At 47.0% G+C, this 1,153,433-nt stretch overlaps 1 protein-coding gene and 2 pseudogenes across 6 annotated transcripts; 2 read left to right on the forward strand and 1 right to left on the reverse strand.

Annotated features, from left to right (window-relative positions):
- Window positions 1-22,159: 22,159 nt before the first annotated feature.
- Window positions 22,160-861,350, reverse strand: KIRREL3 (kirre like nephrin family adhesion molecule 3). Of its 6 annotated transcripts, none has more exons than XM_090027372.1 (17): window positions 861,013-861,350; window positions 381,488-381,565; window positions 316,393-316,542; window positions 310,915-311,064; window positions 231,932-232,089; window positions 222,767-222,917; window positions 204,314-204,419; window positions 120,869-121,017; window positions 119,081-119,208; window positions 97,558-97,684; window positions 75,203-75,303; window positions 73,876-74,074; window positions 71,961-71,996; window positions 63,422-63,529; window positions 49,360-49,469; window positions 27,473-27,559; window positions 22,160-22,715 (listed from the first exon to the last, which is right to left on the reverse strand). In XM_090027372.1, exons 2-17 carry the CDS (start codon window positions 381,519-381,521, stop codon window positions 22,272-22,274), a joined length of 2,238 nt encoding a protein of 745 aa, XP_089883498.1. In that variant the 5' UTR covers window positions 381,522-381,565; window positions 861,013-861,350; the 3' UTR covers window positions 22,160-22,271. The 6 variants fall into 6 exon arrangements, with proteins under 6 accessions (XP_089883498.1, XP_089883494.1, XP_089883495.1 ...); XM_090027368.1 differs by lacking the exon at window positions 861,013-861,350 and adding an exon at window positions 859,274-859,513; XM_090027369.1 differs by lacking the exons at window positions 71,961-71,996; window positions 861,013-861,350 and adding an exon at window positions 859,274-859,513.
- LOC149853407 (uncharacterized) lies at window positions 672,926-722,125 on the forward strand (annotated as a pseudogene).
- A 150,386-nt stretch (window positions 861,351-1,011,736) lies between the features above and the next one.
- Window positions 1,011,737-1,036,791, forward strand: LOC149853408 (major facilitator superfamily domain-containing protein 8 pseudogene; annotated as a pseudogene).
- Window positions 1,036,792-1,153,433: the final 116,642 nt, after the last annotated feature.

Consider the following 1,153,433-nt stretch of genomic DNA (forward strand, 5'->3'; position numbering starts at 1 on the left):
TACAAACATCTGACCATAGCCTGATCCTATAAGCCTTACCACAGGGACATCCCCTACTTTTACAGGGACTGTATATCCTCTTGTATCTGGGCTCTCCCACTTTGCCTCTGAGACAGGCATGGGAGTACCCACAATCCATCTGGTGGCCTTTCTCTCCAAATTGGAAGCATGTCATTTAAGCCCCTCTTCCTCTGCTTGGGCTGTAGGGATGCCCCAGGTGGCTTTCTTCTCTGGTGGGCCTGCTTAAGGGCTCTCCTCCTGCCTGGGGCCTTAGAGGAGATGGAGGTAAAGCACCTACTTGAGGCTTGCCTAGAAACCCAGCCTGTTTGCCCTGGAGCCCCAGCTTCCCCAAGGATCCCAGCAGTTTAACCCCACCCCATGAAGTCCCCTGTCTTCTATGTGGCTTCCTCCAGGCTGGCCACCTAGTGGTGGTACACCCACCTCCAGGCTTTTAGGGGGAGGCTGATGCAGAACTGTTCTGAAGTCACTAGTTCCATCTGTTCAGCTGACCCAGAGTTCAGATTTAGCCAGAAAATGCACAAGCCCTTTGGCTTCTGGGTCATGGCACGGGGCCATGCATTTGGGTGCCAAGTCTCCTCTCAAAACTTGCAGATAGTCCTGTTCTGTGAAACCCAGGCAGTCCAGTATGGCTGCTTTAAGTAACTTGTAATCCTGGGCTGAATCTGGTCCCAGGGCCCGGTAAGGTGCCTGTGCTTCCCTAGTTAACAGAGGGCCCTCTTTCACAGCCTACGTGTCTCATGGCGGCTGAGATCTCTGTCACCTGCCGCTCAAAAGTTGTGAGGAAAGCCTCTGGGACATCTGCAGGTCCCATATTGGTGAGGACTGCACTCTCCAGCCTTGGGGAATCCAGTGACTCACCCACGGGTGTGACTCCATCTTGCCGCTCTATCTTGCTGCACTGGTCCATTGCAGTTTCAAGAATTCCTGCTGCTGCTTTCTTTGGAACTGTTGTTGTTGAAGCTGTTGAAACAGCTGCTGCCATTGGTGCTGCACCCTCTCCAGCCATTTTAGCAGAGTTTTGGTCTTCATGGCTGGTAATGGTTTTAAAATGCCCACATTCTCCACCACAAGTAGTGGGTTGTCACTGAGCTTTGATTTTCCTTGGGGCAAACTTGTCCCCACAGGAAACAACATCAATAATAAAAACAAAAATGCAAACAACAAAGGGTTAACTCAAAACCTGCCATCCTTCCATGGACCTGGAGAGGGCACCCTTGGCTTTGTGCTGCTGCCTCAGCTCCCCTCCCTGGGAGCTTTAACTTCCTCTGTGGCCAGGCAGTCATCCTGTCAACTGGCCGTGTGCCCCTGAGCAGGCAGACTATTGCTTGTTAACACCCCGCAACTGGACTACTGTCCCTGAGCCATGCACCTGGTTACAGAGGGCCTTTTTCCAGGTAAATCTATATTAAAAGCAGGTTACACAAAACCAGACCAAGACTGTCTTGTTCTAAAATAGACATGTATACAGCTATGATTATTCAGGACTAGCTGTTGCACTTTAAATTCACTCTCCAGTTTAATCTGAATTAACTCAGTGTGGACAAGTGTCTTCAAAGTTGCTGTCCAGATGCTGATCAAACTTTGCAGCTCTCTTGTTGGCTACCATGGGATAATCAGTGTCATTACTTAAGCAACTGAAACTGAGGTTCTGATGCTGTTTCTTGCTGCTGAGTTTGCTGGGGCCAGGGCTGGCAGAGGAATCCTTACTGCCAGCCTGTTCCTCAGTTCCCTGGACCATGCTATCTGTAGGTAGAGTTCCAGATGGCTGTGGTGGGAAGCACAATGGGAGGCAGAACTAGCTGGGTTGGGGGAAGCCAGATGAGATGAGAGAAGTCCCTTAGGCTGCAAAACGTAGTTACATGAGAGCCATGGGAAGAGTTAGGGTTGAATGTGCTGCCATGACATGTGAAGCCAGGTACCCAAGGCAGAGCTGGGTCTCATGTGGATTATGGCATGGTTCCTTGGGCTGCTGAAGGGGTGTGAAAATGCAGGTTCTATCTGTGACTTGCCCAGGGAAGATTGAGTTGGTAGAGCTTGCTCTTACCCCAACTGGCCCCAAGACATCATGCATCGAGAAGGGTGCCAGGACAGAGCTCTGCTTTGCGGAGTCTTAGCTCTTGGCTGGGCTGCTGGAGCATCCATGTAAAGTTACAGCAACACCTAGGCTTCCCCAGTTTCTGCCAGAGGAGCTTCAGACTGGCCTTCAGCATCAAGAAGAATTTTAACCAGTTCCCTGCCGCCTCTTCCCCTGCCCTATCCCCATGTTCCCCTGCACCAAGTAGAACTTTACTGCAGGGGAGGATCTGCCTCAAGACTTGCACAGGACCTAGGGCCAGCGTAGCCAGTGAATCAGAACAACTCTCAATGGTGGAAACCCAGAAATTGACTTCTGCAGCTGCACTTTCTTTCCGGGAAAGGGATAAGGAAGCTCCAGTGACTAGGCCTGCGCGAAGCAGCTAGTATTTGCTTCGGATTCAGATTCAGCTGATTTAGTGACTCGAATCACTGTCCCAAATCAATTTGGCTAAATCTAATTTGGAGATTTGGCCACTGCTAAATCAGCCAAATCTCTGAATCTGACAGGCCCCATCCCCTGCCCATTCTCCCAGCCCCATCAATGGCTGCTGCCACACCTGCCCCAGCCCCTGGCTCTTTGAAAAAAGGAAAAAAACAAGCCCCAAACTCACTGGATGCTGCTGGGGAGGCGGGGTGATTCTTGTTGTCCCATGCCATGTGGGGAGGCTCTACCATTAGCCTCCCAACCCCCACCCACTCTCCCAGTCCTGTCCTGCCCCTCCCCCCACATACACAGCTGCCCCATCCCACCCAGCTCCTGGTTCTTTCAACAACAAAAAAAAGACCAGATTCACTGGGTCCTGCCAGGTCGGGGGTGGGGACTGACCCATGCTGCATGGGGGCTCTGTTATGAACCCCCAGAAGCCTCAAGGCTGCTGCAGCAGATGATGAGTAGGGGCTCTTTTTTTTTTTTTTTTTTTTTTTTTTTTTAAAGAGCAGGGATCAGGGGCTGGGCAGGGCAGCCATGGGGGAGGGGGCTGGCAGCCCCACGTGGGCTGGGCAGGTGGTGGGGCTTGTGCTAGAGCCCTCCATGCAGTATGGAGCAGTGGGGGGCAGCATGGATTGCCTCCCCTGTCTGGCAGTAGCCAGTGAGTAGGGCTTTTAAAGAGCTGGGAGCTGGGGCCAGCTGAGGCAGCCATGAGGGGGGCTGGGAGAGTGGGCAGTGGTTGGGGACACTCGGGGGCTGGGGAAGCAGGCAGGGGATGGTGCCTGACAGGGGTCCCCCATGGTCCCCTTCTCCAGCCGGGTCTTCTACTTACCGGCACGGAGTCTGGGTCCAGCTCCCTGTAGCAGCGAGCGAGGACTGCCCAAATCATCGAAGCTCTCTGAATCTTTTCCGAATCGATTCGGAGAGTTTTGAATTGATTTAGACCTTTTTATTGATCTCCTGATTCTGTTAGGATTCAGAGATTCGGCTGCCAAATCAGGCCGAATCTCCTCTGATCAAGTAGGCACCCAAATCTTTGCACAGCCCTACCAGTGACTGCTGAGTGAGTGTGGAGGAAGTGTTTAGGTCTTTTCCATTTCAAGACAGCTTGGTGCTCCTGAGTGCAGTGACACTCTGACTTACATAGACCAGGGTGGGCAAAATACATTTGGTGTCTGTTCCCCAGCTCCCTCCTTTTCCCAGTCTAGAGGGTAATTTGAGACATTTCAGCAGCTTCAGGCATTGCCCCAGGCTGTCTGTTCTGTTCCTACCAACATGGCACAGCCACATGTTATGTGTTGGCAGTGGTAGAGCCCCTTTGGAGCTGCTTGTTCTGAAGTCTCTTGAGCAGCACATGGCCTAGGATGCCCAGATGACTAGCTGGCACTATTAGGTGGAGGGAAGTTGTACATATCCACTCCTGCTAATTCAGAGTCAGTTGAATCTTGTGGGTCCTGCTGACTGCTCTGTTAGCAGTGCTGGTTCCAGCATTGCATGTGTCCACTGCAGTGACACAAGTGCCAACTAATGTTTTTGACCTGCTCAGAGTCCTGGATTCAGCAGGTGTGAAGTGGATTAGAGTGCCACTGGTGTCTCTCAGATCCACTTCCTCTGAATCAGAGGCAGGCTTGGGGCTATGGCCAAAGCAACCTATTTCAAGACAGTATGGTGCTCCTGAGTGCAGTGACACTCTGAATTATATAGAGCAGGGGTGGGCAAAATCCAGCCTGTGGGCTGAATGTGGCCTGCAAGGCCATTGTATCCAGCCCGTGGGTCGCCTAAAACATTTAGAAAATTAATATTTATCTGCCCTTGGTTCCTGTAAAAATGACAGGAACCAAGGGCAGTATGACCCAGGGGAAGCCCAGCGGGCTCCCACAACCGCAGGGCCCATCTGCCCCACCCCCCAGCCGGAAGCCCCAGTTGGGGCTTCTAGCTTGGGAGCACGTGGCTGCCGCACACTGGAACCGCAGGTAAGGGGGAAGGAGGAGGGGAGGACCCTGGGCAGGGAAGGAGCCCAGGGAAAAGCTGTGTGGGGGGTGGAGGAAAGCAGCTCCTAGCCCACCCCATGGCTGGCGCCCCATGCTGCAGCTGCTTGCAGCCCATGTGGGGCTGCCTGTGCCTGCTCCAGACCACTCCACCCAGGCTGCGAGCAGCTGCAGCAGGGAATGCCGGTCATGGGGAGGATGAGGGGCTGCTTCTCCCCACCCCATACCCAGCTTTTGCCCAGGCTCCTTCCCACTGTGGAGGAAAGCGGCTCCTCCCCTGCCCCGTGGCTGGTGCACTGTGCTGCAGCCACTCGCAGCCCACGCAGGGCTGTCCTGAGCAGGCACAGGCAGTCCCAGGTGGGCTGCGAGTGGCTGCAGCGTGTGGCACCAGCTACGGGGTGGGCAAGTGGCCGCTTTTCCCCCCCTGTGCTCAGCATCACCTCGTAACCTGGCCCCGCTGCCAGCCTGGGCCCTGCACCAGCTCTGGACTCTCCTGTTGGGGCTGTGCGTGGCGACAGCAGCTTTGGGCGCCTCACCAATGTTGGCCCTGGGAAATTGGTCCCAAAATATTGGGACATTGGCCGCAGATAGTGCCCAGGGGGCAGGGCACCTGTCAAGGGGTGGGGCTACCCATGTAGCCTTCAACAGCCTGCCAAAACTGGGTAAGCGGCCCTCTGCCGGAAATAATTGCCCGCCCCGATATAGACATTCCTGAATGTGCGACAGCCCCACTGCCTGTGTGGAGCAGGCAGGGAAGATCTAGTCCATGACCTGCAGACCTGTGCCCTCCCACACCAAGGAGATCACTCTCTGTGAGAGTTCATGCACTGCTTAAGAGGCATTACAAAATTACATGTCCCAAGTTGCCCTCTTGGCTTTCCATTTCAAGAGCCTCCACTAGCTGCTGGGTCACGGGAGACCTAAGTTCATGGCACCAATGCATTGCTGTCCCCAGCTACAGCATTTTTTGCAGACTGAAGCATGTCTGGCTTTGCTGGAAGACCAAGGAGTACCCACCAAGCAGTTAATCCAATTAAGAGTAAGCAGCCTGCAAAGCCCAGGCCAAGCTTTAGGTTGACTGGGGACCGGTTTGCAAGAGCAGCTCTGATAGCAACCAGCACTCTATGGTCCCACTGCACTCCTGTCAGCAAGAGCATCCCTGAGGAAGGCAGTGGCAGCTGCAGGTGGTGTATGTGGCTGTGTCACTCTTAGTCATGTTTCTGAAACCAGCTTCCAAAGCCTGGAGCACAGTGGCCCCCGGGATATATGGGAAGCAGGGCTGGAGAAATGCCATATCTGTCTGGGAGCCACCAAAAAGCCCTGTTGTGGCTGGGGCACAGGAAAGTTGTTTCAGTGATTTTTGCTCCCAGTTCCACCTCGGGATCGTCAGCTCTTTCTCACTCACACCCAGCAGGACTGTGGACACTGAGCTCATTTTAAAACTACTGAGATGCCCCTGGGGGCCTGGCAGGGGAGGAGAAGGGATCATGTAATCTTAGATCTTCCCCATTTTGCTGTTTGTAAACATGACCCAACACCACTAGTCCTCCTGATGTCATGTCATTTCACAGCAGCTCACACTCAACTCACTGATGGTGGTGCTGGATTTCCATGGTGTCGCATTGACACGCATTTTGGGGTACAGACAAGTGTGGAAGGGGGTACCACAATGGGGTCTTTTGTCCCTACTTTCCCAGATGCACGCTGCCTGGTCAAAGGGACCCTGCCTGGATAAGGTGGAGCTGCTCTCAAGCACCAGCAAGACAGGCCACCCCTTTATGGCCATATCTGGTCCTTTGGCAGGAAACATGAGGATCTACTGTACGGCACCTGTCAACTCCAAACTCAGGCACGCTTACTAACACTTGGAGCTCCAGCAGTGTGAATATCCCTGTGCCCCCTGCAGGTGACTGCAGCATATTTCTATCGTAAAGAGTTTTATAAATTATTGGTGTTTTTTATTGTTTTGTTTTGTTTGGGGTTTTTTTTAATACAAAGAATTCTTGCTCCAAAGATTGTAAATATGTAAATGTGGAGGATGGACTAATTTTCCCATGTGATCTAGATTGTAAATACTGTAAATCTAGATGGTGGATTTTAAATAGACTGAAAAATGTGTAAGGAAAAAGCTGTTTACTAAAAGATAAGTAACACATGTAATGCGTGGATAAAGTTATTTTCCAAAAAGCGTTGTCTGGCTTGGGGCCTTTTTCATGGAAGTTTTTTGTACATACAGATGAGAGCAGTAGGTCACTGTTTCTCTCTGCACTGCTTTCAAGTCAGATACCAGTCGTGGGGTGTGTCTCCTGCTAACTGACAGGCCTTGCATGCAGCAGGGTAAACAGCTGAGCTGTCCTCTGCTTAAAATATATCCAGTGGGTTTTTTAATTGTACAGATGAATCAAGTGGCAAAAAGGTGGTTGTGCCATTACTTTCTAGGGCAGCATGCATGTTCCCTGCCTTCCTCGGGCAGGCAGGGGTAGGAATCGCCCCAGGAAGGAGCCAGCATTATGTCAAATGTAACTTCCCAAAATGTCATGGCACAAATTTATCACACAGCCGAAGTTGTTTAAATCTAATGATGCCTGGAAGGGAGGTGCTGCTTCATCTGGGACCTGGTTGGGGCTGGGGCCACCTTTGTTCTGAGTTTTAAGGCACGGACCAGACTGGGGCTCTTAGGAGTGACTACAATAATGACGTCCCAGCTGGAGGCTGAACTGACTCCCAGTGTTGTGCTCCAACACTGGGTGACTCCTCTCTGGTACCTCACTGAGCTGGACTTAAATGACCGGTGCAGGCGTTTAACTGCCTGACAGAAGGAGGTTGTGTGGTTATTGTGCAAGGTCTGTTGCATGGCGTTTCTGAGCATGCAGCAGGTGCTGGTGGGGATGTCCCAGCTTGTGCTCTGTGGCAGGGTGAGATTGCTGAGAGTTGCATAGCACTGGCTTTTCTTCTGACTTCCAGCCGCAAAGTGGACATGAACATAAAAGGAAAAGTCACATGGGCTAAGCTTCCAAATCCAGAACCAAGACCCAACGGTTCCTGATTCCTCCGAGGTGCTGCCCTTGCCAGGTAGTTGTGTGCATGTATAGTAGGACTTCTCCACAAGCAAGTCCCATGGTAAGGCAGGGTGCTGGTGGGTACTTGGGGGGGGAGGTCAGGGTTGGGTGCTGGAGCTGGGAGGGTGGGCCCAACGTGAATGCAAGTGCAGGTGTAACAGGGTGGTAGCCCCAGGCCAATCCCTCTATGGTGATTCTTTCTACAGTGGGCAAAAAAGAGACCCCTGAACTCACTGAAAATGTGTGTGGTTTTAACCTGCTTAGCCCTCAACTGCATGGAAGTGCATTTGTGTGAGTGCTGACAGCTGCTCCCGTGCCTCAGATTGGTTCAGCATATGCAGGTCAGTACCCAAAGTCTCTTCTAAACCAACTGCAGCTGAATTTTTTAAGTGAAAACAGCTGTTATAAGCTGCCTTCAGTTAACGTAATCTACTGTCCTCTAGAACCAATATGACTGTCCATATGGATTTGTGCCAATTTAAATAAATCAGGTTAAGATCACACCTTCAGTTGAATTGAGCAGGCAGAGCAGTAATTCAAATGTGTCGAGGAAAGCGAATTGCACAAAAGGATGCGATTCCTTGTGTCCCTTTGTGGTCTGTATTTCCTGAGGGTCTGGGGTGGGAAAACCCATCTTTACTGTAAGGGGAATTCAGCAGTAGGGCCATTTCTCCCTGTGCAGACATCTCTGACTACATTTCATAGTTTCATAGTTTCTAGGGTCAGAAGGGACCTGAGCAGATCATCGAGTCTGACCCCCTGCCATGGCAGGAAAGAGTACTGGGGTCAAACGACCCCAGCAAGGTGTACATCCAGCCTCCTCTTAAAGACCTCCAGGGTAGGAGCCAGCACCACTTCCCTTGGAAGTTGGTTCCAGATCCTAGATGCCCTTACCATGAAGTGGCACTTCCCAATGTCTAGCCTTAATCTAGCCTCTGCCAACTTGTGACTCTTATTCCTGGTCACTCCTGGCAGTGCCTGCTTGTCCCCTCTGACTAGTTTGTAACAGGCCACTAGATCCCCCTCAGCCTTCTCTTGTGGAGGCTGAACAGGTTCTTGTCCCTTAGCCTCTCTTTGTAGGGCCTGCCCTACTGCCCCCGGTCATGCGAGTGGCCTCCTCTGGACCCTCTCCATGCTGTCCACATCCCTCCTGAAGTGCGGTGCCCAGAACTGGACGCAGTGCTCCAGCTGTGGCCTGACCGGTGCCGCATAGAGGGGGAGGATCACCCCCTTGGACCTGCTCGAGATGCATCTGTGGATGCATGACAGGGTGCGGTTGGCCTTCCTGACTGCATCCCCGCACTGCCAGCCCATGTTCATCTTGGCATCAACGATGACTCCAAGATCCTTTTCTGCCTCTGCCCTGATGAGAAGGGAGTTCCCCAGCCTGTAGGTATGGTGCTGGTTCTTCCTCCCCAGGTGCATCACTTTGCACTTGTCGGTGTTGAATCCCATCCTATTCTCATCCGCCCACCCCTGTAACCTGTCTAGGTCTGATTGCAGCCTATTGCTCCCTTCTAGAGTGCCCACATCCCCCCACATCTTAGTGTCATCAGCAAATTTGAACAGGGTGCTTTTTACCCCCTCGTCCAAGTCGCTGATGAAAATGTTGAACAGTGCAGGCCCGAGGACAGAGCCCTGGGGGACCCCACTGGCCACATCCCTCTAGGTCAAAAATGACCCATCCACCACCACTCTCTGGGTGCGGCCCTCCAGCCAGTTGGGGACTGTGTGTCGACACCACAGCCCCCAGTTTCTTAATGAGAACAGTATGAGAGACCGTGTCGAAGGCCTTCTGAAAGTCCAGGAAGACTATGTCCACTGCTACCCCTGCGTCTTAAGGATTTGGTGACCTGGTCGTAGAAGGCCACCAGGTTGGTCTGACAGGACCTGCCTCTAATGAACCCGTGTTGGTTGCCCCTAAGCATAATCTCCCCTGTTGGCTCCTCATGCACATGCGCCAGGATAACTCTCTCAAAAAGCTTGCCCAGGATCACGGTAAGACTAACTGACCTATAGTTTCCCGGGTCCTCCTTCCTCACCTTTTTGAAGATGGGAACCACATTGGCCCTCTTCCAGTCCTCTGGCACCACACCAGAGCATGAGTGCTCGTACAGCCATGCCAGGGGTCCCACAATGACCTCAGCTAATTTCTTCAGTACTCGGGGGTGGAGATCATCCAGACCAGCTGATTTAAATACATCCAGTCCTTCCAGACGTTCCCTGACTAGATCCTCCCTGACCCTTGGCCTAGGTGCGCCTCCCCTGGGGCCTGAAGGGGCCTGGTGTGGGGGCTGATCTGGTCCCTGCTCAGGAAAATGGAGGCAAAGAAGTCATTAAATATGTTGGCTTTGCCATCTGGTATGATGACCAGATTTCCTAGCGTGTCTTGCAGGGGCCCCACGTTACCCGGTACCTTCTTGTTGCCCCCGACGTATTTAAAAAAGGACTTTTTGCTGTCCTCAACCCGGGTAGCTAGTCCCAGTCCCATCTCCGCCTTGGCCTTCCTGACTGCCCCCCTGCATCCCCGAGCAACCGCATTGTAGTCCTCCCTGGTGATGGTCCCTCCCTGCCACTGGGTGTGCGCCTCCCTTTTAGCTAGGAGACATTCCCGGATGCTTTTGGTGAGCCATGGGGGCTTGTGTGCCCTCCTGCCCCCTTTGATCCTTGTTGGGATTACCTCCCTTTGGGCTTGGAGCATCGTCTCCTTGAGGAGCAACCACTCTTGGACACCTGGCTCCCCTCCCTTCCCCTCCGGGACCTCAGTGCTTCCCTGACTATTCTCCTTAGCTCATTGAAGTCCGCCCTCCCGAAATCTAGGGCTGCTGTCTTGCTGCAGGCCTTTGCCACCTTGCGCTGGATGGTGAATCCCAGCAGGCGATGATCGCTGTCGCCCAGGTGGTCGAGCACCCGCGGCCCCCTCACCAGGAGAGGCTGCGGGTGCTCAAGTTCTAAGGCTGCTCTCTACTTTCTGCAGCTTCTGGAGTGGAAAATATTTGTGGGTATAAATATTTTCTGGGAAATTATCTTTGATTCAGAAACAAGGTCATTTTTCCCATAGTGCAGGCCTGGGAAAGGATTCCAGTGAGTGTCACTGCAGAATTCTCACGTACTCTGAGAGGACTGGAGACTTAATGTGGTCCAGCACAATCAGCACGTGATTTATTAGCCAGAGAGCAAGACTACTTAGCTTTCCCTGTCTACAGCGCAAAGGGTATTTGCATATTGCACAGAAATAATATGCTTTTGGGGAGTAGAATTAGGAAGGAGGCTTTAAGCAGCCGCCTCTAGGGCTGGGCTGAGAGCTTGCAAGAATCATCCCCTTGTCTGGGAAAGCAAAATCTCACCCCATTGATTGGGACCCCCCTCTACTATCTAGCCCTTCTGAGTTTCCTGATTATTTTTAACTGCTCTGTGTCTATTTGAGGCACTGTGGCTCTCCAGCTGCTCTCAGGGGTTTCCTTCTGCCAATTGAAAATATGCCTCCTCAAACTCTGAGGGGAGGGACCAGGGCAAAGCCCTTGGTCTCCCCTGAAGTCCTGCAGAGCTGTGGAGCTGCCACTGCGGGTGGCCCAGAGACACCGGCAATGCCCCAAAGGGAAGAGCCCGGCCCTGTTTCCGTCCAGCATTAGATCAGTGTTAGCAGAGTTGGGCCCTTGCTGTTCTCCCACTATCCTGTAGGCTTTTTCATTTGTTCCCTTTCTCTCTGCTTCCAGAAGAAACGAATAGAAAGTGACAGGTCCATGGCTGCTTCTCAGCGCAAGGCAAAGTGAGGAGAGCAGCTCATCCCTGTCATCCTCAAGGTTTTTGCTGCTGGGGGTTGGACCTTCTTTCTATCTGCTGTTCCAGCTCTATCTTCCTGGGACGTGTACGTGTGCAGGTCTCTCCCTCTCGGGCAGCGACAGAATGAACATTTCAGCATGAAACAAAAAGTTAACTTGGCGAAATCCTGCAAATTCATTTTTAGAGGCTCAGATCCTGCATTTCTCCACCATAGCTGCATCTGTCACTTCCAGCAGGCTGTGCAATGCATTGCCAAGACTCTGGTCTGGAACGGTGTGCCGTTCCTCCCTGCCGCTCTCTGGGTTGTTAGGAAGCTCTTTGGCTCATTAATCCAAATGATCAAACAAAGTTTGCTTTGCTGGTGCAGTGGGTGAAACCATCCCTGGCTTTGCTACAAGTTGCTGTTCAGAAGTGAGCCTGGCCCAGCCTCTCCCCTGCCTGCTTGTGGCGCAGAAGGTGGATGGACAAAGCTGGCTGAGGCCAGCTGGCTGGGCCCGGACATCCATGGCTGTGTTGGGACATCCGGGCTCAGCCATGGATGTCCCAGCACAGACATCTCCATCTTTGAAGGATGTGGAGCTTAGCCGTTGCAAAGGGGTGTCGGGTCTACCGGGTTAGCAGGATGCCACGATTGTCTCACTGAGGAAAATCCCCGTTGTTTTGTTCATGTGCATGGTACTTCCAGCAGTGGCTTTTTTTAATCAGTGCATGTTAAGTAGCACTATGGGCTGTTGGCCTTGCCTGGGGCTATATTGGCCCTTTATCAGAATAGGAATAAACATTTTGCAAGAGCTGGGGATGGGGCTTGTAAAACCTGGATGCCTTCCTGACTCCATCCTTGCCCCAGGACCTTCCTGGGCCCTGTCCTGGTGAGGAGCTGCTTTCTCCTGGGTACCAAGCTAAGAGAAGCTGGGGCTGGGCCTAATCCTTCCAGCATGCCTCCTGGCGCCATGGTTCCTCAGGTTCCTGAAGAATTTAAGGTTTAATGAAACAAACAAGCACTCAAAAGGCAGCTCCCCCAGCAAATTGGTTAATTTGCAGCCAGTTTAATTGCTTATCACTGTTGCTTGTTACATATTAATGAACAGATGGTTAGAAAAGCTCCTGCCATAGATGGTAGACTTGAAAATACACTGGAAGGCAGCTGCGTCTCTGAACAATTCATTAACTGCTCACAAGGGGCAATCAGCTGCCAACTATTTGCATATTAATCAAACTCCATGACTTATGTGTGAGACAGGGAAACAGGCTCCCACCACCCTCAGCACTTGGTCAGTCAGGCTATGGGATGGAAAGGGCATGGGAGTTTTCCCTGCAGTTTTAGCCCACAGCCAGGAGGTGGCAGCAATGACATTTGCTTGGAAGAAGGAGCTGCATTAAATGGTGCTTGCCCTTATTTCATAAAAAAAAAATCTCAGCTCTCCATGCTAAAGCTCTGCTAATGAGGCTGGGTTGCTGGTAGAGAAGGCCGTAAGCACCTGCAAAGCTCTACTGGGGAGGCGCCCTCCTTTCCTCCTAATTTTGCAAACTCTAATTGGAGTCTGGGGCCAGGGACAGCTTTTCATCTCAGGGACCCAGCATTGCCAACTTCAGGGAAACTCTGGTTTCTGGCTGGCACAGGCGAGAGGCACTTCTAACTCCCTGAGTGGAAATCAGGCCATTCTGCAGCCCAGACATCTTGTGTCAGTACTTGTCCCACCTCTGTTTGAACCCTTCTTGGCCATTCACATCGCCAGGTCATTTCTAATAGGGTGGGAGACAAGATAAGCAGGACTGTGTTTGGTGAGGAGAGGTGACATGGGGGGACATGATGGACCCCGGGGATTGTTGAGTGGTGCAGAAGGGAGGGAGAGGTTCATGGAGATGGATAAGGTGAACTGCAGGAAGAGGGAGCCTCAACTGGTTTAAGTGGCCATGTCTGTGGGGAGTCCGTGGATGTTTCCCTCAGGGGACCTGTGGAGTCCCCATTATGGAGGTTTTTGGGACGAGAAGTTGCTGGATACCACCATAGACCAGGAATGATCCTGCCCTGCCCCAGGGCTGGACTGGCTGGGCCCAGACCAGTGTTTAAGGTGCACTGCTCTTCTCTCATGCTACACGCATGTGACCAAGGCCATGTCTGCCAGTCTCCAAGTAGATGACATGTGGTTCAGCTTGACCTCCCAGGCAAATGGGCAGGTGGCCAGGTTTCATGGTTTGTAGGGTTGGAAGGGACCTGAGCAGATCATCAAGTCCGACCCCCTGCCATGGCAGGAAAGAGTACTGGGGTCAAACGACACCAGCAAGGTGCTCATCTAGCCTCCTCTTAAACACCCCCAGGGTAGGATCCAGCACCACTTCTCCTGGAAGTTGGTTCCAGATCCTAGCCGCCCTGACCGTGAAGTCGCGCCTCCTGATATCTAATCTGAATCTATCCTCTGCCAGATTGTGACTGTTATTTCTTGTCACTCCTGGTAGGTTAAAGACATGGAAAGCCTAGATGTCCTTAAGTCAGTTAGGAGGGAGTAAAAGGAAGGCCCAGGGAGGAATAGGACCCCTGCTAAATGGGCAGAAACAATTGGTGACGGACAGAGGGGACAAGGCTGAACTCCTCAACGAGTTCTTCGCCTCAGTGTTCCTAAGCGAGAGGCACGACAAGTCTCTCCCTGGGAGTGTAGGGAGGCAGCAGCAAGGCACCAGACTTCCATGCGTGCACCCTGAGGTGGTGCAGGGTCACTTGGAAGAACTGGATGCCTTTAAGTCGGCAGGCCCGGATGAGCTCCATCCGAGGGTACTGAAGGCACTGGCCGACATCACTGCAGAGCCACTGGCGGGAATATTTGAACGCTCGTGGCGCACGGCTCAAGTCCCGGAGGACTGGAAAAGGGCCATTGTGGTTCCCATTTTCAAGAAGGGGAGGAAGGAGGACCCGGGTAACTATAGGCCAGTCAGTCTCACCTCCATCCTTGGCAAAATCTTTGAGAAAATCATCAAGGCTCACATTTGTGAGAGCCTGGCAGGACAAATTATGCTGAGGGGAAACCAGCACGGGTTCGTGGCAGGTAGATCGTGCCTGACCAATCTAGTCTCTTTTTATGACCAGGTCACAAAACGCCTCGACGCAGGAGGAGGGGTGGATGTCGTATACTTGGACTTCAGGAAGGCCTTTGACACGGTATCCCACCCCATACTGGTGAACAAGTTAAGGGGCTGTGACTTGGATGACTGCACAGTCCGGTGGGTGGAGAATTGGCTGGAGGGTCGCACCCAGAGAGTCGTGGTGGAGGGGTCGGTTTCGACCTGGAAGAGTGTGGGCAGTGGGGTCCCGCAGGGCTCGGTGCTTGGACCGATACTCTTTAATGTCTTCATCAGCGACTTGGACGAGGGGGTGAAATGTACTCTGTCCAAGTTTGCAGATGACACTAAGCTATGGGGCGAAGTGGACACGCCGGAGGGCAGGGAACAGCTGCAAGCAGACCTGGACAGGTTAGACAAGTGGGCAGAAAACAACAGAATGCAGTTCAACAAGGAGAAATGCAAAGTGCTGCATCTAGGGAGGAAAAATGTCCAGCACACCTACAGCCTAGGAAATGACCTGCTGGGTGGCACGGAAGTGGAAAGGGATCTTGGAGTCCTAGTAGACTCCAAGATGAACATGAGTCGGCAGTGTGATGAAACCATCAGAAAAGCCAATGGCACTTTATCGTGCATCAGCAGATGCATGACAAATAAGTCCAAGGAGGTGATACTTCCCCTCTATCGGGCGCTGGTCAGACCGCAGCTGGAGTACTGCGTGCAATTCTGGGCGCCGCACTTCAAGAAAGATGCGGATAACCTGGAGAGGGTCCAGAGAAGGGCCACTCGTATGGTTAAGGGCCTGCAGGCCAAGCCCTATGAGGAGAGATTAGAGAAACTGGACCTTTTCAGCCTCCGCAAGAGAAGGTTGAGAGGCGACCTGGTGGCTGCCTATAAGTTCGTCAGGGGGGCACAGAAGGGAATTGGTGAGTATTTATTCACCAAGGCGCCCCCGGGGGTTACAAGAAATAATGGCCACAAGCTGGAGGAGAGCAGATTTAGATTAGATATTAGGAGGAACTTCTTCACAGTTCGAGTGGCCAAGCTCTGGAACGGGCTCCCAAGGGAGGTGGTGCTCTCCCCTACCCTGGGGGTATTCAAGAGAAGGTTGGATGTGTATCTAGCTGGGGTAATGTAGGCCCAGCACTCTTTCCTGCTTATGCAGGGGGTCGGACTCGATGATCTATTGAGGTCCCTTCCGACCCTAGCATCTATGAATCTATGAGGACATGGGAATGCTGAATTTGGGATTCAGAGTAAGATCCTCTCTCTGCAGAATGGGCCAAACTGATATGTAGAGCCCAAGAGCCCCAGTCTGGCAGGAGTTGCAGGCTGGATCTTGGTATACATGACTGTTGCAGCAGATCCCTATCATTAGGTGTTGATTTATCAGGCTGCAGGAATCAGACTGAAACAATTTCTTGGCTTACCTGCATACAGGGCATGTGTGCATGTAGCTGCATACCTGCTCAGTTTATGCATAGCCAATGGGCAGGTGCACTATTCATAGATTTCATAGACATTAGGGCTGGAAGGGACCTCGGGAGATCATCGAGTCCAGCCCCCTGCCCAAGGGGCAGGAGGTCAGCTGAGGTCATAGGATCCCAGCAAGATAAGCATCCAATTTGCTCTTGAAGGTGTTCAATGTAGGTGCTTGAACCACCTCCGCTGGCAGACTGTTCCAGACCTTGGGGGCTCGGACAGTAAAGAAATTCTTCCTTATGTCCAGCCTGAAATGGTCTTGCAGGAGTTTGTGACCGTTTGACCTCGTCATCCCTTGGGGCGCTCTGGTGAACAGACGTTCCCCCAGATCCTGGTGGTCACCCCTGATAAACTTATAGGTGGCCATCAGATCACCCCTGAGCCTACGCTTTTCCAGGCTAAAGAGCCCCATGGCTCTCAGCCTGTCGTCATGCATGTGGCTCTCCTCTGGACTCTCTCAAGCTTCTCCACATCCTTTTGAATTGTGGAGCCCAAAACTGGATGCAGTACTCCAGCTGCAGCCTCACCAAGGCCGAGTACAAGGGGAGAATGACATCTCGGGATTTGCTCGAGAAGCATCTATGGATGCAAGCTAGCGTTTTGGTTGCCTTACTAGCCGCAGCATCACATTGCAGGCTCATGTTCATCTTGTGGTCAATGATGACCCCCAAGTCTCTTTCTTCCACAGTGCTAGCCAGCGTAGCACTGCCGAGCCTATAAGGATGCTGCAGGTTTTCCTCCCAGGGTGGAGAAACTTGCTTTTTTCAGCCCATCAGGTTCTCGTCTGCCCATTTGCTGAGCCTGTCCAGGTCAGCCTGGATCACCCGCCTGTCTTCTGGTGTGGATGCTTTGCCCCAAAGTTTGGTGTCATCGGCGAACTTGGCCAGTCCACTCCTGACTCCAATGTCCACATCATTAATGAAGATGTTGAACAATATGGGTCCAAGGACAGAGCCTTGAGGGACCCCACTGGTCACAGGGCACCACGACGATTGACTTCCATCAATTACCACCCTCTGGGTCTGACCATGGAGCCAATTTCCCAGTCAGCGGATCATGGTGGACCCAAGGCCACAACTGGCCAGTTTTGCCAAGAGGTGATCATGGGATACCAGATCGAAGGCTTTTTTGAAGTCAAGATATATGACATCAATCTTTTCTCCCTTGTCCAGGTGATAGGTCACCTGCTTGTAGAAGGAAATGAGATTGGTCAAGCAAGACCTACCCGCAACAAACCCTGGCTAGCTATCCTTCAGGATGTTGGCGTTGGACCGTCCATTAAGGGTGGCCTCTTTAATAGACTTTTCTAAGATCTTCCCCGGGATAGAAGTCAGGCTGATGGGCCTATAGTTAGCTGGATTCACATGTATACTTACATGTCTGACCTGACAGCTAATAGAAGTGCAACCCGGGTATAAGTTCCAGAAAGACCACCTCTGGGGCTCAAACTGCCATTTAGGTGCACAAGGAGTAAGAGAATTTTACCTTTAACATCTATGCTCCCAAGTCCAGCTATTCTCCTGGGTTATGAGGAACAACACCTGGTCCACATACCTGTCTATTCTTGGCCTCTGATCATGTCTTCCCATACTCTAATCTACCAAGCACGCCCAGTCCTGCCTGCCGTATACCAGCTGGGAGCAGTCACGGGAGGGTGGGCTGGGTGCAGGCAGGGCACTCACTCCAGCTTTATGTTGTGGAAGGACTGTCCTGAGGCTGGCGCCTGTGTATAAGTCTTCTCAGAGAGAGCCCTGTGCACACAGTCGTGCACAGCTCTAAGCCAGCCTCAGCTCCACCCCAGGCTTTGTGTCATCCCCTCTATAAAGGGGGGTAACCCCCACTTAGTATCCCCCTGAAGTAACTAGAGTTGGAAGCTCCTAGAGAACAGCAAAGACAAGGCATCTGGCACGTGTTTAGCCATGAGTCAGACAGGAAAGCAAAGCTTTGCCGCATTGTCCAGGGCACTGCACACAGGCTGGTGTTTCCTAGCAGGCAGGGCCTGCCTGCTGGGGATCAATTGCACCCTGTTTGTTGTCCATGTGTTCGTGTGACACGGTACCTGTTCCGGTAGTTTACAGCTATAAACAGTGAGATCTCCTTGGTCCAGGCTAAGCTTGAGCTGATGCGCAGTGCCCTCTGGTTTTTCTGTTCCTTATTGGCACTTTTATCCTTTAAATGTTTTGGCCTGTCTTTGCTCTCCATCCACGTGTTTCAGGTCTCCCCTGGAATGGGCTGGAAAGCAGGTGGTGGGGAGAAGCACTGAAGCTTTAAGGACAGTGCCCCACTGCACACTTATCCATGCAACCTAACACAGCCAGTCAAAGCTCAGTCCCACCAGCTCTGCCACCTTACCCAAGGTGAGGGCAGAAGGAGCAAAATAGTGGCTGCAGCTTAAAGCTGGCATCCATTGCATTGTCTCAGAAAAGTACCAGAACCCTTGTCTGTGTTGGGCTGGTTGGTGTTTGAAGCCAAAATTGTTCCCTCTGTGACACTACTGGAAGTCAGGAGCAGCTCCAGGGAAGTCAAAGGCAGGCTTTGCCCTGCGGGGAATGAGAGCTGTGTTTAGCCTTTCTGAAACCCCATAGAGGAAACTCCCCTGGGTTGTACTAAGTTTGCAATCTGCATTGTTGCAGGGGTTGACAGGCTTGCTAAGAACCTACTACAGCTACACTGAAGTTCTTGAGTATTTTTTTAAATTTTTCCCTAGTTCCACTGAACATAAGGTTATGGGGAGTGTAAAAATCCTCTGTTGAGCTTAGTCATTGATGTGGGACCCTGCCAATGAACAGCAGAGTGACACTGAGGGCAATGTTTGCAGAAGCACCTACGAGTTTTGGGCTAAATCACTTTTCTAAAGTGGCCTTAGGTTCCTCCTGTTTATAGTCATTGAGGGTGCAGACAGATGTGCAGCTCTCTGTTGTAACTATGGGCAACTGGTGCCTCCTGAGTCAGGGGTGCACTTGCTCCCCCCCAGTGGCCAGTCAGCAACTGGGTTAAAGGGGGTCCCCCCATGACTGATTGTGTCAACTGGGAGGGGGTCCCCCCACGGCCAAACGCGCCAACCTGGAAGGGCCAGCTGTGTGCCCGGAAGGGCCAGCGGCGCTTCTCCTGGCGCCCCCCACTCCCCAGTCGGTGCTCTCAGGGAGGGCATCAGCACTCCTGCCTGCCCCGCTGCCTCTCACCTAAGCGGGGAATGCTGGAGCATCCCCTGCGCGTTGCCACTGGCTATAACTGGGAGCCCTTTGCAGGAAGCGTTCAGAATTACAATGAACCCCCGGACCAAACAGAAGTTCACTGCTGGCTCCAGGGGGAAGAAGGGAATCTAGCTGCTGGCTGCCAGCTTGCTGCTGGCTTCCCCTAGCAATGGCCCCTTCTCCCTGAACGCCTGTGCTGTTTTCAGAATGGGAGAGGAGAAAGAGAGCAGAGGGAGGGAGCTCATTTTAGCGGTTCCCCGGCTGGCGCGGGAGGGTAGGGAGCATGAGTTGGAGCCCTCCACCCCGACTCAGGGAAGCTCCAATACACATGACCCACCTTCCAGCTGGGCCTGAGAAAACCCCAGACCAAACTCCCTCTGCTCCCCTTGCCCCCTCCCATTCTGAAAACAGCTCGAGGCTGCGGGCAGCGCAGACAGAAGTTACAGAAGATGCTCTGTTTTGAAACTTCTCCATCTGACCCCTCATGCAATGAGGGTTACGATTTTCACCCAATCAGCCCTTCTTTGTGGCTGTCTACAGCCATGCACTTGTGTCTGGTTATGGCTATAGTCTGCTTTCTATGGCCATATTGGGCAAAAATTGGCACTTCCGTCTGTGCCCTGAGTGTCCAAGCTCCTACACAAAACAGGGGGATTAGGTGCTTTTAAAAAATCCAGCCTTTAAGCTCACGTTTAATGGGAGTTTGCTGCCTAAATTAAAGAGCTGGGCCCTAGAGTTGTATTTTTTTAAAAGGTCTTTAGGTACCTGAAAGTACACATAAGCAGTGAGCAGAGTCTTCAGAAGTATCTGGGTATGTCACTTCCACTGAAATGAATGCAGGTCTTGGATTGGCAAAAAGATTTAGGCTTCAAAATACCTAAGTCTCTTTTACAAATGGGACTAGGGTTCCTAAATTCCTAAAGGAGCTTTTCAGAATCTAGCTAAATCTATTTAGGTGAACCTAAGTGGTGAAGTGCAAAGACCAAATGCAAATAAGTGGTGAAAAGACTTTTCCCATAGCTTTTCTTCGCTTGTGTGCTCAGAGCTCTTGTGTTGATTGTATGACAAGAAACTGTTTCTATTTTAGATTGCAGGCTTTTAAAGATGGGAACAGCTCCAGAATCATGGGGTCCATTATGGGCATACCATGACCAAGCGGGTCCTGCTCAATTATACAAATGTGTCATGGTCTGCCCTGGTATCACCTAAGGGACCCACGGTTGTTTCTGTAGAAGTATTTGGCCCTTCAAAAGTTTCATATTGTTTCCTCACTGTTTTATCCCATGGATGTCAACAGTCTCAGAAATCAGGATGGGAATCCTGGTTTGTGAAGGGAACCAGGTCTATGCCTAAATAGTATGCCGGTGTCCCAGATCAAACCCTGGCTTTGAGGTCTACCTACAAACCCTTTATTATGTGTTTGTGCATGTCCTCACACAATGAGGCCCAAATCTGTGCACTGGACAGGTGATGTCTTATATTGGGTCAGACCAAAAAGCACCCCCTGCCCAAGCCAAAACTGACCTGTTGGTGTGAGGTTCTCGAGCAGGATGCCGCTTTGTCCTCTCCCCGTCTCCAGCTCCGGGGAATGACTGTAGGGCATGCACCCCAAGGCTTGCCCCAAGGGGACTCAATTTGTAAGCACAGTGAAAGGGTGGCATTGCCCTCCCCGAATGGATACGTTTTATTTCATAGCTTTTAAATAACTGACAGGGACCAAGTGTAAATGAGCTTGTCACACCTCTTGTATTTATCTTCCAGTTGTGCTATTGGGGTAATATACAAGCAGCAGTAAGAGATTGCTCTGTGCTGGCCCACCCCCACTTCGAGAAGGTCCTCTCTGTGATTGTCACACTTTACACGGATAAAGACAGTCCCCTGTCGATTGATGTCCATCAACAGTTCCTGGCTTGTTGCAGAGCTGCCTGCTCTGTGTGAGCTGCTGTGGAGTAGCCGTGACTTCCCCCCTCTCTTGTTTTAGTCCAAAGACTTACTGTAATATTATGGACACTGAACACCAAACAAAAGAAAGAAACCAGAAGTAGCAAAGTCAGTGCACATATGTTACACCAACGCCTGTTTTGTTGCCGTTGAGCTGTCTCAAATGGAGCTGCACCCTCTCATGTTTGGGAAACGCAGCTTGGGGTCGAGGGATTGCAGACAGGAATAAGCGGCAGGAGGGGGCTTGGCGGTGGCCTGGGGACGCGCTGTGGCTGGAACATCCTTCTTCGGTGATGCCGCGGGAGTTGGAGGATGGTGGCTGGGAGAGTGGCTCTGATCTGGTTTCCTCATTGGCTTCCTGGAGTGGAAGCAGCTGCTGCATGAGGGCTTGCAGGAGAGGGGGTTCACCTAGGGGAGCCAAAGACAGGTGGCAGGTGTGGCTCTGTCGGTGGGGAAAAAAAGGGAGCAAGCTACTCTGCCTCCGGGGGAGGCTGCACCCAGTGGCCAGACAGGTGCAGAAGGTTATTTCCAAAGCAAAATAAATGCTGGAAAGACTGAAGGAGGAGGCCAATAATGGTGGCAGGGAGAGGTGAGGGGTGGGGTAGGTTCCTCTTAGCCTCACACACAGTCTTCTGGAGAGTTGCCCTAAGCACCATGGGTCCCCAGGGGAGTCCCATCAGGACCACTTGTCCTCAAGCAGGGCATGAGTTAAACACCCTGGAGAAGGTTTCCAGTGCATAATAGTGACTTGGGACTGTCCGCCTGGATCCCAAAGCAAGGCTCATCCCTTCATTTCCCCACAGTCCAAGCCTCCAGGTCCGGCCTTCTCCATGAAGCAAACAGGTTTGTGCTTGAATTGATTTGGTCTTGGCTTCCGCAGTCTCTGCAGTACCTCCTGCTCCCCTCTCCAGTGGCCTGGGGGTAGGCATTGCCAGCTGGGCCAGGGAGGAGTTTAGAAGTCATTCAGGTTGGGACAGAGTTGCCAGTGACACAGATCCACCCTCCCCCCCATCCCGTACAGGGCATAGTCTATACTGGGAGCAAAAATGCTTTGGAAAGTATTATAATTAGAAACAGAATAAAACCATTGAACAGCCCCCCCCACCCCCCACGCGCCCCTCCCCCCCAGCCCAATCAGGCCAAGTCAGCTTTGTCTGCTTCCCAGCTGCTGCAGGCACCAAAATGTCCCCAGCCTCATGCCCTGCATCACCCTGCTGCTGCCTGTCACCAGTTGTCTCCCAGCCATTCAAACGTGTGTCTGCATTCTCCTCTGCAGCGGCCGAGTGGGGTCTGAGTTTTGGGACGAGGACTGGGAATGGTGGGATGAAGATGCCGAGGCCTTGCTGGCTTTGTCGAACTGTACGTAGCCATCCTGCTTGCCACTGCTGCTGACGCTGCTGTCACACTGTGTGTCAAGGAAGGAGCTGCTGTCGCTCATGGAGCCGCGCTGGAACTCCCGCTCGCACAGCTCGATGGAGCTGCTGCCCATGCCCAGGACGAAGCGCTGGCTGTAGTCGTAGAGCCGGTTCTGCCCACTCAAGGTGGTGTAGATGTTGGTGAAGGACATGCCGGTGGGCACGCGCTGTTTGTTGGCAGGCCGCAGGTCTGGCTGGCAGCCCGAGAGGGAGATGGTGGGGGTGGAGTGGTGGTCCTTGAAGGTATTCACGCTGTAGTAGCCATTGGTAGGGTCCTTTAGGGAGAGACAGGCGGGTGCATTACTCATAAGGTATGAAGCACATCCTCACCATTGGCCCTCAGGGCACAGGGCACCTTCCAAACAAGGGCCAGAAGGAGCTCGAGCCCTGTGAATCCTCTCTGACAGCAGACACCTAACATCTCTCCCTCCCCCTCTTCCTCTCACCCATTTGATTATCCTATTTCACAGGTAAAAATAAGCTCTTTCAGGGCTCCTGCTGAGTTGACTTACAGGCAGTCCCAGAGGACACAGACTGAAAGCCACAGACAAATCCTGGGGCACAAGTGAACAAGGGGTTGATGCATTTTCTTCACCCCCTGCCTGAGTGACATAAGGCAACGCTGTGGATTTATGTTCAGGTAAGATGCAATCAGAAACGATTAAGGACACTTTAGACAAGTCCACACATCGCAGTGACTTGGGTATATGTGTACAGCCCTTATGCTGTGCTCATCACTATGGCATCTAAGTGCCGCCTAGTAATGTGGCTAACATCTATCATGTGTTTGTTCTCTCAGCCTGAGCCCAGGGTGAGAAGTGTAGCTGGTCAGACATCTCACTTTGTTTTGTTTTGTTTTTTCTTTAAATTTTACACAGACCGAGACCCCCCCCATATGTATCTTGTCAAATTATAACGTTCTATTTTTAAGGGTGGATGGGACCACATGTAGGTTCATGAACTGGGCCTCACGCATCCTTAGCACATCTACAGTACAAAGTCCCACCTACAGTACAAAGCGGGCCAGGTCAAGAGACAACTGCATTGCAAATGGGTTCCTGGGCAAAACCTGACTGCTGGCACAGACTGGCTCTCTGGCAAGCCAGTACCAATGCAATAGGACCAGCAGTCTGCTCTGAACAGTGCTCCTGGTCATTTGCTTAGACTAAGCTTTTTGGGGTAGGGACCAATTTTTTGTTTGGCGTTTGTACAGCACCAAGCACCAGGGTGTCCTGTTCCGCAGCTAGGACTTTAAAGTTCTGCCACATAATGAACATTTATGTTAATAATGATCAGGAAAAACTTGATCCCCAAACAAAAGTGGCCTCTTCCCTAGCTTCTCTTACTCTGGTACCTCCACCCTGAGTCATGAGATTGTGCGGGCTGCCTGATATCCTGGTCTTGCTCACTGTGAGAGCCGCAGAGGGTCCTCAGTGCTAGTTGCCCTTCGTATGGCGTGGTGGTGGTACTGCTCCGAGACCTGCCGGACACATCTCATATGGGCCAGGGAACATCTGCAGGCAGCGGCGTCTCCAAGTCCCTGCTGACCTGGATTGGTTTTGGGCAAGGGATCTTGAGCTGGCTGCTCTATCGTGTGCCCTTGGAGTCACCCAGAAAGCCTAAATGAATCCAGTGATTGCGAGGACGGGGCTGGGAGGCAGTGCTTAGCAGTGCTGCTCCCCGTTTCTTCCATGGCTACGTGCGCCCCTAGGAAGTGGTACCTCACTTGGCCTTTGTAACCCCAAACCTTCCTGCTCCAGGCGCCTTCGCTGCAGCCTTTCCTCCCTGTCCACAGACCCCACCAGTTCCTTGTTGCTGCCTCCATCCTGGCTGGAGCCACGTTCCCCTTCAGCAGCCAGAGAGCGAGAGCCTGGGGAACTGGGGAGGGCTGATACAGCCACACACCAGAGATGAAGATTTCTCTGTCGCTATGGAAACGGCTCAGCTAAATATGACACCATATTTATGTATATTCCCCACCCTTGCAAAGGAAGGACAATGGTCTCTCTGAAGCTGGCCTAAAGCCCATAGGGAAGGTGAAGGCGAGGAGCCTCTGGTTCTCTGCTGGGCCAAGAGGGACCTGGGCTGGAGGATGAGAGCTGAGGTGGGAAGGCTGGAGCAGGCTGTCGGAGGGGTTGTGCCCATGCCCCTCACCCGCTGCAGAGGGAGCTGGGCGCAGTCGACATCCAGCCTCTTCGGGTCCACGCAGGCACTTTTACATGTGCCCTGAGAGCCGCTCTAATTAACGCACCGCAACATCTTACTTATTGGCATCCCTGCACTTCAAAATGGTGGTAGCGGTGCTTGAACTAAAGCTTGCTCGACAAGCTAAGTGCCCCTGCCAAAATTGGAAGCACGGGGGTGCTGATGCACGAGACGTGATGGTTAATACCATGCTCCAGCAGACTCCATTAACTGAGTCTGCTCCAACGTGTTGTAATTAGTGCATCAGAGCAAGCTCCACACTTGTGTACAGGCACCCTGAGAGACCAGGCATTGCGATCAGCAGGACGTGGGTTGCTGGGGCAGAGGAAACTAGGGGGCACTGTAGCCCCCAAATAAAGCGTTGGGGGAAAGTTTTGACCCACTTGGCAGGTCTCGGGTCTGCTCTGGGTTATGACCAACTCTATGGACATGGAAACAGCCCTCTCCCCGTAGGTCCTAACAAACAGTGTTTCTAAGCTGTCTCCAGTGGCTGTTCTTTCCTTGGGGCCTTAACATTTGTGCTTCCAGGCAGGGTGGGAGGGGTATGTCCGTGCCAGTGGTTCTCAACCCTCTTTAGACTCAAGGCCCTCTCTGCAACACTTTAAAATTCAGTGGCATCCCATTAAAAGAAAAAGAATAGAAATCTATTATATTTTAAGTGTATTTGCATAGTTAATTATCAATTATTATTTGATTAGATCCTTATCATTACATTGTACTCGCCCCACTGCCAGCGCCGCTGCAGCCAGGCGGATCTGTGCCACATGCCTCCTGTAAAGCCAGATCAGGAAGCAGCTGTGGCAGGAGCATACGCGCTTACCACTGACCTGCCCATCCAACCCTGCATGGTGTCTCCTGGAGACAGAGGCACGTCAGAGTTGGACTGAGAATGAGCCGCAGCAGAAAGGTGGGCTGCCTGCATGACATTATATATTATACGGGCAGGCACCACGTCTGCTTCAGCCCTTCTGGGATCAACTTACGCTTTAACAGGGCTCTAGGGGCTTCCTGATGAAGGGCTGAAGCAGAAGTGGTCCGCTTGCATACTACTTCTGCCGCTCTGCTGCAGCTTCTTCTCAGCTGGACTCCATGTGCCTCCGGAAAAGCAAGGCATGCAGAGCAATTTCATCTTGTGGCAGAGGCATGACTTCCCTTGCAGGTTCTCATGGCATCCTGGCTGAAAACCACTGGTCTGGCTGCTCTCAAAGGGTGCTGCCCCTTCCACTCCTGCTCACACACCAGACTCAGGAATTAGGTTGGGGAGCTGCCCTGGGGGTGCCCCCTGACACCACTTTTGGATGTGGGCATACTTGAGTGGGGGAGGCACACTCAGGAAGGCCTCAGTGCCCCATTTCTGGGTTTGATATCTGTGGAGCAAGAGAAAATAGATGCGGCCTGCTCACCAATACACTTAGCAACACCATGGTGGTGGTATGGACATACACAGCGGGTGGTCTACACAAGATGCTATGTGATGTGCTGCAGTGCCATAGCGTTTGTTGGCAAAAACTGTGATGCTGCTGCTGCATTGCCATAGCAATGCACTCCCTTGTTATAGCACATTGCTACAGCAACATAGTGGCCAAAATAACTGCGCGCTGCTGGCATGGCGCAGTATGGGCTGTTACTGCACCGTCTTTTAATACTTCCAAAAGTACTTCTTTCTGGAAGTACTAAAAGATGGCACAGTAACAAGCCATGTGTAGATGCACCCAGTGAGACTGAGCCCCTAAGTCTTAAACAGTGGTAGGCAACCCCTGGCACGAGTGCCAGACTGTGGCACATGAAGGCATTTTGCTTGGTGCACCCACCTTGGAGCTGATGGCAGGGAAGGGGCTGGGGCTGCGCTGCCACGAGAAGGATTAGCCCCCTTGTGGCTGCCCTGCTATCTGCCCCTGGCATGCCAACATCTTACAGGTCGTTTGTGGGTGCTTTTAGCACTTTGCCCAAAAACATTGCTGACCCCTATTTTAAACTCTTCCTCCTAAGCATCTTGTCTGGGTCTACTCCAAGTATATTTACAGCTGCCCTCTTTGAAGACCTGGGCATGGGGAAGAGGAAGAGATATCTTGGTGCCTGTGCCAACATCTGGACTTTGTGCCTGTGCCAACAGCAAAGAGAGGAATGGGACCTCCATGAAATTCACTGTGGCCAACTGTGGTACAGGCCGCCAGAGCTTAGTACTTGCCACCCCTTCAGGTCTGGACTAAGCCATCGTTCCAGTTAAGGATGTGGCCTGTCAAAGCTGCTGGAATCAGTCACCACCTGTTTGGGAGACGAAATCCTTTGGTTTGTGAGAAGGAGCTAATAGGGCAGTTCCTCCTTGCTGCCATTGCTGTGAATCCACATATTTATTTCGATCTACATCCCAGCCTACCTCGATAAGCTCTAATTGTGGGCAGCAGAGACTGGAAATAGGCTACAGAAGGGCCAGAAGTGAGATGTTGGTGGATGTCCTGAGTATGCAGCCTTCAGCTGGATAAATTCTGAATGTGCCGCAAGGAGACAGTAAAGTAGGTGGAAACCCAACCTTGGTCTTTCATGAGCAAGGGATTTGCCAGGGAGCAAACTATGGGATTTGAAATGTGGGTGGTCAGTGGCTCTAGGTATGGCTATAGGTACTAGTACAGACATACTGTTCAAGTCTCTCTCCTTTATCTATCTCGACTCTTTTCAGGGCTGGGACATGCACTCTGTCTGTGCTAGCAGAGCGCCCACCAGTGGGGCCCCGACTCAGTGCGTGTCTCTTGGGGATCTGCAAGTCATAACTAGTGGTAAGAGGCTTTGGGGCTTGAGGCTGGAGCCGTGTCCTCCTGACGCCGCTCACCTTCAGGTTCTGGAACTCCTTCTCCTCCTCCTTCAGCACCTCGAGCTGCTTGAGGACAGAGTCCTGCTGGAACTCGCCCCGGTCCATCTGCAAGACAAAGTGGCCATGAGCTGGAGGGGGTATAGGTCCACTCATCTGTCAGCTCACTTTGAACCTGGCCTGTCCCCTGGCCACTTTCCTCTTTCACCTATGGGAACCCCAGTCACCTGCTTTGAACGAGTTTCCTGTCGCACCCCCAGCCTCCTAGCCCATTCAGCTGGCAGTACACTGAGCTCAGGGGAAGCAGAGGTATGCTCCTCACTGTGGCTATGCTACCCTGGCTGTCACATCCAGGAGGAGGAAGCCTCTGCTACCCTGCTGCAGCCTTTTCTTCCAGACAGGATTGGGGTGATCCTAGTTCTGGCTGGTCCCATGCAGTGTTTGGGATCTGACTCTGCCCTTGACTTCCCTTAGCAGCAGCACTGGAAAGAGGGACCCTTTGGCTTTCAGGGCAAGGCAGCAGCATTCTGAATGGTGATGGCTGTCCCAGCCCCCGTGGGTGACCCCCCCATTATGAGGTACTGTAGGATCTGAGCTCTTCTTACCCACTCCTGGATTTATGAACACCCTGGTGATGTAGTGAAGCCTGATCCCCACACAGACCTACAGCTCTGACTCCACATCTCAAGCAATTCAGTGACCTAACCACCAGGCTGGCCTCCCTCCCCGCAATGACCTACAGGCACATTGCTGACACAGTCCATGCTGCTGAGGGCCCGAGCTTGCAGTGCTGAAAGTACTGGCATCTGCTAGCTGAGCTGGAACAGCAGCTCCTGTGGCTACATCAGCTCTGGGGGTTCAATGCTCTGGTCAGGGTTTCATTCGGAAGGGGGAAATCAGGCACATACCACCCCAGCCCTATTGCACATGTTAGCACTGCCTATTAGCCCCTACCAGTGTCCCACACCAGTCATGACTGTTCTCCACGGTGCCTCGTGAATCTGCCTAACTCACTCTTGCCACTGCCACAGGCCCATAGGATTGGGGAACTCACATACATGGCCTTAAACCTCATTAAGGAGTGACTTCTGAGTAAGGCACCCCAGTGTGGCTGGAGCAGCAAGGGGAAGAAGTTAGTTATCAGAGTTTATTCCAGTCACACCCACAGAGCCAATAATTCCCCTTTGTGTGCAGGTGTTTCAGTAGTGCAAGAGCAGCCGAGCAAAGAACAGACTGAAGAGGGAGATGAAGAGATGTCTAACAGCTGGATCCTTGCAGAGCTTATGCAGAACTGTAACAGCTGGGGGCTGTAGATAACTAGCTGCACTGCCCCAAGCTGGCCAGGAAAGGCAGCCCCAGAGCTGTATTCTCTGGCTCAGTGTTTAGGCCCATGCTGTAAATCTGACCTCAGACCTATTTCTCCCCTCTTTCCCCCCAGCCCTGGTCCGGTGCATGATCAAGCTGTGTGGTCTGTCAAGCTGGCAATGCAGATCCATTCAAAATGGGGGCTTTGACACTAGTATTTTGAAAGGAGAAAGCAGTGTGCACCTCCCAGCAGGACCCTGCAATAACAAATTAGCATATACAGACCTGGCAATCGCAAGTAAGGCTACAAGTGTGAACTAAGGGTATGGAAGGAAAACTGAGGCACAGAGAAGGAGGGTGACTTGCCACATCTGCACAGCTGGTTCCTGGCAGAGCTGAGCCCAGAACCCAAATTCTCCTGCTCTGCAATTAGGGCAAGAAAACACATTGTTTTCCTCAAGTGACAATAAATGGTTCCTTGGTTTACATGCCTTCTCCATATAGAGCCAAGAGGAAAGACTGATGGGCCATGTAATTGTGACACGACACTACTGCGCAGTCAGCATCACAAAAAAGCTGTTTGTTGGCGCGACTGTGCAGTAATGCAGGTGATCGCAGAGTTACTTAGCACTTGTTTGTACAGGCACGAGACAACCGCACAGTAATGACTGCACAGTCAGCGACTTGTGTAGACACGGCCGTGGAGAGTTAAATTATTTACATTTCCCTGTGGCTGACTATGCTTTCACAAAATGCTGAATTCAATGCACCTCCCTGATAAATAGAGGGAAATCTCCTTTTTCTCCCCTTCCCCTAATCTGAAATTGGCTGCCAATGACTTTTCAAACTTCCAGATAGGTTTTGGCATTTTCTTAATGCTGTAATTAACTCAAAAGCCTGTGATTTTTTTCTGACTCTGGCTCCTCTCAAAGGTTTGAGTCCCCGAGGTTTTAATGAACTTGTCTTTGACAGTGCAGATCTGACTTCTGAAAGCACTGCAGGGAGAAGGAAGGAAGAGGGGCTGGAGTATAATTTTTTTTTTTAAACATCCCCTTTGCTTGCTTCTTCCTAGCCCTAGTCTAAGTCCCTAGTTCCTCCCTGCACCACTCCCCAGCCCCAGCACCCTGGGTACCTCTTTCTGAGAGAGACAGATTCATTGAGGGCTGCAAAGCCATTCTGACTGCCTCATTAGGTTTTCTTTGAAGGATAGCTTGGACTGGGGGCAAGGTACACATTAATTAGAATATGGCTTTAATTACCCTTCCTTCAGAAAGGTGGGTCCGTGCAGGATCTGAATAATTATCAGCCAATTTCTCAGCTGCCTTTTATCTTGGCAGATATTGATCTAGTCTCTACAGTCTTCACATTTTCTCTTTGCTACTGGAGTCCAAGCCATGTGTTGGAATTACTGCCACTGAATGCCTTATCTAATCACAATTCTAAATCTACAATAAAGTGCTGATTACTGCCTGACTCCTTTTCCCCCTACTTTTTTAAAATGGCAAGTGGTAGTGGAAATTTACCCTACAGCACTTTCTGTTGATCTTCTGAAAGCCTTTGATATAGCAATTTAATGCAATAAATTAAAGTACCTGATTTTTTTTTCTGGAAAAAGTCTGTAACATCCATTGATTTACCAGGGTAAATACATGTGTCACAAAGTATTAAATTCAGGGCAGATAAAATACCAGAAGGTGGACTGCTTTCTCTCTTGGCTGCATGTCCGCTTTAGTGCTGTCTTAAATTCTTACGTTAAATTAAAGGGATGCTGTTAAGAAATTTAGAATCCACATTCATGGTGTGTATGTGCGCATGCACGCATTCATTTGTGGCTTTATAATACCTACTAAAAATGTTTCATGCTGTCTGTAAATTTGAGAGAAAGTAAGAGGGGTTTTTTTGAGTTTGCTGTGCTTAAACCATTCTTCTCCAGTGTTCATAAGCCCAGGCTGCAGCTTGGGTTAGTGCATCAGGGACAGAAAGCAAAAAAGGACCGCTCTATTTTCACACCCCAAGCTGAATGCAATAAAGAAAAACTAATGAGCTGCCCATGTGGTGACCTATAAGTGAGATATCCACATATCTGCATGGCTATTAGAAATACTGGTGTAGAGTTTCTTTTAAATAGATGAACCATTCTAACCTGGTTCCTGCACTATCCACACTGAAGTTGCTGCTGAGACTACAATGTTACACGGGCATACATGAGCTGGCTTCACACTACCTAAAGTAGGTGTTGTGCAGGCTGCAGGACTCACCTGAGCTAAAATCTGGGCCATGCTGCTACTAGTACCAAGCCAGCCATCTTCCAAGTAGCTTGGTTATGTCTCTATTATGCTGCCCCTACAGTGGCTGGGGCACAGAGAGAGGGTAATGGGCCGCCTCCTAGGGGGATACTCCTTTAGCTCATGGGGCGCAGGAGGAGGTGTTTTTGGAACTGAAGGGCACAGGCTCTGGCCCCAGCTTATGTGTGTGGGTAAGGTAGTACCTGTGCTACCTGCATTGCCTCTACCTCCCACAGAGCCCCTTCCTTCTGCGGGAGGCAATGGGCTGAGAACATGTATCATGGTGAGGGATCAGGGGAGCTGACGTGATTTCTTCCCCATGAAGCAGCTGGCAGAGCATACAGGGTAGATCACTGCTGCTACTGGAGAGTAACCTTGCCTTCGATCACACGCATAGTGCCAAAGTGCCATGTGGAGCATAAGGATGCAAGGTAGCTTCCAGCATATTCTGCTTTCTCAGCAGCTGAAGGCCGATCTAGAAGATGCCCTGTAGGAGTTAACCCTGGCTTTCTCTGCTTGTGCCTGGGGAGCTCAGTGGCAGAGGCTGCTGGGGCAGAAGTGGAGGAATGTGGGTTTGGCATTGCTACATGAGCTTCCCCTGCTGGCTGATCTGAGAGAGGTGGCACATCTGCATGCCTCTGCTAGCCGAGCCTAGCCCATATGGGTGATGAGAGCAGTGAAGGTGTGGTGACATGTGCCTCAGCAGTATGACCTCCTTGGGGACACTGGCCATGGACTCTAATTGCTAGCCTATGCCATTGGGCCTTCATCTTGCTGTGCAGATGGGCCCTGAATTCTGTCATTGGCCCTGGCTCTCCTGAACGTCACCACCATCCTGATCAGGGGAGTTAGCAGGAACATCCCAAGCTACCCAAATGCAGAAGAATACGTCCCAAGCTGTGTGTGGGGAGTCAGCGCATATTCACAGGCCCTGTGATGTGAGCACAGTGGACCTGTCCATGGCTGGAGTAAGCAGGGAAAAACTTGGCTTCAGGGCAGTTATGCTTGTTGATGCCACAGATTGGAGTAGACCACTGTTTTTTCCCACCCTGACTGCTCTGATAAGAAGACTGATCACCCAGATGAGGTCCTGGGAGGGTACTAATTGGGGAAGGAAAAGAATGGAAAGTAATTCATGTTTCCTTGCAGAGCATTGGGAGCAAGAGACAATTATATAAAAAAAAAAAGCCAACAGCCCTTGCCCAAATTGTGCTAAGTAGGACCAGTTCAAATAATGTGGGCCTGAGGCACTCAACTTTGGCGTGAATTGGGCCGACAATATTACACAGATAGGGAAAGTGAGGTACAGGAGTGGGAGGGTGACTTGTCAGGGTCCATCTGAGTCTGTGGAAGAGTTGGAAGTAGGTCTCAAGTCTCTAATATGCAGCTCCTGGCTTCCAGCCATGTCTTTTCTTGTAAGACCACCCCCTACATCTTGTTGCTGGGTCCCAGGGGGATGGAAGCAGCGGATGCAAGAACGGACACAAGAAGTGTTCTGGGGGTCCAGGGCTGAGAAAGCTGCAATGCATGCGTTGTGCCGCGAGAGGGCACTGCCTCCCCACCAGCCTGGCCCCGCCGGCCCCAGGAGGGGAGTGTGGGGTTAGAGCCAAACCCAGCAGTTCATAAAGCAAAATCGCATCAGTTAATTTCTAATTCTTGAATTAAGCCATTCATTAGTGCGACCTTTATTAAAGTTTACACTGTGGCTTAGGCCAATGCAATCTCCCTTCATCAATTAGCAAGCTGGGAAATTCATTTGCTTTCCTCTTTTTTTGTTCCGCTGGACAGTAAATACACAGTTCAGCCATCCCTGACTGGGCCCGGTGCAAAGCCCCATGCCCTGGTGCAAGGCAAGACTCTCTGCCACCAACCTGGCCCAGACTGCAGCCGGGCCTGCTCCCACCCGAGGCAGGGCTTTACGTACCAAACAGTACAGGCTGACAGAAGGGGCCAGCTTGGCACCTCTGGGGCGTGGAGGCCTCTTTTCTGCCAAAGGAGTCCAGGGAGTGCTGGCACCCTTGCCCTGAGGGGATGGGTCAAGGACACTGCCCTCCCCATCCTGCCCCCGCTCCTCCCAGGCAGTACTGGCACGCGTCGGCAGGGGAGGAGGGGAGCAGCGCCTGCACTGTGCCTCATGCAGTCGTGAATAGATGACGCCAGTCCCAGGGGCTGTCAATAGGGCACCATTCACTCCCAGATAAGCAGCTTTTTTGTTGTTCTTCCTGAATAGTTTCTATTTCTTTTCTGTCTGTTGCAGCACAAAAGGACAGCGAGCTGCAGAGCCAGCGCGAGCAGCACCGGATCGCTGCATGAATATCAAACGCCAGCCTGAGCTACCGCATAGAAATAGCATGTTAATGAGGAGGCCCTTAATTTAGCCAGGTGGAGACGTGTGTCAGTGCACAGAGCGGGGGACAGAAGTGAGTTCCCTAGGCATGGTTAATGGGTGCACACAGATGGGAGGAAGCTGGGTTGGGGAAGGGTAAGCAGAGAGCTTGGGGTGGTCTGAGCACAGGCCTGAGGGCCAGGACTGTGGTGTTGACTCCTGGTGGGAGTGGGGGTCTGGTGGCAGCTTCAGGGCTCTTGCCTGTAAAGGCTGAACGTGATGTTCACCTACCTGCTGAGTGGGGGTGGGGGGGACAGGAAGGACCATGGCTTATAAATCTCTCGGAAGGTGTGAGTGCAGGGACTGGAGTATAGACTGGGTGGGATGGCAGGGTCTGTGCTAGGCTCAGTGACGGATCTGCTATGAGACTCTGGGCAGGTGATGTAACCTCTCTTTGCTTCTGTTTCCCCCTCTATTAAAGGGAGGGGCAATGCCTTCCTATCTCAGTGACAGGAAATGTTGGGACAGCACCCCTGGCTAAGGGCCCTTTGCAAATACAGGGGCTTCTTCTTCCATGGTTGAAAAGCTCTAGCTGAGTGCTGAGGTACTGCCATATTCCTAAGGGGTGATTTGGCTGAGGGATGTGGGGGCCAGGGACAGATGTGTCACTGCACTCCGTGGATGCAGAAGCACTGGATTTAGCATGTATATTGAAGGAATGCAGCAAGAAGCCTGAAAGACGGTAAGTGGCAGGTGTTCCCGTGGGAAGCCACTCCCTGCTGGAGCACCACTCACCAAGCTCACCCCCGCTGCCCCCAACAGTGTTACACCTCTGGGGGGTTGGCCCCATATACTGTGATATAAACCATATGAAGCTGATGGAGGCGGGATATCAGGAAGACGCTGGTGCGGCTCAGGCCTTGCCTGTGCTGGGGGACTGCCCTGATGCTGGAGCTCAGCCAGCACTAACCCCAAGCAGGTGCAACTGCAGCTTGAGTTGGTACCCACTGTGCTAGCTGGGGGTTACTGCCCCCACGCTTGGCTCTGCAGTGCTCTCGCTGTCCCTTCATGGGCTCTCTCAGCTGAGGAGTGGGTGGGCTGTGCAGACAGAGCTCTTGCAAACCAATAGGGCTGCTAAGCCGGCACCTCACATCTGTCCAGGACTCCCACCCAGCATCATCTTGCTTGTTCAAGTCACTGAAACCACTTCCTGCCCAGCATCATGTGGCTCCCAGTGGGACCCAAGCTGCACCCCAGCCCTGCCCGAGATCTGCCAGTCTTGGCAAGGTGACCCAGAAGAGCTGGGACACTGTGGGATGGAGCAGCAAGGTGGAGTGTGGTTGTACAGGAATATTTTCTCTCCGGCACTCTCCTTGCTGGCCATGAGGAGCAGCTTTGGCAGAGTGGTACGGGGAGGAACAATGCCCTAGCTGGGACCCACAGCCCTGCTGTTACCATGACCTTCCACTGAGAGCTGGTGAGCAGGGGTTTAGCGCTGCTCATTAACTACACACTTTATATGTATTCTAGCTCCCTGGCCCTGCTTGGCCCTGTGTTACTGGCCACCATATGGATGAAGATACCAATATGCTTTTGTACTTTGGTCATGCTGTTGTCACGCAGATGGCTGGTGATAAAACTACCCATAGACCTGTTAAAACTGAGTAGCTGCCATTAACTTATTGCCAGGACTGTTGAATTCAAGGGCACATCCAGATCCCGGGCACATTACGATGGTCCCTGATTCTGCCTGGCATCGCTGTCTGCCAGCAGCTGCTGTTTGCAGTCCTCGGCAGCGGTCGTGGCTGCGCAGGGCGCCGTCCTGAGATCCATCCCTCGGCTTGGATTCCTAGAGCCAAGGGGACAGTGGCAGTTTATGGCTGGTGGTGTTTGTCCCCATGGAGCTCCACTGCCTCTACTGCTCCTTTGATCTGTCGCACTAGAATAGTTTACAACTGCTGGCACCAGTGGGGCCTAACACAGCCTCATACTTCAGGGTGAAAGACTTTAGCTTGCAGAGTGCTGGGGGGAGCAACTGGCCAGGTGCACTGTGAGAGAGGTTTTACTTTCAGGGCGTGGAACCAGAATGCCTGGCAAAATGGCTGGGCTAAGGTGAAGGCGTGCATGTCATGGCCATTACCGAGAGAAGCCTGTACAGGCCCCAGCTGTTTCTGGCTCTGTGCAGGGACAGGGGAAGAAGGTATAAGATCCTCTCCCAGTGGATCTCTGTACTGATGCCAGCCACAAGCAAGGTGGATAGCACAGATGGGATGGGAAGGAATGAATTTCCTCTTCAGCTGTCCAATTGGATCAGCACTTGCTGGGAGCTTATGGAAAGACCAAAACAAAACCAGATGTTTCCAGAGTGCAACTATCAACAGTCTGGTGGTTCTACCAACCCCATACACAGCATTATGTATTTTCTCATCTAATGACTTCCTTTTAATTTGCTTAACTACTGACATGCAAGACACACAAAAACCATATTCAAAGAACATTTTTGAGGGTGCAAAGGCAAGCACTTCAAAGCTTGGAAGCACCAGAATCATGTTGCCAGTACAGCATATATGTGGTCTCTAAGTGCATGACCACATGCTCTATTTTTTCATAAGACCCCTGCCTCTTTTAGCACACGGGGTGAACAGCTCTAGCCCTTGCCCTGTACATTAAGATGCAGGATCTTCCTCTTCCACCATGCTTGGGTCCAGCAGGAGCAGCAACTGAGACTACAGGAGAGAGTTTTGTAGTAGTAAACCAGGGCAATACTGGGAAACCTTGTGTCTGAGCATGTTCAGCATGGACAGAAGGTCCAGAGATTTAGCTTGAAGTGCTACCAAGAACATGTGCAAAATGAGATTTTTTTAAGTGTTTGTAACCTGACCAAATTTGTGCAGGTTTTCCTAGGGGGGACAAAGAGAGTTTGACACAAAAGCCACTACCTGTCCGATTTCCAGTCCTTCCTGCCAAGCGTGGGAGCGCTAGAACCATCCCAAGGAAAGCTCGCCAGACTGGATGAAACAACATGTTCTCCATCTATAATCACTTTCAAAGGGACATGGATGTCCCATTCGAGGGGGCTGCTCTAGGAGGATTCTTACAGGCCCAGCCAGTAACCCGTCAGAGGTATTGGTACTGACCTTCATCAAGTGTTTATTGCCCGTGGGAAGAGCTAGGTATTATTGCTACTTCCACTGTTAGAGCTGGGAAACTGGACCATCAAGATAGTCATCAAGTGACTTTCTCAAGGTCGAGAGAAAGCCTGTGGTGGAACAAGGCACTGAATCCAGGTCTTCCAATCTCACCCTGTTACCTTTGCCACCGGACTGCTCTGCTCTCTCTTAGTATGCCTGGCTCGGTAGCTGCGTGAGCAGTGTGCGTTCTAATCCTCTGCATGCTGAAGGACTTGCTCATTTAACTCTGCAAAATGAAGCAGCTTTCATCTGGGATGTTGAATTCAACCAACCGGATATTAAATTCTTTGGTTTCATTATCGGAGACAATATGTTTTTAAAATGGTTCTCCCTCTGGATTCCCGTGCTGGGTCCCTACCCAATAGCGAGTGATGAATTCGTCCAGATTGGCACATTCAAAGTTACAAACCTGCTGAGACCTGATATGTATTTTTTCCCTGAGTTTAATTATAATGTTTCCTGCTTGTAGTATAATTGGATGACACTTCTTGGTGCTTTTAAGCTTATGCAGGTCAAAACCTAACAGAGCTGGATGGATGTTGGTTAATAGATTCCAAAGACTGCAGAACTGTCTGTTCCCAGTAGAGACCCGGCTTTGGGAACGCGCGTGCTAGAAACAAACAAACAAACACAAAGCCCCAGTTGAGATTTTAAAAGCTGGCTAGAGATTTATCATCCCTTGCAGGCTCTTAAAATGTCAACTCCTGGCCAACGGTGCCAGCCCTCATCACCTACTTATTACAGTTTTAAACAAGCACAAAGCACATTCATGCTTTCCTTGTGCAGCCACTCCCATTTGGGAACACTTCTCTGCACATTACTGCAGAACCATGTCACCGGCCTCGAAGCCCTGTGGAAAACTCTCCTTTGCCATGACGCCTACGATAAGGGAAAGACAACTGCTGTGCTGAGCCCACTGCCCATCAGTACTGTCTGAGGGGCTTCCTTGTGCTTCCCCATCTGTCTGTATCCATCTGTTTTCTTTATACTTGCCAGTATACAGTGTTTTAAACTGTAAGCTCTTTGGGCAGAGACTCCATTTCTGTTGTGTTTGTACAGCACCTAGCACAGGGGCAAGCAATCATTTCAGGCACAGGGCCGCTTACTGAGTTTTGGCAAGCCATTGAGGGCCGCATGACATGCAGCCAGGGGCAGATAAATATTAATTTTCTAAATGTTTTAGGGGTCCCATGGGCCGGAGAGAATGGCTTGGCAGGCTGCATCCAGCCCACAGGCCACATTTTGCCCACCCCGACCTAGCACAATGGTTTTCTGGCCCATTGACTAGAACTCTTAGAAGCGACAGCAGTAGTATTGCTCCTGCTTTAACCAAACAGCTCCCAGTACCCTTAATGGCTAAATCGTCTAGTTGGTTTTGAACATCCAAACTTCTACGGAGTTCCTGTGTTAGCAGTTGAGACAAAAGGTGGTGATTCTGGTCTCTCTAGCTTTTGTTGCCTGCCTTTCTGTAACCCCCAGGGATTGAGGCTTGAAAGATGACCTTGAGAGAGAGATCTGGATTTAAATGTGTTCACTACTGTTACCTTTATTGTCTACACTGTAATCAGTGTGGAACATACAGGTGCATCCTAGCTGGTTTTGCTCTATTCAGTCTGAATACCAAGAGCAGTGAAGCTGCAGTGGCATGTGCTTCAGCATCGTCTAGATACTCAAGTAAACAGGTAGGCTTCCTTGCATGGATTGTGCATTGTATTGTTACCTCTGCTAGCCAGATTCAAGCTACCTTGGGTAAGCCCATACATACTGCAGTCACATTTCTCTATTGCAGTGGAGACACAGTTAAAAAGGATATTGCACACTGACATGTTTGGAGAAGTGCAGTCACAATGAAAAAAGTTTTAGATAATTGCTTACATGAAGGGGGAATAAAAACACTGGGGCTGTCTCTATGCTGAGGAGACAAACAAGAAGGCAAATAATAGAAGCCCTATAGCATGATGAATGGTTTAGAGAAGGGAGATTGGGAGCTTCACTTCTCCCTGTCTTGTAACAAGAAAACAGGGGCAAAGCCAATGGAACTGGAAAGTAGGGGATTCAAAACTGAGAATAGCAAAGGCTTCTCTAAACAATGCATACATAGGAGTTAATTAACACAGCATGTTGCTGAGGCCAGAATTTAGAAAGGAATTAGCCTGTGAGTGGATAACAAGAATGTAGTGAATTAACTGGCAAATAATAGGGAAAGCTTTAAGGAGGATGTATGTCTTACTTCAGGGCTTGAGCAAATGTCTCCCTTTTAGGGTTCAGAGGGAGTTTTCCACAAAGTGGGGCAGATTACCCCAGTTCTGCCAACCTGGGAGTTTCCTTCCCATTCTTCTGAAACAACAGTTGCTGTTGGAGATAGGATATCAGACTACTGACATGCTGGATTCAGACAGACTGGCAAGGATGAACACAGAGATAGGGGAGCAGTATCCAGGTGAGACAAACCGGAGCTGCAACAGCTCTTTTTGAGGTGAGTATTTTTTCCCATTTTGGATCTATGGAATAAACTTCTTTATTATCTGAATAAAGCAATTAACAGTCCATTATCATTATTACTGCTAGGATTTGTATTGCTTCAACTACGATGTCTCTCTTTGAGAAGAGTCACCTCTCTGAACCTCTCTGGGTATGTATAAAACAGCTTCACTAGGGACAGATATTCAAAAAGCCTGAGCCTGAATTGATTGAATCTTTGCAGGTTAGTGTAACCTGCAAAGCTTGAACCAATTTGGAGGTGGATAAACATTCCCTTTTTATTCCAGAAATGCAGGCACATGCCTGCAGTGACTCAGCCTAGAAGCCAGGGGCCACTAGAGCAGCCCTCCCTTCCCTTCTACAGTGCTGAGCTGAGTGGGGCGTGGCCAGGCCCAGGCAGGATGCTCTTATTAGGGAGGGGTCCCCACCCCCAGTAGCCCAGCAGGGAATTGGTAACATGCTGTTTATCCCCCCTAACTCAGTGTTTATCCACCCATTAAGAAAACAAAAGCTTCTCTCATTAGTTCTTCTTAAACAACTTTTTTCCAAGGAAGGAACAGAGGGACTTACCAGCTATCTGTTGATTAGTTTCAAAAAGCCCTAAGCTCCCACAGGATGGACCATAGCCAGGATGTGGTCTGCTAGCTAATGTTGAAAGGTGTCTGTCTAAGGCAGAGGGGATGGGGGGTATCTCTGCTTCAGCAGGGAGTGGTGAGCGGGGGGCAGGAAACAAGAGGAAGCCAGGCAGACCCAACTGTGCCTGCAATCTCTGCTGGAGCTGCAGCCAGGGAGCAGAGGGGAGGGACCAGCCCAACTCTCTGGAGCAGAGAGCCCTGCCCAGTCCAGAGAGCATGCTGGGGTGTGGGGGGACGCTGATTTAACTTAAACTAGGAAGGGGTCTGGGACAGAGATTGCATAAATTGGTTTGACCCAAAACAGTTCAGTCTGATGCTACATTCAACCAGGTTTATCTCAAACTGGTTCCAGCCATTTTCAAATTGGTTTATGTGCACTGAACATCTCTTCTGTTATGGGTTTAAACCAGTTTCTGATCACTTAAACCAGTTTATGTGTAATGTCTGTTTCTAGCTGCAAGGATTGACAAACTTAAGCTGTCTCTTGAGGTTACCATGGGGGAGACAAAACTTATTCAGGAAGCAGGATAAATCACCTGCACTGAGGTGTGTGGGCGTTGACAGATGTGGGGGGGAAACCCCAGTGCTTTACCAGAAGACGAATCATGTCAGTTTGACCTGGCTCACCTAGTGTCCGTATAGCTCATGCACTGCAGGGTTTTTTTGGCACTTTTATCTATTAGATATAACTATTAGATAAAAGCACAACTATAAAGACGCTGGGTGAGCTGTGTCAAACTAACACAATTATTCTTCTAGGCAGGCGCTACACTCGGTGTGGGGGTGCACCAAGCTGAAAGTAAAGCACTCTCCCCCCCCCCACATCTGTAAGCAGCTTGTGTGCCTATACTGCTACTGGTACTTGATCCAGCTGCTACTGAGCTAACACAGGTCTGCCTACGTGTCACTGCAGTTACTGTGACTTCAGAGTACATATACTCCTCGGGAAGTGGCTGAATTCAGTTTTAAGAGGGAATCACTAGTTCAAAGACTTAAGAAAATAAAACTGCCCTAGATACAGAGGTGACCAACAGTCAAGCCCAGTGCTTCTGCACCTCTTTTCTGTCACTGACCTCAGAGCCCTTTATAATAATTATTCTGATTTACAGATGGGTAAACTGAGGCATAAGGAGGCAAATAACTTTCCCATGGTCACTCAGCAAGCCAGCAGCACAGCCACAGACCCTAGCAGTAACCCTTGTCTCCTGGTTACTGCTAGGTTACAAGCTCTCAGGATCACATGTCCAGATGTGTATGTGTTCAGCCCTCACAACTGGATGCGTCTCTTCTGTTTGAATCAGAAGGTCTTGGCTCCTGTTTAGGTACCTAAAGAAGGGTGGGATTTTCAACAGGCCTCAGGCAACACTTACCAGGTCCCCCTTCGTTTGAACTCTTGGGAAATCTGGTCCATAAGGCCAACAGGCTCCTCTTAGCCAAGCAGTACATGTTTATCGCCTATGGTGAATGCTTGCTGAAGGCGAGGAATCAGAGAGAGAGCAGGCTTGTAAAGGATGATTGAGCCTGGATCCTAAAACCTCCTAGGTCCTGAACCCCAGACTCCACAATGTATTTTTAACAAACAAGAAGTTTGATTGCTGGGGAATGGGCCGAGCCTCCGTCCCTGTGCACATACAAATAGATGTACAAGAAGTGTGTACGGATCAAATACTTATGACAGTTACAACAGCACTGGAGCGATGTTGTAGCCATGAAGGTCCAGGGATTATGTGAGAAGCAAGGGTGTTTGTGGCTGATATCTTTTAATGGACCAACTGCATGACTGGGATAGATTTTAACAAGGTTTTGGGTATCACATTACCTTTCCTGAAGTGCTGTGATATCTGAAAGCTTGTCAAAGTCTTTCCCAATCATGTAATTGGTCTTTAGATATTACCCAGAAAAATCCTTGTTTATAATACACCGTCCCACTGGAAACACTGGCAAGGTAATGTCTCAGGAATTAAGTTATACATGTGTATACGTTTCTCAGATTCAGGCTTTTAAACCAAATACATCCCTTTCTTAAGTTCAGGCTTTTTAACTGGGTCTCTCCCTTTCCTCATCCTTTGCCTGTCACTCATCCTCTAAGTCTGCGCATTTGGGGGCAAGGGCTCCCTTCCTGTCTCTTAGATGGGGACTTGAACAATGTACGTGATTCTGGAAAAATAGATAAAATATAACAAAGGGGCTGAGGCAGTGTTTAGACAATGTGAACATATGCAAATCAAACAGCATGAGTGTATCCTAAGGTGTTAATGAATTTATAGATGCATGAGTAATTATTTGTGAAAAGCATAGCTTATTGTGGAGGTCACAGATGGCTGGAGAATAACAAATGTGAGAGCAATTTTCAGAAAAGGGAAAAAGAGTAATTCTGCCAGTTGCTGGCCAGAAAGAATTCAGCAGCAGAAAGCACAGTAAGGGAAAGCTAGAGGACAAAGGAGCCATTAGCAATACACAGCAATGGTGCTGTAAGGAGCAGATCACACCAGACAAACTTGATTGCTTTTCTGATGGAATTACAAAATTAGTGGCAAGCGGGGATGTGGTAGCAGAGATACATTTGGATCTTAGCATTTGACACAATGTCTCACAAAACCTCACAGAAGTCATTCAGCCTGACTTGGATGCCAGCCCTATCACATGGACTGAAAATGAAAGGACAGTAAAAAGGCTACTGATAAACAGCAGTCGAGTGAGTGGAGGGAAGATGCCATCTAGAGGGGCACTGTTGCTGTGGCTGACGTTAGGTCTGTTTTTATTTAACATCTGCATTAATGATCTCTATGTGATACTACACAGCATGTTAATGAAATTCACAGTTGATATTAAATTTTGAGGTGTTGTGAACATCAGCGAGGGCAGCGTGATAATTCAAAAGGATGGGGAGAGGTTAGGAGTATGGGCAGGATATAACACAATGAGACTGTATTTAGAAAAGGTGATCTAAGGAGAGGCAGAGAAAATTATCTGGACTATAATTGTATTCAGTGGGAGGGTGAGACCTGGGCAGCAGGAATATTAAGAGAGTGGAAAGCAGGAATATTAAGAGAGTGGGGTGAGAGTGGAAAGCAAATATGGCAGTAGTCAGCCAGGATAGATATCTGAAATAAGGTCAATGCAATTTTGGACCAGTCTGCAGGGGCATCAGGTCACAGTGCTCCCATGTGTATTGCTCTGGTGAAATCTCAAGTGCAGAACGTGACTCAGTGCCCAGCCTCCCACTCCCGGAGAGCACTGACACCCTGGGTGCTCAGATGGCATTTAGAAAGGACAACACAAGCTGGCTGAGGATAGGGCAGGCTGGAGGTGCAGACTTAGGAAGAGGAAGGATGAAGGAGGTCAACAAATGTGTATCGCTTGGCTAGGAGACAAGAGACACCACCAGGCCCAGAGGGCTGAACTGAGATGGTCCATGAAGACCAGGTCTCGTCTAGGGGACTACTGTCCAGGGGACAAAGAACAGAGGGAGCCAGGATGCCTGCTCCTGGTTGCAGCACTGTGTGTCCTAGGATAAATGTTGTTCTCTCTGCGTACTTCAGCCTTCTGAGTGGCAGCCACAGTAGTTTTGCTTTGGAGCTGTACAGTGCAAGAGCCAGGCTGCTTTGCTTAATGCTTCTAATCCACAGGTGTCTCATCAGCCCTCATAGGTGGATTCTGGCCATGGTATCTGCCTTATTAAAGATCTTCCTTAGTTACGGAGAAGGCTGCTGATGCTGCCAGATTTTATGCTTGCTATGCAGGCTGCCTGCACCCATCTCGCTCTTTAGCAAATCCCACCTGAGCTGAAAACACCAACTGCAGGACAGCTGGATTCAGCCTCCCAGCTTGTGGGACTCATGAATATTCTGCGGTGGTGGCACTGGCATGAGGAGCAGTGAAAGCAATTGTTCTGCAATGGGCTGGGGTGTTTTATTGTGCCCTTGGCAGCGCTCAACTTGAGTGGGACTGTTAGGATTCATGCCATCAGCTCTCCAGTCTGGCGGTCCCAGGAACTCCCACAGGAGTGCAGGAACAGACACACACAGGAGTCAGTCTGGGAGGATTTCATCACTATTTCCCAGAGGCTGAATAACCAATGGCTTCACTCTCTAATGAAGTGAAAACCAATATGTTGCGGTGCCATCTGCAGGTGATGTAGTAAGGAGCCTCTCAGAGCTGCCTTGGGGTCCACCAGGTTGGGCACTGGGGTGGGAATCAGGCAGCAAGGGCTTGAACCCTTGCTCCGCATGTGAAGTTTGACAAAATATTATCTCCATTGGGTGCCTTTCTATTTAGTTCAGATGCTGATGGGGACAGGGATTAACCATTTTGCTTGCAGGCATGAGGTGATTTTACAGCAATAATAACATCTGTTTATTTGTATTATCCTACCCAGTCACAAAGCCAGTAAATCACCCCCGCAGTGTGGGTGCACTTAATATAGTGTATAGGGGTGTTTATGCTGTTATAGCACAGTGCTGGTAAGATTGTACCCACAACAGCAGATATATTAGGATAACTAATATATGGGTTTTAGACTGATAGTGGTACAAAAAACGTGCACAGACCAGTTATCCCTGTGTGTGTGTGTGTGTGTGTGTGTACAGTACAGGGGTATCTGATCAGATTGATCCTTCATGTAGGTGGACTTGTTCATCAATGAACTGGTTTCATTTTTTTTGCAGACCCCCAAGAGTCAAAGTACAATTCAAACTCTTGTTATAATGAAGGAGAAGTGGGCAGTCATCACAGCTACCCAATTTGCCGTGGCCTCCCTTTCAAGGGCCTTGCAAGGTGTAGGAACAGTGGCTGGTTTCCCTCTCTCTGTCTTAGCAGCTGCTCATGTCCCTACCACAGGCATGTCACCATTGCTTGTTAGCAAAGATGAATTCTTTAACTTGATCTGTCATTTCACTGGCAAACCTGGAGTCTCTTATTAGGAATCTATTTAGCATCCTTAGACTGGGTATTTAATAGCTCGAGGTAGAGCTTATGCCAGCTGTTGTCAACAGCCAGGAGGGGGAAGAATTATATTGGGTGGCCCAAGGGGCTCTGAGTAACAGGAGGGAAGCGAGCAAAGAAGGTTCAGGAATGCCTGCCAACAGGGAGGGCCTTTTTCTGGGGTATGGCCTGGCCAAACCACAGTGCTGCAGTGCTGGATGTGTCCAGTGCTGGACACACCTGTGGAAAGGCTGCAACCTGCACTCTCTAGGTGAAGCGCATTGTCTTACTTTGTATCCAAGGAGGGCAATGGGATCTAGTGTGGCCATGATCAGGGCTTGGAAATTGGGGTTTGCCTCCTGGTTATGCCTCTCACCTGGAGTGCATTATTTCATTCTCCTCCCCTCCCACCCTTTACATTTGTATGGTTTATTCAGACACAGACAAACTCTCACTAGCTTTGGGGAGCTGACAGCCTTGGGTCATGCACCAGCACCAAAGTCACCAGCTGGTTTCTGCAGAGCCCCTGTGGCTGCTGCCGACGAATGCTGCCAGGTTCTCCCGGGGCGTGTTGTTCTAGTACAGTGGTTCCCACATTAGGGACTGTGACCCTAAATGAGGTGACAGCACTTACAGCTGGGGTTGTCTGCCCCATGGAGTCAGAAGAATGAGAGTGGGCTCTCGCTGGAGCTCGACTTGCAACCGGGGTTGGGGTTCGCACCCAGAATGACTGGGAATGGCTGCTGTAGGATCTTCCATCCATAAGTCCCCAAATGTTTGGTCAGTGGCAGACTGAGGGATAGTTGGGCTAGATGTGATGATGAGATCCTCTGAGTAACACAAGCCATCCATGTTCTCCTGTACTGAATCTGATCAGCTGTGTTTGACTGGCATTGCCCAGAAAGTCACCCTGACTTGAGTGAAAAACACTGAGAGATGTAACACTGAGAGGGTGGCTTCCAGCTCCCTCTTAAAAATGTGTGCTTCGTGTCTAACTTGAATCTATCTGGTTTCAGCTTCCAGCTATTGGTGTGTGCTCTGCTTTTCTTTGCTAAATTGAAATTCCTCAACTATTTGGTAATTTTCCATGTAAAGATGCTTATATGGCATAATCAAGACTCCTCTCAATCTTCTTTTTGATAAGCTAAACAGATTGTACCCCATAAGCCTCTCTCTGTGAGGCATGTTTTCCAGCTCAATTTTTTTTTATGGCTCTTTTCTGCAAATTGTCAAGATCCGCTTTAAAACATTAGACCACAATTGCCCATTGTGTCCCAGTACTGGTCTCACCAATGTTGTGTCTACACCCCTCTGTGTTGCTCGACACCATTCCCCTGTTCGCATATCACACTCTCCCATTGTGTCACAGCCTCACACCGGCAGCTCATATTTGCCTGTTTGTACGTTATGACCACTAAATCCTCATAAGGGCCTCTGCTTTCCAGGCTCCGGTCCCCAACCTGTAGGGATGGCTGGCAGCTTTTGCTCCCAAAGGGATGAGCTTGCACTTGGCTGTGTTAAAACACATTTGGTTTAAATGGGCCCAGCTTACCAAGCAATACAGATGGCTCTGGGGATTACCCTGCCCTCAGGGTTATTTACTGCCCTGCCAATCTTTCTGTCAGCCAGAAATTTTATCTGCCATTATTCTATATTTATTTCCTGATCACTGATAAAGATGTGTTGAACAGCTTCATAGCAGAACCCCACTAAAACCACCCCATTCAAGGATGACTGATATCTGTCAACCTGTCCTTGTGCCACTTAAAATGTGCTTTATTGATGATTGATCATTATTTCCTCTCCACATCTGGGATGATTGAATCATACAGTAGGGAAATGGCTTTTCTCACAACACAGCAGCACCAGAGCCCAGAATAACATTCGTGCTTCCTGACCCCCTGTTGTATGCCTGTGCCCCTCAACAAAGCTGTTTTGCTGACCTCAGACTCATCATTTTGGATCACTAAGCTCCTTGGGACTGGGTATAAGTATTTCTCTCTGTTTGCAGAGCACAGCATGGGCAGTGCTAGGCATAAGTAAATAATGAACAACTTGAGCTTAACCTGAGAAGAGCCCCACAACCACAGTTCACCTCCCTTTATGATCTTTGAGATCTGGGACAGCTGTTTCTTCTGATGTAGCTCAGATTTTCTGTGTTTGATCTTAGCTCTCCCCTCCTGTGCTTCTGAACAGGGGAAAGTGTGTTAACACCTTAGAGAATTGAGACCTAAACAAAAAAATCTCCACTCAGGTAGCAAGACATGGCACTGGGATAATAAGCAGTATCCAAGTCTGTATCCATCCTTTCTCAAGCCAACTGTAAGGCTTCCTGGCTATACGTATAGACCACCTAAAATCCATCCTGCCCACCCCACTAAGCTGCCTCCGTCTCGTGTTTACATTGATCATTCACAGAGCATCTTTTGCAGCCTGAATGAACTAACGTTGACAAGTGCTGCCTGCGAATTTAAACTGGTACGGAAGAAAACCCATAATCCAGCAAACATGCTGAGATCTGTCTGCTTCCCTGTGTATTGAGGCTCTAGACTTTCTCCTTCTATGGCTGGATGGTTTTTTATGGTTCAGCTTTCTCCCCATTTGCTTTGCTTATATTACTCATTTACCGCATGACATGAGCTAGCAACAGCAAATGCAAAGCAGCTCTTGGATGCAGAGTGCAGTGGTGACAAGAGCTAGCAGTGGGGCTCCTTCTGTCCCTGGACAGGAAGACCCCAGGATACCGACTCAAGGGAAACCCCTGGATTGCTCCACTGGGAGTGGGGGTTGCCATCCTGCAGGAGAAATGCTGCATCTGCGCCATGAACCCCCAGCACCTCCTGGGATTCATCTCAGGAGTCCTAGGGGCCTCCTCATCTTATCCTGCTTGTTTTGCCTGCCCCTATTCTTCCCCTACCCCTTCCCACGGTGGGAGGCTTCCCCATTGTGTATGCTGCCTCACATGAACGCATAATCCACCCTCCAGCTTGGTTAGCTCAGCCCTGGTCTTGCACTTAGCATGGGGCTGGGGCTTCAGGTATGTCTCCCCAGCCTTATTGTCTCTCCCTACGTACATCCCCACACAGAGTGGGGAGGAGTAGATGCTGCTGCACAACCATGCTCCCCACCCCCTCTTCCATTCTGTGAATGGAAGCTTCAGCCAGCCTTCAGCCCACCCTTAGGTCATCGTATTGCTCTCCTGAGTGCTAGCTGCAAAGGAGCACAGTTCATGACCTAGTGCTGGCGAAGGCAGGCAGACTAGCAGGCTGTGCTAGTCCCTGGGACTGGGACAGCACAACCCGTGGCATACAGCACTGTGCTGTGCCTCCCCTGTCAGTATGGTCCAGGCAGTCCCTATCCGGAGTGAAGGGAGAACTGAGTCCCCAGAACCAACTCTGCGCTGGACCTGTGCCCATACTGGCGATTCTTCCTCCTCACCAGAGCTGAGCACTTCCACCCCTCCAGCTCTTGCACAAAGGCCATCCGGGAGCCTTCAGAGGGTCAGGAAGGTCAGTTCCAAGTGACTCAGATGGGTTTTCCACCCATGATGCCCAGATTCCCTTATGAGGAAAGGCTGAGGGATCTGGGCTTATTTAGTCTGGAAAAGAGAAGATTGAGGGCTGATTTAATAGCAGCCTTCAACTCCCTGCAGGGCGGTTCCAAAGAGGTTGGGGCTGGACTGTTCTCAGTGGGGGCAGATGACAGGACAAGGTACAATGGTCTCAAGTTGCAGCGAGGGAAGTTTAGGTTAGATATTGGGGAAAACTTTCTCACTAGGAAGGTAGTAAAACACTGGAACAGGCTACCTAGAGAGGTGCTGGAATCTCCATCCTTGGAGGTTTTTGAGAGCTGGCCAGACAAAGCCTTTGCTAGGATGATATAGTTGGGGCTGGGACCCCCTGAGGTCCTTTCCAACCCTCATTTTCTATTATTCTATGAAATTATTACATTCCAGTGGACATGGGCTCAAGGAGAAGAAGTTGTTTTTCCCAGCCAGTATCAGGCCAAGGTCTTTGGTAGAATGAAGCATCTTTACTAACTTGGTGGACCCAGATTTACATCTCCACAGAAAGGTGTCACCTCTGGCTGCATAGGGCTTTCTAGCACCCGTCTGGGGTGTTGCGTCAGTGATAACTCACATTTAGGCTTGTACACTGCATCAGGCATTGCCTTTAACTTTTGCTGGGGATCTCCCAACTGGAGAGATAACCAGCCCCCCATAGGAGGGCTTGGCTGTTCAAGTCTAACAAGGCAAGAATCTGACTTTATTACAGCTTCAGGTCATGACAGGACCAGAGGCCTGCTGGGATGGCAGGACACTAGTGAAGTTAACAACCTCTACGGCAAATGGCTCCATGCACATATACTTTTTTGCATGCATAAATCTCTGAAGCTTCCTTAGACCCGCACAGTTATTGCTCTCTAATTAGTTTATTATTACATATTGCTCAACCTACTGCGTGTCCATTTGCAATTTGCAGCAATTTCCCTACTGAGGTAGCAAACTTGCTTTACAATTAGCCCTGTGGGCTGCTCAGCCACAATAATAAAACTCTCCCAGCTCTTTTTCTTCATTAGCAAAGTTGCACTCAAGGAGCTTTTATGGCAGTGAAACATACAACTCCGAGTGACAGGCAAGATTTTGGAAGAGCATCCCTTGCTTTCAGCGGGCATTAGTGCATTGAACTGCATGTGCTGGCACTCATTATTGTCAAAGGTTGTACAGAGTAATGAAGTCAAGGGAAAAGGAATAAATTCTTACCATCAGCTGCTTGATGGTGGGGTGTTCTTCTGTCTCTCTGCCTGAGGCAGGCTCCTTATGCACGATCTCCACACGGATATCATTCTTGGCGGATACCACACCTTTCAGATCTGAGCAAAGAGCAAGACAGTAAAAGAGAGAGAGAAGAGTTGTTACTCGCAAGCTATCATGATCTCAGAGATTTGGCTCATTTACTGAGAATTAGGTCCCCATCAACGTGAAATAACCTACCATAAAGAAATCCACTTTCTCATTGAGATGTTCTTTGTTATTTGCACCCAGGGAGTCTCACAGCACTTTGTAAACATTCATTAATCAAGCTTTGCAACAATTGGCAAGGTAGATAAAGGGGAGGTAGAAACTGTTTAATACACCACCGAAATGCAGTCACCTCCAGGGAGCTCAGCAGTAGCTCCTGAACAACACAGCAGTTTATGACCAGGAGTGAAAATGAGAGTGTGTCCAGTTGAATGCAGTCCTTTAGCTTAAGTGTCAGAATCCGTGATTTAGAATAAAGAACTTGTTGATGACACACTCGAGAAGTACATGTGATACTATCACTTTTCAAATGGTAGACTCATAAAGATGGCTGTAACAGGGAAAAAGTACCTGGAAGCCAGGCAGGGCAATACCATCTTTATAAGCTTCCATGTTGGCCTTAGGGATCAAACTGCGAATACTACAGTAAGTGCAGGAAATGGGAGGCAAAAGATCCCTGGAACCTTCTCAGGTAACAGGCTTGATGCAGGGATTACCAAGTAATGTCCTCCTAGCCTATGTTAGCCAAATCAAACAAGGTGATCTAATGGGCCCCTTCTGCTCTTAATATTCACAAACATCCAGAGGAATTCATTCAGGAAGAAAGCGATCCCTAATGGTCACCAGCAGGCCAAGCCTTGATTTTTATTGTGTTTCTCTAGTACAGTATTTGCATGTACCCTGTGGCCACATCTACATGAGTGGCAGACTACACAGTTATTACTATGCAGTCATTTAGTACTTGCATAGTACTGGCGTTACTGTGCAATACCATACCCACACGCGTTTTTTTCCGATGCTACCATGCAGTAGCAATGAGCTAATGCACAGTAGCATCGTGTCACAGTTAGTGCCCAGAAACACTACTGCACAGTGGCACCCAACTCATCCAAGCCTACAAACCAGGTAAGTGGTGCAGTGTCAGTCTTCTGGTCAAATCCAGAGCCCAGGGACTGTCCACAAGCTGGATCCAGAGCATGGAGCTGTGTCATCGGGCCTGCGGGGTTGGAATTTGGGAGTGGCAACATTAATTGCTGCATCTCTTGGAGTCATGCTGGCCACTGCTCTTCCCACCATCACATTTTTGACCCTTCAGGCAACCCCACAAGCAAGATAACTCCAGATGTGGCCTGAGGAGGTCCCCAGGGATCCTGAGATTCAGCCATGTGATGAGTGGTAGCGGCACTAATGGTTGCGACTCTGGGAGCCATGGCAATTAATGCTGCCACTGGACCCCTGAGGAGCCCCATGGGCTGGAAGACACACTCTGTGAGCTAGATCCAGCCCGTGGGCCAGATCTTGATCAACCTGGTCTAATACATTCTCAGTAGTGGATACTGGAGGGACAGGAACTCTATTCACCAACCCCAAGGTTTTAAATAAGCATCACTGAGTAGATCCCCAGGATTGAACCTTTGGTTTGGCTAAATGCCTGATCATTGGGATCTTCAGCTGAACCAGTGGAAAGAAATTGTAACATTGAAATAAGGGTTAACAAAAGAGGTTCTGGTGAGACTTCCCTGTTCCCTTTTTTCAGCTGGGTTGAGGCTCTCACAGGAAGAGCCTTCCAAATTGCTCTTTAAGTCTGAGAGGCAACTAGGGATTGCAGAAGCCCTTGTGAAAAGGGGGCTTGCAAAAATTAATGAGCAAAGAATTAGCTAGTGTCTGCGATCCCAATCTAAAGCCTGCTCAATCAGCAGCAGCTGTTGCTGAACTCTAAAGAAATAGCTTGCTTTTTTGTGCAGTAGGAAAGCAATAGGAGGGGAAATGGGACTAAGAGACTGGGATGTTTCTGGAGTGAATGTTTCTTGGTTTCCCAGGAGGGGTCAGCAGCTTTTTGAAAAAATCGCTTTTGAAAAATTAAACCAAAGACACCAAACACTAGGTTTTAAAGGAGAAGAAATATCCGAATGAGTCTAAGATGAAAAGCAGAGAAGGCTGTGGTTCCAAACAGCCAGCTCTAAGCACAGCCCAAACTTTGAAGTTATGCTCCAAGTTGAGAATTGAATCCACCTATCATGATGGGTTCTTGCCTCTTAAAGGGTTTGACCCAAGCCCTGGATTCAAATACTTCCAAATCGCTGGGCTTTTCAGATCTGCCTCCAAGTTTTGTATCTAACATCCCTCTCCAGAAGTGATGCACTCAGCAACTATGGTATTTTGACAGGCTTCCAAAGAGGCCAGTTTATTTAAATGGTCTATGCCGGTGGCTCCTGGACAGTTGGCTGAGGAGCTGCAGCACTTGCTGTGGGCTACAGAGAGCTGGCTGCTCACAGTGGGCTGGCTTCTCTTCCTTGCCAGCTGCTAAATCTCCCTGAAAGCAAAAAAATCCATCCGCTGCTTTGCCACAGGACCAGCTACGCTGACATGGGCACATTATGCAACTGGGAGGAGTGGTGGGTGCATGACCATATAATGTTCATCATGTAGTGTATGGCACTGCTACTTTCCTATAATGTGGACCACATCTTAGCCAAGTCTTGGTGCCTCATTGACCCCCTCCGTAGCATGGCATAAGAGTATCATGAGGTGCTCTGTAACTTTATAACCTGATCCATCACTTTACTGGAGGAGCTTAGGTCCCTCAACAGTTCGCAAGTTTACACCCTAGAGAGTAAGAAAGACCAAGGTATAAAAGATACCTGAAAGCTCCTGTTGCTTTACAGGTGAAGGAGCAGCAGGGAGAGCCTCAGGCAGGGAAAGCTGCTCATTATGCGCTGCGAGGAACAGGTACCCAGGGATTTACCTGCTACAAGTACTTACTGCAGAACTAGCTGCACTGCAGTAGCCTAATGGGCTACAGCCCTGCATGGAAGACAAGATATTATTATGGCAGAGGTCAGCAGCAGTAAACCACCCTGGGGCTGAGCCGGCAGCTAAATCAGGAAACGCAGGTGGCAGCTCAGGGAGTTACCTGACCAAAAGGGGCCAGGGAGATATGTATAAACACAGGCCCTGAGCCAGGAGATGTGGTCTGGCCTTGGGGGACTACAGATGCAAGAGCTCCAGAGCATGGGGAAATGCAGGTGAGTGCCTAGCTAGCACTGGGGCTACCTGGAAGAAGGTAAATAGAGGGCTGCTGTTCTACAGAGGAATATTACTTAGGGTTAGGCAGCCAGCCATTGTTTATGCTTGGACCAAGAGGGGGTTTAGTTTGTTTTATAGCCAAGCTTGTTCCTTGGTTACAGCTTCAACTGGTGGTTTGGGCAGCTGGCAGGGGAGTATGTGGAGGCTATAGGGGAGTGCGCAAGGGGTGCATGGTGGTTTAATCTATGGCAGGTGCCAGGGAATGCCGGTGTTTAGAGCCCTGTTAGGGCCTTGATTCAGGGCATACTGCAGGCATAGGATTGAGGGGGAGGTTAAAGCCTAGAAAGAGAGAGGCTGAAGCCTAGCTTGGGCAGGAGCTGGACAAGGCCCCAGGGACCAGGAAGGGCAGAGCCAGGCCCAGGGGGTCCTATGCATGAAAGGGACAGTGACAAGGGCCAGGGGACTTAGGAGCCAAAGCAGGCTCAGCAAGTATATTGCCTAGGACAGGGTAAAGACAAAGCTGGATTAGGTGGTGAAGGGCTGTAACACAGAAGCCAGATCAGGCGGTGGGCCTAGGCCAAGGGAAGTGGCTGAGGCCCTGACAAGGGTGTAAAGACCACAGGTGCCCTGGTAGTGGGTTGGGACCAAGTGCCCACTGGAATTAAGTGGTAACACCTGAGGCGTGGGTACAGCTGTAGGGCGGGTTGGAGGCCATGATTAGCTTTTAAAGCTAACAGGTGCCCTGGGGAAAGGTGCCAATGGACCATCAAAGCCCACTTAGAGGGCAGTGCGGAGACCAGTAGGAGCCAGGAAGAACTAGCCGGTATCTAGAGGAATTGGGGCTTGCTCTAGGACCCACTGGGCAGCCTTCCTTCCCATCAGACAATTGCATCAGGGCATGGCGGGTGAGTAACAGGGGGGAGGCACTCTAGAGCTGGAGCAGGGCAAGGGTTGCGTGGTCACCAGTGGGTATCACAGCTACCCTGGAGCCTGAACATTGTTACACAAGGTAATAGTTAAGAGTTAATTGTTAGAGCACCTCGCAGTTCTGCAGTACTGTACTTTTTTCCCATGGATCTCAGAGCTGTACATGGGTGGGACTTGAAGGGTCCTCTTGTATCACTATGTCCATTCCCCTTCTATCACTGGCAACCTCATCAGAGAAACTTTTTGATAAACTGACCAGGGTGGGGTAGGGGACAAGGTAGGGGTTTGGTACAGTGTTCCTATTAGGCGGCTCTTTCTAGAAACCTTCTAATATCCAGCCTAAACTTATTCATGGTCAGTTTTATATTTGGCTTTTGTATTGTTATTGATCATCATTGTATCGTCACTGGCTTTTTTATCATCATTGACCTTTAGCATAAATAACCCTTCTTCCTCCTTGGTGTTCCTATTGCTCCTATTAGACAAATACCATCTATATTCAGATGGGAAAACAAAGGCACAGAGGCAAGAGATGACTTGGCCAAGGTACTACAGTAGAGGTGGGTAACTGCAGTGTAGTGATATGCTAGTGTTGGCACTGCAACTAAACCCCAGGTCTCTGGGCTACCAGCCCCTATTTGCTGAACTGTACTGTCTTCAAAATTGGTACAGTAACCTGCATAACTATGTATTCCTGGTTAGCTAATAATGCTGCATTTCTTACTTCAGCTGAGAATCTGGTTTTAAAGATTCTTTTTCTCAAGAAAAAAAAAAATCAATCCTTCACAAACTCTGCTAGGCTTTCACCCCCATTTCTGCAGGATCTGGCAGATCATTGGGCATTCCAAGATGTACAGAACAAGTCACTTTGTAACCTCATCTGAAGACTCACTCGAGCAGAAGTAGTTTTGAAATGCCCATAAATAATGCATGGTTGCAACTTTGTGGATGTGAAACAAGTCGTCTGAGTTTCAAGGGATGTCATGATATGCAGGAGAGAGCAGCTTTGGCTCACTCTACTTCTGTCTATGCAGGAGAGAGCCCTGGGCCTCAGGAGCCCAGTGTCGCATGTGGAGCAGACGGGGAGAGTACGACCGTCCCTTTCCTGTTCTGCGAAAGGAGCAGCTCCTGGCATCCATGGGGGCGAAACAGGAATCACTGAGTTATGGTAGGAAGACGATGCCCCAGAGCTATAATGACTCTTCTGTATGATACCCCACAGTATGTGATAATAGCATCAATGTCTAATGTCACAACTCCATGACAAAGATACTTGCCTATCTTCAGCCAGCAGGCCACCGTGACACATAGGACAGATGACTCCAGAATAGATGGTGGGGTCATATGGTCAGGAATGCAGTCTCCAGCACTGGCCAGTGTTTGCGGTTCCTGAGAACGGTGGTTCTCGGACCTCCACGAATCGGCTGACCATTGATTATATCAATGAAGAAGTTCTTCGTTACCTCTGTGGTCCATCAGTGCATGTTCTGAAGCACGAGGTTTAATTAATTTGTGCCACATCCTGCTGTCTTGCCTTAGCTGAGACTTCAGGAGATGGTAAGTAGTCAGTCTTCATCATTAGCTGAGACTGCTGCAGTTGCTTGTGACATTGGCACAATCACATCCATCCTTTGTCTAGTTTACCTTCTGTGCCTACAGCCATGGTGGAAGTGTGAAGGAATCAAACTAGAATTGAATGATCTCCTGTCATGGTGATTTCCAGAGGCTGGCAGGCTCTTGCAGAACGGGTCCCTTGACCCTACTGGTTCTAAACTTCCTACCAATTTTATATTCCCTTTCCACGGTATACGCTGGGAGAAGGGCTCATCACTGTGCCGTGCTCTTCATCATTTGAGAAGACTCAGTTGTGAGTACAAAGGACTATGTGTGGGCCAGAAGGCTCCCTTATTCCATAGCTGTTTGCAGGTTCTCCTTCATAAAGCTAAGACACTGGAGATGGACCATATAGCTGTATAGTCCTTGTATTTTCCTTCTACTCCATGTTTTGCTTCAGGACTGGTCCCATTGGACCAGAAAGCTCTAGAAATGGGCAAAAATTGCCCCTCCAAGTTACTCGAGATGGAAAATTGAGTTTCTGGTCATACTTCATTTTCACAGAAAATACCTGATTTCTGCAGAGAATTTTAATTTTTTTTTTCCTAATAAAAAACAAGAACATCCCCCCCCCCCAAAAAACAAAACAAAACAAAACAAATCAAACCCCAAGTACCCCAAGCCATTTCCATTTGGAAATGCTACTATGATGCCTCCTGGGACATGCAATTCAGTTTCCACATATCCCTGTCTCCCCCATGGTAAGGAGTCCAAGATGAAGCTGGACTTGTGGTGGACCACAGCAAAAGACTCCATAAGTCCTCTTGTGATGGGTATCAAGGAGGAACCAGGGAAGCTTATCATTCAAGCAAGGAGCCTGGCCCATAAAGAAGAATGGAGGCATAAGGGCCATGTCCAGACGTGCATGGACATTTGGTTCCCCAGGGACAAGCTTTATCTGGAGTCCTGGGGGGCTCCCGGGGCTACAGCTCTGGTGATTCTGCTGCGTGGAGCCTGGCTGGCAGCACAGTGTGGCTCTGGGTGCCCCAGCTCACTTTTCAGGAGCATGTGGCCAAGTGTATGCTGCACCTGTTTTTTTTGTTGTTGTTTTTTTGACCCCTGGATATAATGTGTTTGCAGCACCACATACTGGATGACCGTGCTCGTCTGGATGCGCTCAAGGAGTCTGAGCAACAACTCCCTTTATCCAAGATGCACCGTGGCAGTATTTCTGACTAGAAACATTTATTTTTTTAGTTGTTGGAAAGTTAATCCTTAACACCAAAAATTGGTGATTTCATTTTATTTATATTGACACTATCCACAGAAAAACACAATCCAGCCAAACCTCCCCAACGGACTTGGCATACAAAAGAACACCTTACTCTGCATATTGCCATGCTATGACTGTATAACAGGAGAAGAGTTTCATCCCAGTGAAATGAAATGCTACAACCCTTGCAGACAGGGCAGGCTCACTCATCACACTAGGCAGTCCCTCCATATTTATTCATTGTTTGTTAATTTTAGCAGTGGCAAAAATGTGCTGGGATGGGAATCGGGCACAGCAGTGCTAGTCTACCCCTCCCCCCAAAGAACAAGTGGGTCTTGACATCTTTGCTAATTAACCTTTCTGCTGCCTCACTGAGACTGTCAACGAGCTGCTAGTTATGGCATTGACTTACCATCAACAACTGGATTGAAAACTAGTAGTTGAACTGAATACCTAGTAGCTAGAAAAACTAAAAACTCTTGACCATTCCTAAACCAGGTTTGATTTGAACCTATAGGTAAAAGGCTCCTTAACTAAGTACCTTCTTTTTGTACCTACTCGGTTCTCCTAATTATGTTTCCCTTTTATCTTCCTATGATTAAATCATTCTTGGAAGACCAAGCTCACCACTACCCACCATGACCATCTCATCCATGAATTCAATAGCATGGGACTTTTCAGGTCTTAGGATGCAACAGGCATGAGTTCTTTCTGATTTTTTCCATTGTTGCTACTTGTATCTTTATCACTATCTTGGAGTAGAAATAATGTTTATGGTGCTGGAGTCTCTGAATTTAATCACAAGTAAAAGCTAATTACTGCCTTGTAAAGTCCTCTCTCAGAGCTGTTACCCCTTAAATAACTTGTGGGCCGTTATGTCATCGAAGATGCAATGACAGATGTGTATTAAAGCAGTTTTTAAAAAATTGCCCCCGGGATTCTCTCAGTTTACTGTCTGTAACTTGGGATGCATTTTGCTGCTGCTTTTTAAAGCAGTTACAGGAATTGCCTTTCACAATGGCTGCTCTGCAGTCCATTAACTATCATTAGCTACATCAGGCATTTTCTGATAGCTAGAAAAGAATATGGGTTCTACAAGCAACCAGATTATGAGAGCATCTCAGTTCTGAGATAGGGAAGCTGTGTTGCCAGGATGATTACTGGGTCACTAATGCCTTCCATGGGGAACAGCGTGCAGTATGGTTTTGTTCCCAGGCTATTGTTTTAAGTGATTCAACCAATGATCCAATATTTCCCTTAGGAGATTAAAAGCACAGTCTTACTGTTAGGATATTATTCCCACTGTTCTGCCCAAATTTGCATGTCTACTCAGCTGTCATGAACCATTCACCATGGGATCTGTGCTACTTGCATTCCATTACCCAAAATGATACCCCTTGGTCCACCCCAAAACAGTTTCTTTTCTTCTCCTGCCAATTTGCTGTTTCCACTCTTCAAATCCTTCCAAATGGTCGTATGCAATGCATCATGCCATATTCACAGACGGACAGTCATAAGATGCAGTTACCTTCAGATTCTGAGAGATCCAGTTGCGAGTACATCTTGGCTTTACACAAGCAAACACTTTTTACAAAGCAGTTCTGCCTCATAAAAAGGACGTGTTACAAGGAGAGGGATGCCATGGTCAGTGTCTTTCACTGACTCCAATTGTGTCCAGTGCTCCCCACCACCAAGACCTGACAGTCAAGCTGTTTTCTTTTCACCATCATTACTAAAGGCTCTGTGGGCCAAATTCTGTCCTTGCTGACCCTGGTGGAAGTGGTATTGCTGTTCCTAGGTTTGCATAGATGCAACCGACTGGAACATAGCAGTCCGTTCTGTTGATAATGCCAGTTCCTTCTCCTAGGCAGTGGATGGGGCAGCAGACATTCAGACCAGTCCTCAGGCTAGGAGTTAGCTAGTTTGACTGGGCTCACACGGGCTCTAAAGGGTGACTTAGAACCAGAACTGGCAGTGAAAAAGCTGCATCTGGAAGAGCCAGATTTAGTCCTGCTGGGATAACAGGACTAAGACGCAGTAAACATGTGCTGGTAAAGTCAGCAGATGGGATTCTTGGTGCAAGCCATACAGACCCATTGAGTGGGAAGGTGCTCTTTTCATACAGGCTCTTTCGAGGGCAGAACTAGTATTCTATAGTACACTCCCATGGAGGAGCTCTGTGATGAGGCTTCAAGCAGTAATTTGGGGCCTAAATACCAAGGTATGTTCTCAAGAGCTCACCATCCTTAGCTGTGGCCAGGCTGTCAGATGGCCAGTCCCTGGCAGATCCTGCTGTCAGTCATGGGTCCAGACTTTCAAAAGGCCTCGGAGCCCAATGTTCACGCAGAGCTTCTGCAAATCTGATGATGCATGATGGCACTGGGCTTTTGCAAATCTGGCCCTTATAGAGGCAGCTCTTTCACAGTCAATTTTGGCTTTAAATCACCTTTTGGAGTCCCCGTGAGTCTGGTCAGCCTAGCTAACTCTTAGCCAGAGGACTGCTCCGGGTGTCTGCTGCCCCATCCACTGTCAAGAAGCACAGAAGTTTCTCTTCCACTCTCAGTAGAGCGTCTCATTAGTACAACCACAGCTTGGCAGCCCTGTTTCCTAAGCAGCAGCCCCACTGTGTCCTCATGCAGTGCTGCTCCAGTGCCAACATCTGCTGCCCAAGCAGGCTTTGCCCCACCATGCTACTCAGGCTGGAGAGCTCATTTCCTTTGAGCAGAACTGAATGGTTTGAACAGGTTCCCAAAGGAAAAGCAGTGTGAGTGACAGATGGCTTTGCAGGAACAATTACCATGCACGAAGTTGGGGAGTTTGATCTGTTTTCCTCTTTCTACTTTTTTTATTTATTTGCTCTTTTAGAACAGGGGCTTGACAGCTTTTGCTTTCCACCCTTTAAAAAACACATTATTGAACAGACATCAGGCTTCTGGGCAAGTCACAGCTGCATTTGGTGTGGTATCCGTCAGAGGACTCTTTCCCACATCTGCAAGGGGTCAGGCTGAGTGCTCTGACAGGTCTGTTCCACTTCTACTGCTCATGTGCTCAGATTCAACATCTAAGCAGCTAATCCCAGTAAACAGCATGGGTAGCCCAGCTCAATCTTGATTCTGTTGGAAGCCTGCCTACGTGTCGATATTGCTCTAAGGAAAGACTATTGCCCTGCACTGCATGTATAGTCATTTATGCCAGTGTACATGCACTGTGCATTGTGACCACTCCGGTATGGTAGCATCATATCTCTTGGATCGGTGCGATGGGAGCACGAGATAAAGCAATGGAAAATCAAGGCCAGGGAGAGACATGGCCATATCATTTTACAGGAGGGGGAGCTGAGAGACAGATAAGTGAAGTGATGTGCCCATGCTAAACAGTGATGTGGTGGCAGTGTTACTAATGAACCCCAGATCTTCTGAGTCAGGAATCGGCCCTGTCTGTCCTTCGATGACCAGCTGTACACTCTATCCATTAGGCAGATGGGAAGACCTGTGCCCCAGAAGGCTCCCATCACTAAGACTTCCTCTTGCTTTCTGCTTTTCAGTTCATGTCCTAGGAAACGCAGCCCAGGCCATGACACACAATGTGAATTTAAACCTGCTTCATGCTTGCTCGTTTTCTGTCCCTGCTGGGGCCAGAACGTGCTCTCAGCTATGGCCTACCCACCCACTGATGTCAGTGAGGCTGAGCATGCTTAGCCCCACTGGCCATTGGGTCAGTTATTCTGGTGTCTCATCAGAAGCTTTAAATGACTTCAGGCCCAGCATCACTGCAGACTGGTGTCCTAATGCTTAGCCAATATGCCTCAGTGCCCTAAGGAGTGGCTGCCCCTGGAGGTCAGAGCAAATACAGCCCAGACATGCCAATTAATGACAAGGGGATGGTGGGGCCTAGGCTTCTCTAGTGAGTGCAGCGCTGAGACCCATCCACTCGCTGCATACAGGGGACTAAACAGCCATCCACAGGTGCGGGCTTCAGTCGTTACAATTCTACAAACACTTTCATTACAGCTCAGTCAGTGTTTGTGCAGCTCCAGGTCACCACTATGTCAGTCCCTGGCGCTCTTTGTCCTCACAACATCACTGGGTGGGAAGAAAAGGGCTATTTTTACTATTTCACGAACAGGGAACTGGTCCAAAGACAGAAGCTCGCCCCAGGTCACGGAACAGAAATTATTGCAGATTTGAGGAATGAATGGGCCTTGCATGCATCAGTCATAGCTTGAGCCCTGCACCCTCCTTCCTCCCAGTGGGTAAGTCTAAGCCCCATCCTTTCTGCTGCCAGATGCCTGGTTTTCAGATAGCCACACACCTGCAGTATGCACACCCCATGCCAGCTTGCATGGGCCAGACCCAGAAAGGCAGCAGTGACGCTGCCCCAGAAGCATCCCCAGCAGTCGCTTTCTCACATGCCAGTGACAGGGATCTTGAAAGTTGCTGTGGAGGACTGTCCTTAAAGTGGTGTCGGTGCCACATTTCTGGGCTTGGAAAGTGCGAGTGGGCTGTGTCTGAAATCATACATTGTAGCAGCAGCAACACAAACCCAACCTAACAACACCAGGCTAAGCCACTGAGCCACTCGGCAGTACCGTAACACGTGGTGTGCGACTGCTGCATCAGGCCCAGGTGCCCACCTAGAGGGGGTGCTGCTCCCCCTGTCACTGCAGCCACCCCGGGCACAGCCCCTGCCCATTGTACCTTGGCCACACAATACCCTGTTTGCCCTGTTGGGAACTTCTAGCGTGTAACATGGAGATCCTGGGGAGCGAAGAGCCATTCTCTTGTTGCAGGCAATGAGGAATCTTTAATGGATTGCTACTGTTTTGAGAAAAGGAGGAGAGCCCCCCAAGAGGACTGTGAGCTGGCCAGCCAGTTGGACGGCAGGTGGCCACTGAATTCCCCCCCAAGGTTTAGAGAGCTGTCAGCAGCATGCCCAGTACCATTTCAATGCTGCTCAGCCTGTGAGTGATCAACACTTTGAATCTCTGGCTTTGCTTTCAGCTCTAAAACTTGGCGTTTCCATTGCATATTTGATCTATCACCGCCACATTAATGTTAAATTGTATGTCCTGTAAAGAACCCTGTACCATCTGGTTACATGAAATAAGATGGATATAATGAACCACATGCTCTCTCCTCCTCTGAATGATGCAGTGCATGCATGTCTATCGAAAAACCACGGGGAAAGCACGACTGATTATGTCTGACCATTGACATGGTAACAACAGTTTGGCCCATTTTCTATTGGGCTGCTTGAATCACACATCATTGCTGAATGATTCTAGCTAAATTGAATTGGCCTGTTCTCAGGTCTTAGCGCTGCACCCATCCATCAGTAATACTTACTAAAATGCAAGATTAATGACTGCCTGAGATTTAATTTGCTAATACCTGCAAGAGCTGCTAATGGGGTTTCGGAGAGTTCAAAAAAAAAAAAAAGAAAAAGGCATTATTATTGCCCTTAAAATTAAACACTTTTCTGCTGTGCGAGACCAGCCACTCGGGAGGAGTTGGGGATCTTTGATTTCTTTGCAAACAATCAAAAAAGAAAACTGACTGTGTTTTTCTGGCAACTAAACATAGAGATTACGTACGGCACTTGGCTTAGTTGTTTCTATCGCAGTGTCCCCATAGTTCGGAAGTATTGTCAAATATTGCTTGTTCCCTGACGCAGTCTTAGAAGCTCAAAACAATCACGCTCCTTTCCCGGATGGGTTGATTCCTTTTCATATAGCCAACAATCACACTTTAATTTCTCTGTGTTTTTTTTTAATGAGGCAACATGATCCTGCTCTGTTTACCTCTTCTTTCCTTTACCTGTGCCTTTGATGTGGTTTTAACTTGTGTTCCCTCGGCAGCAAATCATATCGTATACCACAGGCCCTATGTAACTGCCACTGACTGTAATTCCTTATGAAAATTCATATCTTACAGTGACAAAGAGGATTTGAAAAACAAAGAATGAACAGAGTCAGAAATATGCTCTTCCCCAGTGCCTAATTTTGAGGTGCTAAATGATAGCTGTATTTTTTCCTGCCTGTGCGATGCAACTTTGTTATAAATTGCGTATTCAGAGCACAGCACCGGGTGCTAGGACTCTGGAAGTCTGCTCCCGTTCTGCCATTGATTCTCTGTATGATCTTGAACATCTCCTTCAGCTTCAAGATCTTCATCTGTAAAGCAAGGTGTTGTGTTGCATGAAACATTACAGTGAGATCTGACTCGGCTATGCCCAAAGGAAGCCCGGATTTCACATGGGTGTACTGAAGATTAGAGCGTGGCCCGTCTTGTTACCAAAGTGCTTTGAAATCCTCCCATGGGAGGTGCTGGGAGAGTGCAAAGTAGCATTAAACATTCTGCAGATGCATATGACAGCCAGATTGCTACAGCGTCCTGTCGGCAAACTCAGTATCTAAATCTGCATGAACTATTATTCTCCTCCTACACCACCCCCCACGCTCTCACACAGCATGTTGTCCTTCTCGCCTCTGCCTACGCTCGTCATGCCTTTGCTGATTTTGCTCAGGCCAGAAGCACGCGTGGATATTGATATTTCAGGCTGCATTCCCTGCAATACAAAATGGCCTCAAGCACCAGAGACTGCATCGTCAGAGAGCTCTGACTAGAGAGCTGGATGAAGCCATCATCTGGATTGCTCTCTGAGCAGGTTGGACTGGCCATTCGTTAGGATGCTAATGTAGTTTGGGACAATTTCCACACAGCCTAGCTCTTATCTCTGCATAGCATTTCACCATAGCCCCAACCCAACAGGCAGTTTGCTTAGGGGAGAGCTGATCTTGCTGCTGCTACAAACTAGGGACTTTGAGACCGTGGGTTGATTGCTTCAGCAGGCAGGAACCCCTTTGTGGCTGCGATATGGAAGGCTCAACTCCGAGTCAGGGGACGTCATATGGCCCTACCCTGTGCCGTTGCTCTTCTGCAGTCACACAGGACCTCAGTCTCCAGGACTCTCCGTTTGGCCCCAGCACTTGCTTTTTAAATGACAGAAAAGAACAGCACTTACTTCTCTGTGAGCGTGCACAGCAGAACGCCACGATGGTGGCCATCAGCACCAGGAATGCCACTCCTGCCCCCACAGCCACGCCTATGATCACCGCCATGGGCACCGACTCTGCAAAGGGAACAAGAGTGCAAATGAAGTGCAGAAGTGTGCTTCCCCTGCCCCCTCTAGCTGTACCAGCTGCCAAAACGCTCACTTGTAGGTGAGGACGATGAATCCTGGTGGAGTTTCGCTGGGGCAGTTAGATGGCTCGGCAGACTTCCTAGGCCTCGTACCCATAGCCAGTAAAAACCTCCCCACCCAACCAAGCACAGTTCATTATGAACTCTGTGGGGACGATGCATAGGGCACACAGATGAAGTTGATGGTAACTTGAGTGTCCTGGGAGGACAGGGTGTCAGAAAGGACACGCATGAACAGGAATGGTTTGCTTTACTGGTACCTGGATAATTCTGCTGTGCTAGCCTAGGGCGAGGACTGACATGGCAGGGCTTCCTCTGGAACCTGTACGGTGCTCCTGCCTGAAGGGTCGCTGGAGCGGGGTCCGAAACCCACAGATCCTTGGCTCTAGCCCAACTCTGCCACTGATTCCTCTGTGCAAGTGTGAGTGGACCCATTTGTCTCTCTGTGCCTCAGTTTCCCTGTCTGCCATCTGGGGGCTAATATCTACCTACAAAAAGTGTTGTGCAGTCTAATGACTGGACTGTGTCCAAAGGGCTTGGGATGAAAAGTGCAGTGGAAGGGCAGAGCGTTAATATTATTAAGAAAAGAGAAATGGAATCAGGGCTGGCTAAGGAAAAGGTTACAGAGCCAGGCTGGGTAGTATACAGGAGAATTGTAGACTTATTATTGGGCCATGCTGGCTAAGGTAATAGCTCAGCTGTGAGGGAATGTGCTGGAAAAGGTGGCTGTAAATCATATGTAAATGAATGAACCCAGCAGCCATCCTTCACTGCCTCTACCTGTTTTACATCCAGATAGTTTCTCCTGCCTTTTCCCACTGCTCATCAAGCCTGTCATCCTTCGCAGGAGCCCTTGAGGCGTGTGTTATAATTCCTACAGAAGTCAACAGGAGTCATATGGCAGCTGTGGAGGGGAGAGGTCTCCAAGGATGGAGAAAATGAAGCCAGATGAGCAGCAAAGGGAGATAAGACAGGTAGCTTCATACAGGACCACAATCCTGAGTATGAAGCACTTGGGGGGGCTGGAGTAACAAGGTCGGGGGGCAGGAGAGAACAGCATGTACGTACATGGATAGAAGAGCATGACGGTCTTGGATGGGAATGCAGGATGAAAGAACTGCCATATAGAGTCAGACCGAAAGTCCACCTAGCCCAGTGTCCTGTCTCCGACAGGACTTTCAGATGCTTTGAAAGAAGAGCGTGAGAAACAAGGTAGAAAGAGTCCTCCTTTGCCGTACCCTCGCCGTCACCAAGCAGTAGGTGACATCCCAGATGGACCCGTCCTGCATGCGTTTGTCTAATCTCTTTTGAGTCTGGTTCTCCTAATGGCCTCCACAACCTTCTCTTCCCCATCTTAACTGTACTTTTGTTTGGTTTAAAGCTGATGCCTGCTCATTTCACTGGGTGCAACCTACTTCTGTATTATACTTTATACGCTATTGGAGCTGGAATTACCGCGGCTGCTGGCACCAGACTTGCCCTCCAATGGATCCTCGTTAAAGGATTTAAAGTGTACTCATTCCAATTACAGGGCCTCGAAAGAGTCCTGTATTGTTATTTTTCGTCACTATCTCCCCGGGTCGGGAGTGGGTAATTTGCGCGCCTGCTGCCTTCCTTGGATGTGGTAGCCGTTTCTCAGGCTCCCTCTCCGGAATCGAACCCTGATTCCCCGTTACCCGTGGTCACCATACTTTTTCCACATCATTCATTGCTTTTATGAGCATCTATAACATTCCCCCCTCAGCTGTCTCTTTTCCGGCTAAAGAGACTTTTCGGTTTCTCTTTGATGGAAGCTGTTTGATCTCCAAGACCATCTTTTCTGCCCTTTTCTGCACCTTTCTAGTTCCAGTTCCAGATGGGATGACTAGAACTGCACACCATATTCAGGTTGCAGGCACGTTTTGGTGTGATAGAAAGGCATAATGTGCTTTCTTTTGTTTTCAGTTCCTTTCTTAGTCATTTCTAACATTCTTTTTGGCTTTTTGACACTGCTACGTGTCCTAGACAAATGCCCATGGGTATTATATAGAAGAAAAATACCAGCATATCCCCTCCCCAGGACTGCTGTGTTTTGTAAGAGGCTCAATGCTCCCAGGGTGTGTAGGGCACGCTCTGAGCATGCCTACCCGACCAGGGGATGTAGGTAGGGGATGTGCCAAGCCTGGACTTCACCAGCATGTCTAGAGGAGAGGCAGACATCAACATGCTCAGCTTAGTGAAGACAGGCAACTCTGGGCCTGCTCAGTACCAGGACTTGAGGCACCTAAGTACATCCTTACTAAAACACATAGCTGTCTCCAGCTTCCCAGGCACTTAGGCAGTAGGAAGGATCCCTGCAGATTTCTCACTTAGCTTTAGGCAGCTCCATTTTGCCTAAGTCCCTTTTTTGGAACTGATCTTAAGTGATTTGCCCACAGCCACACACGAAGTCTGGCAGAGTAGAAGCTAGATCTCCCAGGCCTAAATTGCCCACCAGCCATTGGCCCCTGTCTCTGCTTGGTCTAGGGCAGTGGTGCTCATAGTTGAATGGCATAAGACTGGTCTGCAGGCTAGGCCAGGCCCTGCACTGACTCTACACCATTGGGATTGGACCCTGTTCTGCTGCCCTCCCTCTGGAAGCCCTGAGTCGGTCACAGTGCCATGGTGAAGCACCCCTACCTGCCCCATGCTGTCTCTGCCCAGCCCCTGTGTGCTGGATTCAGGGTTCAGGGGCCTCATGCCACCCCTGCCTGGCCAGGATAAGGCTCTGGGAGCCCCAAGCTGGCTGTACCACCATGGTGAGGCACCCCCTGGCCACCCCACGCTGTCTCTGCCCAGCCCCTGTGTGCCGGGTTTGGGCTCCAGGGGTCCCATACTGCCCCTGCCTGGCTGGGGTAAGGCTCTCGGGGACCCTACACTGCTTCTGCCTGGCCTTATGTGCTGGGCTTGGGACCTGTGCTGCCCTGCATACAGGACCATGGCCATGCCTGAGGCAGGGTAGAGTCCAGATCTGCGCAGAGTCCTGTGGCTTGGACTGTGTGGAACCAGGTGCTAGATCTTGCTTGTGGGCCATGGCTGAGCACCCCTCGTCTAGGGCATGGAGTGATACGGACCAGAGTCGAGCTAGGGAATCTCCTCCTAGCTACTGTTCCCTAGGGGTACTCACAATGACTCTACTGCGGTTCAGGGCAGAGGCCATGACATCTGTTGGCTATGTAGGAGCTGATTTGTCTACCAGAAACTGAGCTGGGCTCTATCCTGCCTCGGGCATCTTCAGCAAACTTCCCAGCTCCATGCTAAATGTGGGGTTGTTATTATTGCTGGACACTCACAGGAGCTGAAGAGCTGGCATTTAGGAAAACAAACGTCCCTTTGACTTATAACACCCCATCGGATGTGGAATCAGTACAGGAGAATGAATATATGAAACGCCACAATGTCATTGGGACAGCCCCTTCTCTGAGCCCACCTGGACCCCTTTGGTGCCTGCTCTACGGCTACTCTCCCCACTCAAGGACTGCGCATAGTTATCACAGGACAAAGTGAAGATGCTGCATTGAAATTTTCTACTGTCTATGTTTGAAGCAGTTGCATCACAGAGGCTGATGCTGTGTGACGGGGGCGGACCGGTTTGGGAACCCAGCTTGGGGCCTGGGTCCAGAAACCATTTTCTTTTGTCATCTACGCCCAGAGCATTTGGTTCTCCCAGAACTGATTGAAAGTTTAACTAGACTCAAGGCAGATGCAACCTCCCCAAGAACAGGCGGCTGGTAAGAGAAATGCAGACTAATGTAAACCACATAGCTGAACTAATTCAGATGAACCAGTGATTCTCAACCAGGGGTGCCCTGAGATACTTTCAGGGGTGCTGTGCAGTGCTGCACAATGTTAGTACCATTAAGGGTGCAAGCATGATTCACAAGATCAAACCAGAGTTTTCAAGCAGGAATCCATAGTGTTAAAAACATTCTGACCTTTGGGGGTCTTTTTGAGTTCTTTGCAACAGAAGAGTTGCTCTACTATTTTTCTGTGGTTAAAAAAGGAGTGAAAACTAAGAGCAGACATTTTTGAGGGAGGCTTTGAGTCTATTGATAGGTGCCGCAAATCTAAAAAAGGTTGAAAACCACCTAGATAAGCCACTGTAATCTATGCCGTGATTTTGGCTCCAGGGCAGCTCACTTTGGTTTAAGTAAAGCTTATTCCTAACAGACTTCATCTAAAGCAATATGAGCGGCTCTGACACCCAAATTAGAACGCCTGATTTGGGTTTGCACTAAATAGAGTTAATTAACTACATCATTCGCTGGTTTAAATATACACTGGACCTAACTACTGCCACCTTCTCATGTGGACAAGCACTAAACCACCTGCAAGTAGTGAAGCCCTCTGGTGCCATCACTATGGATCCTGGCAGATGTGTAAGTAAAGGCGTGGTGGGATCATGCTTCTTGCCACACCACTTGTGCATGGCAGGAGGCATGATCGTGGGACTGAGCATCAAATCCCATTGTGGGCACTGTTCCCAGAGTCTGTGCATGTGTCCCTGGGCACTGAGACTGTGTGGCAGTAGGGGCTACAGAACTGCCCAGAGAGAAAAAAATTCTGGTACCTTGGTAAATGTGATACTCATTCTGTGCCCCAGTCTGATGGGTGACCACCCTTCACAGTAAGAGTGGCCAAAATCTGCAATGGGCTTCCAAGGGAGGTGGTGCTCTCCCCTTATCTTGGGGGTCTTTAAGAGAAGGCTGATCAGGCATCTGGCCGGGGTCATCTGACCCAGTGCTCTTTCCTGCCTAGGCAGGGGGTCGGACCTGATGATCTGTTGGGGTCCCTTCTGACCCAAACATCTATGAATCTATGAAAGTCCTCAAAGATCTCTCACAGTGGTCATGTGAACATATTTTGCAGGTATCCTCATCTTGATGCGCATTCATACAAGTGCTCAGAGCACTGCTGACAGATGGTTTTGCCTATGAAATTTTAGCATCATAGGAGCACAGGAAAGTAAGGCTGGAACGGACCTCACAAGGTCACTTCAGTCCATCCCCCTGCTCAAGGCAGGATCACCCTTTACTAACCCATCCTGGCCAAGCGTCTGTCCAACAAGCTCTTGAAAATTTCCCGGGTTGGAGATTGCACAGCTTCTCTGGGCAGCCTGTTCCAATGCCTGATCACCCTCATATTCAGGAAGTTCTTCCGAATTTACAATCTAAATTTCCTCTGGTGCAGCTTGAGGCCATTGCTCCTAATCCTGTCCCTTACAGCCACAGAGAAAAGCCCATCTCCATTCTCCTCATAACTATGCCTCAGGTATTGAAAGACTGTTGCCAGATCTCACCTTGGTCTTCTCCAGATGAAATAACCCTAGTTCTTTTAGCCTTTCCTCATAAGGCAAGCTTCCCAGCCTCTAATCATGTTTGTCACTCTCTGCTGGATTCTTTCTAACCTGTCCACATCCTTCTTAAAGTGTGGGGCTCAAAACTGGACACAGTGCTCTAAGGAAGGCCTCACGAACGGTGAACAGAGTGGAACAATCACCTCTCTTGATCTGCAAGTAACATTCTCATTAATACAACCTCTTCAATATAAATTTTGGTCAAATTTCATTGAAAAGTGAGTAGAAAGGGGCAATAAAAACAATCCACATATGTACATTTGCTGTCAGTATTTGAATAGATGTTTGTTAACATCTTCAGCCAACTCTAGGCCATGGTGCTGTGTTCCAGATCTTCGCTAGGAGTTGGGAGTGACCAGAAATTAAGATCAGTTAGCAGCATTATCAAATATTTCTGGTAGGGTTCACTGTCTATATCTGAGTTAATGGAATATAAGCATTGCCTCGAACGAGTCGTCATTATGGTCCAAGCTAGGGCCTTTCACCGCCATCCTTGACTGTATGAGCTGAAACCACTAAACCTCTGTTAGCTGGTATCTCTCCTGAATCACTCTTTAGAAGGTACCATGCCAGGGTGTTACATGTACCTTATCGTGTACCTTTTCCAGTCTCCTGAATTTAGTGCACAACTGTAGGTAACTAGTTTTGGAGCTGACTTGATTGCTGGTTGCTCTGAAATCCTGGCCCAGAACACTGAGCAGAGGCTTGTGGACATCAAGACACGTAGCTTTGACACCACGGACTGTAGCTTTCTGCCATGAAGTGTCATAGTCAGTTCAGATCCAAAGGGCTACATCCCCAGGCTCAGAGCCACATTGCCAAGTGCTTATCTCTAATTTCTCTATAGCTTGTCTCAGATGCCCAGTGTTGCAGCATCTCAGTGTCAGCAGATCTCACTGCCTGGATTTACACTGCCTCTTCCAAGTACCTTGCCTCATCAGGTGCTCCAGATTGCTTCCAGCAGGGCTGTGAGTGGCACTCTGCCCCCTCAGTGCCTGCTGGTTTTTCCTGGGCCAGTATCTGCATCCTGCTGTAGTCAGGCAAATATCTTTTGTGAGCCTTCCCTCTAGCTGTGCCGACTTCTCCCAGGCTCTGCTCCTTTCTTTTGTTTACAGCAAGTCCCTCATCCATCTGTGAAGGCCTCCGCCTTCTCTTCTGCCACTTCTCAAGCACGCTGGGACAGGTCCCATCTGCTCTGTGACAATGGATGCCAGGTTGACCTGCTGGCAGCTAGTACAGAGCAAACCCATTAGGAACAGCCGCCTCCAGCTCCTCAAACACACCAGGCATGCAGCCCTGAATGTTGCTACGGCCTGGCACTCTGACAACCTGGGCCCAGCAGCAGCTTTGGAGAGTGAGCCAGAGTGGGGCCTCCTCGAGAGCTCTTGGAAACTTATCTCGGTTGGTGGTTGGCATTTGCCTCTTGCACAAAGTTTGCAGCAGAGCCTGTCAAATATGACAGACATGTTTGTTGCATTCTCCTGTGCACACTGTCCCCTTTTCTGCCCCTATGCAGGCTTTGCTGCTCGCTGTGTCCACTTGGTAAACTGACTGGCCAGGAAGTGGCACCCCCAAGCATATGGCAGTGTTTTGGATAGGCTGCCTCCCAAGTTGGAAGCAGTGTAGCCACACCTGTATGGCTGCAGGGGCAGGTACTTAGTCTGAGGCAGACACATTGGTGTTGTTACTCCACTGTGCTAATTAGCTCACCCCAACTGCTGAGCAAAGGTGGCTGTGCTGCTTCCAGTTGAGGTGGCTGTTCATTTGCAGCATGCTTGGGTGTGCAATTAATGAAGATGGCAGGTTGACTGGACAGACACAGCCATGGGTTGAAGAGATGGATTGATATAATTATAATGAAGGAGCCACAGTCATCCAGTGGGAATTAGAAGAAAGGTTTGGTTGCCCACTTCTGTGAGCAATCTGAATGGGAATGTCTTATGTTAGGCAAAGCTCATGCAGAATGTGCAAATCGCTGCACAGAGCAGCCATCATGAAGACTGCAATTGCTTGTTCCTTCAAGAGAAACAAGAAACATGTGGTCAGTGGACAGGTGGGAATGGGCATCATTGCCAATGCCTGATAGTTCAAAGCATCAAGAGAGCAGGGAGCAAGGTCCAGAGGCAAGTCAGGGGCTGTTGATGGTGGTGTTTTGGTTCTAGATGGGTGACGTGACCAGCAGCTGGAGAAGTACTTGAGGAATGTATTGCAGACAATGACAAGGGCTCACCTGGGATGGCAGACACAGTCACTTACAATGGGAAGGGCTGGATGAGATGGTTGGGCAGCTGGGTACAGCAATGGTTGGCTCAGCAGTCACTGAGCTGACAAAGGTCTCTGCATTGCAGTTTGACAAGTCAGCAACTCCAGTTCCCCAGGAAACCTAGTTCAGGCTTTATGGAAGATGCTGTAGCTTGGGGAGATGAAGCATGCAGTTACCAATGCCTGATCCCAGGATGGGGCCAACTTCACATCCACTCCTGCTTCATCTAAGCCTTCTCTCCCAGTCAGGTGAAAAACAGCTATGGCTGGGAGTGACTTTTCCTTCTGAAAATTCACTGTTCCTTCCTCTGGGGTGGTTTTCTCATGATAATCCTAGCACTTATCAGAGCTGGTCATCTGTCCCTCCCCACTGCATTTTGAAACTAAACCTGTGTCACTTCACTGCTCAGTTTTGGACATTTTATCAAAGTGGCCAAGTATTATTGCCCCATTTGACAGATGGGGCAACTGAAGCCCTGAGAGGCAGTAGGATTTGGCCAGGTTTGCACAGCAGGTCAGCAGCAGAATTGGGACCAGAATCTAGGGTTCCTGACTCCCAGCCCACCCCTGTCCACTGCCCCCTGCTGCTGGTCAGAGCCTTCTGGACTTTGCCCTGCCCTCCCCCTGGCTCTCCTTCAGTGATGGGGAAGCTGCTGCCGAGTGCTGAAGAGTGGTGGCAGCTGGGGGCAATTCACATATTCACCTTCAGCTCATGATTCCATACCTGCTTCCATACCAGCTCCTGATTTCATTTCCGTACCTGTTTGAAAACAAACAAGTGTCCACAGCCTTGCCGAGCCCAAGTGCACATGTCAGTATTTCTTTGCTGAGTTCAGATGCAATGGTGCACGAAAGTCCCCTCAAACAGGTGTCCTCTGCCACCCTACAGAGGCATCTGTTGGGGCTCCAGTACAGGGGGACAGACATACAGTCCAGGACTGTACTGCGGTTTGCTGCCAGAGCATTACTTTGATGTAGTGTAGAGACACCTGATCGGTTCACCTCCATTGTCTAGTAGGGACAGTCACTAGGTCTACTTTCCTATTGGCTCTGCCCCTGGGAGTCGCTGCCAGTGGGCCACTGTTAGGAACTAGCTCCAATGTCATACCAGCTGCGAGAGCCCCAGAGCCCTTGTGAGACCCAGCATGGTCACCCACAGCCACTAGGGTCCAGCTCCATTTCCCTGCTGTGTTATGAGTTGAGGAACCCAGAGCAAGAGGCCTGTAGCACTGCCTACTGGGAATCGTTTAATTGGCTCCATCAACCCATCCCCTGGGACCCAATCTCGCTGCTATGTGTTAGCTCTGACTGGCAGAAGACCCAGGAAAAAACCACTGATTGTTTGTATTGGAAGAAGCCCAAGGCTAATTTTAAGGGGTTCATTTAGCTCTGATTTAATCTGGATGGCAGCCTTGCCTATAAATCAGAGCTTAATGAGAACAATCCACCTGCCTGCCCTGGCATTTAATAAAATAGAATAGGACTGGAGTCCCTCCAGGAGAAAAACATTTTTTACAGAGACATCTCCTGCCTCCTGCACTGTGATCATCCTGCAGGGAAGTGCCGGATCTGCCCCAGGATGTCTTAGGTTGCTGCTTAGCTTCTTTCAGGTGCGGCCGTGCCCTTTGCTGCTGCAATGGGTTCTCTCAGTTGAGCCCTTCCAGCGTGCAGCATGCCACCCCATGGGCACTCTGCTTCAAAGACTAGCTTGGCATGCTTAGACCGATGCCCTATTTCATTGGGTGGCACAACAGTGTAGCATAATGAGATACAATGGCAGTCACTCCAAAGCCCCCTGGACAGGATAGCTGTTGTCAGCTTGTATTACGCAGACCCAGCCAGAATCACTGACCACGTCACATCAACAGGTCCTGGTGCCTCAGATCCCATCTACTCTGGGGATGATTACTGGAGCTCACCACCTCCCCCAGCACTTGGCAACAACAGCTTTTTGTGCTGTGGAGCAAGGGGTCCTGAGCAGCTCACACATCAATTAGCTCTCAATGCCCTCCTGCCTCTGCCCCACATGGATGGGCTCAGTCTTGCTGGGTGCTTAGTCAACTCCCATTGTTGTCAATGATAATTGAGGTCGTATCCAGGATCGACCTTAGTGTGAGCCACACAAGATCCCATTGACATCAGGCAGCCTTGGCTCTGTAGAGCATTTCCCATCTACCTATTCCTCTCCCAGGCCCCTGGGCCCTCAGGGACTGAGCCCAAAGCTGGGACATTTGGCAGAGAGGGACACCTCATCAACCTTCCCAAGCATCCCCATTGCCCTTCTAATTGGGAGTGTCTACATGAGACACAAACTGCACAGTAGCTGAATAATACTGCACAGTAGCATGTCACAGCACAAACAGTGCTAATATGCTACTGCACAGGATTATTACGCTACTGCGCAGTGGCATCAGTAAAAAGGCATTCGCTGGTGCTACTAAGCAGTAACCCCAGTTACTGTGCATTTATTTAGTACTTGATTATACAAGTACTAAATAAATGTGCAGTAACCACTTGTTGATGTGCCCAGTGTCTCCTGTGTCTCAAATAACTCCCCCTGCTGCTACCGACTAGCCAGATGCAAGCTACCAGTGCTTGATAGTCCCTTCTGGTGTCTAAGTGCTGTTTGCAGCTCCCACCTTGTTCTTTCAGCCGGATGATCTCAGTGTCTGAGCCAAAGCTATTCCACGCGGTGCAGTTGTAAATGGTCTGGAAATCAGCTCGGACAATATTGCTGATGGTCAGTGTTGAGATGACGCCTTCGTCTGTGCTGACGGTTTCCACTGTGTAGCGCCCAGATGTTCCTGACTCTAGCACATTCTCCTTCCAGGACCAGGCCTGCAAATCAATACGAGAAATTAGTCCTGCTCAAATAATCCTGTCCGAAAGAGCCTCCATTTGGCTTTGTTTCTGCACTCCAAGTACCTGAGGGCACATGTTGTAGCCATCAGATAGCTAATTGACAAGTTCATCCAGTAAGAGACATGGGAGCAAAGTTCCCATTGAAAGCTACTGGGACTTGCGCTCCTAAGTCACTTAGATGCTTTTGAAAATCCTCCCCTCAAGGTTTGAGAGGCAGTGTAAAATGCTATTTGCACCAGCTGCAGTTGTGTCTAGGCACAGAGGGCAGGATTGTCCAACAAGAGACCCAGATCCACCTTACACTCAACGTCCACTTCCAGTCAGGTTTAGAGGATTTTACATTGGAACCCATGATTGCTACAACAGGGGAATGGATCAGACATCACCGCAGGGTTAAACAATTCTTTCACGTTCTCTGTGGGAGCCAGGGATGGAGCTGTTTGCCTTGTCCACCATCAACCTGATTCTCAGCTCACTTCCAAGGACAGACTCTTTCTTGGGTCAGCAGCAGACGGGACCCAGCTAAACTTCCTGACACCCTGGTGCATTTGTAGCACTAGCCCTTAGGAAATGCTTCTGGCTGGTGATCTCAGTTCATGTGATTTGAGACAGGCATGTACAGCCCTGTGCCACTGTCTCTGACTGCTGTTCTGACTGCAACTGCACTTTGCACATGTGTCAAACTAGGACGCTGCTCTGTGCTTGCGTGGGTGTGAGGCAAAGAGCCAAACAAAATCAACTGGCCATTGCAAAGCAATTGTCTAGAAGCACTTAAAATAGCTGCTGGTATCTGAGCACCTCTCAGCACCTGGGAGGGAGAGCAATGCTTTTGGCTTCATTCAGCAAGGAGTGGAGGCCCAGCAGAGACAGTCTAGGGCTCAGAGGCTTCCTGCTTATTACCCAGGTGATTAAAAGCCACTGGGATTTCTCCCTTTCCCTTTAATGAGTTTCTGCAGGTTTAGGATGCTCCACAGTGGCTCAAGCCTGACCTTTTTATCTAGCAGGGGCCTGGCAAGGCCCTGTGGGGTGGGGGTGTTAGACAGTGGCAGCTGCCTCTTCCTGCACATAACCTTCAGACTGGAGACACGGGAAGGGGGTACTCACGATTCTGTCTGGCGGAGGGGTGCTGCGGATGAAGCACTTGATCTGTCCCTTCTCCCCGTGCAGGGCATGCTGAGTCTGTGTGCTGGAGATGATAGGAGGCCCTGAAGGAGGACAGAGAGGTATTCAGTACACAGGTGAAGTCCCACGGCAGGCGGTATAGTGTAAGGCTGGTGAAAGGCATCACAGCATTTCCACTGGGGTGGGGGGGTGTTGAGAAGTGTCTGAGGGCTGAAGAAGATCTGTGTTAGGGCTGTGTTTCTCCAGGAAGAGAGGTCCCAGAGAGCTGCATTCTGGACACAGTGTAGTATCAAAAGCTGGCAGGGGGACAGCCTGGGCTGTGACACCAGCAACCAATGCTTCCTTGTGACAGGGAACCTTATAGACCTTATAAAAACCTGTGCTAGGGCTGCACCGGCCTCAGCCAGCTGGGGATTTGGACTGCGTGTACAGTGCTCCTCAGTGGTCTCGGATGCTGCAATGGAATAGCTGATGCAAACTTATGAGAGGCCCGGAGTTTGCATTTCCCCCTTTGTTTGTGAATTGTTTCCCATCTTGGTTGAGCCATGGGTGTCCGGCAGAGGGACCCCTTGCGCTATGCATGATGCACTCAGCTGCCCGCTGGTCCCAGAGGCTAAAGCCCTGCAGGTTGCTCTGGGTCTCTGCTTACTTTTGCTCTCAGACGGGCCTCTGCTCTGCAAACCCTGGCCTATAATAAGGCCTGGCAATGGGTTTGCTCAGGCAGGAAAGTGGAAGCTCCTCCTGACCAGGTATTCCTACAACTTAGCTGCTGGATTCATTAGGCAACTGTTACAGTTGACCTGTGGAGCAGAGTTTGAATGAGTCACAGAGAAACTGGCAGTAGCTGCTGTTGGCAAGAGCAAGTCTGTGACATGCAGGAGTGGCACCTGCAGCACCCTGCCACCAGCTCAGCTTAGCCCTTCGTGCCATACCACGAGCCTGCTCTCTGGGCTCCTCAGGTACCGCTGAACACAGCTTGACTGTACTATGTACAGCACCACAGTTAGCCATATGTTAGTCTGATGCTGAACACAATGCAGGGTAGATCGACACCTCTGTGTGTGTGTGTGTGTGTGTGTGTGTGTGTACTACAAGCTTGCATGAGCTGAAGCTCACTTCATCAGCTGCAGTGAAAGAGCATGTAGGTACCATATATGCGCAGCTTCAGACCCATGCAGTGCAGAGCACAAAGTGGCCCCAATATCATTTAGGTATAGAAGGCCCATGTTACAGATTGCCCCATGCAAGCTAGGCACCTAGCACCACTGAAATTAAATGAAAAGTCTAACCTGCATAGTTGTTTTTCTAAGTGTCACTAGGTGTTTGTCTTTATTTTTAAGACCTTAAGGGTGTGGACACATGACACATTTAGTCTGCAATCTTTTGACTTTACTTGGGAGTTATAGTGGAGTGTATAGGAGCCCTATGTCCATACACCTATACGTGTGCAGTGAGGCTGCTCTACCGTGCTGTAATTACAGTGTGTAGGAGCAGACTTGATTAACTGAGTCTGCTGGAGCATGATAATTACTGCGCTCCAGCAAACTCCAGCGTCACATGTATCAGCCTCCCTATACTGAAAAATGGCAGCAGGGGCACTGAAACTAAAGTGTCGGACGAGCTGTAGTTAAAGCGCCCTGCACTGCCATTTTTCAGCGCAGGGACACTGACACACGATGCTCTGGGCACTTTAAGTAGAGCGGCTGTTGGACCGGCTTTAAATCAAGTCCCCCACCCTACCCCTGAACTCCCAAAGCACGTGTATCAACACCCATAAGGTACAACCTTACACAGATGTAAGTCACTCCATTCTAGGACAGGTGTTCCTCAGAAAGTGAAGAGAAGCTATGAACTGGAATGGGTTACATCACTGTGGACATAACTAGACATGCAATTAATGCACAGAAAGCATTAATTTTCCTGACAGTGTGTCTACACATGTGCCCATTGGGAGCAAAATTGGGTCTGAAGCTACTCCTGCTCTGCTCCCATATAGCATCCAGGGAAAGCTCTAGGCTCCCCAGGGTGGCAGCGGGCACTGGAGTCAGGCCTGAGCTTGGGACAGGGATGCAGGGGGGGAAGAAGGAGCTCTCCTGCCTCTGGAGGAGCTGCCGCACACCCCACACCCCTGCCCCCGGCAGTTGCTGACTGTCCAACCCTGATCCGATCTCAGAGCTGGGGCTAGGACAATGCCTCCTGCCCCCATAGCAGGCAGCTGCCTGGCACAGGGGCAGTGTCCCAGCCAGTCTCAGAGCCGGGGCCAGCAGCTGCCTGCTGCGGGGCAGGGAACATTGTCCCAGCCTCCTCTCTGATTTGCTGATTGGAGCAGGGGCTGGGAAGCAGGCAACTTGGAGCAGGGGAAGGGACAGTTCTCCTGCCCCTGCTGCCTGGGCTGACCGGGATCCATTTGCTGTCGGTCACCTACGTAACCATGAGCTACTGCACATTAGCTAAAGTCCAGTAAATCTACTACTTCTATTTCCAGGTAACCATGCATTTCCAGAAAACCATGTATTAGCCTATTTTTATGCTCCATAGCTACTGTGCATGGTTACATAGTGACCCTTTACTGTGCAGTAGATTAGTTTACTGCACAGTAAAGCGTCTCGTGTAGACACACTCACTACAGCTGTATGTCTGGGGTAGCTGTTTGCTCAATGCAATCTGACTCCTCAGCCACCTAGTGGCCACGTGCTGTTGTGGCTGCTTCAGGCAGATTTGTTTTTCTCTCTCCTTTTTTTTAGTGTGTGCGCTGCCAAAGTGAGCACATTGCCTTTCTCAGCAGCGTCCCTGCCTTTTTCCTCCCCCATTCCCTACCCTTTGTATTCTAACCACTGCTTTCCATTTAGCAGCTCTGTTTCCTGCAGTCCTTTCACAGCTTGATGAAGTAAACCTTCTGCTTATGAAAGCTTATGCCTTACAGCTCTGATTTAGTCAGTCTATAAAGGCATTTATACATGCGTGGGGGGGCACTTTAATTAAAGGACCTCTGATAGCTGCTCTAATTAAGCTGCCCAGAGAATCTTGTGTATCAGCATCCCCATGCTTCGAAATGGCAGCGGGGGTACTTTAAATAAGTTTTTTTCAATGAGCTTTAGCTAAAGCACCCCCATTTTAAAGCACAGGGGTGCTGATACACAAGATGCTGGAGTCTGGTGGAGTGTGTGAATTACCATACTCCAGCAGATTCGATTAATTGAGCCTGCTCTGACATGCTGTAATTACAGTGCATTGAAACAGCCTCACTGCTCATGTACAGGCACCCCAAAGTTGCAAATCTACTCTGCCTTCTGCCCGACTTCAGTCCAGCATAGCTAAAGACCTCTTTCTGCAGTGGGCAGCCAAGTCAGGGGAGCTGGTTACGTATTCACTCTTTACACCTGAGTAAATTTACTATAGAGTAAAATTACTGAATTACAGAATACATTACTTCATAATGATCAGGTTGTGTGCCAGTACCACAAGTACCTTTGCAAATCTGACTCACAGTTTATTAAGTCCCTAGGGCATGTAAGGACATGTAATTAGGCCACAGCTAGACAGATTCTTTCCCACAGAAAGAAGTCCCTTGAGTCTGATTCTTTGAAATCCTTTAATTTTCACACTTTTCCTCCCTTGGCTAAAGTTGACCCCAAAAACTGAGAGGGGGGATACATGATCTAGCCAGGGCCCTGGAAGATTTGGGTTCAAGTCCTTGCTCTGCTGCAGTTTTTCTATGCATCTGTGGACAAATTACGTAGACTGTTTAGCTCTGATCTCCAAGGCTAGGGAGAGAAGATATACATAAACCAATTTAAGTAATCAGAAACTGATTTAAACCTGTAACAGAACAGAAGTTCAGTGCACATAAACCAGTTTCAAAATGGCTGAGACTGGTTTAAGATAAACCTGGTTGAATGTAGTATCAGACTTAACTGATTGATGTCAAACCGGTTTATGAAACTTCTGTCCTAGACCCTTTCCTGGTTCAAGTCTAATCAGAGTCCCCCAGCATGCTTTGCAGCCCTGGGTTGGGCTATATTGTCTGCTTCAAAGAGCATGGCTGGCCCTGCCCCTCAGCAATCTAGCTAGCTCACTGTCCCCTGAGGCAAACTTAGGCTGAGGTCCAGGGCCAGGAAGGTGGGGTTAAACACCCCTTCCCCCCTACTCAAATGTACTGCTAGCTGCAACTTGGAGTAAAAATCCCAGAGGCACCTGGAAACAGGAAGAGGAAGTGATGAACAACCCTGTAGAGTCCTGCTGTTGTGATTCTGGACTACCAATCCCAGAGACCTCAGGGACAGCAGGAAGAGGAAGTGAACACACATCCCATGCTAGCTATGTGCTAGAGAGCTCTTCTCTAGCACCTACCAGCTCCTGGCCTGAGCCACTGCAGGTATGTGGCTTCATTTCCTGACTCAAAGATAAATGTCGGTCCAGTTGTTTTTCAGTTTAATCTCTGCAATTTAGACTAACCTGCAGACACTGAATTGATCCAGCCTTGGGCTTTTGGACTGTCTGTACTTAGCCCAAGGGTATTTAAGTCTACTAAAATCAGTGCATGTTAGATATCTAAATACTTGTGAGGATCAAGGCCTCAGCATCTGATCTGTATAAGGGTTCTAATAGTGCTGTTCTACCTCATGCAAGTGATTAGGGCAAAGATTGAGAGCTGCTTGTCTTCAGTGTGAATGGGAACCATGGGAGTCCATGAAAGGCTGATACCAAGGCCTTCTGTCCACTGTGATTTTTCAGGGTTCTGGTCTCTGCCTCTCTTGCAAACTCAGTTGGGATGAAAACTTGACTGGAAGAAGTAATTTTCATTCTGGCTGAATCCTTTTGAAGTCCCAAATCACCTGTTGCCACAGAGCTTCTCTTTGTGTTTATAGCTGCTTGTTACTTGATGACAGATGGAAACTGCCTGTATGTAGAACAGAGGCTTGGGCGCCTGGAAATGGGGGTGGAGGGGGGTGTAATTTAATTTTGCCGCCAACTCTGGGTAAATCATCCCTTTGCTGTGGCTCAGTTTCCTCATCTGGGGGGAACAATACAAGGAGAATGGACTGTTTGCCTAGGACTTTGGGATCCTCCCAGGAGAGGTACTGCTGATGTGCAGTTTATTATTTAATGCTGCACATGTTTATGATACAGACAGAACTAGAAAAGACCACTGAGTTTGTCTACACCATCCTTAGTCAGTGCAGGATTGTTCCCTGGGGCATGTTTTTCTAGTGCACTCATATTTATAGCATATTGTCTCTTGAGTACATCAGCAACATTCAGAGCTCATTGGATGAAGCTGTGTCCCACTCAGCCCATTTGTTCTATGTAGCTGCGGTAGCTGTAAAGGGGACCCAGGGGGGACCCATCAGCCTGACAACTTTCATAGGAAGCTAGTGGTTTTCACGCATTTGATCAGAGCCAGGGAGATTTCAATCGAGGGATCACATTAAAAATAGAGTGATTTGCTCCTGAGGTCTCATGCAGCCTGGCAGCCTCTGCAGTGCCTTGCTTTTCCTTTGTCAGTGCAGAGGGGGTGAATGGGTGATCCTGTTCTGGGAGAGACTACAAGCAGGATGGAAAGCTTGGGCTAATGAGCATGTAGCAGCCACCTCTGGGATGGCGTCTGGTACGGGCAGGGGGTTAGCAGCTTCTCTTGGAGAGAGTCTGGGCAAAGGTGCACAGCACCGGCTGGCTCATTGTGCTCCCATGAAAAACACAGCGGAGCATTTTGTCCTCTTCCCCTTCTGCAACTGTGCCATAGCAAAAGCGCGGGTGACTCCACCAGCACTTTTCAGGCTGGGGAGGTACAGGGAGGGGAAAGGTGAGGCCTCCTGCCACTCTTAGAGTTAGTCTGTCAGTGTAGGGGAGGCGAATGCAAAAGAGGAACAGCTACCAGCTTAACTCCAGGGCAGTGGAGCATCATCAGCTGCCCATCCTGGAAATACCTGCTGTGAATGTAGAAGAAAGGGGCCTGTCACCTGCACAGGGCATGGTTTGGAGCAGAACCCCAGCTCTTCCAGACCCAGACACAGAAAGCACTGAGTGGGCCTGGAAATGAATGGGGACTGAAGGGGCATTATTCCAGGGGAACAGAAAAATAGCTGGAATCATAATTGCTGTTTATTAGCCCCCTTAATTAAAACAGATTTGCATTTCTATGAACTGTTGCTGCTGCTGCTGGCAAAAGGGAAAACAACAAGCCAGGATCCAGGGATGTTCTGTGCAGCACGGTGAAGGCAATTAGCTCCCTGCACGGTGGAGGAGGTAAAGGGCCTGTGGCTGCAAGCTGCCCTGAAACCAGACATTTTGCATACTCTCTTCTTTTGGTGCTGTGCAGACAGGTCTGCGCTGAGCACCCCAGATTCACCCAGCAAGGCAGGATGGCTCTGCGCAGCTTTGCTCCTAATGAATAATCTTGCTGCTGACCTTTGTTTTTAATTCGTTTTGGCCTGAGCGCACAGCTGCTCCTGTACACACACACACACACACACACACACACACACCTCCCCACCCCTACTTGTGTACTCATGTGTATGCACATGGTCATGCCTATACATGCGTATGCATGCAAGAAGCCCTGCAAATGCGCCAAGGCAGATGCTTTATGCATGTACACATATATACTTGTATGCATACTTATGTTGAGATCTGCGTGTATACATGCAAATATCCACATTTGCACACTGGTATTGATCCTGCAAACACACTCTGGCTCTTAAGTAGTCACATTTGCAGCCATCACCCACTCAAATACACCCCGTTTACTCTTAGACATACTGTCTCTCTTTCCCCTCGCAGACACAGGGCTCACTTTCAAACAGAACTCCTCACCCCCATCCCCTGCTTTTGCGTAAAGGTAGCTGCATATTGCAAAGCAATGGGCAAGCAGCTTTTCTTGGCAAACGTGCTTAGATTGTGAGAACACACACAGGCTGAATCTTAACACGTGAGCTTCCAGGCAGGAACATGGTGGGCAGGACTGAGACATTTGGGCAGAGCATGAACACTGCGTGCCCCCAGAGGTTGGGGGGGCATGGCGAGCTCCCAGAGGCGGTGGTGGCGCTGTCGGCAGCAGGAGCGTGGCGAAGGCAAGTGGGAAGCTGCCACAGGCAGCTGCAGTTGGTAGGGGACAGGTGGCGAGTGCCAACCAGTGTTCGGCAACCACCCAGCGGTGACCACAGACTGCCCGCAGATGCCACCGGCGGTGAGGGGGGAGGGGTGGCGAGCGACGACTGCCCGCAGGCGCTGCCAATGCCTTTTCATGGGGGGTGCACCACCACACTCGGGGTGCAGAGTATGGTATTTATAACTTGGGACAACATTTCTATTGCACAATCTCGCACAGCTGCTTGAGATTTCCAGAAGCTTTTCTTTTTGTAGAGAGACCCATGTTTGGGGCAGGGATCTGTGATATGGGAAACCCGAGGTCAAGTCCCCTCTCTTCAAGAGGTGTTAAGCCTGGCTTTCTTATCTCACAAGCAAGAGTAGCTTCACGGTTGTGGCAATAAATTGGCATAGAGTAAATCCAGTATCAGATCCCTGATCTGCTACTGTTTCACATTTCCAGCAAGTGTACTAACCCCAGGGCTAGAAAGCCCCTCTCCTTGGATGAACACAAATGTAATTAGTTGTATAAAGTGAACAGCTGCAACAGGAGAGGCTGAGAGAGACTGTACCAGAGCCACTACAGGTTGGAGGTTGCCCAAAGCACTCTACAGTCCTCCTCTTGACACTTACCCACAGAGCCGCCGAGAGAGGGAGATGTGTGGGGCCAGAAGGAAAACAGCAAGCATGAAGACTTGTGGCTCAGTGAGATGCAGACTGCCCAGGGAAGGGGGCCCGAACTTCCAGCCTGGACCCTTGCTTAAAATGAGGTGAGAACATTTCTAGGGCTATTTACCTATTTTATCCTGTGACTATTCAATGCAAGGAACAGTGGGTCAACCTCAAGAAAAAGGCTGGAAATGTCTAGCCTGTGGCCTGGTGGTTAGAGCACATTGCTGGGAAGCAAGAAAAGCAGATTCAAACCTACTCTAAGTTTGGGAGGCCTAAAACTTGGACTTTCTATTTTCTGGGCAATTGTCCTAGTCACTAGGCTATTGAGCTAAAAGATAGGTGGGCCCTCACCTCCTCCGTTTCACTCCCCACAGGGTGATCTTATTTAGCCATAGTGAGAAACAATTCCAAACTGTAAAGCTAGGGACAGACATTACACACAAACTGGTTTAAGTGACCAGAAACTGGTTTAAACCTGCAACAGAACAGATGTTCAGTGCACATAAACTGGTTTAAAAGTGGCTGAAACTGGTTTGAGTTAAACCTGGTTGAATGTAGTATCAAACTTAACTGATTTGGGCCAAACTGGTTTATGCAATGTTTATCCCAGGCCCCTTCCTGGTTTAAATTAAATCAGAATCGCCCAGCATCCTGACATGCTCTCTGGGCTGGGTGGGGCTCTCTGGTCCACAGCAGGGCTGGCCCTTTCTCTCTGTCTCTGGCTGCCCTGAGCCTGCAGGTACAGGGCATCTGTCTGGCTTCCTTCTGCTCCTCCCCTCCCTTCACTCCCTGCTAAGCAGGGAATCCCAGTCCCCTCTGCCTTACACAGACACCTCTCAGCATTAGTTAGCATACCACATGCTGTCTATGGTCTGTGCTGTGGCAGACAGGACAAAGGCAGAGAGGCCTGTGCTGCTTAGGGCTCTGGAGCTAATCAACAGGTAGCTGGTAACATCCCTCCTTTCCTTCTTTGGAACAAGTTGTTTAAGAAGAGCTTGAACTAATGAGAGAGCCTTTTGTTTTGATGCCCTGTAACTAAATGCTGTGTAAATCTCAGCTGGCTCCCTCACTGACGAGCAAAGTGGTGGGACTCCTCCCTAATCAGAGCATCCTGCCAGGGCCTGTCCCCCCCACAACCCCTCTCAGTTCAGCACAGTAAAAAGGAAGGGAGGGCTGCTCTATCATCCCCTGGCTTCTAGCCTGAGCCACTGCAGGCATGTGCCAGCATTTCCTGAGTCCAGAGGGGATGTCTGTACAGTTACAAACTGATTCAACCTAGCCAGACTGCAAAGACTGAACCAATTCAGGCTCAGGCTTTTTGAATGTCTGTCCTTAGCTTAAGTGTCCAAAACTGCAGAGAGATGGCTATGGCTGCATACCAGACATTTAGCATGTGAAGGATAACTAGGCTCTGGCCCCATGTCACTAGGCTGTCCAATCAAAACAACTTGGTAACTGACTATTTATAAGAAATGGCTTGCAAGCAAAACCAGTTCACGGGAATTATTTGGTGAATAATTTTAAATAAAGAATGTGCTGGATGAAGTCATGATGTGATGTGTTTGTTTCTAATTACAAAAGAGGTGAGTGTCATGGAATATGTCATTGGCTATGAATGGATCAGGTGAGGCAATGAAGGGCAACATCTTGCAAAATGTTATCGACAACTTCTGCTCAGGTGTAATTGCCGAGTCTTCTCCCAGCTGTTTTCGCATCCCTGAAGACTCAGCTATGGGGTCCCATTGGTGTGTCTGCTTTGCCACCCTCACTCTCACATGTATGTTTTCATACATACACTTTCACCTACTACTTATAAGTCTGCACAGGACAGCCTTTATTTGTGCTGGACAGGGCTTCTGGAGATCTGGGTTTTATTTGCTGTGGACTTTGAGCCTTAGGACTTTTAAACAATGACCAGTGAGTTTGGGTCCCTCAGCATTTGGGTACTGGGCTTGAAGTACCTGCAAGGGGCCTGATTTTCAGGAATATGATGGACACTCAAACTCTGATAATCACTCAGTCCCCTTGAAATTGTAGGGACTGGGCATGCAAACATCACTGGTTAGTCATGAAAGTGCTGGCCTTAATCTCTCCAGGTTTCAGGGCACTTCTACGTGTGCTCCAGGAGTGGGGAATGGGAGGGGGTGGCGCTTTAAGTAGAGCGGCTCCGAGAGCCACTCTAATTCAAACGCCACGGTGTCTCCTATATCAGTGTCTCTACACTTAAAAATGGTAGCGGGGGTGCTTCAACTAAAGCTCGTTCAAGGACCTTTAGTTCAAGTGCCCCTGCCACCATTTTTAAGCATGGGGAAGCTGATACATGAGACGCAGGGGGCTGCTGGAGCATGGCAATTGCTACACTCCAGCAGACTCAACTGAAGCACTGGCATTTCAGGATGTTGGCACAGCCTTGGCACTCCTGTATAGGTGCCCTCAGTTTCCCCATTAGTCAAGTAAAGGTTATGATAGTCCCTTACCCTACAGAGGCGATCTGAGGGTAAATTCATCACAGTATGTGAGGTGCTCACACACACTGTAGTGTTGGGAACCCTAGATGTGCTTCTTAAGGAGTATGCTTGACCTGGCTGCAACAGGATGGATTGTGTCTTCTCTTTTTCAGAGTCGGTAGAATCCAAAATGAAGGCAGTGGAGGGGGAAGGGAGTTTTTCCTTCTAAATTGAACAGTTTTGTCAAAGTAGAATAGCCATCTCTAACCCTAGAAAGGGTTTGCTGATACCACTATAGCAGCAAAGCCTCCTGCTATAGATGTAGCTTATCAGAGCAAAAGACCTCTGTGGCCTGTACAGCTTTTATCACCTCCCCAAGGAAAATAAACCATACAGGCAGAAACAAGGCACTTAGTCCCCGAAGGCTTCCAGCAGGCCCAGGTAAAATTAGGAAATGCAGAAGGATGGGTTGATGTTATCAGAGGGTTTACTTAATCCGTGCAACATTCATTCATCCTTTATTCCCCCACCTCTCTTTTTTCCTCCTGTATGTGTTCAAAATGATATTTGATTGCTTTACCGTTTAAGTATCCCAGTTAAGCCTTAGATCTTGAGCATGTTCCGCTTCCATATTCTAGCAACAGCTTTAATCACTGTTTGCTCCCTGAGGAGAATCAGGAGCATAGGAAGAAATGCAGGTAGGACAAAGACTTGTGGATTCCCTACAGAAGTCTACAATCTGTTCAACTTATTTCCCTTATAAATGTATTATTAGATTGGCTGTGTGTGACTGTAGGTGATTGTAAGTGCAATTTCAGTGCTGGTGAAAGGCACATGTTTTAACATAAAACTTATTCCAGATCTCCCACCTGATTTTCCTGCCACACCTGGCTGTTCTGTCCCTGGGCAGAGAGAGCCCTTTTGCCCAAGTGTAGCACCTCTCACAATTGAGACCCCCAAGGTCTCCTGGGGCAAGGTCTCTTTACACCTCGTCCTCCATTCTGTAATTTTGTAGTCTGTGGGCATGTCTATACAAGATGCTAACTGTGCGGTAGCCTAGTTCTACTATGCGGTAGTGTGCAGGGCAAAAACCATGCTAATATTGTACTGTCCAGTAGTATCAGGCTACTGTGCAGTTAGCATCATTAAAAGGTCGTGCACCGGTGCTACTGTGCAGTAGCACCAGTTGCTACGCATTGATTTAATACTTGGTTATAGAAGTACTTAATGCACACTAATTACAGCACATTAATGAATGTGTAGACATGCCCTGTTTTATCCATCCTGATAACTTACCTGTGTTAGCTTTTGTATCCTGCTCTTTTAGGAGATCTGTCCACCTCCCCCAGCAAAACCCTTCCACTTGCTTAATGCTGAGACCCTTCCCTTATATCCCTCTAAAGGGTGGGACCTCGGCCTGTTCTCATTCTTCTCAAAGGGGCCTTCCCCTTCTTACTCAGAATGGGAACTGAAGGGACTCTTGTTACACTGCTCCAGGGAGCTGATAGTTCACCAGAGGACCTGGTAGGATGTATTAGATGTTGAAATGCTTTTGAACTGGACACATCTATTATTATGCTTGGTTTATACCCACTTACAGTTTCAAGGAAGGGGAGCAAGATGTGAGGGTTTAAATGTACTGTCTTTGAGATGCAATGCAGGCACTTTGCCCACAGCTTTGTATAGTCTCCTGGTAAGGTGAGGGAAATTGAGGAAAATTATTTTAATAACAAGATCCTATGTGCTATAGCAATCCTAGGTCTCAGCACAGTGAGGAATCTAACTCACTTAGAGTATCACTTCCCAGCCTTCCCTCCAAGAAGACAGATGTGGCCTCAGCTGCCGTGTGTGGAATGGTCAATGTCCTCATCCACTAGTGCAGGGGTTTTCAACCTTTTTGGGTCAGTATACCCCCGGCAGCCAGTCAGGAAGGCAAGAAACCCCTGGCAGCCAGATGAGCAGGGGTGTGTGGGGGAAGAAAGATCCCCCGTGGCTGACTGGTGACCATGCTGGCAGTCCAGTGGTAGTGGAAGTGCCAGCAGCAGTGCCCGCTGCCAAGTACCCCCTGAGGGCATCCCAAGCACCCCAGGGGTATGCATACCCCCAGTTGAAAACTCCTGCATAGTGTTGCAGTCACCAGTCTTGTCCGTCTGGCTTCCCCTATCAGGGCTAAATCCATACACACACGTTCAAAACCACTCCAAGCATACACAAAGCAAAAAAACCCCACTAATAACCACTACCACAAAATGTAAGCGGAAGGGGAAAAATTAGCTTCTAAGAGATGTCAGGTTGGTTTGCAGGGGGACTTATCTTCCTAAGTATTTTAGGGGCTTCTCTAGCTCTCCATGCCCAACTATGCCAACAGACTCTGAAGTGTTCCCATTGCACAGTTACCAACTCCAGCTGAAGTCCTGGAGAAAGAGTGCTCAACCCTTCTGCAAAATCAGCTCCCAGGTGCCTTCCTTTGGGATGCAAATATTGGAGACCCCCAATTCAGTGGCCACTTGGGTAAAGTGGCGTAAGTGGTATGCCTGTTGAAGTGCAAAGAGAGGAACTGGATGAGGATGGTCAAGATGAGGCCCCACGGTTTCCAGAATACAAGGGGCATGGTGGCCACAGCCTGTGATGTCCACCTCAGCAAGCTTAATAAAGATCTGTTTCTGACGACTCTGCCTACCTGCCTATCTGAAACAGCCCAAACCATCCAGCAAGACCCAGGACCAAGAGCAGATTTTTTGGCAGGGACTTAACTACAAGATCTGGCTTCTTTTATATCAACTTCTGTACGTTAGGTACAAATTCGAGGTACTTTGCAAGACTGGGCAACACTAAAGAAGGTTTTATGTAAGAAAAATAGCTTTATAATAATACAAGCATCATTTTCCCCAAGGAAAGTGGATTTTAAATGACACAAATACCAGTGGCTTTGGTGCTGCTATTGCTTTAGGAGTTTAGAGTCTAAGGTTTATGATCATGATAACAGCATATGACTAAAGACTATTTTGTGAAATGAACATGCTCAGAAATAACAGTATGAAGTTGCAGTCTTTGTGCATTCAGGACTGGAGTTTGAGTTTCCAACCGGAGGTGGCAGCTCATGAAGGCTGCCAATCTCCTGACTTGGCATTCAGCACTAAGTGTTAGACAGCCCACAGGCAGTAAAAGGCTTTAAACAGTGTTGCTATGGATATAAATGGCGGCGCTATCGGTTGCGGTTATTTTTAGCACCGCAGTGCCAATTTATTTGTGCAGCCCCGGAGGCTCACACAAAAGAGAAGCAGATTGCTGACTTTGGAGCCTTTGAGGAATCAAAGGAAGGTCCGAACTTCCCCAGGGCATCTGAGTCGATATCAGCCTTTCCTTTGAGGTCTTTGCAGCATTATAAACTTTGTGGCGGGGGCAGGATACGGTTTCATTTAACTCCTTGTTTTTGACATAAAAGATTCTAGACAATGGGGAAATAAATAGGAGTTCCCGTTCCAAAGGGCTGAATGGGTCCTTGATATGCAAAACAAGGAACACACGAAATACCAGGTTTATTTCAGACCAGGTTTCTTTGGGTAAACTTGATATCTTTTATTAGATCAACTAAGAGTTGGTTTAATAGAAGATATTGGATTTGCCCAAAGAACCTCATTTGCCTATGTGCTTGGACCAACATGGCTACAACCTACACCCCTGAAACAGGCTCATTTCAATGTCATAAGACAGGATGCAGGTCCTGAGTAGACAAACCATTTAGTTCAGCTTCTTTTCTTTTCTTTTTTTCCTTTGGCATCCTTTCGTCTATGGGAGACGGTGGATATTGCAGCCTGTGACGTAGATGGTCTGCAATGTCTCATGTGACCGACTGGTCCAAAACGAGACTTGCACATTCTGCGGCAGTGGTTACAAATGTATACATCATGGTTGGGTGTTTTGGGAGCTGCTTGCTTCCTACAGGCTCTTTTCAAGCTGTTGGAGCCAATTTCTGTTGTGGACAATATGTCTACAGGCCCTGTTACATTAGTACCTGAGTACTTCACAAGCTATAATTTAGCCTAGCAACACCCCAGCGTGATAGGAAGTGCTGTTGCCCCTACTAGACACCCAGGGAACTGAAACACAGAGAAAATAAAGGGCTGTTCCTACAACTGAAGTTGAAGACAAAACTCTTTTGGCTTGCTTAATTCAAGAACATGCTATAAGTGAGGACGGCAACGTAACGCAAAAAATGGAGAAAGAAACAGAAGCCAAGTCCTTCTAATGGCTTAGCCACTGAGCCATCCTACAGCTGCTCCTCGGTGGAATTTTGTTGCAGGTGGAACGATAATTAGGTATCTCAGACAGTAGAAGTCACCAATTTGGGTGCTATCCCCAAGGAACGTCTGTGGAAACTGGGGCACAGCAACAAAGTAACTTGTTTAAAGCCACCCAGCGAGTGATCTCGGGGATGCCTGCCTCTCACCCCCAATGCTGGGTCTCCCACACGGTCACAATGGTCTTGTCCAAAAAGGGCCTTGAACCCACGACCCTGAGGTTAAAAAACCACAGATGCGCTGCAAAAAGAATGATCCCATAGCAAGATTTTCAACTGACTTTCCATTGCCAATCACTGTCTGTGAGGCTAACAGTGTCTCTTCTGTCTCTGTGAGTCTCTAAGACCTGGAAAATCATGACAATACCTAGCTCTTATCTGGTGCTTCTCATCAGTACATCATAAATAACTTTAGCAAAGAAGGCGGCATCATTATCCTCATTCCACAAATGAGGAAGCAAAGGGACAGACTGGGGATGTGACTTGGCCCAGGTGACCCAGCAGGCCAGCAGCAGAGCCAGCAGAGGAGACCTCAGAACCATGGGTACCACAATCTCTTGATCCCAGGCTGTGCCCAGGAAATTACAGCCCCCAGTGCCACCACTGCCTATTGTGGAGAAGGCAGGCATGTTTTCCAGGAGCTCAGCCCACTAGACCCTGCTGGTAAACCACAAGGTGATATTTTGAGTCCAGCTTCCTGCAGGAGAAGGAGCGCTGCAGGCTCCCGCTCACTTCTCAGGGCAATCATAGAACCACTCAGTAGCGCATAACTGTCTGGGGAATGGAAAGAAGAAGAAAACCAGGAACCTATGTTGAAGGGATGCTTGACAAGATCGCCACCTGCTCACTCCAGCTGCAGAGAGGCTCTCACCATAGCTCCCCTTCCAGCCAATCATTCATTTTTCCTTACTATTACAAGGGCTTGCTCCCTGATGAAACTGCCCTGCATGTTGCTTCACAGGACAGGAGAGTTGTTCTACTAGGGGCTGGCAACAGGCAGAGCAGAAATTGTTCTCTTGATGCTGCTGCTCGGGAGAGGATTTACAGCATGTACTTTATCCTTGGGTAGATGGGCTTGGTCAGTCTGAACCTGTCTGTGCTTTGATTTCCCCAGATATATCTGTCTGCAACTTCATACTATTATTTCTGAGCATGTGCGTTTCCCAAATAGCCTTTGGTCATATGCTGCAAGTTTAAAGCTAGCTCAGGAATCTCTAGATGAGATGACAGTAGCTTCTGCATGTTAGCCCATAGGTTTATACAAAAATATGGCTGGAAGGGACCTCATGAGGTTATCTAGTCCAGCCCCTTAGATCACCCCTGGTTCAACCATCCCAGTCAAGCACTCATTTAACCTGCTCTTGAGAATATCCAGGGATGGGATTTTAAGCATGCTGCAAAACTGGGGGATGCTAAAAAGCAGATATTGTGTAAAGAAAAATGACTTAATAAAAGGATCATCTTCCCCAGGGAGCATGAATTTTAAATGATGCAAGAACCAGTGGCCTTGGATATTATTATTGCTTTAGTTCAGAGTCCAAAGCTACAGTGTAGATGCATCCTCCGGGTTTTAACTCAAGCTAGCAGCTGCAGTTCATCCAAGGCTTCTCTTTAGGCTTGAACTGCTAACATGCTTAAATACACCACTTGCCATGTCACTGATATTGTAAGCCAAGTTAGCTAATTCAAGCTAGCCAATCCAAGTTAAAAACTTACCCTTTTATGGTGTGGACACCTTTCCTGGATAGAGCTATGCCCCTCACTCATGGCTTTTGTTATTCTCTGCCCTAACACTTCCAAGTGCACAGTATTTTTATTACATATTTTTAGTACTCCTGTGGTGCCTTGTTGCTTCATGCACAGACCAGATCCTTGTTGTGTTTGGTGCAGTAGAAACACAGAACAAAACCATGGCCCCTGCTCAAGAGAATGAATGTTTTCCCTTTGTTTCAGCGTTTCCCTTGACTAGGATAAAAGGTGACACGTCAGCAGCTGGTCACCAACCCATTCTAGCTCTGTAGTGTAGGAAAGATGGTGTAACCCCAGCACGTGCACACTGACATAAGTGAAGGTAAGTGGCGCTAGGAGGGGATTTTGACACGTTTAAAATTAAGCACGTGATCAAGGTACTTCGTGAACAGCAGTGTTGGGGTTATCAGGTTTCAGAAAAGACACCTAAGCCTCATAATCTCCTGCATGGTAGGCGGGCTATCTGCATTTTAGATGGGGCAACCAAAGCACAGACAGGTTCAGTGACTTACCACAGGTCACCCAAGAAGCCAGAATTGGACCCCGTCAATACCAAGATCATTTCATGTTACCCCTCTGTTTTCCTAGTTTCTTTTTATGCATGAGGGTTGGGGACCATTGGTAACCATGTGCATGGGCAAGCAAAAAACCCCCAAAAAATCCTGGGAAGGAAAAACAGAAAAGTGCCTCGTGGTGGTGGCACATCCACGATGGCATTTTGCTGTGGGTCTAGCACGGCTGTTATTGCCACTGGCCAACCCTTGGAAACACCGAGACTAGTGGCAAGCTGAAAGAGCTTCATGCAGGAAGCTCAGGAGGCCTTTGCCCACATAGACTAGACTCTGGCTGCTGCTGATTTATAACAGCAGTGCTTTTTTTCCCAATGCTTTTTTTCAGCAAACCGTGAAACCTTCCTAGAATCCTTCGTGCTTCCAAGCACCCAACCCTGCCAAAAGCCACTAATCTGCATAATCCTCCCTTCTACTCACAGACGCTTTGAATCCTATCTGCCTAACTTCAGACTTTTGGCCTGAGATTCTGGCTTCCAAAACTGATGGGCTGCTCACCACACTGTGGTCAGAGGCATAGGCGACTGGTAGGGGGTGCACAGGGGTGCATGTGCCCCCCCGAAGGGGCTGGTGCCCCCCGACGGCCGACACTAATGCTGTTGGTAGGGCTGGTGCACCCCTGACAGGGCTGTCACTGTTGGTGGCTTCTGCGGGTGCCCCCCCCAGACTCAGGAGGCACCAGTCACTCGTGGTCCGAGGACTAGAAGGGAGCGCTGGGTACTACAGAGGGAGAAGGGTCCATAACTGCCAGCAGTCACCTGAAGTCGGACAAGAACATTTCAATGAAATGAACAAGACAACAGAAAAATGACAGATGTGGGAGAACAAGACAATAATGTGAAAATTGCCTCCCCTTCCTGAATTAAAAAGAGATGTCAACTTCTCTCCTAAAATAAGAGTAGGGCAGATTTTCCAGAGAGCTCAGCAGATAGACAGACAGACAAGATTTTGTCACAGACCTAAGATCCAGATTATAGGTAACTCCAATGCTTATGGGTTGTGGGGCTGCATATTCTTTTTGGGATTTGGGTCTTTCCATCATGATGCTCACTGTGGCATTGGAACACTGTATAAAGGCTGCAGGCACTTGCAGCCTTCAGAGTCAGGTTCTGTGGACCACCTTTTGGGGCATTTAGATTAGACATTTTCTTTCACCCTTCCTTTCCCTATGCTATACACCTGCCATATAGCTCAACTAGCATCTTCTTCTTCTTCTGTCAAGCCCATTCATTATTAAAGACCAGATCACAAAGAGGTTAAACAGAGTGGACTTGCCATGAATTGTGTATATTTGTGCCAGAGCACGTGTTAGGGAACTGAGTCCCTAGACTTCTGCTGGAGAGGAATTGTTCCCAAATGGCACAAACTTTATTTGCTCCCTTGTCAGATCCGCAGTGTAAATCAAAGGTGGCCAAAGTTCCAAGAGACTTTGGGGAAGCATTTCCCAAGTCACTGTCAGTGAATGCTGCTTTGGCATATTATGCACTGAATTCAGTGGGGGGGGACTGGTGGGGGGGGGACTGGAGCAGGCTCCTTGGTTCTTCCCCCCTCTAAATTTATTGCTTTGTTTTCTGCAAAGTATTAATTATAATTAAATCCAGCTGCCAGTAGGTAAGAAGCATGCAAAAGTCCTGTGCTGAGTTGAAGTCAAAGGAGTGGTTGGTTTTCAGTGGCCCTTCTTTGTTGCCCTTGGCTTCCCTGCTTAGCATTATTGGCATTTAAAATGAAACTGTACTGCTGCCTGGGCTGCTTTCCCACTTGCTTTCATCTCCTCATGACAGTGAATTGAGCCGGAAGCGTGCCGTTTGTCACAGGTGAGAAACTATACAAAATGCATGTTCTATTTTATACTGTTCCCAGCTTGGCATTCAGCTTCCGTACAGTATGGTCTGGCACAGGACACTAGACTGGGAGTCAGGAGACCTGGATTGTTACTGAACTGCACTGTGACTTCGATCAAAGCATTTCTCCCCTATGTGTCCCTGTTTCCTCATCTACATAAAAGGATGCTCTTTCCTTTGGAAGCTGGCTCCCCCAGACAGCAAAGAGTGGGAGATGTGTGGGACTAGGAAAAAGCAAGTAAGCTTGAGGCTGTATGGCTTGCTGAGATCACTGCTGCTCTGAAAAGGGATGGGTCCTGGATACTAGCCTGGATCTTTGCTTCCTGATGGAGTGGAAGTTTCCTTATTATTCTTTAGCCAACAGATATTAAATGCAAGGTGCAGTGGCTCAGGTCTAAGAAAAGGGCTAATGAGGAGTCTGCTGGCTAACGCTTAATTTGTGGCTTGTCCTTCTGTGCTGGGATGTTACAGAGAAGTGGGTTCAAACTGTGCAGCTGGGTTACTGCTACTTGGGCATATGAAGTGAAATGGGATCCTGACCTGAGCTTGTGGCCTGGACAAGGCTTTGATTTTTCACTTGTACAATGGGGATAATAGCACTGCTCTCCCTCATCATGGAGGTTTGCATATCAGCACATTAAAGAATAATCATCTAGATACCATCATGATGCGTGGCATAGATAGGACAAAAATGACCCTCCAACTAAAATCTCTCTGTGATCAATTAACCATGGTATTTTTGCAGTAATGTAGAGACTTTTACTCCAGGATCTTTTAATTTTACTTCAGTCCACAACATGATCGTCAGTATTGATGATATGGGATGTGGAGCCTTCTGCTTCCAGGTAACGGGCTGAAACCAAGTCCTCATTGGTAGGGACAGAAAACTATTAACAATGCATGGCTGGCTGGTGGCCTTTGTGAAAGGTTTGCCAACTTCTCAGCCTAGATTCTCCAGGCCAGCTGTCCCTGTAACCACTGTTACAGTTAGCACCACTGCTGGCAGGCTTAGGCAGGCCCTGGGGTCTGAGCCCTGTTCATTTGTTAGTGGGAGGATAGTGGAAGGTGCATTGGCAGGAGAATGGCGATGGGACACTGCCTGGATTTTGGTTCCTCAAGAGATTTCTATTCAAAGGGTAAATAGAGGTTGGGATGTTCAAAGGTGTCCAAATCCCACTGGATTTCAGGTCACCAAATGGCAAGTTGGCACCTTATTCAACACTGAATTCCCATGGAAGTGCTTGCCACATTCATAATGTTCTGACTGAGCTCAACTGCTCTGGGCTGGCAAAGACTGGAAACAGAGCCACAATGGGCATGGGCTGCAGCAGAGGCAGGCAATTATTTTGGGCAGAGAGCTGCTTAACGAGGTTTGGTGAGCTTTCAAGGGCAGCATGGGTAGCCCTGCCCTTTGGCAGTTTCCCCACCTCCTGGTGGACGTCTTGGGACTGGAAGTCCTGCCTCTAACCCCCTGACATTTGCCACCAGAGCTGCTCCCTGTTGCCCCCCGGAAATACTCCTTTTGGGAGTGGGGTTTGCCATCATAGAACCAGAAAAAACCCCACACAAATCATACACTAAAAGCCAAACACCTACTACAACATAATTTAATTTTATTACAAAAAATATTTTTGCCGTCTTTTGTTTTTTGCATACTATATATAGATGTGATTGCATAATGACTCATAAATAAATTCTTAGTCTTGTATATTGGAGGGAGGAGGGGGTTGGGGGTTTATGTGTATGGTGGGGTGTGAGTGTGTATATGGTGGGGATGTGGGGGGTATGGCTTTGTATGTGGGAGGCATAGGGTTATGTTGGGGATTGTGTATATGTGGGGATAAGGTGTGGGTGTGTGGCATTTGTGGGGTGTGAGGGAGGGTGTGTGTGTGTGTGTGTGTGTGTGTGTGTGTGTGTGTGTGGGTACAACCCCCCCCCCCACTCCTCCCATGGTGCAGTAGCAGGTGGGGACACTCAGGGCGCTTGTGCCCAGCACAGGTGCTGGTGCCTGGCAGGGTGCGGCTCTGACCAGCGCTGCACATGGCAGTGAGGAGAGCAGCCCCTGCCAGGCTATCTTTATTGCAGGCACTCCCTGCCATGCATGTGCAGCCCCCACACTTGCATGGCACGGGAGGGAAACCCTATGCACTGGAGCCAGCTGCCTTCAGCATGTGGGGCTTCCCTCCCGTGCTGCACAAGTGTGGGGGCTGCACGTGCGTGGTGTGGAGCACTGGTGATAGAGAAGGCCCCATGGCAGCTGTGCTTCTTGCTGCCATGTGCAGTGCTAGCTGGGGCCATGCCCCACTGGGCATCAGTGCCTGCGCCAGGCACAAGTACTCTGAGCACCTCCACCTACTGCTGCTGCTGCCTGCCAGGGCTGTGCACCATGGGGGTAGTGTGAGGGGGTCACCCCCCCTTCCCTCATACCCACGGCCTGCCCACCCGAGCTCCGTGCTGCTTGCCAGCCCCATGGTCTGTGCTCCTACCCAGCTGCAGCTCCACCCCTGCCCCCACCACTTCCCTATCTGCTGCCCGGAGCGAGCGGGAAGCCAAGCAGGTCCCTGATGGCTGCAGCTGTGGCAGCAACAGCTCTGTCTGGAAGCTGTTTGCTGGCCAGGGCAGAAACTACCACTCACAAGGTGAGGCACAATAGGATATGTTGGAGTTGGAGAAGGGCTGGGTGGGGTACAGTTAGTTGGTGGGCAGCATGGGCTGGATGAAAGTGCCTGACAGGCTGGGTTCGGCCTGTGGGCTGTATCTTGCCTGCCTTGGGAGACAATCTCTGCACTTAAAATACCCTGCTTAATACTGGCAGCCATTAATATATCAGGCAGATAGGGCTTGCCATCTGAAATTCGCATATATACCAACAACAAAGTTATCGTTTATATCGTGCTAAGGATGCTGGCACTTTCGGCAGACTCAGCCAGTCTAATCTCATTATGGAGCAACACATTAAATAGTGGTTTGAGTAGTCACTGTAATTGGTCCTTAACAAGGTGTGAACGACTGATTGATTGAGTCTGTCAGGGTATTTACCACTAAGTTTAACTACTGTGAAGTGCTGACATGGAGAAATACAGCCCAAATCAGGAGCAAGCTGCTTAAATAAAGATGATTAAGCTATGTACACGTTTGAGATGGGCTACATGGTTTTATCATCTGCTACTTAAAGTGGGCAGGTTGCGTTATCCCAGCCTGCCTGTTATATGTAGTGAAGACTGAATTCATTATGCTGTTGTATTGGCTGATGTGAGCTGTAGTTGTGGGGGCAGCTACCAAACCAAGAAGCACAAGGAAGGTGATGACTCCATGAAGGATGTGAATCGAAGTGTTTCAAACATCAGTAAAAAAGTTCAGTTGGATCTCAGAGTGAAAGTCCATGGTGAGTTTTATTTCACTTGGGATGTATTAACCCATCTATAATCAGGAACTTGATAATGGTCCCCTAATTTTGTGACTCTATTTGTCCCTTAGAGGAACAACCAGTGCATTGTCCAAAGGAGGTGAGGTGGCTGCAAAAGATCTAGATAGGAACCACTTAAGTCCATCTGAAGATAGGAATTGCCTCCAGAATAATTATCTACTGCTAAATAGATAAATCAGCACTTCCCCATCATGAGCTGTCTGTACAACAGAGCCAAACCAAAAACTAAAGAAAAATATGAGGTACCGTTGACAGTCAGAGTCACCTCCCGTTCTCCTGCGCCCACCCGTGGAACCACTGCTCGGCAGACATATTTCCCAGCATCCTCCTGACGGACAGACTTTAGTGTCAATGTGTTCTCGTTGCTCAGGACCTGGAAGAGAGGATAGGTGTGCTTTAAAAAAGGGTAATATAAAGCCATCCAGAATATGCATGTATTTTGAAAAGCCAGAAGGACACTTCTAACTCAGTGCTCAGGATTCACTGGGAGGATGAAACCAGACTTGAGATAAATGGAAGCATTGGTACTGCAAGAAAACTTCTTACAATGTTCTAGTGACTAGACCTTGTATAGAGGTCCTTGAACCTCTCTTATTGGCTCCCAGTACAGTTCGGTAGTTGTTCATTTGTTTGTGCATTCATTCACAGAATAACGCTAAAGAAAATGCTATTTTTTAAAATTATGCAAGCTCAACATCTTCTCTGTGCCTCACAGAAATGATAAGTGAGGCCTCTTACCTAAAAAGGGAACATAGAGAGAGAGGGATTTTGGAGAACATATTTTTTCATTATTCAAGTTTTGCAAATATTTCCTTTTGATCACATTTTGCAAATATTTTGTTGACAAGTCTCGCCTCTTATTTTAAAACGGAATCTTTCAAAATCTTAACAAAATTTGAAACATTTCAACCAGTTCTAGCAACTAGCAAACCTAGAAACATCTTCAAAGACAAACAAAGCTCCAGTGCCCAATCAAAGTGACACCGAAAAGCTTTGTAAGTAGTCATCCACTCACAGTACATGATCCCTACAAAATACAAATTCACAAAGGAATGGAAAGGTTTGTAGTGTTGCTCAGAAAGGTGTTATCCATAATTTTTGATGAATGTGAAGCTGGCTGGTCCTTAGATGTGAATGGCCATCCTCCCACTCCACGGAGAATAGCTCTGGACAACATTTTTTCAGATGCATATTTTATTTGCTGGAATTTTGGATCAACTGGCACTGTTCATGAATTCAGTGAGTCATTTTAGTTGAAAAAAAATGTGAGAAAACATTGAAAAAAAGCCAAAGTCAAAACATGTTTTTAAGGCAATTTCAGAATAAAATTTAAAAATGACTAAAAAGCTCGATATTTCATTTAGAAATTCAACTTTAGAAAAAAAAGATAACATGATCAAGTTCCAAACATTTTGTTCAGCTACAAATGATCTTTTTTCCACACTTTTTAATTTAGCCAATAGCAGACCAAATGAATTTGCTTGCTTTTATTTTAACACTTCCAGATTGTTCACCAAATGGGAAAGAAACAGAAACAGTGAGTAAACAAGTGTCCCTATAGGGTGCTTGTACATGTGACAGGGGTTTAGCCCTCGGGGTTTTATTCTATTCTATGGCTTTTCATTGAAACCCACCGTCTCAATGTAGAGGCTTCCGTTACTGTTGTTACAGTGAGGGGCCTGATCCTTTTTTTTTCCGGTGGAGACTGCCTGCAGCTGTGGGTGAGTTGACGGCAGGCCAAGTGGCCCCTGAACTGCAGGGGGTCCTAGTCCTTCCCTTTGCAGTGGCAGTGCACCCTGGGGTCACCCGGGTGGGCTGCTAGAGGGCCGGGTGCTGCCCCAGCTCAGAAGCAGCCCCTGGTGCATCCAACTCTTTTCTGAGCCCGCTGGGACTTCCAGCGCCCCCTGCACTGGACCCACCACTTTCCTGCTGCCTGGGATCACCTGGGAACAGGCTGGCTTGCCCCTGGGGCAGCACGGGTAGGTGGTAGGAGGGTAGCTGGGTGTGCTGGCAGCTGGGTGCCAGGGATGTGCATGGGGGGCTGGAAGCCTGGGCAGACTTGGGGAAGCTCGGGCTTGGTGGGCTTCCAGAGCCCTGTGCACTGTCCCTGCCATCTTCTCCACCCATCAGCACACCCAGCCGCCCTCCTGCCACCTCCCTGAACTGCCCCAGGGGCAAGTCAGCCCCTTTCTGGGTGGTCCCAAGCAGCGGGAAGGTGGTGGGGACAGTGCACGGGAAACTGGAAGCCCCGGTGGGCATGGGGAAGGGTTGGATTTGGTTGGGTGCTGCCTGCAAGCTGAGGCAGCATCCTGTCTGCGAGCAGTCTACCTGGATGTCCCTAGGGGACTCCAGCACCACAGAGGGAAGGACCGGGGTGCCCTGCAGCTCAGAGGCTGCTTGGCCTGCTGGGCGGGCAGGCTCAGGGGCAGGGGGGGAAAGGATCAAGCCCCTCGCCACTTCTGCCTTCAGTAGGTGCCTGTGGCTGCCAGGCACCTGCTAAATGGAGAAGTGGCAAGGGTCCCAATGCTTTTTTTCAGCAAAGCCTGCCCACCTCTCCCACGGCTGGAGGGCGGGACCAGAACGGGATGTGAGCTGTCAGATAACAGGCTGCAACCTTACAAATAGCAACATTGCAAACAAAACTACATGGGGCTGTGGTTTAATTTGCAACATTGCAAACTCATTTGAAACCCCCAAACCTTGCACACGTGTAATGTGTGATGCTGTTAATCCAGACAAAGGAAACTTTTGTCACATGTACACGGTGACAATCATAATGTGTAAAAATGCCCTTAGCTTTCAAGTGTTAGGAGAGAATTGAGAGCAGCAGATGGTCTTGCTGGTACCTTATCTAAAGAGTATACAAAGAGTGAGATAAATGTAATTAATGCCAGTACCGTGTGCCCCTGCATAGCTCTTACAGGTGTGTCAATACACCTTCTGTGTGAGACTGGGCACATAGCTCAGAAGTAGGTTCACACCTCACCCCATAAGGAAGGCTTGGGAGAGCCTGCACACAGTGTCGGGGCCTGGGTTCAGGGCTTCACTGAGTTGTCTGTTCCACAAATGTGTGGGCCCAGCCGAGTGCAAGAGGGCAGGGTTTGTCTTGGCATACCCAGTCCCACTCTGGGGGCAGTGTTGACCTATGCTGAATAAATAGATCATGTAAGCCATTGCCTCCTCATGAAGTCAGAAATTTTCTCTCAGATACCAGGCTAGTTTTTCAGCTTCAGCAGTATCAGCTTCTGTATTCAAGATCCCTTGGATTTGGAGTCATTTCTGATAAATGACCCTAGCAAGTATGCCATTGACAAAACTTTAAGATATTTGTGGGTACATATGGAGGTTTATGTATCCACAAGTTATCTTAAAGTTTTGTTAATGGCAGTCCCCGACCAACAGGCTAATATGTGACAGCTGATGTATAACCCCAGTGAGCTCCAACAAGCCCAAGGCTATTCTTGTGCTGGCTGATAGTAGCAGAGCGCTACCGTGAGACACCAGGGATTGCTGGTGGCTTAGCTGGGGTAGCCTTGCATCAGGAATGCCAATCTGAGTTCATGGTTTGCACCATTATCTTGCCTCAAAATGTGCACAAGGCATATACTGCCCCATCTCTGCGCCCACTCAAGCTGGGAACAAATAAGAATTAGACGTGAATACAGGAGGCTTCGACTGCTCAGAGACTCTGCCACCTTGTTACATGATTGCAAATGTTTATTGCTTGAGGTCAAAATGTTACTGTGTGAACTGCACCCTTGGGAAGCTTAGCCCCCCACACATTTAAAGGAGGGGGGTCTATTCCCTCCCTTTGCAGCCAAGGCAGTAGATGTAATTATGCTTTTTATTTTCTATATCATCCTATCAGTGCTAATGAAAGTGAATCTGGTGGGCTGAGAAGAAAGCCAACCTTGGTGTGAGTTGTTCATGCTCTGCTGGTCACGCTAATGACCTCAGAACATGCCCCCTTGTATCGTATCATAGCACAGGGGATCTTTAATATTCTTATAGCGAAGAGCCGGACAGCAGAGAAATCAAGCAAGTTCCTTACTGCATTTGCTGAGCTGCAGTCTCAGACCTTTTGCCCAGCGATCTCAAAGCTGGTGACAAACCATGAAGTTAGCCTGATGGCATCCTGCCAGGGATGGATTATTATCTCATCTTTGCAAATCAGGGGACTGTGATGCAGACAGACAACAGCATTAGTAGCACAGCTGGGACTAGAAGTCATGAGCCTTGATTCTCAGAGCTTGACTTCACTAACAGCTTGAGTTGTGCCTCTGACTAAACTGGGTGGCTGAGGGCTGGAGCAGGGCTAGGCACATACCATAAAAGATGGTAGGTGGATACCAATGAGCCAGCTATTCTGAACCCTGGGGCAGTGGCCCAGTAAAATTATGTGCCATCTGTCTGGTGAGAGCTAGTGTTTTGATGCCTTTTTCCCTGGCAACTCGGGGGTCTCCATCAGCTGAGGTTTACTGCTGCTCTCTGCATCTTTGAATCTATCTTATAAACCTGCTGAAATGTGGACTGCTAGACGTGCTGCCCTACTGGCCCGTCGGTACAATTAGCAGGTTTATTAAAACTCGAAAAGTGCTGAAGCAAAGAAGTCTGATCGAGGCAGTCAGCAAAACCCCAGCACCTATGGTATTTAGAATGTGATGAGTCTAAAGCAAATATCGGCTTTTGGAGTATTTTTAATTACCTGTGAAAGAAGCTCATGCCGGTGGCTAATTTCCCATTTATACAACTATATGTCAGAGTGAACATGTTGCTAACTTGGATTTGCATCAACTTTCTATGGTGGCTTTTGCATGCTGGCCAGGACCATGCTTTCCCCTCCCTCCCTCTGACAAAGTGATGGGGGGAGGCTGTCGTTCTCCTAATGACAATTGGTGTCCCTTTGGATTTGTTCCCTTTTGCCATTTTGGCATGTTTGCATTGTAAACATATCCCGTACATTAGTTATTGCCATTGCTGCATGTCTGATCTTGCAGCCAATTCCTTCAGTCGTTCTGGGATTTAAGCTGATGCTTAGCAAAACACTAAATGCCCTTAGCAGTAGTTATACACACAGTAAAGGCATCTTATTTTCAACTGGTGCAGTATGGGGAAATGCTGAGATCAGACTACTTGCGTTTAGAATTCTGGTCTGGATTTGAGTTTTCTAAAAGTTATAGCGGCACTTTCAAAACCATTGCAATGCTGCTATCCTGAATGGCATATACGCTGGCTGTATATACCCATATCTATCTTACTGCTTGGGTGGGGCAGGATTAATCTGGGGAGTGATTCTTCTTGTGTGGAAAGTATTTCCTATGATCAGTGGGAAATTGTGATCCCAAAGAATACAGGAATTGCATGGATTCATAGCAGGCAGATCCTGCCTGACTCACCTTGTTTCTTTTTATGACCAGGTCACAAAATGCTTAGATGTAGGAGTTGAGGTAGATGTCATTTACTTGGATTTTAAAAAGGCCTTTGATACAGTGTCTCATCCCATTCTTATAAATAAACTAAGTGGTTTTGATGTAGGTGATTACACGTTATGTGGGTGGCAAATTGGCTTATGGGATGCACTCAGGGTGGTGGTGGACGGGTCGGTATCGACCTGGAAAGATGTGGGCAGTAGGATCCCCTAAGATTCGGTTCTTGGACCTGCATCATTCAATATCTTCATTAGTGACTTGGATGAGGGTGTGGAAAGCACTCTGTCCAATTCTGCGGACAACACCAAATTATGGGGCAAAGTAAACACACGGGTATCACAGTGGCAGAATGGGATTTCCGAGTCATAGTAGACTCCAAGATGAACATGAGTCGTCAATGTGATGCTAACATGAGTCGTCAAGTAAAGCTAGCCCCACTCGATCATGCATTAGCAGGTGCCTCACAAACAGGTCTTGGGAGGTGATGCTTCCCCTCTATGCGGCATTGGTCAGGCTACAGTTGGAGTACTGCATCCAGTTTTGGGTGCCACGCTTCAAGAACAATGTGGATAACCTTGAGAGCACCCAGAGGAACGTCCACATGGTTAAGGGCTTGCAGGCCAAGCCCTATGAGGAGAGACTAAGGGACGTGGATTTCTTCAGCTTCTGCAAGAGAAGGCTGAGAGGTGATCTTGTGCCTGCCTACAAATTCATCAGGGGAGGGCAGCAGGGAATAGGAGATGCTCTGTTTACTATGGTACCCCCTGGAGTAACTAGGAACAATGGCCACAAATTGATGGAGGGCAGATTTAGTTTGGACGTTAGAAAGAACTTCTTTACGGTAAGGGTGGCCAGAATCTGGAGTGGGCTTCCAAGGGAGGTGGTGCTCTCCCCTACCGTGACTGGACAAGCACCAGGCTGGGGTCATCTGACCCCAGTGCTCTTTCCTGCCTAGGGCAGGGGGTCAGACTCAATCTCTCGAGGGCCCTTGAGACCCTAAAAATCTATGAAACCCCTGTATTTAATCCACCAGTGTCACTGCTCATTGCTAAACCCATCACTTCCCCCATAGGTTCCTTCTGTTTTACCCTTTCCAGCTTCCCCCTTTTCTCTTTCCTATATGTTGATCTCAACCTCTCCTTAAGTTCTCACCCTTTCCATGAAGCACCCCAATTCCTTGAGCTTTGGGTGCGGTGGGGGTTTCTCACAAGGCGATGGGAGCCAGAAGATATTTTCCCACCCTCTCCCTTGCCCTCAGCCTTGCTGTGGAATGAAGCTATTTTTATGCTGCTTCTCTTATGGCCCAGATGCCTAAAAGACGCATCTTGTTCAGTGGGTTGTATGGTTCCACTGAGGGAATGGGATACAGGGAGGCAATGACGGGTGCTGCTGCCTTCCCTTCCCCCATCCTGCACTACAGTGCAGAGAGTTTGAGGTTAGGGAGGAGACACTGTCTCCCCTGCCTGCAGGTTGATGGGGAGAAATGCCACCCCATCCTAGCTTGCCTGTATTCAAACACAAGCTCACGAGTCACGGTTGTAGAGAAGTGCTTGACTGACACCCTTGGTATCCTAGAGTCCTCTTTCACAGAACAGGCAAGGCCATGGTAGCACCAGTGAAAACTTCCTTGTCCTGCTCCACCAACCCCATCAGCCTCAGCCCTGAGTGACCTAACTCCTCACCTAGTTTCCTACATACTTACCCCCGCATGCCATTGCTATGGTCCACCACAGGTAGCCCCAGCCTGATGGACCCAGTTTATGCCTGTCCTTAGTGATGGCAACACCTCTGCTCCTTGGACAGCTCGGCCTGCTGGCTTCCACCCTTTCTGACTGGGATTGCTTTGCTCCTGTTCAGCATGTAGCACACATGGGTGGCTCAATGGGGGATGGAAGACTGCAGGGAAGCAGAATTGGCTTCATGAGGGGGGCAAGATGTCTGTTGAAGACCAAACTTACCTTATTGGAATGAATCCCCACGTGACTAAATCCATTTACTTTTATCTTAAAAGATCCACTGAAGGCTGGAGGCGTGGGTGAAAGTCTTAGTGAAGGCAAAGCCAGGGGGAATAGGTCAGTGTGACAGGGGGGTTGACTGGGAACAGGAGACATGGAGTACAGCAAGCTGCAGTGCCTGATTCCATAATTCACTGCCTGTGCTGGGAGCTGGTCAGCTTTACGGAGAAGCATTAACTGTCAGCTTCCCTTGAAGTAAATGGAAGCCATTGTGATGAACAATGCTAATGTCTTTATTAGTTTAAACCATCTTGAGATTTAGTCTTGAGCAGTGCAGGCTCCAAAGAAGCCATTCATCAGCTAGAGGGAGCCAAAGAAAAGGCGAGACCACGTCTGCATTTGTAGGCCAAGTCATTTTTTAACTCCTGACTCCTAATGCACTGAACAGATTTACCGCTACATTTCTCAGCCTTAAACCTAAGTGTTGTAAACTGATAGGAAAAGGATTGAATCTCCACAATTGCTGCAAATCTCAGAGCAACCTCAGCTGTGGCTTCATGACCAAGATCTTCGTTAAGACTGACAAATATCAATGCTGAGTGCTGAAAATGTTCTTTGGGCTGTACAATGTGGAACAGAAAGTGCCTGCCCAAAGAGGATTATCAGATGGCACCTGCACCCAGGACCATAATATAAAAAGAAAGCATGTTGGGTTCTGAGCAGAAGTGAAAATCTGCCCATCAGTCCCGGACCTAGATTTGAACAGAGTTCTTTCCAAAATCAAGTCCTAATGGTACGTGCTGAGCACTTCATAATCTGGTCCTGAAAAAGCCTTTTATTTATAGACAGTCACTGCTTTAATTAAGGCTGCATAATAGTTTTAATTTTAACTTCTTTTGCATTGCTTATTACTTCCTGAAATTATCACCTCACTGGATTATGTTTCCCCTGTTTGGTGGCTGTCTATCTATCCAGTTAGCTGACTAGATGCTTCTTCTATACAGCTGGTTTTCTAAATGCCTTGCATGCTCCAGTGGAAAGCAGCATTACATGTAAAACAACAAACAATTCCAGAATGCTAGGCTGTTTTATATAATGATGATGATGACAATAACAATAATAATAGCTGCAAATTCACATCAGGACAATGGCTAGGGGATTGCTGACCAAGAGAGGTTCTTCAGCTGTGATTTAGGTCATCAGTTCCTCCAAGGCTGTCATTACCTGTTGGTAATGGCCTTTGTCAAAGTCATTGTGGCTTGACTAAATAAGGTGCAAATCTACCCTGCTTTCTGCTTGACTTCAGACTAACAGGGCTAACCATACAGCTCTTGACTAAATACTCAAAGATATACTAAGTGTAGACCTTAACCTGATGGCAAACGCCCTGCAGAGACACAGCTGTCCTCAGCTCGCTGAATCCATGCTGTTCTTTCTCGCACTCTGGCTGCCTGGGAACGGGATGGAGACGAAGTGTGTGACTCAGCCTCTCTAACAATGTGCCTTTATTGGGGCAGTTGAATTTACCCAGCAATCTTTATACATGGGGCCACAATTTTAGCTGGTGTAAACCAGTGCACATCACTGACTTCAGCTGAATACAGCCCACATTACACCAGCTCAGTAACTTGTGCATAGATTTCGTGTGCTTTCAGAACAGCTTTCTGAGCACATGGCACTTCTCCTTTGCAGAACGGGGACAGAGAAGCACAGGCATTACCAGACAGGATTGTACTCATGGGCCTTCCGCCCAGTATTCAGTCTCTGATAGCAGCCAGGAACAGATGCCTCAGAGGAAAGTGTAAAAATCCTGCAGTACTGGCAGGGGGATAACCAACTCCCTTCTCCACAGCCCTTACCTCTCCTCATCTCAGCTTGGTCTCTAATAGCAATTGGTTTAATCGTGTCCAGAATTTGTCCTCATTAACTGCTTGACTTCAGACTAATGGGGACAACTCTGGGTATTTTTGAAATCCATATAGTGGAATCAGGCCTCTAGCTTGCATGGCAAGCAGTGCTATTGACTGATCAACTTTGCTTTAAATTTGTGCAGCTGTATTTACAAACTAGATATATGGCTTTGGGTGTCACTTTGCAGATGGCAAGATCAACCCTTTTTGGGCTTCAGTTTCAAAGGGGCGTACCTAAAGTTACTATCCATGCCTGGAAGTATGGTTTAAACTTCTTGGGACTTCTTTAGAATTTAGCATAACATCACTTAGTTTTCTCATCAGCAAGGCAGGAATAACAATATCTACTGCCTCCCAGGGCTGGATCAGCCTTGATTAATATTTGTAAAGCATATTAAACTTTCTTCAGTTGAATTTGAAATGTAAATTCTATGACTCTTGGGCCAGATCTGGGCTTCCACATCCTAACAAAACTCCAGCCCCTTTAGGGAAGATAAGGAATTTGGTATACAGCCCTTCATTTTCAATCTCCCTCTTCTCATCACAGAAAAAAAAAAAGGCTGGAAGCCCTAGGAGTTCATTTAGGTAGGACCGTCCCTGTCTAAGTCATTCCAGACAAATATTTGTCTGACCTGCCTTTCCTGCACCTAAAGCATCCAATGACTTCCACAGCCTCTCTAGACAATGGGTGTGTCTACATGAGACACTTTACTCCACATTAGACTAATGTAATCTGCAGTAAAGCATCACCATCTACATGTGCGCCATTTGCTAGTACCAATACATACAGGTACAAGAAAAACAGCATATTGACTAATGTGCGAAAGCATGCGTACACCCTGATGAGGAGTGAACTGCTCCCAGTCAGTCCAGGTAGAAGAGGGTAACAGTTGCTGCCTGATGGAGCCCTGATCTCTGCAGGGTGGGGGGGAGCTGTCCTGGCTCCCCTCTAGAGCTGAGACAGCTACACCCCTACACCTGGAAATCTGGGATTGGTACCCAGGAGAGTCTGGAGCTCTCTCTGGCTGTTTAAGGGGGGCAGAGTAGGGTAGGGGGAGCCCATATTTGTTCCCAACAGGTGCATGCTCAGATGTGTGCCTGGGTACAGTTTAATGTGCCTGAATTTTCTGCGTAAAAAATTCAGATGCATTAATTGCACATGTAGATGCACCCATTCAGTTCAAGTACTCAACTACCCTTGTACTTAGAAAGTTTTTTCTTGTATTCAGACTAAATTCCCTTTCTTGCAATTTAAGCCTATTATTTCTTGTCCTTGCCCCTATGGATACAGGGAATAGTTAATCACCATTCTCTTTATAGCAACCACGTTTGTATTTGAAAGCTTTTATCAACTCACCCTTCAGTCTTTTCTTCTCCAGACTAAATAATCCTAGTTCATCAAATCTTTTCTCATGTGGCACGGTTTCTAGACCTTAAATCATTTTTGTTGGTCTCCTCAGGACTCTTGCCAATTTTTCCTTATGTTTCTTGAAGTGCTGTGCCAGAAACTGCACATAGGCAAGGCCTTACCAGTGCTGAACACAGTAGAAAAGGAGTCTATCTAGGTAGGAACATCCTTATCCAAGCCATCCCTGTCACTTTTGCATCAAATATTTTTTCCTAGGAATCTTTGCACTAACAATGTTAAATAACTCTTAAAAAGGTGTGTAGGTTATAGCTGTGCTGGTCTAAGGACATAGGCAGGCAAGGTTCTTTGGGTGAATCTGATCTCTTTTATTAGACCAACCTAAACTTCCAATTATTTAAGTCGGTCTAATAAAAGAGATCAGATTCACCCAAAGAACCTTGTCTGCCTCTTAAATAGGTGAACACCCTTCTCCCTTTAAAGACTAGGTTTGAAGACTCCACTGCCATTGACTTCAACAGGCTTTAGAGCTCATGTCTTGGAAGGGTAAAGTTTGCTAAGAGGCTCTGGGATGGTATGTTGGGGTCAGGAGTGGATGTCTATATGTTGACCAGCAGTGGGACAACAGAATGCTTATTCAGCTTTTCTAGCTATCTTGTGTGAATGCTCAGATTGACCATACTGGAAACTTTTTAAGATGCTCTACAATCCATGAGCTATCTCTGGGATACAGCACTGTCTATATGCCCACGGCAGTGTTGAGTAAATAGCGGGTACTGAGGTTTTAATGATGTGTCAGTGGAGCAGCAGGAGACACAGAACTCACACTACATTGGGAGGGTGAGTGGTTGTTCTGGAAGCTAAATCATGATTGTCTGGAACATTGCTAATTTGCAGGCTGAGCTGCTAACGGGGGGATGGGAGGGTGTCAGCAAATATACAGCCTGCCTAGATGTCTCTTCCATTTGGAGGTTCTCAGCATCTCTCCAGCCAAGTTGGCACTTCCCTGCTTACTGTTTGGTTTGTGGGAGTGCCCCCTCCAATATGGTTAATGGCTCAGAGAGTTGTGGGGAAGCAATTTTTAGTGGAGTCATCGTTCTAAACTGGCATGACCTTGGAGTCTTTGCAGCCACTTCTTATTTACATGTTATTAGGCAAGATGAATGTTGAAAGATTCAGAGGCCAGGAGGGTTCACGATGGCCATCCAGCCTAACCCCTGCATAGCAGGCAATAAAATTTCAGTTAAGGGTTTCTACATTCACTTTATATGGCTGACCAAACCAGAGTAGCCAACTGAAAGAGCAGTCCTCAAATGCTGTCCCACTATCTTGTGAGTCTGATGGCATTCTCAGAAGCATGATACCTAGGAGCAGACAAGGGATTTTGTGCAGGGCTGGATTAACCTTTTAGTGGGCCCTAGGCAAACAAACTCATGGGCCCCGGGCTGGCTGAGACCCCCCTCCAGACCCCGGTGCTGTTACCCACAGGGGGTGGGGCTCAGAGCCGCTGTTAGGAAGCAAACATGGCAGTAAGGCTGGCAGAGGGGAGGGAAAGGGAAGGGAAGGGAGGTGTATGGGGCCATCTGTGCCGCTGCCGTGAAGGGAAGGACTGGGGTGCCCCACAGCTCAGGGCCCTAGGCATGTGCCTAGTTTGCCTATGTGTTAATTCAGCCTTGCTTTTCTGAACACAATAAAGTTCACTAAACTTCCGTGGGTTCCTGCCTGGAGACATTCCCCATGTGGAACCACACAGCTGGACAGTAACAATTTCTACACCTGGCACACTGCAGTGCTGTTTGGGACTTGCAGGCAAGGTTAGATGAGGGAGTTCCCAGTCACTGGACAAGAGGGAGAGAAAGGAAAAAAGGTATTTCTAATCCATAGATAACAGCTGCACTGATGCTTCTTCTGAAGCCTGTTGTTACCTTACTTTAGGGTGCAGGTAGCCAGAGGGCAGGATAACAACCCATTGGTGGGAACAAAGGCGTTTTGGATGTGCTCACTACAATGCAGCCAAGGGAACCTAGTGCTTCTCCAGGCTCCTTTCACAGATCTCAGGAACTACCTCACCTTTGGGCTCCACAATCTCCTCCATTATCCAGTCTCCATTTACTGCTTTGTCTGGGGTCTCAGGCACAGGAATTCCTTTGCAGCCTGGCAGTGTCAAGCCTAGAGGTTTAACCATGGCTTTACATGTTTTGGTAGGAGCAATCACATTGTTTAACAAACAGACAATTTATAAGGTACTACCTGCCAGAAAGAGATTAAATGAAGCTTTGGACTTCACTAAATCAATTCAGCTTCTGTTACGTCTACTGTATGAAGATCTCCTGTAGGCAAGAGAACATCGAAGTGCTGTGTGCTATAGAAACCAGTGTTGCAGCTTCTGGGTATGCTCTCTCAGATTTGCTTGGATCTGTTGTATAAACCTGTGGCTTCTCTTCCTTCCATCCTTCCTAGTATATTGACTTCCCTTGTGCCTCCTTCAAAATTGGAATAGAACAGGTAGATATTGGGCACAAAAGCCAGTACAGCAGGTAGGTCCTGAGGCAGGAGTGGTCTGGACTCTTACACTCTATAGTCACAGAAAACTTCCTGCAACCCATCACTCCAGACTCTAATGACAGATGTTCCTTGTATTCTTGTGAAGCCTGTCTAGAGAACTTCCTATCCTACAGTACAGTTTGACCAGCTGAGCTATGGAGGGCTGAGCATGCTTATGGGCACATCTACATCTTCATTAATGAACTGTAATTATGGTGCATTAAGTTTAGTACCTGCATGATGGGGTGCTTGTACACGTGACAGTCGTCCAGATGTACGCATGATGAAAATGCAATTTGTGTGGCTTAATGGCATCACGCATTATACATGCACCAGTTTTAAATGACTTCTCATTGTGGCAAACTAAACTACATCTTGATGTAGTTCAGTTTGCAATGTTGCAAATTGCAACGATGCATTTGTCAGCTTGCCTCCCCCTGGCCATGGGGGAAAGGGGCAGGCTCCATAGAAAAAGACTTCTTACTGCCTTCAGTAGGTACCTGGTTGAAGGCAGAAGTGGTGAGGGGCCCGATCCTTTTTTTCCCCCCGGTGGATCCTGCCCACCTCTTTCATGGCTGGGAGGTCAAGCTGCCAGTGGGCTGAGCAGCACAGCAGCAGTGCCCCTGGGGGCAGCAGTGCCTGTGGGGCAGCCTGGGCAGGCTGCTAGTGGGCCAGGACTGCCCCAGCTCAGAGTCAGCACCCAGCAGATCCAAATCTTTCCTGAGCCTGCTGGGGTTTCCAGCACCCTGTGCACCCTGTCCCTGCCACCTTCCTACTGTTGGGACCACCCAGGAACAGGTTGGCTTGCCCCTTGGGCAGTGCAGGGAGGTGTCAGGAAGGTGGCTAGGTGTGCTGTCAGGCAGAGGAGGTGGTGGGGACAGTGCACGGGGCCCTGGAAGCCTGGGCAGGATCGGGGAAGCTTGGGCTCTGAAGAAAAAAAGGACTGGTCTCCTTCTTGCCACTTCTGAAGGCATAAGCAGCAAGGGGCCAGATCCTTTTTTTCCCGTCGAATGTAAACTTGCTGAGCTCAAGCTTCCCTGATCCCCCTGGGCTTCCAGTGCCCTCTGCACTGTCCCTGCTGCCTTCACTGGCCACCAGAACACCTAGCCACACTCCTTCCACCTCCCTGCACTGCCCCAGGGGCAAGCCAGCCCATTCCCAGGTGGTCCCAGGTAGCAGAAAGGTAATGGGGACTGTGTGCAGGGCACTGCTCCCCAGGTGGGCTCAGGGAAGAGTTGGATCTGGTGGGTGCTGCTTCTAAGCTGGGGCAGCACCCAGCCCACTAGCAGCCCACCTGGGTGGCCCTGGAGGGCACTGCTACTGAGGAAGAAAGGACCAGGGCCCTCCGTAGCTCAGGGGCAGATTGACCTGCTGGCAGCTGGAAGAGAGGAGGGCAGGCTGCGCTGGGAAAAAAAAAAAAAAAGGATCGGCCCCTTCACCACTTCTGCCTTCAGCCAGGTGCCTGATGAAGGCAGTCAGGGGCCTCTGAGGTGGGGCAGCACACAGCCCATTAGCAGCCCACCTGCGCAGCTCTGGGGGTGTACAACTGCAGAGGGAAGGACTGGGTCCCCTCGCAGCTCAGGGGCCACTCTGCCCACCAGCAGCTTGCCCCCTGGCTGCGGGCAGGCTCTGGCTCAAAAAAAAAAAAATATATAAAAGATTGGGCCCCTTGCTGAAACGTAACAGAAAAATTGAAATGGTGGGTTTCAATTAAAAACCTACCATTTCAATTTAGGGGGCATAAAAAAACCCTTCAAGATTAAACCCCCAACACATGTACAAGCACCTATATAGGTACTAAATGTGCAATAATCGGTGCTACCATGCAAACGAACAGTCTTTTGTGATGTTAATGCACGGTAGACTAAATCTACTGTGCATTACTATGGGTTTTCCTACTGTGCTAATACACAATAGAATTAGTCTACTGTGCTTGAAGCATCTTGTGTAGACATGCCCTGCAGATACACACAGTAAGACAATGCTTCATGTAGTCTCCTCAGTTAGGGACATGGTCCAACATGAGTCTTGGGAACAGCAAAGGAGCATTTCAATGCATCTCTTTTCTTCCTAAAATGGTACTGGCTAGCCTCTTCCCCTCTATATTCAGAGACATATAGAAAGTTAGAGGGGGTGGGCAGAAGTCATGAAGGAAATGGTGTGTGAGAGAGGAAGAATCCTAGAGACCACTTGGATCAGCCTTCAGAAGTGGTACTGAAGGAGGGAACTCATGCCTAAGAGGTGACATCGTTCCCTATAAACATTTGTTAGCATTTCTCTTGCTGATGGGTGCCTACTGCTCACATTGCTCCACAGGAGCTCCTGGGAATGCAGCTAGCGGGAAAGTGAGCATTAGGGTGAGGCCAGTGGAGATCTGAGGAGGGATGTGGAGAGAGCTGGGGGTGTGCAGTGGTGCTTGGCAGTGTAGTTGGTATCATTTCCCCTGCTGAGCTGTATGAATTGTCTATCCCTGGATAGGCAGCTTAATGAGGAAGTAGAAAATATGCAAATAGATTTTGGATAATCCTGTTTGCTAATAATGTAGCTCTTTGATCAGCATAAAGCATGTGTTGCATAGCACTTCACTCTATTAGCTCTTAGAAAAAGAGCCTCAGTCTAATTAAACACTCCAGGAAAGCACAGGGTGAGGTTCACAGGAGAGGTCGATCTGCTCTGCCTCTCTATCCACCTGACTTTTGCTTTCATGCAAACCTGAAGAAATCAAGAGGCCTCATCAGTGTAGGGGAGAAAAGATTGGGTAGTGTGTAGAGCACTTAGATCCATAGCAAATTAGAGATGGAAGGGACCTCCGGAGGTCATCTACTCCAACTCCCTGCTCAAAGCAGGACCATCCCCAACTATCTCATCCCAGCCAAGGCTTTGACTATTCATGTCTTAAAAACCTCCAAGGATGGAGATTCCACAACTGTTCTGGGTAGACTGTTCCAGTGTTTTATTACTGTCCTTGTGAGAATTTTTTCTAATATCTAACCTAATCTTCCCTTGCAGCAAATTGAGACTATTGCTCCTTGTTCTGTCATCTGCTGCCACTGACAGCAATCCAACTCCATCCTTTTTGGAATGTCCCTTCAGGTAGCTGAAGGCTGCTATTAAATCCCACCCCCCAATCTTCTCTTTTCCAGACCAAATAAGTCCATTTTCCTCAGCATCTCCTCAGAAGTCATGTGCCCCAGCCCCTTAACTATTTTTGCTGCCCTCTGCTGGACTCTCTCCAATTTGTCCACATCCTTTCTGTAGTGGGGGTCCCAAAACTGGGCACAGCACTCAGGATGTGGTCTCAGCAGTGCTGAATAGAGGGGAATAATCACTTCCCTTGATCTGCTGGCAATGCTCTGAGTAACGCAGTCCAGTATGCTGTTAGCCTTCTTGGCAACAAATGCATAGTGTTGGCTCATATACCACTTATTGTCCAATGTAACCCCCAAGCCCTTTTCCACAGAGCTGCTGCCCAGCCAGTCAGCCCCCAGCCTGTACTGGTGCATGGGATTCTTCCATCCTAAGTACAGGACTTTGCAATTGTCCTTATTGAACCTTATTTCTTTTGGTCTACTCTTTCAATTTGTTGAGGTCACTCTGATCCTAGCCCTACCCTCTTGTGTATCTACTACTCCCCCCCCCCTCCCCCCCAGCTTGGTATCATCTGCAAACTTGCTGAGGGTGCACTCTATGCCATCTTCCACATAGTCGATGAAGATATTGAACAAAACTGGCCCCAGGACCAACACCTGGGGCACTCTACTTAATACCAGGGCATTGATTACTACCCTTTGAGCCTGAAGATCCAGCCAGTTTTCTATCCACCTTACAGTCCACTCATCCAGCGGGTACCTCCTTAGCTTGCTTACAAGAATGTTGTGGGAGACTGTATCAAACGCCTTGCTAATGTCAAGGTATATAATATCTATTTCTCTTCTCATGTCCACAGAGCCGGTCATCTCATCATAGAAGGCAATCAAGGTGATCAGACATGCCTTGCCCTTGGTGAATCTATGCTGACTGTTCCTAATCACCTTCTTCTAGGAATATGTAGATGTGGATTCAGTTCTTTATTCTGCCACACACCTCCTGTGCATAAATAGGATTTAGGTAAGATTTAGGGCCTTAAGCTGCAAGAAGTGATTCTGAAGACAGCTGTTCCATTAGCCACATAATCCTCCAGGTGCCTAAATCCATTTGGTGCCTATGTTCAGGACTGCAGAGAGCCTCACATGCCTAAATTTAGGCTCCAGACACATACAGAACTGTGGCATCTTGAGCAGTAGGATGCCTCACTCTGCTGAAGCTCCACTGCCAGCTGAAATGGTCTGAGGCAGTGCTACAGCTCTGTCTAAGGCCATGCAGTGACAAATCTGGTAGATGGGGATTATTTGTATTTTTATCTAATGTCTGGTTAAAATGCATAACAGTCCAGAGAACAGGACCAGGGCTTTCCTACCAAGTCAAGTGCATGAACCACCGGGCTAGAGAAGCAGGCTCCCTCTTGCTTGCTCTTCACTGGCCTCAGGACTCTTGTAGTCTTATCTGCTCTGTGGCCTAACTTCAATAGGAGTGGAGGGTGGTGGGCAGTGGCAGATGTGGGTTTGAATCCTTTCTGGTTGAAGACAGCGCTATAACTTAGGTCTCCTACATGTAATAGGCTGTTATGAAAAAGGTGGGTACCACCATCAGGTCCCCTAAGAAGAGGCTCAGAGCTCTTGATCTCAAATGAACAGATACACCAAAGCTCCAGAGAGGGGTTTAGAGTCACCTGTGTGCTTAGTTTTTGCTCTTGGCTAGCTCTAGCCAACTTCTTGCTTATAGCCTGTGCTTTCTGAATCATCTTCTCATCTTTGCCTGCACAGGGAGCCAAGGCACTTAACCTCATTTCTTTGACTCAGCCTCCCAGGGCCTAGCTCCTAATTTAAGTGTGCCAATGCTTAAAATGGAGGCATCTAAGTAACTAGTCTGCATTTGCCTTTAGCCCCTCTGTTCCTCAGTACTATAGTGGTGACAATAGCACTGCCCTGCCATGCATGCACGTTATAAACATAAACTTATTCCTGACTGGGATGTGCTCAGACATTATAGTGATGGGGAGCATGTATATTCCAAGGATACAGCTTCCAGCACTTCCTCTGGCCTCCTTGTTGCTGGCCCTCCTGTCAAACCTGTCCTCTGCCTGCTACCCTGGTTTCCCAGTGCCTATCGTGAGGAAGGCCTTGGCCCTTATCTTTAAAATGGTCAGCAGCCAAGGCTTAGTGAATCCCTGGGATAGTCTGTAGCTTCAGGGTGAGGGCTGTGATCAACGACTCTACTCTTCAGGCACAATGAAGCTTTGAAATGAGGGTATGTCTTCTTCTGTGCCAGGGTCAGAGCCATCTTGGGGGGCAGTCTGGTGCTCCGGCACAAACCATTGCAGGAACTATAAAGAGCATCACAAACCTTCTGCTCTAAGTAAGAAATGTGCTGCCTGCCTGCCTGCTTGAACATCAACACAGAGCAATGCTGACACTAAAAAGTGAGTAAAACCCTATCAAAACTACCTATTCCACTGCACACACGATTCTTCCCTTCAGGACAGAAAGAGAGATGGAGGTCATTTACTTTGCTTAATGCATATGTGAAAGGGCTTCAGATATTGTGATGAGAACATACAAAAACTTACACAGAACCTTAGTTCACCTCCACAGTGCCCAGCCCCCATCTCTTTATTACTGCATTACTGACATGACACAATGACAACTGGCAGAGGAACAGAGGAACAATTGTATTTGTGATACAGGAGGGAATCCCTCCTGCAGATGGAGTGCCTGGCATCGGTATTTTCATGGTGTCCCACATTAGCAGATCTGTTTCACACAGAAAGAGATGATTCTTTATGACACTTGTTTCACAGAGGGCTTGTTTCTCATGCAGCAGCAAACAGCATGGTCTGTAGAAATGGCTTTGCAGAGTCATACATTATAATGCCAGAAGGGACCATTGTGAACATCCAGTCTGACCTCCTGTATAACAAAGGCCAGAGGCCTTCCCTGAATTCATTGTGGTTTGAATTAATCTGTCGTTTACATCTCAGTTTTAAAATGGTCAGTTGTGGTGACTCCCTGGAAAGCTTTAGGAAGTTATTGTAATGGTTAATTGCACTCTTTATTAAACATGGGTATCCTATGCCTAGGACCAGGGTCACCCTTCATACAGGAGCGGGCAATTATTTTGGGTGGAGGGCCCACTTGCTGAGTTTTGGCAAGCTGTCGAGGGCTGCATGGATAGTCCTACCCCGTGACAGGTGCCCCGCCCCTAGTCGCCATCTTGTGACTGGAAGTCCTGCCCCCTTACCCCTGACCTTTGCCACCAGAAGTCCCTCCCCTTGCACCCGAAAGTACTCCTTTCAGCAAGGGGTTTTGCCATCTCTGAACCAGAAAAATACCAAATTATTTTCTAATAATCAAACATGTACTACAATATTCATTAATTTAATGAATTAATGGGGGAGGGTGGCTGGGGTGTCTGAGCGGTGTGGGGGTCGGTGTGTATGTCAGAGCAAAGGGGGTGTGGGTATATGTGTAGGGTGAGTAGTGCATGTGGGACTCACCCTATAACACACACACACACACACACACACACACACACACACACACACACACACACACCCCCATCCCAGGTTACCAGTGTGGCCTGTGCTCCCTGGTCTGGCAATGCAGCCATGTGGTGCTGGAGCAGTGTGTGGCAGCAAGGCAGGGAAAGGGCTGCAGGTGAGGTGGGGCTGGGCTTCTGGGTCCTGCTGCCCACCCTGGGTCCTACTGCCCCTGACTCCTGTCATCTTTGACAGGCAGCCAGGAGCAGATAAATGCTAACTTTCTTCATTTTTTAGGGGCCCCACAGGCTGGATAGTATGGCTGGCAGGCTGTAGTTTGCTTGCCTCTGCCTTGAACGTTTACTGCTTCCTCCCCCTCTCCCTCTCCCTCTTGATATACCTTTGGGTGCCTGACTGAAGACCTCATTAGCACAGCTTTGTTCCCTGTGGAAGTACAGGTGGACTGTGATCAACTTACCACCCTTCTGGGGGACTCATTTCATTGCTAGATTTGTTTGCCAATCCTTTCATCATTCAAGCTGCTCTTCTCCAATCCCTCTCCAGGTAACCAACATTCTTTCTGAATGATGGTCACCAGAACCGGATGCAGTATTCCAGTAGCTGTTGTACCACTTCCTGATACCTAGATAATGGAACCTATCTTCTTAGCAGAGAACACTTTACTTATACATCCAAGGATTGCATTAGCTTTTTGGCTAATGCAGTTGGAAACTCAACTTCTGTTGATTATTTACCAAGACTCTCTGGTCTCAGGACAGTCTCCAATCCTGTATTGACATTCTTTGTATGTCTAATTTTACATTTGGCTCTAAAACACATATTATTTGCTTCTTCCCTGATTATCAACCAAGCTAGATTGGCCCATATCCATGACCATCTTTTCGGTATTTACCACATTGCAATCTTTGTCATCTTCAAGTAATGACTTTGACCCCTGGCTACAGGACAGGCACAGATCCCAGCCTCCAGGTCCTGCCACAGCACCTTACTGCCCAGCTCTGATGTCAATGTGGGCAAAGCCCCCCACTGGCAACATGCTACTAGATTCCCCTAGTTCCATGGGCCTGATCCAGTAATTCTGCAAACCATATGTTGCCAACCCTTGTCTTGTAAGATTAGGTCAGGTATACAAGAGCCAGAGGAGGTCTCAATCTTTGAGTCCTCAACTCTCAGTTTGGTCACTGGAAGCAGAGCAAGCTTAACATCCTCAAGACAGAGGTGGCTAGCCAAGTTAGTCTGAAGTCAGGCAGAAGACAGAGCAGGCTGCCACCTGAGAAACTAACTGGTTCAGAATGACATGAGCTTTTCCAGGAAGCAACCTACTTTGTCAGAGCAGCTGATGAAGTATCTTGTTGCCTTGTAATTACAGTGCATCGGTGCAGACTCGATTAATTGAGTCTGCTGGAGTGTGCTAATTACAAGGCAACAAGTTGCTTTAATTAAAGTGTCCCCCCTACTCCCAGAGCACATGTATAAATGCCCTAAGATGCTGTCCTGCCTTGCCTTCTACTTAACATCCTCAAGAGACTCTTTGATTGACAAGATTGAGCCATAAATGAATACTGAGCAGTGGGTGCTTGGCCTGATTTCAATGGAAGTTTTTTTCCCCCCATAAAATTGCAGTTTATTATTTGTATTACAATAGCTCCAGTGTCTGTTGGGGCTTTGGTTTACAAGGCAACACACACACACACACACACACACACACACACACACACACACACACACACACATACACACTAAGAAGCAGCCCACCTTCAAAGAAGCTATGGAGCAAATGGAAAAAGTTTTGAGAGATAATATGCTCAGAGAAGCAAAATGACACAGCAAATCAGTAGCAGAGGCAGACCTCAATGCCAGCTTGTCTGAACTTGAATGCTGTGACAAACCCATTCCCCTGCATTGCCTCTTGGGCTCTAGCCCCTGATCTCAAATGTGTGCGGTGTTTCTCCTGTGACTGTAGTTCTTACCACGCCTGAGCCCCGCTTCATCCAGACAATGGTCAGAGATGGATTTCCAGTCCAAGCGCAGTTGAATACTGCATCTGACCCCAGGTCAACGAGGAGCGACTGTGGTTCTGTTGCCATCCTGGGCCCAACTGTGCAAAGGAGATAGGAAGAGAAGGTGACTGTCTGGAGAAACAGGGGCAGACACTCTCACAGTTCAGCATAATGCCAAGCATGCTGAGTTTCACCATCTCCCCCCATCCTCTCCTTAAGAGCAAGCTACATTTTGCTCTGCTTTAGATCAAAATTAACTTTAATCCACCCATCAATATGACCAGATACAGAGCAGACATACAGCTGTGCCTGAGCTCTGCTTGGTGCATCCTAACCAGATGGCAAGCACAGGTAGCTTTTAGGGCTGTGCGAAGCTTTGGCCCCTGATTCGATTCACTGGAGATTTGGCCCAATTCGGTGGCCAAATCCCTGAATCTGGATTGAATCATAGGACCCTTTAATCTCTCTGAATTGTATCGGAACCCTCCAAATCAATTTGGAGAGATTCAGAAAAATTCAGAGATTCGGACATAGACAGCTTGAAATGTTTTTTCTATGTACCTCTAAGTAGCAGGCAGCTCATGATTGCTGCAAGGTTGGGGCACGTGGAGTGTCCCACAGAAGCGAGAGGGGCTCCCCAGCATGCTCAGCAGCAGACCCAGAAGTGGACCAGAAATACACTTCAGAGTCCACTGGGGAGCACACGGGTGGTCCCCTGTGCACCCCCCCCAACTTAGTGACTGGTGCCTCCTGGGTCTGGGGGGCACCTGGGGTCCCCCTGCGGCCAATCGTCAAGCTGGGGGGAGTCTGGGAGTCCCCCCCCCCCCACAGGCTCCCAGGCAGACCACCGCCCCCCCCCCCCCCCGCACTGCTGTGGGATGCTCCATTCACCACACCATTTCAGGGATCACAAGCTGCACTGGTACTTCAAGGTATGTAGAAAAAACTTTGAAAGCTGTGCCTATGTCTGAATCGGTGATTCTCCGAATCAGCATCAAATCTTCAGATTTGGATTCGGCTGAATTGAATCAGGGACAGTGATCCGAATTGATGAATGAAGTCACTGCCCTGATTCGGGCCGAATCCAAGTCCAAATCGCGTAGGGCCTGCTTTGCATACCACTAGTAACTTTCTACCACCTTGCAACTCCCAGATCTTGGGTGCAACCAGCAGCCACTGGAACTTGTACCATTTGGCATAATCTCAAAAGACCACACTGCTGAGGTAGGATTGCAGAAGCAGAATGTATTTCAGCCATGCCACCTCTCAGCTCCACTAAGCTCCTTATACCATGAGGTGCAGAAGTAGGTAGCACAGAGCTGATGATGTCACCTGGAGATGCCTGGTGATGAGCATACAAGCTATACCAACAAACATAATTATTAGGCATGTCTCTTACCGCAGCCAAAGATAAAAACATGGATTATCAACCTCAGACTGTGCCTGGTTCCCCGTATAACAAGTCATTGGGTCCATGAATCCCATCACACTGGCTTGGAATGGATATGCCAGGAAGTGAATTTGTACTGTATTATGCCTTGGGTTAATGAAACCTTAGTAACTAAATTATGCAGGAAGCCCTGTTCCCTCTGACTCCATGCTGAGATTGTCAGAGCCATCCAAGGGATCTGTTTCCACTCATTAATTTATGCAGCTTTGCTAAGTGCAGCCCTTTAAAATCAGTTAACGGCACAGTAGACAAGAGTCAACCCAAGGCAGTCATATTCCAGAGGGTGTGGAGGTGAAGAGATTACTTACAGTAGACATCTACAGTCCTGCTGATGTTAGTACTGCCCAAAGCATTGGTCACCTCACAGGATACAGGCTCGAAGAAAAACGTGTGGTCCACAACGGTTTCATAGAAGTCACCTGATGCTTCCTTTATAACTTGGCCTTTTTTTGCCCACCTGCAGAATAAAAAATAGCAGGGCTGCATCATTCTGGCAGATCTCATACAGGAAGAACCAATTCTTTGGAGGCATCTCCTGCTGCCATGTAAAACACATTTTCCATTTAAAAAAATGTCAGGACAAGCTTTGCATACTGAGACTGTGTATCTTGCCACCAAAATGTAGCAGTCTCTCTGCTGGAAGGCAGCAGATCCACACCACCATGATGCAATAGGTTAGGAAGAGAAGTTCTGAAGTATGCTATATTGAGTAGGTAGCAGGAAGGATTTCAGGAAAGCGCTAAGCTGTATCTGGTGTCAGTTCCTGCAGGGATATCACAAGGGATTTGGGATTCAAATGACCCAAGTGATAGTGTTTGAAAAGCCTTAAAGCAAGGGTTGTCAACTGGGGGTACATGAACTCTTGGGGGTACTTGGAATGGTCCTAGGGGGTACATATGGGCAGGTGGGGATGGAGTGCCACCACCCACAACCTTGCACGGCTATTCCCCAGGAGCAGGGCCAGGGCAGAAGTGGGGTGGGGACAGCCAGGTGTGGTGGGGGGAAGGCAGAGCTCACACATGGCCACTGCAACCCACCGCCCCATGCCACCACGTGTGAGCCTCCACTCCATGTCTGGCTGCCATCCCCAGAAGGGGTAAAGTTCTTAAAAAAGGTTGAAAACTCCTGCCTTAAAGTGACAAAGAACCTTGAGTAGCCTCAAGTGCCCAGGACCTGGGCTGTAGGTATGTGGAAGAGGAAACCTGCAAAAGCAGAAGAGGAAACTTCCACCCTCTTGCATCACACCAAGGTTCTGATTCTGGACTAAAGGAGGACACTGCACTAGTTGCTGAGACACCAGCTCCTGCACTCACTGTAGATGCTCCAGCTTTTTTCCTGGGCGTTCCTTGGAGGCCTCCCATACAAAGGATTCTCTTTGACTCAGTCTATCAGGCTTTCAGGGTTTGAAGCAACAACAGCTAGTGGCACTATATAATGGACAGATGGAAGCATGCTTTGCACCTGACTACCCAAAGGACTGCTCTAAAGCCCATTAAAGACAGTGGAAAGATTCCCATTGACTTCATCAATCTCGAAATCAAGTCTTGGTGTAGCTCTGCTGGGTGACAAAAGCCAGGCTGGCTCTGAATACCAGATGAAGAACAACAGAGGACACAGTAGGCACTGCACAGGGGACAGCTGTTTATTGAGTACATTTTCTTTGATGTCACTGATGTTATAGGAAACCAAGTAGCAACAAGCAGGATTAATGAAGATCCCCTCCATCCCTCCACAAACCTATTCAAAATGAAATGCACGTTCAGGTCAGAGTCCTGGCTCTTCTGTTACAGGGGTCAAGGCAGGGGTTAAGCCAGGGGCAGGCAATTATTTCAGGCAGAGGGCCGCTTACCGAGTTTTGGCAAGCTATTGAGGGCTGCATAGGTAGCCCTGCACCTTGACAGGTGCCCCACCCCCTGGTCGCCATCTTGGGCCAGAAGTCCCACCCCCTAGTCCCTGACTTTTGGCACCAGAAGTCCCTCCCCTTGCCCTGCAGAATTACTCCTTTGAGCAAGGGGTTTTGCCATCTCTGAATCAGAAAAATACCAAATTATATTCTAAAAATGAAACATACTACAACATTCATTAATTTCATTTAAAAAAATAATTTTGTCCTGATTTACATGTGTTTGTGTAGTGTACATAGAGGTAATAGTATTCTAGCTTAAAATGAAGTCTTACTCTTGTATATTGTGGGAGGGTGTGTCTGTGTGTTTGGGCTTTGTGGGGGGTGGATAGGTGTGTGTGTGTGTGTGTGTGGTGTGGGTGGGTATGGGTTTTGTGGGAGGCTGTGAGTTTGTGAGGGGAGGGTGGCTGGGGAGGGTTGTGGCTTGCATGGAGGGGGAGGGTTTTCCCACAGCTTGCCGGTCCCCCTACCCTGTGGCAGGCAGAGCTCCCACCAGTGTTCCTGGGCTCTGCACTTCTGCTGCTCCTGGCCCCAGGGAACTGGCACGGGCCTCATGCTTCAGCTCAATGCCACTTGCCCCCCTGCCTGCCACACCTGCCCTTCTCCTGCCACTTCCTCATCTCTCCACCGACCTTCAGCCACTGCACCCTACATCTCAGCTGCTCCTGCAGTCCTGGTGTTGCAGCTGGGAACCATGTGATGCTGGAGCATGGCGGGTGGGGGGGAGCAGGGAAATTGCTGTGGCAGGGGGTGGGAAGGGGCAGCAAGCAAGTGCACAGAGCACAGTGACAGGTGGGTGGGAGTGCGAGGCCCTCACCGATGCTCCGGGGCCAGTACCCGTGGGGGACAGAGCAGGGCAGCAGGAGTGCAGGGCCATGCTGGCAGGGGCTCTATGGAGCCAGGCTGTGCTGCTCAAGCAGGGAGAGGAGGGAGGCAGCCCAGCTCCACAGAGCCCCTGGCAGTCCAGCCCCATGCTCCTGCCACCCTTCTCTGGGCCCCACCAGTGCTGGCCTTGGGGCACTGGCATGGGCCCTGCATTCACATGGGCTGTTGCTGCTCTCTGCACACCTGCTCGCTGCCCCTTCCCCCTGCCTGATGCAACCATTTCTCCGCTCCCCCCTCCACCCATCATGCTTTGGTACTACATGGTTCCTAGCTGCAGCACCAGGACCTCATGAGCTGGCCCGGTCAGCCCTGAGGACTGGGGCGATTGCCCACAGTCATCCCCTGCCCTGCCCCCCCCACCTGTTCTTATCTGTATTTCCCTTGGCACAGTAACAGTCCCAGGCCAGAAGCCTCTAGAAGCCCTTGCTAGGCAGAGGCTTCTGGCTGGGACTTGGGGTGGAGGGGCCACAGCGGGGTGGGGCCAGGTTGGACTTGCTGCTGCAGTTGCTTGGTTCTGCTGCTAGCTCCCCCTGGGTCTTACTGCCCCTGGCTCCTCTACTCTTTGACAGGCAGCCATGGGCAGATAAATATTCATTTTCTAAATTTTTTAGGGGCCCTGTGGGCCAGATGAAATGGCCTGGTGGACCAAGTCCAGCATGCAGGCCTTATTTTCCCTGCCCCTCGGTTAAACCCTGGCCTCAAAGCAATTAACAGAGGCAGGAGAACCCAGCCAGGCTCTTCTTCCACTTTCTGGAGTTAGGTAGTGTTTAGGAGTACTAGTCCCTGTCTGTGTGGTTCCTGATACTGGTGCCATGTGCAGGGGGAAGCTAATCAAGGGGATGGGAACTTCCTAGGTGGAAACAAGCGATTTTGGGATGTTCTACTATTGTGAGAACAGCCCATCCTGGGATGAGTCCCAGGACACCAGGGAGAAACTGGATCCCCATGAAAAATTCCCATTTCCCATCTCAGTTGGGGCTAATGGCAGTGGCAGGATTGGACAAGCTCTGCAGATCAAACTCCTCCTCCCTCCTCCTGCTGGCTGTGTTTGAGGCCCATTGGCAACACACTGGGAAGGCCTGAATTGCTGTTGTGCCACTCCTGGAAATACAGGACTTTGGCCATCAGGCTGGGCACTTTGGACCTTTCCATGATGTCTGAACTAGATTCACAGAATGAGAGCCAAGAGCTCTGCAGCGCTGGGCTTGCCCAAGAACCAGGTGTGTAGGAATGAGCCTTCAAGGCTAGAGACAGACATTACACATAAACCAATTTAAGTGATCAGAAACTAGTTTTAACCTGTAACAGAACAGATTTCCAGTGCACATAAACCAGTTTGAGAAAAACTTGGTTGAATGTAGTTTCAGACTCAACTGAACCAGTTTATGCAATGTTTGTCCCAGACCCCTTGATGGTTTAAATTAAATCAGACTTTCCCAGCATCCCAGCATGCTCTCTGGGCTGGCTGGGGCTCTCTGCTCCACAGCAGGGCTGGCCCCTCCCCTCTGCTCCCTGGCTGCAACTTCGGCAGTCTCTGCAGGTGTCTGCTTGGCTTCTGCTCCTCCCACTCCACTCTCTGCTAAGCAGGCATTCCCCCATCCCTCACAGACTCCTCTTAGCATTAGCTAGCATACCACATGCTGGCTACCTCCAAGCTGTGGCACATGGGACAAAGGCAGAATCAACAGATAGTTGGTAATGTCCCTCTGTTTTCTTAATGGGGTGATAAACACTGAGTTAGGGGTGATAAACATTTCCTTCTAGACTGCTCAGGTGGGGAAGGAACCCCCCCTAATCACAGCATTCTGCTGGAGCCTGGCCACACCCCCTCAGCTCAGCTCTGTGCCGGGGAACGGAGGGCTACTCTAGTGCCCCCTAGCTTCTAGCCTGAGCCACTTCAGGCATGTGCCTAAATTTCCTCAGTCCAGAGGGATGGCTGTGTGGTTACAAACTCCTTCAGCCTAGCCAGGTTAGACTAACCTGCAAATATCAAATCAATTCAGGCAGAGGCTTTTTGAATGTCTGAGAGACCTTTCTGATTACTAAGCCTTGTGGTGACAGGCCCAGCATAAGACTCTGAACAGGCAGTGTAGTTCTTCAATGCATTCTCCCCACTATGGAAGTCGATGCCTTTCTGGTTCACAGGTCCTGGTGACAGTGCAGCAGGACAGCCCATCCCTTCCCAGCTCTCTGCCCCAGCTGCAGGGAGCTGCTGGGCCAGGCCTGCTGCAGGTAAGGAGTCAGCAGGGAGACAGTGCCAGAAATGCCAACGTGCTGAGGAGCAAGACAGGTTCAAGTGCTTCACAGCAGGTTGGGCTGACAGCTCCCAAGTTGGAACAACTGCAGGACCTATCTGAAGCAATCACCTGGACAGTGCTTGCCCAGATGTTTTTGTCATGATTAAACAGGCTTCCAAATCTGTGGCTTACAGAGAAGCGGGAGTTAGAAGATGAACTGGCCCTGCAAGCTCTGGAGCATGTGTTATTTGAGTGCACTGAACCAGAATGAGCAATTAATACCTGATGTGGCACTGGTGCTTCCTGTAGGTGCCAGCCACAGGCTGTCCCAACCTCCAAGCTCAAGAGAAGCTGAGATCCAGATGCATGCTTTGTACTTCCTGCTTCTTTAGGCAAGAGGTCTAGAAAGCCAAATCTAGCTCCCACCTCCTCTACATTTTCAGCTTTGGAGCCGAGTGCTTGCACCCATGCAGCTGCATCAACACGCTTACAGCCCTAACATGAAAATGCCATGGCACTGGTAGAAAGCAGAACTTGCAATTAGCTGTTGTTTCACATTACTGCTGAGCAACAGAGCATAATAGAGCCATGTGCGACTAATGAAGCAGCCTCACAGCTTGGGAAGAAAGTCCAGAGGGTACTGTCGTAGAAGGAGCTTGGATACAGCATGCTTGCTGCCTGCACCTTGCTGCAGCTCTGAAGGCCAAGCTCTGAGCCACTCAGCTGGGTTTTGCTGTGGCCATGCTCATCACATAAGACACCGTGCTCAGCACAGAGCAGTGTTCGATATGATGGTATTGGCTTTGCTTTTCTGAGCCCTGTATCAAAGTCATAGTTTGGGCACACCTGGGATCATGAATTTGAGGAATTCAACCTATTCCGTAACAGCCTGTTTTTACATCATACAACATCAGCATAACTTCAGCGTAAGCCACCTGACAACCGCCAAGTGCTCAGGGCTGCAGGGCAGAGAGTTGCCTTGTTATGTCTAAAGACGTGAGTTTGAGCCCCTCTTCTGGACTTGTGCTCAACCATCCCTGCTGCAACTGGGCACTGGGTTGTTTGGCTGGGAAGCCAATGATGGCTGCACGCAGATGTGCCATTAGCTACTGAAGCTGGATGGACACGCGAAAACACAGCTGGAAGGTGTGAGTAGCACTTCTGACTGTTTTGACTCAACTCCAGGTCAGGACTGAAGGACGCTGCTAGGCCGGGGGGCAGGACAAGGTATGGCAAGGGGATTGCAGGTCAAGAGTGAGGCATCTTGGCAAGCATAGGCGCGTGTAGGAAACTTGTTTAAAGACCTGCCTGAATCACAGAAGGCCTCAGCCTCTCCTGTCATCAGCACCACATTGATACTTTATCCTTTCCAAAATGAATGCTTCCCAGTCCATCCCCTTAACTATTATTAAGCAGGACTCATCATCATTGTCATCATTATTATTAATGACCCTTATTAACTACGCAACCCACAGTTTCCTGCCTGCCACACACACTCTTTTAAACCAACTGCAATTTGTGCTACATCCCAGTAAACATCTATGTGCTTCTTCGCTGGGGCAAGCTCCTGTGGGTAAGTTCTGCAGTGAGAAATGCCTTTCATTCGGATGCAGATGGCCTCAAACTTGCAAACCCTGAATGATCGGAAGGTGTCAGTGGAGGAGGAAGCTGCTAACCAACCTCCTGAGGTTGAGACCATCTGTGACGCTGGCTCCTGCAAAGTCATCCTGTAAGATTTGCCCCCCTGGTAACAGAATCCAGTTTAGGTTAGCTGAATCTTTTTGCCTCCTAGCCTAATTTAATCTAGCCAGGTTTTCCTTATATTCCCAGCACTGTTGCATGTAAGAACCCACTGGGTTTGTTATACAATGGTTCTGGGTGGACCACAGATGTAACTTTTTGTGTCTTTACAGCTTTGGGTTTACTAAAATTCATAATTCAAAAGCCATCAGGGCCGCAGCTGAACTGAGTTTGGAGGTCTCAGCCTTCTCTCCCCAGTATTTGCTCATGCTGCAGTAGCAAAGCAGAGTTGTCAGTCTGTGGCTGTGTCTACATGAGATGCTGATCGCACAGTAGCATCACGTGGCAGAAACCATGATGTGACACTACTGTGCAGTAGTCTTGGGCTGCTGCATAGTAGGCATCACAAAAAAGCCATTTGTTGGTGCTGCTGCACAGTAACTTGGGTTACTGTGCTGTCATTTAGTACTTGTTTATACCATACCAGTACTAAAAAACTGTGCAGTAATGATGGCACAGTTAGCATCTTGTGTAGCCTATTATGTACAGGTCAGGATCAAAGCTTGTACTAGGGCTGGAAAAACAGAGGCTGGCATGTGGGTTTGGATTACAGTAGTCCAGGAGATGGCTTCCCTGTACTGCAGAAGTTGGAGGTTTCGTCTTCAGGATTTGAACGAGCCCCAGCATTTTTCATGGACTAATGAGGGACATTGTATAAAACTAGCCTGGTGTCTTCTGCCTGAGGCACCTAACTGGGGTGCAGGAGACAAGGGTTCAGATCCTTAGTGTGAATCAGAAAGAGCAGGGACTTGAACCTCACTCTCCTCCATCCAACTGAAAGCCCTCTCCCTTGGCCGACTGGCTGTTTTGGAGGGCGCAAGGCTGTACTCTCCTCGTTCAGACTAGACATTCTGGTCTGATGGACTATGGCACAGACATTGCAAGGGAAAGTGTTGGCTTCAATAAATCACTTGCTGATTAAAACCATGTGGACAGAAAACCTCGACCCAGCTTTGACCCTCCTTGGACTCTGGTGGGTCATCGTCAGCCCTGCCTGATGACTCTGGTCTTGGACTAGTAAAACAGCAAGAGTTACTGCAAGACAGGAACAAGGAGCTTTGACTGATCTGTGTGTACAGCGCCTGCCAATCAATTCTATCAGTCTTTCAGTATCAAAAAACATCTAAAAACCTCCCCACCTCCCCACTTTTTCAATCAAAGGGAACTTTATCCCTTTAAGGCAGTTGAAATAACATTACACTGAAAAGCAAAGCTGGCATTTGCAACACTGCAACTTGCAAACTGTCTTTGAGGACAAGCTGTCAACTCAGCACTTGAATTAAGCTGCTGTTTGCCAAACAATGAGCAAATGTGACCTAATGGGGCACCATCTGGCAACCTGCCACTCTGGGGCTGTTGGAAAATTGGCATGGGAGACAGTGATGAGGTGGTGGGGGGAGGGAGAGAGGCTATCCAAGCGTGTGAAATTCCAACAGCTCTTCAATGGAAAGCAAAAGTAACAGACAGCAACCAGCAAAGACCTCCTGTGAAATCATAGGAGATGAGAATCCTCTCTGATGAATCCCACTGCTTATGATTTGCAGGGGATGTGAGCAACTCACTGGCTTGTGTCTGCAGCACTCAGGTGTGGGAGGTGTGTTTACAGATGCCCCAAGGGCTTGGGAAAAGCTCATGGCCTTGGAAAGCTGATTGTGGCCTTGTTTGGGAGCAAGGCAGTAGTAACAGAGTGAGGATGATTTCTACATCTTGGTACATGTAGCTGCTGGGGCAAGGAAGATGCTTAATATTCAGGCAATATTCTGACCAGCCCAGGAGCCCCAGGGAAGAAAGGGCTTCTACATTCCCAGGGCAAGGAGGCAGAGTCAAATTTTCATGAGTAATACTTATCAATCTAGATTATTAAACAGCTCTGTAAGGACTGGGAAAGGATGTGTGCCACTGTCCTCTTCTGGGTAGAAACAGAATTGCAGGCAGCACAGCGAGCAGGGATCCTGCAGGAGTTTGAGCATTCCCGGGCCATCGTTTTGGGATAGCGAATGGAGCCTGACAACTTCCAAACTGCTCATCTACCCTCCCAGGCCCTCTCCCATGTCAGGCAGTGCTGCCAATCTCAAGAGATCAGAACTCCTGAGCCAGATCTCCCAAACCACGAGCTTTATCTTTAAAGTCAAAGAATACATTTTATCTGCTTTGGGTGTTTTGACTGCCCCTGCTCACCTGTGTGTGTGTGTGTCCGTGTGTGTGTGTGAGGATGAAAACTCAGCCACAGGGCCCATTCAAATGCAAGCCACTCCTTGGCTGCCCATGGGAAAATCCCTTTGCCTAGGGCTCAGCAATGTTTTTGGGCAGAGTGCTAAAAACACCCACAACCTGGACTTGTAAGACGTTGGTGTGCCAGGGATGGATGGTGAGGGAGCCATGAGGGGCCCAATCCTTGTTGTGGCAGTGCAGCCCCAGCCCCAGCTCCAGACTCTTTCTCACCATCCACCCTGAGGCACACGTGCACCCACTCCCAGCAGTGAGCTGGGCCAGGGCTACGTAGACCCCAGTGCAGCTTCTTGCAGCCTTCTAGCTGCCTGCCACAGGTGGCCTGGGCTCTGGGCAGGCCCCTGCCACCCACCATGGAGCCTGGGTTGCTCACAGCAGGTGGTAGGGAGGCTGCAAGAAGGTGGGGTGTATGCATGCTTCAAGGCACATGGCACGGAAAGGGCCAGGGCTGCACTGACACAACAAGGCAGAGAAAGTGTAATGCCTAACCAAAGCACAGGCAGTCATGCCTAGCAGTTCACGCCAGGACCAATGAGGGGTTTATCATAGTGCAAGTAGCCAAGATCAAAGCCAGGTCCAGGTTCCAGAATATCAAACTGAGGGTCAAGAAAAGATCATGGTCAGAACAAATCAGTCAATCAGGGCCAGGGGGTCTAAGACAGGAGCAAGAACAATTAGGATGAAGCAAGAAGGTCTAAGGCAGCAGCACCCAGTAGGGCTGTCCCTGATTCGATCTGGCAGGGATTCAACCCAATTCAGTGGCCGAATCTCTGAATCTGAAATGAATCAGGAGACCCTTTAATCTCTCCGAATCGAATTGGAACCCTCCGAATCGATTCAGAGAGATTCGGAAAGATTTGGCAATTTGGACGTAGACGCAGCTTTAAATGTTTTTTTCTACATGCCTCTAGGTAGCAGGGGGCTCATGAGCATTGGGGTGCATAGAGTGTCTCCCAGGAGCATGGGGGTGGTCCCCAGTGTGCTCGGCAGCAGACCCAGAAGTGGACCAGAAGCAGTTCCTGTCTGCTTCCGGGTCTACAGGGGATTGCGCGGGGCACGCCCCCCCATGGCTCCACGGCTCAGTGACTGGTGTTTGCTGGGTCGGGGGGGCACCCGGGGTACCTCTGTGGCTGATCATCTAGCCAGAGAGGCATGGGGCGGGGGGCAGCGTGCTCCCTGGCAGACCTGAAAGTGGAGTGGAAGTTACTTCTAGTCTGCTTCCAGGTCCCCCCACCCCACACACACACACTCCCGTGGGATGCTCCATGCGCCCCAGCATCGCAGCAATCACGAGCCGCACCCTACCTTAAGGTATGTAGGAAAAACATTTAAAGCTATGTCTATGCCTGAATCACTGGTTCTCCAAACCAGCATTGAATCTTCAGATTCGGATTCAGCCAAATCTAATCAGGGACAGTGATCGAAACCAGCAAATCAAATCACTGTCCCCAATTTGGGTTGAATCTGAATCGAATAGGGTCCGTTTCACACACCCCTAGCACCCAGCAATGCTTTCGTCAGGACAAAGCCCTACAGGAAGTACCCAAGCTTTGGGACTTGAGATATATCCTCCAGGAACATTGTATGACTGACTCTTGGCAAGGAGGACCCTGCAGTCCCATTGCCTAGATCTCGAAAATCTCCCACCTCTGCTGAAGCTGCCAAACCCCTGATCTCTTATAGAGATCCAAAATCCTTTTTCACCCCTCTTCTGCCCAGTCTTGTCATCTGGGTATGGTCTCTCTGTGCTCATGCATACACAAAATCCCTTCTGCTTACAAGCAGCTTTGGTCATGAGTCCCCATCGTTAGACCTGGCCAAGCCACATTCTCCTGCAAAACCCCTTTTGTCTCACAGAGGAGTCCTGAACTAGATGGGGGACATTAACAAGTCTACACTCTTTCCAGGAAGTCACTGGTATCCACTAGGACAGGGGTGGGCAAGATGTGGCCCGCCAGGCCGTTCTATCTGTCCCTGGCTGCCTGTCATGTGGCCCCCGATGGCTTGCCAAAACTCAGTAAGCGGCCCTTCACCTGAAATAACTGCCCACCCCTGCACTAGGGGAAGGTTACTGAGTTACTGATGTTCCTTAATGTTTTTCCTACTGAGGAACAAAGACCCAGTTGCCCATCTCTGTCCCTTTAGCACCAAGACACGTGTGCAAGTAAGCAGTGGCAGACAACCATAAGGGTACCAATGTGTGGTGAGGTCCCACAACCAATGTGGAATTCCTGAGTTCACCTAGACAAATTCCCAGGCTGCCCCCTTGGGTTGGGGTTTGTATCACTCCAGCAGTCTCGTGCAGCAGAGAGGGGATGTCACATGGGGCCTGAAGCTGAGTAGGAGCTTTTACTGGCTGCATATGGGAGGTGCTCTGGTACTGTAAGAATTTTCCCCTGAGCACATTTAAGTGAACCTAACAGATGACCTGTGAGATTTCACACACCATCTGATGACACGAGCATTTTGAAAGAGATGTATTAACACTACAGATGTGAGCCTATTCATATGCATTTATCTGCTCTCTTACCTCATTTATCTTTGCGTCTCTAACAGATGCTGACTGGCCACTTCAACCGCTCTGCTCTGCTAGGTTGGGGCTTTGAATCAGCTTCCCTCCTCTCCCACTCCTTCAATAATTAATCAAGTGACTTCGCTTTTCTCTCTGGTGCTGCCTTTGGTGTGTTAAGGAGAGAGGGAGGACTGTCACACCCTTAGAAGGAAGTCAGCTCTTCAGTAGATACCAGAGGATACAGACAGCTCTTTGACTCTCTACATGACCCCATCTCTCTGAGAACCTCATGGGCTGGACAGTCATTAGTTAGTACAGATCAATATTAGTCTCCTTTTGCACAGGTGAGGAAATTGAAGTCCTGGTCATGGGATTTGCAAGAAGTTAGAGCTGAGAGTGGAACTTGCAAGCCCTGATTCCCAGGCCCCTGCTCTAAGCAACACGTAGCATTGCTGCTGGACGCCTGACGGGGATTCAGAGTGCTCAGGCCTCGGTGACTCACCTCACCCCATACTGCCGCCCCAGCTGTTGCACATCTTCCCTCCCCGTTTGTTCGGAAGCTCTTGAGGGGTCCTATCCAGTCTTGTTATCTTGACACCCTCTCCCTTCTCTCCTGGATACTCTGCAACCACAGCTTCTGCCCTCCTCAAGACGGCTGATGACTTCTCCAAGGTTCTTCCTTCCTTTCTCACCTTCCAGTTCTGCACAATCAGCTACTCCATGCTTCTTCACTCTGTTCCCTGAGATCTTCAGGTCCATGCTGGACAGGGTCTTTTTCAGCGGTTGTCCTTCTTAGCTGATTTTACATTTTCTTCTCTGTCTCAGGATATTTTTGCCTTGGTGTGTGTTAGGGAATACAGGCTGGAGAGGATGGGTAGAGGAGAAGCATGATATTGAATCCAAGCAGTAATACTTGGGTGGAAGAAGCTTGTGGTGACTCTTTGAAGTGCATCTGTGACCATTTAAGCCCTCTGTTTTAGTACAGCTTATACATTCTGGGTGAAGCCATGATGCCATTGTTATGAACTTGTTATAACCTGGATTGCTGTGGTGGCTAGTGTGAAGAAATCAGGCGCAATATGGAGGGGTCCTATTTCATTATGAGACCTGCTAAGATCAGATTTACCTGATCTGAGGGAGAGAGGGAAATGGTAGAACCTATGGGCGCATCCAGATGATCATTCACATGCATTTCCCTGGGTACAAATAGCAGCAGCACATAGTTGTGCAGCTGCTATTTGTCCCCAGGGAATGCCCATCTATGCATGCTCTGGTACATGGAAAGTTGCCCTGGGTGGGTTAGGGGAGGCTGGGGCTGGCCCCAGCAGCCTTCCCTAGGGTCCTGGGGGCCTCCTGGGACTCCAGCAGCAGCAATCTGGGCACACAGAGCCTGGCTGGCAGCTGGAGCATGGCTCTGGCCAGCCAGACTCTTCTTTTGGCAGCACACGCTGCTGCTATGTATGCCACCCCACTTTGTTTTGCCACAGGTTTTTTGACACTGGGATCTCTGGGTGTCAAAAACCCCCTTGGCACTGCAAGTTACCAGTGTGGTGAATGCCTGCATGTGTGGCACATGCAGCTTGTGATGGTGCAGATGGGTCTGCAGTGCCACCGACCACGTGCTCATCTGGATGTGCCCTATGATTCAGAGTCTTTTAGTTTATAAGGTACCACTCTGCCCTACCTTGTATCTGACTTTAGACTAATGCAGCTAGCCACTTCTCTATGATTTGCATATCAAACTATGAGCTGCTGGAGACGGATCCTTGATCCACTTGAGGATCCTGACTTAAAACCAGAGAATGTTTCAGAATGGAGAAAACAATTAGAAAGTGGTAATAGCTGTTATTATTTTGCTCTGGATTTTTGAAATTTCACTGCTGGTCAGTAAAGAGTAACTATGTTTAGAAACCCACTGCAAAGCACTGTGTGCTACATACACCTAATACATGTGGCTAAAGCATTACATTGTAAAATCAGAGCAGCCACCTGCTTGGAGTTCTAGGAGTGGGAATGATAAAAGTACCAGGATGCAGTTCTGGGCATCTAAGGCAGTTGGGCTGTGAAGCCTTATGGTTCATGAAAGCCTGTGCCCAGAACATTTAACAGAGAGGCCAAGGTGAGTCCCTTATACGGCATCTCTGCTAATCTAGGTAGACAAGCCCATTTTATACAGCCAGCAACCACATTATATCATATAACTATACTCTAATGTGCCATCATACTTATCATCACCAAGGGAATGTGCACGGGAAGATTTTCTCTGAGTATGAAGGGTTTAACAGTGTTTTGCAGGTTCAAGGAGTTTACATATAAAGTATTGCAAAAAGAAATTCTAAGGTGGCATTCGTGCATTACTGCAGGGACTGGTGGCATGTCAAACAAGCAATCATCTGTCTTCTATCTGTCTGCTTGCCTGGTAGTGCAGTACCATGAAGAGATCTTAGCTGGGCTTATTTGCCCAGATAAAGCACTGTGCTTATGCACCTCCAGTGCCTGAGCTAGCTTGTTCAGAACTAGCTCAGGTATCACTACATGGCACTGCCTTGTGACACAAAGCCACACTGTGAGCACCTCCCATGTAAAATCAATAGGAAAGTCCCTAGTGGACTGTCTGTTAGGATCAGTTTGCAGGCCTGAAGTGAGACTGGTTGACTCACATTCTCGGCCTTCTATTCAAATACGTGGAAACCTCTAGCTGTTGTCTATAGCACCCCTGTCCTTAACCTAAATGGTCTTGAGCTCCTCTGAAGCTAGCCTTTGATAGTAGGTTTATCTTAGTCCTTTCTCCCAAATTCTTATGTATACAAAGACCTGCGTATATATTTCATGCTGATGACCTTTCCTGTATTGTCCTGTAGCCATAGAAGAGGATATCCTGGGAACATTTCTGAACCAGAGGTAAACAGAGTCCCTAGAGCAGGGGTGGGCAAAATGGCGGATCTGGTTGACAGCCGCCATCCTCTGCCTGTGCGCCCCTGTCCGGAGCATGCAGGCTAAAGATTGCAGCTCTGCTCTGGCTTTGAAGCAAGCTGCCCCCATCGCAAGATCCCAGTGGCTCCTGAGCAGCCCCCTGCCCTGCTCTGGTGTGCGCCCTGCCAGCATGGCTGGGGCTGGTCTCCATGACAACCCCAGCCTTGAGCTTTCGCACGCAGCTGTGGATGGGGTCTGCCTGGAGACCAGCCCCAGCCACGCACATGGGCGGCTGAGAAATGGAGTCTGCTGCTGACCGGATCCAGCCTGCAAGCCGGACTGGGCCCGTCCCTGCCTTAGAGGCAGAATGATTCCTTCAGGGTTGCAGGCCAAAGAGACGCAGACAAATTTGGATAAACAGGATCCATAAAAGAAGCTTGCTTGAACGAAGAGAAGCCACCAGACCTCGTGAGGTCCTTCCATCACTGATCTTTCCCCTCAGATTTCCTCTGTGTTCCCCACATATGGGTCATGCAAACCAACCCATCCTTTAACTCTGGTGTGTGCCTAGCAGCTTCCCTTGCAGAGCTGTCAGCGTAACTCGTCAGCTGCCTGCTAGATCCTGTCTCTTCTTTTTATTACTGGTTCATCGTTGTCCATATAGGAGAACATCTGCTGGCAATCCCACACCAGCTGTTTTCTTGGGGCTCTTCTTCCTCTAGAGACTGTTCTAGGGGAGACTGGTGTTTATTGGTGATGTCTTCTTTGATTTCCCACAGAAGCTTTTCACAGTTTGCCATGTTTGGGTGGGAGATGTCTCTATTCCCCCCCCGTTGAACCTGCTGTTCAAAAAACGTGAAACCGCTATACAACAAAACTGACATAAAAAGAAACAGTTTTGTGAAAGTGGAAACAACCTGTGCTTTTGCCTCAAGTCTTCCTGTTCTCTGAGGTGCTTTTATGACTCTTATCGCTATGCAGTCTCACAACAGCGAGCAGATTTTTATCCCCAGACCACTCTAGCAAGGTAATGATGGATTACCCATTTCAAACTTGCAGAACTGAGGCAACAGGTAAAATTAACTGATTTGCCCAAATGGAGGCATGACTAAGCACCGTATGGAACCCAGTTTTCCTGGATCCTACATCCGTGTCTCACCCTTCAGACCTTGTGCTCTGGGAATTTCCAATGGAGGTGAAGGTCAAGTTTTCACTCAGGTCCATAACTGTTTTGCTTGGTTAATGAGAACTTCCAATTTTGCAAAAGCAGGGTCCTGCTTTTAATAGTAAGAACAGAAATGAGGCATAGACTCTGAAGCAATGGCCATCTTTTTCTTTTGTGTTGGATAGCACCCAGCATATTGGTATCTTATGCACCATAATAACTGTAGTAGTAATACTGACGCAATGCCCCATGAAGTCAAATTGACTCTGGTGGATTCTGGGTTCGCTCTGGGTCTTTTTCAGTTAAAAAGATTAGAAGGCAATTTTTTTGAAATACAAGCAGAGAAATCATCCCCAATATGCCAGTATATTTGGGGAAATGATTGAAACATACTTAATTAATAGTGTTAAGATTGGCAAATATCTCATTCTTTGTTTCATGGATTCCTTGGTGCAGAAATACCGTCCACGGGTACACTGTCCAGATTCATCCTTCTTCTTGAAGGCTTTTTAGAACTCTTATGTTCCCACATACAGGTCTTGAATAACATGTTAAGAGTAAGAGATAAACTACGAAAACCACAGACCGCAAGTTTGCTTCCAGTAAGCAGATATGTTGAGAAGTTTGCTCAAAATGTTTTATGGTTGCAGACTGAGACTGGCTGAGAGCAGAGGTACACAAGAGAGTCAGTGTATTTGCTTTGAACTATCTAAGTTATTAAGGTCACATTCTCTACTACAATTCCATTTATAAAGAGCTTATTGAGGTTTCACACATTACTAATAGGTATTTAAAATAAATGGTAAATCAACTGCTATAGCTTGATGGAAGGCTCAACAGGTTGCTCATACCATGGCTCATAACCATCTGTAACACCTTCTGGCGATGTGCTTAGAACCCTTTCTACCACATCCTACTCCTGTGCACTACAAAACCTACTCATCACCTTGTAACCTTTTATTCACAATCTGTAATAAGAAGTAATAACATATGACCTAGATGATGTGAGAGTTGAGTTCAAGTTTTGGTCAATGGTCCTTTTTGTGACCTCAAGTCTGTTCACCTTCTGCTTTTAATTTTTCTTTACTATGTATGAATGCATCTCATGAGATGATGCTAGTTCATCTGAAAATTCTTCCCCCCATCCATTGCTCAAGTTTTGTTGTCCAGGTTATTGTCCAGAGCAGAAGAGAGACAGAGACTAATTTCAGGGGGTTTTCTTCTTTTTTCTCTCATTTTTACATTGTATGCCGCATTGATCTGTTTACTTGTCTATCACCACGAACACCGACTTATACCTACCTTCCTAGCTTAGACAAAGCTGCTTGACCCCTTCAACTCAGCTCCCTCCTTTTTGCAAGACTTGCTCACTTCGAGTCCTGCCGGTACCTTCTGTACCCTGCTTGTGAATCTCTGCAGTGGTAAAGTCTCAGACACTTCCCTTGGGAGTCTATCCCACTACCTCAACTGCTTTTGTTGTTAAGAACCTCTTCCTAATATCTAGCCAGCCTCATTATTTCCTCCCTTGGCTTCAGGTCATTACTCCTTGTCCAACCATCTGTTGAGATTGTGGACAAATCCCTTCTTTCATTTATATTGTTTCCCTGAAGGTATTTATAGATTGTGATCATGTCGCCCAAGGTCTTTTCTAACTATATACATTTACTTCCCTTAGTTACTCCTCATACAACTTACCCTCTAATCCCTGTGTCATTTTTTGCTGCTAGTTTTTCTATATTCTTCTTAAACTGAAGAATATTCCAGGAGCACTTGTGGCTGGACCCTTCATAGGCACTTTGGTTTCTCTGGTTTTATGTTAGTATATGAGTGATGTTGTAGTCCTGATGGTCTAGAAATTATGTGGATTTCTTACAGTGATATCTTGTATTCAAGCTATTATGTTGTTGGGATAGAGTTAGACAACCTTTTGAATGCAAGGCATTATCCTTAGGGCTGATCACAAGAAGCCAGTCACCCTAAAAAATCTTTGCCTTTCGTTTTATGGGATAGAGATAGTCTCTCTCACATGCACTAAAGATTTTTGGCTTTTATCCACATCATGAGATGGGGCTATGAGTTCTGGCATTTCAGTATCCTAGTGAAGTTTTCCACTGGCCTCTCTTTTGTAGTAAATTCCTGCTCTGCTGTAGACATCTCTGGAATCGAATGCACACTCTCACTCATGTAACATGGGGGAGTTAGCTCAACAGAGGGGTCTCGGACCATTTCACAGCCCAGAGTCTTACTTCTAGTGATAGAAATAGATTCTTCACAGTCTTTATGTCTCAGGATCTCAGCATTTGGGCTTTGGGCTGTGCCTCTGATGGCCTAGCTCAGTTCTACCTCAAATTATCAACCTAAAAATACCCCTCCCCCAAACTGCTGCTATTATTACATGCAAAACATATTATAAGACTCTTCCTCATTTCTGCTGCTCTTTATTCAGTGCTCAGTGTCATCCCAGAGACAGCAGCATTTCACTGAAAGTGCACTGAAAGATCACTTTTATAGCAGTTAAGTTGACGTGAATTCGGTGAATTATCCATGTCCTCAGCCAGGATGGAACAGCGGTGACCACAGACGCTAGAAAGCATGCAGAGTGAAGGAGCGAAGTTGTGCCCAGGCCATATAACAAGGCTGCTTGCCTGAGTTTGTGAAGATGGTGTGTGGGATTCTCAGTGCTCCTTGAAGCCTCTAACTACCGGTGAAGGAAAGGAGGCAGTGGGTGCATCTACATGTGCCATTAGTGCACTGCAGTTATTGCTTATTGCTCTGCAGTTTATTGCTCTTGGGAAATCCCTGGGTGCACCATTTACACAGACCAGAGCACACTGAGCTGGGTCACATCAGCCCCAGCTGGCAGGGGGCTCGGGGCCTAGGGTTGCTCCGACCAGTCTCAATGTGCTGCGGAGGGGCTGGCTGGGGCACAAGGGTGTTTCATCATGGGGCTAGCTGGCAGTACCTTTGTGCCCCAACCAGCCAGGTCAGCATCTACAAGCGTGCTGTTGTACAGAAAAAACCCTCCACAGCAGGGTAGTGCTTTGTATATACAAGTACAAGCTACGGGTTTGTTAGTTTTGTGCACCCTAATGGGGCACACGTGTAAATGCTGAGATGTTTACTGGTCAGTTATTTAGCTAGCTGTGCAGTAAATGTCATATGTAGATGCACCCAGTGTGTCCTTTATGAACACGGAGCTCACTCAATTTACCCATGCCACCGTTACCCCTAGGCTACTGCAAACTTGAGCTCTCCAGTAGTAGACATCTGCCTGATACTGAAGCACCAGGGGCCACAGGCAGTGATGTTATCCCCGTGGTGTCACAGGGAGAAGAGTCTATGCCGTAAAGGTTCTCAGTGGATGTGGCCCCAACGTACACTAACTTGTCCTCTTAACTCCCACATGCCAGTACAACGTCGGATCTCATTTTCTGTCTGTTATTACCCCAGCTCTCTGTGGGCATCTCTGCTTTTCAAGTATTTCCTTCTCATTGAAAATCACTGCTTGGCCTAGCTTTCTGCAGATGTGCAATGTTTATTTCCTATCAGGTTGCTTCTCATTTTGTTATTTTCCTGCCCATATTTCTAACCTCTCAGTCCCTCTATATTTATTTCCTCTGTTCTCCCAGGTGCATGTGACATCTCCCAGTTCAGCATCTTCTGCAAATTTAATTGGCATGCATGATGGAGGAAAACAAATTCTAACCAGGATACCAATTTTTATTTCTAAACTTCAAAGAGGTTATTAAAAACAACAGTGAGGAAGGGGTGACTAAAAAAATATGAAAAATACACTGGCTGGGTCATTTTAAGTATGAACCATTTAAAACAAGGGGGAAGCCTCTTATAAGGAGACAGGCCCCAGAGAAAGAGCATGTTTGTGAGTTCATTGACCTCTTCCCAGCTAACAGTGAGAGGAAATAAATAAAATATAAAAAAGAAATAGTAAATAAATAAGAGTATTCGGGGAGATACCTGTTCACCGATCGTTTGGCTTTTTAAACAAGTCAGTTCTGCTTCTGCTCTTTTTCTTGCTATTTGAAGGCAAGGTAGCTTAAGACGTGGACATCACAAAGGACTGATGCTCAGGCTCACTAGGGTACAGTACTATGGCCTAAACACAACATCTGAACCCTTTGCTTTCTTGACTGTGTTTTATTTAAAGCTGCTTGGAAAGCTTGTCCAGAACCCATTTTTCATTAGAAAATGCAATGTTGACAAACCTGAGGGGGTTGGAGTGGGGGGAGCTGTATTCATGTTAATGGCATTCATTTCATTGCAATGTGGAAAAAGATGATTGGAAAAAAAGTCAAAATATTCTGTTGAGACTTGGACAGGTCCTTCTCAGCATCAGCTTTTAGAGGCCTGGTTCAGGGCTTTAATGAGTGTTGGGACCAGGCCGATGCAGCCCAAGGAACGATCCACTGACCTGGGTAGACCATGGAGAACACGCTCACATTCATTATGGAGCTGTTCTACTGAGGGTATGTAGCCCTGTACTACCCACTGCTATTTCTTAACTCTGTGGGTAGGCCATTTGGAGTGAATTTATACACCAAATGCTGATCCTTCATGGACTAACTTGTCTTCAGCACTGAGTAGCCTAGGAAATCTCCAGTGATAAGACACCAACAGAGTCACCATAGCCCATTTTGTCCTTGTCATCTCTTCTGAGGCAGGGGGAAGTCACAGCAATACTGTGAGGTGGATACGTATCTGCATCACACTTCAAACATGCCACCCCCAGAAGCCACCATGCAGCAGCATCTTTGAGTTGTTGCAAACATCTTTACATTTATCTATATCCAGAGGACAAAACCCTTTGGGCCAGATTCTCAGTGGGAATGAACAGGCACAGATCCACTGACTGCAATGGAGCTACACTGATATTATCCCAGCCAAGACTCTATTCTCATTCTAGCACTTTTTGGTTTAGCTTACTTTAATTTCATACTCAAGGAAGAATACAAGCAAAGTAAAAGCAACTGCAAAGTGTCCATAACCCATCAGCATAGATACAAAATGGCAGCCACTCCATTCAGTCAGGAGGGAGATTTAGGGGGTGAAGTATGCAAAAAAAATGGAATAGTGTCTTTTCGCTTTCAGCCACATACTCCCACATCTTGAGCTAATTCTTCTCTCAGTTATATTGGTTTGAGACCTGGGTAAATCTAGTGATGTTAATTGAGTCAGTTTTGACTTATGCCATTGCCAGGCAGAGGGAAATGAGACCCCCACCTCAAGCTTTATGTGAATCAGCATCTTGGCAAAGAGAGACCTTGTACATGACCTTTTCTAACAAAGCAAGACAAAGCAAAGCACTGAGCAAAGCACGGCCTTAATGTTGATGAATAAGAAAAGCAAACGTATTTATTTGGACTTGTCACACAAAGGTAGACAGACAGACAGATATATTGCCTCTACCTCATGCTCTAGGCGCCTTTGGGATAAATTATAAATACAATCAGATTAAAAAAAACCCCAAACAAACCAGACCATTTTAATCCTCGTCCGCAATCCAGCATTGCATCGCCAGCAAACCTTCGGGCTAGAGGAGCCTGGAGCTGCTTCTAGAGGGGGATGCATCCACAGTTTCCAGTCATCAATCCTAACTCCTCTTAATGCACCACTGTTGAGAGACCATGACCCTATTCTTTCAGAAAACCTCTGGTTAAACTGACCTAAGTCTGTCTGGACTGAACCTATTTGTATCTACAAATGATCTTTAAATTTTTCATGGCTGCATCTATTATTCAGCTTAATAGATTTTAGACAGACACTTGTTTTTATCTGAGAGCTGTGATCAGTGTGCCTGGCAGCTCTGCCCGCTGGACTGAGTGGCTGAGAGAACATGGCATGGGCATGTCAGAGCTCCATAGGATGATTCTGGGGATCCTAGCAAGCAGAGAGGGGGTAAGACCTGGAAAGCCAGGCAGTTTAAAGATCCAGGAGTTCACTATGGAGTGAAAGATTGTTGTCAGACCAGTCAGGGCCTGGAGCATATGACTAAGATCCTAATCAACATTAAAGGGTCCTTAAGGATAGCTGAAGAGGAGATGCAGTGATGTAGCAAAGAAACTGATCTTGGTTTAATCCCTGAGGACCTTCATGCAATCCCCAAAGACAACATGCAAGAGTTGCTGTGTGTAACTGGGTGAGGCGAGGCTCAGGGGTGAGAGTGCAGCTGCAGGCTGTTAAAAGTGACAGCCTGCCTAGTCAGCAGGGACCAGCTGACAGCAATCAGTGCCTGGCCCAGAGGAAGTTAAAAGCTCCCAGGAAGGGGAGCTGTGAGGAGAGAGGGAGGAGGGTGGTGCAAAGAAGGCAGCACTGAGCTGCTGGGCTCTTCTCTCCAGGTCTGAGAAATGACGGTCACTAAGTTAACCCTTTGTAGACTGTATTTTTTGTTTATTATTGAAGTTGTATCTTGTAGGGCAAGGCTGCCCAGGCATAATAAAATGTGAGTGAGAACCCATTACACTGCTCTTCGAACTGAAGGGCTCAATGCAGGATTTGGAAACTGAAAGCAGTATGCTGTGGTTGAGGTGTGGAGCAGGGGAATGGAGAGATGCTTTACACACACTGATGAGAGGGTTACATCATAATGTAGAGGAGCATGGGTAAAAGCACGAAGCCCAAATTCACCATGAAGCCACAGCGTTGCCTTGCAGACATGCCAGATAGGAAATAGGCTAGAGAAGGGCATGGAGAGGCACAGGAGCTGGAGGTTCTCAGAGCCAGATAATTAATCTGCTTCAACTATTTGCTTTGCTGATGTCACAGCTAAGAAAAAGCATTGCCTTGCCTCAGAAAACACTTCACACCAGCCTCCTGAGCACATACCTACTTTCATGCTCCTTAGATGCATTTGTTTTCTTCAAGCAAATACCTGGATTTCCTTTAAAAGTAAAATTGAGATAAATGTAAATCAAGGAGCATTAGCTTTACAAGCATACCAGGAGGCAGACCCAGCAGTCTAAAATCTAATTCTACTCCAATTTACATTCCCATGATATCCAATAATGCAAATGGAGTTCAGAGGGCACAAGACAGGGCAGAGTACACTCTCGAAGAGGCCCTGAAATAGCAAGACTGTGGTATCAAGCGGGCAGGCGAGGAAGAGATGAGAAGGATGAAGGTGGGGAGAGGACAAAGTGGTTTTTCGGCAGTAGTTTCTCTTTGTCTTCTTTCTTACTGAGTTTTTGTTGTTTAGGGGCCAATAGCAAACTCTAGGCTAAGACCTCTCATTGTTCTCAGCGAATGAGTGTGGATGTGAACTCACTACTGTCCTGAGCCAACTCCTGTTGCCTTCAGTGGCTGTCAGACCAGGTTTGTTAGAAGAAGTTAAAGAAACATTATTGTAAGGAGTGAAAGAGGGGGCATATCCTGGTAGTAGAGAGGGGCATCCTTTCTGTCCAGGAAAATGTGTAGCTTTTTGTCTGTATTTGTGACATATGGGGGAAAAATTAAACTTCAGCAAAACCCAAAGCAATGAGCTTGTTTTTGGAGCATTTCTGAAAGTCGGGGGGAAGGGAAAGGCACAATGGAAATGGTTTTAATACACTTCTGACCAAATCAGACAAGAGTAGAGTAGGTACTACTGAAAAGTCTGGGGGCTTCAGAGCCATCCACCCAGCTGGCTAAGCCAATTCTCTTGGAGCCATTGAACAATTGTGGTGGCTCAACAGCAATAAGAACATTACATGTTTAATAGAGCACAGTTATGCAGAGCAACATCTCTAGGATAGCACTATATCTGTCTCAGAGTGGGCTGAGCTATGACCAACAAATCCATTCTCCTGTCTGTAATAAAAGTGTGCAATCCTCCAACAGACAACTTCAGCAAACAAATGGCAGCCAAACTATTCACTTGATTGACTAATGATCCTATGCAGGACATGCCATAAGCCCCCTGTGTAACATGATGTTCTCTCTGATGCCTAACTGAATGAATGAAACTTTTCAAAACAGAAAGCTAAACTAATAGTAAATGAAAAACTGTCTTGTTTTTGCACTGCATACCTTGTTTGTATTGCAGCCATTCCTCAGAGCAAAAATCCACCTGAATGTCCACAATCAGTGAATGAGAAAAAGGCATGAACAATTTTGCAAATGGGATCAGAACGTGCACATTTTTTGTATGTAGTTATCTAGCAAGGATATTACAAAGCATTTTTAATTCCTGGTATATGGTGAATTTTCACAGATGTTGCTCCCATCTTTTTCTGAAGCTTCCTTCTATGTATGTGCAGTTTAGCAAAGCCATTCCCTTTCCTCCTGTTTTAAACAATGAGCCTCTGAGTCATCCATCTCTATGGGTGCAGACAGAAGTGACAATTTTCACCCAATCTGGCCACAGAAAGCACTTTTATAGCCATGATCAAACACAAGCGCATAGCTGCAGACAGCTTAAAAAATGGCCAATTGGGTGAAAACCTGAAAAACACTGAGTGAGGGGTCAGATGAAGATGTTTCAAAATAGAGCATCTTCTGTAACTTCTGTCTGCGTTGCCTGCCAGCCTCAAGCTGTTTTCAGAATGGGAGGGGGGAAAGGGGGAGGAGGGAGCTTGGTCTGGGGGTTGTTCATCCTCCACTGAAGGGTTGGGGGGTGTACAGGTTTCTCTCACTTTATCTGTGTTCTGTATGTGTGAATTTGCTCTTATGTGATGACCCTTTTTACACCAAAAATGCGTTGTATGTGAGGTAAATTCACTCTTTACACGACAGGTGTGGTGGAAGCCCACAGCCAGCTGCTTTGTGCAGTGCATTGTGGGAGTGACATGCACCAAATTATAGTCTCCTGCTTGAATCTTTGCTCCTTGCTCATTGTCTGCAACACATGTTTCTGTAGTTGCCATCCCCATTATGACAGTGCCCTGTGCTTGTGCATTCTGTCTGCTGTTTGTGAGTACCAAAATTGTCTTGTAAAAGTGGTAGAAATGGGTCTGGAGGTCAGTACAGTCAAGGTCTTGGAACGTGTCCTTATTTGTTACATTGCCAAGTGGGTTCCCTTTATATGAATTCAAGTTATGCACTGTTTTTCTGGAACTTATGTACAGCATAAACCTGTATTGGAGCTTCCCCGAGCTGCGGGAGCTTGAATTCACCCACCCCACCCTCCAGTGCCAGCTGGGGAATCCCTACAATGAGCTCCCTCTGCACCCTTTTCCCTGCTCCCATTCTGAAACAGGGACAGGCTGGGAGAGAGGAGGGGTCATTGCTGGAGGAAACTCAGGGATCGTCGTAACTCAGAATGCTTCCTGCAAAGTGCTGAGTTACAGCGGGGAGCTGCACTTCTGCCTGCACCCGGCATTCACAGATTACTTGAAACCAAACACTTTAAAACTCTGGCTTCACTTAAAACATGGTCCTGGGTATAACTGTAAGCTGCATCTGACTGGAGAGCTTTGTGGCAATGTTGTAGGGCTACTTGTGGCGGAGTAGCTCCTATTAAATACCACAATATTGCAGCTTCCAGAGCAAGGTGAATTTAGAGTGTCAAAACCATAGCCCTCGCTAGCTTGTGTGTATTCATAGACTCATAGAAAATGAGGGTTGGAAGGGATCTCAGGAAGTCACTTAGTCTGACTCCCTGCTCGAAGTAGGACCATCCCCAGCTAGGTCGTTCCAGCCAGGGCTTGGTTAGGCCGGGCCTTAAAAACCTCCACCACCTCTCTGGGTAACTCGTTCAGTGCTTCACCACCTTCCTAGTGAAGGTGTTCACTAGGAAGGTGGTGAAGATAATAAAGTATTTCCTAATATCCAGCCTAAACCTCCCTTGCTGCAACTTGAGACCATTGCTGTCATCTGCTACCACTGAGAACAAGTCTAGCCCATCTTCTTCGGTATCACCCTTCAGGTAGTGAAAGACTGGTATAAAATCCTCCCTCAGGCCATGTCCCCATGAACAGGAATGTGCGTTTCCCCAGGGACAAGTAGCGGCAGCACATTTTGTGCCATTGCTACTTGTCCACAGGGAAGGCCTTTGCCATGCACACTCCAGTGCGTGGCAGGTTACCCCAGGTGGGGTAGGCAAAGCTGGGGCCAGCAACTGTACTGGCCCCAGCAGCCTTACCTGGGGTCCTGGGGGCTTTGGCGAGCTGCAGTCATGGTGTTCTTGCAGCTGGGAGTCCGGCTGGCAGTGCTGGCCAGGCTCCAGTTTTGGGCAGCGTGTACTGACATACTTGAAGAAACCCTTCTTGTTACCCTGCATGTCCCTTGCTAGCTGCAACTCCAATTGCACTTTGGCCTTCCTGACTTCATCCCTGCATGCCCGAGCAATATTCTTATATTCCTGCCCAGTCATCTGTCCAATCTTCCACTTCTTGTAAGCTTCCTTTTCGTGTTTAAGCTCACTGAAGAGTTCTCTGCTAAGTCAAGCTAGTTACCTGCCATATTTGCTAGTCTTCCTGCACGTTGGGATCTTTTGTTCCTGTGCCTTCAGTAAAATTTCTTTAAAATACAACCAACTCTCCTGGACTCCTTTCCCCCTTACACTGGTTACCCAGGGGATCCTGCCCATCAGTTCCCCGAGGAAGTCAAAGTCTGCTTTTCTGAAATCCAGGGTCCATACTCTGCTGCTCTTTCTTCCTTTTCTCAGGATCCTGAATTCAATTCCTTGGTTGGAAAAAGACTACAGGACAACACCTGAACAGAAATGCACCCTTGGTGAGGTGTTACATCAGGGGTGGGCTGGAGGGTCACTTTGGGAGTTTTTATGAGCTGTTGCAGGCAGGTGGGGGAGGCGGGTGCTGACCTGATGTGGCAGGGCTGTGGCCTGCAACAGCTCACTAAAACTCCTGAAGTAGTTCCTGCACTCAGCAGGGCAGATGGGATGGGGCTGCAGGGGCGGGGGGTGGGGGGGAAGGGCATCTAGGAGTGGGCCAGGTGGGTGAACACAGGGATTGTGGGGCAGTGACAGTGCAGGCCAAGGGCAAAGCCAAAATCTGCTCCCCACATACCTCTGTGATGAGTGTTGGTTCTGCAGGCAGGGACGTGCGGACATGGAGTGGATCGTGGTTATGGCCCTGCACTGTCACCGTTTAGCGATCCTGGGGTCTCCATGGAGGCTGGTTGGCACTTGCACAGGCAGGGCGTGTGGCCAGGCAGATGGGATGGGGCTGTGAGGGTGTGTGTGTGTGTGGGGGGGCGGCATCTAGGAACAGAATGGGCAGCTGGGGCCGGGGATTGGGATCACCAGGCAGTGACAGCATGGGACCATGGCGCATGGCAAAGCTGTAATCCTTTCCTTGCACATTCATGCGCATGGAACTGGCACCCATTGCAGGGACCTGCAGGTGGCAGATCGCAGCTCTGTCCTGGGACTGGACCCCAGCCCAGCACTTGCACTGCTCCATGATCCCAGCTTATGATCCCGCCACAGCTGGCCATCCCGCTCCCAGATGCTGCTTTCCTCCTGCCCGTGACCCCATCTCATCCACCTGCCCGTGTGGCTCCCACGCTTACCCGCTTCATGAGACACCCCAGCAATGAGTGCAAAGCAGATGGGCTGGGGTGCCTGGGCAGCAGAGCCAGTTCCAGTGATGGTGGTGGAGACTGGCAGTGGCAGCTGGAAGCAGATGCTGCCACTGGGGCTGCCAGGAAGCAGAGTCTGGCCACTGTGCTGCCCCAGCCCTGCTGTCCACCCAGGGGAAACAGGACTGGCTGCACATGCCATGGCCCGTACTGCCTCTTGCACCTGGGCCAAGTAGGGGTGAGGGACCTGCCACGGTCTGGACAAAATCTCTTGGCAGGCCAGACCCATCTTGCAGGCTTTATTTTTCCCACCCCTGTATTAGGCTGTCAGCAACAGCTTTAATCTGTTGTTCTCTGGCAGAGGCTATAACCACCGAGGCACTGAACATCTGGACTCTGGTAGGTCTAGGGCAGCCTCCACTTCTCTGTACTCTTGCTCAGGTGTATGTGCTGAAGGTCTTGGTGTAATCTATACTGGCCAAAATAATAAAGTAACTCGCATAATAGAACATTAGGACTCTGACCCCTCGGTTCAATTCAGACACTGATTTATGAAAAATGGCACTACTAAATTATGACTTAGTTAGGCTCAGAATTGAGACTGCTGCATTATCAGAGACTCAGTTCTCTGGTACAGAGTCCATCCAAGGGAATGATTATACCATATTCTGCCATGGGAAGCCAACAGGAGAAAGGAGAGAACAGGCAGTAAGCTTTGCTTTTAGAAACAAAGATTATTGTCTTTTTGTGAAAGCCCCCTTGCTGTATCTATTCAACTCAAGATGCTCAGAGTCTATACACAGAATGGCTTCATCACACTGTTCAGTGTCTATGCAGCTAGCCTTCAAACTAATGATGAAGACAAGAACATTTTCTACCAACAACTTGAAAAAGAGGTTGAGGAAACTCACAGAAATGAGACTATTATAATACTTGGCAACTTCAATGCAAGAGTTGGAATGAAATTATAAAGACTGGCCTGGTATTCTGGGCAAGCACAGAACTGGTAATATGAAAGAAAATGGCAAGCAAGTGGTAGAACTTTAAGCAAATCAAAATTTGTTACCGACACCTACTTTGCTGGGAAAAAATCACAAGAAAGACATTGTGGAAACATCTAAGATAAGGACACTGGCACCAATTAAATCTAGTACTGACCAAGTATAATCACCTGTTTATGACATCTTATCAAAGTCCGGACTCTAAAACTGACAGTACCTTAGTCTACTGCAAAGTCAGAATCAACATCAAAAGGATCCACTGTAACGAAACTACCAGTTATTCTCAGAAAGACATCAGTGTAACTAAACACATAGAAAAATGCAGACTCTTCAATGAAGAAGTCGTGAAAGCACCTTTACCTAACAACTCAGCCACTGAGACTTGGGAAAGGTGAAAAACTAACATGTACAATGCTGCTGTAACAGCATTTAGCAAAAAATGCAAGAAAAAATGCAGACTGTTTTAAAGAGCACTCTGAAACCCTTCTACCAACTGGTTGAGAACAAAATTACACCACTACCCAATAAAAAATCTCCCAACACCATAACCCAAGGAAAATCTGAGAAAGGCTCAAAGAGAAATGCAAAAGGAGCCAAAGAGATGTGTCCAAGATTTTTGACTAAAAGTCTGTGATGATATTTGGAAAGCAGCTGACACAGGTGATAGCCATAGAATATACGGAGGCATCAAATGAGCAATTAGTTCAGGTAAGAAGAAAACAGCTCTACTGAAAGACTTAAATGGAAACGTAATTACTGATGAACAAAAACAACTCAAGCATCGGACTGAACACTATGGACTTTTATACTCCAATGAGTCTGAAATCAAACATGAAGAGCTCAAAGGAAGTTATCAACAGTTTGAAGTTATGATGGATTTGGACCATGAGTCTACATTAGGAGACTTGGAGAAAGCTAAGAAATTGATTCCTAGGACCAAGGCATCCAGCAACAACTGTCTGCCTGATGAAATCTACAAATGTGCCAACAACAAATTGCTTCAAAAGTTAAATGAAGTTTATATTGCTCTGTCGGAAAGAGGAAGCGGTACCACAAGACTTCAAAGATGCTTGGTTTCTACACTTACATAAAAACAAAGGAGAAAGAAACAACTGTGACAATTATAGCAGTATCTCCCTGTTAAACATAATCGGAAAAATTATCACTCGTATCATGCTCCCTAGGTTGCAATCTCTAGGTGCAAGAATCTATCCTGAAAGTCGATGCAGTTTTTGCTTAGAATGCTCCATCATTGATGTGATAGTTTTGGTCAAGCAACTGCAAGAGAAGTGTAGAGCAAAATGAATACCACCATATATAGCCTTTACAGACAGGGCCTTTTTACTGTTCTGAAGAAACTGGGTTGTCCCCTGAATCGCAGAACATCATTCACTCATTACATCAAGGTATGAAGGCAACTGTATGTATAAAAACAAAGAATCAAACACCTTTGACACCAACAACTGGGTAAAACAGGGGTGTGTTTTGGTCCCCATGCTTTTTAACATCTACTTTTCATTCCTCCTTCTTCAAGCATTCAAGAGCAGCAATGATAGCATTTATCATTGAACCAGACTAGATGGAGGCTTGTTCAACATTGCAAGGTTTAGAGTTAAAACCAAGGTGAGAGAACTGGTTCTAAGAGATTTTCTGTTTGTGGATGATGTGACCTTGATTGCCCACAGTGAATCTTCCCTGCAAAATCTCTTGGGTAGTTTTTTGGAGTCATGCAAGAGCTTCTGGATGGCAGTTAGTCTCAAGACTGTGATCAGAAAAGATGGAATAACCAATACCTGACATCCCTCTGGAGGATAAATCTCTTGGTGTTGTTGACAGTTTTTGCTACTTGGGTTCTACAATCAGCATGTATCTTGACCTTCAGGCTGGACTAACAGAATTGGAAAAGCAGCTAAGAACTTTGGGCTCTTATAGAAACATGCATGGAATAACAGCAACTATCAGCTAAAGTGACGATGCAAATCTATAAGACTTGTATGCTGTCAATACCAAACACAGGGGTACTGACACGCTTAGAAACCACTATTAAGAGGAGAAGGTTGTGATGGATTGGCCATGTCAGTAGAATGGGAGGACACTGTATCCCCGAGAATATTTTGTACGGTTTTGTATTTTGAGACAGCTCTATGATGGTACCATGATGTGTACAAAAATTACATGCAATCATTCAACACCAACATAAAAAGCTGGGAAGAGTGTAAAGAATCCCATCCAATCTGGAGGAAACATCTGGTACAGGTCAACATAAAATGGCTTTGATCCAGAGGTTGGAAGCAAAGCGAGAAACAAGAAAGCAGCATGCTGCAAACTTGGACTTCAACGCAGACATCTGAAACTTGCATATGAAACTTGTAAAGAGCTGTGTGGCTCTCAAATTGGATTTTTCAGCCACAAATTAGGCATCTGACTGACAAGACCTCTTACATGTACACCATGATCCAGAGGATCGATGGTTGCCTATATTACTCAAAATCTACAGAGTTGGGGGAGGGGGTGGTTGTGAAGGGCACTTCATCCACGATGTCTGTTTTCTGTTTCCAAATTGTGGCACCAGAGCTCACCTTCCCTCCAAGTCCAGCTCTAGCTCCTCCCTCACCCCCAGCCAGTGATCCCTAAAGAAAATGAGTTCTAACTGGTCCTGTTTTGTAATTGCTCCTTCTAGAGGCACACACTCCATCAACTCCTACCTGGCAATTGTATCAATTATATTGATTCCAGTTTGCAACCATCAATACCCAACCACAGATACATGCAAAAATAGTCCAGGCTGTCTCTCTCATTGGATCAAATTACTTAAGAAGTATCTAAAGTCATTTTAGTACTAAGTATCTCCATTTTCAGGCACAAACTGTTACTTTAACAGTTTAATGCTGATCAGAGCAAACAAGAACGGTTCAATAAGAATTTCTGAAATCAAGAAATAAAGTGTGGTTTGGACTCACTCAAGCAAATAATGAACACAAGTACCTAAGACCTGGGCCCAAGCTCACAGAAGCTAATAGGAAAGCTCCCATTGACTTCCAGGACTTGTGAATCAGGCCCTTGGTTCAGCATAATCTGCTAATCCGGGACAGTCATGGAGAATGTATGATCCTGATTAGGTGATCCCAAGGATAAGGATTATAGCTGGGGACTGGGCACTAGGATTCTGCCTCTACCCCCAGTTCTGCCCTTGATTCATCCCCATAGAGAGGGCAATGAAATCACATTCCTGGGACTATGGGGTGCTTCACACTGGTGCTGGGTCCATGCTCCACAATGCTTGGGCTAGCACAATTCACTGACTCTCCCTGTCTCAGTTTACCTGCCATAAGATGAGGAGATAACGTCCCTGTTTTACAGTTTGACTGATTAATGTGTGTGAAGTGCTATAGATTTTCAAACCTCCTGGCTTTTGAATTGCATACCTGCTTCTCACCACAAACCCTGACTCCTTGGTGGCCTTCAGCCCAACACTATTTGGTGTGCTCTTACCCTCCACCTCTTTCTCCACTTCCTTGCCTAGTATTGACATGAAATAGCTCCTGCAAGAGCAGGGGAGTTATGATGAGCAATGGGCAGCTGCTGTGCAACAGGGAGAGAACTTGCATTATGAATCACCAGAAGTATCAACAGCTGAACGAGAAGGACACCAGTAGAGGAGACCACTGCTGGACAAATACTGCTCTTAGCAAAAATGACCCTTGCTATATTCCATCTTTGCTACTTCTGGGGGTTTTTACAGAGTTTATCACACAACTGCTACTACATGCCACTTGTGTAACAACTTTCTATTCCTTATACTGTACCTAAAGTCTAGGTGGCAACTTCCTCATAAAGACTTTGGAGCTCAGAATTTCAGACTTTTGCAATGCCTGGTCAACCATCACTTAACGGCTTGGCACTGGGATGGCTCAATGTGTTTTGTTAGGCAGAACTTTTGTTTAATACTTCCTTAAGGAAGCAGCTGGCATTGTTATCCATTGTCCTTATACTGAGATGTCCCAACAGAATGGCCATTCAGTTGAAGCATATTCCAGTTAAGCAGAGTATGTTGTAATTTTTAATTAATGATGCAAAATAAAGTGGTTGCTTGCTATACAAATTGTGTTTACTAAGAACAACTTAAAATGGATAAATATTTTCTTGGATGCATTTTAATTGCTTAATAAAAGAGCAGAGAACACCCACAAATACCTTAAATAGATGCATGACTCAGGAAACAAATTAATTAGCATTTTGTTCCTGAGAATGGCTATTAATTGCAACAAGTTGCTTGGAGAATGGATTTTTTGTTTTATTACCAGCAGTACCTTCAATTAGTGTTGTTATAATGTAGTAGTCCCTTCCCTCTGTATGCGGAGATGAGAGTTTGAAGTGTCATGATTGCTACCAGAAGCCATTCAGCAGGAAGCCCCTGCCCTTGCAGTATGCTATATGGCCCCAGCAACACATGACTATGTAGACTAGCAACTAGGAGACATAATACACTCATTTTACAACTGGTCATCTGCCTCAGAAGCCTTGGGTGCTAGTCAACTGGGGTTTGCCAGTGCTTCTTCTGGCACGTAAACTTTGCAATTCCTGGCCAGCAGGACTTGCTCCTCCACTCAGGGTCTGACCAGCTGCCACATTTGGGAGCAGGAAGGAATTTTACCTCATGGTCAGTTTGGCATGGACTATGGTGGTTATGCCTTCCTCTGTAGCAGGTATCATGGTCCTCTTCCTTGGATCTCTCAAGGGTATTTTAACCAACTAATTCCTGTCCTTGCAGTAGCAGGGCACTGTCCTCCTGTTTCACCTGTGGTAAGTAAGGGTGTCCTTGATATTGTTGGACATTGTGCACCATAGCTGTGCAAGAGGGTTGTTCATGCAGCTTTGTTTGGAAGAGGCTGGATGGACACTTATCTAGGATGGTTTAGAGAGGGATGATGGCATCCTGCACAGGGGAATGGACTAGATGACTTCCTGAGGTTCCTTCCAGCCCTACCTTCCTACAATCCTATGATATGCATCAAGGCTGAAACATCTAGACTATAATTTACATGCTAGATTAATTTTTGTAGGAGGAATTCAGGCTTAAGTTCCACTGGGTACCGTGTCATTTGCATCTCTATGGGAAGAATAGTTTGCAGAGGCCTTAAAAACTGCACAGTTCAAGAAAGTGCAAGGTGCTGCACCTGGGGAGGAAGAACCAGCACCATACCTACAGGCTGGGGAACTCCCTTCTCGTCAGCATGGAGGCAGAAAAGGATCTTGGAGTCATCATTGATGCCAAGATGAACATGGGCCGGCAGTGTGGGGAGGCAGTCAGGAAGGCCAACCACACCTTGGCATGCATCCACAGATGCATCTCGAGCAGGTCCAAGGAGGTGATCCTCCCTCTCTATGCGGCACTGGTCAGGCCGCAACTGGAGCACTGCGTCCAGTTCTGGGCGCCCGACTTCAAGAGGGATGTGCACAACATGGAGAGGGTCCAGAGGAGGCCACTCGCATGATCGGGGGCGGCAGGGCAGGCCCTATGAGAAGAGGCTACGGGACCTGAACCTGTTCAGTCTCCACAAGAGAAGGCTGAGGGGGATCTAGTGGCCTGTTACAAACTAGTCAGAGGGGACCAGCAGGCATTGGGGGAGTCCCTGTTCCCCCAAGCCCCTCCAGGAGTGACCAGAAATAACGGTCACAAGCTGGCAGAGGGTAAATTCAGACTACATGTCAGGAGGCACTACTTCACTGTCAGCGCGGCTGGGATCTGGAACCAATTTCCAAGCGAAGTGGTGCTGGCTCCTACCCTGGGGGTCTTTAAGACAAGGCTAGACAATCACCTTGCTGGGGTCATTTGACCCCAGTACTCTTTCCTGCCATGGCAGGGGGTCGGACTTGATGATCTGCTCAGGTCCCTTCTGACCCTACTAACTATGAAACTATACATTTGTTTAAGCCAACACCCCCTGCCTCCCCAAATCTAGCACCTGTTGCTTTTGGTTTAAAGTGGAATCACTATGAGCCATAGCAGGTCTTGAACTCGAGACTACTGCCACTGGAGCTGATGGAACAACTCTGTTAGCAAGCTGCAGCAGTAGACAGTTATCTCTGTAGACTAGGCACTAAAGAGAGACAGAACACATAATTTTCAAGAGGCTTGTCCTGAGCCCTTGGGGGCGAGACATTTAATATTGGGTATGTTGCAAGGTGCTCAGTCCCTGGGAATTCTGCACTGAACTAGCTGGAAAATCATTTCTAGGACAAGGTCCTTCCAAAAAACAAGAATAATAGAATAATGGATGTCTTTTATCCCTAAGATCCAAAAGCCTTTACAGTGTAGCCATTTCTGGAGTAGAGGGCAGCAGCCAAGAAGCATATCACCCTGCACAATGGACAAGAGTACAGGATAAACCCCAGTTCTCGTAAGTTGTGCTAAGGACCATTTAACATCCCACAGAGTGTCCATGTACACCGGTTTCATTAGAAGGGCTCCAGGTATCACATCAGCAGCTGCTGCAAGGGCTGAGGTGATTCAGCTATGATTCAAACACGTGGTGGCAGGGCATCCAGGATCCTGATTCTCTAAGCTGTTCTACTCCAGGTCAAAGCCAGTGCCAAGTGCTATGACAGGGAAGCATATTATTTACTTAGCCCGTGGGCATATCCCCCTCGCTCTGTACATGGGCGAGTGACCACACCAAGCTCAAGGCAGCCAGGGTGTCAGCAGGATGCCACTGCTATGCAGCAGTGTGGGATAGTGCTCTCCTCTCTGCAGGGCTGCTTCCCTTGCAGAAGGAAATGTCGCTGGCAAAGAGTAGGGGCCAGCCCTGGGCCAACAACAGGCCCTGCGGAGGATGGGGCTGCCCTGCTACTGAGCGCGTGTTAGCTGTCACGCACCCCTCTGGGCTGTGCAAAGGGGCTGTCCAGTGGAGCTTGAACTGAACCTAGTAAAGCTGTTCTTCTCCTGTCAGTCCCTTCCTTCTCCACTCATTTGCCTTGTGCCTCTTTCCTTTCTCTTCTTCCCTCTCACAATGGAGGCCCCTGGGATCTCAGCCTCACACACACAGCTCCAGCTGAACAGCACAGAAGAGGCTGCTTGTGCGCCTTCTTGCTAACACCAGCTACGGTAGTTGGATGTGTTCTCGCCCAGGTGCCTTCAGTGCATGACATGCTACCAAGAGATGATTGACTAAGCATCCTGGGCCAAGCTGTGTCATACTTCCCCCTGCCTGCACCCAGCATGATGTATTACACAAATTATTTCTTTATTAAGAGTAAATTTCCATAATGGTGATATATGTTGTGTTATTCCTCTTCACCTGCCTGCCTCCTTCCTAATGAAGACATGTGGTCCTTGGTAGAGTCCTCTGCTATTCCCTAGCTGCATGTCAGACTTGTTCCCACAGTGCTGATGTGGCCGGGCTCATTTATCAGCTGGCACAGGCGATAAGTAATCTCCCTGCCATCTAAATTACATGCCTGGGCCTCCTAGATTGCATCATCAGAGCTTTAATCAAGTCCAGGAGGGCAAGGCCCTGAACAAGACCCTTACATTGCAACCTGCCAATTTGCTGGCTCTGGGCATGAGGGTGTTGGAGAGCTGGGAAGAATGAGAGGGAGGCTTGATGGGCGATATCAGAGCTCGATTCTACATACAGGATCGGAACAGCAACAAAAATGCTACATCTGCCTACCCTCCACCTTCTGTAGGTCTGCATAGCCACTTTCCAGAGTCTAAAAGAAGGCAATGGCTTTTATTCTTGCAACCCACAGCATGGGAAGGGAGTTCAGAATTGCTCAGCCAGTAAAGCCAGCTGCAGAAGTTAATGCTAAAACTTTCACTGACCTCAGTGGAAGCAGTTAGCTCAGTGCTGAGTGCCCCTGGAAATCCTATTTGAGTTGATCTTATAAAAGGTATTGGATTTACCCAAAGACCCTTATCTGGAACTCCTGCCCTTTCTGTATACTTTGAGGATGGGAGAGACACCACAGGAGCTTCTGAAGGGTCCCCTGTCCCATTGCTGCCATGTAGGAGATCGGAGCTTCTCTTTGTATACAAGAGGGCTGTAGGCAAAATAAGGCAGCATGGCAAATTGGCACGAGCTGAAGGATGCAGCAGTTTGTAGCCTCATGCAGCCTGGAAGCTGCTGGCACCAAGGGCAAGGACACAGTAGTTTGCAAGGCTGGGTTCTGCCAGGGGCCTCTGGTACTTCCCTGCTTTCCTGGCTATTACTTCTCACATACCAGTCTGAGTTTCCTCTAGACATCAAACATGCAGTGTCAATTAGGGAACATCCTAGTAATCAAGGAGCTATTAATGACCCACAGCCAGCCTAGCATGACTGGAAAGCTCCCCATCACATCATTACACAGCACTCACCAAGATCTGCTCGTCTTTGTTAGGATTAGGGCTAGTGATATGCAAGACTTCTGGGAAAAATTCTGGTGCTAAATTGAGATGCAGGCTACCGGCTCAGGTGAATCTCTAACAAACATGAGCATACGAAAGGCCTGCAGCTTCCTACCACTTACCTGGCTGACTCATTCAGAGCCCCAGGAATCACATAGGCAAGTCTCTCATTTAAGCAAGGACTTGACTCACTTTCTTCTCTTGGGAAAAAGGGGAGCTGGAAATGCCTCTTAACAAAAACTTTTCCTCTGCCACGAAGGCCTGTGGCCTGATTTTGCAGAGGCACCGAGCAACTACAGCTTCTGCCAACTCCGGGGAGACCAGCGGGTGCTCAGCGACTCTCAGATTCAGGCCACTGGTTCCCAGCAGACTCCCTTCATACACTGATCTGGAGCAGGGAATCTCTCAGGACTTTGCAGGTCAAGTGTGGGTCTCTTGCTTTTTTCCAGGGTTGCAAAGCCAGCTGCATCCCAGGCCTGATTAGCAATTAGCACCTTTGATAAAGGGCTTCAGAGACATTTCTGAGTTTTAATTAAGAAGCAGGTAACTGAGGAGCAAGGCAAACAGAACTCTTATTTCAGAGCTTTGCTAGCGAGATGCTATCTTGCTTGTTAGCTGCAGCAATGGGAATTTATTGTGCTCATTTTCTGTTGGTTAGAACTTCACAGGCCAAGTTCTTAAGTAATTGGATTATTAGTGTAGGTGGCTGGAGCCTGAATTCTGTAGCCTGGTTGAATGGTTCAGGAAAACAACTCCTCCCCAGGAGACTTGCCTGAAACAGCAAGCCAGTGCTTTCAGCTAGCCCCTCCAGGGAAAGTGGTTTGTGTATGGTTGTCAGCGAGCAGGGAGTTGGGGATCTCCTGCTGTTCTGCCCACAAGACACTATGTACTTGGCATGATTGGAAGATTTTGTGCGTAGAACCTGACTCTAACTTCATGTATATCTGTTAGAGGTGGGGTCTAAGGCTATGTGTCCCTGAAGAGTCAAGATTTGGATTATATACAAATCCAAACATCTCAGTTTAGGCTCTCCTCAGCTTTCCATTTCCCCATCTATAAAATGGGGATGGTGATGGAGAGGCCACACACTCACTGCCCGGAAAGCTGTGTCTATGTTTTGGTCATCATTTCAAGTCCCTAGTGGAGACAAGGCTTGGGAGCTTTCACCTCGGTGTAGACCCCAGCCATGGGGTTAGCACTGACCTTGCTAGGCTTCACTGAGTTACAAACTAGTGGGACTTTGTTTCTTTTAGAACTGTAAAATATAGCTCTGTTGGGGCTACTCCCACAGCATAAAGGGGTTAAATAGGCTCAGTCTATTTATTAGTGAACCATTTTGAGAGCTTTGCCTCAAAAATGGTTGCTTTGGTGTCCTCCACCGTGGCTGATGGACATCAAATACCACAGAAGGCATGTTCTTAGCTGAGCAGCCCTGGAGCACTGCCTTCATCTGCAGACTTTTATAGTCATCTCCTGTGTCCTTGTGTGATGACAGCAGGTATTCCATGAAATCCCCAGGGTTCGCACGAAGCCCAATGTTTCATGTCTAGGCTGAGGAGGACTGTCAGAGAAAAATAGAGGTGCTACATCTCATGAGAGGGGGACTGTGAAGAAGTTTGCCTTGCCCAGGCTTTAGCCCACTCTGTCAGTCTTTTCCTTTCCAAGTTTCCTTCCATGAAAACAAGCAAATACAAAGAAGAAATTGCAGGCTTTCCAGAATTTCAAGAGTTCAGGATGTCAGGCTATTATCATGGACATGTTGGGGGTTTGATTGGCCCCAATGTGAGATGTCAACCACCTCCAATGCTTGATTGTTTTTAAACACACTCAGGTTCTGATGATAATAACTCCTTGCTATGCAGAAGAGACCTCCGTCTTGATTTCCCATGTAATCTAAGTGTGATAATTCCTACGTCTGTGAGTCCAGGAGGTCTCACATGCCTTTGATTGCTCATCAGGCTGCAGAATCTTAAAGGGGCAAAATAATGAACTATGTGGGGTCTGATCCTCTTCCTCACTGTCACGATGCTTGGACCTTCCTTCATAAGGGCTCAGGGGAAGAATTGGTCCCCTGTCTCTGAAACTCCTCCAGCATAATTTTCACTAGGTCAGACTGGAAAGCAATGTTGAAGGAGGTGGGGATTGCCCCCTTCAGTAGCATAAGCAACAGTCCATGTTTTAGGATCATCTGAGCATAATCTACATAACAGACCAGGGCGAGCCTCCCCCGCTGTCCTCCTATGGCCCACTGTAGGGCTTTTGTTTGCTAGTGGGAAGCACGTGGCCAGGACACGTGGGAGGGACCAGACTGGATGTTTTGAGGAGTCTTTTGGACAAGTGTTTATTACATGGATACCTGCAATCACAGAGTTCCTGTATCTTAGAGCTCTTCAGGATCCTCTTTATGTATACTGACACTAATCCCCAAAGGACTTCCTACCATTTGAGAATGGGTGGAGCAGAAGTGAGCTGTGTTCCACCTTCAAGATGGGTGGGGAAGGACACAATGTAGTAACCAGCTACTAGTAGTGGTCCAGGAACTAGTTCTACTGGTCCCATTGCATTACATCAACTAAGCATAACACTAGGTCAAGGGAGTTTTTGAAGGGCTAGGTAGGAACAGAGCCCTTAGCAACATCTGAATGCCTGGAACAGAAATAGAGAATTTAGCCCATGCTGCATGTATGCGTGTTTGTACATGAACACTCCCCCAGTAGTTGACTACTGCCTGCACTGATAAACATGCACTGCACAGAGAGCAATGTACATCTAAAAATAACAGGAGAAGTCCTGAGTCCTCACAGAGGTTATAGTGGATCAGACTCCTAGGAATCGAGTTATACGGGAGACTTTGGTACCTAAGTCCAACATCTAGGTGCCAATGGCATTCACAAGCCCTCTGCTCAGCCACCACCTAAAAGTGCCCTGCTGCTTAGGTTTCCACTAGTAAAGTTAATAGATTTCATAGACATTAGGGCTGAATCTCATAAGATCATTGGGTCCAGTCCCCTGCCCAAAGGGCAGGAAGTCAGCTAGGGTCAAAGGATCCCAGCAAGATAAGCATCCAAATGTTTCTTAAAAGTGCCCAGCGTAGGTGTTTGCACCTTGGGGGCTCGGACAGTAAAGAAGTTTTTCCTTATGTCCAGACTAAAATGGTCTTGCAGGAGTTTGTAACTGTTGGACCTTGTCATCCCTTGGTGTGCTCTGGTGAACAGATGTTCCCCCAGGTCCTGATGCACACCCCTGGTGTACTTATAGGCTGCCACCAAGTCACCCTTGAGCCTGCGCTTTTCCAGGCTGAACAGTCCCATGGCTCTCAGCCTCTCATCATAAGGCCTGTTCTCCTGCCCTCTGGTCATGCATGTGGCTCTCTTCTGCAATCTCTCACGCTTCTTCACATCCTTTCTGAACTGTGGAACCCAGAATCGGACGCAGTACTCCAGCTGCAGCCTCACCAATGCCAAGTACAGCAGGAGGATGACATCCTGGGTCTTGTTTGAGATGCATCGGTAGATGCAAGCCAGAGTTTTATTCGCTTTGCCAGCTGTGATATCGCATTGGTGGCTCATGTTCATCTTGTGCTCAATCATGGCTCCCAAGTCTCTTTCAGTCATAGTGCTAGTGAGTGTTGCATTGCCAAGCCTATAAGTGTGATGTGGGGTCCCCCCCCAACCCCGTGAGGTGGAGCATCTTGCATTTCTCCATATTGAATGCCATCAGGTTTTCATTTGTCCACCTTGCAAGCCTATCAAGGTCGGCCTGGATCACCAGCCTATCCTCAAGCGTGGATATACTTCCCCAAAGCTTGGTGTCATCAGCGAACTTAGCCAATCTGCTTTTCAGCTACATTCCTGCCAAGTGTCCTGAACAGAACCACCTAAGTCTTGACAACACCAAGTTGCCTTATGCCTTTCTCACACCTGAGGAGCAGGGGATATGCAAAGCAGTCGTGTGTTCCCTTTTTGAAGCCAGTCCAATAGTGATTATTTAGATCCAGTTCTAAATAAGGCAGAGGAAGAAGGACTTGGCTCTGGATCTGCGAATCCCAAGTAGAGAGAGGTGCCTCTTTCTAGTTCAGAAGAAGGCATCTAAGTCTCCACTGGGCTTTTCTATTGGCTGGCATGGGTGGCTTCCTGCTCACTATGCTGACATCTGTGACTTCCCTTCTGAGGCACCTCTCTCTCCCTCAGATTGTGTAGGAAATCTGGGGACTTGCAGTTTTCAATTCTGCTAAGAAGCAGAACACCCTTCGTCAGGCTGAGGAGAGGTCAAAGATTGTAAAAGGTCTCCCAGGTAGAAAATAAATCTTTGACTTTGCAGCCTGAAGAAGGACGTTTGGACCCAAAAGCCTGCAAAGAAAAATATTTTTTTTGCTGCTATTTAGTTGGTCTAATAAAAGATATTGCCTCTAACCCAAGGCTTTTGTTTATCTATAATTCTTAGACCAACGTGGCTACAACATATATGCATCTGCTTCTTAGCAGTATATGTGTTAGATGTAACAACACTGAATTCCCCTTCCAAACATAGTCCCCAGCAGTAAAAGTTGACAAGACTGTGGCCAATAGTTTACATTTCCACAACATCTGTCTTCCCAAGTGCTTTGCAACCCATTACATACTCCAGTGGCTCCCAGACATTTTGGGTCAACCCTCCAAATTTCTCAAAGACACCATGCAGCCTTATGATCAAACTTGTAATAGGAGTGAGTGGGGGAGTATGATTCATGGACCATCTATCAAGGCCACAGACGCAACCTATGGTTCATGAATTATACCCTGGAACCTCTCATGTCCCACAAAAATCACTTGCCTCGCTGTTAAATGCAGCCCACTCTGCAACCAAAGCTATTTAAGAGCCCACTGGAACATCCTGAGCCCGATTAAGCCAAGAACTGAAGAGGAAGCGGGAACTAGGTTCTTAGTTGTGCTCTGGCACATTTGCATATTCTGAATGGCACAAAGGAACTGGTGAGCAGCGGGATTGTGTAGCTAGGAGCTCCCCTGGCAGACGGGAGCTATCAGCTGGTGCAGAGTTGGACCAGGTAGCCCTTGAGGCAGCTCCCTACTCTGTCTCAGGGTAGTGGGTGAGGAGTGGGCAATATGCACAGCTGTGTAGAGTCCCTGATGGAGAGTAGTCAATTGATGTAGGTCACAGCAGCCTGTAGGATGTTCTAAGCTATGTCGGGGATTAGCATGGTACAAATCCGCCCAGAAAAATCAGGCAGCTGTAACCAATTCTCTGACAGTCTCTTGTCTTTGCTGTGCCGGGCAGATGCTCAGCACAGCAGGGAATCTGAGGCATTGGATCCAAAACTGAAATAAGAAACCTGCACGTAGGTGTGAAATCTCCTGGGATGTCTCTTTCTGCTGCAGAAGCACGTGTCCCTCAAGAAGTCTTCCCTCTTTCCAGAGAGTTTACTTAAGCTGTAAATTGGGAGAAATAGCACAATTTAATTGCAAAGGATTTTGATCTTTGGTTGAAACAGTGCAGGTCTGTGCTTAAATACAGATCACTTCGAACACAGAAAGGCTCTGTTAGGGAGTTGCTCTGGCCTGCGGGACACAGCACTGGGCTGGAACTCGGGGGACCCTACTTCTGTTCTTGGCTCTGCCACTGGCCTCATGAGTGACTGTGGGCAAGTCACCCACCTATGCTCTGGTTTCCTCCCTGCAAAAGAGGAAAATGATGCTGGCCTCCTCTGTAAAGTCAGCTAAGACCCGATGAAAGGCCTGGTGTGGGAGCTGAGTATTTTTTTTTCTAAAGGAGAAACTCACACCACTTCACAAGCTGTGTTTTGCTTTTCGAGATCAAACAAAAATGCAAAAGCCTCAGATCTGAAAGTCTTTTCATTTTACTGTTTAATATTCCCCCCCACCATCACCTCTTTATAGGAGATATGTAATGTACCAGGTCTGTGCACTACTTATGGCCCATTTAACCCCTCTAACTAGGGTTTAAATACTGCACAGGCCTTTGATAGGAATCTTATGCATAATACCTAGCGCACACCCAAAAAGTGCTGTATACTACAGCACCTGCTGCCCCTCCCTTTGGTACTGCTCTTCCTACGTACTGAGGAAACAGGGTTTTTTTTCTCTTCTATCATAGTGTAGTACCTCCTGCAGTAACTTCTGTTTTTCTTAAAGCTTTAGCTTCTGGAGTCAGTGGATCACGCAAAGACTTTGGTTTTCACCCTGTCCCCCAAAGTGAGTTTCTAGTCCTTGCTGGTATGGAAAAAAAGCTGGATGTGTGACTTCAGGCCAGAAACAGGAGGCAAAGAAAGCAGATACCAATATTTATTTAATTGATCTCACCACAGCCTGCTCCCAGGGGGGTGGGAAGAGCTGATGAATGATTTCTGAAGGAGAGGTTCTGGCTGCAGAGCTGTGAGCAATAATTGCAGGTTCCCTATCTTATGGCCCTTCATCAAGGCAGCTTGACACATTGGTCCCTGACAGCAGGCCCAAAGTGTGAGGTTTATTGCCATGTAGCTGGGATGCTGTCCAGTCCTGCCTCATTTTCAGACTGTTGTCCTTCTCAGCGGCTGACTTTTACTGATCAAGTAACATGTTGCGGGTCTCCTCCCATCCCATCCCTGAGAAGCAGCCATGAGAGGGATTTCACTCCTTCCTGCCTCCATTGACTTGCCCTGCCACACAACAGGCTGACGTAATAAGTTTATTTATTTATTTTTCTTAAACAAATTGGGTAATCCAATTTTGTCACATGATTCATGTTTTCTCAAATCATTTAATGGGATTATTCCAAAGTAAGTTTCCTCCCAGCCCCCCCCTTAACTGAATTTATTTAGGTGGATTTATTGTGACTGGCATGTAAGCCCACTAATTCTGGTAATGTGTTTATTATTGTGCTCAGTGCATAGGTAAGTGAACTCCTCGGGGAGGGGGAGAATTGAGTTCAAAACTACTGGGGGGAAGACAACCCAAAAGGGTGCTTGCTTTCAGGGTCCTTCTGAGGGCCCAGTTGGTCTCTGCTTTCCTCTTCAGCTTCTCCGTTTCTAGGAGCACGGGAATCGTCCTAATGGATCACACAGCGGTGTCCAGTACACTGTATCGGGCAGTGCCCTGTAACAGCAGCAGCAGCAGCAGCAACTATGGGATAATTTGCCCTGGGGATAATCTTTCTGGCCAGTTAGTGAGAGGCTGGCTGTGTCTTGAAGCAGGAAGGTTTTTATCCCTTCTGATTTCTTTGAGTGTTTTTCACCCTTGCTGTAACAACTCTGGATTCTCAATTGTTTCACACATCCTGCTACGATCAATAGTGTTTTGGGACAGTGTGTGCCATGGATTAACAGTGTGGCATGACAACAAATATTCCCTATTATCGTTTGGAATACGCTGCCTCCAGTTTCAGTGCGCATCCCCTTCCTCCTAATGAAACAGGGAGACTGGAGGCCCTCAATCTACCTTTTCCATGCAGGTCCGCACTTCAGTCGTCTCTAGCAGATTCATAGATGCTAGGGTCGGAAGGGACCTCAACAGATCATCAAGTCCGCCCCCCCTGCCTGGGCAGGAAAGAGTGCTGTGGTCAGATGACCTTGGCCAGATGTCTACTCAGCCTTCTCTTAAAGACCCCCAAAGTAGAGGCGAGTACCTCTCAAGGCTCTCCACATCCTACTCTAAAGTACGATGCCCAAAACTGGATGCAGTACTCCAGCTGTGGCCTGACTAATGCCTTACAGAGGGGAAGTATCACCTCCTTGGATCTACTTGTCATGCATGTGCTGATGCACGATAAAGTGCAGTTAGCTTTGCCGATGATTTCGTCACACTGACGACTCATGTTCATCTTGGAGTCCATTATGACTCCGAGATCCCTTTCCGCTTCTCTGCTGCTGAGAGGGTCACTTCCCAGTCAGTAGATGTGCTGGATATTTTTGCACCCTAGGTGCCGCGCTCTGCACTTGTCCTTCCTGAACTGCATCCTGTTGTGTACTGCCCACTTTTCCAACCTGTCCCGGTCTGCCTCTAATCGTTCCCTACCCTCCAGAGTGTGCATTTCACCCCACAATTTAGTACCGTCCACAGACTTGGACAGAGTAAACTTCACACCCACTTCCAAGTCACTGATGAAGACATTGAAGAGTACAGGTCCAAGGACTGACTCCACTACCCACATCCTTCCAGGTCGATACCGATCCATCTACTACCACTCTCTGGGTGCGACCCCAAGCCAATTTGCCACCCACCAGCCTGTGTAAACAACTAAGTCACAGCCTCTTAATTTATTTATGAGAATGGGATGAAATACTGTATTGAAGGCCTTCCTAAAATGCAGGAAAACGGCATCCACCTCTACTCCTGCGTCTACGCATTTTGTGACTTGGTCATAAAATGAAACCAGATTATTCAGGCATGATCTATCTGCTACAAATCCATGCTGGTTTCCCTGCTGCATTATTTTTCCCGCTGGACTCCCACAAATATGATCCTTAATAATCTTTTCAAAGACTTTTCCAAGGATGGAAGTGAGACTGACTGGCCTATAATTACTCAGATCCTCCTTCGTCCCCTTCTTGAAAATAGGGACCACACTGGCCCTTTCCCAGTCCTCTGGGACCTGACCCAAGTGCCACAAGCACTCAAACAGCCGTGCCAGTTCTGCCATGACAGCAGCCAATTCCTTCAGTGCTTTCAGGTGCAGCTCATCTGGGCCTGCCGACTTGAACACACCCAGTCCATCCAAGTGACTCTGCACCAAGTCAGCATCAACAGTTGGTGGGCTGGGGTTCCTCTGATGCCCATCTAAGAACCTGTTAGGAGACTTATCTTGAGCCCTGTTCAGGAACACAGAGGCAAAAAACTCACTGAAGCCTTGTCCCCCTGTCTGTCACTAATTGCTCCTCCTCATTCAGTAGGGGTCCTATGCTGTCCTGCACCTTCCTTTTACTCCCTACATACCTAAAAAAGACTTTTAGTTGTCTTTAATTTGTGTTGCCAGCCGCAGCTCTGTAGTTGCTTTGGCCTTTCTGACTGCCTCCCTGCAAGTGTGTGCCAAGTAGGTATACTCCTCCTTGGTAGCTTCCTCCTGCTTCCACCACCTATGTGCCTCCTTTTTTGCCCTTAGGCTCCCCTGGATTTCTCTGTTTAGCCAAGGAAGTTTTTTGGCCTCTTTCCCTCCTTTCTCTCACACTGGGATTGTCTCCCTTTGCGCCCGAAGAATCACTTCCTTTAGGAACGACCACGCTGCCTGGACTCCTATCTCACCAATACTCCTATCCTGCACTGCATCATTATGATGATCCTCCCGGATCCCTTCCAGCCCAAATGTCTATGAAATCTATGAAATTAAGTAGACTCCTGAGCACACTGAAGTTAGCCTTCCTAAAATTAAGCACTTCCACCCTACTAGTTTTCTTACCCACTGTATGCCGTATGGTGAATTTGTTTATTTGGTGGTCACTGTCCTCAAGGTGACCACGAAGCTGCAGCTCTCCTACCAGGTCATCCCCCGTAGCCGACACTAAGTCCAGTAAGGCATTCCGCCTAGTGGGACCGTATCCCTCCTGTGTTAGATGAAGGTCCTGTATGCAGGTTACGAACCTATGTTGAACAGTTCAATTTGGCTGATTGCTCCTCCCAGCAGATGTCAGATCTCCTTGTATTTATCTTGTAATATATTTCTTCCATGTTTCTGACCTTCCATGAGATTATCTGGGCTCTTGCCCCTCCTGCACCCCCTCTGGGATTTGTTGAAAGGGCAGTTATTTGAGAAGATGATGCTTTGTCAGCCTGTGGAATCCATTTCAGTGAGGGGTCAGGGAGCCATGGCCTAGATTTAGTTAAAAGCTCCATTTCTATACATGCTACACCTCATGCTTCAGAGTAGAAACTGATGGCCCCGGGGGTCAGGAATGAACCATTCCTCTCTCCCATAGGCAGGGATGCATGGACAGACACATACTTGGGGGAGGGGAGAAGTTCTGGCTCCCTTTGAGCTATCTATTACTGTCCAGTGCCAAATGTAGGAGAGCAGAACTGCTGGACCAATTCTGGGGAAACCTTCTGTTGGCTGTGAACCTATTAGGCTGGTAAAGAGTCACAGCTGCTTAGCACTCTTCTACCACTCATTTGGCTGCTTGCCCTCTCTGAGCACATCCCAATGAGCGCACACGTATGGTTTGCGGCACCTCAGACCCATTTGTAGCACTCCAAACTCATTTACCGTGCAACTAATTTTCAGTGTGGTGGGCTTTTATGACACCAGGAGATCCCAGTGCCAAAAAAAACTGCTGCTAAAAAAAGCAGGGTAGTGCACACAGCAGCAGTGTGTGTCACCAGCAGTGGAGTCTGGCATGCTCTGGCTCCTGGCTAGGCTCCAAGCACCCAGATGACCACTGCTGCTGCCCCAGGAGCCCCCAGGACCCCAGGTAAGGCTGCTGGGGCCGGCACCTTACACCACCCATGACCCCCCCTACACCACCCATGACAAATTGCCCCACATTGACCCTATTTTGGCATGGCAACTGCACACCCTTGCATGTGAAGCCTTCTAGTTGCAGATAGCTCCCTTGGCTGGGGAGGGTTTTGAAGAAGAGTGACTTTGCAACTCTGTGCTGTAGGGTCCCAGGTGGGGGCTGAAAGGGACTTTGGAGTGAGAGGGTGTCACAATTTATATCAGCAGGACACAAATATAGCCTTATGAAGGGTGCTGCAAGCTCCTTATACTAACAGTCTGTGACAATGACAAGCAGATCATGAAAAGATATCAGAGGGATGAGCCCCGGTTAGAAGCAATTTAGTCAGTGACTGGCTAGACTCTCCAACAATCTCTAACAATGGATTTATTTATTTTTTATTAAAGGACCTATTCATAATTTGCTAACCCTGCATAGGCTTCTTAAACTGACCTTTAAAAAAATAGTCTCAGGAATCAAGAACACCAAGGTTATTTTATCTTTGCTGCTGTGGCTCTCCTTAGTGCTGTAGCTCTGGTCTGAGGGAAGGCAAACAGAGTCTCCCTCAGTACTGGCTTTGACTAAATAGCTACAAAACCGGCTGTTGTCCACACTATGCCTGGGTCCCCTGAGCCACCTTTTTGGCTTTTGTCATATTTGCCTGGACATCGGCTCATCCTCATTTTGGACGAGACCCAGCTTCTCCGTTGGCAAGACATTAGTCAAGTCCTTCCAGATCAGTAATTATTCAGAGCTAAATCGTGCCTAGATCAAGTTGCACACATTAGGAATATCAACATATGTAACTGTGTTATAAAGTCTGCTGCCCCATGGTATTATGGGGCAATACTAATTATTTGGGAATCTTCTTTCAGCTGATGCCAAGAGAAGAGATTTATAATAATCCAAGACGGCATCCTTTCAGGAGACTTGGTGGCAACTTGGAGATTTGGCAACTCATGAGCTGGCGTTAGAATTTATTTTCACACAGTAGCTGCCCCAACACGCATGAAAAAACTCAAGCAACAAAAAGAGAGAGAAATGTCACTGCAGAAGCCAGGTTTCACTGAAAAATTCTAAAGAAATTTTAAATTGCTACTGGTAATTCTTAATTCCCTTTTTTTGATATTTAGTTTGGTTATCTTCTCTTCTTGCACGCATAATTTTAATCTTCAAGTCAAAGCTTCTTTCTCCCCAATAAATCTTTGTTATTCACATTAAAACACCCTCATAGGCTTATGTTGGAATGTAACAGGTTAACGAGAAGGGCTAGACCTCCACCTACAGATTTACTGCATAATGTTCGGCTCCTACATTGTTAATTAAGCCCTTAAAGTAAGTAACTGATTTTAGATTTGCCCCAAGACATTCTTCAGCTCCTGCTGAAGTCAAGGAAAATCAGGAAGGCCCTTGGACCACATTTCTATTTCCCTTTGTGCTTCTGTATGGCAGTTTGCTAGCTACTTAAGTGGTTGTTTTACCACTTAGAGGCAGATTTCAAATCTATTCCCCTGCAGGCTGGACGCACAAGCATACACACATAGACTGGGCATACATTGCAGACTATGTGCTGGTCAAGTAGGTATGTAGCTATTAGGCCTGTGTGAGTCGGCGGCGATCCGATCCAGGTTCGGATCCGGCCGCTTTGGATGGCGGTGATCCAATCCGGAGCTTGGGACCGGGTTTCCACCTTGATCCGGCAGAAGCTTCGGAGCCGCCTTGGAGATCCGGCCATTGGGTATAATGGGGGAATCAATGAAGTATCTATAACGTTGTTGTTTTTTGTCCAATTTGGATGAAAGTTGCAGAAATTGTAGCCTCTGCTAAGAGCATGAAGCCTGCCAAGTGTCAAGAACATCGGTGCAGGAGTTTGGAGGGAACTGTACCCCACATTCTTGAAAGCCAAACTCATGTCACAGCTGTGTGTCACAGCACGGGGGGCGGTCAAAGCTGCAGGGCTGGTAGCTCTTACAGAGGCCACAAAGCCTGCCAAGTTTCAAGGAGATCGGTGCAGGAGTTTGGGGGGAACTGCCTCTCAAGCTGCAGACAAGCAACACTGGTGCCATGGGTGACACTGCGTGTGCTAGGGCGCAGCGGGGTGACAGCCGCAGGGGTGGTGGCCCCTGCTGTGACGCTGCCAGCCATGGAGGAGATCGGTGCAGGGGGCTCTGGGGCCCTGCACCCCGGGCTGCTGACGGGCAAAACTGGTGGCAAGACTGTGGCAGTCTTGGGGCAGCTGATTGTCTGTCTTGAGTCTTTCCTCTCCTTAGCCTGGTTTTGTAGGTGCTAATTGCTGCTCCTTAAGTCGTTGTGTTGTAGCTGGGTCCTGTGTATTGAGCTGAGTCCCTGGTCCCTGAGTGGATCATGAGTGATTGATCAGTAACTGGGAAGACAGCGGTGTAGCAGCCAGGCCTGCCGCAGTGTCCCCCTCCCGCCCCAGGACAGACACAGTCAGTCCCGCAGCACCCATGGCACCAGTTTTGCTTGTCTGCAGCTTGCAGGGCAGCTCCCTCCAGACCCCTGCACTGATCTTGAAACTTGACAGGCTTTGTGGCCTCAGTAGGAGTTACCACCCCTGCAGTTTTGACCCCCCTGTGTTGTAACACATAGACGTGACAGGAGTTTTGCTTTCAAGAATTTGGGGTGCTGTTCCCCCAAAACTCCTGCACCGATCTTCTTGAAACTTGGCAGGCTTCATCCTCTCTGCAGAGCCTACCACCCCTGAAAATGTCATCCAAATCAGACAAAAAACAACAAAGTTATAGATATTTTATTGTTTCCCCATGATACCCTATGGCCGGATCTCAGAGGCAGCTCTGAACCGCTTCGGGAAGTCGAACGAGGCGGCACTTCGACTGGACGTGCTGCCTTGGACTCTGAAGCATCCGAAACTTCTCCGGATTTGAAGCTCTGTCCAAAGCCTCACACAGCCCTAGTAGCTATGCATGTGTTCCCATTTTGGGGGCCTAAGTCTCAAAAACATATCTGGGCACACCCCCATGACAAGCCATCATGCTAGATGAAGAAAAGTGCTGCTCCCATGCTTTAGCTGTAACAGCTGAGCAGCTGGAGCTTTCACGCAGGAAGACCCTAGTTCTTGGTCTTCATCAATGAAGGGGGAATTGAACCTGTACCTCTTCCATTTCCTAGCACAGCGCACTATCCATCACATTACATTAGGCATTACCCAATGGCTTTTCTAGCACTCCTTTTGAAGATGCCTCCCTGGATAACCAAAAGCTAGTGATATGTGAGACCAGGTTAAACAACAAGCTAGAGGGTGTGTAGCTCAGTGAGATGCCTGCTACTGCTCTTCTAGAAGTGAGCAATCCCTGGCTTCAAGGGGGCAGAAACTTCCCTATTGCACTGCTGTCCATTTTATCCAATGTCTGTTAAAATACAAGAGGCAGTGGCTCAGCCTTAAAAGTAGCCCTAGAGGGATAGTGCCTAGCCTGTGGCCTGAGTGTCAAAGCACCTTACTGGGAAGTCAGAGATGCAGGTTCAGACTCTCTTGGGGCAAGGGGGTACTTCAAACATTGCTCTCCCACTTCCTTGGTGAGCACCGCAACCACTCAGTTTCTGATGCCAAAATACGGGAGGATTGTTCTCCTTTATCTAGGCCTTATGCTTAGATATTCACATATGTAGCTGGTATTAAGGGTCAAAAATGACCAAATACATAACCACAAAAAGGTCATGCAGGTGCCAAAGGGGAAACAGAATTCCACCCTTAAGAAACCTGCCCTAAAACAGGTTTTAGAGCCTAATGTTAGCCTACCAGTTTTGAAAACTGTGGACATAGTTGTATAGAGTTGTTGAACCATCCTACAATGTTCAGTGGATGGAGTTTAAAAGGACTTGCTTCAATGTCTATAGAACCCTGCTAACCTCCATCTGGAAACGCTCATGGGGTGCAGCATAAAGCATTAGCCCCCCCCAACCCGACCAAGTCTCCAGCAGCCCTAACCTGGTTGGGATTCCCTCTACGGCGTGAGGAGCTCAGTACGCACAGCTCATTCATACATTGGCTTCTCTACTGGAACTGCTCCCAAGGACTCATTAGAGCCCCTTGTGTGGTGGATTTTAAATGATGAGGGCCCTCTTACAGTAGGTGCTGGTCTGGGATCATCCATCTGATTTCACACGCCACCCAGCAGCCACCATGTGGTAACTGCTTACTGTCAGTTATTGCTCCAGGCAAGATGCAGTTGGAGCAACCCTGGGAAGGGGCTGGCAGTAATGTCACTGTTCACCAGCCCACTTAAGCCCCATCCTGTTCCAGGGCTTGGCTTTTCAAGAGTGATGGCTGAGCCTTGGTCTGCCCTGGTGGAGCTACTTTGAAGGTTGCTCCTTCTAAGTGTTCCTTATGGCAGAGAAGAGAAAAGTTTGATAATGTTTTTGTCTGAACACCCCCCCACCACCACCACCACTGGCTCCTCCAAATACATATCATAGAGTCAGACAAGCAGGTCTGGAAGGGACCTCCAGAGGTCATCCAGCCCAACCCCCTGCCTGAGGCAGGATCACCCCTATCCAACCCATCCCATACAAGCCATAATCTAAACTCTACATAAGACTACCATCAGCCCTAACACAACACAGCTCTAACACCCTGACCTACCACAGGGAAAGCAGGGGAGCCATGACAACCCGTGTCCTGCTTCTATGTTGTCAATATATGCCCAAGAGATCCTGGGTAGAAAAAAGGTGCTTTCCCTTTTCTTTAGGGCAGCTCTTCAAGTATTTGAAGACTGCTATCATGTCCCCTCTTCAGCACCTCCATCTGAACATGCCTAGCTCCTTCAGTCTCTCTTCGTATGACTTGCCTTCCAAGTCCTTTGTTATCTTTGTTGCCTGCCTCTGGACCCTCTCTAACTTCTCCGCATCCTTTTCAAAATGTGGAGCCCAGAACTGCACACACTACTTCAAATGAGGCCTAATCAGTGCTGTGTAGGGAGGCACAATCATCTCCTGTGTCTTGTACCTAATGCTTCTATGGATGCATCCCAAAACCACATTCACCTTTTGCATAGCTGTGTCACACTGTAGACTCATATTGAGTCTATCATCTACCAAGAATATCAAGTCCTTTTCTGTGGAGCTGCCATCCAGCCAGGTGCCCCCATTTTATATTTGTGTTTTTGATTATTCCTCCCAAGGTGCACCAGATTGCAGATGTCCGCACTAAACTTCATCCTGTTAGCTCTAGTCCAACTTTCCAAGCTGTCAGATTCCTTCTGAATTGCACTCACATCCTTCACCATGTTCACAATCCATCCCAGTTTTGTGTCACCTGCAACTTTGCTCAAGAAGCTTTCTATGCCAGCATCCTCTCAAAATCTTCTGCCATTCTGACATGGACCCGTTAATCGTTACCCTTTGCGTGTGGCCACTGAGCCAGTTATCTATCCACCTTGTTGTAGTTTTATCTAGGCCACATTTCTCCAATTTGTTTATGAGAAGGTTGTGAGAGACTTTGTCACAATCCTTGCTGAAGTCTAGATACACTGTATCCACAGCATTCACTTAATCTATCCAAGTAGTTACTTTGTCAAAGGAGGTCAGGTTTGTTTGGCAGGGTTTGTATCTAGTAAATCCACATTGGTTGCTTGCCACAAGCTTTTCCTCCTCCAGATACTTGCAAATAGCCTCCCTAATGATATGCTGCAACAACTTCCCAGGTATTCAGGTGAGATGAACCCGTCCATAGTTCCCCAGTTTTGCCTTTTTTAAAGAGAGGCATTACGTTGGTACTTTCCTAATCATCTGGTACCTGCCCCGTCTCCCATGACTTCATGAAGATCATTGTTTAGGACTCTTGAATCTGGGCTGAAGCTTATCTGGCCCTGCTGACTTGCGTTCATTCAGGCCCAACAGCAGCTCTGATTGTCTCTTCTGTTATCTCCTCCCTCAGCTTGCCCCCTTCCTTATCCAGGTAATCTCTATTAGGTGTCTGGCTGGAGCATGATTTTTGTGAAGACTGAAGCAAAGGAGCTGTTGAGTAGCTCCACCCTCTTTGCATCTTTGGTTAGGAGTTCCCCCAGCTTGTTAACAGAGGACCCACAGCTCCCTCAGTCCTTCTTTTCTGGCCAGCATACTTATAAACCCTCTTCTTGTTGTCTTGAACCTCCTTTGCCAGGTGCAGCTTATTTTTTGTCTTTGTCTTCCTGATTTTGTTGCTGCCGGCTCTTGCTATTTCCTGGTATGAATCCTTGGTGACCTGCCCATTCTTCCATTGCCTGTATGCTTTCTTTTTCCATTTGAGGCTATTTAAAAGCTCCTTGTGTAGCTACATTGGTCTCTTGCCATTCTTCTTGTGCTTCTATTGTGTCAGGAAAGTTTCTTGTCGGGCTTCCAATACCATGCCCTTTGGAAGCTCCCAGTCCTCCTGGGCACTTTTATCCTTCAGTCTATCCTCCCATGACACCGTGCCTATTAACTCCTTCAGTCAGACGAAATCTGTCTTTTTGAAATCTAGTGTCCCGAGTTTGCTGATCTCATGCTTTCCCTTTTTTCTCCCACTTGTCATTTTTATGGGTATCTCCTCAGGTCCTAGATCTCTGAATCTGTCACCAAGCTTGCTGTAGAATCACTAGAGCTATTATTTTTCACTTTATCACTGATATCCCAAACAAGTACCTCTTCTAGGAGACTGCTGTTTGCTATGAGATCTTGCATTTGGGGCCTTTTCCGCACACAGGCTGAATCTTACAGAGCAAACCTGAAATGCTGTTGACAGCTGCAAACAGGAGCTCCTCCTATCCAAGAATGGAGAGCTTTGCCTCTGTAGTGCTTCTGTTATCAACAAGCATAGGAAGACCTTACATTCAGACATGGGTCTCTGTGATCAATTTGGACCCAATTAGAGATGCTACTTCTTAGATGAGCCTGGATCCTTACTGGGGGCAAATGAAACATTTGGATAGCATAATCAGACCTTGGACAGATTAATACTTTTCTTTTCTTGGACTATTATTTCTTTTTCCTGTTGACCTGCCTGGTGCTTAAAAGCAAATAAGAGGTCCCCACCCCTCTGACTCAAAAATGCAAATATGACATTTTGAATTATTTTGTCTTTATGCTTGTCACTGTCTTTGATAGATAGTTGCCAGAGTACAATCAACAGAGTGAAAGCTGAGAGAGGATCTTAGGGCCTGAAGACCTCCTGTTATAAGGTAAGAATCCAGCCCACAGAATTTCAGGATCTGCACAGCAGCGCCAGAGCATCATTTGGTGTAAACTGATGTAGTGAAGCCATGTCACTTTACATCAGCTGAGGATATTGCCCGGGAAAGCCTTATTTTTGGTCACCAGCTCGCTGACCCATTTCAGAACATGATGGCTGCAGAGAAATTCTGTTTGCAAGCAGAAGGTCCATCTGCTGTGTAAGCCTTTTTCTTTTTCTTTTTTATAGGATTCATTATTTACAAAGTGTTTCGAGACTGACCCAAGTTAGAGCAGGGCAGTGTGATATTTGCCCAAACAGAGAGCTAGATCCACAAGTCAACAGCATGCATATGGCAAGCTGAGCCCTCTCATCTGTCTCTAACAACAGTCACACACAGAGGATGTTAGTGATGCTTGTGTGCTCCACTTAGCAACTGGGTGAGCGGAAGCTAATGGAGTTACTCCAGGTTTATCTCGGTATCGGTGAGATTAGGATCCAGTCAGCAGTGTTCGCTTACTGCTGTTCCATGATGCTTCAAAACAGTCCAAAATATTGTAGGAATTTTATTAGCTTATGTTGCATCATGAACATTTCAATGGGTTTGTCTGTAGAATGGTTATACAGAATCTTATATGAAGGGAAGGGTCAAATTCTCCGCCAGCAGTCAACAAGGCTCCACTGATTTACATCAACAGAGACAGTGGCCCAGAAATACTTGTGCTGAGAAAAGCAATAGATTGAAACAAAAAGGAACAGATGAAAACAAATGTTTTCTTTCATTCAAACTTAGTCTTGAAATGATGGAAGCCTAGACGCAACAATGTTGTGGGCGCATCTACAAGAGCGCCCGACTGCGCAGTTGTTACTGCTCAGTCATTTAGTACTTGCTTTAGCAAGTATTATACGACTGTGCAATAACCGCTGGTACTGCGCAGTCCTGGCGCTGCATGGCATGTTTCTGACCCGACTGTGCAGTAGCAATGAGCTACTGTGCACTACTGGTAGTGTCACGGTTCGTGCCCGCCACTGTAGCTGTAGCATCTCATGTACACACGCTCACAGGGAACCAAGAAGTAAAGCTCATCAGAGAGACACCATAGCCAGGAGCGTCTCCTAAAACAGCATGCATCTGTTTCTGCTCCATTTTGGAGCAGGCAGGGTTTTGATACCGTGTGACTGTTAGTGTGTTGGAGACAGCTCAATGGTGAAAAACTCTACTGCTCTGATCCCCATCTCCTTCCATCTCCTCCTTCTTTCTCATTCTGCACCCCCATTGTAACACATACTGTGATTTGGAGCCATCTCAAACTGAACTCTAATTTCAACTCAGCAGCTGTGAGGGGATTAAATATTTATACCACAGAAACAAAAAAGCTTAGCATATTTGAAGCTGTCTGAATACAACCTTGTTCAATCTTTTCTTTTACAAAACACACTGAGTTGTCTCGTGATTGAGAACGAGGAGGAAACCTCATAGAAAGAGCAAGCAAAATGTAGTGAGAGAAAATTCAATTTTTTTTAGGGCTTTATATGACTGGCCATGACTGTATAAAATCAATAGCAGTTGTGACGTCCCTAGTTTGACGCTTTTCCTCTTTCCCCTGCCTGTCACCATTTTTCCCCTGTACTGGAATCTCCTCTCTGACCCAGGACTCTCCTACTTCTGCCAAGTCTGATACCAAGGCAGTAACTACACCTGTGTTGTACAGTGGAAATGCAATAGAAGTGATCTGGCATAGGGCAGTAGGCAAGTAGCCATAATGCCAGTAGTGCCTGAGGGCCAACCAGGAGACACCTCCATGAGTTTGTCGCCTATCTTGCTAACTGAAATGTAATCTTGGTTTTAATATAGGGGTTCATACATTTTGTCTCACAAACTATGAGTGTGACTCCTGGACACCTTTTGGAAGCTGTATGATAACCCTGAACAGCAGCTTAGTGATGCTGGGACATGTGTGTGTGTGGGGGTGGGGGGTAGGGGGAGGTTGTGCAATGGTTGGACATCTCATCCTAAATGTCATGGCATCATCCCCCATTGTGAACTTTTACAGGTACTGGAGAAAACTCCCGAGGCAAATAATCTTTGACCTCATTCTGTAACTCTTACTTATGCTGTACTTACTCATAGGAGTAACTCCATTGAGTTTAACGGGACTAATCATTGTTTATCCTGAGTAACAGCCAAATGTGTCAATGTGTCGCACACAGATTCACAGATGTTAGGGGCTGGGAGGGACCTTGCAGATCATCAGGTCCAGCCCCGCCACTCTAGGCAGGAAGACAACTGGGGTTAGGTGACCCCAGTGAGGTGACTGTCCAGTCTCCTCTTGAAAACCTCCAGGGTTTCCTGCACCACCTCTGGAGGGAGTTTATTTCACAGTCTGGACACCCTGACTGAAGGAGGTTTTCCTGCTATTAAGCATGAAGCAGCCTTCCAGGAGTTTGTATCCATTGGTCCTGGTCTTCCCCGGGGCGCCCTGGTGAACAGTTGTTCACCAAGTTCCTCTGATATAGCAGTAAGCTGCTATCAAGTCCCCTCTCAGACTCCTCTTTTGGCTAAAGAGGCCCAGGAACCTCAGCCTTTCCTCATATGGCTTGTCTTGCAAGTCCCTGATCATACGGGTGGCTCTTTTCTGGACCCCTTCAAGGTTTTCCACGTCCTTGCTGAAGTGCGGTGCCCAGAACTGGACGCAGTACTCCAGCTGCGCTCTCACCAGTGCGGAGTACAGTGGGAGTATCACTTCCTTAGTTTTACACGAGATGCACCGGTTGATGCATGCCAGCGTGTTATTTGCCCTGCTGGCCACTGCCTCTCACTGACTGACATAACTCTATTGGAGCTGCACATATTCGCATGTGGGCTTGTCTCACCCAGCACTATATACCTAGGGCATGCCGTCAGGGTAGAATTGGCTCTACCATCCCCTTTTGGGGAACATAGTTGGCACAGATAGTCATGACCTTATTTTAAAAGGTATTATTATTATTACCATCATCTTCACCATCATTATCATCTTGGTGTAATGCCTGGAGACCCCAGCCATTGGGCTAGGCCTGTATATAAACGGTAAGAGACGGACAACAGGAACGTAGAGAAACGAGAAATGGTGAAAAGAGAAGGGACTTGTCCAGAGCAATTCTCTGTTTGACAGACAAGCCAAGAACAGGACCCATGTCTTATGGGTCTTCACCGCTGGACCACGCTGCTCCTGCTAATGACATCACTAGGGTTTGGACCCTATGACTCGGGCTGTTTCTGTGGAGTTCTGAGATCACTTCCTGCCAGAGTCCCTGGGGTAGCGGGCAATGGGCAGATGTGTTACAGCAGGAGATTACAGGATTTGTTCTTGATACTTCACAATACAAATGTATAGGGCGGTGCCAAGCAGAGGAAGGTGAAGGGAGTAGAGGGATTGAAAGGGGTGTGTTTTTTCCCCCCTTTTACATTTTCAACTTAGACACATTATCTCTAATTTCTTTAGGTCTGAAACTGCCTCGTGAGACTGTAAGGGAACGATATAGAAGAAAGAGGAGGAGGAAAAAGCAGTAATCTTGTAAAAGTCAGTTTGAAAAATCAATTTTCTTGTGTGACAAGATTTGCTTAAGGCTTTTCCTTCTGTGAAATCAGGCCATCATCCTTTGGGAGCACATGAAGGAAGTGACAAGCGTGGTTTGGAATAAGTTAGATTAAAGACTGCTAAATTAGGTCTTTGCATCTCCCACTTTCTCTTACACAGAAAGGAAAACAAGAAAGACTGGTCAAGAAGTCTTCCCTTCAACCCTCCATGCAGGGAAGCTGAGGACTGTCCTAACTGAGAGCTTTGTCCTCAGCTCAAAGACGGTACCGTTGAAGGGCCTATTGACTCAAAAAAATGGCTGCTTCCTTAAAAAAAAATCTTCCGTTTTTAAAAGACAAATTGCCCATGTCATATTTACTCAGATCTCTCTTATTTTTAAGAAAGCTTAAAAGGAATGTTAGAAGTTTCTGTTCAGTATCCATCATTAACACCCATCTTTTTGATAGCAGTACAAAGCATGGAAAAATAGGCACCAAAGATGTTTTGGAAGTTGGGTTCACTTAAGTGCTGGGAAAGCCTGGAAGCTAGGACCGAATCATTTATCTGAGAAAGATGAGTGAAAGTCTTCTGAGGCCCCTGATTCCAGCCCATTTATAAATATGGTATTTGGCAACATTCGAGATATGAGATTTGGTATTTCTGGTGGAAGCCATATATTAGGAGTCCACCTAGATGTGCCATCAACTGCTCAAAATCACAGGGAAGCCTGATTTGTATTGCACGCGAACTGCATATCAATGCAGTTCCACAGCTGCCAGCAGAAGTGCTCCTGGTCTGAAGCTATACAAGGCCAGGGCCAAATTCTGTACCTGTTGTCAGTGAATTTATTTGTCTTTTGGATTAATAAGCCAAAGCCCACTTAGCCTGATCTTGTGGATTCCTTACTGGAAAGGCCCTGGCTTTACAATATACTCACCCAAGCATCAGACTCATTCAAGCACCATTGTGAGCTTATAGGAGCAGCTGTTATGCAGCAAGTGGAGTTTTTGGCTGATTCTTTCTTGCCCCTCCTTTTATCACAAGCAAATTAAACTGGATGTTGTTTCTCAATGCCACTGTTTCTCCTGCTATAAAAGGTCAGTTTTCCATTTTAATCCTGTTCAATCCCTCTGACCTTTGTCCGAGGAGCATCCACTGCTGATTTCAGTAGCCCAATGAAAGGCAAAACAAGTGCTCTGCAAATGCTCTGGCATGCCACACGCTTAGCTGTAAAAATGTAGCACGGTCTGCAGCTCAGTCCTCAACAGCCCAAGTGACAGGGAAACCGGGGTTGCTCGGTTGAGTGGCCACAGCTGGGGCTTCCATGTGTGATCTGGAGACAGGCAGAAGTCCTGAATGGGAGGTGAACAGTTGGACACACTGGCTGATCCAGATGAGCAGGGGTGTGCGCTTGCAGCAGCATGAATTTGTGCCGCTATTTTGTACCACAGCACATGTGCCCTTTGTTGACCACCATGCCCAGTTCCTCCTGGCTCCAATTCAGGCTCCGTGTGCTGCAGGGGGTAGGGAGGAAATAGCTGGGTATAGTGGGCAGGCAGCCCTTGTGCTGAGGCACCCTGTGCCCAGCTGGGGAGCAACACGTGGAGATGGGGGAATAGGTAGCCCAGGGCCCATGCTGAGGCACATAGAGATGGGGGAATCCCTGAGCTGAGGCACACTGTGCCCCCCACACATGGAGCCAGGGATGCACCAGCCCAGGGCAGTCTTGGGCTTCGCCATGTGCAGACATGCTTCCCTGTCTCCGCATTTGTCCTGGCACGTTATTTTCACATGCTTTGTGCTGCTTTTTTTCCGGGGGTTTTTTTTTTTTGCCCCCATGCTGCAAATTAGCAGTGCTGCGCACAGTTTAACATGCAACACATGTGGTTTGTGGCATCACAAAGAAGCTTATGATGCCACAAATTGCACATACTGAGTCTAGGGGTAAGAGGCTGATCCAATATACCAAGGCAAGTTTAGGAGTCTAATGCCAGGCTCTCAGGCACAGGCTGGAAGCCTAATTCCTGCCTAATCACCAGGCTACAACTAGGGACCAGGAGGCAAGAGTCAAAATCCAGGGGACTAGGAAGCAGCAATCAGGATAGGTACAGGAGAGAAGCTTGCATGAGCAACTTCAAGCCCAGAGCAAAGTTCAGGTGCTAGGACACTCTCTGCCTGAGGAACTGGAGGCAGTCAAGTGACTGAGCCATGGCTGCCCAGGTTCCAGCTGGGACAGGTGTTGTAGCTCATGATGGGATAGGCAGGTGAGCTTTTAGATTTGCACAAAGCTATGAGCCCTCTCCATAGCTTGGGAATGCAAGGGTCCCAGCTAGGGCAACCAGCGTATTAAGTTAGGGGGACAAGAATTTAACCCATGCACAGAGAATCAGCCCTGTTCTGAGGCAGGCACTCTGCTCAGGTGCTAGTAAGAAGGCATGAGAGGAGCTGGAGGTGACTTTCAGCACACAACCCAGAGGCAACGCGGAGTTCATGCAGTGTGCCCTCCTGCGCAGCACCTAACAGAGGCTTCTCCAATCGTGGTTCTAGCCTTGAGCTCATCACTCCTAGCTTAGCTGGGACAGGTCTTTTAGGATGAAACAAGAGGCCTGAGGGTGTAGGTTCAACAAGCATGGGTGAGAAGCCCTGGTCATTCACTGTAGACAGTGCAGGAGAAGTGGGGCTGGAAAGGAAAGGGATTTTTAACTACTGTCATCTGTTACCACAACCAGCACCTCACAGGTCTTTTACACCATCCATCTCGCACATCTGACGTGCGGAGTAACATCATCGCAAACTCTGTGTAAGTGCCAGAAATGCCATGTGCACAGCTAGAAGGCTGCCTATTGAGCATGTAAGGGAAGCAGGATACTGCCCAGACAGTCTCTGGGCCTCTCCATCTAACATCATGCTCTGGTGTTTCCTATCAGTGGGAAAGCCTCTGCCAGACAAACAGATATTTTACTCCTACCCTGCCAAGAGTTTGATTTTGTACCATTAATATGTTTTTTTGCAGGGGAAGGCATTCAGAAGAATAGAGCGGTTTCCTCCCCTGACCTCTCTGCCTTGCCCTACCTCCTAATTAGCTTGACCTGCATCTGAGCATCTCCTGCATGCTTGCTCCCATTCCCCTGACACACCAAGTAAAGCGAAGACAAATCTCTGACTGCTGGAGGCTGCTGCTCTCCACCCCCTTTTCCCCAGAGGGACCTGGAGCCGTGCGCCCAGACAGAGTGCATCCAGCAGCCCAGCCTCATTTCCCAGCGGTGTAGAAACTCACTCTTCTTTTTGTAAAACTTGCCTTAACCTCACTTCTGCCACCCACCCACGCTCAACTCCCTGTCAGAGGGAACTGGCAGATGGGGCCGATGCATCGTGAAGGAGATCTGAAGAATTCATTTCCAGCTATTTTTTTATTTCCCCAGCTTTCATTTTCACTTCAGAGCAAAGGTCCAGTTGTCTGGGAAAGCTACAAAGACAAAAACAGGCAGGGAAAGTGCGAGATAGTCACGGAAATGTTACCGCGCTGATAACTTGAGACCTCAGTGTGGTTTGCATTTATTTTAACTCCAAGTTTAGTTTTATCTGCATTTGCCTATGTCAATAAAATAGATTTTTTCTGTTGCTTCCATGAAAGGCCTGAGGGCCCTTTCTCTGCTATTTTCACTCTTCATGGCTGGCCAGCGATACAGTGGAATAGGCAGCACAGCCATGCAGAGGAGGGATAGCATATGGCATCATGGCATCCTGGCACTATGGATGCTGCGGATACTGTACATAAGGCAAATTTAGCTTTTAGAGGAGGCAAAACCAGGTGGGATGGCACCGTTCTGTAGGCACTGAGGAAAGCATTGAAAATAAAGAGCACAAGGGCCACAGCCTGAGCACTCGTACGCTGGTGTAAATCTGAAAGTGGTGGGCAGAATTCAGACCGGGATCTGGTCCCAAGTGCTAAGGTAAGTCACACCAAGATGGTATGAATATGCCACAGCTAACCACCAGTAACTGCTGGGCAGAACTTGAGCTTCTGCCATGGGCTCCTCCATGAAAACCTAACAGATGATGCTAAGCCATGTGCCTCGGGCGATAGTACTGGGGTGCCAATTGTGCTGCTCTTCAACTGGCACGAATCCCTTCTACATGGCCACTTACACCTATTCATCACTCAGGAAGGCCAGACAGTGGCATTTCTGCCCCCACCCAAATCCCAGCTACAGAACTTCTCTCAAAGGGGCAGACATTACTGGCTCTGCAATGCTTCAGAGCCCTTTTTCTCTCCTCACACCTCCCCTCTAGATAGAGCAGGATAAAGTCTCATCTACACTGGCATCCTTAATTCCTGCTTTGACTTTCCAGTGACTGAAAGCCATCGGAGTGCTGGGAGGAGGCTGCACATGACAATCAACCCCAACTAGCTTTCCTCAGTTTCACCAAGCAATGCCCAGAGCCCCACAGTTGATTTCTCATCTGCAGCAGTCTCCCTAACCAGCTTGGCTGAGGCACCCATCCTGTGTGGCTTTAGGTATCTAGGCTATCTGTGCCTCCTCCCCCCACCCCCTCTTATGGGTGGTAGGGTCTTAAAGATGAAGGTGGGGTTGGCACGTTGTATTTTGAGTTACTGCCCAGCTTGGTTGCATTGTGCCTTGCCATTCTGTTATGATGTGGTGCCTGTGCTACTAGGCCACCCAGCCACAAACCCTCCCCACTACCCTCCCTGATGCAGGAGTTGAGATGCTTGTCCAGGATGCAGGGGTTGAAATGCAATTATCCATGATTCAGGTCTGGACAGCTCCAGGATTCATCTCCCTTTGGCTTCCAGATCCTCAGGAGACCCTGTATCTCAGTTTTGATTTCTCTCCCCCCTCCATGTCTCTTGGTGGTGCTCTCAGTGCTCAGATTTCTGTCGTTGTCTTTTCATCTCGCAAAAACACACATATAAAAAAAGCAACCCAAGCCCACCCCAAGCGAATCCAATTCTAAGGCCTCTTCCCTTGGTGGAAATCAGAGCTAACCCCAGCAAATCTATCTGTGTGGCCAGACGGAAAAATGGTGTCAGCAAGGGCAGAATCTGACACCATGTCTCTAAAAGCATGGCGCCCAAAGCCAGGTCCACCTTCAAACTAGGATGCCTTATAACTGCTGGGAATAAATTCACAGATCCATAGATTTTTAAGGCTAGAGGGGACCCTTATATCATCTATAGGTGATGAACAGAATCAATATGATGTATACAGGTGGGAAGCAGCAGCTTTGGCATCCTGGGGGCTGGATCTGCCGTGCCAGGTGCCAGCTCCCTTGCTGTTCCAGGTGGCTCCATTTGGGTACTTTCCCTTTGTGATCCTCATGGGTGCCCTGATCCATAAAGCCTGCTGTTCTGATGACTACATTTTTAAGTCTCAAGCTGGGAGTTTGCATCTTGGCTACATGCTCTAAAGAGTCAGCAGTTAAATGGATACAACCACCTTTGAAGTTTACACACTACTGAGACAAATGGGCGTGTGTGAGTGTGAGTGCAGTTTGCACCTCTCCTGTTTCTCATCTCCCTTTGCTTTTCTGCACATTTCAAACCTGTGACAGCCCTTTTAAAATATTAATACAGATGTGATTGTTATTTAAAAAGAGCCTAATATAGCAGATCCCTTTTAATTGGCACAGACTGCTGGAGAGACAAAAAAAAAGTGCCAATTAAGAACTGGTCCCAGCTATCAGCAGCTCTAGGGAACATGCTACTCTGAGAAATGTTTGTTTTTATTTCCTGAGTGTCTTGAAAAAAAAGCATATAGGCACAACTCATTCAGGCAGGGATGCTGCCTAATGGTTCTGAACACCAAAATCTCAGCCTTAAAATCCAACATTAAATTACATCCTGTTCCTTTAGCAGCTGAATCAGGGGGGCATCATAGCAAATACTGCCTAATTCCAGTTGACTGCAGTGGTTTGGCTGCAGGTAACGCTAGGAGTGCCCAATGAATGGACCATTTGACGCTCATCCATCAGAAAGTGTCATTGGAATACATCATATTAATTCTATTCATCATCTGTAGATGATATAAGGGTTCCCTCTAGCCTTAAAAATCTATGGATCTGTGAATTTATTCCCAGCAGTTATAAGGCAGAAGATGAAATGTGTTTAGTGTCAGGGAAGAGCATTCCATTTCTTTTTAACATCAAGTCAAAGTAGGTGGATTGACGGCATGGAGAGCTTGATTGAGAACTCCTTTGAAACAATGGGGAGGGGATCCCTGTCCCACTGAAGTCAGTGAGAATTTTGCCATAGACCTCAATGAGGACCGCAGTTTTATCCTAGGATCCCTTCCATTGACTCTAATGAGGCATGGATCAGATACAAAGAGAGTTCAGGACTGGAACTAAAGTGAGATTTGGAAGGAAAGGAACAACAAACTGGAGCTAGGACGAAGCCTGTGTCTGTCTAAGGACTGAGAGCACCAAACACCAGGCAGGATATGGCACGGTAGGGAATAAGCAGCTGTGCCCTATATCAAGCACTGCAGTTTGGATTAGTACTGCAGCCGTTCTGGGAACCCATGGGACACTTGAAATCAATGGGACTCATCACACAAGTGAGACCTTAAGGGCCTGGCCACTAAGAAGCAAATGTGAGAAGGATGGGAATGACAATACCAGAGGATATTTTCCAGGCTCTCAGTGATTTATAAGAGCATCCCAGAAGAGCTCACTGACCTTCACATTAGGAGGCACCTCTCTGTTAGGAGATTGGTAATAACTAGAAATCCATGCTTTCCAAAGGAGGGTACATGGCTCATCTCTTTATCCAGGCCTTGGGGATGTTTGATTGGGGCAGTTTTTTCAGTTGACTTTCTCTAACTTTTTGTTACACTTATTGAACCCATGATTGATGCTACAGCTGCACTTTTATCTATCGATCAGTCTAGCAAGTCCAATCCCCAGCTGGCAGTAATTGGCATTGAAGTCAATGGCGCTATGTTGATTTACACTGGCCACAGTCAGGATTTTTGTCCACTTCCACCATGATTCACTACCAATTCCCTCTTGACAAGGATCTGACATTGCTTTTCCACAGCCCAGTTTCACTCAGCAGCACACAGGTTCTTATTTACTGGCTGTTTTCTCATGGTCTTTCACCAGTGCTATGTGGGAGGTGGTTCAAGCATCTGAGTGAATTTCCAAGTCAGTGCCATGATGCTGCCAGTGTGACAAGGGGCACCTGGTCTCTGAGAGCCTGACCTCTCTGAGACAACTTGAAGTGTGTTGTTAATAATTCTTCCTGTGAGGTTCCAAAAGAACTATGCAAAAGGATTCAGACAAAAAGAAAAAGGGCAAAACTCTGGCATATTACTGAAAATGTCCTCTGGGGTTGGAAAAACAGGAGGTAGGAACAATGTGGAAACAAAATCCTGCAGTACGAACGCATTTTATATAGTACAAAATGGGGCAAATCATGTCAAAACCTTACTGACCTCTATTTTTACTTATATTTTTACAATTATCTCCCCTGCCCCCATGAAATATATTGTCTTGGTTTTCCACCAAAGCTGCCAGCCAAAATGCACATAGCTTAGTCTGTGGGTATGGTCCTGCAATAAATGTTCAGTGGCCCTGAATGATGCTACCATAACAAAGCAGCATGCATAGCCCATAAGCAAACCTACAGTAAGAAAACGAACACGAAGTTGTTCTCTAATTTTGGGTTGCACAACTTGTCACACCTTGGGCCTGATTTTCAGAGGTGTTGAGCACTCCCACCTCTACCTAAATCAATAGGATGTCTGGACACTCTTCGCACATGAAAATCAGGCGGAAGGCATCTCAACATGGGCACCTAACAACTGATACACAAAATCACAAGTCCCTTTTTCAAAATGTGGGTAAAAGACCCTGATTTTCAGGGGAAATTAGTTGCCATAGTGGCCACTGACTTCATTTGAGAAACTGGGTGCTCAGCAACAGTGAATATCCCCCAGAAATGAAGGCACCACAAATTAAAGTCCAATTAGAATCCAGAGGGGACTGAAGACAGTCTTGTCAGGAAACTTGTTGCAGACTCAAATAAGGTTTTAATTAAAAAAAAAAAAAAAAAAAAAAAAAAAAAGTAATAGCGTAGGGGACAACAAAGGCATACAGCAGTTCAGGCCCCTGCTTCCAGGAAGATGCCTGTTTGGGTCATCTACAAGGGACGTGTGGTTCTAAGAATATACGTCTTCATTGCTTGAGCTGGGACTGGGACCATTACCTTCGATATGGCAGTGCTCTCGTCACTACTCAGGCACAGAGAAATGGCCTGCTGCAACCCGGACTAAGCAACCAGAACAGATTAATACCGCAAAAAAATGTTAAGGAGACAGGCGGTTACAGTCCCAAGGTTTAGATACATATTCCACCACATTTTTCCCCAATTCTCTCCTTTTCTCACTTTCCCCAAACTTTGCTGTCTGGTGGCATTTGTCAGGTGTTTTTCAGTGGCACCCCTCCAGCCAGCCTTGGTGGATGGGTACTGTTCTGCATGGAATACTTCAGGATTGAGAGTTGCTATGTTCTGGACCATTGCTTTTAGCCTCCAGGCCTGCTAGTCCAAACCATCTCCTTGGGGTTAGGCCACGACATCCTGTCCCTGCCCCAGCAGCCTTGAAGTGTGTATTGCAAAGAGAAGGGAACATGCTACAGAAGACGGAGATGGGCCCCCCCGCCCCCGTCCCCCACACTTGCTCTCCCCCAATACTCTTTGTTAACAGCTGCCAATAATGTTTCTTTGTTGTCCCCTAAGCAGGTTAGGATAGGAGGAAGGCAGGGATCCTGTCTCATATTAGAGGCACATTCAAGCCCCACGACTTGAAAGAAAACCTCTTAAGAAGTGGTTGAGTTTTTATTAATATTTGATGAGCCAACCATTCTGTAGGTTCAGAGATAAAACAGTGTTTTCAAGACGGTGTCTTGGAAGAAGGCCCTTTTGCAGAATGTAGTCCCCTAAGCAAACAAACAAGCTGAGCCCCACTCCCGTCTGCTTCCAGCTGGGAAAGGCAATGGATCGTGTACATACAATGCAGCAAGGCAGCTTGTGATGAAACAGAGAGCCCAGTGAAGGCCTCGCTGATGGGGTGAGGAGCCTTTGACTGGCTCCTGTGATGTTTGGTCTGATTATCCAGGTCAGCGCCATGTAGAATCCACTGACATGTCACATGAGCCAGAGAGGCACTTGCATGTTGCAGGGGTGTTTCCTTTAATGGAAAGTCTGACTCCGCAAAGAGAAACTGATTGCTTCAATAGTTTGAGGAGCTGGAGCCCCTTTGACCTCACTCCAACAAGAGCCCAGCGGCGATGCACATTGTAGCAGTTCACTGCCAAATCTAAGGAATGCACCATGCCCAGGTAGCCATGGGGTGGGGGGCACACCTGGCACAGCCACGTTGGGTTTTGATTGAACAAACAAAGCCAGGCTGGAAGAGACCCTTGGTGCTGCTAACTATCCAGGCCTGCATATCAGTCATGTGCCAGTGCAGGATGAAGGGGGGGAATTCTGCAGCCATTGTTGGGACCATCTCTGGAGTCCTGAAATTTTCTAGCCATTATACAAACAGCTTCTGAATTCTTCTCAGTCTAGTTATTTCATTCTCTGGGCCTAAATCCCTACTGTAGTATCAACTTTTTCATTTACACTCCAGTTCTAACTTTTGCCTGGTGTTAGACAGCTGTTGTCCCCAACTCCAGAGCCCGATGGGGTAAGAGAGAGCTATGGTCGTACTCTGTCTATCCCCCTGGCTGTCTCTCTTCCCATCATTACGCTCGCTCGCTGTCCATCCCCAGAGCTTTTGGTTTCTCTCACCCTATTTTCAGAGGTGCTGAGCACCCAGGACTCCAGCTGCGATTGATGGGAGCTGTGAGTGGGTGCTGCTGCCTCCCACTGTGGAGAAAGATAATGTCATTCATACAGGCCTTTGGTAGCCTTGGGGATGCGAAGCACTGTATCAGTGTGAGAGCGTGAGATATTTATTACTGCCCTGCCTGCACCAACTCCCCATCCCTTCACAGAAATAATCATCATCATAACAACCCATAAGGCTGAGGGACTCTGCCTTTTGCAATATTAAACCTTCCCATTTTATTCTGCCACTTTAAAGATTCTTTTTCTTACTGCGAGTGATAAATAATAACTGCTAAAAACACCCCACAGTCACACAACAGACATCAAAAGCCAGGAGAAGATTGGCAAATAGAGAGATCTGAAGTGAGCAAAGAGGCGGCCTGGTTGTGAGGCAGTTCACGTAGCTCTGACTTCTGTTGTTTCCCATTAATTTTACCCACCATCACAGGTGGTGGAACAATGATGGCAACTAATTACTCTCTCTCTTTTCTCTTCTCGCTTTCTTTTATTTGCTTGGAGCAGATGAGAGCTAAATTTCCAGTCCCTCCTCCCTTCCTGGATTTGTCCATTGAGACTGCAGCACGTGGCAGGTGCATTATTAGAGGATGATTGGTTAATGCAATTTGCAGACACATATGCTTGCTGCCTGGCCTTGGAGTAGCTGTCTCCCATCAGCTCTCTATGCTGCTGCTTCTTGCTAGTCAGTCCTGGGCACAGCAGCTCATCACTTGCCACTTACCTTTGAAATGGCTTTCTGCTGATGTTTTACCATCACACACGTCAGGCTAGAAGGGAATGACTTTGAGTTGGTGCAGGACCAGAAGAAAAGGCAATTGTTAAGCCCATTTGGAGGGCCAGAGGGGCATGGATGAAAGGAGAAAGCTGGAAAGTGTGCCATTATTTGTGGGCCCCTGGGAATCAGCCAGAGACCCTCTTCCCCACACAAAGAGAATTAAAGCCTAAGAATGAAGTGCTACAAACCAGTGCCTACAGCTCCCATCACCTTCCCTGTCCACAGCTCTGAAGGAATCATGCTCGCAGTGAGGATGGATTAGGGCCTCAGCTCAAGAACACAAGTTTTCTGAAGGCAGCAGCATGCAGAGCTACAACTAGCAGTCCGAGGAGAGCTAACACCAGGATTCAAGCAGGTTTGTCCACAGCCAAAGGAGGAGTGGTCAAAATATGGCCTGAATTTGGCCCACCAAGTGATTCTACCTGGCCCATGGTGGGACCACATGCAACTCCTGGGTGCACTGGGAGCTGTAGTCCATGGGGCTCAGCAGCACAGCAGTGTGGCAGCTGGACTGGGCTTCCCAGCAGCCCCTGCAGCAGTGCCCACACATTTCCAGTGGCTGCTGCCAGTGTCTCCCACCCCCACCAGACCCAGTCCCACTGCCTAGCCACCCTGGCCCACCCACACTGCACCTACTGCAGGGATGCTGGACTGAGTGGGTGGGCAGGCTGGGTCTGCATGGAGAATGGCCTGAGACCCCTATGGGCAGGGTGCGTTCGGCCAGGCCGATGGGATGGGGCTATGGGTGGGGGGAAAGTGGTGTCTGGGATTGGGACAGGTGGGGCTGGGGCCGGGATCATTGGGCAGTGACAAGCACAGGACCCAGGGCAGAGCCATGTTCCACTCCCTGCACTCCCCTGCTGTGGGCACTGGTTCTGTGGGCACCGGCCGGACCCTGCCCATGGAACTGGTGCCCATCACAGGGATGTGCAGGGAGTGGAACATGGTTCTGCCTGGGCTCCAGCTCTGCCCTGTGACTCAGTATTACTGCACCTTACCACAAAGCAACAGAGTGGGGATGGGGGGAAGATAGGTTACAGCCTGTTTCTCATAAGCAAAGAGTTGTATCAGGATTGGCATGGGCAGATGAAAGCTAAACCTGTATAACTTATGCCAGTAGACTGCTGACCCGGGTTCATTCAGGGCCATTATCCCTGGATTGGGTGAAACTGCCTCTGTCTAGGGTTGGCACTGTATGTCCAGGACTGTTTTCACTGGTGTAACGATGATTCTGCAAGTGTTACAGTATTGTCTGCTAAGGCCTTAAGCCTACCCCGTGCTTATCCTGGCTGAAGCCCACGGATCGTTTCCACTCCCACTGGGACCAACGAGCAGTTGCCTCACCCACACTGCTGGACCTGCCCTCAAGCAAGGCCAGCTGCATCCTATTTGAATCCATTCCTTTGGAAGCTGCTGGGCTGTGGGGGGAAGTGTGTGAGCTTTCTTTCCACTCCAGCTTCAGGAATACAGGACCTTTTCTGCAGGCCAGCTCCTTCCTCTCTGCAGAGGGCATTTGTCTCTGTTAGCCAAGCTGGACTTCCCATAAAGTCTTAATGGCTGTGTTCTGTGGCAGGCCAGCAGGTCAGAGCTGGCTCCTTCTAGGGAGTCCCTCTTTGTCCCTTCAACACGGTGCCAAGGAAGATGCATGAACCTATTAAATGCTCAGTCCTTTTTGCTTTGCTCAAGCCAATGGGGTTGAAAGGTCCAGATTAGTTTAATTTGGCCTCGCTTTCTGGGCTTTTGCAGCAACTCTCCATCATTGTGAGGAGAACACAAGCAAAGGACATGCTCGGGAGGCTGCTGGCTAGGGGGAATCCTGGCCCTTGACAGGCTCCGGGGCATATTCTGAGACCAGCAATCCTGCCCATGAAATTTAGCATCCCTTTAAAGTTTAAACCATCCAGTCAGCTGCAGTGAAAGGGGATGGACTGGCAGCCCTGCAGAAAGGGCCTTAAGTCACAGAACAGAGCCAACATATGCAGCACAACAAGGCTGTGCTTGGATACCCCATCCCTTGCCAGAGGGCACTTCCAGTGACGGCTCTTCTAGTGTTTGGGTGGTATCATCAGGGGGTGGGCAGTCCTGCTGTGAAGGCATTAACCTGGCATTAAGGAGGTCCAAATTCTAGGTTGGCCACCCAGCAGGACCTTCAATGGCACACTTCACATTTCCTATCTATCCTGCCTCATTCACCTAGAAGCTATTCAGGAGAGTGCCTGCCTTTTACTAAGTAAATTATAGCATGTAGTACAAAGGGGTATTGACCTTCACTGCATGCATCCTACTTCAGTATGGACCTGACCACTGTTAATGGAGGATCTAAAGATCTCACTCTTCTGTGCTGCTCTACTCACTCACTCTTCTAATCCCACCTGGGCTGTAGGGCTGTGCTTCGGAGTGGATGGGGGGTTCTAGCACAAATGCTGTTTCTTTTTGTGCATCAAATGTCCTGAGCTCTAGGCCACCCCTCACCCGGAGAGGCTGTGAACCTGTAACTCTGGCTTCCCAAGCAGCGGGGGGAGGTCTAACCACTGTATTATAGGCTATTCACTGCCCACATGCTGCTCCACTGCTCCTTTTGAGGCCAAGCCACTGCCCTTTGTATTTAATAGTCAGGGGATAAAATAGACAAAGAGCAGCCCTGGGGAGATTTCTGCCCCCTGGGTATAAAAGACTCAGGATGGAACTCAGGGTTGCTCCCTTTCAGAGCAATAGTATCTCAATGAACTATATGAATGGTACATAGCCCCTCTTGCTTTCTCCCCTGCCCTCTCTTGGGTCCATGTAAAAGAAAGCAGTCACTTAAAGGAACGGAGAGTGGCCATGCATTCCCCCAGCTTTGAAGCTACTTCAGATCATCTTTCTTTGGTGCTATGTCACAGCCATCCTCCATGCCTTTAAGTCAGGGCTATCCCAATGGTGGCCTGTGGGCCACATGTGGCCTCGAGGGGTTACCCACCCAGGCTCCCCATCCAGACACCATGTGACTCCTCTCATTGCTCTCTTGATGCTGTTGCCTCTGGGCTTGCATCCCTCCTCCAGCTTTGGCTTCCTGCCTCTGCCTCTGAGGACACGGCAGGGCAGACAGGGCAGGGCGGTGTAGCCTGCAGGGTTAAGGGACCCCTTGGTGGGGCACTGAGAGCAACCCATGTGGCACAGCGAGGCTTCTATGCTGTGAGAGTGTGGGTGCACAGTGCAGCGTGTGGCCCAAGGGATGTGTGGGCCCTGGCCACTCAGAAGTTGGACAGCCTTGCTTTAAGTGACTGTTTTCACTTACACATTAAACATAAGCCATTGTTTTTTCTGTTCTTTGGTTTAGCCTGTAGCTGCTTCTCTCCAAGACCTGAAGACAGGCACTTTGTAGCTGGTAGTTTGTCCACCAGCTCTCCCAACTAGACAGGGGGTCCAAAAACAGATATCACAAGCTTGGCTTGTTTAGCCTAGCAAGCTTGAGGCGGGTGTATTTACCCTTTACAAATACATTCAGTGTAAATACAAGGAAGGGAGAAAAGCTATTTAGGCATTAGATCTGGTATTAGTTCAAGCATGTATAAACTGCTCATGAATAATTTTAAAGGAGATGCCAAGAGAAGGTTTCTGGTTATTAAAGCAACGAAATGTTGGAATATCCTTCTGAGCAGGGTAGGACTGTTGGACAGGGTTAGGGCTAGTCCTGGAGTCGGCAGTTTAAGACTCTGATGGGAGGCTTTGAGTGTTCCCTTTGTCGGCCACCCCATGCAGGGGCTGAACAGTGACTTGATCACTAAAGACTGAATCCTACTTCACCTTTACATGCCTAAGTGGTGCTTAGGCAGCTTTTATTTTCCCCGTGGTGAAACAGGATCATCCATGCACATACTTGCCCAGTGCAAAATTGGAGGAGAAAAGCCCCTGTACTTTAGTGGCTAGAGTTTGAGCCTGCACCTCCTTATATCCCAGCAGAGTGCTCTAATCGCTGAGCGAAGGGCTAGGCATTGCCTATGGCTCTCTCCAACTCTCCTTTTGAATCTGCCTACTAGGTAGATGAGAGAGGAAGATACGTAGAGCCAGAAGGAGGACAGCCAGCAGGATGGAGTGTAGTTCAATGTCAATGAGAGGGATAATGCCCTGGAAAGGCGGAGACCCTGTATTCTGACTCCTGGCTCTGCTAACGTTACTACATAGTTTTCATGGAGTAACTTCACTTAGATTTGAGTTATTTCCTTTGTGGCAGGGCTGTGGGTGATGAATTTGCTTCACAAATGATGCACCTAGCATAGGTATGCACAAGAAGGTATGTGTCTAGGGGCACAAATAGACGCACTGAGGCTGCCAGTGGGGACATCTGCATAGTGCACAAGCAAGATTTGTGCACATGGAGGCACCCAGTATGCTCTCGTGAACAAACGCACTTTGCCAGCCTTATGGCCTCTGCTGTTATGCCTGGAGAATACAGGCACCAGTTTTGCAAAGCAGTGGTGTAGTGTGAAAAGAGGTGACAGATTGTACTGGCTCTTCCTGGCAGTGGATGCATGCCCAGAAAAGGGGATTTATATTGTTTAGCCATTTCCTCTGTACTCAGAATTGTTTACTGACAAACACATAGGGAGGTATTAAAAATAAATGTCGGCGGAAGACCAAGACCTGATATTTCTATTGGAGAGTGAGAGAAACCACATAAAATAAATCAGAGCAGCTCAGTTGCTTAAGGAAAAAAAAACCCAAAAGACATCTCTTTTTTTTCCTGATCCTAGTTTCATTTATATATTTATTTCCTTGCAAGTTGACAGTGTTCATTCTCTCTAGTCTCAGATCTCATAAGATCACCTAACTGAAGTCTTCCTTTACAACCAGAGGCTCATCTCTGGAGAGATTGAGTTGTATGAGATGCATGACCCTAGGGATGCCAGGACTTAAACCAAGAGCTGATTTCATATTCATCTGCTCTCTGATGCCTCTGAGACCCATGCCTGCATCCTGTGGGTTTATGTATGTTCCATTCCTCAATATGGTTTCCTTCCCAGGGCAGAGATGAGGCTCAGAAGCCTGGTCTGTGAATGTTTTCCAGGCTTACAACTCCAAAAGCGTGAACTGCTTAGATAAAATGTGTTGATTTTTATAAGAAAATGTCATTCTCTTGCACTCTTCTTATTGAGAGCCCTAGAGAACCACCACATCCTTTACCCTGTGTTGTGCTGAGTCACGTGACACTCCTTTTTCAATGTCCTCAATGATGAACTGTACAAAGGGACATTTTCACCCACAGCCAGAAATCTGAGCCAAGACCAGTGGAGGTAGCCTTGGGGCTTGGGGCCTGCAGTGGTGTTGGGATTGTCTGGTCACTAGTCATTTTGGGCATCCAATTTGAGTCATATAGCTTTGGAAAATCTTGTCAACCACTGCTTGGATAAGACAAGGTCCTGCCTGCTAACAGTCACTAAGGAACTCAAACACCATTAACCCCTAGGTCCCGATGGTATACCAGCTGGGGAAGTTACATCCTGCCCGCCTACTTGCCACTGCAGTTTCAAGGGGATCTACTGTTCTTCTTCACTTGCTATCTTAAATTGCTGGCTTTTGTCTGGGAGCTGCTGTGTTCTCCATCAGAGGCAGCGGCATTTTAGTGACCCACCATTTGTCACATGCTTCGTGTTGTGATCCTTTAACATAAAACCAAACAGACTTAATCAAAGCTCTTCTATGAAAGGAAACTATAAAAACCCCTTTAGTTTGTTCCGGTGTCCAGGAAAAAAGTGTTGCATGATGATAATATGTTAATGGAACTTAAGAAATCTAAAAAACCCCCAAAGAACCTGCATTTTTTAAGCTTTTAAAAAAAACACATTTTTTTTTACAAGAAAAATCTAATTCATAAAAATGTGCAATTATTTTTTATATAAAGTTCATCACTCAATATATCATTAAATAGGGATATTTAATAGAGATATCTGGTTCAATGCTTTCCCCCTATAGCATCCATTTCTGCCACTGTCAGGCACAGAATATTGGGCTAGATAGACTATTGGTCTGCATTTCTTACGGTCTTATAAAATACTGTGAAAGCAAGGAGAGTACTTTATGGAACTGAGGACAGACAACCAGGAAGCATGCCTTGAGAGGGCAGAGAAGGGAAGAAAAGAGAGATGAGCTGGGGAAAAAAAAGCCAGTGCTACAGCAGGGAGGCAGGCATGGATTAGGGGACAATGAACCCCTGTGGTATTTCCACACACCAGGGCAAATGAAGACTACAGGGCTACACCTGTGTTGTTAGTGGACCAGTTACCCTAAAACCTCAGCACATGAGGAAGCCCTTTCAGGGTAGGGGAACCTCAGGTGGCAGAGGACTTATCTCTTCCATGGAGATGGTGGGCCCTGGCACTAGCTTCCCCCAACCTGCATGCTCTGAGCCTCCGTGTACACCAGTGCCAACGCTGAGTTTGTCCTTAGCGGATACTCTCAGACAACTCAGAGACTGAGGCCAAACTGATGTATTTCATGTTTGGAGTATGCTTGAAGATACAGGTGGGTGGGGTGCGCTTGGCCCTATCCTTGCCAGGACCTGCCACTGCCACAATGTCGGTAAGTCCATAGGATGCTATGCCACAGGCCTCCCTGCTGTCAGCGCATGGGGCATGGTGGGAGGGAAGAGGGCAGGCTGAACTTCCCTTGGTTGGGTGATATTCAGAGATGGGACCACTAATATGCAGTACAAATTAGAGCAGCCTTGAGGCTGCTCTAACATGTCTCAGTAGTAAATAGGGTCTAAAACTGCACAGAGTTACTGGGGCAGTGGGAGATACAAAGGTCACATAAGGCTATTTAAGCTGATGGAAGAAAAGCAGCTTAATACAGGAGTTTTGTCAGGCTGCGGCTAACACCTCATTACTCAGGCCAGAGGAGCTGCTTCCCCTTGGAGTGTGTGAATGAATCAATGCTGGGGTGACACTTGCTGGGAAAGTTCACCCAGCCCAGCTCTTCATGTGCCTCTTTGCTGGCTTTTTTTTTAAACCATAAATATGGAAACTCAGCGATTTGTATCTTTGACATTAATTGACTTCTTAAATTAATAACTCTTCTGTGTAAGTAGGAATGCAATTATTGCTTTATTGCACTGATAGCTGTATTTCCAGCCAGCAGGAATAGCTGCTACCAGTGCACTTGATTGTACTAATTAAGCTGTAAAAGCCTAACAGGCGGTAGGTCATGGTAACCTGTCCCCAGAGGTGTCTGCTCTGTTATTATTAACTTTTTGTTGTAAAAACATAAATGCATGTTTGTGTGTGTGTGTGCGCACAGAACATCAAGTCCGGCACACCGAACAGCTGATTACAGCTGTGAATAGGAGAGCTCTTGGTCCCTCTGGAATGCATTAGGGCTGAGACTACCGAGTGTCATGGTCCATGGGGTAGAAGATGTGGGGTCTATTCCTGCCTCTCCTATTACATCCTTTTGTGTTCCCCCATTTTTGTTTGGACTGGAGCCTTTGGGGGACAAGGACGTTTAATTATGGATCTGAATAGTTGACCTCACCTCAGTGGAGGCTTCAGTGTGTTGTGGTGGGACCATGACTGAGTGTATGCAGAGGGCTCAGCTCCAAGAAAAGGGCCATTTCCAATGCTCACCACTCATCTGGTGCACAAAAGCAGCACATTCAAAACTGATGAAGGGAATGTGTTTGCAGGGATGTGTGATGAACTCTGTGCCCCATAGTATGACAGGGCTTGTAAACTATAAGCTTCCATGAGATCAAGCTCACTTTATCAGATGCTGTGAAAGAACATGCTATATATATCTGATTTAGTTAGTCTATAAAGAGGCAAATCTACCCTGCTAGCTGCCTAACTTCAGACTAACACAGCTAACTACCTCTCTGTCTGCTAAAAGAAATCGAGCCAGCATGCCTAGCACTGCCGATGCCCTCAGACCCACCCTCTACCCCAGTGCCATCAGCAGCTAGGCACCCTGAAAAAGAACCGACTCCTGCTAGGAGCTCACCTCTGCCTGCAGTGGAGCATTTGTCAAAGACCCGGCGCTAACACAGGGAACAGCTCTACCTGCCCCGTCTCCCTCCCATTCTCATTCACACGCTGCTCTGTGCTACAACAATACCAGCTCATTATTGATATTCCTCCAGCATGAAGCATATGGCACTTTGTAGATAAATCATATAAAAGATCCCTGTCTGCTGTTGCTTAGCCCTAACACAATGTCTGTGCTGGACAGACGGATGAGAGCTACAGCAGGGAGACATTGTGAACTGGGCTTAACATTACATTCACATCCTATGAGTTCCTCTGGACTTAATACAATAAGGGCAAGATCTTCAACTGGTGGAATTTGCCAGAGCTCTGTTGAAGTCGGCGGAGCCGTGCTGGGGGTCTCTCAGACTCCATAGATCAACTGGCGTTTGCAGGCTGCTGCACTGACAACAGCCGGGGTGGCAATCAGACATGGAGTGGAAGGAATAATAAGCGCTAGGCTTGCTTGGTGGGTGTGGGCTGCTGCAGCACAGGGGGTCATGACTTCGCTGTGTGTTTGCGTGAGCGTGCGGGCTCCGCTCCAAGGTCACCAGGAAGAGGTCACCACCTTCCAGGGAAGAGGTCACCACCTTCCAGGATAGGATCCATGATGTCCTTGGCGCTGAGGCTGTAGCAAGTCCGAGGGCTTGAGAGTTTCCTTTGCTGCTCTCCGGAGCTGCAACAGCAAGATGTAAATGGGGCAGCGTGCGGCTGCGGTTTCTAACAAGCCCCAACCTTTGAAGCGAATGCTTGGATGCGCTTGAATAAGCTCAAATTAAGAGCTTGGGCCCTGACACAAACACAGGAGCTCTCTGGAGAGGTGGCGCTGCATGGCAAACACCACATTGCAGAGGCAAAGCTACAGCCAGCTCCACTTCTCCCCCAAGGGAGTATCATGCTGCAAATGCCTCAGCTTGGGCAGCAGGCAGGGGGAAGCCATTCAGCTAATGCTAGATAAGTGGCCACAGGCTTCATCTTCATGCCAGCCTGAACCAACTGGACACGAGATATCCCCCAGAGACATGGGGGGAGCAGGCAACTGGGCCTATCCAGCAACACTATCCCCGGCGGGTGGGAGAAGGGGAAAGCCTGAGTTTGGAGCTCTTGCTGTCAGGACTATGCTGATCTAGCAGGGAAAGAAGGAAAGGATGCCCTCCTTTTGGCAAATGTTAGGAATAGCTGGGATAGAAAAGAGGCCTCAGCGGTGGTGACTGCAAATAGGTTTCTCCACTGAGGCTGCTGGACAGACAAACAGAGCCAGTGATTCTCTCTGATGCTCTGTCTCCCAGCCAAGAAGCATGGAAGGGGCTGATTAGTACAGCTCAGCCATACGGACACGTGCTGGAAGGAAATGCTGGTAGTTGGAGGTAGGGGGGTGAGAAGCTGTGTGGTCCGTGGAAAGGGAGGGGAAGACCTGAATCTGGGCAGGGGCTGGCAGGTAAATACCCATTGGCTGGAACCAGGAGGTTTTTGTCCATCACAGCCAGAAGCAGTAGGACAAACGACCTGAATGGGTTAAAGGCAGAGCTTGATGGTTTCTGAACAGAATTAGATGACGGAGCGTCTGCGATAGCAGACGACTGGACTCAAGGACACCGCAGGCCTGTGCCAGCCCTCAGTCCTGTTTTCCTAGGATATCAAAAGGAGAAGGTAGTAGGATAGTAGCTTGACCATGTGGGAAATGCTTGTTGCTAAACCTGATGCTGCAGTGTGCTGTTTCTAAGAATCCTCCTCTCGGGACAATTAGGGGATCATAGGTAAGAACAGAGATGTAACCAACTTCTCTTCTTTGCTATTTTTCACGGCTATGCTAGATCTGCCAGGACTGCAGGATAGGTGGGGTGCATACAACAGCTTTGCATTCAGGATAAGCCATGTCAATCAGAGCCGAGGAAACAGTTCAAAGCATGTATAATCGGATTCCACTTGAATCTGTGTTTCTTTTTCATCACACTTGTCTACCCAGTCACAGTCCCTGCTGCAGGAGTGGAGAGCACCATCTGCCAGAGACTGCATTGTCCCAGCATCCCTGAGCATAGTGGCAGGATACTGCTCACAGGCTATCCAGTCCTTTCTCCTCCTTCTCATGCTGGTGCTTGGGTGGATGTTACAAGGGAGGTAACACCTGAGGGGAGCTCTCTGCCCAGTGGCTACTCTTCCTGTGGGTGTTGCTGTGTCCTTAGTCACAAGGAGCAACACTGATCATGTCAGAGCTATGACTGTGGGTTTTACTGATCAGCTTTGCACGCTATATTGACTATACTACTTAAGTCCTGGTCCAGCCTGCTCAGGATGTGATGGGTTCTCTGCATGTTGTTGCAATCCCGCAATATGAAGATGAGTCCTCCACTAGACAGGGGAGTCCAGAGATGACTGAAGAGGCCAATTTGAGATCTGCACGTTCGACTGCAGACGTGGCATACAGTTCCAGGAGGAAGGAGTGGATCCCACTGATGTTGGATCACAGCTCTTTCCCTTTCTCTCTCTTGCCTATTTGCCTCCATAGTGAGCTGAGTTTGCTCAAAATAGTCAATGCCTTGTAGAACTTCACAGCACCACTGGGAACAATTCAGAACGTGAGTCTCCCAGATATTGATGTTAGTATTGCATTTCTTCAGATTGGCCTTCAAGGTGTCCTTGAACCTCTTCTTTTGCCCACCTCTAGAGCAGTGACCATTGGGAACACAGGACCTGTTTTGGGAGCTGGTTGTCAGGCATCCTTATGACATGGTGTATCCAACAGAGTTGGTGCTGTATAAACATTACTTTGATGCTAGTGGTGTTTGTTTGAGCCAGAACTCTTGAATTTGTTCTAATTGATATAGAGCAGTAATCTCCAACCTTTTTAAGATGAAGATCACTTTTTGAAGTAAGGGGCAACCCAGGATCTACCATGCTCCCTCCCCCCCCCGCCCTGCCCAACCAGCAGGTCAGTCTGGGGGATGGGGCAGATCAAGGACCACACAGTGAGGGAGGGAGTGGAGCAGGGGTGAGTGGCACCCTGGCTGGGCCAGGCTGGGGAAAGGTCAGAGTCCAGGTGGCTTGTCCAGGTGCATGGACCCGGTGAAGGCCCAGGGGCATAGGTGGAGGAAGAAAAAATTATTTGGGGAGGCTGAGCCCCCCCAAATGAGGCACAGGACAGAGCAGCGAGTGGCTTGTCAGGGGGGCAGCTGGCGCATACTCCAGGAGGGCATGGGGGTGTGTACCCCCTGGTCTGCATGGGGGAAGGAGGGCTGCAGCTGCAGCCTGGGGTCAGGGCTAAGCTGGCCTTGTTCCAGCAGGGGTGGCGCTGGGCTGGGCTGGGCTGGGCTGGGCTGCTCTTGGGGCTAGCGGCGGTGGCACTGGGAGGAAGGTCAGGGAGGGGGCTACAGTGAATTTTGGAGTAGCTGCAGCCCCCACCCACCCTGTACCCCCGCTCCCAACACCACTGCCACCCGCCCTGAGTGCAGCCTGGCCCAGTGTCCCACACCAGGAAGAGCCTGACTTAGCCCCGGCCCCTGACCCCAGCTGCAGCTTGCCTTCCCCCATGCCGATCCGGGGGCACATGCCCACTATGCCTCCCTCCCCACCCCTGCTGCAGCCACCAGAAGCCTGCAGGTGCGTTGCCTTGTGGCCCTACTGCTGCCTCATGTTTGGGTGGGCTGAACCCTGTTAGCCCACTCCTTCTGCCATCTATGCTTGGGGGGCACATGCCCCCCCAATCTATGTGCAGGGTGAAGCAGCTGCTGCTGTGCACTGGGCTTTGCATTCTGAGTGGCTGCAGGGGGGCTCAGGACGCAAAGCCCAGTATGCAGCAGCAGCTGCCTCACCCTGAACACAGACCAGGGGGCACGTGCCCCTTGGGCCTCCACTGGGGTACATGCAGCAGCAGGAGCCCTACTGCATGACTCTCCCCTGACCCAGCCTGGCCTGGGCCCCACTCACCTAGTGGCAGGGGGCATGGAGAGGGATCATCCCACTCACCTGGCCCGGTCCTGGCAGCAGGGGGCACAGTTTAGCCCAGCCACATGCGTCTTGCCACTCCCGGACTGTGTCCTGGCCACTCCCCATGTACGTCCTGCTGCTCCTGACTGCAGAGCCTCTGACAGTCGATATCAGTCTTGGGGGGCTCAGCCAGTCAATCGACCAGTCCATCGCGATCATCTGGTTGGTGACCACTGATACACCGATATAGAGGATTTTCCAAAGACGTTGATAGTAACATTCCAAGGTTTTCAGGTGTTGCAGATATAGTTTCATAGTTTCTAGGGTCGGAAGGGACCTGAGCAGATCATCTAGTCCGACCCCCTGCCATGGCAGGAAAGAGTACAGGGGTCAAACGACCCTAGCAAGATGTTCATCTAACCTCCTCTTAAACACCTCCAGGGTAGGAGCCTGCACCACTTCTCTTGGAAGCTGGTTCCAGACCCTAGCCGCCCTGACAGTGAAGTCGCACCTCCTGATATCTAACCTAAACCTTCCCTCTGTCAGCTTGTGACCGTTATTCCTGGTCACTCCTGGCGGTGCTCGGGAGAACAGGGACTCCCCCAATGCCTGCTGATCCCCCCTGACTAGTTTATAACAGGCCACAAGATCCCCCCTCAGCCTTCTCTTGTGGAGGCTGAACAGGTTCAGGTCCCGTAGCCTCTCCTCATATGTCCAGGTTTCACACTCAAACAGCAGGGTAGGGATGACAACACCCTGGTAGACAAGCTGTTTGGTTTGGGTCCTGATATCATGATTACTGAAGACATGATTTCAGAGATGTCCTAAGTTAAGACTGGCAGATTTATTCAGTGGGGAAATTCATCCTTTATGTTTACTTTTTTGGGCATTGTGACTACCCAGGTAGGGAAAATGCTCAACATTCTCCAAGGACTCTCTTCTAATTGTAATATGTGGGGAAGCGGCTGGTTGGCTTGGGGTAGGCTGGTAATGTATCTTGGTTTTCATGAAGCTGAAAGTGAATCCAAGCATTTCATATGCTTCATGGATGCAGCCTCTTCCTCTGTTGCTCCAGTGTCCTGGCCAGGAAACTGCAAGACAGATCCTGCAGGCTACCATGCCTGCCATACTGGCCACTGTCCCAAGAGCTCCAACTGGGGAAAGCCATTGTTTGTGAGCAGCAGGGGAGTACAAAGGACATCTCTGCACCACCTCTGCGCTGTACCCAGAAGCTCACTTTGAGGCACACTGCATCTACTTGTTCCCACTCAGTGCTTTCCAAATCCCAGGAATGAGGCAATGTAACCACCTTAGAGTGGCTCTAAGCAAATCCGAGACTGAGGACCTTGGAGCGGAGCCAGGCACATGCTCAGTGCCACTCCAGTGTGACTACATGGGCTCAACTGAGAGTGTTAGCATGCACACAACAGGCAGGTTCACAGCCTGCCAGGGACCAGGTAGACATGCCTGAAGAAATCACAGGGTCCTGCACTGGAATAGCTTCAGCTGGGAATCTGATCTGGCTGAGGTTACATGGAAATCAAACCCAAAGTCCTAAATATGACCTCCTTGGAGGGGGAATAGCTGAGCTCAGTTTTCCTGGGCTGGGTTAGAGAAGCTCATGCAGAGACTGGTGATAATTAATGAAGTCCACCGTTCCTCAGAGTCTCTAGCTCCAGGATCAGAGCTCCATTCTTCTCGTCTCTGCTCACAGCCCCAGGTGGGGTCCTGCTACCAAAAGCATCTGCCCTGAGAAGATGGTGCAGAGGCCTCTTTCCTTTCTTACATACTACAAGCAGCAATGAAACAATAAAAGATCTCACTAATACTGAATGTTTACATAGTGCACAGCATATGGAAAGACCACAGGCCCAATGCGTCCATCTCATGTCATGCATGAGGAGCCGGGGGTGGGGGAAAGTGTAGACAGGGGACAAACAGACTTGAGATGAAATAACCCAGAAGAGCTGGGTAAGAACTCTGAGCCTGCTGACACCCCCAGCACTGCTCCACATGATACCTCTCAACCCCTTTGACATTTAGGATCCAGCACCAGTAGGATTCAGCATCCTCACCTCCTGCGGGTAAATGGGCCTTTTTCAGCTCTGTTGTTTCAGGCTGCTTGCAGACTCAGGCAGACTCTGCATACCAATTTCACATACAGACTCATAAGGGCTTGAAGACTTAGAGGGGCAGGTTTAAAAGCAAAATGTTTAGATCCTGGGGCAAAAGACACCTCTCACCCACTCTTGGACCATATGACCCTTGATTTTACAAGCATTAATTAACTACCCAATACAGGCCCTTTGGGAGGAAGGGAGGATCTGTATTCCACAGATGGAAAAACTGACAAACAGTCAGATTAACTGACTTGCCCAAGGCCAATTTCAAATTTAAGACCAGAATTCATGTGTTCCCAGTCCTTTTTCACCTCTGACCTCTACGCCATAGGCAATGCATAGGTGGAAGGGAGGCACAGGGGGCATGTGCCCCTCCCCTCCCCCTGATTTCTGCACCAATGGAGGGGCATAGGGCAAATTTCTGCACTGACAGCAGGGCATAGGGCTGCAACCTGGCTGGAGCCAGGACCTGGCAGCTGTGCAAGCGGCAGTGGTAGCATGATGTTGTGCTCCCCCACTGCCAACACTTACACATAGTTTATGATCTACACGAAAAGGCCCTCAACCTTTTCTGTATTGTGACCTACCACCTACAACCTTCCTTTGTGTAGCCTCATGATCAGGCCAAGATCTTCCTCCCCAACTTAGGGCAATGCTGCAGTGAGGATCCCCTGACAGCTACCCTGGAATCAAGCCCTAAAAATCCATGCTCTAGGCCATACGGTCTTCTCCTGATCTGGAGTCTCTGCTGAGTGCCTGAGGTTTGCTCTGCGCTGATCCGATTAAGTGGGCTGAGAGGCGGGTGCCAGGCGCGTGATCGTTAGGAGATACACAGAGATGCTAATGAAGTTGTATCTTTCAAAATGTAAAAGATTATGCAAAAAAATATAATAAACCAAACTTCCCCATAATAGAGCATTCATTCGGTGCCTATGTTTTGCTAGTTGCATCCCCAAACAGATGGTTCCGCTAGCTCAGTGCCAGGACTGTAATCCTCTTGAAAGTGCCAGTGAACCTCTGACTGAGGAGATGCTGTATGCAACAAAATGCACCAGCCGGCCCGATGGAGAGACAATGGAAGCCTATTAGCAACAACATCAGAGACGCAAGGGATTGCTGCTGGAGTGTCAAACAGCGCTGGCCCATTGCTGGGCAGTGCAGCTCTGCCAGGAGGGGGAGCCCGTGTTGGTCTGGTGCATTTCAGTAGACAATGGTGGTAGCTCTCTGCTCCAGCTAGAGCTTTGCCTGGCCATCCCAGATAGGGCTCATCACAGCTGGGAGGGGAGACCAGAACCTGTTTCCAGAGCTAGTGCTGGCCTGTAGCCAGCCAGGGACCTGTTCAAAGAGAAGCAGCACTCCAGGAGGGGGCTTTGTTGCCCACAAAGAACAGCTGACAACCGAGGCAGTCTTACCTGTACTGGGTTACTGCAGGATTGGCCTTTGCAGAGCAGTGAAACTTCACCGTGTTGTCCTCCAGGACAGGCTGGGGCTCTACTGAGAGGTTCACGAGAGGTGGGTCTGCAGAGAGACAGTGAAAACCCATGAGTGTTCACACAGGTAAGTGTAGGCTACTGCAGCGTCACACAGCTGCCCTATCACTTGCACAGCCAGGCTGTCTACTGTGTATGCTAATTGGCAGGTAGGTAAGCAATGCGATGGCTTTACCCTTTAGTGCCAGAAGCCCAGAATTCCCAAAACAAAAATTTAGTGAAGGCATGTGGTTTTTTGGGCTTGAGACCCAAGAGTTGGAGCCCTGTTTCTGCCTTTCCTGATGGACCTGCTGCATGACCTTGGTCAGGTCACTTTGCTTCACTGTGATACTGTTCCCAACACAGACAGTGGCTTTGAGCCCATGGTACTTCCTTTGCTCCAGGAAGCAGAGGACCTAGTAACCTCTACGAAGTCTCAGGCCTGCTGTTGGGTGGTCAGCCCGGTATGTGCCTCTGAGAAGGACACTGCCTTTGGAAGAGCAATGGGGCAATGACAGTGCTCCATGTGGAGCAAGCACCAGCCATCTGGAGGCCTTCCAACACCTGCTGTGTCACCTGCTGATCTAAGGTAAAGCAGTGCAAGAGCAATGGGAGGGCTCACTTGCAGCACTTGGTTAGATCTCATGCACACTCTGTTTCCTTCAGTGTGCCATGGGGAGCTCCATTGTGCTCGGGGTTGTGCAAACCTGCTCCAGACACGGTTCTTCCACCAATAAGACAAAGAGGGGAAACAAAACCATGAAGATGGAAAGTGGCTTATTCACAGTGCAAGTGTCCTAAGTCCCCAGCTGCTGTTTTTGGCACTGGATGACACTTCAGCCCTGATCTCGGCTCTGGCACCTTCATCAGCTGCTGCTCTGGAGCTGGGTTTCTCTTCCCAGCTCCAGAGGCTGAGACTGCGCATCAGGAATCGTGCCAAAAAGAGCAGCTTGTACTGTTCACGCACACTGTAACATCCAGCCATTTCCTTCTTCTCCCACCCTGCCACTGTGGAAAGCAGCTGTTAGCAAAAGAGCCTGAGATAGTTGTACCTCTTAAATACCTGCACTCAGACCATCACCCACCAATCTGTCTATTCATGGCAGCTGTGAATGGCGAGTAAGTCACCATGGTTGTGGTCTCCCTGTGAGGTGCGCTACAAGTCACTGGATCATTCAGGCAGCCACAGTTCAGCTTAGACCCATGGATTTTTCTCTTTCCTCCCATATTTCCACTTGCTTTCTCCCTGCCTTCTTTGTTTTCCTGTCCACAATCTGTGCTAAAACCAGGCAGAGGCAGTAGCAGAGGGGCTGAGTGCCAATACTTGGGAGGTTAGAAAATCAGGGATTGTCTCTGCTGGAAACAATACAAGCTAAAGGGCTGAAAGATGTGGAAGAAACGGGAAGTACACAGCTCTGCACAAAATAGTGATCACATATTTTAGGGGCTGGGGGGAAAGGAAAACTCTTTAGGCACACATACACTCAGTGATGGTATGCATCATCTTCATAGAGATGGCTCACACACACAAATGCATCAGAACTCACAAAGACTTGCACAAATACCAGATGCACTGCACCCAGGGTATACCAGACACATGCACACACGCACACACGTATTAGTACCTCCCTCTCCTATACAGACACACAATGTGAATATAAATGCAGAAGCTCAACACGCAAGCACACAGACACACACAATGCCTACATACACTGTGCACAGACATGCACATACTCAGACACACACACACAAAGCGAGAAGCTGGATTCTGCAGAGGGTGATGAGAGAGGCTTGCTCTTCTCCGAGCCACAAAGCTCTGGTTTATGTATGATGACTTCCTGACCCACTAAGCACTCCCAACTCTCGGTGCCCTTGGGAGCTGCCTCAAGAAGACGATGTCAATTCCTTCTTGGATTTGTGCTCTGCAGTGAGAGAACCTGTAGTCAGGCTGCACTCCAGAAGGCACAGAGTATCTCTATGGCCCTGCTGTTCATGTATTACCCCCTCACTGTCCTCTGTTCTCCTGTAGCCTGCCCTGCAAGTGTCTGGGAGCTTTAACTACAGTTGTGGATGCCCAAGACCCCTGTGAATTGAGCAACAGGTCTGTTTGAGCCATGTGTGTGTGTGTGTGTGTGGGGGGGGGGCATTTCCAAATGAAACTTTCAGCAGCTTCATGGGTTGTGACACAATGCTCCTCACTGTCAATGGAAGCAGTGTGCTTAATGCAGTATACTGGGAATGATTCAAGGGTATGATGGGATACTCTTTAAATTGCTTTCCTTTCTACAGGGAATGAAAGTACCCTGTTCTTCCAACAACCTCAAAGTATGGCAGGGCTCCCTTCAGAAGACATCATTGGTTTTGGTCAGGGAGGGAGACCAGGGCACACTGGTTCTCGGTGACAGCTGTGCTCACAGCTCTCTGTTACCATCAGGACAACCTGCTGCAACCTCCATTGCCAGGACTGCAAGCTTTGAACCTTGAAGACCTCTCTTTATCTGTAGAAAGGTGGGAGCATACGCCAAGGTATCCTCCCTTCCAGCACAGGTGGAGGTAGAGGGTGCTCTCAGCCCCCTGGCTTGGCTCACCGCAGTCTGGTGGTTAGGGGACATTGCTGACCCACGGGGAGAAGAAGGTTCAAGCCCCCTTTAGCCAAAGGGATGAGGGACCTGGGTCTCCTACTCCACAGACCAGTGTCCAAACCACTAGGCTAAGAGGTGAGAGGGCCTTCCTCCCCCCCTCACTATTTTCTCCAGCTACAGTTTCAGATACTTGCATGGTGTTACACATTTTTCCAGGCAGTATATAGCATTGCACCAAGACGTACATGACTAGAGTGGATCCCTTTTGAGTAGGCTCAGAAGGATAAGTTGTAGCACATCAGGGTCCCAGGGGTAGCCACGACACTCCCTGGTGGATCCCTGACGATGCTCCGCTCTGCCCCTAGGGTGCCTTGCCTTCTCGCCTGCTACACCTTGATGGAATACTAGTAATAAGAGGGGGGTTGCCCACAGCCCGGGGCCTCTCTAATCCCATGCCCCTCACTGGGTATTTCTAGTTAACTGTGCCCTGCTGGGCATGTGAAGCCTTAAAGGCTCCAATCTTACCCTACAGCACACCCCAAGCCTCATCGGTATCAATGCAGTACTAGCCAAATGCCCGGGCTAGGCGGGGCTCTTTGCAGGGATGACCCAGGGTGGGGGTGCCAGGGGCTCCATCCCCTCCAGCCCGTCAGTGCAGCCAAGGCTGGCCTTGCTCCAGCTCCCAGCTCCGGCCTGCCCTGGGCGTTGTGGGGCTGGATCCATTGCAGGGCTGGGGGGCAGTGGTTTCGTGGGGGCCACGAGCTCTGGGCAACAACCTTGGGCATGGGGAAAGGGCGGCCACACAGGTGCGTCCAGCCCCGCTCCTCTCCCCTCCCCGCAGATCCATGTCTGCCTGGCCCTTGTCTGCCTGCCTCCCCTCCCCTCTCCTCTCTGGCGGCTGTTCTGGGGGGCATCAGGGCTGGGTGGGTGCCGCCACTGTGATCACAGGCAGGGAGGCAGGGGGCGTGTGTTCCCTGCCACCAAACTTCCCTGGCAGCAGGGCAAACTTGGGTCCCCGCAGTCCAGGTGGGCAGCCAATTGCCGCCTCCCTCTCCCGCTTTTCCTGAGCTGCCCCGCCAGGGGTGGGAAAGTGGCTGAGGGAGCTGCTGTGGGGAGGCTGGAGGAGGCTGTTAAATTGCGATTCCCAATGGACTTATTTCTAATTATTTATTTCTGATATGCGGAGGTGGGGTGGGGGAGCCCCTGCATGGGAGGCTGCAAGAAGAGGTGGTGTGGCAGAGGGGCTCCTGTTTTAACTCAGCCGGGCCCGCCTTCACCCGCTTGGCCAGCACAGCAGGTTGGTGCATGCGCAGCTGGGCAAAAGTGTTATGGACAGACAGATTAAGGCTTTTATTATATTACAGTTGTTCACTTGCTGGGGCTTTGGCCTCCACCCTTTTATTCTCTCTCAGCCTTTTATCCTGGGCCTGCTGTGTTGAACCTGGCCTTGAGGCACTAGATCTGGTCTAGCCCTTCCAGGCGCCAGGTCCCTGGCCCCTGTCTGGCTGTGGCCTCAGTCGCTGCGTGCTCCAGGCTCCACAGTCACTTGAGCCTGCCCCTGGCAGGGCTTAAGGTGACTACATGCTCCCCTGGGCACTAATGGGACCTCCATACGCCACCTGTACAATCCCACTCTAAACCACCTGTTTAGTTATAATATAAACCTAAGACTGGGCCTTAACATAAACATAAAGGGAGAGCAGCCCTCTGCCTTTTAAGAGGGAAAACTTTCCCTCACCGCTTAGCTAGGATAGCCCCCAGCCCCGGGGTACATCCTAGTGAGCTCCTCGAGCCTCATCGGGGATCCACAGGCAGCACCACAGCCCCTTCAGGAGCCCTGCTACCAGAAGCCCTTCACCCTGGGGCAGCCAGCCCCAGGGCCCTGCCCCTTTCCTGTCTGCAGACTCCCTGGGCTGCCTGGAGGTGCCCGCCAGTTGGCCTAATTGTCCTGCTGCACCTGCCTGGCCTGCAGTGCCCCCTTGGTAGCCTGTTTCTTCCTTAAAGGAACACAAAGCCCCTGTCTCTCTGTTACGTTCGTCTAGTCGTGCAGAGGGAAATAGGATCTGAAGTTAGCATAAGGGGTCCTCGTCCATCTACCTGTCGAATGCTAAGTAGGACTTAGACACCTAACGATGCAACAGAAAGTGACCCTTGTTCTCTAGCAGCTTCCTGGCTGTGACCAAGTGGCCAAACAGCTGATGGACCGTAACAACTGCTGGCCACAGCTGACCTGAGCCAGGTTTGTTCTGGGAGTGGGTGCTCTTCTACCTATCAGGCATTCACTCTGAGGCCCTCCCCAGAGGATGAAGGGTAACACTGGCCCAGGATAGCAAAATGAAGTCCCACAGTAATCAAGGATCATCATGACTTCAAGTACAAGGGCCATTTCTGTGGTCTGATCTTCTTGTCTTCCATACTACAAACATGAATCCACATGTGTGTGCATGTGAGGAAACCTGCAGGAGGGCTGCAGATCTCATGGGAAATGAATGAGAGAAACTACGATTTTTATCTCTGGTCCAAATCAGGTCATATTCAAATCACAAAAAAGGAGAAAACAACTCAAAAGCAGTGGTCAGTGCTTCAGTGTGTAGATCAGTCTGACTCCATTAGTGGCAAGGAAACTGCAGATTCAATAATTGGCTGAGGATCTGGGGCCAGATTGTCATCTAAATTATATGCTTGGGTGTTTGTGGATACATAGCCAGTGAAGGTGCTGTCTATCAATCTGTCTGTCTGTCCATCCATCCTTCCAAGACAACACCTTTTCTGGTGTATGCTTCTCCCCCTGGGGGGAAGATACACAAACAAATACGTGACAGGTGTTAGTCACAGTTGCTTAATGCCCTCCAATGATGACCACAGTATAAGAACAGAAAAATTAATCTCCCTATTCATTATATGGGTTTGCTCTTATAATGGTGTCATCTTGCATACCTAAAGGATCTAAAAACTCCTTCCAAGCCAGGCACTCCCCCACTGCATGGGCCCTGATAATGTTCCCACACTGAGTGGGAGTTTTTTCAATCTACCAGGCTTTAATGCGTGCACATGCTTAGGCATAATATTTCACATCAGAATAATAAAGGGAGACTCTGATTCCCATTTAAGGAAATAATTTTTTTGTTTTGAAATGTTTCCATTTAATATCACACTGTGTAATGATGATTTTTTTTTGTGCATCTGTTAACTTGAAAGTGGCATTTATGCTCTTTCATCAGTCTAATCATTGCTGCCAAGTCCATATTGGTGTCACAGGCCTTTCGGCTTTTGAGAAGGGTGCTCTTTTTCTTTTTTTCCTTTTACATGATAAGCATCTAAAATACTCAGTGCCAACTACAATTTGGAGGAGACCGAAAGAAAAGAGAAAACGAGGAAGAAAGGCAGAAGGAAGGTTCAAAAGGGACTGGATATATATACAGACATCAAGAATATCCATAGTTACCACTATTAATGAGAACAAATTTTGGAAGGGAAAATGAATCTCCTCTTTAGTTTTAAGCTGATCTCAGACTTTTAGAGAGCAGAACGAGACCTTATAAGAAAGATAGATTATCCTATGTCTGTTATTCTTAGGTTCTGAGACCTTCCTTAAAATATCTGGTATTGATCAGTAGTAGAAGACACTGGACTAGATCCGTCTGGTTCATTCCATCTGATTCAGTTTAACAAATCCTATGTTCATATGCCGTTTAGTTAAAAAAAAAAATGTAGAGCGTGACTGTCAATAAGTTGAGGAAGTCAAGATTATGCCTGACTAGACTTTATATAACTACCTAGTTCTCTCTCGCTCTCATTCTGTGATATTCCCAGACAGTGTCTGCCCCATATTGAGGACATGGGATCTGCTACTTGTAGACCCCATGAAAAGAGCTCTCTTTAAGGTCATGTGCTGGAAGCCTGACTTGTGGTATGCAAGCTTGTGCAGTGATTTTGTCTGCAAAATTGGATACGGTATCCTGCTACAAAAGCTTCATTTTGAAATCCAAAAGAAGCACCTGTTTCTGACTCAAATACCCGCAGGAGTAGGTTCAAGACTTGAAGGCACTTTGCGAAGAGAGTGTTCACAAAGGACAGGTCAGGACACAGGGCTACAGTATGACCAGGAAGGCATTTACTGTGCATGTTTCGTAGACTTCTCTGGGGCAGAAATTGGTCTTTTCCAAAGCCAACTTTTTGTGCCAGGATTACGGGTGAGTCATGTGACAGAATCAACATAGATGCCTTATTCTCTATTACTGGCTTGCTTTCTCATAAGACCTCAAGCCACACACATTTTGACAACAGAGCTTCTCTTAGGCTGTCCTTTAGAAACCTGCTGACAGGAGGCCCTGTGTACTCGTGTTCATATGGGGCAATACGAGTGATGCTGCCAAAAGAGGAGACCACGTTTGGTCTTGCAGTACGGTGGGTGGCAATGGCAGCTGAGGTTCTACAAGCTTGGACAGGGGCTTAGAGAGAAAGGGACGAGTTTTGCATTTCCACTGGATGGGAGATAGGCAGTAGAGTCTGTCTCACTACAACTCCTGAAGTGGACTGCTGCTCGTTAACGCTAATCAGATGAGCAGGCAGAGCTGGGGCTCCTGTATAGTGTGGGGTCTGTCCCTAATGAAGTTTCAGATTTCCAGGAGGTGGGAGCAGAGCCTAGATGCTCAGCGCTTTCCTGCTCATCATCTGACTGACAATCATTTATGCATGAGACACCTGCCTCCTTTGCAAAGGCAAATGAAAAGCAAACCCTGTCGACGGGACCCGAATGGGGCTGATTCATGCCATGTGCTATGCAGAGGACATCCATGTGGATCTTGATTAGTGCTGCCATTTGGAAAGGTACCTCTCAGACCCTCTGCTGAGCATGACTGCACGCCGCATGGACACTTAATGAGAACATTTTGGATTTTTATCTGTGAAACAAACTGGGCCCAATCTGAGTCACAGAGAATGAGATAAGTGGAAAGCATGGGCCAAATCCTGAGCAGATGGCTCTGTATGAGTCTGCTTGTGTCAAGGAAGCTATAATGATTTACACCAAGGGAAGACCTGGCTCTTGCAGATTTCCCCCTGAACTGTGCATGTCTGAGAGTGCTGTGCTGATGAAAGGTGCTATTTTCATTGCCCTGGACATTGCACTATGTTTATTCACAAGATATATGGCTGTACTAAAGGCAGCAGAAATTTAGCCATGGAGTTTACTGGAGCCAGGTTTTCATTTGTCAGAACTGAGCTCATGCTTTCATGCAGGACATGGTATCAGGGTGGGGTAGGAGGGAACGTTAGCTGATGCTGCACCTCTCTGCGCTCACCCTCCTAGGATCTAGCGCCTTCTGCAGCCACGGGTTCATTGGACAGGACAACGTATTGGTCCTGTTAAATCAGTATGGCCTTGTGCACCCGGCAACTGTAAAATGGTCCCTTATAAAGAACTGGAGAAAGCCTGTTTTATTCTCCACATACCATAAACAGTCTTCTCCCCCGTCTGCCCCACTCCTGCATAGACGCTGAGTTATGGGCGGTTCTAATTTGAACAATAACCCAAGCACACATCTCTCATGACCAAGACTGTCTATGTGAACTGCACAACAGAACAGATGGCAATGCGACTGATTTCAAGGCTTGGTATCCCACCATTGACGCTTTCTGGCAATGTCAGCAAATACAAGACAGATGCTCCCCAGCGTGGCTCCCCCATTAGAAATTTGAAGATGAAGAATGGGATGTCTCGCAGCACTCACGGCACTGCTTCCTCAGTTCATCTCCTTTAAATGAAGGCAGGCCCTACAAGGAGAGGTGACGGGACCTGAACCTGTTCAGCCTCCACAAGAGAAGGCTGAGGGGGGACCTAGTGGCCTGTTACAGACTAGTCCGAGGGGACCAGCAGGCACTGGGGGAGTCCCTGTTCCCCCGAGCACCGCCAGGAGTGACCAGGAATAACGGTCACAAGCTGGCAGAGGATAGATTAAGGCTAGACATGAGGAGGCGCTACTTCACGGTCAGGGCGGCTAGCGTCTGGAACCAACTTCCAAGAGAAGTGGTGCTGGCTCCTACCCTGGGGGTCTTGAAGAGGAGGCTGGATGAACACCTTGCTGGGGTCGTTTGACCCCGATACTCTTTCCTGCCAAGGCAGGGGGTCGGACTAGATGATCTGCTCAGGTCCCTTCTGACGCTACCAAGTATGAAACTATGAAATCCAGCTTTTTCAGTGATGGAAAGGTTAACAGCCTTGGAAGACATCAGCCTCCATGTATTCCTATTGCACGGGCACATTTCTCTATCACCCACCTGCCCTGCCTCTCACTGTGAACTGGAAAGAAACCCCCCCTAGGTTACAACAGGGGCTTTATGCATTCTCAGGCTGGAGAGGACTATTCTGACCATCTTTGCTTGAGTTTCTGTGCAACAACTAGGACACAGAACATTGTCCTGCGTTCCTCAGGCAATACGCATTCTTCACAGACTGCCCCGTGCAGACATCTGTCCTCCTCTCATGGTGGGCTGAGCCGTACGGCGTCATTTGTGACTTATTAGCTCTGGCCGTAAGCTCATGCTTTTAGAACCAGAAGGCACAGATGGGCACGGTGTTACAAGAATAACAGGCGCCAATGTCATCCAAACCACAGAGTGGTCACCCAGTGACTCTCCTCTTCTGCAGAGGAGATGGCTGTTACCTCCTCTGTGTGGAAGAGCAGAGAAGAGGCTGGTGCTAAAGTAAGGGTGAGCCTGAGGAGCAGTGGATGGGATGGTGACAGTCCATCTGCAGTTACAGGAATGATAGCCCTCAGTGCCCTGCAGGGTGGGAGCAAGTAACCTAGATACTACTATAGCCTCCTCTTCCCCTGCAGTGGTTCCTTAGGAGGCACTAATGAGAAATAGCTGACCTGAGTTCACCTCAATAGGAAGGCAGGGGGCCTGCCACGCGACCCATACCAAAGAAATGCATGAGTTGTCCCCTGGGAGTGACCTTAGCTGGTCTCTAAGAGGAGTGAAGAGAAGTGCCAGCAGCTGTCAACAGCACTAGGCTCCGAAAGACAGAAGGGAGAAGTAGTAAGCAACAGCAATCTGGACAGTGAGGCTGGATACTGCAATCCCTTCTCCTTCACCATGTTCCCACCTCATTAGGCCGTGTGATATTTACACAGCCAGAACCCGGCTTTGTTGAAAGTGAAGCCACCTGCCTTTTGGATGGGAAATTATGACGGGAAATTATAGGTATTTTCAATTTACCCTAATCTCATTTTAAAATGTGCAATTCAAATTACAATAAAGATGGGCGCAGTTGGGAATATAAATGAGACACACTAACATAACAGCCCAGAGATATATAGCATGCTTCTAATTCATTTGCAGGCATCCTGACACTTCCCATTGTTATACAACAACGGCTAATCACCTTCCTTTGTTAAGTATGAATCACACTTCTTTTTAGTAGCTTCCCCATTGTTTGATGGTTTAGTAGCTGTGCCTAGGATTTACAGAGGAGTCTCTTTGTATTAAAATGAGCAGCGCTCCCTCCTGCACTTAAAAATGTTGATAAAAAAGCAAGAAGGAAATGAATTAAAGTCTTTGATCTTTCCTTTCACAAGTGAAATTGTGCTTGCTAGTACTTCAGTAAGGCTTCTGCGACTCCCCACCAGAAACCAAGATGCTGGGGATATTTTTTTAAGAAGAAATTTGCATAAATGATAACTCATCATGCTGTAAATCCACTTGGCTACAATAATAATTCCTGCCTGGGTTCTTGTAATTAATTTGCATTATTGAATCAGTTTGCTTCAGCCTGCAGCCAATGGGGAGGAGGGTACACATGCACGACACATGCGCATGCACGCGCGCGCACACACACATACACACACACTTCTTATCTGTCTGGTATTCATTAGAATGATCAGAATCAAGACTACCACCTGGGCCCTGATTAAGCAAGATCGGTATCTCTCTTTAAACATCCGAGTACCTCCATTAGCATCAATGACTTAAAATTAGGCTTATGCTAAAGTACTTTTGAGAATTGGGGCCATGATCTCCATTTACCTCATTCCAGTTTGGCAGGGAGAATCCAAACTATCAAATTCAAGGCATGCTTGGAATTGGGGCTAAGGGAAATAATCTCTCTCCTGCTTCCACATAAACAACAACTACAGCCTGAGCAAAACACGGGGCAGATTCATATACCCTTTTTCACATCAAGTAGTACTTTGCAAGGAGTTATGAAGCTGACCAAGTAAGAGAGACGAGCTGAGGCCCTCTGCAGTGCCATTCAAGTAGCTCTACACTACTCATAGCAAAAGCTCAGAGTGCGATCTTCCTTCCCTACGCAGGGATGCCAGCTGCTGAGGAAGTGAGTGCATGGACACTATTGACCATGTCTGTGTTTGTGGATGTGAGAGGGCAGGGGGGATGGAAACTTCCTGTTGAGTAATAGGAGGGAACCTGTGCTGGACTCCCCTACTTTAGTCTGAAAAGAAGATAATCCCATCCTGAGTCACTATGGACACGCAACAGAGTACAATATAGCTCCCACTCCATCCAAAGGCTCATATGAGCACCTTAGTCTGCTTGGGATGGGGTCTCTCATATTCAGGGTGCCCCCTGACAGCACCGTCTGGAAGAACCCCAGCATTAACACCTGCACCGAGTGGAGCTGATAGAAGAGCAACAAGCCAGGACCACTTTTTGCAAGGTCTCCTGACTGTCTTTGGGAAGAAGCCGCTATGATGAATAGGAGACACTCAGTATCTACTTCCTCTGTTGAAACATCCTTTACGGACCAAGTCCATAGGGGTACACTCACAGCAGAATGGGGATAATTACAAGACAAAGGGGTTGTGAAGGTGAATACACTAATGCCCATAAAATACTTGGGGAATTTCTGCACAAAAAGCACCCAATATTAATTGTAAGGGCTGACCAAGGCATAGGGAATCATGCCTAGTGGTTCAGACTAGGACCAGAATCAGAGGTTTACCAGAGCATAAATGGCCAAAGTCAAAGCCAGGTACCCATCCAGGCTTCCAGATGTTAAGCCAATGTCATAGTCAGGGCAGGCAGCTGATCAAGACAGAAACAAGTGTAAAACACATCTACAACAGCAACCCCAACAACACTAATGCTGGGACAAGTCCTGCAGAAATTCGGAGGTTTTTATAGCCCTCCAATCAGGAGCTTGTGGCCCCCATTGGTCCATACAGGTCATCCGACCCCCCCACTGAGGACCTCATGGGAAGGCGCTGGCTGAGCTGGGCCAGGTGCTCGGCCCCCATAGACTGGTGGTGCCAGAGCTTTGGCTTTTTACCTGCAAAGTATAAGAGGTCCAGGGGCAAACCCCACAGGCCCTAACAGCTATGGCCACTTTGGGGCCCACCATCACCAGCTCTCACTTCCATGCCAACCTGCCCCAGCCAAAGATGGTTCAGCAGTTAGGATGATAAGTCAGGAAGGAGTAGAACCAGGGCTATTTCCTTGACTTACTCTCTATGAATACAGATGTCTGAATTTGGTCCAGATCTGAAAGGCATTTTGGTACATAGCTCCTACTGATAAGGGTAGGAACCTGGGCCCTAGTTTTGGCCTTGATTTACAAATCTTTGGCCTTGTTTTGCAAATACACATAGCCTCCTAATCCTACCTTTGTTGAAAGCAGAGAGGATTAGGTGCCTAAAGAGGAGTTGGGCACTTAAATATCTCTGTGGGGTTGGCCTTTGCGCCTCATTTTCCCAGTGGAAACTATAAAATGTGGTTGGCACCAGTGCCCTACCTTACATTGGTTGTGGGGATAAACATATTGGGAGGTCTTAAAATATTATGGCACGCTGAGGCTATATGACAACCTCAGTTAGAGTGTTCTCACCCCAAACTGGGTGTCACTGATCCCCTACTCTCATCCTTTTCCTTCCACTGCCTGTTCTTTTGCCTAAGAAAGAATAAAAAGTAAAACCCTTTAGGCCCATAAAGAAAGGTGTTAAAATGAGCAGCCACACGTGAGAAAGCTTTGGGTTTGGATAAGCAATAACTCTGCTAGTCTCCCTTACAGGATGTGAATTTCCATACAGCCACTAGTCTCTGGCAATATAAATAGTTTATGGCATATCAAACTATTAAACATGATTTTAATCCCACTTGTGATGTTCAGCGCATAACTCACTGGAGGCCAGCTTTGATGTGGCTGGTGAAACGGAAATCACATTGAACAGATGTTCCAGCTGGAGTCACTTAACGTTTCCATTACAAACTCTGGGTTGGTTTTTTTTTTAAAGGGGGCATATGACTCAGCTATTTTACTGCAGTTCATGGTTAAACTCATACCAATCCTGAGCCCTGATGAGATTTCTTGAAGGCAAACCCTCCGCTCCAGCAAATGAAATAAGATATTTTTCCCTTCCAATTTTAGACAGGGAGAGATGAGGAGGAACCCTCCCCCCAACTTTTTTACTGTGAAGAATTTTTAGGATGTTTTTTAACTGGAAAAGAAAATAACTTTTTTGCTGAGTGAGTATTTGGGTGGTGGATTCATGGGATGGCCTCCTTCACTGCGGTGATTATTTGGAAAAACTGGGTCTGTTGGTCTGGGCAGTGACTTCTGTGCAGCTGCATTGAAACTGATACTGGGCACGGTACACGTAGGGCAGGCTGGACTATTCAGAGCCCATGCCAAATCCCTTGGGCTACATAAAGGTCATGGCAGGTCTGGGTGTGAGCAGGGAAGAAAAGAGGATGCTTGCACATGCTCTCCACGGCCTTCACTGGCCATGGTATCAAGGAGTAGCCAGCATCAGGGATGGGGCACAGGAGGTACAGAGCTTTGGATATGCAACAAAATACACTTGCTGGTCAAACTACTGCGCTGCTGTGGAGGGTGGAGGGCTGTGCAGAGCAGGGAGAGATTTGTGGCCCGCCACACTGGCACCTAGCTCTCATCAGCTTTATGAGGGCCTGGCTTTGCTGAAGCTGCAACCCCTGATGATCCCTCCCCTGCCTGCAGAACTGCTCAGCACTCTCACACCTCACTGGCTTTCGTGGCATCACCGCAGATATTGCAAAAAGGGGCAGCACTATACTATTGTACCCACTCGGGCCTGCCACTGCCCAGGTTCCTGCCTCCACCCTGGGACTGTTTACATTTGAGTGCTGTCCATCTCAAAAAGTATTTCAAAGGAGTTTTCTTCCCGTCTGTGGTTACTATTAAATTAATCCTGCTAGCCTTGGATATAAGGGCAAAGTTTTACGCTGAGGTTTCCTGAGGTCTTAGCCTCACGTCTATGGGGTCCACTCCCTCTGCCTCCTGTCTAGTAGATGACATGTGCAAACTCTCCATCTCTTAAAATGGTTCTTCTTTCTGCTTTCTCCATGGCTCTTGTCATGTAACAACATGTGGAGCCATGGTGTGATGTTGGGAGTGGGCAGGAGCTGGATTTTCCATTGAACAAGACATCCCAAGATTTATAATTTTTTCTTGTTCTAAAATAAACCATCCCCAATAAATCCGGTATTTTCCCATTTAATGAGGTCCTGGGAGCAAAACATCCAAGCCCTTCTCAATTAAAAAAAAATCTAATATAAAATAATAAATATTGAAATCAAAAGGCATTTCAAAATGGGAAACTGAAATGTTCCATTCTGAAAAGGTCAAAATATAACATTTCAACCTTCTCAGAGCACTCCTGTCCATTTTTTCCTCATATAAAACTCCATCACAATTGACATACTGAGGCAAAACATTTTTCTTCTGACAAACTGGCATTGCCAAAAGAAAAATGTTCATCAGGAAATCCCTGCCCATCACTGCTGCTTTTGCACAGTGCTGTGCAGAAATCAGGGCAACCAGGCAATACCTACAGTCTCCCAGTGGAGCCCACATGAGAAGCAGAGCTACGGCTGTATGAGCAGCATGCAATGGGGACATTTTCTGACATAAAGGTGCTTAAGTCTGTCCCTTTACATTTTTCTAGGGTTAAAAAAGATCCTCTGTAAGCCAGAAGGATTTATCTAGACTCCTGGAATATTTTGTCCCTCACTGGGGGCGAGATGCTCACCTCTGCATTAAGGGGCCACGAAAGTCCAATATCTGTTGGAGGAAAGACTCCTCTGGTGCAGGTACTATAAAACACTCGATAAGGCTGTCCTCCAAGGAACCCCTTGCATGGCCGGCCGTGCTGAAAGCAGGGCTGAGGGAGGGAAAGGTGGGCTGTAGAAGGATTCTGGGCAGTGCAAGGATGACAGGGCTGTCTGGGCAGGTCACTGGAAGGTACATAGGCTCCCAGGACTGTCTTTATTTTGGAAAGCTGGCTCCCTTTCCAGCCCCCAGAGCAGCCCAGGATCTGGAGAGTGCAAAGACGACTTTAAGTCACCTTGGCCCCTTGGTTCCAGAGCTGCAGGTTCTGATAAGGACACCGCACAGACCCTCACCCAGGATGGCAGCGAATGGAGCAAGGGCTTGCTTGCAGCTCGTCTCAGGCTGAAGAATGCAGCAGGACCATCATGCATGATACACGCCAATGCCCACAGCATCAGATAGCACGAGTCTAATCTCTCAAGTGGCTGCATGCTCTGATCCTGGTGTCATCACAGTCAATGGGCTGCTTACCTATGAAAGTGCTTTTCTGCATCAGGGCCAGCGTGACAGTGCAGCATGGGCTCAGACTCGGGTGGGACAGGCTGACTAGCTCCTGCTTCTCAGCGGCACTAAGCTTCCTCCTCCCCCGCCAGTGCAAAGAATCCTTAAGGAAGGTGAAATTAGACTTGTGGAAAGGGCTCTTTACGCTGTCCATGGGGTGTAAGTGAGCTGCTCTGTAACTGGGAATAAGGCCCAGCCTGTTATCTTCAAATGAAGAGCTGTGTCTTTGGGATCCCTCATCATCCTTCTCTTTAGTGCAGCTTCTCTCCAAGCCCGATTTTAGCTGTTGAGCCCCAGGCATTTGGGTTTGCTGAAGCAGCTCCAAGAAAGCCTTCTCTACATTCCCTTGTTCCTGAAGTGGGGGTTGTGAATGCTCTCTACTACCTCCTCGCTCCAAAAAGGGCACCATCTCTTTTGCTCAAGCTGCCGGGGCGGGGAAAAGAAGATCACCATCTGGCAGAGACCTGGAAAATTTCAGCTTAGAGATAAAAGGCTGATGACTGAAACCTGAGCTATTGTTGGAAGTAGAGCCTCATACGTTCATCCCCCATCGGGTGAAAGTTGCCCCCTAAGGAAGTCCTGCTCCTCAGGTTAGGCCTCATGCTGATTGTCTGCACTCACTCCATCTCAATACAGAATCCTGTGCAGAGCCCCATGCACCATGCAACCAGCCCTGTACTGTCAGGCTTGACTCCATGCTGTCATGCTTCATCCTGTGTCTCCACTTCTGCTAGTGCAAAGCAGCTGTGTGGAGCACTACCTTCCTGTTTGGGCAGCATTTCATACCTGCTTTGTGCATGAGCTGCCAGGACATGGGCCATGTGAGCATGTGGACAGAAGATGAGATACAGGCAGATGGGTGGAGGGATGGCAGTGACAACACAGACTCTGCTACACCTGAGAGGACAGTGGTGACTGTGGCGACCCAGCTGTGATTGCAGGAGCCTGGTCACTTGCCCCTAGCAGTCAGGGGCCCAGAGGTAATTCCACATGGGAACAGGCACAGCTGAGTTTGGCTACACCCTCTTCTCCTGCTCAGGCCATGAGGACAGCAGGGATTAGATTGGTTATGCTGCCTTCCCCAGCTGCATAATAGTAGAGATGTCCCCTCCAAAGGGGTAGTTATTGCAGGGTGATCTGTGGGTGATTCATGATCGATGCAGAATGAATTTAGCTGATCAGAAAATCCATCCCTCATGCTGCAAGGCAGTGCAGACTTAGGCTCTGTGTGTGATGCCTGAGACATGCACAGACCCTGGATCCCGGTCTCCTTTTAGGGGTAAATTCAGCCCAGTACAGGCTGATTAATATATCATGGTATTATTATATCCCTCCATCATCCATCCAGCACTGGTAAATTGATATCCTCATTACAGCCTATTAAGAACAACACTCTTTTAATAGCTGGATGGGATATTATTATTATTACTTTCACAGCATGGTGTATTTAATGGCTCAGAGTAGAAATTGGTCTTCTTTATTGGGTCTTTCTCCTTTGAAACAGACTCCACCAATGATTCAGCGATTCAGCTCACGTTGTCTTCCTGGTACTGTACAGTGCAGTATAATGATGTCTCTTGCTTTGTGTTGTTCTGTGTGTGTGTGTGTGTGTATGTCCGTAGCTGTTGTAACTGTTTGCCGGCTGTGAAATAACCCGTGCCATTATCTCATTTTATCTTGCTGGTTCTGTCAGGACACACTACAGAGAGACCTGGGAGCCTGTTAATCCTCTGGCAGAAAAGCTGGAAGTCTTAAATGCAGAATTTTATGCTGTGCTCAAGTTTGCTCAGCCAGTCTTAATTGGACTCAGGAAAGCAGCTGGCATGCTAATATTTAACACCCTGCAATTGCAAATTGTTGGTAAATACAGCTGCAGGAATTGTGTGCGCAGATGAAGTGGGGCTGGAGAAGGGGCAGGAGAGGCCCTATGGCAACAGATATTGAAAAGGAACAAGTGTGGGATTCAAGATGTATCTCAATTTCCAGGGAAGGAAAGTTTTGCTTAGTGGCTCTCTGGGAAAGTCTAGGCAGCCTTGTTCTCTTAAGGCACCTGGAAAACTTGAGCTCTAAACAGACTGTGTTAAACTGGACTGTCACCGGGAGCCTGAATGCAAGAACTAATAAGTCTACAAAAGTTCTGTATTGTGGGTTAGGTCATGTGCTGGCAGGGAATATCACACCTCCCTTTAAAACATTTTCCTGAGCCCTGAAATTTTCTCCCTAACTAACAGAATCTCAACAGCAGGTGATGACAAATCTGATGCTGCTTTGAAGTCCCTTTAAACTCAGACACAGAGCTCTAGGTAGCTGATTCAAATCCTGCCCATACTGTGCTACATAAGAATGAACTGGTTTGTAAGGGGGTGGCCTCAGACAAGCCCTTGCTTGGTAGACACCATCCTAACAGGCCGGCTTGGTACCAGCATACCATTGGTGGCCAATGATAGCCAAATGCTGCCATAAGAGGACTGGTTAAGCACAGGCATGCGGATATCTAAGCACCCCCGCAATCACCTGCCAGTATGGAAGAGATGTTGAATCTGAGAAGGTACAACAGAAGGCTTGGTTTGGCTCCTCCTGTATGCCACAACACAAAGCACCCTCACAGTCTGTATCAAACTAGGATGTTTGTTACAAAAAACAGAAAGCCTCAAAACTCCAGTGTCCTGCAGGAGAGACCAGTGGCCCCATCCATGCCTTGAGCTAGTGAAGTGGCAGGGGATTTGTTAGGTGAAATACACCCAGAAGAGCCTAGGAAATGGACCACGCTCCACATTAAATAGGCAGGCAAAACATCTCCAGTGGTCCCTGCCTATTTGCCAGGGGGCAAAATTTCTTCCTGGCTCCAAAGCTGGTGGTTTGAATAAGTCCAGGAACATTCCCAGCCTTGGTTGAGTCAAGTCACACTGGCCACATCTACAGGAGATGCTGACTGCAAAGTAGCCCAAGACTACTGCGCAGTAGTGTCACGTGGCAGCAACCATGACGAGACGTTACTGCACAGCCAGCGTCACAGAAACACTATTCTTTGGTGCTGCTGAGCAATAACTCAGATTACTGCATGGTCATTTAGTACTTATTTGTACAAGTACTAAAAGACAGCGCAGGAATGACTGTGCAGTCAGCATCTTGTGTGGACGTGGCCACTGAGTGGATATTCGCGTGCCACTGCAATGTTAATAGTAGGCAGAGATCACATTTACTCACGCTGTATGTCGATGGTGACAGAGGTCTCTTTTCCAGTAGGAATGGCCTTGTTAGTGGCGCGACAGACAATGCTTTCTCCAGTCTCAATGTCAGATGGCGCAATAAAGAGCGTGCTCACAATGCTTTCTCTTTTGCCATCACGGAGGAGAGTCTGTGGGGGGGAAGAAGTAGGGATGGAAGAAAGTAAGAGTCAATTAACACTCCTTGAAAGAGGCATTCTCTTCCATACTATTTACTAATCATGCTTACTACAGTTGTGCCTAGGGATCCACCAAAATAGTGGTTTTGTACTAGACTGTACAAACACAGAGGCAATCAGTCCAAGCCCTCACGAGCTTGCAAACGCAATAATAGCCTATCGAACTGCACTTCTCATGGTTCACAAAGTAGCCGTGTGGGAGTTAGATGCAAATTCCAGTGAATTTCAGTGGGATTTGGCTACTTGACTCTTATCTGCTTCTCTAAAACTCTGCTGTGCTGCGCACCTGAGGATCTCAATTCTGTGGAGATTGATTTCACTCGCCAACCCAAGAAGGGGGTGCTGGTGTTTTCCTGTGAGCAGGCCATGAGAGGGCTAGCAGGGAATCAAGCACTGTCTTGTTTTTTGCACCTTGTGCTGCCTTTTACACCTGTGGAAAATGAGTGTGAAAAGCTGCCATGCTGATATAGTTGCATTCCTCATCTGCTCTGCATAGAAGCCAGCAATAACACAAGGATAAGACACATCTCAGTGCTATGAGGAGTAACAAGATTCCCCCCAAAATTTGCAGCACCTGGGAGACTGGGAAGAAGCATAAAGTCACCCATTCTTGCCATGCATTTCCCTGTTTGCTCAGAGTGAAGGTGAGGAGGAATATTTGTGGTTTGCTGCTTATAGCAGAGAACTGAGCAGAGAAGCCAAATCCACCGTGGGCATGAAATCACTTGTCAGAATCAGGCCTGAAGTCTCCCGGCTTCTGCTTCTGGGTTTCCCAGTGACTCACTTTGTAACCTTTGGAGAATTAGCCCTTTGTGAACCCACCTCTTGAACTCTCCATGGGGGATTGAGCTGCCCTGCAGTAACTACCTCACCAGACATAATGAGAATTAATATTTGTGTTAATTAATTATTATTATTGAGTTTGCTTTCATTCTGCACATTTACTTTAGGTCAATCAGACAGGGAGTGCATGCTAATGAGAGGGAATATTAAAGATATCACTGAGGAGCAGTATAAAGAGTTCTGCAAGGGCTAATGTGAAAGGATGGGGTTGAGGCCACCAGCTTCCACGGCATGACAGCACCATGTCCCAGAGCTACCATATGTCTAGGACTTGCCTTGCCAAAGGTTGTCAAATGCTAGCTGTGCAGACGTTTGCACCAGTGTATGATAGGTGTTAATTGTAACCACTCAGATTTGTTAGTGTTTCACACCCACTGTGCACTGGTGCAAATGCTGACATGATCTGCAGGTCAGTGAAGAATCAAAGTGTTCAGTTTAGCTTTTTGTCCTAGAATACCAAGTGCAGGGCAGCAGCTATGGTGTTATTTGCCCTCTGATTCATAGTTCAATAGATCATGAAGCCAGACGGGAGTACTGTGATCATGCACTCTGACCTCTGGCATAATGCAGGCCATTATGAAGTAATTCATAAGAAGTAATTCTTATTTGAACCAGAGCCAGGAAAACATCCACTCTTGATTTTATCATTGCTAGCAGTGGAGAATCTACCCCAACCCTTGGCCTTGGGCATCTAATAGTTAAATGCCCTAAAATTTGTCCCTAATTTCTTGTCTGAATTTGCCTAGTTTTACCCAGTGATTGGATTTTGGTCTCCTTGACTGAAGATCCAAGTTGGGGCTTACAAATCATGATCAAATCATATCTCAACCTTTTTGTTGATAATGGAACATCCTTTGTGAATGGTAGACACCAGAAGTGGACAGAGTATTTCAGGTCATTGACAAAACATGAGTGCAGGATCAAAAACTGGTCCATCACTAGAATCACACGTATGTGGTCATAATACCCTATTTACAATGTCAATTAATGCATTTAATGTCTGGCAGGTTAATTTTGTATCTTTCTGTTTTCCTTAATCAAAATATCATGTAGTCCCAAGTCAAATACCTTAAAAAATTGTAAATATATTACACCAAGAGTATTATCTTATGAACTGAACTTGTAGTGTTAATTAAAAGATCTGTAGTGCAGCCTAATACTAATGAATAACCACCACCTAGAACACCCCAAAGGACACCTGAGGCCACAAGAAGAGCAAATGAGCCTGGATGGGGGTGTACTTTGTATGTAATTAGAGCTTGATGAGATATTAATATCCATGTTGGTGATTTAAGAGTTGTGGAAAACAAATCAGTTCAAAACTTTCCAACAAATCATAATCTGACAACAATTTCATTTTGGGTTGATCAAGAGACTTTGTTTAGATTTCAGGTTTTTAACCACGTAAGAATGTTTAAAAATCAAATGAAAAGATATTTCAAAATGGAAAGGTGCTTCAAGCTGAAAAAACAAAACGCCTCATGTTGAAAATGTTACAACTGGCCACATCAAACTTTCCAGAATGCATTTTGGAATTGTTTTAAATAGAAAGGCAACAAACTCAGTTCCTATTCTCAAATGTTTTACTGCTGATGCATGTGTATTTTTAATTGAAAAAAGTTTTGGGAAAAAATGTTTACTGCTTGGATGCTGATGATTCTCGCCTCAAAAAGCCCAATGCTGTCATTACACAAAGGAAGGAATTTATGAAAGGGACTTGTGTTTTTGAGTAAAAATCTTCTGCAAGGCAGGGCAGATTTATGCCCCTCCAGTAGCTCTGCAAACCCAACAACAGCACAAGTCAGACCTGTTCTGCTGGGCTTCTGACTCCAAGAACTGGGGCTTACACAGAAGATGGAACATGAATTCTCATGAGAGCTGTGATTAAATTAAGATAATTGAAGACACTGCCCTGTTCCTACTGGCCCTGAGTAGTATGAAACCATCCTTTCTGAATGCACTGTGGATGGGACAAAGCCTCCTCCTCTGAGACCTTTCCACATCACCTACTTAAGATGCACAGGAAGTCTCAGCATCTCATTTGGGATGGATCTGCAGTCTGTATGCAGTGTGAGTGCTTGGCTTTGGAATTAATACAAACACAAACACAGATATTAAAAAAAAGAGATTGTTATTCTTCCTCTCCAACAGCTATTGGCTGGTTGGAAATGGAGAGGGCTTAACCCTTGATTCCCCAGGGAAAGGACCAACCTAGCTCACAGAAGACAGAAGGGTTTGGAGAGATTGGAGTTAGCAACAAAAGATTACATGTGAATGGCCTAGATTTTAATTAATTTCACCCGAACTGGTATAGGGAGAGGTCAGTCTTTTTCAGTTTTAATTAGTGCTGTCTGTTGCACTGCATGCTGGGAGATGAGGGCATGCAAGGGTAGTTTGACTTCATATTTCTATCCTCCACATGGCTTGTTGCAATACAGAGACCGTGTTCACGCTAATAGGGGAGGTGATATTGCAGGGGCTGGGAGAGCAGGGTGTGAAAAGGGAACGTGGGTGGTGGATTTGTTCTTGCCAAAACAGACTTGCTCCTGGCAGGTAGGGCATTTAAACTCACCCACAGTGTTCAGCAACACATTGGCTAAGAACCTGCTGATAGCAGGAGACATGAAATGTCTTTGAGCTTGGGCGCAATCAAAGCAGGAATTAACTGCAGAGCAGACAGTGACAAGGGAAAGGGCATGTGGCCTATGAAAACTGGATCTGGGACTCTGAGACAGCAGCCAGAAGGCCTGCAGGACAAGGCTGGTTACTTGGTGTGAGAAGCCAGGTGGATGGAAAAGAGTTCGGGGGCAGCACTAACTCCAGGGCTGAAATCAAGTTAGGTTTTGTGTGTCATGCCCTGTAAGGGAGATCAGTGCGTTTCCAATCCCTTGCGATATCCACTGGGGATAGAGCTGTCCAAGGTTGCCCTCACCTTGCCATTCTCTGCTTAAATGGGTACATCTCTCCCCTACTCCTCTGAGGCTGGTCCTGCTTCTCCCCTTCTCACTTCGGTTTATGGACTGCATTCCCCTGTGGCACCGAAGCCCTGCTTTCATCAGCTGTTGTGGATCCCTCTCCACATTTCATCTTTACCCCACTAGCTTCTGGACCTCCTCAGCTTGCAGACCAGACTTCTTCTCTCCCACAGACTCCAGGCAGCATGTTCCCCCTGGTCCATCCTCTGCTGCCTTCCTGCATGTCTTGGACTCTCCACTTATATCAGGCAAGAGCATCCACCACCTTCCCTGCAGTCTGTGCCCCAGTAGTCACCCCGGTCTTGGGTCATGGCTCCCTAGCCTCACTGGCTGAGAGACTTCACTAAGATCCTTCCTCTGGTCTCATTTGGGTTGTCCTGGGCCCTTGTGAGCTGTGCTGGAGAACATCAGACACCCAAGGAAGTTTATCCTCCTTCCCTCTCTGGAGGGCATAGATCTCTTCAGGGCTCTTTCTTACCCACTGTAGGACCCAGTGGGCATGCCTACAGGAGAAGTTACTGTGCAGTGGCTACTGTGCATTTATTTAGTACTTGTATAATCAAGTAATAAATACATTTGCAATAAACAGAGTTACTGCACAGTAGCGCTGGCACACACCTTTTAAGTGACACTACTGCACAGCAGCCTATAATACTGCCCAACAGCATATTAGTATTGTTGGTGCTGTGATGCGCTACTGTGCAGTATTATTCAGCTACTGCACAGTTAGCATCTTGTGTTGCCGTACCTCGGGTCTCAGACAGGGCTGGGAGCTATCACTTTTGGTGAGATGGCAGCTACTGCAGTGGTAGAAGGAAGGAACTGGCAATAGTGCTGAGGTGGGACAGAGCTACCTGCCTGGGTACCATGGCATGTTTTTCATTTGGATGAGTGCTCCAGCTGTCTCCCATCATGCACAACAGTGACATCTTGGTTTCTGGGCACCAAGGTCCATTTTGGAATGCTCTCCTTGCTCTAGATCTCACCATCTGGAGATCTTCAGTGTCCCAACGTGACAGTACTGCAGGCCCAGCTCATGCCAGGGAACTGGACATAGCATAAAAGTAAGGGAGTGGGTAAGTGTGCAAGAACTATACTCACATGTTTGAATGCAGAAGCCTGATATCTAGCCCAATCAGGACTAATGCCAGACCCGAAGTCTCTTCTGGCACAATTAGCAACATGTGCTTCAGGTCAGGACTGGGCTGAACTATCATAGAATCAAAGAATTGTAGAAAATTAGGTTTGGAAGGGATCTCAGGAGGTCATCTAGTCCAACTCCCTACTCAAAGCAGGACCATCTCCAACTAGATCATCCCAGCCAAAGCTTTGCTGAGCTATGTTTTGAAAACCTCCAAGGATGGAGTTTCCATCCATGGGTAACCATGGGTATGTTACTACCCTCCTACTGAGAAAATTCTTCCTAATATCTAACCTAAACTCCCCTTGCTGCAACTTGAGACCATTGCTCCTTGTTCTGTCATCTGCCACCACTGAGATCAGACCAGCTCCATCCCCTTTTGAACCCCTTTCATGTAGTTGAAGGCTGCTATTAAATCCCCTCTTAGTCTTCTCTGCTCTAGACTAAACAAGACCAGTTCTCTTAGCCTTTGTTCATAAGCCATGTGCCTCAGCGCCCTCACCATTTTTGTTGACTTCCACTGGACTATCTTTAATTTGTCCATATCCTTTCTGTACTGGGGGGCCCAAAACTGAACACAGTGCGGAATAGAGGGGAATAATCACTTCCCTTGACTTACTGGCAACACACCTACCAATGCAGCCTAGGATATCTTGGCAACAAGGGCACACTGCTGGGTCATTATCAGTTTATTGTCCACTGTCACCCCCAGGGCCTTTCCTGCAGAGCTGCTGCCCAGCCAGTCAGCTCCAGCCTCTACCAGAGCATGGGATTGTTCCATACTTTGTTAAACCTCATGAGATTCCTTTTGGCCCAATCCTCCAATTTGTCTAGGTCACTCTAAATCCTAGCCCTACCTTCCAGAGTATCTACTACTACCCCACAGCTTGCTGTCATCTGCAAATTTGCTGATGGTGCACTTTATGCCATATAGAGAAGCAGCAGAGCATCCTAGTGTCCCAGTATGCTGGCAGAGCTGGATCAAGGCTCATGACAGGAACAGCAGCAGGTGCTCCAAGACAGGCTGGGAAGGCCCTGCCAGGACTGAGGATGCAGGGTGGGTAGGATGGGCCAACAAGAGGCATGGGCCAGAGGGTATCTGTATAGGGGGCTGTCACCAGGGTATCTAAGCACCACACTGTGCCCTCTGCTTCTATGAGAACTAAGCTCCTTTCCAACAAATACACAGTGAACACATCTACACATGTGCTTTAATGTGCAGTAGCCTATTCAAAAATCATTCTAATATGCTAATGCACAGTAGATTAGGCCACTGTCCATTAAGCATAACCTAAAAAGTATGCACTTGTGCTACTGTGCATTAGTGCAGCCTAATGCACATTTATTTAGTACCTCATATTGGAGGTACTATAGTTAATGTGCATTAGTAAAAGCACATTAATGCATGTGTAGATACTCCCAGTAAAGGAGACGGTGCTCATGTTTATGTTATAGCTTTGCCTGAAAACCCTGGTTAAATGCCATTTAGGGGACAGAATGATCTCTGTGGTGTAGTCTTTCCTCAAATGCGAAACCTCCCTGCAAGACAGTCTGGCAGCATTTGTAGCTGTTTTCTAAGAGAAACGATCTATATCAGACAGTAATAGCACCACCCACCAGGGAGAGATGCTGCTGAGAAGTTACAGCCTGCACCACACACAGAACATAGCAACATCAGGGGGCAGTGCGAGGCCACGCAGCTCATGTGGGCCCATCCACCTGCCTGCTGAATGTCTGTTTGCTGGAGTAGTTATTCCTTCCCAGTGCCTGTCTGATGCCTTTAAAATTCTGTTCCTGGGAGCTGCCACCTCTGCTGCCTGGAACAGGCTTCTCCATGTCTGCAAACCTGCCTATTGTTCCCTGGCCAGCACTGTCCATGCACCCTTCTGCCCTGTATCCACCTCTCCTGAAATGCTCTCACAGGCCTCTCACTGACTAATGAAACTGCTAGTCCCTGTTTTCCAGCTGCCAACATGAGCAGATGCTGCTGCCTGACTTCTCACACAGACACACACAGTGTAATCACATCGCCCCATGTCCAACCCCGATCCCTCATCCCTATGGGATCCAGTTTACATTGCTCCTTACAAACCTGAGTGCAGTGACTCCAGGTTTACTTTGGCATGGCTAAGCATAGTCCAGTACTTTGTTTTAAAGCCTACTGTGGACAAGTTCCAGATGATCCAAAGTCTTTTGGCCTTGATTCTCATGCGTATTTAGGTACCTCACTATGATTTAGGCACCTATATCTAGCAGAGGTCATTGCTCACTCTGGACTGGGAATATCAACCAAGGGAACAAGCAGCCCTTTCTGCCCTCTGCCTGACATGTGTTACACTTGGGGAGGCAGCACTTTTTCCTCATCCACCTCCTTGACTGGAGCTCCATCTTTCAGGTTGCTGTGAAACTCTCCATCATCTCTAGACAGGGCAGTGTGACCTTCAGGTAGATGCCTGAGGCTTTGTAGCCGTAGTCTTCCTGGTTGGTTATTCCTGTTCACATTGAGTCATATTTAATGGAACAACCAATACCTAGATGGGGGGTGAAGGGCAAGGCTCAACTGATTCCCATATCATCTACTCCCAGAGACAAGCCCAGGAAAGAGTCAGAGGAGAAAATCATTTTAATAAAGGACCTGGTTCTCCCTGCTGCAGGGGTTATGATGCTCAGTGGTTCTTTGGGAACATCTGTCACTAGGATGGATCAACACAGGGCTAACTCACATTAGGCCAATTTTTATAATGCCACAATCCTGTATGCCCAGAACTTGTAACAGAGTTACATCAGTAGCAGTGGAGACTGCTTCAGACAGTAAGAGGTTATCTGCTGTCCCAAGCTAATTGGGCTCTTGCCTGAGGGGTAACCGGAAGGGAAGACTTCGAGGGTGAAACTAGTTGTTTTTTTTTTTTTAAAAAGCTACTTTTGCAAAAAAAAGAAAAAGGAACTCAAATGTGTAAAGTCACTTTCATTTCAAAGGGGCTGAAACCAACCCAACTTTTGCCTTTTGAATTTTTTGCAAATATTTATTTTTTTGGGTAAATTTTTATTGAAAATATCAAGTGATTATAGATTTTTTTTTTCAGTTTACCAAGCCCTAGATTTTTAGTTAACAACACAAAACAAAAAATGTTGATATCTGTTTTGCTAACACTTTTGATCATTTTCTAAAAATAAGCCCAACAAAGGCACCACATTGCAAATTACAAATGCGGAGAATGTCAACACATTTTCATGGAAAATTTCCATTTAAAAAGGGTGTTCTTCAGCATAAAAGCTGTTTGTCATTCTGGCCAATCTTTGTCAGGGAGATGCTGGAAAGATGCACTGATGATTTCCTGTCTCAAGTCAATACTGAGCCAGTATCTCGGGGTGATTTGAGGCACATTGTGCTTTCAGGTAAGACGTAGGGAGTTCACAGAAGGTACAAATAGATGCTTAGATAACAGCTCCCTGAGCTGAAGAACTAAGAGCCGGAGGCAGGCAGACAGTCAAATTCAGACCCTTCTTACTTCTTCATGGTAGTTGCTTTTCTTGCCATATACCTTACTCAACTTTGTTCAGAGTCATGTTCAGAAGTCACAACTAATGGACACAGATTCCACAACGCCAAATGGGTATGAGCGTAAGGGACTCTAAGGGCTTGTCTACACCATGCTGACAGCTGGTCCTGGTGAGGATGAGGATGAGGATGAGCAGGACTCACCTACTTGCACCCGCAGGCACGCTCCAAACCTGGAAACATGTCAGTGAACAGTGCAGTCTTCTTTCTCTGTACGCACTCTCAAGCCCCCAGTTTCTGGTAGGCCTGCAAATGCTTGAGGACAAACCCAGAGAAACCTCCAGGTCTGGAGCGTGCCTGTGGACCCGGGCAGAGCCTGGGTGGGACATGCTGGCCTTTGCCCTCGCTGGATATACTGCTAAGAGCAGTGCCGAGTTAGGCTACCTTTGTGAAATGAGTCAAAGAGCCCCTGAATTATGCTCCAATTTCAACCCCCTGCATTTCTGACCTTGGAGTAGGTAGCTCCGTTGACAACTTCTCCCTTCCGCATCCAGATGATGGAGGCTGCTGGCTTGGCATTGTCTGCATGGCAGGTCAGGTTCAAGGGATCACCTGCTCTCATGCTAATGACCGGTCCCCCAATGATAACTGGGTCATCTGGTGGAACTGCAAAGAAAGCACACAAGGAGAGGATGTGGTTTACAAGCTAAAGCGGAGATGTCCAATGCTGTCAAGTTCTATGCCTCTAACTGGTATTTAGCTGGGTGCATGCAAAGACACTAGTAACCACAGGCCAAACTGTGCTGTCAGGCATATCCATGCAACTTCCAATGTAGTTACAGTGGACCTGTGGCTGACAGCAGAATATGGCCCAATTTAGTACACTACTACTTGATTTTCTGTTGTTGCTTACATATAGACCGTGTCCCAGAGTCAAATCAAACATGGCAGCAGAGCCTGGTGAATATTCAAGAAGTTTAGAGAGAGGAGATAAGGGATAGTTTTTCAGCTGAGCTCTAAAATGAGATGAAAAGTCGATTGTACAGGGAAACGTGTGCAGTAGAGAAGAAATCTCTCCTCAGAGGAGCCAGAGGGAAAGGGGCTGGAATGGATCAATGCATTGAGGGTAGTCAGAGATTAAACAAAAGAAAATGAGGCCTAATCTGCGAGGTTGCTAGGGCAAATCCACAACACTGTGTTACCATGTACAAAGCAGAGCATATACATTTTCAGAGTGAAAGGAGTTTTCTGTGCGGTTATGGGGAGAACAGCATGTGCTGCTCCTCTGTAAGAGTCTGCAGCAAAGATGAGAACAACGGCAGTCGCAGAACTGGGCATGTAGGGACGATCCTTAGGCAGCGGAAGTAGGGCACATGGAAATCCCACTCCCGAAACTGCACGCTCCACTGCAGATGGACTGCAATGCAGGAAGGGTGTTTTAATACTATGCACTAGACTGGAGGAGAGGAGAAACTGGAAAGATTGGTGGGTGGAGAGTCAATATGGGGTTGGCTTCACTCACCTGTAAAGACCTGATTATGTCGCAGCTTGCAAGGGATTTGTCCCTGAGTTGGGGGATGCTCTGAGGAGCTGTGGCTTAGTGAGTCTGTTCTGTAGGGGCGACTCATATCTATTTTAATGTGTCGGTGAGTTTGGTACTGGAAGCCCGAGGGCTCCACCATCCACCAGAGAGAGGGGCACATGTGTTGTCGAACCACTGCTGGGAAATGATTCAAACTGAAATGAAGAGGTTCATCCACCTGCAATTTGTGTCCGTAGTTTGTGGGGTCAAGATAAGGGGAGGGGATATTCCTGCCTGACATTTATTTGCTGGTTCCCAGGGAGCTCAGATGGCTGAGGAGGCAGTAAATATTGGTGGAGAATTTTGTGTTGAAACCTTTATTACGACCATGGCTGAAATGGCTCAGAACATTAGACCCAACCACAGCACATTTCCCCCATTCATTTATTTATAATGTTGCTGACTGGGCTCACCTACCAAAATACACACGTCGAATTTTATTGAGGGCCCCAGGGGGAGAACTGTCAGGCAATCTACTCTTCTCCGTTCAAGAGCGATATGAGCAAAGCAAAGCAAGGTGCTCAGTCTAATAGAACAGACAACAGCAGAGAGCCAGCACAATTTCAGTCCATTTTACACAGTGACAAGGAGAGATGACTTTGTACAACCGGACTATGGGGCAAATTCATCCCTAGCAGAAAAGTGACTGAATTCAGTGGAACTACACCAGAAACGAATCTGGCCCAGGATTTCTGGCTGATCCAGTGGGAAAAGGCACAACATTCTCCGTAATGCGAATGGAAATCAATAGAACTACACTGATTTACACCAGTTGGAGTTGCTGGTACCAGCTGTCTCAGACTGGAGGCCTCATTGCCAGCTTCCCAAAGTGATTTTCCTCATGACACAAAATTAAGATGCAATCTAACCCTCTGTTCCCGTGGGCATTTGACACAACGTCATGCCGTCTGAGCTGGATCGGGATTTGGAACAGTGTGTGTGTGCATGTGTGTGTGTGGGGGGGGGGGGCGGAGGGGGGAGAGGTGTGTGTGTGTGTGTGTGTGTGTGTATGCAAAGTCATGTCTCTGGATTCAAATTTCAAACCCACCCTGGTGTGGGAGTGCTAGAACAGGGGAAGGGCCTAGTTACAGAAAAAAGACATGCTCAACATACAGGACCTCAGTTGTATGACAACACCAATACTGGCTCATGATTTTTTCCTCACAGTTCCCCTGTGAAGAACCAACTGAGAAATGGTATTTTACCCACATTTAAGAGATGGCAGAAACTCAAAGTGATTTGAATAAGGCCATACAGGCAGCTTGCTGCAGAACAGGCCCTTGAATGAATAATGTTCTCTAGCTTTAGGCAGGCATCCTGAGTGCTGGGCCACAACTGATGTGCAGGCTGGTGTGTGTACATGTAAAGTAATTTGCTCCGGCTCACCCCAAACCAGAACCGTGACAAAAAAAGCCTCCATGCAGATCCCACACTGGAGGCACATGACATGTCAATCCCATGGACGAGTGCAGTGCCTTTGGGCACCTTAGCTTCTGTGCCACCATGAAGGTTTCTACCCATATGCAGGGAGTTTCTAAGCAATGGTGGTAGTTCATAGCGCAGGTTTGGAATAATCCTAATTCATACTAGCAAATGAAGCCATGGACCCAAAACAGACTTAGTCACGAGGAAGGAAATTTTTTTTTTTTTTTTGGTTCCACTGCTGCTTTAATATATCAAAGGCACTGTACTTCCTCCCTCTCATTACACATAGGGTCCTACTCATCTGGATGGCGACGCCCTCATTCTGCATTCATTTGAAGGAAGTTTTTCTAGTATCTCCCTCTCTGAAGAGGGATTTTGCTTTGGGTGTCGGAGAGATGCCTAAGATCTCAGCCTTCCTTTGAATGCTACATCAGCCAAGCTGTCTTAGTCTGACAGCCTACTACAAGCGGGTGTCCCTCATTACTGGCTGCAGCCTAGCTCAGTTTTTCACCGACCTGGAATTCTTCCATTTGTAGGCCCATGAACTGTTTTTCAGCAAAGCTTCAGAGTGAGAAAAATGGGGCAAAGGCAGGTTGAGGGTGACATGACTTGTGCAGCTCACAGTCAGGTTTCTCGGGACTCAGGGGAGGAAGGCTGCATCTCCAAACAGTATCAACATAGTTGATGCTAACTATAATTTGCAGCCTAAAAGCTGAGGACTCAAGGGGATCTGGAGTCTTAACAGCCCTTTCATCCCATGGAGGGATGTCTTGCAGCTCACAGGAAGGCCACGTGAAACCACTGGCCTCAGTGGTTTCACGTGGATGGCCACAGGAAGGCATCATGACTGTGGCTGCTCTGTCTTGTACTTGGCTTGGGGATTATCCAGAGCCTCTTGGTCTGCCAGTCCAGCACCTTTCCCCAGCACCAAAGCTGGCTACTGAGAGGGTGAGGCATGCTCCAGAGAGAAGTGAATCCCACCTTACCACAAATAGACATTTCAGACTGCATGTGCCTCTCAGAGTCAGCTTGCACAGTCCTTATGACAGACAGATGAGGTGGGAGATGGTGTAGACAGACATTGCCAGAAGGCAAGAGGGAATGGTGGAATAGGCTGGAGGGAACGGTGCTCAGATGACCTGGTGATGTGCATGGGCTAGACAGGAAGGAGAGGGAGTCATCACCGCCCACGAGTACATGGTTCAGTACAAGGTAAGACTTTGTTCTCCACCAGAGAGAGGACAGAGCAGGTGGAGCATGTTTCTCCATCCTTATCCTAGGGGACTTGGCTAGAGGGAATTTAAATATTAGTGAAGCCCTGCTTTTGTGAGTAATGCTATGTTCCACTCTGGGAGGATCTGAGTCTTGGATCCCAAAATATTTCTCTGCTTCTGGTTCATTTCAGCAGGCCAAAGATGCTTGTGAACATCATTCCTGGCTTCATCACTGCAAGGTTAAGTTTAAGAGAAGAGAGTAATCAAGCTCGCTAATAACCCAAAATTGGCAAAACACACCTGTTACAACTGTATGAATAGTGGAGCTTCTGGTGCAGTGGTGGAACCAAAAATATGGAAAACAGTAAATGATATCACATTGAACTGAGGCAGGCCTCTCTCCCTGCTAAATCAAAACCTTGAAAATGAATCCAAAACAAAATTTGACCTGAAACATGATGTTTTGATTTGTTTCTAAATTACTTAATCCATCCACCTGTGCAAATTCTGAAAAAGAAAATGGTGTTTCAGAACAAAAATTAGAAATTTAGACATTTGAAAAATATTCTTCCCTATTCTATTTTGTGCTAAAATTACTCCCTGAATTTGGTTTTACTTTGAAGAGAGTTTTGATCTCCCCCAAACTGCTTTTTCAGCAAATTTACTACATCTTCACAAAGATACTATGCCCAGTTCCAATAAATGCTATTCGTCCATGGCTCTGTGTACGTAAAATATGCATCTGTTTATATACACTGAACACACAACATGTTTGTCACAAAGAGCTTAGTGGTAATTTTTCAATGAAACTCTCTTTATCAAGAAAGTGTCACGTAATCAAGACCAATGTTTTCACAGAAACAAAGACTTATACGGCCAGTAGCTCAACTATTAGGCAATTCATGTGAGATCCAGGACACTCATGCTAAGCAAGTCCTTGTTCTGGTTAATAATGACAAGAGACTTGAACCTGGGTTTCCCACATCCCAGGTAATTGCTTTGATCATGGGACAACTGCAGGACTTACTAGCTTGCTTGTTTGTGATACATTTCAATAGGTCTTGGGTTCACGCTGCTGAAGAAGAGAAACATTTTGAATTCTTGATAATATTCAGGAGAAAAAGGCCTTTTCCTGTTCTGCTGTGGAAACACACAGGCCATATGCCTAGAGATGTGACCGGATCTTCAGGACCTTTTATCTAAATTTTCCCAGATTTTCCCAGAGCAGATTGGGTTTTGGTGACTTTTGGCAGGGTTTTGAGCTGGATGTGCGCCCCAATATACACAAAGGCTGGCATCTCTAGGCCTTTGGGCTGTACATCTCTAGTTTTATGCAGGGGAGATTCCAAGATTGTGCACAGCCAAATAACAGGTAGATACAGTATCTAACCTAAACAACCCATGTAGGGTCACTTCCATTCTGAAAGAATCACAGTACAAGTGTGTTCACTCTATCAAGAATCCTGCTAAACTTCATGGGACACATAATGATCAGAAGACAATTATGCTGCCAGAAGATGGAAATAAGCACTTACCACTTACCAGCAATCTGAATTACAGCAATACATTTCTCCCCATTGGGGGCATCTACACATACTATTAATTCAAAGTAGGCTACCACACAGTATTTGCAGTAAGAATACTGCACAGTAGGCTTACTGACAGAGCACATCTGGCTGTGCTCCCTCTCGGGAGCAGATTTGCTCCCACCCTGCTCTGTCCCGCTGCAGCAGCCAGGGGGAGCTCCAGACTCTCCCTGAGTTCTAGCCTAGGGACTCGCCAGGAGACAGCTGCCTTCTGGCCCCGTACACATCAGGAGGGGTCCTGATGTGCATGGAGCAGCGGAGCTGCTGCTGCAGAGCTCCCCTGCCCCGTGCACATGGGGACAAGCCCTGTGCCCAGCAAGGCTTCTTTGTGCCTGAGGACTGGTTGTGACCTGTTGTACGTTGGGACAGCCCAGGGCTGTGCAGGGAACTCTCCTGGTGCAGGGAGCTCCTGGCCCCGGCTCTATGGTTGGAGCAGGGGCCGGGAACTGCCTGTTGCTGAGGCAGGGGGACATTGTCCGAGCCAGGCTCTGAGCTTGGAACCCACCCCAGCACCAGGCAGCTCCTGGGGGAGGAGATTGTGCTCCCACCCCCTGCTGCCCAGGCTCGCCGGCAGCAAATTTGCTCCTGGTCGGCCATCTACATGTGGGCTACTGTGCAGTCACTACCGCATGGTTAATTTACTACCTGCATTTGCAGGTACCAAATTAACCCTGAAGTTGACTAATTGACTGTAGTGAAAAAGGGAAGCTTTCCCTTGATAGCTCAGGAAGAACAGGAGACTGGCACCACTTGTGTCCAGGTATGAAGCAGATGATACCAGAGCAGTGAGTGGAGTCACTGCCATATTTGATCTCTACCTGCTCTATGTGGGTCAGGCAGCATGCTAGGAGTGATGCCATACTCCCACAACCTGACACAAACTGAGAAGGGGGAGCAGAGCTGCCAGGAGGGGAAGAGCAGAGTCCCACCAAGGAGAAACCCTGGGAGGCTCCAAACCAGGAGAGCACTGCTGTCTTCTAAGCCTGAAGACCTGGAGGAGTTCCCAGATAACCACCAACCTTGGCCACATATTGAGAGGTGCCACAAGGTCAGGAGCACCAGGATGCCAGGAACACTGCACATGAGTCACGCACTTGCGGAGCCTGGGGACCCGGGCACGGCAAAGCCATGCTGTTTTATTTTTCTGTAAGAGTTAAATGCTATTTTTGCTTAGGACTTTACAGCTCATAAAGGGGCAGACTTAAAGTCCCCAGCTCAGAAGAAATGCTCAAGAACTGATTAAGCGAGGGAAATTGATGGACATTTGCTTTCTTTTCATTGCTGTTAATTGATCGTTGAGGGAGGGGTCTAACCCCATGCCTGAGTCGCGGCCAGGTTGACTCGAAAGAGGCCATAGTTAATTAACCAGTGTAAGCCCAGAGTGGGGTAAGAACTTTATTGATGTTGGATAAGGCAAGAGAACTGATTTATTCCTCCTGAGAGGCAGACCTGGGCACCTGGCTTACTGATGGACCTGGTCTTAAGGAGCAGCACAAGAGAGCCAGCTGGCCTCAGGGTCCACATGCACTAGTGGTCCACCTATTCCCAACTGGTTCATGTATGGATGGGGTAAAGGAGAGGCAGGAGCCCTGTGAAGAAAACCAACTGGATGAATCCTAGAACAAACACTCAGTGGACAGACCACCTCCCGACAGTAAGATTTTCAACATCAAGTTATGGCAGGTGAGAATCGGGCAGCATTAGTCAAGTGCTTGGATCTGGGAAGCTCTGTCCCTCACAGCAGAGTCCTGCCAAGCCTTGAGTCACCGAGGGCCTCGACCCTATCCAGCACTGTGGCAACACTGACTGCACAGTAAGCATCAGCATGTGTAAATGGTGACGCTTTATTTGTCAGTCAATTAGTCAACTGCACATGTAGATGCACCCAGTAGGAACAATAATTATAGTAGTAGCGGTAATACTAATAATTTGGCATAAATGAAGGATACCATCAGGGCTGGAAGATGATGAAACCAAAATGTATTGGTATAGACTAACCATTGCAAGTGAGACCATGCAACACAATCAACCAGACCTCATGGCTGTGGAAAAGAAGCTAAAGCAGCATATTCCTGGATATTGCCATCCTTCTAAACCAGTGATTCTCAACCAGGGTGCCAGGGCACCTTGGGGTGCCACCAGATCCTTTGAAAGGTGTTGTTAGGAGACAAGTGACTGTGTGAGGCCATAAGCAGATAAGCTAAGCAGATAAACCAGGCTCAGGTTCAACCCTACCTGGATGATCCCCAACAGCTTCTGCCCATCCCTTGTGTAAAGAGGCAAGCACCGTAATATACAAATTAGTTTTTGAAATGAGGTGCCATTCAACTCGCAAACATTATGTAGGGATGCCTTGAGCCTGATGAAGGGTGCCTTGAATCCAGTGAGAGGCACCTCAAGTCCAAACTGTACTAAACAATAAGTGGAGCACCACTGGAGGGAAGACAAGAAGTTCCTATAATTCGGAGACAGAAGTGAAGGTAATCTGGTCCCTTCAAAAAGTGAATGTGGTGCTGGAAGTGCTGTCTGCAACTGGAATTATGCCACAGCTGAATGTAAAAGTCATAGGGACCTTAGTAACGGAGCACGTCATCCTACTCATTCAAAACTTGCGCTCCTATACGTAGTAAAGATTACACAAAAGGCTCTTTCCTGGTGAGTAAGCAGATATGCCTTGGCTGTTCGTGGCCCCGTGATCTTCTACACATGCACTGGCACACACTGTGAACCAGGGGCATGCTGCTATGAATAAATAATTGGCCCTTTCACCTGAGGATCTCAAGAGATCTGGCATGCTTTAGTGATTTTAGCCCTATAACCATATGGAGGTCATGGTCCATTTGCAATAGATAGACAGGTAGACAGACACGACAGACAGACACCACCTCCTGTCGGAACTGATAAAGAATGATCTTTCTGTGTAGCTGCTTCTTCTGTGGCTCCTATCAACCCGAGAGCTATGAACTGATGGAGACACCTAAGGCATTTTTAAGCAATGACATTTCCACTAAATCTGTTCTTCTGTAGCAGAACCCCCTTCTCCTCCCCCACCTTCCTCACAGGAAACTCTCAGGACTAGACGGAGGAGCTTTCATATGGGGACACTTAATATTCCCTGTTGACATCTGTAAAATGCCAATCTTGCTAAATGAAATCTAAACTTTTCAGCAGCTGCCTGTCCTAATAATATTTCTTCCAAGCTGCCCAATCTGTCTCTGCACTGCCAAAGACCTGAGTTGTTAGAGGGGAAAACACACGCTGGAGCATGGGACTACTTTTCTTTCACATACTGTAAATACCTTGTTTTCTAATGTATTGTTCTGCTTCTGCTTCTGTCTATTGGATTAGCAGCAAGTCAGAAGGAGCTGATAAGGCGATAAAAAGCACAAAGTGAGGGAGAGAGAGAGAATAGGTCCTGATTACATCTTCCCAAATAAGTGGTTATCATCCCCTGGTTATTCATGTAGCCATGAATTATTGATTGGCTCCTGGCTCATTAACCAGAAGATCTGGTTGGGGAGGGGAGAGTCTGATGAATAGAAATCAACAGTGGCTCTCAGCATCTGTAACTTTTACCAGATGAAGGAGGACTCATTACTTCGCCATTCAAACTCTGGCATAGAAAAGAGAGACAGAGAGAGAAGAGGAAAGAAAAAAAGGGAAAAAAGAAAGAGGGACTGCTAGAACAGAGCCGTGATCCATTATTCATTGGTCTCGTTCTCCAGATTGGTTATTATTATAAAATGCCGCCACTATCGAATTTGGTCTCCTAATTTTTAATCATGTAGAGGGAAGAAGTGTTAGCCTTTTGATTAATTCAGAGATATAAATAGGAAGTGTTGGGGTTTTTTTGGAGGGAGGGGTTGGCAGCAAGGGCACTGGAGTTAACCATTAAGTGGCTGGAAAAGTTAAAATAAAAAAAGAAAACAATGTCTCTAGCAAAGTGCTATTTTGTTGTTGATCTATTAAGCTGGATTACTCTGCAGGCACAAGTGTATGCATAATCACACAGATATATGCATACCTACGGACACATGTGCACACATGCAAACACATATACACACAAACAAGTGCATCCACACCTGCTTCCAATGTACACAGCTATACATGGCAAACCTGTAAACATATATGCATACAAATGCACATAGACTCTTACCAACACATCTGAAATAGATCCCCAGCTTCAGTGCAGTCATAGAGCCCAAAAGCCCACCAGTCCTCTCAGCGGTGGTTCTAATGAATGATACCTAGTTCCTGTTAAATTCAGCACTTGCTTTGTGTAGGGTACATGACTTTCAAAGCTCTGGTTTACCCAGGGTCACCAGCACCTGACATTGGTTACATTTGTGGCATGGGATGAGGCTCACTTCTTTCTAACAAGGCTTGTTCCAGAGGTGCGGGAGAGGAAGACGTTTAGACTCTAATGCTGGGTCCTAGTCACAAGTTCTGAAGGTTATTCTGAGTGGTTCAAAGGAGCTGTATTGTTCTGACCTTCAAGGAATCCCACAATGTGCATCTTTTTTCCCTAGAGGTCACTGAAGATGATAAACTCATTTGGAAATAGTAAGGGAGAAGAGCATTGGAGACGTGTAGGCAGTGGCTGCAGATGCACATGCAACCCCCGAGATTGGCCAGCAGAAGTGCACTTGTGGTTTCGCCACTGGCTCAGCTATTGGCTGTGGGGGAATCTCCCCGTCAGCAATCTGGTGCCCCCCAGACTTGGGAAGCACCAGTCGCCCATGGAGAGGAAAGTTCAGGTTTTTTTGACAAAAAATCCAACACAAAATTTCAATTCCAATTTCATTTCTGAAACACTTATTCTCCTCTAAGGGCTCCCTGGCTGGCTTTCATCTCCCATGATGTACCACAGCTACCCTACTTGTGGAGGTAGCAGGGCAATACATCAGGATCCCACGTTTAGGATATGAGCTGAAAACTAACAAGTTTGGAGGGGCTGGGGCATTCCCTTTTTCAGCAAAAAAATTGAATTTTCTATGGAAAGCAAAGATTCATCACAATACATTTCATTTCAGCAAAGCTCAGGTTTCTCTGATGAAATAGAGTTTGTTCAGCATTTGTCAGCCTAGTGTGGGAGGTGGATGTGTTGGGCATGTTACATGTTGGGTGGGCTGCCTGAGAAGCCAGGTGGGCAGGGGTCTTCTTCAGTTTTTGCTTTTTCTCCTTGGTGGGTGCGAGGTCACACTTTGGGGAAAGGCACATTTTAAAGCGTGCCTGAATTAAAAAAAAAAAAGAATAACGGTTTGGGTATGCTGCATCTTTGTAAGTTAGCTGGGCAGCTCAAGGTTTTCCTGCTTATCCCTCAGCCCTGTAAACCTTTACATATGTGAGTCAGAGGGACTGTGCAGAATTACTCAGTGCACAGCTGTGTTTAGGACTGAACTAATACTCCAGCTTAGTGGAAGGGGACACCTGGCTGCTGTCAGTTGAATAAGAAATAAAATAGATGTGCCTGAATATTCCTGGCTATCAGATAGTTGGTCATCTGGGCATCACTGCTGTAATCAGAGATGGCCTTAATTATTATCTATATTCCTTTGCATATCAGAGTTCCCTGGGGAGTGCCCAGCTTTTGGAAGCAGAGAGGGGGGAAAAACAACAACCAGCACCACTACTTCTCCCTAATTAATTCTGATTGCCATTTTTTTTGCATCACATTATTTATCAATTTGTGCAACATGCCTTTTCTTTTTAAAAAAGTATTAACAGAATCATCACAGATGCTCACTAATGGGAAGTGGCCACATGGCTGCCAGAGTGGAAATGTATGAATCTATCAGCCTCTGCGGACTGCAGGGGGTAATACAGAAAGAAGCACCGTACAGATGAAGGGAGGCTCTGAACAAATGTCTCCAAAAGCTCTGTCTGGGAAGGAAGGGTTGAGTTATGTCCCCCGAGGCAAAGAATCATTGCTGTGTTATTTATCCAGAGGGGAGCAGTGCTTTAGGAACTGGCAGCTCATAATATCTGTTGTAGCTGGAGGCTCTAATGCAGCTCTGTGCTTCAATGAACTAGGTGCTGGGTGGACATATACAGAGAGACAGCCCACGTCCCAAAGAGCTGCCAGTCTCAGGAGACTGGAGAGACAAGGACCTGCCCAAGGTCACACAGCAGGTCAGTGGCAGAGCCAAGAATAGCACTCTATCCCCTGGGCCCCAGTCTCCTGTCCCAGCCACTGGATCACTGCGACTCCTCTGAGCAGAGCTGACCCCTGGCTATACAGCAAAAATGCTCGCAAACCCTGAAAGCTCCATGCTTTTAATGTGACCGCAAAAATGCTTGCTTCCTAGTCTCCTGTTTCAAGCAGTTTACAGAGGGTCAGTCATGGAGCAGAAACCTTGTGAATTAGGTGATCTGTTGCATGCAAAGAGAGGTGGAAAGGGCAGCACTCCTTAGACAACACATATGCTCAGAATGATCCATCTTTTCTTCGATAAGGCCTTATGAGCAGCCCATGAATCAGGACTGGTCCACAACTTATTTGTTAATGCTGGGCCAGACTACTTCGAGTGCATGCTTTCTGGCCCAAGAACTATTGTTATTTTTGGGGAATGTAAATGCCCAGCCCATCAGGCTCCTAGGCACTAGCCACTGTCCTAGTATAGACAATCAGATAATAACAGAACCTCCATACACATCTTCCTGATTCCTTTACTGGGGTAATGGTGTAGTAATTCACACCTGGTGTGAATACAGGAACTGGTAGATTAGATCAGCCCTGTTCAGTCCAGAATCTTGTCTTCAAGAATGACCACTACTAGATGCTTAAACAATGGGCAAGAAACCCCAGGGCTGTAACTAAAAAGGGTTAAACTTGAATGATTCTTGCCAGTTCAGCCAACACTCAACAAATATCAACAGTGTCCCTGTGCAGAGTCAGGCTGTAGAAGCTTGCTCTGGCCAAAGCAATGTGTTTGTGTATTCATGCATCACGTTGCGGCCTTGTCAAAGAGGCATGTTTGTCTCCTGCTGACGAGTCAAGCTTATGAGGGCATCATAGTACACTTGCTCCGGGTGATTGTTCTCAGATGCTGCCCTCATCTGCATACAGACACCGGCTGTGCTGAAGTCTATGTGATACAATCTGTGCAAGGAAACCTTTTTTAGTACAGGATCAATCTAATTCTATTCCGTGTGTCCCAGTGCATTTTGGGACCAGGTTTGTTGCTGTCAAATTACTTTTGAAATGTTGGGATTTTAAATCACAGGCTACACAATATCCTCTATAGGAAGGTATTGCATAGCTCTGAAGGAAACAGGCACCTGTTTGCTTCCAGGGCTCTGGTGTAAACAAAACTGTTGGGGTGAATTCAGGAACAAGCTCAGTGTTAATGACAAGTTTAGTGGAACAAAGAATTAATTAGCTACTGTACCTTTTCCTGTGATCCACTCACACATATACACAGCATGAAGCTGGCACATCCTATACTCTGCCTCCTAATTGCAGAGGACTGATTTCCCTTTGAAGCTAACACCTGTTATTCCCATTAGCATTACCAGGTAGCACATGGATACATTACTGCCAGGAGAAGGGTTAGCCAGGATGATCTTTCCCTGAACACCACTGCCACAGGATTCAAATGATGGTTACATATGATCTATAGGAATGGCAGCCCCTCAGCTGACATCAGCCCCTCAGACTCCATCCTGCGGGGCACTGAGGGGGCAATCTGCTGCCCTGACCCCTTAGCCTCGGGGGCCCGCATCCGAGACATTGCGGAGAGGATCCCGCAGCTCCTCCGGCCCACAGACCTCTACCCCATGGTCCTTATTCATGTGGGCACCAATGACACGGCTCGGAGCACCCCCAGCCAGGTCATGAGGCACTACAGGGAGTTGGGAGCGGGGCTTAGGGGTCTGGGAGCTCAGGTGGTGTTTTCGTCGATCCTCCCAGTCTCGGGCTATGGGCTGAGGAGGGAGAGGAGGATCCACGCGGTGAACCAAAGACTGCGGCGCTGGTGTCATCGGGAAGGCTTTGGCTTCCATGACCACAGCCCGCTCTTTGGAGAGAGAGGCAGCGAGCTGCTGGGAAGAGATGGCCTCCACCTCTCTCCCCTGGGGAGGAGGCTCTTCTCAGCCAGGCTGGCTGACCTGCTCCATCGGGCTTTAAACTAAGCCCGCTGGGGGATGGGGGGACTACTGCCACTGCTGGCCCGCTGAGCGACCCTTGCAAAGCCAGTGGACCAAGGCACTTAAGGGGGCACTTAAGGGAGCCCACCCCTGCCCCAGCCCTGGCACAATCTGTGGGCAAGGCAAGAGCCCCCAAGGGCACACTTGCCTGCCTGTACACTAATGCCAGGAGCCTGGGCAACAAGCAGGAGGAGCTCGTCCTCCTGCTCAGTGCAAAGAAATATGATGTCATTGGGATAATGGAGACCTGGTGGGACTCCACCCATGACTGGACCACGGGTATAGAGGGCTATACCCTGTACAGGAGGGATCGTGTTGACAAAAGGGGCGGGGGTGTAGCTCTCTATGTGAAGGAAAGCTACATGTCCCTGCAAGCTGATGTTGGCGACCGGCATGGACAGCTACAGACCCTCTGGGTAAAAATTCGTGGGGAATTCGGCACAGGGGACACAACGGTGGGAGTCTACTACAGACCTCCCACTCACAGTCCTGAGCTTGACCAGGAGTTCGCCCGGGAACTGACTGAGGCCGCTTGCTCCAGGACCTTGGTTGTCATGGGTGACTTCAATTACCCGGACATCTCGTGGGAAGATCACTCAGCTAAATCTGAGCGGGCACAAAGCTTTCTCTCATGCGTGGATGACCTCTACCTGACTCAAGAAGTCTATGGGCCGACGAGAGGCAAAGCACTGCTCGGCCTGGTACTGGCTACGGGGGACGACCTAATCAGCGACCTAGTGATCGATGGGAAGCTGGGTGACAGCGACCACGAGCTGATCACCTTCACCATCCGCCGTAAAGCTGGCAAGTCAGTCAGCAACACAGAAGTCCTTGACTTCAGAAAAGCCAACTTTGACAAGCTCAAGAGGCTTGTCGGTCGGGCCCTCAGGGACCATGACCCCAGGGAGCTGGGAGTTCAAGAAGAGTGGTTGCTTCTCAAGGAAGTGATCCTCAATGCACAAGCTAAATCTATTCCAACACGAAGGAAAGGCAGCAAGAAGGCACAGCAGCCCCCCCTGGCTCTCCAGAGACCTAGCGGACCTACTGTGGCTAAAAAGGAAAGCCTACAAAGGATGGAGTACGGGATTCACCTCCAAGGAGGATTACTCCGCACTGGTCCGGTCCTGCAGGGAGCAAGCCAGGAAAGCCAAGGCTGCAACTGAACTCCAACTAGCTTCAGGCATCAAGGACAACAAAAAGTCCTTTTTCAGATATGTGGGGAGCCGGAGGAAAAGCAAGGGCAACGTTGGACCCCTGCTAAACCAGATGGGGCAACTGACAACTGACGCCCAGGAAAAAGCCAACCTATTAAATAGGTACTTTGCGTCAGTCTTTCATCAGTCACATGGGATGCCCATGCCTGATATGGGACAGGGAAATCTGGGTGAGGGGGATCCCCTACCCTCCATAAATCCTGACCTCGTGAAGCTGGATACCTTCAAGTCAGCTGGCCCTGACAATCTGCACCCCAGGGTACTCAAGGAGCTGGCGAGCGTCATAGCCCAGCCCCTGGCATGGATCTTTGAAAACTCCTGGTGCTCTGGTGTAGTGCCCGAAGACTGGAAGAAGGCCAATGTGGTGCCGATCTTCAAGAAAGGGAGGAGAGTGGATCCGGCTAACTACAGGCCCATTAGCCTGACTTCTATCCTGGGGAAGATCTTAGAAAAGTTTATTAAGGAGGCCATCCTTGAGGGACTGGCCCAGGCTAACATCCTAAGGGATAGCCAGCATGGGTTTGTTGCGGGTAGGTCTTGTTTGACCAATCTCATTTCCTTCTATGACCAGGTGACCTATCACCTGGACAAGGGAGAAGAGATTGATGTCATATATCTTGACTTCAAAAAAGCTTTTGATCTGGTATCCCATGATCACCTCTTGGCCAAACTGCCCAGTTGTGACCTTGGCTCCACCATGATCCGCTGGCTGGGAAATTGGCTTCATGGTTGGACCCAGAGGGTTGTGATTGATGGCAGTCACTCATTGTGGTGCCCTGTGACCAGTGGGGTCCCTCAAGGCTCTGTCCTGGGACCCATACTGTTCAACATCTTCATTAAAGATGTGGACATTGGAGTCAGGAGTGGACTGGCCAAGTTCGCCGATGACACCAAACTTTGGGGCAAAGCATCCACGCCAGAAGATAGGCGGGTGATCCAGGCTGACCTGGACAAGCTCAGCAAATGGGCAGACGAGAACCTGATGGTGTTTAACACCGATAAATGCAAGGTTGTCCACCTTGGAAGGAAAAACCTGCAGCACCTTTATAGGCTCGGCAGTGCTACGTTGGAAAGCACTACAGAAGAAAGAGACTTGGGGGTCATCATTGACCACAAGATGAACATGAGCCTGCAATGCAATGCTGCGGCTAGTAAAGCGACTAAAATGCTGGCTTGCATCCATAGATGCTTCTCGAACAAATCCCGGGATGTCATTCTCCCCTTGTACTCGGCCTTGGTGAGGCCGCAGCTGGAGTACTGCGTCCAGTTTTGGGCTCCACAATTCAAAAAGGATGTGGAGAAGCTTGAGAGAGTCCAGAGGAGAGCCACGCACATGATCAGAGGTCAGGAAAACAGATCTTACGATGACAGGCTGAGAGCCATGGGACTCTTTAGCCTGGAAAAGCGCAGGCTCAGGGGTGATCTGATGGCCACCTATAAGTTTATCAGGGGTGACCACCAGGATCTGGGGGAACATTTGTTCACCAGAGCGCCCCAAGGGATGACTAGGTCAAACGGTCACAAACTCCTGCAAGACCGTTTCAGGCTGGACATAAGGAAGAATTTCTTTACTGTCCGAGGCCCCAAGGTCTGGAACAGTCTGCCAGCGGAGGTGGTTCAAGCACCTACATTGAACACCTGCAAGAGTAAATTGGATGCTTATCTTGCTGGGATCCTATGAACCCAGCTGACTTCCTGCCCTTTGGGCAGGGGGCTGGACTCGATGATCTCCTGAGGTCCCTTCCAGCCCTAATGTCTATGAAATCTATGAAATCTATGAAATCAGCACACAGTGGGGAAAGGGAAATGCAGGAGGGGCTCCCAGCTTAGAAAAGAGATGCCCCTGCGCCCAACTTCTCTTTGTGACTTCATTTAGTCCAGCTGTTCCCTACTTGTATAAACAAGTACTAAATGTCTGCACAATACCACGACTTACTGAGCAGTAGCATTGCCACACGGCTTTTTTGTGACGGTTACTGCACAGTAGCCCAAGACTACGGTGCAGTAGTGTCGTGTCACGGTTTCTGCGATGTGATGCTACTGCACAGTCGTCTCAGGCTACTGCGAAGTCAGCGTCTCATGTAGACCTGGCCAGTACGAAGGGTGGCTTGGAACCTCACAGGATTGCCAGTCGCAAGGGTCAGAACTCAGACACCAGGACCCAAGCAGTTATGAGACTGGCTTTACCACAGCTGAAAGTCTTTTTTACTTCCTTTCTGGAGTTTGAACTTCAGGGTTCATTAGTGCAATGTCCCCAGTCACACAAGAGATAGAAATGATAGCTGTGTGTTTAACCCCCTTGCCCCCCCCAATATAAGACATGACAAAATCATGAGAGTCACACTCATTCAGAACACGAGCTAATAAAAGGTTGTAGTTCCTTCTGTCTCAGCATCTTGATTAACATCAATTAACTTCACCCCTTATGGTCAAGCATGCTCATTCACCTGCTAAAGTTAACTGTTTTGTGCTCAGGATTTGAGAGCCCCATAATGCTGACATATCAGAAGGGCTCACAGAAAACAAGAGATGAGAGAGGCAGCTTTCTTCTTTAAAAAGAGGCATTTCCTACTACAAATAAACGAGTACGGATGTTACAGGGTAAGGCAAGGGGTTTTGAGGCTACAACACGCCACCCCTCTGTTCCACTGCAGAAGGCCCAAGGCTCATGGCCTCATCTTTTCTATTCTTCCCAGCAGATGGCAGCAGCACACACGAGTCAGATCACTGCAATACCTCTGACTTTCCCCCTGAAAGGGCATCTTGCTTCAGGTAAGCAGAATAAAGCCCAGCAAGGAGCAGATCATAATCACCCTATGGACCCTTCTTGGGCAATCTCCAGAATGTCACCCTGCACAAGTTGCCTGGCAATAAAAGCCTGAATTGAAAGAGCCTTATGCCCTTCTCCGGGATAAAACTGCTGCCATGTAACACATATCTGCTTGCCTGGTACTATGTACTTTTCCTGTGGCTGCCAAACGCTGGCATGGCTCAACACTGTGCAGCCAGCTATCTCTGCACATCTCACGTTCCCTGCCAGTGTTGAAACAGGTGTTAGATTTACTCCTGCATGTTGGGAACTCCCTCTTAGAGATACCATGAAGGTTGTTCTTCTGGAAGATCTCTGGGGGACTATAAAACATAACACACACAGCAAAAACAGATCCATTAATCCTCTCCAACTTCCTCAAGCTATAACTGGTTTTGTGTACCAGATCCTAATGTGATGCCACCTTATGCAAACAAAACCTGGATTTCCGTATGAATGAACCTCACCTACATAACTCCCCTCCACTCCCAGTTAATACTGGAGTCTCCAGAGGAGTATTTAAAGTATTTGATACAGGATCCTGGAAGCTCTGAGCATTACACATTTAGAAGCATGGTACAGAGATGCAAGGACAGCAGGCACAGGGAAAAGTAGTATATAAGCACTTTCATTTTACATGGGAAGTGCATAGGGTTCTCCTAAGGGATGAGTAACTGCACAGGAATTGCACAATCCTGGCAATACAGGCAATAAATAATAGGTGAGTACTCAAGTTATCGGTCTCCTGCCAATAAATAGTGCTGCCTATGAGGCCAGTCAATGTCAGCAGACACTTTGAGTGAATGAGGACATCAAGATGAAGCCCAGCATCAATACCCTAGCACCCCCTAGCATTCTCCATGCAATCAGGGCAGCTGGACGCAGCACAGCCACACCTTACCTCCCTTGGAGGAGCTAGGCTGAAACTGGGCATGGCCTGAGCAATACAGGGCAGTGGACAATGCCCTCTAAAAGCCACATGCCTGCTGCTAAACCAAGAAAGGAGAGGAAACAGGTGCAAGGGAACACACTGCCTGGGGAAAACATGTTAAAAATAAATCAAAAGGAAAAGGAGAGAGCTGAGAAAAATAGTGATGAAAGTTTCAGTAGGGCATCTTTTTCTCAGCCCTGTTTGTCTTGTGGTGTTTGTGTGTGAGTTGGTGAGGGAGATCGCATGTGGGTGGGTTGGCAGGGATGAGCCCTCCCTTCTACCACTAGAGAGAGTAAGAAAACATCCTCCACAGCATCAGAAACACTGCTTTTCAGCTTGCCTGTTTTCTGATAGTTAGAAGCCCCCAGGGAACCTAGATCGATCCACCAACCTATCTCTGATCTATCTGTCCATCTATGTATCTAGTTGAGAAATTTATTTTTTTTTCCAAACGAAACATTTCAGCCAAACTAGAACTTCATGGGAACTCTCTGAAGAAGTGTTTTGCCGGTGGACAGTGCAGTGTCTTCAAAGTTGAAACAATTCCCGGGGGTGAGTCAATGGCAGTGAAGGTCCAGAGGCATGCAGGCAGGCTTCCTGCCACCGGGATGGCCAGCTCTGCAGCTGCCTGAGGCTCTGAGGCAGCTGCTCCTCAGCAGTCCTAAATCCCGATCCAAACCTCTGGTGGGTATTCCATTTTGAGATGATCACCATGATTGATTTTCCGATGGTTTTTCCTTTTTGTGGACCTTTTTAGTTTTCATTCTGGGTTGGAATGAAATCATATTGCAAAACTTCAAAGTCCTCCGTGAAAAGTAAACACTGTTTCTTTCCCAGATTTGGGTTTCTGACAAATGCCAACTTTTTTTTTTTTTCAACAAATGGTGTGTGCGCTTGTATGCACATGTGTGAACCTTCCTATTTCCCTGATAACCCTTTTTTTCACCGAGAAAAAGTTTAGTAACAATTTCTTGTAGGTCTGTTGATAAACAGCTTACATGCATGCAGATAGACTGATTGATTAACCTACTAAAAGATCTCTTATTCAGAATATTATCTTTGCAAAGAAAGGATTAAGAAACTTATTATTTTCTCCCCCTCGAATGAAAATGTAACCTCAGAAAAAAAAATGCTGGAGTGGCCAATTACTGATTGATGTGCCCCTAATCAGATTGCTGTTAGATGGATTGGAAAAACAGCTACCCTGACGTCTGCCTCAGGTCCCGAAAACCTTCTGAGGCAGCTCTGAGCCTCTCTCTAGCATAGGGATTTTTGTCTGATTGTTTTGTTTTGTCTTTCAGATAGGTCGTCCATGCCGTCAGACTGGGCCCCTTTAAACTGTAGAGCACTGCCAACTATTATAGAGAGAAGTAAATGTCTGACCCCTGGTGACTGTAACTAATGGCTCCAATTCTGGCTGTCAAGAAATGGAAGAAGGTCGGGATAGGACTTACCATATGTGGCAGGAATGGAGGGACAGCGAGCAAGGAAAAGCAGTGGGATCTGTCCTGTGACGTGGCTCAACACAGCAGTTACAGGGAGGGCACCTCACAGTCATTAAGGATGTCCCCTTGGCCAAGATAGGGAGGCATGAATAAATACTCCCACCTGGGACACTGAGGTACAAGGAAACAAAGTGACCACCTGAGGGCGCCCAGAGGATGTGTGGCAGAGCTGGACTCTAAAATGAAGTCCCGAGCCTCAGGCCAGTACCTTAGAGCAGGCTGGTGTACTCCATATTTGCCCTACTCTTATTACTGAGCCTGAGCTGGGGAATTGGGACTCAGCTCCAGATTGAAGAAGGCAAGTCAGAGCTAGAACTGAGGTTCAGGTGCATTACGGAAACCATAAAGTTTAGATCTAGGGCTGGGCCTCCCACATGTTCATAGTATATTTTCCCATCCCTCCCCAGACTTTCTATAGCTTGCCAGGGTTTCAAGAGATCCTATGGCGAGATATGGAAACTACACAGCTGCTAAGTGGAAGTTAGCAGGCACCACTGACTTTGTGTGTCCAGGAGCTTCATACATCAGAAGTCAGTCCTGTCTCTTCTGTTACAAGGTGTGCTATAATCCTTGGATCCAGACTTACAGCTTGGGACAAAGCATGCTCCACATGATTAGATTTGAATGAAGCACTCAGTAGGGCAAAAAGCAAGACTCCATATTGTACAAACACTTCCCTTATTCACCTAGTGTGATCTGCTTTCTAAGAGGAGGTGATATGTAACATCGTTATCTATTGAATCTCAGGCCATCCCCACCCCACTCTTGATAACCAAAGCTGTTGGCTGAAGATTGACAGATCAGAGAATGCAAAAGAAAACTAGAATTCATTATTTTTCCATATGTCAAACATTTCTAAGTTGTTAAAAAAGTGGAGCATTAGGGGTTTTTTTTATTCAAATAAAAAGGGGAACAAAGATCTCAGCTGAATCCTCCTACCAGCTGCTGCTTGCGGGAAGCACTTTCTTATCTCTCCGAGGGAGAAATTCTGGGGAGACTCAAAGGACTGAGCCTGCTATTAAAATCATGTCAGTCCCATTGCCTGCCTCTCCTTGTCCTGCAGGGTGCTCATAGATGGTTGCAGTACAGTAAGTCTCATCAGCAACTTGTTGGGATGCTGCTAATTTGCATGTAACTGAAATAAAATCAGAAACAAATGCCTCCATGCCGTAATACTGGTGTGTTCTTCTTGGGGAGCAGCTGTAGCTAGTGTGTATGGATGTGCGCACCTCCTGTGATTCTCCTTTTTGGGAGGCGGGGGTCTCGTGTGCAGTGTGTGACAATTCTAGACAGACAGCAGTTGTTACAGTCGAGCTCCTGCTGCTTTGATGCAGGAAAAGAACAGAGGGGATGGTATGGCGGTATGGCACAGGGGCTTGAGAGTCGGCATGGGGGTGAGCAATAGTCCTGATTCGTACACTCTTGCGCTGAGTGACCTGCACTCAGGCAAGTCACTCGATCTGTTCCTCACTGTCCTGGCCCAAAGGTAGTGCTACGTGTCCACCCTGTAAGGAATTTGAGAGTTCAGTGTTATTGGTGTGACAAACACCAGAAACTGAGGTCCCAGTTAACAAAGGTATTTAATTCCATAACTCTTCCGCTGAAACCGATAGGATTTGGGTTCCTAACAGGATTAGAAACCTAATGGCCTTTGTTAGGGGTGCTCAGCCCCTGGTCTGCAGGCCAGATTCAGCCCATGGCACCATGTTAAACAATCTGGGGGGTTCTACACAGGTCTGGAAATTTGGTGGCACTGCCCCCCATCTGCCAAATCTCCAAATGCATGGAGAGCCCTGGGCCCTGCACGATGGATCTGGTACCTGAACCCAGCGCACAGGGCTCAGTGGGGGCAGTGCCAGGCCCTCTGGGCCCAGTCCCAGCATGTGGGGGGCAGGGGAGGGCAGTGTTGGGCCCCGGGGACCCAACCATGGCATACAGAGGGTGGGTGGGGCAGTGCCAGACCCCCGGGGACCCCACTGTGGCATGCAGGAAATGGGAGGGGGCAGTCTCAGGCCCTAAGGCCCAGTCCTGGCATACAGGGGATTGGGCCCTGCACGATGGCCTGCAGAGAGACCCCATGCCACTCATCTGGCCTGACAGGACCAAAGGTTGAGCAATACCGACCTGGATCTGGGCATAAGCTTCCACTGCACCTTATGTATCACCTGTTAACCCACATGCAACTGCAGAGCTGTCCTGGAACAGAGTGCCAAGTGCTCTTGAACACAGGATACCTGGCCAGTTTCTGGTCCTGGGAATCCTATATTCTGTCTTCAGAAAGGGCTTTCTGCAAGACCTCATGTCTTAACCCACAACAGTAGCTGTATGCCGGATGGGAGAGGGCAACGGAGAGGGCAAAGGATCCTTCTGCTAAAGCACAGCTCTGGCCACAGTGGACAGTCAAGTTATGAGACTGGCTTGCAGTCATAGTGGCTAGGTGTGAGGAATGGGCTTCCCGAAAGGATGGAGATTCATGTTAGAACAGCAGCGCTAGCTCATGCGGCTATATTCCAGTCCCTGGGGCACGCTGCATGGAGTGGCTGCTCCCCCTGATGCTACTTCCCAGCTCGTCTCCCCCTGATGCGACTTGTGTCCTCCAAGCCCACAGAAAGGGGTGCTGGCTGGGTAACAGGGCAACACCAGCATATGCAGTGTGAGCTGCATGCTGAACTTCTGTGCATCATCCCCTGGCCTCATTTTGCATGGTTACTGCTGTTTCACTTTGCAGGGAACAAAAGGTGCCCACAGTTCTAATTCTGTAGATCCTTTTCATTGCTGTTTTCCATCTCACAGCTCTAGCTCTTTACTGCTTCTGGCACTGATACATTAACACACTCCCAGTGGCTCGACTGCTTTCTCCCTCCCCCAGCCCTCAGACCAGCTCTTCTTCCCAGACACTACTTTTCAGCTGTGCCTGGTTGGGATTTGCAGCCAGCTGATCTGGCCTCAGATGAGAGGGAGGAGGGCCTGTGTGCTCTGATGGATATTGGGTACTCTGTCACTTACTACTGAGATTGAGAAATCACAGACGCGCCGTGTCATGCCTAGGCTTCAATTTGAAGATAAGTTTCTTCTATTTTGGAGCTGGGAGGATTGATTTTTTTAAAAGGTGAAGGGATGCTTTTCTTTTTTTCTCCTCTTTCTTAAAGGCCAAATCTTTATCTGAAAAACAAGCACAGGAGCTGCACGTTCCTCAGTAAATCACATTCATGCCCCTGGAACGGATAGTTTTTACTGCTCTTTTCTTTGTAGCTCACTTTTTCACTCTCAACTGCAGCCCAGGAAAAATCAGGAAGTCCAAATCTTGCTAGCGGGGTTTGCCATGGAAAAGGTAGAGGACAATGGGAACATGGGATGAGGGAGATGGACTCAGCATTAGAACCAGGCTTTAGAGAATAATTCACCAGACCTTACTCATTCCACGAATGCTGGCTCATGTTCTGCACAGCAATCACATTCACTCATTTTAAATTATTTGCCCAGTTGCTGCTGCTAGACTTGCACCCAAAGCTTCTTGTGCCTTTCCCAGCCCCACATGTAGTAGATCAATTAGATTCAAAAGAAGGCATGAATCTTGGAGGCCAAGCCATTTTCTACAGATGTTCTGGCAGTGCCCTATGGACTGCACAGGGACACAAGCACTGTTGTGGAAGAACAGGTGCCCGCACTTCAAGGGAATTGTTTTCTGTGCAATGATAAAGGAGAAAGAGCCTAAAAGAAGAGACGGGCATCATTTGCTAACCGTGGCTGCAGATACCAGGTCAATCAAAACAGTTACTAAACACTAGGAAAGTTGTGATCTGAACTTTACAGCTCAGCCTAATATCTGGCTTTAGCAGCAATCACCAGTAGGCTGGGCTGGAAACCCCGGTCCAGCTCTGCCCACCATGCGAGGTGTGGCATGGTCTTCTGGAGTGTTGAGTGTCCTCATTTTTCATTGAGTTTAGTGCGGGTTGTGGGCCCCTGGCAGGAGGTGGCAATGCTCACCACTTTGAGCACTGATCCAGGGAAGCCCGTGATAGAGAGGAATTTGTGCCATGGTGTTTGTTTTCAGATCAAGACAGCCACCAATTTTGGGGTGCTAAGACCTGGGATTTTGCTGGGGGTTCAGTACTAGTTTGCAGCTCTCAAAAGCTGAATATAATCACTTCTGATCTATCTATCCACAGTAGCTACCAGCCTGGCCATTGTCCAATCTTGGTGCAGACAACGGTCCTGCTTATAGTTTAGTTACAAGCCTTGGGAAACTCTCTCCTAAGTGTCCGTGGACAGAAGTCTTGTTGGGTCATTCTTTTTCCGGCCTCAGGATGTGACATTTTTATGCATCTAACACTGATGCCATGAATCACTTCTCTTCTCCACAACCCATCTAGGTGTTCGCCTTTTCAGGTTGCTGTTTTATCGAGCCTCTTGGAAAAGCCTCTGTGCACGAAGGAAGCGCTATAAAAATAACTGTATTTGTGTTAAGCTGGGTTTATAGTGACACGGGGTGCGTCTACACATGACGCTACATCGCTGTCACAATGCACTAGGGCGACATAGCCTCGGCGGGCAAAAACCATGATGCTGCAGCTACATTGCTATAGCGATCCTCTCCCTCGTTATAGTGCATTGATACTGTGATGTAGTGGCTAAAAATGACTGTGTGCCACAGGATGGGGCAGCACAGGCTGTTACTGTGGCATCATTTAGTGCCTCCAAAAGGAAGTACTAAACGATGGTGCAGTAACAACAGTGCTGTAGGGGCACGTGCAGATGTGCCCACTGTGTCTTGGTCTGGACAGGGCAATTCTGGTTCAAACATATATCTTTGTCACCACTCGGGAGTGTAAGGTAACTGTTTGTATTGGTTAAATGAAAATGTGTTGATTTACACTTGTTTATTGCCTGTATTGAGAAACACATATGGGCTGGTTGGAAGTGAAATGCTTTGGCTTAGATGCCAGCTGTGCCCTCCCAGTTGCCAGAGGCAAATTACATATTAGTTCTCTGACTGGGGCCAGCCACTATCAGAGCACAGTGCAAGTACTTAGAAACACAGTAATGTCCTGCACACTCCAGAAACATTGGCCAGCCAAGCAGATCTGATGGAAGTAAACAGTATGGCTGCAATGGATAATAGGATTGGCTGTGTTCTTAACCAGCCTTGCCCTCTTCTTGCAGCCACTCAAAGCATTCAGGCTTGGACTCTCAGTTGCATCCAACTGAGGGAGGCTGCAGTTGGCAAAAGAGTGAGTGGCAGCTCCGTGATTCCTGGAGGATGTTCTCTGCTGACATGCAGCATCCTTGAGCTCTAAAGTGCACCGGCTGCTATTGTCCCCAGTGGCTCATGCGGCAGCTGAGAAGAGCTGGAATTCGATCAATAGACCTGTAGCTCTGTCATCTTGTCTCATGCAAGCCACCAATATAGCCTGGATTTGGGCAATTCTGGCTGAATAGGAATTCCTTTATGCTGGAGAACCCTTAGCTGAGAAGATACACTGGCATAGATGCAGACCAGACTCTAGCTCCCCAGTCTATATTGACTGTAGTTTGCTTAACTACCATCCTCTTTTGCCATCTAGCACATGCAGGCCAGCAGGAATCCTGCACTGCTCTGTGTTAATATGCTTCTGTGCAAGTCCTATTGATATGCCATTGCACAAAAGTACAATTATAATCTGTCATAAAGCTGTAATAAAATGGAGGAAGAAAAGCAGTATTTTAGGTGTCCTACATAGATTTATGCTTTAAGAGAAAAGCAAAGAAAACCACAATTTTATCCTAATAATGGACCCAAACTAGAATCTGGAATTCAAACCACCTGTACTTCAGGGACTTGCACCCTTAAGCTATAGACCACCTGGATTTATATTGCTTTTCAAATTCACACACAACACTCTGCAACTATATCTGCATCTGATTTTGGCCATGGTTGGATAGAAAGATGGATTTGGGGATCTAATTCAGAAATTTTCTAAGACGATGAAAATCTCATGAGACTGCTGATCATACAAGTGTCCGTCATCTTGGATTGACATATCATGGATTGGGAGCTTCGAAATGAATTACCCTAGATGGTAAGGACAGATGGGATCATTATAATAGTAACATAGGAAGTTCAAGATAGGAACAGGTCAGTGCTCCATAGTGCAATATCTCTTCTCTGCCACTAGCCAGAACCAGATACTTCAGAAGAAAGCCTAAGAACTCAACAGTCCCAAATATGTGATGATCTACCTTTCACATATGTCTTATCTTGCTATCTAATAGTAATTGGGTCAAACACTGCAACAGGAGGTTTAGTACCCTTCCCAGATGGCTACTGTCATTATGCGTGAGGACTTTGGCTATTCTTGATGCCCACATACATGTCCAGTCCATTTTGAACCTTGCTAAGTTCTTGGACTGCGGTGGCAATGAATGCCACAGCTTAATCACTTTGTGAATACATACTTCTGCTTTCAATTTCAGGTTCTCAAACTTTTAATTTCTTTGACTCTCCATTTCTACTGGTGCTACAAAACAGATGGTCCTGATCTCCCTTCTCTAAACTGTTCATTAATTTATGGACTTTTATCAGATTCCCTTTTATTCATCTCCTTTTTAATCTCTTTCTCTATAGGAGGTTTCTTCTAGACTAGCTGTTCTCAACTTTTTTAGAATCAAGGCACCCCTCAACAGACCTGGGGCACCCCTTGGAAAATGCCAGCTCTTAGTTTTCACTCTTTTCTTTTATTACAGAAAAATAATGGGGTAGTTTTTCCATTGCAAAGTACTCAGAAAGATCACACCAGGCCAGTGTGTTTTTAACATTATGGATTTCTATTTGAAAACTCTGGGTTTATCTTGTGAATCACTTTTGCACATCTTAAGGTGCTATTGTGTGGTACCCTGCAGCACACTTGAGAGGATTTAAGGGCACCCCAGGGTGCCATGTCTTACTGGATGAGAATCACTGTTCTAGGCCTTTGATCATTCACAGTGCTCTTCTCTAAATCCTGAACAAGGCACACCTCCATATAGCCAGAGCCATCTTATTTTCAGCTTGTGATGGTAAACTGCTTGATGGAAAAAAGGCCACATGGCTGGATTTCTTTCTAATTTCTGTATTGAAGGCCCTGGCTACCCGTTACATATATGACATAATTAACCCAATACATTTAGATCAGCCACACATGCAAAGTAAGACTAGCCAAAAGTGCAAAGTAATTATCACAGAATTAGTTGGTTAATCATGCAATAAATTTAGACCAGGCACACATGCAAAGTAATTATCACACCATAAAATGACTATGCGGCTACAAAAAGAGCCAACCAGCTACAAAGTTAGTGCTTGAAAATGTGTAATGACTTTATAGATGGTTTCTATCAAGCTTTAATATGAACATGCACTAGGGGCCAAAGTTTCAGACTCCTGTGTTTTCATAGGATTTACTTTGAAATGGGAAATCTGAGAAAGAAAGAAATAGAACAGTATGCACTTTGGGGCAATGTCTTATAGAACATCTACTACAGTTGGGTCCATGACTGAGGATTTTAGGCTCTCCTATAATAACAGTAATAATGACAACAATGATAATAATAGAAGAAAAATGGAAAATTGGGAAAAAGTGGCAGTCACAGAAAGAGAATGAGTGAGAGAAGTGGGAAGGGACAGAGTGACTGAAAAAGGTAAAGCAAACAAGTGAGATAAAGCAATCCAGGGAGAGAGAATGGTTGTGCTAATTGCAGCCTCTCAGCAGCACACAATCTCCTCCCAGCAGATCTCTGCCAGCCGGACCCTGATACTCGACAGGAGAAAATAGCATGTTATGGTTTCCTACCAACCTCTGATAAATTGATTCTGAAAGGTGCTTTCCTTACAAGCAGTTTACAGCTCAACAACTGTTAATAGTAAAATATCAAGATGCTGAAGGTGTTCCTGGGCTCGCTGAGGAGAGGGCAGATAATTTATTAACTATTGGAGTTCTCTGCCAGCAGCAGGAGATGGCATTTCTGCTATTTGCAATTAAAATGATTTGCTTTAACATGTGCCCCCCTATGAATTGGGAAGGGCAGGCACTGTATCTCTTTATGGCAAGAACTTTGGTTTTGCTTACTAAGCTACAGTGTATGCATGGTCAACAATTTTCCAGTGATACCATTTTTGACCACAATTGGGTTTTTTGGCCAAATCAAATTTCACATGAAAAGTGACTGTTTTCAATTAAAAGTGTTTTTCATCAATATATACAAAAAACAGGCAAACAGATATACTCCCAAACCATGCTATTTCCATTTGGAAATACCATAGTCAGGCCCGCTGATTGCTCACTCTCCCCAGGAGTGTAGGCCATGGCACATTGTAGGAGATGCAGTTTGTGTGACTACATTCCCAAGTAGAAATAGTTTAGTCTTTACTTGGAAATTCCCGGCATTCAAATTTCTGTCAAACAGAAGTTTTATTGATGTGTCTTTTCACAGTCCTGTGCCTCTGAATCCTTCCTCTGCTCCAAGCAGCAATACCCTGAATCCTCATGTGGGCATGTGGTACTCACCCAGCCCGGTGATATCACTGCTCATGATACAATTTATTTATCTTCTGCAAGCAGCATACTCAAAAGTGATGTTAAACAAGACATGACTCCTTCCTTTCCTCAATGTCCCCAAGACGTGCAGCATCTTGTGCAGGTGAGATGCTCAGAAGGTTAGGATATTTCCCCCTTCCTCTGCAGATTATGCCCATAAAACCAGGTCCACTAGACCAGGGCTGTTCAGTCCCACAGGAACAACAAGCTTAAATAGGATGCTATTTGTGTTTATGATTTCTTGGCTTTTTGTTTCCCTGGGGAAGCCATTTGGAGGTCAAAATAAGCCTAGGTCTGGTCTTTTCATACTATTTCCACTACTGAGGAACAGAGGGTACAAGAGGAGAGCAGAGCTCATTTAGTTTGGACCCTAAATCACTCTCTACAGAATTAAAAAAGCTGGTAAAAACAAAAATAATACTAATTTGTTAACAAAAATATACACTAATACTGGAGTCCCAGCCAATGCCCAAGTCCCTTCAGCCTGGATGTGAGTCACCTGGGATACTAAGATGCTCGGTGAACTCACGGCAGCAGAGTTGGCTTGGAGCACTGATTCCTCATAGGATCAATACAACTGTAATACAATTGTAGGGCTGGAGGCCCCCTGCTCAAGGCAGTCCCCTCCTCTGTCTATTTGGCATGCTTCCTAATATGGTGAAGATGGCTTCTGCGTCTGCGGAGCCTCTGAGCATTATTTGTTGTGACAGTGAAATGGTGAATGAGCTGACATTTCTTCCCAGCGAAGGTGCCAGCCTCAGCCCAGATGCAGAACCCTTTGGTTCTCCCATCGAAGCCTCTTTTTAAGATGCTTGACTTGGATTTGCCAGACATGCTAAGAACCCACAATCCAGCAGCCACTGTTCTTTGGTAATTCCTGATGTGCTTCAAATTGGAGGCATCCCAAATCAATGGTCACAGCTGAAAAGTTTGCCTGCTGGGGCTTGTAGAGGCTCAGGATGGTGTCTTATGTGAGACCTGTGTATTTGGGGGCTTTGAAAAGACAGGCCATGACCCTGTGGGGTGCCTGAGATGAGGGTAACTGCCCCTACCTGATCGAGAGAGATGATGCTCATTGCAGTACTACCTCTGAGAAGCTTGGAGATGCTCAGGAGAAAGGATGTAGCCAAATGAAAAACTAAAAATGGGAGGAAGAGCAGCAGGACTCTGAAAAGAGTTAAGCGGGAAGGTACTAACAGTTAAGCAGGGCACTAGCTCGGGCACCTGCTTAGAGGGGCACAAGAATGGCAGCTGTCACAACCGCCAGCCCAGCTACCGCTGCTGTTGCAGCCAGCCTGGTTCCTGCTGCTGCCACTGCTACTCAGGGCACAAACCTTGATAGATACACCTCTGACAGGAAGGGAGGGGGTGTTACTGGTGTGGACCGTGAAGAACTAGGAATTTGCATGTGTGAAAGCTGCCCATGGACATGGCACGTGTATTTGCTTGGAACGCTCTCTCTTTGTAAAACTTTGCTTGACATTTTCCTCTCCTTTTATTGCCCAAACACATGTCAGGTCCCAAAGTGCTTTTCAGAACAGCTTAACTCTGACGAGCACTTGCAAGGGATGGCAAGAGCCATCTTGGCACGTCCCTTTGCCGCAAGACCATCTTCTCATTCAGCAGATGGTCTGCTCTCCTGCTTGGCTCCACCCTGCTGCCCCATGCACAGACAGGCACAGGGAAGCAACTTGAACTTCTCTGCATGTCCTGTCATTCCTTGGCAGGTGCTAACCCTTTCACTTGGCTCACACTGAGGGTTGCCAGGAACTCCTGCATTACACTGCACTACCTCTCACACAGCAAGAAGATGGATTTCCTTGGTAGGTTGTATAGATAGAGATGCTACCGGCATTACCAAAAGCATCGATCAAACTCCCCCTCCTGACTCCTAAGGTTTTAATCACACTGGCCAGTCATCCCTAGCATGAGTCAGGCTGCAAAAAGAAATAAAGGGACAGAGAAGGGGAGGAAGGACATTAAGGAGAATTAAGTCAGCTTTGGCGCTCAGAATTGCTGACCACAAGGCCAGACAACACCTTAGGGTAACTTAGGGAGCGGTATGGTTGGGATAAAATTAGACAAGAGACCTGAGGAAGAATGTCTTGCATTCAAAAGCTGGTATAACTTTATCCGAACCATACAGCTGGTCCAATAACAGACATCATCCTCAGAAATCCTTGCCTCTCACAAAAAAATTAAATTCATTTTACGTTAAGCCCAAACAGGTCATCCAACACAAACTGTTTTTGTTTTGTTTAGTTTTGAGCTTTTTAACCCTTCTTAAAACCTCCTTTCATTTTATATGCCTGCCAGTTGAGAAACAAAATGTGCCCTGTCACAATGAAAGGTTTCACTTAGAAAAGGTAAAACAAAATATTTGAACACTTCTGAAACAAAACACACCATTTTAAAAACATTTCAACATTTAAAACATGTTCTTCTCCCTTTTATTCCAACCAAAACTATTCTGCAAAGGTGACTTTAATTTGCAAATAACTTCAGACCTCTAGAAATTCCATTTTCCAGCAAATTTACTATTTGTTGAAAAATGTTTGCCCAGCTCTGCTTGCAAAGGTGTGGAAGGATGTCTCTGAAAGCATTGATGGCCATAGGTTTAGTGGCTCTGTTTACAGTACTGCAACCTCTCCAGGTAAAGAAATGCTTTGCTTTCATGGGGAAAGAGATGGGGTGGTTGGGTAGGTATGTGGACAGACAAGTGAGACTGGTGAGAATATGACGATGAAAGAGGTTGAGTGCAGGGGACTGACAAGTTGGCTGGTAAAGAGATGGGCAAGTTGTTTGAGGGAACAAGGGCCAGCATTTTCTTGGGAAAGCCAGTCTGGTGTAGAGAGGGAGGCCCAGTGTAGGAGATGGACCTAAGTGTGATGGGGAGTCTGGCTTTCACTGGAGTCTGGCTCAATGTGTCTGGTGTTGTGTGTTTGTGTATGGGTGTGAGGGAGCCTCCAGTCCAGCGTGGGATGGGCAGCATGGCCGGGCACCCGTGGGGTAGTACAGCCCAGGAAATGATAGTGGGTTGTGTGGAACAGTTTGAAAACCACTGTCCTAGACCACCACCTCTCATCTCTCCTCTAGCACATCTTCTCCTTATGGTCAGCAGCCGGGATAATGAACCTGTTCCCTGGATGAACTGAATTCCACCCCGAGACAAACTTGCAGTTGTTAACTTCTTCCCTTTCTCCCCTTCTTGAGGAAGACCGCTACAGTGAACACCCTTGTCCCCTTATGAAGTCCAATGCACACACTTCAGTTTCCCTCATCGGGACCCTCCTGGCCCACACCAGACACTTTTCAGATGGATCCAGAACTTTATGAGCCAGTAGGAAGTGAACAGCAGGGCTGGTTTCAGGGCTATTATACTTGAATCACCACTACTGAACCATTTCCATTGCTGTTGAACATCCCAACTCAAGGGGCGTGTTACAGCAACACAGCACTCAGTTTGGTGTCAGTTCTTGGTCTGCCAGAGTTTTCTTTCTCTCTCTCTCTCAAGGTGCCAGGGGACAAGAAGGCATTTCGGTACCCCATCCACGATGCATCAGGCAGTCATTGCTGAGTCAGGCTGGCTAATTATTTTTATTCTGTGTGAGCTACACGGCATGCAGGGGGCGCAGAAAATGGGACATTCTCTCTATTCCTCCCTGCCTCTGTCTCCAGCGTGGGCTAACGATGCCTGCAAATTACAGCTCTGTGTCAGGGGATCACCATCAGTAATGAGGCCGTGTGTCAGAGAGGCTGTGATTTTCTGATGGGCTGCACCACTTTTATGATTGTTCCTCCCACTCCCAGCTCCTTTGGGAATGTTTGGATATTTTTTCCAGCGACTGCTGATTTCCCAACTGCCATTCCCCATCCCATTATTTTGTCGCCAGGGAAGATGATGGGGCAGCAGTACCACATGAGTGGCAGTGAAGTGAGGAAACACCGGTGATCACGAATGTACGCCGAAGGCATGTTTGTGTGTCTAAGCACAGCCCTTTTCTGTAGCTTGTGGACTGGAGCCAGCATCTGGAAAGCAGCTTAGCGGGGTCTAGAGGGTTTGGACCTTGGGTTTGCAACTTCTCCCACGTAGCTATAAAGAAAGGAAAACGGGCTATGACCACGTAAAGTGTGTTAGTGACTTCCTCACTGATCTGGAAACATTACAGAGCTCCTCAAGGCATATGGAGTTTCCCTCTCTTGATTGTTAGTCCCATGCTAGAGGAAGTTGACAAGCAGTCATTTACTCTGGATAGCTGGTTATTCAGTGGCTTATGTGAGATAAGACTTATTTAATGATCCTGCCTTGAGCAGGTGGCTAGACTAGATAACCTTGCAATGTCTCTTCTAGACGTACTTTCCTATAATAATGTGTAACTACTGTAATCAGAGGAGTTTCCCATCATCATCATGATCATCATTACTATTGTATTGCCTAGGAGCTCCAATTACAGACCCTGACCACACTGTGCTAGGTGCTGCACAGACACAGAACCACTATCTAGTGGTTTTACCTGTCGTTCAGAATGTGTAGAGATTCATGAATTGGCTCCCTTTTCTAAACTAGTGTATCTGGTCCTTTAACTTAAACAGCAGAGACTCACAGTCTTAGATCCAGAGATCATAAATTCTGTACTCGGTCTAACTACAAGTAAGAGAAAGATGCACAGAGTTACCGCAGGTTACAATATTTTGCACCTCTCCATGGGGTCTAAGTACCTCCAAAATGATATTACGTCCAAAAGTTTCACCCACAGAACTGAATGATATATTTGACCATGGAAAAATCCATACCAAAAATGCACGAGGACCGATCCCACGCTAGACCAGGCAGTTAGTATAGCATTGTCAGACCGGTCATGAACAAATCAGCAGTTCCATTTTTGAATATTTGCACCCCACTCGTGGATTAAAGCTTTCCAAATTAGTTTTGCTTTATTTAAATAAGTAATGAAGTCAAGGGAAATGTGAAGCTGAACCTGTCAAACAAATTTGTTATTGTTAATTGTTCTTTTCCAATTAGTATTTCATTTTGTTGAAATTTTAAAAATTCTATCAGGTGTAAAATGACTCTCTCTTAAAATAGCTTGTAGGTGTTGAAAAGACAGTAAACAGTTTATGATTTTCTTCTTCTTCAACTTCCCACGTCTCAGACCAGGACAGGATTATTGCTAATTTTTGTTCGATCTAGGTTCTTAAGAGACAAACAATGGGTCTCCTACATGTACAAAGCCATCCCAAAGCCTGAGAGTAGCACTCACTAGGGACACTTTCACCTGAGAACCATCAAACATTTTAGAACGTGTATCATTACCTTTCCCTTTATTTTACAAGTGGGGAATCTGCAAGGGTCGGGGCGTGGGGGTGTCTCATTCAAGGGATGGAACCCAGGAGTCCTGACTTTCAGTTCCTCACCCTTGACAATATCTCTCCACCTCCCTCCCCCGGCTCAAAAAAGATCTCTTCATTATGATGTATTTCCCTTTGCTCAGCCGTCTACCTCTTAGCAACCCCCTCTCTTTCCTCTGGCTGTTCACACCTTTCAGCTCTTGATGTATGATACTGGAATCCGCCCCTCTTAGCTGGTTACATTACTACTTTTCATTTTCAAGCAAGGAGAAGATCATAATTAAGTGAACCAGAAGGCTCATGCTTCCAGGGGGACGTGAACCTTGCTTAGGACTTCAGGGCAGCACAGCAAACTTACTTCACCGAAGCTCAGCTGTTTGCTGCTGAAACTCTTTCAGTATCCTGGGGAAACTGGATATGCTTGGGAACCATTCCACCATAGAGCAGCTTTCTAACCCTGACTGCAGCTGTGTGCATACTCAAAAGCATTTGCTTCATCACAGCTGGATGTAAAATACCATTTGCATTAGGTTAAAGTCTTGAGTAAACTGAAATGAAAGGAACAGCTGTTGATTTTTTTCACTGAGTTCATACCAATGCTAGAGGGGGAAGGGAGAAATCTAGGATGGGAAGATGGGAGGGAATGGACCGTGGAAGGGGAGCCTGGATTATAGCTGCATGAGATCTTGATGCTTAACCCAAGCCAGCTGGTACTTAAGTCATTTGTTTCCATGAGGCTTCATACTAGTCCTTGTGACAAGTGCCTGGGAAATCCTGGGATCGTGGAGGTTGGCATTCTGGCTATAGAGTGGCATCCAGATGCCCAGAGCTGAGCCACAGTCACACAACAGTAGTCTGTTTGCTCAACCTAGAGATTAGAGCCACAGCTACATTTATCTATCTTTTGCTTTGCTCTTGGAAAGATGGTGTACCCTGCCTCCTCTTTCCATACAACAGCCAGGGAGTCTCAACCTCATCTTTGGCTACTGTGCTACTACACACCAAAGTTCTTCCATGGCCCTCGTCAGGGCAGTACTTGAACATTTTATTACTTGGTACAATATAAGCACCCCACAGGGCCTTCTCTAAGAATAAGGGGGGCACAGGGAGGTGCTACACAAGAGGTGGTCAAAATCCAGCCAGTCTATCCGGCCTGCAGGGCCCCTAAAATTTTAGAAAATTAATATTTATCTGCCCCTGGCTGCCTGTCAAAGATGACAGGAGCCAGCAGCAGTAGGATCCAGGGGGAGTTGGCGGCAGGACTAAGCAGTTCCCCCCTCCAAGCTGGAAGCCCGTGCCTAGCAGAGGGTTCTGGCCTGGGACCCTGAGGCTGCTCCTGCCTCCCTGCACTGGAGGGAAGTTCAGATAAGAAGGAAGGGTGGAGGAAAGCAGGGGAGGACTGTGGGCGGTCACCTCAGTCCTCAGGGCGGGGCCAGCTCCTGTGGTCCTGGTGCTGCAGCCAGGAATCACGTGGTATGGGAATGACTAGTGGGAGGGTGTGGGGGGAGCAGGGGAATGGATGATAAAGGTTGGGGGAAGGGAGCACAGGGCCTGCACCAGTGTCCTGGGGCCAGTGCTGGTAGTGCTCCAAGGCGGGGCGGCAGGAGCATAGGGCCTGGGCTGGCAGCAGCTCTATGGAGCCAGGCTGGCTTGCCCAGCTCCATAGAGCCCCTGCCGGCCCACATCCCACCCTGGAACCCCACTGGTGCTGGCCCTGGCAGACTGGTGTGGGCCCTGTGCTCATGCCCAGTTGTCGCTCTGCTCCACGTGCCCGCTTGCCGCCACTCCCCTGTCAACTGCCACAGCCATTTCCCTGCTTTTCTGCCTGCAGCTGCCACTGCTCCAGCACCACGTGCTTCCTGGCTGCAGAACTCAGCAGGAACCGCCCTGGCCCCCACGATTCTCAGTTGGCCCTGCACAGTGCTGGCTGGGCCAGTCTGTTTCCTGCTGTGTCCTGTCATCTTGGTCGTGCAGCTGAGATGTGGTGCCAGAGTGGTGAGTGAGGGGGCAGGGGGACAGGATGGGGAAGGGGCATGAGAAGGGTAGCAGTGGCAGATGGGAAGGGGAAGTGGTGGTAAGCAGGAGCACAGGGCCCATGCTGGTGCCTCGGGCCAGGAGCAGCAGAAGCATGGAGCCCAGGCTTGGAGGAGTGCTGGTGGGGGCCCTGCCTGCTGTGGGGGGGAGGGTTGGGCTGTAGGCAAACTCTCCCCCTCCATACATGCCCCAACCCTCCTCAGCCACCCTCCCCCTACACACTTGCCAAAAATCGGGAAGCGGTCCTCCAGCCAAAATAAATTCCTGCTCCTGTACTATACCATGTCATCAGCAAGTATGTCCCTCCCAGACATAAGAACAGAGAATATTCCCTGCCATTCAGGCTCTTCATCTTCTGTGTATGCATCCTACCTACTACCACAGCCAGGATGCCTGTGAACCTTAAAAGTAGCAGCACCAGGTAAGCCAAAATGTGGCATATCCCTGCTGGAGCCACGCTGATATTCCAAGGTTTATCTCAGGTCACCCTTGATGAGCCATCAGAAGCTGGATTACTGGGGTTTTTGGTTGGCTTGGACAGAGGAAACATCCACTATATAACCAGGGTTAGCTCAGCTTCACCAGGGTTACTAGGCAAGATGCTACAGTGAAGAGTGAGATACAAATGCTCAGAGACACTGATAAATAAGTTGAATAGAGGCAACGTCCAGCTATCTATCTCAATGTTGTCAATGTCAGTGATTTTATTGCTAGTTTTGCAATATTTCTTGCTTTCCTTAAAGCCCCAGATCCCCAATTAATGTGATGACTTGAGAATCTGAACTGTCATTGGAAAAAAAACATTTCTAGCTTTCATTGCAGAGAAAGGCTGGAGAGCATGACCTCTAAATATTTCAGTCCAAGAAGCCAAATACAAAGAAGCTTCTAAAAAACCTTCATGGTTTTCAAAACAGTTGTAGTCATGATTTCTGAATTCTTGGGGATGACCGGCGTGATATTTATAAGCTTCGCTCTCATGTTCTCCATCATCGCATTTCAGAAGCTGCTGCTCTAAATTGCTCTGGCCTGGAAATCTGCAGGAATATTTGGAAGCAGACATGGCAGTGTGTGTTTGTAGAAAGGTTTTTGCTGGGTGTGCCTAGGCAGCCACCTTGGAAACCCTTTAGTTTCTGTCCTTTCGTTTCAACATGCAACCTGAGTTTTATCTTCCGCAAAGGGCCAGTTTAAGAGTCATGTAGGTCTCAAACATCAAGGAATGTTTCATATCAGTTTTGCACTGTACAGGAATGATTTTCACCCTATGCAGCCAGTTCAAAAATAAGCCCTAGATAGAAATGTGTTCAGAGTAAGTGCTGAGCAGTTCCACAAACCCCCATATTTGCACCAGTACTCTGTCTGGTGAGGTTGCTCTTACTCAGACATAATCATCATCTCCTTTCCTGAACAGAAAAGGCCCAACACATCTTTTCGATACAGGGACCCTTATATTCTGGATGCTGTACCATTCTGGTTTGTTTGAAAGGAACGGCCGAACATCAATGGACCCTGTATCTGTGCCTGGCACTGTGTGTATTGCAGTCTGGGATTAATACATTGACTCCCACGCCCTTCTTTTCTCTAGTCATGCAGTCTTGCTGTACCATACATGGTACAGTACTATGCAGAAAGCAACTAAGGCTGACAATGTGTTATAAAGATTGGCTGGGGATCCTAACTGGGAACAGGGTGTTAAGCAACTCTGAGGGGTCAAGGCAGTTGCAAAAGGACCAGGCAAACATCTGACTTTTTACAACAGGAAAAGGTTTGTGCTACCTTGACTTGCGAGTACTTATAATATGTCAGTTAACTCCTTGATACCTGCCTAATGCTTTCACTAACAGCAGGCTGGAAAAAAAAGAGAAAATGATTTCATGAAAAAATATTATAAGGGTTTGTTTTGCTTAGCTCAAAATGGGCCCATTTTTCACAATCTTTTGAGTGATATTTTATATTGCAATCATTCCTTAAATGACCACAAGTCTTTAGGAATGGGGATTAAAATGATTCTCATTTTCCAAGAAACATGCCTTCTCACTGAGACAGTGCTTTGGGTAAATGGAAAATGTTGATATGATTCCAAAGCTGATTTTATGCTTAAAAACCCTCGATAAAAATGTCACTACAGTAATATAAATGGATACATTTCCATTGATTTCAAGGAGGTTACTCAAGCCAGCAGCTTGGATTCAGTGTGAGTTAAGGTACCACAATCTGGCCCTCTATATGGTCAACATATTTTTACTCTTTCTCAGCATTGATTCTATCATGCTCCTTTTCCATATCGGACCCATTTCCTCCCAGGACTGCTCTGTGCATGCTGGGAGCTGGCTATGGAATTACAAGCTACATTCTATTCAAGACATTGTCTGGCACACATAGAAGACTTTTGTTTGAAAGATGGTCAACTTTATTTTGGTACAGAGGTCTTTGGTGCTATTGGATTTGTGTGGGAGCAGGAACAGGTTCCTACTTTGGTCCTTTGGTACCTCTTATGTAACAAGGGAACAGTGTTAATTTGGACAGAGGCAGGACATTAGGAATCTGATCAGGCCTCTTCTAGGCAGGGACTACGGGCCAGATTTGTAAAGGAATTATTTAGGTGCCTAACTCCTACTGATTTCACAAAATACCTTTACAAACCTGGCTCCAAGTCCGTTTGTACTTTGTATTACACAAGCACCTACAGGCTCCAACCAAGAGCAGGGCAGTGATTCTAGGTGTTTTATACATATACTATGGTGAATATCTCACACTGGGAACAGGGAGGACATATAAGGGGTGGAGGGTATGCATGGTGGGTAAATAGATATAGTGAGGAAGGGTGATTTGCCCAAGGTCATAAAGCTGGTAGCACATACTAGATCTTAGCCTGGGTTCAGTCTACTACTTGTCCCATCCTTGCCACACCTGCAGTCTGAGACAGGGGCCAACAACCTTGAAGTGTAGCAGTTTCCAAAGTCTAACCTTTAGCAGGGCTGGGCTTTACAGGGCCCGCTCATTCAGAAACAACTCGGCTAAGTACAGGCAGTCTAAAAGCTGGAGGCTGAATTGATTCAGTCTTTGCAGGTTAGTCTAAGCTGCAAACATTGAACCAATAAGCAAATGAACAAACATTCACTTCTGATTCAGGATATGCAGCCACATGTCTGCACCGCCTTAAGACAGAAGTCGGGGGATGCTAGAGCACAGCTTTCTGGCATGTAGCCTGTGTGGGCTCTGTGTTTGCTTCCTATTCCTGCTGCCCCTGAGGTCTCTGGGATTTGCAGTCCACAATCACAGCACCAGGACTCTGCAGGGTTGCTTCCTCTTCCTGCTTCCAGGTGCTTCTGGGATTTGTAGTCCACAGTAGCAGCCAGAACTAGGTGAGCCAGCAAGGCAGGGCAGCGCCATTCTTGAAGGGAAGTTTAACCCCCATTCCTGGCCCCAGACCCCAGGCAGGGTTTGCCGGAGGGGAGGGGCTGTCAGCCAGCCCTCACTACTCCAGCTGGGGAACAGAGGGGTGGGGCCAGCCCTGCTCTCTGGAGCAGACAGCCCAGCCCAGGGCTGCAAAATGCTAGAGGGACTGTGATTTAACTTGAACCAGGAAGGGATCTGGGAAAGAAGTTTCATAAACCAGTTTGACCTAAATCAGTTAAATATGATACTACATTCAACCAGTTTATCTTAGACCAGTCGCAGCCATTTTGAAACTGTTTTATGTGTACTGAGCTTCTGCTCTGTTACAGGTTTAAAGCAGTTTCTGATTACTTAAACTGGTTCATGTGTAACTTCTGTCCTTACCCCTTCAGTCTGAGGGGTGATGAGATAAGCAATCAGGTCACTGGGCGGCTGCATTAACTCTTTTGATGCCATGGAAAATTTTATTTTGTCTTAAGAGTTATTTTTCCCAAAAGCAAAAATTAATTTCCAAGAGCATTTCAGTGTGGTTCTTGACATGAATTCTTATGTGCATGTAGCTATCTGTCCCTGACACAGCAGAAATTTCTTAGTATACACTTTTTTCTGATTCTCTCTCATTTAAAATTGGTGAAACTGGCCTCCCTTGAAATCAATAGGATGTTTTACCTTTGATACCAGTGGGACCAGGGTTTTTTGCCTTGACTTTAAAGGTCTTCACAGTGGAGCTGGTCAAAGGATGGTGCATATTCATGTGAAAACTAAATTAAACAAACACTTTCATTTCATTTCATTTTGCAGGCACAGGTACTTTGACAAGGTGCATAGTGAGTCCCTTGTAGAGCCAGCAACAGCATTCAAATCTCCTTAGTGCCTGTGTGCACCTGCACCCAGGGAATCCCTTCCTCCCCCAGCCCTTTGCCTTAAATCTCTTTGCTGGTCATTCTCTGAGAATAACCTTTTCTCTGCCTGTGAGGTGACTTTCCTTGGTACCAACAAACAGAAGTTGGTATGAAATCTCTGACTCACCAGATTACAAAGGGTCACTCTGGGAGAAGCTTTCAGACACAAGGACATCTTTGTTCAATGTTTGGGAGGAGTAATATTCCAGGGAAACTGGGTTTGGGACACATGGCCAGGGAGAGAGCAAGAACCCTCAGCAATACATCAATAGGCAGAGCATTCAGTTTGGCTCCTTAGTTTGCAGAATGAGGCTGGGGCCAGAGTGTGGGGAGGGCATTGATTAGGAAGAGAGGAAGGGATGGTGAATCTCTAATGAGTCACTGTATGCAAATCCAGTAAAATTCACAAATTTTTACAGGAATGATTATTCATCCAACAATGTGCACAAGAAACTGTATTATTCATTATTTGCTATTCAACCTTTGCTATTCCATTATTCAACATTTCCAGTCACCCATTCTGAGAGCAGGTGGCCTATCACACATTGCAGAGATAACATGAAAAGTTTATGAATGCCCTGAGAACAGAGGCTTGTTTGCATAAACTATTTGTTGGCTATTTACACATCATGTCAACATCCCGCAGAATCCAGGTCTGGTCACCAGCGGCTCAGGAACTAGAACAAAGCCTCAGTTCACCCAGTCATTGCCTTGTAACAGGTACTTTGACTATTGCTGGTATGAAATCTTTGCCTAGCATCTAGTGTGTTCCATCTTTGTCGTGGGAAATTAATTTGTATCCCAGAACTGATGTCCAGCAGTTATCCTATACTGGTGTGATTGTAGGTACTGTTCTTAGAGAGTGACGTTCATCTCTGTGCAGAATGTGAATACAAGAGCCATGCACTATTTAAACATTAAACAGGAATTAAAAGGTGCAAACTCACTGAGCTTGCCTTTTTTTCCAAGCAAATTGCAGGCAGGGAGTTATTAAAGTTGGAGATAGACAAAACTTGGATTTACATAAAGGTTGAATACAGAATAAGTGGGATATACGGTGGATGTTTTCCAATAGCTTTGTGTTTCTGGATTTAATAGCTAGTGGGCTGGCTGAATAAAACCAATAAGAGAGCAAACTAGGAGTGAAAGGTGAATGTTAATTAGTTTAGCTAAACAGAGGTGAATCAAAACTGAGAAGTGATTTGCCACTGCTTCTGTACCTCTCATCTCCAGTAAACTAAAGCAATCAACACAGAGTACTCAGAAGAAACCCAGAGGTAACATCTTGGAAGAAAAGAAAGGAAACAGATGAGAAAAATTGCTCTTCTTAATTTACTCTAGTTAATTTTAGCCTAATTTGATCACAATGTTCTTCTGTAAATATCAGCCCTTCTTTAATAAGTCAGAATTTGCCATTGAGGCTGCAATTGCAATCTAATCACCCAGTGTATCATAAAAGACTTTCCTTGTTAATTGTTAGGAGGGACTGGAGCTATTCTGTGTGTCAGGTATGGGATTGCAAAGAGAGATAATTATAATCAGATCTAATTAGTAATTATAACAGATCTCTCCTAGAAATTGTTTTTAGTTAAATATTCCCATAGTTCTTCTAATAGTCTTCTGTTGTCGTTGTCAGGAGCATGCTGGATTTGTACACTGTAGCACGATGTGACTCACTAAGGTGTCTGTGGGGCTGCACCCAGTCTTCAAGTACTTTTTGTGCATATTCTATTTACTTCCATAGAGTTTTCAGTTTTCATTCGCTGGAAAGGCCTAACTTAAAGGTCAGTAAAGTTAGGAGGCCAACCTGCCATTAATTCCTGTGAGGTTCACATTAGGGAATTCTGTACCAAACTATGCAGAGTCATTTGTAGGCAGCAGGGTGCACATGGGTCCCAAAACAGGCAGAGTAAGGGCCCTGTGGATGAGTGCGTGGGGGTCAGGCCACACACAAGGGCAGGTGGGAAGAGCAGCAAGGTGCTTGTGGGCTAAGTAAGAGAGCAGGAGAAAGCAGGGGGAAACAAGGATAGAGCAGAGATGAATGGGGAGGAGCAGATTTAAGTCTTCAGTAGTGAAGGACCCCACTGGCATTTTTAAGAACCTAATATTTCTTGTGGGCTGATGGCTGTGGTGATATCTGTGCGCTCTCACCTGGGGCCACAGACTCACTCAGCAGTGAAGAATGGGAGCCCTAAACTGCAGGTGGTAAGCACACTAAGCCCTAGCTTTCATCCCACAGCAGGGACTGATCTCATGTAGCTTGAAGGCAGAAGCAGTGTTTTCATCTCATCACCTGAGCAGGAGGAGACTCACGGGGACACACTGCCAATCCACTGGACCGCATCATGGGATTCCTACCCCCAGAGAAAGACAACAGTTCTTCCTAGGAGACATCACTCAGCCAAAGAGCTGGGTCCACAGAAGTATGGGGGACCTGGAGTGACACCCCAAACATATTTTAAAGAACTATAATTGCCCACCTGTCCACATCTAATGATCACCCCTCTACCCCACTCCCCCCGGGAGACCGCAGCCAGTTCTGCTAGCCCCGACTGCTGGCATTGCTTGCTCCCTGCTTGGGGCAAGTGGTGGAATATGCCCTGCCTCCTGCCTAAGGGGCCCTACCGGGCAGCATCTGGCCATGCCCCTATCCCACCACTGCAGCAGTGAGGGGGCAGGGCCCTTGATGGGGGCAGCAGCCCCTGTCATGGTGCTGGTGAGTGTGAGCCCCTTCCTGGCGAGGGGCCCCACTGTGGGGCGGGCAGAGCTCCAGCGGACTGTGTGAGAAGCCCCCCACCAGCACCACCACCTCTGCGGTCTGCAGCAGCTTCACCCGCCTTGCAGTGTGCCCCCCCCCCCGCCGGCAAGGGGTTTGCGCTCACGAAAACCATGACAGGGGCTGCTGCCGCCGTCATGGTCAATGTCCCCTCACTGCTCCAGTGGCCAGGCGGGGGGCAGAGAGCGGGGTTATTCCCCCTTCTACCCTAGGGCACCGCAGCAGGGTGCGCCCGCCTGTGCCGCCAACACCCCTCACACTGTGCCTGGGGCAAGCAGCAGAATCAGCCCCCTCTGCCGGATGCTGGGGGAGGTGGGCAGGAGGGGGCTTATTCTGTTGCTTGCCCTGGGCACAGAGTAAGCAGCAGCAGCTGGGGCAGGCAGACCCCACTGCGATTTATTTCAAACCGGTTTCAGCCATTTTGAAACTGGTTTGTGTGCACTGAACATTTGTTCTGTTACAGGTTTAAACCAGTTTCTGATCACTTAAGCCAGTTTATGTGTAGTGTCTGTCCCTAGCCAGCGAGCCCAGTGTGTTTTGGACATTCTCTGTATGGGCCGTTCGGCTGTGGAGGCAGCTCCCAGAGCCATAAGCAACCGTGAAATCCCTGGGAGCAGACTTGAAGCCTGAGGGTAGTATACAGCTGTGAGTACTTATGTCCACAGGGGAAACTGAGGACATAAGTACTCACACATTATACTTAGCATGTGTTAAACACATTTAAAGCACAAGTATCTGTACATTCAAGTAGGGAAATACGTGTTAAGTGGGCTCATATTGTAGCAAAGTTATAACTTTCTCACAAGGAGTATCTTCAGATTGTATTATTTTCAGTGCCTGTCAGACTGCCTCACAGAGATCATACAAGCAATTTGCAGTCCTCATCCAGCCTTGACATCAGCCAGGTACCCTTCTGCTCTACCAGGCTTCCAGGTGGGACAAGGAAAGCCACATGTGTCAGCAGAGATGACCATAGCGGGGTGTGGGGCCTGGGGCAAATCAGCCTGTGTGGGACCCAGATGTGGTGGCCGTGGTGGGGGGGCTGGTGAGTGGCTGGATGCAAAGCCAGCTGAGCTACAACCCCCCCCACCCCGTAGTGCAGGGCCCAGGGCAGTCGCCCTGATTCGCCCCTCCCTCCCCCCCGGCTGGCCCTGCGTGTCAGGAGGAAGAATCCTGGATCTTTCACTTGTCAGGTTCCTCCGCGATGAAAGCCTGGTGTCTGCAGCCCCGGAAGCTCACAGAGCTAGGACAGACAATCAGTTGAAGCCAATTCAAAACTTGTGTGGTCCCAGGGCTGGCACCAACAATCAGAGAGCTTTGCATGTTTGAGACGGTAGTAAACATTACTGGGCGACCTACAACAAGTTGTAACAGTCATACTGCACAGATTTGACATGCACTAATTACCATGCTCCAGCAGACTCCAGCATCATGTGTATCAGCACTCCTGCACTGAAAAATGGTGTCGGGGTGCTTTAACTAGAGTTTGTTTGATGATCTTCAGTTAAAGCGCCCCCATCATCTTTTTTCAGCATGGGGACACTGATACACATAACGCTCCGGGCACTTTAATTAAGGTGACTCTCAAAGTGACCCTAATTAAAGGGCCTTGCACCACTTCCCACTTCTGCAGCATGTGTATAAATGCCCTACGGTTCCAGGCAAGCCTGTTGCCAGCTGGGCAGAGAGGTCAGTTGGCCCACTGCTCGACACAGACCTGTTTTAGTGGTGTCTCTGAAACCAGCTAGGTATTGATAAACCCGTGAAGGTTCAGACAAGAGCTACAAAGTATTGTCAGAGGACTGCAGGAATAGACTGATGAGGACAGAGGAAAAGTGTTAAATATATCTAAAGTGGCAAAGGGGAGACTGAGGTGGATGCAGTAACTACACTTACAGATGCCTGCAAGGAGGGAGCAGCAAGACAGGGAAGCTGAAGTGTGACTCAGTGGGCAGAGCCAAGTGAGGGATGGGGTGAAGTTAACACAGGGGAGAATTTAAAATGATCTTCACGAAAAAGCAGTTGACTGACAAGGAGCAAAGGTGTGGGCTTGCCTTCAGAAGAAAGTGATGAGGACTGTGTATGTCTGTGTGGGCTAAAAAGTGGCTGAAGGGAGGTGTGGAGACACGCATGCTGCCTAGGGCTGGTTGTAGTCAGGTGTGGTGGCATGGAGCTCAGTGCAGGTGGGAAAACCCACCCACTACGCTGGGTAAATTAACTCACACACAGCGCCGCACCATGTTGTTGGGTTTGACTCAGCCAGCACTTGAGCTTACTAGTATAAGGCTAATTCAAGGATGTCTGCTATATTGCAGCCACAGCAGTGACCACAGTGGAGATGTTCCCTCTATTACATGCAGCATTTAGAGAAGACAAAAGAATAGGATCATGCAGATGATAGAGAAATTCTGTACCTGAGGTTATCAGCTCAGGGACAGACTGTGGGATCTGAAAGTTCCCTCCTCGCCCTAATTTCTACGTCCTAGCCATGGAAAAGCCCCCATCAGGTCCATGGAGAACCTTGATTTCAGTTTCACAGAGTTCCTAGATTTTACGGTTGGAAGGGACCTATTAGATCGAAAGGGACCTATTAGAGCATCGAGCCTTGCCCCCCTGCCCTGGGCAGGAAAGAGCGCTGGGTCAGATGACCCCAGCCAGGTGTTTGTCCAATCTCCTCTTAAATACCTCCAAGGAAGGGGACAGCATCACCTCCCTTGGAAACCTATTCCATATTTTGGCAACCCTCACAGTGAAGAATTTGCTCTCCTTCAGTCTGTGGCCGTTGCTTCTAGTTACCCCGATGGGCACCCTGGTAAACATAGTATCCCCTATTTCCTGCTGCCCCCCACAATAAGTCTGTAGATGGCCACAAGATCACCTCTCAGCCTTCTCTTGTGGAGACTGAAGAGATTCAGGTCCCTCAGTCGGTCCTTGTAGGGTTTTTCCTGTAGGCCTTTAACCAGACAGGTGGTCCTCCTCTGAACCCTTTCCAGGTTATCTACGTTCCTCTTGAAGTGCAGTGCCCAAAACTGGACGCAGTACTCCAGCTGCGGCTTGACCAATGCTGCATAGAGGGGAAGTATCACCTCCCTAGACCTGTTTGTGACGCAACTACTTATGCAAGAAAGAGTGTGATTAGCTTTACTTATTGCTTCATCACATTGGTGACTCATGTTCATTTTGGAGTTGACTATGATGCCGAGATCCCTCTCCGCTCTTGTGCTATTCAGTATGGTACGTCCCAGGCTATAGGTGTGTTGATGATTCTTCCTCCCTAAGTGCAACACTTAGGCACTTATCTTAGGCACTTATCCCTGTTAAACTGCATCCTATTCTGTTCCACCCACTTCCCCAACCTATCCAAATCCTCCTGGATTCCCTCCCTGCCCTCTAGTAAGTTTACCTGCCCCCACAGTTTGGTGTCATCTGCAAAGTTGGACAGAGTGCTTTCCGTTCCCTCATCCAAGCCACTAATGAAGATAATGAACATACCGGTCCCAGCAGAGAGTCTTGGGGGACTCCACTGCCCACATTTCTCCATGTAGAAACCAACCCAGCTACCATCACTCTCTGGGTGAGTCCAATAAGCTAATTTTCCACCCACTAGACTGTGTATTTATCTACATTGAAACTGTTTAATTTGTTTATAAGAATTGGGTGCGACACTGTGTCAAAGGCCTTTTAAAAATCTAAGTAAGTAACATCTACCTCTATTCCTTCAAGCATTTTGTAACCTGGTTGTAAAAAGAAACCATGTTAGTCAGGCAGAATCTATGCTGGTTGCCCCTCAGCATTATTTTACCCACTGGCCCCCAACAAATGTGCTCCTTAACAATTTTCTCAGAGGTTTTGCCACAGATAGAGGTAAGGTTGACTGGCCTATAGTTACCTGGTTCCTCCTTCCTCCCCTTCTTGAAAGTAGGGACCATATTGGCTCTTTTCCAGCCCTCCAGGACCTGTCCTGAGCACCACAAGTGCTCAAACAGTCACACCAGTGGTTCCGCTATGACTCCAGCTAATTCATTAAGTACCCTAGGATGACGATCATCAGGGCCTGTTGACTTCATGAACTCATAGATTCATAGATGTTAGTGTCAGAAGGGCCCTCAATAGATCATCGAGTCCGACCCCCTGCATAGGCAGGAAAGAGTGCTGGGGTCAGATGACCCCAGCCAAATGTCTATGTAACTTCCTCTTGGAGACCCCCAGGGTAGGGGAGAGCACCACCTCCCTTGAGAGCCCATTCCAGATTTTGGCCACTCTAACTGTGAAGAAGTTCCTCCTAATGTCCAATCTAAATCTGCTCTCTGCTAGCTTATGGCCATTACTTCTTGTGACCCCAGGGGTGCCTTGGTGAGTAGAGCCTCACCAATTCCCTTCTTGCACCCCCATGATGAATTTATAGGCAGCCACAAGTTCGCCTCTCAACCTTCTCTTGCAGAGGCTGAAGAGGTCCAGGTGCCCTAGTCTCTCCTCGTAGGGCTTGCTTGGCCTGCAAGCCCTTAACCATACGAGTGGCCCTTCTCTGGACCCTCTCCAGTTATCCACATCCCTCTTGAAGCGTGGCACCCAAAACTGGACACAGTACTCCAACTGCAGTCTGACCAGCACCTGATAGAGGGGAAATATCACCTTGTTGGTTATGTTTGTCATGCATCTGCTGATGCACGATAAAGTGCAGTTAGCTTTGCTGATGACTGTGTCACACTGATGACTCATGTTCATCTTGGAGTCCACTAGGACTCTGAGATCCCTTTCTGCTTCCATGCTACTGAGCAGGTCATTTCCTAGGCAGTAGGTGTGCTGGACGTTTTTCCTCCCTAGGTGTAACACTTTGCATTTCTCCTTGTTCAGTCGCATTCTGTTGTTTTCTGCCCATTTCTCCAACCTGTCCAGGTCTGCCTGTAGTTGTTCCCTGCCCTCCGGTGTGTCCACTTCTCCCTACAGTTTTATATCATCCGCAAACTTGGACAGAGTACACTTCACTCCCTCATCCAAGTCACTGATGAAGACATTGAAGAGTATCGGTCCAAGGACTGAGCCCCGCGGGACCCCACTGCCCACGTCCTTCCAGGTCGATACCGAGCCATCCACCACCACTCTCTGGGTACGACCCTCTAGCCAATTTGCCACCCACCGGATTGTGTAATCATCCAGGTCACAGCCTCTTAATTTGTTCACCAGTATGGGATGGGATACCGTATCAAAGGCCTTCCTGAAGTCTAAGTAAACGATATCAACCCCTACTCCTGCATCCAGGTGTTTTGTAACCTGGTCATAAAAAGAGACCAGATTAGTCAGGCATGATCTACCTGCTATGAACCCATGCTGGTTTTCCCTTAGCATGATTTTTCCTGCTGGGCTCTCACATATATGAGCCTTAATAATCTTAAATACATCCAACCCCTCCAAGTGCCCCTATACTAGGTTGGTGCCTACACTTGGTGGCTTGGTACCTATCTCGCGCTTACCTAAAGTCCCATTGGGGCACATGCTTGTATCCGTGTCCAGGAACACAGATGCAAAGAAATCATTTAGGAGCTCCACTTTGGCCATCCTATCTGTTACCAGTTGCCCTAGTCCATCTTGAAGTGGCCCTATGTTACCCTGCACTTTCTTTTTGCTTCCTATGTATTTAAAGAAAGACTTTTTGTTATCCTTAACTTTTGCTACCAGCCTATGCTCCATTTCTGCTTTGGCCCTCCTCACTGCTTCCCTGCAAGCTCAAGCCAAGCAGATATAGTCCTCCTTGGTGGCTGCCCGCTGCTTCCACAGCCTGTAGGCCTCTCTTTGCCCCTCCAGGCTCTCCTGGATTTCCCTGCTCAACCAAGAGGGTTTCTTTGCGCTTTTGTCCCCCTTTATGTGTACTGGGATGGTCCCTTTCTGTGCTTGCAGAATCAGTCCCTTGAGAAAAGCCCACCCTTCCTGGCCTCACATTGCTCTGATGCTTTTGCCCATCAGTCCCTCCCTAACTAATCTCCTGAGCTTGTTGAAGTTGGCCTTCCTGAAGTCTAGTACTTCAGCCCTACTAGTTATCTTTCCCACCTTTTGCTGGATAGTGAACTCTATCAATAGGTGTTCACTATCCCCTAGGTTATGTTATACCTGCAGACCCCCCACCAGGTCATCCCCTGTGGCCAGCACTAAGTCTAGTAAGGCATTTCCCCCAGTGGGAACATTTACCTCCTGTGTTAGGGGAGGTAAATGTTTCCATTCACTTAGTCTATGCTGTCATTGTTCCCATTGCCCCCACTAGTTTTTAATGCAGGTTGCTAGTATGCACTCTGCACAGACAAAGCATGTCTGCACTCTCAAAGGACTATGCTAAGGAGTGTCACAATTTAGGAGAACATGTCTGCTCCAGGCATTTTACACCCTGGTATGGACATAAGGTAGCTGCCTTAGTGTGGGACTCTGCACTTGCTAACAAGCTTGCGGTACATACCCAGCCCTTCATTAAGGGACCTCTTCTGCATATGTTTCAGGATGTAGCAGGCATGGAATGGGCCTGCAGGGTTAGGGTTCCCTAACATAGTCCTTTGGTGATGGACACCTACCCTGGCACTCACTTGGGTCTTACTCTCATCTTACAATTTAATCAGGGAAATCCCACTAGTGCCAGTCCTGTTCATGGAACCACTGGCCGGGAAGCCCTGCCTCAGCTGCTCCAACTGGGTAATGCTCTCCTTCCTTCCCCTCCTTTCAGTGCAACCTTGTCTCATTCAAGTATGTTCGTGGCTCAGTTACTGTGCTAATATTTTCCAAAATAAATCACATATAGGCATAGAAATAACACCATACAACTCACTGTTCCCCTCTAGTGGTAAGACCAGGTATAGGTGTGAAGAAGTCCACTACTGGCTTTGTTGAAAGTTTTGGGTCTTTTGGCTCAAGTAGTAAAGATTCAAGCATTGCTCTTTAGAGGCCTACAGTTCAGTCTTTCCAGTCAAGCTCTCTTACCTGCATCATACCACTGATTTAACTGCATACCACTACAGAATAACCAGTGAAATGAAGATTGGCACACCAATGTAAAGAGACCTGTCAAACTCATTTCACTGGTGGCCTAGATTAAAATACATCTTCTCAAGAAGAAGGAGTTATTTCTAGTGCATCATAGCTCTAACCTCACCAGTAAGGGCATCTATCACTTAGGGGATACTGACCTTGATATCCTCCAATTTGAAGCCCCTCTGAGGCAGAATGATTCAATTAAGCCTTGGTTCACACAGAGTGCTAAAAAAAATAAATACCAAAAAAAAGTGCCCTCTTGGGAATAATTTTCTTCTATGGATTTTTAAAACCAGCGGCTGGAGAATCACTTTCTAGTTTTTGTGCCGTCTCTCCAGTCAATAAATAAGAGGGAAATAAAGGATTTCAGAGAAAATAGAATGCAGTCAAAAGGTAAATTGTGGTCTTAAAAGCCCCTAAGAGACTGTCACAGACTTTGAAATGTTTCCTAGTTTGAGACCATTTCTTCCTGACTACATCGTTTCCGCTCCCCAATTTGCATCTCTTGGAGGTAATCTTTAAAACTGATTTCCCCCTGGTTGCATTTCATCGGCAGAGAAACTAAACAGGCTGTTGCATTACTGTAATAACATCAACATTTCAACCACCTTCGCCTTAATTATTTCTCTGTCTTGCCAACAGAACCAGTTAAACAAGATTTATTTAGAGTCTGAAATGGCTCAGGTTGTGTGTGGATGTATGTGTGTTTGTGTGTGTGTGTGTGATAGAGAGAGAGAGAGAGAGATAAAAGCTGATTTCTCTCTTGTTGTGTGTCACCAGCATTAAAAAATATATAAGATAAAAGGTACAGGACATTTAAGTAATACTAATGTCAGCACTTCACCTGTCTCTTTCTTAATTATGTTTCTCTCTCAGCCTTGCCACCTGGATTGGTTTAGATAAGATTTCAGTATGGATAAGATACAAGGGCCTCTATTTTCGTAAGCAGATAAGCACCTTTTCTATGTAAAGGAAGAGAATATAGCACTTAAGCTATTCTTAGATCTCGTCCAGACTTCCCAACAGCTTCTCAGCAATGGACTTAAGATCTCGTTAAGTCTTGTAAAATATCAAAGAAAACAGAAAATTAAAAGCAGCATAATTTGAGTTCAAAGTGTTGAGTGATAATGTGTGTGTGGCAGTGTTTGGTTAAAATGTCTTCATCTTACCAACAAAAAATCTTGCGAATGGAAAAATGGGCTTTGTCTTATTGCTTACGTCAATAGAGTGTCTTACGGCTTCTGCTGTGTTGGACTTTCTGATTTACGCTAAACTGATCTCAGAAAGACTAATAGTCTCATCCCTCCCCTTAGCCTTCTCTTTCCTCAGACACACTCAGCGTTTTCTCCTGGTTTGAAGTGAGAGTAACGAGCCCCATCTATTCTGGTCGTTAGGGTGAGTCAGCACAACAGCTCGGCCGTTCCATACGCGCCTCCAAGGCAGTGATTTTCTACTCGGGTGCTGGGAGACCCTTCAAAGGGTGAGGAGATAAGCAGATAAGGGCAGGCTCAAACTCTCCCTACCTGACTACTCCCCTACTCCTACTGCCTCCTAGAACTAAAGGTTGACACCAGATCACAGACCCATATACAGAAATAAAACATTGAACTCAGGGCCAGGCTTTCTCAAAGGCAGGTGGAGGAGGAGGGTGCTTATATCTGAGGTTTGGGCCTGTTAAAGATGCTATGGTCATTCGTCGAATTTGAATCCAGGTTCAGATTTCAGCAGAGGTCAAGGACCTTGTGGTCCTGGTACTCGGCAGGTGCTACATGGCTCACTGAGAGCTTTGCTGTTCCCTGCAGCCGCTCCAGCAGCATCCCTGCCAAAGTGAGTGTTCTCAGCTGCCAATGCTTGCCTGACACACTGCATATGGGAAGCCTGTTTATGTACAAACATTTGCAAACACCTTGATCGGCCTGTGAAAACACAACAGTTTTTTGGAAGCCAGCCATGGGAGGGGACATGGGGGGAGCCTACTTTCTTATTTATCTCTATTTTGCATTCATGAGTTTCCCATTAAAACGTAAAAACATTAATCGACTCATCCAGGATAATCCACCAGCCCGAAGCAGATGGGAGTCAAGTGAATGGTCAATCCCCTGGCTGAGACTTCATGCAATGCAAAATGGATCCGTTTGGGCTTGGGACACTGGTGCAAGGGGGAGGGAAGGGTGTCTGAGCTGGTACTAGATTGGCAGAAGCCTTGCAATCCTGCCCCACATACTGTTGCCATAACACAGCTCAGGTAAATATTTCACAAGCAAATTAGGAAAATCTTTAGAGGAAAAGTATGGAGGTTGTCTCACCATCTCATCACATGTATTGCACAAAGCCTGTACAACGATCAGATTTCCAGCACTCAGTGGCTAGAGGGCATATATGTTTCTCACTGCAGACCTGCAGGCCACTGCTCCCCCGATGTTTGTTCTCCTTTGCATATACATTCAAGAGGGGAAGAAAAGCCTTCCTTCCTAAGTGACTGATGTGAAGATGTGCAGTTGATTGGGTGCTGTTAGGTGGTCATGCTGATGTATTTCTATGCATGATGCAGGATGCTGTGTATTACAAAGTACAGCAGTACCTAAATATTTGTAGCGGGAGAAAAAAGTGTGTGTGAGAGCAGAAAGATGCTTGTGTGTGCACATACCTGGTTAGAGATGAGTGTAGAAGTGTGAGGGCGAGGGAAGATGAAAGTATGTGTGTATCCGTGGGAGAGGCAGTGGGAAGGATATACACATACGAACTATCTAATGCCCTTAAGATCCTCCTGTATAAAAGAATGGAAAGAATGAAATATCTTACTGTGTGAGACAGAAACTAAGAAATACAGCTGCAAAGTACAACTTTTCAGAAAAAGCTACTTACAGAATTAGTATCAAACCCCATTACCCCTCCCTGTGGCGTGTACCTTACACAAGGACCTGTCTGGCCTGAAACCTGTGGGTAGCTAATAACAGTAACCCAGACATGAATGGGGCAGGATTTAACCCCGCCAATCAGTTACATTTTTAACACACTTCCAGCTCCCTCTTTTCATGGCCTCACCTCCCTGTCTTGGAAAGACTCTGATAATACAGGGGCTGTGTGTGTAAGTACAACCTCCAGCAAGTCTAATCATCTAAAGTGGCTATTTGAATAACAGTTTTGGTGGCTGTAGTTTCCTGTAATTTCCAAAAGGAAACAAATCTGTGCAGACTACAATTTTGTGCCTATGAATTTTGAATGAATATCGCTAAGTGCCTTTTGTAAGGACTCATTTTCTTTCTCTCTTTCTCTTGCCTCCCTTCTTCAGCCTAGCAGATCCAAGCTGAAAAAGACACCAAATGCATTAGATGCCTAGTAGGGAACTTCCTTCCAGCAGGCAACTCGGCCATTGGTTTCAGAGTAAGAATTAGTGCTGGGCTTTGTGTAAAACCTTGGCATTTATCTCATGTGTCCTTCAATCCATATTGAGGATTTTTGGATCAGACCAAACTGGACTTTAAATCCAGCACGCTCTCTCTGGCAGTGCTAGACGCCTTCTGCACCAGAGAAAAGCAATGCCCCCCTGAACCAACCCACAAAGCATCTGCCCCGTTGTGCAGTCAGTTAGTCAAATAGTGCAGGGCTGAGGGCCACCACCAAGGACCTCATCTCATTGGGAGCCCCACTAATGGCCAATAGGTTGATGAAGACTTTGCTGCAGTGGGACCCAAGGTGTGGTGGCACTTTATCCTCTGCTATCCAGCTCCTTCCTACCCTACTTCTGAGCAACTCTAGGTAAAGAAGCTTTAGTCTCCAAGGTTGAGGGTTACAATAACGACAGCACCCCTTCTATTGAGAACCTTCTTTCTTTTTGATCCCCCCACTTCCAGGATGCATAATTTAACAACGGTGAGGGGTTTTTATTGCATTGTTCTTTTAAAAGTGTTTTTACAACTTGATTTTATTATCAAATTCCCGTATGGCACCCTAAGTGCTATGACAGTGAAGAGGGATGGGAGTTTTATAAATGCCATTAAGATGTGCTCTTGAACAGCTTGCCATCTCACTGTAGAGGTGGTTGCAATTCAGTTGTGGATCCAGCGGTTGCCTTACAGTATAGTTTTATCTATAGATACATAGAGCATTTTCCGATCCCAGTGGATAGAAGACACTATATAAATGTAAATCATCATCATTATCATTAAATGCCTTCTGTATCTTTTAAACCTACCAGTTGGAATACAGCACAAGTGGGGCAGCTGCTCTCTGGTACTGAGTCACTGAACCAAATGAAGAAGGTGCAATATATTGCAAAGAAATGTGATATCATAAAAAGCACAACTTTTCCTTTGCAATTTTTCATGCTGTCTCTGGTTTGAAAGTCATTCTTCATTCACTACCAGATGTTCATGGGTGATTCTCCAGAGGCACACAGAGCTGGGGGCAGCAAGAATTGGCCATCTAAGGGACTTCTGGGACCCTGTCTCTACAGTGTCCAAGCACCTCATGATTTCAAATGTATTAGGCCCTCCCCACCTCTTGGAAGTAGGGCAGTGTTACTAGTTCCATTATGCAGCAGGGGAGTCAAGAAGTCCCAGAAACGCTAAGGAACAGATCCAGGAAAAGACCTGGGCACTTAACAAGGTCTACATGGAAATTAAGCACATACCTCCAAACTCATGATCCTAAAACCTCCATTCAGCTGCTGCTTTGCCCTGGAGCTACCCAGGCTCCATCTGTTCTTTATTTTTTTATTTCAAAGTTCCCCAGGTGCTTGGAGCTGCATTTCTGAGCATAACCAAAACAGCCTCCATCCCATCACGGCTGAGCAGCTTCACATCCAGCTCATGACTACATCCAAAAATTAGACTAGTCTCCACTTCGGTCTGATAAAGGATTCAGTCCACCTGGAGGTCTCAGAGCATCCCGACAGATGCTAACAGGATCAGGCTTGTCACAGAACACAGCAGCTGTTACCACTGTCTTCTTAAACCCAGATAAAGACGAGCTTCTCTTTGTACAAAAGCTGAGTGGTTAGACCGCTCACCCAGGACGTGGAAGACCTAACGTCCCTTTCATTCCTCTGGCTGAAAGGAATCAAAACCCACATTTCCCACTACCCCTGGCATTAGGCTACAGGCTGTTCATGGGAGGAGATGCTCTCTAACCCATCCTGGTTATGCTGTACTAGTGGGAGAAGAATTCCAGATGGGTGTCCAAGAGAGAGGAGCAAGAATGGGCGCAGCGCAGGGCCATCGGCTGGAGGGGTGAGACGTGGGTTCTGGTCTGGGTTCCCAGGACTGGTCCATAATTTATCCAATGAAAATGAGAAGAAACAGTCCAAATCCCCTCAGGCAGAGGAGGCAACTGAGCTTTGGTCTCCTACATCCAGGTCAGGTGCTCTACACACTAGAGGGCTGTATGCAAGGGGGAGCAGTGGCACACCACCCTCAGTGGTGTTTTAAATTTCATAGATTTCATAGACATTAGGGCTGGAAGGGACCTCGGGAGATCACTGAGTCCAGCCCCCTGCCCAAAGGGCAGGAAGTCAGCTGAGGTCATAGGATCCCAGCAAGAAAAGCATCCAGTTTACTCTTGAAGGTGTTCAATGTAGGTGCTTGAACCACCTCTGCTGGCAGACTGTTCCAGACCTTGGGGGCTCGGACAGTAAAGAAATTCTTCCTTATGTCCAGCCTGAAACGGTCTTGCAGGAGTTTGTGACTGTTCGACCTCGTCATCCCTTGGGGCGCTCTGGTGAACAAACGTTCCCCCAGATCCTGGTGGTCACCCCTGATAAACTTATAGGTGGCCATCAGATCACCCCTGAGCCTGCGCTTTTCCAGGCTAAAGAGTCCCATGGCTCTCAGCCTGTCATCGTAAAATCTGTTTTCCTGACCTCTGATCATGCGCGTGGCTCTCCTCTGGACTCTCTCAAGCTTCTCCACATCCTTTTTGAATTGTGGAGCCCAAAACTGGACGCAGTACTCCAGCTGCGGCCTCACCAAGGCCAAGTACAAGGGGAGAATGACGTCCCGGGATTTGCTCAAGAAGCATCTATGGATGCAAGCCAGCATTTTGGTCGCTTTACTAGCCGCAGCATTGCATTGCAGGCTCATGTTCATCTTGTGGTCAATGATGACCCCCAAGTCTCTTTCTTCTGTAGTGCTATCCAACGTAGCACTGCCGAGCCTATAAGGGTGCTTGAGGTTTTTCCTCCCAAGGTGGAGAACCTTGCATTTTTCAGTGTTAAACACCATGAGGTTCTCGTCTGCCCATTTGCTGAGCTTGTGGGGCAAGCATAAAGGACAAGCATATTCCTGTCTTAGGCCTTTAAGGCATGGATAGAAGTGCCTGCCTTCAGGGCAAGGTTCAAGGTCCGAAGCGGCTGGAGGCACCTCCCTGCAGACTTGAGCAAGGGGCTTAGGTTGCACTCTGCAGGGATTCCCATGCAGGGTGCTCTGGAGCAGCACTCTTGAGGTGCCCAACTCTTTCCAGGCATGGGATCCAGAGCCTGGACACCTAACTCAAGGTCAGGGATTCCAATCCAAAGCCGAATGCCTAAAAGTTAAGCATAGACATGCCTAAGTCTTTTTTCTGGATTTGACGCTAAGAAATTTCCTATGGTCCTGCAGAGATTTCTTTGGAAGGGCAAGGAATTGAGACAGGTCCCTAGAGGCCAGCTCCAACCACTGGATCATTTTTCCTCCCAGCGGTCATGGAAGCCATGGAATTCATGGTGCTTGGTACATCTCCATTTTTCCTTTCATGCTAAACTTTTTTCCATCGGTAAGCCCATTTTCTCTTTTCCTCTCCAAGCTGGTGCTGATCGCTAGCAAAACGACAGAAGGCTTTCCACAAGTTTGCACTGGACACTGCTGATCTGCTTCAGTGAGAAGGCATTTCAAACACTGCAGATCAAACTACAGGCCACAGTACCCCAAGCGTGATGCTTTCACTTCAGACTCTGCTTCCACTTCCAGCACACAGCTCAATAGAAGCCATAGAAATATCAATAGGCTCCCGGGTCATCTCTACCACTGGAGAGCCTGCTTCATCGACTACTTGCGAAAGGAATTAACCCAATCGAAGTCTGCATCTTTGCAGCCATCAGACTGGAATGTGGGCAGCGAAAGCAGCAGCGGGCAGATCGCACATCAGGAGGGGACAGGATGAGTCAGATTTGTTTCCTTGCCTGTGAGTAACTGGATCAAATCCACGACTAGTTGGTAGCTACTGAAAGGCAGGGCAATTTCCACAGGATGGCTGGGAAGTGGTCTCTTTGAAGTGACTTAGAGGAGCAGGGAAGAAAGGTATTTCAGACTGGTGCTTAATGAACAGGGGTCTGTATTAGGAAAGCTACCACGGCAAATGAAATCAACTGGCATTTGTGCACAGAAAAAAGGATGGCTTTGCACTTGAGGGACAGTCCTGAGTGTTAACACAGCTGGGTTCTAGTCCAGCTCTGCCCCAATTTCAAAATGATGTTGGGTGAATCACCTGATTTCTCTCTCTTCTTCAGCTCTGCATCTGTGAAACAGAGGTAATGACCCTTGGGGAGAAGGCTCCGCCGGAGGTCAGATTAGATGATTGTAAGTGCCAGAGGTGCCAAGTATGTGGGGGCCAGAGGGCCTTGGTCCCTCTCGGAAGAGGGCTGTCACCTGAAATCCGTAAAACTTTCCACATGTCCATCATCTTGGGCACCCCCTGGCAAAAATAAAAGTTGGCACTTACGATAAGAGCCTCTTCTGGCTTGAAAATCTCTGGTATGCTCACCATTTGGATCAAAGACTCAATGGGCCATGAAGCAAGCATTACCCCTTCACCCCAAAGAGGCTTTCGGGTTTGGACTGATGAGGCACACTGAAGTGTCGGTAGAAAAATATGTGTTTTTTCCTTATGAGTCTTTGGCAATAGATTGGCCCTGCATTGGCATGGTCTGGACTATCATGCCGATGCCTTTCACAGGAAGGCAGCCTACTTACACTGGCAAGGATTATTATCTTCCAGCTGCCTACACACAATAATGAGGTCTTGAAGAGCAGTTGTGATTAAAGTAAGTGAACAGGGCTCTGCAGGGGTGGGACTCAGAGACTTGGGTTTCTATTCCTGGTCTTTCCACATGACCTAGGCATCTCTCTGCTTTCTCTCTGGGTGCCTCTGTTCCCACCCATACTTTTCGTGTCCTGTGTATTAAGATCCTCTTTACTACCTTTTACTGTGTGTCTATATGCTTGGCATAGTGCCGCTGTGATGTCAGCAGCACTCTCTAGTCAGGTCTATAGTCAGATATGGGTGAAGAATGGATTTTTCCTTTTTAGTGACTGAACCAAAAAGAAAAAAAATACAGGAAAAAGTATTTTGTTTTGGTCATATCAAAACAGAACATTTTTTTAGGTTTTTCAGCCAAAAAGAGGAATAAAAAACCACCAAACTCATTCTGCATCAGTCTGAAACGTTCTGACTTGAAATGGAACGGTTTTTTAATTTTCATATTATTTTACCCTTTTAAAAACCTTTTTCCTTTTACTTAATCTAGGTCAACTTTTAAACATTTCATTATGAAAATGTCAAAAAGAAATGTTTGGCATTTCTGAAACAAAACATTTCACTTCTAAAATGTCAAAACAAAGTGAGATGTCTTGACAGTTTTAAAATATTTCCCCCCATTTTTTCTGGCCAAAAATGTTAACTGAATTTGATCCCAATCCAAGAGTAATTTTGTTCCCCCTCCCTCCTCCAACCAAACCTCTGCATTTTTGGTGAATTTATTATTTGTTGTGCAAATTTCAACCAACAGATTCCCCCAAATGCTACCACTGCTGCTAACTGGCTTCAAAATGGAAGGGGTGTGTTAGAGGGCAAGGACATTTCTCTTGGGATAGCTTGTTTCCTATTCCATTGGTTAGCTAGTTAACTAGTCCTCTCTTATCTGCACTGCCCAACCAACAGGTGACCCTCCCCTTCAAGGCAAAACTGCAGGGGATGGGAAATCTGAACCAGGTACAAGTGACAGAAACGTTTTCCTGCTTTCAGCTGGGCCTGGTTATATTTGTGCAGCTATGGGTATGGGACCACACTCAGAGCAGTGACCCCAGACTACACCAGGTAATACTTTTCATCCTAGGTAATTCCCATGCTGCAATTCTACAAACCTGATGTGGGGCCATGTCCCAGGTGAACAGCTCAGGGTACCTGTCTTACCAGGACAAGCAGTCTAGGATGCATAGCCATGGGCAGTTCAAAAAGCATTGAACCAATTATGTTTTTGGCTCATGTGATGGGGATGTCACATATTGTGGGGCGGGGGCTGCCGTGCTGTGGGTCATCCTATGTTCTGTATAGCCCAGGGGTTCTGGGCCCTTTAATTCAGGGCTGTCCAACTTCCAAGCAACTGGGGACTGTAAGTCCTGTCCTGCAGCAGTAGGGGTCACAGGTCCCCAAGGCTACATACCACATGGATGTCCCCACACCCTGCTGCAGCATGCACCTCTGCGGGTCACCCCCCTTACTGCTGCAAGAGCCTTGAGTGGATGCTCCCCCTTCCCCACCAGAGCACTGTACGGCCTCAGCCTCACTCTGAGTGCCCTGTGCTGTGCCATGCCATGCCACGCTGCTGAACCCCTTGGGGCAGGTACAGAATGCAAAAGCTGATGAAGGAAAGGTCAGTCTAGAGACTCGCTGCTCTTGCAGATGGAGGGATAGGGGAAATGGCATCTGCGTGGGAGCCCAGGGGGCACACACAACTTAACCCCTGGAGAGCCGCCAGTTGGACAGCCCTTCTTTAATCTACCATATTTCACTTTTAACTGGCAAACAGAGTCCCCTGCCCCTGCCTGCTAAAATTCAGCACTATTTAGTTAAAGGAAACGAGCCTCTTCCTATTTTTCTCTAGGATTTCAGCGCACTGCTGCCCAAGGGAGGTCTTCCATTTAGCTGTGTTTTCTTTTCTCATTTCATGCTATAATGAAGATTCATCACAGGGTTTCAATCCATAATTTGCCATGAATCCCTTGTCTCTCTCTCTGTTGAGGTCAGAGTTGAGTGCATTAAGGAAATCTGATATATTCGGCTCATGCCTCACTGAGGTGGGAAAAGTCTGAATTGAAACATTACAACAGGGAAGGAGCATGGCTTGGTGGAGATGGGGCTGGTGTGGAAACTAGGAGACATATCCAGGCTAGCTTTGAACTAGCTAGCTCAGGTGCTGATAGCAGTGTAGCCACAGCGCCACAAATCTCAAACTGGGCCACATACCTGACTATTTATGTGGATGGGTTTTGCAGCCTGAAGCATATACACAGTGAAGCTGACTTCTCCTACCTTGAACCTTGTCTTGTCATTTATACCTGTGCAAAGTGAGTGCCAGATGCTCCCAGATCAGAACTGTTGTGCATCACATTCACCCTGTGCTTGCTTTGCACAGATGTGAATAATAATGTAAAGAACAGTGTAACTTAAACTAAATGAAGAGTCTAGGCCCATCTTCCAGATGTAAAATCATATAGGCCAGGGCTGTCTTCAGATTTGGACTTCATATAACACAGAGTGAGTGAATGGTACCAAAGAAGGATACCCCTCTCTTGTTTGGCACTGCCACTAACTTCATTAGCAGTTCAACCAACACACAAGCAAAGACCAAAAGTGCGGGGGCTGATTATTCATACAAAAATAAATCTAATAAGCACCCTAGCAGCTCCCAGCTCAAGCAGCTGCTCAGGAGATAAAGGATCACATGAGGTGAGCAATTCACCTATCTTGGCATTGAGTATCCAGAAGAAAATGCAGCACAGTCTGGAAGGGGGCAGGTACATTTGCAAGCTTAAGCAAGATTCAGGAATCAGAATCCCATAGCGCCAAGCATGGGCAGATCTGGACATGTGAAAAGTGTGGTGCAGATGGTGTAGTGTACAATCACATATAATACATTTTCCTCCTGTCTAAGAGAAACTAGAATCTGTACTAAAATGCTAGGGGCTAGCACTATATTATTCTGTGTAGGGTCAAAGCAAACAAATATAAATATTGGAATGTGTACTAATGTGCTAGATTATATACAAAATTTAAGAAAGCACAACAAACTAAGCCAACAATTGTCAAAAGTCAAAAGATATTGTATCATTAGTCCTAAAGTCATTATAGTTAAATGTACATCTCTTATTCAGATTCATAACACAAAATCTATCCTTCTTGAACACCTCTACAGTGCTTCCCATACTTCACTGTCAGTCATTTCTACACCGGAGTTAATATTACCACAATTGAGTTAAGGTTTTTAGCTAGATCTAAAAACAGTCTGCAGGGCTGGGAAATAGGAGAGAGACATTACTAGGAATGACTAACAGAGAGCAAAATTGCAGAAGGATAATTTGAATAGTGGAACATCAGAAAGATAGAGGGTCATTAACACCTGTGGAGTGGAGAGGGATTAGCAGGAAACCAGGAGACCATAATGAGCCATGAATTCAATTGACTCTCTAAGCATTGCCTGAATAGAAATGTTGCTGTTCCTTCCAGCTAGTTGGTTTTGAAGTTTGGATGAAGCAGGAATCAAAGCAGAGGTGCAATCATGCCCCTGCACCTCCCTTGGATTTGCCTCTGGCTCCAAGACCAAACTATGAATCCTCAACACCAGTGTTGCTTCCACTTTAGCATCCAGACATGTAAGGTGGAAATCTACCAGATTTCAAACACTGAAATGCCTTCAAAAGCAGAATATCTCCAGAAAATATTAGATATTAAATGGAATGAATTGATAAAAATGCTGAGATTCATCAGAGGCTTATCAACTCCAGAAGCTCTTGCAAAGCACTAGTACTGGTACCAGTGCGCAGTCCCAGTGAGAATCTAGGGATTGCAGCAATGACTGCAGAATACTGCAGTGTACTTTTCATTGTACTGTAATGTCTACTGTAATGCCTTTCAAATAGGTGGGAAAGAGGGAAAAGGATTGGGGAGCACTGGCAGAGCTGCAGTTGGAAGAGCAGGGCTAATTTAGTAGGTAACGATCACCGATGTGCACTGGCCGAGCCGTGTGCATGTGCACATACGTGTGTGGGCATGTGTATGTGTGCGTGTACATATATTTAGGCCTAAGGGACCACATGCAGCATAGGAGAAGGCTGCAAACCTGGACTGAGCTGCACTGCTAATGCAAATGAGCAGTACAACTGGAACAGAAGAGGGTGGTGGGGGCAGGATTGGAGGCTGAATGGAAAGCTTGGGTCCACAATAATGGCTGTGAATCCAGATAGGGCTATTGGCAGAGTTGGAAGGAGAAGTTTGCCCAGAGCCAGTCCTCATCTGTTTGACCAGTTTGCTATTCGTCTGTTAACTTCATAAACACTAAATTCTCCCCTCTGCAAAAGCCAGGAGCAGAGATCAGGAATGAGATGTGGCTGCCAAAATGGCTTTCAGGGGAGAACTACCTGAGTGATGGCTTTGCCACGTCCTCTCCCTTTACATTTTCGTTATTTCCATGGCTGCTCCTGCCCCTTTCAAGCCTTAGTTTCATTTTTCATTAGGCAGGATCAATAGGAGAGCGGGGGCTGTCGCTCAGGTGATGTCACGCTTCGAGGGCTTCATTCTTCTCTGTCACCTGACAAGGGTAGAGCGAGTCAATACTTTTGTCAGGTCACTAACAACCCACCAAGTTCTTAGCAGTGACTGATTCCTGCCCGCAGCGCTCAAGGAGCTCAGCAACGTTGGATTCCACGTGGTCAAGGGAAGGAAGGCAGTGTGTGCACATATATGCGTGCATGTATATGTGTGCTAAAGGGGAATGTGTGTGTGCATGTATTGTGGAGAGAGATGCATGTGTATGTGTGGTGCTGTCCAGGGTGGGGGTCCGCACACACAGCTCCGAAGCAGGGCTAAGTTTGTGTGCAATGAACAAAACTGGGGATTTTGGTGATTTCCATATACAGCAGGAAGCCCCTGCTGTTCTTGTCTTTTGCTTTTCCAGGCAGACTGGTAAGCTATTATCTCTTGCTAAAGCCTTACAAAATTGAAAGTGCTGGAGACCTTATTTATGTTTGCAGATCCTGTACATCTGAGCTCACATCGGGGGCCCCACTCACGCTCCGCCTTCACCCGTGCAGCCTCGCTGGGCCCAGACATGATGAAATGTCAGCACTGGTCATGGCTGTTTAAGGAAAAACAGTCTCATTAATGATTTGACAGCCTGTCCAGTGGTGAAGTGGGTAAGAGGTAAGCAAGTCTCTCACTGCCAATCACAGACAACTCAGGATCTATGCACCAGTGGCAGCCAGGCTGATTGTCTCCTCCTTCGGCTGTGTGCAGTGCCTGCGATTAGACAGATGGCAGCATGGCAGCCCAGTGCAGTTTAGGCTGGCGCAGGCTGATATAGATGTGTCCAGATCCACATGCAAAGGGGGTGACGCGACTTAATTACAGAACCACTGCATCATTTCATGGCAACTTCACAGCCATTGTTGCTGGAAACATTGGGCCTGAAGCTTCTCTTTGAATGACCCAGGAGCTAGATGCCTGCCATTTGGGTAACTGGCTGCGTAAGCAGGCATGGAAGAGGTTAAAGGGACATGATTTATTGCTACTGCTACGTCCTAGGGAGCTGTTGAAAAGGGAATCTGGAAAGCTCTTTGTCCTTCTCATTGATTCTCCCAACTGCCTGTGAAGTGCCAAGCATGTTTGCTCCATACAAACAAGAACATCATCATAAAGAAAGCCCTGCCAACTGCAGCAATTCAGAAACTATGATTTGGGCTCCACAAAAGGAGATTTTTTCCCCCCCCCAAATGTGGCATTCTTCTGCATTTTTGTTTATCAGGCTCCGGCACTCATGTCTCCAGGCCTTTCGCCTCAATGATCATGGTTAGCAATCTACTTACTTTTAAAACAAAAGATGAGATTTTATTCTATCACTTGACTCCAGGGCCTGGAGCTTTAAGTTACCCCAATAAAACGAGGAGACCTGGCCTCACAGTCTCCAAGCTCAAACCATTTAGGTTCTTGCTGGTTTGCCACTACATTTGGCATATCCTTCACTGCTGGAGATCTAGGCATTTGAATGTGCATGTGATCAGTTGCTTGATGTGTTTTAAGATACAGACCTGACAGTCTTGCAAGGCATTTATTTTTAATATGCTTGACAAATATCTTAGGAGGCCATATTTAAGTTCTAGCTACATTATGGCAGATTAGCTGTGGCTGATTTGCGTTCTGTTAGACCAGAACAATCTTTATCCCCCTGTCATGGTGCTGTGGGAAGCAGACCCTAGGCTGGGCTCTATCTGAAAAGGCTCCAGACTTCCCTGGCTAACGCTGGGAATGTCCCTCTAGGGTCCTTTAAGGAGGAGCTTTTTTGGTATTTTCACAGCAAATAGATGCATTGTGCTATTTGCTGTCTCACCAGCTCTGTAACCACACACACAGTAAGTAGGATGGTGAAAGAAGCAGCCCTGAAGAAACCAAGAGTGGGTCTTTAATGTTAAATAAAAGCGGACTGACTCAGAACAGAACTTGAATGGCCCTGCCTCGTGGTTCACTCCAGACTCCTCTACACTCCCCTTTTTTGCTTCCTCTCCGCACCTCATGCAAAGCATTACTGGAGAGTTACGAATTTAGCTGGGAACAGGACAACCAGATAAATGAAATTTGGCATTCAAACTTGTACCACATGCCTGGCTACGACGCACTTAATAGGGATATAAATGAATCAGTTTTGCCTGTCTCCTCTAAAAAGGAAGAGCAGAGCACGTCTGAGCATGGGGTTTACTTCACATTTTCCTTGCTGGGAAGGAAAAGAAGGGAGCGCGTTTCCCATGAAGTCCCAGCAGCCCTGAAAGCAAACCCTCGTAGGGAAGGGTGCCACAAGAAAGGCATTGCTGACAGAGGGTCACTTCCAACCGTCTGTTGTGCGGTGCTTTGAACACGCCGACCCATATCCTCATTGTCACCCTAAGCTTCCTCTACCTCTTGTATCCACTCAGGTACCTCTTTTCTTTTATGCTGACCTTTGCTACTGTGTTTCTGCAAGGGGTCCTGGTTTGGGACTGAGGCTCCTAGGCCCAGCCTCCATCCAATAAATTATCTTCTGAACCTGTGGTTGGGGTGCTAGTGCTGCATACTACCTCATGGTGAGGCACAGCAGCAGCAACTCTGCCTCAGTTTCTCCAAAAGCATTTTCAACCTACTTCAGTGATGGCTGTGCTCGAGAGGGTTCATCCACTTTTAGGGCAAGGCTGTCCTCAAGTCAAAGTCTAACAGAAACACGAACTAAAAGACCCTTCAGCTCTGTTGGGATTCCCCTCTTGCCCCCTTTCTTTCAGATGCATGCCCAGCTGCTGCAGCTTGCCTTCATGTCCACCAGTGGCTTCCTTGCAACTGGTTAACTTAGCAGCCTGTGCCAGACCTACCCCGAATCGAGACTAAAACAAGTGTTGTAAGACAGGCCTTTCCAAGCAATGGACATTCTGTTTCTGATCACCTCTCAGGAGCTCCATTAAACGGACAGGAAGGCGATTTATTACTAAGTATAAGGCAGGTGTCTAATGTCACTCTCTGTCTACCTCTGATCACCCCCGGGGAGCTCTCATACAGCATTACATCCAGGTGCTAAAAAAGGCCATCATTGAACCTGAAACCACTTGACCACCCTAGCAACCCTCTTTTTCTTTTTCTGCTTCTGGTTAGCTGTCACATTAAAAGACAGAAGCTCTGTATTTAAATTAACTTAATCTGCGGTATTAAATAATTCACATTGATTTAGGAAAGCTTTATTTCTAATGGGACTTTCAAGAAGGCAGAGTTAATATTAGACTAGGCCTTGGAGGGGGAACAGGCAGAGAAATGGACAGCAAAAGGTGAATGTAGAAATTAATTGTGTATCAATTATTAACACTACATTTATGGAACTGGTTCCTTTTTCTCCATCACAGACCTCTCTTCACTCACCCACCAGCCTCTGCCTTGGTATTAGCCAAGTTTCTTAACACCACTGCACCCAGATGAAACCTCTTTCTGTGCCAAGCTGCAAAAACGTGTTGCAAATAGGGCTGCAAGGCTCTTCCTGGAGCAGAGCTGGAGGCACCAGGTCCCAGTACGGAGACTCTTGGAAGCCCTGCTCCTGCCCCTCAACTGCGCAGATCCTTTCGTACGTGTGTGCATCATACGTGTCCTTTCAGAGACACTGAGGAGGCTATGGTTTTATGCTTTGCCTTCTAATCACTGTAGTGTCATTAATCAGGGAGAAAAGGCCCTTGGAGACCAAGGGAATGGGACCTCAGAGTTGTCTGATGCGCACGGCTGCTCGTTAATTGTAACACTGCAGCTGAACATCAGCTGCTTCGCACCGGAAGCTCTCTCTGTCAGAGTGCCCTTCTGTTCAGCAGAGGGACCCAGCTCTGGCTTGTCTCCTCTTTAACCCAGAAAGCTCATCCCTTTCCTGAGTACCACTCCCATTTCTCCCAAAATGAGCATCAGACCTGCTCAGTCCCCCATCCTGAGCCCAGCCCTTCTGCAAACATGAACCTCCTACAGCCCTCCCAACCTGCTCCCCCATACAGGCACTAATCCCTAGAAGAGGTCTTCAACACCCTGGCCTTCTTCCTCAGGGAGAAATCCTACATTCACCGCTTCTAAGGTTACCATAGGAAGCCTCTATCCCAGCAATTCATGAGCTAGTGAGCGGAACAGAAAAGAGTGTTACAATGACAGGTCATCGCTAGGCTAGCAGCCAAGGACAGATCCAGGATTCTGGGTCACTTTGGGAGGATAAGTACCAGCACCTACTGGTTGTTTTCCTGTTCAGCTATGGCTGAGATGCCTGCTCTTCTCCTCTGGCACCAGGGCCCATGACTAGGTGCCATCCCAACAGCAAAGGTGTTCCTCAGGAAAAGGACATTTCACACCCATCACTAGAAAGGAAATAGACAGCCATTTCCAGAGGAGATCTGCAGAGTAGGATGGAGCAAGTGTCCTGTTTGTTGGCCCCACATTGGAGGGAATATAATCTACTCTGTGCGTATGTGTGTGTGTGTGTGAGAGAGAGAGAGAGACAGAGAGACAGAGAGATTGTGCTCTCCAGAGACCAAAGGACCCATCGTTATAACACTTTTGTCAGAGATTCAGAGCTGAGCAGAACAAAGGTTAAGAGAAAATATAGGTAATATGCTCTATAAACATGGCAGGGTGGTGGGGAACAAAAGAGAGGAAGAAACATTTAAGCAGGAGGGCCATGTTGGCACAGGAAAGAAGAGGTATAAACTGGTTGTGAATAAATGTGGGCTGAAAAATGGAGGTTCCTACCCATCAGAGTAGGAATAGCCTCCCCACAAGAGCAGTAGGAACAAGAAACAGAAATGCTTTTAAGATGGAGGCTGATAAGTTTATGAAAAGGATTATATGTCATGTGTGAGGGCTCATATGACAACAAAAAAAGCTGGTAGATCTGATTTCAGGCCTGCCCATCTCAGTGGGGCCCCGTTAAGAGAGTTTCTCCTAATAACCAGGAAGATGAAGTGAAGCTTAGCCTTGCTCGCTGCAGCCGTCACATTGGTGCAGTGTTACAGTTCAATGTGATCTGGCTGTTATAGTCTGATGCTGTCAGACATCATCTGTTGTCAGAAGGAAAAGAATGCAGTTGTTTTCTTGCAGCCTGATTCTTCTCAGACTTTGATGTGAGCAGGGGGCAGGGGGACAGGACTTTTGGACTCCACTGCTGGAACGCCTGCTTAACCTGGGTTAAGTAACTTCCTAAGGCAGGGGTGGGCAAAATATGGCCCCATGGGCCTCATCCAGCCTGCCAGGCCATTCTATACAGCCCATGGGGTCCCTAAAAATTTTAGAAAATTAATTTTTATCTGCCCCTGGCTGCCTGTCAAAGTTGACAGGCGTCAGTGGCAGCAGAACCCAGGGGGAGTTGGCAGCAGGACCCAACAACTGGATAGTAAGGCCCACTAGGCTTCCCCCCCACCCCACACTCCCACTTCCAGCCTCCAACCTGAAGCCTCTGAGGCTTCTGGCCTGGCGACCCTTTGACTGTTCCCCACCCACCCTCCATCTGAGTGTAAAGTCAGATAAAACCAGATGGAGAGGTGGGGAGGTAGGGGTGGGGAACCACTGCAATCCGCCCAGCAGCCAGGAACCACATGGTGCTTGTCATGCCGGGCTGGAGCCAGAGCAGGAAGCAGCGGGTTGGGGGCCACGGAAAGTGCTGGAGGCATGGGGAGCAGTATGCAGAGCAGCTGGGGGCGCTGCTGGATGTGGCAGTGGTGCGGGGACCAGCAGGGGGGTCACAGAAAGCAGCAGCAGCAGTATGGGGAGTGGAAGTGGTGATAGCTGGAAAGAGATGGCAGCAGTGGTGGGCAGGCGTGTGGGAGGGAAACCAGGGAATCAGCAGGCGAGTGGCAGCAATGGGCAGGAGAGTGGAGCTCGTGCCAGTGCCCAGGTGCCAACAGGGACCCAGGGTGGGTTGGCAGGAGCATGGAACCTGGGCGCAGGGTCTGCCTGGCTGCACTGCATGCGGCTTACACGCAGTCCGCAAGAGCCACACGTGATGGAGCCGGCATGTGGCCCTGTCTCTCTCCCCATTCCCCATCCCCCCATCATAACCCCACACCCTCCCACAGTCCCCACCCCAACCACATAACCCACACCCATCAACACCCTCCCACCATACCCACACCCCACCACACACACACACACCCCTACATACCTACTCTTACTGTCCACACACAATATTCAGTAGGACTGTATTTTGAGCTATTATGCAAACACCTCTAGATACATGTCGCAAACACATAAATAAGTACAAAAATATTTTAACATAAAATTAAAATAAGTTATAGTAGATGGGGTTTTTCTGTATATGATTTGGGTTTTTTTCTGGTTTCCAGATTACAGCACCTTTTCTCCCAAAAGGAGTACTTCCGGCGGCAAGGGGGGGGACTTGCAGTGGCAAAAGTCATGCATTAGGGGGGTGGGATTTCCAATCCCAATATGCTGACAGGGTGGACGGGGCAATTGTCAAGGGGCAGGGCTACCCATGCAAACCTTGACTGCTTACCAAAACTCAGTAAGCAGCCCTCCGGTCAAAATAATTGCCCATCTCTGTCCTAATGCCTCAATTTACATCTTTGCAGAGTGAGAAAGGTAATATTTGTTTTGGTGAGGTCTAAGTAAAATTTGCAAAGTGATCCTCTGACACAAGGGGAACGGTTCTCATTGTGGCCAACCGCAGTGTAGGACTCCTTTTTCTGATTCCCCATGCCTAGAGGATCAGCCCCACTCTTTGGGAAATTGAGTTACCTCTAGATGTGCTCTGAGTGGGGACTCAGGCTCACATAAAGCAGTGATCGTGCAAAAGCCCACCTAGCCTGGAATATACCTGTGACGATGCCAGCAGAGGGAGAAAGCACTAACATCAGGATTCCCTGCAGCCTTGTCACTCACTTGGAAACATGCTTTGCCTGACCTTAATTCCTCTGCCTATCTGCCATGGGTTTTGGGCATGCCCCCTGGCCAGCATAGGCTAACGCTTCATCACTTCTTTGCTAGATCAGCGGAGCAGGCGGAGGTTCACCTCTTCCCCTCCCTTCCTCTCCCTCCTGGGGAAGCAACTGCTCCGTTCAAAGTTTCTCCTCGCCTGGTTGCATTCAAGAGCTGGAAACTCAACACTAATTAACGTGTCTGCAAATCCCACTTCGACTGGCAGGGCCTGAAATTCATTCACGGTCCCCTGAGTACAGTCGGATCTACAAGCTAGCCCTCTGGCTCCTTAAACCGTGCGGTTGGCAGATGCATATTTTAACAACACACATCTGTTGGCTATATAATCTCTTGTATTTGCCCTCCCTGCTTTGTGCTTTGATGAAAGACCGGAGGGAACTCTCCAGCGGTTACAGCCAAAGTGTTTGCTTTGCAATTTTGCTCGATTGCCGTCTGATTTTATTTTTAAATTTCTCTGAGTCCTAATCAAGCTTTTACTTTATTTAATTAATGCCCCATCTTAGTTAAATAGATCATAAATTAGGAAGCTCTTCCATTAAAAATGTGCCAGGTAGCAAATGGTCCTCCAGTGGCTCACACGATTCTGCCCTGCTCAAGTCCTGCTACCAAATGGATAGATTGGTATATTTAACCTGGGGAGTATAAAGCTGCCTTTGCCCCCTGTTCCAGCTTGTGCCTCCCCCCCTATCTTTACTGCCTCCAGCCTGTTCCAGTCCATCAGCGGTGCTTGAGGTTTACAGAGAAGAGCTTGGGAAAAGGATAAGAATAGTATTAGGACATTTGTGCATGAAAGGACTCCGTGGAAAAGCAGGACAGGCACAACAATGGACTTTTTTGCCTTATCCTGACATTGGGCTGCTCTGCGAGTGGGGAAGCAGTGTGGCCACTGGCTTAAGTTAGAATAGTTAGAAGCTGCTCTGATTTGTAGCAGGGACCTAAGGGCTATAGATTGAAGTGGAGCTCAGCTGGGCTGTGGTACTGTGTGCTATGAGCCTCTCTTGGCATGCCCATGAAGCCAAGAATCACATGTGTCTCATTCTTGCACCAGGGAAATTCCCCCCAGTATCCAATGGTGCCAGAGCAGGGTACAGTGATTACAGCGGGGGCCTGAATTAGCTCCATGTGCTCTATGTGCAATGCTGTGGGCCCTTGTCCCTCAACACAGCTCAAGGGTAGGGATGTGGATGGCTGTGACACACTGCATCCTACTACCTCCAGCTCCAGCTGCTGAAAAACAATCTTGTGGGTCCTAGGGGGTGTTACCCTGGGGCTCTAGCAAGGCGTCTTCTCTTCTCAATATCCCCTGAAGGGGGAGTGGCCTGACTTTGGTCTCTGTTACCCAGCTCTGAGTCAGTGGACCTCGTCGAGGCGCTCCAAGAACGACCCTATCACGAAGCTAATAAGCTAGGCCCAGGCCAGTGCATTCTCTATTATCCATGCCAGTGGGATCAAGAAACCCAGGATGTAGTCAGGGCCTCCCAGCTTGCCTGGGGCCTCACTTCATCACTTTGAGGTAAAGCTGGGGTTTCAAATAATGCAAAAGAAAATTTCCCTCCAGCCTTTACTTACACAAGAGCCTGACACTATTTGCTTCCCTATTCCATGTCAATCCAGTGGCATCTCTAGCACCATCTAGTGGAGGAAGCTGCCACTTTTCATCATTTAGCTCAATGGGTGCATCTACATGTGCTATCAATGCGCTGGAATAAACTTTGGTGCAGTTCATAGTAGAGTTGATTGCTCCTGGACACACTGTTTACATGTGTGCCCAGGACTGCAGCCTGTTGAGCTGGGGTAGAGCAGCCCTGGCTGGCAGAGGGCCCCAGAGGTCAGTCCACTAGCCCAGAGGTGCTCCGGCCTGGCTCAACGTGCTTCAAAGGGGCTGGCTGTGGCACAAGGGTGCTAGAGCGTGAGGCTAGACAGCAGGCCCCTAGCCAGCAGGTCCATGTCCACATGTGTGTTTCAGTGAATTAAATAACTGCTCTGTAGGATAGTATTTGTCCTGACAGTACTATCCTATAGCAGAGTTAATCAGTTTACTGCAGCCTAATAGCACTGGATGTGTAGACAGTGATGGTTTACTGTGGAGCTAATTAGACAAGACTGCAGCAGTAAAGCATGCATGTAGATGCACCCAACATGTGCTTCCAGATGTATCAGATCCAAGTTCACTCTCCAGAGATAAGCCAATACTGTTCACTTCCCCAAATGTTAGAGGGATCAAGTTTTGCTGCCATTTCTTCATGGGGAAGACTAACACACCACATGACTTATCTGGCCTACTCCCATCAACTGATGCAGCTCAGACAATGAACTCCAAATGATAGAATCATAGACAATAGGGATGGTAGGGTTCTCAAGAGGCCCTCCAGTCTATCCCCTGCCCCAGGGCAGGATCAACAATAGCTGAACCATTCCTGACAGATGTCTGTCAAACCTGTTCCTAAAAAAACCTCTAGCAATGGAGATTCAACAGCCTTCTTCAGTAATATCTTCTCCAATTTATCAAGATCATTTTGAATTTCAATCCTGTCCTCCAGACTACATGCAGCCTCTCTTTGTGTTGTATCATCTGCAAATGAATAAGGGTGCTCTCTACTCCACCATCCAAGTCACTAGTGAACCTATAGAATAGTAGGAGATCCAGGACAGCCCCTTGGAGAATCCAGCTTGATACTTTCTTCCCTTTGACAGCCAATCACTGATAACTTTTCATGACTGATAATTATACCGGCAACTAAAAGCTCACAAAGAGAGGCTCACAATCTACAGAATTAATCAAAAAGTGCAAACTTTTGAATGATTTTGTTTGTCAAATAAAACAAAAGGAATAACATTCTGTTCATGGACATATCAAAAGGAGAAGAAGGGGGAAAATAAAGAGGCTGTTTTTTGTTGGCTCAATTATAAAGTACTAGCTACTCACTCTGCTGCGGGTGTTTCAAATGTGAGTCTCTTTTGGTGGCTTCTCTTGTAGACTGACTGAAGCCCTGCATGCTTAATTTGCTTGACAGCATTGGGGGTAGGGAGTAGTATGATGGTCTGACAGAGCATATCCTTCTGCTTGTAAGTCTATGTATTAACAATCACCCTATGCCCCCAGAAGTACCGCCGGACTGCAACACAGCATGCACCTATGATTCAAAAGGCGTTGCTCTCCCATGCCTGTCACTATGGACCCAGTGAGCACCCAAGGTGCTAGGACCCTGTAACTGGAGGTGCTACAAAGCCCTGATGATCTAGGGTCATGAAAGACCCCAAGACCTGTTTTTGCAGGAATAGCAGACTGTTGTCCTGGTATGCATTCAATTAGGGGTGTTACATTGTGTCACCATAAACTGAGTGGCTCCTGTTGGATAAAAGACTTGACTTCTAGTCCTAACCTGCATGTTGTGTGATGTGCACCGTTAAACAGCTTTTGTGCTCCGCCTCAGAATTGGACGTATTTAGACAGGAATTAAGTGATTCACACATGGGTAAAGTTTGGAAAGACTTTGAGAAGCGCTGGGGTGAAAGATGCTATATGTGTACATTATTACTCAATGCATGGATGCAGAAGTCCTGTGATATGTGCCTGTCAGTAATACACGTGTATGTTACTGGCAGGGGAAGGGAGAGGTAACATACCTCACAAATAGATATTTCAGTGGAATGACAAAGAAATACTTTCCTTCACCCTCTCTGGGAATAAAGCTTTTACCCCAGAAGTGAACAGGCATAAATGATACTAACAGACTCCCCTGGCTGAGTGCTTGGACTTCCAAAGTTATGGAAGGCTCCATTCCACTACATTTAACCGTGTAGATTTAAAAACTATGTGACAAAATCTTAAATAATTAAAATATGGTGTAGCTCTTCATCTGAGCTGGGGAACTAGAGACATCAGACCTAGGAAGCTGTGTCAGACACGAGGGACAGTCGCTATAAAAAATGACAGTATTTGGGGATTTTCTTGGAGTGGTCCATGCATAGCCTGAGTGCAGACCAAGATGGCACAAGCCATCTGAGGCAGCAGCACCAGGCTGAGGTTGGGGAGGGTGTAGGCAGAGGCATTTTCAGGGGGCAGAATGGTTCACAAAGCAGGAAGCTAGAGTTGAAACAGAAGCCAACGAAAAAGATTTACTGTTGAACTCTGCCAATGATTGCCAACCTCATCCCTACCAGCAATCAGAGGAAAGGCTGGCCAGTACCACATGACATAGGTTCGGGGTCATCAGACACTCAGAGCTAAGATGCGGTGTTGACAAATGGTTTCCCTGAATATTGTGAGCCTTGTACACACAGCTGGAGATGAGTTATGGTTCCTCCCCCTGCATGTGTGGAACCTGCAGTCTCAGCATGAGACGGGGGGCAGCTGACATGCTGGACTCAATATAACATAATAACTCAGGCTTCAATTAAGCCTCAGCACCATGCCAGAATGGATGGAAGACAAAGAAAATGTTTGGACACATCATCTCCCAGAAGCAAAGCCAGAGAGCCAAGTAGCTCTCGCTGGTGGCACAAAATACCTTTGAAAATTATCTTCTCTTCCTCCCTTATTTAGGGATTTAATTTACTTCCAGTGACTTGTGTGCTTTGTAGGGTTAAGACCTCTATTAGCGAGGCACACAGAACATCAAAGAACAAGGCCCTACAGCTTTAGAGCAACGTCATGCCTTATTTACAGGAGCTGCTCAGAGGAGAATCAAAGATGCAAGGTGAAGTGTCATTTACTCACCTAAGAGGCCTTCAAGCAAACTGTGGCTCTCCACTGGCTGTCAGCAACTGAGGGCCTGGGACATCCAGACTGATTCCACCCCCCAGGGGACACTACTGTAGTAGCCAGCTGATTACAGGTGATGTGGAAACCTTTCCACTGCAGAAAATGCAAGGATCATTAGGGTTCATGGGCATTTCATTGCAAAGTAGGGTCCCCACATAATAGGGAAGGTGGCTGGAAGAGTTCTGGAGCAGACCCATGGCTCTTTGTCATTGTACAGAGTTATATATAGTTTGTGGACACAGGCTGCTGGTTATTTGTACAGCGGTATAGTTTTATAGTGGCCATGTGCACTGTTTTATTGGATTGCATCCCTGAGAAACAGCCGCAGCAGAATTGCCACCTTCTATAAATGCAGCAAAAGCCCCTGTAAATACAGAGAAATCATTGCCCCTGAAGGGAATTGCTTGGCCTCATTACCAGTCCCTACACGGTGCTGGGGTTGGTATCAATGCCACCAGCAGTGAGACATACAATTGCTTCTCTGGCTCCAATGCCTGCACTCTACCCGCAGACAGCATGCTATGCTTTGTTTTGTTTGGTTTTTCTTAATCAGAGTCACACGATATACCCGTGCCCTGCTGGTTTTGTATGAATGTACTAATGGCTCCTTCCTTAGGCAAGTCCAAGCAATAAAGCCCCTTGGAGTGCAACATGAACTCTGAAGCAAAATGCACAGCAATAAACTTTCTGGGCAACCTTCTCACCCCGAACCTTAGGGTAACTTTCTCCCAGCTTTTAGAGACTGCTGGGTTAAAACTTATTATTAATATACTCCCAGGCTCCAGCTCCAATCTTTTATAATCTCATTATGATTATTCATCTCTTGGATCAGAGAAAAGGGGATCTGAAGGGAAATGCATATCTGGAGGCTAGCAGAGTGAATCTGCTAGGTCGGCAGTGGATGAAATGTGTGTGTGTGTGTGTGTGTGTGTACTGATATATGTAGGTGGCAATGTGGGCGCACACACACGGTCTGAGTCAGCACTTGCACTGCTCAAATATTTATTCTGGAGGGTTAGGGAACAGGAAGCCCTGCAAGGCACTAAAACCATGTTATATGGCTGGAGCTGTCAGTCTGGAATCAGAGAACTTCCACCCCGGAGTGGAGCTGTGGGTGTAAGAGCCTGGCTTTCTTGAGGCTAAACTAGTCTTGGATTTTCACCTGTCAAGCACCTGGCTGGTCTTGTCTGGCTTCCTGTATTCTCTCTGGGAGCACAACCAGCTTCAGAGCCTAGTACTGTATCAGTACTTTGTGCACCTGTATTAAGCTGGAGAAAGAGAGCTACTTTGCGTCTCTGACCCCAGATTTTAGGCTATTATGGATGCAGAGAGAAGGGAAAACCATCCCCAGTAAGTATCTGCCTACACTAAAGTATGCCAAGGAGATAAGGCAAGCAGCTTGTTTCCACTAAAATTTACCTCTCTCTACCGTATGAACTTTAAATGCTGTGTTGCACTATATGAAATCATAGATCTTAAAACAAGCATTTTTTAAAAACAGCAACAGCATATTATAGAGATTAACAAATAACCTTCTGCACAGATCAAGTCCCAACTTTGCTTCTCTTGTTTATCAGAGACGGCACCCTTTACTAGCACGCTGAGACATCTAATGGCTGAGTACTATACTGCAAGCTAACAGACTGTAACCCTAGGGTGTCAATGGGGCTGGGCCAATCCCATTTAGATGTCTGGTATTCACTGCACCATACCTAATGAACAATATTTTAGGGCTTTTTTTTCCTGAAAAATTCAACCATTTTTTTCCCCCTGTAAAAATATGGGGAAGTAGGATGGAAAGGGGTGGGGGGGAACCAAATAGTTTTCCTTTCCACCAAAAAAGCCAAACCAAAACAGAAAGTCTTGTAAAAATAAATGACACAAAAAATCATTTCACTTACATTTTTCTGCAGAAATCCTCATGCACAGGTCCTCAGAAGTTAAAGCAGAAGTTCCTATTCCTAACCCAAGGGGCAGTCTAGGATCAGGTATGCAGACTCAGGCTGTTTGCTCTTGTTCTGCTTCTACCACTAGCCTGTGGCTAGCAGCTAGAGTAGGCTGCTTTCCTGCCTGGCTTTCAATCACAGCTGTCAAGCTGCCCAGTTTTCTCTTTCCAACCAACCAGTGCCTTAGCTGTTGCATCCAGCCTGATGCCCTGATAACATGCATTCTCTGGCTCTTCCCCAGCCCCACGTCTCCCAACCTGGGATACTACTTTTTTCCTGCTTGTTATGTGGCCCTCTACAGGCTGGTTGTTAATCAATAAGGAGCCTCAGAGCAAGTTTTCCTGCAATATTGTTACACTCTCTATCAATCAAATCAGCATCATTTACACTGCCCTTAACACTTGGCATTTCTATAGGGTTCGCTATGTCAGGAACTCTCAGTACAACTCTGACACTGCCCAGTGCTATTACACATATTCTACAAAGGAGTAAGTTTTGATACTTAGATTTTGCCCTGGCTTTCAGCTGTGTAACCCCACTGTATCTGGCCCAGAGAAGTTATATCCAATATTTTCAAACTGGAACTAAGTGCCTTTTTCTATATTTCAGCACCTACGTGAGCGGTCTGGTTTTCAGAGATTATGATCACCAACTGCTCCTGGTAATTGCACCGGAGTTTGAAATTTCTGTCCTTAGTGAGTTGCCCAAGAGCATCTGTCAGTGCAAAATTTGACTCCTGACCTGTGCTCTAAGCTTCAGCTCCAGTGACTGAGGTAACCTGTCACATTCCCTCCACTCACTGAACTGTCATTCAGGGAAACTATATCTGTCTCATCATGGAGCAGCCTGCAGAGCCCACTTAGTTCAGAAATAAAGCAGGCCAGCTGAGTCTGCATGACGATTTAAAAACCAGAAACATCTGCACAGCTGGTGGCATTACACTTTGGTAACTACTTGAAGTTTCTATCCATTTCCCAGTACAAATATGCTCTTTGTTTCCCTAATGTACAGTATATTGTACCTATAGCTCAATGTGCTGAATAGTGTAACTGGCTGTTAAGAACCAGATCTCCCTCTGAATATAAGGGACTGCCAGAGACATCTGCTCATTATATACCTACCAATTCCCCCTACCAAGAGCTGGACAAAACGCAGCCTGCAGAATCTCTATGTATAGCCCATGGCTACCTTCACTGTCATTCCCGGGTGATAACACAATGAAGGATGTGTGGTATCTTAATACAAAGATGCTTGAACTCTGGTCCACGGGCCACTAATGATTCATCCTTCTGAGGAGTGAAATACCCATCATTCTTCCCCAGTCAACCTCAAATTCCCCAAGAACATCTGCCTTAGTACATGTAAATCCCATGCTGTTTCTGAAAGGAGTTTGTTTCTACTGTGCTATAACTTTAATTTATTTAAAAAAAAAAAAACACGCTGCAAAATGCAAGTTGCTGAACATCCTAGGTAAATGTACCAATTAGCAAGTACCATGTATATTCACATAAACATTAACCACCCTCTATTCCATAACCCCAAAGATAATAATGATTTCCCTTTGATCCATAAAAACATCTTCCTGCTCAATCAACATTTCACAGTAGCTCAGAGTTCTGGCATATGCCCGTGCACCCTGGGACTGAATTAGTTTTGGCATCTTTATGTCTAATTAAATAACATATTATTTCTTTTGTATGTCTTCAGCAACATATTATTATTTTACAACACAAGAAGGAGGTGTAGATTAGGGAGGGGAAGGCGATGTAGCTTGCACAGAGTGACAGTAAGCAGAGCAGGAGGATGGGACTTGAATGACATGGCTGTGTTACTTTCCCCATTCATCTGCAGATTTCTTTCATGTCGAAGCGTATGCCAGAACTCCAAGCTAATGCACAATGTTGACTGAGCAGGAAGATGTTTTTATGGATCAAAGGGAAATCATTATTATCCTTGGGGTTACCCAATGTGTGGAATAGATGCTGGCTGCTGTTTATGTGAAAATATATGGTACTCAGTGGTTTCTATTTATGGCAGAAGATGTGTTTTATGGGAATTATAATCTACGAAACAGAGCTCAGTTTTTCTGCATAGACAGACTCCGCTGACCCACACGTTCAGCAATAACTGTTTGTTTTGTTGATAATTGTTTTTCTGCTGTTCAGTTATAGCAGGTGCAAATAAAAACATTTACCAACCCCCTTTTTTGAATGAAAAACCACCTTTCCTATTTCAAAGCTAAAAACACACATTCAAAAAGGCTGGTGTTTTGAAAACTGAAACTATTTACCAAACACCAAATGTGAAAATCTCTACAAGTTTTAGAAAAGGAAAAATGTTGTTCCTTTAAAAAAGTTTTAGAGGAATTACTCTAAGGCCTGGTTCACACTAGACAGTTTTATGAGGAGCCTGCCTTTTGTTGGTCCATTCTGGCAAGCATCTATACTTAATCTTGAAACCTGCCAATAAAACTGCCACTTTTACCAGCACAGTTATTCCCCTTTCCAGCGCAAGATACACCCCCTGTATACAGTGCACTGGCACAATTCCAGGGTGAATGCATAAGACTGTACCAGTAAGAAGTCTTTTAGCTACAATCTCTCAATACAGCTTTCCCTCCTGTCTTTCTGTGGGAGCATGTGTGAAAAAAATATTAACTTGGTGGGGAGGGCCCAAGGAAAAAGAACACCTGGAGTCAGCCCTGAGAAATTTTTTTCTTGCTTCAAATGGTTGAAAGCTTATAACCCCGATCCAGCAGCATAAACAAACGGTTTACCAAAAAACCTCCCAAAAAACAAAACAAAAAAAATCTATCTAAAGAGCCACAAAGTATATCTCAAGGAAGAAAACACAATAACCTCCCCAGTGTGCTCATGCTAGAGGAGAGGAAGACATACCGAGAACAGTCAACCGGGCTGGTCTGGATCGGATGGCCGCTTGAATAGCTTGGCACTCATACATGGCGTCATCTTGGAGATCCGCTCTGAGGATTTTCAGGTGATGCTCCCCAGATAAATGGTCTCCGACAACCAAATAGCGTGGATAGCCTGTAGGAAAATATAAGCAGAGCTGCAATTACACACTAACAGACAGAAAATGAGGAGTTTAAAGTGAAGAACTGGGTTTCCAGGCTTCATTCAGCAAGCTGACCATGGCCAGGTATCACGTTCTATGATTTTCCTGAATCACCCTGCCAGCCAGATCAGGTGTGTGTTATTAGCCCCATCCCAAGAGTATAATGGATTGAAAATCAGTCTGTCCTGAGTCCACTATTGCTCAACATCATGAGTGATTTGGATAATGGGATTGAGTGCACATGTAGCAAGTGTGTGGATGATGCCAAGTTGGGTAGAGCTGCAGACACTCTGGAAGACATGAATAGGAACAAGAATGACCTGCATAGACTGGAAAAATGGACTGGCCCTTAGTCAATCAGATGAGTTTCAACAAGAAAAAATGTAAAGTCTTGCATTGGGATGGAATAATTGCCTGCACAAATACGGACTGGGGAATGATTGGTTTGGCTGCAGTACTGCAGAGAAGGACCTGGGGGATACAGCACACCAGGGGTGTCAAGCTCATTTAGCCTCATGGGTCAGATGAAGGTTGCTGAACCAAGTTGTGGGTCAGACTGGGCTGTGCTGGAGCCAGCGTGTAGGATCAGGCTGGCAGAACACCATGTGCAGTGAACGCCCTGTGCAGGCCCCATGTCCTGGGTGCAGCTCCTGTGGCACCATGTCCAGCCCCGCACACTGCTTCAACATAAACCCAGGAATGGGGCTGGTGCATGCTATATGTGGCATGTAGGCTGAACTGGCCACATGGGCTGCACATGATCCAGGGGCTGGCATCGGGCACATGCTACATGCGGTGGTCCTGTGCACTGGCTCTGGCATAGCCCATCCAAACCAGCCCCTAAAGCAACACAAAGAGCCGGTCTGGCACGGGTGCAGCATGTAGGACATGCCTTGTGCTAGCCCTTTGGACCACATGCAGCACTCATGATGCTGGATCCAGCCTGCACACCAGTCTAGGGTTTGTCTGAGACCCATGAGCTGGATCACATGGCTCCCCAGGCTGCTTCCAGCTTGTTGGCCAGATGTTTGACCATGACCCTTTCAGTGGGCCATAAGGTGAATAGGAGCCAACAGTGTCCTCGTGTTGCAAAAAAAAGCCAATAGCACCCTGCGTTGTCACTTGCAAATCAAGGGAAATTACTCATCCACTCTATTCAGCACTGATGAGGCCTCACTCTGGGTATTATGTCCAGTTTTGGGCTCCACACTTCAAGAAAGATGTGAACAGGTTGGAAAGAGAACAGCAAAAATCATTAGGGGCCTGGGAAGCATGATTCATGAGGAAGAGCTGAAAGAACTAGGGTTATTTAGTCTGGAAAAGAATAGACTGAGGGGAGATTTGATAACAGCTTTCAAATACCTGAAGGTTGATGATAGAGAGGATAGAGATGAGCTTTTCTCTGGGGTTGTAGGCAACGTTCCCTCTAAAGAGCAGTGGTCCGTGAGCGCACTGCCTCGGTCCGGCGTGGGACACTTACTGAAAGGGGCTGAGGGCTGGGCCTGGGGGCTGGCACAGGCTCTGCTGGCTCTGGGGAACTGCTCCGCTCCCCCGATTTGCCTCGGGGAGCGAGAAGGCACGTGGCGTCATGGCTTGGGAGTGGAGCACTTCCCCGGAGCTGGCGGAGCCCACGCCAGCCCCCAGCAAATGTCCCTGCCTTGCCTCACCTCGGGGAAGAGGACACTGCTCTGCCGGCTCCACCAGCTCCGGGGAAGTGCTCCAGTCTCCAGCCCTGACACCATGTGCCTCCTCGCTCCCCGAGGTGATGAAGGGGAGTGGAGCAGTTCCCTGGACCCGGCAGAGCCCGCGCCAGGCCCCTGCCCCACCTAGCCTTGCCTCGCCTCGGAGCTTACCTTCAGCTCCTCTCCCAGTACGTGACCTTGAAAAGGCTGTGCGCGGCCAGACTTTTAGTTGTGCGTAGCTGCGCACACGCACCTGAGAGGGAACCTTGGCTGTAAGGGACAGGATTGAGAGTGATGGCCTCAAGTGCAACAGAGGACAGTTAGGTTGGAGAGCATGAGGGTGGTCAAGCATTGTAATAGGTGAACTAGAGAAGTTGTGAAATCTCCATTCTTGGAAATTTTCAAAAGCAGGTTGGACAGACACTTGGCTGGGATGATTTAGTCTGGGACAATATTTTCTTGAGCATATGCTGAACTAGAGGACCTTGTCCAGCACCTCCTTTCCAGCTCTACTTTCCTATGATCCTAAGATTTAGGAGAACCAGAGAAAGATGTCTTACGGGATCCTGAAAGTTCAAGAAGGAATGCAGACTAAGGAATATAAAGGAAACCCCAGTAAAGGGGTGAAAGCTAAGAAATAATGGATTGCTTCAGTTGTGTTGTCAGAGTACTGTATACAAAGTCTCACTGGCAGATTATCAGCTTTTCAAAGATCACACCTAACATGTCTCTGACCCCAAAGGTCAGTGCTGTGAAGTGAAACAGTGCATGCTGAAGCCTGTAGCCACATTCCTATAATAAAGATGCAGGTGATCTCACGCACTCTGGCCTCTGTGTTTAGTTAGATAGATGGAACTTGATTTTGCCTCACAAAGTTTCTGTAAACCTGAAATGAAACTCTACATGTGAATGACTATGAACGGTTCAGACCTGGAGCCTCCTGTGTCTGTAACAGGCAGTCCTGTTCCATGGTACTTCCCATTTGCTGCTTTTGCCACAACTTTTGCATTGGTTTGAAAACTCACATTACTACCTGCTTTCAAAATAAGCAATGCTGCTAGAAAACCTACTATTCCATGTTCTGCCACTGACCTGTTATGTGACTTAGTTCATTAACGTAGCTAATGAGCTCAGACAGTAGGCAATGAAAGTATAAAGCAGTGAATTAAACCTATAAACCTGATTCAATACAGCTCTCACATCTTCAGTTTAAGCCCATGAATAGCCTGGCTATTTTCAATAGAACTATCCATGTGCCTAGAAGCCTTGCTGGATAAAGACCTGCTAGGGTCTTAGGAGTATCAGTTGCCCACATCATTTTGTAAGCCACCTGAATGGTGATGTAGAAAAGGATGCCATCACCCTGCCTTTCCCCTAGCCTGGTGATTAATGCACTGTGTAGCACAGGCAACTTGGCACTCTCGCATGTTTTTGTTGTTTTGCAAGCTATCAACAGCAGGATTTGCTCTCCTGAACCGCAAGAAATACAAATGATGGGTTTGTTTGTGTTTAGCTAATTAGATGACTAGCTGAGCTGGTATCACGCAAGCTGGCAGTTTCTCTTACTAAAGCAGACCCAGCTCTGTTAATTGTTCAAGTCGTTCACATGAGCCACATACTTCAATGGGCTTGTTGTTACCAGTTCGTCTTGCAAGATCTCGTAGGTAAAGATGGATTCTTCATCGTATGTAGTAATGTATGGAATACAGCTTTCACATCCTGTACTTTTAAAGAGTGGATTGCTTACTGAAGCAAAGCTGAGAGAAGAATAGCAATCCCAAAAAGGAATCCACTTTTAGAGGGTACCACAGAGCATCCGCGAAACCTGGAGTCTGTTCCTCTAACTCTGGGCAGATTTTTCAGACATAATCACTGATTTTGCATGCTCTAGTGGAGACATCTAGGGTCTGATTTTCAGAGGTGTTTAGCACTGATAACTTCCCTTGGCGGCAGTGAATAGTGTGGGTCCTCAGGCCTTCTGAGAATCAGATCTTAAGTTGCCTCATAAAAAAGCGTTGCTCAAAATCACCAGGTGCTTTTATTGTGTTCTCTAGAGTGAAATGATTTCAACCTTATCATATGGATCAGGGTTCATAATACAATGATGGCAATGGCAAGCACAACGTATTTCAATAGGCAATAGCTGAACCTGCCTTCTACATTTCATCAATGCTAGCCAGTTTTTTAAAATTTGCATGTCTATTTCTGATAACATTTGTACAACAGCCAAAGCTGGTGAATTATATCTTTATTTTTATTCAGTAGTGGCTTACAAAGGTGCAGTGAATTACAACAGCACGTCAGGAAAATTATTTCCTTCCCATAGCCAAGCCAAGTAAGTTCGCTTTGGGGTGTGAGGAATGGACAAAGCATTATGTCCAAAATTAAAAAGCACTTAGTTTTGTGCTTAATTTTTAAGTTGTACATAATGTCACTGGTAGTTCAACAGTTCAACATGTATTTAAAGTTAAACATTTGTTGAAGCGCTATGCTGAACTGGAGTCTCACATGCTGAACTGTCAGAGGTAGAAGCAAACAATAGGTGAAAAGTGCATTACATGTTTTTGCTAAAACAATAAAATGTCCATATTCATGGAAGAAGGGAAGCATTTTGGTTAATTTTTTGGGGGGGAGGGCAGGGAGGCAGGCTCTCTATTATTATTTTTTTCAGTTTGGTGTATACAATAGAAACCCCCACAAGTCTGTGAAACATTTCACCAAACAGCAAATCTGTTTCATTTTCAGCAAAACATCCAAAATAAAGTACAATTCTTGGCAAGCTCTTGTCTGCTGTCAGGAAACTCAATCATCTGTGTGTGATTAAATAATAGGGGTAAGTGAAATTATTTTCATCAGATAATACATATGTAAGAAAATGCAGTTTAGGGGAACCAAAATAATTTGTGAGCTTGAACTGAATTCAGCATTTAAAAGAAATATTTGGAAAATATTTGGAAAAAATATTTGGAAAATGTTTCATTTCAACATTTTCATAATATTTCATTTTTTTGACCTAAACTTAAAAGGGGGAGGGAGGAAAAAGGCTGAATAATCAAAAAAATTAAAAATAAATGTTTTGTTTTGTTTGAAAACAAACTTTTTTGCGGGGGGGAGGGAGGGTTGAACCCATGTTTTCAGTTCAGACCCTAATCAAGCCTTTATTTTGCTGTTCTGATTCAGCTCTAGTCTCACACATCTATAAATGATACCAGTCGATGAGTAACTGGATGCATCTATAGGAGATGCTAACTGTGCAGTAGCCTAATAACACTGGACAGTCGCGTGTTGGGCAAAACCCATGCTAATACGCCACTGCACAGTAGTATTAGGCTACTGATCAATCGGTTAGAGTCTGAAAAAACCTGTGCGCTGAATTACTGCACATTAATTTAGTACTTGCTTATCCAAGTACTAAACGTAATGTGCAGTAATTATGGTGCATAAATGAATGTACAGGCGCACCCACTGAATAGCACAGAAAAGAACTTGTCTATCCAGTGTGCTTTCCCCATTCTGGAACCCCCCTCCCTTTTCTGTCTGCGGAGTTTGCAGAGTTACCCATCTCTGTGCTGTCACCCAGTTGAATAAAACAAGCTCGAGGAATCTCAAAAGACTTACTCGAGAGATCCCGGCCTACTCCTAGGGCAAGTCCATCTTTAATCCACAGCACGATGCCGTTGTACTCAGGGATCGCACACAGCAGGGTCACAGGCTGCCCAGCTATTACCACCTGATCTTGAGGCTGCTGAGTAAAGGAAGACGCTTGACCTGGAGAAAGGGAAAGAGATACAAGAAACAGGGAGAGGGTTACATGCTGCACCTGAAACACTACAAGAAAATGTTATGTTTATAATGCAGTGCGGAGAATCATGAACCAATATTCTGAGGTGCTGCTGTATAGACCTTTCCACCACCCGGAGCTACAGTCTGTGCGTCTTACCTGGGTGATTACTAATTCTCCCCTGAAACCCCAGGCAGAGTTCAGCAAGGTTCAATTCTTTATTGAGGGAAAAATCTATGAAATAGGTGCCCAGTGTTTCCTCCTAGCCTGTTTTATTTGTGCACATCCTGTACACTCTGAACAGAGCTAGCAGGTGCAGTACAAAGGAGTTGCACGGGTATTGCCATTCCCTCAACTCCAGCCCTGATGCATTTTCTCTAGTCATTCTAGCAATATGACCCATCAGCTCTGGCCTGCAAAGCCCCAGTCAAAGACCTGTGTACCACTTACATGTCATATCAACCCTATTTTGAAGAATTCAATGGTATGCTTTGTACTGGCAATGTGCACAGGGGAGAATTTTGCCTCATCCTGACATAGTTTAGTCAACACATGGTGCTTATCAAAACAGATGCTCTTACCTACTTGAGCATTCAGAGTTCTTGCTGAAAGTGTTTTCAACAGCCAGCTCACTCTAGATACTGTGAAGTTTCTTTTGTTTTTACTATAGCTGAATGCATTTAGCTCTACATTTTAAGATGTTCCCACTACTTATAAGTGTTTTTCTCAAGACACTTGAGCATGGTTTTATAAGCTGCCACGCATCTAACATCCAACTACAGTGTATAGGATCTGAGGGTCATTGAGTGCCCAGCGTCTCTGAAGATTACTCGTTTGGACACCCCAAAAATGGAGGCAGCCAAAATAATGGTGAATTAAAAAATCTGGACCTTCACCAGTTTGACTGTGCTCATCTCCCAATGAATCAGTAATGTGCATTTCCATACTACTGTTGCCATAATAATCCCAGAGATTTTACAACAGTGAAGGCTGTCATCATTATGTTGAGACATCCGCTACCTTTTGCACATTTGTGGATTGTTGCTGAAGTTCTTCTAATGGGATTTAGTAATTCAAGTAGAGATGTTATTTGAATTAAAAACTGAAAAATCCCTTCAGTTCTTTATGACTTAAGGGAAAAAACTTTTGAACCAAACAGAGAAAAAACAAACCCAGTAACCATGCCCATGCACATTTTTCAGCATAATGGTACAATGCCTAAATTTGTGCTGGGAAATAACTCACAGAAGGTTGAATTGAAATAATCCACCAGCAGGCAGCATGTGGCTAGTTCTGGTTGAGCAGGGCTGGGCAAAATATGACACGTGTAGGCCAGATCCAGCCTGCCAAGTGATTGTTTCTAGCTCACAGCAGGTTCCTCAGCCCCTCCTGGATCAGGCATGGGGGGCAGCCTGGGCTGTGGCATGTGTGGCCAGTTCCAGTGCCCCTGGGCACACAGCGGGGCTGGGGCAGTGCAGCAGATGGACTCAGCCTCCTGGCAACCCCAGCAGTGGCAGCTCCTTCTGGCTGCCACTGCTAGTGTCACCGCCACCTCCAGACCCTGTTCACCCTGCACCCACTGCTGGGGGCACAGGATGGAGTAGGCGGGCAGGTGGGGTCTCCATGAAGACTGGCCAGGAACCCTGTGGGCAGGGCGTGCTCTGCTGGGAGGATGGGATGGAGCTGCGGGCGGGCGGGAGCAGTCTGGGAGCAGAAGCGGGTGTAGGATGGGCGGGTTGGGACCGGGTCTGGGATGGGGATCAAGAGGTGGTGACAGTGAAAGGCCATGTGGGGAACACACTGCTGCTCTGACCCAGGTCCTGGCCCCATGCTATCAGTACCCGGAGATCCTGGCCCTGGCCCCCCCTGCCCATCCCACTCCTGGGCGCTGCTCCCCACTCATCCGTGGCCCCATCCTATCTGCCCGGCTGAGTGCGCCCTGTCTTCAGAGGTGTTGGCTGGTCTGGAAACCCTGCTTGCCCACCCACCTGCTCTGTCCAGTGCCCCTAGCCATGGATGCGGGCAGCTGGGCCTGGGTCAGATAGGATCTACTGCCTCCCCACCCCCTTCCGCTGTGCTGTGGTGGGTCAGCACTATGCCAGCTCCCACAGCCTGCAACAGCTCACCAAAACTCCTGAAGTGGCCCTCCAGCCCAAATAATTGCCTACCCCTGTGCTTGAGGAACAGCGCTTCAGCTGAAATTAGTGGGATGAGTGGGAGAGAAAAAGCTAATTACCAATTCACAAGTTAAACACAACTGAAACATTTCTTCTGAACATGCACCATTGGCATCTGCTCAGATTTCAGCTGTCTAATGAGGCCTTGCCCAGTTTGTGGCATCACCAGGAGGCAGAGAAAACTGCACTTATTCTCCCTACTCAGCCTGACGAGAGCTGCGGATGCTGCTGGGATAATATACACATGGGAAACTATAAGTGCATCATTAGAGAACTTGACAGTGTCCCTTCATATTTGCAGATAAAAGCAAAACTGCTCAATTATCATGGCGGTGTTGGCTACCCTTTTGCCTAATATTAGGGGACCCTTATCCTCTTTGCTGCTGAGACCTCTAGAGCTAAAAGCATAGGAAGTCCTATCCAGAGACACATCTTCCTTTTCCTTTTCCTCCCCCTTGCTTTCCTTGGAGGCGCAATAGAAGTTGAAATGAAAATGGCAACCAGGGGAGACAATCTGTTTCCACTTGGTCGTCTAAGTGGTCCTTAGGTCTAATAGCTTAGACAACCAAATAAAAGTAAGATCTAGAGCACCAAATGGTAATAGAATATCACCCTTTGTTTTGACATTTTCTAAGCTCAAGTTGTTAGAATTTCTTGTTCCTATTTCAAAAGTGTATGGTCTTGTCCTGATTAAAACCAAATTTTCTCTATTTTTCCAAAAGAGAAACTGTGTTTTTCAATTAACTCTATTGCTAAATGCAGGATCAGATTTGGAGTAACCTTGCAGTTCAGTTGTCTGCATCAGAACGCACTTGATTCTAGTTCCATCTATACTAGAAAGGTAAGAATTAGAAAACAGTTCTGAAAAAAATGACTCTAACCCAAAATATCCATACATATTTTTGATCCATTACTGAAAGGATCTTTTGTATGCTAGGTGTGTGTTCATGTGGGTGTGCATGGGTTTGTTTGAGTGCATATGCATTAGGGCTATGCAAAGCTTTGGGTGGTGATTCGATTTGGAGGAGATTCGCATCAATTCTGATGCTGAATCTCTGAATTGGAATTGAATCAGGGGACCAATTAAAAGGTCCGAATCAATTCAAAGCTCTACGAATCTTCAGAAAAGATTCAGAGAGCTTTGATGATTCGGGCAGTCCCTGGTGGCTGCAGCAGGGAGCTGGACCTGGACTCGGAGCTGGTAAGTACTAGAGGCAGGGGAGGGGGAGGCTGGAGGAGTGGGGAGGGGACCATGGGGGGACCCTTGCCAGGCACCATCCCCTGCCTGCTCCCCTAGTCCCCCCTGAACCCTGCCCACTCCCCAAGCCCCCCTCCCCCATGGCTGCCCTGCTTACCCCAGCTCCCAGCCCTTTAAAGAAAAGCCCCAGTGCTCACCGGGTGCCACTGGGAGTGTGTGTGTGTGTGTTTGGAGGGGGCAATCCCTGCTGCCCCCACTGCACCACGCTGCATGGGGAGCTCTGCATGAGCCCCGCAATTCCCGCCCCCACTCCCCTAGCCCCACCACGGGTGCCTTGCCTGCCCCAGAACTGGCCCTTTAAGAAAAAAAACAGAGAAAAGCCCCAGGACTCAGCACTCCTGCAGCGGCCTCAGGGCTTCAGGGGACTCATACAGAGCCCTCCACATGGTGCAGGGCAGTGTGGGGCAGTGGGGATTGCCCTCTGCCAGCAGGAATGATGAGTCCAGGAGGTTTTCTCGGGTTTTGTTTTTCTTAAAAGGCTGAAGCAGTCATGGGGCGGCCGGGGGGGCGGTCAGGGAGCTCGTGCAGAGCCCCCATGCAGTGTGGGGCAGTGGGGGGCAGTGGAGATCACCTCCCACCCAGCAGCACCAACTGGAGCAGTCATGGGGTGGCTTGGGGGGGGTGTCAGGGGGCTCATGCAGAGCCCCCATGCAGCATGGGGCAGTGGGGGGCAGTGGAGATCACCTCCCACCCAGCAGCACCCACTGAGACAGGGATTTTTTTTCACCCAAGTGCTGGGAGCTGGGGTGGGTGGGCTGGCCATTGCTGGGCTGGGAGAGTGGGTGGGGGGTGGGCCTGGCTGATTCAGAGATTTGGCCGAATCGATTTGGGATAGTGATTTGAATCACTGAATCAAATCACTGTCCCCAAATTGGCCGAATCCAAATCCAAAGTGAATACTAGCCGCTTCGCACAGACCTAACACGCATCCCTCCCTTAAGGAGCTAAAAGGTCTACAAAAAAGGGGAAAAGCTTTTATTCTGATTTTCAAATCATCCAGACACCTTGTGAACTCTGTTTTTTGTGTTACTTATTTGTACAGAACCTAGTGCAATAGGCCCCTGAGCCTCATGGGATTCATTCTGCAGTGGTCTGTCTTTTCAAAGGCCAAGGTCCTGGGTTCTAATCCTGTGTGTGTTTGGGCTGCTGCCTGGGATGTCACTGCTGGTAGCTACAGCGACTCCCTAAAACAGTTTAACACTGTAAATCATTATGGTGTTATAACAGGAAGACATTAGCTCTCGGGGACAGTGAGGCTTGGCTGGTGTGCAGCACTGGAAAAGGTGAGACAAGGGAATTCTTTAGGAGTATCTTGAAGTTCAAGGAGGGGATTTAGAGCCTTTGAAACAAATTTCTTTAACCAGATCTACCCCCCTCCCTCAGATAGGCAGAGGAGGATGTGTTGCGGAGTGCTATCACATTTCCATGACCTGATGAGATTCCAGTTCAGTCTCTGAGGAGTCTCATTAAAAATCAGATTGGCCTTGAATACTGGTAGAAACACTGTTTATTCTGATTTAAGTTTTACAAATGTGATTTCATAGGAAATTTTAATCAGCTCTCTGGCTCATTTATTTATTTATTTATTTCTATTATCTTCTTTCATGAGATTTTGAACTATAATAGAGAAAGCACTGCCAGCACTGATCGGGAAAAGGGTGGGGGGAGGAAAAAAGAAGGAGAAAAATGATCATTTTGCAATGTTTTATATTTTCCATCCACTAACAAGGATTTTACGGCTCGCTCCTTAATCTCACCAATTCTCAAGGCAACTCAGTCAAACAGGGACAGCACTGGAGAGCAGCAATAACGAAATGAGATTGTTTTATTGGCAAGAATTATCAGGTTGTCAGCTGGGAGCTGCTAGAGTTGTAATGAGAAAGCAGAAATACAAAGTGGTGTCCGTGCCCTCTGAAAATATCCATTAAGCCAGGGGTTCTCAACTTTTTTTGTACCAGGACCCATTTGTAAACATCAATGGCCAGTCCTGCCCCAGTGGTCCCCACCCCAGACCCCAGCGCCCCAGTGCGTGGGGCAGGGAGTGGGTGTGTGGGGCATGGGAGGTCTCAAGCAGCCCCTCGCAGGCTGGAGCTCTGCCAACCTGTGGGGGAAAAGCTGTGGTTTCCCACATTTTTCTCCTTTAAAAGAGAATCCATTTTTAAAGCTTGTTGATCTGTTTTTAAAGTTTGTCCACAATGTCTTCATATAGCCTTGTGACCCACTTTTGGGTCATGGCCCACAGATTGAGAAACACTGTAATAAGCAGAGATTTAATTTAGTAATTGCTGTAGGAAATGATACCTCCCCCCCCTTCTCTTTTGTTTCTTGATTTGCAACTCCCTCCTTCTCTTTTGTTTCTTGATTTGCAACTAGCAGCCCTGGCAAATCCAGGAGAAAAGACAGAATGTGTCTCCTTTCCTTCTCTTCTCTCCATATGTTTAATGTGAAAAACTGTGACATGAAGCCGGCATCTGTCCACAGCCACATCTACATCACAAATATTATCAATACATGAGTTAATTTACAACATGGATAAAAAGTGTAGTGTAGACAAGATGTAACTGCTTCCTTCTAACCAGGATAAAGCCAGGGGTTCAACTGGATTATGGAGACACAGTTAGACCCCATTAATTTTCTGCCTGTGTTGGCTTTACACATGGGTCAATATTTTAGGTGAATTCTACATTTGGCCCAAGGTGCAGTGTGGGAGTGGGGAGGACGAGGAGGAGGCACAGATAAACTATTCATGAATTCAGGTCAAATTCAGTAAAAAGAGTGGATTAGCCACTGAACCAAAATAAATCTATTATTCACACAGCTCTACTTGTATGGGAAGGTGTTTAAGGGGATTGTGTATCTGGCATTTAATACGACAGACAAGTACTTGCTATTTCCCAGCACCCATTATTTTAACAGGGGTGTCTCTGCTCACAACGCAAGCACAGGAACAAACTGTCACTTGGCCAGTAGGCTCCAGAGTTAACACCCTGCTGAAATGAAGAGGACAGTTCACATAGCAGCTCTTGCCTCTATGTGTGTGCAAAGTGACTTCCCTAGGCTATGCGCTGTGCCAGAGACAGCAGCTGTGGAAGCTGTGATGCAGATGGTGCAGAAACAGAGAGAACAGACTGAGACATCATGGGCTGTAGCATGCCCTTATGCCTGGTCATCCCTCAGACACGGCATGAGTGATTTTCTCATCTAGACCTCGCTAGGAAATGGAGAAATAGATTCTCTCAATTCAAGTTACGGTTCTCTGATGAGCCGTCACCATTATGGGGATGCAAAGTGGGTATCAAGCAGTGCAGTACTATTTGGTGGACATTGGTGACTCATGTTGGACAGGTGCAAGAGACAACACTTGGAAGCAAAGCGGGAAGAAGTCCCAGGAGTTTAAATCAATCCCACATTCCCCATTTAGCATTTGAAGCCTTTCCCCAGGGGATGGATACAGAGGGAGAATTTCAAAGGCCCAGAGGGCAGTGAGGAGCCCAGTTCTCAGGTGAAGTCAGCAGGACTTTGAACAGCAACAGCTCCAGATAACAGTCCCATTTCAGCTGGACCTGCTGTTTTCTTTCAGAACAGCCCACAATTTACAGAGAGTTGAGTTGTTTGAGAACCAGACCCACAGCTGGTGTAAAGCAATGTAGCTAGAACAGTTTACACCAGCTGTGGCCCATGGCTTTCAGGAGGAACGATCAGCTTTCTAGCTTCCATATGCAGGAGAGCAGTTCACTTCTAGAGCTTGTAGGAGTTCTTCCCCAACTCCACCCCGATCATGAAAGTCATGAGGCTGACGGGGCATTGGCATTTTTACCACCATAACCTGGAAAGGCACAGATATTCCACTTCCACACACAGAAGTTTGTCAACACAATCACAAGGACTAGGCAACGGTTACATAAATAACTAAATGAAAGCTAAAATATGACAGGCACTGTTGGGAGTCATTATGAGCTGACTCTGACCCCTGAGAGAATTCAAACAAGCATCCGTTTCCATTCATCTGGAAGGAAACATACAAGCAGCAGAAGCAAATATTAGGATTTTGTGCACTTGTTGATTTTTTAAAAGTATATATGTAAATCAACATGTAAATGAGATTCGAACTACAGTGCTTGGCAAGTTTCCAAAGCAACACCAGGACCTATCTAGACTTGCAAGCTGCCCTTTTGCTGAATGCGACTGTCAGCAATGGGTCGATTTGCCATTATAGACAGGGCTTTGGTGTCACAGAAAGCTGAAGAGGCTCTTGATCTAAGAGTCTCATCTTCTCCTCTGAGTTGGCTGTGCGCGGTTCGGAGCGGAGCTATTTATATAGTCAGCCCAGCCTAAGGACTGCCTTCCTTCTGGTTCGGCACTCCTGTCGCTCCTCAAAGAAAATCTCTCTGAAGCAAAACCAGCAGCACTTTCCACAGCTATTGAAATCCATTTGTTTCCAAAATGGGAAAATAACATATTGTACTAAGTACGCTAATGTTACCAACCCCCAGGCACTCAAGAATGATGAGTCAGACTCCCCAAAATCATGAGATTGGCTTAAAAATGAGATTTAAAACATAGTACATTTGGAATTATTTGTATTTGTCTTCTGAATTTTTCACATTTATTTTAATAATTGATTCCATCATAACCAGAAGTGTTAGAAAATTGGTTTATTTTTAAATGGAAGCTGAGATTCTGATGACTCATATGACTTCAGGGTCCAAAACTTTAAGAAAGGCACTAAATATTATGAGATTCATGACAAAATCGTGAGAGCTGGCAGTGCCATCGTATTATTACTATTTTCTTTCTTGCTTCTGGTGTGCAGTTTATTATGGAGTAGAGTTGTCTGGTGGAAGATGATTCAACCCTTGTAGTAGAGAAAACAAAAATTCTTCTGGAAGTCTGCCAAGCCACACTGTCCTGTTGCTTGAATCAAGGCAATAACATTTATGGACATCTCAGTAAAGGGCAAACAATTCTGATTCACCATCTTCCCACCCACTTTTGCACTAGGTTTACAAAAACATTTCTGTAAGTGAGATGTGATTTCTGCAGCTGTGTCTAAGGAACAAATTACAAGCTCGCAGGCCAACTTTGCCCTGTGACAAAACTCAACTAGATTCGTAGCACGGTGGAAGAAGCAAGGCAGCTATCTTGGGAGCAGGGAGCATCAGGAGGCAGTCGAGGGAAAGGAGTGAAAGGAAAAGGAAACAGAGGAGGAGAAAGCAGATTTGAGAGGTGAAGTATAGTTTTGTAGAAAGAGTGCTGACTGGGGCCTTTCTAACCTCAGCTTTGCTACTGACCTGTTGTTTGACCATAGGCAAGTAGGTTTGCCTTGCTATATGCTTTTGGGGAGAAGGACTATCTCTTGCTATGCACTGGCATAGTGCCTACTCTGAGCTCTGTGATAACCTTTAAGTGCTGTAGGAAAGGTATCAGAGAAGCTGCCAGGGACACGGTCTCTGCTATGGGTGGCAGGTACGGTGGCCATCAGAGAGGACAGTCTGGTTATCCTCTGTCCTCTATTGATACAAAACCGGACGCCTTTATGTCCTCTATTTTTCTCTTGAAGAGAAAAATAGAGGACATAAAGGAGCTGTGTTTTGTATCAATAAAGAACAGAGGATAGAGTAGCAGAAAACCAGAATGTCCTCTATGATGGCCACTAGGGCTGAGTGCAGCTTCAGTCCCTGATTCATTTCGGCGGAGATTTGGTCCGATTCGGTGGCCGACTCTCCAAATCGAATTGAATCAGAGGACCCTTGAATCTCTCTGAATTGATTCGGAGAGATTCAGAAAGATTTGGCAATTCAGACATAGACACAGCTTTAAATGTTTTTTCTACATACCGCTAGGTAACAGGGGGTCGTGAGTGCTGCGATGCCAGGGCGCATGGAGCATCTCACAGAAGCACAGGGGGCTCACCAGCGCACTTGGCAGCAGACCTGGAAGTGGACCAGAAGCACTTCCAGTCCACTTCTGGGTCCGCCAGGGAACATGCAGTGGGGCCCGCTGCAACTGGTGCGTCCTGGCTCTGGGGGGTCTCCTGGGGTCCCCCCATGGCTGATTGCCAAGCCGGGAGGTGCAGGGGGGGCCTCCCAGAATGCTCCCCAGTCCACTTCCAGGCTCACCGCCAAGCATGTGGCCCCTACCCCATGCTCCTGTGGCACACTCCATCTGCCCCAGCATCGCAGCATTCACAACCCATGCTGGTACCTCAAGGTATCTAGAAAAAACATTTAAAGCTGTGTCTATGTTCAAATCGCTGATTCTCTGAATCAGCATCGAATCTTCAGATTCGGATTTGGCTGACTTGAATCAGGGACAGTGATCTGAACCAACAAATCGAATCGCTGTCCCCGATTTAGGCCAAATCTGAATCCAAATTGAATAGGGCCTGCTTCGCACACCCCTAATGGCCACCCTAGTGGCAGGAGAGCTGCACACTGCTGATGAGAAGCAGCAGGCAGGGCCTCACTTACAAAACAGCTCCCAATCCCCCTCAGAAGCAGAAGCAATAAAATGCAGGGACCCATTCACAGGAACCTGTACCTATGGCGCGGACAATGGTTAAAGTAGGGCTGCCAACAGGAATCTGGAGCAGAAGCAAAATGCAAAAAAAAAAAATGAGCTGAGGTTCAGGAACCAAAGATCCACACCAGAGTCAGGGCTGGAGACAAGGTTGCACAGGACCTACAGTAGGAGCTGGAGACAAGGCTAAGCAGGAAGAAGGGCAAGAGCTGGAAGCCAGGCTAGACCTAAGCAAGGCACTCAGGGTCACTATGCCTTGGGCAGAGCTGCCAGGGGATGGTGGGGCAGGGAAAAAGCACTGGACAGTTTTATCTTTTGCTGCTCCTACCCCTCTAAATTGGAACTCAGGGCTGGTGCCCTGCTCATCCACCTCTAGTCACACTACTGCTAGAAGCAGTCAGCTCAATTTTTTATGGCCGATGTTGAGGAGGGTATATGGTCACACTGTAGCAGGGTGTCCTGTAGGGCCTGGCCTTGCCAATTACCACACGGGAGAACCTGGTTAGAAACACAGTCGCATGATAGGGACTTCCTTCCCTGGGGCCTCCTGGGCACTCCTTCATTCACTATTGACTGCAGAAGAGGACGACAGGGCCCAGGTGAGGAATAGGAAGGGAGGGGGAAACTCCCTGAAAGAAACAGCCCCTTCTTTTGGAATGAGAGGGGAGGGATCTCCTTTCTCAAGCCATGTGCTCCTCGGTGCCTGTGATTCAATCACATCTGTACCAGCCCAGGCAGCACATATCCAGGCCTTTGCAGCCACTAAGGGACAAAAGCAGTATGGGGCAGGAAGTGCTGAACACTTCTTTTCTAAAAGTCAGGCACTCCTTTCAGGCATCTCCAGTTGGGCACCCAGAATCACAGCCAGGAACCTTTAGTGCTTTTATGTGCTTATTTTCAGAGCTTCTGTGGCCCAAAGTAATGTAATATGTGATCATTCTAAATTTTTAACATACGGGTGTTAAGCTGGGAGGCCATATTGCCTGTCAGCAGCCAGGGGGTAAGCCATAGCCGGGGGTGGGTGGATGATGACCCACCTTCAGATCCAGGCCATGAGGCTTCTCACCATAGTTGCCAGACCCACTGTGTCAGAGTGGCCAGCATCCAGAAGGCTAATGCCCTGCTGCTGTCTGCTCCCCCTCTACCTCTTTTCCCATTGCTGACTGACACTGATTTTATCACCAATGCCAAACCAAAAAAGGAAATTTAGCAGCAGATGGGATGGTGGGGTGCAAGCAGTGGAGGAGTAAAGCCCTGGGTCAGCTGGCCAGCGCTCAAAAGCCCCATGGGACAAATCCAGGGGTTTCTTGTTCAGCTCTCAGGCTAGCCATCTGATATTCCGGCTTTAATATATTAATCCTCTTAACTCCCTTGGAGGTAGGTCAGTACTATTAGCTTCATTTTACAAATGGGGTAAACTGAGGTATAAAGCGTGAGACTACACATTACAATTAGATCATGTTAAGAACACAACATTTGAATGATCACACATTAAGGCTCATTAACAAGTGCTAGGTGTCCTTTAGGCATTCTAAAGTTACACCACTTTGGGCAAGGATTATGTTTGAGCTGGGGTATCTACCCTGAATTGAGTTAACTTCTCGGGGTTCCCCAGATCACCAATTTGCAGTCCTCCAGTATCCCAGGAGGCACTGCTTCAAGGTGAACTAGCTATCATCCAGGACTCTATGGCCCGAGACTGACAGCTGGGAACAGCTGTGCAACAGATAGGTGGGGATGGGGTAAGTGGTAAAGGAGGGAAAAGAGATAAAGGTGAGCACGGGAACCATGGGGTGGGGGTATGGGGAAGAGGTGAGTACAACTGGAGAGGGTCAAAGGGAGGGTGTCTGAGGAAGGGGGGAATTGGTGTGTGGGTGGGGAGATGCAAAGATACTGACCCTTCTGCCTGCCAAATTCCACCCCCGACCTCCAAATCACCTCCTCCACCTCCAGAATGCTCCCCTGCCACCTCAATTTCCCTTCTGCCCCCATTAGCTCCTCCACCCTCAGATCAGTGCCCTTCCACCCAGATCAGCCCAAGAGTGGCAGAGGTGCCCGTGAGGGGGTTTCACCCTCTGTGCCTGCTCCTGGGGTCCCTGCAGACCATGCCACCCTACTCTGCCCTGATCCAACCCCCACAAGGGCCTGAAACTGAAGAGAAGGCAAGGAGCTGTTTGGCAGATGTGGGGGGCCCAGTGGAGGCTAGATCTGGGTGCATGGGGGGGCACACATCAAGGTGCCTGAGACTAGTCAGGGAGGTGAAACCTACCCACACTGGTGGTGCAGCTGCTGCTCTCAGGCTGATCAGGGTGGCAGGTCAGCAGTTCTGGGATGGAGGGGCCAATTGGGAAAAGGTGGGGGGAAGATCTGGTGGTTGATGGAGGGCAGCAGGGGTATTTGGGGGGTGGAGGGAGTGATCCAAGTGGCTCCAGAGGGTATCAACCCTGAACATGTGACTGATCACTAGTACTAGTTAACCTTAACACATAATAACATTCCTTAGAATTAGCACCTCTTAACTCTAACATGAGCTCATGCAAAGTGACTCTCCCAGCTCCTAGACTAATGCCCAGATCACTGAGCCACCCTTCTTTCCTGAAGGCTGAAATATGTTTGCATGAGAGCTTGGTGCAGTAACTTTGACTACCACAGAAACTTGTAAAGAAATAGCCTGACAGCAGAAATTTAACAAACGGAAAGAGGAGGAAGTTGGCTGAATCTCCGATTCATGATAGGTAGGGTGACAGTATGGGACAACGTGACTTCTGGGACAATGTGAGATTCGAACGCTGTCTCCCACTTCAAGTCAGTGATGTCACTGCAGGCATAGGCAAGGTGGAGAGCCATGGCACAGCTCTGGTATTACTATTCTGGCAGCTAAGGAAGTCAATGGCCCGTTAACGACCTATTGTTCTTTACTTCACAGGTGTTAACAATAATCTCCCCTTTTTAATGGTCATTCCAGTCATCAAACTAACCTATTTTAGGGAAATTTTGCTGCCTGCTATGGCTTCCTATTTCATAGCTCATGCCTCTCTGCCTCCCTGCCTCACATCCCATGACCAGGACACTCATTTTAATTTTCACCAGCCAGTTGGAACTGGCCTCCAAAATCTGCGACTGTCCTAGCCAAACTGGGACATATGGCCACTGTAAAGATAGGTATCTTGCCTAACTCCTTCTGCTGCAAGGAGAGAACAGCCAGGCACTTGGGAATGGCAAACGGTTAAATTTCATTACCCATGAGGCATGAGTATTGTAATAAGGAGCAAGTGGCTTACAGAAGGAACCATGTTTCATTAGATACTGAGCCAATATGGTCCGTTTTACATGAGTGGAACGCTGAATTTACATTGTGATCTGAAAAGTATCAATTCTTTGGTGAGAGAGGGTGTAGAAGTACTGGGGGAAGAGGAGTGGTCACAGGACAGTGGTTCTCCTTATTAATTATTACAATTTAGAAACAGCAACATAATTGATTAGGGACCCAAATCAGTGGTGATGTGAAGGGGGTGCATGGGGGTGCACGTGTACCCCCTGAGAGCACCAGTGCACCCCCTGACTGAGTTGTCTGCTTAGGTGATGAGCAGGGGGGGCAGGCAGGACCGCTGGTGCCTCCCCTGCAAGTGCCGGCCGATCACTGCAGCCACTCCCAGAAGCAGCCACAGGATTGGCCATGCGGGACCCCCTCACCCCCCCCGGGCAGTGAGGTCAGCTATGGGGGGACTCCCCTCCAAGTCGGCAGGACTGGTTGCAAGGAGGGCATGTTTCCCCCCCCCCCGACTAAGGTGGCACCAGTCGCCCATGATCCAAATGACTCATTTTTCTTCCCAAAAACCATTTTTGAGCTGCAAACCTTTGCTCCACAGAAAAAGGCTGGCCTTATCCTTGACATGTTGGTGGGAGTTGAAGAATTGCACCCCAGATGCTTGGCTCTCTGGAGAGCTGAGAGGAAATCCTGACCCTGCATCCAACTGCTAGCTGTACTCCAATGAGAGGATAAGGACACCACTGAAGAAGGGGCTGAGGGCATGTGTTGCTGCTAGAGGGACATGACAGGTTGAGGGCCTGAGCTCAGAGCTGAGGAAAAGGCTCAGAAGACAGTCAGTGCAACTGGCCCCTAAGTCACATGGGAGAATTGGCCAAAGTCGGCAATATAGAGGGAAGGAGGCTGATGGCTAGAAAATTATATTTAGAGATTTGCTTTTAGGAACTGGCTTATAGGTAAAATAGATATTGCATTAGAACAATAGTCCAGGGAAATGGCAAGGGTGAACTGGTTTCTAAAAGCCTGTTTGTGACAAAGTTTCCTTCAAGGCTCACTGTGTCTGAAGCCAGCAGAGAAGCAGGCTAGGAAATTAAAGACATGCAACAGACTGTTGCCTGAAAACCCATAAAAGAGATAAAGGATGCTGCAGCATTGGTCAGGTCACAGTGCCCAGCTGTAAAACCCCTGGGATTTCTGGTTTTAGTGAAATAACTAAATTAGGAGGCTGGGCAAACTCCAATTAAGACACTGGAAAGTGATCAAATTAAGAAGTACGCATATGATGGGTTTGTTGGAACACAGGAATATGCTGACAGAAAAGCATGTGGACAGCATGACGACCACAGGGAAACCAATCAATGGTACCTGGAAATGAAAAGTCATCAGAGAAGAAAAAATACAAAAAGAAGGATTTCAGAGCAGCAAAATGTCCCCAAGGGGGGTATCTAGAGTCCACCATGGACAGAGAGCACACCACCACCCCATCTTAACCACCCCAGTGGGGGAGGAAAGTGAACCTCTGCCCTCAATCTCCAAGGCTGCTGACATATGACATTCAAGAACCACCAGGTGAAGCTCACATACTGGCTAGGCATACCTTTCCCCTGTGAACCCTGGAACTGGTGCAGAAATGAGCTTATTTTGTTTGCTTTGCCTGCATTACTTTTATCTGATATCACTGTGTATCAATACAATTTCTCTATTATTGGATGGAATAAGTTGTGGTCAGTCTGAGGATTTGGGTCTGCCCAGAACAAGATACCTTGGTCATAAATTCAGTGCCAACAGAGGCCTTTGACCAGTGACTAAGGAACTGCTGCCAGAGGTACGGGCCTGTGTGGTTACTGAACAATGTGACTGTTGCTGATTAAATTTGGGTTTTCTTGCTGAGAGCAGGGATGGGGTGATTTCTGGTGGAATTTCTGCCTCTGTAATGCCACAACTAAATAAAATAATCCCTACCCACCACTCCATATGAAGGAACAATTTTTGATGATCCTACTAACCTGTGAACAGCCTTGGGCCCTGTTTCCTGGATCCAGCACTTGATCCTAGGATGCAGGGCTGGGATGAGTGGTTCCAGGCCCCAGAACCCAAATCTGGCATGTGGAGGATAGGAAGGGGCAGTGCCAGGACCCCAGGACCCAATCTCAGATTGTGGGGTGGAGGGTGGGGGCTCTTGGCCTCCAGGAAACAATCCTGGCACACAGGGTTAGGAGCAGGCAGTGCTGTCCCCTGAGACCCAATCCTGGCACGGATGGAGTGAGAGAAGATGGTGCCAGGTCCCTGGGACCCAATCTTCATGTGAAGGTGATGCTTTCAGGCACCAAGGAACTAATCCCAATATACAGGGTGCAGAAAGGGGTGGTGCCAGGCCCTGGGACCCAATTCTGATGGTAGGGAGTACTGTTGAGCCCCCGGGACCCAATTCTAGCATTTGGAGGGTGATGCCAGGGCCTAAGGCCTGATCCAGCTTGCTGACAGGCACCACGCCACTCATCTGCCCACAGGGTCAAAAGGTTGAGCATCCCTGGTATACGCTGATATTATGATTACTCTTAATCCCACCCTCCAGTCCAAGCCATGTGAGCATCCCCTCCACATCTATACCTTGATGCACCAAAGCTGTCTACAGTGTTTCCTGTTCTTTGAGGAACAAGAAATTGTGGGAATGCTGCTGCCATACCTTCTGTGCTGGAGGCCAACAATATCTGGGTGAATTCCAAACACGTTTCTGGCCCTGAAATTCAGCATGGCTTCTGAGTTCAGGCTACACTGCCACAGTAGGTCAAGGTAAGGGACTTTCAGTGTGGATGATAGCAGGCAGGAACCTGAGGGCAGTACTGACATTAATCCTAATTATATGTATGGACATAACCTGAGTTCCATTAATTCTGAGCACCATCTAGTGGCACTGTGCAAAACAACTATACACATATACCATATTTACTTGCATACCATGTGCACCTCCCCCTCAAAATTAACCTTTCAATCTTGGGGTGTTTGTCCTAAGAGCGAAAGCTGATATTTCTTCTGCTCTGAATAGAAGCATGGAGAAGCTATAAGATGGTGCTGCTTCTTTTCCTTCTCTTCCATGCAGAAGCTGCATGGAGAGTTCAGCAAGGGCAGATCCAGGGGTGGGAGAGTGGTGTCAGTGCACTCTGCTTTGATTGCTGCTTTCTGGCATCAGAAATGGCATTTCTATTCAGGCATATTCTATTTGACTTCCTGGCTTAGTATAGCATAGTCTACCTGATTCCTGCTAATTATCATCCATTCCACAGATATTAATAAACCTCTCTCTCTTTTAATGGTCTTGATGTCCCACTAATTAAGCTATCCTTCCTCTGGCAACCTTGCAGTCTGTTAGCTGGTGCTAGTCTCTCTCCTTCTATTTCACAGACTTTCAGACTGTTTTTAGCTCTTTTTAAACTCCTACAGCTGCCCAGGGAGTCCACTTCTCAGCAGCAGCTACAGTTGCAGCTGTTGGCTGACAGAACTGCTGACAATTCAGCTGTGAAAGGGTTAAAATTGTAGTTTTTGGCTTGAGAGGGAAAGGGAGGGTGAGTGAGCTGAAGATTAGGCTCTAGAGGTGCACCAATACATCCGTCCGATATCAAAATGATACCCATATAAAGAAAATTGGCTGTATCAGAAATTGGCCCAATAGGGCTGATAATTTGGCTGATAAATGCTCAGGTGAGCATGTAGCCACAGCACAGCATGCAGGCAGTGAGGAGTTCAGCCTGGCAGCTCAGAGAGCTGCCTTCAGCTGGTAAGTCTGTTATGGTAGAAGAGGAGGGGGGAAGGAAGGAGTGGTGAGAGGGGAAGATCAACCCTCTCCCCATGATGAGGGAGGGGGCAGGGCCAGGTGCTGCCCAGCCAGGCTGAGGTAAGTCCCACTGCTGCTTGCACCCTGAGAGGGCATGGGGGATGGGGGTGGGACATGTGTCCCTGGATCTGCACAGGGCAGGGTGGGTGTGCTGCAGCTGTAGGCTGGAGCTGCACTGGGCTCTTCTTGCCAGGTGCTGGGCTTGGGGCGGGGGCTGCAGCTACCCCAAATTTCACCATAGCTCCCTCCCAGTGCTGCCACCTGTTTCTAAGCTCTTCACGTGGGCAATTGTGCACAAGTAAAAATCTTGCTGCGCACAAACTTTTTAAGCCTGTGCACCTGCCCAGAGAGGAACTGGATGCAGAGTGCAGCGGAGGCACTGGGGCTGGCGTGGGATACTTATTGAAGGTAAGATCCTTACTCCTCATGCAGGGCACACAGCAGCTCCTCCCCAAGGCAGGAGTAGGGGATGGGGACAGGGACTGGGGCTGGCGCGGGCTCTGCTGGCTTCAGGGTACTGGTCTGCGGGCCCCACCGGCTCTGGGGAACTGCTCTGCTCCCCCGCATCACCTCAGGAGTGAGGAGGCACATGGCATCAGGGCTGGGGAGTGGAGCAGTTCCCTGGAGCTGGCAGAGCCTCACACGGGGCAGGCAGCGGCTCTTCCCTGAAGTCAGGCAAGGTGGGGACAGAGGCTGGGGGCTGGCATGGGCTCTGCTGGCTCTGGGAAACTGCTCCTCTCCTCAGCCCTGACGCCACGTGCCTCCTCGCTCCCTGAGGTGATGAGGGGGAGTGTAGCAGTTCCCAGGAGCTGGCGGAGCCCGCAGAGCAGTTCCCGGGAGCCGGCAGAGCCTGTGCCAGCCCCAGCCCCATCCCTGTCCCTGTCCCCACCCCTGCCTCGCCACACCTTGCCTTGTCTCACTTTGGGGAGAAGCCGCTGCCTCCTCTGCATGAGGAGTGAGGAGATTACCTTTGTCTGGCGGCCAAACCCTGCCTGCTCCCACCTGGACACTTACTTTGGGACATGTACTGGAGGACTGCACCACACCAAAATGGGGAGGCGGAACCGAAGCGGTGTGCTCACGGAACAAAACGGTGCGCTCACAGACCAAAACAGCGTGCTCACAGACTGCTACTCCTTAGAGGAAACATTGCCCCATACCCTCCTGGGGTGCAAGCAGCGGTGGTAGCCACCCCCCCGAAGAGCACCCTGTCCCTCCCCAGCTGGGCAGTGCCTGCTCAATCCTCCCTCCCCTTCCACCACAATGGACTTACCAGAGGGAGGCAGCTCTCCACACTGTATCAGAAATCAGACTGGTATTGGCCAATATGCCTCCTTAAAAATTGGATATTGGTATCGGCCCCAACAATCTCTATCAATGCATCCCTATTCAGCTCTGCCCCCTGCTCTTTGCAGCCATAACTCTGTTAGGAAAATGTTTTGCACTTCATTTGGCCTTTATCAAAACAAAGTGTGTATCTTACTTGGGGGCAAATGGTATGGGACAAAATATGGTATAAAAACATGGAACGCCCAATGGTACCACAGATGTTGGGCTACCCTACGTTCTATGGCACCAGTGTGACTCTGTTGCTATCTTCTGTGAGGATCAGTCATGCCAGTATTTTGCCAGGTGATGGAAAGTAGATCTCAGTACTTTAGGTCTCTTGGACATTTTATGTAAGGGACATATCTCCTCTCTATAGATTACCTTATGATTTAATCCCATTGCTTTACAGTGTATGAAGTGCTGTTCAACACAGTTAGGAGGATATAATCTGTCCCTAAATGAGGGAGTGAATTGGTAGAATTAAACAAAGTGATTTAATTAAATTGGTAGGAAAAGCCCGAAGATGTATCTGGGGACCCCTGGAGTGACTGCACCATGTGCTTTGAGCAAGATGCTTTGTAGGTAACTGCAAGCCTGACATTCCCTACACCCCTGTCTGAATGCACCAGCCAAAGAGGAATACTAGATATGAGATATACAAGCAAAATAAGCCTTTGCCTGGGGCCTTGCATATTAGGGGTGCGTGAAGTGGGCCATATTTGATTTGGATTTGGCCCAATTCAGGGGACAGTGATTCAATTAGTTTATTTCAGATCACTGTCCTGATTTGATTCAGCCAAATCCAATCTCAAGATTTGATTCTGATTCAGAGAATCAGAGATTCAGCCATAGACACAGCTTTAAATGTTTTTTTTACATACCTCGAGATACCAGGCATGGCTTGTGAACGCTGAGATGGTGGGGCGGATTGTGAATCCCACAGGAGTGCAGGGAGATCCACACATGCTTGGCAGCAGACCACCCCCTGCATCTCCCCGGCTCAGCAATTGGCTGCAGGGGACCCCGGGTGCCCCCCCAGACCCAGCAGGCATCAGTTGCTGAGCGGGGGAGGTGGCAGGTGGGGGTCCCCTGCGTGTTCCGTGATGGACCCGGAAATGGGCTGGAAGTGCTTTTGGTCCACTTCCATGTCCACCACCAAGTACACTGGGGACCCCCCTCCCACCTCGTGCTCCCGTGGGACCCTCCATCTGCCCCACCATATCAGCTTTCATGAGCTGACTTGTACCTTGAGGTATGTAGAAAAAACATAAAAAGCTGGGTCTATGTCTGAATCATCGAATCTCTCTAAATTGATTCAGAGGGTTCCAATTTGATTCACAGAGATTAAAGGGTCTCCTGGTTTGTTCCAGATTCAGAGATTCAGCTGTCAAACCAGGCTGAATCTCCATCGAATCAAATCAGTAACCAAAGCTTCATATAGCCCTACTGCACATTTCTTTTCTCGTTCTTCATGGAATAAGCACCCTCAACTCTCACTGAGCTGCAGCTGCTCAGCATGCCTCAGATCATATACCATGAGATGAATGGCTACAGGAAACTATATACTAATATGCCTCTCTCCTTCTCTCTCCAGTCCTATTGCTGGTAGAGAATCTGTGGCTGGGTTTACATGCTCTTTTAGCAACTAAGTCATTCTGTTCCTACACCACTTTGCATGGCCCCCTTTATCAACCCAATAAAGAATAGGCTCATTCTCAAGATTCATTCAGATGGCCTTTTTCTTCAAGTTAAGGATGATGAGCTCTCCGCATAAGGCTGATTGCACTTTAAAATATATGTCTGCATTGATTTTTCAGATGACTAGGAAAAGAAAGCAGACAAAAGTGCTACATTATTTACAATGCTCTATGGAATCATCAGTCAGTGAAAAGTACAGTGCAAACAGGGAGAGAGCAGAGTGGAGAAGGTAATAGTCATGTGGATAGCAATAGCACACTCCCTCTTTCATTATCCTGCTGCCTGCCACTGTTTTTCAATTACCTTCCTTGGCTACCAGGTACCACCAAATGCATCTGTGATTGTGCAGTACAAGTTATGGCTACACACTAAACTTGCTGTCCCTGGCAGCAGTGCCCTCAAGCATGTTGTGTTTTCTGGGTCAGCTGCCTCCTTAGCAAGGTACAAATGCCTTAACTCCTGGTTTGACATACTTTTTAGGCCAAAATGTGTTAGGGCTGTGCTTGTAGAAAATAAACCTGGCCAAATCTTTGCCACTGAACCAAGCCTGTGGCTGTTTTAGATTCATAGATGTTAGAGTCAGAAGAGACCTCAACAGATCATTGAGTCTGACCCCCTGTCTGGGCAGGAAAGAGTGCTGGGGTCAGATGACCCCAGCCAGATGCCTATTCAGCCTTTCCCCCCCTTAAAAATAAAGACCCCACTCACTGGCTGCTGTAGTGGCCCTGGGGCTCCTGGGAGCTCAAGGCAGAGCCCCCCCATGCAGCACGGGGCAGCGGGGTGCAGTGAGTGTGGTGGGGATTGCACCCCCACCTGGCAGGAGCTGGTGAGTTGTGGCTTTTTTTTTTAAGTGTTGGAAATTGGGCTGGGCGGGGCAGCCATTGAGAGTGGGTGGGGAATGGGGCTGATTCAGTGATTCAGCTGTGGCTAAATCTCCGAAACAGATTCAGTTGAATTGATTTGGGACAGTGATTCAAATCACTGAATTGAATAACCGTCCCCCAAATTGGCTGAATCCAAATCCAAAGCAATTACTTGTCACTTCACACAGGCCTACTGCACAGTACTGTATTAGCACTGTTGGTGCTGTGACACACTATTCAGCTACTCTGCAGTTAGCGTCTTGTGTAGACATGCCCAGAGGCATGTAAATTACTTCACAAGTGACCAGTGAAAAAGGAAAGGGAAACTGAGCACAAAGTCCCATATGGGAAAGAAGAGTTGCTTTCATCAGGCCATGCCCAAACTCACAGGAAGCAGAAACCTCACTTTACCAAGCTGCAGTTCCATGCATGCCAGGTGCTGTGCTGTGTCCATCCTACCCAGCACATCTGGTGAAATCAGATGCTTTACCATGCACTCGCTCTGCTGTTGTTTATGGACCTCAGTAGAGAAGGGATCCATTTTTCCCACCACTGTAATCCAGGAAGCAAGCAGTTAACAGCTCCTAGTAACTCTAAAAGCAGTTTAGGATGGGAAGAATACTGTATCTACTTAGCACCAGGGGGAATTAAAGAGGCAGAGTGTAATATGAGCAGACTGACACTCCTGCAAACTCAGTGAAAAGTGCCACCAATAACCAAGACCTTGGCCGCATTCCAAAGACGGCAACACAACAACCTTTAGCTTGGGTACCAACTCAGACAGAACACGATCACTTCATCCTGCCCCTGTGTCTCCCATCCAAGTACTCACCTGGCCCAAGCCAACTTCTTTTGAAAGAGCTGATGAGTTCATATCACAAAGATGGTAGACATTTCCATAATGCAGCTTGTAGAAGAAACATCAGCATCCCACTGTGTCTGTTAAGTAGTTCCAGATATAAGAAAGGGAAATTTTGAGTAAGATATTAGACCTTTTAGAAATCTTTTTGTCTATTAGTCACGCAGGCAAGAGATCTGAACTATCAAGTCCTCCACTTGCTTTGATACCTTCATGAAATCCCAGCACTGATTTCAAAGTCACTGTGAGTAGTTTGATCAGCCATGCAGAAAGGGCTTAAATGTCATCGTCTGCTCTGTTATTAGCTACCAATTGGGAAAGGTGTAAGAGTACACTTACCATGGGATATTTATTGCTAGCATCCTTGCAGCACAGGCTCTGAGAATTACCTCTTGTGAGATTAAATGCCTGTTCTCCTTGTATCTGCACTGCTAGAAAACAAGATAATGTGCTGCACAGGAAATAGGAAAATAAAACTGTTCCCCCCAAAGCAATGTTCAAGTGAGTGCAGGGGTTGGACTAAGAAAACACTGCATATTCAGAGAAGAAGGCTGAAAATCTAGCTTCCAGGTAATGGTCATTGCTCCTTGGTATTCACACCTGTTCTTTGCATGTGTCATATGTATATCGGCGATCTCTCATGGTTGATGAAGATCACTCCCATGGGTCAATTAAAGGGTTGCAAATTAGTCTGTTGATGACTAAGGCAGCCAATCCTAGAGCCCCAGACACTATGGCAACCATCACAGGTAGTGGTTAAAGGGAGGGTCAGACTACAAATGTATTGATCTTGTTTCCTTTCCTTTCCTTTTTGTCATTTTTCTGCCTCCAGGGTGAGATGATTTTCCTCAAAGTAAGATGTGCCTTCTCTCACGAGGCGTCACCATGTAGTCCTGTCCTGGGCTAGTTTTTCCCAATTTGTGGTGTCTATGCCACACTTCTTAATGTTGGCCTTCAGGGTGTCCTTGAAGTGTTTCTTCTGGCCCCTGCATATCCTCTCTCCTTGTCTGAGTTGGGAGTACAGCAGTTGTTCTGATAAACTTACGTACACAATGCCCTGTCCATCACAACTGATGTTGAATAATCAGTGCTTCCACACTAGTTGTGTTAGCATCAGTGAGGACACTGGCATTTGTGCAATGATCCTCCTACTTTATGCCAAGGATCTTCTGGAGATAATGCTCATGATGGCATTCCAGGCTTTCCAGGTGGTCCCTGTAGGTCACCCAAGCTTCACAGTCATAGACAAGAGTTGATATTACCACAGTCTTGTATAGTAGGAGTTTTTCAAGTCTTGATGTTGTGATCATTTAACACATGGTGATTCAGCCTTCCAAAGGCCGAGCTGGCACACTGGATCCTATAATGTGTGGCAGGGCACCTTTGGTGCCTGCCACTTTAAGGGGCTTTAGCAGGCTGAAAAGCAACCTGCAGCTGAGAGCAGAGACAATCAGGTGGTCACATGGCAGCCAGGAGGCCACCTGAATGGAGGAGGGCTGGGCAGCCAGGGTATAAGACCAGACCCAAAGCGCAGAGCTGCCAGTTGCAACTGGGGAGCTGAAGGATGAATGCCACCTGGTCTGAGTACTGTTGCTACCAGAACATCTGGAGGGCAGGGTAGAAACTATGGGGATGGAGGAAGTTTCTGGTCCTAGGTGAGATCTGACACTGCACCCTGCTGGGGTTGGACAGTGTGGTGGGGCAGTCTCCATGAAATGCCACACATGTGCCTCCCTAGTGAAAGGTGAATATGGGGCACCAGAAAGCCTCAGCCTCTGCTCCCTTGTGAGTACCTGGTGGAGGGGAAAGGCTAGGGGAGCACACCCCGACAGAAAAGCACAGGGACCAGGTCTGCCGAGTGAGGCCTGAGGCAGGGTCCAGGCCCACTGAGTGCAACTGGGCCAAGGTCCACTAAAGGGGGAAACTGAGGCCCAAGGGGTATAAGGCCCAGGAGCCCAGTGAGGGGTGGAGCAGTGGCCCCAGTGAGGGGTAGAGTGAAAGCCAGAGGCCGTGTAAAGTAGGGCCTGTGGGGGCCTGAAGGACTGTGCATAGGCTGGCTGGAGTAGTGACCCCAGTGAAGAGGGCGGAGAGGCCCAGGAATGTCTGAGGACACCTGAGGCCAAGTTTGGGCCGGAGACCAAGTGCAGCCCAGCTAAGGGGCTGGGAAAATTGGAAGTGATTTTTCGATGCCATCTCTGAGGCTTGGAACACAGTAAAGGGAAGGTTGGAGCCATGTATTATGCCCTTGGCATCAGGCAGTAAATAGGCAGCCTCCCTTCTAGAAACAACTGTTTCCAACAAAGGCGTGGCAGAAGAGTCAGGTGGGTGGACTGCCCTAGACAGGTGGGTGGGTCAATGATGGGACCGGCCATGGGAACTCCTCACCCATGTTGGCCTCTTTGAGAGAGAGTTGCCAAGGTGTGCAAAGTGTTCAACATTCTCCAGCTCCTGTCCATCAATGAGGATCTTTACCAGAGAGTTGGTGGCGTTGATTGGCCTGGACCAGGCTGGTGAAGCACCTTTATTTTTCCAATGTTAAGGGTCACAGTCCCAGGCACTGGTATGCTTGACAGAAGCAGTTAAGGGCTGTTTGTAGGTCTTCCTCAATACATGCAATGACAGCACAGTCATCGATGGACTGAAGTTCTACAAATCAGTCTGAAGACAGCACAACATCTAATACCTTTCAACCCCAAGACACCACGAAGCCCTCCAAACACATCTCAGTAAGAAACTCATCAATCTTAGGACTGAAAATTATAGCACTTGTGTTGAGGAAGATTGGTGAGCTCTAAAAGAGTCCATCCATGAGGCTTGCACAGAATCAATTGGCTTTATCACCCAGCACAATCAGGACTGGCTGGATGAAAAAAACCGCTGAGATCAAAGTCCTTCTCAATTGGAAGAGAAAAGTTTTTTGTGACTGGTAAAACCATCCTATATTCAGTCAGAAGCAGGGAACTTTTTGACAGATTAAAGCTGAAGCCCAAAGGAAAATTTGAGAAATCGAAAACAAATTGTGGCAAGAGAAGGTGAAAGAAATCCAACAATTTGTTGACAATTATGACATGCAGAGCTTCTTCAGTGTAATCAAGGCGGTGTATGGACCAAGCTTTTGTGGATTCACCCTACTTAGATCTGAAGATGGCAGTACGCTCCTCGAAGACGACAAGTCCATTAAAAACTGATGGAAAGAGCACTAAAACTTCTGAACGGAAAATCAATGGTGACTAATGAAATCACTCACTCCATCCCACAGCATCCAGTAAGGGAAGCACTTGCCAGTCTACCAATCTCTGAAGAAGTTCACCAAGTGATAAGATAGATGAAGAACAAGAAAGCATCTAGCGCCGATGGCATACCAGCTGAGGTCTTCAAAGCTGGTAGGGAAACTATGACCAACAAGTTCCATATACTGGGTGTGTCTACACATGCCCCTGACTGCGCATTTGGTACTGCACACTGGTACTGTGCAGTCCTGGTGGCACACAATTATTTTTAGATCCTATGGCAATGTAGCTCATTGCTATGGTAACGTGGTGTTGGTTTCTTTTTATGTGCCTGCTGACACTACATTACTGTAGCAATGAGCTACAGTAGACGCTCCTGGAAAGATCCTTGCTTGAATTTACTGAACCAAATGCTCCCGCTTGCTGAAGAAATCCTTCCTAAGTTTCAGTGTGGCTTCAGATCATTGAGAGGCACCATGGGCATGGTTTTTGTGGCCTGGCAGATCCAGGAAAAATGCCGCAAACAACACCAGGACCTGAATATGGCTTTTATTGATTTGACCAAAGCCTTTGACTCTGCTAACTGTGAGGCTCCATGGAAGCTCTTATCAATGTTTGGCTACCCAGGGAAATTTAACACTGTCCTAAGACTTCTTCATGACCAGATGGCTGCCATCATCCCATGCAGCGGCTCCACCAAAGAGCCTTTTGCCATTCAAAGTGGCATCAAGCAGGCCTGCACGATCTCACCAATCTTGTTTTCCATCTTTTTTGTGGTCATCAAGATGCTCATCCATGACCATCTGCCATATGGCATTGGCATTGAGTACAGGATGGATGGGAACCTTTTCCTCTCCTGCTTCCGTAACAAAACCAAATGTACTTTGACCAAATGTACTTTGGCCTTAGGTGGCATTCTCATCTTGAATTCAGCATGGAAGCTCAAGCTATGCCCCAGTCAAAGTGTTAAAGGCTAGTCCTTGATGTCCCATTACTAAATTTTTCAGAAGTCACAACAGCTGTTCTTTATGCTCCATCTCCATAATGGGGACACGAGTCCTTCCTTTGCTCTGTCTTGGCTAGTGAGGGTGTGGGCACACTGCAATTAGAGCTGCAGTTTCAACACAGAGCCATGCCTAAGCAGCTGCCTAATTTATGTAGCAGCTAGATTCTAGCCGGTTTGGGGTAGTGGTGGCAGTATGGAATTCAACATAGGCTAGTCATCTGTGTGCTAACCTGGGGTCCAGACAGACTTGTGTAGGTGTGCTGAAGCCCACACGTCCACAGCTATTGATGCTCCAGATATCTGGGTTTAAACTAGCTCATGGCTCATGTGCAACCATGTCTCTGTGTTGCAGACATGACCCTGGACCAGAGGTGGGTAAAATGTGGCCCACGGGCTGGATGTGGCCCGCCAGGCCATTCTATCCAGCCTGCAGAGCCCATAAAAAATTTAGAAAATTAATATTTATCTGCCCCTGGGCTACCTGTCATGCGGCCCTCGATGGCTTGCCAAAATTCAGTAAGCGGCCCTCTGCCCGAAATAACTGCCTACCCCTGCCCTGAACTGTGCAATCTATGAACCAAAGGTCCTTATCTCACTTGGGTGTTCTCTGAGTGCTTGTATAGACTAAATTATGAATGGATGCTATAGGCCTAAAAGACACACGGTAAGTTGAGATGGAAGTTCAGGAGTGGCTGTATTCACAGAAAGCAGCATTTCTGACTGCAGTTACACTTTGACTTGTAGCTTCCAACTTCAAGGGTTCTTGGTTTGTGGGAGATATCACAGATGAATCACAGCTCATAGGGCTCACAAATTGTCACAACCCAATCACTAGGCTCCCAGGTGCTGGCAAGAAGGCAATGAGATGCTTTTTCCAGGAAGACACAGGCTTCTCTGAACAATGTATTGCTAGCAGGCTAAATTCCTTCTTCCAAGGTTGCCTGGAGAACATGGGCCAAGCCTGTTGTTCCAGTAATGAAAAGCAATGGTATTGCAGGTACATAGGGTGACTACAAAGGCACTATAAATCCTGTGCTCTGGCTGATCAGCATCCCCTACCTGAGACAGGAGATGCTTCTGTCTCATTAGCAGAAAGGAAGAGATTTTCTCACATCGATTCAGCCAGCAGCCCTATCTCCAATTGGAAATTGACAATGACTTTAAGAAATATTTTGCCATCAGCACTTGTAAAAAACCTCTCCCAGACTAATAAATTACCATTTGCTGCTCTGTCGAAGTGCAGCCATTCTGGCAGAGTTCCACAATGCCCGGGCTGCAAGGCTCACTTGGGAACCAGTGTCAAAGCATGTGCTGCTTCAGTAACTCCAGTCAAGCCAGTCACTCGTCTTTCAACTACAGACACTCTCACGACAGTGTTAAGCGTTTGTGGCTTATAAATCAACACCTGGAAACTCTGGGCAGAGGCTCTCAGCTTCACGTTCATTCTATAACACAGGGGCAGGCAAAGTCCAGCCCCACGGGCCAGATCTGGCTGGCAGTGGGCTCAATTTCCCAGCAGCCCCTGCCTGCATGGCGGGGCCAGTTTCCATGGGGACCCCAGCAGCAGCCACACGGTGATAGCATGGAGCCAGGGTTTCTCTGGAGACCGGCCCCAGTCATGCTGGCAGGGGTGCGGAGTTGCTCTGGGGCTGAGCTGGGATCTTGCAGTGGTAACAGCATGGTCCAGAGCCAGGGCATAGCTGTGATCTGCAGCCTGCACGCTCAGGGCAGGCAACAGGTCATGGCTCTGTCCCGGCTCCGGACCATGCTGTCACTGTTGCGAGGAGCTGGGGCAGAGCTGCAACCCACTGTCTGCATGCGCCTGCCTGGAACATGCTGTCACCACTGCAAGCTCCTAGCCTGGTCCCAGAGCAGCTCCCCGCCCTGTTGCATGCCCTGCCAGCACTGGTCATGTAAACCCCAGCCCCACACTATCACAGTGCAGTTGCTGTTGCGGTCTCCATGGAAAATGGCCCCAACCACACAGTCAGGGGCTGCTGGGAAATGGAGTCTAGCCCCTGGTTGGATCTGCCATTTTGCCCACCCCTGCTGTAGAAACTTCCGGGAGACTTATATGCTCACCAAATCCTATTCTCCCCCAAAATAATAGAGACGGCTTCCTTTTAATGTGCTGATTAAATGAATGTGATTAACTTTCCTGGATTCCCCTTTTTGTTTATTCACAAGACACAGACAGTAGGGCTGTAAAAAATTTCACCAGCAGTTTCATTTCCACACTGTTCCAACTTGATTTGAGCTTGAAACAACGAAATCGAAATGAAACAGAGAGCTTCAAAACAGCCTCGAAATGAAATGAGGCAAGTCAAAATGTTTCAAAATTTTCTAAATGTTTTGAGTTTTGAAGCTCAAGCTGGGCTTGCCTGCAGTGAAACAGAATCTAAAGTAAGGAGAGGGAGGGGGAAGAGGGGCAAAGGGAGGGGAAGGACTGCTCTCATTACTGACTGTGTAACTGGCCAGTGACTGCCATGCTTCCCTGAGGTCCCTTCCAATCCCAGTGCTCTGGGACAGGGATGGAAAAATTGCATAAAAGGCAGCATTGTCTGAACTGCCTGGCTTTCTGCCTTAGTGTCAGTAACTGAGCTGCGTGCTCCAGTTTTGCCTGTCAGCAGCCAGAGGTGCAGGGCCTCCGAACCCAGAACACTTGCACCTATCTCCTTGGCAGCTGGCAGGCATCAGGGCTGCAGCAGGGGCTAGCAGGCCTGCAGATTTCACCCTGCTGCAACTTAACACACACAGGCTCACCCATGTCACGAGTTTTGCTTGTCCACAACTTGAGGTGCAGTTCCCCCAAACCCCTGCACCTATCTCCTTGAAACTTGGCAAGCTTTGTGGCCTCATCGGGGGCTACCATCCCTGCAGTTTGGACCCTGCTGTGGCTTAACACACACACAACATGAGTTTTGCTTTCAAGGCTTTGAGGTACAATTTCCCCGAACCCCCTGCACCTATCTCCTTGAAACTTGGCAAGCTTCCTGCCCTCAGAAGGGGCTACCCTCCCTGCTTGTTTCATCCAAATCAGACTAGAAATGACAAAGTTATAGGCTGTTTTGAGCTTCCCCATTATAGCCAATGGGCAAAACATCGAAACAGCGTCAAAACAGTGAAACTGTTTTGGTGAAACAAAACAGAACAGCGGTTTTGAATCGAAACAAAATGCTGTTCCATTGAAACACAAGTTTAAATGGAATGGTGCTGTTTCACACAGCCCTAACACACAGCTGTAGCCCAGGCGTCCCCATGCTCCTCAGGAGATGTTCGCATCATGGTGTGACTACTCTTTTCCCGGGGAATTTGGGTCTAAAGGTCTCTTCTCTTCTTAGGAGGCAAGTGTTAATTCCTGGCTATCCCAAGAGCCTTGAGCCTGTTTGAGACCTTGTGGCCTAGCATCTGAGTGTGGGAGTCAGGCAGGTGTAGCCCACCCAGCATGGTACCATGTCCTCAGGATTCATTCATGTATGAAAGAGCAATAAGTGTGGGACAAAAGACAAGGTTGAAGACTGCCAGCTTTTGGGCATGCTTATTAGAACAGGTTGAAGAGGGCTAAGTCTGTTTCACACAAGATTTCGATATTTTGGAATCTTTCTACTTTGGCTTCAATTTAACCAAAAGAATAAGACATTTTCTGTTAAAAATACTGAAAAAGAATTGCACTTTGATAAAAGGTAACATTCCATCTCCTAGGGTTCTTAGACCATGGCATTACTAGCTCCTACATGCTGAGGCTCCTGACTCAACCTAGGTTTCCAGACATCCACATCCTCTTCAGCCCATCTGAAGAGAAGCCAGGCAACCTGGAAGTCTTGATAACCTCAGTTCTGCGGCAGCCTGCTTGGTGATCTGCTGCAGCTACCTAACACTTTAAGCAGCTCAGGAAGCCAGCTGGGTTGGAAGTCTAAACCACCTGGAGTTTCAGGCTCCAAGACAGCCCATATGCTCAGGGCAGGTGAGCTATGAGGACACTAGTTGGGTGACCCAGTCCACTGGGACCTTGCCTGGATGCATTTAACCTCTGGTCCATCCATGTGTCTGTGAAACCTTTCTATTCTGCTGAATCACACATTTCTTACCAATTAAAACAAAAGAAATGAGTAAACACCTAGTCTTAGCCCTGCATGCCACAGTCCTTTAAGTATTACTCATGCGCCCTAGAACAAACCCAAAGTTTAGTTACACAAACATGGGAAATCCCAACATAATCTTTTATTAGAACTTTTTCTGATCAGCTTTAAGTTTTACACCCATATTGTCACCAGAATAGCTGAGCCTCCCATGTGCACATATCCTCACCAGACCTCTGCAAAGCATGAACATACAGAGAAGGAATTTAGGCAAAGACAGATTAAGTAACTTACCAGGGGCTCAGAGGGAATCCATGGCAGGGCTTGAAACAGCAGCCAGGTCACTTAGGACAACAATGTGGTAACAATGTGGTACAGTGACATAGCATCTGCGGGCATCCATACCTGACCAGCAGCTACTTTGTCATAGCAATGTGCTGCCTGGTATAGCACACTGCTACAGCAAAGTAGCTGCTAAAAATAACTATGCGCCATACGTACAGCATAGTATGGGCTGTTACTTTCTTTGGAAGTATTAAATCACAGTGCAGTAACAACATCACCATAGTGACACATGTAGATGCACCCTCTGTGTAGGGCCATAAGATCATATACGTAACAGCACCTGCTCCTGTTGTAAGCAGAACTGCTGGACTGCATCTATCATCAAGCCCGTATTGGTAACAAAGGTTACCACCCTAAGCCATACTTTCCATGCAGGATTAAAAATCTTATCTTGATATTGCACTTCAAATTGGGAGGCTATAATTTGCCATGGTGTAAACTGTGTTATTTCTAGGGGACCCCTGGACAGATTAGTTACATTGTTACAAAGGCAATGAAACCTCACAAACCTGGGAACTCAGTACAGCACCCTGGTGTTAACCCATGCTGAGAAGCAAGGTGATATTTCTTCAGGTTGTGCATGTATATTATCAGGTTTGAGGATTAAGTGAAGTGAGAATTAACAGATTTCTGCTGTAATTATTGTTTGTTTTGATTCTGCCAAGCAGAAATGATTGTAAATATGTGCTTTTTTTGAATGCAGGCTTTATGCTCAGGCTGTTCTTTGGAATAATGCATTTTAACCCTGAAATTAAGTCACCACAAGGTCAGATGAGCAGAAAGTGGGATGAATCATCAAGATAGCATTACAGGAAGCTCAATTTAGCATTAAGCAATGGCTTTGCAACTAGAGTATTAGCCTATGAGCCAGGATCAGGGTTCAGTTCCCCTATCTGCTATAGGCTTCCATGTGGGCAAGTGACCTTGACTCTCTGTTCATCTGGGGCTGGTGACAGCAATATCTGCTTTGTCTATTTAAAACAGGGGTGGGCAAAATCTGGGCCTCATCAGGCTGGCCAGGCCATTCTATCCAGCCCATGGGGCCCCTAAAAATTTTAGAAAATTTATTTTTATCTGCCCCTGGCTGCCTGTCAAAGAGGACAGGTGCCAGCCGCAGCAGACCCAGGGAGAGTTGGCAGCAGGACCCAGCAGCTGAGCAGCAAGGCCCACCTGGCTCCATCCATGCTTCACTTTAGGGCTTTGTTACACATTAATTTTAAGCAGCTCAGGGCATTCTTAACCCCTGGACTGTCCACCCATTAAAATGTGTAAACTAGTTTTAAGTTTTAGGTGTCTTAAATTTATACCACTCCAAGGCAGGTTTCTCTCTGATGTGTGTTACGAAGCTCATGTTCCATTAATGTATGGCCACTCTCCAGAGATAAACCACCCAAGTTTCAGTCCTCCAGCATCCCAAGATGCAGTGTCCCCTTCCCCCACCCTCCTGTTCTCCATGGATAAATTTTCCACTCCCTGAACTCTACTGCCCAGGGTGGGCTACTGGCATCAAGCCAACTAACTCCTCCTCCCACCCCCTGGGGATGTGACCTGGCTGGGCAGCTCAAAGGGGCACAGACTGGTCTGAGTGGGCTAGGGGAGTGGAGGGGAGACCAAGTAGGAGGCCAAATTGGGGTTCCAGTGAGCTGGGGCTTCCTTCCCAGGGGAGAGGCAGTATTCCTGTGAGCTGGGACTGCCCAATCTCAAACCTAATCCCAAATTATAAAAATATGAGACTTTCTTTAATTTTGCTTATTTTTTTTTCCTTCTTCTTTTTTTAAATTTCTTTTTATTATATCCTTTAGTGGCTTCAGTGGCTGACTTCCTTAATTTCACCGCCAGGCCTCAGCTACCATTCATACTCATTGCCTCTCCAACTCCCATTTCACTGCCCAGTCCTTATCATTAAAACCCCCAGCCTCATGCTCCTGCCCTCACCAACCTCTCTCTCCAACCATCTCTCTAGCCCACTCCCACCTAGAGCAGGAATAGAAGCCTGTCCTGGCTTACCAGCCCTCTAGTGGCAAGTTACATCTGTGCAGGCTGGGGATAGTCAGAGAAGGTTTTTAGCTTGAGCGTATAACTACTCTAAACCTGAACTAGCACCAAAACCAATCAACATTTGAGAATCTTAAAATATAATGCATAAGGGCTTTGTTACATGGTAATTTTGAGCAGCTGCTGGAACTCTTAATGCCTGGACTGTCCACACATTAACGCCTGAAACTGTTTTTAAGCACTCATTAGGCAGTTTAAAGTGATGCCACTCCAGCTCATGTTACACTAAGGTGCAGCCAGGGAGTGTTCATCTTAATGTGAACACCCCACCCACCTCCCCTCCCCACTGGTCTAGATCAGACCCATTGCCCCTACCTTCCTTCCCAGCATTCCAGATCCCTGCTTACTGCCTCCCACCGCACCCCCTGCTTACTTGTGGCTGCCCACACTGTCTATCCTGAGGAGCAGGCAAGGAAGGGTTAACCTGCCTGCCCAGCTGTGCTGCTGCAGCTGTTGCTCTCTGGGCCAGAACAGCAGTAACCCTGCAACACTTGTGGGGTCAGGCAGGTTAACCCTTCCCTGCCTGTTCCCCTGGGACAGACAGCAAGAACAACCCAAATAAGTAATGCCCTGAGGCAGGGGGAGGGCCAACAGGAAGCAGGGGACAAGCCTGGGGGGACAGGGGAGAGCCCCGGAGAGCAGGGGAGGAGCCCAAAATGGAAGGGGGAGGAGGGATTCTTCCTTTTCAGTCCTCCAGGCCCCTGATGGCCTGTAGTGTGACTTCTCCAAACTTGAGCTGGCGCTAACATCCATCAACATTTGTGCAGCTCACCGCATAAGGTTTAACAAGTCAAAAAGAAGTGGAGCTGGAAGGGACCTCCTGAGGTCATCTAGTCCAACCCTCTGCCTGAGGCAGGATTATCCCTATCCAAACCATCCCATACAAACTGTAATCTAAACTCTACCTAAGACTACTGTCAACCCTGACATAACATAGACCTATTTATTTCTATTAGATATTATTTCAGTAACTTCTAGCAGCCCCGGCTTAGATTGGGTCACTGTTGTGCTGGAAGCTACAAACAGAAAGTGAAGGACAGTCTGCCCAGAGATCTTATATCTTAAATCAGGGGTGGGCAATTACTTTGGCTGGAGAGCCGCTTACTGAGCTTTCATGAGCTGTCAAAGGCCGCATGGGTGGCCCTGTCCCTTGACAGTTGCCCCATCCCCCAGTCACCATATTGGGACCAGAAATCCCAATTTCTGGTGGAGATGGGTGGGCCTTGCTGTTCAGCTGCTGGGTCCTGCAGTCAACTCCCCCTTGGTCTTGCTGCTGCTGGCGCTTGTCATCTTTGACAGTCAGCCAGGAGCAGATAAAAACTAATTTTCCAAAATTTTTAGGGGCCCCACAGGCCAAATAGTATGGCCTGGCAGGCCAGATGTAGCCAATGGGCCATATTTTGCCCACCCCTGTTCTAAACAGAAGGGAATTGAAGTGCAAAAGATAGAGGGAGGGGGCACTGCTGAGTGGAGAAGGTCAATAGAGGTATACAAAGTATTTAACCCATTGAGTGACACAGAAGTTATAAAACCTAGTCCAGCCTGGTAATGGGATAAGACTCCATAATCTATTAAAACCATACTTAACACATAAATGGTTACCCATGAAAGCTCATGCCTCTCAGAACCAGATAAGATACCACCTTGCCCTGCCTTTTACCTAACTTACAGACTAACATGGCTAGCTACCTCTCTTTGTTCACTCAAGAGACCAAGAATTCCTTAAGAGTCTGACAGAAGTGTACAGATCAGAGGTGCTCAATCCCTGGCCCCTGGGCCAGATGTGGCCAGCAGAGCTGCGGTATCCAGTCCATGGGGCTCCTCAAATGTCTGGAAATTTGGTGGTAGGGGAGCAGTGAAAGCATTAATGTCTGCTTCCTTGCTGCCAAATTTCTGGGTCCATTGGGAGCCCTGGGGACTGGATAGCGTGGCCCTGAGCACCAGATTGCAATGTCATGCAGCCAGATCTAAGTGTGTGGGACTGGGCCATTGTACAGCTGGATCCAGGCATGCAGAATTGGCTTGGTGTGCAGCTCGATCTGGGCATATGGAACTAGACTGGCACACAGCTGGATCTGGGCATGCAGGATTGGACCCACGGACCAACCCCACAGGCTGACCCCTCACAGGATCCAGCCTAGCTACCAACCCTGTGCCACTCATCTGGCCCATGAGGCTAGAAGGCTGGACGTCACTGGCATAAACTAACTACCATTAGGCAAGCAAGAGTGTGAACTTGAAGAGCATCTGCTACTTCATATAAACTTCCTGCTGCTGTGTACTTTCTCGGCGGTAAATGCGAGAGAAATTACTTTGCTTTCATAGAGGAGTTACCACATCATAGGAGCATGCACATGGGCATAGTGTAGCTGATTTCATGCCCTAGTTTACCTCATGGTAATTTGCTCATGTGCTCACTCTTTAAGAGATAGCTATAGAGAGGAAATGTTTGCATCTGTGCTCAGTTCACTGATTTCTGGCAATGCTTGAACTTGCAGGACACTGGTGGAAGTCTGTTTTTCATTCTTCTTATCTCCTCCCCCTTCCCTTAATTGGTAGTGCAAATTAAAAGGTCATTGGGCCTGATTCTGCTCTCATTTGCATTTATAGCAGATTTTGCTTGGAGAAAATCAGCAACTTCTGGCTCAGTAGGAGGGTGCTGAAATCATAACACATCAGCTCCAACTCAGAATTTCCCAGAGATCGGGGAGCTTCTTTTTAGATGACTAAGTTTATGACTCAGATGAGATGTATTTATATAGCTTTTATCACCCTGGCACATATGATTACTGCATTTTATCTTGCTGCCCTGACCTGTGACATTGGGGGGTGTTAACTCTATCTGGACCAGATGCATTAAGGAACTTGCTTAAAGTATATATGACTGAGTCAGGATTTGAACCCAAAACTCTATGCACTCCCTCGAGTCCAGTGCTCTCCCAGTTTTTCAGAGGTCTCTCTGCTGATCATAGAGAAATGAAACTGGGATTTAGTCAGTGATCTGAATAGAAGGGAAGGGAGTGCACTGCTCAGGGATATGATGCTTTCCTGAGAGGCAAAGGGGCACTGTGAGGGCTGCTGCATGACAGTACCTACAACAGTGGCATCCTGCTCCATGACTGGAGCCCATGGGTGGTTGTCCCCAGTAAGCATCCTAACAACATGAGATGCTACGACACCCTGTAAAATGGCCAGTTTCACTGCTCTTAAATTACATGATGATTCCACTAGGCCAGGTTGAAAAATGGAAGGTTCACCCCAGAAAGGGGATGAAATGTATTTAAACATAGGATTTGGCAGCTCCTTTCAATGGTCCTCACTGGGTTGTGCTGTGTGAAATCCAAACCCAAAAAGACATTAGTGGATTCTGGCATGCTGGGCTAACAGGCAGGTAATTAGAGGCCTAAATAAACCCAAGTACTTCTGAATCCCTGCTGGCTTCAGCCAACACGCCTGCAGGCCATACAATCATTTCTGTACAGTGACAACCTCAGAATGGCATATTGTTGGCTCCCTAACGGACAGGACACCTCTGAGTCCCCAAAAGTGAGTAGCAAAGTTCATGCAAACTTTCTGATCTGAGAAAGCCGTGTTTATATATATCTATATATATAGATATATATATAAAAATTAAATTTTTTAAATCTTGTTTTCTACTATGGGCTAACTTGGGAATTTGATCCTGGACTGAGGAACTGGGGTTCAGATCAAGATGCGGGAGCATCTGGGGTTCAGTTCGAAGTTTGAATTAGAAGCAAATGGTGGAAATCCTCCAGAGTCATTTCTACCGTCTGGAAGCTTCATTAAACCCACTGCTCCCTGACAGCTTGGGACAAAAAGCTACAGAAACAATGGGTTTTTTTGAGACATTTCAGCTATGGCTGAACATGAACGCCAGTCCTTTCAGGGACCAGAGCTCCTGGAAAAGGGTCAGATGGGAGGAGGAGGTACCTCCATCTCAGAAAGCGGAAAGGGGCCTGGGTTTTGAATTCCCAATTTTGGTCAAGGACTAGTTATCACAGTAGTATTTTCAGCTAGTGCTGGCACTGTTTTCATCTTCAGCAAAAGCTTCCTGCCTTCAGCAGGGCACTAACTTAACCTATTTAGGCCTTAGAGAGAGACACAATCATCATCATAATTTTAAAAAAGCAATGTGCAACACACTGCCCTACGGAATCCTATAAATTACTCGGCACCCGGCTGCCAGCTCAGACTAAGCTCGATATTGCCTGCAGTAATTATTTGGATCAAATGCAGTTTATCTGCTTCATATTTGTGTTTCTGTGCTCTCTGGTAACTTATAAATGTCATTGCAGTGTTTATTTGTTATAATGAAACTTAATGGCGTTTGAAACCAATGGCTATGCTTGTGGGCTGCAGGTTTGAAGTAATCTCTTCATCTCAGGAGCAGGATGCCCAAAGATAACATTAAATTACCCTATAGGAAAGGAAGATATATGCACAGAGATATTCTAGCCTGTGTATTATTCATTGGAGATATGACTAGCAATGAGCTGAAGTGCCTAGGGCTACAGGCTTAAAACATTGTCACCCAGTAGAGGCAAACACTCCTGTCCAAGGGGAACTAGTTGTCAAGCCATAAACCCAAATTCCTCTCAATCTGTTTTATTAAACCACCCAAGGAATTCTGGGGCTGTTGCATACAAGATGCCTACTTGGCACAGCTGTGAGGGAAGGCATGAGGTGTTCATGCCTCAAAGCTGATGGTGTGATGCAGCCTGGTGCGAAGGAAAGATTGACTTCAACAGGACTTGGAGAAGGGGCTCGGAGGAATCCTGTGGGTGCATTTCTCCTGTGTATATGACAGCAGCACAAGCCAGAACCAGCACCCCTGGTGTTGGGTGCTTCACAAACACTTGCTGCGTAGCTCTCTCAACCTCAAGTTGCTTACAGACCAAGCAGGAGAGGCAGAGGCAAGGCCCTTCCTCAAGATCACACAGCAGGTTACTAGCGCAGCAGGTCCCAAGTTCAAATGCATCATCCTGTACCCTGGAGCTGCTCTTTTCTTGTAATGATACAAATAGTGTAGACCAGAGCTGTGTTCCATGCTTTCCACTAACTGAATATCCACACTGGAAAAAAATGTGTTTCAGATCAACCTGGACAAACACTTGGCTGGGGTCATCTGACCCCAGCACTCTTTCCTGCCCAGGGGATCTAGTAGGTCCCTTCCGACCCTGAAATCTATGAACCCAAATGTCCCACTTTGGTTTTGGCCTTTATACAAATTAATCATAAATACATAACATTCTTAAATGCAAAGTTCTTTTGAACTGGAAAAGTAAAATGTTCAATTCAGAAAATGTCAAGGGGGTGTTTTGACATTATGAAAACTATTTTTAATAAAAAAAAAATAAAATCCCAAAAACAGAGCTGGTTTCCATGCTTTCCACTAACTGAATATCCACATTGGAAAAAAAATCTGTTTCAGACCAACCCAAATGTCCCACTTCGGTTTTGGCCTTTATACAAATTAATCATAAATACGTAAAATTCTTAAATGCAAAGTTCTTTTGAACTGGAAAAGTAAAATGTTCAATTCAGAAAATGTCAAGGGGGTGTTTTGACATTATGAAAACTATTTTTAATAAAAAAAAAATAAAATCCCAAAAACAGAGCTGGTTTCCATGCTTTCCACTAACTGAATATCCACATTGGAAAAAAAATCTGTTTCAGACCAACCCAAATGTCCCACTTCGGTTTTGGCCTTTATACAAATTAATCATAAATACATAAAATTCTTAAATGCAAAGTTCTTTTGAACTGGAAAAGTAAAATGTTCAATTCAGAAAATGTCAAGGGGGTGTTTTGACATTATGAAAACTATTTTTAATGAAAAAAAAATAAAATCCCAGAAACCTGCACTTTCTCTAGGATGTATCATTTGGAAGGAACATACATTTTTCGTTAAAAAAAGGTTTTATCCAGAAATTCCAGACCAAGACTGGGGAACTCAGGCTGCAGCACAACCTACTTTCCAATTCCATTTCTTCTTCAGTTCTACTGAAGTCAAAGGAATTCTCTTCATCGTTTCCAGTGAGTTTTGGATCTGGCTTACAGGTAAAAGGATAAACTCGGAGTGGCTGAGAGAAGCCCAGCTTAACAAAACCTATAGACGAAATGCATGCCAAAAGATGAAGGATGTTTCTGAAAGAAACAGGGACTCTCTCTCGTTTCCCAGTTGCATCCTCTCTGACATCTCCAAGTAACATTAGCATTGATTGACAGACTGGATGCCCCCAGGTATTGCTAAGATACAGCAGAGCCTTTCAATACACATCATTCAATTGATAATTCCTGCCTGGATCAGTAGGGTAAAAAGTTATTCCCATCTAACATATGCTGTATGGCTCCTGCGTGTGATATTTTAGACCGGGGGCACAAATCCCACATCACAAACTTGCTGATGTGCTTTGGAGTTACCGACACACTCAGCTGACAAGCCAAGAACTCGATGGCTCTGCAATCTGGGCTGCTCTGCGCGGCCTTAGAGGAAATTCTCCTGCACTGGGTCCGAGCTCTTCCGATGGTTCAGTATGCCTGAGAAGGCTGCTGCTTTTGACAGCTGGAACACAGGTTTGGGTTTTTTTCTCTTCCCTGATCATCGAAAATAAATAAATAAATAAATATATTAGGCCTGTGCAAAGTGGCTAGCATTCCCTTTGGAATCAGATTCAGATTCAGATTTGGCCATTTCGGGGGACAGTGATTCGATTCGGTGATTTGAATCACTGTCCTGAATTGATTCAGCCAAATCTGATTTGGAGATCCAGTCCTGCCTTTCTCCCTGGTTTTTGTAGGATCACACTATAAATTGAGAGCAGGCTAGCTAAGACCAGTGGGCCATCTATCCTGGCCCCCCACAAGGCTATTCACTACCCTTCCTCACTAACAGTTGTGCTGGGGGCTCTGTAGTGGAGATCCCTCTAGTACTGCTGTGCTCCCGGGGCGCCTGAGATCTTCAGGGAACTCCTGCCAGTGCCCCAGATGTTCAACGGCTAGAAACTCTTGCACATCAGAGCAAGCCTAGCACAAACTTTTCCTTCCTTTGCTTCAGGCCATTGCTCTTTGTCCTCCTTTCATCTGAGACTGTGAATAATTCTCTCCCTTCATTTCTATTGCTGCAGGTATTTATAGACTCTGATCGTGTCTCCCCTTGAGCTTTCTCCAGACTATATAAATTTACCTCCCTCAGCCTCTCCTCATCTGACTTACCCTCTAATCCTTGTGTCAGTCCCGTTACCGTTGTTAGTATTTTTTGTGGCTTTGCTACATCCTCCCTAAGCTGCAGGGACCAGGAGTGCACACAATGCTCCAGGAGCGGTTCAACCAGAGGTTGTGGAAAGCTGCAACATTACTGATGCTTTATTACCTCAGAAGTTGTTGGACCAAAATGCATGTGGCAACAAAGCAGGAACTTCATTCTCTGAGCTGCTTCCTTGCCACCACAAATACTGTGCTACCCAGGACTCCTCAAAATAAAGGCAGTGGATTTGAGTCTCAAGGGCCTACTTGTCGTCCATACCTCAAGCCTTACAGCTGCCTTTCAAACTATTGTCTTCCTACATACTGTTGCAGAGTCCCCGTGGCCCCAGTGTCTGTGTGCCCCACACACTGGACATCTCATGGTGGCTCTGTCCGGTATGGAAACATCTTCGTTATTTCACTTTTGCAGAAGAGGAAACGAGGCCTGGAGGAGATGGATTGTTAAGTCTATGGAGCCTGGCACCAAGTACAGGTGAATGATTTCTGCAAATTTGGCCCTTTGTCTCACTGTGCTTTTTTAGCCCCAAGCCAGACGGTAGTGAGGGAGAACTGGGAACCTACTGTACCATGATCTAAATGGGAGATTATTTTCCCTCAGCAGCACAAGGAGGGTTCTTGAGAGGGGGGATATAACCTTCTCACATAGTCCTGAACTGCCCTGCTTTCCAAACCTCCTCTGGTCCAGCCCTGCAAACCCCTCTCCCTCAAAGCAGTCTGCTTCCTCACTCATGGCTCCCACACAGTCCTGGGGACCAGCTAGCTCCCTAGTTTCTAAAGGAGTTCATCTTAGTTTCATCTTCTGGAAGAAGTTGATGTTACTGCTGCTAAGGGATCACCTGCATAACACCCCAGACCAATTCCCCAGTCCTGCTAGAATACCTGCCCTGCAAAAAATGCACTAGGCATTTACATGGGTGGATAAATTACTAGAGAAGGCCAAAGTAATGAAACCAAACATTTGCCAATAACTTATTCATTGACCATCACGAAGGGAAATTGTGGGTAACTTATTTGATTAACCGTATTTGACCATCTATATGAAAAGCAGAAATGATTATTGGCAGGTAATTTATCTGACGACTGACAGGAGAAAATTAATCTTAATTCCTTGTCATTCTTGTTCGACCAGCCCTAAGAAATCAGAAAGTTGGGATTTAGTGAAGACCTAATCTTACAAAAAGAAGCATAAGATCTTTGCTGTCACCAAGCAGGCAAAGCCTTTATAACACAGCACAAGGTCGCTACTAAGGCATTAGCTTAGTACTAAGCTGAATGAAAGAACATCTCATGTTAAAACTTCAACCACCATTTCTTGCAGCACCTGGGGCTTCTTGGAGGTCTTCCATCCAACCAGATCTAACCTTGCCTAAGCAGCTGTGACACTGATTAATGACATGGAAATCAACTGAAGAGAGCCACCTGGAGTGACCTTGCCTGAAGATCCCAAGCAGCTAGAAAGGTGATTCCTTGAAAGAGGAGTTAAGTCAGAAATAATGTCATCACCCAGGAAGGAGGCATAGATGGGACTCTGTATCTTCATAACACTATTGAAACAAACAGGTTGACAAATGAGGCTGCCGCCGTTAATGAATCTGAAGACAAAGTCAATACCAGGCCCTTCTACCATGGCACAGATCAAAGGTGGCCTCAAGGGCAAACATCTTCAGATGGTGTAAGATCTTCAGATGGTGACAGGCACTGTCACTCTAAGGCAAAGAGGAATGAAAATGGGATTGAAAAGACGGAGTCCTCACTACAGCATACCTCTCAAGAGGAGGCAAGGGCACCGGGCAAAGAATGAGAACTGCTCACATAACAGAAGGTAAGATCAGGAAGAGATAAGGAGGGGGCTCTTCTGGATCTGACTTGCTCTTTGCACAACTGAAGTTTGCCATTTCATGCAGTATTGGTGAGTTTTCACTTCTCAGCTACCCCAGACTAAATCTGCAGTAATTGTCTCCCACAAGGGGTTGAGTTTCAACTGGTGCAAGCCGTGGCTTCTTTATCAGACTTTCACAGTTGCAGCTTTTACTTAAGATTTAGGGAGGGTAATTTCCTAAATTTCAAATACTGGAAGTTTACCATTTCTACCCCTGCCTGGATGTTACTGGGACCATTTTGTGCTTTGCAGTGAAACTGAACAACAGGAAAAAAAGCAAATAGGGGGAGACATTGAGGTATAGTACAAAAAAGGAAGCAGACAAAGACAGATGAAACAATTCTAATGGGGCAGTACAATAATAGATGGAGAGAAGTGGAGAAAGAAGAAATATACTGCTGAAAAAATAGCTGCTGGGGAGCTAGAATCCCCTTGGTGCAACTCAAGTGAAGCTGGTGGAGTTTTATCAGGAAGAAATCTCTCTCAGGATATTTATCACATGCTGTCATTCATTTATCCCTGGCTATCTCAAGCCTGGACCAACTGTCTTAACATAATACTGGCTTCCCTTGGTTATTATTCACACAGCGCATCAGTAGGCATGAGATTTTACAGATCAACAGCTTTTGATTCACCTTTGGCAAAATAAGGTGATTTGTTACAGCGGGAAACAAATGAGCGAAAATGCTTTCAAGGACTCAGGTTAGTACGGGTCTAGCGATTAGGGCATTGGGTGCCATGTAGGTTCTGCAACTGGCACTATCACTGACTTTGTGACCTTCGCCAACTTATGTGGCCTTCTGCCTTCACTGCTCTGCCTCTGTGTGGCACCTAGGAGCACTACTGTGCAGTGCACCCTGCACACTGACTCTCACTCCTTATGTGCTCAATCCCCAAAATATGGTAAAGTAGTAGCCTTAGTACAGAGCATCCATCCCAGCATCACTCCTACACATTTTGCTTTGGGTGTGTTTATTGGCACATGCTCAGCACCACTCTAAGGTGTATACATTGTGACAGTCCTTGGATTTGGCACCCATAGGAGTGAGTGGATGGTCATGCTTCAAGTGGGTCTCTTGGGAGTGGTATAGATGTGGTGCAGACATGTCTTTTGTGTTTGCAACACCTTCCACAGCAGGATCTTGGACTTGATTAGAGCCTTTTGGCACTACCATAACCCAAATAATAGTAAAATTAGTCTAGCCATCCCCTCTAATGAGTGCATCTATACAAGATGCTTTAAGGTATATTAGCCTAAATTTAAGGCGCGTTAGGGCATGTGTCTACCCATGCACACCCTTAATGCACATTAAAAATGGCGAATTTAGGCTATTCACACCTAAATTTGATACCTGTAACTGCAAGTATCAAATTTTGGTGCAAATAATTAAAGCACATTAAGAAACATGTAGACACATTAAAGTGCATTCACTTGTGTGTGTAGACTAACTTTAGTCCCAAGTTAATTCACACACACAGCTTTAATGTGCTTAAATGCCTGCATGTGTAGATGTCTGCCTACACCCACCGAATGCAACGTGAAGCTAATGCACATTAAATTTAGGCACGCTTAAATGCACGTTTAGACATGCCCACTGAATTCCAGAATCACTTATCTCTATCTCTACTAGGAATTGCTACTGACCCTCCTACTCAAAACCATTTTCTCTTGCCCTTTGGAAATTCCCTATCATGTCCTGCCCTGAAACAAAGGTGAGGAAGACATGGGATGTTTATTTCCCATTCACCCTAAATATTCCATTTAGCATGTACTTCTAAAAATGTTAATTTCTTTCTCTTTTTTTAAAGCTAAAGGCTTATACTCTGTGCAGCTCATCCCTTATGAATACTGATGAGAATTATTAGTCATGGAATATTTCTCTTCCCTTCTCTTCCCCCATCTATATAAAATTATGGTTGTTGTTAAAAAAGAAAATCATCTCAAGCTATGAATCTAAATATGTTTCATGTTTAGATTCATTAATATATTTATAGAACCATTGCATACTTACATGATCAAATACTATACATAGTAGTATTCACACACATATAAGGTTTTAAAGAAAGGAATCTACTCTCTGCTCAGTTGTAACCCATCATGTATTGAATGCTATTTAACCTACAAGGGGTATGTCTACATATGCATTAGATCCAGAAGTAAATTTACTTGTGAGTAAATGCTCCTGGGCAGGTGTCTACATGTGTAGGGAAGTGGAAGCAGAAGCAGGTTTCCTGCTAATGGCAGCAAACTGCTCTCACTCCCTGGGGCCTTGCAGTGGGCTCCTTGCAGCTTGTGCCACCGCTTCTTGTTACAGGGGAATGCCAAAGCACACGGCAAGGTAACCTGAGTGGGGTAGGGGAGGCTGGGACCAGCACTGGACTGGACCCAGCAACCTTACCTGGGGCCCCAGGGGCCTCCCAGGGCTGCAGCCACAGCTATTCTTCTGCGCAGAGCCTGGCTGGCAGTTGAGTGCAGCTCTGGGCAGGCCGGCTCTCCTTTTCAGAAGCACGCACTGGCCAAATGTGCATTATGCTTTTTTTTTCCCCCCAGTGTTTTTTTTTTTTTTTTTTTACCAAAACACCTCTTGAAAATGCACCCGGCACAGTGCCCACTTGGGCAGAGCACCCTTGCAGTGCAGAGAACACTGGACTGTGGGGTATTTTTGCAGGACCACATACCACATGACCATGCTCATCTGGACGTGCCCAAGGTGTCTAAATTGACATGGGTGCTTATGTGTGACTTTATTCTATCCTGTTCAAATCCCCAAAACCCATTAATGCCTCTACTTTTGTAACACACCATTATCTTACCCTTAAGAGTTAGTCACAAAAAAAGCAGAAAGGAAGAGAAGGCTTTAACTACCTTTTGCATTAACTATTTTTCAGGGATTAGAGAACATTGGAACAGAATTGCACTTCAGCGCCTAAGTCCACTTATGTGCATAATGCACGCAACCAGACAAGCATGCATATGCAGTTTGCGGTGGCTCAATTTGTGGAAGAAACTCCCTCCAGAGGGTGATGCAGTCACCTACCCTGGAGGTTTTCAAGAGGAGACTGAGCAGTCACCTTGCTGGGGTCACTTGACCTCAGTTGTCTTCCTGCCTAGAGCAGGGGGGCTGGACCTCATGATCGGCAAGGTCCCTTCCAGCCCCAAACAATCTATGAGTCTATGGATCAAAGCTGTCTGAGGTACCACAAAACACACACAGTGCAAGTGCAAGAGTGTACCACGTTGCTAATTTACAGCGCAGCACCAAAATTTGACACCAGGGGATCCTGGTGTCAAAAAGCCATAGAAAAAAAGCAGCATGGTATGGCACATGGAGCAGCAGGGTACACTGCCAGAAATGGGCCCTGGCCAGCCACAGTCACCCTCTGCCTGTCCACTATGTTCCAAGTGGCTGGATCAGCTCTGCTGCTGCCCAGGAGGCCCCCAGGACACTGGGTAAGGCTGCTGGGACCAGCATCCCCTACCCTACCAGGGACAATTGGCCCTGCACCAAAGCCCATATGCAGGGGTGTATGCAGTGGCAAAAAGCAGCAGCACAAATTTGTGCTGCTACTATTTTTACTACAGCAAATGCATGCCCCTGCATGTGGGAATGCACCCAATAAGTGGAACAGTATCTGGCCGTATGGGTTAAATTCATCCCTGCGCAGTGGCTTTCATTGCTCCACACACCTTATTGTATTCTCTGTAGAGCCAGGAATTTCACTCTGTCTATTCCCAGACAAACTACCTACATGTTGCTTATATTCTTAATGTACTGTTTTTACTTTCAAAGTATATATATGGTTTTTTGGGAAACTCTGATCTGAGCATCTCAAAGTTGTTGACAGATTTTATCTACTCAATACAGCGTTGGTAACTTGACAACTTTTTTGTCAGATAATTTTTTTTGCCAAGAATACTTTCAGCAAAGTGATCTACCTCTTTGCCACAGCCTTCCCAAATCTAAAACATTGGAAAATTGAAGCACTTTGATTTTTTGCTTGCAAATCACATCTTATTTCAATGTTTGCCTGACAATAATCATAAGAACAATATAATTATAAAAATAAAGTGTTTTAAAAATGGATCAGACTGCCAGAACAAAATGGAACATTTTGCTTTGGATTGAATGCATAGTTCTTATTGATTCAAAAAGACTTTTTTTTCTTTTCTTGAGAACAATTAAACAGTTTCATTGTGCATTTGACCCAATACCCATTATTTTTCTAATTTTTTTGGTTTATTCATTAAGTTGAGAAATCAGTTATTTTCACTGTTCTTTTCAGAAAATCCTGTGAGGTAGGTGTGCCAGGGATAGGGACCACTGGCACAGGGTAGTATAAGTGACTTACCCAAGATCAGCCAGGGAGTCTGATATGAAGCTTGGGGTGGAAGCCAGATCATTTGAACCGCCATCTACAGTAAGAGCTAGTAAAGCATCCTGAGTGATATGCTGTTGATGCTACCAGTGGAGCAAATGCCTTAGGCAGAGACTTGGGAAGGGAAGTGGGGGTAAAAAAAAAAGCAGCTGCTGCTGACAGCTTTGCAGTTGCATGGAGGCAACAGGAAATTGTCATCATATCTGTGCCCTGGGTGCTGTCACATCCTTGCACTGCTGGCTACTACAGTGCTGTAAGAAATTTGAACTGCTCAGTCTGTTTCTCCAGTTCCCTTTGACTGCATGAATCTCAGCATCAATGATTCATATCCAGCCAGATCCAAGGCCTCGTCCCTGACCTTGCTCCATCCACTCTGTTGCCGCCGCCTCCAGGGAGCAGAGCTGGGGGCGCTGGCCTCACCCCCCAACTCCGTCCCCTCCATCCCCACCGTCATAGCGGTGCTCCACCGCACTGCCACCTCCTCTCCGGAATGCTCTTGGAGCACTCTGATTGGTTGTTTCAGTAACCAATCAGAATGCTCCAAGAGCATTACAGACAGACAGCCAGACTAAGCCCTTTGTTATATTAGCATCATTAGTATGTAAGTGCATAAGCAGAGATATATTGACTTGTATGGAGTGATGCCCACTGAGCATCTGCACTCTATAGAGAATATAAACATAAGAGATGGATGGAAATAAGGTAAAGGAGGCTCTCTTGCTGCGGTTTCTTCCATGAAAATGTTTGCAAGTTCTGCAATACCTTGTGGATTTCTTTACTGAAATGCATTTGGGGCAGACTTTGCAGGAATCAGAGCTTTCTTTCTCCAAGCCTCCCTGGATTTGTAAACACCTGACATTCCCATATGTATAAATATTTGTGAATCAGTGTCTTGTGTCTCCTTCTTGGAGACAATGTCTTTAAGGTAAATCAACAAGTTAAATTTGGAGGCTTTATGGATATTAACATCCTACTGTTAATGCTGAGAGATCTTGCTAGAGGATTTATGGTATCATTCAAAGTTGGCTTAATGGAATAGACAGACTTGTATGCCCATGTTCTGGTCTAGTGGCCAATGTGTCAATGAAGTGACCTGTACTGCTTATGAAATATTACCTGCCAACAACCATTTTGGCAAAGTACCTCTACAGAGAGTGGAAGGAAAAGGTAATGCACCCCTTTGGCAATTGGATACTAAGAACTATGGCAGCAGGAATTTGGGAAGGGGAGAATTAGACATGGATATGGCTTTGGAGGTAATTTGGAAAGCAGTTTGGGCATGCATGTTGGTGAGAAAACTAGGGTATGAGAAGTGGTCATTCAGGGGCCACTCTTTTCCTCCTCCCTCCTACCCCACCTTTCCTTTTTTTCTTTTAATATGCCCCAAACTGCAAGAATGGGCAAGCAAAAGTTAGGCAACTTAAAGATGGGCAAGCAAAAGTGAGGCCATGCCAGTGTTAAGGCAGAGTGTTTATGCACAGCCCTGCCCTTTTCCAAAAAAAACTGTGATGCATGGTGACATTTTCAAATGCATTTCAGTAACTTCAAAATCTAAGGATCATTTTCAAAGGTGATTAAGAGTTAGAATTTTAAAGGTATTTAGGTATACAAATATGCAGATAGGTGCAAGAGGAAGAGGGTGCCTAAGAGCTTTTGAAAATTTCTATAGACTCTTACTTGCACTCCTTTAAAAATCAGACACTGACTTTAGAGCCTAAAACCTATTTGAGAAAATGACATCTAAGCTCTTAAATCATTCAGGTACTTTTGAAAAAATACCTGCAGCCTTTAACTATATGTTCACAGATTAAACTATCTATACTTTTGGACATGACAGTATGGGAGAAATGTTTGAATTAGTGCCTATTGTTTGGGTGGTACTTCACTATTTATTTATTTAGCCCTGCCACTAATACCTTTCCACTAGGAACCTGAACTCAAATCAATATACACCATTCGTAAGTCGTATAAACATTTGGTAGCCACAGACAGCTCCAAGGGAGTTGCCATGTTCTACACTCTGACCACTCTTAACACAAGGGCTATGGACAGAAGTTACACAAAAAACAGTTTAAGTAATCAGAAACTGGTTTAAATCTGTAACAGAATCTCAGTGCCATGTACTGGGCCTTGGTGAGGCTGCAGCTGGAGTACTGTGTCCAGTTCTGGGCTCCACAATTCAAAAAGGATGTGGAGAAGCTTGAGAGAGCCCAGAGAAGAGCCATGCGCATGATCAGAGGTCAGGAAAACAGACCTTATTACGACAGGCTGAGAGCCAGGGGGCTCTTTAGCCTGGAAAAGCGCAGGCTCAGGGGTGATCTGATGGCCACCTATAAGTTTGTTAGGGGTGACCACCAGTATCTGGAGGAGAGTTTGTTCACCAGAGCGCCCCAAGGGACGATGAGGTTGAATGGTCATAAATTACTGCAAGACAGTTTCAGGCTGGACATAAGGAAGAATTTCTTTACTGTCCGAGCCCCCGAGGTCTGGAACAGTCTGCCATTGGAGGTGGTTCAAGCACCTACATTGAACACCTTCAAGAGTAAATTGGATGCTTATCTTGCTGGGATCCTATGACCCCAGCTGACTTCCTGCCCTTCCGGTCAGGGGCTGGACTTGATGATCTTCCGAGGTCCCTTCCAGCCCTAATGTCTATGAAATCTATGAAAACCAGTTTCAAAATGACAGAAACCTGTTTAAGATAAACCTAGGTGAATGTAGTATCAGAGTTACCTGATTTGGGTCAAACAGGTTTATCAAACTTCTGTCCCAGACCCCTTCCTGGTTCAGTTTAATCACAGTACCCCAGCATCCCAGCATGCTTCCCAGTCCTGGGCTGGGCTGTGCTGTCTGCTGCAGCAGAGAAGGGTTAGGGGGAGGGGGAGGCAGGAACTGCCCCCTCCCCCACAGGCAAACCCTAGCTGTGGCCAGGGAGAGGGGTTAAATACTCCTTCCCCAGTACAAAGTTGCCGTGCTGCTAAATATACTGAAACTTAATGCTGGTTGTGATTGTGGACTACAAATCCCAGAGGCACCTGGAAGCAGGAAGAGGAAGTGATGAACAACCCTGGAGAGTCTGGCTTCTGTGATTCTGGACTGCAAATCCCAGAGACCTCAGGGGCAGCAGGAAGAGGAAGCAAACACACAGCTTTGTGACAGAGAGCCATGCTGTACAGCCCCCGCTAGCTTCTGGCCTGAGCCACTGCAGGAATGTGGCTGCATTTCTTGAATCAAAAGTGAATGTGTGTCCAGTTGTTTTTCAGTTTCATCTCTGCAGTTTAGATTAACCTGCAAAGTCTGAATTGATTCAGCCTCAGGCTTTTTGACTGTCTTTACTTAGCCAAGGGGACCATTGAGGCTGAAGCTCAGCTCCTCTTGCTCCAAGATCACGTATTCCACCTTTTGAAGCTGCAAGCAATACAAGACTCCTTTTGCTATTAGCAATATAGGAGCTATAACCTGAAGCCAAGCAGCTCTGCTGTATCCAACAGATGTCAATGGTGCAGATACTTTCACACCAACATCAGCCTGTTCATTGCAAGCTTGCAATCTAAGTTGTGTGTGTAATTGGTTTCATCACAGAAAGCTCAGCTCAGCACAGCAATCTGTTTTTCCAGTGAGGCGCCTGCTTTTCTACCCAACATTCCAGCTGGCCCAATAGAGGTGAAATTTTCCATCTGACACTAGACAAAACATAGGCTTGTTTGTTGGTTTTCAGGTTTAACTTACATCACTGCCTCATTTGCCTACATGAGCGAGAAGCATCATATATGTCAATGAGACTCCCACTGATAAGGAGGCATCTTTAACAATATCTCATGAGCTGGTTCCATTCCTCCCCCACCCTCTTCTCCCTTTTAAAATGCCATTGTCAGATAAAGAACAAAAGGCTCAGTGCAGTTTATACAGGAGATGCCTTTCCTAATCACTTGCAATTGTGTCTTCTCTTGGAGATGAAAGTGACAATGCTTGGGGTAATGTGAGCTTTCCCATCACACAGCTGCCAAGTAGCAGAGAAAGCAAAACCTTTATTACTGGTGACAGTGCAAGAGTTTATAGATAAAGTTTGCACTGCACCCTGCCGCCCCGCAAATGGCTTTACAGATCAGTAAACAAAAGGATCCCAAGTGTTATGGATCCAAGCAGATAGAGTGTTAAGGATCCTACTTGCTTTTGCAAATAGGTTGTGATGAATAAAATCCCTGACAGCAGACTGAATGCTATGAGTCCGCCTCTTTCCACAAGCCAATGCAGTAGGTAGAATGATGAAACTGCTTAGGAGTGAAGAGCTCAAATCCTGTAGCCCCTCCTGTTTTGGGGCATAATTGGTTTAATTAAATCTTTAAGCAGCCTTGAGCACAACAGATGTTGATACACAAACAGATGACGCAATAAAGAAAGATCTGGCCTCTTCAACAAGCAGGTCACTAGTGCAGAATAGCAACTTTGCACTATTGTGCTAAATAAATGGGCTGAATTTTGTTCCCTACCGTGGGGAACATGTCTAATAGTCAGTAGGCTGACTCCTGGGGCTCGGGGGAGAGGAGGAAATGACTTTACAGGAGGTGTACGTTTGATTCTGACTCCTGAGGTTCAGGTAAGAACTTCTGTTTATACGAGCCTGCTTTAGGTGGATTGCTGCTTCTAAGATTACTGGTTCAGACTGGGGAGACCTATGAATAGAGGTGATTCCTTAAGACTAGTAACTACTAGGGCTGTGCGAAATTTCGACGGCCGTTTTGTTTTGACGTTGGTTCGACTCATTTTGAGGTTGAAACAACAAAATTGAAATGAAACAAAGGCTGTTGAAATAAAATGAGGTTAGGCCGAATGTTTTGAAAATTGAAATGTTTCGACCATAATGCTGGGGGTGGGAAGTCAGTCTAGCTGGGCTGACTTCCCATCCTGGGCACAAGATCTGGCAGGGGGTGGGGAATCAGCCCAGCTGGGCTGCCTCTCCATTCCCCGTGGTAGATCGCGTGGGGAGGGCAGGAAAGCAACCCAGCTGGGCTGCTTCCCCATCCCCAGCATGATCTACCACGGTGGATGGTGAGGCACCCCACCTCCGGCACAATCTGGGGATTCAGTCCAGCTGGGATGACTTCCCACCCCTGGCTGGGGTTGGGAAGTCAGCCCAGCTGGGCTGAATTCCTTTCCCCAGCTCCATGGTCTGGTGAAACAGTCAAAACAGGGTCAAAACAGCCTTACTGTTTCGATGAAATAAAACAGTGAGGCTGTTTCGACTCAAAATTATATTCAATACAAAACACTGTTCTGTCCAGACATTGAAACTGAAGTCAGACTTGAACAGTGCTGTTTCGTGCAGCCCTAGTAACCTCTTTGCTGGGCTGCTGGTGGTGCTCATGAAACCTGGGGGGTCAGGATGAGTTTCCCAATGTAGATCACCATAGATATTTGCCTGGACAGGACCACACACATAATCCAAAATGGTTTGATCCTTGCGCTGACAGGGTTGTGATGAGCTTGGGGGCTGAACTTGCATAGGCTGTTCTCTTGGTATGGATCTGGTCATTTTGCAACCTCATAAGAAGAGTGTGTGGGTTGGGAGTGGAGTGAAGAAGCAACCAGGTCTTTCTGGATGAGACTACTAATGTCTCCAATACCAAGAATTCCTTCCCTAGTCCTTCAGAGTCAAGCTTGTTTCATCCCTGAGTAGGTATGAAACAGCTGGACAAGAGGTGGCTGAGAGATGCAATCCTAAAAAGAAGCCAATCATAAAGGGACCTTCTAGCTTTCAGGACAGAAACACTGATTATATCACCCACCAAATTCTCCAGCATCCCCTACTTCTCCACCTGCTTGTCTGCCCTTTGAGGCAATTTATAGCTTAACTTAATTGAAAGCAACTTGATTTTCCTTCTGGCTGGAATGTTCCTGCTGAGAGCACAGGACATGATAATGCCAAGAAAGCAGAATCCAGCTGAATCCAATATCACTGTAATTACTGCACGGTGCAAAACAAAGCAATGATGATGCATCAAATCACCTATGGATGGGCCAGAACCAAACCCTGAAAGTGACTTCCCCCACATCCCAACCCTAAATCCACATGCAGGGCCCACTTTTCACCATGGGCCCCAGCAAATCCCTGGAGATCCAAACCCTCCCTGGACCTCAGGATGCTGGATCCCACATCAGAATTCTGTAGCTTAGTCTCACCTCTCCTTTGCACCTGGGTTTCTACTCAGACCAACCTTGATGGTGCAGCATCCCACCTTCAGACTGATACAATAGCTGTCTCTTCATGCAGGAAGATGGTGCAGAACTATCTGAAACCTTCACTCTTGCAAAAGCTGCAGTTTCTGTTTGAGAAGCTGTTAAGCACTAGCTCAACAGAGCAACCTTTCGTTGACAAGCTACTCAGCTCTTTAAACGATCTCTGAATAGCGTTTTCTTTTTATTGCTTGGTGCAGTTTAACAGCCTTGGTTTCAAGTTACTTTGGCTTATGATAAACTGTGTATCTATAAAGCTCCCATGCTCACTTGCTCACTGTGTTTCTCTCTCTCCATCCCTTTCGTTTGCTTACTACTTTACAAGTTTTTATTAAAAAAATCCAATCCAGGAAAAGAGATATTAAATTAACAGGAAAACGAATGGAAATGGGTTAAATGTATCTCCCTTTGATGACAGCCGCCCCATTAGATACTTTTAAGCAGGACAAATAATCTGTTCAGCAGCACAAGTGAGCTTTTATATTTATTTTAAATTAGCAACAAAATGATTGCAGCCTCAAATGGAAGCACCAGCTAATTGCACTAATATCTCACTAATTCCAGCATCAAAGAGTGGGGAAAAATAATGATTTTTACCATTTTACCAATTACTCAATTTAGACCAAGGTGCATTATACAAGCCCAGGCTGAGCTTCCTTTCTGTTTCATGATATATAGTGCAGGCTGCAATTCCAATTATTAATATGTCGGAGTTATAATTATGCTGAGCACCGGCATGAGATAATTATAAACCATAAAAAAGCTTTCATGTACATGTACAATTCTTTTTTGTCTCCCTACCCATGTGTACCTGCATCTTATCTGTAAACTAGAAACATGCAGGAATTCAGAACAATGCACTCCAAAAAAAAAAAAAAAAAAAAAAAGCAAAGTTAGACACATTGTGTGGATCTGGTGCTCATGAAAATGTGGAGCCGATTACACTAGCCAGAAATAGGAGCCTTGTAGGCAGCTGCACAGCTCTGCCATGCACTCTTATTTCTGATCTAAAACATGCCTGCTATTCCCGTGCCCTTGCTCATTTATCTTTGACTGAAACTTCCCTATGTTCTGAGCATCTTGGCCACCCCTTCTGGCTTTCTGAGCATCAGCACCCCCTTCTGTTCCAACCCTGACTTGTGGCATCAACCAGGGATGTTCAACTCCTGACCCAAATGACAGATCCAGCCCATGGAGCCATGCCATCTGGCCCGTAGGGTCCCCATGAATCTGACATTTGGCAGTGGGGGAGCAGTGGCAGGATTTGCCATTCCACTACTGCCAAATTTCCAGACCTCTGGGAAGCCCAGAATGCTGGATACCATGCTAGACCAGCATGTGGAAGTGGCCTGGGGCCTCATTTGGACACACAAGGCCGAGCTGGAAGTGGTATGGGGCTGATCTTGAAATACAGGGCCAAGCAGAGGCAATGCAGGGCATAGGAAGGCAACACAGGCCTCTGATCCAGCAGCACTGGGCCAAGGGAGGCAGCATGGAGTCCCATCTGGCAGCACATGGCTAAGCAGAGGTTGTGCAGGACCCCATCTGGCCTGTGGACTGCCCCAAGACACCAAAAGGGCCTCCAACTAGAGTCCTTTGGCCTCCAACTGGAGCTCTGTCATTGCACCTCAGTCACACACCTGGTCTTCCAATCCTGGACCTGCTTCAGTTGAACCTAAGAGAGTGTCCATTGCTGTATGTGAGCTACAGGTCAGCACAGAGCAGCTGCCTGGGACTGCAGTGCTAGAATTAACTGTGTTGCGAAGTGCACTTGAGGGTAAGAATGGCACAGAAGCCAAGTTCTTCACAGCTCATGATGGTAGAAGGAAGCTCCCCAGGATTTGTTGTAGTAATGTGGGTAAACCTCTCTGCTCTGGGGTACCACTCATTAGTTAGTGTGTATTAAAACCTCGGAGTAATTATTTTAGGGGGGAACTGTACAAGGCTGCTCTAAAAGCCTTGGTACAGGCTAATGGATCTGGGCTGGTCTTTCAGCTCTGTCCAACTTATTGCATGAACTGATGTAAAAATATCAGGATTTACCTTGACTAGGCATGGATGGAACAAAGTGGGGAGGATGAGTTGTTCTCTTAACTCATAGAAATCAGTGTAGCAGGAGACTTTGGTGCAATCAGGGGTCACATGACCCAAAAAGGGGCTGGGCTTACAGAATATAAGACCAGAGCCCGAGTTGGGGCTGTAGTCTGATCCTGACAGCTGAGATATGAGGAAGAGAATAGCAGGGCTGCAGCCTGGCAAACACCTATGCTGGGGTAAGCTGTCAATGGTTTAGCGATTGAGACAAGGTGATCTCAGCTGGCCTGGGTCCAAAAGATAGGGGCCAAGAGTGAAGAGCAGGGCCACAGCCAAAGGGTCATGAAAGCAAGGAGGGTCAGGGACCCATAGCCCACAAGGTGTGAGAGGCAGAGTCAGCGATTTGTAGCCCAAGAGAGGCAAGCAAGGCTAGGGAGCTTGCAGATCTCAACTGGTCTCAGAGTGGGGCCAGAGCCCAGGGCCCAGGAGGGGCTGAAGACCAAGTTAGGGACACTGCCGGAGACTGACAGGGTCAGGGACCCACAGCACAGAGAAGGGTGAAGTCAGGGCCAGGATCCCAGTGCCTCAAGATAGATAGGATCCTGAAAAGGGACTCAAGGCCACACCCTGGAGTAGCTCAGTCAGGTGAAGTGCCTGGCTGTGGGCAGAGAGACAACTCAATAATGAATGGTGATATCTGTGAAGCATGGGTATGGTGTTATGGGTGGTCGGAGCCATGTAATTAGCCCTTAAAGGAATGAACATGAACACCTGTGTTCATACAAGGAGATTGGACCTTGGGAGCCCTGAGGCAGCCTCCCTTTCCTAAAGGTATCATTTCATCAAGGTGTAGCAGGCAAGGAGAAGGAAAGAGTGCCCAGAGACAGACAGACTAGACAAGGGCTGAATGGGCCCCATGGACACTCCTGCAGTTCATAGATTTCATAGACATTAGGGCTGGAGGGGACCTCGGAAGATCATCAAGTCCAGCCTCCCGCCCAAAGGGCAGGAAGTCAGCTGGGGTCATAGGATCCCAGCAAGATAAGCATCCAATTTGCTCTTGAAGGTGTTCAGAGTAGGTGCTTGAACCACCTCCGATGGCAGGCTGTTCCAGACCTCGGGGGCTCGGACAGTAAAGAAATTCTTCCTTCTGTCCAGCCTGAAACGGTCTTGCAGGAGTTTATAACCGTTCCACCTCGTCATCCCTTGGGGCGCTCTGGTGAACAAATGTTCCCCCAGATCCTGGTGGTCACCCCAATAAACGTATAGGTGGTCATCAGGTCACCCCTGAGCCTGCGCTTTTCCAGGCTAAAGAGCCCCCTGGCTCTCAGCCTGTCATCGTAAGGTCTGTTTTTCTGACCTCTGATCATGTGCGTAGCTCTTCTATGGACTCTCTCAAGTTGAATCCTGTTACACTACTGTAACGAGTGCCCATCCCCTGATGGGACAGATCCTCTCCTGGCCAGCTCTCCTTTTACCACCAGGCCTGTTGGTTGCATAGAGAAGGTGCTTGGGGAGCCTCAAAGCTTGGGGAGTATCCCACATGGCTGCCATTCCCCTCCACATGGCCCTGCCCTGACTTTTTGCAGCTTCCTCAACTATAGAGGAGAGTTTGGGGCAGGAGGGGGGCACTCTTGAGAAGATCAGGTAATGCTCCTTCCTCTGTAAGTGCCTGCTTCCCTGCAAATGGTTGAGAGCATCTTCTAGCAGCCGGCGGCTTGCCAGAACAGGTGGTGAAGGAGTCGGCTGACACCTCCTAGTGCTTAATAGCTCCCGTTAGTCGCTTTATGAATAGCAGCCAAAAAATGCCATAATTGCTACAGTGACGATTGCTAATGACTTGAGTTAGATCTGGCAAGCAGTCAAAGGCTGGAGTGAGAGACTGGGATTAGAACAGGCACCAAACTTCAGCCTTCAGCTACCTAGCACACACACACAGTTGTGAGTGGAAAGCAAAGTGCAGACCCTAAGCCCCAAGTTGCTTGGAGGCAGGCAAGTTGCCAGACTCCAGATGAAGGCAAAGATGTACTGCTTGCATAAAGGAGGAGGAATTCATAGTATGGCTCCTGGGTCTGGGGGAAGCTGCAAGATGTATTGCTGGGAGGATAGAGAACTCCATTTGTTCTAATTCTTAGGGTTAAATCTTGAGCTCCTCACATCAGCCAAAATCTACAAACTTGAGGGCCAGGCACTAGCCACTTAAAACCATATCTGGGCACCTAAACTAATGACCAGAAGTCAATCCACACTGCAAAAATCACAAGAGCTCTGGCTTCCAGACCATTTAGCTTGATGCTAAACAATGACTGAGATGCCTGACTTTATGCACTCAAGACAGATACGTCATCCTCAGACACTTCTTAACCAAAATCTCTGGTGGAGCCAGTGGAGAGATTTGCTGGAGAAAGTATCCAGCCCTTGATGAATAAATGGCACGTTCCTCATGATTATGTATCTGTTTCTGAATGTTAACAAACAGTCTGCAGCGTCTGATTGAGTGGGTTATTAGCAGAATGAAGACAGATGGTAGAAGATTAACTCTAACACTTCTTTATTGCAAGACCGTCATTACAGACAGCTCTACCACTCTCCCTCCAACTACAACTGTCACCAGCTTAATTTCCCCCTACAATTCACAGCCACACGCCACCTAGTGATCCAAGCACAAGGAATTGCTGATCATTAATCAGAGTATGGGGATGATCAGAAGATGTCTGCATAGGAACATCTATTGCGCACTCCTTCTGCTTCCTACACAACTCTGAATTATATCCAGCTGGGCCAGGTTCTTACTTATGGGAAGGGAGAGAGCTAGACTTTCTCCTGCCTGGGACATAAGCAGCAAGAGTTGGGAAAGGCTTCATAACATAAGGTCAGAGGTTGATGTACAGCTTCTGGCTTTTCCTGAGGGAGATTCAGTGTCCAGGCTTAATTTATTATAACACAAGTCAATGGAAAGCCAGCGTGAACTAATAGGATGGGAAATGCTAATAGAAGTGCTCCACAAATGCTTGCTTAGTCCTGTTCCAGCCTTTGCTCCCCCGCATTAAATTTCAGTTGATCCTTTTAACTTGGGGTGGCTTTGAGCAACTTTGGAAGGTCTTACGAGCCATGCGTTGGAGGCTACTGCCACAGGTGGGAACAAACATCTGAGAAGGGGTGCTATAGCTGATATTAAGGGAAACAGAATGGTCTGTTCTTTATGCAGATGTTGGGTGTTATATTTTAACTGATCTAGTTATCCCAGTTCAACTGCTTATGTAGATGAAGTTGTTATGGTGTCTAGATGCCTGCTCTAATGTAACTCGGCCCCCTTCCTGTGCAGGAAATAACTACTTGGATAAAAATTTTTGCACCAGTATAACTGCATGTACAACAGGGAGGGTTGTATCACATAAACTGGATGGTGGTAGTTCAAGTCATACCACTTGCATGTGTAGACAAGGCCTTAATCCAAGTCCCTCACATTTTTCTAATTGCAGTTGCACTTTCAAAACATCTTCATTAGGTGATAGCAAGGTTCTAATGATCCCTGTAATTACCGATTCTCACTATGATGGTGACCCTACACCTCATAATTATCAGATTGCCCCGTTGTCTGCATCTGCTTTTAATTCCTTTGGACACCCTGTAATTAGTGCTAGGGCCATTCATTAACATTCTAATGCAATAAAAACTTGACAAAATGCAAAAGAGAATGTGTCTTCCTGTTTATCCCTCTGGTGAAGTTGGCCCATAGAGTCTGGCTTGCACTGTCAGTAGAGGTACTCCGTGCAGGAAATATCACTGATTCTCAGCTGTGCTAATAAGAGCTACCTGGCATCAGAAGTTAACTTTTGTTCAGATTATTAAAAGGCCCAAATGACAAATTTGGATCCAAATTGGGGAAATTCTCTCAAAGTTGGAAGTGAAGAGATCTGGAATTTTCATCCAGGACCAATTTTTTTGTACCACCAGAACCTAAAGGGTCTCTAGAGCTATGGCACTCCTGTGTTTTTGCTTTCAATTTAGAGCATCTTTAAATCTATGAAGCCAGTGGTTTGCAGAGGCCAGATCCTGCTTTGCTGTGCTTTGTCTCTTTCACAGATATTACTTTTGTGTTTTCATATATCCTTGTACTCATAACATGATCTTCAAGATGAAACTACTTGTTGAGCTCCAAAATCTGAAAGAAAATATGCCAGAGGCCAAATACTTAGCTGAAGGGCTGCTGAACTTGCAAGGGCTAAGCTATCACATGGTTTCATAGTTTCATAGTATCTAGGGTCGGAAAGAACTTGAGCAGATCATTGAGTCTGACCCCCTGCCATGACAGGAAAGAGTACTGGGGTCAAACGACCCCAGCAAGGTGTACATCCAGCCTCCTCTTAAAGATTCCCAGGGTAGGAGCCAGCACCACTTCTCTTGGAAGTTGGTTCCAGACCCTAGCCGCCCTGACCGTGAAGTATCTCCTCCTGATATCTAGCTTAAATCTATCCTCTGCCAGCTTGTGACCATTATTCCTGGTCACTCCTGGTAGTGCTCAGGGGAACAGGGACTCCCCCAATGCCTGCTGGTCCCCTCTGATTAGTTTGTAACAAGCCACTAGATCCCCCCTCAGCCTTCTCTTGTGGAGGCTGAACAGGTTCAGGTCCCGTCGCCTCTCCTCATAGGGCCTGCCCTGCTGCCCCCTGACCATGCAAGTGGCCTCCTCTGGACCCTCTCCATGCTGTCCACATTCCTCCTGAAGTGCGGCGCCCAGAACTGGACACAGTGCTCCAGCTGCGGCCTGACCAGTGCCGCATAGAGCGGGAGGATCACCTCCTTGGACCTGCTTCAGATGCATCTGTGGATGCATGACAGGGTGCGGTTGGCCTTCCTGGCTGCATCCCCACACTGCCAGTCCATGTTCATCTTGGCATCAATGATGACTCCAAGGTCCTTTTCTGCCTCTGCACTGATGAGAAGGGAGTTCCCCAGCATGTAGGGATGGGGCTGGTTCTTCCTCCCTAGGTGCAGCACCTTGCACTTGTCAGTGTTGAATCCCATCTTGTTCTCATCCATCCATCCCTGTAACCTGTCCAGGTCTGATTGCAGCCTATTCCTTCCTTCTAGGTTGCCCACATCCCCCCACATCTTAGTGTCACCAGCAAATTTGAACAGGGTGCTTTTTACCCCCTTGTCCAAGTCACTGATGAAGATGTTGAACAGTGCGGGCCCGAGGACAGAGCCCTGGGGGATCCCACTTCCCACATCCCTCCTCTGGATGTGGCCCTCCAGCCAGTTGGCGACCCATTTGACTGTGTGGGTGTCAACACCACACTCTCCCAGTTTCTTAATGAGAACGGGGTGAGAGACAGTGTCGAGGGCCTTCCAAAAGTCCAGGAAGACTATGTCCACTGCTACCCCTGCATCTAAGGATTTGGTGACCTGGTCGTAGAAGGCCACCAGGTTGGTCTGACAGGACCTGCCTCTAATGAACCCATGTTGGTTGCCCCTAAGCATAATCTCCCCTGCTGGTCCCTCGTGGACATGCGCCAAAATAATTTTCTCAAGAAGCTTGCGCAGGATTGAGGTAAGACTAACTGGCCTATAGTTTCCCAGGTCCTTCTTCCTCCCCTTTTTGAAGATGGGAACCACATTGGCCCTCTTCCAGTCCTCTGGCACCACACCAGAGCACCACGAGTGCTCATAAAGCCATGCCAGGGGTCCTGCAATGACCTCAGCCAATTCTCTCAGCACTCGGGGGCGGAGATCGTCCAGACCGGCTGATTTGAATACATCCAGTCCCTCCAGAAGTTCCCTAACTAGTTCCTCACTAACCCTTGGCCTAGGTGAATATACATGAATGTGCCCTTGTTCCTATTGGATCTCAGATATCTCAGGGTATCCTCTGAGAGTATTCATACACTCCTGCTCCTGAGCCCAGGCCCTACAAGGTGCATGAAAATATTGCAAGAAGAGGCAAGCTCAGGACTAGACCCCATTGTCTTTACTCCTATGGAGCAGCCCCTTAAGGTAAATTTCCTGCTTCTTAGGGTGAACCCTAGGGCCATCCTCAAGCCTGTACCACTGACAATGTATGTTGAAAACCACTAAGTTCCCCCTCCCAAGTGAGCTCACTCTACAGTGGCAGAAAAGCTATGTTGACCTTCAGGACCTGAAGCTGAATCTACTTCTGGCCTATGTCTCTTTGCAGTGGGTTAAAACCACAGAGGCACTATAGCAGTGGTTCTCAGACTTCTAGGCTCAAGGCCCTCCTCCAGAGACTCAAGGCATGTCTTGGAAAATTCCAGCTATTAGTTTCCACTATTTTTTTTACTATAGAAAGATAATAGAGCAATTCTTCTGTTGCAAAGAACAACAAAAGGTCAGAATGTTTGGGGGGGTGGGGTGGGGAGGGGTTGTTTTTTTAATACCGTGGATTTCTATTTGAAATCTCTGGGTTTATCTTGGGTATGTCTGCACACATAACAGTGATAACATTGTGTGGCACCCTGCAGCACCCTTGAAAGGATTCATAGATTCATAGATTGTTAGGGGATGGAAAGGATCTTGTAGATCATTGGGACCAGCCCCCCTGCACTAGACAGGAAGACAACTGGGGTCAAGTGACCCCAGCGAGGTGACTGTCCAGTCTCCTTTTGAAGATTTCCAGGGTAAGTGACTGCACAACCTCTGGAGGGAGCTTATTCCACAGTCTGGACACCCTGACTGCGAAGGAGTTTTTCCTGGAATTGAGCCTGAAGTGGCCTTCCAGGAGTTTGTTGGCGTTACTCCTGGTCTTCCCCAGGGTGCCCTGGTGAACAGCTGTTTGTAAAAGGAAAGAGACCTGTTTGTAGTAGGAGATGAGATTGGTAAGACAAGACCTACCCGCGATGAAGTCATGCTGGCTGTCATTCAGAATCTTACCCTCAACGAGCGTATTGCATGTAGATTCTTTAATGAGTTTTTCTAGGATTTTCCCTGCAATGGAGGCTAGGTTGATTGGCCTATAGTTGCCCGGGTCCTCCCTCTTCCCTTTTTGAAGATAGGCACAATGTTGGTCCTCTTCTAATCCTCAGGGATCTCCCTTGTGCACCACAATTTCTTTGCCAGGGGTTCCGCAATGACATCAGCCAGCTCCTCCAGCACTCTTGGATGAAGTCCATCTGGTCCTGCTGACTTATAAATATCTAGCTTTTCTAGTTGGTTTTGCATCAGCTCAGCATCCACAGTGGGAAGGCTACCATTCCCACCATGCCCCTTGTGATCCTTATCTCACTTGACTTTCCCCTTGGTCTGGTGAAATACTGAAGCAAAGTGGGCATTCAGGAGATCAGTTTTTTCCTGAGTGTTTGTTACCAGCTGTCCCAAGATCTTAACTGTCCCACATGTCCTGGGAGTGCCACAGTACCCTAATTGAGAATCCCTGCATTATAGGCAGCGAACACAGGGGGTGCATATACACATGCTCACAAGGGGGCATTTAAATTAGAATAGTTCGCAGAGAGCCGCTGTAATTAAAACACTGAAGTCATGTGTAATAAGCCCCCACAGGTTTAAAATGGCTGCAGGATGCTTTAACTAAAGCTTAACTGATGAGCCCTAGTTAAAATGCCCCAGCAAACATTTTTGAACCCACAGGGGCTTCCACACACGATGCTGCGAGGTTGCTTCTACTCAGAAGACGCCAATGCCTTCTACTTCGAATGCGTCAGAGTATGAGTATCGGCACCCCTAAACTCATGGAAGTCTACCACTAGCAATGCTATAACTTCCTGTTCCTGACTTCTGGCCCTTCTGCTCCCTGTCTCTACTGCCCTTAATCAAAGCAAGGGCAAATGGAGAGAAGCTGTCTACAGACTGATTCCTAGAAAGGGTCAGCTTGAGGAATAGGAAGCACACTGTGCAGCAACAGCAGTGTAAGAGAGATACAGGGAGTGATGGTTCATGTGGCTCAGGCTGGTTGAGAGACTCTAAGGGTTGATCCTATGTGTCAGCATAGACGTATCCTTAGGCTGCATCTTTTCTAGGGATATTAAAGAAGCGCTTTTAGCTTCAGTCAGTTAGCCCATGAGATAGTTAACATGAGATAAAGTCCTAGCAATGTACCTTAGTTTTCACATGTCAGCAGGTCCAAGTCAAGACTACAGGGTGTTAGCTAAATCTAGGTAAGAAAAAACCTTTTACCCTAGCGAAGACAAAGCTTTCTTTGAGATGTCCTGCTTGAATTAGCAGGGTAATGTGCTACTTGGCATAAGTAAAAAGGGTGGGGGACTCTGAAACCTACAACTTTGCAACCTATTCTGATTGCCTTTCTAATTACAACATTGAGCAAGGATTTGGGGGTTCTTGTGTCTAGAAGGATCGCTCCTTGAGCAGTAAGCCTACTATAGCCCAACTCTCCTTCCTATGCACTTGATACCAATCTCGCATTTAGTGTTGCTTTGGTAATCTCTGTCAATTTTCTGATTTGACATTAATCACAGATGGTGCTGCAGTGTGGAAGCACTTTTGCTGGGCTTTGACTCCACAAAACTCTCAAGTGCCAGAAGTAGGAAGAGCATTTATTCTTTTAAGTGTAAATATTTTTATTGTTTAATTATTACTATTCATAATTATTTATGGTCTTTTTATGGATGAATGAATACTTATTCATCATTTTAGAGATGACTAGAATACACAATAATGAAACTTTGCACTTCTTGCTGGGTGCTTAGTGGCATTGCAAAAGCATTCATGAAACTCTGCTTGCTACACTGATTAGAGGTAGGAAAGTGCTATTTTACAGAGGGGCAGTGTAACAGGACAGACTCTAAGAGGGACCAGTCAGCCTTGCTGAGAAAACCCAGACTGCAGGGCACTTGGATAATGGGTTAGCATCCTACTGGGAGCTTAAAACTGAGAGGAGATAGCAGAAGGCACCAAATGGTGAGGAAAAATTTTGCAAGCAGAAGGCAAATAGTGAGCAGAACAAGTTGACTACTAAGGAGGGGTTAGGTCAGAGCCTAAGGTGTCCTCCCCTCCTAGTACCCAGAACAGGGCAGAAGGGTTTAGTTTTGTTAATTTGTTCTTTGGTTGAATGCTCAACGACTGCGCTTTATTTGGGAGTACTGCCTGAGAAGCTCCTCAGGGAGCAAAACCTACCTGCAGGACACAGCAGTTTGGCAACCCACTTATTAGCAGATTTGCAAACACATTTGGGTTCTTACAGATGCAAAAGGCAGCCTGTGGGATAGTCAAAAGCACCTAAGGAGCTGAGGCAGGTGACACCCATTGATGTCAGTGGAATCAGGAGTGAGACCTGCCTAGGCACTTTTGAGGCTCTCAGCAGGTACCCACCTACCTACCTGCCTCTTTAGGGAACGCAAAGAAACTTTGAAAATCTGGGTGCTGGGCACTTACCCAGATCCAAACTCCCAATATCTATAGGAATTGGGCAGCTCAATACCTTTGAGGTGTTGGCTATCAAAGAATCCCAAATTCTACTGGCATTCAAGGAGACTTAGATCTTTAACTGCCTATTACACTTGCAAATGTGACTTATTAGTCTCTATGCTGACCAGAATGATTTTCCAGTGCAAGGCTTTCACATACAGGAATTAAATAAAAATACTAAGTGCATACAGTACATTGTGTTTCACATAGTGGAAGTGCTTTACACATGCCAATTAACCACCATAACAGCCTTTGGGAAAGGAAAACGTCACAAACCCTATTTACAGATAAGGACACTGAGGAATGGGAAGATTAAATGACTGGTCTCAGCTTACCCCGTGGCAGCACTGAAACTAGAGCTTATGTCTTTCACTTCCCACTCATATGTGGTAAACACTAAACCATGCTGGCGTGTCAGAGGTTAGATCCTGGACTCCTAAAGTCCGTGGAAGTTTTGTCATTCACTACCGCCTGCATCACTGCAGGCATGTTTATGCTACACAGCAATCACAAGAACATCTACACTGTGGATAGACCAAGCGCTGATGATTGTTACAGTTTGGGTTTCAGGTGGTACAATGCTTGTGGACAGAATAACAGGTCTGTCTGCGGGGCTTCTCTTCAGGGACAACAGCAGGAAACTCCATGTGTGAGTCTGCAGCCCAGTAGCTAGCCCATACCATGGCTGCTTATGCAGTCTTAGAGCTCCACTAGCCCCACCGTGACATCTGCATGCCCCTTCCTCAGGATCTGGGAACCATCAGGGGATCTGTGGTAAGAGATCCACTGCCCTGCTCCTCCCTCAGCACCACCATCCCTCCACAGTGCTGGGACAGGCAAGGGCTCCCAGCTTCTTCGGCTCTGGCTCTGCTACTTTGGGGAACCTTTGCCACCCATGAGAAAGTTGCATGATTTTTCTCAGTAAGCAGTAACAAGAGTCCAGTCACATGCATGGCGATGGGTGCAGCACAATGCATACACCTTTCTTATTGGAAGACCTGCTTGAGGGCAGAAGGGTGGACAAGGCCAGGGTGACAGAGGAAGGGACCTTGGGAGAGATGGTGTGTGAAAATGAAGGGATGGGGGAGATGATGAAGAGGAGAGAGACAGAAATTAGCAGAGAAGTGGAGACAGATAGGAACTGCTGGGTAGTTTGTGAGGGAGTGTGGTGGTGGCTTTGGAGAAGGTCAGGGATGTTTCTTACCTTCAGTCATTCTCCTGTACTTCTCCTTATACATGAACCCCAGCACCAAGCAGCATCCTCTTCTTGGGAGACCCAGTTCTAAAAGAGAAGGAGTGAGATCTGTATCAGCCGGCAAACTGGCTAGGTGTGAGGCAAAGGCTCTGGCAGAGGGACATGGGAGTGCTGCCCACTAACACCACTATCAGTGCACTGAGAGTGCACTGTGTTATTCAGCTGCAGAAGGGTGTGCTCCTGTATGGGCTCATTCATTGCACACCAACCCAGTGGACACCCCGCTGCGTGATACATTGAGTCTTGTGCTAGGCACATTGTGCCCCACTAGGCACATTGTGCCCCACTCACTTCTCATGGTTCTTGGGTCACATTGTTCCAGTAACGCTGCCCCCCCCAATATCTCTGCCACACAAATGCTGAAGCAAACTTACTAGCCAGACTCTGGGATAATCCTACACTGCCAGCGCATTGGGACATATTCCACCCACCAGTAGCTCGGTTCCCCTCAAGACACCCAACATGGTCCACCCTTTCAAAATCCTTTCACTTTTCCTTACTTACTTGATGGTATGAGGAATGGTCAGCACAAGCACCAATCAATCACTACATCATCTCTGACCCAGTCAGTCAACCAGGATTTAATTGGCCATGCCATTATCTACCCTGACATCTGCTGTGAGGAGCAGCCAGCCAAATCTAACTGCTCACGTAGGTTTTTAACCTGCATACAAGATCTCCACCTAATGCAAGAGGTATATGATACCACTAGGTGAAACGCCTTGCTGGACTTAGTGTTAGCTACAGGGGATGACCTGGTGGGGAATCTGCAGGTACAAGGTAACCTACGGAATAGTGACCATCGATTTATTGAATTCACTACCTGGCGAAGGGTGGGTAAACTAACCAGCAGGGCTGAAGTGCTAGACTTCAAAAAGGCTAAATTTAGTGTGCTCAGGAGATTAGTTAGCGTGGCGTTAAAGATCAAGATCATTGGCCAAATGGGGGTACAGGAAGGGTGGTCGTTCCTCAAAGGAGCGATCTTCTGGGAACAGAAGAAGACCTGGAAAGATGTGGGCAGTGTAGTCTTGCAAGGCTCAGTCCTTAGACCAGTGCTATTCAATATCTTCATCAGTGACTTGGATGAGGGTGTGAAGAGCACCCTGTCCAAGTTTGCAGATGATACCAAGTTATGGGGCAAAGGTAACACACCAGACAGTAGGGAACGGATCCAGGCAGATCTGGACAGGTTGGAAAAACGGGCAGAATGAAATAGGATGCAGTTGAACAAAGACAAGTGCAAAGTGCTGCACTGTTACCTCTCAGCTCCATGTTCTTGGGGAACCCTGACACAGGGCGCAGACTGTCTGACTGTCCCCCTCCCCTCTTCTACCTAAACAGAAGCTGATTAAAATGCAGTGAGAGACGCACCTAAAACCCTTCAGATAAGGTGACAAGAGTGAAACAACTGCCCTAGGTCTCATTTGCATCGGAGATGGGACCAGATGACCATTCATGAGAGATGGAGAACAGAAAGTCTGAAGCAGAGACCACAGTGAATTCTGGGATCAGAGAAGCAGGGGAGCACTGCATGATGGGGAATCTGTGCTCCAAATCCTAATCAACCCACCCACCCAGCTCAGCATTTATCAGACCTGTTCTAATCCCCCCCCCCACACACACATGCACACCTCTAAGCAGAAGTAAGTTTACGAGGCATCTCGGGCCGTACATTCCCCGGTCCCACTATGGGAGGCCTATGTAAACTTAATTGGCTAGGACTCGGTTGCCGGGTTAGGGAATGCTGACGCAAGACACCGAGTTGGGGGTATGGGCAACATTTGAACAATGGTAAAGGGTTCAACACAGTGTCCAGCCTGTTGGAGCCCTGACCACAAGTGTTGTCATACTTTTCCCGGGACGACTGGTGGAAGTCCTCTCCACAAAAGGTTATGAACACTCCAATAATTGCCTTAAGTTTGTTAAAAGACTACAGTAAGATCTGGAAAAGTCATGCTAAGCTTGTTCACAACAAGTAAAAATCCAAAACCCTGATGCTGCAAGCGATCTATTGTTTCTGAAGACACCAGGAGATATCCCATCAGTATATCTGCTATCCATAGGAATGGCAAGCTGGCTCCTAAGTGTGTGTTTCCTGAGTATCAGTCAGTTTCCTGAGATGTGCCAACCAGATAACCCCTTGTCACTAGAAAAGACAATTTGATTTACACTATTGCGAATGCTTGAAAGAAGCTGAACTGAGGATATAAAAATCTGTAAAAAGCAGCAGTGTGTGTGCTGACACCACCCGCCTTCTTCTGGAGAGGCTGAAGGAGGCAGATCATCTCCCTTCAAGGATCGTGCTGAGAACTTTAACCTGTCAGCTTTGCAACCCTAGTGCCTTGGACTGGTGAGATCCCAGCTCTCTCTCTTCTCTTCTCTAAGCACAGATTTCTGAACCTGAACTGTATTAATTAAGCTTGAGCTAAGCTTCCCCAAATACTTAGTGAAACAGGGTATACTGTGATTGTTTGCGTTTGTTTTTCCTTTGCATGTCTGTTACTGCTAGCGTCATTATATATTGCATATACTTAGCAATAAATAACTTTTATGGTCAAACTGGTGGTAACTGGGTATATTTTTCCTTCTCTACTTCTCCCTTCCCACTTGCTCTGCAGCAATGCGTCTTTTACCTAAGCTAAAGATCCCTGTGTAGCCCCAAAATACTGTGGGGTCTGCTCCTCAAGAGGCTAAAAGATTGGGATGTGCTGAGTTTGAAACACATAAGGGGATCAGCTTGTACAGGCTGATTGACCCAGTTTGGCTCAGACGTGCCCTAATGAGCTGCATGCTGGCCCATGAGGGTGTCATCTGGACACCCGGCCGGATTCAGAGGTATTCTGTTTAACTGTGTGCTTGTGTCTGACTGTAGTTATTGTTGCTCTGATGAACTGATTCTTGGCATATGAGGGTGTCAGCCTGTCCATGCTGATCAACACGGCCAGGTCAGGCGTGTCACGTTAATCTGTGTGTGTTTGTGTGTATGAACCCAGCCCCACTGAAACAATAGGTCACAGCAAACTAACTGGACTAAACCATATTACATGATTTTGAATAAATAGGCATTGGGTCTGTAACCTTGAATAACTCCTGGATCAGGGTCTCTACCACATAGCCCCATTGCCCCAAATATCCTCCATAGCGTGTATCCAAGGAATGCATCATTCCCTTCATATCCCTCCTCTCAGGTGCTTGCTCCCGTACTGGCTCTACATTCACTGCAATTGATTGTAAGCCTCTGCCCTTCAGTAATGTGCAGCAGCAACAAGGCCTCTGTTCCTTAATCCCCTTCACTTAGCAGACAGTGCGATAATGTAACACGGGACCTTGAAGGGAAGATAAGTCTGACTCGAGGCTTCTTGCCCTTTAGAAATGAGCAGCTGGCCCTGGCAGCAGCATGACAGCAAAGCCTGAGGAAGCCTCAGGCTTTGATCCCTCGATTTCTTAAAGGGGGTTACTGGCTATCAGTAAAAAACAGAGAGACAGATCTGAGCAGGGATTTTCCTGAAGTGGGCTGTACACGTGTTTTTCTGTCCCTGCATATACCTTGTGGTGCAGCAAAAAGCTTTTTCTTCAAACAAATTTGTCTGTGCCACAGTGGAGAAAAATAAAGGTCCCAGGTCCCAGGCATTGCCTGCCTATGGACCCAGCAAGCTCTGTAGAGGCTCCCATGTTGTGCAAAGCCAGGTTGATCAAAGCCCTTTTGATGTTTACTTAATGCATCTGTGGTCCCTTTGTAGCCCCCATATTCAAGGGATGAGTACTTCTGAGTGTCACCAACTTGCATATGAGACACGGGGAAGACACCAGAGACTTCAAGTATAGTGAGAGCTTTATGGCAGATGGCTGCACACAGCATCCTTTATTTGTGCTGAGCAACACTTACTTGTGTGAGTAAACCCATTGAATCCATTTTCTTTCAGGGAGTTACATGTGTACCCACGTGATCCTGAAAGAACCTAAAATATAAAGTGCCAATCATTGCACTTCTGCAACTATGTAAGTGGCAGTTAAGCTTGTAAAAGTGAAATAGGATTTGGCTCAAAGGACTGAGCTTCCTGGATTCCTTGGTGGACAGCTATTATTATCCCCAGGTTAGAAATAGAGAAAAAAAAAGGCACAGAGAGTCTGATCCAAAGCCCAGGGAAACCAGTGGAAGGACTTTCATTGACTTCAGATGACTTTGATCAAGCCTATATGGATTAAGGAATGTATCCAAGGCTCCACAGGGCTTCATCCAGTGAGAGGCTGAGAGTCCTCTACTCATACTACATCAGGCCCCATTCAGGAAGGTATTTAAGCTTTTTCTTAACTTTGACATGTGCAAAGTCCTATTGAAACCAATGCTTACATTCAGGCTTATGCTTCCTGAAGCAGGACCTGAATAGACACCTGAGGATAGGGTCAGGCCCACAGTAAATCACCAGAACAGGCAGGAGTAGAAGCCAGATCCTCTGGCTCTTATCCACATGCTCAAGCTAAAGGGCCAGAGCCACATTACGCATTTCTACCGCTGTATTTGTATTCAGCAAATCAAAACATTTGGGCTTTTCTACACACTAAACAAAAGGAGTAGTTATTAATAGAATACTGAATATCAGCACCTAAAATCTACTGGTGATTACCAGTATCTGCTGGTTTCAGAAACTGGTATCCGAGTAGCTGAGTGCTCTGTTCCAGACCCTGGTTGTTAACTAGAATCAATAGGACTTAAGTTAAAATGTTTCTGGACTGGGCTTACTGCTAGGGATGCAATGAAAGGTCCCCCAAGCCTAAGCACACCAACACATGCATCCCTACTTAAGCACAGACAATCAAACAGAGCTGCTAATATGCTGGAATGATTTAAACATACCTAACACTGTTTATATGCAACTTGGAGACAAAAACAAGACGCATTTAAGTCTTCATTGATAAAAAGCAACATACTAGTGATCCCTACTGAGTTATCAATGAGCACCAAGGTATCATAGTATAATTAAAAAAATAACTTTGCGTGAAAAATTAAATTCCACTGTATAGCCAAACCACTCCTGCCCCTCTGCCGCTAACTTTGTGTGCCAGCTGAATGTCTCTCAGTGAAAATGCTACCTGTAAGTGACTTCTGACCCTGTTCTGCTAGAGATAGGTGAACTTCAAAAATGCTCAGAAACATAAAATAGGTTCAGAAAATCTAAGCGTTCAATGCAATACCACTCTACCCAGAGCCATTCTTCATGGGCTGCAACCACCAATGTCAGCGCAGCATTCTTGAGCCAGAACAGTAGTAGACAGACATATGGCATGTGCAGGTTCTCATCATTTTCAAGGAGCAGTGTAACAACCTCCTACTTTGGCTTGTAAATGAGAAGTCAACCTCAGACTGTAACTTCTAAGAGCCAGACTGCAGCCATTGGTGTAAAAGCAAGAATGCCCTTAACCAATAGGTCCAGCAGGCTGTTATCGCACAGGAGGTAACTAGAACCAGTTAAAAAAGGGACCGTTCCAACCGTTCCAGGGGAGTGGGAGGTAGGACAGCAGTTCTGTTATGCGCTGCTTATGCGACCTTGGGCAACTTGCATAATGTCAGTTTGTATAAACTTTAACGGGGGATGGGGATAATAATTAGAGACACATTGCAGTTGTGTGGGTTAGGTCTCCATCTACATCTCGACTTGAACTTGTCTAGAGCTTGGTTCAGCTTGGGCTCAGCTTCAGCCTGCCTCACTGAGGGGCTGTATAATTAATGTTTATAAAGCACTTTGATATCCTATGATGAATCTGCACAGTATTATACTATTCATGCTGCAAATTTGTGGTGAGGCTAAGGATTTTATAGCTAAAGGCACCTTTAAATACTAAAGAGTGCCTTTAAAGGCAAAGTATTTCAAGTTGGCTCTGGGTTACCCAAGGACGGCCTCCAACTTCATGGATTCTAGTGGCCGAAGGCAAAGGGTGGCTAGGACAGTTATAGACACAGCCAGCATTCAAAATCTTTTGGTGTTAGGGAGCGGCTGAGATACCACTGGAAAAAATGTGTCAACCCACATTCCACATCTTAAAACTATCCAACTGACTTTTCTCCAATGCAGAACATTTTTTCTACTGCAGTGAGAATGACTAAACCAGCCAAGATTGAAATGTATTATAATTTTTTAGATGAGTGTGCCCTAATATTTTCTTTAGGGGGTGTGTGTTTATATATGTATGTATGTCTATATACACACCCTCAAATATGTGTGTATACACATTTTCTCTGGTTTCACAGGCCTCAAGGGCCTATACTAACTAAAGCCTTCCATCTCCTCCTACCTCATACAACCATCTTCCAACTTGTTGCATCTTTGTCCATCCCTTCCAGATCAGCTTTTGCATTATCTTTCCATTACTGCCTTAGTCTACCTTGAGGCAGATCTGCCTCACATCTTCTTTCATCAGTTCTTGCAATATGTCCTGCCCATTTCATTTGCCATGCTCTTATCTTGCTCACAAACTCAGGTCTTTTACAAAGGTCCACAAGCTCTTGATTACATGCGTGTCCATCTGGGAAAAAGTAGATTTTACATAGCTTTCAATTAGCCCAAAAGCAAATATACTGATGGATTGGAAAGCTTGTAAGAAATTTCTGACCTGGTGAGGAAGAGTTTGCTAGAAAGAGGGAACATGCCTGTTATTAAAGTGCTGCAATAAACTCTGGTGCATTTTGCACCAGTTTATTGCTCACGGGTGCAGCATTTACATGTGTGCCTGAAACCGCAGCACATTGAGATGGAGCAGCAAAGCTCTGGCTGGCAAGTCATCTTGGGGGTCAGCCTGCCAACACAGGGTTGCTCTGGCTCTGGCTTAACATGCTGCAGAGGGACTGGCTGGGGCACAAGGGTGCTACAGTGCAGGGCTACCTGGTAGGCAGCCGCCACACTGTAGCACCTGTGGCAGGGCACCAGTGGTGCCTGCCACTTTAAGGGTTAGATCAAGCACTCAGCAGGTATTTGATTACGGAGGCCATTTTAGAGCTCTGGCCGCCTATATAAACAAGACCAGTTTGCTGCTGGGAGCCAGGCAAGGAATATTGCCTGGCTGAGCTGCTGCATGGGAACATCTTATAGGTAGGAGCAGGAGGCTCCTCGTCCTGGGCATGACCTGAAACTGCACCCTGCCAGGAGTGGGTGGTCTGGTGGGGCTTCCAGTGGTGTGGGACGCCCCAGGAAATACCAGGCCAGGTACTGTCCTGCTGAAAGTTGGGTAGGAGCACCTTAACCCAAGCCCCCACCTTTGGGTGAGTTATATGTTCCATCTAATCCAGGAAAGGCCAGGTAAGCTTCTTGAAGGGCTTGAGCCTTCTGGGGTGAATGACTCTGTGGGGCAAGGCATGCTTTGTGAAGCACCTGAGCTAGAAATGTGGGACCCTGACCCCTGAGTGCAGGCATGAGGCTAAGACCTAACCCGAGGGACCTGACTGGTCAATCCTATGGCCAGGACTCAGATAGGGGTCAAAAGGGCCAGGGGCCCACCGTGAGGGATGCCCATATAGAGAAGAGAAGCTCAGGGTCCTGACTGGCCTGAGACAGGGCCAGGGCTTAAAGGGAAGCCAAAGGTCCCAGGGAAGGGGCCACAGCTAATGGGTGAAGGGGTCGGTTGAATTGGCTGCCTGAGATGCCATCTGCGAGACTTGTGCCACAGAGGTGTAGAGGTGCAACAGAGCCACAGATAGCCCCCCTAATATTAGGGTGTATAATAGGCATCCTCCTGCCTAATTATTACATCAATATCATTACATCAAGGCGTGGCAGGAGAGAGAGGTGGGTGGCTGACCTGTAGACAGGGGGCTGGCTGGTGCTTGCCCCAGGCATGAAAGCTTGCCCCTGTCACAGCACCCTCATGCCCCAATCAGCCCCAGTCACCACCTGCATGTTTGTTGAGGTCTTCTACGTAACTCCATCATAGGATAGTGCTTATCCTACAGCAGAATTAATTAGTTTATTGTGGCCTAATAGTGCTGCAAGCCTAGGCAACAACTTTTATTTTTACCAGGGGAATGGGTGGGAAGGTACGTAAGATGATGGACATGTGGAAAGTTTTATGCATTTCAGGTGACAGCCCTCTTCCCAAGGGGGACCAGGGCCTCTGGCCACACATGTAGATACTTTACTGTGGAGCTAATTAGTCAACTTTGCACTAAAGTGCACATGTAGATGTCCCCAGAGAGTAGAATTTACTACACTATAGTAATAAAAGCCATTGAAGCCCCCATCCTCACCCCTCCCTTAAACTGCAGCCAAGGACGCAGCAGGATTGGGGATGGGTGTCTTTGTAATAACACCAACAATGCCATGCAGCAGCTTTAGGGATAGGAAATGAAGAATAACAGAGCTAAGGTAGGAAGAGTAATATATGGCAAGTACTGGAGCTGGACAAGACAGGAAATAACTTTCTGACTAGAGATGACAAGTGTAGTTTGGAAGAGGAGTATCTTTTTGACTGATTCAAACCATGGAAGCCTCCTGCTTTCCCTCATAATTTTTCCACTTTCATTTGGAATTTAATTATCCACTTTCAAGGCAATTACTTTACTTATAAGTCAAGCAGAGATCAAGGTTTCTGATCAGCTGGCACATTAAAGGCCATAACAAAGGAGTAGTAAAGGTTTATTAACGTGATCATAATTTGTACTATTGTATAGCTCTATTCCACCCGGAATGCTAATAAATGTTTAATAGCCCAATAATACCTGTTTAATAATTTTTTCAGCTCATTCTGCCTAATTGCACATTTATTAAAGAACAATAAACTTTATAATTGCTATAAAGGCATAATTGCAATTCCATTGCTTATTTAATATTGAGTTAATTATATTATAACTAAGTTATTTTCCCATACATATTAAATATCAATTAGTTGTTTTAAACTATTGATTTGTATTTAATGAACTATGCTATTATATACCAATTAAGTTCTTATAAGATAGGCAGAAACAGCTGGTCTCTTAAATTAAATTTTAAAAACGTTGTATTAAAATAAATATCACATTTGCATTTTTTCATGTTTTCATTCTGCAGAGATGGTAATTTTCCCTCAGTAAATATTTTTGCATGTTATGCATGAGTTTCATTCATGGACCTTCCATTCATTAGGATGACGAGGCATTAACTGCTGAGGTGATGAAGTCCTATTGACGCTGCAATATTTGGGTGAAGCCAGAAGGCCAGAAAAAACTCCATACAACCTTGTTTCGTGATTTCAGAAGCTGAGCAGAATTGGCTATAGTCAGGAGTTGGATGGGACCCCTCCAAAGACCATGAAGGTCCAGAAGGAAATGGTGAGTCAGTAGCTCATCCTTTTCTTCTTTCCAAGCCCAATGCCCAGCATGATGGCAGGGGACACTATTGCTAAAGGTGCCACTTTTTGACTAATATGCAGTAAATTAGTATATCAAGGCCAAGGCCATTAACTTGTCCTGCACAATAACTAGCATAAAATGCTTTTGGGAAAGATACATTAGGTAGCTGTAAAACAACCTCTTTTTCTTCCTAACTCCCACTAGCTAGAGGTTAGCATATGTCCTGGTGCATGAAGCTTTATATCCTTTCCAGACAATTTTCAGCACCTTGCTAACACAGCTTTAGACAATCTTATTATTCACAGTCGTGCCCACTCTTCTTTAACCCTCCTGAGTTCTTGGCTCCAATGATATCTGGCACCAATGAGACTTAGTGTGTTTTTTCATGAAAAAATATTGCCGATGAGCCTTAAATTTCTTGCCTTTCAGTTTTGCTGAACTTCTCCTTGTACCCAATTAACAGGTATTCATTTGCCCCTTTCTTCAGAAGAATTAGCCATGGGAACCTGGCTAAATCCCACTATGTTTAATTACATATTCCCTCTACACATTCGCTCTCCATTTTATGGGACCTGATACAGGATTCTTCCATTCCAGTTGTTATTACTTGCGGAGCATTGCTGTGAAGCTCTTGAATAGCCGCTACATTTCAACAGTGGACAAATAGGTCCTTCCACATGCAATTTGTATATTGCTTCATTAGAACTGCAAAGCAATTTGAGATCCTTTGAGATAAAAAGATGCTGTATAAATGTGAGTTATTATTAAATTTGTCCCCACTTAATTTATAAAAATATATGTAAAAAAATAAAAAGGTCTCCCAGATGAGAAAATGGACACATTACTGTTTGAAATATGAATGACGGGGAGATAAGCATTAAATGCTTTAGTGATACTGTATTTTACTCTATAGTGCACTGCAGAAAAGTTGCATTTGTAAACCCATTTATTGTGTTATGTACTTGCAAACCACCTTGTCATCCATTTATTGCACAAATAAAATCTTAAAAGCAGAAAATTAGTTCAGTGTGTCCCTATGGGACCACAATCTGACTTTAAAGAATCCATAACTGAAGTAAACCAGATGGAGCAGAGGTGTTTGCCAGCTCACCACCTTACATCCTACAACAGTATGCTATGAAGGGGGCTAGTTTGCATTTGTCTCTGGATGTGAACTCCTGTTAATTTAAATAAGAGCTGATGAATATAGCAGTCCTAATATTAACCCCTCTGCAGAGGCTGATGAGCCCACTAAAAGGTGGTACTTTTTTGTAGGCTTGCACAGGGCAAAAGCCTTCTGCTTTTGGGCAGATTTCATCCTTGGACAGCTCAGAGACACTTCAGAGAGGCTGCCTGAAAACCAAACTCCCCCTCATGTTGGGGTTGATTGGACCCAGGTTTGGATTTCACCCACCTCAGATTCCAGTGCCTCCACTATTTCCCAGACCTGGGGCTGGCTGAATGACAGCTCTGCTATCAGCAAATGAAACAGGTTTTTGGTACTAGTACATGGCTGTATTTTCTAAGGTCTTTTAAGGGATAGGTATTGACTTGTTGCAACTTCTGCTTTCACTCTCTAAAGAGTGATTCCCCTGGGGTTATGAGTTCGATGGAAGAGATGGGAAACAGTAGTTATATTTGTTTTAGCTGAACCTATATCAACCCAGTGAAAACAATCAAAATGGTAGGTAATGGGGCTTCATCCCTTCATTCCTTCCCTGCCATCTGCCCCAAGACACATGTGCCAAGCAAAAAGCCTTCATGTGCCATGCCCTGGTCTTCATGTTGCCTACCCCTGCTATAACTGTTACTTGGACTACAACTCCCAGAAACTCCCAGGGGCTGGGGGCAAGACGAAAAAGAAGAGGAAGCATTAGGCTGGAGTAACATGAAGAGAGAGCAGCGTGCATGTTGAACCTGGTCTAGTCAGTCGTACATGGAGGAGCACACAGTGAAGCTGGAGATCTCACTGGTTCGGTCAGCCAGGACTGTAGACTGAAGGAGCTGAACTCAGACTTGGGGGCAGCTGCAGGCTGCTGTATGAGTGCTCTGGAGACTAAAGTCTAGTTTGGGGACACCTCTGGAGGGCTGTGGGGGGCTGGGAATTAAGCGTTCCTATACACGAGAGCAGAGGCTGCTTTGGCACACTGTAATTCCAGCGCATTGATTAATCGAGTTGACTGCAGCATGGTAATTACCACACACCAGCAGCCTCTTGCGTCTTGTGTATCAGCATCTCCATGCTTAAAAATGGCAGCGGGGGCACTTGAACTAAAGCTCATTGAACGAGCTTTAGTTCAAGGATCCCCGCTATCATTTTTAAGCGTGGGGACACTGACACACAAGACATGACAGTGCTTTAATGAGAACAGCTCTTGGAGCCACCTCCCCCCCCCACACACACTTCTGGACCATGTGTAAAAGTGCCCCAAGGTGCTTGAGTATATTACTGTAGTGTTCATGTTTCTTTACCTTTTCCCCATTCCCCCTAACCCCTATGATTTTGTATATAAAAGTGGGAACTCCCCCTTGTTTCTTGTGCCAGTTTATGTAGGGTTACCATATTTCCAGTTCCAAAAAAGAGGACACCTGTTGCATGGAGTGGGGGGAGAGGGGGTATATGACTGTGGGGGGGCAGTGATATGCCGGTGCTCTGCCCCTGCCCATTCTGTTGCCCCTCACTCCCAAGCCACAGCCCCTGACTCCCCAGCCCTGCTGGTGCCCCCCACTCCTGACCTGCAGCCCTCTGTACTGCCAGTGCCCCTCACTCCCGACCCACAGCCCCCTGCTCCCTCCAGCCCTTCAGTGTCTCCTAGCTGCCCCATCCCCGCAAGCAAGGCCACCTGCCCTGGTGCCACTGGCCAAGCCATGCAGCTTCCTGCTGCCCCTGAAGGGTCCCCTCACCCCCTTCCCCTACCCCCTTCTTTCGCTGGAGGGGAAGACGTGTCCCCCACCTTGCCTTCTGTGCCCTGCTGCAGCCCCAGCACCCAGCTTCCCCCAACACTGGCAGACACCCACCCCCCTCACACACTCATCCCCTCCACACACCCCTGCCAAACACATACGTGCATGCACGAGCACCCCCTGCACCAGACAGTCCACAATCCCTGGCCCTCCAACCCCCCCCCCCCCCCCCCAGACTTATCTGCATGCAGCTGCTGGGGCTGCTCCCACCACCTTGCCAGTCACATGCATGTGTGTGCCCTGCCTCCAAGAGCCCTTCCCCCCTCCCCTCCCCCCCCCAACTCCCACCCCAGTCCCAAGCAGCTCCTTGCTAGGGCAAGCCAGGAAGTGCTGGGGAGAACTTCAATGCTGAGCTGACCAAAATCGCAAACATTTGATCATATTTTAAAAAAAACCCGTCCGGACAGAGATTGGAGGATACAAAAAGGGAACGTGTCCAGGAAAACCTGGATGTATGGTAACCCTAAGTTTCTAGACCTGCAGGGTTGGTACACAACAAACCCTACAATTCATTATCTTTTGTGGGGTAACTGTGGATTGTCCCATTCGCTATGTGAACATGCCTCTGAAACATATTGTTTTAAGCCACCTCAGCCAACTTAGGCAGATTCAGCACAAACCTGCGGCTGTGTAACTTTTCCTGTAGTGAAACTTTTCCCTTACAAATAAAGGATCCTGAAACTGCGGCTACTGAAGGAATTGTTCATACCAAAGCAAGGATCCCCATACTGCTCTGGCTTTCCAGCATATGTCATTTTTTTGTCTCTCACCTTTTAGGCCTATGCCCTGCATCTGGGCCAGAGAAATACATGCCCACGTGTCAGTGTCAAATTTCTACCACATTTTTGGCTTCATGATACATCGTACCAATGGATTCATTTTCATAGGATTTCTGTTAGTTTTTATGTTATGAGAAAATATAAACATGAATGCATAGTTTCCCTTTGCTGGTGACGGAAGTCTGTTATGCCCTTGCTAAGTTGTCTTCTTTCTAAACCGAGAAGTGTCATGGGCCTATCTAAATTATGGCAGCCTCCTGGAGCCTGCAACACACACTGTCCTTAAATGCTACCAATGCCAGGACTTGTGAGGAGGTACTCAGGGACAGTCTTATGGTTATGGCTCTGCAGTGGGCAAATCCTACTCCAGATGTACTTGCTTGCAAGGCTCTTTTATGGCCCTCTAACTCTTTTGCTCAGTGTCAAAGTAACAGGAGGGGTAAAGCCTTTACCCCAGTTCTCCTTCAGTCTTTCACAGTCCAACTGATCCTTGAATCATTTTTCATTGTCCCTCTTGGTGCAAGACCTTTCTGCTATATCTCTGTGTTTATGCTTTATCAGAACTGAAGTCTTCACTCGCCCTGATACCGTAATGCTGATTTATATAATGACCTTACATTGCAGTGGTGTTTTCTAACCAGTTTGTTTTCCATCCCCACGCTGAAGACTACATGGATCAGAGGTTTCCGCTGAACTGTCCACAATGACGCCTCACTCTGTTCCTGAGCGGTGACAATTCATTTCAAACCTTGCAGTGTGTGAGAAGAGGTCAAATCATTTTCCCCAACTGGAATTATTGTTACTGCACGTTGCAAGATTGACTCTTGTTGTGTTGCCCATTCGTTTAGTTCGGCAAGGACCCTCTAAAGCTCTGCTTGTTTCAGACACAGAGACAGATCCTCTTTAAATATAAATCACTGCAGAGCACTGATACTACAGCAATTTACACCCAGAGCAAATTTACCCGAGATCATCCTGTGGCTTTTAGGTGTCTGGCTGAAGCTCATTGTATTCAATCTAAATCCAATACACAAATCAAGCCTCACTATGTAAGGGTCAGGAGAGAAGCCTCCTGAGACCCGGGTAAAGGGCAGTGCAGCTGGCCAACTGCAGGATTATTTCTCTTTGCCTTTTTTTGAAGTTTAAGCATTGTCCACTGTGGCTAGATGGAGAAATAACCCTTTTCCTTCTTCAGCAACAGCAGGGACCAATTTGGCTTCGTATTTCTTGCAGCCACTTTCAAGAGCAGTTCCGGGTAAGACGCTACCCTCCCCCAGCAGCTGCTCCCTGGCACTCCTCAGGGGCAGCAGAGTGCCCCTGCAGTGCTCCAGTGCCTTCATCTCCCCTGTGGGTATCATGTACACTAGGCCTGTGTGAATTTGATTTGGATTTAGCTGATTCGGAGGACGGTGATTCAAACTGGAGATTTGGATCACTGTCCCGAATCGATTCGGCTGAATTGGCTTTGGAAGATTTGGCACTGATTCTTTTTCCGAATCTTTTCCAAATCGATTCGGAGGCTCTGAATAAATTTGGAGGGTTTTTTTTGTCTCCCGATTCAATTGGGATTCAGTGATTTGGCCTTCAAATCGGACCAAATTTTCTCCAAATTGAATTGGTGACCAAAGCTTTGCACACCCCATGGCAGTGAATGCAGATTGCCAAGATCTAGTTCATGGGCTCTTTAAAGAGAAGCCTCTGACAGTGCAGGCTGGGTCACCAGAAGGAAGCCAGGGGATCGTCACATCTGTCTCCTTCACACTCCAGTCGCTATGCCACACCAGACAACATGACTGGTGTCCACCTTAGAAAACTTTTCAGATCCATCAAGGTAGAAAGAGGACAAGATGGGCTCCACAGACAGTTTGCTTCATGTCTCCTTGCTTTGTCCATCTGCTCTGCTTTGCTTGGGCATCCTGCGTGCGTGTCTGAATTCTTCGATGCCCCTGAGCTGTCTGTCTCTTGACCCTGATAGCCCCTCAGCTCAGGCCCAGATTCACTGTTGCTTGGGGAGTAGCACGATGAGGCCAGCAGCACTACTGATGTCTCCTTGGCTGATCCCTCTTCCCCCGCCCTGTCTTAGCTTCCCACATACAGGACTGCAGGTATCCAAAAGTCACTACAGAATTGGGAAAAGGTGTTACCCTATTGGAGAAGCTTACAAGAGAAGACTGGACGGTCTTCTGGCTGGGGTCGTCTGACCCCAGATGTCTTTCCTGCGCATGCAGGGGGCTGGACCCGATGATCCTTCGGGGTCCCTTCTAGCCCTGCGATTCTGTGAAACCACAGGGTATTTCAGATACCCTGAACCTAGAATTCTCTAATACCTTCAAACCTGAGTGATCTTAAAGCATTTTGATAAACAATGTTTAATGAGCAAATTATCATGATCAGGGCCTGTATATTGCAAAACCCCTCAAATGCTGCTTGGAATGCAACCACGCCAGGAGTACAGCCCAGCAGATGTTTAACACATAGCACCTCTACCCTGCAAATGAGGGTGTAATGTAAAGGAGGACACCTGTATCCAAACAGAAACTGCTGTGGGGAAATTTTGCAGGGGCAGAAAGAAATGGCCTAAGACCTTTCTACAATAATGTGCTACAAAGGCAGCAACACAAGATCCCAAGCTCTGACAGGACCTTCAAAGTCCTGCACTAGTAGCATTTACACTAAAAACAAGACATTTAGAGCCAGCCACCTTCTTCCCCGCCCCTCCTTGAGGAACAGAATATACAACTGGATCAAGAAAGCCTAGGGCAAAAACATGAATGGGTGGAGAAAATCTTAACCAAATGTTTTCAGACCTAACAATGAAATTCAGGTCTGAATGCAGAAAGCAGTATGGGGTCTTTTTGTATTCAGAGGCACTGCACCAGATCCTAGCTTTAGTTTCAGAGGCTCTGAGTATCCTTGTCTTGTCTACAGCTTTAGCAATGCCCATAGCACGATATTACCCAGATACCTGGTGAGACAGTCTAGGATACAGGGACTGGGACATGTATTACTTAGTTGAATGTATTTGAAAATGTGCCTATTGACAGCTCTAAGCAGAGAACATGCTGCCATTACACTCTTCCCATGACATTGTCCTAAAACTTCCTCCTACTCAGATTGCCACCTCCCCCACAGGGGGGAAGGCCTGGACCCCAGGGCCCCAGGAGATCCAGGGGCCGAAAAAGCCTGCACCTTAAAAAAGCAGGGCAGCGTACATGCCTGGACTGCCAGAGCCATGCTTCACCTGCCGGCCAGGCTCCCTGCTGCATGAGTGCTGTGGATGTAGCTTGCCAAGACCCACAAGAAAGCCTACTAGGGCCAGCACAGTTGCTGGCCCCAGTCTCCCCTACCCCACCTGGGATAATCTGCGGTGCTCCAGAGTGCGCGTGGCACAGGCATTCCCCGAGGACAAGTAGCAGTGGGCACAAGCTGTGCTGCTGCTACTTTACCCCGGAAACAAATGGCCATGCTCATCTGGACACAGCCCAGAAGTGCTTTGCAGTAATCCCTGAAAGCGAGTGTCGGGTTATAGCAGGTCACAGAATTATAGACCCCATCCTGAAAACCGGGGACACTAGTCTGTGTTTGCTGGCTCCTTCAAGTGCAGCTGCCCCAGAACCTTGAAACCCAATTGCCCAGGCTCTTCCACACCCAGTTTCCCGGGGTCCTTTAACTCCCGCTGTCCTGATTCCTTCAAATCCAATTGCTTTGCAACTTTGACAACCAATTGCCCTGAGTCGTTCAAACCCAGACACCCTCACTCATTCAAAGCCAATTGCCCTCAGTGCTTTCAGCCCATCAGAAAGTAGCAACAGCATTGAAGTGTGATCAGTCTATCATTTGAAGATGACATGGCAGTCTGAGGCGGGAACCCTGTGGTCCTTCTATTACTGTGAAATCATGCTCCAGCCTCGCAAATGCCATTACTTCTCTGTATCTTATAATTAAATTGTATTTGCCGGTTACCTCACAGCATGGCTGCAATTCTTGTTCATCTGAGGATTTTTTTTTTTTTGATCTTCAGCTTCCATTTTATTTTCCCCCCCCTCCCAACCCTCGGCAATTTCACAAAACTTCTTAAATTGCCTTTTCCTCGGAGAGATAAGAGACAATCTCTGTGCTATGCAAAAATCAGGGGAAGGCACTTGACTGATGTCCCTTTTCTCACCGATTTCATGAAACTCTGAGGGGGTTCAGATGGACGTTCAGTTTTAGGTGATCTACTGAAGAACGAACCAGTGGAGGGCAGTCCAAAATGGCTAAAGGCTCACCTGAAAGTCAGGCTATCACTAGGATCTCTAGCCAATGGCCCACATGTGAGTGAGTTCCCAGCCCAAACCACCAGGTACCCATTTCTGAGTTTACATCAGGTACAAGGGGCAGCAGGCTTTGGTCCATATCTCACACTAACACCTCTAGATTAGGAGCAAGATGCCTCAACTACTCCACCAACCCCTAAATGGAGGCTGGTTCATCAGATAAGGCTACTAGGCTTTCCACTTTTAGAGCTGAAGCAGAACAAAACAAAGGCAGTGGTATCTGCACTGTCATCTGTGCTACCCTGTTTATCAAGAGGAGGTAATTTTGATCAGGAGACACCAGTCATCGGAGTGAGGCAGAATAGAGGTGGACCTGCAGAGTTGTGTCAGGGGTACAGCTCCTGAGAAGTCGGGCTACCCATGAAGGCTGTTGGGATTGCTGCAGGATTTGGGTGCACACACAGGCAGCACTGGGGCTAGGCTGAGGGTTTCACATTTTCAGCTCAATGACTCCAATCCCTGTTCTTGCTTTTTGACTTTCACTGAAATTCACTCAAACCATTTATAGAGCTATAATGGAAAGGGCAGCCCAAATCCATAGCCCCACCCTACTGGGAATGAACAAGGCACCAATTACAGGCAAGGGGAGAAAGCTGCAAGAACTAAGAGATTTTCTACTCATTCCAGCTCCATCCTTCCTGCAGAAATACTGCTTTGATTAAGGTATTGAAGCTTTACCGTGTGCCGGCAGGGGGGGTCGTTCTGACAGTCCGCAGTAATAGAACAGGGAAGCTAGTGTTTGGTGAACATGCATAGCCCATTCTGCTGGATGCTGATTGCTGAGATGCACAGCTAAAGTTTCCCAGACACCCCAGCAATAGCAGACCTCATCTCACAACATGAAATTACCCCATCATTATGGCAACCAGACCATAGAAATCCTTCTGTAGTGCAGGGGGGCAGGCTCCCAATTAGCACTACTCAAGACCTTCTGCTTCAGCTGAGATAATCCCAGCCTTCCTTTATAAAGGTGCTGAACTCCCACAAGTCTGGCTGATGCAGTTGGAAGCTACAGCACTCAGCAGCTCTGGAAATCAGGCCCAAAATTTCTTAACTGAACTTTTCTGGCCTTCAAAACGTGCTTGAGTTCATGAGAATGCCTGCCTTTCACTGCAATTTCTGTGTTCTCAGATTCCTGATGGGCCTGTGATCTCCACAGAGCAGGTCCTCCAAAGGAGCCTTGGCTCCTGTGCTTTCAGATCCTATAGGGAACAAGGCTGGTGAAAACCTTTACCAGTCTTGTAGTGGGAGAGGCTCAGTGTAAGGAACGGAGTGATGTTGGAAGCTGTTCTTGCTAGGTAAAACATGATGGAGAACAATGTTATCCTAGCCATGCCCCATGCCAGGGTGCAGTGTAGCTCCATCTTCTGGTCCCACCATTTTTCAAGAATGGAAGATCAAGCCCTGAATTGGTGCATAGTGGAGGTCGCATAGGTTGATGATTATGGCTTAACGATGGGAATCAGTGGACCAGGGTCCGAATCTCAACTGTTCCATCACCATAGCTTTGAACAAGTCACCGTGCCTCCACTTGTCTCTCTGCTGGATGTTGATATTGGTACTCACCACCTCCCACCTGTCTCATTAATCAGACCCTGTAGCAAACCTTTTGTCCATTGAGTATAAGTCTGGTTGGAGAGTGGAAATGAGAGACTGACGGACTTGGAATGATTCAGAATGGTTCTTGGAAAAGTACCCTGTGGGCATGTCTACATGTGCACATTTACTGCGCAGTAACCAAAATTACTGCACAGTATGGGTACGCATCTACACATGCACACCCATACTGCACAGTAAATATGGTGACCTATGCCAACTTCAGTGTAAATTTGATACCTGCATCATGTAGATATCAAATTTATGTTCAATTAGTACTGCGCAGTAATGCATGTGTAGATGCCTTACTGCACAGTAACAGTGTGTGCGTAGACCAAATTGGGACTAACTTTAGTCCCAAGTCAGTCCACACACAGTGTTAATGCGCTTTAATGCTTGCATGTGTAGACACCAGCCTATTCCTGTTTACTGCACAATAATTTACTGCACAGTAAATTTAAGCTGGTGTAAATGCATGTGTAGACATGCCCTGTGAGAGATAGTAGCTCTCATTGCTGTGCTAGCTGGCGAAGTGGGAACATGGATGTGCACACATTTCACTATGCAGTTTCATAGGGTTATATTATCTCCAGCTGGGAGCTGATCAACAATCACATAATAAGCAGCATTTGGCTGGGTCTATACCTGATCAGGAAATTCAAGATCTGCAGGGAGTGGTGTTGAATTAGGAAGCACAATTCTGCTGTTTGGTGTCACTGCCAGGAGTGTTTTCCTCTGGGAGAGTCTTATGGAGAAACTGGCCCCACTGTCATGCCCTGGCATGTTCCACTAGCATTGGGATATTGGCTCTATCATTTAGACTGCCTTACTCGGTTGCTCCTGAAATTTTAACTGGAGATGAGTTCTTCTTCAGTTCCTGTCCTAAAGTGCACTGCAGCTTGGCTGTTAAACAGCTGCAGCATCTCACCCCAGATGTGGCTGTATTTCAATGGTAGGGCAAAATGATTCCCAAAGTTTAATGTCCTTCTGGAGACTATGTGGCTTTACACCAGCTGAGGATCCAGCCTGATGTTTTGCAAAGAATTCTGAGCTGCCAAAAGGAGCTGCCAAAATAGTGCATAGTATTAATATTCCCAAGCCCCTTGCCCCACCCTGATCTCTGCAATAGGAACAAAATGAAGTTGGTAAACACACACTCAGCAGGGGTGGAAAAGCTCAGTGGTAAAAGTAGAGATCTTCAGCCGAAGGCAGATGCCTTGACAGCTACAGCCCAGACTGATGCATATGACACACCAGGGCTTGGGGCGCAGGGGATATCTCTTTTATAAACTGTATTTCCTCTCCTCACTACGTGCCTGGACTGAGTTAAGCCACAGCTCAGAACCAGTGCCTTTATGTGTCTTCCTTCCTGCCTCTCCTCACATCTGCTGCCAAACCATATAACTTATTGCAGGTACTTTGGGTTCCATTGCCAGGGGGCCATTTTCCCAGTGTTGGCCATAATGTGAATGATATGTGAAAATAGCTCCCCTGCTTCTCTCAGTGTCAATGCACGGCTACTGAGCGCACACAGTCTCAATCCCATTAAAAGTAATGGAGTGAGATTGTCCAGCCCATTACTTTCAATGGCTTAGTTTCAGCCAGACAGCCTAAAGCTCCTGTAGCCTCAAAATATCAAGTGTGGTGGCTCCAAGTCTCTCTGCTTCATTATCACATCCATGCGCTCTTTCTCGCCGGAGTTTAATTGGAAAGACAGCTGGGGTTGTATTCAAGTTCGCTAATTGCTCCAGGAGAAGCACAAATATTCTTTACACCTTTGACAAACATTTCTGTGCTCAGCAATTTTTTTTCCTTTTTGATTTAAAGGAATTTCAAGGAAAGAATTTTGGGTTTTTTTGTCCTCCCTCCCCCTCAAATAGCCAAATTCCATTTAAAGGGGAAAAATCTATATACACATTTGGAAAGGAAGCACTTTGAGAAGCCACTACATGTGCCAAAAATGATGGGCCTGCTTAGAGAATCATCTATGTAGCATCAAAGCCAGAGAGGCCTGCAAAAAATGCAGTATATGCAAAGTCCAAATGTGACCAAGGCAGCTAACAAATTGATTTATTGCAGGTTTGTTGGGATGATGCCATTTGGGTACCTTTGGACTATAGTTCCCAAAAGACCCCATAGGCAGTTACAGCTTGATGTCAAACTGATTCTAAGCAAAAGGTTTCTGAAGTGATGGTTTTCAGAGCTTCCCATAAATACAACACCAAGACAAATGTGAAAATATCAGGACTCATGGGCAATAAAATTCCTAGCACCGTTCCCAGCATCAACAGGAACAATCACCAGCTCTGAAGAAGCATTTTGTGCTGGCATGTTTGCACATGCAAGTCTAGCACACATACGAATAAGCATGCACATATGCGTGCATGAACCTGCATGTCAAGGTTATATACCTCTGGTTGAATCTTTTTTTGAGTGTGGGACACACCTGTGTGCTTGAGTTTGTGTCTGCATGGTGAGTAATGCAGCCTTCCATCCCTTCTCCCCTGTCTGAAGGGTCCATGATGGAGATGATATTACCCACCCCAGGGGTAACCTGTGCATTGGCCATAAAAGCCAACAGCCACTATCCAGCACACAGCTGCCAGTAGAGGTGTTGGAAATATGAAATATAACCTGTTAAATGACCTCAACCAGGAGACACAAGCACCATTGGAAAGGAACAAGGACAATGCAATTCCAATTATATTTCAGTATGAGGAAAGGTATTTTCTGAGGGCAATCCTGAGCAGCTGCTGCTGGTTTCCCTCAGCTCCAGGCTTGGCTGGGAGCAGGCTATAAAGCAGCACTTCTCTGGAGCATCAGACCAAGGAGGCTCTTTTCACAATCCTTGTGGGTTTGATACTCACACCATGAATTTGCTTCACGGCTTCCCCTGCTGCTGTGCCTGGGTTACTCAAAGCTGCTTCAAAGACATGAAGGTCCTGAAGCTCGCGTCTGTCCAACCCAGGGCAGAAGGTAATACATTTTTTAGTGGCTGGAGCAGAGTGCAGTAACTGTGTGATTAGCGTCTTTTTCTCCACTGCACACTTCAGTTGTATACTCAGATTAAATACCTGGAGGAAAAAGCTGGGGGAGCAGGGAGCTGTAATATTTTTCACTGCAGAGTTCACATGAGCAAGCAAACAGCTTACAGCTGAGGTGAGGGTGGCCCCTGGAAAGACCTTTCCTCATGTGCCAGTTCAAGATACTCAAATTTTAAAAACACTCCCTCTTCCTCCCTCCTGTCTACTGTGGCTAAACCTTGAACTTCTCCTGACCCAGATGTCAGATAATTTGGGCTTTGCAGCTAATACCCCCTGCCCTATAATAAAGTGTGGAAATTCCCAGTGGATGCCAGGTGACAAACAACAGGGCCAAGTGCAGAGGAGCTGCACGAGTGAATCCATACACTGGTCTAGTCCTGCCTCTGCCAGTGGCAACAATTCAGAGGAAGGTGGATCCTCCCTATAAAGTGTCCTTTGAACATACGTGTAGTACTGTGCCACCGAGAGGATCCAGAGGAGATCAGCTTATGTCAGGAAAACTATGGTTTGATTGACCTCAGCCTGGCATGAAACCCAGTTAGTGCTCACAGAGTTATCCACTGCTTTGGGCACTCAGTGACACCAATAGCGTTCTGCTGCAGGGACTCCCAGAGCATTGCCATGTACTGCACACGGAAATGTTCCTACTCGCCTAGATCCCTCACTGTGAGCTCCCATACTTGGAAACGCTCGTGCTACACGGCTGATGAGATGGCGAGCGCACCAGAATTCGCACATGTGAACGAGATATGATGGGTTTCACCATTTCCCACAAAGGATTATTTTACCACTAAGCCACAGCAATCCCAGCTACGCACGCGTCTCCCCTGGCTAAAAAGTCATTTGTTATGCGATGAGAGATGACCTGCTAGGCAATCAGCTATGTAGCTTTGGGAAAGGTTTCCACTATCTCAATTTGTTATTATGGTGCTGGTGCTGCCTGCACAAGACACCATCCCTCCCCAGTGTACCCGTCTCTCTATTGCCTACTGATCTTGGTTGCAACATGAAATCAAAGAAAAATAGGCTAGAGGTCATCTTGTCCAACTCCCCACTCCAGGCAGGATCATCTGTCTAAACTATCCAGGCAATCATTTGTCTAACCTGCATGAAAAATGCCTGAGCTAGGAATTAAACCATTAAAAATGCCTCCCACTAGAGACTAAACTTACAGCAACAAGCCAGCAGCCTCCCTCTGAGCTAAGACACAATGAATATCCCCAGCCTGAAGTCCTGTAAACTCTGTCCCCACAAGAGGTGTCAGATAGATAGATCAGCATCATACTATTATCAGTGGCTTCACCCAGGGATGAAGAGTCCCCCCCAACCCCCATGCCTTTGGTACCCCGCTGGCCAGGTGTGGCATAGCAGTCCTCTCATCACCATGACCCTTTGCTAAAGGTTCGCCCTTCTTAGGTTAAAAGGAAGTTCAGATCTGGGGGGCTATAACCTCAGCATGGGGCTCACCAGTCGTTAGTCCCATTAACGCCAGGGCTGTCGCTTCCTTTTCTGCAGGGAAGCCCAGCTCTACCCTCCCCTCCAGGTTTAAGCCCAGGGACTTTGCAATACAGCAGAAGATTGTTCTTCCCTATCCCACATGGCTTCCTGGGGTTGCTTCCAACCTCCCCCCCGAGATTCCTCCTCCCCGCAATACTTTTTTGCACAACTTCTCTCAGTCTGTCTTCCTAAAGTCTCTTCAGAGCAACCTATAAACTCTTCACTAACTGCCCCCATTTTTCCTAAGCTGCAATTTCTTATAGCACCTGCTTCTGAGTCAGAGAAGGGGGAGCTCCCAGTGCTTGCTGACAGATGTTAGTGAAAGCACTCTGCTTTGAAGCGCTTTCATCTGAGCCCTCGCGCAATGAGGGGGTCAGACTGTCACGCAATCGGGTGCTTTTAAAGCTCTCTGCAGCCATGCACTTCTGTCAGTACACTGCTGTACAGCACTTTCAGTAGCTGATTGCATGACAAACCATCACATCTGTCAGCACCTGAAGTTCCTTCTTTAACTCTTCTATTGTGCCTGGGGGGGGGAGGGAGGGGCACATACCTCATCACATGCCTATATGAAGATGATAAACTATACAGGGGAGAAAATACTGAGCAGGGCAGTGCCAATTACCTTGAGCCAGTGATCTTGGGCCAAGCAAGGTTGATCATATACATGCCGCCTGCAAGTAAAAGCTGCCCTAGTTTTATCATCATCTTGGATGGGAGAATAAATGCTTGTCCAGCCACAGTGGCAATGAAAAGGGTATGAGTGGAAACTGTTTCTGTTCTGATTCTGTTTTCTTAAGTAGACAATTTCCCAGCATGCTTGTTGTGGTGGAGACACAAAGCATCCTTGTTTGTAAATTTGCTAGCTGCAATTACCTTCAAACAAAAGAAGAGGCAAATATTACACATGCAAGGGGAAAAAAGCACCCTGAAAGGTATTATTCAAGAGGCTGTTTTATCAGCAGTTGCATTAACCCGGTGCAGACTGCTAGGATTAAGAACATAGTCAGACGGCCTTTAAAGGGACAAGCATCTTATCTATAATCAATAAGGTGCAATAAGCCTGACTCTGGACCTTGCCTTTTGCTATCTTCATAAGAGCACTGACAAAATTAAACTGCTATGTGACAACTGCAAATATTCCCAAACAGCTGCTGGTTAAGGGCCAAGCGGATTTTAAAGAAAGCTTGGGGTGTCTCTGAACTACCAGACTGCAGATCTCTGAATGGTCAAAGGTTCAGGTTTGCTTCAGATAAGCAGCTGTCAGTTCAGGTGCTCATACGGCTCTGTGCAACTCTGTAATGAGCAATACGCGTACTGGAACAGGTTTTCATTGTTTCATTTTCTCATGACTGGTTCTGGCTACAACTCCAGAGAGGAAAAGCAGATGGAAAACTCCAACAGGAAACTGAGCTGATCCCTTTCACCTCTAAAAATAAGAAAACTGGGGCATGGGATGATTTGGACTGTTTGAAATAGGTCCAGTCTTACTCTGTATATCTGGGGGAGGCCTTGAGGAAGGAGTAAATCCGGGACCTGCATACAAATCTTTTGGTACCTCCAAGCACTTCCAGGCAGAGTGGCTATTTCTAACAATAAGCATGCAGGAAGGACCTTCCAGGTGCAAGACAAGACAGGCCCTGTGAAAAAAAGGCTCTCTTCTTACTTTGCCTCTACAGGGTTTACTAGCACGCATCCTTGGAAGTCAGTGGGGAAGTCTAAGCAAAGACTGAGGTAAGGCACTCACAATTTAGGTTATAGCAACATTTTTCAGTAACTATTTTACTGAAACCAGGTGGTCAGGCCCTTAGGTCTCAGGTAGCTGACAAGCAACTTTATGCATAAGTCAGCTTCAAGATCCTCAGTTTGCCAAGGGAAGAACAGGGAGAAATGGTTCGGGCGAGGTCACATTGCAGGAAACAAACCCCATGCTCCGGTGTTGATCTGCTTTGGACTGCATTGTATCCTCTGTGCAGGGCTTCAGGAAATAGCTAGGTACTTGCTGATAACTCTACCGTTCATATCAAGGCAAACCCTTCTCCAAGTACCCATCAATGCCTGGCTGCAGGACTTCATCTTTTTGTGTTTTCTGGGCCTAGGAAATGCCTGAGGCAACACACATGACTAAGTCTCCTCTGCGGCATTTGGGCTGGTGATAACACTGGTTATTGAAAGGGGAAAACAGAGCGCTTCAGCTGTGGCTAGAGATAGAGCCTTTTTTCAAGGCATAGCTGGCCAGTACAATGGCCTCGATGTTGGTGGCAGACGGTGCAGGGGATCGGTGCTGTGGGGAAGGGTGGGATGTCATCTCCTCTTTTGCTACTAACACATGTCAAGCAGCCATTTAAACACTGACTTGTAGTCGCAAAAAAGGAGGAAACATCTGCCCCTGCAGCAACAAATTTCCAGCCACTGCTGCATGAGGCACTGCCACTGCTACTCAGGCCTCCCCACTGTTGAAGCTGGAGCCAAAGCCACTGCGGGGAAGATGCAGGGTGTGGAGGGGATGGTGACAGGGGCAGGAGGGTGAGGCATGCCCCTAGGTTCATTCTGGAGCCCTCCTCTTAGGCAGCACACGTCATTACACTACTGGCCTTTCTATTCACCGTCACAATGCATTCTGTCGTCATTTGGGGTCGGTGCTTGTGCTGTGCTAACAATTTGCCCCTCAAATATTCAAGTTTAAAACTTGAGCAGTACAAGACTCGTTTAAAGTTAAATATTGCAGGTGCCTTTTAATAAAAGAGAGATGGTATTTTTATTTTGGATCATGTGCTGTAGCCATGTAACCATTATGGCTTGATTCTCGGCATGCTACTCCTTTAAATCGTTAGAACTCCTCAGCCTTCAGAGACAGGCAGCCGTTTTGTGCTCAGGTCGGTGCAGATTGCTGTAGATGCCAGATGGAGAGATGCACATGGCCTTTTACGATCAGGTCACCAAATCATTAGACGCAGGGGTTGCTGTGGATGTAGTCTTTTTGGACTTCCGGAAGGCTTTCGACACTGTCTCTCACCCTGTCCTCATCAAAAAGCTGGGAGACTGTGGTGTCGATGCCCACACGGTCAAATGGGTCGCCAACTGGTTGGAGGGCCGCACCCAGAGGGTGGTAGTGGATGGGTTCTTCTCGGCCTGGAGGGATGTGGGCAGTGGGGTTCCGCAGGGCTCGGTCCTCGGGCCTGCACTGTTCAACATCTTCATCAGTGACTTGGATGAGGGGGTAGAAAGCACCCTGTTCAAGTTTGCTGATGATACTAAGATGTGGGGGGATGTGGGTGCACTAGAAGGGTGCAATAGGCTACAAGCTGACCTTGACAGGTTGCAACGGTGGGCGGATGAGAATAGGATGGGGTTTAACACTGATAAGTGCAAGGTGTTGCACATGGGGAGGAAGAACCGGCACCACACTTACAGGTTGGGGAACTCCCCTCTTGCCAGCATGGAGACGGAAAAGGATCTTGGAGTCGTCATTGACTCCACGATGAACATGGGCCGGCAGTGTGGGGAGGCAGTCAAGAAGGCCAACCGTACCCTGTCATGCATCCACAGATGCATCTCGAGCAGGTCCAGGGAGGTGATCCTCCCCCTCTATGCGGCACTGGTCAGGCCGCAGCTGGAGTACTGCGTCCAGTTCTGGGCGCCACACTTCAAGAGGGACGTGGACGATATGGAAAGAGTTCAGAGGAGGGCCACTCGTATGATCAGGGGTCAGCAGGGCAGGCCTTATGAGGATAGGCTACGGGACCTGAACCTGTTTAGCCTCCACAAGAGAAGGCTAAGGGGGGACCTTGTGGCCTGCTACAAACTGGTCAGGGGGGATCAGCAGGTATTGGGGGAGTCCCTGTTCCCCCGTGCGCTGCCAGGAGTGACCAGGAATAACGGTCACAAACTGGTGGAGGGTAAGTTTAGATTAGATATTAGGAGGCGCTACTTCACAGTCAGGGTGGCTAGGGCCTGGAACCAGCTTCCAGGGGAAGTGGTGCAGGCTCCTAGCCTGGGGATTTTTAAAAGGAAGTTAGATGAGCACCTTGCCGGGGTCATCTGACCCCGGGGCTCTTTCCTGCTAAGGCAGGGGGTCGGACTAGATGATCTACCTAGGTCCCTTCCGACTCTAGCTACTATGAAACTATGAAACATGCATGGATGCAATGCTCTTTCTCTCTATCATTGAGACTTCACTTCTCCTTATACAGATGCATCTGAATTAAGGGCTCAGTTTAGAAGTTGCTTCTTGAGGGCCAAGCATACATAAAAGGACAGATTTCTCAAGGTGAGAAGATGGGACAGCGGCCTGATTCACACTGAAAGTCAATAGGAACGTGTGCTTGATTTCCACTAGGAAAACCTCCCCAAGAGTATTTGGTTGCTAGCTGGGAAAAACAAATATATGTACACTAGAGGTTGGATCACTGGCCCTTCTATGAAGATAATCCTCATGCCAGCGCTAGTTATTATGATCTGCTTCAGAAATAATGTCAGCCCATAATCAGTCTTTCACCAAGGCTACCTTTCCTTATACCTCATCAGCCTCTGATGGGTTTGAATTGCATTTCTAAGAAGCAAGAGGAGATGTGTTGGGAATGCTGATGGACCAGCAGGTACAACCTGCCTTTCAAAAAACATAACACACCATTGTTTTAATCAATAATGTATGATTTCCTTTGTATTGTATATCCTCATGTTTATTATGCGTAAATGGGGATTTTCAGTGATCTGAATGTGTTCGTTTAATGTAGCCAACACGCAGCATAAGATCTGTGCCTGCCCCCTCAAGACGTCTGGGGAAATGAGGCAATGCTTCTTCCACAAAGCTGTCCTCCTGAGCGAGTAATGGAAGGAAAAAAAAAGAAACCCACCACAACGGTACAGGGATCAAAGTGGGAAAGCATGAACGGCACAGAGAACAGAGGAAATTGCCCAATGCAGACATTATTGTGAATGAAATGTTAAATATTGCTCTAACCTTAAATGGCAATGTTGGCCCAAGGGAAGGGGGAAGGGGGAGGGGGGAGCTCTCACTTCTTCCTTGAAAGGGATATGTGGACCTCTACAAAGTTCTCTGAGCTTTATCTTGGAGACAGAACAGCATAACAATTACTCCCAACCTTTGCTATAAAAAAAACTTTTGTCTCTCTCCCATCTATTTGAACATACGTAAACCTGTTTTCTTGACAAAAACTGGGCAACATTTTTAAGATGAATAATTTATCCTGGCACAACATGCAGTTTTGGATCAGTCAAAACTCTCTGTGAATTTTTGGCCAATTTGGTAAATGCGTTTGGCAGAAATAATGCAGGAAAGTTTTTTAAAAGCATTTTGAATCCCTGTTTTCTTTTGCAAGTTGCCTAGATTTATTTTGAAAAGAGGGCAAAAGAATTTTGAAAAAAACTCCTGAAGTTGTTCAGGTAGCAGGAAATGCTTTGCTTGACCCATAAACAATTTGTCTTTTTTAGGTCTTTTTATCCCCACTGCTTTGGTCAGCCAAGTGAAAAAAAAATCTATTATCTGCAGTGCTCTGCTCTTGACAGACTGCAGCCATTAAAGGTCTCATGACACTTTTCACAGAAGTAATAATAATGATATTTAGCCCTTCTATGGCAGCCTTCACACCATAGATCTCAAAGTGTTTTGTAAAGATGTGTAAGTAGTTTCATCTCAAATTTACAGATAGCAGGGTCTACAGAAGTAATGTGACTTGCTTGAGGTCATATATGAGCCCCATGGAGGTACAAGGAATAAACCTTATATCTTGGTGGGTACAATTAATGCGAAGCAATAAGCTCCAGAGAAGTTTGAGCTGGAGTAAACTACTACTAGGCACAGCGTTTACACATGCACCCAGGACAGCAGCAATTTAAACCAGGGCAGAGCAGACCTGGGCTGCCAGGGGATATGGGACATCAACCTCAGGTACCGGGTGGTGGAGGGGATGGATAGGGCACAAGGGTGCTGAAAGTGCAGTCATGTAGCTATGTAGTATGCAGGAGTCTGACCCTCAGCTAGCTGAACTGACTAGGTGCAATTTATGCCCGTGGTCACCATCTACTTGTGCATTTAATTACAGTAAATTATCCCAGCATACGATAATACTGTCCCCAGCAGTACTATCTTACTGTAGTGTTAATTAGTTTACTGTGGCCTAATTCTGTTGCACATGCAGATAGTGGCACTTTACTGGGCAGCTAATTAGATTACTCCACAGTAAAGTGTATGTTTAGACACGGCCAGCCAGTATAAACCTGCAGCAGTCCATTGCTAGATATTTAAGCATGTGTAGCATTCTAGACCTAGCCCATGCCATCTTCTAGCATGCTGGCTCATTTCCAGTGTAGGTAATTATATTCTGCCTTTCTAAATTCTCCCAGCAATTCTGCTTGAAGAAAAAAGAAGGGCAGTTTTGCAATCATTGTGTAAGACCAATAAGCAAGGAACAGAGTTTTTTTCCTGGCTCTGCCACAGATCCTTTCAAAAGTGGAGTTAGGACATATCACCTATCTGCTCCTCAGATTTACCATCTGGAAAACAGCTGTAATACTATTGATCTCGTCAGAGAGACTGAATTTTTTAGTGTTTGTGAAATGCACTGAAATTTCATGGAAGTGTGAGACGCTGCTATTCATTTCCTGGGTTAAGCAGTTGTACAGCATTACTGTGCGCTGTTAAAGGCTGTCATGTTCCACCTCAGAGCTGCCTGCAATTCGGCAATGAATTGAGTCCTAAAACAGAAATAAGTTAATGCCTCAATAAATAACATTGTCAGACAGAGGCATCAGTCGAATCTGTTGGGTAATGCCTGCGAACTGCTTTGCGATCCTTGTGTAGTAAAGGCGCTCCATTAATGTAAGTGATGATCATCATCATTAAGTGCCTTCTGCATCTTTTAAACCTATTGGATGGAACATCATGGAAGCTGGGCATCTGCTTTACAGCACTTATTTGCTGAAACAAATCAGGGAGCTGTTTGTTTTTTTTGTGGGGGGGAGGAGTTGGCAAATAAATGTGGTACCATAAAGCCTGGCCTGATTCCAGTTTGCCTAATAGAATACTTCCCCTCTCTGTCATTTCACATGGACCCAGGATTCTTCATTTGCCCATCTCAACCCCCTGAAGCATAGGGAGTCTGCCTAAAAAGACTTCATCTTCCATCCATAAAGATGTCCTTTAGAAGGGAGGGCGCTGTCTTGGGAACTAGGCGAGACAGCCCAGCTCTGCTTCTGTCTCACACTGCAACCTGTACTTCAGCTTCACCATCTGTGAAATGGGGATAATGACACTCTCTGGCCTGGATAAAACATTTGGAAGAGTACAGCATTGTTATATACACAGAGCACTTTGGCTGAAAGGTGCTAAATGAATATCATTTCTGAAAGGGAGCTTCTAGCATGATGCCTGGCCTACTAAATGTTGAGTCGCCTATTACCTTGTAGTGGGAACAATTTGCTTAAAAATGGTGATCCTTCATGTCTGACAGGACTACTTCTCTCTCCCTGGGATCTCTTTAGAAAGTATAGATGAAGAAAGCTGATGAGCAGTAGAGTGTCATTAACCTTGCTTTATTGTGGACAATGAGCAAGCTACAGAGAAGGGAAGTGACTTGAGTTTGGTCATGCAGTGAGTCAGTGGCACAGCCACAGAACCCTAGAGTCCCGATTCCCAGACCAGTGCTTGAGACACTGGTGGGTCTGATTCTGTGTTACACCTCACTGAGAGCATAGCGTTAGGGCAAAGGGAATTTTGTAAGATCCGCATACCCAGCCTGGCCCCTGGAGTAATTTATAGGGTATCAATTGCCAACCTCTGTGTATGAGCAGACTGCTGCCAACTCTCAGCATTTCTTGTGGATGGTCAGGCACCCTTATTGTCAAACTTCTAATTGAAAAGGAGTCAGGTTTGATGCAATCCATGGACCATGTAGCATAGCCGCATGAACTAGCAGTGGGCTGAGAACCAAAGTTTTGAACCCTTTGACTTAGAAGAAACAAGGACTGCTCTGAGCTATATGTGTTTCATAGGAGGTGCTTTAAGCACTACGGCAACCTTATGTTAGAACTTAGCCAGATAGCGGGAACTACTTCTATGCCATATTTGCAGCTCCTTACTCTGCCTGCAGTGGGGACAGGATGAGTTGCTCCCCTTCTTCTGATACCCATTTCACAGACTGAAAAGTTGGGAAACATAGCACTAACTGGGGCAGCCAGCAGAGGTCTCAGGATTAAAACTATTGGTGATGTTTTATCTGTCTGAAGGAGCATAATCTAAGAGATGCTCATTTAACATATTTCTGCCTTCTGAATGGCTTTTACTTCTCACTAAATTGAAAGTGCAATACAATATATGTGACTGATTAGGCTCTGTAATACAGTCCCTGCAACTTTAGATTAGGAATGATTATGACTTAAGTACAATATCTGAACACAATTCTGGCTGCCATTTATCTTTCTTCCTTTTTGTAATGCAAGATGGAGTGAAGAGGAAGAGTGGGGAGCTCAGCAAGGAGGACAAATGTGAAGGACAATTGCAGCTACCAGAGTCCAGTTCTCCCAGTGCAGGATATGAGCAACTTCCACTAGAAAAGCACCTTGAGATTTGAAATGGGAATGCTCCTACCACCTTGTTCACCTTTGTAAGCACAATAATAGCACCAGTATTACTTCAGGTAGTGCTGTTTCATTGAGCTAGGCTCTCATCCTATCTTGCAAGCTAAGAAGAGTTAGCTGGGTTGCCATGTTGATGAAGGGAGACCTGTAGTAAGTATTCTAGGTGCTTCAGGAAGTGGTGCTTGTGGTGGAATAAACAGCACTCCATTCTCTAATTAAAATAGATGGTGCTGTCTCCTGGGTTAAAGGTCAAAAGCTCTTGAGTGCTTTTAGGCATTGCAGACTTGTTAACTAACTTCCAAGCTGAATCAGTATGATCTCACTTTAACTTCAACTGGATAGAGCTCTTCTTTATTTCCTCGCCAACTAGTAGTGTGCCACTCTGGGCTGAAAATAGCTGTTTTGTCCTATTCCAGAATGGCATATCCAGAGATACCCTCACTGGAAATGCCCTGAGATTCTGAGAAAGAAATCAGAGCAGAGGGAGGGAAGGGGGAGGGGGGCAGTTCAAAATGACCCCACTAAAACATGAACAAGAGATAACACCCCATTCTATTCATATACTGTTTTTCCAGCTGGGTGATGCCAAACCACTCTGCCAACTACAGACAGAAGCCATTTCGCTCCTCTGAAAAATGAGGATAACACAAAAAGTGCTGTGATGAGGTCTCTGGCATATGCTGTATTTTTTTTCACCAGCAATAATAATTCAATAATCTAGGCCACATTCCACATTGATCTAATCCCACTGCCTTCCCCTTTAATTTTGCTGGTGCATAGAGAAAGGAAGTGACTTGCTAAAGGCTGTATAGGAAGTCCAAGGCAAAGCCAGGAAGGGAACCTGGGTATCCTGGCATTGAACCCCTAAATTTTTCTCCCACTTTTATCTTAGGCACATCTACACACACACTTCAGTGGGCAGTAACCTATTCTACTAGGCATTAAAGTGGCACATAAAAAGCATGTGCTTGTGCTACTAAGCATTAGCGCAGCCTAATGTGCATTTACTTAGTACCTCATATTGGAGGTACTAAATTTAATGCATGTTAGGAAGAGCACATTAATGCACACGTAGACATGCTCAGTCACAATCTCTGAATTTGACTTTTACCTTCCAACTCCAAGGTATACCATTGCTGTACTCTATCTAGTCTTGAAATGAAAGCTGTCTAAAGTTACCAAATTTCATATGGTTTCCACCCAAAATCATGAAGCTGAAGTCCCTGTCCTTGCTTTACCACAAGGTTTAACGATTCTCAGATTCTTACAACTTAAACTGAACTCTGGCTGTTTAACAAAACCTGAACCAGATGAGCTGGTTGGGAAGCAAGACTTAGATGTACCCCCTGAGCAGCACGGGTGGCTGAATAAGCATGTTGGGTATTCCATCAGCCACATAGAAGGCACTTCGGGTGCTGACAGATATGCAGCTCCCTGCTGTAACTCATGGCACTTCCAGTGAAGCACCACAAGTTACAGAGATCCACCCAAAGCAACCGATGTTCCTTGTTGTTTCTGGGGAATTGGGGGGATCCAGTTGCAGTATGGAGCATCTGTAAATCTGCAACAGCTCTCCCCTAGCCCAACCCCCCTCCCCCCTTACAGCCCCATTTGGGATGGGGGTTTCCAATCCACCCGCCCCACCTTCCAGTGAAGCTTTGGCAAACCCCAGATGGAGCTCTCTCTGCTCCCTTCCCCACTCCCATTCTGAAGCCAGCACGGGGAGCAGGGCTGGTCTGTGTCAGCCCAGCCTGCTCCCAGTGTGTGTGCTGACACATGTTAATGAAAGTGCTCTGCTTTAGGGCACCTTCATCTGAACACTTACATAATGAGGGTTCAGACTGTTGCAGGCTTGGGCCCTTTTAAAGTGCTCTGCAGCTCTGCCCTTCTGTAAGGGCATGGCTGTAGAGCACTTCAGGGGGCCAATCACATGGCAAAATGTCACTTGTGTTAGTGCCCTTTGTTCCTCTACCTGGAGTAGAATGAGAGAGGGAGTAAAGGCAAATTTTCACAGCTTGCTCTCAGATTTGCTGCGGTCTGTGCAAACTCATATATCTGCAGATCTTGGAAAAGATAAACACAGGCAACTTTTGCTACCTGAGAATCAAAGAGTTGGTTTAACTCCAGGTCCCAGCCATTTGTGGAAATGCCATGTTGCTAAGCAAAATTTTCCTGTTGCTAAGCAAACTTTCATATTTTGGATGTCTTGATCATTTACTTTTCCATGGACTTCAAACCAACCCATGGAAGATCATTGCAGTGTACTACTCTGGTGTGCCTTTCCTAGTGATAGAGGGAAGAATTACCTGGGAGCAAGCTGGACTGTATTACAGGTATGTTCTATATGTGTACATATATACATTGCTAATAAATAAGGTGTCAGTACTTGCACCTTTGCTCCTGAGTCTTATAGGAATCATAAAACCTGTTGCTGTGGTCTGTAATGGTCTCATTATTGCAGCTGTCTCTCATATTAATAAATTAGATAGGTTAGAGGCAAGAGGATGAACAGACTTTCCACTTCTTCCCACTGACAGACTATTCTATCCCCTGGGAGCTGTCACCATTAGGAATTTTCACCTATTAGGGGTATTTCCCTTCCCTCAGTTCTATATGAACATATATGTTGTTAAAGCAAAGCCAGGCACAGCGCCTTAGGGAACATCTTAAAAGAGATGTAGAACCACGTAGGGCCAAGATGACATTTCAGGGAGAAATGAGCAATGTAAGAGCTCCATTGGGCTGAAAAAATGGAACACACAGATTTAATGATCTATAAATGGCTGACCCCAGGGGGCCCCAATAAAGTACTACTTACAAAACCATTAATGCCTCATAAGCAGGCATATAGATAAAGCCTATGGGCTGAAGGTGATTACAGTTCATGCAATCAGGGAGCTTTAGACCTGGGATAGAGGTGGGTTTATGGTGTTAGTTAAAAATGAACTAAACAGATTAGAAGAAAGGGGTCTGGGACCAGGTCCTGGAAGGGCAAAGGGAACAGGCAGCTCCCCCATGCAGGCCTTGACTGCTCAAGGCACGGACAAAGTGAACACTCGTGGCTGGTGCTGACAGGGGATTTGCTGCACTCTCCCACAGAATCGGGTTATCCAAATCCATCACAACACTTAAAAGTCAGCAATATTCATTTCTACACCTGGGTGTGCTGCCCTCATTCTGGTAATAAGCACGGAGAAGCTTTGTTCACCTAAGCATCCTACCCATTGTGCTGGCAGCTTGAGGAAGTCTTCATGCTATACTCACAACCATGGCATCCCCTCACCACCACACATACACACGCAAAGAACTCCTTCAGATAAGTACACATACATACACATGCATATGTGCTCCCTCACCTATACACAAAGTACAAACTTCCATGAGCGCACATACACCAGCACACAGCATGCCTCCCCCCCAACATACTGGGCCATACACACATGCACACCACTGCAAATATACACAGTGTTCACCTCCATACAATACCACAGATATCCATACACAAAATAGCACCCTTTATACACATGCAGAGCACACCCTTTTACATATACACAAACATGCACACACAGATTATCTCGTCATTCACAGATAATATTTCGTGCACTGGTCTTTTTACTGGTGTCTCTTAAGTATCTGAAATTGCCTCTCATTAGCCACACATTTGGAACTTCACTGGATGAGGGAATAGCATAGTTTTGGGTAAATTTAGGGCTGAATTAGGGCTAACCTAACTGTGTCAATGTTCTGGGATGCGTTGTCATTTACATCTTGATGGGAAAGTGATGGAGGGTATCACTGCTGCCATAGCATTATTCACTCATTTCTAGTATGCTAGTTTCAAGAAGATGAGGACTCACACACCAAGGCTATGTGGGGGAAATGCCATCAAATGGATGGTTCCTGCTCTGCCTTTCTGTACAGAGAACAGGGTTATCTGGGTGCAGTTGCCAAGATAACAGGACACATCTAAGAACTTTCATGGTGGCTTTACCAGGTTTCATCTGGCTGATTAAAGGAAACTTTATCTTAATTCTGCTTTTATCTGTGGTCACATAACTGACTGACTTGAGACAACCCACATATTCCTCCTGTACTCCAGGCTCCCTCATAATCCAGCCCCTCAGACTGATCCATTGGGCTAGGGACAGATATTACACATAAACCGGTTGAAGTGTTCAGAAACTGTTTCAAACCTGTAACAGAACAGCTGTTCAGTATACATAAGCCAGTTTGTAAATGGCTGAAACCGGTATGAGATAAACCTGGTTGACCGTAGTATCAGACTTAACTGATTTGGCTCAAAGACCCCTTGCTGGTTTAAGATAAACCCCCAGCATCCCAGAATGCTCTCTGGGCTGGGCTCTCTGCTCCGCAGCAGGGCTGGTCCCACCCCTCTGCTCCCTGGCTGGAGCTCTGGCAGAGACTTGCAGGTACAGCAGGGTCTGCCTGGATTCCCCCTGCCCTTCCCCCCACCTGCCCTTGCTGCTTAAGTAGGGAATCTCTCCCCCCACCACTCCCACCTCCCACAGAAAGGACCCCAGTCCCATGGACCCTAGGCATGTGGTATGCTACCTAATGCAGACACATGTGTGTCTCCAATTTCACTGGGACAGGCAGACAGAACAGTGACTGCTTACGTTTGTATGTAGCTAATCAACAAGTCAGCTGGTAAGCTGTTTAAGAAGAGTTAGAAGTAATGGAGAGGGGCTACTGTTTTTCTGATGGGGTGATAAACACTGTTAGGAGCCCCCTGCTGGCTTGCTCACCTGTCAGTTTGCTGAAGACAGTATAAAGAATCAGGAAGATGGATTGAAAAGCTCTGTGTCATCAACAGATGCATGCATTGCACCCCCCCCCGCCTTGCCTCCAAGTGCTACAGGGGTCTGGGGTCTGGCAGCACTCCTGCCCCTTGAGCAGCGAGCAGGGAAAAGCTTGGGATGGTGCAGCACACCTCCCAGAGTGTCAGAGTGTCCTGCTCGGGCCTGCCCACAGCCACCTCAGCTCAGCACTGCGGAATAGAAAGGAGGGCTGCTCTAGCACCCCCTGGCTTCTAGCTTGAGCCACTGCAGGCATGGGCCTGAATTTCCTCAGTCCAGAGAGAACGTCTGTCCAGTTACAAACTGGTTCAGCCTAGCCAGGTTAGACTAACCTACAAAGATTGAATCAAGTCAGGTTCAGGCTTTTTGAATGTCTTTCGCTAGCCTTGCTATTCGAGGTCACTCCACCACACTTCACTCAGATCCTGCAACAACCCCACTATGCCAGTTGAGGACACCAGACAGAGCTCAAGCCAGGAATATAGCTCATCCAAAGCCTCTCAGTTTTTGCTCAGTAAAACACTCTGCTATTTCAGCTACAAGTCTCTTAAAAGGTGGGGGAGGTGAACAATATACCATAAATGGAATCCCCCATCTATTCTTAATAAGACAGCAAGAGAGAGAGTGCTTGGGATGGAAACTTGCTCCAACTTAGGCCAGAAACATGCCCTTACTACTTGAGACAGAGTGGCTAAGTACAGACAGTCAAAAGCCTAAGGCTGAATTGATTCAGTCTTTGCAGGTTAGTCTAAAATGCACAGATTAAATTGAAACAGAGGTGAACAGACATTTAATTTTGATTCAGGAAATGCAGCCACATGCCTGCAGTGGCTTAGGTCAGAAGCCAAAGGGCACGACAGCATGGTTCTCTGGCTGTGTGTTCACTTCCTCTTCCTGCTGCCCCCAAGGTCTCTGGGATTTGCAATCCAAAATTGCAGCAGCAGGACTCTGCTGGGTTGCTCAGCACTTCCTGTTCCTGCTTTCAGGTGCCTCTTGGATTTGTAGTCCATAGTTGCAGCCAGCGGTAAGTTTGAGCAGTGGAAGAGGTGTTTAACCCCCAACCCTTGCCCCAGACCTCAGACGGGGTTTGCCTGGGGGGCAGTCCCCTCCTGTAGACTGGGCTGTGTCCCCAGTCGGGCTTCCCCCCACCCCTTTGTCAGCCAGGGAGCAGGGGGGCATGGCCAGGCCTGCTCTTTGGAGCAGGCAGCACAGCCCAGGATTGGAAAGCATGATGGGGACTGTGATTTAACTTGAACCAGGAAGGGGTCTGGGACCAAAGTTTCATAAAACAGTTTGACCAAAATCAGTTAAGTCTGATACTACATTCAACCAGGTTTATCTTAAACTAGTTGCAGCCATTTTGAAACTAGTATATGTGCATGGAGCTTCTGTTCTGTTACAGGCTTAAATCAGTTTCTGTTCCAACGGGTTTAAACCAGTGTAATTGTTGTCCCTGGCCAGTGAGAGAGAAATTCATTCTTCTGGAACTCCCTTCCAGTGCTTGCTGGCGTTAGATATCTGTAGCTAGCTAGCAGATACCCCCAAAGCGAGAAAAGATGAACCTCAGTCCCCTGAATGCTCCTGCTTTCCTGTATGCAACACTTTGGCATGATGTTAGAAATTACCTCAAACATTTCTAATGCTTCATGGTGTGTCAAAGCCATCTGATAAAAACAAAGGGCAAACCATAATAGAACTACGACCTTCCTTAAGTACTCCAAACATTAACTACTACCCTTGGATCCAAAGGAAGTCACTTGGAGCTGTTCCTTGCAGCACGTCCCTTATTCAACACAACTATGGACATATACACAATCACAATAGCATTTAACTGACTGAAAGATTATTTCTCTGCTTGCAGATTCATAGAGCCAATTAATTCTTTTCTGGTACAAACAGGCAAGAATCCATCAGCATAAGCAAACGTAAGACCAGCAAAAAATGCGACCTATAATTTGGAATAGTGCAAGAATGCACGTGTGTGTGTGTGTGAGAGAGAGAGATACAGAGATAAATTCCTCCACGGTAACGATGGTGGTGTTACACCAGGAACGGCCCTGGCACAGAGGGAATGAGCAGTGTCTGTGAGGAAGTAAGCACAGCAGACCAAGACAGGCTGAAGAGAGACAGGTTGCTTAAAAGCTTGCCGCAAAACCTCTTTGTTTAGAAAATTGGTCCTGTCACTTTTTTGATGGGGCAAGGGCTGAGAGCTGGTGCAGGCTGGGCTCGCAGCCGTAGTATTTACAGGCTTTTCAATGAAACCTCATTGTGCCCTGTGATTCTCATCACAGCATCTCCCCACCAGTTTCCTTGGTAATTGACTGACTCATCAGCCACCACCTGACTTATTCAACCGTTGTTAACTGGTGACTCAAAAATTACCTTTATTTAGTTCTGTTATCAGGCACTCGCAGGACCTTTCTAATTTCCACTCCAGTTGCTTTCAGTCAAACCATGGGATGTAGGCACATTGCAACAGTCTGTAATGCTGAAACCCAGATGTCTCCCAGGAAAAACAACTGGGGGTGTCACGAGAACAGGCCATGCTCAAGTGTGGTGCACAAAGCTGGCTGAGTGTGGTGCACAAAGCTGGCTGAGTGTGCAACTGCTTGCTCCTCCAGTATGCTCCTCTCTTATGTTCTTGTAGCAGAGGTTTCTGTCTTCTTGTCCTAATGTGACCACAGCTTTCCTGAAAAGCACGCTACCCCTCAGCCTGTGCAAAAGGGCAAAAACACCGCTGTCTTCAGTGGCTCTTAGTTTTGTGGAGCCAAACAGATTAATTGATTGGGAAGTTGTGTTGCCTTAAAGTTTCCCACTTGTGGAGAGTGGTCCTATTGCCCATCACACTTATTGAGTAATTCTGGCTCACGGTCCATAGGGCCTGCTGAAGATCACAGCTACAGCACAATGCAACTGGTTTACAGCTTAACGAATTCACAATAGTGTTCTCAGTGCAACGTATCTGCTATGGCATGCAGCCCAGGAGGTTTACAAGCCTTTGCAGGGCAATACAACACCTTCACAAACCACTTTATTTGTGTCCGAACTGAGTTAGGAGAGAGTGTGAAGAGGCTGGGTCCTGAAGCCCTCAACAGGTCCAGAATGAGTGCCCATCAATATTCTTACCACCTCCCAGCATGACTTACAGTAACTAGCCTGCATCTTGGTTTAGGTCAATTCAGCAGAAGGGGGTCAGCAAACCTGTGGCAAGGTCAGCCTCAGCGAACCCAGCAGGGCCCTGCACACCTTGCCTAATTTTCTCATCTGGTCCTCCATGGTCTGCTACCACATCTATCAGGATCCGGTGCTGCAGTGCCACAGCCCTCTGGCTAAACTGCACCATATTTCCACTCCTGAGATAGCCCAATTCCCAAGCAATGTGCAAGATCAGCACTTTTCCTCTGCCTCTCCTCTGCTGACTTTTCTTCCAACTTTCCTTTGATTACCCTTGCATCACAGCCCCCCAGGGACTAGCAGCTCCTCACTTTGGCTGGTTTGCCTCGAGACCTGGTCTGTTCCAGTGGCCTGACACCATTCTTCCACTCGGGGTCTAGCTCCTTGAGCTAATAACTGTCTCCAGCTCAGCTTCCCTCAGGAAGACTAAATTCCTAAATGTTCCTGTCTCAGCATTTTATGCAGGGTGCTGATAACCAACAGCCCCCAGGCAGACGAACACCAAAGGGTCTTTACGGCTTCCCCACCTGCTGTCTCACAGCCCTTCCCCTGGTCTGGCTCTCCACAGGCCTGACTGCTTATTTCCAAGCCACATGCCTAGGGTTTGGCTCTCTCTATGGCTTGATCCTGGAGCCTCCTGCTTTCCTACTGCCCTCTCCCTTAAGGCCAATCCCAGGAAACTACCTGCAACTCCCCTTCACAACTGAGTGCTCCTTGCCTCTTCGGGAAGCCACCTGGCTCACCCCAGTGGGTTCACGAGTGGTGCATGCTGACTGGTCTCCAGCTGGTCAGGATCAGCAGGGGTAGAGGATGGGAAGAGGAGGGGTGCAGCCAGCGATCTTGGCAAAAGCTGAACCGCACATCCATTAAAGAATCTGCTAATCCAGGGGCCGGCGACTATTTCGGGTGGAGGGCCACTTAACAAGTTTTGGTGAGCTGTCGAGGGCTGCATGGGTAGTCCTGCCCCTTGACAGCTGCCCTGCTCCCTTGCCACCATCTTGGGATGAGAAGTCACACCCCTAACCCCTAATCTTTGCCAGTAGAAGTCCCTCCCCTTGCCCTCTCCTGAAATAATCCGGGGTTGCCATTTTAGTGTGTGATTTTTTTTTTTCTGGTTCTAAAAGTCAAACACCTACTATAACATATTTTAATTTTATTACAAAAAATATTTTTGTCAGGATTTGGTTTGCATAGTGTATATAGAGGGGATTGCATAATGACTCAAAAATAAAGTCTTAGTTTTCTACGGGGTGTATGTATATATGGTGGGGCAGAGGTGTGCGTATGTGTGGTGGGGGTGGGTATTTGTGTCTGTGTGGGTGCTGCATGTGTATGTGCATGTGGTGTGTGCATGTATGTATGTGCATGTGGGGTGTGTGTGTGTGGTAGAATGTCGGGGTGTGGGGGGGTTGTGAGGGTGTGTGGCTGTGCGTGGGGGGGCATAGGGTATATTGGGGGGTTGTGTATATGCGGGGGGTGGTGGGGGCAAGGTATGAGTGTGAGGGAGGGTGAGTGGTGTGGGGACCCCCCCACACTTCCCCCATGGTGCAGCAGCAGGCGGGGTGCTCAGAGCGCCGGTGCCTGGTGGGGTTGCAGCAAGGGGCGCAACCTCTGCTGGGCCATCTGTATTGCTGGCACTCCCTGCCACTCACGCACAGCCCTTGTGCTTGCACAGCACAGGAGGGAAGTCCCACATGCTGGAGCTGGCTGCCTTCCCTGCCAGGGCTGCGCTGCAGGGGAGGGAAGCCCCAGGTGCCTTCCCTGGGGGGGCGAGGAAGGCAGCTGGCTCCAGCATGAGGCTTCCCTCCTGTGCAGTGAAGCCCTGGGGGGAAGGCAGCCGGCTCCAGCACGTGGGGCTTCCCTCCTGTGCTGTGCAACTGCGGGGGCTGCGTGTGAGTGGCAGGATGTGTCAGCAATACAGATGGCCCAGTGGAGGTTGTGCCCCTCACTGTGATGTGCAGTGTTGGCTGGAGCCATGCCCTGCCGGGCACCTGCACTGAGTGCCCTGCCTGCTGCTGCTCCTGCCAGTGCCTGCTGGGGCTGCACACCATGTGGGGAGGGGAGGGGGGCTCCCCACCCCCTCACACCCCAGTTCCCCCTCACAGCCACATGCTGCCCACCCCAGCTGTGCACAGCCGCCGGCCCCTCCTCACTGCTTCTCTACCTGCTGCCCAGAGCCCACAGGAGAGCAGGGAAGCGGAGCAGGTCCCTGGGGGCTGCAGCAGTGGGAGCAGCAGCTCCATGCAGAAGCTGCACGCTGGCTGGGTGGGCCCTTCTGCCCTTCTTCTCATGGCTTCTGCCCAGGCCTTTGGGGCCCTGGAGATGTGTCCCATGCTTCTTTGGACTGAGAAGTGCTACGCTTCTTTCCCTATCAGTTGTAGGCTACGTGTGCAGGGAAACAGCATCTATGGGTTTGCAAATTAACAAGAATGTAATGCAATTAATGTACGGCCTTCTTACCTGTGCAGTGTTTTCCAACCTGCAAAGCACGGGCAGCTTACACAAATCATTCCTGCCTCAGCGAGGGAAGTGGTGCAAACCGATGTTATTGTCAGCCGGTGTTAACATTTGCACTGCGACGCTAGCTGACAGGCGCGCTTGCTTACATACAGCATGCAAACGGATTTAGAGTCTTACTGTGCGGCACATCTGCAGAGTATTTACTGATGCAAAACCTAGTGAGTAAGGGAGCAACCACCAGCTGAAACACACAGCAACTTTTCCAAACCACAGGGATTCAGAACGAACCTGTGTATGCCTCCTCCATCATAGTATTTGTCCAACAGACCCATCAGTTTTATGCAGCATTTAAATTTCCATTAAAAATAGTTCCCAAGGACCACAGAACCATAGGATAGTAGGGATGGAAGGATCCTCAGGAGGTCATCCAGTTGCTAGATTGTAGCCCAAATCCCAGCTCAAGGGACGATCATCCCTGCCTGAACCACCCCAGGCAAATATTTGTCTAGCCTGTTCTTAATAACTTTGAGGACAACACCCCGTCCCTACCTATCTAGCACAAAAACACCCTTTAACTTGGCACAGGTAAAACAGGGGATGAAGGTATTCTCATTGTTTTACCACTGCAAGGGCAGAAAAATTGTTAAAATACCCTCAAGGGATCCAGTGAAGAGGACCATGCAAACAAGCGGTAGCGCAGGGACGTGACCAGGTGCCTGGGCCACAGGGCAAGAGGCAAGTACTGGTTCCTGTCCGGACTGTCACCCTGAACATACAGCTGCCAACAGCTGTACATTTTCCGTTCCCTCCCCAGTCGGCACCCCTATTTACTCCACTGCAAACAAGAACAAATTCCTCAAATATCAGTTTCTAGCACTTAGGCTTATGACAAAACCCTCCTGAATGGCAATGAGTCCCCCTGGGTCTGCACTACAGACATGCTGTAACTACACGGAGCCCTAATGGTGGTGATACAAATGTCACAAGAATGAACTACTGCCCTGCTGATCACTTAAACAGGAATGTTCTCCTCTGAGGCAGGAGCTGGGGAGGATATTGTCATGTCCTTCCTTCGTATCTGACCCAGGCTGTAAAAAAATCTCCACTGCACGTATACACTTGAGTAATGCAATAATGTAAGTCACAGTGGGTCACGTGTTAAGCTCCAGGGGTGGACAAAATATGGCCCGCAGGTCAGATCTGGCTCACTGAAGAATTTTATCCGGCCTGCGGCGGGTACTTCTGCCCCACCCCATCCAGGCTTGGGGGGCATCCCCGGCCATGGCACTTGCAGCTGGTCCTGTTTCCTCCCAGGCACATAGCGGGGACGAGATGGCATGGTGACCAGACTCAGCATCCTGGCAGCCGTGGCAGCAGTGGCTCCTGGCTGTGGCTGCTCATGCCTCCACCACCGCTGGACCCAGCCCTGTTACTTGGTCACCCTGGCCCATCTGCCCCACACCCACCACCACGGGCGCTGGACAGAGCAGGTGGGTGGGGTCTCCATGGAGACCATCCGGGACACCCGCAGGCAGGGTGCGCTCAGCTGGGCAGATGGGATGGGGCTGTGGGAGGACAGGGAACGGCATCCGGAAGAGGGACGGGTGGATGAACCTGGGGATGGGCCAGGATCATGGGGCAGTGAAAATGTACGGCTGGGGCCAAGGCAGAGCCATGATTCACTCCATGCATAACAGATTGTGACCAGCCCGGCCTCGGAGGGGGGCAGAGTGCACACTTGTGCATAGTTGTGACCTGGCTCCTGCCGCCCCCGCCACAGCATGGGCATGCATGGGCAGTCCAGGTGCAGTGCAGCAGTGGAGCATGCAGCATGGCAGTGTGGGGAGGCCCCAATGGACTGTGACTGCCCCACACTGCTAGGCTGTGCCGCTCTGCCGCTGCGCTGTAGTGGGGCTGCCTGTGTGCACATGTGCTGGGGCAGTGGCAGTGGGGAACAGGTCACAATATATGCTCCATTCCCATCCTGGGTCAGGCTGGTAACGATCCATTGTGGAGGGAGTGGATTGCAGCTCTGCACTGGCCCTGGGCCCTTGCTGTCACCACCCTGTGATCCCTGTCCCAGCCCTGCCCACTCCTGGATGCTGCCCCCGCAGCCCCATCCCATCTCCCTGCCTGAGTGCACCCTGCCTACGGGGATCCTGGCTGGCCTCCACGGATAGCCTACCCACCCGTGCCATCCAGCTCCCCCAGACCGGTCTAGTAATCTACAACTTAAAGTGTTTTAGTGAGCTGTTGTGTGCTAGGGGTTGGGGGGCTGACTCGGCACGTGACTGCACTAAAACTCCCTAAGTGGCCCTCCAGCTCAAGTAATTACCCCTGCTCCAGAGAGTCCCAGTTCAAACCCACCAAAGTCTGCAAGAGTAAATTTAGGGGCTTGGGACCAGGACCATGATGAGCATCTATTACAGGTTGTCAGAGGGGATGACAGCAGGACTTAGGAACTTAATGAGCTTTTTGCCCCTTTCTGATTCCTTTTACCCTCTAAGACTTCCCGCCATGACAACAGCCCCTCTGGTGCCTATCACTGCTTCTCGATTTGTCAGGTGGAGAGCTTGGCAAGGCAGACACCCATCCTACAACCATTTGTCTATGCTGCCTTATTGTACCTAGGATTGTGGTATCTCAAAATTTTCCCCCAAGGATAAGCATGTGTGTCCATCCTCAGTGAGACTATTTAATGAGAGCAACAGAAGAGCAGTGAAAGCTTTCCTCTCACTTGTCCTCACTGTTAGACTGAAGGGATGCTCTCTGGTTATGCATCCATCCATGTCCCCTTTGCTCCATGGTTTCTCTGCTGACACAAGTGACTGTGGGGACCTTTCTGCTGAGGTAACCAACTCCACAAGTGACTGGACCAAAGTCTCCAGCTTGCCAGTCAGCAGGAACCCTTTAGTCACCAGTTTGGACTCGACTTGAGCAGATGATTTTGAGTCTGGAGGCCCCATCCTGTAAGCCACCGTGCTCCCTAGCAGAGACAGCTGAATGGAAACATGGATTTTTAACTGCTCTGATGCTTGTGGGGCCTGCTGCAATGGATCCTGAAACGTCTGCCATTTTATTGCCATTTCAATTAGCTGGGAAATGGCTCTAACATGTGGCAGTGGAGACGTCTGCAGCAATTGTGCCAGGGAACAAGGAGGCATCTTTCCACCCAAGTTTTTTGTTTTAATTTCACCGCAGCAGCAGTTGTCAGGCTGTTTCTAGTCACAGTCATTTATGGGAGGCTGCTGAATATGCATGAAGAGCTTACAGCCGCTTTGTGCTTTTCTGCTCTAGCTGGAAGGGCTGGTGCCAAATTCTCTGGGATGTGAAGGGAGCGTAGGGCTGTCAGGACTGTAGAGCACTACAGATCCGCCCCAAAGGCCAGATCCTTTGCCAGCCTGGAAGCCACAGTTCTTCACACCACTAGAAGATCAGATCTGGAGTTTTCAGGTCGTCCCACTGCCTATTTCTGAGGGTGAGGACCCTGTGTCTACCCCCCACAAAGCAGACATTTCCAGGAACACAGTGGTCCAAGACCCCTGCATCAATATCTTCTGGGAGGCATAGAAGTACCCATACATGCCTTGCACTGTCCCTTTTCTACACCCTTGCAGCCAGATACCCATGACACCTGCGCTCCTCTCTTTTCCCTACTCATGCCAAGCATCTTGTGGGCTTAGCCCCATCTTGCTACAGGGCCAGTAGATGCAGTACTTGTTCGGGAACTTGAGTAAGAGTCAGGCTTTTTTTTTGCAGCAGCAGCAGCAGGCATGACCTTTCAGGTAGGAAGTCTGACCTTCTGGGGGGTCTGTTATTGCATTAAAGGCCCTGTTAGATCTTACTACAACATAGTTTGAATGAAATGAGTGGCTACCTTTATTCCTTAATGACAGAAACAGCAGAGCTGTCTGTCTGAGCAGGCAGCTAGCAGAGTTTTAAATAACCTGCGCAGAGGCATGATGATGATTGCTAGGCACTATACGTATTCTGTGAGAGTCAGTCTTAGCCTTGAAGACTTTAAAATTTAAGTGAAAAGGATGAGAAAGAAAGCTTTCTACAGGCAAGGAATGGAGGCAAGGAGATGGAACGACTCATACAAGCTCACACCTTAATGTGGCAGAGCCACGAATGATCACAGGTCTCTTGAATATCAGAGCATTACCTTGATCCCGAGACCACAGCTTGTTAAAACCAGCTGATGCTGTGTCATGGACCTCAGGGCAGCCATCCTATCCCATCTAAAGAGTGAGGGGATTTTCCTTAGCCATCAAGTGCTGCCACATGCCTTGTCAAGCTGTTGCTGAAGTCCCAGGTCAACAGGCATTTGTGAAAGTCTGCGCTGACATCTCATGTGGCACTGGCTCAGGGCCACCCCTTGCCTCCAGTTCACAATTATAGGCGTTAAGGAAAGTGGAGCTCAGGGTAATTTTTCTAAATCTCCTTGAACAATGCAATGGTGCTGACATGCCATGTTCAGCACGGAGACGAGGCCTTGTTCTGCTTTCAAGGAGGGTTCTCCCCCTCTCGCTTGTATAAAAAGAAAGGGGTGAATAAATTGAGATTTATTGGATGCCAGAAGAGCAGATTTTTTTTGCACCAGAACTCAATATTTTTGCACAGCAACAGTTTGAAGGTTGCAGATGGAGTGTTCAGAGCAGCTGGGATCTCCTTGGAGAGAAGATGAGAAGAGTACTAAACGGCAGGCGTGAGGGGGAGTGTGTGTGTGTGTGCGCGCGCACGTGTGTATGTGTGTGTGTCTGGCTTCGCCCTTCCGAGACAGCAGCAGATTGTGACGGGACTGCATGCAGACAGCTGCTAAGACTGTGAGGTCCATGACAGGAACTGCAAAAAGATCAACTGGCCTGTTTGGTCTGAGAGCCTTAGCAGGATGCGTCCTTTTGGGGCTGTAGGAGCTGCTTCTTCCAGCCGACAGGAACACACCAGGCTAAATAAAGCTCCTACAGCCCTAGCAATAGGATTGATCGACTTCTGGGGGAATTGCTGTGTACTACAGCACAGAGAACCTGGCAGTCTCTGGAGGATTGTGTATCTTCTCTGTTCTCAACCGGTGATCCAAGGTGCGGCATGTGGCATGCATGGGTGGATCTCTGCTCTGCTGTGGTGGGCCAAACTGCCCCTGGGGCCCCTGGTCCTTCCCTCCACAGCAGTGGCACCCCCCAGGGCCACCCGGGTGCGGTGCTAGTGAGCAGGGGACTGTCCCAGCTTGGAGGCAGCACCTTGCTGGATCCAACTCTTCCCCAAGCCCGCCTGGGGAGCAATGTCCAGTGGGCAGGCTCGAGGAAGATCTGGCAGGTTGCTGCCTCTGAGCTGGGGCAGCCCCTGCTCACCAGCACCCTGCCCAGGCAGCCCTGGTGGGCACTGCTGCTGCAGAAGCAAGGACTGGGGTCTCCCGCAGCTCAGGGGCTGTGCTGCCCGCTGTCACCTCATGCAGGCAGGCTCTGCTGGGGAAAGAAAAAGCAGCAAGCGGCCCAATCCTTTTTAATTTTTTTTTTTTTGCAGAGCCTGCCCAGCTCTCCCGTGACTGGTGGGCCAGCTGCCTGCAGCCTTTGAGTTGTGGGGGGCCCCGGTCCCTTCCTCCATGGTGGCAGTGCCCCCCAAGACCACCTGGGTGGGTGGTTAGTGGGGAAGTGCTGCCCCTGCTCAAAGGCAGCACCAGGCCTAATCCAACCATTCCCTGAACCTGAGCTGGGGCAGCTTCCAGTCTGCTAGCCCACCCAGGTGGCCCCAGGGATCGCCACCATTGTGGAGGGAAGGACTGGGACCCCTGTAGCTCAGGGGCCACTTGGCCTGCCAGCATCTCACCTCCTGGCCATGGAAGACATGGGCAAGCTCCGGAAAAAAAATTTAAAAAAAGGATCGGTTCCCTCACCGTAAGAGGGACAGAAGCCCCTAAATTGAAACAGTGGGGTTTTAATCATTGCAATTGAAAACCCACCATTTCAATTTAGGGGACTAAACCCCCGTTACATGTACAAGTGCCCTTAGTCTGCAGGATTAGACCCTCAGCTAGAGGAAAGGAGTATGGTCATACTGAGTGCAGAAGAACAATGCTGGTTTTCATCTATTAAGGATCCACTTAGTCCATAAAATCAGCCAGCACATAGTATTGGACTTTACCAGAGCATCCTCATTGCAACACAGGAAACATTTCAATGAAGTCAAATAATGTCATGACACAGGAAATGGTGCAAAGAGGGCTGTTTCTCTCATCCATCTCCAATTTTTAAAGGGTCAAACGCTGTCACCAAGCAGTGCTCAGACTGTAGTCTTTGCTCTATGGCTGATTCACGGGTTACTGGCTGATCAGACGATTTTTCCTACTTATTCTAGATAACAAATTGTATAAAAAAGCTAGGAATACACAAATTACTTTTCCAGTACATCTTGTCATGTAAATAATTGTGGTAATTGATTGCCATGAGAACATTATGTGACAGGAAATGGCCGAGGAGCTTGTGCACGGGTTCATGAATGAAAGGGAAAGCTATGGGTTGGGTTCAGCAGTGAAAAAACCGGGGGAGTTAGAGACTGGGTGGTAGTAGTGGGATGAGGAGATGACCTGTGAGACAGACCAATAATTTCTCTTTTAATTTGTGCCTCTCTTCACTATGAAAAAAATTCCAGATCCCTCACTCTCACTGCAGTCACTGAAAGAAACTTCTAGCATATTAGGAGTCTTTGCAGCAGGCCTTGAAGGCATCAGAGCAATTAGGAAACCATCAGTTTTCATTCTTTGCTAGCGAGTGTTGTGGCTTGCAGGATGGAAATTCCATTTTCAAAATCATTTGCTCCAGCCTGGCCCAGAGTAGCGACCGAAGGCTGCTTGGTGCCAGTGTGAGCGTCTACATGAGATGTTTATTACGCATTTGACTAATTAACTGCATAGTAAATGTCTCAGTATCTACACATGCACCCCTCTTAGGGCTGATGAAATTAATAAACTCAGGATAGTACTTGCAAAATACCTCGCTGTGGAATTTTTTCGTGCATGGTAGTGCACATGTAGATGCTGCCCTGCACAAATAATCTCTGGAACAATTTGCTTCTGAGTTTTTTGCCCCTAGGTGCACATTCAGACTCAAGATTGAATTTATTTGTGCACATTAACTGCACATGTAGATGCACCCAGTGACTGGCAATGGGAGCGATCTCTGAGTCAGAACTGTTTTACACCCCTCTCTTCTTCCAGTGCCAGTCAAACCAAAGGGAAAGGCTGCTATGGTCTTGTGGTGCCTGGGGCTTGATAGGAAGCACAGACCTGTTGGTATGCTCTTTGGGGAACCAGCTTCTGCCCAATCCTGCCAACTCCAGAGGCTAGCACGATGTGGGCTGATGCTGGGCAAGCACTCCGAGTGTCTGAATCTCCCTGTTCCTGAACCTCTCTCCCAAGTTTATGAGCACTGTCTTCATTGCTCAATGTCCAGCACGAGGGCTCTCCACGTTCCCTGAAGCAGCTGTGCTTCCTCTCCCTGGGCATTTGAAGGGAATTAATCCATTCGCCATCAACAGCTCCCAGAACCACAGCTCCATCCGCATTTCCAGTCCTAGTTAACTCTAGATCATATTTGCCAGCACCAGCTCCCCTTGTGTTTGAGGACGTATCTCATGAGCTCTTCCATGTTTCCTCTCTTGTGCATACCCTGGTCAGTGCCAGTCAGTTCCAGTCCTGGCTTGTGCGAGCTGCTCCTTGTGGGGTTACCCACAGCGCAGCCTCTGGTTTGGGTACCCCAGGACTCCTCTGGCTCTGAGTCATAGGGATGAAGCGGACTAAGGAAGAGCCATACCGCGCTTGGTCACAGGCTGACACCGGCGCCTAATGGCCAGGGAGCAGACAGATTGTCTCCTCCAGAAACCCATGAGGGAACACACAACCAGCTCTGGGCACAGTGTTTTACTGCACAAAAGCTCTTGTGAGACACTTCAGCTCCTTCACAGACTGAATAAAACTGTCTCTTACTCAGTTTTTCTCTGTCTAGTGACCCTCCTCACCTCTCTTTCTGTCTCATTCTCTCACCTGGCCCCTCTGCTCCTAGCCCTCCTCTTCTGTCTCTCTCTCGCTGAATTCTCCTCCTTCTCTCTGAGGATGACGATTCTTTCACAACGCCTTTTTTTAACCCCCTCAGACTATCTAAATTTAGTTACTGCTTTACACTTAACTCAGTGACTTTTGCCCACTTCCCTCCAGGCTCAGGAGTTTGCAAATAAATGCCCCACCAATGCAGACAGCATAACCTGTCTTCTCTGAAGAAGGACCAGGCTCCCTCTCCATAACATGACTCCCACAGATACCTGTCTGCATGTAGTGCTGTTGATGTGGTGCCATAGGAGAGGCAAGTCCCACAGTAGCCTCTTGGAAGCACAGAGACATCTCCCTCTATCTGCTCTTGATGCTACCTGCAGATCTGGACAGGAGTGATTTGAGTATTGATCTCTCCCTTCCCCTCCAGGCTCCAGTGCTAGAGCAATTTCTCAGTCTCACAGAAAGCCTCTGGCTCAGATTGCAAGCTAGACAAATGGAGGTAAATGCTCACATTTAAGGCCAAGGTCAGGAGAGATGAGTTCAAAGTGCTGATGAAGCACTTGCTTGTTGGAACACTAGTGCTACAGCAAAACACCCCTGTTGCAATCACAGACTTACCTGTGCGTTTCTTTCCCTTTGCATCCCTGGGCCCTCTAAAGAGAAGGGTTTGTAGAGATGCAGTGTCACCACAGCAAAACAACAGTAACTTTGCAAAGCCAGGGGGTTTTATCCATCTCTGTGCAGGGGTCTGTGAAAGTCTGTGAGACCTAAGGATGTAAAGGTCTTGTTGTGGGATGAGGAGAAGTTCAAGGGGAAATTTCCTAGCGTGGCATTCTGCAGATGACTTAGAGGCAGTGAGGCAGCTTGCTACTGCTCCAGGAGCATGGCTTCAGGCATACACGATGTGGAAGTGTTGGCAGGGGGGGTACAACTCTACCCCCGCTGCCACCCCTGCTGCTGCCAGGTGCTGTCTCTGGCCAGGCTGCAGCTCCGTGTGCAACCATTGGTGCAGAAATTTGGGGGGGGGGGCACATGCCCCCTGTGCCCCACCCCCCAACATTGCCTATGATTTCAGCTACTCTGGATTTATATTGCAGTCTGTGCTGAGTCAACCTAGGTGAAATGGGTGCCTGGTTATTCATGCTGGGGAGTCTAAGGCAGCTAGATGTGTTGTCCACCAAACACTGGTGTACCTCATCCACACTATCATGAGGGGCCCCTCTGCCTGTGCAGACCTTGGAGTCTTTTTTGACTTTGACTATTCTGTACTGGAGTCTGTCTCTGTCTGTATACCCATCACTGGGTTATGGGAGAGGCTGCTGGTAAGATGCTTGCTCTCTCTCAGAAGACAGACAACAACCATCTCCCCTATAATCACATCATATCATCACTAGGTCAGATGGCCATGCCGGATAGACAGGCCCACACATACAACCAGCCAATAGCTATATGCAACCTATTGGACCTGCAGAGGCACAGGAAATACAGGTGTGCATACAGCACACCTGTATCATGCACAAGCATACACACACACATAAATTAATGCATCTAGGGGCACACAACATATAAGTGCACACAACATACATGCATACACAAGTGCACATACATACACATACTTTTGTGGAAACAATGTACAGAGAGTATACAGCCACACTAATATGCACGAGTACAAAAAAGCTCTTGCATTAGGCGTAAGCCCTTATGATAAAGGTGTGCCCACATATGTTTGAGAGTAAGAAGAGGCTCTCCATATCATGCATGCATGTGCAACTATATGACACGGTGAGGAACATACTACCAGACCATGTGTACATACATGTACTAATACACATATTACATATACTGGGCAGACAGACATGTGGGCTGAGATTCTATTCCACCTATTAAGTGTCTTACTGGACTTAGGTGCCTCGGTGCTAGTCTATTCCATTGTGTTAAAGCCCTTACAATCCATTAATGCATGTACTTTCATATTTCACTGTTATCTTACCCTTATGATTGAGTCACTGCAGCAGCACAAGTGTGCAGGGAGGAGGAGGACCCACCCATCTTTTGCATGAATTGCTTTTCAGAGGTTTGAACAAGGTGAAACAGAATTACACTTAGATGTCAAATCCACAAAGATGCCTAATAAGGAGAACAGAATCTGGCCCATACTGATCATACAATGTACACATGCATTACTCTTAATATACAGATACATATGTACAGACATACTGTGGACACCACGCACATTCACACAGTCTGTAATTTCCATGCAGACATATGGACAGGCATACACCTATGTCCACATACTCACACGTTACCCATACTACACATGTACATACATGTGTGTATAAGAATCAAGATCACAGAAATGCATAAGCACACACATGTCTTAGGTTTCACTTTCTAACACAGCTGGGAATGATGAGCTGTTACTAATTTAACATCCTGCATTGCCTACATCACTTCTAAGCCACCCACTCCCCCTTTGACTCCATGTTCATTTGGATTTGTTCAAACCTTTCTTTTATTCCCCAAATTTCCATGCATACCTCTGAAGGGGGTCTTTGTCAACATCACCATTGGATCATTAACAGTAGGAAGTAGTGATTTGTATTAAAATATCTGTTAAAAAGTAAAAAGTAAAAGGCTCCCAAGCAGGAGATTTTTTGACCAAAGCAGCATGATTAACCAATGCAGATTTTTTCTCTCCCTGGTATATTAGGTGTTGAAGTCAAGTCTGTGTCACCTCCTCAGACCTGCACTGTCAAGCAGCTTCCTTGAATGCTTCTTTTAATGAAGTCTCATTGATTGATTGCTCCCTGCCCTTACAGAAATGTAACTGTCACCCTCACAAGCTCTTTCCTGCCTGTAGGATTATCAAAGAAGGCTCAGCCTCTGCTGGCCCAGGGCCTGTCTTTCAGCTGAAAATTCCTATGCAACAGCACAGAACTACAGCAGCACAAGTGAGCTGACAAGCCTGAGTTGCCATCAAAGCAGAGGAGCCAAGAGTCTCTCTGTTGAATTAAGTGCCCATGTATAGTTTTTAATTAAGCCTCTGTGGTCTTTTGAAAGGTCATGGATGACATGTCCTCTCTAAGACTGGTCTAAGGAGACATTTAAAGTCAGAGTTCCAAGAAAAGCATCTAGTTATTTGAAACATCATGGGAATGGGGCCCTTCATAAGTGATGGCTCCTGGAAAACAGCAAATGAAAGCTTTTGTGAGTTCCAGTACATTCAGCTTGCATGTGAGGGACCCACTCAACTCCATCAATAGCATTCTTCACTGGTAGGGACTGGTAATGAATGGTACTAACCCTCTGCTTGCTGTACCAATAAGACAGAATAGTATTATTGTTCTTCACACCAAACCAGATTATCCCTTCAGGGCTGGCTATCACAGGGCACATCTATATGAGACACTTTACTGCACAGCAGCTCATTGCTACTGCGCAGTAGTGTTGCTGGGTACAAACCATGACACGATGCTACTGTGCAATAGTAATGAGCTGCTGCGCAGTGGTAATCAGCTACTGTGCAGTAAGTGTCACCATGCAACCATGACAGGACATTACTGTGAAGTAATGCCAGTTACTGCACAGTCATTTAGTACTTGGTTATGCAAGTACTAAATGACTACACAGTACTGACTGTGCAGTGGGTGTCTCATGCAGACGTGCACACAGTGAAGTTCAGTATGTTTAACTCTGTGTACACACTGGCATGTGGCTGCAGTCCCATGCATTTAAAATGGGCTTTACAGGATGCACTGAAAATGGGCTCTACAGGTGAGGGGATATAAAGGAAAATAAAGCTTGAAAAATAAAAACTACTTTCCCTTTCCACATAACTTCCCTTCCTTTTGTGCCCAGCTATGGCTGTCCCCTACTCAAGACATGCACATACCACACACAATCACATGGTCCCCTCACCAAACATGTCCTCCTCTTACTCCCAGCTCCTCATCTTACTCACCTGCCACACCGTGCTCCATCAGTAGCCAAAGCCCTGGGGCAATGGGCCTTGCAGGTCAGGTGTGGCTCCTCTTACAGGTGAGACACTTGAAGGTCTCCTGGTGCAAAGTCTCCTATGGATAGTCTTTCCCCTTCTATAATGCTCTTTTGCTAAACTTCTATTTTATCTTCTGGATAAACCTCAGCTAATACCAGTCACTCCTTTGGTCTGCTCAGGCCTTAATCAGGTTTCCCAGTCCTATATACAGTCAACTTCTCTGGTCTGTCCTTTTGTTAGGAACTCCCTTTTCCACCACTAATGGAACCCTTCTGCCTCTTACTGCTGAGACCTTGCCTTTATATCCCCCTAAATGGCAGGGCCTCAGCTTCTTCTCATCCTTCCTAAAGGGCTCTTCTCCTTTTTCTACATAATGGATATGTTTACATGTTGCCATGTAGCAATGTTGTTACAGCACTGTGTTTAGTACTTCCTTTTGGAAGTACTAAAACATGGCACAGTAACTGCCTGTAGTGCACTGTACAGGTGGTGCATGTGTAGATTACCCTGCTATGTCACCACAGCAGCACGCTATAAGTGGGCAGTGCACTGCTACAGCGATGTAGCTAGCGATCATGTGTAGACCCACATGATCTCTATGTCGCCATTGGATACTGTACAGAGATGTGTGTCACTATGTCAGTGTAGGATGTGTGGAGGCACCTACCGAAGACTAAAGGGGTCTCTGCTACACCTCACAGTGTTTCCTGCCTATCCTTTTCCTCTTTGTGTCTCACATGAGCATATAGTATTGTCAGCTAGTTTGCTCACAGCCTATGGAAGGGAGGATTAGGAAATGAAGGTGTCACAGGAGAGGGCATGACAGAAGTGAATGGGGAAGGGGACAGTGAAGCAATTAAAGTCTGAGAGGCTACTTTAGGCAGAAGGGAAACCTGGAAACTTTTCTGGAAAAAGGAAATAAAAGGAAGAGTTAGTTATGTAGGTTGGGTAGACAGATGAAGGGCACAAGGGAGTAACAACACACATAGAAAGAAGGACAAGAAAAGTGCCTGGAAGCAAAGGAAGAGGCTTTGACATTGTATTAATGTAACAGAGAGCCAGAGAAAGAGAGGAGCTGGGATATCCCCAGTTCTGTGGGGCAGGGCAGAGACTACATGATCTGGACTGGCTTCAGGGGAATAGGAAGCCAGGGACTCATAGGCTGAGAGTGCCTATTGCAGGATCAGCTGCCCAGCATTAGCACAATAGGGAAGAGCCCTGCTTCAGCAGTAGGAACACTGCTAAAGCAGCAAGGGTAACAGGAGTAAGCTCCCCTGGTCCCTGCCCTGGTAAAGATAGCCTGGTCATCAGGCCCAGAATGGAAACTCCTGTGGCAGCTGGAGAGTCACCTGTCAGGAAGGTGCAGGACTACTTAGGATGCATATAAAGCCAGTGCTTGAGCCCAGGCAGTCAGGTAGGGAGAAGTGATCCTGTTCAGGAAGGCCTCAGAGGATTGCCTGGCTGACAGATGAGTTCCCCTGGGACTGCCAGGTGATTAGGAAGTCATCATGCATTCACCAAGGGTAAGTCACGCCTGCCCAATGTGATTGCCTTCTATGATGAGATGACTGGCTCTGTGGATGCAGGGAGAGCAGCGGATGTGATATAACATGACTTTAGCAAGGCTTTTGATATGGTCTCCCACAACATTATTGCAAGTAAGCTAAGGAAGTATGGGTTGGATGAACGCACTGAAGGTAGACAGAAAACTGGCTGGTTTGTGGGGCTCAAAGGGTAGTAATCAATGACCTGATGTCTAGTTGGCAATTGGTATAAAGTTGAGTGACCCAGGGGCTGGTCCTGGGGCCAATTTTGTTCAATACCTTCATCAGTGACCTGGAAGGTGGGATGGAGCACACCCTCAGCAAACTTGTGGATGACACCAAGCTGGGAGGAGTAGTAAATATGCTAGAGGGTAGGGCTAGGATTCAGAGAGACCTCAACAAATTGAAGGATTGGACTAAAAGAAATCTAATGAGGTTCAATAAGGACAAGTGCAAACTCCTGCATTTCAGATGGAACAATCCCATACACTGGTACAGGCTGGGGGCTGACCAGCTGGGCAGCAGATTTGCAGAAAAGAACCTGGGTGTTACAGTGCACAATTAGCTGAATATGAGCCAAAAATCTACCTTTGTTGTCATGAAGGTTAACAGTGTACTGGGTTGCATTAGTAAGAGCGCTGCCAGCAGATCACAGGAAGTGATTATTCCCCTCTATTTGGCACTGGTGAGGCCACATTTGGAGTACTGTTTCCAGTTTTGGGCTCCCCATTACAGAAAGGATGTGGATAAATTAGACATAATCCAGTGGAGGGCAAGAAAAAATGGTTAGGGGGCTGGGAGTCATTTCTGAGGAGAGGCTAAGGGAACTGGGCTTATTTAGTCTGGAGAAGAGAAGACTGAGGTGGGATTTAATAGTAGACTTCAACTACCTGAAGGGAGGTTCGAAAGAGGATGGAGCTGGACTGTTCTCAGTGGTGGCAAATGATGAACAAGGAGCAATGGTCTCAAGTTGCAGCAAAGGAAGTTTAGGTTAGATATTAGGAAAAACTTTCTCACAAGGAGTAGTAAAGCACTGGAACTGATTACCTAGAGAGGTGCAGAATCTCTAACCCTGGAGGTTTTTGAGACCTGGATAGACAAAGTCTTGGCTGGGATGATATCATTGGGGATTGTCCTGCTTTGAGCAGGTGGTGGGACGAAATGACCTCCTGAGGTCCCTTCCAACCCTAATTTTCTATGACTTACGACAGTTGTCCTTCACTTCTCTGTGTGACAACCCATGCCTGTTATTAGGGCTGTGCGAAGCTTCAGGTAGTGATTCGATATGGAGGAGATTCAGCTTGATTTGGTGGCCAAATCTCCAAATCTGAATCAGATCAGGGACCACCGGAAAGGTCCAAATTGATTCGAAGCTCTCTGAATCTTTGGAAAAGCTTCGGAGAGCGTTGACAATTTGGGCAGTCCCCACCCACTGTAGCAGGGACATAGAGCCAGACTTGGAGCTGGTAACTAGGGGCTGGAGGAGGAGGGAGGGGACCTTCCCCCAGGCCCATCACCAAATCAAATCACTGTTCCCCAAATTGGCTGAATCCAAAGTGGGGGAAAAAAAAGGGGGAAGAAGGAGGACCCAGGAAACTATAGGCCAGTTAGTCTTACTTCGATTCTAGGCAAGCTGTTCGAGAAAATTATGCTGGCACAGATCCATGAGGGGCCAGCAGGGGATTTCATGCTTAGGGGCAACCAACACGGGTTTATCAGTGGCAGGTCCTGTCAGACCAACCTGGTGGCCTTCTATGATCAGATCACCAAATCCTTAGATGCAGGGGTAGCAGTGGACATTGTCTTCCTGGACTTTCGGAAGGCTTTAGACACTGTCTCTCATCCTGTTCTCATCAAGAAACTGGGGGACTGTGGTGTCGACACCCACACAGTTGATTGGGTTGCCAACTGGCTGGAGGGCCACACCCAGACAGCGGTGGTGGACGGGTCATTTTCAGCCTGGAGGGATGTGGGCACTGGGGTCCCCCAGGGCTCGGTCCTTGGGCTTGCACTGTTCAACATCTTCATCCTCGACTTGGACGAGGGGGTAAAAAGCACCCCATTCAAATTTGCTGATGACACTAAGATGTGGGGGGATGTGGGCACTCTAGAAAGGAGCAACAGACTACAATCGGACCTAGACAGGTTACAAGGGTGGGCGGATGAGAATAGGATGGGATTCAACACAGACAAGTGCAAAGTGATGAACCTGGGGAGGAACAACCAGCACCATACCTACAGGTTGGGGAACTCCCTTCTTGTCAGTGCAGAGGCAGAAAAGGACCTTGGAGTCATCATTGACTCCAAGATAAACATGGGCCGGCAGTGCGGGGAAGCAGTCAGGAAGGCCAACCATCCTTTGTCATGCATCCACAGATGCATCTCGAGCAGGTCCAAGGAGGTGATCCTCCCCCTCTATGCGGCACTGGTCAGGCCGCAGCTAGAGCACTGCGTCCAGTTCTGGGCACCGCACTTCAGGAGGGATGTGAACAACATGGAGAGGGTCCAGAGGAGGACACTCGCATGATCGGGGGCAGCAGGGCAGGCCTTATGAGGAGAGGCTATGGGACCTGAACCTGTTCAGCCTCTAGAGGAGATGGCTGAGGAGGGATCTATGGCTTGTTACAAACTAGTCAGGGGGGATCAGCAGGCATGGGGGGAGTCCCTCTTCCCCCAAGCACTACCAGGAATGACCAGGAATAATGGTCACAAGCTGGCAGAGGGTAGGTTTAGGTTAGATATCAGGAGGCACGACTTCACGGTCAGGGTGGCTAGGATCTGGAACCAACTTCCAAGAGAGGTGGTGCTGGCTCCTACCCTGGGGGTCTTTAAGAGGAGGTTAGACAAACACCTTGCTGGGGTCATTTGAACCCAGTAATCTTTCCTGCTATGGCAGGGGGTCGGACTAGATCTACTCGGGTCACTTCCGACCCTAGAAACTATGAAACCATGAATACTAGCCACTTTGCACAGGCCTAACTGTTAACTCTCAGTTTATTTGGGTGGAAAGCAGCACTACTTCAGTCTAGGTACAAACAGTCTAAAGTCTGTACCATCTAAGGCTTCCCTCTTCTAAGAATCTAGCTAACAAAACTGCCCAGATAAGCTTGAATAGCTCTGAAAAGGCATTCTGATATGGCTAACTTTTAGGAGTAGAAACTCACTTTTTGTTAAAAGCTGGTGTTCTGATTGTAGGCACTGAGGTCCTGAGAAAAGCAACAGATATTGTGAGATTTGATTTTAAATCTGTCAAGAGTTAGCAATGCTGGCAAAGTGCATATAAATCTTTATAGGACTTATTCTCATTTCCTCTCTGGTTCCTTTATAGGACTTTGCCTGGATTTTGAGACCCCTTTTCATCAGTGTAAAAGGACCTTAATATAACGCAACTTGAGCCCTACTGTCTTGATTTGAGAGGATTTTCATCCCACTTGACACAGATACCAAAGACTGTACAAAATGCAACACAGGAGAGAATCAGACCCAAACACTTTCATCTTCACCTCAGAAAGACCCAGAAGAGAACTTAGCAATAAAATTCAAGAAGTTTTGTCATGAACATTTTTCAGGATGGGCAAAGGATGAAGCAGCATTCTTAGTACTCCCAGAAAAAGGAAATGGGAACTTCCTAAGACTATTTTCTTTCAGGTATTGTTCTAATAATGGGCAGATATGATGACAAGAAGCCAGACAGAAAGATAAGGGCTAGGGACAGACATTACACATAAACCAGTTTCAGTGATCAGAAACTGGTTTAAACCTGTAACAGAACAGATGTTCAGTGCACATAAACCAGTTTGAAAATGGCTGAAACTGATTTGAAATAAACCTGGTTGAATGCAGTATCAGATTTAACTGATTTGGCCCAAACTTGTTTATGCAATGTCTGTCCTAGACCCCTTGCTGGTGTCATAGATTTCATAGACATTCGGGCTGGAAGGGACCCTGAAGGAGCAGGAAGTCAGCAGGGATCATAGGATCCCAGCAAGATAAACATCCAAAAGTGTCTTGAAGGCGTTCAAAGCGGGTGCTATTCCAGACCCTGGGGGCTTGGACAGTAAAGAAGTTCTTCCTTATGTTTAACTTAAATCAGGGTCCCCCAGCATCCTGGCATGCTCTCTGGGCTGGGTGGGGCTCTCTGCTCCACAGCAGGGCTGGCCCCTCCACTCTGCTCCCTGACTGGAGCTGGGCAAAGACTTGCAGGCACAGCAGGGTTTGCTGGCTTCCCCCTGTCCCCCTCTCCTCCCCATCTCAGCACTTGATCTTAAGCAAAGATCCCTTCCTCCTCTGCCACAGCACGGACCATAGCCAGCATGTGGTATGCTAGCTAATGCTAAGAGGTGTCTGTGCGTGTGTCTCTCTGCTAAGAGGTGTCTGTGCGTGTGTCTCTCTCCCATTTCACTGGGATAGGCAAACAGAACAGTGACTGCTTAGGGCTTTTGGAGCTAATCAACAGGTCAGCCAGTAAGCTGTTGAAGTTTGAAGTAATGTGGAGAGAGGCTATTGTTTTACTAATCCAGTGATAAAGACTGTTATCAGCCCCCCCCCCCCCGGCTGGCTTGCTCACCTCTCAGTTCGCTGCAGACCGTAAGACAAAGCAGGGAGGCAGAGTGAAAAGCTCCGTATCATCAACAGATCCATTGGTGACGTGCAGGGAGTGCACACGGGTGCATATGCAGCCCCTGAGCTTGGCTGCGTACCCCTGCTAAAAGGCACTGCTGGCGGTGCTTGCGGCTGGTTGCCCTCACCACCTCCCCACCGCCGGTGGTGTCTGCGGGTGTTCCACGATCACTGCTGGCCGCCACCAACACTGCCCGCAATGTCTGTAGGCAGTTGCCACTCCCCGCCAACAGTGCCACCTGCGGGAGCTCACCGTGTCCCGTCAGCCTCCGGAAGCATGCGGCGTTCATGAACAGATCTATGGACTGCACACCCCGCCTTGCCTTAGAGTGCTAGCCTGGGGCTGGAGGCTGGCAACAGTCGCACCCCTTCAGCAACCAGCAGGGAAAAGCCTGGGACCGTGCAGGCAGACATCCCTAATGAGAGAGTCCTGCTGGGGCCTGGACACACTCCTCTTGGCTCAGCTCCCCGCAGAAGGGAAGGGGGGGCTGCTCTAGTGCCCCCCGGCTTCTAGCTCCAGCCACTGCAGGCATGTGCCTGAATTCCCTCAGTCCAGAGAGAATGTCTGTCCAGTGTCAAACCAGCTCAGCCTAGTCAGGTTAAATAAACCCACAAAGATTGAACCAATTCTGGCTCAGGCTTTCTGAATGTCTATCCCTAGCCATAATGATTTGCTCTTGTAATAAAGTAAGTGGTTAGATCTCAACAGCCGTAAACTGGTGTAGCTGCACTGCAGTCAACAGGTCTAAGTAAATTTAAATCAGCTGAGCCCACGAATTTCAGTATTTTGCACTAAAAGCCCCAAAGACAATATTATTGCTATGGTAACACTGTGGTACTGCAGATTACTGCAGTATTTTTTTTTTTTTTTTTTTTTTATGGGTGCAGCCCATTTTGCATTTCCCCTTACAAATGAGATTAACTACCAGGACTCATCCAAAAGAATGTCAGACTCATTATAAGAAAAGCCCCAGAGGCTGCCCAGGATCCTCTCTACGAACACACAGACCTTCTGTTCAACATCAAACTATTTTCTTGGCCCTCACTCTGTCTTACTTCCACTTCCCTTCACCAGGGAGAGATTTAGCTTCCATTCTCTTGTTTAGTAACATCCATTTATAACAGTGCATTCACTGGGGAGCACTCAGTAAGCGCTAAGCTGGACCATCCCTAGTTGCATTGCAACAGTTAGTACAGAATATGAAATATATATGGCTGCCATCACCTAATCTAAAACTGTATCAAATGGCTTTTAACCTTGCCCGAATGAATTCAGTTTGGCTACCGGATGAGGATCCAATTCCTTGGGCTAGAACAGAAAAATCACTTACTAAAGCAACTCTCCCATGGGGCTGGCTTCTCAAAGAAAACTCAGAAAGTTTTCCAGTTGGCTAATCCTGTGATAGCTCACGCAAGACAAATCTGGAATGATGAGGCCTTTTCGTAAAGCACAAGCAGACGTAAGGAAACAGGGCTTGCATTACAAGGGCATGGGAGGGGGGGTAAGGCTTGGTGGACAAGTAATATTCCGGGGAAAAAATGGGCTCAGGAGGGAGATGTAAGATTTGAGACTTTTTGTGTATTTGAAAAGGTTTGACAAGAAAACCAGGTCTATAAAAGAGAATTAGAAGTCAGAGTCTGTCAGCTCGCGGTGGTCAGCCTGTTCTGAGACAAGGTTCACTAAACAGCTGGGAGTCATGTAATAGGAAGTGGAGTTTTCCCTCGTGTCCCCCTTCAGATTCTGCTTGGGTGGGCAACGACTCGGGGCAGGTCTGCACCGCCTCCATGACAAGGCAGGGAGAGCTGCTAGGAAGCACATCCTGCTCTGCATGAGATGAAGCCCAGGAACTGGAGCTGTGTATACTCTGGCTTAGAGCAGTCCAGAGTATACACCCACTGCTGCTCTCAGTCTCCCTGCCTTCACATGCTCTCAGGGCCTCTGTAAGGGGCTGCACTGCCCCACTTGAGGGATGTGATGCTCAGGGAACAGGAATGGGTGGGGAAGGTTTGCTTCTCCATGGCAGTCATGGCACAGCATGGAGGCAGTAAGGGCATGCCTTGCAAGTGGGGCTTTCTTCCTCTCCCCTCATAAATCCCTTCCACCCTCACTCCCTCACCATACACGCTCTCTTCCTATTCACCTACTTGCATTTTGGAAATGTATGAGCATGTAAACATATAGAGGCTAAGACTGAAATATCAGTAAAGCCTGCCCTGGGGGAAGCTGTGCTGACCTGAAGAGACATGTCTCCTGAAAATCCCACTCTGTTTGTCCCCATTTCCCAATCCCTACCGTGCCTGGCCTCATCTTTGCAGAGTACCTTAAATCAGACATGCTGACCTCTGGGGAAAAGAAATTTCCAGCAGTCATCTTTACAATTAGGGCTTCAACCCTCTCTCCAGGCCTCCCAATGACAACAATGGAGGTGGTTGCTAATTAATTACATCGTTCAGTGTAGGCAATAGGCTCTTCCATTACATATTCTAGAGAGGTCTGCTGTGCTGACACTAGGCAGCCCACATGCTGTGAGTCAGTCTGGGAGCCAGAGAGCTGGGTAGAGCCACAAAGCCTGGCCGTATCCAGCAGCATTTGTGAGAATCCCCTGTGACAGCCTTACCGCAGGGATGCTACAGGGAGCCGGACTGACTTTTATTCAGTGGGATGGGTCCATACAACATCTGTGTGTTGTGTGCGTGGGTCACCTCCAGACATTGCCTCTGGCACAGACCCCCGCTCAGCGAGCCAATGAGTTAACGGAACAGAGTTTGAGGCAGGCAAGAGCCAATGCAGGAGCTTGATCCCTCTGGCTCATCCCTGGCTTGGGAAGTAGACTGCAAACCCAACTGTGCTATTGACTTCCACTGGCAGTTAATTGAATTGCCTTGTATTATACTTTGTAGCTGATGAACTACGGCTCCCACCTGAGTATGCAATTTGCAGTATAATAAGGTCCCAGCGAACCCACCTTGTGCCAGGTGGCCTACCCAGGGGGTCTGGGTGCACTCCCACTCTCTGTTCTCGGAAAGGCAAACAGTCCATACTCGCTATGGAGATGCTTGATGGGAATTCATAAACTGGGAAAAATTCCTTATCTGCTCAACTCTGGATTTTTGGACATCAGTGTGAGGCAGAGGGTGCTGCCATCCTCTGGGCTTTCTCTTTTATGTCTGACAGATTCAGTGCATACATACTTCGGCTCCACAGTCCCATCTTCCCCTTATTCCCCTGTCCCAATCCAGCACCAAATGGAGATATCATTGCTTCATTGCTTGGGGAGAAGCTTGACTGGTTTCACTGAGGCTGGGTTCTTTGTGGGGTTCGGTGATGTGTCGGTGGCATTGGTAAGCGTTATCAGGGGATTGGCAGAGGTAATATGCAGGCTTCCTGGTGCGAACAAGACAAAACATGACAGAAAGAGGGAGATGGAGACGGAAAGAAGAGAGAAAGAATAAGAGACGTGAAGGCAGGCGCACAGAGAGGGAAAGAAAAAGGACTACGGAGTGGAAGGAGGGAGTGAGAGAAAGACAGTGAGGCAGACGAGGGAAAGAGAAAGAGACCAAGCAAGCAAGGCAGCTCAACAGCTTCATTTTGCAAATGAGGCTGAGCTGGGGCTGCTCCCCTCCTCACAGCTGTGCTGCTGTGGTGCGGCAGGGTAGCTAATGAGACATCTGCTCTGTTTGACAGCCTGCATCTGCTGCCACTCGCCTGCTCCTGCCAACCTCCCAGCAGCCTCTGCTGCAGCAGGCCAGGCCAGGCCGCTTGCACGGAGGCAGCTCTCCCTTCCAGCCAGGTGTGCTCTGCGCGGAGCCACCTGCCCCTCCTCGGCAGCCCTCACACGGCTTTGTGCTGGACAAGGGAATGACGCCAACCACAGCACGGACAGCGAGAAACAGGGGCGTGGGGCGGAGGGATGAATGTACCTATGTGAGGCAGTTCTCTCTAGAGATACCTTGAAAACTAAGCAGCCTCTTTAAGACAGAGGCCCTGCAATGATTCAGGAGTCTTTGCTCCAAAAGGCATCTGAGCCTCTCACTCTCTAATTGTCAATATTAGGCCATAAACATTTTATGTTTCTCGTCTCCCTGTTCTCTTCTTTGCAGTTAATGTAGCCGTCCCCATTTCCAGTCACTCTGAATGAGATGCTAGGCCTGGCACTAAAATATACTATTATTCAATTAACACAGAACCACAGAGACATGGCAGGATAGGGAGAGGGGAAGTGAAAATACTCGCTCGTTCAGCGAGAAAGGGCTGGGCTCACTTGCAAACAGAGGTTTCTTTTTGCTTTGTTCAGCGTCCTGGTGAGGGTTTGGTCAGCTTTGTGGCAGTTCAGTAGACTCTCATGGCATTAACTGTTGGATGGGAAACCTCCGTCCCACCTGTGGAGGCTGTAGCTGATGATTTACTAAGTGCTGCCCTTCAAGTATGAACTCGATGCTTATCAAAGGGTGCCATGGTGAGACCTTAAATCGATGCCCTGACCACCATCAGTTTTTAAAGATCTCATAGCAACTTTGAATGAATTGGTCTGTCTCATTCAGTGTCCTGGCTACATCTGAGTCAATAAACCTCTCTGCCAGTTTTAACTAAATGAGATCGTCTTAATTTCCTTGCATAAATGGCCGCGGAGAATTGCTGCCCACCATTTTGCAACTGATGCGTTCCCTTCCCCACAGGCCGCTGCAATGCAACAGTGGAAATGTGTCTAGGTGTGGGAAACAGTGTTTGTGCAAACAGTTGGCAATGCTCTGAATCATGGGGTGGTTTGTCAGAAAGGAGTGAAATCTGCCGCATCATTTGGATAATTCTTTGCATCTCCGACCTAATCTGGGGGAGTTTTGGTTCATTTTCATTAGATTTATTAGGGAAAAATGTGTTACGGGGTATTATTAGTAATAAACTCTATAACATGAAGCAACCAGGTCAGGAAAGCAGTAGCTACAAAGCCAAAAAGACTGATCCTAACAAGGCAGGAAGGTGGGACACCCGGGTTGTGTTCCTAGCTCTGTTGTGGGTTATTATGGCCTCAAGTAAGGCATTTCCCCTCTCTGAGCCTCTGGATCCCTGCCAGCACAAAGGGAATAGTAATGCCTCTCAACTTCACCATTAGTTTAATTCCTGGAAAGTGCTGTCAGAGGGAAGGAGTAATCTTTAGTGCTCTCATGGTACTTGTCATGCACAGATCTATTCACAGGGTAGGTAATTGCCACTGCCCCCATTTTAGAGATGGGGAGAATGAGGTAAAGAGAAGACAGGTGACATGCCCAAAGTCACGTAGGGCATACGTGGCAGAGCTGAAGGTTTCATGATTGCCAATCTGGTATTCTACCCTTAGACGTGGACCATTTTACTATTATTATTATTATCATGGTAGGGTCTACAGACCAATCAAGATGAGGGCCCCATTGTGCTGGAAGCTGCACAGACACAAAATACCTGACAATCCTGGCTGCAGTGGTTAACAAAATAGGCTATATCTAATGTAAGCATGGCTGATATATAGCTGGACATAGTGGGAATCCTGATTTTTACTGTATCAGTTCCAAGCTTGTTCTATTTTTTTCACATACCTCCATTACATTCCCCCTCCTTAGGCCTCACCCCATCTGGCTCTTCATTTCTCTCTGGGCCAAGCCAGTTTCCCTGTAGCTCCATTCCAAAGATATTCTTATCAATTAGCTTAATTCAGCAGCGTCTGAAATTGGGACTCCACCAAGCAGAGTCTGAAATCTGAGGCCCTCCCTAGACATTTCCATATTTCTGAGGTTGAATGCATTGCATTTAATGTACTCAATTTGGAAGCCAGCAGGAAATGCAATTTTCAGGTGCACGGAATGTGAATAATGAAGCTCCCTCTGTCCCCAGATCTCAAACCACCTGAGTCACTGGAACCATATTAAACCTAGAAGAGAGTCGAACTGTCCAAATGAAGCTCACCAGCTGGGGGATTACAGGCAGAAAAAAACAAGCCCATCTGAGTCAAGGGCTGATGGGTGGAATTCAGAAGTGCCAGCCAAAGTGGATCCAGCTAAGGGAGAACATACTGTACTAAATAACCACTGCACCGGGCACTTCATCTTTGAGAGACATCCAGTGGGCTTTAATAACGTCAACTTGTGTTAATGCGAATGGTCCATTTCACTGAATAAATACAATGCACTTGTAAGCCATCAATCTCGCTAACATGGGACTTATCTTCAGGCAACACTGGCCAGGCTCAGCTCCACGATGGAGAGGGCCCTGCTAGAGTTAAGAGCACTCATTAATGTAAAGGCAGCCAAGAGTGCAGGTGTATTAGAAGTCTGGAGGTACATTTCCAAATGGCTGTGGAGGGAGTGAGCTGTAGCAACAGGTTTTGTTAACGTTAAGGGGATATCCTGAGGCTTGTTTTCTGGCCAACCCTTTGGTAATTAACCTCAACAGCAAAAAAAGCGTTCACCGAAGTCAGCCGATGCAATTACTGATGCTATTTGTAAATGTTACAATTATGCTGGAGGCCACAGCCAAATTCAGGGCAAAACTGGGCTAGTTATATACATAGAGACAGGTCCTGCCCTGAAGAGTTTACAGTCTGGGATCCTGATCCTGCAAAAGTGTAACAACTTGATTCAAGTCCCACTGACTTCTGATCTATAGGCAGGTGACAACAGGTGACGCCACATACCCTGAGACTATTGCTGAGGATCAGCGGAGCAATTCAAAGCAGTTATCAGAGCGTAACCAAAAGAGGCAGCTGGTCCCTTGTCTGGGGAAGGCCCTCATTCACTCCACCCTGATTTGTGGGGAAAAAGTACAGAAACAGTGACGGGATGTGCCTCACCTGGCACCTATTGGTCCTAAAATGAATTACAAATCTGGTAGTTTGGTTTTTTTGTTGCAGGGAATGGGTGGAGGACATGGGGGCATGGGAGCAGTGAAGCCAGTTGTAAGTGCTCAGGTGGGGACCATTTTGAGTCCTGTAAGCACAGGACTTAGCAGAATGATGTCCTTGTTCCTCACCAGGATTGCTATGCAATACTACAACTAATAAACCAGGGAACACCAGGATTTCCTAAATCACTTAGGTCCAGAATCTGATAGTTTCATAGTTGAAATCACTTAGGTCCAGAATCTGATAGTTTCATAGTTGGTAGGGTCAGAAGGGACCTGAGCAGATCAAGTCTGACCCCCTGCCACGGGGCAGCCTTCCTGTCTTGAAGCACATGATACAGGATAGTTAAACAAGTTGTGAGCCTTGAACCTATATGTTTTAGCCTCTACATTTGCAGTTGGTCCTGCTAACCCATCGCTATCAACATACAAGTGAGCTCATTAAAATCAGCAAAGCCTGCTCTAACTTTGGTTTTGGGTTGGCTGTTTGCACCTCTGCTTGATAATGAGAAGAGTCCTGCATTGTTGCTGACTGTGACTGCAAACAGGTGCAGCTACCTTCCTCGGTCTCAACAGCTTTGTTAATTATCTCAGCTCTTCACGAGGCAACGTATACGATGCCCGGTAATTACAGTATTATGGAAAGCGCGATGACGGCAGCTCAGCTACAGATAAAGGCCTGTTGGTGTTTTCAACTATAAAGTCTTTTCTTTCATGAATTTCATTATAATTCAGCTATTTCAGGATGCTGAGAGACATAATCAAACAAGCTCTGTCTGCCCAGATGGGATTGTTGTTTGTTTGTTTTAATTTACAATGATTACAAATAAGCAATCACCTGCTGGTAGGAGATGGTGCTTTTCGTCACTAGGTCATGGGTTCAAATCCCAGTCTGAGTGGTGGTGACGATGGTACAAGGTTGGTGAGTTCACAGGTTGGTGACTCCTGGGTTTTATTTCTATGTAGGACAGGCTGAGAATAATGGCGCGCAACCTGTATCCACAGCAGGCTGGATGGGTAGTGCCCTGTCCGCCTGCGGGACAGATCCCACTGGTGGTCCTATGACTGGGGCTGGCTGGTGGGCACCATCTGACCACGTGGAGGGGGACACAGAGCAGCCCAGCCGCAACCTGGCCCCGCGATGGAAATGGGGGGTGGCCTGACCTAGTGGCAGGTGGGGCAGATGGAGAAGGGAAGTAGCCTGGTCCCGACCTGGCCCTGTGGGGCAAAAAGGGTGAGTGACCCAGCCCCAAACCTGGCTCCACAGGAAAAAGGGGGCTTGACCTGGCCCCACAGGGGAAAAAGGGTGTGGCCTGTTCCCATAGAGAGAAAGTGGGCATGGCCCAGTCCCCGATCCAGATGTAGAGGAGGTGGTGTGGCCCAGCTGTGGCCAGAAGTGTGGGGCTAGGGGGTTGGGAATTCGGCAGGGGGAGGGTGACCATATTAATGGCCACTGCTTTCCAGCTGCCAAATTTTCTGCCCCACAGGGAGCCCTGTGGACCTGACGAGGTGGCTCTTTTGGCCCACAGGCTGGAGGGAAAGCACCCTTGGTCTAGAACATAGTATACTCAATGGCACCGTTGGTGCTAGCTGACTACTGGCTGCCAGTGAGGGAAAGGAACTGAACCAGCCCGAGGCCCTTCACATGTCTGCAGCTGGTCCTCTCCAGGTCAGAGTCGGTGCACAGGGAGGCAGAGCACTGATGGAGGCAGCTGGTCATTTGTCCTACCACTGTTAGTGGGGTTTTGAGGGGGGTTTGGGCAGCTGCAGATGCTCAGACAGAGTGAAACATCCTAGGGTTTGGTGGGTCCCAGGGGAAAGACGGCCAGTGGCTGTAGCTTCCTCAACTTCACTGGCGCTGGCTTCAGTACAGCTACATCTTTTTACTCCAGCTAAGTATCTGGACCCCTTCTAACTTTTTAGAACAGATAGTTTGTAGTCATTTCAGAACATTTATTTTTCTTTTGTCGGCTGCTCTTGAAGAGTGAAATCAAGTAAGCTGTAAAATTGGCAGTTTCATCAGTACTATTTACAAGTGTTAAGTTCATACAGGGACCAAAGCGCAAAACCAATTTTCATGCCTCCAGAACACAGACGAAGAGCAATTTGAATAATTAATTTCTGTTTTACTTCTTACAAAACCTACTCAGACAATTCATTATATTTAATATTAATTATGATATTTTTCCTTCCTACCTGTACCTGATTTTCAGAAGTATTTGTTATCTCTAAGTATCTCCCAAATAGTTCAAACAGAAAATTTACAAAGTATGCATTGCTTGCTGTTCATGGCTGAACGTCAGATAAGTCATCACGGTATCATTTTTGCTCCCCGATTGGACAAGAAAATAACAAAAAGTGAATAACTTCTGACACACCACCAATCATGTTAACCCATATTGACACTCTCCTTGTGATCCCCTCTCTATGTCTATCTGTTTTCTGCTGTCTTATAGTCAGATCACATGCTTCTTGTGGCAGCGAATGTCACTTTTCTCTGAATCTGTATAGACCTTAGCATGGTAGGGTCTTGGTCCATTACTGGACTCCGAGGCACTACAATACTATAAAGGAATCATAATAGTTCTGTTTTCATTAGGGTTCTTTGACTGGATAATTGGTGCTAAGATTCAAAAAGCCTTATCCCAACACTTGGGAACAAATGAATAACATAACAGCCTCAGTTATAAATCAGCTCTTTGAATCACAGCAGCATTTGTGAATTAACTTATCATTCAGCTACCTCTGTTTCTTACTGTCTGACTGATTTTGCCACTCTTACTCACCCTGAGTAGCAGTAAATTTCAAAGGCGCTTCTGTGCTCAGCCATCTTGTATTAAATATTATGCGTGGTGGCAGAATACAGCCCAGGATTTCTCCCTACTCCTAGATTGCACTGGACCTCCCAGGGGTATTGAACTCCTGGTTGCATTCATGATCATTATTTTTCATGGACAAAGGTAGAGGGCAATAGCACAGCATAGCGGGGGAAGGCAACTGGGGCCAGGGCTGGATTAACCCTTTAGTGGCCCCTAGGCAAACTCATGGGCCCTGAGCCAGTCGAGATCCCCCACTCCACGCCAGCACTGTGGCCTGCAGGGAGCAGGGCTCAGAGCTGCCACTAGGAAGCAGCTGCCATGGCAGCAAGACCAGAGGAGGGGAGGGGAAGGTAAGGGAGGTAGATGCACTGCCGCCACGGGGGGAAGAACTGGAGCCCCCTGCAGCTAAAGGCCCTGGGCATGTGCCTAGTTTGCCTAATCTGGCCCTGACTAGGGCATTAGCCCCACGTGACAACTTAAAGAGATTGAAAAAATACCAGCCACTGCTGCTGCTGTCATTGCCACTGAATTAGTGACAACAGATCAGCAGTGGCCACTGCCCTGTGAACTGCTGCCACCCAGGGTACAGTACTCTCCATTTACACCTCTGGTAGAGGATCCAATCTGACTATGCTTTCAGGCAACAGAAGGGCTCTCTGAAGTTGGATCAGGCTCTTAGGACTCGTTCAAATAAGCCTCTACTGAGTTCAGTCAGTTCAGCCTGCTGAATCTGACTGAGTACTTTCATCATCCAAACAGGAGGACAGAGCACTCATCAGACAGACAATCAGCCATCTTAGTTTTTCAACCCACTCTGCAATCGTCCAATTGATATGTAATTATCTCCAAAATACTTTGCTGTCCATTATTCCCTTATTGTTACTTTATTTGATGATTTTTTTTTTTGCTGTTCTGTGCCAAATAACCTTAATTTTTCCCCATTTGTTTCAGCACATAATTATTTGTTTGCAATCATCTCCCATTAGAGGGAAGAAGGCAGCAAAGAAACAAAGAAACAAACAAACATCCTTTTCTTCCAATAATACTGTCTTGACAACTTCTAATATATTATTTGATCAAATAATTTCTGCCATTTCAGAGCAATAATAGCATTCCCTTCAAAATATGCATTTATTAAAATGTAAAGCAGTCTGATCGTATTGGCAGGGAAAAAGGTGGGGGGGAGGGTTGCACTATTTAGGCCTGTAAAAAATATCACTTATTTATTTCAGATTACTTAGTTGGAATTTTAATGCCTGCCTGGATTTATTTATTTATTTATCTTGCTTGCTAGCAAGGGAGTGAACCTGGAGGGTTTTATTTTTAAAGCAATGTGTTCAGGACTTTAATTTCATTTTAGGAATTGCTTTCGGCTCATGATTTATGACAAGGTTCCTTTTTGCTGAATAATTTCTAGGCAGGAAACAGAGCATATCTTCCCACTGGAGAAGGAATTGGCAATGGGGTGCAGCACTCCCAGGGGAAAAGGCAGAAAATGATGGGTACACCAGCTTTGCTTTGGATTCCTGTGGGATGCTTGGATCTGGAGTGTTTGTGGCTTACTGGCAGAGGCAAGAAGCATTTTTTAAGGCGCTTTACAACATCTGAATCATCTAGTTTTTCACAGCTATAAGGATACAGAAAAATCAGTATTGCCAAAAGCAGACATTTGAAAATCATGAGTTAGGCCTCAAAAATCAGGAAATTTACAAAAAATCACAAGATTTCTTTTAAAAGTAAATGTGGGATTTGTTTATGTGCCTGGTGGGTTCCATACCTTTTAAGGATTACTCTTCTCAAGCTTTACTTTGCTACCCTGAGAGCTTGAAGCTCGCTCTTAAATAAAGAAGTGAGACTCTTGTATAAATATGACTCCTGGAGCTGTGGCTTTAGTGTAACACTTGCTGTAGGAAGGCTTGCAATACAATTACAAGAACTGGCAGCACCAGAAGAAATAGATAATGTGACTAAGAATTCTATTATCAACTCTTGAAACTTATTTGGCTTCCACTAATATGACATCAGAAGATCTCACAGTGGTCCAGGAGAATGGGCAGTGCTCTAAGCATAATTTTACAGATGGGCATGCTAGGGGCATGGAGAGGGTGACTGCGCTGCCCACAGTCTGACAGTCTGCAGGGCTAAGGACAGGCATTACACATAAACTGGTTTAAGTGATCAGACACTGGTTTAAACCTGTAACAGAACAGATGTTCAGTACACATAAACCAGCTTGAAAATGGCTAAAACCAGTTTGAGATAAACCTGATTGAATGTAGTATCAGACTTAACTGATTTGGCTCAAGCCAGTTTATGCAATGTCTATCCCAGCTCCCTTGCTGGTTTAAGATAATTCAGACTCTCTCAGCATCCTGGCATGCTCTCTGGGCTGGGCTCTCTCTCGCCCCTCCCCTCTGCTCTCTGTCTGCAGCTCCCCCTACCCCTACTCCCTGCTAAGCAAGAATTCTCCCCCACCTCCCCTCTGCCTTGCTGAGGAGTTGTCTGTGTATTAACTAGCAGACCACATGCTGGCTACAGTACATGCTGAATCAACAGGCAGAATCAACAAGTAGCTGGTAAGGTCCCTCTGTTCTTTTCTTAATTGGGTGATAAACACTGTTATCAATTGCCTGCTGGGCTAATCACAGCATCCTGCCTGGCCACACCCCCTCAGGTCCATGCTGTGGAAGGAAGAGTGGGCTGCTCTAGCGCTCCCCAGTTTCCAGCGTGAGCCACTGCAGGCATGCACCTGCATTTCTGGGATGTCTGTGCCATTACAAAACTGATTTAGCCTAGCCAAGTTAGACTAACCTGCAAAGATTGAATCAATTCAGGCTCAGGCTTTTTGAATATCTGTCCCTAGCCTAGAAGAGGACAGGTCCCTTAACACCAAGTACTTTTCCCTTTCCTCTTTTGTTATGCAGTTAAACCTGTTGGCATATTGGCATGAACAGGGTGTGTGTGTGTGTCTGTGAGAGAGAGACTGAGAGAGAGGAGAGGGAGATACCTGTTGATAGACTCAGAGGTGCTCAATGTGTGTCATATGCCTTATATGGTGTGCAGTTGACTGAGATTCTCTTTTATCTAAAACAACAGGGGTCTAGATTTATGGAACAGGATGGTCTGTATCTAGTCCCCCAAAGCTCTGTGATCACTCTGTTTCGGAGACTGCAGGTGAGTAGCCATGGGCTGATTTACAATATGTTTCTGAATCAAAGCTACATCTCTGAATCAGATTCCAACCTTTTTAGATTCTCTGTGTGCATGATTTTGGATATGAATCTCTTGAAATAAGTTTAACTCCTATGAATGTGGTTCCAGATTGGATCAAAACAGAGAAACAGCCATTTTTTGTTCCAGCTTTAGTGAAGCCCAAAGCTTCTGAGTACTGTTGGGATTAGAAGATCCCCAAAGAAAGGGTTTGTGGCATTGCCTGAGGCACTATCACGTTCTCTGAGCCATCAGACTTGGTGCCTAGCTGTGAGACTTCCTTCAGTCCAAATACTGCTTCTTTGGGATATCTATAATATACACAGTCCCCCTGGGTCAGCATGCTGGGAAAGGATAATAGATGAATGCAGGAAAAATAATGAGTGTGCTGATCCCAAGATGCTTTTTGGTGTTGATACATTTCCATAAGCTGAGCTAGCTCCAGGGAAATGCATGCACCATATAGGCAAACTTACTTTGTTATTCTGAAACCCAATCAGTGCAATTACTGTCCTGTAACTTTGCCACATATTTATACAGGGAACTTCCTTTACAAACTCTGAACTGTATCACTTTACTCACTGCTAAAACACTGCCTCCTTTGGGGAAGATGCTGACAATGCTACACAAAAGGTAGAATAGGCACTGAAGACAAAAAAAATCCTGGACAGACATTAAAATGCAGAGAGAAATTAAGGAATCATAATAAATTATCACAAGATGCTGGGAATATGACTCCTAGTCAGTCTGACCTTGATACCTGGAAAGATTGTGGAGCTGGTCCTCAAGGAACTTATTAAGAAGCACCTAGAGGAGAACAAGGAGATCAGGAACAGCAAGCCGGTTTTCATCAAGAGGAAATCATGCCTGACCCACTAACTTTCCTTCTATGACAAGGTGACACACTCTGTGGATGGGGGTAGAATAGTGAATGTACTATATTTTGACTTTAGCAAGGCTCTTTACACAGTCTACCACAATATTGTCATTTAACAAGCTAAGGAAGTACAGACTAGATGAAAGTACTGTAAGGCAGATAGATAACTGGTTGAATCATCATGCTCAATGAGTAGTCATCAATGGCTCAATGTCTGCTTAGGAAGAGGTAGGTAGTAGGGTTCCCCAGGGAATCCTATACTGGGTCTTGCATTGTTCAACACCATTAATGATTTGGATGAAGGGAGTGCTTAGCAAAATTGTAGATGGCACCAAGTTGGGTGGAATTGCAGACACTCTGGAGAGTAGGGAGGGCTGGGATCTAGAATGACATGGGCAGATTGGAGAAATGGTCTGCAATCAACCCTATCAGATTCAGTGAGGACAAATGTCAAATCCTGCACTTGGGATGCAATAACTGCATGCACAAGTACAGGATGGGGAACAACTGACCTGGCGGCAGTACTGTGGAGAAGGACCTGGTGGTTACAGTAAATCGTAAGCTGAATATGAGCCAGTAGTATGCTCTTCTTGCAAAAAAGGCTAGCAACAAACTATGTTTTATTAACAGGAGTATCATTTGCAAATCAGAAGAAATGATTCTTCTGCTCTATTCAGCACTGGTGGAGACTCACCTGGAGTACTGTGGCCAGTTTCGGGCCACACATTTCAAGAAACCTGAAAGAGTTAAGTTCAGAATGGCAAAAAATGATTGGGGCCTGGGAAGCATCATTTATGAGAAAAGGCTGAAAGAACTAGTGTTACTTAGTTTGTGAAGAGAAGACCGAGGCGGCCCTTTAATAAAGGTCTTCAAATACCTGAAGGGCAATTATAGGGATGATAGAGATGGGCTTTTCTCTGTGGCTCTAGGGCACAAGATTAGGAGCCATGAACTCAAGCTTCAGCAGAGGAAATTTAGCTTGGAGATTAGGAGGAGCTTTCTGACTATGAGGGTGGTCAAGCATTGGAACAGGCTACCTGGAGAAGTTATGAAATCTCCACCCTTGGAAATTTTCAAGTGCAGGTTGTACAGACCTAAACTTGGCCATGATGATGTAGTGAGGGATTGTCCCACCTTAAGCAAAGGTCTGGACTAGATGTGACCTCCTGAGGTCCCTTCCAGACTCACTTTCCTATGATCTTGTGAATCAGTCCAAAGGATCTCAGAAAGAAGTAGTCAGATCTGCTGTATCCAACAGGTACACTGCATCCCACTGGCAGCACCTTCAGTGGCACAGCTCCCTGTGGTACTGACTCAGGGCATTGCTGCCATGCTCACTGAGGTCCCAGGTTGGCAGTGTATTTAAGCATATGCTTAATTTGAAGAAATGAGTAGTTCTAACTCAGTGGGGCAAGGTTCGGCATACATATGTAAGTGAACTAAAAAAGGCCACTGAATGAATCAAAGCCACCTCCTACAGTGGCTGGGTTTTCCTTGGCAAGGTTCTCCTCCAAGTACAAATCATTTTAGTTTCTGAGAACTCACAAGGTCAAACTGCCTGTGGCAATGTGGGGGCAGGCAAAAGACTCCTTCATTAACGATAAATAATAATCCTTCATGCAGTGCATCGGGAATTTGTGGGGGTGGGGTTGACTTTCTCATTGATTTATTGATGTCTGTTCTCCATTCCAGGAGCTCCCCCACTGTAACTCCTATTAATGCTAATGGAAGTTGTGTGCATGAATTGAAAAGATACACACATTGTCTGATGGATTTTTAAAAAAGGCACAACAAAGAGCCTATTTGCTATGAGATGTTAAATGAATAAGAGAGGGAGTAAAATGCATGGCTGGTTTTCTGGATGAACATAGCCTTGCTGTTTTCTATTGCTACACCCTGTCACATTTTTACTGCATTAGCAGTGGTGTTTAGCAAATGCAGCATGGGGGCTTTTGATCAGCGCTTTCATTACAGTGAATTGTGTGCTAAAAGCTGATGAAATATTACAGGGAATATTAAAGGGATGCTAGCAAATAAGTTAGGCCAGAAGTGTTTAGCTTGAATCAAATGGTCCAGTGCAGACAGAGAGTCCAGGGCTTAGGTAACGACATTTAAGACACAGCATTTAGATAATGCCAAGGTTTTATGCTGGGCCTTGCCTGGGACTGAATTCCACTCCACCCCAATTAAATGTTTGTTATGTGGATACGTACTTCCGTGATTTATAAAAAAAGGAAACATCCCCTCTCTCCTGCTGGAGACTCAAGACAAATAGGGTCTTTGGTCCAACTGCAGGGGATGGGTGAGTGCCAAGATACCTGGCTGAATGCTCTTGGTACCAGAAGCTGGGAGGCAGGCACCCAGATAACAGAGGTGGGAATTTTCCCCTAAAATTAAAAATGAGAAAGGGAATTTGGGTCGGCCTAAGCAGTCTACAAACTCCCATTGGTTTTGTCAAATGTTGTTGATTTTCCCAACCTGCCAAAAAAAACCTTTAAAAAATTACTAAGGTCAAGCTGTTTCATTTCAACATTTATATCATGAAATGTTTCCACCTTTCAATTTGAGATGCTATTTATTTAGGAATTTGCTTCTATTTTATAAAAATTATGATTTAAAACTAATGCTAACGTAGATATTTTGGTCAATTCAGTGTGTGTATATACATATTGTTCTTAGTGGCTGGGGTGATATATAACAGAAGATGCCTCTACTATGGTTTCCAAGGAGCAAATACCTCAGGCACAGATACTGCAATCATTCTAATATTATAAAAGCCTAAGTCTGTCTCTCTGTCTGTAATGCTTTATTTGTGCTTTGACTGACTGTCTCGGTAGCCAATCAGAGCGCCCTAAATAGACAGAGACAGACAGCGGAGCACTGCCAGGACAGTGGGGACTGAGGGTTAGCGGGGAGGGGGTGAGGCCTGCTCCTTGGGGGCAGAGGGGGACGACGGGGACTGCAGTGCTGCCATAATGGAGGTGATAGAGTGGGGAGTCTGCTCCTTGGAGCCAGGGACCGACACCCCCCCCCCACAACAACAGCTAGCAGGGAGGGGAGGTGGCAGGGAATAGAGGAGGGAAGGGAGCAGGAAGGGGTGGCAGGGGTTACTGGTGGCTGTGCCCTACTGCCGTCACGAATGCCGCCATGGTCATGGGCCCCGGCCCTGGCCCTGGCCCCAGCCCAAAGCAGTGGGGGCTGTGAACAGCCCAGGCCCCAGCCCCGGCCCGACGCAGTGGGGAGGGGAGAGGGGGAACAGCCCTGGCCCAAGGCGGGGGGGTGGAAAGGGACACAGGCCTCTGATTCCCTCCTCCCTGGCCACCCCCTCCCCATCATTCTTGACTGGGAATTGGCTAGTTCTAATATTATAAAAGCCTAAGTCTGTCTGTCTGTCCATAACACTTTATTTGCACTCTGATTGACTGATGGAAATAGCCAATTAGAGTGCTCCAAGCATGGGGGAGCGCTGCCATGATTCCAAAGCTGCGCCAGGGAGCGGACAGAGGGTTGGGGAGCTGGGGCCAGATCATCCAACAGTCCTTGACCCAGCCCCTATGTGCAACCAAGTCCAAGATAGGAAGGCAACTGTATCTCTCTGTAACTTCTTCCCCAGGGTGAAGCCTCCTCAAATCGAGGAGGCTTCTGCCTTGCCCTACATTCTGTGTAATATGGAAACTTTTACTGGTTGGTTGATGAACTGAACAGAATAATACTCCCCACTGGCTGGACCCTCTCCCTCCAGTTTAGGAATGGAGGGGACATATTCTGAGCCACCAAAAAACGGTAGTGTTGGCCCACTGGATTAGAGCCTACTGAGATGAACTCTTCTACAATAGATAAGAGGCTTGACCTTAAAGATGCTGATAAAGCAGAAGGCAAATCCCCTTCCCATGTTCATTTTGGACAAGCTTTGCCCCCAAGATCTGTCCCATCCTCCTTGCCTGGCACTGTAACAGCTCCTCCTCCTGTCTTAGCCTGATGTAACCACAAAGCCATACTCTCTCTTACATGAATCTTCCCCACAGAAGGGGGAAGAAATGGTACACCACTCAACGGCAGGGGGCATGAGGAACAGAACTACAGAGGGGCTCATTTCAAGGGTACAAGGCTCTCAGAAGATGTGCCCGAGGGCCAGCATGTTGCCACATCTTGAGTGAGGACCTATGTAGATGGGTCATACGCAATATCTGAATTCAAGGCCCTCAACACTAATCTTAGCATCTGGACCTGAGAATATAATTCCATTAGCCAGTAGCAGTAGTAATTTGTTATCTTATAATGACCAAACCACAACAGAAGAACATGACATTCAGGGTTGACAACTGTCCATAAATTTATGGACATTCAGTTAAAAGTCAAGCTAAAACACCTGTTTATAAAATCCCTAAAAATATTCAGCTGTCCATGAAAGCACTAAGCAACTAGAGCTTGTTTTAAGATCCCTTGCTGGAAAGTAGCTGGTGGCAAGCCGATGACAGAGCACAGCAGTGACACCTGCTGTCTGAATGGGACCACTGTACCCTACAGGGACTCTTCTCACAGGGCTTTATAGACCCTTTCCCCCACTCGTGCTACTGCTGCTACTGAGTCCCACTGGCTGCCTGCAATACTGCTGGGTGGCAGCTAGGCTTCTCTAGGGGTCTGTGCTGGGATGGGAGGATAAGACTGGGGTGTAGACTTGGAGGGCAGCATAGTATTTAGTGCAGTTGGGGGCATCATTGTTGCAGTTAAGCAGTTTCCAACCCAAGAACATTTTTTTACTTCAAACTTTTGACTGATTACCAAACTTTTTTTACCCTGGTTGGTGTTAAATCCCTAAATTTGAACATGGCCCTTCTAACTGCGGCCTGGCAGCAGGACAGGGCCTGGCAAAAGAGCTTCATTTATGTTATCTAAAATATCTACCAATAAAAACATGTCAGTAAAAAAACTGGTTGTTAGTAAAATGTTTGCAGATTGGCAGGAAACATTTTTCCTGAGGTGGCAACCCTGAAAACATACACCGTGAGGCTGTCTACAATGTACTTTGGAGTGGAATAAGCACATCACTCAGGTCTCTACAAGTCTTTACTCAGTATCTCCCCTAGGAACTTACACCTGTCTCTGGTATTCTTATGCACTGAATTGATTAAGAGGATGTTTATTAAATTAAGACACTTCATCTTAGCAGAGACATACCGGACACAAAAATTTCTTAAAATGCACCTTTTTGATTTGGACTAGCAAAAAAGTGAGAAGAATGTCATACAAAATGTGCTTATATTTTCTAAACCATCCACTTAATACCTTGCAATTAGGGTCCAAGCTGATGAAAAATCATTATTAAAATTGAGCCTCTCCAGGAGTTTCAGTAAAGTGTTTGCCTTTGGCTGTCATGGGGGAAGATTGCCCAGAATAATATCATTTTGTGTGTTCAAAGAGTCGAGAGTACACTGAGTGGTAAAAGTGAAAAAAACAACTAATGGTAAGTGATATCTTAAAAGCATGCGAGAGGTTGAAGAAGTGGATCCATGTAGAAAATAATATACTATTATTTAAAAAACTAAATTGCCAAAATGACACTATGCTGCTATTCTGTCTCTACAGGAATCATCCCCGTGGAATCCTTAATGTTCAAGGCTTTTTTTCCCTATAGTGACACTATAAAACCTATAGAAATATCTTAGTTATTTACGAAGTGATTAAACCACAATCATTTATTATGGTTTTACTAGAACATTGTTTTCCTGGTTCTCTGAGATTTTATTACCTCCAATATACCACTCACCCCTCTTTAATAATGCCTATTTCTTTGACTATATTGCCTTATATGTTTAGAATTCTTTTAGTGTTTTGCATAAAATTCAAACTCTAATGGGCTTTATAAAATGAGTTGAATTGTCATGGATCCAAACCCTTATGAAGATAATTATCTTGTCCATTTGTGTTTTCATAATGTTGAAAAATACATTTTTCCCCTTCAATATGTTCTTCCTTACCCAAATCACAGGGTTTTTTTTTCTTTTCCTTTTTCAGTGAAAGAATGAACACAAGTTAGCACCATACTCCTCTTTTGTTTAACAGACTATGGTCCATAAATCATTTGGTAAGGGAGGGTGGAGAGGAGCAGGGGGGATAGTGTATTTTACGTATGGTGTGGAATAGAGTTGACACAAAGATATTTGGGCCTAGGGGAATGTAGTCTAAATTAGGAGTTATTCTCCTGAAGCTGATGGAGTCACTCTGGAGGTGGAATTACTGGGAGGGAGGGAAAAAAATGGCCTCCTTGTTGCCAGCAGCAAAATAAGGAAAATATTATAAAACAACATTTTTCACAAGCCTGCCTGCATAAGGGCATACCACAATGCAATCCTGTGTAAGTTCTGTGGGGCTGTTTGCTTAACTTATGGTGTGGGAAGTGAGGTGCTGAGCACACCACAAAAGAAAAAGATCCTGTGTCCTTCGATGGGGGAAGGAGGCACAGAATGCAGAATATGCCTGGAAATGGAAAAGAAGAATGAAAAATAGGGACAGTCAATAAATTAAATAAATGTAACTAGGGGTGGGCAGAAGGGGCTCCCACCCCGGACGCCAAGTTATGGAGGGCACGGGAATCTTCCCCTGCCCTCGCAGAGTCCGTGGCCCAGCAGCACCGCCATGCCCAGGGACTCCAAACAGTCCCTGCCGCCTCTTGCTCTTCTAAGAGCAACACTGCTTTAAGGATTTGCTCCAAATGCCAACTCTGCATGTAGCAGTGGCCACAGCATGCAGCAGCAGCAGCAGCTCAGTCATGGACTGCTTAGGACTTCCTGGCTTGGGTAAGACGACTATCCCCCTTTCCCTCTAACAAGCATCCACCTCCGGCTCTTGGAACCCATGTGCCCTCCCGGCCCAGGCACCAACACTCCTTGTTATGCCTTTGGGTTAAAGCAAGGGATCCAGAAAGGGGCCACCTGAACAAAGCCCAACACTACATGGGGAAGGAATCCAGTCTGTTAGTGGAAGCTGCCCAGGAGACCTCTGTCTGGATGTATGGATGGACAAAGGACTGGAACAAAGGCTCCATTCTCACAGGGAACTCTCCCATCCTGCTTCCTCTGCCCAGACTGGTGGCCAGGAGGTTGGCAGGGAGCTTTCTGTGACTTTGTGGGCCATAGACAAGGAAGCTTAGCAGCCCTTCAGACTGTTCTCCCATGGAACGGAGGCAGAATGAGCAGCAGCATGGTGAACTTGGCCTGCACTGCTTTACCAACCTGCTTCAACTCTAAGGCTGAGTCTCATTCTACAGGCCACGCAAAACGTCCTCAAGGAGACCCACTGTGCTGGTGCTGCTGGCGAGGAAGTTGAAGTACTTCCACTGTCCTTCACTAAACCCATGAGCTATCCTGGTTCTACCCCATAAGACACACTCATCACTTCTACCAGTTCCTGGAAACAATGATATTTCACCCTCACTGAACTTTTTGATCCTCATGAGATGACAGGCGTCCCAGTAAGGCAGAAATCAGCCATCTGCAACCAGGGTAGAATTGCCTCTGGGGCTACAAACAGTTTTCAGATTTTCTTGGAACAAATTATTTTATCTGAGGACTAACAAAGTGCAGTCATTCTGAAGTTCATGTCTGTTGTTGGGAGATAAATCCTAAAAAGGTTCATGGGATAAGGAGTACTAACAGTTTATCCTGGGACATTGCAAGATGTGTCTGAACTGGGATTGCATCATTGAAGAAACGGTGCATTCAGAAAGTGCATGCAGCTGCTCACTAAACCTGATTGGAAAGGCATTGTGTGTACATGCCAATCCTGGGGACATTTCTGCTCCAGGACAAACAAAGACACAATTTATCCAGGGACAAATCAACATTTGTTCCTAGCCTGGGTGCTGCATGGAGGGCCAAGCTGGTGGTTAGCAATGCAGATACAGACGCCAGTGGGTTTTTATAGTAAAGCTTCCAGGGCTCCTCTCCAAAAGAAAAGAAAGCCAGAGAAGAAACAGCAGGGAAGTCAGATAGGTTGTTCTGATTGCTTAGGGTGGAAGGAAGTGGGTAGAATGAGGAGCTTCCGGTATCACAATCCTTTGCTGTTGTTATGAATAGTAGTGGTGACAAGGTAGGTTGTCTGGATACATTTAGGGGTGGCATCCTCCAAGCAATGACTAAACACCTAAGATCCTGTGCCAGGACAGGCTGGGCTCACTGCAAAACGTAGGATGAAGTCCCCACAGGGGGCCTCCTTATCGGCTGTTGCATAGCTCCAGTAAGGAATCTGAAGCACGCTGCAGGCATAAACATTACCACTGGTTACAGCCAGAGAAGTGCCATCCGAGCCTATGACTTTGTATGAGGTCATCTATAAGGAGAGTTTGGTTGCCCAAAGGGAAGGGGCTGAATCTATGTGCTAGAACGGAACGACCCCAGATGCCGGTCCTTGAGCTGCATCAGGATCTCACTGGGTCACTTGTGAAGCAGGGAAAACTGGTTTTGTTGTTATGGCACTAGAGAAGGACTCAAGTTCCCAGGTCTCTCATCACTTTCTAATATGACCTTGGGCAAGTCACTTGAGGACAAATCTGGAAAAATGTCAAAGGGCGTCACTCCTATTGAAATCAATGGGTGTTAGTTACCTAAATACCCTTGTGAATTTGGCCCTTTGTCTCGTTGTGCCTTAACTCTGCCCCTGTTAAATGGAGGCAAGTTGCACCTATTATCTGTCGTTTCTCTTCAAATGATTAGCTCTTTAGGGCTGAGACCATCTTGTACAATGTCTATTACCAGGGCCTAGCACAATGGGATGTTGATCTCAGTCGGGGTCTCTCCTGTCATGCAAATCATAAATGACAGAGAGAACTTGTTTTCCATCTCTAATACTTTTGGCCAAGGGTTTCACACGATCCTGTCTGGATGTATGGATGGACAAAGGACTGGAACAAAGGCTCAGTTATCACAGGGAACTCTCCCATCCTGCTTCCTCTGCCCAGACTGGTGGCCAGGAGGTTTTTCACCTGGAGATCACATGATTATCCTGGGTGCTCAATTTAAGGAGCCTGACTTCCACAAAGCACAGTATGCCGGCCCATGGTACGCCAAACCAAGCCCTTCAAGGTGTCTCAGAGCAGGTTTCCAAAACCACTAGTCACTCCAGAAAAGTCTTGTCTTGGACTTTCCTTCTGTTTTTCTTTTTAACCCCCCAAATGTTTCACAGAGATATAAATACACATAAGTGTCTCAGGAAAAGCTGTTCTGTTCTTCTTGGAAATAAAGATCTATTTCTGCATTTCTACAAGATGTAAAGTAGGGGTATTATTGCCACTTGATGTAAAAAAAAAGGCTTCTTGTAGAGCAATGACAAGTGCACTCTGCCAATATGTTGCTGTCTTGGAATCTGCATCCCTGGAAATTTTCAAGAGCAAGCTGGACAGACACTTGGCTGGGACCATTTAGTCAGGGGTGACCCTGGGAGGCTGGGTTCAATGACCTTGTGAGGTTCCTTCCAGCCCTAATTTCCTACGGTCGTGTTGCATTCACCTAACTGAAGCCCTGTGCTCCGTATGTTGTGGATCAGTAAATAAGTCTCTCATTGATTCACTGGCATACTGCTGCAGGAAGACTAATTCTGTGGCAGGATTATAAAAATAGCTGGGTGAAATGATGGCCAATAATAATGTTTTGTAACCATGCAGACTAAGGGCCAAATTCTTCCCCTGAGTTACATGGATATGTCTGTGTTGAAGTCAGTGGAATAGCACTGATATAGCTGAGATCAGAATTTAGCCTGAAGACTAAATGGGTAATTGAACCTCATGCTTCATAGTATCAGTGGATTTCCTGCTTAGGTTAAGGGTCTCAGGACACAGCACTGCATGGTGTATATGTGCGTGACAGTGAAATGGATACGGTTCTCCTTCTCCCAAGTGTTTATGAGACAGTGGCATCTTTACCAGGGTTCATCTCTATTCCACAAATCCCTAGTTTTATTCCGGGGCCCTGAAGTGCCTTGTATTGCAATGTGATTTGGCTCCATGTGAGGCTGTGATACACCATGCTGCTATTGTTTTAAAAAAATCATAACCTGCCTTCTGTTAATTTAATTCAGAATATGGTATAGCCCTGGCATCCAGCACCACAAATATTCCTGCCATTTGTGGAAACAGATGCTGAAACTAACTTAGAGGACAGGTCCCTCTAAGTATCTCCTCTTTGTTAACTGTCTTCTGTAAGTATCCACCTCTTTGTTAACTGTCTTCTGATTCACACTAAGTTGTCACAGTCATGCAGCATCTTGTGGTCTCTGGCCCAGGCTTTCTAGTGATCCTTTGGAAGTGCCTACTTTCAATGTAGTCAGTGCTATAAGCAGACATCAGCTGGCAGTGTTCAATGCAAGTGTACCATAAGGAATTAATGAGGAAGCTTACGTGCAGTGTTGGCAAGTAGGAAGATGAGAAGGAATAGGACAAATTAGAACACAGGCATCACAGCCGGGACAGATGCTAATCACTGTGCACACGTCCAGATTGAAAAGACTGGAGATCCCATCTTGCAACTCAGCATCTCAGGCTGCTGCAGCAGCTTTCACCCAAAGATCACAAAGAACCTCACAAATAATGTCATTCTGTAAGCAGATATGTTCCATTATCCCCACTGAGTTACAAGGGAGGGAAATGCTTTGGCCAAGGCCACAGAGTGAGTTAGTGGCAGAGTTGCAGACATCCCCATCCTTCAGGTTGCCAGACTGCACCACTTGTCTCAATGCACTATAAATATCTGGAGTAGAACTAGGTGGCAATAAGGGATGGGGGTATATCTTCAGCTGATGTAAACTGGAACAGCCCCACTGAAAGCCATGGAACTCTACTGATTTACACCAGAGAAGCATCCGGCCCACAGGTGATCCCTTTCCCATTCCAGCACCTCAAGCAGAGTGTGCAGCCAGAGTAGTCTGAGTAGTCTGTGTTTTGTTCATTTGTGCACATAGACCTCCCTTGCCTGGGAGGCATGACAGGAACAATAAAGGTAGGAATGAAGGAGTCCAACCAGCACCAAATGACCTTGAGTTGGACACTGGAAGCCTGACACCAGAGGGCAGATTGGATGAACTTTTTTCAGCTCAAGAAGCACTGGGCAATCCCAGTTTGATGCCGAATACCAGAAGGTGACAACAGGCAGGCCCCCAGCTGTATTCTTCCTTCAGGGGAGACAGAAGGCAGAAACCTGATGTCTGGATTTTCTTCCAGGCAAAAAACCCCACAAAAACCAAAACACAAAAACAAAACCCAGTGTCTTTTGGAGCAGCATGGGGACATCAGAAACAGCCCTTGAACAATTCAGGCCATTGCTCAAGACAGTGGCACTACGATGTTGGCACCAACACCTGACTGTCAGAACATACTTCTCTTTAATTAAAAATGTCATGCATGCCCCTTTCCCTCCTCTGTGACTGACATTGCCAATTCTGCTGCGCTTTAGATGTGTCATATCGTGGTACATCATATCCTAATTAACACATCTTGTCAGGTCCAGCAGTTGGCTTCAGTAACATGTTTCTAGCAGCTGTCACTGGGACCCAGCACAGGGACCTGGGCTGCCTAGTTAAACAACGAGTAGCTATATTGGTGATTTTATTTAAGGGAACAAAGCAAGTTTTGTAGCCTCTTCCACAGTAATGAGCCAAAGGCGCCACTCTCCACCCAGTGAGCAGATGCCTTCCATAATAATACATTGTGGATACCAGCACCAGAATCTGCATAGCACGTGGACAGCAGTAATGATTATACCTCCCTGAATTTCTGGTACAAGGAGCATCACAGAGAGTAAGGCACAATGAGTGTAATCTCACAGTCACCTGTTCTCAGCATTAGGCAAAACTTCCTGATAAATTCAAGAATAGAAGCAGGTGTCCTGGCTCATTTTCACTTGTTCCAACTATTAAACAGCAATTCCCACCCACAGCTGCGGTATACAACAGGGGTATCAAACTCATCCCACGCTGCTGGGCCACAGCCAGATTGTGGGGTGCCTCATGGGCTGGATCCAGACCTGGTGATTGCAGGACAAGCTGCAGCGGAGAAGTGCAGAAGCGATAGGGCAAGCAGTGCTGTGCCAGTACAGCTATATCGCTGACCCCCTTGCCACTGCAGTTCATCGCCCCAAAGGTCTGAATTTTGGGTAGGCCCTGCCCTGAATTCGCAGGCCCACCAGGAATCCCATGAGTCTGAGGAAATGGCACCACTGGCCAGATACTGCAAATGGACCTTATGTTTAAACACCTCCTGGTATAGGACACAGAATGACCTTGACTGCTAGTTGTCTGCTTTAACCACCAGGAGCCACTGCCTGCCCAGAACCCAGGGGCTGTGGTTGGCAATTCCCTGTGTTAACTCCTAGGCTGTGCTACAGTTAGACTTGGGCCATTCACAGCTAACAAGACACTGCAGGAAATGAGGGTTTTTCCCCCTCTCTTAATTTTGAATTTAAAAATGGGACCAATTTGCTGAAAAAGGCTAAATTTCTTTATGGTTTAACTTGTAATAGGATCATTATCAGCTAAATTGAAGCAGAGTCATGGACCAGTCATCATTAAACATCCCTTGGCGCTTTCCATAAGGACAAGAGTGCTAGGAACAGGTCAATGTGCATTCTGCTTCTCTATATTCCTTTTAGAAACAATGGGCCAGATCCTATTCCGCCTATTGGACTTTGATGCCACAGTGCAATTCTATTCCATCTTCATCGAGCCCCTGAAGATCTGTTACTTAATCTACCTTTATAACACAGCTTCTTGTTACCCTTAAGACTGAATCACAGAAAAAAAGTTAGGAGGTGGACCCACACATCTTTTGTATTGAACAGAACTGCATTTGAGCATCTCAATCCACTTACGTGCATTTCGAGTGGAAGAGAATTTGGCCCCTTACCCCCTTCTTTTTCTGTCATGCTTCTATGTAGTATTGCTCAATAAGACCCTATATAGTAGATAACGGGTGCACAGGGCTAACTTCATCAACCAGAGAAATGCAAACACTTCTTGGCCTTCAATGATGGTTAATGCACATCGCATGTAACAGCCACTGTCTAAGCTGTCCGACACAAGGATGCCTTGACCTTGCTCAGCCTATATAGGCACTACAAAAATGTATCACAGCAGTAATATACCGCGTGGATTTGGCCTCCTCTTCATCAACCTCATTCACTTTTTGCTTTTCTCTTGGCCAATCAGTGGCTGCCTTATTATCAAGCAGGGCTTCTTGCTTAGCATATTGGAAAACAATCAGACAAACAGAGGACAAAGTGGGGACTTTTCAAGTGTTTGTGTGCACTGAATCAGCGGAATTTGTAAATCTTTGATAACGAGCACTTAAAGGGTGAAGCCTAATGAAGGGATCCAGAAACAAGCTGCAAGCAAAGGTGAGATGTGCTTTTTAATTAAAACTCTGACGTTGTTTTATCTCCTTCACTCTTTTTTTTTTCCCTAATGAAGGGGATTTCTCAGTCTGAGGCCCATGTTGTACAAAAAGCCCAGCTTTAATATTCTCTCTGATTAAGTGGGATATTTCTTCTTCTTCTGGTCCTGCCATTGTAGAATCTTTGTTAAGATTTAAAGCAAGGGACCCCTGTGAGCAGCCAGGCAAAGTGCAGGAAGATGGTGTGGGATGCAATGCATGGAGAGAAGGGAACACCCAAGGCAATCACATGGCCTATGAAACTTTAGGCACCCCTTTCCAACTCTAAACCTGATTCTTGTCTTCTTTTCCCTGGGGCAAAGCAGGAGCCCAAATGGTTAGATTGGTGTAACAGAGAAGAGAGTCAGACCTCTAGTGCTGGTATCCGTCTTCTTCGCTGTTTGCCTGTCTCATTTGCCTTTTCCTATATTGTCCTCTACAGAACTTACCATATAGCACAAAGGTTTAAATGGATGGCACAAGGCAGAGGGTCAGGCTCATTCGAGGAGATAATAAGTAGCTGTAATTTGATTGCATTATTGTAAATTAATGGCATTTCCCATTTGCAGTGGCTCTTTTCTCAATTAGCCAGTGCTTGTAGCAATCATACTTTGATTCTCATTACTCATTAACAAAAATGTCCTGCTATCCTCAGAGCAGAAGAGGGCACTGCATGATGGGGAACAATGACAAGGGAAACTTCTGGCTCTAGATTCAAACTAGGACCTGCTCAGTAGTGACCAAATGACTCCCAAAGGTTCTGGGGGACTTTTATGAACTAAGCTGGGGATCACAGTTTTGTCTTCAGTAGGCAAGAGTTTGTGTTGCTTAGTTCACCACTGTGGCTGGCACTAACTGACCCCTTGGTTGGCAGTCACAGTACAGATGCCAAGGACCGAAGGGAACTCAAAACTACGGTTCCCTTTGATGCCCAGAGGGGCCCTCCCTGCTAAAGGATGAGACTTTTGTGGGGGGCACTGTGCTGGACGGTCATGTGCTTACTGTAGTCTCCTCTCCTGCTGGAGCACAAGGCTTTTTGGTTCTGGGCCATGTGGAGATTCTTTTTCTATTAAAGGCCTGATCTGAAGCCTACTGAAGTCAAGAACAGTCTCCCCACTGACTTCAGTAAATTTTCCAATCATGTTGTGAACTTCCCGGGGAAAAGCGCTCTTGCTGTCATACAGGTCAGAAACCAACCAACAAGCCAAACCTCCTTAGTTAGGGGCATTCACAACTGTTTCATATTCATTGCTCTACAACAGTGCTATATCTCCAGAACAACAGTAATGAGCACCCATTGGACAGGCGACTAAAAAAGAACAAATGTAAAATGTCTTTTAAAATTAAAAATATCACCAACATGCCTGCAAAATAGACTCTTAATTTGTTACTCAATTGAATGAAACTATCCAGAACATTCACAATATTTGGCACAGAGTGACTCAGAACAAGTAAAGCTTTAACAATGCAGTGGTGTTAGTTGTCCGGGGGGGCGGGGGATAACTGGGATAGATGCATTGGCAATTTTACAAGTTATATTCCCCACTTTTCCCTTCTTGTCAGTGCTGAATACTCTTCACAGTTCCCCTCCATGTGGCTCCCTTTACTACATTTTGATATTTCTGCTTACGCATTTCTAAAAGCCTGAACTTGTGCTAGCAGAAATGGGCAGCCTTTAGTTAGGGAGACACCTCAAACCTTTTGCCAGGTTTATCTGCATAATCCAGGAGTTCTAATGAAGTTATTGGAAAGACTCCCATTGATTTCAGTAGGCTTTGAATCAAACTCCCATTCTATGTTCTAATTTTGGGAGCTAGAAAACAGAAAATGTGAAGGTTTCCCAGGGGTGTAGGTTGTAGCCATGTTGGTCAAGGACATCGATGGACAAGGTTTTATGAGTAAATGTGATATCTTTTATTAGACCAATTCTTAAAGAGATCTTCCCAGAACCACCCATCCTAGCCTTCAAAAAAGCACTGAACTGTGTTAATGTCATTACCAAAAGCAAACTTCCTATGGCCCAAAACACACCAAATGGATCCAGACCATGCTATGACATGAAATGTAAAACCTGCCAACATATCTCCATTCCCCCACCCCCTCTACACCCCACAACAGAGCCATCAGCATTCCTGGATCTTACACCTGCATCGCCAGAAATGTAATGCATCTCATCCAGTGCACCAAATGCCTTGGTGGAAAATATGTAGGAGAGCCCAAACAAGAACTGTGCACCAGAATGAATGTATGATGGAAATCTATTGAAGATAAGAATACCCAATTATCTGTGGGGGAACATTTCTCACAAGAAAACCACTCTTTCTGCAACCTCTCAGTTCCAATCCTCGAAGGAAATTTACAAAACATCTTTCAGAGATGAGCCTACGAACTTCACTTTATCAACCTCCTGGATACAAATAATCATGGACTAAATATAGACATTGGATTTACAACACATTATAATCTGCCTGACATCTGACTCCCCAGGTACTTCTCCACTATTTACCTGCTAGATTCATCTCTTTCCCCTGCCCTGCTCCTCCAGCCTGCCTCACCCACTGACTCCTCAATTTACATCTTCATGGACTGGCTTTCTTGTATGCATACCAGCCTCTGGCTTCTTTACTATTCATTCCATCCAGGAAGAACACACACCAACTATAGATGCTTCCTCAGCCTGATGAAAGGTATATAAACCCAAAAGCTTGCTAAGATACATTTTTCCAACTATATCATAGATTTCATAGGTTCATAGACATTAGGGCTGGAAGGGACCTTGGAAGATCATTGAGTCCAGCCCCCTGCCCAAAGGGCAGGAAGTCAGCTGGGATCATAGGATCCCAGCAAGATAAGCATCCAATTTACTCTTGAAGGTGTTCAACGTAGGTGCTTGAATCACCTCCAATGGCAGGCTGTTCCAGACCTTGGGGGTTCGGACAGTAAAGAAATTCTTCCTTATGTCCAGCCTGAAACGGCCTTGTAGTAGTTTATGACCATTTGACCTCATCATCCCTTGGGGCACTCTGGTGAACAAATGTTCCACCAGATACTGGTGGTCACCCCTGATAAACTTAGAGGTGGCCATCAGGTCACCCCTAAGCCTGCACTTTTCCAGGCTAAAGAGCCCCCTGGCTCTTAGTTGGTCTAGCAAAAGATATCAGATTTACCCAAAGAACCTTGTCTGCCAAGGTTTCTCAGGGGATTTCCTAGTATTTCTTGTTCCTGATAGTCAGAAATATCAGGAACCTTGCCTTTCCTGTGAAAAATAATTGCGACTGGTCTTCAACTGGTTAATCACAACCACCTTCTACTTTATTATGTGTGCGGCTTCATTTATTAAAAATCAGGTCATATGCATATACTGTCCCTTCTTCCACACCACATGGCAGAGCTGAGTTCAGGAACCACTCCAAAAAAAAATCCTGTTCTCCTTCCTCAAAGCACAGCATCACTTCCCACAGCCCGTTTGGTTATTAATTCTGGTCTCCCATGCAAATACCAGCCACATCCTACCCTGCTAAGCCAGGAAAACTGCCAAGAGAACATTTGCAAAGGGACCAATCAGTGCAATGCTTCACTCACAGACCTGCAAACTGGAAACTTACTGCCTTATTCAGTGGCATCAGAAAGGAGTTGGGTGGGAACTTTCACTGGCTGAACAGGAAGTAGAGGGGAATTGGTTCAAAGATGCATCCCATAATACTCAAAGTAACCCAGGTATTCATGTGATGACCACTTTAGTACAAGAGTAACACGGGGCTGTAGCGATCACTGCATTCAATAAACAAAGGCGTAGAATGAGAAGTACTACACAACAGGTTTTATTCTGGGGCAGTAAGATACCCCTGCAGATCATATATCTGTCTCTGACTAAATGGCTAGCTTCATCTCCCAATTACCAACTCAGTCTCCTTAGTTAAGGATCATTTTTAAACTATAACTTCTCTCACTGTGGGGATGGAGGGAGGCTTTGGAAGAAAGGCCAGCCCTCTCTCAGGGTCATACAAGGGGTAATCTCTTTCAGAGCTCTGGTGGAACTTTAATGAGCCGGGAATGAAAGGAGCACTACAGCACTCACCCACCTGCACCTGCGTGCAGTAAATACAGCACAGGCGTCCTCCAAACATTACGTGCCTTTCCATACGCTCCCACCAGCTGCATGGCATGGAAATGGGTGAAGCCGCCAGCCCAAATATGTGTAGCATGCAGACTCTTGCATGATACGTAGGCAACCATCTGGCAGAGTTGGCTACCCCTATTCCCTTCCCAAGTGTAAAACAGTAGCTGTCTCTCTCACCCACACAGTGGGCATTCCCACTGTGTTACACTGGCAGCTATGAGAAGGTCTGCCTGGTAAGTGATGCGACTTAAACCATCTAAGGGAACATTATAATTGTTCTTTGAGGCCAGGATACTGAATAATGCAGATCTGGGACAGCAGATACCAAGCAGATCATGAATCAGCTGTGAAATTAGTTCATTCATGACAGCTTTCCAGCACAATAATTTTAGGGAAGCAAGGTGGGTTGTGCAGAGAATGCGAGTCAGTAGGACTGGATTGTACCAATGGCTTGCTGTGACTGTGGGCAAGTCACTTAATAATTCTATGCTGCAGTTTTGCTCTTCTGTAACATGGCAGTAGAGGAGAGGAAATTATCTCCTGTCTGATAAACCCACCAGGCTGACTGCTCATTTGTGGCACAACAAAAAGGCGAAGAATTGGCAAAGGGACACTCTCCAGATACAGCGAATCACAAGTGAATCAGAGGGTGAATAGATTTGTGAATGAGGCACAAACTGATAGGGCTTATGGATCCTCTTCTCTGCTCATTTTTTTTGCTCTGTTTAGTGCTGTGGTAATTGCCTCTAATGTGCAGCTCACAGCCGGTGAAACTCACTGCTCCACAGATGTCCCATTTCAGCCCTACTTTGAGACCTAAATATGATGTGAGCCATGCCTGGGCATTGTGCTGGTCCCTTCAGGGTGTAAGTTCCACCCCTTTAATGTGACTTTGCATGAATCTCTTGCAAAGGGGCTGGCCTTGCTTCCAAAGACCCCTACCCCCATAATGAGAGAACTTATCATTTAAAGATGATCCTTAACTAAGGAGATTGAGTTGGTAATTGGGAGACGGTCCCTTAAGTAGCTAGCCAGTAGGGCTGTGCGAAATTTCGGCAGCTGTTTCATTTCAGAGGTGTTTCAGTCCATTTCAGCACCTGAAACACCAAATCAGAATTGAAACAGAAGGCTCAGAAACATCTCCGAAACAAAACAAGGCATCCGAAATGTTTCGGGGATGCTTTGGAGAATTTTGGAGTGTCTGAGTTGGGCTTGCAGGGAAACAGCTGTATGCTGCTGTCCTGCCGCACAACTTGGCTCCACAGGGAGCAGAGATCCAGGTCTGCATGGGGCGGTTAGTGGCAGGGAGGAGATTCCGGCACGGATCTCTGCTCTCTGTGGAGCCAGGTCGCATGGCAGGGCAGTGCTCGTCCCTGCCGTGCAACTTGGCTCCGCAGAGAGCAGAGATCCAGGGCAGTGCGGTGTGGGAGTTCTGCAGGGAGCAGAGGTCCGGGTCTGCATGGGGCGGGCAGCAGCGGGGAAGAGATCCCGGCATGGATCTCTGCTTCCTGCAGAGCCAGATCATGTGGCAGGACAGTACCGGTCCCTGCCACGTGACTTGGCTCCACAGAGAACAGAGATTTAGGGTGGGAGCAGCGAGGAGGAGATCCCTGGTGTGGATCTCTCCTCTCTGCGGGGCCAGGTTGTGTGGCAGGGCAGTGCTGGTCCCTGCTGTGCGACTTGGCTCTACAGGGATCAGAGATCCACGCAGGGGTCTCCTTGCCTGCATGGAGGGCAGTGGCCCTTCCCCAGATGAGCCACACACAGCCCCATCCTGTTTCCCGCTGGGGCCCTGCAGCCCCTGGCCCTGCAGCTCTGCCCAGCTGGGCTTCAAAACAGATTCGGAGATTCGGCAAAGCTGAAACAGACTTGGCCAAAAAGAAATAGGACAGTGATTCGAAACACCAAAACAAATCAGTCCTCCAAAACGGCTGAATCCGAAACCCAATCAAAACACAGCCATTTCACACAGGCCTAATAGCCACTTGTTTAGTCAGAGACAGACATATGACCTACAGGGGTAGCTTACTGCACCAGAATAAAACCTGTTGTGTAGTTCTTCTCATTCATGTATGCCTTTGTTTACTGAACTCAGTGATCACTGCAGCCTGCATGTTACTCTTGTAATAAAGGGGTCATCACATGGATAACTGCATTACTTTGAGTATTATGGGCTGGAGTTTTGAGAGACAGGTTCTCCAAAGGCAGCAGCATGAGCTCATTGCTACAGCAGCAGTCTGCGAGTTAGTAGGGTATTGTTCTCATCCTAATTTTGCTAATTACTTTCTCTGTGACCTTATCATTTCTCACCTGATATTGATCCATATTGAAAATCAAGCGATTAATGTCTTTGGACTTTATTGCTTCCTGATGGGTACATTAACTCAAGTTAGATTACCTTGGAGGAGACCAGTTACACCACCAAATAGTGCTCGAGCCACTGTGTCCACACTGGTGGTACACTCATTCGTGTGGAATTAAGACTTTTAGGACATAGCCCATCGTTCTGTGCGCTCGGTAGAGGGAGACGTTCTTTGCGTTCTCGTCCAATGAGAAGAGAATGGGAGACCGCTTCGGCCCTTTCTAGGCACACAGGAATTGCAGGAAAGCACTAAAGACTAGCCACACCTTTGCAGCACTAGCTTGGGTCCACATTAATGAGCAACCATATTAGCAGTTGACAAATTGCATTTGCACGAGAGTTAGCTTGTATCCCTTGACAGGCAACACAGCCTATATTAAAAGCCTCCTAATCCTTGAATTCAGGGATTTATTGTGTGTGTGGATAGGAGTCAAATTTGGGGCAGCATTCAAGTTGTGACTCAAATTAACTTTGCAGCGAAGACAAGTCACATGTTAAATACTTCCCAGTCTCACAGGGATTTTTGTGAGTCTTAGTTAATTGTTTTCAAAGTGCTTTGAGATCTGAAGATGAAATGGACTATAGAAACACACTGGGCTATTATTATTTATTATGGATTTCCGTCTGAGTCTCAGGGACTTTCCCCTTTGGAGCATATTGTAATATATTCTATCAATTATGCTAGGAGAGCACCAAGCTGAATAGGACCCTGTTAATGAGGGCTCTTTCATTTCCTCCTGCGCATGCCTGGACCAATTCAGAGGCTGATAAATGAAGGTACCCCACTCCACGGATGGCATTTGAGAATTCTTTAAGCAGAATAATTTTATGATTCTTGACTCAGGAAGTCAGTATGAACTTTGGTTTTGGAGATAAGAGGACTGACAAAGCATCCCCACAGGACACCCAACCTTGTTTGCATTCAGAAATGTGCAGACAGCTCTGCAGCCCACTTCCTCATGGCAGGAATTACCTTCATTTAAAAGTTTTTTTAAATTCACTTATCATCTAATAAGCAGTGTATGAAACACCTTTTCAAGGGGGAAAGAAGGAGAAAAAAAATCCCTCTCAAAATGGGATTGTGGCTTTTTTATATCATGAAACAAGGCATCAAAGTGAAGAGTTAAAGTGTTGGAGAGATGAAGGCGGGGGCTACGCCTTTAAGTGGAGATGGGTCTGGAAGTGACTGCAAACTATGTGGCATATTTGAGAACAGAGAGGTAGCAGCAAAAGCAGGAGGCACCTGCACTGTCTGCAGAGCAGTGGAGGAGAGGAAGGGCAGGAGACTGAAAATGCCACCTGTATCCGTGATGGTAATTATCTCCTGGAAAGGTCAGCTCCCATTCTTGCCAGAGTGTAGAACACATTTCAGATGGAAAGTACATGTCTGAGATGGCTGGGTAATTATGATAATAATGCCTTACAATTTGTGCCTGTCATTCCAAAGCTCTTTGCAAATCATATGCAAGGGATTATTTCCACTGCTCTCTGCAGAAGTGCAACCACTTCTGGGAGTGAGGGCATAAGGAAGATGGGGCCACAGCAGCTGTTCAACAAGGCATAACCAAACTACATGCCTGTCTAAGGCAGCGAGGTTGCACTAACTAAGCCAAACTGCAGAAATACTGCTCATTTATACTGTGGTAGTGCTTGAAGGCCTCACTGAACCTCTTCTGTGCTGAACACTGAAGAAATGTATCCCAAAGAGCTTACAATCAAAGTCTGAAACATGATGCAATAAATACAATGGGGGCAAGGGGCCAGGGGAATGGGCAAGAGCAAAGGAGGCTAGAGGAGAAGGGAACAAACGGGCACGTAAGTGAGTAACCTGAAGGTCCAAAATCACCCGAACATTTAGAAAGAAATATTTTACAAAAAAATAAGGAAAGGCAATCATGTCTTCCAACAGCAGTGCTGCCAAAAGATCCTGCCAAAAGGCATGCTGACAGGTCATGGAGTGGTTCTTTCATGTGGCAAACGGAAGAAGAAAGAAGGTTTAAGGGATTCATAGTTGATAAGGCTAGAAGGAAGGACTGCAATCATGTAAGCTGACCTCCAGCATCACACAGGACATGGGGCGACCCTGAACTCCGTCCTGTTTGAACCAGTGGAAACCCACAAGAGTTGTCAGGGGAACCCAGTCCCAGAAACTCGGCTCGGTTTTAGCTTCCAACTAGACTTCAAGTTGTCAGCATCCTCTTCTACAAAACCACTCTCTGCTGGGTTGCATCTGCTGCCAATCACCGAACTTGTATATTTATACAAAAAAAGCAGTGTTTTGTAATTCCCCAAGTAAACATTCCTCTCTTGTGTGTGCCAGCTTTCTAGTAACTTGGCCGGTCCATAATTAGCTCTACAGGCATTAGATAAAGTAATAATTGAATAAAGGTAGAAGCTGAGCTTTTCAAAGCATGCAAGGGAACTCTCCTCAATTTCAACAGAAGGTGAGCAGTGAATTCTCTGCCTGCTTCTGAACAGCTCAGCCCCTTGCTGTAGGACCTGCTACTTACTTATTAAAGATGGAAAACAAAATAAATCCCCCTCAGGATACCACAAATGAAAATGCAAGATGCTGCATAAACTGTGCTTGTGATCCAGTAGGGGATGCTCTTATCTCTAGATCTAGTGTTGAACCACTGCCTTAGCAGACGGCCCCAGTGCTGTTATGCTAGACAAATTGTTTTTAGATGAGGTATAACAGCTAAGTACTGACGATTCTTGGTCTTTAAAGATCCCATGGCATTTTTCACAATAATAAGGAAATTCATTCTAGTTTCCTGGCAAAATGCCCGTTCTGCTAATAGCAGTCAAGTCCATGTAAGCATCACCAGTGATTTCAGCTTCAATCCAGATCATATGCATTTGTATTACTCAGCTGGCAATACAGGTTCAATCGATCCCACATTTGGTGGGAGCATCCTTACTTCAACAGGCCACCCCGATGTCTTCCACTGTAGGATCATGAAGAAATGTGGGCCGACACAACTCTTGGGCACTGTGGTACTGCCATGTGACTTGATGAAGTTTATGCAAGCCAATGATGTTTTGTCACAACGATTTTGCATTGCACCATGAAGGGATGACATACCTTCACCAGGCTGCAATTCAACTAATTTTATCCTAGCAGGTGAATAACTCTAGGTGACACCCCTAGTGTCTATGCATCATTTAGCCAGATATAGAAGGATTTTAGCCAAAATAATTCAGAACAGAACCTACATAACTCTGCATAATTCACATACAGGCACACACACACCAGCCTCAGAACATCCTCTAATACAGCAATGAATTACTGTGAACTAAAATGGCCTTAATATAGCAAAACGCACCCAGAGTGCACCATTAATCTAATTATCCAGAAAACATAAGGGGAAAAGGCTCCTTTGCAGAGCTCCTCAAGGTGAAGAACCACAGCGTTTAATTTCAGACTTGCAGCAAAGGAACTAAAACATGATTTTGTCTGAAGTACCATCAAGGTCATGAAAAGTGCAGGAGCAGTGAGACATGGATTTACCCATTTATCCATCCTATGAATGTCACTCCCTCCCTCCCAGACCCAGAGAAGTTGAAGGAGTTGGTTTCATTGACCGAGCTTGGCTTTTTGGATGCTTCTCAAGCCTGGAGTAGATGCTGCAACCCAGTAGCACATTAAGAGTGACATTTCACTGATAACTGAATGGAAAGCTTAGGACCTGCAGGTTTAGATACTGCAGACAGCGCTCCAGTAGCATGCTGATTCAGTACCAAAAAGTTACTACTCCTGACTTCATTTTATAAGGGTACAATGGCAACTTGTGCTCTGCTACTGATAATGACCTAAGTGAAAATCCTGAGGTTTGTCTCTTTGCTATATAACAATGAGGGTTAAAGAAAAGAGCTATCACTTGACCAAAACATAAAGAAAACTGTTATTACATCCCTATTTAGCACTGCACTCCTACATGTGCTTTCATTATGCATTTGTTACTTCTTCTGGCATCAATGGGAATACTCACAAGCCTAAAGTTAAGCACAGAAATAAAAGCTTTGGTGAATCTAGGCCTTTTTACAGAACCTCAGTTCAGCCTCCAATAAATCATGTCTAACTCAGCAAATCCCAATTCTGCAGTGCTTCAGAAGGCATCAATAAGCATAAGCCCAGGGCAATATTTTGACTATATCAGCAGCTTGGAAACTGCGAATTTGATCAACTGATCCAGGGTGTATTTTAGCAATGGATGTGTGCACTGAATTGGCCTGTATAATTAGTATTCTCAGCTGCGTTGATTCTGTTCAGATATATTACAGACATCAATCACTCACTTCCCTAACTCATCTGTCTGGAGCAGTCAATTACAAACTTATTTTCAAGTCAGTAGTATTCTTAGGAAAGAGGCGCAGGAAGGAACTAAACTCATTTCAGGTTTGACCTCTCTGGCTGTCTATTTAAGAGAATAGTTTACTAACTCTTCATGGCCATCCGTTCAAATCTGGCCTGTAGAATCGAAAGGCCACTTGCTTAACTGCAAACACTTTAATATAGATGTCCATTAACTTATGCTAAATTACAGTAAAACATCTATGGAGGGAACATGAAATAACATCTGCATGAATGCTAAATAAATTCATTACAATTTGCACTGTGACAATGAATCTGAAATGAAATCCTAAAAAGACATTTTATCTGCTATTTACCAATGCCTTTTGATGACATACGCTATTGTTTTATTGCCTTTGCAATGCCATTTAAAATAAAAGCACCAAGCGATAGTTTTTAAGCAAATCAGGTTGTTCCCATTCTTTTCCTTTAGGCTAGGGACAGACATTATACATAAACTGGTTTAATTGATCAGAAATTGGTTTAAACCTGTAACAAAACAGATGTTCAGTGCACATAAACCAGTTTGAAAATGGCTGAAACCGGTTTGAGATAAATGTGGTTGAATGTAGTATCATACTTAACTGATCTGGGTCAGACCAGTTTATGCAATGTCAGTCCCAGACCCCTTCCAGGTTTAAATTAAACCTGAATCCCTCAGCATCCCAAATGCTTGGCATCCTTTGGCTGGGCTAGGCTGTGCTCTCTGCCACAAAGCACAGGGTGGCCCCATCCCTCTGGTTTAAGATAAACCAGACTCCCCCAGGAACCCACATGCACTCTGGGCTGGTTGGGGCTCTCTGCTCCACAGCAGGGCTCACCCCGCCCCTCTGCTCCCTCGCTGGAGCTCTGGTAGAGACTGCAGGCACAGCAGGGTCTGCCTGGCTTCCCCTTACCCTACTCCACCTTGCTGCTCAGTGCTCAAGCAGAGATCCTTTCCTCCCTCCCTCCCATTTCCCACAGCATGGACTCAAGCCCCATGGACCCTAGGCATGTCGTATGCTAGCTAATGCTGAGAGGTGTCTGTGTGTATGTGTCTCTAATTTCACTGGGACAGGCAGACAAAACAGTAACCACTTAGGGGTTTTTTGAGCTAATCAACAGGTCAGGTGGTAAGCTGTTTAAGAAGAGTTTGAACTAATGGAGAGAGGCTACTGTTTTGCTGATGGGATGATACACACTGTTAGCAGCCCCCTGCTGGTTTGCTTGCCTGTGAGTTTGCTTCAGACAGTATGACGAAGGAAGGAGGGAGATTGAAAAGCTCTGTATCATCAACAGATACATCCCACACCCTACCTTGCCTCAGAGTGCTAGCAGGGAACTGCGGTCTGGCAACACTTCTGCCCCTTGAGCAGCCAGCGGGGAAAAGCTTGGGTCCATGTAGGCAGGCCTCCCTAAGCAAAGCATCCTGCCAAGGCCTGACCATGTCCACCCCTAAGCTCAGCACTGAGAAAGGGAAGGGAGGGCTGTTCTAGCACCCCCCAGCTCCTAGCCTGAGGCACTGCAGGAGTGTGTCTGAATTTCCTCAGTCCAGAAAGAATGTCTGTCCAGTTACAAACCAGTTCAGACTAGCCAGGTTAGACTAACCTGAAAAGACTGAATCAATTCAGACTCAGGTTTTTTGAATGTCTGTCCCTAGTCTTAAAGTTTACTAACGCAGCTATTAAAATGGTTTTGATTCATGTCCTGCTTCTTTCTAGTAAATACATGTATAAAATAGTAAAAAATGACTAAAATGCTCAATGCTTTCCAAATATTAATTAATCTTGCTGATGCAGAAGAATGGAAGGATTTTGGATACAAGTTTTAATAGACTTTTTTGAGGAAAGTGCCATGATAAATACTAAGTACTATTTTTTTAAATGTTACTAATAAAATCTTCATAAATTCGTCAATTTTTAAGGCTTGACATGAATATTATGATAATCCGGTTTCACTCATAGCACAGGCTATAAAATTTCACCCAGTGAAGTTAATGGAGCTTGCCAAAAATGAAGAGAATTTAAAAATAGACACTGACACTGAGGGCAGGATTGTGTTTCCCTTTGTGTGTCTAAATGGTGGTTTTCTAGCTATATAAGTGGTGTTTTACCATTATACCATGACCTGCTGAATTGTGGTAGAATGCTTAACTAGTCCAAAACACCCAGTAAAATCCATTTTCACTGACCCAAAGCCTACTGAAGTTAATGGAATGCTTTCCATTGACTTGAATAAATGGTTGATCAAGTTAATCATGGCTACTGAAGTCTCTAATTGGTATGGAGAAGCCTTTTCTGAAATCTGCTAATAGAGATGCTGAGCATCTGACCCTCCCCTCAGCTCCAACCCAGTAGGGTCAGAGGGTGCCATTTGTTTAAATTTATCTCTATGATCATGTTTCTTGGCCAATCAAATACTGCATCTGCCATTTATGTTTAATTACAAACCAAACCTGAAATCAGGGTTCAGTTGACCAGGGTCCTCCCAGTACACTGAAATGGCAGCTGGACTCAGCAGGACTCATACCTAATAGCAGCTGCTCTTACTAGCCTTCCCTAGCTGTTTGGCTTTGGGCAAGGCAAGGAGCCAGACAACTCTGGGCCCTCACAGCTCTGCATAAAAGTGCATAAGAGGAAGTGAATGGAGCAAAATGGCTACATGGGCAACACATGTTTAGCCAGGATTTTTGGATTAACTGACATTTATTGTTTCAGGGCTGCACCATATTCAGACTTATGGCCCAGCACTGTGGGGTGCTGTGCACCCTCAGCTCCTCCTGACCTCACATTTCTGTTCAGAAAAAGAATCAGAAGATAATACGCACATAAATAAGATCAGGATTTGTATTAGCCAAGGGAAAATCCTACAACTGATGAATCCTAAAGCATCGGAAGGCAGGTCTAAACGGCCTGTATGGAGATCAGGTTGAAATATCCCTCCCTGGTATAATACTGTGCAGTAAAATAGACTATGTGAGCCTGATACTAAGCTAAATGGATACTTTACTGGTATGGCAGTTCTAATGCATGCGTATGTGTATACAGTAATTAGGGCATTCTGAATGTATGAAGGTTGAATTTTGAACTCCTAGTCTGTGAAGGTTACGACACATACTACTGGAGAGGCAATTTATCCTAGATTTGTAATAAGGTCTCACATTTGACCTATTAACTGAATGTTACATGATATTAATAATCTCCCCACAGATAATATAGAGACAAACAACAGTAGAGCATGAAGGCTGATTTTCTGGAAGTAAATTAATTTTCAAGGATATAGTTTATTGAAAGTGCTATACATTCTGTAGTAAAACTGAATGTGCCCCACTTCGCTCGGTACTGCTGAGAGAGATACGACAGGTGTGTCTTCACGTATGTGCATGCATGCATAACAGAGAGTAATGAATTGTTAATACAAATAATAGCCTAGAGCCAAGCAAAATATTTCAGTCAAATATTTCACTTGCTGAAAACTGCACGTTAAGTTGCTCAACACTACTGGCAAATTTGTGCAAAATGCAGCAAGTAAATACTTTTGGATGAAAAAACTCAGAAAAGTCTGAGTCCCAAATCCAGCTCCCAAGTGGCCAAGCACTACTTATACTAGCTACATCTAGATGCATAGCTACAGCCATTTACATGTATTTTAGATACAAAGCCAGTTCCAATGAGAATGTGCTGACTGCGTGCATGATTTACTGAATAGTTGGATTAATAAACTTCACTGGGGGGGTCATTCAGCAATTTCTTACATAGTTCATTCACATGCGCTAGTTGTGGTGCCATTGTTCATCTCACTCTCTTGGTATTGCTTCTGTTTCCTGATTGTCTATGTGAAACTTCTTTTAAACGAATACTGGATGGCCAACAATTAATCATGCACTTTTTGAATTACCAATCATTCACATCAGGATTTATGAAGCATATGGGATTTGTGGACATTGTTATGAATGCCCAGCAGTGATCTGTAGACATATAATTAACGAATGCCATGAACCTAAAGAAAGCAGCTCAGCAAAATCAGCCTATTTCTTCCCTAACATATACATGACCAGGTTTTTCACTACAGAGGCAATTGCATGGGGGAGGCATTCACAGGTGCAAACAGTAGATCAGGGCCTAAAACTCAGCGGCTTTCAATGCAATTTAGGGACCCAATCCCATTCCATCTATCAGTATGTGGTGCCTAAGGGAACTTAGGTACCTAAATATGAATTTAGTTTAAACCTTAGTCAAGTAGTTGAAAAAATGGAACTGTAAATGATCACTGCCTTTGGTGATTTAGTCTAAAGGCTAAGTAGCCAGGGCACTATTTTGGGGGGCTGACGATCAGAGATCCTAGTTTTCCTCAGGTAAAAAGCAAAATATCTGTGTTTAAAAACCACACAAATCCACATTTTCTAGAAGCTGCTGAAAGTGCAGCAGTGTCCCACAGCAAGCAGCACCATTTCTGGTGTCTTTTATTTTTGCTATTGTTTTTGCCTCTTGGCCAATCAGCAGCATGTGCTGCCCCAGCCCCTGCTGATTGGCTGAGAGGCAAAAGCCACAGCAAAAAAAAAAAAAAGGGGGCAGAAATGGTGCCACTCACTGCAGCATGCCACCATGCTTTCAGTAGATCACAGAAAAACACAGATTCTGTGCTTTTCTGTGGCAAATGGAAAGCTAGGATCCCTGCTGATCAGAATGGACTAGAATCCACGTAATTGCCATTTTCAGGACACAATCACGATCTGTGATCCTGTTTCACGTGCAGTGCAGAGACACAAACACCCGCACGGCTACTGGGCATGCACAGCAGGCTGTGCTCTGCCTGGGTAGGTATGAGCCTCTGTACGCGTATTTTTGACCAACCCCAAGTCCTGAAATTGTATAGACATGCAGACTCTAATCCTCTCTGAGTGAATGGGGTCTAGAACGGGGTTTTCTATTTCCTGGGGAAGTGCCTTAACTATCAGGACAACTCTATTGCATCTTACTTTTTGCACGGCTACAGTTCTGAGATTACTGCTCCAGTCCCTGTATACAGACCCATGTACTTGCATAGGTGCCCACTCAGTAGCTCTGTGCGCACTTGTGCATCCACACTGTATGTGGAATAGGATCATGAACTTGAGTGCCAAAATGACTGGGTAAGTGCCATTTCGGAACATAAATGAAACAGGATTCTGCCCTAAGTATTTAACTACTGGTTTTGATTTTGAAAATCTCCTCTCTCCCCCAACTGGGTAATATGGATATGAAGACATCTATTATAATCCTCAAATGTCAAACTTGCTGGAGACGGAAATGTCTTGACAGCATAGCTGGATCAGCGGGGGCTGTGACATAATGATGTTAGCAAAACCTGTGTTGTGCAATGTGTTGTAGTATAACAGTGTTTCAGCTGGTATAGTTATTTCACTTGCCAAAGGAGAAAGAGCCATACTGACAAATCTGCTCTGGGCAGTTAAAATGTTAAAAGTTTGAAATATCAGAATTTCCCAGAGTAAAGAGAAGCCAAGTGTCTGACTGAGTCTGGCTGTGAGCCAGAATCCCCTAGCTAAACCGAACTGTGAAGACATACATTCTTGAAACAATATGTATAGGGCATGTAAGACGACTGCCAGGTAATGCTGCTGAATCCCAAGGGTGCTGCTGTGGCTGTCCCCTGGAGCATTCATTGTTGGCTCCCCCCACTTCCTGTCTTGAGGCTGGTGAGGTTTCATTTGTTCCAAGTTTCTTTAATAAATAGTAAGGTTTACATATAGCCTGTTAAGCCACTGTGGTATGGCACTACATTTTCAGCAGCTTCTCACTGATTTGACTTACAGGGCTCAGGAAATTGTAATGTTGCAAATGCCTCTTGATAGTGTAGCTGGTTCAATAGAGAAATCACTAGAAATTAAGAAAAATGTAACTGCCTTCCTTCTGGATGGTCAGTTGAGCTCCAAGACAAGAAAAACAAGTTTTGGTTTCCTTCTGGTGTGCACAGCTGGTGGGTGAATCCACAAACAACTAGGGAAGCTAGGAAGAAGTTGGCAGTAAGGAAATGAGCTGGGATGTAACTGCACCTTTTCCAATGGCTGGTCTTTCTGTCAAGAAGAAAGCAAGCTTTGGGAACTGAAGCACCAAACATTTGGTGGCACGAATGCCATTCTAGGGATCACAGGACTTCTTGCAAAGCAAAGCCTAAGCAAGTGAAAAGCGAAAAGGTTGCTTGTCAAGTCACAGGTTACGTGAGTTTCACTAAATCAAGCACTGAGATTGGATGATGAAGGACATGGCTACGAGCTCCCCTGATCATGTAGGTGCACTACACTGCACTGATTAAACTCCCAAAGTGCTGTCCCATGAAGTACTTGGCTTACAGCAAGCCCTGACAAGGATGGATTATTGTGGCAGGCACTGTAACTCCAGTCCTTGCACTTTAGAGAATGACCCTCTACTGCCTGAGTTCAAAAACACATCCAAGCTTTAAACCTACTAGCTGGGGTACTTGTAGTAGCTTAGCTACAGCAGGAAAGAGCTCAGCATAGATTGAAAATACTGTGCAAGAAGCAAGGTGAATTAGCCCATGCTGAAATTTGTGCTGCCACATCTAGATTACCACCGGTACTGAAGCCAGCCAGTTTAAAGCTAGGGCATCCAGTCACAACAATGCAATCACTACTGTGACTGCAACGTAGACACAGGGTGCAGACTAGAGGTGTGCAAAATGGGCCGTACTCAATTCGGATTCGTCCTGAATCGGGAACAGTGATATGATTCGTTGATTTGGATCCCTGTCCCTGATTCGATCTGGCCGAATCCGAATCTGAAGATTTGATGCTGATTCAGAGAATCAGTGAATTCAGCTACAGACACAGCTTTAAAAGTTTTTCTACGTACCTTGAGGTACCAAGCATGGCTCATGAAAGCTGCAATGCTTGGGTGGAAGGAGGATCCCACAGGACTGTGGGAGGCCCCCTGTGTGCTCAGCAGCAAACCCAGAAGTTGACCAGAAGAACATCCAGTCCACTTCCAGGTCCACGAGGGAGTGTGCAGGGGGGGCCCTTGTACCTCCCAGCTCAGCAATTGGCCATGGGGGGACCCTGGGTGCTCCCCCAGACCCAGGAGGCACCAGTCGTTGAGCTAGGAGAGGTGCGGGGGGGGAGCCCAGTGGACCCCAAAGTGGAGCGGAAGTGCTTCTGGTCCACTTCCAGGTCTGCTGCTGAGTGGACTGGGGACCCTCCTGTGGGACACTCCATCTGCCCCACCATTTCAGCATTCAGGAACTGCCTGGTACTTTGAGGTATGTAGAAAAAACATTTAAAGCTGTGCTTATGTCCGAATTGTTGAATCTTTCCGAATCTCTCTGAATTGATTCAGAGGGTTCTGATTTGATTTGGAGAGATTAAAGGGTCTCCTGATTTGATTTAGATTCAGAGATTCAGCCACCGAATCGGGTCGAATCTCTGCTGAATCAAATCAGCAACCAAAACTTCGTACAGCCCTAGTGAAGACCCATGTTATGCTACTACATATTAAATTGACTTTATAGTAACAATGGAGTGGGCATATGATGCACAACCTTACTATAGGTAATGGCTAGAAAATGGTATTTAAAGGTTTCGTTTTGGGAACTGGCTTATAGGTAAAGTAGATATTGCATTAGAACAATGGTCCAGGGGAATAGCAAGGGTTCATTGGTTTCTAAAAGCCTGTTTGTGACAAATTTTCCTTGAAGGCCAGAAGACACACAGGTTGGGAAACTGAAGACATGTATCACACTATTCCATAACATGAGATAAGGTAGCATTAGGTCACAGTGCCAAGCTACAGAGTTCTTGGGATTTCTGGCTTTGGTGAACAGACCAAATTACGAGGACTAGTAAATAACTAAATTAAGATGTGTGCATGTGATGGGTTTGTTGGAACAAAAGAATATGCTGACAGGACAAAATGTAGATGGTATGATGACCACAGGGAAACCAATCAATGATGCCCGGGAATAAAGAGTCATCAGAGAAGAGAAAGAATACAAAAGGGGGAATTTCAGAGCAGCAAAGGATCCCTGAGGGGGGAACTCGAGGCCACCATGGGCAGAGGGCACACCACCAGGCCATCTCATCCACCCCACTGTGTGAGGTGGGTCTCATCCCATGAACTCCAGGCTGCTGACATCTGACTTTCCATTCAGAACCTCAGGGTGAAGCTTGCATACTGGCCAGATGTACCTTTCCTCTATGACAGCCCTAGGACTGGTAGATATAGAATTGCTTGTCTTGCCTACATTATTCTTATCCGCTATCACTCAGTGTATCATAAAATTTGCCTATTATTGAATGGAGAGGTCATGGTTGGTCTGAGGGTTTGGGTCTGCCTGGTGCAAGGTATCTAGGTTATAAATCCAGTGCCAACAATATGGTATACCTGATTCCTGAGGTACACATTAACCTGTGAAAAAAACTATTAATTTTACCCTTGTGTGACTTAATATGATCTAAATATTACCAATTTCATCCATAGAGCTGTTTGCAAAGTTGCTCCCTCAAAACCTAGCAATTAGGCACTTCATGTAACCACTTTTAGGAGACCTGGCTGTGTGTCTGCTCCTTATTGGGTGTGTCTACATGTGCACTTTGATGTGCATTAGCGTACTTTAATGTGCATTAAAATGTCAAAAAAACCTGTGCACTTTCACTAACGTGCATTAAAATAATCTAATATGTCTTTTTCTAGTACCTCAGAATACAGGGCATTTATACACATGCTCCGGGAGGTGGGAGGGGACAGTTTAATTAGCATAGCTCCAAAAGCCCTGCTAATTAAAAGTTCCTGGACCACATAGGCATCACATAGGGGAGTAACAGGGGGGCACAGGGGGTCATGTGTCCCCCTGAGATTGGCCGTTGCCGACTGGGAAGTCAGGGGCGATGGCCGGTGCCCCCCCCCCGAGATTGTGGGAGCACCAAGAGAAGCACTGGAGGGACTTTCAGGTTTGCTGCCAACACTTCCGCTGGCCCCGCCCCCCCCCTCCACAGTTGGCGATCGGCTCCTGGTGCCCCCCAGGATCAGGAAGCACCAGTTGGCTATGCGGGCACCAATCAACCATCACATGTATCAGCATCCCCGCACTGAAAAATGGTGGCAGCATGCTTTGAAGTAAAGCTTGTCACATAAGCTTTAGTTTAAAGCACCTTACCACCCTTTTTCAGTGCCTAGAATGCGGTAGTTACCACACTCCAGCAGATTCAATTAATCGAGTCTGCTCCAATGCTCTGGAATTACAGCACATCAGAGCAGCCTCTCTGCACATGTATAGGAGCCCGGAGGTACTAAATTTAATGCACATTAGCAAAAGTGCATTAATGAACATGTCGACACACTATGGAGTAAAATCTGGGACAAATTACTCTGGAACAATCATGTCATATGCCTACATTCTTACTCTCTATCAGTCAAAGGTTCAGTCAGCTTGGCCCCTAGTACAAAAGAGAACTACACTAACTGAGGTGTGGGCTACACAGACTCACCATAGAGGAGCCATACTTGATGGTGGAAATTTATTCTGCATGGATAGGACTACTGTATTTCTTGACAACCTATTTTTTAATTGCTCAGCTCTTATTCTTGCCATGGTGATTAAGCTAGAAATTCATGGCAGGGGGCCAACATCACCTGAGATGATTTGTGTTTAAACCAGTGTGGGAATTCAAGAAGGGAGGGACCACACTTCAGTTAGAGCTGACCTCCTGTCATTATGCATACTGAGGCTTCTTTTTGAACTTCTAGGATGCATCCCAATGAGTGCGCACATGTGGTTGGAGCACCTCAAAGCAATTTGAGGCACTGCAAACTGCATGTGGCACACGTGTACCCATTTACCGCACTGCTAATTTGCAGCACGGTGGTTTTTTCTGACACTGGGAGATCTGTGTGCTAAAAAACATGCCATTAAAAAAAGCGGCACAGTGCACGTAGCAGCAGTGTGAGCCACCAGAAACAGAGCCTGGCTGGCCAGAGCCAAGCTCTGGCTGTTGGCATGAATATGTGCCACTGCTATTTGTCCTGCAGGAAATAAACATCCCTGCATGTGGGCACTCATTGGGACATGCCCCCAGGGTTCAAATCTGGCAAAGTCCCACTCTGGACTTATATCAAGCAACTTCATGTCAGTGAAACACAGTTCAATAAGGGAGCATATGTCCATGTGTTTCCAGTTCTTTTTATTAGACCCCTCACTGGAAAGCTTGACGTTTGCTCTGATGGTGATTTCCAGTTGAAACTCTGAAAAAGAAAATCCGAACAACAAAACAATACCCTGCTCTTCTATGGTGTTTATCCAGGAGTAACAAAGCAAGGCATTAATTTGTGTGACCGATGACAAAGCCCCCTTCTGCTAATATATGCAAACTGCATTAGGAAGAGGAGTTATTTGATGCCATTCTACTTTACATATGACATCGCTGAAAACTGGCTGGCTCTTTTGAGTAAAGCTGGGAAAAAAATTGGGACAGTTTATTTGCTAAAAATTCCACATAACTAGTTTTGGACAAAAAAGGGGATGAGGCGGCAAGTTGAGAGGTTTCATTTCAGGATTTATATAAACAAAACATTTTGACTTTTCATTTCAAAGTGTTATTCCTTTTCAAAATTTAGATTGGTTTAATTTTAAAATATAGTGTGATACATTCAGACAGAAAGCAAAAAGCTTAATTTTAGGTAGAATGTAATATATGGCTTGAACTCAAACAATGTGAGAGGTTTGGTTTTTTTTCACTTTGTTGAGAAAAAATAACTACCAGTAAATTTCAGCTTGGGATGATTCCAAACTTGTCTTTCTCCCCAACTGATTCTTTGTTTTAGTCACTGAATAAAAAAGCAGGTATTCACACTGCCTTGCTTCTTAGGCATTTGCTTAGGACGAACAGTTGTCTAATGATTAGTACGTAAGAGTCCTATTAGCCAGAAGATTTGCTTTCTAGTCTTGGGATTTCTAGATGAACTTGGATAGTCACTTCACATCTACAGGCTAAGTGTGCCTTGACATAAAGATTCTAGAATTTATATCAGGGATCAATTCATTGAGATGCTTGTTTGATCTTCATTTATATTTGATGGATTTGATCACCACTCAACTGTCTGTTGATTCATTTTACTAAGCCTTCATGAATTAGGGAAGTAGTTATCCCCATTTCACAGATGGAAAGCTCAAGCAAAAAAGCTTAACCAGCCTGTCCAAGGTCCCCAACTAGTAGCTTCCTTTGTAAAAGTGGCTATAGTTGATAACTGTATCTGTAGTGCCCAGCATGGCAGGGTCATGATCCTCAACTAAAACTTTTAGGTGCTACCATAAATGTTGCTTTTCTAGGCATTGGACCCAGTTGTCTTCCCTCTCAACATACTTTCCCCTGTTTTAGTTACATGTGCTTGAAGTAAACCTCATAAAGTCAATGATGCTTTCAGTGCCGTGTAACATCATTCTCCAGGCACGGGGGGATCAGCTGAGTCTGCCTTTCTCTCTGTATGAATGCTCTGTGGTTCTCACCTGGCTTAGAATAACTGTAAGGCTCTCAGGAAGACATTTCTGATATCCATGTGACTGCAAATTCACTTCCTCACCACCATTGCCCTTCTAGTATCAAGCAGATTTAATTCACAGTGATGGGATCTCCAGGTCAGAGATAATGGAAACAGAAAAAAATAAGGAGGTGAATGAGTCCTGACATTTGGACTTCAGCTAAGGGATTAATGGTTTTAGTCTCATGGGATCCACCCACCTTTTATCCTTTCCAATAACCCCTCGGCTCTTTCTTTCTGTCTCCAGGCCAAGTTAACCCCTATGTTCACCATGAGAGGGAAGCAGATGGCTGCCCAAGGGACACTCTCATCAGGCCTCACATGTTCTACCTGGATTTATTTCAACTGCTCTGCAGTACAACAGTGCTTTCTGCCTGGTATCTCTGGAGTGGCTGGCAGAGCTGGATGGATCTGGTTTGTATACCGCAGCAATTCAGCGGTGAGTGTCATTTACCTCCCTGTGCAATCAGAGTGTCCAATATATATACATTATGTGACCATTCCAATAGAAGACAGAGCTCCGGGGCATGGGGTGAATGCTCAAGAGCAGATGTAATTTTTTTTTAAATGAAATTTGGAAATCCCAGATATTGGCTGGCTCGAGTTGCTATCAGATTTGGGAGCCCAGTACATTCACAGGCTATGCCTTCTAATAACAGAAGAGGCCTTGAATTACACAGAAATGTATCCCAGTTCTTGCCCTTAAGGCAGAAACCCAAAAGCATAGATACCTCTTTATTTTGAGCTCTGTAGAGGGAAGCAGTGCTTGTTTCCAACACAGTGAGAGAAAACTTGCTGGAAGTCTACAGAAACCCTGGAAAGGGGTATCCAATGGTTGGAGCCCCGAGAACTTCTAAAGACCTTCCAAGAGTCACTAAGCAAAGGAAACTTGTATGAAAACGGGATCTGTAATAAAACAAGGAATTTTCTAATTGCTCTCCAACTGAACTCATAATCCTCTCCCTGGGACACCATTAAAACTGTTTTGCAGAAGTCAGAAATGTTATGTGCTCCACGCCAAGGTCACTGTAGGATTTTTCCATATTGTACTGCCTCATTCTCATTTCACACTAACAAAGATCCAATAAACTATAAACAGGGCAGGTACAACATATCTTCCAGAACATCGCTTATTTGAGGCTAGGAGTCTCTCCCTCTACCAATGGGCCTTCCACTCCTTGAAGAAACCATCTCATTGTTTGCAAACCTCACCATCATATTTGGTCTGCATTTTCTCTCTCTAATTGATTCCCACTGCTCCTGATAACAACACTAGAAAAAGGACAAGAACAAGGACAGGCAATGGCTGGGCAGTGCCTTAGATGATCTCTGGCTAGATGTCTTAATGTAACCAGTTAATTAGCAACAATTAACACCTACAAAATCAGGGACTAAGGAGAGGAAAGAATCAATACAGACAATCAACTGTCCCAAGGCAGACACAGCTGCACAAGCACCCATGTCACAAGTTTTGCCTGTCAACAGCTAGAGGTGCAGGGACCCAGACCCCCCCTGCACCAATCTCCTCGACAGCTGGCAGGCTTTGTGTCCTCAGCAGGGGCTACCATCCCTGCAGCTTTCACCCTGCTGTGCCTTAACACACGCAGTGTCACCCATGTCACAAGTTTTGCTTGTCCGCAGCTTGAAGTGCAGTTTCCCCCAAACCCCTGTACTTATCTCCTTGAAACTTCGTAAGCTTTGTGGCCTGAGCAGGGGTTACCTGCCCTACAGTTTTCACCCCGCTGCGCCTTAACACACACAGGGTCATCTGTGTCACGAGTTTTGCCTGTCAGCAGCTTGAGGTGCAGTTCCCCCCAAACCCCTGCACCAATCTTCTTGAAACTTGGCAGGCTTTGTGGCCTCACCGGGGGCTACAACCCCTGCAGTTTTCACCCCCCTGTGTTATAACACATAGACGTGACATGAGTTTTCTTTCATAGTTTCATAGTAGCTAGGGTCAGGAGGAACCTGAATAGATCATCTAGCCTGACCCCCTGCCACAGGCAGGGTTCACAAGACCTCAGACAGGTGATCATCCAACCTCCTCTTGAATTTGCCCAAGGTAGGGGTGAGGACCACTTCCCTGGGAAGCTGGTTCCAGATATTCGCCATCCTAATTGTAAAATATTGCCTTCTGATCTCTAACCTAAACCTATTCTCCATCGGCTTATTACCATTTTTCCTTGTCACCCCAGGTGGTGCTGGGGAGAAAAGGGCTCTACCTATTTGCTGTTGATCTCCCCTGATGAGTTTGTAGGCAGCCACCAGGTCCTCCCTCAGCCTCCTCTTGCTGAGGCTGAACAGGTTCAGGTCCCTCAGTCTCTCCTCATAGGGCCTGTCCTGCTGCCCTCACCAAGTGGGTGGACCTCTGAACCCTCTCCAGGCTGACCACATCCTTTCTAAAGTGCACCACCCAGTACTGGACGCAGTACTCCAATTGCGGCCAGACCAAAGTCGCACAGAGGAGGAGTATCATTTCTCTGGACTGGCTTGAGATGTATCTTTGGATGGATGACAAGGTATGGCTGGCCTTGCTGGCTGTAGTCTGGCATTGGTGGCTCATGTTCATCTTGGAGTCAATAATGACTCCAAGATCCCATTCCACCTCTGTGCTTTCAAGAGGGGAACTCCCCAGCCTGTATGTATGCTGTGGATTCCTTCTCCCGAGGTGCAGCACCCTGCATTTATCTACATTGAACCCCACCCTATTCTCATCTGCCCACTTTTGTAGTCTGTCTAAATCTATTTGCAGCCTCTCTCTCCCTTCAAGTGTGTCCACCTCACCCCACATCTTAGTGTCATCAGCAGATTTGGACAGCGTACTTTCCACCCCCTCGTCCAAGTCGCTGATGAAGATGTTAGTGCGGGCCCGAGGACCGAGCCCTGGGGTACCCCACTGCTCACATCTCACCAGGTTGAGTACAACCCATCCACCACTACTCCCTGGGTGCACCCCATCAGCCATTTTTTTACCCATCCAACTGTGTAGGCATCAATGCCACAGTTGCTTAATTTATTGATGAGGATGGAGTGAGAGGCAGTGTCAAAGGCCTTCTCAAAGTCTAGAAAGACTATGTCCATGGCAACACCATCATCCAAGGATTTAGCTACTTGGTCATAAAAGGCAATCAGGTTGGTCAGGCAGGACCTGCCTTTGATGAACCCATGCTAATTGCCCCTGAACATGATCTCCCCTGCAGGCCCTTCACAGATTCCCTCCAAGATCTTCCTGAGCACTGAGGTGAGGCTTACAGGCCTATAGTTACTTGGGTCCTCCATCCTCCCTTTCTTGAAAATTGGGACCACATTAGCCAGTTTCCAATCCCCCGGCACCCGGCCAAATGACCGCGAATGCTCATATAGTCGGGCCCAGGGCTCTGCGATGACTCCTTGCAAGAATTTGGGGTGCAGCTCCCCCCGAACCCCTGCACTGATCTTCCTGAAACTTAGCAGGCTTCATACTCTTTGCAGAGGCTACCAACCCTGCAAATTTCATCCAAATCAGACATAAAACAACAAAGTTATAGATATTTCATCGATTCCCCATTATACCCTATCGCCGGAGCTCTGAAGAGGCTCCAAAGCTTTTCCAAAGTGCTTCAGAAGCTCCAAACCGCTTCGGAAAGCCTAACAAAGCCAGCGCTTCCATCTGGACATGCTGCTTTGGACGCCGAAGCATCCGAAGCTTCTCTGGGTCCGAAGCCTCGCACAGCCCTACAGATAGCCATAGCCACAGCATGGCAAAACAACCTTTGCACTCCAGGTGGAGCAGTACGCAACACCCCTTGGCTGTATCTCAGTGTCTGAGTCTCTTGCCCTCTAGCACAGGGGATTCCACCAAGCTAAACTCCTTGGAACCTGGCTTTTTAAGGGAAAAAAAAACAGCCTTCAAAAATACAAATCTGTTGCCCAAGATGCATACAGAGCCAGTTATACCAGAATATACACACCAAGATGCTGCTTTGCAGAAAATGAGTTTTTGATTTTTCAATTTGGCTAAAAATGACAAAGAAATGTCTTAATAATAATAAAGAAAAAACAAATCTTTCCTCATTGTGAAAATATAATGTGATTTGACACACACAATAAAATTAAATTAGTGAAATACAATGGTGTGGAAAGATCTTTTCCCAGGAAGGTTAGCATCAGCGTAGAGTCAAAGGCAGGCACTCCATACTGGGATACAGCAGCCCATCGCTTGTCACAGCTCTTTTAGGCACAGGGCAGATCCTCTGGGGGTTAGCTTGGCATGAATCCACTGAAATAAAAACAGCTAGGCTAGTTTCCACCAACTGAGGGCTTCAGCTGTGCAGTGCTGCCTGTGCAAGAAGTTACAGAAGAACCAAGGTCTCCTTTGAGCAATGAAGGAAACTGAACTCTTCTGGAGCTGTGCCACTACATACCATCAGGGGAAGTTGCCTTTTGTAAAGGTGATAGTCTCCTAAGAAGCATCCTTGTAGGGGCCCTGCATTGAAATCTGAGGATGCTATGGGCAGGACATGGGATGACCTTGACAAATCTGAATTCCCGTTCCACCTCTGGAAGATAACTGAGATGTGAAGCAGAGCACTAGGCCTGCCCATAAGAAGTGAATGCCTAGTAAAAGACTTTTTGGTTGTGACCACATGGGAACGGAAAAGTCCAAAGCTTTAGATAATGGAGAAATTCCTGAACTTTGGATGCTTAACTGAACCAAAGTCTTTGGAGATTTCCTAAGCAATAGATTTCAGATACGTTTTTGCTGCTTGCTGCCTGCCTGGATTTATTTTTGCTATGCTGGGCTGGGTTTGAGTTGCTGTGAGGCATTTCTAATACAAAGTCTATTTGATTGCATCCTTATATGGATATTAGTAATTGGCAAATTCCTTGATGCTCATATTTATATTTGTTCTACTAATTCTAGGGTTTGCCAGTGTGCCTTATTTTATTCCTGCTTCAGAAATGCAATTGAGAAGACAAATCCAGCTAATCATTTCAGTTTGAGAGTCAAAACTGAACAAAGGTAATCAGGAAAGTGTACAATGCTACCTGTCCTAACAGGCCTTGAATCCAAAACCACTGGAGCTTGTCTCATCACTACTGCAACAAGTATCATCTGAATATTAATGATGCCTTTTGAGCGAGCTGTACCTAAGAGCCTGCATAGCTGCTCTTTCTGTCTGTAAAACTACCCATTTCCCATAACCTTACAGGTGCATGGAATTGTTGCATTTTGTAATAGTGTATTGATTAGCCAGTTATTTTAAATTTTAGTACAGTGCCTACAAGATAATTTAATTATCTGTCTTTGTTTAAATTGTAGTTTTATTTACCCTTCGTTCTGCTATATAAAATTCTACAGGCCTACAGAGTGTTTCTTATTAGCCCTTTAACTCTTGTGCTAATTTTCAGTATTCCATCCCCATAAAGTATTAAGTAGTTGCTGCTGCTTATTCTTGTGATTGGCCCGCACTTTAGATTTGCACACAGCTTTGCAGCTGTCTAGAGGAGGTAATGCAAAGTCCTAATCCTGTAGCTGGCCAAATCCACACAGGCAGACATGCAAGGTGGAACGCCAGAATGGTTGAGAATAGTATTCTGCACGTACATTTTATTCCCTTCTGTTATTCAGACCATCCTAAGGAAAGATCAGATTGTCACCCTTGCCCCCTGCCCCCATCCTGTTCTCCGTGTGTATAGGGGAACTATCAAATGGAACTATGCATTAATTTTTAGAGTATGAGGCTCCAGTTAATCCCACTCCACTAACTTCACCAAGAGGGGAGACTTGATAAGATAAGAGTAATACATCTGCTTCAATTCATGAAGCCCTGTTCTGTGGACCTGATTCAAAGTCTTAAATAAGAAGACTCCCATTGACTTCGGTAGGCAAAGAATTTCCCATTGGGCCTGAATCTTGATTGCTTCAATTATGAGACTTCTATGGTTTTAAATTTTTGTGACATCAATTATTTTTGCAATTAAGCTGGGTGTTGTAGAAGGCATTCAGATGAGAAGCAACAATATAAAGATAATTTTTGGTGCTGTTGATGTCTGTCTATGCTAAAGAAGAGACTATGCTAATCAACTCTTAACTACAAATTCAACTGCCATCTTTAGGCAGATGTCTCACAGATCTACCCCTGTACACCAGACCTGCCTCTTCCCGTGAAAACTCGAATCCCAGATCCTCTGACTGTTCTTTGCAGGTATGTCACCCCTCTGACTTATCCTTATAGATGTCTAGCCATTATAGCTACTTCAGAGTTCTTCAATACCACCCACCCTCCAAGCCCTCTCCTCCCCCTCTTCTCAATCACAGTAGACACAACCGTCACCCTCGCTTCCACTCAGGCCCCCTACCTGGCCATCACCTTCAACCAGAAACTCTCATAAAGTCCTCACATTCAGGTTGGGTCTAAGTCTTTCAGACTCCTTTTGCAAATGGCTGTGTGGGTCTCTCCACCCACACAGCTTGATCTCTCCTCCAGGCCCTCCTCATCTCATCTCTTTGATTACTGCAACATCCTATTCTCTGGCTTTGTCAAATGCAGCCTTGCCCTGCTACAATTCATTGAGAATGCTTCTGAAAAGATCATTTTCCTAGACGGTGGCTTTGATCCATTCACTTCTCCCTGCAGCTCTCCATGGCTCCTCTATCTCTAGCACCTCAGTCATCATCTCCTTGGGCAAAATCCTATTTGACTTTGCATGTCTAAATGGCATGCATACAGCCGTGTAACTGCAGTTTCTGGCACTTAGGCACAGTCTGTGGTTTGGCATTACCCGCACTAGCTGACGGAGCACACTGAGTAGCACCGCACTCTGGTCAGGCAGCTGCACAGGTAAACAGAATCATCCAGGTATATGCATAAGGCCCAAAAGCCTTAGGGTATTTGCCCAGGGAGTAAGGAACTTGTGTTCTTGGTCCCCCTTGCCTGGAAAGGGGTTGAACCTGCATCTCCTGCTTTCTAGCAGTGGTCTAGCCACCTGGCCGGGGACCAGGCACTGTTCAAGCCCCTATCCAGCCCTCTTCCTGAAGCTTGGCAGCCAAGGGAAGGAGACATTGTGAAGTCAGGAGGAAGAGTAAGTACAAGACCATGGGATACAGCTCAAGGAGGGGACCATTTGTTCTAGTCCAGGTCCATGATCCCAATGGGACAGGAACTTTCCTAGTGCTGTTTATCCAACACATTTTCCAGTGCAAGGTGTAGTAGGCAGCTTCAGGAGGAGAGTCTCAGCAATGCCTGGTAGTTACAGCACTTTTCTTGGAAGCAGAAAATCCAGGTTCAAGCCCTCCCTAGGTGAGGGGAGCTTAGATCCTGGGTGTCTTGCCCTTGGGCAAGTGCCCAAGTTACTAAACTATTAGGCTAAGAGGCACTAAGTCACCCTTCTCCATTTTACTTCTAGAGGATAAACACACAAGGTTTATCAGTCAGCATGGGGGAGAAATAGAAACCCAAACTGCTAAGTGTCAAAAACTGCTGCGATATGGCTATGTAGGCACATAAAGTAAAACAGGACTTAAACTCTTGGCTTCACTTATCCCTTCCACTTAGCTTCTTTTATTCAGACAGAGGTTGAATCCCACCTCATGATGGCATGCCTGCTTCCCTTCACGTAGGGAAGATGCTCCCTGTAAACATCCACAAAACTATCTCATTATCCTCCTCCAGATCCCTCATTAAAACTCTCTTTTGCTGTAACTCTTACAAAAACTTGACAATAGTTAGGCTACTAATGCATTATGATTACTGCATTTTCATGCTTACCTGTTCTCTCTCATTGTTTCCTTGAGCTTCCCTGTCTGAATCCTACTGTCATCTCTCGTCTTATGCTTACCTATTAAGCTCTTTAGAGGGGTCTTTTTGTTCTGTGTTTGTACAGGGCCAAACATATTGGTGTCCTGATTCATAACACCCCAGTATTGTATGGCAATACTTACAGTCAATAACTATAATAATAATTAATTCAAAGTAGCCATCAACTGTAAAAAAAACTAATACTGGACCTGGCTGTGGGGGACATGTTACGGGGAGCACTTACATCTGTGAAAATTGACCTCACAATCTCGTGAACGACCATGCACCTGTGCAACAGGGTCCCACATATCTCTGCACATCAGTGGATTAGAAATGTGAGTGGGCGCCTCCCTAATTTCCAAAGAATAGTGACAAATTCCAGTGGGTTTTGCTGGAGTTCAGTTCCAGGGTGACCAGTTTTACAAGATATACGATAGTGTTCCCTTGTGCCTCGGAGACCATAATTGAGTCTTTAGGATAAATCCAACTATTTTGGTCACACTTTAAAGTAAGTGTCAGTAGTTCATGCCTAATTACTCCTGAATTAGCTAGGTGATTCATCAGGTCTGATTATGAATGCATAATGAATTGACGAAATCTGTGTGTATTAGAGAGATATTAATTCCATATGAAATCCCACAATTCATTCATGTGCCATTTGTTTTCATTCCCCCCTTTTCTTTAATAAGCTAATTAGTCCAAATTATTTGTACTTGGCTAAAGGCTTGAAACACATATAAGGAATGATTAGCTTATAACTCAATAAATGAGAGAGTATGGAGCCTACATTAATTGTGGCGGAAGGTTCATAAAGAATTAATATCTCTCACCCATCTCTATTTTCAGTAATAATAATAAGTCTAATCGTGACAAGTGGATAAAACAATGTGAAGTCCCTAACTAATGCAGCTGCACATGAATTACTAAAACGACTATCTTACAGGCTCAGCTCTTGCCTTTGAAGTTGAGCCGAGGAGAATGTTCTGCCTCCTGCCTACAGAAAACAAGGCCACTTCGTTCAGGAACTTCCATCAAACTTTAGTTCAGCAAATAAAAGGGAGGAAGAAAGACAAAAACCCCAGTATATTATTCTCAGCAGAGAAATAAAAAGGAGCTTCTTCTACTAAAGGCTGGATTTTTGGGTTGTCTTTGCCACCAAAGGATACCTTCAGTACCCTGAGGATACCTTCAGTGTGTTCACTGTCATACTCCCTACAGTAGTATTTGACAGTGCAAATTAGTTATTGCTCAGTAACACACGTGTAGACGCATTACTGCGCAGTAACATTCTGTGTGTGGACTGAGTCAAAGTCCCATGCCAGTCCACACACAGCGTTACTGCACTTTAATGGCCACGCATGTAGACACGGCCCTAAAAAGTGCATACTGCACAGTAAATGCACATGTAGACGCGCCCATTGAGGGGGAATCAACCTGCGTGCAGAGGACCAGCGCAAAGATTAGGTGCTACTTTAAATCTAAATGCTGACCAACTGCCTACCAATACCTTTCAGCTGGAGGTTCACATGAGTAAAAAATGGTCTATTTTCTCAATGCCCATTCCAGGAACTCACCCTGGAATCAAGCTCCCCTACCTCAGCCCGTGTTGACCTCAGTAACCTCAGACTTGCTAACTCGGACTCATGCCTACTTACTAACAGGTGCCTTCCACACTAACTTTTACCCGCAGCGGACATGTCTACATGTGCCACTATGGCACCATTGTTACTGCACTGTCATTTAGTATTTCCTTGTGGAAGTACTAAATGACAGTGCAGTAACAGCCCATACTGCACCATGCTAGTAACACATGGTTATTATTAGCCATGATGTTGCCGTAGCAACACGCTATACCGAAGGAGCGCATTGCTATGGTGACATAGCAGTGGCATCATGATATTTGCCCACGGACGCTCGGTCATCGTAGCACATTACTACGGTGATGTAGCGCCACGTGTAGACACACCCAGTGTTGCCAGCGCTCACGATTTTACTGTAAATCGACTGATGTTCTACTTCAAGTGTCAGCTCCTAGAGAGAAATAAATATGAGAGGGTTGCAGCTTGGCTTCCTGTAAAAAAATGTTATTTCTAGCCGTTAGGGTTGCAGGGAAAAGACGATGGCACTTTAATATCTCCGAAGCCAGAGGGTGAAAAATTCTTCCCAAACTCTCAACATTCTTTATTTTTACACACTTTTGTGATTTTTAAAACAATCTAATGATTTCCAGGGGACTGATTCATCATCAGTATTTTGCAGTGCTGCATGGCATGTGTCTGAATTTTGCCCTGATTCTTCAAGCAAGGCCCAAATCTAGGAACCATCTTTGCCTGTACAGTAACTTCTTGCATAGGGTTCCCATACTCCTTTGCAGAGTCAGGTCTGGGGTAGCCAGAGCTCCTCGCCCTGGGAGCAACATATGATTCTCCACTGAAGTTCAAGAGTCGGGGGGGGGCAGGGGGAGGGATGACCACCAAGCGGCTCTGGCTTTCCCCGTGGGGAACGTGCCGTAGGGTAAGCAGTGTGGCTGCAGCCCTGGATGTGCCTCAGGGAGAAGTGGGCAGGGCAGTTTCTGGAGAGCTGCAAATACGGTGCCGGCGAGCCACATGCAGCTCACGAGCTGCGGTTTGGCCACCATGGCTATAGGTCAATCGATTGTCACTGTGCAGAGTGGCAGCTGCTTATGGCCCTAAGCCCTTCCTCACTCTCTCTCTACGTCTTGTCATAGTTCTTTCCATCTTGCCTTCGTGAACGATTCTTGGATACTTTCCCTCCAGGCCCTCTGTTTGGATGACTGCCTCAGCCCAGACAGCTGGCAGACTGGTCTGTATAGAGGTTTGCTCACACATGCTACATTATATAGCTCCAATGTTAGTTTCCAGCTAAAGGTCTGATCAGCTCAGGGAATTTGAGGATTTGAATGAAGAAAGAAGACAAGAAAAAATACCTTGAAAGCTTTTACCAGGCTGAATGAAGGGGAAAAAAAAGCCAGAGCAACAAAACAATAGACAGGTGGAGACACTCCATTCATTTCTCTCTTTAGAGCTACAAAGATTTGGCAGGTGCACCACAGGTTTTGTAACAGAAGAAATCAGTCACTTCCACTGGATAATTTTTCCCTGGTGTCAAAGCTTCATCCAAGGCAAGGTTTTCTTTCATTCTCCTGGTCTTTTTTCTTTTCTCTTCTCTGCTTTCATTCTCCTTTATCTGAAAAAAAAATGCTATGGGCTGGAGCACTCAAACCTGGGTCACTCAGCACCTTCCTGAGTCATGCCAAACGCTAAATGCCTCAATTCACCAGATGCTCATGCTTTGGCGCACACCATGCTTGTTTTCAAGCAAACTTTGACTCCCTATAAAATTCAATCCCCTTTTTTCTTCTATTGCACATGGCTGGTGCTAGCACTGCCGCTCGGGTGTTGTTTCCCAGCTCTGGAGTTTTGATTTTGCAGGGAGGTGAGAGAGAGATTAAAATGTTCATGCCTTAGGCTTCAAATTGCAGGCACCCTCTCCTCATGACATTGATTGTGATGGGAGGATTGATACTGTATTGTCAGTAGGACCAAGGGTGAGACTATATCTGTGGGGGGGGGGGTGTGCATGTATAGTGCACATATGTATGATCAGGTGTGCAGCATGCAATTCTGGGGAAGTATGCATGATTATATGAACATTTTTATGGGTCTGTATGAAATTTTGGGTGCAGAGAAACAAAAAGGGAACTCACCACCTTTGCAACACAACTGATTTCAGGAAGAACAGTTCTTTCACGTTTGATATACACAGCTCAGCATTTTCTTACTGGCTTGAGCTCTCCCAATGCCAGTCTGGCCTACCCTGTCCTATCTTAAAAAAACAATTCACTCTGATGGGAGAGAAAGTGGCACTTTCTTTAGAAGGCACCTCAAAGACAGGTAGGAAGAAAAGAAATAGGAAAAGAAAGAAATTAAAAAATAAAGAAAGAAATTAAAAAATAAAGAAATAAAGACAAGTCACATGACCCAGCCATGCTGAGTGCCTTGTTCAAAATATTCTCCTTGCTCAATCATCACTTTTTAATAAAAAAAAAAAAAACCTGGCTAAAGGTGATGGTTGAGTTAGCCTATACTTTGAGGGGCATCTCTTCTAGAGACTGTCTGCTTGGCTCTGTAGCTGGTCAAACTCTTCCTTTGTCCTTTAGCCTGGCACCCAGCCATGGCAGCTAAGTCCCCTCCCCTTCCTGGCAGACCCGCCTTCTTCCTGAACACAGTGGAGGTGGAACATTTGATTTCTGAGCTAAGTAGTAGACTGAGCAAAATCCAGTACTTAACCTATTGATCCCTCACACTTTACCAGCCTTTCTCTTTCTCTCGTTTCCATATACACTTTAATTACCTGCCTGTATGTTTTCCTAAAAAGCATTTACATCTTGTTAGGTTTGCTGATTCTTGAGGCATTTGCACTGACAGAAAACAGCACTCATTTCACAGTCTCTTTCTTCCTCTGTTCAGGGGAGAATCAATTTTGCATTAATACACAGCAAACAGGGCTGTGGGAAGCTTCAGGTGCCGACTTGATTTGGAGGAGATTTGGCCTGATTTGGCACCCGAATTTCTGAATTGAATCAGGAGACCAATACAAAGGTCCAACAGTTTGAAGCTCTCTGAATCAATCTGGAAAAGATTCAGAGAGTTTTGGAGATTTGTGCAGTCCCTGCTTGCTGCTGCAGGGAGCTGGACCTGGACTCCATGCTGGTAAGTAAGGGGTGGGGGAGAAGGGGCTGGAGGAGGGGGAAGGGGACCATGGCGGGATCTCCCCAGGCCGCACCTTCTGCCTGCTCCCTCAGCCCCCCCTGCGTCCCCCCTGCCCGCTCTCCCAGCCCCCCATGGCTGCCCCATCCAGCCCCAGCTCCCAGTTCTTAACAAAAATAAAATAAGCCCCACACTCACTGGCTGCTGCAGCAGCCTTGGGGCTTCTAGGGGCTCATGGTGTAGCCCCCTGTGCAGCATGGGTAAGTGGGGGGCAGTGGGGATTGCCCACCCCCACAGCAGGAGCTCGTGAGTGCAGAGTTTTAAATTTAAAAAAATAAATAAATCAGGAGCTGGGGCCAGGCAGAGCAGCCATGGTGGGGGCTTGGATAGTGGGTAGGGGATGGAGGAACTCTCCCCTGCCTGGCAGCAGCCAGTGAGTGCTGGGCTCTTTTTTTTTTTTTTTTAAGACCCGGAGCTGGGCTTGGTGGGGCAGCCATTGATGGGGCTGGGAGAGTGATGGGGCCTGTCCAATCTGGAGATTCAGTCAATTTGGTGATGGCCAAATCTCCGAATCAGATTCAGTTGAATTGATTTGGGACAGTGATTTGTATCACCAAATTGAATCCTTGTCCCCCAAATCAGCCAAATCCGAATCCGAAGCAAATACTAGTCACTTTGCACAGCCCTGATAGCAAATTAGCAATCTGGATACTTGGGTAAGATACTAGGGCCTGCTCCAAAGCTTATCAGAGTCAATGGAAAGTTCCTCACTGACTTTGGGGAGTTCTGGCTCAGACCACTATCACTGGTATGCATTTTACAGACAAATTGAGTCCACTTCTGTTCAGTCCTTCAAACATAACAGCATCAGCACAGATGGAGTTAATCTATCACAAAATCCTTCTGCCATTTTTATTCCTGGTGCCAAACACACCCAAGAATTCATGGCACCAGCTCCATCAGTGTTTCAGAGGAGATACTACTGCAGCCAGAGCTAGAAGAGGAGGAGTGCCCCTGAGGGAGCAGAGCAGAAACAGAACGGGGCAGAAGGGCTACGGATGGGACTCATCTTAATAGGACGGGCAGACTTACTTTCTGCAGTTAAAGAAGAGAAAGTGTGTGTGTGTATGAGGGACCCCAAAGGTCTCTTCTGCTGAGGACCCCAAAGCTAGACAGCCCTAGGCATATGAGATGTAGAGCCTTAGATGCGTACCTGTTTAGCTTTAGGCTGCTCCTCTAAGCTTAATATATGGAGGAGGTCAGGCTGTCCCTAAGTGATGGGCAGTGTTTGGAAGTGTTTGTTTGTGCTCCTGGTCAGAAGACAACTGAAGCCACAGCTCCATGTAGCTGGGGCAGCATCTTCAATTTTTGTAACTTGGCAAAGAAAAGGTGATAAAAAAGTCAGGTCTCTGGATTCCAAATCCTGCCTGAAAAGAAAGATGCCTACTCCTGTGATGTGTGTTCAGTAACCTCCTCTGTCTGACACTGGACCACATACACACACAGGCCCTAACTCTGCAGAACATATGAAATCCCAGCTACGCCTGCAAAGTGCCCTAAGAAGAAAGTAATAGTGTGGCAAATCCTCACACCCTGAGTAGTGGGAAAGGTGGGGGACGGGGGACTGCAGGACCCCTGGCAAATAAAACCTGGTTGTTGGAAAGATGTCCTATCTGCAAACGATAAAGAGCATTAACCAGTCAGGAAATCAACAGTCATGATTAGAAAATGGAAATGGCAGGGAAAATAGTTTAACTATGGCGAGAAAAGAACAGTCTTACAACTGATCCCTAGCATAGCCCAGATCAGCACAGGGGCTAATGAAGAACCAGCACAAATGCAGCAGACAAGCCCCGTTCATGTGAGGGGTGCTGGAACTCAGGGGCTTCCTTGCATGGTGTATACCCTGAGAGTCTGGAAATGCCTGGCACTTTACACAGCCATTTACAGACACTAGTACTTGAGAAGGGCTGCATTTCACACTTGCATGAGTGAAAATGATGGAGGAAGGTAAGAGGCTGCAGAGGACTAGGTTCTGGGGTCTTGGTTTCCAGAAGACTCCATCTCTTTTGTGGAAGACATCAGATTTATGGTGTCTGCCTGTTCCTCTGTAATTTGTGTTAACTTACTTATCACGTGTATGGCCCTAGCTGCCACCAAGCCCCATCTCTTCTTGGTCCTACAGCATTTCAACTTTTACACAATAAAACATTTTACAATTTAAAATATATATTCTATTCATTGGTGCTATAAAACCTAACCCTGATGCCTTGGAGGAGAGAATAAAGAGTAAGTACATGGGGAAGGGAGAGAGAGAGAGCGATTGATTGATTGACTTTGCAGGTACTTTGCTCTGTAGCTCCCAGAGGTGAAAGCCTTGCTTAGACTCCCAGACACAAAGCCATCGATCTTCTCTTAAAACTCTTTATTTATATGCATAGCATAGGTAAGCAATACCAAGTGTGATGAAAGAGGTACATCATAGAACGATCAAAAAGAGCATGTCGGTCCACGACAAAGAAAACATTAGCTCAACGGCATGGGGTAAGTGATGAGTATCTCACAGGGTGAAATCATCCCATGCAACGTGAAAAAGACATTAAACAAGGATACGATCCCTTCCCGTAAAAGAGAAATGCGTGTCTTCATGGTAAGGGAGGGGGGAAGAGACTATTCAACTGGCTCTGAAAAGATAACATTTAACTGGAGACACAAACCTAAAGTTGTAACAAACATCCATAGCTTTAGGGGACTAAAGATCCCAAAATACTACAAGAAAGGCTATTCTGAGCAGATTGCTAGCCCAGCTGAAAGAAGGCACTCTAACACCTTCCCAGTTCTGTAGAATCAAGAATCTGGAATAAGCAGCCAAACTTTAAAGACTTACACAAAAAAAACCTTGTTGACCCTTTATCACTGGGGATAATGGGATCCTAATAACCACCCTAATAGAAGACAAGGACTACCTTTTAGCAGGATACACCATATAAATATCTGTGAAGAGAACTGGGAGCCCAGGGTTGTTCACATGCTAGAATGGGTTACTGGGCTTATTTGATACCTAATAAACACATCCATACTTTGCAGTTCAGTTTTACCTGAGAGCCTAACAGAGACAGAGAAAGATGTTGGGCCAGATAATATCCAAGCACCTGCATCTCCTAGATTTGCAAAGGCCCTCAGCACCCATCTGTACCTCATGGTCATTTTCTCCCTGGGAAACGCAACATAGACCCAGCCTTACAAGACGATAAAAGGTTTGAGAAAGGAACTCACACCTGAACTCATGGCTCAGCTCACCCTTCTTAAGCCACAAGAAGGAATGATTTGCCAGGGGAGCTTTCAAGGTTACTAACCTGGCAACAAGAGGTCTCTGGCCATAGTGTCTAAGAGACAGTCCTGTGGATGTGAGCAGGGCTGGATGGCAGCTCTTCCGGGTGCGGTGATGAATAACCCAAAGGTTTAGAGGTATAAGCCTTTCAGTGCAGCCACCCCCTCTCAGCACTAAACCCAGTATAAAAATTGTCTTGTGATGACCAGGTAGGAAAATAATCCGGGTTTTCAGTTTGAAGCCTCTATGCAAATGCTGCTTTAAATATATGTGTGCATGTGTGACAAGGTGACTGGGGAAATTAATAAGGCTGGGCATGCTGAGGGAATTCCAAGGCCAGTCTGCAGTGAAATCAAATCACAGCTTAGTTTTTCATTAAATTTTCCATTAATATCCGAGTTGTTTAGGGCAATTTAGATCGGCACATCACAGCCTTTGCTGGAGAGTGGCTGACTCGCTGCTTTGCTCTTTCAGAACTGCCTGTAATTTCAGTGTTGATTTGTTATCCAGCGATGGCCCTATCTGACTGATGCAAGGAAATACACATTTGGCCAAATTAATTCTTTACAAGCCCCTTCTCAGACCTTTTTGAGTAAGCCATAAAAAGACCGAGCAGCTGCAGCAGAGTGTTCAATGAGAGGAGCCATGGGAGCCACAAGAATCTGCGGGCATCATGTCACCTGTGGGTCACACCGGATTCACAGAGTAATTGCTCAGAGATCAGTCTGTAAACTGCAGCTGGTCTCATCCTTCAGACTAAGGGATTGGTCACTCCATAAGGGTATTGTTAAGTCTGCCATCTAGTTTTGCTCAGGTTCAGTGGAAAAGTTGCATGCTGAGACTTACAAAGATTCCACTGGACTGGGGAGCACCTTGTAAGATCCCTTCCAGCCCTACTTTCCTATGAGCCTATAGATATATTGTCCCTGTCACCTAGTAGCAGACCACCCAGAGGTGTCACAAGCTTTTTAGTGTCTGGAACCAGGGTGGCAGAAGGAACTATACTGACCACTGGAGAGTGGGGTGGGGGGGAGCATTCCCTCTCGCCCACCCCCAGGTATACTGCTGGGCATAGCACTGCCCCAGCCCAGTTGCGCCTGCCTGGCTCCCTATGCCAGGCTGTGCAGGGCTCTGCATGCTGTGCAAAGACCCTTGGGGGAGGAGGCCATACAGGGCGCTTCTTCTAAATCAGCACCCTAGGCTAGTGCTCCTCTCACCCTGCCCTGGTAATGCTGCTGATACTACCTTACGAGCATCCTTCTGTGAGAAAGTAGCGCTATTATCTCTACATGACAGATGGGGAACCACCATACAAAGAAGCTGAACGCCTTGCTGAAGCTCACAAAGGGAACTTGTCGAAGAACTGGGATCTGAACAAGTCTCTCAAGTCCACTGCTGGCGCCTGAACTACTGAAACATCCTTCCTCCCGCCTATCCACGGTCAAAGTGGCCGTGCTCCTTGCCCAGGGGAGAAGGCAGCTGCGCTGGGTGGCAGGATACGCTTTGGCCAACATGAAATCATGCCTGGATGTGGAATCTCCATCCTTGAAGGTATTTAAGCCCCATCTAGACAAAGCCTTGGCTGAGTTGATGTAGTTGGGGCTGGTCCTACTTTAAGCAGGGGGCTTGGACTAGATGTGACCTCCTGAGGTCCCTTCCCACTCTCATTTTCTATGTTTCTATGAAATGCTTTCCAAAGCGGGGACTTCCCTTGCTGCAAAGGAGTCTTTCCTTTGCTATGCCTGCTGTCATGCTCTCTGCTGGTATTGTTATGCCTTGATGTGTAGCATCAACACAGAGGGCAGGTCAGGGTCCTCTCCAGTGTCCTATTTCATTGTCGTTTACAGCACAGTCTCTCAACAGAAGAGGAGGAGGGATAGGTCGGCTTCCGTGTGGGAGAAAGTCTATGTGAAACTCGTTGATCACTCGCTTCTTGCATTAGGCATGAATTTATTTCAGCATGGATGTTTTTTATAGCTGCTAAATAGCGGCAGAGCAATTCTTTGAAGTTCTGATTCACTTGACAAAGGCATGATTGAGGGCCCTCAGGTGCTGAATTTAAAAACAAATATGACTCTTTGCTCTAAGGTGGAAACCAGGCAGCAGAGATGGCCAGAGGATTGTAGCTCTTCTGTGAACACTTGGAACAGACCAAGATGAGATAAACAAGATCATTTAATTTGTCAGCGTCTTCTTTTATTTCCCACCCCCTCCAATTCAAATAAAAGGGGCTTGTGGGGTAAAATATAGCAGGAGTGCGGGATTCTTGGACCTCGTTCATGCTGACATAATTCTGATGGAAACAGGTTCTGATCTCTCCCGTATTAATTGAGAGCAGAATCAAGACCACTGAACACCAGCAAGGTATCATGAAATAGTTGAAGCAAATACAATATGGACTAGAAAGTTGAAGGGAATAAAAGTAATCAAGCTGTCTGCTACTAATGGCAGTAAAGCCCATTTCTGCTGTTGGCATTTCTGTAAGCAATTTACAGTGTAAATATATTTTGAAGTACACACAGGGCTCTGTATAAAGATGCTTCACAAACAAGAGAGGCTGTGAAAGTCTTCAAGTCCTCCCTGAAACTCTAATATATTTGTCTGTGCGAGTGTGCACATGTGTGTGTTTAAAGGAGATGAACTACTTGTGCTGGGAGTGGGCTAAATGCTTAAGTGAGGTTTGAAGCAGAGAATTATAGTGCAGTTAGAATAACTTTGAAAAGACTGTATATAATTAAAGGGAGACACAAAGTGCTAGCTGGCTGAAAAGTACCTTATACTTGCAACCCATATTTTATTACTGAGCATTGAACAAGGCGTTGATATGAGAGGGAGATATTCAGGCTAGGTGCTCAGCTGGCATAACCTGGCACAATTCCACCAATCCCGCTGGAGCTACGCCAGTTGTCACAAGCTGAGGATCTGACTGTAAATGCACTCTGTAATTATAGGCTCAGTCACGGGCTAGATGTGTGCCCGTGCAGAGGAGTCAAGAAGTAGAAGGGGCTTCTGAGTTCTCCTTATGCATTACCTGCAAGTCCAAATGGGTAAGAGGGCAACTGCCAGGGGACTGCTTAGCTCATATTCTTCACAGGTGTGTGGGAAGTGGCCAGGTAGGACTGGGGAGTGGGCAGCCTTGGCTCTGTGCCCCCCATAGCATGCCATCTAGAGTACTCTCCAGGAGGGGGAGAGTCATGACAGCAAAAGTGCTGCAGTGGGTCCCATTCCTATGGCACAAGAGTGGAATCTGTTTCTTAGGCATGTCCTGGGTCTCGTTCTCACTGTGGAGGAGCAAAGTTACATGTTACCCCTTGCACCAGGCTGCACTGTAAGGTAACACCCAGCCCATAACATGCAGCATGTGCTTTCGCTGCGATGAAATATCATTTGTAAGGGAATCTCATGCATGTTGAGGTGGCCTGATTGAGTGCTGGGATCCCAAAACTGGCCAGGAGCCTGTCTGCTAGAAGCCATCACGGAGTTGCTCATGTTTTTTTCCAAACAGATGTGGTTTTTGCCTTAGAGTGAGAAGGCAACCTAAAAGCAAAGTTTCTAATATAACTCAAAGCAGAAAGACTCTGGCAATGCAGGCTTTCCAAAGGAAATTTCAAACGTGGAGCTAGTTGACTGCTCACACTGAAAGAGTTTTTAAGTGAGCTAACAGTCATGTACATCATCACCACCCAGAAGAAATACCTGTTTTGATCACATTTTAGGGGAGCTTGTTAAAAAAAAGCAACATCTTTGGGTGCTTTAGCAGAAAGTTTTGCTACTGACATTTTTCACCAGATTTCAGGGTCTTTTTCAGCTGGATTAAATTTGTCAACTCCTGGATGCCAAAACTGATTTTTTTCAATGGAAACCTCAAAAATATGAAAAAATACAAAAAAAAAATTCATTTTGTTAACCATATTTCACTGAGGAAAAAGCCCATGTCCTGTGTAGCTCTATGCACAATCAAATCATAGAATGAGAGACAATGAGGGCTGGAAGGGACCTCAGGAGGTCATCTAGTCCAAGCCCTTGCTCAAAGCAGGACCATCCTCAACTAGATCATCCCAGCCACAGCTTTATCTGGCCAGGTCTTAAAAACCTCCAAGGATGGACAGTCCACAACCTCTCTGCATAGCCTGTTCCAGTCTTTTACTACCCTCCTAGTAAGAAAATTTTTCCTAATATCTAACCTAAACTGTGCTTGCTGCAACTTGAGACCGTTGCTCCTTGTTCTGTCAGGGGGCATTCAGGAGTTGAGGAGAATGACTAAGGGAAAGATGCAGCTCCATACAGGGACTTGGAGAAAGACCTGCTGTTTCATGCTCTGAACTTGGAGTGCATTCAAGTTCAGCAAATGCTCTCGTGAATCAAGGATTTAAACAAGCGCTGGTTAGGAGCGGTGATGAGGGAGGCTGGTGCATCTTATGCAAGTAGTGCAGTGATACATTTTTTAACAAGCCATTCAGAAGTCACAATTTCATGGTATGTGTGTGAGGAAGAGAGGGAGGTCTCCTTAGAAACGAATACTTTGCATTTAATTGTGGGAGAGTTAATAGCAATGATGCTCAATAATATGCAGTGTATTTTAAGAACCACCTACTAATAACTCTTATAACAAGCAACATGAAAGATATATTTATGAAAGGGACTTCCCTCCCCTTTGTGAGGCTTGGTGGTGCTTGGAAGCTGCCATCACTGCTCAAAGCCTTTGTGGGCTCCTGTGCAGAAAGTCAAATTGGATGTGTTCAACATGTGTTGCTACAACCCAGGGTTTGATTTACGTGCAGAACAAAGGAAATCACTACTGCAGATCTTCATTGGGGGGATGCGAGGCAACAACAGGCCAGCCCGAGCGTGATCTTTAAAAAGGAGTGGAGCAGCTTCTTCCTTTCATAATTAACTCACTCATGCTGTTTGTCTGCAGTCTTACATTATCTGCAGTCTGAGTTATTCCAGACTACAGTCCCCAAATGGCGAAGAACTGGATTGAGTCCATCTGACTTGACCTATTTTGTTGCTAAAAGCTGGAAAAAGTTGCTTATTGGGTTTAAGCTAGTTCACACTATTCCTTTAACCTCTTCAGCACTACTTAGGACAACTGTGCTTCTTGTTACTCTAGGTGTCACAAGGCTTCTGAGGCTAGGTTTTCTGATGGTTGGCACATGGGATTGTGAGTCAGGATTCCTGGATCCTGTTCAAAGTCTTCCCACTCCCTTAGGCATTGCAATTCACTCATCTTGCCTCATTATCCCTACCTGGGGGAAAAAAAATAAAAAAGGGCACAGAAAAGGAGAAAGCAGTGTTGTTCTTAGGAGATGCTCATATTCAAGATGCACAGACTATGGCTGCGTGAAATTTTATCAGCTGTTTTGTTTCAAGACTCTTTTGGCTCATTTCGAGCTCAAAACAGCAAAATCAAAACGAAACGAAGGGCTTCGAAACAGCCTTGAAACAAAACAAGGCTAGCTGAAACGTTTTGAAAGTTTTGAAATGTTTCGAGTTTCAAAGAAGCCAGCAGCCAGGTGGTGGGAGACAGGGGAGAACCAGGGATGTGCTCCCAGTGGCTCCAGGCTCAGCCAGGCAGGGAGCGCAGCCATGGCTTTCCCCTGCCTGCCATGGCTGGGCTGCAGGAAGCCGATCACAGTGCAGGGGAAGGGAACTGATCCCTGGCTCAGTTCTCCTCCCCAGCACTGCAATCGGTTTGGAGAAGGGAACTGAGCCCAATCACAGTTTCCCTTCCCAGCTCTAATGGTTCCTTTCCCCAGCCCAATGGTGGTCGGTTGTTCTTAAAATACTCAACTCAGCCCCAGTTCCCTTCCCCGATAGATCCCAGCACTGGGGAGGGGAACTGAGGGATGAGGCTCAGTTCTCTTCCCCAAACCCCCAGTCCCAGGCAGCATCCCACCTTCATCTAGCAGGCAGATGGGGGTCCGCAACCCCAGGAGGACTGGCACAGCTCCCGCAATCCTCCTAGGGTTGGGCCCTGATCTGCCTGTCAGATGAGAGAGGCTGTTTCGAGCTTCCCCATTACAGCCTATGGGTGAAACGTCGAAACAGCCTTGAAACAGCATCACTGTTTCAATGAAACAAAATGGAACAGCAGTTTTGAATCAAAACAAAATTCGAAACAAAATGCTGTTCTGCTGAAACCTCGAAATGCAAGTCAAAACGGAACGGTGCCGTTTTGCACAGCCCTAGTGCAGACCTGCTCCCGGCAGTGGGAGAAAGAAAGAAAGAAAGAAAAAGTAAGAGGTGCTAGAAAACCTCTAATCAGTTGGGCCATGTGTAGATGAAATGTGTGCACGACAGTTTAAGGCAGATTAAATGCTTTTGCCCCACTTCAATGGTGTTGGTGTTTGCACATGTTGGCGGCATATTGCACAGTAATTCCAGCTGCTGTAGCAAATTCAGCAGCATAATGCGCCTTAAATGACTTGGGGTGCAGCAAGCTAAAACTCCTCTGAGCAGTTGTGGAGCTCAGATGCTCTGCAGGGAGCCTGTGCAGGCAGCCTGGCAGCAGCCTGGGAAGACAAGCTCCACACAAGAATAATAATAATAAAAAAAAGCAGTGAGCCTGATCTTTTTTTTTCCCCCCCTGGAGCCTGCCTGCCTGCCTGAGTTGTGTGGGGGCCTGGTGCTTCCCTCTGCGGCTGTGATACCCCCCAGGACTGCCCAAGCCTGGTGCCTGTAGGCGGGTACGGCCACTACTGTGGAGGGAAGCACCAGCCTGCACTGAAGCCCAGGGACCGCTCCACCTGCCAGCAGTTTGCTTTCCCTTCCCTGCCACTGGAGAGGCAGGTAAGTGCATAGGTGTGTGCACGACAGGGGTTTACTTGGCCCTGAATTGAAGTGGTGTTTTTAAAACCCACAGCTTCAATTAAGGGCCCCTGTTTCATCTACACATGCCCTTGCTCACTTAGTCTGTCGCTTTGCCTGAAAAGAAATTCTTCCCCAAGAATCATGGGCAGGTCTCAGAGGTTATGACCATCCCGTACTTACCAGAAATAGCAAGAGAATCTGGGCTAGTTGGGCCTGGTTACTGAGACCATCCCTGGATGGAAGGGAGGGGGAAGCTGTCTGGAGAGGATCACTGTGTGGAAAAGTGGGTAATTTCTGGGCTGGAAGGATTCATGTGCATTTTTCTGCGGCACTCCTACATCTCACACTGACCCACCTCAGCTCTGAACCCCTCCACCATGCTAGAATATGATCTGTTACTCTTCACATATCTTCCTTGAAGCCTGTTGCCTCTGAAAATGTTTGCTGCCCCAGCAGCCTTGGGAAAGGGACTCCTTGCTTTCTAAGTGGTTTGTGTTGCTGCATACAGCTCTTTTGCTTCAAGAGATGACAGACTCTTTCCCCCTGCCTCTCTGTACCTGGCTTCATACTGGATTGAGCCAATGCATTCAATGAGGAGTTAGGAAAAAGGCAAGAGGGAGAGGAAAGAGTAAAAGGAAAGGATGTTCTTGAACTAGTTTTAAACCTCAAAATTGTTTATTGCACTGCAACATTCAATTGTAACTCCCTGCCCTCCCCCCACCTCACTCTTCATGTCCTTACACTGAGGCTGGAGACAGCCCACCCAGCCCACCAGACTGTCACTATTTTGGTGAGGGAAGAGGGAGCAGCAATGGTCTGCTGAAAAAGATTTGCAAAGCAAAGGTATTTTGTTGGACTGAACATCAGGAAAACCATCTGAAAGGTAGAGTCAGTATTAGCCTGTGGAATGGTCTCCCTGGGATGGAGGAGAGGGAGGCCCCAAACTAGGCAAAGGCTTGAAAGAGCATCCAAGGGGTAAAGCCCTCCCTGCTGAGTGGCTGGGGAATGTTGTACCCACAACATATTTATGCCAGCATAATCAGCCATTACAATGGTGTAAAGAAGGAGTGGGCACACAACACAGAGCCTTAAGCCAGTATAAATTACTTGCAGAGTTATCCTAGTAGAAACCAGGAGTAAAACACACTTGGGTAAGCTACCCCTGTCTACGTGTTGTGTATCTGCAGCTTATCCCTGGGTAGCCTTTCGGTCACATAAAACAGGTTATTATCATCCATTCTCCTGCCACTTAGTGCTGGGGCACTGTAACAGCCACTGTGTGCAGCTACCTGGAGTAGTTGCTCATTGGTTCTTTGTGTCATTTACATCAGCATACAAAACTCATGTACAACACAATGGTGTATATACAGGGTATGTCCATGCCCTACATACGTGCTGTCCAACTGGCAGCCTGGGGGCCATGTGCAGCCCAGCAGGGGTTACTCTGTAGTTGCTGGGCTCCCACCAGCTACTGCTCCCTCTATCACTCCTGCTGCAGAAGCAGCCAGGGCCTCCAGGCTCCCCCTCCCTCCTCTGGCTTCCACATCCTGCCCCTGCCCCATGGGATGGGCTTGCATGGCACAACCCATAGTACTTGGGTAGCTCATGGCCTAGGGTACCCACACTAGGTACAGCCTAGGGGTCTCATGGCTCATGCTCATGAGGCCTGTATGGCATGTGGCCCTTGCTGCTGCAGCTTACAAGCCATGCTGCCTTCAGTCATTTGGAAGTTGGACAGCCCTGCCATAAATGATCAACTGGATCCCACCAGTGATCCCTACCCAGATGCAGTTAGTGCATATGTGTTATTACATCCAGAACCTAGATCTATACAATACAATGAACCTTGTCAGGTTAAACATACACACACCAATGTCACATAAAATACTCTGGCTATTATTTTACTTGTTTCAAAACACATCAAACATTTGGTGAGACCCTAAGCAGATGTGTCCAGAATCTGGATCTGACAGAAATCAATCACATTTGAAACATTTTACAGGGGAAAGATATCAGACATTGGGGACCCTTAATAGTGGTCATTTAAGTCAATGGGGCTCTTTCCACTGAGTTCAGTAGGTGTTGGAACCAGCTCTAAGGCAAGGAAAACTTACTGGCGTCTCAGAAATTGCGCACTCTCTTGCACATGCACTTTGTCTCTCTCTGAGTTCTTGTCCTTTCCTTTGAGAGGTTTTTAGAAGTCTATAAACCAGAATTTGATAGCTAAAATATGCCAGGAGCATAATCAAAATCTCATAATAAACCGTGTGCAAGGAGAAGCGCAAAGGAAGTTTCTTAATGCAAGAAACACAGGCTGAGTCAGTAAAATTTAGCCTGTCGCCATCCATTGTGTCTGAGTGACAAGCTGGTTTTAGTCAAAAGGCATCACTGATAATATAGGAAGCCTGCATACAGGCGAGGGAGGCAGGGGAAGGGAAGAACATATGCATAGACCTTTGGCATTGTGAGGCTTTCAGATCCATCAGCTCTGAAAATTAGATACAGACTGATCATGTTTTGATAACTTCTTGAGAGCCCCTAGACATTATGCTAATTCTTGGGTGCACCATAAAGAATGAGGCCAGGACACCAAAGGCATAGGGTTTATAATTGATTTTTAATATATTTCCAGAATCCATCGTGCATGCGCTATCTATCCAGAGGTTGTGCTGGCAGAGGGGACAACACCGCATAGAATAAATAGGCCCTCATAACTTTAGTCATCTTGTATTAAATTGTGTGGAGCAGCACAATAAACAGTGAGACCGGGAAGCCCATGCAATAAGGAAATAATTCAGGCACTGTGCTTGCAAATCTTCCTCTCTCCAAGCACACTCATTAATCACCCCCCGTGCTCATTTATACACTTAAAGAAGCTATAAACAAAGGCAGAGAGGGTTTCTCTCATTATTTTTTTTTTATTGAGTTAACTTCCAGACTATTTTACAACAGTCTAGGCTGGTGATGGAGTCTCCTGCTTTAACTGGGTCATACAGTTCCCCCTGCTCTTCTTAAGCTTCCAGGAAAGTAATGATAAGAATATGAAGTATACTAAGATGTGGGGGGATGTGGGCATGCTAGAAGGGAGGAATAGGCTGCAATCAGACCCAGACAGGTTACAGGGGTGGGCGGATGAGAACAGGATGGGATTCAACACCGACAAGTGCAAGGTGCTGCACCTGAGGAGAAAGAACCAGCACCATACCTACAGGCTGGGGAACTCCCTTCTCGTCAGTGCAGAGGCAGAAAAGGATCTTGGAGTCATCACTGATGCCAAGATGAACATGGGCTGGCAGTGTGGGGATGCGGTCAGGAAGGCTACCCGCACCTTGACATGCATCCACAGATACATGTCGAGCAGGTCCAAAGAGGTGATCCTCCCCCTCTATGCGGCACTGGTCAGGCCGCAGCTGGAGTACTGCGTCCAGCTCTGGGCACCGCACTGCAGGAGGGATGTGGACAGCATGGAGAGGGTCCAGAGGAGGCCACTCGCATGATCAGGGGGCAGCAGGGCAGGCCCTATGAGGAGAGGCGACGGGACCTGAACCTGTTCAGCCTCCACAAGAGAAGGCTGAGGGGGGATCTATGGCTTGTTACAAACTAGTCAGAGGGGACCAGCAGACACTGGGGGAGTCCCTGTTCCCCCGAGCACCGCCAGGAGTGACTAGAAATAACAGTCACAAGCTGGCAGAGGGTAAATTCAGACTAGATATCAGGAGGCGTGACTTCACGGTCAGGGCGGCTAGGATCTGGAACCAACTTCCAAGGGAAGTGGTGCTGGCTTCTACCCGGGGGGTCTTTAAGAGGAGGCTGGATGTACACCTTGCTAGGGTTGTTTGCCCCAGTACTCTCTCCTGCCATCGGACTTGATGATCTGCTCAGGTCCCTTCCGACCCTAGAAACTATGAAACTATGAGTAGAACAGCAAGATGGAGGACAGGGCAATTTGTGGTATGAAACCACAGAATAGCTATGCAAGGAGAATGTAGGCTGGTCCCTTGATGCTCCTTGTACCTGGAATCAGCTGCACATTTGCGAGAGGATCTGAGAGAAGGCAAATTCTCACCCAGGTCTCTCCAGGACTTGTGGGGCCAATTCCTGTCTCTGTCACAAGTCTGGGTCAACAAACTCAGCCAAGTTGCTTTATCTGACTTTGCCGTGCTTGAAACTCTGGCAGATATAGTCAAACGGTGTCGGGGGGAGGAGAATGGAAAGAAAACCCTTAATCAAAAGTCTGAACCTTTCTGTTGTTTGAAAACTAAACAAGTTGGTTTCATTTTGTAAAAGTAAAACATTTGGAGAAAAATTTGGAATGGAACAAAGAGACAAAAAGATTGGATTATTTTCTTCTAGAAACATGGAATATTTTGCTCAAGCAACTCAGCTTTCATCTGCAGACCTGAACCAGGGCTGAGTACACAGGGGCTGATAATCCCAGAGCACAGAGTAGAGTTACCATATTTCCAGTTTCAAAAAAGAGGACACCTGTCACGGTGTGGCAGAGTAATATGATTGTGGGGGCGCAGTGATATACCCATGTCTTGTCCTTGCCCCTCACTTCCAAGCCACATTACCCCATGCCCCAGACCATGCTGGTGCCCCTCACTCCTAACCTGCAGCCCCCCCATCCCTGCTGATCCCCTTGCTCTTGACTTGCAGCCCCCTGGCACTGCCTGTGCCCTGTGCTCCTGCCCCTCTGGTGCCTCTCACTCCCAAGTCACAGCCCCCCAGCCCTGCCAGTGCCCCTTACTCCTGACCCATAGCCCTCTCCTCCCCCCACCCTTCACTCCTGACCCACAGCCCACTGCTCCTCCCAGCCCTGCAGCACCTCCTGGCTGCCCTGCTCCTGAGAGCACAGGCACCAGCCCCTTCCCCATCCCCTTCCCCCGCTGGAGAAATAGGTGCCTCCCCTGCCCTGCTGCAGCCCCAGCACCCAGACAGTCACCTAGCACCCCTCACTCACCCATCCCCTCCACACACTCCCACACCCACACACCCATGCACATGCACACACACACACCAGAAAGGCATCAACAGTTCTGATAATCCCAGGATGCTACCCTAGTGGACCAGGCTCTGGCTCCCCGAGTTTACATCATTAGAAAAAAATATTTCTTATTGTCTGTGGCACTCTACCTACAATAAATAATGGCTGGGGTTCTTCCCTCCCTCTGAAGAGGTCATGGTGATTCTTTTTTAATTATTAATTGCTGTGGCTAGCTGTATTAAGCAAGGCAATCTCAGACTGCAGTTATAACAAAAACACATTCATCAACAGGAAGACCCTGCCTGAACTCCTTGCAGTGGCATTTGGAAGAAAAAATTCTTCCTTTCTTCCTTCCTTCCTCTATCATCATCTTGCAGGATCTAGTCCAGTCCAAGCATTTGCACACATTCACTGCAGAAGTACCACACCAAAACACACAGGGTGCAGACAGAAGTGCAGCTCCCAGCTGTAACTGATAACGGTTTGCAGGAAGCGTTATGAGTTACAACAATCTCGTGGAACAAACAGAAGTTCGCTGTTGGGGCCTGGGGAGGAGGATCTAGTTGCTACAGCTGCTTTCCCCTAGCTTTCCCCTGTCCCTGTTTCAAAATGGGAGAAGGAAAGGGAGCAGAGGGAACTCATTCTAGGGATTTCCCAGTCTGCACTGGGTGGGGTGGGTGAATTGGAGAGCCTCCACCTTGGAGAGGCTTCAATACACCTGCTCCACCCTCCAGACCAAATGCCCACTGCTCCCGTTCCCCATTCCCCTTTTGAAAACAGCTAGAGGCTGGCAGGCAGCGCAGACACTAGTATGGAAGATGCTCCATTTTGAAACGTCTTCATCTGACCCCTCATGCAGTGAGGGATCAGATTTTCACCTGACTGGACATTTTTGAAGCTGTCTGCAGCCATGCACTTGCGTTTGGTCAGGGCTATAAACTGCTTTCTGAGGCCAGATCGGGCAACCGCTGTGACTTTTGTCTGTGCCCACAGTGCTCTTCTCTTTGGAATATGTTCTCCCTCATCTAGTAGACTTTGTCCTGTCTCGCAGCTCTAACTTTGTGCTGGCATAAAAGGACCATCTCAAAAGAATAATGGGGATAAAAGGATAGTGATGGGTTGAGGGAGAGGGCTCTTGAGAACTACCTGCGGGTGTTCATGAGACCAGTACTAATAGGAAAGCGTACGCAGATCCCAGAACAGAAGATCTAACTTCTGCTCCCAACTCCAGCATGGATTTACCATACAATGTTAGACACATCATTTCCCTACTCTTGGCTTCTGTTTTCCTTCCTGCCCTTTCCTGATCTTGCCTATTTAAACTGCAAGTTCTTTGGGACAGAGACTCTCTCATTCTGTAAATGTATGGGACCATGTGCTTACTACTTACTACTGCAACAGCAATAATGAAAGTGTCTGATCACCTGTTAGAGCATTCATTTGGAAGCAAGATTCCCCCCCAAACAGTGCCAGCATAACTGCTGGCATGTCTCACCCTTTTCACAGTCCTTAAATACAGGACAATATATCCCTGTGTGCCTCGTGAGTACCCCTGTCAAGGAAGACGATTAAGTGATGTTAACGTAGCTTAATATGACGCTTCCTAATAAATTTCATTAGAAGCTGCTGGAAAGTGGGGATGTGGAGCTGCTGTGGAGTGTCAGGTGGTTGGCAGCACTAACATATATCTTAGGGAACTTATCTTCTAATTAGAAAGGATAAAGCATATTTTTTCAGTGTGGTTACATGCGGTAATGAAGCATGCAGAAAGGCGCACAAGATAGATGGGTGCTTTCACTGCCGAAGCTGAAAACTTGCTTAACTTAATAGTCTATTTATTACATTTATTCCCTGAGCATACATGGCCCGATTAATACCTTCCAGCTTGTCCCATGCTGTAAAATTAAAGCCAGCAAAATGCCTTTGTACAAGGCGGCATTGGTGTGGCTGGGAGCAGGGCTTACTAGGAGGGAAAGCGGCAGGGGCGAAACGGTTCTTCTGCAAGACAGATGACAGGCTGTGTCAGAACGGACAGCCAGCCACGCGCTTGGATGCTGTGTTGGGCAGCGGGTAGGAGAAAAGAGTGAGGTAGACTCAAAGCATTTGCACAGATTTCAATAAGACTTCGTGAGAGTTTACTAGTTTAAGTTTAATAGTGATAGTCTTAGTAGTAACACAGATACGGACGGCACTGGTTCTGTTCCCTGCTGTCACTCTCAGCTACTATGTGTTCACGGACAAGTCACTTCTGCTCTCTGTGCCTCACTTGCCTCATCAGGTCCAATGCTAGCTCCTCTTTCAGGATGTGTCTTGAAGAAGAGCTAAAGATCACTGTTATTTTTTCACTGTGCTACCCCCTAGAGTAGGGTGAGATTCTCCAGTTATTACAGTACTGCCAAGAGACCCAAGCCAATTTTCTGCCCTGCCCCATGCTCCTCCAGTGACTTTGGGAAGTCCCTTAGGTGAAGATCCTTGAAGGGATTTAGGTGCCTCCCTTCCACTGATTTGAAGTCTCTTGAAGTTGATGCATCAGTTTTCCATCTATGAAACAGGGTTTAATAACACTTCCCTACCTCCCAGGGGTGCTGTGAGAATAAATATGTTGGAGATGTTGAGGTGCTCAGACATTATGGCAAAGCAGGCCATAATAGCAGTGTAGATAGCTAGCTATCAAGGTGGTATGAAATTGCTGAAGGGTTATTACTGTAACTGATGGGCATTATAGTGTATAGGGACTCAGATGTTTTCCACTTTTATGGGGTAAAAAACCACACAGATAAGGGAAGAGGTCAGAGTATCACAAGTAGTTTGGCAGCTGGTATCAGCTTGGAAGAGTAGGAAAGTTTTGCAGAAAAACCATGTTAGAGCTGCAGATCCCCATCTAATGAAAGCATCTTACAGGAAGAGGCTAGGCTGTAGCTATGACTCAGGAATCAATCGTTTCTTCCTTTGCATCAGCATTGCCAGACCTGTGCTATAGGTTGTGAAAGACGGTTCTGCCTTCACAAAGCAGCAAACACAGGTTGGCTTGAGGCACAGTCTGCAGACTGCAGGCTAGGTATTGCCAGGGGCGAACACATAAAGCAAAGCATATTCCAACCCCCCCCGCCCCCAACAGGAATCATTGTCATGTAGTGGAGTCAGACACGACTTACGGATCCAACCCTGGCTAATGGTGTGATTTTGGGCAAGTCACTGGAGAGCAGGTACCCCAGGTCACAGTCCATCATAACTGATGCCCAAGCACCTCCCAGTGTGCTCGCAATATCAGGCAATGCTCCCAGACTGCACGTCCCAGAATGCATCAGTCTCCCCTCTTGCTGAGAGAAGGTGGTTAATCATGGTGGTTACATGACTGGAGTGCTTACTGGAGAGTTTGCCCCTTGGAGAGATGGAGTATGATATCTCTGAACTACAAGTCAGAATTCAAACACTTAAATTTTCACTCATTCTGTTTTTGACAAAAATAAGAATTTTCAGTGGAAAATTAACACTTTTCATTGATTTTTTTTTTTTTTTTTGCTGGAAAACATTTTTAGTAGAAAATTTTTAGGCAGACCTCATTTCCATTCATTCATAATCTATTCTTCTCAACAACGACAGCAAAACTTTTCTCCCCTGCTCCTTAGGGCTGAGAGAGAGGGATAAAAAAGTAAACATATGCAAGGACAGAGGTTTAAACATCCCATTAAGATTAACTTATCTGCAGTAATTGACTTAACTAGGGGATTTTTAATGCTTTTCAAGGTTTTGCAGCAGCCAGCAGTGAAGATGCTCCTTTAAAAATATGTATATAGCAAGAGGAGCCCACAGCTAAGACTTTATAAGGCACTGATTCCAGGGGATTTAATAAGAATGTAATTTGTATAATTAACCATTCATCAATGTCAATTTCATTAAATGAATGCCAGAAATATTACCTTCACTAGCACGACCTAACAGGATTGGAATATATTATATGAAAAATGAACACTTAGTAGTTTTTTTTTTCTCTTTCTCTCTTTTTCTTTCTCTGCCTGGCTCTGTCTGTCATAAGGAGATTTGCAAGGCTGTGAAATAATTTAAAAGAGTAGTAAATGAAACTGACTAAGGAAAATGTGTGCATTTGGGTAACTAACCCTCATTATTATGTATGAAAGTTCATGTCAAAATGTTTTCACTTAGGAAAAAAAATGACTAAAGGAGTTCCCATCTCACGGGTGCTGATGCTGGTGAGCCATCTGCTCAAGTCTCTAAGGGATCTCCTGTATCATGGAAAAAAACAATCCAGGTTTTGCAAGTGCCAGAAAAATGGGGGCGTAGTTTTGGGTTTGGAAAAAATTAAACACTACTGATATGATATCAGGCAAATACAGGGAGGGCAAGAAGCTACACAGTGGGTACATCTAGAATAAGAAGACTTGTTCTACTGTGCATTAGCACGGCAGGAAAAGCCTGTGCTAATGTGTTAATACTCAGTAGATTTAGTCTAATGTGCAGTAGCATCACAAAAAAAACATGTTAAACTGCGCTAATGCACAGTGGCACCAATTATGGTGCATTAAGTTAGTACCTGACAATACAGGGCACTTTTACACATGCTCCAGGGGTGGGGAGGGCAGTGCTTTAGCAGCTCTAAGAGCCACTCTAATTGAAGCGCCACCACGTCGCATGTATCAGCATCTCCAAACTTAAAAGGTAACGAGCTTTAGTTGAAGCCCTGCTGCCACCGTTTTAAGTGGGGAGACACTGATACACGAGACGCAGAAAACTGCTGGAGTGTGGCAATTGCTACACTCCAGCAGACTTGATTAACTGAGTCTGTTCCATTGTGCTGGAATTCCACCATGTTGGAGCAGCCTCTGCCATGAATGGTGTGTGCCCCTGGCAGCTGGGGGGGCACGGCTGCCCTGGTGGTGGCAGGAGCACGGTGGCAGTGGCGGGAGCGGAGGGGGGTGAACACCAACCAGGGGTCGGTGACCACCCACAGGCATCACCAGCAGCATTGGCAGTGGCCAGCAGGGATGGCTGACTGCCCGCAGATGCCACCGGCAGTGTCAGTGGTGGCGTGGTGAGCGGTCGGTGGCACCTTTTTCCAGGGGGTGCATTGCCACGCTCAGGGGCTGCATGTGCACCCATGTGCACTCCCTATGTGTTGCCCCTGGCCTCTGCACTTGTGTGTAGGTACTAAACTTAATGAACTATAATTATGGCGCATTAATGAACATGTAGACACAACCTGTGCGTTTCAGCTCCTGCCCCACCTTTCAAAGTATCCACCAAATAGATAAACCACGGATATCTGGGCAAAGTAGAGGCTACAGCTCAGGTCTTTCCACTCCTCAAAGCCAGATCTCTTCTGCGTCAGCCTAGGGAGGCTGCTTTGAACTAGCATTAGTGCAGGGGCAAGCAGCTATTTAGGGTGGAGGGCTGCTTACCAAGATTTGGCAAGCCACCAAGGGCCGCATGGGCAGCCCCACTCTTTGACAGATAGCCCCACCCCTTGTGGGTATGTGGAGTGTGGGGGAGGGGATGTGTGTGGGATTTGTTGGGGGTGGATAGGTGTGGGTGGGTATGGGGTTTGTGGAGAACTGTGAGTGTGTGGGGGGAGGGTGGCTGGGAAGGATTATGGCTTGTGTGGAGGGGGAGGGTTTGCCCACAGCCTGCCTCCCTCCCCCTCCCCACCCCCATGGGAGGCACTGGCACGGTCCCTGTGCTCCCGCTTGCTGCCATTTGCCCTCCGTCTGCCACTGCTGCCCTTCTCCTGCCAAGCCAGTCAGGGTGGCTAGGGCCTGGAACCGGCTTCCAGGGGAAGTGGTGCAGGCTCCTAGCCTGGGGATTTTTAAAAGGAAGTTAGATGAGCACCTTGCCGGGGTCATCTGACCCCGGTGCTCTTTCCTGCCAAGGCAGGGGGTCGGACTAGATGATCTACCTAGGTCCCTTCTGACTCTAGCTACTATGATACTATGATACTAAGCCAGAGTTGCTGTTGTGGCTGTTTAGTTCTACCACCAGCTCCCCCGGGTCACATCTTTGACAGGCAGCCAGGGACAGATACATTTTAATTTTCTAAAATTTTTAAGGGCCCTGCAGGCCAGATATAATGGGCTGGTGGCCTGGATCCTGACCGTGGGCCATATTTTGCCCATCCCTGCATTAGTGATATTAACAGATGCCTACTATGCATCAGCCACTAGAGGACAACATCACACATTTCCTTACAATTGCCTCAAAATCAGACCAACACAACTGGAGAAAAACAGGATCAAACTGTGAAAAAAGTGTCGAAAGCTTTACTGGATTTGTGGGGCAGGGCTGTCGACATTTGGACATTTGACCAGTTTTCAAAATTTCTAAACATTTGTAGAAAAATTGGGAAAACTGAGTGAACTTCCTCCCCCCTTTTAAAATTCTGACAAACATATGAAAAATTGCAATCCACTGTAATTACAAGTAGGAGAAGGCACCTGACAGTAGGTAGATATAATGTTAGGTAGGTAAAGGGTTCGAAATGGAAATAGATTTACTAGGTCGCTGTCAAGTAAACTGTTTGAAGATACTTTCAAGATAAATGCACTACTGCCGTACTGGGGAAACTGCAGTAAGCTGATCATTAACAATAATTAATGACAGGGAACTATCTGTAAATAAACACCAGTAGGACTGACAGAATGGAAGGTGACGAGGAGTAGGCTATCATCTTACAGAACCAAACAGACAATTCCTTCAATGGTGGTAGGTCATACAAATGACATTATAGACTCTAGAGTGGCAGATGGACTTACAAAGGGGACTATAAAATGGGACCTTTACCTGCATTTCTATATTCTACGTTCAGACAATGCCCCATGGGAGTTGTTGATTAGGAGATCCATGTTCCCAGTCTCATATACTGGGTAGGTCCCCACACTAGACTTTATGCTTTTAGACTCTCTGTAGTGCCCCCTCCTCTTGCTAAGACATGCATGCTAAGAAGAATCTTGGCCATTTTTCAAGACAAAAACATTCTTTTATTTCAGCCCATGCTATTATTTTGTTGTTTCTTTCTGGCTTAAAAAAGAACCCAGAATGAAACACTGCAAGTCAAAATGTCAATGCAAAACAAACATTTCTATTTCATTTCTATTTAAAATGTCATTACATTGCTTTGGAAACCCAGACACTGACATGAAATGATACCATGAGTCAAAATAAGATTTTTCTTTTTTTGGTTTCATTCTCATGTGTCAATCCCAAGAAAAAGGGCTGGCTTAGCATCTTTGAAAAACTTCCAACCAATTTTTTTCAATTAAAAAAAAAAATGGAAGCAAGATTTTTCATTTAAAATTTCTGCTGGGAAATTTTTGGATTTTCCAACCATTTTTACTTTTGCCTATTAGGAGATAAGGAACAGGTGCAGATCATTAGCTTCCTCACAGTTTGTGGGTGTTCTGATGGACATCCACTACTCAGTCATCACTTCACGCCTTTTTTCTCGCGGCTGCACTCAGAGACCCTGGCTAAGCACTCGCTGAATTCCAGATGGGATTGTTCAGGATTGTGCTGAACGATGATACAGCGAGCGCAGTCACTGTCTCAGCTCAGCAGGATGAGGTGCTGGGCTCTTGTGCTGGCAGGGCTGGATTTTATATCTACAAGTAATGGGCTCATTAGCTTTAATCAGATAGGCCTGGTCCGATTATTAGGGCAAAGAAGACAAGGGAAGGATCTAAACCCTGGCTGTGCTTCAGTCTGCTTACACATAGCAGTGAGTTTGTCATTTATTCTATTTCTTTTGCATAAACACACACACAGTCTTAATGGCTCTAGGAGGGTTTCCCGCAGGAGATTAATGAAGCAGACGCAGACTGAGGTGCGGGGCTGAGGCACCCAGACACTGTAAGCAAGAGATAGGCAAAAACGCAGAATGCACGTTTCATACATATGCAGAAAATGGTACAGTTTGCAAAGCTGTTGTCCCTCTGAGCTCGCTGCTGAGGATGGCAAATACAAGACACTCCTTGGCTCTGCACAAAAATGGGGGTGACTAGCAGCAGCCAGAGCTCTAGACTGAGCTCCTGAGTGAGCAAATTATATAAGCACATCCCTAATTTGGAGCACATTAGTCTGGTGGGATTGCTTTGATGTTTACTGAATCAGAGACTTACCTGGGATGTTTAATACTGGGGTCATCATCATGACAATAATAGCAATTTTGAAAGAGACGCCACCTTGACTACTACTCATGCTTCGTTCCCCTCACGCACCTCTGACACTCTGAAGTATACTATAGTATTTATTCATAGTACTTATATGGCTCCCATTGTCAAAGCATCTCAGTGCTTCATGGTCCTTAATGCGTTTGTCCTCCCACACCCACTGAGGTAGGGCAGTGCTGTTATCCCCACTGGCAGGCAAGGTTCTTTGGGTAGATGTGATATCTTTTATTAGACCAACTTAATAGATGTCCCCAACTGAACAGTTGGTCTAACAAAATATATCACATCTACGCAAAGAACCTTGCCTGCCTATGTCCTTAGATCAGCATGGCTACAACCAACAACCCTGTTATCCCCACAGTACACATGTGAAGGTGAGACCCAAAAAAAGACTCAAATCCAGATCCTTGCAGCATGCATTGGAGGGCCTGTTTAAGCTTATTGAGTTTTGGTAAGCTGTGGAGGTCCCTATGGGTAGCTCCGCCCCTTAATAGGGGCACCACCCCTAGTTGCCATCTTGTGACTGGAAGTCCTGACAACTAACCCCTGACTTTTGCCACCAGAAGTCCCTCCCCTTGTCCCCAGAAGTAGTTCTTTCAACAAGGGGTTTTGCCATCTCGGAACCAGAAAAATACCAAATTATATTCTAAAAATTGAACATCTACAGCATTCATTAACTGAATTTCAAATAAAACATTTTTGTCTTGATTTACCTGTGCTTGTGTAGTATAAACAGAGATGATTGCACAATAGCTTAACATGAAGTCACACTCCTGTATATTGTGGGTGGGGGGTAGGTATAGGTTTGTAGGGGCTGTAGGTTTGTGGGTATGTGGGGTGTGACGTGTGGGTTGTGGGGGAGGATGTGGGTGTGTCTGTGGGGGGTGAATAGGTGTGGGGGTGTGGAGTGAGAGAGTAGGGGTGTGTGTGTGGGTATGTGGTATTTGGGAAGTGCGTGTGAGGGAGAGGGTGGCTAGATTGTGTGAGGAGGTGTGGGTGTAAGAGTCTATGTGTGGCAGTGCAACGTGGAGTGTGGGTGCATGTGTATCTGGAGTGTGCATGTGGGACACCCTATGAACATGCACACACTCTCTCCCTCCTTCACTGCATTTGTGCTCGCGCGCACACACACACACACACACACACACACTTCTCCTGGTTGGCTAGACCACCACGAACACAGGCAGGGAAGAGGTGAAAGCAGTGGCAGGCAGGGGGCGCTGCTAGTGAGGTGGCGCACAGGAATGCAGTGACAGTTGGGCAGGAGTGTGGGGCTCCTGCCCCCCTCCATCACAGCTGATGCTAGAACCCACACTACTACTGCCCGGCTCCGGGCCCCGCTGGTGCTGGCCCTGGGACACTGGTATGGGCCCTGCACTCCTGCCCAGCTGTCACTGTGCTCTTGCATGCCATCTTGCTACCACTCCCACCCATCTGCCACTGCTTTCCCCACTTTCCTACCCACTGCTGCAGCACTCTGACACCATGTGGTTCCTTGCCACCTGGCTGCGACCACAGGACTCAGCAGGAGCCAGCCCATGAGGAATGGGGCAATTGCCTGTGGTCCTCCCCTGCCTCCCTACCACTCTTACCTGAGATTCCCTCTCTGGCAGAGGGAGGCAGGGAACAGCCCCACAGTCCCAGGCCAGAAGCCTCTGCTAGGGTGAGGGCTGGAGTGAGGCAGGTCATGGGGGACCTTGCTGCTGTGCTCCATGGTCCTGTTGCCAGCTTCCCCGGGGTCCTACTGCCCCTGGCTCCTGTCATCTTTGACAGGTAGCCAGGAGCAGATAAATATTAATTTTCTAAATTTTTTCTCAAAAATTTAGGGGACCCATGGGCTGGGTAGAACAGCCTGGCAGACCAGATCTTGCCTGCAGGACGTATTTTGCTTCCCCTGCTTTAGACCCTAGTGATATGGACCTGCCCAAGATTACACAAGGCATCTACATCAGAGCAGGGAATTGAACAGTTTCCCATGACTCAAGCTGGTGTGTTAACCATTCAACTGCATATTCTCTTGTGCCAATAAGGATGTTAGTAACAATAATTCACAGCACTACACAAGCCAGATGGTAATTACAACACCCCCCTATACAGAGGTCACCATTACAATCTTTACAGTTTTGCCCTTTCAGGAAAATAAATTGATTTGCAGGATGTTTTCCTTTGTTAAAGCCACAAGAGAAAAAAGAGCAGAAAAGCAGAAAGCACCAAGGAGTAAGAAAGAAAGATTGGATGCAATATTTGTGAGGGCTTTTTTTGGTCCTTGTTTTCTATTGCTTTTCCCTGTCAGCCCAAGCAATCCAACAGCCCTTTTGATTGCAGCCGCCAAGCATAAGAGAAGTGCTTACGGCAGACCAGGAATATCCAGAGCACAGCATCACACAGGGCCCCCTGCTCAGGCATCACATGCCGTCAGCTGCCATCTCAAGCAGCAATTAATACACAAATGATAAAATGTCACAGATCACCAGGAGCGTGGGGAAGTTAACAATTCTGTCAGTCTGGATTTCAGAGGGAGGGGACTTACGGATGTCAGGAAGTAGAGGCTAGGGCACTGGGGGAAGGGACCAAGCAGTGGCATTTGATAGCTGCTCTCAGAAAGCAAGAGGGAAAGGAACATGTGGCGTTGTCCAGGTTGAAGGAGCTTGGAAAACGTTATACGAAGTGTCAGACTGGCAAAGGGAGATGTGAACATAAGGGACTCTAGGGTTGGTGCTAACCCTTTGCCATTCAGATGGAAATTTGCATCCCAGGGTTTCAAAGCACTCTTCAAATATACACTAGGCCTTGCAACATTGCAGTGAGGTGGGAAAATAAAACTCAGATTTGTTAGCTGTTACCACGTGATAACAAAATGATAAGCACTGTAGAGCAGCATCTTGGCCCTAAAATCAACAGAGGAATAGTTCCTGGTCTGTAGGAGAAAGGTGGCAATCTCAGATACCCTTGTGGTGAATTGCTGGAAAAACTTGGCATTGAATATATTATTAACCCTGTTTACTGACGGAGAAAATACAGTACAGAGATAGGATAAGGCTTCTGTGTAGAGATAGTAGTGATAAGAACCCAAGAGACCTCATTTCAAGGCTGTGTGCGTAGACCAAAGAAACAAAGACAAAATTCTGATCCATTCTGTGTCCTGATATTTTGTGCACCCATTGGCATCACTGGCAAGGTGGACATGTGTTCAGAGGGCAACACTACAGGGGAGACTGTGGGATGTTCAGGAACAGAACTTTTCCTGTGGACAGCAGGGCTATGCGCAGTGGCTACTATTCACTTCAGATTCAGATTCAGCCAATTTGGAGGACAGTGATTCAATTTGGTGATTCAAATCATTTGTCCCGATTTGATCTGGTCGAATCTCTGAATCAGCCAGGCTCACCGCGCCCCCCCCCCCGCCCCAACCCCAGCCTGGCAATGGCTGCCCTGCCCTCACCAGCTGTCGGCTTGGGGGGAAAACAAGTCCCAACTCGCCAGGTGCTGCCGGGTGGGGGGTGATGCCCGCTGTCCCACACTGCATGGGAGCTCTGCACGAGCTCCTTAACCACCCCCCTCGCTCTCCCAGCCCCCCCATGGGTGCCCCAGCTCTGGCCCTTTAAGAAAAAAGAAAACCCAACCCCCACCCCCAGAGTCACCACTCCTGCTGGAGGGGGGAAATCCCTGCTGACCCCTGCTGCCCTGTCCCACATGGGGGGCTTTGCATGGGCCCCCTGAGACCCCTAGGCTGCTGCAGGAGCGGTGAGTGCAGGGGCTTTTCTCAGCTTTTTTTCTTCCTTAAAGGGCCAGAGCTGGGGTGGGCAGGGCAGTTGTGTGTGGGGGCGGGCAGGGGGCTTGTGGTAGAGCCCCCATGAAGTGTGGGGCAGTGGGGGACAGCTGGAATCACTCCCCCCACCTGGCAGCGCCCACTGAGCACTGGGGCTTTTTTTTAAAGTACCCAGCTGAGGCGGGTGGGGGCAGCTATGGGGGGGGCTGGGGCAGTGGGGGGGAGCTGGGGTGGCCTGACAGGGGTCCTCCCATGGTCCCCCCCCCCTTCCCTCAGCCCCCACTTCCTGGTCCCTGGTACTTACCAGCTAGGAGTCCAGCTGCAGCTCCCTGCTGTGGCCACTGGGGACAGCTTGAATCACCAAAGCTCTCTGAATCTTTTCTGAAGATTTGGAGAGCTTTGAATTGATTTGGACCTTTAAACTGGTCCCCTGATTTGATTTAGATTTGGAGATTTGGCCACCAAATCGGGCCCAAGCACCTCCAAATTGAATCACCATCCAAAGCTTTGCACAGTCCTAGTGGACAGTAAGTAGCAATAGGCAAACCCCTGAAGTTCTGGAGCTGCAGTGTACAGCAGGTGATAAGCACTGAAGGGACTCGCTGCATCTCCAACTTTCTTTCTGGATTCATTGAGAAGATGCACAGAAGATGTAAGAAGGACAAACACTTATAGGAAGAAAGCAAACACTGATAGCATTAATGGCTTCCTGCTTCTTAGAGGAGGTTGGATGCCAAAAAATTCAATCTGGGACCAGCACCTGATCAACATTTGTGGGGGCCTAGAAGTAGCCCAGTAGAGAAATACAGACCAGACTAGAAACTTCAGTCAAAATCCCAACTTGCCCAAAGTCTAGAAGTATCTGAACGGGGCAAGTGGGGAGGGGCAGGTCAGGGGTATGAGTTTGGAGGACCAAGCTGTGCCTATGCCTCACTTAAATGAATCAACCTGAGGAATCTACCAGCGTGCCTAAAATGGTACCAGGGTGTTAGGCCCTGGGATTCTTGGTGAAGAAGTGCTTTGACAATTTACAACTCAGTAGTAATAATACTGGTGGTAAGAAATGAACCTCAGGGCTAGGCAGAGACATTACACATAAACTGGTATAAGTGAACTGAAACTAGTTCAAATCCGTAACACAACACATTGCACATAAACCACTTTCTAAATGGCTGAAACCTGTTTAAGATAGACCTGGATGGATGTAGTATTAGATGTAACTGATTTAGCTTAAATCAGTTTATTCAACTTCTGCCCCAGAACCAGAAGGCCCTGTTTAGACCTATCAGTGGTCACGTTGTGAGGAACAGGCATTTCAGATTTCTCACCAGGATTTAGAAATGACCACAAAGGAGACCATTCCCTGTCTTACACTGAGCCCAGTGTATGCTAGGGCAGTTTATTGTGGGTGGATACCCAGGAAGTGTGGATGTCAATAAAGCTCATAATTAGGACTTCAGTATTGGGATTCAGTGGCTCCAGCTGAGGCGGTCCCAGCAACCACAGATATATCCACAGCCTAAAATCCAGAGTTGATCCTATTTCATTATTGAAACTGGGATCTTAATCCGACAAGAGGTTGCAGGGGATCTGGACATGACATTTCCAGTGCTTCTTGGTGTCAGTCACACTCTTGGGTAGAACCAATAATGAGGAGAACAGAAAAACTGCAGGGGGTGCTCCTTGGGAAGCAATATGAAGCAGTGGATACAATGTTAGATTGGGAGTCAGATGTGGATATTAGTCCCAGCTCTCTCTGTGTATGACCCCAGGCAAGTTGCTTAACCTTTTTGTCTCTCCGCTGTGCTGTGTATATAACGGGGGTGGTGATATTTACAGGCAATGGAGATTAATTAGCTCATGAATGTGCAAAGCATTAAAGTTTTGTGCATCACAAATGTGAGTTCCAGACAAAGATCCAGTTCTTCCTCAGCCCAGACTGATGCTTCCATCCCTAATAATCTGCACTGAGCATTCAGCCTCCAAAGCCCAGGCAAGGTGTCTATGGCTGTGTTAAACAGCATTCTGTATGCATTGTAATGACCTAGTCACATCAAGGATTGTTCACTGGAGACCCAGTGGGCAAGTAGCCAGCTGCATCCATGGAAAAGACTTTCATTTGGAACTGTGTCAAGGCTTAGCTGAAAGCCCATTGTAAAACGGAGGATAACACCTTCACTCTTCAAATCTGCTGAGACAATATTTTTTGAGACAAACATTTGGATAACTAACCCCCAATCACACCAAGGTTTGCTGGGGTCTGCTCGGGGCACAGGCAACTTCGCTTTAGTGTATGTGGCTAACCCTTCAAATACCCCAGGCTCAAGGAGCAGCTGCTGTCCTCTTTGTCCCCAGCTGCTGGCAGGGTGCAGAGCAAGTCCAACCAATAGCATTTATTTCATCATAGCACCGAGAAGCCTCAGACACTGTACACACACACACGATAATAGACAGCACCTTCCCAAAGCCTACAAACCATAGTAGACAGGGATGAGAGGCAGCGAGAGAGGTAAGTTACCTGGCTGGTGGTCAGTAGTTGAGTCAGCAACAGAACCCAACTCTGCCAACACCTTGTCCAGTAGAATCTAAACCATCCCATACTGTGTCAGAGCAAGAGGGGGTGTGAGAGCAACTGGTTGCTCAGCAGGAGACATCTGCTAATGACAAAACAGAGACCTAGGGGGGCTGAACCATTCTTTATCCTGCAGTTCTGGCCCTCCCAAAGGCTGTTATTACAGAGATCTAAGTGCATTTTCTTTACACTGCACAAAATCTATTGATTGGACAGACCATTTGGTTTGTCAGTCAGGTTCCTAGATGTTTTCCTCCAACAAAGGGCTTGCTCATCTGTAAGCAGCATGTTTTTAATGAATGCCTTATTCAATGCAATGAGGAGTTGGTCCCAACCCAAACTCACCAAATCTAAGCATCCTGCAAAAACTTCAGGAAACATTTGTCTCTAAAACTGAAGTTCACAGATTAAGCTTCCCTGGATCTTGTTACCGGTAAAGGAGCAGTGGGACATACTTTGCATTTCTTCTCCTTGGTCACTGGTCGCAACCTGTCTTTACTTGAAATAAGCAGATCTACCTACTGCTTCTGAACTCTGTATATGTGAGTGTGCTTATGTGACTGTGCATGCATGCGTGCGTGCATGCGTGTGCGTGTGTGTGCATTCTGTGCCCTGCATGAGACAGAGAGAGGGGCATGGTTATGAATTTCACATGCAGCTCTTCACTTACTACAGATGCCACAGTAAATAAATAAATAACAGGAAGGAAGGGAAGGATTTACGGCGTGCTAAAGGTGCAGTGCATTTAAATTTGAGGTATAAATAATTTTATTTATAGCGATGTCAAGGTAAAGAAGATACACGACTTTCTTAAGAATAACTCCCATCTCCCCAGGCTGGTCAATGCTGAAAGGCTGGTAATGATTTTTTTTTCACTTTAAGATAGATGCGCCCTAACGGTATCGTATTGTCAGCGTCATAAATTAGGTTAGTGGGAAGAGATCATTTTATACCCTGCTCTCCACCCCCCAAGCTCTCTTGTCAAACTTCGCCTAAACACATGCTCCAATCAGGCCCCTTCCTTTTTTTTTTTTTTTTTTTTTTTTGGTTTTCACGGGGAAGCTCTTTCCATCAAGCACTTTCAATAAATCCTCTTCCCTTTTTCCCTTTCCCCATTTCTACCATGATCATGTGCATGCCATAACATAAAGGGTATTGATTGCTAATATGCAGCTGAGTGGCAGACAAGCCTCGGTGGAAATGTTAAGGAAAAGATGTGGTGATAGTGGGGGAGAGAAAACATAAATAAAAAAACCCCTACAGCCTCGTGGATTTAACCGACCGGAACTAGCAATGTTGTGGGAATTTTGTTCCCCCTTGGGGTGGTATATGTCAATACCACATTTACTGTGGAGCTAAGGAAAGAACAGCAAACAAAACCAGGGAAAAGAATAAGGTTTGGTTGGAGTGATCAGAGCTAAGCGTGTACCCTTGACTAGTGTTTACCAAGTCTTATCCAGGAGTACCACTCATGCATCTAATCATAATTAAATTGCAGAGATTTCTTGTACCCTGCCCTGAAATAAATCAACCAATGGGAAGATTTAAAAATATCTTCTTTCTCCAGCAAATTGGGTAATCTACAACAGGAAGTTTTATTACGAGTTATGGTCATTTGCTGGGTCAAAAGTCTCGGAAATGTTATGGACAATGGCAAGGGTTCTAGTGAAGAAAATTAAATGGGGAGCAACTACAAAGCACTGCTGGCCCCAAAGAAAGGAAGGAGGAAATGAAACGAAGAGGAGAAACATGGGCTACTGCTTTAAGGAGCAGCAGGGTCTGTATGTGTGTTTGTGAGTCACTCTTTCCTGGAATATGGCAGTAGGCTCCAGACTGTCATTTATAACACTGCATGTAAATAAATAAATGAACCCTCCTACATATCTGCTCTACATCTTGGAAACAAAAGAAAACTAAATGGTGCCAGATAAAATCATTCCAAAAGAAGCCTGGTCTTAAATAATATTTGGATATCATTTCCCAGCTCATCTTCAATTTAAGGGTTTAATAAAGCCTCCTGTGTCTTTGGGGAAAGGAAACATGTATTTCTTTCCCAGCTCTGAAGGCTGATGGAGTCCTTGCTACTGCTATGTTTTCTGAAATGTCAGATCTAGTGGTATGTGTTTGTCATGGCCTCAAAGTGATCTAAACACATCTAATCATCCCATCAAAACACAGCACCCAGAGTGGAAGAGATGCCTTAGTGCCTCTATTAGAAGTGCCCATTGCTTCTAGTTAGCTGAGCTATGAATCAGTGCAACTATCTACCTATCCGTCTGTCATTTTTGCAATCACTAGGGCCTGCATGGTGCATAACTTGGGAATGACAGCTAAGCACCAAAGGCATAATCTGGTAGCTAGATTTCACACCATTGCACTTGGAATCCTTACCCCCTTGACAGGTAGAATGAATAAACAGAGAAAGACATTTTGTTGTTAACTGCAAATGGCAAGAAGCACCTTAGAAAGTTAGTGAGTGAGACAGAGGATGGAAGAGATGGGCTTGTTTAACCCTTCTCTGTATCTTTCTGCCATGCAGAGCTTGGGAGAAAAGGGACGGCCCAGGCACCCACACCACTGTGAGGGTCCTTCCCAGTGCAGTGGGCAGAGCCCAGCACTGTTGTGTATTGATGGCATGCGTGCACTGCTCTCAAAGGGTGACCACAATACAGGTCAGCAGAGGCAAGCTGGCTATAATGTAGCTAGCATGGGTAACAGTGCCAGTGGGGCTGCAGCGCAACAGGCTTCAGTGCAGGCCACTGCCTGTGTAAGGAAAGTCCCAGATGGGATTGTGCAGCTCCCCTTGCTGCTGTGTCCTCACAGTGTTCTTACTCAAGCTAGCTGGGGAATGCCTACCCGTTTGCAGTTACACCTCCCAGTGTGGTACAGACCTACCCGCAAGCGTGCCATAGAGCACCAGGCCAATGGACTGGGTGGCAGAGGAGCTCACCGGGAGTCTGGGTCCCACTACCAGCTCAGGACTCTGTGGGCATCCCTCTGGCCAGCCTTCAGCACAAGCCCAGAAAGAAGCTATCCTGCCCGGCTGGGAGGCTCGGCATCCCAAACTGATTTTGCAACTCACAGACATCCCAGACACAGACCAAAAAAAATGGCTCACATGCAGACATTTGCTCCCTCCTCTCAGAGGAAGCAGAGTCCGAGAGACAGCCATTCTTGGCTGAGTTCAAGCCCTGAGTCCAGACGATGAGGGTTAAGCCAGACCTACACTCAGGAACTTTTTACAAGAAAGTAATACTGATTCGGGGCAGTGATTTCTTAAAAACATGACTATAGCAGCAAAATCCCTAGGGTAGAGCAAGTTATACTGTCATGTGAGTGCTTCTGCCAATCTAGCCCATCTCACTATTGTGTATCAGCATTTGGGGCTTATTTAAGCTGTGTCTGTATCAGGGGCTTGTGTTCATTGCCAGCTTGAGCAATACTTCAGGTTTTGCTGCTAACCCAGGACTCATCCACACGCTTTACCTGAGCTAGGTTCACTAGCTTGAGTAAAGTGGTCCTTCCAGTTCCAGCAAGCTGGTCTGTTGGGACTGGAGCGGGTTTGACACTGGAGTGCTGTGGGTACTGAAGTCAGCAGTGCTGAAGGAAGGCAGCCGCCTGGTGCTGCTGGAGCAAGTGTTATGAATGAATAGCTCCAGTGCTGTTCTGCAGTGTGACTGCTCCGGTGATCCTGGTTCACGCAAAGTAACTTGAGTGAACTTCTATGAGTTCCAGCTGAAGTGAAGTCAGGGCCCTAGGGGTGAGATACCTGTGCCAGCAAACCTTTCCTCGTGCAGGCAAGGACTTAATAGCCGCATCCAACTTGCATGTGCAACCATATGGCATTTACTAAACTCCACAAAGCATATCCTAGCACTGCCATTCACTGCCTGGCTCCGAATAATTCCTGGGGACAACTGCAGTCTCTCATCTGACTATTCCAAATATCAGGTCAAAAATCTGCAGGAAGAGCGGCTACTCCTAAGATATTGTGTCACTGTTCCTTTTAGCTACGCAATTGGACAAGCATGCTATAACTATCTGGGATTACATGCAAATTGTAATGCCTCAGGGCTGCCACTTTGGCTTCTATCATTTCTGGAAGGATGGAGTAAGTGTAGAAGGAAAGTGTAAGTGGGAACAGCTTGGGGAGGTTAGAAAAGAAAGACACAGGGTCATTTCATATGGGGAGAAAGGGAACTCCCACATCCACGAGGTATACTGTGGGGTGTGGACCCTCAGTACCATCTCAGATCCTAAAAGTGCAGCTGGCTCACGAGTATGACAATGGCAATGTACAACTTGACCTTAGCAACACCTCTGCAACTACCCTGTCCTCAGGGGGGCTGTGTAGTGGTGTCACTGTCACAAGGATATGAGGACAGGGGGAGTGTTCATCTGCCACTAGCAAAAACCCTAGCCTGCAAAATGATTCATGTTGATGATAATCCACAAGGCAGGATGGCCTGGTGTGACTGTCATCCCTCCCTAGATTTGAAGAGCAAGAGGTTAGCAAGGACTCTTTTTCACTTTAAAGAAAGTACAGCATGAGCACTTGCCAGAGGAGAGCTGTACTTTAAATGCCCTCTTTTGGTGTTTTTTTTTTCCATATGAAATATTCAGCAGCTCCGACTTCCAGAGGAGGAATCTCTGGGAGTCACACTACTACTGATGAACAGGTCACTCAGGCTGATAAAAATATACATGCTTCCAGAAGCCTGCGGTAAAAGGTAAAAGGTCACCCCTCTCTGTACACAGGCTCTATCTATGGGCAACTTCATCAGTCTTCATCAGTGCTGAATCCCCTCCCCACATCCTGGATTATTTATTGCTTCTGCATCCTAGAATTGTGCTGCCAGCAAACTTTGATGTCAACTTAAACCATACAATTTACTGAATTATTCTATTCATATATCTTCCTCTGTGTGTGTATCACATTGAGCTTGGTTGAAAGCCAGAGAGAGTGAGGGAGAGAGCAAGAGAGAGGAGCTCAGGAGCTGGCTATGGAGTCTTTCATTGAATGTGTTGAGGTGATGAGGTTGCTGTGATGGACCAGGAGATATGCAAAAAGTAAGCATTCTTGTGGGTATATTTTACTGGACCAATTGCATGGCTAGTACAGACACAGGCAAGCTTTTGGGTATCAGTACCCTTCCTTGGGCCTCTGAGACAGAAGCAGAGCTAAATAGCAGATGGAACAAAAGCTTGTTAAGTAGAGTCATTATTACCTGCGAAGTGCAAGGGTCAGCAAGTATCAGGCTTTTCATTGCTAGGTCACTGGTTCATATTCATATTTACTTACTGCATTATCATCATAACACTGCAGTAAAGTAAGGGACCATTTTTCTAGAGATGGGCAAAACATTTTCAAACAACCCCCCCCCCCCCCCCCGCTTTGTGTGAAGAACACAGGCTCAGTCTACTGAAATATTCAGGAATATGTATCAATTAGTTTCACCAAATTTGTCTTTCGGGGGGGGGGGAAATTCAGACACATTCACCATATTCAACACACTTTGAGAAAGAAACTCTTAGATTCTGTGATTTGAAAGGATTTTTTAACCATTTCCTGCAATGTTAATGAAAAAATCACCCAACACATTAAAAACAACCTGAACCAGAACTTTCCAAATTGAAATTAAAACTTTCGGTTTTCTCAGAACAAGATATTTTGATTGATGTAAAACAATTGGGGGAAGGGGGGATTTCAAAGGCCTGGAAATTTTATAAGATAAATAATAATAAAAAATAATTATTTTCAGTACCAAACTGAATGAACTGCCTTCCTAGTTATGCCTGGTTTCCAGCTCAGAAAAATGTAGTGGCATTTGTGATCTGAGTTGGATGGTCCTCAGTCCAGGTCTTTGTAAACAGGAAAACATTATTTAGCCTGGAGAAGAGAAGATTGATGGCAGATTTGATAACAGTCTTCAAATACCTTAAGGGTGATTGTTTACAGACAGGATGGACAGGGGTTTTCTTTGTGGCTGTAGGAGACAGGACTAGGAACAATGGTCTCAAGCTGCAGGAGGGGCAATTTGTCAGGGATGATCCTGCCTCGAGCAGAGGGTTGGACTAGATGACCTTGTGAGGTCCCTTCCAGCTCTACTTTCCTATGGTCCTATGACCCTAAAAATGTGTCTACCTTGGAGAAACCAATAGTACAATTGGTGCCTGTGCCCCTGCTGTCTCATTCACTTGGGAGACTATTACCAAATTGTGGGAATATAAAGTAAATTCTGCTCTCAACCCTCCTCCCCCACCCAAATGTCCTTGCAGGTCACAAAGCAAGGGAATTTTTGTGATATTTATTATTGGACAAACTGTACAGTTGGATGAGGTGTTAGACAGGCTTTTGGGGACAAGCAGCTCTTCCTCAGGAAGGGAAGAAACCTGAGGAAGGGCACTTCATGCCCACACGGTTGTCTAATCTCTCATACTTCTGGACCTCTGTAGCTACAACAGCACTCCAACCTGATTACTTACAGGTCAAGTCCAAAGACTAGCGGCTTCACTGTCTGGTGGGGCATTGTGCACCCATAGTTTACACCTACAATGGCCAACCAGCAGACTTCAGTGACGTCAGTGTGACACGAGACACTCTGAGACTTGGCCTCCTCTTACTCCTTTTGTCCACACAACCTGCTCCCCATCTCCATTTTTTTTCCTTCACCTTCCTTAGTTGTTGTCTGGTTTCTGTGATTCTCTTCCCACACCTCTTGGGATAAACCTATCATTCTAGTGGGTGCCACCTACCAACCCCAGACACCAGCAGTAGGCACCTAAATCTATTTCCAAAATATCCCTTTCCACCCCTCCCCTTCCCCGCAAGACGGAGGTGCCCTTGCAGTCACGGGGCCAAAACCAGTATTAGTCATGAAAGGGTAGATTTCCCTACACACATGCTGACAGCTTCCACCTATATCCTTATTTTCAGTCTATGTATTCTACCTAGGCAGGTTTATGTAGCTAGCACAGAACAAAGCAGGCAATGGTGTTAGCCTTGGCAGGAAGCAGGGGCACAGAAATCCATATCTTGTACAGACTCATCTGAGGTCAAAAAAGTCTTAGTAACACATTCTACTTTTTCTGGGGGTGGGGAATGTTTTCATGCTCTTTCAAAGTACAAATCCAAGCTCTGAACCTTTTAAAACAATCACTCTGCAGCAACCCTAACTGTTTAACTGCTTCTACACTAACTTTTTAAAAAGGGAAATGCTCAGTGCTTCTCATACTGGTCTTTTGCCACTACAGCTTCTGCTTGGGGAACTGGGCACTGTGTTGACCTCAAAATGTGTGACAGTGAGGAATGGAAAAGGTCATCCAGCCTAAGGGAATAATAGCAGGGGAGTAAGAGTATCCCTCCTGCAGCTTGAGACCATTGTTCCTAGTCCTGTCTCCTACAGCCACAAAGAAAAACCCCTGTCCATCCTGTCTGTAAACAATCACCCTTAAGGCAGTTGAAGACTGTTATCAAATCTGCCATCAGTCTTCTTTTCTCCAGGCTAAATAATGTTTTCCCATTTACAAAGACCTGGACTGAGGACCACCCAACTCAGGTCATAAATGCCACTACATTTTTCTGAGCTGGAAACCAGTCATAACTAGGAAGGCAATTCTAGTTTTGCATTACTGGTAGAGCTGTGAAGTGTTTGTAACAATAAGGGCAAGGGCGATCTTACTACCTCATTTTATAGATGGGGAAATTAAGGCTCAATGACATCATGCAGCAAGCCAGTGTCACAGCCAGGAGTAGGACCCAGGTCCTGAATCCCAGGCTGTTGCTCTAGCCATTGGTCCATGCTCCTGCCTAGATATCAGCCCATGAATCATTATGTGCACACAAATGTCTGTATACGTGCTTAATGTAATGTGTAACTCCGTGTCAGTGTACATAAGAATATATCGTTTCGGGGAAATGTGCATCTGTGGATGTATGTTTTCCAGGTTACTGGATGTCAAATAGCATTCATCTACTGGGCAGTAAATTTACTGTGCAGTAAAGCCAAATAGCATTAAATACATGTGTAGATGTGCCCACTGTGTGCCTAACTGAGAGACTTGATGACTGCATGTGAGAGACTGCGTGGGTGTGTGCCTGACAGAATATGCGTGCATGAGAGGTTATGACAGTATGTGAGAGATGAGGTGTGTGTGGAGGGGTGTTGTGTAAGTTAAACAGCACCGGTGTGCATGTGAAGATGTGACTTAGAGCTAATCTGTATGTGTCTGCACACACAAGAGAGCAAGTGTGCACAGAGGGTGTGCATGGAGGCGGTGTATATTGAGTACCACCCTTTACAAAGGTGAGGTTGTGGCTCTATAGGAGGGGCAATGCATGTGTACCTGTGGGAGCATGGGTGCAAGCGCCTCCCTGAGGAAGGGATGGGGGCAGGGGGTGAGTGTGTTTCACTCTGTCTGTGTGTACGTGCGTGAGGAAGAGACAGGCTTGCAGATATGTGCGTCTTCATGGAGCTCAGCACCATGTTGGCTGAACGTGGAGCTAATGAACAGACCCCTCTGCCCACATCAAACCCTTCACCAAAGGCTGCAGTCAGGAGGAATAAATAACAGGAATCCCATTGCTCCTCTCTCGCCAGGATAAAAACACTCATTATTCCAAATACAAGCTCTGAGAAGGCAGTATTGGGCTCCTAGACTTTCCAGCTCTCGGTAATCACCTTTTGGTCTCATGTTGTCTAGGCTCAGGTGAAGTCTGGAAGTCCACTTTTCTCTCTTTCTCTGATAAAGGAAGAAGAAAAAATAAAAAAAGAAAGAAAAGCTCCTGCAAAAGTTTGGCCAAGCTGGCTTCCCTGAGAGCATCCCCTCCGATGCTGACTTGACTGCCAATCCCACAGGCAGGGAGCAGAACTCCCAATTAAATTTATCTTCTTCCACTTCCTTTGTATTAGATTGTGTCCTGCCCAGGCTAAGGAGAGGAAAGGATGGTGTGCGTGTGTGGGGAAAAAACTGCCAGGCAGCTGTAAAACCTGACAGACGTGCTAGAAGCTTTGTTATGAAAAAAAAAAAAAAAAAAAGGGAGCAGAGGTGGGGGGGGTGCTGGTAAAGTTTGAACAAACGCAAAGTCAAGCACAATAATAATTTGGGCAAAATGGCAAATGGCACAGCTGAGAAAGGAAATAGCATTGCAAGCGTAAAAACTCCTAAATGGAGCGCAGATGGGAGGGAGAAGGGTAATCTTCTGGAAAAGCCTCTAATTGTCTGCCCACACTAATAATTTCAGAGAACGCTCCCCTCTCCCCCTCCTGCGTATAATTACACTATTCCATCTGTCTATCAGCAGGTTTTTTACAGCTCCTTACGGCTGCCAGGCTCTCATCCTCGCAGCCAGACGAGGTTTTTCGAAGATTTAAGAATGCTTCTGACACACATCCCAAAGACAAGGCTCTTGGGAGAGGCAAATCCCTCTCCTAGGCCTGCTAAGACTCTGTTAAAAAAAAAAAGTCATATAATCTCTATGAGCTCCATTACAGTAGCAGAACAGGAGATAGGAGAAGGGGAGGGGGCTGTTTTTGTACCCCTTCTTTTGTCCCTATTCTCCTTCTTTGTTACCAACATTTTGACTTGTCCTAGTAAACCCAGCTGATAAACAGTGGTATGAAGGGCCATGCACCGTTGCTGACTCATGCCAAGATAAGAACACAAAATGAAAGCACGGGCAGTACAGGTATGTTCAAACAGCCCAGGATCTGGTAGGGCTTTTTTCTCCAGTTCAGTTCATTGCATGCATGCACACGCATGTATACACATAAACAAAAACACATCCCCTTGCAAAAGTTGCCTAAAGATGAGTTCAAACATGACTAGCTAAAACTGGAAGAAGGTGTTATCTGTGCTGGAACTGGAGTGCCATGATTCATGTGTGAGTAAAGGAGGGCTGGTTCGGGAAGACTCTTCCTCCCCTTCCTCAGTTTAAAGGCAATCTGAGCCATTTTTAAACTACCAATAGCTTCGTGGCTGTGACAGCAGGGGCTTCCTTTGCTTGGTACTTACTCAGGGTCCCTGGTGCAAGTGTGCCTCCTACACAGAAGGCCAAGCCACTGCAGCTTCACTGGTTATGGCTCAAAAGCAAGAAAGTGTAAAACTAGTTCAGCTATTTTCACGTTACCACTGTATCTTTCGGGTGCAGGGTGAACCTAGACTAAGATAATGATATTGCTCTAATCTGGTAGTTCAGTGCCTCAATATTTCTACCTGGCATCCCAGGCAAGCAGCTGTGGGTGGCCTGGCTCAGAAGGTGACAGATGTCTACAAGAAAAGTTGTGAAAAGAAAGCTGGGTTCAGGCGAGTGGCAGGGCAGCCCTGCACTGGGTGTGACTCCCTGCAAACATGGGCAGAGGTGCTCATGGGAAATTCATGATGCTTGAGAGGAACCGAAGAAAAAAGGGACAGCAGGAGAATAAGAGTACAGTGCTTTTGTGTTACTCACTAGCTCTTTTGACACGCACCCAATCCCTGGGAGGGTGACGAGCATTAATTAGCCCTTCTCAATCAGTCTCTCACCCCAGCCTGAGCTTGTGAGTACTGAGCTTATGAGAGGACTGAAACCAAAAATAAGCAAGCAAGTGGGAAGAGGCAGCTACGGGTGGGCTTGGGATATAGTTTCTCACTGGGAGACCAGAACAACCAGCCATTCAACCGGTGTCAGAAGCTTTATGCTGGAGTTGGCAAAGAAGTCTAAATCCACTGAAATGGATTGGGAGTTAGTGTCTAAGGGCTTGGGCAGACATGTTTGTACCAAGCTAATCAGCACTACACCATTGGGGCTGGACCTGACGATCGCATGAGGTCCCTTCCAGCCCTTAATGTCTATGAAATCTTGAAATCATTGTAAAAAAGTGGCAGACAGATGAGATAAACCCCTATTCTGAGTATGGCTAAATACATTTCCCTGTACTATGGTAACTTTGCCCAGTCTGGTGACAATTTATTCATAGATGAATTCATAGATGCTAGGGTCAGAAGGGACCCCAACAGATCATCAGGTCTGACCCCCTGCCTAGGCAGAAAAGAGTGCTGGGGTCAGATGACCCAGGCCACATGCCTATCCAGACTTCTCTTAAAGACCCCCAAGGTCTTTACTTCTGAAAGAATCAGGGGTAAAACTCCAGTGGTTTATATTACATGAATTTAGGTTTTATTTGTCCACTTCCATCCCCAGACAGCTATTTTCTCAAGGCAAGTGAGCTATTACCTACTTTTCTACTGTCCAGCAGCCAGATGCAGCAGTAGACCCTACTACATGAGCAAGCCCAAGATAGCTGCATGGCTATCTGCTTCTGATCCCACTGTAATTCTTATCAGTATAGAAAGCCAATGCAGATTACACCGGAGTGTGTGTTTGTCTGTGCAGGGCTTCGCTTCCTCGGAAAATCCCAGTCATAATTAGAATTCATATATATACTGCTTGGCATCTTCAAAGGACTTAACTGATAACTAATCCTTTCGTCCTGTACTGTGTGTGGAAACTGAGGCACAGCCAGGTGCCACAGTTGCATGAGGGCATGTAAGAGCCCCTAGTTATAACTGTGAGAGCAAGCTAAGTGGGAGCCTCCTGCCACATGTCTTTATCCCCATGTAGCTCTATCGGGGCCCAAACTTCCACTGGTAATTCAACATAGTGCTACTGACTTCACTGGAGCTGTGCTGATTTATACCAGCTGAGAAGACTGGAGAAGAGATTTCCCTGATTTCTCTGGGTGTGAACGAGAGATGAATTGTGCCCTCTGCCCTAGGAAGTGCTAGCTTCCAACTGAAAAGAAGTTCCACAAACTCCCCAGCCGTCCTCATTGCCGTCCAATTCGATGGTGTTCTACGTTTGCTGCCTTTAAGCTTCAATCCTTCTCCATAAACCCCAGGTGAAACACAGAGGAGAGGACTCCAGGTTCATTGCATTTAAAGATAACCCACAAAAGCCACATTTGTCTCAAAATAGTCTTTGAAAGTGCTGGTATGTTACAGCATCTCTTTGCAAAAAAAATAAAAAAATCCATTGCATTGAGCATAAAAGAACTGTTTGAACAAGGTAGCTATAGTTAAATTATCTCAATGCATTTCAATCATTTCTCAACATCAAGGCTCATTTTTCAATAGTACAGTTCTTTTGACAATAAATGAATTGCATGCTTTGTTTTTTTAAAACTCCCTTTCATGATGAATTTCTCTGATGAGGCATGTCAAAAAGGATCTGTCCATCTATCCATCTACAGGCATAAAACCTACAGCATCAAGATGTCATGTCAAAAAACAGTGACCTCTCAGATTTGCTCACTTGCTCCAGAACAAGATTGGTGTGGAGGGAAGGTAGAAAAGACACTCTGGACAGGGGCCAAAGGTTGCCTGAAAACTGCTGTCATTTTGAGTCAATGGGTCAAACTCAGGTGTGGTACCTTCCAAAATGCATTTCAAAGACTCCTAAGTAGTCTTTGATCAACTTATAGCCCCTAAGGGTATGTAAAGGAGTCAGGGGCCTTGGGATCATGAGAAATATTTCCTGGCATAACCTTACAGCCTGTTGCTGTTCTATTATTGTATTGTAAAGGTCAGATACTATTCCACCCATTAGGCATCTAAGTGGACCAAGGTACCTAAAGATGATTCTATTCTACCCTACTTAGCTCCCCAAAAATCCATTAATGAATCTACTTCTGTCATACAGCTTTATTTCACTAAAAAAACAGCAAGGAAGAGGAAGACCTATTACCTTTTGCATTAACAAGTTTTCATGGATTCAAGCAGGGTGAAACAGAATCACATTTAGGCATCTAAAAGGGCATGTTTACATGCACTTGGAGTTGGGGGGGCACTTTAATTAGAGCAGCTCTGAGAGCTACCCTAATTAAAGCGCCCACAGCATCACAGGTATTCAGCATCCCTCACTTCAAAATGGCAGCAGGGGTGCTTTAACTAAAGTGTATTTGATGAGCTGTAGTTAAAGTGCTGCCTGCCACCATTTTATAGCACAGGGACCCTGAATACATGTGATGCGGAGGTCGCTGAAGTGTGCTACTTAGCAAAGTCGATTAATCGAGTCTACTCATAGATATTTCATAGACATTTAGGCTGGAAGGGACGCCGGAGGATCACTGAGTCCAGCCCCCTGCCCCAGGGGCAGGAAGTCAGCAGGGATTATAGGATCCCAGTGCACACTCCAACGTGCTAATTGGCATGTGTCAGAGCAGATGTCCGGCATGTGTACAGGTGTCCCAGAATCTACTTATAATCCTAATGGGGGAACAGAATCTGGCCCTAAGTGTCTACTTCGCAAGCTATACAGCTACAAGCATATTTGTATGGTGTGTCTGTACAAATGGCAGAACAGTTCTAGCTTCACTACAAGGTTTTAGATGCTTCTCTAACTATGATCTTTCCTTTCAGCACCTCAGCATGTGACTGCTTGAACTTGTATTCCCTTATGCCACATTTCAACAGGCCAAACTCAGAGGTGATGTGTAAGCAGCAGGAGGAAAGGCTTCTTTACATACAGTAAATTTACCATTGCAAACTGAACTGATAGAAACATTTGCAATCCATGCATGTGTCCCCACTAGAGGGTTGCACTGATTAAGCTACCTCATTTCTTAACAGTGAATTAGCTAAATCAATGTGAAAACTGTGTGTTGGCACAGTCTAAGTTACTTTTTAGCAAGCATCTGTGAGTAGGAATCAGTTTAAGAGAGTCCAGAAATTGTTTTATTTAGGGCACTGTGCTCATTGAATGGAGGAAAATGTGATATTACACCAACTTCTGTTCCCTGGAGACATTCAGACTCACCTTTGGTTTGGACCCACTGCCTTTTCACATTGAGTTTGGAGTAATGTTATCAAGCATCACCTGACGGAATGATAAAGCTGAGGTCTCTCTTACCAGTGTCTATGTGTTTGTTCAAATCAGCTTATTCAAGGTCTCTCTTCCTGTAGCAGATGTTGGAACTGAGTATCCTATCTCCTCCAGCAGATTTAAACCGGTGTGAATTCCACTGGGTCTGATTTCCTTCCTGCACAGCCCCACCTCTTGTGTTGTTATTTAAACACATGTTCAAATATGTCCATGCCTACAGAGGTAGCAAGGCAGTGAAAAGACAAGCCCAATGGCTCCTGATTTACAGCTATGCATTAGTATAACCAAGCCTAACCATTAGACTTGAAGTTCCATTAGATAGTCCTTTGGACACGTCTCAGATGTGGCACATTGGTTTCTACTCCAGTCAATCTGTTTGCTATATCCACGTCTTTTCAGGAGTAATTTAAAGCCCATTAACATGAGTGGAATAGAACCATAGAATCATAGGAAATTAGGGTCACATCTAGTCCGACCTCCTGCTCAGAGCAGGGCCATCCCCAACTAGATCATCCTGGCCATGGCTTGGTCTAGATGAGCCTTGAAAACCTCCAAGGATGGAGTTTCCACCACCTCTCTAGGTAACTTGTTCCAGTGCTTCACCACCCTTGTAGTGAAAAAGTTTTTCCTAATATCCAACCTAAATCTCCCTTGCTGCAACTTGAGACCATTGCTCCTTGTTCTGTCATCTGTCAACACTGAGAACAGTCCAGCTCCATCCTCTGGTACCACCCTTTAGGTAACTGAAGGCTGCTATCAAATCCTGCTTCAGTCTTCTCTTCTCCAGACCAAATAAGCCCAGTTCCCTCAACCTCTGTTCAGAAGTCATGCCCCTAATCCTCTATCCTCTAACCATTTTCACTGCCCTCTGCTGAACTCTCTCCAACTTGTCTACATCCTTTCTGTGTGCATGGGGGTGGGGGGTGCAAAACTGGACACAGTACTCCAGGTGTGACCTCACCAGTGCAGAACAGCTTTTCCAGTAATTCTAGCAGATTTGGATCAGGTACTTAGGATCTAAATTCCTTGGAAAATGGATCGTCATTTGTTATGACGATTGCAGTGCCTACTGCAATGGGGCCCAGCTCAGTTATTATAATTAGGCCCCCTCTACACATTACAGGCATTATGCATCGTGCCTTTACCTGCACATGTAGAAGGGCTTAGGCATGATCACAGTCTAACTGTAATAATATTAATATTAATAATAGATGGGAAGGATAAGAGGAAAAACAACCCGCATATAGTTGATATTAGTTATGTTGTTCAGCGTACTATTAGAGGCGATGTTCCAGTGATACTGTAGCCGTGATGGTCAAGGAATTATATGAGAGGCAGCAGGGATATCTTTTATTAGACTAACTGCACGTGTTTGGGATAAAGCTAGATAAGCTTTCAAATGCAAGGCATTCTTCACTGAGTCAAATGGTGCTAATGTAACTGGGTTTTCTCATTGTCTCTAAAAATGTGGCAATGAGTTCCCTAGGTCAGTTATGCATAGGGTATTTATAACCCACTAGTGAGAGTGTTTTAAAGGACCCTCTCTCAGTCAATTCATGCAGCGTGTGAATTATTGCTGCCCTCAACAGAAAGCTATGCTTTTAGCTCCGCAAGTCCCTAGTTTAACTGTTGCTATGTCAGATAAGAGTGTGTCAATAACTGTGAAAATATATCAGGCTTTACCCAAAATAGATGACAGCAGTTGCTGGTCACTAAGCCAAGACTTTTTCTTTGAAGTAGCAGCATCTTGTTGCACAAAGTTTAAAGGCATGGGGACATTTTCAAATGTTCTGATACAGTAGTCAACCCTTTTCTGTTTAAGAGCAGAACTGTACCTTTGCTGAGGGGTCAGGACAGAGCTGGGCTTACATTATTTGCATTACCATTGTTTGTGCTATGACTTTTCCACTGAGGGCCATGCCCAACAGAGGACTGGAAGGCTTGACTGCCAATGCCTCCATGCTCAATGAACCCAGACAAGCCCTCCGGAGGCCAGCCTGCAGATGCTACACTGTTTACTTCATCCTGTTGCTCTTGCAGGATCTGAGCTGGGCCATCAGCTGGTTGCAAAGCCACAGGGAACGTACTCTGGTGAGTGCGGACATTGCAAAGTATCCTGTCACTGTTACAGGCTGTTCATGAGGACACAAAGCTCCCTTGACACCATGGCAGACTCATGCTGTCTGGACTGAGACACAGCACCTGAGCTTTTGCTGTAGCTGGCTTGGGACTCAAGGTGGCTTGGAGGTGGCTACTTTTAATTGTGTTTTGAAAGGTCCAGGAAGGAAGGAAATCTTACTGTTCATGTTTGTACATAAAAGGCATCATCAGAAGGGGCAGCTGAGAGCAGGAAAGCATTGGGGAATGGGAGCAGATCCCCAGGCAGAATTTTCCCTCATTCTATTCAGCAGGGGCCAAGAACTCTGAAATCCCATTTATGCCCTGTCACAGCGATATTCTGTGTCCCTCCCGCTGGTCGGCTGTCTGTTCATAGGTACACACAAAGCTGCAACCCTTTCAAAAACATGAAGATTGCACGTCTGGTTCAAGCAGTAGAAGTTCCTACTTTCAGATCCAGAGGCCCAGAGTTTGATCCCTTGGACACACAATCCCAATAACATTGTAATTTCCAAGAGTGCGTGCACCACTGTTCAGTGCCTTAATGACTGAAGGCTTTTCCTCTAACCTTCTTGACCTTTTTTGACCTGCCTAAGGAAGTTGATTAAAATTCAGCTGCTTAGATCGGTTGGGGCCATCCCCTCTTTGAGTCACTCTCCTTCCTCTGCTCCACAAAATGCAAGGCACTTTTCATTTATGCTCTGACCTTGTGACACTGCAAAATGGCCTTCAAGTTAGGGGCAAATATTGTTCTATACATTAAAAGCTGTCCACTGCTAAAGTGGCCTCAAGTGGCTTTGGTGTAATGATAATCCAGTTTCCCTATTCTCTAGATCAGACTCCTCACTTCTACCCCTAGCTTATCCATGTGTAAAGCAAATACAAAGTCACAGTGAAATGCCACCATTCCTTACTGTGTTTCACATTCCCTTTGCACAGTTGTAAATAATCCCCACAAAATGCAAAGCCCAAGCTTCAGATCCTTTCACCGCACACGCAGGCACTGAAGAACAAAACACTGGCAGGTAAATTACTCTGATGTCACCTTCTGATCCAAACACCATGACCCCAAATCCTGAGCTGAAATGTGCATGAGGTCTCATATTCTTGCAATTATCTTGTGGCCACGTTTCTCAGACTAGGCTGCAAGCCTCCTTTGGGACTTCCCACACAAGTCCTTGGGAAATGAAAGAGAGGAGACTACAGCCATTGTATCCTCTCTGTTATTTAGAACCTTAACAATCAATCCAAACCCAGCAGCAGTGGCTATTTCCGCCTGCAGAGCTCATTCCCAAATGACGTTCCCCATCCACCGAGCTTTAAATAGAACTCTGGACAGGCTGCTCCAGACATGTAGCTAAGATATATGCTCCCAGATGCACAATTCTTCTTCTCCCGCTCATCCCCAATACATAATTGTTTCCCCTCCCATGTCAAATGTGATCACATTAAATCTTGCAGGCCTTTGTGGGTTATGGGAACAATGTATTTAAGTGTCGGAAACTGATGCAGAGTACCTATATGCATGCCAGATATCAACCTTACCTCACACTGGTTGCATTGCATTCACTCCAGTGAATATAAAATGCTACCAAATCAGAGGTGGCGACTTGCTACGAGTACTCTGAAACCCAAAAGCCTGCCTATGTTTATGCCAACCATACATTTGGGCCGATAAAAGATATTGCCCCCAAGAGTTCTTGCCTCTTGCATGTCATTTTACATCCACTTTATCCCAGGGTTTATAGCAATGGTGAGAAAAGTTAGGGAGGGGGGCTGTCCTCTGTCCATTTCTGGGAGGTGCAGAGAGAACTACCTTGTCCCTCCTGGCTCTGTAATTGCACCTTAATGCAGGTGTGAGCAGGGCAGACTCAGGCCCATGGACATCAAGGGAGCTACTCCAGATCTACACTAATGCAAAGTGGGCAGAAGCAGGAGCACGTGCTCCCTCCTAGCACTAAGCAATCTGCAATGCAGTTTGAAGACAGCAACAACATGTTTGACAAGCCTTGCTGAAATGAGAGATCTCGGGACCTCTACTCTGCTGCATTCCCCAGACAAGCCAAACTAAAGGATATAATTGGGCATGTGCTTTAAGAGCTTCCATCTCCGCATTCTTGTCATCAGTCTGGGTTGATAATGGGTTGTTTTGTTTATAAAAAAACCGCCGCTAATGTTTTTGGCCTTTGTCTCCAGAATTGTCACTTTAACCTCCTGATCCATTGCCCTAGATTGTTCAGCAGTAGCCCGCAGATAGGAAGCCACAGAAAAGATGCTCAGCCAGAATACATCACATACAAACATATCTATATCTCTATATATACACATATGTATTTATTTATTTATTTCCCCCTTTCCTGTTCTCCCTGGTAATGTTTACCACACTTCCTTCCTGGCAAATTGCAGCACTGCGTTGTTTCTCCAAGGAAATAAATGAGCATGTGAAGTCAAGCATTGGAGAGTATCAAAAAGTCTGAAATAAATAATATCAGAATAATGATCTACTAATAGCACAGCATGTTTGCTGTTCTTATTTGTTGCTGTTGTTGGTATTTGTGCTGAAAAGAGCACCCAGTCAGGATTCCTATTCTCTTTAAAAAAATGTGTAACTCAAGAATGACATAAACCTTGATTAAATTCATCAGTATCTCTCCTGCCCACCTTTCCTTTTCTTGGCAATATTAAAAAAAAAAATACAAAAGAAAGACACAATGGTAAAAATGACCTTGAAAGAACTGAATAAGATGGGGATCTTGGTAAATGGGAAATGGATCCTTTTCCCTCTGGGGGGAATTGAACAAGTCCAACTCAGATCAGTTATAATGGAAATTCATTGACTATGAACCAAAGCAATGTACCCAAATCCAGCTGTGAACTTCTCAACAATGCAAGACCCTCCTTCATCACAGACACTAATTAACTCCCTTGCCATGGAGACTGAAGTCTTTGTTCTTTTGAACTGTTCCCTCCAAGTCAAATGGCAGTGATACACAGGCATCGTTAGCCCCACCATTTGAGTAGCCCTGTTCCATTGAGCAGTGCTGCAAAGCCTGCTGGTAACTTTTGCTAGCAGTACATTTCCTATTCAAAGGAATGCAGGATGAAAGGGCAAAGCTAGTGAGTCTCTCCTTACCACGGAGCAGCAAGACATTAAGGCTAAGTACAGACAGTCAAAAAGCCCAAAGCAGAATTGATCTAATCTACGCAGATTTCTCTAAGCTGTGTAGGTTGGATGTTAATGAACAGAGCTCACATTTACTCTTCCATTAGCCAAGCCAGGTACAAGCCTGACGGGTCAAGGCCAGAAAGCTGGGGGCACTTCCGCACACCTCCCAGCTCTGCAAGGAGTGAAGGCTCCAACCCCGGCCCCTCTCCAGCCCCGCGCTTTTCAGCCACAGGGGCACTGGGCAGGGGAGAAATGGACCTGGGTCTGCACAGTGGGTGGGGAAGGAAAGCCACCTCAGGGGCTTCCCCCCATGCAGACCCCCGCTGGCAGGGCTGGGGCAGGGGTCCACTCCCCCCCTCGCCCACTGCCCGTTCCACCACCGGCCAGGCTGGGAGCAGAGGTTTCATACCTGCCTCAGCTCTGTGACAGCCTGGGGGCAGGGCTGCTTGGCTCCGCTGGAGCAGAGGAGCTGGGGCAGAGGTGAGTTTGCCTTGCAAAGGCGGGTTAGCAGAGGGCTGCAATGCATCCTGGGATGCCAGGGGACTGTGAACTAACTTGGGTTGGGAGGGGATCAGGAACAGAATTTCACTAGGTAGCCAGCGATTCAGTCTGATCCTACACTCATCCAGGTCTGTCTAAAACCAGATGCCACCATTTTTAAGCCAGTCTATATGCCCTGAACTTGTATTCTGTTACAGGTCTAGACTGATTTCCAATCACTTATACCAGTTTATGTGTAATTTCTGTCCCTAGCCTAAGTGACAGCTCCTGCCTTGCAACACAAAGGACTGAAATGGAGCTTTCAGAGACAGTTCAATATCAATAAAATAGCTCTCCATAGAATGCCAACTTTCCTAATGAAATGAGAACCAGTCCTTAAAGCTCCAGTTAACATGAGTGCATATGGGAGCTTGGGGAAATAGCTCTTTAAGTGGCACTCTCTGAATAACCATCGCCTTTCATATTTATCAAGGAGCAGGCTTGTGCCCTGAAATGTGGTATTCTCCACTCCCCCTGGGAGCCCAGAAATCCCAGCACACCAAGAGAGAGAGACAAGACAAAAATTACTAACTTATAACTGACTCAAGTAAAGATTTGATTTAGATTTAATAAGAAGTTGTTCCAAGTCAAAAAAATATCAATTGATTATTAAGAACCTCATTATCTAAGTACAACACCTGCCAAAGCCAGCGATGAGGTTTCTTTTTTCACTTCAGAGTTGTTAAACCTCAATAAATCCCCTTTTAATAATTAATTAGCATTTAATTAACAGAGAATAACCGTTGCAGCTCAGTGCCTCTCCCCAGGTTTCATATGAATCTATATTACATACGAGGCGCTTGCTGACAGCCAGATATATCTGCTACATGCAGCAACACATAAGACACAGACTACCTCAGAAAAGTTGGATTTAGCGCCTTAGTCTGCAAGTTGTTGGGCACTCTCCACTTCCATTAAAGTCAGTATGGACTGAGGCACTCAGCATCTCTCAGGATCGGTTCATTAGAGCAGGGAGACAGGCGTGAGCTCGGATGTCAAGGGCATCTCTGATGAAGGGCAGTGGACAAGTTCATTCAAAAGTCCCAGCAGTGTCAACAGTCTCCGCATGTGTCTCAGAGACAGGGGTTAGCATGACTGGATTTGGGTCCTGACTGGGTCTGTTTAAGGCCCTCACCAATACTGTATCCAAGCACCTCAGAAGAAGCAGCAGCTACATCCTTACAATGCACTTGTGAAACCAGTGTCAGCCCCAAGCACCAATGACCTGAGATCAGCAGAGGATGCATCGGCTTCTCTGAAAACCAGGTCCTTGGGCATTTGTCCAAGGAATCTGAGGCAAAGCCACGAGTAAAATCTCCTTTTCCTGTATCCCAATGTATTGCCTTAGCCCACGTGCTCCCTCGCAGCTCCTTCTGCTGCCTGCTTTTGCGGGAATAAGATTCAAAATTAGGAATCCCTCACATAACAAACAGACAACATTATAAAAACATCTTCCAACCAAGTGTGTACAGTGAGCAACCTGGACGACGTTCAACAGCAGATGTCGGAGGGGTCATACTGGGGGCTCAGCCCACCTCAGACAGCGTCTCCTGTGGTGACATCGTAGCTTCGCCAGGCGCAAGGACAGACTGGTGCTTTTGTCTTGTCCCCTTCTACAAAAGCCAAAGGCTAAGTGGTACAGACTCCCCCTGCGATCAGTCGTGGGGGTTACTTCAGGCTTGGCTGGAGATCCAGTGAGCAGGGTGGGTTATGCCCACTAAGGTATAGCTTAACCGTTCACTGGCTAAGAAAGAAGTGATTATCAACTGATTATTAGGAACCTCATTATCTAAGTACAACACCTGCCAAAGCCAGCAATGAGGTTTTTTTTTTTTTACTTCAGAGTAAATCAAAGCAAGATTGCCCCTGACACCCAAGCTCACTCCTGTCCTCCAGCAAGATTTTCTCAGGACTAAACATTGTTCAGGGGAACCATGCTGCTGCACTGGGAGCCTTTTTTCCAGGGTTTGGTCCACTGTATGCCAGAACAGAACCAACGAAATGATTGATTCTGGTTTCTTTTATTAGAAAGTATCAACTTGCTGAAACTGAAATTCTTTGAAAGAAGCCAGTTTGTGCCAGTCAGGGCAGGACAATTTCAAGATGCTCAAGATGAAATATCTGGTTAAAAGCATTTTGCCCCCGAATACCCAGCAGCCTAGAAGTTAAGTAGGCACCAGGAATACAGGAAAGTCAATGTCACATCCCCAGCCCCTGATCTGAACTGCAGGTGGAGACTTGAACATATCCCAGGTGAATGCCCCAAGCACTGGGTTAGAGAGTCTCTCTATTGTAGTTATATAACATGTAGATATTGTAGTTATATAACATGGAACTGGCCCAGGAAGACAGAGTGAGCAAGACCCATCGCAGACGAGCTAACAGTCCAGGGACTGGGGTGTTCGTTGGTGGCATAATAGACTCAGGGGGCATTTTTATACTTTTATAAAAAGTTGAATGAGCTTTAGTTAAAGCACCCTTGCCACCATTTTGAAGTGTTGGGATGCTGATACATGAGACACGGAGCCCAGCTGGAGCGCACTAATTAGTCAATTAATTGACTCTTCTCGGATGCAATATAATCACAGCTCATTGGAGCAGCCTCTTGGCATGTCTACAGGCACCCTGGGTAAGGTTCAAGCCCCTCGTCGGGATGAAGAAGCACATTAACTTGAATCGGATCTCACTCACCCTGTCTCTCCTGCCCTAATCCTCACAGCAATGGACTAACCCAAGGCAAGGTGACTCGCCTTGTTTTCATGAAAACTCATCAAAGATTGTGTCCTGATGAAGAACGGGAAAATATTTGCAATCACAAAAATGTACGTGAGGTGGTGAACACCTTCCTACCAGCTATAGCCCAGACACCAGATTTAGTGCCCAGAGCTGTCATATTGAGATTAAACCTGCTACAGATTTTCGGAGTCTGTTCCTGGGTTCGGTTTGTGACCATTAGAAGTCACATTTTGCCCCCGACCCTTGTTCTGAGCAGTCCCTTTTTCTGCAGCTGTCCCTTTGTATCCAAAGGAACTCCCTGCTAAGATGCTGTTTAATGGGCACATACACAGCAGATGCTGACCCAGCATGATCCTGAAGCCTAGATCCATGTCCAGGGCAGATTCTGAACTCCCCCAGTTTTGGAGGAAGAGCAGGGCTGACTCTGGGTTAGTGAAAGCTAGACACAAATCATTAAGCATACTGTAGAAAAGGGTCTGAGGATGTGGATGTCTTTGATCCCAATGAGAAGGAAGACAGCAGTGGCAAAAAAGGGAAAATCCCACCCTGAAAGTCTCGGCTGCTTGTGCAGCCACGCCACCACGTGTCCCAGAGACAGCTGTGCTAATGACTGGGAAGTGCTGTCACCTCCACTATCCAGCCCCCTCATGCAGCCACATCAGACATCACAAACCTTCAACTGCAATTAGGGCTGATTAATCTGATCAGCTGCTAGGCTTCCTCCTGTGCTGGGTGGTAGTGGGAAAGTGCATCAGCTGATAAGAAGGTAGCATATGCATAAGAAGTGCCTGGGAAATTGTATCGCTGGAATGAAAGCAATCTATTACCTTCCATTTGACAGCTGTCGTGGGGCAAGTAGCGATGTGGGTGCCACTTGTGTCGGGATCTCTCCTGTCATCAGCATCGCGTTCTGCTTCCTGCTACAGTTCTCAGGCCGGGAGGGAGAGAACTAAGCTTGACTGGGATGCATGGGATAGATAGACAGTGAGGTGGCACTTGGAGGGCTGAGATGTCTGTGAATATTCATGGAGCAAGAGGACCTACCCTGTTATCATCCTGCGCTGTGTGCATGCCTCACAGATCCCTTAGGAGGGAGGGGGCTGTTGTCAGCTGTCACTTGGGTGGGTTTTGATGTTGGGTGCTGCTGCCTGAGATCTGGCAGATGGTAATACAAATGGAGCTCCTGAATCAAGGAACAAATTGTAAGGAATTTGTTTTAAGTGGAAAGCTGTAGTGAGTCTGTTAATTAGTAATTAAGCCAAACTGCAAGCGCAGTGCAGATGTGGGTGTGGTGTAGAGCTGGTGGCAAGGCCTGGAATCTGGGTGCAGGTGGGAGAGGGAATGCGGGTGGGCCAAAAAATCTGGCTGGGCTGGAAAGGATTGGGGTGCCGGGTGTTACTGGAGGGGAGAGGCTTGGATGGGAGAGCAGGACCTAGGGGTTGTTGCAAGGGCTGTGGCATGACATCGGGGTGAAAACAGCCCTATGCAGAGGCATGTGCGGCTACCTGCACAGGGGCAGTGGAGAGGCAGAAAGTAGGGGCAGCGCAGTGGTAGAAGAAGCATGTGGCATGGGAGGCAGTTTCCTGGGTAGGGGCATGGCAGTTGCATGTATGATGTGGAAGTGACTAGAGGTGGGGTGGCGCAGGGGATAATATGCATGCAGCTGTATGGTATCCAGGCAGCAGAGGAGCTGCAACTGCAGCCCAAGTTTGGGAATCTGTGTGCAGTGGAGTGCTGGGGTAAAACTGGGCTGGGGGTGGTGTAGTAGCATATAGGGCTGGGGTGCAGTGTGGTGCAGTGGGGTGTGGGTCTGGGAGGCAGGGCTGTACAGGGAGGGTGCAGGATTAGAGCAGGGGCAGTGCAGCCTAAGTGCATGCAGGGTATTTGGCATGTGGCAGTATGCATGTGGAGCTGAGGTGCATGCAGCACAGCATGGAGCTTATAGACAACTGGCTCTCTCTGTCTCTGGAGGCAATATCACACTGGCTCTCTCTGCCTCTTCCCACCCCTGGGAACCTATTGCTGTCCTTAGCTTCCAGTGGCCCAGGGTTGCTACTCCCTGACTTCCTCTAACCTTGCAGTGTTACTGAAAGCCTGGGAGCACTTCCTTTGGAGAATTTTCTGGGTCAAAACCTTGTCCTGCTGAAGCTATGGAGCCAGATCCTTAAGCTTCATTTCCAAACCCCAAAACACTGCAAAGGAACCAGCATTTGGGTCTCTATGTTTGGCTAATGATTTACAGCTCTGCTTGGCCTCACAAATGCTGAAGGAAGGCCTGGCTACTAGGCCTGTGCAAAGCGGCAAGTATTTGCTTCGGATTTGGCCGATTCAGAGGGACAGTGATTCGATTCAGTGATTTGAATCACTGTCCCGATTCAGTTCGGCCAATTTGGATCCGAAGATTTGGTGCCGATTTTCAGATTCAGCCATAGATTCAACTGGAAGGAGTCCTCGAGAATGCTGGACACAGATGCCTCCAGCTAGTAAGTCTGTTGTGGTGGGTGAAGGGAGGAGGGAAGGGACATGGTGGGTTGGGGGGCAGATCATCGCCCCCACAGTGATGGAGGGAATGCGGCTGGGACAAGCTGCCCAGTCAGGGTGGGGGGCACGTGTGGGCAGAGCCATTCCTAGGGGTGTATGGGGCATCTATGCAGAGCCGAGGCAGGGATGGCGAGCAGCCGGAGCCAGCAGCGTGTGGCAGAGCTGGACTGCCCTGGGTGCGGGACTCCAGGAGGGGGGATCCCACCACTGCGTACCACCGGTCCAGGAGGGCATAGGAGCGCTTGTGCGCCCCCCGGATCTGCATGGGTGGGCTGGGCTGGGCTGCAACATGGCCGGGTGGTGGAAGGCGCTGGGAGCGGGGACTATGCCCTCCTGCCCCTCACCTAGCCTCTCTGTGCCTTCCAGACACACCATGGCCTCACTCTAGCTGGGCAAGCAGTGGCAGGGCACGGGGGCGGGCACATGCACCTGGATCGGGCCTGGCCTGGCAGCAGGGGCTATGGGGAATTTTAGGGTGGTTGCAGCGCCCACTATAGCCCCCGCTCCAGAGTGCAGCGGAAAGGGGCCAATGCGGTGCATGGTGGCACACATAGGTGGGAGCCCTCCTCCCTGAGTCTTGCATCCCCCCATCCTGGCCAGACAGCTTGTCCCAGCCCCAGTCCCTCCCTCGCTGTGGGGGTGTTGATCTGCCTGCCCTGCATGCCCCTTCCCTCCCCCCTCTACAACAGACTTACCAGCTGGAGGCACCTGTGTCCAGCGTCCTCAAGGACTGCTCCCTGTTTAGTCTATAGCTGAATCTCCAAATTGGGCTGAATCTTTTCCAAATCGATTTGGAGGCTTCCAATTCAATTCAGAGCTGTTAACTGGTCTCCTGATTTGATTCGGACAGTCAGCCACTGAATCGGGGCAAATCTACTCTGAATCAAATTGGCTACTAAAGCTGTGCACAGCCCTACTGGTTACCACGCTCCCTGCCTTGGTACCGAACAGGCAGCCCCTCCAGCAGCTCCAAAGGGTACAACTGAGTGAAGAGGACGAAGAAACCGTTAGCCTCAGGTACAAATATGGCAGTGCTCAGGCTCCAGCAATAGGAAAATGGTCCCAAGGGCTGATCTCAGGTCATCTCCATAGCCATGCCTTGGCGAGTCTCTGAAATGCCAGAGGCAAGTGTGGAGCTTGTGGGTGACTCATTGAGAGTGGCTGGCAGCAAAAGACCACATAGCATCACCAAATGATCTGAAAGGAAGAAATGATCCTGAGGAATGGCTCTGAAGACAGATGAAAAGGCTTTTAACAGCAATAGGCAAAAGCCCAGCCCAGCCCACCCATGCAGTATTAGCCATGGCAGGGGGTCGGACTAGATGATCTGCTCAGGTCCCTTCTGACCCTAGAAACTATGAAACTGTGGAATCACAGCTGTATGGGAAAGCAACGCGGGCCACTCTGCTATCCAGAAATGGGGAGAGAGGGAGGCAGAGAGAGTAAGAGATAGAGTCTGTCATGGGGACAGAGAGCTGGGATCACACAGGAGGCAGAGAGAAGGAGAGACAAAGAACATCAGGGCAGGGGGTGGGGGGATGCCTTCTGCTTTGATTTCTAGTTCAGCCGGGTGAATCCCATTGAACAACACTAGTTCCTGTCCTTCCTACCAGATCTTTATGCATATGAAAGAGGCTTTCCAGACACCTGGGCCACAGAAGATAAATGAGGACAGAAACCAAACGGGACACAGAGATAGTAAATGAGCATGTAGGCCCAGACAGTCTTCCCCTGCAGCTGGACCAGAGATCTCATGTGTCCAAGAGGTAGGAAAGGTCACCAGGCACAGTCCGGAGGGTTAAGAGTGCTTTGCAGTGAGGAGTAAAAGGCTGCAGTCTGCCCTGCTAATTGAACAGTGGGGTCACAAAACCCTTCCCCCAAAAGACTCAGCTGAGACAGAGAGAAAGAGAGGCCTTCTTCAGGGCACTAATACACGCAAGGGACTTTGCACAGGACTCTAAAATGCACTCATGCTTTGCATACTGCATAGCAAATGAGTACGGACCATGTGGAGAGTGGACTATCTGAAGGCAATGCCCACCAGCCCGGGTTACTCTTCCCTGAGGAGGGTGTGGGGGGTCTTCTGTCTTTGTTTAAGAGGCACGGTTCCCCCTGCTTCAGCCCCTGCAGCGCTTCTCTACTTGAGCTGGTGAGCAAGGTGCCCACATCCTGAACAGAGCAGCTCCTGCCCTTTGATGACTTGTTGGTCCCCTTTGCCATGCGACTTCCTGGTCAACAGACAACCATATCCCCCCTGCCAGGAAACCTCGTTGCAAGACCACCTCTCGTACTCCAGTTATCTTGGGTAAGAGCCAGTCTACTGTCTAGAGCAGGCGTGCTCCACTTCAGCCCTGCTACCAAATTCCCAAACCCCGAGCCCCGTGCAGCAGGTCGGGACTAGGCCATGCCCCCCACCCCCGCCCCTGGGTGATGTCAGGCCACAGCCCTTCCCCTGGGCTGGATGGAGCTGGGCCATGCCCCTTTTCCCTGTGGGTCTGGGTTGGGGCCAGCTCAAGCTACTTCCCTCCCTCCCCTTGCACGGCTGGCTCAAGCTCCCTTTCCCTCATGGAGCTGGGTTGGGGCTGAGCTATGCCCCTTCCGCCCATGAGGCACTCCCTCCCTCTTCCTCAGGGCCAGGTTGCAGCAGGGATGCCCCTTGCTCCCCTCCATGTGGCTGCATGTAGCCCTACTGTGACTGCCTCATGCTGGACTGGGACTACCAGCCTCATCTGGCCAGCAGATGGCTTGGGCATCACCTAGCTGGCTCATTTGCCAGAAAGGATGAGCACCACTGGTCTAGAGTGATTGCACTTCAATGGCAGAAGTCTTATGCTACCATAGGTGGCGACTCAATGGGTGCTCTGGGGCTCAAAAAAATACTGGGTGCTAATTACCCATGACCCACAGCCATGGCTGCTTCCAGCCAATAAACCACAAACTCCACAACACGCTTTACTGGAAGAAGCACCGTGTTCAACCTGGCTCTGCAGTATCTGTAGAGATCAGGCACTTTAGTGAAGCTTTTTTGGTGCTTTTAGCTAAAGCTGATTCAAGCAGCTATTATATAAAAGCACCAAAAAAGCCCCACTAAAGTGCCTGATCTTTACAGATGCTGCAGAGCTGGGTTGAAGTAAAGTGCTGCCTCTTCTGGGCAAGTGCAAGGCTTGATGTGGGAACACACCGAGTTTAAAGTAAAGCACCATTACCACTCACTTCTGCAATAACTTCCTCAGCTTTGCTTTGGAAAGCCAAGGGAATAAGGCCTCATGTTATCCAAATGCTGGATTGAAGCTTGATCATCTAGCCCTTTTCTTACTGCCCAGCCTCAGCCAGAGCTTCTCGCATGGACTGGAATATCCTGTGAACCTTTGTCTTACACTACAAGCCCACTCACTGCCTTGTCCTGACCCAACAGACACCTAAGTAGATCTGGCTAGCTAAGGGTTACATTATTATTGCCTTTCTGATTTATGTAAACTCCTGTGCAGCGTCCTAATAAGAAATCAGTTCCTGTCATCATCTTTATTTCTTATTCCAACTGCAACACTAAAACACTTCACAGTGATTACAAATAGCAAAGTTATTTTTTGCCAAGCCTTCGCATCAGAACTTAATAGCATGGTGTAATGCCACCCTGCGCTGATGTGTGGCATATTTAATATCCATCTTTCTTAGAAATAACAGTGTTCTGAAATTAGAAGGGACTTTAGCAGCAAAATAATTAATGTGGAAAACCATCATAAATGCCACAAATGGAACAAATACAGATGGCAGTGAACCATGATTGCTAATACTCTAACCTGTTGTGACAGAACTTTAAAAATTGAAGCCCTTTTCCCCAGAGGCCAGTGAATGGAAGTTAAAAAAGAGAGAGAGAGAGAGAGCTCTTCTATAATTGCATCGTCCCTTCTCATTATCAGGCTCCCAGTTTACTACACGTACATCCTACCTGAGCTTCCCAGACTGTTGGACCTATCGCTACTGCACTCCCATTAGAAGACAAGTTGTGAGAGGATTGATGATTTTTGGTAAGGCAGAGAACTGGGCTTAATTCATAGATTTCAGAGACGTTTGGGCTGGAAGGGACCCCACCAAGTCCAGCCCCGCCGCGTCAGGGGCAGGAAGTCGGCAGGGATCATAGGATCCCAGCAAGAGAAGCATCCAAATGCATCTTGAAGGCGTTCAAACCAGGTGTTTGAACCGCCTCCGGCGGCAGTCTGTTCCAAACCTTGGGGGCTTGGACAGTGAAGAAGTTCGTTCTTATGTCCAACCTGAATCGGTCACGGTGGAGTTTGTGACCGTTTGATCATGTCATCCCTTGGGGCGCTCTGGTGAACAGATTTCCCCCAGATCCTGATGGGCGTGTACACTTCTGCGCATACAAATTAAGAATCTCTGGGCCTAGTTGTTAAAAGGCCAGCTCATCTGCCAGACTTGGTGGGAGCTGACGATGCTCAGTGTCTCTAAAGAGCATGCTTAACCTGGGCATTTAAAAAATAAGACGCCCCAATATAAGGCCATTTACAAATCAGGTTGTGATTTCCGCCAGATCTCACTGGGAATCGGTGCTTCTACCGCTAATTGTGTTGTGCTTTCTAAACACCAAGGAGAGGTTAGTACCAGGAATAATTGCCTCACTTGGAACCTAGAAGTAGGTTTGAAGGCCAAGCTCCAGAAGCAGCTGGCTACTGCATTAACACCTGGTTCTCACTACTGCTATTCATAATGAATGTGGGTGTCTAATGGGTAGGGAGGGGAAGGAGTTCAAGAGCTCCTCCCTCTTTATAAGGAAATGGGATGGTCCCTGCCTGGAAAAGTAAATGGGCACTGGACAGCAACCTCTTAAATAACTGCACCATGTGCAGATCCCTGCACCCTCAGCCCTCAAAACTCATTACCCGTTACTAAAACAAGTTGTCTGGAGAAGAGAGGACCGAGAGGGGATTTAATAGCAATCTTCAACTACCTGATGGGCGGTTCCAGAGAGGATGGAGCTGGGCTGTTCTCAGTGGTGGCAGATTGCAGAACAAGGAGCAATGGGCTCAAGTTCCAGCAGGGGAAGTTTAGGTTAGATATTAGGAAAAGCTTTCTCAAGGGAAAAGTCATAAAGCACTGGAAAAGGTTAAGAAGAAAGACTGTGGAATCTCCATCTTCGGAGGTTTTGAAGACCTGGCTAGACAAAACCTTGGCCAGGATGATCTAGATGGGGCTGGTCCTGCTTTGAGCAGGTTTGGAACAGACTGCCGCCGGAGGCGGTTCAAACACCTGGTTTGAACGCCTTCAAGACATATTTGGATGCTTCTCTTGCTGGGATCCTATGATCCCTGCCGACTAGATGACCTCTTGAGGTCCCTTCCAATGCTCATTTTCTATGATTCTGTGATTCACCAGAAGTGAGACTCAGAGTTCCTGATGCCTACATGGGGTGATGGATACCCCCATGTCTCACTTTACCACTTCACCACCAGAAATAAATCCTTTCTTTGTGTCATGAAAGTAAGCTCTTTGGGGTAGGTCTTCCCTGGTGTCCTAGATAATGGGCCCTGATCTCAGATCCCTAGCACCCACTTGCAAGGAGTTGGGGTCTGCCACGCACTGGGGTTGGCTTCAAGCAGCAGACCCTGCCTGCCTGGTGGCTGATTCCATGAGCTGAACCCTTCCTCCACGTACAGTGTCACAGCAACGCTGAACCCTGTGGGGATCGTGTCTAGTTAGATAAGAGGAGAATGTGGTCTCGGTGGGCAAAACTATGCCTCTGACTTAGCAGTGGCATGCTAGGGGGGAAGTGCAACCTCTTGCTAGAAGTCCCTGGAAGCATTTAGGTCTAGATAAGATCCCTGGGGTCTAAGTGATTAACTTGATATAATGGGACTTGAAGTACCCAGAAGAAATTTAGCCAGGGCTCCCTATAGGTCACACAGGGGTGGTGAGGCTTGGCTCCCACTTCAGCTTAAGTGTTCCTCCTTCTTTAGCTACAGCACTACTATCTGCCCTCCCAAGCCAGTACCCCTCAAAACAGATACACAGCAGTCCCTTTCTGGTGCAAGTGCACTATTATGAAGGAGGCTCCATCTGGGTTGTCCCCCATGTCAGCAAGCATCGGTGGGCACTACCCTATACAGACTCTTCAGTGAGACAACGGGAAAGGTCTGTTAAGGGATGCAGTCAGTCTGACTGACAGTGCAGGCTTGCTCCTCTCAGATGGATACCTGTGCTCTAGTCCAGATTATTTCTGATTTTCTGGTTCCTGGGGTTTTCTCCTCTCCCTTGCGAGGCTGTTCCATTCTCTCCATTCTCTCAGTGAAAGATGTAATAAGTGAGTAAAGGGATTTTCCCCTAGTTACTCCCTTCTCTGAAGAAATGATGAATTCCCCACTCTCAGGATGCATATCTGTCCGAATCCATCAGGTTGGAAAACAAGGACATTGTGCAACTCAGTCATCCCTCAGTGCATTGTGTTATGCAGGCTGACACATTGGATGTGGTGTAATGTCATATCACACAAGCAACACGCTGAGGCAAATTCATTAGCACGATGCTTGAATAAGTCCTTCAGGTTGATTTCCCTGCTGCCAGACTCACAGAGGTGGGTTGTGCTGGTGTGAGTTAGCAGGGGACATTTTTCCCACAGTGATATTCCCTTTGTGTTTGTAGGGTGCCTTTCATCCAGAAGGGCCAGGTCAGTCACTTTGCTGACTATGTACAGATCACTTCCCCCAAGGCTCCCCACAGCTTCCAGGGGCTTTTGGGTGTTGGACAGTACATTTGGGTGATACTACCCAAGAGTGGAAAAGACCTATTCACCTAAAAACTAGTGACACCATGCCAACATGGTGCCGGATTGCTTCCTATGGGGAATGTTTTCCAGACAGCAGTTTCAAGCATCTCAAATGCTAAGGCTCTTACAGCTCCTCTATCCCACACTCTTGTCTACACTGATAGCGGGGCGTATGATTGAATCATGTGCCGACACCCCTGAGCTACCTTTAATCCGGCTGGCGCAAGTATCAGTAATGGTGAAGGCACAGCAGCATGGTATTCAGCATAAATTGTTCAAACCCGGACCTGGTATTGGGTGCATACATCTGATTTGAAAGCACTGTACACGCATTCACGGCAGCGCTGCTCAGAGCCTGACCCGAAGTCCACTGAAATCAGTGGAGAGGTTCAATTGGCTTTGATTTGGCTTTTAGTTCTCAAGCTTTGCTTTTTTTGTAGGCCTCCCGTTCATCTCCCAAGCATGATTCATTTATGAAATCCAGCCAGATCAATGCTGAGTTGCAGCTACAACCATGGGAGGTAAAAAAGGATCTAGTACTGAACTCTAAATTTTCCTAAGGACAGAATTGAAGGATTTCCTTTAAATTATTCCAATCCTCTGCCCTCTAGATAGACTGCTCCAGGGAAGAGACATGAACATCTGTTTGTGATAGCGCTCAAAATTCCTCTTAAGAAAATGCCAAGCTTGTGGTTATTTACTCTTTTTACACACAGTGTAAAAAGTGGCCACAGTGGCTTGAGTAAGACCCCAAAATATAGACATAAGGGCTACATAACTCACCCTACTGAAAAACCAGGGAAGTGTTTTAACACCTAGTTGGTCCTGCAAAGAAAGCAGCTAATAATCGCCGGCCCTTTGGAAAACAAGCAAGCAAACAAACAAAGAAATGCAAGCCAAAATAGAAGCTAAAGCAGAAAGTGATTTTCATAACTCATTCGCTTAATGGACAAGATCTGAAATGAGTTAGTTGGCAGATGGGTACCCTAGAGGTGCATCGGTTTGTCAGTCCCTATAAGGCGTCTCAGAGAAACCACTGCATGACTTCACTCCTTCTGCCCAAGAAAAGAAAAAAAAATAAAGCTTTGCAAATTTCCATCAGCTGCTAAATAGTCTCATTACTTAAAGAAAGAAGCAGGCAAGAGAAAATAAGATGATTTCACCTTCTAGCTGCTTTGCAGACTGTGTTGCTCATTGTTGCCTTTCTGAAGAAACTTCCCTTTTTCTTTTCTCATGGAGAGTTTCCATGTACCTTGTTAAACTATTTGTATACAACAAACGGGGACGAATAGAGCCGGCCAAGGGTTATTTATCGTGCCAGCATGAAGTCATTGAGGCAGGAGGCTAGTGCTAGGCATGACATCTTATGATGTATGGGTTAAGACAGCTTGGTGCTGAGAATGCCATGAAGTATTAATCTCAAGGAGATACTATTGAACTCAAGAGAGACTTAACATCAGTGCAGAGAGATCAAAGATATGATCTCTCTGGCAGAGTGTGCTATCAGAAATGATCAGAAGAAAAACAAAGGGGTCATTTTTGTGCCTTGTGTATTAGCAGAGTGACTCGTAGCCCCAGGGCAGAGGCAAACAGCAATTTTTCCTGAACAGAACCAATGTGCACATGGGGTTTTTTGACATTTCTTTACATCGTATTGTGGACTGCCAATAAATGAAGGCATAACAATGTCAAATCAGTTTTCCTATCTAACTTACAAGCTGCCCTCGATATTTGTCCCCTTTCAGTCCTTTCCAGTCAGCCTAGGATGCAAACTCTTAAGACTTCTAAACCCAAACCTTCCTCAGTAAACCAATGCTTAAGCATCTAGGTCAAACCAACAATGGTGGGCTGAGATAACTTTCTGGCCTCTTATGTTGCGAGAAAGAAATAGAGAGCACTGGGCCCTGTCATTGCTTCTATGTTATGCATATTGTATGTTGTATTTTAATCTAACTAGTGAGGGGCCAAACTAATTCTAAATTTGGTCAGAAAACAATGTTGCCTCCCACGGAAAACATGACCTCACATTATTCTCCTCCCTATCCCCCACCGCCCCCCGCAAAAAATGTCTGTTAGTCAGGAACTCCAAATATTTCAGTTTTCAGTTCTTCAAGAAAAAAGTAGAATTTTTTCCTTGGAAAGATTATGTTGAGAAATTTAAACAAGAGGCTCGTGGAAGGCTGGTGAACTCTCTCTCCCTGTGCCACCTATGCTTCTGCACAAGGCACTCAATAGGCTCAATAGGCTTTGTTATTTCTCATGGCATTCAACTGGGCTTAACTGCAGTTTCTGTGAGCCACTGTGTTTTAATGTGCTAGAAACTCTCTGGGTCTTGACCTGGGGAATTCAATATAAGCTGGAGCTATGTCCTACACCAAATCACAAATTCATGACCACCTGACACATCACTGACATGGCTTCACTACTTATGAGCACCCATCACTCCACTGTGGTGGGGAGGAAGCTACACAGATCTTCCAACTCTGAAAGTACATGCCTTGAACATGGCAAACAATAGGTAGGAACAAGTAAGGGTGAGCAAGAGCAGTTCTGCGCATTCCCCACCAGATGATGCCTCCCTGGTGGTTCTGGTGGAGCAGCGATCCTTCAGCATACCATGAGCGTCGGTCCCAGCCAACTACCGTAGACCCATAGCAGAGGCAGGGCCTAGCCAAAAATACAAAAGTTCCCTGCAAAGTCCTAATGTGCAGCCTTCTGGGAAGACTTTCCTCTTCCATTGCTCATTGCGATGATATTGCTTGTCCTTTGGAGAAACGACTAACCTCTGCCGAAGTCCATGCCTCGTATCCTGCCTCTGATGGAACGCTAATCATACGCTTGTTGCTGATCATCAGCAGGGAATAGATCAGTCAATAAGGGCTTACCTGCTGCTGCATCAGGGAGTGATTAATGCTCCTTTGCACAAGGGATTATTTATATAAATAATGAGGTCACAGTTGTCGTCTTTGAAGTATGGCTGAGGGCATGGAGGAACGGGATGGACACTAGCTGACAGCCTGTGGAGCCTGCCTAGGAAGGACAAAGACAGAATGAGGAATGGAGGAAGTCTCGTGTAGGAGAGCCTGCCGCCAATCTGGGGATGTTGTTTGTGCTGGTTGGTGACGGCAGCGAGGCAGAGAACCCGCCTAGGCCCTTCCTTGCTGGCTCTGGCTGTCTTGAAACTTGGTGCAGCCATTCTCACTCTTACAGGGTGGGGCTGCCAGCGCTGCAAACTGCCCAGAAATGATAAGAATATCGTGAATTCAGTGTAGTTGGAAATTGTTTGGATGTCCATGCAGCGTGAGAGATAGCACCTCGGGACTGCAAGCTGCTGCTTTGCTGCCCCGGCCTACAAGCAAGCTCCTTTGGAAAGGAACAGCTGATAAGGACTTTCATTCAGTGCAGCTGTAACAAGAATAACCCTTTCTATCGGAGCGGTAGATAAGGGTGTTCATTATGCCCTCAGAAGCAGGCTGGTCTAACCTGGGGACTGGAGGTGGCTGTGCCAGAGAGGGAGAGAGACTAGGTGGCCCAAAGTAGCAACTGCCTAAAGATAAAAGCAGGAGCTGAAGGGGACAGAAGGAAGAATAGAAAATGCAGGGACTGGTGGTGCTGAACTCTGTGGCTACTAAAGTATAACTTCTGGGACTCAGAAGACCTGGCTCTGATGAGTAACTTTCGGCAAGATCGCTTCAGCAACATATGCCTCAGTTTTCCCATCTGGTTTCTTCTGTGGTCTTGCTCCCTAGTCCTCCCCAGAAAGGAAACTTTATCCTCTTGCAAGAGTCAGTATCCTATCAGTTTCCACATGCCAAGAGTGGGTTTAGGCCCCTTCTGAACTATCACATATTATGTAGACTATAACAGTGATGCTCAGCCTCCATCCTGTGGGTCAGATCGGGCCTGGGGACCTGTGTCATCCAGCCTGCACTGGACTGGAAATCTGGTGGTGGGGGAGTGGTAGCAGCATTAATTGCCACTCCCTTAACACCAAATGTCCAGATTCGTAGGGAGCCCTGCAGGTTGAATAATGCAGCCCTGCATGCTAGATTGCTCCAGCATGTGGATGGATCTGGCACGCAAGGTAAGGCTGGCACAGCTGAATCTAGTGGGCAGGGTTGGGCCAGTGCATGGGTCCAAGCTGGTATGCTGAACTGCAGCTGTGGACCCACCCCACAGAATAATCCTAGGCCACTTGCCGGGGCCACGGGACCAGAAGATTGGGCACCACTGGACTAAAACATTGATATTCTGCCATTCTGCTTCCATCATGATTAATATTCTTAAAAGATTCTTGGAAACACATTTGTACAAGGCTACATGAGCTGTTTCTACATTTACTTTCAATTTGAATAATAGTTTTAGCCAAGCTTTTGATGTGCTGTTTACTTTAATTATTGTTCTGTCCCTATCTGTGTCTTGACACTGTGTCATTTAATATTTTATGAATTTCCATGACTCCTCTTCCTTTTCCCATTGTGCAGGATTCTGCATCTTTACCCCACCTCCTCTCTGCTCAGCAACTTGCATTTCTAACTTTTCAGGGGCTTGTTGTAAATGAGATGTGGCATGTTGCCGAGATTATCCTCCCCTGGTGATTGCAAAGGGGATAAATAAACCAGTAAACAGCTGTTGACCAAGCTGGTGTGGGGAGCTGCTGTTGATGAAACTCAGAAACTGGCTGCCCTACAGGCAGTTCCTTACATGGAGGCTCTCGGATCCTCCTGCACACCCAGGGTGGCTGAATGAACTGAGCTTTAGAAAAGGACAACAGAGAAGCATGCAGTTTCAAAGCATCCTTGAAGAAAGTGCCATGAGGAAATACCCTCTGATCACTTCATCATGGCTGCGTCTCTCTGTCCCATGGATGCACTGTGCATGCATGTAAACACTTCATAGGGAAGATGCCAGTAGATGGCACCCAAGAATACACAGCTTAGACGCTGCCTTTGTCAGCCCCCAAAACTTGTGCGCTGAAAATGTCTCCCTCTGGCTACTCTTTTATCGGATTATTACAATAGAAAACCTTTGGCCTGGGTTTTGTATATTGCTAGTGTTAAGGTCACTAATGAGATGTTCTCCTTGGGCTCTCCAATGGCTAAAGAGTTATTCTTCTTGGATCTATGTAGGTTTGATTTAGTAGGAATATGGGACTAGAAAGGACCATCTGGCTCGCTGAATCCATGTCCCTACAATCTCAGGCAACCATTTAGGGCAGAATCCTGCTTAACTGTATGGACTATGCAGTGTACACAGCCATAGAGCTGCCGTTTTTGGCCCTTATACACAGTTTGCAAATCTACACCATATGCAGTGTGGACATCTAAGCATCCACACAGCTACTGAGCATTCAGTGTGCTGCACTCTGGCCAGGCAGATATACAGCTCCATTATGTGGTGAGCATAAGCCACAGGATTTTACCCGGCAAAAGCCCGTGACCAGCAGGTGTTGGATGCCAGGGGTGGATGGGGCCCTCCCAAGTTTAGGCCCAAGAGACTAGTTAGTTTCAGTAACCTGGATGCCCAAGTTCTAGGCTCCCTTCTCCTAGAAGTGGCTTAAGCTTATACCGCATCTACTTCCTAACACAGTGGGTGCTTTTACGTATGCTCTGGGTTTGTGGGAGGGGGCACCGCTTTAATTACAGCAGCTCTGAATGCCGCTCTAATTAAAGTGCTGCTGCATCTCCTGCAGCACGGGTGCCTGAACTAAAGCTTGTCGAATGAGCTTTAGTTCAAGCCCCCCGATAGTATTTTTAAGCATGGGGCGCTGATACATGAGATGCAGGAAGCTGGAGTGCAGCAATTGCCACACTTCAGCAGACTCAACTAATTAAAACTGGAATTCAAGTGCGTCAGAGCAGCCTCCTTCGCTTGTGTATAGGCGCCCAGTGATGTGAACACCAGGCCACAGGTTAGCACTATCCAGCCCCCCACTACAGCATTTCTCTTGAAGCTGACCCCCGGGGCCACCAAAACTTAAGAGATATGTTATGCTAGAAAGACAGGCAAAAGCCAGAAGATATGTGGCTCTCTGAGACAGCTGCTGCTTGGGAAGGGAGGGGGCCTGGCTTCTAGCTTCGAGCCTTGCTCCCAAGGACCCTGAAACTTCCTGTATTCTCTTTATCCAGTGACTACTAAATGCAAGGGACACTGGCTCAGTTTTGAGAGGGCTTGGATCGTGCCTGACCCACTGCCTGGTTGTTAGCGCACTGTGTTGAGAAAAGAGATGTGGGTTCAAACCTTCTCTGGGCAAGGGTAGCCTAAAATCTGGGCTTCCTACTTCCGGGGAGTGTGGCACAGTCTGCAGGCTACTGGGATAACGCCTGGGAAGGCTTCCTGCAGAATTCTGGGATATATAATTAGTTACAAGCATGCATGGCTACAAAGCCTATGAGCATGCCCAGTAACTGTGGGGATGCTAATGTATGTACACTGAGTGTGCACTAGCACTGCAAACTAGTAAGCGTGCAAAATGGTAGTAATGTGGCTAGATAAGTGTACCTTGGGCACATAAAGTGAAACAGGATTCTACCCTAAGAGTCTATACAACAGCCATGTCATCCCCTTCCCCTGACCATGCAGCATCCCCCTAAAGGCGTGTAACAAACCAGGGATTTTACTACAGGTATTAATACTATTTATCTTTCAAATGGATGTCTAGAAGCTGCAACTACATCAGGACCCTGTTGTACTGTGTAAACTTACAGTAAGAGAGAATCTTTGTCTCTGTCCTTCCCTTCCCAACCTAACTAGGCAAGGCAGACAAAGGTTGGGAAGGGAAACAGAGACACAGAGAGGTGAAGTGACTTGCCCTCTATCCTACAGGTCATAAGTAGCAAAACTAGGAATCAAGCCACGTGCAGAGTGGACATGGGTATCACCATCTGGCTGCTACTTTGATTCCAGAGCACTTCTCTGAATAGGAGACTTAGCAATGCAAACTCAGCAGACTCAGGCACACAAAACCCTTGATCTTGTGGCAGAAATGTCTAGCCACTGTACAGCAAAGAATGACCAAAATGAGACGGTGAAAGCAAATTTCACCGGGAAGAGGCACATTAAAGGCCAGAGGAGGCAGACAAATGACAGCCCAGGAAAGAGATAAAGGGAAAAATGACAAGAGCACTTCAATGAGTCGCTAAATGCTTCTGCCCTACATCTCAGACCTATCGTGGCTGACTCTTTGTTCACACCTAAAACAGGCACGGGACTATTGCTTGGTAACGCAATCAATAATGCTGTAAAGGAACTGAAGGCTAAGAAGTCTCATGGGATAGACAAAATGATGCTGAACTCCAGGTAATATGTACTAAAGGGAATTGAAGAGGCTCTATTCAGGGAGATTACAGGCAACTGTCAGATGCCAGGAAAGCAAGATGTCTGACTAAAGTTATTCAGAGAAACCAAACCTTGGAACTCATATCCTTGGGGCAGATAGCACTTCCTAACCTCTTTATATCCTTTTTCCTGGGGAAATTCCTTCTAAGTCAGAAGGAAAACTGATACAGACCTGGTATCTGCCAACCAACATAATCCACTCCCATGCAAATGGAAAAGCATGATAATTGCAGTGGTGTCTGTATTGATTCAGACACTGCGCTGGATTCCCTTGTACAGAGGAGGTTGTTACAAGGCAAGACCTGAGCTGCAGTCATTTACAGAGAGTGCTGATCACCACTGCTACTGTCCTTGGTGGCTTCAGGGCCAGAGAACCCTGAAACACAGAGACAGGGTGCAGGTATCAAGGAAACCAAGTGACATTTAAACTCATTCTGCCACACAGAGTCCACCTAGAGTGGAGAACAAGAGAGTTTGAATCTAGGATTTATGGCTAGGTACTGATGTCACGCGTAATCCAAACTTAGTGATTGGACATCAAACCAAACCTGTAACCGTACAGAAATTTGGGGCACATAGACTGGATTAGAAATGGCAGAGCCCAGTCTAAGATAGTCCTGGACCAATGTGCACTCAAACTTATGTGAATTAAGTTAGTCCAGTGCATTGAACTTCTGTACTAGATCCCGTATTGAAGCAAGTTAGGTTGCTGTCCACCAGCATCCCAGGCTCCTCCTGGTCTGGGGCCATCCTGGAAGCCTAGGCCTGGGCACAGGGGAGGGTCCACAGTGATAGGTTGGGGGCATGCTTGCCTACACCCAGCAGCCAGTTAGGGGTGGCCCGGCCACTTGCTCTAATCAGCATCCTCCAGCAGCCGAGGGAGCCCACAGGGCATGTTGGGAGGCGTACGGGAGTGCCCCCAATCTGCATGGGGTTTGTGCAGGCAGCCTGCATATCCCCCACCCCCTCCAAAGGGTGACCAAGTGTTTTGTTTGCTCCTGATCTAACCTATGCCACTAACAGAAACCTATGTCGGTTAGATTGATTCTGCCTTGGGATTTTTGAATGTCTGGACCCAGCCTAAGGTACCTCAGCCAGTCCGACACTGGTGTGAGCTAGACAGCTATGGAGAACTGAATCCCGTGTACCAGTAAAACAAGAACAACATGGGTAATGGAAATGCAAACTTCCCAAAACCTGCTGCCTTCCACCGTTACACCTCTACATGACTCTGGAAAGCCCATCTCACAGACCATTTGATTATTTCAGCCTTCAGACCCCTGACTCCATGCACTGAAACTTCCAACAAAGCAGCTGGCATTTCTGTGCCAGAGTTATAGGGAGTGAGGCCTGTCGTTCACCTCTGTCCTCTCCTTTGACCTGGATCACAAGGACCATTGATACTTATCAGTACAAAGCCTGACATAAAGCACACTGAAGTCAATGGAAAGATTCCTATAGATTTTAAAGGCTTTCCAATTAGGCTTTGCTTAAGCTATGGATTTTCATTAGGGCAGTAAGGATACAGGAATCAGGCCTGAGATCCCACCTCATCCGGTGGTCCTTTCTGTCATCATGCCTTACCCATGCTATCCAAGGGAAGCCACAGAGACCCTACAGAAGCAGCTATGGGATAATCGCCATGTTGCATTGGTCATATCCTGGTCTCTAAGGCCCTCCTAGCTTCCCACACAGGCAGGGCAGTGTTTCATTCCTGTGTTCTGTCCTATTCTTTCTAGCCACCTTGGAAAGAAGCCCAACTCTGGGTGTGTTTTTAAAAGATTCTCCCCTCCCCTCCCCTCCCCTGGGTTCGTCCATGCTCAGCACCACATATGGTGCACAGACCCGGAACGGCCTGTTTTGGATCACGCAAACCAGACCGAGCCCTTGCTCTGTCGTCAGTACATTTGCCCAACATCCCGTTCAGTAATTCTTAGAGCATCGGATGAATTAATTTACCGCTCAATGAAATTGCACCGAGCATTAATGAAGCCATTTAGTATTCATGCAGAAGTTCTCTCTATTTCCACAAGTGCTCCATTGTAGTTCAGCATTTGTTGGGCAGTAATTAATGGTACTTAAGCCTTAAATCCTTAAATTGTTTCTAATTTGGTAAGCAGTAAAGTTGTAGCAATCCATTCTTTGCTGCTCTCCATCCATCCATCCAAAATACTTTCCACTTTTTTATATACTTTACTAGTTATTCCTCTGGAGGGACACATAGTCTGTTGGTTAAAACACATGCCAAAGAACTAGGACTCCTGGTTTCTATTGCTGATCTGTCACTGATTTGCTGGGAAACCACTTGATTTCTTTACATCAGTTTTCCCATTTGAGCAACTTGGGAGCACGTTCCTCTTTCTCACATTAGCCATAGGAGGGCTAGATCAATAACATGGAGAATTTTGAGCTTCCAAAGTAGAATAATAAATACTTAGAGCATTAGAGCTTGCACTCAGAGATTTCACTTCGGTCACAAAAGTGGTTCTGGTTACCCCGTGTTAGAGACCGAGGAACTGAAGCACAGAGAAGGGAAGTGGTTTGGTAAGAGGATACAGGACTCCTAGTCCCATGCCTGGGAAGTTCTACATTCAGTACAGAGATTGACCCAAACTAACGCTCCTCTTGCTCACTTTGGGACACTTGAAAGCACTTATTTAAATAGACACAAACTTAGAGTGAATATATCTTCCAAGGTTGAGGAGTCTACTCTCAGAAAACAGGCTTCTCCAGCCTGCATTTGCAGACTCATTTCTCCAAATACTTTACTTTCATTTGAAAGCAAAAGGAATTAACAACATATCGGGTGCCTATACACAAGCATGGAGGCTGCTCCGACATGCTGTAATTCCAGTGCATCGGAGCAGGCTCAATTAATCGAGTCTGCTGGAGTGTGGTAATTACCATGCTCCTGCCAGCTCCCACATCTCATGCTTCAAAACAGCGGTGGAAGCATTTTATCTGAAGCTCATTGAATGAACTTCAGACAAAGTGCCCCCACTGCCATTTTGAAGCATGGGAGCACTGATACATGAGATGCTCCAGGCACTTTAATTGTGGCTCTCAGAGTGGCTCTCAGAGCTGCCCACCCCACCATCCCTGGAGCACATGTATGACAGAATATGACACACGTCCACAGTGACAGAAGAATTTAGGGGGCAAGTGCAATTAACACCATTATAGAAAAGCGAGACGGGGAGACAACTCAAGAGATGACCTAGTCCAACGCCTCCACAGAGGCAAGAACATCTGTATTTTGACTATCCTTGAGCCATCTCCCACTGAAGAAGACTCCACAACATCCCTAGGCAGCCTGTTCCAGTGTTTCACCACCTTCACAGTCAGAAAGTTTTCCTAATAGCAAACCTAAATCTACTTTACTGCAAATGAACATTTCTTCTTGTCCTTCCCCCAATGGCCATGGAGAACAATTGATCACCATCCCTTCATGACAACCTTTTATATATTTGAAGACAGCTATCATGTCCCTCATCAGCGTTCTCTCTTTCTAAGCTATAACAAGCCAATTGCTTTAACTGTTCTTCATAGATCATATTTTCAAAACCTCTGATCAATCTTGTTTCTCTCCTCTGGATTCTCTCCAGTTTGTCTGTATCTTTCTTAAAGCAAGCTGAAAATAGTATTCCAGACATGGCCTCGTGAGCACTGAATAGAGCCGAAGAATTATTTGGAAGAAAGTTGCTCCTAAAACAGCCAGCCATTTTGGGATACATGTTCTTCAAGAAAGATGGTTTTGCTAGAAACTGAATGAAGAGAATGTCAAGAAAACACTCAAGGGATTAACTTAATGAAAGAAGAGGCCATGCATATTAGGGGATTTAAATGAGTCCTAAATCTTCTGCTGGTTCTCTGAACCACATTGAATTTGCCCCAGAGCAACTCATTGAATTCCAAACATAATGGATGCCTCTGGCAGGCTTTTTCCTCTTTCTCTGGGATTAAAACTAGTATTTCTGGCTCTGAAGGTATGAATTTCTACTGCTTAAGCTATGGTCTGTTAATTCGGATACAGCATTAGTCTCATCAACCTGCATACTCGAACTGTTTGAAAGTTTTTATCACAAAATTAGCTTTCAAAGACAAAATGGCTTCTCAGCCAATATGAACATTTTGGGGGGAAATATTATATTTTAGTACAAATGGGTTTTTTTAATGAGAACCTAATAATCAATAAGGTTTGAGGTATTTGGTGTTTGAGAACTGCTTCCTCTTTCCCTCCTTTTCCATCTCTCTCTCCTTTTCCATGGAAAAAGGAGGGCAAGGAAGAAAAAGAAGAGAGGGGGAAAAAAAGAGAAAAAAGAAAAAATGTAAAGAAACCCATTATTTTTTCCAGTTTTTCCAGTAGTCAACCCCCACACAACAAAATACTGGAAATTAACATTTTTCATTTCATGCATGTCTTTTTTGTAGAAAACCTATAGCATTTTTCAGTCGAACCTACTCTTTACATGATGTAGCTACTCAGGAGGGATCAAGGGACACATCGTGCTAATGTGGGTTACATACATGTGTACATGCACACACAACACTGTACTGCAAGTCCATGCCTCTCTTAAATAAAAGTTACGTATTGCATCAAGTTGTACCACTAGCTCAGGGCACTGTCTGAGGAGTCTGACTGAGAACCTCAGACTCATTTCACACACAAACTTGTTTAGCAGACGCAACCTCCAACTGTTTCTGGAGAGGGACATAAAAAGGTCTCCAATTTGCAACTACTGAGGGGACTGGATGAGAAGCAGCACTTACAACTGTTTTTGACACTGCACTTTGATCAATTTGACAGATTTAATATTATAGACATATTTCATTTTTCAGTGCAGTTGGAAAAAAATCTAATCCATCCCGCAGACCTCTATTTTTGTCATTATTCATTGCAAAGGAAAGCAAAAACCCCAAAAGCCGTGATTTAAAATCCAACTTAACCTGAGGTAATTTGGGTCATTAGTTCAAACTGTGCTGTTTCCCCTCTCTCCTTATTGTTTAAGTCACTGTTCTGTTTCTCAAGGTATTATTTAACCGAAGTGGCATCTAATTATGTTTTCTCTCCGCATTCATTTTTAAGCAGGTAATGAAGGTTACAGAGAGACGTTTTACAACTGATTAATGCAGGGTAATGAAAATGGGGTGGATTCTAAAAACAGCCTAAAATATGCTTTCATACATGTGAATGAAAAGGAAACCATCTAGCAAGCTCCACGCTAAGGTTCTCAGTTGTCATCTACACGGGGTGACATTGAACCTTTCCTGGAGGAGGCACCTTCTCAATAACGCCAGACAATTAAGAAATTAATGGGATGATACTTGATTCTTTGGGAGGCAAATCAGGTCAGGTAGACTTGAAGAAAGCTGGCTGTAATGAACTCAATGTGTTTGCCAGGCAGTGGGAGTTATACCGGGATAGACACACTGAGCTTATATCATTAACAGCACGAGTCACCCTATCTTTTGAAAGGGAATTGATAAAGAAAAGAAGAGTTTTCTTTCAGGATCCAAATCTTGTTACAGTAAAACATCTTAAGGATGGTGGACTTTGTAATACATTCTGGGACAGATCTTCTACTGGCATAAATCGGCTTAGCTGCAATTGATCTATGCCAATGTGCAAACCTAGACTTTTTTTTTTTGTACTGAGCTATTCTTTCCTGGAAGGTGAGTCATAAAGCCAACATGCTGACTACCTTTGGTTATTAAAATCCCTTGGAGTGTTTTCATACCAGTTCACATGGGCACCCTGTTATCCTAGCTACATTCCAACATTTTGGCCCTTTTTAAGCTCATCACTGCAGCTCCCAGGGGATAAGCTCTTTGCTTTCACTTCTCCGATGCTGCATTGAGCCTGCTGTTGAATGTTTGCCTTGTCCTATCTGAGAAGGGGCTGCATTTTGCCGTTGCATGAAGTGCAGCTGAGTTTACTGGTTGTAACATGGTCCAGGATGGCCATGGCTGTTTGGTGGGATGGGTTGGCAGCTACAGGCTTGTTCCTAGCATGATACAGGGATCACATCGTACACAAAGCCACTCACACCATTGTCCTGTTTATTGGTAATGTGGAGAAAGAACAGGGTCTGATCACGCCATGAACTCAGCTCTGGAGATACTAACACATTGCTAGTGTGTCATGGGGAGAAGCTTGCAGTTGTACTTGGACTAGCACAAGGGAGGAGCAGCAATCCTTAGTGCTATCAGACTGGCATCTTTTCTGAAAGCTAAGCTCGGTTCTTGATGCCAAGGTCCCTTTCCTCTCAGACTATTGACACAGCTCTGCCACTTCATGCCCATCTGATTTCCAGAGTTTGTCATGAATGTTCGGAAATTTTTTTTGGTGAGAAAATGCCATTTCATCAAAACTTTAACTCTTCATAGGAAAGATCCAGTTTTGACTAACCTTTTATTGAGAAAGTTTTTCAAGTCCAACATGGATTTCTGGTCAGTGCCAAACAGAGAGAAAAAACCTTCCCCAAAATAGTCACCAGAGAAGCAGACAGAAGTGACAGTTTTCACCTGGTCAGGCCTCTGAAGCACTCTATAGTCATGATCAAATACAAGTACGTGGCTGCAGAGCACTTTAAAAGAGGCTGATCCCAGGACAATCTGAACCCTCATTATATGATAGTTCAGATGAAAATGCTCCAAAGTGGAAGGACTTCATTAACTTGTGTCTGTGCTTGCTGGGAGCAGGGCTGGGCAGAACTCCTCCCGGCACTGTTTTCAGAACGGGACTGGGGAAAGGGAGCAGAGGGACCTTGTTCTGGGGGTTGCCTAGCTGGTGCCGGAGGGTAGGGCAGGTGGACTGGAGCTCCCCCAGGGTGGGGTGGGGGCTCTAATCCACCTACTCTACCCTCCAGCACCAGCTGAGAAAACCCCAGACTGAACTCTCTCTGCTCCCTTCCCCCCACTCCCATCCTGAAGACAGAGCCAGGGCTGGGAGTGGAGAGGGGTGCAGCTAGGGGAGAGCAGCTGTAGACTCAAAGCCACTCCAAATCCCAGCTTAATCCCCCAACCCCTGGCACCCAACAGTGAACACTGGTTGGGTTCAGGGGATCACTGTAACTCGTAGCACTTTCTGGAGAGTCCTATGAGTTACATGAAGAGTTTCATTTCTGTCAGCATCTTTAGGTGTAAGTAGCATTTTGGTGCATAAAGGTGAAATAGGATTTGTTCTTTTGCCTCCCTATGCTATCATTTCCTGTCTGTGCAATGGGGGGTGGGTAGCCCTGCCTGGACTAGGGAGTGCCTCATAGGATAAGTACACTAAAAGACTTAAGCCCTGAATATGCATCTGCTTGGTGTTTATGATTCAGTTTTCTCCTAGCACCTCCTAGTGAACATCAACAGGATCTGCTTTGTGAAATCAGGTCAACTGTGGAAACACTAGGATTAAACATTTTGTAGGCCTCTGCCAACTGGAGTTTTGCAACTGTTTGTGTATAACTGTGCCTTGGAGACAGTGTAGAAGCTCGAAATAACCATGTCTAGCACTCAGACAGCATTACGTCTTTGCTAAGTACAGGAACTCTAATTAGTGAATCAAGCCACTGCCAGGTGCTTCTCATACAAAAACAACGGTGCCAAAAGGCTGGAAAACAAGCAAAGACAGGTTGCTACCGTCTTAAAGAAGTGGACACCACACTGTGGCAGAGCAAAGCCTGGCTCTGTGCTGCACAGTTCAGGGCTGTAGTGACCAGTTCTGTTGCTCCAGCACGCTGGGTGGCTAGGCAGCATGTTTTCCTTCTGTGGTGGAGCACAGGAGATACTGGGAAGAAAGAGAAACTTTCGTTAAGCAGAACTAGGTAACCTGGTGCTTTCAGGTCAGACACTCAATGGGAAGCTCCTGGCATAGGGACAGATCTGCTGTAAAAGTGTTGGAATGGGTGCTTTTGAATTCAGCTCAAATGGCAAAGTCCTTGGGCATCTTTGCTAGCTTAAGACTAGGTCAACGGACTTCGACTGAAAGGTCCCTCCATAGGTGGGAGCTAAAAGCAAAACAATCACAGGTCTACTGTACTGTGCTAAAAGAGAGCAATTCAGGGGAATTCACTCCATTCCCGCTCACTTAAAAATTTGATTTTGATTACAGCTAGAGGCATATATAGTTGCTGTCAAACCACCATACAGGCCCAGAGACAAGGGCTGCAAACACTTAGAAGTCTGGGAGCTTAAACACAAGATACAGCGAGTAAGTTGTATTATTATTATTATTATTAGCCAGGAAAGAAAATGTCAAAAATGAAACATTTCTTGACAATCTGAATAATTAGGTGGGAAATTGGGTACCTTCCACCCTTGGATTTCTTTTTCTACAAAAGACTTATTTTCCATTCCCCCTGCCCCCCCATACAAATTAATAGAATCTCTATTAATAACCAGAGAAATTACATGGTTGGGTGGGATGGTGGGGTCTCCCCTCATTAGCAGTAGAATAAGCTGGGCAAAGGCTCATTTGCTTCTCTGCCTCTGTGCGAGCACCATATTTGGAGGTTGTGTCTGCTAAACGAGTGTGTGTGCGTGAAACGAGTCTGAGGTTCTCAGCGCCCTGAGCGAGGTGTGGCATGGAGGTGGCACGCACAAACGAAACAGAAACAAAACAACTGCAAAACACATGCTGTGAGCAGAGCAAAGCCAGCTCTTTCATTGCTCAGGTTGAGGAGGGGATTATGTTGACTACTGGGAAGGCTGGGTGGGAGGGACAGGCAAAGAGACATACCCGCTGGGGCTCTTCCTACTTAAGCAGCAGCACAGGCTTGGGACAGGCACTGGCATGGGCTCCCAGTGCCCCATTTACCTGCAGGGGCAGGGCTGTGCCTACCATGGCAAGACCTCCTGCGGGGGCATCATCCCAACCCTTGGTAGAGGCCTCCACTGAAGCTGACTGGTGAATCAGGTCAGACTGATTTCCTCTCGCTTCTGGGTGTGAGCCTTTTAGACACATTGCTGGAGGCACGGTGTGTGGGAAGCTTGTTCTGCTCTTTGTCTGTTGTATGTTTATAGAAAGCATTTTAGTCTCAAGGGCTGTCAAGCCAGTACTTTTTATGAGGCTGAACTGTGCACACAAAAAAGTTAACAAAGCTAAACAATTACTTGTGAACATCTGTCTATGTCAAGATCTGCCTGTCTGATATGAATGCTGAAAACTTAACAGAAAGCAGCACCCTGCATGAATTCCAAAGCCAAACTTGACTATTTATAAACAAAATCCCCGTGAAGAGGTCAAAAGTGTTAATTCTCATGGCGCCTCAAGTCCATACCAAGGAAGCTGGTTGAAAGAGAAGCTGGTTTCAAGTGCATCCTGAAGTAACTGCAAAATAAAAGTGTCTAAAAATTTTCTTAGCTGAGGAAAAACACGGTTTTTTGTTTAAGCCTCATCTACGCTATAAAGTAACGACAGCGGAGTGTAAATTAGAATTGGCAGTCAGTGGAAAATTCTGGCACAACGCTTCAACATTTTTTCCCTCTTGAATTGGACCAAAATCTTAAAATACTGAAACTTCCCATAGAAGGAATTGCCCCCTCTGCCCCCGGGGCACTGCAGCAGGATCTGCCCGCCCTGGCTGCTGCCACCGTTGCACGCTCTGTGCCCAAGGGATGGGTGGAATAAGCCCTCTCCTGCCGCCCTCCCTCTGGCATCCAGCGGAGGGGCTTATTCTGCCACTTGCCCAGGGCACCGAGTGAGTGGTAGCAGAGCCAGCCAGGGTGGGCAGACCCCACTGCAGTACCCCAGGGGCAGAGGGGAGAATAACCCTGCTCTCTACCCCTGCCTAAAGGACCCTACTGGCCAGCATCTGTCCCTCTCCTGCCCAGCCGCTGGAGTGGTGAGGGGGAAGCAACCGTGATGGTTTCCCCGAGTGCAAGCTTTCCCAATGGGGAAAGCTGCTGCGGGGTTAGGAAAGCTGCTGTGGATGGTGGCGGCAGTAGTGGTGGGGGGCACTCTCGTCCTTGCCGAGCCACGATGCTGCTGCGTGCAGTCCGCCACCGCAATGCCTGCCCCGCAGCAAGGGCCCCCGCTGGGAAGGGGCTCACGCTCCTCGACACTATGACAGGGACTGCAGCCCCCATCAAGGGCCCTGCCCCCTCACCGCTGCTACAGTGGGGCCGAGGCATGGCCAGATGCCAGGCAGCAGGGCCCCTTAGGCAGGCGGCAGGGACAGGGGTTATTTCTCCTCTCTCTGGCGTCCGGCAGAGGGAGCAGAAGGGGGCTTATTCTGCCACTTGCTCCAAGCAAGGAGCAAGCAGTGGCAGCGGTGGTCTGGGCAGGCACATCCAGCTGCACTTCCTTGGGGGCAGTGGGGCATAACACCCCTCTCTGCCTCTGGGGCCATGCCGGCCCACTGCGGCAGCAGTGAAGGGGGAACACCCAGCAGACTCGGCTTGGGTCCTTGATGGTGGGACAGGGAGGGGGGAATTAAACCCCACCATGGCCAGTTCAGCCAAAGCTACTGCCCTGGCTTGCCACGTCCCCCCAGCACAGGTTCCCTGCAGCTGAGTGCTCGGCCTAGCACCTCCTGGTGCCCGGCCAGAGGAACTGCAGGCATGTGCCCACATTTCCTCTATCCAGAGGGAATGTCGGTGCTATTGGAAACCGATTCAGCCTAGCCAGGTTAGACTACTGTGCAAAGGTTGAATCAATTCAGGTTCCAGCTTTTTGAATGTCTGTCTCTAGCCTAGGAGATAACAGGTGCCTACACTAGAACTCCCAAGATACTCTGTGGCACGAGAGGTGAATGCAGACTGTCTCTTGCCATCTGTCATAGGTATTTATATAGCTCCTGTCCCCTTAGCATCCAAGTAACCAAGCACTGCTAAATCTTTCCTCTTATTTTCACAGTGCCCCTATAAAGTGGATTATTACCCATTATACAAAGGAGGAAACTGAGGAACAGACTTTAAAAGGACACCTACCTCTCTTAATTTGTATGTACATGACATGCCTGCAGTAAGACAGTCTTGAGTAGTATAGTAACTTGAAGTCCCAAGCACCAGCTAACCTCCAAACTACCAGACTAATGGTTCTCAATCTTTGTAGGATCAAGGCACTGCTTGGAAAATGCCAGCTCTGAGATTTTACTACAAAAAAATAAAATAAAATAACAGAGCAATCTTTCTCTTACAAAGAAATCAGAAAAACCCAGCAAGTCAGAATGTTTTTGACACTATGAATTCCTTTTTGAAATCTCTGGATTTACCTTGTGAATTGTGTAGGCATCTGCACACCTAACAGTGCTGATACTGCCTGGCAAACCACAGCACCCTTGAAAGGATCTCAAAACATCTTGGGGTGCTTTGGCACTCTGGTTGACAGTCATGGCACCAGGATCGCTGTCCATCTTTACCAGGTGTCTGTACGGCATATAGCACATGGAAACCCAGATCCCAGCTGTGGCCTTTAGACTCTGTTGTAATAACATGGCAGGAACATCACAGCATGTTAAGCACCATCACTTCAGCCTCTTCATGAGGACTCAGTCACTTAGAAATGTTAAAAAGCAAAAGTGAGAAGCCCCACACTGTTTAGCACGTGTCAGTGTGCAAGGCTGTCTCAGCTCTGGCTGCCATGCGCCTATTTGCTTACTTCCTAATAACTGCCTGCCTCTTCTATACCAGAGACAGTTTTAGCCTGGGGAAGTTATGAAAAGCAATAAAAAATAAATGGTTTCTGGGTCACCACCAGATTCAGATCCCATGGGTTATTTAAACAATAATCTTTCCTTTGCCTCTGTGGAAAGCAAGGCTCAGTCCCAAAAGGTTAGTCCATCAATAATTCCTAAACTGTCTTAAGGGCAGTGGCCTCATCCCCAAAGGGCTTTTGAGATAGTTTCTAAACAGCCTCCATAGATCATAGGGCGTTAGTTATTTTTACTGATATATTTAAGCAATAACAGCTAATAATCTTGAGGTCAGGATAATAGACCCCCTTTCATTCTGTAGAGGTTTTTATATTGCCTTCATCACTTTAGTATCTCAGGTCCATCTCCTCAAAATTATTTAGGCACCTAACTCTCAGGAGTCTGGCCTGTATGTCTTCACTCTTTTCTTTCTGTTTAATAATATTCAGGGGGTAAATATTCTTTATCACCTTAGCTGGAGGAAAATCCTTCAGTGGTCATTAACCTTGGTGGAAAATAGCTAATTGTGAAGCAAGGCAGGTAACTGCAATAACTGAATGTAAAACTCATCAAAAGGGGTGGCAGGGAACGAACTAAATGGCATCTGAATGAGACAAAAGAACTGAGGTCAGCTTTGGTCATAAATGAAATGCTCTTGACCACAGGCTTCAGGAAAGGGGTCAACTGGTTTGGATAGCACAGAAACCAACTTGAATCTTCATTCAAACCTGTAACCTATTTTTACACTTTGTTTTGTTTTACTTAAAATCATTCACTTTGCTTTGGTAGATCATGGTTGGGGTTCAAAGCTGAAGTTTAAAATCATGGTTTCCTACCTGTAAAAATAACTCCACCACTGTGTGTTGGAATACCCTGCAACTGAGCTACTGCCTGAGAAGCTAAACTTCAGCTCCAGCAGCAGAGATCTACAAGCATTGTATTTAAGATGCAAGGTGTTCAAGCCCAACCAAAGACAACATCTGTATGCCATTTGCTACAAAAGAAGCAAATAGACCCTGAAAAAAGTGCTTGTACTGTATTTCCAAGCAAGCTGAAATCAGAAAACCTTAGAAACGTTGCAAAAAATCTGGAAGGCGAGAGATCCTAGATTGCACAGCTCATAGAAGCAAGCATGGCTGGGTGATTGTGATGGAAGGCACACCCCAGGGAGGAGGATTTGGGATTGCTTCTGCTTTATACAACAGAAAGCTCTGGATACTTCTGTAAAAGTATCTGAATATTTGTATATTTATCCAAAATGATCCTTTTGAGGGTCTCTCTCTCATTGATTTAAAAAAGATCATCTGATTACTTCATTAACTCACTGCTATTAATACAATCAATCACATTGGGCACTATACATTTGCCTGAAGCCGGTTCCAAAATGTTCTAATTAGCATGCGTTGGAGCAGACTCAATTAACTGAGTCTAATTAGTGTGCTCCAGCAGCCTTGGTGTCACATGTATTCAGCATCCTCGCACTTCAAAATGGTGACAGGGATGCTTTAACTAAGGCCTGTCGAACGAGCTTTAGTTAAAGTGACCCTGCAGCCATTTTGAAGTATATGTTGCTGAATACATGAGACACTGCAGGCGTTTTAATTAAAGCAACTCCTAAGAGCCACTCTAATTAAAGCGCCCCTTCCCCCCAACCTTGGAGCACATGTAAAAATGTTCATTATGCTCATGAAGTAGCTCACAGATATCCTGTTATGTACATGTATCTGTACACATCACAGCTGGCATTTGCAATGAGTCTTCAGGGACTCAGCTTCTTTAATATCTAATGGCACCTTGGGAAGACAAGAGTAAGTCACGGTACATGGATATGGCTGAATCACCTACCCTGTTTTGAAAATCTCAATCTGTAAGACACATGGGGCAGTTGACCCTTTAAGCATACTGGGCCTAGCCTGTACTTATACCAGGTTTAGTTCACTTCTGCACTTAGAGAAGATGAGTGTGAAAGTCATGTGACAAAGGTCAAGCAACTAAACCAGGCCTACATTTGTGGATAGGAACCTGAATAAGGGAAACCCACCAGGATTACGATTTCTGGAGTGGGGAAGCTTAAGAAAGGAGGAATCAGTGTTTGAAGACACAGAAGGAGAATAACCGGGAAGGCCAGAGTGTAAGAGGGCCTGGGAAGAGAAGACTGGGTAGCTGAGGCTGTAATTGCTGGAAAGTCTACTTATTTGGGGTTCCCAGAGCTGGCAACTGATAGAATAGTGTGGGTGTGATTTCCCACTCTGTATTGCCACTCTGTATTGAATGAGGTCAGGACATTGAAAAGGAAGAGGGCTTTCAGGAAGGAAGAGCTATGAAGGACGAGATGGCAGCAGGCTTGGTTTTACTTGTTCAACTTTGCTTTCCTGGAAGGAGTGGACTCTTGCAATGTGGTTGGATAGCTAAGTTACCTTAGCAGGCAATAAGGTAAATGGCTGAGAGAACCAGCCTGTGGAAGGGAAAACCAATGCAAGAGATTGCCCAAAGGCAGACAGTCCAAGCAGGAACCAGGGATTGAACAGGAAGACAGGGTGAATGGACAGGGTTCGGGCAAAAATTCACATGAATAGGTTTGCCCCTTCCACGCAGTGGTAAAAATCTTGGTCGCGGGCTTTTGCGGAGACAACTTTTAATTCCAAGAGTAGCACTAATGTGACTCTTTTTTCACTGCAAAGGTAGCTGTGGAGCATTTAATTGCATGGCAGTCGCTATATGTTAGTGGGGAGCTCCAACATAAACCTTGTTTCCACAGAGAGCTAATACAGCAGGTCCTTACCTCATCCCTGTGAACTGTGCTGCAAGTTAGACAGCATTTACTTTGTGATTTACAGAGGGTATTTCAAGATATGCACAAGAAACAGTAATTATGATGCAGATCACAGTGTGATGCGACTCAAAAGATCTTATTCAACTTCTACAGCCTACAGGACTAGCACACTCTTTGTTAACATCTTCTCAAACCTAATCGTCTGGAGGAAGAATGTTTTCTTTTGAGGAGCCCATGCCATTCTCCCAAATGCTCTGGCTGCTGGAAACCACTTGTTGCCAGTCCCTCTTTTCTGCCACTGCTCCTTGTCCTTCCTTTTCTTTTGAGATGTGAATAATTCTCTTCCTGCATTAAAATTATAATCCTCTTGGTACTGATAGAGTGCATTCATCTTTCATCTGCTTCAGCCCAGCCTATGTACATGGACAGATTCCCTGTGGGACCATGAGCATCTCTGTGTCTTGGTTCCTCATCTGTGACTTCATAGTCATAGATAATAATAATAGTATTTCTCTCACTCTTTGTCTATCTTATCAATTTAGACTGTCGGCTTTTTTGGGACTCTGGTGTCTTACGCTGCGGGTATATGCTGTGCCAAACAGAACTGGGGCTGTGATCCCATCTGGAGCCTCTTGCTGTTTTCTGATTGCAAGCAATATGCTAAAAAAATGGTCAAGTTCCACAAGTCTCTATATAAAGGCAACAGGCACTATATACAAAGAGGGTGATCCAGAAAGGCAACTTCTGTTCTTCCAAAATAATCATTACAACATGCAAAAAATAGCTGTCTGTTCCAGACAGTGATTCAAAGATCAACACTCAGGCTAATGGTACAGCCTGTGGGGAGTCAGCTGATGAACAATCCATGAAAGCTTATATGCAAAATGTGGAGCCATGTAAAGCTAGGCAACAGGAAACTCTGAGCACGTGGCTGCGTCTGGATTCCTCCTGCTCTTTAGAGCTGAGGTGCCTGAGACAGACCTTCATATCAGGCACCTCCATTCCAGGTCCAGTGCCTCGAGTCCTCTCCTGAGGGTAGGTGCTAGAGTGAGCAGGGTTCACTCTAGAGGTGCACTGATACATCGGGCCGATATTGGATCAATAACGATATAAAGATAATTGGCTGTATTGGAAATCGGCCCAGTGGGGCTGATAATTTGGCTAATAACTGCTTGTGCATGTATGCAGCCTCAGCACAGCACACAGGCAGCGAGTAGCAGAGCTGGCAGCGTGGAGGGCTGGATCCAGCTGGTAAGTCCATTGTGGTGGAAGGGGAAGGGAAGAGGCCTAGAGGGCCAGATCAACCCCCCCTCCATGGTGCGGGAGGGGGCAAGGGGTCTTCTCACCAGGGGCTGGGTTTGGGGAGGGGGCTATGGAGGGGGCTGCAGCCACCCCAAATTTTGCCATTGCTCCCTCCCAGCACTGCCACCTGTCTGCCTGCTGCAGCCCTGGCTCTTCCTGGCATGTGGGGGGAGGTGGGAGTTGACCCAGGAAGAGCTGGAGCTGTGCAGGGTGGGCAGGCAGTGGTGTCAATGATGGGTGGGTGCTCCAGCAAAATTTGGGGTGACTGTAGCCCCCTCCATAGCTCCCAACCTGAGCCCAGTCCCTGGCGAGAATACCTTAGTGCCGCCCCAGCTCCGGCCTGCAACTGCAGCCCACCTGCCCTGCACAGATCTGGGGGCACAACCCCCCCACCCCTCCCATGCCCTCCCAGGGTGCAAGCAGTGGTGGGAGTCACCCCCCCCAACAAGTGCCCCACCCCACCCAGCTGGGCAGCACTTGTCCCTGTCCCCTCCCTCACCATGGGGGCAGTTGATCTGTTCCCCAATGCCCCTTCCCTCCCCACCTCCCCTTCCACCACAATGGACTTACCAGAGGGAGGCAGCTCTCCACGCTGTATTGGAAATCAGATTGGAATCGGCCTCTATGCCTCCTTAAAAAACGGATATCGGTATCAGCCCCCAAAATCTCTAACGGTGCACCCCTAGTTTACTCAATTAAACCTACTGGAGAAAGAACTGCTGCTACCTACATTTCATAAACTGTCCTACTGGTTAGAGCACTCATCCATGAAGTGGAAAACCAGCGTTTTAGGCTTTCCTCATTCCAGCCTACCTCTCCCAAACCCCAGGAGCGCATTGTAACTGCAGGCTACAGAATGCATTGTCTGGGGGCAGCCTTCACCCCAACTGTTAAATCTTCAGCCAAGAATGCAGTGTCATGGCTCATAAGGAGTACACGCAAGAAGGATCCTGACTCTACAGCCTAGCGGTTAAAGCACTTGGTGGCAAGTGGAAGAGCCCGGGTTCTGGTCCAGGCCCCATGAATCATTTCTGTTTTTCACAATACCTAAAGAGTCCAGGACCTGGAACCCAGGGCTCCCCACTCCAGCCTTGTGTACTACCCACTATGGGTTTGAGTCTTCCCACCCTGATGAGAGCCTAGAGGCCAGGTCTCCCACTTCCTTGGTGATAGCACCACCTCCTGCCCTGTTTCTGAATGAAGGAGGCTGTGGCTGCTGTGCTTTGTGCTGAACTCAATGCTGTTTGTGCGCGTTAAGCATCTTTTGGGGATTTAAGAGAAGCTTTGGGATTGTTCTGCTTCATTTTGGGGTCCTAACAAAGCTTAATTCAGAGCTGGACACCTACATGCTCAGACTGGAGCACTTTGTGCACGGGGCACTTAGGGAACTTTCTGGATCAAAATGTAGGTGCAGTGTGGATGAAGGTGCCTGATGTCTCTTGCAGCACTGAAATGGGGATTTTCCGGTCACCTTTTCTGACATAAGTGTCTCACCTCCATGTAAGTTCTGGTCAGTCAGTGCTGAAGGTACCTTTTCTGGATCTCACCTAAATTACTGCTTTATCAAAGCAATGCCCTAGAGCATTGAGAGTTATAAAGGGCCAGGACAACTACCACAGGAGGGGGTATGGAGGGCTGGGGAAACAAGTAGTAAATATAGCTAAGCCTACCTGAAAGGGGCATTTCTCTGTGGGCATATGCATTTTTAATGTCAAGCACATTGTTTTCCCAACACACAGCAACAGAACAGGTGATGCACACATCTGTCATCTGTTCACAGTGTGAGCGGGATATTTCAGGGACCTCTTAAAGCAATTACTTTTCAAAGGCCTGACCCTGCAAATGTTGCCAATGGGATCCTGGGTGTGAGCAAGACCTAATTGCAGGAGAAAGGGTTGGCACAGGAGAAAAATAAACTGAAGTAAGAACTCTTTCCCAATCCTCTTCTCCCTCTCTGCATATGCACGCCATTGTGCATGCATGCCTGTGCTTTTATTCCAGCCTTGCAATCATTCTCATTATCAGGGATGGGGAGGTTTCAAAGGGAAAAGGGATGAATTGCAAGGTAAATTACTAAGACAAGATAAAAAGGAAGTTGCTGTGCTGGAAGACGCTTTTGATAGCTGCGTATAAGACGTCAGCAGTGAGATGCGACAAAGCATCAGAAACTCCACTGTATTCCACACTCCATTAAATTTACACTAATTCACAGGGGCTTGTTTCCCTGATTACGTCCGAAGAGGCACTTTAGCCTTAACAGGGTTTCTGCATTGGAACTGCTGGAAGTGCACAATCAAAACTGAAGCACTGAGGCTTCAAGGCTAAGAATTACTGGCTGCTTTCCTTGCTTTTTGTGAAGCACTGAAGGGAAAACTGTTCACACACACACACACACACACACACACACACCCACAAACACACATATACGTGCACATACACAAAAAATAAAGCTCCTCCATCTTATCTCAAAGCTTTCTGGTGCATTCAGACATGAAAGTGGACAAGGAAACCAGACACCTGAGACTGAACCCTGCTTACAAGGACTTAGTCACAATTCAGAGAAGCTACCCAGTCTCAAGGGAGTGAAGGTCTGGACATCCAGAAGTGAAGGCTGTGTAGGCAGAATGAAACATATGGTGGAAAATAATCACGGGACTTTTTCATTTTGTTTAGCAGGGGAGATGCATATCCTGATTGCATTAAATTAAGCAGCAGCATGATCCCAGGCAGTGGTTCCCAAATTACAGTCTACGGCCCCGAGAAGAATCAAAACAGTTATGAGTTGGATCATGGAGCCCCTCATTCCTCTGGGCCCACAATTAAATAGCTTGCCTTTAATTAACAGGGGTCAGGGCGTTACCACATCTCAATTGCTCCTTGGAAATGACCCCTCTGCCTGCATTTACCTTGTGGTTTCATTCAGGGTTAAGTTGCCCTGGTTCAGTTTTCACCTGCTGGGTTGGGGTGCACGCGTGCATGCCCGCAGGCACTCAGCCCCCCACCCGAGCCTCGGATCGGCTCCAAGAGGCTCCGAGATCTACCAGTGGAGCAAGATCCACTGGCTGGTGACCACTGCGCTAGATGCAGCTTCCGGGCATGTTACCTTGCCACTCCAAGCCTCAGTTTCCTGCTTCACCCTTTATCTGCCTCACAGTCCATGTGGCAGGCTCAGATACAATTTGGTAGCATGGGGGAAGGTAAAGGTGGCAGTTTTGAGGACACTAGTTTCAGAAACGGGTGCCAAAAGCAGCTTGTACATACCTAAATCCTTTTGTGGATGTAGCACTTAAGAAAATATTTATGAAATGAAAACACTCCAGATTTGTATTTGTCTCAGTTGTTGTCTGTTTTCCCCCCAAACAACTACAATTCAACTTCCAAACAAATTAAACATTGTTCACATGGGGTCTCTCATTAACCAACCACAGTGCTTTTTATATCCCAATTTTCAGGTCATACATAGCCTATGAAGACACTGTTTCTCAACAACCTTTATGTATTTGCTGAGAAGTGGCTTCCCCCTTTTTAAACCAAACCCACCTCTTCAATATAGGAAACATCCCCATAACCAGGTCAACGGGCAATACTCATAAATTATTAGAAGGCAGCAATCAATTCCAGCACCTCCAGTAATTACCCCCCTAGCGTCCGTAGAGGAGCTCATCTCTAAAGGTATATTTTGTATTCTGACCAGTTCACTCATTCTTGGTTCTTGCCTACCCGAACTGTACGTCTGTATGTTTTTTCCTCTCTGTATATCTTGTCTGTCGTGCGCTCTTGGGGAAAGCCACTGCCTTCTTTGTTACATGGTTGGAAATCAAGGTTCATTTTTTTCTTTTTCTTTTCTAAATGTGGAGGTTTTAACATTTGTCGTTCTACAACAGAATAAAAAATTAACCTTTGGGATGTTTTACAAAAATGAGTACTCTTGAATACTTGTTAGCACATTCACTCAGCTCTGAATCAGGCAGAGCAAAGGCCTCCAATATCCCGAGTGAGTGACCTAGTCCCTTGGCTACTCTGGCTCTCACATCTTCCAGGTGAGTGCCCTAATCCCTTGGCTATGCTGGCACAGGCTTCCATCTGTTTCCAACCAGAAATTTCATGCAGCATCTGAGACCTTTTCCTAGTAAAATTTCATCAAGGCTGCCATGTCTTTGAGGGAAAAAATGGTTTTAACAAGTCACTTTCAATTCAAAACAACGTTTCATAGAAAAATGTCTGCTTTGTCCTGGTCACATGTCTGCGCAGATGCACGCAGTCTTTAGCTTTGACTGGAAGTTCAAGGCACTACTGAAAACCAGATAACAATAGTAGCTGGTAAGCCCTAATGCTCTGCTTGCACCAGGACCTGGTACGCTTGTGCTTCCGAATTGCCTTGCTTTTATTATCTTGTCCTTCTGAATTCCTTAGTGAAATCTCAGTCCCATCCTCTTTAGCTGATATTTATATTTCCTTAATCTGCTAGCTGTAAGAGATGAGAGAGACAATTGTTCTCACAAAGCCCTTCACAATGGAAAGAAAACACGAGAAAAATTTCAACCTTTCTTCTTTGTTTTACTTTAAACAAATAAACATAGCTCCCTTCCCTAAACATCTAAACTTCTTGTATAGGAAATATTAGATCTCAGCTGACTGGAAAATGAAACTAGTTTTATGTACTCTTCCAAAGCTTCTTGTGATATTACTAATATTTTTTTCCCCTGTCAAGAATAATGGCTTTTCTACAGGCCAGCAAATAGGAAAGTGCTTACATATATTTCCAGATGCAAACATTCCCCTCAATTACACTATCTTAATGTACTCTGGAGTTTGATGCAAGTTACTTGATGACTCTGGATAATAAGAGCTGGTAGAGAAGAACCAGTTTAAATAAATCAGTCCCTACAAAAGAAACAAGAAGAAATGCTAAGTTGTTCAATGGAAGCCCATACCAGTGTTTGGAAGCATTTACTTTGACCAGTGAGTGTGGCCTGTTAAAGTATCAGTGTGCAACTCTGCAGAGGATAAAGATGAGAGAAAAAGTGGATAGGATGCTAGTCTAAAACGCAAGTGGCCTGGCTTCCATTCCTACCTTTGCCCTGGGTTCAATTTGTAGCTTGTGTGATGGACACGAAGTCATGGAAATCAATAAGCCAAGCACCTCAGGACTTGTGAAGATCTGGACCACAGCTTCTGTGACTCACTTTCAAAGTCTGATTGAACAGTGCTCCTCAACATCACAGGGGTGCCATGCAAATATATTTACTAAGGAGCACGGGGTGCTTAGATGTTGTGGCACTGAGAACCATGTAAGTACACATAAGTGCTTAGAAAGATGTGGCTCCTATTACATGCAGCAACGATGGGCATATGGGGAAACAGTTTCATGTTATGCAGTGGAGTAGGCATTGCTTTTGCAGTTATCAGAGGACAGAAGAATTAGTGCAAGGCCATGGTACCTTTGAAATGTTTAATAAGGGCTTTGGATACCACGAACAAGGACTACCGTTGGCTATATCACAGCACTTTGAGTTGGTGCCTTCATACTTCACACATGTATAAGTAAGGATCTACTTAAATCGTGTGGAAATAAAGTAGGAAGTTTGGGCCGCTCACAGTGCCCAGGCACCTTTTTTGCAGTCTCTTCATGGTGAGCCCCCTGCTGCCGATTGGCCGAGGGGCCCCGGCAGTTCCACCCCTCTGCACTAACTGGCGGAGAGCTGCCCTCCCCCTTCACCACTGATTGGCTAATGGAGGGATGAGGGGGGGGCCACCATCTTGTCTGCTCCCCTTTGTGCCAGAGCCCCCTTCCCCACCCCCATCGTTTCCCCATGATGGGCTGCGAGGCCGGGCTGCTGGCTCCCACTGGGAGCATTTTATTTTTAGTAAGTTTTTTCCTACCTGCAGTTCCGTGCAAAATCGCAATTTTTGTGGTGATCAAAATTGCAAATTTTGTGGTGATCACCTTTTTTTTTCCATTTTCCACAAAAATTGCAAAATCACAAATCAAGGAGATCTCTGGGTATAAGACGTAACCTTGAGTTAGGCCCTTCTCCCTTTTAAGTTTTTCACAGGTATGAAGGAGCTTTCTTCCCAGAAAGAGATGTGCTACTTGATTCCGGGAAGTGTGGCTTTTGCCATGCGGAGGCCTCTCCGCTTCCAGTTTGAGCTATGATCTATGCTTAATTCTCACCTACTTTGCTCCAAAAGACATTGGGTGAAATATGGGCTGAACTGAAGTAAATGATAAAACTCCCCTTGTCTTCATTGGACCTGGGCTTTCCCTCACGGCCACCGTCAGAAAAGACAGGAGGTTATTTGTGGGGAGGTTGCTTTTTACAGGTGAATTCTAGCAGCACAGAGGCCATGCCCCTAGAAACAGAGTGGGGTCACTTTAAATCCTGCAGAGCCATCACAACTCCAACAGGGACAAAATTAGAACTTTTCCCCTTCAGCTGGGAAAATGCTCCCCCTTTTTTTTAAAAAAAAAAGCAACAAAAAACTCCCAAGCCAAAAAAAAGTTTGTCCCAAATTGTGAAAAAATGAATTATTGACTTTTTCCCCCTGAAATTTTTCCTCCCCAACCTTGTAATCCCAGTAAAATGTCAATCAAAAGATGTTTTTGAACAAAAAACCAGAATTCTCACAGAGAGTAGATCTTTCCCCAAATAGCATTGACGAAAGCCCAGTTTTCCATCAAAAGAAGCTGTGATGGTGATTTTTTTACAAGCCTTACAGAATGCCATGCATATGGGGATTTATTTTTCCCCTAGGACAAAACCTGTAAAACAAAGAACACGGAAAACCCCTACTTTGTCACTACTTTTCATTTTTGGTTAACAATGTGAGATATATGATAGGAGCAAAACAATTTGGTGGAAGAACATCATAGATGAAGTCTGTTTTCCCTGGAAACTGCATAACCATTTGAATTAATTTAATTTGAAATATCAAATTAAATTAAACTGTAGAATAATCCCCAAGGGAAAGCATATTTCATTTGCAATGTCTTCTGATAGAGTATTTGCTGCCAAAAGTTTTGCTATGCATCTGGCTTTGGATCTAAATTTATTGCATTAGCTCTGGGAAGACTTTTAATAGAAAGTGAGATTAAAAGGGAAGGAAAAAAATACCCCTTTGGGTTGGTGGGGGTGGGATCCCTAAAGACAGAAAGCAGTGTTGAAACAGATAAAGCCTGACTGTATGTTACCTGGCTCTGCCAGGGGTCTGGGGTCATCCAATTTCAGATGAAATACAAGTGAAAGACGTTATTAAAGAAGGCCAGTACTGAATCTTTGTATGCACACCACCTACATATTGTCAGCAGAACTACCTGACAATCTAGGATAGCTTGCAAAGCCTATCATGTGACCTCTCAGCAACCTATGTGGGGGCAAAACAGTGACCACAATATGATGAACAGAGAAGGATATCATTCCTAAATCAGCTTTGGAAGAAAGAGACACAAAAGAAGGTTCTTTTTTTTGTCCAGCCGAAGAATGAGGCTGTGCTTTCATTTCCAAAGGGGAATGAAAAAAAAAAAAGTGGTCTTATTACTAATAGCTACCTTGTCTTTTAAATAATCTCCCAAATAAATACAATCCAGTAAAGATCTCAAACACTTCTTGGTTCAACAGGTTGGGAGGAGGAAGGTGGTGACCCCATCAGTTTTGAAAATATAGGTCACACACAAAAGCAGCACTTACAAAATGAACGGTCTTGCTTTTCACGGCAAGAAATTGAAGAAAATTGTAGCCAGCAGCAGCCTGTACGCTGATGCAGTGGGAATAATCTATTTCTTTCTCTCTTTTTTTTTCCTCGTGAGCAAATACAGAACAGCAGATGTTGGCATGGAAGAAGGGATTTGCACTAAACAAACAGCCTTGTCCGTTTAAGAGATGGGCCTGCGCTGAACTCAAATCAGGTGCCTGTTCTGTGCTCCCTCCCCCCCAATCCCCCCATCCCTAACCAAAATACCTAAGCCCAAAGGTAAGTAGTATCTTAATCAAATCAGAAAGCATTAGGACTTTAATCTCTGGCACTTTAGGAACCTCCCAGTTTGTTTTAAATCTTGATTGGAAGAATTATCCTGACAAGAAAATTAGTGGTAAGTCAATAAGCCTGTAGCCTGGAGATAGAGCTGTGAGTAACCAGTGAGAGAATTCATCTGATCACACACACAAACATGCTCGAGATGATGGACTGACTTGGCTGGCAAAGTTCATTATGATTTTAACCATGAAACCATGAAGTGCAGGTAATCATATTTAAAGAGATAAGAAACACAACTAGCATAGACCTCGGCTTCGGCAGAGAAATTCTCATTTACAGCAGTCACGGGTGGAAAATCAATACCCACTTTTGGATGCAAAAGGAGTGTTGGTCTTGATGAATCTTCTTTTTTTTTCCCCCTTTGGCTTTGAACCAAAAAACGCAGCAGGATTTGCATGCAAGCAGCATCCAGACCTCCCCCCAACTCAGCCCATAATTCCTTAAGATTTTCTCTGGCAAAAGCCTCATTCCATCCATCCTTGTCAAAGTGCATCTCTCTTCAGTTCCAAACAAACTGTCTTTATGCAACTTACTTACAATTCTCCTGTTTCCCTTCCTTACACTTACATTGTATCAGGCTTCACTGCCTAAGGGGAGCTCACACTGGCACAGGAATTGAGAGCTTATTCTCCAGAAATGCGTCTAGGGAAAGAACAATAGATTATTCTCAGGCTTCTCAGAATTCACTGGAAAGGTAATAGGGAAATTCATATTCTCCTGAAATTCTACCTTGCCTTCTAAAAAAGCCCATATAGCGGCTGGCACTGGAAGAATTATTTTCAGCAAATTATTCAAAAGGCTCTAATGTTTCCATATATGAGCATGGTTGAGGCAAGCATTCATCCTCCGAGTTGATTGCAAATTATTCAGTGATATTGCTGAGGGTACACCTTCACTCTGCATGACGGGACTTCACTCAGAAGATATTAGCTCTTAAGCAAGAATGGTTTATTAAAGAAGACAACTACAGTTACTGACAGACAGGCCCTCATGCAGCACAAGGTCCAACTTTGTCTGACTTTTTTAAACAAACTGGCCTGGAGCTCTATATAGAGACACCAAATGAGTGGCTCAGAAAAAAAACCAGATTTTTACTTGTTTACAAGTGCTCACCAGGGCTAGGGGCAGACATTACACATAAAATGGTTTAAGTGATCAGAAAGTGTTTAAACCTGGAACAGAACAGATGTTCAGTGCACATACAGCAGTTTGAAAATGGCTGAAAACAGTTTGAGATAAACCTGGTTGAATGTAGTGTCAGACTTAACTGATTTGGCTCAAACTGGTTTATACAATGTCTGTCCCAGACCCTTTGCTGGTTTAATGAAATCAGACTCCCCAGCATCTCAGCAAGCTCTCTGGGCTGGCTGGGGCACCCTTTCAGCAGGGCATTCCCCCATCCCTCACATCCACCTCTCAGCACTAGCTAGTCAAGCACATACCGGCTACCTCCAAACTGTGCGGGGACAAAGGCAGAACCAACATATAGCTGGTAATGTCCGTCTGCTGTTTTCTTAATGGGGTATGCACAGGTATGTATACAAGACAGGTCAGTGAAATACTACCTGTCTTGTATGCAGCCCAGCCCAGCCTCTGGCTTCTTTACTTTTCATTCCATCCAGGAAGAGTGCACACCAACTGCTGAAACTTCCTTAACCTGATGAAGGGTTTTTGAACCCAAAAGCTTGCTTAATAATTGTTTTCCAACTATTTAAGTTGGTCTAATAAAAGATATCAGATTCACCCAAAGAACCTTGTCTGCCTATGCCTTTAGACCAACATGGCTACAACCTACACCCCTGTCTCTACCCAAAGAAGATAGCTTCCAAGCCCCAAACCATACTTCAAAGTGACTCTACAAACACTGCTGATGTGAATGTATTTGCAAGCACTGATCGGAAGTGAATGAAATGGGGCCACAAGCAACTCAAGAGTAAATCCCCAGATTCTGTTAAATCACAGTTAGCAAATGCTGCTTGCCTAACTTGAATGCTTACAAAGCTTCCTGACAGAAGTTGCTCAGGAGGCAAAGGGGCAGGAAGTAGATATTTGCTTTCCTAGTTTCTGGACTGATTCCAGAAAAACTTGGCTGTGACTACAGTTTGCTGTCACCTGTCTTTTCAGTGGCATGGAATTGGCAGCGGCCTTACAATTCATGGATGGAAAAGGTCCACATTGCCATTACTCCCTCCTCACTGTTCATTCTGATACCACAAGTCCAGGACTTGCAGAAAACAATTCCACTCCTCCCAAAGACCTGAAATGCCAACACTTGTTTTTGTTCTGTATTAAAACAACCCCCAAACTTTCTACTTTTTAATGGAAAAAATAAGAGTAACAGACTCAATGTCAAATAGCCAGGTGATTTAAGTACTCTCATTGTACTGGTGAGACCCAGGGCTGGATGCTTGCTCTAAAAATCAGTTGCCTTAAAATGGCAGGAGTTCCTAAACTATCTGGCTACTGCCAGGCTAGGGACAGACATTACTCATAAACTGGTTTAAACCTGTAACAGAACATAAGTTCAGTGCACATAAACCACTTTCAAAATGGCCAAAACTGGTTTGAGATAAAACTGGTTGAATGTAGTATCAGACTTAACTGATTTGGGTCAAACCAGTTTATGCAATGTCTGTCCCAGACCCCTTCCTGGTTTAAGTTAAACCAGAGTCCCCCAGCATCCCAGCATGCTCTCTGGGCTGGGTGCTCTGGCCCCACCCCTCTGCTCCCGAGCCAGAGAAGGGACAGGCAGGAACAGCTAGAGGCAGGGGCCTGGCCAGATGCTACCCTGGAAGGGACAAGGGAAGAAATTTATTCCCCTACCCTTCCCCTGTCCCATCAGCACAGACCTTCTCCATGCTGGCTGTTCCAGCAGCGGGGGCATGGCCAGCCTGGCAGTAGCCTTGGCTGAACTGGCCAGAGATGGGTTGAATTCCCCCTTCCCTGTCCCACAGGCAGGAACCCGAGCCAGGGGCGCTGGGGATCCTGCACCCCCTCACTTCTGCAGCAGTGGGGCCGGCATGGCCCCTAAGGCAGACAGGGCAGGGACTCGAGCCAGGTCTGCTGGGCATTCCCCCCTCGCTGCTGCACCAGTGGAGCCAGCATGGCCCCTGAGGCAGACAGGGCAGGGAGGGGAGTCATTTCCTCCTCTACCCCCAGGGAACTGCAGCTGGGTCTGCCTGCCCCAACTGTTGCCGCTGCCGCTCGCTCCCTGCTTGGGGCAAGCAGTAGAATAATCGCCCTACTGCCCCTCTGCCGGATGCAAGAGGGAGGGAGCATAACCCTCCCCCACTGCCTAAGGGGCCCCTTCTGACTGTCATCTGCCTATGCTCCCGCCCAGCACTGCTCCCGCCCCTCGGCACCTGGGCTGAGCAACTGCAGCCATGTGCCTGAATTTCCTCAGTCCACAAGAAACGTCTGTGCTGTTGCAAATCAGTTCAGCCCAGCCCGGTTAGAATAACCTGCAAAGATTGAATCAATTCACGCTCCAGCATTTTTAATGTCTGTCCCTCACCTGGGGCAACGTGCTCTTTGAGCACTGTTGCTAAAGCCTTGATGGGTCAGCGACCCTGAACTCTTGCTCCAATAAGGGCTTTTGTGGTTTAGTGTTGATCAGTGAGTTGGGGTCAGGTATCTAGGTACTGCCACTATATTCTATGTGGACTTAGTTGTTCTTGATGTCTCATTTGAGTATCTTCCATGAACACCACATTTTTTTAAAGCTGAGAAAAAATAAGCAGCCCTCTTGTCACTGCATGGGACTCCTCTGGTAGCCTAGTAGCATTGCTCTGATACTGAACGCTAGAGTCTCTGTAAGGTGCACCTTGCCCTCAGGAGTGAGGGCTCTGCTTCATCCTTTTCTCCAAGTTGCTTTCTATGAAAAAGAGAGCAACCAAAGTAAGGACATACAATGCTTGCAAGTCCAGCATCCCCACCGTACCTTCACCAGTAGCCTGCAGTACACATTAGGGTTTGGGGGGGGGGTTCCTACTAACTTAAAAGGTTCCACCGCTCTTGCTTCTCTCTGGCTCCTTCTGCATTGTGGAAAACCTTCAGTTGTTGGTTAAAATAGTCCATGCTACTCACTCTCCTGTTGACTGCAGGTGGCTGCTCTCTAACAAGGCCTACAGGAACTCTAGCTTGCTAAAAGATATGACTCATGGGCATATTATATTGGTTACATGTTTAAGTGAATTCAGCTTGGCTTATTCTATTACAGCAGGAAAGAATGGTGAACCAAGTGCCGTTGAAGAGGAAGAGCTGAATCAAGACCTTCCCAGAACAAAGAATCCACTGTGTGGCCAGCAGATGCATTCACCCTTTGGCCTTCCTGCAAGAAGAATCATGATTCCTGTGGGGTCACATGGTACTCTAGGTCTGAACTACAGGCTCCAAAAGACGATCATGTTGCTGGATCTCAAGAGGTGAGCTGTCTCCAATACCTAGCAGAGCGCATAACCAAAACATGGAGTCCACCTTCCAAGTAGCTCAGTTCAGTTTCTCCTGTTTTTACATGCCATGTTACACACATCATTTCTGAATCTTTCAGAGTCCTATGCATTTCTAAGCACTGGCAATCAAGCAGAAAGTTTTGGGGCAAGCTGTGAAATCTCTGAAATGAAAATCAATTCCATCTCCATTTCACGGAGACTAATGTGGCATTTACAACATAAACAATCACTTCTGTTAGGGAGGAAAATTAAAAGCTGCACTACATAAAAAGGAACAATGTTTAAAGTTCTGGTGGAAATGAGTGGTTGGACTGGAGGTGATTACAAAAGGGAGTGGGGCGGGGGAAGCTGGCTGCTAAGAAGGGCACAGCTTGGAGATCAACATGTCTTTGCTGCCATTTAAGACAGTAGCCATGAGGTCAAAGAAAGCCTCTCTGCAACAACGATGAAAGGAAAAGCAGCAAAAAGAAAAAAAAAACCCAGGAGTCAGACCAGGCACGTTACGTGGAGAGCCCTGGTCTCAAATAGGAAATGAACTAGAAGAACTGCTGAACTCCCTCAATAATAATGATGAGACTAAGTCATTTACAGCTGGATTTGAGTCCCAGCTGGGTTTGGTTTAGCATGGAACCAGCCCAGCAGTGAGGTTCTGGCCTTGCATCTGGGACTATGTTTAGTGATAGCATCAGAGCTATAGTCGTTTTGGTGTTTGAGTGAACACGCAGGTGCCCATCTCCTGTTTTTATGTGCCAGTGTGTCAATATGACTATCCAGTTCTGTGATCCAGGTGCCCTAGTATAAACCACCCATAAGTAATTATGGCCCCACTGTTCTTTGCTATCCACGGTAGAACCCAAATAAATATAATTCCTTCTCCTGTCCTCAGAAACCAGAGGCTGGTGTACAGGCAAGGTTGTATCCAGCAGAGCAAAGAGGTTCTGGAACAGCCTCCAAACAGGAGTAATGAGGCAGGGGACAGGACTGGCTTGGCATCTATATAAAAGGATTCGACCACGTAGCTGCCTGTGATAGTCCAGGATGGGACATGACAACCCAGGAAGCCCCTTTCAGTGCTCTGCCCTGCGCTCTAGTTACTCCCAGATTCTTCACAGTGTTAGGCTCCTCAGGCCCCTAGGGAGATTAGGGTTGGGCTCCTCAGGCCCCTAGGTGAACTAGTGTGTGTAACTGCAGCAAACAGCTGTGCTGGACCTCTAAGATAATCCAGCCGCTTGCTGTGATTGTTATTTCAAAGGGCTCCTCTTCTCCCATCAGTTCCAGGGGACCACGGATAAGCACCGGCTGAGTGGAGGAGTGATGCCCCTTAAAATAAAACCTGCAGCAGTCAGTGGACTGGCTCCTCTTTAATTTGGCAGCCTGCTGCATATGAAGTGGATTGTGACCCATCCCAACATGGACAATCTGTATCTACTGTACTGCATTTGGGATGGAGGATGTGACAAAGGGGAAGCACTCCTCTTTCTGTCACTCAAGAGGACTTCACATTTGTTCTTCCTCCATTTGTCGTTTTCCTTAATCCGAAATAAGAGCCTCCTGGAAGGGCTGCTTGACTCTGTGCTCACTTTTGGGAAGACAGTGGAGTACAGTGGTTAGAGCAGAAAACTCAGCAGCATTTTGTAGACAGGTAGCATGGTGTAGGTAAGTAAGGGAAGGCACGGGCCTAAGGAATCATGGGTCATGAGCTCTGGCTCTGCCACTGACTTTGCTGAGCAAACCTGGGGTAAGTCACTTCTCTTCATGCTTAATATTTATCAGTGCACAGCATAGGTATAATTACAGCTCTCTCCCAGGAGCAGCATGAGCCATAATTAACCTCTCCAAAGTGCTTTGAGATCTCCCAGTGAAGCAGCTAAGCTTCATTTTTCCTGGGTTTAGGATGAAACATGCTGGGAAGAAAAGTAATTCCATGGAGGAGAAAAAAGAAAACACAAGGTCTTAATTTTCCTATGAACATGGAATAGCTTCGGGCATGATTGGTTCACAGATGACACCAGATCATTATACCTGATGGCCTGATTTACCTTGATCAGAACAGCAATTTACTAGACTTTTTTTTTTTCCCAAAGAGTGCTAATCACTTTTTCCCCCCTCCACGTGCATAAAATAAGATTGAAACACCATACAAATTGCCTGCGACAGTCCAAAAAATGATAATAAGCTGAGAACATCTAAATCATGGCTCGAGACCTAGCATGATAAGGTAAGAAAACAGTGTTGGCGCATACAGAACTATTATTTACCAATGTCAGAAATAACTATCGCATTTACATAACTGCGGGGCTGTGTGACAGCTTCTTCCGGGAAACTGCTTTAGCTGCACAAAAACCTGTGACTTGAATGAATTGGGGATATTTTAAACAGCAAAAAATATGAACCAGGTTGCAAGCTCTTAACCTTTCAAGGTCTCTGCTTGGTTATTAATCCATGTGAAAATGGTGAGAAATGGTTTCTTTAATAAACAAACAAATGTCCATTTCAATGTTCTCCTTGCCTGAGCTAATTTCTGCTGTATTATTAACTCAAAATACAGATGGTGGCACTATCTAATTGAGCTGATCTTGGCTATTACAGCTTTTATAATAACAGCAGTTCATTGGATTGGTCACTGATGGAAACCTCGTATGTCAGGGTCTTTCTCCCCCGGCCCCCCTCTGGCTCTGAGAAAGCCTTTGCCATCATTTCCCATGCTGATGATCTTTGGAGGACAGTTATGTAGACTGCAACGGCTGATTTTGCTTTTTATCTTGATATTAGGGGTGAAATTCAATCCTGAGCAGGCGGGGCCAGTATAAGGTTTATGTATCATTACTTGCAAAGACTATGTGAGATTTATGTGATAAACAGACCCAGTATTAGCCCACTGTGAAAAATTAAATCTTCAAGCTCTGATCTTTTTACAAAGGATTTGGATGACCTGAAGACTAGAACCCACCATTTATCCACGCAGAGAGAACAAGCAGCCTGAATATCACCTGTGGCTTTCAACCCCGTCCTTGAAGAATCCCATATTTCATGAGCAACAGTCTGACCCAGTTGGGACAGAGGGTGAAATTCACCCTGCTGTAGAAGACCAGCGTGGCACAATAATGGCTGTGTATTTCAAGGCTGATACGCAACTCCATTGCAGGGTGTGCTGTTTTCTTCAGCTCCAGCTATAGATGACCACGTTCCTTTGGAAGTCTCTGGTTCAGTTTCCAGACCGATGGTTTTCAATTCTTTTAGACTCAAAGCACCCATTGTTAGATTCAAGACACCCCTTACAGAAAACTAATAAAGCAATTCTTCTGTTGCAAAAGAACTCAGAAAGACCTTACCAAGTCAGAATATTTTTGACGTTATGGATCCCTATTTGAAATTTCTGGATGTATTTTGGAAATCATGTGTAGGGATCTGCATACCTAACAGTTTTGAAACATCCTGGTTGAGAATCACTGCTCTGATGAACATCAGTCAAGATGGTGGTCATCTCACCTACGCTACGTGCCTTTTTGAACAGCCTGGTTAGGCGACACAGTGAGCCATTGCCTGGTAGGGCTCTCCCTCTCTGCCCCCTTAGGAGCAATTCATTTCTCAAAGGGTGCTAGGAAGGAAAGTCCCTTAGCGCTGGTGAGCACAGAACTGTGTTTTGTGGTTAGCCTTTGTGTGAGATGCTTCTTTTAAACTCTCCCCCAAGGAAACCATACTAAGACCAGACAAACTGTCTCACTTTCCCTCTAGCCATTGAATCCACACAACTTGAGATTTTTTTTTATAGGCTGTCCCATAGTTCAATTGATGTTTGGATATATTCCAAGCCTTCCCATTCCTCCATGCCCGGTTAAGTCAGAAGCTGCAAGTATCCCTGATCATAAATATCATCCTAGCAATCCATATCTGGTGGCATGAGACGAGTGAGGCCTGGGACAGTGCGACTTTTAATCTCAAATCATGCTCATCCTCCTCTCTTAGCCCCATGGCAAACCTGGCTTTGGCTTGCCCCAGTGAGATATGAAGCCCACTCAGTCGCATGGCAGAGACGATGGCATCCACATGATGACTATAAATTACTGACTACAGATGCTTGGAAGTAACAGAAGTTTGATGGCCTCTCCACAGTGCCAAGCATTCAGGCCACGTCAGTCAGCTTGACTTTCCGCTGCCATAGAGTTTAGCACCTTTTTGTTTGGAGAAGCTCCTGAACAGGGGCAAAGTACGTGTGCCATGGTCACCACTCCTGGAGGGGGATGAGGAAGCGCAAAAGGCATCAGGAGGTCACAGCATTGCCAGTGTCTCAGTGACACCTGCAGTTAGCAGTGCAAGGTGGGTAGGAAGGCAAGAGGACACAGGTCTCTGCTCAGATCTGGATGTCCAAGGACAGAGCTGCACAAATGGATTTGCTGTCCTTGAGGCAGGGCTGTGCTGATGGTGGAAACTTCAGAGGGCCAAGGGGAGGGGAACAATGTGGCCTTGGCAGGATCTGGGAAATCTGGATGCACCTTTTAACTTAAGCAAGGGGTTTTTTTCTGGTATTTTTTACTGGACCAAGCTTTGTCAGACCTTTCTGCACACTATGAAGCTGCTCCAAAAAAGGTATCACAGCCGTTGCCTCTCGTACATTCCTGCGCCATTATGGTGACAACAACACTCCAACCCCACTTTAAGTGTAGGTTTTTTAGCAGAGCCTGTACGAGGTGTAGCAGGTTGGGTTCAAAAAAGGTCTTTTAGACTAGTCTTAAAGCTACTGGTGTTGATTTTTGTAATGTTTTATATGACTGTACAACAAAGACACTTTAGTGGAGAACACTACTGTATTAAGCACATAGGCCAAATATTAATGGTATTGAACCCATGGATTTCAAAGGTTGGGCACAGAAACGGAAGTGCAGAGGAGTAATTTTGCCCAAAGTCCTGCTGCAGGTCAGGAGAAGTACTGTCTTAACTTAACTGCATGTTGAATTTGGGGCAGCAATAAACCCAAGTGAACCCAGCGAGTTGCAAATCTCAAAAGAGAACTTGGTAGAAGGAATCAACCAAAGCCCAAATCCAGACAACCCCAGATACTCTGCGGAACTACCAATCTCGATCCATGCTTCATAGTTTGAGCCATCTCTAAGTCAGGAGTCTGTCACATGTATATTCCTTCACTGCACACCTTTAGCCTGGGCGGCTCCCTCCAACCTAATGGCCATAGGTGCTTAGAAGCTCCGGTCACCACAACCCCCACCATCCTGAATGCATCTACTTTCCCAAGACTAGCAAAGTGCTAGTCTTCCCATTTCACAGAAGGGGAACTGAGACAGAGATATCCCACACCACTGGTGGGTTAGACTGTTTTACTGAAATGGAGATGGGGCAGGTCGATTCTTTAATTAAACTAGCATCATAACTGTGAGACTACTGCCAGCTTCTGTGACATCAGCCATGGTAATTAGCAGGGATTCTGGTTTTCTCTGATAGAAAAAATAATCCCCAATTTTCAGTTTTAAAGAAGTAACCCACAATCCACATTTTTCTGTGGTTAAAATGAAACACCACTATATATAGAAACACCACTATATAATGTATTAGTCATGCTTTATTTTAATCACGGAAAAATGTGGATTTTGGATTACTTTTTTAAATCTGAAAATTGGGGATTTTTGTCTCAGAGAAAACCAGGATCCCTAGGTATTACCATGGGATAACTGATGGGGGAGCTTATGCCCTGGGCAGAAAGGATGCCTTTGTAAGAGATGGAGCTCCCTGCCCCTCCTTGCCATGATGCCAGCCTTACTACACCTGCTAACCACATTACCGTCCTCCTTCCTTCACAGCTTCCCCTGACCTTTTAAGGCAATGCTCATTGTATGCCCTTAAGTATGTCCTTAAGGGCATACTGTGGTCAGTGTCTAACTTTGTGACACCCTGAGGGCCAGCAGCTCAAGTTAATACAGAGATTTATATCTTCCTGAGATAGGTCTGTTGAGGGGAAAAAAGCCATATTGATTCCCATAACCCTAGGGAAATACTGGTCAAGTTCATGTATAGATAACAGAGGCTAGGAGTATATTAACTCAGGCACTGCAAAGGCTTGGGCTCACAGGGATAGGTGCCTGGGGCAGGGATGCGATTCTTATCTCACACTATTATAAAATCAGGACTAACTCCACTGAAGTCAATGGAGGATTTCCTTCCATGTAATTGTGCTTACATCTGGCCCTAACTCCAGTAAAACTGAGTGAGTTACTAAGGCTTAGAGGGCTGTGCCGGTAATTGATTTTCCAATGCAGAGGCCAAACCAAACGGAAACAAGAAATCTTCTGGGTTTTCTTGAACCCAAAATTTGGCCTCCAGCTGAAGTGAAGGCAGCAGCATTTCTCATATCCACACCAACGTGACACAGAGCAGAAGCCCAGGGCTGAATGTGGAAAGCATCGTGGAGAACGGTCAAATGGTTTATTTACTTCCCCTGGAAACCCCTTCAGTGTGGCGCTCAGGGCCTCGTCCTGAACAGAGAGGCATACTGGGCTTTCTGCTACTTCAATTCTCTCAGCCCTTTAATAGTTATTGAAAGTGGGTGCGTGGGAACCTATGTGCAAAGGCACTAGACCAGTAGGGTATGGTACATGCCAAGTAGAGGGATATGAAGGTGTCATTTTTTCTTGAACCTGTTCCACTCCTGGAGATAAATTTCCTTTCTTTGGTGGCCAATTTCGTCTCTCAGTTCTTCCTCCCATTTCCAATGTAGTGAGACCATTCTCCAGAGCTTCTGGAAAATCCCTCCATGCTCTAATACAAGGAGAAGAAGGATGCTCTCTCTTCTACATGGCAGGCCAGGTCCCCAGCTGGTGTAAAACAGTTTGCTTGCACAGCAGTTAAAAGCTCTATGCTGATTCACACCAGCTGAACCCTTTTTCCCCACCCTCTGACTTTCCCATCAGTGGACTGTCCATTACGTCTTTCTCAGACACCATGAGGAGATTTGGTCCGGTGGCAAACACAGTCAGTGGGTGCTTATGGATACTGAGAAAAAGCAGCAATGGAGAGTGGAGTCAATGGTTAGTGCAAGGGAAGGGAAGGCAAGGGTAGCTCAGCTCTTCCCAGGTTAGGGAGGGAGGGTTAGAGTAGGTTAGAGCAGTCATGTCCTACACCCAATTTACATTGGGCTCAGAATTTTGAGGTATCCAAGCACAGGATGTAACCAGCCAGCCCCAGACCAGATGAGCACATTATGGGGAATATTTTCAAAAGCACCTTCAAAGCCAATGTTCAATTTTTAAAAGTGATGTAAGTTAAAAATTGCAAGTCTATGGGATTTAGGTTTCTGCGTGCCTAAGCTACTGGTGAAACTGAGATGTAGGCCCTTAAGCCTCTTAAGTACCTATGTGTGTGGCATTATCAGGTGGTTGGTAGTGTGTACCAGAGGGACAGAAACAGAGATCATGTTTATAAGGGCCTTAAGGTGCCCTATGAATTCAGCATCTGAAAATTCCCTGCTTCTAGGCACCTACCAATTGCTACCAGTGGTGGCTAGGAAGAAAAACTTGTAGCTGGGTTTTGTGCGCTCCATCAGAACCACTTGGTGCTGGCCACTGTTGTAGGCAGGATTACTGGGCTAAAAATAGGATATTGCACTAGTTGGATCTCTGTCTGATCCAATCTGGCAGTCCCTATTCATTTTGGTCAAAGATGTGAGCTACTGCATTCATTGGGTGCATCTAAATGTGCGCTTTACTAAGGAGTTGGCTAATTAGCTCTGCAGTAAAGCATCACTGTCTACACATGCACCCATATTAGGTCACGGCAAGTTAATGAATAGTAGAATAGTAATGTCCAAGACAAGTGTTACCCTATGGCAGAGGTATCAGTTGTAGCCGTGTTGGTCTAAGGACATAGGCAGACAAGGTTCTTTGGGTAAATCTGATATCAGATTTACCCAAAGAACCTTGTCTATCCTACGGCAAAGTAATTTACACTGCTGCAATGTATGTGTAAATGGTGACTGGGGCTGGCTGGGGCATGAGTGTGCTAAAGCGTGGGGGCTGCTTGCTGGCTAGCCCCATACTGTAGCACCCTTGTGCCCCAGCCATCCCCTCTGCCCTGATGCTGCCACCTTGAGCCCAGGGCTGACTCCCCCGAGCCCCCAACCACCCTGGGGCTGCTCCACCCAGCTCAGGCTGCTGCAGTCCCAGGAGCACAGTTAAATGCTGCGCCCAGGAGCAGCTGACTACGACACAAACTGTGCTGGAGTTTATTGCGTCAGATTAATTGCTCATGTAGATGCACCCACTGTGTTAAAAGAGAATAGCAATGTCTGCTGTTTACCCATGTGTTTTTATAGCACCTAATCATAACCACGGCAGGATATTGTGGCTCTTCTAAAATGCTTCAGCTCTTGCTGCATTCATTTTGGGGGGCTAGCCAGGGCCAGCCAAGAGGTGTTTGGCTGGCTGAAATACAACATGTGACTACCAAGGAGCCTCAGTTAGGCTTGAATGAAGCATTACAGCTGCCTGTTTAGACATTTGTCTGAGAGATGTTATTCTGTTCCAGATAATGCATGGCTCTGGCTCAACACCTTAGGCCTTGTGCACAGAAATTGCCATTAAGCAGCAATGCTCCGTTTCCAGCTGACATTCTGATCATCAGGACAATCACAAGCCCTGTGTGTCTGTTCCCAGCTCCATCATCTCCTCTGAAGTGCTTCTTGCCCATACCCCTTTCTGGGGGTGAGCAGAGGTTGGGCTGTATGCTCACTGATATTTCAGTGTCTCTAATTAATGGAAAGATTATTCGTGCATTTAAGCATTATGAAGGTATTCAAATCAGAGTAAATATCATTTTCACTTAGTTATTTTTCTGTTAATCAGCCACTTCCCCCATGGCAAAAAATAAACTATGGATGCAACCTACAGAGCCCTTATCCTGAATCAATTTTATTGTGTCTCACTCTCAGGTCAACAGAAGTCAAGTGTCCAATATCCCCATCAGGAAGTCCTGTGGCCTCAGCTAATGTCACCTTGCATTTGTCCATGTAACTGGTTGCTTTGTAATATTGGCTGAAGAGAAAATTTATTTTCATGGGGGTTTTGCAATGCTGTGATCATATGTTGTAATAATTAGCTCAAGAATGGGGTCTTAAAAGTACCTGGTTCCCTACCCTTGATAAATTAAGGGAACTGATAGGCTATTAATAGGTTTTAACACTTAATGCTTTTTTAAAAATGTAACTTGTTCATTTTATTGCTTCAAGTGCCGAATTTACTATTGCTTCATTCCAATTGCACAGTGGTGTTATTCCACTCAAATCAACTGAGTCACCCAGCTGTATAACTGGAATATCACATTAGAGAATTACATTCCTGATAAGGAATTACATACATGGAAAGAGACACTGAAAGGATAAGGCCAAATTCTTCTGGGTCTGTATTTTTGTGAAATGTTATAGCTTGATTTCCAGAAGTGCTTCATACTCTAAGCCACAGATTACAGGAAGATACAGTTGTGTGGCCTGTTGGAAACTGAGGCCCAATTAGGCTCAATTTGGGCACTCACAATAAGGGAATCCAAAATCAGAGGTCTCTGAAAATCAAATTGTTGAAAATCTTGAACATCATTTAGCAGCTTGCAAATGAATGGGTGCAAACCTGGAGTAACTCCACTGATTTCGCTGTTCATAAAATCCTTTGAGATCATTACATGAAAGAAACCACAGCAATGCAAAGGACTTACCTGGCTAATCTCTTTTATTTTACAAAAACTGCAGCAAGCAGCTCCATAGCTTAACCCTCTACCCTTTTTATTGTGAAGCACCATGTACTCTTTAAACTGAATACAAGCTACCTTGAACACAAGAGCAAGGCGAGGGTTTGAAGAGGAACACACAAGTCCATGCATCAGCTTAAAAAAAGCCTTTCAATGGCTAGTTGCTTTTAATCTTCCTTATAATAGGTTTCCATATTGCTACAGTTTAACAGGTTTGTGGCTTCTGCATTTAACACTGAAATAAACAATGCTCCAATAATTGTTAGGTCACTGTTATTTACTTCTGCCTTTTAAAAAAATGTTTCCATATAGCTGCCTTGAGAGGGCTATACTATAATTTTCTTTGCTGTCTTGCGTTAATGAAGGCAAAAGGGCACAAGCGCTGAGTTAGGCAACAGAAAAAGGAAGCAGAACAACACGGTGGACTTTTGTCATGCTATTAAAAATAACTCCCACCTAATGGGGTGTAATTGGCTTGGTTTCTACAGCTGAGTTGGAGGGTAAAGAGGACTAGGAAACCCATTGCCATCAGTCAGCTATGTCATCTTCCCCAGTTAAAGCTATTATTTTCAGTTCCCTCACCTGCCCAGTTCTCATACAATCACAAGGTAACCAGATTAAGGGGATGGCAACCAATTCTGTGCAGAGGTGGAGAGTTCAAGGTGAAGCACAAGGAGGGGTACTGTTTTAACATCCGCTCTCCCAGGTCCCACTGCTTTGCAAGCCTCTGTAGGGGTATGATAGAGAGCACCCTTGTTTTTCACACTGACAGGTTTTCTCAGACTCCCTTTGCTCCCCATGTCTTGGCTCTGTCCCAGTGGTTCACCTACACTGAGGCTGTGATTGTAAATCCTTTGGGACAGGGCTGCCTCTTTGTTCTATGTTTCTGTAGGACCTTAGGTCCTATCCTGAAAGCACTAACATAATACAGATAATCAACACTGAATTATTATTTCACCTCTATTGTTATGAGACAATATGCCAAGGAAACAGAAGAAATACTCTTTGCAACTGGTTGTTCCCTCTGGCTACCAAAATATTTTGCCTCATCCTCCGGCTGTCTCTCCTCAGCCTGCATGGGGCAATACATTTGAGTCAACACCTTCAAACTCAGGCTCCACCCAGAGCCCCTGATCACCTGCTACAAAGATCAACCACAAAGTATTTAGGTTTCGTTCCCAACGATCCTTGTTAGCCTTCAGCAGTATCACACTGTTGAAAGGAAAGGGAGAATCTTCCAGAATCTGCATGCTAGCCCAAAGCTTAAGTAACAATCCATGACCGCTACTAAGCCCTATAGGCTTCCCGACACCAGAGCTCCTTTTGCAAAGGATTTGGTCCTGTGGTCCCAAACAATGCAAAAGCACCGATCTCTGCTTTGCACTGCCCTTACCCATGGGTGAGCAATTATTTTGGGTAGAGGGCCGCTTAATGAGTTTTGGCGAGCTGTTGAGGGCTGCATGGGTAGCCCTGCCCCTTGACAGCTGCTCCATCCCCTGGTCACCATCTTGTGACCAGAACTCCCACCCCTGACCTTTGCCATTGGTAGTCCCTCCCCTCGCCCCCCCCCCCCCCAATACTCCTTTTGGGAGAGGGGTTTGCCATCTTAGAACCAGAAAAAAATTAAATCATACATTAAATGTCACAGGTGACTGGTAGGGGGGGCATGTGTCCCTCTTGGCTCCGCTCAGGACCAGGCAGTTTTTTTGCCGCACAGGCCGGCAACGTGTTGGGTGGAGGGGGACTAAGCTGCAGCACAGAAGTATAGGAGTGGATATGGGGCTTTTGGCCTGCCCCTGGGCCCACCCAAAAATTGTGCTCCCCCCCCGACTCAGGAGGCACCTGTCACCCTTGTTAAATGTCAAACACCTATGATAACATATTTTAATTTTATTACAAAAAATATCTGTCATGATTTGTGTTTGCATACTGTATATACAGGTGACTGCATAATAACTCAAAAATAAAGTCTTAGTCTTGTATATTGTGGGAGGCTGTGATTAGGGGTGTGTATGGTGTAGTGTGTGCATGTGTGTATGTATGGTAGGGTGTGGGGGTGTGTGGCGGGGTGTATGTGTGTGTGTATGGTGGCATGTGTGTATGTGGTGGTGTGTTGGGGTGCAGGTGTGTGTATGGTGGGCTGTAGGGGGGTTGTGAAGGGGTGTGGCTGTGTGTGTGTGAGAGGCACAGGGTATGTTAGGGGTGTATATGTTGGGGGGGTGTGGAGGCAGAGTCTGGGTGTGTGGCATTTGTGGGGTGTGAGGGAGGGTGGGGGGTGTGGGGACGCCACCACACACGCTCCCCTCACGGCACAGCAGCAGCAGGCAGGGGCACTCAAGGCACTCATGCAGCTCCGGCCAGCACTCCACAACGCAGTGTGGGGCGTAGCATCTGCTGGGTCACCTCTACCACTGGCACTCCCCACTGCGCATGCGCAGCCCCCACACTCACATGGCACAGGAGGGAAGCCCCATGCACTAAAGCCATCTGCCTTCCTCGCCCCCAAGGGTGGCAGGGAGCGTTGGTGATAGAGGCATCCCAGGGGGGGGCCTTGCTGCTTCCGACGCTGGGTCCTGCTGCGGGCTCCGCCTGTTGCTGGTGCCTCATCAGCTTTCACAGGCAGCCACCAGCAAGTAATCATTTTCTAAATTTTAGAGGGGCCCCGCAGGCTGGAGAGAATGGCCTAGTGGACTGCATGCAGCCCATGAGCTGTATTTTGCCTGCCCTGTTATAGACTGACCCATTCAGAAATGCATAAGCTTACATAGGCTTTTCAGAGGCTACCAGGACAGTCACACTGCCTTAAGGTTTTCCTTTCTAACATGCATGGTGGGAATGAGGGGAAGAAAATAGCACTGTGCCCTTATTATGGTGGTAATTTCCTTCCATCTTTCTAGGATGTAGTCTGCATGCAGAACAAGACCCAGATAGTGATAAGGACTTGGTCTGTCACTCCTCACGGGGGTATCCAAATTCTTCAGTTGACCCCAACTTGTTAATATCAGAAACTTAAATAAAGGTGCTGGGGAATTATTTCTAACTTGTGTCCTCTGCTGCCTGTGATATCGATTAGGACACAAGACTGGTTCATGGATCCTCTGGTCAAAAGAAACGAGGGGTAAGACATAAGGCTGACAGAGGAAGGCTTGGACTGAGGCTTGGAGGACAGCTAAGGCAGAGATACATGTCCTGCTATGTATCAACAAAGCTAAGCTCCAGAAAGAGATGAACCCTAAACACTGTGTGAAAGCTTCATATAAAGCAGGCGATGCTACTAGCTCAGAGGCTACCACAGAAATGCTGCCAGGCACTGTGAACTGGATTGCACAGACCTCATCTATGCTTCCCCATCAGTCCCTTCTTTTCTCTCTTTCTGCTATCACCTTTTTTCTCCTTACACTGTTTTCCACTTCATTTCACACTTTTTTCCATCTTGCATTTGTGCTGGATAGCTACAAACAGTGGGAGTCCACAATAGACAATGTGTCAGCTGCTCCTGACAGCGCTGGTGCTATAATATTGCCAAAGCTGCTCCAGTAATGACAGCTTTGCAGAATTAGTGCGCTCACTCCTATGTACATGGCCAGTTGGGGAGGTGGGGAGAAACCCCCCCCGCCTGAGACTGTTTTCCAAAGGTGCAGCTGTGCGTGTTAATCTTCATTTCCCTTTTTCAAACAAACCCCAAACCAAACAAATACCTCCATGCAGGCTCTCCGTTAGCCCATGTGACATCACCAAAGCACGCAGTTTTCCGAGGTGCCATTACAATGAGATTATGAGATTTTGTGGTGCAGCACATAGTGCTCGCCCCATAACGACGTGCTGGGAGAGGGGCATTTTCAAGACACCCATCTAGACTGGGCTCGTTACTCTAAGCAGACACCCACAGGAACACAGGAACACCAGAAGCTCTTCTGCAAGGGATGAGCGAGGTGGACCTGGATCATTACATGTGGTAAGTAAAGTGTTTGCTGAGAGAAGTAAGACAGGCAAGTGAAGGAAATTACAGACAAGCTGCCCATGATAGAAGGTGGCTCCAGGTGACCCAGAACATCTCTTCCAGTTCTAGTCATGTGCAATTCTGTGTCCCATTTTCCACGCCCTGCATCAATCATCTAATACCCATGACTCAGGGCTGGAACAAAAGCAGCACCCTAGCATGAAAGATTGGATCCTATTTCCTGGTCCATCTAAGGCACCTAGTTCCCTTGCCCTAGAAGCAGATTTGAACTAGTGTTGTACGACTGGAAGCTTCAGAAATCCATTCTCTGGCAGCTCTACCTGCAAGTGAACAAGGACATTTGTGCTTGGCTATAAGCACTCACTGTTGCTCACCACACAGTTATATAGCTTTCCTTCCTGTCAGGGAGTGGAAGGAATTAAAAGCATTACATTAAAAGCATTTGCCTCCCTGTGCCCCCATGGGGAAAAGAAGTTAAAGCAGACGGGTCCGGCACCCACCTGACTCGAACAGGGTCACTCCAGCCCCCAGCCTATAAAGGTTGTCGAGGGCTGAGTTAGGTAACCAGTCAGACGCCCCGAACCTGACGGAGCATTACCAGACCATGTCATCACAACTGTGCTTCATGAGTAGAGGATGGAACTGGTTTGGATTTTCTTTTCATAGATTCATAGATTGTAAGGCCGGAAGGGACCTCGGAAGATCATCGAGTCCAGCCTCCTGCACCAAGCAGGAAAGATAACTGGGGGTCAGGTAACCCCAGCGAGGTGACCATCCAGTCTCCTCTTGAAGATTTCCAGGGTAGGTGACTGCACCACCTCTGGAGGGAGCTTATTCCATAGTCTGGACACCCTGACTATGAAGAAGTTTTTTCTAATGTTGAGCCTGAATCAATCTTCCAGGAGTTTCTATCCATTACTCCTGGTTTTCTCCTTGGATGCCCTGGTGAACAGTTGTTCACCGAGCCCTCAATGTACTCCCCTAGCATAGTGGTAAGCTGCTACCAGATCCCATCTCAGCCTCCTTTTCCTCAGGCTGAAGAGTCCCAGATCCCTCAGCCTTTGCTCGTATGGCTTGCCATGTAAGACTCTGACCATACGGGTGGCCCTTCTCTGGACTCTCTCAAGCTTGTCCATGTCCTTGTTAAAGTGTGGTGCCCAGAACTGGACGCAGTATCCAGCAGTATCCACCAGTGCTGAGTAGAGCAGAAGAATCACCTCCTTGGCTTTGCTGGAGATGCGTCGATTGATGCATGCCAGGGTATCATTTCCCTACTGGCTGCAGCATCACACCGCTGGCTCATATTCATACTGTGATCTATTATTACCCCCAGGTCCCTTACATTCGTGGTGCTAGTCAGTCTGGTGCCACCAGGCCTGTAGGTATGTTGGGGGTTGTTCATCCCGAGGTGGAGCACTTCACATTTCTTCACACTGAACTTCATCAGGTTCCAACCTGCCCAACTGGCTTGCCTATCTAGGTCTGCCTGTATCTGTAGCCTATCTTCAAGCATGACCATGCTCCCCCGTAACTTGGTGTCATCAATGAACTTGGCCAGTGAGCTCTTCACCCCCAAGTCCAAATCATCGATGAAGATGTTGAAAAGCCCTGGACCAAGCACCGACTCCTGCAAGACCTCACTGCCCACTTCTTACCAGGATGACACAGATCCATTCACTATGACTCTCTGGGTTCAATCCTGCAGCCAGTTTCTCACCCACCTGACTGTCTTGGAGTTAAGTCCACAATCCTCTAATTTTCTCATGAGGACATTGTGGGATACTAGACCAAAGGCCTTTTGGAAGTCAAGGTATGCAATGTCAACCTGCTCTCTCGTGTCCAGGTGGCAAGTTACCTGGCCATAGAAAAACCCCACACACAAAGTTCAATATAAAGTTGAAGTGTTCGTTACTTTGGCCTTTTCTACTCAAATGCTTTTTGGTTTTCATCAAAAGCCCAGAAAGATGAAAACTTAGAATAGTTAGGTTTGGACTACTGAAAACCACAGTGTTTTGGCTCCCAAATGTGAAAAAAAATCGTCTTATTAAAAATGAAACCTCCAAGTGTTTAATAAAAAAGCAAATATTTTCCAAGGATATCATAGAAAATAAGGCTCGGAGCAGTCCAAAAGGATGCCTAGTCCAACTCCCTGTTCAAGGCAGGATTCAGTTCTGTCTAAATCATCCCAGACAAACGCTTGCAGAATTTTTCCTTAAAAATTTCCAATGCAGGGCTTCCGCAACGCCTCTGCATAATCTGTCCTAGTGTTTAGCAACCCTCATAGCTAGGAAGTTCTTCCTAATATCCATCCCAACTCTCCACTGTTATAATTTCAGCCTATTGTTATTTTTTTCCTGTCCCCAGTGGACACAGGAAACAACTGATTGCTAGACTCTTTATAAGAACCTTGCTTGTATTTGAAGGCTGTTACCAAATTCTTCCTTGGCTTTTTTTTTTCTTTTTTTTTTTTGGTAGTCTAAAATCTTCCAGCTTCCTTGGAATTCTTGTTGCTCTCGTTTGGACTTTCCTCAATTTGTTTGCGTTGTTCTCGAAATGTAGTCCCCAAAATGCTGAGTAAAGTAGAAGAATAAACGTCTTGTGACTTGAATGAAACATTCCTGTCAATATAGCTCACTATTCAATTAGTCTTTTTGCAACAACATTATGCTGTTTTCTCATATTCCACTTGTGATTCACTATAACCCCCAGGTCCTTTTATTTAGTACTGCAGCCAAGCCAGTCATTCCCCATTTTTTATTTGTTCATTTGTTTGTTCCTTCATAAGCAGAATACTTTGCACTTTTCTTTATTGAATTTCATCCTATTTATTTCAGGCCATTTTTCCAATTTTGTCCATTTTGACAAAATAGCTGCGGCGGGGGGGGCAGGGCAGCATTTTGATGGAAAATTTTCTACCACCTCTACTAACTTTATCAAATAAACTATGTGCAAAGGCATCTCAACCATCTCTAATACTCTCACACATGCACAGAGTAACTGTAGAAAATGGAGATTTGGACTTGTTACCAATGCACTGCTTTTGCTAGTGGAACCTGGGTAGAAAACATGGGTGCCTGGGGAATAAGAAGTGCTTACACACTGTTAATAACACTCAGAAACGGTGCCATGCTGTAATGTGAAAAGAACACTGGGAAAAGACATTATAAAGTACTGCTGTTTACTCACATCCATGTGATCTCATCAACCTACTATGTTCAAATAGCTCCATTGGCACCTCATTCATTTCAAAATCCGGCTCAGAATTACCATGTCTGCAAACTAACTCAAAGACACAATGCTTTTTATTCCTTTTTTGCTTTGGCCTTGCCATTGTCTCTCAGCATAGGCAGACTAGAAAGTGCTTTGAAATCACTGGTTGGGAGTGCTTATGCAGAGCACTGTTATTGTTCTACCAATCCGACTTCCAAAGGTTTTGATGCAAGTTCTGACTGCGTCCTTCATATCTTGATATTACAACTCACAGAGTGAGACTAGAGCTAAGAGCTCTGACACATGACTCATCATTATAGGGGGAATTTGAATAGATGTAATTTTCTGAAAGCTGCAATTAAAGAAGTCTTTACAAAACATGCTCGGTGATAATTAAAAGAAGAGGAGAACATTGTGCATGATGTTCCTTGCAGGTAACTGCTTAGCTGGTTCATTACAGGCAGCTCTGCACAACCTGACATCTTAAACGTCTGCTAACAGTGATGAACATGAAGCTACCTGTAATTTGCCACCTGTGACCAATTTGTTACCTGCAAAAAAGGAGCTGTTTTTTAAAACAGATTTTAAAATGCACGTGTATTTAAAACGTGCTGCCAGATATTAACAAACAGCCATGGGTCCTCAGGCTGCAATAGGAACTTGTATGCTTTACTGTTCAGTACGGACTGAATTCTGTTATCCTTTGTGTGCCTAAATAGCAGCTTCCAGCTGCATAAATGGCTTTTTGGCACTTACACACAAGTTGCAATTCTATTACCCCTACATAACTATATATAGATAGACTGAGCATGCTCAATGGATTATACACTGGCCAGGCTTGTATACAGCTCCATTCACACATACCTAAATGCAAGTCTGGAGAACAAGGAAGTGGAGGTAGGGACCTTCCACGTTAGCCCCAACTACTGAGTGGTTAGGGCACTTGCCCAGGATGCAGAGGTTTTGACTGGCCTCTGCCGCAAGGGGGTTGAGCCTGTCTCCCCACCCTATGCACAATGTTCTAACCACCATGCTGCAGGTTAAGCAATACCCAGGCCTCTCTCCAATGCTCCTTTTTGGATAAATCACATAGAGAGCAGTGTGTGAGGAAGGTTTTGCCCCATGGGGAACACAGCTAGAAGCTCGGGACCCCTTCCTTCCAAAGCCACAGCCTTTCCCCTGAGATGCACACACTTTCCAGCTTCTGCTCTTTCTCCTGGCCGCATATATCTCCTTCTCACAGCTGCCCGGAAGCCAGTCCCACAACATCTGATGTTTCTTTAAACTCCCAGTTCCTGGAGCCTAGTGATTACCTAATAATTATCATACAAGAATCATCTTTTCATTTAGAAAAACAGCAAATTGCTAGTTGTTATCACAGGAAAAAAAACTATGAGCAAATTACCTGACTCCACATTACAGATGAGGTTCTAGTCCACCTATTAGGCATGTAAGTGGATTAGGCACCTAAGTGTGATTCTGTTCCACCTTCCCTGAGTCCCTGAAAAACAGCTAATTGGGTCCTCCTCCTCCTTGTTGCCATTTTGTGCCTCACTCTTATGGGTCAGATGACTGTGTGTTACAATGTAGATGCCATAATGGGTTTTCAGGGATTTGACTAGGGTAGAATGGATTCTCACTTAGGGACCTAAGTCCATTCTGATGTCTAACAGGTGGAATAAAATATGGTCCTAGATGCTAAAATCTAGCAGCCAAATCATGTTCATTATTGGGGGAAGGAGGCGGACATTTGTGATTTCTAAGCAAATCCCATGATTCTGAGGGACCTGATTTATAATGTTTGAATGACTGCAGCTGGTAATACTAGAGTTTTGTGGGCAAAACCCCACAGGTAGGTCTAAAAATGTCAATGCGGGTTGTCCAGTGTACACTCTTTCTAAGACTCTATATCCAACCTTTCTGCATACATGACCTGTGCCTGTTTTCTCAGATTTAATAAGAGATACAGATGCATCATATACACCATGTGTATATATAAAGTAGTGCACGCGCACGCACACACCCACACACATTTTACAACCACGTTCATTTTCTGGCAGTTTTTCTCACAATACTGAATGGCAAGCTTTTGTTAGAGTGAGAGATATTTATAGCATTCTGCTATAATGGCATAACTTGATTCTAGGTTGTGCTGTCATATAGGAGAGATTTAGAAAGAAGGAAGTCTTCAAGAACTTGCTTCTAAAATAATTTTGATAATTAAACTGAGTATCTTATGGGAGCTTTTCAACAGCAGTAACTATCTATATCTATCGGGTATTTCTAAGAGAACTATCATCTTGGTACCCAAGTGACAAGATAACTGCTTGCATTTAAATGGCTCCTTTTCATCCTGAAGGGTCCCAAAGTGCTTAATTGACTATCTACAGGAATCATTTCACCCACTACTGAAATACAAGCGGTTCTTTAACACTGAGTAGCAACAATGCAGAAGAATTTAGGGCAGGAAGAACAAGCTAGCACAGCCACCTGAAGTTACAACAGGAATGGTGGGAAAGCCAAAGCAGTCAGTGAAATGAAAATGTGAAGGAAACAGTAGGATTACCACTTCTAATCCTGGGATCCTTAATAGTCCTTAATAGTCACAAGCAGCCAGATAGCTTTGACATCCCATCACTACCTGAGTACTCCTTGAAGCCAAGTGTTAAGAAACACTTGGCTTCAAGGAGTCAAAAAGCCATTTATGTTACACGCCTTTCCCAAATGAATCACCAACACTACTCCCGTGCATCTTGGATTTTACTGCTCTCCCAAGCCAAGGATTGACTAGGAGTGACCCTATTTGACTGACGAAATCCAACAGGATTGCAGCATAAGGTTCTACACCTCTCAGGCAAGTTGGATGCATGAAACAGGTGGGCAACGTCTGTACCTGAAGGGAAGGGTAGCAAAGGGAGAGGGTACTTTTGTTTGCTACTGCCGTTTTCTAATACGGGCCTGAGAGACCAACATCCCTGTTGGCAGTGGGGGGGAGGTGGCGAGTGCTGACCAGTGGTTGACAACAACCCGCAGACGCCACCGGCAGTGGTGGCGGTGGCCAGTGGCAATTGTGGACTGCCTGCAGATGCCACCGGCAGTGTCGGCAGTGAGCGGTGGGGGGGCGGTGAGCGGCGACCACCTGCAGGTGCTGCCAGCAGCAGTGTCAGTGGTGCCTTTTTGCAGGGGTTGCACTGCCAAGCTCAGCGGGTACACGGGCCAGTGAAGCTTTGGTGTCTGTTGAGGGGCTCTAGGAGGGAGGATATAATTACTGGGTACATCTACATGTGCAATTAAGGTGGAGCAGTAAACTCCAGCACAGTTCACACCAAAGTTAACTGCTCCTGGACACAATGTCTTCATGTGCGCCTGGGACCACAGCACTTTGAGCTGCGGCAGAGTATCCCCAGGCTGGCAGAGAGCCCGAAGGGTCAGCCCCAGGCTCTGGGTGGATGTTGTTGGGTGGCAGAGGGGCTGGCTGGGGCATGAGGGTGCTAAAGTGTGGGGCTAAGTGGCAGGCAGCCCCCACACTTTAGCACCCTTGTGCCCCAGCCAACTCCTGCCACCGTGTACATGTGCATTTCAGGATGTGTAAGTACTCTGCTGTAAGACAGTACTATCTTATGGTGGAGTTAATCCATTTACTGCACCCTAATACCAACACCTGTGTAAATGGTGACACTTCACTGGGTGCATCTATACATGCGCCCCACTGTACAGTTGGCACTGCACAGTCCCAACAGTTCACAGGGCATTTCCAAGCAATGTGCTATTGGGCAGTCATGGTAGCATCACGGTTAGTGCCTGCCAACGCTATGGCAGTCTAGTGTCTTACGTAGGCATGCCCACTGTGGAGCTAATTAGTCTACTTGCAGTAAATCACATGCATAGATGCACCCACTGACTATGTCCTGTGCTGTATGCAGAGCTAAGGGTCTTGTTGCATGACCAGCTGTGCCTTGAGCTACTCAAATGTTGATCAATATTAGAGCTAGTTCGAGTTTGGAGCAGTCACACCTTAAGGCTAAGACCCTTCTGTCTCCCACCTGCACAGCTGTGACCTGGATAGTTGGCATGTGCTCTGCAGGTTGTTTGCACAGGGTCACACTCCCAGGGTGGGGGAGGGAAGGGGACTTGGCTTGGTGCCAGAACCACCCCTGGGGCAGTAGAGTTCAGGGAGTGGAAAGTTTGTCCACATGGACCAGGACGGTGGGGGAGAGGACACTGCATCCTGGGATGCTGGAGGACTGCAACTTGGGTGGCTCATCTGTGGGGAATGGCCATGCATCATTTGAATACAAGATGGGTAACACGGATCAGAAATACATCTGCCCTCAAGTGGCATAATCTTAAGCCACTTAATATGTAGCTTAAAACTAGTTTCAGGAGTTAATGTGTGGACAGTCCAGGGGTTAAGAGCTCCAGAAGTTGCCTAACAAGGCCCTAACACAAGAAAGGAAATAGTAAGCTATCAGCAAGGTCAGACTTATCTCAGCCATGAGATCTAAGTAGCAACAGCTGTACACCTTGATTTCAGCCTTTTACAGTCTCTTTAGTCTACATAGGTATTGTAATTATACTGGAAACAAGATTGATACTTTTTGCTTCTGCCACTTTATTTCTTGAATGTTTATCTTTTAAAAGCTAACTACTGGTAGACGCCTGATTCGGATCTGACTTCAGAAACAGAGAGAGAAAGAGGAGAGTCAAGGCTCATTTCCTTTCTCCTCTGATTGTGGATCTGATTTGGGGGTTGTAGGTTTTTTGGTATGATCCTATCAGTGCTGAATTCTTATGCTTAGGACCAGGTCACTTATTCTACATACGTGACGAGGCTAGCAGGGTATCATTGTTATCATCTCTGTTCCTCCTAGTTTATCACTAAAAAGATTCGTTGTTAGTTTCCTAACTAGCTATAAGACATGACGCCTTCCACCGAGGCTGATTCTACTAGAAAGCACCCAAATCCTTGGTAGAATAGTTCTAAAGAAGGCCATTTAGGAAATAAAGCTAAATGTTTCAGGACAGTAGAACAAAATTTTTCCTGCACCGAAAGACTTAAAGACCAGGCTATATAGCAGATCTTTGCTAAAGATATGGAAGCTCTCTTTAAAGTGAAGTTAGTACTGGTGCAAGATTGACAAGCCCTGAAGAAAAAGAACCTGGTTTGCAGACAGTGAAATCAATAGGGTTTTTTTCCATTGATTTTAATGGGAGTTAAGAACAGGGGACTAATGTCCTCTGTTTATGCACTAGACAGGTCTGACATGGGGAGCAGCATGGCAAGCTTCCTACACATCTCAGCTCTGCACTAGAGAAAGTGTCTCTTGGAAAGTGAAAGGGGCTTCATACTCAATGGTCTATTCAGTCTTCAGATTCCTTGCTGAGGCTGCCAGCAAGGGGACCAATTAGTGCCAATCACAATGTAGAGACTTATCCAACAAGCTGAGATAATCAAACTATTTGTAAGCCACCAAAGAGCTTAATGACTTCAAGTGGCTCACTAGTGACCTGGCTCAAATTTGAACCAGTGACCTAGTGAAAGGCTCTTCACAATTGCCGGCTAACACTCAACTAAGCCAGACAGTGAGGTCTCAGTGTGATAAAGAGAAAGACGTATCGTACTAATAGATGGATTTCAAAAACTGCTTGGAAGTGCAGTTCAAATGTACATACCAAAGCCTGGATAATTGCCTGAAATGCTACAATCTGGAAAACTAGGCTGGAAATCCTCCAGAGTACAGGCTCTCTCCTGAGGCTTGTGGTACTCCTATCTACCTAGGGACTTTCAGGGTCTTCAGCATCAGAGGGGCGGGTTTACACTGCGCAGACAATACTGTGACTGCAGAGCTGCATACCTGAGTTAGAGTATTTCCAGCAGCACAACTTGCCTAGAATGAAAGTTAAGTACCTGGGTAGTGTTCAAACATGGAACTGGCATCACAGATCCTCCTCTTTCCCTGGATATAGAGGTTTTATTTCACACACACAAGCTCCCTGCCTTCAGGAAACCAAGAGTCAAAGGGGTTCGGCTACTGTGAAAGGGGGAAACAAAACCGCAAACAAAACAAAACCCCATGCACTGTACACAGGAGCCAGAGCAGCCCGTGGCATTGCCTAGCTGGCCATTTAAGGAAGACCCATCCACAGCCCACCTGGCTTTGGTGAGTGGTGAAGCTGATGGTGTCTCTTGACCTGAGGGCCAGCTGTCCCCATGACACGTTCTGCCAATCTTGACTAGCGGACACATTCATAGTCAGACTCACCCATGGACGAACTTGCCTACCTGGTGTCCAATCATTTCCTCAGCTAAAGACTGAAAGAGACAGGATGGATTACAGAGGAAGCAAATAAAGGAAAACTGATACGGGAGCGCGAGAGGAGAACAAATTGGAAAGACCCCTAATAGACTCAAGAGCTATTGTGCATGAGAGAGACTCTGCTTTTTTAACTCAATTAATTACTTTTGCAGATTGAAATAAAACTCAGCTCTAGGTGAGAAAACCTGTCAGGGCTTCTTTATACTTAATGTTTGCTGAGCCATCCTTTCTATCTCACTTACCTGGTGTGGAACATATGCTCAGAGCAGTGACAGTGAATAAATCACCAGCTTTGCTTGGCTTCTTTGAAAAATGAATTTAGGAGCCCCAAATTTCTCATCAGTGTATCACTTATCATTGCTGCCTTCTCACCAGCCAGGGAGAGCTGTAGGCTCCTCTGAAGTCGAAAGCTGTAACGTATCCCCGGCTGCATTTATTCCAGCTGCACACAAGAGAATCTGGGAGCTTCTGATGTTAAAGAAAAGGCCCTCACCACTTGAACTAATACAAAAGCATCTAAACGACTTCAGAGCACAAGTTCCAGTGACTATCAAATATATCTTAGGCACATTTGAAAAATATTTCTATTGCCCTCATAATAGTCTGACAGTGGGAGACTGGGGTTCGATTATCAACTGCGCATATAACTACAGCCATCGAGGGACCGAAAATAGACGTGGCCTGGCCTTTGGATACTGTCTCAATGGTGTAAAGCAGGGTGGAAGATCTGGGCAACCTCCATTCCTCCATGCTCCTGCATGCGTTCAAGGTGACCTCTCACATATACACCACGGTCCAGAAGGTTCGACAGTTGCCTCCTACACAGTATGTAGGCTTGGCAAAATTCAATTTTTAATACTTTTGACAGATAATATCAATGTTTATTTTTAAGCATTTATTTCACTGTTTATTGATTTAAATTAAAATAATAACATAAATCTCTTCTGCCCCTGGGATGGCAAAAAAATACCCTAACAAGAAGGTCAAGAAAACAACAAAACTTGTACCCTTTCTAATTGGAGTCTTTTTTTTCCACATACCCATCTCACCAGTAGCTGCTTCACCTCTTTTTACAGTCTTTCCCCAGCTCTCTGCAGCCAAGTTGTCCCACTCAGGCAGCAGGCACTCCCCACCACCGCTTTGCAGGCCTGCCTTCCTCCACTGCCATGCTCTGGGTCTAGCTCCAATTTCCCCTTCCCACCCCCACTTTGCATAGGGATTTCCTGACACCTGAGCAAATAATTGCTTAATTGACTAGTCATTAGGCCACCCATTGTTTTCCTCTTTAAAGAGACCTGCCCTCTATACTCCCACCTGCAACTCCCTTCTGTTCTTCCCCTCTCTTTTACATTATTGTCGATCGAAATATTTTTTCACCGGTCTGAGTGTGGGGCCAAATAGCCATTTACCAATAAAATTCTTGTCCCACCATGCCTAATAGTATGTTAGGTCAGTTGTCCGAGTTATGGGCCTCCAACCACTATTTGGCAATACTATCACAAACACTAGAGCCTACAGGATATGCAAAAAAGCAATGGAACAAACACATCAAATTACTGTAATTATTGACATGGTATCTAAATAATTTAGTTTGAATGTAGAATCATAGAATAGAAAGACTGGAAGGAACTTGCAAGATCATCGAGTCTGGTCCCCTACCATGAGCAGGAGGTGACTGGCCCCAAATGAGCTCGTCAAGGTGCTTGTCCAGCCTCCTCTTGAACACCTCCTGGTAGGTGGTTGAGTGCTCAATTTTCCAGGAATACTAACTGCTGGCTGTGGAGCAATTCGTTTTAGGAGCTGAGGGTACCTTTCTGAATAAGAATCATTTTTAAGTGGAGGACTGCTGTCTCTACATTATATCCATGGAAGCAAATCGAACTTGACACAAGCTTCCCATGAACCTGGGATAAAGTATAGCAGCACATTTGCAGAGTCTTCAGCCATCAACGCATGTCAAATTCAGGACCTTTAGCATCAAAAGCGCATGCCTTTTCCACGTAAACTTTGATATAAGTCACAGGCTGTTTCGGCCACTCTGGTAACTGCTGACTGATAGTATGATCACATACACCAGGCCAGCCCCTTACATCTATCAACACACACCCATTACCTAGTACATTGGATATTATGGAAAACTTTCTGGGCTCCCATTAAATGAGTATGTCGCTTAGGTGTAGCAGTAAATGCTGCAGTTTATAGCCTCTTTGTGGTCTTTCTTTACTGGAGGGTGATTTAATTCTGCATTTCAAGAGAACTGATCCAATCCACTTAAAGGCTGCAGTGGTTTCACACCAGTTTGTGCTTTTACAAATCCTGTTTGTCAATCTCTCTCTCTATCTCAGGGGATATTCCCCTCCCACCACCACCCCTTCAAAATCAAATCAGATATTAAACAAGCTGGATAGGCTGGCTATACTATAGCTAATTGTTTGAAACAAAATCTAGAGAGAACAAAATTAGGTCAAATTTGCTGATGAGAGATGAGTAAATAACAGCTGTTATTCCAGGAAGCATTTGTTCTCTGTAAAGGAAAAGCAGGTATCTTTGCAGAACTGTCTCCTCTCATTCTAGATGAAGCCTTGGTTGTGTTGCATCGTTCTGAGTTTTATGGTAATACAAAGGGAGACTGGGAAATGAGGGTAAGTCTTAAGAGAAAGTTGGAAATATGCAGGTGAAACAATGAATGACCGATTAATGGGACCAATCAAGAGAAAAGAGAGTGAGTTTATTGAAAAGGCTCTGGACCCGATGGACTGACAATGTCAAAATGTATTACTTTACCTTGGGGACTTTTTTGTTGTGAGTTTGCAAGTGGCTAATAATAGGGCAGGGAACATTTTCAAGGTGTGTTTTATTATCCACTTACATCTGATACTTGTCAAAAACCTAGAATCTAAGTGTTCCTCAGCACATATTGTACTTAGTGGCAGGGAATACAAAGCCTGACTAATAATGTACTAGAAAGTGGGCATATAACGTTAAGTGACTGTATTTAAATGCAAAACATGGGTTCAGCAAAAATGCTTTCCTAAAAATCAGTGATGCATGTTTCAAAAGGTAAATCCCTAAATGCCTCTCTGCATCTTTTAGTAAAACAGCCATAACACTTACCTATGGAACATATTTAACTCCATGACTATTATTTCTTTCTTTTCTGTGCATTGCATGTCTAAGGGCTCTGAATATGTAGAGGAACCAGTACCCATTCTGTTCTCAGTTCAGTGCAGACTATTATGAAGGGGGCATACACATTGTTCTCACTTATAATGAATTTGCTTTTGTTCTCTCTCCCTTTTTTGTTCAATTCGTCTAACCCAGATGTCATTAAGCCTGGTTAACCCAAGGCACCTTTTGGTGTAGGGAGGAAAATAATGTGCTTTAAGTATCATTCAGTGAATTCACTTTTTTTCCTAACCACTAGGTCACTCAGTGCTAGCCTTTCTGAAGTAGGCTGAAATCATTACTAGAGACCAGAGTCATACAACAGCCATCGGCACAGTAATGTGCCTTCTGTGCTGCGTGTGGATGTAAACAATAGTGAAGCAGAAAGAGAAGATGCTGATTTTTGGGGTCCAGTTCCACCAAAGCTACCTCTGATAAGATTCCAGATGGACTTTACAGAGACAAGCCTGTCCAAAATATGTCTTAGGACTTATTTATTTATTTACTATTTTTAAGGCCAATTTTATAAGACAAAACAAGAATTACAAAATGACAAGAGGAAAATCACCTTACTGGAGAGAACATGGCAGAAGACAGAGGCTAGGAGAAGATTTTGTTATAGAGCAGTGGCTCTCAAACTTTTTTTTTTTTTGGCGGACCACTTGAAAATTGCTGAGGATCTCGGCGGACCATTTAAAACGTATTTTTGTTCTACAAATCAAAGCACACGGCCCATATTTTAATGTAAGTAGTCTTATCTTACAAGTACAGATATTCTTGATTGTTCCGCAGTGGAGCTGGTGGACCACAGTTTGAGAACCTCTGTTACAGAGGAATGGAAGCCTCTCAAGAAATGTCCACTGCTCAGGCTTATGTGATACCTTCTACTCACTGTAGCTATATGGGATGTGTGTGAGAGAGAGAGAGGATTTGAGAACTACATAGTCTGGTTTCACGTCAGCCCCAATTTCCATCCCTTGTGTGTGCAGACTTCTCCGTAAAACAGACGGCTGCCTTGGTATCTCACCACCCTCCTGCTGTCTCATTCAAATTCAAGTGGTTCCTCTGTAACACGCTGAGCTAAAGCTTAACACCTCTTATCCAAGGCTTCCAATCTCATAAAAAATATTAAAATGCAAACATGAAAATTACTGGGACAAGAACCACAGGATCGTACCCTGATGCAGTAATGGAAAATCCAACCTGTCTTCATTACTGCTGGGCTGATACACAATAAAGCATGGGCGCATCTCAGCAATAGCTCTATCAAACACTGCCATGTTATTAGCAGGCAACCGCACATAAAATACTGCATGAATATGGTCCTTTGAGAGTGACAGCAGGTAAAACACTTAGCAACCCATGAGGCATGATTCTGATTGCCCTTATGCCAGTCTAAATCAGGAGTAGCTTCTCTGAAGTCAATAAAAATGAACAAGGCCTCTCCTGTGCACAGGAGCTTTGCCACCATCCTATGCATTTTCCTAATAATGTGCAAGCTAAGCAGAATAACAGAATACCGGACTGGGGCACAGGAGACCTGGGGCATGTGTAGACGACATGGAAGTTATGTAGACCACTCGAAAAGTTTAATACAGCTTTTTTTTGGTGCAGTGCATTTCTGTTCCTGGCTCTGCCATGGGCCTTCTGGGTGATCTTAGCCAAGTCATTTGAGTAATCTATGCTTCTGTTTTCCCACCTGTAAAATGGGAAATATGTCAGTCACATGTACCTAGTGCACTAATGAGAAATGTTACCTTGCAGCTAGGTACTAATAACAACAACACTACAGTTCTTGAGTTAGCCCATTTCCTCTATTCCAGACCATGCCCTTCTCACATCTGATCTGCAGCATCCCCTGCTTTTCCAGTTCTTTTCTCCCTTTCCCCTACAGTCCTACCACTTCTTAAATTCAGAACTGTCTGTTGTTCTACCCCTTTACACATCTCTGTCATTGCACCCTAGTTTGACCTGTTTCCCTCTCCATGCGGCATCTCCCATTAAAACAGAAAGCCAATCATGCTGAGCTGGGCAGATGCAGGTAATAATCCAGCACTCTAACATGATGTGCCACTTAGACATATACAAGGCCCATTAAGGGTAATGAAACTGGGGAGCCTAATTCCCCCCGCAAATGAATTTGGGGGAATGGGGAATACATTTCCAGAGATGCAGAGTTGAGAATCTGGCATCAACAATTCTGCTGAAAAAAACAACCTCATTTCCCACCTTGTAAACAAGCTTGAAAATATGAATAATAATAAAAAACCCTCATTTTTCTCACAGAATCATTATATAGCTTCACAGTTTTTTCTATTCACATTGCCAATAATAAATCACATTAGCCAAGATGTTGCCATTTGTTATACTATTTAGAGCAACATGATGGTTTTGCATTAGCATTGTGTTACTGGAGCTAGGGCCTTGCTGATAACTTTGGAATCATGAACACATACCTTTCATAGGGTGTTAGTGAAAAAAGCCATCCCTGCAATACCAATGCTATCCACACTCATTGAGGACCAGCTACCTTTTTGCAATGCTAAAAGAGAACAGTGCTAGAGGAACAAGAATAAAATGATCATGGGATCATAGTGAAAAGCTTTCAGTACCAAACCCCTGCAGCACCCAGTTAACTTGAGTTGCATTTTTCCTACTTATTCTCCTATGCATGCACCTCCAAGCTCTCTCTCTTCCCTCCTCCCCAAACTAGTACCTGAGAATTTCACAGTCCTTCCTGATTGTATCCCCTATGAGGTAGGGAAGTCAAATTAGCCCCATTGTATTTATGGAAACTGAGGAAAGAAGAAACTGCTGTAAGTCCAGGTGGCCAAAGAGGAGGCTTATGCTTAAATCAGGAAGTACACTCAAATTTCCTGCCTCCTATTCTGGTTTTTTAATCTTAGGCCACTCCTTGAGCCACCCAGAGCCCTGGTACTGCAGCCCAACAGCTTAGCAAAGACTTATTGCTGGGTGAGATATTAGACAGGTGCCTTCAGAAGGTCATCAACACTCGTAAGGCAGCACCACTTCCTGGGACCCTACATCCCTCAGGGCCTTGGCATTAGAGAAATCTGGTGGCCATTTTTATTAGTGGAGGCACAGATGAGCAAACTGATGCACTAAGAGGTGTATCTGGAGCTTGTCCCCCTATTTTCTACCCTTGAGCAGTCTGCATTGGTGAGAGGATGGTGCCAGTGCAGACAGGGGTAGAATCAACAGTCAGCTGCAGCAAGCAAGAGCACAATCAGGGCCTGATGGATGCATGTGACAGAAAGAGAATCATATGGTTGAAAAGAAGAGTAATTGTAGTGGAAATTCAAAATCACTTCAATAAGCCTGTTTTGAGCAGTTGCTCCTGCCCTTGCAAATCAGCAACAGTGGCAGCTATTTATTCCTAAACAACAACAATCCAGAATGGGGAGGAAAATGAAATAATTATGTTTTGACCAGCTTGATACAATTCCTCTGCATGTAGATACATATTTATAAACACGGGCGTTGAGAGTAAAGGCATTCCATCAAATTCATTATCTTCATCAATGTACCCACCAGAATCGCAGCACTCTGAGGGCAGGCGGAGTTGTTCCTTTAAAGCCGTGTCAGGAATTAGGTATTCACATACTGACTTTGCAGCACTGAAACCGATGCACCAGTGCTGAGCGGATGGGGCTCTGCAAAACTCCTCTTGGGCACACCTGCCACAGCTTTCTCCCAAACCATTATACCCCGGCGTCACACCCCTCACCCCACCTGTGCCAGTGTCCCTGCTGCTCCAGTGCTCCCATACAGCCATGTCCCCCCAGCTACTTTTACTTATATACAATACATTTACTAGTATATTGTCCCTCTCTGAGCTTAATAACTAGCTTTGCCAATTTGGTTTGTACCTCCAATAACCCTGTCACCCATGTCATGCTGAAAATGCTACTCAGTCCTCACCCTCAGCAGGTCTCCCTCCTGAAAGTGCCAACCTTCATCCGTGATTTCTGGTGGGTGCATGAACTAATAAAACCAGACATTAACATTAGCGTATCATTTTGTCTCTATGTGGTTTCTATTATGAACAAATAAAACTGGAGAACATATTGCCCACAGAAGTCACCACTAGGCATTTGGAGATGACTTTAAAAACAAAAATCAAAAACCAAAACCAAAAAAATAAAAAAGGCAGGGGGTGGGGAGGTACAGCTCATATAGAGAAACCACTTAAGGTTTTGTCCAGAGCCCAGTGCATGCTTGGATGGGACTTCGGGATTTAGTACCATCAAAATACTCATGCTGCACAGACATGACCCACAGAAGTCACAGTTACTGCACGTCACTGTTGAGGCTCAGGGCCTGTGCTTTATGGAGTCACAGCGGTGACAGCGACAGTCAGGGCCGTGACTTCCTAACAGGAGAGTGACTGTTGTGGGCGGATACATTTTGTGCACTGCACAAGGCACAGACATCACCACTTCAGTCCTTCTTGTGAAGGCTTATGTGGGACTCAACCAGCCTTGTGATTCTGCAGAGAGTTAAATTTCACTGTGCGCAATGGTGACAGGGTGTGTGGGAGGGAACACGAGCAGCTGTTGGGCAGAGAATATGGGATGTTTTTGTGTGCGCTCCTGCGTGTGCCATGTAAGGAAAGGACCCAGATAAAACAGAAATCCCTGGACAAAAATGTCTGGCCTGTGTGCTGCGGGACGACAAGCTAGATGATCAGATTGGTTCTTTTTGACCATAATAGCTATGGAAGGGAGTCGGCTATCTGCTGCGAAACTTGATGCTACATGAAACCACGTGCTGGCTGGGGCATCACAATGCCAGCGCGGGCACTACCCACAAGCCTCAGCGCAATTCTGCTTGATGGCAGAGCTGCTGTAATGTATCTGTCTTGAGTAGTTTTGTAACCCTTGGGTCTACCTAAGCTCTTGCCCAGACTGTGATCAGGACGGGAGAATAGTGATTGAAAGTCACCTTCCTCCTCATTTCCCTGGGCCATGAGGTCCACGTGTCTTGGAGACACACCTTGGAATCCTTCTCGCCATCACCCCGTGCATATGCTGCTGGTTTCACATGGTTGTTTTTCTAAATCCATGCAACGTTTTGAAGAGAGACAATCACAGAAGATGTCGTCTTCCCAAGGACTATAACTTACAGAAGAGGAACGCCGGCAGAAGTGTTCAAGCCATAGCACCCATGAGATACCAGACGGGGTGGGCATTTGGAGACCCCAGCAGAGCAGAGCAGCAGCCAGGGGTAGCAGCAGTGGGAGGCACGTTGAACAAGTGTGACTTAGGATTTGCCCTGAAACGTTTCAGATTTTAAGCAACTGCCAAATACTCAAAATTGGATGGGGAAACTTTAATTGAAACAGACTCTGTAAACTCCCTCTTTCCCAGGTTTCCAGCCACCTCGTCTCTGAATTCACACACCTGATCTCCTCTAGTGTGGCAGCCACAAAACCCTCCATAACCTTTGGGCCTCTCTCTCTCTCTCTCTCTCTCTTTGGATCAGTCATTGTCTTTCTTTTCTCTTCTTCCCACATTAACTTGAGCTCCTTATTCAGCTAGTGGAGTGAGCCTACGGCACTTGCCCCAGCCTTGGGATAGGATCAGGGAGAGCAGTGTTGTTTCAGAGTAAAAACAGGCACTCATGACAGGGCACCTCGGGTGAAAAGAAATACGTAGCTGAAAGACAACAAAACAAAGCACAATCTCATTAGACTATCTGTGAGAGGAGGTCTGCCAGGGAGAAAAAGCCCTGCCTTGATTAATATTCAGCTGTGGTGGAATATCCAAATCGTTCTTCCTCAGCAAAGTTTGCCCTCCAAGTCAGCTGTGCCAGGAATCCCAAAATAGCACAGATTTCAGTCTTATTTCTTCTTTTTCGTTTGAGCCTGAAAACATAATTTTTTGGCATTTTGACCTTCAAGTTGTACCTCCAGAATAACGAGCCCCCGGTACTTTTTTAGCAGGGTCCATTAGCAAATCTTCAGCATGACCCTGGCTTTCTCTGGACTATGAATGAGGGCATCTCCCAGTGCTTTTTGGGAACAGTCCACAAAGGTCTGTAGTGTTCGAGTCTATTGAGCCCTTGGCCTCTGCCTGAATGAGTCAGACTGTGGTGAGGTTTAATGATGCAGCAGAGGCAGCAGATGACAGATGATATCCTTTCATCACATTGCAGATGATGGAGCTGCTACGAGCAGTCCTTTGGGGATACCATTAACCATTATACTGCCAGTCCCTGCTATGGGGGAATGAGTGTAGCTCGGGATGGTCAGGGCCATGTCAGGGCTAAAGGCCTATTGAGCAAGAAGTTGTACTTCTACAGAAGACAAAAACAGTCCCTGTCTCAAAAATCTCACAGTACAAGCACAGAATGAGCCCAACAGATGGATGCACCTTGGGTGGGCGGTGGTCAGTGTAGGGCAAGTCAGATAATCAGGATGCATGTAGCAAGTAGCACTTAACATATACCAGCAACCTTGCCAGCTTTGTGGGCACTGGGGCACAGGTGAGTTTTCTGGTTGCTGGTCCTCCGTAAAATACATTTCCCGTGGCCCCCTCCATCCCTTTAAAAATAGTATTTGGCACAGAGATGGGTCTCATCATTTGGGTATAGTAAGGGCTGGGTGCAGCTACATGTGCACTTAACTGAGCAGTGGACAAATTTGCTGTGGTGCAAAGCTCAGACTGCTGCAGTCCTGGACGTACATATAGACACTACTCCTGCCAGAATTTATCACATCGCCTTCATGGCACAGGTGGATGCGCCCACTGAGTGCAAAGATTTTTACCTCACACAGTTCTTTTCATGCATGGACTCAATGTTTTTTTGAATCACAACATCTTATGAGGTAGTATTATACCTATCTATCAGATAGAGAAACTAAGGCACAGAGTAGCCATGTGTCTTGCTCAAAGTTGGCACAGGAAGAAAGAATATAATCCAATTCTGACTGTGACAACAGTGTCAGATCTCTTGAGATCTACTGCTGCCCAGGTGAATGTCTTAAGCCTGAATTGCCATCTGCGGATACAAAGGATTTGAAATATTTCTCCATCACTTCTGTGGCATACACACCTAATGATTTCCTTTCCTGTGGACCACACCCTTTAAACTCCAGAGCGTGCAGCTTGCTGGAAAGATTTGGGTGTCCAAATCAGATGCGGCATGTTACAAGGACACCACATACACTGTGCTCTCCGCGATGAAGATTTGTGCTGTAGTCACTTAATCTACCACAACAGCTGCTTCAACCAAAAGTAGGTGATTGCATTTGATGCCTGGAAGAACAAGTCTGGTATGCCAACTCTGGCAGCTCCTGAAATCTGATGCTTCAGAAGAAGGTGTAAGCCCCCTATACCTAAATGAATGGTTATGCTATAAATTGTCATTATCCTGTTTGAAGTTATTTGCAAAATGATTCTACTACCTTTTAGGCCTGTGTGAAGTGGCTAGTATTAGCTTCAGATTTGGCTGATTCAGGGTACAGTGATTCAAATCACTGTCCTGAATTGATTTGGCCAAATCTGATTTGGAGATTTGGCTGTTGCCGGATCTCCAAATCAGCCAGGCCCATCCCTGCCTGGCCTGCTCTCCCAGGCCGGCAATGGCTCTCCTGCCCACCCCAGCTCCTGGCACTTGGAAAAAAAAAAGCCCTGGCTCAGCGGGTGCTGCCAGGCAGGGGGGCGATTTCTGCTGCCACCCACTGCCCCACGCTGCATGGGGGGGCTTTGCATGTCCCAATCCCCCCATCACTGCCCCGCCCACCCCAGCTCTGGCCCTTTAAGAAAAAAACCCCCTCACCATTCCTGCTGGTGGGAAACAATCCCTGCTGGCCCCTGCTTACCTGTGCCATGTGGGGGGCTCTGCACAAGCACCTTGAAGCCCCAAAGCCAGTGCAGGAGCCAGTGCATCCTGGGCTGGGGCTTTTTTGGGGGTTTTTTTCTTAAAGGGGCAGAGCTGGGGCAGGCAGGGCAGCCATGTGGGAGCTGAGACAGCAGGAGGGGATTGGGGGGGACTGGGGGAGCAGGCAGCAGATGGGGCTGGCAGGGGTCCCTCCATTGTCCCCTCCCCCCTCCTACAGCCGCCCTTCCCCCACCCCCTACTCACCAGTTCTGAGTCTGGGTCCAGCTCCCTGCTGCAGCCACCAGGGACTGCCCGAATCATAGAAGCTTTCTGAATCTCTTCTGAAGATTCGGAGAGCTTCGAATTGATTTGGACCTTTTTATTGGTCCCCTGATTCGATTCGGATTTGGAGATTCGGCCACCAAATCAGGCCAGCCAAATCTCTTCTGACTAGAATCAGCACCTGAAACTTCGCATAGCCCTACCAGCTTTGACACAATAGCAACGTTCACAGTTAATATCATCATCAGTGCAAAGAAGTGGATAAGATTTACATGTGCAAAACCCCTGATGCTTGTTACCTGGGAAGCCCCTTCCCTTTGCTTCTTAACCTGCTTGTTTTATGTTCACTTTGTTTTTGCTATCAGCTGAAAGCACTCCAGGGTAAAGACTCCTCAGGGACCTCTGATAGTTACTACCCCAAACACAACATCTATATTTGTTGCCAAGATGATGACTAACGACATAAAAAATGAAACACAGAGCCCTTTGTAACAGGACACGGACAGACTGAGGCAAAGCTATACAAGCCCATGGAGGTAGGGGAAGGAAAAAATATGTCTTTTTCCGCTGCTTGTTGCATCCAGAACATGCCACTTTAATCAGCAGAAAACAGGAGCAATTTTCTATCCTAGCCCGATTGCAGCAATGATGGCAAATAAACCTGGTTAGACCGAGTGCAGGATTGTTGAGGTCTTAATACACGGAAGAAATTACAGTTCAGGACCACATGATTTCTCTACTTGCTGTCAAGATTATCTAAGTTCTGTGGAGTGCAAAAGTCTTCGGGATGACCTTTCCCAGGCAGAAGCAAGATTTGAGAATGAGAAGCCTATTACTGAGCATAAGCCAATTTGCTTTGTAAGTGAAAGTGGCAATTTTCCTCCTTAAATACATTACAGTGGAAAGTAAATGGCTATAAACAGAAAGTTGTTCTCTCACTTGTTCCAGAGAACTCTCCCAGTGCTGTTCATGAGAAACGATCTTGAAAATCCCATCAAGGGACATCAGCAGGGTAGGACACTGACTTGGTGGCAGCGCGTGGTGACTTCTATGCACAGTTTCTGTATTGGAGGCGGGATATTAAAAGAAGGGGGGAATGATGAATTGCTTTTTAAAAAATCCTTAAACAGCAGGCTTAAATGGAACTGAATAAATGAACAGTCCTTAGGTATACCGGAAAAACAAAGGTAACTTTCAAAGCATCTGACAGGGGTTTAGACATCCAGACCCTGTGATTAGCCAGTGAGGCCAATGCTTTAATCCAGTGGTGTCAAATGCCCTTGTTCTGCTCCCTGGATCTGGACTGTGGGGGGCCTTGTCTGCTGGATGTGGACCTCCCCACAAGGAGGTGTCCAGCAGGGACAGCACGGTTGGATGAAGGGACTACAATGACCCTCTAACTCTATGGCACCCAGCAAACCTGGGCCAATGCAGGGAAGTGGAAAGTGCTTCAAGCCATCATACTTGCCTTGCACACAATCCTGGCAGGAGAAACTACAGTGGTCTCCTGTGCCAGCTTTCATTTATATCCCCTGCTTTCTTCATGCAGTGACTTGAGCCACATACTTGCCCTAGAAGAGATGGTTACCACTGTCTCGGGCTGGTAATGGTGGTAAGATTTATCACAAGCCACCCTTAATATTTCTGTGCATTGCTTCATGAAAAGAAACCCAGACACACTGTGAAGTCTCCCCTTTTTGGTTTAAATCCCTTAATTATAATCATCTTTTTAAGAAACATGGAATTTTCTGTTCTGAATCCGCCCAATGGTCTGCCTAGTTCAGCATCCTGCTTATAGTATATTATCTCCAGATAACTTAACAAAAGGCATGGTAATATAATACACCTCTGAGGATATAATCCTTTTCATCTATTATTTTGGCTTGACGTTTCTGTTCATTAGGAACACACGGTGTACAGGCACTGTACATCTTCATTGGGAACCCACCGTTTCTATTAAATGTAATTATTTCTCCCTGCGGCTTGCATGCTAAAGATGGTTACAAAATAGCAAGTGGCTTCTGCAGGAAGGTATATCAAGTCTCTCACTTATTATAAATAATTTGTATTACAATAGTGCCTAGAGACTTTATCTGAGATCAGATTAATAGATTATAAAGCCAGAAGGGACCACTGTGATCATCTAGGCTGACCTCCTGCATAATACAGGCCATGGGAGTCCCCCAAATTAATTTCTGTTTGAAGTACAGCCCATCCTTTAGAAAAACACCCAGCATAACTCAAAGATTGCCAGTGAAGGAGAATCACCTACAACTCATAGTAAATTGTTCCAACAATTAATTATCCTCACTCTGTCTTATTTTCTAGGCTAAATTTGCTTATCTTAAATTTTTGAACAATGGATATTTTTAAGCCTTTGTCCTCCAGATTGAAGAATGTTATTAAATGTTATTCCTTTTGTAGCTACCTATAGACTGTGATCAAGTCCCCTCTTCACCTCCTCTTTGGATTTTGTTGCACTAAGCATGGCCCAAACATAAAACCAAGAAGATAATCCATATCTAGGGCTGGTCAGAAATAACGTGTTGGAACAGTTTTTCCTTTAGAAAATGTCATTTTGTTTATACCATTTTTTGTGAAATATTTATTCTACCAAAATTCTGTTGAGATAAAAATGGGAGGTGGGGGGGGGAACAACACACTTGGAATTGTCAATATGGTCCATCTTGGCATTTTCAGAATTCACCGGAAGCGACAATTTTGACTGAGCTGAAATTAATCTTGTGATTTTTTTTTCTTTTTGAAAAATATTTTCACCTTTTTGCCTTAAGCTGAAATCCCCATTTTTTCATGGCATTAGGAAACCACTGAAGTGCTTTTGTCCTCTACTGTTAATGCCTGGCTACAATGATAAAACTACAGAATCAGATTCTTAACGACTGGAATCACTTCACTGAACTGGTACTGATTTACAAAGATGAGAGTCTGGCCTATAGTGAACAACCAGACTGTAGCTAGTAGATACTAGAGGTGGTCTTGGGTGCAAGGGCTTCTGATAACTTGTTTCACCCCACTAGAAATCCCAGATTCACAAAGCTTAAACATGCCTGCACTGGTTGAATATGGTTATTCAACAGTAACCGTATGTAATCACACTTGGCTTAAACTGGAAAGGTCATGAATATTTCACAGACTGACATTTTGTTATAATATTTGTGTGCTTTTTAGACACTGCAAAAAATGCCAGCCATGAGGCCAGCTGATAAATACTTTGCACTCCCAGCCCCACCCAGATATGTAATATAATTCTGGCAAATATTAATTGCTAGAATTAGATATATTTAGAGCAGTGTTTCTCAGCTACTTCCATACTGGAGTTCCTTTTTCTATATCATAGTACAAAGATGCTTCCCCAATTCCCACCCAGTTTGGGACACACGATTTCGGTTTCATAGTTTCATAGTTTCTAGGGTCGGAAGGGACCTGAGTAGATCGTCTAGTCCGACCCCCCCCGCCATGGCAGGAAACAATACTGGGGTCAAACAACCCCAGCAGTTCATCTAACCTCCTCTTAAAAACCCCCATGGTAGGAGCCAGCACCACCTCTCTTGGAAGTTGGTTCCAGATCCTAGCTGTCCTGACCATGAAGTAGCGCCTCCTGATATCTAACCTAAACCTTCCCTCTGCCAGCTTGTGACCGTTATTCCTGGTCACTCCTGGCAGTGCACGGGGGAACAGGGACTCCCCCAGTGCCCGCTGATCCCCTCTGACTAGTTTATAACAACTAGGCCACTAGATCCCCCCTCAGCCTTCCCTTTTGGAGGCTGAACAGGTTCAGGTCCCATAGCCTCTCCTCGTAGGGCCTGCCCTGCCGCCCCCTGATCATGCGAGTGGCCTCCTCTGGACCCTCTCCACGCTGTCCACATCCCTCCTGAAGTGGGGCGCCCAGAACTGGACGCAGTACTCCAGCTGCGGCCTGACCAGTGCCGCATAGAGAGGGAGGATCACCTCCTTGGACCTGCTCGAGATGGATCTGTGGATGCATGACAAGGTGCAGTTGGCCTTCCTAACTGCATCCCCACACTGCCGGCCCATGTTCATCTTGGAGTCAATGATGACTCCAAGATCCTTTTCCGCCTCCGTGCTGACAAGAGGGGAGTTCCCCAACCTGTAGGTATGGTGCCGGTTGTTCCTCCCCAGGTGCATCACTTTGCACTTGTCTGTGTTGAATCCCATCCTATTCTCGTCTGCCCACCCTTGTAACCTGTCTAGGTCCGATTGTAGCCTATGTCTCCCTTCTAGTGTGCCCACATCCCCCCACATCTTAGTGTCATCAGCAAGTTTGAACAGGGGGCTTTTTACCCCCTTGTCCAAATCGCTGATGAAGATGTTGAACAGTGCGGGCCCGAGGACCGAGCCCTGGGGGACCCCACTGCCCACGTCCTTCCAGGTTGAGAAGGACCCATCCACTACCACCCTCTGGGTGCGGCCCTCCAGCCAGTTGGCGACCCAATTGACTATGTGGGTTAGCCTATCAGGTGCAATTCTGCCCTGCCTTCTGCCACTAAGAACTGCAGTCCCCCGTGCCAGGAATGATCTTGACCATCAAGACTACAACACACCAACCCTATTGTACACAGACATTTCAAAGCCGCCTTCATATTGCTCTTAGCATGAAGTCCTTAGCTGGTGCAAATTAACTTCAGTGGAGTGAAGCCAATTTATACAAGCAAAAGATCTGGCCCATAATTTTTAATGGACTCACAAAATAAAAGACATCATTAACCCTATTCATCCATGTAGTCACAACCTGATTTTAATTAACCCCTTCTGCCCCTCAAACAAAAGTTTCAAGCAGTATGAAAAACGTGGAAAACATCATAAAAAAGCAAAAGAGCTGTTTATGAGCTCAGAATCTCACAGTCTGGAGCTCAGTGAGAAGGGACTGGATTCTCTACAGCAGGGGCAGTCAAGTATTTCAGGTAGGGGGCCACTTAACAAGTTTTGGCGAGCTGTCAAGAGCCACCCCTTGGCTGCTGTCCCGACCCCTGGTTACCATCTTGGAACCAGAAGTCCCACCCCCTAACTCCTGACCTTTGCCACCAAAGTCCCTCCCCTTGCTCCCAGGAGCACTCCTTTTGGGGAGGGAGTATGCCATCTTGGAACCAGAAAAAAACACCAAACAAATCATTTACTAAAAAATCAAACACTGACAATAGCATATTTTAATTTTACTTTAAAAATATGTTTGTCCTAATTTATGTATGTTTTGTTGTGTATATAGAGGTGATTTCATAATAGTTTGAAATGGTCTTACTCTTGTAAATTGTGGGGGGCATGTAGAGGAATGGAGGGTAAGGGTGGGTGGGTATGGGGTTTGTAAGGGGATGTAGGTATGTGTGTGGATGTGTGTGCATGTGGGGTGTGGGGAGTGAGAGGATATGGGGGGTGGGGAGTGTTTCTGGGGTTGTGTGGCTGTGTGTGGGTGTATATGGGGTTTGTGGGCAGATGTGGGGTGTGTGGAGGGGGAGGGTGGTTGGCGGTGTGCGTGGGGGCATGTGGGGGGTGTGGGTGTATGTGTGTGGTAGGGTGTGTAAGTGTAACAGTGCACAGGGCTCTCCCTAGAGGCACGTGGGTGTGGATGGGGAGGACGGTGTGGTTCCAGGGTTTGCAGGTATGGTGAGGTATGTATGTGACCCTCCCAACATATGCCCCCCGATCTGGTCAGCCCCCGCTCCACAACAGCCCAGAGCCCATGAACCCAGCAGTGCCTCCACACCACCGCCAGGCGTGCTCAGCCCCAGAATACCCTGGATTCAACCCCACCAGAGTGGATCAGCTGGGACCCAGGCACAGCCCAGACCCAGCCTGCTCCACATTGCCCACCTGTGGCATGTCCTGCCACCCCCTGGGTACACAGCAGGGCTGGGGTGGCTCTGCAGCTGGACTGCCTTTCTCGCATCCCAGGTGACAGTAGCTCCTTTTGCTGCCACTGACAGCCCCAACCCTGTGGTACTGGTGGGGACCCATGCTGCACAACTCTAGCCACCCAGAGCCCATGCTGGGCTGCCCTGCATCTATGCTGCATCACCACTGCCCCTGGACTGCCCTGAGTAGGCACAGGGCAGTCCCACACAGGCTCTGAGTTGCTGCACCAGGAAGTGCTGGCAGTGGCGAAGGAGGTGGGGGGTGCTGCTTTATCCCACACTGAAGAACAGCTTTTGTCCCACACTATCACTGCTAAGCCCAGGGCAGAAACAGGGTGTGTAAGGTTGGAGCTGTGCAGCACAGGTCCCTGCCAATACCATGGGGCTGGGCTTGGTGGCGGCAGCAGCCAGAAGGAGCCACCTCCATCTGGGCTGCCTAGAAGAGCAGTCCCATTGCAGGGCTGTCCCAGCTGTGCTGCGTGCCCAGGGGGCAGCAGGACACAACACAGCCGGATGGTGCCTGGGTCAGGCGGGACCAAGGACCTGTTGCAGGCCAGACAAAGACCTGCCATGGGCCAGATCAGGCCCACGGGCTGTATTTTATCCACCCCTGCTCTACAGCCATACTGTACAATGCATGCGATGCGTAAGTGGCCATATTCTTAGTGGAAGTGGCCATCAGAGGAATCCCCGCTTGTAGGGGAACCCTTGGTATTAAGTATTTATATTATTATTTATTCTTTGCCTTGGCTTAGCACCTTGGAGCGCTAGGTATGAATTAGGGCATTAGGATGATAAGTATCATCTTAACATCCTTGCAGTAGCTGCTTTCACATGTTTTGCCTACTGTGGGTGCTGACAGACATGCAGCTCCCACTGTAACTCATGACACGTCACAGGAAGCAAAGACATTTGCTGTTGGGTCCCAGGGGTTGGGGGAATCGAGCCAAAGTTTAGTGAGTTTGCAGCTGCGCTCCCAGCTCTGGTGCTGTCTTCAGAATGGGAGGAGAGGAAGGGAGCGGAGGGAGCTTGGTTTGGGGTTTGCCCAGCCTGTGCTGGGGGGCAGGTGGCCTCCTACCTTGGCAAGGCTCCAATCCACCCGCCCCATCCTCCAGTGGAGACTGGGCAAACCCCAGAGGGAACTCCATTCCTTCCCTTCTTCCCCTCCCATTCTGAGACAGCACTGGAAGTAGGGCTGACAGGGCCGACACAAGTTAATGAAGACACTCTACTTTGGAGCACCATCATCTGAGCCCTCATGTAATGAGGGTTCAGACTGTTGCAGGAATGGGCCCTTTTAAAACGCTCTGCAGTTGTGCACTTATAAGGGCACAGCTGCAGAGTGCGTCCGGGGGCCAACTACATGACAAAATGTCATTTGTGTCAGCACCCTGTGTCTTGACATGGGATGAAATGTTTGTAGAATGATTTTCAGGTCACTTTGATGCCTGATCCTGCTGGGTAACTGGGTGTAAACAGACATCACCTTTGTGCTGCCACAAACATTTTAATGACAGCACACAGGGCAAGCAAACAGATGTCTATGTTTCTTGTCAAGTCACAAATGCCTAAAATTTTCCATTCCCAAAGAGTGCAGGATCAGACCCCTGAAGCCCCTGCCCATATTGCCCCATTTAGGATTCCATGGGTGCACATGCACACTCCCATGCAGCCTTGGGGCTGGTTGGTGCCCCGGGACTGTACTAAAGTGAGTCTGACATTCCAGTTTAGTCCCAGAGCAAGGACTGCTAATCAACTGATTGGTGATCTCAGCCCCAGGACCAACCCAGAACTGGCTTCCCCTGTGTATAAAGATATACCTTGGAGATTCCCCAGAGCACATCTCTGCAAGCGGGCAACACATCACCTGTTATCCCGCAGGATCAGTGGGTGGGACAATGGTGATGTGTTTTACCCAATGAAGCACATCAGCTGTGCCAAGGTGGCACATTCAGAAACTGAGCGTCAGTTTGCTTTCATGAACTGCCATTGAAAGTCTGTTGCTTTGTGTGTGCTTCCTCTTTTGTCTTTGATGCAATAAACATCACCTGAAAAACAATCATTTTAATCCATGGCAACATCAGTATTTAAACATGTGAAGGGGGAAAAAAGATAATTTCTATTATTAAGGAAGTGAATTCAGACATCATCTTTCTGCTCTTCAGTGACACGTGTGGTAGTGACCAATATCCCAGACATTTCCTTACCTGGGCCTATCTTTGTGGAGCGTGAGAAAAATTGATTTCTACTTGCTACACATTTACCTTCAACCTTTTAATCTTTCTGGCCTTATTTATTCTTTTATTGAGTCTGATTATTGCAATCCACTGCTAATAGTTTTTTGTGCTACACAAAAACTGCAGGGATTAGCCATAAAAATTCTGTTAGTTAATATTTCAAAAGTTGAGCATGGGATTTTCATTGTGTGAGAAGTGTTTTGCATTGGCTTCACTCTGCTTTTGAAAAGCACTAAACGGAGAAAATAAATTGTTCAAAAAGCCTGTCATTGTCTCAGCAGCTCTGAAATGTCTGGGGTAGTTCAGTGGAAGATGCCATTTCATATCAGTAGGTCCCAGCAAGAGAATTAATCTAGTGATGTAAAATAGGGCTCAAAAAAGGCCTCTCCATTGCAACCCACAAGCAAGGCTGAATATTTTGAAGTAAACAGGAAACATTACACTGCAAGCTAACTGAACCACTAAATTAACCCAAAACATTAACTCATAATGGTTGAATGGTGGCAACGTTGATATTCTTGTACATTCAGGGCCCAATCTGACACAGCACTCATTAAGGGCATGACTGAATTTAAAGCATGTGCTTAACTGTTCTGATGTACCAGGGCCAGAGATGAAAGTTGAATTCTCCAAGTTTTAATCTGTATGATGAAACAATCAAGACATTAATTTTTATCCTACTGCAGGCATGCATGATTGTTTGCATTATATTGTACTCAAGGCTTTTTAAGGCATCCCCTCCCCTCACTGTATTGTGATGCAGTCATTAGCATCTATTTTACATTAGTTTACAGGTGATCTTTTATAAAGAGAAATGGAGACCCAGGGGATGATCTCTGTTATGGAAAGGATCTTGCTTTCCTTAATATTCAGAGGTATGGTAGTCATCAAATTGCAACAGTACAGTAACTGCATTGTCTGCTGATAGTGGGAGCCTGCATCATACCTGTAATCTCTAATGCCCTTGGCCAGTTGTGAAGCTCCATGGAATGGGGGTAAAGTCACCCCCCACTCCCCAGGCTCTGCAGATGTTTGCTGTGAGACCTAACAGCAAACATCTTGTAACTTGTCTTGGCCTATAACATCTCAGGTGATGTCTAGCAATTCTGCAGTCATTTTCATCTTTACCACATAACCCTCAGAATATTTCCCCAGATGGAGACACTGAGGCAGGGAGGTTAAGGGACAATGTTGCAAGGTGAAGTGAATTCTCCACTTCCACCAAAGACGTCACTGCCAGAATTGCTGGTGGTATTTTCTAGATAAAGTTAATATTTTGGAGTTTTCAGGACTGGGGCATATGTAACCGAGTGATGTCACTCATTGGGTCCCTAATGAAGCCAAGGGCATGTACTCCCAAACTGTAGTCTTTTAGTTATATAGGGATACCAAGATCCATGCCACCTCCCTTACATGGAGGCAGTTATGCTGGACTCCTTCCTGCTTCCAACAGCAATGACACGGCCATAACAAGGCTTCCCACTTACTCATTCTTTGCCCTAGCATTCACCAGGTGCTCAACCCAGTATCCCAAGCTGGTCTCCCAGTCAAATGCAAGCCCAGACAAAGTCTGCTCACCTTCTAAGGGCAGATACAATCAATACATTTATTCCAATAGGAATGTGCTTTATGCTGGTATAGACATTCCTGATAAGGAGGAAAGTAAGTTGTAAGGGGTAAGACTCTTTTATGCCACTGTAGCCATTGTCTTGTGAAGGACTGTTCCAACAGCCAAAAACAAATCCCAAAAAATCACACTCTTCACCGGACTAATTATCTCTGCACACAATCTTTGTGTACAATGAGGCTACGATACAATTGAGTATGGTCCACTATCATCATTGATACCTGATCCACCAGGGAACTATCACAGCACGCTAGCAGAGGATATAGCATTATCATTAAGTTGCTCCTGACTATCAGTCTTACGTTTAATCCACTACCGCACACAGCTGCTTTTGAGATGTTAGGCTCATTAATGGCTTAGCCCTGAAACTTCTTAATCAGCAAAACTCTCTGGACTTTTCAGCAGGGGATTTGCCTGAACTCTGTGACCTCGACTACTGCATTCCGCAGGTTGACAATACGCTGAATAAACAGGTATTTTAGGTTTCTTTGCCTTTACTTATAAATCAATTTTAATTATAACAACAACGACATCAGCAACAAAACTGAGCCAATCTGCATGGCCCATTCTTCTCACCCACTAACTATCGCAAATTAAATGGTGAATTGTATTGCAGTCGGTGTATTGTCATGCAAACGAAGAAAAACAACTTGCTTTCCAATTTCCTCATGCAAATATAGACTGAATTGTTGAGACAGAGAATATATTTTGCCATCTCAGTGGTTCTGCAGAAGATAAGAAGCAATGCAAAACTTTTGCAATTTGTAAGCTGGCAGCTTATTAAATAAATAAAAAAAATCCACCCAGCAAAACCAAATGTTTAAATAACATTACAAGAAAACTATCAAGGTCAGCAGGTGCAGAATTTAAACAATCTTTTCGTCATTCTAGCTTTTTCCAGAGGCTGCGTTGCAATAATAGTTGTATCTAGCTTCAAACCAAAAGCTTCAATACTTGTATTTTTCTAAGGGGGGCTAAATAAAGAAGGGAACAGCTCAGATCTAACTAGCACCTTACTGTAACAAGTCTTTGTGCTACATAAACCAAACAACCAGAGAAACTACACTGAAAGTTTGCCTATGCACAGAAGTATATATCGGGGTGCAGGCACATGGCAGGTTTACTATGCAGTAACCACCCCACATGCTACTCTTTAGTAAATTTGCCCCACAGTAAGGATAGGACACCACTAGCTCTCTTGTTCTCATTATTACAGCCCCTAGCTACCTGAGCAAAAGACTACCATGGGCTGAAGTTGGCCAGGGGAACAGACACACAATCAATAACCATACACCACATGTAGTTAGTCGCTTTGTGAGGGATAAATTTATCCTGGGGTAGCACAATTTACAGTGGTACAGGGCTGTGTGTTATGAATCCAGTCCAGCTTCACTGTGGCAGAAAGTCCACTCACTCCATAGTAAATGTGTCTGCACCACTTCAATTAAAATAGCAAAATCCTCCCTCCTTGATGTGGACAGTTTTGTCAGTATAATGATGCCTTATAATGGCATATCTACTCCAGTACCTCCAGGCCAGTTATACTAGGGCTGTCAATTGATTTAAAAAATTGATGGCGATTAGTTGTGAGATTAAAAAACCAGTCACGATTAATCGTGATTCTAATCACACAGCTAAAAACTCAAAATAATGAGCAGAAAAGCTCAACATTATGCAAAATGATGTATGGTTGGGGGGTGGGAGGGGGTGGGGGTCGCTGCACACCCTGGCAGGATGCGGGGCACTGTGGGTCAAGAGTGAGGGGCAGCAGCAGGGCTGGGGGGCCTCGGCTTGGAAGTGAGGGGCAGGCATAGAGAGAGACACACAGACAGCGCCCAGCAGGTAAGTCTGTGAAGGTGGAGGGGCAGAGGGAGAGGGAAGGGTGGGGGGGGCAGATTAAGGCCCCCATGGTGAGAGAGGGAGGGGCAGAGGGGTGGCTCCCCGTCACTGCGTGCATTCCTGGGAAGGCATGGGGGGCATATGCCCCCTGACTTGTGCACAGGACAGAGTTGGGCTACTTGCTGCAGGCTGGGGCTCTGTGCCCTGCTGCTGTTGCCCTGGGAGCTGTGTGCTGGCAGCGCTGCATGTCCCCTGCCCATCCAACTGCAGGGCATGGTGCTGTGCAGCTCCTAGGGCAATGGCAGCAGGGTGCAAGGCCCCAGCCTGCAGCAGGCAGCTCACCTGTATCCCACACACATATTGTGGGGCACATGCCCCCCCGAGGTTGTGTGCAGCAGCAGAGGGCTGCACCCCTGCACTCCTGGATGAGCCTCCCATGGCTCAGTCCCATGACCTGCCCCAGCCCTGGGTCCTATTCACCTCAGTCCCTACCTCTGCCCCTGTGCCACTCCCTCCCTCACCATGGAGGACTCCATGTGCTCTCCCTCCACCCTTCCCTCTCCCCTGGCCCTCCCCCTGCACAGACTTACCCACACAGGACTGCTCTATACACAGCATGCAAGCTGTGGCTGCTCATGTGTGTCTATGCCTGTGTGTGCTCCTCCCTGTTCCCACTCCAGCTGCCCCAGAGCCTGTGCCTGGGCTGCCCTGAAGTCCTCTGCACTGCCACTGCTGCCCCATTGAGCAGCCCTGAAGGCAGCAGAGTACAGCCCAGGCATGGGCTCCAAAACCACGCATATGATTAACGTGTTAAAAAAATTAATGCAAGAACCAATTAATACATTAATCATGTGCACTAACTGTGATTAATTGACAGTCCTAGTTATAACCTGAACCCCTACATGGTAGCATTATGATGTTAAGAAACTCTGTACGTAATCAGCAGGGATCTGTGTTTTCTGTTTCCTGCAGAAAAAAAGTGTATTTTTCCTTTTGACCAAGAAAAATGAGGATTTTTCATTGTAACAGAAAAACACATGAATTTTACACTTCTGCAAGGAGCTCTCTAAGGGCTGGCAGAGCTCCAGCCTGCAAGGGGCTGGGGGGAGTGGGAGGAGAGCAGTCAGGCAGCTCTGAGAGCAAATCTCACACCTATGTCTAACATGGGGGGGGAAGGGGATTGAGGCCCACATAGGGAGGGAGGGAGGGAGGGAGGGAGTTGGGCAGGGCTAGGCCTGGGGATGCTGCCCAGCTGGGACAATGCATGAGGTTTGGGGCCTGGGGCCACGTGTGGCCGCAGGGCCTGGGTAGGAAGTGGGATGGAGCCATGGGCAGCTTGTCTGGATGGAGTAGAGGGCACGTGCCCCCAGATCTGGGCAGGGGGAGGGTGCAGGTTGCCCACTCCAGGCTCAGGCTCCCCACCCTGCTGCCTTCTGTCTTCTGCCTGGGGCCTCCTCAGTCCAGCAGGCGAGACCCAGAGTGGCAGAGGGGCTGGGCAGGGAAGCTCGGTGCCACTGCTGCCACAAGCACCATGCAGCCCTGGTAAGTACCTGCCTGGCAGCAGGGTGACGTTTTTCCCCTTGCTGCTGCCAGGCAGACAGGGGTCATCTCACCAGGGCGGTGCAGAGCTCCCAGTGGTGACAATGAACTTCCCTGCTCTGCCCTGCTATAGCAGGCACTGCCCACTGGGCCACAGGGATCCCAGGGGAGGGCAGCAGGACAGGGAGCCTGAGCCCACCCCCCGCCCCCCAACAGGGTCCACTCTGGCCATGCCATCCATAGGGGAGGGGGGGCCGGGCTCCATGCTCTACTCTGTGGCAGCAGCCAGGGCTCGGCCACTGTTATGGGGGACAGGGGGCTGCGGACCTGTGTCCCTGTTCCCGTAGCCCTTCCAGCTGGGGGCCCCTCCTGCAGGGCTGGTGGTGGCAGGGGGCTGTGGGTGGGGAGTGAGGGGCACCAGCAGGGCTGGGGGGCTGTGGCTTGGGAGTGAGACCTTTAAAACTGTAAATATATGAATACAACTTTGTGTTCAATTGATACCTTTAGGGGTTTCATTTTAATCATGGATTTCGGGTTTATTAATGAGAGAATTTACATTTTTTTTTTAAATCACAGAATTTGTGGTTTTGAAACAGAAAACTAGGGTCCCTGGAACATGTGGCATTTTACAGCAAAACTCAAGTGCAGACATTCACGATGACCACAAACCCTGCCCAGCAGTTTGCTGGTGCCACATATCCACTGTTCTGCATTTTCAGAATTAAATCAAAACCAAGGGAGCCATCCCAGGATGACAGGGAGGAACTCAGCTTTGCATGTGCTTCATCTCTGCAGTTTGGAGGTGACTGTGTCAAAGGGTGCTGTGAATTGGGGCAATATGACAACTGAGATTTGGCCTCTATCCACTACCATATCTTTTAGCTTTCCCTACACTGTACTCTGGCCTGGAGTCTTATTGTGAAGCATTCAAGATGTAGGCAGGTGCCACATGCTGTTGGAGCAGGCTGTCATTATGATTCAATGATTTAGCTTAGGACGGAGGTAATATGGTAGTGCGAGAGGTTTTCTGCAGAGTTGTGGGCTGAAATAGAGCAAATTAAGGTTGAATGCAGCACATCTTGCTAACACTGAGATGGATCAGGCCAGAATGAGGAGTTGATATATTGCACGCCGCTGCCCAAGGCCTTTTAGAATTAATTTTAGGTAGGCTGAATCTGTGCAGGTGAGTGCATTTGTGAAGCTGCAGTACCAGGCCCCAACTGGTGGGGTTTAATACTTCCACGTGCCCTGCCTCCAAAGCTCAGCCCAGGATGAACACTCACTCGAAGCTTGATCAGGTTGGGATCCCATGATCTGTGATCTGTGTTACAGCTCTCTCTTAAAGGGTCTTTCTACCTTTGATGCCCTGGAATTTCTAAAACTGAAAAGAGTGGATTCATAGCTTCTAAAAAGCAGCTTCCTTCTCCACCCCACCCCCACCATTAGGGTGCCATAAAATGTTCTCACTCCTTTTCCTCCCGCTTCACACCTCAGGAACAAATTCAATCAACTCCAATTTACCTGGCTTGGTTGGCAGGAGACTGAATTCTTGTCTCCTGTCTCTCATCTAGGGCTTGGTACGAAAGTGTTTCCCTTCCTTGACTGCATGTTCAGTTGTTTTGGTGTGCTCCATCACTAGCAACAGATTCCTGTCACTCTTAATAATAGCCCTATTAGATTTGGTACGAATGAGCTAATGTTGAGTCACTGACCATCCCAGGTTGGCAGAAATGGAGTGGAAGGAAGATTTTCGCAGAGCAGCTGTCAACCTCATTTGTTTTCCAGCGACTTAAAGCATGTAATTCACAGCTCCTGTGAGCTGGGGAAGTTATCATTTGAAAGTTGTTGCTCTGCAATGGCCTGACAGTCTAACAATACAAAATAAATCTCCTATTCACACTGCTCTGGCAAGACTGAACCCTTGGAACGGGCAGCTACAGCAGAGAGCGGTGATAAGTTCTTGTAACTTAGAGCGACTCGGTGCTGTTCTCATTACCATATATTATCTTACTGCACACACAAGAAACCTTTCCAGTGGACTTCACTGTTGCTGAGCTTTTATCCCATCTTCTGTGTTAAAGCTGAAAGCATTTTGTGTAAGTCCAAAGCCCTAACAGCCCTTCTGACATCTCGGGTTTTGAAGTGTCCAGGAGCTGCTGTGTTTTTGCCAGCTTTCTGGCTGGTGAATAGGAGTTTAGGATTGAGAGGCAGTTGTCACAGTCTTGTAAAGGGGATTAGGAGCTGGGCAGGGAGTGATGCCTTCTTGCTTTGTCAGATGCAGAGTTTTAGTATGGCTTTCTGGTGTTGGCCCAAGTGGAACAGTGTTGGGCCTTGTTACAGAAAGGTGGCTGACAGGAGCAGGAGGAGGAGCTCAGAAATTGAGTATCTGCATAGGGCAAGGACAGAAGTAATAAGGCGAATTCATGGACTGTGGCTCTGAGATGCCAAATTAATCAAAGAAGACAGGTAAGGTAACAACATGCCATGTATCACGGAGATCTGAGATGCGCCACTGCTGATGAGAAAGGACAGCGAGACATCTTCATTTTGCTTGCTCATACTCTGTAAGAGACATGTAGCATATCAGCATGTGTGGGCTCGCACATGGACAAATAGTAATGTGCCTGTTCCATCAGACAAGTCCCATCAGCTTCCACTAATAAGCCAGGACAGCCTGGTCAGCAGCTGGGCCAGGTATGACAGTACCTTGTTTGAGTGGCCCAGTTGGTGAGGAGGTATGGCCCGTGAGCCATCGGACCTGGGTTCAACCGTTGGTGCCGCTGCAGATTCACAAGGTAGCCTTGTGTAAGTTACTTTCTCACTCCGTGCCTCAGTTTCTCACATCTGGAAAATGGTGGTAATGATGCAGTTTTCCTTTGTAAAGCACTTTGAGATCTTGGGTCCAAAGACATTTGGATAAGAGACAAATGTTATTGTTACTTTTTCCACCTGAGGATGTGGTCTGGACTTGACTGCAGGCATTTTCTTCAGACACACAAGTTTAGAGATACAGACTTCAGAGAAATAAAGAGGTGCCTTTTAAAAATTGGTTTTGACTTGGGAACAACCTGAATTCCACCTCCTCCCCCCACCCAAAGTGACAACATCCACTTTTGCCCAAGAAATGAGCTCTGTTTATTATGGGAATGGTGTGCATGTTCTCTGTGCTACTCAGCAGAGATAGCAAGCAGCGTGAAGGGTACACGAGTGATTTCCATCCAAACCGGAGGATTTGATTGTAAAAGACTGAAAGCATTAGACTCAGCAGCCTGATAAAGCAACTCTGCATCTACCAGCACACAGCATATTTTAGCATGTTTTTTTCTAGGTGAAATTTATTGCTGGTAGAAGGTCCTGCAGAGATGTCCCTGGAGACTGAAGCCCTCTATTTATCAACAGAGCAGGCACTGCTAAGGCAGGGCAGAATGAGCTTCCTTTGCTGATATGTTTCAGTTCCCATGCAAAGGGACCATCCCTGAACTAGGATGGATAAGATTGCTATAGTTATCCAGGCCTCCCTTGCCCCTGCTGGCCCATGCAGAACTGTTCCTTGCAGGGTGCTGTCCCAAATAACAGAGCTAGCATATGTGTGTGAAATGACTAATGAAGCTCTTTCAATGTTACTGGAGCACCTGGGTGTTGCCCAAGGTGAGAGCTCAAGGTAACAAACTGACAAGACCCAGGTGGTCTCTGGAAAGGCTCTGCCTAATGCATTGGTGGATTATGTCAGTGTAGGGAGGTGTTTGGGGATGTAGGGTTGTATCTGTCTTTGGGTTTCAGTTTTGCTTTGAGCAAAAATTCTGCTGAATTCAGCGGCAAAGGGGCTCCTTGTGTTCTGTGAGCGTGCACAATCAACCCTTGTCCTTGGGAGGCTTTGAACAACCCCAGCGAGAAAGAAGTTCAGTCTCTGTGAGGGTGGTAGTGGATGGGTCCTACTCAACCTGGAGGGATGGGGGCACTGGGGTCCCCCAGGGCTCGGTCCTCGGGCCTGCACTGTTCAACATCTGCATCAGTGACTTGGACGAGGGGGTAAAAAGCACCCTGTTCAAATTTGCTGATGACACTAAGATGTGGGGGGATGTGGGTACGCTAGAAGGAAGCAACAGACTACAATCGGACCTAGACAGGTTACAAGGGTGGGCAGACGAGAATAGGATGGGATTCAACACAGACAAGTGCAAAGTGATGCATCTGGGGAGGAACAACCGGCACCATACCTACAGGTTGGGGAACTCCCCTCTTGTCAGCATGGAGGCGGAAAAGGATCTTGGAGTCATCATTGACTCCAAGATGAACATGGGCCGGCAGTGTGGGGATGCAGTTAGGAAGGCCAACTGCACCTTGTCATGCATCCACAGATCCATCTCGAGCAGGTCCAAGGAGGTGATCCTCCCTCTCTATGCGGCACTGGTCAGGCTGCAGCTGGAGCACTGCGTCCAGTTCTGGGCACCGCACTTCAGGAGGGATGTGGACAACATGGAGAGGGTCCAGAGGAGGCCACTTGCATGGTCAGGGGCGGCAGGGCAGGCCCTACAAGAAGAGGCTACGGGACCTGAACCTGTTCAGCCTCCACAAGAGAAGGCTGAGGGGGGATCTACTGGCCTGTTACAAACTAGTCAGGGGGGATCAGCAGGCATTGGGGGAGTCACTGTTCCCCCCAGCACCGCCAGGAGTGACCAGGAATAACGGTCACAAGCTGGCAGAGGGTAGACTGAGGCTAGATATCAGGAGGTGCTACTTCACGGTCAGGGCGGCTAGGATCTGGAACCAACTTCCAAGCGAAATGGTGTTGGCTCCTACCCTGGGGGTCTTTAAGAGGAGGCTAGATGAGCACCTTGCTGGGGTCGTTTGACCCCAGTACTCTTTCCTGCCATGGCAAGGAGTCAGACTAGATGATCTACTCAGGTTCCTTTCTGACCCTAGAAACTATGACATCAGCTACACAAGGCTGAATGGTAGTTGGTGGCATTGTAATGCAGACAGTAGGGTGTCCACCCAAGCCAGGTGAGAATGCACTAATGAATGCACCGCCAGGTGTCAATGGCATAATGTATGCTGCAGGAAGCTGCTATCTCCTACGCCGCAATCTATGCAGTATGAGGCATCTCAATACAGTGCTGCCTTGTGCCATACAGACAGACCCTTATGCACCTGGACCTGGACTGAGACTCTCCACTTGTTCCCACGAGCCAACCCCCAGACAGCAGCTACGTTCAGTTAAGTAAGGGGCACCAAGCCCATGTTCATACACGCCTCCTGAACTGGTGCATTAGTGCGGGGGTTCAGATCGAGTTTGCTTCTCCTGTCTACACTTGTGATGGAAATCAGTCTAGGAAACCTCATGAGAAATGGTTTTCCGGTGGCAACTGCTGCATTTTGGGAGCTTGCAAAACCAAAAGTTTCCAACCTCCCTATATCCAACCTCACCTAAAACTGGATAGAGAAAACAGGAGAAGGCAATGAGCAAAACACAAAAAAACCCAACTCCAAACTGAGTGAAAACAACAGAACCAAACCAAACAAACCCTCCAAAAAACAAAACCTCTGAGTTCATATTTAATGCAAATGTTGTAGGAAAAGGTCCAGGTCAGCTGTTATTTTAATTGAACTGAGTTTCCCATCTCTTAGTTAGGGGGATCAGCACACGGGTGGCAATTCTGAATATATTCCTACAGTTGGATGTGCTTTAAGCAGGCATCATCCTTAAGCGTTTCTTGACAGGCGCTTGGAAACATAATGCGATGTGGGTTCTATTTCCCTTCTTTTAATAGAATGCAAAGCTCTGTTTTCAAAAGAATATGCTAACATTTTAAGCTCTTTTTGTTAGTATAAATGATAATGTAGTCAACACAAGGGCCTCATCTCTTCTTGAAGTGTGCGTGTGTTTAATTCCCATTCACCTTAACACATATGCATGCGGCTGGAGAATAAACCTTAGACATCTGGCTTCAATGTGCCTTGCTGAAGATTGTGGTGCTGGAGAGAAGCCAATGGAGGAATTCATTAGGTTGTCCTCCGTTGGCTGACCAGAGGGTGGACTCGAGGCATACTACTGGGTCATACTACCTGAGTGAGCTCCCCTCTAGCTGAGATGTTAGGAAGCTGAAATTTCAGGTTTCCAGGGAAATTGCTGTAAAGAAAGTTTAACTAATCTTCCTGAAATATCAGACCTTGGGGGCTAACCCAGCATTATTGAGAGCCAGGTTCAGTTTCCTGCTCTGCCACAGACTTCCTGTGTGATCTAGAATAGGTTACTTAGATCTCAAAGAGATGTCAAGGGCAACAGGTGCTCTACAACTCTGGGCCTTCATTTTTCTGGGCATTGGTTGCCCCCTAGAAAACAGAGATAAGAGAAGAATAATGGAGTGTTGTGAAGAGGAGAAAAAAGAAAATACAGTGCTCACATACTATAGTAATGAGGGATATTAAGTCCCTCAGATAGATTTTTCTCGCTGTGCAATTTATAAAATAATTGTTCCTCTTATTTTCAGACCTTGTCATACCTGGGCTGCATACAAGCAACTGACAGATTCTGAAACAAATATATGTCTTGCTGTAATAAGATTATAAGGAAGGGATCAATTCCACAGTGTCAGTTGCTCCATTTCATTAGCTATGGATTGGGATCTGTCAAGCCCCGTTTTCCAAGAGCCAAACTTGTAAACAAGAAGTCATTATTGAAACAGAACTGCTAGTTGCCAGTGATAGCTGCAAGATTGCAATGCGACTAATACCTTTCAAAATAAGTCAGCTACTCATGTTGCTGGATGGGAGCTTGAGAAAAGCTCTGTAGAGGGATGTATATTCCAAGCTCTGAGGCATCAAGGACTTTGCAATCCTGTTTGACAGGCAGTTGGTGAGATGTGATCAAGAATCTATGTCTTGACTTTAATAAAAAATATGCATTCACCTACAGGGCTGGCCATTTTTTCTCATTTTTTTTTTAAATTCCAATGGAAAACAATACTATTTAGCAAATAATGTTGCAGTGCTTCCACCACCTCTCTCTCACTTTGTGTTTAACTTTGTGTCACTTCAGACATATGGGAACACAGCCAGGAGAAGAACCCAGGAGCCCAGGCTCCAGTACCTGTCCTCATCTTCTAGGCTACATTTAGTAAAGCGATTGGTTGGGGATGGAGTGGAACCGTCCAAGTAAAGCTCACCAGCTGAAATCCAATCAAGTTACCAGGGACTTAAGGTGATGACCATCAAAGTGGCCTCAGAAGTCTTTCAGCCATTTATCCACATAATAAAATATATTACTGTTATAAATGATCTAGATCAGAGACTCTCAGTTTTGCAGGTTGGAGCAAAGCTGGGGGTCACAGGTAGATTTTAGTGGATCATCACCCTCCCTCCATGTCTTTATGACTGAAAAGGAGTGTTGCAAAAGTTTTTCGTGTTGCAAGATGAGATCATACTACAGCAAAGGATGAGCACTGCTGATGCAGGCAAACTGCACTTATCTTCACTGTCAGAACAGCAAGAAGCAACAGGCCAAGTGAACCAGCAGAGCCAATTACCAAAAGCCAAAGCTGCTCCAAACACGACACCAGCATCTAACATACTAGTTGATGCGCCATGGGTAAAAACAAATCAGAAGCAGCTGTGAGCTCCCTTGAGCCAGTCCAAGGAAGTACAAGTTCCTTGGCAGATACTGCACCACTAAGTCATATGCAAAAAGAAGACAAACCGTTCCCTGAACCCAGAAGAAAAGAACCAGAAAAGAGAGGTGATTCCATCCTACCACTGGACTGAGAGGCAGCAACAGTGAATGGACTTCATCAAATACATTGTGAAGCCCTACGGTGGTGGATTCTGCTTAACCCTGAGAGTCAGTTCTGCAGTGACCTTACCCACTGGCAACACTGGTAGTTTTCTATGCCAGTCAGGGCATTTATACATGTTCAGGGCCTTGCTCAACTCATGCGTTCTACATAAAGCATCAGGGGTTAGAGTGCCCCCAACTCAACATATGTTCATCTACTGGGGTGAGGGAGGGAGGAAATTGAGCCTGGCTGCACTGGTCCTCCTAGCCAGCAGCCAGGGGCGCTGGCCAGGACTGTCCCTCTCCCCAGCCCCACTCCTGCCTCCCAGCTCTGGGGCTGTCAGCAGAGAGGGAGTGAAGGGAGCAGTAGCAGCTGTGAGGCTGCTATGCTCCTTGCCTCACGGCCCCTGCCAGCTACCCCAGCTGGGATACTGTGGGCTGCTGGGCCAGGCCCCCAGGAAAGGGAGCTCTGTTCCACCCTCTGTTGCAACTCAGGCTGGGCATAGCAGCCCCACAACTGTTGCTGCTCCTTTCACTCCCTCTCCACTGACAACTCTGCCCCTGCATGAAAAATGAACCCCTGCGGTAACACAAGTCCCCTAAGCACCTTAATCTGTTACCTGATTAGACAAGTTATTTTTTTGCATAACTGGCCATTTTAGAAGTGCTCTGCAGCCATGCACGTGTGTTAGGTCATGGCTACAGAGTGCTTTCAGGGGTCAGATCACAAGAAAAATGTCTGTTCGTGACCTCAGTTTCATTGTCTGAAATGAAAGTCTTGCGGAGCCTCAGAAGTTGATCAAGTTTCTAAACCTTTTTCAAAGGCCTTTCCAGACCAGCCAGGAGGCCCATCAGATGAAGGGTTTAGGAAGAGCTACGTTTGCTCAGCTTTTTCTGAATATTGAGGATATCAGCCCTGCAGCTGTCAATCTAGCTTCTTTCATGGACACGAAGATTCATTTGGATGAAGGGAAAAGAAAAGAAAAGGTATTTTAATTGGTAACAGCAACATTCCTCATAAAACAAAGAGAGGGATTCATGCAAAGGCGGATGGGAAGAGCTGTTTTGATATCTGAATTTTAATGACTCTGTGGCATCCCCATTCGTTAGGTATCTGCTTTCAGAATGTCACGGCAGGCTGTAGCGGTAATTACAGAATTTCAACATTTATAGAAAAGCAGCACATACAGTATATAGATAATTGCCCACTTGGATATTTATGAGGGATGCAGGGGATTTTTTTTCCCTTCTATAAATACAGAAATTTGGTAATTAGAACTAGAATTACTTGTTAAAAAAATCAGAAAACAGGTAAACAACAAACACCAACATAGTTTATTCACTGCAATTCAGAAAAAGCATCACTTGGATCTGGAAATTACAAACTCCTGCCTCTTGTGAAAAGCAGTTACAAAGCAATGGCAACAGTCAGCACTGCTGTTCATCACAGTACAATAGGAGTTCATGATGGGGATTATTGTGTAATAAAAATATTGCACGGCATTTGTTGGTAAATCAGTATATAATCCAGGTTCAGGCCCAGGTTCTGTTATTAGTGATGATCTCTCAAGTACTTTAAAAACCCTTGCAGCAGCAGGACATGGACAGTGCCTGCATCCCCCTGCTTCCCAATGGCAGGTTAGGGTGCTCTTAGTGTTTTGGGTCAATATACCTCAGGGTTGCATGGCTGGGTCTAAGAATAGATTTGACAAGTGCTTATGTGAGATGGTTTGGATAGGGACAATTCTGCCTTCAGCAGGGGTTTGGACTAGACAACCTCCAGAGATCCCTTCCCATCCTGCTTTTCTATGATTCTGTGATCATACAACAAAAATATGTGGGACTCATTCTGGTTCGGGTAGCGGTATAAAATCAGGGATACCCACTTGTGTTTCCTAAAGCTAGTGAGCGCGTAGTTCTTACTGGAAGGGACTCCCGTAGATGGTTCTGGATGTTCTCTGCTCATTGTCCTACCAGAAATATTCTAGGACTGAGGAACACCCTCTCACATGATGCTTCTACATACTTAGAGCACTAATAGTCTAGCAAAATGCAGCTAGACCGGTAAACCTTACTTTTTGGAACTCTGCTTCCTTCTCCACCAGTGACTTGCCCCATGAATAGATTTCATCTCTATGGGTGCATCTACACATGCAATTAGCATGCAACAATAAACTCTGGCACAGTTTGTACCACAGTTTATTGCTCCTGGGTGCAGCATTTACATGTACGCCTGGGACTGCAGCATGGTGCTGGCTGGGGCACGAGGGTGCTATGGTGCAGGGCTAGCTGGCAGGCAGCCCCTGCACTGTAGCACCCTCATGTCCCAGCCAGCCCCAGTCACCATCTACACGTGCATTTTGGTGCACATAACTACTCTGCTGCAGGATAGTACTTGTGCCAGATCCTACATCAGAGTTAATTAATTTACAGTGACCTAATATGGGCACACATATAGATGGTGACACTTTACTGCAGAACTAATTAGTCAGCTCTCCAGTAAGCGTACCTGTAGATGCCCCCTGTAGTACTATGCAAACATGTTCCATGCTCCCTTATGGAAGGTTGTTCCTTTGTTTTACAGATGGGTAAACTGAGGCAGGGAGCAGAGATATCACTCTCATAAGGTCACACCAGATCAATTTCATATCAAGGATTGTTTTATGGGTGTAGATTTCATAGACATTAGGGCTGGAAGGGACCTCGGGAGATCATCGAGTCCAGCCCCCTGCCCAAAGGGCAGGAAGTCAGCTGGGGTCATAGGATCCCAGCAAGATAAGCATCCACTTTACTCTTGAAGGTGTTCAATGTAGGTGCTTGAACCACCTCCGCTGGCAGACTGTTCCAGACCTCGGGGGCTTGGACAGTAAAGAAATTCTTCCTTATGTCCAGCCTGAAACGGTCTTGCAGGAGTTTATGACCGTTCGACCTAGTCATCCCTTGGGGCGCTCTGGTGAACAAACGTTCCCCCAGATCCTGGTGGTCACCCCGATAAACTTATAGGTGGCCATCAGATCACCCCTGAGCCTACGCTTTTCCAGGCTAAAGAGTCCCATGGCTCTCAGCCTGTCATCGTAAGATCTGTTTTCCTGACCTCCGATCATGCGCGTGGCTCTCCTCTGGACTCTCTCAAGCTTCTCCACATCCTTTTTGAATTGTGGAGCCCAAAACTGGACGCAGTACTCCAGCTGCGGCCTCACCAAGGCCGAGTACAAGGGGAGAATGACGTCTCGGGATTTGCTCGAGAAGCATCTATGGATGCAAGCCAGCATTTTGGTCGCTTTACTAGCCGCAGCATCGCATTGCAGGCTCATGTTCATCTTGTGGTCAATGATGACCCCCAAGTCTCTTTCTTCTGTAGTGCTAGCCAGCGTAGCACTGCCAAGCCTATAAGGATGCTGCAGGTTTTTCCTCCCAAGGTGGAGAACCTTGCATTTTTCAGTGTTAAACACCATCAGGTTCTCGTCTGCCCATTTGCTGAGCTTGTCCAGGTCAGCCTGGATCACCCGCCTATCTTCTGGCGTGGATGCTTTTCCCCAAAGTTTGGTGTCATCGGCGAACTTGGCCAGTCCACTCCTGACTCCAATGTCCACATCGTTAATGAAGATGTTGAACAGGATGGGTCCCAGGACAGAGCCTTTAGGGACCCCACTGGTCACAGGGCACCACGATGAGTGACTGCCATCAATCACAACCCTCTGGGTCCGACCACGAAGCCAATTTCCCAGCCAGCGGATCGTGGTGAAGCCAAGGCCACAACTGGGCAGTTTGGCCAAGAGGTGATCATGGGATACCAGATCAAAAGCTTTTTTGAAGTCAAGATATATGACATCAATCTCTTCTCCCTTGTCCAGGTGATAGGTCACCTGGTCATAGAAGGAAATGAGATTGGTCAAACAAGACCTACCTGCAACAAACCCATGCTGGCTATCCCTTAGGATGTTAGCCTGGGCCAGTCCCTCAAGGATGGCCTCCTTAATAAACTTTTCTAAGATCTTCCCCAGGATAGAAGTCAGGCTAATGGGCCTGTAGTTAGCCGGATCCACTCTCCTCCCTTTCTTGAAGATCGGCACCACATTGGCCTTCTTCCAGTCTTCGGGCACTACACCAGAGCGCCAGGAGTTTTCAAAGACCCGTGCCAGGGGCTGGGCTATGACGCTCACCAGCTCCTTGAGTACCCTGGGGTGCAGATTGTCAGGGCTGGCTGACTTGAAGGTATCCAGCTTCTCAAGGTGTTCCTTCACGAGGTCAGCATTTATGGAGGGTAGGGGATCCCCATCACCCGGATCTCCCTGTCCCATAGCAGGCATGGGTGTCCCATGGGACTGATGAAAGACTGACGCAAAGTACCTATTGAATAGGTTGGCTTTTTCCTGGGCGTCAGTTGTCAGTTGCCCCATCTGGTTTAGCAGGGGTCCAACATTGCCCTTGCTTTTCCTCCGGCTCCCCACATATCTGAAAAAGGACTTTTTGTTGTTCTTGATGCTTGAAGCTAGTTGGAGTTCAGTTGCAGCCTTGGCTTTCCTGGTTTGCTCCCTGCAGGACCGGACCAGCGCAGAATAATCCTCCTTGGAGGTGAACCCCGTTCTCCATCCTTTGTAGCCTTTCCTTTTTAGCCGCAGGAGGTCCGCTAGGTCCCTGGAGAGCCAGGATGGCTACTGTGCCTTCTTGCTGCCCTTCCTCCGTGTTGGAATAGATTTAGCTTGTGCATTGAGGATCGCTTCCTTGAGAAGCAACCAGTCTTCTTGAACTCCCATCTCCCTGGGGTCATGGTCCCTAAGGGCCTGACCGACAAGCCTCTTGAGCTTGTCAAAGTTGGCTTTTCTGAAGTCAAGGACTTCTGTGTTGCTGACTGACTTGCCAGCTTTATGGCGGATGGTGAAGGTGATCAGCTCATGGTCGCTGTCACCCAGCTTCCCATCGATCACTAGGTCGCCGATTAGGTCGTGCCCCGTAGCCGGTACCAGGTCGAGCAGCGCTTTGCCTCTCACTGGCCCACAGACTTCTTGAGTCAGGAAGAGGTCATCCACGCACGAGAGAAAGCTTTGTGACCGCTCGGATTTTGCTGAGTGATCTTCCCACGAGATGTCTGGATAATTGAAGTCACCCATGACAACCAAGGTCCTGGAGCAAGCGGCCTCAGTCAGTTCCCGGGCGAACTCCTGGTCAAGCTCAGGACTTTGAGTGGGAGGTCTGTAGTAGACTCCCACCGTTGGGTCCCCTGTGCCGTATTCCCCACGAATTTTTACCCAGAGGGTCTCTAGCTGTCCATGCTGGTCGCCAACATCAGCTTGCAGGGACATGTAGCTTTCCTTCACATAGAGAGCTACGCCCCCGCCCCTTTTGTCAACACGATCCCTCCTGTACAGGGTATAGCCCTCTACACCCATGGTCCAGTCATGGGTGGAGTCCCACCAGGTCTCCGTTATCCCAATGACGTCATAATTCTTTGCACTGAGCAGGAGGACGAGCTTGTCCTGCTTGTTGCCCAGGCTCCTGGCATTAGTGTACAAGCAGGCAAGTGTCCCCTTGGTGGCTTTTGCCCAGCCCACAGATTGTGCTAGGGCTGGGGCAGGGGTGGGCTCCCTTAAGTGCCTTGGTCTGCTGGCTTTGCAAGGGTTGCTCAGCGGGCCAGCAGTGGCAGTAGTCCCCCCATTTCCCAGCGGGCTTAGTTTAAAGCCCAGTGGAGCAGGTCAGCCAGCCTGGCTGAGAAGAGCCTCCTCCCCAGGGGAGAGAGGTGGAGGCCATCTCTTCCCAGCAGTTCGCTGCCTCTCTCACCAAAGAGCGGGCTGTGGTCATGGAAGCCAAAGCCTTCCCGATGACACCAGCGCCGCAGTCTTTGGTTCACTATGTGGATCCTCCTCTCCCTCCTCATCCCATAGCCCGAGACTGGGAGGATCGACGAAAACACCACCTGAGCTCCCAGACCCCTAAGCCCTATTCCCAAATCCCTGTAGTGCCTCATGACCTGGCTGGGGGTGCTCCGAGCAGCAGACTTCCCGGGCTAAGGGGTCGGGGTGGCAGATTACCCCCTCAGTCCCCCACAGGATGGAGTCTCCCAGAACAAACACCTTTCATTTTGTCTTGGGGAGAGCGGGGGCAGTAGCTGTGGTTGAGCCTGGGTTGCCTGCGGGACCTGGCAAATGAGCAGGCTCTGCTGGGGCTGCAAGAGGTGCGAACCTGTTGCTAAGCTCTGGCGAGGGAGGCGCCTTGGTGCGGTGGGCCTTAGGGCCCTTGACCACCTTGGTCCATGCCCCTGACTGGGCAGAGCGGGAGGTCCCAGAGTCCTCCTTAGTCCTGGAGGGAGATGGTGCTCTACCCTGTGGCTCCTGGGAGAAAAGGGCCTGGCAGTAGGAGTCTATCTCCTGCTCGCAGTGTTTGCATGGTACACCGAACTGCACGGTGCATGGATATGCATACTGCACATACACACGCATACCCACTGTCACAGTGGCTGGCAGACAACACAGGGATAGAGACATGGATTCATAACATAAAAGTCGCATCCAGCTTTCAAACAACCCATGATTCAGAGGGTTTCCAAACTAGGATTTTGATTTGTCCCCATCTTTAATTAAAAGCACATCTAAAGAAAACACATTTGCTTAAGGGAAAAAGCTGGTTGCATTAGAAGAGGGGACAAAGGTAAACACGGTAGTATATAATTAGAGAGAGAAGGCTAGTGAGATGGAAGCACCTGGCATTTAAACTAACGGCAAAGCAAGAGACAATTCTATATACACAGCAGATAAGTGGATACAGCGTGTTAGCCTACATAAGAATGACAGAGGGAAATTGGAGGCAAAGGAGGATAAAGAGCTGACATTGACACTAACAATATTTACTTCTGCATCTGTCTTTGCAAATGAAGAGGACGAGGATTTGCCTAAGTCAGGGATCAGCTCTCCAGGGAGAGGAGATGAGGAATTAGGCAGTGTGCAGATAACATGAGAAATGGTCAGTAAAAGCTTATAGGAACTTAAAATTGACACAGAGCATTAGGGACCAAACGACAGCAGGTGCACAGGGGACTTACAGGACTGGGGAACAGTGACAAGCCAGGAGACTCAGCTCAGCACCAGAAATGGCCCTTAAAATGGTGTGAGCAGAGAACCTGGACAGTGAAGATGGGTGGATTGGGAGGCTATGCAAGATGCACCAACAATCTCACAGGGAAGCCCATTCGTGCAACTGTTTGCATCAGTAATGCAAACTAACAAGATCTTTAAGGACTAAGTCATCACTGGTGAAGCTCTCATAAGTGAGCACTAATTTGGGGTGCCCCATTGTTTCACATGCTCACCTTGAAATGCCTCAGCATCTGAGCTGAGCATGTGTGACACCCACTTTGATTCAAGGAGGGATGTAAGCCTCTGCCAGACTCTAGTACCACTCAGGACAGAACACAAGTCCATGCTTAACTTTAAACATGTGCTTCAGTCTAGTTGAAATGGGGTGGCTGTCTTCTTGAAGCCAGGTCTCAATGCACATCTGTGGTGGATGTAGGCAAACCATGTGATTTAGCTGCCCATCAAGTGTGAGAATGGTAGTTATATGGAAGCCAATGTTTAAGGGGAAGGAAAGGCTTGAAAATGCCCAGGTTGATTAAGAACCATCAATATGAACTCAGGAAAGGGAGATCAATCCTTATTAGCTTGTTAAAAAGTCTTTGAAGAGATTACTTGGCTGGTAGACAAGTGAGATACAATTGGCATGGGTCTCCCAGATGGGCAGGGAGCAGCTGATTGAGTTCATCAGGTACAGATAATGTTAATGTGAAGCTAATGGTAATTGAAAGTGCAGACAAGTAAGAAAATGAGCCAGTAAGTGGCAAGGTGGAGAAGGAAAAGGGTAGTGGGAGCATGTCACAGGAGAAAAGGATTGATCTAGGAACAGTGTATAATGCTCATTGGCAGGATGGGCCAATAAACGGGGTTAGACAACCCAGTAGAAAAGTTTAGACCTTCTTGAAATATATAGGAGCACAAATCTCAGACTTAACATCTCTGTTTCTCACTTTCTCCCATGTTTTACTTGGGGATATATTATGCAAAAGCAGATTGTTATTTAATGTGTATGGATTCCCGATCTGGAACACTTTATATGGTCCTGGTGTTCAAAAAAATGCTGAACAACCTGATAATCCTAAAGTAAGTCTGCTTTAATGCATCTCAAGCTGGGCAGCCAAAATCACTGGCCACTTCTCAGCTGTGCTTTTCACCTCTTTTTTATACCCTTTTGAAACCTATAGCGTAATGGAAACACAATGTATGATACTATTAGTGGAATAAATACATGAGAATGAACAGAATAATTTCCTATTATGTACAGTTGCCCAAAAATTACCATATTCTTAATACAGTGCTTGGGACTAACAGTTTAGAATACTGTAGCAATTTTCAGTAAATCTGTACTTACAAACAATGATTAATGGCCCAGCCCCTTCATATACCACAACCACAAAGCACCAAAGAAGAAAACCCTACACTGGGTCACAGGAGAAGAGCAAGGAGAAGAAGTCACAGGAAAGAAAAGGCCAATGATCCCTGCCGCTGACCACTGTGCTTCTCCAAATATTTTATCATCTAGTATGAGCACCCTGATCTGTTCAGACAGTACAGCCAGCACTGCTCCAGCCACTCCAAGATTATTTTTCATACTGTATTTTCTACAGCTTTGTCTACTCCAGGATATGGGCAATGTATTTTTCCTGAAGTCACTAGTGAAACCCTGTTGGATCAGAACCTGATTTTAATACTGAAGACCCGACCAGTGGGGAGAGGCTACCTGAGATATTGTGTGTAAGGGAGAGGGCCCTTGTTGTTGATGACCCTTCCCTTTGTCTCAACATCAGCAGGCTAGGTCTTGGCGATCCCATAACAAAGCTATCACACACCACACAGAAATGTGTCTCATTTCTCTTTCAGGAGGGGCAAGTGAAGGAAGCTTTGGGAAGACGACAATCAAATAATAGTAGAGAAACTTAGTCTCATTTGTCTATCACTAAGAACAAATGATATCCATATTCAGCAGCACAACAGGATAATGAAGTGTGAAGCAAAGGAAGATAAGAGCCCACCAGTCTGTGGGAGGATGCAGTTTCCTGCAATTTTTCATTGGCTGAATTGATAGATGATGGCTCTAGTCTCCCTCCCAATTAAAAAGAGCTATATCATTGCCAATTAAGAGATGTTCAACCAATTTCTCCAAGTAATTGAGTCACCACACGTTCTTACAGCAATGGAACATTGTGGCTTGGGACCTCTCTCTTCTGTGGCTGCTAGGGTTGGTAGTAGAGACCACCAACCCCCTCTCACCAGAGATGCTGAGAGATTTGTATGTGCAGAGCTCCACATTGAAGAAAAAACACATGGCTCCTAATCCTTGATTCACATACCTTAACAGACCAACAGCTTCAAACTGCACTTCTGCTAGGGCTGTGGAAAGCTTTGGGTGCAGATTCGATTTGGCCCGATTCGGTGGCCAAATCTCCGATTCCAAATTGAATCAAGAGACCAAATAAAAGGTCCAAATCATTTCGGAAACGATTCAGAGAGCTTTGGCAATCCGGGCAGTCCCCGCTGGCTGCCACAGGGAGCTGGACCCGGTCTCCATGCTGGTAAATAGCAGGCAGGGGAGGGGATGCTGGAGGAGGGCAGAGGGGATCATGGGGGGATCCCCCCAGGCGGCACCCCCTGCCTGCTCCCCCAGCCCTTCTAAGCACCCCCCGACTGCTGTCCCCAGCACCCCCCATGGCTGCCCCACCCAGCCCCAGCTCCCGGCTCTTAAAAAAAAAAGCCCCCACCCCCAGCTGCTGCCAGGCGGGGGGCAAGCCTTGCTGCCCCGCACTGTCCCATGCTGAGTGGCAGGCTCTGCCACAAGCCCCCAACCTCTGCCAACTGCCCTAGCTCACCCCATCACTGCCTTGCCTGCCCCAGCTCCTGACTCTTTAAAAAAATTAAAAATCCTGACTCACCTGCTGCTGCAGAGGCCTTGGGGCTTCTTGGGGCTCATGGCAGAGCCCCCTACAGAGCAGAGGGCAGTGGGGATTGCACCCCACCAGGCAGGAACCAGTGAGTGGGGACTTTTTTTTAAAGAGCTGGGAGCTACGAGAGTGGGCAGGGCAGCTATTGAGAGCTGGTGGGAGATGGGGCCCGATTCAGAGATTCAGCTGACAGTCAAATCGATTCAGAACAGCGATTCGAATCACCGAATCAAATTACTGTCCTCTAAATTGGCCAAATCTGAATCCAAAGCGGATATGAGCCTAATTTCACACAGGCCTAATTTCTGGCCTTCTATAGATCATGTCTACAACTACCACTGACCTTTCCTCAGTAAAACAGGTGATATTCCAGGCAAGGAGGTGTCTTTATACATCCCCCAAGGCTGCAATCTCACTGAGAACAGATTCCCAATGGGGATATGCTGAAATTCACTGTTCTTGTGTGCTGGTACTCAGATGCCACAATGATAGGCGGTGGATTAGACAGAGGACCTCGGTTCATCTTCCTTATGGCAGACCGTGCCGGTTCACTGGAGCTATTTGGACCACTTGCTCTACTCTGGTATCCTTGAGAGATGATGGATTGACTCTCTTTGGGTTTCCTGGGTATTCCATGACACCTGGGTTTTATTCTCAGCTCTCCTACTAATTAATTTGTGTAAGACTGGCAAACCCTTCAACCCTCTGTACCTTGACTCATAAACCTGTGGAGCAGAAGTGTACTAGTCTTGGTATGTGTGCACTATAGCCTTCTTCTGGATGGGGTTAGAATCTCTTGGTTACCTGTCCTAGGGTTTATGCTATTATGGCTAATAGAGGTTTTTCATCAGTTCAAATGGAAGAGGACCAGGCTTTTGGAACAAGTGGGCTTAATGATTCTATTGCCACTGTTGCCATGAAGTTTTAAGAGGCTATGGCAGGCAGCAAAGCAGAAGGGCTTGTTGTAAGAGGACCGTTATTTTGATTGAGTAATGATGAGAGTCGTGTGCAGCAATTTCTCACCATCATTCAACCTAGTGGGATGGCTCATCTTTGTGGGTTTGTGAACAAGCATTAATGGGTTTTGTTCCTGCCTCATGTCCTTCATTAAACCACAACGGCATTTCTGCTAGTGGAGAATCATAATTACATCTCATGGACTCACCATCTTAGAAACAGCGGTGAGAACTCACTGCAAAGCCCACTGAATTTCTGTATGGAGCTAATGTATGTTCAGTATGGAGCTAATACATGTTGTTTTACTCACTTCGGGGCTGGGAGGGAAGAGTTTGGGGGACCTGGTAACTGTCTATAAATTCACTAGGGAGGACCAGAAGGGTTTGGGGGAGACACTGTTTCCCCTAGCGCCCCCTGGCATGACAAGGAATAATGGACACAAATTATGGGAGAGTAGGTTTAGATTAGACATCCGCAAGAACTACTCCACAGTTAGGGCGGCTAGGAGCTGGAACCAACTTCCAAGGGAAGTGGTGCTGGCTCCTGCCCTGGGGGTCTTTAAGAAGAGGCTTGATGCCTACCTGGCTGGACTCATTTGAGTCCAGTTTTTGGTTTTTGGTTTTTTTTTCTCCCGCCCAGGCGGGGGGTCGGACTTGAAGATCTACAAGGTCCCTTCCGACCCTACTTCTATGATTCTATGTTTATGCTGTGATCCTTTCACTGGTAGTTGTAGACACACTCCAAGAAGCAGCTGAAGACATGAACCATAAAATATCCTTGTTTCATCCTTCCTACTTGGCATGGGATGCAGAAAAGCCCTTGATGGGAGTTGGATTAAAAAAACAAAAAAAAAAGAGGATTTTTTACCGGCAGAAGTCGAAGTCTAAAGATTGATCTCATTGGTTTCCTTCCACCTTTCACCTGGAGATGCAGGAAAATGTTGGGGAATGTTAGAAACACTCTAGCTGTCATGTCCTTAAGCATAATAAGGAAAAGTTATGAAAAGTTTTTTGGGAGTGATTCTGCTTATAAAGCGTGTTTCCAGTATCCAGAGCAGAGAACAAGGCGTTCCATGCAGGAGAAGGAGTAGGAGCCTTCAACCAGTCCCTAATGCCTTAGAGATTGGGGGAGACCTCTCTGGGAAGACACACACCATTGCCCCCACGAGTGCAGGGGTTTCCTGCATCTTCCGCATAAAAATGCTGGCTAGACTCAGTAGGCCAACGGTTGACCTAGTCTGGCAATTCCTGTATTGTCACCATTGACTCAAATTAGTGTCCTCAGCAAAGAGGGCTAACAATTGAATGGGATATAAAACCTGACCTCCTTGGTCCTCTAGGGGAGTCCATGAGGCCAGGACCCCAACAGATTGCTTCTGAAGGCAAAGTCAGTCTCAGAATGAGTCACTTTGGGGGGAAAAAAAAGTATAAGAAATTAGCTTTGAAATGAAAAATGCATGATCTCTCATTACAAGTCTTGTTACATGGAAGTCAAATGTTGTTTTTGTGTCACAACATTGCTGCCATCCACCTATTAAATGATTAGCTGCAATCAGGATGAGCAGGGGACAGGTGAACAGCTGGTAGGGGCCTCAGCCAGAGATACCTGTAGGTATCTTTTTAATGTGTGCACTTCTCTGAAAATAACATCAACTTGATGCTGATTAAAACTGAAAAACCCCACCAGACCAGCTCTCCCTGTGCCTGACTCCAGGGGCCCTTCATCACATTGTTTTCCCATTTCATTCTGATCCTTGTGAACTCCTCTGCTCAACTGGCTTTGCCCGTGGGGGACAGGGCTGGAAATGGAAGCACAGGTCTCCCCTTGGCATTAAGCTGTCAGAACTTGCTCCATGAGAATTGCTTCTGCTCCTGCTCTTCCTGAGTGAAGACACAGCTTTGGCACTGGAAACGAGAGAGATGTGCTTCCCCCTTCCTAAGCAAAGTTCTTGTGCTGAATTTAAGAGCGGGGGAGGAAGGGGGAAGAACTGGGCATAACAGAAGCTTGAGGATCACCCTGATGGATCAGGCTGATGGTCTCTCTAACCATATCCTGTCTCATGTTGATCGGATGGCTCAGAGGAACCCTGCAGGAGATAGTAATGGAGCAATCTGTCCACAGGGGATTTTCCTTTCTGACCCGATCAGTTTTTAGTCCATCTATGCACTGAAGCATGAGGGTTAGTACAATACCTGAAATGTCTGCTTGTCCAGCTTAGGCTCTGCACTACACTGCCTTCGCTGCATGGTGCAACACTCAAGGAGCCAGCGTGCCATGCTTCTCTGCAGTGCTCCCTAGCATGGTCTGGAGGCAATACAGCCCCTGAATTCTCTTGGGAAAGTTGCTTGGTCTCTTTGTACCTTACTGCCCTGTTTGTAATGCAGAAATAATAGTGCTCCCCTGCCTCAGTGGGGGATTGCAAGAATGTGGATACCAAAGCAACAGGGCCAGAGCAGGGTTATTCACAGGAGAAAGGAAGATTTCTTATCCCCACTGGCATGGGGAAATTGCTACAGTGGTGAAGTGACCTGTCTGAGGTCTGTAAGGGAGGCAGTGGCAGCGTTGTGTACTGAATGTCTCTCTTCCGAGACCCACTCCATCACCTCAAACACAAAACCATCCTTCATTGCAGCCTCACTATGGCAGAAAAGCTTTATTCTTTTTTAACAAAACCCTATTATTATTAATGCTGTGTAAAGTCTATTACCCACCACCATTCCCAGATCCCCTTATCTGCCCACTAAGAGTCCAGGAGGGACACATCAGCTTTCATCGTGCCCTTCATAATTTGGAAAATCTCCATCAAACCCTTAGCTAAGTTATTTTTCTTTCAAAGCTGAATGGCCTTGGTTGTAAAAGAGGTGAGAGCTGCAAGAGGAGCTGCTTTATGAGCTCAGGCAGGCAGGTTCCTTGGGAGGGGGAAATAATGCACTCTCCAGCCACTGGAAATCAAATTACTCACTGGCTTGTGTGCACAGCTCGTTCATGAATTAACAACCTCTTGCTAATCACCCCTAGTTGATATTTATCACAGGTACGTTTTACAAGATGAATCCTGTCACCGATTCTGGCAGACGGTCACCAAGTCCCACCAGCAGCTGCAAATATTCATAAATAATATTTTTCGTTCTGGCTCTCGACTGCCACTTCCCATCCTCCCGCGTGATAAGGATGAGGTGGCATCATTACCGAGATGGATTGTGCAAAAGGTGGCTGGGAAATTTTAAATGAAAACAGATGTTGAGAAATGCCATTATCCCATGCATGCTACAATAAATAGCATTAACATTTCTAAGTGATGGACCTTGGAAATTGGACCTCTGGAGAGACACATTTACAATTAAGATGAGAGACTTCTCCTCCTGCAGCCTGCTACAGGTGGCTGGGTGATGGCTGAGGTTGGCTCTGATCGGCGCTTTGGATGGGGGGTGGGCAGGCAGGCATGATGCCTTCAGCTGCACTCACTGCTTCTCTGCTTGGCTGCAGAACTAATAAAGCATGGGAACCGAAGTTTGAGAGCCCTTGAAATGTTATTTTTTCTAAGCTGTGTGCTGACAAATGGCAACTGCAACTCTCCAGGCAGGCAGAGTTGTACCTCTAAGCTTGGCCCTTGGACCTGACCCCAGAATGGGAAGGTGGGGATTTATCCCTTTGGCTGAAACCTCTCCCTGGGACTGTGCTCCAGGGTAGATTTGTGGAAGAGTCAGGACCACATCCAGGATGAGAGAGCCCCAGGGAGGAGCTACCAAAAGGTAACACTGCAGAAGATCCCAGTGTCAAGCAACTCCTCAGAAACAACTCATGAAACCCCAGAGAGAAGGGAAAAACCAAGAACTGCAGAGTGCAACACCTCTTCTTTCTCCACACCACAAGTCGCAATACACCCTGAGAGGGCACCTGGGACAGTATGGGAAGCTCAAATGGATACTTCTTTTGAACACAGCACAGAAAAGCAGTGTGAGGCACTGCAAACAGGTATCGCAGCCACCGTCTCGGGTGGCACCAAAGAACGCTGGAACTGGAAGTACGAACTCCTACAGCTTCACCTGCAGAAGCCGGCTCGCAAAAGGAGAGCTACATGGACCCATATTCTGTCTGGATCGGACACCAAGTGCAACACTAAACACATGCCAAATTCTCCTGGGCAAACTGCTTGGCCTCTTTGTACCTCACTTCCCCATTTGTGCAACGCCAACCCAGCAAGGATATTGTAACCGTGCTGGTAAAGCTCCCCCTGCTACAGACTTGCCAGGCTGCCTCTTTACATAGCACTATGCCATCCCTGCCTGCTTTTCAGCTTCCTGGGTCCTAGAAAAGACTAGACACTGTTTTGCCTGTGGGTCTCTCAGCACACCCCACGGTACAATGTCCAGGCTTTCTAATTAAGAACCACCAGGATCTCCAGGGGCTTAACCCATCCTTTTTCAGAGCTCCGATCTCATAGCTCAATCCTTCCAGGGAACGTGATTACTGATGCATATAACACCCAGACATTGCAAACATTTCCAGCACAGGTACAATTTACTTTAGACAGTAGAAGACATGCTAAAAGTCAGACATGACAGTGGAACACCTACACCTGGTCCCTTCTGATTCCTCACCACTTCAGTTTGTTCTTTGGGATTTGGGTCACCACCTCTTGGGGAAACCAGGATCCCCCCTTCCCTCCTGCACACTGATTTTCTTGCGTATCATGGAGTCTTTGGGGCCTCTTTTCCCCTTCAGTAAAATGACACCCGGGGCAACCTTCTTTTCATGCCACCCAGTGCCTGTTGCCACGTGACACATAATTCAGCCTCCTGTGTTAATCAAAGACCTTCCCAAGCTACATGATTCATTGTTTAGCTCCTACCTTCTTGGAGCACATTAGCTCCTGGGGCAGTAACCAACCCTGCATGTCAGGGTGCTTCTGTACAAATAGAGAATAACCCAGGCTTAATAACCAGCCTTTGGAATTGCAGTCCAACAGAGAGAAAACACCGTACCATCTTACCTCCAAAGCTCCACATTCAAAACACTTTTCAGCCTGACACACTGATGGATACAGAGAGTTCATGATCTCAAGCAGAATTCATGAGCTGCACAGAGACAAATACCTAAATTGTCACAGGTGCATACAACTTGTTTTGTTTTTAATTTGAGAAGGGCTATCATTATACGACTATACATGCCTATAACTACCAAATAGCTGTTGGCAAAGGCCACTTCCCAAAACCTGTTGCTTATGTGAACTGTGAGATGCACGGCTATGTGTGCCTAACCAAGCTTTCTGATTAACGAGGGATGAACGCCAAGGGCACAATTCTGTTTTACCTAGTGGACAACCATGGTACGTCTTGGGACCAACTCTGAGTTACCTGACTAAAGTGTAGCAGCTATTCCATTGCCCCCTCCATTCATGTAACTTCCCCATTATAGACGGGGAGACCCATGCACATCTCTGGAGGGTGTTCCTATAATGAATCACTCCTACGTGCTAGTCGGGGAACTCGGAGTTGGTCACAAGCTGCACTTTGGCCCTCCACTACATAAAACTGAATTCTGCCTTACATGTCCACAGTATGGGTTGGCCCCACATAAGGCTTCATGTCCTCAGGCTGAGGTCACGTGTTAGAGTTAGCAAATGCTAGTTCTAGGGAATGTTAGTTTGTGTTAAGGTTAACTAGTCCTAATGATGTGTCAGGTGTTTGGGGTTAATACCCCAAACTGTGTACTTCTCAGATCTGCCGCTATAGGGCTGGTGTGCCTAAAGCTTACAAGTCTGCTCCATGTCTGCCCTGCTTGCTAGCTCTCTAGCCACAGTATAGGCCACGGGGGGATGGGGTAGGCCCCCAAATCACCCCACAGACCTCCATCAGCACCCTGATCCCCCCTCCATCCCACGATCAGTCCTTCCACCCTTCAAATCAGTCCCCAACTCCAAGTGGCTCCTTCACCCCCAGATTGCTGCCCTAGCACCCTGATCAGCCCAAGAGCACCGGCGGTGGCAGCAGGGAGTGCCTCCCTGCCTGCTCTTTGGCTTTCTGCAGTCCATGCTGCTCACATTCACCCAGATCAGTCCAATATATGAAACATATAAAGGACAGTCCAATATGTGAGTGTGATGCACTACAGACTGCTGACCACCTCCTCACATGTGCAGCGCAACCACACACCAGGATAAGGACCTGGCAAGCATCAGTGATAAAGCAGTTGTGTGGTTCCACCACATTAATGATATGTAGAGGGGGAAATGAAGTATAGAAGAGAAAAAGCAGCCAGATCCAGCCCCCAACAGGCCCTGCAGCTGAGGCACAAGCTGCATGAGATGATTTGCACAAGAAAATCTATGATTAAGCTGGGAACTGAACCACATCTCCTGAGCTGATGAAGCCACCAGGCTGCCCTCTCTTTTGTAACAGCCGGAGGCTACATTTGTCTTGAAACCTCACAAAACTAGGTGTTCTCACTTGATGTGTCAGTGCACCAGATCTCCAGCTGACATAAATACCCACTGCCCAATTGCGGAGTGATGCTGAGAACAACTCTCATGGGGTTTGTCTTCATTCTGAGCCAGAAAGTGATGATCAATAATATAAATAAATACAATAATGGGGAAGAACTTAAACCCCAAATCTCATTCACAATGGTTTGACAAGGCTTTGCTTCATCCTAGAAAAGGGGCTGGAACTGGACATTGCTAGACCTAGATTCAAACTCTTTAGTAAGGGGTCAGAAAAACATCCAGGTCCCTAAGCAGCTGAACTCTGGGTACAGCATGGGTCTATATCAGAGCTTTGAAGCTGGGGTTCAGCCATTTTTTGTCAGCAGGTCTGCACTTTAAGAAGCTTTGCTGTTGGGCAGTTTCTTTTATCAGGTCATCTCTCTATTGTCAGGTCAGCTTTCTCTCTCCCTCTTGGTGTTTGGGAAGTCAGTGCTTTCAATAGACCAGGCTCTCTCCTCTGTGCTTTATTATTAAGGCCTTCAGTATTTTCTGTGTGCATGCTTGGAGAACGGTGCACGGAGCAGTATCCCTCTGAAGGAGGATTTGTTGGAATGGCTCCTCTTGCAACACGCTGAAGGAGCTTTGTTAAAGGCCTAAATTAAACCAAGCAAAGCCAGAAAATTCACTGCTGAAAGTCGCCACACCATCTCTAAATCAAGTCAACGTTTCTATTTGTAGCCAAGAACCATCTCTTCCAACTGCCGTTATCCTGATAATAGGATCATTCAAGAGCTCTTATCAAGTCTCCTCAATGCTCTGTTCTGACAATTTTCAAACAGCAACAATTTGTCACGCAGCACCGTTCCCTTCTAAACAGTGTCAAGACAGCCTCTGTTGGGACCAGCACCTCCCCCGTCCTTTCCACCAGCGCCTGCTCTGGAGACCCGCACTTGTGCACTGAGCTTGATGAATGCACATCAGAGGTGGCAGTACGCTACCAAAATGCATTTTTCAATGTGCTGCCTGGGCGGACAGGAAGCCTATGATAGCCCAGGGTGCACATTACTCCATTGACTTCTGGGAGCTCTCCCTGTACGATGCTAAAGTAGAACAAACCTTGACTGATCAATGAACTTTTAAGGACGAATGGCACCTTCCCCATACCATGAGGCTAAGGCAGAGCACAAGATGGTATCTGCTGCATGGCCCAAAGTGAGACTTTTAGCTAGTGAATCCAGGGAATGTATAGATACATGCACACCCTCACCCTTCGATTACTACTGTGGATGGGACAGGGAAAGGGTGTGTGGTGCACTGAGGCAGACAGGGAAAACACTTGCTCACCACAAACCAGCAGGTGAGTATTAGCAGGATGGAAGCAAGACTCTGAATGCCACATCTTGTGCTTCAACATTATCCTGTGTTTTAAGCAGGAAGATTAATTTCTGCTTAGCTATTCTAAGACCCTGATTTTTTTTGTGTGTCTCCATCTTAATATTTTGAAATTTGAGAAATACCCAAGGGCATTTTTTGTTTTTGTGAAAAAGGTCCCTCCTTTTCCAGTCAGCTTACAACAGAGTTTCACATTTTAGAATTTTGAAACTTTGAATTTCTAAAAAGAAATTGCCAAAAAAAAAAAAAATTGTTTTAAATCACAAAATATTTCCCTGCCTTCACCCATGAACCCAAGACAACATGTCATTACAACCATATCTGTCTTCACAAATAAAAGGAGAGCTATGTAGTTTTCATTCAAAATCAGTGACTGGCTAATGAGTGAATTTCTTCAGTTCCACCAGAAAGTATTTTTAGTCATATTTAGGCTTTGGAATAGACATGAAATCTTTATGCAACCAGATGCAAATTTGCTGTTTTCTGCAAGCTTGCACATGGCTTCCTGCTGCTGGGGCCAGGAAAAGAAGCAAGTTTAAGGGATTCCAACAGAGATGTGAGGGCCAGGAGATCCACTGTCAAATCTCAATTTTGCCAGTCATTTGTTGTGTTACTTAGGGCAAGGCACTTAATCTCCATGCTTTGCATTGCAAAACCTGGATGATAATTCATAGGGATGCTGTGAGAATTAATTAATGAAGGCCAACATTTTCAAACAACGCCTCTTTTCAGGAGCACCTGGTTGGAGGTATCACAGGTCTGATTTCAAGGACCATGGGTTCACTGTGATCTCGGCCAGCGAAGCTATGTGTGCTGATCCCCTCTGACAATTGGGCCCTAGATGTCTCACACTGAGCACCCAAAGCTCGTGACACTTCTAAAAACTGGCTGAAAGGCCATTCAGAAAGGTTAGGAAGCAGGAACTTTGCGGTGCTAAACCAGGGGCATGTTTCTGGATACAATATTAGCACTACTCCTTTCTACAGAAAGGAGATGCTAAGATGAGATGCTGAGTGGCACCAAGATCCCCAGAAGCCCTTGCTGAATCAAGCCCATGCCTCTGTTTCCACTCAAAGTACATCAGTCCTGACCAAATTTATCTTCACAGCATCCCTGTTACATAAGGTAAGTATTAATGTCCCCATTTTAGTGGGGGAAATGAATTATTTCCTCCAAGGTCAAAGATATATTTGGTGTTGATTGAGGAAATCTCAGCTCAGCTCCAAACACATACCCCAGGAGGAAAGAAGCACTTCAGAGAGATGATATATTTTCTTCTCTTCAAAGTCTTGCTCTCTGAAGGGTGAAAGTGTAATACAGATCCACGCACACATCACGGAGACTGCAAATTCCCTGGGGCAAGGGGAGATATGGTGCTCAGCATTGGCTCAGCACCTGCCACAGTGGTGCTCCTGGGCATGACCATAATCCATTAATCCAGTAATAAAACACACATTTTATCAAAGAGATAACATCATCTGAAGTTTGGTTTCCATTGCCCATTCAGCTAAGTCTACCAAGAGGAAACTGGCTACAGCCAAGGCAGGGAGCTCTGCAAGGTGAGTGAACAGATGCATGGGTCATTTACAGCAGCTCGATCTGCCTTCACATGGAGGTATGAGTGAAGCAAATGCACGATGAGCAGGCTTGCACCAGTGTGTTACCGACTGAAAGGTTACCTCATGAGAAAAGGTAGTAGACATTCACCAAAAAATTTATAACAGTGGGCACATCTACACTTTTATTAATGTGGCTTTGCTACTGAGCGTTTAATACCTCTGCTTTGAGGTACTCAATAGCTGCACTAATGCACAGTAGCAATGGCAAACATTTTTTGGAGGACACTCCATGTGCAGTAGACTAATTCTAGCATGGTTTTTCCCGTGACGTGCTAACATGCAGTAAAAGAGTCCACTGAGCATTAAGCCATCTGATGTAGAGGCGCCGAGCGGCCTTTTTTTAGGCTCAAGGCACCCCTCAGAAAATGTCAGCTCTTGGTTTTCATTCATTTTCTGACTATGGAAAAATAAGATGGCAATTTTTCTATTGCAAAGAACTCAGAAAGACCACAGCAGATCCTAATTTTTTTTAACACTATTTGAAATCATTGGGCTTATCCGGTAAAGCATATCTGTACACCTAACAGTACTAGCCACATACCTGGGTTGAGTCACTGGTCTATTTCAATGACTATCCCAGGACATCCCTTTGCTCAAACTATTCATCCACTCTCCTGCCACCTAGTAGCAACACCTGGTAATAGCAATCTAATCTCTGCTGTTCCAGGGTAAGATTGTCTGTTTAGTTGGAAACTAATGTAATTATTTGGCACGTTTACACCACACCCTGGGACTCATCAATATCCTATCACATGACATCAGCTATTGGAGGTGAAGTACACTTTGTGCACTGAGACCCAACAAGACCGATGCGCCGTTTAACTCCTTTGGACAAACTTCTGCCTGAGTCACTGTTTACATGTGGAAAGTGCTTGGTTTCTGGGCGTAGGATTTTTGTAGCACATGCCTCCAAACCTTGTCTCTAGCTTCTGATTGAAATAAAAACCTAATGAGAAAGCTGTAGTAATCCTCATGATTCCATATTATTTTGTGTCACGCAGAATTCAAATGATTTATACCAATATCCCCATGCTCCCCCCCACATTGTTTCCATCCCAAAATTGCCTTTTACAATTTCTCTATATAGACAGTAATAACAAAAATCACCATGCAGATATCATAAGGCTAGAAGGTAATAAGAGACAATGACTCCAGTGACTGAAATGAAGGAGAAAGACAGTTAATGAAATAGAGGTTCCTACCAATATGCTTTAAATCAATTCACGGAGGCAATTTAAACAGCCAATTGTGTCATCATGTTTAAAATATATCAATTTCTTCTATTTTGTTGTTGTTGTTTTTCTCCTTCCTAAGTTTAAAAAAAACACAAGAAAAACTCACCTGCTTGGGTTCATATCTTGAGCTTATAGGAAGAAAAATCTACTCAGACACAAGTGAAGTAACTCCAATGACAGAGTACCCCATTTAGAAAAATCCTAATAAATCACCAAAAACAATTGCTGCTCCAATGCCACGTTTGACAAATTGAAAATAAACTGCATCAATTGCACAGGAGCCAGAAGGACCCAGGTCAATATTTTCTCCCTAATCCATCCATAGGTAAGAGGCAACCTGTTTTCTTAAACTCCAATCAATAGCCTATTCTTTTCCAATACATCTATAAAAAGAGACAGGACTGGGTTCAGGGATGCTATACAAGCCTACACACCTTTATGTTATTTTGTGTATATGTGTATGTGCCATAATGTTATAGAATCATAGAAGTTGGGTCGGAAGGGACCTTGAAGATCTTCAAGTCCGACCCCCCACCTGGGCGGGAGAAAAGACTGGACTCAAATGAGTCCAGCCAGGTAGGCATCAAGCCTCTTCTTAAAGACCCCCAGGGTAGGAGCCGGCACCACTTCCCTTGGAAGTTGGTTCCAGCTCCTAGCCGCCCTAACTGTGAAGTAGTTCTTGCGGATGTCTAATATAGATCTACTCTCTAATAACTTGTGTCCATTGTTCCTTGTCATGCCAGGGGGGCACTAAGGGAAACAGTGTCTCCCCCAAACCCTTCTGGTCCCCCCTAGTGAGTTTATAGACAGTCACCAGATCCCCCCTCAGCCTTCTCTTGTGAAGGCTGAACAGGTTTAGGTCCCGCAGCCTTTCATTGTAGGGCCTGCCCCGCTGTCCCCGGATCATGCGGGTGGCCTCCTCTGGACCCTCTCCACATCCCTCCTGAGATGAGGCGCACAGAACTGGACACAGTACTCCAGCTGTGGCCTGACCAGTGTCGCGCAGAAGGGGAGGATCACGTCCTTGGCTCTACTTAAGATGCACAACAAGGTGCGGTTAGCCCTACCAACCGTGACCTTGCATTGTCGGACCATGTTCATCTTGGAGTCAGTAATGAGTCCAAGATCCCTTTCTGCCTCCATGCCCTCAAGAAGGGAGTTTCCCATCTTATAAGTGTGCTGCTGGTTTCTACTGCCTAAGTGCAGCACCCTGCACTTGTCAGTATTGAAACGTATCCTGCTTATGTCAGCCCACTCGTGTAACCTATCCAGATCTTGCTGCAATCTTTCCCTCCCTACTAGCGTGCTCACCTCACCCCAAATTTTGGTATCATCAGCGAATTTAAACAGGTTGCATTTCACCCCGTTGTCCAAATCGCTGATAAAGAAATTGAACAGCGCAGGCCCAAGGACCGAGCCCTGGGGGACTCCACTGCCCACTTCCCCCCCAGGTTGAATATGACCCGTCTACCACCACCCTCTGAGTATGACCCTTCAGCCAATCTGCAATCCATCTGACGGTGTAGGCATCAATGCCACAGTCGCCTAGTTTTTTAATGAGGATGGGGTGGGAGACGGTGTCAAAGGCCTTGCTGAAATCCAGAAAGACTACATCCACGGCAACACCTGCATCCATTGCCTTTGTGACCTAATGAAACCGTGCTGATTGTCCTTGATCATCACCCCTGAAGCTGGCTCATCACAGATGTCCTCCTTGAGGATCTTCTCAAAGAGTTTCCCTAGGATTGAGGTAAGACTGACGGGCCTATAGTTGCCCGGGTCCTCTCTCTTCCCTTTTTTGAAGATGGGGACCACGTGTGTGTGTGTGTATCTCTATATATCTATATACATATAGATATATATATAGAGAGAGAGCATGTAAACCTTGTATCATTCAGAAACACAATAAAAAAGTATTTAAGTTAGTAAAATAATTTGGATCAGTTGATATTACTCTTTTACACACGCATGCAAACATATACATAAATAGAGAGAAAAATATCTACAATCAAGGATGGAGCTAATTTAGTTCCATAAGCACATATATTGCTGCATGTGTGCTTCCATATCATTGTACAGCAGCGTTGGTATTATATTGTGTTATTATTAGTTAGTTAGTTCATTTATACTGCTGCAGCTCCTAGGCTCCCTATTTGAGATAAGGGATCATTAGGCTTAACCACTGCTTCCTTATGCAAACTAAAATCTTTGTCCCAAGATGGTTCTTTTGCACCAATATGATGAGAAACAGGTGGATACAATACACAGAATAGAGCAGCAAGAGAAAAGTCACATGAATGAGAGCTGTATAAGAATGGGGTGATAAAATGCCATACATACACTATTACTGTTCCACACAAAAAATAAGTGAAAAGGACATCATTAGGGTGAGCACTCAAAGGTGGGCATGCTGGGCATGTCTATATGTGCATTACTGCTCTCTAGTTAATGTGCATTAAATATAGTACCTCCATTGTGAGGTACTAGGAAAAGGACCATTAGCCTGTCTCAATGGGCATGAACTAAAGAGCACAAGGCAGTTTTATACATACTCCAGGAAGGTGATGTTTTAATTAGAAAGGCTCTGAAACTTGCTTTCATTGAAGTGCCACAGCATCTCGTGTATCAGCATTCCCAAATGGTGGTGAGGGTGCTTGAACTAAAGCTTAGTATATTTTGCACAGAGCCCCTGCCTCATTCAGTGCACAGGATGAGCAATGCTCTCATAATGAGCTCATTATGAAATGGTAAGCCCTGCTCTGATGCACTGTAATTACAGCATGTTGAAGCAGATTAATTGAGTCTGCTGGAGCATGGCAATTACTGTGCTCCAGCAGCCTCCCATGTCTTACGTGTCAGCATCCCCATGCTTCAAAATGGAGGCAGGGGCGCTTGAACTAAAGCTCATTTGATGCAATTACAGTGCATTGGAACAGTCTCCGTGCTCATGTACAGGCCCCCACAGTTTTTAAGTGATGCTGTATACACATTAGCCTATTTTAACGTGCATTAAGTAAACAGCACTGTTTTAAAATAAGCTAATGCACATTAAAACGCACATGTAGATGTGCCTGTCAGCATTAAGGTGGCTGCTACAAACGGAATCCACACCCGCACTTACACACACAAACACTTTGTGCACATGTATAATGACTAAATTTTCATTATGCAAACCTATCATATTTTTGTCCACAGGATGGAGAGTGGTCATTTAATGATTCAGTACTTTTCTTTCTTTTAGCTGCCTGTCCCACATGGAGCTCCAGCCTTACTTGCTGCACGCTAGTCAAACCTTGATCTGAAGACAGAATAATCAATTTTCTTATGGGTTCTTCGCTAGGGCTTACCACCTCATAATGAGCTCATTATGAGAGCACTGCTTATCCTGTACACTGAATGAGGCAGGGAGTTCTGTGCAAAATATACTAAGCAATTATGTAATGAAAGACTATCAAATGCAAATACAGGTTGCACTCAAATCCCATAGCTTCCTCCTTTCTCCTGCAGGGGCTCACTGGGATCAAGGGGAGACCGGCTTCCTGCTCCTAATTCATTTGTTAGGGTTTTCAGCAGCTGACACCAGCCACACTCATGTGTTATTATATTACACCCACCCACACTCTACGTGGAAAGGATGTTGTTAGGTTTGCAAACACGAGCACTCAAAACCTGGCTGTGCAGCTCCAGGCTGGAGCATGCCCAGCGCAAAGAAAAGCTTCTGGAAAACTTTGACATTTCTAGAGGTTTTGCCAAGCATGCAGGACCTGGAGTTTTTCAGTTGTTTTAAACTTGAACAATTTTGGGTGGGTTTTAACAAAATATGTGCTTAATACAAAGGCTACTACAATATCCAATGTCGAGTCCCTGCCCTGAGCTTGGGGAGTCCAGAGATCTCCAAAGGAAATGTGCCCAGAATGCTGAGCGTTGGCAAAACCACATTTCAGGGGGAAATGGCTGAATCATTTTGACTGGCATTCCATTCCCCCAGCCCACAATCCCGTCAAAATAAAATAAAACACATGCAAATGTAATAAGACCCAAGTCATTTGTATCTGGGTGATTCACAACCTGATCAATATGCAGCCAGTGGCCAACTGAAGATGAGCCATTCAGCTGTTTGTTATGGCTTTTACTTCAAAAGATACCACCTCCTCACTGAACTGGGGCACAGCTGTGGCTCCTACAGCTGACTGGAGAAGCAATGCCTCAGCAAACAGCTGGAGCACCTCAGGGGTCCCACACAGCTGTGTGTTGTGGCTGCATATATCCCCAGGAGTCTCATCCTCACAGAGGGGGAAGGAGCCTAACCCTGACAAGAATCCAGGTTCTATGGATCAGCCCAGATGGGTGAAGTTTGGCAAAATTACAAGCAAGTGAAAGCAGAGTCTAATAATGGGAAGTGGCAGGCAAAACTACCCAAAGAAATGCATATTACTTTATGCGTGCATAAATGGTTTGACTACAGATTTTTCTTTATTCATGTAAAGAAATAATACCCTATACACTACGCATGCAGATTCTAACTTGGAACAATAAACCAATAAACAGGAGGGCGCACAGTTCCCTGCTGCTCTAGACAAACGCCTAATCCAGTGCAAAAGCAATGTAAAGCCCTTTTATGAGTTTCCTCCATTAGGAAGATTTGGCACAGCGAGTGACGCGTAGGGTCATTTGCTGGCTCAGAGCAACCACCTGTCTGCCAGTTAGAGCCCTGGCCATACTGCTGTATGCCCTTCACGGGGTGCCAGTAGAGCAGTACATGGGGAGAGGCAGAGTCTGGGCTGCCAGGCTCTGCCCCATGCTGCCCTGTGCCACCTGGAGAGCCAGGACCCTTTCTATCCAGTATACATTAATTCAGAAAATTATTATCTGGAAGTGAGTGGTAAATGGGATTTTTGCAGGCAGTGAATTTTCTGCCTTATCAGCTGTCAAGGTGGGGGGAAGAAATATACACCTGCAATAAAAGGGTCAGGGGGGACTGGCGAGGGGGGTTATATGGCCTATAAATAAAGAGAAATGTATTTGTTTGCTGGACTAAAGTTTGAATACCCTCAGCAGCAAAGGCTGGACAAATCTGCCCCCTCCTCAGCCTACCCCAGCCATCCCCAGTCTGCTGCCTGCCTCCGTGCTTCTTCAAGGAGCGTGCAGGCCAAGCTGTGGCTGTCTGCATAGTATAGGTTTCCTGCCCCTTCCTTCTCCATTTCTTTATCACCCTGGTGCAGTGTAGCAGTGGGCTGACAGCACAAGGTGATGGGGATTTGAGGAGTGTAATTTTGTGTCACTGTTCTGGCCTGTGCCAAGCCAGCCCCAGCTGAGAGAGAGGAGATTCTGTGGAGCTGGGAGATGGTGTCTATAAATACCTGCCTGGTGTGTATCTCTGGCTTTATGAACAGAGCAGCAGCATCAATGCCACTGAGAAACCCCCAAGAGGGCTGCGAGTGCTGACAGTAAGACTTGAAAAGGGGGAGGCAAATTTGGGAGGCCTGATTCTCCTCTCCCTTATGCCAGCAAGACTCCTTTCATTTTGGTGGAGTGACTCTCAGTTCACACCAGCAAAGAGGGGGCGCAGTCAGACCCCTGAGTCTTCAGCTGCTTGAACAACACGGTGAAGAGCCAGGGTGAATGGGTCTGATTCTGCAATTGCTAAAACACATATATGGGCTTGATCCTACAAGGCACTAAGCACTTTGGCTGTGATCCAGGCAATGGATGTAAGCACACACATGAGTCTAAGCATGCAACCCCACTGCTTTGGATGGAGAGAGCACAGCAGCTGAGCACTCAGCACTATACAGACAGGGTACGACCATTCAGGACACTGGGATTACACTGGAATAAGGGAGATAGGTATCTGGGCCTTAGGGGTTTGCCATTCCTGACTGGACCACCAGACCATTAAGTCTGATTTCCCTTTGCTCAGCAGTGGCCCCAGCCTATCCTCCATGGAAGAGTAGGAACTCAAGATGCACCTCGGCAAGGGCTATCAGTAGAGAGAAGCCAGGCAATTCCTTTGTGACCCCCAGAGCCAACATACTGAACCATGAAATATGATCAACCCTACCAACAAACATGACTTACAGGATATTAAATGATAAGACCCTTTCCATACCTAGATACAATGTGTCTCATGCCCTCTGTCAGCAATCCGCATCAGTGGCATGGTCAGAAACAGAACCCAGAACCTCTGTCCCCGTGCTACCCATGACATCGCGTCTTCTCCACTGATGCGGAGATAATTGGCTGAAAATGTATTTGAATGGAAATTGCTACACAATGAGAACTGGTCAGGAACTGTCCCGTTGTTCACACAGAGGAGGGAGCACGGCTCCCTTCAGCATCCTCCTTCAATCTGAAGCACACCAGTGCGAGGAGCTCCGTTCCACACCCCACGCTGATTTGCAGAAAAGCCAATGTTAATGCTCCCCCTAGCTTCCGGAAAGCAGGATCAAGCCTTGGGGGAAGAACTGTGAATCTACACATCTACACCACAGCCTCTTGCCAACAAAGAGCTTATCAGCTAGCAGTGGTTCATGTACTATGGAACTGGGTTCCAGTCCAGCCCTGGTAAAAAGCTGCGCCTCTACAATTAAGGGAAGCGAATTTCTGAATCTATGCATCACAGGCAACAATCCCATGCAATTGTATTTGTGTCTTTACTCAGGGTAAGAAATTAGTTATCTGCCTAAAACAAGCAGGCAGTTTCAAATGCTGTATTTGTGTAATTTGCATGCCTCAATAATGTTTTATGTATTACGCTGCTTATAAGCTAAAATGTACATGCACGCTCCTGCAAATTTAGGTAAATTATGAATAAATTAAATCTTATCTAAATAAACAAGTGTCTTTTTGAACAGAAATGCAAGCTGTCATGAATATTTAAGTGGACAAGGATAAATCCTCTTCATACAGTGTTACTTCAAAGAGGATTTTCTAGCTTCCTGATTTTTAGTTGGAGGAAAGAGACAAAAAGGAAAGAAGATCGGGGGGGGAGGGAAGGGGGATGACACACAACGACGACACACCATCATAACCTTAGTTCCAACTCATCTCTGGGGAAAATAATTCTTGAGAAATCTGGTCCTGCCAAGCTTGGCAGTGGGAATACTTATCTGGGGATCTGTCAAAGTAATATCCTGCAACCTTAAATAAATTTGCAGGAAGAGAACTTGGTTAAAAGACCAGGAGAGACAGGATATAGGTTGGGGTGGAAACCCATACAAGAGTTAAACACAAACTTTTAGGCTAGAGTTAGAATGATGCATTGTCTATTTATTTTGCATCAAATGTGTTGAGTGGTTCAAAAAAGGGGACTGCTAGGTTCTGTTCCTGGCTTGGTACTGAGTTGCCTTGTGACCTTGGGCAACCGATTTCAACTTTGTGCTTCACAGTCCCCATCTGTGAAGGGCAGATAAGCATGCAAATTAGAGTAGGAGGAGAGCTATTAGATCATTTCTGAGCCAGGGCATGCTTGTTCCTAACTGCACATCTACTAAAATTTAGCCTCGCACTTGTCTCTGACACCAGGGGGCACTGTGAGGCTTAATTACCTGCACATAGGTAAAGTGCTCCGACTTCCTTAGACGAAAGGACAGGCAAAGTGCCGTTATCTACTGAAATTAAACCCTAGATAATCCTCACTCATCCAGCAGTGAGCAGCTTTAATAACACCCCCTCGGTGTTGCACTGAGCCTGATTAGACCCCATCTGGTGCCTCAATGACACAACGTGAGTAGTAGTGAGGAAAGAAGGATGGGGCGCAGAAGGCATCTTTGGGATAATGATTACTGCCGGCTCTTCTAGCTGTGCTCACAACCATTGCCAGTTGTGCCTTCTCATCAGCACAGACTACATCGTTACCGGAGCTGGGGACAAGAATGACAACATTCAGGGTTCATTCACCTGCTCCACCAATGTCATGTATGCCACCTTACACCTGCTTACAGTGCCCTTCCACTGTCTACACGGGACAGATGGGGCGATCCCTGTGCATAAGAAGGAATGGACGCTCGCCTGATGTCAATTCCAGAAAGACAAATCAATCTTCAGCAGAACACCTTAACCTCCCTGGACACGCCATCACTGACCTCAGAGGAACTATTGTTAGAGAGCAAAACTTTAAAAACCAATTGGAACGTAAAATTGCAGAACAAAAAAATCGTACACAGTGGACAGTGTTAATCAGGGTCTCAGCAGAAACAGTGGTTGCTCATCCCATTACCAAGACTAGCTGTTAACTCTACTGCCTCTCCAGACGTTAACTACCACTTTTATCTCAGTTGATCTACTCAACCCACTTATTCCTTCACTTACCAGTGTCCCTTTCCATTCAGTGTACAAGCTTTTCTTCCTGCCAGTCCTTTAACAGCATCTAACAAAGTAGGTTGTTGCCTACAAAAGCTCTCTGAGCCAGGTGTTCTCTCAGGTGCCATCCTCTTGCCTGGCTTCACACTAACAGGGCTAACCACCTCTGTGCACCTTTGGCCTGAGAAATCCAAGTCTGCCCCGTACATCCCAAAAGTTCTCCAAATGAAATATGTGATTCCCAAAACAGAACGCCATGCAGTAACTGTGGTTATTGGCTTGTGATTTTGGGTACCTGGGCTCAAGCACTTCTAGGCAACCACGCTTCTCTGCAGAGGGACATGACCTAGCTAATTACCAGGGATCCTGGTTTTCCCTGGTTTCCCCCTTGGCCCTGTTGGTGCCCCTCGTCCCCCCACCAACTACTCCTGCTCTCCCAGTCCTGCCGGAGGGGGCCCCCAACTGCCAGGGCTATGGAGCCAAGGACCCAGGTACATAGCTCCCTACCCCTGGCAGGAGGCAGCAATGGCTGCAATACAGCACAGCCCAACTCCCCCCCACACCTGCTGTGGGCTCAGGCTGGGGAGAGCTGCTCCCTGCCACTGCACACACTCCTAGGGGCAACGACCCTGCGTCCCCCACATCTGTGAGCAGGGTGGGGGCTGCACATTGCCTGCTTCAAGCTCATGCTCCCCCAAGCTTGTGCACACCCCAGATCTGTGCACAGAGTGGGGGGCTGCTCCTCACCACTGCACACACTAACAGGTCAGGCAAGGGACCTGCGCTCTCCAGATCTGTGTGGGGGCCAGAGGTTGTATGCTGCCTGCTTCGGGCTCGTGCTCCCCACTCTGCTGTCCTGCCCCAGGGCCTCCACAGCTCAGCATGTGCAACCTGGCACTGCAAAGACCAGCAGGGCCCCGCAGGAATCTGCCTGCCACTGCGAGCTCTGTGCTGCCCTGGTGAGGCATCCCCTGCCTGCGCAGCTGCAGCGGAGGCTGCAGCGTGGGGTTGTGCCCAGGGTGCAAAGCTCACAAGTGGCAGGTAGCTTCCTGCATGGCCCCACTGTTCTTCGCAGTGCCAGGTTGCGTACACTGGGCTGTGGAGGCCGCAGGGAAGGGCAGCAGGGCAGGGAGCATAAGCCTGAAGCAGGCAGCGTGCAGCCTCTGCCCTGGACACAGATCTGGGGAGCATGGGTCCTCTGCTCCCTCCCCCCCGCCCCCAAGTGTGCACACAGATCGGGGGGGGGGGTGTACAGGTCCCCTCTGTCTCCCAGGAGCCCCCCCACCCCGCCACCAAACCACCCACAGCCCCATCCCACCCTCTGCCAGGGTCCCACAGCCATGTATTGCAGCTCCAGGCCCCAAGCTCTAGGCACTGCCCAGCTGGGCAGCAGCCCCAGCCCTGCCCAACTCCCTCCCTTCCTATGGTGGCCTCAATCCCCCCACCCTCCCTACTTACCTACGGGAGCTGCTATCCAGGCTGCCTGGTAGCCATGTGCATGTTGTCCCCCCCACAGCTGACTGTCCTCCTCCTGCTCCTTCCAGCCCCTGCAGGCTGCAGCTCTACCAGCATGCAGAGGGGTTGGCGTAAAACTGCAAAATCCGCAGGTATCTCCAGTAAAATGAAAAATCCCTGTTTGCCTCCAGTAAAAGGTAAACTCTGTGGTTTACTCTGTTTTTCCATGAACGGAAAACCCGGATCCCTGCTAATTACCGTATCCAGTAATGGGGGGAGTTAGGCTCCTTTGATCAAGAAGACTTGATAAGTGAGGTGGATGCTGATCGGGCAAAGAACCTTTTACCTCTAAGTTCAGTAAGGACCAGATACTGTGAGCTGAGTTCTGGCTCATACAAGAGACATTTGATGGACTAAGTAAGGGGCTGGCAACCTACAGCCCACTGACTGGAAGTGACCCCCCTTACGATTTCATCCAGCTCATGTAGCCTGGATATCAGCGGCATTTTGGCAGAGAAGCAAGTCAGCATTGGGGGTGGGGGCAGGATTCTGCAGCAGTTGGCAGCACCCTAGCAGCATGGCGAAACAGTAGCCTGCCTCGGACCAAGCTCAGTTATTTCAGCCTGCTGCTCCTAAGAGGTTGCCGACTTCTGGCCAAAGCCCAGCTCCCAGATTGGTCTTTAGTCCACATTAAAATAAGCACCTCATCTACTCATCATGGTCATGGTACCTTGCCTTGATGCATCAGTGGAGCCACACTACATTTGTACTAGGTGGGGATCCTGCAGCTAGTCTCCCAGCCTATAAATCCAGCACCTTTCCCCAGCATGTAATTCACAGTGGAGTTTATGGGGATTTGTCAATGCCTCCCTTTAGTGTTATGAGCGTCTAGCGTTTATTTGTCTGTGGATGCCCTTGTGTTTGTGTCTTTTAAAGGCAATTTAAGAAACAAAAATGTCATGGAAGTCAGTGGGAATTAGCCAAATAGGCCCTGACTGAGCCACTGCCTGTCACCCTGAGGTACTGAGCAAGGCCATGCTGCAGGGGTATCAGTGGAAGGTGAATCCCATGCTTTTGTTATAATTAGTGTACATGTTGTTAGGAGATACTGTCTGCACTGCTGGAATATACAGAGCAACAAATGCCATGTGGGGACGGCAAAACTCAGCAGCAACAGCGAGGCACTTAATGAGCCGCAAAAGCCATTTGCTGCAAGTGTACCCCAGTGCCAGAGACATTAACGCTGTTGTCTGCTGAGAAAACAACTCCAGGCAAGGACGACTGATGGGGGAAATCTAACTTTTGGGAGGATTTGGAGCTGACGTCACCCTCCCGGGAGGGGGCAATGTGGGGTAAACATGTAGAACTGCGGTTATATACAGCAGCCGTGAATCACTGGGCCTCCCAGTTTCAAACTTTTCTTAGTGCCCAAATCACTGTATTATCCACAATGAGTTTTCTGGAATCTATGGCGCCCACCAGTCACTGTGAATGAGCAAAGGGCCACATCCTGATCTCTGTGCCTGCCTCCAGTGTAAATCTGGGGGTGCCCCTTGGACACCAACACAGGCCTGCCACAGGTCCATGAGCCATATGTTTTCATGAGACGGTACGGAAAATCTATATGGCATAACCCCACTTGCCTGAAACGCACCTTGCAGGATTGGTCTGGACCCACGGACGAATTGCCACGATGCCAATCCAGAAATCTGGGATATGAATCTAGATCCAAACTTTCTCAAAGCTTGGGAGAGTCTCTGCAGGAGACGTTTCTTCCCATGTTAGGGATTAGCCCTGGCTTTCTGTTTTCTATGTGGTGCCCACTGCTGTAGAGAGGGAACATTTCAGACACACTGGATGCATCTACCTGTGCTATTAATGTGAAGCAATAAACTCTAGTGAAGTTTGCGCTGGAGTTTATCGCTCCTGAGTGCTGAGTTTGCACATGCACCTGGAACAGCAGCATGTTGAGTTGGGTTGGAGCAGCCCCAGTTAGCACGGCGCCCAGCGGTCAGCCTGCCAGCCTGGGGCTGCTCCATCCTGACTCAATGTGCCACACAGAGGCTTACTGAGGCATGGGGGTGCTTCAGCATGGGGCTACCTGGCAGGCAGCCCCTGCACTGAAGTACCTGTGTGCCAGAACTAGTCCCATCAGTGTCTACATGTGCACTGTGGTGCACTAAATAATGCCACCGCAGGATAGTACCTGTGTATACAAGTACTATTCTACGGGAGTGTTTATTAGTTTACTGTGCCCTAAAAGGGCTGCATGTGTAGACGCTGAGAGTTTACTACGGAGCTAATTAGGCAGTTCTATAGTAAATGTCTCGTGCAGATGCACCCATTAAAGAATTTACCCTCCTAATGCTAACAGGACGCAAAGAACTACTGTCATCATGACCCTTTTTATAGGGAGGAAAGCAAAGTGTAAGAGGAGAGGTATGAAAACAGGCTTGTGCGGGTGGGCCTGACACCCACTAAACTCACAGGTAGACAGGTGTCAAACTAGTTTAGGGACTTCTCATAATCTCATTGGGCACCTAAATACTTTTGAACATCCAGTTCAAAGAAACTAAACACCAACCCACAAACTCCTAATTGAGGGCAAAGCACTCAGTCCCATAAATACCGCTTGGTTGGCCGGCAAATCCATACCTATAAGCAGATATCCATCAAGGCAAAGAAACAATTAGTGTCACCATCAGGGATATGTGGAAAGTTACCCAGAAAATCTGGAGCAGAGCTGAGAGCTGAAGCGCAGACCTCCTGAACTCACAGTCCAGTGTTTAAAACACTGGGCCAAACCTCTTACATGTTTGCTTCCTATTTGTTTCTTTGTCAACAGGCTTTGATATCATATACCCAGGCAGCTGATTTTCTTGCAGGATGGAAGGAGGAAGTGAGGGATGACAGGGGATGGGAAAGCAGAAAGCCACACTGTTCTGAAATAACAGCCAAGGGGCTGCGACTGGTTGACTGAATTGCCTTTTTTTTTTTTTGTACAAATGTTCTCTTCTTTCAAGTTTCTTCCAAAGTGAAAGCAAAAGGGAAGGGAAAAAAAAAATCTCTCTTTCAGGTCTGCTGGCTTGTCAGATTTTAGCCTTAAAATCAAAGCGATTCTTGGAGTCATAGGAGAGCAAAGAGGCTTATAAAATTGGTACAATTGGATTTTTTTTTTCTTTTAGTGTCATTGCGTAACTCATGAAAGCATCTTCATTTTTGGGTTGAACCTCTGGGTTCCAAAACCCAAGGTTCTCACTCTCCCTGCGTCCGCTCTAGCAGCCATGAGAGGCAGTGCAACTTTGCCCTGAGGAAGGACTCTGTGCAAGCTGTCCACTGACGAACCTTATTGCCCACATGCCCAGAGGCTGTGAACACATGGCGCACATCGCTGAATGCCTCCACACTTCATGAGCCCCTCCCCATACAGTCAGTAAGTATCATTATCTCCATTATACAGATGGGGAAACTGAGGCGCAGAGCAATGGGGTCAGGTTTTTAAAAGAGCTTGTTGGTCCCTACAAATGGATCTATGCTCCTTTGAAGGTGTAGAGCTCTGTGTTTGCCCAAAGCCATACAGGAAATACATGGCTCAGACAGGAACTGAACCCAGATTCCCAGACTTTCACCAAAGAGCCTTCTTCCACAGAAGCACCAGGGCCTCTAGATCAGAAATGTGACATGTAGACATGTGAAGGGACAAAAAAGGCAAGATGCACAACTGCTTTCAGAATGAGCAAATGCATATACATAATCACTCATCTGCATGCAGTGTTGTACACTGGATCTGTGACTGTTTCACGACTACACTTAACCCTTTGCAACCTGTGTACACACTCTACTTCCCTTTCCCGAACAGAAAATATCCCCCTCCCTCCACTTGCAGCCTGGAGGCTTTTTTTATACTGTCCAGCAATAAAACCTGAGGAAGTGAAGACTGATAATAAAAATGCTGACACAGCTGTAGCAATAGACAGGTACCAGGAGGAGCAGCCCCGTGGAATGGGTCTCTCAGGAAAGCAGTTTAGGTAGCTTCTTCTTATCCATTTTTGTCCCCCGTGACATTTAATCAATCAAGTTAAGTTGGGAGCGGGCTCTGAAAAAAACCCCTTAAAGATGTGTTTCATTTACCTTCCTCGCTGTGTCCAACAAAAATAAATGTAAAGTGTGGGGAGGGAGAGCAGGAGAAGACAAACGAAATTGCCTAAACGAGGGAAATGAGCAACCCAAAAAAAGCAATGCCTTTATTTAAAAATATATAGTTGAAAAGTCTAATCACAGAGCACTCAGCTGTGAGGTCTATCCATTATCAAGGGACTGACAACACATACTAGTAGCCAGTCTGGGAACTTTACTTAATAAATCAAAGCTGACAAGCGCTCCCAAACTGATATAAAAAGGCTCTTTAATGTCTGTGACCTGCATTAAGTTTTATTCATTTTACTTTCTAAAATAATAAAAGAATAGCAATCGAAAACAATCTATTCCCCTCAAGTGGGAGTCATGTGTCTATTTTTTCAATTGCATAGGGAGGTGGTTGCTTACGAGACAGAAATTCCCCCAGCAGAGAAGCACACGACATACAGGTGTGTACATGTGTGTTGGCACTGGCATCACGTGTGTATACCTCTGGGGAGCAGAACTAGAACTGAGTACAGGGTAGATACATGGCTGGCAGGCAGGTAGGGCTACAATGTCTGTGCTTGTGAATCAGAATGGCTACTTGGTGAAGCCAGTGGCTTTGGGAGGTCAGAGACCACAGCTCAAATCCTGGCTATGCCCACACGTGGGCTAATGGCTCTCTGTTTTCCCATTTTAAATGGGGATAGTTTTGCTTCACTGTTTCAGAGGGACATTATAAGGTTTTGATCATTAAGAACCATGATAAAGTTGCATACAGGGATGGGGGCCATGCAATGCCTAGGCAGCTTGACAGAAAGCACTAGCTCACAGAAGTTCATTCATTTAGAAATCTCTGAAATTACCCATTAGAGCCAACTGGCAACTGCCATACTTGAATTTCTGTGCAGCCCAAACCCCCCGTGGTTTTCTCCCTGGAGAAAAGAATACTTATTTCTTCCCTTCCTCACTTCAGTGTATGTATGCAGAGTAAAGCCAGAAATATTAATGTGCACTTGTACATTAAGCACAACCAGAGCCAGGTCAACTTACACTATGTGGACTCCAAGGGCATAATCCTACGCCAGCTCTTAGCTCTTACTTGTTTTTTGACTACAGAAAAATATTAGAGCAATTCTTCTGTTACAAAGAACTCAGAAAGACCACATCCCATCAGAATGGTTTTGGTGCTACAGATTCCTATGTGAAATCTCTGGGTTCACTTGTTAATCAGGTATAGGTGCTTGCACATCTGACAGTGCTAATATTAAGCAGCATCCTAGGGATTAACCAGGGCACCCTGGTTGAGGATCATTGAGCTAGAGAACGTGGGGCTCACTGGGCTGGTTGCTGTCCTAGAAGGGAGCAGACCCCGATTTGTAGCCCAGAACCTTGCTCCAATAGGACAGACTCTTCTCTACTGCTTTCCATCTATTTTTCCAATGATAAAATCAATTCTACACTAACTGCAAGGTGCAATGTCTTGACTTGTAAGGGAGCTCTGCAGAGGGGCCAGACTTGTGCTGTAATGGTTAGGGCATTGTGCTGGGAAGCTGAAGAAAGCTGAATTCAAACCTCCCTGGGTAAACGGGGCTTAAAACCTGGGTTTCCCACTTCCTGACAAGTGCTTTAACTGCACAGGCATTAGTCTAAGCATGGGACGGCGCTTCTCTTCCTACATATGCTTCATAGCTATCTGCACTCTCACTGGTCAACACATGTGGCACAGAACCAACAAATGGCGGTTACACAGCTGGATAAGTGCCGTTTGGGTACATAAACCCTCCTTCCACCCTACTCAGGCCAAACCATTATACCCACTCCCTGTCTCCCCTTAAAACCAGGTTATACCATCAATTCCATACCTCAGTGATAGGACTATGTGAAGCTTCATGTGCTGATTTAATTTAGAGGAGATTTGGCCCAATTTGGCGGCTGAATCTTCAAATCCAAATCGAATCAGGAGACCAATTAAAAGGTCCAAATTAATTTGAAGCTCTCCGAATCCATTCGGAAAAGATTTGGAGAGCTTCGATGATTTGGGCAGTCCCCAGTGGCTGCAGCAGGGAGCTGGAGCCGGAGCCGGACTTGGGGCTGTTAAGTAGGGGTGGGGGGGCCTGGAGGAGGGGGGAGGGGACCATGGGAGGACCCCCACCAGACCCATCCCCTGCCTGCTCCCCCAGCCCCCCCACACAGGTGCCCCACCTGCCCCAGCTCCCAGCCCTTTAAAAAAAAGCCTCAACTCACCAGGTGCCCACTGCCCTCCATTGCCCCACTCTGCATGGGGCTCTGGGAGCCCAGTCTGCGGCTCTGACCTGTCTCTAGTAACCCGTCATTGCTGATTCAACAGCAAAATTCATTACCTGCAGTAACACAGTCTGTTGGTCTCTCTGATTGTGCAAAAAATAAAATGAAATAAAATAAATAAAGAGCTCTTTTCCACAAGAGCCATGCAATGAATGCAAGTGGCCTTCAGGCATTGTCAGATGCTGCTGCTCAGGCATCCCTGTGAGCATCACTCTCTATCTCTTGAAGGGGCTTTATACATTCAGGATTTCCAGGGTGGATTGCCCACAGAAAAGATAAATGAATTTTGGCTTAAATAAGAAGTGTTTTCAGGGCGCAAAGGATTATGCCAGGCTCATTCCAAAAGGCAAGTATTGTAAATGGAGATGCTCTACTTAGGAGTGTTATTCCTCAGAGAAAATTAGCTACCAGTGCTTTAGAGTTAGTAAAATCTCCTTGGCGACACAGCCTAACAACATCATTAACACTGTTATTTTTTTACCTTTTTTTGCCTCCTATCAATTTCGATCAAATTAATGTATATGGCAAGACAGCAAAGAAGGAAGCTTAAATCACTGTGTGTTGTTCCTCCACCCCACCTCTCAGCTTTCAAAAGACATAAGGTTTGATCTTTTCAAATGTAAATTAAGCAATTTGCAAAATATGTATTTTGGCATATAGGCAACTTGGCTCTCAAAACAAACTGGGGCTTTATTGATTCCATGAACTACCATCTAACAAAGTTATCTGTGGCCCATAATTTTCAACTTTAGTGACAAGAGATGCTTTTCATTTATAATAATAACCGCTCCTCTGTTTTGCCCCACACCTTCTCCTCCCATCACTTCCTGGCAGCCTGGGAACTGCATGTCTGTGAAGGCCTGATCCAAAATCCTTTGAAATCAGGGTCTGGGCACATGTCACATTTACATCAGTGTAACCTATACCAGTCTTGTACCCATGGAAATTAACCCGTGGCTGGAGTGGACAGACAAGCAACTATTCCAGGGTAGCTGTATGTAGTAGGAAGTTATTACAGAGCCTATCTTCCAGGTGGTAGGAGAGCAGGTGATAGCGTGTTTGACTACAGCGGACAGCTATGGAGAGACCAGACCTATATACCTGCAATTTACACTGCTGCCATTTTAACCTTGATTTTTCTCTTGGTTAATCCTACAACAAATTCCATGAAGTTATACCATGGTGGGACTGCAGATCTTCTTCCCACTCCTTGTCTGCCCTTGTATAAAGGCTGACTAAACTGATAGGAAAAGCCCCTTGGGGAGTTTTCTGGGCATGTCTACATGTGTGCTTTAATGCTCATTAAAGAGTCACAAAAAAACCTGTGCCCTCTCACGAACCCACATTAAAATAGGGAATATGCCTTTTTCTAGTACCTCACAACAGAGGTACTAAATTTAATGTGCATTAGCACAAGTGCATTAATGAACACGTAGACACGCCCAGCTGGCTCAATTCTGAGGGCACAAGGTTGGATCCACTCATGTGGATCAGGCTGAAATGCTGACTGCAGAACTTTTGCCATCACAGCACCTGTAAATATTTGCTTCAGGGTGGAGGAGAGGTGGTAATTGTTCTGGATGTCTGACCAACAGGAAACTGGTGGCAGGAAGGTTAAGTAACTTGTTAAGTAATAGAACCTCTACTAAGTTGGTGCCACTTGCCTAAAGTTACATGTGGGGAACAACCGGCATTGCGAGACATGCAACTTGCATGATGCAGCACCAGAGCCAGGAAAAGAGACCAGGAATCCTGACTTCCATTCACCTGCTATAGGATGAAACAGTCATATTCAAAACCTTTTCCAAATGATTCCCCATTGCCCTTGACAGTGAGGTTAGATGTCCCCTACTCCTGCTCCTGTTTGTCATGTGCCAGCCTCATTTCCCCAGACATAAAACACTTCAGCATGGATCCACACACATATTTAGGAGCCTAATGGTCACTGAAATATAACTCAGGGTCCTATACATACTAGGAGTTCAATGTCTAAATGCCTCTATGGAACTGGGCATTAGTTCTTTAATAGCAATACTTAATGGAAGTTTAAGGAGCTGCTAATAAATGATAGAGACATTCCTTCTGACCTAGTCTTTGGAAGGAAATATGGCAGCTGTGTGATACCAGATGTTATGAGGGACCATGCCCTTTGATTAAGGCATTGGACTGGGACCCAGAACATTTTTCCTTCAGTTCCTGGCCCTCAGTATGACAGTGGGGAAGTTGCTTTTATTTTCCCTGTAGGGACAACGGGAAAATGAGCATGCCCTACCTAACAGGGGCCTTTGAGGATAAATACATTAATGACTATGGGATGTCCTCGTGCTAAGGTGATAATGGAATAGAAAGATGACTTAGCCTTCATGGGGAACCAACTCCTATGGTATACAATCGGAAAGCATGCAGGTCTCAAAGACAATGAGCTAAGTTGTAAGTCCACGTTCAAGGGTGTTGGACGCAGGCCATGAGTCCAAACAGAAAATACCCACCTACAGACTGCAAACATATATAGTCCCAGGTACAGCACTAGAGACCAGTTAGATAGTATTTACCCTGGAAGGAGATCTGCTTCCAGTTCATGGCAGCATGATATACAAGTGAAGCCTAACATAATCTAAAGATGCTTTCCCATCATTAGGACTCATGGGACAGGGGGAGCTACCCATCTTCTCCTGCCAGTGCTATGAGATCACGTGGCAGGAGCCAGAGAGTCAGGCACAATGAACATCACAGCTTAAGCACTTTTCTATTATTACTGCCAATTGTATTTTCCATCTCATCACAAGAGGGATCCATTTTAGTGGCTGGAATGGAGGCTCTGAGCTTATGCTATGCAGCAGTACTACAAGCTCCATCCTGGATCACTGGCAATTTGGTCTCTCAGCTCTGAACTCAAATGAGATCAACATAATCAGGGGGAAAAAAAAGACCCTGGTGAGGCAGAAACATTATGCATGATGGGGCTATGAGATGGATATGCCATGCTGCCTGTATTTCAGCGATAGGCAGCCTCCCTGCTGATCTGCAGCCCAGGAAATTAGGCTGCATGATGACAGCTGAGATGCAGAGCTTTATTAAACATGATACCGGGAGATATTTTATCTTCTAAACCATCTCAATTATTGAGTTATTTATAGGAGCGGATTGCAGGCTCCCTTTGGCCAGGCACTGCTTAGGTGCACAGCAGTGCTGGCTCTCCCTCTGGTAAGACTCTGCACAAATTGACTGCTCAAGTGACTTGCAGCCATCAGGCATGTGGCAATGCTGATGTCTGGTAAGTCAACATGACCTGGGAGGGTTGGGGTCTGCTAGGAAGTGGAAGCTTTAATGGTCTGGCTAGGAGTCTCTGAATAGCCTCCACATGTCTTTGGAGACAATCATTGCTCAAAATTGGGTGAGTGCCAGCTGTTTTGTTAGCAGAGGGCATCATGACATGGTACATTCCCCTGGGGCTCTCCAGGTCTGCAGGAGACACACTATGCCCTAGGTCCTGTCAGAAGAAGCAGGGAGCTCAGGCAGGGCTGCAGTTTTGTCTGTTTGCCAAGCACATTAAAGTTCATTTTTACAAAGGGAGGAAGGAAGAAGTCCAGTGAACAGGAGACCCGTGTCTGCCCTGTTGTACTGGATACAGTGCATTATATTTTCCCTTCATACAGTTTGATCTTACCTCGTGCAAGAGCCTTTTCAGCATATAGTACAGAGCACTGTCTGTAATCCCTTCCTGTTACAAATCTAGCAGCAGCCCTTCCAAAGGCTGAGTGCACACCTTCCCTTTCTCTTCTCCCTATATGGCTTCTATGGTAGCCAACGGACAGGGGCATTTAATCGTAATCGTGCATTATTAAAATCAACAACAACCCTGTGCATTGATCAGCTCTTCTGTTTAGTGATCCCTGTGTACCCCAAAAAGGTGAGGAAAGGCATGATTCCTGATTTTACAGAGGAAGAAACTGAGGCATGGGGAGGATCACACATAAATTGGGATATACTTAGCACATAAGAGACTCTGCTAAAAACGCTGGCGTACTGTAGCCTCGGTAAGGCATTGCAAGCCCTGGGGAGGAAAGTGGAAGTGGCAATTGGAATTTTAGAGGAAGGAGAATCAGGGAAGCAATCAACCTAGGGGGAGATTTCTAGATGCACAGTGCAGCCCAAATGAAAGAGGTCACCAAGGCAGGTTCACGGAGACAGGCAAGGAGAATGTCAAGGCAAAGCAACAGGACCCAGTGTGAGCAGCTACAGACGGGGGAAGGGCAGGATCCAAAATGTCTGCGCAGCACCATAACTCTGCACGGTGCGGTGCAAGGTGCTGGAGACAGTGCTTTTGCTTGCAGAAGGGAAAGGACTGTTTTACATTCCTCTTCTCTCCTCATGCAAGTTTTTCTTGCAGGATTCCTCTCATCACCACCACCACCCCCCTCCCACCCACAGGCAAATTCCACCTGCCTGCCCTCTGGCAGCCCCAGCGGGTGCCATTACAAAGGCATTATGATGGGTACGGCTCTAAATTTTACAGCCCTAAGTAGATCTGAGCCTAGAGAGTCCACAGGGTGAGAAACTCTGGAAGAGCAGGGGGAAGGGGTAAGTGACAGACAGTCCCCTAGACCTGCCTCCATGTCCGTGGCATGGTGGAGGGCCTGGGCCCCAGGAGGGAGGTTTTGTTCCCAGGTGGTTACAGAACCAGCAAGAACAGCACAGCTCCCACAACGGGGAGCAGCCATCAGTGTTGGTGCAAGGGGTGGACCCTGCAGAGCAGTGGAAGCTGTTTTCCCTCTGCATTAGGCAACAATGAGCCAATTCCAGATGCTTATGCATTGACTGGGGTAGAGTTTTTTTTAAGGAAGAGTAAATTCACTGATAAATGGAGCTTTTGGGAGACTGAAAGTATCTACACATTTTGGTTCAATTTAGCTAACAGTTTCAGCTGATACATATGGAAGAATAAATACCCAAACATTTCAATTTGATTTTTTTAAACCAAAGAGGTTTCCTTTAGGAAATGCTAATAAGGTTCAACATTTTACAGGAAAATATTTTGACTTTTCATTTTGAAGTGGCTTTCTAAATTTAAAAAATAGGATCAAAAAAGGATTAAAGAGCCAAGAATGAAGTCCAACATATTTCTTCTAGTCCAATTAAACATGTCAAAATGAAACTCTTTAAGGCTTTTTTTTTCATTTTGTTAGAAACACCTGAACTGTTTTGTTTTGTTCTGACATGAACCATTTTTTCCTCCAGTTGTTTTGATTTGGCTGAAAAAGATTTCATTTGCACTACTTTACCAAGGGAGAGTATGGGCACACCAACAATTTAGTGTGGGGTAAAAATAGGCAAGGCTTACTGAACATCGGCTGTTCTGCGATAAGTGCCTGTCTGTCTGTACAATCATACCCACCACTATGGAAAGTGGTGGCTAAACACTAGGGCTGTGAGAAGCTTTGGTCCCTGATTCAATTTAGTGAAGAATTTCAGGAGGGCAAACTTCACCGAGCTAAGGAGAATAGTCAGGGATGCACTGAGGTCCCAAAGGGGAGGGGAGCCAGGTGTCCAAGGAGAGTGGTTGCTCCTCAAGGAGATGACCCTCCAAGCCCAAAGAGAGGTAATCCCAACAAGGATTGAAGGGGGCTGGAGGGCACACAAGCCCCCATGGCTCACCAAAAGCATCCGAGAATGTCTCCTAGCTAAAAGGGAGGCGCACACCCAGTGGAAAAGAGGGGCCATCACCAGGGATGGCTATACTGCAGTTGCTCGGGGATGTAGGGGGGCAGTCAGGAAGGCCAAGGCAGAGATGGAATTAGGACTAGCTTCCCGGATTAAGGACAACAAGAGTCCTTCTTTAAATACATAAGGGGCAAAAAGAAGGTTCCAGGTAATGTGGGGCCCTTGCAGGACACGTTAGGAAATTTGGTTGTCACACCAGACGATAAAGCCAACATATTTAACGATTTCCTTGCCTCCATCTTCCTAAGCAGGGACCGGAACAGCCACCCCCCTGCTGGGCCCCCCTCGGGCCCTGGGGGAGGCACACCTGGGCCACGGGTTAGTGAGGAACTAGTTAGGGAGCTTCTGGAGGGACTGGACGTATTCAAGTCAGGCGGTCCGGACGATCTCCACCCTAGAGTACTAAAGGAATTGGCTGAGGTCATTGCAGGACCCCTGGCACGGCTTTGCGAGCACTCGTGGTGCTCTGGTGTGGTGCCAGAGGACTGGAAGAGGGCCAGCGTGGTTCCCATCTTCAAAAAGGGGAAGAAGGAGGATCCGGGAAACTATAGGCCAGTTAGTCTTACTTTGATCCTAGGCAAGCTGTTTGAGAAAATTATGGTGGCACACATTCATGATGGGCCAGCAGGGGATTTCATGCTTAGGGGCAACCAACACAGGTTCATCAGTGGCAGGTCCTGTCAGACCAACCTGGTGGCCTTCTATGATCAGATCACCAAATCCTTAGATGCAGGGGACATAGTCTTCCTGGACTTTCAGAAGGCCTTCAACACTGTCTCTCATCCTGTTCTCATTAAGAAACTGGGGGCTGTGGTGTTGACACCCACACAGTCAGATGGGTCGCCAACTGGCTGGAGGACTGCACCCAGAGAGTGGTGGTGGACGGGTCATTTTCAGCCTGGTGGGATGTGGGCAGTGGGGTCCCCCAGGGCTCGGTCCTCGGGCCTGCACTGTTCAACATCTTTGTCAGCGACTTGGACGAGGGGGTAAAAAGCACCCTGTTCAAATTTGCTGATGACACTAAGATGTGGGGGGATGTGGGCACACTGGAAGGATGCAACAGGCTACAGTCAGACTTAGACAGGTTACAAGGGTGGGCAGATGAGAATAGGATGGGATTCAACACTGACAACTGCAAAGTGATGCATCTGGGGGGGAAGAACCAGCACCATACCTACAGGCTGGGGAACTCCCTTCTCATCAGTGCAGAGGCAGAAGAGGATCTTGGAGTCATCATTGGCTCCAAGATGAACATGGGTCGGCAGTATGAGGAAGCAGTCAGGAAGGCCACCCACACCTTGGCATGCATCCACAGATGCATCTCGAGCAGGTCCAAGGAAGTGATACTCCCCCTCTATGCAGCACTGGTCAGGCCGCAGTTGGAGTACTGCGTCCAGTTCTGGGCGCCACACTTCAAGAGGGATGTGGACAACATGGAGAGGGTCCAGAGGAGGCCACTCACATGATCAGGGGGCGGCAGGGCAGGCCCTACAAGGAGAGGCTATGGGACCTGAACCTGTTCAGCCTCCAAAAGAGAAGGCTGAGGGGGGATCTAGTGGCCTAGTTGTTATAAACTAGTCAGAGGGGATCAGCAGGCATTGGGAGAGTCCCTGTTCCCCCGAGCACTGCCAGGAGTGACCAGGAATAATGGTCACAAGGTGGCAGAGGGGAGATTTAGGCTGGATATCAGGAGGCGCTACTTCACGGTCAGAGCGGCTAGGATTTGGAACCAACTTCCAAGAGAAATGGTGCTGGCTCCTATCGTGGGAGTCTTTAAGAGGAGGCTAGATGACGACCTTGCTGGGGTCGTTTGACCCCAGTGCTCCTTCCTGCCATGGCAGGGGGTCAGACTAGATGATCTACTCAGGTCCCTTCCGACCCTAGAAACTATAAGGTTCAGCCCAATTCGGTGGCTGAATCACCAAGTCTGAATCGAATCATGTGACCCTTTAATCTCTCTGAATCAAATCGGAACCCTCTGAATCGATTTGGAGATTCAGAAAGATCCAGAGATCTGGACATAGACACAGATTTAAATGTTCTATCTACATACCTCTAGGTAGCAGGGGCTCGTGAACACTGTGGTGCTGGGGTGCATGGAGCGTCCCACAGGAGCGCAGGGAGGTCCCCAGCATGCTCCCCAGCAGAACTGGAACTGGACCAGAAGTACTTCCGGTCCACTTTCAGATTCGCCACCAAGCACGTGACCCTCCGCTCGCCCCAGCCTTGCAGCATTCACAAGCCATGCTGATACCTCCAAGTATGTAGAAAAAACTTTTAAAGCTGTGTCTATGTCCGAATCGCCAATTCTCTGATTCAGCCGAATTGAATTGGGGATAATGATCCAACAAATCAACAAACCAAATCACTGTCCCTGATTCAGGCCAAATCCAAATTAAATAGGGCCCATTTCACACACCCCTACTAACCAGTGTTAATCTAAACCTCACTGAAAAAGAATTAAGAAAACATGGTGTACGTTCTGTTTATCGCAGACTAAGTGCATGCACATCAGCCTGTGTGAAGTGGCTAATATTCGCTTCAGACGTGGCCGATTTGGGGGACAGTGATTTGATTTGGTGATCTGAATCACTGCCTCAAATCTATTCAGCCCAATCTCTGAAGCACCCGGGTCCATCCCCTGTCCGCTCTCCCAGCCCGGCAATGGCTGCCATGCCCACCCCAGCTCCCAGCACTTGGGGAAAAAAAGCCCCAACTCAGAAGGTGCTGTTGGGCAGGGGGGCAATCCCTGCAGCCCCCCACTGCACCAGCCCCCTGATCCCCCCCAGCTTCCCCACCTGCCGTGGCTCCAGCCCTTTAAGAAAAAGAAATGAGGAAAACCCCACAGTCACGGTTCCTGCCCAGAGGGGGGGGTGATCCCTACTGCCCCCCGCTGCCCTGCGCCACAGGAGGGGCTCTTCCATGAGCCCCCCGAAGCCCCAAGGCCACTGCTGAAGTCCTGGGGCTATTCTTGTTGTGGTTTTTTTCTAAAGGACCAGAGCTGGCCCTGCCAGGGCACCCATGAGGGGGCTGGGGGACCAAGAGGGCAGGGGGCTTATGGCAGAGCCCCCCATGCAGTGTGGGGCAGTTGGGATTACCCCCCTCACCCGGCAGCAGTGGTGAGTGGGGGCTTTTTTTTAAAGGGCCGGGAACTGGGGTCGGATGGGGCCTGGCAGGGTCCCCATGGTCCCCTCCCCCTACTTACTAGCTTGGAGTCTGGCTACAGCTCCCTGCTGCAGCCACCGGGGACTGCCCAAATCAAAGCACTCCAAATCTTTTGTGAAGATTTGGAGAGCTTTGAGTCGATTTGGACCTTTTAATTGGTCCCGATTCAATTCGGATTTGGAGATTTGGCCACCAAATCGGGCCAAACCTTCTCCAAATCGAATCACCACCTGAAGCTTCACACATCCCTAATGCACATGGGTAGTGTCTGCAGAGTGGCTGAAGTGCAAGAAAGCCCCATCTGTATTCACCTCACAGTTCATTAGTTTGATTTCTATACCCAAGAGACTCTTCTTCTCAGATCTACAGTGCTGTGCTGTCACCGTGAGCCTAGGCCTGAGAAAACCTATTCTAAGCTAGACACCATTAGCATGGGCATGTATCCTCCCAGGTCCCTTGAATAGTAAAATGAATATCAATAAAGCATTAATGAGTAATTTTCCCAGCTTCAACAGGTCTTACTGGAAATAAATCCTGACATCTCTTATGGCATTGACTACTTCTCATTTACTGGCTCACATGCATTGACAGATAACCAATACCACCTTGCCTCCATTTATCTCCTCAAATAGGATTTCACCAATGTTGATAAGCCTTGTCCAGGCATTTAGCTTGCTTCTTAGTCTGAGAACTCTGAATCCTGGGCAAGGAATGTGCTTGCCCTGTTCTTTTTCACTGTCTTAAGAGATGGCTTGTACTCGCCACTTAGCGTCCTGGAACATAAGCACAGAGCAGACACAGTCAACACTAGCAGGAGTGGAAAGAGCATAAAGCAAGGAGCACCATGACAAAGCACAGAGCACCCACCTGGGAGCTCTACTTTCACTCATCACGTGTTTTATGGCTGGGCACCGTCGGGCACCCTCGCATCCAGGTGGGACCCAACTTTGCCCTTGGGGAGCGCTGAAAGGCAGCCGTCGCCCGAGACGGTTTAGCAACTCTATGCCAACTGCTCCAAACCCTGTGCTGACAACAGATAGGGATCACAAGAGCCCAGAGGGCTGGAGGGCAAAGCCACTTGCAGAGGTGGATACAGTGGCTGGCCACAAGCTCCAGCACCAGTTGGACTCTAAGTCCCAATGCTAGCAATTTGTTGCATGCCCTGGTTTGATTTTGGTCCTGCATACCCCCCGCAACCTGTGCTGCTGTTAGTCACAGGGTAGAGGAATGCCAGTAGTTCACCACAGGCACAACAAAGCATGGGAGAAGCAATGGTCCTTTTGAAGCCATTGGTTGGGGGAGAAGGGGCTCTATTAGCTTCAATGGGGCCTGAGTTTTTTCCAGTGGGCCCTGGATTGAGGCAACAAGGAACAACTGTACCTCTCATCTCCACCCCTGTCTGTGTGATAGACCTGGGAATCTCTCTGTCTGGAGATGGCAACATTCTCCCACTCATCTTACTGTCTTTGGGGCCTGTGGCAGCAAGTTAAGGGGGGGCAGAGGATGAAGGGAGTGATAGGAAGGTTAATAAAGATCAGAAGTGCATTAGTTCTGAAAGCTTTGATGATTATTTCATGCCAAAAAAAAAAAGTCTGACATACAAGGCCTTTGAGAACTAACAAAGCTCCCTGGCTGTGGGTGCCCCAACCTGATAATAACCAGGCTGCACAGAGAGACACAGAAATTGCACGTTGTCTCCTCTTTGCACCTCGCTGAAATACAGGGCCTGCCAATGCCTGCTGCTGCTGGCAACATTATTAACCCCCCCCATCTCTTGCTCACGATGCAGTTGCCTTACTGTGCAGGGAGACACAGCTCTTGGCACCACTTGAGACTGGTCATGGCAGGGAAGCGAGGGAACAAGTCTGATCTCACAGCTAAGGGCAAGTGGGGACCCACTGTCCCCTTCTGAGGGATCAGTCTGGCTCATGGGTCTTCTTCTGAGCTTAAGACAGCAGCCAAGGAAGTAAGAGATCTGGAGGTTCTGGGTTTAATCCCTGGAAATAGGAATCACCACTGGCAGCCCCTGCAGCTAGCTGAACTGTTGCAGACCTCTGACATGTGGTACAAGCTTTCCCACTCTGGGAGTATGTAACTCATGCAAATGGTCTGAGAGACCCTCTTGTAGTTGCATAGACTGAACTTTGAGTCTAATGAGAGCTTCCTTGCAATAAAACACCATGGAGTCTTTAAAAATATCAGTCATGACCTCAGTCCATAGGAAAGATGGCACCTCCTGCATCCAGGTGCCCCCTCGGGAGATGACAGCACAGGGTTTTGTTACTAGTTTAGGCGAGTGTCTTCTTCAATCACAAGACCCCCTTCCTGGAGCAGGAAAGGTGTCCCAACCACAAATAAAGCCAGACTTACTCGCTTAGCACTGGAGTTAAAGAAGATCTCAAGACAAGGAGCTTCAGGCACAAAAATAATGCAGGATCTGTGAAAACAGTGGGGAAAAGCTTTTGGCTTTGACATGCTTCTCTAGGAATCCTGTACTGACCTGAAGAGAGATGGGTTATTTTGGAGACAGAACTGCTGGTTGCATATGAAAAGCTTATGTAACCCAAATATGTCAGCTTGGGCTGAGGAGGGACAAGGAGTAGGTGATGGGGGAACCTTAGGGAAATAAGTTAGGAAAAAAAGAGCTGTGTTTTTCTTTGTGAGCTGAAGGGGTTTGGCATCTGAGCTTCTTGGCTGTATCCTTAGAAGAACAAACAGTTGAGGAGATACTCTTCCCAGTGCACTGTAGAGCCTCTCCCTGCACTGAGAGTGGGCTTTTTATTTCATACATCATTTACAACCTCCTGCAGCAATTTGCCAATGTCGGTTCATCTCCTTAACACAAAGCAAAAGAAACAACTCCATATGCATTTATTGTTGTTTGTTTGAAAGAGAGTCAGGCATCCTGGGCCTGATTTCCAGCCACATCCTAAGTAGCAGTGACAGCAAAAAACTTAGAGCTTTTCAACACTGTGGGGAAGGGAAATCATGGAGCAGATCCTCCACAAAGGTAAATCTGTGCATCTCCAGTACAAATCAATGGAGCTGTAGATACTTGCCCCAGCCAAGAAGCTGGCCCCATACCTTTTGCAGCTGTTGCAAAGTTTTGTCCATCTATCAGCCCAAAAGCAGTACTCAGATACATGGAGATGTGCACAGTAGAAGTTAACCTAACTGCACTAGACTGGGACTTCACAGATCCTGAGACCTAGTTTACACAGAAAATGGCACTAGTTTAACTAAAGGTGTGATGTCACACTTAAATGAAGACAACTTTTGCTGTTAACCCTCTTCTATTACCTTAAATCTGGATCAAACAGGTGAATCTACATGTAGGTTCAAAGCCAGTGTTAGTCAGGTCTAAACTGATATTGAGTATCCACACACAAAGCTGCAGTGATACATATTTTTGTAGTTCTTTGAAGAGTGGAAATACATGCCCAGATTCTCAAGGTTATTAAGGAACTCACGTGCCTCTTTCTTAGGCGCCTAAGAGCACATCTACATGTGTTATTAGTGCAACACAATAAACTCTGGCATAGTTCACATCAGAGTTTACTGCTTCTGGGTGCCAGGTTTACACATGTGCCCAGGACCACAGCATGTTGATCTGGGTCGGAGCAGCCCCAGATGGCACGAGTCCCAGGGGGTCAGCCTGCCAGCCCGGAGCTGCTCCATCCCAGCTCACCGTATTGTGCAGGGGTTGGCTGGGGCACAAGGGTGCTACAGTGCAAGGCTAGCTGACAGGCAGCTCCTGCACTGAAGCTCCCTCATGCCCCAGCCAGTCCCGTCAGTGTCTACACATGTACTGCGGTGTGCTAAATAATGCTGCCATAGGATAGTACTTCTATTGACAAGTACTAACCTACAGCAGCATTTATTAGTTTACTGAGGCCTAATAGTGCCACATGTGTAGACAGTGAGACTTTACTGTGGAGGTAATTAGGCAGCTCATCTTGCTGGGGTCACCTGACCCCCAGTTATCTTTCCTGCTTGGTGCAGGGGGCTGGACCAGATGATCTTCCAAGGTCCCTTCCGGCTTACAATCTATGAATCTATGTAGACTCACCCTAGGTCTTGCCTGTAGCATGTGGGCAAAGGATTGCAGTTCTGCCACGGCTCTGGGCTATACCGTCACTGCCTCACAATCCCAGCCCCAGCCCCGAAGCAGCTCCCCACTCAGTTGTGCACCCTGCCAATTTGGCTGGGGCTGGTCTCCATGGAAACTGTGGCCACACCACTGCTGGGGTCTCCTTGGAAACCAGCTGCAGTGACGTGGGCAGGGGCTGCTGGAAAAGGGAATCCAATGCAGGCCTGATCTGGCCTTTACTCACCCCTGCATTACACTGTGACCTCACAAACACTGATGGCTGCTAGTGCTAGCTCGAGTTTGGAGCAGTCACACTTCAGGCCAGCAGGGGCCTGGAGGCCTGGCAGGTAATAATCTCCACCCCCTCCCCCACCGCCATTCTGGGCTTCCCCCCTGCCCCCGTGACTGCCCCCCATAGCCCTGCCCCTCCCCCACACACACTTACTTGTGCTTGCCTCTACTGTCTGTCTCACGGAAGCAGGCAGGGAGGGGTTAACATGCCTGCCACCACCGGGATGGTGAGTTCTCCTCCAGGCAAGCGGGGCCAGGACAGCAGCAGTCAGGCAGCCACATGTAAATGGGGGTGAGCGGGGGAGGCACAGGCAGGGCGTCCATAGAGGCAGTGAGCAAAGATCTTGGGGTGCCATGGCCCCAATCTGGGCCGAGGGGGGGAAGAGGACAAGATGGGGTGAATACACTAAGGTGTAACCTAGAGTGGCTACACATTAGTGTAACAAGAACTAGGTAGCACTGATCAGGGATAATCCTACCCTGCAGTGGCCTAATTTAGAGCCACCTAATAAGTGCTTCAAACCAGTTCTCAGGCTTTAATGTGTGGACAATCTGGGTGTTAAGATGTCCAGGAGCTGTCCAAAATTACCATGCAAGGAGGCCCTGGGTCACTTCTGAAAACAGAAGTTAGGCTCCTAAGAACAGCTGGTCAGGATATTTTTGGCAAAACATTTTCCACCAAGAAACTGAAACATCCCATGGGAAAGGGTCATTTTTGCTATACTGTATCTTTCATTTAGGAAAACAAAAATGAATCCCCTTCCCTCCACTAAACCCTGAAGATATCTGACCATCCTATTTGAATAGTCAGAGCAAAATTACTTTTCATTCTGAAACTGTTATTTTGTTTGTCTTTCATAAAGTTTTAAAACTTTACAAATTGAAATGAAACTTCCTGAAATGACTGTGACCAAAATGTGTTGCTTGACCTGACCTAAATCGTTGGGAATTATCAGCTTGTGTGTACTTCTGAGATTGGAAAGAGAATATTTTTCAGACTCCCAAAAATTCTCATGGGGTGAGAAAGCTATTTCCTGTCCAGTTCAACTCCCACATCATTTAGATGTTTCTGCAAATTTTATCCACTGTAAGTAAACTCTGAAAATAGCCTTCAGTCATTGCTAACCCAGCAGTTAAAGGCTCCACCTTCCTATCTCAATTCCCTCCAGCTTCCTTAATCCTAGGAGAGCCAGAAAATTGTTGATACTGTTGCAGGAGAAAAACATCTTGCTGGAAACACTAGCTGAGGCAGGCAGTTCATAAAAAATGGTTCCAGCTCATTGCAACTCCGCAATCTTACATGCCTGAGACTCTTCTGGAACCACAAAGACTGGCACGTGCCAATGCTGGCAAGCCAACAATGGAGCAGACAGATGTTTTCCTCACCTTGCTGCCAATTTAGCTAACAACCTCCCAACTATTGGAACTGATCAACCACTAAGCTGATGATGATTTAATGAGCATATGAATGGCTGCTTCTCCATACAGCTTTCGCTGTTCAAACAGGAGGAAAAGGACTGGGGAAACCCAGAGATAGCTGCTTTAGCCAGCACTGGCACAAAGCCCTGGCTTCAGAGATGCCCTCCAATGCCAGTCAGTGAAAAGTTTGAAAGGGAAGAACAGAGGAACCTTTCACCTCCTGGTCACTGGTTCAAATTCATCATGCTTTAGTAGGAAATAACAGTCATTAACATTTGATAGCTACTCAGCTGTACTAGAGAAAATTAAATAAGCGGGTAGCCTGGCTCCTCCTCTCAAGGTATGGCTTCACTGGAGTATTACCGTAGGCTCGTAATCAGGTACCGTCCCTACTGACTTGCTTTCCCATACAGACCCCCTCCCTTAAGGTTGGTAACGTTTTCAGCCCAGGTTACCTGGTCCAAGTGCTATATTCCCCCTTTCTAATAAACACAAGCCAAATCACTTGAGTGCAGATCCTCTAAATGTCTTTCTCCAATAATCTCCCAGGAAAAAACCCAAGAAATTTTCAGTTTACCTTACCACAAAGGACTCTGGGAAATGCCCCAGAAGTCTTAGCAACATGCTGGCACCCTAGGAAGGACACACATGCTTGGATATGCATTTGCAGTACTGTGGTTCACAACTGAGCTAGGCTAAAGCAGGTGCCAGTCACTCGAGTTAATTTTGCAGGGAGAACAATGCACCATTAGGATCCATATGCACTCAGATAACTGGTTGTCAACTAAAATGAGTTTGTGATCATATTTGTGAATGCGAATGGGTTTGCTGCATGTATACCAGTGACCTACCTAGTTCTGTGCTTTGAAGCCAACATTTGTGGATTGGGCAGACCCCCAGAGTCCCCTGTGGAAATGTGGTAATTAATTTAGCATATAAGCCTTCAGTCTGGCTATGTCCCTAGGGACAGATCCTACTCTGCCTATTAGGTGCCTGAGTGGATTGATGCACCTAAGCATGATTCTGTTCCACCCTGCTTGAGTCCCTATATCAACTGATATAAAAAGTGGAGGGCCCCCCTCCTATTCACTGCTTTTTGTGACAGTCTTAAAGTTAAGATGACAGTATTTTATAAAAAATAAATCCATTAACTTTTACGCAGGGGCACAAGCACAGTGGAAGAGGATCACATTTAAATAGCTAAGTCCACTTAGGCACCTAATAGGTGGAACAGGGTCTTTTTCTTAGTGACCAGATAGGCATAACACCTTCAACAGGGTCAGCAGAGGTGAAATCCTTCAGGAGAAAAGTGTGGCAGAAAATTAAGTCACGTATCTACTTGCACTGGCTCTCCATCACCGACGCATCTGGGCACATTAAGCACAGCTTGCTACTCCCAACAGCCTTGGGGACAGAGGCTCAGATACTAAGTAAATTTTCCAAGGCAGAAAAGAAACTGCTAAGCTGGTGGGCTAACTGGTAGGCCATGCTTCCACTTACATCAAGGAAAACTCTTGAGTGCACTGAGAATTCAGAAGGCAGTCACTAGCAACTCTCACTGATGAGCAACCTCCCTCTACAGTATTGCATACCATGGGTGGTATAAAAAAGCCCACAGAAGGATGCTGCTTGATCCAAAAATCTCTCCCAAGGCAGAGGATGAATGTCCAGGCAGTGGGCAAAAAGCACCATGTGCCTGGCAGCTGACCTACAGGTACCCAACCTTCGGAGAACTACTCTAGCTTTCTGTCCCCAAGGCTAGAAACTTTTGTTGGTTTGTAGTTGATATCAGTACATCTCCCAAGGGAAGGAGGTACAAGCCAGCGATTATATGAGAATCCAGGGCCAGGTTGCCTAGATTCTATTTGTGACCATGGCACTGACTTACTGAATGACCTTAAGCAAATCACTTATAGCCTGTTCTTTGCAACACTATATCTCAATGGTTAAAGGAAGTTTTTTGAAAATATGATGTTTATCCCTCTATGGCCCCCTCTATAAAAGGTAAATGCTAGCTTCTTCTAATCTTCCAGGCTAGCAGAGAGAATTAATCAGCACAGCACCTTCCACCGAGGGTCTCAGTGTGTTCCAGCCTCATGTGGATTTACTCTAACAGCCTCTAGTAATTAGGGGTGCACCAATAGACATTTTTTGGGCTGATACCAATGGCCAATTTTTAAGGAGCCATATCGGCTGATACCAATCCGATTCTGATATGCAACCGGGCAGCTTAGAGACTAGCATCAGGCTGGTAAGTCTGATGTGGGGAAAGCGGTGGGGGGAGGGAATGGGCAGGGGGTGCAGATTGAAGTCCCCATAGTGAGGGGGGAGTGGGGCCGGGGTAGGGGTAGCGGCTGCTCAGCTGGGGCAGGGCAGGGTGGGTACGGGACAGAGCCGCAAGTGGTTCGTTCGGGGAGTGGCTCCCGCCTTGCATGCACCCCAAAATTCACTGTAGCTCCCCCAACCCCCGTGTGCCCCGAGCACAGCCAGGCCCAGTCCAGCCCCCACCAGGAAGAACCTGGTGCTGCCCTCAGCCCCAGCCCACAGCGACAGCCTGCCCCACCCTGCTCTGTGTGCAGATCCAGGGGCACATGTCCCCCATGCCTTCCCAGGGTGTGCACAGTGGCAGGAGACTCCCCCCCTGCCCTAGACGAGCCACTTGCAGCTCTGTCCCATGCCTGCCCCACCTCAGCTGGGCATTCCCTATCCCAGCCCTACTCCTCCCTCATCACAGAAGCCTCACTCAGCACCCCATGCCCCTTCCTTCCCCTGCACCAGATTTACCAGCCAGATGCTGGCCTCCAAGCTGCCGGGCTGTGCTCCTGGATCCCATGCATGCTTCAGCTGTGAACATGCATTGTGGTGCATTTATTGGCCACGTTATCAGCTACATCAGGCAAAAAAGCCGATTTCCGATGCTTTCCATTTTGCCTATATCGGTACCGATCCGAGATGGGACTGATGTATTGGTGCACCTTTAGTAGTAACGTTTATTAGGCCCATGGATTCAAAGGCTAGAACAGGCAATTATGATGACCTAATCCAGTGGGGGGCCAACCTTTTCGGCAGGTGTGCCACCAATTAAGCCCTCATCCTCCTGGAGTGCCACTCTGATCTCCTTCCCCTACACGACTGGCTGCTCTGCTTTCTGCTCCTTGCCCTATTTTCTGTGGTGCCGCCTGTCTCCTTTATGATCTGCTGCATGCCACACACAGAGACTACCCATGCCACTTGTGGCACTCATGCCATGGGTGGCCACCCCGGCCTAATCCAACTTCCAGAGAATCCCTCCAATTCTGCACTGAGCACACTCCTTATTTTCCAATAGTTTCATTATCTTCATTATCTGCTGGGGAAAACTAAGGACAAAGGGTTAAATAACTTGCCCACATTCTGCCACCAAGCTAATGGCAAGAGAATTTAGGTCAGCCTATTGCTAACTATGGATCTTGACTGTCCCGACCTCTCCATTCCAGGCAATCAAAACTGTGAATACAGAGCACTAGAGCAGTAAAACTCTTGATTCATAATGCCAGGCAACAGTAGGGCCAATCATTCAGCAACATTTAAGCAACGCACTTAAGAACTTTAAGCATGTTCTCAAGTCAGACTAATTTCAAATGTGGAACTAGCTTTGCTTACACATATGACTATACCTTGGCTAAGCATGTTTACAGGATTGGGCCCTAATATGAGAAGACCCTCTGGGACTCCACCTAGGTGACTGAACCCAGCTAAGTAAGAATCAGATGAATGCTGAAAGCTATATACAGAAATAAAAGCAAGATGAACTCTGCCCACATTACTGTAGTAGTTTGATACACTGCATTTAAAACCACTCACCTATCTCTGGCTGTTCTCTACTACGGTGCAAAGCTGCGCCAGAAAACTGGCGTTCAGTGCGCATAAGCACTCCACCTAATAATCAGCCGGCTAGAAAATTAAAGTGAGCAAGCTTTGTCAATGAATAAGCGTTCCAAAACAGTAAATTAATAAATTCCCCTGAATCCATAATAGATACATCTTTGTTCAGCCACAGAACTTTGATATAAATTGTAGCTTTTTAGGACTCTGCTGTCAAAAGCATAATATATCACCGAAGAGTGGATACGGAGTTCAAAAGTACATATAATAATATAATTAAGATAGCTTGACAAGAATGTATTTTAAAAGTATAAAATACCTGCAGGTATAATGGCTTCATAAAGTCTGTCAGATTTACTTCTGCTGTGAAGAAATTTAAAATGTTTTACTTTAATGCAATGCAAATTAAGCCAAGGATATTCATATAACACAGCCCTTAAAAAAATTAGGTGGAGAGAGAGAGAAAAGAATAAGAAGTCAAAAGCAGGCAAACAAGACATTCAACTTTCCAGGTGACTTGCCTGATAGATCAAGCAAACAGATTGTGGAGGGATGTGGGGCTGTTTACTGAACAGGCCAATTTCAGATGTGTTTCTTTCCCGATGGCTGCAGGAAGGTAAGCCAAATTAATGGCACTCTCCTCTATATTTTTCTTCTTCTTTGAAAGCTCCGGATGCAGCATTAAACGAAAACATTTTTTTATGTAATTACCAACATGTAAAAAACTATTCCCTTCTCCCAATGTGCTAAAAGGTTTTTTTTTCCTTTTCCTTTTTTCAAATAGGGGAGGGAGAAGTAAGTCACATCTTGCAAAAGCTCTGTAAATTCCTACTTCTTTCATCGAGCACTGGCACTGAGCCCTTGCTTGACCATGTCCTCTGGGCGCTTATTAATAGAGTTTGAACCCAAGATAGTTAGCACTACTACAAATGGCTAGCACCTGAACTAAAGAACTAACTTCATTACCTGGTAGTAGTAGTAGACTGTTATCCTGTACTGCCAGCAAGCAATGTCACACACAGATAAGATGTCACAGCAGTAAGACACGAACGAAGAGAGTATGGTGGAAATCGCAAAGGAAGTCGGATAGGGCAGCTCTACTGTCCCTGACCTGGAATTACAGCATTGCTCTACTTCTCATCTACAGAGGTACTTGCTCAGTGTCACTCACTCTGGACGCAGCCACATTCCCTCCTGCATTTAGGAGGAGGCATGCAAAGGGACAACTCAAGAATTCAGCAGGAAACAGATAACCCATTGCAGAAGCCCTCCAAATCTTGTTGCCCCCACCCCACCACACACACTTCAGCAGGCATGTAGCTTTTAGACTAACTTCAGGTCTTGGATGTACAAGGAGTCAACTCATCCGTGGCAGTCACTGAAAGCTGATGGAGCATGCTGGGTAGGAGATGCATACACTTGCTCTCGCTCTCAGAGAAACTTGTTCTTCCCCCTAGTTACCCCTTATTCTGTCTGGAAAAACATGGTGGTTCTTTATGCATGTAAAACAAAATTATCTTAAACTGAAGTCAACCTGTTTTTATGTCTGAGGTTTTTTGGAAAAGTCTTGTAAGAACTTTGTTTAGTTTATTGTATTTTTTGTGCTCTGATAGCCTTAGGATCCCTGGTCACGGACTCGGACTCCACTGTGCTAGGTGCTATAGAAACAGAGAACAAGAACAACAAAAAAGTCCCTGCCCCAAACAGCTTCTAATAATTTCTGGAAGGCCGACTCATCCAAGACCTCAAAATAAAATAACGAATCACTCTGCATGTCCAAAGATGCATCAGTAATTTATCCTCTTAGCCTGTGACAGAAAAGGAATCCAAGGCACCAAGGCAAGTCATTTCCCCACCCCAAAAAAAGCAGGTCAGTAGTACAGTGATGGAAAGAAAACAGATCACCTAGCCCCATCCTTTGACTTAAGTCCAAACTTTCTGTCAATATATTTCTAGAAGCACTACCTACAGCTGAAATTATAGAAAGTAGGAAGTATGGGATAATTCCCAAGTCGGTCTAAAAGGTTTAGCTGAATTTGGATAAGCTTTGGTTTTAAGGTATGTAGTCTAGATATAGATATGGATACCTATCTAGATAGATAGATATAGAGTTAATCATTTTTCTCATTTTAATTTGTTGAAAATTCAGCGTTCAATAAAAAATGACAACAATTTAAATGACAAGTTCCATTGATTTTCTTTTTCAGTTGTTTGGCCAACAATGGAGTTGATTGAAATCTCGAGTTGATTGAAATCTCTTCAGTTCTGAAACACCGCAATAGCAAACATCTTTAGAAAAACAAGATTTCTACGTTTAAATAGTTTAAAACTTAAAAATTCAGAAGATTTCTTTAGTGATTGTTTCATCACCTCCATATAAAACTTTAAAAAAAACAAGCACATCCTTGGTGATACAAGTATCCTAGATCAGTGGTGCCGCTCAACCTTTCTGGCATGTGAACTGAATGTGAGATACAGCTAGTCTGTGGGCTGCATCTGGTGCAGAGGGACAGGTCCTTGGGCCAGATCCAGCATATGGACTGACCCACTAAGTCAGGTCCTGCATACCAGGTCGGCCTCATGTGCTAGATTTATCTGCAGAGCAGTCCCATTCTTTGGCCCAATCGAGCACACACGGTCAGGTCATCCAACCTGTGGGGCTTATCATGGGTCTGAAAATTTAGCAGCAGAGGAAGGGTGTCAGCTTTACTTGCCATGGGACTCCAAGAGGTGTGGCAATTAACACTGCCACCGCTCCTCCTGTACCAAATTTCTGGGCCTGTGGGCAACCCCGTGGGTCAGATGACTCAGCTCCATAAGCCAGATCCAGCCTGCAAGCTGTACTTTGAACACCACTGTTTTAGATCATTATAAGTAAGGGGACAATGGATTTTTCACATTTTATTTTGTGCATAGGTATCAGCTTGGACAGCAAGCATGCTACAATGTCCACACTACAGGTGCGCAACTGAGCACAGAGGGATGATGGATCAGACCCTATTCCAACTGTTGGGCACCTAAGAGCTCTTAGACTGTCTATAGCACACCTATTTCATCTTGCTTAAGTCCCTGAAAGTCCACCTAGTTTTGTACCATGCTGCCATCTTGATCTTAAGACTAAGTCACAGAAAAGCAGGAAGGAAGCAGATGGCTCACATACAGAGGTACACCAATACATCAGTCCGATATAAAGAAAATTGGCTGTATAGGAAATCAGCCCAAAGCAGCTGATAATTTGGCCGATAAATGCTCATGTGTGCGTGCAGCTGCAGCACAGTATGTAGGCAGCACGGAGAACAGCCCGGCAGTGTGGAGAGCTGCGCGCAGCTGGTAAGTCCATTGTTGTGGAAGGGGACTGGGGAGGGAAGGGGTGTGGGGGTAGATCAATGCCCCCCAGAGTGACAGACGGACTGGGGCTGGCGCTGCCCACCCAGGGCAGGGCAGGATGTGAGATGGAGCTGTGGGGTTGTGGCGGTGGAGGGCAGCTCCCACTGCTGTGCGCACCCCTGGGAGGACATGGTGTGGGGAGGGGGGCATGTGCCCCTGGATCTGTATGGGGTGGGGAGGGCGGATGGGCTGCAGCTGTGGGCTGGAGCCAGGGCTGCACTGGGCTCTTCTCAGCAGGGGCTAGACTTGGGGCAGGGTCTATGGAGGGGGCTGCAGTCACCCCAAATTTTGCCGTAGCCCCGCACCCAGTGCCGACACCAATGCCCACCCAGTGCAGCCCTGGCCCAAAGCCCTGCCTCCACCCACACACCAGGAAAAGCTGGGGCTGTGCTGGGCAGGCAGTGGTGGTGGCACTGGGAGTGGGGCTACAGTGAAATTCTGGGTGACTGCAGCACCCTCCACAGCCCCTGCCAAGAAGAGCCTGGTGCAGCACACAGCTGCAGCCCCCTACCCCCCACCCCCCTATACGCTCCCAGGGTGGGCACAGCTGCCTCCACCTCCACAAGCTGTGGCTCCATCCCATGTCCCGTCTTGCCCCAGCTGAGCAGTGCCTGTCCTGCCCCCTCCCTCACCTTGGGAGGGATACTGATCTGCCTCCCCATGCTTCTTTCCTGCCCTCTCCCCTCCCATCGTAACCGACTTACCAGCTGCACGCAGCTGTATTGGAAATTGGATTAATATTGGCCGATGTGCCTCATTAAAAATCGGCTATCAGTATCAGTCCCCAAAATCTCTATCGGTACACCCCTACAGTCTCATACCTTTTGTGTTAACATATTTTCAGGGACTGTTGAAGGGTGGGAATAGATCACACCTAAGGCACTGAACAGATGGAGTAGGATCTGGTCCCAAGTGACTTCCACAAGGTCACACAGAAAGCCTGTGGCTGAGCATACAACCAATCCAGGCTAGTGACAAAGCTGACAGCCAAACGGATGGACTCCCCCTTTCCCTTCTGGGTTTAGCTCCGACTAGCACCAGGGGCCCAGACAGTTGATGTAGGAATCTTGTTTCCACCTTGCTCCCAACTGTCCAGCCCAACTCAAGACACGAAGCTGTTTACAACATGCAGGGAGGGAATGCATGTGTCCCTGAGACAGGTGTTGAAATGCCTCCCTGCAATAGCTGCTGTTGTGTCACAAGAAACAAAGATGTCAAGAATCTATGGGGAGAATTTGGCAGGACGCAAATCAAGACATATCTCCCAGAGTCTATGCCAGGTGGAAACAAAAGTGCGAGCTGATTAAATCTGTGTACGTGTCAGCCGGGGAAAGGACTCCTTCCATCTGTTAGCTCACCAAGGAGTCCTTTGATTGGTACTGTAACGTGATTTCACTATGGCAGCTACAGGTTAACACTGATTACCTTGGAGATACGTGTGTGCGCACGCGTGTGTGTAATGCCCACTTCTCACACACACCCCTCGCCCCCCTTCAACAGCAGCTCCCGTACTTGGGACTTTTGCAAAAACAAAGATGAAAGAACAGGGAGGAATGCTGACTCCAGGCCTGAGTAAGTCATGGGGCTTTGGAGAACCCAACTCCTTTCTCAAAAATACCTGGGTAAGCTTCTCTGGCTTGGATTATACAGGACATCAACCCAGATGATAATGAAAGCCCCCTTCAATCTTCAGATCTAGAAATCTATGAATGCGCTCTCATCCCCACTGCACTTCAATGTTTTGTGAATGAAATGGCAAACAGATCATTGCCTTCTTCCCAGGGTGATGAGGGTTTGTCCTGGTTTGTAGGATACTGAGGAGGTCCTTTCACAAATGCAAACAGTACCGCATTTTCTCAAAAGAAAGCCAGATTACCTTTTAACTCCAGCACCTATGAAATGCAGGCAAAAAGCAAAATACCACCTAGTAATGCAGTGACTGCTCTGCGGACTGCAAAGGCATTGTAAAAAGTGCTATGTACCTGTGCTAGCTTGACCTAGCATGTCAATAGAAGTAAAACCAATTGAAGACTTGGAGGGACTTGGAGGTACTGGCTACAACAGGTACTAGCAACCAGAGTACAAACTGGTACCACTGGATCTTCACTGCTATTGCTCCTCACAGTAACTAGATGAAGGTAGCTTGGGTCTGTTGCCACATGCCACAAATCACATCTTCATTCTGCCTCGCATGCATACCCTGGTATCACAGTCACCCCTGTCCCCAGGCCAGTAGATGAGGTAACACTTCCACTCTGGACCTCACACAACTTGTCACACTCCTTTTCTTCTTAGCACCGGTAAGGGTTTCACAGAGAGCAATTAGAGGTAACGTACCCCCTTGCCCTCCTTTGTCAGATAATTAAGATGCTGCTAAAGTCAATACTTTATCAGCAGTAGCCTAAAAATATACTATTTACATCCGGGTGGGGAGGGGGCTCTTCTACTGGGCACTTGGTCTGACACCATTTTCTATGAGGGTTAATGCTAAAAAATGCTTTCCTGTATTTCAGCTTTTATTGGCAATCCATTCTCATTAAACCCAATGCATTTGTCTTCATAATGTGTACTTCGCAATTACAATATCAAAGGGTTTGTATCTACATAATAAAAATGATCTATAGAATAATACAAGTGGAAAACATCATCACATAATGTGGTTATTAATGAAGCGAGTGGGATGCAGAAGACTGTTATTCCCTTGAGGCATGCTATGTCCTCTCCTACAGGCTGTTAGAAACAGAAGGAGGCTGCAAGGCCAGCATAAATAGGGATATGGTACTGAAATTAAACCAAGAGTTCTCCAAGTGCCTGGTTTTGTGGGAACTGCATTTTAAGAAGGATGTAGAGAAACTGGAGAAGATCCAGAGGTGAGCAGTGAAGATGCTACTGGGGGTGGAATGCAAGCCGAATGTGGAAAGGTTCAAAGGATGAGCCATGTTCAGTCTGGTGGAAAGGAGGTTTCAAAGGTTGCCATAAAGACCATGCAGAAACTTTGCTGTGCTTTGCCATGGAGGGCAGGGCACACAGCAAAGGGGCTAGACTGTGGCAAATCTGATTTAGATCAAATCTCAGGAAAGCTCCCTGTCATAACAACAGGACTAGGGAAAAAGCTGCCCAGGGTCATTGTGGAATCTCCTTCACTGGAGGTTTTCAAGAAGAGGTTGGACAGGTATCTGGTTGGGATGGTCCAGAAAGAGCGAATCCTGCATCTGGACAGGGACTCAAGACAAACCTCGAGTTATTTTGAACTCTGGGGGCCTATAGGAGTTCGAATCCCACGATGGGCCTTCCCTTACACACAGCAAGCACTTTTGGGAGGGTTGCCTGTGCTCTGGATCTCATGAGTTTTTGACTTGGACTCTAAGGCCTGTTAGCTCACAGACAAACCTTTATACATGGCCTGGTCACTGCATTTCCATCACTGCATTTGTGTGGGTTAATGATCCTCGAATTTAGGAGAGGATTTTGCAAACATGATGTTTCTCCAAGGCTGTGTGCGTGATCTGCAACATTTATATAAAACTGGAACACCCTGCATCTTCTACCCAGCAGATCAGCCCTAGAGATAGAATGGCCTTCAGCCAGCCAGGTGTGCTTGAGAGATAAGTACTATTCTTTAGCACTCAGTGAAGCAGATAACACTATTATTTGGCTTCTTACAGGCTACCTTTCACCTTGGGTTCTCTGCATGCAGCAGATGGGCACATGCCATGCTGCTTGATAGGCCAGGTGCATCCTGAAGGTGCAAGGCCATGCTGCATGGTGTAGCTGGCATATGTGAAATACAGGCATCTCCTGAAATACTGGATGGCTCTGATATTTCCTGATATGCCTCCCAGCAGGCCCAAACAGCACAGGAGTCTCTGCTCTCCCAAAACAATGCTTGAAATACAACCAAAAAGGCTGAGTTAAAAATATCATGTACATCCCTTCAGCAGAGAGCCAGAAGCAGAGAGGCAACATGATTTACCTGATATCACACAAGAAATGAATGACAGGGTGAAGATGAGGAATCATGTGTGCAGCACATGTTCTGCAGAGGACATATGCAACACGGGGCATCTCATCAGGAACAGGAACGTAGGATGGCAGAGCTCTTTGGCTGTAGACCATGGGGGATCCCATTTCCAGCTCGCCATCATTATGAAACAAAGAGAGATTGCTCTGTCTAGCAGACTTTCAATACCTGCTACAATAGCGCTAGCTCTCAATGTGCCGACTGTACCGCCCGGTAAAGCTTTTAAATTCTGACTGCTTTAATTCTTTTGTGTCTCGTGCAGACAGGACTGTAAGAAGCACTGGCAGGTTGATTAAGCTGCCATTGTATGAGATTACAAGGCATGAGGGACAAATAAAATGGAGAGGTTACCATGGCCAACAAGGACACTTTGGTCCACAAAGAAAGTTAAAAAAAGCCATTAGCAAAAGGCCAATAAGGGAGGAATTCCTAGTGCGGTAAACTGAGAGCTACTGAAGATGGCCAGAGCAAGAGCAAAGGGTGCTGCTGCAGTTGCAAGGCAAGCAACAGAATTAATACAGACTGAAAACATAAACATTAAATAAAATAACCCTCAGCAAAATCAATGAACCTGGCGGTAAAGCTGAGTGTCCACCCTTGGGACCCATTAAATACTGCTGCAGGCCAAATCAGGAGCCTTGGTTGAAGTTATTTGCTCTGCGGAGACTCTGTGATTCTGGGGCAAGCTGCAGAAGGAACGTTAATTCAACATCACCTCTGTCTCCGAGAGACTCCAGGCCAGCTGTGCTGTCCTGAGTGACAAGCTGAGCATCAAAACCCATAGGTGCATGCTTGAAATCAGGTGGAACAATGTACCTTAAGAGACACAACCAAAGTAGCACGAACAGTGAAAGCTTCGGTTCCAAGAGCTGGAAGTTTCTAACGGAAATCACTTCACTGACGCCTATTTCTGTTCTCTGCAGGCCTGCTTGCCCACAGTACAGCTCCCATGGGAGACGCATCCAATGCAGGAGTGGCAGAAGGTGTTCAAATCCAGAGCTGCTAGGCCTAGAGTGATGGAAGCTCCCCAGGTTCCCCTGGGGAACAAGTTTGACGCCCTGGCAGCTGTGATGGAGAAAGACAGTGAAATTGCCTCCAGTGGGGACGATGCCACTCCCCACATGACAAGCAATGGGCAGAGAGTGAACACCAGCAGGAAGAAACGCTGGGTCCTCGTCATCGGAGACTCCATCCTATGAGAACTGGAAGGTCCCATCTGTCGGCCTGACCCCATGACGCGGGAGGTCTGCTTCATGTCTGGGGCTCAGGTTAGAGATATCACGGAGAGGATCCCGGCCTACATCCAACCTGCAGACCAGTACCCCATGGTTGTCATCCATGTGGGGACGAATGACGCGACCAGGGACAACCCTGACCACATTATGAAGGATTTCAAGGGTCTGGGGGACAAGCTTAAGGAGACAGGAGCACAGGTGGTATTCTCCTCTCTTCTTCCGGTGAGTAGGTGGGGACGGTGACACGAGGCTGGCATTGGCGAGGTCTACCAGCGCTTACACAGCTGGTGCTGCCAGGCAGGCCTTGAGTTCCTTGATAATGACCCATGCTTTTGGGTGGGGGACTTGCTGGGGTGGGATGGGCTTCACCTCCCACCTAAAGGCAAGCGTATCTTCTCTTCCAGGATGGCTGATCTCGTATGGGGAGCTTTAAACTAGCATCACTGGGGGAGGGAGCCGCAGGAAGATGAGGACACACCACCCAAGCAAGACAGGTGACAAATGCAAGGAGTGCCCAGGTAAGAAACAGGGGTCCAAACAGTCTCCCAAATCGGGAGGTGGAACACGCAGCTAGGCAGGGCCTTAAATGCCTAGATACCAATGCTCATAGTATGGGGAACAAACAGGAGGAACTTGCCCTCAGAATGGCCAGTTCAGACCCAGACATAACAGGGCTTATGGAAACGTGGTGGGATTCATCCCATGACTGGGCAGTTAGCATTAGGGGCTATAGGCTTTACAGGCGGGATAGAGAAGGAAGGAAAAGTGGGGGTGTGGCGCTCTATGTCAAGGAGCAATACATACCCTCTGCCAGCAGAATGGGGTCAGAGGGGCAACTGGAAGTGCTCAGGGTCAAGATACAAGGGGACCATCGGGAGAGGGATCTAATGGTGGGGTCTACTACAGACCACCCAACCAAGGGGAGGAGCTGGACCGGGAATTTAAATTACCCAGACATCTGCTGGGAGGAACAGTCAGCCAGGTCGGACAGTTCCAGGAGATTCCTGGCTGAGATACAGGACCTCCACTTAACTCAGGAGGTGCATGGTCCCACCAGACGAAATGCCCTGTTGGACCTGGTCCTGGCCGCAGGCGATGACCTGGTCAGGGGCCTCCAGGTCCTTGACCACCTGGGCGACAGCGATCATCGCTTGCTGGAATTCATCATCCAGCGCAGGGTGTTAAGGGCCTGTAGCAAGGCAGTAGCCCTAGACTTCAAGAGGGCCAAATTCAATGAGTTGAGCAGATCAGTGGACAAGGCGCTGGGGTTCCCTAGAGCAGGGGAGTTTAGTGCCCAAGATGAGTGGTCGTTCCTTAAGGAGACAATACTCCAGGCCCAAGGGGTGACCATCCCAACAAGAAGCAAGGGGGGCAGGAGTGCCTGTAAGCCCCCCTGGCTCACCAAGGGTGTAAGGGAATGCCTGATTGCCAAAAAGGCAGTGTACAACCGGTGGAAGGGAGGTGCTCTCTCCAAAGAGGAGTATACCTCCTCTGCTTGGGCCTGTAGGGGGACTGTCAGGAAAGCAAAGGCGGACATAGAGCTAGGACTTGCGTCAAAAATCAAAGATAACAAAAAGTCCTTTTTCAAATATATAGGGAGGATGAAGAAAGCACTGGGAAATGTGGGGCCCCTGCAAGAGCCTCTGGGCAACCCGGTGGTTGCGCCAGAGGAGAAAGCAGACCTCTTTAACCAATTCTTCATCTCTGTTTTCTTGGGCAGGGACTGGGACTTCCCAACCGCACTGCAAGATGGACTCAAGGGGAACGCCTCCAGACCTCAGGTTGGGGAGGACTGGGTTAGAGAGCTTCTGAAGGGGCTGGACATGTTCAAATCAGCGGGTCAAGATGCTCTCCACCAAGGGTGTTGAGGGAGCTAGCAGGGGTTATTGCAGGGTCCTTGGCACAGCTTTATGAGTGCTCATGGTGCTCGGGCCAGGTGCCAGATGATTAGAAGATAGCCAACATGGTCCCCATCTTTAAAAAAGGGAGGAGGGAGGACCTGGGCAACTATAGGTCCGTCAGTCTTACCTCAATCCTAGGGAAACTCTTTGAGAAGATCATCAAGGAACACATCTGCGATGGGCTAACTTCAGGGATGATGATCAAGGGCAACCAACATGGTTTCATTAGGGGCACGTCATGTCAGACCAACCTGATTGCCTTTTACGATCAGGTCACAAAAGCCTTGGATGCATGTGTTGCTGTGGACATACTCTTTCTGGACGTCAGCAAGGCCTTTGACACCGTCTCCCACCCCATCCTCATTAAAAAACTAGGTGACTGTGGCATTGATGCCTACACCGTCAGATGGATTGCAGATTGGCTGAAGGGTCGTACTCAGAGGGTGGTGGTGGACAGGTCATATTCCACCTGGGGGGAAGTGGGCAGCAGATTCCCCTAGGGCTCGGTCCTTGGGCCTGTGCTGTTCAATTTCTTCATCAGCTATTTGGACAACGGGGTGAAAAGCAACCTGTTTAAAATCGCTGATGATACCAAAATTTGGGGTGAGGTGAGCACGTTGGTAGGGAGGGAAAGACTGCAGCAAGACCTGGATAGGTTGCAGGGGTGGGCTAACAAAAACAGGACGCATTTCAATACTGACAAGTGCAGGGTGCTGCACTTGGGCAGTAGTAATCAGCAGCACACTTATAGAATGGGAAACTCCCTTCTTGAGAGCACAGAGGCAGAAAGGGATCTTGGACTCATTATTGACTCCAAGATGAACATGGGCCGACAATGCGAGGTCACGGTTGGCAGGGCTAACTGCACCTTGTCATGCATCCACAGGTGCATCTCAAGTAGAGCCAAGGAGGTGATCCTCCCCCTCTATGCGACGCTGGTCAGGCCACAGCTGGAGTACTGCGTCCAGTTCTGGGTGCCCCACTTCAGGAGGGATGTGAACAACATTGAGAGGGTCCAAAGGAGGGCCACTCGCATGATCCAGGGACAACAGGGCAGACCCTACAGTGAGAGGCTACGGGACCTGAACCTGTTGAGCCTTCACAAGAGAAGGCCGAGGGGGGACCTGGTGACCATCTCTAAACTCACTAGCGGGGACCAGAAGGGTTTCAGAGAGACCTTGTTTCCCTGAGCGTCCCCTGGCATAACAAGGAATAACGGCCACAAGTTGTTGGAGAGGTTTAGATTAGACATCCGTAAGAACTACTTCACAGTCAGGGCGGCTAGGATCTAGAACCAACTTCCTAGGGAAGTGGTGCTGGCTCCTACCCTGGGGGTCTTTAAGAGGAGGCTTGATGCCTACCGAGCTGGGATCATTTGAGCCCAGTTTTTATTCCTGACCAGGCAGGGGGTCGGACTTGAAGATCTACAAGGTCCTTCTGGCCTGACTTCTATGACTGTATGATTCTATGAAACTCCTTGCAAAAATCTTCTATTAGAGATGGTGAAACTGAGGCACAGCATGGCATAGCAACCTGGCCAAGGTCCTAGACAGCAAATGGCAATGCAAGACATGCAACCCAGGAAATCTTCCACTCCATTTAGAGCTTTATTAACTCTACTTCCTCTCCACTACTCATTTCTCTGAAAAAAAAAAATATCCTTCCCTCACAAATTCTGTTTATAATCTAGGTGAATAACTATTGCTCTAGGAGGGCAGAACTGCTGACTCCTTTGTTCCTGAAAAAAATGCATTAAAAATCCCTCTCTTTTATAAGAAAAATGAGAAAAACAAAATCAATAGAGTATGAAAGAGCATGAAAAATGCATTTTAAACTATATTTTTCTGTCCAATGTTGTGATTCTGTAAAGTTCTTGAAGAAATACATATTTAAATGTAAATTCCCTGTGAGCAAAAGGGTAGGCACTGAAAAGACAAACAGGCATCCTGCACCTGCTGTGATCCTGGAGCGGCTGCGACCGGAAACCCACAGCTGGAGGGAGCAGGTCAGTGCAAGTGTGTGAGGCCCTGTCCAACAAGGAGCCCCTGCCATTTGAAGTTCCTTTATAGGTGCAGGGGTCTGCCTGCATAGATCCCATTAGGAGACTAATGCCTCACTTCAATGGAGCCTAATCCTCATGGCTTCTGGGTGGGGGGCATTTCTGGCAGACAACTCTGGAGGTTGTATTTGGTCAATCATTCTGTAGCAGAGATGCTTTTCACACGCTGCTCCTTGACCAAAGTAGATGGTGTTCGGTCCTTTTGTTTCTCATGGGGGCTCACAGAAGTAAATCCAGAGGCTTCTACCATAAAGCAAAGAGCCGAAGGTCAAACACAACACACCATTGATATTTCTGTATCATGGCCAGTGCACTTCATTTCCCCACATTCCCAAAGCCAGGTGTGTCCTAACCAGCAACTCTAAACGTAGCAGAATGCAGTGTTCAGCATCTCCTATGCTGTATTCCTTAGTAACTCTCCTGTGCTCAGCATCAGTCAGGATCGGTCTGAGAATCCTCCCACTTGTCACTGACAGCAGGTCCAGGGAATTAACCTCTCCCGGCAGTACTAAAGGTATAATACCAGATCTAATTTCATAGATACTCTATATAGGGCACAAGCCTATAATGATAATAATACAGATGTTGGACACAGATGTTCTGTGTGTGACCCTGGCTGCAACCCATCAACATATTTGTTCAGTCTAGTGCTAGAGCTGAACTAATACCAATCTCCTTTGAGGATTAATAGATACTAACATTGCATTATCAAACCATTAAACACACTTGGAAATACACTCTGCCCTGTCGGTCTTTAATGCCCCATATTACTAAAGTCACCATTTGAACAAGGTCAGTCATGTTGATCTCCCAAGCCTCTACCTAGAGTTAACACATGTGCACATGTGGCTGCCTTAATCCAGCCAGCTCTCATCTCTTGATGAGCTAGGATATTATACTGTTCTGGTAAGCTCCAGGCTTGGCAGGAGGATGGCTGGCTGGGTATGCAGGGAAAGCAAATGGTTGTATTTGCATGGGAATGCTTAATAGATATATATGAACCCTTCTCACAATCTGGTGGAAGGCACAAGCCATAGCAGAACCAGTGTGGTTACGTTACGCAGGAGAGGTCCAGCTCTGTAGGGGCTGCCTGCATCTCTGTGGTTTACTGGGGCTGGAAAGTAGGGCTGTGCGAGGCTTCAGACAGAGCTTCAGATCCGGAGAAGCTCTGGATGCTTTGGGGTCCAAGGCAGCACGTCCAGGTCGAAGCACTGCCTCGTTCGGCTTCCCGAAGCGCTTCGGAGCTGCTGCCGAGATCCAGCCATAGGATATAATGGGGAAACAATAAAATACCTATAACTTTGTTGTTTTTTGTCCGATTTGGATAAAATTTTCAGAGGTGGTAGACCCTGCAGAGCGCGTAAAGCCCGCCAAGTTTCAAGAAAATTGGTGCAGGGGTTTGGGGGGAACGGCACCCCAAATTCTTGAAAGCAAAACTCATGTCACGTCTAGGTGTTACAGCACAGGGAGGTCAAAACTGCAGGGCTGGTAGCTCGTACTGAGGCCACAAAGCCTGCGAAGTTTCAAGGAGATCGGTGCAGGGGTTTGGGGGAACTGCCCCACAAGCTGTGGACAAGGAAAACTGGTGCCATGGGTGCTGCGGGACTGACTGTGTCTGTCCTGGGGCGGGAGGGGGACACTGCGGCAGGCCTGGCTGCTACGCCGCTGTCTTCCCAGTTACTGATCAATCACTCATGATCCACTCAGGGACCAGGTCAATACACAGGACCCAGCTACTACACAACGACTTAAAGAGCAGCAATTAGCACCTACAAAACCAGGCTAAGGAGAGGAAAGACTCAAGACAGACAATCAACTGCCCCAAGACTGCCACAGTCTTGCCACGAGTTTTGCCCATCAGCAGCCGGGGGTGCAGGGCCCCAGAGCCCCCTGCACCAATCTCCTCCATGGCTGGCAGCGTCACAGCAGGGGCCACCACCCCTGCAGCTGTCACCCCGCTGCGCCCTAGCACACGCAGTGTCACCCATAGCACCAGTGTTGCTTGTCCGCAGCTTGAGAGGCACTTCCCCCCAAACTCCTGCACCGATCTCCTTGAAACTTGGCAGGTTTCATGCTCTCAGCAGAAGCTACCATCCCTGCATGTTCCATCCAAATTGGGCAAAAAATAACAAAGTTATAGATATTTCATTGATTCCCCATTATACCCTATGGCCGAATCTCTGAGGCGGCTCCGAAGCTTTGGCCGGATCGAGGCGGTAGCCCGGTCCCGAGCCGCAGATCAGATCGCCGCCATCCGAAGCAGCCAGATCGGATTGGTGTCCACTCAGACAAGCCTACTGGGAAGTGAATGAATGGGGAACAGAAAATCCTGTGCTATATGGATCTACCCACAATTTCATTCCATAGAGCAAGATGGGCACCATGTTACCAGTTCCACTGCTAAGCACCGACACCTAGCTGGTGGGAGGGCAGGATATTTTTTCCTACAATTCCTACGCAATTCCTTGCATTGAGCCACTCTGTAAAAGAGGGGGAGAGGATTTCTTCAGGGGGATGTGACAGAAGCCTCTCTCTAAAGAACAAATTCTGTTGAGAGAGAGAAAATGAAGAGAAGACGGCCATTACCACAGGCGTGTATGCATCTGACAAAGCGACACAATTAGCATACATCCCTGCCTTTGCAGGAGAGAGGATGATCATGCACCTCATTGTAAAGCAGGGTTCATCCTTGAAGCTCCAGGCAGAGAAGGGCAAATTATCCCCTAGGTTTTTTCCGCTAGCTCTCCAGTCCCAGGCAATAGACCTGCTGGGAATAGATTGTGTGCGCACTTGCAAACTAGCCCTGAATGTTTTCCCACTTCTGAGGATGCACTAAATAGTTTGGAGAGAACAATTTTCAGCCTATAGAGTGTTGAAAACAGATTGTTTCAGCTCTTTGCTATTCATGGCATGTGACTGGTCACCTAAAGACATGTGGTACAGCTGTCCACTCTCTGATTGGGTAGCTAACGTTTTTTTTTCACGGAGGAAACTGATGAACAGTGATTGATATGCTTTCCCATGTGAATTTTCGAATGATGAATTATCCTTCACACTTCATGCTGTGATGCTTCACATGATTCTCACACATTTCCACCTGCAACCCACTGACCAGGCAGAAAACTTGCCAGCAATACACAACGCAACTGCGCAAATACATTTCCTCGTGAAAAAAATTTCACGCATTGCTTTTTTCATCATTCAGCTGGTTTAAAACACTCCTTCCCCTACTGGATTTGACAACCCCTTTTGCTCTAAATATACTAGTTAGAATTGCCAGGGTTAGACATCTCATCCCTTCATAAACGAGGATATAACCTGCGACCTGCAACTCCAGAGACTACTTGTGCTAACAAAATAATTCCATTAGCCGGTAGCACAGTGGGCTGTAATTCTCTAGATGAGCCAGCCACACACAAAGCACATTTGGCCTGCATATGACACCTCTAATAGCCCAAGATAACACTGTAGGTAATAAGCAATTGTCCAATTGACCACTGTCACTCAGCTCTACGATTATATATATTTTTTCCACCTCTCATTCAGGTTTTTCAATATCTACCCAGTGAAGCCTATTGACTGAACATCAATGAGATTTTCCCCCCTGTACTTAGCTTAGGAGGGAAAAAAAGACCCTTGGAATTATTTGTATTCTCCTATATAATACCTCTTTCAGTGCCACATCAGAAGAGTCCTTTACAACCAAGGAAATAGCCAATATTTTAGAATCTGCAGCGAGGCGCTTCAGATAGGTTCACTTCATTGTAAAATTAGATGTCACTGTGAAAAGCCCTGATATAAATATGAGTGCAAAGGGTCCTTCTGTTAATGCAGGAGTCAACGTAACAATACCCTGTTCCGCCCAGTTGTCAAAAACTTTGCTTGATAGCTTAGCCAATATAATGCACAGCATATTTACACTGAGCATTAAATAACTATTATGCAAAAAGTACTGCACTCTAATATCCAAGCATATTTATAGAAAGCTAAATTATATCGCTGAGTTTATTTTAGGCTGAGAAAGCCCCATGGGGAAAGGATATTGTGCATCTTTAAAAGTAAATGTAAACTCTTCAATTGAAAGAAGGCTTTGCTAGGGAGGCAAGCATTGTACCTGGGTAAATCATGGAGCAATTACATAGCAAAGTTTTCTTTGATGAGGCAGCGATGTGATGACATGTAATTACTTTTTCAATGCTGCACTGTGTGTTTATCAAAATGTTAATGCAAGCATAATAACAGGCTGTATGTTTGTGCCGAGAATGTCAGAGCCTTCCAGATGTCAATCACGTCTGAAAATAAAATCGCAAATAAGCAAGAAGGCTTGATGGCACCACTGACAGCCAATACTCGAGTGCCTGACAAGTGTGCGGCTTCCCTCTCCCCTGGTGCTTTGTCGCTGTAATGTACCTAATAGAACAGATATTTCTTTTATTAACCCAAATGGAATAGGCTGGCACAAAATGAAATAAACCATGCATATCCGTGTATCCGTGTACAGAGAGATTCTGTTAATGGCCACTTTTGTAGGCAAAGTTTGATCGGCTTCTAATTTCCCCTTGGCCCACTCTGCACAGACGGTGAGAGATACAATACCAACCTACTGCCATTATGAACCTTTGCTCAAACCCTGCCTTAATTTCAGCATTTCTTGGCCTCTTTCCTGCCAACTTCATACATCAAGAGAGTTACTGCATGGAAGTCAAGGGAACTCTGCTGGTTTTAATGGGCTGACAGGAGAAAAATGGGGTGATAGCAACCGTGACTGAAGCAGCATGTGCTTTCCAGTCCACCGTGGGCACTCCACCTCACCACAGCACTTCGGTTGCTCTGATTCCCAACCCAGCCAGCAGTGGTGTTTGGAGCAGTTTGGGCTCAATGGGAACTCTGAGACCGTATCATAGAAAAGCGGGGCTAAAAGGCACCTCTGGAGGTCATCTAGTCTCACCCCCTGCCCACTGCACGGGAAGTCAGCGGGGCCTGTTAACCACTGTCCAGGACAAAGGCTGGACAGTGTGAAGGAGAGATGGAAGTAACAGCCACACAAAGGAGGGAACCAAAACTGCTACGGATGCCAGGGGCTGGGAAGGGCTGCTGTAACTCTAACCTAGTAGCAGACAAATGAAGTTGCCCAGGTCACAAATGACTGCCCCAGCCATGGGGCTACAGAGGCGTTCACTCTCTCTCTCTCCAACAGATATTTAATGAGTTACACCAAGCTCTGCAGCCTAGAGCAGGTGGATACTGGAGAGGACCACACCGAGCAGCAGAATGAAGCAGAGATCCACAACTGGCTTAGTTATGAAAGAAAGTGAAAGCAGCTGGGACAAGCTTATGGAAGAGATACAGAAAAACCAGCCCTGGCTGTTCAGTTAAAGCAGGGATGGAAAATTAATTTGGCTGGAGGGCCACTTAACAAGTTTTGGCAAGCTATAGAGGGCCGCAAATGTGGCCCCGCCCCTTGATGGGTGCCCCACCCCCGGCCACTACCTTGGAATCAGAAGTCCTGCCCCCAGCCCCTGACTTTTGCCACCAGAAGTCCCTCCCCTTGCCCCAAGCAGTACGCCTTTTGGGAAGGGGGTATGTCATCTTGGACCCAGAAGAAAAACCAAATTATATACTAAAAATCAAAGATTGACAATAACGTATTTTAATTTTATGTAAAAATATATTTTTGTCCTGATTTGTCTGGCATACACAGAGATGACTGCATAGTAGCTCAAAATGAAGTCTTACTCTTATACATTGTGGGGGGTGTAGAGGCAAGGCTGGGTGGGTATGGAGTTTGTGGGAGGCTGCAGGTGTGCGTGCAGATGTGTGTGTATGTGGAGTGTGGGGGTGTGTGTGGATGTGGGTGGGTGTAGGGGATTTGTGGGAGGAGCTGTGGGGAATGTGTCGGTGACTGTGGCTGGATATGGGGTTTGTGGAGGGCAGTAGGGTGTCTGGAGGTATGTGGGGGGCGTGGAATGTGCATGGAGGTGTGGTGTTTGTGGGGGGGTGATTTTGTTAAGAGCATGATGTGTTTGTGGGGTTTGAAGGCATGGTGGGGCGTGCATGGGATCCCCCCACACATGCCCCCTGAGCCACCCTGCAACAACCCAGAGCCTGCACACCCTGAGGTACCTCCCTGCCACCACCAACAGTGCAGCCCCAGCATGCCTCACACCTTCCCCATACTCACCCCCATCAATGTGGATCAGCTGGAACCTGGGCACAACCTGGACCTGGCCTGCTCTGCACTGTCCACCTGTGGGAAGGCCTGCCACCCCCTGGCCACCCAGTGGGACTGGGGCGGCTCCATGACAGGACTGCCCTTCTAGGCTGCCCAGGTGCTGGCAGTGACTTCTGGCCACCAGCCCCAGCCCTGCAGTACTGGCAGGGACCCATGATACACAGCCCTGGCCCCACACCTACTCCAAGCTCGCCTGCCCAGGCTCAGCAGGGACAGCATAGTCAGAAGCTGCTGCTCAGCACAGGATAAAAGTGGCCCCCTCCCCCTTGCTGCTGCTGACATTTTATGGTGCAGCTGCCCAGAGCCCACGCGGGGTTGCCCTGTATCTACACAGGGTGTCAAGGGACTGCAGCAAGGCGGTAGCCCTAGACTTCAAGAGGGCCAACTTCAATGAGTTGAGAATAGTGGGAGAGGCGCTGGGGTTCTCAAGAGCAGGGGAGCTCAGTGCCCAAGATGAGTGGTTGGTCTTTAAGGAGACAATACTCAGGGCCCAAGGGGTGACCATCCCAACAAGAAGCAAGGGGGGCAGGAGTGCCCGAAAGATCCCCTGGCTCACCAAGGGCATCCAGGAATGCCTGATTGCCGAAAAGGCAGCGTACAACCGGTGGAACGGGGGTGTTATCTCCAAAGAAGAGTATACCTCCTCTGCTTGGGCCTGTAGGGGGGCTGTCAGGAAAACTAAGGCAGACATAGAGCTAGGACTAGCGTCCAAGATCATAGATAACAAAAAGTCCTTTTTCAAATATATAGGGAGGATGAAGAAAGCACCAGGAAATGTGGAGCTCCTGCAAGATGCTCTGGACAATCTGGTGGTTGCGCCAGAGGAGAAAGCAGACCTCTTTAACCAATTCTTCACCTTCATTTTCTTGTGCAGGGACCGGGACTTCCCCACTGTGATGCATAAGACGGACTCGAGGGGAATGCCTCCAGACCTCAGGTTGGGGAGGACTGGGTTAGAGAGCTTCTGGAAGGGCTGGACATGTTCAAATCAGCGGGTCAAAAAGCTCTCCACCCAGGCTGTTGAGGGAGCTAGCAGGGGTTATTGCAGAGTCCTTGGCACAGCTTTACGAGTGCTCATGTTGCTTGGGCCAGGTGCCAGATGATTGGAACATAGCCAATGTGGTCCCCATCTCGGAAAAAAGGAGGTGGGAGGACCCGGACAACTATAGGCCCTTCAGTCTTACCTCAATCCTAGGGAAACTCTTTGAGAAGATCATCAAGGAACACACCTGTGATGGGCCAACTTCAGGGATGATGCTCAAGGGCAACCAACACGGTTTCATTAGGGGCACATCATGTCAGGGCAACCTGATTGCCTTTTATGATCAGGTCACAAAAGCCTTGGATGCAGGTGTCACCGTGGACGTAGTCTTTCTGGACTTCAGCAAGGCCTTTGACACCGTCTCCCACCCCATCCTCATTAAAAAACTAGGTGACTGTGGCACTGATGCCTACACCATCAGATGGATTGCAGATTGGCTGAAGGGTCATACTCAGAGGGTGGTGGTGGACGGGTCATATTCGACCTGGGGAGAAGTGGGCAGCAGAGTCCCCCAGGGCTCGGTCCTTGGGCCTGCACTGTTCAATCTCTTTATCAGCTATTTGGATGACAGGGTGAAAAGCAACCTGTTTAAATTGGCTGATGATACCAAAATTTGGGGTGAGGTGAGCATGCTAGTAGGGAGGGAAAGACTGCAGCAAGATCTGGATAGGTTACAGGGGTGGGCTAACAAGAACAGGATGTGTTTCAATACTGACAGTATTACTAGGGGCAGTAGTAATCAGCAGCACACTTATAAGATGGGAAACACCCTTCTTGAGAGCACAGGGGCAGAAAGGGATCTTGGACTCATTACTGACTCCAAGATGAACATGGGCCGACAATGCGAGGTCACGGTTGGCAGGGCTAACTGCACCTTGTTGTGCATCCACAGGTGCATCTGAAATAGGGCCAAATAGGTGATCCTCCCTCTCTACACGAGACTGGTCAGGCCACAGCTGGAGTACTGCGTCCAGTTCTTGGCACGCCCCATTTCAGGAGGGATGTGGACAACATGGAGAGGGTCCAGAGGAGGGCTACCCGCATGATCCTAGGACAACAGGGCAGGCCCTACGAGGAGAGACTGCGGGACCTGAACCTGTTGAGCCTTCACAAGACAAGGCTGAGGGGGGACCTGCTGACCGTCTCTAAACTCAGTAGTGGGGACCAGAAGGGTTTCGGAGAGACCTTGTTTCCCCTAGTGTCCCCTGGCATAACAAGGAATAATGGCCACAAGTTGTTGGAGAGGAGGTTTAGATTAGACATCCATAAGAACTACTTCACAGTCAGGGTGGCTACGATCTGGAACCAACTTCCAAGGGAAGTGGTGCTGGCTTCTATGCTGGGGGTCTTTAAGAAGAGGCTTGATGCCTACCTGGCTGGAGTCATTTGAGCCTGGTTTTTCTCCTGCCCAGGCAGGGGGTTGGACTTGAAGATCTACAAGGTCCCTTCGACCCTACTTCTATGGTTTTATGATACACCACATCACCACCACCTCTGGGCTGCCCAGTGGGGCAGCGGTGGCAGCGCAAAGCATACGCAAGGCAGCCCTGCATAGGCTCTGGAAAGCTGCACCAGGAAGTATTGGCAGCGGTGAGGTGGAGGGGTCGGTTTTACCCAGTGCTGAACAGCAGCTTCTGTTTCATGCTGCTGCGGCTGAGCCTGGGCAGACAAGCCTGGAACAGGCATGGGGCGTGTGGGGTTGGGGCTGTGCAGTACCGGTCCCCACCAATACTGCAGGGCTGGGGCCGCTGGCAGCACCAAAAAGAGCCATGCACCACCCGGGCTGCCTAGATAGGAGCTGCCCCTGCCCCACTGCATGCCTTGGGGCAGCAGGACATGGTGCAGCTGGACAGTGCCTGGGCCAGGCAGGACCAAGGGATCTGGTACAGGACAGATAAAGACTGGGTCGTGGGTCATATTTTGCCCATCCCTGAGTTATGCTTGCTGTCCCCAGGCTGCAAAACAGAGTGAAGGATGTTTGTTTTTCCCCATGTTTTCTGGGCTTTGCTGGTTTCCACAGGGGGCTGGGAAAGGTTTTTTCCCCTCCTCTTGCTACAGTGTCACTTTTTTATCTCACATCTTCCTCAAAAGTATTTTGTATTGGCTGCAGCCAAGGTTGGGGTTTTTGACTAGGGGGTGCAATGCTCCTGCTAAGACTAAAACCAGAAGTTCCTGGTTAGACAGTCTTGCCCCTTCATTAAGGGTCAGACCAATTGCTACATTTGGGATCAGGAAGGAATTTTACAACACGGACAGATTGGTATGGGCTGTAGAGGTTTCAGCCCCTCTGCAATAGGGGGCCCTCCTCCTTGGACCTCTCAAGTGCATCGTAGCAACCCTTGCAGCAGCAGCAGGATACTGACACCCTCATCCCACTGTTTTAGCAGTGGCAGGGTAGGGTGCTTTTGGTGTTTAGGGGCAATATGCCTTGTAGTTGTATGACAAGATTATGTAGTTTTAGGAATAGATTAGACAAGGGTGTATGGGATGGCTTGGATAGATGCGATTGTGCCTTGAGCGAGGGGTTGGACAAGATGACTTCTGGAGATCTCCTAGCTCTATTTTTCTATGGCTGTGTATAGACGAAATAAGAGGTGTGTGTGCATGACACTTAAAGGGTGCTAAATGCTTCTGCATTTCTTTAATGTTGTTGGTGTTTGCATGCCTTGGTGGTGTACAGTGCATTAATTCCAGCTGCTACAGGAAATTCGGCGCTGTACTGTGCTTTAAATGACTTGGGGTGCTTGAAGGAGTTTTAGTTTGCTGCCTTACAGCTGTGGAGCGAAGTACCGGGCTCTGTGCAGCTCCGTGGCTCTGCAGAAAGCCCTGCAGCAGCCTGGCAGCAGCTCCGGAAAGCAGGCTCTGCCCAAGAAAAGCGGTGAGCCTGATCTCCCCATTTCCCCCACCCCCAGAGCCTACCTGCCTGCCTGAGCGGCGCAGGAGCCTGGTGCTTCCCTCCATGGCTGCAGTGCCCCCCTGGCAGGTGCCGCTTGGAGGGGGTGGAGGGAGTGGGAAGGGAAGCACCAGCCCCCCTGCAGCCCAGAGACTGCTTTGCCCGCCAGCAGCTCGTCCTCCCCTCTCTGCCAGAGAGGCAGGTAGGTCAGCAGGATGTGTGCACAACACAGGGGTTTAATCAGCCCTAAATTAAAGTGTCTTTTTTAAACCCAGTGCTTCAATTTAGGGCCCCTGTGTCATCTACTCTCAGCCCACAACTCTATGATACAAGCCCCTCGGCTGAATCAGACACAGCAGAACTTGTACCCAGATCTCCGATATATTAGACACGTGTCCTAGCTCTTGGCTTAATGGTCACAAACTTTCTGGAGACGGGAAAACCATTTCCCACTCAGCTATGGACTCTGGCTCTTCAAAACTCAGCATGCTGTGCAGCAGGATTACGCTGGGCAGTGGAGTGTGCTTCAAAGAGAAGCACGCTCCTGTAAAAGGCAGAAACCTCCCAGTTACAGAGCAGAAGGAAGAGCAAAGGGCCAGATTTTATCAGCGGTGTTTAGAGACAAAAATGATGCCATGATACCAATGGCCTTAATGCTACTGTATTGCCAGTGGAACAGCCTGTCTTGGGTTTACACAAGGGGTGCTTAGGTCCCAGCTTGAAGGCCAGATCTCCCCCCACAGCACCATGTCAGCTGGCCCTGAATGCTAGATCAGGCATGTAGGGTGGCATCGGGTCAGATCCTGGCATGCACGACTCCAGGGTCCAATTCTGGCACATGGGGCTAGGCAGGGGCAGTGCAGGGCCTGATCCCAGGAGGCTGGGGGCAGGGTGGGGGCCCAGGACCAAGCCTGGTGTGCAGGGTCCGATCCAGCTTATGGACCAGCCCCACACCAATCATCCATCCTGCAGGGCCCAAAAATTAAATGCCACTGCCTTACGCTGCTGTCACAGACCAAGCCCTACAGCTCTTGTTACTATGCCTGGATGGATGTTTTCTGTCAAAACTGTCTTGGCTAGAAAATGGGGTTTTTCACTAAACTCAGTTTTTGAGGAATGTGGCTTGCTTTCTGGGGAAAATGGTCTTTTTTCACCAAAACAATCAAAAAACAAAATCCCTTATCCACACTCAAAACATTTAGACTAGGAAATGTTACCACAGTGTTTCATGGTTGTTTTAGCTCACTTACCTTCCCCCCTACCACCACCACCCCTTTTGCGCCAGGCATGATTTTGCATCTCAAGCAAGGGTTGGGGGAATCCAGGAGCCTGGCCTACAGGACAAAATGGAGGCAAGAGGTGTCTAAACTCCCGTTAGCACCATGACAGCAATTCTGAATTGAAATCTTTTTATTTCTCCCTTATATATTTTTCAGTTTTTGATTTTCTGCTGAACAACAACAATAAAAATAATAATAATGGCTTGCCTGGGGACAAAGTGAAAGGTGCAGCTTGGCTTTCCAGGCACACAGCACGCAGATGTTCATGTGCAGAGATGCTTGTCTCTGGGCAATATGTTGAATTATGCATTGAGTGGACTAACAGGAAAATCCATGCAGCTCCCCAAAATCTGACAAGTGAGCTAATTAATTGGGCAACTTGACGGTGGATTTTGAGGAGACACGCTAGCAAAGTAAGGCAGAGATAGTGACAACATTAAGAGAGCGCTACCTGGCCTTCGCAAAGCCCAGCACACTGGAAGAGGGTAATCTATAAGACTGTAACAATTGCAGTGGGCACCTCCATACCAAAGGCCCTGAGCATCTTAGAGATACAGCTGGCGGTTGCTTGGCAACTGCTGCTACAAAAGGTTTTCAAAGTAAGCAGTAGGCTCAGGCCAGCACATGGAAAGTTTAGCATTACAAGGAGTCAATAATCCTTGCCTTGTCTCCAATGAAAGGAGTGAGAGAGAGGGATTTAAGAAACAAACCTTTTTTAAACATTGCGGGCTAAAGCCAACCCTGAGAGCCACGGGTGGCACTCTGACCCCCGGCAACAGCAGTGGCAGAAGGGTAGTGGTAGTTTTCGTTTATAGAAGTTATCATTTATAGATACTCCCTAACACCACACTAAGGTTGTTGGGAACTGAGAGGCAGCCCTTCAGGGAGCGACTAGTGGATTCAGTGAGACCCAGACAAAGGCTCTGGAGAGGTCACGTGCTGCTCTGCAAATTTCTTGGTAGTTCTTCTCATTTACGGCTACCATATTTCCAGGTCCAAAAAAGAGGACACCTGTCACACGCAACGGGGAGGGGGTGGATATATGACGGTGGGGGGGCAGTGACATGCCAATGCCCCGCCCCTGCCCATTCTGTTGCCCCTCACTCCTGACCCACAGACCCCACCCAGCCTTGCCAGTGCCCCACACTCTCAAATGGCAGTACCCTGCCCCCTGGGCCATGATGGTGTCCTTCACTCCCAGCCCGCAGCCTCCCCCATCCCTGCCGGTGCCCCTCACCCTTGATCCACAGCTCTCCTGGTGCTGCCAGTGCCCCCCACCCCCCTGGTGCCCCTCACTTCCAGGGCACAACCCCTCGTCCTGCCAGTGTCCCTCACTCACAAGACACAGCTCCCTACCCCCCAGCCCTGCCAGAGGGGCCCTAGGTGTCCCCGTCCTGACCAGGCCAGAGCACGGTGGCTCTGATTCATGCAGGCAGCAGTGGAGTGTCCGGTCCCAGCATGGGCTAGAGGGAAGAGGAGGGGAGCCTTGCGGCACCCCTGCCCCGGGATGGGGCTGCTGCACCACACGCGGTGGCCTGACCATTCAGGCCCTGCAAGCACAGGCACCAGCCCCTGCACTACTGGCCAGGCCACAGAGTTCCCCGCTGTCCTCAACGGGCCCCCCACCCCTTTCCCCCGCTGGAGTGACGGGCGACCCCCCCACCCTGTCACAGCCCCAGCACCTGCACCTGCCTCTCACCAGTCTTCCCCCTGCTCCCACCAGCAGAACAAAGCAAAATCCTGGACAATTGGTCAAATTTAAAAAAACCCGCTCGGGCAGAGATCAGAGGGCTCAAAAAGAGGACCTGTCCAGGAAAACCCGGACATATGGTAAACCTCTTCTCATTCATCATACGCCTGTGTTTACTGAACCTTGTTACCACTCCAGATAGCACAGGGAAGTATGGGGACCTTGAGAGTACCTATTTAATGGCCTTCCAGATCCAGACTGAAAAACTTGACATAAGAGTCCAGTGGGCAGAGAGGTCTAGACTTAGAGTCAGGGGGCACTTTTTTACTTGTGCCCTTGGAGTGCGGAGGGGATGGTACTTTAATTAGAGTGGCTCGATGAGCTACCCCAATTAAGCCACTGCAGTGGCTTGTGTATCAGCATCCCCATGGTTCAAAATGGTGGCGGGGTGTTTGAACTAAAGCTTGTTCAATGACTTTTAATTCAAATGCCCCCACTGCCATTTTGAAGCATGGGGATGCTGATAATGCAGGATGCTGGAGCGCAGTAATTACCACTCTCTAGCAGCCTTAATTAATCAAGTCTGCTCCAACACGCTGTACTTACAGTGTGTCAGCACAGCCCCTGTGCTCGTGTATGGACACCCAGGAAGCCTGGGTTCGAACCCCATCCCCGTCACTGCCAAACTGCTGTAACACTTTTTTTTTTTTTTTTTAACCAAATGAAGAAAAAGAATGGGGAGGGGAATGACACTCAGAGCTTTTACAAGGTGCTCAAAGATCGACAGCTGAAAGGCTCTTGACAAGTATGTTACAAAACACAAATGCCGCATGCACAGGTTCTTTCACTAGTGACAGAAGTTCTCATATAGAGATGCTCCCTAGGACATGTACAGAGGTTGGGAATTGGGAGATGGCTCCTAGGTCAGGTTAGTCAGTGCAGAGAAACCAAGGGACTGCACAGATTTGTCTACAGCTCCACTAACAGGGGCAATTGTGAGCTCTTCCCTTTCATGCGCATGCATGCCTGTGCTTACTGAACCTGGTGATAACTCCATGGTGTTAGACCTGGTGGACGAGGAGGAACTTGAAAGAATTTGAGCTCCAAACAGAAGAAGTTGGAAACTGAGAGCAGGTGGAGCCACACAGCTACATGGAAGGACAAAAGTCTTTGTAAGTGATCTGCTTGCACACTAAAGTAAAAGGACAGCTATTTATGGAAGTTTCACAATTTCCACCTGCCTTCCTGATGTCAGGCAACATAGCAGAGACCTGAAGAGCATTCAGACAAAGGTGTGAGTGGTACCTAGCAGCCACGGGGGAAGAAGAGAAAAATGCCCAAATCCTCTATCTTCTTGCACATCGTGGAAGAGGGAGAGCCCTGGCTGTTTATAAAAAGGTCAGAAAGGTCAACATATTAAATTAAGTAGAATACTGTCCAAATTTGAGGAGTACTGCATGCCAAGAAAGAATGAGACTCCTGAAAGACACAGATGTTTTATGTGCAGACCAGCAACACGAGAAAGTAAAGCTCAATATATCGCTGAACTAAAGAGACTGAGCAAGACCTGTTCTTTTGAGAACGTGACAGAATCTCTGATTAGAGATAGGATCATTTGTGGCACTGCAGACATTGCATTACAAGAAAGGCTGTTGCATGAGCGAGACTTGTCACCAGAAAAGACTATCTAAATGTGCAGGGCAAGAGAAACGGTGAATTTGAATGCAACAAAAGGAGTCGTCCATGCAGTAGGCATGAAGGCTGCTGTAGGTCTGACTCCCGGCCAGAGTCAGAATTGCAGCAGCCAACTACTCCCCCGGCTTTGTGTGTGAATATAAGACAAGGGGCTTTTTTCCCCATGTTGATTTGGGGGAAGAACCTTGCCTTAGGGCCTTGCTACATGTTAGGCTGTGAACTGCACAAATGTTGATGTGTGCTAGTGCTAGCCTCAGTTTGGAGCAGCCGGCCTACAGGCCAGCAGGGCCTGGAGGACTGAAAGGCAAGAATCTCTCCCCCAGTTCCAGGCTTTCCCTGGAGGTGCTCCCCTGCCTCCTGCCTCCATCACTTGTGGAGCTGTTTGCCCCCAGGGGAGCAGGCAGGGAAGGGCTAATTGATTTTCAGGCTGCTGCTTTTCTGATCCAGAGAGCAACAGCTGCAGCAGAGCTGGGCAGGTGGGTTAACCCTTCCCTGCCTGCTCCCCAGAACCCATAACATGGGCAGCCACAAGTCAGCAGGCGGCAGGCTGGGGGACACTGAGCAGGGATCCGGGGTGCTGGCAGGGAGGGGAGCAGCAGGCCTGATCCAGGCCAGCAAGGGAGGGGGTGGGGGGCAGGGGGCTTATATTAAGGTCTCACCTACTGCGGCCACATCTTGGTGTCACACAAGTTGGGTAGCACGGATCAGAGGTAATCCTGCCTTGGAGTGGTTTCACTTTGAGTCGCATACTGAGTGCATAAAACCAGTTTCAGGTGTTAATGTGCAGACAGTCCATGGGTTAAGAGCTCCAGCAGTTGCCCAAAATTACCATGTAACAAAGCTCTTATATTCAAATAAATACAATAGCTAATAGGGGTGTGCAAAATCGGCTGTATTCAATTTGGATTCAGCCCAAATCGAGGATAGCGATTCAATTAATTGATTCAGATCACTGTCCTGATTCAATTCAGTCAAATCCGAATCTGAAGATTTGATGCTGATCTGGAGAATCAGCGATTCAGACACACAGTTTTAAATGTTTTTTCTACATACCTCAAGGTACCAGCGTGGCTCCCGATTGCTGCGATGCTGGGGCGGACGGGGTGTCCCACAGGAGTGCAGGGGGTCCTCCTCATGTTTGGCGGCAAACCCGGAAGCAAACCGGAAATACTTCCAGTCCACTTGCAGGTCTGCTGCTGAGCATGCAGGGGGGCCACCCCACACCCCCCTGGCACAGCAATTGGCTGCAGGGGGACCCCAGGTACCCCCCAGACTCAGGAGGCACCAATCACTAAGCCAGGGGCCCAGCATGCTCCCCGACAGACCTGGAAGTGGACCCAGAAGTGCTTCTGGTCCACTTTTGGGTCTGCTGCTGAGTGCGCTGGGGACCCCCTTGTGCTCCTGTGGGATGCTCCATGCACCACAGCATCACAGCATTCATGAGCCTCCTGGTACCTTGAGGTATGTAGAAAAAAAAAATTTAAGCTGTGTCTATGTCCAAATCATCAAATTTTTCTGAATCAATTCAGTGGGTTCCGATTTGATTCACAAAAATTAAAGGGTCTCCTGATTCGATTCGGAGATTCAGCCACCAAATGAGGCCAAATCTCCATTGAATCGAATCAGCAGCCGAAGCTACGCACAGCCCTAATAGCTAAGTGTGTGATGGGGTACACATTCATGCCTCCCAACGGCCCAAGTTTGGATAGTCTTCTTAGGAGGAAACCAATAGCTCCAGAACACAAGAAGCAACCGTGTCCTTATGGGAAGACATGCATCTATGGACATGCATACAAATGCCATGATGCCAAAACAGGAAATCAGCCTCAGTGATCTGTAACTAAATATAGTTTGCTAGGTGCAGAAGTACAGCTGCCAAAAGTGCAAGTCAGTCAGATCCCAGTGGAAAGACTCAAGTCTATTAACACTTAGAGGAAAAGCTTCTCACCAAAAACAAATCAGATACTTGATCCGATACTTCATCAGCCTGAGAAGAAAGAAAAACCTCCTGAAAGACTCACAAGGTGCTTGTACACGTGACAAAAAGCAATGAGAAATTATTTGTACACGTGCATGATTTTTTTTCGTGTAAAAATCTATTTGAGCATGGCAACTTAGACCACCTTCGATGTATTTTAGTTTGGAAAACTGTACCATTGTGGATAAAAAAAATTGCACACATGTACATGTCTGGGGCCAGAGAAGGCAGCAGGGATAGTGCACAGGGCACTGGCAGCCTGGGTGGACTTGCAGCAGCTCAGGCTTCACGGGCTTCTAGTGGCTTGTACACTGTCCCCACTGCCTTCTTTGGCCACCAGCACACCCAGCTGACCTCCTGCCACCTTCCTGCGCTGCCCCAGGAACAAGCCAGGCTGTTCCTGGACAATTCCAGGTGGCAGAAAGGAGCAGGGATAGTGTGCCCTGAAAGCCCACCAAGCCTGCCCACCTCTCCCACAGCCGGGGGCAAGTTTGTGAGAGAGCCCCAGCCCTGAGCAGCCTCGGGAGCAGTGAGGCGGGTCCTGCCGCATCAGTAAATTGTTGGCGGCTGCGGGACATGGGGCGCGATATAGGCGGTGCAGCCGTGGTGGGGGTGAGATCACACGTAAGCCACCGAGCGGGCCTGACTCCGAAGGCGAGCTTCCCGCGGTGCCTCAAGGCACGAGGCTTAATTACCTCTCCCAGGTGTGCGGCAGTGCCGGCGGGCACAAAAGCAGCACCGGCGCAGAGAAGTGGCAGACTGGAAGGGCCGGGAGAGGAGCGGATCCCCAGCAGAAGCTCGGAGCGGCGGAGGCTTGCTGACACGCGCCCGGCACGCATGTTCTGGGGAAAGGGTAAGGCCCTGCAGGGGCAAGGCACCAGGGGTGACAAGCCCCAAAGTCACTTGAGGTGGTTGTGAAGGCTGGGGGGGGGGGGGCACCTCGCCCCAGCTGAGGGTTGTTTGGCCAGTAGCCGGGAGAGGCAGGCTACGGGCCTCGGCCACAGTGCATTGGGGGCAGGAGGCAGAGCCGCCCAGGCGGGGCAGGGACGCTCCAGTGACAGACAGCGGACCCCAATAGAGGGACGAAAGCCTCCCGAAAGAGGCGAGCGGGACTTGAAGGGACCCGGAGTCAGACACCCGTACGGGAACTGACTGTTTGGCTTACGGGTTACCAACTTTGCGTTTGATATTCGAGGCGTTGCCCCCCCCCCCCAACCAGATGGGAGGCTAGGTGGGCAACCCGGACTTGTATATGGAGGCCCGGGCGAGGGTGTAGGGGAGGAAGGAGCCCTCAAGGATCTTGGACCTGGATCAACGGGAAGTCCCCACTTCTGGACGTGCACACACCATCATAGACACACTGAACCAAGGAAACATCGAAGTCGTGGCAGGCGGACCTGGCATGAGCATCCCCAGAGCAGGGGCCACAACAGGAGATTAGTGGACAATCATCCGTAGACGCCCAAGTGAGCGTACTCGTTGACAGGCGCGTGGACAGAGTTGCCAGTGGGCCCTGAGCTGTGGGTGGCCCTGGACCTTCCCTCTGTGGGGGTGGCACCCACCAGGGCCACTTGGCTGTGGGACTAGTGGGCAGGTGCTGCCCAGGGGGCTCCACTATTGCAGAGGAAAGGTCTGGGGTCCTGCACAACTCAGGGGCCACTGGCAGCTGAGGAGAGATGGGCAGGCTCCACAAGAAAAAGAAAAAGGTCGGGCTCACTGCTTCTCCCCTACAAACACTCCTGGCAGAGCCTGTCTGCAGCAGGGGGAAAGGGGCATGAGCTGCCGGAGGGCTGTCAGAAGGCCCTAAATTGAAACAGTGGGTCATAATTAAAAACCCACAAATTACTGTTTAAATTTAGGGGAACTAAGCCCCCCTCACGTGTACAAGCCCCCACAGAGACTTGCAAAAATAGCTGCAGAAAAGGGGGAAGAGAAAAGTAGTAATAACCACTCTTCTGTCCATCAGTGTTGATGGAATTTTGTGTTAACATATTTTTGTAGTTACTGCTAGGAGGGAAGACGTAGTGACACAAGTTACAATAGAGAGACCCGAGAGAGAGAGAGAGAGACTACAGATGTTGGAAATTGGGAGATGGTCTCTGAATCATATTAATATCTGAGAAACCAAGGAACTGAACAGGCTTCTCTACAGCTCCACAAATAAAATGTATTGTTAGTTCTTCTCATTCACATATGCATGTGCTTATTGAACTTGGTGATCATTTTGGGACTATTGCGGAATTCAGGACACCCCCACCATAATTTCATGACACAATGTATTTTATTTTAAAAAATGAGTGTGCAATGCAGTGTTTAGTAAAATGACTCCTCAAATTAGATGGGCCCTAGCTTCTCTTGTTTGGAAATGCTGAAGTGAGGCATCACCTGACATCCTTAAAGGAGAAGTTTGAGATGGAGGTGGAAAGCTTTGGTTCTAAATGCTGGATGGCAACATGGAATGAACGAGGAAACGATTCTTAAATCTCGGGGGCTGCTTAGTCTGGTCCATAGAGATAAGGTACCTGTTTCCAAACCAGTGCTCTTGTGGTTTAAAGAGGCTTTGTGGATGGGGCAAAAGCTAACCAGAACCTAATCCACCTAGGCTTTCACACAGAGCTTGGCTCCTATTTTACATCTCAAGATAGTTCTCAAACTAAAGCCTAGCTATGGAGACTGGAACTTCCTTGAGCTGTCCTGCCAGGGCAACATCATAGCAGTAGGGAGCAGCACTGATGCTGGAGACAAAAGCATGGGGAAAGTTCCCAAGGACAGGGACATGCCATCAAACTAGTGGCCATTTCCTATGGAGATGGATCCTCATGTTAAGAGCCCAACATGCCAATTGTGCATCGATCTGGGAGATTTTCATAACACCACTCCAAACATCTGGTTTTGGCTTTCGCTCTCCACATACTAAAGAACCCTAGGCCTAGAACTGAACCAACCTGAGCTAATACATTGTTTTGGCTGGAAGATGGAGATTGCACACATGATTTGGTTAGAAATAAGGCAACAATTCATTTGTGTGGGTGAACTTGTGCTTTTTGATCTTATTCAGTGTCTAGTAAAATTCAGGGGGTGCAGGTCCTGTGACAGCTGGGGATTTTCTGAGGCTTTTCTGAAAAATGGGGAAGCAGAATACAGATCCAATCATCCCTTTTATGTTTGGAATCTGGAATATTATATTAAAAAAGCTAAATAAAAAGCATTAGGTCTGGGGAGAAGGAGGATTGAAAATGAGCAGGATCAAACACATACACACACCAGAGACAAAAAGCAGGCACAGCATGGGCCGTGAATAAAAGGGAAGCCTGGATTGCTGGAAACCTGGCAGAAATGGAAGAGCAAATACAGAGGTATGTTTAATCAGATGCCTCCAGGAGCTCTGAAGACATCTAAGGAAACAGTAACACTTTACACTTAGGCAGTGCTTTTCATCCAAGGATCTCCAAGCCCTTATCAAAAATGGGGCTCACTACCCCCCCAGCTTCTAGATAGGGAAACTGAGTCACAAAGACAGGCAAAGATCTACCCAAAGTCTCTTAGGTTCTGGTCCAGCAATACACCTAAACAAGCTGCTGAATGAGAGTTGCAGGGACCTGATGGCAAAGCCAGCTCCTTGTTCTCTTGAAGCAGTTAGGCCCTGTTGCTTATCGCTCTGACAAGCTTGAAACCAGCTACATAAAGGTAGAACTGGCCACAACAAATGCACAGACAAGAGACAGTTGCATATAAGGGGCGAGCCAGTTCCAGGGAAAGGGCTGTACAGATGGACATCAGATGCAGGTGCTGAGCTAATCCAGGGAGGTAAATGTAGCCCAGCTGGATCCTAGGAAAATGGGTGCAGGCTTTAGGTTTCCTTCATGAAATCAGTCATGGACGGGTGTGAGATGATAATGTAAATGTATTCCCAACTTTTAGTCCTCAAATGTATATGTATTCCCAACTTTTTTTTTCCTGGGAAAATGGGTGCAGGCTTTAGGCTTTCTTCATGGGTCACTGATGGGTGTGAGAAGATAATGTAAATGTATTCCCAACTTTTAGTCCTCAAAATACAGGAGTTAATCCCCCCCTAACTGTTCTGGGAAGCAGGTAGGTTGGCCAATATCATTATCAACAGCTCATGGACTTGGTGGAGAAACTAAGGTAGAAAGGTGAGATGTGCATTGTGCTCGCTCCTGCCTGTCATCCTCTTGGTTCTGAGGGAATTACTCACATAAGTAAGTGTTGGCCTGGTTGAGGAAAGAGTTCACGATCCAGCCCGTGACGTCAGCTGAACTACAGAGCAAGACAGCGACAGAGCTGGGATGGGTCTACTAGGCAACACGCCTTTCCTTACAGCCACTGAAAGGACAGAGAGGAAGGAAACAGCATTAAAGCACTGTCTAAAAAACACTGCTTCAAGAGAAAGGGCAAGAGAAACCCTAGCATGTCCCAAGGGAGTTGATCTTACCAGCCAAAGTCTGGATGCCAGCTATGTGGTGCTCAGCACAACTATCCTTTTCTACAGAAAAGGACCTGGGGGTGACAGTGGATGGTCAGCTGGATATGAGTTAACAATGTGCCCTTGTCGGCAGGATGACTAATGGCATCCTGGGCTGCATTAGTAGAAGCGCTGCTGGCAAATCAAGGGAAGTGATTATTCCCCTCTCTCCTGCACTAGTGAGGCCACATCCAGAGTACTTTCCCACCCCTCTCCCTCATAGAAAAGATGTGGACAAGCTGGAGAGAGTCCAGCAGAGAGCAACAAAATGGTTCGAGGGCTGGGACACATGACTTCTGAGGGGAGGCTGAGGGAACTGGATTTATTTAGTTTGGAGAAGAGAAGAATGAAATGGGATTTGATAGCAGCCTTCAACTCCCTGAAGAGCGGTTCCAGAGAATATGGAGCTGGGCTGTTCTCAGTGATGGCAGGTGACAGAACAAGGAGCAATGGTCTCAAGTTGCAACAAGGGAGGTTTAGGTTGGATATTAGGAAAAACTCTCTCACTGGGAGGGTGGTGAAGCACTGGAACAGGTTACCCAGAGCAGTGGTCTCCAAAGTGGGGTGCGCGTAAGACGATCCTTTGGGGTGCGCGAAGAAAATATTAGAACCTGTATTTTTATTTATTTTGTATCAAAAAAAAGAAAAAAATTAAGCTTTACTAATATTTAATATACATATTGACAGTGGTGCCCTCACTCAGTCTGTATGTCGGAGGGAAGAAGCGTTCGTTCGCTTTCAGCGTATTGCGACATATTGCAGTTTGTGTGTGCCTGGTTAAGTGGATTTACGAATTATATTATCTAGTTTTAACTAAACTAACCCTCACAAAATGGCCAAGTGGCTTAAAAAGATTCCTGCAAAGAAACCGCGGATCGAAGATAATACTAATAACACGAGCACAAGCGAACAGCAAGAAAATGGCAGAGCTGACACTTCTCCTATTCCTACTATGAGCACTTTGTCAGCCACATTACAAGGTAAAAACTAAATAACATTTTTTTTAGTGAGAGCAAAAAGGTTTTTTGTACCGTTAATAAATAAAATACATTTTTTTTAAAAAATATTGTTTATTTCATCTTTATCTCATCCTTTTTTAATTTCTATTTTTGTCTATGTTTTATAATGTACATAATGTATTAGTACAGTCGTACATGTATATAATTTATAAATAAATAAATATACATATATTGGGGGTGCGTGCTCAAAAATTTTTTTACTGATAGGGGTGCGATATCAAACAAGTGTGGAGACCACTGTCCTAGCGAGATGCTGGATTCTCCATCCTTGGAGGTTAAGGCCCAGCTTGACAGCCCCATGCCTGGAATGATCCGGTCTGGGATGGTCTTGCTTTGAACAGGGGGTTGGACTAGATGTGACCTCCTGAGGTCCCTTCTAACCCTCATTTCCTATGATCACCCTAAACAAACCTATTCAGGATGAGCTGGCAAAGCCTGCAGCAGTCAGTAAAGGAAGTACTTAACAAAGGGGAAATGGCAGAGCTTAAGCACCTTCCATGACAAGTGGCTTAATCCTGTAGGAAGGACAACAAAGAAACAGCCAGTGATAGATCTCCCTTAGGTTGATCATGGCTACCTGCTGCTTGTCAACACCAGTTTGGACAAAGCTATGAAAAACTAGTTGTCTTTGCCCTGCTCTGGGGACAAAGCTGCTTCACAAAAGACAGTTGGCTTCAAATGGCAGACAGTGACAGCTGAGTTAGCAATTGATGGGGAGCTGCAACTGAAACCAAGATATATTCCATCTCTCTCTCTCTTTCTCCCCCTTCCCCTCACACACACAGCATTATTTGGCTCCAGGCCTGCACAGATTTTGATATTGGGCAGATTTAGCCCCCTGCTTGTCCCTGCAGCAGCTGCAAACCGAATCCTAATATTTTTCTGCAAAAGCCTTCAGAGTAGGCAGCAAATCGAGGGCCGTTTGGGCACTGACATGAAACCTACAGGACTGGAAGAATTCACTGGGGTCTCCTGAACCACGTCATCATCATTGCTATCATGGGAGTATCTGATTTAATGTTTGGAATACTGCTTAATTGGCTTCTTGCAGGCTCAGCCTGCAACAAGCCAGCCTGAATACCACGGATAAAAATAAAGGATAAGGATTTGTCAAATGAGTCCTAACAGCGGCTTCTAAAAGGTTGTGGGCACCAAAAGAGGGAACTGACATATCGGTCTCATAATTTGCTTTCCCTTCTGATAGGATCTTGTTTGTCTGAGAGTAACTTTGGTTTCTTAAAGTGAGGGCCTCACAGAGCAAAACATATTTAGATTTTGGTGCTGCTCTCAAAAGCAGGTGTTAGATAATTCAGTAATTAGTATGCACATCTAACTTCATTGCAGACGCTGTTGATCTCTCAATTATAGTTAGCTGGGCCCTCTGAAGTTTGCGGTAGTTAATTAGAGCATTATTGAACAGCCGGGCTTTGCAGCCAAGCTTCATAAGCAGCTGACAGCTCGGTCCCGTGTACTTTGAATCAGGTTAGTCCTTGACCTGCATGTACCAGATTAGAATGGGAGATTCAGGGGCCCAATTCTACTCTCCCTTATGCTCCACTATACCAGGAGTGACTCTTTCTGCATCCTAACAGACTGCAGGAGTGACTGTAACCAAGATAGGTCCACCTGTTGGTCTGCTGAGTGTGACCTATGTTTGGAGCCTAAAAGGCAAAGTGGAGAAGTCCCTGCTGGAGCTGGGGACATAGTGAAATTCGCATTGCACATAGTTCAGCTTTGGGTACCCGCTAGGAGTTAAAGTAGTTCTTTCCTCCGAATGAAAACAGGATCGGGGCCATATTGTTGTAGCAGCCAGAACCTCCCATCCTTCAACCACGTGGCTACCATGTTTCATATTTTGCACCGTGTCCATGCTTGGTTCTTCCATTGCCCATTGCTAGGAGTTCATGGAGACCCACAACTGAATACACCCTGAAGGCAAACCTGGTGACTAAGAAAGAGATGTTGTGGATCTGAAAGGAGGAATTTGGCTTTACCGTAGTCAAACCTGGGAAGAATGTGTCAGGGAAGAGTTTCAGTAACCTTTGATTCTCTCAGACAACAGCATTCACTGTTATAGCACCACTTATGCTGGAGAAGATATGGGACTTATCTTTAAAGACGATCCTTTATCAAGGCTTCAGGATGCCTTGATAAATATAGACCCTGGGGCTTATCCTGCTATTCCAGCTCCTCAATGAACTCACCAAAACCTCTGCTGGCTAGTCTTGGATTGTGTCAATGGCAGTGTCAGTAAACTGTTAAATTGCAGTAAATTAACTGAAGGAAACTTAATTCCCTTGACTGTCATTGAGTGTGAGATGCTCAAGGAATGTTACAGGGTGAAAAGCTGAAAGTCTGCAGGGTCTGCTTCTAGGAGAAACACTTGGCCAACCTGACTCTGGACCACGTTTCTTGTCAATGCTATGCTAGGCTGGACGCCTAAGAAAGGGATCCATCTGCCTGACATAACAGGAGTACAGGCATGTCAGGAGGCAGTCTGCTGCAGCATCCAACCGGACACCCCTTGCCACCTTCAGTACAACATGGAGTGCAAACATGGAGATAAAAATGCCAAAGTAAGGGTGGAGGTTATGGAGAAGTGAAAGGGAAATAAAGGCGCCTAAGGCTCCTTAGGGATTTTACATGGTGAGTTTGAGTTTGCATGGTGTCAAGCATAGCAACATGCCCACCTATGGCTAAATCCTGCAGAACCTATACCAGTACAAATACTAAACACGGTTTCTAATAATTAATCAAAAGGAGCCTTTCAAAAGTAAATAGGAGGGATGGTAACAAGGAGTAGAGCATCCCTTTGACCTGGTCTCTGCCTTTCTTTGGGGATGGAACAGCCCCCCACCTCCCCCTTTCTAAGGCATTTTGGCCAGGAAGTTAAACACATGATGATCAACTGAACTGATGATGGGAGGTAAAATAAGCATGCTGTCCTGTTCACCATTTAGAAAGCCAACAAAGCTCTGAAGACAAGCAGCAAGGTCCTGCAAATGGGGCATTCAAAGGGGATGTGGTTCCGTGCTGTCTCTAATGATCTACATGGCTATAAGCCAGTCACTACACCTCTCTGAGCCTCAGGTTCAAGGCAGGGACAGCCCATAGCACTAGGGGACCCTGGTTTTAGTTTAAGGCACTAAAGTAAAATAACAATAAATACAAGCAATGAAGAGAAGATGGTCAGTGACAGGAACCCTGGTGGCCTATTGCAGAACACCTGTTTGCTAGTTAGATCCATAGGATGAAGCAAATGTGGGGTTGCATGTGGGCCAGGGGCACAATACTGGGATGCAGCTCAGAATTTAGTGCAAGAGGAAAGATGAAGGTGCGGGTCACGCTGCTGAGCTAGTTACTTTCTTCTGCAGACCTTACACTGATGAATTGCGCCCGGCAGATTGAAAACAGTTGCCACTAAATAATTAAGGGTGTCATGTCATCTCCAACCTTTGAAATCTGATTTTCAGAAACTCATGATAATTGCTAAAGTGCAGCTAAGCATTTATCCCATAAATATTAGAGAGGATGTGTGCACATCATTTTAAATCCACAAGACAAGCCTGTCTTGTTAGCTGAACTTCGGGGAAATGCATTGAAGAATACATGAGGTGGGGAGAGAGAGGCGCTGAGGAACACGCTCAAAATCAGACTGCTCAGACATCAGTCCTTGCTCTGGTGCTGTTTGCTTTTGGGCACTTCATGCAGGACTAAGGGGTTACAGGGTTCGTGTCAAAAGAACATTTTTACTGTGCAAATAGCCCAAACCTTTCATCTAAAAGGCAGAAGGTCTATGAAACTTTATGCTATGTCCAGATAAGCTTGGCTGTGCGATACAAGGCACAGGTCTGCGGTGCCACAAACAGCACATTCAGATGTTTCCCGTGCTGAAGGTGGGGGTGAGGGTTTGACCCCTCCTGGGGTTTTTAAAAAAAAACACATGCCAAAAAAAAACAGGGCAGTGCACACTGATGAGGGCAGTGCACGCTGCCCAAAATCGAAGCCTGGCCAGCCACATCCATGTTCCAGCTACTGGCCAACCTCCGAGCCACAGGATCGCTGCAGCTACAGCTCCCTGAGGTCCCTAGGTAAGGCTGCTGGAGCCAGCACAGTTGCTGGCCCCAGCCTCCCCTATCCCACCCAGGGTAACCTGCCATATGCCAGGCATTCCCTGGGGACAAGTAGCAGCCCCATAAGGTGTGGTCCCTGGGAAACCAAACATCCACCCTCAAGTGGATGTGGCCTACGAGGCTGCAAAGCAGCACTTCCCAAACTTTTTCTCAGCATGACCCCTCACTCCCAACCCAAATCCCTGTTTATCACAACCCCTTCTGATGTTGTGACTCCCTTTGGAGTCGCGACCCACAGTTTGGGAACCGCTGCTGTAGAGGCTCCATTCTGGAGGCCTGTTGTTTGCTCAGTACCAGTTTCGGAGACTGGTTCAAAGAGATACAAATGCTCCTGAGTGGAACCTGGAAAGGCACCAAAGGCTGAAAAATAAAGGTCAATCTTTTCAAACCTCAAAAATGTTCGGTGAGTTTTGGTGAAAGCGTAAGGGCTGCTTCTTGATTTATTCTCATGTCCTTGCCTTCTCCACCACTGACTCGAGAACATGCTCAGGCCATGTTTATGCTCATAGCCTTGCTCAGCTAAGGACAAAAGACCCACATGGTGAATTAGAGGCTTTGATGCCTCCTATCAAAAGGGAGTACATTTCCAGGTGCCTTTATCACTGACCTGCATATGGAGGTGAATTCTATTGGAGCCTGGGAGCGGGGCTCAGGGAAAGGCATAAACAAAAAGCCACGTTTTGAAAAATTAAGAAAGCAATTTAGAAGTGGATAATTAGATCTCTCTTTCGTGCCGCATTGGGAAAATTAAATTACTTTTTTATGAAGGTGTATGTATCAGCTCCGAGAGTATTGTAGCGACAGATTATTTTTCTAATATTCTTTTTTTTCCCCTCTCTCTCTCTCCCTTACTCTATTCCCCTGCTCTCCATTTCTTGTGCATCCAAGGAAGTGGCACTTTTAGCCTTCAGCAGTGGCAGGCGTTCATCTCCAATAATTGCATTTGCTGCATAAATTGCCAGTGACGTGAAGAATAAAATTAGTTTAAAATGAACCCAAATGGCAATCTCGAACAAATATCAGCAGGAGGAATCCATTTGTCCTCAATTTAGGAACCAGAGAGGAGCAGGGACAAGCCAGCTCATCTTTTAACATAAGGGAGTTAAAAATGAAGGCCAGTCAAAAGAGGGTTGGGACCCGTTTCAGAGGCTATTTGAATCTAGCGCCACGTGGAGTTTACTGACGGATTCTCAAAGTGAATTTCTTTATCAGACAGCTCCCGGAGCAGGCAGCTAGACAAAGCCAGGACATAAGTGGGACTGAAATGATGCCTAGACATGTGCTGGTCATGTGCACACGGAAGACTTTCACCCGCTGGAAGGGTTGAGAGACAGTCATGTCCATCAAGGCAAGCTGTTTTAGCCAGTTAGAGGAAGACATTGATGGGATCCAGAAATCTTTCTCCTAGTCTGCCCCCCGTGCTGCACTTATCTGTATGCTTTTGGAAGAAGGGGAATCAGTCACCAGAGCTTGCAGGCACTGGGCCAGATTCTTTCCCACCTATTAGGTGCCTAAGTGTAGGTAGGCATCTAAGTTTGATCCTATTCCACCTTACCCGTGTCCCTGCAAGACCATTAATACAAGAGATTGGGGGTGGGGGTGGGGGGGTCTTCCACTTCACTGGTTTTTTGTGCCTTACTCTTAAGCCTCGGCAGATGGCCCATTACAAAAAAAAGACAAGTGAATGTTTTCAGGAGGACTCGAGCAATTTGAAAGCACTCTGGCACCTCAGTGGTGGGATGGGATCTGGCCCATTGTCTTTAAGCTCTGGATGCAAACTGCAGAGCTTTGAGGGGCCCAGCCAGCATGGAGGATCCTCGGAAATGAGCCAGCGGAGAAAACCTCCAGTGCAATGCTGGGATGAGGAGGGGAGAAGTGCTATTGGAGATGTCAGCACAGGAATCAGTGCACCCAGCTGGGGCCTGAGGGAAAAGGACTAAAGGCCAAAGGTCTTGGTGACTAGGAACCAGGGGAGCTGCATGCTAATCCCAGCTCCCCCTGTGGTCAGCCTGCATTTTCCTCACCCCACCTGCCTTGGAAACACTTAGAAAATCTGTTGTTATAAATTAGCCCTGCAGGTCCATTCCCATCTTTATCTTCCACCTCCAACTCCCCCTTACTGGATTTTTGAGCGGCTTTTGCTGACTTTATTTAATGAGGTTTATTGTTTGCTCTGCATAATTTTCAAAGGCATGTCACCCACTTCGAGATCGCCGTCAGATCTCTGGCTTAGGCAAGGGGGGAGGGTCCTTTGAAGCTGCAGTCATTAATTCAGCATCTAGTTTCCGCATTTAACAGCGCACATGTTTGAAGCGCACAGAAACCACTGTGGAAACATCTAAAAAGATTCCCATGGCACTGAACATTAGAAAGAGCGATTATAAAATTGCTAGGCTCGCCATCCTTCCTTGCTTTGTAACTTCACTCCAGATATCAAAAAATAATCTAGAATATCAAAATACCTCCATCTGGCTCTGATAATGACTTCCTAGGGCTTGAGACAGCATGGAACAAAGATTTAATTTTAATTATCAGCAGTTCAATTTTTCCCAGGACTGGTTATTGCAAAAGACAAGACAGTTGGAAAGGGAAGACCACAATAAGTAGAAGAACAAATGTGTTTATAAACTGGCACTTGCAATATTTATAGTTTGAGAGTTGCCTCTGAGAAAAAACGTTTTGTCCTTGATTGTGCTAATTCTTGGTTTGACTCTTGCTTGTTGCTACTCCTTTACTTGTACTCATCTTGTGCCTGGACCTACAACCAAACTGGACCGAGTACTCCCAATCTTATCTGAACTAAGAAGCTAAGGAGGTCTGTTTACTGCCTATGTGTCTATTGATAGATAATGCCTCCCTCCTGTATACATTTGAGTGCATCTTCATAATATCCCTGTGGTTTTTCCTCTCTCTTTTCCCAATCTACCCGTCTTATTGTCTTGCGTCATCTCGAGCCCTGTCTGGTGCTATATTTAGAATACTGTTCACTGCCCAGTTGATATAAAAACAGCATTGCTCTCTATTTAAAACCAGCGATCACTCATCCAGAGGTGCAGCTACTTTGAGTACAGCTGCCAGTAGAAACAGTTCCTGGGACCTATTACTTACTCTTCCCAATTCGTACAGGACGTTTAAAAGGAGCCTTAGATCTGAGAATGCACTTTTGGCATTGGAGAGAGGATGCTGGATATCATGGCAGATTCAGTGGCTAACACCCAAATAAATGTTCCCTGGTCTTCAGGTTTTGCTGATGTTTCAAGCAATTGCCTATGTACAGTAAGCACGAGTGAGCAATTTGATGCACGATCCATAGCTAAAGCCTCGTTCAGTGCTATAGTTCTGCCTGAATTAGTCATTTGGTGGTTCTAATTTTGCTAACCGCTACTGGCTTGGTATTTTGCCGCATTGTCACAGTTGTTTTTCGCCTGCTGATGGGCTTTAGTAGTCCACTAATTTCCCTTCATTGTCTGATGTACCCGAAGGACACCAGGGAACCTTATGGACATAGGTTGCGTGAGAAAGCGTCTTTAACATGTAGGTTCACATAAACAGATGCATTTAAAAAAAAATGGCACAAGGGTAAATAAATTACTGCCACTTGTTATCCTACCAAGTTTCACTTTATTTTAAAAATGGAGGCTAGGGTTAATCTTGACGGTACCTCGTATCAATCATGCATTTATTTTATATACCTCAGCGGTATGTAGCAATTAGCACAGGTAACACTAATTAGGTTTTACATTATAATGCAAGTCCCTCTAAACTTAAGTCATAACATTTCAAGCTTCTAATGATTACAAGGTCATTTTGGTATTCTGTGTAATAGCCTTGATGCTAATGAAAGCATTTGATATGCATGGGAATGTCACATGTTTTCCCTTGGTGGTTATTACCATTTACCAGTGGACACTTGTTTAAATTGCTACTGAATGCAATATGGCCTAAGAGAAGCCACTTTGGGGCAGAATTCAGGGTGCAGACAGAAGTGACAATTCTTGCCTGATCTGGCCACAGAAAGCAATTTATAGCTGTGACCAAACACAAGTGCAAGGCTGCAAACAGCTTAAGAAATGGCTGATTGGGTAAAAAATCTGACCCCTCATTGCATGGAGAATCGGATAAAAATGTTACAAAATACAGTTTTTTTGTAACGTGTCTGAAGAGCTCCCAGCCTGTTGCTGTTTTCAGAATGGGAGGGTGGAAGGGAGAGGAGGGAGTTCAGTCTGGGCGTTTTGAGCTCCACCCACCCCGAGGGTAGGGCGGGTGTATTGCAGCCCCCCCGGGGCTGGGGGCTGCAGTTCACCCACCCCATCCTTCAGCATCAGGTGGGGAGTCCCAAGAATGAGCTCCCTCCACTGCCTTTACCCCCTCCTCTTGCAAAAACACTGAGCATAGGCCGAAAGCTTGGCCCTTGCTATGTACCTGGTCCTCCTAGCTGCAGCTAGGTTCCCCTGTCCCCTGCAAGCAACAGTAAACTTGTGTTTGGTCTGGGCTAACGTTGTAACGGAGAACGCTTTGCAAACCTCTTTAGAGTTACAGCTGGCTGCTGCAATTCCATCAGCATCCCGTTTCAGCTAGTAGAAAAACAAAGTGCAGCTTAAAACTCTGAGTTATTTGACTTGTGTTGCAGCAATTCTGGCACCCCATATGGGCACCTAAGTCCCCGTCGAGATAGGAATAGGGAGACACCTTTGCATCTCTGAGTAGCAATTTATCACTACAGTGTGGGCATTTATATACCCAGAGAGAGGAATGGAACTACTCCTACTCCATAGTCACATAGCCAGAGAGAGCCTCAAGCTGCACTTCGGTCATTCACTAGGTGAAAAAGCAGCCTGCCCAAAATATCTAAATTAAACGCAATTAGCCACAGTTCCCAACAGGGTGGGGCCTGGTGATAAGCCAATCGTAATGTTACAGGGGTAGATGGTGCCTTGTTTGAAAGGATTAGCTTTTGATTAAAACTGTACGAACCTCCGGAAGGCTGAAAACTTGAATTTCCTTTGTGCTTCATAAAGGGAAAGCTGGAAGACAATATGTTTATCAGCAGCTTAGGGCAGTTCCAGTGTATATTTGATTATAGATGACATAATCTTCTTAGGAGATGAGGCGGCATCATCAGAAATACAGAACACTTTACGCAGGCTCAAAAACTAGTGTTTTGCTTCTCTATTTCCCCCACCTATTAACAAAGAGCTGGATAAAGTAGGATTGGCTGATTTATAGTAAAGAAAACTGATTTTAAAACTCGAAACCCAATAGTACCAATTTACTTGCATTCAAATTGTAGAGTCAGCCCAGTGAAAACTACCACTAATAACTCAGAGAGTAAAGTATCATTCATGTTTAAATGCCTGTTTCAGGAAGGAATGTGATCCAGGTGATGGGTTATTGGCCTGGGACTTGGCAGCTCTATGGCTGGTCTGCAAGATGATTATAGGGACCTCTTTCTGTGCCTCCACAGAGTGCTTTAAGCTCTCCAGATAAGAATTAGCTATTATTGCCAGACATGTCATGCTGGCAGATGTGAACTTTGTCAATATAAATTCATTTACATGTTTGCACTCAGTAATTTACACAGGAAACTCTATTTCAGCCTATAGGGAGAAGGTGTTATGGAACATTTACCACATTGAATCAGACTATTGATCCACCAAACCCCCTATTCTCCCTCCAGCAACTAATGCTATGGAGAAAAAACCCCTAATACACTCAACCAACTCTGAAAAGTTCTATGCAGCACAGAAGGACATTGGCAATCTCTCCTTTATCATCTGAAATGCAAGAACTGAACCCTTGCCCTGGCATTGCATGGAGACACACATGCAGATGAGCTATGCAGTATTGTCAAAGTTGACATTCAGAAGATTTCCTCATTATAGATCAAGGTTGTCAAACTCATCTGTATCCTCAGGCTGGATGTGGACTGCAAGGAGCCTCCCAGGCCAGATCTGGACCTGGCAGCAGCACTGTGGGGCTCAACTCAGCCATTGCCCATCTCCCAGTGGCTGATGTGTCCATCAGGGCTCCGTCACTGGGAATTTGGTGGCTGGCCCAGCCTCTGAATTCCCAACTTCTCTGGGAGCCCCATGGGCAGCATGTTGGATGCCCCTGTTGTAGATGAATCAACGCTGGAATCATTCACTGAAGGTATGAACAGATATTGGAAATATTTATTTCTGAGTAACCAAAGGTATCCCATGGCACATGCATTGCACTTAAATTTGCTTCTGAAGTGCAAAGAAAACCCTGGGGTTGTCCGTCCTGCAGGCCCCATGAATCATTACTTGAAATAACTATGAAGTTTTGCATTTGTCAGGACTAACTGTTACTCTCCTCCTGGGCACAACTTAGCTTCCAGTTGTGAACTGACATACCATTCAAGGTCTGAGTGCCCTCTCCTCACCTCCTCCACACACTGCTGCCTTATTTTAATGCACTGGTTTAGCAAATATTTTCATTTCTGGCTCCAAAGGCTTAACAGCTTGTTTGTTACATTGCTCAAGTGGGGGAGACCTGTGCTTTTGGTGCTGAAGGTCCTAGCTGTGGCTTTATGGTTCATTACATGGTGATAATAGCAAGTCAAAGGCATGGCTGCTGGTCATATGCCTTGTGGAGAGGCTTGTGTACTATATACCTGCATGAGTATCTGGAGCTCCAAGCAGGAGGGTATTCACTGCAAAGCACATTGTTTGCCACAGGCAATTCAGCAGACAAAAAGAGCTAAATGTGATGCAAAGAACTGCCCAGTACCAATTTTCACTGCAAGCTCCTCAGGGTAGGGACTTCGGGAGGGGGGGTTGATTTTCAAAGCAATCTAGAGGATTGACCCACATATTCCAAGAGAACAATGGAAGGAAGGCATCCACAGCCACCAGACTGCTTTCTAAGTCTCAACCTAGGGCTTTTTAGCACATCTTAGATAGCAGCACAGAGCACACTGCAGGCACCAGCATCATAATACCAATGGGATTTCGATATTCAAAGAATCCCGTTTGAGAGGCACCAACCAATGGGGAGTTTAGAAGCTGTCATACTACCTGCCATTTGGGTTTAACGCACTGAGGACAGGGTGCTGCAATGGATTTGTTGGCTGAACGAACAGTGTATTCTCATGCTCAGATAATGCAGAAATAAAGTGCATTTGTAACAGACAACAAAGGGATTATCCCCCATTCATTTCAAAGCACCCTTCATTCCACTTAGGGATTACATTTTCCTTTACTTATCTTGCAAATGGTTTTTCATAAGAGCACATGGCTTATGGCAAATACCAAAATGTGACTGGGACAATGAAAGCATGTACTGTAGGAGAGCTAGTCTATTCACTCATATACACATACTGCTATAATCTACCCTGACTCAGAGGAGAGACAGTCTTCTGAAGAGCAGAGACACTGACTGGCTCAACTTTGAAACCAGACCCAAGTCAACATTTGGGGGAGTACGTGGCAGATCTTCAGCATTCACATGTCATCCTCACTTGACAACAATAATTTGCATTTCTCTGAAGCTTGTCTGCCTCAAATGTCAAAGTACTTTACCAACATTAATTCCACCCAGCTGAAAGTAATGTTCCTTGGATACAAAAAAGCAACACTGCCATCATTTTTACTTGAGTCACAAATGAGAAAATTAAGAGCCTTGCCCACTGCTGAATCCCCCTCCACCCCAAACAATGCTACAGCAGAGCTCAGAAGAGACTTGAGGAGGCCTGACCATTGCTGTGACTACCAGACTATGCCCCTACCAAATAGGAGTGATGCCAACTATTGTCAACACAGGAAAGGCAGGTGATGTGGCAGGAGGATGACCAGACATTGGAAGTGGCCCTAATATGAAGATGCCTATGAATGGTATATCTGGTCCCAGAGCAAAAGACATTCTCTGTTCAATGGGATGGAATTGAGAGCTGAATTCCAGCTGAATGATACAGGATTGAGGTCTCTGACACTTTGCCTGCAACTCTAGTGGTAAAATCCCCCAACAGGGAAACTCTCATCTCAGCACAAGAGCAGAATATATTTGGGTTTTATTTTTCTTATTTATAGTGGTTTGATTTATGTCACTTAAGGGATTTAAGCTCAACTGAGAAAAGGTTAAATATACCACAGGTTCTGCCATACACCCATACCCATATCACCATAGCAGTGTAACCGGTAAAACTTTGCTATGCAGAGAGGTCCTGAGGTGGGAAGATAATCGCCTGAAGGAAGTGAGGAGTCATGCTTGAATTATTGAACACCACCATGCTTGAATACCACAGGATAAGAGCAGTTTCAGTTGAGCCTAGATGCGTCTGAGAAGAGTTGTGATTGACAGTCCTATGTGAAATGTGCTTTGTATGTCTCAGGCCGGTGCTCAGTGGGAAGGGGGCTGGGTTGTGAAACACCTGCAGTAAGAGTGTGGGTGCACCGTGGAACTGAACTCTTCTGGAGTAACACGCCCCTCCGGTCAGGTGGGCTACAACTGCAAAGATGAACCTTGCTCAGCTGCAACCCATGTGGCCCTGTTGTGTATAAACAGACTTCCGTCTGGCCCTGGGGCACTCAGACCGGCACCTTGCATTAACCCAAATTCACACAAATGGAAAATAACCTGAGCTGGAGAACGGAGGAAGTGACTCAATGCTATGGGCTTCTGCCGACTGTGAATCTGTGAGTCGTGGATCGCTCCGATTTGGAGCTGTTTGTGGAAGGAGCTCCCAGGACCAGAGCCACAGCCAGGGCCATGGCAAGGGGGCTCCTTGTGTGGCTTAGAAAAGGCAAGAAAAGCAGAGAGAAAACACTTCTGAATTAATCCACACTTCCTCTCAGGCACTGTTTACAAATAGTATCCTAAAAGTTCAGGTGAGCCCCTGGGGTAAGGTAATTGCCTGGACACTTAGAGTGCCTGTAGATGTGCAAGGATGCTGCTGTGACACGCTGTAATTACAGCGCATTGGAGCAGACTTGATTAATCAAGCCTGCTGGAGCATGGTAATAATTAGCACACTCCAGCAGCCTCTGTGCGTCATGTATTCAGTGTCCCCATTTTTCAAAATGGTGGTGGGGGTGCTTTAACTAAAGTTCGTTGAATGAGCTTTAGTTAAAGTGCCCCCGCCGTCATTTTGAAATGGAGGATGCTGAATGCAGTTTAATTAGAGCCACTGAGGGCACTTTAACTAAAGCAGCTCTGGGAGCCGCTCTAATTAAGGCCCCCCCCCGCATTCCCAGCACTTGTAAAGATGCCCTTATTTCCTTATTTGAGGGTGCAAAGGGGAAAATAATCCCCCAAAGGAAAGAAGATAGGCTGTAGAGACTGCGTGTTAGAAGAGTTGCACAGACACCCACAAAAGAAGGAAGGATTTGTGTACAGGCATGTGCATGTGTCTGCTTGGATTTTGTATAGAAAGAGTCTCTAAATGGCAATGAGGCATCCTCTTACTAAGTGTGATGATGGGCCAGTGCTTTACAAGTCACACTCAGGACATTAGAGGGATTGGCTAAGGTATAAATGGCTCATTGTTGGATCCTGAGTCTTACCATGAACCCAGTCTCATGAGAGGAATAAGAAAGAAAAAGCAGGGTGACTTTGAGCTGCTTGGCTCTGGCTGCCCCCTTCTCATGACTTATCTCTTATGAAAATGACTTTGGCTACACAATAGTCCCCCCCACCATCAAACCATGATCAAGGCTGATTCTTAGATGTTCTGATTGGCTGTCCTCCCCCAAATGCAGAGAAATACGCAAGACAGACGATCAAGAAGGAACTGAATCCTATCTCATCTACTAGGCATTACAATAGATGGCAGACAAAGATCTCGACCTGGCTGGGCTAACAAAGACCTGGTGGGACCCTACCCACAATTGGGCAGTGGGCATTGAGGGCTACAGGCTACACAGGCAGGACAGATTGGGGAAAAAGCCGGGGTGGGGGGCATTGGTTTATATGTTAAAGAGCATTATGCATCTTCTGTAATAAAGATGGGGATAGAAGAAGGGTAGATCGAAGTCCTGTGGTTCAGATTACAAGGGTGTAGGGGTGAAAGGGACTTGGTAGTGGGTAGTCTACTACAGACCCCCACACCAGGAGGATGAGTTAGACCTAGAATTAGATAGAATTAGGCAATTCTATCCCATCTATTAAGTAGACTTATGCACGTGTGATTCTGTTCCATCCTGCCCGAGTCCCTGAAAATCCATTTTTACATCTACTTTTGTAACATGCTGTCATCAGACTCTGAAGACTGAGTCACAAAAAGCAGCAAGGAGGAGGAACCATCTACATTTTTGTATGACAGGTCTCTGGGGGGTGGGGGACGGGACTGGGGCAGGGTAAAATAGAATCCCACTTAGATGACTAAGTCTAGCTGTAGCCAATAGGTGAAATACAATCTGACCCCAGGTGTCTTTCCCTGGGAATCCCTTAAATTGCATGAAGGTTTCTGGCAGACACTAGCTCAAGCAGGCACCCAGATCTTGAGAGAGAAACAATAATGTTGCCTTCCTAAGTGAACTGTCAAATGGTAACAGTCTGGTGGCCAAATATCTTGACAGATGATCCATAGGCACTGAACAAAGAATAAACATGTCATGCTCTGTAACTATTAGCTTGGGGTTTTTTAGTCAACCCTCTACTGGTGCTGGATGGAAAATGGCACTCTTTCCCCCATAAATCCATTCGACAAGACTGAAAATAATTTCCAAACTCAAAAAAAAAAAAAAAATGGTTGAGGAAAACATGCAATGCCTATTAATATAATTTAGATAAAAAAAAAATGCCACTGGAAAATAAAGAATAATGGAAATTTTCCAATGCCCCTGCCTTTACTATGACCCATTAAAAACTGCACTGACAATGATGCTTTTAGGTGCTCTATTCACTTCTCTTCTTAAACTCAAAACCCAGGGTGGGGTGAGAGTGAAATATGTATTAAACTACTAGCCAACTGCCCATCAGGAATGACTGGGGGGGGTGGCAGGTGGGGATGGAGCACTGCCACCCGCTACCCTGCACCACTGCCATGTCCCAGGAGCGGCTGGGGGGGGGCTTGCCTTGCCGTCCCCTCCATCCCCCTTGGCTAGCACCCCATGCCATTATCACCTGTAGGGAGCAGGGCTGGGGGAGGGTGGACTGGCCCTGCCACTCCAGCCCCGCCATCACAGTGGTGCATCATTACACTGCCACCTCCTGTCCAGAATGCTCTTGGAGCACTCTGATTGGTTGTTTCAGACAACCCATCACAGTGCGAATAACATGTTACGGACAGACAGGCAGACAGAGAGACTTAACACTTTTATAATATTAGAAAGCTCAGATTGCTACAACTTGAGCTGTCTGCATGCATCTGCAGGATGGAAGCTGCACCGTATCAGACCTGCCTAGGGGTATATTGGCTCCCTCTAATGACCAGAAAGCTCAGGTGGAAAAGATCAGTGCCTTGGCAGAACAATGAAAAGTTGAGAAATCTACTCCCCAAGCTGCAGGGATCCAATTAGCTCTTGTGCATTTGTGAAGCAGTGCATCATTACAATTAGACACTGAATTTACACTCACTGTTGTCATAGTTTCTAATAAGATTTTTAGTGGATCCCAAATATGCTGGAAATAGACCTTTCAGCGCATATGCAACTGACTGCATTTGGCTTGGCATTGATTAATCATTGATCCGGGTGCGTCTGTTTTGTTCATACCAGCAATTGGTTTGGTATATAAAACAAAAGGATCTTTGTTAATGGACTGAAAGTCTTGGGGGGTGCGGGGAAGCAAAGCCAGACAATATGACCACAATCTGCAAATCAGTGTGTCTTGTGGATACTAATGCTTGAGACTTATATATCACGTAATGCTTTCAAAGTGCTTTGGAAATATAAATTAATCTCTAGAGCTCCAGGGAGGCATGCAAGTATCATTATATCTATGTTATTGAAGGGGAAACCAAGGCAGAGAAAGGATAAGTGGAAGAGCCAGCTTCAAGCTCAGGAAAGTCTGAGACTACTTTAGCCACTGTACATGATGGCTACTGGGACTTTACAGTAGGTAGAAAAACTGTGACAGCATTTGTGGCCCGAGGAAGGGAACTGTGATACTGAAAAGCTTACCTATGTGCATCCCAGCCATGCAGCTGGTCCAATAAAAGATATCATCCACAAGAACTTTCACATTTCCTGGACCATCACAGCAAGATCACCTCAATGCTACCACAGCATATAGGAACATTTTTAGAAATGTGGCCTGGATCTCTTTGAGCTAGTGAGTGGGTTTGGATGAAAACTATGCAAAATCATGTAGGTTACCTTATAGACCCAACCTTTGGTCCATGGGGATTTCTGGAAGGGCTGGAGTGCAAAACTGAGAGGCTTCTCAAGCCAGAGTGAAAGTTCATTCAAGTGCTGCTGCGAACCTGACCCTATTAACAGAGCGTTTTTAAGAGATAGGTGCAATGCAACTGGGCCACACAGCCTTGTTCCCAGTCGAATCTGTTGCTTCTAGGTCCAGACAAGGGCTCTGCACAACAGTAAAAGAGTAGTGGTGACAACTCAGGAAGCACTGCACTTGAATGGCAGAGGCCATCTATGAGAGAGGGCAGGCATGACTGCTCTTTAGTACCAGTGAGCCCTGTTATCATACTCTCCTGGTCCTTCAGTGGATGCAAGTTTTAACATATGCACCCTTTCCAAGCTTGGGGAGCTTGCAAACACTCATCATTTGTGAACATCTGGGGCTTATACCCAGATACCACCACTGGTATTTGCTACTCCAATTTAGATGGATTGCAGTTACAGGAATTAGAACTGGCTAATTAAAGGAGAGGTAATCAAGGAACCCTTCTGCTTATGAGCACTAGAAAAGGGACCCAAAGACAGACTGTCCCTCTCCCTCTCCTCCTTGGGGTCCAAACGGCAGGCAAAGACATTTGTAGGTAGATACTCTTTTCACAAGCTGGACGATCTGTGCAGATCTCTGGGTTCTTTGGAGCTGTCACTAGCTGCAGCTGAACTGAAGCTCAACACGCACTAGCAAAAGCCCATTTAACACTCACCAAGAGACGCAAGTCCTCTGTTGAAAGCTTTAAGCTGAGTTCAAGTAAGAGCTGTGGCACCAACAGCTCTCTAAAACCTCTGGGGTCCTACCCCTACCTAAAAGGAACAAGAGAGAGAGCCAGAGCACTCCAGGTAAAATGGGAGGGACTGGACTAAGATGCAGAAAATATGGGTTCAATTCCTCTTCCACAGACAGGGGCAAAGTCACTTTTTCTGGGTCTCAATCTCTATCAGCAATGCAACTAATTCCATTAAGGGCTGTGAAGCACTCAGGGATGCTGGGAGGGAGAGGAACTTGTATCTGAAGATTTTATACTGCTGCCTGTCACCATCCTATCTGAATTTAAAGCATCTAGATGAATACGCCTGCCTAGCACCATCCGGATCCAAGCTCATTCTGGTAGGGAGTTCTGCAGAGCACAATTTGTCCAGGGAGGAATTTCACTATATGTTATAGCTATTGGGCTCTCTAATAGTGACTATCCTCTCCTCCACCATCCTGACAGGCAATGGAAAAACACTCAGAATTTCAATAGGGCAAGATCAGGCCCTTGTTGATAGAAGATCCTTTCAATGAGTCCTTGGGCAGCTAGGGGAGTGCGTAATGATGCCTCCTGCCAAAACATCTTAAGTTGCCACTGATACCACATATCAGGTCATCTAAGGTAAAGGTCATTGTAAGTACAAATAATAAAGTGACTAGAAGGGGTCAGAGAGGGGCCAAAGCCATTGGGGATTATTGGCTAGCTGGTATTAAACCCAGCAGCCAAGAGAGGAAGCCACAGAGTTCAGTGGTCAGAAGATGGTGAAGCATCATGGAAACCCAAGTGGTATTGGCTCAGTGGGGCCTTGAGCAACACCCTTGTGTAAAAGCCTCCCACCTGCTGGAGTCTCAGTTTGGGGGGGCGGGGAATCAGTATTTTCCATCCTACACACTACAGAGCACCAAGGAGATAAGAGAAGAGGCATACAAACAGTAGGAGGCAGTGCCTTAGTCACTCTACTGGCTGGATGGCATCTGACGGCACTGGGATTGCAGCTGTTTGCAACAACAAAACATCAACACATCTGCTTTTTTAAAACCCTGTCAATTCCTGTGAGCACTGGGACCCACTGCACTGTGAGCCAGGGGTCTGCAGCAACACCAACCAGTGCTCATCACGTTGCAACCCAATGCAGTCTATTATCCAGGAAATTTGATGCAGTGTCCAAGGGGAGCTCTCAGCACAGCTGAGCCATCAGCCAAGAGGAAAGCAGAAGATGTTTGAGGCCAAAACGGTCCATTGGGTAGAGCTGCACATGATGTGGGAACCTGTGTAGTATCACTGCCCTCTGAACCAGTGGTTTCCGAGGTGGGGTGGGCAAGACAATACACTAGGGTGAGGAAAGAAAATATTAGAACTTCTATTTATATTTATATAAATATACATATACATATATTAGGGGTGCGTGCTCAAAAATTTTTTACTGATAGGGGTGCACGATCAAAAAAGTTTGGAGACCACTGCTCTATAGCAAAGAGGCCAACAGGAAATTAAACTTTTGTACTTGGGTGGAAAGAGACCAATTTCAGCTCAAGTAAGAGACACCCGTGGGGCAATGTTGCCTTTGTTCTTGTGGGCTAGGGACAGACATGCAAAAATCTGGGACCTAAACTGATTCAATCTTTGCAGGGTAGTTTAACCTGTCTAGGTTGAACCGATTTGCAACAGCACAGGCATCCTCTCTGGACTGAGGAAATGCAGGCACATGCCTGCAGTTGCTCAGTCCAGGCTCCAGGAGGTGCTAGAGCATGCCCTTGGCTGCAGGGAAGCTGTGCTGCGGGGCACATGGCCAGCCGGGGCAGTAGCCTTGGCTGAACTGGCCAGAGAGGGGTTTAATTCCCCTCTCCTAGTCCCACCGGCAGGGACCCGAGCCGGGGTCTGCTGGGCGCTCCCCACTCTCTCCTGTAGCAGCAGGCCAGCATGGCCCCTGAGGCAGAGGGAGCAGGGAGGGGGGTTATTTCTTCCCGTACCCCAGGGACTGCAGCCAGATTTTCCTGCTCCAATTGCCACTGCCACCACTTGCTGCCTGCGTGGGGCAAGCAGTGGAATAAGCCCCTCCACTAGACTCCAGAGGGAGAGGGAATAACTTCTGTCCCTGCCCCCCACCTGAGGGGCCCTGCCAGCCAGCATCTGTCTGCACCCCTGCCCCACTGCTGCAGTGGCAATGGGGCAGGGCCCTTGATGCCAGGGAGCATGAGCCCCTCCCCAGCGGGGGACAGCACTGCAGGGCCTGCAGAGCTGCAGTGGACTGCACATGGCAGCACTGAGGGTTAGAGGGAGCCAGAGCCCTCCAAGCCCTCCCCAGTGCCACCACCACCATGATCCACAGCAGCTTTCCTCACCACGCAGTGTGCCCCACCGCCAGGAAGGGGCTTGCCCTCAGGGAAACCATGACGGGGGCTGCTGTCCCTGTCATGGTCACTCCGCACTCACCGCCCTAGCAGGCGAGCAGCATTAGAAGCCAGCCAGGAGAACCCCTTAGGTAGGTGGCAGGGAGTGTGTTAATTTCCCCCTCTGCCTCCAGGGCACTGTAGCTGCCTGTTCTCACTGCTGCCACTGCCGCCATTCACTCTGTGCCCAGGGCAAGCAGTGAAATAAACCCCTTCCTCCCCTCCTCTCTGGCATCTGGGGCTTATTCTGCCACTTACCCTGGGCAGAGAGTGAGCAGCAGTAGCAGCCAAGGTAGGCAGACCCTGCTGCAGTGCCCCGAGAGCAGAGGGGAGAATTAAACGCTCACCCCTGCCTGTCCCTGCCTGGAGAACTCCACCCAGAGAGCATACTGGGAAGCTGGGGGACTCTGGTTTAACTTAAACCAGGAAGGCATCTGGGACAGATATTGCATAAGCTGGTTTGAGTTCAATCAGTTATGTCTGATACAACATTCAACCAGGTTTACCCTAAACTGGTTTTGGCTATATTGAAACTGGTTTATGGGCACCGAATGGCTGTCCTGTTACAGATTTAAACCAGTTTCTGATCACTTATACTGGTTTATGTGTAATGGCTGTCCCTAGCCATGGTATAGAAGGGCCATTAAACATATGCCAAGGATTCCAAGGAGAATAATAGATCATAACCCTCCCCAAGGGCAGGTAGTAAGCACATGATCACTTACAATAGGTTAGCATTACCCATCTTGCAATCTCCCCTCCTGGGGCCATGCTGGAGTTAGCAGGGTCTCCATCACTGTACTTTAGCACAGCGTTTCCCAACCTTTGGGTTCTGGCGGCACACTTACCATGCCTCTCCCATCCCACATCACACCAGCCGAATGCAGACTGGCGGGGTGGGGCACCGAGCAGCTGGATGCGGGGGAGGGATGGGGGTGGGAAGGAGCGGTGCAAAAGTGTGGCACAGCTGAACACAGTGCTTGGATGCAAATCTCTGGCTGAAGCTATGCCCCGCCATCTGTCTGTCTGTCCGCAGCAGCAGCAGGCGGGGGGGGGGGGTGGCTCCAGGCCAAAATTCCATGGTACACCTGGATGTGCCTCACAACACAACAACTGTATGTCGTGGCTCACCACTTGGGAAACACTGCTTTAGCAGTCCCCAGTATTCCTGTGTTTATCACTAGCACGCACGTAGCTCTGTAAGTAAGAACAACACTTTCACACTGGCTATTTCTGGAGGTGCACCAAACATCAGTCTGATATTGGATCAGCACCAATACAAAGAAAAATCGACTGTAAATGGGAAATCAGCCTGATGTGGCCAATGGTTTGGCCGATAAATGCCAGTGCATGCACACGTAGGCAGCGAGGAACATAGTCTGGCAGCATGGAGAGCTGCATGCAGCTGGTAAGTCTGTTGTGGTAGAAGAGGAGGGGGGAGGGAAGGGATATTGGGGGGGGCAGATCAACACCCCCCCCAGCGAGGGAGGGAGTGGGGCAGGCACAGGGGCAGGCACTGCCTAGTCGGGGTGGAGCAAGGCACAGAACAGAGCTGCGGCTCATCCGCATGGCATGGCATGGGGCAGGGGTGGGGCATGGTCCCCTCCACTGCATGCACCCCGGAAAGGCATGGCGGGGTCTGCCTCCTGGATCTGTGTGAAAGGAGCTGGTGGGGGGGGCTAAAGCTGTGGGCTGGGGCCAGGGGCTGCATTCGGGATGGGCGGCAGCGGCATGGGGGTGGGGAGGGAGGAGGGCTATGGTGAAGTTTGGGGTGGCTGAAGCTCCCCCACAGCCCCGTCCCAACACTACCGCTGCCAACCCTGAGTGCAGCCTGGCCCAGCCTCCACCAAGAAGAGCCCAGTGCTGCCTGGTCTCGGCCCACAGCTGCAGCCCATCCTGCACAGATCCAGGGGGTACATGCCCCACCATGGTACACGCAGCGGTGGGAGCTGCCCCTCCCTATTCCCCCAGACAAGCCATAGCTCCGTCCCATGCCCTGTGCCACCCAGCTCCACTCCCTCCATCACCACAGGGGACTTTATCTGCCCCCCTATGCTCTTTCCCTCTCCCCTCCTCTTCCACCACCACAGACTTACCAGCTGCATACATCTGTATTGAAAAATCAGATTGGTATTGGCCAATGTGCCTCCTTAAAAACTGGCTATCGGTGTCAGCCCCCAAAATATCTATTGGTGCACCCCTATTTCCTCACATGTTAGCTATCCAGATGTTACTGTAAGCAGTCATTTATTACAGAGATGACCCGGGAAGAGGAAGGAACTGGAAATAATATTAAGAAAAGTGCTGCCAGTATATTATCAAGGGACCTGACATGAATACAGAGGCAGCTTCCAACTCCTACCAACCCCTCCCTTCTCCAAAGGGTTAAAAGAAAAAGTAATTAAACGATGATTTCATTATAAGTGCTGGACTTCACAGGCCTGGAATTTTTCCCCCCTTTCTCCTGTTTGGAGGGGGTGAGGGTCGGGGAGAGAGATTTAAGATAATGGCCCTATTCTCTTCAGAATAAATTAAGCTCAAAGATAGAGAATCATATTACTAATGCCTTTTAGCAAAGCCTAGGCATTCTTTTAAAGTCAAACTTTAAAGCATAATGTGCAGTGATCTCGCTGAAATCTCTCCTGTAATGATATTTAAGTGATGGGCAAGTATATCAATGGGTTCAGGCGAAGTATTGATTGTATATCTTCAGGGGTATTGAGCCACTGCAGAGTGCTGTGGCAGAGGGAATGCTTGCTGCTGATTTAAAGGATATTTTAAACACACATACTTGCACACAACCAGTTGCGAATAACTAATTATTCTGGAAGTCGTGACAGGAAGAAAGGAAGAAGGGAAAGAATCAGTGCAAAGGATGTTCCTCCAGGAGCAGAATATGGAACACACAATATCCATGTCTGAGATGAAAACTTGCCCCCACATATTCTACACATTTCCCCAATGCAATTTAATATTCTTTTCAAATTTTCTCCCTCTCTTTTTTTTTTTTTTGCAAGAGGAAAGCTGACAAAGAAGCGATCTTCATATTTGGTTTGGAAAAAAAAAAAAGGACTTTTTGCTGGCGCTGACAGCAAAGGGGGGTTGCTTTTGAAAGCGTCAATTGCTCGTTTGCCTGGTTTTTTTGTTTTTTTTTAAAACCCTGTTTCATTTGCTGTCGACAGAAGGAATGGCTCTCATCTATTATCCGTCGCATACCACAGGTGCTTTGGGAACAGAGGGAACCATTCAGGCACTGTCCCCTTGGGCTCAGCAATGTCTGAGCACAGCCTGCAGGTAAGAAGAGCCATTCTAGCTAGGTACTTATATGGTCCTCATTACTGTACTGCCTGGCAGCCTTTCATGTTTCTGTCTTCACAACACTCCTGTGCAATAGCAGCAATGCGTTTAGCAATGTTTTACAAATGGGGAACTGATGCATTGGCAAGATAAGTGAAGTGCCCAGGGTCACAAAGGAAGTCTGGAGCGGAGGAGGGGATTGAACCAATGGTCCTTGGTTAGCACTCTCAGCAGTGGACCAGCCAGTAGCAGACGTCTGGAGCACCTCTTCTACCTTTAAAATTGTGGCACTGAATTTGTATGGGAAATCTGATCACTCCATTGATGCAGACTCATTGAGGAGGACTGGTAATAGTTTTCTGCAGGATTTTTTTTTTTAAACTGGGAATTCTGGGCAACCTGGTTGGGCACGTCAATGCTAACCTTAGCACAACAACATATTAGTGAGAGCAACAATCTGGCAACAGATTTGGTATTGCTCCACCCTGTGCTCACTCCATGGATTGCTTGACATCCTGAAGGATCACAGAAACATGCTAAGTTCCACCTAAGAAACAGCTGTATTTAAATGGTGAAAGGAAATATGCAATCTATGGAAAAGATCCCATCCACCACTGAAACAGAGACCGCTCTGGGTTGGACCACAGCAAAACAACTGTTAGAGAGCACACACAGAGAACAGCGGATCTACTGGGAAATGGGGCAGGAGGAGAGAGAAAGGATCCATATACAGAGAACATAGTGGGAGATATAGGAATGGCAAACCAGACTAGGACCCAGGAGGTCTGGGTTCTAGCCTCATCACTTCTAATTATTAACTCAGTAGTCCTGGGTGAATTTGCGCCAGAATTTATGGCTCCCAGGCACTGCATTTACACATGCACCCAGGATCACAGCACATTGAGCCAGGGTGGAGCAGCCCCAGTTGACAGGGGGCCTGGCTCTTCTGGTCCAGCTCAATGTGCTAGAGGAGTTGGCTGAAGCACAATGGTGCTTTAGTGTGGGGCTAGCCAGCAGACAGCCCCTACCCCAGTCACCACCTACACATGCATTTCAGTGCAGTAAATAACTCTGCCGTAGGTTAGAACTTGTCCCAGACAGTACTATCCTGCAATGGAGTTAATTAATTTACTGTGTCCTAATAGGTGTGCATGTGCAGATGGTGATGCTTTACTGAAGAGCTAATTAGTCAACTCCACACTACAGTGCACATGTAGATTCACCCTGAGTAGGATGGGGATAGTGGTACCAACCTCTTAGTGAACTCTGCACTAGTCTACTGACACCAAAACTATATGAAAGGTGGTATATTAGTTTCTTTAGTTCAAGGGTTTTTCCCTTGGGTCTTCTTTCTTATTTCCATGCAGGCCCAAATCTGGCTAGCTCTGCTAAAGTTGCATTCCAGCTTTGTTAGACTCTCAAGGCAGGGCCCCTCATTACAGCAAAGAAGATAGTTGGGTGGCCATGCAATACTACCCTTGGAAGAACCACTTTTGTTTAACTCAGCCCCAATATGCCTATTTAATAAAAAGATGAATTTCTTTGCAAGTGCTCCCTGTTGTACAGTAATAGCAAGGTCCCCGGAAGGCAGCAGTTAGCAGTGCAGCACGCTGCTTAAGCCATCACCTACTTGAGCTGCATCGAGCTCAAGATGACGACCTGGTTGTTTAATGGAATGACACCAGTTGGGGTACTGGTAGCAGACACTGAACCTGAGCTGTTTGAAAAGATAAGTTAAAAAGTCCAGTTCTGTTTCCTCAAAGGTATTCAAATATGTATGGTGCAGTCCCCAGAGGGAGTAGGAGAGGTCATTCTGGGTAAGCATGCTTAATGGAGTGGCTTGTGTTGGAAAACTAGAGGCTCAGGTGTACTTCTGCTCAGGGGGCCCTGCCTTAAAGCAATGCAGAGCTGAGGTTCCAGAGCACAGAGCAAGAATCCCTTTAGAGGACTAACCGGCCCTCCCTAAACAATGTTTTCCTGCTCCCCTATCCTATCTGTGCCATGTAAGACTGTTCCCGTTGGATATGTGGTCGCAAACCTGGAAGGAATCCAAGCCACGTATGGTCTCTAGATGATTCAGGCAATCCCTCTCTCAGGATAGACTGTCTGGAGAGCACCAGGGTGCCTTCCATGCCTCCACTGGGATGAACTGTAATGGAGCTACGCCAGATATCTCTGCAGAAGCAGGACTGAGGATCTAAATGCCAGGCACGGGGCTCAGTGAAGCTTTTGAGCAGAATATTAGCCAAGCTGTGCATGGTGTTAGCATCTAAGGGCACAGGGAATTTATAGCAAGGCCTCTAGCTATCAGGGCAGCGCATCCATCTGCTGTATTGTCAACACAGCAGCTGAATCAGAGTCCTGAAGGAGAAGGGATGGAAGAGCCCCTCTGTCTTCATGGTCAGGTCTGTGGCTTGGAGTAGGAAAAGGGTCTCAAAAAATATCTACCTGCTATATTGAAATTGCAATGCCTCCCCGTCATGAGGTGAGGGAGGGACAGAGCCTCAGCCTGGGGAATTTAGCACAGCTGCTTCTCCTCAGGGCTGGATCATGACACTGAAAAGCACTGGAGGGAAGGAGAAACAACACAGATAAATATTTCAGGGCCACTAAAAGGCAAAGCTATGGAGCAAAGCGGATGAGGCTTGATTTGGAATGGAGACAGAGAGGCAGGACAGTTTCAATTTTTTTAAATCCAATTTGCCCGAGCTGACAGCTAACTGGAGATGCCCCTAAGCCACAGAATGCAGAGCTGGTGTCAGGTCCAGCTCTCTCAAACTCCTGACCTCCTCAAATGCCATTGCGGGTGGACTTGGGGGGATATCAGCTTTGAAATTCTGAGCTGGCTTAAAGTACAGATGGAAGGAATTTGGGGATATTCAGCTCCAGGAGATCTAATCCCAGGCAATCACTTGTGAAAGCAATCCAGAAAGTGCACAAGGACATGCACACTTTTTCGCAAGCTTCAGTTGCAAGGACCTCTGCTGCTCAGTGCCTGTACTTTGGGGTTGTCCCTGTATTCACTGCTTTATGAATATGCAAATCTGCACACACACAGGTCATTTTGCTTGTGCATGACTTAAATTTTCCCTGTACCTGCTGGACATGAAAAATTGGGTCAAGAGTGGCAGTGGTACCGAAGCAAGACTTCCAGCCTGCATGCAGCTGGTGTCACAAAACTTGGCAATGTAGACAAGGCCCTTCTCCCATATGTGAGAAAACCATTAGCAGGTACTGTTTCTTGATTAGGGGTTTTGGTCTTGTTGTTACTTGTGCTAATTGATTGCCAATTAACACATGTACTGTTTATGATCATTTTACTTTGTGTGTGAATACAGGACAAAGACAAGGCATGTCCACACATGAAGTTACTCTGAAATAGCAGTCCGATTTTAAATTCACCTCCCACGTTATTGCAGGGTAATTTTCAACTGTGGAGAATCTGTAAAACAGATTTGAAGGGGAGCAGAAAGAGCATATGGAAACTCAAGCCAACAGCTGAGCATCACCTGGCCCTGGAGACAACTACAAGACAGTACATTCATCCATGCACCTGAGTACATATCTTGGTGGAAACTGCTTTGGGGCCCAAGTTAGGAAGGAAAGCCACTGTTTCAGGTCTTCAGGTCTTAGTTCAGTTTCATAAGAAAAGTTCTATGCAGCCTAGTCTCTACCCAAGCTCATTTTCCCCACGGAAAGTACATGTGTTATGAAGCCCTCCCTTCCACTTCTTGTAAATATGCTTTTGATTTAAGGAATTATAATACGAAGAATTGCTGGAAGCCTTACAGTCATCTACTGCACATTTAAAGGGAAAACAAAGTCTCTTTTACAATTACCATTCCCTAAGAACTTTAGACTCACATTTTTTGGTTAACAATGCAGGGATCATAGTTACACATTTATTAAGAAGAGGCCACTTATATTCAGCTTGGCACAGATACAGTGTCTGTGGCTGTGTTTAATTAGAGATTACAGCTGAGGAATTGAATAACCAAGGCTGCTAATGAATTAGGAAGCTCAGCAAAGCAAAGAGCTGAAGATTTTGCAGCTTTGCCTGGGCTATTCCCTTCCCCTGTTGTCACACCCCACTTTGCTCAGAAATCAGTAGGTCACTTTGCTGGAGGTGAACAGCACGAGGAGTTTATACGATAGGTGCACATCCCCCTTCCACCCCCAGCAGTCCAAGTGGAAAGGGAAAGCTCTAACAGACTTTCTTCACAGCAGGCAGATTCCTTACCCTGAGCCTGAAGACGCCTTGTCAGTGGGATTTACAGGGTGCTTAAGACTTCAAGATCTTTTGAAGTTATAAATGGCAAGATTGCGATCAGTCAAACCACTAGCAGCCTCTGCATTTGTTTCAGAGATGAAAAAATGCAGCATGGGGAAGTCAATAACTTCCAGTGTTGGCAAACTAAGCTTGGGAGAAGTGAGCCCCACCTGGCCCCTGATCCCAACCAGCTCTGGAAATTCTGACTTCCCTTCAGCCTTCACGCGTACCTCTGTTACATCCACCTCAGTGCCCGCTGTCCTGGCCCCACCTCGAGCCTCAAGAGTTAAGATACCCCAGCCAAGGCTGCATTGTACCTTCTGTGGAGGGAAGATGGACCACACCACCTGATATCTCTGTTCCGTTCCCCGGCTACATAGTGGAGATGACAGCCGCCTCCTGCCTTGCAGGCGTGTAGCGTGGGTGAACACATTAAAGATTGTAAGGGACTTGGATATCAGGCAATTCTGGGTCCTCCAAACTCCTAACACAGATATGGAAGCAGGGAGCCCTGGAAAGAAGTGACTCTTTTCCCAAAGACAAGACAGAGAATTATTCATTGTCGTTTCTACCTGCCGAGTTCCTAGGTATTCTCAAACTAGATCTGTCACCGTCAAATGCCCGAGGACTGCTACTTTCCTACATGCGTCTCGGGGGCTATAAAACAGCTCCCTACCCACAGGCAGCCATGGCAGGGCTCTTCACAACACCTCCATGAGCCAGTCCAGCAGAAGGCAGGAAGGGATTACCAACACCTGCATATGGGGAACATGTAGCATGGTATGATGCTCACAAAAGGTTTAATCCATTCTTCACAGTTGCTAGGCAACTACCTTGCCTACAGGCTGCATTCTACCTATGAGACAACATTCGGGTCACATGGTACTTCTAGCTCACCTTTCCTTGGTGGAGGTTATTGTCAGATGATATTCTGGTGGGTGTGGAGATGCATAGGAAGTGACAGGAAGCGCCCCCCCCCCCCCCCCGCTTGCTGCATTTGAATTCATCTTCTATGAACATCGAGTTTTCAAGTTTATTGTCAGACTCTGTCTATAAGCCATCCCCCCCAAAGCAGCTCAGCTTAAATCTTGGATTTAAGGCTGTTTTGGAACCAACGATTCTCTAACGAGATGTATGCATGCTGACATCCTACTAAAGGCAAGGCGAGAAAACTAATGAGGGACTTGTGTGCCCCAACAATTTACAGGCTTGTACTCTGAAAAGGCAACCTTTGATGGATTTATTCCCATTTGGGGAAGGACTTGAGGAATGTAGGTACCGGCACTGGAAGTGTTTGACACCCAAAGTTGTATTTGTTTAGGATGCCATTTAAAGGAAATCGGTCTTCCATCCAGCAACTGTCTGTCCTCTGAGTAGCTCATGGGGTCACAAACCAGGGAAAAGGGGTTTCAATCTTCATTTTGGCACCCGCTCCCTGCATAACATCCAACTGCAACTCTGAGCATCTCACATTCATTAGCTGGACCACAGGGTGATGCATCTCTCCCTCTCAACCACAGGAGTGGGGGGGTGTTGAGAAAGAGCGGTTTTGTAGTGCTTAATTGGAAGTTTTATGAAGCATTTTCATGTCCAGGTACCAATCAACTTTATTTTTATGGGCAGGAGCCGGCTACTGCAAACTGGATAGAGCTTTTCTTTTTTTGTTTTTCCCCTGGGACTCCCATTGCTAGTACTGAGCCATCACTGCTGTGATTCGCTTTAACTTGAGGAAGCATTTCCTAATTGCTGAGGCTGGGAGGGCCTTGGACTTGGGGCTTCTTGGTTCTACTTGCATCTCTAGCTTGCAGCATGACCTTGGGCTATTTGCAACGTTTTCTGTTTACCTGCCTGTAAAAGGGTGTCTGTGTAAGCTAATCTTGCAGAACAAATAACTTGAGGCTTTCCATAAAGGAAGATGTGAATGAATATAGAGTGCTTTGAGATCCCGGGATAAATAGTACTATGCTAGTGCACAGCACTATTTATACAGATCCCTGATAGAGGAGATCTTTAACTTTTGCAGCATGCTGCTGGGAAGAAGGTAAAATATTTAAGCCTATTTTTATTGGTTGAACACTGTACGTTGGATGATACATTTCAAGCCTCATTTGGTACAAAACTGAAATGGTTTAAGTCAACATTCAAGGTAAACGCCTGCATTTTTATGACCAAAGGCCCCAACTTATTATTTGCTTCTGCGCTGTTGGTTAAATTGAGCTTTCATATATTTACTGCATCATCCTAAACTCTAATCAGACTGATTGCTGGCAGGGATACTACAGCTGCGTAAATAGGTCTTTGCTGAGGCAGTAACAGGGTAACAGACTTTTGGTCACAAAGTCTTTCATAACTAAGAGGTCATATCTAATAATGTTTGGTTAAGACTGCTTAGCAGAGCTTCCATTCTCAAATGCCACTGGCTTTTTAGTCTCAGCTTTAAATATATATGTATATATTTTCTGGGGGGAGGAAAATAATCCTTTCTTGACTTTAAGCCATCATCTGCTCTACCACAGATCACACCATACTCCACACGTGCAGAAAGCTTGATGGGTACTGACCAGACAACAAGAGCTGGATGTAGTGGGATGGAAGAGGAAGGGGCAAGTTATTTCAGAAGGTTTTTGTCAATCAGTCACTGGGGGACCTGCCCCACTCAGTGACCAGCCATTGGAGGAATCCCTACTTCTTGACCAGCCACCAGGGGTACACCAACCAAAAAAGGTTGAAAACCCCTGCCCTAAAGCATTAAAAAGCTAGATGCCAAGCCCACAGAGGCCAATGGAGGCTACTGACTGCAACAGGTTTTAGATCAGGCTGTTTTGGGTCTTTTAGGCTGAGTACAGACATTCAAAAAGCCTGAGTCTGCATTGATTCAATGTTTGCAGGTTAGTTTCCAAGTGAATAGATATTCACTTTTGATTCTGGAAATGCAGCCACATGCTGGCAGTGGCTCAGACTAGAAGCCAGGAGGTGCTAGAACAGGGGTGGGCAAAATACAGCCTGCAGGCCAGAGGCCATTCTATCCAGCCTGCGGAGCCCCTAAAATTTTTTTGAAAATTAAAACTTGTTTTTCCTTGGTTCCTGTCAAACACTTCTGGCCTGGGACCATGTGGCTGCCCCAGTGCGGGAACCTCAGGTAAGGAGGTGGGAACGAGCTGGTGCTGAGCTGAGCACAGGGAAAAGCAGCCCCTCAGCCACCCCATGGCTGGCGTTCCCTGATGCAGAGGCTCGCAGCCCATGCGGGGCTGTCTGGAACAGGCACAGGCAGCCCCACGTGGGTTGCGAGCAGCTGTAGCACAGGGTGCCAGGCACAAGGTGGGGGAGCAGCTGCTTTTCCCCTGCCCCGTGCTCAGCACCAGCTTGTAACCCACCCCCACTGCTAGCTTGGGCCCCACACCAGCTCCAGGCTTTCCCATCAGGGCTGCACCACGGCAGCAGCTGCTGCAGCCACCCAACTTCCCAAGCCAGGCAGTGTTTGCTGCTGCTGCGCGCCTGGAGCTTGCACTGTGGTAGGCTGTGGCAAGGCTGTCACCATCGCCTCTGGGTTTCCCAGCAGGTGACCTCTGGGTGGGCAGCAGCAGCAAACACTGCCTGGCGCAGCAAGAGGAGGGGCTGCAGTTACTGCTGCCATGGTGCAGCCCCAACGGGCAAGCCCAGACCCAGCATGGGGCCCAGACTGGCAGTGGGGATGGGTTACAAGCTGGTGCTGAGCACAGGGGCAAAAAGCGGTCCCTCCCCTACCCCATGCCTGGTGCTCCCTTCTGCAGCCACTCGCAGCCTGCCTGGGGCTGCCTGTGCCTGCTCAGGACAGCCCCACACAGGCTGCAAGTGGCTACAGAAGGGAGCACTGGCCACAGGGCAGGCGAGGGGCCGCTTTTCCCACTGCACTCAGCACCAGCTCCTTCCCTGCCAGCAAGCAGGGGGTCAGGGCTATGCATTGCCCCTTGCCTGTACCATGGGGCTGGGTGGGCACTGAGAGTGAGCAGGCGCAGGAGCACAGGGCCAGCACCAGCAGGGGTACAGGGTCCCAGATGGCCGGGGCTCTATGGAGTCAGGTCAGTTCCTCGGCCCCCCCTCTGCTGGTGCAGCCCAGCCTGGCTCCACAGACTCCTGCCAGCCTGTGCCCTGCTCTGGGCCTCACCAGTGCTGGCCCTGGGATATTGGTCCAAAGACATTGGGACACTGGTCCTAAGATGGTGACCAGAGGGCTGGGCATCTGTCAAGGGGTGGGGCTACCCATGCAGCCCTCAACAGCTTGCCAGAACTTGGTAAGCAGACCTCCACCTCAAATAATTGCCCGCCCCTAAGTTAGAACAACCCCTCCCTCCCTATCAGTAGCAGCCGCAAGGCTGGAGGGAAGCTTCACTGTGGGGGGAGGGAAGCAGGGCATGGCCAGCACCTGGCAAGCCTCTGAGTATGACTGGGGAGGCATTTAAACTCCCGCCCTGGCCTGCAGGGACCCCAGCTGGGGTGTGCCTGGAAGGGGAAGAAGCCCTTGGCAAGTTTGTCCCCAAGGAGGGGAGGCATGGCCAGACACCAACCAAGGCAGTGCCTGAGGTGAAGTGGGGGCAGGGAAGGGGATTCAATTCACCCGTTTCCCCTTCTGGGCATGGGACCCCAGCCAGGGTCTGCCCAGCTTTCCACCCTGCTGGCTGTGCAGTGGGGGGTCTGGCCAGAGCTGGCCCAAGCAGCAGCTTCAGGTGCTGCCAGGGCCAGCTCTGCCCACACCCCCTGCCATGTGAGTGGGAAGCAGGGTGGAAAGCCAGGCAGCCCCTGGCTGGAGTCCCCATGCCTGAGAGGGGATATAGGGGAGTTGAATCCCTCCTTGCCCCACTTTGCCTGAGGCTGCTGCCTGGGCCAGCTTTGCCTGGCTATGCCCCATGGTGCACAAGCAGCCAGCAGGGCAGAAAACTGGGCAGAGGTGTCTCTGTGCCCATGGGTTAGACAGGCAAGGGAGTATAATTCCCATTCCTCCTCCTGAGCCTGCCGGCCCCTGCCTCCTCCCTGCCAGCGAGGAAAAGTCTGGCAGGGGCTGTTCCACCTCCACCAGGTAGACCAGACTGCACCAGCCAGGTTTCCTATCCCCGCCCCTTTCTTAGCCAGCTCTCACTGCTCTGGCTAGGGAGCAGAAGGGCAGGCCCAACCCTTCTCTGCTTAAGCAGACAGCACAAGCTAGGGATACAAAGCATGCTGGGATGCTGGGGGACTATGATTTAACTTGAATCAGAAAGGGGTTTGGGACAGAAGTTCCATAAACTGATTTGATCTAAATCAGTTAAGTCTGACACTACATTCAACCATGTTTATCTTATACCAGTTTTGAACATTTTGAAACCAGTTTATGTGCACTGAACTTCTGTTCTGTTACAGGTTTAAACCAATTTCTGACCACTGAAATCAATTTATGTGCAACTTCTTTCCCTAGCCTTCGATTATAACAAGCACTTTGAATCAATGCAAAAATAAAGGCAGAGACTCTGAGGGTCACGGAGCACCAGGGGGACACATCCAGACTGGCCTCGCTTGCTCAGTACACAGAACTTGTCATGATAAGAGAGACATCTGCCTTCAGTTTCAAGCACTCGGTGTTGCAGATGCTGCGCTAGAAAATGATTAAAGCATGGGTCACTGTAGCAGAACCCCTGCCTCAGAATGAAGTTCCTGGCCGACCGAAGACCACTGTGGATGCCAAGACTCATTAAAGACACAACTGTAGACGAGACTATCCTCCACAGTCTTTGAAGTGGCATTTTACCACCTAGCACGGAAATGGAGCCACTGCCAGGGCAGGAGGTGGCAGCTGTTTAAACAGTGTGGACCCAGTGGATGCAGTGGTCTAGGCTGGGAAAAGAATGATAATTCATGCTGGACTTGGAGCAGGCCTATTAACACCAGCCTCGTTTTCTATAAAATAAAGAGAGTCCACTGTTAGGAGGAATCTTATGGATTTATGTTTTTTTGGCTCCCTAATATGAGATCAGGGGTCACTTAACATATGAGAAACTTGTGCCCAGATTTACGGTCCTAAACAGGGATCACCGACTGACCTCTCAGCCCACAGCCATTTAAGTAAAAACCACACTTGTGAATAGAAGTGAAGTATTATCACCAGCCTCACAAAGAAGGTATTGGATCCAGCCAGTGATCTGGATCCGATTACAACTGAGCTACACAAGGGCAGCTACAACAGCAAAGGGTGCTACAGAGGGTGGGACGTGAAGGCAGGTTTCTTAACGTGAGCATATAAATGTCAGTAAGCAGCACGGAGATGAAATGGGCCTGACAGATGGTGCCATCCTGGTTTTTGTTTGCCTCCAAAGTTGTCAGTTCAGGTCTCCAGGTCAGAAATCATTTTATCTGCTAAACCATATGCTTTGTAGAACAAAACGCCTGGCAGACTTCAAGGCGGATGCTTTTTAAGGTGCACAATAACATGCTGAACATCTTTAGACACTCGCTTCCTCTTTTATTACTGCATGATGGAAGAGGTTTTACTCATCTATGCCTGCCTGTTCGTGAGTAAATATATGAAAAAAAATACCCACCAGCTTTCCCTTTCCAACTTTGCCATTTTATTAATACTTTTCTAAAAATTCAGTGCATATAAAAAGAAGGTAATCTAGGCCACCACAATAAGGGCATTTACAGAGAACAGCCATCAAGAACTAGCCTCGCTAACTTTTTACAGCAGAATAAATCTAGCATGTAGCGCTCCTAATAGTGCATTTCCAGCAAACAATGGCTATTACAGTTTTGCAGATGCCTGCTAGTTAACCCTTGCAATGCCCAAGCAAGTCCAATAAGGGAACAGAAAGGAAAATATTTTACCATGGAAATGTGGCTAACTCCAGGGTGGAACATGGCATAGGTTTCTTGACATACTGTTGCTTATGGCCAGAAGGTGGAGAATACCTTTGCTGGGCTAACCTGCAAAAGGAACATCTCAGAGCTGGAATTTGGCAGTCATCTGGATTAACACCTCCTCCTCTTATTCCTATGCCACCGAGTCCTCACCACACTCAGGATGCTTTCATCTTGTTCAAAAGGTGGCACAGGAAAAAGCACACGGTATCTGCAAACATTGTGCTGAAGTCTTCTCTGACTTTTCCATTCCTCCCCCAGCTTGTCCAGCTGTACCATCCTCTGTTTCAGGAGAGAGATGGAGGAAAGTGGGTTCTCCATGTCATGGAAAACTGCACAAGGTGCTCATTTTTCTTAATGCCAGGAACGAAATTATTGTTAACCAAAATGCTTCAATGTTGACCTTTTTACATTTTAAAACCTTTTTTTCCTTATAAAAGCAACGAGCTCATTCCAAACAGAACATTCCACTCCAACACGGTCAGAACAGGACAGGGGAACCCAAAAGTGCTTCAGTCTCCCTTTCTTTCCTTAAATTCCACCAACATAGACACTTTCTGAAACACTATTTCAGCTAAGGCAGGACTTTTCATTGTAAAACTATTTTGATAAAATTTTTTGCCAAAAAATTGTTGGTCTAATAAAAGATATCACCTCTACTACAAGTCCTGATTGCTTATTTTGAGAAAACACTTCCAACGAGCTCTGCCAATGTGTTTGCATGCATGTTATTCTCTCCATCTTAGCAGTCCTATCAGCACCAGCATTAGATTTTTTTGTGTGTTAGGAGCAAAATTTTGAAAGACCTCACAGCATGTTAGCATGTAAGCACTGGACAATTTCTCCTTGGCAGTGAAGAAAAAGCACCGCAAGAAAGAACACAGAAGGGAGAACAAGGTCCTCCTTGCACTTCAGACAATGCATCACCCATTTTGGAAATGAGTGATTTTTTGTTCTTCTTGTCAGATACTAACAAAACCTCCCTACATTCACAAATGCAGATAAAGCACAGTTCACATACATGGCACAGGATCCCTAAAGGACTCTAATGGGAGGGCCGGAGTGCGTGGGTGTTTTTGGGGTTATGGCAGGGAGGTATGGGAGTGTGTGAGGGCTGTGGGAGGGTGCGGTTGTGTTCGGGGGCATAGTAGGGAGTGGGGTGTGGGAGGGGGTAGGTCTGGGGGGACCTCAGAGTCCCTGGAGTCTGCCAGTCCCCAGTTCCACATGTGGTGGCAGCATGCAGGGCCAGCCCCACCTGGCCCCATAATACACAGCTCCTGCACTCCCACCCCAGTCCCTGGCTGCACATGGTGGCAGCATGCAGGGCCAGCCCGACCCAGCCCCATAGTGCACGGCTGGCAGGTTAGGCCAGCCTGGGGTGGGAAGGTGGTTAGGAACCAGAGCCACACGTCCTGCATGGAGGTGCCGGCTTGCAGAGGGGCAGCTCAGGGCTTACAGAGGGGCCCTGTGGGCTGGATGGAATTGTCTGGCAGGCCGGATCCAGCCCATGGGCTGAATGTTGCCTCCCCCTGCTCTAACTTGGAGAGAGTACACTGCAGAGGCTGTTAGGAGAAGAATGGCAAAGGTATTTCAGCTGCCCTCGCTACTATTTAGTTTCTTTTATTTTATTCAAGGCCTGAAAGGCTGAAGATCCCTGATGTTGCTTTGTGCCTCTGCTGATAACCAGCTGATAGTCACAATTGCCATATCATAATTTGGTCCCTCTAAAGGATGGGAAAAGCCCATGAAGGATAATCCATTAGGGCTGTGCAAAAGAGCTATGTATCATTTCCATTTTGGATTTGGCTGTTTCAGAGGGCAGCGATTCATTTTGGTATTTCAGATCACTGCTCCATTTCGATTTGGCTGAATCTGTTCTGGAGTTTTGACGCTGATTTGGAGATTTGGATTGGCCAGGGAGAGGCAGGTGCATCTGGGCAGCTGCAGGTTCTCTTGTGACTCCTCGGGATGTGCCTCCCTCTTCCTGGGTGGGGGGAGCAGGGCAACCATGGGGGCTTCTCCCACAGCTCCCCTGGTTGTGCTTGGTATGGGCTGCACTGAGCAGACTCGGGTGCTGGCGCTGGCCCTGGCCAGCAGCGGCAGCATACTGTCATCCCACACGCAGATCCGGGGGCCCGCACCTCTCAGGAGGGCTGTGCCAGACTCCTCCCAGGATGACAGCAGGATGTTGTCCCACCCCCAGAGCACTGGGATTGGAAGAGACCTCAGGGACAGATTGCAGACACTGGCCAGCTACAGATGGCAATATCAGAGCAGTCCTTCCATCCCTCTTCCCCATCCCTCACCTTAGTTTCCGTCTCCCAGCAAGCCCAGCTCTGAAACATCCCCAAAACGTTTTGGGTACCTTCGTTTAGTTTTGGAGATGTTTCAGAGCCTTCTGTTTCATTTTGGTTTCGGTGCTTCAGGTGCTGAAATGGGCCAAAACACCTCTGAAATGAAATGGCTGCTGAAATTTTGCCCAGCCCTATAATTCATCGCTGAACAGGCGAGCATGGAAACTCTAGGTTCCAGAGCTCCTCTTAATGGCTATTCATTACAGCGCTTAAAACAACATCAGGGTGCAGCTGAAAATGTCCCTCATTGCCAAGCTTCAGGGTCACAGGTTCAAAACTCGCACAGCATTTGGGGCATTATAAAGGGTGTTGTTGAAACGGAGTTGCGTGAGGAAGTTTAATGTTTTACATGTCACCTTATTTAGACAAATATACAGATCTGTAAGGCCCAGGTCTGGGCAACTTGCTTGACCAAAAAGCATGCAGCATCAGGTTCAAAGCTGATGGTCACTGAAGCTACAACCACCCGCCACTAACTGAGGCAGCAAACCAGCAGCCCTCACATGTGGTCACCTTTTCACAAGATGTGTATTGATTTCTTATCACCCTGGCTGCATCCAGTTTGCTGACTCAGGTGATGCCTTGAGAAAGCAACTACATTCAAACCAATTTGTTTCCTGTTTTCTCCCCTCTTCAGCAACGTCAGACCCCAGAGGAAAGAGCCCAGACTTGCTAGCATTCTGTAAAATATCTGCTGTCCTGGAGCTATGGCAAGGGACACATCTGGAACATGAAACTAAAATGCCTATGCTCACCAGCTGCAAATATCCTGGCTGCACTCCAGATGCTCTCTGTGGATGCTGAACACTCAAAGCCAGAGCACCTTCTGCCTCACCCAGGGCTCACTTTGGGGTAAGAGGGCTGAGTTTTACATGCAGCTGTGCTGACCTCTCTCCTCTTCTTTTGCTTGGCCCAGTCTCCTTCTCCCCCCAACTAGTACTGGTAAAATCACCCACAAATACCTCCTGCCATCCTTCCTGTACTACCAGCATTGTCCTCATCAGAGCAGCTGTGCACTGTAGGCAAAACCATTCTCAACGCTCTGACAACAAAAGGCCACTCAAAGCAGTGCCCAAAATCATTATGGACAGAGCAGTTTTTTTTAATTTGTTGCTGGAAGGACACAGGCATTGTGCTTGATATTGATTTCTCTCCACTTAGAGCAGGCAAGGTCTTGCAGAGAGTTGGGAGAAGGGGGCCGCCAGCACTTCCCTCCAATGTGGAGTTTGATAGCTAGCAATCAACACAACACCTCAACAGCAGGCAGATCAAATTTTTCCCACCACAGCCTTCTCTTCTTAAAGGAAAACTGAATTTCTGATTAGTTTTTTTCTTTGTTCGTTTTCCCCAGAAGTTTCTACTTTGCACCACATGCTGTGGGAGGTATTTTTGAGAAAAGAAATCACCGTGGGGGGGGAAAACCCCACACACATACAAGCACATGCACACCAGTTTTCATCAAAAATCAAAAACATATTTGGGTTTGGGTATGCTGGTATAGATCATCACTGGAGCTGTAGTTTGGTTGCTTCAAGAAAAGAAACCTGCATGTCAAGGGAGGTGTAGTCTGACCAGATACATTTGCTTTACAAAGATTAATTAGACAATTCCATGAAGTACCTTGGCATCATATCCAAACCCAAATATTTTGGGTTTGAGCTGAAATACGTCCAGGTTTAATTTTCACCAAGTTTGAGATTTTCACTGGGAATGTTTGATGAAATAATGTTCCCCTCTCATTCTCATCTCAATCACCTCTAAGTACTGGAGTCGGATGCCCCAAGGGACTAATGAAGAAGTGGGGCTATGCCACTGGTTCAACCACCTGGGACTGGCACAGGGCCTCAGACTACACAACCGCTGCTGCAAAGCCTGCTGCTCAGAGGCACATGTACAATGAAAGACCTCACAAAGTACAACAAATGAGCACAAAGCATGTGCAACAAAATGGTCAGATGTGGTGTAGAGATGCAAGAAAATTTTCATCTACGTTTTCCACCAAAAACATCATCTAGTTCCTGACCAGCTCCAGTCCTCACACTGGGATTTCAGTCTACCACACTTCAGACTGACTCACTGTGCCCATTTTAACCCATGCTTGAGGTGCTGAAAACAAGGGAAAATTTCAGGCCCAAAAAACAAATCTCTGCTCAAAGATGCTATTTTTTCCCCTGAAGGTTGGACAAGGAAGGAGGAGGTGGTAAACTGAGCAAAAATGGAAAAGCATTTTGTGGGAACACTGCAGTACAATTTTCCACTTTATTAAACAAGCTTTGCAACTATTTTTGCCATAGATCTGCAGCTGAATACTAAAACGTCACTTGGAGAGTCCCCGAGGAGAGCTCTATACCACCTTCTTCTGGAGGACATCCACTCTGAGTGGACTGTGATGACTTCAGAGCCACACAGCCAGCTACCACAGCAGAATTAAGCATGGGTTCAACCCATTAAGCACCCTTAGATTTTCAAATGGCTCAAACGTACAGATCCAAACATGAGTAAGTTTGTGCTGTTGTGGCTCCCTGGTGACATCTGGAGCAAGTACACTTGCTCCAAAACTGCACCAGAATGCTTCCTTGTATAGAGAGGAATAGGGCTCCTCCAACTGCTCTCCTTCGGCACAGCAGAGAGACACTCGCCCACTCCAATAAATGCAACTACCCGCATGTTACTGCAGCAGAGTCTCATTAGAATCACTGCCAGCAGCTATATGGCATGAGTGCACCTCAGATGAGCGTCTGTCCTGGCAGATCTTCAACTCCCTCTACACTGGCCATAAGAGTGCATGAACTGTGGCAGCCAAAGTTCCCTCTAAGCTGTGTGCGTGTGCAGCCACGCACAACTAAAAGTGTGGCCATGCACCAGGAGAGGCTGGGGTGAGAGGCTGGTGCGGGCTCCCCGGCTCTGGGGAAGTGCTCCACTCCCCCGCATCAGGGCCAGGGAGTGGAGCACTTCCTCGGACCTGTGGAGCCTGTGCTAGCCCCCACCCCACCTTGCCTCACCTCGAGGAGGAGCCACTGTCTGCCCCAGCAAGGCTCCGCCGGCCCCGGGACACTGCTCCGCTCCCCTGCATCGCCTCGGGGAGTGAGGAGGTACGTCGCGTCAGATCCAGGGAGCAGAGCAGTGTCCTGAAGCGGCGGAGCCTCACTCAGGGCAGGCAGCGGCTCCTCCCCGAGGTGAGGCAAGGCAGGGGTGGGGGGCTGGCGCAGGTTCCCCAGATCCGGGGAAGTGCTCCGCTTCCCCGCATCAGGGCCAGGGAGCCCATACCAGCTCCTGGCCCCAGCTCCCAGCTCCAGTCACTGGCCCCTGGCCCCAGCCCCTGGCTCCCGGCCCCCTTCAGCAAATGTCCCGTGCCAGACCAAGGCAGCATGCTCATGGACCGAGGTGGCGTGCTCACGGACCGCTGCCCCTTAGAAGGAACACTGGTGGCAGCAGTGGGCCCAGCAGCAAAGAGGTGCACACCGTACCCCAGTACCAGGCAGGAGGAACAGTTCTGGTCTGCTGCTCTGGAAGCCAGCAGGCTCCGATACTTTGGGGCACCCCTAGATTTGAGCTGGATTTAAGGAAGTTATATTTTACCTTTCTTCAACCCCTAAGTGCTGACACAACCTTAACTAATTGCCAGCTAGCTTTCTCTTTGTTGTCATATTCCCTTAATAAATAGCCTGTTAGGACCTGGGATACTTATTACTGTAATAAAATAATGCAACCCAGAGGCTGGCTATCTGTATGCCGTAGAATATCTATAGTGGCATGAATTTTCATTTCAGAGGGAGTTTCATCTGGGGGACATTCTCCTCAGATACCTGCTGAATTTCAGTTCTGGATATTGAGTTTATATGAGGTAAGGATGCTGATCCCTGGCCCTGAGCAATCACTTTGCACAGTGTGAAAGATCTCTGGAAGCAAAAGCACAAGAAACACACTTGGTTTTGAGCCGTTGCTAACTCAAACCCTTGGCCAACATTTCTCTCACCTTCTGGGGAAACAGGATCTATATTGTGGGTTCAACCCCAAATGAACTCTCCAGGATGACAGATGGCCTTGAGGTTAAAAAGCAGTGGAGTCGAATTATAGGAAATCTAGGTCTGATTCTTCACTTTGCCACGGATTCACTTTGTGACCCTGGACAAAATCACTCTGATCTCACCGAATCTCATTTCCCATCAGTGAAAAGGCAGCAGGAATCAGTTTTAAAAAGTAAAAATACTTGTGTGTGTCTTGGGGGAGCTGATACATTTGGGAGACACCCAGGTATTACAGTGATAGGAACAGTAAGGATCTCAGTGAAGGCTGAATTTTAAGAGTTTGGATTTTTTTAAAACAAATTCAAGGGGCTGCAGACTTTCCTTGAGATGGACATCATTTTTGTTCTGTAAGCAGTACATTCACTGAAAAAATGCAGTTTTGGAGGATTAGATCTATTTGACAAAAGTTACAGCTGAAAAACAAAACCAAATTATGAGTCAAAATGTTGAATCCTTCCGTCTTTTAATTGGAAAAAAAACACAAAACAAACCTTTAAAAAATAAATTAAATAAGCCCAAACGATTTAAGGTATTTTTTTCTTTACAAAATAATTTTGTTTTGGCTTGGCCAAAACATTTTTTCCACCTCAGCCATAAAACACAGTAAAATCTACTATTTGAATGCTTTAGCAGTTCACCTTAGTTCTCAGTACCATCTCCCAGCTACCTGTCCTACAGAGACACAGATGAAGCAATTAGGTAGGGCAGGGTGGCACTTCAAGAAAACCCATTCAGGAAGGCATACAGCTTTCACAGGCAACAGCCTGCCAAGGCTTATGCCTCTCTGAACTTGCCCTGCCTTCTGTCCATCTCCAAGCTGGCATGGCTAACTGGCTCTCTTGACACAGAGAAAGCCACATTATCCCCCAAGAAGGAGGTGGGTTCTTCAACCAGAGAGGTACAGAGCCTTATGGTAAGAACAACTGGGGCACGAAACAATCCAGGATCTATAAGCAGGTTCCATATTAAAATAGGACTACAACAAAAACTACCCAGCTACCCAAGCTGACAGGAGCTACAACAGTCTAATTTTAGGGGTAGTTCTAAAAAAAACCCCCACAAAAACAAAAAACATTTCATCTGCTAATGAAGGTGCCATATTATAGGCGGTTTCTGGTCTGCATGCTGCTCAGAGAGAACAACCATCTCCAATTATTCACACCCCTTCCTCCCCCACTAAATAGCTTCAGTGGTTTTTCTGACCATCAGTGCTAACAGTAAAGATGCATTTAAATTTCCATTTCTATAAGGCAGAAACTGTTCCAGATTGGACGTGGAGGAAAGAGCAAAGTCTCATCAACGAGGGGAAAAAACAAGAACAAATGCAAGGCATGAGCACTTCAGAAATACCTGATCTGTGGGGTCAGCTCCTGGAATGCGAATGCCTGAGAGTCTTGGTGACAAGTGGAAAAAATAGAAACAACGGCAAAGGAAAGATCAAGGATGCAAGATTGACCATGCTGCCAGCTCTCATTCCATTGAAACCCGGCTCCACTGACATCAGTGCAAATTTTGCCATTGACTGGAAGGACTTCCTTAGTATTTTTTGTTAAATCCTTCAGACCTGAAGTCAGGTGCGGGGCGGGGGGGGGTGCCTTGAGGGACCTGGGTCATGATTCCTGAATGCTAGGATTAGGGATGCTGGGGTAGCTTGATACTATAGGTGCAATCATTTATCCAGGTCAGAAGTTCATTCAATCCAAAGCCCAGTTTCTCTAGTTCTCTACACTAGATTGTCCCCCCACCCCCCTTGTAACTAATCAAAGCATTAACTGAAGCTAACTTGCACTGGATGCACAAGTCTGGACACCTTTCTTATGTTTCTGGTTTACCTCAGGCTGACCCCCTTGGCATGTTCCCGGGTTAGGCAGCACTGGGATAAGGCCCATTTAGCACTGAAATCTAGTGGTTTTATTTTCCCACTGGAAAGTAAAGGTTCAGAAATCTGAATATTTTCACAGGAATGCATCCATTTTGTTGACTGAGGAAGGGGGCAGGAGGAAAAGACTGATTCCCTCCAACTTCCCCGTTTTATTTTGAAAAGATAAAAACTTTTTTGTTTGCATTTTCATTTAGTTGAGGGTTACTTTATAACACTCATAATGAAACAATTAAATGTAATGTTTCAACATTAGTGAAACCAAATGCTTCCATGTTCCTGAATCAAAGGGCTCTCTCTGAATTTCCATTCTGCAGTACGTTTCAAAATTTTGGTTTTTCGTTCCAATTTGGAATGAAAGTAAATCCCAAAGTGTCAGAAGAAACCTGCGGAGCAGAAATACTGTTTCCCAAGTAGCCCTAATTAGGGATTTGCACTGATTTCATTACAGTGGTGACAATTTTCTTGACACAGACAAGGCCTCCGATACTGTGGTGATGGATGGCCTCATTAAAACCTAGACAGATAGCCAGGGAGCTGTCACGTTTGACACCTGGTGTCAGTCATCCCATTTAGCTTGGTGTAACTTTGATTGTCTCATCCCCAAGTAGCCCATAGCACCTTTCATGCAGGCTGCGAAAAGCTGTCATAGGGGATAGTTTAGGAGTTAGGGTGACCCTTTGGGACTCTCCAGACCCGGGTGCAAGGCCCTCCTCTGCTAACGAGGTGCAGTGGGAACTCAGGCAAGGCACTTGCTCTCTTCTGTACCCTCAGTCCTGCCTCTGGAGATACAGCCCTGCCTGACCTCACAGACGTGTTGTGTGGCTAAACACATAACAAACCCAAGGCACTCAGACCCTGTGGTAATGGGGGCTAGCTATGTGCTTAAGAGACCGAAAGAAATGGCCCCGTCTCCATTTGTTTAGAACAGAAAGACTCAGAAGAAGAAAGTAAGAACTGATTAAGATCACATTTTTCTTCACTGCCAGGCTGCACACACGCAGCTTGCTCCCACCACTCAGCAGTCTATTTTTCAGCATCCTTGATAAAAAGATGCACCCTCATAAAGCATCCCCCTGCACATACAGCCTCCTAATTATCGCCCTCTTCTTTTGCTCCTCTTGTCACCACGGTGTGAAGTACAGTCTATGGGGACTTGTGTGATAACAAATCCCAGTGATAAAGACTGCCACAGGCTGTTCGTTATCATAATTGCAAATACTACGTTATCATGGTACCTAAGAGGTGCCAGTTGCTAAGCGTGGGCGCTGGGACAGCGGGAAGCTGGTCTGCAGAAGAGTGTGCTCCACCAAACTCCCAGTTTTGCTCCTTCCTGCTCAGGAAAGAGATTCAGGCTTAGGTCTGACTTCCTGAATTATAGATGCCTATTGATGCCCCATGTGCAATTTTAAGGGTCAACATGCTTGTGTGAGGCTGGGAGCCTGCACCAGTGCCCTCTGCTGGAACGAAGCATATTTGTTCAAGTGTTAGCAATTTAGGCCAGCCACTGGCAGTTAAATAATAATATGACCTCTTTCTTTCAGTAGCTCTCAAAACACTTGGCTCCAGGAAACTGGCCTCCTTATCCTCATTTTACAAATGGGGAAGCAGTAGCACAAAGAGAAGTGACTTTCCAAGTAACTCGCCAGCTGCTGGGCCGGTAGGAAAACTCAGGTTCTGGGTCCCTGCCCAGTGCCCTCATTATTCACCAAAACTGTGTCTAGGGATTAAAGGACTGGCAAACACTGGCAAGGCTTCTGATGAAAGCCAGGTTCTTCCTTCTCTCCTATCCAGACGTCAGTGTTTCTGAGCTTTACAATGCGAAGTTGTAGGCCCAGGTGCCATGTCATGCTTAGTTAGAAGTTGTCTGTGGCATCTCAATACACATAGGGGTATCCCTGCCAAATTCACAACCAAAAGAGAGACAGCCCAAAGGACTCCTGAACTGGGTTTAGTGCAGGCACAACAGAAATGTGAGAACTGAGGCAGCACTGGGTTACAAACGATTCATATAGCGTGGAGGTTATGGAAGCAAACTTCAGAGATTCATTGCTTCGTGCTATAGGAGCTCCTGGGAAACAGATCTGTTACAAATAATAGCTGGTAGAGGGGCTATCATAGGTGTAATTCCTTCACACCTCCAAGAGCACTCTTTCCAGATCCCAACATCCCAACTCAAGCATGTGGAGGCTTCCCTTAATGAAGCGTTTCTCAACCTGTGGGTTGTGCCCCAAAAGTAGGTCGCAAGAATATAAAAAAAGGGTTGAGAACAAACTTTAAAAAATGGATCAACAAACTTTAACTGGATTCTCCTTCAAAAGAGAAAAATGCGGAAAACAAGTTTCCCCTTGAGGTCGACAGAGCTCCAGCCTGCAAGGGGCTGCTTGGGCCTGGGGAGAGCAGGAGGAGGGCAATCAGTCACATGGCAGCCATGCAGCGTGGAAAGCAACTCCTGCAGCTCCCAGCAGGTAAGCCTATGGAGGGTGGAGGTGGGGGCATAGATAATGTGTCAGAGGGCCAGCAGGCAACACTACGTGCCGCTCCATCTCCTCTCTGCTGTCGAGTTTTGGCCACCGGCAATGCATAGGGGGAGCATGCGGCACATGCCTCCCCCCGCCCCCCCACCCACAGTTCAGCCGTGCACCCCGTGAAAGCTCCAGCAGCAAAACCTGAAGTGCCACTCGGTGATCAGCTGCTGGGGTACCCGCCCCCTCAGTCAGCAATCTGGTGCCCCCCCAGACTCAGGAGGCACCAGTCAACCATGGTTGTGGCCTGAGGGGAACAGCAGCTGGGCCATGGTGGTGGGGTAGAGCCATCGCCTGGTGTGCGAGTAACTGGTGGCAGGAGAAGTTAAGGACAGTGCAGCCTCCCCCCCTCCGTTACTCTTAGCATTGCTGGCAGTGTGGCTGGTGTGGGGGTCCCCGCAGCAGCAGCAAGTCTCACCGCCCCCTCCACCCTCCCATGCTGGGTCCCGCCATGGAAGTGGCTCCTGCCCATGCAGGTCCAGCCAGACTTCAGTCCCATGCCCACTGTGGGTGCACAAATCTGGGGGGGCATGTGCCCCCCCATTCCCCACATCATTCCCCCCATCCCTCACCATGGGGATGTGGGGTAGCAGGTTCAGAGTAAGGGACACTGTCAGGGCCAGGGAGCTGTTTTCTACTTAACCTATTTACTGGGTCGGGACTGGCCATCAAAGTTTACAAATGGGTCTTGGTACAAAAAAGGTTGAGAACCATGGCCTTACTGCACTTTGCAGAGATGCCACCACTGCTGGCCTTGCTATGACCCAACTGAAGACACTAAGGGGGCTATTCTGGGAGAATCCAGATAACACTATGCCCTCCAACTGTCACCATACAGAGGACAAGGGCAGGGCAGAACTCCCTTGATGCCCTGAGTCTGCACAAAACTAAGGACCCAATCTCCAGGGAAGCTTAGTAACCACCATGCCAGTGAAAATCAGGACTGGTACCCCTCTCTCTTTTATCATTTGAAGGCAATGTGGCCAATGAGGCTAAACTGAGATTCATTCAGCAGCAGAAGCATCTGCAAGCCTTTCCTACACTCTCCCTCTCCCGCCTGAGGCTGTTACGGCTCCAAGTCTTTCACTTTCATGTTGAAATGAAAATATCATGATGTACAAATTATTACTTTATAATTAATTATGCAGAATAACTAAAATGAACATGAGTTTAGTGTTATGACAGCTTTGAAATTTACCACTTTGTAAGTTAATAAATAATGAGTCCTCCTTGCTGGTACACGTTTAAAATAGGGTAAGGTTACCTAAACAAAAAGTAGGTTTAAACAACTTCAGTGATATTGGAACCACATGGAGCTCCTGAATTCTGACTGAAGTAGGGGAAGAGGAAGAATAGCTAGAAGCAATTAAAAAAATGAATGGGAAATATTGCTGAAGCCACCAAGTTTGGAACTAGTGATGCCCACCCTCCTAGACAAGGTCTGTGCAAGCCAAAAGGCTCAGCCTCAGACCTGGTAACATGCAAGGTGCTCAATTGCAGGTTTCTAACAAGGCTCTGTTATGCACATAACCACACAGCTAGAGCCAGGTGAAATTCTTCTGGTGAAAACAAATGCAGATTTAGCAATGCCAGAAATTCTGAAACTTTACTACTATTTTTTTTTTTAAATTCAAAAGGACCTTATTTTTAAATATCCTTCCATTTTAATTTTTTTTAAAGAAAAGCCTTTAAACGTGCTTGAATACAAAACCCCATTTTTTGTTTAACCAAAAGCATGCATGTTTTTCTACTGTTTGGAACTGTTTGTGAACCGAAGAGACATCAGTTTTCCATGCACCTCCGTTCACAACCTCATTGGTAGAAGCCTGTGGTCTAAAACAAGGGGTTACAATACCCAACCAAATGCTTGTCAGGGCACTGCCATTTTTGTCAAGATGCAAGGTTTACAAAAAAAAAAAAGGATTCAAATCCCTCATTCCTGTAGCACCTGAACTCTTCACAATCTTTTACACACTTACCGTCACAACTTCCCTGTGCAATAGGTTTAATTTTTAGATAGAGGAGTGAGACATGCAATGTCCAAATGCCAGCACTGCCTCCACGGCACTGTCATTCTGATTTCCTCCCACTCCGCACACAACGGGTTCCAGCAATTAAGCAATGTAGCTATTGTAAAGGGGCATCAATAAACATATTGAAAAAGCACCTGAACATGGTTCTGGGCACATGCCCAGGGGTTAGCTAAATTGGTTACATTGATTCATCTCCAAGATTTGGCATGGGTGGTGCATGCTTCCTGAATTCAGTCTCGGATGTGGCAGGTAGGAAGCATAAACTAGCCCCACGTGGTGTGTACACGGCTCCAGAGGACACCTGGTATTCCTGCATCCTTGGTATCATGCAATGGATAGATCCATTCCCAAGTGATAATGCATGCAAGACAACAACTGGACAAATATTCATCTGAAATGGTTCAGACAGGTATGATCCTAATTTGAGCAGGGTGAAGAGCTTGAACTAAATGATCTGAAATCCCTTCCAGCCCTGCGTCTCTATGAAAGTTTTGTCACTCCATCTGGTGGGTTAGAATCCACTGCGAACCCTGCAGGTTGCACAGCCTGGGACTGATACACAGCCCAATCAAGGCAATGGAAAGAGTCCCACTGGTTTAGGAGCAGACCTGGACAGGAGAGAAAGACAGAGGACCACAGCAAGCACCTTTGCTAACAGAGAACTGCAGCCAGCCTTAGACATGTCCATGGACAATATTTTCTCCCAACAAGAAATCAAGGATTAACTATTCCCGGAGGCAGCAACTCCTGCCAATTGAGACATAAAGGAGACCTTTCTATCAACCGTAAAAGTTATGCAAGGCTGAAGAAACTCTCTGAACTGAGACACCAAACTGACCAAGATTTATCCATCACAGTGCTCTAGCCACGCACAGTCCAATTTTAGAAGGGCCAGACAGCCCATGGGGAAAAACAACAACACACCTTTGAAAACACACTAGATGCCTAGACGTTTTGTGCTACCAAATAATAGATAAAGAGTCAGGTTGGTGATGTAGCGTCTCAATTATTAACAAGGTGCTAAATGGATGATGTATGGAGTTTTAGCACTCTTTGCACATGGACAGGATCCAACAGAAAGACTGTTAATTGAGCTCTTCCTCTCACAAACATCTTTTGCCTCCTCTGAAGGAAGGAAAGAAATAAAATCAATCACCCTCTGGAAGCTGCCGTCTGGGTCAAGCTACGGTTTGTTAGACAAGCATCTCCTCCTGTCACCTAGTAGAAATTGGCCTTAAAATACTTAAGCAAGGCTGTGAGTCCAGCATGTGTCCTGCCTTCCCAGAACAAAGCATACTGGATGCAGAGACCATCACTGCCAAATCACTTAGGCACTGCCGAGCATTTTGCTCACCGACTTTCCACAGTGATGCAGCCCTCTCACAGTTATTATTTGTACGCAGTATTGCTAATTGCTGAGACACTCCAGTAATTGCCTCGTTTTGCTAGCTGCTGTTCAAACATCTAAGAAAAAGACACCGCCTGGGCCAAAGAGCTTGCAGTCTTACCCAAGATGTGAACTCATGGGGCAAGATGCCTAGGGTAGAGGGCATCTCTTGGTTATGCATTTATACAGCACCTAGCACAACAGGGCTGAGACTTCTCTATGCACCACCATAGTGCAAAACTGCAACGATGCATAGAGCACACAACAGGCAGAGGAAACACAGAATGATGACAAGGCAACTAAAATATGCAGGAGTTGGTCCGCCTTGCTCCATTCAGCCAACTGGGCTCTACATCTTGGTCTCGAGGGCACAGTATATAGGAACTGCTCTCTCATTATCCCACCTCTCAATGATAGGCACTTGCCAGGTCTCCGGCCCTTCCACAACACCCCCGTGGCAACCAGAGCCAGAGCTTCCGTGATGAAATAGTTTCAGCAAATTTTCCCATGCACTTCAAGCTGCTTATATTTCAATGTAGTTGCTACAAAAAAAGGAGAGCAGACAGCACTATGTGAGCAGTTAGTCCTCCATTGGCCAGTGGTCCTAGCAGCCAGGGCTAGGCAGAACACAGTTTGAGAATCACGGACCTACTAACCATCCCTAGCTTCTAGATGGACTCTGCTTTTCAAGTCAAGACCTCGGCATGATGCAGTCAGCATCAGTCTCTGTATCTGATGGGCTGGGGGATCAGGGTCGGAAACAAGAATTCTGTTCTTCAAAAGCTTTTGAGGTTTCAAGCTTTTGTTTTTTTCTCCTCTTTGGAACAAATCTGAGAGTCTGAAGTGTATGCATCTCTTGTTTTCCCAGGGTTGAGGTACTTGCCTGGGGTATAAGTGAACCATGCCTAAACCCCTGCTCTGGGCGGTTCAGGACTGGGACTGCAATTGATGTCCACCACACCCCAGGTGGATGCTTCCGCTCTCAGGGTCCTGAACATCCTGTGCATGGGATTGCTCACTGTGTTTTCTTTAGAGGTGTTGGTTTCAGCAAACTGGCATTTTCCACTGGAAAACAAAAAGGAAAAAAGTTGGGTGAAAAAACCCATTCTGGCCATATCTAGCTTCCCAGTAGGGAAGTGGAGGCACAGAAGGGCAAAAGTGACACCCAGAAATCCAGTTACAAAGCAGTGAATTGAATACAGCTTGCCAGAGTCCTATGTCAGTGTTTTGTTCACTGGGCTATACAGCCCCTGGCCAAACTCCTTTTAAACAATTAAAACTTCTCCCCCACCCCTTTTCATGCCCGCTTCTGCGGCTGTAAACATCCTTGTCATGGACTGCACAAACCCGTTCAAGAGGTCAGGCTCACAAACTTATGATTAAACTGCCCTGCAGATCTAGTCAAACACCACTATAATTCAGGTGGCAATTGAAAGTTTCTTCCTAACAGTCCTCTCTGGCAGCATCTGATTCTCATTTGATTAAGCGTGCCTGTATCAGCTGGGTGAGGAAAATCAGCAGCCTTTGACAGCAAGGCCAAATTCTTGTTTGGTCCGTATCATGCAAAGCAGCTGCACATCTCGTTCCTTACTGCCAAGAGACAACCTATTAGACAGAGGAGCTTTGCTGGACAGGCAGATTATACTGATATGGAGTTTTAGGGTGGCTGACTGTGGCAGGCTGGCGGGATTTGGGGATTAGAGGTGCCAGACTGTCAGGTTCAAGGAGGGATCAGTGTGAAGACTGAATCCAAGAGCAGATGTCCGTGATTTCCCTGCTTCCCCCACATAGCCCAGAAACATCATCTACTCACAGCATCAATGATCTCCCGTCACCCACTCTTCATTTGTGGGCTTGACCACGCAGGCACCAGCCGCATTGCAAATCCAGAGCCAGACGCAGATAATGTAAAAGATTAAAGGTGTCCGTCTGCCTGCCTTTCTGCATCTTTCTTCCTCCTTCTCTATGTCACAGGCACTCTCCATTAGTTCACTGAGGCCCATTTGCAGCCTTTGCTTCACAAACTACCCAGTCGGCCTATGCAAATAGGGAAGCATTTGATTTGAATTTGGCCCATTTGGAGGACGGTGATTCAATTCAGATTGCTGTCCCAAATCGATTTGGCCAAATCGGCTTTGGAAGATTCAGCACCGATTCAGTGATTTGGATCGTCTGGGGAGAGGCAGGCACACTGCACGGCTTCAGGTTCTCCTGCAGCAGGACACTGTGCACTGTCTGGGACCTGGGGACATGCACTGCCAGGCTCCGGCGGACTGCTGGAGCCACCCCAGCTCCCAGATAATGTGCAGTGCTGTGCTGAGCCATGCTGCGCCTGCGCCATGGGGCAGCTGCCATGCAGGTGCCAAGAGAAGGGGGCTAATCCCCAATGCCCCTCACTGCGCCATGCTGTGCAGGGCAACTCTGCCACTAGTGTCCAGAGGACCCAATCACCACTGTCAGAGCCTGTGAGTGCAGGGTGGGTTTTTTGGGGTTTTGTTTTTTTTAAGTGCTGGGAGGATGGGGCCAGGCAGGGCAGCCCCAGGGGCTTCTCCTGCAGCTCCTCCCACTGTGCCTGCCTCTGCCTTGGTGGGGGGAGCCGCAGGGGCTATGCTCTGCTGCCACTTGCCCAGCCAGCACGATGCCGGGGGAGCCCGACGCAGGCGCGACTCAGTCCAGGCAGCAGCAGGGCATAGCCCCTGCTCCCAGCCCTACCATGCCTGCATCAGTGCTGAGAGCAGGGACTCTGCCCTGCCACCGCTTGCCAGCTAACACGTGAAGCATGGGATGCGGACACAGCAGCGCTGGGAGCAGGGGCTCGGCCCTGCTGCCACGTGCCCCCTTCTGCCTAGAGCAAGCCACACTTCTGTCCCCCCACCCCGGCTGGGCAAGCAGCAGCAGGGCAGAGCCCCCGCTCCCAGCACAGCTGCACCCGTGCCCCTCCACCCCTCTCCCTAAGTAACATATCCCCCTAACCCCAGCAGACTTCCCAGCTGGAGGCAGCTCTGTCAGCTGCCTATTTAGTCTATGGCTGAATCTCCTAAGTAACCGAATCTTTTCCAAATTTATTTGGATGCTTTGAATTGATTCGGAGCTTTTAATTGGTCTCCTGATTCAATTCAGATTTGGCGATTCAGTCCCCAAATCAGACCAAGTCTCCTCCAAATCGAATCAGATACCAAAGCTTCACACAGCCCGACTACCTGGCTGTTTCCCTTGGCAGTGTCATGCATAGGAATGCAAACATTCATCCCACCCCTCTGTTCATACATCCTAAATGATGAAAATATCCACCCTGTCCTTAGCACATCACTCAGATGGTCTCACTTGGTCCTGTCTAAGGGCCATTGTGGATGAAATCTGGAGATTCAGCTTGGGGGAAAGGGTTTTTTTTTGTTTTGTTTTCAAAATCAAGGCAAGCAGCAGCAGCAACACTTTACCCAGGTATTTCAATGCTTTCTTTACAAGCATTCGTTAATGCTCTCTTTGCTTCTGTCAGCTCAGGGCAGTAAATATCAGTCACAATTTTACAGGTGAATGGAACAGAAGTACCCATTAAATGGCTTACAGAGCCAGTCTGGAATAGGTCCCATGACTACTGACTCTTTGGGCCCCTCAACGAACTACCTGGCTCATGGCCTCTGCAGTCCACTGCTCAGTGCTGCTTGGTAGACTGACTGGAACTGAGAAGACATTTTCTGTGGTGTATTCTGTGCCTGACTGCTTTGGGCTCGTTCCCTCCCACCCTTTGGTCTTTTCCAGGCTGTATGGTCTTTGAGACAGAGATTGCTTCTTGCTTGGCATTTGCCTAGCACCTCGTGCCATGTAGCTCTGGTCCTGGCTGATGCTACAGCTATGGATATAAATGCAATAAATTATTTTAAATGTTCCTTTGAATTTAAAACAGCCTCTGTAATGAATGCAGTGCCAGAGTCAGCATCTCCTGGTGATATTAAAGTACCGGCAGCCATTGTCCAGAGGTTGTTAACAATGCTCTATGCAAGGAATAAGGGAGTCAATATAGTGACTGTCTTAACTTTACATAGCCAGAAGAATTGGCAGACTCGGGACACAACATGCAAACTGATGTCATTTTGAAAATCCAGGTGCTATTGCTTGGAGTGCTGGGCTGAGCTCAAAGGCACACACTGAGCTATGGCAGGGATGCTCAACCCCTTGCCCACGGACCATATCCGGCCCCCAGATTTGCGTTATCCAGCCTGAGGTTTTCAAAGGTCCCCAAAGGACTAAGAGAGTTAGTTGCCAAAAAGCCGTGACTCTGTGGAAGATGCAGATGCTTAGGCTCGGCACCAGGGCAAGGCCTGACACTGAGCTGCATCGTACAAACAACCAAGAGACAAGTTGCCGATATCACAGCAAGAGTTAAAAAGCATGGCAGCCAGTGGCTCCTTGCCAAGCACAGGCACCTGCTTTAGAAAGACAATTCGGGGGGGGGGCTGAGGTGGGGTGCATGTGTTGCTTATACAGTAGACAAGATTTAATAGACAGAGGACACAGACACTTATCAGCACAACTCATGCTTGATAGTGCAATGGAGGGCATCATATATTAGCTTGCTTTGACCTACAGGGCCCTCAGTGGGAATTTTCTCTACCACACTGACATGATGTTGTTTAGATGCTATGCACATCCTCGCCTGCATGGAAACATGCTGACACTTTGGAGGCTTTTGAATACAGACAGAAAAAGAGTGGAGAAATAGATGTCTGGGTCGAAATGTTTCTCTAATAGTTATGGAGTTAATTCTGCATGGTGGGGAAGTGTTCCTCCTCACCCCTTCTTTTATTTCTTTAAAAAATAAATGAATAAATAAATAAAGAGTAGATCACACTCTGATTTTATTCTTCAGTTTTGCCACTGCTTCCCTTTCTACCCATCCCTAGTCATGTGTACAAGGGCCAAGGAATCACTAGCCAAAACCACAGACAATTCAGCCTTGATTAGCAATTCCTTGGTTCTTTTTATATTCCCAGCTTTCAAACAGATTTTAATGTTTCAGAAGTGTAACTGAATTACACTGTACCTACTACCAAGAAATGCGTTTGATCTCTTCCTCTTTTCCAAGAGTCTACTTCTTACTGGGATGAGAGAAACATCCCCTGAAACTCTCCGTGCCCATCATGTGCGAGTAGGTTCTCTCGCTCCTTTCAGAATCATTTCTACATTCAACAGGAACAGCTGAAAATGCCAAAATGCCACCTGCCTCCACTCTACCCTGAAGACAGGGCTCCTTGGCTAGATTCAAGCTCCCACAATGCACTACCCTCACTGGAACCCCGCAGTGCACTGCACGGCTCTCAGTCCCTTGGACACTCATGGGAGGTAGGCTGGACAAAGACTAATCCATGTAGGACAGGACAAAGACTTCAGGCACCTGAACTACAACTCCCTGGAGTCAGTGCAGAACTACAGGAGATGCCAGTTAATGTGCAACCAAATGGATTTTTTTTCCCCCCAAAGCCTCTTGATGGTAATTCCTACCCAGCTCCAGTTTAAAATGATAATTAACCCTCAGGTAGTCCCAGTTAGGCACATACAGTAGTAACTGAGAACACACAGGTCTTTTCTCAGAGCACCCATATCCTATCAGGTGAATTTATAAGGCCCTCCACAAAGATGGAGATGAGCTTAGTGGGGAAAGCCCAAAGACCAGATGTGGTTAGCACAGGAGGAAGAATGCAATCCGGGAGTGGAGTTTGGACTCACAGACCACCTGTTCCCGTCACAAAACATTTCTCCTCCACGTGTCCTGAATTGCCTGCCTCAAACATTCACACTTCATCACTCAGACCTCAACAACCATGAAGCCAACTAAGGATGTGTGCAGCTGAAACGGGGGCCCTAAACTGAAGCGGTGGGTTATTAAGAACACCGCTTCAATTTAGAGTGAAGTAGACCCCCGTGTCGTGCACATAATGGTGCACTGACCTGCCTCTGGCAGTGGGGAGGGGAGGGTTGGTGCTTCCCTTCGCAGCAGTGGGAACCCCCACCCCAGGCAGCACCCACCCACAAGCACCTGGATCAGGCGGTCCCGGGGGGCACCGCAGCCGCGCAAGGAAGCACCAGGCCCCCATGAAGCTCAGGGAAAAGGTATGCAGGCTCCACTGCCAGGCTACCTGCATGAGCTGCCTGCAGAGCCCCTGAGCTGCACGGAGCCCAGTGCTTTGGCTCCATGGCTGTAGGGCAGGAAACTAAAACTCCTCGGAGGAGTTTTAGTTTGCTGTGCCCCAAGTCATTTAAGGTGCATTACGCTGCTGAATTTGCTACAGCAGCTGGAATTACGCCACAATACGCCACCAAGGCGTGCAAACACCAACACCATTAAGTGGTGCAAAAGCATTTAACCTGCTTTAAAATATCATGCGCACATGCCCCTCATTTAGTCTATACGTGGCCTTAAATACCAAGAGATTTTAAGGACTAATAATGTGGAAGGGAGAGTTGATTTGGTACCCAAGTGCCGAACTGTTTGGGGTCACGTGTTCGAGACTCTCTTCACAGATGTGAGGAGCAGGACACTTGGAACAGCCCTTGGTTTTAAATGGGGACTGCAGCTCTCCGTGCCATGTGCCTCCAGAATCTGGGCAACCAATGGAAGTCTGAAATATTATAAGAATTGGCAACATTTCGCCATTTCTTCCCATCCCTGGCCTGCCCTCTCAGGGCTTTTCAATGGGAAGTCACTTCTGTTCACATTCATCCCTGTCCGGTGCTAACAAGAACTGAAACCAGGCTCAAAGACTACACTCCCTGACCTGGGAAGCCAGCACTGTGGAACTGAGATGTAAAGATGCCCCACGTCACGATGCTCCATGGTGCCTCCCTGCGGCAGTAAAAGAAAGGGCTTAGCACAAAGAATCTGCCACTAGAGATGTCCCTGGGGCTTGCACAGCTGGCTGGATTCCTTCAATCCCTGTGACAAAGCTTGCTTGTAATAGAGCTGGCCCACACTGCAGATCCTGATCCGATGGGCATCCACAGGGGCCAGGCCTTGGACATGCAGTAACAAAAGCCTGTGCTTCAGCAAGAGCATTGCCCTGACAGCCGCTGGAGGGAGAAAGTGAGCATGTGTACAGACAGATTTTACGGCCAGAAATGATCATCTAGTCTGATGTGCAGCATGCAGTACACAGGGCTCAGGGTGCAGTGCAGGGGGAAAAGTTGACCTTTTAGAGGCTCAGCTAGAAGAAGAAGAGTTTGAGAGATCATCATTCAGCTACAAGTGGCTCCATTTTTAAGAGATTTTAATGAATTTCAATGGGAAACACTGACATTTCGGCACAACTTTCAAACAATAAATTTCAAGTCATTGAAAGCTTGGGATGAGAATGAAGTTTGAAAGCAGATGCTAACTGTTCTCTCCTCAAAATTTCATTTGTTACGAGTCTTGCCTTTTGTAATCATTAGGAAATAAAAGAATAAATCAGAACATTCCCTAATAGTTCCTGACTGGATGCAGGGAACAATTGCCTACGCAATCAGTTTATATTTTTAAGTTCTGACTCCTGTAAATTTTGAATAATGATGGAAACAAGACTTGCTTTTTCCTTCTACCCTTACCAGCAACTTCCAGACAGAAGGAAAAGCTATTGATTACTTATGAGCTTAATCCTGTAGGGTCTAGAGTTCCCTGGATTCCCACCAACTTCAGTTGGTGTAGTGGGGCAGTCAGATACCACAGGTCTGGCCTCAGAGCAGTTTTGCTCTTCTGGAGAGCATGTAATGAATACACCATACATCAGCAGTCATCAAAAGAAGGGTACTGCTGATCAGAGACTAGACTGACTGGGATCACTGGCTGTGATCCCAGTTATGCTGTATAAGCTCGGGCCAGTCACTTGCCCTTAATGCATCTCTTGTTTGTTGTCCCACTTTTTGGTTCTGTATGTTCTTCAGGCAAGAAAATGTACACTATGGAAGTGTATGTACAGCTCTTGGTGTAGTGGGCGTCTGAACTTCGCTGAGGTCTCTAGGTCCAACTGCAATGCAAAGATCTGCAAAGCCTTCTTTAAATAAAATATGCTGCATATTCTAGCAGGGGTAGAAAAAAAAATAGATATATTCAGTTTGTTTTTCTCCCCCATTTCTTGAATCATTTCTTACTATTACCTAAAAGCAGTTCCTTGCTATAAAACATGTACCTCTAAAATTTGTTTTTTCCCCTCCCTCCATTTCTCTCTCTCTCTTTTTTTTTTTTTAACACAGTCTTTGGGAGGATAAAAGATCTCCATTAAGGATTTTTGGAATTTAAGCATGGCTTTAAATAGCACCTGCTGACATTTACAGAACAGCCACGTGCTACTTCCTAATTGTATCCTAAGCAGCCCAGATCGCCAGCTGCCCTTCCTCCATCACCGCCTGCCTCTCCACAAAGTAGAGGTGAGAGGGCGGAGAAAATGATTTGTTGGTTTCTTCCACTTGCTTTCAGAGTCAGTTTTTGTATCCTCACCACCCCCAGAGCTCTTGAAGGTGTTCCTCCTCTCTTCTCCCCTCCACTCTCCTGCAGGAAAATTGATGATTTGGAACTTCCACCCGGTTTATTCTTTGCAGCCCCCTGCCCCAATCTTACAAAAACTCTGGACATGTTGCTGTGGTAACAGGAAAAAAAAAAAAAAAAAAAAAAGCTTAGAGAGTTCATGAATGAAGCTCATTGTGGCTCTTCCAGAGGTGTTGTGCTATCTATGACTGCAAAATGTTAGTCTTTCCTTAAGCTGCTTGCCAGCCACTTGCTAGCTGTATTTATTCCCATCACAAGTTTTTCCCCACACCATGCCTAGCTCCGCCAGAGAAGAGCCACTCCGGGTGAGATCATCTAGTAAGCTAATAGCAATATTGCTATTTCAGCAGCACCTAGGAGCTCCAGTCCTGGACCAGAACCTCACCGTGTCAGGCGCTGTATAAACACAGGACTGAAAGTGGTAATCTATATAGGAGCCAACGCGTTTCTTCGGGAAGATGTAATATCTTTTATTAGACCAAGAAAATAGTTGGAAAAATTGTTCTTTGCAAGATTTTGGACACAAACACCCTTCTTCAGGCATAGGGGAAAAAAGGGCGTTTGTGCCCAAAAGCTTGCAAAGAAACAATTTTTCCAACTATTTACTTGGTCTAATAAAAGACACCACATTTACCCAAAGAAACTTGTTCGCCTGTGTCCTTAGACCAACACGGCTACAACCGACACCCCTTAGTGTATACAGATCATTTTCCGTCAGAACATCTAAAAAGCAGCTGACAACAGTAGAAATTGAGAGATCAAAGATGCGTGGTTTTGATTTAACCTTCAAGCATGGTGCCTTCATTTTGTAGAACTGGAGGGTTGAAGCTGTTTCATAAATGATTTCACAATTGAATAAAAACTGAACGTTTCAAAATACTTTACAAAAGAAATTTAAAAAAAAAAAGTTTGTACATATATCAAAACATTTCATTAGGACATCACCATTTTTATGTTGGACTGAGTGAAATTTCAAAACAAAGACAGGAAACTTTCTTCAGAAATGTTGAAATATGACATTTTCACACTATCACTCAATGATTTTCCCTAGTCATCCCAAATTCAAGCAAAATCGATATTATTTCCCAAAGTACTTAATTTCAGAACCTCATCTTCCAACAGAATACACTCCCTTGAAACTGTTGCAACCAGCTACACGTAAAACCTCTATTAGCCCAGGCTGTATCACAGTTTCCCTCTAATGGCTGTACTACATAAGAGTGTATGAGCCCGCTAGCACCCGAGTCTCCTGTTTTTACAGTTTCAGTTCTCACAGATCACTTGCTTGGTACCATCATGACAGATAGGTCCCAGCAGCAACTCCTATGAGAATTACTGGCTCTACTGGAAGGACATCAGTCTGCAAATGGAAACTGTCTGGTTTAAGAGACATTTATATTCAATTTCCCAGCAGACAGTGGACCCATGCCAGGTATACACAATGGGCATTAAATGGCAGATAACATGAAGAATCCATGGGCTACATGGGATGAGATAACAGATCTAAATTTGCACCCCAGCAAGAGCTTTTCCAGGGCGTGGGGGAGGCACAGTCATGAAAGAAGTTAGAAATTCACTCCCAAAGACTATCAATGAGGCACCTTTACCAAATGTCTTTATAATTGGGCTAGTAGCCTCTAAAACTTTTTCTCAGCAAATGGCCACCAGTCTTGTCTAAATTGCCAGCATCCCTTTAATGCAGAGAAATATCTATAGATCAGGTATGTAGCAGGAAGCCCAACATTTAAGCATCCAATAAAAAGGTATTTGTTTATGTAACGGAGAATATGGACAGACAAAAAAATTACAAACTTAAAAGGGGCAGAAGTTTGCCATGAAGTTGATCTGTTGTTACTGTGTCTGCTTCTACCCCACATTAAGCAGAAGGTAAACTGCAACAGCTTATTCATGAATGAAACAAGGGCTAAGTTATCACAGTTCTACTTTCTAGTTATTGCAGGATAGGAGTGGACAAATGAAAGAGTTACAACAGGTCAGCAGATACCAACTGATAATAAGCAAGCTCCTTTTCTGCTTTAAATTCAAGACAATTGTTTCAGCTGTCCACACCCCAAGGCTAGGGAGAGACATTCAAAACGCCTGAGCCTGAATTGATTCAATCTTTGCAAGTTAGTCTAACCTGCTTAGGCTGAACTGGTTTGTAACTATACAGACACCCCCTCTAGACTCAGAAAATGCAGGCACATGCCTGCAATTGCTCAGCTCAGGAGCCGGGGGGTGCTAGAGAAGCCCTCCTTTCCCTTCTAAAGTGCTGAGCTGAGGGGGTGGAAGAAGGGGAAGAGTGTGGCCAGGCCCTGGCAGGACGCTCTGATTAGGGCAGTGTTATGTCCTCCCACTCCACTGCTGCTCCTTACCAGCCCAGCAGGCAGTTGATAACACAGCATTTAGCACCCCATCAAGAAAACAAAAGCCTCACTCATTAATTCAAGCTCTTCTTAAACAACTTTTTTCCAAGGAAGGAATGGAGAAATATTACCAGCTATTACCTGTTGATTAGATACAAAAAGCCCTAGGCAGACACTGTCTGTCTGCTTTTGACTTGTCTGCCTTACACAGACACCTCTCAGCATTAGCTAGCATATCACATGCTGGCTGCATTGTGCTATGGGAAAGGGGAGGCGGGAATCCCTGCTTGAGAAGGGAGTGGTGGGGGGAGGGGAGGCAAGGGAAAGCCAGGATCCAGAAATGCAGCAGAGGGGTGGGACCAGCCCTGCTCTGGAGTAGAGAGCCCTGCCCAGGGCTGCAAAGCATTTGGGATGCTGGGGGACTCTGGTTTAATTAACCAGGCAGGGGTTTGGGACAAACGTTGCAGAAACCAGTTTGACCCAAATAAATTGAGTCTGATATTACATTCAACCAGGTTTATCTCAAACCAGTTTCAGCCATTTTCCAACTTGTTTATATGCACTTAACATCTGTTCTGTTACAGGTTTAAACCTGTTTCCGATCACTGAAACTAGTTTATATGTAATGCCTGTCCCCAGCCCAGGTCTACAAACAGGTTTACAGACTCAGTCATTTTGTATTCCTTGGGTAGGGGAAGGAACTTTTCTGGCAATCAAGCACCAGATGCTAAGGATGCTGCTGGCATGGGGAGGATTTATGAGGATGCTTAGGCACTGCCACATTGATCAGCCAGGTGGATGTCAGATTTGCCACATCTGATCCTGACCCATGGTTTTGGAAAAGAGGAAGCAGAAGGTGGGCGTCTGGCTTCCCTAAGTTTGGAGTGATCCTTTAATTGCAAACAACCGCCTAAGAACAAGAGAATAAAGGCAAGCGTTCAGAACTAAAAGGTAGCATCGTTCATCTCCATCAGGCACAAATGGGCTGCTCAACCTTTAAGAGCTTAATTAGTTTCTCTTTGTTTTCAAAAGCAATGATTGGGTGTTGGGCTCACTTAGGGAAGGGGGAGCCAGAGTGTGATGAATGGGCTGTTTGTTCGTATGGGCCTATGATTACAATCCTGAAGCCTATTCCTTCTGGTATCTCCTCATGCAGAGTGGCATCAGCCAAGGCTTACAGGCACTGTGGTTTCAAAAAGAGGAGCTACCCACAGAGGAGTTCTGCCAGTGAGGTCATCCCATTCAAATACTGGCCATTAAAAGACAAACAATCAAGGCACATCTGTAGGCCATCAGCTGGCTGTGGATCTACCAATGATATGAACAGGAGCTCCATATGCAGAATACTGCCCCACCCCTCCAGAAGCAAGGCAAATGCAATAGTTTTCAAGGCACTTGAGGATAGGGTGGGAGATAAGAAGAGAGCTTTGGAGAGCCCTCAGTCACTTGGGTCACCCAGTTACTATATATGCCTCTTTCTATATAGAGGAAACCACTCTATGGTAATTGTTGCCAAAATTTTACTGATTTCAGGGATTTCCCACATGTCCATCATCCCTGTGCATATGTCCTGAAACTGATTTTTTAAATGGCAGCTCCAGTGCTTCTTGCTGTTTCTTGTTCTGCCTTCAGACTGCAAGGCATGTCACGCAATACTCAGCACAAGCCAGCAAAGTGGCACGTTGGCAACTTGATTGCCCTTACTGTATTGCACAGGCACCAATACAAGCTGTTAACTCCAGCAAGTTAACTTCTGTGCCTGAAACTGAAACTTGGGATGTCCATGACCTCACTCAAAGGCAAGGCACTTGAACCTCTGCTGAAGATCTCACAGCACTTCACAAAGCTGACAGAGCAAGGGTGGGCAAGGTCCAGCACATGGGACAGATCCAGCCATCAGTGGACTCAATTTCCCAGCCACCCCTGCCTGTGTGGCTTGGGCTGGTCTCCATAGAGACCCCAGCAGCAGCCCCGCTGTCATAGCGCAGGGATGGGGTTTCCATGGAGACCAGCCCCAGCAGCACTGGCAGACAGCAATAGAACCAGCCTCTCCCTAGTGATGAGTCTATGCTGTGGGTGGTGGGCTCAGCTGTCCCTGCCTATGTAGGGCTGGCACCGCTGGGAGAGGTGGCTACAGCTCCTCCAAAAGGCCCCCCCCAGCACTGCCCCTGCTAGCAGGGTGCACAACAAGGCAGGGAGCTGCTCCAGAGCCTGGCTGGGATCTTGCATCAGTGACAACATGGTCCAGAGCCAGGGCAGAGCTGTGATCTGCAGCATGCGTACTCCAGGCAGGGGTGTGCAAGCAGCGGTGTGGCTCTGCCCCAACTTCAGATTATGCTGTCACCGCTGCGAGGAGCCAGGGCAGAGTCATGATCCACTGCCTGCATGGCTCTGCCTGGAGCGTGCACGCTGCAGATCACAGCTGTCTTGGCTCTGGACCAAACTGTTACTGCCACAACATCTCAGCTAGGCTCCAGAGCAACTCTGCATCCTGCCAGCACTCCTGGGGCCAGTCTTCACGGAAACCCTGGCCTTGCACCATCATAGCGCAGCTGCGGCTGGGGTCTCCATGGAAACTGGCCCCAGCCATGTGGACAGGGGCTGCTGGGCAATGGAGTCAGGCCACTGACCGAATTTGCTATTTTGCTCACCCCAGTGATAGAGGAATACTCATATTAAGCAGTTAAAATGTTTTACTCAGATCATGCAGCAATTCTGCTCCAGAGTCAGGAACACAAGTTAAGACATCTGGTTCCCAGTCACTTACTCAAAACCCTTAGTATCAATATTTTAAGTAGAAAGTCCATCACCACAGGTTATGTCTACATGGCAGTCAGAGGCAGATATCCTGAGACAGCAGAGATAACCCACACAGAGCTCTGTGCTGCCACACTTAGACTGCTACCAGTAGCCTAGCTGATAAATGTAAAGCCATCTCAGTCACTCACTACATTATGCTGCAGTCACTTGTGACATACCACAAAGCTTTTGACATCGTTTGGTCCAAATCCCTCCTACATCTAAACAGGCTCAGCCCTAAAAATGTCAGAACTCCTGAAAATCTGTCCATCCCTCATCATCATCTTTTTTTTCATATGGGCAGAAGAACAGACTTGCATGGCCTGGTCCAGGTGGTTTCCATTTCACTCACAGTTCCATCATCTCTGAGTATAATTAGCTACTCCTTATTAACTGGAAAGTTTCAGAAATACCCACGCTGTTGCACTCAACACCTGCAAAAAGCTCTGCACTGACACGCGTCCAAAAATGTGGGGCAGAGGAGGTCAGAATCATGCAAATTACATGGTCGAGAGGACCATGAATGAGTTGTAGTTTGATCTTCCACATTGGTGCAGATGCACACAAAACCACTAAGGGTTGGTATTTCCCTTGGGACCATGCCACAGAGAATACTCTCGCACACCACTAGGAAACGAGCTTCCGCATCTTAAGCCCTGAGACTTCAACGTTCTTTTGTCCCCTGTCCGATACCTCATACCTCACTTAACACGGAGAACCCCTTCGCCCCCACTCAACGCTTCTCTAAAAGTAAAAACAATATGGGGCTTTTTTGATTCCAGGAGGGTTCCAGATAATAAAAAGATTTATAATTAAGCCAATAGATTTCCTTTTGCTACACTGTCCTGGATTATGAGAGAGTATATTTATATGCAATTATGAAATGAACAGTATTTCTTATCCAAGTGAAGCTTTAAAAGTCATTATGAATCCATTAACTCAGCAGACCTTACAAAAGGCCTTCTCTGCTCTGGATTTATTTTAATTTAAAGTAGAAGAACATTTCCTTCCCCACTCCCCACAATTTTTTAACCCTCCTTTGCTGCAGTAGAAACCCTCAACAAAGATGCATCAGTTGTGAGTCAAGTTCTCTGATGGTGTAAATGGTCAAAACTTCACAGAAGTCAATGGAGTTGTGACCACATACATCATAGAATTTGGCCCATAGCTTACACATGACTGCAGTGCAGCACCAATTTTTTCACCACATACTTGTGTCTGGAAAATTCACAGCATTTCAAATCTTCCTTTTGTTCACTGCAGAGAGGCTGTTAACTCACTCAAACCCTGCCCAAGTGGTTCAAATTCCACTCATGGTACAAAACAGGAGTACTGTGGAGCCCGGTGTTATTCAACGGAATTTCCCCCTGAAGAGGCAAGTAGAAATTAAAGGATCCGGGAGAGCTGGGAGAAGAAAGCTCATAAGAATGCAGGGAACATTTTATTCCCAAATCCAAATTCTTTTGGAAACAATCTCAGAAAAATTCCACTAACTTGACTGGAACCCCTGGAATATGGCTAGGGTTAGATATTAGGATATGCAAGAAACTAGAGTACTTGTGAGTTACGTATTACTTTTCTGAGCTACAGAATTAAAAAGGAGAAAATTGAAGTATCTGTAGAGATTGATTTAAGTGTTTTTCTATGGGGGAGCAGGGAAGGGCATAGCAGTAGTGCCTAGAGGCAGCAGTCAGAGGCGATGCTCCACTGTGCTAAGCACTGTATATACACATAATACAAGAGAAACCAAGCTTTCAATGGAAGTGAAGATTTCCTTGGAAACTGAAGGGGAAGTTTTAGAGGGATAAAATGAGGTTAGCTACATCCAGCCAGGATGCTGCCTAAGACCTCTGTGTATGTGGAAAGTGCTGCGAGAATTTTAATTAGTGCATATGACACTGATCACAGCTTTACAGCACAAGGAAAAACCATCATCACAAGACACCCAATATCCACCAATTTCATGCTGGGGCACTCAATTAGTGCCCAACACGTCCGTAGCTCAATTTGCATCTCTGCTTCTTGCAAGCCATTGGGAAGTGGTCAGTGGTCTCCCATTCCACTGCTGACTATGCCCAGCCCTACTCAGCAGGCAAGCTCTGACAAAGCTGCATTGTGAATGGGGATAGTTGTACACACCTGCACAAAGCTCAGGGAAAATGTAATTGCAAACACAGGCTCCAGCAGCTATGTGCATTAATCACATAAACGGCTTATTTTGGAGTGCAAAGACTGTGGAAAAGGGTTTCTCCCTCTCTTCCTTTAATGAAGTTCTTAGTGTAGTAGAATCACAAAGAACATAATGGGCTGACTTCCCATCCTTGCTTCATCTGTATTATAGTTTGACAAGGAGGGACTGTCTTGGGGGTTTTAACGAGGAGTCATAAGGCAGAAAGAATGGCAGCCTCCCAACAAAAAATATGCTTCAGCACCAGCAATCTTTCACCATTCCTTATCTCCACGCTGGGTGAGGATGGCTCATTTTGCTCGTCTTAAGAGAAAATCCATCTTCAGATCACAGACAGAAGCTCAGTTACAAGGGCCTGTCTTTCATTAACATGCCAGCAATGAAAGTGTAGCAGCAGCCCATTTGTTGGACTGAAAGGAACTGGGAGGAATAAGAAGAGGGAGTTTCTTCTTCCCTATCACTTGCGCACTAAAGAAATCCTCTGGCCTCCCTGCCTCCGGCCACCTGGACAAAGTCCAGGCAAGGCTTCAGTCAGCCTCCCTCAGATTGCAACTTCTTCCATTCTCTCCAATCCCATTCCAGTCAATGCCTAAGGTTAATGGAAAGACTCCCATCAACTTCAAGGGAAACTGGACCCAAATCCTAACATCTTTTCCGTTTGCTTCTCCGCCCAGTTATTAAACAGAAGTCAGGGGTGTATCCTCTGGCATCTCTAAACCAAAGAAGGTGGATGCCAAGGAGGGTATGACAGACTTTAGGCATATGTTTATATGCTCTCCCGCTAAAGCATCCACTTCTGCCACTGTTGGAGACGTGGCAGTGGGCTGGATGGACTATAGCACTACTTACACTCTTCGGTAGTATCTTCACCTTGGAGTGTGGACAAAGCAGAGATGATTCCAAACACTCCTTTTCCTCATTTTCCTCACATGCCCTTCCTTAATGCAGGGGGAAGTTAGCAGACACACAGGTAGGGATAAAGCAAAGTGGTCTTGGAAAGGACAGCCCTTCAAAAGTCCTTGCTTGCACCTACATGGAAGGGTCTGAAACGCTGAGGTAACCTTCCAATTGGCCTAGCATGAATTAAACGGCAAGTGCCTGAAAGCCAGGAGTAAGGCACTCGTGGGGGAGTCCCAGCCCCTCTTCAAAAATCCTGTTTTAACTGATTCTCTGGCCCAACAGGAAGGAGTTGGATAAAGACACAGATTCTCAGTATCCAAAGATGCTGAATCCCATCTGCAAATCCTGTTGTCATTCACCTGTTGCAGAGACAGAAAGGGAAATCGCACCCCAATGGCAGAGACAGAAAGGGAAATTGGGGTCTTCTCTGACTTACCACAACTGCTGCATTGGACAGCAGGTTACGTGCAGCACTTTACTATTTTCAGGCTCCACTGTGTTTGGTGTTGTATAGACACACTGTAAGATCCAGGAAAAAGGTGGGAAGAAAGGAATATTCTCTTTTTTTTCTGCACAAGGCTCAGAGAGGTTAAGGGAACTGTTTAAGCTTGCTAATGAATGAACCCAGACATCTTAAGATCCAGGCCTATCCCTTAATACAAGCATTATCCCTCCCCTTTCATAGGAAATGGGCACTACAAAAGTCCACCCTGTTTACACCTCCCAGACGCCCATTCCAGCACCTGGATCTTGTAACTGCTTCCTTACTCCAAGACAAACTTTGCACTTGGGCTAAGTAGCCCCTTCCATCAAAAAGGATTAACACACTATGCTGGTATTAAGCCATTAACCTTCATCACACTGACAGGCCACTGCTACATGTCACGGGAGAGACACTCTGGAAAAGAGGGGAAGTGGCTTACTCAAGGGCCCACAGCAAATCAGAGGCAGGGCAAGGAACAGAAACTAGGTCTCCCGAGTTCCAGTCGGAGCTCCAACGAATAGGCAAAGGGCCCTCTGCCAGGATACACATCATAGAAAGAGACCTCAGCCACTCACTCAGTATGGCTACATGGCTGGTATTTCCACTAGAAGTGCTGCCTGGTTCACAGCAGGGGAGAACAAGCAATACCCTTGTGCTTACAGCTTGCCTTCTCCCACTGCACCAGGATGTGAGCATTGGCACAACTCATGAGGTTTCCCAGCAGGCCTGGAATGGGCTGGTGTCACGGTGGGTGTTGTTAGCAGCATGGAGTGGGTGCATGGCCCGAGCCTATTACACTAGGACTCTGCATGTGCAAACAGGTGCACTCCCCCTCAGCCCTCTTATTCCCATGTCCCCGTCATGGCAGGAATCCACCACTTGGATGGCCCCCCAACACCACTGGATCACTTCAGCATATGCAGAGACTTGCATGCCCTGCTGTCTACTCCAATCAAGACAGGCCTATGAGTATTTTCTGTTCTCTGACAAATTAAATCTCCCTGACAGACTCTATCTGCCTCTAGTTCTCCGTTACGCTTTCAGTTGGGCTGATTAGTGACAAACCTGCTTTGACACCTTTGCTGCTTGTCACTCGTGTTTTCTGTACGATCCTTCTCGCTCCGTCTCTTGTGCCCCGTGCAGTTTGTGCATTGACAAACCCACCCCTATTCGTTCTGTGATCTCTCCCACTCGCTGCATAGCACTGGCCTTTCAGGACTATGCAACTGGTTTATTAATTTGAGGGGGGGGGGGAAGAAGGGGGAGGGAAGAGGTCAGGGTGGGGCAACCCAGGCAAGAAAGCTTCCACAAACTACTTCTCTGGATTTAAATTGGGGGGAAGACTGTCACAGTCCACCTCATTACACTTGCCTCAGTCCCCCAGCATATTTGGTGTCTTTGCAGGAGAGAACCCCCTGTGTTTTGTAGGATAAGGTACAGGGCCCTGGGCTTTTTCTACCAGTTTAATCCCTGTTTGCAATTTGCAAAAGCTTTCACTAACGGCAAGAGGATCTGCATTTCATTAAGGTGCCTTACAGGCCCCGCCAACCTGCAGTGCTCAACACTGCATTGCCACAGCATGGTGGCTGCACTTGTAGAAAAACTGGGGGGGAAAAAAGAAAGAAAAGAAAAGAAAAGAGAATTTGCTCTATTCTTAGAAATATTGCCGGTTCCAGCAGCTATTTCCCCATGTTAGCCGCAGGGAATAGCACTAAGCCTGTAATATCCCTATATTAGGAATGAACTTTATGTGCAGCCACTGCCTACTATGGCCATAGGAACTGATCTAATACTCCTCACTGCGCCCCACTGCCAGTTGTTCAGAGGTCCCATCTGCATCTCATAAATCACTTTAATTTCCAAAGTGCTGTGGATGAAGACCACTTAGATCTGGATAAGTACTGCATCCAAGTCCCACACAGCACTTTCCACTTGTTAAATCTCAGAGCATTTTAAAAAGGCAGGCCAGCATTTGTATCCCAGTTTTATGGAAGGGGAGAACTCATGCACATAGACGTGAAGAAACTTGGCTAAAGCCAAAACATAGAAATCAGTACCGAAGCTGGAAAAAGAACCCAGCTGAGTCTGCTACCAGCCTAGTGCCCTATCCGCTAACCCCAGAATCTCCAATTATTACTTGCAGGAAAACTCGAAGAGTTTGCATACATGCATATATTAGTATACATGCCTATATTAGCCTACAACAAAGGAACTCATTGTACGAATGACAGTGTCTGTTATTCACAGCCCTCACTGTAAACTCTCATTGTTTCATTCATCCAACCAGGAGGAAAAAATCAATACCAAGCAACTCCAGATACCAACTGCACACCAGGAAAAACAGTAAAAGAGGGAAGAGTTTTCTAACAAAGATGGTATGTTGCCCCACCACTGCACCTTCTGCTGAAACACTCCTTAATTAGTTGGATGTCAGTGAGCTCTAGTGGCTGGGACTTTGAAAAGACAAATTCATGGAATCAGCCATTAATGGCCAAGTACTGAAGCTATTCAGGGTTATTACTCATATTACACTAATGTGCACTTGATTTTATACCAGCTCTATTACACTTAAATCTCCTTACAGTTATAGATGTTTTAGGAGTCTTTTTAAACAAACGGCAACAAGCAGATTGTGAGGCAACAAATCTATTCAACTATCAGCTGCTTGTCAAAAGCATAGTTAAGTTTGCACGTGGGTAACATAATATGCTACTGTTTGTCACTGCTGAACCTAAGCATTTGCTTATTGTAAAGGGATGACGACAATTACTATAGGCTCAAAAGTGGACTATTTAACATGTTTCTGTCTGATGTGCAACTCAAACCACGGGATTTTGAGAGAGAGACACTGCTAGGCTAGAAATCATTCCCTTAACAGGCCTGTAAGTTGTTAATGAAGGAGGAATTTTATCAATCTCATTTGGTTTTCCACTTGCATGGGGACAAATTCTAGGCACTTCACTGGGTTTGTGTAATAATGGGGGGGAGGAAGGGACCAAAGATCATTATCACTTGAGACAGATAGGTAATGTCATGAAGTGGTACTAGCAAAGAGACTAGCAGAAAAATTAGCAGTTTACCAAAACAAAAAGCCAGATCTTCTGACATGTATTTCTGTGCCCTCCCCACCAGAAAACACTACCTCCTGCTACCTGCCAGAAACGACATGTTTGAAAACTTGGGAAATGGTCCAGTGAATTGTGTGTGGCCCAGGCATTAGTACAGGGGCAAGCAATTATTTTGGGTGAAGGGCCACTTAATGAGTTTTGGCAAGCTATCGAGGGCTGCAAGGGTAGCTCCACCCCTTGATAGGTGCCCCGCCCCCCAGTCGCCCTCTTGGGACCAGAAGTCCGAGCCCCTAACTCCTGACCTTTGCTGCCACAAGTCCCTTCCTTTGCTCCCAGTACTCCTTTTGAGAAGGGGTTTGCCATCTTGGAACTAGAAAAAACAAACTGTATACTAAAAATCAAACATTGGCAATAGCATATTTTAATTTTATTTTAAAAAATATTTTGCCCAAATTTGTGTGCGTTTTGTTGTGTGCATAGAGGTGATTGCGTAATAGCTCAAAATGGAGACTTACTCTAGTACTTTTGGGCGGGGGGCATAGATTTCATGGACATTAGGGCCTGGAAAGGACCTCATGAGATCATCAGGTCCAGCCCCCCCCCCCCGCCATAGGCAGGAAGTCAGCTGGAATCAAGTGACCCCCAACAAGAAATAAATCCAGCTGCTTTCTGAAGGAGTCCAGAGTAGGTGCTTGCACCACCTCTGGGGGGAGTTTGTTCCAGACCCTGGACACACACGCTGTACAGAACTTTTTTCTTATGTCTAGTCTAAAATCGGCCTTCCTGAGGTTTATGGCTATTGAGATCTTGTTATCCCTTGGGGAGCTCTGGTAAACAGATGTTCTCCCAGGTCCTGATGTACCTCCTTATGAAGTTGTAGGCTGCCACCAAGTCCCCCCTGAGCCTTCTCTTCTCCAGACTGAAGAGTCCCAAGTCTCTCAGCGTCTCCTCATATGGCCTTCCCTCCAGGGAATTTGCATGGCTCTCCTCTGGACTCTCTCAAGCTTGTCCACATCCTTCCTGAAGTGGGGGGCCCAATACTGGATGCAGTACTCCAGATCCAGTCTCACTAGGGTTGAGTAAAGCAGAAGGATGACTTCCCTCATTTTGCTTGAGATGCACCAGTGGATGCACACCAGAGTTTGGTTAGCTTTGCCTGCCACCACATCACATGGGTGGCTCATAGTCATCTTGTAGTCAGTCAAGACCCCCAAGTCCCTTTTGGTCTTGGTGCTAGTGAGTGTAGCACCACCAAGCCTTTAAGTGTGCTAGGGGTTCTTCCTACTGAGGTGCAGCACTTTGCACTTCTCTGCATTGAAGGCCACCTGGTTTTGGTTAGTCCACTTTGAGAGCGTATACAAGTCAGCCTGTATTCCCACCCTGTCCTGCGGTGTGATGGCCCTCCCCCATAATTTGGTATCATTCACAAATCTGGCATGGAGGGTAAGGGTTGGTGGGAAGTAAGTGCATGTGTGGATGTGTGAGTATGTGGGGTGTATGTGGATGGGGAGGGTGGCTGTATGTATACGTGTGTGTGTGTGTGTGGTGGGGTGTGTGAGTGTAGCAGTGCACAGGGCTCCCCCCAGAGGCATGCGTGTGTGTGGGGGGGAGGATATGGGGGGGTGCAGTGTTTGTGGGATGTGTGATTGTGTGTGGGGGGGAGGGGGTATTTGCAAGGTTTGCAGGTATGGTGGGGTATGCACAGGACCCCTCTGAGCCGGTCAGGCCCCACCCGGCAACAGCCCAGAGCCAGTGAACTCTGCAGTGCCTCCCCACCACTGCCAGCTGTGGGATGTCCTGCCACCCCTTGCACATGCAGCAGGGCTGAGGTGGCTCCACAGCTGCATTGCCTTTCTAAGCAGCCCAGGTGGCAGCAGCTCCTTCAGCCGCCACCAACAGCCCCAACCCCATGGTACCAGCAGGGACAGCTGTACAGCATGGGAAGTGACCCAGCACCCGTGCTGGGCTGCCCTGTGTTTATACCATGTGACCATTGCCTCTGGACTGCCCAGTGGGGTAGCGATGGCAACACAGAGTAGACGCAGGAAAGCCCAACTCAGGCTCCAGGCGGCTGCACCAGGAAATGCAAGCAGTGGTGAGGGGGAGAGGCTGCTTTACCCCACGCTGAGCAACAGCTTTCTGTCCCACACTACAGTTGCTGAGCCTGGGCAGGCAAACCCAGAGCAGGCACAGGGTGTGCGAGGTTGGAGCTGTGCAGAGTAGGTCCCCACCAGTACCGTGGGGCTGAAGTCGGTGGCAGCAGCAGCCAAAAGGAGCTGCTTCCACCTGGACTGCCTAGAAAGGCAGGCCCACTGTGGAGCTGCCCCATCTGTGCTTTGTGCCCAGTGGGCAGCAGGAAAACACAGCCGGATGGTGCCTGGGTCAGGTGGGACCGAGGGACCCGTCACGGGCCAGACAAAGATCCGCTGCAGGCTGCATCTGGCGCATGGGCCGTATTTTGCCCACCCCTGCACTAGAACAAGAAACAGAATCCTCTTGCCCACCATGTTAAACTAGGCTCGTCGGGGGAGGGGGAAGATGAGGGCAAAGGAGACGATGAACTACCAGGCCCAGCAACAGCCAGCGAGCCCAGACCAATGGTCAAAAGGGAGAAACAGGTAAGTGATGGGGGACGGGGCATTGCTGAGACTAGGGGGTCAGTGGGCACAACCGTTGGAGGCCTCAAATGCCTCTACATGAATGCTCGAAGTATGGGGAAGAAGCAGGAGGAACTCGCCCTCCTCCTAGCTGTCACCAGCCCTGACATAGTGGGGATCACAGAAACGTGGTGGGACTCCTCGCATGACTGGGCGGTGAGTGTCAAGGGCTATAGGCTATACAGGAGGGACAGGATAGGAAGGAAAGGTGGAGGAGTAGCACTCTACATCAAGGAGGAAGAACCGGCACCACACTTACAGGTTGGGGAACTCCCCTCTTGCCAGCACGGAGACGGAAAAGGATCTTGGAGTCGTCATTGACTCCACGATGAACATGGGCCAGCAGTGTGGGGAGGCAGTCAAGAAGGCCAACCGTACCCTGTCATGCATCCACAGATGCATCTCGAGCAGGTCCAGGGAGGTGATCCTCCCCCTCTATGCGGCACTGGTCAGGCCGCAGCTGGAGTACTGCGTCCAGTTCTGGGCGCCACACTTCAAGAGGGACGTGGACGATATGGAAAGAGTCCAGAGGAGGGCCACTCGTATGATCAGGGGTCAGCAGGGCAGGCCTTATGAGGATAGGCTACGGGACCTGAACCTGTTTAGCCTCCACAAGAGAAGGTTAAGGGGGGACCTTGTGGCCTGCTACAAACTGGTCAGGGGGGATCAGCAGGTATTGGGGGAGTCCCTGTTCCCCCGTGCGCTGCCAGGAGTGACCAGGAATAACGGTCACAAGCTGGCGGAGGGTAGGTTTAGATTAGATATTAGGAGGCGCTACTTCACAGTCAGGGCGGCTAGGGCCTGGAACCAGCTTCCAGGGGAAGTGGTGCAGGCTCCTAGCCTGGGGATTTTTAAAAGGAAGTTAGATGAGCACCTTGCCGGGGTCATCTGACCCCGGTGCTCTTTCCTGCCAAGGCAGGGGGTCGGACTAGATGATCTACCTAGGTCCCTTCCGACTCTAGCTACTATGAAACTATGTTACAATTTACAAAAACCAAATGAATTCTGGGAATTTCTCTCGATGTAAAACCTTGGTTTAAATTCAGATGCTTCCAATCACCTGACAGGCAGCAAGGTCCAGATTTTAGTCTCCATGTGTTGCACAAGTAAAGATGATGCTCTCTGTTGAACTTTGTTCTTGCCCTATAGATATTCCTACCCAAGTGATATCAAGCAACATGAAAGCATGCAGCATCCCTTTTTAATTTCCCACAATGTCTCCAAGAAAGATGGTACATTTAGACAGTACATTCGGTGGGGCCCTGCAGCTGTAAAAAAAAAAAAAAAGGAACAGACTAGATTCCATTAGTGCAGTGACTTGGTAGATGAGTGCAACAGCCCACATTCATCCCTGGGGTTACACCACTGACTCAGTGGACTTAAAGCAGGGAGAGTGTGACCCTACTGGTTAGCAACAATTCTCATGCTGCTCAGGCAGCACAAAGATTTAATTTCCACATCACTCCTCTAAAAGGAAGTAAATACCAATGTATGAGCCAACATAAAAATATGGCAGCACAGATCCAACCACAAATCATTTGCAAAGCCATGAAGAGAACTGACACCCTCAATCTGACCTGCCAACAAATTACTACTTTAAAAAGTCTCTATTTATGTAGGTCTTACTATAACTTAATTTCTCCCGAACCAGCTAGCCATGGAACTATAAATTCATGTGTGCAAGGCATTTTTTTTAAAATCACAACAAAAGACACGTACCTCCCAAATTCCTAAGAGGTTCTCACAAAGAAAGAATACACCTATAATACAACAAACCATTTTAAAACACCTCATCTAGTATTTATCTACCACTTGACAGTTGTCCTAAATCTAAATGCAACATGGTGATAATGTGCATCTCAAGCACATAATTTAAAGCGTTACAGAAATTTCTTATACACAGAAAATCAGCCTCTGAGATCAAAGGCTGATGGATCCAGTGACTGTCGCTGACAAAAGAGAGAGATTTCTAACAGTGAATTACAGTGTTAGACAAATTGAGCTCATCTCCCCCAAGAATGTTCTTAGCACTTAGAGTAGAAAGTTTGCTCTAAATAGGCTACTTCCAGAGAAATAATGGCTGTTTGTGGAGTGACTCATCCTAGGAAATACCACTTTCAGGGGAGATGGGATGTTCTGAAGAGGCAGCGGCGGCGGCGGCCTATGTCCACAGGGTGTCTATACATGCTGTTATGGCACCATTGTTACTGCACCATCATTTAGTACTTCCTTTTGGAAGTACTAAAAGATGGTGCAGTAACAGCCAGTAGTCCACCATGTGTGGTGTGAACAGTTAGTTTTAAGCATTACATCCTCATCATAGCGACATGCTATAATGGGGGAATGTGTTGCTACAGCAGCATAGCTGTGGTGAGATGAGTTTTGCCTATGGATGCTATGGCAACTTAGTGGCATGTGTAGATGTGCCCACAGAGAAGGTGTAGGGTAACAGCTCAGCCCCATGGACAGCAAACTCCCATATCCTTGACTGCAGAGTCCAGGCTGCCATATAGGCCCATGAGGCCGTATGAAGCAGTGCAGGCTTCAATGGGTTTTCTGAGTACTAAGGAGAGCCAGGGAGCTTCCCCTTGCCCCACGTAGCCGCAAAAAATTATCTTTTATATGCATTACAGCCAACCTTCAACTTTCCTCTCCTGCAAGAGATGTTACACACCATAATGTGTGCGTCTACAAACAATCCTCAGCATCAGATGAAAGGAAGTGGGCCCCCCATCATATATGGGAAGACAGACAGGGGTTTTTTTTAAGACTCAGAGTTAATCCACACTGGGTGCATCCTCATGTGCAGTTAATGGATAAACTCCAGTGCAATTTAAGCCAGGGTAAACAAATCCAGACATCACCATCTCCATATGTGTTTAAGCGCAGTAATTTAACTCCATCATCGGACAGTACTCGTGCCCGATGGGATGACCCAATAGTGCAGTAAATTAGTCTACACCATTCTAATTGCCATGTAGATAGTGATGTTTTACTGTGGAGCAATTTACTGTACAGTAAAGCCCAAGTGTAGACATGTTCACTGAGGATAACAGCTTAGTGCTGATTGTAGTCAATGGAGCTACTCCTCCAGCGCAGGGCTGAGATGGGAGGGAGAAGAAGGAATGGAAATACTGCTCTCCCAGAGCGGTCCGGTAGAGACAAGCCACAGAGATCAAGGTCTTTGGACCACTGATTCCTTCAGCAACTCTTGTACATTCAATTCATGTACGAACCTAGTAGACTGGAGATGCCTACCATAACACAGGTCTTCAGAACAGCCTATTTTTCTCCTGTCACTGCCAAGGCACTGTGCAGTGGCTCTGCCCTGAAATGCTATTATCTGCTGAACTTCCCCTGCTTGCCACTGGCTTGTTTACATTTCTGAGACATCCTCCTCTCCCCACCCCAGTGCAGGTGGGATTCCCCCAGGCTGCTTCTGCTGAAGGCCAATTCAGCTACAGCAGCTGTGTTTTTGTTGGAGAATCTGCTTGATTTGGGCATTTTGTTTTCAAGCTGTGTGTTTCACGTTGGTTTCTGATCCACAGATAAGCATGCTGATGGCACACGGAAGTCTTTGCTGGGTTTTCCCCACTGAGCTCCTGTGCGGATTATTCAGAGACACTCCGCAGACTCCCCTGCACACCATTTACCCATGCGTGGCCTCAATTCTTACATTTCCACCGTTAATAGGAGGGAAGTGAGGTTTTATTCAATGGCATCCACCTTACAAGACAGTCTTTTAAGGGCTAGGATTATCTACCTAAAAAAAAAAAGAAAAGAGGAGTTGCACCTTTATGGGAGCTAATGTAAGCAAGTAAAAGATGCATCAAATGGCCCCTGTGCTGAATTAACACCCTTGTGCTGAAGACTGCGATGGGTCTAACTTGCTTTGCTTTCTTTTTAAATTGTGCTGGTGACATCCATGGCAAAATAGTGCTCTTTGTAGCCCAGACAGGTAAGGATGCAGAAAGCGGATTGCAAGTACCCCCTGTCCCATCTCCCAATTCTCCTCAGCTAAACCCTGTGGGGATGGGATGTGATCATGATGATGCCTATTTTATGCTAATGTAGGGAAGGGACAAATGAAGCAACTGGGAGAATCCATATTTTGGGGTACCTGATCCTTTCCAGTATCCCATTGTCACCCAAGAACTGCTCAATGACATGACTTTAGGTCAGTGCCACACTGAGGTATGCTGGACATGCTCCAGAGGGGACCCATGACAAATCCGTATGGAGTATCCAATTCTCTTTTCCTCCATCATGACATGTTTGGGCTGAGGCATTTGAGGTAGTCCTTTGGAGGCACACCACACTCACATCCCAGACGAGGGGCAGCACAGTCTGTTAATCATTGCTGATCTGAAACACCCAAGAGAAACCCTGCAACGTGTCCATAATACGGTGGCATGATACACTTGGGGGAAAGGAAGGATGGGACTGTCACATTATTCTGTCTCGTGTAAGAAAGAGAACCAACTCTGCAGCACTACCCTGTTGGGCAGAAAATTCCCACCAACAGAAGCAAATACACAGCAGAAGCAACACTTTGGAAGCATGGAAATGCTCCACAGTTATGGCCCTCGGCGCTGCCAAGATCCTTATTGCACTTGGACTCCTTCACAGATAACAAAGTCCTATTACAAAGATTGCACACAGGACTTTATACAAGGAGATCAGAATGGTACCCTAATGCCAATACAGGCAGCGTTAACCTGCTTAGTGGCTAACTTCAGTGAGCGGCAATACCCCCCTCCTAACCAAGATCATGGGCTGGACTGCAAGTAGGTCTTTCACTGCCTCCCAGGGGAATGTGTCAGTCACTCTGAAGTATCCTGTGGGAGTAACAGGCAGTCTCCAATGCTTGGAAGTAGCCTGGGTGACAGAAAGGAAACAGCATGGGTCACAGCAACACATTGGTGGGAAGAAAGAGGTGTACTGAACCCACTAGCAAAGTTTCATTAGCGATCAGCAGCTGCCTTGAGCACAGCTAAGGGAGAGCTGTCTTCACGGCCCCTGCTGGAGCAGAGTCCTGTGGCTTCTAATTAATACCCACCACCTTGAAACACCAGGATGGAGGCTGAAGCATGTTAGCAGATTAATTCAATGGGCCATAAGGGGAACAACCCAGGAGGGAGAGAGCAAGGAACCTTTCCAGCTCCTGGAGGTGGATGCTGAGATGTTTGGCGGGCGGGGAGGGGTATTGCTTACTGGTTTGGGAGCTAAAGGATCCCAAATGCCAATAGGAGCCAGGGCCATGAAGACTCCCCTGGTCTGCCTCCAGTATCATGGCAACATCCATGTCACTCACTCTCAGTCAGTTGCTTTTTGCTTCATTTACCATTGGAAATAACTTCCCCCCCCCCTTTTCCCCTTATCTGACACCCCTCACCCACGACGCCCATCTCAATTCCTCTGCCAGCTCACATCTTCCTACCCATTCATCCCCTTCCCATAGCTGTATCTTTCTCTTTGGGTTAGCATTTCTGATGTCAGAATCATTCCATCTGACAAAGTCTCCGCTCTTCCACATCTCCCTTGTCTCCTTGCATCTCCATCAAGTCCTTTTCCACATGTCTAAGCATTTTAATGACATATGGTTCCAGGAGTTGAGGAAAGAAGCGGGATCTTCACTCCAAACTATAAGGGAGATAAAAAATAATTAGCAACCGGGCTAAATCCTAGAGATAAAGGAGTGGGGGACATGGGTGGAAAAAAATCAGTCACAAAGAAGCATCCCAGAAGCATACAAACATTGTACTATGGTTTCTGTTAATCAGCTGCAGCATTATAGTGATGGCAATTTTACCTGTCTGACCCACAACCCCTAGATGCATCACAGGCATTCATCTGCCTTATTTTTCAGGTTGCTGCATGCCTGCTCATCCATTAGAAAACAGCAGACTGCTACAACCTCCCACTAATGGGGGGGTGGGGGGAGGGGAATAATCACCTTCCCCATTTCCTTCCCTTCTTCCGGCTTCTGTTCTGCAGAAATCAGGCATTACATTGTGAAGCCCTGGCCTAGGAAATATGGTAATTGATTCTAACATTTCATTTGCAGGATGTTATTTTACTGTCGTGAATTAAAGTGAGTGGTAATACATACAGCATATGCAACTCATCTTTCTCTTTCTCAGGCTGAAAATTAATTAACAATTAATATTTAATTCTCATATGGATCAAACTCCTAGGAAGTAGGTTATGCACGTGCATCAAGCACACTGTGCAGACAGCTTTCAGTACCTAAGCCCTGGCTGCTCAGTCATCACCCCCACGAGTTGATCTCTGCAATGCACAAAACTATGAACATGAGGCATTCAGTTTTTACAACTTAAGGAGGGTCTAGCATGCAGCATGCTTGGGGGGAGGACATAGTGGCATTCTCTAAGTCCTCTTGGAACAAACTGACCAGTCTACGAGCAGGACACAGCCTGGCATCAAAGGGCGTTTTCACATGTGCTCTAGGAGGCGCACTGGGGGAGGAGGGGGAGGGCACTTTAATTAGCGAGCCGAGCGTCATGCATACCAGCGTCCCCCGCACTGAAAAATGGTGGCAGGGTGCTTTGAACTAAAGCTCATCGAATGAGCTTTAGTTCAAAGAGCCCCACCGCATTTTTCGGCATGGGAACGCTGATGCATGCGATGCGAGAGTGTGCTGGAGCGTGCTTATTTCCATACTGTAGACTCTGTTAATAGCCTCCCTGCACATATATAGGAGCCCAAAAGGTGCAGCCTTTCAGATAAAACCCTACGTTTCCAGCCACCGTCTTGCAACTAAAAATATCCATGGCATGCCTTCTCAGACAGTGCTTAAGCAACATGCTAGGTCAGTGCTTCTCAACCAGCGTGCTGCAGCAGCGTGGGGTGCTGTGAGATCCTTTGAAGGGTGTCGCAATGTGCAAGGAAGTAAGCACAGGCACGTCTCACCCAACCACTTCTCTTTTCGCCCAGTCAGTCCCTGCACAATGGAATAACTCGTATAACACATGGGTTTTTTGACATGGGGTGCTGCACAATACACACGAGTTATGGAGAATGCCTTGAGCCTACAAAGGTTGAGACCCCCTGATCTTGATGAATATATCCTGTAAATTTGCCTACCTAAAATCCTGTTGCCTGCCCCGAAGTGTGATGTGATGTTACTCTATGGCGTGGGTGCAGCGTTGCTTGGCAGGGCACCATGCGCTGCCTGGGAGCTCAGGCTGAGCGGTTCTGGGCTCTGGCTGGCAGGTGGAGCCATCCCAGTGCCAAGCTGTGCTGCACCAGTAGGGGAGCTGCAGGGGCTCTGCCCTGCTGCTGCTCGCACAGCCAGCGTGGGGGGGCACAATGTAGGTGCAGCTCACTCTGGGTGGCAGCAGGGCATAGCCCCTGCTCCTGGCACTCCTGCACCCACATCAGTGCTGGGAGCAGGGGCTCTGCCTTGCTGCCACTTGCCAGCCAGTGCAGGGGGTACCAATGCAGGCGCAGCAGCACTGGGAGCTTGGGCTCTTCCCTGCTGCAGCTTGCCCCCTTCTGCCTGGAGCGAGCCGCACCTGCATCCCGCCCTGGCTGGCCAAGCGGCAGCAGGGCACAGCCCTGGCTCCCAGCACTGCCGTGCCCGCATCCCACATCCCTGGCTGGGTGGCCTGTCCCAGGCCCCAGTCCCTCACTCCCTCATGCCCCTTCCCTCTCCCAACCCCAACAGACTTACCAGCTGGAGGCAGCTGTGTTAGCTGCCTGTTTAGGCTATGGCTAAATCTCCAGCGCAGCCAAATCTTTTCCAAAGCAATTTGGATGCTTTGAATAGATTCAGAGCTTTTATTTGGTCTCCCGATTCAACTCAGATTCAGAGATTCAGTCCCCAAATTGGGCCGAATCTTCTCCAAATCAAACCAGCTACTGAAGCTTGACACAGCCCTACTGTGTAGACAAAGTTAGACAAGTTTTAAGCATTGGACATTCTTCCACAGGTTTCCACTCCCAGGGAGCCAGGTACAGCATAGTGAAAAACAGGGTGAGAGAAGTTTCCAGGGGTAGCAGGCACACAATTAGCTGATGAAAAGCAACCAATTAGTGGGAAATCAAGACCTATCAAAAAGGGAGGAGGGTTTCATTCTCACCTCTCCTGTGTACAAACAATTCAGAGTTATGCAACTATAACGTGCCATAAAACTGATATCAATGTTTAGTGCTTGCTTCTTCATTCCCAGCCAGCTTATGCAGTTTTGTACCCAAGTTCATCTTTTAAAGGTGTTAGGTTTCCCTTGAATACAAGGATACTGAGGTCACAAAGGACACAGTTGTGGGAAACTTGCTCTTCCAAAACGGGGGGGGGGGGGGGGGTACCCTTCATATTTTTCCTCTGAGAGCTCATCCTGGTGCCTAGCTGCTGCTCAGCTTCATTCACATACTTGCCATGAGGTCACGTAGTGATTACATCAGGTATATCACATTCTGGGAAAGGCATGTGTAAGGACCATGGATTCTGATGGGGGATTTTTTATGGAGTGTATTGCTAATAATGGCAATGGAGATGTGCTGACAAGTTAAGCCTTTCTTACCAAGGCAAGGCTGTCACACTTGATTAGGAAAATCAGATGCATGAAGCCACAAGCAGTCTATAGGCTGGCCATATGACTTGTACTTTAAAGAGGTCACTTAGGATCTGGTGACCAGCCCACATCTAAAGGAGTTACTAGGAAACCTTTGATCTGACCAATTCCTTTTTAAAGTGGAAAGACATCACTGAAGGATGGATCACTTGGGCTGCATCTTATACAAAGGAACACAGTTCCTTCAAGCACAGGTCCCCACCCTCAAGACTGCTTGCTCTTAGTGCTCAGACTCCAGCGGTTTGAGTCTCATGGGGGTCCTATTCATCTTGGTGTCTGAACTTTTCACAAACAAAAAGGAAACTTGTTCTTCCAGCACTCACACAGAAGCATTATTAACCTTGTTTCACAGATGCATAGATACCTGGGGGCCAGAACTTCCACGTACTTTGTCCAGCACCTTACTTGCTCCTTGAAGATCACTGTGTGCACACCAGATCTGCAAAAGCAGGCATCCAAGCACAGGCACACTAGGCATCCAGCTCCTGTAACACTGTTGACTGGCAAGGTATTTGGAAATAAGGTACTGACAGGAACAGGTATACACACAGTTGGGTTTTGCCTTCTAATGCTTTTTCTAAAGCAGTGCTTGGTACACCTTTTCTTTGCTTCTGGCAGATGTTAGGTTTTGGAGCATGGATACAACTGGCCTAATAAGGTCTTTGGGGCTTAGTAGAGGCATTAGGGTAAAATGTCAGGTTCCGAGATACAATGGTTAAACTAGGTGACCTTGTAGCCAGAAGGGACTGCTATTTCTTTTTCAGGTGATGATGAATCAAAGGCAAATTGAGAAAACTCAAATACAGTCCTGAGAACTACAGTTCAGGGCAAACCAACCAACTGGTAAGAAACGCACTCAGGCAAGCCCTGCAGATCTGGCCTCCTCCCACTGAACTGCAAACACAAAAGCAGCCTCTGTCAGAACTGGCACAAGCTCAGCAGCGAGGAAGAGGCCTGAAAGGAGATGGCATCCTCTTCCCAGAGCTACAAGTCAGGATAGAGCAAGAAAGCATGCATGTGCGTGTTATGGGGGAGGGGGTGCAATATGCTGGCACTGCTGCTACACAGAGCAACTGCCCAGAGCATGGACAAAACCATTCCCAGCCAGCAGCCCCATTTGCAAGGACCAAAAGTTGCTTGCTAAGAACTAATGTAACTTTTTTGTCATTTTTAAACATAGCAGCAAGATGCCCTTGCAATTTGGGTTCCTCACTTGCAACACTGTAATATTAAAAGCAAATAAATCAATGAGAAATGCTTTAAAAAAATAACTCATTTGTCAGGTGACAAGAGAGAAGGTGTTGAGAGCATGGTGTATGAATTTATCAAAGAAATCTGTTGAGCTGTGCAACATTTTTTGAGCAAGATGCTCAAGATGGAATGGTTTCCCACTTGAACCTGAACACTGATCAATCAAACACAAAGGCAAGCTACCCCTCCTTTAACCCTAAAAAAATACCGTCTAACATTTGATTTACCGCATACCTACTAAGGCCAGGAAATTGAAAGATGATGGCCAAGGCTTTTTGTCTTCAACTCTTCCAGGAGGAACACATAACAAAATTGTTTCAGCCTGATGAGATATAAAGCAGTGGTTCTCAACCTTTTTTGTACCCGGGGCCATTTATAAACATCGATGGCCAGTCCCGACCTGCTGCCCCAGGCCCCAGCCCACCAGTGTGGGGCAGGGAGTGGGTGGGGAGCAAGCCAGCCTGCAAGAGAAAAGCTATGGTTTCCCACATTTTTCTCCTTGAAAGGAGAATCCTTTTTTAAAGTTTGTTGATCCATTTTTGCTCGGGATCCTTTCATGTATTCCTGAGACCCACTTTTGGGTCGTGACCCACGGGCTGACAAAGCAATGCAGTAGTTGGCAAATTCCGTTCCATAACACAGCTGCCCCCTTTCTTCCTTTGGAGGAAAGATTTTCAGAGCGCTGTGTTAGCCCAACTCTGTACTACAGTTAAACTGACTCCAATAGGGGCTCTTCCAAGACACCACCAAGCACTTTACCACTTTGACCCTTAAGTTTCAATTGTCCTTCACACTTAAACAATGGACCAAACTCCCAAAACTTCTAAAAGTCACCACTAAAAGGAGCATCCCAAAGCTTGGTACCCAATCTAAATATTGAAGTGCTTTGTATTTGCAAAGATGAGCGAGAAAGTATTTACACAGGGCATGTATTTGAGCAGTTTTTTTACTAGTACATGTTGTACTCAAGCCCCTATGTTTCTAATGCTTAGCCAAACTCTAACAAAGGTAGCCAGATGGATTCCTCCTCTACTGAGGACTTATTTCCTAGCCATCCACGGTGAAGGTTTTTATTTTGGGACAGGGTGGGCAGGGTATGGAGGGGAGGAAGGCAGGGTTCATGGGGTCTTTTTTTATAGTTTCATAGTTTCTAGGGTCGGGAGGGACCTGAGCAGATCATCTAGCAGATCACCATTTTTTGTCATTGTGGTTCTTTGCATTTTCTTCTCAAGCTTTGAGAACCAGCTTGCAGGCATGCAAGATTTCTAGGGTCTGATATTTTGCATGTTCTGTCCTCCGGGGGGGGGGGGGGGCGCAGAATCACACCTTCATAGGACTTGTACAAGTGAAAAAAAGCCAATGACAGACATGTACACTTGACTGGTTGGATACTGTTCAGCCGCTTTCATCAGAGGTGTGCTGACTGAATAGAGCTGAAGAGCTACAGTCTTCCCCACAGGGCAGGATATACTATGCAAATAATAAATACTTTGCACTTCTCAAGCACACTTCAGTTCAGCCTCCCCCAAGTGCTCTGCAGTTCATCAGCTGCATTGACCCAGCCTCACCAGTGGGAAAGAGGTCATTTCACCCAGTGCAGAAGCATGGGTACTTTCTGGGTGGAGCTCAAAGGTATTTAACACCACAGTCACCTGCACATGATAAGGCTGAAAGCATCACATACTAGGGGAAGAGCAAATGGAACTGGATTTAACAGTTTTGCTTTTTTTTGGTGGTGCCACTTTGCCTCTACTGGCCACCATGCGAAGACATTAACTTCATCTGAGACCAAGCTTTCCAGCTCCCTCACCCGGTACCGATTTGGGATGGATTCCATCTATGGAAATACCCGTCTTATGAAACCTCCTTAGGGATCCCATCCGAGTGCTGACCATGCCTTAACTAGCTTCACTTGGGAGATCTGACAGTTCCAGAATGGTAAACTCTTTATAAAATTTTTATCCAGCAGGAGCCAGTTGATTTACCCAGAGGTAAATATTATACATTACAAAGCAAGAAACCAAGGGTCCTGTTCCTGAAGGGATGCACAGCTCTCTAACCCTCCTCAACAAAGTAAGGATAAGCAATTACAGCTCTTGGTAGCACAAGAGCTTTTGGTCACCCATCAAGATCGTGTTATGGCAGACAACAGTGAATAAATTTTATTTCACCTCCCCTTCCCCCCCTGCATCAGGTATAGCAACCCAGACACTAAGCCCACAGGTAAGGAAAAAAAGGTTTTTGTAAATTGGAGGACAAAGGAAGATACCATGCAGACCACATATTTCATAACAGTGTCCTACCAAGGGAGTCCAGAGCCTGAGAATAAAGCTGTAACGTTTGCATGGTGCATTACAAACATGGAAGAAAACAGCTGTCCCTGCCCCAAAGCACTTGCTGTAGTCTACCAACCAGGTGGCTTGTACAGCAGCAGGTAGCATCAGATAGCAGCAGTGAGTGTTGGGATACATCTCAGGGAGAAGGGGCTAGATAGAAACTGAGCATTGTACAACAGCAGGTGCTTCCATATGGCTACAGCACAAACACGGGGGAAACACAGATGGGGTAGCGCTCCAAGGAGCAGCTCCAGGGGTTGCCGACAAGGAGTCCTCGTCAGATGGCATCACCATGAGGGAGCAAGTTAGGGTCCAACACCAAGCGTGGGGGGCTGTTCGCTCAGCAAACATTCCTAACTGCTCTTGGAAAGGGGCAACTGGGTTTGACCTATAGGCATAATATACCCCGTATTTTCCTTGGAAGGAATCTATTAACAGTTGCAGATCCAAACTGTGGAAAACAGCCATTTGCATCCAAGCAGTGATGGAGCCCTTACCAAGCTGTCAGTCAGGGACGCTATGTAAGTCAATATCTTTTTAGGAGTATAGAGGTCAACAGCATGATTTATTGGCCAGAGGGGAAGATATTGACTGACATGAAAGCCTCATCAATACTGACCCCAAGGGATAATAAATCTTAATGGGGACCAGAAAGATTCTGTATCTGAATTTTATTTGGAGTGCTCAGTCAATGTTTTACATGAAGTTATGATGCATTATGGGAAGGCTGCCACCTCTTAGCGATTCCCAGTGACCACCGTGCAGAGGTCCATGGTTACGCCAACGTTTGCAGCAACAGAGCTCTGATCCCAAGTAGGTTCTGGCACAGCACGACCCTGCTGCATTTGTTAAAGGAAAACTGCTGTTAGCAGTACAAGGCCCATGACACAGCCAACTCCATCCAATACAGGACAAGGTACTACTGCAGAACCACTTGCTTAAAGTAAAAAGTTCAACTGAACCCCATAGTCAAGACCAGATTTTCCTTTCTTCTCCAACAGGTTACTGGCTGCAGCCTGCTCCATCCTATGGGACTTGCAAGCCAGCCTACAGTTGATCTCAGTCCATCCACATCAGAAATCACAGGTCTTTTGCATGTCTTACTGCACGAGACCCAGGGGATTTTGTAGTTTGGACAAACACTGGCTATGTGGAACAGTTAATGCAGACAGCAATGGAATAAAGGTGATTTCATACTCTCCAGGCATCTGCAAGGCCATGGTCCAATTACTACAGTCATGGATGGCATGCATCCAAAGGGAGGAGGCATCTTCTTTCTGCCTCCAGCCCCCACCTCAGCTCTGGAAGATCCAGAGCATGGTACTCCCTGCATGTAATCAGTACTGACTGGGAAGCAGAGGATAGAAGTTGAGATAAAGAGATTACTGTTGCATCCTCCCTTGGGCTTTCTAGGAATCAGTAGGGACCACATGCAGGGGCACAGAAACACAGCCTGGAGACTTGCATACAGCTCCATATGTTTGGGAAGGGAGAGGCACACAACTTCATGGGACTGTAGGAGGACAATTTTACTACTTTGAAACAAACAAAAGGGTTTCCAGGTTTTAAACACGAACTGCACAAAATGAAGAGAGGGGCTGAGGAAATCAGGCTGCAAAATAAGATTCTTATAATCAGATATTCTAGAGATGGCCATGCAGGTGTGAGGACATGAGTTAACCAGAGGCTACACACCCAAGAGCTTTATTTCAGGTATCAAGTGGGTACAAAGTGGATGGGCTTCCCTGCTGGCATGCACCTCTCTCTGCCCTATACAAACCCTGCTTTAGGCAGGTTGCACTCCCCCCTCTCCTGAAAGAAAAGTGTCAAGAAACTCCCTGAAGCACAGCACACAGAGGACTGAAGGGAAGCACATCGTTTGGCCAAGTGCTTTTATAGCTACTCTGAGCCATGCACATTATTCTGCAGGAGACCAACAGTGGGGTGGGTAAAGCAGGGGCTGTGAATTAGGGCTCCAGGTCCTATTTCCAGTTGTACCTCCAATCTGTGTTCTCAGGCCAGCTGCTGACTATTTCCCACAACACTTATAAAACCAGTAGCCACAATTACATCATGAGGTAGCAACATACATACTACACTTAAGTGTGCCCCTTGTATTGCCTTTACAGGGGGTAATTCCCATAGAAGGAAACCTATTACTGCTACTATCCAGGCCAATGGCATTTAACCTTCTATCCCTGCTGGCTAGATGGGGCTGATCTGTTGGCCAAATCCTGCAGGCAGGGGTCAGTCTGTGGCCAGATCCAGCTTAGGGTCAGTCCACAGATACAATCCAGATGGCTGGTCCAGCTCCATGCACTGGAAGCTGCAGCAATTAATGCTGCCAGCACTCTCCCACTGCCAAGTTTCTGGCCTTATAGGGAGCCTACATGGCAGAGGATGAGCACCACCAAGATAAGAGAAATACTCTGTTTCTGTCCCCTACTGGAAAGGCGCATGTCCTAGTGCTGAGAGTCCTCACTTTGAAGCCTGCTGAAAAAAAGACTCACCTGGGAGGGACGATGTGCATGAGAGCCCTCTCCTGCAAACTTATTCCTTCCTCTCTTCTCAAAGAGTGCAATGGCTTGAATTCTGATCCCTTTATGTTCAGTCCACACTAGCTTTTCTGTTCTTCATTGGAATTCATCCCAGTAAGCCTCTGCCTTCAGAGGTAGCACTGGAGAGCAGTGTTACCGTCAGAGATGTTCAGGCCCTTTATGGCCATTTCTGAAAGAATAGCCAATTGCACGCTAAGCCTACAAGCAAGTCACTAGAAAGCCCTATATTCCAGCTAGGGAATAGCCAGAACTATTGTGCCACACAAGGTACAATTTGTATTATATCCTTGCATACGGTCAAACTTTTTGTGAGAATTCAAAAGGCTGCTAGCTCCATAAATATTGTGTGGAGAACAATAGAGAGGTCTTTGCTGGATTAGCACAACTAAAAGGAATCATTAAACATCCAACTAAACAAAAGAAGAGCGTTAACACAACACCCATAAAGGGATGGGAAGGCTTTGTGTAAAGAATTCAATTCTGTGTAAAGCCTAAAAGGAAACTATTTTCCCATTCTGGAAGATTGAACTTTTGGGGAAAATGTGCTTCCATTTCACGATGGATTAAAAATGTTCAGATTCTAAAAACCGGAACCACTGGATAGCTGTCAGAAGACCAGAGTGCAGGCCATCGGAATAAGCTGGTGGTCAAAACTCTCACCTGGGACTACTTCACATCACGTCCCTGGTCCAAATCAGGCAAAGCACAAACTTTAACCTTATTCTTCCACATCCCTGGAGTGATCCCAAGCACAAGGATATTCTGGATAGAAGAGATCTCTTTTCCCTGCACCTCAGAAACCTTTCCCAACCAGTTTAATCAAAAGAGAAATTTTGGAAATGTGCTTTATTATCTGAATTTTCCAAAGGAAAACTGGTCTGGCAAAAATCCAGAACTAGCTCAAGTGTCAGGAAAGGTCATTCCAGGGAAAAGAAAAAAGAAGACTTAAGGCAAGTCCCAAACATGGACACCATTTGATTCAAGTGCAATAAGGAGCACCTATTGGGATAAGCTAGGCTTTAAAACACATTTGTGTAAGCAAGCTTGACATCCTCAGGCGTTTGTACACGTGCTCCATGAGGTAGGAGGACAGTTTTAGGTACAGTGGCTCCAAGAGCTGCTCTAATTAAAGCACCCAGAGCATCAAATGCATCACTGTCCCCGTGCTGAAAAATGGCAGCAGAGCACTTGAAGTAAAGCTCAAGAAGTAATTAACACACTCCAACAGACTCAATTAACTGAACCTGCTCAACACATTGTAATTACAGCACATCAGAGCAGCCTCAATGTATGTGTATGGGTGCCCCTCCATCCCTTCTGAAGACCGAAAGAGGGTTTTGCCCCTATTCTTTTAATTAAGCCATTAGTTAGTCCCCTTTTACCCACACAAAGGAAGGGATCAGTGCAATTGCAAGGATGAGAAGATACATCTGTATGCAAGTACACTGTTCCTCTAGGAATGAGGTCAAAGGCCTTGTCATGGTGATCATGCCTAAGGTTTTGGTAGCCAGTGACACGTGTGGAAGTTATACAATCAGCATCACATCTGGTTGCCTTTGAGAACAGCCTGAGTGAGCAGATACTGCCATGTAGCAGCAGTAGGCCTGGCAATTCTGTCATGTAATTCAGAAAGTTTTGGATACTTTAATGAATGTACACTGGGAAACTGAACATCTCAGGCTTGTGTACACCTCCATTCAAAGGGTGTTGCATCCCCTGTAGGAAAAGGATCGAGTTCTGTTGAACTTTTTGCATGTTACACTAGATGACCCTTGAGGGCCCTCCCGACACTATAGTTCCAACACAGTAGTGAACTAATGCAGGAAATTTTAGTCAACGTGATACATTTGTGCTATTAGCATTGGGAGGGTCAGTTTTCAGGGACAACCAAGAAAGATGACTTTCCTATCTTTATGAAAATCTTCCTTCCCATATCAAGCAGTAGCTCCTTGGTTACTGATAAAATGCTGTTCACCTACATCTGTTCTATCATGTTAAGATAACCCAGCTCTCAGCCTCCCCACCCTCCTTTTTTTTAGTATGATTAAAATAAGATTCTTTAGTCATCTGCCTGGGTTCCTATTATTCTTTTATACATTTCTACCTATTACTCACCGACATAGCTCCCCATTAGAGAAGTGACTCATCCAATCTCCTCCCAGATTCTTATGCATAATTCACTAAAAATGCAGATTCAGGTCAACTAATATTATTTGTGAATGCATGTCAAACCCTTTGAATTGTTTCAGCTGAAGTTATTGAAAAGCACAGTTAATGTCAAAACATTTTACTTTGACATTTTTCTAAATGAAACATGTCAATTTTTCATTTCAAAACATTCTAAGACTAAACTTAATAAAAATATTAAAAAGCCTGAACACAAAGCATTTGGGGTCAAACAAAACCCAAACCAAAAAGGTTTGTTTGGTGCTTTGTTTCATTTGGGTTGATCCAGTGTTTCTCCCACCACCACCTGCAATGTCTGAATTCAAGCAACAAAACAAAACAACAAACTAATTTGCACAACTCGCTCCCTGGGTAATGCATTTGACAACAGTTGTCCAAAATGTAATAACTTACATTAAGGTTAAGTACTGTTCTGGCCATTTATGAAAATTAGCTAGCTGGCTAAAAGCATGAATTAGTGCATAAAATGAAGCAAGTTGCTGAAGTTACTGCAGTTTGACAGTAACACCTCTCTCTATTGTTTAATTTTAAATAGGTGCCAGTTTATTCTGGAAAAATTAAGAATCAAGGAATACGTGGTGGTTTAGAAACCATAGCTATTTTTAATAAAGGTTACCATGTCTAAGAATAGCAAGCAGAGGTGCCATTTACTGTTTTGCTTAGATGACACAACCTAGAATTTAAGGAGTAATCTCATAACCAGGATTACTGTGGGAAGATTTCAAGAAAAAAGCCTCACGTCAGCTAACGGCATTTATCATTTTATGAAGAAAGGATGAATGTTACCTCTCTAATTTCCCACACACTGGATGGGGTTGTGGCTGACGAGTACTGTAGTATTCTTGTAAGGATATCATTAGAATCTCTTTCCATCCAGAGTACAAAGTGCTAAGAGTCATTCAGGGAAAGAGCCGTACATAATATTCATGAAAGCATTAGAAATGCACTAGCATGATCACACACTACAGCCAGGATAACTCAAGGGTTACAGCACTAGTCTGAGACTTGAGTGATATCCCATTCCCTTCGTTGTATAGATCCTAAAATGTATGCGGGAGCCTGATTAACTTCGAAACCAAGGGGACGTTTGGTACCTAAATACATCTTTGCAGGCCTGACCCTTACTCTCTCTGCTACTGAGCTACATCCATAGTTTCATAGTTTCTAGGGTCGGAAGGGACCTGAGCAGATCATCTAGTCTGACCCCCTGCCATGGCAGGAAAGAATACTAGGGTCAAACAACCCCGGCAAGATGTTCATCTAACCTCCTCTTAAACACCCCCAGGGTAGGAGCCTGCACCACTTCTCCTGGAAGCTGGTTCCAGACCCTAGCCGCCCTGACCGTGAAGTCGCGCCTCCTGATATCTAACCTAAATCTACCCTCTACCAGCTTGTGACCGTTATTCCTGGTCACTCCTGGCGGTGCTCAGGGAAACAGTGACTTCCCCAATGCCTGCTGGTCCCCCCCCCCGACTAGTTTATAACAGGCCACAAGCAGGCAACTGTCCACAGACAGACTCAAGGCTGTATGAGAAACAGTCCAGAGATCAGCCCTAGGTACTGCATCCCAGTCTGCTTCGGCAATCACTGGCAGTGCCTCATATGGCTCATGGTTTAGTTAAATGCAAACTAGCAATCTCTGCCTTCACATATGACAATTGCCATGCGATTTCTGTCTCATTACGCTCTAAAATGTAAAACAAATGGGGCCGATGTGGCTGCGGCTCAATGTTGATTTGTGAAGCGTCAAGACTTGAATTTAATGGCTCTTCACTTGTCAGTGTCTTAAAACTGGCTTTGTTTGGCTTCTGACTGCGAGCAGAGAACACCCAATTGGTTTGCAGTCCCAGAGTAAAATACTGCACAGGAAGGAACCTGTGCTGTTGCACGGTTTGCAGGGGGGAGAGAACAGGAACATTGTGCGTCTTTTCTACGTTCTGCCGCTGACTACTACAGAATCTTCTGCAAGAGTTCTGTGCCTCAGTTTACCCTCGGGTCCAGTGCACCTAATGCTTATTCTACAGCTCCCCTCTTACACACAAGCCAGAAGTTGGGTAGGCATTTCTGAGAGCTTGGCGTATGGGAGAGAAGCTTGAGAATTTGACACCTGCACAGACAGTAAAGGAGGGTGGGCAGTTAAACACCTGTTCTCAGTAAAGCCTACAGATACATGCACTTAATGCAGCCTTTTGGAAAGTTGGGGCAGAGCTTTCAGTCACAGTAACCAGTATGAAATCGAAGAAAATAGGTCTTGGCTCTAAAGAAGAGAGGGGCATGAGCAATGCAGGCATCTGGATCCAAGGCTTGAGGCCCATCTCCTCTGATGCACTTGCTCATGCAGGAGTTCCTTCCTTGAACAAACAGGATCATTACCAAGTCCATGATACCTAAAAGCACTGCCACTTCTCATAAGCCTTCCTGGAACAAAGTAAAAAAGTCAGTCATTTAGACCAGGGTTCATATTTCAGGTACTTCAGAATATGCTAGGTCTAGTTTTGCAGTCTACTCTTCTCAAGTTTCCCTTTCATGCTAAAGGAGATGCATCCAGCATGTTTGCCTAGGAACACAGCGGCCTGTACTACACAAAGGCAAATCTAGCCTCCTCTTAAATGGCCTGTAGATAAAAAGAAACTGGGTCTCAGACAAAAGAATGTGCTTATAGAAGCGGTTACAGACATACTGTTGCACAGACAACTACCGTTAGTCCTATCCTCACCCTGCGGTAGTGGCTTGTGCTCACCCTACCCAATCTGGACATAATTATGGCAATTAAGCCTCACAGCACAGATGCATTAGCAGGGAGATTTCCATAGGTGAGTGACTTCAGTTAAGTGAGTCCCTGGAGTTGGCTTGCTGTTCGAGAGCCCTGTGCAGCAGCTCAGCAGCTTTGCCATGCTGGTCAAGTACAGACAATGGAGCTAGTTGTGTAGTGCATGGAAATCTCATTACAATTAAGTAGAGAACAATAAAAACAATTTATTACTGCTGGTGCATGTGCTTATGCACACAGGGATGTTTATTACAGTGGGGACCAACTTTTTTGGCAAGAAAGCCACAAATTAAATCTCCATGCCTTCCTGTACTCCACTCTGGCTCCTTCCCCTGCCCTGCCCACTCTGCTGCTCCATTTTCCAATCCCTTTCTGACATGCCATTCTGCTTTCTGCTCACAGCCTTATTTGCCACCATGATGCCCAATCTACTGCATGCCACACAAAGAGGCTGTCCCTATCCCTTGTGACATGCATGCCATAGGTTGGCCAGCCCCAATTTATTACACCTGTGTATTAGTGGCAGCTGGAGGGTGCCCCGTTGTGACTACGGTTCCTACTGTGCTGGGTGCTGTACAAATCCATAGGGGCACATACTGTCCTATGTACAATCTACATTGACAGGACAGAGTGGAAGTCATCTTCATTCTGTGGAGGAATAGGGAGACAGAGGTTACAGTGAGAGTTAGCTAGAAGTGACTGAGATTTGGAGTATTCAACCCAAGTCACAATAGAAAGGCAGGATTACCTGGAGGGGGCTGGGAGGGATAGACTCACCAAGCAATCCTCTTCCACTAATTTGCCCCCCCACCCTGACAGACCCAAATCACTAGCTGCTTTTGACAGTGCAAGCTTAAGTTACTGACCCAATGCTATCCAAGGAGTCAACAAGAGAGCACTGACTATACCTCAGCTCTCCCCAGGCCCAGTTTCATTCTTTAATACAAGGCTGCCTTCCTTGCAAAGAACATGAAAGTGTAGCAGATGCCAAGCAGTGCAAACAGCGTAGCAAGCAGATGCATTCAACTCACCAAGCATAGAGTGGAAATGTATGGGAATGCAAATACATATGGCAAATTGCAGGGCTGCAGGGAGCATGTTATAAAGAGCTTGTGAAGCTAACACTGGATGTAGAGCCAGAACTACAAAAATGCAATTTCTATGGGTAGGATAAAGCAGGACATTACTCAGCAAAGCCCAGCTCTGTGAGCACAGGCAGAGAACCTCACACAAAGGCACAAACTCCCACTGATGCCATTGTTAAGCCTGTAGAGCAGAAATTTCTCTGGAATAAAAACAGAACCTCTGACAATTATTTATCACCATGCAAACATTTTTCTTCTGCTTTTGTTGTTAGTACAACAGACCACATGCGTCTACGGACAGGGGAGAGAGAGAGAGATGCTGTCTAGATTGAGAAAGGCTAAGACTTGGTTCCATAAAGAAAAACATCAAGCAACCAGTTTTAAGACTTGAATATTAAAAGTTTAAAAATCACATCTGACTATCTTAAAATAAACTGGTACATATAATAATAATCCCAAACAACGTTTTATTAGCTGTTAACACAAAACTCCCTTATCAATTTACAACATTTCCCTGTAAGCTAATTGAAGAATAAATGTTTTCGCTCGATCTGAGCCTTCAAGAGGCCGAGAAGCGATTCAGGATTGATCCAAGGGAGACACTCTCCTGGGGCAGTGAGACTTGACCCAGTTCCTGCTGTCACTTTGGAAGCCTTCTCTCGACTGTTCTTCAGCTGTCCTGGTGGTGAACTTGAACATAACAGAAGTGTCAAGGGAAAGGGGAGCTAGCATGGAGAGGTTAGAAAATAGATGAGTTTCTGGTATGTGCAACATACAAATATGGGGCATGTGCACAGAGACACAGGCACCACTGTTATTTCCCCACAGTTGTATTGTGATGCTGAGATACTCTCACTCGATACAAAGAAAAATTTCTGGCATTGGGCTAAACTGCTCCCAACTCTTCTCTGTGTAATGTTTAGCTGCATTCAATTGTCAGGACATCAGCTATAGATATATTTAAATGAAGCTTCTTTCCATGCCAAGAGCCGACGGGAAGAGATCCCTATTTATAGATTCATCACGAAGGCACCAATAGAGCCTGACCCTGCATTAGCAGTACACACAGAGCAAACAGAAGTTGAAATGCATGCAGAATCAAGGGTCAAGTTCAAGACCTCAAGGTTAGTTGCTGGAAGACAGCCAGTAGAAGTAATAGCCCAGTACCCCAGGTGGGTCACAGCTGCATAACACATCTCAAGCAGCACGAAAAGCTGGAAAGGTACCATGCAATTTGTGTAGTGGACATGCACAAGCTTGCATCAAAAGAAAAGGTGCAGATGGAAGCACATCTGGGTGTTTTGTGTGTAGATAACCCCCTACCTCTCACTCTCCCAAATAGTGACAGGCATCAGTAACAAGCCAACTTCAGCTCCCTCTACCATCAGCCCTTTTCCTTTAGAATTAAGAGTGACCCTGCAAAGGCTTACACCAAGCTCACATCCACAGCAGACATCTAACTCTCACTGATGCCTAGGAGTTCAACATCCGATTACTTTTACAGATCAGGGTTGAAATAATCAAGTTCATTTTAAGCCACATCTAACTTGATTGCTTAGCTAGTCACTGAATGCCGTGATCTTTACTTCCCTGCATTCTGTGCGCTTAGGACAGCATAGCTCATGCTTCAATGAGGCCTCATATGGTGCTAATGGCTAGAAACTGGGGGAAAACAGAAGAAATGTTCAGTGACCTTCCTCTGTCTTTGTTCTCAGCTTCCAATTCAGACAGATAGCCCAATTTCCCAAAACTGCAGAACACCTATAGCTTCCAGGGGTTTCCAGCTGGAACTATAGGTGCTCAGTGGTTTTTAAGAAATATCCACGAGTTACTGGGATGGTTCTGAATTGCATGCAAGGACTGTGCTCGATGATTTAGTTCCTGGGGCAGAGCTGCAGTTTGAATTTTTTTTTCCCTTCATGATTCAGCATGCTTAGGCAGAACAAACAAGTTGAGAACTTTAATTCATCTTTTTCAATCTCATTATTCCAATTACCACTGGAATGAAAAACAGGAGGCAGGATTTGATGGCGAATTCAGGTACAAGAAGTGGTTTCAATACAATAACAGAACATAGATATCATCCATTTATTGTTCTCCCTCCCAAATAGCTTAGCTTCTTTTTTTTTGAACTGCTGACTCTCTATTTCAGGTTTCCAGACCAAAGCAATTTTGTTAAATTCCACTGGATGGGAGAGAGAGAGGGGGAGAGAGTGCACCTCTTGTAGCAGGGCTGGGGTCTTGTGGTGAAAGCACTGGACTAGAGAGGTAGAGGTAGATAGAGAGGTACAGGCTCAATTTCCCCCTCATTTTCACACTTCTTGACCACGGGCAAGTCATTTCATCTCTACAGAGGTCTTCAGACAAGACTTAACTCCCGATTTGTTTCCAGTTAACCATATTTACTTGCTGGCCAATTAACTCAAGATAATTTAAGTTAATATGAGCAGGGTCCTTTACCTCCAACCTGAGTCAAGGCAGGTTACATTCCACCAGCATCCCAGGGGCCCCTTAACTCGATGGCTTGCTAGCCTCAGCTGGTGCTTGTCTGCTCCAGGTGAGCACTGGCCCAGCCTTGCCCCTGGGCCATCACAGAGGAGACAGAAAAGGCTCCACCTTCTCCCTGCCTAGCTGGGGGGTGGAAAACGGAAGCTCTCTGCTCCACAGGTCTCCCACATCAGCTTGCAGGCATGGGTCTTGGTGGGAGCCACGATGCGTCTGTAGGGCAGGGAGGCTCCGTTCCCCAAGCCGCCTCCAGGACCTGTGCTGCTTTCCGCCATGCTGGGAACTATGGTAGAGGGCTGGAGAGGAGCCCCGCTGCCCCACAGACCCAGCCTGACCCCCACCAAGACCTGAGCCTGCATCTTGGGGTGTGTGCTCGCACTGCAGAGAGGCTCCATTTCCTGCCCTCCCCCACCACAGCTCCCAGTCAATGAAAAGCAGTGCAGCTCCAAGCTATAGCTCCTGGCTGCAGCTGGGGAAATAGAGCCCGTCTGCCATGTGGACACCCCCCCACAAACTGGCAGACTCATGTCTTGGTGGGGGCCAGGTACACATGGCAGAGGCTCCACTCCCCCAGCTGCAGTCAGGAGATGGACTTGGGGCCGTGCCACTTTTTACCATGACAGGAACTGGCGGCTGGGGGGGGTTAGCTAGAAAAAAAAAAAAAAAAGATGGAGCCTCTCTGCCACATGGCCCAGCCCAGCTACCATCAAGACTTGAGCCTACAAGCTTGGGAGGGGTGTGGAGGGGAACAATGCAGCAAAAAAGCTCAGTTCTTCCCCTTCACCTCCTGGTGCTGACAGCAGCCAGCTGGCAGGGGGTACAGCTGGGGAGAAGACCACGCTGGTCAACCAGGGGTGGTCAACTACTACTCTGAGCCTGGCATTCTCCCACAGCCTCCTGGGAGGTGCAAGGGAGCACCCCCAGCTGCTGGCCTCAGCCCCTGCAGGCAAGCTTCAAGCCCCACAGCAAACAGCACACGTGTTGTTCGGTCCTGACCTACTCTAGACAGCTTCAAGTAAAGCACTCCACTTCAACTTTGGGCTTTTTGAATGTCTGAACTTAGCCACTGTAATCTTAACAGCTCACTAACCAGCTGTGACTTGCCAATCCTATTTCATGTTTGAGCAGTGTCCACTACAGAGACAATGATCTCAGTTGAGTACTACTATAATATAATAAAATACTGGATATTAGAAGTTACTGCACATCACAAGTTCATGGTGTTTCTAAGGTTAAAGCAATATCCATGTTTTTCCAAACACTGCAAAAAGCATCAAATTCCACACACTTGATCAGTGGTTCTCAACCAGGGTGCCACGATTTATTAAAAGATAAGTTCAGTTTTCAAATAGGAATCAGTGTCAAAACCATTCTGCCACATTGTGGCCTTTGAGTTCTTTGCAGCAGAGAATATGCTGTATTATTTTCTGTAGTTAAAACACAAGTGAAAATTAAGAACTGGCACTGTCTGAGGAATGCCTCAAGTCTAACAAGGTTGAGAACCAGTGTACTAGGTAGAAGGGAATTCAGAAAATAGATCTGGATCCAGAGTCATTCTGTAGCCCAGACCCATTGTAATATTCCTCATGAACCAATTCCTCGTGATCACCTCTCATTTATTAAGGAATTAGGAAGGAAAGGCAACTCTCTGGCCCTGCCCACAGTCCAGCGTAATTTGACCTATTCCTCTTGCTTTACTATCTGCAACAAGCAGTCATGGGAGAGCGCATATGTGATGGCCAGGGATCCTGGTTTTCTCCAATAAAAAAAAAAAGCCCCAATTTTTGTTTAGAAAAAAGTAACCCTAAATCCACATTTTTCTGTGATTAAAATGAAACAACTAGTGGTGTCTCATTTAAAAAAAAAACCAACAACACAAAAAAAAGGGTGGATTTGGGGTTACTTTTAAACCAAGAATTGGTTGCTTTTATTTTAAATCAGAGAAAACCAGGATCCCTGGTGATGGCCACCAACCTGACTGCAGGATTTTAACTGAGTATTCAAAGCAAAAAGTACCTAGCTGCTACAGTTTGCACAAAACATCTATAGCCTTCATGCATTCACCAAGTGGGTTACACATGCTCCTTCCAGGGCATAGCTGCCAGCCTGGGAAAACTCCAAACAAATAAATAAAAACAGATGATTAACATGAAAATCTATTCAAGGACCCATTTCAATTTGAATTCTGTGCATATGATCAGATACCAAAATGCAAATGTACACAAATACACCCATAGGAAGAAACAAATGGGAGCTCTGCATAATGGGATTAAGGTCGGACTGCATCCAGTTGAGGATGACTGTATGAAGAACTTTTGTTCGCAAGACTCAGCAGCATAACCTTTGTTGGACACTAGTCATGCCGCAGCAAGTTTTGGCAACAAATCATCTTGGAGGTGCCGTATCTCTCTTAGGAGGCTGTTGGGGATGGAGAAAGACGAAGGCAGGCAGCCTAGCTATGCCAAGGAGGGGTGAAAGATGGCTTCTACTGCAAGGAAGAAGGGGGGTGGGCAGAGGACTATGAAGCAGGGACTGCATAAGCTGCTTTGTGAGACAAGCAAGGGTGGTCTGCTGCGGAGAGATGGGGCAGAGGTTGGAATAAGTTGTAAGCAGGCTTGTGGGATGTGTGGATTGACACTTCCCAGATGTGGGTGCCCAGACCACAGGAGATACTCCTTCCCGACAGCACTCAAATATTTTCAGAACATCCCACTTTCCACTACATTTGGGCCACTGCACCCAGCTAGTGGAAAAGCTGAGGGTATCAGAGGCACCATGTTTTACCCTAGGGGAAATAGGAAGTCCCCAAGGCAGTGCCAGTTCCTCATGGAGGGCACCAGGGCAGAGAAGTGCCACACAAACCTGTTCCTCATGCGGGTCCCCTGCAGGTATATATACTGAAGTGTGAAGGGAAAGGAATCAGTGCATCAGAGGTGGGCAGCTCCCCTGAGGCAAAGTGTGTAGGGTGGGACCAAGAGCCAAGAAATAGGGATTGATGCATCTGGTCAAACACAGCTGAAGTGGAATGGACAGCTGCTAAAGACCTAACCCCTGTAGACAAGAGAGAGACCTCAAGACCTGAGGGCTACATAATGGAAGAGCATCAGCGGAGGTGGGAGGATTCTTCACAAAATCCGGTCTCAAGTTCACCAAATGCATCCCAGGTTCAGCCAGCTCGGGGCTCTAGGTACCTCTGGAGGCTTTCCAGGATTCAGGGGGTCATCTCTTAAGTTTGTCCCCAAGTTCCTACAAGACTTTAAAAGGCAACCATGTCTCGGTTCCCCCCCCGCCATCTCAAAAATGAAGATAAGGCTTGCTTCTCACTGTGCCAGATTTCCACTCCAGTTCAGCACGTACTGAAAAGACCAGCTATCAAGAGCCACAGGTCTCTCAGGAAGGTAGCAAAGCTGAGCTCAGCATGTTGGACAGAGGACATTTTGACAGTCAACTGACCCCAATTACAGGTGCACAGCACTTGATGGTCAGGCCTCACAGGTCTGCAAAGCACCTGGGGAGGGGATGAGAGGCACTCCCCACTTACACCTGTATGTGTGAAATGCTCAACTCATCATTCATTGTACTGCACTTTCATTTTAAGTAAATATCTGTTTTCAATTAGTTCTTACCGTGAGGGGCATGCATCACTGAGAGTGCTCATTTCTCTTCCCTTTCATTATTAGATTAGAAGCCACTGAAGTTTAACTAACAGCATTTAACAGATACTGGTAGAGAACTGTTCTGCGGCTGCTAATCCACTCCAACCCCAGAAGAGCCAGAGTCTGAAACTTGCACTTTATGTCAAGAGGGCAAACCAAACACCACTCATTTTCCAGATAGGGTACAATCCTGCTATTCCCACCCCCACCCTCTGCCAAGATTTCCATCTGCCACCCAAGGTACTTCAAGTAGCCCCACAATATACCCTCATGACATCTGTGAAAGGTAACAGTATTGTTACAGGAAAACCAAACCCAAGGAGGCTAAACAACTGGGCCAAGGTCACACGTGATGTCACAGTGGAGCAGGTGAACTCTGGATCACTTGAGCCTCAGACCAGGGCTCCTAGACCCTTTGGTAGCAAAGCACACGTGCTCTTTACCTGTCAGTCTCCCAGGTGCACCATAGAGCTAGAAGAGCCTCTCCACCTGATGAGCCATCTCCCTAGCACATTCAAGTATTGCCTGCTCAGCCCTCCGCAGCCGGTGCGGTGAAGTCATAAGTGTAATAGTACTATTATACTTTGTTCATTATGCCTCATTTTTATTACATGGTCTCATTAAGTTAAGAAGTCTCTGTGTTTAACTGCAACTCTCAGCCTCCACATGGGGGCTCCGGCCTCTTTTGTCGTCAATCATTTTATTGAAAACACAAGGCAAAAATTACTATTACACACATTACTGCCCATCAATCGATTCAATTGCCTCCCAGGACCTCTCTTTACCTGCTCAAAGTGTTGGGGCCAAATGAATCTTACCAACACCTTTTTAATCTTTTGATTTTTCCAATAATTAACAGTGGATTAAAGTTTCTCGTAAAGAACAGAAAGCAGGGGAGCTGCAGACACCTAGCTTCACTTGCTGTGCAGGCACAAAAAGTGCACAGCAACAGATGGAAATTCACCGCATGTCAAAGAATAAAGCTGTATTGCATTAAATCTGTTACTGAAATATAAATCAGTTACAGATCAGATTAATTTGAGAAGAGAATTAAAACATTGCAACAAATTAATACATTGCAACAAACTTGGGGCTAGCCAGGGGCACTGTAGCATCACTCTGACAAACACCATAGCTACTTAAATGTTTGTGGCAACAACACAACATATTCCAGGGCCACACTACATTGTCTAAACTACCTGTGGAGTTTGGATGTGCTCGCTCCCCACTGCCCCAGTTCGACAAGCTCCAAGGTGCCCCGCACAGAGAGCAGAGACAGACATACCCAGTTAATCAGCCCTGACTGTGCCCAGTAGGTGGCCGGGATGCAGATCTGATTTATACAACTCCCCCTCCCCGCCACCCCCTTGAATGTTAAGGTTGCAACATCCAAGTCCTCCTCAGGGTCATTTTGATATTTCCAAATCACATTTTTTTCAAAACTGTTCTGCTAGAAATTTTAGCTTTGGGGGAGAATTTAGGATGGAAGGCAACTTCAGAACACTGAAGTTTCCCTTGAGGGAGAAACTCCATTCTCTAGCCAGCTTTGTTGAGCAGTTTCCCATCCAGGGTCACAGCTCAATGGGACTTTGCCTTCCCTTTGGGGAGGTTCCAGGAATGGCTGGGGAAATAAAAAGCCATCAGGAGGGGTCTACTGCCAGTGTAGTCTGGTGAAGGAAAGGCTGCATTTGCCATGCGATCACAGCACCAAAGAGCATCTTTGTTATGCATCAGGCTATTTAACTACGTTTGTTATGGTTCTCTTTCCCTTCCTCCAAATCTGTGTTGTTTGAGTGGCTTCCCCCCACAGTTTATTCTTTGGAAAGAATCAAAACAACTCACAAAGTCTACATGTTTGGGAAATCAGAAGTGGTACACAAGGCACAACACAGATGCAGAGCAAATGCAGGAGCACCATCACCTTGATACAATCAGAGCCTCCAGCTGAAGAAGGAGCAGAGGGCGAGTTACAGAGAAGACTTTGGGAGGAACTGTGCATCTGCAGCGCAGGAATCTGGGTGGCATACTATTTCCCTTTCCAGCCAACTGATTTGATCTAAGGGGGCTTTGAAGATTTCAAAGGACACCGTGTTTCCTAGTTTATCATGAGTGTATATCTTAAACCAATATTATCATTTGAAGCATGACCAGAGCAAGAGGAACCTTCACAAACGATTTCTGGCACAGGAGATAGATGCTTACAGAAGGAAAAGAAAAAAAAAAGAAAAATCAGATAGGGGGGTTTTGTAACCCTGCAAGCCTAACGCGCATCCAGCCCAACAATACCGCGGTTATTCATCATTGCAGAAATCTATCGTCTTATGACATTTTTACTATTATAGGCTCGACAGAAAGGACATTTCTGATCTTTTGGAAAGTTCCCCCCCCACTGCTCCTCTTTAAGCACAGGATATCCATATTCCTGACACAGTGCTGCCAATAATGGTGCAAACTCTTTAACTGGAGGGGAACTTGCATTTTTCAACAGGTCTACAGGCAACACACCCAGCCTTTTTAGGGGCTCACGTTCAGTATTTGCAAGAAAGAGAAGAGGAATGCACAGATGGAGCACTGACATCAGGGGGTAAAATTCACTTTGCTCATGGACCAAAGTCACTGGGTCAATACACTGCTTCAGCTTGCGAAGAGCCAGATGAATCTACCTACCTTCTGCATTAGCCTCTTTGCCCATCATCTCTGCAGAGGGGCAAGGCCCCATCCCAGAGCAATATGCCTGTGCTTTCTTTATGCGCTGTGAAAGGTCTCATTGAAGTTAGTGGTCCGCTATGCCTACTGTCAATCCCCAGGCAGAATCAGGTCCTACAGGAGGGGTAGGCAACCCCCAGCACACGTGCCAGAGCATGGCAAGTGAAAGCATTTTGCTTGCTTGGCACTCAAGGAAGGGACTGGAGTGGTGATGCCCCAACAAGGATTGGGCCCCTCTCAGCTGCCCTGCTGTCTGCCCCTGGCATGCCAACTTCTTACAAGCTGAGGTTGTGGGTGTTTTTGGCACTCTGCCCAAAAACATTGCCAGCCCCTAGCCAGAAATTAAAACAAGCTTAAGACAGAGATAGACTGGGCTTCCCTCTGCATCCCACTGACTGTGGTGCACCAGCCAAGGAAGTCTGCACTGCCTCCTCCAGGAGAGTAAACAGAGGAATTTCAGCTTGCGGGCACTGTTAAGAAAAAACGCATGAAATTTTTCCCCTCTAAAAAAAAAGTGCCATCTGCCAATAGGGTGCAGGCAACTCTGCTTCAAATTTAAGTGAGCTCATTTCAAAACATGCACAGCTTTATTATCCAAAAACTCCCCCTGTCCACAGACCAAAATAAGCAGCAGCAGTGACAGACTTCACGATCAGGAGGACAAAATGCTGTGAACAACCAAGCCTAATTTTAGCATCTGTTTGTTCTGTTTTTTCAGTATGTAAAAGGGGGAGAGAGAAAGAGAGCAAGCAAAAAGACTGGACTAGCTGCTCCCAGCTTATTAAAGACACAGCCAGGAGCACAGCAGAGAAGCATTAAATCACACTCTGGGATTAGCTCATGAAGGAGAAAGAAAAATAACACCCCAGCAGGCACCACTGACCAGCAATGCTGCGTTTTTTGAGATGCTGAAGGTTACAGTACTCCCTCTGACACACGCTGCCCGTGCAGCACCTCCTCCCTTTCACTGGGAGACTCAGGCACATTCATCATTAGTCACCAAGAATTGGTATTCTAGGAACAGTATTGTTTGACTCATGTTCCCCCCCCTTCTCCTTATTCAACAATGCCACCGGCTCACCTGCTGCATTGCACCCTCCCCACTCCCAGAGCAATGTTTCGCTTGCCCTTTTGCTCTGCCAGCTGGCGTTGCACTGGAGTCTGTGCCCAGGCTGCAACAGCAGCAGATCAGTGTTAATCTTTACTCACAGGGAACAGAGCCCAGCCATGGACATCCCACATAACTCCCTGCCGGCAAGCAGCCCCTTCCTTTACAAGGTGGGGACCACAGATCCCTTCCCACATCAGTCATGTCTCCCTCTAAATCCCACCCGTCCCCCACAAGTACAGAACTGGGAATCAACCCTAAGGCTCAAGTACTGCCCTTGTGGGCTCCCAGCAGAGCTGCTATCCACTGGTGAGCCAGCCAGTAGCCCAAACAGACCCAGGAGAGTCTGACTAAACCTCACATAGGGAGCCCTTTGCTGGCACATCTGAACATATCCTTTTACTCCATGCAAGCGCTGCTGCTGCCACCACCAGGCTGCAATAAAAAGTGATAGAGCAGCTGCAAATTCTTTTAAATGACCTGGTATAATAGCCAAAAATCCATGGATATCCCTCCCCACAGGCAGTAGTTTGAGTTAAGATACTCCACATGTCTACTGGCCACCCCCACAGCATCGTAAGCGCAAACTTAGATCAGTTAGGCCAAACCCTCAATTATTTGAATCTGCTGCAAATTCCCTGATGGCAGGCAGGGACCAGCAGGACCCCAGTGGAGATGCTGTGCTCAAGGCAGCTGGAGCTGCAGTGGACACAGACACTAAAATGCCCACCTGAATGTAATTGCACATGGGCCAGAGGTGGGAAGAAAGACTCATTAGGTGATGGGTCTCCTCTGACTTATAATGTTTTTGTCTCTGGTTATTTCTGCGCAGCTGGGAACAAGGGCCATAGTCAGCTCCTTTCCAGCTGGAAACAGAATAAGTTTTGCATTTGGGAATGAAAACATGTCAAAAGTAGTCCCCAGCCTGGCACAGGGACTGATCCTCCCCCACCCCCCTGCACACATGACATGACTGGCTACAAACTGACCAAGATGTAATGAGTCGGCAGTGACATCTCTCCTAAGCAGCAGATGGAGATGCAAAGTGAGGTGCACCAGGGAGTTATTACAGGTTCCTCCTGTGGGGGTAGCTTAGAGCAGGGGTTTGGGCTTCCCATGCCAATCAAGTAACATCTTGATTTATTGGCCTGTTATTAGGCCTCAGAAGATATGCCAGATCCCGCAGCCCCCCCTGACACACCTGCATGGCCAAGAGGAGCTTTTGTTCAAACAGCTGTGGCTAATTCAGTGGAACGCACTGCCCTTCCAGTATGTATGAAAGCTTTGCCAGTAGGGGCCAGCTTCACCCAGGTAACATGACAAAGAAAAGCCAGAAAACAAGCCTTACATCACAGCTGCTTTTAGGAAGTCTAGATCCAGAGCCCAGCACAGGACTTGTATAACTTGTTAAACATATATAAAACAGTGCATGGCCCAAATTTCATCTCTGCGCACTACTTTCCCCATAACCTCCGATTCCAGTGAAGCAATTCCTAATTTATACAGGTGAAAGATTAGAATACCAGGCAAAGCCCCGTTTACCCGGCAAAGCCACAGGAGTAGATGAGATCGTAAAATGCTGTAGCTGCTAAAGCTAATCCAAGTTTAATCAGGCTTTGTGCTTTCAGCCATAAACCAGCCTCTGCAGGACTCGGGAAGTGAGACTGTTCCCTACTTCACTTGAAACTTCATAGGCCAGACCAGGTGCATTACTGGAGCTGGAAGGGGACATGCTTCAAGGGTCAGGATGTTTGATTTAGTGGACAAACGAGCTGCTCTTGGACCCACCTCAGCCTCAGCTAAACTGTTGAAGAAAACAGTGACCATATCCCAAGCCCAGTTGGGTGGATTTCACTGAAATCAGGTAGACTTAGAGACAGGCCTTATGAGCACTTACATGAGAGTTGTAGAGACAGCTTACTCCTGCCCAAAGGCAAATCACAAGTGATTTGTGACCCTCTCACCACCCACTTGCCCTGCACCTCAGGACTCTTCTGCACCAGTCCCTTCCCAATGCCCTCTTACAAGACAATCTCTTCACAGCAAGTCAGCCACCTGGTCTCCTACTCTTAACCTGGCTCCATCGTTAGTTTGCTCTATGGCTTTCTAATACCCTCCACACGAGTTCTTCATCACCATCTTTAGTCATAAAGCATCAGGTTATTCACCCAATTTCTCCCATTAGGACCATGGCTCTACACTGTGACACCAGCTGTGTCAGTGACAGTGCCAAAGCCAATCTTCCTTGGGAAACTGTAAATACAGTAAACCAGCCAGCATATACTTAAACCATCAGCAAGAGCTTGGAGCTGATGAGCCTGCTCCATGGTCTACAAGGAGAGGATATCCTGGGTCCATAATTTAAGTCCATACATGTCACACCGATGCCCAGCTCCTCTCCACTGAGAGAGGCAGGAACTTCATGGAGAAATACTTTTGACAGCATATTTTTGATCGGAGCTAAAGCTTTCATCTTTCTGGTGGAGAAGTGGAAGTGTGTCAAGATTGCTCCTGCCGGCCAAGTGTCCCAATCTGAAGGGGTGAGAAAATGCCATTTCCACAGCAAGATTCAACCTCTTCCCTCCGGCCTACTATTGAAGTACCTTGGACATGGTACACTCCAGAGCCTGCTGGACTGCCAAGGGAACAGTTTCCTAAGCCAATCCTAGATTTGTACTGCCTTCTTCTATTTCTGGATCCCCTCATCCCACTACAGCTAGTTGCTAGCAGCAAACCCCCCCAGTCATACACGCCATGCTGGCCATTATGCGAGTTCAGCTGTCTTAACTTGTTACTGAGCATCCAAGTGGGGCTGACATTTATTTAATCCTCATAGTAACGTTTCAGTAAGTACACAGTCAACATTGCATGCTTATGGAAGATATTTGCTTCCAAGCAGCTTATGCTAAATTGCAGTGATATAAAGGAAACACTTATCCAATATTGACATATACCGCTAAGAGTCAGTAAGTAGATTGAATATTCCTTTACACCACTGGAAAAAGGGGGCAAAGGGAAGAATGAGGCCCTTCATTTCAGCTCTTTCAATGTCATACAGAAACATTTTGCCGAACAAAACAGAAAAATGTTTGCCCTTAGCAGCAGGAGTGGATAGGTGGGACCAGGGCTTTTCATAACCTAGGCTTATCTTCAGCCCTAGGGCAGAAAGCCATCTTGGTCCAATGCATTAAGCTTTCCCCTGCCACTGAAGAGATGGTTTGAGGAAATCCACTTCTTATGATGACAGAGCACAGCTCATGTGTAACGACTTGGATCCCTCACGGTCTGTCATGTGCACTCTGCTGGACAACAAGATTGTGAACTCTGGGCTTTTGTATTTCCCCCACACAAGGACACAGGGTTAATCAATGGGGTTTGCCCTACAGGCCATAAAACACTTTAAGCCATTAGGGTCTGTAGGGCCAAATCTATCCATAGTTTAGTGAAGCTGATTCCAGTGGAGTTAAACAGGACAGAAGCCTGCCTTTTACCATGTAGAAAATTACCACAATAACTCCAACCCCCAAGCTTTCCAGGCAGGGGTTAATTATCCATCATGGGACCACACTGCTCAGATCTGAAAAGTGTAGTCCATTAAATACTCTTCTAATTACTTGCACATGGAGGCATCTATTACCCGAGTTAAGAACCTGAAGTGGCTGTATTAGTGATTAATGAATGGTATTTAGGGCCCAGCTCTTAGGAAAATGAGTAAAAACCATGTAAAACTGTGACATCTCTACACCACCACACTGGGCAACACAAGGGAGTGCCACAGTACAGCACACCTGCTCCATGCATGTTATATCCTGAAATACTGCAGGTGTAATGAGGCCAGCTCAGAGTAGTGCCAGGTGTGTGTTAATAAACGTGCCTGTTGCTGGGTCACGACACCACCCTGGCACTTGTCTTAATTTTCAGGATATAGTGCACAAGCAGACAGGCTAGTCTTCTCCATGGTGCCCTCTAGTGCTGTTTATTTGATGGTACAAACGTGGCCTTCATGTCAAAAACACTACAGCTTTCAACAGAGTGTAAGGATTCTGTAGTTTCTCTGCAAGCGGGGGCACTGAATATACATGAAGATCCAATTTTATCCCCAAAGGTAATGCCTGAATCTAGCTGCAAAAGTATTCCACCTCCCTCTTATAGCCTGCAACATTTAAAGAGCCAGGAAGTGCACAGTCAACTGTTAAAAGGTGTATTGAAAGTGCATTTTAAATTTCACCTGATTAATACACTGCAGTAAGGAAGGGCAGATTCAGCCCTCATATAACAGTTGATTAAGCTGTAAACTTCAAGACAGCACTCTCTGCTTCGCTTTAGGGGGTGACTATCACAGCAGCTCTCAAGGAAGACACAAATACCTGAGCATAGGTCCAGGCAGGTAAATAATTTAGAAAGGCCTAGTGAATTTTAAAAACGGTTTGGCTCCAGTTTTCAGGGCCCAGGCCTTGGATCCAAGATTCCCCAAACTACAGGCATCTTGACCTGGTCCCATTATTAACAAGATTCATATACAGGGTTTTCACCATTTCCACTTATAGTTTTGTGCACACATTTCTTTGGTCTGCTCTTCCCATTCAAAACACTCTGGAGATATATAGGAGTCTGAGTATGGATCCATGGTCATTCCTCAGACTGCAATCAATTCTCAGCACACGATGCAATGCTCAGGATTTAGCCTTCATTAAATTCCAACTGAAGGGGTAAAATCCTGTGCAATTTTGGATGCACCAAAGATTAATACTGCAATCTGAAGAACACATATGGGTCCATGTGATCTCTCGGTAAGGGCAGGAGACTTTTCAACCCCACAAGCTGAACTTGCTGGGGCAGGCTGTTTGAGAGCTTGCTGTTTCATCAATTGTTTTAGGTCTCAAAAGATCAGTTCCAGACTGATTTGCAACCAGTTCATTTCATCACATATTGATTTATAAGCAAGACTGCATGTGTGTCATTATGGGTTCAGGGCCTTATCCATGGCCCGCTGAAGTCAATGGCAAGAGCTTCTTTGCCATTAATGGGAGCCAGGTAAGTCCTTTCACCAAGCTTTGTGAATACAACTGTGCTAATTATCTTTAGGTCAAGGCTCTCAAATCCAACCTAAAACCCCAGTCATGGTTTCCATAAAGTCAACATCCAAAGAAATAGTTTTAGAAATATGGCCCTGCATTCTTTAAAACCTGATTATGGTAGCACTGGCCTAGCCCATGAAAACTTGAATGCAAGATACAAAACTAAAATAACCAGAACTCAATAACCTATTTTCTGTTCACACTGGTGAAAGCAAAGTAAACCTACTTTATTGGGGATGAGCAAATGCACTGCATTTAAAACACTCTTTACAAATGAACAGTATGATATGGGTTCTCACCAGGTTTCAGATCCATCTATTTCTGGGTAAATAGGAAACAGAAACCCAGAACTGTTCATGCTGTGATATGTGGTTCGAAGGTACTGATCCAAAGGGCAACTAACACAGGACAGGATCTTGTATCTATATTTTGATCCCGACTAACGTTCCTTTAAAAAACAGAAACTGTGAGGCATCCAAGACAGCACAAAAGTAACTGACACCTGCTTGAGATGTACTGCATTGTGTAAAGCAGATTGCACACTGCCCGGAGACCTCTGCATAACCTTGGAACAGGGAGGCTGGCTACAGATGCAGCCTTAGCCTCGGGACACGAGCCGGTACTCCGAGTTCCCTTGCTCTGTCAAAATAGAGAGGGCTGGATAAGACGTTGAAGAGATCTAGCTTGGAAAGACTTGTTTGGTTCTCACTGCAGGAGAAACAAAGATCTCATACAAACCCCAACAGACAAGAATGGACTGGGCAAGGACCAGAGGGGGTGATCCTGCATTGACTCCTGGAGATGGCATGCACTGAGCGACACAGCAGTCCTTTTCCATCTCTAGTTGGTAGCTGATTTCTCTCCCATGTAGCCCCGAACCCCGATGGCATTGACAAACCTGCATGCCTCAAATCAGCAAAATTTCCCATCATCTGTACAAAGTGCTTTCTTACTGGTAAGCCCTAAAGCTTTTTTCCTTCCTCAATCATTTTAGGTAGTTACTGCTTGTTGCGCTGCTAGTGACTGCTGAAAAATAATTCCCTGCCTAGGCTTCCCTTGGTTAAGTCCTAAAGCCCATTCATTCACCCTCTTTCCCATCATCCTATGCATCTATTTCCCTTTGCTTCCCCTGAATGGCCTCAGAGCAGGAGAAAATTCCCTTGCCCTGCATACCAGGGAACATACCAGCTAGTTCCTCCAATAAAACCGCCTCTCCCAGCAAGGCAGGAAGAATTAGGAGAAGTGAGGAGTGTAGCACATGTCCTCCAGGGGACCCGTCTCTGGATCCTCTTCCGCATTTTACAAGCACTCGTTTGAGAGAGAGGTCAGTCCGTTGCTGAACACAGCTGCCCAATTGTGTCCCTTTCCCCCCAGTGCCATGCAGAGGCAATTGGCTGAGTCACCAGCCCAGGTGTGAAGCTACTGGTTATACAACTCAGTGGGATGTTCACTTTCCTTGGCAGTTACCTGCTAATTCCTGCCCGCTCCCCATAATGCCAGTTATCTCCCAGCTACTTGCCACATGCCTGGAGTTGGCTCGACTTCTCTCAACAGCTTAACCTCCCCACTCCCTGGCGGGCAGATGACAAGCCACCTTTACATTCAGACACTGCTAATAAGCATGGTTCCCTCTGGCAAAAGGTTCTGGCTGAATTGTAAGGAGAGGCCAGGAAAGTGATATCAAAGGGGAAACCTCCTGCACCACTCCCACCAAGCCTGGGGTTTGCCTTCTCCTAAGAATAGCAATATAGAGGGAGATTCACAGGCATGCAGGGCACTTCAGAGCCTAAGGGCAGTTCTCTGATCCTAGAGAGCCAGGTAACATCAATAGAGTCCATTTAATTACGCCAGACTTATACCAGAAAGGCCGAGATCAAACTCTATCCCAGGAGCTACATGGATGCTATATATAATGTGTGCGCTAGATGAATTCTGTACTGGAAGAATTTTGTAGCATAGGCATAAGTTAAGGAGACATTCGAGAGAAAAAGATAGCAATTCCAGAAGGACTGGCATAAAAAGATGCAGCGAGCCAAGCAAGAGAGACCAAGGAGAACACAAGGAGCACTCTCCGGCAAGGGCCCAGACCCATCTCCACATAGGGCCAAGTCTCTCCCAGCAGAATTCGGCCAGTTCATAGTGAGACTGGACATATTTATACCTGCTTCCCCTCAAACAACCATGCCACCTTCCCTATGCCCAGGTCTGCAACTGCATGCAATGCTAGAATTAGCCAACAGCACTGTTTTAAAGCCGAGCTGCAGACTGTATTGCTCTAAAGGGCCATACTTCCCCGGGAACAGCCCTGAATAGACTTCAAGTAGCATCACCTTGGGCTCCTGCAGTAAAATTCCACTCTTACGCCAAGGGGCAAGGTCAGAACGAGGCTGGAAGCGCACCTTCACCAGACTTAAACCTGGCTCTAATGTGTCAGATGGCAGAGAGCTTCGGTGCTGCTATCTGTTGCTTCCAACCTCTCCTCTCCCAGGCAAAGGGGGAAAGAAATAGGCAAGATAAAAATCAAGGCAAGGGAGCGGGGTTTGTGGATGGCAGCGTCAATTCTCTTCCCACCAAGGGGCAAAACACATCTCTACCTGGCAGGAGGCAAATTGCACTGTGACATTATCCATGGCTTCCACCAGTTGCTTTGGTCCTGACAGCTTAGGGAAGAGAGGCAGCAATACCAAGGAGAAAAAAAAAAACCACCGCTAACAACAAAAAACCTAAAGAAACTCCACACAAAAGACACTGGGAGCCGTCAGCTTTCAAAGCCAGAAAACAGGCTTCTCAGTTTGTTTGCAGAGGATCAGACAACAAAAAAGGCTACAGGACGATAATTTGTTCTCACTTGGCTGGATCTGACCCCTTAAAGGCACAGGAATCAGCTGCAGAAGAGATAGCCATTCTTAATTATTTTGTAATATCTCTTTAGGCAGAAGGGACAGGGAAGCCAGGCGGGCTGGGACAGTAGCCCAGTGGATTAGTTACTAGACATTTACACGTGAAGCCGATTGAAATCTGGCTTTGAAGAGTGTCTGAAAATTATTCCACTAAGAGGCTTTGGAAGGATGTACAGGGAAGCAGAAACATGTTAGTGGCTCACCTCGGAAAGGAGCTGCACTTCACACCAGGAAATCCCAGCACAGGCAAGTTGAACTGATCTCCCGCCAACCAAGACACATGGGGAAATACAGATCAGACTAACAAGGTGTGCTAAGCACCCAGGATGCACGACCCATGAAAAGCCTGACCTTGCGCTATGGCACAACAGCAGGGTCAGTGGCACTGGAAGCTCATTCTTAAAAGCCTCATTTTGATGGGCATTATTCCCCAGTATTGCACGAAGTCAATGTGCTTCAGAGAAGTCTGGGGTCAGTTGAGGACAAACCCACGAGCAGAAGGTCAAGGATGCTACCTGGAAGGGCAGCAGCTATTTGCGCTTCTCAAGCAAAACCTGCGCCCGGGTTAAAGACGCTTGCCGGGTTCGAACAGCAGTCTTGCGTCACGCATGCGATACTCACATGCTCTGTTACGGGCCCAGGAGAACCCGTTCTGCTTGCCCAATTTGCACACATGCCTTTGGGCCAAATTCACTGCTGCGCAGCACAAGTGAGTGCAACTCCAGAGACTGTCGCGGAGTGGCAGCCACTGATGGATCTGGCTAATGGACCTCCATGGGGCTCCTCAACTCCCCCCAGAACGAGGCGCAAGTGCCCCGCGCGCTACCTGTGCCAGGCGCACAGCACCTGCGCCGCGCCAGCGACCACGGCGGCGCTTGCTACCAGACCCCGCCGCACCACGCCGGGAGCGCGCGGTCAGGGTGGGCAACGACCAGAGCCACACGTCTGTCCTCGCCTGAAGCCACACAAGGGACGTGGAAAGGAGAGCCGCGCGCCCCTGAGCTAGTCACCGGGCTGCTGACCCACGCGGTCCCCGCACGCGCCGAGCGGCGAGGCGAGGTGAGCGGGCCTGGTGGCGGGCTGCGAGGCCACAAGCCCGAGGGCTCCCTCAGGAGAGGGGAAGTCAGGTAGCTCGCGCTGCTCCGAGCTCTTCACCACACTCGGCCTGCCCCAGAAGTGCACGAGCCCCGATTAAAAACAGCCTGGCTCGGGCTCCCGGCGGCAAACTTCTCCGGGCGGCGGCTGGAGGACGAGCCGGGCTCCCCGCGGCGGGGCCGGCGCTGCCGCTCGCCAAAGTTTTCCCTCGGCTTCCTCAAAACCGCCGCGAGCCCCGCTGCGCCCGCCCGCACCTGCCCCCTCGGCGGGTCCTACCTTGGCTGAGCAGGAAGCAGCAGAGCAGGAGCAGGTCTGCGTGGAAAGCTTTCATTCCTCGGAGTTGGCGGGGAGAAGGGGCGAGGAACTTGGGGGCTGCCGCCGCAAATCCGGCCTCTCCGCGCCGGCGGGGATGGAGTTGCTGTCAGCCGCCGCGGCTCGCCCGGCTCCTCGCTACTGTGCGCGCTCCTGGCAGCTCCATCCTCGGCGGCTCGGCGTCCCCGCCCGCGCGGCCGCCCCCGGCCGAGCTCCGCCCACCGCAGTCGCCGGCTTGACTGACGCGGCGAGTCTCCTCCACGCGGGCGGGGGAGGGGGGGAAGTCATCATTAAAGCGGGAACACTTGTCAGAAACCCGGAGAGAGGGGCAAGGCCGTTCGTCCCCCCCCCCCCCACCCCGTATATGCCGCTATCATCACGGTTTCACACAGGAAAAGCAGCCTTTGCCAGGCGGTGGGTATCTTGGTCTTTTTTAAGAGATAGCAGTTTTGATTTTTTTTTTTATTTATTTTTACAGGAGCAAAGTTGCTGGCTATTTCTCGCTGCTGCTGCATGGGAGCAGGGAACCAGGCGCACACGAAGCTAGGGTAGGCAGCAGAAGGAAGGTGGTGCATATTTTTAGGTCAGACTTGGGCTGAAATAAAATGCACGCGTGCGAGCAGCCGAGGACGGGCCGGGGGCAGATAAGGAGGGTGCGTATATAGGTTTGGGCTCTGGAGGTCTCCCCACCTTGCTCCCTTCTGTAGGGGCTGGTGCCAGCTCTGGGCTGCTGCTCCCTGAAAGCAGAGTCAAAGAAACAGCAACTGGTTTTCCAGTCTTGCCTTCCCTCCAACTTTCTGAGCAGGGAGCCTGCGGTTCATTGGCTTCGCTAAAGGCTTGCAGGGGAACACCTGGCTATTTGGTCACTGCAAGGCAAACACCTGAGCTCCTCATTACCCTCCCTACCAGAAGGAGACTGCGGCCCTGTTGCATCCTCTAATGTCTCCAGCTTGTAGCTACCAGCCTCAGGGCCATTTCCATCCCTCAGGGAATGGATTGCCCTGTCCAAGAAGCAGCCGAAAGCAGATGAATCATGAACACAACTGTACCGGTGCAGTTTTACAAGCGACCTGGTTGGGACTCTGCAAGAACGGGGAATCTAGAGAGTAGCTGGGTCGAAAACGCTAAGCCCCCCAACCCAACTCCCACTGAGGTGAGCAACTGTCTATTGGCTTCACTAGGAGCAGGGTTGAGCAAGTCAGTGCCAAGTTCAAAACAGGTATCATCAGAAAGATTTGAACACCTGTACTTCCGGGCAGTCAGCTGAAAACTGTCTGGGATTGGGAAGAGCTTCCCCATAGGCAAGTTATTTCAAGAGCTCTCCACTTCAGGTTTTCTGCAGCATCCCCGGAAGAGCCCAGCTGCAGGCAGGATTTAATCAGAGATGGGCCACAGGTTTGAACAGCCACAGCTATACACATGTCCTAGCACAGAAGTGGTAACCCAACTATATAATCCTACCCTAGACCATTGCTGCATACCATTAAATGGTCTGCATTTCACCCCAGAAGCGCAAGCGCACCTCAGCCCCTGGCTAAATTGTTGGTCAGGTAGAAGGCATCTGTGCACTGCAGCCTCCCCACCACTGAGGAAATGAGGCCTGCCCATTTGCACCACCCATGCGCATACCTAACCCATAGCAATTAAACAGCATATATTGCTTAAAGTGGTCCCAAGCACCCTTTCACCCCTGGCAGACTTACCTAAGACAGGAGCCTCTCAGTTTGGAGGAGGGGAAGAATCAGTTTTCCAGTGCAATTCCAGTACCTGCAGGAGCCATGCTTGGAGCAGATGAAGCTTTATTTTCTTCAAACTGGTTTCTTCCTCCTTCAGTGCATCCAAAACCACAAAGCCTTCCATTTTGCTCCCAGTGTTGCACATGCAAGTCATTTCTGCTCAGGAGATGGTGCTTAGGAGGGAGATAATGGTGGTGGCTTGAGGGGTTCTCAGGGTAGGGCTCAGCATTCAGAACTGCAGGTAGGAGCTGCACCACTGGCTAAAAACAAGTCAAAGGCCCAGAGGTGCCATTCCTTCTCACTCCTGGCTGCTTCCTCACCTCTCATTTTGCAGCACCACCAGTCATTGTTGCAAACACAGCTGCAGGTGAGGGTCGCAGCACAAGAGGCAAGTGCTAGGAGGAACACCCCTGGAGCATTCATTTTCTCTAGTCAGAGCCTCCAGCCTCACAAGGAGGATAGGAGATGAGTCAGAGAAAGCAGTATCAGAGAGAAAGCATCCATTTTTATGCAGAGAAAGAGAGACACCTTCTCTCCATGGAAATACACTGAGTCCTATCAGGACCATCAGCCAGCCCCAAGGATCGCAGCCAAGACCCTTTAAAGCATCATGCTCCAGGGAGACAACCAGTCCAGCCACTTCCAAAGGAAAGGAAAGCAGCCACAGAACTAAGTGAAGCCCAATAACCACAAGGCAGCATCATGTAGGGAGGCTCAAGACCCACCAAAAAAAGCCTCCTTTACTAATGGCTCAGGGAAGGCTGAACAAGAAAAAGACCCCCTTCTTACTAGAGCTTCAGTCTCAGTCCTGCATAAACAAAACAGGCAAACAATTCCCAGACTACTCCCTTTGGGCCTCGTTGGGTTAAGAAACTCCAAAACAGCTCTTCTCAGGAATATAACACTTTTCGTCCCACTCTGCAGGTCTCTGCTTCCTTTTTATGACTTCCCCCAATTAGATGACACAGTTCCACCTCCTCACAGCCTAATGAGCCACAGCTGCCAGCCCTTCTCTGCACGGGGGACAGTCTCGAAGGGCTCTCTGTTGAGAAAGCTTAACTCCTTGCTAGCCCAGACTGGCCACATGTACCCAAGCACTGCCCTCTGCTATGGAAAATTACTGTAGTATTTCTATTGTGTGTTCACCAAGGAAGACTCCAAAGTCCTTTGCATTCCTCCCAAAAAGAAACATGAACCATAATGAGAGATCAAGTATCCTTACTACTGGAATGCAGCTATTTCTGGGGTGGAACATGACAGCTTGTAGACCATGCACAGTTACACTGCCCAACAATTAAGGACAGGAAGTGAGGAAGCTTTCTGTATCCATTTAAAATTGCAAGGGGGCATTTGGGGACACTGAATGTAATTACAAAATGAGCATTATAAAGTAATTATGTCTTTGGAATCTAATTACTTACAGCTGTGCCTTTGTGCTTAAAGGTGAACTTCAAAGGGAAATGACATAGTTCTCTCAGGTTTTTATGGTGATAGCTGCTGAAAGTTTTGAGTAGTCAGGCTCAGGATTTGTCTATGTGAAAACTTGCGTAAGTTCAGATAAGTTGATGGATATTTCTATGAAGGCATACTTTGGTTAGCTGTCACCTGCAAATTTATAAATTAAACTAAGCTAGATTTAAACTGAACTAAGAGTGGCTATATATCACGTTGCACTGCTTTAACTAAAACTGGCTCTGGCTTTCGCTCCTAGTTGACTATGTTAAGGCCAAGCCTACGGTAGGCACCAGTAGAATACCATCCAACAGAGACAATTCCCTGGATTTCCTGTGACTGCTTGACCTGCTGCTCAGACTTCTCCAGAGCAATTCTCCCTCCATCCTCCACCCCACCCACTACTGCCCCCCACTTAACATATGGCATCACAGCAACTACAGAGCCCTGCGGCACTGCAGTCATGCTCTAGAAAGTAAGGTGTTTTTTTTCTAGTTGATTTCATGATTTTGCAACAATCTCCATCTTCTGTTTCCAAAAAACATAATATTATTTTGTCACCAAATTGCTACTTACATTTTCATAGCTGGAGGGAGAAGGCACCACGCTAAGAATCAAGATGTCTTGGGCCCAGCTGTCCATTATATGAATGCAACTCCCTCTGGAGTTTATTTGAGAGCAGCTAATGAGATAATCGGCTCCTTCGATTTTTCTGTTCTTTCCTCTGCCACTGATGTGCTCTGATATTTTGGGTAAGTTACTTTGGCTCAGATCCTCAGAGATATTTAGAAGCCTAACTCCTACTGAATTTGATAGGAGTTAGGTACCAAGGTACCTCCAAGGATCTGGGCTTTCACCTCTCGCTGTTTCCACTCCATCTGTTTCATGTCCACCTATAAGATAAAAGCAACACCTCTGGCGTGGAGCATTTCGAACATGTCAACACATTCTGTAAAAAATATCAAAGGAAATGAATTTGTGTTATTTTTTGGTGAAAATTTACCTGTTTTTGAACAGAAAAAGCATGAGAGCTGATTACACTTTTTCTATTTTCAGCAAACAAATGGGAAAATTTCAAATTCCGAGAAAAAGTCCATTTGTCATTACAGCATACAGTTTTCAATCAGAGAATTTCAACCACCAAACATTGGTAAGCTTTGGAAAGCTTCTTAGATTAGAAGTGCCAAGTCTTTATTTACATAGCTCTGACAGAGTAAAGAGGACCAGGAAACTGCCCTATGATTGTAGAAACCAGGTGTTAGGAACAGGTTTTTATCATGAGACACTTCACATAACAGACAAGATGACAAGCATAGGTAGACACTACATTGAGCAGACATGCTTTGTTCTTCACTCATGTAGTTACATGCTGCAATGACTTATCAAGGTCAAGGAGGTTTAATTTGCAAACTAGTATTCAATTCCCTTGCATTACACATCCTCTTTGAAGAACATCTTCCAAGTGTTTGTGAGCTATGCTTCTCAGGACGGGCCCAGTGAGAGTCTGTGATCAGATCAGGTATATAGGTATGGCTGGCAGATTCCCAAGCTCAGTGAGTCAGTGTAACCCTCCCCTTTCCTTCACCTTCCCCAGTTGAATAGTTCCCCCAGACTGGCTTGGAGTTGAAAATTTTTACACATAAAATTATTTATGCCCTTGAGTGGTAATTGGAAGGGGTGGAGGGTCAGATCATCTCTGAAATGGATTGTCAGCGTACAGATATTTATGGTCCAATTTGCTTGAAGCGAGTAGATTCAAGACTATGTGCTAACAACCGCACCTTACTGTACTCAGTGAAACTAGGGCTTCCTGGCTGCATTGGTCTGTCATGTTTTACACAGTTTTGATGGAGTTAGGATGTTCTTTCAGTCCTTGCTGGATGTGGTGTAGATAATGAGCAAGGTTGTTGTCTTCAGGAATATGGAAGATCTCAGAAAAAAATGAATGAAAACATATTCAATTCATAGTGGGCATACAAAGGGCTGCGATGGATCAATATGTGGCTAGAATTATAGGCACATTCAGTAATAAGGAGCAGAGATGCAGTTATTGTTTGGGGATTTGCCTAACTCGTTCAGTGTGTCCATTGGTCTGGGGCAATAAGGATGTTGCTCAGCTTTCAGAAGTTCACCCCAAAAAGAGAAGTGAATTTTGGCCCTAGGTTAATGGTGATGCTAGATGGTAGGCTGTGAAGTTTGAAGACATGAATCAAAAAGAGTTGGACCATTTCCTGAGCTCTGTGAACTCTGGGACATGAGATGAAGTATTACATTTTAGTGAATTAATCAACGGTGATGGAGATAGATGAGTTTCTTTGAAGTTTGACAAGTCCACAAGGAAATGGATGACCATGGCTAAAATGGGGTTGGACGCTAGGAGGGGAACAAAGGGTTTTGTACATCAAGCCTTCATTCAGGAATACACCACAGAGTAATATGTAGTTTGAGAAAGGACTGCATCTTTGGCCATCAGAAATATCAGAGGACCAGCTTCAATTCCCAGAAGTGACTGGGAAGAGACAAATCTTGACTGAGTTTGGGTTTTTCAAGTCATGGCTGACCATGTGGGACACAAATATGGTTTCTGATGTGGAGAATTGTATCTTTGGTCAGGAAATTAGTCAGGGAGCTGGCCATCAGTGAAAGTCTGGTTAATCATGGATCACTGGATAATTAGGATCTTGTGCAGGACAACAAATACTTGTTTACTGTACTTACTTACATGCCACTTGTACCCTTTCTCCCAAAATTGGGTCTCCAAAATGGACATATGTATTGTAGGCTGGAAAGTTGATTTTTCTTTGCTGGAACAGAGGGGGTTGATCTATCCATGGTCAGTTTTCTAAATCCAGGAAAAATTCCCAATTCAAAGACTCTTTGACTATAATGGAACATAGTCCTAAAATTCAGGATGGATGGTCATATGTTGACTTATGTCCTCCTTTAGTGACTGGGACATACAGAGCAGCTACCTCTAGCAAATGGGTTTCTTGCAAATGGTCCAGTTTGCATCTGAGCTTTGCATTTAGTTGAAAATGTGTGCATCTTTCCTGCTATTGTATTAGCTTGTGGCACAAACTCCGGGGAAGGAAATAGGCAGCATTGATTCTTTCCCTCTTTTCTTTTCAAACTATGAACTCTCTGCATCTCTACATATCTAGCACAATGATCTCCTGGTCCATGACTGGGGTGCTTAGATGTGACCACTGTGCAACTAATAAATAATAACAGCCTGTTTTAGTGTTTCTAGTTTACATCCTAAGAAAAGGTGTTTTGAAATGCTTTATGCATCAGCCTTCCCTGTGCACAGCAGCTCATTATAATGAGAGATAAAATCATGTGTAAACTGATGTTGGTTGATATGTTATCTGGAGTTGTTGTGCATTGTACAAGAAAATGACTCATTCCAATTAAAAAACGTAAGGACATAATTTAGATGGATGGAGCGCTGCATTCAGTAGGAACAATGTTAACCAAGCCTGAGCATTTTTTAAGTTAGCAGCCTCCATCCTTTTAAGTGGTAACAGTCTCTGCTTTGCAGCTAGGACTCTCATACAGTCCTTGAATGTAGCTCGTCATAGGTGGTCTTCTAATGTTTTCATTGCTGTATTATTTGGATACCCTACAAATTCAGTAAGGTATTATAATCCAGAAATCTCTATCTTAAGTTGCTTTCACCCTGCATCAGAGTGCTTTTTCTAAAATTCCCCACGTTGATGCCATCAGTTCATTTCCTCCATGGGTGGTAGCAGATGGACTCCAAGCACAGACAAGATGCAAACTATTGTTGACTTTATAACCACTGCATCATCCAGACAGGTGGCAAACACAGAAGGCCAAGGAGACAGATAGATGAATGGATCTTGAACAGACCTGAACTACCAAGCAAAACCTGAGCAGCACCGAACCACATGGAGCAAAAACTTCTGAATGATTTTGTTTGCACCAATCAAAGACAAGGTATTCCACACAGATCTAATTACCAGTATAAGTCAGGAAGCCAGAGGTGATGTTACTTTAACCAGCCAAGAAGAGCCATATTCACATGGAAATGACGTGCTAGGAGTCATGGCTTTTAGGAATGTACAAGACATAAAAATGAGAAACACAAGGAACCTCTGGGAGGTAGAGACAAATGTTGCTCCTAGTTACACATGAGTAAACCAGCAGGATTTGGCAGTTTTCCTTCAGATTTATTGGGGTAAACAAGAACAGAATTTGGTCTGCAAGAGAAAGTATTTAAGCATGATAGCAAATCCCAGTGTATCTACAGTTTTAAAGCTGCTCAGAAGAGACTAAATTAATGCAGCAGGTGTCAAATTCAGGGTCACTGCCTGAGCTTTTGGGCAGGAGAGAGGAGTCAGGACGGGAACAGCAGGGTGTTCTGCAGTCAGAACTGCGGTGGCGGGTCAGTCCATGACTACTCAGGATTGCAGTAGCATAAGGCATTGCAGTGCTGTGTGGAAGGAGGCTCAGGGCTGGAATAGCAATGGACAGTGTTAGAAAGGCTGACATTCAATAGCACAGGTTTAAGGGTAGAGCAGGATTTAAATAAAAGAACAGCTGTAAGTGGCCATAGTGTGTGAACTGGTAGGGAATGCTGTATGCAAAGACAAACCAGGGTCGAGCTACAAGGACAGGGTTGGAGGGTTTTGACCACATGCTTTGTCCCACACATCTGTCTTAGGTTTGCATATGCAGCATGCATCACCTTGGAAGCCAGGCAGGTGTTGCAATGAATGTATCTTCATCATATTCCTGCAGGCCTGAGCAGTGCTATCACCTCCTCATGAAAAGGGAGAAATGGAGATTATTGGATATGTCCAAGAAAGGACTTAGGTGCCCAAAATGGGAATTAGGTGAAATGTACATGCCTCAGTCCAAAGTTGTGACCCAGAAATATGCAAATTAACTGCTCTGGAACCCAGGAGGCACCTAAGCTTTATAGGTGCTGCAGTTTTCCTCAAGGAGGCAGTCCAGCAGGCATTCTCAGAGCATGCCTACTATGTCCTGTAGTGCTGGGTGGGGACTAATTAGCACTGCTGGGTGACAGTGCTAACTTCAGCTTGGGAGGGAGTGTGCGTGGAGCAACATGAGTTGTCTCAGGATTGTTCTGCTGAGGGTCAAACCTGGAAATGGGGTCATGAAGTCACCCTGGAGTTCCTCACAATGCCTTCCTCAAGATCTCTGTCTCTGGTGTGCTTGAGAGCAGTGGCAGGGGTGCACTCAGCACAGGGGGGAACAACGTAGTAATCCCTAAAGGGTACACAGCAGAGGAAGGAACTTAACTCAGGTTACAGAGCAGAAAGAACACTAACCATTGGCCTGACTGTATCATTCATGAGTCAGATAAATGATTCACTAATTGCAGGAACAAACCAACGCACTGCACATAAGCAAAGAGCTAAGGCACTGATCCTGCCAGAGCCAGCACAGAGCACCATTTCCTTCCATCACCACGATTCTTCTTGCAAGAGTGGAGCCTGAATGTGCCCTTTCATCAGTTAATGCAACAAGCCTATTTCAGTTGAGATCCTGGCCCCCATGAAGTCAAAAGGAGCTTCTCATAGACTTCAGGATTTTACCCTTTGTCATCCTCTTTATGAACCATTGGCTAGATAGACTTTGAAGTAGGTATATGTGCCTCCACCTTCATGCACGCTCCAGGAGTACATACCCCATACAAGTAAACCTTCCCTGTCAGGGATGAGGAAAAAGAATCTCCCAGTTTTGGTTATGTCTCTAATCCATTTTATCCTCTGCTGCTGATAGACAAAGGCAATAATTCTGGCATCTTTATTTTTTGTGGGCGTATCCTAGAGTGACAAGCACAGTAGCTGTGAAACACTGTAACGCTAGTGAAAGCAAACCCTCTCCCAATATATCTGACTCCATACTCTCTGCCTGTTTACAGACTACAAGACAGAATGTGCTAAAGCAGTGGAGTAAAAAAAAAAAAAAATTCAGCCGGAGTAAGATTGAAAGGAAAATAAGGGCTTAAACAGCAAGACAGCTTCAGCCCAGGTAGATTGTGTGCTTGCATATTTCAAAGGTGAACTAACACATGAAGAAGAAAAATATATGCGTATGTCCCTATGAGGGCCTGTAAAACTTTTTCCTGCCTTTGGAAGATGTCTGATAAGTGAAAGCTGGCCTAAAGAGATAGGACAGTCTTGTAGCTAAATGCTAAACTGGACCTAAGATTTTTGGGTTCAATTCTCATCTTTGCCCCCAACTTCCTGTATTACCCTAAGGGAGTCACATAGGGTGTCTCGAGTGCAACGGCAAAGTTCTTGATCTTGCTTCTAAGGTAATAAGCCCAGCTCTGGGTGCATCCATCCCAGAAATGAGGTGGTACAGACATTCTGTGGCACCCTTTGGTCCATGCTGAAGGCCCAGATTTGGGGTATGCTCAAGAGTAGCCATGTGGGGCACCCCAAAGGACCATGGTGTAACAGGAGTGAGTGACCAGCCCCAGCCACCAAGCTTTGAGAGGGTGAAAGAATGGTGGCCTCTGCCACTACTGGCCCTGCCAACACAGCTGCTGCCATCACTGCCCTGGCTGCTGCTGTGGCCCAGGGTGCAAAAACTGTTTGTTACATCTCTGCCTCATTTCTGGGGTGGATGTACCCCAAGCTGGGATTATTACCCCTGCACATGGAGCAGGGATGATTCAGAGGAACCCATTGCTCCCAAGGCAGGACTCAACCACCCTGATGTAGAGATACCCTTAGGCTTTGCCATGTGGTGCAGTGCAGTGCCATGTAGAGATATCCAGATAAGCTCTGGAACCAGAAACAATAGTTGTAATTAGTCCTGTTTCTAATTACCTGAGGCATAGTGTTGCTTGACATGGCTAGAAAGGTCCTGGGACACAAACTAGTTTCTCTAAGTGAGGCTGTGCACTGTGCTGTGAAGACAGAGCAGCTCTTAAGCAACACCACCCAGCACTACATTGTGCCATGTAAACATGCCTGTAACCTCTCTGTACCTCTGTTTTCCCACTGAGAAAGTTGTGATAATCACTCTGGTCTAGTGGCAGAGGCATAACCATCTCTTCAGTGCCTGGGGCAGGGGGATGGGAAATTATACTGACTGCTGGAGAGTGGTGGAGTGGGGAGAGGAAGAAGTTGGCACCTGCGGGTGATGCCTGGCTTGCCCCAGCCTAGTTACACTACTGTCCAGTGGTACTCAGCCTTTAGCCTGCAGGTAGAAGTCATTCCACAAGGCCATGTCATCCAGCCCACGGGGATCCCCAAATTTGGCACTGTAGGAACATTAATTGCCGCAGTTTCCAGAGCCATAGCAATTAACTCTGCCACAGCTTTCCCACTGCCAAATTTCTGGCCCTGTGGGAAGCAGTGTGGGACAGATGACGTGGCCTGTGCACTGGTGCATAGGTTTGGGCCACAGCCAGATCTGGTTTGTGGAGTTGGGCTAGTGTGCTGAGTTGCTACACGGATCGAGTCCACATGCTAACCCCATCCTGGATCCAGGCCATGAACTGACCCTTCCTGCAGGATCCAGCCCATAGATTGGTCCTGTTCAACTCATCTGGCCCACAGGGCCAGAACAAGCTGCTCTTGTCTATTTAGAGTGCAAGCTCTTTACGAGAGGGCTGCCTCCTTCCTATGTATTTGTCAAGTACCTGTTACAATGGGGCACAGCTGAAGTCTCTAGAGCAGTGATTCTCAAACCAGGTGCAATGGCACCCTGGGTTCCTTTGAGATTCTTTCAAGGATACTGTGCATGATGCACAATGTTAGCACTGTCAGGTTTGCAAACATGATTCACATGATAAACCCAGAGATTTTGAACAGAAATCTATAGCTGTGTCTTTATGCATTTGTTGCAACAGAAAGTGCTCTATTATTTTTCTGTAGTCCAACAAACGAGTGAAAACTAAGAGCTGGTATTTTCTGAGGGGCACCTTGAGTCTATCCTAGGGCACCATGAGGCTAAAAAGTTTGAGAAGTACTGCTCTAGACATTGCTGCAACGTATAGGGTAAGAAATGCAGATGGGGATGTTGTCAGTTTCCTGAAAGTTCATAGCTGACTGTGTCATGAGAAGAAAGAAGCGTGTTTCCCGGAGAGTTTATGAATAACAATTACTAAAACATTTAATCTAAATGAATGCGTATTTTCATTAGCATCTACAACTGACTACAATTATGCATGAGGTTATGGTGGATTTTTAAAATAGATTAATGAATGACATTCATGTATGCCAAAGTGACTAGAGTCTTAAGCAGGCAGTGCTGAAAACTGCAACCCATGTAGCACAATCTGGCAGGAGTTTATTCAAAAACCTATAGCCAACATAGGGTGGGAAGAAGGCATGGACAGTATCCTGGGCTGCCAGCACACAAAGCTCCTGCTAAGACCTCACAGTTCTGTACAGGGTGGAATCCTAAGTAAAAAACCAATAGGTTTCATTCAAAGATCATAACACCCTTTATAGAGATAGCAGTGCCTCAGTTGTAAGATGGGTAAATTGAGCCACAGAAAAATGAAGGGCATGATTTTCAAAATTATTAGACCCCTAGGGATGTGGGATGGTGCCTTGAGGGATTTTTAAAAAGCACTTACCCTATTTAGGCACAAAAATATCCTACCAAGCACTCAACTGCACCTTTACACATGTAAATACCTTTGAAAATCAGGCTCCTTTTCCACCTATGTACCTCTATATAGTATATGCCTCTCTTCCAGCAATAGTCCTGTACATCAGGTCTACCCAGCGTTGCTACAGCCAGAGGCCATGTGTGGTGTTGGCATGTGGCCCCCCCACGCCGTACACTGCACAGGCCACATGTGGCAGGGCCAGCTGCCCCAGGGCATGGGCCCTACTGGTGGTACACCCCTCCCCTTGCCCTTGCCAGTTGGGCTGTATAGGAGGCACACCAATCTCTGGGCTTTCCATTGCCACCTGGCAGCAGGCGAGGTGGCCACTGGGACCCACGCACCACATTAAGTGCTCACAGGTCATGTGTGGCACGTGCACCACCAGTCAGACCCTGGTCTTGGTAAGGCTGTTGGAAGCCAGACCACCCACCTCACCACTGCTTTCACCACATCTCTGGGGCATGTGTAGAGTCATATGTAAGAGAGGTGTCCATCCTAATACTTCTCCTAGGGACTAAATCTTGACCTGACCTGACCTGACCTGAAGTACTTCTGAAGTCAGTAGAAAGGTTGGAGCATAACAGAAGGTAGGTGCATCTACACATTTACTTTACTACAGTTGACTAATTAGCTCTGCAGTAAAGCATCACTATCTACATGTGCATGGTATTAGGGCACAGTTAATTAATTCATTATCAGGGACAGTATTATCTTATGGCGCAATTACTTATTTAGCTACAATGCATGTGTAAACAGTGACAGGGGCTGGCTGGGGCACGAGGGTGCTAAAGTGCAGGGCCTGCCTGCTGCCTAGCTCCATACTTTAGTACCCTTGTGCTCCAGCCAGTCCCACCACCACCACCCAGACCCTGGGGCTGACCCGTCCCCTCCCCACCCTCTGCTTGCTGCCAGCCCGGGGCTGTTCTGTTCCAGCTCAGAGTGCTGTGGTCTCATGCACACATGTAAACGCTATGCCCAGGAGCAGCTGACTCCAGCACAAACTGCACTACAGTTTCTTGCTGCACCTTAATAGTACATGTTGATGCACTCAGTATGAATCATTGCAGTTGATTTTCAAATGATTTTGGTTTTCAATGCTGGTGGTATCTTTCAGGTCTGATTTAGGGCAAGTCTATGCTGCTCTTTGTGCTCTGACTGCAGAGTAGTGTAAATGTATCTGACCTATCTTTAAGCTAGCTGGCTTGGGTACTGGAAGCAGTATAATTTCAACAGCATGGAGTTCAACACAGGTCCCACCTGAGAAGCCAGGTACATCCTCTGTCTGTGCAGTTCCACAGTGCTGTGGCTCCGCTGTTAGCAGAGCCCAAGCTACCCGGTTTAGTGCTAGCTCAGGTGTGTGTACATAAACAGCATACACATGAACAGCGTTCACATGAACCACTGAATATAGACACACCATTTTCCAAGACATTTCGCAGAGGAAGGTGAATCTGGCCGCACGTCTAGAACACTCTGCTTGTAACATGACACCTGAATTTCACCAGAATATTCTTTCCATTAATGAGCACCGCTTGTTCCTAAGTCCACAGCAGTGTGAGCTGCAACATGTAATGATTCGGTCGCTGGCACTCTCTGTGCCCTGCATTTGAGATAAATGGAGGCTCCAGGATGGTAGTTCTCAGCCTCTGACTTCATACAGCTTTCCCCTTCCCCTTTATCACCAGTAGGTGGACACAATCCATTTTGATATCTCATTTTTCCAGGAGGCTGAGTCATACCCAAACACAGTGAATTAGAAATCCAGGTGTACTGGGAACTAAGAACAGCATCCAGGCAGGTAGAGGTGTAGATGACTCACACAATGAACTTTAGCAGGAGCCTGGGAATATTTCTTGCTCCACAGTAGTTTAAGATGCGCTCATCTTTATGGCAGTGCTCAGTGTGCTGTTTCCAGCTGATACCTTTCAGAACAATGCCAGGCACATTCTCTGGGCAGCGCTTTTCAGCATGTAGAGCATTGGAAGGTTGTTTTTTTTAAAATAATATATTTCGTATTACAGGTATATTGATTGAGCAGAACTCAATCTTTCCAAAAACCATATTGATTGAGCAGGCAGAACTTGCTCATTTTAAACACCATATCTGGCACTACACTCAGCGATCATCCTCCATCCCAGACTTGCACCCTGGGACTTCAGATACTCCCAAATTCACTGGCAGGCATCCTATGTGCAGGCCCAAGCCTGGAGGTTTTGGGATTTGGATGCCCCCACCCAAGAAAGCCACCTGCTTGGTCATGGTATTTCCCCTACCAGGTAAGTAGAGCTCTGGAGATGCCCTGAAAAGTACAGGACTCTGGAAGGTGCATTTAGTTCACCCATTAATTGGTTTGGGGTTATGGTGGTGCCTGTAAACAGGGTGGGGTAGGTAATGGGGGTGCACTGAGTCCTAGGGACCCGCTGAAATCTGTGGCCCAGGCAGTAGGTCCATGGAAACACTGTAATGAGTGAGCCTCTAGTGAGCACTTGGAGGGCACAACATCAAGTCCTGTGCTTCTGGATTCCCACAGATCTAGGCATGCAGAGAAGGAGCCTGTTTTATATTCATGGGCACAACAGGCTTAGTGCAAACCCTAAGCTTCAAGTGGCACAGTGAGCACTGGGCTGTGTCTGTGGGTGCCCAGTGGGGGCAGCTCTACAAGCATACCCGCAGATGTCTGTGCTCCTGAGTCAGTGTAAAGTGGGCTGAGATGCTGCTGACAATACATATTTCTGATTCATCATTTCTTGGTCAGCATCTGATTCAGGCTATTCATTCCTCGGCACGTTGTGTCCTCAGAACAGGAGAGACCACATTTGTCTAAGCAGGACTTGTAGCTCTCATGTCTTGAATGCTCCTTTGTTCTTCACATTCCCCTCCCTCCTTGGCTTCCTTCTGGGCACAGGGGTCCAGGAGCAGCACAGGGATACTTGTGCATCTGGCAACAGGTAGGTACAACAGCAGCTGGCACCATAAGCCTCGACGACAGCAGCTGCCTTCTGGAAAGCCCCGAGGCTAGGCCAGTACCCAGGCAGGCTGCATATCCAGACGTGAGAGGAATTGTTCTCACTTCTCCCCCACCTGCTCTCCACTTTGAGAATGGCCGTGATTTCCAGAGCATCCCCATCAAAACACTCAAGTTCTGTGCTGCACATCCCAATAGAGCCCTTCTGAAAGGCACCCTGAGAGAGGCCAGAAAGCCAGATAACAGGGTGTGATTGAGCTCTCTCTGCCACATGGACAGCCGCCAAAAACCTCTGCTTGTGGCACTTGATAAGCTCTTGCACAGCAGGTACAGGAACAATACAGGGAGAGATAGGCAGGCCCTGGAAACATAGCCACAGGGGGAGAAAGACATGGAGATGTCTAAGGTTAGAGAGAGCTTTGATGACATTTTGTTTCATGCAAACGTGGCAGCAAAGATCAGCCTTCCACTCTGGGCCACGATCTCTTCCTGTCCCAAAGGCTGTGAAGGGTTGGGCTAGGCAGTGCCATACTTACATGAGGGATGTCCAGGGAAAATTCAAGGAGCTGGTGATGCTCATGCTATAAAACTGATGCAAAATAAGATGTAGAGACTCAGTGTGCATCCATTTTTCTCTTTGAATCAGCATTACTTCTTTGCTGGAGTAAGGGTCTCAGAGCTGATGTCCTGGTCAAACCTGACTCACTCAAATTTCTTTTGCAGTGTTACTTGGAGACTGTATTCTACACTCTCAGTCCTAATACTTGTTTAGTGTGGCTGTGTGATGTTAAACAGTTGCCCAGCTCTTCCCCAGAGATGGCTGCGTTTCAGTGAGAGGCAGAATAATTAATCTGTGTGAAGTGTCTTGGAGTCTTTTGGGAGGCTAGTGAGGATGCAGGCTTCACATTTCTAGTGTAAATAAATGTAGCATCACTTCAGGTGTGTGGTTCCTACAGTTTGACTTACACACACACACACACACACACACACACACATACACGTGCTGGGAAGTGTAAATTGCTTAACTGATGCAATTTCCTCAAAGCCTTGCACTTGCATGGGGAAAGATCCCCACTGTTGTATGTCAGCCGCCCTTAGGAGTAGAGCGTGGAACCCCACTGTGCTGCATGTTGTATAGCCATGGAGTGAAGACAGTCCCTGTCCCAAAAAGGCCTGCAATAAACGTAGATAACACAGGCGACAACTGGAAGAAATGAAGTAACAATGGTAACTTCCTCCCCACTGAGGCAGAGAAATGAAGCAACTCAGTCAAGGTGACATGGGGGGTCAGAAGCAGAAAGCAGCCATCCTCTGGCTAGGAAATAAAGCAAAGTTCTGCGACTTCAGACACACATGGGCAGGCAGCTCGTGTTGAATAACCAAGACTGAGGTTTTCAGAATTAGGATGCTGGGCCCACTTTAGGTCCATGAAGATTTATGGGGAAAGAGGCTGTGCATGGGAGACAGAGTTTGGGAGCATACAAAACTCATAAATAGCTTAACATTATGAAGCAGAGCAGGGATAGAGGGATGAAATCTTCATAGCTGTGCTACTAGTGGTTTTTCGCCAGTTAAATGTAAGCCTTTTCTATCCCCATAGAAGTTGCCCTGGTTTAAACCGAGTCAGCGGTAAACCATTTTAGTCATGCAGGTGTAAACTGCTTTCTGGGATGCTGTCATTGCAGTCCAACAATAGCGCTTTTTTTTGTGATTAGTAAAAAACCCCTGCTAACTAATACAAGCTAAATCAAATAACCCTAATTTAAAACAAACTAATTATGTCCACACAGACATTCATACGGGTTTAACAAAATCCACTTCGTGGCATATCTTTAGTTTAATTGGTGCTCTTGTGTGATCAAATCCAGGTAGTACACTGTTTAACTAAGTTAGTTAAACCCATGCAGCTCTGTGTTTGGATAGTCTTATCTGAGTTTAAACCTGGCTTATATCCCTTAACTTGTACCTGGAAAGCTCTTTAAAAGCTCATTAAGTAAAATTTGACCCTTTATTTTTTGTAATAAATCTTTCCTAGGGAATGCGCACAGAATATTACGATAACTGCAGGGATAGTACTTAGGGGGCTTGTCCTTAGCAGACATGGCCAGAGCCTCCTGCCTCCCTGACACTTGAATTAAGGAAATCTCCATCAGTTCCAGTGTACAGCCCATAGCATTCAATAGAGACACTATAGTTGTGTCCAGCACAGGGTAACTCCTCTATTCCCAAATCCCCCCACCCTCATCCCTCTTATACACACATCCTAAGTAACTCAGCACATCACATTTCTTCAATTTACCTGGGACTCAAAGGCTAAGTGCCAAAATATCAAATGTTCCTGATCTGACTGGGAGTAGAAAGTACCAGAAATACTCTAGAGAACCTGCTCTTGTTAGATTTCCAGCTCAAGTTTTCATGCACATGCATGCACGCATACACATGCTTGCACGCACACATATGGGTATTTGGATCTAGTCATTTGGCTCAGCATATTGTATAAAACTGCAAATTCTTTGGAATCAGGATTGTATTTACTAGCCAGTCTTCACAGGCCTAACACAGGGGGCCCTAATCCTGGGAGCTTGGGCACAACCCCAGTATACACAATTAACAACGCATGTATTTGACTCTTGCAAAATTTCTATCTGGATCTTCAATATCCTATGGCCTATGCCACACAGACTTGCTGTTCCTCCAGTCTCAACTAAATTAGACCCCCACACCTTTAGCAGTCTAGCCATCATGCAAGAAAGGAAAAAGGAAAGCCTATTGTGGCAGAAAAAAGACAGGACATGGATGTAAAAATATAAGGGAGACTCATTTTGGAGGCTGTTGGATGCAGACAGACCCTACTGCTCTCTGGTCAGTAGCTTTTAACAGAGTTTATTTGTCTGGTGACTTTACTCTGGGTCACTCTAAAACCTGGCCTGGATTCCCCTCTAAGGCAGGGATTGATGGCTGTACTACACTCCGGAAAGATGAATGAGTCTTGAATGGTTAAAAGGAGCATTTGTATAAAAACAATGAATCCCATTTTTGCTTGATTGGCACTTTAATTAGGCCTGTGTCCTTTTGCTGCCACCGCAATCAGATCGGAGGAGAATGGGAAGCTTTTACGCTGTTATATTTATCTCAAGATTACAAGATTTTTTTTTCCATTTAAAAAAAAAATCTTTATAAATGTGGCAAAGAGAGCGATAGTGTCTAGGCTTGGAGAAGGCTCCACTTTCTGATTGCAGCACAAGGCTTAATCTCATTAAAAAGAGCTGTTAGGCTAAGAAGAATAGAAAGGAAAGTTCTCTCAGAAGCTTGTCAATAATATAGCAAGGATTTTGAAGCACTAAAGTTAGCCTTGGATTTAAGAGCACCAGCAAAAAAAGAAAGAAAAGCCCTTGCAATTTTAACTAGACAATTTCCCTCTTTTCTTTTTGTCTCTTTTACTGTGGTAGGCTGCACGGAGGCTGTAACTCCAACTAGCAGGTAGCAGCCATAGGAGAATCTCAAGAGGTTTGATTCAGATAAACGTGCACAATGAGTGTTGCTAGATGTAGCTGCATGCTGAAATGGAAAATGCAGCGAATGGACAATTCCCAGCCAGCGTGGATTTGCACTGAGTTGTATATGATGACACAGGCTACCTGGCAAGAAAGTAAATCTATAAATGAGATGTAGATTTTCACCCTCTGCCTTCTCAGGAGGGAATCTGCCTTTTGAAACTTTGTTTCCTTTTCATGGGGAAAGACATTTTTAGTGGAAATTTTTTTCTTTTTCACATTTTCAATTTATTTAAGCAAAAAAAAAGAGAGAGAGAATTTTATAGCATTTAGTATTTGGGATTCTGTTTTTTAAGCTTTCCTCTCCTCCTTCCCTTGTTTAACCTTTCCGGTTCCCCTCCCCATAGAAAAAAAAGAAGAGGAAAAAGGTGAGAAAAGAAAATGCTATTTTTTCCCATTGAAAACATGGGAAATCCCTTTTCCCCCACAAAACAGAGAGGTCATGTTATTTGGGATGGGTAGGGGCTGGAGGTGGGGGGATTCTGTTGTGAAATCCTAGGAGTTTTCAATCCTTTTTCAGATGCTGCTGTTCAGGAAGGGGGTGATAGCTTTCCAAGGGACCATGAATACCTGCCCCAGTGCTTTGCTGTCAAGAAGAAGTGGTATCATGACCTGTGAAAATAATTCTGTCAAAACTGGGTTTTGAACTGGTGTGTGCGCATGCACATATGTGTGTGTGCTTAAAGTCTGTATTCAGTGGAGGATTTTAACACTCCATCAAAAAACAACAGCAACAAAACATTTTGACTGAAAACTAACATTCCTCAGGGAAGCTGTAGCTTGGGTGCATTATGCTCTGATCCTTTTCTTGGGGCTTGACTCTCTGGGTGTGTCTATAGGAGATGCTTTACTGTGCAGTAGACTAATCTACTGTACAGTAAAGCATCACTATTTAACACATCATGATTTAACTGTGTGCTAGGCTACTGTGCAGCAAAAAAAGCTAATGCGCAGTTATCTACCAGCTGAAAATACAGGTAGTAGATTAACTGTGCATTACCTACTGTGCAGTAGCGCACATGTAGATGCTGACCAAGAGCAATTTGCTTCCAGTTAGCCCAGGGAGCCCACTGCTGCCTGGCTAAGCCCCATATGGCAGGAGCTGTGCTAGCTGCAGGGGCAGCTGTTTCCCCATCATGTGGTGATCAGACTGTTGTGATCCCCACATGACCGGGAGAGCTGGCTTAGCATCTGGAATGCCTGCATCCCAGCTAGATGAGGATAGGGTTGAGACCCCATCCCCACGTGGCAGGGAGAGATGTCCCCATCTGGCGGGGACACTGCCTGGCAGCCACATGGAGATCAGGAGGGACGCCTTGCAGGGATGACTCTCCTGATCCCCATGTGGCTGCCCCCACTGGGCAGGTGCATCTCCTCCAGCCACGTGGGGAGTGGGACCCTCCTGATCCCCACCTGGCTGTCCACCAAAGGCATGGATGCTTCTCCAGTCCTCCTGTGGCTGGGATGCAGCAGTCCACCAGCCTCCTGTCACTTGCTCCCCTGGGTCCCTTTGGTTGCTGCAAAGGGGCAGAGCAGGGCAGAGGGTCAGGAACATCCCTGGTCTCACCTGCTCCATTTAGGAGCAAATTTCCTCCCAAGTCAGGGCAAGTATAAACCCTTTTCCTGGGGACAATTTACTGCTTCTTTTTTAATGCACAGTAACTTTAAGACATCTAGCCAGGCCAGAGTTTGGCCCATGGAGGAGAATGGGAGCGTAAAATCAATTTTTTTGATCAGCTTTTGTCAGAACTTTTCCAAGGAAGAATTTGGCACAGTTTCCTGGTGCCTGAGGGTGGTTAGACAGTGGGGGAAGGAGGAGTGGGTAAACTCATGTCTTTGTGGGGGGAATTTTGGTATTTCCAGGCTTTGACTTGGTGGGAAACAAAATGAAAACAGCTTTTCTGGTTGCAGTTCAGTATTTTTGTCTCCAGGCTGGGACCACAAAGTGAGTGCATGCATATATCTTGTTGTGTATGTCTGAGTGAAACTAATTCTGGTTGGTATTTACTATTTGTACTGTGAGGGCCTTCAGCCATGGAGTAGGATCCCATTTTGCTAGGTGCTGCACACACATATATACACGATGAACGCTAAAAAAAATAAAGAATTTTCTACTGAATGGTCAGGGAATTTCCAGTGTATAGCTGAGATTGGTTTAATTAAAGATAGCAATATATTTTGTATAGAGAGAAAAACAGTTTAAAGACAAAGGCAGAAACTATACTGTCTAACCCAGTGGCAATCACATGGTTTGAGTACTGAACCACAGTTACTGAATGATCAAAGGGACAGTCACTTACATAAGGGCTATGCATGGAAGCAGGTAAAAAAAAATGTTGGCTCATCTGCAGTTTCAAAAAAGAATTTCGTTTTGGTCTGGAATTAAAAGGACCATTAGGAAATGTTTGCCATATCAATCAAGTTTTAAAAAGGCAGTTTGATTGTATCAAGGAAGAAGTCATTTTCCCAGTTTGGCTGATCCAGTCCAGGCTGGATTTTAAAATACCTGCAAATTGGGAATTTGGGTGCTGGCCTAGGCACAAACGTAGCACTGAGATTTTATGAAGAATCTGGATTTCTACTTACAGCCTCAGTTCCTGGAGTCATGGGATCATATAAGAATCTCACTTTACAGTAAATAAAACAAAGGCCCAGCCAAACCAAAACCAAAAGCGTTGGTGGTTACAGATAAGACTCTGAAGCTACAGTTTAAATGCACACTAGAGAGGCAGCAACTAGAAGGCCAGTACCCAGATTGCTGTTATCTAAAAATCTCATATCTAGGGCCAAACACCTGGTTGCTGAATATTTATGGGTGAGTGATGCTCAGGTTCTCCTTTCTTGTTTGTCACAACAATGCCAAACAAAACTCTGCTCATAATGCAGCCAGTTGTGTTCTTATTGGAATTCATTATGTGCGATCTTGGAGGATTATTGGCTCCGGGAGGAATGCACCGTTGATACATTACTCTGTCTCCCTGAGGGTTACAGCCACTACCTTCAGCTCAGGGACTTTTTTAATGCCCACAAAGACCTCTCTACGGTAACTACTGCAACATGGGATTGATCAATTCCCTACCTCCGCCTCCTTTGCTGACTCAGCACTTTTGGCATACTTGACAATGATTTGCAAGGGGCAAAGCAGTGCAGAAGGAGAGAGGCAAAGGGGGATGGGATCCAGGGCACAGAACAGCCCTGGTCTCTCCTGCACCTGCCCCTCAGTTGCTTGTCATAGGTGGGGGTGAGATCAGGACTCTTCCTTTCTACGCTGCACCATTATTTGGCCTTAACTTCTCTGTGCTTTGGTTTATCCGGCCCTATTGAACCTGCCCAGCCAGCCTGTTGAATGTTTGCCTGTGTCTTGCTGCCCTCCCAGGGGAACTTCTTTGATAACTATGCTCTAATCATCCTCTCTTGGGCTGCACATTTTTTGATGATGATAATTGACAGTGATTTCCAAGGGCCAAAGCAGTGCATCCTTGGGCTGCACATTATTTTCTTGTGTAATGCAAAGTAATTATTTCACTGTATGTTTCTGAGTGTCGGATGACTGCCAGAGCCTGGTAGGAATCAGCTCTGTTAACCACCATCCTTCTCCTCTGCCTTGAAACCGAAGCCGCAGCACCTGAAAATGCCCCTCCATTGCATATATAATTATCAGTAACAAAGTCACTTCTCAAGTAGCCTTCCCTGTAGCTACAGAGTGGAGTGAGTCAGCACTTCTTGGGCAGGGTTGGCATCTCTTCATTTTCTACAAAACACACTGTGTCTTGGGAGAGAGTCGATGTTTTGTTATGTGCAATTAGATAGTTCATGTGATCCTGCACGGGACTCGTTATCCTTCCCCAGGCAGATTACAGGCTGCTCTCCAGGAGGCCAAGTGCTGGTGTCAGTGGTAGTGGGTGAACACACAGGGACTTGTCACATGTCTCTCTACAAAACTCTGCCAGTTCAGAGGAGTGTGGCGGCTTGGGTAAATCCTTAAATTACAGGTATGAAGCAATGCCCAGAGAGGTAAAATAGCATTGGGGATGTAGTTCAGTGCCTGGACGAGCATTTTCCAAGTATGGGTATCACTCATTATATGGCCTGTTTTCCAGAACAGAAGCTGCTCCCTATGAAATCAGCACCTTTGTACATCAGGCCGTTTTTTTGGGCTGCAGATTCTGAGGTTAGGTGCTGTCATGCACTTCTCCCACATGCTCTACCGACACATGCCACGTCATGCAAGAGACACTCACCGCTTCAGGCAAGAGAAAGAAAAAGGAGAAGCAAGATTTGTATAGATACAGGACCCTGCCCGACACATGAGCACACAGTGCGCCATTAGATTTTTAACATGACAGCACTCTCCAACTCTACTGAAGATGCTCAGTGAAGCGAACAGGATGCGGCCCTGTGCTGAGCATTCCCCGTTTAGGTACCTGGGTAGGTAAATCTTCAGAGCATGCTCAGCTTGGCTCATGTGGGTTATGCTGCCTTCATCCTACCTGATATGTCCCATGGGGTGTGACTTTTCTGTGATGCATGATAGATTTTGTCCTAGCATGGGTCACAGAAAGCCCAACACTGATGAGTTTCATCTAATTTCAATTACAGTCATTAAAACTTTTGCTCATACGAGCTGCACCTTTCCAAAAGCCATCAAATGACAGCCCATTAGAGAGCTGTTATTTATAGCAGGGCATGTTAATTTTACAGGATCACAGACCAATGATTCAGTGCTTGGCTTTACTGAAAGGAATCATTCAGAGGCTTGAGTACTGGCTGACATAACAAGAACCTACTCCCCAGCCTCCACAGTAACAGCTTTTAAGTGAATTGTGAGTATATCTACATACAGAGATGGCAAGAGATACACGAATAGATAGATAGTCCAGAGTTCATGGCCCATGGGATGGTTGATGGTGCAATTTCTGTGGTCTGTTATACCAGAGGTTAGACTGTTATGATCTAATTGTCCTTTTTAGCCTCAAAATCTATGAAACAATAAGGCAAGATGTACTCTCCACTACTAGACACTGATCAGAAAGGTCACTCCTGGTATCTGAAACAACTTAAGCATCCTGGTGAGAACTAAGAAGTGTCATTTGGTTTTGCATGGTGCCACGTCTTGTAACTTAGAGAAAGTTCAGCATCTTCCTGTTGACTGCAGTCGTTGGTAGAAAACTGTGCCCAGGAGGTGATTCAGCGCAGATTCGGAGTGAGGCAATTTCCAGCAAATTCTTAAAGGACTCCCATCTAAGTGCTGCACTGGCCAACACCAGCCCTGCTTAACTCATGAAAACCAAGGCGACTATGGTCTGAGGTGGATGCAACAGTACAGCTAACCTAATTTACAGTCCAGAAGCAATTTTTTAGATCCCTTCTTTTCTTCTTGCAGGCATGAAAGCTTCCTCAAACCGTGGATATCCTAACACACTTGGAAAACACCTTGTTAGCAGGACAGGTAATGGTTGTGAATGCGGTGAGACCATTCCATCTCCTGCCCTTCAGATCAGTAGCTGGGGCTTTGATAGCTTTCTAAGTTATCACACATCATTTTCTCATGCGAACAGCAATGAAGAAGGATGTAGGACTTTAAATTCCTGAATATTCATTGCCCTGCTCCATGCACTGATCTGTGCAAAGTGCTACGTGGCTAGATGATGCTGCCTGACTAGAGTTCTCCATACGCTCCAGTGAAGGGCTGATGTTCACTTTGCACAGGTGTAAATGATAAGAGTGTTGTCAGGCAAGTTTCCCCACCCCTTTTCTTGGCATAACCAAGGTTTTACATAGTTTAAGTTAGAGCAAACACTGACTTATGCTTTATTTTACATTCCTACTACCCATACCTTGGGAGCATACTTATTCTAGCCAGGTCTCTCTGCCCCACACTCACACCTAGTGACATGCCCCATGCTGGGGACTGGAGGCCTGGCTAGCAAAGAGTGAGTATGCCAGTTCTATGTCAGTCATCAAGACTGGCTGCCAGTGAGTTATCTCAAGGACCCTTTTGATCCTTCTTATGTCATCCAGAATGGCATGGAGAGCCTTCCACCTATCTAACACCTTCAACTCAGAAGCACTTAGCAAGCATGGACCTAGCTTTGCATCCTACTGCCCTTTTTCCAGGAATCGATTCAGCACCATGGCGTTTTCCTAACACTGAGGGGGTGGCTACACAAGATGCTAACTGTGCAGTAGCCTAATAAAACTGCACAGTAGTGTGCTGGGCAAACCTGTGCTAATATGCTACTGCACAGTATTATTAGGTTACAGGGCAGTTAGCATCTGAAAAACCCCATGCGCTGGTGCTACTGTGCAGTAGCACAAGTTACTGCACATTGATTTAGTACCTGGATAACCAAGTACTAGACTTAATATGCCATAGGTATAGATTTCACAGATTTCATAGACATTAGGGCTGGAAGGGACCTCGGGAGATCATCGAGTCCAGCCCCCCACCCAAAGGGCAGGAAGTCAGCTGGGGTCATAGGATCCCAGCAAGATAAGCATCCAATTCTCTTGAAGGTGTTCAATGTAGGTGCTTGAACCACCTCTGCTGGCAGACTGTTTCAGACCTTGGGGGCTTGGTCAATAAAGAAATTCTTCCTTATGTCCAGCCTGAAACAGTCTTGCAGGAGTTTATGACTGCTCAACCTTGTCATCCTTTGGGGTGCACTGGTGAACAACCATTCCCCCAGATACTGGTGGTCACCCCTGATAAACTTATAGGTGGCCATCAGGTCATCCCTGAGCCTGCGCTTTTCCAGGCTAAAGAGCCCCATGGCTCTCAGCCTGTTGTCATAAGGTCTGTTTTCCTGACCTCTGATCATGCACGTGGCTCTTCTCTGGACTCTCTCAAGCTTCTCCACATCCTTTTTGAATTGTGGAACCCAAAACTGGATGCAGTACTCCAGCTGCGGCGTCACCAAGGCCAAGTACAAGGGGAGAATGACGTCCCGGGATTTGCTTGAGAAGCATCTATGGATGCAAGCCAGTGTTTTGGTCACTTTACTAACCGCAGCATCACACTGCAGGCTCATGTTCATCTTCTGGTCAATGATGACCCCCAAGTCTCTCTCTTCCGTAGTGCTAGCCAGCGTAGCACTGCCGAGCCTGCAGGGTTTTTTTCCCAAGGTGGAGAACCTTGCATTTTTCAGTATTAGACACCATCAGGTTCTCATCCGCCCATTTCCTGAGCCTGTCCAGGTCAGCTTGGATCACCTGCCTGTCTTCTGGCGTGGATGCTTTGCCCCAAAGTTTGGTGTCATCGGCGAACTTGGCCAGTCCACTTCTGACTCCAATGTCTACATCATTAATAAGATGTTGAACAATGTGGGTCCAAGGACAGAGCCTTGGGGGACCCCATTGGTCACAGGGCACCACGACAATTGACTTCCATCAGTTACTACCCTCCAGGTCTGACCACAGAGCCAATTTCCCAGCCAGCAGATCGTGGTGGATCTGAGGCCACAATTGGCCAGTTTTGCCAAGAGGTGATCATGGGATACCAGATGAAAAGCTTTTTTGAAGTCAAGATATATGACATAAATCTCTTCTCCCTTGTCCAGGTGATAGGCCACCTGGTCATAAAAGGAAATGAGATTGGTCAGGCAAGACCTACCCACAAGGAACCCGTGCTGGCTATCCCTCAGGATATTGCCTTCAGCTAGTCTGTTAAGGATGGCCTCTTTAATAATCTTTTCTAAGACCTTCCCCGGGATAGAGGTCAGGCTGATGGGCCTTTAGTTTTCCGGATCCACTTTCCTCCCTTTCTCAAAGATAGGTACCACATTGGCCTTCTTCCAATCTTTGGGCATTCCACCAGAGTGCCAGGAGTTTTCTAAGATCCGTGCCAGAGGCTGGGCTATGATGCCGGCCAGCTCCTTGAGTACCCTGGGGTGTAAATTGTCAGGGCCGGCTGACTTGAAGGTGTCCAGCCTCTCAAGGTGTTCCTTCATGAGGTCAGCATTTATGGAGGGTAGGGGATCTCCATCACCCGGATCTCCCTGTCCTGTAGTGGGCATGGATGTCTCATGGGGCTGATGAAAGACCAACGTATGGTGCATTAATGAACGTATACACGCACCCTCCATTTCCTTGCAGGTGGAACTTCTGAAGGCTGATGCCAATAAAAGATGTCATGAAAAGGCTAAAGTCAGAGGAAATCACCCATTTTGGCTTGGCAGAAGCAGAGTCCAGAAGCAGTGGGTGTCAGCCAGGAGGTCCTACCTCTGAGATCATGCACATGCTCGGATGGAGGGAAATCTTCTTCAGTGAGAGCCTCACCATCCTTGCTTCTGCTGGCACTTGCCCCACCTTTCCTTCCTGGGCTTCTCTTTCACATTACGGTCAAACCCTACTAATGTCACAGGCACATAACTGACTAAAGCCTGTAGCATTAAATGGAGTTGGCAGTAACTGGAGGTGCGCACCAGGGAGTGCTCATTTGTCCTCTCATCCCTTCACAAAGGGTGGTGCCTCAGCGCTAAATCTGGAGGACACAGCATTTCTACTGTGCTCCTTTTGTGTATGTTGCTGACCCTATATAATGTCCAGCTATGAGGTTTATTTCATATTTAACGTAAGAAACAAAGTAAAGTCCATAAAAAAATTATATTGTGTGGAAAAATTATGTACTAATTTACTGAAAGGACTAGAAGCTATATCACTGCACGGAAACACTGAGAGGGCTTAAAACCTATGTACTCCCCCCACTTTCAGCCAGGCACATGTGCTCGACACTCTCTCTGAGCCTTTTATTAATTAATTTATTCATTAGATTTATATGCTGCACTCTCAAAGAAGGCTGCAGGCCGCTTACATTAAAAGACAAAACAACCTACAAAATATGTACTATAGCAAACTCCTCCAACAGTACCCCAGCACTTTAAAACTCCACACCCCTGCTACCCTGGCTATCACTCAGTCCCTTCCTCTCACCCAGGAAAGCCCCTCTGCCTTTCCCAGTATCCCACCCAGTCCTACACTCCCTCCTCCCCAGAGGGGCTGTGGCTGTCCCCCAAACCACAGAAATCCTCTCCCTCCAGCCCAGGTGGGAGTAGCCAAGTTCAATGAGGCCTGTGAGCTGCAGGCTAACCAGGTCTTTCTCCCTCAGCCCTGATTCTCCCTTGCCTCTGGTTTGCTAGTCCTGGGGCGGGAGGAAGGAGCAGTTTTGTCTTTTTACAAGTGTGTCACAAGCCATCTTAAAAATTAGTCAACCAGCAAGAACTCACAGACCCCAAGGAAAATCACACACCTGGCACTAAAGACCTAGGTAAGCTGCTCTCTGGCTCTGGTGATACCTTACATTTCCCCAGTGCTGAGTCAGCCCCCAGCAAATCTATCTTACAATTATTTAAAAAAAACTCAAACCCTCAGGTTTTTTTTGCTGTTGTTTACCTTCACATACATTTTCCTCAACAAGGCACATTAGTTTGCCTATAATGATCTGCTAACTGATTCAGCCTTGGAGCATCCTTCAATAATTATGACATTAAGTGGTAAATTTACCCAGTGGAGCTTGCTTAAATGGCTGATATCAAGTGGTTTGTGACAATGTCCGGAGTGACAATAAACAGCGGTTTTTTGCATCGTTATGTCTGGAAGTCAGGCACTGATGATGAAAATCGTCATGATGGTGGGGAATAAGATATCATGAGTAGTGGTATTAACTGTGCTTAGCTGAGGAAATGGTGCTGGGCAATGACTATGTTTAGCTGTGGAAGTGGTGCTGGGCAATGACAGCCAGTATGAGACCCCTGTTCACTGAGCTCCCTTGGAAATGGAGCAGGGCATATATGATGGGGCAGTTTATGCAAGAGGTCATGCTAGTTATAATCGCAGTGGACTTGTAGCTCATGGACATACAGGTGAATAACAATGCACTGCCATTTACACTAGAAAAGTGTCCTCATACAGTGACACTCATTTCAGTGGGAGGTGCAGCAGGGGGACATGTGAATCCCAAATAAACCAGGTGGACAAGGACTGTCTGAAATAACACCAAATTTCTTGGATCCACAGGGAGATTCAGACCTGACAAATGTGAGCCTGACATTTTTACTCTAGCAAAAAACAAATAAGCTTTAAATCTCATTCAGCACCAGGACTGCCTGCTGAGTACAGGCATTGGTGCCATGTTGAGCAGGGTGGTGGCACATGCTTGATACAAACAGACCTGCTACCTACAACAGTTTGCCACATGTTAAGTGCTTTAATGGCATTGCAAAGTTGATCCCTTTCAGGAGAGGGACACACACTAACTTTAATATCTCACAGTATTCCTGTGATTTGTTGCAAATGAATGTGTGACAAGGCCTTAACTGGTATGCAACCCTTCTGAAATGGCCCACAGCACCTTTCCTGGGTTCCTGGTTGGTTCCTCCATTCTCCTTGCTTGGGTAAGCTCACCTTATGAGACAAGGTGAGAACCAACCCAAGGGGGAGGTTAATGCAGACTTCTAAACAACAGCCCTCTTCTCTTTATCTCTGGATTGCATTGTTTTTCTGTGCTGTTTCGATGGTGGGTTGTATAAGGGGTTTGCTCAGCATTTATTTTGCCCTTTAGAGTACTTTGAGATACTATGTTTGAAAGATGCTATAGAAAAAAAGGACTGGATTGAATCGAATCTCCTTGAATTTGAAAGTTCTATGGCTGTAAAGCCTTTTTGGCAAAAGAATGGGAGAAGGGCGAGACAGAGAAAGAGAGAGGACAAAGCAAGCATCTCAAATGCACACTAGAAATTACTCTGTCTCTACTTAGAGCCTGATCCAAAGCCTACTGAAATCAATGGGAACCTTTCTCTTGGCTCTTAATGATTTTTATATTCCCAGTGGCCCAGTTACTGAGTTGACTGGGGAATGCTTTAGGTGCCTTTTCTCCAATGTGCTGCCAGAGGCAAAGCATGTTGCTCTCAGCTTGGTCAGCAGAACAACCTTGCCAGTGCTTGAGTCAATATAGGTAAGTGGTGTGTCTCTGCTTGGCCTGGAGAAGGCTGGTGTTAGAATAGCAGTGCAGTGCTGCAGCTCATGATTCAAGTGCATTGGTACAGCTGATTAGAGGCCCAGAGCTGGAATAGCAGTGGGCAAGGAACGTTTGATTCAAGGTGCATTGACAGAACTGTATATGTGGAGCAGCCAAGACTGGTATCAGGTAGGTGCTGCAGGTAAGCATTGGGATGCATAGACAGGCAGGACTGAAATAGCAGTGAGGCTGCAGGGCAGGGGAGAGATGCCTTAGCTGGGTGCTTTGGGGAACACCACCAGAAAAGTGAGATTTGCGAATTGGGATTGCTCGGCCTTGGCTGAATTGTTAAAGGACAAAGTCTACCCATACCTAGTGGGATTGTGGTGTTCAGTCACCTTCTCCCTGTTTTTGGCATTAGGACAGGAAGTCATGTAGGGTTTCTTTTGAATAAGCTTGGCCTCATCCACACGAAATGGTGACTCTACAGTCTTTATTGTGCAGTCGTTTAGTACTTGTATAAACAAGTAGTAAATGACTGCGTGTTAACCAGAGTTGCTGTGCAGTAGCATTGCTAAATGGCTTTTTTGTGATGCTGACTGTGCAGTAGCCTGCGACTACAGTGCAGTAGCATTGCATCACACTTCCTGCCATGCGATGCTACTGCGTGTTGTAGTCATGAGCTACTGCACAGTCAGTGTCTCGTGTAGACATGGCCCATGAGTTCTCAGCATGGCTCTGCACACAAGACATCTGCTGGCATTTGGCGACTCTGTGAGCAGTTTCCCGGAGTGATGCAGGGCTATGCAACTCAGTGCTGCCTTCCCAAAATGTATTTGGGGTGACTGTGGGTGCTCCCACAATGTGCTGCCTTCGACTCTTACTCTCTCCCATGTGGTTACTCTTTGCCCACCAGCAACCCTGCCCTAGAAGAATCTCCCCTCTGCACTGCATTGCAGTATCCATCCCCTAACCAAGCAGTGACCTGACAGTCCACAGAGGGGAAGCTGGAGCCTTTAAACAGACTTGGGAAAACAGACTGTAAAGATTAATTCACCAGCTGACATTTGACTTGTGTCTGAGTGTCCTGTCACCACTGCTGGTATATGATATGCATCAACATGCGCACACACATGCATAGACATATGTGCATGCGTGCACACACGCACATGCACACAGGCAGAGATCTCAGCAAATTCAGCTCTGAGCTGCTGGCCAACCCACTTTCTATGCCTCAGCATCCAAGCAACAGGACAGACCTCTGAGGCCTGTCACAGAAATAACAAATCATCCTATGCTACTTTCTCTCCCTGTTCAATTCATAGTTAAGGACAATTTCCAGTCATTTCTTATCCTTATTTTTTACGGCAGTTTCCTCTGCCTTTCACCTGTATTCAAGGCTGATGCTGTGCTATTTTCTCCACTGCAGACTATGACTGAGTGCTGCTGGGAGCAGCATTTAGCAGGACTGGGTGCTGGGTGCAATAGCAGCAGTGTTAACTCCGAAGTTGGCTCTGAAATAGGCTTATTACACCAAAAGAATGCATGTTCTCGGTGGTTAATTGTAGACCGAAGACAGAAGCAGCAAGTCCTAGTGAGCCCCTGGCTGGCTCCTTTTTACACACAATCAGGCCCCAGAGACAGCATCAGAGAGCTGCTGGACTATTGCATATCATTATCCTGGAGCTCTGGTGAAAGGGAAGGAGACACTGTTGCTATTCTCTGTTTTTAGAAAGATTGGGTGTCTGAAATGAGCAAAAAACTAGGGCAGCAGCTGGGAAGCATCCCCCTATGTCCCTGATGCTTTTTCTTGGTTGACTCTTCATGCTCTTGGCCTCCCCCTCCTCACTTCCCCAATAAGTATAGATGGAAGGAATTCAAGTGGTTTGGAGGGTCACCTGGGCACCAGATACTATAGATTTTTCTCTGAGCATCTCATCCTTGAAACCAGTCTCCTGCCTGCATTTTAGAGCTGTGTCATGCCCATTAATGAAGGTAGCAACTAGCTCTTCTACAGCACTTTTCCTCCATTGATCTCCAGAGTGCTTAGCAAGGGAGTTTAGTCTCATGATCTTATTTCACAGATGGGGTAACTGAGGCACAGTAGCAAATGTGACTTGCTGAAGTCCCAGCCCCTGTCCGTGAGGTTGCCACTCCAGCACTACTGCTGAGGACAGCAGCCACCCAACTTGTACAAAGCAGCAGCGTGTCCTCTCCATCCTGGCTAGGTATATCTTGGTATACAAGATGCAAGGCTGTGGGTCCACATTACCACTTCTGGAGCGTCTCATGTATGAGAGGGCACTATCAGGGAGCATTCAATGTGGGTCTGTAAATGCAGGGGGTACAATATGTCTGTCTCCTGTGTGAGAGTACAAGTGTATGGAGTGCAACGCTCCCTGTGCCCTTCTCCCAGGCACTGGCGTGTTTGCCCTGAGTAGTACTTGATTGTCACACAAACCTTGTGGATGGTAAGGAGTCCAATCTATATGTATTCCTTTTTCTGAACTGATCTTTCTAATGTCAGAGATCTACCTTCCATGAGATCAGTCCTCCTATTGAATTCTGGTTACACAGATACTGGAGATGCAGGGTCTCCTAGACTGTGACTCACAGGATGAGAAACACTGACCCAAAAGTGGGTTGCAAGAATAGATGAAAGGCTGTGAACAAACTTTAAAGCTGGATCAAAAAATTTTAAAAATGGATTTTCTTTGTAAGGAGGAAAATGTGGGAAACTGTGGCCTTTCCCTTGCAGGCTGGCAGAGTTCCAGCCTGCAAGGGGCTGCTTGCACCCTCCCCCCCCAGCCCCATACAATGGGGACTGGGGCCAGGACTGGCCATTGATGTTTACAAATGGGTTCTGGTACAAAACAGGTTGAGAACCAGTGTCCTAGACCTATAAATGAGTCGCCCTGAGTAGATCTTGAGAATCAGAATTGCAAATGCCATGATCTTTCTTTTTCTAGATTCTGAAACACTCACATTTATTTTGAGCTCTGGGGAGTCCATGTACAGTATTATCATCAACTGAAAGACAGCAATATGCTCAGGCTGCAAAGAACATAGATGGATGGGAGGTAGACTCACAGATCAAGAGCAGCAGATGGCCAGCAGCATTTAGCAGCTACACAGAGTCATATTCATCATGCGTTCAGGTGTCAGCTGTTCCTTGTCACCTACTGCTTCCTGCATGAGTGTAAAGTGAACTGCCTAGCTGGGGTCAGATTCAATTTTGTTTCTGTTGATAACTGTCTTGTAAGCATTTTGCATCTATCTATCTATCTATCTATCTATCTATCTACCTATCTATCTATCTATCTGGGGCAAGCAATGATTGCATCCTCTATATTTTCAGTTTCTGGTCCAGACACTTGTCTCCTTTGAGTGAGAATACTTCACCTTGCAACATCATTTGCATTGCACTGAGCAATCAAGTGTGGATTCCACATGGAGGAAGAGGGCCTCAGTCTGGTGATACTGGCAGTTTATTACTGACCAATGCTTTTGTGCCCACCCCTTAGGGCTTTGCACTTTGGAACTTTCACCTTTGGTTTTTAACTTCCTTTTAATAAAGGTTTAAAAAGTCTCTTTGTCTGTCTACCTATATTCTTCCACTCATCTAGGAAGGCATTGTACATGTGGACAGTCAAGGTGTGTCACACCAACATAATTCTTGCCTGCCCTGGCATTACTAGAAGCAGCACCTAGCAGCATAGGGTCAATGCAAGCCTGCCCAGCCTGGCACACTGCATACAAGTTGCCTGTTGCTAAGAGGACCTGCAACTTGTAGGGCTGTGTAAAACAGCACTGTTCCATTTCGACTTGCATTTTGATGGAACAGCATTTCATTTTGAATTTCATTTAGATTCGAAACCGCTGTTCTGTTTCATTTTGTCGAAACAGTTTTGCTGTTTCGATGTTTTGCCCATAGGCTATAATGGGGAAGCTCAAAACTCTTAACTCTTAACTCAAAACTCTATAACTCTTTCATTTCTGCACTCATTTGGATGACACTTGCAGGAATGGTAGCACCTTCTGCGGGCATGAAGCCTGCCAGGTTTCAAGGAGATAAGCACAGGGGGTTCAGGAAAACTGCACCCCAAAGTCTTGAAAGCAAAAAACTCATGTCATGTATGTGTTAAGCCACAGTGGGGTCAAAACTGAAGACCTGCTTGCCCTTGCGGAGGCCATGAAGCCTGCCAAGTTTCAAGTGATAGGTTTGGGGCAAACTGCACCTCAAGCTGCGGACAGGCAAAACTCGTGACATGGGTGACCCTGTGTGTGTTAAGGTGCAATGGGGTGACAACTGCAGGGATGGTGGTCCCTGCTGAGGCCACAAAGCCTGCCAGCTGTCGAGGAGATCGGTGAAAGGGGAGCCTGGGTTCTGGGGCCCTGCACCTCTGGCTGCTGACAGACAAAACTTGTGACATGGGTAGGTGACACTGTGCGTGTGCTAAGGTGTGCCCTCACTCCACTGACACCAAGGCAGAAAGCAGGGCAGTTCAAACAATGCTGCCTTTTATGCAGTTTTTCCATCCCTCCCCCAGAGCACTAGGATTGGAAGGGACCTCAGGAAAGGATGACAGTCACTGGCCAACTATACAGTCAGTAATGAGAGCAGTCTTTCACCACCCTTCCTCCTCCCTCTCCTTACTTTAGTTTCTGTTTCCCTGCAGGCAAGCCCAGCTTGAGCTTTGAAACTTGAAATGTTTTGAAAATTTCGAAACTTTTTGACTTGCCTCACTTTGTTTCGAGGCTGTTTCAAACCTCTCTGTTTCATTTTGATTTTGCTGTTTCAAGCTCGAAACGAGTCAAAACAGTGTCGAAGTGAAACTGCCGGTGAAATTTCACACAGCTCTAGGGCCATGTATACTTTTTATCTTTTTGTTTTTAACATTTTAATAATAAATGTCTAAAAAGAAAAAAAAAAGATATCTTAATAGCAACAGGCTTCCACAAAAACTAGAATGAAAGGCCCTGATCGTGACTGAATCTCCTAGGCACTAAATGATAATATCAGATTAGAATACGATAATAATACTATATGGTATGTCTACAGCTTGAGCCACCTAGGTACTGCTGACAACTAGCTATTACATGTCTCTACTAGGTGTACTAGTATGATAGTTATAAGTTAATATTAGTGATGAGTGCTAAAATGAGCTTCAATTCTCAAATATTTTTGAGTCCGCATACCAACATGGGATTACACCCAGGAAGACACAAGATGATCTAAAGGTCCCTCTGAGCATTAACATGTTTGAATCCATGATTTATGAGGCCTTATTGTTCACTGTTGTGAATATTTGGATGATCATGGGGTATTCATGCAAATGATCTAGCAAAATACTTGCCAGAAAGTGCATTATTTCCAATTTGTTACACACCCATTTGCAAAGTTGCCCTCATCTAATCAGGGAGCAGAAATAACACCTTGAGAATGAAAGGGACCAATCACACAACACAAGGAAGATAATAGTCATCATGAACAGCAACACTGCAAAAGCTAAGCTATAATTATTGGACAACCACTTTTCAGTAATGGATCCACCCACAGAAACCAGTGTTGGCTCCTAAGCAAAATTCATACTGAGTATTATTTTATATAACTGTCTGATAATCTCTAGTTAATAATAACTGGAATAATAATATATAATCCATATTGCCTCCCCCAGTCTCTTCCCATGCATTGTACAAAGCCAAAAAAATAATTTGGGTATTTGGCAGTTCACTTTAGAGAAGAACCATGGAAAGCTCTCTTACTGTGAGACTTAAGCTCAATCTATTTATTTTATCAAAGACAAGGTTACGAGATGACTTGATCACAGTGGACAAGTGCCTACATGGGAAACAAAAAATTGATAATCAAGAGCTCTTCAGATAAAGGCATAAAGAGATCCAGTGGGTGGAAGCTGATGGCAGACCAATTCAGACTTCAAGTAAAATGTGAGATAATGAGACTGAGAATATTTAACTGTTGGAACAGCTTCCCCAAGGTCATGATGGAGTCTTTGTTCCTGGGATTATTTTCCATTAGTGTGTCCTCCTCTATGAGCCTCAGTTTCCTCATCTGTAAAGGGAACATGCTTGTTAACTTATCTTCTTTGTGAAGGGCTTTGAAATCTATGGATGAGGATCACTGTATATGATCGCGTCCACACGTGATGTGAATGCCTGTGCCAAACACCCTCTGGTGCATGGCAAGTTACCCCAACTGGTGTAGGGGAGGCCAGGGCCAGCACTAGGCTGGCCCCAGCAGACTCTCTTGGGGTCCTGGAGGCCTCCCGGGGCTGCAACTCCTGCTGGCCAGGCTCCGGCTTTTGACGGTACATGCTGCCACTGCGTGTGCTGCTCCACTTGATTGCAAATGCAAATCCTCCTCCCCTTCATGATCATCATTTGAGGTTTTTTCAGTTTGGTGAGAGCTTTGCCTTAGTAAATAGGGAGGAAATAGAAAGGACCAATGGGCAGATTGTCTAAGGTACTGGTATTTACACACCTGAAGGTCCAAGCTTCTGGAAGGCTGATTTAGACTGGACATAAGGAAAAACTTCTTTACAGTACGAGTGCCATTGGTTTTGACCAGATTCCCCCCAGAAGTGGTGCAAGCACCTACTCTGGATTCATTCAAAAGATGTTTGGATGTTTATCTTGCTGGGATCATTTGACCCCAGCAGACTTCCTGCCTATGGCAGGGTGGCTGGACTCGATGATCTTGCGAGGTCCCTTCCAGCCCCTAATGTCTATGAAATCTATGAAATCTATAGCAAAGTTGTGGCAATATTAAAAATACTTTAGCAGGTCTGGGGCATACCCTCTATGAATTTCAATAGACATTAGGCATCTAAGCTTTTCAAACTCCCACTGGACAAGTGCACAGATACCTTAGAAAATCTGGCTCTTGTCCCCTTGTTATTATACAACGAGGTTTTCTCTAGCAATAGAATAGAAATGCAATTTAAAAAAAAGATCCCCTCGGAAACACCCACCCTCTCCTAATTTCCCTGCTGCCTTTCCCCGATGTTCTTGTTAATGCCTTGCCACATTAAGCCAGCAGAATAATTCCATTGGCATGGGCCACTTCACCTCTTCCACTGTACCTGCTACTAAGCCCATCTCCTGCTATTCCCTTTGATGACTTCTCTTCAGCTGCTGCAGAGAAGAAATGCTCATATCAGCAAACAGATGGCGGCTGAGGCATGTAGCATAAAATATATTTATCAAGGCAAACAGCTGTAGCCCATTTCATTCCGAAGATTTCTATTAAAAGTTCTCTGGAGCTACAAGCTGCTCCGACTCTGCAGTCGGAATAAAGCCGAGGGGACAAATGGCTTTTTCAGAGCATTTCTTTTCCCTTCCTTAGCTCTATTCTTTGCAAGCCCCAAAAAGGACCAGCCCAGTTTCATGTACATTGCTCAAGCTGACTCTGATGGCCCTTGGGAATGGGAAGGTAGCACATGAAATCCTCCTGGCGTTCTTACTGATTGTCTCTGGTATGGTAGTTCCTAAGGGCTAACAAAGAATAGCTGTGCTATGTGCATGTCCTGCAGAAAACTACTGTTTCACTCCCATGGTAACCCACCTGGTAGATTTTTAAAGGGCAAAGATGACCTTAGTCTAATGGTAAGATGGTTCTTACCTGTCCCCAGCACACTGCTTCTCACACACAGTCTTCCCACCAAACATGTGGGTCCAATTCAGGTTGGGTGAAAGGGCAGCTTCTACCAGTGAAGTTTGCCAAGAGGAAGACTGCCAGAGTAGAAAGAAATTAAGCATCCCCTTTGGTGGTGAAGCCCATAGATTGTCATGACTGATTGGAAAACATTTTATGGAGCCATTATCCACTAGAGAATGCAGTTCCCATGAAGGTGAAGTACTTCACAAAACAGTGTTGATTTTGCTGACATTTCATTTCCAAAGGAAAAAAAAAACCTAAAGGAAATTCCCAACAAAGTCAAAATGACCCTTTTGAACTAAAATGTTGGGTTTTTCTTTTGAAATGACATTTCACATAGAGCAGGGGTTATCAACCTATGACCCACAGGGCAGATGGAAAGCGATTTCACCTGCAAAGCAATTTCATCCAGCCTGTGAGTGCACACACATCAGGAGAATTAGCAGCAGCAGCAGTGACAACACCGGTAAGGGGAGTGGCAGCTGGCTCAAAAGTGGGATCAGGAGCATGCTGCTGCCCCAGCTCTTTCTGCTTTTATGCCCACTTCCAACAGACACTGCTTTTCTTGCCACCAACTTGAGCACTGACAGTTAGTAGCAAAAGCAGTTGGTGGTAAGCGTAAGAGAAAGCAGCAGTAAGGGGGTGAGAGAGCAAATTTTGGCACAGAACAGGGAGGGCAGGGCAGGGCAGTAGCAGGGAGCCTGGGCAGAACAGGGCACAGAAGGGGGTCACTGGTCCAGGGCTCAAACCTCCTGGCAGTAGCCCACCTGCAGAGCAAGCTAAGCCAATTTGGCCTGCTGCTCCTAAAAGGTTGCCAACTCCTCATGTAGACTTTTTTCCTTATAATATAATTCACAGTTTTAAAGGGATCAGAATGAGGGAGGGAGGCATGAATATGCCCCAGAAATGATCTAATTCTGGTGAATCTCAACTAGTCATAACGTTTAGCACTTCCATGACAATGTTCCTTTATAGACCCCAAAGCACGTATGAGGTCAGTGTTGATGTAACTACTCCCATTTCACTCATGAGGAAACTGAGGCAAAAAGAAAAGGGAAATAACTTGCCCATAGTCACAAAGTGAGTCAGAGGAGCAGTTAGGAATGGACCTAGGAGTCCTGGCTCCCAGCCTTGTGCTCTAATTCCCAGTGAATGGACTTGTCCGCTCTCTGATCAATTAACAGCAATCCATAGACAACACATGTATAGGTTGGTTTACTCAGTGATGACCCTTCCTCGACGAAGGGGTTGGACTCGATGAACCCTGAGGTCCCTTCCAGCCCTGTTTTTTTCCTGATTCTATGATTCTTTTACATCAAAGTGTATAATTGTTCTGCGCAATGCATTGAAATTCACCGGTGTCAAAAAAGGCCAAAATTTTAGCAAGGTTTGAAGAGAGTTTGGTCATTTATATGGAAAAGAAAACCTTCTAGGGTTGCCACAGTCAACGCTAACATAGAGTTTGGAAAGAGAGATTAAACCTTCTGTTTCAGGACTGCAGCCAGTCTGTGACTGCTAGGGATATAAAAGGTTTTTTGCACCTTCTCTGAAACATCTGGTGTTGGCTGCTGTCAGGAACAGGACACTGCCTGGTCACAGCTTTGATCCATTTGGCAATTCTTATGTTCCTAAGAAGGATTAAAGGGGATGGCTTTGGAAAAATGACATTTTGTGTTTGACGCAGATAATATCTGGGGTCTCAGATTTTCATCTGAATGAGTCCAGAGTTCCACGTCCAGAAATAGACAGAGGGGGGATCACAAGCCAGTACTTGTGTTTTGACATTAGGAATGAGTGACCTCCTCAAAACGGGTTATATGGTAAATGTTTTGTGTATCCCAAGAAAAAACCCCCCATACACCCCAGATTAGTTTGTGCCTGCTGAGATAGCACAGCTGAGTATTGCTGATGGTGTTGCTGAGCTTCTGGAATTTTATGGGGAACTTACTGAGCATTAAAGAGGATGTGCAGACAAGTCCAGGGTGATTTAATGAGGTGAACCCTTGTGTATTATTACAAGGGATGGTGAAACAGGGTAAATCCTAATGAAAACCTCCAGTCATGAGAACAGGGAGACTTTGACATGTGCTTCATAATGGCCCTGCCTTATCTTTAAGCCAAAGCAGAGGGGGAGCAATGTATATGCAGAATACACTCTGAAGGGCTAGACTCACACTTTACCTTTGTCCTTGGAGGAGGCACAGCCAAGTTGTCTTCCCTCCGTTTTGAAAGGAAACAACCTTTATTGGGGCCATATCCATCCACTATACACAACTCCCCAGCCCAACCCCTGCAAGAGAGTCCCCAATTCTGTCCAGTAACATGTGAGCAACTGAACTGCTCCATGCCAGGATACCTCCAGGAAGCATCCTGCCGCCAGCGCAGAGGATCCATGACAGGCTTAGAACACAATGAGCATGGGACACAGGGACTGCCTTGACGCACACAGGGGAGAAAATGATGGACACTGGGAACTGGGTGCATTTAAATGCCTGGCAAAGCAGTTTCCAAAATAGTACTGTTGCCTTGCGTTGTCCAGTTTGGACCTGATTTGATTTCACATGCTGGAACTTTGAGTCCCCCCGGGCCCCACACTTCCCCTTCCATCTGCATTTGCAAGCTTTTCTCAGTAAGGCAATATGTTTGGTTTCTTCACCCAGGCCAAAAGCCCTGAGAGGCCCAATCCGGCTCTTACTCTGTCAGGCTGGAGGCAATATAATTTCAGGCTGGGTTTTTGGAAATGGCCATAAAAATTTTAAGTGTGTGCAACTTTTTTCTTCTCTCTAAAAAAGGATCCGGTTTTTTTTTTGTTTTGTTTTGTTTTTTTTTTTACACAGGATCACAGGCAGCATATGTGCTGAATAAAATATTCCTGGCAGCCCATCCTTTTTAATTGCATGCAGTTTCCCCAGCCAAGTCCCATACATTTCATCCCAAATTCAGACTTCTATTTTGAGCCTAGTGAGCAGCGGTATGAGAAGTTTGCCCTAAAAATGTGCTCCGCAGAGTAGGGGGACCATATGTGCTTGGAGATATTAAGAGTTTGTCACCAGCCCACTGGAAAGGGAAACTGCTAGTGAGCTTTAACACTGGTGATGGCTGTTTGCATTAATTGGGAGTTGGGGAGCTGAGACCTGCAATTGCTGATGGCATGAAAAAGCGATGAGTTTGTACAATGATCTGGAGGAGCAATGGTACTCAGGAGACCCATGTTCTACCCCCAACTCTGAGACTGGCCTGGTGGGCAAGGCCATTACTATCCTATGTGCTTAATGCTTATGCCTCAGTCCCACCACCTGTGTGAAATGCTTGGAGATCCACTGCTGAAAAGCATGGCATTGGGCTATTATGAGTTGTAGACCGTGGCTAACTCTACCCTTCAGTGCAAAGAAATACAGGAGTTGTGTATAGTAGATGGATATGGCCCCAGTAAAGGTTGTTTCCTTTCAAAACGGAGGGAAGACAACTTGGCTGTGCCTCCTCCAAGGACAAAGGTAAAGTGTGAGTCTAGCCCTTCAGAGTGTATTCTGCCTATACATTGCTCCCCCTCTGCTTTGGCTTAAAGATAAGGCAGGGCCATTATGAAGCACATGTCAAAGTCTCCCTGTTCTCATGACTGGAGGTTTTCATTAGGATTTACCCTGTTTCACCATCCCTTGTAATAATACACAAGGGTTCACCTCATTAAATCACCCTGGACTTGTCTACACATGCTCTTTAATGCTCAGTAAGTAATCTATTAAACAGCACGTAAAAAACCATGCTAACACACTAATATGCAGTAGAATAAACTACTGCACATTAAGCATCACTAAAAAACCGTACATTTGCACTACTGCACATTAGCACAGCCTAATGCACATTACCTCATATTGGAGGTACTACAGTTAATGTACACTAGTAAAAGTGCATTAATGCACATGTAAACATGTCCCCTGTGTCCCTTAAGCCCTCTTTTTAATACAGCCACAAGCAGCAAGGAATGTTTACTCCAGGTATGTGTCTTCCTGCAGAGGAACCTAATGACCCCCAGGCTCCTAATTATCTCATTACTTCTCTAGTAAACAGCCCTGTTCCTTTAAAGATGCACCCCGTTGCTCCTCTGTGTGCATGCCCAAGCCCAGGAGGCATTAGGTCACCCTAGACATTTGATGAAAACAAGGCTGCCTTCCCCTTTGGAGCATGGTCTCTTAGCAGCAGACAGGGGAGTTGTCATTCCCCGTGTGAACTGGTTGGCAGCTCTGATCAGCCCAGGAGCCTCCAAGTGCTGGGACAAACATATTTTTTGTGTGGTTTGGTGAATTACAATGTCACTGAGCTTCTGAGTTTCACTTGTCACCTCTGCATCATCTGGCTGTATCATCGGGGGTGGGGGGTGTGTGCGTGCATGTATGCATGCACATGCATGTGGGTCTGTAAAATACTTTGCAAACCTATTAGTTATTTTCTGGCAAACCTCACACTCTTTTGCTTTCACTTGCCCTGAATCCTACTGAAACACAATTGATAAACCCAAGATCTTTGGGAAAGGTAATATCTTATTTTTTGCCTCCATGCTGTGCAAAACAAGGTGTGAATAGGGTAGGGGATGTGGCTGCTTGTTTTTCTTGGAGTCACACATGGTGTGATAAGGCCCCCAGGTGTTCCCCACCGCATACCATTTACACTGGAAATGTTAGGGTGGGAGAGCAAGGCTACTGGCAAACATGGCTTATGCTGAAGAAATTAATCTGATATCACTACAGCAAAGGCGTCAAACTTATCCTCCCGGTGAGCTGGATGATGATCTCGGGGCTGGTTTGCAGGCTGTGCTGGAGCTAGTACTCATGGCCAGTCTGGCAGTGCATGCCCCATGCCAGACCCAGGTGCTGCAGGCAGTGTAAGTCACGGAGTGGGACCAGCATATGCTGTACTCAGCAGGCTGATCTGGCCACATGAATGGCATGTGGCACAGGGGGCCAGCACAGGGTACGTGCTGAACACATTGCCCTTCCTGACCAGCCCTGTGTTCTGGTACCGGTGTGGCCTGGTTGGAATCAGCCCCAGAACCAGCACAGGGTTGGCCTGGAGTGGGCACCACGTACAGTGTGTACCCTGTGCTGGCTCCCTGGGCCACATGCAGTGCCTGAAGCACTGGGTTGACCCTAGTTGCAGTGCATGGAAGTCCAAGGCCCACAGGTCAGATCATATGGCTTCATGGGACAGACGTGGCCTGCAGACTGTATGTTGGACACCTTGCATTACGGAACTCAGAACACTGCGAGCATATCTACACATGTGCTTTACTGCACATTAGACTAATGTAATGCTCAGTAAAGTGTCACTGTCTACATGTGCGCTACAATTAGTGCACAGTAGATTAATTTACTTTGGTGTAGGATAGTCCTGTCAGACACAGGCAGTACTCTACGCTGCAGTAAACTACTGTGCTGAAACACATGTGCAGACAGTGACGTTGGAACTAGCTTACTCTGGCTCAGATTGAGCTGGAGTATATTTAGTCACATTAATTGCACATGTAGATGCACCCTGCACGTAACAACCCAGGGCAAAACCTGGTGCTTGGGACTTCTAAGTGAAGAGGAACTGGAGATGCTCAGCACCAGTACAGAATAGACCTAAAGAGACTGAGGGAAGGAGGAGGGGTTAAGGGGTAAGTGTTCAGCTGGGGAGATCTGCCACCATGGAGAGATCCACGAGTGCAGTCTGAATGCTGAAAGACTTGAGTGGTCAGTTTCTAAACACTGAAGCATGGTGTGAAAATGGCATGAAATAACTGCATGTGTTCAGTACATCTTACCTGATGATCCCAGAGCACTGGGAAAACATCAGAAAATGAGGCCTTTTCTCAAGTCTTGCTGTCCAACTTCTGCAGGCAGGGGGACAAACCCAGAGATATAGGGCTAACGTTTCAGAATCCTCTGAATTTGCACCTACTTGGGCTATTTCTGGCCTTAATTTCAAAGACAATGAGCACCAACATCTCCAAATAAAGTTAATGGAAAGGCAGACACTTAGCACCATTCTGAATCAGGCCTTTAGTTATGTCAAGTTGGGCACTGATGTTTAACAGATAATGAAAAGGTAAGCCAAAGCAGCTTAGCCAAAGTCCCACAAGGCATCAGAAACAGAGCTGGGAGCAGAGTCCAGAACGGCAACTTTGGGCGAGTGGGGAGTGGGACCTTCTGTGGTATCAGGTGGGAGAGTGAGCCTGACTTGTAGTGTCAACCGGGAGAAGAATCTATGATGCAAATTCTCCAGTCCCATGCAGGAGCAACCTCCAGATTTGCAGCAACTCAAGCCCGCGATGGCTCTGATGGGCTTCTGAAGACAGTGCCACATTGGCCACCCCCTGCGAGGCATGAGGCAGGGAGACATGGAGGAATTAAAAACCAAAGGAACAGAGCAAGAGACATCAAACAAGTGAAACAGCAGCTGGAGGCAAAAAGAAGAAAGGAGGCAGGAGAATAGGGAAAGGCCCTGAATCTCCCTCCCTCCCATCTGTAAAAACAAAAGAAAAAAAAAGAACTGAGTGAGAGAGAACAGTAGCACCTCAGAGTCTGCTTTGAAGCCCCTTTCAAGAGAAAAGGGCTCCAAGCTTTGTTTTAAATATAGCCCTTAGATGTAGTGGAATCTGGGATCCTCATGCCCATGGCATGAGAGTCTGTGAGAGACTGTGCAGTGCCTCCTAAGATACCAGGCACCATGGTACCACCCAAAACTGCTCTTACAGCAGGTTGTGGCACATACAGACCTCCACAGATTACAACGACCCCTCCTTCCTGTGCCCAGTGTCTCTCTGCCACAACCCTGATACTGCCACTTGCAGAAGGAGCTGTATATGGCTGCTTGCTTGGTCCTGTGCTGGGAGAATTCTCCCTTGCTGCCTGGGCACCCCTATTTTGCCCCTCTAGTTTATACCTCTAAAGAGAGAATAGGGACAGGGTGGGTGTCTATTGCTTTTAAAACAGATCTCTCCTTAAGACTTCTACTAGGACTCTGGTGATCTGACTGGGCTGGTCCCAGCATAGGGATGTAAGGTAAAGGGTATAAGGAGCCTTCCTTGTAGCTCTGTAGGTCACTAATGGCAAGCAGGGGACATGATTCAGCTGTACAAAGAGGATTGCTAATGGAGGCCACCAGAGGCAAACAAAACCCATGGTTCATTCTGGCTCTCCAGCTCGCAGAGCGATGCGCATAGTCTGTGCTACACAATACATTTTTGGCATCCTAAAACCTGCTCATCATAGATGAGGCTCCTCCTAACACTGCCAGATCATGGCCATCTCTACATGAGACACTTGCTGTGACGTGACACTACTGTTCAGTAGTAACAAGCTACTGCGCAGTAGTAATGAGCTACTGTGCAGTCAGCATCACCATAAAGCTGTGCAGAAATGCTACTTGGGTATACAAGTACTAAGTGACTGTGCAGTAATAACTGCGCAGTCAGCGTCTCATGTAGACGTGGCCTGTATATAACCAACAGAGGAGTGGAGATGCTGCTGGAGCACTCACTGGTGGTGCCAGCTTCCCCTGAAGAAGCAGGGAGGAGGTAAGCCAGGGCCTCCCAGCTCTCCACAGCAGCCAGGGGATCATGTATTACACAGAGCAGAACAGACTGTCTCCTGGGGTTCCCTCTGCAATATGCCTCTGCTGTCTCCTCTCCCAACATAGGCTCCAGTTTAAAGGCACAACCTGGCTCCAAAGCACACTCTTCAATCATCAACAGGAGCCATCAGTCTTGTCTGGTTTGGTCTCCACAGAGCAAGGAGATTCTGAAGAGAGATGAAGCTAACTTCCTCTCTTCCTCCTGGGAAATAAAAGGAGTGTGGAGTCTATGCAGCCAGCCAGCTGAGAGTTTTGTGGAGGTGCCAGTGCAATGGAGTTATTCCAGTACTAGATGGGGTCTTGAATTGGGACTTGGAAACCAATTCATAGCTGCCCAAATATGGAACAATTGCTTGCACACAAATCCCAACAGGCTTGATCAGCACTGCTCAATGACAGCTCAGAGAAGGAGCAAAGAACTTGCAGGCTTTGAGTAACGACTTTTGGGAATGAGAGAAGTTCTCACTCAGCTTCCCTTCCCTCCCTCCACCCCGCTTTACCACTCATCTCAACCAGCAATGCAGACACACCAGTCTTGGACCGCCTGTGGAGGAGCCAGGTGGAAAAGCAGCAGTAAACAGTAACCGGATACCTTCAGGTGCAACACCCACAGATCTTCACAGGGTGCTTACAACAGCTTTCAGCATCTGGCTTCCTTAGCTGGCAGCTTCCAAGCTCCCAGCCCCACACAACAGATGCTACGTAGAAAAGCCTTTGAACCTCTCCAGACTGAAATTCTCCACAGAGGCTGGACAGAGACCTAACAGGTGCCTGTTCAGGGGCTAGCTACTCTTCCCCCTCCAGCCTCTGGATGTTGTGTTCAGTAATCACTCCGAGCCAAGCAGTCTGACAGAAGGCCGCTTCATTCAGTGTCTGAGTTCCAACTGATTGGCATCGCAGGGCACTGTATAACAACCGATTGGCATTGTATAACTTGATTCCCTGCACAAAAAGCAGCACTCCATCTAGCTCAGGCCAGATCCTCTTAAATATAGAGCTCCACACCTCTTCCTTGCCTGCCTGAGCACAGCAATAACAACAATTAAAAATCAGCATTAACCTATGACAGAATTTCAAATACTTCCAACCCATCTCCTAACAAAATGAACTAGCACTGCTTAATTAGTCCATGAGGTACCCTACAATCTCACTACCTGCTGGATTTTGATTGATTTCTTTTTATTTCTTTTGATTATATAATACCAAAAAGAAGCCTTCACAGGCGTCCCCTAGCTGTTTTCGAAACCATGTTTCTGAACCAGCACCCCCATCTCAAATAACATTAAAAGTCAGGCAGTTCTCCACTTCCACCTGAATATCACCCCTAACAGGACATACCCTTCTAGTACAGACCTTTGCTTGTGCAGGATGCCAGCTTTGGGTTGTCAGTGTTTCAGAAGATTGGGGCTTCCACATTGGATATCCTTTTCTATCAAACAGGTCCAGCCGAAGCACTTCAGAAAATGAAAGCCTTGACTAGATCTCTCCAAATACTTGTCTTCTTGCTTCATTGGCTGATCTGATAAAATGGGGGGAAAGTAGCTTTGAGTCAACCAAAACTAAAAAATATGTTGATTTTCTCACTGAAAACCCACCACATAAAAAGCAGAAAAAGTAATTCAGGGCAAATGAACTGTTTTATGCAGGGGGTATGCTGAGTATTCTTTTTTCTTAGATTCTGTATTGAGATGAAAACAAAAGCCTTTGAGCATGTTTGTGCAATTGAATTTTGCTAGAATGGCTGTACTTGTATCAAAAACCCGGACTTTTTTGGCTTTAGGTAACTCTACTTCTAGCTTTCTGGTCAGAAGTGACCATGTATAGAGCTGGGTGAACTTATTTCAGTGAATAGTTAATTCATCCAAAAATGCAGTTTCAAGGAGATGAAAGCTAGTCATTAATCCTGGTCAACCATAATGAACAAGTGGCTTAAAAATTGGGGAGGGGGGAAGCCAGAAGAGTTTCTTTTCAACATTTTTAAAATGAAATCTTGAATTTTCTTGATCTGAAAGCAACTTAAATGATTTCCAATATATAATTAATAATGGATTTAAAAGTTTATTTAAAGGGTTAACAAAAATAGGTGAAATGTTATCTTTTGTGACGAACAAAATACTTTGGTATTTTTTTCTGGTTACTTTTTTGGGTTATTTCAATGAAGCAACTGTAGGGCACCCATTCCCCCCGCTCTCCAGATGAGCTAGTGAAGTAAAAAAATAAAACCACTGTATCATAGTTCTGCCTGGGACCTCAAAGATCTTCTAAATAAAATCTTAACTGAAACCAATACATCACTGGGAAATAGTTCAGCTTCAATGAAACCCCTTATTCTGACAACATGAAATTCTTTGAATCCTTCTCTCTATCCACAGATTTTACATTGCCCCCTGCTGGGAAATATTTGTAGTGGGTCTATGAGCACATTTTGGAGACAAATGATTCATGAAAGTCTTACTTGCAGCAGTCCGACAAATCCATCTATATTCACAAATCTTTCGTTCAACTCTGACAGAAATGAAAAGAAAAATTACATATGAAAGCTGTTGTGAAACTCACTCAATACAATGAATATTGCTTGAGACATCTAATCAGTACAGATGTGCTGGGCACAGGACTTGGACTCAGAAGGTCTGGAATCTATTCTTGGCTCTGCTACTGCTTTGCTGGGTGACCTTGGGAAAGCCACTTCTTCTACTTGGGCCTCAGTTTTCCCTCCCACCTGTTCTCTGTTTGATTGTGAGTTCTTTGGGAAATGGCTTGTATCTTATTTCTGCAGCACCTAGTGCAATGGGGTTCTCAGCTCAGGTGTGGTCTGCATGCAGTACAGCAAGAATGATAGTACCATAGCTACTACTTCTCCATCCTATGAGGGTGGGTGTTTTTCTTTTGACTTCGGTGTATAGGGAAGAAACCTAGATGAGAGTGAAAATGTACTTCCTCTTCCAAAAGACAGCCAGGCATTCACTACATAGTTTATGATTACTACAAAGGTAGTCTACTATTAGGCCTGTGATCATATCCTGGTTAGGTATGTAACTGGCTTGGTGTATGGGACAGGGAGCTGTCCAACTGCTTAGGCCAGGGGTTCCCAACGTTTATGTGCCCAAGGGCACATTTGAATTTAAAAGAAAAAGCAGCAGGTGCCAATATGAATATTAAAGTTTAGACTTTAGTATTCTGGATATGAGCATAGTTTTGTTTGGGGAGGGAGTAGCAAGCGCCAGTCCAGCACTGCGTTGGTCAGACTGACTCGGTCTCATTTTGTACACCGTCTGCGTTCAATCGGCAGTGACCGCATTTTTTGTTGGAATAAGGATTTTCACTGACCGTGAAAATGCACATGGGCACCTGAATAAACTTCAGGGGTGGCATGGGACCCACAGGCACTGCGCTGCGAGCCACTGGCTTAGGCCTTCTACCCCCAGCTCTGGAGGCAGAGTGTTCAAGTCTGTGCTCTGCCGTAAGAGCCTATATGACTTGCATATATTTTGTATGACAATGGTATTTAGCCTCCTTCTTGGTGCTTCAGCTCTTCTGTGAGTAACAGCCTTTCTATACCTTACAGGGGAACTGCAAAAATAAATGCACGAAGGATTCTCAGAAATTGTGGTAAAATAAATCTGATAAATGCCTACTAGTATGCTACAGTAATAAGTTCTCGGGCTAGGGTCTCTGCAGGCAGCAGCTTAGGCAGATGAGCCAAAAAAGAGAATTCTCCTGGCTCAGAGGAGGTAACCTCTGCTTTGCGCTGTACCTCTCTTTGCTGGTCTCCTGGATGACGGCACATGCTCATTTTAGCAAGGGGGAGACAGACCCCCAAGATAAGCATGCCTGCCCCCGAGTTGCCCTTTTATTAACTAGAGTGCAAAGACTTTGTTTAAAAACAGCTCCCAGTGTTTGCATTGCCAGTGGGAGTCTGTGGAGGATGCGCTTACCTCCTGCTCTTTCAGCACACGGCCTTATTAGCTTGCCCCAGTAAAATGTAATTTCATTTCAAAACCTTGGGGAGGTCTCAAGGTCTCTCAGACAAATACACTGCGCACAGGATCCTTGGCTGCAGTACAGTGAAAGCAGGGATAAAAGGAGCCTATTGAATAGTTCTTTCCTTCCTTGTACTCTTCTCACATGTACCCATAGCTTTCCATTTCTCTCTCTCTCTCAGACACACACACACACACACACGCGCACGCGCGCATGATTACATGGCAAACATACATTCTCTTTCTCACTGTCACATAAATGCATGCACACTTTAAGCTTGAGAGGAACTGTCAGGTCCCCATCAAGCTGACAGTCGATTAGGGTAAGCTGAGTTTATAGGGCTGGATTTCTCCAGGTAATGACTCTTAATGCTTTGGGATACCTCCTGGTTAATGCAGTTTTTCCAAATGATGTCTAAATATTTCCACCAAAGATGCTGAAGAATTATTATTTGAGGAAAAAAGGCTTATTTCTGCCACCAGTTGAAGAAGAAATCTTTTTGGAACTTAAGATGCCAGGGTCATGCTTAAGGGCCGCCCCCCCCCCAAATAAATATGATTAATATAGTAATTGTGCCTGTAGAACATGAATTCATTATCACTGGCCTCTCATCTCTCTGCACCGACATGAAATGCATGTAGTGCTGGGGAATGGTACTAGCTTGACAGCCTTTCAGTCTAAAGACTTCTTTTATTGCACGGAACAGGTACACCAATGTGATAGCAAGGCAAAAACTACATCCAATCTATATAGTCACACAGTGCAGGTAGACCAGTCAGTCTTAACCTTTTTCTTAAGACTCAAGGCACCCCTCGGAAAATATTACCTCTTTTTTCACTCATTTTTTGATTACAGAAAAATAATGGAGCAATTCTTCTTAGAAAGAGCATAACAGGTCTGAATATTTTTGACACTAGATTACTATTTGACATCTCTAGGTTTACTTTATGAATCGTGTTTGTACACCTAACAGCACTAACATTGTGTGACATCCTGTGGCACCCCTGAAAGGCTCTCAAGGCACCCTAGGGTGCCATGACACTAGCTGAGAATCACTGATATAGACTGTGGGTGCAGGGCCAGTATTATTAGTCACTGTTGACATCTAGTCTCATAAGATTAGAGTGTGGCAAATAATTGATTTGGGAGGGAGGTGGGATCGGAGGGAGAACTGTGATTCTAGTTGATCAAGTGGAAAAGACAGTTCAAACTATTTTGAGGGCACATACTTTTTTTTTTTTAATATATTTTTAAAAATTTCCGTTTAGGTAGTTTTGGTCTGGAAATACCATTCCCAAGTGAAAAATCAAAACATTTGGTTTAAAATTGCCCAAAAGGTCATTGTTTGCTTTTCTGAACTTTTTTACATTCTTTTCTAGCTGAAACTGTTTGCAATTTTAACCCAAATGTGCAGAGTCTCAATCACCCCCAAACTGAATGTTTTTGGTAAATAAACTCTTCATCCACATACTTTTACCAAGCTGTACAGAGATGACAATCTGTGAGTTTAATGGGGAAAACCTCTGGCTCACTGAGCTTTGCTGTTATTCTCCCAGATTTCTCATTCCTTCTCCGTGCTCCTTGTCCATCCTGCTGGATTTGATAGGCAGCTTAATGAAACTGTGGCAGGCACTCAGTCAGTGTTCAAACCGGGAAAGGTGCAGTTTATCAAATGCTAGCCTGTGTCCTTGGCCCTGACCTTGTGACCCTTTATCCTGTGAGCAGTCTTTCCAACACCAGGTCTCAGGTGGGTTCCAGTGCAGGACTAACCTTACAGGTATGTCTGTGTCCCATCCCCTGAGCATGCCCTGTCCATCCACTCCTACCTGCAGGCTCCAAACCAGAAAGGACATGGGGAATCCCTCTGGGACTATCCCAGCAATGTACTCCTCTGAAGTACATTGGAGCCTGATGGAATGGGGGGCTGTGACAGGTGGCCGTCCTGGGGCCAATCATAATATTGGCCCACCCACCTGTCTAGGGCAGTCCACCATGCCTTGATGTATCAAAATCTAATGGAAAAAAAATGCAGGAGGCTACCCATTTAATGCTTTGATGCCAAGGGTGCAATACACAGCTCTGACCTCCCTTTTACTGTGTCCCATGCCTCAAAGGTGGCATTCAAAAGATCGTTTCCAACTCCCCCGGCCCTATTGCTGGGCTGCGCTCGGCCACTGGCCCAAACTAGAGGGTCACCCACAATGCATGAGTGGGGCTGAGGCTTTCTGGTGCCTCATACTCACTTTTCACTGGGGAGGCACAGGTGTGGCATTTCCTGGAGACTGCCCCACCACACCATCCAACCCCAGCAGGGTATAGTTTTAGGTCACTCCCCAGGACCAATGCAGGCCCACCTGCCCTGGTCTTTCTTCACCCCTCTGGGCTCCTAGATGTTCTTCCATCTGGGCTGCTCATTCTTGGGCCCTCTATTACAACCTCCACCACATCACGTGCCCTCAGTCACTGGTCCCAACTCACTTTAGGATTCCTCCCATCAGGAGCCTGGGCTTCAGCCTCCACCATTTCAGCACACTGACCAGCTGACCACCCATCCTCTGTTGGCAGTCACCATCAAGGGGACCTTCAGTCTCTTTTAGTCTCTGCCCCCACTTCTAGGTCAGTTGGGGTGCAAATAGCTTTCCACAGCCCTGGCCTGCCCCTCCCAGGTAGCTTTCTTGCCCTTTGGCCTGTCAGCTCTGGCCCTCTTGCGTTGACCAATCAAGATGCCATGGCCTCAGTCTAGCAGCAGCTGAACTTTCTACTCAGCAGGGGTCCCCCCTGGGCCCTATCATACATTGGTCCTTTGTTTCATAGTTAGTAGGGTCAGAAGGGACCTGAGCAGATCATCAAGTCCGACCCCCTGCCATGGCAGGAAAGAGTACTGGGGTCAAACGACCCCAGCAAGGTGATTGTCTAGCTTTGTCTTAAAGACCCCCAGAGTAGGAGCCAGCACCACTTCTCTTGGAAGTTGGTTCCAGATCCTAGCCGCCCTGACCGTGAAGTAGCGCCTTCTGATGTCTAGTCTGAATTTACCCTCTGCCAGCTTGTGACCGTTATTCCTGGTCACTCCTGGTAGCGCTCGGGGGAACAGGGACTCCCCCAGTGCCTGGTCCCCCCTGACTAGTTTGTAACAGGCCACTAGATCCCCCTCAGCCTTCTCTTGTGGAGGCTGAACAGGTTCAGTTCCCATAGCCTCTCCTCGTAGGGCCTGCCCTGCTGCCCCTGATCATGCGGGGTCAGATGACCCCGGCAAGGTGCTCATCTAACTTCCTTTTAAAAATCCCCAGGCTAGGAGCCTGCACCACTTCCCCTGGAAGCTGGTTCCAGGCCCTAGCCACCCTGACTGTGAAGCAGCGTCTCCTAATATCTAATCTAAACTTACCCTCCGCCAGTTTGTGACCATTATTCCTGGTCACTCCTGGCAGCGCACGGGGGAACAGGGACTCCCCCAATACCTGCTGATCCCCCCTGACCAGTTTGTAGCAGGCCACAAGGTCCCCCCTTAACCTTCTCTTGTGGAGGCTAAACAGGTTCAGGTCCCGTAGCCTCTCCTCATAAGGCCTGCCCTGCTGACCCCTGATCATACGAGTGGCCCTCCTCTGAACTCTTTCCATATTGTCCACGTCCCTCTTGAAGTGTGGTGCCCAGAACTGGACGCAGTACTCCAGCTGCGGCCTGACCAGTGCCGCATAGAGGGGGAGGATCACCTCCCTGGACCTGCTCGAGATGCATCTGTGGATGCATGACAGGGTACGGTTGGCCTTCTTGACTGCATCCCCACACTGCCGGCCCATGTTCATCGTGGAGTCAATGACGACTCCAAGATCCTTTTCCGTCTCCGTGCTGGCAAGAGGGGAGTTCCCCAACCTGTAAGTGTGGTGCCGGTTCTTCCTCCCCATGTGCAACACCTTGCACTTATCAGTGTTAAACCCCATCCTATTCTCATCCGCCCACCGTTGCAACCTGTCAAGGTCAGCTTGTAGCCTATTGCACCCTTCTAGTGCACCCACATCCCCCCACATCTTAGTGTCATCAGCAAACTTGAACAGGGTGCTTTCTACCCCCTCATCCAAGTCACTGATGAAGATGTTGAACAGTGCGGGCCCGAGGACCGAGCCCTGCGGAACCCCACTGCCCACGTCCTTCCAGGTCGAGAAGAACCCATCCACTACCACCCTCTGGGTGCGGCCCTCCAACCAGTTGGCGACCCATTTGACCGTGTGGGCATCGACACCACAGTCTCCCAGCTTTTTGATGAGGACAGGGTGAGAGACAGTGTCGAAAGCCTTCCGGAAGTCCAAAAAGACTACATCCACAGCAACCCCTGCATCTAATGATTTGGTGACCTGATCGTAAAAGGCCACCAGGTTGGTCTGACAAGACCTGCCACTGATGAACCCATGTTGGTTGCCCCTGAGCATGCATTCCCCCGCAAGGCCCTCCTGGATGTGTGCCAGGATAATTTTTTCAAAGAGCTTACCCGGGATTGAGGTAAGACTAACTGGCCTGTAATTTCCCGGGTCCTCTTTTTTTCCCTTTTTGAAGATAGGGACCACACTGGCCCTCTTCCAGTCCTCCGGCACCTCGCCAGAGCACCACGAGTGCTCATAGAGCCGCGCCAGGGGTCCCGCAATGACCTCGGCCAGTTCCTGTAGAACCCTAGGGTGAAGATCGTCCGGACCAGCGGACTTGAACACGTCCAGCCTCTCCAGAAGTACCCTAACTAACTCCTCGCTAACCCCTGGCCCAGGCGTGTCTCTCTCGGGGCCCGAGGGGGGCCCAGCAGGGAGGTGGCTGAACTGGTCCCTACTTAGGAAGACAGAGGCAAAGAAATCGTTAAATATGCTAGCCTTCCTTCTAGCGTGCCCACATCCCCCCACCTTTAATCTTATTTCCTTTGGGGATTAAGGCAAACCCTTGCACGCTGGGTTTGCCTCAATCCTCAAAGATTTTATATCCAGCAGCCCTTTACTCACTGGACTCATCTGAACCCCTGGCCTCACCACCAGTTCCAATCAGGGGCTTGCCTAGCCCCTCAGTAGGCCCATAAGAGCTCTAGCTGGGCAACATTACTCTGTCAGCATCCCAAGAGCAACTGCAAGCTCTGTTCCCCAGGGCCTGCTCTTGTAGTGGGGCTGCTCAGCCCTGCACCAATCAAGCAGCCTCCTGGCTGTCATGTGACCACCTGATTGGCCCTGCCCTCCCCTGCAGGCTGCCTTGCAGTCTGCTCAACCCCTTCAAGTGGCAAGCACCCGAAGGTGTGTTGCTACAAGAGCTCTCCACATCCTTCCTGTTGAAGATGAGCCACTATCCAAGAACGGATGTAAGATTCCTGGAGCCAAGAAAAAGGAGGCTTGGAGCACCTGTGTCTTGGTACCCTAGTGGTAAGAACTCTCATTGAACAGTCGTGGAATGAAAAAAGAGAAATAATCCTGGGAACAGGGACCAGATCTCGAAGTTAAGCCAGAAGCTTCAGAATCTGCCTAAGCCCTGTTTTAGGCACCAAAGTATTGTTTGGCTCTGTCCTTTGGTCTCCCTGTTCCTCCCCACTCTCCTCCAACTCAGACCTAGAAACTTCCCCTGGTCTCTTTCCTCAGATTCACTGGTGATACTAGAAGAGCCTCCTTGTTGACAGCGCCTGCCACTGGCAGCCGTGTTCCTGGTCCTGCCTCCCTTCTCAGCTTCCCTGACTCTACGCCCCACTGCAGGCCTGCACTGGAAACATCATACCTTCTCACTGTCAACACACTTTCTTTTCTCTCTCCTATTGTTCTGCTTCTTCCTCTGAATGTGTCATTGACACCATGGTTATGTCATTAACACTTTAATTATATCCTTGAGGTTTTTTTACCTTCTTGTACCAAGGCCACACTTTAGAAAGAACACCGAAGTATGTGACGGGTGTCTGGCTGACCAATGTTCCCATTGAACCACACTCTTAAAATCTGACATGTTCATTAAGAGTCAGTGAGCTTAGAGATTTTTCTTGCTCCCCAAAATCTGACCTTTTCAATACCAGGAAAAGTCAAGAATATTTCCAACCACATTTCAAACCTTTGAGCACCCTTTGGAAGTAGAGACTTGGTGTCTTGCTCACGCAATCACAATGGGCTGCTGAGTATAGAAAAAAAAATCCAAATTTGCAATCTGACATTGTTATCATAGGCCCAGTAGTCTAAAAAAATGGCATTAATTTCTTGGGTGAGGCAGCAGTCACTGAAGTTTCTAATTTGGAGAGATTAAGGCCATTTCAGATCATCAGTCCTATTCAGTGGACTTTAGCCAAGTAAACTGTTAAAGGCAAGCAAATGAGGCACAATCACCAACAATGATAGCCAGTTCCACCTGATAAGTGTGCAGGCAGCAACCGGCTCAAAATCAAGCTGTATGGTATCCTGAAATAGTTCTGCATCTTGTCTCTCCTAGTGGTGTTGCTTCATTTACTTACTGGATAGAAAGTGCTTTTTGAAACCAGTTAAAATACCACATGTGAATGCAGTGGAATATGCTGGTGCCTCTGCTAATGTCTTGTGTGCACGCAGGTGGGTACAGACACATGGATCATTACAGACTGGTGTCTGCAGTGACTGGTAAGGTGGGCATGAGGCTAATGGATTTCAGTGTGTGTGTGTTTGCGTATATGGGCAGATATACATACTCACAGCCATGCACACACGTTTCAGGCACACCAGCTTTCTCTCTTTGCTGGCAAGGGACTGAGCCTGGCTTTTTGGCATGATCAAGGTCAAAGCTTTTCCTTCTGTGCCTAACTGGGCTAATCAGAGGTTCAGTTGGTTCTCTCAGCAGTCAGACAAAACTTCTGTTCAAATAAGCTGAATGGACCTGGGATGCAAAAGGCCACTGGACCCATAGACAACCCCTTGGAGGACCTCAGGCATTCCCCATCCTTGGCATTGGCCCAGATCAGCCCCAGTAGCTGGCAACTGGCACAGGAGTACCAAAGCAGTCCCCAAGGCAAGGCACTGCAGCCATCCCAAACAGCATAAATCACATCTTTCCTTGTTCGATAATGGGGTCTACACCTATGGTACAGGCTACAACTGTTGTGAGCTGTTGCAGGCTGGGCCCCGAAGAAATCCCAAGCTCTCTCACACCGCGTATGTCCTGAAGATGTCCTTGTCCTGTTCACAAGGTAGCAGGCAGAGGAATCAGGGTGGGATCTTGGCAGCTGGCGAGGTCTCTCTCACAGCCCCCACTGCTGTGCCACACAAGTGTTAAGTATTATTATGATTCCCGGCTGCATCACGGCTTCCTAGCCCTTTCCCCAACACTGCCCGGGGCACTTGCTATTTTGAATTTGCTTCTCCGACTCTCTGACATTCCAGCCGAAGTGCAATCAGCGGACTCGCAGCTAGAACTTAGCACTTCCTTCTTCCCCTCCAAGAGAAAAACAGGACCTGTATAATTATGACATTTTGCAGACAATTTTATCTGTAAGTCATTACTCAGAAATAACAGCCACCACCCCCACCCTGTACCACCCTCCCCTCGGCCTGAACAAGATGATTCTCGGCACCTTGAACTTGCTGTCAAACATGCCAGCAGAAATAAAGAGGTGCTAATACAAGAGAGCCCAGGAATAGGAAATAAGATTAAAGGTGACACTTACAATTTTTTGGACTTATGGGGAGAAAAAAAACCCAGTGCTCGATTTAGTTGCCAGCAAAAGCTGACAGACACCAGCCCCGGAGGTAGTTAACATAAGAGCCCTCATTAGAATATGCTCCTAAATTAAAGCAGTCTTGGTGGGACCTTTACTTTGGCCTTAATCTTAAATTTCTCTTTTCCAACTCATGAAAAAGCCTCAGCAGGCATATACCAATTATTTGGTACCATATGGTCATTATTCCAGAGGAATGCAGGGTGGGTCATAAATCATTTTATATGGACTGGCAGATTTTATGTAGACTTGTAGATCCATAGGTTTTAATGACAGGAGGGGCCAGAGGCAAATCTGTTCCAACTTCCTGCATAACACAGGTGACAAAATTTTACCTTGCTACTCCTGCATTGAGTCTCTGCCTTGTGTTTGCTTACAGCCCATCCTCCAGACAGACATCCAGGTGGGATTTGAAGACATCAAAAGATGGAGAATCTACCACTTTTCTGATGATTTTTTCCAATGGTTAATCACCCTTGCTGTCAGGAGGGCAGGGAGGCTGAGAAAGGTGCCTCTCAGGACAGTGTCCTCCGCGGCTGCTCGTGAATGATGCAGTCTGTGTGTCACACCTTGCTTAGAGCAGAGCTGTTGAATTTTATTTCCTATTTGAACATGCCTGGCTTTCACTTCCTGCGACTGATTTTTGTTATGCCCTTTTCTGTTAGATTAAAGGGGTCTGTTAGCACCCAGGGTTTTTTCCCAATGAAGTTACTTAGATGCTCTAACCATTCACCTCTCTATCTTTTATTTGACTAGCTAAACAGAATGGGCTTCTCCACCCTCCAAAGAGCTATTTTCCCCAGCAGTTGAATAATTTTTAGACTCTTCTCCAGTTTTCAGCATTTGGCTGGTTGGAACCAGGTCATAACTTGGATGTATGGCACAGCGAGTCAGAAAGTAAGCAAGCAGATGGGAGGGAAGTTAACCACTGAGGGACAGTGGAGAGTGAAGCCAAGATCTGCTTTGTACTTGTAAACTGATCCAATCTCACTGGGCCTCACTGATAGACAATACATGCAGGCTCCCAGGATGCCATTTGTACATTTTTCAGTGCACATTTACACTTTCCTGTCTTGCGAATCTGAGACACTGCTCGTTCTAAGACACAGGAGTTGGAAGTTAGCTGTAGGCCTGGATGGTGTTGACTAACCTGCTTTCCAAATTTAAGAACAAGCCCAGTCATGACCAAGGGGTTCTGGGTATACTGCATTCAAGGTATTACCCATCTTCCAGAGAGCTCTGTGACTCAGAGACACCCCTCCAAAAGACCAGTCCTACTTGCCCACTCCTTGCTCCTGGCTAGTATCAGTTTCAATGGGAGCCAACACAAGCAGTAAATGCATTAGTACCGCCAGCTGGACAGCACTGGTATGAGCAAATGAACACAAGGGTTGACTTGCCTTTTAACCTGAGCACCTGCATGGTCACAGAAGGGAGAGCAAGACAAGACTTATATCATGGCCTGTCCCTGGGTGTAAAGCAATGGAGGCTACACAGGAGCAGGGAGGGGAGTTGCAGGTGGAAACGCTGCTTCACTGCATCAGTGCATCGCTTAGCCCAGCTGAGCTGAGAAGTGTTGTAATTTACTCCTGTGACAAGCTCTGTGGAGCCAGGGGGGAGCAAAGTGTGTGCATGTGCATGTGTGTGTGTGCATACGTGTGTGTGTTCAGAAGATTTACATCTTCACTTAGTGCCTGTCTTGCATGCATACCAGCCCAGCCTCTGGCTTCTTTGCTATTCATTCCATCCAGGAAGAGTGCACACCAACTGCAGAGGCTTCCTCAGTCTGACAAAGGGTTTTTAAACCTGAAAGCTTGTTAAAAACTTTTTTTCCAACTATTTAAGTTGGCCTAATAAAAGATATCAGATTCACCCAAAGAACCTTGTTTGCCTGTGTTCAGAAGGGCGTTAAGGCCCAAAAGCGTGGGTCAGCACCGAGCTCTCTGTGGCTGGTCCTGAATGGTCCAGCTTCTGCATCACACCTTGCTTAGAGCAGAGGTGAAGGGAACAAATTTGCCCACAATGCACGACTGTATTACGAGCAAGTCAGCAAAATAACCCTGTATGAAAGGGGTAAATATTTCCCTACCATGGGTCTCAGTACTTGCCGCTGCCTCACCTTACCCCCAGTCCCAGGTGCACAGTGTTTGCTGCCAACTACACATGCCGCCCATCCTCCTCTCTAAGCCAGTGCATCGGGGTGGCTTTCACTTGGGCTGCTGGGCATATTGACTTTTGTGTCACTGCCCCCAGCAAGGTGCTCGCTGTCTCTCACTCCCTGTCTTCTTTTTCCTTGTCTGGCACTTCTGCTGGGTGACGGGTCCCGGCTCTCGAGGAGATTAGCGCACTGCGTTCAGCCAGTGTCCACGCCCCGGAGGCACCGTACTTTCTGTTTATCTTTTGAAAGCAGACGCTTTGGATTTGGTCCCTGGAGGAATTTATTGGGGTGCCCTGGATCTGCCTCATCCTCTCTGTCTCTCTCTGCCCTCCCCAACCCTGCTCTTCCATGTGCTGTGCTGTAGCACAAGGAGTGATGCTGGGGGGGTGGGGGAGGAGGGTAATTTCTCCTTCAAACCACAGCAAGCCAGAAAAGCCTCTGACTTTGCCTGCAGGATGGAAAATGCAGTTCCAGTGCTTGACAGCATCTCAGTGAGTACTGCAGGGCTCTCTCGGCTCTCAGGAGCTTGTGTGAAAGCTTCCCTGAGTCTCAATTTGCCCCAGGGAATCACTTCCCCCTCCCTCTCTCCCCTGCCCTTCTCCCACATTTTCTCCCAAATGAGCCTAGAGTCTAAGAGCAAAATGCTAGCAAGCCCCAGCCAATTTCCACCTTGAATCAAACCCTATGTTGTGAGGACTTTGTGGTGGGGACCATCTTTTTGTGTGTACGTACAGCACTTAGCCCATGGCGAGACCCCTGGGTGCTATGCCAATGCAAATGATAAATAAGAATAGATGCATACACCTAGGTTTTGGTGTAGGGGGCTCCGGGGGTAGTGAACCCTGCTTATACTGCCATGTGAGAGATCCTTCCTCAAACAGCACACTGGGGCAAGCAGGAGCTGCTGCCTGTTTATTCTTTCCTTGAGGAGATAACAGGCATGGAAGGACATGGGCAGAGCCTCCCTTGCACCCCACAATGCTCCAGTCACCAGAGCTGGGCCAACACAGGGAAGGCTGGGTCTTGCAGCTGGGACAGAACAGCACCACAGCCTGACAACCTACAGGTAAAATGGGAGGAAAATGTGATTACAAGGGTGTGTGAGAGTCACAGCTCCCTTGGTTTGATTAGTTTTTGCAATATTTTTGGTTGAAGATACAATTTTGCCCTTAAGATTCATCAGCCTGCCCTTGGTTTTCCAGCTGGTAGCAAACCCCCAAAACAAAGCATGCGTGGCTTTCTGGTGACTGATTCATCCTGCTCAGTTCTTTCAGTAGTTCTTACCAACTCCACATACCTGAAAAGTGCAAGCCAGGCTCCCTAACATCTAAGACTGGCTTAAAAATTATGAGATATTTAAAATACATGTTGGGTTCCTTTAATCATCTTGTGTCTTTTTGAGACTTTAGGGTGCATTTGGGATACATACCTGAGCCTCTCTGCAGTCATGGGGGCTACAATTTTGCTGTCATAAAAAAATTGAAAGCTGAGATCTTTACCTAATAACACGATGTCAGAAGCTGAGACTGATATATCCAATATCCTCAGACACAGGAGCTAATGACAGTCCACTGGTCTGATGATATGACTGTGGGGTGGTTCTGTCCTGTGTGTGAGGACAATGGCACTTCTTATTGAAATGTTAATCTGCTTGCAGCAGGGACTGTTTTTCTTTTTTTGTTCTCTATGTGTACAGCACCTAGCAGAACGAAGTCCCGACTCATCAGTGGGCTGCTAGGCACACTGCAATACAAACAATAATGAATAATAATAATTTTAATGTGGACCTTGCTTGGAAGTGTATCACATATGCTTATCTTCTTCCCTTCCCTTCCCTTCCAACTATGTGTTTTGGAGAGATGACATCACCCTTCATTATTAATCATATCAGTAGAAGTAGTGAGTAGGCAACCATCTATCCTTCTGGATTGTGGCATGTGCACAAGAGGTCATCAGGACCTTTGACACATATGCCTAGGCAGGAAGACAGAGGAGTGGAGGCTGCTGAGACCTTCCATCCCTGCTTTAGACCACTGAGACAGTAGACAAAGGCCAGGCTGAGTCTGGACGTTTGGTGTTTCAACAGCTATAGTCATGTCTGCATCCAGGAATCACACCCCCGTCTCCCGCTTGCCAGACAAGGATTCTACCACTGAACCACAGCAACTGGTTATTCATATCAGTATGGTTCAACATCTACACAATGATTTTCCTCCATTGCACTGCAAAGCCCTTTCATATTTCATGAGTTACAGCAGCAGATAAATGCTTCAGAGAAGGCTCTTGTTCTTGATCTTAATGGCTGGGCCATAACCTCAATTCAAAGCAGCTTTTTGTCATCATTCTGCCTAATTGTCATCATTCCGCCTTTACATAGTGCTTTCTATCAGTGTATCACCACATGCATTACAAAGAAAGTATCATTAACCTAATTCTATGAATCGGGAGACTGAGGCATTGTAGTTTACCTCAGGGCTAGTGCCATTCGGTTTGGCCACCTCTGCTACAAATTGTCTAGTGGTCACAGTTAAGTGTCCCTCAAAACAACCTACTAATGACTCATCTGAACTATGATCTGCTCCTTATCTTTTGTAGCTCCCATTGTGTTTAGCATCACTAGCTGTAAGCTTAGAGCCAGGGTTTTTCCATGCTAAGCCATAATGCACTGCTGCCTGGCTGGTATCTGGAAGGAATGGGGATTTCTTGCTGCTTGGTGGCTCTGGGGAGGACACTGTGACAGGGCAGCGGTTGGCTGATGTTTCTTTAATCAAAGTGTGAGTGTTCTGTAGGCATTTGCCTAGTAGTAACCAAGATGTCTGGATCCAGGGGCTGTCTCCCAAAATGGGTGGGAAGTGATCTACTTACCCACATCCTTCCAAACTGAGACTGGGGGTGGCTGAGCTGATTAGATTGCTGATTGTGAGCTGGGAGGGATTCTCTTCAGGAGGAGGCAGCAGTGCACACTGCAGACAATCCTCCTGCATGATGCTATAACCCTCCCCCCCCCCGCATTTTCTTCTTATGTAAGATGTGACTTACCCACTTTGACACCATTAGAGATGCAGAGAGAATAGCAACAACTGCTGCCTTTGCAGCCATGTCTTCCTTCATTCTTTAAAGTCCCAGTCTTAGCACCTGTTTCCTTCCCATTATTGCTTGTGGTAGTCCCAATAGCCCTTACACCTGTCTGTAAATAGGTATGGGCATATATGTGCCACATATACATATTATTAGATCTACACATACATGTGCATTCACAAGCATGCAAACACATATGCAGGCAAATGTGCACATGTGAATGCACACAAATGTGTATAGACATGTATCCAGTCACATGCATATGCATCCACAACCACTTTTCCAAGGGAAAAGTTAATCAAGAAGGTTGATAAGGTTTACTCCAGGTTACAGTTAACTGGGCACATCTACACATGCAATTGATGTGATCGAATATACTCTGGCTCAATTTGAGCTGGAGTAAAGTAATCCTGACATCACCCTCTACATGTGTGTTTCAGTGCAGTAATGCTCTGGGCTGCTGGATACCACTTGTATCTGATGGGAATATCCAGCAGTGCACTAAATGAGTTTACTGTGCACTAATTGCTATGCACGTGGAAGCAGTGATGCTTTACTGCAGAGTAAGTTAGTCTGCTATGCAGTAAAGCCCCTTATGTAGATGCACCCACTGAGAGGCAGTGAGGTCATAGGTCCAAGGTCTGATGCCTGAGTGTCCTAGCTACTGGGCAGTATCAGCCATGGGTGACTGGTGCCTCCTAAGACTGGGGGGCCACAGTTTGTGAGTGTCAGCATTGGTGGCATTGGCAGCAGGGTGGCGAGCAGCGACTGCTCACGGAAGTCAGCAGTAGCATCAGCAGGGGAGGTGGGAGGAGAAGCAGGGTGGCGAGCAGTGACTGCCTGCAGAAGCAGGCAGTGGTGTTGGCAGTGGGGGGGAGGGGAGTGGCAAGTAGTGACTGCCCACAGAAGCCAGCATTGGTGTTGGTGGCAGTGTGGCGGGGTAGTAGGGGGGACAGCGAGCAGCGAATGCCCACAGAAGGCAGTGGTAGCCAATCTCAAAGGGGGCACATGCCCCGCTGTGTCCCCTATGCGTTGCCTATGGTCAGCCATCTCTAGCAAGCCTTAATTTGACTTGTTGGCTGAGTCTCCCTTTCCCCAGCTCCACGCTAGCAGCATCTATAGCTTCTTTTGCAGGGGAAGAAGAGGCTGATGGCTTGCAGGGTGCAGCATAGGTACATATTTCACAGCTGGCTGATTTGTAATGGGATTCTTTTATTGAAAGTTACTTCCCTGGATCCAGTTCTGATTAGCAGATGCAAATCCTGCCCTGCATGCTGATGCATCTGCACTGTGCAGATCTCCTCTTCCCTTCTGCCAACCAAGATCAGTGAGCTACTTGTGCTTGCAGCCCCATATGCTTCAGCAGCCAGGGGCTGCACTTGGAAATTTGCTTCTCACAATGGCCCCAGAAAGCCTGAGCTGCTTGCACTTCCTGCTGTAACATAGGTTCAGTTGATCTCAGGGCAGGAGAATGGGGTTTCAAATGTTTCAGCCGAGTTTTAATCCTGCAGTGTTGTTTCACAGCCCTTAGGAGAAGCTCCCACATCCCAGATACCGCCACAGTGGCCCCGGCAGGATGAGATTGTCTTTGCCACAGCTTCTGTAGGATCTCTGCCTTGGGGTTATTCCAGCAGCCACAGAGCAGGGAAGCATAGCTCAAGCCACTCTGAGGAGGCTGGTCTCAGGCCTCCTGTCCATGCAAAAGGACCTGGTAACATAACTGGACTGAGGTGCACAGCACCAAAACCCCATGGGCATCAGCAGCCAGCTGAGACCAAAACTACCAGTGAGTACCTGGGGGGATGGGGGGAGGAAGGGCAGGACTGCCAGGACTCAGCTTGGATCAAAACAGTTTCTCACTCACTCTGCACTTACAGAAAGTGAAGTGGAGCAGCTATTTGGCACAACCAGCAATGTGTTCCAGGGAACGGCTGCTCTTAGCACGTAAGGAACGTGGGGCTCAGCTGCTGTGAATCCACATAGCTCTATTGAAGTCAGTGGACCTACACCAATATCATTCATACACAGATTGAAGGCTGGAAGGGACCGCTATTGCCATCTAGCCTGACCTCCTGTATAAGGCAGGCCATAGGTTTGTGTCAGTGATTACTGTTTTGAGCCCAACAACTTGTAAACTTGGTTTACGCTAGCTAAGGAGCTGGCTCGACTGCTTTTGATACTCAGCTGCCTTCCATCAGGCTGACTTCCCTTGCTTTACATGTGTAGTCAACTGCATAATTAGGCCCATCAGGAAGATCTTGATGAATCTTTCCTACAGTGCTGGAATCCTCAAAACCTCCTTCCTAGTCCATGTGGTGTAATCAGTTGCAGTACGCGGACTTAGCACAAACCAAAGCTCAGATGTGCTAAGCACTTCTGGGATCAGTGAGACCTGCCTACAGCAGTGGTAGCCAAACTTTCAGCCCCAAGAATCAGATAAGTGGTGCGGGGTTGATTTGTGGACTGGACCTCTCATGGGATCAGTTCATGAATGTGATCCAGTGTGCCAACCTGACCCCACGCACCGGATTCAGCCAAGTCCTGCCTCAAGCCCACATATTCAGATCTGGCTATAGAGGGACCTAATGTGGCAGTACAACTGTGCAGTGGTATGATCTAGCATGCAAGGCCACATTATTTGGTCCAAGAGGCTCCCCACGGATCCTAGGGATTGTCAGTTAACACTGCCACTGTTCCCCTGCCTCCAAATTTACTTGGGGAGCCCTGCAGGCTAGATGACATGGCTCCACAAGCTGGAGCTGGCCTGTAAGCCAGAGGTTGAGCACCACTGGCCTACAGTAGTTCTTCATCCTTCAAGATGTGGTGGGTTTAATATCCACAGCTCCCCACGAGCATTTTCAGTTCCTTCAGTGGGAATACTGTGTTGTAGAGCAATGATACACTGCCCTCAAATGGCTGTGCTGTTGCTATTATTTGTTTTATAGTACTTTCCAGGGGCTAGTGCCAAGATCACAGTTCATTTTGCTTGACAAAGTACAAATATAAAGTGTGTCATGTTTCTTCCCCAAAGACTTCAAAATCTACAGGTTGTGTAGAGACATGGTACAGGAGAGGGGAATTATGATCACCTTCATTATACCAGTGGGGTACAAAAAACTAAGTGATTTGCCAAAGACACACAAGGGATGCCAGAAACCAAATCCAGGTCTTTTGAGCCCATCCTCAAGTCTTAGCTACAAAACCATCTCAGCAAAAGGTCAGAACATTTTGGGAACACTATGAGATTGCACCTGTCATAGAATTGAGTCAACGGTAGTTGTATGTGACAGCGGTCTGTCACGAGGCCAGTTGAATGTTGGCCTGCCCTCCTGTCTAGGGCAGTCTGTCCTCATTCATCTGCCATGTCTTGCTGTTTTATAACTGTTGTAAAATCTGGGAGGCTACCCATTACGTGCCCCGATGCCCAGAGCATTATACACAGCTCTGACCTACCCTATACCGTGTCCCATGCTTTGCAGATAGCATCACAAGATGGTAACAGCTCCGGCCCATGGCTGGGCCAAACTGCTCCTTGCTGGGCCCCTAGCATTCTGCCCTAACACTCTACCCTTCACAGGGTCTCAAACACACTACCCGCTCCTGGGCCTCATTCATACTGACCCCCACTGGGCCACTCTCAACCCACCCTACTCCATGCAGCCCTTTGGGTCCCCCCTTTGCGCCCTACTCTGCATGGCCCTTTAGGTTTCCCTGCTCACACACCAGCTGCCCCACATGCAGCCCTTGAGGCCTGCCTGTGCAGACCCTATTCTATACTGCTCATGCACAGCTCTTCAGGCTGTCACTGCGGGCCTCCACATATTTCTGCACTCTCACTGGGGCTGCTCTATCTGTCCCCTCACTGGGGCCTCTGGCATGAACGACACATGCCCCCAACAGCTGGGGGGGCATGGCAGCAGCTGGAGCGTGGGGGCGGGAGCACGGCTGCGGTATGCAGCGAACTCCCACAGACACCTCTGGGATCTTATACCCCATGGGGCTCAGGTGTCCAAAGATGTGCTGGCCCCCATGCCTGCCCCTACTATAGAGTTACCCACCAGGTTGTCAGGGGCTGGGGCTATAAGGCACCCCATACTCACCTTTCACCTGGGAGGTAACTGGATTGGCCTTTCTTGGGGACCACCCCACCCCAGGCAGACCCACTACACCATCCTACCCCAGCAGGCTGTAGTTTTAAGACATGCCCCAGGACCAGGAGCCTCTTCCATCCCCATAGCTCCTGCCCTTACCTCCAAGATGTTACAAGCAGCAGCTTGTAAATATTTTGAGGTATGAACTCCCAAATCTAGTTACAAGCCCCAGCTCCAGCCAGGTGGCGTTCTCCCGGCTGCTAGCAGCAAACCACTAGCTCAGCCCTGAAGGTCTGGGTTAATATGAAGGCTGTTCAGCCTCTTCCTCCAATCACAAGGCCCTCCTGAAGTCATGTGACCACTTCAGCAGGCTGGCCCATACCTGTCTGCAGCCCTGCTTCCCGCTGTGGCTCTTAAAGCGGCAGGCACCCAAAGGTGCTCCGCCACATTGTGTCATGACATCATGAAGGCTGAGCATGTCCATTTAGTGAGCACCACAAGCTGGTCGGAGCTTGGACTGGGTCTGTGCTTCCAGTTCTGCAGTGAGTGACAGCTGGTGAGGAGGATGCAGATAGACTCAGCACCTACATGGTCTCCAACTTGATATATCAAAAGTTAAACACCTTCACTCTGCAGGGTCATTCAGAAACTGGGCACCTCTATCATGTTTAATCTTTGTAATCAATACTGATTCAATGAATTGCTCTGGCCCCATCTAGTGGTGCTTGAGGCACGTTCTGAGGTTGATAAACTGATGCAGAGTGGTGGCTTTCAGCTCGGACAGTGCTTTCAGCTGTAGAGGTCCCATGCTCACTCCCAGGTCATGGTAAACCACCCAGGGCCATGAAGGTTCTCGACTACTCAGCAACTGCAGCACAAGTCCACAGCTGTAAACCAAAAATCAGACTACGTTCAAACCAAACCCTAACTTCAGTATCAACAAAGTTCAGATTTGGGTTCAAACTTTGCAGCTCAGCCCAACCTCAACCCAAGATCAGGCCAATTCTGGCTCAACATCATCAGGTTTATGTCCAAGTAACTCCATTCAGCAAGATTCTCCTTTCATTCATGCTACAGTAACTCCATCAGTGTCAATGGCTTAGGTTCGCCACTAGAGCGGACTGACATAGCTTCATGGAAGTCATGGGATTTTTTCCTTATTGATTGCAGAGAGATCCACAGAAGTTGATGAAGCCATGTCTGTGGCACTGCCAGCTCTTGAGAGTTCATTGCAAATCTTGCAATTGCTGGTGTTTTTCCTTAAAGCTCCAGCTCCTAAAATCATGCAATGATCTGTGATTTCAGCTTTCATTTGAAACAGAAACGTGAGTTTCTACTCCTACCACTTGAATTTGGGATGATACTGTGCCGATTTCCACCAGCCTAGGACCTCACCCATATGCCTGGGCAACTCAGGGTGCTAACGCTGCAGCCCCAGACACAAGTTGCAAGGGGGCATTCCCATGTTTATACAGAAAATCATAGGGGTTAGGGTCACAAACCAGCTGGCCAAAGGTGGGGAACAGGTCAAAGGTAAAGAAGGATTGACACTGTGGTAATGTATACTTAGCACCTTAATTTCCCCCTGCACCTCCAGAGGTGTCCCCTTACTCCAGCCTCAAGCTTCCTCTTCCTTTTCCCCTTGCTCCCCAGCACCTGGGGGTTTCCAAGGGTTGCAGTCCAAGTTAACAGTCAGTACAGCTCTGCAGACTGTCCTGTGATTCCTCCTGCAGTTACACACCTTACACTCACATCACACCAGGTATACATATATGGGTGACTGGTGCCTCCTGAGTCTGGGGGGGCACCCGCAGAAGCCAGCGTCAGCATTGGTGGTGGGGACAGGGCTGGCGAGCCCCTGCAGAAGCTGGCACCGGCGAGCATCCGCAGAAGTTGGTGGCGGCATCGGCAGCGGGGACAGGGCTGGTGAACACCTGTAAAAACTGCCAGCAGTGTCGGCGGCAGGGGACAGCCCTGTCGTGGGGCATATGCCCCACTATAACCCCCCTACCAGTCAGCTATGCATACGAGGATAACAGGCCCATTAATTTCAGGAGAGTTATTTCCACATGGACACCAATGTAAGTGGAAGCAGAATACAGCCCAATGCATTTTAAATAGAGGATGAGTGGGTGGCAGGTTGAATTCAGGCAGGCAGAACAGATGCACACTTAAACAAACCATCCTCCTGCTAAAAGAAAACAATGACTTAGTACTTTCTAATTACCATTCCAAAGTAAAGCAATTACTTCTTATTTACACGTGATTACTAAGGATAGTGGAAAATGAATAAACATTTTTAAAAACTAGTAAGTAAATTTTCATTACTCTCCAAAGAGAAGAAGGATATTTATAAGCTGGGGCAGCCCCCATAAATAAAGGAAAGACATTACTCAGGAAATGAATGAATTACTATTGTGCTTAATTGCTAGAAATTATTATCAGGTTACTACAATTACTATAAATTACTGGCAAGACAGGTTCAGAATTTTTTCCCCCCCAACTACAAATAAAAACCCCACTGATATGCTTTATGCAATTGCAAGTAACTGTTTTCTTTGAAGTTCAGCAGAATAAGAAAGAAATAAAGGCCACGCTGGACACAGAAATTATTTTTCTATTTAAAAAATTACATCCAAATAGGAGCATGCCTCCCTGCACCTATTAGTTGCAGTCAGCAGCACAGATTCTAGCAGTTGCTGAAAGAGGCAGTAAGTGAACAGGCCCTGTGGTGGCTGCAAGAGGAATTGATTGCAGAATCCTTGCAAATAGGTGTTTTGGGAACTGCTAGTGCAGCATTCATGCCAGCTGGTATTTCAGTATTGCAATGGGTACAGGGAGCCTGTATGCTCAGTGTGTGGGGAGTTGCTGCAGTATGTTTTGCCAGTGGTAATACCTGGGGTAAAAAGATGTTCAGTGCAGGAAGTTATATGGAACAGACTGCACATGGATACATGGCAAGGAGCAATGCATGCACTGTGTATGGGCAAAGTTAGAGAGGGTAGAGCATGTAGCACGAGGCATGCATGAAATGGTCAAACATGCAACATGAACATAATGCAGGCAGTGGAAATGCAGTATGCCAACAGTTACTGTGGGTGGCCAGGCTTGCATCCAGTATCCACTTACCACAGGGGGTAGAGCTTGCATGCAGTTAGTACACGTGTCAGTGCTTTCAGCCAGAACTGCAAGTGCTAATAGTTCATTTGATTTACATATTTTGAAAGCATAGTAAGCAAACACATTTAATAGTCTGAAATGCCACGTTTTCTCACACTCACATCACAGTCCAAACAAGATGACACCGTTAGGCCCAAGCTTTCAAAAATCATGAGGCAGCCTGCCCCCCACAAAATCCTGCGAATGGCTTCAAATCACGACACTGTTAAACACATGCATCAGTTGGGTTGCTCTTATTTTCCCACTGTTTTTTAAGCCTGGAGGATGTACACTCTTTATGTTTTCCATGCCTGCTCAACTAGGAAGGCTAAAAGTTACTTAAAAATCCAAGATCTATTGGCTTTTATACACAGTACATCATGTCAGAGCAGCCTTGCTGCATGTTTATAGGAGCCCCATGATTTTTCATGTATATACTTGGGTCCATCAGGTGAAGCTTTGGGGAAAAAAGAAAGCAAGCTTTGGTGGAAAAAGCCCATATAGCATGAGGCTTATGATGACATTGTAAGAGCTGGCAGTGCTGAGAGTGTGTATTTGCTTGATCTGAGTCCAGAAGACAGTGGTTCCCAAACTTCGGTGGGCTGCAGCTGGTCTGTTGATCACACTAGGTGACTGTTCTTTTAATCAGAAGCTAGATCATAATGGTGCATGGCAGTCTGCCAGAAATGTTGAAAGTTGACAGCTGGTCCGTAAAGTTTGAAAGCCACTGATTTGGAACATAGGCGTGCTCAAGTATACACGGTAAAATCACAGAATCATAGAAAATGAGGGTTGGAAGGGACCTCAGGAGGCCATCTAGTCCAACCCCCTGCTCAAAGCAAAACCACCCCCAACTAGATCATCCCACCAAAGGGTTTGTCTAGCTGGGCCTTAAAAACCCCCGAGGATGGAGTTTCCACCATATGTCTGGGTTACCTGTTCCAGTGCTTTACTACTAGCAAAGAAGTCCAGCAGAAGTCAATGAATATGCTTAGGGGTCTGGGGCACACAACTTATTAGGAGAGGCTGAGAAAACTGGGTTTCTTTAGTCCAGAGAAGAGAAGACTAAGAGAGGATTTGATAGAAGCCTTTGAAACCAACCTGGTGGCCTTCTATGACCAGATCACCAAATCCTTAGATGCAGGGGTAGCAGTGGACATAGTCTTCTTGGACTTTCGGAAGGCCTTCAACACTGTCTCTCACACTGTTCTCATTAAGAAACTGGGGGACTGTGGTGTCGACACCCACACAGTCCCCAACTGGCTGGAGGGCTGCACCCAGAGAGTGGTGGTGGATGGATCATTTTCAACCTGGAGGGATGTGGGCAGTGGGGTCCCCCAGGGCTCGGTCCTCGGCCCCGCACTGTTCAACATCTTCATCAGTGACTTGGACGAGGGGGTAAAAAGCACCCTGTTCAAATTTGCTGATGACACTAAGATGTGGGGGGATGTGGGCACTCTAGAAGGGAGCAATAGGCTGCAATCAGACCTAGACAAGTTACAGGGGTGGGCGGATGAGAATAGGATGGGATTCAACACCAACAAGTGCAAGGTGCTGCACCTGGGGAGGAAGAACCAGCATCATCCCTACAGGCTGGGGAACTCCCTTCTCGTCAGGGCAGAGACAGAAAAGGATCTTGGAGTCATCATTGATGCCAAGATGAACATGGGCCGGCAGTGTGGGGATGCAGTCAGGAAGGCCAACCGCACCTTGTCATGCATCCATAGATGCATCTCGAGCAGGTCCAAGGAGGTGATCCTCCCCCTCTATGCAGCACTGGTCAGGCCGCAGCTGGAGTACTGCATCCAGTTCTGGGCGCCGCACTTCAGGAGGGATGTGGACAGCATGGGAGGGTCCAGAGAGGCCACTCGCATGATTGGGGACAGCAAGGCAGGCCTTACAAGGAAAGGCAATGGGACCTGAACCTGTTCAGGCTCCACAAGAGAAGGCTGAGGGGGATCTAGTGGCCTGTTACAAACTAGTCAGAGGGGACCAGCAGGCATTGGGGGAGTCCCTGTTCCCCCGAGCGCTACCAGGAGTGACCAGGAATAACGGTCACAAGCTGGCAGAGGGTAAATTCAGACTAGACATCAGGAGGTGCAACTCCACCATCAGGGCAGCTAGGATCTGGAACCAACTTCCAAGAGAAGTGGTGCTGGCTCCTACTCTGGGGGTCTTTAAGAGGAGACTAGATGTACACCTTGCTGGGGTCGTTTGACCCCAGTACTCTTTCCTGCCATGGCAGGGGGTCGGACTCGATGATCTGCTCAGGTCCCTTCCAACCCTACCAACTATGAAACTATGAGAGCTGCCTGAAGGGTGGTTCCAAAGAGGATGGAGCTAGATTTTTCTCAAGGGTATCCTTTCTATAGTGGGGGGCCCAAAACTGGACATAGGATTCCAGATGTGGCTTCAATGCTGAATAGAGGGGAATAATCACTTCCCTTGATCTGCTGACAGTGTTCCTACTAATGCAGGCCTGTATGCTGTCAGTCTTCTTGGCAACAAGGGCACACTGTTGGCTTATATTCAGCTTATTGTCTACTGTAACCCCCAGGTCCTTTTCTGCAGAGCTGCTGCCCAGCCAGTTGGTACCAGCCTGTACTGGTGCATGGGATTGTTTTGTCCTAAGTGCAGAACTTTGCACTTGTTCTTGTTGAACTTCATGAGATTACTTTTGATCCAATCCTCCAATTTGTTAAGGTCTTTCTAAATCCTAGTCCTACCCTCCAGCATATCTACTACTCGCCACAGCTTGGCATCATCTGCAAACATGTCGAGGGTGCACTCCATCCTATCTTCAGGTCATTGATGAAGATATTGAACAAAATCAGCCCCAGGACAGACCCATTGAATACTCCACTTGATACCAGCTAGCAACTAGATATTGAACCATTTACTACTACCCTCTGAGCCTGATGCTCCACCCAGTTTTCTATCCACTGTACAGTCCATTCATCCAGCCCATACTTCTTTAGCTTGCTTGTGATAATGTTGTGGGAGACTGTATCAAAAGCCTTGCTAAAATCAAAGTACACCATATCCACCAGTCTTCTGCATCCACAGAGCCAGTCATCTTATCATAGAAGGCAATCAGGTCAGGCACGACTTGCCCTTGGTGAATACTGACTGTTCCTAATCACCTTCTTCTCTTCCATGTGCTTAGAAATGGATTCCTTGAAGACTTACTCCATTATTTTTCCAGGGACTGAGGTGAGGCTGGCCAGTCTGTAGTTCCCTGATCCTCCTTCTTTCTTTTCTTAAAGATAGGCACTATATTTGCTCTTTTCTAATCGTCTGTGACCTCTTGAGATCACCATGAGTTTTCAAAGATGATGGCCAGTGGCTCTGCAATCACATTGGCCAACTTCCTCAACACCCTTGGGTGCATTGCATCCAGCCCCAAGGACTTGTAGACATCTAGCCTTTTCATATAGTGCCTAACCTGTTCCTTTACCACACTGCTAGCTGCTTACCTCCTCAGAACAGTATGCCTTGTTCTACCAAACAGTACATTTTGCATATGCGTGTATTTACTCCATGTCTGCTACTTTGTTTCTGCCATGTTTGACATCCTGAATGGAGGCAGTGAGCAGCTATCAAGGTACATTAATTGGATACCCCAAGTCCGATGACTCCCCGGTTTTGGGTTCACGTACTCCTTAATAATTAGTACTGTAATAATTTCTATTGCAGATGTTTGCATAAGGTCTGCCTTTTGTCGCTTCTGGATGCACATTCCCAGCTGAGCTGTAGAGATTCCTGAATACTGTATGCAAGGATCTCTGTGAATCCTTTTTGCATCCTGATATTTCTTGGGATCAATGTTATTTTTGCATGATTTTTACTAGTTTCTGTTTTCATTCTTGCCAAAGGAAATCCTTACTCTGGGCTGATACTCCAGCTTCTGAATCTGGGTGTCAGTGGGCACATCTGCACATGCTATTAGCACATAATCATAAATTCCAGCACTCCTTGCCCCAAAGACTATTGCTCCCAGATGTACTGTTTCAACAAGCATGTGGGACTGCAGCACATTGAGCTGAGTCAGAGGTCTGGCTGGCATTGGGGTCTGGGGGCTGCACAGTGTGGGGAGGGACTGTCTGGGGCATGAGGGAGCTCCGGTGCATAGTTTCATAGTTTCTAGGGTCTGAAGGGACCTGAACAGATCATCAAGTCTGACTCCCTGCCCTGGGCAGGAACAAGTGCTGGGACCATAATACCCCAGCCAGATATCTATCTAACCTCCTCTTGAAAACCCCCATACTGAAGCACCCTCATGGCCCAGCTGCTACATCAGCATCTATGTACAGGTGCAATGATGCAGAGTAAAAAGCTCCATAGCAGGATAGTATTTGTATTCACAAGTACTACCCAGCTTCAGAGTTTATTCGTTTACTCCAGCCTAATAGCCCTCCTTGTGTAGATGCTTGCTGTTTACTGGGAGCTAATTAGTTTACTCTGCAGTAATGAGCCCAGGGTGTGGTCAGAGACAAGTATTAGTTATATAAATCAAAAGATTGGTCAGCAGAGTTTTGATTTAGTAAGAGCTAACCCCAAACTGCAATGAAATCAATCTGTTAAAAGCAACAAGTTATTTATTTCATTTCATTCATTTCAAATCAGGGCACCCAGCCATATCTAGCAAGGCAGCATTGCTGCAGCCCCTTACCTGTAAGCACCTGCATTGCAGCAGGAGGTGATGCCCCTGTTTAGCAGGGTTGGAACTGCTCTGTGGGCAGTTTGCTACCCGCGCAGCGCCGGTACAGCAGGGTGAAGGAGCCCACTATCTGCAAGTGCCTGCACTGCAGAAGGACAGGGTCCCACCCCAAACCTGCCTTGCAGAATTTCAGCCCTCTGCTTCTCTCATCTTCTTATCTAAGTGGGAAACCCTCAGGGAGAATGCACTTGGCTGATTCCCAGAACCTCTGAAGTCTCCCCCACGTTATGCAGCCTTTGTTGGTAGCCCGATTTCCTGGCAGGTATTTAGGCATGTTCAACATCTGGGAGATGGGGCAGGGGGCATTAGCTAGACTTTAGGCTGAAGGGAACAATTACAAGGTATTCAACAGGGACACCTTGCTCTGTGCTGGAGAGGGACAAGAAGAGGGGTCCAATCCATCTGGGATCTTCTGTGCCTTTTAGAAGACCGACTAGTTTCTTTGGCTGACACAGCCAAAAATCATGTAGATTTAGTCACAGGGTGGGGAGCTGAGAGCTGCTGCATTTTGTTTCTGGACTTGCTATGTATGTAACTGTGGGTGGGTGTGTGGTTGCCTAAGTGCTACATAGGGCTAGGACTCTAAGCCAGCAGGCAGGTGACTGGAAGAGCTACCCTGACAGTCAGGCATTTTAATGGTATCTGTAAAACAAGGCTGTATTTTCCTCCAGTATAACACACAGGTAATGATACAAGGAGGTTGGGAGTCTCAGTCAGCTGGTTGCAAGTCTCAGGTGGAAAGGGCTATTAAAGAACAACGTAATGATAATTATAGACAGGTATTAGAAACAATCTAACTATCTATTACACCCCTGGAGTTAGAACTGTTTGCAAATTATGGTAGTTCAAGATCATCATCATTAGTAGTAGTATTTAAATTATTAGACTATAATTATAATAACAGTTTAACATATAATGTGTACAAGCAACACAGTCTTCAGGCTGGGGGTGGGAATGGGGATTGTTCTCTTTAACACTAATTCAGACCTCCTGGGGTCTGAGTGCTGTCTGTAGGTGGGTGCCAGAATCAGTCAGCCTCTCTCAATGCTTGTCACCTATCCATCACTCCTGAGGAGACGGTCTTATGCACTGCATGAAACCTACCCTGCGGGCATTTATTAATTCATACTTCCAAGCAAACAGATTGAGAGTGGTTGTAAAGGTTATGAGTTTCTAACACACACCCACACTTGCCCGGAGAGCAAGTCTCTCTCTCGTACCCTCTCTGGGGCACTTGTGGCAGCGGCGTGTGCAGGGTTGCAAGTCAGGCCCCACTGCACTAGCTTAAATGCCTCTGTGTCGACTCATCCGCCTAAATGATGCGTAAGGAATTGTAAATTGATACAACCTAAGCTAAGGCAGCATCGCTAACCCCAAGCAGTTGAGAATCTTGAGAAAAGCCCATGGGATTGGTTTAAAATTCATGACATTTAAATAAAAAATAATGAATCTTTTAATTTGCCCTTTGGTCCTGAGCCTTTAGTCTGCACTTGGGTCAGGTTTCGGATCTTTCTTTAGCACAAGGGGTTTAAGCTGCTTTTTTGTTTTGCTGGAAGCTATTGGTCTCTCCTTATCACATGACTCCAGGAGGTAGGAAGAACACCAAATATTGCAAAAACTCATTATAATAATCATGAGGGTTGGGAGCACTGCTAAGGGGCCAGGATAAAGTATAAATTACACAGCTTCGACTCTCTGTAGGTTTGCTTACATTTACTTTGGAACTTCCCTTCGAGCCGGTAGAAGGATGAGCAGAAACAGAGAGCTAAGTCATTTCAGGAGGGATCTAGCTCGCTACATGCAACTCAAGAAGGCAAGCCACAGCTGGGCAGCTACCAGACAGCAGCAGGGGCCTCAGTACATAATGCTGGTCTCTCGGGAGGCTTAAGGTGATCTGCTGCCTAAAATGTTACTTGCTGGGGCTGTGCAAAGCTTCAGGGGGCTATTCAATTCAGAGGAGATTTGGCCCAGTTTGGTCCCGATTCAATTCAGATTCGGCCAATTTAAAGGTCTGAATCGATTCAAAAGCTCTCTGAATCTTTGGAAAAGATTTGCAGAGCTTCGATGATTCAGGCAGTCCCTGGCAGCTGCAGCAGGGAGCAGCAGCAAGCCTTGGAGCTGGTAAATACTACGGGTGGGGGAGGGGACCATGGGGGGGGACCCCTGCCAGCCCCCCTGCTCCCCCAGTCCCCCGCAGACCCCTGTCCGCTCTCCCAGCCCCCACAAGGCTGCCCTGTTTGCCCCTGTTTCCAGCGTAAAGAAAAAAAAAAACTCCTGTGCTCACCAGGTGCTGCCAGGCAGGGGTGTGATCCCTGCTCCCCCTCTGTCCCATGCTGCATGGGAGGCTTTGTTACAAGCCCCACCGACCCCCTCCTCACTCCCCCAGTCCACCCATGGGTGCTCTGCTTGGGCCAGCTCCAGCCCTTCAAGCAAACAAAAACCCAGAAAAGCCCTGGGACTCACCACTCCTGCGGCAGCCTTGGGGCTTTGGGGGCTCTGCAGAGCACCCACATGGCGCAGGGCAATGGGGACCAGTGGGTATCGCCCCTCCCCCCAGGCAGGAGCGGTTCTAAAATGAGATAATATTGACCTCAAGGCAGTGGCTGAACATGGAGGCATGCAGCTGGGCGGTCACGAGGGGGCACTGGAAACTTTTGAGTCACCTTGATAATCAAAGAAGCAAGATGGAGGAGAGGCCAGGCCATTGGGGGAGTGTGACAGGGCATGACCTAGGGGTGCTGTGAACTCCCCTAGCACCCCCTACCGTGCCAAATTGGTTTGAGTACACCCTCACTATCTTGCCCGCCATGTCTTTGATGTTAATATTGTTAAAGGGAGGCTGCCTTTTTATCTTCTTTGGCACAGTGCCCCAAGATGTCCCAGTCCGTGCCCTGCCTTCGGTGACAGCGCACTAAAGCCTCAGGGGCTACACGTGGCTCCTACCACCCCGATACGACGCCCCAAGCCTCATAGATGTACCAGACGTTGTCTAGTCAAATCCTATCTGTGCCCTTGGGGGCACCCCTGGCTCCTCACAGACGCTGTCTGGCCTCTTTTCTCAACGGCCTGCGCCCTCACAGACGCTGTCTGGCCTCTTTTCTCACAGCCGAGCCCGCCTCTTGCAATTGGGCCTTCTCTCACGACCCTGTCTGCACTGGGGTCTAACCTCACGACTGGGTCATAGGCACACACCCTCCCTGGGGCCTCTCACCTGGGCACCCTCCCTAGGCCCCAGTGTGGGCAGAGCCCATCTCCATGCTTGGGGCTCCGGTGGCCATAGCCATGTCTGGCCCCTAAATCCCCTCCGCAGATTTACAACTCCTATGGGGCTCAGACAGCCTCACCTGGCCCCCAGTCCACAGTGCCCCTTCTCAGGGCTGGGGTCAATGCCCCCTCAACACTGTGCCCTCTCTGGCACCGGGGTCCCCAGGCTGCTGTGGAGCCCCAGCGAGGCCTCCGCCAGCCCCTATCAGCCTCACCCAGGCCTCCGGTGCAACACAGACAACAGAATGCAATAACATGAGCCAATCGGCTACATCTCAAAGCTAAGCCTCCTGGCTAAAACGTAAACTCTAAGCCATCTGGCTATTTATCATCCCTACCAGGAGCTTCTGCCACCTGGTCTCCTCGCACAGAAGCTAGTCAGGCCATCAGGCTTCTCTATTCTGCTTGCTCCAACTGAGCTCCTTCTTCCTCAGCTACAAAAGGGGAACTGTCTCTGGCCTCAGCCTGGCTTGTTTATATAGGCCAGGCCCCGCCCCTTCTGGTCAGCTGACCAAACTGAGGTTGCCCTGGCAACCGGCACCTGTCCCTCTTTCTAGGTGCAGGGCACTTCCGTGCACCTCCCCCTTTAAGTTCCAGTCTCACTAGGAGCGGGGCACGGAAGTGCCCTGCGACAGGGAGTCTGCAGTTAAGTTCTTCTCCTTCTTGTGTCCTGTCTGAGATTGTGGACGACAGGTTATTTAGCAGAATTTGCAGGTTTGTTTGAGTCCGACAGGGCCACAGTGTGAGGGCTTTTCTATGGTTGTTGTGGTAGTTGAAACCACTGAATGAAGTGCTGAGGTGGAACTTATGTAGGCCACTGAGTTCAATGCAGACACCGTCCTCTGGCATTTAGCAGTATGACAATAGCATCTAGAGGCCCAGTGTGGTGGTGCGCTACCTACAGAACAGACACTGTTTTCCCCAAGGGGCTTGCGGTTCAACTATACAATTGTGAATTGCTCAAGTCATGCAAAGGGTGGCAACAAAGCTGGGAACAGAAGCCCCTACTTCCAGGTCCCTGTCCCTTTCCACTTGTGGGCAGAAGTTCTTCCTTGCAGCACTGGGGTAAAGTACGGGGAAGTCACCGTACAGACTCTGGTTGATTCCAATGCCTTTGAATTCGGCCCTGAGGGAGTCTGAATGTCCTTTTGGGCTGAATAATTCAATGGAATAAAATATACCCGCTACGTCCTTTAAAAACCAAGACCTGCTTCCATAAAGCATGCCATTTAAATGCAGATGGGGAACCTTCATTCCTCTAAGTGGCCGTGGAGAAGGGGGAGCCAAGCAGAAGAGATAATTTGCGGCACAAGGAGGAGGTTTTTTGCTAATTCCAAGGCCAGGGGTATAATTCCTCTTCCTATTCAATAACCCCTCCCCCTTCTTGCACTTTCTCTGCCTCTCTTTTATTTTTCTTTTAGAGTGCAGACAAGTGTCCTACTCCTTTAATTATGCAAATCTGTATAGCGGGCCAGGCCATGATCATCTTTTAAATGGAAATAGCACAAGGCCCTGCAGCCACGTAGCTATCTGCCTCCTTCTATCTCATGGCTGGATTCAGGCTCAATTGTAATGAACCTGAACCAGGATGAAAGGACGCAAAGCCGGGAAATTAACAGGAGGAGCAGAAAACACTGCAAATAATAAAATCTGGGGGGAGGAATTTAAAGGGCCAGCATCAAAATTCACAGCTGGAAAAAAAATCAGCCCTGGATTGCCACTTGTTCAGGGTTTGAGATCTAGATAAGCCTGTTGTTGAATCCTTGCACAGTGCAGTCCTGCCCCAGACCCAGCTCTGTAGGTGGGATTTGTTTCAGACAGCCAGTGGTCTTGGAGGACAGTTGGTGCCTGGCAGGTTTCCCCCACCCTGTTGCAGCAAAAGGGCAATCCCATAACCCCCTTGTACATAGGAGCTGCTTTATAAGCTTCAATGGGGTTAAATCCTAAGAGAAAGGTCTGCTCATGTGAGGAGAGGGTTACAAGTTTGGGTCTTGTCAAAGGAAATTGAAGCAAAGCATGTTCAAGGGATGCAGGAAGGACTGGGTGACTCCCCATTCTACTCCCTTACTCGTCCCTCTCAGTTCAGGAGCTCCAGGAGCATCCTACGATCAGGCTGAGCAACCTGTGGTGATGCACCGCCCAGAAGGAAGCTGGTGGCAGGGCAGGTTGGCAAAGCACTGAGCCCCTCGCTAAGTTTGCCTGCACCTTAGAGCTTTACTCTATGCACCCCCATTTAAGTCGGGAGGAAGCAGAACACTTTAGCCTTTGAGTGGGGGGCAAGCCCAGCCAGTGTATGTGCGGGGGGCTATTACACACCTCTCTGCAGGCTCTCCCCTGAGTGGAGTCAAATGGCCAAGCCACCCCGATAGGCTGGCGGGAACATCATGGCTGTTGACCTTCCCCCCAAACTCAGGCATCCTGGACATGTGTACATGCATGCAGACACATACACAGAACCCAGGTGTCCAGGCCATGACTGGGCCACCAACTTTCACACAGCTGATGTGGATGATGCCCGCCTCTTGTGCAACTCCCCATTCCCTGGGATGATGGATGGAGAGCAGGTGCTTTGCTCCTGGGGTCCCCAATTTTGTTATCGGTGATGTTATCACCCCCCACCCCCCACCAATCTTCATCAGGGGCCCAGCCTACCCCTTCCTGCCCTGGCTCAGGAGGCCCTATAGGGGCAGCTGTACCACTGGAAGGAGCACTTCAACTACGGACCAGGCCTGGCACAGTGAACATGAATGGTGGAGGGATGGGGGAGAGGGTGAGCCCCCTTCCAATGTGTGTGGCCGTAGCCCCACGTCTCAGCAGGCTGTCTGGATCTGCATAGCCCTGGCTGACTGCCTGTTCACCAATGAGGACCAGGAGCCCTACCCGGATGAGTAAGCCTAGAGGACTTTGAGCGGCATCCTGGCACCAGGCTGTGGGTCTCCTTCCACAGGCTCCTCTGGCCCTGGTGCCCACAGCCCAGGCTGCCTGGGCACTGTTCCCCTTTCCCTCTCCAACCCCACAGGGGTGCACAATGGGGTCCATAGGATGTGGCATAAGGAAGAGACCTTCCTCATTTTAATTAAACATTGAAACTGCCAAACTGTTAATGTGTTTATTGAGCAAAAACCACAATGTTGCCCGCTCCAGAACTTGGAACATTCTCAGTTTTAACAGTGAGAGAGTGGGGAAAGACCCTGCCTGCACTGTGCAGTGATGTCGCTGAGCGTGGAGGGGATAGGAAGCTGTTGGGGGCTCACCTTAACAAACATGAAACCTTGGGGCAGCAGGGAGAATGCCACATGTGAAACTGTTAACTCCTGCTTTAATCCATCTGGGTTTTCCCAGACATGTCCTCTTTTTTGGCCCCTTATCCTCTGTCTGGGTGGGTTTTTTAAACCCAAATGTCCAGGCCTTTGCTTTGCCTCTGCTTTTGCTTGGGGCTGGGGGGCAGTGGGGGAAGCTGATTCGCTGTTGAGAGATCATGTGTGCTGCATGTGGTAGTGCAAGCACTGGTAGGGGTGGGGGAGGGGGGCAAGGGGCTGTGGGTTGGGAGTGAAGGGCACTGGGGGGGCAGGGTGATGCAAGTCAGGAGCAGGGGTTACTGGCAGGGCTGGGAGGGCATGGAACATATCACTGCCCCCCCATCATATACTGCTTCCCCCTCTCCTCCCCCTCCCCCCTACAGGTGTCCTCATTTTTGAAATTGGAAATATGGTAACCCTAATTAAATACTGCAGCTGCCAAACTTTTCATGTGCATAATAAAGAAAAATGGGAACTTTGCCTGCTCCAGAACTTGGAACAGAGCCCAGGGGGCTGCCATTCCCCACAGCTGGACCCAGGACCACAATTTCATAGTACTTAGGGGTCAGAAGGGACCTGAACAGATCATCTAGTCTGACCCCCCGCCACTGGCTGGAGCACACGCTGGGATCACACAACCCCAGACAAGTGTTCATCCAACCTGTTTTTGAATTTACCCAAGGTAGGAGCGAGGACCACTTCCCTAGGAAGCTGGTTCTAGATCCTAGCCCCCCTAACGGTGAAATGGTGCCTCCTAATCTCTAACCTGAACCTATTCTCCAGCAGCTTCTGGTCATTGTTCCTCATCACCCCAGGTGCTGCTGGAGGGAATAGGACCTTTCCTATCTGCTGCTGATCTCTCCTAACGAGTTTGTAGGCAGCCACCAAATCCCCCCTCAGCCTCCGCTTGCTGAGGCTGAACAGGTTCAGGTCCCTCAGCCTCTCTTCACAGGGCCTGCCCTGTTGCCCTCCAACCAAGCAGGTGGTCCTCTTCTGAACCCCCTCAAGGCAGGTCACATCCTTCTTAAAGTGCGGTCCCCAGAACTGGACACAGTACTCCAATTGAGGCTGGACCAATGTCATGTAGAGGGGGAGTATCACCTCTTTGGACCGGCATGAGATGCATCTTTGGATACATGAGAAGGTGCAGTTGGCTTTGCTGGCTGCGGTCTGGCATTGGCGGCTCAAGTTCATCTTGCCCAGACAAGGTAGATGGGACCCACACACTGAGCGATAATACTAGACTGTAGGCCTGTGTGAAGCAGCTAGTATTCGCTTCGGATTCAGATTCAGCTGATTTGGGGGACAGTGATTTGATTTGGTGATTCCAATCGCTGTCCCAAATTGATTTGGGTGGGGTCTGGGGGCTGGCAGGGGTCCCCCCATGGTCCCCTTCTCCAGCTGCCCCTCCCTCACCTCTACTTACCAACTCTGAGTTGGGCTCCAGATTCCTGCTGCAGCCACTGGAGACTGCCCGAATCATCAAAGCTGTCCAAATATTTTCTGATGATTCAGAGAGCTTTGAATTGATCTGGACCTTTTAATTGGTCCCCTGATTCAATTCAGATTCAGCCACTGAATCGGGCCGAATCTCCTCCGAATTGAATCACCAGCCGAAGCTCTGCACAGCCCTACTAGACAGTGGCTTATGGCTGGCCAAAGGGAACAAGGGGCGGCAAGGTTGGAAACAGAGCTTTGCTGACTTTTTAATGACAACCCAGGCAGGGCCGGCCTGGCACTCAAGCAGACTACACAAGCTCTGGCTAACCTAGAGTGCTGCCCTGGTAGAGGGGTTGAGCAGGGTGCTGCAATGCTCCATGGGATGTTGGTGAAATGTGACCTACCATGCGTCGAGATGGGATGTGGCAGATGTTAGTTACAGTGCTATAACCTATAGCTCTGGAGTCTGATATCACATCCATCCAGGGTTATCTTAGAGTGGGAGCCACACTCCAGCGATGCTCTGTAATTACAGTGTATTGGAGCAGCTTCTCTGCTTGTGTATAGGCACCCCATTAGACCAACCTGCTTGCCTGAAACAGGGGGAGGATAGGGCCCAGTGTACCTAAATCTCTCAGGGGCAGTTCTGCATTAAACACAATGAAGGAACATGAGGTAGCGTGAGAATCCTTCAAGTAACACATGGTAGAGATTAGAGTGAAATTATTATATGCCTCCAAGTCCCTTAGCCAGGAATTGAGGACTTGCCTGCCTGTTACCACAGCTGGCATTGAAAGCAGGGACACTCCCTCCCTATGTAAGCAGGACCTTTGGTAGATGAGCCAGAAAAGAAGCCTCCTGCAGAGCCCTACTGAGCTTGTCTGAGCTGGAAGTAGATCTTTGGAGCTAGTACAGTCACATCCCCAGCTCAGTCCTAGGAGATAAGGAAATGCTGAACATAAGAGCAGTAGAGAGGAGCCCACAATAGCAGGCTTTCTCTGCCCTTACCAACATGAGTCAGCAGGATACTTGTTTTCAAAGCAGGCTCCTTTCAAAGAGATATTTGCATTTCAGAGAGCCCCTGCTCTGCTTTCCTACAGATAGTGTTTAGTTTTTGTTTAAAATGAGGGTGCCAGCTATACATTGCACTGGGGGATGACAAGAGATAAGATCCTCTTGGGTTTTATAACTTCTTGTCTTTTTTCTTTGTCAGCAGAAGAGCAGGTCACAAGGAGGCTCTTGAAATGTTGGGTGGTTCATGCTCATATAGTGTCATAGTTTCATAGTTGCTAGGGTCGGAAGGGACCTGAGTAGATCATCTAGTCTGACCCCCCGCCACGGCAGGAAACAAAACTGGGGTCAAACAACCCCAGCAAGATGTTCATCTAACCTCCTCTTAAAAACCCCCAGGGTAGGAGCTAGGACCACCTCTCTTGGAAGTTCGTTCCAGATCCTAGCCGCCCTCACAGCGAAGTAGCACCTCCTGATATCTAGCCTAAACCTCCCCTCTGCCAGCTTGTGACCTTTATTCCTGGTCACTCCTGGCAGTGCACGGGGGAACAGTGACTCCCCCAATGCCCGCTGATCCCCTCTGACTAGTTTATAACAGGCCACAAGATCCCCCCTCAGCCTTCCCTTTTGGAGGCTGAACAGGTTCAGGTCCCGTAGCCTCTCCTCATAGGGCCTGCCCTGCTGTCCCCTGATCATGCGAGTGGCCTCCTCTGGACCCTCTCCATGCTGTCCACATCCCTCCTGAAGTGCGGCGCCCAGAACTGGACGCAGTGCTCCAGCTGCAGCCTGACCAGTGCCGCATACAGGGGGAAGATCACCTTTTTGGACCTGCTTGAGATGCATCTGTGGATGCATGACAGGGTGCGGTTGGCCTCCCCACACTGCCGGCCCATGTTCATCTTGGAGTCAATTATAACTCCAAGATCCTTTTCCGCCTCTGTGCTGACAAGAAGGGAGTTTGCCAACCTGTAGGTATGGTGCCGGTTGTTCCTCCCCAGGTACATCACCTTGCACTTGTCTGTGTTGAATCCCATCCTATTCAAATCCGCCCACCCTTGTAGCCTGTCTAGGTCTGATTGAAGCCTGATGCTACCTTCTAGTGTGCCCACATCCCCCCACATCTTAGTGTCATCAGCAAGTTTGAACAGGGTGCTTTTTACCCCCTTGTCCAAATCGCTGATGAAGATGTTGAACAGTGTGGGCCCGAGGACTGAGCCCTGGGGGACCCCACTGCCCACGTCCTTCCAGGTTGAGAAGGACCCATCCACTACCACCTTCTTGGTGCAACCCTCCAGCCAGTTGGTGACCCAATTGCCTGTGTGGGCGTCGACACCACAGTCCCCCAGTTTCCTAATGAGAACGGGGTGAGAGACAGTGTCAAAGGCCTTCCAAAAGTCCAGGAAGACTATATCCACTGCTACCCCTGCATCTAAGGATTTGGTGACCTGGTCGTAGAAGGCCACCAGGTTGGTCTGACAGGACCTGCCTCTAATGAACCCATGTTGGTTGCCCCTAAGCATGCAGTCCCCAGCTGGCCCATCATGGATGTGTGCCAGCATAATTTTCTCAAACAGCTTGCCTAGGATCGAGGTAAGACTGACTGGCCTATAGTTTCCTGGGTCCTCCTTCCTCCCCTTTTTGAAGACTGGAAACACATTGGCCCTCTTCCAGTCCTCTGGGACCACACCAGAGCACCACGAGTGCTCATAGAGCCATGCCAGGGGTCCTGCAATGACCTCAGCCAATTCCTTTAGTACTCTAGGGTGGAGATCGTCCAGGCTGGCTGACTTAAACACGTCCCGCCCCTCCAGAAGCCCCCTAACTAGTTCCACGCTAACATTTGGCCCAGGTGTGCCTCCCCCGGGGCCCGAGGGGGGGCCCAGCAGGGAGGTGGCTGTTCTGGTCCCTACTTAGGAAGATGGAGGCAAAGAAATCGTTAAACATGTGAGCTCTGTCATCTGGTGTGACGACCAAATTTCCCAACGCATCCTGCAAGGGCCCCACGTTACCTGGGACCTTCTTTTTGCCCCCTATGTATTTAAAAAAGGACTTCTTATTGTCCTTAATCTGAGAAGCTAGTCCTAATTCCATCTCTGCCTTGGTCTTCCTAACTGCCCCCCTACATCCCCGAGCAACTACAGAATAGTCCTCCCTGGTGATGACCCCTTCTTTCCATTGGGTGTAAGCCTCTTTTTTAGTAAGGAGACATTCTCGGATGTTTCTGGTGAGCCATGGAGGCTTGTGTGCTCTCCTGCTCCCTTTAAACCTCATTGGGATTACCTTGCTTTGTGCTTGGAGGATCGCCCCCTTAAGGAGCAACCACTCTCCTTGGACACCTGGCTCCCCTCCCCTCCGGGACCTCAGTGCTTCACCAACTATCCTCCTTAGCTCGTTGAAGTTTGCCCTCCTAAAATCTAGGGCCGCTGCCTTACTGTATGCCTTTGCCACCTTGTGCTGGATGGTGAATTCCAGCGGACGATGATCGCTGTCGCCCAGGTGGTCGAGCACCCGCAGCCCCCTCACCAGGTTGTCACCCGTGGCCAGCACTAGGTCCAACAAGGCATCCCCCCTGCTGGGGCTGTGCACCTCCTGGATTAGATGGAGGTCCTGCACTCTGTCTAAGAACCTACATGAGCGGTCAGACCTGGCTGACTGCTCCTCCCAGCAGATATCCGGGAAGTTCAGGTCCCCCATGACTACCACATCCTTAGCCCTCACTACCTCTGTGAGCTGACCTAAGAATTCCTGGTCAAGCTCTTCTCCCTGGTTGGGAGGTCTGTAGTAGACCCCCACCGTTAAATCTTTCACCCCTCGGCTGCCTTGTACTCTAACCCAAAGCACCTCAGAGTGCCCCTCCTCTGACACCTTGCTAATTAATGAGGATATGTATTCCTCCTTGATATAGAGTGCCACGCCCCCACCTCTCCTTCCTATCCTGTCCCTTCTGTACAACCTATAGCCCTTGACATTCACCGCCCAATTATGCGTAGAGTCCCACCACGTTTCCGTGATCCCCACTATGTCCGGGCTGGTGTCAGCCATCAGGAGGGTGAGTTCCTCCTGCTTATTTCCCATGCTACGAGCATTTGTGTAGAGGCATTTGAGGCCTCCCTGTGGATGTGTGTACCGCACCCCCTAGTCCCAGCATTGCCCTGGCCCCCATTGCTTACCTGTTTGCTCATTTCGCTCGTTCACCTGGGCAGGGCTGTAGTTGTGGGTGTTGTTTGGTCTGGCACCCTGATGTTTCCTCTGCCCTCATCTTCCCCTTCCCCCAACGAGCCTAGTTTAAAGCCCGCCGGAGGAGGTCCGCCAACCTAACCTAGAAGAGAACACACGCTTACCTTTAGGGGAAAGGTGGAGCCCATCCCATCCCAGCATGTCTCTCATTGTGATGTGCTGGTCATGGCTGAGGAAGCCAAAGCCCGCCTCGAAGCACCATTCCTGTAGCTGCCAGTTGGTCTCCGCGATGCACATTTCATGCCATCTGCGTTGTCCACTCACTGGCAGGATAGAAGAGAAAGCTGTGCTCATATACACATATACCAACCAAAAGCTGGCAGCCCACAGATAAGATATGTGGGGTAATAGTTACCACAGGGCCCCTGTAGCTATATGCCTTTGGGGTGCTAGTTCTGGCTGTGTTTATCATATTGATGTGTTAGAGATAAACTTGGAAGTAATGGTATATTTTGTGTCTTGGGTAACTTCACCTCCAAGTGAAATAAGTTAGGTAAGTTGGACTGGTCACCTGTGGAGTGATCGTAGGTTCCCAGTCCTCCATGCACACTAGAGAGGAATGGAAGGTAATGTGAGCAGGTCAGTAATAAAGGTCAGACAGGCCCGGCAGGGGAGCCATATTATAACCCACATTATGGCTGCATGTGTGTTTCTCTTAGTGTTGCCAACCCAAAGCATTTTCTTACTGACAATCCACAAACTTTATTGACAACCAAACTTTTTTAGCGACATATGTTTTACATGATGTAAATGTAACTATTTTGCTGGGCCCTGGACAAGGTCCAGGTTCAAATTTAGGGGGTTAACAACAACCACAGCAAAAAAGTGTGGTTATCAGTAAAAAAATTAAAGATTATCAGTGAAAAAAAAATCTTAGGTTTTCAACTCTGCTTGACTGCAGTTTTACACCATGCTATCCCCATCCCAGGGGTGCCATAGTCACCTTTACACCATAATACCCCAGACCACACTCCACACCATGCTGCCCCTGCAGATTACCCCCCAAAGCAGGACTACTATTTTTGTACCTATGACCCAGCAGTGTTACATGCAGAAGTTGGGGTGCAGCAGCATATGCTTGGGATAGGGGGTGGGGGGTGAGGAGGAGCTACAGAGATTCCTGTGAGCCCAAAGTCTTGACAAGAGCTTTGTGCAGAGTAGTTCACTTCTGCTTATATACCAGATGGCACTGGTCTCTTCTGTCTGTCCTCCAACACTTGTCTCCAACTTCTTTCCAATGTCACAGCTTCAGTCAAGCTCTCAGTTGCTTAGGTTTTTACAGAGAGCTCAATTTTTATGGATGTTACAAACAGGAATTTTTACCTTGGTATTTTATGGTCTGTCTGTAAATTTATGGACAGGTGGCAACCCTGATTTCTCTCCCTCACACTACATTACCTATTCCACCAAAGATTTGGGGGTCAGTCCGTCTCAGATGTTTAAATACCCCCTTTCCACAGCCATCTAAGTGCATCATAATCTTTAATATACCTACCTCAGTGCTCCTGGCCTCATTATACACATGGGGACCAGAGAGGCCTAGATGCTTAGAGGCATTTTGACACCTAACCGCCTTTGAGATAAATATGAATTAAGCTTCTAAATTCCTTTGAGGATAAAACTATAAAGAGAAAGTTTCTCCTGGGACAGTGGCACTCAGTTATGGTGTCATGCTGAGATACACTGCAGAGTTCATTGGTTTGAATGCCATGCCTCCTAAGGAAACTATGGTAGCTCTTGGTTTGGGAAGCTTGATTTAAGTATCTAGGCTTCAGTGGTTTGCCTGCAGTCAAATGGAGTGTTTGTAAAGAAGCAGGTAACTGGACAAACACATGTCCTAGTCACTAGATCACCGTCTCTTTGGAGAAGCATTTGCTGGGTTTCAGGACAGGGATTCTTTCACATGGAAGTCAAAGCACTACTGTGGAAGTCCTCTGGTTCTTCCTAACTACCAGATAGGGTACCCAAAGCATCCAGTCTGAAACAAGTACACTTTCTAGGATCATAGGGTCAAAATTTGAGGAGGCTGAGCTTGTTTTGCTTCTTGTTAATGAAGAGAAATTGAAAAGTATGTGCAGTTCTTCCAGGTGAGATCTTAAAGAGGGAGTTCCTATGAGGATGTTATAACTCCCCTGGAACTTTTTGTGAGAGTAGGAAGTTACTTTGCTGCCCTGGTCTAAAGCACACTTATTCCCCTACATGTACTCTGTAAGGCTTGCTTCCTACATGTCACCCTGAATCTGGTTACAATTCAGCAATGTGTATGTTATCAAACCCTTGCTATCAAGCTCTTGCAGCTTCCATTCTTTCAGTCTCCTGTTGAGTTGATATTGAGCCCTCATTGTAACCAAAAGCTAAATACTAATGTTGGGAGCCCTTGGGATAAAAGATGCTATTTAAATATAAATTGTTATGATTAATTAATGCTTATAAAATGCATAGAAATCTCTTGTTATAAAGGGCTATATTAAGGTACGATATTGTGACATGGTAAATCTTGTGGTGGCTTGAGATACGGTGTATAAGGGCACCAACACCTACATTGTTTCAGATTACTACTTGATCTTTCATATGCAACTTGATTTACTTGGGCTGTTTTACACTTTGCAAAACAGAGAGGATAATACCTCAATGCTCCCATAATCTTTACTGTCTTCTCTGCTTAGATTGCATACTCACTGACTGCCCATAAAATGGTCAGTACAACAGGGCTCCAATCTCGGCTTGACTCAACTTGAAGCCTTTTGGTGCTCTGGCAATACAAAGAAGAAATGCTATTTGCTCTAGTTAAATCTTGAGCTCCTTTCTCAGGCAGTTATCCATTGTCCGAGATGAGTTCGGATTCAGTAAGACCTTGGAGCCCCAGCCAAGTGAATAACTGACTTCTCAGGGAGTTTGCCTGAGGAGGAAGCTGGGAAACTGTCCTTTGACTTCAGTAGAGTTTAAGGACACGTGCTGATGTTCTGGGAAGATTGGGATAGGAATCGTGGGGGTCTCTGGCTACTACTCAGCCTCAGCTTTCATCTGCACAGCAAACAGAACCATGTTGCAATAAACTGGGGTAACATTTTTTACTCCCATTTACAGGATCTGTCAGTAGGACCAAAATTATATTTCACTGGTACAAAAGTCTTGTGCAGAAAGGTGAACTTCACCCAACAGGGAGGGTGGTGGGAGGTGTTTTCACTACGTTTAACAAGCACCACATGGGCTCTCCAGTGTGTTTGATTGACCATGATATTTATGTCTTTTACCAGCGGCACTGAGTAAATTGCATTGCATGTGTAAAAAAATAAAATTGACATATTTACTTTGCAGTGGAAGCACCCACATGCCTCCTCTTCAGGTCTGGAGTCCAGTCAGACAGTCCCAAACCCCTCCCTCTTATCTGTTGGTTCTGTGCATGCTTGCATATATTTATACATGTTTATATTTATACAGATACATATTTATAAATGTATCATGATTAGGTTTGATCTTTTTAAAGGCTTTGATTAGATAGTCTTTGCTCAGGAGCTACTTCAAGTTCATCATTTTCTCTCAAAAAAATATCTTGATGCCTGAGATAAATTCTGTAATGAAAATGTTACATTAGCCTTAGGGACATAATGGCTTTTATTATTGTTATTTCAATTTTATTTTTTGATGCATGTAGGCAGAGAATGCCACTTCTGTGCCCTAACCCATTCTCTTTTGCTCTTATAGAGTCCTCTAGACCCACGAGGTCTCCCTGACGTGAACAGTGAAGAGCAACTTGGGGAAATAATACATCTTCGCTCTCAGTGCTACTCCAGATGGTCATAAATATATATTTTAAATACAAGGATATTCATAGGAATCATGGTCCTTGAGAGAGAGAGCCAAAACAATCTTTCCATAAATGTTTCCAGAGCTGCTGTTTGTATATCTGCTGGTTTAGAAACAGTTTGGAAATCATCACGGTTAATATTATCAAATGATTTTTTCTTTCTGTGTGTGTATCCTACCTACCTCAATGGGGCTCCTAGACACTCCTGCAATAACAGTCATCATCATAGACAAAGAGACTTCAAGAGGACATGTATTCCAGCCTCCTGGTCAAGGCAGGATGGTCTCTATCTAAATTCAGACTGGGGGCTGCATGGCATGAGGTCTGCAGCACCGTGGGCTGTACACCATGCAGACTGCAATGTGAGCCATGTGCCCTGTGGGCCACTGCTGCATATTTTCTCTTCCCTGCTGTATCGCATGTGTGGGCAACCCTACTGCACTGTTACACTTCTGCTCACCGACCACAGGCTCCCCCAGCAATGCAGGCTGCCCCACACCACCACCCCCTGCAGCAAGCACAGGAAGTGGAGGCCAGATGGGAAGCCTGCACCCATTGACTGCTGCTGGAACCAGACCAATAGAGGGAATAGCACCCAAACGAAAGCCTGGGGGCTGCAGATTAAACCGTGTGTGCCACATGCAGCCTATGAGCCACCAGTTGAACAGCCCTGGTTTAAATAATCCCAACCAGCTGTTGGTCTCGCCTGCCATTAAAATCTTCCAATGATGGGGATTCCATAACATCTCTGGTGATGTTTCAGTGCTTCACCACCTCCATAGTTAGAAAGTTCTTCCTAATATCCAATTTAAATGTCCCTCGATGTAATTGTAACTGATTATTTCTTATTCCAGCCCAATGGCTATAGAGCACAACTGTTCACCATCTTCCTTTTAACAACCCTCTTTGTAGTCAGAGTATTATCAAATTCCTGGTCAGTCTTCACTTCTCTGAGCCAAATCATTTATTTCTTCCAGGTTTTTCAAAAGTCTAACCATTTTGTTGCTCTTTACATCTTTTTTAAAATGGGTGTCCAAAACAGGACACTGAACTCTACTAGATGTGGCTTCATTAGTACAAAACCGAATAGAAGAACGATTTCCCGTGCCTTCATTCAAAAATACATCGGAATATGCCACTAGCCTTTTTCTGCAATAATATTTCATTGACTCATATTCAGTTTGTGTTACATGATTCCCAGATCCTTTTCCACACTACTTCAACTTAGCCTGTCATTCTCCATTCTATATTTGTGCATTTGATTTTCCTTCCTAAGTGTAGTACTTTGCACTTGTCCTTATTGAATTTCATCCTATTTACTTCAGAGCATTTTTCCAATTTATCAAGATCATTTTAAATCCTAATCTTGTTCTTTAAAGTGTCTGCTATCCTACTCAGCTTGGTGCCATCCACAAATTTAATAAGTATACAGTAAATTCCTCTTAGTTATTAATGAAGATATGGAATAGTACTAGATCCACTTTCATGCTTCCTTCCAGTTTGGCATTGAGTTCTTGGGAATAGTCTTTGATCAAGTTAATTCAACCAGTTATGCATCCACCTTACAGTAATTTAATCTAAATCGTATTTCCCGGGAGACGTTCTCAAAAGCCTTACTGAAGTCAAGGTATATCACATCTAGGGCTCTCCCTCCCCACATGCCCCATTATCTTGTCATAAAACAAAAGCAGATGGGTTAGGCGTGATTTGCTCTTGACAAATTCATGTTTGCTACTTCTTACCACCTTGTTATCCTTTAGGTGCTTAAAAAGTGATTGACAATGTGTCCCAGTATCTTTCACAGTGTCTCACTGGTCAACCAACCAGTCTGTAATTCTTTAGGTCCTGCCTTGTTTAAAAAAGGGGTACTATATTTTGCCCTTTTCCAGTTTTCTGGGACCTTTTGTGGCCTTCATTGCTAGGGACAGACATTCAAAAAGCCTGAGCTTGAATTGATTCAATCTTTGCAGGTTAGTCTAACCTGGCTAGGCTGAATCAGTTTATAACTGCACAGACATCCCAAAAATGCAGTTACATGCCTGCAGTGGCCTAGACTAGAAGCTGAGAGGTGTCTGTGTAAGGCAGAGGGGATGGGGGAAATCCCTGCTTAACAGGGAGTGGGGTGGGGAGGGGGGAGCAGGAGAAAACCAGGCAGATGCCTGCAGTCGCTGCCAAGCTCCAGTCAGGGAGCAGAGGGGAAGGGCCCCACCCAGCCCAGAGAGCATGCCAGGATGCTGGGGGAGTCTGGTTTAACTTAAACAAGCAATGGGTCTGGGACAAATATTGCATTAACTGGTTTGAGCCAAATCAGTTAGGTCTGATGGTGTGGAGTCCCTAGGGATGGTCATGATGCCCCTAGGGCTCCTTGACCATTCTTGTTCCACCCTGCAGGTGTTTTCTAATCTCTCCTGCCATGTCTTGTTGGTTAAAATAATAAGTTGGGAGGCTCCCCAAGAGTTTGTCTGGTCATGATCTTGTAGAACGCCACCAGACGCTGTGGGTTCTTGAATCCTTTGTCAGGTCCTGCTCCAAATCGTTGCCTCAAGGCACACACTAAGCCTTATGGGCTACATGCATGGCTCTGAAACCTCCCCTTTACTACACCCCATGACTCACAGGTGGTATATAAATAATGTCTCTCTAATATGGCCTTGGCCTAACTTGGTCTCCTGTGGTCACTGAGCTCTGCGGCCCATGTCACTGTGTCCTCTCTGGTGCTGGGCTCCCTGCAGCCCTGTTGCTGTGCCTCCTCTGGCACTGGGACTGTACACCATAGTATGCCCCAATGAAGTCTCCTCCTCCCCTATAGCCCCATCTCAGTCCACCGGTGCAAATCACAACATAAATATAAGCCCCTGGGCTATAACATAATAACAATGCAGGCCACACTCTGTCACTTTAAGAAGACAAACTTGTCCCCAGTTATTTATTACCTCCTAGCCCTGGGTACCTTATGAGCTCCTAGAGCCCCATTAGTCTTACAAGCAGCGATCAGGCAGCTGTACATCTCTGAGTCGTTCTTCCCTGCAGGAGCTCCTTCCCCTGGTGCCTGCCAGAGAAGTAACCCCCCGCCAGCCCCAGCCCTGGGGCTTATATGTGCCCAGGGCTCTGCCTCCTTCCAGTCAGCTGACTGGGTACAGGTGCCAACTAATTCCCTTATTAGCCTGCTACCATCATAGTATCATAATATCATAGTATCATAGTGCTTAGGGTTGGAAGGGACCTAAACAGATCATCAGGTCCAACCCCCTTCCTCGGGCAGGAATGGCTGCCGGGGTCATATTACCCCAGCCAAATATCTGTCCAGCCTCCTCTTGAAGACCCCCAAGGTAGGAGAGAGTGCCACTTCACTTGGGGCCCATTCCAGAGCCTGACAGCCCTAACTGTAAAGTAATGTCTCCTGATTCATAGATTCATAGACATTCGGGCAAGAAGGGACCCCAGAGAATCATCGAGTCCAGCCCCTGATGTCCAGCTTGAAACTTCTCTCTAATAATTTGTGGTCATTAATCGTAGTAACCCTGGGTGGTGCCTGGGGGAACAGAGCCTCCCCCAATTCCCACTGGTCCCCCCTGGTGAGTTTGTAATTGGCTACCAGATCCCCTCTCAGCCTTCTCTTGTGGAGGCTGAACAGGTTCAGGCCCTTTAGCTTCTCTTCGTAGGGCCTGCCCTGCTGCCCCTTGACCAGGTAAATAGCCTTCCTCTGGACCCTCTCAATGCTAGCCACATCCCTCTTGAAGTGTGGCGCCCAGAACTGGACACAGTACTCCAACTGCAGCCTGACCAGTGCCGCATAGAGGGGAAGGATCACTTTACTGGACCTGCTTGTGATGCATCTGCAGATGCATAACAAAGTGCGGTTAACCTTACTGACTGCTTCCTCACATTGGCAGCTCATGTTCACCCCGGAGTCACTCCAAGATCCCTTTCTGTCACTGTGTTGACAGGAAGGGTGTTCCCCAGCCTATAAGTGTGTTGTTGGTTCCTTCTACCTATATGCAGTACTTTGCACTTCTCTGTGTTGAATTCCCTCATATTCTCATCCGCCCACCTCTGTAATTTGTCTAGATCTAGCTGGATTCTATCCCTCCCCTCCAGTGTGCCCACCTTGCCCCACAACTTGGTGTCTTCAGCGAATTTGGACAGCATGGTTTCCACCCCCACATCCAGATCGCTGATAAAGATGTTGAACAGTACAGGCCCCAAGACCGAGCCCTGGGGGACTCCACTGCCCACATCCCTCCAGGCCGAAAATGACCCATCCACCACCACTCTCTGGGTACAACCATCTAGCCAATTTGCCACCCATCTGACTGTGTAGGCATGAATGCCACAGTCACTTAGGTTTTTTAATAGAATGCGGTGGGAAACCATGTCAAAGGTCTTCTTAAAGTCCTGGAAGACAACATCTACCTCAAGGCCCTCATCCAGGGACTTTGTCACCTGATCATAAAAAGACACCAGGTTAGTCATGCAGGACCTGCCCTCAGTGAAGCCATGTTGGTTGCCTCTGAGCATTACCTCCCCTGCTGGGCCCCTGCAGATGTGCTCCTTGATAATTTTATCAAAGGATAGAGGTAAGACTAACTGGCCTATAATTGCTGGGGTCCTTCTTTCTTCCTTTCTTGTAAATGGGGACCACATTGGCCCTTTTTCAATCCTCTGGTTTCATAGTTTCATAGTTTCATATGGTACCTGGCCAGTGCCCCATGAGTGCTCATAGAGCTGTGACAGGGACCCCACTGTAACCCCTGCCAATTCCCTCAGCATCCTTGGGTGAAGAGTATCTGGACCTACTGATTTAAACATGTCCAGCCCCTCCAAAAGTCCCCTAACTAGGTGGTCCCTTGTCCTAGGCATGGCGGTGCCTCTCCTGGGTCCATCTGCAGTTCCAGTGGGGGAGATATTCTGGTTCCTGTTCAGGAATATGGAGGCAAATAATTCGTTAAAGAGGTCAGCTTTTTTGTTTGCTACAATCACCAGGTTGCCAAGCCTATCCTGTAGGGGCCCCGCATTACCTGGTGCCTTCTTCTTACTTCCTATGTATTTGAAAAAGGACTTTTTATTATCCTTAATTCTGCTCACTAGCCCTAGCTCCATCTCTGCTTTGGCCTTCCTAACAGCCTCCCTGAAGTCCTGAGCAATGGACGTATAATCCTCCTTGGTGATAGCCCCTTGTTTCCACTGTTTGTACGCCTTCTTTTTTGCCCTCAGGCATCCCTGGATGCCTTTGCCAAGCCATGGAGACTTCTTAGCACTCCTGCCCTCCTTGGTGCACATTGGGACTGACTCCCTTTGAGCTCAGAGGATCGTCTCCTTGAGGAACAACCACCCATCTTGACTCTCATTGAAGCTCTGAGACCCCAATGCCTCTCTTACTAACCTTCTTAGCTTACGGAACTGGCTCTCCTGAAGTTGAGGACCTCTGCCTTGCTGCTTGCTTTCACCACCCTGTGCTGGATAGTAAATTCCAGTAGGTGATGATCACTGTTGCCCAGGTGGTCAAGTACCCGCAGATCCCTCACCAGGTCGGCACCTGTGCCAAGGACCAAGTCCATCAAGGCATTTCCCCTGGTGGGACTATGCACCTCCTGAGTTAGGTGGAGGTCCTGTATCCTGGCTAAGAACCTACATGAGCAGTCAGACCTGGCTGACTGTTCCTCCCAAAAGATGTCTGGGTAGTTTAGGTCACCCATGACAACCATATCCTTTGACTTTACAGCCTTCGTGAGCTGACCTGAGAATTCCAGGTCCAGCTCGTCCCCCTGGTGAAGTGGTCTGTAGTAGATGCCCACTATCAAGTCCCTTTCCCCACGCCCCTTTGCATTCTTATCTAGAGTGCCTCATTTTCCCCCTCCTCTGACTCCATCCTGATCATTGAGGACATGTATTGCTCTTTGACATATAGTGCTACAACCCTCCGCCTCTTTTCTCTGTTCTGTCTCACCTGCGCAGCTTGTATCCCTCAATGTCCACTGCCCAGTCGTGGGTAGAATTCCACCAGGTTTCCATGAGCCCCACTAGGTCTGGGTTTTTGCTAGCTAGCAAGATGGCAAGTTCCACCTGCTTTTTCCCCATGCTTTGAGCATTTGTGTAGAGGCATTTGAGGCCTCCTGTAGGTGCGCTGCTGCCCCCTTGTCACTAAGCTTGCCCTGGCCCCTGTCACTTACCTGGGTACTACCTGTGTGTGTCACCTGGATTGACAGGTGATGGGTGCCAAGGCAACCTGCAGCTGTGGAGCTTTGCCTAGCTCCCAGTGCTCTCCAGCTAGGCTGCTTCTACTGTTAAAGGAGCAGGCACTCCTTAGTGTCTTGTGAAGTACATTCAACCAGGTTTATATCAAACCAGTTTCAGCTGTGTTTTGTTACATGTTTAAACCAGTTTCTGATTGCTTAATTTGGTTTATGTGTAACGTCTACCCATGTATAATGTCCGTCTCTAGACAGTGGCTCTGCATTTATTTTGGCCAGTTTCTTGAGTACACTATGATGACTTTCACCAGACTGCTGATTTGAATGCAGCTAGTTTAGCTACATAATCTAACTCAGTGGTCTCCAATCTTTCTAAGTAGGAGATCACCTTTGGCATTTAAAAACAACCCAAGATCTAATGTGTGCCACTGCCACTCCTCCTCCGCCCCCCACCCGCCACCCCCCACAGCAGGTATGTGGGGAGGCAAGCGGGGGGGAGCAGATCAAGGCAGAAGGAGAAAAGAATATTTGGGGGCATACCTCCCCAGCAGGTAAGCCCCACCCAGCTGGGGTGCCACTCAATTTACCCCTGCTCCTGCCTCTGTGAAACTGTCCATCACTGAGGGGGGTCTCTATCCAGCCTCCACCCTTACCCTCCCCGACAGACTTCCCAGAGTTTTTAAATGTGTTTTCCTTTCTATTTTTTTGTTTTTTTGTTTCTTCCCTGGTGTGAGGTAGAGCAAGTGGAGGGAGAACTCCCCTCCTGGAAGTATTTTCTGAAGGTTCTCACTCTGAGATGCCAACCCAGTGAGAAGAACCCAGCAAGGTTTTTTTTGCTTGAAGAGTGGAATCATCCTTAAAGGGGCAAACCTGAATTAACCAACACAGAAGCACAAAAAGGGATATTGGCTTTATTAGTCCTGTTTGTCCATCTAGCTAGCTATTAGATTAGGCTTGCTAAAGGACTGAGACGGGCCACTTAACCCAGGAATGCTGGATGCTTTAAGTTCATTTTTCTTTTCCTCTGCTACACACTGGATGGTATAACTGGGTTCTTAAGGGGTTGACTTGGCCTGATTTACCCAGGAATTGGGAAGAGCTGATTTAAGGCTGTTGGCCTGATGGACTTTCAATGGACTGATATGATTGTTGGCAAACACCTGCCACAAAGGACTGAGAGACTTTGAGAGAAGTGGCCTTAGGTGGCCTGAGTAAATGGGTTAAACACTGGGCCATCCAGTGCTGAACTGTCAGTGACTTCAGGGTGATACACAATATGGGCCCTTATGTCAGGAATTCTGGACTTAGTAAGGGTGGGGTGTGCGGGGAGGTGGACCTCCATGAAGAAAACCCTCCAAAGGAACCATTAAGATCTTCACCATCCCAATATATAGCTGCCAATAGTTAACAGGTGCCAATAGTTAACAGGACATGATAGGTGAGAAGAAGACATTGGAATTTGACGGTGGTGATATGGTCTGGGACCCCAGTGGCTTACTCAAGTAAGACGCCAGGCAGATGGTGGCCATGGCCATACAGCACCCATCCCTGACACTATGCTCAACTTCAGTGCTTCTCAACTGGGTGATGCTGCCTTCAGGTAAAAGTTCCTTATGCACCTTCTGCACAGCCAGTCCAAGAAGGGCTGTAGCATGGGTGCACATTCCCCTTTGTGACAGAGAGCCTAGGACTCCTATCACTTTAAGGGAAGAGAACTCTGCAGTTGGGACCCAGGAGGGCAGAACAGAGGCTAATTCCCAGAGGGCAGGCAGCCAGGAATCCCTAGGCAGGGCATAGCATTAAGGAATAGGGGAATACCAGCAGGCAGTCAAGAGACCACTGCCTTGGAGAGGTTGACTGTAGGAGGGTCAGCAGCTGGGAGACCATATAACTTTTAATGAACTGATCATCAATAAACAGGCAGCTGGCAAGCTGCAGGCAGAGAAGGTAACTTGGGGAGCAAGAAGAGTAGTAAACTGTACCCAGGCAAGCAGGTGGGCAGCCCAGAAACAAGGGACTGCAGGCTGCTTAACTAAGCCCTAGCTGAGAAATCAAGTCATCACCCACAGGGAGGCAACACCTGTGGGGAGCTGCAGGGTCAAGTGACAGGACGGGGTAATGCTTAGAAGGTGCCTAAAGCCAGTGCATGAAAGCAGGAAGTCAATTTGGCCCTACAAGCTGCAAGGGAAGTTGCTCCTGGCTAGGAAGTTTGCAAGGGAGTGCCTGGTTGACTGCTGAGCTGCCTTGGAACTAACAGGAAGACTCTGAGAGCTGACAGGAGGATACAACCCAGGGCTGGGGTTTTATTTTCAGACCTAGTGTGGGGGTAGTTTGCATTACAGCCAGGGGTCTTACAATTTGATGTACTGTTAAATTGGTGGTGTGAGACTACTGGGCAGGTCCTGTAACCTGGCTAGAAACCTACATGAGCAGTCGGACCTGGCTGACTGCTCCTCCCAGCAGATGTCTGAGTAGTTTAGGTCACCCATGACAACCACATTCCTTGACTTTACAGCCTCCATGAGCTGCCCTGAGAATTCCAGGTCCAGCCCCTGGTGAGGCGGACTATATTAGACACCCACTATCAAGTCCCTTTCCCCACACCCCCGCTTGCATTCCACCTACTGGGAAGATGGAAGATCCAGCCATGTGTTGAGCCCGGCCAGGGGTGAAGCTCAAATTGCAAGATTAGCAGAGACAGAGACAAGGGCCCAGTGCCTAAGCAGGGCAGGAACTTGTAGCTCAAGGGTGTGAGCTCATAGCCCAAGAGGGGCGAGAACCAGGATCAGGGACCTATAACCCAGCAGGGGTGAGATCAGCTTAGAAGGGTAGAGACCAGGGGTTACAGGCCTAGGAGGCCAGAAGGGCAAATTTTGTGCCCAAGGGCCCAGAATTAGAGACAAGGGCCAGAGGCCCAGAGAGACTGACATGTAACAGGGCTGAAGCTGAGAGACCTGGACCTGAATCAGTGGGCCAAGGCTGAAGGCTGGCAGCCAGAGAAAAGAGAAGCTGAAGCTGAGAGGGCCAGAGCCTCTACAAGGGGCAGAACAGTGTTAAGTAAAACCTAGAAGGCATGGAAATGGCTGTAGGGGAGGTTAGAGGTTGTGAATAGCCCATAAAGCAATGGGTTCCTAAGGCACATATAGGCCAGGAGTTCCCATCTATTGAAGGACTGGATTTGGTCTGGTGGGTTCTTGGAGGGGAACCACTGGCAAATGTAGGACAAAGGCATACTTGAGGACTGTTGGGAAGCTTCCCTTTGAAAAGTCAATCATTACATCAAGGTGTGGCAGGAGAAAGTAAAGGGAGGGTACCTAGAGCATGGTGCAGGGCAGCATCCATGGGGCCACCAGCAGATTTCACAGCCACCTTTGGGGCCCAGTCTTGCTACACTCCTTCATTAGGGCTCTCTGATAACCTTAAAGCAGAAAGGAGAACAAGCTTGTACTCCAGCCCTTTCTAGTCCACCCCTTCATAGCATCTCCTGGAAACAAGCATTTGAAGAAGGTAGAACTAACCTGGATGCATCGGTTTCCAGGGCAAGGAAGGGCTACAGCCTAAGTCAGCTCTCCTTAAGGTAGGAGGAGCATGCATGTGTCACAGCCCTGTGCATGGGGCAGCTTTACCTGGCAGTGACAGCACCGTTGTCATGGCACCCCTAAGGCAGTCTCAAGTCATCCCAGTTGAGAACCACTGCTGTAGGCATCACCAATTAAATGATTCCGCATATGCCACATCCTTGCTGTAAGAGTTGAAGGTCTGCTCCTTAGCCTTACGAGTATGGGTATAATTATGATTATTACTTGTATCCCCCACTCTCTTCCAAGGCTGAAAGTGTAACTAATGAGCTACTTGTACCTGACTGTCTCTGGCTCCCCATTTAAGAGACTTCAGTTTTACTGCTAACATTACCCATGCTTGTTAGATTAAAGTACGTGCAGGTGAGACTTCCAGTGCTGTCTAGGTGTGTTTAGAGTCACATGTTTCTTCTCCCACATGAATTAGTCACATGGTATTCCTTCTAGTCCCTAATGGGCCATCTGCTTGACATGCTATTTTTTCCCTGTGTTTAACCGGAGGACTAAAACTTTTAAACATGGAATAAAAAATAGATGAATGAACAAATGAAGAATAAAGTTCAAACCTTCAGTTTAAATATTGTGGATGAATAATGATTTGTACTAAAGTTTGTGAAAGCTCTGGGAGTCTTGAACATTTTCATGAATGAATGGGCAGTGGTCCAAAAATTCCTGAACAGCAAACCATGTCACTTAAAGATTAACAGCACAATGAATATGCTATGTGTGCTCAGATAGCTGAACCTGGTTTATTCAATGAGCAATCATGCTTCTGTTTTCTAATTTCCTTTCCCATCCTCAGAGCTCACACCAGGTGATTAATGGATCCTTCTAAGTTTGGCTGCAAGAAAGAATAGTATCTCATGAAAGGATTTGCCAGTGGTGGTGGGTGAAACTCAGAAATGAAGCCAGGCCTAAGCTTAGTTGACTAGATCATGATGTGGGTATATTGCCAATTTAGTAACATTCATGGACAGAGACTTGCTTCTGTCACAATGTACAGATAAGCCTAAACTGGACAGTTCAGATGTGGAAAATTCAAGATGCAGAGTTTGGCTGAGGTTCTGTGCATTTCCAGTGTTGTAGAGAAGCTTCCTATGAATAATAATAATAATAATAATAATGCTGAAAAACAAAACAAACTAAAAAAAGTTTTTTGTTTCCTTTTTCATTTGGGAGGTTTTAGCTGAAAAGATCTTAAGTGAGTTCTGTTAATCACAAGAAAAAATGATCTAATTTTGAAAATATTCTTTTCAAATGTTCAGCTCCTCCTAATAGTTGCTTATCTTTAGCTGAAAAAGAGGAAGAGTTTTTTCAAAAGGTGAGAGGGAGATTTGTCCTCACCATTTTGAATGAAACAGTGAAAACAATATTACACAGCCTTTGGTTTCCATCCTCGAATTTGCATTCAGAATCCAAAAATTTACAGTTTGATGACAATCAGGTTTTTCAGCGAAGCCCCATTTTCCAGTTTGGGAAGTCTAAGCCTGATATTCCACCTTGTGTTATAGATGATGAGGGAGAAAACAGCACTGTTCTGACTTGGTATAATATTTCCCCTTGGTTTGCCTTCATTTTGCACTGGTGTAAATTGGCCACGTGATCTGCACATCAAGTGGGAATGTGGCCCAGTGTTCAAAATACTCAGCTATTCCGAGTTTGACCTACATCTTTTTCCAGAAATGGGAAAGGCAATAAAAGCACAAAGCAATGAAAAGAATAAAAGTAAACACTGTGTCATCTGGACCTTTCAAATGAGTTTGCTCAGACTGAGGTTTGGTTTCAGATCTGTCCTTCTATTGATCGATCTAGCCGCGTGTTGGTAGTCAAAAGCATTAAAATAGCACCCAGCACTGAAGCATTAAATAGTGGTTCATTGGTTTTCTTATCTTGGATCATTTCCCTCATCCTTGTTCCCTCAGATCTAGACTAAATCTCTTTTTTGGGCTCCAACTGCTGATGCCTTTACATGAATTGTGCTGTGATTCATCCTCGTTTGGGTGGGTGGGGGGAGTCAATACAGCAGTTTTATTTTACAAGGAAGCATCTTTAATCCTGGCAGGTTTTTGTTTTTTTTTCCAATGTCCCCCTGAACTTCTCTTTGAATTTCCAGTTGGTATAAAACCCAAATCTCAAAGCATAGCTCAAAGCAGACCTATTTTCACCTGTACTGGCATCATGCCAACTTTCTATGGCTTTGATGCAAAATCATAAATTGATCCTATGTTCATTTGGCTCTGAGCCCAGATTTCCTTGAAAGGTTCCTGAACCTGAATTGCCCTTTCACTGAATTTGCTCAGAACCTACATATTTATATCCAAACAAATCCAGGAGCATGACTGGTGGGAATGGCAGTTTGAGTTTTTTTCTCAGTGAGTGACAATACCACCGGTAGGATACCCCCTACAGACCATTACTGTCCATAATGGCCAGCACCAAAGCTCCTGCTAGGAAGGAAGATGATTACAGCAGCTGTGCCAAACAAGGTTGGCAATCAGAGGTTTCAAGAGGGAAGACAGATATGGAGTGAAGAGGAGGTAGGAAACAGAGAGGCAAAAATACTGGCATTAAGGGCCTAATAGCTGATAATAGTAATAATAATAATACATTATGTCAACAGCAGTGACACAGGAAACGACTGGGTATTTATAGAGCTAACTAAACGGCAGATCCAGGTGCCACATTTTGACTCTGAACCACCTTCTCTGCTGGATTTTGTTCCTGCCTGAGGATTATTTTGGAAAGAGCTATTATTATCTATGATTTATCACTCTGCACTAGGGGGAACTCTTGCTTTCCATGGAGACAATTACTGAACCCTTACTGCGAGCAACTTAAAGGAGCAGCAGACCACTTTCAAGCTCAGATTAGAGGGAGGGAATGGAACATTGGCTTATGAACTGGCGCTGTTGATTTGGTATTATAACTTAATCTCCACTTTGCCTGTGGATGGTATTTTCTTTGGTATTAAATGTGTAGTTTAATCCTCTCCAATTATTAAAATATTAGCTTGCAATAGCAATTTGTTTTTGTTAAGAATTATTCATAAAGGAAGTTTCCAAAACCCTCTCTTGTCTTCTCCCCTTTCTTTCTCCTCCCCTCTCCCCCCCATCTAGTCTAATTTATTCCACTTTCACCTAGACTAGGGTATAACATTTATATCACACTTCAGCACTGTGGCATCACTGTGATCCCAGTCCTCTCTCTCACCTGTTGCAAAATGTATCCATGTTAAAGTCAAGCAAGGACAAAGAATTAGGTAAAGCTGAGGGGAGGCTACCCGACCTGTGACAGCAAGAAACTTGTGCAAAATTTTTCCTCCTCTCCCCTGCGCTGCTCTGCCTCATTTCCTGAAGCCTGTGAGGAATGGAGTTGTATGACAGCACTTCACCGGTGGACTCTGATTTATGGAACAAAACCCAAGCAATAAAACCAGACAAAAGACAATTTGGGTCTGTCAGCCCCCCTGCCAATATTAGCCCAAGCCCCTGCTATTAGATAGGTTTTAATTGTCTAGGAAATGCTGTTCTTGGGGTTTCAGGTTTTACTCTTCAACAGTTAAAGAACCAAAACATCTGCCACCCAGCGCACAGGGCAGTGAGGTCTGTCTGTGACAGATGAACCTACGGCGCGTTGTGTCCTCTAAAGCATGCAGGTCAGCAGGCAGGAGGAATTCTGCTGTCTAAGAAGCTCGTCACCCCTGGTGTCCTGTACCTAGCCCAATTAGCCCGGAGAAAGCACAAGGCCAGCATTTTGTGTGCGTCAAGGGTCCATCTGCGAGGTGTCAGGGGACAACTTAGCAATTATTAAAGGGAGTTTGTAGCTGGCTGGTTGTGACTACGGTGCGGAACGGAGCTCTTCTCCAGAGGGGAAGGAGCGACGTGTGGCTTGCCACTCGTCCCCTGTAGCGCTGGTAACCTGTCTGTTTGCTTTGGGCTCCACGCTGTGCACACGGAAGCAGGACCAGGCCCTTTCTCACCATTTCCTACTCTTCAAGATTTATTGTCTCACATGCTTCAAAAAGATGACTATGGATCAGACCCTGTCCTTCCCAAACCAGACCTGGTGTCTGGCTGTTCGGTTTTAACTCTGCATTGAATTGCACTGATTTATATCTTCAGACCATTACAGTTTCTTGAAGGGGCACTTATCTGTATCTATAGTATAGTACCAGGGGAGCAGAGCAAACTCTTCATGGCAAACATTATTTCCTAGGAATTTTGCCTTTTTTTCCTATTAAATGAATTATTCTTGAGCAGAATTTGAACTTAGGCGCATGCCTAAAGTTAAGCACATGATCATGTTAATGAATGAAAGCATAGGATGTGGTTGTCTGCGATCACAGTAGACTGAATTCGGTGGCTCAGAAGATCCCTTTCCCAATCCTGTCTTTTTGAGTGCTTGGACAACTTTCACCTGCTGCAAACATGCTGCAGCTCACACATTGCTCTCCAGCTACTCATTTAAACCATGGACTGTTCATCCTTCAGGGTGTGATTATTGACCTCCTGTGATACTGCTTCTTCTCCCTGAGGTGCTGAGAGCAAGGGTTGAGCATTTCTGGTGCAAATTCTATATCCTTGTACTGATGTACAGGTAGCATTGTTTGTGAGTTAGTGTGGGTAGTGGCTTGAAGAACAGCTCTTTCCTAAAGGGTGCTTGAACAGCTACTCATTTTTCACAACAGTTTCTGAAAAGCAGTGCTGGCCAGAAAGTGGAGAGAGAGGGGCAGCTGCATTCAGTTGCATTTCCATTTTTGATTGAAATGTCATTGAAAATTGCCCGTTGGGCTTTACTGAAAAGTATATTGAATGTGAATAGGAGTTGGGCACCTAGGCACTTCTGTAGATCCTAGTAGGTGCTGTGTTGCATCCTAAAGACTTGGCTTTGAAATCTGGCCTTCATGCTTTCCAAACCCTACGCATAAAAAAATGGTCCCTGCCCCACAGAGATGGTAATCCAAACCTAAGGAATGAGAAGAGAGGTAGATGCAAGAAACAGATGGGGAAGACAAATTAGCAGTGCCACTCTTCTGATCAGTGTTGACAAGCAGCAGCCACAACTCACCGACTGCCTAAACATGGTTGAATGTTGTATATGAACCACGGCAAGGGGGGAGACCCTTAATTTCCCAGAAAGAATGGAGCAAGGTCCCAGGTGAGACTGTGCTCAGGTCTGTGGCACTCAGAAGACCAGTGGTATAAGCACCTTTCTTGCTGGTGGGCGCCTTGCTGATGCTCTCTCTCTCTGATCAATCTCTCAGTCATTTTTAATGTGGTTTCTCCTCTGAGTTTCCAAAGGCAGGGTTGAAACTGCAGTTTCCAGAGAGTTTGTTTTCATACTTTTTTTTTCTAGTGGGCAGTTCCATTTTTAGCTTTTTAACTTTATACATGTCCTTTTTCTTTCCAAACCAAAAACACCTGCTGAGAAGTGCCTCTTATATGCTGTACTCTTCCAATGCTTGCCTGGGTGAATCAAGAAGCTTCCTTTCAACTAAATCAGTTTGCTTCTTTTGTGCTCAGACCTCTACAATACATTTCAAATCAGATTCTAGTTGTAAGATCCATGAAGTTTTTCCTTCTGTCTGTGCTTTGGGGATTTTTTTTTTTTTTTTTAACATTTGGTGGCCCCAGATCAAATAAGATAACCTCCCTTAGTCCCTCATATGGGGCGGCTGGAAACATAACACTTCTAACTGGATAAAAAAATGAGAAAGATGAGGTGCCTTCTCTTAGCAGCTCCTTGTTTAATGATCCATATGCCAAATCCATATCTAATAAGATTTTGTTGTCCAGCATTGCTGAAATAAACCGTTTCAATTTTCACTTCAGGTTGAGACCAAATTCCATGCAATTTAATTATTAAAAAACTAAAAAGTAAATCCCAGACTGAAACAAACTGTTTAATTTTGAATAAAATAAATTGTTCAACCTGAAGTGCATTCATTTTTTTCAGGGCTTTTCTTCCAGGTGAAAAGCAAATCCTTTTTATTTTAGATGGACTAAAAATGATATGCATACACACACACACACACAAAATCTATCTGTCTGTCTATCTATCTAGATTGACAGATAGATAGGAGGCCTGGGCGAAGCGGCTAGCATTTTCTTCGGATTCAGCTTCCGTTGATTCGGAGGACAGTGATTCGATTCGGTGATTCAAATCACTGTCTCGAATCGATTCGTCTGCTGCTGAATCTCTGAATCGGTCAGGCCAGGCCCACCCCCCCAGCCTGGCAATGGCTGCCCCGCCCACCCCAGCTCCCAGCTCTTTGGACAAAAAAAGCCCCAGTACAGCAGGTGCTGCTGGGGGTGGGGGATGATCCCCTCTGCCCCCCACTGCCCCACACTGTATGGCAGGCTCTGCACAAGCCCCCCGCCTCACTCCCTGAGCCCCCCCATGGGTGCCCCGCCCAGGCCAGCTCTGGCCCTTTAAGAAAAAAAACCCCAACCCCCCCCACTCACCAATCCTGCTGGTGGGAGTGATGCCCACTACCCCTCACTGCCCCGTGCCATGTGGGGGGCTCTGCACAAGCCCCCAAAGCTCTGAGGCTGCTGCAGGACCAGAGAGTCCCAGGGCTTTTCTCTGTTTTTTTTTTTTTAAAGGGCCAGAGCTGGCCTGGGTGGGGCACCCAGCTGGGGGAGCGAGGGGGGAGTCGGGGGGCTCATGCTATCAGAATATCCATATGGCCTTTCCCACACACAGCTGGTGGCCACATCACTTCCTTGTGGGTTTTTGTAAGACAAACTTGCTTGCCTTGACCCCAGTAGCCTAACTGAATTCTGCCTTGGGTATATTTCATAGATTTCGTAGATTGCATAGACATTAGGGCTGGAAGAGACCTCAGAAGATTGTCGAGTCCAGCCCCCCGCCCGAAGTCAGAAGTCAGCTGAGGTCAGCTGGGGTCATAGGATCCCAGCAAGATAAGCATCCAATTTGCTCTTGAAGGTATCCTTCACTTGACCTCCCAGAGGCTGTTAGATGCAGGGAGAACATCCTGTCCTTTTTAGTCCTCCCACTGACAAACTTATTCCATGCTACTTAATGCCACTGCACATGACCTTCATGTCCAGACTATGCAAGCTTTAGAGAGACTGTAGTTGCTGAGTGTCGGATTCTGGGAGGTTGGTAGCTTTCGGTATCTGGATATTGTAGATAACCCCATGTACAATATCAGGATGGGTGCGAATAAGATGCTGATACTATTAATCATATTAAGGGACCTCTCCCTTGAAGCAAAACCTTATCCCACATGGCTGATGTCTTCTTTTAAAGGCAGTATTTAACTTTTGCCTTAAAACTCTGGAACATTTTGAGTTAAACTGGATGCCATCATTTAAAAGAGAAAAAAAAAATCCAGCATAGAAGCATGTTAATTATTTTCAGCCCCATAATTTAAAAGATGATTCATCTGATCTTCCTGAAAGTTCCCAGAATAAATCACCTTTGGGTGGAGGCTGATTGTGAGAAAATTCGGCTTGGAGGGAATTTCTTGAGAGAGCTGGAGGGGAATAAATACCGAGGCTTGGAATGGAACAACTTCTGCAACTTTATCCGTGGAATTGCCATTACAGCTCTGCAAGTCGACATTAAAAATGGCCTGGTTTTCAAAGACGATGAGCAGAAGCAACTCCTAGTGATCTCACTGAGTTTCAGCATGTCTGAAAATCAGACTAAAGCATGTATGCCATATGAAGGTTAAGCCTGTTCCCCTATTCTTGCTCCAGTTGGTTAAGAATTGTATATGAACACTGACTTTTTTTGCAAATGATCATTTTCACAAAAAAACAGTCTAGTCCTTTCTAGAACCAGGACCAGACCCTGAAAAAATGTTAGTCCTGGTGTTTACTACCTTGGGGGCATTTGGCTTTGCATTCTGCATATTCTTTTATCTTTTGTCGGGCATGTAATATATCTTCTTAATTAACCAGCTGCATCATCTACAAAACCCAATCAGTAGCTGAGCTGGCACTAGTTCTGTTGCCACTGGGCAAACGTAATCAGGCTTAGCCAGGATGCTCTGTAATTTACTGAGAAGCCTGACTTTGGAATTACCACTTGAGTATCAAGGGCTAGTGGAAGAGCCCGCTGAAGTTGAGGCTTGGAGCATGCCTTGGCAAAAGCACAGCACGTGGTAATTGATTTCTAATGTCTCCCTGCATGGAGTAGAAAGGGGTAGGAGAGCAGAACCCTCAGCACCCACTTCAAAACTTCTTGAAGTCTAAATTAATTTGTTCTTGCCTCCTGACAAGGGAAGCATCTCTTCCACTGGCAGCTAAAAGTGTGCTGTCTGCTTAACCTCTGAGGGGAAGGATTCACCTCTCCCGAACCTTTTGTGAGAAGTGGCACAGTTATCCAATTTCCCCCTAATTGCACTAACAAGGATGAATTAGGACTTTCATCAACGGGGGTGAGCGATCGGTTTGGAGTCAGTCGTGGGCGACGGAGCCAGAGATTAAACAAAACTACTGTGTTAATGTCTTATAATACAACAGCGAGCGGAAATTAACCACAAGACAAATATGCCGCGCCGGCGACATTGGTGAGTTTGTTCTTTAAACACGGCATTATTTTAAAAGCAATGCTATTATTAAGGCCATCTAACTTAATTTCAAAAGCATAATAGAAAAGTAAATGTGCCACAGCTGTGCTTTAAAAAAATGTGGGGGGAGAACATTGTCTGCTATTGAAATAACCATGCTGGCGAAATTCCTCTTTGATATATATTAATTATACCCAGACTAGAGCTGAGCCATTCATTCACTGTCTGAGCTCCTCCACACATCAGTGCATGCTCTGAGCATTGGAAACAAACACCCTGTCTCCTCTGCAGCGTTCAATATTGGCTGCAAATTCCCCCCAGGGGGTGGGGGGGGAGGTACCCCATTGCCCTAGAGTGTATCATACTTGCCACCAACAGACACCTGAAGGGGATCCTTACTTGCAGCTTCCCACCCCAATAACACCTCATCTCATGGGCCTTGCTCTAAACCTGACTTATGGGCCAGATGCCTACCTGGTGCAAATCAGTTTAAGCTCCAATGACTTCCACAGGGCAACAGTCATTTACATCAGCTCAGGATCTGGCACTTACAACTCGGTTCTTACATCTCGGTTCTTCGTGGTTCTACCTCTGGCTTAGAAATTACACCCACAATGTTTCCAGAGACCACCAAGAACACTGGAAATGGCTACAGAAGGGCTGGTTCCAGCAGTGCTGCTAAGGCTACAGCTTTAAGGACCCCCAGATTCAGAAAGCCCCCAGCCCGCCAGCACAGATTGTAGGGACAGATCTCTGCATTTGCTCCTTATGCTCTAGTGGCACTTGTGGGGCTGGGGCCAAGCTGCCTGATGCCTACCCATGGAGTAAGTGTGCTCTAATGGCAAAGGCAAGAGCTCATTCAGTCTTCAATCAGGTCCCATGCTAGGTCCTTGCCCTGGATGCAGAAGAGTGTGCATTAAGCAACATATAATCCAGGATGTGCCTGCACCTCCTCTGAAGTATTCTTTGTCTATCCACCCTACACCACAAAATAAGGCAATGTAACTGTCTTAGAGCGCAGCTGAGTGACACCTAGCTTTGCTCTTGAGCTCCGTGGCTCAAATGCGCTCCCTGGCCTGTGCTCAGGGTCTTGCTAAGGAGACTGTGCCACCTCATTCCTGAGATTTATTTAGTGTACAGGCGGTAGGTGTGAGTGGATAGGCTGTGGTGATGGTGGTGCTCCCAGGCACGGCACAAAGGCCATGTTGACACATTGTCAAGACGTGTGCGACTGAACTGGGTCTCTTAGTTTCAACTCCAGCAGGGCCACGGCCAACACTTGCTGCTTCCTTCTTTCTTCAGCCATGGGGAGCCATTCAGCCACCTGGTACAGAGGCCACAACCAGCCTAGCACTTAGAGACACAGGAGGAAGAGGAAGGGGTCCATGTACTCAGAGAAGCAGGATGAGGCTGCCTCTATGTCTGCGAGTTTTAAAGGGCTGGAAATACTGTGTCCTGAAGGCCCAACCCTGACCCGCATTCATTACAGTGCTCCTCATATGTAGCCAGCTGGGTTGACCAGTTGGTTCGCAGGGCACGGAGCTGTCACCCCAGCTCCTGCACCCTCGGGAATCTGTGAGGAGGTGCAGGTGTGCATGGAAGAGAAGAATCTCAGTCCCCTAAAATCCTTATTCATGTCACTGTGACACTACAAAATATGTGAAGAACAGGATTTGATGCAGGACAGAAACACTTGCACAAGCACAGGGGAACAGAAAATCACTCCCATAGTATACAAATTAGCTGAGTGTCGGGATATCCTGGATCTCTCCCACGGCACAAGGTGATAGAAGAAGCTTGTTTCCCATGTGAGGCTGCCTTCTAGGTGTTCTGGCACAGACAGTGGGATCCTGCACTGATAAAACCCCCATTTTGGGTATGAAATGCAATCTAATGATTGATACAAGTACCGAGCAGTAAAATCAAATTCTCCTCTACCGATTTTTTTTTTCCAACACAGTGATATCATTTTTCCTTTTATTAAGTTGCATAAAAATTGTGTCTTTAGTGCTCTAGCATCCCTTCCTGCACTTAAGGGAGCACTTTAGATGAACAACAGCAATGAAAACCCTCTTCTGTATTATTGCTCAGTTCTTTTCATCCCCAGATCTCAAGCATAAGAAAGTAGCATTATCTCCCCCTTTAAATAGAAACTGAGTCACAAGGATGGGTTATGACTTGTGAAGGCTGTGGAGAGCTTCATTTAGAGCGTATGCTCTCTGTGGCAGGCACCTTTTCTTTGTTATGGATTTGTACAGCACTTAACGCATTGAGCTGGGACCCCAAGTTGCCAACACTATACAAATAGTAATTATGTATAACAGCAGCAGGGCTTGGATGAAAACCTAACGGCCTGGTTTGCTACTACACCAGGGTCTGGGGGCAGGCAAAAACCCCCAAGAGCTACCAGGTTGGTAAGCCCCCTGACTTGCCACAAGGCAGGCATAGGGGAGAAGAAGGGATGTGGTCTCAGTGAGTCCTGTGCTCCTCTAGCTCTGTTGCTCTTTTGTGATTAATAGTTGCCATTGAATCAGAGGTGAGCAAGATGCGGCCCGTGGGCCAGATGCGGCCCACCAGGCCATTCTATCCGGCCTGTGGAGCCCCTAAAAAATTTAGAAAATTAATATTTATTTGCCCCTGGCTGACTGTTATGTGGCCCTCGATGGCTTGCCAAAACTCAGTACGCAGCCCTCTGCCTGAAATAATTGTCCACTCCTGCATTGAATAAAGGGAATGACTTAGGATGCACCAAGGACTGTCCTGCTTGTACCAAGGGATGCTGAAAGGAAAAAAGCTCTGTCCTTGTTCCGGCATCAGTGAAGTCATGGGGATGAACAAGGAGGGGCCCATACGTTATGACCACAGGTCTTTGTCAATACAGCTGCTCCTGTCTGTCAAGATCCCTCTTACCTCCTTAACTCCAGGAGTGTGTGCGCCCAGGCTTGGTGCTGTATGCATCCGGGTCATACCAAATGTACGAGGCTCACCAGAGAGAGCTACATCTGTAGGTCTCAGAAATGCAGATGCAAGCGGCTTTTTTTCTCTCTGAGGAATGTCAGGTATATTACAGTTACAAATCTTGCACAATATGCCTGCTGTTCCCGCTTGAGGCAAGCTCCTTGCAATCTGGCACACCAGCCTCCATACAAGCCGAGAAACAAGAGTCAGACACAAAAATAAAGGGAAGAATTTGTCTTTAGTGAAACCAGCACCCAGAGGTGAAATCCCACCCCTGTCTGACCGGTGGACAGCCTGAAGGTGACATTTGTCCCTGGATGCTCACACGTTTCAGTGAGTTTCAAATAATCACCATCATCCAGGGCATCTATTTCATTCCACCTGTGATAATTATATTCTTCCGCTGATGGGAGCCCTGCCTGCTTTCCAGATAGCTACTGTCAGGGTGTACTACGCAAGGCATGGGGAGGCGTTAAGCAGTGGCATTAGGATACCTTATTTCTATCCTTGGCTCAGCCATAAGTGTCCTAAGTGACCCAGGGTGTTGGCTGTATTTTTCCAGCTATTTAGTTGGTCTAATAAAAAATATCCTGTTTACCTTGTCCACTTATGTGACCCAGGGCATTTTCCTCCCCCTTTCAGAGCCTCCCTGAGAGACTGCCCTGGTCAGAGATAAGCATCCGCAGCTCCTGCTGAAATCGGTGGGAAGTAGCAGCTACTCGGCACGTTTAGAAAGCAACCTTCCATGATTTGATCCCAGGCATGGCTGTAGGAGTCTTATTTTAGGCACTGATTTTTCTGGCTTCTTACCAAACTCAGAGGCCAAATTCCTCCTTCACAAATGCTGGTGTAAATCTGGAGCAGCTCCACAGAGCTTTGTTGGACTCGGGCCTGAACAGGGACTGTGTGTAAGCAGAGCTAGGTTTAGGGGTAAGTAAGCAAACCAGCTGCTCAGGCCTTAGGGCTTGGGAGCCCCACTAGGTTAAGTTAGGTTATATCTATGAGGCAATAGTACAAGCTGTCCAGTGTTCAGGCTGGGGTGGAAAAGGGCCTGCCTCTGCCCTGGGTTCCTATAAGCTTAACACTGGTTCTGGGCACAGGCCTCCAGCACTGGCCCACCCTGTGATGATAGTAACTTGCACATCTGGGTGCTATGCTGGTCGTTTCTGAGACTATGCTCATGGGCAGAGAAGTGGATATTTCATCATTTCCAACAAATTGAATTCATTGGGAATGATCAGCCACCCCTCCCCCTTCCTAGATCCAGCCTGGAAGGGTCTCAGAGGGTGTCTGAAAGAAAAAAGCAGGATGATTTCAAAGTGCTTCCTGAATCCCATCCTTTATGTCTCACCGACAGTGAAATGCGTTCTTCCCTCACTGCTACATTCAGTGCATATTAAATGGAATATGAAATTCTGTCTCAAAAAACCCCAGAGATGGCTCTATCGACTGTCCTTTAAATAGAATTAAAATTGACCCAAGACAGATCTGCAAATCTATTGAATTACATAGTCCACAATTGAGCTTAGGCTGGCCTTGCAAGAGGAAATAATGCAGCCTGGGGCAGACGTGAGGTGGGCAGGATTACATTAGGATAGGAGTCTCTCAATATGGAGCTGCATGGATGGATTGGGTTGTGACCTGTGCCATGTTACACAGATTCAACCTGTTCACTGAAGTGTAAGGTTAGATCATCGCGATTCATTTCTTATGAAGTGTGAGTGCACAGTGTATGCATATGTGACAGAAGGGTTTAGTATATCTGCGTGTCAAAGATGCATATAGTGCATGTTTGTAACTGTACAAAGACATGAGCATGCATGTATGCATGTTGGGATTCTTTCTATAGATGTGTGAAGCATGCATGAAATTGTTTAGTACACTGTAGATCTCTGAATGGATTATGTGAGTGGTTTTGCCTATTGCATGTGAGTGTGTGCATGTATGGGTACATGTATGCATGCTGCCTTTGTGACAGGGTGTGGAGTGCCTGTTCAGGCTGTGAATGGACAAGGTGTGAATGTGCATGTATGTGGGTATTGTGCATCACAGATCTGACTGAGCTCCCTCTCTTGGCCACTCCTGAATGTCAGCAGACTACAAGGACTGCCCTACCTACAGGTTCACAGGCGCACTCTTGGGTTGCACTAGAGATCAGGAACACACGGTCCTGTTCCTGACTACAGGCAATCCCCAGAGGTTCCTTCTTGGGTTAAAACACACCTTTCTTTCCTGAACTCATCACTAAAGCAGGGAGCCATGTAAATGTGAGCAGGTGGACACATGGTGATAAGCTTTGTGGTGGGTGTGGAAGAACTCTCTTCAAGGCTTCTGATTTTTGGTTTGGTTTCTGTTTTTTCCTTTTCTTTGTCTGGCTCTCCTCACCTGTCTGTCAATCTGGTTGCCCTGAGTTATGGCATGTGTGACCTAGATCAGGTAAGAGGGTGTAGACCTATCCTCTATTGTTTTGAGCTCTGACCTCATGACGTGGGGGCCAGGGCTTGAGTCCAGGTCAAGGTGTGCTGATTCTCAAATTGGTTGGTCAGCATCAGACAACACCTGCCCCGATTGGGTCTAGAAGGTGAGGTCAGGATGGCTATTTAAGAGAGAGGCTTTCCTGCGAGAGGGGGAGACATGTTGGGTCTTCTACACAGAAACTTGAATCTCTGCAACTCTCTCTCTCTTCTGGGATGCTTAAGTGAGTAAATTACCAGATATTTAACTAGAAAGGTAGCTTACAATAATTTAGAAGTGTGTTAAATCGCTATCAGGCCAGTTCTGCTTGCTCGGGGTTATTTTTTTGCTACTTCTCTGACTTGTGCCCCTCCCCATGCCGACTCTTTCTACAATAAAGTGACCTGAAATAGCCAGCCTGGTTGTACATGCTTGAGAGGGATTATTAGGCAGGCCTTCTTGGTCCCTTTACATGGCTGACTAAGGCATACTTTCTATGCTTTTGGCTGTAAGAAGCACCCAGATATGTCCTGCTGGGGTTAAGCAACCCCAAGGTCTACAGGGCCTGTGTGTCCTAGGTGGCACAGGTCCTAGACAAAGACCTGAGTCTGGGTGGTGGCACCGGTTACCCCAGGCTTGTGGGTGTGCTTCAGGCAGGGGGTTGGCCAGAAGTTGGCACCTCTGGGGAGACATCCGAAGCCTGGTTTTTGGCTGGGCGCAGTGAGGTGGGCAGCTTAGCACAGGAGTGCCCCCTACTGGCCAGCCACACTGGGTTTCTGAAAGCAGTACTCAACAGACAAAGCCCAAGACAGTGAGATTAGTCAGGAAATAGCAAATTCCTGCCTGTAGTCCCCCTCCTGCCACCTTCCTTTTTCTTTGCAATATGTGGTGGGGCCCATCTGCATTCAGGAAGGATGGGCTCCCCAACCTCATCACTTCCTGCTATAGCTCTTATTTTTGCTACTTGGTGGAAATGCCCCAAAACATCCTTTGCTTTGCCATAAGCTTTCTGATTTCTGTGTGTAGACCCAAAATACATTGACTACATAATGAAGTGGGTACACATGGGGTAAAGTTACCCCTAAAAACATATGCAGTAATTTTACTATATGGGAAAGTTACTACTAATGCATGTGGCACTACCTGCTAGGCAATTTCCTTAGGGGTTGAGGTTTACTCCAGGCAAATTGGCTTGACCTCCACCTTGTGGCCAGGCCCTGTAATATTATCTACATTAGGTAACCAGCCTACAGTAGCAGACTGTGTGTCCACTCATTACGACAAAATATATTTACTATGGAACAAAATCCAGGGCACATTAACCTATGAATAATCATGCCATGTATCTGCACCCTCTGTTTGTATACTCTCCTTCTAGCACCTGGTTTCTCTGTTCAACTTCTGGTAACTTTCCACTCCTCCAAACTCCAGTCCTCTGCAATCATACCTGGCCAAATGGCTTTGTCTAGTTCTCCAATCTGTTGTCACAAGTTATTTCCACCTCAGTAGCTGCCCATTAAGCCTGAACAATGACTATTGTCCCTGGTCAATGAGGGATGTATTGGAGGTCTCTTCAGGAAAGGTGAATGAATACATATTAAGGGAGAAGCATTCCTGATGCAGTAGTTTGCATAGTAATAACTATGTACAATCATAATGTCTTGCAGAATTCAAAATTCCTATGAAAGTATTTCATATAATCTCAGTGCAAGGGGTAAGTATATGTAGTGTGTGTGTAAGTATGAGTGTTTTATGAGAGAGCATATAATGTCTAAGATATGTCATGAGCAGCACCTGTACTGGCACATTCTAGAGTGCACACATATGATTGTGGTTATATGGGGGTGTATTTATATATGCACATGAGAGGCAATCATATGTGTGTATCTGAAGTGTGTGTAAATGTGTGGGGTAGGTTAATTTGTACATAGAATACATATATATATTCTGGTCTGTGTGTGTGTGTGTGTGGGTGGGTGGATGTGCCTGCATGTGTGCATGCGTGTGTGCGTGTATGTGTGACAGAATAGCGTAGATTAAGACATTTGTGGGTTATAGATAAGTATGAGTCAGAGGGTTGTTTATACTGTCTGTACCCAGGTATGCAAGGTACTCAAGCTAGCTATAAATTTACCCCAGAACAGGGGAAATTATCCCAGGCTGAGCTCCGTGGTGCCATGGCTAGACTGCTTCCGATACCTGAGCTAGTTTATTTACCTCTAGTCTGCGCCTAGATGTATTTTATATGTGTATGCACGTTCATGTGAGAGTGCAAAGTGTCTTAAGTAGGACAGACAGTGTCGGGGTGTGTGTGAGCGTAGGATTAGAACCCTCTGTGTATGAGACATCAGTCCATGAGATCACAAGAAATTAAAAACAGCAATCATTTCCCCTCATTGTGCTTCCTACTTGGTATTAAAGAGTTTAGCTCTTCTTTGTGCCATGCTAATCTGCTGTACTGTTCTGAAAATAGCCTCCCATTAGCCTTGTTGTTGGAAACAGAAAATGTATGTTATTGCTTACTAATGCTTTTATACTTTTGAATGGCATATATGCATATTGTGTCTGTGCATCCAGCTGTCTATCTATAGGCCAGCTAATGGGTTCCAGTGGGATACCACACTGTATTCCACAAATCAGGAAGCCTGAAAACTCATCAGTGCTTCGGGCATGAGTGGCATTTTAAAAGACCTTTATCATGAGTGGAATTAACATGATACATCCCATTGGAACCTGTTAGCTATTCTATTCAGACCCCCATGGACAAAAAATAATATGCATCTATTTTATTTGAAAAAATTGTCTTTAGGGCATTTGTACTATTCAAGGCTCTGTGATGCTGTGGGACAGAGAGATATATTTTATGAACTCCCCTTGCTGGCTGAGGCCGAAGATATATAGGTCACTTACTGGTGTAAAAATGAATAATAATAACCCCAGCTAACCTTTCTTTGTTGGGGTAGGGGTGCTTGTCCTGTCTTTAGTTATACCATGATATATTAATTCTGGAAGTTGATGGGGCCAGATCATTTTTACCCATCCTACACCAGGTTTTGGTAACTAGGCTCTATACCCAAACCCATCATGGTTAACAGACAGGGTCACTTTCCCCATAGTGTAACTCCACTGAAGTCAATGGAGTTGCACTAGGATTAAATTTAACTCATGCCCTCCCTAGCCTCCATTTAGGTATAAACAAGCCATGACTGTAAGGAATATAAAGGGAGGTTGGGGGGCTGAGACTGCTGGACAAAGATTGACCATAAAGTTTTTCTCAAGTACCCAGATCCAGTTACAGAGCCCATACTATCAATCGTCATCAGATCAGGGCCCCCTCAAGGCCTGGCTTTATCATGGAGAAGACAGATGACCATGCTATGAATCCCTGACTGCAAACTGTTGCCATGTTTAGACAGTGAGAGCTGTCACAGTTAAAAATTATTCTTCCCTGGTGTTGAAAGGGATTTTTATCTGCTTAGCTAGTTATGCTATGTCCTGTGTTGCCTTGTGGGACAAATCTCGAAGTTAATGCACCACTAACAATCCTCACACAGTCCTCTGCTCCTAGCACCTGCAGTTGGGGCAATGTAGGACAATTGCACAGGTTTTCCCACAATGTGCTGACAGAAATGGACACATGTTCATGCTTTCAATGTGTTCATACTTTCTTTAGGCATCCTGTGGCATCTCTCAGATTGAAGGGCTAGTGCAAGCTAGTTCTGCAGAATGATTTGGCTGTGAGAGGCCAGGCAATCTCTCCCCCAAATGAGGGAGAGATTGAAGTCCACTAGGCATCCCTCCACCACAGAAGTTACCTGCTCTGTTGAGTAGGATGGAATTTGACAGGGAAGAATAGAGCTCCATTGGGTGACCAGAAAGGGATCCTGTAATGGGACGGGAATGGGAACTGAGTCCTAGATGGAATGACCAGCCCGTATGGGGACCCAGTCTGTCAGAGATGGGGCTGAACCAAGATGCCAGCTCCAAACACCACCATTGCTGGGAATATTCTCAACCAGCCATGACAAGGGAAGCCTTATAGTCTAATGTGGAAGACACTAAGTTGGCAGTCACCCCTGGGTGTCCATCCCATTTCTAGCTGTAGCAGGCTGGCCAGTGAGCTCATGGGCAGCCCAGATTATTGGCTTGAGCCCGAATGGCTCAAACCCCATTGGTGGAGGCATTCTTCCTTCCCCACCAATCAGGGGAAGGCAGGAGGAAGGCTAACCTTCCCTGACCCAGGGGTGAGGTGAAAGAGAGGAACTGAGGGGGAACCAACCCCTTGGGCTTCCCCATTGGTTGGTTCCCAATCTGGGGTGGAGCCTGTATACCAAGCACACGGGTGGCTTTCGGCAAGGGAAGATGAAGATGGGGCTTGAGAAGAGCTGGTAGAGCTGACCAACAGGTCAAAGAAGTGGCCCCAGAAATGCCAAGAAGATGCCTCTACTGAGCTGCAAGCAGCTACAGCCCAGCCCTGCCGTGGAGGGAGCTGTGGCATCAGTGCACAGATTGGTGCATGGAGGGTCCGGGAGCAGATGGGACCTTGAAGGCTCCATGAGGCAGCACGGGTCCCCAACCTTGCACAGGGCAGGTGCCCCTTTCAGTGCATGGGGTGGTGCACAGGGCTGAGAGCAGGCTGACAGGCCGGATGGTTGCACGAGGTAACTCAGGCCTTCCCACAGCGAGTGGTGACTGCACGAGCTGACCCCCGCAGAGAGGGAGGACTCCCTACCCCAACACATAGTTGAACAGAAGCTTAACTCTCCAAAAGCTGTGGGAGTCATGAATTACCCAGAAGGGGATTTCCACAGGGGAGGAGGGGTCCTCCCTTGGGAAATCAATGGGAAGCCCCTGACAGGGAGGGGATGATTCACCCTTGGACACAGAGAGGAATTGAGGGCCCCTGTTTGTCAAGGGGTGGTTACATGGTTACTGGCCTCTCCTGGTTGCGTGACCTAGGAGAGGGTAATGATGTTCTTTTAGGTAGCGGGATCCTTCCCCGAGTGCTGTTTCTTCTTTGGGCACAGCTGCTGTGCCCTTGGTTGTGGTCTGGTTACTTGTCCCGTTGGGATTCTGGTTGTGACCTCATGTCATCATTGTTCCATTATGGGAGGATCATAAACTGTCCTACATCTGAATCCATTGTGTTGGTTAGCTTTATATATTTGTATCTCATCTGATGTAATCTTGTTGTGTGTGTTCAATTATTGTCCGCCCCACTCCCCCAGCCCCGCCACAGGAATCTCCGAATCAGATTGGGCCGAATTGAATCAGGATCACCAAATCAAATCATGGTCCCCCAAATTGGCCAAATCTGAATCCAAAGCGAATACTAGCCACTTCACAAAGGCCTACTGCAGACTAACTGGAAGGCCACAGAGGATTAGATCTGTGTCTGAGTTAAGGGTTAATAAGAGCCATTTTTGATGTAAATCTGTATCTGTAAACAATAGATAGATAGATGTAAGTTTATGGTTATAAGTTCAATATTGTTGTATCATTAAACCCGTAAATAGTTAAATATCACTGGGTGTCCTTGATCTGTGCCCTGTTCTGTAGGGAAAGGAGCTGAGTTGGCCTGCAGCTAGGCAGCCACGCTCCCAAAGCATACATATACCAGTGAAATCACTTCAGTTGGAGAGGGGGTATCTTCCACGTACCATTCGGTTACATAGCACTGATCTTTCTATGCACCTGTTTCTCCTCTGACCCTTTGCTCATTTCAATGGTAACATTTTGGGTTCAAAGACTGTTTCTGCTCTGGTCTATTATAGCACCTAGATGTGGGGCCCCGATTGCTAACAAAACGTAAATAAGAACCTAGCAGTTGGTCCATATTATTATAAAGGACTGAACTAAAACCTTGGGTTCAAAAACCCTTAAATTAGGGCCAGTCAGATCTGAATGCCCAGCTGCAAACTGCAGTCCAACTCTGCTATCAATCTGAATACAATGGGCCTGATATTGTTCTCTATTGTATTTGTGGAAGATGAGGAACAGGTCCATCAAATTCAGTGGAGCCGACCAATGTGAAGTAGGTGCCTTGTGTATGGACTCAGATAGTTTTGATCCTAATCTTTTTGGCACCAGCATCTGCATGACATTTTACTTCACGAGTCTCTAAATGGGAGAACTTAGGGGTACGATTTTAAAGCAGACCCTTGATTTATACCCAAATGTAAGCCCAGTGTGAGCTGAACGCCAGCGAGTTATCCAAGGCTATTATTAGCTGGCAGATTTTTTAAAAAACTATATAAATCTCCCTTTGTGCCACAAATACATTTCTGCCTTGGGAGACCACAAAGAAACTCATTATGCTGCATCCTGAGAGAAAGAGGCATGTGTCATTCCCAGTGACAAGTGACGCATCCTATAGTTACATGAGATTGAGAACCAGCTTTAGGCAGCACTTATTTAAGTTAACGTGGGCTTGAATAGGCAGGATATGGGAGGTAACTTTGACCACTGGTCATAGCAAGGGAGAGAGAAGCAGGACTCCTGGGTTCTTTCCCTAGATCTTGAGGGGAGTGTGAGTTAAGAGGATAGTGCATGAAGACTGTAAAGCAAGTCAGATGGGTTCTGCTCCGGTCTCCTCCGCTTATTCTGTGTGTGGTTCATGTCTTCATGGCTCGGTTTCTTCCATTTCTATATAGATGATATTGTTTCATGTCTCTGTGGGCACATCTGCAGGTGCACCCGAATGCACAGTTGGTACTGCGCAGTCATTTAGTACTTGCTTTAGTAACTACTAAATGACTGCACAGTAACCACTGGTACTGTGCAGTCCTGGCACCGCATGGGCCATTTCTGACCCTACTGCACAGTAGCAATGAGCCTGCTGATGCTACATTGCTGTAGCGATGTGTATGTCTCTGTAGTTCACTGTTATAGCAATGTACCATCTTGTGTAGATGCCCCCCGTGTAATCCTGGCATCTAGTACACAGAATACTGGGTAGATAACTGGGGTCTGCATTTCACACTGGTGTTTGTATTTCCACACAAGGGTGCTGAAATATTGATGAGGGTGCAGTGAAGAGTAGTGCAGTGAAGAGCCATAAAAATGATTAAAGGTTTGGAAAAATGCCTTAGAGTTACAGACAGAAGGAGCTCAATCTGTCCAGTTGATCAAAAAGGCCAGAAATTACTTGTATTGTGGCATATATGCAGCTTCCCAGGGAGAAAAAACCTGACACCAAAAAGCTCTTAATTCCGATAGAGAAAGGCAGAACGAGAACCAATGGTTGGAAGCCAAAACCAGGGAAATTTAGATTAGAAATAAGGTATATGTTTTAAGAAGGAGGGAGATTCAGTATTGGAACAAACTGTTAGAGAAAGGAGAGGCCTCCCCGCTCTCTTCCTTCCCCTGCCGCCCCCCCACCTTTACGTTTGCAAAAACTGGATGCCTTTTTGAAAGACTTGGTTTAATCAATCAAACACACATTATTAGGCCCAGTCCAGAAGTAATTAAATGAATTCTTTGGCTTGTGCTAGACAAGACTTCAGACTGGGTGATGTAGTGATCCCTTTTGGACATCTGTGGATGATGGTTAAAATAACATCTTAAATTCATTACTTTGAGGATTACAAATGCAAAGCCCTCTATAAAGGACTAGTATCACGATTTAGGTGATCGGCTGCTTTCTTTGAGTTCAAAGGGGTGAGTGATAGACCCTGCTTAAGTAAGACTATTGGGGTTCAAGGCATGAGCCTAAAAATGCAGCACTCCTGTCTTACTGTTCTGCGAATGGATGTGCGCTGTTGCAAAGTGTTACTTGTGCATCCAAAAATGCATGTGATGTGCCAAGCTGCTGAGGTAGGAATGTTTTGGCAATTTCCTTCCTGCCTTTAATTCTGTCTTTCAGCTTGTCTCCCTACTCCATCGGTCAGCTTGTGTTCTGTATCCCTCTCCATGCCCAACCTGCCAAGCAGATGAGACGGTTACACGTTAACTTGAAAAAGCTGGCTCTTTAGTTCTTGATGCCTCCTTAATTAAGTCCTGGTCCTGGCCAGAATGGTGATGTTTTCTCCAGCCCACTAGTTCCCACTGGTCAATCGCATCAACACTTAAAAATCAATTAAAATATCACCTAGAAGTCCAGTGTGATAAAAAAACCAACATACCTGCCAATAAACCAGCAGCAACCTTTATTCCATGCTTCCAGTTCCCCCCAGGGAGGTGAGATGGGGTTTTGCAGCATGTCATGAAGGTCAATAAACAGGATTTATGGTATTCCCTGATGGAATCATGCATCAACTTTTGTTTCCTTCACTGTAGACTGCTAGTGTTGTGGTTGCCCTGAAGGGCAAATCCCAATTACAGGAAGCAGGGAATATAGACACCACCAGATTGGATCAGCTACACTGTCTAGCCAGTCCTGTATCCTGTCTCTGACAATAGCTAAAAGCAGATGATGCTTCAGAGGAGAGCACAACAGCCTGCTTCACTAAAAATTTATGTGCCACATATCCCAAGGAAATTTTTCTTCTTAACCAATCCGTTCAGCAGTTCCTTTGGCTCATTCCCCTTTGTCATTGCTTGGATTTATTTAATCTTTGCCAGCATCGCTTTGGATATGACTGCTCTCCACCTAACAGGCTGATGCATTTCTGGATCTTTCTAAACTCTTGAGAAAGAAAGGTAGTTGTATGATTTGATTCAGGAGACCTGGCCTCAGCACAAGACTTGATGGATGACCCAGGGCAACTACTCTCTGTGCCTCAGTTTTTCATGTATAAAACAGAGATACTATCCCTGCTCTACCTCACAGCAGCATTGTGAGGATAAATGCATTCAAGCTACTACCATGATGAGAGACTACAGAAATACTAAGAAGGATGCATATATCTGTGAGTGATTTCACAGGTTAACCTGGGAGTAGTAACCTTTCTTTTTGACACTCAAGCAACATCTTATTTACAAGGGTGGAACTAAGACAAGAGTCCATCCATGAGGGATTCTTAAAAATCAAATGTGTTTGTCTAACTCTTTCTTCTTATTCCTTTGTATTACCTGCAGAAATGGGTTGATGGAAAGAAGCTATTCTGTTCAATAATTAAAACAGGGACAAAATGTCTGACATTGGAGCTTCAAACATAAAACAAAACAAAACCTCCACAAATTTTGTAGCAATTTTTTGGCAGTCCAAAATGCTTTACTGACTTCCCTTTTGATTCTCTCTCTCTATGTGTGCGTGTGTGTGTGTGTCTGTGTGTGTGCATGCACGTGTGTGTATTAGCATTCAGGGTAGAGCACTAATCTTTGTAGTACAAAACAGTTCTCTTTAAGATTCAGAGCTTGCCGAGTGTTGGATAAGCTGTAATAAAGTCTCTTGTTGTAACAGTACCCTGCTGACACAGACTCTGATCTGAAATGAGAAAGAGCAGAATTAAATTCCCCACATTGAGTGCTCATTCTTTTTGGGCATTGGATTGCAGGAGCCAAGCGAGTTCCCCTTTGAGCCTTATGTGCTCACTGCAGAAAAGTTTTAAAGTAGCCCATTTGTTTGACAGGGAGAGAAAGTAAAGTGAAGAGCCAGGCTGCTCCCCCTGCTGCTGCTTTTATCTGGTGCTCCCAGTGGTTGAAAGGTGAGAGGGCCACAGCTCCACCTCATCAGAGAAAGGAGGGGATCCTAGCAGGAATATCTCTCTCTTAAGCCAGTAGGCTTTTAGCAAAGGATGGGGACTGAGCTTTTACTGTCTAGGGATCTGGATTCTCTCCCTTGGGACATAGGAGAAGGCTCTGGTCTTAGCTTTGCCAGGGTGAAATTGGAATAAAGTCAATGGAGAAGCCCTGAATTTGAGGGGCCCCTCTCACCTTAAACCTTCTGAACTAAGGTCATGGCCGGAGGTTTGTAAGGAGATGGAGGGTTGTGGCAAATTCCTGGCTAAAGAGATCCAGCTGCTGTCTTGCCCCATTCTGGGACAGGAGAAATCATGGTCAGAAACCGTGTGGATGAGACTCGGGTCCACAGTTATTGTAGGGTAATTGGGGCCAGTTATTGTTGGGATAGCGGCCGCTGAATTGGGTTTGAGTAATGTGGACTACAATGCGCAATTGCTCATGAGACCCAAGCCCCCGTCCAGTCTACTCCTCTGCGCGGGAGTGAGGTACAAAGAGGTGGGGCACAGGCAGAGAAGAGCCACGTCCTGAGAGAGAAGCATGCACACAATTCTCCTCGTGCTGATGAAGGGTTTCCATGTTCCCCTAATGTGGGTCCCTCATAGTGTCAGGCACGGAGCAGAGTGCCTGGTCGGGGTCCCCTTCTCTCTCAGTCTTGCTTGATCCATTCTTCCTGCTGTATATATGCACCTTTTGGCACACGTGGACTGAGCAGAATCAAGCCCTCATTGATCTCAAACAAGTCACTTCTTAAAGGTATTTAGATACCTAAGATTCAGTTTAGTAGTACCGAGGCTGATTAGGTGCCTAACTCCCAGAAAATTGCTTGGGTGCTTTTGAAAATCCCACTAGGTGCGCACTGATCATGTAGGGGCCTGGATACCTTTGATGATCTGGCTCTTCACACTGAGCACCTAAATATCTTTCTTCATGATGTGGGGATTATACTAGTTGCCTCACCACAGTGGGAATCAGAGCGATGCGGCTGGATCCATATCTGCAAAGGCTTCTAGGAAAGTCAAAGGAAAGCTAGCAGAGCAGTGAAGTTACCCCCTTTAGGTGTGGCTGTCATGTAAGTGGCACTCAGGCCTTGTGCCAGGCCCTCTGCACAGAAGTTTACCCAGTGAGAGCCAAATATATTTATTATTAGTGTCACAGAGAAGGCATAACTAGGAAGTTTTGCACTTGGGAGGCAGTGGCAACTGGGGCAGCTACCATTCTTGCGCCCCGCGTTCACCCACCCCTGGTTACACGAGCGGTCACAGATCACCTCTCGGTAGCACCACGGGTTGCTCAGAAGGCCAGGCCAAAATACGTAATACCTGCACTACCTGACGTAAGCCTTAGGAGATCAGCCAAATGAGGAAACTAACAAGGGAAATCCCAAGTAGAAGATCTTTTCTCCTAACAAAAGAGTTTTTCTTTTCACTTTCTTGGGTTTTTTTCTTTCTGGTTTTGTTTTCACCTCCAGGAAACAAGTGGCTGTTCATCATCTCCCTTCAAGGCTTGATTTGTGATTGGTGCAGCCTCTCAGGGCCAGGACAGGGGGCATGTGTGATATCAGGGTGCAAATGATCCATCTGTCAAGCTGTCAGATCCGAGAGTTGCTCCTGAGCTGCTTTGGATCAGCGGCCATCAAATGCATTTGAAGGAGAAGCTCAATCAAATCCTTTGATGGCAAGGCGGGCAACATTCAGAGGAGGCTTCAGGACACTGAAGGGACATCCATAATGGAAACTGCTGCTGCAGTGGACCCCCAGGTACTTGCAGAGTGCTTTGTGCAGCTCTTGCACCATGCAGCTCCCTCTCTGATTGCCAACACTGGTGACCTTTCATTCTCCTGTGACTAATACCTGGCACTACTTTGTATGCAGCTCTCCTTTCCCACCAGTCAAGCTCACGACTCCTTTTGTTAGTTAGTTTATAGCTGAGTTGTGGCTACAACCCAAGGGAGGAATCTGACCTCAGGTTATATCTTTACTGGTACTCCGCAGGAGCACTGTTCTCAGGTATACTCCATCCACCTTTCTCCTGGGGAAGCCTTTCTCTTGGGGCTCTCAGTCCTGGAGAGCCCCACCACATCTCCAGAGAGCTTGGCCTCCAGCATGCCTAACACTGGTAGTTGTAGGGCATCCCTCCGGGGTTTCACCACCTCCTTTCTGGGTTTTGAGGGAGCAGGTGGGTGGGGTGTTTGCAGGAGCAGCACCACCTGGGAGTGCTGGGGGAGCAGTGTAGATATGCCCCCGAGCCTTGCTTGTTTCTGATTATTATGGCACCCATTTCTCTGGCCCATGTGCAGGAGACATAGGCTCCAGAAAGCCGGAGTGAGGATGTGTTTTTGGGTTGGCGTGTGCCTTAACTGGGTATCATCTGGTTTTCAAAGTTTTGAGTTTTGGCTTCTCCACATTCTGGAAGGATACAAGGGAGTGCTGGATACACTTAATGTTAAGTTAATGAAGTTTCAGGGCAATTAATAGACATAATCACACATGAACCTCAATCCTGAGGTTGGATTTTTACATCACCATTTTCCTGTATCAGAAAAATTATTTTTCTAACCTCCCCCCCACAAAAACCCCCCCCCAAAAAACAAAAAACAAAATCACAGAAAGTTTCTGCTGGTTTGATTTTTTTAAATTTTTTTTATCCTAAATCTCAGTATATTAGGCAAAATGTTTAAATACATTTCGGTTTTCAGCAGTCTGGAGTTGACAAGCTTTCAGCTCTACTTGGCCAGGTTTTTTTCAGTTTTTGGCAATTTGGTGCTAAAAATATGTGGTATTTTGCTGCAGAAAAAAGCATGCTAAGTGGTTGTAATTATATTCCTCATTCCATAGGGAAAAAACTAAATGATTTAATCATGCATCTTCTTACAGGTGAATTGAAATACCCTGGATTTCATGTAAATGTACCGATCAACCTACATGTTGACCCTCTCTCAGATCAGCTAAGCCAAACTAGGGATTTGGGAAAGTCAAGGGTTTGGAAACACTTTTGATTTATATTAATACATTATAGAGCCAGAAATTATCATTGTATTAATCTAGTCTGACTTCTTGTGCAACTCAGGCTATAAGACTTCTCTGGATTCACTCGTGTTTGAACTATGGTATAAATAAATGCATCCAATCCAATAAAATCTTCCAGTAATGGGAAATCCATTACAACACTTGGTAAGTTGTTCCAATGGTTAATTACAACTTATTTTGAATCTAAATCTATCTACCTTCAATTTCCAGCCATTAGACCTTGACCAGTAGACTGAAGAGCCCTCTATTATCAAATACGTGTTCTTCATATATATTCTTATAGACTGTGATCAAATCATCCTGTAACCTTTATTATAAAGAATATTTTCTGGGCCTCTAATAATTTTGTGGCTCTTTTCTGAATCTTTTCCAGCCTATCAACATCACTGTCATCTACTGTCTGTTCATTACTAATCTTGTTGCCTACCTGATCCCCAATTTCATCTACTCCTTCATGTCCTACATCCATGCTCTTCTCAGTCTTCCATGCCTCATACTTTCACACATCTTTACATATTTTTCTTCTCCAGGCAGTCCCCTTCTTTTCTAACTGTAAATCCAAAGAATGTCGATATCCTTTTCTTCTGTTGATAAGGTCTCTTGTCACACATATTTTCTATGATACCTGGTCATTATAAACATTTGGAATTCATAATATTTTTGATAACATTTCATTTTGAATGTTTCTAGTCTCTGAATTTTTCCTTTTCAAGGTCCAACTTTTGCAGACAGACTTTTGGCTGTCAGCGCACAACTGCTTTCAAAAGTCTGACTTTTTATTTTCATATTGACTCCCCTATTCTTCTACATACTTGATGAGTTTGCCATGGCTGTTCTTGCTATGCTTAATCTCATTCAAAAATCCAGTTCATCTGTATTATCTTGATTAATGATTGAACCTAGATACAAAAACTCTTCAACCTAATCTATCTGCTCAATCTCTCAATACTTTCCCTGAAGTTTATACAACAGAACTGGACTTGCTATTCAAGTAGTGGTCACAGCAAAGTCAAACACATATCTAATATCACCTCCCTTCTCCTATTCTCCTATTCAATATTGCCCTGCATGTCAGGAGTGTGTTAGTCCTTCTGGTCATGCTGTAGTACTGGAAACTCATGTTTAGCTGAATATTCACCATGATACATATACATTTTTGGATCACTGATTTCTAGAAAAGAGCCTTCCATCCTGTAAGAACTGCCTGCATTCTTTGTGTGCTTTTATATTGGTTCATATTAGAACAAGCATTGTTTGATTCTACCCAATTTATCAAGAGACCTAGATGAATATGTAGGGATGACTTTTCCTCTTTGTCATTTAGTATCTCTTCAATCTTTCTGTCACCTGCAAGCTATACCAATAATGACTTGATGCTTTCTTCCAGGGCATTGATGCAAATTTCCACTAGGGTAGGGTCAAGAACCAGTTCTGGCAGCCATACCTACACAATAATCATTTCCCATTGCAGTTACATTTCAAGACCTGCCAGCTAGCCAGTTTTTAATCTACTTACGATGTACTGTGTTGATTTCAGATCATTCTAGTTTCTTAATCAACGTGTCATGCAGTACCCAGTCTTAAAGACGTCTCAGTATATTTCAGCGACACTAATACCTTTATCAACCAAATTTATAATCTCATCAAAAAAAGATATCAGGGTGGTTTGACAAAATCTATTTTCCATATATCCATGTTGATTGGCATTTATTGTATTATCCTCCTGTAATTTTTTATTAATCAAGTCCTGTACCAGGCATTCCATTACTTTGCTCCGGATTGATGTCAGGCTGACGGACTTATAATTACTCAGGCCATCCTGTTTATTCTCCTTAAATATTGGCACAACATTAGCTTTCTTTTGGTCTCCTGGAACTTCGCTAGTGTTCCAAGACTTATTGAAAATCAACATCTAGATTTTACCTGTATTGAACTGTGCATCTCTGACCTATATCTGATTACCATGCCCCATATTATTGATGCTATAAATGAGACAGATGGCTGCTAATTGGCTTGCCCATATTCAAGATATAAGCTAGAGACAGAGACAAGTGTCGAATCCAGCAGTCTTGCTGCCCGCCTCCACTATTAGTCTTTAAGTTCTTTCCAGCCTACAAGAAAAAATCAAGTCAGGAGAACAAGTCTTTGAATATGAAGGGTCAAGTATAATAGTCTGATTCTAAACTGCAGTACTTCATCACACCCCATTGATTTCAAAGGAGTTCATTTTGATTCACACTGGCGTACCTGAAAGGAGATACAGGCCCATTGCACAAAGATGTGATGAGCAGTGCCCATAAGATCCGAGAGCACACATACATGTGCTCTGGGGTCATGGGGAGCATCTTAGTTAGAGTGGCTATTGGAAGGCCACTCGCCGGCAGCATCTTGTGTATTGATTGAATGAACTTTAGTTAAAGTGCCCCCGCCTCCATTTCGAAATGCGGGGATGCTGAAGACATGAGACGGTGCAGTACACGGGAGGGTTCTGGTTAGAGCACCCCAGCAGACTTGACTGATTAACTGGTGGATCAAGGGAGGTGGTGACCATTAATCGAGTCTGCTCCACCACACTATAATCAGCACGCATCGGAGCATGCGTAAAAGTGGCCCAAGTGACCACAACTAATGCTGATATAATCATGAGTGGAGCTAGGATTTTGAAAAGGGGGGGCAGATCGTGTGGCACAGCATCCTATGTAAGACAACACATTTTTCTCCAGTTACAGAGAAATTAGAAACTTTAGTAATGAGCTAGAGGGCCTCACATTATATTAATCACTTTCAGACCAAAGGAGAAACAAATACAACTTTATTGGAATGTGTACTAATTTGTTAAAATATATATTAAGTTTACAAGCAAAAAATAGTAAAGATAATCGAAAGGTATTGTTTTATTAATCCTGGAGTCATTACAGTTAAATGTACATCTCTCATACAGATTCATAAAACAAAATCTAGACTTCTTGAGAATCTTGGCAGTGCCTCCAATATTTGACTATCAGCCATTTTTACACGAGTTAATATTAACACACCTAAGTTAAGGTTTTTAGCTAGAGTTAAAAAAGCAGTCTGCAGGGCTGTGAAATATAAGAGAGACATTACCAGGAACAGCTAACAGACAGCAAAATTGCAAAGAAAAGATATGTTGACTAGTGGAACATTAAGACCATTAAAAAGAAGAGAGGGCCATTAACACCCGTGGAGCAAAAAGAGATTAGCAGGAATCAGGTAGGTTATATTGAAAGCCAATTGATTCCCAATAGAAATGTTACTGCCCCTTCTAGGCAGTTGGTTTTAAAAGCTGGGTGAACCAGGAATCAAAAAGGGGCTTGGGCAGGGGAATGCATCCACACAACTGCCCTCTCCCAGATCTGTCCCCAGATATAAATCACAACGAAGCCCAGTCATGATGAACTCCACGGAAATCAGTGGCATCACGCCAGCCTCAGGCAGCTCAGCAGCTTGAGTCCCAGAGTCTTGAACTGAGGAGGACTTGGGTAAGGGATGTTGCAGGGGAGGATACATGCCTTAGCATGGAGAGTGGGGAAATGGCAAGAGGATTCCTGTTGGGTCTATTTGAGCATACAGCTTAATTAGGTAGAGGCAATTATAAACGTAGTCCTGCTGTTGCTGTGGCCACTTTCCCAGCATCTACAGCTGGTTCCTGTCACTAAGTTGAAAGGGGCTGAGAAAATCCACAGGAAATGTGACATTATAGAGCGCACTGGCCTTTGACTGAGGAAAGTTCCCTCTGCTGCACCTGCTGTGTGACCTTGGGCAAAACACCTCCCTCTCTAACTTCCCGCTCCCTCCTCCAGCCCCCTCTCTGACTAGAGAGTACAGTGGAGGCAGGGGTGCGCAGCCTCTGAATCAGACCTTCTTAGACTTTAAATGCTGGATGCTGCAAATGGAAAAAACCCTGGTCATACCTTGTTCATTTTCCCTTTCAGACTCCATCCTCTGCCACTGTGTGACACAGACTATTTGGTGTGTTGAAAGATCATGGGCTTAGGCCCTTATTACGCTTCCTTTAATAAGGGAGGCCACTTATAGAAACATAGACACAAGAAAAGATCAGAGAGGTCCTTGCTGAAACTCCTGCCTCTTTACCAAGGATCCTTACTGCCACCAAATGTGCTTTGCTTACCCATCTAAAGGATAATTCTTGCCATTATGGAGACGGAGAAGCCAAGGCTCTTCCTCGCCCAAGAGCACTCAGAAGCATTCAGCCCAACTGGGAACAGAGCTCAGGACTGTGGACTCCCAGTTCATACAACCATCCTAGCCCCCATTAAGACTTCCTTCTTGCAGTTTTCTGTGTTAGCCTGGGTTTTGAGCTTGGACAGTACTGACAGAGGCTCTGAAGATCTCTCTTCCTGTCACGCTTCCCAGTTTCAGGACCATTTCTGTCTTATCTCTGGTCATGATTCCCCTATCTATTAAGAACACGGGCTTCTGCTGTCACCAATTCACAGAAAAGTTAGGAGCAGCATCTACCATGCTAGAAGGGTAAATCTGAGTGCTTTCAGCTTTTTTATTCCCCTAAGGTCTCAGAGATGGCAGTGTCAGCTCGCAGCTCTGACAGTCCAAGGAGCAGGTGTGTAGACGCTTCAAGTCTGCAACTTTAAGTCCTCCTTGAGAATCACAGGCCACTTCTTGTGTAGAGAGAGATCTAAGGAACTTGGCTCTTTTAATGTCAAAGCATCCTGTAATACCTTGGGAACAGATTGGGCTTAACAAACCTGAGGGATTGACTTCCTTCATTGTATGGCTTCAAGTAGGCTTTTAATAGCTGACCTGTCTTCGCTGACCCTCTGTAGCAGGAAAAATTTCATCCCATGGCCTAGTGAAGAAGGTGCAAAAATGGTTCCTTTTACTTAATGTTCACCCCCCACAAAGTTTTTGGCCTGTGTCATTGGTCAAAACACTTTATGGTGCAAATGTGGAAAGCTGCTGAGTAAGAGCTGGCTATTTACATTAAGGGGGTGATTTTCTGCCCCCTTGAAATAGGTGCTTTTTGTTCCTGTTAAGGCAGAAGGAATTTGGGCCTATAAATTAAAATGTACAAGTAGCACATGAGTGCTTTCTAGTCAGCCAAGTGCAGAATAGAATACCTTGCATTTCTTATCCTGCCTCTTTTTTAGGTGAAAGCAGGGATATCAGCTAAACAGTTCATGATTTTTGGTCAGCAGTCTCAGAGGCAGCAGACTGAACTCTCAACAAAATCACTAGATTAGATCTTTCTGTCCATTTGAAATGTCCCATGGCTAGGCCAGGGCACCCTACTTTGGCCTGTCTCCTTTGCCCTAAACATAGTCAAAGGAACGTTATGCTCTGGTCTACATGCAGTGCATCCTGCCGCCTTGCAAACGAGCTACTTCAGCAGCACTTGATAACATAAAGCTGCTCAGCAGATGTAGCGAAGAATGATACAGTGCAAGTGGGAGGTATGAAAGGATTTTTAAAAATTGCTGGGGAAAGGAGATCGGATCAGAGCTGGCACCAGGCTCACAGGAATGAGAATGAATTTAAGAAACCAGATTTTTCTTCTCTCTTTGGCTTTATGGGCGATTCCCAAGTGCTGCCTTTCATTGCAGGGCCACCAGATCACTGGCAGGTGTAACAGGCTGTCTTTTGGGGGCTATAGTTATTTGCAAGCAAAGCTGATATCACTCAAGGGCCCCATGAAGTTAACAGCACTTGCATAATTGCACACATAAATTTATAGGGGTTAAAAGGCACTTGAGGAGCTCCCCATAAAAACAAGCAAGTTAAATCTCTTCATATAAATGACCTATGTCACGGTACCACGGGAGTCCTCAACAGTACACTGTGAGTGCTGCACGTCGACCACTCAGACTAGTGTCACTGGCCCCTTGGCTCTCTGCAAAGCACACTGTCCTCTCACTTGTCATAGCCTTAGGGACAGTAAGCTCTTTGGGAGCGAGGCCATCTTTTCATTACCAATACATATAGTGGGGCTCTGTCCCCTGAGCAGGACTTCTACATGCCATCCCAGCACCAGAAACTGCTAATATTCATTGGCTGAAATCAGTCAGAAGGAAAAGGCTCTGAAAAAATTCTCTTTGCTTTCCCCCTTGCCCTCATAATCTTGTAGTGAAGCTAGTAGAAATATTTGAGACAAAACACAGAAAAATATGAAATTTTATCAATTTTTGATGGTGTTGCATTTAAAATATTGGGGAAAAATCCATTCAATCGTTATTTACATGCAAGTGACTCTGTTGAAACTTACTTTTTTTATAACCACAATTTTTAAAAATAAATGAAAGAAAAGTTGCCAGATGAACTATTTCCATTGATGCAAAATTAAACTTTTCTTAAAGTTCTGTTTTTTCCAAATATAGATTTTTTTTTTTCCATCATAAATGGGGATGGGAAACATTCAGAATCTTGATTTCTTTCAAGGGACTGAAAAGCTATTTTCCCACCCACTGGACCAAATGATCTCTTCAGCCCCCATAAATGTGGTAACCAATGGAAATTGTTCCCAGTGCATGCTGGGAAGCCAGAGGCGGATGTAAAGTAAAACCTTTTTAACTGGAATGCCTTGTAAACAAGGTCAGCGCTGCCTCACACAGGTACACAACAGCACTCATCGGTCCCAAACCCAAAGCAAGATGAGGCGCAACCAGCTGTAATTCCCAAAGGCCAAAAGTGTGAACAGAGCAGAAGCTCTGGCTGGAACTGTGGACATCTCAACATTTTAGCCCAGTGTGAGGTCTGTCATGTGTTATCCTGGATTGTTTTCATCCCCCCATTTAGATACAGATTTGGGATAATGCTGGGTAAATTTGGTGTGGTTGCCCCAGGCCTTGTGATGTTTGTTCCCTGTGACCTTCTGTGCAATTGAGCTTTGATATCTTCAACAGTCATGGAAAGAGATACTCACCCTTGGGTAAATATAGGCAGGCGTTCAAGAAGCTCATGGCAGAAGGGCTCTAACTTTCAAACTTTAAGTGCCCCCATTTAGGTCATTAGGACTCAAAACACACATTAGCCCTTGTGGGGGCAGTGGCTGGAGTCGGAGCCTGCCCACACGGCCCAAGAGCAGCAGGTAGGGGGGCCCTTGCATGGCTCCCTGGGCTGCCGAAGACTCCCTAGTAGGGCTGAGCCACCCCTGACTGGCTGGTGGGGAGGTAGGGGGGTTTGAGTGGGCAGGTCTGGGGCTGGCATGGGCCCACAGTTGTGGGAAGGGGGGTTGGGGGTTGCCCCAAGGGGTTGATACAGTGATTAGTTGCGTTGTGAGAACTGGAATCAGGTGGCACCCATTGGACTTCACCCAAAGATCAGGCCAGAGGGGAGGGGAACCAGTGCTGTTGGGCAGCCAGTCCAGGAGTTATCCTGGCAGAGAGAGGTGAGCGGCTGAGACAACAGCTCCCATGTGGGAACCCGTCTATCACATAGGTTGCTTTCCAGGAGTGGCAGGGAAGGAGGGAGGTTTGAGGGTTTTTTGACAAGGCGGGAATTCAATCCTAAATAGTACTTATCAAATTTTATTAGATTTCATGTTTTCACTTTCACCCTTTCTTTCCCCATCCCATGACTGTATAAAGTCCCTGTTTTGAAGAGTTTTCAATATAAATATAGATGCTACAAGTGAGGAGGCACAAGGCAACCCACTGTCAAATGGTTGTTTTGCATTATTATGAATTCATTTTGATACTTAAAAAAAGAAATACATCTAGGTATGTAGTTTATAAATCTGAGCAAGATACACAATTGGGATGACTTGTGGCGGCAGATGCGGTATTGAAAGGCATGCAGTTTTAAAAGGATGAAGATTATGGAGGAGATCTGAGACAGAGATAAGGAGAAAGCATCCTTTCTCATTACTTTCCATCATCTGGAGCTATAACCCTCCAAGAAGAGACACAAGGGGCGTGTCTACATGTGATGCTATGTTGCCATAGCAACACACTACCGCAATGTAGTGTCTGTCCATGGGCAAAAACTGTGCAGTTGCAGCCATGTCGACATGCTTCCTCAGTAAAGAGTGCCACTATGGCAAAATAGCAGCTAAAAATAACGACATCATACACACAGTGCAGTATGGGCTGTTACTGCACCGTCATTTGGTATTTCCAAAAGAAACTACTAAATAATGGTGCAACAACGGTGCTATAGAAGCACATGTAGATGCACCCAAGCAGAACTAATCTAGTGCTGGAACCAAAACCACGTGCCAGGTTCAGCTCCAAGACTCTAAAGCAAACACGTCCCCATGCGCCTAAATTGAAATTTCATATGTTAGGCTTCATCTTTTGTATGTGTATCTTTTGTACCTTTATCTTTTGTATGTGAAAGTGACTTTTGAATGAACTAGGCAAGTCCAGAGAGTTTGGGGTTCAGACTTGAGAACTAACCTAAGTCTCAGGCAAACACAGACTTGGTTTGAACAAGACATTGTTTGCATCAGGACATTACAAAATACTTCTGAGTGTAGGTAACTTCTTAGTGCATCGGATGCATCTGAAATCATGTTGGGGAATGCAGGATGGCAGGAATAGATATTATGGATTATAGGTACTGAAAACAAGAAATACAGTTTACTTGTTGGTTATTTTTCCCCCCACAAAAAACCTTCAGATGGAGTAAGAAAGTGGAGTGCTATTAAAATATTTCAAGCAAGATTTGTTTTCTAATTTATACCTACGGAAATATCTGTCTCTTATTTTCTTTACATGTGTACAGAGCTCAGCAGCTTCACCTAATAAGCCTTGGTTAGATTCATTCACCCTTGAATCTGTTGTCTTCTCTCTCCCTCTTCCCCCCAATTTTTTGCATATTTGTAATTTCTCTTAATGATTACCCAACTCAGGCAATTTCTCTAATCATACAGTCATAGAATCATAGAAGTCGGGTCGAAGGGACCTTGTAGATCTTCAAGTCCGACCCCCCGCCTGGGCGGGAGAAAAGACTGGACTCAAATGCGTCCAGCCAGGTAGTCATCAAGCCTCTTCTTAAAGACCCCCAGGGTAGGAGCCAGCACCACTTTGCTAGGAAGTTGGTTCCAGCTCCTAGCCGCCCTGACTGTGAAGTAGTTCTTGCGGATGTCTAATCTAAACCTACTCTCTAATAATTTGTGTCCATTGTTCCTTGTCATGCCAGGGGGTGCTAGGGGAAACAGTGTCTCCCACAAACCCTTCTGGTCCCCCTAGTGAGTTTATAGACAGTCACCCGGTCCAATGCATTGCAAGGAGACAAAGCAAAGGAAAGCTAGAAATGTACCTTCTAAAATAAACAGTATAATTAAAAGACCCAATCCTCCACTTGAAAATCAAGGGAAAATTACCTCAATTTCAGATTTAAGTGTTACTACAGTTCGGGAACTTGCATGTGACCAAAGGCCTGTGTGACAAACTTACCCTTCTCCCCGCAAATTTAACTGCACTGTCCATTGGACCACTTGAGAAAACATGCTAGGAAGTGTAATTGTCCTGAGTGCAAACACTCAATGCTTTTTAAAACCTTGGACAGTTTTTTGGTAAATACAATATTGTCCTGGGCTATAGGATTATGGCTCCACTGCCTGTCCTGCAAACAAACAATGCCTCTGATTGGCTGGTAATGGTAGGGCTCCACCTAATTAGGCCATTACAAAGGAACTGATGGAATATTGACACAGTAGCAAGTACCGGGTGATGCTAAGCCATTCTTTCTGGGGCATAACCCAGCAAATGGGACAACCTGCCTCAACTCTCTAGGGCTTCAGAAGAGTGACCCTATTTGTCTGGTAGCTTGCAAAATTCTTTACAGATCTTAGGAAATCTACTGGGTTCAAAAGGGAAAATCAAGTCACTGCTTCTTCAGGCAGCAGATTGGGAAGGTAGGGAAAGAATTTCCTTTCCTCCCACTGTGGAATGTGAGGTTTTTCCTGAGGGGAATGTCATAGACACTGGGCACATCTACATGACATACTTGACAGGGCAGTAGAGCAAATTACTGCACAGTATGCATCATTGTCTACACATAAAAGTACTTGGGAGTTAATATAGTACCTGTAAGTACAAGTAGCAAATTAACTCCTAAGTAGTTACTGCACAGTAATGCACGTGTAGATACTGACTGGGAGAAAATATACTCCCAATCAGCCCCACCACTGGGGGGTGCACCCTCAGCCTAGCTCCAGGGCTGCGGCAGCCCTTTGCTGTATAAAGTTCAAGGCCTTGTGGGCACGGTGGGTCACTTACACTGACCACAACCACCAGTTGGGGGCTGCCTGCAAGTTCATGTCCTTTATGCAGCAGCTGGATGACATCCTCATGCCCCAGGACCCTGGCTGGAGCTGTGCTGTCTACTCCAACATGGATGGCCTGCCCAAGCCTCCACTGCAGCCTGAAACCTATGATGATGCGTCACTGGGGAAAGGCCCCTTGGGCTACCAGGAGCCTGTCTCACCATGCTCCCTGCCCCTGGCCTCATCCAGCGGCTCTGGGAGCCAAGGCCATCATCTGCCCTGTCAACTCTGGGTGCACAGCCCCACCCACAAGGCCAGGCTGGCCATGGCACCGCCAGCTCTCAGCAGCTCCATCTCCTCCCTGGAGGGGGCCTCTGCCTGGGCAGCCAGGTGTTGTGCCCCTGTGCCTCAGGGCACCGCCAGGAGCCACATGTCCCTGCCATCAGCAGGGACTGACTCAGGCCTCCAGGCATGGGTGCCACACCCAGCTAGTAAGCCCTTGCACTGGGGGGAGTGCCCTCCCCACAGCCCGCAGGGAGGTGGGAGACAGTGAAAAACTTTACTGACTAGCCTGTGCCCCCTCACCTTGGTAGGCACTGGACTCTCACATGTGGAGGAATGGGTCAATGCTGGCAGCAATGTCACCCTCCGCTGTAGGGGGCAGGGGCATGTAGTGCGGGCACACGTAGCCCTCTGACAGTGGGAGAAGTTGCAGGGCAGTGCAGGCTTCCCTTCCACACCATCAAAGCTCAGGGCCCTGCACCAGGTTCTCAGGTGCACCTGGGGCATCATGGCAATCAGCAGCACCAGGGCATAATGGGACAGGCACCTCTCAGTCTGTCTAAACAGCTCCTTGTGGCATGCCTGGGACACTCTCAGCAGGGGCACACTTAAGGTGCAGAGCTGGCATTGGGGGTGGGAAGGGCTGGCCCTGCGGTGCCTCTCTAGAAAGGACCCGTGGATGGAGCGTGGGGGTAGCACTAGCTCTGTGTCCCAGTCAGTTTGGAGCCTCTTACCCCATGAGCCCATGTGCCACAGGCTTGGCAGTAGTGTAGGAGACAGGCTGGCCTGCAGGAGGAGAAGGGAGAGAAGTGGCTTTGCAGTAAACCCATCCCACAGCATTTGCGTGTGTAGATGCATCCTCTGTCCCCCAGAGGGTAGTTTTTTTTTTTAATTGGGAGGTTGCTCTAGAAAGGGAACTCTGCATTAAGGCTAGCAAGACCACTGGATATTACTGTTCATATAGCCAGGAAAAGCAACAACTGAACAAAGGTAACTAATAAAACAAACAATGTGGGAGCTTGCCAGAAAATGTTGCCATGTGTATGTATCTATGTGGCTCCCAGCAGCTCTGTAACAGACTGTCTGAACCTCAAACTCTGTAGCAGACAGACGGAACCATCTTTCTATCAAGTGTACAAGGTTCCAAACCATTACTTGAGTGACCAGGATTATTAGAAATTGGCTTTAAGACATGAAAACAGAAATACTCTCTGCTTCTTTACTGGCCATTGAATGCAACCACATGAAGTGCTTCTCACAATCTACATTTTACAAACGTTGGTTTCCCAAACCGGTCAGAAAGCAGTGATGATACATACTAGTATGCGTATGTGTGTTGAAGTAGGTTTTGGGCATGTTCAAGTATGTTTTATATTTCCATTAGAAAACTTGGTCATTGCCAGAAATCAGTGCAGATGAATCAGTTCCTAAGACAGGGTAACTGTGAGCAGAAGCAAAATAGCAGCAGATCCACATTCAGCACTTGCTCACCTGCACCCACGACAATGTGCAATAAGAGAAATCCAGCAATAAGCAGTTTCCTTTGCGTGGATGGATCCATGCTATCTGGAGGGGGAACGTGGGCAGGCCTGCGGACAGAGGCTTCACTGACTCCCATCAGTGACAGCCCAGTGGCAGAGCCAGCCCAGTGCTTGGGCAGAGGAGATGAGCTCTAGCCTAGGCTAGATCGGTGCTCCGCGAGCACGGTGCTGCCGTGTTCCATGGGATGTCAGTGGAATACGACCTACCGTAAGTTGGGCTGGGATGTGGTACAGACGTTCATTACAGTGATCAAATCTGCTACCATATCCATCCAGGGTTATCTGAGAGCAGGATCTGCCATTTTTACAGTGCTCCATGGCCTTGACTGTCTATTTAGTTAGGGCTGTAGAGCACTTTATGTGCACCTATTGCACAACAAGTGTAACTTCTCTGCCTGGTCCTTGATGCTGAAGGCTAGTACAAGGCTGATCCCTAGAGGCTTAGGGGAGATATAAGCAGTTGGGCTGCATGAAATTTTGCCAGCAGTTTCATTTCAATGCTGTTTAGACTCATTTTGAGCTCAAAGCAGCAAAATCAAAATGAAACAGAGAACTTTGAAACAGCCTTGAAACAAAATGAGGCCAGCTGAAACATTTGGAATTTTCAAAATGTTTCAAGTTTCAAAGCTCAAGTTGAGCTTGCCTGCATGGAAACAGAGACTAAAGTAAAGAGAGGGAGGGAGAAGTGGGGGAAGGACTGCTCCCATTATTGACTGTGTAGCTGGCCAGTAACTGTCATCCTTTCCTGAGGTCTCTTCCAATCCCAGTGCTCTGGGGGAGGAAAAACTGCATAAAAGGCAGCCCTGCTTTCTGCTTTGGTGTCAGTTGAGTGAGGTCGCACCTTAACACACACACAGTGTCACCCACCCGTGTCACAAGTTTTGCCTGTCAGCAGCCAGAGGTGCAGGGCCCCAGATCCCCACTGCACCGATCTCCTCAACAGCTGGCAGGTGTCGTGGCTGCAGTAGGGGCCACCATCCCTTCAGCTTTCACCCTGCTGCGCCTTAACACACACAGGGTCACCCATGTCACGAGTTTTGCTTGTCCGCAGCTTGAGGTACAGTTTCCCCCAACCCCCTGCACCTGTCTCCTTGAAAGCTGGCGGGCTTTCTGGCCTCAGAAGGGGCTACCATCCCTGCAGTTTTGACCCCACTGTGGCTTAAGACACACACAAGTTTTTTGCTTTCAAGATTTTGAGGTGCAGTTTTCCTGAAACCCCTGCACCTATCTCCTTGAAACTTGTCAGGCTTCGTGCCCTCAGAAGCAGCTATCATTCCTGCAAGTTTCATCCAAATCAGACTGGAAATGACAACGGTATAGGCTGTTTTGAGTTTCCCCATTATAACCTATGGGCAAAATGTCGAAACAGCAAAACTGTTTCAACAAAATGAAATGGAACAGTGGTTTCGAGTAGAAACAAAATTCAAAACGAAATGCTGTTCCATCGAAACGTTGAAATGCAAGTCGAAACGGAACGGTGCCATTTTGCACAGCCCTAATAAGCAACGAACATATCTTGCATGGGCCCTCATGTTCAGAGGAATTTCACTTGGAAAACGAATCTCTAGGCTCAGTGCTTGGGTATGTGCAGAAACTAAGTTTTAAATATACATCAGACAAAAGCATTCCCTACTAATCCAAGCAGGGAAGAGAAAAAAGAGCACATGACTCCTCTAACCAATTGTACCAAAGCAGTGCTTTGCAATCAGCAAATATTTACAGAGGACTGTTTTGTGATTTGAGTTTTCCCAACATGGAACTTTATCTGCTGAATTAAAGTCCCGGGTCTTGGATTCATTTGAATATATTAAAACCCGTTTTTATTTTCCAATGTTCATAGCTGAGGAGGAAAGATTCAAATGTGATCCCTACCAAAGTCAGCATCACGAGAAAAGACCCCTCCCCCCAGCAGAGTATGATTTTAAAGCCAGTAACATAATGTTTTAGTGGCCTGACTTGTGACTCAGACACTAAGGCCTGGCAATACTCCAGTCAACCAACAGAGGCTCTAAAAAAAAAAAAAAGACTGGAAAAAATCCCCATGCAAATTGCATATATTTAAATAACAAATAAAATAGCAGGGAACTGTGATCTGTTCCTGGAGATACCATGAGCAGAAAAAGAGGCTAAATCATATGACAAATTACCCAGTGTGAATTATTCACTCAGTTACATTTGCAAGAGTCCCATGAGGTCTTCAGCTCTATAGCATTGTGCTGAGTAATGTTCCACGTGATCCGTGTCCTGCATTCCTCTTACGTGAAATTTCTTTTTAGAAGAGACATTTGTAGACTTCAGGCTGTGTACGACCTCTTCCTCTGTCTGCCTGCACATATTGCTCTTTGTAGACGTAAGACATGGGACAAGCAACTTGGATACACTGGTGGGATCTACCAGAATATTTACCTGTGACTTCTGAAGTAAGTCACTAATGCCCACATTTTCACACTTGGCCTGTGATTTTGAATGTATCAGTTTTCTGTTGATAAAATTTTCTGGTGTCCTGTTTCACACATCTTGATCCAGGTATTCAAAAGCATTGAGCAGCTTTGAGTCCAGTTGAGTTTAGTAGGGGCTGAGGGTGCTCAGTTGTCTCAAGTTAAGCATGCATAGATTGAGTCACACAGAATCACTTTTGAAAAAAATATGCCATAATGTGTCTATCCCTCATGTTTCTCCTGTAAAGTGGGACTGATGGTACTTACCTGCTTAGAACAGCACTGTGAGGGTTAATTCATCGGTATTTGCAAAGCACACAGAATTCTCTGCATGGAAGTCTCTGTACACACCACTGTATCTACTGGTGCCTTGTGAACAATCCCAGCAATCCCATCAACAGAGAAGCATTCCCCTGTCTACAGTCTCCCTATGCACACCAACTCTTGGGTTTAGAAGCATAGAAAAGTAGGACTGGAAGAGAAGTCATCTCGTTCAATCCCTTGCTCGGGAAAGTATCACCCTTATCTAAACTGTCCTAGACAAGTGCTTGTCTAACCCAGTGATTCTCAATCAGTGTGCTGTAGCACTCTGGGGTGCCCCAAGATCCTTTGAAGGGTACTGTGCCATATTAGCATTGTTAGGTAGGGAAACTTCTATCCACAAGTCACAAGATAAACCAGAGATTTCAAATAGGAATCTATAATGTCAAAAACATTCTGACCTGCTGTAGTCTTTCTCAGTTCTTTGCAACAGAATAATTGCTGTATTATTTTGCAATAGTCCAGAAATGAGTGAAAGCTAGGAGCTGGAATTTTCTGGGAGGCACCTTCTGTTTCATGAGGGGTGGCTTGAGTGTAAAAAAGGTTGAGAACCACCCGTCTAACTTAATCTTGAAACTATACAAACAACTTTCTCATACAACTACTGAGCACGTTGCCGCAAAATACCAAGAACACTGTAACCTGCCATAGATAAAGCAAGGGGAGAGTGCTGTCAAGGACAAGACGTGGTTGTTAAAAGATCCAAGGAAGATGACCATGCTCTGCAGTCTATGCCAATCTAACTGTGGGGTATTTTTTTCCTGATCCCAAATGAGGTAATTGTTCTGACCCTGGGCAGAAGCACAAGACCCTTTAACTAGAACGTCTGGGTCTTTTAGTCCCAGCAGGACCAGGCCGGCAGGCTTTTCTTTCTCTCCTGGCTTTCCCCTTTTGACTGCTGCAGACTTTTGCAGGCCACAGAATGTGTCGATTGCCCAGCACTTTGTTACATAAGAAAAGCACTTTGCAAATCAATAGGAACAATAGAGTCTTTGGCTGACGCTCACCTGCTACTCTCTTTGATCCTTCTGTTGTTAGCAGGATGAAGATGGTGAAAATGTCACAGATATATAGGTTTTAAATAGGGCTCTTCATCTGAGCAGCTCAAAAAACTTTCCTAAAAGAAATACCCTTCATGGTACTCCTAGGGATGGAAATTATTTGCCATTTTGCAAGGGAATGGAAACTGAGGCAATAAGCAGCAGAGTAATTTATTTACAGTCCCTTAGTAAGTAAGCCTCACAGTTGAGAACAGAGCCCATGAGTCTTTACCCCTGTTCCCTGCTTGAACTCCAGGGCTGGGGACAGACATTACACATAAACCAGTTTAAGTGATCAGAAACTGTTTTAAACCTGTAACAGAACATAAGTTCAGTGCATATAAACCAGTTTCAAAATGGCTGAAACTGGTTTAAGGTAAACCTGGTTGAATGTAGTATCAGACTTAACCGATTTGGGTCAAACCTGTTTATGGAATGTCTGTCCCAGACCCCTTCCTGGTTTAAGTTAAACCAGAGTCCCCCATCATCCCAGATGCTTGGGAGCCTTGGGCTGGGCTAGGCTGTGCTCTCTGCCCCAGAGAACAGGCTGGCCCCACCCCTCACTTCCGTAGCTAGAGCTCAGGAGGAGACTGCACGTAGAGCTGGGTCTGTCTGGTTTCCCTCAATATTGCTGCTCAAGCAGGGATTTCCCCCCTCCCCCTCCTTCTTCCCCTCCCCCTCCCATCTTCCACAGCACAGACCCCAGCCCCACGGACCCCAGGCATGTGGTATGCTAACTAATGTTGAGGTGTCTGTATGTTTGTGTCTCCAATTTCACTGGGATATGACAAAGGCAGACAGCACAGTGTCTGCTTAGGGCTTCTTGGAGCTAATCAACAAGTCAGCTGGTAATGTCCCTCCTTGGAAAAAAACTGTTTAAAGAGATCTTATATTATTGAGAGGGGCTTTTGCTGCTCATGAACATAAGATCCTTCTCCTGATCTTGTAACCTTGGACTTATCCTCTAGTGTACCCTGAATTCAGATCTGGGCAGGTAAAAATAATTCCCCCTGTTACCTCCCCGGTAGGGTGTCACTTTTCTCTCCTTCATTGCAGGAGTGGTATGGCTGCAAGCACTGTGCAGGGTGCCTGTCTCATTGGCCTCAGGCCTTCCTGAGGATATGACAAGGCAGAACACATTACAGAGAGAGTTCAAAATTATCTATATCCAGCATCCACTTAATCCATCGTGAGGGGAAACGAAAAGCTCTCCAGACCTGTAGGAGCTCTGATCAAGCCGACATTTCTTATTCTGAGCCTCTGTTTCCACTTGTCAGTTTGATTTCTCGATGCTTTACAATCTTTGGTATTCTCAGTTAGGGTATGGCGTCACGTCCATCACCCGTTATCACCAAGTTCCTGTGTTTCCCTTTCTTCTTTCTCATCCTCTTTGCAATCTTGAACCAATAAAAAAAAATGGCTTTTCAGCTTATCCAGTGCAGTCTGGATTACATCCAGACCTCTTCTAAGATCCTTTGACTTCCTACTAAACATGCCTAGCATCTTTTGTTAGAGTTAAATCTGCACCTCTGGATGAATATTAGTATTGCTAGAGACAAGGGGAAAAATCTGTCTGGAGAGACTGGGATTGTAATTGGTTATTGTGTTTGGAGGATACATGGAGATGTAGAGCTATTCTACACATATTCACCCCAGTGCTGGGGTCAGGTGCTCACCCCAGAAGCCTATTTGTGCCAATTTTTAGAATTTCTGAGGCAGAGGAAACCAGGACCAGGCTTAAAGAGGACTGGGAGTGAGTATCTCTTGAAACGGACAAACTCCAGAGAAAGATTAGGCTGCAATTATGTATGATGTTGTCCAGGTTTACAATAAATAATCCCCCACATAGGAAGTGGATACATTTGGACCTTGCCTATTATATCTTTTCTGTGGTAGATGGATGCACTACCTGCTTAGAAGGCAAATTAGAATTCCTCCAATCTTGGGCCTTAGCATAGGACTTCTTACAATGCTCTGTTCACCACTGGCCCTCAGTACTACACCTACACCACTTCCTCTGATGCCTACAGGAGGTGGATGCTTAAAGTTAGGTGAAATGTTGCCCCAAATCTTCTAATTGTTCTGGAACCAGAAGCCAAACCAAAATGGGATCACAGACAACAATGTCAGTCTACTCCTCAGCACTATTTCTACCTCTGCCCCACATAAAAGATAGGCACCTAGAGAAGTAAGAGACACTGTCAGGCTTCAGATATGGTACATTTTGTGACCTGAATGCATTTTCACTGTGACTGAAGCTTTCAGATAGTACAAGGCTAATACAGTACAACACAAAGTTCCTAGGAACATATAACTTGATTTTTCTGTCATATTACTAAGATATTAGGGAATCTGATTAATAATCCAAAATAATATCATAGCATAGCAACCTCTGGTAAGAGAAGCTTGTAAATGCAAAAAAAGAATCCCTAAATATATATGGGGTGAGTGTATTTTTACCCAGCACTAGAAGGATTGAAATGAGGGCATGGATCTTCAGCAGTGTGAATTAACATAACCCCTACATCAGTACAAAACAGCTAGGCATTGGCCCATTGATTTCAATGGCATGATGTTGATGTGTACCAGCTGGGGATTGGCCCGTTGAGTGCACAGGATGTGAATTTCAACTAGATGGATTTCTGGTCCAGTGGCTTCACTGGAACTATGTTGATGTGCACCAGCTGAGGATGTGCCCCATTGACTTCAGTGCAGAAGCTATATCAATTACACCTGATGGGTCCAGTGACTTCAATGGAGCTACATTAATTTGCACCAATTGGGAATTTAGCCTAGGGATTTTTTGGGATCGTTTGATATATTTCCATAACTACTGGGGTCCACATCCTGCTTTAAGATGAGGCAAGTTGAAGAGTGTTGGGGACCATAGGTGACATGTAAGGAGGCTTGGGGGGGCATGTACCCACCCTGAAATTGACCCTTGCCAGCTGGGGAGTGGGGAGCGCCGGCTGGTGCCCCGCCCTGAGAAGAGCCAGCGGCACTTCTGGCTTTCCTGGCAGCACTTCCGGTTTGCTGCTGGAGCTTCAGGAGTCAGCAATTGGCTGTTGGGGGACCCCCCCACCAGTGGCCAGCAGGCACCAGTTGCCCATGTTGGGGACAACTTCCTGGTGCAAGTATTGGAAAGGCCAACTAGGAGCCGTGCTCTTCTTCCTTGTTTGTGAGTAGCAAGTCAAGAAGTGGTGGGGAATGTAGTGCAACTTGGGCAGCAGTGACCATGAGATAACTGAGTTCAGTTTCCTAAGGAAAGGAAGGAAGGAGAGCATCAGAGTAAGGACCCTGGATTTCAGAAAAACAGACTTCAACTCACTCAGGGAACTGATAGGCAGGATCCCCTGAGAGGCCAGTCTGAGGAGGGAGGGAGTCCAGCAGTGCTGGTTGTATTTTAATGAAGCCTTACTGAGGGCACAGGAATGAACCATCCCGAAGCATGGGAAGACTAGCAGGTATGGCAGAAGACCAGCTTGGCTTAGCACAGATCTCTTCAAGGAGCTAAAACACTAAAAGGATGCTTGCCAGAAGTGTGAACTTGGACAAACAACTAGGGAGGAGTATAAGAGTATTGCTGGGACATGCAGGCAGTAAATCAGGAAGGCCAAAGTGCAACTGGAGTTGCAGCTAGCAAGGGATGTGAAGGGTAACACGAAGGGTTTCTACAAGTATGACAGCAACAAGAGGAAGGTCAGGGAAAGTGTGGGTCTTTTACTGAATGGGGGAGGCAACCTGGTAACAGATGATGTGGAAAAGGCAGAAGTACTCAATGCCTCAGTCTTTTTTTTACCTCAATCTCCACAGGCAAAATCAGCTCTGAGACTACTGCACCAGACAGCCCAGTTTGGGGAGGAGGTGAGCAGCCAAAAGTCATAAAAGAATAGGTTAGGGACTATTTAGAAAAGTTGGACTCTCACAAGTACATAGGGCAGGACAGGATGCACCCGAGAGGTGAATTGGCTAATGTGTTTGCAGAGCCACTGACCATTATCCTTGATGACTCAAGGTAATTGTGTGAGGTCCCTGGCATTTGGAAATGAGAAAATATAGTGCTCGTGTTTAAGAAAGGGAAGAAGGAGGATCCAGAGAAATGCAGACCAGTCAGCCTCACCTCTTTCCCTGGAAGGTTAATGGAGCAGGTCCTCAAGGGATCCATTTCTAAAGCCTTGGAAGAGAAGAAGGTGATTAGGAACAGTCACCATGGATTCACTAAGGGTAAGTCACGCCTGACCATCCTGGGGTCCTTCTATGACGAGGTGATTGGCTCTGTGGATGAGGGGAGACCAGTGGACATGACATACCTTGACTTCAGCAAGGCTTTTGATACAGTTTCCCACAATATTCTCGCAAGCAATTGGCTGGATGAATGGATTGTAAGGTGGGAAGAAATCTGACTGGATCGCTGAAAGGTGGTAGTCAATGGCTCAATGTCTAGCTGTAAGCCGGTGTCAAGGGGAGTGCTCCAGGAGTCAGTTCTGGGTCTGGTTTAGTTCAATATTTTCATCAACAATCTGAAAGACTGGATGGAGTGCACCCTCAGCAAGTTGACCCGCAGATGACACCAAGCTGGGGGGAGCAGTAGATAGTGGGTAATGAGGCGCTTAACTTCCCATTATCATAGTTTACTGTGAAGTAAGCATGTGCATCTACACATGTACATGCTTACTTTGCAGTGAATCTCCTTACCTTAATTCTGAGTAAATTTGCTACCTGCAAATGCAAATAGCAAATTTACTCAAAATTAGTAAGGGCACCATATCACTCATGTAGATGCCTGTGGGTCACTGGCAGTGTCAGGCAGCTGTGGGTCTGGAGTGAGGGGCACCAGCAGGGATGGGGGTGAGAGGGAGGGCTGCAAGTCAGGAGTGAGGGGCACCATCATGACCCGGGGGGCAAGGTACTGCAGTTTGGGAGTGAGGGATGGCAGCAGGGCTGGCAGGGGCTGTGGCGTAGCAGTGAGGGGCACTGGAATGGGCAGAGGCAGGGCACTGTCATGTCACTGTCCCCCCGTCCCCTCCCAAGTCATATTCCCTCTGTGCACCACCCCCCCATGTGACAGGTGTCCTTTCTTTTGGACCTGGAAACATGGTAACCCTAGCTTAGAGTAACCTGCAAAGAATGAATCAATTCAGCCTTGGGCTTTTTGACTGTCTGTACTTAGCCTAGGTGACTTTCTGACTACCAGCTTTTGGATCAGTCAGGGCGAAGTCAGCCCCCAGAGCTCCAGAGAAGCCTAAACATTGTAGACGCTGGCCAGTGAAATGAAGGGGATGTGTGGCCAAGTAGCTGGATGCAGCCCCAGCAGCAGGGAGCCGAACAGTGTATGCTGTTTACATCCGAGAGCGGTGGCTGGAGGAACTCAGCCCATCTATCAAACAGTCATTCTCAGCTCCAAACAACCTTTACTCTGCCCTGCAGCAACATCACACAATTCCCATTCCCTTATGATTAAGGTCCAGCTGGGATTAAACTGATTTATAAAACAGATTTGGTTTCCATTTTATTAGGCATGGACTCTGCCAGACAGAGTTAAAGCTGTTTAGGTACCTTCACTATAAACCCCAAGATATTAACATATTTGGATTTCTTTTAAGTTGAAGTTAACTCTGCATTTTCTAGACTGCTAATATTTGCTTTTGGAAAAATTACAAGCCCCGCTAGTTTTGCATTCCTTTATTTTCTGATGTCTACTCAATCTTCACTTCCTTTTAATACAGTCTTTTGCCTGGGAATATATACTATATTTACTTTCTCCATCAATTATTTTACCTCTCTTCCATTTCCCCACTACTCCTTTCTTCATGTTGTGCCATATTTCTGGCTCTTTCCCTGCACCTTATTTTTTCATGGAAACAAGACCCCAGTGATACTTGCATCTATTGTTAAACCTTTGACCCCATCTGTACCATGTGGGTTCAAGGTGACGCAGGGTAAAACCTTCTGTTTCTCCATCTGTCACCAAAAATGCCTTTAGACCAAGGCGTCTCCTGCATCTGATGTCCCTAGTGCCTTTCCTGTTACAGAACAGGAAATAAAAATGTGGTACACTTGTCGCTGCTCATCTGTCTGCCGTGCCTAGGTGAATAATGCAAGGAAACATATATGTATTTATACAGCAAATGGGAAAATACATTTCTTAAGATGAATGAGGTTGTTTTCAGGCTTGATGCACCCAATAAAACAACTGAGTATCAAGAGGGAGGTTTATTTTGAAATCTGGACGTGTCATAATATCAGCTCCCAACCAGGACTTCAAAATATATAAATCAGAAAGCAGAGGAGAGGGGAATGGCTGGGACTAGAATGGCAAGCACCGGACAAAGCTACACATATATAAGGCTAAAAGAGCACGCATTGAGTGTGCAAACCCATGTAGGGGTAAGGGTGCCCATCCAACCAACATTATGCTAAGTCCAATCCTGTTGCATTAAGAGTCCTGGGTCAAAGCTGGACTTTGATACTGGGGTTTATGACCCGGACTTCTCCCCTGGCATGAGATTTCCCAGTGCGTTATGTCCATTACAGCTCAGGAGTTCCCAGCTCTAGAAGTATCCTTGAAATCAAGGTGCTACTGCGAACCACTTGACTGACTGACATGGCAGTCCGGTACTACTGAGGCACGGGGGACCGCTGAGCACGTGGCCTTGTCCCCAGCCGTACAGTTACAATTCCCGCTGCAGCCAGGCATGCTGGATTTAAGACCAGTAGCCACCAGTCAGTCCTGCCTGGTTTTCACCACATTGGATCACATTGAGGGTGGCTTGAAACCTGGCTCTGGATTACTGAGATTTTTTCCAAACATTTGTGAATCTGGACGACATTTTGAGTTTTCATTACAGCTGGTTAAAAATGGGGCTTTCATTTTATTTGACTTTCGGCTTTTGGGTTTCTGGTTTTCGAAAGGCAAATTCAACATTTTGGTGGATATTATGTCCTTTAAATGAATGTTTTCATTTAATTGAGAATCCCAATCTTTGCCGAAAGAAGAGTTTTCTTCCAAACCCAGTTTTCAGGCCAAAGTTTCATCCAGCAGTAACAAGTGTGTTACACCTTAATATCATTCTTAGGGATAGATTTCTGTAGCTGGATTATAACACAGGACTGTAAAATGTTTTACTGATTTATAAGGCAGGATTACTCCTTTTATGAATCTTTGTTGTGTCATCCTCATAAGAAGTGAGGAAAGACCCTGATTGAAACAGTGGGAGGAATATTTGGCCTCCAGGAATCCAGAGACCAAAAAGACCTGCCAGCTCCTACAGTCTTGCTTCCTGTCACAAACAGGGCACTTTCTTGATTATGCATTTATTAGGGTTTTGCCTAGGTTAGCACTGCAGCTTTGTTGGTTTTTCTTGGATAGCAGTTGCAGGTGGGGTGATCAAAAGGAAGGAAGCAGTTCACCTAAATTATATCAAAAAGGGATTCTTTACTTTAGTGGTTGAAACCAAAACCTGGAAGAAATTTAGTTGCCGGTTGGCTTTAAATTTCTAATTTCTGGAGGTTTTCTAATCCCCCCCCCACTTTTTTTTGCCCCCTTTAAAACATGTCAATCCATTTTGAAACACATACCGTTTCAAAATGAAAACTCACCAAGTTTTGTTTTGAAAACCTCTGTAGAGAAAAAACCAAAAACTGACTCTTTTGAAACATTTTTATTAAGAAAATGTTGCAATGAAATGTTTTTGATATTTAAAAAAAAAACAGGTTTTTTGGGCCAAAACTCTTTGATAAATTCAAACTGCATTCACAGATGCTTTGGTTTCTCTGAGACTGTATTTTCTGGCCAATTTAATAGTCGCTGAAAAACTGTTTCCAAGTACTAAACTGAGCAAAAAGCTGAAGAGAAGCGCAGCCACAGCAGCACAGAGCAACGGACTTGGAACCGCAGCTGACAGCTTAAGCCATACGAAGTGCAAAGCATGGTTTTATAAATCACATGTGCCATAAAATCCCCGAGGCATTGGGATTTATCTCCAGTCGATAGGACAGCGGGGGAATCATCACTCACTCGTTCCTTGCCTTGTGTGTGAGCGATGGAGCCACATTGGTCACCCCATTCCCTGCAAAGCTAAATTCCCCATCCTCCATATTGTCAAGACATGTTGACCATTCGTTGTGTTATTTATATGCTTGCTGCAGTATCTACCATAGACTAGAAAGTATGGACTAGAGTCTGTGTGAATCCTTCCCCCTTGTGCTGCATCATGTGTCATTATTTACACCTATACATCGTGAGTGCAAAGTGATGCGGGAAGCTATGGGACATGTTTTACATGAACTTTGCCGAAGTGTGAATGACAGTGCAAGGTGTGAGGTGCTATGGAGCAGATAGGGAAGGAAGGGGAAGGGGTACAAAGAGGAAGGGAGGAGAAAAAAGGAGGTAGAAACTGGGATTTAGAAAAAAGGAAAAGAGGTGACAACAGGGAGTGACTAAGACAGAGAAACGAAAGGGAAGAAAGAAGGAGAAAGTAGCTTTCTGGCTGAAAATGATAATTTTTGAAGGAAATAAACTCGTGGGCCATGTCGAGGTAACCTGTGGGCTGTGTCTGTTTCCCTGAGGACAAATAGCAGTGGCACACTTTGTGCCGCCACTACTTGTCCCTGGGGAAAGCCTGTGCCATGCATGCTCTGGTGTGTGGCAGGTTACCCCAGGTGCCTTAGCAGCCTTCCCCGGGGTCTTGGGGGCCTCGGGAAGCTGTAGCCACAGCACTCCTGCAGCTGGGAGCCTGGCCGACTTTGGGCTGCCATGTGCACTGCCCTGCTTTTTTTTGCCTTGAGGTTTTTTTGACCCTTGGATCTCCCAGGGCCAAACCCTGCCCCCCTGTGCTGCGAGCTAGCACCATGACACATGCCTGCATGTGCAATGCGTGGCACCGTGGACGGGTCTGCAGCACTACAAACTGCACGCTCGTGCTCATCTGGACGTGGCTGTGGTGGTTAAAATATCCCATTTGTTCATTATAAAATATTTTTAATGGGATTTTTTTACAAAATTAAAACATCAGCAAAAATAATTGATCTTTTTGATCCACTTTAATAACGGAGACATCACAGAAAGGATGAAGTAGGGAAGAAGTGTGATCCCTTTGTCAAGAGGACACTGGAGCAACCCGACCCAGGTCAGGACAGAGGGGACAGTGTTATTGTGAGGTGGCCTGCGGACACATGGAACAAGCTGGGGGCTTCAGCGCATGCACCAATGAGCATGTGCCCACCTCGACAGACAGATTGACATCTAACTGGACTCCTCTCTCATTTCGAAGCTGTTTCCCCCAGTTGAGAGTTGATTCGTGTGGTGAGATGGAGCATGTGGGAGGGGGGCTTCCCCGGCCTCTGACTGTGCTGCTGTTCCTTTGGGGACAGAGAGGGACGCCAAGGCACAGGAAGTTACTTGTCCTGTCCGTTTCCATTCATACATCTAGGCAGCTTCATGGGTCTGCATCCATCATAACCACCTCGGCATCCTCTGAGTTGAAGGTGTTATTTGGGTTCCTCTGCTTGCTGCTGATCCACAGTTGCTTTTCTCTTGAGCCTCACCTCACTCCCTACCCTGTATATTTTCTTTGTCCTTATTCTACACGTACTTGCCTCGTTTTCAGATCCTTTCCTCTTGCTGAAGGGTAGCCACTGAGATATGAGGGTATGAGCCTGGCTGGCAGGCAGAGCATGGCTCTGGGATATGGGGTTATTAAGCACTTGCCTAAGGTGAGAGTGGGGGTGGGAGGATGGTCTTGACCTATTGGGGTTGGGAGGAGATGAGTCCTGCTTTTCTGGGTTTAAAGAGAAGATTGCATTGGGAAGGGTTTTGAGCTACTTAGTTGTTGAGTCAGAACCTGACCTGCTGGGGCAGGCATGGGAGAAGCACCCTTCCCTCTGGGCAGGACCTCTCATTCAGACATATGAAAAGACAGGGGAAGATCATAAAGCAAAGTAGACAGTAGCATTTAGGGAAATTAATGTAAATGCACTCCTCCCCACCTCAGAATAGGCAGTGAGGCCAGTGTTATTCTGTATATTGTCTTTTTTTCTCCTCTTGGCTTTCATCCTTGCAATGGTATCCATATTTGCTACCTACAGTCACAACATATTTGTCTTTCTCTAGATGTCTCACTTACAGAGAAGCCTTTATTCCCAATAATTTTCAGATGTACTATCCTTATGATTTACTCCCTATTGGTGTTTATCTCATTTTTCCTAATATTACCTTTGTCTCAAAGAAACCTCCTGTGTTTTAGAGCTACTCTCGCTCTCACTCCCTGTAGCCCAAATTTGTCTTCGTTTCATATTTATTTCAGTATTTGTCGTCTTCTCCCCATGTAGATTGTATTCTCAGGATTTATTTCTTTTATTCTCACAATCTATACTGGAATACAGCATGGTTTTTTCCACCCTTTTCTCTGCTCAGTCTTTTATTTAATATTTAAGTGTCTGGCTTTATAATGCTTCTCTTCAAGCTGGGCTTTGGAGGGGAGTGGGGGAGATTTAAAACAAAGGGTGGGGTATCCTAGATGTCTGCGTTGTCTTCCTAGCTGTGCCATTACCATGACACTGTGAACAAATCATATGACGACAGGTTTCCCTAAAGCTCAACCTCTATTTAGCTAAATAAGTGAGCAGAGGTGTTAGCATGGCAAAATGAAGGTATGTGTGCATCTCATGTAGGCAACACGAGCTGGTTTTGGCATAGCTATCATAGGTAAGAATAGCCGTGAAGACATGACGGTACAGACTAATGAGCAAAGGGATTGCAGCTACATAGGATCATAGAGGACTGAAAGGCACTTTACAAGGTCATCTAGTCCAGTCTTCTGCTCAAAGCAGGATCATCTCTGACTCCACCATCCCAGCCAAGTGTCTGTCCAAATTGCTGAAGTTTCTGCCACTGAATTTTCACTTCTATTATTACCCACATTTGCTAGATTAAAACTAGTGCAGTCACGTCTGTGCTATACTCACATCTTTACTTTCTTGTCTAGACATACCTTAAAAGTAGAGCTGAGGCTCTGGGCTCTTTTGAAAATCCATCTGTAATGACCTGATTTCCTGAAGTGCTGGGCATATGTAGGTCCATTGGAAGCTGCAGTGGGAGGCTCTCCCAATGTTGAAGCTCTTCCTTTCTCAGGCCTCAGGTTCTCCCTTTTATGAAATGGGGGTAAGAATAGACCATGGTGAGGACATGGTCATGTAATTAATCCCTCCCTAGTTCGACAGCCTTGGTGGGGGGGATGCCGTGATATGGGGCACTTTCACAACTTTGGACAGAAAGCCTCAGAGAGTTGCTAGCGCAGGGTGGCCATCCCCTGGCACGTGTATGCAAGCGGCACAGGCAACTGCTGCATGGAAGAGGTTCCCCAAGTGCTCAGTAAAGGGAGGTGCCAGAATGAAGGCAAGGGAGCCTGAGCCTTCAGCTACATGGAGCAGGATGGGGCAGGACACTGCTGTGAAAGAAGAAGTCAACTGTGACCACCCAGAGCCAGGTTAACTCTTCTCAGGCCCTGGAGCTGCTGCTGAATTCGGGCCATGGATCCTTGTTCACCTCATAAACCTGAAGCAGTTGTGGGGCCAGGGAAAAGTTAACTTGGCTCTTAGCAGTGACACCTCTCTTGCAGCAGTGCTCCACCCCATTCTGCTTCACATGACCAGAAGCTCCATCTCTGAGCCCCGGGGCTCAAACTCTTACCATGTATGTGTCTGGGGGGTGGGGATCAGAGCGGTGTTTGGGGAGCATGACCTGACACAGCACTTGTTGGTCGTATTTGGTGGTGATCCAGGGAGTAACTGGGCTGCTGTCTTAAGTGGGAAGGAGGTGAGCTATTAAGCAGGTTGCATATGGAGGTGGAGATGCAGAAAAGCTTAACGTCAATTGGGAAATGTAAAGGAACTGTCAGAGCCCAAAAGAAAGACAGGAAGAGAACACAAGATTTCTCTGTGGGTATTGACTTGAGTTAAGGAAGCACAGCCGATGGATGAGAAATATCTGGCTTTACGTGTACCTTTAGGGATTGGGAGTATCTTTTAAATTTGTTACTTGGCAAGTTGGGTTTATTAATAAATAAAGTTTAAAAAATGTGAAAGCCCCTCTCAGTCCTCAGACTTAGTCGCTGGCCCATAAGGTGCCTCTTTAGTTTCCTCTGTTTCCACTCTGTTAATATTCCTGATCACCTGTATGGGCTGATGAGCTGTGTAGTTCTTACAGCCTGCTTACCTGCCCTCTCTGGAGAGAAGACCACTTAGGGCACAACACTGCTATTGCTGGTGCTACGTGGATACTTATGACTCCTTGCTGTTTTTTTACTGATAATGTTTGAACCTTGGAAGCAAAATCAACCTAGAAGCTGTGGAGCAGCTGCTTGATGCATGCAATGGCTGGAGCAGCCCATCCAACTGCATCAGGCCCATCACTTACACCTTATGACAGTGTCTTGGCTGCAGTGACATGACGTACGGTGCAATTGAAAAAAAAAAGTGTTTTTTTTCCTGGAATGCACACAGGAGGCAGAGAGGCAATGTGTTACAAGGAGAAAACAAAATCATCACCACATTTAATACACCCCAACCTGACCTGCCACAGACTTGCATGCCTTGTCTTAAAGAGATTGTTTGCTTTCTTACTCTGGGAAATGGTACCACATCACTCTCCCCCACCCTCATCCCTTTACTTACTTCCTATCCATCTTGCAATGTCATTCAAAATTGCCCTCTGGGTAGCTCTCTATAGACTCTCTCTGCTGTATTTCTCTGACCTGAAACGTTCTCTCCACCCCATCTCCTGTTACTTATGCTTCTTGAAACATGTGCCACACCTCCTGATTTTTACCCGGCCAGTCCTGGCTTTGAGAGAACTATCTTAAGAGCACTGAATTGCTTCCCAAATGATTCTAGGGATTAGGCCCCTGCTACAGCATGAGAAAGGCTTTTTCTTGCTCTTCCATGGGATGACATGTTACTGAAATCTGTGATGGGATGAGCTTGTGTTCACAATGTCACAATGCAATGAGATGATGAAGCCGCACATTGAAGGTATTAAGAAACTGCTAAAACTGGATGCTCCCCATGTTCAAGGAACAAATATATAGCTTCCCTCTTTGTCTGGGCCTTCCTCACCTCTGCTATAACTATCTTAGCTTTATACTTTGTCTCAATGGGCTTAATCCTGCCAGGGCACAGAACAACCTGGATCCAACTCAGAGAAACACCTAACTAGAAGCTTAACTTTTAGCACAAGTCTGCCCCCGCAGAAATCAATGGAACTACACACATGCTTAATGTTAGTCATGTGCTTAAGTGCTATTCTGGCTCAGAGCCAAATTCTTATTAATAATCACTTGATTGGTAGAGCTGGTCAGCAATATTTCACATCTCATGTTCTTCTTGGAAAAAATGTGATATTTGAACTGACCATAACAGGGCAGGGGGTCAGACTTGATGAGGGAGACTATCCCAGTATGAGGGAAAAGGGAGAAAGGAGCCAAAAATCTCCCTTGGCTAAACAGGGAAATCCAGGGGAGCCTAAGGGCAGAAAAGGAGGCATATAGACAATTGGGCCTAGACAGGTTACAGGGGTGGGTGGATGAGAACAGGATGGGATTCAACACCGACAAGTGCAAGGTGCTGCACCTGGGGAGGAAGAACCAGCACCATCCCTACAAGCTGGGGACTACCTTCTTGTCAGTGCAGAGGCAGAAAAAGATCTTGGAGTCATCATTGATGCCAAGATGAACATGGGCCGGCAGTGTGGGGAAGCAGTCAGGAAGGCCAACCGCACCTTGTCACGCATCCACAGATGCATCTCGAGCAGGTCCAAGGAGGTGATCCTCCCCCTCTATGCGGCACTGGTCAGGCCGCAGCTGGAGTACTGCATCCAGTTCTGGGCGCCGCACTTCAGGAGGGATGTGGACAGCATGGAGAGGGTCCAGAGGAGGCCACCCGCATGGTCAGGGGACAGCAGGGCAGGCCCTATGAGGAGAGGCGACGGGACCTGAACCTGTTCAGCTTCCAAAAGAGAAGGCTGAGGGGGATCTAGTGGCCTGTTACATACTAGTCAGGGGGGATCAGCAGGCACTGGGGGAGTCCCTGTTCCCCCAAGCACTGCCAGGAGTGACTAGAAATAACGGTCACAAGCTGACAGAGGGTAGATTCAGGCTAGACATGAGGAGGCGCTACTTCACTGTCAGGGCGGCTAGGATCTGGAACCAACTTTGAAGCTAAGTGGTGCTGGCTCCTACCCTGGGGGTCTTTAAGACAAGGCTAGACAATCACCTTGCTGGGGTCGTTTGACCCCAGTACTCTTTCCTGCCATGGCAGGGGGTCGGACTTGATGATCTGCTCAGGTCCCTTCTGACCCTGCTAACTATGAAACTATGAAACTACAGGCAGTCGAAGCAGGGGGAATCTACCAAGGAGGAGTATACCTACTTGGCACACACTTGCAGGGAGGCAGTCAGAAAGGCCAAAGCAACTACAGAGCTGAGGCTGGGAACACAAATTAAAGACAACAAAAAGTCTTTTTTAGGTATGTAGGGAGTAAAAGGAAGGTGCAGGGCAGCATAGACCTACTGAACAAGGAGGAGCAATTAGTGACAGACAGAGGGGACAAGACTGAGCTCTTCAATGAGTTTTTTGCCTCTGTGTTCCTGAACAGGGCTCAAGATAAGTCTCCTAATGGGCTCCTAGATGGGCATCAGAGGGACACCAGCCCACCAACTGTTGACATTGACTTGGTGCAGAGTCACTTGGATGGACTGGATGCGTTCAGGTCGGCAGGCCTGGATGTGCTGCATCTGAGAGCACCGAAGGAATTGGCTGGTGTCATGGCAGAACCGCTGGCACGGCTGTTTGAGTGCTCGTGGCACTTGGGTCAGGTCCCAGAGAACTGGAAAAAGGCCAGTGTGGTCCCTATTTTCAAGAAGGGGAGGGAGGAAGATCCAAGTAATTATAAGCCAGTCAGTCTCACCTCCATCTTTGGAAAGGTCTTTGAAAAGATTATGAAGGATCATATTTGTGAGAGTCCAGCGGGAAAAATAATGCAGCATGGCAACTGGCATGGATTTGTAGCAGGTAGATCATACCTGACCAATCTGTTTTTATTTTATGACAGGGTCACTAAATGCTTAGATGCAGGAGTAGAGGTGGATGTTGTTTTGTTGAATTTTAGCAAGGTCTTTGGTACAGTATCTCATCCCCTTCTCATAAATAAATTAAGAAGCTGTGACTTAGATGTTTAAACAGTCTGGTGGGTGGTACATTGGCTTAGCAGTCGCACCCAGAGAGTGGTAGTAGACGGGTCAGTGTCGACCTGGAAGGATGTGAGTAGTGGGGTCCCACAGGGTTCGGTCCTTGGACCTGTACTCTTCAATATCTTCATCAGTGACTTGGATGTGGGTGTGACGTGTACTCTGTCCAAGTTTGCAGATGATACTAAATTGGGGAATGAAGTGCACACTCTGGAGGGTAGGGAACTGGGACAGGTTAGAAAAGTGGGCAGTACATAATAGGATGCAGTGCAACAAGGACAAGTGCAGAGTGCTGCACTTAGGGTGCAAAAATATCCAGCACACCTACTGGCTGAGAAGTGACCCTCTCAGCAGGACAGAAGCGGAAAGGGATCTCGGAGTCATAGTGGGCTCCAAGATGAACATGAGTCGTCAGTGTGACAAAATCATCAGCAAAGCTAACCACACTTTATCATGCATCAGCAGATGCATGACAAATAGATCCAAGAAGGTGATACTTTCTCTCTATGAGGCAGTGGTCAGACTGCAGTTGGAGTACTGCGTCCAGTTTTGAGTGCCGTACTTCAAGAAGCATGTTGATAGACTTGAGAGCATCCGGAGGAGAGCCACTCATATGGTTAGAGGCTTACAGGACAAGCCCTATGAGAAGAAACTGAGGGACCTGGACCTCTTCAGCCTCCACAAGAGAAGGCTGAGAGGTGATCTTGTGGCCACCTACAAATTCATTAGGGGGATGCAGCAAAGGATTGGAGATGCTCTGTTTACCAGGGAGCCTCTTGGGGTAACAAGGAACAATGGTCACAAACTGACAGAGAGCAGATTTAGGCTAGAGATCAGGAAAAACTTCTTTATGGTAAGGGTGGCCAAAATCTGGAATGGGCTTCCAAGGAAGGTGGTGCTCTCCCCTACCTTGGGGGTCTTTAGGAGAAGGCTGGATAGGCATCTGGCCGGGGTCATCTGACCACAGCACTCTTTCCTGTCCAGGCAGGGGGTCGACTCAATGATGCACTAAGGTCTCTTCTGACCCGAGCATCTGTGAATCTGTGAACGTTCTCATGGAAACATTAGTTTTCCTTAGGATCCCTTGGGTCAAAATGCAAAAAACTGTCCCAGACTAACCAGTCACCCTGTGGTAAAGGCACTCACTTGAAGAATAGGAAACCTGAAGAATAGGAAACCCAAGTTTAAAGACATGGTCCACCTATACACATGCAGCAGGGCTGCTCTGACATGCTGTAATTACAGTGCATTGGAACAGACTCTATTAACTTGTGTATCAGCACCCCTGTGCTGAAAAATGGCAGCAAGAGCACTTCAACTAAAGCTCATTTGATGACCTTTAGATATAGTGCCCCCGCTGCCATAGGCGACTGGTAGAGGGGACACAGGGGGGGAGGGGCATGTGCACCTCCTGAGATTGGCCCCCAAGTTGACACCACTCAAAATGGGGCAGTTTTTTTTGCTGCGTGGGCCAGTGGCATGTTGGGGGGGGGAGGTGCACTAACCCATGGCACAGAAGTATAAGAGTGGATATGGGGCTTTTGGCCCACCTCCAGGCCTGACCCCAGGCCTGACCCCAGGCCTACCCAGAAACTGTGCCCCCCCCCCCCCCCACAGACTCAGGAGGCACCATTCACCCCTGCCTGCCACCTTTTTTCAGTGTAGGGATGCTGATACATGAGATGTTCCAGGTGCTTTAATTAAAATGGCTCTTGGAGCTATTCTGCTTAAAGCAACTCCATCCCCCTCCCCTGCCCGCCCCTGGAGCACATGTGTAAATGCCCATGCTCTGCCTAACTTGGCCAAAAGACTTGAACCTGCATCTGCCCTACTTTGGGGGAATCCCTTGAACAATGAACAAGTCAGCCTCTATAAAGATGAAGTTACACATTACACTTAGACACATTACACTTAGGAGGTGGAGAGTATCAGAGATGCCCCAAGTGACCAGGGAGCCAGTGAACAGGGACAGCAAACAGGGAAAATGGCTCAGGGGCTGGGGGACATGACTTCTGAGGAGAGGCTGAGGGAACTGGGCTTATTTAGTCTGGAGAAGAGGAGACTGTGGGGATTTGATAGCAGCCTTTAATTACCTGAAGGGGGGGATCAAAAGAGGATGGTGGCAGATGACAGAACAAGAAGCAATGGTCTCAAGCTGCAGTAAGGGAAGTTTGGGTTAAATATTAGGAAAACTTTCTCACAAGGACAGTAATAAAGAACTGGACCAGTCTACTTAGAGAGGTTGTTGAATATCCATCCTTGGAGTCTTTTATGACCTGGGTAGACATAGCTTTGGCTGGGATGAGATGGATGGGGATGGTCCTGCTTGGACCACTAGGTGATCTTCTGAGGTCCACCCCATCCCTAATTTTCTACAATTTTACAAGAATACTAAATCTGTGGACTGTTAAGTGGTATTAAAGTGAGAACGTGCTGTGAGCAGTCACACATTACAGGTTAACACCATTTCTTCCCTGATCAGTTCTGACTTGTCACTAGAGGGCTGGGAGCAGGGGAATGGCTAGAAACAGGACATCTGCTCTGGAAAAGCAGGTGTTAGGAGCAGTGCATCCTGGGATGTTGGAGGACCACAAATTGCTAGTTTTACCTCCATGGAGCAGACTGAAATTACCCCAAGATCACTTACCATAGCTTTGCACATCACCAGGGGTCTGCAGACCATTAGAGCATCCTTGGCACTGCTCTAATGTATACTTAATCGCCTATGGTGCCAGTGACACCTGCTTCTCCCCAGCCATGCCCCTCATACTGGGGGCTGCTATGTGGTGTGGGGAGGAACTACTTATGTGAAGGTTCTCCCTATGCAGACTATCCCCCATAGCTAAATCCACTAGCTTTATGGCTCCTTTGCATCACAAGAGTCGCACAAAGGGATTTCCACAGGCAATTACGAGTAAAAGAAGCATAGTCCTTGCTCTGCTCCTACACATAGGGTGAACTATACCTTAGCAAACTCCAAAGGCAACTTGAGTTCTGCTTTTACATTTGTGGACCTTCTCTTTTTTATTGAGCTTTCCAATGCTAAAGACAAACATGTTGATGCAATCCCTGCAGAGATGCAATACCTCATAAGGTGTCCATACAGCTAATTGTCTTCCCCCACTACTGGACACGTCTACACGTTCATTGTGTAGTTAGTTATAATAGGTACTATCTTAATGCACCGTAATTGGCACTACTGCGCATTAGCACAGATAAATGCTTTTGAAGTGATGCTTAATGGATTCATCTAGTGCACATCAGCACATTAGCATAGTTTTTGCCAGCCGCACTAATGTGCAGTGGAATTAGTTCAATGGGCATTAAGCGTTTCATGTAGATGCACCCATTGAGGGAGAAATTCCTTGTAGGAGTTGAGCTCTCCCAATCCCGAGGGACATCTTCTATAGGGCTTTCCTTTTATTTTCATCCTTAAACTTTTTACCTTCATGAAATTAAAATCATGCTTGTCTTTTTTTCTTCTCTTGGCAAAATGCAGCTTCCTGGGAAACCTTTCAAATTTTTGGCGTGTGGAGATGAAATAAAGTATGTCTCAGCTGCAGAGACAAAGCAGGCTCCCTTTTGTACCAAGGAGGTGGACAATAGGAACTAAAACTGCAGATGCCTTGTTTAATGTCTTTTTAATTTAAACTGTGGGAGGAGGCTGAGATTGTGGAGGTTTTATTTAATAACTTTTATTACCCCACTTGTGTTTTTATTTTCTGGAAATAAAGATGTCTCCCTGTTTTGATGGTTGGATCTTTCTGAACACCCCTGAAGCTTCCATATAATCTTTTCATACGTATTAAAAAACCCCTTGCATTCTTCTTATATGGTAAGTAGCCTCCCCTTACATCTGTCTCTGGTTGAAATTTTGGCCTGTTTCACCGTTAAAGACTGCAGCCACCTTAAAGGAATTCCTGATAAAGGAACGGACGTGCTGGATTAATCACATTCTCCACCCCCTTCTCTGCACATATGCACACCCTCAGAGGATCAGAAAGATGGCAGAAATAAAAGCGCGCATGGATGCAAAGGAAGCCCTGATGAAGCGACAGGCTTGTCAGAAAGGGAAGACCACCCAGCGACACATGTGCATCCTCTAACAGCTCCAGCTGGGGAACAGGTGTCCAGGCTCCTGGTTGCCAACCCACTTCTGTCATTGTTATTTATGCGTGGAGGCACTTGGAGGCATAAAGCACCTTTTTGCTCTTTGACCTAGCACCTCTCTGAGGTGAGTAATCATCATCTTGTTAAATGAAGATCATTTAACACAAGAATAATCATGTTAGCATGAAACAGAGGTCCAACGAGCTTAAGTGAGTTTTCCAAGGTCACACAGTCATTCGGAAGCAGAGCCAGTGTTAAGGCCATTTAAAGCTCCTGAGTCCTAATCTGCTGCCCAGGCCACTAGACTCTGGCCATCATTCCTCATGTTGTGTGCCTAGGTCAGGCATTTAACTTCTCCGGCCTGATTTTCTGCTCTGTTACTCAGCTCAGAGGAAGCATTGTGAAGCATAATTGATTCATATTTGCAAAGGATTTTGAAATCTTCGAATGGAAAGTGCTACAGAAATTCAGATTGTTGTTAAGAAAGCATTAGAATCCCGGAAATGAAGGCCTTCTCACAGCATAGCACTTTGATTATAAGAGCCCTTTTCTGTACGGCAGCCAGCTGCATCCTGGAGATTCAGGGTAATATTTTCCAAAGAGTCTATGTGACTTAGCAGGATAAGTCCAACTTTCAAAAGTGACTTAAGCCATTTTCAAAATAGAAGCAGTTAATAGGTATGCATTATGTCAGCAGAGCACTCCTAATATTACCATAAAAGCTGCATGTTGTACTGCAGTAGTAAATTTCCCCCTCAACTCCAAGAGAAACAGGCAATACTAATGACAGTGCAATGTTGCTGCAATAGCTATGTCTACGCTGGGGGCTTTTGCAAGCACGGCTGTTCCCATCAGTGTCTGCACAACCTTCACCCCCAGAGACCAGCTGGCAGGAGTCTGTGGTGAAGCCCTTGGTTTGGTCTTGATGAAAAGCATGGTGGATGCCACAGCTGGGGACGGCCTCATCTGAAAATGGCACTCTTAATTCCTCCATCGTTGACGACCTTTGAAAATTGCCCCTTACTATCAAAGTGGCACAGGGCCATGTGTTGTTCGTTGTCATTAGAGATGGGGGAAGAACATAAATGTTAAGGGTCAGATTTCTGGATCACACTCTAGCAAGTTTGTCCAGGGGCCAAATTCATCTACTTTTTAAAACAAAAACGAACCCTAAAGGGCATCCATTTTTCTTCAGAACAGGCTGCTGGAAGCATGCCCTCTTCCTTAGCAGAGCAGCAAAGAGTGAGATTAGCCACCAAAAAAAAAAAAAAAATCATCAGAGCCCTCCTTAATCAAAGCACTTGAAAGAACCTGACATGAAGACACTGTGCTCCCAATTTATTACTACAACAGAACCACAGCGATACTAATGAAATGGCAATCTGATGAAACACAATGGGCTATTTATGGAAGTACTGCTGGCTGCACTGTGGGACGCACAATAGGACTTGTAATGTAAGGGAAGGGCCATTATATTCCTAACCTTGTTCTTGTCCCATCACCATTATTAGATCAGGTGGGGCTGGAGTGGCATGGGCACTAAGGCACACGGTTGACAGCGCAGAGGTCACAGGTTTGTAGGCTACAGCAGACGTGCTCAAGGCACAGCCATGTCAGACTCCAACAGATCTGTGAATTTTGCTAAATACCTCATCACAAGGACATGAAAAAGAAAAGGGGAAGGGGAAGAGGAAGGGTGGGGGGAATCAGCTCCATTTTCCAAACCGTGAGAGATCTGGTTTTAGAGGATCTCTCATGAACCTAGAGAGATGGGGTCTGGGATTAGCTTGTATGGTCCAGGGGTGATGGAGGCTGGGGGCTTTCAGGGCCACACTTGATAGAGTCTGAGGAGCCTTCACATATTCTGAGGAGGGAGAGTAAAGAGGAGAAATATCTAATAATAAATAGCAATCTTTCTTCACACAAGAGGAATTTTAAGCAAATAAAATATTCTAAGATACTCGCCTGCAGATCCACCTTTCCTCCCACACCAAATACAGGCGCTGCATGGGTCTTTGGGAGACAGGCTCTGGGCAGGGAGGCCCAGACTGTTACAACAGCTTGCTGTCACCTTCAGCAAATTTTTTGTCTAGCTTGTGCTGATCTTCTGGTTTATAAACCAACCAGGGATGAGGCGAGCTCTATCGGGGAAGCTCTACACAGCCCCTCCTAGGAGCGCTGCTTCCTATGCCACACACATTCAGCTGATGGATGGCAGCAGCGTCTCTTTTTTCTGTGCAGTCGCACGGAGTTACATCTTCAGTGCCAAGATGGACACAGAAGACAGAGCACAGAAGCTGCCATACCTACGAGGCCTGGAACTTGAACAGCAGACATGCAAACTAAGCAGCCAGCTACTAATGCACAAGAAAGGAAGATGAACAGGTCTGCATGAATACTGTGACTCATCAAGCTCTACAACTTATCTTGGTTGAATGTTAATTCTTGTTTATATGAGAGGGGGAAAAATCAGGGCAGATATATTTGTGCAACATCTGGTTTAAATTTGCGTGGAGGGATGAACACAACAGCTGTTTTTCAAATTCTAATAAGGTTCCTTGTTCAGTGCTCAGACAGTGTAATTTCTATGTAATGTTTCCCATTGCCTTCTCTCCCTGATTCGTCTTTCAGAGGGGAAAGCAACACAATCTTCAAAGCAAACTCCGATATTACGCATGCTGTCCCTGTGCTGTCTGCTGCCTCACCTTTGAACAGAGTCCTGAGAGCAGGAGCCCTTCCTGAAAGAAACTTAAAGGAGTTTAAAACACTGATGGCACAGCATGTATCAAAGGCTTTGCTCTGCTCTGCAGGGATCGTGATTCCAATCCCGCTCTGGTCAGGATTAGCTGCAAAAAATATATTTTCATTAAACGGCTGTTAAGGCCCTAAAATAAAATAATTAAAAAAAAAAAAAGAGACACAGAAACCTCAAATTATTACTTCAGACAAAGTTACAATCCAAGTCTTTGTCCCTGATGCTGAAAAGCAGCTGCGGGTCCAGCGAGGCTCACGGACCGCTCCAGCTGGGCTCTATTTGAGACCGTTTCCTTTCTTCGATGCCTATACTCTTTGAGAAGTAAATAAGGTAACTCTCTGAAGTCATTGCCACACCACTTGCATACCTCGGTCTTTAACATATTCCTCCTCACAATAACCTGGGAGGTAGGGGAGGGGCATTATCCCAGTGGTACAGCTGGGGAACTAAGCTCAGAAGACCTTTGTTAAAGAGAAGACTTGAACCAGAATCTCCGAAGTCACAAGTGAGTGTCTCAGCTGCTGGACCCAAGCAGCAGCCTGGGTGTGGGCTCCCATGAGGATGCAGGATGCCAGCGGCCAAGGCAGAGCTATTTCTGGTTGGGCCTGTTCACGGGGCAGAGTAGGCATCCCTCTGCTAGTGCTTTTGCACAGTCGCAGCACTACAGACAGCTCTCAGGGCGCAGACAGTTCTATTTGTTATACTGATTGGCCCCTGGAAGGCACTTTAGCTCTGTGCCCTGACAGAAGAGCATGGCTGCCCAGGGCTTTAAAAGTGCCCAATCCTGCAACAATCTCAACTCTCATATAAGGAGGGTTCAGATGAAAGCATCTTCGTTAACATCTCCCCCCATACTGAAGATAAGACAGGACTGGAGCTGGGGGAAGGGAGAGGAAGGGGGTGGGCTAGGAAAGAGCAGCTGCAGACACGCAGCCGCTCCAGGCAGGGGTACCATCCTCCAAGCCCCCGGATCCAACAGTGAACGCCATGATTTGCAGTGGGGAGCTGCACGTGTGTCAGTGCCCTCAGAGGGCATGTGGGGGAGGAAAGGGCCATAATTGTCTCCCACCGAAGAGCTAGAGACTGGAGACAGGAAACTATATCTTTTTTTACACAAGGGTTCAAGAATGGCAGCTGAGAAGCACTGTCCCTGCAGCGTCCCCATGGACAGTAGGGCTGTGCAAAGCTTTGGGTAGTGATTCGATCTGGAGGAGATTTGACCCAATTCGGCAGAGTCTCTGAATCCAAATCCAATCAGGGGACCAATTAAAAGGTCCGAATCAATTCAACGCTCTCCGAATCTGATTCGGAGAGCTTTCATGATTCAGGCAGTCCCTGGGGGCTGCAGCAGGGAGCTGGAACTGGACTCAGAGCTGGTAAGTAGGGGCGGAGAAGAGGGGAGGGGACCGTAGGGGGACCCCTGCCAGGCCCCGACCCCCACCTGCTCCCCCTGCTGGCCTGTGGCTGCCCCTACCCACCCCAGCTCTCGGCCCTTTAAAGAAAAGACCCGGTGCTCACCAGGTGCTGCTGGGCGGGGGATGATCCCTGCTGCCCCTCACTGCCCCACGCTGAATGGGAGGCTCTGCAATCACCAAATTGAATCACTGTCCCCTGAATACTAGCCTCTTTGCACAGGCCTAGTGGGCAGTAAATGGGCCCCGTCCCGTGAGGAAATAATGTTTGCACGACACTGAAACACAAGTGAACATTTTCTAGAGCTGGCTGAACCAATATGGCTACAGTTCTCGTGGATTTCTTACGTTTTTAAGAGACAAAAATGAAATGTTCATTTTGATGAACAGTTGTTCAAGCCTTTTTGACCACGTCCTTATGCGCAGGACTAATTAGACGCGAGATGAGCCATTTTAGCTAAGCAGAGTCCAACGGATTTAGATCAAAATAGGGGAATAAATCTTTCCCTCCCAACACAGGCAGGATTCAGAATGCTCCTGCAGGCTTGGAAAAAAGCCTTCAAATAATGTTGTTGCCTGTTATTTTTCATTTCGATGCTAACTGTCTAAGTACTCACGTGAGGCCGAGCTTTGCAATTTCAGAGCACCTGACACACACAAATGTATTCTGTTCTGTTCATATACTGCCCCTATAAACATAGCGCCTGAGCACCTCAGATTGCATTCATCCTGACAACACATCTGTGAGGTACGGAAGTAGCATTATGCTTATTTGGAGGTGAAGTCTTTCTGAAGTCAAACAAGCTTAGGGCCAGAATTTCAAAGGCACTGAACTCCTTTATCCATACCTAAATGAAGCGGCAAAGTTTTTTAAACTACTTTGCATCCCTGAATGGGAGCTGTTGGGGGCTAAGCAATTTTTAAATAGCAATAGCAATAACGATCTTGATATTAATAATAATACATGAAACAAGGACTGTTCTCCCACTGAGAGTAACTCATTCTACAGACAATAAGAGAAACAGAGACAAAAATGGGTGGAAAAAGAACTGTATCGAGAGACTTTTCAGAAGGCTGGTGAAAAGGAGGTGGCAAATTACTGGTGTAAGTGTCTTGTCGAAGGAGGATTGAAACGAGGAATTCTGAGTTTAATTCTGGCTGCAGAGGAAAAGGCTATTCACACGAGATCCGTTAAAGCAAAGGAAGATGGCAGGAGACACGTAAGTCCAGAATGCAGAACATGTGGCCAGAGGCCGGAGGCTGGTAGTCATACTGTAAGTGGACGCACCAAATAGGCCAGAGATGAGTCTGTAGTACAGAAGGACAAAGCTGGCAGCATGGTGCATTGGGCACTCTACAAGAAGTATGGACTACGCAGAGAGGAAAAGTATTGTATTACCTCCATAGTCCAGACAAAATTAGAGAAAATAAGAGTGTAAAAATATTATGGGGTTTTTTTAGCTGTTATTGGCTACGACATATGTTAGAAGAATAGATATTGTGTTTGTAGAAAAAGGAAGAGGAAGAGTGCTTTGTCATGGGTTTTTCTTTTCCATTTTCATTTGAAGACTGACAAATATGATCAGGTACCGCAGGGACTGAAGAAAATCTGGGGCATGAAATATGTCTAGCGCCACTTGTTTGCGGTGCATTGGGATCTCATGATGGGGGGGAATTACAACAGCACTGCAGAAATTGAAAACTGAAAATTGGCTCTGTTGTAAGACAGAAATCCTTCAGAAACCAATACTGATGGGTGCTTTTTCAAATACTGAGGAAAGTGGTAACAGTCTAAACTCTCAGCTGGCCTAGTCTACAGTAGGTTCACATTTGTTACTGTGCTCTGGGTGGGGGAAGGCTATAACAATACAAATAATAATCTGATCACTTATTTGGATGCCTACATGGAAGCTCTTTTGAAAATATGGCCCCGTTTGACTTTCTCCAGGTCAGAGGTGGACACTAAACTAAGGTCAAGTCTAGGGCCAAGTTCTGCATCAGTTCTTCCTCAGGACCACTTTTTGCTTTTCATGCCATGGGAGCTGGCACTTTCCCTGATTAGGCACTTCTGTAAGCCACATTAGACACCTGTGTGCATCATTATATTTGCTTAACTGGCCCTGAACAAATCATTTTTGACTAAAGAATGCATGTAAACTCTACAGACATGACAGGGAAATCTTGATGGCTCCCTCTAACATTCCTCATCCAAACTGCAGCCAAGCAGGGCTCTTTCTCTTACAGGGATGGGAGATAGAACGGTACCATCGTTTTGGGCTGCCCAGCGGCATACCCCACCCTTTACCCATCTTAATTTGAACCCCCCTAAGAGTTTTAATTCTAAAACTGAGCTCTGACTTCTTACACCCAGGAGAGGGGAATGCTGACTTCTTCTTTCCTGGTGTCCTGAGCATGATAAAACCTAACTCAGATGCATGCTTTATCATGTGAAGAAAGTCGGCCCAGATTTAACTAACATAAATTACGTTTATTTATTTAACAGATCTAATTGTCACGTAAGTTTGTTGAGAATTCTTAATTAGGGCCTATAATGGATGACAAAGGCTAAACATGACATATGCTGCCATTAGTGCTTCAGTGATGTTGGGGTTGCACAGAACCGGGCTGCATTGGAAAAGCAGACAAGAAGTATAGTAATTAATTTAGTTCTGAGGCTTTAAGCACTTTGAGGCAGGGTCTGGCTTTTTGTTATGTGTGTGTACAGCATCTGGTTCAGTAGGTCCTGACCCATGACTGGGGCTCCTAGGCACTACTGCCAATCAGACACTAATAAATGATGACAAGTCTCTGGAGGTTGAACAGTCCAGGGCCCTACTTAAAGCTCAAAGCACCTTACAGCAGCACCCATGAAGCTGCAGGTCTGTTTTCTGTTCTTATTCCAAGTCCTATTCTAGTGTCTTTTGGCTTGATTCTTAGTTACTCCAATTCTCTTCTTGGCGTAGATCTACAGACTTGTTTCACTCCCGTTCGGAGACAACCAAGGTCATACTCCACCCCTGATTGTGTCACAGCAGGCTCAGGGCTGCTCTACCTTGTTTTTTTTTTTCCCCTCATAATCCCCTTTGGGCTCTGTAAAACAGAGAACAGTCATATCACAATGAGATTTAGTCACACTTCCCTCCCCAGTATGCCTCTAATTCCCCCTTTCAGCCAATGATGGGGAAAAGGTCTGGTATACAGCACCTTAAACAGCTCTACATTGGCCTGCATCTACATCCACTGGCCTTCAAGCTACTCTACGCTGCCAGAGGCATGTATAAGAGCATTAATGGACTCAATAATCCAGCCCTTAGTATGCCTTTCTAAGTTGGTGGGGGAAAATGAGAATCTAGAAGGACACTGCTGTATCCTGGCTGCCCTTCTGAGCTAAATGTAAATTATTATCCTACCTGGACTTTACAATAGCGTCACGCTGGTGTGATGCTATAAATATGGTTGAGAGGACACTTCCATTATAAGTCCCTTTTTTAGGAACTTAGAACTAGAATTAGGCCAAGAAAAGTGAGAGAGAGAGAACTGGGCTCTAATTTGCAAATCATTTGTTAGTATTTTCATGTAGAAAATGAGCAAGTTTGGTTCTCTTTGAGGTTTAAGTCACATAGTTGCTGACTGTGAGCAGTTGTGTGATTTCCAGATACAGTACCCATGAAAAAAAATGTATCAGTGCTCATAGATAATAGCAAGAAGGATGGTTTTCCCAGAAATCATACTGGCTCATACTAGCAAATGAGGTTTTTTTACCTTTTATTATTGTTCAGGTTAAAGTGTTTCAGCCATCAAGTCAGGAAGCATGAACAGCTAGGTGACTTAAGTCAGGAAGCAGGGAAATGGGTGGCAGTACACCAGCTACACAGCATAAATGATGACCCATATGCTTGTAAACCTTCCTTAGCATCACAGTTATCCAAACAGTTCAAGAAATCATTTTAAATAATAAAACCAGGGATTCCTAAGCCAAAGAGAGGCCGAATGCACAGGGTGAGGTTGGACTTGAACAATTAGCCCACTCTCTTGCATCAGGAGGAATAAGAATAAACAGGCCACATGTTCGTTTATCTTGGTCTCCCCTAAGAAAGTGAGCAGCAAAGGTAAAAGCTTTGCTGCCTAGTACTGTCCAACTGTCCAGAAGAAGATCACTACTCAGTGATGAAGCAGAGAAGGAATTTTGACATAATAATAGTAATAATTGAGAGTATCAGAGTGGAACACACTTTGCATAGCCAAGTTTTGAAGTTAATTTGCAATGGGCAGATCATTAACTACAGCGGCCCTTTTAATTATGACTGCAGGGCTTGCTGTCACATCCTAGATCAGCACCATAATGTTCTCTTAACACAGACAAGACTTTTCCAGGCTTCATTTCCTTTAGAGCAGCAGCTGTATTTGTTGTTGTACTCCGATCACAGACTGCCTCTTTGACCAATGGTCCCTTCTTTTGTTTTGTTTTTTTAACTATGTGTTAAAATTTAACTATTTAAATTTTTAAACTATTCCACTTAACTATGAACTATGAACTATGAATTGAACTACGTAGATTTGAATGTTGGAAAATCTTCTTGGTTTGTTTGATTCAATTTGGCTCTGGAACCAAACCCAAACTATTGACCCATTCTTTGAATCAGTGAACACTTAACATGGTTTTGTATCTCAATCTAGTCACAGTTGACTTGGACTTGCTTAAGATATAACCCTCCAGGTGCACCATCCAAAGTTTAAATAATCTAATCCATGAAATACCAAAGATTAATCAACAGCCATCCCATCAAGCTGTTTAGTTGAATAGCTTGTAAAATCTACACTGGAGTACTGCGTCCAGTTTTGGGCTCCACAATTCAAAAAGGATGTGGAGAAGCTTGAGAGAGTCCAGAGGAGAGCCACACGCATGATCAGAGGTCAGGAAAACACACCTTACAACGACAGGCTGAGCCATAGGGCTCTTTAGCCTGGAAAAGCGCAGGCTCAGGGGTGATCTGATGGCCACCTATAAGTTTATCAGGGGTGACCACCAGGATCTGGGGGAACGGTTGTTCACCAGAGCGCCCCAAGGGATGACGAGGTCGAACGGTCACAAACTCCTGCAAGACCGTTTCAGGCTGGACGTAAGGAAGAATTTCTTTACTGTCTGAGCCCCCAAGGTCTGGAACAGTCTGCCAGCGGAGGTGGTTCAAGCACCTGCATTGAACACCTTCAAGAGTAAATTGGATGCTTATCTTGCTGGGATCCTATGACCCCAGCTGACTTCCTGCCCTTTGGGTGGGGGGCTGGACTCGATGATCTCCCAAGGTCCCTTCCAGCCCTGATGTCTATGAAATCTATGAAATCTATGAAGCAAAGGATAGTCTTCAAATTTCCCATGAAGTTGGGGGTTCCAACAATAATGGGATATGGAGTCAAATCTTGCTTGAGGCCTGATTCTCATTCGCTTAATGCAAATCCTCAGTTAGTCTACGAAAAATCAGTGCAATTATAGTGGAGAGAAATATCAAGCAGAGCTTGTGGATTGAGCCTTCCCCTGCAAAATACCTAAGGCTATGCCACTTTGCTCAGTCAGAATCAGCCTTGGGGGATATTCTGAGCCTGTTGTCTCAGCTCCTTCCCCTGCACTCGCCAACCCCTAGAAGACTTGGATGCTCCAGTGCCAAGAAGGGACTTTGCTAGCTTAGGTTTGCAAAGCTCTAACCGACTTGACAAGGGGTTTGCCATGTGCAAAATCAAACCATTCCTTTTTCATCCCCCCCATTTGTACATCTGAGGCCTCAGAGGTGGCTATCTCCATGTCCCCTAGAGCTATTGCAAGTGTTTCCAGTACAATTTTGTTCAAACTTTTACTCCCAGGGCCACCTCCATCACTAAGCAATTACATTTGGCTGCTCCCCTCAGTGGTCATTTAAGACAGGCTTCACCACCGCGATCCAAATACAGCAAAATATTTATTAGAAATGGAAATGGTCTGCTAAGAGAAAGTTTTCTTTTTCCCTCTGCCTTACCTTGAAAGCATCGTTTGCACTGTCTCATTTGACCTTGGAAATGTGTAGCGGGCTGGACAAGAAAAAGTCCCATTTTCTCAGAGTGTCATCCATTACTCAGCCGAACACACACACAGCAAGAGACGATGATGAACAAAAAAAAAAGGAAGCCTCAAAGAGAACACAAATTAAAATGACTGAGATCCAATAACGAGAAAATACAGTCAAGTTGTCTCTCCAGTCCCCCAAAGGGAAATCCATCTAATTATACATTTTGTGCCACTAGTTTTTTATTTCTCTAGGTGGAAGGTGGGGGTGGGGAAAAGAACTGAAGGGTGACAGTTAAAACTTTTTTCTTCCTGTCTCCTCTTTCCCTTACTTGTGTCTTGACCTCTGCAGTTATCTCCAGATTTATCAGCAATACTAGATGGCTTTTTTCACATCAGTAAGCACCATCCAAAATATAACAATCAAAAAGAATCAGAGAAAAATAAATCAATGTCCACAAACAAAACGGCCAATTCTGGCAAGCACAATTTATTCATAAAGAAAAATTCCAAACCCAACAGTGCACAGGGGAATTTTGCTCCTTTTGAATCCAAAATGCCCTTGACTTGTATGCCACTGTATTCCAGCCAAATGCACACTGTTCGCTATTGTTCAATCAGTGCCTCTGTACTCTCACTCTTTCTCCCCCTCAGTCTTAGAAAAGGATTTTTTTTTAAACGAATGCCATATGATTGCTATCCTAATTAATTTAAGGTAGCAATTAGGAGGGGGCACACCCAACAGATAGCAGGAAAGGTGGGGGAGGAAGGTGCCTCCAAGTTATGTCTGCACAAACCACGCCATGGTGAATGCCTGATGCATCCTTCTGATTGTTCATATCATCACTCCTCTGAGGTCGTAATCATGCCTTGGCAGAAGCCACATTAGCAAAAAAGACCTCAACGCCACTGCTCTGAAGTCTTTCCAGTATTAATTGCTTATTTTTCCCTCAGGGAGATTATGCTTCCTATCATGAACCAAAGACGGTTTGTTTTGGTCTCTGTCGCTCTCTCTGTTTCCATTTTAAATGAGTTTTAATTTTAATAAATAAGATTGTTTTCTTTCTTCCTTTGTTTCTAAAAGGCCTAGCCACTTTCATTAGGAGCAGTAAGAGAATGGAGCCCGGAGGTGGCTGCGGAGGGCACACAAGTGCATGTTGCAAGGGCAGCTTGAAGCTACCTCTGGTTTCTTCCGTCCCATGCCCCACAGGATAGTTTCATAGTTTCATAGTAGTTAGGGACCTGAATAGATCATCTAGTCTGCCCCCCCGCCACTGGCCGGAGCACATGCTGGGATCACACGACCCCAGACAGGTGCTCATCCAACCTCTTTTTGAATTTATCCAAGGTAGGAGCGAGGACCACTTCCCTAGGAAGCTGGTTCCAGATCCTGGCCACCCTAACAGTGAAAGAGTGAAATAGTGCCTCCTTATTTCTAACCTGAACCCATTCTCCAGCAGCTTCTGGCCATTGTTCCTCATCATCCCAGGGGCTGATGGGGGGAATAGGACCTTTCCTATTTGCGGCTGATCTCCCCTAACAAGTTTGTAGGCAGCCGCCACCAAATCCCCCCTTTCTGCCTCTGTGCTCACAAGGGGGGAGCTGCCCAGCTTGTATGTATGCTGTGGTTTCCTTTTCCCCAGGTGCAGCACCCTGCATTTATCTACGTTGAACCCCATCCTGTTACCATCTGCCCACTTCTGTAGACTGTCTAAATCTAATTGCAGCCTCTCTCTGCCTTCGAGCGTGCCTACTGCCCCTCACATCTTGGTGTCGTCAGTGAACTTGGACTACATATTTTCCACCTCTCATCCAAGTTGCTGATGAAGAGGTTGAACAGTGTAGGCCCCAGGACCGAGCCCTGGGGGACCCCACTATTCATATAGTGTATGACCTGTCCACCACCACTCTCTGGGTGCCCCCCATCAGCCAATTTTTGACCCATCCAACTGTGTCGGCATCAATGCCACAGTTGCTCAATTTCTTAATGAAAAGGGGGTGAGAGACAGTGGCAACGGTCTTCTTAAAGTCCAGAAAGACTATGTCCACGGCGACACCATCATCCAGGGATTTAGTTACCTGGTCATAAAAGGCCATCAGGTTGGTCTGGCAGGACCTGCCGTTGATGAACACATGGTGATTTCCCCTGGGCATGATCTCCCCTTCTGGCCCCTCACAGATGTGATCCTTGATAATTTTTTCAAGGATTTTTCCCAAAACTGATGTGAGGCTTATGGGCCTATAGTTTCCTGGGTCCTCCTTTCTCGCTTTCTTATAAATGGGGACCACATTAGCTAGTTTCCAATCTCTGGGCACCTGGCCTGTGGACCAGAATTGCTCGTACAGCCAGGCCAAGGGCACAGCAATGACCCCTGCCAGCCCTCTCAACACCTGTGGGTGGAGGGCATCAGGGCCCGCAGATTTAAAAACATACAGCCCTTCCAGAAGATCCCTAACTACTTGTGTGCAGATCCAAGGCCTGGCAGTGCTATCCCCAAGATTGCGCCTACCTGTGGTGGGAGAGCGGTCCTGGTCCCTGTCCAAGAAAACAGAGGCAAAGAACTTGTTAAAAATGTTGGCTTTCTCATCTCGCATAGCCACAAGATTAGCAACTGAGTGTAGCAGAGGCCGTACATTACCCAGTGCCCTCTTCTTACTCCCAATGTATTTAAAGAAGGACTTTTTGTTGTCCTTAATCCTGGTCACGATAAGTTAGAGGACCTCAGGGCTGCTGCAACAGACTCTTATTGTGCATTGGCCTAATAACAGGAAGCAGTAGCGTGTGCCAGCAAAAACCCTGCTAATAGCCTACTGCGCACTGTTATTAGGCTAACGCACAGAAAGCATTACTAAATAACCATGCTCTGGCACTACTGCACAGTAACTCTAGGTGCTGCGCTTTTAGTTAGTACTTTACTAAGGAAGTACTAAATTAAATGTACAGCATCTAAAGTGCATTCATGAACATGTAGACGTGCCCAGTCAGAGCCTCTGCTCCTCTGTGCAGCATGTGACTAAGAGCAGAGGCATGCACAACACATAAGGGCACACTTGTTTGTTGTAAAGAAAAGCTCAGACTTTGGCTAGCTTTGAGTAACCCACAATAATTTAATTTTCCTGATGCCAAATGATGCACCTTCCATCCTTTACAGTATTGTGGTGACTTTAGTCCAACAGGAAATTTGTGTATTGACAGAACTATATCTTGAGAGCACTAAAAAAACAGCTTGCCAAACTCGACCTTTATTGCCATCCAAGAAACACCACTGACTTCAGTGCATTTGAAGAGGGAATGCCATCTACAACAGACAAAACTGGGGATCCAGAAACCTGGACTGTATACCTGGATTTTCCCCTGATTTGCTGTGTGACCGTGGGTAACTCACTTCCCTTCTACATGCTTGTCCTACTTACTTTTGTCACGTTTCCTTGGATAGACGGTAACTTCTCCAGGGCAGCGTCTGTCTCCCACTATGAGTTTCTGCAGCACCTTGTATGACAGAACCTTGTTGTTGATTGCTTCCTCTTGGTGGTATTAACACAAATGATTAAAATAATAATACAAGTGAGAGGAGAATGTGGCCTGTTTGCAGTTGAATGGATGGGTAACAAAGTAAAATGAATGTGACCAAATGTATGCAGTTTTTATATCTATGTATGCATTTGCAATGGTGCAAGCAGAAAGTCTTGAAAACCTGCCTGCTCTGGTGAGATAGCCAGTAAAATTCCTTGCCTGAAGCAATGTTAGTGCATTGGGATAAATGTTGAATAAAGCAGCTGAGCTTTAGGACATTTATCCACTCTGACCATAACATCCAAATCCTTTTGAGCTTTGCTCATTGCCTGCAAAGACTGAGGGCTGCATCCAAGAAAGGAACTAGGGGCCTACAAGCTGGGCACAGTGATGTCTAAATAGTAGGCTTCCGGTGGCCAGTGCAGAATCTAAAACCCAGAGTTAAGGGCCTGGCCTTTCTCATACAGTGCAGGGGTAGAGGTGCCTCAGAAAGATGATCCCCAAAAGGTTTTGTACTGAATGAGCTGCTACCAAGAGCTGTTCCATAGGAAACACTGACTGCTGAGGTTGCCTGAACCTGTGCTCCTCTCTGGACCATCACATTTTGAGTCAGGGCTTCAAGGGAGGCTCCTTTGCCCATTTCAGAGCCCAAGGGAGTCCTCCCCTAAGGGCAAGCACCTGCAAATATTCTTTGAAAGAGCTGAGCAGGGTTTACTTTTGTAACATGCAGCCGCCTTCGGACTTTTATATTGTAACCTCCTGGTGTAGATCGTTTACCAGACAATGCTGAGAGCTGGCTTGAAGCTCTTGTCATCTCAGGAAGAATCAGGTCCATAAGTCCCACCTCCCAAATACATGACCCAAACACCAGGCTATGGACTAAGTTGGGTGGATCCAGCATTATTTCTGATGTTTATCCCGTGATGGTCTATAGCAAACAGGCCCAGGAGTGGGGACCAGAACCTAGGACTCCCCACCTCCAAATTAGTGCCCTAGTGCTAGGTTATAGAGTCGGGCTCATGTCATAGATGTTTAGATTTAGATTTCATAGATTTCTAGGGTCAGAAGGGACCTAGTAGATCATTAAGTCTGACCCCCCCAGTTCTTGCTCAGTCCCCTGATGCCACATCTCTTCTATTATTTGCAGCTGACTAGAGGCAAGGTGCCCTGTCCCCAATGTTTCTTCTGCATTTTGCATGAAATGCTCATTGGATAAAATAGAAAGATGACCCTGAGAGAAGGAACACCTTAAGTCCTGTTTTAGCTGCCCAAGTTCAAGCTCTAGAAAAACAACATGAGATAACAAGGGGAAAGTCAGAGACTCTCAGCCCATCACTTTGATGTCCTGTTCCTGTTCACTGTAGATGACTTAGCATAGGCTAATTGTTTAGATATCCTTCCCCACTTCTCTGCTCCATTACAGATTCACCTTCTGACCCCAAAGAGCATCTACAGTCCAGTCCTGAACAGGGGTCCTCTTTCCAAGTGCCTTCTCACACAAGTTAGTCACTCCTTTTCGGGGTTGAATGATGACTGGAGGTGAATTTGGGCAGAAGAAAGGGACCAGGTGGCTGTTTTTTGCCCCACCAGGCATCATTTTGCTCCCCTTAGCAATACATCTCTCTTTCCTCTTAGTACTAGAAGCTGTGGCTACACCACTCCACCTCCAGCTGAGTAGGTGGAGAGATCCAGAGCTGGTCCAGGGCTGCATCAGGGCTGTGTCCTGGATTAACTGGGCAGTAGGACTGTGCCTCTGCCAAGGTCATTCACCAGGTGCCGGGGATGCAGCTTCTTTGCTTGTTGTTGGGTGAAGGAATAAAATCATTAAAAGAAGATGGGAAGCAGCCTGCATAGGAGAGCGAAGCTGTGGATCAGGACATCCAAGGAAACATTGACCACATTGCTGTAGTAGCAATCGACATTCTTCTTTTTGTTCGCTTTTGCTGGTTTTGAAACAATAGCTTGTCCATTGCCAAAGGATATGCATTCCCAGCCCAGGAATGAAGCTGTTTTATATAACAGAATAGCCCTTGGTACAGTTGCCATTGAAGCAGTCTTTGTCTTCATGGTAGTTATAATAATTTATAAAAAGACTGGTGAGCATGTGCTACTCTATGGAAGCCTACTAATTGTCTTGGTTGGATTCTTTATTTTATTACCGCAGGAGCGGGGAGGAGGGAAATTATCAAATATCCAATGGCACGATATAAAGAATTTCAAGAATAACTTTCAGTGAAATTCATATAACTTTATGGAATATATAAACAGCACAGCTACAGTTCAGTCATACAGAAGAGCCATAAGGAGGATGTCCTGTTGTGCAGTCCTGGTGCCTGCACACACTTATGATCTATCTCATGCATTATATCACCTTTGGTGTATTGATAGGATTGGCTACCCAGCCTGGCATGTTATGCCCCATTACATTCTTATAGGATATTATATATGTCCTATACTTTGTACATGTCCTATATTTTATACTAAAAAATTCTAGGACCAAAACCTCAGATTGTATATATAGGTTGGCTAACTGCTTCAAGAAGTGGAGCACATATACTTGGGCCAGTGTTTGTAACCCAGAAACACATTTACTTCAGGCCACCTTAGGGATTCAGCTTGATCTTCGGAATAATTGTTCCAGCTCTTGTTTTTCAAAGTTGTATACAAAAGATGCATTGCAATTTCAGTCAGATATGGGAGGATGCAAGAGTAGAATTTTATCTAAATGGAAGGGGAAACCACAAAAAATTGCTAAGAGTCCCTTAGCGATCCCATCTCATCTCATCTCAGTACAAACCAATGTCTGCCAAGGAGCAGCCCAGAAAGGAAAGGTAATGGCCATGCAAAAAAGTCAGATCATCAGGCAAAGGTCTGGTATCCCTTAATGAGTCAACTGAAGATTCTGGTATCTGTTTTCTTTGGTACCATGGGCTTGCTAAGAAAGGCTAGCTGAGTCCCTACTTCCCCATGCCTCAGTTTTCCAAATGCAAAATGAAGGTTATTTCACTAATGTTATGTATATGCTTTCCTAACACCTTCCATCTGCCTCTCTCAGAGTGCCACTAGAGGTCAGATTTTTAAGACATACGGGGTGCTTGTACACGTGATGAAAACTGGCTGTTTTTGCAGTTTGAGTCACGCTATACACATGCAAGGAGTTTTGACGATTTAAATGAGTTTGCTCCATTGCAGCTAAATCATGTCCACTGAAAAATAAAAGTGGCGAGGGGCCTGATCCATTTTTTTCCCCTACAGAGCCTGCCCACCTACCTCTTCCATGGCTGGTGGGCCCTGAGCTGCGGAGGGCCCTGGATCTTCCCTCCATGGCAGTGGTACCCCCAGGGCCACCAGGTTGTGTGGCTAGTGGGCAGGTGCTGCCACAGCTCACACCCAGCCCAATCCAACTGTTCCCTGAGCCTGAGCTGGGGCAGCCCCGGCCCCCGAGCAGCCTGTCTGGGCAGCCCCAGGGAGCACTGCCACTGCAGAAGGAAAGGCCAGGGTCCTCTGCAGCTCAGGGGTCACTCAGCCTGCCGGCAGCTCACCTCCTGGCTGTGGGACATGTAGGCAGGCTCTGCAAAAAAATAAAAATAAAAGCATCGGGCCCCTCATCATTACAGTGACAGAAGCCCCTAAATTGAAATGGTGTGTTTTTAATCATGGCAACTGTTGCAATTTAGGGAACTAAACCCACGTCCTGTGTACAAGCAGCCTTAAGCTTCTAACTCTGAATATGAAATCCAGTCCTTGGCCCTAAGATCAGCATCTAGCTCAGAGCATGGGGCCAGATCTTGCAAAGCTCTCATTAACTTCAGGAAGTGGAAGATACTACGTTTAATTGGTCTAAGAATTCAGAGAGTGAGAAATATTCACCACCACATAAAGGCTGCGTGCACAAAAATACACACACTAATATGAAGCTGCTATTTGGCAAAAATATTACTGAGTCTCTTTTTTTCCAGTGTAAAGTGGCCCAGAATTACATTCCAATTTGTAAAATGACATTTCAAGAAAAATAATTGCCCTTTTCTGACTGGGTCTAGAACTAACTGTGTGTGGATATGACCCAATGGTGAACATATGGTGCAGGGCCTGTGCAGTGCCAGATCCACAGAGGATATGAATGTGCTACAGCAATGCTAGTGGCGAAACAATTCTTGTGCGTCTCTGTTCCAGTGTGTTGTCCAAGATAATGGCCTTCTTGTTATCATGCTGTCAGGTCCAAATTAAGGACAGGGGGAAAGTTGTGACAAGTCCTTATACCAGATACAAGTGGACGTTCAAAGAAAATTCTACTGTAAGTGGAGCTGATAGTAGTGGCAATTAGAAGAATTGATCCTTGATATAAGTAAATGGACTTACATTTGGCCCCTCTTCCTTCAGTGTGCAGATTCAGTCTGGGATGATATGAGTATGGGCCAGATTCTCCCACCATTACTGAAGCTGAATAGTGTCTCGCCCCCTCATAGCCTGACTTCAATTAGCAGAGGATCCTAGCAGAGTCATGGACTCAGTGGGCATGTCTACACATGCAATCAATGTGTCTTAAGGTCACTTGGAGAGCTGCTCTAATTAAAGTGCCTGGAGCCTCTCATGTATCAGTGTCCCCGCATTTAAAAATGGCAACGGGGTCACGTTAAATAAAGTTCACTCCACAAGCTTTAGTTCAAGCACACCTGGCCCCATTTTTAAGCACGGGAACGCTGATACACGAGATGCTGGAGTCTGCTGGAGCGCAGTAATTACCATGCTCCAGCAGACACGACTAATTGAGCCTGCTCCGACACACTGTAATTACAGTGTGTCAGAGCAGCCTCACTGCTCATGTATATGCACCCTTAGTGTTATGGTCCCAGGCTCTCTATCTGCACTGATTGTGGCTCCTGGATATGTTTGGTCATAAACCATTGCAGTGGCTCTGCACGTGAGTCCCCATCATTCTCTCCTTCATTGGTGACTCACAGAGGAGTAGACACTGAGACGTGATGCTGCAGGTATGAATGTCAGTACAAGAGAGACCGCAGGTGAGTCATGATGATGCTGAGAGACAGCTCTAAAAAGATTTTGAGCTCCTGGCCTTGAAATACAGAGCCCATATTAAACTAAATCAAGGAGCAGCATGTCAGGGAGCATATCTTCTTAATCACACATTAAAAGGAAGGGTGTCTTTCTGAAGCTCAGAATATGGGGCTGAGCTGTTTGGAGGCAATCTGCTGTAAGGTCACTTGATCAAATTCTTACCATTTTTTAAGTATGTGTATGGAAGAAGGACAACCAAAGCAAGAAGCTGATAGCAAATAAAACTAGAGGCTTCAGGACTGAGTGCGCATAATAGAAGTCTCAAGAGATCTTATCAAGGTTGGGGTTAGAGTGCATGAACACGGGAGGAAGTATCTGATTGTTATAGTTTCCATCCATTGCCTGAGTTTAATGCTCAGTGCAGACTGCAAAGCCACACACATGTCTAGACAGCTAATCTGGAAAGACAGTAGTCTCCCAACACTGTTAACACTTTACTTTCCATCTCTCTATGAATGCCCAAGGGCAGGTCATGGCATCTGTGATAGCGTCGCAGTTCTGGGCCACAGCAGCACACGCTATTCTATTGCTTTCCCCCCTTGCAGCTCTGCTGGCTGCACGTCAATCCTGACCGAAGCAGTCTTGCTAGTGCAGCCCTTCACCACTCTGCCAAGAACTGGCAATCACATGAAGGGTTTTTGTGACACAAACTGCATAGACTAAGGCACAGACTGAGACCTAACCATAATTTGAACCTAGATCTTTGGAAGGGAAGAAGTCACGCATCTCCTGTTAAGTAGATGTCCATTTAATGAGGCTCTTAGCTTTCCTGAAGTAGCAAATAATACAGCAGCATCTGCACAACTAACCTGAGCGTGTTTCATTTAAACTTGGCCCTGTTCCATTTAAATACAGTTTTTTACTTTGGGCATGCCTGTGTTTACAACTGGGAGCACAAAGGGAAGCATACAGAGCCTACTCCACATGCACCCAATGCTTGAAATAAGGAAAAGTAGCTTCCTTAGAGTGGCACTGAATATTTACCAGTAAGCACATCTGGGACAGAAAGTCTAAGAGCGACACTGGACCTCACTCATTATCATTACTGTAAATCAGGTCTGTTCTGTCATCTGGAGGACTGGGTGGATGTGGAGCAGGAGTGAGTGGTGTGTGCTTCATGGCAGCATTCCCAGGCAAGATACAGGGATGACAGAGATATGCCCTTTGTCAGGGGACAGGCTCATAGAGGGGGCAGCTCAACTGGTTAAGGCCATGGTCTCAAACCAGGAATGAGCCAAGTCTGGGGTTAGGGGGTAACCAAAGTCCAGGACCAGGAGGCAGGCTGAAGGTTTAGGACAAGAACAGGTACCAGGAGACTAGGAGACTACCTAAGCTTCAGGAGCAAGGGGGAGCACATGTTGCCCAACCTCCATACTGCAGCCAAACAAACCCCTTACATATACAGGAGCCATTCCCAGGACCCAAGAGCTGGCACAGCTGCAGGGGTTGGCATGCCAGGTCTTGAGCTCTTCTAGCCTAAACTAGCAGGGAGATGGCCCTGAGGCCTAGATTCCCTTAGCCACACTGTAGGACATCATGTAATTGCCCATTGTGCTGCTGACCGGTTTTACTTCGTATCTTTAGAAAGTTACTTCCACTTAGCCCAGATCCTCAAAGGCCGGGGATGTGATACTTTGGTACCTCTCGGGGATAGGACCATGCTTAAATGGAGGTCTAGAGACAGCACTACTGTGAAAGTCTGGTTGTAATAGTTCTGGTTTAAATGTGTTATCGTTTTGAATGCCTGCTTCCTGTATTAGCTTATGGGAAAGAAGGGGTTGAAAGAACCAGCTAAAACTTAGTTCGAAGGTAAAATGGAAAATGTTCTTGTAGATTCAACACCAGACTCAACCTCCTCCTCTGTTCTTATGAGCACATGCTCATATTTCACGACCACCTCCAGTTAGGTCTCGGCAAACTGTTACTATGTTCATTACCGACTATTAAACCCATCAATTAGTGCAGCAATTTGCTCAATATCATCTAATATTACCAACTGGCTAATTTCAGCTGTTGCTTTTTATCTCTCAGTGCTGATGAGCATGGGTGTGGAATAAGTGTATTTCTGGCTATGAAATGCCTGTCTAGTTTGTTCGAAATGACTTCAAGGATATATTGCTCTCTTGTGGAACATACTTGCAAAATGTGCGTCATGTCTTTCAGTTCATGTAGAGGATAAAAGCCTGCTACTGCTAACAGCTGATGGAGTTGTTCCTTTATCTCAAGTGGTAGAAACTAATGGGACCTGATCCAAAGCCTGCCAGGATTTTTGCATTGGCCTCAAGTAATATTTGCATAAATTCTTAGTGTTGCACTCTCAGGACTCAGTTCCTGAAGATTTGCTCTTTATGCGAGTGGCTGTTACACTTCCTCTAGCATTGTAAACGTGTAGGTCGTGTGACAAGTAGAAGGTAAATGGCATTGCTGCCCTCAAAGAGTGTGCCATGTGAGAGCTTGGACTGTGTGGTCAATTGGCTAGCAGACCCTGAGTGTTGGAGCGCAGAAAACCCTGGAAAGCCGCTGGGAACGCTGCGAGCTTGGATAGCATAGCATGTCTGTTCTCTGAGCCTGGGCTGTTTGTACCAGGTTTTCTTGTCAGCCTTTCTGCACCAGCTCCCAGCTCACCAGGGAAAAACTGGAATCAAATTATAAACTGAAAATGCACATCTTCTTCTGCAGCTGTTACCCAGGTGTCAGCCTGTTTGCTCTTGTGCTGATGCCATTTATAGAAAAGTCCCATAGTGAACTTCAGCCTGCTATTAACCGTCACAGGAAGGGTAGGTTGCAGAGACTGTACAAATTCCTCACCCTGCTGAGTGCCCACAAGCCAGTGCAAAGACACAAAACAAGGGACACAAGTAGAAGAGCAGCACAAGCTACTTAAACTCAAATGGCATTCAGCTGTATGTGACCTGGAATCAGGATGACTCGGCTGAGATCCAGGTTCGCCTGCTACCGTAAGTCAAAGTAAATGGACCTAGCAGTGACTGTTATTGCCGAGTGTGGGGTGGCACTTAAATAACCTGGCAACTTCTGGGGGGCCAATGGCTTTGTGCAGAAGAGTACTGTAGACGCAGGGTCTTACCCCAGTGGAGAAAATGCTGCCAAAAAGTTGTGGAACTGAAGTCCACTCCATGAGAGGGTAGATTGGGCTCTTTAACCCAGGTCAGCAGTCAGTCTAGGAGTGGAGTCCCGATAGACAGACACATGGAGGAGCTCCTTTGCTCCAGCAGCGCCTGCGGACACACCAGTTGCAAACATACTGGCACTTGCCTTTCTTTTGGATTAAACCAGCAAGGCTGTGAGGGGGACACTGGTATGAGGGCAGCTCAGTGTCCCCATATATACGCTGGCCAGGCTTTTGCGACCTGGAGAGGTCACTCCAGCTTCGCTTTATCTTTCAAGTGAGGATTACATTCAGAGACAAACTGAGGCCTACCACTACAGTGATTCACTGGGTGATCTTGGGCAAGGCATATCCCTTCTCTGTCCTTCAGCTTTCCCATCTGTAATGTGAAAATAATGTTTCTAAGCTCCTTGTGGAAGCTCTATGGTATCTCTGGAAGCAAAATGTTACAGAAAGGCTAAAAATAATGACTCTCCAGGTTAAACACCTTACTAGACCCCTTATGATATCTTAAAATAAGCTGGATGCCTCAAATATTAAATAGGGGCCAGCCACTAGAATCACAGAAAACGAGGGTTGAAAGGGACCTCAGGAGGTCATCTAATCCAGCCCCCTGCTCAAAGCAGGACCATCCTCAATTAGATCATCTAATTGTCTAGCCTGGTCATAAAAACCTCCATGGACAGAGAGTCCACAACCTCTCAGGGTAACTTATTCCAGTGTTTTACTACCCTCCTCGTGAGAAAATTCTTCCTAGTATCTAAACTCAACTTTCCCTGCTGCAACCTGAGACGGTTGCTTCTTGTTCTGTCATCTGTCACCACTGAGAACAGTCCAGCTCCATCCTCTTTTGAACCCCTCTTAGGGTAGTTAAATCCCCTCTCAGTCTTCTCTTCTCTAGACTAAATAAGCCCAGTTCCCTCAGCCTCTCCTCATAAGTCATGTCCTCCAACTCCGTCACCATGTCATTGCCCTCCACTGGACTCCGATTTATCTGCATCCTTTCTGTAGTGGGGGCCCCAAAACTGAACACAGCACTCCAGATGCAGCCTCACCAGTGCTGAATAGAGGGGAAGAATCACTTCCCTTGACCTGCTGGCAACACTCCTACCAATGCAGCTCAGTATGCTGTTAGCCTTCTTGGCAACATATATATGCTGGCTCATGTTCAGCTTATTGTCACTGTAACCCCCAGGTCCTTTTCTGCAAAGCTGCTGCCCAGCCAGTAGCCCCCAGCCTGCACCGGTGTATGGGATTGCTCTGTCCTAAGCGCAGGACTTTGCACTTGTCCTTGTTGAACCTCATGAGATTCCTTTTGGCCCAATCCCCCAATTTGTCTAGGTTGATCTGAACCCTAGCCCTACCCTCCAGGGTATCTACTACCCCACAGCTTGGTGTCATCTGCAAACTTGCTGAGAGTGCACTCTTTGCCATCTTCCAGGTCGTTGATGAAGACATTGAAAAAACCAGCCCTGGGACCGACCGCTGGGGCACTCCACTTGATACTGGCTGCCAGCTAGAGAAGATCATGACACACGTAGTAATGTGGCTTTATGTGGAGATTTGGATTCTCAGTTATTCTGTAACTATTCACAAGGAAGGAAGAATAAGCAGAAGAGGTATTGACATTTGTATTCTCACGGGCTGGAGCCTCAGGACTACTTTAATTTGCAGCCCCCTCCCCTCAACCCCTCCCAACCATGGAATAATCAGTGCAGCCACATCCTTTGCCCCCATGTTGCACCTCTGACACACCACTTCTGTTGGGGGAGGTGGGAAAGAGGGCAGGGTAGGCACCGAGCCCTTGTGCCAACAATGTGCCAGGTGAAGAGGACTTCTGTGCAGGGGAGGGGGGGGATTCCCAGATGTGAGTTATACCGGTGGGCTGCCAGAGCTGTTAAGGCCATGAACGTCAGTGAGACCCAGGCCCAGAGGACATTATGACCAGAATGTCGACGTTCCAGTAGAGCCACGTGAGGCTGGGGGCCGATGGTTTTTTTGTAGCATCATTCTCCTGCCATAGGCTGGTGAGGAGAGAGGGGAAGAGGAGGAAGCAGGGAGAAAACTGCTTGGTGTGGGAGAGGGGAGGTGAAATTTGTTCCTCTTATTTGGTGAAGAATTAAATGCCAGGTTGTGCCACCTCAGAGGGGCATCCCAGGGAGGGAGTGGAGCCCCCATCCCCATGCAAAACCCAAGACTGGAAGGGACAAAAGCCATTTACATGGCTTGACACATCACAACCAATGTGCAAGCCTCTCCCTTCCCCCTCTATTATCCTCCCTCATTCAGTTTTTCCTCTTCCCCCTCTTCTCTCCTCCTTTTGAAGATGCATCAGGTCTGGAGTTCAGCTTAATCCAACTGCTAGATGTATTATTCATTTCTACACTTTAATGATGTGATAAGGTTTCTGGAAATAGGAAAAGGCTCATTAAACTGTCATTTGAATATAGATCACAACTAAATTCTAAGGAAGGGAGAACCTTTGCCAGAATAACCCATATTATTCTTCCTTCCCCCCACACACTAGGCACATGGACCACACCCAAGGATAGAGCTCAGAGTTTGGCACTCATACCCTGTCAATTCAATGCATTCATTATTGCTGGTTGCAGGAATGGTGGGAGTGAAAAGCGAAGACAAATGATTGGGGAATTTCATGCAGAAGGAGGCTCACACACCCAGCATCAGATCAAGCATACCACCTGCAGATGACAGTCACGTGCACCCAAGGGACCCATCTCTCCAACCTTTCCTTTACACTGTGCTCATCCCCTCTCACACACCCTGCCAAATATCCTATTCCCATTTTGCCAACAGAGTATATTAAGTGGCCTCCACAAGGCCATGTGGATAGTTGGTGTCAGGAATTGAACCTAACTCCTTCCTTTCTTGATTCACTGCACATCCCACCACAGCCCCTCTTCGTCAGGGTGTTTAACTGGTATTTGTGCTCCTGAATCCCAAAGGCATATTTGAATATTTCCCATTTCATCTACTCAGCTGGAAATGCAGCAGGCTTCAAGTGTGGAAACGAAACTGAAATGACCAAAACAAAAGATATTAGGGTTTCTACTTGGCTTCTCTTCCGGATTGCAGAGGCTCTATAAAAAAGTGATTATCCCAAGTTAGTCTTCAAATGGAGACTCCTGGGTCCTTTTTCCATCTCAACAGTTGCTTTGGCTGACTGTCCACGAATGAATTATCTATGCTACTAGTTCCAAAAGCAGTCACTAAGTGCTGTTACTTTGCAATATCCCAAAAAAATAAGGGTTCTCAAATCAAAGGCCATGTTGAAAATCTGGCATCTAATCATTGTTCCTCAGTTCTGCTGTCTGCATATTGAGGAAAAATGATGCTTACATCACATAGTGATGGACATGTTAGTAAAACATAAGGCTGACCTTGAGGCTTTTGATGAAAAATGCTACCCAAAAGTCCAGACCAGTACTCCTCTCTTATTCCTTGTTTAAGCAAAATTCTAGACTAACGGGTAAGGTACCTGTCCTACAAGTCCCTTGCAGGTAGACCCCTCATTGACTTCAAAAGAGACTTCTATAGCTTGCAGGATAGGGTCCTACATGGCTAACAGTGCTGTAAGCTACCTTGTGTGTGTACCTCGTCTCTCTAGGGATACCATCAGAGCAGTGTGACTGTGTGTCATAGGCCCTGGACTGCTAAGGGTTCATGGAGACTCTCCTTAAATCAAGTGATGCTTCCAGAGCCACAAAGCAGCTATCTCTAGAACTGTAAGGGGTCATAACATTCAATGTAGTGACAACCAGCCACCCTGGATGTGTTAAAATATCACGTGCAGACTCCAATGATCTTCCACGAAGGGAGCCATTAAGTGTCTCCTTCAACAGATAATAATGAAGGAGTCTGCCTGCACAGTTGATAGGAAGTTATTAGAGGTGATGTGTTGTTGACCTTAACCCAGGTCTATTTAGGGGGAATCAGCCCAGGATGTCTCCATAACGGAGAACTTCCCCTAGCTCAAAGCCACCCCATTATTTTATTTTAGTTTTAATCTCTCTTTGTTTCCTTGCCTCCAAAAAGGAAACTTTGCTAAGCTTTCCTGATCAGAGGTTAGCAAGGATGGCTTTGATCTTTGCAAGAGAAGCTTGCTCTATGGAGATGCACAGGAGCCATGTGAAAATAATTGTCTCTGCTCAGATGATGAAAGAGTGGCTATTCTCCTTCCTGTGGTTGCATTTAATACATGTATCAATGACATCAAGCCTCTGTGTAAAGGTGGCTTGCCAGGAGTCCTTGCCCTCTTCCTCATGGTCAGAATTAGGACCCCAGTGTGCTAGATGCTGTACAAACATGTATGCATGTGTTTCCCAGGGAGCACCAGCCCATGGGATCAGTGCACCTCTTGACAATGATGGTAGGTTCTGTGCTAGATTTATAGGAGCCCTCTGTAGTACCAGTGACCTCCAACTGCTTCATAGATCTGGAGCAGAATCATTGATCCCACCTAAAAGATGGTGAAGAGAGTACATTCAAAGTTGTGACCTGTCCATGTGTGTCAGTGGTAAAGCCAGGAATCAAACCTCAGTCCCAAACCAGGTTTTCTAGCAACCGTCTAAATAAAATCAGAATTCCCAGAGAGCTCAGCTCCCATTTAGGCACAACTAGAAATAATAAGCTAATAGTGGGCACAGCCTAGCTTGTTGGGTGCCTGCTGAGCGCCTGGGTATACCTGGCTCCACCTGCAACTGACTTCCAAAATGAGTCCAAGATCAGCAAGGCAGCAAAGTGTGACCTGGCTCCTGTGTCCCTCTGTGCTCCTGCAGCATTTCTGGGGCTGAATGTTCAGTTACATCTATATAAATCTGAAGCCACTCCATTGATGTCAAAAGATCACATGGATGTAAGAAAGCATCGGTTACAGCCTACTGCCTGAAGTGCTTTTTGCTGAGGTGTACATCTGTTGCCTGCTCTCAGTGCTAGCTGGGTCCCGGTGTGAAGTGGCTCCCTAGCTGCTGGAGTGCACTTCTGTGCATGCTGCACATCGGGTGAGCTGTGTGATCGGGAGAGCTGGGACTACCGCTGTGTCTCAGAGGCATGGATGCAGCAGCATAGCTGTCACTTTAATCAGCAAGCTGCTCCGATCCAGAGGTTCCAGCTTCATTACGCTGTAAAATCATTTTGTGTCCTATCGTAGTGGGGGTTTTTTTTTTTCCATTTCACTTTTGATTAACAGTTGGCTTCTCTTCTCATTTATGTTTTAATTTCTGTACTTCAATTGCTGCAGAAGTTAGGAATAATAATAACAGCTCTCACCCACTTGTGCTGCAGTATGCTCTCCACTTTGGGCTGATGGCTCATTCACGTGGCAACTGCCCATCCTTAGGCAGGGAGCTCACCTGCTTGGGAGCCTACCCATTCTTATCTGCCTTTGGGAAGGCTCCAGCAGTCTGGGTTAGGGTGGGTTAGGGTGTCTGTAACAGAGAGCAAGCCCAGCTGCTGTATCCCTGCTGCCCAGCTGTGCACCTGGGATGAATTCTGGTGAACAGGAAGGGTCAGATATGGGGGGCCTTATAGTGCTAGAGGATGTGGTTGGAGAGGTTTTGTAATGGCAAGAATGATCTGCCTGGCTTAGGCCCAAGGTGGATTGATGCTTTCAGTCTGGATGCTGTGATGGAGGCTGTGTCTCCTTGCTGGTGCAAGTGAATCTCCACCAACCACATGGCATAGACAAAGCCCCTGTACCCAGCTCCACAGGCTGGACCTAATGTTTCTGCAGAATGGATATGGTCTGCAAGCTATAGGTTGCTGACCCCTGCTATAGAATCCAAATTCCTTGCAGGGGCTATCAATGCCAGGGCCTGACAGTCAAGTATGGTGGTGTTAGGGGAGGGGTAGGAGGGAAGAAGCTCACTGCGTGAATAGTGTAGTGCTTTTCTCAATGAGGGCCTGCCCAGGGGAGGGATTCACTCACTGCAGCCTCCAGGGAAAGTACTTAGCACACAACACCTACACAGGAGGCCTGTTGAAATTTGGCCCTGGATATGCTCAGAAGTGAAGAGTGTGAGGGTCAGGCTACAGTCCTTGTTTTGAGGAGGGATTTAACAGCAGCCTTCAGCTCTCTGCAGGGCGGTTCCAAAGAGGATGGCAGCCGGACTGTTGTCAGTGGTGATAGATGAGAAGGAGCAATGGTCTCAAGTTGCAGCAAGGGAAGTTTAGGTTACATACTGTATTAGGAAGAACTCTCTCACTAGGAGGGTAGTAAAGCACTGGAACAGGGTACCCAGAGTGGTAGTGGAGTCTTCATCCTTGGAGGTTTGTAAGACCTGGATGGACAAAGCTTTGGCTGGGATGATCTAGTCGGGGATGGTCCTACTTTGAGCAGGCGGTTGGACTAGATCAGGGGTTCTCAGCCTTTTTTGTACCAGGACCCATTTGTAAACACCAATGGCCAGTATCGACCCAGTGCCCCTCACTCCTGACCTGCTACCCCTGCCCCAGCTCCCCAGTGTGTGGGGCAGGGGGTTGTTGTGGGGCATGGGGGGCCCCAAGCAGCTCCTTGCAGGCTAGACCTTGAGACCCTGCAAGGGAAAAGCCACCATTTCCCATGTTTTTCTTCCTTAACAGAGAATCCATTTTTAAAATTTGTTCATGACTCTTTCATATATTCTTGTGACCCACTTTTGGGTCTCAACCCACAGGTTGAGAAACACTGGACTGGCTGACCTCCTGAGTTCCCTTACAACCCTAATTTTCTGTTACTCTGATCTGATGATATTCAGAGTGTGGATGCCTGTGGAGGCCCCTCCCTATGCAGCCTACTGAGCTTGGCCAACCACAGCCTAGAGTATTATGCAACATGGATAGGACAAAGGGCTAATAGTTTCATAGTTTCATAGTAGCTAGAGTCGGAAGGGACCTAGGTAGATCATCTAGTCCGACCCCCTGCCTTAGCAGGAAAGAGCACCGGGGTCAGATGACCCCGGCAAGGGGTGATTTCCAGCGTGCCAAGCCCTTGGCCTGGTGCTCCGCCCAGGGCTGATGTTTATCAGTATCACATCACACCCTCAGAGTTATTTTATTTATTCAGTGATTTAGAATCATAGAAAATTAAGGTGGGAAGGGATCTCAAGACACCATCTAGTCCAACCTCCTGCTCAAAGCAGGACTATCCCAACTATTTCATCCCAGCCAAGGCTTTGTCCAGCTGGGTCTTAAAATCCTCCAAAGGTGGGGATTCCACATCTTCTCTGCATAGCCTGTTGCAGAGCTTTAATACCATGAGGGACCAGTGCCTCCTGAATCCAAGGGGGGCACCCGCAGAAGCCACCAATGGTGGTGGCCCTGTTGGGGGGGGGGGGGTACCAGCCCTACCAACAGTAGTGTCAGCTGTCGGGGGGGGCACGTGCACCCCCTACCAGTTGTTTATATTTAATACCATCCTCGTGAGAAAGTTTTTCCTAGTATCTAGCCTAAACTTCCTGTGCTGCAGTTTCTTCGTTCCCATCCTGGCAAAGTCCACTGCCCCTTTTGAGCACAACACGGAGCAGGGGAGCACATCTGACATTTGAAATCTAAGCTGTTCCTGATTTATCACAGCGCCAGGAGCACAGCAGGGGTGAAAAGTGAAAAAAGAAAAATTCTTCCTTCATTCTCATACAACTCACTGAGATCCAGCGAACAAGCTTGGGAAATGTTAGTATCCAAAGGACATTTGGTTCAGATGGTCTGAAGCACATAACCAGGCAGGCTTTCTGTGACCACCCTTTGCCAGTCAGCACTCAAGCAATGCTATTGCAAACGGAGATGGACAGACAACTCACCAGGATCAGGTGGTAGTCTCAGTTACTGATACGCTGTATTTATTACATTACTTTTTCATATGACCATAGCATCTATGAGACCCCATCACAGACCCAGTCCCCACTGTATGAAGTACTGCATAAACACTGAACTAAAAGATGGCCCATGCCGCAAAGACCTTAGAAGTCGGTGAAATTCTCTGAGTGATATGGACTGGTTACCCACAGAGATTATGCTGCAACCTTTTGCATGCTGCTTTCAACCCAATCAAATTTCTTTTTGTCACAAGGGAAGAAGAAAAGTGAAGCAAAGCAAATAAATTCTGCTTCTTGGCAGACTATTTTCAACAATGAACCTGAGATATCTTTTATCTTAAGTCTTATATTCATTCTTTTTCATTTAGTTTAATTCGCTTTTGGAAACTCTCCAATGCATAATTTCTTAAATAAAAAAACCTAAAACAAAACAACCATCAAGGGGCATAGCATGAACATGTCTCTGCCAGCTGTTTTCTCAGACAAAAACCTGGCCCCGAGGAAAGAAGTTTTGCTAAAAATTAAGGTGTGAGCTCTGCTGTTCTGACCACAGCCTGGCCCAGCTAATTCTCTTCCCTTTCTTTCGGTCCTCTCCGCTCTTCCTCCTAGACATGGGTTTGTCTTTGGTTAGAATTATTGTGGCACTCCAGGTCTGAGTTCCTACATAATGTGGTTTATTTGTGTATTAATTTTTTTTTATATCCTTTGGGGATGGAAGATGGCATAGAGTTAGCTACTGTTATTGCTTATGATGATCATGGTGTTTATTTGTAACAGAATGCCCTGGCTCCATTACATGGGATAGTTCACCATTTCAGGAACATTTCTAGTTCCCTTAGGTGTCATTTCACTGCCACAAATCCAGCTGCTTATGATAATATGTATATGTAAAATGCACTGGGCATTTGTAAATGTGTGTGTGTGTGTGTGTGTGTGTGTGTGTATACATATATTGTGTGGGCGTGATCAGAAATCAAATTCTATAAATAAATCCCATTACCTTATTACACTGTAATTTTCTATCATTATCTCCAGTGCAGATCAGATCCATCTGCAAGCTGTACTGAGAGGGAGATAAAGCAGGAAATGGTAAACTCCTTAGCCTAGTAGATGCTCAGATGCTCTCAGGGGTGGGAGAACAGGGGTAGAGGCTGGAGCAGATTTGGAGTCTATATGCTCGCTTGCAAATGACTGCAAGTCCCAAGTCGTAGCAAGGCGCACGCAGCAGTATCTGCAAGTGGTGATTTGGAGCATATCTCAAGTCCTGATCCTGCCTAGGACTGGCACTCTCACCTTGTATTGTCTGAAGCTGGAGACACTCAGAAAGTGGAGTGCCTTGCAGAGCTATGGCCTCAGTCTCTGGGCTTTGGTCTTTGTATCAGTGCTGTGACTAGGGAGCAGCAACCGGGGAAGCTGCTGCAGGTGCCAATTTTGGGGGGAGGAGATGGGGTGGAAAATATAGTTGCCACCACAGCCTCACAATCACACCAGTGGCGAGGCGGCAAGTGGGTGCCACTGCCTGTGTGTGGCAGGTGCCCCAGGTGCCCCACCACATTGTTACACCTCTGCTTTGTTTTTTGCCTGCCTTCTATTCAGCTGTGCTCTCTCTCTCATAGTGGGGCTTGAGCTTCTTCTGTGATAGTGCTGCAGTAACTCAGCGAAACTCTGCTTTCACAGCAGCTTTGAACTGGTGCAGGACTGGAAGTGAAAAGCCCAGATTGAAAGAGCCCTGCATAACTGGCTATGAACCCAGATCTGGAGGAGGCACTTTGCAAATGTTCACTTTTTATGAGGGTCTGTCCTGAAAACCCCAGTCAATACACAACGCAATTTTGAGATGGGATCATGGCTTAAACTTTCCTCTACACAGGAGAGCATGAAGCTCAATAGGGGCAGGATCAGAGCTTGTCAGGGAGATCTCAGTGTTCAGGCACCTGACTAGTTCTGAGAGAAATCATAGGCTAGGAACAGACATTGCATTTATCCCAGGACAAGTTGTGCCTACGCTTCTCCTGGAAAGGCCCTAGGATTGGCACATATACGCCTCCTCCTTCTAATCAGGGTTCAGCGAGTGTCAGACTGCACTGCCACTTTGCTGCCATTGATGCAATCCCAGGGGAACTATTCAGATGCCCTTTGCAATATCCTGATGTAAACTGTTATTACTTCTTATCCTGTGAACATTTTAAGGATTTATCCTGGGACGACAGACGTGGACATCTGAACTATTGCACTTTGTCCCAGGATAAAATTATTTATCCTGGGACATTTGTGATGTCTGTTTGTAGCCATCGAGTTAGACCATTTAGGTCAGAAGGGAACATTTGATTATCTAGTTTGACCCTCACTGTTATTTGTGCCTAATTTCTAGTTTGAATTTGCCTGGTTTCAGTGTCCAGCCTCTGCTTCTTGTTACGCCATTCACTGATGGATTAAAGAGCTCTTCAGGGCCTGGTATTTTCTCCCTGGGAAGATACTTGCAGGCTGTAATCAAGTCACCTCACATTCCTCTTCTTGATAAGATAAACAGACTGAGCTCCTTAAGCCTCTCACTCCAAAGCATTTTCTCCAGCCCTCAAATCTTTTTCTGGTTTTTCCTACTTTGTTCAATTTTTTCAACATCCTCTGTAAAATATGGGTGCCAGAATTGGATGCCGTTTTCCAGTCCTGCTGTCACCAACACCGTACACAGCAGGCAAGTCACCTCCCGACTCCCACTCAACACTCCTTTCTGTTATCTTAGCTTTGATTTCTCATGTACTTCCCAGATGATGCTGGATAAATCACTCTTGATGCCTCAGTTTCCCATGTGGATGGTGAAGATAATGACATGTCCCTGCCTCCCCAGGCTGCTGGCAAGGTAAATCACTGTAAAGTGCTTTACACGGCATGTAAAGGAGTGAGAGAGAATTGCCTCCTGCTGTTTTTTATAGCATGTTTTTCTCCATTATGATACCAGGGTACATAAAGCAAAGTTTGTAAACTGGAAGTGAAACTTCAGGCCAGGCAATGACTGCCCTGAAGCTTCCCTCATTGAGAAACTCAATAAATATATATTTTTAATTCCCTTTCAAGAAGTCACTCCTCGTGGGGGAACTCTATAGTTAATAAAAGCTCCTGAAAAGGGACAGGAGTGCTGAGCTGTAAGGCTGAAGGCCAGATGCTTTGCTAACTGATGGAACCACATTTTTATAGCACTGGTATCTGATTTAGAGCCCTACGTGACCCAGAAAGAGGTTTTTAATTGTTTGTTTGACTCAAAATCAATACTCAACACAAAGATTAGGGAAAAAAGACAAGGAAGACTCAGTCTCATTTGAAAACCAATAACAGGCTTTGGTATTTTGATTTAAAAGATTTTTGAATAATCCTATTAGCTGGGAAGGGAAACAGGGCTGTTTTAACGACAGAATGTATTTCTTTCCCCACATAATACTAGGTCTGAAGCAGATTAAACACACCAGATGAAGACGATCCTCTTCATGAAGCCTGTGTATAATGCAGGTTTTTATGGTGGGCGTGTGGGGGTGCTTATTATCAAAATCTTCTGCTCTAAACAGCCTGATTGTCCAGAGCAGGGAGCATTGGAGAGTCACCTCCATTACATCACCTGTTTGAGCAGAGTTCAGAGAGGCAGTTTTTTTCTGACTTATTTTCATGGGGACAAGCCAAAAAGAAAAAAATTAAAAATCAGGTCAGGGCCCCACTGCTCTAGGTGCTGTGCCTACACATAGAAAGGGACAGACCCTGTCCTGAAGAGCTTACGCTGTAAATAGACAAGACTGCAGCAGGACACATCAGATGTTAACACCAGAATAACGTACAGTGGTTTTTTTGCACTGAAATAAGTTACACCAGAGGCCAAAGTAGATCAAGGACCAGCTCTTCTGGGGTAGCTGTTATAATAGGCACCATTATAGAGCCCAGTGATTATAGCACAAAAGCCAATAACAGATGGCATTGAGCAAATAGGTATCCCCAAACATGAAAAGGTATCTAGCAACTACACCACTAGTACATGTTCTACTAATATAGTTTTACCCTTGGTTTCTCCTAGGCTGACTGTACACAAAATTCTAATAAATTATACTAGTTTAAGGCTGCATAACCACTCCTTGCGAAGCCAGTGGAAATGCTGGATTGCACTGGTGTAAGCATGTTATACGCCCAAGTTTGGTGAAAGAGAAGACAAGGAGGCCAGCTTCTGAGCATGTGGCACATCCAGAATACAGACAGAACTAGATTCTAGGATACCTGTGTTTAAAACCAGGAATGTGCTTATTGGCCCCCAGTGCTACTTGGGTAATTAGCCCTCTGAGCAATATCACATGCTGCAAGGAAAGGAATTTCCATTTCACAGGATGTTTTGAAATTTCTAATTTGTTCTTTTCCAAATTGGGATCGAATTTCTCATTCAACTACATTTTGGAGGAAACCCCCTTTAGTCTAAGTGTAACATTTTGTTTAGATAAAATCAAAATATTTCAATCAAAACAGGTCAAGAAGGAAGATTTCAACAATACCAACAAGCTGTTTCAGTAGGGCTACGTTCAGCTCTGGGTCAATGAAATCTTTCTGTCTATGTAAGTGAGATCACATCAAAGCCCAATATTTATCATTAAAACCAGGAGTTTAACATCAGGAGAGTATGGACTGAGTAGCTCTTGCTTCTGGCCTCAAGTTGCATATTTTTAAAGCCAGGAAGATTTTAGGTCTACAAGAGCAATTTTAGGTCATTTTTAGAATATACTTTATGGTTACCTTTAAATCCAGAAGAGTTGGACTCCTAGAAATGAAAGCACCTGGGTATTGAGGTAGAGAGCACCAAAAATAGCCCTTATAACAATTGTTCAGGTGATCTTAAATACTCCTAAAATAGCTCCTCTGTAGCACATGTGGCTTGTAGGACTCAAAGCCCACTGCAGCTGATGGGAATCTTTCCATTGGTTACAATGGACTCCAATACGGTCCATACAGGGTGCATGATGGAACAGTGCAGTAATATATAGTTACAGATATGAACCTAGTGGTCCTAGCCCTTCTAACGTATTATGAAGTTATTCTCCAAGCAAAGCTATTTATTCAGTGTATAGGGACAGCACACTGAAAATAATGTACCGTATAATAGAAAATGCATTCTATTAATTAAATGCATTATTCTAAATTACTTTAATATACATTTCCTTTATATCATCCCTCTGGAGCCTGTTTATACACAACATTGCAGTCACCAGTCAGCTCTGAGACCTCATTGAAAAAATTGGGAAGCTAGCTTTTGAAATGACAACGTACAACCTTCCTTGACAAATAACCCAGGGTGGGTCCAAGGCAGACTGTGAAACAGTGCAGGTGACAGGATCCTCATCTGGGGTGAAGTGGTATATCTCCATTGACCCCTGTGGGACCATGCCAGTTTACACCCATGAGACAGCTGGGTTTGAGTAACCAAATTATGCGTAAAAGATATTGGAGATGGTTCATGTCATTCACACCACATTTTTAAACACCTCTCACCTCTTCTCTTCAGTTTAAAGTAGAAGGCGAATGTTTTACCCACCTGGAAGAGCATGGAGGATTTTTCAGATCAGCTCAATGGAGAGATCTTACAGGAATCAATCTAGCTATATCCAGCACCATTACTGAACATCACTGAACTGGGAAGCAGGATTTTCTTATTCCTGAAAGCTGCTGAGCTGACATGGAGAAAAACGCTCCTCCTACCACCTTGTGTGTTGTTTGTTGGTATTGCAAGGTCCTTGGGACCCAGGCCGATTAATCTTCAGTGGGACTTTGAAGTGCAACTGGAATGTGAATCTTAGATTAAAGGCCTGCTTTTGCATCTCTCCTGAGACAACATGCAGAGGGTTGGTGCAGTGGCTTGAGATCAGTTCAAAAAGAAGGGTGCCTTGTACCAAGTTGCCAGTGAGGTGGGATTGTCTTTTGGAGACCCTTGCCTAGCCCTCAGTTTCCCTGCCTTTAAACCAGGGACAGAAAATCCAGCAGCTGTAATATATATTGAAAGCAAGGGGCAATAATTGTGACATACAGCTCTGGACTTCCTGTGGGGAAAGGAAACAAGACCTCTCCAACTGATGCCCAAACCTGTCATCTGTTGGCACAATGTCTGCTGCTCTCACAGTCTACTTAAGGTGTTGCAATGCAAATTTTTGCAATAGATCTGAACTATGGATTCCTCCCTCCCCTCCAGACCAAACTACTGATCATTCTTCAACATTCAAGGCTCTCCTTTGGTTAGGTTAAAAGAGGGGGAAAGCTATAAAGAAGAAAGAATATTTGCTCTTTCCATCACAGACATAAAACAGACACAGCTGCGAAAGATGCAGTGTCAGATGATCCTACAAACTGCAAGTTGTTACTTAGATGTATTGATTTAAAGTACCTGTCGCTCTTGATTTTCAGAAGTGTGCTTGATTGCTGGCAGGTTTATAGGATTATGGGTTTAATTGGATGCCTGTGTTTTACTGGATGTAAGTGAAATTTATGGCTGTGCTGTTTGTGATGTGAAAAGGAGTCCTCAGCCATCCGCCCCTTGTTGGGAGATCAGAGAGAGAAGCCAAGGGGAGGCAGCAAATGGATAGATAAACGGGAGGATGGAGCCCTGTTATTGTTCCCAGTGATCCTAGGCACTCTGCAAACCTGTGCACTGCACTCCTGCAGAAAAAGAGCCCAAACCTTCTGCTTCAGATGTTAGGCCTGATTCTGGGACTGGTCTTGTCCAGCATGAATGCAGCACAGCACGCGCTGAACAATGAAATGCTCCCAAAGCAACATGCTGCACGCACACACCTGAAAGAATGAATCTCATGTGGCAGATGCAAATCACATTGCTTAATGCACAGCTGAAGATATTACCACGGCGAGGGTGGAATAGGACCAGATATAGACTATCACACGCCAGACAACGGTATTAAAAGAACATTATTAAGGTTGTAAAGTTGAGCACTCAGAAAAAAGGAAATGCAGGAATTAATGTTGCCTGTGAGATAGTCTTTATAAGACAGGCTTTAATTGCATGATTGCATGCTATTTTTGGAAAATATAATTTGCATAGACATAATTTGCATAATACATACACATGTCTATTTTCTTTATAATCCATTATTATCATATTGTGCTGGCCTCCTGGTGAAATAAGAAATAAGTCACAGATCCACCATTCACAGCACTGGAAAAATCCTATGATCATTTCCTAAAAGCTTGGATCTAGGTGCCACTGTCAAACATCCCTTGATTTGGATATTTTCTCCCGTACACAGTCTGATTCCCTACACAAACAAAACTATACCCACTCAGGTGAGGTAAGTACCCTCCTCACGGAGCAAATCTGGGGCAGAAAGATGTCCTGTTATCACCATAGTACTGCGCATAAATAACCTCTCACATCCCAAATGAGAGCAGATGGCTACAGAGTCAGTCTCTCTAGGACACTATGAATATTTATAGTGGGGTTAGAGTGTGGTTGTAGCCATGGTGGTCCAGGAAATGTGCAAGAGGCAAGAGTTCTTCTGCAAAAGAATTGGGCCAATTTATTGGTCCAATAAAAGATATCACAAGAACTCACATGCCTTATGAATATTTACTTAATATAAAGTGGAACAACTCCAGGAGGAGAAACTGAAAAAGTGAGACACTGAGTCTTTAGCTTAGTGACTCAGGCATTCATCTGGGGATGGCAAATTGCAGTCCCCATACCAATGCATATTTAATTATTTGCCCAAACTGGAACAACTCCAATGGGACATTTTGCAAAGCAAAGAATCATAAAAAATTAGGTTTGGAAAGGATCTCAGGAGGTCATCTAATCCAACCGCCTGCTTCAAGTAGGACCATACCCAACTATATCATCCCAGCCAAGGCTGCTTCTAGCCAGGTCTTAAAAACCTCTAAGGATGGAGATACCACCACCTCTCTGGGCAGCTTTTCCCCATGCTTTACTACCCTCCTTGTGCAAAAGTTCTTCCTAATATCTAATCTAAACTTCCTTTGATGCAACTTGTCACTGTTGCTCCTTGTCCTGTCATCACTGAGAACAATCCAGCTCCATCCTCTTTGATACCACCCTTCAGGTGGTAATAGCACCCTTGAAGGCTGCTATTAAATAGCTGGGGGGCATGCACTGTTCATGGATCAAGCATAACCCCGAGGTCCCTTTCAGCCATCATGCTGGCCAGGACATCTCCACCTAACTAATCTTCATGCCGCTGGGTACTTCTCCCCAGATAAGCACTCTACATTTATTCCTACTGAGCTGCATCTGGTTTCATTCCACCCACCTTTCCAGCTTGTCCATGTCTGCTTGGATCTGCATCCTACCCTCTAGTGTGACCGCTTTTCCCTATAACAGTATCATCTGCAAACTTGGCCAGCTTGCTTTCCACATCCTCATCTAAAGATGCTGAACATCATGGATCCAAGAACCAACCCCTGCGGGACACCACTGGCTACCTCCGTCCAAGACGATACAGACCCATCCACTAACACTCTCTGACACCACAGGCTGCTAACAGGCCACTAACACTCTTTGCTCCCCACCACAGGCCAGTGTTGCAGCAGATTGGCTGGGCAGCATGAGACAAGCGTGTGTCACTTTAGGTTCTGGGCTTATTCTGCTGTTCAACTAGCTGGTTTACCAGTCTGTCACCGACACTGAACTCCCATGAAAACATCCTCCCTCTTTGCTCTGGTTTTGTCTGGCTGGACACAGAGGGAAGGGTCTGGCTTCTTCAATGCCCAGCAGAAGCAAAAACACCACCCAGTACATCACGAGAAACCCACGAGCCAGCAGTGTGTTAAACTAAGTTCCCTATATTCTGTGGAGAGCTGAGTACAAATATCCAAGGAAATGAATGAGTTTGATAGCCATGAAGGCTCAGACTCCCTCCCCTGCTACCCACCCTCTGGGGTCTCCGCAGCCTGCCAGGCGGGACCCAGTGTGGCAGCGCAGAGCTGGGCCAGGCAGGGAAGCTCCTTGTCAGTGTAAGTCCCACATCACCCTGGCGAGGAGCCCCCCTGCCCACCCAGCAGCAGCGGGAATGGCAGCGCAGAGCTGTGCCCCTCACTGCTGCCAGGCAGGCAGAGGGCACCTCGCCGTGGTGGTGCAGGGCTTGCAGTGGTGGCACCAAGCTTTCCTGCCCCACTCTGCCCTGCTGGAACATGGCATGCCCCCCTTCATCCTCAGGCTGTGTCCATCCGTTGGCCTTGTTGCGCTTAGACAGCCCATCTGCTTTCAGAGCCATGAGAAGCTGTGTGTGTGTGTCCCAAGCTCTTTAGAAATCCATTTAACCCCTGCTGCCGATCCTGACCCCTTACAATGCATATATCTATACCTATAAGCCACTTCCCAAAAAACAGGTCTTTAAATACCATTTCCAAGCCAACACTGCTCAGTGCCACAAAGCAGTGGCAGGGGACAGCTGCAGCTGGACCCACATCCTGATGAGCGAAGGGGGCAGGGGGGGCTCTGATTTTCCATGATAAAAAACCCAAAATCAAATACCAAACTTTATAGGTATTTAGAATTTATTATAGTGATTGAGGCACTGGTAGGCTTCCAAATTGCTTTAAAATTGTAAATACATCAATAAAACATTGTGTTCAACTGATACCTATATATATATAGTGGTGTTTCATTTTAATCATGGAAAAACACAGATTTGGGGGGTTTTTAATCAGAGAAGTTGCGATTTTTTTTTTAATATTAGAGCATTTGCGATTTTTAAACGGAGCAAATCAGGCTCCCTGGTCATGAATCATCATGACTTATGATGAGCTAGCTTCTCCAGGTCCCAAATCCACCAGACAAATCTCTGCCAGTTTGTTTGGAGAGTTGCAGAACTAAAATAGTCAAACTAGGGAGTACACTGGGAAAGTTGAGTGGGGAAATCTGGTCTAGTGATCTGAGGGAAGTAGAGCGTGGTTGAACTTGATCCAGGATTCCCCCTGCCCCTTTATGAATCTCCACAATTTCCCCTACCTTAGTATCTCACTTCAAGCCCTTACATATGACTCAAAGTAATGATGAGATAATTTTTCATCAAAGGAAAATTTTACAGACAAGGCAAAACATCAAAGACATTAGTGTTCATGTCTGCACTGGGGAAAAATGGTGGGGCTTTAACATGTAGAAGTGAATAGCCTAGAATCCTAATGTAGCCAAGGCAGGTGGAGGTATGAGCTATTTGAGGTAAGCACAAGACTCACCGTTGAGGGAGATCTCTAAGATCTCCCATATTGAACTATAAATCGATCTCTTCACATCAAGGTTTCTAACCTGTTACTTATATTAGCAAACCCATGCTAAAACACTTTTTACTCTGGAAACAATCCACCCCAGGGTAACATTTAATGCTGCGCTATTTAAAACATTTTCTAACATGGTACATATTTTCAGCATAGAGAAGCCCATGCCTTTTGCTCTTGCCTAATGTAATGCAACCCCATGTATATCTGCAGTAACTTGAGCAGCAGCTCTGTAAATTGTGCCTTTTGCAATCAGAAATCTGGGAACTTTTCAGACCTGATTATTATGTATGAATGGTACTACAGTAGCACCTGGAAACCCCATCTAGACATTATACAGGTTTCCCTTGCTTTATGAATGTTCTGTATGTGTGAATTTACTCTTATGCAATGACCTTTTGTATACCAAAAATGTGTTATATGTGAGGTACATTCACTCTTATGCGATCAGTGTGGTGGAAGCCCGCAGTCAGCTGCATTGTGGGACTGACGGGCACCAAATTATAGTTTCCTGTGTGGATCCGTCCTTTTCACTTGCCTGTGGCACGTGTCTCTATAGTTGCCATCCCCATTATGATAGTGCCCGTTTGCCAGGAACACGTGTACAGCATAAAGCGAGGAAAACCTGTACATATGCCCAGCATGTAACAAAGATGGCAATGGAAGTAGATAAGGGATGGTGGAAGTAGATAAAGGATGGTAGGGGAGTGAATTACTCAAGGTCAATGGCAGGCTTGGGAATAAAACCCAGGAGTCCTGAATCCAGCCAGTGCCTCGGACGTGGACTGCACTGTCTTTTCCATTTTGCAGAAATTGAACAGGGCCCCTAATAAAAATCACAGACTACGTTGGCTTACTTTGAACTCTGCCTTACGTGAAGTCACCTACTTGTTGTACGATCAACATTTTCTTCATAAAAGTGGGAAATCACTTTGATCCAAGAGAGTAAAAATTTAGAGGAAACTTTCCCTCTAGTCATAGTTGGTGATAAAATTATACCATGTCCCAGGGGAACTAAGGAAATGCATTGTGGGTAAGGTAGCCTCTTCAGGACTCAGCCAGCAGCACAGTCATGCTGAGCAAAAGGAAAAAGTCAGAGCAATGCAGAGCATTCAGAGCAAAAGCTGCTGAGCCCAGACCAGAATGAAATGAGGCTGTGTTAGAGGAAATAGCTCTTCTCTCTCTGCTGGATGTCTCTCTGAGAGATCCTGCCACGCTGGAATTCTCTCTGGAGGGCTGCGCGTGTGCTTCGAATGCCTGAAATGGGTCTGCTGACACTCAGGGTCATCTTAGGTAAAACAACTAAAGAAAAGCTTCAAGAGATGAATGGCTGGGAACAGGGCCAGGCTCGGGTCTTGGTATTTTCTATCCTTCTCTTTAGTGCTGACCCTCTCTGATCCCCCTGCTCTCACACGCAGAGCTAATATCAGGCCCTTGCCTGCTCTAAGAAGTCATTCACAGCCATGGTTGTGGGGGTAGCAGCAGGAAAAGGCTGAGGAAGGTGGCAACAGCACTAAATGCTGCCATAATGCTGAAGACAACAGAAGGATAAGAGAGAACAGGAGCCAAGTGTTCCTCTGAGGAAGGAGATCTGGTCCAACAATGCTGGACACTGAGGGTCTCTGCTTATCCAGGAAACCTCCCCTGCCTTTCTCTGCCAACATGCTTCAACCCCAACCAGAAGGAGCATGTCTATTAGGGCTGTGTGAAGGTTTGGGTGCTAATTCAATTTGGAGGCTATTCGGCCTGATTCGGTGGCCGAACCTCCAAATCTGAATTGAATCAAGAGGCCAATTAAAAGGTCCAAATCAATTTGAAGCTCTCTGAATCAATTCGGAAAAGATTTGGAGAGCTCCGGAAATTTGGGCAGTCCGCACTCAGTGCCGCAGGGAGCTGGACCTGGACTCCATGCTGGTAAACAGGGGTGGGGGATGGGGGATTGGAGAAGGAAGGAGGAGACCATGGGGGGACCCCTGCCAGCCCCATCCCCTGCCTGCTCCCCCAGCCCCCACATGGCTGTCCTGCTCTGTAAAAAAAAAAAAAAAAAAAAAAAAGGCCCCCACTCACTGGATGCTGCAGTGGCCTCAGAGCTTCTGGAGGCTTGTGCCAGAGCCCCCCACACAGCATGGGGCAGTGGGGGGCAGCAGGGATTGCCTCCCCACCTGGCAGCACCCGATGAATGCTGGGCTTTTTTTTCTTTTTTTCCCAAAGAATAGGGAGCTGGGCCTGGGCGGGGCAGCCATTGATGGGGCTGGGAGAGCAGGTGGGGGATGGGGCCGATTCAGAGATTTGGCTGATTTGGCAGTGGCCAAACCTCTGAATCAGATTCGGCCAAACGGATTTGGGACAGTGATTCGAGTCACCAAATCAAATCGCTATCCTCCGAATCGCCTGAATCCGAATCCGAAGCGAATACTAGCCACTTGGCACAGGCCTAATGTCTACTCAGTTTCTGTGTCCTAATCAGTCAGTGGGCTCTCTGCTGCAGTGGGTGGTTATTATGAAGCACAGCAAACCCAGACTGTTGAAGCAAGGTGAGATGTAATGTAACTTCTAAAGCTAAGGACTTTTCCTTAGGAAGGGCCTACTGCCACTGGATGCCATTGAGCTCTACCTGCGTTAGCTTGAGAAGCACTATATAGACTTTTGGAATTGAGTAGTATCCCTTTCAATAGCATGGGAGCTTCCTAGTGGTCAACTTCACAGAATCAACCCAAATCTAGCAAAGTGGCTCACGGCCTGCATATTTGCTTACAGAGTTACTGAGAAACCAGCTGTCTCTGTGTGATTTCCTCATATTCATAGCATGGTGTGGGCAGGAAGCACACAACCACCTCAAATGAGCACTTTTGCTATTGGGTCTTATGTCAGAAGAGCATTAGCTCCCACATGGATGTGCTCTCACAGAGCTGGAACCCAGCCAGTGAGGGTTTCATGGGACAAATCAACAGCTTGAAGTCCAGCTAGACATTAGTGATGGCCAGTGACAATTACAGAGCTCAGGAGCAACATGATCTTGTAGGAAGAGATCTTTTTCTATGTGAGCTGCAGTTCCTGGATCCTCTGGAGAGGCTGGAGAGGCACAGGGTAATGTTGGCCCACTCCCAGATCCTGAAGATAAAGCTAGTTAAGGCTCTTGGCCAGGTAGCCAAAAATCTAAGTTCAAGGCCCCTGTCATTCAGGCAGGATTTAAACTTGTGTCTCCCTACACCATGGGTTGGGTATTGCCCAAAGTGCTCACCAGCTGCACTCTTTAAGCTGGCCCAGTTGGCAGCAAGGAGGACAAGATATGCAAGACAAGAAAAAGCAAACCAGAGAATGTGTGGATCTGAGCTGGACACTATCTTGGAAGAGAGGGAGCCTTGAGTTTTGACTCTGGTCTCTGCCCCCTGAAGGGGACAGAAATTATCACACTGTTTTCTGTCTATTGTATGCACTGCATATTAAATGCAAGATGTGGGAAAGCCATTGGGGGCTGGGGAAAAAGCTTATGGCCCCTCCCTGCCAGAGAAGGCGCCCATTTCACTAAGCCACATTCTCCCTAGATGGTTCACCTCGTGGCCTCCCAGGCCCCTGCCTATTGGCTACCCCATAAGCCAAGAGTAGGGCAGGAGACTGTTCTAGGCCAGTGGTTTTCAACCTGTGGTTATGGACACCCACGGGTCCACAGACCACAGGGTGAAAACCACTGGCTTGGACCATGACCTCATAGTTAGAAAACTCTGCCAGGCTCACAAATATTAGTGTGGGGAGGAGGAGGTTTCCTACACCCAAATTCCATGCTGGCTTGGACAAGGAAGGAACCAGATTGGACTTGCTTCAGCCATGTGGCTAGCTATGCTTTTTGTAGCAGGATGTAGGGAGAAGCGCTCCCTGTTGAGCTCTGAATTGATGAAGCAGGGCTGCTGACAGTCTCTCATGGCTGCTTCTCTGCGTCTCACTGCCAGGGCACCCTAGGAAAGCAATAAGCCCAGGCTCATTTGCATGAATCTCTGCAGTGACTTTCCTGACTCCGGGGCTCTTCAAAGCATTCATTAGATCCTCTTTAATTAAATATGTAGCACACACAATGCCATCCAGCAAAAATACACATTTTCCCAACAACTGCCTCTGTCCCTAATTAATAGCAGCTGTCTCCTGCATCCGGGAGTGACTGAAAAAAGATGATTTTGTCTCCAGGAGACACGCAGCAGAACCACACTCACCCACACATGAGTACTGGTAAGTTAAGTGATAGGTGCTCACGCAGAGCAGTAGTAAACCTCTATCACATGCATTCACTAGTTTCTCAAGGGGCTCTGGGTCAGGAACTTGACCAGGGCAAAAAAAAAAAAAAAAGAAAGAACAATTTCCCTTATGTCTCTCGTCCTTTATGAGCTGGACTCACCTGTTCACAAAGCTCTGGTCCCCAGTGCACCTCCTTTCTCGCCTGCCATGTCATTGTTCTTTGTATGTCCATTTGGGAAGCACGGTGCACTTTCCCTGGGTGTAGTGTTCTCCAGGCTTCTCCATTTCTTCCTTTGCCCTATCTTTGTGGGCAGGTTCTTCCTCTCAGGTCAGTTTCTCAATCTCCTTCATTAACTGTCAAACCTTCTTGCACCTGTAAACTTTGTTGAGGTCTCAGCCTCTCAGCTGAAACCCTTTTTCTCTGGCTGAGGCTGTTAGCTCAAGGTCTGTTGTTCTGGTACTGGCTCCTGGGGCCCCAGTCCTGTCTCTGCTATTCTTGGCACTGCTTTGGCTCTGGGCCTTTGGGCCCTGTCTACAGCCCTCCTAGGGCACCACTGGGATCTCCTCTGCTCCTGACATTCCCAATCCAAACCACCCTTGAGTTAATAAACAACACCCCCTGAAAAAAAAAACACAACCAAAATTTGAGCTAAGCAAATTGAAAGTCATACTCTTTCTAACAAGTCTCTCTCTCTGTGCATTAAAGTCTAACCAATAGCCTGCCTTCCCCTGTGCTGCAGTTTCTCTCTGCTTCCCTGAAGCTGGGTCACCATGCTCCAGCTTCAGGAACTTCAAATCCCGGCTTCTCCTGCCTTCCTCCACAGATGCTGCCTCCAGCCCCATTTGGGTACTTTTCCCTCCCTCAAATACTCATCCCTCTTTCCAGTCCTGTGGTTGGGGTTTAAGTATCCAGGTGTCTCTTTTCTCTCTCCTGGGCTCAACTTTAAGCACCTGAGAATGAACCGCTAACCCAGGGGTAGACAATTATTTTGGCTGGCAGGTCTCTTAATGAGTTTTGGTGAGCTGTTGACACATATCTATCTTTCAGAAGTTATAATTTTAACAAATTATAGATAAAGCACAAATCATATACTAAAAATCAAATATATACTATGACATACTTTAATTTTATTTCAAAAATAATTTTTGTCCTGATTTTTTTTCTGCACAGTATATAGAGTTGATTGCATAATGGCTCAGAATAAAGTCTTACTCTTGCATATTGTATGTGTGTGCGTGTGTGTGTGTTGGGGGGGAGGTGTGTGTGGGGGAGGGTTTGCAGAGTGTGTGAGGGAGGTGTGGGGGCCTGGGTGTTTCAGGGGGGCATGGAGTGGTGGGTGTGCACATGTGTCTGGGTGCTGCCTGCATGCTAAGTCCCAGAAACTGGCCAGGGTTGGGAGGAGGTGGGAAGGGCACATTCAGCAGAGCTCACTTGGGTAGTGTGGTGTAGGTGCAGTCTGCGCCCTCCCTATTCAGCATGGAGCAGCCCATGCCATACTCCCACCCCACATCCACTGACAGCATCACCCCAGCTAGCATGTATAGCTTCCCAGCAGCTGCCCAGGTACAGCTCTGGCGAGGCCGACTGGGTGGAAAGCAGCTGGGAGCTGGAGCTGCAGCCCCATGCTTGGGGGCAGGAGCTGCCTGGCTGAAGTTTCCACGCTGCCTGGATGGGCATATGGTGCCTGGCGCACATCTCCATGGCTGCTGCCACCTCCCTAAATTACCTGTCACCTGGAGTGGCACAGCAGGGGCAGTAGGAGGAGCTGCTGGAGGTAGGGGCAGCTGAGCAGGCCCTGGGCAGCTGCAGCAGCAGAGGGAGGAGCCCCATTAGGAAGCTGTATGCGTTGGCTGAGGCCGAGCCATGGCCAGGTTGGTGTCATCAGTAGGTGCAGGGTGGGTGCAGGCAGGAGCAGGCTGGGCTCAGCCCCATGCAGAGCACTGCAGGGGTAGCCTCAGGGTAGAAAGAATCAATAGGTGGGCTAGATCCAGCCCATGGGCCATATTTTGCTCACCCTTCACTAATCACTTAATCTACAAACTTTTACTGCCTGCTGTTCCATTTTTAAAGAGACAGGCCCTCTGTTTCTGGCTGCCTCTCTTTCTTTTTGGTCCCTATAACCTCTGCCCCTCCATCTCTCCCTTTCTTCTACATTCAGTAGCAGGATAAGGGTTCCCTGTTACAGGTTCAAATGGGGCAAAGAAAGGGTGAAGAACAGACAAGTTTGAAGACACATGAGCTTTAAGCATCATCTTCCCAGTCCTGAAAGCATAGTCACCTCTGATGGTATGTCTACACTACACATTTAATCCAGGTAACTGGGTGCTCAGATTAGCCTTTTCTGTGGATAAGGGTCCCAGAGCAAACCCTGCCTGTGTATATCTGGAGGTGATCCCATGACCTATTTGTGTTAAGACAGTCTAGAAGTCTTTCCCAGGGAATCGTGGGAGAGCTTAGTGGCACAGAAAGGGCATTAGAGGACTAGGATAACTTCAGTAATTTTACCTGCAAAGAATACAGTTTGGGTTTTAAATTATCACCCCAACCTCAGAAGCAAATAAACACATGTCTGAGAGCGTTGTGTGCGCATGGCAGTGATGCTTAGGCAAAAACAAATGTAGGAGCACCAGCTAAGGCTACGGCCTAGAAGGACCTTAAAGCTTTGCTGCTGCTATTCAGCGGGATAATTTTCCATAGTGTCTCCAAGGTAGCGTGGGTTTCCTTTGTGCTTCCTGTCCTGCTCAGGCAACAATCAGCACTTGCCGTGGGCAGGTTAGCTTTTCAGAGCCATTACTGTGGCCCATGGCCTATGAAAGAGTTGTCATAAATAGCGAAGCCTCAAGTATAATCAGGAAAATAAAAAACAAAATGTGTTTTGTGAGGGACTCCTGTGACAGGGCCAAATGGCTTTCACTTGGTAAAGAAAGGGTTAGAGCAGGGGTTAGCAACGTTTTCAGGCACGGTGCCAAAAACACCGCGAGCTTGACTTCTAAGAAAGTGGCAGGTGGTAGGGGAGCCACGAGGGGCCCGATCCTTGTAGTGGCAGTACAATCCTGGCCCCTCCCTGCTGTCTCCCCCACCGGCATGTGTGCAGCAAGCAAAATGCCTCTGAGTGCCACGCTTTAGCACCCATGCTGGGGGTTGCCTACCCCGGGGTTAAGGAGTGTTCTGGGCTGGGCTGGAGCCTCCCTGTTGCACCTATAAGCTACGCCAGGCCTAGAGGGAGAGGATTTAATGGGCTATCTGGCTTGGTCAAGAGGAAGCCAGGGGGAGTGTAGGCTTTGGTTTGCTGCAGGTGTGTGGCTTTCTGGGAAGAAGCTGTAAGAGATTCCCTTTGCCAGTCCAAGTGAGCAGGGAGCAGCCCCCACAACAGCAGTACTGAGTCCTTTGCAGGTGTTGCTCAATGAGTAAATTACAAAATCCAGAAGGGCTCCCACCAGTTATTCATGGGGGTGCATGCAGTGTTGTTGCATAACAGCAATGGAAGCAGTGGGCCCAGCTGTTGTTCAGCCTGGGGGCCTGAGCTGGTCCTGCATTGCTCTAGGTTTACTTAGGGGGAAACTCATAACATGAAGGAACCCTGTACAGATCCGGCCAGCTGTGCTCTCATTTACACCGGGGGAAACCTGATGTAAAATCAGAATTTTTGACTTGAGTAACCCAGTGGAAACATTTAATATTGCTTTTGCCTGGGTGTTGATGAGACAAGGTGCAAGTCAGTGCTAGACCATCTACCAAAGCAGCAGAAACAGCATTTGGGCCAAGTTCCAAGCTGGTGTAAATTGACATGGCTCCATTGACTTCAGTAGCTAACTTCTTCTGATTGACTTCCACTGGCTTCTTCTGATGTACATCAATTGAAGCGTCAATCCTTTGTCATTAGAGTTCATCAGAGATCCCTGACAACTTGGTTTTAGGGCATGCTCTGGGCTGATGACCATGCTGCCAGCTTGGCTGAGCTCTCAAGCCTCCAACTTTGCGAAATAACCTTTTCCTTCCTTCCTTCCTTCCTTATCTCCTCATCTGGGTTTTATCTCTGTTTGCTTTTCTTTTAAGGAACAGATATTAAAAAAAATCAATAAGCAACATTTGAAAACAGGAAATTAAGTTCATTGCATTCAACTTCCTTTTCAAACATGGGTCTAGATACATTTGAATAATAATTAGTCATAACATTCTGTGGCTGAAGAACTTTATTAAATCCAAATTAAGCTCTGTTCTAACTGGTGCAAACTGGCACAGCTGCACAGCAGAGCTTAGCTGATTTGCAGCCAATGAGGATTTTCTGCAGGCCAGGAATAAAGGACCCCTGATAAGTCTTTTTGCTTTACAAGAAGATAAGGGACCCAATTCTCTTCTTGTTCAATGTAAATCAAAAATAACCCCTTTGAAGTCAATGGTCTTACCCTAGTGTGACACGGGAGTAAATGAACTTGATTCATAATTGTTTCCAAGCCCTTCTGCAGCAAATCCATGGCTGGTAAGTGCTGCAGGGGTGTAATGGGTAGCACTTGGCTCACCAGTGGGGTCTAGCCTTTACCGCTATCCCATTACATGGTCGTTGTACTTCACAGGCAACTTCACCACACATTCACTCTTAATTTGTGTGGTGCCATGAGGTATCTCTGTGGGTACTGGTGGATCCTCTAAAATGTAACAAAACTTGCTCTTACTGATCTGGTTTTACTTCTGATGCTTGTTCTGCTGCCCTCTCTTGAAGTGCATCAATTTGTTCTGCTGGTACTGATGAGTAATCTTTCCTTAAGTGTCTTCTGTTTCTCCTGTAAATATTACTGCTGGGGGTTTTTACCACATAGGAACGCTTATCCCTTTTTGCCATAATAGAAGCTGATATCCAGCCTGTACTTGTTTGCATCCTTATTTTCTCCCCCTCTCAAAGAGGTGGCAAGAATGCCACTGTATGGTCACAGTGTGTCTTTTGGCACCTCTGAAGGTTTCACAACTTGTGGGAGGCATTCAACGGTAGCCTAGAAATTAGCACTGCCACTGTAGCAGGAAAGGTACTGCACAAAAGTCTCACCATCAGAAACTGCACTGGAGCACACTCAAGACTGATAATGGGCCTGTTCTTCAGATTGAGTAAAGCCAAATATAGATCAGAGCCATCCCACAAGGTCTTCTTAAACATTGACTTGATGGTCTGAACCGTGCCTTCAGCCTGACCATTGTATTATGGATAACTTGGACTAGAGTGGGTGATGGTTATGACCCAGTCAGTCATAAATTGGAGGGCCAGTCGCATGATTGGGGGCAGCAGGGCAGGCCCTACGAGGAGAGGCTACCAGATCTGAACCTGTTCAGCTTCCACAAGAGAAGGCTGAGGGGGGGATCTAGTGGCCTGTTATAAACTAGTCAGGGGGGATCAGCAGGCATTGGGGGAGTCACTGTTTCCCCGAGCACTATCAGTGACTAGAAACAACAGTCACAAGCTGGCAGAGGGTAGATTCAGAGTAGACATCAGGAGGCGCTACTTCACCGGCTAGGATCTGGAACCAACTTCTAAGAGAAGTGGTGCTGGCTCCTACCCTGGGGGTCTTTAAGACAAGGCTAGACGGACACCTTGCTGGGGTTGTTTGACCCCAGTACTCTTTCCTGCCATGGCAGGGGGTTGGACTCAATGATCTGCTCAGGTCCCTTCCGACCCAACCAACTATGAAACTATGAAATTCTTTCATCATGTGACTTGCAAATGGCATGTGTTCACAAATAATTTCTTTAGGTATGCCATGGTGAGCAAACACAGACTTCATTTTGGCTACTACAATGCCAGATGTCTTGTCTGGCAGGTGCAAAACTTCAGGGTACTTGGAGTAACAGTCCACTATTATCAAGTAAGACTGTCCCCGCAGGTCAAAAGTGTCTGCTGCCAATTTTTGGCCAAGGCAGGTCTGGGATCTCATGTGAGATCATAGGCTCTTTTTGAGTATTGGGTTGGAGCTCTTTTGCCAAAGTGTGCAATTTGCAATCCATTGCTCGATGTGGGCATTCATCTGAGGCCAATGATTTGTTGAGCTTGCGCTTTCAACCACTGTATGCCTTGAGGGGGCAAGTGAAGCAATATCAATGTGTTGGTCCTTGCACTATGAAGAAGGCCAATGTAGTGCCGATCTTCAAGAAAGGGAGGAGAGTGGATCTGGCTAACTACAGGCCCATCAGCCTGACTTCTTTCCTGGGGAAGATCTTGGAAAATTTTATTAAGGAGGCCATCCTTGAGGGACTGGCCCAGGCTAACATCCTAAGGGACAGCCAGCACGGGTTTGTTGTGGGTAGGTCTTGTTTGACCAATCTCATTTCCTTCTATGACCAGGTGACCTATTACCTGGACAAGGGAGGAGAGATTGATGTCATATATCTTGACTTCAAAAAAGCTTTTGATCTGGTATCCCATGATCACCTCTTGGCCAAACTGGCCAGTTGTGGCCTCGGCTCCACCGCGATCCGCTGGCTGGGAAACTGGCTCCGTGGTCGGACCCAGAGGGTTGTAATTGATGGCAGTCACTCATCGTGGTGCCCTGTGACCAGTGGGGTCCCTCAAGGCTCTGTCCTGGGACCCATACTGTTCAACATCTTCATTAATGATGTGGACACTGGAGTCAGGAGTGGACTGGCCAAGTTTGCCGATGACACCAAACTTTGGGGAAAAGCATCCACGCCAGAAGATAGGCGGGTGATCCAGGCTGACCTGGACAAGCTCAGCGAATGGGCAGACGAGAACCTGATGGTGTTTAACACCAAAAAATGCAAGGTTCTCCACCTTGGGAGGAAAAACCTGCAGCTTCCTTATAGGCTCGGCAGTGCTACGTTGGATAGCACTACAAAAGAAAGAGACTTGGGGGTTATCATTGACCACAAGATGAACATGAGCCTGCAATGCGATGCTGCGGCTAGTAAAGCGACCAAAACGCTGGCTTGCATCCGTAGATGCTTCTTGAGCAAATCCCGGGACGTCATTCTCCCCTTGTACTCGGCCTTGGTGAGGCCGCAGCTGGAGTACTGCGTCCGGTTTTGGGCTCCACAATTCAAAAAGGATGTGGAGAAGCTTGAGAGAGTCCAGAGAAGAGCCACGCGCATGATCAGAGGTCAGGAAAACAGCTCTTACGATGACAGGCTGAGAGCCAGGGGGCTCTTTAGCCTGGAAAAGTGCAGGCTCACGGGTGATCTGATGGCCACCTATAAGTTTATCAGGGGTGACCACCAGGATCTGGGGGAACGTCTGTTCACCAGAGCGCCCCAAGGGATGACTAAGTCGAACGGTCACAAACTCCTGCAAGACCGTTTCAGGCTGGACATAAGGAAGAATTTCTTGACTGTCCGAGCCCCCAAGGTCTGGAACAGTCTGCCAGCGGAGGTGGTTCAAGCACCTACATTGAACACCTTCAAGAGTAAAGTGGATGCTTTTCTTGCTGGGATCCTATGACCCCAGCTGACTTCCTGCCCTTTGGGCAGGGGGCTGGACTCGATGATCTCCCGCGGTCCCTTCCAGCCCTAATGTCTATGAAATCTATGATTATTTTCAGCCCAATTATAAGAAAATCATCCTAAATCTGGGTTCAGGTCTAACTTGTTTTTGGCTGCTCAGCCATCCATTAAGATGCTGGGCTCTAAGGGCTTGTAGTTCCCTGTCAGCCTTCGTGCGCTCCTGTAACTGCTGAAGTAACTGGCCAATGAGTGGCTCCATTTCTGTCAGACCATGAATTACCTTTTCTAAGTGGAAAAGATCAGGTTTATGGGGAGGAGCAAGCATTGTGGCTCTAGAAAGCATGTCAGCCACTAACATATAAAGATATTTGGTACAGAGAATCTGGATGTCATATTTTTGGAGCTGCAACAGCATCCTCTGTAGCTGTGCTGGAGCCTTTCCTATGGGCTTCGCAAAAATTGCTTCCAGGTGTTTGTGGTCTGAGTGGACCCTTGCCTGGGTGCCATACACGTATTGGTGGAACTGTGTCGTGGCAAAGGCAATTGCCAGAAGTTTTTTTTCAATCTGAGCATAATTTCTCTCAGATTGTGTTAGAGCTCTCAAGGCATATGCAATTGGCTTTTTCTGCTAAAACAGACATGCTCCTAGGACATCTTTGGATGCATTAGCTTGCATTTCCAGCTACTCTGCTGGGTTAAAGTACCTATTTGTAACATTCAAATACCGTGGGCTCTAAGGCCTGCCCAGCTTACTAGTAGCTCCTATTGTATGGAGGCTAATGGGTGAATGCTACAACAAAATACTTGGGACAGCTAGTGAAAAAGACAGGAGACTGGGATGTCCGTGAAGCTCATCACGTACACAGCCATGGTGACAGCTTCATGGAGGAGCTGCCGGCTGAGGTCCCCAGTGGCTTGTGGGATGAGGGTAGAATACAGACTCGGCCACTGGGGTACCCCAGCCATGCCCTCGCTGAGCAGGTCTTGCCGCTTGGTGTCTGGGAGGGACCGAGGGCAGCATGATGGACAGTGCGGCACACGAGTGTGTAGAGATGGTGGGTTAAAGTACCCGAGCACAGGTGCCATTGTGATGGTTTGCCTGAGCTTATCCAGGGCTGCCTGATGCTTGGGTCCTCATTGCCAGATAACATTGTTGCTGAGAAGTGCTGTCAGGGGGGCTGCCAGGCTGGACTCATACAGAATGCATTGCGCCACGTACTGAATGGTTCCGAGGAGTCTCTGAAGGCCTTTTTTGTCTGTTGGAGGGGGCATCTTGTTGATAGCTTCCACGTTGTCACTGTCTGGTTTGACACCAGTTTTTGGGGAAGATATGGCCCGTGTGCCTAACACTGTAGACTGAAAACTGTATTTTGTCCTTATTAAACTTTACTCCTTTCAGACATGCTCTCTCCAAGACTTGTTTCAGGATAGTATCATGCTCCTCTTCGGTGGCTGCCACAATGAACATGTCATCCACGATTATGTGGATTCCTGGACTATCACCAAAGCACTCATGATTCTTGTGTTGGAATACTTCACTAGCTGACTTAACACCAAAGAGAAGGTGATTTAAGTGGAACTTGTGTTAAAGGTACACAGCTCTGTCATTTCTTTGTCCAATTTGATGTGCCAGTAGCCATCCTTTTCATCAAGAATGGTGAACAGATTTTTACCTGACAATCTCTTTTGCACATCCTCTACAGGGAGGACAGAAAATACTGCCTCAATACTGCCTTGTTGAGGTCTCATGGGTCTGAACAAAGCCATAGTGAACCGTCCTTCTTTTGTGTGATCACCAAGCTATTGACCGAGGGTGTGGGCGTAGTCACCTTCGTAATAACTCTCATGGCTTCCAGTATTTTGAGGGAGGTCTTCAATTTGCCTAGGGTTGCATAGGGAATTTTTCTACATCCATGCACCACTGGTGGTACTGCTGAGTCAACATAGATCTGGTGGGTACTGGGAAATTGGCGCAACCCTTTGAAAACATCTGGGTATAGTTTGAGAAGGTCCGCCTTGGTTGCAGGTATTGACAGGGCCACTCCATGGACTCTTCTGATGCGGTCTCACATGGTGCATGCTACAGCACTATTGTCGATTATGTAAAAAGTTAAATTTGATTAATTAGCACCAGATTTGCAGCGTGCAATGATTGCGTCTTTGGGTTTGATGCATGCACCACCAAACGCAATTAATGTAACGTGAGTTTGAGTCTTGCGTACTTTTCCTTGCAAAGCCTTTGCTACTTCTATTGGAATAGTGTTCACTTTCACTCCAATATCTAACCTAAAATAAATTGGCAAGCCAGCATTCATCACTGTGCTATACCAGGCATTCTGGTTTTCAAAGGTCTATGAGTGCTGCTTTGCAGACGCTGCGCCCATATATAGGGTACTGATTCCTTTTGCAGACTTTGGAGCATCTCCCTTTGAGTTGCACATTTTTGCGAAGTGGTTCATTCCAGAGCATTTGTAACAAGTTTCTCCAAAAGCTGGGCAGGATATAGGCTTGTGTGCACTTGTACACCATATGCAAACGTTGCCCTTTGCAGCTTGACGGACCTCCTGTGTCAGCTATGCTCATGGATGTCACATGCCTCCTGAGGCATGTTGACTGCCCCCAGGCGACAGCGGCAGTGTCAGCAGTGGGGGCATGGAGGTGGGGAGGGAGGACTTTCCGCAGGTGGTGACGGGGGAGGAGGTAGCGAGTGCCAACCCGCGATCGGCAACTGCCCGCAGATGCCACCAGCGATATCGACAGCGAGGTGGGGTTGGCGAGTGGTGACTGCCCGCAGGCGCTGCCAGCGGCAGTGGTGGTCAATCTCATGGGGTGCACTGCCAATCTCGGGGTACCTGTGCATCCACGTGCACCTCTACGCATCGCCAATGGTTATACCGATAACAATTTTGTCCCTCAACGTAACATCCTCAGCAGATCCAATTTTACAATGCTTTGCTCTACTGAGCTCTGTAACAAAATCATCTGTGCCTGCAGCCTCATTGGATCTAAGTTGCCAGAACTGATGCCTTTCAAGAAACAGGGTTTTTTCTGTGTTCCCAGTAGCTCTTGAATGCTGCAACCATCTACAAAGGTTTTGCTACTAGCGTCTGCAAACAGGCTGCTGATGACTCCACTGAGAGACAGGTCCCTTCTGACACCATATAGTGTTTCCCCTTGGCCACTCAGGTCCTGGGATGGGGTACTCACTCAGACCTCCATGCCCCTGGGGTTCTCTCCTTGAGTCAGCATTCAGTAGAGACTGGTGGGGTGGTAAACATCTTTATCTTTATTAGGAACAGGATTCAGCAACCACCTACCACCAACAAACCACACCACCGGGGCATCAGGGGGAAAGACTGGACTATTCCACTGCAGGCGCCTTAAAGGTACAGTCCATATACAGGTTTCCCTCGATTTATGCGGGTTCTATATATGCAAATTCACTCTTACGCAATCACCTTTTTTCTACCCCAAATTCCTTATATGCAAGGTCGCTCTTATGCAATCGGGGCTACGCTTGTCCCCACTTACCCCAGCTCCTGGGCTGCACTGTGCCGTGGTGCAGACAGGTGGTGTTGGCTGCTCCCAGGTCTGTGGCAGCAGCTGGGGTGAGTGGGGAGAAGCAGAGCCCCTGGAGGTTCGGGGTATGTTGCAGCCCAGAGGCTACAGCCTGCTGCCACTGCCCGCCTACAGCGCTGGGAAGAGGCCAGTGTTGCCACCACCATCCCAGCCTTGCTTGCAGGAATGGGCGAGGGGTTACTGCCACCCCAGAATTTGCCATAGCCCCCGCAACCTGCCCACCAAGTGCTGGGGAGAGCCCAGACATGCCCCCGGCCTCACCTGCAACAGTGGCCTGCTGTCGTCTCACCCAGAGATTCAGGGACCTGAGCCCCCCCCAAGGAAGGCTTAGTGCAGCCCCCCAGCCCACACCCGCACACAGTTCCCGCTGCTTTGCAGCCTGCTACAGCCCTGGGAGCTGCCAACGGGCTGTGCCGCACCCCCTCCTCCTTACTCCTTCCCTCCCTCACTACCATGGGAACATATCCCTGTCTGTTCCATTGTAAACTGGGTTCACTTAATGCAAATTCGATTTATGCGCCATTTTCTGGGAACACGTGTGTGTATCCATTAACCAGTGTATAATTCAGAATTAGAATGCACTAGTTATTGCATTCTTCTAACACTGAGAACTATGACTTAGCAGCAGGCTGTGGTTGCAAAGAGGAGCTTCCCTGTGTTTTTTTAGCCATGTCAATATTTAGGTCGCCTTAGGCTTCAGCATCTAGACTGCATGGATAAACTTGACTTCTGCATCTCTGCTATTGATTTCTTTGCAAAGGCAGCTCTGAGATGTGAGGCCAGATCCCCGGCTGGTGTAGACTTGCATGCCTCCATTGATTACTCTGATTTATGCCTGCTCAAGATCTGTCCTGTACTTCTACAGTGCAGCCTCTGCGTCCCACGGACAGAGAATGGCTTGTTTTTATATAATTGTAAACAACATATTTATTGGATTCTACATATTTTTGTACCCTCTGCTTGGTTTACTAGAATGGAAAATAGATGTGTATATATGAGTAACTTCAGGGTGGAATGATCTCCCTTCTACACCCGTTATCTTAGGGGAAAAAATCCTGCTAGAATCAAAGTAGTCATGGTTTAGCGCTGCCAGAGTCAAAAGGCCCAGTCCCTCTTTGAATCATGCTAATCTGAATCAGGATCTCATCCACTGAACCCCGTCACAGGTATGGAGTAAGTGAGAGGAGAATTGATATGCCAGCTTTAGTTATAGAGACAAATGTAATGTAATTCTTTGCACTTCTATTGCACTTTCCACCTACTGATTTCAATTCACTTGATATATACTAATGGATTTTGCCTTTCTCTCTCCCCTCTGAAATAGGGTTGTGATCCATATTTTCAGGTGGGGAAACTGAGGCACAGGCCATTTAAAGTAATTCTTTGAAGGTCATGCAATGAGCTAGGTGTAACACTTCCATCCTCCAGCTCCCATTTCTGTGCTTTTCTGGAAAGACAATAGGCGATGCATGCCTCCTGAGGCTGGGGGGGCATGGCGACTGTCCACAGGTGGCAACGCGGGTGTCCGCAGTGAGGGCAGGCCAAACAGGGACTGTAGACAGGTGGCCGTGGTGGTGTTGGCGGCGGGGGTACTGGGGGTGGGGTGGGGAATGGAAGTGCCAGTGGCTCCACCTGTTCCTGCTGCCTGTTGCCTAAACTGAGAATGCTTGCTTTTAAGGGGGGCCCCCATGCACCCTCTACGCATCGCCTGTGGGTGAGACCCCATTCTTTGCCCTTTACTACATCTCAGTGAAGCCTGACTTTGCTGCTCTTGGTGTTGCCTTTCAGCCATGACCTCACGAGGAGCAGTTACTTAATTCACCCACTAGTTGGCACTAAACAGAACATAAATAACATCAAAATATACTGCTCTCAAATACCAAGTGCGCTATAAATGCTTAACGTTACTGCATGTAAAATGAAGCATAAAAATGGTTGCAGATTATTTTTTGTAAAGGTCAAGTGACAGTAGTTGACACCCAGAGTGTTATCTATGCTCTCTTAAATGTATCAGCTGGTGATTAGGACATCCTTGAGATTATATATGTGTGTGTGTATGTGTATAATATCAACCCAATGTGTAATGGCAATTAGAAAAAAGGAATAAATTGCTAGGGAGTTTTAAGGGTATATGTGCATAGATACTTTTGTGCATGAATATATGTAACCAATGCATAGTAGCAATTAGGAAAAGAAAAAGGTATGGAAGTGCTCTAAAATAGATGGAGAATTTTATATACATACACACACATTATTCATGTAAGTTTATGTCCTAGGATGTCACAGGTATTTAATAAAAATAATCTCTCAAGTTTACGAATTATAGTGCCAAGCTTCAGGCAAACACAGAACCAATTTAGGCTCTTTATATTTAAACATACCATATTAGCTCTCAGCGGATGTCCATGGCTGATGTTCCATTGAGATTGTAGTGGCTTGGGAGTTGTTCAGCTGAGCTGGCCCCTGCCTCAGAAGATTGCGTCCCCCTGCGATAACAGGGAACTGCACAGGTCCTCACATCAGTCACACAGGCAAGAGTGTAGATTGAGAGGACACAGGTGGCCTACAGCATATCCCGAGGCTCCGTGTCAGCAAGCATGAGGCCCGTGGCTTCAGTACTGTCATGTGGCGGTGTGTTCCACGGGCATACTTTGCGGTGTTCAGAGATACTACTGCGCTAAGCCATACCACCTACCTATGTATTTTCTGCAAAACTGTCCCCATTTCAGTGCCTACTAATGATTTGTTCCTTTTCTTAATTGCTGCTGTGCATACAGCAGACCCTTTCATCAAGCTGTCCAGAATGCTGCCTGGATATTTTCCTGAGAAGCTCCAATTAATGTAGAAACCATCAGGGTGCATGAATAGTTTAATCATTGCTCCCAATGTGCATTATATTGTACTTGTCTTTGTTGAATAACATCTTCCATCTCATTGCCCTATTACTGTAGCTGGCTTGGTTAGATCCTCTGGAATTCTCTCGAGCCTTCTTTAACTTGACTAACCTAAATACTTGCCTCATCTGAAAACTTTACTGACTTAATTCTTTCTTTCTTGTACCATGAAATCTTCAAACTAGCTAGGCATTTTCAAGTCATCACTAACTTTGATATCGCTGTAGCACGGCATCTCTGTTACTTCTTGTAAGTTGTTGCTATGTAAATGAATGCTGATCCTAGTCATCTTAGATGGACGGACCAGATCAAATGGGTTTAATTCTTAAAGGATGAAACAAATATGAACCAAACCTTTCTTGGGAGCAAATCAGACCACCGGTGTTCTAACTCAAAGCCAGGTGAAGTTAACAGGTCTGTCATGTTAACTTTACTTTGTTTAGATGACCAAGAAAACTGTAATAAAACCCCTTCTCTCAGGCTGATGGGATATTTTTGTTGATACACACTTCCCACAGAAAATAGTCGTTTATGAAAAAATGAAACATTTTGAAAACATGCCAATTTCACAGAACCAAAGAAATGGAACCTTTTGATAATGTCAAAACATCCCACTTTTTCATTTTCATGAGGGGACATTTTGATCTTTACTTTCAAACAGCATTCATAATTTTTTATATCATCGGCAATCCTCCTCAGTCGAGGATGATTGTCTTGCATAATTGCCTTATCCGTGGGTCCAAAGATGGCTGACAAAGCCAATTTGGGATCAACAGGTCCTGTTGTCACTTGGGTATGTGTTTCCATGCTGGGTGGAGTGGCTCTGGATTCTTGGTTCATTCTGCAATACTCTTGTTTCTGCCACTTCTTTTCAGTCTCTTGTTGTTGTGAGGTTTCAAAGTCCTGAGATCCCTGCAGCAGACTCTTCCTCCATTTGGGGTGGTCCTGGGCAATAGCCTCCCATGAATTGATGTCAGTGTTGTATTTTTTCAAGTTGGCCTTGAGGCTGTCTGTGAAGCATTTTATTTGCCTTCCTTTTCAGTGTATGCCTTGACTGAGCTGGGAGAATAAAAATTGCTTCAGGAGTCTGGAGTCAGACATCCGGATTATGATGGGTCAGTAGGGGGTGCTCCTGTGCTGAGCCACCCACGTCACTACGCCCAACCACCTACCAAGCTCCGAGTGCCTCCCTGGGGATGGCTCACATCTGGCTGACCCCCTTCCTGGAACACACCTGCAAGCCTGGGGGGTAACGCTGCCACCACTCACAAATCTCAGTCCGTTAGTGGCTCTGTGCCTCATGAGATACACAGGCTTTATAGATATGAAGGGTACTTGACCCACTGCAAGAACTTGGGGTGCGTCCCTTAGTCTGAAGCACAAATAGTGGTCTCCCTTAGTTAGCTAGACCAAGGGGACCCTAAGGCATAATACAGACCCTTTCCCAATAAGTCTCCCATGCTAGGTACAAAGGAGAACTGTATTGGTTACAAGGAGTAGGTTTGGAATAGGGTACAGGGTAGAGCAATATCAAAAAATAACTCTTAGAGCAAACAGTGGCATGGTAGCCTTTGATAATGCATCTGAGTTACTGCAAGCTATATATCTAGTTAGATTTCAAGTAGCTTACTCACAAGTATCATTCAGAGGCTGATAGAGCTTTCCTCTGGAGGCAGGCAGTTCGTAGGGTGTCCACGTGTCTCCAGAGAGATAGAGAGCTGCTGAGGTTCACCAACTCTCAGTGTCTTCATCATGGCTGCTGCCCCTCCTCCTGGGTAGTCTTTAACTTATATAGACTTTATGACCTCATTTACTTGATCCAATGAAGCCCAGCAGTTATTGGCTGCCTGCCAACTAATTTGAAATGCATCACTGGTTGACGGGTAGACTGGCAGGGTCTCTAGCCCCTCTCCCAGTCATGATGTCATTGCTTAGAACAATAGGGAGTTTAAGCCCCAACCCAGGTGTGTGAGGCCAGTCACGTCAGCAAAGGGAGAAAGTTCTCCCCTCCCTCAGGAATGTATCCAGCTCAGGTTACAACTCAGTTACCTGAAGCAGATGGGGGCAGGGGTGCCTGCCCTCTGCAGTGACCATGGTAAGCAATTGTTAGATAGATAATAAGCCTGATAGCAGAGTTTGGGGAGAGACTGAGATGGCATTCTGCCACACCGATGACATGGCTGGCCAGGCAAAATGCTGTTGGATGTTCATCACCTTGATGTGCATGGTGCTTGCTTATGTCCCATTTTCTGGTATGCCTCGGTAAAGATGTTGATGATTGCCTAAAGATCTGCTTCCAAATGAGCACACACTACAGCCTCATCATCATAGTGGAGCTTGATGCTTGAGGTCATGATAGTCTTGGTTTTGTCTCAGTTGGCTGAGATTAAACAGCTTACCATCTATTTGGTAGTTTAGTTCTACTCCAAATGGAAGCTTTTTGGTGGTCACATGTAGCATCGCAGTAAGGAATATTGAGAAGAGTGTTTGAGTAATGATGCAGTATTGCTTAACTCCAGTCTTAACCTCAAAGGGATCTGTGATGGATTCATTACTGAATGCCACCGCTTGCGTACCATCACAAAGCAGGAATAGAATGGTGGTGAAATTCAGTGGGCATCCATTCCTCAGAAGGGTCCTCCACCGCACTGCTTGGTTGACTGAGTTGAGGGCTTTTGTGACATCAAAGAAGAGCGGTTTCCTGGCATTTTTCCTGCAGCTGGTGAGCAGTGAAGGGCATGTTAGTGTGGGTTTAGGGCATCAAGAGGCACACCTAAGATTCCTAGAGGAGCTGTTGAGCAAGTGGAAGGAAACAGTTCAGTGGGGTTCTTGCAATGATCTTTCTTGTAGACAACCTTTTTGTCATTGTCATCTTCATACCAGTTCATGAATAGGATTTTGTAGGTCCCACAATTCTGCTCCCGTCATCACTAGCTGGTCGCAGAGGGGCTTGAAAAACATGATGAAGCCATTTTCATAGAAGACACTTGCACATGATTTCTTTTATTGTGGAGAATATGCTGCACATCAGCTTCTACACAGTTCTTGACAGAATGGGACCTTGATCAAGGAGGCCTGAGAACACTGGTACATCCCCTGACAGGCCGTGCTCCCTGCTTAGGTGATGGGCAGGGCGGCAGGCAGGAGCACTGCGGCCACTTCTGGGAATGCCACAGTCACTTCCTGGTCAGTGTGATCGGCCATGAAGGACCCCCCCTGTTGGTGAGATTGGCTGGTGGGGGGGACCACACCCCCAGTCACTGACTGGTAGCTGGGGGGGGAACATGCCCCTATGACTAAGGTGGCACCAGGTGCCCATGTTTGTACAACTTTATAGCCACTGAGATTGTAACATTTGCTTCTGACTGCTCCACCGTTGAAGATTTGTAGACCCAGGCTGGAGGCTGGACAGGTTTCTTATGAGGACGACCTGTATTCACTATGTCTCAGCATGGTCAAAAGATATGTGTGGCTTTTCAGGAGGGAGAACATTGTTATCTACTGTCCCCACCACATCTTGGTGCTGCTGCTGCTACTTGGTCCACAACTGCTTATTCATCAGGGTTACTCCTGCTTATTTTGCAGCTAATGTTCCCTGAAGGTCATTCCACTGTCCACCACCTGTGGATACACTGGGAGTATATAAGAAACATTTTTGAAAACTAGAGGTCAAGATTGGAGAAAACAATTTTTTTTTTTATTAAAGCAACATATTTTGGCCAAGTCTGATGTTTTGGGGGCCTGTTTTTCACAGGAGATTTCAAATGTATCAGTATAATTTATCTGTGTTTTTGAAGTGAGGGTGGGACTGTTCTGAAATGGGAGAATTTCTTAAAAATAGCCAATCTTGTTCCTACTCAGCTGTAGTTTTCTCATGGTATTTTCAGCCATACTGACATAGGAATTATCAAAAATCTCGAAGAAAGCTGATTCCAGGCTATTTTAGTACAGCCGACAGATTTAAATTATTTGGGAAAGTATCCAGGCATTTGTGTATGCACACAAGCTAAACCTTTGACTTCCTGACAGTGGCTAAGATGAAGACCTCATATACCAATCAGGACTTCAACACTACCCTCTTCTTCCTGAGATGGAGAGAACTAAATCAGGGATTATTTCTGGACATTAGAGAGCTAGTGCGCAGCCATGTATAATGGATCCCAACCTGCATTTGCATTCTGAAGCCCTCTCGAAACTTTAGGGCTGCTTGGAGCTGGGGTTTTGATCTACCTGTGCCTTGGGCTTGGCCCATGACTTGTCCTAGTATTGATCTCTGAGGCTCTCTTATTAATGTTTTCCCCCTGGAGACATGGCCATTTATTCTGCTTAGCTCTGTGCCTTTGTCTTTGTCGCTGGCTGTCATCCTTCACAAGTGGAAAGAAAAAACCTCCTGTGTTTAGATGAAAGCCTGGAGCCCCTCACCTCAGCCTGAACACTTGACACCTGTTTTCAAGCAGTGCTTGCCCTGCTGGGTAATGAGCTGGTGAATCCAACTGCCCCAAGGGAGGAAAGAGAAAGGAGGCCAGGATCAAAGAGGAGGATGGGGCCTTATCAAGTTCAAGTGCAGTGAGATGAAGACAATGCATGTTAGTTGCTTTCTCTCTTGCAAGATACAAACAGTGACTCCATCCTTAAAGCCACTCTTCCCATGAAGGTAAGGAGCTCTAAGTGAACAAGTAGGACAAGCAGCTAGAAAATACCAGAAGGGGCAGTCTTAAAATCTGGAGACTATCAAGCACCTGGTTTAACTGAGGAAGAAGCTGAAGATCAGCAAGAATATGGCTGATTGCATGGAGTATGGAGGCAGGTGAGACAGGCAAACAATGAGTCCCAATCCTTGCACAATCCTTGTAGCTGAACAAATTCAATTGGGCTGGGAGTTTCTGTCTACTCAGTACAACCTCTGGTGGGCACAGACACACTGCCTATTGCTTTAGCAGTGCCTGACACTTCTCTGAAAATAGATCCTATACCAGGGCCAAACTGATTGGGGATAACATTTTCCAAACCAGGTACCTGCTTCAGATTGATTTCTTTTTGGTAAGTTTCTGTTAAAATGGTTCAGTTGTTTCTGAGAATGATGAAACCATATCTTTACCTCATGTTTAAAAAAAGACCTCTTGGTCCCCTGAGAACTTTTGATGAAGCGCTCTATGGCCATGTCCCCACTTGCAGGGGCATGCGCTTACATTTGCAAAAAAAGTAGTGGCAAAAATTTGTGCTGCTACTTTTTGCTGCTGCGCAGTCCCCTGCATGTGCGCTTTGGTGCAGGGTAAAATGTCTCACTTTGGGAAAACTACCATTTCCCCACTCCTCCAGGCTCCCAGCATGCTGGAGGAGCTGGGCTGGAACTAGAGAGGGGCAGACGCTCTGGCCAGCAGAGCACAGTATGCCTGCTCTGTGGACATGGCAGACTAAGCCTCCGTGTTTGCTGGTGCAAGCTCCTGTGGCATGCGCCAAGCCACATTTTTATGGTGGGTTTTTTGCTACTGGGGTTTCCTGGGAGCAAATTTTGCCCCCGTCCTGCATATTTGCAGCACGGGCCACATTTTAACATGCCAGCCACAAAGAGGTTTGTGGTGCCACTAACTGCACATGCCTGCAAGTCTGGATTCGGCCTATGGGTCTAGTTTGGGTGTTATCACTTCAGTGCATAGACAAGCCCTGGCTGAGTACTTGTAAAGGTGTGATGTGCAACATGTTGTGACATGGTGGAGGAAGAAACTGATTGTCTATCAGACTGTCTACCAGACTTGGTTGTTTACCAGAACAGTTAAAAGGAATTTAAGCGTAAATGAGAATCAGGCCTAAAGTTTCAATCCAGCTCCCAACTGCTATAGGCAAATGCCAGTAACTTTGGGTTAATTATTGTCTATATCAGGGGTCAGCAACCCCATGGCATGCATGCCTAGCATGGCACGCAAGGCCATTTTGCTCAGCACACCACCGCCAGCCCAGGCTTTAAGCAGCTCCTGCCAGCCACGGAGCCCAGGCTGCTCCCAGCAGGCGGCTGGGAGGCTGCGAGCCCGGCTGCAAGCAGACTGGGCTCTGTGGGTCGGCTGCAGCCAGAAGGCTGCAAACAGCTGCTCCGGGCTCTGGCACTGTAGCACCTTCCAAGGTAGACATTGTGGGTTTTTTGGCACTCCGGCCAAAAACACATTGCCTACCCCGGTCTATATTGTGGTCTTGATCAAAGAGCTCAGTCAAAATTGGTTTTAGTAGCCCTTTGCAGATGAGGAAATGAGGCACAGAGACATTAAGCAGATAAATATAGCTTCAGTCACACAAAATGTTTTTGGTAGAGCCTTAGGTTAGGGCTGTAGCTATTGAAGAAAGCTACAGCAACAGAAACTTAGTAAAGGAGAAGAAAAGAAAGTTGAAAGTCTTGCCTCATCACGTGACTCCTATAGCTGGAGCTTCAAGAGCAATAACAAATCTTGTGAAACTCCTAATGAAATCATAAGCATTGGCAGTACCACATTCAGGCCTGATTAGGCAGGTATCTGTGGTTGCCTTTGAACACAGTCTAAATCCAGCCATGGCTTAATTAAGATTTAACAAAGAGGAGGCCATCTGGTGCTCAGCGCATGTTCTACTGTGTGGATTTATACCCTGCTCACCCCTATAAGGACAGATCCTCTCAACTCTTTGTAAGGCAAGAGGACTTGGGCTCCTAAGTACCATCTGAGCCTAAGTGCTTTAGAAGAAATGATAATTTGACAGTAGGCCAAGTGTTGAGTTTGAATCATGTGTGCCTTGAAAAGAAAACAAACTCCTTAAAATAGGGAGTTGCGTATACCAAGAGGACACAGAGCAGGCATGCTGTGAACTGCTTGCCTGCAAAGCTGGCAGCTCTCGCTAATCAAAGTGATGTTGATTACATGGTTCTGCAAAGGTCTCTTTGCCGGGACAATGAAGGAAAACTCTCAAAGAAGTGAACTGTCAGTCAATGATATTATATTAAGGCCAGAGATCCTGCAATTTTTTCCTAGATTAGAGATTAACTTGTTTCTAATTAATTTCTATGCTGTGTAATAAGATAAAATTGTGGCTTTTTTGTGATACCAGGATAGCTCATAATCCAATCTTTAATTATTATCTCTCACTTTAAAAAAATAAAGGCCTATTATGGTATAATGCCAGTTGGATGGAAGCTTTTGGAAAGCCAAGAAGTTTATAAATTGATAGAGACAGTAAATATAGAGGCTTTCTTTTCCTTAATGAGCTCCAGTGTCTGAAGCATTAGACCGGCTGGCAGCTTGAAAGTAAACTAATTTGAACTAGTCACAAATTCTGACAGCTCTCCTGCTCTGAGGTCCCATTTGCCTTAAAGGGACATTTGAAACAAATTGGGCTAAGGTGGGGCATGGAGGGAAGATGATGTTTGAAGCAGAAAAATGGAAAAGATCATGAATTATATTGCAAAGTTTCCAGTTCCCTTATTGTGTTCACTGCTACAAGATCACAGAAAGCACTGGAGGGGAAGGGGGTAAGCAAAGAGCCATAATAATTGTTCAAGGGCTGGATAAACTGCTTTACTTCGAGAACTGCAAAGAACTCCATTTCTGTTTAGTTTATGAAAAAGAAGATTGAGGGTGACTGGGTTACCATGCAGGAGTACCTTCATTAGGAGAAAAGTACAAACAAGCTCTTTAATGAGGCAGAGAGGGGCAAAATAAGAACCAAGAACTGGAAGCTAGAACTAGGCAAATTCAAACGAGAAATAAATCTATTTTGTTTAACAGGGAGGATGATTAACCATCAGGGGAAACTGCCAAGCAAGTGGTGAATTCTTCATCTCTTTGTGTCCCCAGATCATGACAGATCCGTGCCCAAATGACTGCTTTAGCCAATGGCTTGGTATGTGGGTAGCTGGGAAAAGTCTGTGGATTGTGCCGCACAATGACAACATTGTTCTTTGAACCACCAGGGTGATGTGAAGAGCTGTTCTGTGAGACTTTAATCCCCCAGGATAAGAACTTAAAAGGACCCCTGACCACCTCTCTATAGTGCTTTTTAACCACACTGGCACCATGCCTGCTGTTCTTGGTTTTGGACATACCTTGGCTTCCTCCCTTGTGCCCTGTGCCTTAGCACCTGAACTACTCTCATTGGCCACGCTATGCTTCTGATGAAGTGGTCAAGGAAAAGTAGTCCTACAATGTGGCCAGATGTTTCTAAGTACTTTGGAGACATCCTCTGGAATATTGTGCACTTCTCTCAGAGAAGAGATTGACATCATATATCTTGACTTCAAAAAAGCCTTCAATCTGGTATCCCATCAACACCTCTTGGTGAAACTGGCTGGTTGTGGCCTTGGGTCCACCACGATCTGCTGGCTGGGAAATTGGCTCCGTGGTCAGACCCGGAGGGTGGTAATTGACGGAAGTCAGTTGTTGGGGTGCCCTGTGACCAGTGGGGTCCCTCAAGGCTCTGTCCTTGGACCCATATTGTTCAACATCTTCATCAATGATGTGGACACTGGAGTCAAAAGTGGACTGGCCAAGTTCACCAATGACACCAAAGCATCCACACCTGAAGACAGGTGGGTGATCCAGGTTGACCTGGACAAGCTCAGCAAATGGGCAGACGAGAACCTGATGGTGTTTAACACCAAAAAATTCAAGGTTTTTCACCTTGGGAGGAAAAACCTGCAGCACCCTTATAGGCTCGGCAGTGCTACGCTGGCTAGCACTAAGGAAGAAAGAGACTTGGGGGCCATCATTGACCACAAGATGAACATGAGCCTGCAATGCGATGCTGCAACCAAAATGTAAAGCAAACAAAATGCTGGCTTGCATCCAGAGATGCTTCTCAAGCAAATCCCAGGACATCATTCTCCCCTTGTACTCGGCCTTAGTGAGGCTGCAGCGAAGTACTGTGTCCAGTTTTGGGCTCCACAATTCAAAAAGGATGTGGAGAAGCTTGAGAGAGTCCAGAGGAGAGCCATGCGCATGATCAGAGGTCAGGAAAACAGACCTTATGATGACAGGCTGAGCCATGGGGCTCTTTAGCCTGGAAAAGCGTAGGCTTGGGTGATCTGATGGCCACCTATAAGTTTATCAGGGGTGACCACCAGGATCTGGGGGAACGCTTGTTCACCAGAGCGCCCCAAGGGATGATGAGGTCAAACATTTATAAACTACTACAAGACCGTTTCAGGCTGGACATAAGGAAGATTTTCTTTACTGTCCGAGCCCCCAAGGTCTGAAACAGCCTGTCATCAGAGGTGGTTCAAGCACCTACAATGAACACCTTCAAGAGAGAATTGGATACTTATCTTGCTGGGATCCTATAACCCCAGCTGACTTTCTGTCCTTCAGGCAGGGGGCTGGACTCGATGATCTTCCAAGGCCCCTTCCAGCCCTAATGTCTATGAAATCTATGAAATCATCACCCACATTCAAGAAAGATTAATTCAGACTGGAACAGATGCAGAGAAGAGATACTACAAAGTTCAAGGGAGTAGAGAGTAATGAGAGGGGATTACGAGAACTTGGCTTTGTAACTGGGCAACATGAAGCTGAAGAGGGGTTGAATCACCATTTATAAACACATTGTGGGAGTGCTGAGTGCCAGGATGGGACACTACAGAGTTATATAAAATAAGGGAAATTTTTGCACAGGAAAAATTGAGGATAAACTGGCCTTGAATAAATTTAGGCTGGAAATCAGAGTTCCCAAAGATCAGAGAAGTTGGTCTGGGGTGTTACATTGCAGCCTGTGGATTTTTTCTGGTTTTATCTAATAATGGTTTAATGTAACATGCAGAAACAGCACAAGGAGCAGGGACCAGGACCCAAGACCCCCCACCCAGGTGACAGTCTTAAGCACCAGACTACAAAGGCAGGCTGCTTCACTTGCTTGTTTTCCATCTGGCCCCACGATTCGGAGGGTTGTGACGGTGTAGTGGTCCAGTTTCAAGAAGAAAGGTAGGGGAGCCTCTATTTTGTATTCTGGTGCAGTGGTGTAACTAGGGTAGGGGGGCTGGGGCTGCCTCCCCAGATGACAGTTTGTGGTGGGAGGCAGGGAATGGATGCTGCTCCTGCATGTAGCAGCTGCCCTGGCCACCCAGTAGCATAATTATGCCTCTGGTCTGGTGGTTAGGGCATTTTAATGGTAACTTCTCCCCCAAACATGTCTTTAACTGAATACAGTGCAGCTACTTCATTTCCTACTCCATTTGGTGCTCTAAATGCATGCTAGGCATGCTCAGAGCACACCTCCCAGATCATGCTCCTATGGGAAATTAGGCATGATGTAGGCATCTAGGCAACCTTTTAGTTCAGAAAGTAGACCCCTCATGAGTTGTGCGAGCACTGGAAGCTGGGTGTTCGGGATTGCTGTTTGTGACTCAGTTGCCAGAATTCCTCCTATGTCCCATTGAGTTTATCAGTCTGGATCTGGTCCTTAAGAACCTCACGCTAGCTGCTTTGTTGAAAAGCTCATCTCCCAGTGACCTGAAAATGGGACACCCTTCACACTTCTTCCCACAGTGAAAAGGATTTTGCTGCTTATAAAACCATTTATTGTTGCCAGCCAGCTAGTCAGCCAAGCATTGCCCCAGATTGCAGCTGGGTAGTCCGTCTCGGTTCTTTCAGTACTTGGTCTTCTGGGTGTGTGTGCGTGTGTGTGTGTGCGGCTTTGTTCTCTCCATGCCAAATGCCCTTAGTATTCTGGGTGAACAGCCTGGAATAAACGCTGCCTGATTCAGTAATCCTAATGGGAACATAAACTGATCAGAAATGCGGTTTGTGGGCAGCATTTCTATTTACCAACCTTGAATTCTTCTCTCCAAAAGAACCCAACCCTGGAACAACAACTTTGCTGCCTCCTCCCCCACTCAGGAGTCTCGATTTGGGTCAATTGTTACTTCTTCAGAGCTTTATTCCCCTTAGCTCGTTTCCAGCAGTGGCTTTTGTCTTATCAAACTGGGGCAAACTGCAGTCCCTACAAAACGGGGTTGATAAATTTGCAAGAGAGTGCAAATCACCCAGAAGACTAAAGACCTTTGGAACGAAGAGAACAAAGCTACAACTTTATCTGAGATGGCAAGTTCATGAAATAGTAACTGAGAGGGTGGGCAGAAGGGTAGGCCCAAATCCTCAGCTGTCAATCAGTTTAGATATGTCTGGCAGTAAGTGGGGATGTTCAATATAAGACTGGAAGGAGCTTTCTGGGCCTTTGCACCCAGTCCCCTGTGTTTGCAGGTAACTGTTTAACCAAGAAGGGTTCACGGGAGCATCCATTCTGCCCCTCTTACACACCACAGCACAAACCCCTCATTTTAAAACAAACACCCCAGCCCTTGGCAAGGAGAGCAGGACAGACAGTCTCACAGAGTCTGCTCATTCCTCTCACAGGTCAGACTGAGTTCATATGGGGCTGCTACACCAGAGCATTGCTTCTGCAGAGATCCCATCAATTTTCTCTGCACCGAAGCTTTCACTGGAATGAATATTAGGCATTGAAACCTTTACTCTTGCAAGGATAACTTCTTGGACGTGACCGAGGCAGTGACATCTTACTGAGCCCAGAGATACAGTACATGGCAAGAATAGCTCTCAGAAGGGTGAGAACCACCTCGCTGCTCCCAAGCAACATTGACTCTAGACACTAAGGATGTGCTGTATATGTTATTTTCCTGCTTGATTTTGACATCCAGCCACAGAATCATACAATCATAGAAAGTGAGGGTTGGAAGGGACCTCAGGAGGTCACATCTAGTTCAACCCCTTGCTCAAAGCAGGACCATCCCCAACTAGATCATCCCAGCCAAGGCTGTCAAGCTGGGTATTATTCTCTGTCAGTGGAATGTGGGTCCTTGGATGGAGATTCAAACAGAGAACTAACAATTTTTAATCACTAAAGGAGACTGCTGTTTTTTATGTTATGGAAAGTGCCTGGCCCCATTAGGAAAGACAAAGGGTGCTATGTCTTAAACAGCTGGCCCAGAAAAGAGCCTTACCCCTGCTGAGCTGTATAAACCCTGCTACAGGAAGTGCTAGGCAGAAGGTCCTCTTGGTAGAAGGGAGAGGAGTTCCTGCTGGAAAGCTGGATCCCAGCCACAGTGACGGTGACTGTGATTAGGGCTGGCAAAGGGTCAAGGCTGGGAGAAGCCCAACCAAGGCTTGTGTAAGATGCCTGTGTGGAGAGGAACCCAGCAAGGAACAAGGGGACTTTGAGGCTACTGGCAACAGGAGTCTTGGAGGCCATAATGAGAGAATTTCATAGGAGAACATGGCTGGGATTTGGGCTCTTTTGAGCTCATGAATCATTTGGACTATCTTTAGGAAGCAGACAGGAACTCCCTGAAAAGACAGGTCACTGTAAGGGCCTATGGTAGAGCTGTGATATAAGAAGAGGCACCCCGAGTGATTCCCCTCTTACAGGGACTGTACCCCAAACCTTAACACCAAGGCGTGGCAGGTAAATAAACCAGGCATTCGGGTGGTTGGGTGATCAGCTAGGTTGATTCCTAGGCTGTGTGCAGACAAGTGCAGATGTGAGGTATGTAGTGCCACAGAAGGATTTATAGTACCACACACCAGACATTCAAGCAATCCTCACACTGCTACCTTGCAGTGGGGGGGGGGGGGGAGGTTGGGGTTGACCCTGGGAGATCCCAAGGTCAAAAAAACCCACGCCGAAAAAAAGTGGGGCAGCGCATATGCACTGCCTAAAACTGGAGTCTGGCTGGTGGGAGCCGCACTTCAACTGCTGGCCAGGCTTCCTGCCATGGCTGCAGCCCCAGAGGGCCCCCAGGACCCCAGATAAGGCTGCTGGGGTCTGCACAGTTGAACTCCTCCTGTGAGGTGAAGATGCTGCCATTTGCTTGAGAAGCTAATTTTCTGTAGATACACAGTAAAGCCTGAGATTTTACTCATTTCCTTAAGCTACACAGCTGTCCTTACAGGGCACAAGGAAATTAGCATTGCTTCCGTTGTAGATTTGCTCAGGTTCCGTTAATTAACATGGATAAACCTAATCTGTCTAATTGATTACTTTCTAACAATTTACTTTTTAATAGCAAACTGAGCAATACTCAGACCCTTGGGGTCTTCTAAGTACTTTACAACCTTCAATTATCTAATCTTCATGATGCCACATTTAGATGGGAATACAGAGAGGAATGATCTCTATTTAAAAGGGGGAAACTGAGGCATAGAGACTAGGCAAATAGCCCAAGGCTAAAGGAGTTGCCAAAAGCAGAGATGTAATCAGAACTCAGGTGTTATTCAGCTTCAACTTGAAGGGGGAGACTGCCAGAAAGTGATCTTTTCTTCTGTTTCAATTAAAAATCAAGCAAATGCACCATAGAAACAGAGTGGGAATATGACTGTCCTTCTGGGAAGCGATTGGGGTAAAATCTTCAGGAATGCAGATGAGTGAGGCACGCATTAGCCTATTCTATAATTGTCCAAGTATTTCATACTGGCCCTTGTTGGAGACAGGAAAAAAAGCAAAAAAACTGGTCTGATTTAGTGCAGCTAATTTCTGCCTGGGGATGTGACTCAGGTACAGTGATAGCAAATATGTACCCTGTGGATGAGACCTTTAGTTGGTAAAAACTGGCATAGCTCCAGTAAAGTCATTAACCTTGTGCCCTAATACTTCTGAAATCTGGAGGAAGTCCAGATCCATGTCTTTGGACTTTCTCGAGTCGTGTGATTATTAAAGAGCCAATGGCACTTCCTGCTTTGTCTGGGGATGGTTGACAAATGCCTGCTTCTTGGAACGTGTTGGTCTGGTCTATCCAGTGACGTACTTCTGGTGCCCTTGGACGTACTTCTGGGGCAATGGTTGCATTTGCACCCCCTGCACTCCTCCCACACCTCCGTCCTTCTTGTAGCAATATTTAAAGTCACATTGCATGATAAGAACTCTGAAGGGCCTGGCCGGTGTCACACCAGACCAGCACCAGCCATGGCCCCCTTTCTTTCCCCCCCTCTGCCGGTCCATCACTGGGTCTATCTACCCCCTAGGAGGACTGAGTTTCAAGATGCTGTATTGCAATGTATTGTAGCAGGAGCACCACTATGGTGAAGACCGCGATGAGCCTACTGCATATCACGTATTCATAGATTGTAAACTTGTACGGAACCGGCATCACTGGGGTTGCATCACCACATACCAGCTGAAGACTTGGCTGGAGAAAGATAACACACTGGTCAGTGCTCAGCAGGGCCCTCTTTCACCAGGAAAATCAAGAGTGGTGCCACTAAAGTTGGCTCTGTTGCATGAGTTTGACACAGGTGTGAAACAGCAGAGAGGATGAGGACTGCGACTGAGTCCAGGCGAATCTATCTTTGTAAGAAACATTTCAAAGACGCTACATTTTAGGGGTCTGTGCAAATGTTACTTTGTAACTTGGGATTGTAATACTCCACAAAAATAAAAACAATCTTTATTTTTTTAGAAAATATAATGAAGTCTCAGTAATGAACAGTTTATACCTTTAAAAATCCCACAGTAATATAGAGTCTGATTCTCTTCTCAATCACTTAGTTTTTTTACACCTAGGTTGCTCTGTACTTTCAACAGTTACCCCTGCAGTGCTCTGGAGCAAGCAGCTTTGAATCCTTCTCTTTTCCATATGAATTGTGTGGGTTTTGTCAGACTTACAATGTTCTTCAAAGATTTTTTAATGGATGAACTATTTTTTTTCTACACTGACAACCTTGCAAATATTTTTAAAGAACTGAAATGGTTTGAAAGCAGGAACTCATCATTACAAATAAAAGCAGCCCACCACATTTCTATAATGAGCCATTAGGTGATGTGCAGGACATAACAATGTATTGTAATATGTTGTTTATTTGGTACGTATCTGAGAGACTGACACTGAATCACCCCTGCAAACTTACAATTGTAATGATTCTCTATTATGAATCTGCGTAGTTACCCAAATATTAGAAGAACAAATTACCAGTGGGCATCTCACTGTATAACACAGTGGTCACATCTACACGTGTGCATTTACTGCACAGTGACCAAAATTATGGCACAGTAGGGGTGTATGGCTACACATGCATGCCCATATTGCACAGTAAATATGGTGACTTATATCAACTTGAGCATAAATTTGATACCTGTATCATGCAGGTATCAAATATATGCCTGATTAGTTACTATGTAGTGACATGTGTAGATACCTTACTGCACAGTAACACTGTGTGTGTGGACTGATTTGGGACTAACTTTAGTCCCAAGTCAGCCCACACAGTGTTAATGCACTTTAACGCCTGCATGTGTAGATGTGCCGGGCTGTTCCTGCTTACTGAGCAGTAACTTACTGTGCAGTAAATTTAAGCTGGAGTAAATGGACACACCCAGTCAGTCCAAACTCCTGTATATCTATTACATACAACAAGCCCGTATGGATGCTTTGTCTTATTTGCTCTATATAAAAACCTAACCCATCCTCTTACTTGTACTGAATACCTATCTGTACATACCTCCTTTTCCCGTTAATATTTGTATATTTTCCACATCAGCAAATATTCCTTATGTGCATATTTCCTTTTGCCTTAAAATACTGGTTGGTAGTGTATGAAAAATGTACCTGTTAATATCTTCATGTGGGCTTTCCTCTAAATATCCCTTAATTATAAATGCTTCCCTGTGCAAACACCTGTGAGTCTACCCTCTAGTAAAGAACACAATCAGGCTATTTAAAGCTGTGAAATAATAAATCCATTTCTAATACCAGACTCTTGTACAGAAACAAGACAGAGCAGAGGTGGGAACCTCTAGAACAGATACAATATGGAAAGGTAATACAGTGTGGTTAAAATGTTAGACCCTTTTTTCGTGGTTTTCATCAACTCCTTTGAGAGGCTTATTTTTTCAACGGTTGACCTTAGACTTCAGTTCAATAATTTATTGTGTCATCAGTCATAATTAGCAAATCCAGCAATATTTGAGAGCTACTGATAAGAGTGTTAATATACAGAAGATCTCATTCAAAGCTCCTCATTTTATTTTGCAAGCCAGGTGTGCTTGTACAGCATCCCTGAAATGCAGCCACTTCTGGGTTGGGGACAATATTCCATGCAAGCATGGAGAAGAACTTCTGGCCTCAGACTCCAGGAAAGCCCTTCCATTTACAGAAAGAGGCAGGGTATCTTTAATGTCCCTACACATGTATACATGGTTTCAAGATATGGTTCTAGACATCTCTGCAATGCTCTTGGTATTTGGATGCAGAGTTGATGACTTCAGTGAGGTGAAGTCATTAATTCTTATCACACCTTAGGACCGTGCAATGGATAAGTACAGTAGCCTAATAGTCAGCCCCTCTGGTGATCAGATTCACTGTCAATACCAGCCATAGTTTAACCATCTCCCTTATTTAGCAGGCATGCAGCTATAGCCCAACCAGCCTGCTGTAAGTCATGATAACTATACCTTGGCTTATAGCTGCTGCCTTAGGAGCTGGGCCACCATTGTGTTAGGTGCTGAACATATATATAGTAGAGCTGTGAGAAGCCTTGGTCCCTGATCTGATTCAGCAGAGATTTGGCCTGATTCGGTGGCCATATCTCCAAATCTAAATTGAATCAAAGAACCCTTTAATCTCTCTGAAATTTGGAAAAATTCAGGGATTCAGACATAGAGACAGCTTTAAATATTTTTTCTACATACCTCTAAGTAGCAGGGGCTTGTGAACGCTGCGGTGCTGGGGCAGATGGACTGTCCTACAGAAGCGTGGGGGGGCTCCCCAGTGCACTAAGCAGCAGACCCAGAAGTGGACCAGAAGCACTTCCAGGTCCACTGGGGAGCCCCCCCTGCTCCAGCTCAGCAAGTAGTGCCTCCTAGGTTGGGGGGGGGCACCCAGGGTCCCCGTGCGGCCAATTGCTGAGCCAGGGAGGTGCAGGGGGTCCCTCACCATGCAACCTGGCAGACCCTGAAGTGGGTCAGAAGTACTTCCGGTCTATTTCCAGGTCCACTGCTGAGCACGTGGAGGGCCCCCCCACACTCCTGTGGGACGCTCCATACGCCCCAGTATTGCAGCATTCACAAGCCGCACTGCTACCTCAAGGCATGTAGAAAAAACTTTAAAAGAGGTCTCTATGTCCAAATTGCTGATTCTCCAAATCAGCATCGAATCTTCAGATTCAGATTTGGCCAAATCGAATCAGGGACAGTGATCCCAATCAACGAATCAAATTGCTGTCTCTGATTCAGGCCAAATCTGAATCAAATAGGGCTCACTTCGCACACCCCTAATATATAGAATAAAAAGAGTTTGTATAGGATAATAGACAACAGGTGGCTTCAAGAAGGAGAGAGGCTCACAAATTACCAGTGAGGTGGTTATGCTTGGCATAATATGCAGTGATCCAGTTTGTGGATGACATAGCTTTGGTTGCCCACAGTGAATCCTCCCTGCAAAATTTCTTGGGCAGGTTTTGTGTGTCATGCAAGAGTTTCAGGTGGACAATTTGTCTCAGGAAGATTGTGATCATGTACCAAAGGGTGGAAGAACCAGTACCTGACATCACTCTGGAAGGTAAATGTATTGGTGTTGTTGACACCTTTTGCTACTTGGGTTTTATGATCAGCAGGAATTTTGACCTTCAGTCTGAACTAAATAACAGGACTGGAAAGCAACTAAGAATTTTGGGCTGTTACAGAAATGTGCATGGAATAACAATAAGCTCTCAACTAAGGTGAAGATGCCAATCTATGAGACTTGCATGCTTTCACCCCAGCTTTATGGTTCGGAAACATAGACTACATATGCTAGGCACATCAGGAGACTGAACAGCAGGTGCCCATGAAAGATCCTGAAAATAAAGTGGGAGGACAAAATGCCAACACAGATGTGCTGGAGCATGTGGGACTGACACACTTAAGAACCACTATCAAGAAAAAGAGGTTTTGATGGTTTGGCTACATCAGGAAAATGCAAGGAGATTGTATCCCCCAGAGTATTTTGTACAGCGAGATTTGAGATGGCTTTAGAAAGCAGGGTCATCGTTTATGGCAGTACCACAAGGTGTGCAAAAACTATATGAAGTCATTCAACATCAATGTAGAAAGCTGCGATGAGTGCACAGAATCCAGTCCAATCTGGAGAGAACATCTGGTGCTGGGTGCAGCTCAATATGAAGCAACTTTGATCCAGAGGATGGAAGCAAACCGAAAAAAAAGCTAGCAGCATGCTGTAGACTTAGACTATAATTCAGTCAATACATGAACCTCTGAAACCTGTAACAAGCTGTCACTCTGGAATTGGGCTTGTCAGCCACCTGACTAGTAGGCCTGTGCGAAGAGGCTAGTATTCACTTTGGATTTGGCTGATTCGGGGGACAGTGTTTCAATTTAGTGATTCGAATCACTGTCCTGAATGGAGCCAGCTGAATCTCCAAATCAGCCAGGGCCATCCGCCCTGCAGCCTGGCAATGGCTTCCCCGCCTGCCCCAGCTCCTGGCACTTTGAAAAAAAAAAAGTCCCAACTCAGCGGATGCTGCCAAGCAGGAGGGTGATCCCCACTGCCTCCCCACTGCTCCATGCTGCATGGGGGCTCTGCCACAAGCCTCCCAAATCCCTCCTCACTCCCCCAGCCCCCCATGGCTGCCCCACCTGCCATGGCTCCAGCCCTTTAAGAAAAAAAAAAAGAGAGAAATCCCCGGGACTTACTGCTCCTGCCAATGGGGGGCAATCCCCGCTGCCCCCACTGCCCCGCGCCACATGGAGGGTCCTTCATGAGCCCCCTGAAGCCCCAAGGCCACTGCAGAAGCAGTGAGTCGCAGGGCTTTTCTCCATTTTTTTCTTAAAGGGCTGGAGCTGGCCTGGGCAGGGCACCTGTGGGGGGCTTGTTTAGCATCTCCCCATGCAGCGTGGGGCAGTGAAGGGCAGCGGGGATCACTCCCACCCCCAGCAGCCCCCGGTGAGCACTGGGGCTTTTCTTTATAGGGCCAGGAGCTGAGGTGGGCAGGGCAGTCATGGGGGGCTGGGGAAGCAGGCAGGGGTTGGGGGCTGGTCCCCTCCCCCAGCCCCCACTCCCTGCCCCAGTACTTACCAGCTCCGAGTCCGGCTGCAGCTCCCTGCTGCAGCTACTGGGGAATCATTAAAGCTCTCCAAATCTTTTCTGAAGATTCAGAGAGCTTTGAATTAATTCAGACCTTTTAATTGGTCCCAACTTGCTTCAAGTTCAGAGATTTGGCCACCGAATCGGGCCGAATCTCGTCCAGATCGAATCACCACCCGAAGCTTGACACAGCCCTACTGACTAGACCTCTTACACATAAACCATGACCCAGAAGATCAATGGTTGCCTATGTATAATATGTAGTGATCTAGCATATTTTAGGTATGGCCTAACTAATAAACATATTTCCTTCTGAGGAACTAGGGCCACTGAGGACTTTGAAATACATCTTAGCCTGGCTTCGTCACCTACATTTTTGTCACCAGCTTTGTGAATAACATTATTCCTAAAAGGCATCTGTCTTTATGAGGCATTTGTACGGTCCCTCACAATTGGCACGGTCTCTTTACTATGGTTATCCTCACCATAAACCCCATTTTGTGCAGGTTTCTGAGATTTCCACATTTGTTCTTATTCCAATTTATGGGAAAAAAATAAGATTCAGAAATTCTCCAAGAAACAGAATTCCAGAAAGTCATTTCGGGTCAATCAAAACATGAATTTTGGCAAAAATACAGCAGTTGGTTTCAGTTTTGCTTTTTAAAATTATCTTACTGGTATATAATATAAAAAAGAAACACAAAGCTAAAAAAATAAAAAAGAGCATGACAAGACACAGAATTGACGTATTTCTGAAAATGTAAATGCAGGGTGTTTCCATATTATGAGAATGTTTTGGGGGAATCTGGGGAGAAACTTGTGTCCGCAACAGAATTTCATTCTCTGGTTCTGTCAAAGTGTTTTCTGACTGGTTCTAGCTAAAACACCTCTCTTTTTCCAATTATGATAATGAGCATAGATTGTTTTTGGCATGGCTAGTCTGATCTGAGTGCTATAAAAGGCAAGGGTCCTTTCACAGGAGGAAAAGCCCATGGACATCTGAGATTGTGCTTTAACAGAGGTGTCTGGGGATTTTGTGTTTTGACACCGCCAGAAGCTGTGATATAAAGGTGGCTGTGAAAAACGCCCTTAGGCAGAATGGGGTGATGTTACCCTCCACACTTGGCAGAAATTTCACAAGCTCAGTAATGAGGTGTTGGGTTCTCCACCATAGCTCATGAGCTCTTCATATATTGTGGTTTAATTGATCGGCTTCTGATGGTCCTGATTGCAGTGGTAAGGAAGTGCAACTAGTAAGGAGCAGAGGTGATAGGAAATGTTCGCACTTCAATTTGAGAGCAGGGTTAATGACTTGTGTGGTGAAACTAGAATTCATTTCAGAAAAGAAATATCCTATATTGACTTAAGTGAGATCTTCAGTCTGTTAATGGCTTGTCAGAACTAGTCTTGGGATGCTCACTGCTCCTTGTTTAACCCCTCTCATGCTCTAAAGAAGCACGGTCTCATAGGTACCACTGCAGGAACTTAACTACAAAGCTGTCCTTTCACTCAAAGATGATGTGATAGCAGTGCAGATGGTTTGGGCAGTAAAGCCAAGAGTGGCAATTGAGAGAAGTCCTTATCATGCAAGAGGCACAAGCCAGTCAATAATGGCTTGAGCGCAGTGCTGCCTCACAAGCCACATCCAGAAAAGCAGGGGCATGCGCTTGCTGCTGTACAAATAGTAGTGGCACAAATTTGTGCTGCTACTTTGTGCCATAGCATACGTCCCTGCACATGTGCTTTGTTGCAGGAGAAACTGTCCCACAATGGGCTAACTGCCCTTGCCCAGCTCCTCCTGGTTCTTCAGCCAGGAACAGCATGGAAGAGAGCATTGTTCTGGAGGGCCAGGTCTCCGTCTGTGCTGGCACATGCTTTTTTGTGTGCTTCATGCTGCTATTTTCTCTGCCATTTTTGTTGCTACCAGAACCCCCCAGTAGCAAATTCTGCTGCCGCACTGCAAATCTGCAGTGAGGCGCACATGTTAATGTTCACTGTGTAGAGTTTGGGTCCCAACAAACCACACACCCCAGCTCGTCTGCACATAGCCACAGGTTCCAATTCCTTCCATTCTCTGGACACTGTGTAGGTCTCTGGCTGTTGAAGAATCTGTGCTTGAAGAGTCAGGGGGCGTGTCTACATGTGCAAATAATCCAGGAGCAGTTTAATTGTGAATAAATTACTTGAGAGTAATCTCTCCTGCGCATGTGTCTACACATTCAGGGATGTGGAAGCAGATTTGCTGCTCCTACCAGCAGATTGTTCCCACTCCCCATGGCCCTGCAACAGGCCCCTGGGGCAGCCAGGGAGAGGTCTAGGTTCTCTCTGGGTGCTAGCCCAGGGTCCAGGAGACACTTTTCTTCTGGTGGGGGCTGGGATATTGTTCCTTATCTGTCAGCACCATGGTTAGGGGGTCAGGGCTGGGAGATCCTTTTCTCCCAGGATGTCATGGAGCTGGTGCTGGGAGAGAAGGATCTCCTACCCTGGGCCCCACAACTGTGGGGCTTAGGCTGGGTGATAAGGATCTGTCAGCCCTGGCCCTGTGATCACAGAGCTGGGGCTGGGAGCTCTATGCTGGTGGGGCTGTGGGACATCATCCCCGCCTGGTGTCTGGTGGTGGAGCCTGCCCTGGCAGCAGGCAGCTCCCAAGGGCAGGGAGCAATCTCCCACCTTCTGCAGACTGGCTGACTGGGAGCCTGTATGCTCCCAGTCAGGCATCTACACATGCACTACTGTGCAGTAAGTAATCTCAGGTGCAAGTAGCAAATTTACTCACACTTAGAGCCAATTACCGTGCAGTATGCGTCTGCATGTGTAGACAGAGGTGCTTACTGCATTGTAATTAGCTCTACTGCATAGGAAAGCAACTTGTATAGATGCGCCTAGTGTGGACTGGCTGGGCAAAGAAAGGAGATCCAGCTGGTGGTCAACCCATGTACCCAGGAGAGGTTACAGAGAAAATACTTCCCTCCACAGCAGGCAGTGATTTCTATTTACTGACCCTAGCAGCCTCTGTATGGACAGCTACAGCTATGCTAATTTGCTATAGACTGGTCAAGTCTGCTTGTAGCATAGCATATAGAGGACACTGCTTTCATACTACTCCAGAGTTTTCTCAGGGTTGGAAGCAGGCCCATGGAGAGGGACAGATCATTGTCCTCCTCCTGTGAGATGCAAACCTTCTCCAGTCATCCTCCCGTGAGTTTCCTGCAAGAGGTCCCAGGACCTCCTTGTGCGTTAGCTAGGACCATCCCAAACAGCCATTTCCTCAGGAGATTTACAAACAAATCATTTCTGAGAAACTCTTGCCAGTGAAACATTTCAGTTCAGTTTTATTTAAAAAAATCAGTTTTGAAAAGAAAAGTAATTTTTCACTTATAAACAAAATTAGTGGCCACGTGTTGGCAGCTTTCCCCCCTGGTTTCCCTTTGCTGAAATTCCTTCTGGATAATGTTTCTCAGCCAAGTTACCCCACTTTGAAATTCCAGTTCAATCCCTGGCATCTTTCTTTCCTTCCTTTTTATTCTTTCATGGGAAGAAAATCTGATTTGCTTCTGAAGGAAACCTTCACTTTCAGCTCCAACTGATGCCAGGCCAGTGAGAGTAGCCAGCTCCTCTAAACTGCCAGTAGACTGGGAATATGCATACTTTGTTTCAATAACATTTAACAGCTATTGCCTCAGCAACTCCTGGCCTGCTGTGATTAAATATTAATATTCTCCTCATCTGCGATCTCGCTCTGTTTTTCTCTCTGTGTCTCTGTATTCATATATCATCTCCAATTGAATGCTTTCTAAATGAAACTAGCCGGTCTTGGCCTTCCTTGAAGTGCACTGGGCGTGGGCATTGCTGTAGATCATAGGGATAGTGAGCGATTGTTATTGGAAGAAATAGCCCCATGGTGATATGAAGGGGAAATGCTCTGCTGGGATTCACTGAGGGGGAAAGGAGATGAGGATATGACCTCTGTCTTGAAATGGAGTTGAAATGTGCTTTGGTTGTTTTGGGGAAAGCATGGTGGAGGGACGGTGGGGTCAGCGATCAATCAATGATCACGGTGGAGGAACTGCAGTGAAGAGGAGGTGTAGGAAGGTGATGGTAGTGACCCCTGTGGTAAATGGAGGTGTGGTAGACCAAATCTGGGGAGACAGGGTTGCAGTTGTGACAAGTGGCAGGTGGATCTATCAAGTTTGTGATCAGTTATAACATGGAAGTTTAGATTCTTAAAGCGCTCTTGGAAACCTCTTGGGCTTGCAAAATGGCCGGTGTTTCTGGAAGAGTATGCTGAACTGAAGTAAATGGCTGAATGAACAGGAAAGGTGCAGCCTGCTGCCATGGGCAGCAGACTGAAAGCACCCATCTCAAAACCTCCATCCCAAAGTCTAAAAGATCCATCCCCAGCCCATCCTCCTGAAAACTCCTTCTTGACCCCATGACTAAGAAGTCCACCCTGCTGATCCCAGCATCACCTCAATATCTTTTGGTTGATACCCTTGTACATCATGGTTCAACATTTTTTTTTTCAAATTTAAAATGTTAGTGAACTTTTCCTAGAAAGTGTTATTTTTGATGGATTCCCTTTCCCTTGCTCAAAGAAAAATAATTGGTGAAAATATCATGGAAAAGGCTTTCAGTTTTTCCAAGGAGTAACAGAACTGGCCAAAATATTTATATTTGGGGGGGGGGGGGGCAGGGGGAGCCATTCAAATTAGCAAAAACATTTGGTAAAGCAACATTTTAAATTTTATCTATTTATTTATTTATTTATTGCTAGCTGTGCCGAATATGCCTAAAGCTGTGAATTCAGGGATGATATCCTGCACAGTCCATTATATTCTTGGCCTCTGCTCAAGGTGATAGTGCAGAGGCCAGCTGATGAATCCAGATGTATATTTGACAGCCGTCATTACTCACTCAATACTCCTTGAGTATTCTTGCTGAAATCAGTGATGTAATGTGCTACTTAACCAGACTCAGGAGATCAGAACAGAGTCCTTTGCATAGGTTTTTTTTTTCCAAACTGGACAAATTTTGCTTTGATTTAGGGCTGAAAACAGCAGATGGTTTCATACAGAGAGTTCAAGAGTCCAGACTAGCTGCTCCTCACAGGATGCAGGCTGGTGACTAAGGGTACAGACAGACCACACCATTACACTTAGACAGATTAGCACATTGTCTTAAGTTACACTAGTGTTTAGTATGGACAGATGATTAGATCCACCTGTGCAGTTGCCTGCAGTAGGCACTATTATAGTGCCTTTTCACTGGGGCTAGGTATAGACAGTCAAAAAGCCCGAGGCTGAATTGATTAAGTCTTTGAAGCTTAGTCCAAGCTGCACAGATAAAATTGAAACAGAAGTGAACAAACATTTACCTTTGAACCACACAATGGAGCCACATGCCTGCAGCGGCTTAGGCCAGAAGCCCAGAGATGCTAGAGCTCAACTTTTTGACTGTGTGTTCTTCCTGCTGCCCCTGAGGTCTCTGGGATCTGCAGTCCAGAATTACAGCAGCAGGACTCTACTGGGGTTCTCAGCACTTCCTGTTCCTGCTTCCAGGTGCCTCTGGGATTTGTAGTCTACAGTTGTAGCCAGCAGTAAGTTTGAGTGGTGAAAGAGATGTTTAAACTCGCTCCCTGGCCCCAGAGCCCAGCTGGGGTTTGCTGGGGGGGTGGGGGCAGTCTCCCACCTCTAGACTGGGCTGAATCCCCAGCTAGGCTTGCCCTGCCCCACCCCTTTGTCAGCCAGCCCTCACTGCTCCAGCTTGGGAGAAGAGGGGTGGGGGCAGCCCTGCTCTCTGGAGCAGACAGCCCAGCCCAGGTGTGGAAACCATGCTGGGGGACTGTGATTTAACTTGAACCAGGAAGGGGACAGAAGTTTCATAAATGAGTTTAACCCAAATCAGTTAGGTCTGATACTACATTCAACCAGGTTTATCTTAAATCAGTTTCAGCCTTTTTGCAACAGGTTTATATGCACTGAACTTCTGTTCTGTTACAGATTTGAACCAGTTTCTGATCACTTAAACTGGTTTACGTGTAACTTCTGTCCCTAGCCTGGATGGCTGGGAAGCTGTAAGATCTTGTGGGCATGGAGCTAAAAGGCTGCTCCAGAGTGAAACAGACTGCAGAAGTGACTGGTGCTGTGGCTTACAGGGCTGTAAGCTTCCTCCTGACTTTGAGGAGTAACTCCATCCCTGTGTGGACTGATTTGCCCTGCTGTCTGCTCCACATTTACACAGGTGCAAAGGCAAATAACACCAGCATAAATGGGTTGGGTGGCCACAGTCTTACAGAGGAAAACATCTCTGGATCCTATCACTGATCCCCACTCAGTTACCTATGCCTCCTGGGGGCTCTAAACATGGCTGCTAATATTGCAGAAACATAGCTAGGCTATGAAGTTGTTGATCTCAGAGGAAATAATACACAGTCACCGATTAAATACACAGCTAAACGATTAAATGCTGGTCCCTAATTCTATAAGTGCCTAGTTGATGGTTTAGCAGGGCACCTCACAGCACAATATAACTTATCTGCCATGCAGCTGCAGTGTTAATGGGCTAAGTGTGTTATCACACATTTGCCTGTTAGAAACAGTAATGCCTAAATGAATTGCTATGATTTTTAATACAGATATAGGAGCTGAGGCAACACGTCCACAGGTTGGCAGCTGGCTGCCTGCGTGCAATGATGGAGCATATCCCCGTGGTTATCATCTTCCTCACAGCCACTGCCGACTGGCAGTTTTGGATCAGATAATAAATGGGAGGAAGAGAAGTGTGGCACTAAAAGGCGAATGCTCCCAAAGTGAAGAGGAGGAAGTCAGAAGGGATTTATCTCTGGACTACACTTTGGACACAGACTTTAAGACAGCAAACAGAGTCATGGGGAGGGCAGTCTGACTGGAGGAAGGGCTGTCTGAGGCTGGTTCAGGACTCCCCGGTTCAGCTCCTAGCTAGGGAATGGGAATGTATCCCACTGGCTAGCAGGGTAGTGGGAATCACACTGACAATTGGCTACAGTTTGTGGAGATGAAGAGTTTACTGGCCAACTAAAATCGGTCTCAGGGCCAGCAGAGCTGTTCCTGAATCTAAAGTCACTTCTAAACTTGTCCAATGGAAGCCGGAAATGCAATTCTTAGTTGTGCCAAAGAAAAGGTAGTTGGTGCTGAGATAAGGAGAGAAACTGAGAGCTGTCTCAGGGTATAAGCTGACAAATATGACTGAATTAAAAAGCGAAGGATTTGCCATGTTGCAGCTGCTCTGTAGTAAGTTCTTCCTGTGCCCAGTCTTATGCTGTGGTCAGTGGAAGCAGAACCACTGTCTTAGCCTTGTTTCATTTGGGGGCAAGATGGTCTGGCTGAGCTGGCACTTTTTGGGGATAGGAGTGGTATACAGAATAGTTACTGCAGAGCTGCTGTTAATGCAACAGTCCTCCCTCACCACTTTAGACCCTGGTAAATTTGGTCATCTGTCCAGACACACTTTTTTAACCTCTTTAGGTTCAGAGCAGGGCAAACAAACCTAAGAGTAGCTTTAACTTCCCTTGTCTTGTAACTAGCCTGCAGGAGCTATTCTGATAAAGATTTGCCAGAGCACAGCACATCTGAGCCTACCTTTCTCATGTTCCTTCCCTTCTCCTACACCATTGGGAACAGCAGGCAGTGTTCAGCCAGCTTTAAACCACATGGGCCTAATGAGGCTCCTATACCAATTCCTTTAGGGAAGCTTTGCATCTGTTTGACTTTGCTAGGATGAGAGCCGAGGTGCCAATGTTCCCCCATCTAGCCACTAGCCATATCTAGCCCTTATGTTACGCTTTTCATCAGCAGATCTCCAAGCATGTTGTAACCGAGGTCAACATCATTACCTCATTTTTATAGATGAGATACAGACAGGTGAAGCAATTTTCTGAGGGCACATAGAAAAGTAGGAACAGGAGAAAGAAGAGAACTTTTGCCTTTTGGCTGGGCACTGCCTAACTCTCATTAAAATGATTTAAATACAAGAGCTGCTTCCATTCTGGTTAGCCACGTTTTAATGAAAGAGTAGGTTACTTAGTGCTAGACCTGGGCTCTTTTGTTGATTACCCTTTTTCTTTTTCAGGAAGGACTACGTTGCTTTATTTAAAACCAGAAAGAGGACAAAAAGAAGTGTTGATTGATGTAATAAGCTGTAATGAAGAGATGGAAGCCAACTACAAAACTGCACATTTCTGTTTGGGTTTGTTTGTTGAAATGCTGAGTGGCAAAGACAATGTGCTGGGCCAGCTTTTTTGCTGGTGTAATAGGCACATCTCCAGTCAAGTCAATGGAGCTGTGTGGGTTTATGCCAGCGGATCATTTGGCTCCATTTTACACACAGTTTTTATCTATTGCATGTAGTATGGCTTGTGGGACTGCAACGAGGGCATGTCTCTGACTCTTGGCATTAGGCAATGATTTATAATTTGTCACTATTGTGCTTTGTTTCTGCAGTCTATCATTAGGTGCCAGCCCTGGCATTACAGAGTTTGGACTGGAGGAAAGAATTGCTTTTTCTTTTGCTCATCTGATAGATAATAATCATAACAATAATTGTTATAATGGCAATAATAATAAAATCCATCCATTTGCACAGTCTCCAAACTTCTTACAGGGAAAAAATGCATTTCTTTGTCTGTTTATTAATGGTTGGATTTGCAAATGTGGGATAGTTGACTCAAGCTCAATCTGTTGCTAAACAAATATCCCTGCAGTGCATTATGTATTAAGACCATTTTTCATGGATTAAAATCTTCCAAGTGAGGCGCTCCGAGCAGCAATCACTCAAAATCAGAGCAGCTCCACAGAGATTTCCCTAAAGCGAACACTTTTGCTATCTCCCCCAGAGTCACTGGGGCCTGATTCTTCATTGAGCTGCGTCTTACACTGCTATTTATGACAATACAAAGTCAATGTGAAATGCCAGCAGATCAAAATGGCTCATGGCCTCCTTGAGCTCCCTCCATTTTTTTTGTCTCTACCCACCTGATATCTCTTAACTTATGCTGTAAGGCAGCGATTTTCAACCAGGGTGCCACAGTACTGTGGGATGCCACAAGATCTTTTTAAGGGTGCCACACAATTTGTACTGTTGGGTGTGCAACCACAATTCACAAGATAAACCCAGAGATTTTAAATAGGAATCCATGGTGTCAAAAACATACTGACCTGCAGTGGTCTTTCCGAGTTGTTTTCAACAGAAAATGTGTTCTATTGTTTTTGGATAGTCAAACAACAATTGAAAGCAAAGAGCTGGCATTTTCCAAGGCGTACCTTGAGTTTAATGAGGGGTGGCTTGATTCGAACAACGTTGACAACCATTGCTGTTCATATGATGCCTAGTACAATGGGCTGTTTTCTATGGCTGGAGCGTGTACCCGCTATTGTAATACACAACAAATCATGATACATAAATAATAGGAGCATTTTTCACCCATCTTTCACTGTGATAAATGACTGCTTAAGATGCAAAATGATGACTCCTGTTACTGCTTTGGTTGTGCAAAGGACCCTTTATTAGCTTCACTACTGGGCACTGAAGGAACACGGAAGAAAAGGAAGCCCTGGCTTGAGGAACTGGAAGGGTAAAGAAGTGTTAGTAACCCAGGCATTCAAAAATCACAATCCCAGCTTGAAAGATCACCATATTTCATTAAAACCATTGATTTAGGGTTCTATTTTTCTGAGACTTCTGGGTATCCGTGGATGATGTTTTCAAGGTTTTGTCTTAAAACAGGAAGGCTCGCAATTTACTTCATATAACAAAACAAGAAAGCTGGGATTCTCCTATTTTTGCATGACTCCAAGAGCTGGGTCTTTATGAAACCCGGGACATATCATGAGAGCTGACAATGCTGCTAAAGAGATAAGGCAGGGTGAAGGGGATGATGTGGGATATACAAGTAAAGTGATTAGTGGCAAAGGTCACATCAGCACCATAGAGTTTGGGGTTGTTTCAGGGTTTTGTTTTGGTTTGTGGGAGTTGTTTTTTCTAACATTTGGGAGTTGGTTCTAATTTGGGATATGGGAAAATAATAAGGACAGGACTGTGAGGCCATGCTGTTGGTAAAGGAGATGATGTTTGCTGCAGGTAGAAGGGGTGAACATGGAGGCTGGGGATGAAGTGAGCCTGGGAGCTAAGATGTGCTATTCATGAGATCAGAATGGCAAATCCTATCCCACGAAGTGTTAGGCAATGCATTCCCAGTTGGGGATAGGGAAATTTTAATGTCTTTATACAAGACACTGGTGAGAACTTGCTGAGAACAGCATTTGCAGTTCTGGTCAGCTAGGGTCCAGAATGATGAACCCAGAATGAAATGCATGCAGAGGAGGGTTCCTGGGATGAGCTGGGGACTGGATAACTTGTCATATAAAATGGGACTCAAAGGGCATGTCTACATGCCTCCCTACAGCAACATTGTTACTGCGCTGTGCTTTAGTACTTTCTTTTGGAAGTACTAAAGTATGGCGCAGTAACCACCCATACTGTGCCATGTGCATGGCACGTGGTTAGTTTTACTACTTCACCACAGCAGCACACTAAAATGGGGGAACAAACCACTATGACAAAGTAGTTGCCAGTCACATGCAGACTCACGTGATTGCTATGTTGCTGTAGTACGTCATACGATAATATACAGCATCCCTACGGCAACATAGGGTAACGTCTGGATGTGTCCAAAGTGCTTGGCTTGTTTTACCTAGTGAAACTTGGGCTAAGAGGAGGTAGGACTCCTGTACAGAAATACACCACTGTGTAAACACGAGGGAACGAGAAGAACTATTTCAGCTAAAGGGCAATGCTGGCACAGAAAGCAAATCGTGATAAACTAAATAAAGATAGGCTGGAAGTAAAAGGAGAGTTTTGAACTATCAGAGCAATCAGAGTCTGGAGCAGCTGCCCAGTAGGAGTATCAGGTCCAAGAAACCAGGCTGAAAGGGTAATAATCAATGGGTCTGAGTCTACTTGGCAGCTGATATCAAGTGGAATGCCCAAGGGGTTAGTCCCGGGGCTGGTGTTGTTCAATATTTTCATCAACAATCTGAAAAAGGAGCAGGAGTGCACCCTCAGCAAGTCTGCAGATAACACCAAGCTAAGGGAGGTAGTAGATGCACTGGAAGTTAGAGCTAGGATTCAGAGAGACCTCAGCATATTGAAGGATTGGACCAAAAGAAATATCATGAGTTTCAATAAGGACAAGTGCAAAGTCCTGCACTTACGACACAACAATCCCATGCACTGATACAGCTGGGGCACTGGTGACATGTAGGGGGTACACACGGGTGCACATGCACTCCCTGAGCTTGTCAGTGCATCTCCTGCAAAAAAGCACTGCTGACACTGCTGGCAGTGCCTGCGGGTAGTCACTGCTCCCCACCCCCCTTGCTGTTGATACTGCCGGCGGTATTTGCAAGTGGTCCCCAATCGTCGCTGACCACCACTACCGCTGCCAGTGGCATCTATGGGTGGTCGTCGACCACTTGTCAGCACTTGCCTGCCGTCCTCCCACCACCGCTGTGGCTGCCTGCGGGAGCTCACTGCTCACTGCTGACAGTGCCGCTGCCTGCAGGAGCTCTCTGTGCACCTCCAGCCTCTGGGGGCACTTGGCGTTCATGGGTTGGGGACTGTCGGGCTAAACAGCAGCTCTGCAGGAAAGGACCTGCAGGTTACAGTGTACAGTAAGCTGAATATATGCCAGCATGTGCCTTTGTTGCAAAAAAAGCTAACGGCATACTGGGCTGCATTAGTAGAAGCGTTTCCAAAAGATTGAGGGAAGTTCTTCTTCCTTTCTGTTTGGCACTGGTGTAGCCACATCTGGAGTACTGTGTCTAGTTTTGGGTCCCCCATTACAGAAGGGATGTGGACAACTTGGAGGGAGTCCAACAGAGGGCAGTGAAAATGGTTACAGGCCTGGGCACATGACTTCTGAGGAGAGGCTGAGGGAACTGGGTTTATTTAATCTAAGGAGAAGACTCAGGGGATTTAATAGCAGCTTTCAACTACCTGAAGGGCGGTTCCAAAGAGGATGGAGCTGGACTGTTCTCAGTGGTGGCAGATGACAGAACAAGGAGCAATGGTCTCAAGTCGCAGCAAGGGAAGTTTAGGTTAGATATTAAGAAAAACTTTGTCACTAGGAGCGCAGTGAAGCACTGGAACAGGTTGCCCAGAAAGGTGGTGGAATTTCCGTCCTTGGAGGTTTTTAAGACTCAGTTAGACAAAGCCCTGGATTGAGATGATATAGTTGGGGCCACTTCTGATTTGAGCAGTGGGTTGGACTAGATATGACCTCCTGAGGTTCCTTCCAACCCTCATTCTATATGATTATATGAATGTGTGATATGGTTCCTTGCAGTAGCTGGTCATGGAGCCTAATGGCCCAGGAGGTGTTTTTCAGTCTACATTCCTCTGATCCCTCTTTTCCATGGCCATAGAGCTGTTCTACAGCCTCTTCTCCAAGCCCTGAGCTTCAGTGACACCTGCAGCCTCAGCCTACTGTGGCAAAACCCTTGGCTATGAAGTGGACTAATAAGTGATAAGAACCAGTCATGGCACCCAGTGCCTAAGCGGGCACTGATAGATTCCTTTCTAACCTGCTGGGGGCAGGAGTTGAGGGGACAGACTGAGAGCTGAATAATTAGCTCCTGCAGCCACCTAAATAGCAAAAAGGATTCATCACAATTAACACTGCTCCTTGGAGCATCACAAAGAGTATCAGAGCCTTTCATTTGTTATAAGTGCTGAATCAGTTATTACACACCACTTAATAATTACTGTGTCTGTTTTGGATAATGGATGGTGGCTGGGATGGATGAAAGAGAATAATCGGACACCTGGATGTTGGCAGCAGTGGTAGTTTAATCCATCCTGGGCTTTGCTTCTTGCTCACGTTTGACCAGATCCAAAGCCTGTTGGAGTCAATGAGAATATGTCCATAGTGTCGTGGCACAAGCCCTCAATCAGGCCTCCAGAGAAATAATCCCTACCTACCTTTTCCCACTTCATAGACAGCAACCTACTGCAACCTGCAGTACTGGGACAGGTAGGCTTAAGTGCCCTCATTGCTTCATGTCTGGGATTACTGTGCACAGAGTGAGAGGAGGTGGATAGAGTTTATTTCTTCAGCAGAAGAGGGAGCACCTTACCCTCACTGCATGCTCTAATAGGGCTTTCAGTGACACTGGGAGACCTAGGACCTGGCAAGTCTCATGATATACTGAGACTCAGTTACATTTTCTGCCTAGGGATAAGTGATGAAATGGCTTTGCTCAATTATGAAAACACTCAAGCAGCCTGCACTTGAAATGTTGACACACACAAAGTTACTGGCTTTCTATTCTGTTCAAGAAAGACGATGAAGGAAGAAATGCAGAAGGAGAAAGGAGGGGAAGGGAAAAATCTATTGGCAAAGCAGAGTGATGGAGAAAAGCAAATCCATGACAGGACCGCACTTGAGATGTACGAAGCGGGTCCTATTCGTTTTGGATTTGGCCCTAATCAGGGACTGTGATTCGATTAGTTGATTTGGATCACTGTCCCTGATTTGATTCAGCCGAATCCGAATCTGAAGATTCGATGCTGATTTGGTGAATCAGTGATTCGGACATACAAACAGCTTTAAAAGTTTAAGAGTCCCTGTATTTGTATTCATTATTCCCACAACCTGCCTTACCACAAGAGGCAGCATGACCCCACTGAGGAGCCTTCCCAGAGGAGCCTACTGAAGAATGGCTTAGACATTTTGTGTTAAGATTCCCTGAATCCTAGGATATAGCAAAGGTGCATCAATAGCTAAAAACTTATTTTAAAATGGAGAAGTTAGTTCTCCTGACTCCAAGGATTTACTTTTTATTTTTTTTCCTGGGGAAACAAGGAAATGATATTGGGAGCTACTGCTGTCCAGATGGCTGCTCTGTTGCTCTGGCAAACACACAGCTAGACATTACACAGTTCCTTTAATGGACCATCAGCACATACAGTGGATAAACCTAATGGGGAAAGGCAACGTTGACATCTCAGGCAGACATTAAGCTACTCAGTGAAGATGATCTGATGTTAACTGTAGGGCTGTGCGAAATGGCACCGTTCCATTTTGAATTGTGTTTTGACGTCTCGACAGAACAGCGTTTTGTTTCAAATTTTGTTTCGATTCGAAACTCCTGTTCTGTTTCACTTCATTGAAACAGTTTTGCTGTTTTGACATTTTGCCCGTCGCCTATACTGGGGAAGCTTGAAACAGCCTATAACTTTGTCATTTCTGCCCTGATTTGCATGAAACTTGCAGGAATGGTAGCCCCTTCTGAGGGCATGATGTCTGCCAAGTTTCAAGGAGGTAGGCACAGGGGTTTCAGGGAAACTGCACCTCAAAGTCTTGAAAGCAAAACTCACGTCATGTGTATGTGTTAAGCCACAGTGGGGTCAAAACTGCAGGCTTGCTAGGCCCTGCTGTGGCCATGAATCCTGCCAGCTGTCAAGAAGTTAGGTTCAGGGGGAATCTGGGTTCGGGGGCCCTGCACCTCTGGCTGCTGACAGGCAAAACTGGAACACACAGCTCAGCAACTGCCACCAAGGCAGAAAGCTGGGCAGTTCAAACAATGCTGCCTTTTATGCAGTTTTTCCATCCCTCCCCCAGAGCACTGGGATTGGAAGGGACCTCAGGAAAGGATGACAGTCACTGGTCAACCACACAGTCAGTAATGAGAGCAGTCCTTCCCCCACACCCAGCTTTCCCCCTCTTCCCCCTCCCTCTCTTTACTTTAGATTCTGTTTCCATGCAGGCAAGCCCAGCTTGAGCTTCGAAACTCGAAACATTTCAGAAGTTTTGAAACGTTTCAACTTGCCTCATTTTGTTTCAAGGCTGTTTTGAAGCTCTCGGTTTCCTTTTGATTTCACTGTTTTGAGCTCGAAACGAGTGTCGAAATGAAACTGCCAGCAAAATTTCGCACAGCCCTATTAACTGGCTGGTTCTGTGAAACTGAAACAGCCACCAAAGAATGCCAGACCACATTTACCTTCACAGGCAAGACATTTTCCATATTTATACATAAAAGAGAAAATACAATCATGTTGAAAATGGGAAATGCCCTTAAATGATCTTCTAATGGTGCCATATTAGGCTACAAGGTTTTGTGGCAGTGACTGTGAAGCTTGGCATGGCGTTTCTTTAAGACTATGACAGGAAGCTGAGCTAGACAGCAGGATGAGGGGAAGCTGGAGGCAGACGTGCAATGGTAATAATGTTTGCCATTGGGCCAGATTTTTAAAGGCATTAGATGTCTAAGTTGCAGATAGACAGTAAGAGGGGTTTTCAACCCTGCTTCTAAAAATCCCTCTTGTCATGCATCTGTACCTTTAGCTACCTAAATACCTTTAAAAATGTGACCCTTAGTCTACTGGAATTCCTTGTTCAGTATTAGAAGGAAGTGATTCAGCATTATTTTTCAGTCCTGTTGGGTGCTTGTACATGTGATGAAATTGCCCTTTTTAGTGGTTTAACTGCCATTTTATAGTGGTTTAATTGCATCACATGTTACATGTGCAATGATGTATTGTGATTTAATTTTGTCACACTGTACACATGCAGCAGTGTATTGAGACATAAATGGCTTTGTTACATAGAAAACCAAGACACATCCAGATGTATTTTAGTTTGCTACCTAATAAAATTGCAGTGATAAATCCATCCCTGAGCCCTCCTGGGCTTCTAGCACCCTGTGTACTGTCCCTGCCACTTTCTCCGGCCACCAGTACACCCAGCTTGCCCCTGGGGCAGCATGGGGAGGTGGCAGAAAGGTGTCTGGGTGTGCTGGTGGCCGGAGAAGGTGGTGAAGACAGTGCATGGGGTATCAGAAACCCAGGTGGGATTGGGGAAGTTCAGGCTTGGCAGGCTTCCAGCATCCCATGCACCATCTCTGCTGCCTTCTCCAGCCACCAGCACACCCAGCTGCCCTTCTGCAGCCTTCCTGCACTTCCCAAGGGGCAAGCTAACTCATTCTGGGTGGCCCCAGGCAGCGGAAAGACAGTGAGGATGCTGGAAACTCTGGTGGGGGGAAAAAAAGCCGTGAGGGGCCCCATCCTTTTTGTTTTCTGGTGGAGCCTGCCCATGGCTAGGGGCTGAGCTGCCAATGGCATCTGAACTGTGGGAGACCCAAGTCTCTCACTCCACAGGGATGTCTATGCAGCCTGCTAGAAGGCTGGGTGCTGCCCCAGATCAGAGCCAGCACCCAGCCTGCCAGCAGCCTGCCTGGGTGGCCCCAGGGAGTGCCGCTGCCACACAGGGTAGGACTAGGGCCCTCCACAGCTCAGGGGCCACTCGGCCCACCAACAGCTTGCCCCCCTCATCTGTGGGCAGGCTCTACCAGAGGAAAAAAAATGGCAAGGGGCCAGATCCTCTTTTATTTTTCCAGCAGAGCATGCCTGCAGCTGGGGGTTGAGCTGCTGGCGGCATCTGAGTGGCGGTGGGGCCCGGTTCTTCTCCCTGCAGTGGTGGTGCCCCCAGGGCTGCCCAGGTAATCATTACAATGAAAAACCCACCAAATAAAAACCCACTGGCATTTGTACACAACATGGGGGTTTAATTCGCCCTACATTAAAGAGCTCGTTTTTTAAAAATACCGCTTCAATTTAGGGTGAAGTAAACCCCCGTGTCATGTACACCCATGTCGGCTGGGTCCTTACCTGCCTCTCCAGCGGCGGGGAGGGAAAAGTGAGCTGCTGGTGGGCAGAATGGTTCCTAAGCTGTGGGGGCCCTGGTGCTTCCCTCCATGACAGTACTACCCCCCGCCCCCCAAGTGGAACCAGCCAATAGGCACCTGGCTCAGGTAGTCCTGGGGGGCACTGCAGCTGCAGAGGGAAGCACCAGGCCCCCACACAGCTCAGGCAGGCAGGCAAGCTCCAGGGTGGAAAAAAAAAGGTCAGGCTCACCGGGTTTTTTTTTTTCCCCTCTGTGGAGCCCGCCTTCCCAGGCTGCTGCCGGACTGCCTGCATGGGCTGCCTGCAGAGCCCCTGGGCCACATGGAGCCCGGTGCTTTCCTCTGAGGCTGTAGGGTAGGAAACTAAAACTCCTTAGAGTTTGCTGCGTCCCAAAGTCATTTAAGGTGCATTGCACCACTGAACGTGCTACAGTGGTTGGAATTAATGTGCAATATGCCGCCGAATGTGCAAACAGCAATGCCATTAAGCAGTGCCAAAGGCATTTAACACGCTTTAAACCCGCTTTAAAGTGTCATCTACAAATGCCTCGCCATTTCAGTTTAGGGGAACTAAACCCCTGTCACGTGTACAAGTGACCATTGATAGTGGACAACACACTAGGAGATATCACAGAACAGGAAGTGGTCAGAGGCAGGTCAAGACCACTGGTGAATTAAAATGAAAATAGCATGATCATGCCTAGCTGTTTAAAAGCGTTTGCCATCTGTAGATGTAAAGAGAAGGCCTGCCCAGATGGGGGAAACAGAGAAGGCTACACAGCAAACTAAGTGGCCAAGCCAGGAGTAGAGCCCGGGCCTGAGCTCTAGCCATTGTCTCATGGTTCATGCACTGTGTTTATGCTGAATCTCGCTCTTAGTGGCTGTTATTTAGGGCAGTAAGGACACAGAGAAGTTTAATCTGTGCATGGAGAACACTATCCTTTGAAATGATAGGACAATCTCTTTGGGGAAATGGTGGAAACCTCCTAACTGGTGTCATTTAAAATGGTCTAGGCTAAATGCAGTAATATATTGTAAGGAATAATCCTGGATTATCATTAGGGGTTTGAACGGGATAACGGTATCTAACAGAGCAGCTTTTATCCCACAGGCCTTCGCAACCTAATTGTGCACTATGCTGCTGAAATGCAGCCACCTCTGAGGAGCACAGTGCACTTAGCTGAGGGAGGGAGAATTTTTTGTCATTCAAGGACATTGAAGTAGAGCCCTACTTTTACTAAAGCAAATGTCCTGAGGTATCTTTAAAGCTCAGGCACAGCAGATGGGATTGGGACTTGAGGGCATGTGTCAAAGTCTCTGTTGAAGCCGCAGGGGGCTCTCGTTATCTAATGAACAAAGTGGATGTCTTAAAGTAGCCTCATCTTACATAATGTATAGGAAGGGTTGTTTTAACACACACTTGGGGCTACAGGCTAGCAAAGTAGTTTCCTGCATCTGCAGAAACTCCCTAGCCACCCAGTGCACCCATGACTGCACAGCTCCTGAGGTGTGCTAGCCCCTGGAAAGGTCTCCCAGGAGAAATGATGGAAACAGCATCACTAGAGGCATTTAACACTGGACCTGGCAAAGCATAATGGGAGGGACAACATAACCCTAAATCCCCATGGCAGACTTTGTTCCCCATACCGGTTTGTATCAGCCAACACCAAAGTGAATCTGGCCCTTTACGTTCTCCCATAATCTTCTCTGTCATCACTAGGCTGCACGCTTCAGTCGCTCAACTGTCAGAGCAGCAATCATGACAACCCGGTTCGTCCACCTCGGGAAGAGAACGGCCCTTGGTGGAAGAACACGACTTACAGTTGTTCAGTTCTGAGTCCATCCCCTGGCGGGCAGTGCTGCTCAGTGCTCATCCACCAGAGCTATCCATTACTTCCCCTATGACCATCCACTGCAGGTGTCTAGAAATAGACACTCGTTCCCCATGTCTTTCCTTTCACATGATCACAGGGATTATTGATTTAAAAATATTTGAAAAATGGCAGTGTAAAATCTTCAGTTTTTTCCATGCAACTGTAAATCAATATTTACTAAAAATATGGATTCTGATGCGTAATTTATCACAAGGCCTTGTTTTCTGTGAGAGAATATGGACTGAAGCATTTAACTGTATTTTTTTAATATGTACAAGATATGCTGCTTATACTTACAATTACCAGTCATTAAGCATCGTGCTTTGCTGAGGGTTGGGAACCTGGAGCTTTTCAGGCAGACACTAGTTAACCCTGGCAGATCAATTCAGCAGCTCACACCTTAGCCGTCTCATCTATAGAAGGAGGATGAGAAGAATAATGAAATACCAAGCACCTGAGGACGCTCAAAAAATCAGTTAACCAAGTCAAGAGCTGGGCCATAATGCGTATGAGCCATAAAATGAAACTGATTAAGATAGTGCCAAAAATGAGCATTTTAGTAGAAATACATAAGTGAATGGAGGTGTGGGCCAAAACCTCAGCCAATGTAAATCAAAGTAGCTTTGTTGATACCAGCAGGGTGACGCCAATTTGCACCAGCTGAGAAAATGGCCCAATATGTCTAAACTGAGAAAAAGTGATTTTGCCAATGAGGCTTTTAGACTTCAACTTTCATCCCTATTATCACAATAGCCAAGCACCTCCACATTTTCCTTTGAATTAGCCTCACAACATCCTAGGAGGTAGGAGAGGGCTGCTGTTCTCCTTGTGAAGGTTAGAGATAGAGCCCAGATCCCTGATTACAATGGACATCAGAGACCTAAATACTCTAGGGGTTTGGGGCCTGACTGACCAAGATCACACAGGAGAACTGGGGTGTCCTATGACACCATCCTAACTCGTGGGTCAGACATCTTTGCTTGGTCTCTCATTTAATTCTATCTCTTGTCTAGGGTGCCCTGTGTCCTGCCTAGTGCACATCATGTCCTTGCTTGCAGGCCATGCTAGCTTGTACTACTGCAGCTGATGCAAGCCCCGATGCAGACATGCTGCCCAGGGTTTCTTTTATACATATGCCAACCATTTGCCTCTGATGCAGCACGTTTATATTGTGTGTCAGCACTGATGTAGTTAGTAGGGGTGTGCAAAACAGGCCGTATTTGTTTTGGATTTGGATTCGGCCTGAATCGGAGACAGTGATTCGATTTGTTGATTCGGAGCACTGTCCCTTATTCAATTCAGCTGAATCTGAAGATTTGATGCTGATTCAGAGAATCAGCGATTTGGACATAGACACAGCTTTAAAAATTTTTTCTACATACCTTGAGGTACCAGCGCAGCTTGTGAACGCTGCACTGCTGGGGTGCATGGAGCGTCCCACAGGAGTGCAGGGGGGCCCTCCACATGCTCGGCGGCAAACTTGGAAGTGGGCTGGAAGTACTTTTGGTCCACTTCCAGGTCTACCAGGGAGCACGCGGGGGGTGGCCTCCCCAGCTTGGCGATCAGCCACAGGGGGACCCCGGGTGCCCCCTGCAGACCCAGGAGGCACCAGTCACTGAGCCAGGGTGGCGCAGGGAGGCCCCCCAGCATGCTCCCCCGCAGACCTGGAAGTGGCTAAATCGAATCAGCACTGAAGCATTGCATAGCCCTAATAGCTAGACTGGCGTGACAGAACCCAGGAGAGAAGAGGCTGTAGGCTAATGTATTCCAAAAACGGCTAATAATTTTGCACACCTACCTCACTTTTTGGATCCCCAACTTGATAATCAACCCAAGACAGAGGCACCCAAAGTCCATGCGTCACTTTTGACTGCCTGATTTCAAAAGCCGAGTTCATATGGTGAAGGTTGTTTTGTTGCTTCAGCCACAGTGCAGCCTTCCTGCCTGAACTGTTTCAGAGCTCGCTAACCCCAATCTTGGCTGTTAAGTCTGGTACCAAGAAGTGTGAGTAATGACGGTGATTTCCATGACCTACACCTGACGAGAAACTGAGACCCACAAACTCAATTTCCTCAGGCCACCCATCGGCCATCAGATAGACAATGACCTCCAGTTACCAGGCTGAATCCCAACTAGTGAGCTACCAGAAAAGGGCTATAGCCTCCCTCTTCTGAAAGTTATAGCATGGCAGGGGTGCAGATTCCTCCCCACCCTGCTGCACAGCGGCCTACGTGAGTGCTGGATAAAGGACATGGGCTGCCTCCTGTCTCATTGCCTAGTTTTTTCTCCTTATCTCTTGGCTCCTCTCCTGAAGTACAAATTGACCTCTTAGAAATTTCTCCTTTAATGCCCTTGCTCTAAAATGTTAATAACTGGTCAGTGACAGGCTGATTAAGCCTTCCCTTCTCCCTTATTTAGATTGGTGTCACTGCACCAGCTTTAACAGAGTCGTAAAGAACATTAACACCCAGTCCACAGTGACAGGGCAAACTATTCCCTGGAAATTGATAAGAGCTTTTTCTGGAAACGAATTTGGTGCTGGCAAAACAAACGGATGCCTTGAGCTTCATCCATCTCCCTTCCTTTAATAACTTTCATTTGTTTGGCACTATCTCTTGCACCGATTAACGTAACTAATGCTTTAAGTTTCTGAAGGATGTTTTGCTCAGGTTTCGAGCTGGCCATTTCTATGTCTGTCCTTTCCTCTTGCCCCATAGCTGCTTCTTTTTAAAATTACACACCATCATTTTTTTTCCCAGCAAGTGAAGATGACTGCCTATTGGGCTAGGCACTGTACAAACACATCGAAGGGACAGTACTTCATGCCAAAGGCTTCTGGTCAAAAAAAGAGCAGGAAAAGGAATTGAAACACAGAGAGAGGAATTTATTTGATCAAGGTCACAGAGCAGGTCCATGGCTTGGCTATATGACCTAGGTCTCAAACAACAGGGCTTTACCCACAAGAACATGCTTATGAAAAGCTGGCTTCTGATCCTGCCCTACTGGAACCAGAGTTAGTCAAACTCCAAGTCATGACATTTTGAAAGATTTCACATGAGCAGAAACAAAAACCAGGTATGTTTAAATTTCCCTTGGGAAAAAAAATGCCAAAATATTTTGTTTTGGAAAAAAACGGAAACATTTTTGTTTGGTTTTCCTGCAATGAAATGAACCAGCCAGCTGCCAAGCCCCTAGAGCAGTGGTTCTCAAACGTTTTAGACTCAAGCCCCTCCTCCCCCCTGAAAACACCAGCTCTTAGCGTTCATTTGTTTTTTGACTACAGAAACATAAGAAAGCAATTCTTCTGTTGCAAAGAGCCCAGAAAGGCCTCAGGAATCAAAACCTGTGGAAGAGGTGATATCTTTTATTAGACCAACTAGACATTTGCAAACAAATTATTTTATTTATTTGCAAGCTTTTGGGCATACTCACCCTTCATCAGGCATAGGAGAGAGCAGATAGGTAGCAATGAAAAACAACTTGGGTACTTGACAGAAAGGCCTTGGGAGTTCAGCATGTTTCTGGCACACTGAATTCCTATTTGAAATCGCTGGGTTTATCTTGTTAATCATGGGTAGGTGTTTGCACACCTAATGGTGCTGATATTGAGCAGCTTCCCGCAGCACACTTAAAAAGAGCTTCTGGCACTCCAGGGTGTTGCAGCAACCTGGTTGAGAATCACTGCCCTACAGACTTGCCAGCTTCCAGTTAGTCCCATCACTGCTCCCAGGGTTTCTGGAGATAGATCAAGTGGCCACTAAAAGTGCCCAAGACTGTGGAGGACAGAATTAGATGCATGAGCCTAAGTCTGACCTGGGATGCCAGGGCCTCACAGCTCCCCATAGTGAAGGGGGAGACATCCTGAGAATCTGGCTCAAGCTGAGGTTCCCAGTTCCTTATTTTGCTTCCAGGCCATAGGACTGAAAGAGGATTGCTGCGCTATTGAGTCCGTACCCTGTATTCTCAGCCTATTGTTAACTGAAGGAATCCCTAAAACTGCCACTTCAAACTCCCACCCACAGTTAAAAGGACCCCATGAAATTTAGTCCTTGCTAAAGCCAGAGCCCCAAAGGTTTCAAACTCCCAGTCCTATGGCAGGGAGTCTGGAAACTCTGGGAGCCCTGACTCTGAGGCAGCCAGCAAGGTTAGACTGCTAGGGATTTGCAGTCAAACATTTGTTTTCAATGTCTTGGAAAAACCATTTCCTCAGGAAAAAAAAGTGTAACCAGCTGTACTGAACACCATAATGCTTCCCTTCTGGAGAGTAAAATCAGCTCCCACTTGCTCAACAGATGTATGTGGTATTGTAGGAAACTCTCCTTGCAAAAATATTGTTCCTTGTTCCTTGTTCTCACTAACTACCCTCTGGCAGAGTGAACTAGAGCCAATTCTCATCCTTGTCTCATCAATGGAATCCTTTCCCTTGGACCATTACCCTTTTGCTTGCCCATGAGGACGACACAGTGGTGCATTTCACTGAAGGGACAATTTAGCTCAACCCGCTGTTGTGGGACAGTGGTATAATCCATTCCTGTGACATGGGAGACCCGGCTTCAGTTTGCAGATGTGCATATAACTACAGCCATGGAGGCACTGAATATCTGGACTCTGTCTGGCCTTTGGATTCTGTCTCAATGGTCTAAAGTGGGGGATGGAAGGGCTGGGCAGCCTCCACTCCTACCTAGGTGTGCATGTCAAAGGTCCTGGTGACCTCTTACCCCTATGCCATGATTCAGAAGGATTGATGGTTACCTACTAGAATTCAGCCTCTAGAACCCTGATGGTTAATGCTGAGGTGTGAGAAGGCCAAGCCCTAGCCTAATTCTGAAATTTTAGGTTGAATACTGTTACTGATAGTTATAAAAAAAAAGTTTTACTTGTAAATGAAGTAGATTTACTCCAGAAACGATTGAGTCAACATAATCATGGAGCCCCCCACCCCACCCCCGTGTGCCATTTTACCAGTCACTTTGTGGAGTGGAACAGCACATTACAGGGACTCTGTCAAATTTCTGCTTTCTTTATTCAATAAAAGGTTTTGTAGAAACTCTTGTGAATAGAAATGTCATCACAAACCAATATTTAAAATTGCAGTGAAAACAGAACTCATTTCATTCAAAACTGCCCCTGCGGCATAGTGTGAGCCTAAATACAACTGCAAAGATGAACCTCCAAGTTCTCTCCCCCAAGCAGAAAGTGAACTTACAAAGAGATGGATGGATGGAATGTATATGGCTCCCATTGCCATAGCAACGGAGTGATTCACAACATCTCAGTGATGCAGAGCAGTGCTTTTATCCCCATTTTATACAAGAGAAACTGAGGCAAGGAGGCTAAGCCCGAGATCCTCAAAGGTATTTTATTTAGGTGCCCAACTCCCATTGAGAAATAGGAGTGACCTAGGCCTCATTGGGGCAGGGCTGGACCCTCTGGCTACACATAGACTAGTTTAAACCACCAGAAACTGGCTTAAACCTGTAACAGAACAGATGTTCAGTGCAAATAAATCAGTTTAAAATGGATGAAACCAGTTTGAGATAAACCTGAATGTAGTATCAGACTTAACTGATTTGGGTCAAACCAGTTTATGCAATATCTGTCTCAGACCCCTTCCTGATTTAACTTAAACCAGAGTCCCCCAGCATCCCAGATACTTTTCAGCCCTGGGCAGGGCTCTCTGCTCCAGAGAGCTGGGCTGACCCCACCTCTCTGCTCCCTGGCTGGATCTCCTGCAGAGACAGCAGGCATAGCAGGGTCTGCCTGACTTCCCCCCCGCCCCACTCCCTGCTCACATAGAGATTTCCCTCCTCCCCTCCCCAACAGCACAAACCATAGCCAGCATGTGGTATGCTAGCTAATGCTGGGCCGTGTCTCTGTACAGCAAACAGGACAATGGCAGGCAGGGCAGTGTCCACTTAGGCCTTTTTGGAGGTAATCAACAGTTCAGCTGGTAATGTCCCTCTATTCCTTCCTTGGGAAAAGTTGTTTAAGAAGAACTTGAACTAATGAGATGCTTTCATTTTCTTGATGGGGTGCTAAACAGTGTGTTATCATCTCCCTGCTGGCTCCCTTACTGGTCAGGAGCAGTGAAGCGGGGGAGCCCCTCCCAAACCAGAGCATCCTGCCATGGCCTGGTCACTCCCCCCCCCAGTTCAGCACTGTGGAAGGGAAGAGAGGGCTGCTCTAGCACCTCCAACTTCTAGCCTGAGCCACTGCACATATATGCCGGCATTTTCTCAGTCCAGAGGGAATGTCTATGAAGTTGCAAACTGGTTCAGCCAAGCCAGGTTAAACTAACTTGCAAAGATTGAATCAATTCAGGCTCAGGTTTTTTGAATGTCTGTCCCTAGCCTCTTTCTGAAACACATGCTAATATTCACACCATGCTCCATATCTGCCTTGCTCCAGATCCTGCCCCACTGTATATTCAGCTTCATTGTCTCTGAGTTCTGCCATGGGACAATTTTCATTGCAGTTCAAAATGCTGCTGTGTGTTGTCAGAAACAGGATGGTGCATCACAAATCACCAGCCAGGGCTTCAGAGATTTTTGTTCAGCTCTTTGCTCTTCCACAGACTTTGTGACTCAGGGTAAGTCCTCTAGGCACAGTACAAATACACTTTCAGCTAATCACCTTGTGCAGTGGTAAGGAGTGAGGCAAGGGGTAAGAACCCCCAGGACCTGAGATATAAGAATCTGAGAGGCTTACTTTGCTATAGACACTTTGCTTGGGTAGAAATGGGGCTGAGGAAGTAGAAAGGAATGCTTTAGTCTTGTGAGTGTATATGGACATTCTTACAACCTTATCTTTTGTGCCTCCCCCCGCCCAATAGTCTGAGTCTCTCAGGACACAGCATGTGTTCAAAAAATTAAAGGTAGTGATTTTAATTACCATCATCTGAAAGAAAGGAGGGGATTTTTTACAGATGGGCAAATTACCATATGGGGTATTTGGGAGGTTTTCTTTTTATAGACTTTATCCTGCTGTTTGGAAATAATCTCTTATCTAGCAAGAAATAAATGTCACTGTAAGATACAAACTCCAATGAGCTTTTATTTTATGGCAGTCGATAATTTGTTCTGAGTGTTTTTCTTTTCATAATCCTCCACTGCACTAAAGCTAAAGCAACAAATATACTTATGTCTACTCAGACACTCCCCCAAACTCTTTGGTGACTTCTTAACTCCTTAAGGTACCTCATATACTAAAAACCTCCCCCCACTCAGACCTGTAGTACAGGTAGATTTTGCTCCAGTAAAACTATCTCAGCGTAAGGGTAGGATTTGAACTGATATAGTTAAACCAGAACAACACAGGTATAATGGTATCCATTTGCCTTTTGCTAACATAGTTTTCTCCCCTTTTCCACATGGGACTAAGTTATACTGGAATAATCATTTTTATACCAGTATAGCTGCACCCATGCTTGGTGGTATGGAGGAGGGTATACTTCTTTTACTACAGTGAAAGCCGATCAACTTTATGTAGACAAGGCATAATGTGTCCCACTGCTGACAAGAAACTGGCACTTGGATCTGGAACAGCTGGCTCAGCTATACCTGGATGAGATCAAAGCAATGTTGATCAGGATGCAGAAGCATTTCAAAGAACTAGCTAGGATGTTTGCCTTCCTCCCACTGAAGGTGTGAGCCCCTCTGTGTTCATCAATGCAGTGCCTATGCTCCAGGGTTCTGCGGGACTTATTGCCTGTGATTTGTTTGACAACAATTTTTTTGCCTAAAGGAAAGGAGGCAAAATTTGCAGAACATGTTCTCTGAGCCTAGTTACCATCTGGAATCCAGCACTCACCACTCAGGGACATTATAATTTATTATCTGGATTGTGGCTAATGCTACAAGCCCCCATTCCTTGCACAAACATGCAGTGAAAAACAGTTCCTTCTAAAAACTTACAGTCAAGATGGGCAAATCCCAGGAACGATGGATGAGGATCTGAGGCCCACAGAGAAGAAGGTTAGAATTTAGGTTCACTTTGCACGCTCCAATGGCAGTTTTCTAGCCATGTAAGCACTTTCTTGGCACAGACACACAGTTTGCAGTTCTACTCTGCATGCAGTGTGGGCATATGAATATTTACACTGCTACTGAGAATGCACAAACTATGTGCAAGTGTCAAAAATGATAGTTATGCTGCCCAGGAAGTGTCATTTGGACACAAAAAGTGAAATAGGATTCTGCCCTACGTGATTTATCCAAGGGCACTCTAGCTAGGTGTAGCAGAAGGAGGTATGAGAACTTCCACTCTAATTCTTTAAAGGAAAAGTTGTTCTTCTTTTATTATGCCTTGTTGATCTCATCCCACCTCTTCACGGACATCCCATTGACCTGCTGTCACAGTCATCTGGAACCGGCCTCTCGACTGGTAATCTCATTAAATGAGGATGGACTTTGGGATTGGCATTCTCTCTTTCCCTCTGGGGCAATTGTTCTTCTGTGATAGGAATTTAACATCAGATAATGTTGGGGGAGAGCATATACAGCATATGCAGCTGTGTAGCACCCCCCCACACACACACCAGGGGCGGAGAGAAAGGCTGACAGATTAAATAAATTCAAAAGTGGGGGAAAAATTACACCTTGGAATTTGTCCTGTTCCTTAATTATTTCTTAACTTTAATCTCCCTGTTCCATGGCAACCCATTTAACTGGCTCATGCTTGCCTGCCAATAACACACTTTCCTTTCTTTCACCCTTCTGGTTTCTAGCCACCCCCTTCAGGGATCATGATTACACAGTACTTTCCTTTTCCATTGGGTCTTTCACACAAGGATCTCAAAGTGGTAATGACATAGGGCCAAATGCAAAGTGAATTATAATCAATGACAGCCTTCCCATTGACATGAGTGGGGTTTGGATCTGGTACACAGACTTCAATAGAGCCTGTGAAGCAGAGAATCACTACATGGATATTTGCAACTTCATCATATTTGACCTTTACATAACATTTAATGCACTGTATTTGTCCTCACAATACCTTTCTGTAATAGAGCTGTATTATTATCCTCATTGTGCAGCAGGGGAGCTGAGTTGCCCCAGTTCAAGGAACTGTATAGTGGTAGTACCCACCGGACCATGCTTCTTGCAAAGGTATTATTGTATCCTTTTGAAACTCAGGTGATGCATCTACATGAGACATTTACTGAGGAGCTGCCTAATTAGTAAATTCTCAGAAAAGTCTTAGCGTCTACACGTGCAGCCCTATTAGGCCATAGGAAACTAATGAGCTCTGCCATGGGTCAACACTTGTAAATACAAGTACAATCCTGTGGTGGTGTTATTTAATGTGCAGCAATGCACATGCAGATGCTGATGGGGCTTGCTGGGGCATGAGGGTGCTTCAGTGCAGGGGTCGTCCTGCCAGCTGGGGTTGCTCTGACCCAGCTCAATGTGCTGCGGTCCTGGGCACATGTGTAAACATGGCTCCTGGGAGCAATATACTCTGGCATGATGTGCACTGGAGTTCATTGCATCACATTAATTTCACATGTAGATGTACCCAGGGAAACAAGCAATAAGAAGCTGTTAAATAGCTTGAGCTATTTGAGCACTAAGGCTCAAATTGCAATTTGGCTCACCATAGGATGAGGGAAGGGCGTGTAAGTCCCATTCTACCTGAGCAGGTGTTTTAGAAATGGAAATGCAAGATCTCATATATTAATGGTGGTATTGCCTATATAGTAGCTCACATGGGACCAAGGAAGAGATGCATCAGGGAAAATGGAGTAGAGATAAAAATGGATAGGAAGATTGGAAGGGCTGGGACTGGCTCTGGAGATGTGATGTGAGGTGCTTCTTCTAGGGCTGACAGAAGTCCTATGCAATGAATGTCCTCAGGTTCCCAGGGGAAAAGTGTATATCATTCATTGAGTTACCTCAGCTTTTAGGGATTCAGCGGGAAGCAGTATGTGCCCCTCCTCAAAGTGAGTTGCCACAAGCAGGAGCTATTTTAGATGGGTCTAAAGTGAAGCTGAGAAAATGAAAATGATCTCCCTCCACAGGGAAATGATACTGGGTCCCTTTATTTAATTACAGGACAATGCTGCTGATTTTAACTCTGTCTAGACCTTTTATCATGTGTCTGTTCCTCTTAATTTAATGAGTTGCTGACAAGCTGTTAAAAGAGCATTATTCCAATAAATGCCAGGCTTATTTTGTAGGTAAGGCAACAGCTTTATTATGTCAGCAAAACAAAATAGGTAGCTTATATAGTGCAAAATAGATAGTGGAGTATCTATGGGGATAAATAGGTAGCCAGTTTTTCAGACCCAGTTGTGGTTCTCTGATTCAGGGGATTAGTACATGGCATACAAAGTCTTCCACCAATTTGACTAGGAGGTTCTGTTATCTGAATTCCTCACTAGGCAGATACCTTTGGTTGGTATGCACTTGATTATCTTTCTGTGGCAATGTCAATAGAGAACATTGCAGGAGGCAAGGAATTTTGTGGGTAATATCTTTTATTGGACCCACAGTATAGTTAGGAGGGACATAGATAAGCTTTTGGGTACAAGCACTGCTCCTCAAGTCTTTCTAGCCTCTAGTAACTTGCCAAAGGAAGGCCTCAAACCATTTTCTGCCAAGACCTAACGTAACATCCTAACTCCAACACCATCATACTGTGTCACTTAGTGACTGATCCAGGCAACAGCCCACTACTGCTACAGACCAGTAGAATGGCTCCTTTACTCGGCAGTATAGGCATATGCTTTGATGCTGAAGGTCCTGTGTTTGAACCACACTAAAAACATACTGTGGCTATGCTTCCTTTCAGAAAGTTCTTCCTAAGCATCCGCACACTTTGACAGAGTCATCATATTGCCTCCAGCCAGACCAGATCTAACATCTCTAACCTGGTATTCCACATTTAACAACAGCCACTACCTGTAGCTACAGAAATACAGCTAGCCACAAATGCAATGTTTATGCTCCCAAAAGAAGGGAGGGGGGATGAATCAGGAGAGAGAGCAACTGGCAGAGGATAAAGCTGATGTTGCAACAGTAGAAAAAGGTTATATATATTAAAAAAGAGAGAGCAAAAATAAGAAAGAGCCTCGGGCTTTGGTCGGCTGTTACTAGTCTGTGATAAGGCAGGGGGAGTTTCAAGCTCCTCTTCGCAGAGAGAAATCCCATTTAAACACAATCCTCGAGGAAGTGCTGGAGTGGAGAAAGCGGCTGGTGCCACGGTGAACTGCCAGAATGAAAGCCTTTAAGACAGGAGGATCCTGAAGATAGAAATCTCTCATCCTGAACTGAGATAAAACCCAACCCCTAGCACTGCTGATACTCCAGTGAAAAGGAACTGGCTACTTGATCTCACTCCATTGCTTTCAAGCCACTTGATTTTCTTTTTGTGGTTGAAGAGCCTTTTTTATCCACATTTTTCGCCTTTTCCTTTACGGCTCAGCAATGTATGGAACCAGATGTCGAATCTCGGCCGTGACGGAAGGACAGCTTTGAGCTTGCTTGGCTTTTGCTACACATTGCAGCACATCCAGCTCCTTCCCCTCCCCCAGCCCCAATAAAATGGTCCTCATTTGCTTTTTTCTCTGCTGATTGCTTTAGAGAGCTGCGTTAGCAGGTGGCTTCTAGCCCAGTTGGCATCATCTCTGCTGCCAAGCTAAATTGCTAGGGGAAAGGGGAGGATGGCTCCTGAAAAGCCCCAGTGCTCAAGGCAGGAAGCCTGCACCTTTGGTAACGTGGGGAAATGCCACTTCCTGGGGCAATGACCTCCTGCGTGGTGCAGAACTCAATGTGTCACTGCACTGCTTGCCCTCACCTCATCTTTGAAATGAGTGGGGCAAAATAGATCCTACAAGAATTTTTTAGATTAAAAAAAGTAATTCCCAATCCAAACCAGGACAGAAAGTTTAAATCTTGGGAAAAATTCCACCACTGACCCCAAAATCTGGGAGAACAGACTGGTTACACCAAATGTCATGTTTTATTCATTTTTATATTCGGTATAAATTAATTCAAAGTTCCAAATGAAAAGTAGTTTCAATTGAAGTTTTTTGTTTTAACAGTGTTGAAAGAGGAAATTAATAGAAGTTTACCCTTTCCCATTAACATCTGCCGTCAAATTCACTGGCATTAGCCAACAGAAAAAGAAAATGCATTTAAAGATTCTCAACCAGCTCTATTTTGTCTTGAGTAGTGGAGCCTTTTTTAGTTTTTGGTCAAACAAAATGTTTCATTTTAATAATTCTGGGATGCTTTGACCCAATTTTGCCATTTAAAAAAATAAAATATGTTTGAAATATCAACTAAATCTCAAAAGGAAAAGTCATTTTGAAATGAAAATCAATACAAAATTGTTCCACTCAGAAAATAAATGGACCATTTCAACATTACTGACATGCCTTGTGTTTTTTTTTTCCTTCCAAAGTGAAATTTCCATGAAGCATTTCGCTTTCAGTGAACAAACATTTTTGGATGCAGAATGTTTCAGTGGAAAATTTATGAGCAGCTCTGGTGAAAAACGATGGCTGAGCAGCTGATTGCTGTGTGTAACCCTCTCCCAAGAAGTATGTGGACTCCTGACTGGAGTTGTACCCAAACCAGTCCCAGAACAACATCCAGGTCAGGTTCCAAGTTCAGAGGCTGGACATTTCTCCATGAGGAATCTCATTGCCATTGACCTGTGCTCCACCGCGCTCCTTGAGTACAAGTACTGTATAGACACTGCAGTTGTTCTTACGCCATTAGTTCCTGATGATGTGGAAATGAATTTGCTTTTCCTGAATTCACACTCATTGTGTCTGTGCTTCCTGCACAGACTGTAGTAAGTGCGGCCATGTTTATGGAGGCAGAAGTCTTTAACACTCATTACAATCTATGGTAAACCCGTGTACCGTAACTCCACTACGTCACGATTCCTGGCAGTGGCACCCTCAGACGTGCCACATCGCTCTGCACGAGCTCCGGTCTATACTGAAACTAGTGTAGCTGTGGCCATGCTGTGTTTTGGGAAGGGTAATTACTATGCACACAGGCTAATGGCCACTTAGGCCTAATACAAACATTATATTTATTGCGTGATAAACGTGAAGAAAGCATTCTACAGCCATAACCAAACAGACAGTCAGGGCGCACAGAGTACTGTGAAAATGGTGGATCTCACTCCATAATCCTAGATGGATGTGGTATCAGACTTCAGCGCAGTAGGTTACATCACTGTAATGAACATCTATACCAGATCCCAACATGACCTATGTTAGGTTACCTTCTGCTGGCAGTCCATGGGGCTTTGCAGCACCTCACTCACCACCGTCGCAGGGCGGTGCTCTGACCTCGGCCACAACTCATCCGGTCTGCCCGAGCACTGGGCCAGCCCGACATCTGGGCAGTCACTGACAAGAGTCAGTAAAGCCTTTGTCCCCAGGCTTGCCCACATCCGCTGGTTAGCATAAATCCATCCACACAAAGAAAACTGCTTACTGCTGAATTTTTGTTACTGCACATTGTCATGGGTGCAGGTAAGCAAGTGCCAAATGTGGTTCAGCTGCTATTTTAGGCTCAAAGAAACTAAGGCCGCTTCTACTCACAGTTAACCTGTCTTAAGAATTGATTCATCTTGCACTGATTTCTGGAAATAGGCAAGTTCCCTAATGGACATGAGGCTTTTGATATACACTTGTGTTTAACTCCTGGCTATTTAACATGGTTCAGAATGGCATCAAGATAAGTTTGGTGATGACAGTGCCCCCTAACCCTAGCCTCTACCAAGATACTTAATAGTTCTGTTACACTGCCAAAATATATAGTGCTTTTCAAATGCTTTTATAGAGTCCCTGCTTTTATAGAGAGGAACCCCAGCTCCGATTTATACTTGAAAATGCCAAAATGTACATCAGCATACCTACACGTACTAATATGCAATATCACTATTTCCTAACTTGTGTAGGGAAGCCAATTGTACATGTAAAATGTAGATTGTGAGAAGCACTGTGCTCAGTACAGGATACAGGACCAAAAACCCATTCGACCAGTTCACAGACACCAAGTCCCAGAAACCTTGGATCCTCTATACACTTGTTCATAAAACATCCTTAGCTCAACTGCAATTTACCTTTGTTGCCACAAGGCACATATGACAAGACCCTGATTGTATTCAGATACCAGCCAGCTATGAGTTGCTGCCTGGCAGGGGGTGGGATGGGACATGGTGCACCAGACCCAGCAATAGGCCACCCTTGTATCCAGGGTGTATCTGCCCTCCCATCCCTGTCATGAATCACCCCACAGGCCTGATGCAGAGCCCGTGAGAGGCCCCAGTGCCTTGACGCAGGCCCATGGAAGCCCTGCCCCAGCACCCAGAAAATAGTTCCAGGGAGCCCTAGGGCCAGGCACCCTGCCACCCAGACCCCAGTATGCCCCACCCGTGCACCGCCACCAGCCAAATTGTGGGACAGAACTGGGTCTACAAGGAAGTAAAGGATCCTATTGTCATCTGGGGCAAGGAAGACATCCAGCACCAGCTCCAGCTCCAGATAGGGCATCGAATCACAGATGTGTTCAAGTGCATTGCCCAGCAGAAGCACATGTGGGAGCACAATAGAGACTAGTTGCAGTGCCTCGCTAAGACCCATGATGGGGACCCACAACCCATGACAGGGACCCAGACCCTGGGGGAAATGTGGAACCCCCGGAGGGAGGGGAGAGGGAGGAAGGAAGGGGCAGTGGGGTGAGCTGAGACCCATGGGCCACCCCCTGTGGTCATAGCCCACTCTTAGCAGCTTATGGCTGAGAAGCCCATAAAGGTGTGGGCAGTGCCGGGAATGCTGGGACACAGGAGGAGGGTGAATTGCCTGTTTTCCTCCCACCCCCACCCTCCCTTGCTGAAGCCTGGAGCCCAGGCAGTGCACCAGGTCTCCCACACCACCTTGGGCACTTAAAAAAGCATGTCCTGTTCAGTAGGATCATAAATCTGTATAACTGACATGTCCTTGCCATATCTCTCAAGGCCATGCCTCAGTCCATGGGAGATTTGAGCCGAAGCATGGGTACTGTGAGCACTTGTACGTAAACAGCTCCCCCTGCCCGCAAAGCACTCGTGGAAAATCAACAGTAGCATTTACTGAGCTCAGCAGGCAAAGGGTGAACAGTAGTTTTTTAGAGAGCGCCCCACTGTCAGGGACAGGAGACACCACACAGCTATGTCTGACCACTGATGCAGGAATAAGAAAAAATCCCCATTGTCAAAAAACCCCCAAATTCCTTCCCTCCCAGTCCAAGAAAGGGACACATGGGATGAAAGGATTCCCCCATGGGAACTGTTATCTCAGCCACTTGGTTTTCACTGCCAGGGTGACTCCCAGGTTCTGCACCTGGACAAGCTGGCAAGTGGCCCAGCAGCACTTTTCCCCTCCCCTCTGATCCAATCCATGGGTGAAGTCCAATGGGCACTGACTGATTCTGATTCTCATGGCATATCGACCCCTCAGTGCAACCCCCAACCCACCTTCTGCAATCACAGCCCCATCCCAGCCCTGGACCTACCTTCCCAGCCCCCCACTCCAACTCCTGAAAGCTAGGCAACCCTCCCCCTTGTCTGCAGGCTCCACATCTGTGCATGGACGGCCGGCTTGCAGCGGCCAGCATGGTGAATCCAGGACAGGTGGCTGAACCCTTGCGGAGCACATGAAAGGTGTGTGTATACGGGGCACAGGTGAAGAGAGCTGCTGTCACAGACTCTGAGATTAGGCCATGCACCACGGACTCCTGGTGCCAGAGGCTGTAAGACCAGCATGAGGAACAAATTGGGATGGGTACAGGGGAAACAGACAGGCTGGGTGGGGGTACTTACATGTGGGTGGGCTCCCAACTCACATGACTGGGGGCTCCAGATGGCTACCTGCTGTTTGAAGGAGACACCCCACAGCACAGAGCAGCTGAGAGAGTTGCAGCACCAGGACAGGGACTTAATGCAAATGATCCTGGACCACCGGCATTCGCTCCATAGGTGGAGGCCTTCTATGCAGTTCCAAGCCAGTCCTAAAGGGGCACAGAATTGGGGGACCCCAATCAGGCCAGGCAGTCACTGGGGCAGCTCTTGGCAGCAGAGCCCAGCAGCCCCAGCTTGTCCCCCCCAGCATCAGGAGGCCTGCATGGGGGAGCTCATCCACTCCCCATGGCCCCACTCATGGCCCAGGTCCCACTGAAGGCAGCGGAAGAGCGTTAGTAGGGATAGACAGCCCCCCAGCTCAGGTTGGCACCCTGATATGATTCGCCAGCATTGGTAGGGGCTGCAGGTCCATGGTCCTTGAAGGGGGAGACATGGCCTCAGGGGCCAAGAGGTCAGGGGTCCTGTGTAGGAGAGCCAGGAGTCCTTGACACCCACTGCAGCTATGTCTCCTGACCCACATACACACACAGAACCCAGGCATCCAGGATGGACACACACACACAAGCCAGGAGTCCAGGACACGCACACACACACACTCAAAATGTAGGCATCCGGGATACAAACACATACACACACAACCCATATAGCTGGAACACACACACACACACACACACACGGTGAGCGCAGGATGCACTGGATGACTTTGTGTGGGATGGCCAGCTGGTGGCTCGTGGCCAAGAGGGCGCATGTTGTGATGAGCTGCTGCTGCCTGAGGTCCAGATGGGTGACTATGATATGCTGCAGCCTCCAGCGAGGCTCACACAGGGTGACCAGCAGGATCTACTGCAGCTCCTGGGTCTCTCTGCTTGCTTGGGAGCACAGGCCTCAAAATGAAAGCACATGCAAGTCATGAAGGTGGAGGGTTGGGGTGCAGTGGCCTGTGCTCAGCAGCCCATCAGAGGTGGCTTGGCTGTTTGGCTCCGTTTGAGAGGCTTTGGTAGCTTGAGGAGCCTGCAGCCCTGCTGGGAGGCATGCAGAAGTTCCTCATACTTGCTGGGCTTGGCCCATGCAGGTAGGCTCTGAGCCCTGCCCCGCTGAAGGGCTAATACCTATTCTGTTTGCTCCCGACCTAACCTTGGGCACTTAAAGCTCAAAAGTTTGTAAGCACTTCCACCTCAGGCTTCTTGAAAGCCTCTGCTTAGTCTTATTCAGCAGTCCTAACTCACCTGCCCAAAGTGCTGCGCAGATGTGACCCCACTGCTTCTAGGCAGAGCAGCCATGCTGTGCCACAGACCTCCTGTGCGACTGTGGGCAAGTCATGCGGCTGTCCTGTGCCTCAGTTCCCTTTGTCCAGAATGATTATCATCGCATTGCCCTGCTCCCTAGGATAGGGACATTAAAGACACTGAATTGCTAAATACATAAGACAGTTAAAAAGCTTTGCTGCAAAGGTTATTTGTTCTGTCTGTCAGTGCTAGCAATAGATTAGGAACAAATACTAAAGTTTCACTGTGTTTCCATATTTAAAGAAAACTGCTTTGCTATGGCATCTCTCCCCACCTGTTCATTAGCTCATCCTCTTATGTCAGGCATCCTTTAGGGAAAGGATGTTTCTCACCTGAGAACTCCTTAAGATGCCACATGCAAGCTCTTCACTGATTAAGTGATCAGGGAAGCTCCTAAGAGGGTTGCTGTGTGCTGCCAGCTGAGGAAATGAATCAGCAAATGTGTCTCCTCCTCTTGCCCTGTCAGAGCAGAGTGACAGGAGGGGCATGGAAGAGGCAGGCTGGGAGGAGGCAGTAGGATATTTTGGGTGTAGAGCTCCACAACTCACAAGCCCTAGTCCAGGTTCAGGTTCAGTATATGGAAATGCCCTGCACTTGCCTTTCAGCAAAGGAAGCAAGGGGCTGATGGGTGTTCAGTCCCACCGGACATGGAGGCTCATACCTTCAGTCTGACAGGATGGTGAAGAAAGGGCGACGGTGTGTCTGAAGCTTGTGTGTGGGTGTTCGTGTGTCCTCAGCAATGTCCTGTTCTCCATTCCCAAACCACTGTCAGGTTCTCCTTCCCTCAGGAACTTTTCCACCAGACAAAGATAAAGGGCCCTGGCTTCTGTAAAGCATCTCACTATGGGGGCTAGTCAAAATGTTTGTAGGAGGCCTACCTTCCCCAGCTTGGGTTGAGGCCCAGGCTTGAGATTCTGCTGTTTTGATTGGTGGAGCCCACCCACCAATCCAATGGCTGCAAGAAGAGTGACGCCACGCCCCTTTCCTGAGGGGAGGGGGAAAGGAGCTTCCTGGCCTGATTGGAGACTGCAACAAGACTTCAGGGGCGGAGCCCTGGAGGGTATATAAAGAGCCGGCGCCCAGCACCAGAGGGACATGCCACTGGGCAAAACAGAGCGAGGAAGAGCTGAGAAGAGCTCCAGAAGGCTGCCCACAGTGGTGGGGGAGCAGAGGTTGGCTCCGGCTCCAGTACACAGCGTGCAGAGTGGCACACGGGGATTCAGTGCAGGCAGCACCGCACGGAGCCAGACCTTGGGAGCAAGGGGCTCAGGTCTGCAACCCCTGGTGTGCGGCCAGGGTGCAGTGCAGATGGAGCTGGACCGTGGGAGCCGTGAGAGGCGGCAAGGGTTTGCAACCCCTGGCAAGTGGCCAGGGCCTCGGTGCACAGGGACAGTGCATGGCCGAACCTAGAACCTAGGAGCCAACAGCAGCAGCTTGGGTCGCTAGCCCCTGGCACAGGGCCAGGGCACGGGTCCGATCTCACCACAGGAAGGGTCCCAGTGTGAACCGAGTCCCGGAATCACACGAGGCAGCCTGGGCCTCCAGCCCCAGTGAGAAGGCAGTAGCCTCCAGGAACACATGACTGCTCGGGGCCACTAGCACGCAGGAGGCAGGCCTGAGAGGCTTGGCAGTGAGGAGCAGGTCCAGTGGAAGAGCGCTGATGCCCCTTCATGGCCCTGGAGTCGTGAGTTATCGGGCAAGGGTTTCCCACAGGGGAGGAGACCCCTTGGAAGCGGGGGTGAGGAACTGCAAAAGGGCCTCCTGAAGGATAAGGGTCCTGGCCACACCCTGGAGGGTGGAGAGATATTGGGAGCCGGCCCTTTTCCCCCCGTTTCAGGAACCGGTCCTAGGTTCTTTTCCCCTAGAGGAGATTCTAGTAATCACAGTGATATTGATACTGTGAAGGATGGTATGCACTTTATATTTTGTATTCAGCACCTTATATTTTGTTATTAATTACCATTTGTTACTTATGTATCTGAATAAGTATATGTATATATCTTGTTGGACCCCCCCCCCCCCGTTGACACCTCCTTTCGATTGTCAGTATTTATCTGTGTGTGTCTAAGTGTGCTTGTTGATTATCTGAATTCACCTGTATTTACCTTTTCCAGATTTCTTATTGACCTGTGTGGGTTCAAGGCCCTTCTGGGCAATCCTTTAGAAGTCCATTATAGATGCATAGCAATTTATATAAGTCTAAAAAGAGTGCTGAATATATGTATATATAGAGAGTTATTAAATTTATTCTTTGTTTTTGTAAGTTGTACTTATATTAATAAATGTGTACATAGTTAAATTTTATAACTGTCCTGGCCTGGATCTACAAGGCCAGAGGGGAACTGTAAGTGGTCTGCAATTTCACCTACAGCATACCTGTCAGCTAACAAACCCCTTCAATCAGAGGGAGTACTTATCTGAATACACCCAGGCTACATATTCATGTCAAATTTGTTTTCTGACAAGAAGTTTGCCCTTTGATAAATGTTTGCCCCCCACAACTTGTTTGCTTTCTGCCCTTCCCAACATATGCTTTCATAAAATAAAAGAAATGCTCCAAGTCTTTCATAATGTACCACAGCTGGGGACTTAATGGGCACCACTCTGTCAAATAGGAGAACACTGTGCATCATGGGAGATGTAGTCAGACCAGGGAGCCTCACCAATAGAAGAGAATGGGAGCGTGAAGCTCCTGCACTGTATTTCCCATGAAGTTCATCAGGAGCATTTTTAAAGAAAAATATATTGAAAATGTATACACATACGTTTCTCTATAAACCTATAAATGTTTATATAGAATAAATATATGCATGAATGTTTTTCTGTTTTTTTTAATTTCTCCTGCAAACAATTGACACCTTTCCTGTAAATCAGCCTTTCTTGACTAGCACTATTACCAGCTGCTTGCTCTGAGGATACTAGAGAGAGTGACATGGAGATTACTCCTCACCACAACAGCTGAGTGTTTTGTACTTCTCTAGTAGCCCCAGCTTGTACCAGCACAGAGGAGTGCACAGCTGAACTGAGGACTAAGACCCAATCTCTGATATGGCATGTGGTGGGGTCAGATACAAGCTGAGACTTCCCCGTTAAGTTGACTCCCCAGATTGGCAGGAGAGCTGCTACTGGGGAAGAGATGGAAACCCCCTTATGTTTAAACATCAATTTATCTGTAAAATGGAGAAATAATCTGGTAACTCTGTGGAGGCAGCACATCCAGCTCCCAGCTGCTCAGAAGAAAGTATGTCCCATCACTCAGTATCACCTCCTATGACTATACAAGAGTAACGGTATCAGGCTACAGCTGCATTTGCCATCCACTCATGGTGCTTTAAGAAAAAGGGAAACATAAATATTCTTCACATGATGTATTGGCCACGGTAACCGTCAAGTTTGTTGTAATCCAACCTTTTTCATTTTCTGACTCACAACGCTGTTTCCTCTTTCAATTCATGTTAACCAAAAATTCAGGGTCCTCCAAATGGATAGAGTGAAAAGAAGAAACTAGTGATGGATCTGGCTGTTTCTTTGATACCATCCTGTTTATTCACAAAGCCCATCCATAAAGTTCTATTTCCCTGAATGCGACAGGAACGACACTAGGGGCATATCTACATGTGCATTTAAGCGCAACTAAATTTAACATGGATGAAGCTAATGTGCATTAAGTGATTTTTTGGCAGGTGGCTACACATGCAGAGACTTGGCACTAAATTTAGTGCCAAGTCCCTGCAGCCCTGTCATGTGCCCCTAGTGGCTAGGCAGACCTGATACTAAAGTTAGTGCTGGGTTGCATCTACACGTGTTATAATGTGCTTCAGCTAATTGTGTCTAAACTTAATACCTGCAAATTATCAAATTTAGGTGTGATTAGCTTAATTTCACCATTTTTAATGCACATTAAGGGCACGCATGTGTAGATGCATGCCATTAATGCATGTTAGACTAATGTGCATTAACATCTCTTGTGTAGCTGCGTCTACAAGACAGAGGGTGCATCTACACATGACATGTTAATGCACATTTGCTTAATTTAATGCACATTACACGCATGTGTCCACACATGCATGCCCTTAATGAGCATTAAAAATGGCAAAATTAGGCTAAACATGCCTACATTTGATACCTGCAAATGCAAATAACAGCTTTAGGCAGAATTAGTTAGAGTGCATTCAAGTACATATAGATGCAGCAGAGTACTAACTTTAATGCCGGGGTCTGCCCAGTCACTAGGGGCACATGGCAGGGCTGTAGGGACTTGGCATTAACTTTAATGCCAAGTCTCTGCACGTATAGACACCTGCCAAAAATTGCTTAATGCACACTGGCTTAATGCGCATTAAATTTAGTCACATTTAAATGCACATGTAGATGGGTCCAGAGTGTCAAAACTTAGATCAAAAGAAGTTCTCTCAACATTTCTCAGTGCTTGTTCAGGCAGAAACCCTGCCTGTGTCTGGTTTTGAGGGTATTTCCCCCCCTGTTTCACTCCTTCTCACACAGGTCTCAATTCACACAATAGCCAGTAAAGCAATTCCACCCACATAGTTGAAATTTTGGCAGGCGTTGCATGTGCCTTTGTTTTAGGCACTGACATGCGCCTGTGTTTTGGTTTGGAGGTATCAGAAAGGTGCTTAACTGTTTCTGTTATTTTAATGAAGGGCAGCAATTACACACCCTCATTTCAACAAGATTTGATTCAACCCCCAACAATAAAAACAGCTTGACTTCTTGCAGCCTAGCAAATATTGTTTGTACTAAGAACAATGTAGTATTCATTCAAGTAATAGGAGCTCATTCAAGACACTAAAGGCCTGATTCTCATTTACTCTCAGGCTACACTGATGAAACAAAGAGGTCCAGAATGGGCACAGGTTGTATTTACACTCACTGCAGTGCAGTGTACAGAGGCCTGAGGAAACACATGACTCCAATCGTTAAGACTAACAGGTGCTCTTAATTTTGGGTGCTTTAATTTTTAGATGCCTGGTTTAGACCTGGTTTCTCAGAAATGCTTCACACTCAAAAATCCAAAGATCAAAGGCTCTCTGCCTAACATCTGAAGTCCAAAATAAATGACTATATCTAAAAAGGAAGATATGTCCTGAATTGTTATTCAATATATGTCACTACTCAAAGACTTAGCAGTTAGTCCTGGAAAAGTCTTTCAGCCCTCAACACATCCTGGATTTTACTTCTAAGAATACTGTTATTGTTAGCCATTCCTCAATTATTATTCTCTAGTTGTCACCGATCATGGAGTAGGAGCTACACCATGCAACTGAAGTGACCAATAGAAATAATAACAATTGCTTCAGCAAGTGCCTAATGTTAAGCACGCTGAATGGGACTACTGACACGATTAACGTTAATGGCAGGATTAAGTAGCCTGCTGAACCAAATGCCAAGTAATCAATCCACAATCAGCCAGTAAGGAACAACTGTTGGTCTAATAACGAAAATCCAATTGGCTTGTGAATGTTTCACTAATCAAAATGGAGGCATAGCTGTCACAAGTATTACTTGCAAGAGAGAGTTTGACCAGGTTTAGTTAAAAGTGTAAACAAGAACAGTGTCCCCTGAGATCCATGATCCCAACTTTACAATAACATGCCACGTCGCATCTCTCTTACATACCAAACAATGTGCAAGCACTGCACAGAGCCCAATAAGGGAACACTCATTTCAATTAGTCGGGCGAAGATGTACATCAGCATAATTCTGATCTTGTCATTTCCAAACGACCCCTCAAGGAAGCTCCACACGGTGCAAAGACTTCTTCCCAGAAATCTCTATTCCATGGACATCCATTTTGCATTAGCCCTTTTCCATGTTAAGCCTCTGAAACACACCTGGAGGGTTTCTTAAACACATTTCTGACAATATTAAAGGAATTATTCCAACAGCTGAATGACTTCAACTAACTGCAGAGGGGGAAAAACTCCTCTGAGATTCCCTGCCTGCAACATTATATTGCCATTATTATACTATTATATCTGTGTGTGCGTGCTTGCACAAAAGCATCTGTACATTATGCATACCTCTATGTATTTATAAGACCATACATTTATATTTAGATAGACACACTCAAGTTTATATGGACACAAACATACATTTATATAGACACAAATGTATAGGGACATAAACGTATACACAAGTATGAATATACGTATATTTATGGATACACACATTTATAGGGGCATATAAGCACAAATATGTAGGGATGTAGATATACACATAAATATTCCTGTGAATGCACACATATTTACGGAGATATGCAGATGTACATAGTTTCTGTGGATATATTTTTAGGGACTCATGTTTATATGCACATAAAACTCATCCACATGCTTGTATTTCATATCAAGGTACAAGCCCTACACAGACACATGTATATTTATAGAGATATATAGGTACATATTAGTTCCATGAATATGGATAGAAGGCATCTCAGTGCTTCTGAGGTCCAGGTAGGCCAAAGTGCCAAACATCTCCTACAAATTGTCCTATTGAACCCAGTAGCAGATGAATGTACTTTGTTCAGGCAGTAATGCAACTTCCTATTAGTGACAGGGCTATCATATCAGCAAGAGGCTCCCCTAATACCCCAATTTCTAATGCTGTTTCTGATTATAAGGCTCACAGGACCCCATTGGTTTGGGTTACTGACAGGTTTAGCTGCTATCATTTAGCGACTCGAGATGTCATGGCTTGTGTCTGTTATTTACCATGTCATAGCCAAAATCTGGAGCTGAATGAATGACTAATTGGTAAGTAAGAAGCCTTTAATGTCATCCTAGCCCTGGGGCAGGCTGTGTAAGTGCACCATATTGAATGCATGAGACAGGCCCAGTGCAGGGCTGCTGTTGCTCAGCAATCATGTTGCCTCGGTTTTACAACAGGGTGACCCACAGGTCCTATGTTTTCCTGCTTTCATGCTGATTTTCCTGTTTCTCAGGGCATCCTCCCTCTCCAGGGGCAAACTCCCAATGCCTTTGCTCTTCAGAGGATGTGGCAGCCCATCAGTTTAAAAAGCACCTTTCGTTTTACGTGCCATGTACTCTAAGGTGAGGATGCATTACAGGAAATGGTTTGAAAGCAGAAGGTGGAAGAGATCAAATCAAGGCCAAAAATTCAAGCAGATATTTTTTCTCGCTCTCCTTTTTTTCTTGGAATTTATTTTAAGTCAAACCTGTCAACACAACAAACCTACCCCAGAGGAGGAAACTGGGTGCATTTTAAGGGAAATAAAAAATGGAATAATCAATTGTGTGCAAGATCACTGCAGCTGGTCAAGACCCAAATCATCTGCAAATGAAGCACAGCTTGGTACAGCTGACTCTTTAGGGCTTGTTGCCCAGGGAGACACATGCATGGCCTGTGAACCTTCAACCTGCTGTAGAGGGCAGCTTTAAGGAGGCTCTAGGTAGACAAACCCTAATCTGGCTCTTTCAACGGAACAGCAGAGCCTTCTTGTGTGGTGAGAAGGATTCCTCTACCCTTAGAACTCTATTATTCCATAGCAATCAGGTAGGCTCCTTCAGTTGGTTTCTGGGGCCAGGAGCACATGGGTTGGCTTACAATTTATTCCATAAAATTGGTTATCGCTTATTGAGGACGTCTACATGTGCACATTTACTGTGCAGTAACTGAAATTACTGAGCAGTACAGGTGTGCATCTGAGCAGTACAGGAGTAACATGTGCATGCCTGTGCTGCACAGTAAATATTGTGACTTACACCAACTTGAGCATAAATTTATACCTGCATCATGCCAGTATTAAATTTACACCCAATTAGTTACTGCGCAATAATGCACGTGTAGATATGTTACTGCGTAGTAACCCAAGGGGGCCTCCCTGCTGGGTCTGCCCAGGTCCTAGGAGGCCAGTCTGAGCTCAGACCCGGGGCTCCTGGCTGGCCACCTCTCCTGGCTTCAGCTTGAGGCTAGAATTAGTCCCAAGCGCCGGCAGCTGATTCTAACTTCAACTTGGGACTAAAGTTCATCCCATGTGGCCGGAGGCTGGAGCTCCCCGCAGTTGCTACAGGGACACATGGTAGGCTGCTTTGACCTAGAACTAAATTTAGTCCCAGGTGACCTGTACACGTAGATGCTGGCCTATTCCCGCTTACTGTGCAGTAACTTACTGTGTAGTCAATCTAAGCCACTGTAAATGCATGTGTAGACATGCCCACTGAGCTTCATACCTGAAATGGCACTAACATGGGAGGAGGTCCCTGAAGCAACAGGGATCTGAAGCTGAGCTGAACAAATAGCTTCTTACAACAAAGAATTTGGGTGAGATGGTGGCTAACAAGGGACAGGGAGTGATATTAATTGCAATGAGCAAGAGGCTCCATGGTTTCCTTGCTGATTCATTAACAATGAGTGTTGAGGCAGGCAGGCAGAGTTGCAGGGACAACAGCTTTATGGAGTATGCCAAGAGGCCAGTCTTACATACTGAGGCTACAAAGGTTAAATGCAAACACATGGATCTCAGATTAGTCCCTGGGCTAGGTCAGTGGTTCTCAACATTTTCAGACTCAAGGCTCCCCTCCTTACACTTGAGGCACCTGTTAGAAAATTCCAGCTCTTAGTTTTCGTTCATTTTAGGTGACAGATTGACAATAGAATAATTCTTCTGTTGCAAAGAACTCAGAAAAACCACAATAGGTTAGAATTTTTTGACACTCTGGATTCCTATTTGAAATCTCTAGGTTATCTTGTGAATAATGTTTATACACTTACAGTGTTAACATGATGTGGCACCCCACAGCACCCCTGAAAGGATCTCAAAGCATTCCAGGGTGACACACTGACCTAGTGGAGAATCACTGGGCTGCATTCAACATAACTGGGAGGAAAACTCAGTGTTCTCTCAGTGCAAAATCTATGAACCTCACTGAGAATTTAGGCTGTAGGAAGAGGCCAGAATCCACATCCATCCCCTCTTGGGGCACTGCTACCACAGTGGGGCACACAGCCACACTACCTCTTGCACATTTTTCTCCTGGCCTCATGATTCTCACTCTTGACTGCCCACTATCTGGTTTCATCAGGCCTTGTGTAACTTGTGGCCTTGTGGTAAGGGGCTTTGCTGGGAAATAGAACATGTGGTCCTGAGGAGGGCATAGACCCTGGGTCTCCGACTCCCTGGTCAAGGTGAGATTGTTTTCCCTCTTCTGCTCCCATCAAACAGGTGCTAGTCTGATTTTTCTATGTAAGAATTTGGGAATTTATGCCAAATTAGGTGCTTCACAGAGGAATTAGAATTACCCTGGAGTGTAAGTGAAGGTAGATAACCTGATGGATGCTCAGAAAGCCAAAATTAGGCATCTAGACATCCTAGTAGCATGGTTGCCCATAGAACAGAATTACCTACATCCAAATGTGATGTAAATGCCTCCTAGGAGCGCTATAGGATTTGACTCTTAGTTATTATGTGCAGTGGCAGCTTAACTGGCCCTCAGCTTTGGCCAATGCATTAAGCTCTGGTCCTCCAATCACTTAGCCTTTGATGAGGAACTCGTGAGGTCTCATTAGCTTCAATGCAGTGACCCACATGCTTCAAATTAAGCATTCAGGAACATTTTTGCACAACAGAGGATTTAGTTCCCACAGGCCGCACCCACACACGTTGCTGACTGCAGCTATAATTGCACAGTTGTCTAGTACTTGCATACACATGTACTAAATGATGGCACAGTAACCAGAGTTACAGCGCAGTAGCATCCCTGAATGGCTTTTTGGTGGCACTGACTGCTCAGTAGCTCATTACTACAAGCCCTTCCCTTCACAGAGTAGACGGATACTTACCTCCCAATGCTGGGCAGGGATCCACATACAGGGCTGCGATACTGGCTGCATGCACACTCCTCCCCATCCCTGCTGCAGCCTCCCAGAGCCTGTGGCCCTACCCGCTGCTCTGCGTTTGTGGGAGCTAAGCCCTGTTAGCTCCACCTGTGCTTCCAGTCATGGTTTGGTGAGTGGCTGAGGGCAGTGCTGCTTTTGTGCCATTGATACAATGATGCAATCCCAGGCCAAGCATTCAGACCCACTTTACAATGTCCTGGGCCCCAATGTTAGCATTTCTTATGCCGTGAACCTTTTTAGGGTTTGTCCCAGAGCAACAGATATGGATGGCTGAACAACTGCACTTTGTCCCAGGATTGGGACTTTGTCCAGTTTCTCTCAGAACAAATGTGATATCTGTTTGTAGGGCTGCATTGCTCCCCCAGCTGAGATCTGTATAGATGAATGTGAGAAACACAATGTCAGCTTTTGCAAGACTAACATCCTATAATTTGAGAGCAGGGCCGGACAATTTTTTTCAATGAAAACTAAATTCTCTGACAAATGAAGTTCACCTATAAACATATGCTTCATTTTTGAAAGGTGGAGATGCATGCTTTTAATATTTTCAAAAGTAATATTTCAGCCGTGTTTCAAAATTATGTTTTTTTCACTTAAAACTGATGTTTGAAGAAGACTAAATAACAGAGCTAAATAACTAAAAAATGAAGCACAATATTTTGTTTTGGGTCAAACAAAGTATGTTGGTTTGACATCAAATGGATTTTTTTTTAATTATTCTCACTTTGCCAAAAAAGAAAAAAAGAAAAAAGGAAGACAATTCTGTTTTAATTAGACACAAACCTAATTTTTTCCCAATTATTTTAGTTTGGCCAAAGCCCGGCTTGAGACACCATGCATGACCTATTTTTTAAAACATTGGCCCTGACTCCTAGTGCTCCAACATCTCTTCTACTGCCTCTTCAATTGTGTCTGTTCCATCTGTTCTCTATATCTCAGAATGAATAAAATATTATTCTTGCTTGGTTGTATAAAAAAAAATGTAAGCATGAGATTTACTTGGAAAAGGCACACATATTATCTTTTGTCTCATGCTGAATAGTGATCATTATGTTAACAAAGGACATTTAAATACTCCATTGTACTTAGCGACTACAATCTTATTTTCTGTCTAATTGTCCCACCTGTATTTAAAACCACCGATTGTACTGTTATTGGTATGACGATGGATATGGCATTGTGCGACTGTCACAAATAACAAATCTACCATAAAACTGAAAAAAAAAAAGAAAAAAGAGAAGAGAAAAGGGAAAGAAATGCAGTGAGAATTGGAATAGAGTCTTTTACTTCTAGGCCATCTGATTTAAGCTAGCTCGGGTCAGCAGTCAAAGGTTTGATAGCTGCTTGGAATGAGCTGAGGGCAGAGCTGACTGGAAATTTTTTAAGGAAGATTTTTTTCTTGTGTTTTGAAAAATACTGATCTTCTGAAACAACCAAAAACTGTATTCCCTGAAGAGCTGCTTTCTCAGTATGTAAGGCTCTCTCCTGAGCTGCAACAAATCCATGTTAAACTCCATGTCCTGCAGGACTTTGAATTTGCTGGAGTTAGAGCAGTCACAAAAGGGACTTGAACCTGGGTCCAAAGTCTGCTTGATAAGTACCCTACCCACCCAGTTATTGGCTATTATTCTGGCTTAGGCACTCTTAAAAGTGTTCAGGCTATTTGCCAGAAGAGAAATGGCAGTGCATCCAAGTGTGACTAGCCTCAAGATGTGAAGCCCAGTGCAGACACCAGGGTCTAGATGCGACATGAAAAATAAATTCCCCTTTTTCTGCTCCAAAGTTGCACCCTTCAGCTGGGAAGTGAACATTTTGGCAGGGAAGGAAGCTTGCACTTTCACTGCTTAAATTGTTCCTTTCTAAGGATATGCCAATTTAATGGGCTGCTAGGTAGGCTTGGGTAGATCTCTCACCCTAGCCATTACACTATGCTGCCCTCTTTCCTCTGGGGATAAACTAGCTGTAGATTCACACACATTTATATATGAATCAAATATATTTGCATTTTCGGTTAACTTTAATTAACCAGTTTAATTAACCACTTCAATAATTCTCTGTCTTTGACACTTCCAAAATGCCTGTAGTATCTGGGCATCCAATTAATTTCCATCCCTTGTCTCATACTGTCAGTTAGTCCAATTTCCACTGTAAACTCTTCGGAGAAGGGATAGTGCTGAGCACCACATAAAGGTATGTCTAGCTTTCATCATTTCTCTGGTGCTGATCCCTGGAGTGTCACACCTTCCCAGGTCGGTAGCAGCTATTATCACTTTGATTATAAGCTTTTTGGGACAATGAAGAGTCTTTTTGTTCTATGGTTGCACTGTGTCTAATACAACAGAGTCCCAGCCTATGACTCAAGCTCCTGGGCACTACCATAATATAAATACAAATATCAATAGCCTCCTTTTACAGGTGGACAAACTGAGGCAAAACACAGGGTGTAGTGATTTGCCAAAGGCAACAATGACACCAACAAATGGTGTTGGTTTGTAATGAATGACAGCCTGACTCTGATCTCAGTTATGCTGTAGTGAATTTGCAGAGACTCCAGGGAAGCTGATGGAGTCATTTTGGATTCGGATGGTGCAAAGGAGATCCGGATCTGCCCTGCTGACTCAGTCATGGATATCAGAACCATTCAAGCTTCCTCTTCCCTATCATTCACAAGATGGCACTTTTGATACCGTGCACTGACAGCTATATTCATTTATAAAAGGATTGTTCAGCACGCTGATCAGGATTGTTCAACAAATTGCTATCATGTGGCTCATACATATCTGGCATCATATACTTTAGCCCTCACCTTTTCTAATATCTGCGTGATAGAATTGCAGGCTTTAAGCCACTTCCATAAGTCACTAGGCATACCTCTGATTGGGTAAATCTGCCTGAATCCAAATAAAAATACAACACTTAAGTGACTTCCTAGGTAATTCCACTCTATGAGAATAAATTGGAAAAAAGGACAGACTCCGTAGCTGTGAGACGTAATTATTCTGACATGTTACCTTAATTACACCAGCGAACTACAAAGTATGCTGTAATCCCCAACTGAAAAAGGAAACAGCCCTTATGTCCCCATTTTTCCAAATTGACTTTGCAATGCACTCTGGGAGATGTTAACTGATTCCTGCCCCCCCCCCCTTCTTTGCAAGGCTGGCATGCTGGCTTGCTTGTTAGATACACGACCTTGTTTGCTTCCCTTTCTTCTTGGTGTTGAGAATGCTTTACAAGGCCCTGTTGAAATAAGAAGGCTTTCAGATATAAAGTACTGGCCCTCTTTATGTCTATGATCTTAGGCAGTCAACAAGAGCTATCTATCTATCTGTCCAGTTATCAAATTATGACCCGCAATATGCTATGTGAGAGCCTTTTTTAGCCAAAAGTTAACAGAGATTCGACACATGTCAATCATAGACAGACAGACAGACAGATAGATAGATATATAGATAGATAGAGGGGGAGTGTGGATATGTTGAGTTATGTGATAGATGCACAGATCTCCTTGACTGATTATTTAGAAAGCTGGACAACCTATAGGCTCTTTCACCTGATAACTGACTGTATCCATCCATCTGTTTACACATCTTTTTCTTCTCATTGTGTCAAAGCAGTTTATAAAAATGCATAAGGCCAAGTTGTTGCTCTTCACAAACAGCTGAATTTGATCTGTGTAGGGGCAGGTAGGATCAGACAGGTGGTGCAAGGTGAGAATGTTGTTGCTGCTATTTGTTTCACAATTCAAGATGAGAACAGAATAGCTTGTTTAAAGACGTGGACAAACACATAGCAACTCCCACCCTCTTCTCACTGCCTGTCACCTTGCCTGAGTCTTCCTGAACTGCTTGCAGAAAGCAGTGTGTCTACTGGCCCTAGCTGTTTGGACCCTGATTCTGGAAATACTAAAGTGAGTGCTTAGCTCATGACTAGTATCACTGATGGTGGTGGGCTACCCACATGTGTAGGTTTAAGGATGTGTTGTATGCTGACCAACTGGACAGCTGGTTTTTGTATGTCACCTTACCTACAGACTCTTGGTTGTGTGACACTGCAATACACCAAACCTAGCTTTAATCTAGCTAGTGTGCTACCAATAGCAGTCAAGCCACAGCAGAACAGGCTTCACAAAAGGCTGGCTACCCAAGTGAGTCTACAAAACCCCATACAAGCCTGTAGTGGCAATGCTGTAGCTAGGGGTGCCACATCTTCCCTGCTATTGGTACCCAAACTAGCAAGGTAAAGCCAGCTGCTATATGCACTGTAGACCTCTCCTTAGTTTTTCCATGAGAGACAATTCAGGAGGAATGCAGGGGGAGGGAGCCAGTCATATTCAGGTAATACTTAATATTTGGCTTAGACTCCGCCCTAACAGATAAATTATGAGGTGCATCTACACATACTATTAACGTGATTGAATAAACTCTGGTGCAGTTGGCGCAGAGTTTATTGCTCCTGGGTGCTGTGTTTACACATGCAGTCATGCAGGAGGTTCGGGGGGTCAGCCTGTCAGCCCAGGGCTGCTCTGACCCAGTTCAGCATGCTGCTTGCTCGCTGCTGGCTAGCTCCTGCTGCCTAGCTCCACGCTGAAGCACCCAGGGGCCTATCTACATAAGCACTGCAGTGCACTAAATAACATCACTGCGGGATAGTACTTGTGTTTACAAGTACTAACCTTTGGTAGCATTTATTAGTTTACTGCAGCCTAATAAGGCCACACATGTAGACACTGCAACTTTATTCCAGAGCAAATTAGGTAAGTCCACAGTAAAAGTCCAGGGGCACAAAATAAAATTTTTGATGCATGATGGCTGAAGATAAAAGGAAAATTATTGGCCAACTAAATATAAATATAAAAATAAAAAGAATAAATATATATATATGTGTGTGTATATATATATGTGTATATATATATATGTATATATTCTTGACCAAATTTGTCAAAAAGTTTCAGCCAGTTCGGGCACTTCCATGCTCCTCTAGAAATGAAGGGGAAATGTTCATGAAATTGTGCAATTTCTCCCTTTTTTTCTAGACATTAAATATTAGGAATTGTTTTGCCAAAATTTAGGGATTTAAAAAAACTCAACAAGCTCTCGAATGCTTATATTATATGATTATACTGCATTTTTCCATATATTTCCTGAACTGGCACATTCCAAAACTTAAAATACACATTACAAAGTACAGTATAAGACGTTGCCCTTCACACTTCAGTGCATATCTCTATATCTACTAGATGATAAGAGGCTAGAAAGTTAGATTGGTGCTTCACTTAATTCCAGCTGATACAAGAAGTTAAATGTTCACCACAGGCTCTTATAATGGGGCCTGGATGTCAGAAAAGCAGACTACAACTCTGGGAACTGATGGGCAGGATCCTCTGGGAGGCCAGTCTGAGGGGGAAAGGAGTCCGGGAGAGCTGGTTTTATTTTAAAGAAGCTTTACTGAGGGTGCAGGCACGAAGACTAGCAAGTATGGCAGGCGACCAGCTTGGCTTGGCAGGGAACTATTCAGGGAGCTAAAACACAAGAAGAAAGCTTACAAGAAGTGGAAGCTTGGACAAACATCTAGGGGGAGTATAAAAGCACTGCTCAGGTATGCAGAGATGAAATTAGGAAGGCCAGTGCACAACTGGAGTCGCAGCTAGCAAGGGATGTGAAGTGAAGGGGAAGGAGAAGTATGTTAGCAACAAAGTTTCTACAAGTATGTCAGCAATAAAAGGAAGATCAAGGAAAGTGTGGGTCCCTTACTGAATGGGGGAGGCAACCCAGTGACAGAAAATGTAGAAAAGGCTAAAGCACTTTTTGGCAGCACAGTTTGGGGAGGAGCTGAGCAGCCAACAGTGGTGAAAAAATGGGTTAGGGACTATTTAGAAAAGCTGGATGTATACAAGCCATTACCTTTCTAAACTTAACTTGAGGCAATTGGGAGAGGTCCCAGATGATTGGAAAAGGGCAAATATAGTGTCCATCTTTAAACAAGTAAAGGAGGAGGATCTGGGAAACTGTAGACTGGTCAGCCTTACCTCAATCCCCAGAAAAATCATTGAGCAGGTCCTCAAGGACCCATTTCTAAGCACTTGGAGGAGAAGAAGGTGATTAAGATCAGTCAGCATGGGTTCATCATGCCTGACCAAGCTGATTGCCTTCTATGACAGGTTTTGTGGATGCAGAAAGAGCCACAGACAAGATAAACCTTGACTTTAGCAAGGCTTTTGATACAGTCTCCTGTAACATTCTCTCAAGCAAACTAAGGAAGTACGGATTGGAGGAATGGACTTTAAGAATTGAAAACTGGCTGGGTCAAAGGGTAGTGATCAATGATTTGAGGTCTAGTTGGCAGCTGATATCAAGTGGAGGGCCCCAGGGGTCAGTCCTGAGGCTGGTTTTGTTCAGTATCTTTATCACCAATCTGGAAGATGAACTGGAGTGCACCCTCAGCAATTCTGCAGATGACACCAAGCTGGGGGGGAGTAGGAAATACACTGGAGGGTAGGGCTAAGACTCAAAGAGACCTAGACAAATCAGGGATTGGACCAAAAGAAATCTCATGAAGTTCAAAAAGGAGAAGTACAAAATTCTGTACTTTGGGTGGAACAAACCCATGCACCAGGACAGGCTGGGGACCAATTGGCTAAGCAGCAGCTCTACAAAAAAGGACCTGGGGGTTGCAGTGGACAATAAGCTGAATATGAGCGAGCAGTGTGCCCTTGTTAAGAAAAAGACTAATGGCATCCTGGGCTGAATTAGTAGGAGCATTGGCAGCAGATTGAGGGAAGTGATTATCCCCTCTATTCAGCACTGGTGAGGCCACATCTGGAGTACTGTGTCCAGTTTTGGGCCCCCCACTACAGAAAAGATGTGGACAAATTGGAGGGAGTCAAGGAAGAAGGCAACAAAAATGGTTCGGGGCCTGGGGCACATGACTTCTGAGGAGAGGCTGAGAGAATATCAGTGAGGCATAAGCAGGGAAAGTCAGGATCTAATGCATCAGATCCCCTGTGGGTGTGAATCAGTATTGTGCCACTGGCATGGACAGGTCGGGTCTTCAGCTGGCATAAATCAGTGTTGTTCAGTTCAACCCCTTGGATCCTCAACTGCTGAACAGCATTGCCGAATGAAGCAGATGGACCAGATCCCCAGCTGGGGTAAACTAGAATAATGCCTTTGAAGTCAATGGGCCACAGTATTAGCTGGTGTCAATCAGCATTACCTCACTGGAACTCCATTATAATCAATGAAGCTCCATCAATTTGTACCAGTTGAAAGAGGTGAGAAATGCCAGCACCAGGGAAAGAAAGCTTTCTTCTTCTGCAAGAAAAGAAAGCACACTCTGCATCGATAGATAGCACAAAGGTGCGGGGAAGGGCACAAACACCATTTCTATTCTGTAGGTTTGCAATTCACATTTCACCTGGAGCCATCTGTTTTGCTGGTAGCTTGGCAGTTAAAGGGGCCCAAGATGTTCATCTGCAGACGTGTTTCCATGTCTAACTCAGTCAATTTTCAAAACGCTTCCAGGCAGGTGGCTCTTGTCATTTACTGAAGAGCCTGGAGGATCTGCGGACGTGTCATTAGCTCTGGATGGCTAATAGTGAAAGGGAGATGAAGTCTACAGAAATCTTGAGTGATTTAGACCCTTGTAGAGAGAGCAGGACTCTATCATGCATCCTTCAGGGGAATTATGGCATTTCATTTTCAGCTTTTCCCCACCTCCCCCCACACAGACCATTCCTGTGAATAGTGATTCACCCAGTAACACCTCCTAGGTCCTGAGACAGGAACACAGGACTGGAAGGGGCTTTTGGACCATCAAATCCAGTCCCCTGCATTTGCAGGCAATCACATACTCAAGGCACGTCCAAAACTGCTGCTTCAAACACTCACCCACAACTAAAAGTCACGATAACAGAAACACCACAAATGCTCTATCACATGCCTTAGGTCAAAGCAGGGGAAATAAGGGCATTGCCAATACCCTGCAACTGCAGTGACAGGGAAGCAGTTTCAGAGAGTCACAGATTCATAGATACTAGGGTGGGAAGGGACCTCAACATATCATTGAGTCCGACCCCCTGTCTAGGCAGGAAAGAGTGCTGGGGGTCAGAGGACCCCAGCCAGATGCCTATCCAGCCTTCTCTTAGAGACCCCCAGGGTAGGGGAGAGGACTACCGCCTTTGGAAGCCCATTCCAGACTTTGGCCACCCTTACCATAAAGAAATTTTTCCTGATATCTAGCCTAAATCTGCTCTCTGTCAGTTTGTGACCATTGTTCCTTGTTACCCCAAGAAGCACCCTGGTGAACAGAGCATCGCCGATCCCTTGATGCGTCCCCCTGATGAATTTGTAGGTGGCCACAAGATCACCTCTCAGCCTTCTTTTGTGAAGGCTAAAGATGTCCAGGTCCCTCAGTCTCTCCTCATAGGGCTTGTCCTGTAAGCCCCTAACCATATGAGTGGCCCTCCTCTGGACCCTCTTGAGTCTATCAACATCCTTCTTGAAGTATGGAGCCCAAAACTGTCTGACCGATGCCGCAGAGAGAGGAAGTATCACCTCCTTGGATTTATTTGTCATGCATCTGTTGATGCAGGATAAAGTGCAGTTAGCTTTGCCAATGATTTCGTCACACTGACGCCTCATGTTCATCTTGGAGTCCACTATGACTCCGAGATCCCTTTCCACTTCTGTGCTGCTGAAAGGGTCACTTCCCAGCCAGTCGATGTGCTGGATATTTTCATGCCCTAGGTGCAGCACTCTGCTTTTGTGCTACTTGTATTGCATCCTATTGTGTTCTGCCCACCTTTCCAAACCTGTCCAGGTCTGCCTGCAATCATTCCCTACCCTCCAGAGTGTGCACTTCACCCCACAATTTAATATCATCCGCAGACTTGGAGAGAGTACACTTCACACCCACATCCAAGTCACTGATGAAGGTGTTGAAGAGCACAGGTCCAAGAACCCAACCCTGTGGGACCCCACTGCCCACATCCTTCCAGGTCAATACCGACCCATCTACTACCACTCTCTGGGTGCGACCGCTAAGCCAATTTGCACCCACCAGACCGTGTAAACATCTATGTCACAGCCTCTAGTTCTAGTCACAGCTTCTAGACTAGTTGATTAATATAGTCACAGGAGCTCCTAAGGAAAAAAACCCCACAACCTATACTACAGAGGAAGGCAAAACCCCACAGCCCTTGCCAATCTGACCTAAGTGAAAAATTCCTTCTGGCCCCCAGATCTGGTTATTGGTGTGAGCCTAAGTGGAAGAACGAAACTGGGAACATCTGGGCGATCGTACCATTCAGTGGCCCCCTGGAAAAAGTATTGAGGGCAGAAAGTGGAAAATAACCGACCTACCCCATTCCTCCCTGGAAAATAGATACAGGTGACTAAAAGAGGGTGGGGTGGCTTTCAGAGGGTGTTAGAAGTGAGAAGCAAGAGAAGCAAGAGGTTGTGAGGTTTAGTGAGGACAAGAAGAAACTTGCGAGACAATGGGGGGATGGGGGCGGAGCTGCCTAGAAGGAAAGGCGTCCCTACGATGCTGTGCCAGGAAGGGTCATGAGACCTGTCTAAGGGTTGGGTTGGAGGTTGGGCACAGGTTATCAAGTAAGCCAGAAAGGCTGGAAGTGCCTCATGGGATGGCATCGGTGTAATGCACAACCCAAGTGTCGTGGGCTGGCAGTGTCAGGCACTGTCAGATAGCTGCTTACGGCTAACACCTAATGGACTTCCTTCTTTAGGTCAAGTGGTAGAGGCCCACACTACAGTGCTGATGCTCTTGGGAGTAAACCATGTTGATGACCTACACAGTCACTCATGGCACTAGCACAATCTATCTCAGCTGCCACTGGATTGCAGAATTATTCCTGATGCCTTCCCTGCAAGATTGATTAATCCTGTTTCCTACTGGAGGTCCCTTTCGCATGGCACGAGCCCACAGAGCTCCTCTTGGCTTCGTGTGGAGGACGTTGGGAGGGTGCCATGCAAAGGGGCTCTCTTAATAGACTAACTCACTTCTTCCTCATTGTAACTGCTCCCGGAGGTGTCGTCTAATCAGCGCAGCGCTGTGACACTCAGCATGTCTCACTGCTTTCCCCATAGCCCAGCTGCAGCGCAGTGTTTGAGGCAATTAGAGCTCATTCGAGGTTGTTTGTAAGATGTTATTACAGTCACTGCAGGGACATTTCCAAACTCTGGTGTTAAAGATGACACTGAGTGACTCATTCCCAAGGGAGCTGGTAACAGGAACTGTGCAGGAATCCGGAGGCAATTCAGACCCTGGTT

This window comes from Crocodylus siamensis, chromosome 14, assembly GCF_052110815.1.
Source record: "Crocodylus siamensis isolate JL-2025a chromosome 14, ASM5211081v1, whole genome shotgun sequence".
Classification (NCBI taxonomy): Eukaryota; Metazoa; Chordata; order Crocodylia; family Crocodylidae; genus Crocodylus; species Crocodylus siamensis.

Excerpts from the sequence above, each read along its gene's own strand:
- KIRREL3 (XM_090027368.1), bottom strand. The coding sequence starts at position 859,328 with ATGAAAGCTTTCCACGCAGACCTGCTCCTGCTCTGCTGCTTCCTGCTC. Across the intron at positions 381,566-859,273 it reads CTGCTTCCTGCTCAGCCAAG|AACTGGGTCTCCCAAGAAGA; the intron begins GTAGGACCCGCC and ends CTTCTCTTTTAG. Across the intron at positions 97,685-119,080 it reads TGAAGCGGGGCTCAGGCGTG|GTCCTGAGCAACGAGAACAC; the intron begins GTAAGAACTACA and ends CCTCTCTTCCAG.